Here is a 1,153,433-nt window from a genome sequence, read left to right on the forward strand (position 1 = left end):
AACAGCTACTCGTGTAATGACAGTGCGGAGCAATAGCGGGACAGTGTGGCTCCCCGGGGTCATGGTTACTAATGGACGAGCTAATGAGGATTAATGAGACGGGATCCAATGGCGGGAAAGTGTGAGAAGGGCAGTGAGCGGCAGGGCCAGGTGCGGTGAGGAAGAGGATTGAGGAATAGGGCGTGGCCGGACCAGGCGAGGATAAATAGCAGCGTGAGCAGAGGCTTGAGGCTGCTTGGTGTGGGGGAACTGCCGTCGTCGTCGCCTCGGATCGAGTCGTCTCTCCATCGTCTGCAAGTTGTCTTGAGACTGGAAGCTGTGCTGTCTCAGAATAGAGTTGCGTCACTACCCAAATGTACAGTCACTCGCGGCTACGTGCTGAGTTGTCATTGAACTTTATTCTTAATAAATATACAGAAGACAAGACGGTGTCTCTGAGAGCTACATTACACTAATATTGAACCAATGTAGCCATTTATACTGGTTTACAATCTACTGCTGGATGAAGACCTCCCGATGCCATATCGGTCATAGGCGTTTGTTCAGATATCACTCACCACTGATGTAAGCCATGACCTCTACAAAAACAAAAACTAAAATGAAAGAAATTGGCTGACTGAAAGAGCATGGTGGTACCTCTGGGGTCCCATTGTCAAATCTGACCTATAGAGAAGATGTTGGATCTCATTTGTCTCAAATGGATCCTGTACAAAACCAATTTCATCCCTTCATAATGCTCTATGGCAGTGCCCAAACCCGTGTCAACACTCGTGCCTAAGCACGTTGCACAAACAGTCTAATTGACCAAGGAAAGTTTCAACATTCATATATATATTTTTTATAATTATGAAGCTGTCCAACCAAAGTGTCACGTGGTACTGGTCACCCACCCCTTCGTATGCTGTCGGCTTTCACATGTGTCCGCTTACAGAACTTGCCCCAACAGTCTGTTAAGGCTATACGGGGATTTTTGTACGTGTTAATGCAGTTATGAGCATGGGTGCTTTGTGTATGAATGTGGGGACGTATGTATTTCTGTTTAACTTCTTTCCCACCATACATAGTCAACCGTGATAATCAGAGGTGCGGGGGAAGGACAATAAAATAAACTCAAAAAAGCAGTTCTAAATAAATTAGTTTTAAATCTAGATTTAAAAGTGCACAGCTCCAGTGGTTTCTGGAATATTGGAAGGAAGAGCGTTCCAGGCGGCCGCAGAAGTGCATCCGATAGCACACGATGCAGTGACCGTCTTTGTTTGATGGCTAGCCAAAAATCCGCTGCGAGGATGATCGTAGTCCACGTGATGATTTTGCTCCTTGACGAGATCAGTAAGGTATTGTGGTTTATTTGTGGCAAGCGCTTTGTGTTCCATTCACCGCCATCGATTCTAGCAATGCATCTGGATTCGAGAGGCTCTCGGAATGTACCACCGCCGTGCAACAATGGTTCACTGCACACAACCTAGCCCTTAATCCGAAAAAGTCAGTGGCCATCATGTTAGGTACCAAGCAACGTCTCAATTCAGCAGCACTCCCCACACACATACACATCTTCGGTCACAGCATAAAGTTCACCGACCACTTCAGCTACCTCGGTGTCATCCTAGATTCAACTTTATCCTTCGACCGTCAAACCAACCATATCATCAGCTCATGTAACTTTCACCTGAAGGCTCTTAGACACATACGTCCTCTCATCTCTACTGAAATTGCCAACACTTTGGCATGTTGCATAGTTGGGTCTCGCCTTGACTATTGTAACTCCGTCCTCGTCCGGACCTCCGCTGGCAACCTAAAGAAACTTCAAAGACTACAAAATAACCTAGCACGCGTCGTCATTGCCCACACTCATCCCCGCCTCGACTCACTCGCTTGTCTCCGTGCTCTCAACTGGCTCCCCATCGTCAGTAGGGTCACATACAAGACCGCCTGCCTCTGCTACAATGCCTTCATATCCGCCAGCCCGCCGTATCTTTCTTCATTATTGACAACTTGCAGCTCAGCACACAGCAGATGCCTTCGCAGCGCGACTCACGACCTCCTCTCGATACCAAGATCCAGGATGGTCATGTCTACGCGCCGCTTCTCGGTGGCAGCCCCAACAGTCTGGAACGATATCCCTCTGCACATTCGCAGCATCACCTCAATCGCCTCCTTCAAGAGACACTTAAAAACTCACCTCTACAATCATGCTTTTGAGCGACTCTGAGCTTGGCTCCGCGCCTCTGAGTTGCGGCCACTACGTCTGCAAATTTGCGCGCGTTACAAATTGTACTATTATTATTATTAATGAGTGCGACCTGATAATGGATCAGTTCGGCAACCGGAAGCCAATCCAGCGTGGTGAGAAATGGTTCATGTACTGCGCAAAAAAAGTCCTGTGACTATTGCACACATCAGTGGTTTCAGAACATTTTCTGAGCCCTCCTGTCCCGACTCGGCCTTTTAATGCATGCCTGGTGCAGTGTTCACACAATATCAGAAAAATCGTATCACTTTTTGGAGGCATCGGTTGGTGCAGGGGCGGTTTCTTCATTAGGGCGATTGGGCGACGCACCACCAATGTCATTCAACCACAGAGTCACGCTAGCCGTCACTGTGCCTCTGGATATAGTCCAATCAGCGTCATGCTACGTTCTGTGGAGTACTGCCTCTTTTTGGGCAATTTCCCTCCAGCTGAAAATCGCCCCGAGTGGCCCCATAGACTTACATTCAAAGATGTTTTTTTTCGAACGGGGGCGCTGCAATGCATTCTCTATGGCTTCCGGGAGGGCTCGCCCTAACGTGCTTACGTCATCATACGTGCTTACGTCATCATACGTAAGCACGTTTCATACAACAATATAATTTGTCGCCACCTAGTGGAATCTTTAATAAAATAAACTTGAGTGGTTTGTTTTAATAGTGAGTATAGAAACAAACAAGATGTATTGTAAGAGTCACTTTATTTTTCATTAATATTAAAGAAGTGAAGTTGCCTTTACATGCTTAAGCTGTTAATTTATCCATTGCATGGGTGGACCTTATCCTTATCAATCATCCAGACATTTGCCCCCCCTGAGAGATTTTGCAGGAGCCGCCACTGGGTTGGTGGATCACCTGGAGCTTGATGAAACTCCCAACCATCTGGGCTGCAGGATGGTCAGCATAATTACAGTATAGCAAAGGATATGTTTGTACATTTGAGTGTTATCCCATCTGAACATATGTTTTATCTGGCTACTCCAATGTTCTCCCACATACCAAATGCTCTTAAATGTGAAACTTGGGACTCAGTCGGGCTTTCCTAGGAATACGACATCTGCTGAACCATCTTTATATGTGTCATCATTAATATCATCTGCAGCAGCAACAGCAGCATCCATTTGTCAACACTTTAAGAATTCGTTCATCACAAAAATCTTTATTATTGTGTACTTGTTTTTTTGTCTACGTTTCCACTTTCATCTTATTATGTGCATGAGCCTCTGGCATATGGCAGACATTTCAGAGTAACAAAACTGCTGGAAAGTTAATGTAAAACTGCAGAGAAATTGTTGCAGTTCGGAGGCACTTAAGATGAATTTGGATTTAGAGTCCATCTTAGAATCTCTGCCCACTTTCAGTACAATTGAGGCATTCCCCAAAGTGGACACAATTGTGGAAACTCTTTCCACTTTGGGACATTCCAAAACTGTGCCGAGAGGAGTGGCAGAATGGTTCCGTTTTTTGTGGAATCAGTCGTGCATTCATTGTTTTTTTTTTCTGAATTCACGTGGAATTGGTAATTGTTCTAGTGCAAAAGTGGTGGAACGACAGCCAGCATAACTTGAAAATAATGCAGCGTAAAAAAGCTACATTAATGTTGAATATACTGAAGTGTTCTTTTTAATATGTTTAACACAGAGTTTAACACCATCGTTTCCATAATTGGTATTACCAATGTTACGAATTAAACATGCAAATGATGTTTCATGAAGACAATGTTTTCACATGTCACAAACAGAAGATATAACTTTACAATTATCATCTGCAATGTTCGACCTTTCTATGAAATCACGTGAATAATGTCATCAGCTTGTTACCATTTTTTTCATTTAAAAGTTTATAAAAATCTAAGATCCACCTGAAAAAATATATATATGGGGTGGCACGTCTACACTTGCGACCCTAAATTAGTGGTTGAAAATCAGCATTGTGATAGCTCGGGCTAATTCCTTCATAGGAAAACTGCTGTTGACTTCCTGTAAAGTGGTAGATATTTTGTTACCTATAGGGACGACATGCTGAGTCAACCAATAACGAGGATTTGAACTTGCAAATTTCAAATTCTTCATCTAAAGTGGTAATCACAGGATCATGTGGCTATCGAGTGTTTCGACCATACATGCCTAAATTACATTATAGTCTTTGGCTACTCTCATTGCAAACAAAAGATGAGAATAGTTCAAATTAACATAAAACAAATTACGTACTTATTTATTTTATTACTCTCTTCAGCTAAACTCAATTAAAAAGTTAAATTTCAATACCAGGTGCTACACTTTTTTTCATCTCTGGCATAGGTGTGAGAGCAACACATAGCTATGAAAGTGCCAAGACAAATCTTTGAATTACCCAGGATGTAGAAGGCACCTAACATGACCCAAACCCTGAGGCTGCATGGCCTTATTTTACTTGACATACAACGCCGAGAAGCTTCGGCGATGGCTGCTCTTACAAGGCCTAATAGCTTATCGACCAGAGGGCACAGTGGCCATTTTTCATGTGCTTTCCCAGGATTTTCCACATCCTAAATCAGGATCTGCCATAGGTCCGTGAGCGCAGTTGCTATAAGCGTTTAACAATATGCACCACGCTTCACGATTGGCAAAGCTGCTGAATTAATAAGAAAACTGCTGAATTGAGATGTTGTAACCGTAATTGAAATCCGTTCATTCGGTAATTATATTTTTACACTCTCTGCTGTAGATTATTTTTTCATTATCACTTGATAGCAATTGTAATGAGGCAGATGCAACATTATACGTAGTTTAGTCACTCCTGATGAATTGAAGGCACACCACAATTGTGTTGACTGTAAAAGCCATGAAATTTAATTATTGTTTTTTTTAATTGTGGGAACAAAATCACATTAAACCCATCGACCAATTGGCTCACTGGATTAATGTATGCCAGTAATGTTTGTTTAAACAAGGCAAATACCAGATTGGTTTCAAACGACACTGAGTTCAGTCAGTTAAAGCAATGCTAAAGGATAATTCATTTGGATTAATTAAATGTCATTTAATTTTGTAATTCACTCAAATTATTAAAAATGACTTACTGCTGTATTATTGACAATTCACTATCAATGGACAGGCAGGAATCTCACCTCAGAATTGGAAGGTCACGAGTGACCATTTCAGTTGCGGATCGACTGAGAAAATCATTTCTACACCTTCAATATTATTGAGAGGCCACTTTGTGGAACATAACAAAAGGGCTCTCCGATAAAAAAAATCGTGATTCTGTCACATGAATGTGAACATTCCAAGGGCTCAGCGCTAGCATAAGGTATGGATGGTACCATAAGCTTATCTTATCAAGGGAAGGATATTTGACTTGTACAACTTCGATGGAGTTAGTGTGCTTAGCACAAACTGTGTGTCAACTTTGCATTTTCTTTGGTGTATTTTGGTAAAATATACATTTGATACTAAGTTTTTCCCATTTTTTTCTTATAACAAAACGTATCATATTTTGGTACTGACAAAGGAGGTCCCATGATCTAGATGCTAACCCGAACTCTCATTACTCTGATGGTGCATTGTCTTTGGGGATGTACACCTTTTGGCGTCCTATAGTCTAACACCGTTTGAGACGAGGCTCAAAAGAAAGCTGTCTCTGGTGTGGACCAATCAGTTTCAAGGGCAATGCATCAGAGTATGTTTTTTGTTTGCATTCTGACCACAAGCATTGTGATTAATGCAGACATGATTCCTTGTAAAAGGTTTCAGTTTGGTGTTTTAACATCTTAACACCTGTTTTGTTTCCAGAAAAAAAGGGGAAAAACCTATTATCATATTTCGGAACTGGCAAAGGAGGTCCCAAATATATATTTATTTAACTAACAAATGTACAGCAGAATTAGTGCACTTATTCGTTTACATATTTACACAGAAATGAAATAATTTGATGACAGAATGATGCTTGCATCATTGTTATTCTTCTTAGAAAAAGAGTGGTACACTGACTTGAAGAACTACGGACCCATTAACCTCGTGCTGCACGTATATAATTTGTTCACAAAGATCGTTCGAAACAGAATAGCTAAAAAAAACAATCACCTAAGTTTTTCCTGCTATCGGACAACATACAAAGTATTAATCGGGTTCTGAAAAAGACGAATGAATGCATATGACCATGAAAATGGGATTGGGAAAAAAACAAAGGCATGAATATTAACTTGATAATAAAAAGTAACAAACCAATATGGCTCAAGAATAAAGCTTTAAACCTGTTATGACATATGGCCCAGAAACATGGTAATTAAAACATTTTTTAAAAATATAACAACAACCAAACATTGCACAAGGCAGGATGCCGAGATGCATGCTTGAAATTACATTGAGATACAGAATGTGGAACACATGGATAAGCGAACACACGCAGGTTAAAGACACCAATCAAACTGCTGTGGCCATCGAACAGAGATGATTACTGCATCACGCACGTTCAGATGCGCTTCTGCGTCCTTCCGGAATGCTCTTCCATTCGATATTAGGAAGCCACTGGAGTTATGCACTTTTAAATCTAGATTGAAAAATAATTTCTTTAGGACTGCTTCTTGTGTTCAACCGATAAGCACGATGGCTACATACAGTGCGAAAGAAGTCCACAATACATACATACGAGAAATATAAGTGGACTTGGGAAGGACGCGTAACGCGAAGGGATGATTGACTGATAGTCAAGATTAGTGACAGTGTGGCAGCCAATTAATGGATTGCATTGAGAGAATATCCACTGAGGAGATGCAGCGATAAAATAATCTCACTTGCAGTGTCTGCATCGCAAAATTGTGAGGAATAGCAGTAAACTTGGGCAAGCCTTCATCCAGCAGTGGATGTATCATGGCTAATGATCATTGACATGTGTAGGTCGACAAAAGTGTGATTAGCTACATCCCAAATGCCAAACTATAAACTGGCCTGCACCTACGCTTGCATTTTTTTTTACCTTTTTATAAATTGTATTGCAATTGTTACTTTGATGACACGTAATTTTACAAATAATCCATGTGAAAATCTCAGACACAAGTGCATACCCCCATGAGTTGTATGGTAACTTGCACAGAACGATTTTCACGTTGCTTCTGAAAATCCATCAAGGTGACCTTTTAATGAAACTTATTAGATAATTGTACCATGACAGCGAAATTGATATTTATTTTTATTCTCAGACCTGCAATTTAGCTGAATTAAGTGAAGACTAATTTCAAAAATTATGCTTTTGTAAACTAATTGATAACCAAATCTTGATTTAAAGCTTTCGTGACTGCAGGAATTCATATTATTTGGGTCTTTTGGTAAAGTCACATAGATAGACTGCTTCTACAGGGAGGGTTTCCACACAACTATTAGATCTTTCCTCCTGATGACGATCGATTGTGTTGTGATCGAAACGTCGTAGTTTTTTGCTGTAAATTTTTCTTATTTTCTTTGAACCTATCTCCGTGACTTTACCGAAAGACCCAAATAATATAATTGATAACCAGATTGAGTCCATTAACCTTCCACACTTGATGAACTAGTTTAATCTTGGTGGCCTGATTTTTTTTTACATTTTAATCCACTATAAGCAAAATGGCCACCTTGTGATGACATCTAAAATGTAAAAAAAAATATCAACACTAGAATTACCCTCGTTGTACGATGTGTAATGGACATCCCTCCATCTTAACACTGCTTTACTATTGGGAAAAAAATAAGCATAATGCTTTATTAATCTCCACTGCTTATTGAGAAACTTTGACTATGCTGAAAATTCCATCATTTGTAATTGAAAAGTTTAAGACGTTCGAAGATTAACGGTCCCTCCCATTTGGCCTGTTAGATGTGTAAAATACATTTTTTTCCCAAAGTGTCTCTAATTGAATACACTCAAAGATCTCCATTAGCTTCCCAAAGTCCCTGTGTCAGGTGTGCTCAAATTACACTAATGTGAATTTCATCGGTACACTCCCATTATATCAATTGCTTCTGTTGGTAGCAGATGCTGTGCGGAGAGGTAAAACGCCAAGGTACACCAACACTGTTGAGGCAGCCAAAGTGCTTATTAATTCCATTCACATGTCTTTCCGCTTACACATTAAATTACTACGCTGTTAAACGCATTGGATGTGTATGCGATGTTTCTGGCGACGTGGCACTGTTGCTAATATATACGAAACAAATATTCTTTGGTTCTTTTGGTAAATTCACGTAGTCACTACGTGTTCCTGCAGTCACAAAAGTTTTAAGTAAAACATATACCAAACTCACAATTGATAGTTCACGAGTTCAAATATCAGTCAAAGACTGACTTGACCTATCCAGTCCTTTGGGGGTGAATAACTTGAATAACATAGAATACCAGTTTGTGAGAAGTCAACAGTCGTCATCGTATAGAGAAGACGTCCCACTGCCTTTGGATCACGGGCATCTCTACAGCAGGCTCAAAGCCACTCTTCCACTCTGGTCAGAGGTCTTGGAAGATGTGGGCGTACCCACACTTTAATCCACCACACACGACCTATGGATTTATACTGCCGGGTGGACAGAGTGGGGGGTATAGAAAACGTTCCCATTGCTTCACCTAGCGCAGGGAGAGATCAAATCAGTATCCCTGGATTGCTAGTCAAGTGTGTGAACGTTTACTTCAAATGCGGCAAAAAAGCATCCACTTCCATTCCATATTTTCAGAGGAAAAAGTGCTTAAATGTTAATTCATTGGCATGTTAATGACAGTGGTCTACAATTTTTTAGATGTTAATTTTAGAACTTTCGTGACTGCAGTAAATGATTATTTGGTTCTTTCGGTTAGAAAGAACCAAATAATCAATTTTTAGATGTTGTTTGCTTCAGAGATGAAATGTGCTGTTTATTATGGATTTTGATGTGCTGAATTCAAACATGACAATTCAAACAACTGATTGGCTACTGTTCCCAAAATATTAACGTTTTTACATTTTACGTTTATATATACTGTGTAGATAGTAGAGTTTTACTCAGAAATTGTATTTTCATGTGTTTATGGTTGCTTTACATTATAACATGTCACCTGTCCTGTTCATGCAACACTTAAAAAATCAGCCAAAGGGTTATATATGTAAAAAAATTTTTTACATTTTATGTAAAAAATACATTTCACTGTCCAGCAATGGTCTGCAAGCATTGCTGGGCTCCATTTGCCCTGATAGTGTTTCTCCATTGTTGAAATGTCCTGGTGAAATCACTCGCCAAGCTCATCTATCACTGCTCCGCAGTTCGGTGAGAAAAAATCTTGATGAGAGTGCAAAAAATGTATCTTTAGTGACATGTTGCAACCAAAGTTTGTTTTATGTCTTGAGGTTTTCCACCAACTCCCTGTAGTTGTCTGCCTTGTTGTTTCCGAGAAAATGTATTGCTACTAGCTGCAAGGCTTTCCATGCGATCTTTTCTTTGCCACGCAGTGCAATGTCAAATGCATCATCTCGAAGAAGTTCACAAATCTGAGAACCAACAAAGACACCTTCCTTTATCTTAGCTTCACTTAACCTTGGAAATTTTACACTTAGGAATTTGAAGGCTGCTTGTATTTTGTCCATGGCTTTGACAAGATTCTTCATCAAACCCAGCTTGATGTGTAAGGGTGGTAACAAAATCTTCCTTCATTCAACAAGTGGTGGATGCTGAACACTTGATGTTGTGGGAATCTCTCACACGACTATCCCATTCGCAGAGAAAATAGCTGTACTTTGTGTATCCAGTCTGCAAACCAAGCAAGAGAACAACAACCTTCAAATCGCCACAAAGCTGCCACTGATGTTGGTCATAGTTTATGCACCTCAAAAGTTGTTTCATGTTGTCATAGGTTTCCTTCATATGGACTGCATGACCAACTGGAATTGATGGCAATTTCCATTATACAGAAAAATTGCTTTAAGACTCATCTTCGATTAATCAATGAACAGTCTCCACTCATATGGATCATGAATGATGTTGAGGGCTGCAATCACACCATCGATGTTGTTGCAGGCTACAAGATCACCTTCCATGAAGAAGAATGGGACAAGATCCTTTTGATGGTCACGGAACATGGAAACCCTAACATCACCTGCCAGGAGATTCCACTGCTGCAGTCTGGAGCCCAACAGCTCTGCCTTACTCTTGGGTAGTTCCAAATCCCTGACAAGGTCTTTCAATTCACCTTATGTTATGAGGTGTGGTTCAGAGGAGGAGGATTGGAGAAAATTTGGGTCATGTAACCTTGATGTTCAGGACCAGAAGTATCATCCTCTTCCTCGTCTGACTCAAGTAAGAATGATTCTGGTGCATCAGGAACTGGCAGTCATTCTCCGGGAGGTACTGGGTGTATAGCTGATAGAATGTTTTGGTAATGCATAGTCCACTTTTATTTTTGACACACCTTTCCAAACTGGAGGCGACATGCAGAAGTAGCAATTGCTGATATGATCTGTTGGCTCTCTCCAAATCATTAGCACTGCAAAAGGCATATATTTCCTTTTCCTGTTCAACCACTGGTGAAAATTTGTTGCACAAGTGTTGCAGCATGTGTGTGGGGCCCACATCTTGTCCTGTTCTCCAATTTTGCAGCCAAACTGAAGGTGATAGGCTTTCTTAACCATAGTGGTTATACTGTGCTTTTGTGATGAAAAAATCACTTCACCACAAACATAGCAGAAGTTACCTGCTTTGTTCACACACAAGTACGAGGCATCTCTGCAAACTTTGGCTCAACAGAAATGTATCGCTTTGCAAAATTAAACATTGACAATTAAGAGAGCACGACACTGCATGATTTCTAGAGTGGATATAGGGCAATTTCTTTAACAGAGGGATGTAAGCCTAGTTATGATTGCATCATCCATGACTTCTAGGAATAACATGATGCAATTCATATCATGTATGACACAATACCAGGTTGAGATTGCATCATTCATTGGTGTTCTTAAAAAACAAGTACTGTCCAAACCCAGTCATACATGTATTCATAGATGCAGTCAAAGATGTATTTTAGTAATTTCTGGTTTAAAATGAGATCCTCTTCCCTTTATGACTCACTTATCCTCCGCCATTCCCAAGTCAAGGGTCGTATATACTGACCCAGTAGCATATCTTGAAAACTAGAGCCAATCAACAATTTTAAGCACCATTTTCATTTCCAGTGACCCAAAATTATTAAAGTTGGACTATATTTATTTTGGAAGCATTTTGGCTGTAGACCATTGTAATAATTCACTTAAATAGCATAATTCATGGCAATTGCATCCGACAATGGTGCACAATTATTCCTGTATATATGAGGGCTAAATCGTATTTATGACAATTATTCATAGAATTAAACGCATGAGGAAATACAAATCAATAAACAAATAAATAATTTGTATTAACTACAACAGAAAGTTATGACAACAGTGCAATCAGTTCACGAAGTGACATCCCAGACTTATGTTAACCAGTAGCATGTGTTCAAGCAAGTAACTGTGGTCTATTTTTGCAATTTTCGAGCTTACTATCTTTTGATTGGATTTGCACATCTAAGGCTCATCATCATTATCATAATGAGCCCCGGACCAGAATAAAGCAAACCAGAGTCGGCGTGTTTAAACAAATGCTATTGGGAAAAATCCCTCATATATTTATAACACAAACGTGCAGACAGAGTAAACCATGTTAGGTTTTTTTTATTTATGGAGATATGGAAAGGGTATTGGCTTACTTTTTGTTATGACACAGAATACTCCACTACAACGCTCAGTGTGGTTTTGTACCACAAAGGGTTACATGTGTAGTGAGTGACTCCCGACACACGTCTTAGTAGAAGGCTTCTTGTTTATTAAGAGCACACAATGTGATACACCTAGTAACGCTGCTACACCCAGGCTGCTCTAACACGCGGCCCCTCTGTCCTGCACTACGCTGGCTGGTTGACGAGCATCGCGGCGAAGACGGAGCGGGTCCCGTAGAAGAACAGCCACGTGGTCGAAGACGAAGATGACGGCGAGCAGCGACGTACTCAGGACCCAGACCCCACGCTAACAGCCCCGAACCAAGGATTCAGTGCTCCTTATATCTCGCTCGGCGTGGCCAAGCTCCACTTCTGGCCACGCCCCGTTTTTAGAACCTGCTAGACCATTCGGGATGGTTCCCGGAGCTTCTCGACTGACACCGCCCTTGACCCTTACACCAGATACGTCCGTTTATGACAAGGAATTAAGTAATGGCACTATAACTGTAATTACCCTTACAGGCCGGCAGGTGTCACCCTGTCATTACACACACTGGCGGAGCCAGTGGGGGGGGGGGGGGGGGGGGGGGGTGACACGCCCCCCCCCCCCAATGATCTGATCAAAATCGGATCATTGGGATTCATTAGTAATAAATTGGCGTTTTGCGACCCCCACTGCCACTGTGTAGCATATTATTACGTGCCAGGGACTCTATGAGATGATAGGGCAATAGTCTGAGTTCATAATTGGCAATAAGTAACGGCAAAGCAGTTATAAGTGACTCACAGAATTGTGCACAGATGCGTATACAGCACACGACTTCCCTGAAGGCATTCACCTTCGGCGAGCGCGATGCCGATCACACACGGTTCGAATTCGACCCTCAATCAAAGGCTGTGCCATCACCGCACACGCATCGAATCAAAAGCAAGGGACAAGTCCTTACTTACTAACAACTCCTATCCTTTTCATTGCTGGAGGGGTTGCCCCCCCTGCCTGAAGATCCTGGCTCCGCCATTGATTACACATTTACGTATACACGACGACTTCTGCCGAGGACTTCACATCTGCATCATTATGCTCGGCTATTTGCCAACACACTATAATAGTGTTGATATTGTTTCCTTATTTGTTATGTAGTTTTATGAGGTCTCTTGCAATGCATCACATTTATAACTTTAAAGAAGCTTAGGCATGTTAAAATATTAGCAACCATAGTATTACTCTTTCATGAAAGTTGATTACACGTGTTACAAATTGCAGGCTTATATTTTAAAGAATGCTGTAGGACAATACGTAAATAAATACGGCTGGTCTTCAGCATTGTACACAAAATGTCATGGAAATGTGATGCATGCTAGATGGAGGTCAAATTGTGCATGAGTGGACTACTGCCCACGTGTAATGTAATCTATATGTAAATTGTAAAACTTACTTTAATACTTTTATTCCGCCATTCACTAACGTAAATTTTGTAATCGTGCCAACCACTATTTTAGTAAATGTGGCTACATGGTACTCTTAAAAAAACTAAACTAAAACATTTTTATTTTAATAGGTAAGGCCCACTGAGCCTGTACAGCTCTTTTTTGGAAGCTACTTGGCCACGAATGATAGCTTATCACGTATACATTTATTGCAGCCAAATACTCAGAAAACGTATCCTAGCTGAAGCCTTTAATCCCAGCAAAGACTATTAAAGGAACAGCAACATACAAAGAAAGATTATGCTTTAGCCATCTGCAGACTGCTTGTGAAACTCTTGTTTGCGAGTACAGTGTTTATCAGCACTTGGCAGGCTCACGGGTAGCCATGCATCAGGCAGCAAGACCTGGCTTGCTTTTTGTCTCCTCATTTCTGCTGTTGATCGCATTGCATCAAGCATGTATTTTAGGCTGAGTTGATCTAGGAATGACTGAAGCCATATCCAGATTCCAATTACCACTGCTATTGTGCATGCCCAGGATTTGGGCCTGGATGAGTCGAATCATATCATCTTGCACTGACCACTACAAATATATAAAAATCACCCTGCAGTCTGCTTATAAACTGTTTGGGCAAATACTGTTAATGAATACCTTATACGGCCAGCACAGGGCACCAGTAGGTGGACTTAGCTAACCATTAGGCCCCTCTACCTGTGACTCCCCAGTGCTCACATTTACACACTGCACCAGATAATAATTTTTGGCTGAGTTGACCTAGAGGAGATCCAGGATAAGTTTAGATATAATTTGCCGCTGATATTGGTTGATATTAGCACTGCACGAACCGCTGCACCATCTCATCAACACAAATATGCTCGCATGCAACAACTGCCATCACAACGTGGTGGTGCTATTACTGTCGTGCTTGTGCCAGGCTAGGTGCACATTGAGACCATATGGAGTGACAGAAGCTCGTCGCTGGCAGAACCGGGTGTTATGGTATACCAGATTTTTATGTTTGCCAGCTCGTACAAAAGATCCCCAGATTAAAAATGTAGCTTTATATGCTGTAGGAATAAGTACAACTAGTGAGCGCCTATTAAGACATGCAGTGATGATGAGGCCAACACCACATTTGGCTGGTTCAGTCTCCCCGGTCCTGTGGTTCACGCACTACACCAGATATGGGCAAAGCACGGCCCGTTGGGCTTTTAATCCGGCCCGCCGAACTTGTCCAAATATCATTAAATTAAATTTTACCTTCCTCCTGTAATGCCCCCATTTCACAATTAGATGGCGCACTTTGTGTAATTCAACAAAACAAACAAAACTTAACTCCGAGTTCTCTCCGAATTTCACGAGTCCGTTCTAGACCCCACAGTTTTTTTTTAAAATAGTTTTAAGCACAGAAAACATAATTAAAGTTTGAAAAATCATTAATTATACAAATTTTCAATAACTTCCTTCTTCACTTCGATTTAAATTTTCTTTAAAAACTTCTTCTCACCAACATTACCACTCATTACCACTTTATCCGAAGGCAAGTTTGTAAAATAATACATGGTACAGACAGCGGACATCTTGTGTCCGGAGATCAAAAGCAAATGTGAAAAAGTCAGTTTATCACGCAGGACTGTGATTCGCCGTGTGGAACTGATTGATACAAATATAGCCAGTCAATTAAACAAAAAGTCTGATTCCTTTGAATTATATTCACTAGCACTGGATGAAAGTACGGACGTAAAATACACTGCTCAGCTCCTCATTTTTATCCGAGGCATTGACGACATTTTTGCGATAACAGAGGAGTTTTTGACCATGGAGTCCCTGAAAGGAACAACGCGGGGAGAGGACTTGTATAACCAGGTATCTGCTGTCATCGAAAGAATGACGCTACCTCTGAGTAAATTTGTCAATGTCACAATGGATAGATCGCCAAATTTAACTGGAAAAAATGTTGGGCTGCTGAAAAGAATCCAGGATAACGTGAAAGAGGAAAACCCTGTCCAGGATCTTATTTTCCTTCACTGCATCATCCATCAGGCATCCCTGTGTAAGTCTGTATTGCAGCTTAATCATGTCGTGAATCCAGTCGTAAAACTTGTGAACTTTATACGAGCAAGGGGACTTCAGCACCGTCAGTTTATTACGTTCCTGGAGGAAACTGATGCGGATCATCACGACTTGCTGTACCACTCTCGTGTCCGCTGGTTAAGTTTGGGGAAAGTGTTACAACGAGTGTGGGAGCTGAAAGAGGACATCATCGCATTTTTGGAGTTGATGGGGAAATCTGACGAATTCCCTGAGCTAAGCGACAAGAACTGGCTTAGTGACTTTGCGTTTGCTGTGGACATATTTTCACACATGAATGAGCTGAATGTGAAACTGCAGGGGAAAGATCAGTTTGTTCACGACATGTACAAACATGTGAAAGCCTTCAAATCCAAGCTCACTTTGTTCTCTGGACAAATTGCGAACAAATCTTTCGCTCATTTCCCCACACTTGCCATGCAGGAAGAGGCACCGCGAAACGCAAAAAAGTACAGGCAAATCGCTTGAGGACCTGCACGGAGAATTCTGCCGTGGGTTCTCTGATTTCGAAAACATTGAACAGTCACTTAAGCTACTGTCCTGTCCCCTGTCACAAGACCCTGAAACAGCACCACAGGAGCTGCAGTTGGAACTAATAGATCTTCAGTCTGACTCCGTCCTAAAGGAGAATTTAAACTCTGTTAAACTGAATGACTTTTATGCTTCACTTAACAGAGCCACGTTTCCAAGGCTCCGGAGGACTGCACAGAAGATACTGACTTTGTTTGGCTCGACTTATGTGTGTGAGCAGACATTCAGCGTCATGAACGCCAACAAAGCCCGCCACAGATCAAAGTTAACGGATCATCAATTGCCACAACCAAAATAACTCCAGACTTGGATGCACTGGCAAAAATGGGAGATCAACACCATTGTTCCCACTGAAACTAAAAGTGATGATCTGTTGCTGCAGCGAGGTTGGAGCCAAATCTCCGACACACAGCCTGCGTGGCTGCTCTAACCTGTTAATGTAGATAATAAAAAAGTTCAAGTGAGGTAATTGGTTTGGGCGCAGGCCTCAGATGTTTTCATGATGTTTCATTAGTCATGTTACGACATGTTTTTGTATTGTTCATGTTCGTGCAATTTGTTAAATTTCCTTGCAAATAAATGGTTTGCTACCTGTTAATGGCCAAATCCTTTCATGTAATGAGTTTTACATGTCATTTATATTCGTTCACACAAACACTTCATCCATCTGTTCCTGGCCCGGCCCCTCTGTCAAATTTTAGAACCCATTGTGGCCCGCGAGTGAAAAAGATTGCCCACCCCTGCACTACACTCAAGTCAAACCAGTAAAAAAAAAAGAACAGGTTGGGACACCACATGCCACTGAGGCTGTGCACAAATATAAATATCCCCCGTATAGCCTTAACAGACTGTTGGGGTAAGTGTTGTTAGCGAGCACATATGGAAGCCGGCACGGCACACGAGGGGTGGGTTGAGTCGACCTAGGGGAGGCCCAGGACCAGTTCAGATAATCGTCACCCGTGTTGGCCGTTAAGCGGGAATCGAACTCAGGTCGCCAGGTTCGTAGTGCAGCATGCTAACCGCTACACTATCGCTCCCCTCTATGGCTGTGTGTGCACACAAGCCGATAGATCGTACTCAACCAAGTACATCACGTTGCAGAGGGACCATGTTGACTTCCAGGTCAACGCAATCTACCAACACATTTCTGAGCATGTCGTCCAGTGAATAAACCATCATTCTTAACATTCCCCTCGTCACACCCATTCCCATTTGTTGAAGTTGAGCACACTGAAATGCACGTCAGTGCTACACTTTGCCAAATATCTTGTACTCTGCGGGGGGTTGTCTTCAAGGACGACCTGGCCGAGACCATCAAACTTGCTTCGTGTAGGATCCAAAAGAGCAATAAATTCTGCAATCAATCATCCGCAGTTAATAATTAAACAAAGGAGGTGATAGATGGGTAGAGTACTTTAATATATGGACACTGAGTCTCGAGGCCTCTGCTTTTCTTTGCGTGTAATGGCAATGAGTTATAATTGCACGCTTATATGGTTATTCGAGTCTTTCCATGAGACAATTGTTATTGAGGGTCTCGCAAAAGTGGTGCTCATTTTATTGACTTCAGAGGGATGATGAGCTGAGACAACCCCCACTGACGACTTTCTGATTGCGAGCCTCTACCACAGTGCTCAGATTTGTTTTAATATAATTACTCAATTCATATTCAAGTACATTTTTAGGTATGTATGTTGATCTTTTTTTGCACCCTACGTAGCCAATCATGTTAATCGGAGGTGCGGGGGAAGGACAACCAACTAAACACAATAAGCAGTTGTAAATAAATATTCTGAGACGCTAATAATAGTATAAGGCAACACACGTTTATTCTACACTCTGTTCACACACGGGATAACTATAAAGGGATCAGAGCAGCCGGCATGTTGTCTGACCCACGACGCCGGAGACGAAGACGTAGCACGTTGGGTTTCATTCCACCGACAGACAGCCCTTATCCAGCCTCGGGACTTCTATTTCATACCCCCTGGCGTGACCTGGCTCCGCCCTCGGCCATGCCCCCCTATGGAACCTACCAGAAGGTTCTGGGCCACCATCCACGTGTCCCCTGCCTGACTCTGCCCTTGGCTATGCCCCCTTCTGGAACCCACCAGAAGGTTCTGGGCTATACCTCACGTGTTTCCTCGGTCAACCTTTGCCCCATATCCTTTACCCCTGCCTATCACGTGCTCTTCCAGTCGGCCGGGGTGCCACGTCCTCATATGCCCCCTTCTGCCAGCAGCCAGCGCCACGCACCCTAGTGACCCACTCCGTGGCATTGCATACTCTGCTGGCAGAATGGCTGCCACACCCTGCTCTTTCGGCAGGTCGGCCGTTACGCCCACAATCCCTCTCTCTGTCAGTAACCAGCCCTGCGCGCCGTAGTGACCCATTTTATATCACTACCATTCTATATTACATAACCAACCGTGCTACACTTTTGATTCTTGCTGAATCCAGCAGCTGATTCAAATAAACATGAGAAGGTTTTGGTTGGTTATGCTGGATAGCTCTCTGGTGTGATTTCAGGTTGTACCACGTGTTTGCCGGCATGATGTCTGTGCAGCGGAACATCAGACAATCGTGCCAAACAACCTGAAAATACAACGGAGAGCTATTTCCCCAAAATGAACTGTGGTATATCAATATAAAGAACAAATGAGTAACCTTAAAGCATGGCAAACATGTATGTTTTATGGACCTCAGCGTGGCTGGGCTCCGCTCCTAGCCACGCCCCCTTCGAGATCCTTCTCGAAGACTCTGGCCCCTACATCACATGTCCCTCTCACTCCCGTTTGGGCCCCCCTTGCCAGGTGGCTGGACGAGGTCATCCAGTCACGTGCCCTCTCGGGTTCACTCAGAGTACCATGTCCTCGCCGACCTCTCTCCCACAGTCACCAGGGCTATGCCGCCTAGAGAGCTTTTCTATGCCATCCTCACTCTGGCGTTAGAGACTTAATACATGCAATTCCTCTCTTCTCTCGGTACTGGCGCTACACTACTGTAACTCCATATACAATACATCTGCCGTTGCTGATCATTGTGATAACGCAGTGGGCTCATACGAAATTGACTTTTCCAAGACGAAGGTCCTCTGCAAACCCACCGGCTATTATCAGAGATTTGTTCATGAAGCCATCCAGATATATAAACACAGACACAACTTCAACCGAGAAGATGGGTACAAACTGAGCAATCATTGGAAGGACGTTATTAACTAGGTAAGTCTTACCTGACTGTGATGTTTCCATCCTATCTGCCTATGTCAGCTGTTATTTCGACTCTCTGTGTGTCTTTCTCTCTATCTTCGTGCATCTCTCTCCGATCTCTACTCCAGTGACCCAGGGGCTCCCGCGGGGTCCACTTTCTGCCCCGCCTCCTTCCCCCTCCCCCTTCTCTCTCCCCTACTGCCGAGGCCTATATAACCTCGTGCCACGGCAGATCTCTCGCCTACTTCAAAAGTTTTTTCTTGCTGTGGTTGTCCCATCTGATGATGATTGCTCGTGTTGCGATCGAAACGTTGTGATCTATTATTATTCTACCTACGTGACTTTACCAAAGAACCAAAGAGTATGGATCCCGACATATATTATCGGCTATAGCCAATGCTAAATATACACGCAGCTGCCATATGTATATGTTCGGCTATAGCCAAGGCTACATTTACACGTAGCTGTTCCGTGTCTTTGTTTTGTTAGCCTATGCAATTAGTTGCCTAGGCTTAGTTTCTCTCTGCATCCAACCACACAGGTGAGGAGTGTGTCTGGGGCTGAATTCCAGGCCAGGAATCTTAAGAATTTCCCAAGACTAGTCTGATGGGGCCACCTGTGTGCCAACATCCTTTGGCTATAGCTTGCTGAGACAGGCAGCTGAATGATGGTGTGGCTCCATATGCAAGTAAACAGTAAAGGGCCCATGCTTTCACCAAAGGAGGAGTCCATTCCATCATGCTAATGCGGTGCTATCACATTATCTGTGGGCAATTTATTCATGAAGGTTTACAATATATATAGAGACAATCTCACTATCGTGCGAGACTCGTCACAACTTGGCCTTATGGCTGACAAGGCTTCAGCCTTGCTGTCTTTCACACGGTATCAATAAACATAAGTGCTTCCGTGCAAGCAGGGGGTTTATTATTGATATGATTGCAACATAAATGCACAGTGTGGAGTTTTAGATATCCGGCTGTACAGCGCTCGCGGTTAGACAAATGCTCCATTCAATAAGAAGGTTTCAAGTTCAAGCCCTACTCAAAAACTGACTCGGCTCACTTTGTGAGGGGTCAACAGCAGTCATCATACAGGCGACTGCGAGTGGGTCAGGGGTAACCGAGCCAGTACCGTTGAGAACCTGGGTTTGACTCCAGGTTTCTGTCACCCGTGACTAAACCGCATACTCAAATGTAATGAGTTGATCATTTCAGCCAGGCCGCAAATACTTTATAATCGACTGTAAAAAAAATCCACTTAATTTATTTACATTTTTGCTCTATTTCCCACAAGCTACAGAGATAAAATAACCGTGTACCACTTTCTTGTTTCATGTTGTTAATTTGACTTACACAGTGTTGCGTTCTATTAGATCAATTCAAAAAGTAAAGGTGTTCTCCCGCGTATGAATGTACACTTTGGTGGCACGCATACCTCGTGGGTTGACCCCAAGCGAGAGGGGAATATTTCACATTGCCACAGTGGGGCCAGTTTCTGTAAAGAAAGCACGCACGCAACTGTTGATTTCCCACAAAGCGTTTCTTATTTTATGAAGCACAGAGTGCTGATGGGCTGAGTTAACTCCTGACCAAGATTTGAACACAAAACCTTCTGCATACAAGTTGAACGCTCGATCCACAACACTACATGGCTGGCTATTGTCTCATGATAGCAATCATTTCAAAAGTCCATCTCCCTTCATTGCCATACGATACGATAAATCTTGCCGTGTTTTACAATTACATTTAATACATTTTTTATATTACAGACATGGGTTCCTGCTTCACATTATATGTATATAACAAAAAGACAAAGATCATCCATATTGCCTTAACAGACTGTTGGGGCAAGTGCTGTTCATGAGCACCTATGAAGGCTGGCACGGTACACAATGGGGTGAGTGACCAGCACCATGCTTGGCTACCTTTGTCTCCATAGATGTCCGTCACTAGTTGCCGGTTTCATAGCGCAACACACTAAACACTTCACTACCACTCACCACTATATTATATAGTGTAATATACGATATATACAATCGTACACCATACTTTATTGGAAGGGATATAAATGTAACACACTGAATGGATTAATAACAACGTTCACACCTCAAACTGAAAATCTGCCGAATGAAAGTGGCTATGGCTGTGAAAATCCAATAAAGTGGACATTTGATTAATTATTTATGTTAATTACATTACTACGCTCTAGGCTTAATGTTACTATGCAACATCGTGACTGGAAATGTTAATGCAATACAATAAAGCACATTGTGCATTAATTAATTTGCAGATATATATATGTAAAATGTAGCCCCAGAGCATCTTAAATTAATCCAGAGGGTTGCCATGAGCCTAAGCCATTTGAGTTTCTGCCAATCCTGCTTTTCGATATTGTCCTGTAAAACTGCATTGTATACCCCTGAAGCCATCTGCTTCTACCTTACAAAGCAAATGCAGCTGTCAGGCTGTAACCTATGGCATAATTTCAATGGTTACCATTATCATTGTTGGCCAGGTTGTGCTGTGGTTAGAAGGTCGTGTGTCGAATCCAGACTCTGTCCGTTCGTCTTTGCAGCATCAATGAAATTAGTGTCACTTGGTGAAAGTCGACCGTGTTGTAGATTTCACGTAACAATGTTGCATATCCACCACTGGCTCAGGGCCTCTAACAGAGATTTGTATTGCCAATGTGCATCATGAGCAAGGAGAAGTTTTGATGATATTAGGAAGTGCCCAGAGGCGTAGCTAGGGGGGGGGGGGCAGGGGGTACATATGTCCCCGGGCGCCAAGGTAAAGGGGCGCCAAAAGGAGTCTTACAACGTTACATTATAACTTATTGCGGCGGGCGCGGCAGCCTGAAACTACTGCACAAATCTACACCTAAACCTAACAGTTTATATATCCCGCCACATACAGCCTACATGTCATGTAATTACATTTTGGTATGTGATTAGACGGGGGGGGGGGGGGGGGCGCTAATTGTATAGTTCGTCCCCGGGCGCAAAATATCCTAGCTACGCCACTGGCAGTGCACCATCACACACTCGAAAGCTATTGCCCTGATTGCGGAATCCAATTGTTAAATGGATTTGGTTGAGTGGGTCGTATAATGCAAAGCACTAAGGGACCGTCCATAAATGACGTCACGCGATTTTGGACGATTTTTACCCCCCCCCCCCGTCGTCACATGGCGTCACAAAAAGTCAGATTCCCACCCTCAAATATGACGTCACAAAGCTCTGCCCCCCCCCCCCCCCAAAAAAATGAAACATGCTTCAAATCGCTTTAAACTATTGTCATTGTAGTGCTTATTTATCGTGGCGCTGCATTCTGATGTTGTAGGAGAAAACATTTATTAAAAAAATGATATTTCATTAAGTAGAACGTGTTCTCTATATTTATTTAAAATTGCTCATTTTGATGTAACGTCACATTTCTCAAACCCGCCCCCCCCCTCATCACATATCGTCACACATGTCTGACTGACCCCCCCCCCCCTAGGTGCGTGACGTAATTTATAGACGGCCCCCAAATACATAAAACTAAATATTTATTTTTGCGATGTGGTAATCCATAATGAGTCTCAATATTCATTTGCAGGATGGTTTGCTTGAGGTGTTTAGTCAATTTCTTTGCGATTACCGGAGGACAAGGTATCCCTAGTGAAAACCGAAGTTCCAGGAGGAAATCCAGGTATACGAGTGGATAACGCTCGAATTTTTCACAGGTAGGTACGATACCTACTCACCATACTGCCTTACACAGACACCAGAGAACTGTCATAGCACGGAAGGGTCTCGCACACTTGGCCTACAGTGCTGAATTCACAGGCGTGTGCCACTGTGGCTTGGGTGTTGGCTGTGCCGCTGTATTCCAATTAAAATAGCTGTAATAAGGTCGGCGTGATAGCCTCATGGTTAGCGCATCTTCCAGGAAGTCAGTGTGAACAGAGTCAGTGGTTCAATTCCCTTAGTCACGCGGCAATTTCCACAAGGAATTCAATCTGCGCCATTTATTTTAAAGTGAACATTAAAGACCCATGATGTAACTTCACAAGATTAGGCCACAGTATGCTGATGTCGTACTGGAGCTCAAACACCAAACTTTTAAACTACCTGCCACTCAATCGTAAACACCATTACATTCCCGTATAGCTGCTTTTACTGGAGGTTTACAAAAGGAACGGTGAATCGCAATCGGCAATCTTTCTTTTTTTCAGAACATAAAGTTCCTCCTTCTCGATGCAGGCGCACCTCTTATAGTGCTGCCTCTTATAACGCTGTTTCCTTGTAACGCTCTTTGTCCTGGAGGAATATTTCCTGCGCGGTTCGAAATTCCTGCGCCAGAATATGCAGCGCGCAACGCTCCCACTTCTCTCCGAGCCGCCCACTCAACCAGCGAACGTTGCAAATTGGTGCCCTCGCCCCCTGCCCCCCAGTCTTGAAATGCTTCCCATGGAGCGCATGTTTATCTCTGGAGAAGCCGCGAGTGCTGACCATCAGGCAGCGTGTGAATACCCCGACACCTTAAAAGCGATCATCGACCAAAGCGACTACAGTATGAAAAAATAAGAATAGGTAAAAAATAAGAATAGGTAAAAAATAAGAATAAGTTAAAAAATAAGAAAAGGTAAAACCTATTCTTATTTTTTTTCATACTTTGATACTGGTAAAATGTTCCATTTTGTGACTGCAGTACATAACGCATTGTATTTTTTCATCTCAATATTACTAAAAAAGGTTATTGTTTTTATTTATAAACATTATTTAATACATTTATTGCGTGTACATTATCATTATTAACTCTATTAGTGATACCCCAATGAAGCTCTCATATATCGCTCATATATATAGTGCTATCGGTGATGCATCTCCATTGGAACCATCTTATAATGACCTCCCATAGCGCTGTTTTGTATAGCGCTCCGTTTACCAAGGATACATCATGAGTGATAGAAGAGGTATGCATGTCGTGCTTCACAGCAGACTGTGCATCGTTAAAGACCCCGTGCCATCGTTCGCAAGAGTATGCCATCGTGTGCTGGCGTCATGGTCACATTTATTCCTACATTTGAGAAATTACCTGCGAATTACTCAGTTGGATCATGGGACCTTGCTTGCCAGTATCAAAATATAAGAATAGGTTTTACCCTTTCTGGCAATAAAACAGGTATTAAGATGTTAAAACAGCAAACAGAAACCTTCTGCAAGGAATCATGTCTGTATTAACGAAATGTACTTGTGGTGAACATATATTACAAGGGCATGTTTTTGTTAGCATGTTCACAACAAGTATATGCGGTTAATGCAGACATAATTCCTTGCAAAAGGTTTCTGTTTGGTGTTTTAACATCTTAACATCTTAACATCGTGACTGCAGGAGTTCATATTCTTTGGGTCTTTCGGTAAAGTCACGTAGAACAACATTTTCAAAAAACTACGACGTTTCGATCGCAACACAAGCAATTGTCGTCTCCTGAGGACGATTGCTTGTGTTGCGATCGAAACGTCGTATTTTTTGTCAATTTTGTTCTACGTGACTTTACCGAAAGACCCAAAGAATATCTTAATACCTGTTTTAGGTTTAAATGGTTAAACCTATTATTATACTCAAATGGAGTTACACAGAACAACATTGCCCCTGGGTGCAAAACTTTGGCAGGACCATCTTGAAGAGCTACGGAATTCAGGGAGGCTTCTCCCGGGTAAAACGGCGTAATAATATTCCTACAAAATTCCTGCAGTTGTTGCCCATAGATTTTATCATGAGCATGTCCTCAAAAAATCTGAGATGGTTTATGTTTTTACCATTAGTACGCATGCCTTTGTTTCTCAAGTCTGGTTTTAAGATTGACTAAATTTACTTCCGATCTGGCCTCTCTATGCTGTGAATAAAGCGCCATTAAATGAACACCACCTGTTATATAGTGGCCAAATGTGTTACATTTTCAGAAGAAAAAAAATGCCGATGTCGCTGTGAATAACTTTGGGTCACAAAAAGAAAACAAAGCTAAGCAAACACATTTTTATAAATCACTGTGAGCAGAACGCAATGTGTTGGTGCACATTGCGAGTAAATTCTAGTTGCACATAAACAATTTAATTAAATTATGCAGCAGCAATGTAACGTTTAATGTTAAGTAATAAAATGGCAGTCTAAGATCACACATAGAGGATGCAGTGTTTTTTTTCAAATGATCAATTTTGTTAAATGTGAAGGCACATATTCATGAAGGTAAAACTCCAATATTACTCTGTGTTTTACAATAATCTTATTAGCACATTGCACAGCCTAAAATACGTTTTATATGTGACATTTGTATCTTGTTCATTACTTTCACTTTACTCCACACGTAATTTCACCTACTTTATTCATTCATTGCAGAATGAATATTGCACACACACAGTCAGTGCACATTTGAATTGTATTATGAAAATGAAGGCAGGTTTCATTACAGCAGCACGATCTTTTTTTGTGATAAAATATTTCCCATTAACAAACCTTAACATTGGTTGCAAAAATGTGGGTTTTCTTTCGAAGGAAATTAAATGCTTTCCTATTTATAAACAAAACATTTAGTCAAGCCATTTCCTTTACAAACCGAAGGCAACGTAATTGTGCCACAATGATCAGCAATTTTCCTCCACAAATCACACTTCTCTGCAGTAATGCTTCCTAAATCCCCAGGGATTACATGAGATTTCAGATATCTTTGCACGAGACTGTTGCTTTACAATGTTGGTCAAGCAATGAGCCCATAGGCTCTGGGGCTCAATGTAAAATATCACTTTGTTAATCTTGCTGGATCTATTATTTGCCAGTGACCCCAACAGAACCGATTTTTTTAACCTTTGCCAATGCTGACGTAAATCCGAATTAAAACGGAATGTCAGAATCTCAATCCACATTGTGCAATTAAGGAGTGTAATTAATGTGAATTGCATTAACACCTTTTAATGATGCTTTTAAACACAGCTTGGAACATTCTATATAATTTAAGTTCATGGCTGCAGAAAACCTTTAGAATTCTGGTGCCCATTTAACCACATTTAATGACACTGCATCCAGCCAAGTAGCCCTAGAGTTGGAAGGTTGACAGTTAAACTCATGCTTGGGAGTCAATTCAGGGAATCATTACTCTAGTGTCCACGAATTGAACAATGCTTCTGAGAAGCCAACAGTAGTTCTCTGAAGGAGAGACTGTTCCCGCCAAGCGAATTTGGAATTTCACAATTTAGCTCAGAGCAACCACTGGAGATGTGCACCTTCAGTATTCACGCGAGCATAGAGGTACTCAGCTTTACAAAGTGAAAATATCTTCTTGGTTCTTTCGGTAAAGTCACGTAGAATGGAAATAACAAAATGATAAAAATAAAACATAATAAAATAATTCTCACAACGTTTCGGCCACAACGCAAGCAGCCGTCCTCAGGTGGAGAGCAGGTCTGTCGACAAGACAGAGTCTGAATGACACACTCCAGGCTTGGAGCGACTATTTAAGCTGGGATGGAGGGGGGAAGGGCGCCTTGACAAAATAATTGCATATCAAGAGGAATTTAGCATAGTTATGGGAAATGCAGATGTGATCTCCACCTGAGGACGGCTGCTTGCATTGTGGCCGAAACGTCGTGAGAATTATTTTATTATGTTTTATATTTATTATTTTGTTATTTCCATTCTACGTGACTTTACCGAAAGAACCAAGAAGATGAATCCCTGCAGTCACGAAAGCTTTAAATCGAAAAGTGAAAATATATTTAGCGCATTGATCACAATGATGTCGGATGACTCTATCCCACTAACTGCAGTGTGTCCATGAAACATGAAACTAGTTATGGGTTTGGGTATTTATGAAGTGTATTCATTCGGGGATGGGAGGTGGGGCAAATAATCCAAATACAGTACGTATATATCAAAGCCATTTCAGCATATGCTTGGCATCCAAATTGTTAAAAACAATCCTAAATAAAAACAAATTGGAAATTATTTACAATAAAGATTGAAAGTATGTTGAAATACATCAATATATTTTTATTCATTCTAAAGTTAAGTCGAATATACAATTCCAATCATACACCGGATAAATGCAGAATTAACATTTGCTTAATGATGAACTTTAGTGTTATTTTCATTCACCTGTTACGCATGTGAAATATATGACAATGCAAGTAAGATGCAAAATCGATAATTGTACGTATATGTAATAGTCCTCATTCTGGGGTTAGGAATCCAAATATTACTATGTAGAATACAGGGGTCCGATCTTTCACAGTAATATGTGCAAGCGTATTCCTGAATTGTACAATTTAAGACATTTTAACAGCAAGAGCTCTAAACACTGGACCAGCATCATATTAGAACAAAGCCCAACAGATAAACATTCCCAGCTAACTTGATGGTTTGTACAACAACAGATGATACATCACAACCTGTACGTTTAAGTAGGAGAATCAGCTGTGTTGTATTCAGATGAGTTGTGCCAACTGCATTCAATTGCGCCATAAATAAATAAATGGCTTTGTATTCCCCGAAGGCGCTGTCATATGCTACCCCAATTTGAGTTATCTGTGGAGGCCGGTGAAGTATTTTCCCGTTGTCTCCAGAAGGTTATGGCTCCTCCGGTGTTATATACAAATGGTCGGGTGATCAATATGATATAAAATGGACAATATTGTGGTCAGCTTACGAATTGACTTAATGCTGCGAAGGCCAAGGGACATTGGGCTACACTCTGCTTCCGATGTCTCGTGAAGATATGTAAAATGTCAAAAGTAAAGGTGCAGGTCTGCAATGTATTATTCGTGCCACTGTCGGTAGAAGGGGCCTCAACTACAGAGAGACCATACCTTGGCTTTACTCTTCCATCCTGGAGTGACGTCTTCGAAAAGGTAGTAGCACCCACACTTTACTCTACCCTAGATGACCTGCAGATCGACAAACTGTGGCACACCCTATTTATACCGACGATTTAAGAGACCCTCTCATCATTGTTTCAACTGCTGCGCCAGGAGTTTTTTGAATGACAGCTTCCACCATGATTTAAATGGAACAAGGCCATTATATGCATGGAGTCAAATGATGGCATCATGAGCATGAGAATAATTTCAGAAAAATGTGGCCTGGCTCGTGACGAAAATGATTACCGGTGAATATATGTGAAAATAAAACGACTTTTTTTTGGTGATGCTGCATTGGCGGTGGTGCACAAGCACAAACAACAAAAAGCTCAACACACACACATCCATAACACCGCCTTAGCATGAAAAGCATGAGATAGGTGACATTTCGGGTGATGGCACTTCTTCCTAGCACAATGTGCTATGATGTGCTCTGAAGAAAGGCGATTGCCCATAAACATTACCTATTTTACACTTTACCTTTGAAGGCCACAGTGCTATTGACAAGCGTGGTGGTCTTTGAATATGGGCGATGATTAAGTTCAACAATGGTTATGATTATGATTCACGATAATTAGAATAAATGTTGAGATGAGACAAATTATCAATGAATAATGGATGATTATGCTGATGCTAATGATAAATTTCATACTGCAAACATTCATAGTGGAGTGGAGTTAATTGGCTGAAAGAACAGGACTCACCATCACGAACAATGATCCAATGATAGTTTATACGGGTCGCAGCAATATCATTTTTCATAAGATGGAATACGAATACAATTTTCACAATATGATTATCGTAAAATCAGTTTCTCACAACTGTAATTGTATGCCACATTTGTATTGTTTTGCTTTTGTGCATGGCTGTAATTTTTGAATAAATAAAGATTAATTAAAAGTTCCTCACTTGCGTCCCCCTCATTATACGCCTTATAATTGCAAATCTAGAATTTAAAATGTTTAAAAAAAGCTTAATCTGTCAGTAATGCTATAAATCAAATAAATACTTGGTTTTACTACAACGATGATGTCAGATAATCACCATGCCCGTCAATTCCCTCATTAAACATTTTGCAAAACCAATTTTTTTATATCAATAGTTATTTAATCATAGCCTCGCTGTGTTGGGTTTCATTTATGCACATTTCGTCAGGAAAAAAACAAAAAAAAACGAGTAATAATAATAACCTATGATATATCACAAAAATATAACACAACTATTGTGGATCTTATATCGTAAGATGTATCATAATATCACTATATCATCCTGAAATTAGCTTAACAAGATAATATTGGATAAGGATGATGCAATTTGGGAATATGGAGTGGATGATGATGATAATGATTCGTGGTGATGGGAATGGATTTTAAGAATACACGATTAACAATTAATTACTGGTGATGAATTCTCGACTCCAAGAATTCACAGCCGAGTTGTTTTTTAGGTGGAAAAAATTAACCCGTAAAAACAAAGTTTTTCACTATAAATCCTTTATATGCGTGGTGGCTAGAGTCCTCTCGTCCTCTGGCTTGAGATGGCTGCCACCTATGGGTCAGATGATTGCCTGCCACCATTAAGCAATTGGCAATTACATATTATTATTTTTTCCTAAAAAGTATAAAATTTTGGAATAAAATTTTCACGTAAATAAATTGTCACGCACAACGAGTCTGTGTGGAAAATGTCAGCTCGATTGGATCACGGGAAGTGGGTTAAAAAACGACTGAAAGATTTGCACGGTTGTAAGCGCGCAAGCAAGCAAGTGAACTTAATATAAAGGATTTCATAAAAATGAGTGCACCCACAATGTACCACATCATGAGCGACATTCAAGAAGTGGTAACATATATCTAAGATAACTATGGTGATCTATTATTTACCTAAGTGCCTCAACAAGTCAAGCTGAATTTGTACGAGATTGCAATTGACTTAACGGTTACAACTCTAGCCAAATTATTAATTTAGGTAAACCTAACATATTGCTCCTTTGTGATGTTTATCGTAAGTCCTTGAAAATAAGATTATCTTTTAAATTTTGCATCCTGGTGTTTCAATGTTCACCCCGAAACGGAACCAGTAGTGCTAATTTGTTCACAGTAACATCGTCGCTACAGGGGGGAATTGCCCAGCCATCAGCAGCAAAGGAAAGAGGCCCCGTGAAGAGCTCGAACAATAAAGCCACTAAAATGTAAAAACCGTAATGGCAATTTCTTACCTCGCGGCCATCTCAATTTCTTTCATAATACCAAGCCAAATTTACGACTATTATCAACTGAGTAGAGAGGCGCTCAATAAAATGTCGCTATACTCGACTCTTTGATCTTTGGCGCAAATGACCTCCACTTTTAAACATGCATATATACTGAATAATGCGTGGCCATTTCCCTCGCTGGATATTAAAAGTTAAGAGCTATAAACAAAACACTATGGGCAATGAAAATGGCACCATATCTGAAGTGTGCCGCACTTGTGACTGCACGCCTGTGCTGTCATCCTTCACCGAAATAACCCGTTCCAGGATTTGGAGGGAGAGAATAAAAATAAATAAACATCGACTCGGCCATTTCTTCTCCACGTTGTCAAATCTAAATAATTAACCCGTAAAAACAAAGTTTTTCACTATAAATACTTTATATGCGTGGCGGCTAGAGTCCACTCGTCCTCTGGCTTGAGATGGCTGCCACCTATGGGTCAGATGATTGCCTGCCACCATTAAGCAATTGGTAATTAAATATAATTTATTTTTTCCTAAAAAGTGTAACATTTTGGAGAAAAAAATTTCACGAAAATAAATTGTCACGCACAACGAGTCTGTGTGCAAAATGTCAGCTCGATTGGATCACGGGAAGTGGGTTAAAATACGACCGAAAGATTTGCACGGTCGTAAGCGCGCAAGCAAGTGAACTTAATATAAAGGATTTAAAAATGTGGGCCAATAACTTTAGTTCCATCATCTTTCGAGAGGATAATATATACCTGCGGTCATTGTAGTATGTATTTGACATGTTGAAGTAGAATGTTCAGCAGACTAGTGGACGGTAGATGCGCACAACTTTATTCAATGGTGGTTTTACTTGGCATTCAGTACTCTGGTAAAGTTAATAGTATATGCACAAGGGTATGGTAAAACTATTTTAACATTATTCTAGGGTTAGTGAATCGGCCTTGATGGGAATAGAAAGGAAAGGGTAGAGGTCAGAGAAATCCATTTGGTTCTGAAATGATTGATACTATGAACACCGTTAATATTTTATCTTATACAACTAACTTCTTTAGAACTGCTTTTTATGCTTAGTTTGCTGTCCTTCCCCCGCACCTCTGATTAGCAAGGTTGGCTACGTACAGTTCAAAAGAAGTTCAAAATACATACATCTATTTTATGCATTTATGTTTAGTGATTTGCTTTCCTTCCCTATACTTTGCACCGCTATCGTTTTTTTTAATATTGTTTGTTGTGGAAGCTAACCGCCCCCTACAGGACATCCGTGAAAAGAGCTTCATAGCTCATCGAATTTCTCCAGGATAGTTAAAGATTCTGATTCAGATTTCTTCTCTACGTAGGTATTTTGGCAAGAGCACAGTTGATGTTGAGTTTGAATAGTGCATTATGTAAATTAAATGTGGGTACGCACCTTAGACGACGTTTTATTGCTCATTTTGGCAACTTTATACATCTTGCCCGTGCCATAACCTTTTTGCGGACTCTCATTCTATACCGGGAGTGAAATATCGTTGCCTGTCAGAGGGACGACATCACGTTTCAAGTGAATGCGTTACAGCGCATGTGGTGAGGAGACGGTGGTGGACTTTGACAGCCGTAGATGTGGGAGACATGTGTGTGTGTTGTCGTTCGAATACTTGCGGCCATTAAATATGTATTTTTTTACGGTTGGCGGTGGGGGGGCGATGACCCTGTTGTTCTGCTCTCTCCAAACTCGCGGTTTGGTCCCAAAAGCTTCTTTTCACCTGGATGTTCTGGCCTCGTCGGATGAATGGGACGGAGAATCCAGGAAGCTATGCTGTCCATCAACACGTCCTGCGAGTGCAATCAAGGTCAGAGAGTTTGCGGAAAGGTGAGTGGGCCACACGAGCAGGTTGCGCCTTCACAAGAGCCTTGAGGCCTGTGAATGCTCTGATTGTACACAGCCACAGCCCCCCCAAATATCCTCCAGTGAAACTGATGATGATGATAGGATGAAGATAAGTAATTCATGGACAAATTAACTGGTCTGGCCTTGCTCAATGTTGCCCAGTGCAATGCAGCTGAATGACTCTTGTACACAACCGGTTGGGGGAAACATAATGTAGATGAGGGCCATTTGTACTGTCGACTTTATGTACTGCGCAGTAACATGAGTGTTGGTTGGTGGACAGTAAATATTAAGATATATATTAAAGGTAGAATTATTGTCCGTGTTATTGTACTGGTCAGAGAGCAGGACTTTAATACAGCAAGGGCAAAAAATACACTCTTGTAGGTACACGCAGAGGATGCGAGGAATGTATCATGGCAGGATAAGTTGAGTAACTTGGAAGTTGAGATGAGAGTAATACCCTGATTTACATCTCCCCATTTTACATCGTTTCGCGAATATTTCGTCACGCTATTAACACCACCACGTGATTTGTGTCACCTCAAGCCCACACTGACGTCGCCTTGTTTATCACCACCACCTACTACCCTGTAAATCGCTTTGCTTTGCGTCGTTTTGATATTCGTCTTCGCACCTTGAAGGAACGCATCCCCGACGTAAAGTTACGTATTACTGTTCTGGGCATTATATTCATTGTATATGTAAACGGAGAGAAGATGACGTACGTGATGGTTAGGGCATGTATGCAGACTTCTACTCTGGTGGGTAACTACTCTGGCATTAGAATTTTAACCCAGAAGTAAGTGACTGAAACAAATACTGAACTGTGGAATACTGGGATAACAGATCTTGGGTGTCAATTGTAAATTGTGAAAATGTTGTAGGGTCTGGCAGGAGGGAAGAGTTGATGGTGAGCTGCTAGAACATCCATGGCACTGGTCGTGATGACCACTTGAATCAGATTTGTAGTTCTAGCAATAAAGCCCCGCTTCCTTACTGGTGAAGAGAGTAGATATGGACGAAAAGTTTAAAACGACATCTTCTTCTTCCACGCGTGTGTCCCACTCATGTGGGGTCCACTGTCCTTGCCAACCTGCACATTGCCCTGTCCTGCGTCATTTCTCTTATCGCTCCTCGGGCCACCATGTCCGATCGCACCACATCGCCCACCTCTTCTCCTGCCTTCCTCTTGATCTATTTCCTTCCACTTGCATCACTTGCACCTTCTGACCCACATCATTTTCCTGCTGTCTCTCCACATGACCAAAACACCCCAGCCTTTTCTCTCTCATCTTCTCTGTAATTTCTACCACCTTGAGACTTTCTCTCACTTCGTAATTTCTCACCCTGTCCTTCCCCGTTAAACCCACCATCCACCGCAACATCCTCCCTCTTTCTTGTGCCCCAGCATTCGGCTCCATACGACATCACCGGCCTCACCACCGTCTTGTCCACCTTCAACCAAACTGGCATCCTCTTATCACACACCACACCAATCATCTCTTGGCATTTCAGCCAACCAGCCCTTGTTCTTGTTCTCATCTCTCCTTATAGTGTTGCTATGTAATTAACGGTTATCTGAACCTGTAATGTGCATATAAGCGTAAAATTGTCAGCAGTGAAAGAAAAAACAATCTGGTTTTACAACTATCGATAAAGGCGTGGAGAAGTTTATATAGCACACCATTGAATATTGATTCCCGCAAGGTCAAACGGACAGTTTCAATTCATATAAACACAATACAACAGTTTAACAAGTAGGCTTTCGTAACCAATATCATCCATAATAAAGGTTTTTGGGTTAGATCGCGTAAATAGAAAAATGTGTCATTAAAACTCACCACCAACCGAAACAGCCAACTAGTACGGGTTGTCACGTAAACAAAACATGCCAATTCGTCACTAGTACAGTACACCAGTGAGTTGGAGAGCCAAGCCACAACATTTACAACCTGAGTATAACGTTTCGCTAGTAATTACAACTAGCTTCATCAAGCAACAGCCAGATTTGTTGAGAAGTCTTACTGTTTCGTTCCTTATATACAGGCGTAGATGTGGTGACCAGGCAGCTGCACTCTTGCACAATGTGGGGGGGGGGGGGGGGATTACTGAGGCAACGTAAATTATGCATGGGCATTATGCGAGCCCTATATAAGGAACAAAACAGTAAGACTTCTCCACAAATCTGGCTGTCGTCTGATGAAGCTAGTTGTAATTACTGGCGAAACATCGTACTCAAATTGTAAATTTTGTGGCTTGACTCTCCAACACACCAGTGTGCTGTACTAATATAGCGCTGTAAATGGGCCCACCAGGGGCAGTAACTTGGACCGCATAAGTGTCGCTACATTCCACAGCCCCAAAGCAGGGGGGGCTGCGGGGTGTTTTATTATTCCCCGAGACCCCCCCCTGGAACTCTTTGGAAGGGAGGTGTGGCCAGGGGCTGACACACCTGGGGAGGTGTATAAAAGCCGGACCTCTGGACGGGCCCGGGGCCAGTTCAAGACTGAAGATCAGCTAGCTAGGACCCTGAGACTCACCTGACCCGCCGTCCTTGTAAGATCCGAGTCTGAGTGGGCCAGTGGTGCGACCCTAGAACCCTCGGGGCCCGACGTCCTTGTAAGGTTACCGGGACCGAGGGGGCCAGTGGTCGGGACCTGTACCTTGGCTGGGTCGGGTCAAAACAGCCTCCCCTAGGTCACGCCTAGCCGGAAGACCCAGAGACCGTGGCCCGAGTAGTAGGGCACGTCAGTCCAGAGGCGGTATCTCCTTAGGCAGCGGGTGAAGGAGCCGTAACCCCTTCAAGTGTTAAGGGTTCACTACGCACTGTATCATAGCCTTGTGTTAATAAATGTGTTGCCTCCAAACGTTCGTCTCCACCCTCGTGAAAGCCACACTACACTAATGACGAATTGGCATGTTCTGTTTACGTGACAACCCTTACTAGTTGCCTGTGTCGTGTGGTGGTGGGTTTTAACGACACATTTATATATTTACGTGATCTAACCCAAAAACCTATATTATGGACAATACAACAGGAATAAATGAAAGTTACCCAAACCAAACAAAGGTGCAAGCAATTTGCTTGAACTCGAGTTTTGTTTTAATGCACATCTTTACCTGCAATATTAGTAAGGTACAGTATTACATTAAATTATGTATAGTACATCAATATAAATACAATACTGCTGGCTGGATGCCAATACACAAGACAGTCCATGATATACGTTTTTTGGGGGAAATTGCATGAATATAAACGAGTCGTTAAAACCCGCCACCACCTTTATTGATAACACATTTATATTTACGCAATATGTACAAAAAAAACTCTATTATGGATATTGGTTGGGAAAGCCGACGTGTTAAAATGCATGAGAGTATTATGTATCATTCTACGAATGTGAATTTCATGAGTTTTTTTTGTAATTGATGTTAAAGTATCAATATGCTGATTGTCTTCCCCTTTGTTCATTCTTTTAAAAAGAGTGGCCTCTCTGAGAGCATATTGGAGTTGCATTGCGATAGTCCAATAATTGGGACCTCTTTACACGGAGGGCGACTGCTGTTGGTTAGTGGGTGGCAATTACATACGTACTGTACATACATAACGCCTTCTTTTCCATGCGATGCTCTAGTCCCAATAATGTTTGCAGCATCTTGGTTCGTGGTTACATATATACGCTCACAGTATAATAATTATAATGCCCTTTGTTAATCCAGAAAAGTCTAACCAAGCAATACAGCTTTTTAGAAGGGACCTCGGATATTGGGATGCTGGGCCAATGTCTCCTGTGAATGGTAAGTGGACAACAACAGATGTATCCAGAGGAGAGGGGGGGGGATGCCACAAAACAAGAGGATAACACTGAGCTCCGCACAGATGGAGACAATAAACTAGTTGCATTGCCATTTCCTTGCCACCTTACCGCCCAGAAGGCTTGGAAGTTTTACAAATTTGCTTGATTCACCAATGCTCACTGCCAAAAGCACTGGATCACAGGTTTGCGCCTCCACACTCGACTTAAAACCAAATGGTATTTTATCGTTGAATTCCAGAAAAATACTGTTAATTTCATTGGCCCATTTATGATTATGGAATGTGTCGACCCCCCAAAGAGATGTGTTAGTCAGGTGCTCTGTCACAGTACCACCCAGTTATAATAACATCCTTATGGTAGACGATTTTATTACTCACACTACAAGATAGTAAAAGAAAACGTCACGCTTTTATTTGAAAAATGTCCACTAGTCATTTATTAAATTTTTTACCATTTAAATCAGTAAGTCTTCAATCTCCAAAAAGCCAACGATTTCACTTTATGGTTTATTCAAAGGAAATTTTATTCAACCTTCACCTCAAAAGTTGTTGGGTGCTTGAGAGTGTGGAGGCAGATCGGAAAGGACATCACATAAATCATGAAAATATTCTACAGAGGATTTTTCCAAAACCCACAGATTGTTCTTCAAATATACAGCGTAGCATAGAGAACCAAACGCTGCGCCATATGCCCACATGTTTTTATGGATGCTTCAGAACACAAGGTAGAAAACTGCAGTTTCGCAGCAATAAGCAGGTTTCCCGAGTGCACACTACGTTTTATCTTTACAGTGTACAGAAAGATGCACGCGAGCTATTTAAACATTTATAATTTCTTAAAACCCAGGATTCATTTGCAGCTTACAATTATAATACTAATCCTAAAGAAATAGTCCTAGCCCCACATAACCCTAGCACTCAACCTGACAAACCCAAACCTAAAGCACGGTCCGAACACAACCTACGCCTAAAGCTAAACTCTAGCCTCAACCCAGCATAAACTCAACAATAATTATTACGTAAACTGAACATAAACTTAACGCTGACCCCAAACTCTGATCCTTATACAATCATAATATTACCTACAGTGAGGGGAAAAAGTATTTGATTCCCTGCTGATTTTGTACGTTTGCCCACTGACAAATACATTATCAGTCTATAATTTTAATGGTAGGTTTATTTGAACAGTGAGAGACAGAATAACAACAACAAAATCCAGAAATATGCATGTCAACATTTTTATAAATTGATTTGCATTTTAATGAGGGAAATAAGTATTTGACCCCTCTGCAAAACATGACTTAGTACTTGGTGGCAAAACCATTGTTGGCAATCACAGCGGTCAGACGTTTCTTGTAGTTGGCCACCAGGTTTGCACACATCTCAGGAAGGATTTTGTCCCACTCCTCTTTGCAGATCTTCTCCAAGTCATTAAGGTTTCGAGGCTGACGTTTGGCAACTCGAACCTTCAGCTCCCTCCACAGATTTTCTATGGGATAAAGGTCTGGAGACTGGCTAGGCCACTCCAGGACCTTAATGTGCTTCTTCTTGAGCCACTCCTTTGTTGCCTTGGCCATGTGTTTTGCGTCATTGTCATGCTGGAATACCCATCCACGACCCATTTTCAATGCCCTGGCTGAAGGACGGAGGTTCTCACCGAAGATTTGACGGTACATGGCCCCGTCCATCGTCCCTTTGATGAGGTGAAGTTGTCCTGTCCCCTTAGCAGAAAAACACCCCCAAAGCATAATGTTTCCACCTCCATGTTTGACGGTGGGGATGGTGTTCTTGGGGTCATAGGCAGCATTCCTCATCCTCCAAACACGGCGAGTTGAGTTGATGCCAAATAGCTCCATTTTGGTCTCATCTGACCACAACACTTTCACCCAGTTGTCCTCTGAATCATTCAGATGTTCATTGGCAAACTTCAGACGGGCATGTATATGTGCTTTCTTGAGCAGGGGGACCTTGCGGGCACTGCAGGATTTCAGTCCTTCACGGCGTACCAACTGTTTTCTTGGTGAGTATGGTCCCAGCTGCCTTGAGATCATTGACAAGATCCTCCCGTGTAGTTCTGGGCTGATTCCTCACCGTTCTCATGATCATTGCAACTCAACGAGGTGAGATCTTGCATGGAGCCCCAGGCCGAGGGAGATTGACAGTTCTTTTGTGTTTCTTCCATTTGCGAATAATCGTACCAACTGTTGTCACCTTCTCACCAAGCTGCTTGGCGATGGTCTTGTAGCCCATTCCAGTCTTGTGTAGGTCTACAATCTTGTCCCTGACATCCTTGGAGATCTCTTTGGTCTTGGCCATGGTGGAGAGTTTGGAATCTGATTGATTGATTGCTTCTGTTAACAGGTGTCTTTTATACAGGTAACAAGCTGAGATTACGAGCACACCCTTTAAGAGTGTGCTCGTAATCTCAGCTCGTTACCTGTATAAAAGACACCTGGGAGCCAGAAATATTTCTGATTGAGATGGGGTCAAATACTCATTTCCTTCATTAAAATGCAAATAAATTTATAACATTTTTGACATGCGTTTTTCTGGATTTTTGTGTTGTTATTCTGTCTCTCACTGTTCAAATAAACCTACCATTAAAATTATAGACTGATCATTTCTTTGTCAGTGGGCAAACGTACAAAATCAGCAGGGGATCAATTTTTTTTTCCCTCACTGTATGTCATATATAACTGCATGAAAAATCATCATTATCGATCATTATCTATTTGTTTGTGACTTTTGGATAGTCATTATTGCGTACTAAACATTTTTTTTTCAGCGTAAAAAAAATTCCCTATGCAAAATCCTTACATATTACCGTTGCTGAAATAAGACACATGGATTCAGCCTTTAATAAAACGGAAACCGATGTAGGGTTAGAGAGATGAGAATGGCATTCGCTCAGGCCAAGAATAAACATAACGTTTGGCAAAGACTGCAGTATTTATTCCATTTGAGATTACTTTAACCATTGGACTCTGTCAAACGGAAGTGGTTCTACTTATATTGAGTGGTCGTAACTTGTCGCTGGGTGAATCCTGTTCAACAGAATCAGAATATGTATTTATACTGGAGGAATCCGATGAGCTATGAAGCTCTTTTTTTTACAGATGTCCAGTATGGTAGTCTATTTCTAGACGAGACATTTGGCTAGCGTTATGGGCTCATGTCCATTTCAGAAAATACAAATGCAACTGCTTTGCGTTGAACCAGTTGCACACTCAATAAGGTGAAGTGCAATGTACATTAAGGAAGATATGGTCCACAGTTTGTCAAACTCTATTTAAGAGGTGAGGAATTTACCAAAAAATGTAATCATACAGTTAAGAAATTTATTTACAGCCCTTTAGTGAATGCACTGTTGGATGAAGGCCTCAGCCGCATCAAATTGGAGATAAGGATTGTTTAGCCATACATCACCTCACTTGTCAGTGCAGGTTGGTGAAGAAAGGGCCAAGAACTGGCTGAGACATCACTTGCTGATGTTAACTGTGGCCAGGAATCGAACTGAGGTCAGCCGATGCATTGTGCAGTGCACTACTCACTGCACCATAATCAGAGCAGTCATTTCAATATAATTAACAACAATAATCTTGTGTACATTTTACTACTTTATGGAAAAAGTCAAAATACTCTCAAACCCTAACAAGTTTCGGTGATACTCATCACCATTCGCTGTCTAAACGGGTGAAACAAATAGAATATTCCCATGGCAGAGACAAGCATATCCATAGATAAACCACTGTTGGCTAACTACAACGCAATACTAATTTGTTGACTACAGAGGGATGGGGGTATCTATTTATTGGAAGGGTATGTCCACGCATGAAATAAAACAAATAAGGTATTCTGAACAATACAAAAGCCTATTGACTTGCAAGTAACGTTCACGAAGAATAGTTAAAACCTCATGAAATGACAAACATGATTACTTTTAATAAATACACTGGCTGCAGATTCAAGAGATCATCAAGGCCATTTCACTTGATACCATCTCACCTTAACATTGCTTCCTTTATTTTACTAGATCCATCACCCTGCACGATCGACACACAACTTACAAAGTTTGCTTTAAAAATATTGGCGCCGTGCTGGCGAGGAGATCTCCTCTCCCTCGCCTGGTACTCGGGAGGTCTTGGGTTTGATCCGTACCCTGACGACGCCTGTATATTTGGGGTTTGTGTGTTCTCTCTCCCCGTGGTCATTTGCGTTTTTATCTGGGTCCTCCGGTTTTCCCCTCCACATTTAAAAACATGCATTTCAATTATTTGGCAACTGTACATTCCCAACTATAATGATATAAGGCACTTTGATGAGCTATAATGTGTTGCCTGGTCACTTGTGTAGTGGTGATTCGCGCTGGGGTAGGGATCGTGTGCCAGCGCGTAGTGATTGGCTGTGTATGTGGTGACGCGCGCTGACGGTGGAGGATCAGGGGTCAGCGCGGGGTCGTGGGTTACGTGGTGCTGATTGGCTGTGTGCCGGTGACGCGCTGAGAGGGAGTGATCGGGTGGCAGCGCGGTGTGATTGGTTGAGTAGTGTTAACACGCGCTGGGGAAAACGGATCGTAGAGATAGCGCGTCGTCATTGGTTAACTAAGGAGGGATGCTCACGTCGACGTCCGCATCAGCTCGGTCTCCCGTGAGCAGGGGCTATAAAAGGGGATGCACACAGGCGTAAGGGTAGTATGTAACCAGCGAAAAATGAAGACGGGGTTGAAGAGATAGGGCCCTGCGGTACCTAGTCCCGCTGTCCTAACGGGAACGGGACTCTGTGTAACCCAGAGGCAAGTGCATTGTGTGTAGCCATAGGCATAGGGTCTACACGAGTCGAATGCATGGTGTGTAGCCAGAGGCATAGGGTCTACACGAGTCGAATGCATGGTGTGTAGCCAGAGGCATAGGGTCTACACGAGTCAAGTGCATTATGTGTAGCCAGAGGCATAGGGTCTACACGAGTCAAGTGCATTGTGTGTAGCCAGAGGCATAGAGTCTACACGAGTTAAGTGGAGTGTATAGTCAGAAGAATAAAGACCACACGTTGTATTGTGACACGTCAAGATTTAATAAAAGTGTGTTACCCGTCAAGAAGTTCCTGCCGTCATTTCCCATACTTCAACTGGCGTCAGAAGTGAAACGGTCTTCCAAGCATGGATACAAGGAAGACCCGTCGGACCCACGGGATTGACCGCGGGGACAACCTTGACGACTCGGGCCAGCTGGCATCGGGGGGTGAGGACGAAGAATTGCCCACGCTGCAGGATCCGCCGACGGCGCCGGACGAGCGACAGGGGACCGATGCCGTGCTGCGCGAGGCGCACTCCCGTCTGGCGAAGCTGCTGCTCGCCGCCGCGTCCATCCTGGCGGAGATCAGCTCGTCGGGAGGAGCGGGGACGGCGGCGGACAGTCTACAGGGTCGCCCCGCAGATTCCCGCCAAAATGACTTGGCGATTCCAGCCATTTCATCTGCGCCGACTTTTGGCGGGAACGGACACCACCACGTGGCAGCGGTTCTCCAAGCGCGCCCGCTTACGTCACCAACGCGCGCTGCGGACCGCCATCAGACACCCGCCACTGGGGCCGCCATCTTACACACCGACGGGGCGGCGGAGAGGAACCACGAGGCGGAGGACGACTTCATCTTTCAACAGCGCCTTCCCACATTGTCAGCCTTCAAGGCGGAAGGCGGGGACTGGGGCCAATTTCAGCGCAGGTTTTTGGCGCATCAGGAGATGTCCGCCTGGTCCGACACTACGGCGCTGCGGGCACTGCCTGCCATGCTGGACGACAACGCGCTCGCGGCCTTCACGTCCGCACGCAGGTCGGACCGCTCCACGCTCAAGGATGCGCTGGCTCTCATGGCCAAGGTCTACGGTCCTCCCTCGGCGTGTCGCCATCATTTTTATGCAAGGCGGAAGGCGGACACGGAGACCGTGCTCGCCTATCGCACGGCGTTGCTGGCTCTCGCCGACGCCGCGTTCCCTCGTATGGACGAGGAGGGCAAAGATGCGATGGTTTTGGAGCAACTGCTCAAGTTGGCGCAGGACCTGGGGGTCCCCATCAACACGGCCGACGAGATCGATATTTCTTCCTTGCGGGTCGCTACAAGTATACAAGCGCACGAGGTCCTTCAACGTAAACAGGGGGTCGTCTGCAACGCTGCCGTGGCCTCAGCTCCGGGCCCGGTAGTCACCGAACCCCAAGTCGTCAGCCCACGAGAGGAGGCGTTCACCGCGGGACGATCGGGGGACTGGAGGTCGGGGGGTCATTCGCCTCTGCGATCGGCCCGCAAGCTGGAGCAACCGAGATCTCCGACGACCCTCATCACGTGTTATAACTGCGGCCTCCGGGGCCACGTGGCGTCCGGTTGCCGCGCCCCACGTCAGCGCGCCATGGGACCTCGGCTGGACGACGAACAAGGCCCCAAGTCATCCCTACAAACCCCGGCAAGTCGCGGCACCTCACATGCTCGGCCCGCATACTCGACACGCATGGGCCGTCGCGTTGCGGCGGAGGAGAGCCGGTTAGGGTTCGGGGATTCGGTTCGGCGAGGGGGGTTCGGCCGGGACCGGGGAGACATTAAATGGTCGGAGTTGGGGCACAGAATAGTGGCTGCCTCAGCGGGTTCATCCGTCGTTACGGGATCTATTGATGGGGTCGAGGTCAGGGTGTTAGTGGACACGGGGGCATCGGCGACTATTATATCGGACCTCATTTACAACATTCTCCCTGTACAATGTCGTCCGCTGCTTCCAGTGGATGTGCCATGTTACGCCGCTAATGGGGGATCGTTGGGCATTATCGGTCAGATTAGGGCGTCCATTTGCATTGGAGATATCAAATTGTCGGGACCCGTTTTCGTTTCGTCCTCCCTGGCGGTTCCTTGTCTATTGGGCACTGATTTTTTGGCAAAAATGCCCATCAAAATTCTCATTGATCAGCGTTGCATTGAACTACCATCGGGTTGCCGTATTTCATTTTTGACGAACCCTACTGAAATTCGGACGGCGTGCGCTACGATACAAGCGTTAGCAACACAGACCGTGCACGTGCCCCCGGGTTCACAAATGTTAATTCCCCTCCGGTTGCGGAAACCATGGGTGAGGGAGACCTCGGATCAAGGCATGCTTTTGGGTCCTTCTAATAGGGCTGTTGGAGGTCTCGATTTGTCGGTGGCTCACACTTTGGTTGGGGCTGAGAGGGATCCGTTTGTGATGGTTTTAAACGCTGGGTCGCGGCCGGCCGTCATTCAGCAGGGCACCGTGCTAGCTCACGCGGCACGGGTCCCTGCGGAAGAGCGGCTGGTTGCGCAGGCTGATCCGAGCCCCACGCAAAACGTTAAACCGAAGGAGGACCTCGAATGGGTCGATTCGCTGTGCGCGGACTCTGACGATTTGTCAGCGGTACAGTTGGGTGCGCTGCGCGGGTTGCTGATAGAATTTTCGGATGTGTTCAGTAAACATAAGTATGACATTGGGTGCACGGACCTGTTACGCCACCACATTGAAACGGGCGATGCGGCACCGGTCATGCTAAATCCCTTCCGACTGAGTCCTGCTGAGAAGGAACATGTTCAGTCGGCCGTTAACGATATGCTAGAAGCCGACATTATTTCGCCTTCTTCCAGTCCTTGGGGAGCACCTATTGTGCTCGTTAAAAAGCAGGACGGGTCCTTGCGATTTTGCGTAGATTTCCGCCGCCTGAATAAGATCTCTGTGGCCGACGCGTATCCGCTCCCCAGGATGGACGAGTCCCTCGATGCATTGTCCGGTGCGCGATACTTTTCGACTCTTGATTTATTATCCGGATTCTGGCAGTTGCCACTCGACGAAGAGTCTAAACCTAAGACAGCATTTCGGACTCCAGGGGGCCTGTTTCAGTTTAACCGGTTACCCATGGGACTTCACTCCTCTCCTGCGACGTTTCAGCGCCTTATGGAGTTGGTCTTGTCGGGCTTGCAATGGGATACGTGCTTGATTTACCTTGACGATGTCATTGTTTTCAGTAAAAGTTTGAGGAACACCTCCAGCGATTGAGAGGGGTGTTCTTGCGAATGCGATCGGCTAAATTAAAGTTTAAACCGGCCAAATGCCACCTTCTTCGTAAATCCGTTAGATACTTGGGTCACATTGTCGACTCTTCGGGGATTTCTACCGATCCCGCGAAGACGGACTGTGTCAGTTCATGGCCGACGCCCACGTCAGTTTCGGACGTGCGCAGTTTCATCGGTTTTGCTTCTTATTATCGCCGATTCGTTGAGCACTTCGCCACCATTGCAAAACCCTTGCACGCTCTAACGGCGAAAGGAGTGAAGTTCCGATGGGGACCGGAGGAGGAGGCTGCATTCTGCTCCCTCCGGAACGCCTTGGTGGGTGCCCCACCCTTGCGCTATCCTGACTTTGCGAGTCCCTTCTTGCTAGACACGGATGCTAGCAACACGGGCATTGGGGGGGTGCTGTCCCAAGTCGTTGGGGGGGTCGAACGGGTGGTCGCCTATGGTAGCAGGGTGTTGTCGCCGGCAGAGCAGCGCTACTGCATCACCCGTCGCGAGCTGCTTGCCATTGTTTTTTTCGTACAACAATTCAGACCATATCTCTATGGTCGTCACTTTACGGTCCGGACGGACCACGCGGCGCTCCAGTATTCATTGCGGCTCGCCCAGCCCTCGGGCCAATTGTCACGGTGGTTGGAAGTCCTCCAGGATTATCAGTTCACGACTACATACCGTAAGGGGTTGCGACACACAAATGCCGATGCTCTGTCGCGATTGTTGCCTTGTCACAAATGTGCGTGCTTATCGGGATCGGCGCGCTGTAAACCGCCAGTCACGGAAGGTGTGGGGGCATTGGTTGCGACCGCGGGCACACCAATTGGGGATGTTCCCGCTACCCCAGGGGGTCAGGACTCGCTGCTCTCACTGTCGCTGATTGAGTGGGGCCGTCTCCAAATGGCGGACAGCTCCCTGCTAGCATTGCGCCGCAGGACGGGGGGTTCCGAAGGGGACCAGGAACGGACTGGCTCCTACGTACTTAAGCAAGGCCTGTTAATGAGATGGGACAGTTTGTCCCGGCGGCACGCGATTGTGGTGCCTTCTGCTGTGAGAGGGAAAGTTGTCTTGGCCGCACACGAACGCCTCTTGCATTTGGGAGTAAACAAAACGCTTGCCCTGCTTCAGCGTGACTATTATTGGCCGGGGATGGGGAGTGACGTGGTGAATATTTTGAAGGGATGTGTTGAGTGCGCCAGACGGAAACCACCGCCCGTGGCAGCTAATCCACCGCTGCAATCTATTCAGGTCTCGCGCACTAACGAGCTCATTGCGCTCGATATTCTGGGGCCTTTTCCAGTCACGCCTAGGGGTAATAAGTACCTGTTGGTGGGGGTCGAATATTTTACCCGGTGGCCTATGGCGTGGCCACTCGCCAACCAGTCGGCGGCGGCTGTGACGGACGCCTTTGTCCAGGGCTACGTCCTGGACAAGGGGGCTCCCGAACGCTTGCTGACCGACCAAGGGAAAATTTTTTCAAGTAAATTGCTGCAAGAGGTGTGTGACCTGTTGGGTACTAAGAAGGTTCGTACCTCCCCGTACCACCCGCAGACGGACGGGATGGTGGAGAGACTCCACAGGACATTGACTTCTATGCTGTGCCAGCAGGTGTGTGAGGCACATGTTGATTGGGACCTGCAGGTCCCTGGGGTCCTCGCCGCGTATAGAATGGCCCCCCATGCAGCTACGGGATTTTCCCCGTTCTATCTGATGTACGGTCGGGAAGCCGACCCGCCCATGGAAACGCAGCTGGGCCTGCCCGCACCACGAACTAATTCGAAATTGGCAGAGCATATTAAATTTAATATTCATAAGCTGACGGAGGCAAGGGAGGCCGCACAGCTTAATTCGCGGGCTCGCCAAATTGCAAACGAGCGGTTGCGTGCACGGAAGGTGTCCGTGCACAACTGGGAACCAGGTGACAGGGCCTGGCTGCATTGCCCTCAGGCACCTTTGGCTACGTCGCCTAAATTGTTGAAGCCATGGCGGGGACCCGTGGAGGTCGTGCGGGTTGCACGCCCCCAGTGCGTTCAGATAAAATGGGGAAAGCGCCGTTGGTACGTCCACCCCTCCCGACTGAAACCGTTCTCGCCTCCATATGGCCTCCCCTTGTGTCGTGAGGGCCGAGCATGTGACGTGACCGACGACCCTAAGGGGGAAATGTCTTTGCCTGATCCTCACATGTCTCCGCCTGATCCGCTCCCAGGTGTCTCGGAACTGACAGCTGCCGACCACCGGCGGCCGGATCTGCGCGGCGCGGCCGGTCCTTCCAGGCCCGATCCGCGCCGTCTAGAGCTGCCGGAGCCACCGGACGGTCGTCAGCGTCCCGTCCCATACGACGGACCGGCCAGACGGACTCGCGCTAGGTCGCGCTACTTTTTATGACCTACCACGTGAGGAGTCGAGGCAGCCGGAGCGCCTCGTCACTGCGTTTAGTCACAGGGACACTTGGCGCGTTCGTTTTCTGGAGTTCGCTTTTATTGTGTTGTTCGTCGGGCTGTACATTGCTTCTTATTTAAGTGTTGCTGTTGTGTTGTTGTTGTTACGTTACGGGGCACACTGGGGGGTGGGGTTTTTTTTTATTGCGTTGACGTTGGGTTGTGTTGTTGGTTAGCAGCCGGGCCGGCTGCGAGCTATGTGGGAGGGGGTGATGTAGTGGTGATTCGCGCTGGGGTAGGGATCGTGTGCCAGCGCGTAGTGATTGGCTGTGTATGTGGTGACGCGCGCTGATGGTGGAGGATCAGGGGTCAGCGCGGGGTCGTGGGTTACGTGGTGCTGATTGGCTGTGTGCCGGTGACACGCTGAGAGGGAGTGATCGGGTGGCAGCGCGGTGTGATTGGTTGAGTAGTGTTAACACGCGCTGGGGAAAACGGATCGTAGAGATAGCGCGTCGTCATTGGTTAACTAAGGAGCGATGCTCACGTCGACGTCCGCATCAGCTCCGTCTCCCGTGAGCAGGGGCTATAAAAGGGGATGCACACAGGCGTAAGGGTAGTATGTAACCAGCGAAGAATGAAGACGGGGTTGAAGAGATAGGGCCCTGCGGTACCTAGTCCCGCTGTCCTAACGGGACCGGGACTCTGTGTAACCCAGAGGCAAGTGCATTGTGTGTAGCCATAGGCATAGGGTCTACACGAGTCGAATGCATGGTGTGTAGCCAGAGGCATAGGGTCTACACGAGTCGAATGCATGGTGTGTAGCCAGAGGCATAGGGTCTACACGAGTCAAGTGCATTATGTGTAGCCAGAGGCATAGGGTCTACACGAGTCAAGTGCATTGTGTGTAGCCAGAGGCATAGAGTCTACACGAGTTAAGTGGAGTGTATAGTCAGAAGAATAGAGACCACACGTTGTATTGTGACACGTCAAGATTTAATAAAAGTGTGTTACCCGTCAAGAAGTTCCTGCCGTCATTTCCCATACTTCACTTGTATAAAAGAGCTTATAGCTCAGTGGGCTTAACCTGACAAATAATAGTGGGGTTATTTATTTATTTATGATTGCATCGCTTTTAGTCTTCCCCTTTGTCACTGACCTCTGGGTGCCACTCCAATGCCTGCCTCTGTAGCCTGTATTCCTCCATCCTGCATTCTCCTGATTACATATACGGTACATACGTGATGCTATACGACACTCGCCACAATATATTCCAAACCTTCGAGCTACCCTATTTACATGACATTCCTAAGCATCCTTCTGGATGAACCCCTATTAAGTGAACAAATTTGTTATCTATTTAATTAATTATTTTAGATTTTCAAGGAAAAAAATAAATCTATATGCAAATTCCCTCACCTGCTCAGGCAAACAACATGATATTTATATGGCTTTTTTACGTAGACTGGCGCAAAAATTAGAATAACCCAGAGCAAGATGCAACAACTTAAAATATACATATAAGTGTTGCAAGTTAAGGTCAAACCGCCAAACCAAATCTGTCAAAAACGGCACGCGAGGACCATCGCCACCCTGTGCTCAACTACAGGCAAAAGGCAACCGCCCAGACGACACGTCAGGATCGGTTAACGGTTTACATTTATTGTATTAAACATCGCCATGTCCACATAACAGTTATACGACTAAATAATGCACTATTTAGGAGGACACACGTTAAGCGCATAGAATGTGACCTATGGCAGAAAAACTGATATCGTTCAGGGTCCACGTAACCCACGGGTAACAAAGCATAAACCTTGAACTATGCATAGTGTTAATCTGCAATGGTGAAGTAACGTCCTTGGTGTCCTGATTAATTTATTGATTGGCGGGAGGCCGAGTGCCTGAACATGAACATGCAATTATTTGCACGAACGTCTATTTCATACGCCAGCGTTCATCCACAGCTCAAGCTGCCTCTAACCAATTCCTCACAACCCCTTCCAACAATCGGTGGTACATCCCTTCAGGATATTCAAATGTCATTGCACTGCCTTTTGGAATATCGTCAAGACATGCAATATTTATCATTTTAAATATAGAGCTTTGAAATATATTAAAGATGATAGGTAAAGGTGCAACCCTGCCATTGATTTCTCGCGCCACCGTTGACAGGTCCTCCATTATAGGGAGCTCATGAAAGTTCCTGTGATAGTGTATTGGGTCTACTCTTCCACGTTGGCCAGCCATCTTTGAAGAGGTGGGGGTACCAACATCTCACCCTCCCAATCGACTCACCGTGGATGTACCCGTTTATGCTGCCGGGTCAGGATGATTTAATAATCTTGCCCCATTGTCTAGAGCTGCCACGCCATGAAATCCAATAGAAGCAGCAACATCTGGATTGCAGGTCCAATGCGCTGACCAATAGACCAGAGTAGCATCTACATCAAAATAGAATGTGAGATAATTACAATCGTCTGTAAATGTGTATCTTGTTTTAAAAAAATAATCGTAATAATGAACAGCCCTTTTCAAACCTACTTCAAGATGAAGGCCTCTTTATTCCGTGTATCAGACGTGGTGGTTATTTGAAGATTGTTCACCGTGTTTGTTATGTTTCGTTGTTTGGGTGTAATTGTCCACGGTTTCTAACATTATGTCAAGCTTCGCTGATGGATATAAAGGACCGTGGTCCCTGGAGTTGGGGGCAACTTCCTGGAGTCGTTCAGAGAATCAGAATCAGAAACGGTTTTAATCGCCATGTAAGTTTGCACAAACAAGGAATTCACTATGGCGGGACGGTGCATACATTGAACAAGTAGGAATCTTAACTTATATAAAAGGTATACACTCTAACTATACTAACGTTACAAAGTATAAGTAATACCAAAGGGCTAAAATCTTTAAAATTATGAATAAGTAGACCTTATAAAATGCGAATGTAAAATGTTAATTAGCCGTATTAAACAATCTTAAAATACAAATAAGATTACACGTTATAAGTATGGAAAGGTGTAATTATGTAGATAAAATGTTATAGTAAGTGTAAAGCACTCGTGCATGCTGAAGCTTCTCTGCCTCTGGTCTGATTAAGGAGTGAGTCCAGGGTTGCTCTGGAGGGTCAAGACACAACAATCAAAGTGGCGACTAAGGGGGGGTGGACTTGTGCGGCATTATAAACTAAACATAACAGTGTTGCTCAGAGTATGAACCAGGAAAGATGTATCTTTTTCCAATGAAGTCCGTGAACGAGTCTGCGGTGGCTAGGTTAATAATTTATTATGCCAACTACTGCCCCACCATCGTTTATAATACATTGGTGATACTGCATAAGTAGTGGAGCACAAGCGAAACAACTAAATATGTTTCTCAATAAAATGTGTATAATAGGCAACATCTTGTGCAATCGCTATGAAGCAGGGCAATTGGCCGGAACATCGACAATTAGATATAAAAAAAAAAATTGAGTGAGTATTATTAATGTGTCGAGTTTTGTTCCATGTTATCCTGTATTATTTACTTCTAAAAGTATCCAGCCAGCTGGCGTGGTTGCAGTGTCCAATTCGAACTGAAAACCCGGATGGTGAGCACTGACCATTGTGACCAAAACAAAGCTATATTATTTTACCAGGTAGGGCCCACTGAGCTATATAGCTCTTTTTCAGAAGCGACCTGGCCACAAATGATAGCTCAATGCAGTAACGTATCAAGTGGACATTTATAGCAGCTAAATACTCGAAACGTACGTTGTTTGTAAATATGGAGGGAAGAACGGGGGAGAACATGCAAACTCCAAATATACAGCAGGTGTCAGGGTCGGGATCGAACCCACGACCTCCTGCATATCAGGCTAGGTAGGTAACATCTCGCCACCGGAGCTGCCCATATGATGCAGGGATATGTAATGGAAAATAAAAAAACCCAAAAAACAATTATCATACCGTGACCTATGAATCTACGAGGTGAAATCATTATCTGGCCTGCAGCATTAATGCTCAAAATGGGTGTCAGATAAGTTCGCCTGAGCAGCACCAAAGCAGGGTTAAGTGTGGCCAATTGGGAAAGAAAGCTCACTTTTTTAAGTGGGGTTGTCTTAGCGATAGCGTGGTAAGCTGCAAAATGGGATTTCGGGGATTACATATTCATCGGACCACAGTGACTGAAAAGGGAATGTCACAAAGAGCGCATGGGAGAGGGGATGTAAGGTGCAGATAAGGGTGGGTGAGTAATAGAAGGAAGCACGAATTGGGTGGGGGGAAAGGGGTGAGGGTGTTGGAGTGTGATGGGAGGTTTAGGGGGTTTAACGAAAGTGTTTTGATTGAACACCAAATGGGTTGTGACAAAAAAATGTACGGCGAAGGTATGCCCTGCAAAGCGTTATTGCCATTGCAGGAGACAACCTTGCAGTCGTGCAGTCAAAGCATGTGTATGTCATGAAGTCTGGGTGTGTGTCTGTGTGTAAATGGGGGTGGGGGTGTATAGAGGTTAGCGCGCTGCACTATGAAACTAGCGACCTGAGTTCGATTCCCGCTCATGGCTAACATCTGTGAGAATTATCTGAACTGGTCCTGGGCCTCCCCTAGGTTGACTCAGCCTCAAATGAGTACCTGGTGCAGCATGCAAAAACTGCCACTAGGGAGAGGAAGGCGGCCGGGCGTGATGCTGTCCACCCACCCCATTGTGTGTCGTGTGTAGGCCTTCATAGGTGCTCGCTAACAGCACTTGTTTTAACAGTTGTTTTAAGCCTCGATGGGAGATCATTGTCTTAGTCTTTGTGTGTAAATGGGGAGTGGTCGTTTAGTGGCTAGCATGCTGCGCTACAAACCCGGCAGTTCGAGTTAGATTCCTGCTCATGGCCAACACCAGCGACGATTATCTGAATCAGTCCTGGCGTTTCCCTAGTAGGTCGACTCAGTCTTAAACGAGTGCCTGGTGCAATGTGTAAACGTGATGATGCCCACCCACCCCCTTGTGTGCCGCACGAGCTTTCATGGGTGCTCGCGAACAGCACTTGCCCCAACAGTCTGTTAAGGCTAAACAGGAGATATTTCTGTGTGTATATAAGCCTCTACGCCTTCAGCCGTAGGCAAGCCACTGCATCTCCCTGCTCGAATAAGCATTGGGGCGGCACTCATCTCTATCAAAAAAACAACCTCTGCGGGTTTCTCCCAAACTGGTATTATATTTTATCGTCCCCAGAGAGATAGTGGGCTCAATTGAACGCTAAGGATATGTTGAATTTGGCAACCTTTCGATGGGATTTATGCTTTGCTTTCCCGCATGACACCATACATGAAACTGGTTGAACAATGAAATCAATAAAATTAATTGTGATATTCATTGGAAATGGTTTTGTTTTGTCTTGGACCTAAAACACTGGAATGCTATCATTGTACAATACTGGGTATTTAGATGTCGGTGCAGTGAAGTTTGTAAAATGTCTGAGAATTATTCTGATTTTTGTTGTTGTTGAAAAACGCTGGATATAGATAAAAGGTGAATGAAGATGATGAGTAGAAACAAATAACCAAGGCAAATCTAAATAAGCCATCATTCATGTATCTTGCCAAAATGCTTGTTATTTCATTTTTGCGTTGCATTCATTATGACGAAATGAACCAGAGATACTGTTTAATGAAATTAAACCAGATGGTATGTCGGTATAATTCCTTGCCTCATTAAATATGTCTCAAATCATATTGTCACAGTTCGCATGTATTTCAGTGTATACACTCTCGGATCATTAGGGAAATGCCATTGCTCTTGCAGGCATCTCAAGAGGTCATCACCGACATGCACTTCCTGCAATTTTCATATCACGGCTCTATGACACATTTCCCCACGATTGAATCGTAACGTAGCCAACACGGTGGAGTGTAACGTAGTATCGAAAAGGCTCGGTTATTACAACTCACTACTCTACCGGACGTCTGCCAAAAACATTACCAAGCTGCAGCGTGTGCAACCTTATTTGGCACGTGTCGTGATGGGTACCGCAAGATGTCCGTCCAGTGCAATGCGCTGCATTGGCTACCGGTTGCCAAACGAATACATTATAAGGTCGCACTGAGTACACACAAAGTGCTTGCCATAAAGGAAGCACAATATCTTGCTATTCTCGTCAAGGAACATAAACCATCACGTAAACTTTGGTCATCCTCATAGCGGCTTTTGGCTCACCATTGAACAAAGATGGTCACTGCATCGTGCGCGTTCCGATGCTTTTCTCTGACTATCTGGAACGCTCTTCCTTCCGATATTAGGAATCCACTGAAGCTGTGCACTTTTAAATCAAAATTGAAAACGAACTTCCTGATAACTTTTCGTGTTTAGTTTGTTTTCTTTTCCCAGCATATCTGAGCGCGGTTATCTTAAGTAGGGTGCAAAAGAAGTTCAACATACATGGATACACTTGATTTTTATGCAGCTCCCCGTGCTAATTGTATCCGATTTTTTTTTACAATTGTACGTAATTTCGCAATCTCACTGACATCCGATCACCCAGTATTATATGGTGATAGTATTTATTCTTAAAATCTATTCTTATTTTTCATCAGGTTATAAGAAGTTGCGGAAAAAAGACGATGGGAGGGAATTCCAAATTGGATAAGCTCGAAGAAAGGATGAATAGAAAAAGAGCAGTGTTGTGACCCGCAGTGTGGTGATTGACGGCCGTGTGAATGAGACGAAACAGTCAATTAAGCACTTTAAAACACACTCAATATTTCTTAAACCCTGCTACACATATGTATTATTTGTAAAAAAAAATATGCATGGAAGAACCCTATAATTAGATTTGTTGCACAATAATTGTTTCACACCATGAGTGTTCTCACTGCCAGCTGCACCCGCAATTAGTAATGGAAAAATCAAGTAAAATAAGTGGCGATTTAAAGCTTTCGTGACTGCAGGGATTCATCTTCTTGGTTCTTTCGGTAAAGTCACGTAGAAGGGAAGTAATAAAATAATAAAAATAAAACATAATAAAATAAAATAATTCTCACGACGTTTCGGCTACAACGCAAGCAGCCGTCTTCAGGTGAAGAATGAGACACTACCAAACTAGGAGCTTATATATAAGCTGCGTTGAAGGTGGAAGATCGCCTTAACAAAAAGAATGTGCATATGAAGAGGAATTTAGCATATTCATGGCAAATGCGTAGGCGTTGGGCGGGGGGGTTTCAAAGTCATATTATGCCCATGCATTATGCAGGATCAGCAGCACTAAGGGTGGGTGCAGGGATTAGCAGTAACAAAGGAAAGGAATGTTAATGATATGTAGCTGCAGTTACTCAACAACCACGTAGAAAACTAAAGTATAAACTACATAAAAAACTAAAGTATAAACTGCATAGCACCATCAGTATACTTACTATACTCTACAATAAGCTGAGTTACTAACAGCAAGTAATACATTACAATTCTACGTCGTAAAAATTCTATAATATGCTTCCATCTAAACTTTATTCTCTTACATCACACGAGCATATACCGTACTATATACTGCCATAGATAAACCCAACATTAAATTATAACTGTATTGCTGTAAACCAACCTATACCTTATACATTTTAATATAATACTATGTATTATTCTACACATCCTAATGTGTATCAAAATGGTTTATTACGTCCTTCCAATGATTGCTAAGCCAGAATCCATCTTCTCGATTAAAATTGTCTCTGTGTTTGTATATGTGGATCGCCTCATGAACGAATCTCTCATGATAGCCAGATGGCTTGCAGAGAACCTCTGTCTTGGAGAAGTCAATATCATGTGAGCCCACTGAGTTGTAACAGTGATCTGCCACGGCTGAGGTGTTTGTCCTACCGTGTTTCAGGTCAGCTTTATGTTCACGGATGCGGTCCGAGACATGTCGTTTGGTTTCCCCAATGTAACTGCTACCACAGAGGCAACTTAGTTTGTAGACGCCAGGGTACTGTATGTCTGGAACCACATCTTTTACAGACCGTACCAGATCACGGATTTTATGTACTGTGTTGAATCGGACCTGGATCTTGTGTTTAATCAGGATTTTGGAGATCTTTTTTGTGACCCCAGCAATGTAGGGTAAGGTGATGGTCTTGAAAGGCTCCTCAACAGGATCCTTCTTGATGGATGGAGTGATGGCTTTGCGGATTGTGTAGTCGGAGTAACCATTAGCCTTAAGAGCTTGGCGTACGTGTTTGAGTTCACTGGCAATGTGTTCATGGTCGGAGATGCATTGGGCTCTATGATATAGAGTCTTGATGAGGGAATTCTTCTGGGATGGATGGTGGTGGGAATCCGGTTTTAGATAAGCATCCGTATGGGTGGCTTTCCTGTAGACAGAGTGGCTCATTGAACCATCAGGTCTCCTTTTGATTAGGACATCCAAAAAGGGTAGCTTGCCATCTGTTTCGACTTCCATGGTGAATCTGATGGCTGGGTGTATGGAGTTGATGTGGTCGAGAAATTGGTCTAGAGCAGCACGGCCATGTGGCCAGATGACAAAAGTGTCGTCTACGTACCTCTTCCATAAGGTCGGGCGTAGAGTGGCAGTCTGGATGGCGTCCGTCTCAAATTTCTCCATGAAGATGTTGGCTACAACCGGAGATAGGGGGGAGCCCATTGGGGTGCCCTCAGTTTGCTTGTAGAAAGTTTCATTCCAGGTGAAGTATGTATTGGTTAAGCAGTGTCTCACCAGGGGGGTACCCCAGCATTCAGTCCATGATGAACCAAGTCTTCAATGATTGCGATGGTGTCAGGTACAGGGACCTTGGTGAATAAGGAAACCACATCAAAACTGACAAGCAGGTCGTCTGGGGACAGGGCAATCCCCTTGATTGTCGATACCAGGTCAGTAGAGTTTAGTACCGCAGAGGTGGTTTTTCCAGTGAAAGGCCGTAGGATTTCAGACAAAAAACGAGACAATTTATAGGTGGGGGAGTTGATAGTAGAGACAATGGGACGAAGAGGTGTATCTTCTATATGTATCTTTGGCAAGCCGTATAATCTTGGTGGCCTGGCTGCAGAAGGTTTCAACGAGAACTGTTTGGTCTGATCAAATAATGCGGTTGAATCAGAAATGATTTTGTTGGTTTTAGTGACGAGGCTGTTGGTGGGGTCTCTTTTTATTTTTGTATAGCTGCCATCGTTGAGTAGTTCTTGAATTTTGTTGTTGTATTCTATTTTGTCCATGATGACAGTGGCATTGCCTTTGTCGGCTGAGAGGATGACAATGTCATTCCTCTTTTTTAATTGAGCTAATTGAAAACGCTCATCTTTGCTGATGTTGCTAGCTGGCATCTTAGCGTTTTTGAGGGTTGCAGAGATTTCAGATCTTGCTACGTCTGCAGCGATGTGACTCAAGCCCTTGAGAGCTACATCTACTCGAGCAATTATATCATTAACTGGTATGTGTCTAGGTGTGACTGCAAAGTTTAGTCCTTTAGCTAAAACGGATTTCAGACCTTCAGAAATAGAACTGCTACTGCGATTAATTACGACTTTGTTAACATCTAGCTTTTCAATGTGTGGGTCCGGTTTCTTGTTTGAGAGGCGGTTGAATTTGGAAATCAAGTTGTCCTTACATTTAGTCGACATAGCGGCAGCTGAAGAGGCAGTCATTTTTTCTACATGTTCCCAATCAGATGTGGACATTGTTGCACTCAAAGATAAGTGTGATTTGTAGAGTGTCTTGTCTAACTGATCTAGTTCGGTGCGCGTAAGTCTGATTTTCTCTGAGATGAGAGCTAAGCTAGTTCTAGACAGAATTCGTTTCGCATTAGAAGAAGTTACAGCAGCAGATGTTAGTGTAAATGCGTTTGGTATTACCTTAGAGTCGCGGCATCTCTTCAGAAAGGTGAGAGACTCAATTAGCTGAGCCTTCTTATCACGGAGCTTGTTGAAGGATCTCAAAGTTATGTGGAAACCCTCCCCGTAGAGGCGGTTAAATTTCGAGTTAAAGCTTTCGTGACTGCAGGGATTCATCTTCTTGGTTCTTTCGGTAAAGTCACGTAGAAGGGAAGTAATAAAATAATAAAAATAAAACATAATAAAATAAAATAATTCTCACGACGTTTCGGCTACAACGCAAGCAGCCGTCTTCAGGTGAAGAATGAGACACTACCAAACTAGGAGCTTATATATAAGCTGCGTTGAAGGTGGAAGATCGCCTTAACAAAAAGAATGTGCATATGAAGAGGAATTTAGCATATTCATGGAAAATGCGTAGGCGTTGGGCGGGGGGGGGGTTTCAAAGTCATATTATGCCAATGCATTATGCAGGATCAGCAGCACTAAGGGTGGGTGCAGGGATTAGCAGTAACAAAGGAAAGGAATGTTAATGATATGTAGCTGCAGTTACTCAACAACCACGTAGAAAATTAAAGTATAAACTACATAAAAAACTAAAGTATAAACTGCATAGCACCATCAGTATACTTACTATACTCTACAATAAGCTGAGTTACTAACAGCAAGTAATACATTACAATTCTTCGGTAAAGTCACGTAGAAGGGAAGTAACAAAATAATAAAAATAAAACATAATAAAATACAATTCTCACGACGTATCGGCCACAACGCAAGCAGCCGTCCTCAGGTGAAGAACAGGTCCTCAACAAAACGCTAGTACGTAGCCTACAGTTTAATAAAGTGTGATTTTAACGGGTTGCAAAGTGCTCTTCTTGGAGGGCTTAACTACCTAATTTAACTAATTAGTGTTAATTGGACCATTTGAATTACTCTTATCGGTTCAGAAGGTGTTAGTCATTTTGGGAGACCTAGAAAACATGCTAGACTGTGGCTGCCAGGACCAGGGTTGAGAACCACTGCTGTGGAGGTGCAGCAGTGTATACTATGATGCTGGTTTATTTAGACTTCTTTTCTAAGCCATTCAAGATTAGCCATTGCACACACAATGTTCAGGTGCTCAATATGTGACTTTAGAAATTCCTCAGTCGCTGCTTATTTAAGAAATTGGAGGCAGCATAGAAATGTGCATAATGCACAGTTTCTTGTGGATTTCCAATTTGTGGCAGTAGGTTTTCAACTTTTCATTTCTTTAATAGTCATGTTACAAGAGTTCACCATAACTTTAGAGCAAAAGCATGTTCAAAAACACGACACAATATATCTGTAGCTTTAAAATGTTACTGGGATTGTTGCGGTAAAGAACGTGGAACCTTTAAAGAGCTTGTCGGTCACATGAATTATCATCTGCAGGAGGGCCTAGAGGTTATTTGTCCATTCGAGGGATGTGGCAGGAAGTTTACATTGAAGTCATCATTTACTTCCCATATATCTAGATATCACATGGGCTGGGGTGAAACAAATATTTATTCAGCTTACCTGAGTGATGCTGTAGAACAGCCTCATCTACATGAACAACAACCATATCTACATATAGAACATCCCACAGAAACTGATAACCTAGCTCAGGTAGGAGAGGAAGAGACATACACTGACAATTTAGCTCAGTTTTACTTAAGTTCACAGGCAAAACATCTTGTTCCAGTCTCAACGATCACAAACATGGTTAGTGCAAGATACTTCATATGCAAATGGTTTGCTTGTTGTACTTGATTATGATGTGGGATATTTAAGGCTGGGGCAGATAGCATGCATCATAGTAAAAAAATTAAAGCGAGGTGCTTTTTGTTCTCCAAGAAAATATGGCTAACATTGTACCTGATCTTGGTGTGTATGAAGTAGAATACCTTAGCCAGAGTAAAGTAATTTGTAAAAGCTCTTCTATGATTCATGACTACATGCATCTTACATTTTATCACAGAGGGAGGAAACTGCTTTTACCATTGAAGCACAAACCTGTAAACGATGGAAAGAGTGAAAGAGCTGTTGAAGGTGGCACTGCCATCCCTCTGTGAAGACACAACTGAAAGCCTACTACAAAGGCTGCATGAGATTGGGGTAGAGTGGAAAGATGATTTAACCCTGGTAAAAATAGAAGACCTGGAGGGAATTCTGAGACCAATTCAAGGTCGAAAGCTCCTTCAAGCATTCATAGCAGGTATGTTTTTTTTTAAGTATTGCAATGATGAAAAGTAACCTTTACAATTTTTTCAAATTTACTTAAATCATTTGCTCTGTTTTCGAATTAAATGGTTATGATTTCTCATATTGACACTATTAACTTCTTGGGTATGAACATTTGTTGAATGTGATGTGTGTTGTGTAGGTATGCAGTGATTCCCGCAGAAATTTGCATAGGCAAGGCGGTCTGAAACGGAAAAGCCTTCTGGAATATATATTTGGTGTATGTGGGTGTTTTATAAATATGAGGCAGAACCCCTTATGATTTCTAAAATGAATGTTTATTTAAACTTTATTTTTGTTTGTTTTAACTTCAGGACCATCAGCTGCTGTTGAATCTCCCTGCAGAGCTGGATTATGCAGATCACATGAGATGGAAACATCAGGAACCTGTGTTGGGGACGAATTTCAAATACCGTGGCACAAAATGCCACCTGCTCTGATCCAAGCTTTAACTGATCAAAAAAGGCCAACTCCAATGCTAGAAAATAAATGGTGAGAATAGTTGTGAATGGACTGCTAGCTGTGCAGAACAGACCTGGCAGAAAATATCTGAGGGAAGTAGCAAAGTAAATTGTACTTAAGTATCCAGCTTCAATTTCGATTTAAAGCTTTCGTGACTGCAGGGATTCATCTTCTTGGTTCTTTCGGTAAAGTCACGTAGAATGGAAATAATAAAATAATAACAATAAAACATAATAAAATAATTCTCACGATGTTTCGGCCACAACGCAAGCAGCCGTCCTCAGGTGAAGAACACCTGCGTTGTGGCCGAAATGTGAGAATTATTTGATAATGTTTTATTATTATTTTATTATTTCCATTCTACGTAACTTTATCCAGCTTCATTTCGCGATATGAGTGGAGACAATACAGTTGGATTTAGCTATGACTCTTTAATGCTGTAATTGGAAAACAGAGTTGAAAATTGCAAAAGACCATTAACAGAAAGGAGTCCAACTCAAAGTGTCAGTGGATGGAAAAAATAAGAAGTTATGTGACAGTTATGGCTGTGTCCAATGGCAGCCTGGAGTTTTACCTGCTAATGAAACAGAGCAGAGTCAGCTAGAGAAGCAAGCAGAGTTGCAGACTGCATTTTGTGAAAAGCCTCTCTCCGATACCAGCGTGAAGCAGCTAATAAGTGAGACTTACTACAGTCAACGTCTATCAATTAATACACAAGCGAAATGTGTTTCTGCTTTAAAAGAAACATGGCCTTATTTATTTTAGGTATCCCACCTCTTTGAGCATTTTGAAACTCTGATTGGGATTCCGATTCAAACTAAATTGGCAGAGGAGCTTTCCCAAAAAGGACCAACGATCGCAAAATTCATCCAACAAGCAAAAGCAGCCCCTCCAGATCACCTGAACACTGAAAATGATGACAACAGCAACACTGAATCACAACAATCACTGGGCCTGCTGATTCTTTTGGCAACCTACTTAGGTGACAACCCTACAGAACTGGTCGTTCTTAAAGAGGTGAATTATATATTTTGCATTTACTAACTGATTGAATAATGTGTCAAGTTATAAAATAGAATTGCCTGTTCTCAGTTATAGAAGTTATTTGTTTAAATTATGTAAATGGATTTAGTGCCCAGTTTTGGACTCTACTATATTGAAAACAGAGTCAAGGCAAATTGACTAACAACTAAAGGGAAATACCACTGATTTAATTTAGCTTTATGGCCTGATCAGCCAGAATATGATAGACCTCTACAATATGCATTTGAATCAGCTACAATCATGTACATTTTTTTGTATTTTTTTTTCTTAAAGGAAACTGAAACCACCAGTTCCATAGTGAAGGTAGACCTTCCATCCACTCCATGCATTGTTGCCCTTGGTAAGTCAATTTATAGAACATTTACCTCTTCTTTCATAAAACCTGATTAGCACTAATCTTAGACTACCAATGATTTAGGTAAGTAAATAGAACTAATGTTAATGTCTGTGACTGCTCTCCTAAGTGTTTTGCTCCAATGCAAATTGTATTTAACTATGTATTTAACTACAAATGAACATTTACATTTTCACAATTTCAAAAAATCAAGTGGAACATCTTTTCTACTTCAGGAAATCTGTTTAGTTAAATTACTGTAATTTTATGACTTTTGCTTTGTAATTGTATTTTTCAGGCGAAACGGTGCTGACTGCAGGCCACTTCATGGTTGCTGTAGATCAGATCATCGTGAATGACCACCTTCATTCTCCACTGACTGCCTTGAGCTTTTTCTTTGTTACTTATTACGTATTAAATATTCAGTATCCACATACTGCAACCCTTGCACTGGAATTCATTCAAAGGTAAGATTTAGACTACTCCACATATTTTGAAATAATGTATGGATTTTGTGGGGCTTGTGGTATGCTAGTGTAACCTAATTCATTATTTATGGTGGGTGATTTCTGCATTGGCTGTCAATAACAGGACTGGGTTCTGCGATTCTGATCATTAGTATGTGCTGTGAGGATGATGCACCTATTTTGCCATTTTCTATGAATATTTTAAGTTATAAGACGAAGAAAATATACCATCATGCTGAACACTTCCTTTTTTAAACGTTTTATCCAAATTATAATTAGTATTTTAATTACTATATGTCTATTTAGGTTCAGAAATAAAGTAATAGCGAGTACCTGCAAACTTATTCCACGTGTAATTAGATCTAGATTTGAAGCTTTCATGACTGCAGGAATCCATACTTTTTGGTTCTTTCGGTAAAGTCACGTAGATAGAAAAATTTAATAAAATTAAACAAAAAATATGATTTTTTTGCTTTATTTTTCTACCTCCGTAACTTGACAGAAAGAATCAAACAGTTTGTAATTAGATGTTTTAGAGGGCTAATTAATACTTGACGTTTTGTATTTTTGATGAAGCTCTTTGCAGAATAGACCCATGCAATTATTGACAGATTGTTGCTCTTTTTTAAATTGTTATACACTGTCATATGGTATACTGATAACTATGAAGTATTGAATGACTAGACAGATACTCAATTACATATGCAGTAGGTTCCAACATTATTAATTAAGTTGTTGATTGGTTCATAGTTTATTTGGTTCAATACTGACCAGAAATTCAGCTTGTTTCTGATTTTGCTTTTTTGCTTTTCCCTCCTAACATTTATCCTTTTATATTCTAGATGCCTTGTTGGAATTAATCCAGAACGAGGATCAAAAAAAGGAGCAGAAACGTGGAAAGAAAAGCCACAACATACACCCCCGAATCCTGAGACTCCTTTCGGATCTGAGAGACTTTGAAACCCCATGGAAGCTCTGAAGTCTCTGAAAACACTTTTGAAGACATCATATTTTTCATTCTTTTTTTTTCAGTTTACATTGTGTCTTTCATACTGTTAAAATATAACTAAACTGAAGATATGACATGGTATGGCAGCCATATTGTACACAAACATACACATACTGTATTACAGACACAATGTAAACTGATAAAAGACAAATATATAAAAGTACTCTAAAAGTTTATTCTACCCAGTGTATCACAATCTCCATACACTGATGAACTTTTAACCACTAATGCAAAGGAGAACTGCCTCATTGCTTTTGAGTTGGGACTCCTATCTTTTAATTTTAAAAGTGTTAAAAGAAAGTTGCTGAATGCAAAAACAGATACACGTAAACTCTTCAAACGTTTTAATTGATTATATCAAGAATAAATATCAAGAACTAAACCAGTTTCTTCCAGTACTTGCTGCAGTGTTTGATACTGGTGCTGGTACTGCAGCTTGGAAGCTGTAAAAACTCTTGGAAGTTACTTGCTGTTTTCTTCTTCTCATGTTTGTTCCAGATGATTGTACATTTCCTTAATATACAAAGTGTATCTGTTAAAGGCTAATGCAGAAACGTTTTTTATTGTTTTATTTTTAAGATCGTTTTATAAAATAGGGTATAATACTTTCACAATTCCATATTTTACAACATGTTCAAATGCATGTACTGACTATTTTTACAAGCCAATGTATGTAGATTTACAAATTAAAAAGAAAAGTCAATAAAGTCTTTCACACCACAAAAGCAGTTTTTTATTTGTTTAGTTTCTTGCCAGGAAGAGGTAATGGTGGAGAGCAGCAGACAAACTGCCCGTGTATAGGGTGAAACATTTCCATTTAAACTAAATCTAATTTGGGTTTGATTTGTTGTTTATAATGGACATATTTAAATATGGAGTGTCTTTAAAAATATAGAAATTTACAGTAAGATAACACAATAAAAAACATTTCGGTAAAATTACAGAAAGTTTTACTGGCAACTTTCTGCCAGAAAAGTTACTGTTAATTTACAGATCCCATTTTTTTACAGTCATGGGATATATTGTTTTTTTACTGAATAAAACTGTGTTTTTACGGAAAAATTACTGTAAAAAAAACACGGATGGTATTATGTAAAAATACAGTAATTACTGTAAATTTATGTACATATTTCCGTAAAAATGGGATTTAATCTTCCTTATAATTACGGTAAAATTCACTGGCAACTTTTCTGCCAGAAAAGTTACTGTAAATTTACGGAATTATTTTTTTACAGTGTGGAATAACTGTGTGATCGTTTTCTTGTTTCTTTCGGTAAAGTCACGTAGAAGGGAAGTAATAAAATAATAAAAATAAAACATAATAAAACAATTCTCACGACGTTTCGGCCACAACGCAAGCAGCCGTCTTCAGGTGAAGAATGAGACACTACCAAACTAGGAGCTTATATATAAGCTGCATTGGGGGTTGAAGAGCGCCTTAACAAAAAGAATGTGCATGTGAAGAGGGATTTAGCATATTCATGGAAAATGCGTAGGCGTTGGGCGGGGGGGTGTCAAAGTCATATTATGCCCATGCATTATGCAGGATCAGCAGCAACCAAGGGGGGTGCAGGGATTAGCAGTAACAAAGGAAAGGAATGTTAATGATATGTAGCTGCAGTTACTCAACAACCACGTAGAAAACTAAAGTATAAACTACATAAAAAACTAAAGTATAAACTGCATCGCACCATCAGTATACTTACTATACTCTATAATAAGCTGAGTTACTAACAGCAAGTAATACATTACAATTTTACCTCGTAAAAATTCTATAATATGCTTCCATCTAAACCTTATTCTCTTACATCACACGAGCATATACCGTACTATATACTGCCATAGATAAACCCAACATTAAATTATATACTGTATTGCTGTAAACCAACCTATATCTTATACATTTAATATCACACTATGTATTATTCTACACACCCTAATGTGTATCGAAATGGTTTATTACGTCCTTCCAATGATTGCTGAGCCAGAATCCATCTTCTCGGTTAAAGTTGTCTCTGTGTTTGTATATGTGGATCGCCTCATGAACGAATCTCTCATGATAGCCAGATGGCTTGCAGAGAACCTCTGTCTTGGAGAAGTCAATATCATGTGAGCCCACTGAGTTGTAACAGTGATCTGCCACGGCTGAGGTGTTAGTCCTACCGTGTTTCAGGTCAGCTTTATGTTCACGGATGCGGTCCGAGACATGTCGTTTGGTTTCCCCAATGTAACTGCTACCACAGAGGCAACTTAGTTTGTAGACGCCAGGGTACTGTATGTCTGGAACCACATCTTTTACAGACGGTACCAGATCACGGATTTTATGTACTGTGTTGAATCGGACCTGGATCTTGTGTTTAATCAGGATTTTGGAGATCTTTTTTGTGACCCCAGCAATGTAGGGTAAGGTGATGGTCTTGAAAGGCTCCTCAACAGGATCCTTCTTGATGGTTGGAGTGATGGCTTTGCGGATTGTATAGTCGGAGTAACCATTTGCCTTAAGAGCTTGGCGTACGTGTTTGAGTTCACTGGAAATGTCTTCATGGTCGGAGATGCATTGGGCTCTATGATATAGAGTCTTGATGAGGGAATTCTTCTGAGATGGATGGTGGTGGGAATCCGGTTTTAGATAAGCATCCGTGTGGGTGGCTTTCCTGTAGACAGAGTGGCTCATTGAACCATCAAGTCTCCTTTTGATTAGGACATCCAAAGGAGACTTGATGGTTCAATGAGCCACTCTGTCTACAGGAAAGCCACCCACACGGATGCTTATCTAAAACCGGATTCCCACCACCATCCATCTCAGAAGAATTCCCTCATCAAGACTCTATATCATAGAGCCCAATGCATCTCCGACCATGAACACATTTCCAGTGAACTCAAACACGTACGCCAAGCTCTTAAGGCAAATGGTTACTCCGACTATACAATCCGCAAAGCCATCACTCCAACCATCAAGAAGGATCCTGTTGAGGAGCCTTTCAAGACCATCACCTTACCCTACATTGCTGGGGTCACAAAAAAGATCTCCAAAATCCTGATTAAACACAAGATCCAGGTCCGATTCAACACAGTACATAAAATCCGTGATCTGGTACCGTCTGTAAAAGATGTGGTTCCAGACATACAGTACCCTGGCGTCTACAAACTAAGTTGCCTCTGTGGTAGCAGTTACATTGGGGAAACCAAACGACATGTCTCGGACCGCATCCGTGAACATAAAGCTGACCTGAAACACGGTAGGACTAACACCTCAGCCGTGGCAGATCACTGTTACAACTCAGTGGGCTCACATGATATTGACTTCTCCAAGACAGAGGTTCTCTGCAAGCCATCTGGCTATCATGAGAGATTCGTTCATGAGGCGATCCACATATACAAACACAGAGACAACTTTAACCGAGAAGATGGATTCTGGCTCAGCAATCATTGGAAGGACGTAATAAACCATTTCGATACACATTAGGGTGTGTAGAATAATACATAGTGTGATATTAAATGTATAAGATATAGGTTGGTTTACAGCAATACAGTATATAATTTAATGTTGGGTTTATCTATGGCAGTATATAGTACGGTATATGCTCGTGTGATGTAAGAGAATAAGGTTTAGATGGAAGCATATTATAGAATTTTTACGAGGTAAAATTGTAATGTATTACTTGCTGTTAGTAACTCAGCTTATTATAGAGTATAGTAAGTATACTGATGGTGCGATGCAGTTTATACTTTAGTTTTTTATGTAGTTTATACTTTAGTTTTCTACGTGGTTGTTGAGTAACTGCAGCTACATATCATTAACATTCCTTTCCTTTGTTACTGCTAATCCCTGCACCCCCCTTGGTTGCTGCTGATCCTGCATAATGCATGGGCATAATATGACTTTGACACCCCCCCGCCCAACGCCTACGCATTTTCCATGAATATGCTAAATCCCTCTTCACATGCACATTCTTTTTGTTAAGGCGCTCTTCAACCCCCAATGCAGCTTATATATAAGCTCCTAGTTTGGTAGTGTCTCATTCTTCACCTGAAGACGGCTGCTTGCGTTGTGGCCGAAACGTCGTGAGAATTGTTTTAATATGTTTTATTTTTATTATTTTATTACTTCCCTTCTACGTGACTTTACCGAAAGAAACAAGAAGATGAATCCCTGCAGTCACGAAAGCTTTAAATCGAAATGTGTGATCGTTTTTAGGCACACAGCTACTTATCAAGGCATCCAAATTTTTGGTGGTCACACTGGTATCTGGACATCTGTGGAAAATAGCTTTGTAGCTCATCGGATTCCTCCAGTATAAATCAAGATTTTGTTTCTGGTAGTTTTGCTGAGTGCAGAGAATTACCCTCATTACACTGCATCTCCGGTGTGGTGTTCAGGCAAGAAGGGAGGGCCCGTGGTGCCTGACCGGCCTAGTGGCTTCACCATTGACACACCCGATGCCAATGTACTACATTTCAGTGACGATGTTGGTCAAGACTGAATTGTGGCAATAATTTTGGCATAACACTACTATGTGGCTTAATGCTAAAAAAGTTGATCATTATGTTGGTAGCAATAACCTATATTTTATTGATAATCCCATCACATTACAAGTAATTATCTGTATTCTGACCACATTTGTAATATTCTAATATATTTTACTAGGGGTTGTTCGGGGGCGCCTGTGGCGCTCCTCACAACCATTTACGGCCTTCGGCCAGGAAAGTCACGAAAAAAATTGCACACGAACGACGCATTCACGCAAGCGCCCAATGCTCCGTTTTGAAGTTTTGAAATGAAACATCTTTGAATTGTATTATGTTTTGAATCAGATAATTGAATTTCTTCATTAAAAGCGTATATCATATTACATCTGGAAGGCTTAATTGAATAGGACATTTCATGTGAATTTTCTCTCGTCATTAAGTAGATGGCCTTGCTGGGGGTTTGGTTCGATGCGGACTTTCACCTGTTTGGGATTGCGGGATTGAGATAAGGCGATATAGAGCTGGCCGTGCGAGAAGACCGCCGTCTGCAGATCGATTCCAACGTAATCAAACGTCTGTCCCTGCGCCTCCATCGTTCATGCAGGGGGCGCGTAGGTTTGCAGCTCCCCCTGCATGAAAATGACGGAAAGTGCAGCGGTCATCACAGATAGATAAAGTTGTGCGCTTAGAAAAGAGTATCTTACAACCTAAATTGATTTGGCTCTCTATATCTTTTGCAAAACTGATAGAAGAAGATATTGAAAGTCAAAGTGCCTCAATCCTCAAATGTGCACTGGGCATTTCTCATTTCTCTTGGTCGCCCTTGGCCAGTGTTGGAATTGTGCATTCCTATTATGGGGGTCCCAGTTCAGTCTCTCCCAGAGAAAGATCCTGCAACTTCGAACTTTTTAATCCTTTCCCAATTCCTTTCCTATTCTGATAACTGACATGTGCATCATCGGAATTGGATGAAAAACTCAAACAAAATAATTTTATCGGTACCGAGACTCCCGCAATGCCATATGGGAGGGAGTGTGGCACAGTTTGGCGCCAGTTATCAGAGTGCGGTCATGTCGCTACGATTCTCTGCAGTGAGTACAATGTCTTTAAAAACAGCGGCACTATGCCTCTCTAAATCAAACTAACAATGAACTGCTTGCACATTCCTATATTCAGAGGTAAACGGGACCCACCCCACAACTTGCAGATGTCTCGGGATGGGAAAGGATTACATAGGGCCCAACTTTAATGATAAATACTGTATCAATAATATATATATACCAGCCCCAGCCACCCCACACGCCCTTTGATCTTGAAAAGTGTATCCTATGAACTTCCCATAATCCCACAAAGTGATATATACTGTATTGACCCTACAGGGATGATGGGCGAGTTCACTCTAACATGCATATTTTCACTCACGGTCCGTTAATTACAACTACAGCAGTGTCAAATCACAAGAGCATTTCAAAACACTGGATAAATAGTGAAGCTTGTGCAACCCTAGACATTACTTGTCGTATTATAATAAGAATAATTATGATCATTGTTTATCCATGAGGCTCAGTTTCAAGACACTTGTTCGTGAAGGTTCTGTATAGGGATTTCTAATTTATATGATATGGTTCTTTCGGTAAAGGCACGTAGATAGAAAAAATATTAACAATAAAGTAATAAAAATTAAATTTAATTGAATAATGAGTGCGACCTTATCGCAACACAAGCGGTCGTCATCAGGAATGGGGAGGTTAGCCTTTGAGGGTAAGCTGTTTATAAAGGGGCAACTAATGTTAATGTAGGAGAGGGCTCCAACACCAGCAGTAGGTCTACACAAATCAAAGCATTGCACCTCGCTCCACACACCCACACTGCTGACGGTGGAGGTGGACAAGAAAACACAAATCAAGTCATGATCCAAAGTGGTTGATGACATCTTTCTAATGATTGCTGAGTTTAAAACCGTCGTCTTGGTTGAAATTGTGTCCGTGTCTGTATATATGGATGGCTTCGTGAACGAATCTTTGTTTATTAGCCAGTCGGCTTGCAAAGTACCATCTTCTTAGAGAAATACATTTCATGTGAGCCAGCCGCAGTAAAGTAATGATCAGCCACGGCAGAAGTATTTGTCCTGCCGTGTTGCAGATCTACCTTATGTTCACAAACATGGTCCGAGACATGTCGTTTGGTTTCCCCAATGTAACTGCTGTTGCAGATGCAGCTTAGATTGTAGACGCCAGGATATTGCCTGTCAGGAATCTTGTCCTTCACAGATGGCATCAGGTCACTAATTTTATGCACTGTGTTCAATCGAAACTGGATCTTGTGTTTGTTCAAGATTTTGGAAATCTTTGTGGTTATCCCTGCTATGTAAGGTAAGGTGATGGTTTTGATTGGATCTTCAGATGGCTCCTTCCTTCTAGAGTTGAAGTTTTCGTGACTGCAAGGATCCATACTGTTTGGTTCTTTCGGTAAAGTCATGTAGATGAAAAATATAAAATACATCGAAACTAACGAGCAAATCACCTGGGGACAGGGAGATGTCTTTAATTGAAAATAACAGGTGAGCTGAGTTAAAAACAAAAGAGGTGGTCTAACCAGTGAATGGCTGCAAGGTGTCAGACAGATATCGGGCCAGTTTGTAGGTGGGTGAGCTGAGTTAAGAACAAAAGAGGTGGTCTTACCAGTGAATGGTTGCAAGGTCTCAGACATATATCGGGCCAGTTTGTAAGTGGGTGAGACGATGGGACGAAGGGGTGTACCTTCTTTATGGATTTTTGGTAAACCATATAGTCTGGGTGGTCTAGCAGAAGAAGGTTTTAAGGAAAACCGTTTGGTCTGTTCAATTAATGAAGCAGAATCAATGATGATCCTGTTCGTTTTTGCAATGAGGCAGTTGGTGTGATCTCTTTAAATTTTTGTGTAGCGACCATCATTAAGTAGGTTCTGAATTTTGTTATTGTACACGTTATTGTCCAAGACGACCATGGCATTGCCCTTGTCGGCTGAGAGGATGGCGATATCTTCCCTCTTTTTTTATTTAAATTAATCAAAGCGCTCCTCCTTAATGAAGTTACTGACTGGTATCTTAGTGCGTTTGAGGGTTGCAGCGATTTCAGATCTTGTCACGTCTGCAGCGATGTGTCCCAAATCCTTAAGAGCTACATCGACCTGGGAAATGATGTAATCCACTATTATGTGTTTGTTGGTGACTGCAAAGGTTAACCCTTTAGCTAAAACCGACTTTAGAACATATGAAATAGGGCTATTACTCAGATTGATAACAACCTTGTCAACGTCTAACTTTTAAATGTGGATCTGGTTTCTTCATTACACTGACCTCTGCTGCCGCCACATCTTCCAATGCCAAACGAATCTTGTGCAGGGCTAGCTTGGCCCTGATCTCAGAGAGAATTAGACTGCTCCGTACTGAACTTGATCATGTAGACAAGACACTCTTGAAATCATACTTAACATTGACTGAAAAAATGTCTACATCTGATTGAGAACATGTAGATAACATGACTGCTCCATCAGCCACTACAATGTCAGCAAAATGTAAAGATAACCTGATTTCAAAGTTCAACCTCCTTTCCAAGAATAAACCAGATCCACACAGGACCTACTTATTGATGGTAGCTACACAAACATTTTAAGAAATCACACCAACTGCCTCATTACAAAAGTGAACAGGATCATCACTGATTCAGCTTCATTAGTTGAACAGACCAAACGGTTTTCCAAAAATCCATAAAAAGTACACCCCTTTGCCCCATCGTCTCACCCACTCACAAACTGGCCTCACCAATACATACTTCACTTGGAATGGAACATTCTACAAACAAACTGAAGGCAACCCCATGGGTTTTCCCTTATCTCTGGTTGTGGCCAAAATTTTCATGGAATAATTTGAGATGGACACCATACAGGCATCCACTCTACACCCGTCCTTGTGGAAGAGGTAGGTGGATGACACGTTTGTCATCTGGCCACATGACCGACCGGCTCTAGAACAATTCCACAACCACATCAATTCCATACACCCAGCAATCAAATTCACCATGGAGGTGGAAAAGGATGGCATGCAACTCTTTTTGGCAGTCTTAATCAAAAAAGACCAGATGGCTCAATGAGCCACTGTGTCTACAGGAAAGTAACCCATACAGACGCCTACCTAAAACCTGATTCCCACCACCATCCATCCCAGAAAAATTCCCTCATCAAAACTCTACACCATAGAGCTCAATGTATCTCCGACCATGAACAGTGAACTCAAACCCGTACCAGGTTCTCAAGGTGAATGGATATTCTGACTACACAATCCGCAAAGCCATCACCCCAACCATGAGGAAGGAGCCATCTAAAGATCCAATCAAAACCATCACCTGACCTTACATAGCAGGGATAACCACAAAGATTTCCCAAATCTTTAACAAACACAAGATCCAGGTTTGATTGAACACAGTGCATAAATTAGTGACCTGAGCCCATCTGTGAAGGTCAAAATTCCTGACATGCAATATCCCGACGTCTATAAACTAAGCTGTATCTGCAGCAGCAGTTACATTGGGGAAACCAAACGACATGTCTAAGACCGTCTTTGTGAACATAAGGCAAATCTGAAACAAGGCAGGACCAATACTTCTGCCGTGACTGATCATTACTTTAATGTGGCTGGCTCACATGAAATTGATTTCTCTAAGATGATGGTAATTTGCAAGTCGACTGGCTATCAACAAAGATTCGTTCATGAAGCCATCCATATATACAGACACAGACACAATTTCAACCGAGACGACAGTTTTAAACTCAAGATGTCATCAATCACTTTGGGTCATGACTTGATTTGTGTTTTCTTGTCCACCTCTACCGTCAGCAGTGTGGGTGTGTGGAGTGAGGTGCAATGCTTTGATTGGTGGAGACCTACTGCTGGTGTCGGAGCCTTCTCCTACATTAACATTAGCTGCCCCACCCATCTCTACATCTTTATAAACAGCTTGCCCTCAGAAGCTTACCTCCCTCTTCCTGATGATGACCGCTTGTGTTGAGATCGAAACGTCGTAATATTTTTATTTTTTTAATTATATTTATTCAATTATTTATTATTATTTTAGTTTTATTATTTTTCTATCTACGTGACTTTACCCAAAGAACCATCGAATATTAATTCTTGCAGTCACGAAAGTTTTAAGTCAAGACTTCTAATTTGATTTAAATTCGTGTTTTTTTTGTTGGAAGAAAACTTAAAATAACCCATCCAACATGAAGTAACAATACACACAATAATTCAACTAACATATTAGACACCAACTTTCTGTACTACCACCTCCTGGCCACATCGAGAGTGCAGCATGTACAGAATATCATAGCACGTATAAAAGTTACAAATATGGGCATGCACCATCACACGATGACACACATGCCAGCATATAATTTATCCCCATTTCTGATGTTAACACATGAACCAAAGAGTATAGAGTATGAGCCACATACTCATTTACGGCTGAGTCAGCCCAAGGCCAGGTTCAGATACCCATAGACTCTAATGTACATGGCTGTGAATCAAACCCCTGTATAACCTCTAACAGACTCTTGGGGAAAGTACTGTTAGCGAGCACCTATGAGGGTCGGCATGGCACACACAGGAGTGGGTGGCCAACATCGTGCCCGGCCGCCTTTGTACCCCCAATCCTAATGTTTGCGCAATGCACCAGGCACTCATTTGAGGCTGAATCGACCTTTGAGAGGCTCAGAAGTTCTGACTCGAGTCCACACCTGGTGTGGACTCGAGTCATGTGACTTGGACTCGAGTCAGACTCGAGTCATGAATTTGATGACTTGAGACTCGACTTGGACTTGCATAACAATGACTTTGTCCCATCTCTGCTCAGAACCGATTCAGATATTGTCACTCACGTTGGTAGTGAGCCGGAATTGAAGTTAAGTTGCCGGGTTTGTAGCACAATGCACTGTCAGCCACACAACCATTCGCCACACACACGCACACCAGCGTGGCATTCGGAGTGATATTATTCCTCAAGGTTTTTCACATTTCTGCTAGATATGGGACTTCTCACGTGCTCCCACCTTCCCCATGCATCTATAATTTTCTGGAATGGGGCACTTACGCCATGGAGCAAAGATTTATGGATTTTCAAAAACTGTCCCCTAGTTAGGCGCTGACCTTTGAATGAGAACAACCAAGGTAGGGGGTCGGATAAGGTTACTTATAAAGGTCCTTAATGAATGGCATAGCATGGATACTGGTGAACAATATCATCATGGGGATTTAGAAGCATTGTCAATGGATATCAAAAGGTTACAGAGTGGTCAATTTATGTCCCAGGTCCCAGTTATGTCCATTTTAAAAAAAGCCTCATCACTCACAGCAGCACTAGGCTATGCTCATACCTATTGGTGATGTGAGCCAATCGCTCAAAAGTCAAATTCCTGCTCAACCGAGCATTGAGGCACTGCTGCTCATTTCCCGTTTACAGCCCTGGGTCAGTGGTGGAACTTCTGCATTCCTACGACAGGGGCGAGTCTTCCCAACCACTGTTGACTTCTCCACGAAGTTGTAACTTATTTTCTTCACCCCGGAGAAATAATAGGCTGAGTCAACCCCCCATGAATAATACTTTCAATTTATATCGCGTCATTCATTCCACAAGCATCTCACAACGCTGTACATTTATTATATATAAGGACCATATCCCGTATGCGGGGTTGGCTACGCACTGCGTGAAATAAGTCCAACAAAGACAAAGATCCCCCATATAGCCTTAACAGACTGTTAGGGAAAGTACTGCTAGCAAGCACCTATGAAGGCCAGCACTGTACACGAGGGGCTGGTTGCCAGCACCACGCCCGACCGCCTTTGTCTCCCCAGTGGCGATGTTTTTACACACCGCACCAGGTACTCATTTGAGGCTGAGTCGACCTAGCGGAGGCTCATGACCAGTTAAAATAATCGCCACTGGTGTTGGCCATGAGCTGGAATTTAATTTGGGTCACTGGGTTTGTAGTGCAGTGTTCTAACAGCTACACTAAGCCACACACTTGCATACACACTAAGCAAATGAAAACCCTACTACTACCAAACAAAATCTAAAATAGAAAAAAAGTTAAGAATTGGTACGAAAGCTAAAAGCACAAGCAAAAATATACATGAAAACGATGAGAATTTGAATTTGACACATTCGAATTGTGATTCGTTTGCTCTACCACTGAAGCACCTGACTACTTTTGCCAGTCTCCGATGATGGGCTAAGGTGACCCATACACGGAATTATAAACTCATTACCAGCTTTGCCCTAGAGTGTATCGAGACTCTCAGACGTGGTGGGCATTGTTTTGGTAACCGTAAGTCATTCGCAGGGGTCAGTATTTCTTTAGGATAACCACTGTTGCTTGTTCCCTTCAGCATCAAGAATGAAAGTGTCTTACCACTGTCCAGATAAGAGTCAGTGGGAAATATTCCACGTTTAGATGGCTGGACAATCCCTTCAAAAGCTTCACAAATCACAGGGCACCTGCAACAATTATATTTTCTATATTGCATGACATGAGTCGTTCTATTTCTTCCAAGCAATCTATGTTATTTATTTTATTATAACGTTTGTTTTGTAAATCTGCCGGGAGCCAATATGCGACTGATGTAGTGACACCATTAAGTGAATGTTTTCAAAAGAAAAATGTTGTTACATTTGCATAAAGTGGGTGGATTGAGGGAAGGGAAAGTAATTTTACGGTGGGAGATTTGGTAGGGAAATTAAGTAGGAATAAACAAGTAAACCCGTAAAAACAAAGTTTTTCACTATAAATCCTTTATATGCGTGGCGGCTAGAGTCTTCTCGTCCTCTGGCTTGAGATGGTTGCCACCTATGGGTCAGATGATTGTCTGCCAGTATTAAGCAATTGGTAATAAAATATTTAATTTGTTTTCCCTAAACAGTGTAAAATTTTGGGAATTTTTTTTCACGAACATTAATTGTCTCGCACAACGAGTCTGTGTGGAAAATGTCAACTGGATTGGATCACGGGAAGTGGGTTAAAAAACGACCGAAAGATTTGCACAGTCATAAGCAAGCAAGCAAGCACGCAAGCAAGCACGCAAGCAAGCGAACTTAATATAAAGGATTTAAAAAGGAGTCATGGTGGTGAGATGTTTACTCCCTCGCCTGGTATGCAAGAGGACGTGGGTTCGATCCCAACCCTGGCACCTGTATGTTTTGGTTTGCATCTTCTCCCCGTGGTCGTATGGATTTTTCTCCGGGTCCTCCGATTGTTCCCTTCACATTTATAAATGTTCCTTTGGAGTATTTAACTGCAATCAATTCCGCATGTGATAAGCCACTTCGTTGAGCTAGCATGTGTAGCCGGGTTGCTTCTGAAAAGAGCTGTACAACACCGTGGGCCCTACCTGTTAAAATAAAAATTAGTAGTTTATTTTAGCTTGATTGCCCCGAGCGGCGTTGTGGAAAAAAACACATTCTTAGTATCACCTACAAACCCGCAGGTTTTGTGTCTCAATGCAAGAGTGAATACAACTCATCATGAATGCACTCTTCACGAGCCTCATCAGTATAGACGTCGTTACCTCATGTCAATCTATTTATAATCTTCATCCTTCATTGCCGTCGTCGTCTTCACCATCACATCATTTAATCATCTTCACTCTTCATTATCATCATCATCATCATCCCCATCATAACCCCACTCACGCCATGGAGAATAATATTAAATTAGCGCCCGTCTGTGACTCCTCAAAATAATTGTGGGTAATAGCATAGCGCCACGCATAATGAGAAGAATTGCGTATCAGCTCAATGACACAGATATTAAGGGCTGCGGCGGAGTAAACATGGAATACGAAGAGTTTCACAGTAATCACCATGGGCAGTCATTACCTATCCACTGCTGGATGGAGGTCTCCTCATGCCATTGCCAACCGTTGTGGTTCTGCAATGCAACAATCCAATAATCTCCTGTGGATTAGCTGTACCCATGACTCCATTTCCATAGCAGTCATCGTCTAGGGAAAATTCCTTCATTTGACTGCCACTCCATCGCTACTATTCGAGTTAAATTGTAGTTGAATAAAACAGAAAAAGCGAATATAAGTCAACGTCTCTACCTTCAACTCTGAAGAGGGACCATTCCTAAAACCTTAGCACATTACCATAAATTGTTGTTTATTTTGCTGTCCTACTGCAGTGTTAATGACAAATGGGAATTACTATTTTTTGCTATTTGCATTCCTGTAGGAATTATCTGGCCAAACAAAAAATGTGGCTTACAATTGCAAGGTTGAGACATCCTGGCCTATCATCTTACTTAAGCTGGGCTGACTTCCACTCACAGAATATTGCCTGCCGTATATTTTTTTTTCTTGTGCATCTGGTGCTCTGAATGTGTGTGAAAGTCACGTGTTAAAAGCATTCGCCGAATTCATCTTACTTGAGTAAATAAAAAAGAGACCACTTTGTGGGAAGGTAACAAGTAAGTGGTAGTTCCTCGGGCTGGGATGTGCCATTGTTCGTGTGATATTCGTGCCGCGAGCTCGGTGTTGCCAAATGGAATACGCACGCTGCCTCGATCATCTGGACACTGAGACACTCTCATTTGTTTTACTTGACTGATGATAAGAGTGAAAACTTGGACACTTTATTTATGAAGCGAGTGCTTCTACACAGACCAACGGATACGGATGGAAAATAAAAATTGACATGCATGCATATGATTGTCAATGTTATATGTGAGTGGACGTCATCTCACGGAATCACAGAGCCACGTGACAGCTTCCTCCTCCAGCACGTGCACGGCAACCAGTCCACCCGGCACGGCGTGACACACTGCACAGCAGGAGACGATGGTACGCCACAGTCTCCTGCACCCCGCATTCACACAGCGGGGCAGTCGCATAGTAGTGCTCCCCATTGATCTTCAGAAGCGGCACACAACCCACTGATTAAAGAACATGCGCACGCTTGTGAATTCAACGCAACTGCCAATGCTCCAAACTGCCCATGAAACTCGACTGTCTGCGGTAGGTGATGCCGCTGCGTGTAAAGGTAAAAACAGTTGTGGAATTGAAATTGTCTCCCTGCTCAATGGAACAATCGGGCAACGTTGATATCTGTTGGCGGTGGTGGTAATTACACATTCCCATGGTAGGGAGCAGTTTGTTCATGGGTCAAGCACCGCTGATTCCACACATGATAGTGTGCTTCAGATAGCCACATGTTCAAAGATAGCCTAGTGAATCTAATAATGTGTTATTTATGTCGAAGACCCTGGACAAGTGTTTATGACTAGCCATGAAAACATGACAATGTATATGCATGCTTTGTGCTGATTTAACGGCTGTCTAGCACGTACACAATGTTCTTAATAGAGTTGCTCTGATAACATCAGCTGTGGCGCATTGAACTTCAGCGTTAAAACGGATGGAATTACATTGAATCGTATTTGAATACCCGAGTGACACTTTAAACTCTCATTAAATACGAATGTTCCACAGTTGCTGAAGACGTTCACAGAATGTAACGGTACATTATTCTTCTAAATGTTAGGACAGTGTTTTTATACACTTTTTCACTTTAAATATTTTCAATTCAGATTCGGAACACATTCATCTAACATTGGTGTATGTGTATACTTGTGTTAGCCGAAACAAGATGGTATGACTTTTATTTTTTTTATTCACTGCAAAATCTGAAACTATTTGTTTTCTCTCGGAAGGATGATATTGAGTGTTCTGCAGAAACCAGTGACCCCTTCTTCCTTGGGGAAATGCTCATCCAGGGTTTTTTTTCTGCATCTACATTAATTCCCTCACTTCGTCATTTTTTTACATTTAAAGATCACTTTATTGAACCCGAATCCGTGATTACAACAGAGGGCACATGAACGTACATGCATGGCTTGTGTAGCCAGCAGTCACACTGTCTGAGTAGTTATTTCCCCCCAAACATGGGGTTATTTATGGTATATCTGCTTCCTTTTCTAACCGAGTTGGCGGTGGGGACTGGGAAGGGATGGGGTGACTGGGGTATGACGAAGATAACGGGCGAAATAAAATTATAAGAAAAGTTGACGCCCGCATCCGTCCATTCTCCAGCTAGGAAGAGCTGTCATTCAAGGTATAATGGAGAGTCAAGTGAGTCCTGTGGCCCGTCCCCACCACCACACCTCACCATTCCATTCCCGCTGTGTTTTCATATTTGGTGTTCGTATCATATTGCCCTCAGGTAATCCGGGTTATATGAAGTTATTAAGAAAAGGGACCACATTTTCTCGGATTCCCCATCCTTTCCCCTTCTGCTTGTAACTGAGGTGTTCCATTGCAGCCAAGGTGTATAGTGATCGGCTCCAAGGTCTCCAGGAAGGGAGATCGTGGTCCTTCATATTGCCTAAGATAGCTTTCCTCGCCATGCCATTAAAGGCTTGGAGTTGCGTGTTCTGAAGTTTGGATATCCCAGCTGGTTTCAGGCTCCAAAGGGAGGAATCCACCGAGGGCCTAACGTTTGTGCCACACATAGTATGAACGTATTTGGCAATATCCTGGGAACATTTAGCAATATCCAGGCACAGCTAAAAGGCATGCAGCTATGTCTGGGTGGTTCCCCGTCAACACCTAGGGCAGTCTGGGGAGGAATTGGAGCATGTTGCCCTCCTCTCGTTAGTGAGGTAACTTCCGTGCGTAAACTTTACGTGAATTACTTTTGAAGGGAGCGATCTGGGGTCAGCTGCCAAGGGTCGCTAGATCTGTGTCCATTTATGCAGCGGCAGGGTTGGGTGCAGCGGCAGTGTGGTCCGTTCCTCCCCCGAATTGAGGAGATGGTATGTCCCCGTGATGTTGTACTTCTTCTTTCCTACCAATAAGCAGTTAACTATGGGGTGAAAGCTACTAGATAGATATTTGTTTGGGGCTCCGGTATCACGGTATGGCATCCCTGATTTGTAGGAATCTGTACAAGTGTGACTGCGGGAGGCCGTGCCGTGCCTGCAGGTGCTGGGGTGATTCAATGTTTTCATCTCAAGTCAGTAAATCTCATACCTTGTTAATGTTAGCTATTTTCAATGTTGGCCATTTAACCCCTTTTGCCCTATATTTTGAGGGATGGGTAACTCTATAGAGGGGACAATCTGTGGATGAAGGAGGGGTTCGGAATGTGCTTATCTCTGCAATTCCCAAGGTGGCAGTAGCAATCCATAGTGGTGTGAAGCCTCGTGGTCTGTCTTTGGTAGCAGCTAGAGTAATTACTAAACTAAAGATTTTTTAATGCATTTTAGCTATTTTTCAGAAGTGACCTGCCTATCACAAATTATAGTGCAACGCAGTGGCTTATCATGTGGAAATGTATAACAGCCAAATACTCTAAACGGATGTTTCTAAATGGGGAGGGAAAAACTGGAGGACCCGGACAAAAATCCACACGACCACAGGGAAAACATGCAAACTCCAAATATACAGGCATCACCGGGATCGAACCCTAGTCCTCCTGTATACCGGACAAGGTAGTCAACATCTCCTAGCCACCCATGAAAGTCTAGGAGATGATGGAGCTTTCTTCCAATTCCTCCCATATCCCCCTCCTCTCCGGGTTGATTCAGTATTTCATATTGAGGAGAGCAATTGATCAGTAATATTTTAGGAAGTCGGGGGAGGGCCAAGCAACCCCCCCCCTTTCCCATTCTTCCTGGCTCACGTTACATTTCTTAGCTACTTTAATTGCATAATGCAAAAGTCGATCGGCAGGATTGCATGCAGCGACCTAACGTGCAGACACTTCTACCTTTTTTGCGAAGACAACTGGCCAGCATGGAAGAGTAGGCCAAATACCCTGGAGATGCGCCCTCTTGAGCAGTGCGTCGTTGCGTCAGGTGTGCCGTGGCATGTCAATGTGCCACAGAAAAGTTCCAGGTGTGCGGCGGTATTTTCGGAATTATTCGGAAGGAAAGTAGGCCACCGTTCGTAAGTTCGGACAGACAATCGTTCCTGCCCTCTCCTCTATATTGATTGCGTATGTAGGTATGTATGTTTAACTTGTTTCGCACCATACGCAGTCAACGGTGGAAATCGGAAGTGCAAGGGAAGGACAATTAAATAAACACAAAATGCAGTTCTAACGAAATGAGTTTTAAACTTAGATTTTAAAGTACATAGCTCCAGTGGCTTCCTAATATCGGAAGGAAAATCGTTATAGGTGGCCAAAGAAGCACATCTGAAATTGCACGATGCAGTGACCAGCTTTGTTAGATGGCTAGCCAATAGCCACTGCAAGGATGACCGGAGTTCACGTGATGATGGTTTATGCTCCTTTACGAGTCAACCTAGATATTGTGGTTCACTCGTGGCAAGCACTTTGTGTGTGTAATGAGTGCGACCTTATATTGGATGCGTCCGGCAACCGGGAGCCAATACATGTGCAGTACAGGCAGATAGCTGTCAGCACCCACCCTCAGCCCATCTAAACTCACTCAGATGCGTATGCACAGTTGGGATTTTTTTGGTTCGGTGTGCGGCGAAGATCGAGCTAGCTCGAAGTCGAGTGCCGTGGAATCACAAAAGTTGAGAAGCGCTTCCACCAGCAGTGGCATTAGCAAGGAGAGCAGTGGATGAGTAGCAACTCGGGCAGGGGTGGGAAACCTGCAGCTCCGGAGCCGCATGCGGTGACTGCTTCGTGACGTTATTATTAAGGACCCATCATCACTTATTCACATACATTGCGGCTCTTTAAAGATTGAAGTTTGTTTCATACCTAATTCGAAAAAAAATATCTTGCCGACCCCTGAACTATTATCATGTACTCAGAATATAATGCACTCAGAACATTGTTCGGAGTACATTATTTTACATATCCTAAATGCAACTTACAGTATATATGTTACATTTTTGGGTACAAATTGCATTTTAAGAAGTGGTCGAGAAAAGTAAATTTGGCCTGCCAAGTTGCTTTGTATGAAGGGCTTATTTATCTTCTCACTTCAGATTTTTCTTTCATCCTTTAAAATGTATGCATGAACGAGCTTGTTTCTGTTCCCGGGCAGCTGGCCTGAGAGTTTTCTGATACAAGGATCAGAATTATAAATAATGACCGACGACTACATACGAGGGTTTATTAATAAGTTAAAGAAACTTTTAATCGTCATGTTCTATGGATGAATGTTTAACTTTGTTTGCACCATACGTACCCAACCTTACTTATCAGAGGTGTGGAAAATCAATGCAATTTCAGAATAAGCATTGCACAGTGAGCGCGGCATGAACATGGCACTCACGTGAAATCGTTTTTTCTTCCATCAAATTTTGCTGTGCTAAATGGGCGCATATATCACATGATTGTCAATGATGGTGCCCTTGCACAGCTGTACAATAGAAGAGCACAGAGCTCTTTTATATTTTTTTCTCCTTCCTATGTGGGTGTAATTCAAGTGACATTTATTGGAGGATGTAGCTGAACGATTGCAACAATTGTGTCAACCAATACATTCCCATACAAATGGGTGGCACAGCTACAATTGGGATGCAAGCTCCTTTGAGATGGTAATGACATCTGCCTACAGGTACGGAGTGTGCTTCCTACTTATCAAGAAAACAACAGTTTTCATCGTTTTTTAGACGTAAACAAAAATACATACAATATGTTTTTCGTACGTGTAGTGACTGACTTGGAGACATAATTTCTTGGAGGCAGATATTTTATTTACACCGAGCACACTTTCTAGAATACACACCTTACACTGTTAACAATCCACTGTCCCTTGCTTATATGCAACTCTACACTGGTTACTAGTTTACACACAACACTAGCCGTCTGTCACTGACAGCGCTGAATGAAGACAGCCAACTACCGTCTAGCAGCGGAATATCAAGTGACGACAGCGATGAAGGCACGAGACGACAGCGATGATGGTGATGATCTTCAGCAGCAACGATGGGGATTCCCACTCCAAACGACAGCCCCGAGGTCCCCTCGCGGGACCCCTCTTATACTGTCAGCTTGGCCTGGCTCCGCCCCCTTCTGGAACCTTCTTGAGGGTTCCCGATGTGCCACTTCCGTAACCTTTCCCCTGGAACCCTCTCGGGTTTATCACGTGACCTGCTGTCAGTCCGGGCTGCTATAAGCTGCAGATCCCCTTCCCTGCCAACAGCCAGCGCTATGCTACTAAGTTACCGATTCTATGTCACTGCATATGTACAGTGAGGGAAAAAAGTATTTGATCCCCTGCTGATTTTGTACGTTTGCCCACTGACAAAGAAATGATCAGTCTATAATTTTAATGGTAGGTTTGTTTGAATAGTGAGAGACAGAATAACAACAAAATCCAGAAAAACGCATGTCAAAAATGTTATAAATTGATTTGCATTTTAATGAGGGAATTAAGTATTTGACCCCTCTGCAAAACATGACTTAGTACTTGGTGGCAAAACGCTTGTTGGCAATCACAGAGGTCAGACGTTTCTTGTAGTTGGCCACCAGGTTTGCACACATCTCAGGAGGGATTTTGTCCCACTCTTCTTTGCAGACCTTCTCCAAATCATTAAGGTTTCAAGACTGACGTTTGGCAACTCGAACCTTCAGCTCCCTCCACAGATTTTCTATGGGATTAAGGTCTGGAGACTGGCTAGGCCACTCCAGGACCTTAATGTGCTTCTTCTTGAGCCACTCCTTTGTTGCCTTGGCCGTGTGTTTTGGGTCATTGTCATGCTGGAATACCCATCCACGACCCATTTTCAATGCCCTGGTTGAGGGAAGGAGGTTCTCACCCAATATTTGATGGTACATGGCCCCGTCCATCGTCCCTTTGATGCAGTGAAGTTGTCATGTCCCCTTAGCAGAAAAAACACCCCCAAAGCATAATATTTCCACCTCCATGTTTGACGGTGGGGATGGTGTTCTTGGGGTCATAGGCAGCTTCCTCCTCCTCCAAACACGGCGAGTTGAGTTGATGCCAAAGAGCTCCATTTTGGTCTCATCTGACAACAACACTTTCACCCAGTTGTCCTCTGAATCATTCAGATGTTCATTGGCAAACTTCAGACGGGCATGTATATGTGCTTTCTTGAACAGGGGGACCTTGCGGGCACTGCAGGATTTCAGTCCTTCACGGCGTATTGTGTTACCAACTGTTTTCTTGGTGACTATGGTCCCAGCTGCCTTGAGATCATTGACAAGATCCTCCCGTGTAGTTCTGGGCTGATTCCTCACCATTCTCATGATCATTGCAACTCCACGAGGTGAGATCTTGCATGGAGCCCCAGGCCGAGGGAGATTGACAGTTCTTTTGTGTTTCTTCCATTTGCGATTATCTTGTAGCCCATTCCAGCCTTGTGTAGGTCTAAAATCTTGTCCCTGACATCCTTGGAGAGCTCTTTGTCTTGGCCATGGTGGAGAGTTTGGAATCTGATTGATTGATTGCTTCTGTGAACAGGTGTCTTTTATACAGGTAACAAGCTGAGATTAGGAGCACTCCCTTTAAGAGTGTGCTCCTAATCTCAGCTCGTTACCTGTATAAAAGACACCTGGGAGTCATAAATCTTTCTGATTGAGAGGGGGTCAAATACTTATTTCCCTCATTAAAATGCAAATCAATTTATAACATTTTTGACATGCGTTTTTCTGGTTTTTTGTTGTTGTTATTCTGTCTCTCACTGTTCAAAAAAACATACAATTAAAATTATAGACTGATCATTTGTTTGTCAGTGGGCAAACGCACAAAATCAGCAGGGGATCAAATACTTTTTTCCCTTACTGTATAAAAGTATGTATAGAAACTGCATTTCATTTTTTCTGAAGATTCTCAGCTTGCATCTGGCATGGAGCTTTACTTAAATCAGGCAATTCCCCTCGATGCTTTAATTTCAGCTATTACCTTTGTTGAGACGCTGATTTTGAATGACAGGTGAATGAATTGAAGCACATCTCAACAATCACTACGAAAACTTTGTTGAACATGCGTGATAATTTGCTGCCAAATTGAAGCCTAGCATTTGGCAGAAATGCAGTGAACTGCTGAGAAAGGAAATGGTGTTTCAGTACGATAATGCCCGCCAATACTCTGCACGTGTAATGATGGAATATGTTGGGAAATCTTAGATGGGACTTTGTGGAACATGTCCCATATGGTCCAGACATAGAACCTTATTACTGTGGTAAGTCGGTTCAACGGTGAGTGTGACAGCATTGGTGTAACCGTGGCTGCTGGCATTAGAAAACTACTGGGCCAGTGAGACAGGTGCATATAAGTTGAGAGTTTACTATGCAAATAAATAGCCCATCATGTTGATGCAGACATACAAAAATAATTTGTTTCTGTTTATTGAATATCCTCGTATTGAGCACAGTATATGCAAGATTTTCACCACTAAGTGGTGGTGATATCACCACATCACTTGCGTAAGGATAGGTGTGTTTAGATGTCATACGAAGTTTCATATCACGGGACAGACCAATCTGCTATAGGTCGACTGTCTGAGGTAACTGCCAGATGCAAAATCGTCAATCGACACTGCTAACTTGCAGTTTTAACTGCTGAAACTCTGCTCATTGTTGTGAGCATCGTTCCACTGCCTCACATTGTTACCATCTGACAACACATTTAATTCCAAATATGGATTTACTGTTTCCAGTTTGATTGGGGATAGCATGTGAAAAAGCCAAAATATCACAGAATATTGGTGAAAGCAGACATCCTTTATGAAGGCCAAAATCAAAATACGTATTGAATTGTTCTATAGAAATGCTGTTATTTTAGTATACTGAAGTGATTTAAGATTACTGCAATTTAAATGGAGCTTCATAAATTTACCAGGATTTTTGGGGAATCATTTTGTGAGATTAAAATGCACTATACCGTTTTAATATTGTAGGCACATTTTAATTAACAAACGTTGCATGCTGTAATTAAGGTCTGTTGTGCAGGGGTGTTTCAATAGATCACGTTCAAATCATCACGGGATTCCTTAAGTTGTTTTAAGGGAGTATTTTCTGGGTAATGTTTGTGACGTAAACGGTGTCAAGGTTACCAGCAGTTTTACTCTGTTAGGGTTAAGAGCCATACGTTAGGGATTAATGGCTGGTTTCCATGGCTCAACAAATCATTCTAACCATGATTCATCCTGCAGTTTTACATTTTTACAACCTCCTTTCAAAGGGCATACTTCAAAATAAATCATCATCATCATCAGCAATTCTTTAATCACTGAAGGATGAATCTTTCCCAAAGCCATTGCCATCCCTCATGATCCGGCCACGTGATAATCCACTTAGACCCCACGCACAAACTGATTTCATCTATGCATCTTCCCAGTGTGCATCTGCTTAGACGTGCACCATCCCTTGGCTGCCATTCCATCATTATTCTTGGCCATCAGCCGTCATCCCTCCAAGCCGTGATGTGCTCTGCCTAAACCAGCTTATTTTTATTAACGGATAGAATTAGGTCATTAACCTGCATATGTGCTCTAATTGCATGCGTGTTTCTCCTTCTGTCTCTCAATGTAATTCCAAGCGTGCATCACTCTACGCTCTGTTGTGCGCGTATCGGTTTCTGTTACATTTGTTGTCTATGATAATGACCATGTTCTTGAACAATTTAATAGCAGGTGGTACGCACTGATCAAACAACTTTCTTGGGTACATTTTAAGTAAAATTTCATGCTCAAGCTCAGCTTTCCAAAAGCACTCCAACCAGCTAGAGTTCACCTCTTTTATTTTACAATGTTTATCCCAGGCCCTTCAATCGCTGCTCTAAAACTAAAAAAATAGACTACGCCATACGATAACAAAGATAACGATACTTCTAAAGAAACTTCGACTTTGATTGTATGGGCCACTGGGGGAAAGAAGGGAAAACAACTTAAAAATAAATAAAAATGCATACATTGTGGTGTTTAAACGGATGCCAGGAATACAGGGTCGAGGAATAGTGACAAGTGTTAGATAAAGGGGTTTGCTGGGGCTGACGATAAGACAGACAGCTTGTTGATGAAAAAAGACAAGGAGGTTAGAACAATTGTCAAGTTAAGGCACTGCTGCCAAAAGACAGCAAGCGTAAAACTGGAGGCACCTGACACAAAATCAATTGCCACTCTCAAGCAATGGAAGTAAGAGGCATCAGTTACATGGCTCTCCCAAGCAAACAGTCTCGCTGTGCCCTCTTGCCAGTGTCACAAATGCATGGGCATTTAATGTTGACAATTGAATGATTATGCAATTATCTCACCGACTGAAAGCCGTAATTTACCAATTTACCAACGCTTTTGCTGGTACGTGGAACAAAATGCAAAGTGATATAAGAGACAGTCAGATTTTATGTGAATGGACTGTGTTGTTGTTTCTATTAACTTCGGTTCGGATATAAATCGCCACTGATGATGGCTGTGACTGGGAATCGCACTCCAATCACTGGGTTCATAGCACAGTACATTTAATTACTGTGCTCCCAATGCAACAAAATCTCACTAATTGTATATGAACATGGCATTAAAACTAGACAATTCTGTAATGCGATGAGTCTGATATGCAGGCGGTCCAGTTTATATTTAAAGAGCAAAAGAGAAATTGACATTTGGTACAATTCATTTAAAAAGTGCCATCAATTAATGCAACGTTATGATTGCTGATGGTGTTGTTTTGCATGAACAATGATGTATGTATATAATGGTTCGTGTAAAAGGTGACGGGGGCACACAATCAAACAGATTTACCATGTGTCTGCTAAACTGGTCACCCATTCATGCCAAGCGTACGTCTCAATACTCCCGAGGTCAAATCAATGTCATTGTCAAGAACTTTGACGGGAAGCATAATACAAATGAGCAAAACAATGTATCCGAAAAAGTATTGGAACTAAAATATTTTTGCATAGGTTTACAGTTTCTGGCCCGAGTGAAACAGTGCTGAAAGTGCTCGATTCACAATTGGAAGGTTGCGAGTTTGAATCCCAGTCTGGCATCTGTTCATGTCTCCTGGGTTGATTAAATAAAACCCATTCGATCTGTAGGAAGCCAACGCGATTCTCCTCATGAGAATAATGGCACATGTATATATGTATGTTGATATCCTTTCTGCACCGTACTTAGCCAACCGTGCTAATCGGAGGTGCGGAGATACAAAGAATGTGCACTTGTCACAGTTGTTCGCTTGAGCACAGAAGCACTTTGAATATGAACGGAAGGTTATGGAATTCTAACAAAGTGAAGTACAGCCGGGTTGTCCAGTTATTTAACAATGGATTACCCTTCCAATTATCGATTGGATTACCCAACTAACTGTATAGCACAAAAATAGTGAGTAAAATAATAATCTCACCTCTTTCGATTTAAAGCTTTCGTGACTGCAGGGATTCATCTTCTTGGTTCTTTCGGTAAAGTCACGTAGAAGGGAAGTAATAAAATAATAAAAATAAAACATAATAAAATAATTCTCACGACGTTTCGGCCACAACGCAAGCAGCCGTCCTCAGGTGAACAACATGTTCTTCCTCGCTTACTTCCCTACTACGTGACTTTACCGAAAGAACCAAGAAGATGAATCTCACCTCTGTTCCCAAGTATGCCACTGGACAGGAGGTTATGGGGGGGGGGGTTCCTGCCTTCAGGAGGGAAGATGTTGGGATTGTCACCAATGTTCCACCAATTCTATGGTGATACTGCATTGGCAGTTATGCACAAGCACAAATAACACAACATTCCACATCTACGTAAATGTGCTATAAAGAAGGGCCATTACCGGAAACATGTGCCTCTAATGTTACCGTTTTAAGACAATGCTATTGACAAATGTGTTGAGTTTTTCACCATATTTAAAAGGGATCCAGTCAATTGAGAATGAAGTCGATTCCAATTATTAGTCAATTACTCTACTTCATTGACTAATCAGCAGTCAAAGATGTGCATGTGTGCATGCCGTTGTGTGTGTTCCGTAAGCGAGGATGTGTGTGTGTCACTGACTTTGTGAATGGGCAGTGGTCGCATGGTGGTTATGCTCCCAGCAACATGCACTGTATTCCTGGGCGTGCACAATAGTTGTATTGAATATCTAAAACTGTCCTGGACCTTTCTTTAATGATCTAAGACGCATATACGTATCTGGTAATGTGTGTGACCATCGTCACTGGTGAGATAAAGGTGACAGGGGCGTGGTTCTGGTCACACCAACCCATTTTGTGATGCATTCTTTTTTTACGCGGCTATCGACTTGCTCAGTCTCAAGTCTCCATTTTCATCGATTTGTTAACTTTTTGCGACCAATTTCATGACTGAGTGTTGTGTATGTGGTAAGAAACCGGAGTTTTCCCACAAAAAAACACATGCACATGATGGCATAATAAAGGTCTGCACAGATGAGTTCATGAACCCACTTTCTGTACAATCTCTTGCCTCTCTTGCAACACAGCAAGATAGGCAAGAGATCCACAAAACCTTGTCTCCAAAACCAATGGATTACCGGCATGTGCCACTATGCCAAATAAACCATGCCAACCTTAACGCTCATAAACAGAACCTGCTGCTAGGGTCTCTAACAAACGAACTCAAGAGGTAAATCAATATCAAAGACAATGCATATATTATGCTCTGATAATTATTATCAAAGAATGTTTGTTTGCATGTTTTGCCACAAGTATATGTGGTTAATGGAGACTTGATGCCTTGAAATAGTTACCTATTTGGTGTTTGAACATCTTAACACATGTTTTATTATGGGTTTTCATAATTTTGATACTGGAAAAAAAGTCCCATATATATCAACCGGCATGGTATACAATAGGTTATGTTTTGGGCCACAGCCCTTCTTCATAGCAAATAAATATAGAAGCCAGAAAAATAGAGTGGATGATAGTTTAAAACTGCACCTTACACAATAGGGCATGATGAGAATACAATAAATAAGCATTTCCTGACAAACAGTGTTTTAATTTACATGTATATTGTGCCCTATTAGTAGTTAGAGTAACAGACAAACTCTTGGTCTCTAAGGGTCGTTGTATTTGCCTGTTTTTGAATGCGTGTGTGCATAGAAGTGTATACAATTTAACTTAGTGATAATTAAAAATTTGACAGCATTTTTCTGCACAGGTTGTCAGGTTTTAAATTGATATCATCGTCTTGCCTGACGTGAATGCAGATATACAAGCACTTAAAGTGATTGCCCAAAGCAAGGATACTTTCATGAATTATTATTATATGTATGCATCCAATGGATTTCTGAGACGTCGTTATGCTTCGTCTCCTAGAGGCATACCATCCATACGTGTGTAGCAGGGGTGTACTATCTATCAGTGGCACTTTAATACAATCAAGTGGCCCAAATTGCAATGAAGATCCAATTCTGAAAAAAATCCGCTCAGTTGTTAAACTAATAGCCATAGACTAATAATCAATTCAACAATAACAGACTAAAAGATGAAATGATTCGAGTAGCCATATAAAATGAAAATAACTATTTCTATATTTAAAAAAATGTGTTTTACTAGATAAGGCCCACTGAGTTATATTGCTCTTTTTCAAAAGCGACCTGGCCACTGATGATAGCTTAACGAAGTGGATTATCACGTGGAAATGTATAACAGCCAAATACTCTAAACGTATGATTCTAAATGTGGGAGAGAAAAACCAGAGGACCCGGTAGAAAAATCAACGCAAGTACAGGGAGAACATACAAACTCCAAATACTGTATATAGGCGTCAGGGTCTAGATCGAACCCACGACCTCCTGTATACCAGTCGAGGTAGTTAACATCTCGCCACCGTGGCACCCGATAAAACAATAACAGTGGACTCATGGAGCCGCTAGTCTATCGGCAGATTGAATGTGGTGGGGTAAAGTGCGCGTGCTCCCACCTTATTCAAGATGTCTGGCTAGTGTGGACGAGTTGGCCAGAGTTACATCGAGAGCTGCTCTGTAGAGCACCCTCTATGAGAGCACTTTCTAGTGGAGGCCCATCTGCAAAAGTGGCACCAGCAGAGAATTGCAGGGCAGCACCTCTAACTTTTGATAGCAGTATTTCTGCGGGATGATCCGATGAACAATATAATTTAACATGAGCCAACCATTGAAAATAAAAAGTGTAGATACTGCATGATGGAGACTATTAAGCAACAGTACCTGAACTGTATTTATACACAGCCCCATCACGCTGACTTGGCGTCTATCCACCCAGCAATGCAAATGGGTACCCCACGGTTAGTCTATCGGCAGGTTGTGGGTGGTGGGGTAAAGTGTGGGTACACCCACCTCTACCAACACGTCTGGTAAACGTCGAATAGTAGACCAACACTCTCTCGGGTGTGCTCCAGTGGAGAGCCCTCTTTTTGCCAGCCGTGGCGTGAGCAAGCAATTGAATCGTGAAGGCAGCTAGGCGGTGAGCCGGTGCTACCAACAATTGGACCAAGTTCTGCGGTCCCAAATCTATTAAGGTGTTATTGGTCAATGAATGAGTGTTTATTACATGAGAGGAAACCGGAGAACTTGGAAAAAATCCACACACCTGAGGTGGGAACACTAGACGGAACAGCATGAGTTAAAATTTGCTGTACCGCCTTCCGCCCGGCGTAGTCAGACCCTGCCATGTTCAAAAAGTATTCTGCGACACAGGACAAACTTATCACGATTGTCCTGTTTTTTAAAAGGAAATAAAATACATGGCTTTTCTCACCATCACGACTGACAACATCTCAATGGTTTCAGCTCTCCTAGCCATTAAAAGAAAAAAAATCCACTTGTAAAGCCATTACCAATTTAATTCGTGTTCTTGTGTCTGCTTGGAAGGACACACGCAAAATATATCAGATACGGACGTACCTTCTTTGTCATTTCTCTATAAATGGCTGACAGGATTGCAATATACGAGCTCAAATACAACGGTAAACTTTCGTAAAAAACGAAAATTAAGAGTGTTAGCATTTGGGAATATTACACACTTTCGGACGCTGTCTTTCCGACAGCCCTGTTCTTCACCTGAGGACGGCTGCTAGCATTGTGCCCGAAAGGTCGTGAGAATTTTATTTTATTGTTTTATTTTTATTATTTTATTATTTCCCTTCTACGTAACTTTACCGAAAGAACCAAGAAGATGAATATTATACACATTATAAAAACACACAAAAAATTCTGAACATGCATCACCACCATAGCGGAATATGCCTGCTATTGGCGTATCATGGAACGATAAAGCTATATGTGGGTCATCCACCATTAAGGCAGTGAAGTGCTTGAAGCAGGCAGAACATCGAGTAGGTTGCTGAATAATCAGTGCAGAGGTTTGAGTGCTCACTCCCCGTGCATTTTGGGGGCTTTTTTCGAGGCACTTGATGTTCCTTCCGCATACACAGGCCAAATATCATCTGGCAGGTACCCATTTGAATGCATCTCACGACTAAGTTTAGCTTTGCTAAATAAGAGAGTGTAGAGAATTCAAAAGTCCAAAAAGTATCTTCTCCATCTTCAGATAAGTGCTCATTCAGTGCTGCGGATAGCTACAGACTTCGTGCTGCTTGGAAGCTAATTTCTCCACAAATCTGGCTGTCGCCTGATGAAGTTAGTTGTAATTACAGTGGAACCTCGGTACACATCGTTAATTCGTTCCAGAAGGTCGGACTTATACCGAAAATGACGTATTCCAAACGAATTTTTCCCATAAGAAATAAAGGGAAAGTAAATAATCAGTTCCAGAGGAAAATAAATTATATTTTATATGGCATATTATACATTAATGGGGTTGTATAAAAGATTTTAGACACCAATTACTAAAATGCATACAGAAGCCACGTGACGGCGCTGCTGCCAGCTGCGTTGGTCACGTGGCGTGCCTCAATCCTGCACGTCGCGCGCGCCTCGACCCGGGGCTCGACCCTCCATGGGGGCAGCCCCCGACGCCCCCCGCCCCTCTCCCCCACGCCCCCCGCCCCTCTCCCCCACGCCATCCGCCTCTCCCGCCCTGGCCACGCCCCCTCTCTGGAACCTACTAGCAGGTTATCGAGGCTTCCCGATGGGCCCCCCCTCTGTGACCTTTCCCCTTTAGATGTCCCCCTCTCGTGTCTATCGTGGCCTGCTGAAGTGGCTACTGCCATACACCGCAGTTACTCTTTTCCGCCAGCAGCCAGCGCTATGCCACTACATTAGTAATTAATTTACGTGTTCTGTTTACGTGACAAGCCTTACTAATTGGCTGTCAGGTGGTGGCGGGTTTAACGACACATTTATATATTTACTCGATATAACCCAAAAAAACCTGTATTATGCTATTGACCTCGGAGAGAAGATAGACTAAGTTGACCATTGAATGGATGTTAACTCACAGTCATGTATTTATAACCACAACGTGAACCAGTTCAACTATTATAACAACAAAAACGTTAATATCGTATTCATGTGTTAAATGTCAAACTTTCCACTACGGCCACAAAGGTGTTTTTTCTATGTCTCAGTACGACGTTGTTGTGAGAATTTTTCTGTCAGGCACGAGCGTGCTTCTGAATGTTACACTCTGTGGTCTGTGGGGAGCAGTTTCTTACCTCTCCCTTCTATTCCCATGGCACAGTGAAGTCGTAATCTATATATATAAAATCGTTCATGTCTGTCTGTCTGTGTGTGTGTGTGTGGACTTTGGCCCATACGCACTTTCATTGGACGGCGGTTGCCCCTGGCAACGGCTAGCCACGCCTTCGCCGCTTTCATTGGACCTGGCAACGGCTAGCCACGCCTTCGCCAAGGGCTGCAGTTTCATTGGACGGCGGTTGCCCCTGCCAACGGCTAGCCACGCCTTTGCCACTTTCATAAGCTCCGTATTTAATTAAATAATAGCCATTACACAGTATTGTTGGAGCGCTAGGGGGGGGGGAAGGAACGCCACCCGTACCCTGCCTCTTCCAAGCCGACAATTTTAGGCGAGGCCGCAGGCTTTGCACGCTACTAGGCCTCGACACCCACCACGCCACTCTGAGGTAAATTCATCAAAGTTTTTCCTACTCTTCACTACACCCCCACCACAATGTGTGCTATTAATATTACTTTTAAACCCAACGCGCCAACAATCGATTACTTTAATGTTCACTGTACAAATACTTATTAAGCTGGGTGAGCGTACTGCCAGTCTATCATGTACACTCTAGCCTGCTTATGAAGCTGAGTGCGTGTACTGGCAGTCTATAATGTGGACTCTTGCCTGGTTATTATAATCGATTCTTTATATGTTCTTTGTACAAACAGTCATTAAGCTGCTTGAGCGACCCCAGTTCGATTCCAACTCACGCCCACCACCGCTGACGATTATTTGAAACGAACCTGGCCCTCCCCTAGGTCCACTCAGCCTCAAAAGCGTAACTGCTGTCGTGTGTGAACATCGTCACTGGGGAGACAAAGGCGGCGGGGCATCGTGGATCCAAGTCCCGGGCGAAGCCGGGTCATGTGTATGTGTGTATGTGTTTATGTGCATGTCTGTGTGTCTCTATGTATGTGTGTATGTATGTGTATGTATGTGTTTGTGTGTATGTGTGTCTGTATGTATGTGGGTTTTTTTTATGTCTTTATGTGTATGTCTGCGTGTCTCTATGTATGTGTGTATGTACGTCTGTGGATGTGTTTGTGTGTATGTATGTGTGTGTCTATGTATGTGTGTGTATGTGTTTCTGTGTTTGTATGTGTGTGTATGTATGTGTGTTATGTGTCTGTCTGTGTGTCTGCATGTATGTGTGTGTGTATTGTGTATGTGTTTGTGTGTGTTTGTGTGTTTACGCTCGCATTACACAAATGTATAATGCGGGTCTAAGGCTTTCCTTACACAGCATTGCCGCTTTATTATTTCAGTCGTTTACTGCCGTATGCACCCTGAAAGTCGTGTGTGTCTGCAGCAATGGACGCGCGCGCGTGTGTTGTGTAGGGGGAACGGTAGTGTAGTGCTTAGCGTGCTGCCTGTGTCTGTGTGTGTGTGTCTGTGTGTGTGTCTGTGTGTGTGTCTGTGTGTGTGTCTGTGTGTGTGCGTGTGTGGTGTGTGGGGAGCGGTAGTGTAGTGGTTAGCGTGCTGTCTGTGTGTGTGTTTCTGTCTGTGTGTGTCTGCGTGTGTCTGTGTGTGTGTCTGTGTGTGTGTCTGTGCGTGTGTGGTGTGTGAGGAGCGGTGGGTGTAGTGCTTAACGCTACGCTGCGCTACCAACCCGGCAAACCCAGTTCGATTCCCGCTCACGGCCACCACCGGTGACGATTATTTGAACCTCCCCTAGGTCGACTCTGCCTCAAACGAGTAACTTAACTACTGTAGCGTATTAACATCGCCACTGGGGAGACAAAGGCGGCCGGCCGTGGTAGATACAAGTCCCGGGCGAAGCCGGGTAGTACAGCTAGTTGGTTATAAAATGCTAAAATAAATGTTTAAAAAGCGCCAGAGGCGATGCAAGTGGTATTCTGAGCCTTTGAGGACCGCTTGCCAGCTAAAACCACAAATCGCACAGATTATTACTTACAAAGTTAAATCAAGCAGACAATACACCTTCACATATCTGTCTCAAAAATTGTTATATCTGTATTATGACAGATAAGTCATCCGATCGACCACACAGCCTTCTGGGAGTCCTTAATTTCAGCAGTGTGCATAATTAATTTCCACGTGCATTATTGTGGTATGTGTTATATAGATTTATATTTGTGTCCTAGACAGAGATATTATGTTCAATTGGTACAAATTAACCGACGACAGGGTCAAGAAGTCGGCACGGCCAATGCCGTTGACACTACGAACTTTTGTCCTTTGCTTCCATCGAGTTGCTATACTGCTGAGAAAAACCCCTGTGTCCATCTAATCATCATGGAGGCACAGTTCCTGGGTTGCGAAACCCCTAATATGCTGCAGATTTTCACATGCGCTGGCACAGGTGTAGCTATACCGCTGATTGCTCTACCAGGCACCAATCACTGGACTGTGACAAATAAAGCCAATGTCCCAATAAAGCATTGATATAATTGTACACTTATCTACACAATTTAATCGTGGCTTAAGGAAGGCAGGACACTGGTCAAAAGTGTTGTGAAGCTATTCTCCCTCTGTAGTGATTGCCTGTCACGATGCCTGGATTTGCCATCCGTATTTCAGTCACATTTTTTGAAATTCACAATTGGTAAGTGATTGGAAATTTCCACGCAAAAAAAAATCTGAAATGGTATTAAAGCTGCCAATCAGCAAATGTTCACCATTGCAAAAATGTTTCCCTTCCACAAACGAACATTGGACTTTTGCATTTTTAGCCATAGGCAAGTGGTGGAAATTCCACATCCCTCTAACAGGAGCCAATATTTCTGTACGCCAACCCCTTTTCACTTCCTGGAAAATGTTACGTATCTTATTGAACCAATAATGATGATCGGCTGAGTTAACTCTGGAGCAAAATTTGAACTCACCACGAATAAGTATTCTTCCAGACCAGGTTGAAGCTTGGGACCACATCAGGGACCTTTATAAAATACAAGAAAAACTGTTTAATCAAGGTCAGTCGTTACTTTCTACATTAGATCATGGCCTTTTCATTCAACAATCATACAAAGAAAAAAAATACGCATCAACTAGAAATGCTGCCGCTGGTATAACAGTCGGCACGCTGGATTTTCAATGCAGAGGTCAGCAGTTAAATCGCTCGGCCTGGCGGATGAAACATTAGACAAGATTCTTAAATCATCCCAGACATCTGACTAATTCACAAGAGCAGGCCAAATACCCCCCCCCCCCCCCCAGAGGGGGCTCTCCGCCGCTCCCCCTAGTGGAGGGCCTTCTGTTGTTGTGTAACAATCCAACATGAGCTGAAAAGAGTGCCTGTTCAGGAGATGGCCAGATGGTGCAGAGGTCACACTGCTGAGGTGGCACTGTTAAGATCCTGGGTTTGAATCCAGGCAGCCGCCTGTTTATACACCAGGTTCTCAAGTTTACCGGAGTTGATGGCCTTGGCCCAGTCATTAATTAATGCAATAACAAAAAAAACCCATAACAATACATTTGGTCCTGAATTAGAATTTTCACAAAATAACGGTTCGATCGTGTGAGCTAAATATTACTCTTTGTGAAAAAAAGAGTAATATTGCACGGCAGGTGGGAAAGTGCTGCCCTCTATGCTGTCGACCAGAGGTTGCTTGAATTGATCTTAGAAATAGCCCCGTGACATCCGCTTTGCTGGTTTAATTAGCAAACACAAAGGATTGCACTGCTGTGTGCTGAGAGATCCGAACGGATTTTTTATTATCACACGATGCTGATAGCACGATTTTGTGGGGGAAATTACAAAGAATGGCAGGAATTTATATATTTTTCGGACCACATAAAGCCACTGATAATGGGAGCAGATATCTAGCGGAGCCATCCTCAAACAACAGCAGTGGCCAACCGGCATCTCCCGGGTTGCGCGCCGCTCTTTAATCCACCACACGTGGCTCTTTCGAAGGGGGCATAACGTAGAACGCGCAATCACAGTAATACCAAAGAAATAATGTACGTTGCTGAAAATTGTCAACATATATACACACTCATATATTTTTATACACTTGGCTCTTTGTAGACCTAATGGGTATTTATTTGGCTCTTGGTCTGCGCCAGGTTGGCCACCCCCTGCTCCACAGTGATGTGCTCGGCTTGTGCTCCGCGGTGTTGATGAAACCCTCCCACAGCATTTGGCATGGCTCCTGTTGAATTAAACAAAACGTAAGAAAAAAAGTATTATCTTCCGAGGGCTAAATGGTAGAAAAGTTTTTTTTTTATATGCGTGAGACAGAAAGATGGATTTAATCATTAACTATGAGCGATTTCTCACATCAATTATATGTGTTATCGTATTTTTTAAATGATATTTTATTCATATATGTGTAAAGGAGAGCCGCGACGAGGTTGCAGGGGGTTCGTCCTTTATTTCTTCCGCCAGTTCACACTCATCCCCAGCCTTCTCCCTCCGTCTCCCGCCAGTTTCTCTCTTCGCGCCCCCTAGCCCCCCTCTTATGTCTCCTCTCCTGCTCCTCCCCTTTCCACTGTTCCCACTCCACTGTCCCCGTTCTTTTGGTGGGAATCCTTCCCTTGATATCCCTTACATTTGCATCAATTCATAACGCATGGGTTGAGACAGTGATTATGACTTGGTGAGAAGTCAACAGTGATCTTGCGATGCCACAATCTTTTCCCTCTTGGCTGCCATTCTATGACCAGTCTTCACTCGCAGGCCATCCTCCCTTCTCGTGTAATGAATTTCCCAAACTTACTTATGATTAATATGATGTTTCTAATTTGTGTTTTTTCTCCAATTCATGTAATCCTCTTTCTGTGTCTCATTGTAATCCCCCACAAGCATCTGTCTATGCTTGGTAGTATATATTTTTTCCCATTTTCTTCGTCGGTGTTCATGTTTCCAATCCATGTCAATGCAGGCAATATACACTGATTAAAAACTCCCTTCTGTGGGGAAACGTGTATCCTGTCATTCATTATTACTTTTATGATGCATACAATTTTAACTTAAAGAAGACATTCAGCAGCGAAGGAGAATATATTAAAGATAGTCTTGAGATTCCAACAGAAGGACGACACCAATGCGATGTGTGGCGGAGCGGTGAGAGAAGGAGAATTCCTGACGACCGGAGCTGCGACAAAGAAGCAACTGTTCGGATTCATCTCGTTCAAAAGACGATGGGCTCGACGAAGAGTCCACCATCCACGTTTGTTTTACAATTAAATTAATCCAACTTGCTCTTGGACACCTCTTTAAGGGGTGCCAAGGTGGCGAAATGTCAACTACCTCATCTGGTATACAGGTTGTAGGTTCGATCCCAAACCTGACACCTGTATATTTGGAGTTTGCATGTTCTCTTTCCCCGTGGGCACGTGGATTTTCTTCGGGTTCTCCTTAGAGGATTTGGCTGCTATAAATGTCCACATGATAAGCCACTTCATAGCGCTATCATTCATGGCCAGGTCGCTTCTAAAAAAGTGTCCATTACATGGTAGAATTAAAACAAAAGTTTCGTTTTGAGTTTAGATTAGTTAGATAATCATGTTGTATTGGTATATAAACATGTATGCCGGGAAGTTAACTGAACGTGAGCTGTGATGTATTTTACACACATATTAAAAGAGTCCCCATGCTAAAACAATCGTTCAAGTGATATCCGTTGCAGCCAAGAGCCAGTAAGCATGCATTCCACATTCACATAGCAGAGGCCAGCCTGTGCATAAGATGACCACCAGTAATTTCCCAGAGAGCTGTCTTCACTTTATCTACTTCAATATAATGATGGGCTTTGTCAAATACTCACCACTATTTGAACTGGCGAAAACTTCATATTGTAGATATAAAAAAATGGCACAGTCTCAGGATCATACATATTACATAATTGCATTGCATAATAATAACCATTTACAGCCTATTGTCAATATACTTACGTATGAATACCCCCCCCCCCCACACGCCATGTTAGCCTTCGCGGATATTTGACCAAACGTCACTTTACTGGTCAGTGTTGATTATTGAAGGGGCCCCAGAGTTCAGAATTTCCTCTCCACTGACGTTGAGTCGTGGTCAGAAATTTCACTCAAGTGGCTGCCTTCACGGCAGCGAAGCGGGCTGAACCTTTTCACGATAACTTCGCACCTCATTTCACGGTGACACAATGTTATCCTCTAACTATTTTTTACTCCGTGTACTCAAACTTTGAAATGTGAAATCAAACATTAAGTACAAACTCACACGGCGCCGCAGGTTTATTATCACCGTTTAAACACACTTTTATCTCGAACGTGTCAGGCTTGTTCCTATCTCTGTTCCACCTAAACCCAAAGCTATAGTAATCTAAACACGAGCAGATAACCTTAAGGATATAGTCCGTACACTCAATCAGCTGTTTATACTTAGAATCGTAGAAGAAAATGTTTAAGCACAGTCTGTTATTTCTGTGGTCACGCAATACATTTCAATGAAATAACCCTTGCATATTTGTACGAAAGCCAATGAACGGGAAGGCATAAGCTTGGAGTGAGGGCCTGTGTTTCTCACAGCGAACCATAGTGGACACACACACTCATTCTGCATTGTGGAGCATCATGGTACAAAGCACATACGAGCATATTTGTGGTCTGCTTCTCCGCGCATGCATTAAATTATGGTTTTGTTCATGAGCCTATTGGCATTTCAGACCAATCCAGTCATGCGTGCTTGCTTAATGCTGCTGAATAATTTCAGTTTTTAAATCCAAAAGGCCGACGGACTAAACTATTTGCATATATGGAGACAGAATAGAGTTTTGCTTGCATAATGATTTTACCATAATGCTACTTAGCAACAAGTAATGAGATTGTGAATCGTATTGCTTTTGGCTTTGAAATGGGTCCCATAGTTGAAATGGAGTCCTCTTGCCAATACCATCCGGGCATTAATTTGTTTGTCGAGGCTGACTGCTGATGAAAAGGTTTGCTTGAACAAATTCTGCTGGTGAATATTTGCGTGTAAAAATCTATACACTGATGGATCAAATAATTTTCATGTGTATGTCGAGACAGAACGGAGCTCATCATATGCGTGTTGTTTGAGCGATGACGGGCTGAGTTAATACTGGTAGGAACCTCCTGGTTACACCAGCCCACAGGGGATCATTGTGTCCGTCCATCGTGCATCCAAAAATGGGAGGGGTGGGGCTGGGTGGAGAGGGGAGGGTGGGGAGGGGCTGGGTGGGGAGGGTGGGGAGGGGCTGGGTGGGGAGGGGAGGGTGGGGAGGGGCTGGGTGGGGAGCGGCTGGGTGAGGAGGGGCTGGGTAGGGAGGGTGGGGAGGGTGGGGCTGGGTGGGGTGGGGCTGGGTGGAGAGGGGCTGGTCACCCCGTGGTGCCCTTATAAAACTCAACGTTTAACCTACTCACGCCGGCTTGTGCCCGCCCTCACAGTCGGCCATATTTGCGGAATACACCACGCCACCGTTGACCCTGGCCATTGACCGAGCAACCCAACGTTCCTACCAGCTCCCTCCGCAGGAATGTGTTCCCAATCACATTGCCGCCGCAGCACCACCTGGCTAGTTAAACAATTATTTACATTTGCAGGTAAACGATAAATGAGGACTCTACACATAAATAAAATACCATTGCTACTTCTGTAAGTATCTAGAAATAACTGGGTTATACCCTTGTAAGAAATAATTAATGTTAACTGATATCATGCCGTTTGTTGATACATGAAAGGCACACTCATTCTCAAGACTTATTCCGGAGGGGCCTGAATTGGCATTGTTGGTCAATTCCATCTTTGAGCATGGAGCACGTGTGAGGAAACCGGAGTATGTGGAGAAAATCCACAGACACACCGATGAATTCATAAACCTATTTCTTGTGCTGCAACCATAGCCCAGTGAAGTTTTGAGTTTCACAAATCCCACTTGATCCACCAACCTTGCCTCCACGAGAACAGTGGATTACAGACACGTGCGCACACAAGCGGCAACGTCAACCGTTGCATGGCTTTGCTTGACTGCACAGTGTGACGAACACATCAGGTGTTGCTTGCAAATTTGAACCTTCGTGGCAACATTATTCATAATGCCCCCCCCCCATTCCTTATCACTTCCAATAAATGCGCTCAATTGCACCGAAGCAGACAATGCAATTGTACCCTTCACATTATTAATTAGGCATAATTGACGGAGATACATTCCCGCTGTGCCCAAAATTTGTAGAGCGACACGAAACATTTTATGTCATTTTACGTAACACTGTCATTTCATTGACAGCCTAATCGCCCTTTCCCCAAATCAAGTATATGACAGAGGAGTGCAGTCGACGACGACACAAAAAAGAATAAAGATTCAAGCCGATGCCACGCGCACAAACATACACGTGCGCCCATGCTCGCTTGCACGTGGACACGCACGCAGATGACAAAGGTGTCCATTTAGCCTCGCAGACTCCTCTCGTCGGAGAGCACATGTGAGGCTGGAGCCACACACAAGTGGGTGTTGGTATGGCCAGTACCTGATGGTGGATGTGCACTCATTGCACTCAGGGGTTTATGTAAGACTGAGTCGGCCTATAACAGACAGAGGGAAAAGTTGACGCACAGTGATGGAATATTGATTTCGGGTGCTGCAGTCTGTTCATGTAATCTCCACATTGTTCTGGCTGGAACTACTCTCGCCATAGGACAACCGCATTTGACTTCAGAGTGGTACCGTGTATAACTACCTCGGAGAGATAATGGGCTGAGTCGTACTTCGAACAGGATTTCAACTCATAGCCTTACAAATGCGAGTCAGGCACTGTCATCAGAAATGGATGTGGCTAAATTAAGTGCAGATTCAGGAACATTGGTGATGGTTTGAGGCCATTACACTCATAAATCATCGTAACATTTTCATCCCTAGTGGCAAACTGGGGACAAAACCACCTTGTGTTTTGGAGCATCTTCCCAAAGGTTTCACCTATCAAAGGCTCCAGTCTGAGAATCGCTGCTTTTTTCACGAAATGCCATCTCGACATCTAATCGGAATCTCGCTAACAAGACATTCCTGTTCAATTATAAGAAATTGTGTATTTTTATACAACTCAGGTACACCTTGTTACAGACTAATCTATGTCCAATCTCCCCATCCGTGGCATTAATTAAATTGCACTTTCCAATTGACAAATCGGAGCCTGTTGTCTGTGCTGGAACCCAAAATGTCTTTAACTCAATCACGTGCCATCTAATCAAATTGTCTAATGCATAGGGAAACATTTTATTTTATTTAACGTGGAATTATTGTATTATAATCATCATCAGCAGCAGCCAATGTCTATCTGCTGCTGGATGAAGACCTCCACACCCCATCACCATCCATCTCAGTCCTGGAATTAATGAATGTCATTTGTCTGGATGAATGGTGCCACCGTTGGAGCAATTGAGTCACCATTGGAAATGTGGAAGTGAACGTCGTAGCCGGGGGCCAACTCAGTCTATCATCCCTTTATGGGCAGAACAAAAAAAAATTGTACTAATTTGTTAAAGGTCTGCAGTGAGTTTTTTTTAATCCCTCTGAAGAGACTCCATCCCTGTCCCCACTATGGGAAATGTCGAATATTCTCCACCTGCTTACTAATCGGCACGGACCAGCATGGTGAAGTATGGTCAAACCCCTATGACAAACACACCTAAATCACAACACGCACTCTACAGCAACTCTATCTGCACCAACCGATGATGTCTGCTGGGCAGGTGAAGCGGCAGTAAGAAGGCCAATGCTCGTTGGATTATTTCAGCGCAGGATCACGAGAGGCAGCAGCGGCGGATTGGGGAGGCGTTCATCCAGCACTGCCAAAGGAGCACAGAGCCGCTACACGTATGGGCGGGGGGCATGCTTTGACCTTTTGATCACTGTCATTAGAGAACAAAGCGTCAGAATTTGTTTTCAGTGCACAATAGAAAGCCGTCAGAGCATTACGCGGGATATGTGTATAAGCGATAACAAATGAAGTTTAATAGCACCGAAGACTTTCATCGGGTACATTTGGATGGTACAACTGCGCCTTTGTAATGCGAAACTGGTGTCGTTCTGTACAATGGAAATGATTTGCGCAGTAGTCACCTTTTATTCACGAGCGCAATGCACAATGAGGAAAAAAAAATTAGCATGCTAATGCTAAAACACAATAACAATCGGAGGACAGCTAATGCCAGATGTGGGATTCTCCTTTGCAGCATGAAATAACGTAGAGTAATTTTGTATTTTTATTGTTTTTAAAATACATTTGAAAAACTGCTCGAATATGTATTTGTTTCTTACACATTGGAAACGTTTATGATGCATCATTTCGGTCGTTATAACGTCCAATGGGAATGAACTGCAGGAAATGCTGAAAGGACGCAATACAGAAGGCTGCAAAGTTGGGCTCAGGATAAATGTGAGCCGCACGAAGGTCATCAACTGCAAAACAGGCAAAGCGAGGACTAAAGATCCCATAGTTTCAATCTAGCCTACCCGAGCATATAGTAGCTGCCCTGAAGCACTGTTTCATTCACTGCTCCCCCTTTAAATGGGGTGTTTTTGGCTGAAGAATGATCGTGATTGGTTAGCCACAATAAAGGTAGCCCCACAATGCACTGAGCCAAATAATGAAAAGAAAAGTGTTGTAAAATGAGCAGCTCCGGGCCATCATTGGCACCGCTGTGCGTGCCACTGTGGATGTTGGAAAAAAGCACCGAATGCTGGTGTTTGTAAGGCGTGTGAACATCTCACCTCACCAGGAAAAGCGTTTTTATTTTGCAGTTAACATCTAAGCAGGATTAAAGAAAATTCCGTAGTTTCAAACAAAGGCCACGGTCTCATACGTTTCCTAAAAAATTGGAAGTGTCTGCAAAAGCACAGCAGAATACTGACAAGAAATTATAAAGATGGAATATGGGGGAGGATGAGAGTTTTTGTAAAGCTGAACTTGATTATATACCAGTGTTCCTAAATTATGTTTATTTTTATTTTAATCAGTGCACCTCCGGCTGTGACATGTGGATTAGAAACACGGTCGTTAATGAAACATCTAGGACAAACATCTGAAAATGTACAAAGGGGCATGGAGACGCACGATTGGAATTACGACTGACGGAAAGGAAAAAGAACAAATGAATCTAATGGAGGTGAATGACGCAAGTCAAACTGTTAGGAAAAGTAATTGGACTATGGCAGGACACGTCGCTAGAAAAGACGGTGGACGATTGGCAAGAATAACAACAGGTTGGCAGTCAGAGAGTATAACGCATCGGACATCACGTCCACCGAGGAGATGGAGCGATAATAGCAGTGTATCTGCTGCTGCTATATGGATTAATGATTGCATCGCGGGATCACGTAAGGTGGCGGCAGCTTGGAGAGGCCTGTATTGGATTTATCATGGCTGGTGACGACAATGATGATGATGATGATTTCAGCATACTTTTTTCAAACTTGTAGCACTGTCAACATATTACATGAACATTACAACTATAATATTCCATATTCTTTGGGTCTTTCGGTAAAGTCACGTAGATAGGTTCAAATTAATGAAAATAAAATAAACAAAAACTACGACGTTTTGATCGCAACACAAGCGGTCGTCATCAGGCAGGGAGGTAGCAGGTAATATGCACAGTATTTAAACGTTCTGTTTGGTCACATTAGTATGTTGCTTTTCATTATCAAGCAGTTTGTACATACGGAAATGCAACATATGCAATGATATTGTGGTAGACTGGACATACCTTACGGTTTATTCAGGTTCCCCTTGGAATTTTCTGAAAAGGGGATTATCTAGAGGTTTTTTTCACAGATTTACTAAATAATCCGACATTTCGCTCCACGAGTTGGGAGTTTCTTCACGAATTTAATTGAGCGGCATACTTTCTGCCTGCATTACAACCCGAACGCACATTGGGGAGATAACATAATGTGATGCTGTGCAATTACGTAATAATGTACAAACCATTGTCAATCCACTGTTGGATAAAGACCTCCCCACAGCATGGGGGTGTGTTTGATCATACTTCACCATGCTAGTCAGTGGAGGTGGCTGAAGAGGGTGACCAGGACAAGTTCAGCTATTACTCTCCACTACTGTTAGCCATGGTCAAGAATCGAACTCAAGTGGCCGGGTTCATAGTGCATTTTGCTAACCACTACGCCACAGCTCCACAACCCTTGTATTGCTTATACACTATTGCTATTACACAGAACGTTTAATAAATAACGTTAAAATTAAATTGTAATGCAGGAATTTGCTAAATCACAAGTGCGAAACTGAAGCAACAATGTAGTAATATTTATATTTGTTATACGATTGCAGATTTAACGGATTCAATTCTTTTAAATAAAATTAAGGCTAAACTAGAATGCAGGAATGTATTTTTAAGGCAGCACTTTAATATCATGGTCGTCATCATGGCCACCTTCCGGCTGCTCCTGTCCCTCAATCCTGGCCTCCCCATGGGCTGAGGTGGCTGTGTACTGATAATGCTGCAGCTGCCAAACCCACACTTTCCCTGCCTCCCAGCCGCGGTTATTGTTCCAGAGGGAGATGGTGGTCATGGCATTCAATCCAAACAAGAATCGCACTGCTCTACAATGAAAAAATCGTCCGCAGACCGGGCTACAGGGATCAGCCACAAGTAGGCCCTGTGGGTGATCAAGAAAAACTGTTTTCTCCAAACAAGTGGTGAACATTGAAGCCGACTTCATGAGGTTCAAGTACGACGCCAACGCAATTGGTCCTTCAGCAGGAGTGGCGCAATGAGCCGTGGCTACCACCAATCGGTCTTTTAAAATCTCACCACGGAGGCGAAATGTTAACTCCCTCGCCTGGTATACAGGAAAGCGTGGGTTCGATCCAGACCCTGACGCCTCCTGTATGTTTGGAGTTTGCATATTCTCCCTGAGGTTGTGCAGATTTTTCTCTGGGTCTCCCCCCCCCCCCACTCCCCACACACACATTTAGAAGCATGCACTTAGAGTATTTGGATACTATAAATGTCCACGTGATAAGCCACATCGTTGAGTTGTCATTAGTGGCCCGGACGCTTCTGAAAAAGAGTTAGATAGCTCAGTGGGCCTTACCTGGTAAAATTAAATAAAACAAAGTTTTAAAATAACATCATAGAATCATTAACATGCACTGTGGAGCTGATGCCGTGCATTTTATGGCAAATTCTTCTGCAGTGTTAACCAGTGCAGCCGCTGGCATCAAATCGTGAACCTCTGCAATGAGTGGCAAATGCACTGCGGCTGGCCCAAGTCACTGCCCACATCCGGCTCTGGACGAGACAATGAGATGAGTGCTGCCCCACTCTCATTCGAGCAGACAGACGCTGAAACTGTAAAAAAATCGCGCAGTTTGCAATGTGTCAATCTTTCGCTTAACAGATGGGTGCATTTGGCAGGTGCACATTGCTGGGACGGAGGTTGGTCTTCCATCAATTTGTCAGTCACACGGACACCCGCCCTGTGAGATACACATCAGTAAAGATGCGTATGGCTTCGTTATCACGAGCCAAGTGGGTAAATACAGGCTTTCCTTCGGCACGATCGTAAAGCGGAAATGACGCTCTATATTCCTGTTTTTCTTACTTACTTGCAATTGTGCGTATAATGATTGTGCCATCGGTGTCACATCACAAGATGAAGTATCCATTCGGACGTCTCGCAATCCTTTTGTGTTCAAGAACAGCCCACAGAACCAGATGTCTCAGAGTTACCTCTAAAATCCCCTAGATTGACTTCCATTCCACATACAGTAGAGGGCAGCCACTTGCCCGACATGAGCGAGTTTTATTGCATGACAGTGAAATCAACATTTTAGTTCTCATAGCTGGCATTTGTCTTCATTAGGTGTAGTGCGGGGGTCGCTAGCCCCCGAAATCCCTCCCTCGATAATGCTAACGGCCGGGCTAGCATCATCAATCGCCCCCCCGCTGCTAAGCGAACCGCTGCTGAGTTCCTCACCCATGGTGTGGGAGCCGTCGCCCGAGGATTCCCCTCCACCGCGGGTCCGCGTAGCAGGCATGGTTAATTACGTACGCGCACACCCACACACACAGCTCCGCACGGCACTCACTCTTGCGCCGCTCTGTGCCGCGCTGGTCGCTCACGTTACGATCGCGCACCTGGGGTACGCCGATTTCGCACGACGAGAACTTACGCATACACCGTACCACACGCGTTCACACTTATAACACGTAACGAGCACACGCAAGCGGGGCACACGCCGACACAACGACTCAAGTTGCCGCCGCCGTGCGCGCGAGATAAACCGTACAACAATGCGCAGCCGATTACGCGCTCGAGCACACGCAAGCTCGCACAAAGCCAACAGCTTCACTGCGCACCGCGGTTTCGCACACGCGAGCGGGGTGCACGCCGACACGACGACCCGTCCCCTCCCGCACTCGCGCGTGCACGTCAACACAAGTATCGTGCAAGGACGACTCTCCTCTCACACGGCTGCGCAGGCACGCCAACACACAAAAGTGCTCTCCCCGGGCGTTAACACACACACCTCCGTACCCGCACCATCGTACAGAGACCACGGCCTTTACGCATACAACGACCCCACACCCGCGAATGCAGTGCACGCCAATACCACGTTTAAAAACACCCAACAACACGGTTTTGTTACTACGCTCGAGACTTTATTAACCCTTGTTAACCCACCGAGCCACCCGTGTGTGTGTACGAGCCAGCAAGGCGCTTCCAACCCACTCTCTAGTGGCGTGCAGCCCTATTCTATGCTGCGCTCTCTGCTACACCGCTTTCCTATTCGTCCTTACCCCGAACTAACCTTCTCCTACGGATCCCACTCTCCGCTCTGAGGTGTTGTAAGGCGCGCAATACGATACCGTCTGTAGTCCTAGGTGACCTTGCGGCGCTCAGGTCGTCCTGCAGACGATCCTGCGGCTCGCCCGATGATTCCCTCGTCGTTGACCCCGTGTCACTACTCCAGAAGAAGAGAGTCCCCTACTGCCCCTGCGTTTTCTTTTAAACTATCCACATCAAAGCTAGGCGCCCCCGTCCCGACCGCCTTGGTCTCTCGACCAATCCTGAGCCTAGGATTTCCCGCCCTTTTGCGATCCCGCCGGCCTTTTGACCTTTTTGCTAAGCAGCAGCCCCGGGTCCTGATCCTAGCTATCTGCCTTGCTGACCCGTGTTTGTGTTTGTATGCGTTTCTAACTGCGGGGCTCTCTGAGCTCGCCGTGGTCGTGCGATCTCAAATCCGCCCACGGCGCCGCAGTGTTACTTAGCCTGGGAAGGGTCCTGTCCAATTCCCTGGCCCTGAGAAACCGTGGGGTAACCCCCCGAGGGGGCCCTCGGGTGAAAACTCAGGGTAGGTGACCCGACCACAAGGCCCTACGTGGGTGCGGGTGCGTGCTTATGTGGGGGGGGGGGTGATGGGGGGCAGTGCAGTGGTGGAAGCCGGGCGGCTCCCTGGCTCGGCAGAGCGGCCCCGTCGTTGTGGCACCACAGTAGCACCAAATGAAATGTGGATGATTTTTTTGCAGTCATTGGTGAACATCACTTGATGACCTGGTTTAATCGCAGGAGGCTGCCTAGATTCAAACCTACGACCTTAGCGGCAACAGCTCGGACCTCTGACCTCTTGAGCTACTCAGTCTCCATCAAAACCAATGGTTCTTTATGGTGATCGGGCAACCTCGGGGCATACTGGCCCAGACCGAGGTGGAGTTGATAGCAACTGCGGTGGTGGCATTGGACTTCTCGGAGCTGGTAAAGTGGTTTCACGGGCACGTGCCTTCCTGCCGCACGTGCCGCATAATAAATGGTGGTGGGCATCGTTGCGTCTGGTTGGTCAGTCGGTTCAACATGTAGATCGTCTTAAACATAGGTGGCCACTGCTCAGAAGCCAGACTTGAAGATCCTGAACTGACTCCTCGAAGACCGTCGCTGTGATTAAGCCGGATTCTCCATTGTAGTGAGTTCATGTTGTCACTGGTCATCAATGACCGGAAACACAAAAAAAACATCACGTGCAATTTGGTTCTGCTCTTAATATGTTGTATATTTAACAATAATCTCTGAGGCAGGGCAGGTGGGAAAGTGCTGCCCCCTACTGTATTGATAGGATCTCAGAGGTTGCTTTATGGTATCCGCTTGACGTGGGTCAATCGCGAACATGAAGGGATGCACTGAGAGAGTCACGAATGGCTACCATGCCTGAAGACATCTTAGAACACAATCTGTAGTTTTCCAAGGCGCTGGAATGGGTTGTTCGTATGCATGTTTGTTGAACTTCTTTCGCACCCTGCGTAGCCAACCGTGCTAAGTGGGTTGGGAGCTGGACCTCGTCTGTAACTCCTGGGACTCGGCGGTGACGGCATCCCCGTGGCCATCTCCGATTACTCGTTGGTGGTGTCACCGGACCCCGGGTCGCGCGCAAACCTGTCAAGTGCATCCTCGTCCTCACCATAATCCCCACGGGAGATTATTTTTGCCAATGTTTTTTTTCAATTCCCCATTATTTCCCTTTGTTATTGTTGTTTTCGTCCCGTGTATTCGCGGTGTCACGAGATGCGATTATATTCAGTGAATTAATAGTTTATAATGATTATCATATCTAGACAATGCATTTGCATGATACCGGACAGGCACGATCGGACAGTTAACTTAATGAGTGGTGTATATAGACTATAGAGTGATAGATCGGTGTGAGGCTCACAGGAGTCGTGCCCTCTGCAGCTTTCTAAAAGCGGGACCTTTAAGAATAGGCTGCCTTCAATTTACACGTCCACTCTGATGGTTGACACGGTCACAGACACTGAGCCTCAGAGGATAAGGGACCTTAAGGAGGTGCGATCAGTATGTGGAATTACCCCAGAGAATCAAACACTGAGGCCACTGCTTTGGAATGAAATGTTCTCACAGTTGGTAATTTAAGAGATGATAGCTGCCACGAGTGTGATTTACACGTAATGATATCATTGGGTAAACACTCATGGACCACGAAAAGGCAACGTTTCAACATTCCTTTTGGTCTGTGGGGCAGTCATAAAAAACGTTGAATTCGTACATAATGGGGACTGATTTTCTCTCCCTTGATCAACCACCCGACTTGGAATTGAACGTGCATCCATCTGATTGCGAGCCACGTGCTCACTAGAACCCGGAGCAGTGATCCGATTTATTTTGACAACCAATTGTAAAAACGTTGCTCCGCAATCGAAAATCAGATGCAGCTGACTCTTTGGTTCCTTCGGTAAAGTCATGTCGGTATATAATACGTATAGATGTATTGGATCCCTGCAGTCACGAAAACTTCAAATCTAGATTAAGACACAGTCATTCTCATATTCTTCTCACGATCCTGTGCTCAGGGAACTCAAAACTAATCTGCTTTTATTTTTTACAACATTCAATGGTATATTTTTTACATTCTCTAAGATTAAAATAATATTTTGGTGAAATAATTACATTATTATGAGCATAAATTGAAAAGTTTGAGCGTTTTCTTTTACGCATCATTCTTCTGTATTTGTTACTTCCAACTCTTCTATGGCTTGATGTTTGTTGCCATGTTTGATTCTTGATATATGGCTGATTCTCAATTGCATATTTAATCTACCGTATCCTCAATTATCAACAAATTGCACAACTTTTTTACACACTCTCAATTATCGACAGCATATTCAATCGTTTTATAGAATGATATTATGTTTGTTACATATTTCAAATAATGTTTAAATCATGTTTAATCATTGGCAATATAAAAAAAATTGTCATATGCTTGACAATCGAAGACAAAATCAACAGGTATGTTCAGTTGTCAAACGTATACATTTGCTGCGTTTAAATATGTTGTGGGTTTTCCACTGCATGTGTCTGCTAAATCGACAAGGTATAAAATACACAGCTATTTAATTTATACTAATAGGGTTTTTCCCCTTTTTTCTGGCAACAAAACTGACACCTTTTGCAAGGAATCATGCTTAGATTAACCACAATACTTGCAGTCAAATGCAAAAAAACAATACTCTGATAATTTATGCACTGTCTTTGAAACTGATTGGTCCACACCAGAAACAGCTTTCTTTAGAGCCTAGTCTCATATGGTGTTCGACCAGATGACGCCAAAGGCGCACAGTTCAAAGACAACGCACTACCAGAGTAATGAGAGCTCTGGGTGAGCAGCTACATCATGGGACCTCCTTTGCAAGTACCAAAATATACTAATAGGGTTTTTCCCCTTTTTTCTGGCAAACAAAACTGACACCTTTTGCTTACATTAACCACAATACTTGCAGTCAAATGCAAAAAACAATACTTTGATAATTTATGCATTGTCTTTGACTGCAAGGATTCATACGCTTAGGTTTTTTCGGTAAAGTCACGTAAGTAAAAAAAAATAATAAATGAATATAAATAAATTAAATCACGACGTTTAGGAGGCAACACAAGTCTCCGTCTTCAGGTGGGACCGTCACAGCCAAATTTACTATATCAAGTGATACAGTAAATGTATTATTATTTTATTTTATTATTATTTTTTACCTACGTGACTTTACCGAAAAAAACCTAAGAGTAAGAACAGTGCACCTTTGATAATTATATCTGATATGTTCACTATTTACCATTTAGATAGGCAGAATACTTGACAACGGCGTATAACACTAAACTTCTGTCGTGCTAATTATATATGCAGTATTTTATATTTATACACAAACGATAATTGGGTGTTAATCATCGCCCTTAATGCTCCTAAATGAGTGATGGATATGTCACGTTCCTATGGTAGGGTCTAGAACATGATCAACAAAATGGTATCCTTTTATCCACAGTGGGAGGATGATGGGTTTAAGATCATGCAAAGGGTGATGTAATATACACTTTTTAATAACTTTAACAGTCGAAATTCAATCAGATGACTTTACATCGACTGCCTTCTGTAAACTGGAATAATGTTTATAATTCTTTACTGCAGCTGTCTAATTAATGCAATACATTTGTGACAGCCTTTAAAGCAGAACAGATGTGAACCCTATAAAATGGGGCAATCTCCAGTCAATCCATTAGCTACACCTTACGTGAGCAAATTAGAAAATCCAAAGATTTTTCATTTCACATATGCTCTCGCCCCAACCCCCATCACCTACCTCTACACTTGAGTGAAATATTTGAGAACACAATAGTGGTTAGACATCTATGGACAAGGTTGTTAAAATCTCCATTAGCAAAATCAATGTGGTTTAATTATTGAGGAAGCTATTTGACTTCACTGAGCGATAACTAGTCTCTATTGAAACGACGTGCATTCCACGGGCTTCTATGCCCTTCCCAATTGAAAAAAAAGCGCATACAAAGTGAACTGATACCATGCTCCTTGATTCTTCACAGCTGACCGCTTGTATGGTCTGGTGTTCCAGTGCACACACAATTTGTGTGCTGCTTGAAACTTAAGTGATATTGTCATAGGAGGATCGCAAATGTTACAGATCATCGTTTGCGGTGAATTTATGGATTGATGGACGTTAGCTCGCAATACAGGTATCGAATCAGATGTGTTTGAACGGAATGCCATTTTGTATTTGTTTCAATTTAATTGGTTTACATTACCCTATAGCCTCTAGAAACGCTACATTGTAAACAAAAATAGTATTGAATTGATTCGTTTCAATTATTTCACCCTTAATTGCCAAAGCCTATGAACGCTTTGCAAAATCACTATCGATCGTGTGTCAGTGACAGCCAAAATCCTACATATGCTCACCAATAGATTAATTATAATCTACTTAAATAAGACTTTGAACCCGTCGCAACACCACAGGAATGGGAGTAGAGTCAGTGATATGTTGTATGGAAAACTAAAAAGAAACGGGAAGGGAAAACGAGAAGAGGAAGGGATGTTAGGATGCAGCTCAAGACGAGCAACAGGAAGAAGGAGCTCCAGGCAGGAAGGGGAGGAGAGGGTGATGATGAGAGGGGAGAGAAGACAGGGAAGGAGAAGGAAGAAGCGGGCAGAAGTGAGCTGCACGGAGCCGCGTCTGTTTTCACAGGGGGCAGGGGTAGAGGGGAGGGATTTAGAGTTGGGGTGGACACATCATTGAAGTGCTTCATGAGATGATTGAGCTGAATTAGATATAGAGATGTAATGTTTATCCAGATGGTGAGGGCCTCCAACCACAAGTGGATGGTTGCAAATTCAAATGTCGTTTGGAGTTAACTTACTCTACCATCTCTCCAGGGTCAATGAAATAAGTACAACTTGGTTGGAAGTCAAGAAATTGTTATTTTTTATAAAGGTACTGGCTAATATCATAGGAATGTGGAATTTCCATGACTGTTTGTAAACCACCAATTAGGTTAGGACCACTTTTCACTTTCTCGAGTAGGGAAACGCTGTAACTTGAATAAACCTACCCAGGTGTGCCATATTAAACGTACAATTAATCTCAATGTTAAATAGCAATGGTATTGATTATAATGACACTACTCTATCCTGGCAACCTGCATATAATCCCTGGTCAGGAACCACACCAGGGGCAATTCACATCTAAAATGTTGACCTCCCATATGTCAGCTTAGCCTATAATGAGTACCTGGTCTGATGTGACAGCACCAAGCGCTGGGGAAATGAAAGGTGGCAAGTCATGGTGTTAGCCACACTTATTGCCGTAATAGGCGCTTACTTGCCTACCACACCTGCTCAATCAGGTTATGAGTAAACAAAGTACACAGAAATGTGCGCAGGTCCTTGCTGTCGGGAACTGATGAGCACTGTATACAAATAATGCGTATATGCCAGCTTTCAATTGTTTTAATGTAATTCAGGGTTGGTATATGGCCTCCGTGTCTGGAAAAACAACAGCTTGCAGCATTACCACACGACCATCTGTAAACTGCCTCTTAAGATTGATGGGCAGGCCGAGTGCTTTTGACTCGGCAAACGAGCCTTAGCAGACAAGAGCGAAGTTCCCTTCATCCATCAGGGAGTCACTGGCTCCCACGCTACCCTGCCTCTTCCTAATCCCAAAACAGATTAAATCCAAAGGTCAACTTTGCTTAACCCTCCAACTGGGCGGATCTGTTCTCCACTCCGAGAGATCAGTGGGCATCTACAAGACACCCTGCTAATGGACAAATATATGTATCGCATTGCAATTAAGAATTATTTCTAAATGAACAAATAAATAGACAAAATATATGCGTTAATATTTAAGTAATGTCGAAGTGCTCCACCTGCTCAAATGAACATCATCTGCATTGATAATTGATAAATAATCTTGATAAATTGGACGCAGACATAGCAAAATGCTTGTTGCCTATTGATGCCGTTTCAGAAAAATGCAGATATGTATCCACTTAGACAGCTGGAACTAAACTTAACTAGTGGGCTTAAGGCCCCTGTATTTATACTACTATTTATATTACTAGAAAGCAGAGGTGTGGACTCGAGTCATGTGACTTGGACTCGAGTCAGACTCGAGTCATGAATTTGATGACTTCAGACTCGACTTGGACTTGCATAACAATGACTTTGTCCCACCTCTGAGGTGTGGACTCGAGTCATGTGACTTGAACTCGAGTCAGACTCGAGTCATGAATTTGATGACTTCAGACTCGACTTGGACTTGCATAACAATGACTTTGTCCCACCTCTGCTAGAAAGTTCTAGAATGTTCTAGAAGTTACTCCAAGTTTACTCAGCACTCAATTTGTCTGGAATGTTCTGGAAAATAGGTAAATTTCAAAATATCACTGTCCTGGTCACAAAATCAAAGTTGTACTTTTGAGGCATAAGCAATTAGGAAACAACACTTACTACCCAGGACGAAAACAATTATATAGGTTTGTTACACAGTGTAATCATAAGCCATGCTTTGAAATTCCATATGCTCATAGCATAGTGGTCTTCAATTATTTGGCCCTGGAAGGATGGTGTGCTGCATTGACCCTCAACTGGCACATTTGTAATAATATAGTGACAATTATAAATTCATTCTGGCTGGTTAAGAAGAGAATTGCATTTGTGATGAGAGTCTCTTTGGACATCAGTTGACTCTGAAAATACAGGGTGACTGCGTCAATGACATCATTCCCAACCACACCTAGAGCCCTAGAAAAGCAGATTCGTTGTTGTGCGATTTTTCTCAGCTGTAACGGTTGAGAAATTATTTCAAGTGGCCAAAACGTAATTGAGGGTGGAAATAACATTCCTTTTCCCGCTGAGATATTTCCCGGCTTATATATCACTATAACCCATCCATCATTGATCATTATATAGAACCTACTGAGAGGACTTTGGTATGAATATCCTACTTGTGTGATTAAATTGTGAATAGAGCTACATTTCACGGTACAACATTTCAGTACATAAGATCTAAATTATCCAATGCAAACATAGAGCACATCGGTATTCAAAACCATTAGCATCACAGTGAAAATAAGAAATGTCTAAAGTGTATACTGTGCATAACAGAATAACGATAAATGTAATTGGCCAAATGTAAAACTGAAAAAAATGTGACAGTATTACTGAAAGAACAATTACCCACAATGAACCGATAAATTTGGTATACCATTGGGATGTTAATTACCCGAACATTCATGAAACTTTAGTTGAAAGAAAGTGTAGGGATTTGGAATTAACCAAACAGTCGTGTTCTTGCTCTTATCCTTCTAAAAATAATTACGTACAAGACTTCTATCAGCATTTTCAATCGGTTCTCATCACATAAAAAATTCACAATCAAAGCAAGGCTTCTTGAAGTACACACCCAATATGCATCTCTTGCTTTTGCAAACATTTTCTGATTTAAGTTTGTGCTATAAAGTAGGAAATTTTAAGCTAAAAGTCTGGCTTCATTGATTCTTTATCCTTACAAATGTCCTGAGAGGTAATTAAACATTTCCAAATCAATAAAAATTGTAATGCAAATAACATCGAAATCATCAAATTCATCAAAGGTGTGTGAAAAAGAAAAATATAAAAAAAAGTTGTTAAACTCCTCGTGCTCTCTTGCCATATGTACAATGAAGCATCATACATCGATTGCACCAGCCAGCCAGTGGTGGGTCTTTACACTTGAATGTGTAAATATGGCAATGAAAAACATATTGAGTATAATATAATTTGTATCCGTCAAAACATTTTTTGAACTATTTTGAACAAACACTGACTGGCTCCCTCTGCAAGTGCCAAGTTGTTTTATTTACAATCTAACATGAATGTGTGTTAATTAAACTGGATATTTATTTCGCGATGACACTAACAATAGCACAACTCTAAACCGAAACAACCACAAAACAGCTTGTCCATGCAACTCCCACAATTTAATAATAATGTTTAGCTTTTTAGTGCTGTGCAATCTGCAATATGCACCATTTAAGGCTTCTGAACTGTCTTGAGTAAACATTTCTTTAAGCGATAACCTTTTCTATAATTTCTGTTGTTTTTGAGGGGTTTTCTTTAAATATACCTCTTATTAGACTGAACTCCACTTAAACCTTCTTCCAATGTCGATTACTATAGGCCTATTCAATCAGAGATTGTTAGTTCAGTCATAATCAGGGGCCGACTCAGCCTATCATCTCCGTGGGTGTTTTTTCTTCAAAATAAGAACCACTATGTGAGGAAGGGAACAGTTGCACTTCGAAGGAGAGACTGACTCACAATGCAAACGTGGAATTTCTGACATAAGCTCCGGCTTAGTGGAAGTGGGTGCTGTCCCATTGTTTGGTTGACGTCATAGGATATTGTACACCTTGCAAGACACATGCACTCATGTGGATGGCTACCTCAAAAAGATAACGATTTTGAAGGGAAAAACAGTATGTAAGGTATGTTGAACTTCTTTCGCACTACCGTACGTAGCCGACCGTGCTAATTGGAGGTACGGGGTGGGGGGGAAGGACACTAAGCTAAACACCAAATTCAGATCTAAATATATTAGCTTTCAATAGTGGTTTTAAACGTGCATAGCTCCAGTGGCTGCAGCTTGCGGATGCCTTGGACCTCATCGGCACTTGAGCCCCCTGTGAGGGTTGCTAAATTTTTATATGGGAGAGTGAGGAGTTGGAATCCATTTTCTCTCCCATGCAATTCCCTCAATATTTGTATAGGACACCAATGCAGATGTGTTTAAACGTTGATTTAACGGCGACAGGAAAGACAATAACTCTACCCAGAATACAATTAATCTGAGCAATATTTGGAATGCATTAACTATGCCTTGATTCGGTATGCACTATGGACACACTATGTACAAGGACGTGAACCAACTGTGGCGTATACTAATTTCTTGACAACCAAATGCAACCAATTCATCAACACTCTCGGGCGACAGTAAAGTTAACATAGCGACCACGCGTGTCGACAATCACAGAACACCGTGACACCTTAACAGGTATGAAACCCCACGGTGACAAAACAGGGACAGCACACAACCGCGACCGTAGAGCGATGACAGAACCCAGCATGGATAGGGTAATTACAGAACATGGCGATGACTGTTCGCGCCAACCCTCATGTCGCACACTCAACTTCTGGGTGACGAGGCAACGCGGTGGAAGTCCAGGGTACGTAAATACACTCTCGAGGTCGCGTGCAACCTCAGGGATTCCCCCCCCCCCCCCCCCCCCGGACTCAATGGTAGTGCCGTGCCAACAGAATTTACACAGCGGCAGTCTGGGGCCTTGGTTTGCACTCTCAACCGGCCTGCCCTGGCTGGCCAACTCGTGACCCATCGCTGGTCAAGGCAGGACTCGGTGGCACCTTGGCTTCTGGGGTTTGGGGGTTTCCCCCCCATAACCACCTCACGTAACCCCGGCCACCCAACATCACCCCAAGGGCGACAGTATTTGTCTATATAGGGACTCCTCTACTTACGAACGAGTTCGGTTCCAGAAGTATGTGCGGAAGTTGATTTGTTCCTAAGTCCAGCTTTACTCCTGTCGATTCCAAACGTGTTGAACGGCATGTACATTAAACACGGGGAATGGCTTTAAAAGTTGTATAATCTACTTTAGATGTAGTTGCCACTGGTTCTTCTTACTACCACCTTCAACACATGATGGGGCTTGACGATGTTCGTGAAAAGCAGAGAGAACGTCATAGTGAACCGCACAGCAACAACACAACAACAGACAATGGCGGCAGCCCAGGCAGAAATTCTGGGTAATGACACCGAACAACCACCGGTATCTATTGCTCGGCGGTTGAACTTACGACTTTCGGTCCGAACAGGCAACTGGACATGCGGACAGCTTTGTTTAGATCTCTGATAGTAAGTCGAATATTCGTAAGTAGAGGAGTCCCTGTACTGTTACACGCCCCCATGCCTCATCATCGCCGGACTTCATCAGTGTTGGGTCACTGAACTGTGTTATCCTTGGCGCCCTGCTGGCACTGGGCGCTCAGGCTTTGGTACCACTGTGCCTCATCAGCGCTGCATTTTGGTTGCTCCAGGCACTCGCTCCCGTGTCTCATGCTCATCCCTGCTTGCTGCTGCCCCCATTTTTCTCATCCTACCATATACCTTCCTATCCTGGCTACTTGAACATGGCCCCTTGTCCTGGCCTCATTTCACCTCGGTCCTCTTTTCTTATTGAATTTTTACCATTTTTTTCCCCAATTATTGAGATTTAGGTAGAATTAGCTGCTTAATAAAAATCTGATTATGACAATGAACAGTGGTCAGCATGTCTTCAGTCATTTGCCATTGCTGCATAGGGGCTGCCAATAGAGATGAGCCATGCCCTACACTTCTTTAAGCATCGGGAGACTTTAGCTTTATTTTTTTACGATCCAATGAGCATTATTCTTAAAGATGCAGAAATTATTTAATGAATTTAACCTCAGTTGCTCTTCAGGGGTAGAACGTTTTTTTTTCTTCATCGTGAATGCATTGTGAAAGTGTGACATTTATCAGCCACAAGTCCACAGAGATTATTTTTCGGTGGGATGAAAAAAAACCCACTGTTGTAATAGGGAAGGCTGAGTGGCCTGGAAGACTAATGCACATGTCAGAGCACTGAGCCACAACCGCTGTGCTCCTCGGGTTGAGCCTGGGGTGTCCGAACTGAGATAAATCTAATTCTCAGTTTGCTGCTCTCTGCTCAATCAACGGCGACTCACACAATTCGATATACATTTAACTTTATCTCAAATTTGGTTATTTCAACTCAAGAGTGCTCGGCATATTAAGGCATATTAACGGTGGGTGCCACCCACCCAACTCACACATGTCACAGGATCCTATTGGCGGGAGCAGAAATAGTTCTCTACTCGGTCTCCCAGGGTCACTCACAAGTAAGACTTGAGGCTTTGCAGTCTGCAGGGGTTCTGTAACAAATGACCAATCTATTTTGTGTCCTGATGCTGACAGCACGACGAGGATATCAAAAAGCCAAACGACCTCCATACTCACATGGTACTGATTCCAATTGGCATCCCTCATCCAGTTCTAAGAATTCCACATTTTCTATGGTGAATTCAACTCTTTATATAGCAACAACTGTTGACTCCATACAAAGTGGCACTGATTTATCAACCCAGGAGATTTTAGGTGCCTAGTCAATTATAACCAGCAGAGGTTACGTCCGGCATTTGCCGAACCCTCCATCATCACTCCAGCGATTTGGTTAATCATCCCGATTTCCTTTACGAATGTGTTCTTCTCGTTTGCACTGCTTTGGTTGTATTTGTTTTTCCACTCTTTCATTTTAACATTTGTTGCAAGTGTGGTGGCCAACAGTGGCCAATAAACCACCAATTGTAATACTCAGCCTGCATGCATTATGAACTTAAGAACAAATACCAATAAAACTGGGTTCTCAAGTGCAGTGAGTTCATAGTCTCAGTCTGGTATGTATGTATATTGAACTTCTATCATACCTTACATAGTCAATCGTGCTAATCAGGTGTGGAGGAAAGACAACAAATTAAGCACAAAAAAGTATTTCTAAAGAAATGAGTTTTCAATTTAGATTGAAAAGTACAAAGCTCCAGTGGCTTCCTAATATTGGAAGGAAGAGTGATCTTGATGGCCGCAGAATCACTATGTTGGCACACAACTATCCTCATACAATATGCAGTGATCATCTTCGTTCGATGGTTACCCAAACGCCCTGCGAGGATGAGTTTGCATGATGGTGGATAATCCTCGATGAGATCCTTGCCAAGGTCAGATCCAAAGATTGCACAAAAAGCCATTATATTATTTAAAAAAATAGTGTGCGTAATTTTGCATTATGGTTATATGTATATCCCTGTAATGCTGTCAGCATCAGAACACAACATAGATTAGTTATATATATTGCTTCTTCTACCATACGTAAAGCATTCATCTCCGTATCAAGGTGCGTGGAAACGTTTTGACTACTGAAGTGTCAAGAGGTCACGTACATAAATATGTCATCTTTCTCTCCAGAGAGAGCTTTATCATACAGGGTGATGCACTGACGCCCTGTGAGAGTTCCAAATGGATGCGCTGTCTCATTGTGATTCGGATACTACAAATGAAAAACAATTTGGGGACGAAGACAAAAAAGCACGATTTTAAACGAGGCATTATGCCTCGATGAAGCAAGTTTTTGACCACTATGTCACAGCATCACCTGGCTGGATATACAATATTAAGTAACAGTATATTCAATACATGTGTAAGACTCGTAAAAGGGTTGTCTTTCTCTCTCTTTATTTTCCTCTTAGAGTCCACCTTCGCCGCGCCACCGCTCCGCGTCTTGGCGCGGCCTCGCTCCGCTCCGCGTCTCTCTACTGCGCCACCGCTCCGCGTCTCTCCGTGCCCTCACTCCGCTCCGCGTCGCTCCGCGCCTCTCTACCTCACTATTGCTACGCTTGTCGTCTCTACGGTTTCTCCTACTCTGCATCCTTCCGATGCATGGCTACCCTGTCTGCTCACTGCGTTCTCGCTACCACTGTCTCTCCGTGCTTTACTCTACTGACACTGTCTCTCCACGCTTTACTCTACTATCGCTTGCTCTGCGACTCCCTGGGCACCGTTGCTGCAGCTCCATCCACGACGCCAACTCGTACAGGACTCTCCTCTCTGTTGCGCTCTGGCTTATATCCCCACACCAATTAATCTCCCTAATTATCTCTATCCCCCGCTTATCACTCGCCCCCTGCCCCCCCCCTGTCACGTGGCATTGTTGTTGCCGCCAGAGCGACGCCCGCTAATGCCCAATTACCTTTTCAGCCAATCACTAGCCTGTGTCCTCCCGGCTACCCTGACACCTGTTTCAACTCTTAACGACCCACTTCGCCTAAAGCCACAACAACATGCATTACCTCACATCACCCCACTGTACTGTGCTTGCTCGCACAGCAACAGAGGCGGGGGATGCGTGGCGCGCTATACTCAAGTCCTACACATGTACATAATACAAACTTTTCAAAATTATCGAGTCGGTTTGTTGTCTTAACTATGTTGGCACGCAACATCCTCATACAATAAGCACTGCAGCATTCATAGAATTAGCTTTCCACGATGGCGAGATGTTAACTGCCTCGCCTGGTATGCAGGATGTTCGTAGGTTCGATCCCAACCGTGACGCCTATATATTTGGAGTTCGCATGTTCTCCCCGTGGTCGTGTGGAATTTCTTCCAAGTCCTCAGTTTTTTCCCTCCATATTTAGAAACAGGCCTTTAGAGTATTGTATTTGACTTGCTGTATATTTAAATGTGAGAAGCTACTTCTGTGAACTATCATTTGTGGTCAGGTCACTTCTGAAAACTAGCTGTTTACATCAGTATGCCTTACCTGGTAATATTAAAAAAAATCGTTTTTAGTATAGTCTACCTGTTCTATTTTGAAATTATCCTATGATCAGTCTAAAACTGGTCTGCCCAAGCCAGCTTCCACAATAGGCAAGTTATCATTGGACAATAATTTGTGTTTGTGCAATTTTTTTTATTTCTCACATGACAGTTTCTTTTCTCATGATTTCTATTTGCTTCATTAGTGCACTAATATTTATTTAGCTTTTATACATTTTGTTGACCCAGGTCACTATTGCAAATGAGACTATCCACGTCTTTTGTAATCTCGCCTGGTTAGAAAACTTGAAACTTGAAAACTATGCCTTAAAAAAAATGTAAGCAGTCATAAAATAACGTAGAGGTTTTTAGTTTGGCGCAGGTAGTTTGATGACACCACAAATGACCCAGATAATATGGGGTTCTCTTGCAGGACATCCCTGGCTTAGCTCTGGGCAAGCTAAATTAGAAAGGATGGGGGAACTTTAGAAAGGACAGAGGAACTTAATCAGTGTTCGTGGCAAGGATGAAGTGCCACCCAGGTCTTGTAAATGCTTCATTATATGAAACCCAGAGTCGTCGAGGAGTGAAGGTCAAAGTAATTTTAATACTTCACAAAGGCAACTCTTGGCTAAGCAGTTTTATATGCTCCATATTTGTGTATGTGTGTATGGGGGATACTTGGTAATGCAAAGGCAAAGACCTCCCGTATAGCCTTAACAGGCTCTTGCTACAAGTGCTGTTAGCAAGCACCTATGAAGGCCAGCATGAGGGTCGGTGGGCAGAACCATGCCCGGCCGCCTTTGTCCACCCAGAAGCGATGTTACACACCATACCAGGTACTAATGTGAGGCTGATTTTGTAATTCATATATTTATATACGTATATACACACACAACAATTGAAACGTAAATTGCTGTCAGTGTTATGGCCAGAAACATATGCGTTTTTGATGTGAATAGATGCAGCTTTTGACTGCCTTTGTCTCCCTAATATATGTCTTGACAATGCTGCACCAAGTGCTCATCTTAAGCGAAGTTGACCGAGGAAAGGCCCAGACTAGGTCCAGCTACTTATTGCTGCTCATGAATGGTGGCTAAGAATTGCATCCACTACAGCGCACATATAGGTGATATTGACAACACCACAAGCAACTACCTTTGTTTCTGTATTCATAATACCAATGTTTACAGACGGCACCAGATATTTGTTTTTGAACCCGGTACAATACGCTGATCGACATTGGAGGGAAATGAACAGAAACTCTGCGAAAACCCGAATTTGGCGCAACGAGACCATACCTAGTGGGGGACCAAATACGTCTTCTTCTGTGTGGCATTTTGGGGGATTGCAACAGATTACAAATTGCTGTCGAGATTTGATATCCATTTGACTGCTTTAGGAGCAGTCGCGTGGATTTGTTTCAGAATGCTTATTTGAGGGCACACCTGGAGGGTAGGACCAGGATAGGTTCATATATCTCTGTCTTAGACATGCATGTGTAGTGCAGTGACTTCGGAGATGATGTTTGTAGAGGCACCTTCTTTTATTAACACACACGATCTTGCCTGCACACACTCTGTACTCGCTAGCCTATGACACAACACTAGCCGTCTAGCATCGGCGGCACTGACTGAGTCAGTTACCAGCCTATCTAGCAGCGCAATGTCAAGCGAAGATGGCAGCGACGATGGCGACAAGACGATCCAATCCTAAATCGGCAGCCTCGAGCTACCGCTCTCGGCCCCTTCTATCTTAGCAGCGTGGCCTGGCTCCACCCTGGCCACGCCTCCCTTCTCGAACCCACTAGCAGGTTCCAGGGGCTTTCAAATGTGGCCCTCCATGACCCTTGCCCCAGTTCTTCAACCCTGCCGACACACCCGTGTATATGTTTGTACACTTCAGTTGCCGCTGCTGGTCACCAGTCAGCGCTATTACACTAAACATGGATGGGAATAAAACCCAGGTGACCAGAATCGTAGTGTAGTTTACTGACCACTGTACTACCATTCGACACACACCAAACACATATTAGTAAATCTAATTATACTTAAACTCTGAACGTGCCATAATATATACTCTTTGGTTCATTCGATAAAGTCACGTAGGTATAAAATAAAATAAATCACGACGTTTCGGGCGCAACACAAGCGTCCGTCATCAGGTGGGAAAGCATGGTCTGCTGCTGAGACAGACTGTTTTCAAAGGTTTGAAATGGGTGTAGTCCAAGGGTCATAAAGAAGTGGCCAGGGCTAGTGATGTTAACGTGATAAATTATCATGTAACTGTAAGATAGGAGAGCGTCCTCCTCGACGAGGACACGGAAGTGGCTATGTTAATGTGAGAGATTAGCATGATGTTCTTGTGAGAAATTAGCATGTAACTGTAAGATAGGAGAGCGGCCTCCTCGATGAGGGCACAGAAGTGGCAATGTTAATGTGAGAGATTAGCACGTTAATGTGAAATCGAAGAGTGGTGCAATCCAAAGCGGCCTCCTAGACGGTTTGTACCCATCCTCTCGGTTGAAGTTGTGTCTGTGTTTATGGTATATATCTGGATGACTTAATGCACAAATCTCTGAAGGTAGCCGGTAGGTTGGTAGAGTACCTCCGTCTTGGAAAAATCAATTTCGTGTGAGCCCACAGCGTTAAAACAATGATCGGCAACGGCAGAGGTATTGGTCCTACCGTGTTTCATATCTGCCTCGTGTTCATGAAAGCGGTCCGAGACGTCGTTTCGTTTCCCCAATGTAACTGCTGCCGCAACCACAACTCAGTTTGTAGACACCAGCGTATTGTATAACAGGAATCACATGCTTCACAGATGGGATTAAATCACGGATTTTGTGTACTGTGTTGAAACGAGCCTGGATCTTGTGTTTGATTAAGATTTTTAAAATATTTTTGGTAACCCCTGCTATGTACGGTAAAGTGAGTTTTTGTTGGATGTGTTGCGCCCGAAACATCGTGATTCATTTTATACTTATACGTGACTTTAACGAAAGAATCAAAGAATATGGATTCCTGCAGTCACAAAAGCTTCAGATCAAGATTGTGCCATAATATATTCATTACACGTTAGTCCGTGTATGTTGACTGTTGTGAAAGGGTCTTCATACTCAAATGAGTCGATGATAATTTCCACTGGCAGCCCTGAGACCAGAAAGTTCACATTACCGTAACGTGGATGAACCTCTCCATAGGACAACTAATTATGAATTATAGTGTTACTACAAAGCATCGATATAATATAATCGAGCAGTGGATGACAAATAGCTGTAAGCAATTATAATATGTACAGTGTGGGAAAAAAGTATTTGATCCCCTGCTGATTTTGTACGTTTGCCCACTGACAAAGAAATTATAAATCTATAATTTTAATGGTAGGTTTATTTGAACAGTGAGAGACAGAATAACAACAAAATCCAGATAAACGCATGTCAAAAATGTTATAAATTGATTTGCATTTTAATGAGGGAAATAAGTATTTTACCCCTGTGCAAAACATGACTTAGTACTTGGTGGCAAAACCCTTGTTGGCAATCACAGAGGTCAGACGTGCGTTAGCCCTCGTGCCTACTTCCGGAATGGATGTCCACAATTGTAATTTCAAATATGCTGCACACTTACTGCGGATGGGAAATTCGTGCTCAAGGTAGTGTGCAACATTCTTTGAGATGCCCACTTGAAAATGGCTTGTTGAATTTCATAAATGTCCTCTGGAATTCTAAAGAAAATGTTTAATTTCCCTTGGGAGCCCTAATGCGGCAGGAGGAAACGTGTGTAGCTCTCGTGCAGAGGTCGCACCGTTACAGAACCCCGGGAAACATAAATCTTCGCAGAAAAGCAGAGAAATCATTGAAGCTCTTGATAACCCATCGGCACACAACACCTTGATTGTCAAGTTGGAGAAATCTCTCCTCTCCCTTCTTGCTAGCACGTATGACACACGCGCCCGTGCGTTAACCTTATATCCCCCCCCCCCCCCTGAGCAATTAGATCAAGGAGAGCCAGACACTTGAGCCGTGGCCTTGCAACTCCCAATGCAATCGTTCATGGCACGCGCCCTCCCAGCCGAGCTCCTTCCTGCGTGGAATCCATTGAACAACACTCCCAACTCACAGGGCGCAAGCCCATAACGATAGCGGGATCCACTTTGCAAGTTTATTTAACGCCGCCCCCTCCCGTCATTACGACAGAAGGGTAAAATAGCACATGGGGGGTTTGTGTGGCGAGCCACGGTGGGAATGGCAGTCGAAGACGAATCAAAGAGTCGAGTGTCACCCTCAGCCTCAGGGGTGCAGCCGAATGCAGAGGTCGTGGGGTTTTCTGGATGCCCCCGGTTAGCGCATATTTGCATCAGGGTCAACTCACACGTACAAAGACAAACAAACCATTTCCCCCGTGTAGTCTGAACAGTCAGACTGTCGTATCAATTGCTATTAACCAGCACATATAAAGGCCGGCACTGCATACGAGGGGATGGGTGCCCAGCACCGCTCCCGGCCTCCTTTGTCTGCACATCAAACCAGATATGAATGTGAGGCTGAGTCAGAGCAAAGACAAAGATCCACCATATAGCCTCAACAAACTTATTGAAGCAAGTGCTGTTAGCGAGCACCTATGAAGGTTGGAACGGTACACGAGGGGGTGGGTAGCGAGCACCACGCCCGACCGCCTTTGTCTCCCTCGTTGGCAATTTTTGGCGATGTTTACAACACACCGCACTAGCTACTCATTTGAGGCTGAGTTGACCTAGGGGTGGCTCAGGATAGGTCAAAAAATAGTCACTGGTGTTGGCCGTGAGCGAGAATCGAACCCGGGTCGCTGGGTTCATATTGCAGCGCGCTAACCGCTACACTTCCGGCTCCCGACATGCGCTAATCCAGTCAGCACAGACACATTGACAACGGCACACACACAGCACATATGTAATGCTCGAAAAATGACCCCAAGCCAATGTTGCAGCCTAACGGCTATTCGAAGATAGACCAAGGTCCTTGATTGGCGGAAAGAGGCCTCCACAGGGATTGGATTCGGGAGGGAGGCTTTTGAAGTGATTGGAGAAAAGGGTTTAAAGGAGAATAGGCGGAAAACAGTGGCACCCAGAGGCAATGGTTGTGTAGTGACATCGCGGGATGTCACTGTGAAATGCCGGCCCTAGAGAGGCACGGCATGCGGAGTATTGACATCGTGGACACCACTAGGATGTGGGTGCAGTAACAGCTCTAGAGGGGCTCGGTGAGCGCTGCTCGATAGCGCTGGATGGCACCATGCTTGGTGTGCAGTGCCGGCCCCTACAAGATAGGGTGTGGGAGTGCCGGCCATGGAAATGGGGTAACTAAGTGCCGTGGCACTCTGGTTGACCCCAGACGGACACTTGACCGGTTAAGTCTACACAGGGGCCTCAAGTGGGGGCTAGGGATCGTCACGTGTCGGGGTCGAGATCCTGCTCGAGGATTCTGGAAGGTGGTCATGGCCGAGAGCGGAGCCAGCCCCGCGACAGAGGATATAAGCCGGGTCCCCCAGAGGGACCGGCGCTTTTTTTCATCCTGAAGAAACCTACGTTTTATGTTGTACGTCCTGCAGAGTCTCCAACACGTGGACCTGGTCCTGTCCAGTGTAGCTAGTTACGGTGTAATTAGTGGAGTTAGCCTTGTGGTCACTACCATAGGTTGTTAATTTGTTAAGGGGCAGTTACCCCATGTCTTGGTGTTAATAAATGTGTTGCCTCCAAAGAGTATGTCTGCGACTCAGTTGAACTCCCTACAGTTGTGATCTGTTTGAAGGGGAACAACAGATATTGGCGAAGGGAAATGCAGCAAGGGAATATTTGAGAAAGGGAACGGGAACAATATAAAATGGCAGAGCACAAGGGGAGTGGACTTTTCGAGGGAATGTACCGCTTCAAGATCAAGCACAACGCCCAGACCTAAATTGTTCGGTGTTAATAAAAGTGGCTCCTAGTAGTTCGTCGTCCGAGTCATTACACATACGCACACTTGCATTACAAAGTGTGGTTGTGACCCTGGCTCAGCTCATCATTATTCTTGCATGTTCAATGCCATAGCAACCATTTAGTGGGATGTCAACAGCAGTTGGCCCTGGCAATAGGAATGTAACAATTTTACTAGATAACAGAGAAAAGCTATGACTTCGACTTGGCTTTGGCTAGATATAAAGAATGCCACTTTATACTGTGGGAAATAGAAAACTACAGCAAAATTGGAGATTGCTGATAGAAAACAGGGTTGATGCAGAGGAAGCCCAGGAATTTTAAGATGTCACATGATACTCGTATAAAACCTGAAAACAGTTGTTGATATATAGACATTGGGTATCAAGGATACCATTAAAAAAAAGTAAATACATCAACTTAAATTACCTCATGGAGTTAAGTGAATTTATGTATAAAATAATTAACATGTCGCGTGTTTCTGCATTGGAACATGTATATTGTTTAAGCAATTTGAAAGCTCAGAATATAATATGGAAGATAAAAACGCATTACAGGAACAAGAAGTTGCGATGGTTGTATACATGAGCAAGGTTCAGGAGAGAGAAAGTCACCGAGACGGACATGAGAGTGGTACCAAGGGACCAGCTAACCGAGGGGAAGACTGAACATCACGAATGGGGTGTCTGGCTTCATTTGTGTAGACCTCTCTGTGTGCTGTAAAGGGGGGCGTTGGTCGATAAGTCACCTCTTGTAATTGTTGTGCTCTGCACCACTGCCATTGCAGCAGCATCACCGAATCATTAGATTTGTGTCGAGTGCACTTCCTGTGCTTTCGTGGAATTACGAATTTGTATGGAAATATCAGAAAAAAGTAAAATGGGGGGGTGGGATGTGGGTGCTGATCTCGTCAGCGAGCTCGCCCCGCCGACGGACTGAGACGACCAATCAGGCTCTGTCCATCTCACACACGAACAAAGCCAACGGTCCGCCTCAGTAGCGGACTGGTAAAGATGTTAGCGAGCACCTGTTAGAGAACATGCTAACAGGTGCTCGCTACACATATGTAACGACAGGGTGCCACCTGTCGTCCTGAAGGGGTAATCGTTGTTATGGGCATGTTACGTAATGTCTAATTATGAGGGGGGCATATCTGGGGTAAAGGTGAAAGGCGGAGTCAGTTAGGTAGCTCCGGTAACCTGCTCGAAGGATCTGGAAGGAGGCGGGGCTTGGCTGCGCCGGGGTGTATATAAGGGGGACTGAACCAGAGGTTCGGTGCTGTTGCGGTTCCTGGGTCCTGGCTGCGTCGCTGCTCGCCATCATCTCTCTACGTCGTCCGGCCACATGGCCGATCTTCTGACAGGCTCTCATTGTCACCGTCGCTGTGCTAGTCAGACAGCTGTGTAGTTGGACGCCGACAATTGGGTTGTGTAGAACGGTCGGCTATGTGTAGCTACGTAGAACGTTACATATATCGCCCAGTGTTGTGCTTGAAGTGTGAGAATAAATAAGAAGCCTTCTATACGACGTGTCTCGGAAGTCGCTCACTACACATACACACGCTAGCATTACACACACATACGTGTGTGTGTAGTGCCGATGTGTGCTGTCCTTTATCCTCCCGCTCTCCACTTTTGTCAGAGCGATGGCCAAACGCTGAATAAATCCGACCCCCAAATTTCGACTTTGTAACATTTATGAGACCTGACAGAAGGAAGTAAGTGAAGGCATGGCACAGTGGCCTCAACACCAGTCAGTGTATGTTATATCTCGATATTACGTAAATTCCCTTATAATGGCCTGGACAATGGCCTCCCTAACCTGAGATCTATGCTACAGAGTGGCTTCCTGTTAAGTCATCCTTAAGACCCTCTATATCAACCCGCACATAGCTCTTCTGGGAAAACGTTTTCCTCGCAATAGCTCAGGCTTTCTCGACTGCCCATTGATGAGATCAATGTGCGAATGTAATTATATCATAAAAGTGATTTGTCACTTTGTCAATGTGAGTAGGGATTTTTTGTTGCTGTTACAGGAACGGATCCTCAGTGTTACTGAGGCAGGCGTTAGAGAAAAGGGAAGTCAATTGTGGAAATGCAATTAGGCCATTTACTTTGAATTAGAAGATTTATTTTTTATAAAGATGCATGCCTCGATTTCCTCAAATTAGTTTAATCTTGGCAGGAAACGAAACTTGATAAGTGGACTATTTTCCTCCATCACAAAATTTGGTGATGTTTTAACTGTTGACATCTGCGATTACAAAATAAATTAGCAGACAATGTCTTCTTCAAATATATGTATGTCCTAAAATATATGTTGTCTGCTTAATTTGTTATTTGTATTCTCCGCAACAAAGCGAGTAATTATTGAGCTATGTTTTCCATACTTTTCCGTCCAAATTGGATCCCATATCGGAGAGGGAGTCTTTGGCAGTAAGATTGGCAGCTCACCAGTGTTAATTTAAGTGAGCCTGACTGCTGATGAGACACTCAATGTCCAAACCGGTTCAGAGTTTGCTTGTGTTGAACTAATGCTGCTGAAATTACATACTCCCAGGCCGTGTGGCTTATGGGTTGCCGTTTTTTTTAAGGATAAAAGAAATATACATGAAGGAGACATTGTCTGCATATTTATTTAAATGTTACAGTATTTTGAATGCACATAGGTATATATTTGTAAACTTAAACTTTTTAAATATTATAAATCAAAGTGTTTCCATGCTCAAGCCAGAACTAAAGAGGGAGTATAATTACTTAACTAAAACAAACATATTTATAATTTCACCAGGTAAGGTCCACTGAGATATACAGCTTTTTTACGACGTGGCTTATCACGATGAAATTTAAAGCAGACAAATACTCTTAAAGATATGTTTCTAAATGTGGAGGGACCCAGAGAAAAATCCACACGACCACGGGGAGAACATGCAAACTACAAATATACAGGCGTTTTGGTCGGGATAAAACCCACGACCTCCTATATACCAGGCGAAGTAGTTAACATCTCGCCACCGTGGCGCCCCATCGACAGGTTGATGTTACAGTGTAATTTTATCCAGAAGCACGGGAGGGGAAAGACAGCGTTTTTTTTCTGCCACTCACGGAGAAATTGTATCACAACTTGATTTTATAAACCATCATCTGAAGGACAGCTATTGCCGAAAAGATAAATGAAGAGGCAGAAAGTTTAAATCAGGAGTCGCTAAGCAGATAAAAGCCTTCGACCAAGTCAACATCCATGATATGTGAAGGCACCAATAGATAAATGTTTGAGTTAGTGAATCAATCATATCACATACTCTTTGGTTCTTTCGGTAAAGTTATGTAGATATAAAATTAATAGATCACAACGTTTCGATCGCAACATAAGCAACCAACTGCTGTGTCAGCAGTCCTCCTGCTGTGTTTGTCTCACCTGATGACGGTTGCTTGTGTTGCGATCGAAACGTCGTGATCTATACATTTTCTATCTACGTGGCTTCACCGAAAGAACCAAAGAGTATGGATTCCTGCAGTCACGAAAGCTTCAAATCAAATCATATCACGGTAGAACAAATGTCCAAAGGTATACATTCAAGATGCTTCTCGTGCATTTTTATTCAATTTTGAACAGCTGCGACTCTCCATTTAGAAGAACTCCAAGTTTTCCTTCGCACAAACAACACCAGCTGCAGATTTCTGTGAAATGAGCACACTAATTGCTGCCATTGCATGCAGTACACAGATTTGTCTGTAGAAAAAAAAACAAAGTCTTAAGTATCTCCATGCTTAAATGGGCAACTGGACAGGACACATCTCTGTAGGTAACCGTAAAACAATTGCCAATGACAGATTTATGTAACAGGGACAAATTTCTCAAAAATATGATTTAGATAATTTGGCTGCTATAACGTCAACATGACAAGCCACTTCGTTGGGCTATCATTTGTGGCCAGGTCGCTTCTGACGAAGAAGCTAATCGCTCAGTGGGCTTTACCTGGCCAAATATAATAGTTGAATTTTTTGTTTATTTTTTATTTAATGTTGTTTTAACTTTCTGACCCTCCCCTACTGGTCGTCTGAGTAAAGGAGCTTTATAGCTCATCTCATTCTTCGAATATAAAAGACAGATTCTGATTATGAAAAAGGATGACCACATTATTTGGATCCCCAAATTATTACTTATTGAACAATGTGGGATGATGTGCTGGTTTAACCCCAACCAGGACTTGAACTCATGAGCACACATACGGCGAGTTGAGCATAATGAAAATGTATGCTTTATATTATTTTGGTCTATTGGTAAAGCCACGTAGATAGAAAAATAATAAAAATATCACGACGTTTCGATCGCAACACCAGCAATCGTCATCAGGTGAAAAAAAAATTAGCGGGAGAGCTACTTAGTTAGCAGGGTTCATAGCGTGAATCACTTCACATCTGCTTCCTACAAACATAACATACATACACACAGGAAGGCATATGCACACACAACCAAACATGCATAAGAGCAAGCAGATTACAATTGTAGTCCTATAAAAGGGAAAATATGGCACAAATGTGGATAACTTAATTCAGATGATGTTGGAAGTTCCATCGTTTATACAACCGGAGGGTCATTATGGCTTTCATAATCAATTTAACATCAACATATGGTGGCTACTGCCAACTGCTCACATAATGGATTGATAATATATAACCAGTGGCAGGGTTTCAAAGATGTGGACAAAGTAATTTGTTTCGCGTGTTGTTCAGTGACATCACAAGTCTAAGTACTGTGCGAGCCGCTCGCAGAGCCTGGCCTAGAGGAATACAATATTGCCACATCAATTGACTGAGACACATATTTTTCCCCATGCAAATAGCCAAGGCGTAAACCCCACCCCCCCCACCATCACCCCCACATCGCCTCCACCACCAACCCCATTGCTTAACTGCATGTTGCCGCAATCATCTTATCAACATCAACCAAGGGTTTACCGCTGGGGCTTAAGGTGAAAGGCCTTGGAGCGTAAACTGCTACCAGCGTTGAGGAGGGTGCCGACTGCAGGTCAGCCGAAGACAAAGAGAGTGACCCGCCCTGAAATCCAGTGCATCTTCTCTGCCACTACCGCTCTGGATTGCTCACGTCAGTGTTGTGTGCCGCAGTGAGTTGCAAGATGTGAGTAGATATTCTCACGACAGCCATGAAACTCGCAGTGTGGTATAGCGCGCGTGTGTGTTTTAACATGTTTGTTCGGATCTACATTAATTCGCCTACCTCGCGACTTTATTGTGACGATTTGGATTAAAAAAATGTATCTGAAAATCGATAGTTTTTTTCAATACTGGATATGAATCGAGCACCCCGTGTGACTGTAAGGGTCATGCGAACACACTACACCACATTGGAATGGACATGGATAGATTTTTACAGAATTGAACGAACGTAACAAAAACAAAATATCCCATCTCATTTGAGTAATAAGTGAAATCGGACCGCTATATGGAAATTGATGATTACATTGCGGTCAAATTTGTGGTAAGTACCGCTCATTTGTAAAGGTATAAAAAGGAAGATAGTAATAACACCGAAGTCAAAATGTTTCCATGTTATTAAAATGAGTGATAGCTGGTGAGTTGTGTTTTAAGAACATCAATGCAGTTGTCTTTTCCCCCATTATCTTGTCAGAATAATTTATATTGGCATCGACTTTGGAGTGAATTTCGCTCACTTTCAGATAAAAAAAAATTCAGAGTCATTTGCTTGGAATTACACGGAGAGGCTGGAAGATGCCCACACTCCCCCTGGACCAAACACAAAGCGGTGACATCTTCATAGTGATTGTGAACGAAGTAAGTGGGCCTGAGCAAGACATCATCGGTTGAAGGGACGATGGCCAAGGAACAAGCATGCTGATGGAATGGTAACCACAGCAAAAACTATGCCTGGCAGGGTGACCGCCATGGAGATGAAGTTATCACAACAGTTCATATGCAGGAATAAGATGAATTGTGACTGCAGGAGTTTAATTCTGGAAATTGCCTAATCATACTCCACATCTCTACCAGCGAAACGTTGTACCCTCATTGTTAAATGTTGCAGATTGCTCTCTATTCGTGTGCTAAAGAAAAAACAAATTGGCATGTTTTTAACGTGACAACCTTATTTATTTGGCTGTGTCGTGTGGAGGGTGTATGACACGCATTGGCATTGTGCTTGCTTAGACAGATACTGCTTCATAATATTGGCTGATGAACTAAACAGGTACAGTATGTATATTACTCTTTGGATCATTCGGCAAAGTCACGTAGAAAGAAAGTAAAATAAATAACAGAATATGTTTCGATTGCAACACAAGCAACCGTCATCAGGTGTGAATGAATGCAAGCTTGGAGAGAGACACATGCAGAGAGAGAGACAAACACAGACACGGAGAGAGACACACATGGTGGAGAAACACACACGCAGAGAGAGACACACACAGAGAAACAACGCCTCTGTGACAAGGCATTATAGAGAGAGGGGGGGGGGCAGAGAAATTAGCATGTCAATGAGAGTGGCAGGGGGAGAGAAATTGGAAGTTTGAGAAAACAAACCTAGTAAATTTAGAAATGTAATGCAATGCAACACAGAGAGTTGGCGAACACAACAGTTAACACTTTACCTGGTTGATTACGTTCTTCCAAACATTGCTAAATTTGAAGTTAAGTATGAGTTGTGTGGAAATCCTCCCCGTAGAGGTGGTTCAAACTTGACTTGTCTCTCTCCTTGGAAGCCTCACGTGCCTCTGAGACCCATTGAAGGGTAAATCACATGGATTTCGGAATAGTGCCCTCGGCTTCCTCGGCCCCGTGTTCAGCTGGATGTCAATGTAAGTAGCCGGTGGAAGCGTGAGGCTGCAAGCACCCCTGGAACATGCAAGTCCCAGTCGCTCTGCGATTCACCGACCTGCTGACTCAGCATGGAGGTCAGAATTCTGTGGAGTCGCTCCACCATACCGTCCATCTGGGGATGGTAGGGCGTCGTGGGAACCTTTTTCGTGCACAAACGGTTGCACACCTCCTGCAATAGTTTGGATGAAAAAAAATTCCCTTGGTCAGTAAGGAGGCGTTCTGGGGCCCCCTTATTTAGCACATATCCGCGAAGGAATGTATTGGCGGTGGCCGCGGCTGATTGGTTGGGGAGCGGCCAAGCCATCGGCCAGCGGGAGAAATACTCCACGCCCACTAGCAAATATTTATTCCCTCGGGCTGTGACGGGAAAGGGCCCGAGGACGTCGATTGCAATAAGTTAGTTAATTCGTGATACTTAGATTGCAAGGGCAGACATCACTTAGTAGATGGTGGTTTCCGGCGAGCACACTGCGTGCAGCCTTTAAGTAAATTTTTGACATCCCCTGCCATTCCAGGCCAGAAGTAGCTAAGGTATTAAGTACCTCAAGGTACATCAGTCGCTTGTGTACCACCAGGATAACTCTGAGGCCCATAGGCACCACAACACTGTAGCGACGCAAGCTGCCATCCCAACACATCAAAAGGCCGTCTTTAAGAATGACAGCGGCCACCCCGCGTCGGGCCAACACGTTTCCCACATCACTGACATGGCGCCATAGCTTCAAAAGGGAGGCGTCCTCTGCCTGGACGCATCCCCATTTATCGTGGCTCAACCCAAGGGTGGAATCACGCGCGACGAGATCGTCAGGGCTATCCGGGGTGGAAGCCCCCGCCGATGCTACAACTGAAGGGGCTGCGGTAGCCAATTTGCAGCAGCCCGAGCCAGAGAGGCACGTGCACTCGTCGCATGGAAGTAGCCGCGAAAGCGCGTCTGCACTTGTGTGCCACGCACCCTTACGGTAAGAAACCCGGAAGGAGTAATCTTGTAGAATTTCCAGCCAGCGGGAGAGCTGGCCAGATGGTTGCTCAATGCGTAAAGCATACTGGAGAGTGGCGTGGTCGGAACGCACCTCAAATTGCCTGCCATAGAGATATGGCCGATATTGTTGTATGAAAAAAACTATGGCAAGTAACTCCTGACGCATATCGCAGGAACGTTGTTCAGCCGGGGACAACACTCTACTGCCATATGCAACGACCCTCTTTACCCCATCCACAACCTGGGATAACACAGCGCCAATCCCGGTGTTGCTGGTGTCTGTGTCCAGGACGAAGGGTAACAAAAAATCTGGGTATCAGAGTGCAACAAATGCAGCCTCCTCCACGCATCGAAATTGGCAATAGTGGCGAACCCGGGCACAAAGTGGCGGTAGTTAGATGCAAATCCGATAAAACTGCGTACTTCACCCACCGACTTGGAGGTTGGCCACGTGTGCACGCACGCAGTTTTATCAGAATCTGTGGCAATTCCCTACTCGCTGACGATATGCCCAAGGTATCGAATGGATGTCTGCAGTAGGTGCCATTTTTTGAGGTTTCAATTAGCTGCCGCATCTTAAAGAAAAACTGCTCGGAGCCGTACCAAGCGCTCTTGGAATGTTTGGCTAAACACAATAATGTTGTCCAGGTATATCAGGCAGGAGTCCATTGGAGTCCCACCAGGACCAGCTCCATGAGCCTCTGGAACATCACTGGGGCCGAGTGGAGGCCGGTTAAACTCAAATAAACCCTGCGGTGTATGAAAAGCAGTCTGAGGCTTTGAGCAATCATCCAGGGGCAATTGCCAGAATCCCGAAAGTAGGTCGAGCGTCAAGAAAAAACGCGCCCCCGCCAGAGCGTCCAATGACTCATCCATGCAGGGCAGGGGGTACGCATCCGCTTCCGATGCTTTGTTAAGTTTGCGGAAGTTTACGCAAAAGCGCAAACTCTCGTCATGTTTCTTCACGAGAACAATCGGAGCACCCCATGGGCTGGTAGATGGAAAAATGACGTCGGCGGCCAAAATCTCGTTGACCGCCTGCCGCACATGTTCCTTTTCAGTAGGACTCAAACGGTAAGGATTTTGCCGAATGGGGGCAGCGTCACCTGTGTCAATATGTTGGCTTAAGAAGGTCGTGCGGCCAATGTCGAATTTACCTTTGACAAAAAACATCCGCAAACTCAAGCAAAAGTACGTGCAACGCAGACCTCTGGGCATCGGTCAAGTCCAAATTTTCGGAGCAGAGGGCATCCGCCCAACTGTCTTTGCCGATCTGCCCTTGGTCCGTGGCTGACATGACCCCCACAATGTTACCGTCCTCCTTCGCAGCCGACGCGTGGGCGAGCACCATGCCCGCCCGTATGACCGACGCGTCCGACCCGGCATTGAGGATCTAAATGAACGGCTGTTGGTCCCTAGAGACCAACGTCTGAGCCCCCACGATGCATCATCCCCCCCCGACTGCCCTGTGAGAGGGTCCCAACACGACCCCTCCCGCAGTTGCCACAGGGGAACAAGCATTTTCTCTCCGGGGGGAATCTTAATTGTGATGCTAGCAAGCGCCTGGACAATCGCGTTAGCTGTGCGCAATCGAGTGGGGGAAGACAAGAACGTGATGCGACGGCCCAAAGGCAATTCCAAACATCCTTGATCTATCAAGATCTTCAAGGGCATTTTACTCAAGAAATCGGTCCCTAACAGGCAGGGCACGGCCAGGGAGGTGGAAACAAGGACGGGCCCCATCAATTTAATGTCGCCGATGGATGCCTCCGCCGACATCTGGCCAATAATGCCTAATGAACCCCCGTTAGCGGCAAAGTACAGAACCATGACAAGGCTAAGGAACGACATCCTCGGGCTAAAATAAAAAAAATCAATTAGGAAATAATCGTGGCGGATGCCACCGTGTCGATGAGCACCCACACCTCTACCCACTGTATCTTTCCGATGACCGCCAACGATCCCGCCGTCGTGGCAACAACACAGTGGGCCAACTGCGACCAGAGCGGCCAGCCATCACCCGACACGACCGACCCATCACGCGCCGCGATCCGGCGAGGGTGAACAACAACCACACACGAACCAACACGAGAATGAGATGTGTGTGGTGGGAACAAGGGCCGAGTGTGTGGTGTGCCGTGACTCGCCGTAGGGCCACTTGAAGTTGAAGGCATCCGGGAAGGTGACGACAGCAGTCCGGAGAGTCCTTGACATGCAGCGTGGCACCCTGATGAGACGTGTCGTGGCAAGCCACAGTTGTAGCAGATGGGGCTGCTGCGAGGACGAGGCAAGGTCCCCCGATGACGATCGCATCTCCCTCACCACTCTGCATCGCGCGTCCGCCAACCTCCATCATCGACCGCAGCGCAGGCATAGGCGGGCTCATCCTCTTCCAATGCACCGAGCACCTCCGCGGGTGCTGTGCATGCCACCAACCCCATACGACGCTTGAGAGTCAGGTGAGCTTGAATACACCGAGCAATCTTGAGGAACGATGGGTCGTCCTCCTCCATAGCTGGCAAGGCGATGTTCAACTCCTTCGCCAGTGTCAGCAACCGCTCCACGACCAAAGAGTCAACTCCCGCCTGCTCCATCTTTGGGTATGCTGCTGCGCCCGGGGGCATCTCGGCCTCCCCCCGCCTCTGGGCTGCCAACTTGTGTCGAACGCACGACGGCGGGTCATAGACCAAAGCCATCTTGTGCAAAGGCCTGCGATAGCGCGGTCCTCTCTCCCGGTGGGATGGCATAAAATTCCGCCAAAGAATCGTCGTCGAGGGTGGTGGGAAGCACCTTTAACGCCTCCGCCTCAGTCCAGCCCGCCAGCGAGCAGTTCGTGGAGAAGCGGTGTTTGAACGCCTCCCAATCCCTGCCAGCCGCCGCAAACTCCATGACGATTGAGAGTCGACGTTGCAGCGCCGAATCTCCCGCGGCGAATTTGATGGGAAGAAGGAAATGGCGGCCTCCGCTTCCTGCACCCCTGCCAAAATGACCGCCACGCGGATGGGCGGACGGCAGCGAGGTCGGCGCCACCAGGCTCCGGGGCTGCATCCTCCGTCGCCGGCTTCCCCACGTTGAGCTCGGCGACCAGCATGGCCGCGGCACTCAGCAGCTCGGCGAGGCGGGCGCGGACAGGGCGGCAATCTCTCCACGATGGTGGCAACACGGCTGCTTGATTCACGCGGAAAAGCCTCGCCTGCACCTTCCGGCAAAGATATCTCCGGGCTGTCAGAGGGATGGTCTCTTCATCATCTTCGTCGCCCTAGGACGTTTTGGTGGGTTGTGTGCAATGCGTAAACATACTGCCTCACTAATACCAAGCCTACAACTTAGTAAAGTTTTTACCACTTCTAACACCAGTTGTAATGGGTTCGATTGAGGCACACACTCAAACTGGAGGCAACACTATTCATAAACAACGTAACAAACAAATTGAACACTATACATAAGGTGGTGACCACCGTTCCTAATTTAACTAACACTCAGGAGGAATACTACGTGACATGACCAGGGCAGGTTAACAGGCTGCCTGGTCATGGATGAAGATCGGAGACTCGAGGACCGCTGATGGCGTCTTCATCCTGGGGTTGAACAGCCACGCTCTCTCTTCACACCCTGCTTATAACTGCTGTAGCGTGGCCAGCCCCGCCCTCGGCACGCCCCCCCTTCCCAATCCTTCAGGAAGGTCCAGGCCCCTTACCACGTGACCACCAAGCTCCCCTCTGGGGCCCCTTACCCCCCTTTCGTCCGGTCACGTGTCCTGTCGGGTTCACGCAGAGTGTCACGGCCTGACACGACCTCAGTGACACCCCGGCTACAGTACCCGTACAGAACCAACACAGTAGTGACGTTATATGTCACTACACAGATATATGGAGTGCACGTGGAATATAAAACAAATGCAATGAGGTACTATTGAAAAAACTAAAAACAAGAATAATGTATAAAGACGTCTCAATCCACTGTAGTATGAAGGCTTCCCCATGCTGCGTTGGTCATGGGGAGGGTTGTATTTGACTTCATGTTGGTCAGTGCAGGTTGGTGAAGCGAGGCCCGGGACAGGTAAATCTAATAATGGTTGCTAGGTTCATAGTGCAGTGTGTTAAGCACTGCACCACCCCAAAAATCGAATCTAACTTGACTCCACAGGGGAAGCCTTGCCAGGCCTGTTAAACGAAGAGGATTGACATATTGAGAGCTCTTGTTCGATTCCACAGGTGGGGAGTGCATGGCCGTCTGGAGCTGATGGAGCGATATGTCTGGTCCATTGTGGAATACGTTATGGGATCAATAATAAAACCGCGTTTTCTCTCCTAACCCCACCGCTTGCAGTTGAATTAAACAGGGAAATGTAATTAAAACGTGCAGTTAGCGTACCTGTCTTTTACCCAGCTTTAATTTACAAAATCCAGCGCTGTATAGGATGGCAACTCAATGGCTGAACTTGGCCGGAAACAAAACAGTCCTTGTCACTCGAAAAATGTGGCTCAAGATGAAAATGTTTAGTTAGTTTAATTTTATATATATCATCATAATTCATGCAAACTGCATCTTACAATCACTGAGGAATCACAAACACGCTGAAAAGGTTGCCGGGCGTTGAGCAGACATGAACAAATGCACAGGCTGTGCGGTCCTCTATAGTTTAAGATGTTTTCAGCCAACTAATGAGTATGTGTGAATACATGTGGGAGGAAACCGTAGCAACTGGAGAAAACTCCCGTGTGCGAGGGGCCAACACTATATCCCCATACAGTAGGGACAGATGACATTTGTCCACGTTTTGTTGTACCGCTGTCTCCTGGCAGGCCAGAGTATGGCACCTCGTCGCCCATCGGAATGGAGCTTTGCAGCATCTGTGCAATCCACTAATCTTCACCTCCACAGTTCTGGAGATATATATATATATGGCATGTGCATAGAATGACCATTGCCCAAAACGCCACTTATCATATATTTTTCCCCTTTTAAGGAAGTGTTATTGATTTTTTTATTATTAATTGTGCTTGTGCACCAGTGCCAACGCAGAATTATCAAATAATTCGACTCTACACTTAGCTGCTCCGTGCATCCTGGCCATTTTCAGACGAGGTGAGGAACGTGCTCTCCAGGTAGTTTGGCCAGATGCATTGGCCCTTGCTGTCTACACGCCATGCTGAAATCGAGGTGGAATTTGGACAATTCTGCATTCTCGGCAGCGTATTTAATTGGTATTTACGACCACATTAACCATTCTAGCCAGCGAATGCACAAATTATCCATGGCAAAATCCCTGGAATCCCATTCAACCGAACGGAGACTTTAACGTGGGTAATTTTCCCAGGGAAGAATAATTGTGAATGCGGCAGGAATTGTCTGTGGTGGAAATAAAAGAATCCAATGTGATTGCTGCAGGAGGAAATATGCAGCTCTACTTGTGGGCGGCCAGAGTCGTTGTGTGAAGAGACTGGGCCCTGCCACAGTGATTTACAACTGACACAAGTGGCCCAGAGAGATACTATCCAGTAAAGGCAATAAAAAATGATTGTAACGTGTAAGGTGCACAGTCTTCGCTCACTCATGCCATGTGCTATCGCTTGTGTCTGAAACGTATTGTATTATGTATTGCTATTCTTAAATAAATAAATAATGATGCACATGCATTGCTCTTTCAACTTCATTGATGAGCAATTACTAAAACAAAATTACGTCTTTATGTACCTTAAGAGTGTCTCGATGAGACTCAATACCGTTTTCCAAGAGGTTCTTACTTGAGATATCTGCCCAATTTTTATTTGGCTATTCGTGTGTGTGGGAATCAAAGTGTGCGAGCAAAGATCACACAGAGGGAGACAAGAGACAAACCTATCATCAACCTACCTTCTGTCTTACGTCCCTAAAGCAACTTAGGTGCACTACAGAGGATGACATTCAATATGGTCCATCATTACGTGATGCACCGACTCTCTCATTATCAAGGTTGTGGTCTCACAATTGTATGCCACCATATTTGGAATTTCTAAAATAATAAACACAGTGTGTGTGTGTATGAGGCAGGAACCCTTTTATGATCTTTTTTATGGGGGGGGGGGGGGGGCAATTAATCTAAGAAAGGTTGTTGTCACAGTCTTGAGTTAATTAGCGATAGGGTGCAGTGGCAGTTTGTGGAAAGTTGTACAAGTTGCAAGAGCGATATCCATTTTTTAAGTAATGCCCCTTAATACACAGCACACAACATTAACCGCACCACCGAAAATAAGTGTCGAATATTTTAAAGTATGAATAACACAGGTACAGGTACAAGCTGTAGGTATGATCATTATATATATTTTTTATTATGCCGTATATATGTGTAATGTAGTTATCAGTTGTGAACTTAAAATTGTCTAAGTGCAAACCTAAAAGTTCTGTAATGGAGAGTTTGTTCTTGGTTCTATCACGGAAATAAAACACGTCGTTTTTTTAATTGCTTTAAGAAATTGTATTTCTTACATTTTTACAACAAAATGCAATTAACTACTTACTATTAAATTACAGTTAAATATATTGACTAAATACTGTACAATTGTGTTATAGAATATCACAGACATACATTTTGAATGTAAAAAGCGTGTAATATGTAGAAATACATAAAACATGTTTTTTTGTGAAATGCTTTTCATTTTTGTAGATACAAGGAGTAGTAAATAATACAACATGCAAGTACAGGTCCTACTTTCTACTACCTGCTATTATTATAATGCAATACAATTTGAAATTGACAATATTATAATTACTACTGCTCCTGAATGGACAACATCGAATACAGGCAAAATCATAACTCACGTGTCCATAAAAGTGTTAAAGTGAGAGAGAGTGTTAGCACCCTGAGACTGGCTAACCTATGGGCAGAAGGTGGCAAATTGCCTTATGAGGCTCATGCGACCAAGTGAGTGATGATGATGGGCTTTTCCATAATCACCTCTGTTGTTTACAGTAAAAAAAGATTAGGATATTTTATTCGGAACGGCAAAGAAAAATGACCGTGTATCTAGTGGCGTTGTGACACGGAAAGCATCGCGAGTGATGCATCCGCACACGAGGACACAGAGACGAAACACACCTGCATACAAAAAACACAGACTGAAAAAAACACATCCACCAACAGACATCACAGACACAACAATAACCGCCGTTTGCCACTAAGTGGAGGTGACGTCACCACGGTGCTTGTGCCAGGCGAGGTGCAGTTTGAGCCCACATGAAGGGTCGCTGGCAGGAGGTCAGGGAACAGACCTAGGTGCCATAGGTTGACTGACTGAGATGACTGGCAGATGCACCAACTCTGCTCCCCACTGAGCCAACTTGCACACATGCACAAAGAATGCTCCTGCCATCTACATCAGTTTCAAGTGGTATGTGAATCAGTCTTGGAGCACCAAGACTGATTCATTACCTTGCCTGGTATACAGGAGGTCGCGGGTTCGATCTCGACTATGGTGCCCGTATATTTGGACTATTAATGTTCTTCCCGTGGTCACGTGGATTTTTTTCTCGGTTCTCCGGGTTTTCCCCCCACATTTAAAAACATATATTATAGAGGTTTTTGGGTTATAACCCAAAAATATTTACGTAAATATTTACGCGATCTAACCCGAAAACCTCTATTATGGATGATATTGGTCGCGAAAGCCTACGTGTTAAAAACATGTGTTTAGAGTATTTGGCCGCTATGCATTTCCACGTGATAAGCCACTTTAATGAGCTATCATTTGTGGCCAGGTCGCTTATATAAATAAAGCGCTATATACCTCAGTGGGCTTTACCTGGCAAACTTAAAAAATAATTTCGTATCAGTTTTGTTTCAGCTACAAATCATGAATTAGCTTGTAAAAATTAACACTCGGAAAACAAAGTTATCACCGATCCTCGAGTATCCTGTTTTGCTCGCCTCGCGAACAGCATTTGCACCTGTAGTCCGCAGGGCAACATTGTGTAGAACAAACTACTCGAACCGACAATATGTATGCAAGCCAGCAGACACAAATTATTTGGAAATGTGTTTTGGTTTTCACGATGAAGTAATTTTTAAAGTGATGTTTTGTTCGACAGAAAATTGTCTTTACAGGATAAAACCAACATGCTTGCAATTATCTTTGAATTACCGCTGTATGATATGTTTAGCGTCAACTAAATTAGCGCACGACAGAATTAGAAAGACAATGATTTAAGATGCCAGTCGTATTTATTTCATAATGTGTTTGGTTCATGGCTTGAAATCGTGTGATAAAATATGTAGGACATCGCTCGTCATAGGAACTCAAAGTTAAGTATATTTTGTTATTTTTTTGATAATTATTATTATTACTATATTCAGCCATTTCCAATCCACTAATGGATGAAGAACTCCCTGGAATCGTGTTGTTCACCTCACTGGTCAGTGCGTGTTGGTGAATGGAGACCCAAGGTCAAGGTTCAGATCTCACAAGCTAATGATGTTATTCATAGCCAGGGATCAAACTCAAGTCGCCGGGTTGTAAACCCGCTGTGCTAAACCACTGTGCTACTGCTTCCATATAATTGTTTTAAATATGAATATCTGTATATTCTAACTAGCTGTACTACCCGGCTTCGCCCGGGACTTGTATCCACCACGCCCGGCCGCCTTTGTCTCCCCAGTGGCGATGTTAATACGCCACACCAGTTACTCGTTTTGAGGCTGAGTCCCTCCCTCACCGCTCTCCCTCCCTCACTGCTCTCCCTCCCTCACCGCTCTCCCTCCCTCACCGCTCTCCCCCCCTCACCGCTCTCCCTCCCTCACCGCTCTCCCTCCCTCACCGCTCTCCTCCCTCCCTCACCGCTCTCCCTCCCTCACCGCTCCTCCCCTCCCTCACCGCTCTCCATCCCTCACCGCTCTCCCCTCCCTCCCCGCTCTCCCTCCCTCACCGCTCTCCCTCCCTCACCGCTCTCCCTCCCTCACCGCTCTCCCTCCCTCACCGCTCTCCCTCCCTCACCGCTCTCCCTCCCTCACCGCTCTCCCTCCCTCACCGCTCTCCCTCCCTCACCGCTCTCCCTCCCTCACCGCTCTCCCTCCCTCACCGCTCTCCCTCCCTCACCGCTCTCCCTCCCTCACCGCTCTCCCTCCCTCACCGCTCTCCTCCTCACCGCTCTCCCTCCCTCACCGCTCTCCCTCCCTCACCGCTCTCCCTCCCTCACCGCTCTCCCTCCCTCACCGCTCTCCCTCCCTCACCGCTCTCCCTCCCTCACCGCTCTCCCTCCCTCACCGCTCTCCCTCCCTCACCGCTCTCCCTCCCTCACCGCTCTCCCTCCCTCACCGCTCTCCCTCCCTCACCGCTCTCCCTCCCTCACCGCTCTCCCTCCCTCACCGCTCTCCCTCCCTCACCGCTCTCCCTCCCTCACCGCTCTCACCTCCCTCACCGCCTCCCTCCCTCACCGCTCTCCCTCCCTCACCGCTCTCCCTCCCTCACCGCTCTCCCTCCCTCACCGCTCTCCCTCCCTCACCGCTCTCCCTCCCTCACCGCTCTCCCTCCCTCAACCGCTCTCCTCCCTCACCGCTCTCCCTCCCTCACCGCTCTCCCTCCCTCACCGCTCTCCCTCCCTCACCGCTCTCCCTCCCTCACCGCTCTCCCTCCCTCACCGCTCTCCCTCCCTCACCGCTCTCCCTCCCTCACCGCTCTCCCTCCCTCACCGCTCTCCCTCCCTCACCGCTCTCCCTCCCTCACCGCTCTCCCTCCCTCACCGCTCCCTCCCTCACCGCTCTCCCTCCCTCACCGCTCTCCCTCCCTCACCGCTCTCCCTCCCTCACCGCTCTCCCTCCCTCACCGCTCTCCATCCCTCACCGCTCTCCCTCCCTCACCGCCTCCCTCCCTCACCGCTCTCCCTCCCTCACCGCTCTCCCTCCCTCACCGCTCTCCCTCCCTCACCGCTCTCCTCCCTCACCGCTCTCCTCCCTCACCGCTCTCCCCTCCCTCACCGCTCTCCCTCCCCTCACCGCTCTTCCCTCCCTCACCGCTCTCCCCTCCCTCACCGCTCTCCCTCCCTCACCGCTCTCCCTCCCTCACCGCTCTCCCTCCCTCACCGCTCTCCCTCCCTCACCGCTCTCCCTCCCTCACCGCTCTCCCCTCCCTCACCGCTCTCCCTCCCTCACCGCTCTCCCCTCCCTCAACCGCTCTCCCTCCCTCACCGCTCTCCCTCCCTCACCGCTCTCCCTCCCTCACCGCTCTCCCTCCCTCACCGCTCTCCCTCCCTCACCGCTCTCCCTCCCTCACCGCTCTCCCTCCCTCACCGCTCTCCCTCCCTCACCGCTCTCCCCTCCCTCACCGCTCTCCCTCCCTCACCGCTCTCCCTCCCTCACCGCTCTCCCTCCCTCACCGCTCTCCCTCCCTCACCACTCTCCCTCCCTCACCGCTCTCCCCCTCCCTCACCGCCTCCTCCCTCACCCTCCGCTCTCCCTCCCTCACCGCTCTCCCTCCCTCCCTCTCCCTCCCTCCCGCTCTCCATCCCTCACCGCTCTCCCTCCCTCACCGCTCTCCCTCCCTCACCGCTCTCCCTCCCTCACCGCTCTCCCTCCCTCACCGCTCTCCCCCCCTCACCGCTCTCCCTCCCTCACCGCTCTCCCCCCCCCTCCCTCCCCCGCTCTCCCTCCCTCACCGCTCTCCCTCCCTCACCGCTCTCCTCCCTCACCGCTCTCCTCCCTCACCGCTCTCCCTCCCTCACCGCTCTCCCTCCCTCACCCCTCTCCCTCCCTCACCTCTCCCCCCCCCTCCCTCCTCTCCCTCCCTCACCGCTCTCCCTCCCTCCCCCCACTCCCTCCCTCACCGCTCTCCCTCCCTCACCGCTCTCCCTCCCTCACCGCTCTCCCTCCCTCACCGCTCTCCCTCCCTCACCGCTCTCTCCTCCCCCTCCCTCACCGCTCTCCCTCCCTCACCGCTCTCCCTCCCCTCACCGCTCTCCCTCCCTCACCACTCTCCCTCCCTCACCGCTCTCCCTCCCTCACCGCTCTCCCTCCCTCACCGCTCTCCCTCCCTCACCGCTCTCCCTCCCTCACCGCTCTCCCTCCCTCACCGCTCTCCCTCCGTCACCGCTCTCCCTCCCTCACCGCTCTCCCTCCCTCACCGCTCTCCCTCCCTCACGACTCTGTAGAGGACGTGAAACTTTGATGAATTTACCTCAGAGTCGCGTGGTGGGTGTCGAGGCCTAGCACCAGTGCAGAGCCTCCGGCCTCGCCTGATTTTGCCACCCGGCTGACGCTGGGTACGGGTGCCGTTCCCCCCCCCCCCCCCCGCGCTACAATAATACTGTCTAATCGCTATAATTTTATAATCTACCGACCCTATAATAGTAATTGCACACATTGTGGTGGGGGGAGAGTGAAGAGGACATGAAACTTTGATGAATTTACGTCAGAGTCGCGTTTTAATGCGTGCGCCTATTTTTAAGGGGAATAAAAAATGGCGTCCACCCCGCGGCGAAGGCGTCGCTACCCGTTGCCAGGGGCAACCGCCGTCCAATGAAAGTGGCGAAGGCGTGGCTACCCGTTGCCAGGGGCAACCGCCGTCCAATGAAACTGCAGCCCGCGGCGAAGGCATCGCTACCCGTTGCCAGGGGCAACCGCCGTCCAATGAAAGCGGCGAAGGCGTCGCTACCCGTTGCCAGGGGCAACCGCCGTCCAATGAAAGTGCGTATGGTCCGGCGACACACACACACACAGACAGACAGACAGATTCGTGATTTTATATATATAGATAACGTTGACTTACCCTTATGTCAATCAGTACAGTAATTATACGTTTATTTTTTGTCCAGTGCAATTAAAATTCTCTCTGTTAGAATACCATGCAACTATTTGGAATGTCCTTCCTTCCGATATTAGGACGCCACTGGAGCTATGCACTGTCAATTGAGATTGAAAACTAATATCTTTAGAACTGATTTTTGTGTTTAGTTTGTTGTCCTTCACCCACACCAAAGATAATCACAATTGGCTACGTACGGTGCAAAGAAGTTCAAGATACATATATTTACGTGTTTATGAAACAAAATGTTTATACTCTTTAGTTATTTCGTTGAAGTCACGTAGGTAGAAATGAAATAAAATAAATCACAAAGCAAGCGTGATTTGTTTGATTTTATTTCTACCTACGTGACTTTACCGAAAGAACCAAAGAGTATGGATTCCTGCAGTCACAAAAGCTTCAAATCAAGATTCAAATATGTTTAAACGACTGACATGGCATGGTGAGGCATTCATTCAGTAGCAGAATGACAAAGAGCATCAAATTATTTAGCAATTAATTCACTCTAATGCATATCCATTACATATGCGTAGCCTATGACCATATGTTAATGTATGTTTTTCACAAGTGGCCTTTCAGAGACGTTTTAGTAGTGGCACTGGCAGGAAAAGCCAAGTCAAAAATAATATGTCCTTCTCGAACAACACTGAACGTAGCCAGGTGTTAAACAAGTAAATGTTACTAATCACTCCGTAAACATTGTTGACAATGCAAAATTAAATTCTGCCTCGGTTGATTAAAGTAATAAATCACAATCTTTGAGCCATGTCACAATTTTATGCCAGCATTCAATTCATGAGCGTAATCGTAATTATGATCAATTACTTCCATTTGCTTTACTGAAACAACTGCATTAGCCTGGGGTGAATGCGGAGAGGCCTCTTAAGCGTGGTGAAAAATGAACAGTTTGGGCTGCACATGTTCATTGCATCATGGTGATATTTACATGGCGCAATCACAAGGAAATTTAGAGATTCAATATGCATTTTGGAATCTGAATGACATTTCTCGCCAAAATGTGTTATTTGTTTCCCCAAAAACAAATGAGCCTATGCAAAGGAAACATGTTGGGCATATTATATTTTAATTCGCTTCAAGTCACGTGAACGTGTTCTGAGGTTCAATCAATTTTGAGGTGGTCCTCGTCTAAACTGGAAGCCCTGAACCAGTGGTGGAAATTCCACGTTTTTATGTTGGAGGCGATTCACCCCACTGTGAACCCCACATGGAGTGATAGTTTAATCGAATGTGAGGATGATTGTAACACTGTTTGCTCTGTATCGAGTAAGTAAACTACGTATAAGATGATGACGTTTTAATTATACTTTTGACAATTTACGTAACATCTCCAAAGTGTTTTTGTAGTCTTAACGTTTGAAAATGTTGAATGCCTACAACATACCATTTTGAAGGTGATATTAATGGTATTTGAGCATTCATTATACATCTGCAGATCTGCAGAGCTAAGAGATTGCCTGCAGATTGCAGTACAAGGATAACCTCTAGATTTGAAGCTTTCGTGACTGCAAGGATTCATACTCTTAGGTTGTTTCGGTAAAGTAACGAAGGTAAAAATAAACATAAATAATAAAAATAATAGAAATAGTAATATAACTATTTTTTTTACCTACGTGACTTTACCCAAAAAACCTAAGAGTAAGGATAACCTCGCTGAACGCTGGGGTTATGTTCCGAGAAAATTCCGTTTTGGGCAAAACCGCGTGGGCCTATTATGGGAAACAGGGTTGCATTCCAGGGTCCGAAATTATTACCCTACCTGTTTGTACAACTAATTCTACATTATAATGAAGGATGTGTTGTTGCCGCTCTCCATTTCTTAGGGTGTACACTCTTTATGTTTCCACATAAACCCCCGTCTCAATTCCTCCTCGCGGTACACACTCCGATGCTCGCCCCTGACACCGAATCTTCCATACTCACTCCCCATTCGTCCATATCGAGATGAGCCGATCAAACGGCCCGAGTTTGGCATCTGTCCGGATACCTCAGTCACTCGAACGTCAATCCTTCGACCATCTCGGCGTCCGTATGACTGACGTCCTCAATGAGTGGACGGCTAGATGCATGCAGCAATGTGTGAGCATTTACGTTGTGCTTGAACACACACACAACACCCTTAGTGGTAAATAAACTGTTCTCAGAGTCAATTTAGTCACGCCTTGCCCAGCACGCAGCACACTTCAAATCGTGGTATAGCCAATGGCGGCTCCTGCAAAATCTTTCAGGGGGGGGCAAATGTCTGGATGATTGATAAGGATAAGGTCCACCCATGCAATGGATGAATTAACAGCTTAAGCATGTAAAGGCAACTTCACTTCTTTAATATTAATGAAAAATAAAGTGACTCTTACAATACATCTTGTTCGTTTCTATACTCACTATTAATACAATCCACTCAAGTTTCTTTTATTAAAGATTCCACTAGGTGGCGACAAATTATATTTTTGGATGAAACGTGCTTACGTATGATGACATAAGCACATTAGGGCGAGCCCTCCCGGAAGCCATAGAGAATGCATTGGAGCGCCCCCCGTTCGAAAAAAAACATCTTTGAATGTAAGTCTATGGGGCCACTCGGGGCGATTCTCAGCCGGAGTGAAATCGCCCAAAAAGAGGCGGTACTCCACAGAACGTGACATGACGCTGATTGGACTATATCCAGAGGCACAGTGACGGCTAGCGTGACTCTGTGGTTGAATGACATTGGTGGTGCGTCGCCCAATTCTTTTATTTCCACCACAGACAATTCCTGCCGCATTCACATGGCTTCCGGGAGGGCTCGCCCTAACGTGCTTACGTCATCATACGTAAGCACGTTTCATCCAACAATATAATTTGTCGCCACCTAGTGGAATCTTTAATAAAAGAAACTTGAGTGGATTGTATTAATAGTGAGTATAGAAACAAACAAGATGTATTGTAAGAGTCACTTTATTTTTCATTAATATTAAAGAAGTGAAATTGCCTTTACATGCTTAAGCTGTTAATTTATCCATTGCATGGGTGGACCTTATCCTTATCAATCATCCATACATTTGCCCCCCCTGAGAGATTTTGCAGGAGCCGCCACTGGGTTAGACCAAGAGATGGAGAGGGAGGTAGAGGAGATGAGCAAAGGAAGTTTGGGTCAGGCAGTGGGAATATCATCGGTGCACAGCTACAGTATGTAAACCCAATTGGAGGTCAGGGGTGGGATATAGGTAAAACTGGAAAGTGGCCATCTTACTGCCTCTTTATTTATATGATGATTCTTTTTTTGTTCAAAACAGGCTGAACTGTCAACTTCCTTTCTCAGTACACTGGTGCCTGTACAAAGAAATAGAAGAATATTTAAAGGTCAAAATTATTGAGAATTTCGTGGAAATGTTGCTGTTACGCCTGATGTTCGGAATCTCAGGACATTGGGTAAATGTGGGCACTATGTAGCCTGATATGTCTTCTATTACTTCAGACTGTTGTCAGCAATACAATTGCAGTATCATAGGATAAGTTGAATGTGTTATTTAATACTATTAAAATGACAGCTCAGGCATTTATCATATCAAACATCACACTGGCATTAGCATCTACAAAAGCTCAAGGCTGATATGTTTTATGATAACCTTTATATGACTTTGCCAGACAAAATTTCACAAAATTCAAAAGACCATTCTGAAATGCCCCAAAACACTTTTACATTGTCGAATCTGTTAATGTACAAAATAACTTTCTTTCATCTCCTCGTGTTTAGCATTCCAAGTTGTATGTGCGTACAAACACGAATATTGTTGATGAACATATTTCAAATACACGTCATTAAAAATACATAGCTGAATTATATGATGGGGGAAACCAATGTAATATTCGATAATCATCTTAACATTAAAGCATATATTTTTGTGCTCTAAAGTTTAATTGTAATGGAATATGCTCCCAGTGTTGATCTATTTGTGTGAGAGCATTTTCAATCATCGTTTCTTTGCGGCGCAATTTTAGTGTCAGTCTAATAATTAATTATTATAAAGCATTCACTCGCTGCAATTTCACGGAAGAACATGGGAATTCGGAACATAATGACGGGAAAGCATGAGATAGATGTAATCATGAAAATTAGATTGAGATGAGTGGAACGTGTGTGTAAGATGGAGTAGGGCAGAGATTACCATGACAATCATTGGTGGGATTGTGAGGTCGGAAGACCTGGAGTGAGTCGGTGTGATGCTACAAGAACAGACCTTGGAGGTTACGTTGTTTACTTTGCGACAGTTGCAGAATCTGGCTTGAAGGGTGTGGTGGAATCAATGGCATTGGCTCTGGTTACTTTTTTTTATCATGATTCTAATCACACGCCCATCGTTACCAACAGTGCCTATTAATAGAAGACAATTATACAGCCGTGGGCGAACTGTTTAGGGAAAATGGCTGTTCTTCAGAGAAAGCATTTCAATATAAGCATAATAATTAACCACCAGTATGAAATCCAGTTTTTGTTTTGTTTCATCATCATCATCATCAGTAACAACAGCGATAGCGTTGATAATGAGTTTAACCCGAAGCATCTACACACAACTCAGTGAGAAGTTCTTTGTCAATGTAAAAAAATATCAACCTTCACCGGTTCACAATTATGAAGAGAGTTTTTTACACCAATGGCTTGATTTTTTCTTTGAAGTTTTTGAAAGTCAAACTTACTTTTTTCCTTCGTCACAAGCATGGACAATAGATTTTCTCATTCGAGCAAGCAGAGACTACTCAATACAAATTATAGTAATTTTGGTAATGCTTTCATCTTTCGCCATTATTTCTTCATCTAATACTGCATTTTTATAAGTTAAATCCAGATTACACCAGTGACCTAATTCTACATTGGAAAGTAAATGTCTACTTGCTCAAACGAGTGATTGGGCAGCAGTGGTGGCCCTCAGCACAGTGGGAATTCCACATTCTCGTGGCGAAGGGCAGCTTCTCCACAATTTTCAGAGGATTATAAAATGAACCACTATTTTATGGGATTTCAACAGAGTAGTCGCCCCCTCTGGTGAAACTGCCAGAGGAATGTGCAATTTCTACAAACTGACTAAAAACCACCCACTGAATGCGAACAACTCTCGTTCAATTGTGCAGTCTTGAACGAGTTTAATTTTCACTGTCAAGGCGGTTGCTCCTAAATGTTTCTTGACAATGTTAACACATTCCGCAATTTTGTCAGAACAAAACTTAGTCAAAATCCAAGTAAGTCTATATATGTATTTTCGTGAAAGCACAACAAGGCGATGTAAATAATTGTATTGGGCATTCTATTTAACCCTTACCATGCTAATCCAAATCAGCTGGGTAGTTTCGGTAAAGTCACGTAGAAGGGAAGTAATGAAATAATAAAAATAAAACATTAAAATAATTCTCACGACGTTTCGGCCACAACGCAAGCAGCCGTCCTCAGGTGAAGAACATGTCTGTCGATAAGACAGAGTCTAAATGACACGTCTTATGCTTGGAGTGTCTATTTAAGCTGTGAGGGAGGAGGAAGAGAGCCTTTAAATGCAAATTCTTTTGTCAAGGCGCTCTTCCTCCTCCCTCCCAGCTTAAATAGACACTCGAAGCCTAAGACGTGTCATTTAGACTCTGTCTTATCGACAGACATGTTCTTCACCTGAGGACGGCTGCTTGCGTTGTGGCCGAAACGTCGTGAGAATTATTTTAATGTTTTATTTTTATTATTTTATTACTTCCCTTCTACGTGACTTTACCGAAAGAACCAAGAAGATGAATCCCTGCAGTCACGAAAGCTTTAAATCGAAATCAGCTGGGTAGTACTTCTTCTTTCGTATGGATCCCTGGGTTTGATCGTCCACGAAGCTCATGGTCTACCTAAACCGCATCCGCACAAACCATGGCAGAAGCGGATACCTGATGCATGAATGGAATATTAAAAACGCTTCAGTAGTGTGCGACTGTGGTCATCCAGAACAGACCGCACAACACATATGGACGCAATGCCCAATTCAGAAATACGAAGGAGACATCGTCTCAGCGACAACACTCCGCTGCTCCTGACACGGTTATCTGATTTGACCACCTAAATGTGAAATTGTAGTTGTTGCTCTGCATCTGCATCAACCGTACGATAAAAGCTGGGTTGCACTCTGATCTGAGCACTTGACTAACGGTAAAATTCGGCTTAGCCCTGCATTCAAAGTTGATATGAGAAAAAAGAAATACAATTTTTTAGTAAGTATGTAAAGACTGAGAGAATGAGTGGTCCAATGGTTGGCGCACATTCCATGATCGCGGCCACCTGAGTTCGATGCCCACTCAAGCCTCTTGATGTGAGTGGTGAGTGATATCTGAATCAGTTATTTCGTCCTCCCTTTTGCAACCGGCGCTCACCAGTGTGGTGAAGCGTGGTCAAATAACCAACAGGACCGACATGGCTATTGGAAAGCCTTCATTCAGCAGTGGATTGAATAACAGCTGTAAACAATATTCTATATCTAGTATATAATGATTGTTGGCTACTACGGTGAGAAAGATGTTCAACATACATACGTCAAGAGAGAAGGCTGGCCCCTATCATCGGCATGTGGAATGTCCAACCCTGTTCACGGACACCTTTCGAGATGAGTACTTCCCAAGTACTAATTTATAATTGGAGACACTCTAATTATACTGAAGTGCAATGGCGCAAATTTTCCCAATAAAAAAGGCAAGGAAAAAAAATCACCATAATGCAGTATATTAACATATTTAGCTTGATAGGGTAGGACGTCTGATTCACTATTTACCAAACTCCTGCTATGCCGGCATTGATGTGTGAATGATGCAATAATTATTTAGTCGAAAAAAAATCACAGCGATACATGTTTTCAAGTTTACAATGTTTTCGCCGTTTGTTTAAAATTTTTACTGCGTTGTCTTGTGGGCTAGGTCTCTCATTAAAATGAGACCCATGTTCTATGGATCTTTCGGTAAAGCCACGTAGATAGAAAAATAATACAAATATCACGACGTTTCGATCGCAAGACAAGCAATCGTCTTCAGGTAACAAGCGATCGTCATCAGGAGGAAAACAAGGGGGAAAGCTGCTGAGTCAGACTGTTTTAAAGGTTTAAAATGGGTGTAGCCCAAGGTACATAAATGAAGTGGGCGGGCTAGTGATGTTAATGTGAGAAATTAGCATGTTAATGTAAGATCGGAGAGCGGCCCCACAACGAAGGGTAAGGAGGTGGCTATGTTAATGTAAGAGATTAGCATGTTATTGGCAGATCGCATACTTTTTTAGGCCCAATTCTGAGTTAATTTCTTACAATCTCCAGATTTCCCATTGCAGTCCAGACATCCACGCTATTCAAAGACACCCTGTTCATTCTTATATACTGCAGAAAAAAGTGCTGTAAGGGAGCACCTATGATGGTCAACACAGTACACGAAGGTCAACACAGTACACGGGGGGGAGGGTATGGCCATTCGCCACTAAGTGATGGTGACGTCACCAGGGTGTCTGTGCCAGGCCAGGTGCACTTTGAGGCCAGGTGAAGTGTCGAACGCTCGCTGGCAGGAGGTCACGGGACAAACCCAGGTGCCATGGATTGAATGACTGAGATGGTTGGCCGATGCGCCACCTGTGCCCCCTACTGTGTCAACTTGCTGTATTTTAGCAACCCAGCACTCCACTCGTTGTTGTGAGCATCGCTCATCTGCCCTCTGTTGTTGCTGGAGGGTGACTGCCTCCAACCACCCAGCAGCATCCATCACGAGCCTCCTCTACAGAGGCCAATCGTGACACTGCTCGTACCAATCTTCAGCAAATCCACTCAACTCCACATACTCCCGTACCGCATCAGTCCATCCTTCTACAGCCCATGCCGTGCCCGTTTCGCCCCCTCTATTTGGTCAAACAGAAGCTGCTTGGGCATGCGGTGGCTGGGCATGCAGGCTCCATGATCCAGCCATCGCAGTATTGCCTGCTAAAGGAGCTCACTGAAGGAAAATGTGTCCACCGTGCTCTCACACAAAATACTTAATGGGCTGTTGGGGCAAGTGCTGTGAGCGAGCATCTATTAAGGATGGTATGACACACAAGGGAGTGGGTGGCCAGCACCACTCCTGGCCGGCTTGGTCTCCCAAGTCTTGATATTTGCACACCACACCAGGTACTCATATGAGGCTGAATCGACATAAAGGAGGCTCAGGACCGGTTCAGATAACCGTCACTGGTATTGGCTGTGAGTGGGAATCAAAACGCGGGTTGCCGGGATTGCAGTGCCGTGCACTAACCGCTGAGCCACCTCTCCCCATCCACACGCACGCACACGCATGCACACACTTACATCTGTAAATAAACCAACGCATATGCCCAAGTGCAGAAAAAAAGCTAAATTGGATCCAGTGATGTTGCTGACCATAGTGATTAGATGCAAGGTCAAGCCTTTAACCTGCAATAACCTGAGTGGGCTCAACAGAAATTAGGGTGTTCGAGCCTCATCAGTCACCTGGCCAAATCTTTGAAAGGATGAGGCAAGGTCACATGCATCACTATGTCGCCAAAGAAAGGCCACGTCAACACGTGCCCTGACAGGCCAATGAAGACGAATGGAAGGCCAAAGTCACTTCACAACCCTGTTACCTGAACTTTCATTGGCTACAAGACAATGCTTTGTGGATGTAAGTTTTGTGTGTGTGTGAAAGCTTGTATAGTCACAATGGAGGATACAGACTGCCTGCGATCAGTCATGTGAAGGCCAATTTAAAAGTCTGCCGTCTGCCATAGAAAGCAATGACTGACATCATGAAGAAACGTTTTTTTCTGCATAAAACCCTTCAAGTGCAATGCACTGCAAAATTGGACTCGTAGATGTCCCAGAGATTTCACCTTCAAGCAGAATAACTATTTGTCTTGATCCTCAATGTACGTATGTATATTGAACTTCTTTCGCACCAAACGTAGCCAACCATGCTAATCTTAGCTGCGGGGTAAGGACATCAAACCAAGCACAACCAGCAATTCTAAAGAAATTTGTTTTCAATCTAGATTTAAAAGTGCACAGCTCCAGTAGCTTCCTAATATCAGGAGGAAGAGGGTTCCAGATGGCTGCAGAAGCACATCTGATGCAGTAACCGTCTTTGTTCAATGACAAGCCAAAACCCGCTGCGAAGATGGTGCATAACATCATCCTCCAACTGTGTATGTTATAGATACTGTATATATAGAAACACTGTAAATGGCAAGTACAGACATGTATGAATTCGGTTACGGCAAACATAACTTTATTGTCAATGTAAATTGTGTTCCCCCCCTCTCCAAAGTGATTATTTCTGGATGAAGGCCTCACCAAATTGTCACCATCATTCAGGATGCTGCGATGTAACAAACCACCAAGCACCTGCACACGAGGTGATCTCATAGCTCATCTCCTCAGAGGACTCTTAGGACATGTTCACTCTATCGGCTGCGTCTTCCATATTTAGTTTCGGCCACTGGCCATCATCCCCTTCGGTTTTGCCCAAGCCCATTCATCTCAACCTTATCCCATTCCGATGACGTACACGTCCATGCACGTCATCGGAATGTCATCGGAAGTAAAAGACCATGCGGGAGGGCGTGTGGCAGAGTTTGACACCAGCTATCATGGAGTGCGGTCGTGTCGCAACAGTTCTCTGCGGTGAGTACAATGTCTGTAAAAACAGCAGCACTACGCCTCTCTATATAAAATGAACACTAACCGCTTACACGTTCCGAGATTGGGCGGTGAGCGGGACTGGAAAGGGTTAACAGTTACGATGATGATGTGAATCTGGTTTTTATTGGTATGCTTTTCTTTCTGAAACTGCTAACATGCTAATTCTTCCAGCTTCTTAATGCACTTTCAAGTTAATGTTCCATCTCCTTCATCAGTGTCCATGCCACTGATATGTATGTCATAGCAGGTTGTAGGTATTGATTAAGAACTTATTTAAGAACTTAGTTATTTCGGCAGAGCCTGCTATTGTCAGCTCTTTGGCGAGATGTTATCTACTTCGTCTGGTATACAGAAGGTCGTGGGTTAAATCCCAACCCTGATGCCTGTCAATTTGGAGTTTGCATGTTCTCCTCATGGTTGCATGGATTTTCTCGAGGTCCTCTGTTTTTTCCCCTCCACATTTAGAAACATACGTGAAGATTAAATTAATTTCCACATGATAAGCCACGTCGTTCAGCTATCATTTGTGATAGACAAGTCGGTGGGCCTATCCTGGTAAAATAAATAAAGTAGTTTAGTTTATAGTTATATAGTTTATCTCTGCCTGCAAGGAACACCCGAGGTGCCAGGCAGCATCCAACCTCTTTATAACAATCCAGTGTACCAACGTTTCAAGACTGAATAATCATCGTCATCAGACTGCTCTGCAATTCTGGAAAGATTCAGTGAAATTGAAAGTTTTTTCACTGTTTCATATCAGAGGAGATTAATATTCTTCCACCTGCAATGTGCATTGCACCAGCAGCATCAAACGCGAAACAGGTTGCCACACAAACACAGATTATTGTTTTGTTTTGCTTTCATCTCAATTTTCATTGCCACATATGCCTCTGATAATAAAATTCCCAAAACACAAGGCCACTGCAAATTGTTTAAACAATGCCTCAGAGGTGAACATAAATATTTACAAAGGTGTTGACGTCACGGTTTAGAAGTATTTTCGTTGTACGAACTAAAAGGTTCAACTTCATGTTCATGTCTGATTTTGTTTCATTGCTATGAATAAAACATAATTTCAACTTATAAAGTGCACAGTATTCACTGGCTCCCGATGACAGAGAGAGAACGACTCAGAAGCCTGAGGACCCACGGACGAACGGGAAGGCAACCAAGCAATGAGCCCGCGCCAACAATTGCCCAAGCTCTGCGGTTCTCTATGCGTTGAGGTGATATCGGACAATGAAGGTGTGTTTACATGCGGGAGGAAACACGGAACACCCAGACAAACCCCACACGTGCTAGAGGGCAACACTATCCCAGATAGGTGGATCAGGTGGAGTCCGCAGTTGCTATACCGCCTTCTCTTGATGAGCCATGCAGGAGAACACGCTCTCATGCCCAATGATGAATATATATCGGAGCAACCTGAGGTACAATGTACTTTAGAATATCGATGGGCTCTTCGAAGTTTTAAGTAATCGGTTGCTGTACTAATTATCGGTTCGATCGCGAAAACAGTTGAAAATATTTTTCTCACCCCTGTTCCCAGTGTGCCGCTGGATGGGAGGTGATGGGCGGAGCTTGGTGACGGACAGTGCCGACATCATCGGTCACGCTGCGCCGCGAGCAGACAGGTCCTGCTCTGTGCTTGTCTGACCGTGGTGATGCTGACTCTGGTTTTTCGAAAACTTGCGCAACGCACACGTAGTGATTTCATTGAAACACCACTGCCATCCACTACGCCCATGATAGCATCTGCATGCCCCCCCCCCACCCCGGGACATTTTTTTTTAAAAGTTAACCTGGTGGTTCGCGTTTTAAATTGCATGCTAAGGCGGGCACCGATACGTGCGATAATAAAACATGAAAACTTTGACTGCTCGTATATCAAATGTAGCAGATGGAGATGTCCCAAATGTCATAAGTGTTACAGAGAGCAGATGGAGAGCAGGAAGGAATCTCGACAGTGGAAGGGAAGATTTTGTCACGATATATATTTTTTACCATAGAACGTACTGCATATCAGAAAGCGAATGTCACAGGAGGCAGGCAATTTTTTTGTTTAACTGAAATTGAAGCATTGATTGGTGGAAATTCCACATTCCCATGGTGCCGGCCAGTCTGTCCAGAGCACAGATGAGAACAGCCACTTCTGGCTTCACACGTGGTATTCATTTATCATCAGCAGATAGAAGATGAAGTCTAACTCAAGCCAGGCATTGAACTGGTGACCTTCAAGAATATAATAAAATTGACCTTTGTCCATCGACTGCTGGATACAGGACTCCCCAAGTGTTGTTTTCACGAAAATTGCTTGTCCATACTTCACCATGCTGGTCATACTTGAACATATGAAGGTGAATTATCGTAATTTACTAAAGTGTGCCCTATTATAAGCCATCGTAAAAAGGCCAAAGTAAGTGCCACATCACAATAACGCAATGACAAAATGAATACGAAATTTTAGCAAGTCAATCAAATCTGAGTGTTTATCAAGTGTATTATTTTTACAATATTTATTGCGTGTAATAGATTCCCCCCCACCTCCCCTCTCACAGCTCTACTGAAACTGTGGTAATTTCAGTCGTGAAAAAAAAACCTATTTTTCTTTCTGATTCTCCTTTAATCTCCCAAAAAAAGATGTATGTTGAACTTCTTTAGCACCATACGTAGCCAACTCTGCTACGTACAGTGCGAAAAAAGTGCGGGGGAAGGACAACAAATTAAAAAGCAGTTCTAAAGAAATTGGTTTTCAATCGAAATTTAAAAGTGCACAGCTCCAGGGGCTTCTGAATTATCAGAAGAGAGAGCGTTCCAGACGGCCGAGGAAGCGATAAGATGAGTTGATCATCCCGATCAGGATTTAAAATTCACAATCGTTGCTAATAGTGAGGTGACCACTCTTAGCACATCACAATATATACGTATAGACAGCCACGATAACCTACCTGTGCAATTCTACATCAGAGTGAGGGCTTGACAGTAATCGTGGCGAATGAGTGTATATGACACATCGTGACCTATTCCTTTTTTTATATTAGACGATTCACTGTGGAAACTGACCAAGCCAATCACTTTTCAACTGTGAAAATCGTACCACAGACTCAATTTAAACAGTCTGAAATGTTTTTAATTATTATGATTATTGGGGGAAATATATATTACCGTTTCGTATAAAAAAGTGCTCAGTCAGACAAACCGTGTTATTGCAATGCTTGATATATGCATTGTGATGATGTACTATCCAATTTCAATACATTATGCAACTGAATTTCAAAAGCAGCATTATCTAAAGTGATGGATTACTTTGAAAGAGAAACAGTTTTGGCATATCGGATTCTGAACATAAAGTGCATAAACCGTTCTGGATAAAATTATCTGCCCTATTGTTATATCCAAACCATTAACCTTTCACTTGGTGATTTAAAATTATGGAATTATCTTTGCATACATTAACCGGTCATCCTCTGTGTTAGACTGGGCGCCAAATATAGCAATGTGGAATTTCCACGTTTGGCTCAGGGTCAGCAATGCATATAAACATCACCCCATTTAATAACCAGTGAAACGCCTATATTGCCTTGATAATATAATAGGGACCTTCACAAATTAATATATACAACAAAAATTAACTTGACATTACGTTTAATCGTTTGAGTTGTTAACTACCTCGCCTGGTATATAGGAGGTCGTGGCTTTGATCCCGACCTTGACGCCTGCTGTATATTTTGAGTTGACATGTTTTCCTCGTGGTCGCATATAGTTTTCACTGGGTCCTCGAGTTTTTTTCTCCATATTTATAAACATGCGTTTAGAGAATGTGGTTGCTATAATATTTCCATGTGATAAGCCACTTTGTTGAGCTATAATTTGTGGCCAGGTGGCTTCTGAGAAAGAAGCTCATCGCTCAGTGGGCTTTACCTGGTACAGTCAATAAATATGTTGATTTCATAGTTTAATCGCATAATACGAATACCATTTGCCACCCAATTGTAATAAAAAACTCCGTCAGGCACTGCTGGTCTCCGTCTGTCTTTTATTCAGGTTGTTCTCCGCACCCCCACTGGCCTCCTCTCGGACCAGTGTCGTCTCGCGTGCGCCCCGTGCACGCTCCCTCTCGCGTGCCACGCACGCTCCTCCGTTAGCTCCTCTATTCCCGCACTCCGCACACCGCTGGCCGACGGCGTGCAGAGGTCCTTCGACCACGTGGCCGATGGCGCGGATCTTTCCTCACCACCCAACGTGGCTCAGCCTCTTAACTTCCCCGACTCCTCGATCTCTTCCGGGCTCCCACTTATATACATTCCCCCCACGTGACCCTGACTCCTCCCCTTCCGGATCCTCAGATCCGGCCTTCCCATACTACCCCGCTGGCTCCGCCCCCATTCACCTCGCCTCCCATTGGAGCCGAGGTGAACGATGGCCCCTCCCACACGCCCCGCAGACCAGGCTCCGCCCCCCAATACCCCGGGCCATGTGATTGGACCCGAGCCCAGCAACAACCCCATTTACGCTCGCATTACACAATTATACGCCTACTTTAACAATGCAGATTAATTGCCATCCTAAGTAATTCAATCACATTATTTGGTTCTTTCAGTAAAATCACGTAGATCGAAAATACAAATTAAATTAAAAATAAAATTAAACATAAAAGCAAAAATCCCACGACGTTTCGATCGAAACACAAGCGGTCTTCATCAGGCGGAGAGAAAAGAGGGGGCAAGCCTCCAAATGCAACTGCTTATAAGCAGTGGCGGCTCCTACAAAATCTCTCAGGGGGGGCAAATGTCTGGATGATTGATAAGGATAAGGTCCACCCATGCAATGGATAAATTAACAGCTTAAGCATGTAAAGGCAACTTCACTTCTTTAATATTAATGAAAAATAAAGTGACTCTTACAATACATATTGTTTGTTTCTATACTCACTATTAAAAAAACCACTCAAGTTTATTTTATTAAAGATTCCACTAGGTGGCGATAAATTATATTGTTGGATGAAACGTGCTTACGTATTATGACGTTAGCACGTATGATGACGTAAGCACGTTAGGGCTTGCCCTCCCGGAAGCCATAGAGAATGCATTGGAGCGCCCGCCGTTCGAAAAAAAAACATCTTTCAATGTAAGTCTATGGGGCCACTCGGGGCGATTCTCAGCCGGAGTGAAATCGCCCAAAAAGAGGCGGTACTCCACAGAATGTGACATGACGCTGATTGGACTATATCCAGAGGCTGACAGTGACGGCTAGCGTGACTCTGTGGTTGAATGACATTGGTGGTGCGTCGCCCAATCGCCCTAATGAAGAAACCGCCCCTGCTTATAAGGGCTTCCAAAGTTGTGAGTGGGCGGAGGACTATAGTTGCGAGGCAGCAGCAAGGAAAGCTGTGCAGCGTAAACAGCATGGGCGGGGCAGCCAATGCTAATGTCGGAGTAAAGCGCGAGGTAGAGGTGGAGCTGAAGGCGAGGGGCGCAGTCCAATTGTGTTAGACAATGGGGGGAGGGAGGGGGTAGAGATACGGGGAGAGAGAGGGCGGTAGAGATAGGGGTAGAGAAGGGGAGTAAAGTGTGAGATAGAGGTGGAGGGGAAGGGGAGGGGCGAAGTCCAAGTGTGTTAGACAATCGGGGAAGAGGGTAGAAGTTGACAAGAAAACATAAATCAAGTTATGACCCAAAGTGGTTGATGACATCTTTACAATGATTTTTTATTTTAATTGAATTTTATTTTTAATCTACGTGACTTTACCGAAGAACCAAAGAATATGAATTCCTGCAGTCACGAAAGTTTTAAGTCGAAATTTTATTTAATCATGTTTATCAACAGCAAACATTGGTATCCATGCCATATATTGGGTTAAACCACACATCCGCATGCATTGTATAGACTGAATTGAAATGTGGGCGGTTAAGCCATCTGTCACTGTAATGCAATCTCCAAAAGTTCCGATGGTCTATTCACTTTACAAAGATCCTGCACAGCAATGAAAGTTGAGATTTTGATTAAGCAAGGCGACTTGAGACGCCTTATGCTTCCACTGAAGAGATTCAAGGCATAAAAAATGCCCTTTTTTCATCAAATGGCGTTCGTTATTAAACATTCAATATAACTGACAGGCATTCAAAATTCATGCAGATAACAGGAAACAAAAACTTACTCCAAAGATTAAACTAAAATAATAAAAAATCGATGCCTATCGTCATGACTATAGTGGTAAAGGAGGATATTTCAGCACTTGCAGGATGGTCATCTCACAGACGTTAATTAAGGAAACCAATTAGTTTATTAAGAATACATTTTCGGAAGCTCAAAGGGCTTTGTTGTAATCTTTGTAGCTGGTTTACTCTAAGTGCCCGACTCGCAATCAACGAGTTGTGAGTTCAATACCCAGTTAAGGATCTTTCCAATAAGCATTGAACATTCGGCCTACGCTTCCCACAAGAATGCCAACGTTGACACAACTTTGCATAATAAACCATGTATCAAAATCAACCATGGCCATTATATTAAAATAATCTCTGGCCCCCATCAAAGCAATGGAGAAATGCCCACCAGTGGCCCACGATTTACTCTTTAATGAAAACAATCCTCCATATGACCAAATAATCTTGTCAGTTTTCAGAAGCTCAGCGTATCTCGGCCTCGCTGTGCGCTGCGTTGCACCGCTAGTCGAGTAGATAACCTTGCGTTCAATAAACCCTCGGAGCCAGGATGAACGTCCAACTCCAATCGTCATTTATTGATTGTAACAAGGTAAAACTGGTGAGAAAACACAGATACAGCATCTGTTATAATCCGGAAACACCAACACAATGAACACCACAGCATCAGAACATTGTCTTAGATAACAATAGATCCTGGACGGACCAGGCCCCTACATTACCACTGAACAACTAGACAAAAGCACAAGCCGGTGCGTTGCATAAAGGCACATTGTGTATTCATCCCACTGCACCCCAAATGTACAGCATTACACGTAACACTAAACTGTGGATGAGATACTTCGTCATCTTTACTCTCAGGATCGCAACATAGGCACAAGTCTGACTCGACCTACTAAATCACAAGTAACATCCACAATAAGAAAAGACGCAGGCTTCGTTACTAACTAGGCCTCGTATTTATTACAACAACTTAACGGCGCCATAAAGGCATTTACATCACTATAACGGTCATTCCAACATTACAACAGCATTGCCAATATTATAGGAATATAAACAAACTTACAGATAATGCTTCTTAAGCTCCCACAATGGACAAGTGCGGCTGTGGTCTCACTGAGATGTGATGCGTGCCGCCATCTTGAATTATGAGTAAGATGGCCCATGCCTGCGTGGTTCACTGAAATCTAACATCGTGACTTCCTGGTCACGTGACCAAAATTAGCATTAAAAAACAGGAACTTCCTGTGAACGTACGCTCCACATCTGCCGTGAGGCAAGACAAAGCGGGTGTGAGGCTGGATAATGCATGGATGAGGGACGACCATGCAAACGAACATTGTGGAGAGCATAGGGGAGTATGGTAAACATCCGTTGTTGTACTGCATTATGTTGCCAGGTCTATGCTCCCAGCTTTTACCACTTCGCAATGACCAGCGTGGTGGAGTAGAGGCAAATAACTCTCAACGGTGGATTGGCAAAGGGCTGTCCATCTTCTTTATTTCCTCTTTCTTATATATAAACGTCTCCGTGCGCTCGCGCTTGCGGGGGATTTGGCTCCCGGATGGTGGGGTTTAAGACCGAAATAATTTGCCAGGCGGCACGCCCTGGTGGGAATAGGCTATTCCGTTTTCCTGTCAGTAAACTTTCAGGTAGTTTAATTAACACATTTGTGCCGTTTCTATTATTCATTATTTACTTATTGCACGACATCGACCATACCAAGTGACGCCAATTGCATGGGGGGGTGGACCCTGCAAAGTTATGCGCGTTTGCTCCAGCTCACGGGAGACACTTCCTTTTACGCGTTTTATAGTCAACACATACACACATCACGCTGCGGATATTTATTCGCAGTGTAATGTCCTCTTCGCCCCCCCCCCCCAACACGATGCGTCCAGTTTATACTACAGACTCCGTAGATAATATTTTACTGCTTACATAGCATTATTCTTGCACAGCAGGGGATGCTGGGGAGGGGGGGTAGCGGCCCAGCCCCTAGCCTGCCAACGTGCCAACTCCGCCGCCTCGCCAATGTAGGCCAGGACGGGGGCTACGCATGGCACAAGGCCTCAACACGCCTATGATAAGCAGAAAGTTCCTTGCTTCTTACGCTAACAACTCAAGTCCATTGTTTGCTATTCTTAAACACATTAGTTCACAAACATAATAATAATAATGTTTGCGTGCAGATCATTTATCACGTTCATTGCTTATTATTAAACAAATGCCTTGCCAGATGTTGTGTGCAGATAACAACGCAGGTTCATTGTTTACCATTATGAAACAAGTTGACAGATGTTACAATAATTATGTTTGTGCGCACAAAAGTCTTTCTTTATTTTTACGTTGCTCAATTTTCCCTTTTTTTTGCTGCGCTTTTATGACGCTGCCACGGTCTACTGCCAGCCTGTGATTTCTGGTTATTTCTTCAATACATTTATATTCTTTCCATCGCTCACGTCACGCTATTTCATCATACGTAGTACTGCCATACTGATAGCTGTGCCATCATCGGTGATTGCTGTGCCCATCGATGTGTGTCTTTGAGTCCATATGTGTGTGCGTGTAGAGCCATGCATGTCTTTAATTCCATGTGTGTTTCTGTTTTTTTCGAATGTGTGTGGACGTCAAAGTGTTTATGTGTCTGTGTCAGTCCAAGTGTGCGTGTCAGTCCATTTGTGTGCGTATCAGTCGCTGTGTGTGTGTTTAAGTCCATGTGTGTGTGGTGTCTCTGCTGTGTGTGAGTCCACGTATTGCTGTGTGTGAGTCGGTGTGTGTGTGTGAGTCGCTGTATGTGTGTACATCCATATATGTGTGTGTAACTCCATCTGTGTATATCTCAATTCGATGTCTATGTGTGACAGTCCACATGTGTATGTGTGTGTATGCCAATGTGTGTGTCACTCTATGTATGTATGTGTGTAAGTCCCTGTATGTGTGTACGTCGATATGTGTGTGGAACTCCATGTGTGTGTATCTCAAGTGCATGTGTGTGAGTCCATATGTGTGTGTGTCTTTAAGTCGATGTGTTTGTGTGTGTCAGTCCATATGTGTGTGTGTCTCAGTCCATGTGCGTGTGTGTTAGTCGCTGTGTGTGCATGCCTCCATGTTAGTCAGTGTAACTCCATTTCTTTGCGTGTCTGTAGGTCCATGTGTGCATCTTAGTCCATGCATGTGCTTTATTCACCTGCTCAAGGCCTATAATACCATCAGTAGGCCTGGCCTCTGGGTTTCTCTTCGTGCTTTCCGAGTCCCGGACCCACTCATCACCATCCTTAAGGACCTTCATGATGGTGAGCGGCCCCACATCTTAACTACGTGGCCGTGAGTCAGATCCATTCCCTGTACAACTTGGGGTGTGACAGGGATATAATCTGGCTCCCACATTGGACCACGCAGTTCGTCGAGCCTTCAATGCTTGTACTGGAAGAATTCCCATCTGCTACAGATACAATGGGAGGCTGATCGATGCCCGGGTGCGGTCAAGGGATGGCTCCCTGTTGCTCAACCACGTTATGTATGCCGATGATCTGCTAATGGCTGCTCACTCGGAGAAGTTCGAGGTGCTGCTGCTGAACCTGGAGCTTGCCACCAACAGGTGGGGCCTTACCATCAGCCCAACCAAAGCTAAGCACCTGCCTGGCTATTTTGTACCATCGGACACTCCACCCCCACAACTCCCAATTGGTGATAGGGCAATTGTGGAGACAGTGGAGAGTTTCCCTGGGCAGTGTGCTAATGACCGGCTCCGGTTTCATAGCAGAGGTCTCACTCCGAATCAGTCGAGCTGCAGTATCTTTTCATTGGCTGCGTAACGCTGTGTGGAAGCTACCTGCTCTATCACTCCGTATGAAGCTTCAGGTCTTCTCGGCCTTGGTCATTCCCTTCCTTCTCTACGCTTGCGAAACTTGGACCCCCCTAATGGAACATCTTCGCCGGTTAGAAACATTTAGGCTGGCCTGCCTACGATCCATCCTGGGTTTAACCAGGCTGCATTGTGTGAGGAGCTCACAAATCCTTGAAAGATGTGGACAAAGTCCCATCGGTGACCTCCGGCAGCCAAGGCTGCGGTGCCTGAGTCATGTAGCCCGCATGGCCAGCCACCGCATTCCTAAACAGCTTTTGTTCCGCCGGATCGAGGGGGCTCAACGGGCGCGGCACGGGCTGGAAAAGACATGGAGTGATGTGCTACAGGAAGACTTGGAGCTGAGTCCACTTGCGGATGACTGGTACCAGCCGTGTCAAGATCGGCCACTGTGGAGGAGGCTCCTGAAGGACGCTACTGGCCAGTTGGAGGCAGTCACCCTCCAACAACAACGGAGGGCGGAGGAGCGACGCTCAGAACAACAAGCGGGGTGCCGGGTGGCTAAAGCACAGAAAGTTGCCACAGTAGGGGCCACAGGTGGTGCATCAGCCAGTCGACCTGTGCCATCTGGGTTTGCCCCGTGACCTCTTTCCAGCAGGCGTTTGACACTTCACGTGGCCTCAAGGTGCACATAGCCTGGCACAATTGTTGTTGTCACATCACCGCCACTTAGTGGCGAATGGCGGTTGTTGTTGTTCAGTCTATGTATATATGTGTGAGTCCATTTGTGCGTGTAACTCTATGTGTGTGTATCAATGGATTTGCATGTGTAACTACATGTGTTTGCCTTTTTCGCCCGGGCAACGCCAGGCACTAACCGCTAGTGTGTAATAAAAGACTCCGTCAGGCGATGCTGGTCTCCGTTTGTCTTTTATTCAGGTTCTTCTCCGTACCCCCACGGGCCTCCTCTCGGACCAGTGTCGTTCCGCGCGTGCCCCGCGCACGCTCCCTCTCGCTTGCCATGCACGCGATCTCTCTCGCGTGCTGCGCACGCTCTCTCTCACGTACCCCGCACGCTCTTCCGTTAGCTCCTCTATTCCCGCACTCCGCACACCGCTGGCCGACAGGCGTGCAGAGGTCCTTCGGCCACGTGGCCGATGGCGCGGGTCTTTCCTCACCACCCAACGTGGCTCAGCCTCTTAACTTCCCCGATCTCTTCTGGGCTCCCACTTATATACATTCCCCCCACGTGACCCTGACTCCTCTCCTTCCGGATCATCAGATCCGGCCTTCCCATACTACCCCGCTGGCTCCGCCCCCATTCACCTCGCCTCCACTGGAGCCGAGGTGAACGGTGGCCCCTCCCACACGCCCTGCAGACCAGGCTCCGCCCCCCAATACCTCGGGCCGTGTGATTGGACCGAAGCCCAGCAACAACCCCATTTATGCTCGCATTACACATGTACAAATGGCATGTGATCTACGAACCGAGTGGAGTTGTGGGAAAACAAAACACAAATAAACTTGAAAACCAAACAAATCTACTTGTCCATAAATTATGATTTTGTTTATAATAGAGAAAAAGAGCAACAGCCAAAGCTCAAGGCTCACCTGTTCAGCCTCACTCATCCAGCCTCGCACCCATCCAGACTCCCACCCGTGCATGCGCTCACCCGTTCAGGCTCTCGCACACCCAGACTCTCACCTGTTTCAGGCTCTCATCTGGTAAGGCTCTTATCTGATCAGGCTCTCTTTAGTTCAGTATCTCATCTGGTCAGACTCTCACCTGTCCATGCTCTCTTCTATCCAGGCTCTCTCACGTGGTCAAGGTCTTACATGGTCAGGCTTTCACCTGTTGATGCTCTCATCTTTTCAGGCTCTCAACTGTTCAGACAGGCATATGAGGGACTTTGAGATCTAATTCTACGCCTCTGAGTAATCGATCAAACAATGAGTCCAATCCATAAAATATGTGCATTGTAGAAATTGTGCTTATGAATATGATTGTTAAGTGTATGAAAACTGTGTGTGGGGAGGTGATAATATGAGGGTTATTAACTTTACCGCGGATATCCCTTCGTTTAACGGCGTAGAGCTGCACACAGCAACGTGCCACCAATACACACAGCAAAGGCCATTTTCAGGTCAGGTTTGTACAACAAAACCAGACAGAATCTCACAAGGTGGAACTGTATAACCCAATTGACTGGTGATGATGACGACGACGATGATGACGGTGATGATGACATTCACAATGAGCTCCATGGGGACAACAGCTGTCATTTAGCCACAAGGACAATCAGGTCCAAAAGGATACGATGACGCTGCTGCTTGCTGCTGCTTGATGCTGCTTGCTGCTGCTGTGACTGATATTTTCAGGTCTGTGTTCAGATCCCTTAGCAGCCCGGTGATCAGTGCCATTGTCGACGCGGATCTCGTGGGGAAAGGAAGCTACTGCGTGTGGCGGCGGCGACAACAGCGGCGCCCCACGGAAGGGTCACTGTGACATTTTTACAGAATTCATGTGGTTTTCTCGAAAGCTTGAAAGACACTACGATAACAACAATAATAATCATTTAGAGGCCCTTGTCATTTAAATGCTGGATGATGATGATAATAATCATAATTATTTGTTTTGGATACAGCCGCCCTCCTTTACACCGGGGCTTCTCAGAACGCTTGTCCATGCTGAAATGGCGCCCACCCCACCACCCTCCCCCACAAGTATCAGCTGCCCCTGTGGGAAAAAGGTCGGCACCACTGTGGTAAGATGCTGACTACTACGCCTGGTATACAGGAGGTCGTGGGTTCGATCCCGACCCTGATGCCTGTATATTTGGAGTTTGCATGTCTCTCTCGCCTTGTGGTACGTGGATTTTTCTCCAGATCCCGCAGGATTTTCCCTCCACTTGGAAACATTGCGTTTAAAGCAGTGGTTCTTGACCGTTAACTGCAGCCTTGCAGCCCTTTGGTTCTCAATAGTAATACAAAAAACGAATAATGCTAATAAATGCATAGGTTTGATGAATCAAAGCAGTTGTACTTACGTGCCCGTTGGCCTGCTGGGTTCTAATCGAGAACGCCTCCAAAAAGTGGCAAATGCGCTGCCGCTGGGTGATGGATGAAGACCTTCTGACGTCTTTGTTGTCACCATATTGGTAAGCGCGTTTTGGCGAAGGGGTGACTCGGAACCGGTTCAGATGTCACTCATCACTGGTGGTTTGGCTCACAAGTGAGACCATCACATTCACCCCCCCTCTATTTAAGACCGAAACAGGAGGAGGATTTTCTCCACGAATCTGACTGTCGCCTGATGAGGCCGGTTGTAATTACCAGTGAAACGTCGTACTCTAATTGTAAATGTCGCGGGTTAACTCTCCAAGACACTGTTGTGTTGAACTAGTAATGAATTGACATGTGTTTGTTTACGTGACAAACCTATATTAATTGCCTGTGTCAGGTAGAAGCGGGTTTAACGACACATTGATATCAACGCGATCTAACCCCAAAAAACCTCTAAACTGCTGTTAGCCATTGCCAAAAATTGATACACACTAATCATACATACTTATTTCAAATAAGAATATTGTGTGTATCTATATGTAGAGGAGTAGTGTGAGCAACCTTGAGGGAGCGAACAGAGGGAGGTGCGAGGGAGTTGACAGTAAAGAATCACGACATGTCACAGGGGTGTACGAGGTACCTTCAGGAACAAGGGCAGGTCCGAGCTAGGGGGAGGAGCCACCAAAAGGGTACTTAAGGGGGACCCCGTGACGAGGGCGTGGTCATTGTGGGGAGCCAGCGCAAGGATCGGCTGCAAGGTCTCTCTCCCTCCTCGTCACTGGGCAGTGTTGGATGAACCCCCGCTCCGGGTAGACAAGTGGGAGAGCTAAGGGAATAGCCGAGAGTGGGGTCCGGAGTATTCAGTAGGGATCGGCTGAGAGAGGGTTTCTCTCTCCTCGTCGCCGGACGGTGTTGGATTAACTCATGATCCAGGCAGACGAGTGATAGAGCCCTAAAAGGATAGCCGAAAGCAGGACCAGATACTGTTCAGAGTTCGAGGTAAAGGACCCAGATAGAGAGCACCTACATCTGGTGTGAGTTAAGAGTGTTGAGTTCAACAGTGTTTAATAAACGGCAACAGCCCTTACAGCATTCCTCGTCTCCACGTGGTTCTACAGCACAACATATGCAAAGAAAGTTCCTGGTTTGGAACAACTCGATAATTTATTTTTGTATGTGAGAGGAATTGGATATTCCCAGTAAAATCCCCCGCGAGGGAAGAAAAACGCTAAATTACCAGGATACAATATCAGAACCAAAAATGCCTTAAACTAGGTGTCCAAATTACCTTTAATTCGCATTCGAATTTCTACATTTGTCGGGCTGGCGCTAGTCCAAGCATGAGTTGTTATGTTACCTACTGTATCCTACTTCCATATCTAATTTAGTGCATAATAAAACGAGTGAACACGAGTAATAATAGAACCAAATGTTTAAGCAAAATGACAAAAAAAAATAGTGAAAATTAATTAACCAAACCTCAATGAGCCTCAAGACTTTGTCACGAGGGCTGTGCCTTAAGATGTTTTGTCCACTATCCTTGACGGATGTTGGGTTTGCAGGAGGAAGCCAACATCAAAGCCACTGTTCTGAGATCCGGCAAGATCTGGCACATTTTAGGATTAACTCGTTATCGGAAATACTTTAAGCAGCACTTTAAAAAGAAACATAATTGTACAGAGTAATGTTTCCTTAATGCGTTCAAATGTGATGGGTATTTAATGATCAAAATATCAATGAAAAATGTACAAAGGCACGTACTAATATTCTGCAATATATTACCTTATAGTTACGGCAATTTGTATTTCAATTTTCATGTCCTTCAGCAACCTTGTGTCCTTACAGAGTGTACCAAGTTGTAAGTCTGCCAATGTCAAAACATGGATTTTTCTGACGAAGTTTAAACGCAGTTTGAAGTGCAAGGCCACACGGTCTGGGAAAGTGTGTTTGTGTTTTAATCAAGTAGTATCAATGTGTCTGAAAAAATGCATCTCTTATTAATACGTTTAAAATTAAGGTGATGATCCATTTAGTTACGAGCATAGAAAAAAACAAAAAAATAAGATCACAGCAAAGTCGTGTACAAGTATAAATCAAATTATTTTGTGAGCACGCTGCACAGTTTCATTATTTATTTGGTAATATTCCATTAGCCTCAGGAAACATAATTAGATATTTCTATGCACAATGTTCAACAACAAAAAACATAATGATGTTAAATTTAACAAATTATATTGGCCTCTGTCTTGCTGGAAACTTTTAACGGTGCGCACATTTGTTTAATGTATAAATACATCTGCAGGAAATTCCAATGTGCAATATAACGTGCTCGACCAATGTCGGTGTCTCCAGGCTCGACTGAACATGGGGTGGTGCTCATGTTTTCTTCTATCATTACACATTGTGCCATTGGTGTTATCTCATGAGACTAAATGTCCATACAGACATTTTTTTGCAGAGCAGTGCATGTGCTCGTGTTAGAGAATGGCCCTTTGGTAGCGTATTGAATACAACTGCTATTTTTAACCACGCACTTGCAACATTTGTTTTTAAATTTATGGTCGACCCAAACTGTTTCATTCTCGGAGCTGTAATGAGGGAAAACGTATGTGCAAACCCAAATAGAGTATACTGTTTAGATCATTTGGCTACTTTGACTTGCCAAACAATGATGCTCCGCTTCGATGAGCTATGTGTGGCTAGGTCAAGTCTGAAAAATGACTAATATCTCGGTGAGCTGGTAAATATAACGGTTTCGCAGTAGTATTCGATTGTGGTGGTAATTGTTGAAGATGCAAGTCTGCCAATGTCAATATCTGCATTTTTACGACAAAGTTGAGTGTACTAATTCAGAGACACTAGTAGGAGGAACTCTCTCTTGTTTACTTCTACCTTCACAGCCATAGGAGATAACTACATACTGGGTGAGGACAGCCAACATGCTTTCAGACCCACAGCTAGAAGAGGCGAAGACGAGTTCCACTCCAGATAGGCATTAACCCAGACTGTGAGTCGGAGCTCGCCGTTTATCCTCCCCAGCGTGGCCAGGCTCCGCCCACAGTCACGCCCCCTTCTGGATCCCCCAGAATGCTCCGGCCTCGTCCACCTATCCCACTGGTTAGACGGGGCTACTCCCCATAATTCTGTTCTACCAGTCCCCAGCACAACGCGCTTCAGTGACTCATTTTATGCCACTACACCAGGATAAAGTGTAAGACTATACAGTATTAATAACATTTTGAAAATAAAGGCACATAGATATATCTAAAAATATGCGTTCCCTGTGAATACATTATACATTAAAGCAATAATTACTTGAGGACCCAGTTAAAGGCACGGGTGGCTGCTCTCAGCGACACACGTGATCTCTGTTGTGCAGTGGAAGTGCTCTGACCTCTCTGTATTACCCGACCTTATCTCTTGGTGGCCATGAATCCAGCAGTGGGCAGTCTACATTTATAAGGAAAACCTGGCCCTCCAATTAGAGGAGGGCCAAGTTTGGTGCAGCCTCATCTCTGGACTGCCCGGGTGTAATACACGATGACGAAAATGCTTTCTGGTCATGTCCGACTATTGCTGAGTTATATGAACATATAATGGGTGTATTCAATAAGATTAAGAATACATCTGTAAAAATAATTGTGAAAACTACCCTGTGGGACCGAAGAGAAGTGGGAGTAACTGGAGAACAGAACATTTTGTTAAGGTATTTAAATATAGCAACCGTAAAAACACATATTGAGTATGTTGAAGAATAACGAACCCTCCTCCCATACTCGATGGTTGCATTTATTAGGCCCAATCTCAGCACTGGAGCATCTGAGCTATGAGCTCAGAGACAAGGAAGAAGAATGCAACACTTGCATGGGGTTCATTTCCTAAACTTTACAACATCCTTAAATACCTGAGCCCAGAATGGCAATGACCTGGCTACCCCCTCCCCCAAATAAAATCTCCCCTCCCCCCACAGCTTGCTGTGATGAGTCCGGTGTGCCTGAAATCGTTGATGCAACTGGTAATACCGTCCAGAATGCCAGGATGTTGCAATGTATTATGTGAGGTAGGATGTGGAATAGACATATTTTATCTAAAAAAAGAAGTATAATTTCTTTATAAATAAAGCGTGGATACAATCTGTGCTCCGTTGAGTCTTTATCCTGATTGAACTTGGAACCGTCATATAATGAGTGGATGGTTCTATCTGTGTACTAGCACGGCAGACCCATACACCCCATATATCTTTCCATGTCAAAGGTTAGTTGCAAAATGTTTTCGTTGTTTGAATTTAGATAAATAAAAATTAAATAAGACTAACAGCAAGAAGGAATACAATAAAAAATGATTCATAAGATAACCGGGTATTTTTTGTTCTAATCCTGTGATTAAAACTAAAATGTAAATGCAGCATTGTTTCAGTGAAATTTCAGTATAACATAGTCTGATATCTACAACTTAAATTTTTAAAATATTTTAACAGCAAATAACATTTCGCAGCAAAGCTGCGAATTAAATACCCCCAGCATATTAAATCGCTGTATTCATAGCAGCTTGCATCAGCATAAAGGTCAGCTGCAGATAATAGCATTTTCAGTTTAAATTAAAGAGAAACAAACTTTCAAAGAGCAGCACAAATAAACGCAGCCTCAGTATTGTGACAAACGTAGTCATCCGCCCTCAACACCACCAAAGACAAAAATATCCCATATAGGCTACATATGAATTAGAGTCAAGTGCTGTTCTCAGACTAATTTACTATTTCACGAAGGGTCCGGCTTTGCTTATATAGCTCTCTTTTTTCAGAAAAGACCTGGCTACAAATGATTGCTCAACGAAGTGGCTTATCACGTGAAAATTTAGAGCAACCAAAAACTTGAAAATCATGTGTTTTTTTTTTATGTGGACAGAATAAGCGGAGGACCCGGAGAAAAATATACACGACCACGGGAAGAGAAATGCAAACTCCAAATATACAAGCGTCAGGGTCGGGATGAACCCCAGTCAAGGTCGTTAACATCTCGCCACCTGTGGCACACAGAGGGGTGATGTGGTCAGCACTAAACTCGACGTCATTTATATTTCTAGTGCTGATGTTTACACAACTGCACCAGGTACTCATTCAATGCTGAGTAGACTGAGAGAGAGAGGCCCAGGACTGATTCAAATATTTGCCGTTGATGTTAATCGTGGTTGGATAATGAACCCAGGTCTCAGCACAGTGCACAAACTAGCTATTAAGCCGCCACCTTAACCAGCACCACAACCACCTCCCACATTTTCTGAAATTCAGATACAATCGACACTTTTTGAATCCATCTTAGTAGCGCTGCTCGGTCATCCCATAATGGGATAACGGCACAATCCTGTTACTGTAGTTCCATTAAATTTTTCAGAACTGTCTCGTAAATTGGTCTTGCTTGCTACCACGGTGTCAAAACTTTGCGTACTTTTTTTAACACACACACACTTGGAAACGAGGTTCTGAACAAAAGTAAAAACACACGAAAAAATCGAACAATTGTGGACAAACTATCCTTTTTACTCTCACCAACTAAAACAAAAGCATGCTACAATTAATTGTCTTGCGCCATATTAGAGGTAAAGGTGCAGTCCAGCAATTGCTTGCTCATGCCACAACTAATGGCGCAAGGGCCTCCACTAGACCGAGCTTGAGAGAGCCCCTCTAGAGACAAGGAAACTGAATTCAAGCAAGCCTGACCCTGCTGATGAGACACTGTCGAAAACCGGTCCAGAATTTGCTCGTCTTGAATCGATGCTGCCGAAATGATGCACTTCCAGAAGGCCGTGCAACCCATGGGTTGTGTCGGATATCCTTTATCTTTTGTGTCGAGAGGGAGACATGAATGATACATCGTCTGTTTATTTTGTTACGTGCTGTAAAGAAGGACCGATGCTCAGAACATCACCTATTATATATTTGTATATTTCAGATCGGTATTATTGATGAAAGCGTTGCGTTTTTTTTACTATTTGTGCTTGTGCACCACTGCCCACGCAATATTACCAAGTAATTTGCCGGATGAAAGCCTCCAAAAAACTTCCTAACTCACGATCCTATGATATGATAATGCAGCTCTCGCACGATCTGCTCTGACCTATTTCCCTCCCACCATTGCAGCCCACACCCCATCCAGGGTACTTCGTTCATGCAGGATGTAGCTGCTCATTCAGGGACCGAAGTTAATCGCGAGACAGTGGGTGCGCGTGGCTTCGCATCTGCAGCTCCCACGGTGTGGAATTCACTCCCACTCCATAATCGTCAAAATTAAATCCCTTTCCTCTATTTAAGTCCCATTTTTCTTGTAATAATAATTAAAGGTCGTGCTCACTACGGCCTTTAATTGAGTTGACATTGGTTTGAGTGTGCTATATTGTTTTATTTCTGCGAAGGGCAATATGGAAAAAAAAAAGTTTATTGTTGTCTTGCGTTGTGAGATGCAGTTTTGCATGGACGACGTATTTATCTCCTCGGTGAAAGTAATCTCGAATACATTCCAGTTCTTGGCTGAGAAAAAGTTCCGTCTATGACCAAATCACCCGGAATGCACCCGTCTTGTAAGATCACAGAAGCTGAGTAGTGTTTGAATCGGTTGACTGCCAAACACAACAGGATGTGTTATAGCCTGCTGTGATGCTACGTGGTGGGCAATAGATGGCAGTGCAGCTAAATCATTTGTTGTGCCGTACTTCTATACTCCCATGTGCATGCTATCCATCTTTACCAACCCAGACTGGTGAGCATGCTTCAGTATGGTGAGATAGTACACCCCACTACCAACATGGTATGCCCTAGATTTACAAAAACAGCCGTATATGCGCATGCACAAATACAAAATCTCAGTAGATAATCGATACGCATTGCTTTACAAAGACTTATCTTAATGCTCTACTGCAGTAAAGTTTAAGATATGGGCTCAACTATACGTCGAAGTATATCTGTGTTTGTAAAAGTGTGGAACTGCAATCGTCGCCACTGGCATTCCGGAGCCATTGGTGGAAATTCCACATCCATATGGCACGAAAGCCAGTGTATCCACAAGACAATTTTGACCAATTAAAAATATTATGTTGTCATAACAAGCACACGTTAGGCACCTTTCCTGTGGCTGTGTTATACAACAAAACCATCTTGCCGTGGAAGTTCACACACTAGGAATGGAAGTGGCATCAGTTAAAAGTGCAAAATACCTATACACTTCTGGAATACGGAGGATTATACGGGTTAAAAAATCTATTTCACGGCAGGAAGAACCCTTTTGTTACTGCGAGGAGAATGTCTATAGCCCTAAATTCACTTGATCACTGCTAATGTGCCATTACAGAGGAAATTGTCAAATTGCAAGAAAGCGGAACGGACTAATGTCAAAATCATCCAAGGCAATGATTTAATAGATGCTTCTCTGCTCATATACAAGTGAGATTCAAAAGAAGGCTAGAAAAAGCGTTTATTTATAGGCATTATGCAACACCCTAAAGTGGTAGGTATGTTGGACTTATTTCGCACCGTACATAGGCAACCGTGCTAATCGGGGTGCATTACAATGTTCACATATATAGATTAATATAGATAATGATTAATTAAATTATCTATTCTGTCAAAATCGAGTTACAATGCTTCTCAACTAAAGTGGCATGGAGAGCACTCATATTTTGTTTAGAGCCCTCAGCCAGTGGTGGAAGTGTTGCATTTCCATGGTAGCCGCCATATGATAACCACTTATTTTGAACAACAACAAAAACACACAATCAGTGCTTTGTGAGACAATAGAAGAAAAAAGTAATAATACCACAGCTCAAAATCAGTAGCGGATCAGTCCATATATATATGAATAGATTGTAAGTTCTTAGTCGATAGTGGAAATTATAGATTTTTGTGGCATTTACAAAGTGGCACTCTTTTAATTTTCCATGCAAGCATGATAATCTGTGTTGACCGCTGACCCTGGATTTAAACTTTCAGCCTTCTGACTTTCAAATGGGAGTTCATGCCTAAAACTGGCAGGCAATGCATCACATCTAAAACGGGTACTGGCTGTGTATTTCGTAGACATTCAGTGATGGACAGGGCCCACTTACCGGGGCACTATTTGAATTAGAGCCAAGAGCGCTGCCTAGACAAAGTTTGGGATCCAATCTTCAGGACCCCGCGATAAAACTACCAAGTTTAAATGCCTCCCCAGGGTGAACCGTCAAGATGGACACACGAGTGTACTCGTTGCTGCTCTTCAAGGTTTTACCAATTTGATGACTCAATGGAGCAAAACAAAGAAGGACACACCACGCATGGTTAAGTATGATGGTGTCAAACACGTAGGGCATTATGGGGGGGGGGGGGCAACTGCCCAAAATTTGACCACACTCTGGCCACTTGCCCTCAACTCTATTTCTTTTTACAGTGGACCAATTTAAATTACTCTTACCATGTGCTGCCGATTGCACGGGCATGTGGGGGAAATGTCTAATCTTATCTAATTTGAAATTTATAGAGCGCCTTCACTCAAGGCACTTGTCAAAGTTTAAAAACGGTGACAGAATGAAATAATTTAGATGGCAGGGGCGTACAAGGGTTGAGGAATGAGTGACAGCGATGACAGGGTACTCGGAGATCGTGAATGGGTAGGGGAAGGATAGGAAGGAGTGGATGGGTTAGGGGAGGGAAGAGGAACAGAATGGGAAATAGAGAAGAGGTGAGGATTAGAAAGAGAAATGGAAGGAGGTTAAGGAGGGGGATTGCTTGATGTACAGGGGCAGTATTGAGTCTAGGGTGCAGTGTTGAGTCTATGAGAAGTGCTGAGTCTATGCGCAGTGGTTCCTAATGGACAAGGGAAGTTGATTCCAGGGGAGGGGTGCAAGGAGGAAGGACTGAAAACAGGCTTGGGCACAGGGAGAATGAGGTTCAGGGCTCTAGAGACAATGCAACATAGAAGGAGAGAAAGGCAAGATGATGTGGGGCAAGGCGATGGAGAGATTTAAAGACGATGTGTAAGATATGTGAAAGGACAGCGGTATAGTAAGTGTGAAGCCAGTGGAGTTGAAGGAGGAGAGGTGAAGTACTTTGAATCTGTTGGAGGGGAGACCAAGAATAAGATAATTGCAAGAGTCCAGATGGGTAAACATCAGAGCATGAACCAGGAGCTTGGTGGCAGAAAGTGAAACAAGTGGTCTGGATTTTCCTGATGTTGAATAGATGAAAGTGGCAGATGCGAGTCGTAGCAAAAATGTGGGGAAAAAAAAAGTGAGGCCAGTGTTTCACGGATGCGTCCAACATGACTGTTATATGTGGTAATGGTCAGGTCGTTGGCTTATCAAAACTACCGTGATTTTGTGTCTGGCATGTCACTTATGCAGATGGTAAAGAGCGATGCTGCCAGTGCAGCACCCCTGGGGTAGGCCGTTGTTCAGAAACCAGGGACGGCTTACATAATTTCCAAAGTGGACGTGGTATTTTCCGTTGGTTAGGGTGCTTTCCCCATGAGGTGCAAGATAGAGCAGCCTGGAATGACCTTGGCAAGTGTGATACTAACGCCACTGGAATGCTGATAACAGTTGGGAGTGCATTATATGTCAATCGCAATATAAACGACACCAAAGCAAGTTAACATCAAAGTGCTTTCATGTTCAAAAAAAGTGTGGTGTTGCACATCTCTGTTAAGAGGCCCAGAGGCCAGTCTTGGAAATTCTGCATTCCCATGGTGGGTGCCACTCTCGTCATTGTAGAAACACAATTGACTTCCCACTATATCGTACCCATCTTATTGACCCCGGTGAGATGATGGACTGTGTAGAACCCACAGATAAAAATTTGAACTTCTGATTATTATTCGAACCACAGTGACACCCATCCAGATCTAGTTATAGTATCACGGTTGAAATGTCATATGTTATAGCCTGGAATATGTGTTTCTTTGTAGGGTAGAATCAGATAAAGGCCATACAATTTCAGCCACACTCTGTGAATCCGGGCTTAGTTGCAGGAGGCTTAGGCTCATAGAAAATCACTCAGATAATGTTAGTAGAAATATCAATCAATCAATTAATATTGGCCCACTTTTATGAACTGAATTGGGTCGTGGGGGCAGCGACTTCACCAAGGCCTTCCATCTTGCCCTATCCTCTGCCAGCTGCATCAATGGTGGCTCCCTGATCGCCAGTCTCTCCTCAGACAAGCACACCACCTGGTCTTTTCAGCACGATTGCAGGTCGCCTCTATGTCTTTTGCCTGGATGACGTCCTTTGAACGTCTCTCTAGGGAGTCTTTCTTTAGGCATCCTTCGCAAATGACCCATCCACTGTAGCTGGCTTCACTCCACGCTCAATAGTGCCGACTGGACATTGAGCCTCTGGCGGATAGCCGTGCTTCTTACCCGATCAGAGAGAGCCCTGCCATCCTGCGCAGGAAGCCTATTTCTGTTGCTTGCACCCTTGAGTGTGTCCTTTCCATCAGGATCCAGATATCAGAGCCGTAGGTCAGGAACGAATATTGACCAATAGATCAAGAGCTTTGCCTGAAAACTCAGCTCCTGTCTTGGAACCACAGATCTGTTCATCGTCTGCATCGCTGTGGTCGCCGCTCTGATCCGGGCTTCGATCTCCTTATCCCTCCTTCCATCCCTTCAGAAATGCACCCCGAGGTACTGGAAGTCTTCAACCTCCTCCACTACTTCCCCATTGTTGAAGACGGGTTAGGCCACTCTGGTCTGCTCCATAGCTATGGTCTTAGTTTTGGAGGTGCTGATGCGCATATCGACACCCTCGAATTCCGCCGCGAAGCTGTTCAGCGCATTCTGGAGGTAGGAAGTGCATTGGGGCTAGGAGGACAATGTCGTCTGCATGAAGCAGGGCTGATACCTACCTTCTGCCAACACTGATGCCCGTCGCCACCATGCACCATCTCATCAATTGATCCACAAACGGGATAAAGCATGATGGCGATAGCACGCAGACTTGACAAAATCCGACCCGGACTGGGAAGGGTCTGTGAGATATCCGAAATGTTGGCCCCGGCTCTCGGTTTTCGTGTACAGCGACCTGATTGCGTGTAGCAACGAGTCCGAAATGCTACATTTTAGCATCACCTGCCAAATCAATGCGCGACGTACTCAGTCATAAGCCTTCTCCAGGTTCACGAAGCATATGTGGACAGGTTGGGCATACTCCAATGACTTCTTGAGGAGTTGGTGCAGGGTGAAGAGCTGATCCAAAGTCCCCCACCCCGGACAGAAACATCCTTGCTCTTCCATAACTCTTTCCTCGACCACTTTCTGGAGCCTCTTGTTCAGCACCGCAGCATAGACCTTCCCAGGTAGGGAGAGGATGTTGATGCCCTGGTAGTTGCAGCACTGCCGCCTGTCACCTTGCTTGAAGGGTATGATGCCAGTATGCAATAGAAAATATGTGATTCATAATTATGAATGCTGCATGTATCAGTGTTCATTTTATCTAATTATACGTGTCATACTGTGTATAGAGATGCCTCCTTGAACACTGGACTTGCAATGAAGAGGTCACCGGTTCAATCTCCTTATTCAGCAGTCCATAAATCCCCCCCTCCCTCCACTGCTGTCCACCTACAAGTATATATGGGTGCACCACAGTTAGTCGATCAGTAGGTCTCGTGTAGTGAGGTAAAGCATGGGTACTCACCTCTTCCAAGATGTCTAAGCAGCATGGAAGAGTAGGCTAAATTACCTCTAGATGGGCTCCCTCTAATGGAGGCCCTTCCGCCGGCAAGGGCATAAGCAATAAATTGCAGGGCTTCACCTTTACCTTACCCTGTGTATGGCTTCACTATTATTATTGACTGTCCTCATATGTGCAGAATCCAACCGAGAAGATGGATTCTGGCTTAGCAATCATTGGAAGGACGTAATAAACCATTTCGGATCTTAACTGATTGTGTTCACGTTTACGGTGACTTTCAGACTGCGTTCCACTCACTGGCATTGTATTCTTTGCAGGGAATGGATTCTTTGCTCTGCTGCAAGTTTCCCTCACTACTCTCCCATTGACATATTTCGTTGCTTCCTCTTAGTATCTTTCACACGACGGTCAATGGTACAGTGTATAATAACAAATAGTATAACATTTATATGCTTAATACAATGTACAAAGTAATATATAGTATCATAATTGTATAGTGAATATACAGCAGTGTGATATACATTAGGGTGGGTAGAATAATACATAGTGTAATATTACAATGTATAAGCTTTAGGGTGGTTTATAGCAATACAGTATATAATTGAATGTAGGGTTTGTCTATGGCAGTATATAGTACGGTGTAGACTCGTGTGATGTAAGAGAATAAAGTTTAGATGGAAGCATATTATATTTTTAACGACATAGAATTGTAATGTATTACTGTTAGTAACTCAGCTTATTGTAGAGTATATTTAGTATACTGATGATACTATGTAGTTTATACTTTAGTTGTTTACATGGTGGTTTTAGTTACTGCAGCTACATACTATTAACACTCCTTCCCTTTATTAATGCTACCACTATCCCCTCCCTTTGATGCTGCTAATCCTGCATAATGCACGCGCATAAGTAGTACTAATCACATACCTGCATTTCCCATATCCCCTTCCTTTGATGCTGCTAATCCTGCATAATGCACAGGCATAAGTAGTACTAATCACATACCTGCATTTCCCATAAATATGCTAAATTCCTCTTAATATGCAAATTTCTTTGTCAAGACGCTCTTCCCCCTCCAACCCAGCTTAAATATATGCTGCCAAGCCTGGTGGTGTTCATTCAAACGCTGTCATTCTGACAGACCTGTTCTTCACCTGAGGACGGCTGCTTGCATTGTGGCCGAAAAGTCGTGAAAATTATTTTATTATGTTTAATTTTTATTATTTTATTATTTCCATTCTACGTGACTTTACCGAAAGAACCAAGAAGATGAATCCCTGCAGTCACGAAAGCTTTAAATCGGAATGTAGCATTCCCATAACTGGCTCAGGGCCACCAATGGAGGTGATCCCTACTCGGTGCGTGTTTGAGCAGGAAGACACAATGGCTTTTTAATAGGCACTTCTTCATATAGGTCTATGAACTATCACGAGGCCTTTAAACACAGAGGTTCAGTATATAATGGCAATAATCTTGAGCTATTAAAACTAAATTTATATTTTAATAAGTAGATTAGATCATAATTTGGCTTACTTGAATATAACATGTATTTGTATAAGTTGAATAAATTACCGTTTTTTTAAGTGGAATAATTTCCCTTTAACCACCAGTCATGAGTTGTGATTTATAGGTGGCTTTTGCTTTTTTTACATTGTCTTGCAAATTATAACTGTATGTAGGTGAAAAAATTATGTCACGTGAAGAGCTTTCAAATAGAAAATGTATTCCTAAAAGCATATATTAGATTAAATATAGAGGAATATATAGAGAGAATATTAAATATACACGAAATATTAAAACATCAATGTTCATCCTCTTTATGAGTCGGATACTTTTTGGAGGGACTTTTTTTTAATAACAAGTACTAAAAATGTAAATTGGAAACCCAGGAAAAAAACAATTCAAATGTTCGCATCATCTCAATTTGTCGATTTTATGGTCAACACACTTTGCATGTAGAACTTTCAAACGTTGCTTTAATTTGAAACAATATTGATTGGGCACGAGTATCTCTAAACTGTCTCAAAACACTGTACACTGTGCTGTGAGTGCGTGTGATTGGTAGATCGTAGCCTTCTTACTCATCTGAGTCGACGGACTGAAAAGTACACGGCCAATGCCAATTATTCTACAGTGTTAGTAATGTATGAGGAATCATATTAATATAGAATATTATGGAGCCACATCATTTTGCAATTTATCGAAATAGACTGCTTAGTCCTTTGCTCTATTATCTAATTATTGGCATGAGTAACGTGTTTAATTACCTGAGCATAGTATGCAAACTTAATTTGTTTCTAGATATTAGCCAGTGCATTACAGTATAGTATAGGGAATGTTTTTTTTTTATGGTGGATGCATTGAGATACTGTAATAATTCTTCCACAGTATTACTCCAAAACAGTAGCTTAAATATTAAGATTTGTCAAGCAATTCGGCATCATGCTAAATGGTTAATTGTCTGGATTCCTTAAATACGGTATATTGCTTGGTATCTTAGAGACGTTTCTTTCCCACTCATGTATTCCTTTGGCACACAGACACAGAAACAAATATCCCTAATTGAGCCCTATTATATAATGAGGGTGAGTGTCGTTAGCCAGTTTATCCATTTTTATTGGCCCCAAATGTGATGATAGAATAACTCATTTAACCCAAAAGGATTTGAACTCACAACCTTTCAATTATAAGACAAACGCTTTAGCTACAGTATTGCCCATCGTAACTTACGGGTAGAGTGTACTATTGTCTAGAGGTCAATAGAAGCTTAACTGTGTCACAGCAATATTTCAGGTAGGTACTGCCTATGGTGTTCGGCACACACTCCAGCGTGACTATATACCTGGGCGAAACCCAGGAGGTCTTGGAGAAAACTCACCCCATATGACGTATTAATACTCAAACTTCATGCATATATGTCAGAAATGTACTCGATGTACTGCCTTATAAAATTCAAACTCACTGGCCTACATATTAGTGGCTTGCGACAATTATGGTTCCATCTATGCATGATCCACCAATGGTACATTGAATTTGCTGGGATGCAACTGCATATATAAATACAGCGATGCTAATCCTTCAATAGTTAACATGTCTTTAACAACTTTATGCAATGCATTATCTGTGTAGGTTATGTGAATGTGGGGTTAGGTATGCTGGTCAGGCCTTCTGCACAAAAAGTAATGTCATTATACATTCTAAAGCGTATCCATCAACCAAACAGGTTCGTCAATATTGGTTTATCAAACACACTTTTCCAATTTACAAAGTCTGGGCTTTTTGTTTACGAGTAGCATTCAGCAATACTTTGGGAGCACTGACCAATGTACGCAACCTTCCGATGCAAGAACGAGGCAGTGGAAGAGGAACCAAGTGGCAGCAAAACCTGGTGCTGTGTGTGATGTGAAAGCAAAGCACATTACAAATCTAGCGGATTCAACTGAGTCGCAGACTTTCTCTTTCACCAACACATAACACAGAAGGGTTACTGCCCTTTCACCAGATAACCTATGGTGGTGGACCACCAGGCTAACTACGTTAACACACGGGCAGTTTAGCTATCACGAACGAGACCCGGGCTTGGATCCTCGCCACGTGTTGGTGAGTTCTTCTTGGACGACGTAGAACATAGATCGTATATATTCAGATGACAGTACCAACGCTGAACCCCAGTCCCCCCTGGGATCCCGCTTATATGCTCGCGGGCCGTGGCCCGCCCCGCCCTTGGACACGCCCACCTTCAAGAGAGCTCGAGCTCTCTCTCAACCTTTCCCGTCGGATCTTACCCAGTCACGTGAGCACCCCCTAGCCCCGACTTGGGGCCTCTGTGTAGATTTTATTTGTCACGTGACTTCCAGGGTCAACCAGAGTGCCATGGCCCAGGGTAACATCTACTCATGGCTGACACTCTCTCACTCCTTCCGATAGGAGTCAGCACAGCACTCCACGCGCGGTGCCCATGCACTATCCCAGCACTCACCGAGCCGCCTCTAGGGTTGGTACTACACTTACCTACGGGGTGTCTGCGATGTAAGTACATCGCATGCCGTGCCCCTCTAGGGCTGGCATCATGCAGTGATAACCACTATCGACTTCCCAACAAAGTGATATCTGTTTTATCAACACAAAGATTGGTGAAGGGCTAAGCCAGCTCCTTGAGATTTCAAAGTTTAACCTTCCAATCCAAAAGTCGACAGTTCGACCCACAGAGCAAGTGAATAACTAAGTGAATAGATACTCTAAAAGATGTAGAGTTAATGTATTGCTTCAACAGCACGTTGCCATTGTGTGAATTAGATGCGTAAGGAATACAAGCGTTTGTGATGAATACATAGGCTTTAATCTCGTGACTTTACCGAAAGAACCAAGAAGATGAATCTCTGCAGTCACGAAAGCTTTAAATCGAAATTTAAAGGGCACACAGTTTAGTTAACATTTTCAATCAAGAATGTCCTTTGGTGATGACATTCAATCTTGCCATGACATCTACACCAGCCATCACATCCACTGTAGGTGGTCCTCAGAGATCCGTCATGGGTTGTTTACTTTTTTCAGTCCACGTCTCCCCAATTGGCCACCTCCATCAATAGTCACGGGATAAATGATTGCATCCTATGTCAATTGTACTCTACTCTAACCTCCACTCGGGGACCCACTCAATCTCGAAAATTGTTCCAAAACCTTACACATTACAAATTTACTTTTAAATCCTGAGCTGTTGCACCGGGAAGCATCTCACTATGGCGTCACTCCCTCAAAATCTACTCATTTCTCACTCCCCCAATCAGTACCTCAGTTCACTTGAAAATCCTTGCAATCACCTTGGCCTCTAAATTCTCACTTCAAGGCCTTTTTGTCACAATCCGCCCAATGTTGCCTTCAGCACCAGCAAACACTCTAACTTGTAGCATTGTTGGCACTCGTATTGGTTATTGCAATGCCATCCTTACTCGGATATCAGAAAAAAAAATCTCAACAAATGACAGTTGTTCCAAAACAACCTGTAATGCACTGGTGCTTTTTCTGGAAGACTTTGCTGTTTTTCCCCCATATTTTTCTGTTTGCGCGTAGTCACTTTAAGATGTTTCTTGTTCATGTTTTTGTTTGTTGTGGTTGCACTCGATTCAAGAGCCGAATGGCTCACATGGCTATACCAAATAAATGAAACTGAAAAATGAAACTGAAAACTGTCTTTGGTATTAGGCACCGTCACATGGCTTTCACAATTTCACTACAAACCCTGCATTGGCTCCCCCATCATGTCAAGGATATCCATAATATAGTTATTTTTTTTATTAAATCACATAAATATAAATGTGTCGTTAAACCCGCCACCACCGGACACAGCCAATTAGTAAGGTTTGTCACTACACTAGTAATTCGTTACTAGTGTAGTGACTGACTTGGAGACGTAACTCGTGGAGGCAATTCTTTAATTAAACACCAAGCAAACTGTTACACACTCTTTGCTGTTACACAACGCTCTGTCTCTCTCGCTTAAACGCAACTTTATACTGGTTGTTAGCCTACAACACAACACTAGCCGTCTGACACTGACGGAGCTGAACTAAGGCAGCCAACTACTGCTAGCAGCGCAATTATAAAGTGGATTATGACAGCAACGAAGGCACAAGATGACAGCGGCGAAGGCGACAGCAGCGATGACGACGAGGGGATTCCACTCCAAATGACGGCTCCAATCCCCTGCTCAGGGTCCCCTTTTATCCTGTTAACATGACCTTGCTCCATCTCGGCCATGCCCCCCTTCTGGAACCTACAAACGGGCTCTCGACCCGTCCCCTCCGAAATCCTTTACCCTAGATCCCTCTCGGGTCTGTCACGTGGCCTGCTATCAATCAGGGCTGCTTCACTCTGCAGATCCCGTTCCCTGCCAGCAGCAAGTGCTCTGCTATGTAGTGGCCAATTCTATGTCACTACACTAGTACAGCACACCAGTGTGTTGGAGAGCAAATCCACAACATTTACAATCCTTACTTATTGGCTGTGTTGGATGGTGGCGGTTTTAACGACGCATTTATATTTACGTGATCTAACCCAAAAAAACTATATTATAGATGATATTGGTCACGAAAGACTACATGTTAAATTGACGAACCTCTATAGGGAGGGAACTTTCTTCATATGAAAGATACATTACCATTTTGCTATCCGGTGCCACTAAGCTCTCTGTCAAGGTCTCCCGTTCTCACTCCACTGACCAGAGAAAACTGCCAGGGCCTACGGGGTACATCCAACAATCTTCTCAATGTACTCAATGCGTAGCTGCACCAGCCACATCAGTAACATCCAAACACCATCCACATTCAATTTGCAGCTCAAGGCCTGTCAAACGAACCATGCACCCGACATCGTGAAATGTGTGTGCATTATAAATCGTGTGTATCATAGTATTATAGTGTCATATTGTAACACATAATTGATTGCATAAACCGTGAATTATTTATCATATATGAGTTATGGGTCAATACAGCCCATACTTCCTCTTGGACAGATAACATGTATAACATATTGTGGAAAATCAACAGTGATTGTGCATTCTTATTTATGAATGCAGAATCATAGCTCCCTGAAAAATGGTCAACCAACATTGTGTTGGTTATTGGGATTGAAAAGTGTTTGGCACAGAGTTTCGAGTTGTCCATAATTAAGGTTTTTGGGTTAGATCGCGTAAGTATAAATGTGTCGTAACCCTCCACCACCCGACACAGCCAGTAAGGTTTGTCACGTAAACAACGCCCAATTGTTTACGTGACAAATGCACCAATTGTTTACGTGACAAACGTTACTGGCTGTGTCGGGTGATGGAGGGTTATGAAACATTTATAGTTACGCGATCTAACCCAAAAACCTTAATTATGAATATTGGTCGCGAAAGCCTATGTGTTAAACGTTCGAGTTTTCATGAATTGTTCTCCATACTAATGATCCATTTCACTATATATTATCAAGAGCAACAGTTATATGATAACGAATCAGTATAACACTGCCTTTGTTAATAAAAAAAACAAATCAGTGAAGGTTTGTTGATCGCTTTACAGGGTGTGCTGAGGCCTGAAATTCTATAGTTAAATGCCTAATAAATAAACACACCACAGCCTTGGCTAATGTTCATTTTTATGTCTTTGTCTCCACACATTACTTATCACTGATGGAAATTTTGTTTGGCTGGAGAGTTTCGTAACTCTTAGCAGGAAGGCTAATACTCTATATAAATTGTATAATAAAAATAATTCTGTAATTTCACTGATAGGATAGGTTTTGCTAGCACGTTATGGTAATGCCGTTGCTGCTGATGATGATGTTTTATGAATCGCAAGGAAACAAAAAAACATACACATTGGCAATCCATTGCCAAGAAAACATGGTCAGAAAATGATAACGTTTTACTGTGAGTAGCCAATGAGGGATTAGTGTAAGGAAATGCGAGTTGGTGGAGAGTTATGCGAGGCCAAGGATGACGTGACGTCACGGGTTACGTAGGGGGACTTTTGGAAAGCACTTTCGGGAAAGTGGGCGGGGCCGAGCTGCTGGGGGGAGGAGCTGCTGAGAGGGTTCTTAAGGGGGACCACGTGACGGACACGTGGTCGTCGTCGGGGAGCCAGGGTAAGGGTTCGCTGGAAGAGGTCTCTCTCTCCTCGTCGCGGGGCGGTGTTGGCTGATCCCCCGCCCCGGGCAGACGGGTGAGAGAGCCTAGGGGTAGCCGAAGTAGGCCCGATGTATATAGTTATCCCAGGTCCAAGTGAAGGATGGAGAATAGAGTGCACCTACACTGGTGTGAGTGTAGAATGCAGTGTGAGAATGTGAATTAATAAACGGCAACCAGCCCTTGTAGTATTTCTCGTCTCCGCGTGGTTGGACTGCACTACACAGGGAATGTTGTTCCACATTTTGTAAACGTGAATAGGCATCAGCAGTGAGTAGGCGCATCAGCAGTGAGTAGGAACATAAGTTACGAGCTGAAAGTTGTACTTGTTTTTGGTCTCATTGGCAACTGCGCAACCTTGTAAATGTGGTCACACATCGGCAGAAGTTGCAGAGATGTTGCAGAGGACAAGTTTAACATTCAGCATGAGACACTTACAGACTCTTAAATCAAAGGTATCCCAGCTCAAACGAGCAGCAGGCCAGTGTCCATCCCCACTGGTGGCTCAGCACCAGTAGCGGTGGATTTTGTACATTTTATCCTGTTTCCACATACAGTGCCAGGAAAACGTTTGTAAACCCCAATGATAATTATGGAAATTCCATAGTTTTTCCATGTAGCCTTCTTGAATTAAAGCCGGTATTTTCTTAAATATCCAATAGGCTTTGTCAACTAATCCCATGTCTTTTGAAACAAAATGATGTATGAATTTAACAAAAAATGAGTATTATGGTTCAGGGTATGTGAAAAAGTAAGTGAACCCCTTGTTTCATTAGCTCAATTCAGGGGATAATTAAAATCAGGTGTTTAAATCATTTAGTGGATCTTAAGGGGCGAGTTTCGGAGGCTCCACCCTATATAAAGATAATAAACTTTGTTTGGTCTTCACCATATGGGTGTGTAGAAACAAGTCATGCCACGATCAAAATAAATCTCCGACGACCTCAGAAAAATAGTTATTGATGCTCATCAGTCCTTGAAGGTTACAAAACAATTTGTAAGGATTCGGAGCTCAACCAATCCACTGTCAGACAGATAGTATACAAATGGAGAAAGTTCAAGAGCACAGCCACTCTGCTCAGTACCGGTCGTCCTCCCAAAATATCTCCAAGAAGAAACCATAAAAGCATCAAGGAAGTTACAAAGAACCCCAGAGAAACATCCAAGGATCTGCAGGCTACTCTCACCTTGGCTAATGCTAATGTGAGTGTTCATGACTCAACTATCAGAAAAAGATTGAACAAGAATGATGTTCATGGATGAATAGCAAGGAGAAAACCACTGCTCTCCAAAAAGAACACTGCTGCCCGTCTGAAGTTCGCCAGAGATCAGTGATGATCCATAAGACTTCTGGAACAATGTTCTCTGGACAGACAAATCAAATGTAGAGCTGTTTGGCCTCAATGAGAAACGTTATGTTTGGCGAAAAAACAAATACAGCTTTTGAACAGAAGAACCTAATCCCAACCGTCTAGCATGATGGTGGTAATGTCATGGTTTGGGACTGTTTTGCTGCCTCAGGACCTGGACGGCTTGCCATCATTGACACAACCACGAATGCTGCATTGTATCAGATGATTCTAGAGGATAATGTCAGGCCATTCGTCCATGAGCTGAAAGCTGAAACAAAAGTATGTCTTGCACCAAGAAAATGATCCTAAAAATATAAGCAGATCTTCACAATAATGGCTACAGGAGAATACATTCCGTGTTTTGCAATGGCATAGTCAAATTTCGGATCTAAACCCCTTTGAAATGTTGTGGCAGAACCTAAAGCAAACTGTCCCATGCAAGGCAATCAAATGTCACCGAGTTGAAGGAGTTCTGTAAGGACGAATGAGCCAAAATTCCTCAAATCCGATGTGATAGACTGACCAACGGTTACATGAAACGCTTAGTTGCAGGCATTGCTGCTCAAGGCGGTTATAACCAGTAAAACACGTTCCTTCGGTGTGGGCAGGTAGAAACTTGGTTGGACAGCGCATTTGTGCGATCCGTGTCATGCGGCGCAAGCTGCGTGGGGCGGCGCAAGCTGCGTAGGGCGGCGCGTCACGTGGTGTTGAGCCCGCCCAAAGCGCTCTATGAAATACAAATCGAGGGCGTGGCTATGCACGACAGACAAATAATCCCTGGTGGGCAGTGTGGAACTGTTATTCCTACCTGTATTAATCGAAAGGTTCACATACTTTTCCACACGTGGTTATTGAATGTATAATCATTTGAGGATAAATACATGTTCAAAGAGTACAATGTTTTTGTGTCATTTGTTTAATCAGGTTATCTTTATCAAAAATGTGCACTTAGATCAACATGCAATAAAATGTTATGTTTGAAGTATGTAAAATATGTGAAAATCATAAGGGGTTCACAAACTTTTTTCTCGGCACTAGAAATTAACTATATGCATCAGTTCATGAGACTATTAGCTCTTTCAGACAAATATCAACCAAGAAATATTTGTTTGAGAAAGAAAACGCTTTAGATATAAACATATAGAGAGCAGTGATTGTTAAGAGATGGAAGGCCAGCGATGTGGTCCCCTGACAGTGACTTTAACTTAAACCTGGTGATTCTGTGTCGAGCCCTCGAATTATATGAGTGCATGTCCACTTCAAAGTTTTGGAGGATTAATACAAATTCTATTTGATGTCGACAACAATGTTATCCCAACATTAGCCGGTGTCGTATTTTCTTCTAGATCACCAATGTGGTTAGAGTGCTTGATGGGCAATATTAAGGCACGAGTTTATAGTCCAGTCAGGGTAAAACCAGTCCATCATCCACTTCTTGCCCCTTGGAATCAAATTGTGAAGTTTTGCACTTATGACTAAAGACCACAGATGGAGATAGGTGTCACCCCTTTCGTCATTTGAATCAAAATCAGAATATGAATTTGTACTGGAGGAATCCGATGAGCTATACAGCTTTTTTTCCCACAGATGTCCATGAAGACTAATACTTTGGCTTCATCTGAAAATTAATCCAATGGACTTATATGAAAAAGTTTGTGTTTAAGGTGTGGGATTTTTGCTCAACAAATATATGAACAAATGTCAATATATGCTGCATAGCTTTCAATCTGATAATTATCATCCCATTAAAAAAACGTATTCATATGGTTGTACTTTAATGTCCTAAACAACATTGTATTTCAAATGGTGAGAATGTGTTATTCTTTAAAACAATACGTTTTTGTGGTCTCTATGCACTTGAGTCCATTTTAATAAGGAGCATTTGAAATTTAGTATACCTTATTAGAGCTAGCCCAGACTGCTCTCAGTGTGAGTGGGAAAACTAGGTTGCATATTTTCAATTAAATGACTGACTTTACGATATTAGCCTCTTCATCAAAGTATAATTTTCACGATAAGTCCATTTTAGAAAGTGTAATGTAGTTTGTGTGCTCTCCCGTGTCGGTAGAATTAAGATAATGGTTAACTTTGCTACACACACTCTGCAGTTTAAACATTTGCCAGCACATCACCGTGCACTTGAATCCTAAAAACAAGGCAAAAAATATTTAACGTTTGCAATTACTGAACTTAGGAATTACTTTGATCAATAACATCTTAAACGGAGGCTTGTTATGTAAATAGCAAATCTTTCGTGCATCGTCCTCTGCTTTTAATAGTTCAAGAAACATTCTATAATCACATGTTCACAACATCTAAAGTGTGTCAAAAATTATTCACAATGAACGAACATCCCACTTTGCACCTTAAAACTGGTTCAGGATCGCGCGAGAGATTTACCTAATGTGCAATTATTTTAGATGAGAAGCAAATGAGAGCAGGTTTAGATTGCTTTTTGAAATCTCAACTATGATAATTAAAAGTAGCGTAGCCACGTGACTGAAGCAGGTTTTTAAACGGTGAGGATGACTGCCTGTTATTAAACATGGTACAAAAACATGGTCATTAATATGGGGGAGGTGGGGAACAAACGCTTTAAAGTCCACAAAGCAGGAAGGCCATGTGCATGCTTTTAGCTTTGTGAAGGGATACCTTAAGCAATTCATTAATAAACAACACCTGGCGGACACAGCCACGGGGGGCGTGGGATTGGTTGATGACTTGGAGAGAGAGAGTTTTAGCAGAAAAGAAAAGGAATGGGAGAGAGGGGACAGTTAGTGGAAGAGAAAAGAGATACATGGACAGGGTTGCTGGAAATGAGGAGGAGGAGAGTGAGGGAATGTGCTGGAAGGTTCTCGAAGAGATAGGAGAGGGGGATACGTTAACGGGTGTGCGACCTGAGTACGGGGCTTGGCTGAGAGAGAGAAAGTTTCCTACGAGACTGTGTGTGTGTTGAGTTGGGGAGCGGTGGCTTTTAGTTTATAACAGCTGGGTGGTGGTGGCGATACACGTGGCCTGTAACGCAGCACTGTGGAGGCAGTAAAGGTTGGTGGATCACCACACAAAGGTCGTGAAACTACCTTGTCGTGAGTATCGAGGAGGTGTCGTACCCTCGCTCGCCAGGAGAAAGGGGTCCAACAAGTTGACTAATCGCCATCTGTTTTCATCTGTACGGGGATAGTGTTGCCCCCTCATGCGCAGTGGGATTTCTCCCGGTGGTGACAATTATACTGTTACAGCCGACGTTGTTTGTCAGCTGTTGTATATCTGTATGTTGAGAACTTCTTTTGCACCGCACGTAGCCAACCATGCTAATGGCAGGTGGTGGGGGGGGGGAAGGACAACAAACTAATCACAAAAAGCAGCTGTAAAGAAATTAGTTTTCAATCTAGATGATTTAAAAGTGTATAGCCCCAGTTGCTTCCTCCTAATATCGGAAGGAAGTTGTTGACTGCAATATACAATTGTGGGCTCTGGCAGAAGTGAGCACTGGCAATGAAGGGGCATTTAGAACATGGGCCGCGATGACCTCTCGACCTTGATATTATGTACGTGTGTTGAACTTATTTCGCACGTAGCAGAGGTGCGGGGTAAGGCCAACAAACTACACACAAAAAACTGTTCTGCACAAGACGCTTGTCGCATCACGCGTGGCGGATACGACCGTGACGCACCGCACATCCATTGCCGTCAACGTTTCCACCACGAAATAAACATTGATTAACTTTAGTCTTCTTATTTCATACGGCTGCTGATGTAGATGCAGAGCAACCACTACTATTTCACATTCAGGTGGGTCAAGCCCAGATAACCGAGTCAGGAGCAGCCGAGTGTATCGCTGTGATGTCTCCTTCGTATTTGTGGATCGGGCATTGCGTCGTTATACTTTGTACGGTTCCTTCTGGATGACCACGGTTGCACACTGTAGAGTGTTTAATATTGCATTTGTGCATCAGATATCTGCATCTGCCATGGTTTGTGCGTATGTGTTTTAGGGTGATTCCCATACAGAATTGTTTCTCATTAGTGGCTACTGCTGGTGCCAAGTGACTGTGATTTACAGATCGTTTTTTGTATGTTTTTTATTTAAGCTCTCGGTAATTGGGTGTAAGCCATTGTAAGTACCTTCTTTTTTATTTAAATTCATCCTGCACAACCAGTATGTTTCCCTTGTTCGTGAGTAGGATACATTTTCTTTCTCAGAAGAATGTACACATGTCTATTCATCCAGTAAAATTTCCAAGCGTATTTTATAAACATAAGTGGCATTTATAGAAATAAGAAAGTGAAATATAAAAACTCGATATTCGAAGCTTTCCGGCTACAGCAGCTGAGCACCGCCGTTGCCAAGCACCGTTGCCAACCACCGTTGCCAAGCAACATCAGTGACCTCTCTCCAGCAGCAGGAGCAGCAGAGAGAGCCTGGTATTGACACGAGTGTTCAAATAAAAGTCTTTTACAGTTGCAAAAAAGAAGCGAATTATGCAGGTGCTGAACAACCTTACCGCCAGGGATAGACAGGTCCATGAAATTATTGAGGTTGGGCAGCAGGGTGGCGCCGTGGCAAAGCTCGTACCCTCACAGCCAGAAGGACCTGGGTTCGATTCGTGAGTCGGGCGCCTTTATGTGTGGAGTGTGTATGTTCTCCCTCTCTTCTGTTTCTGTTCTCCCTCTGTTCTGCATAGATTTCCTCCAGGTTCTCCGGTGTCCTTTCAAAACTAAAATAATATACAATGTAAACCGCTATAGGCTAACATCGCAAGTCAAACATCACATTTATTCTATTGAGGTTACATTTAGCAAGCATCTCCTCCTACTGCAAAACAAACTTGGCAGGACCCTCCTCAAAGATAACATTGAGACTCAGTGTTGATCTCCTGGGTAAACAAGCGCAATAATAAATAATGATGTGGAGATGACGGTTTAGGTACAGACTGTCCAAAGCCTTGGCATCCGCCGGTTTGGCTTTGTGAGCAACGAGGAGATGGCGGAGCGCATCGGTCTGGGCGACATGCCTGGCCCGATCGCTGGGAGGTGCCAGGCTTTGTTTGGACATTTTGGCACGCCACTTTTATGCTGCTGTCAACCTCTGCATCCCTACCCGGTGGCGAGATGTTAACTACCTCGCCTGGTATGGAGGAGGTCGTTGGTTCGATCCCGACCTCGTTGTCTGTGTATTTGGCGTTTGCACGTTCTCCCCGTGGTCACGTGGATTTTTCTCTGGGTCCTCCAATTTTTATCTCCACTTTTAAAAACATGGGTTTAGAGTATTTGGCTGCAAGAAATTTCCACGCGAAAAGCCACTTCGTTGGGCTATCATTTGTGGCCAGGTCGCTTCTGAAAAGAGCTATGGAGCTCAGTGGGCCTTACCTGGTAAATAAAAAAAAACACGTAGTTTTGTTTTTAGTTTGAGATTCCATTACCCTCGCTTTTGCGGGTAAGTCGACATGGAAGGGATGCTACGACACTGTGCCGGTCAAGCGTTGTCGGCGAGCAAGACGAGGCTGCTGGCTAAGAAGAAGAGGAAAGAACAGGCGTCGGATTGTAATGAAATAAGTTATTTCGTGAATGCAGCATCGGCACCGAATGGCTGGTCCATCACAAATATTCCCAAGACAACGCCGGCACCGGCATCACGATAAACATTGGTGCGGGCATCGGCGCTACGGGCTTCCTGCAAGTGAGCGACAATGCCATAATTTCATCATAGTTTCCAGTTTCAGTTTTCAGTTCCATTTATTAGGTATAACCCTGTGAGCCATGCGGCTCTTGACTCGGGTGCAACCGCAATAAAACAAAAACATGAACAAGAAACATCTTAAAGTGACTACACGCAACAGAAAAATACAGGAAAAACAGCAAAGTCTTCCACAAAAAAACACCATATCTCAACGCTGTTTGCAAAAATCCGAGTCGGATGCAAGTCAAACAATAACAACCATAAGACAATGTATATTAAAGTTACCAGGCGAACTCTGTACTACAACAAACAAATATGGCTAAACCAAAACGTTTTCAAAAACACCAAAATAAAGCTATAAAAACAATGTAACAGTGATCATAGGAACTGTGATTTCAAACAATAAACGATAATAACGATATAAATAACATGTACGACCAAACTTTTCAGCCATAGCTGGCTGCATGAGTCACTCCAAAACAGTATGAGTATCAGTAGCAGAATCAACATTTTTCAATACACCTTTAAAGATCAGATGCCATTATTGGTAACATCACATACCTGTCAACCCCTTATCAGTGCCTACCTTATTACAGACCAATTCAGACCTTTATGGTCACACCGTGCCCTTATGCATCTCAACATTCATTCTCCAAAGTCCCATAACAAGGGAGAAACACAAACAAATACACATGTTTTTTTGCCCGTATTGAAACGGCTGTACGTCGTATGGAGCTGAAAACTCAAGTTCCCTTTACAAGAATACGGGTAAACCGTGTGGGTGCACAGGAATGACATCACCATCAGCCAATAAAGAGATGCCATGTTTCATAACATATATAATTAGCGCTGTCGTGAGTACACTGGAAGCCAGTGTACAAGTAGTCAGACGTTGCAAGCTCCCTGCCACCCGAGTTATTTTGTTTGTATTTGAGTTAGTATATCTGCTGCAAAATGGTTGTAAAAAAAAACAGTGAGACTCTTCAATGGATTATGCCACTGTGCATATGAGTGATCGTTCAAATCCCACATTTTGAACACGGGTTACTGGGTGCATCGCGAAGTCTTCTAACTGTGTCGTTACTGTCGCCCGAGTGTTGATGTGTTGGTCGCACGTGGTTGTCAAGAAATTATTATCCGCTACAGTTCGTTCATATCCCTGCGCATAGTGTCAATAGTGCATAACGAATCAAGGCATAGTTGATACATTCCAAATCTTGTCTTCTGGATCGAGTTATTGTCCTTCGTTCTGTCGCCGTTAAAGCAAACGTTTAAAAAAACGCATTGGTGTCCTATACAAATTTTGAGGAAATTGCTTGGGAGAGAAAATGGATCCTAACTCCTTACTCTCCCATCTTCAAAATGAGCAACCCTCACACGAACCATCAAGCCACTGATCCATCACTGGCATGTTTTCGTAATTGGCCCGATACTGTAAAACAAATAACACGTGTGGTAGTGTTGTGCAAAGACAAAGTGAAAATTGCAATTCATTAACCAGAACGGCATAATAGGGATGACAAGCAAAATATAGAAATATCTTACGATACTAACTTATAATTTAACGGACTTTTGTTCATACAAGAGTACGCAAATTTGTGAGGGTGGGGCTAGTGGGGGAGGGGGGGCGTTACATCTGTGGGATGCGGTTGAGGTCATCGCGCAGATGTGCATGGTAACATCACCAAAATCGCGTATTTGCCCGCCCATGCGACAGCCAACCCAGCAAAACTTGTGTTGTATTTTCTAATAATATAATACGATTCTAATATGATAACTGTATTATACCATGAAGGTCATTAAACTTTGTTCTTATAGATAAAAAAATTTGCTTTTGGATAAGTTATATGTGTATCCGAATCGTTTATTCTTTGTATTTCATGGCCTGAAGACGTGTTTACAGCTTGTCGCTGAACAGATATTAATACATACTAATTTACAATTCCATAATTTAGACATTGAGGTTTAGACATTACCATCAGCCATAGCCAATCCACTGCTGGACCATGATCAATCCATCATTATCTCCATCATCATCAACGCCACCTTCATCATCATAATTACCATCATTAATCCATAGGAGGCCACAGATCATCATCATAATTATAATCAGCCATGGTATATCCACTGGTGGATGAAGGCTTACCCAAGCTATTACCATTGCTCACAGTTATCCGATGCAACACATCTAAGATATTAGATCACATTCATATGTAATATCCAATGTTAATCATCCACACACAAAAATAACCATGAAATGCGTAGAATAATTCAATAAATAATCGTGCTCTCGACAAAGATATACTGGCCACGGGTTAAAATTATTCACAGATAATAGCGTTGAGGTTAAGAGCACAATGTATGGGTGCTGCAGTGTAATTGAATATAACACATTTGTTTGAAACTATCTACTTTGTATCCAGATTTCAAGTACCACAAACTAAAATTCGATGGCGCCATTAAGAGCAATCAATAACATGTTTGAATATGGCCAGTGTGATGAGGTTATTCCAGGTTATAACAATACAATCGAGAAATCTAGATTCTTAGGGCTACACACCCTTTGATATAGGAATTTATTTCAGCCCGTGCACAAGAAATAAAAAAGTAGCTGCAACGCATATGCAGTACGTAAAATAGAAAAGTAGGTTTCTGCCTGGCTATATTCATTTCAAAATAGAATTGGATGGCAAGAAGCCACAATCCCAGATTTACATCTTCATGAAAGGTCAATAGTGAGGACATCACAAACGTTGGAAGCACACACAGAGAGCTGAATAGCCTAGCGATCAGAACATTTGGCACCGAGTCGTTTTACAATAAATATTGTTGCGATGTTACTTTGTTGTCTGTTTCTCCTGTCTCGCCTGGTATGCACAAGGTCGTGGGTTCAATCCTGACCCTGACGCCTGCTGCTGTATATTTGGAGTTTGCATGACTCTATTCCTGTGCTCGTGTGGATTTTTCTCCGGGTCCTCCAGTTATTCCATCCACATTTAGAAGCATGCATTGAGAGTATTTGGCTGCTATACATTTCTACATAATCCGCGTCGTTGAGCTATCATTGGTGGCCAGGTCGCTTCTAAAAAAGAGCTATAATAGATCAGTGGGCCTTACCTGGTAAAATCAGAAGAAAGAAAATTAGTTTTAGTTTAATGGATGCCCTTCCTCTACATAATCCATGAACTTCATCTCCAAGAAAATTATTTTCAGATGAGTTACACACCACCTGCAAACAATTAATTGTCATGACGATGAAAATGTTGTGACTGAGGAAATGATATAAAGACCAGCTTCTTGCCCTGGAAATGTGGAATTCCCAATGCTGGCTTGGTATGGCCACCACGTAAACAGTTTGCCCCCCTTGCTAGTTTCAGAATGCGCCACAGTCTCAATGAAATGAGTAACATTTTATCGGAATTGAACCATTGACTGTCCTTCACAATGAGAACGTGCACCACTGGTTTATGATCAGCAATAGATATGAGCACTGCCCCACAATCATATTAAAAATAAAATACTAGAATTTTGTTTTCTTCCAATTTAAATGTGGTTCTCATGTCTCCAATACGAAAGTAATACTTCCAAGTGAAAACAAAGATTGCTGGCACAACGGATGAAATTTTAAATCGTGTTAATTCCATAATATCCCAAATGTTCGAGTGCATCGACCGAACTATGAATCAGATTACTTTAGATGCTCCATACACTGCTTTGCTTCATTAACTCAACCAACACTTCAACCAAATAATTATATCCTTTCATTACAACTTCACGGCTATCTTGCACTGATAACTAAGTTGGCGAATTCCAACTGCGCTTGAAGCAAACATTTTCACACAATACTTCCTGTAGGAAAGAACAATGTGTCCAGGACGTTGGCAGAAACATGTGATAGTTACTAAGTGACGGATCCCAGAGCAGTATACATGGTTGCTTTTAAAGTACAATATGGTCTTGTGATATGCAGAATGTTCACGCGTAAAACTACACTTAAGTGTTAACATTGTGTCTTAACACGGTGAACAGATACACCCCTGGATGGATTTTTAATGCCAGGAGGGTTTCCGCTTTGGGATTAGGATAATGTTCCGAGGAGTATTGCAGTGGCACTCACAGTATTTGTCTATGAGCAGATCTTGCTCAAACTATGGACACGTCAATGAGTCAAAGAGTCTTAGCCCTTCAAAATGAGTAATGAGGTAGTGTTCACCTTTGTTAGGCGCTCTCAATTGTTGGTAGAAATTCCACATTCCAATGGTGGAAACAGGTACATCCACAGATCAACCATTGCTGATGTTACCACAATATGATATGCATTCTATCAACGCAGAGAAATAACAGGTTAAGTCAGTCTCCAACAAGGATTTTAACTAAAGGTTCTGTCAGATACCTACTTGTTCCACTGCCTTGTTAAGCCACCTCAATTTACTTATTAAATTAACTCAAGACATGCGTCAAGAACACGTTTTCATTTTAAGCCAGCGTTATTGGTGAATGTTTAGTTGTTTTGTTAATGTTTTATTGTGCATTAATGCCAACCAGTGGCATCACTGCGGACCGTACCGGGTGACACGATCAGAGGGGGTGACACCAAAATGACTGTCGATACAATTTTCGTGCAGTGTTTCAGCAGAAATGTATTATATATTTTTTATAAAAAATATCCCTGTAGTTAGTTATAACAACAAAAACATGTTTCGTAAGCCCAGCTTACATGTACAATATACCTACAAGGCTAAAACTCTATGCTAATTTTCTTTTTGAACTTTCTAATGCGCTCCGGTCAGAGCTGTCATTATTACCCAATTATAATGACGCGTCGAGTCACGTGGTTTCGTCTGCACGCGCTGCAAGCACGTGCTGTTGTGTTCGCCGCTGCTGGTGTTTTTACAGTCGCTGGTTTTGTCAAATTTTCTGGTGTTTTAGCTACAATATTGTGGTAATTAGTATTTGTGAACATATATCAATAACATTTTTGAGACTCAAGTAGTAATTAAAGGAAATATTGTCATTTACAGATATAATTTTAATTTTGCTAGTTGTTCATGTTACTACTATTGCCATTATATTCAGTGATATACGGGAATTACGATTTACGAGTAACATTAGTACAAAACCATTACTAAGGATTCTGTATGGTCTAGTACGGGTGGAGGTCCATGAGGGGTGACACCATGAGTTACCGCACTGGGTGACACCAACCCTAGTAACGCCACTGCTGCCAACGCAGCATAAAAAAAATAATCATGATTTGCGTGTGATTGTTTTCATCTTTGCATGATCTTATCTTACGGTAATTTATATAGTGGCATTGACTATGGCGCTTTACAGATAATTAACAATGGTACATGTGGATGTAATGGTGAAGATGAGGTGAATTAAATAGACGAGAGGCAGTAATGAACGAACCTGCTATTCGTAAATTAGGTTAAGGCAAAATTGATGAGAGCAAACGGTGATTAATCGATTGGATGGATGCGGAATGAGTGCCAGCCATGGAGATAGATTGTGAAGAAGGAGCAGGAACCGGGGTAGTGGCTATAGGGGAGAAATTAAGGGGTCGTTTGGTGAGCTTGGAAACAGAAAGTGAGTTTTGAGGGAGGAATGGAAACTCGTGAGCGAAGATGACTATTTAGCGTGGAGGGGAAGTTTGTTCCAGCAAAGGGGGGCGGGAATAGAGAAAGAGTGGTAGAGTTGGTTGAGCACGAAGAGGAGGAGGAGGAACAAAAAGAGACAGCGAAGGTTGAGTGAGGAATTTGAACAGGAAAAAGTAGTATACAAGGAGGCAATGCAGTTGAGTGAGGAGAGACGAGGTATGAGAAGTGTAGGGATGGTTGAATTAGCACAGTGCGAAATAAGTTCAGCACACAACCCTGCCTCAACATTGCTCACCTTTCATCACGTATCACTTCTGTACCAAAGATAAAATCATAACCAAAATTGTTTTAAGTTACCTCTGGGTTGCACCATGTCAGATGGATGTCTATAAAATACATCTCATTTGAAAATGCAGTCATGTATGTATCCAAGTGGGTCACATGCATAAAATAAAACACGTGTTAAAATGAGTCCGAAAACGTATTTCCAGGAGAGTCCATCATTGGTAACTTTGGCCAGTAACTTGTACGGGTATGCTTTCAGAAGGAAGCCAAAGTGGCTGGAGAAAAGGCACACATATGAGGAGATAGCATGTAAACAATCTATATAGTACTATATCATGGGACTTTTTTGCGGTGAGTTTCAAAGGCCCCTGTTTGCACGTGCAAGTGATTTGGCACCGGTTCCGCTTTCGATTGCTCTGGGTCGTGCCTCCCGTAATGGGCCAACAAAAGGGAAGAGAGGTCAAAAGAAGCTAACCTGTTGCAGATTGTCAAGTCAAGACCTCCAGCAGCCTAATCGGTTGTAAAAAGTGCACCTAAATGGGCCTGTGTGCAATGAGCACAGACAACACTTTGAAAGTGGGGGGCTCAGTGGTCACGTGCACGCCAGCGCGCTCGTCCCCGTTATTACCCCTTCAATGCTTCAATGCCGCGTTATAAATCGATAAGCCCCCCCCGCCCGATAGATTTTTTTTCTTGCAGACCAGCCAATGTGAAGTCAAATGTGAAATTGTGCAATATTTACCAATGGATATTTGAATAACAATGGCTCGTGGAGCTCAGCATGCTTGTGCTCTCACCGCAGGGTCCGTCAGTATTGACCTGGGTCAGTTCCCATTGCTGCCTGATAGACTTTGGACTGGAAAATATACGGACACCTTTAAAAAAAAATGTGACCAAGTGTGGCCTCAAAAGGGGTTATGGGTCGCATCGTACTCCAACCACAAATTTAACCCGAAGTTTTCCGTACCGCGCTGGATAGAATCTGTGAAGTAGATGTTTAAAACATATTGGTGTCCTTCGCAAGAGTAGTCTATTGAGTGCAGTTTCTATAAAAAAAAAAGAACTCCCAATCATCAACATAATCATCGTACAGTATTCCTTTATTTACCATACATACCCTAACCAAAATCTAAATGTTTATTTATCCTGGAGGAATCCGATGAGCTATGAAGCAATTTTTCACAGATGTCAAGTAGGGAAGAGTCAGCAAGTTACAACAACAAACAATACAAAAAACAATAGGCGTGGTAATCGTCCTTAAACAAGAATGCATTATTATAATGATGTACAGCCCACTGCCAATCCAGCAACGGATGAAGGGCTCCCCATGCCGAGATGGTCACGGAAGTTGTTTGCTTATACTTCACCAGACCGGTCAGTAATGAAGATGAAGGCTGTGGACCGGTCCAGATGTCACAAGGCACTCACTATATCCGTGGTTCGGAATCTAACTCGGGTGGGCAGGTTCACAGCAGTGTGCTAATCAATGCGCCATCACTCCCCCAATTTTTTGAAACTAACTTCCTGTTAAAAATAGATTTTTAGTTTAAATGAATGATCATGAAGACAATTTATGCAATACATGAGAAATAATTATTTCCAATGAACCTCCCATAACGGACTGCCTCGTTATCCGAGTCAACATAATTTGTTGCTAAAGTACACGGTATATGAGCAAAAGTGTTGCAAAAATTGCACTTATGATTTGGATGACGCACTTCCAAAGATTGGAAAGTGTCTCGGAGAACGACCGCTGAAAAGACGGAGCATTGAAATCAATTCATGTAGAGGTGCTAGGTGGGTAATGACATCGCAGGATGAGGGTTAGCAGCAACTTGTAGGTCTTCATCCGGCAGTGGAGTGGCCATGGCTGACGACGATAATGCTGGTACCGAAAAATATATGAAGCCCATAAGCTGTTTCATTGAAACGTACTTTATTTTGTGAAAGGTAATGATTTATTCAAAATCTCCAGCCCTATCTCCGGCCCTGATTCAGCATGCCCTATTGGACATCAGCCATCAATCAATCACTCAGCCACTCTTCCCCGGGGATACGCATCGCATAGATCAACGTCTAAGCATTACATGTGCGCCTGTGTGCGTGCGTGCATTGTGTATGAATGTGCACGAGTACAAAGTGTATGCGTAAACCAAGATCGCGAACAATAGACCCTCACCGTCAATGCCATCGGCGTCGCTGCACCTCGCCATTGCTTCCGTCTGTGTGAACGTGCAAATGTCGCAAAGTGTGGTCCTGACTTCCAACGTCTGTTCTTATTCCACTCTATGCTCCTTGGTCATCCCTTTAATCTGTCTTGACGAACTGCTCTATTCGGTCTTGCACATGTGCTCCAACCCATTGCAACCTCCATTTCCCGATTACATTGTTGGTAGTGGCTAGCTGTGGAGCACACCCTTAATGGAGCTCTATGTAGGGGGGAGGTTTGCGGATCGCACAAAAAGTTCTTCAACTTCCTTCCCCGTGGGCGTCGAGGCGCCACACCCTGGCTCACCAGGATAAGGGGATACAGCGAGTGGGTTGATCGCCATTTGTTTCAATCTGTATGGGGGTAGAGTGTTGCGCCCTCGCATGCGTGTGTTTTCTCTGGATGCTCCGGTTTCCTCCCACTAGTAAAAGTACTTGATTGGCATTTGTTGTTGTTATCAAAGCCTAATGCGGGACCCTCGTGAAAAAGAGTCATACGACTCAGTGCAGAAATCCTGTATAAATAACTCGATTATTACTACGTTTAGAATGCCTTTTCTGCCACGTTCCAGTTAGTCCACGAGCCAACGCAGAAATTGGCACCACCTAAGATATCAAAATTGTATTACTTCATTGTATGCACGGTGTTATATCCATTTATTTACGTGACTAATCCGAGTGGATTACTTGACAACCCACTAATTTCAAGTGGATATCACACAATTAACTGTTACTGACCACATTAAGAAATTGGAATCGCGAAATTAATGCCACCCTCAGGTGGTACTGACAAGTAATGTATATGGTCTTGGCTGATGGACTAATGCTGTGCGCATGCATGAGTATGGTATATATTTTTTATATTCACACTAGCTGTACTACCCGGCTTCGCCCGGGACTTGTATCTACCACGGCCGGCCGCCTTTGTCTCCCCAGTGGCGATGTTAATACGCTACAGTAGTTAAGTTACTCGTTTGAGGCAGAGTCGACCTAGGGGAGGTTCAAATAATCGTCACCGGTGGTGGCCGTGAGCGGGAATCGAACTGGGTTTGCCGGGTTGGTAGCGCAGCGTAGCGTTAAGCACTACACCCACCGCTCCTCACACACCACACACGCACAGACACACACACAGACACACGCAGACACACACAGACAGAAACACACACACAGACAGCACGCTAACCACTACACTACCGCTCCCCACACACCACACACGCACACACACAGACACACACACAGACACACACACAGACACACACACACAGACACACACACACAGACACAGGCAGCACGCTAAGCACTACACTACCGTTCCCCCTACACAACACACGCGCGCGCGTCCATTGCTGCAGACACACACGACTTTCAGGGTGCATACGGCAGTAAACGACTGAAATAATAAAGCGGCAATGCTGTGTAAGGAACGCCTTAGACCCGCATTATACATTTGTGTAATGCGAGCGTAAACACACAAACACACACAAACACATACACAATACACACACACATACATGCAGACACACAGACAGACACATAACACACATACATACACACACATACAAACACAGAAACACATACACACACATACATAGACACACACATACATACACACAAACACATCCACAGACGTACATACACACATACATACAGGCACGCAGACATACACATAAACACATACAAAAAAACCCACATACATACACACACACATACATACACACAAACACATGCACACACATACATACACACATGCATACAGACACACAGACATACACATAAACACATACACACATACACATGACCCGGCTTCGCCCGGGACTTGGATCCACCACGGCGGCAAAACCGACATACATACACACACAGACATACACACAAACACATACACACACATACATACACACATGCATACAGACACACAGACATACACATAAACACATACACATGACCCGGCTTCGCCCGGGACTTGGATCCACCACGGCGGCAAAACCGACATACATACACACACAGACATACACACAAACACATACACACACATACATACACACATGCATACAGACACACAGACATACACATAAACACATACACATGACCCGGCTTCGCCCGGGACTTGGATCTACCACGCCCAGCCGCCTTTGTCTCCCAAGTGCCGATGTTAATACGCCACACCAGTTACTCGTTTGAGGCTGAGTGGACCTAGGGGAGGTTCAAATAATCGTCACCGGTGGTGGCCGTGAGCGGGAATGGAACTGGGTTCGCCGGGTTGGTAGCGCAGCGTAGCGTTAAGCACTACACCCACCGCTCCTCACACACCACACACGCACAGACACACACACAGACACACGCAGACACACACAGACAGACACAGACAGACACACACACACACAGACACACAGACAGCACGCTAAGCACTACACTACCGCTCCCCACACACCACACACGCACACACACAGATACACACACAGACACACGCAGACACACACAGACAGACACAGACAGACACACACACACACAGACACAGACAGCACGCTAAGCACTACACTACCGTTCCCCCTACACAACACACGCGCGCGGGTCCATAGGTACACATACACGCGCTTGCTGCAGACACACACGACTTTCAGGGTGCGTAAGGCAGTAAACGACTGAAATAATAAAGCGGCAATGCTGTGCGAGGAACGCCTTAGACCAGCAACACATTTGTGTAATGCGAGCGTAAACACACAAACACATACAAACACATACACACACATACATACACACACATACACACAAACACATACACACAGACATACACATACACACAAACACACACATACATGCACACAAACACATACAGAATACACACACACATACATGCAGACACAGACAGACACATAACACACATACATACACACACATACACACACATACATAGACACACACATACATAGACACACACATACATACACACAAACACATGCACACACGTACATACACACATACATAGAGACACGCAGACATACACATAAAGACATAAAAAAAAACCCACATACATACAGACACACATACACACAAACACATATGAAGTATGGGAATTGACGGCAGGAACTTCTTGACGGGTAACACACTTTTATTAAATCCTTTAGGTATCACAATACAACGTGTGGTCTCTCTTCTTCCTCCGACACACTCCACTAATCTCGTGTAAGCTCTAGGCCTCTGGCTACACCCGATACACTTGACTCGTGTAGACCCTATGCCTCTGGCTACACACAATATACTCGACTCGTGTAAGCCCTATGCCTCTGGCTACACAATACACTCGACTCGTGTAAGCCCTATGCCCTGGCTACACATAGTACATTCGGCTCGTGTAGACCTATGGCTACACCCACTACACTCGCCTCTGGGTTACACAGAGTCCCGGTCCCCTTAGGACAGCGGGGCTAGGTACCGCAGGGCTCTAGGTCTTCATCCCCGTCTACCTTCTTCGCTGGTTACACACTGCCCTTACGCCTGTGTGCATCCCCTTTTATAGCCCCTGCTCACGAGGGACGGAGCTGATGCGGCTTCGACGTGAGCGTCGTTCCTTAATGACCCAATCACGACGCACTCTCTCTACGATCCGCTTTCCCCAGCGCGTGTTAACATTACTCCACCAATCACACTGCGCTGCCACCTGATCACTCCCTCTCAGCGCGTCACCGCCCACAGCCAATCGGTACCCCGTAACCCACGACCCCGCGCTGACCCCTGATCCTCCACCGTCAGCGCGCGTCACCACCTACACAGCCAATCATCACGCACTGTGCATACGATCCTTAATCCCAGCGCGTATCACCTCTACACATACATACACATACATACACACATACATAGAGACACACAGACATACACATAAACACAAACACACATACACATGACCCGGCTTCGCCCGGGACTTGGATCCACGATGCCCCGCCACCTTTGTCTCCCCAGTGACGATGTTCACACACGACAGCAGTTACGCTTTTGAGGCTGAGTGGACCTAGGGGAGGGCCAGGTCCGTTTCAAATAATCGTCAGCGGTGGTGGGCGTGAGTTGGAATCGAACTGGGGTCGCTCAAGCAGCTTAATGACTGTTTGTACAAAGAACATATAAAGAATCGATTATAATAACCAGGCAAGAGTCCACATTATAGACTGCCAGTACACGCACTCAGCTTCATAAGCAGGCTAGAGTGTACATGATAGAGTGGCAGTACGCTCACCGAGCTTAATAAGCAGGCTACAGTGTACATGATAGACTGGCAGTACGCTCACCCAGCTTAATGAGTATTTGTACAGTGAACATTAAAGTAATCGATTGTTGGCGCGTTGGGTTTAAAAGTAATATTAATAGCACACATTGTGGTGGGGGTGTAGTGAAGAGTAGGAAAAACTTTGATGAATTTACCTCAGAGTGGCGTGGTGGGTGTCGAGGCATAGTAGCGTGCAAAGCCTGCGGCCTCGCCTAAAATTGTCGGCTTGGAAGAGGCAGGGTACGGGTGGCGTTCCTTCCCCCCCCCTAGCGCTCCAACAATACTGTGTAATGGCTATTATTTAATTAAATACGGAGCTTATGAAAGTGGCGAAGGCGTGGCTAGCCGTTGGCAGGGGCAACCGCCGTCCAATGAAACTGCAGCCCTTGGCGAAGGCGTGGCTAGCCGTTGCCAGGTCCAATGAAAGCGGCGAAGGCGTGGCTAGCCGTTGCCAGGGGCAACCGCCGTCCAATGAAAGTGCGTATGGGCCAAAGTCCACACACACACACACAGACAGACAGACATGAACGATTTTATATATATAGACTAGCTGTACTACCCGGCTTCGCCCGGGACTTGTATCTACCACGGCCGGCCGCCTTTGTCTCCCCAGTGGCGATGTTAATACGCTACAGTAGTTAAGTTACTCGTTTGAGGCAGAGTCGACCTAGGGGAGGTTCAAATAATCGTCACCGGTGGTGGCCGTGAGCGGGAATCGAACTGGGTTTGCCGGGTTGGTAGCGCAGCGTAGCGTTAAGCACTACACCCACCGCTCCTCACACACCACACACGCACAGACACACACACAGACACACGCAGACACACACAGACAGACACAGACAGACACACACACACACAGACACACAGACAGCACGCTAAGCACTACACTACCGCTCCCCACACACCACACACGCACACACACAGACACACACACAGACACACGCAGACACACACAGACAGACACAGACAGACACACACACACACAGACACAGACAGCACGCTAAGCACTACACTACCGTTCCCCCTACACAACACACGCGCGCGCGTCCATAGGTACACATACACGCACTTGCTGCAGACACACACGACTTTCAGGGTGCGTAAGGCAGTAAACGACTGAAATAATAAAGCGGCAATGCTGTGCGAGGAACGCCTTAGACCAGCAACACATTTGTGTAATGCGAGCGTAAACACACAAACACATACAAACACATACACACACATACATACACACATACACACAAACACATACACACAGACATACACATACACACAAACACACACATACATGCACACAAACACATACACAATACACACACACATACATGCAGACACAGACAGACACATAACACACATACATACACACACATACACACACATACATAGACACACACATACATAGACACACACACACATACACACAAACACATACATACACATACATACACACGTACATAGAGACACACAGACATACACATAAACACAAACACACATACACATGACCCGGCTTCGCCCGGGACTTGGATCCACGATGCCCCGCCACCTTTGTCTCCCCAGTGACGATGTTCACACACGACAGCAGTTACGCTTTTGAGGCTGAGTGGACCTAGGGGAGGGCCAGGTCCGTTTCAAATAATCGTCAGCGGTGGTGGGCGTGAGTTGGAATCGAACTGGGGTCGCTCAAGCAGCTTAATGACTGTTTGTACAAAGAACATATAAAGAATCGATTATAATAACCAGGCAAGAGTCCACATTATAGACTGCCAGTACACGCACTCAGCTTCATAAGCAGGCTAGAGTGTTCATGATAGAGTGGCAGTACGCTCACCGAGCTTAATAAGCAGGCAACAGTGTACATGATAGACTGGCAGTACGCTCACCCAGCTTAATGAGTATTTGTACAGTGAACATTAAAGTAATCGATTGTTGGCGCGTTGGGTTTAAAAGTAATATTAATAGCACACATTGTGGTGGGGGTGTAGTGAAGAGTAGGAAAAACTTTGATGAATTTACCTCAGAGTGGCGTGGTGGGTGTCGAGGCCTAGTAGCGTGCAAAGCCTGCGGCCTCGCCTAAAATTGTCGGCTTGGAAGAGGCAGGGTACGGGTGGCGTTCCTTCCCCCCCCCCTAGCGCTCCAACAATACTGTGTAATGGCTATTATTTAATTAAATACGGAGCTTATGAAAGTGGCGAAGGCGTGGCTAGCCGTTGGCAGGGGCAACCGCCGTCCAATGAAACTGCAGCCCTTGGCGAAGGCGTGGCTAGCCGTTGCCAGGTCCAATGAAAGCGGCGAAGGCGTGGCTAGCCGTTGCCAGGGGCAACCGCCGTCCAATGAAAGTGCGTATGGGCCAAAGTCCACACACACACACACAGACAGACAGACATGAACGATTTTATATATATAGATGAACGGCATGCTTAAGCATGTGTGTGTGTGAGAGAGAGAAATATGCAAACATCACCCGTATAGCCATGTAGACTGATGGGGCAACTGTTGTTAGTGAGCACCTATTAATTAAGGCCCACAGAGAGGGGATAATGCATGCACTGCGCCACAAACTCGGCGATCAGAGTTCAATTAAATTCCGCTGTGTTGACTCAGCATTAAAATCAGTACATGGTGCAGTATGTCATATTCTGCATCGAATACAAGCTATTAAACTATTTTTTACCAGCTTAGGGCCACTGAGCTATATAGCTCTTTCTCAGAAGCGACCTGGCCACACATGATAGCTCAACGGAGTGGCTTATCGTGTGGAAATGTATCGCAGCCAAATACTCAAAATGCCACGGGGAGACCATGCAAACTCCAAAATATATAGGTTTTGTCAGGGTCGGGATCAAACCCACGACGTCCTCCATTCCAGGCGAGGTAGCTAACATCTCGTCACTGTGGCACCCGAAGACAAAGCTTGTCCAGCATTATTCACACCACACCAGAGCTGCTTTCTCACAGAAAATTGACGAAAAGGTCTGTAAAGTTAAAACTGTATGTGTGTTTCCTGTGTAAGAGAGAGCTATGCTGTGGTATTCGTTGCAGGATTTTAATAATCCCTGTCCAATGCATAATAACACTCTTGGTATTTGGTGTATAGAGATAGCCTGTGTCTGTACCGAATTTTCACTTAATATCTAATTATACAATTATGCAATTACAATAATATTCCATTAACAGGGTGGGTGGCAATTACGACAAGAGTTTTCAACTCATAATCGGAAAGTCTTAGGTTCAAAATCAAGTCTGAGGTAGATTTGACCCAAGATCCCTCTGTGGTCAATTCAATGCATACCACATTGTTTTAAGTCATTGGTGGGCAATGCAATTAATTTACCGGCCCCTTTTTGTAATTACCACGAGCAATCATTGGCCCCGGGCTGTCAGACTAATCCCCAATTGTAGGCCAGTTCCTCGTCACCTTGTGCTGCACAGAAACAGCTGCCACTGGGAGTGCCCTTCGAATATTTGATACGAGACGAGAGGTAACTTTGAGTTGCCGAGGCATGTGAGTGTCATATGAATGCAGATATTTGTATCGATATAATTGTGTAATGTTTACCACTGTCCCCCAATGGGGATACGCGTCACTTATTGCCAATTTCATTGTGTGGAGGCACAATGAAATTGGCAATGCTCATTCATTATCCCTTCACTGTTGAGTTTTAATGAGCAGCAAAATAAATAGTACACAACTTCACACGTCGCACATTTACTCAGTGTACAGGTCATTTCTTGGGAGACCTAATTGCAGAAATTACTAAGTAATTAGGTTAATTAAATGATGAATGTGTTTATTGTGCCGACCTTACAAGACTCGGGTGCCATCAGAACACACACAATGAAGTAGTTTGTTCAACCATGCTTCGCAATCATGAAAACATCAGTTGCGAGACAATATTGAAAACAAAAGGCGATTTCAATTAACAAAAGGTCATAGCTTCAATTACTGTGTCCTATCATGCCTGCCACGTGCTGAGGTACTGTAATTGATGACTAAATAAGTAAACACATTCATTCCAAGCTACTTTCCTGCAAGTGAAGTATCCAGCAAAGTATTTGTTATTTTCAATATGAAATAATGTTAATTTATTATTTAAAATAACGGCAAACAGCATTTTTTACATTGTATATTAAATGCTATAAATAAGTTAACAGGCTAGAGACGAATATAAGCAAAAAATAAAGAAGTTATGCACAGCTAGTTCGCTGAATAGAAAATTATGTTTTGAGCGACACAATTGGAAGACAGACCAGAGTATGATAAAGTGTGCATCTGGGCACGACAGAAAATGCTGGCCTTAGACTCTCAGGCTCGTTTATCCCAACTAGTGTCAGTAGCGGGCTGCGACACCCTGCTCCCTTCCTCATGGGGAATGAGACCAAGCCCTTCCACTGCCTCCGATTGGTTATCTGCAGGCAGTGCCTTAGCCTTCGCACTACCTGCGAATCATAATTGGCCAGACGGACTGAGTGGCAATTACTTGATGGAATGCGACAAAGCAGTGAGGTTGATTGATTATCCAACACTTATACACTCCAGTTGCTCGTTCCCTGGCGGTCCATCACCTCCTTATCGCTCTTCTTTCGCTAATGCCATGGCTACTGTTCCCGTGAACTTTACTCATTTATTTCACAGCCCACGCGGAGTACTCGGTGTACTAGACTGTTTCATCTAATACATGCGGGTTTCAACCACCACGCCACTTCTACCTTCGCACCGATCGACTTTAGAATTCCCTCCAATCTTCTCCTCTAAAAAGCCAACTACCTATTTCAACGGGGGTGGGTATGCAAGATACGACTATGCCCTCCCACCCCCTTTCTCCCGACTCACTTTTACTGAAATAGCTACGGTTGTTTTTAACACGTCTACAAAAATATGTAGGCTACAACTATATGATTATTTATTTCTTTGGTCTCATTGTTTAAATTAGATTGCATTATATTGTTTTATTTATCTGTCGTTTCGGGGGCCCCTTGTGGCCGACTGGGCCCTATGCGTCTCATACATTGCTGCATACCCCAACGTTGCGTCCTTGACTCTTATCAATTACAACGTTATTGACGCTGCTTTTTTACTGCATGGCCAGTTGACAGTTTGGGCCTTCGGGGCGTACGCTTAGAAAGTTGTTTTTAAAAAAGAAATGCCACATCTAATGCAAAATTAAGGGGTAGGTAGGAAGCTTGTCACCAGACTTGGAACACCATTCACGGCTTCTCTGCACCAGTGGGCATTGATTTTGAAGATCGTTCATTCGGGCATTTAGGTCCCCCCCCCCAACTCCCCCTCTTCCCCCCAGAAGAATACACCAGATATGTAGAGTTTATTGCATATGCATGGCAAAGGCAGGTTCAAAATATATAACGTTGGTAACAATCAGTGTACTTCACATTGTGTCTATACAGTACCGGTGCCTATTCCCATACAAGCCCCTCTGTGTGTACGTGAATCGTTTGTTCAATAAAAAATAATTTTAGAAAAAATGAATAAAAGTACTACACTCATCCTGCTGGTGCCGCACCCGTTCTTGATTCGCCTTTGGTGCCAAGCGTGTGATTTTTTGTGCCAGTGGCGGTCCTGGCTGGCAGAATAAAAACCCCACGGCGATTGTGAATCACAGCCAGTGTGTGTACAGAGGGCAGCAATTATGGGTAGACTGGGATCACAGTGATGAAATAAATGAGGCGTGCGAGTGCAGGGTTGAAATGCTTTTGAAGCACAAACTGAACTTGATAATGAAAAGAGCCAAGCCAATGCGGCGAAAGAGTACATATTTCAATCACTGAGTTGCACCTGCTCGCACGTGCAATTGAAATATGGACATCGGCAAAGAAAACGGAACAAAAACTAAGTGCACACAGAGGCGTGGAGAGATGCCCGCTGACAAATACAAGCAACAAAAAGAGGAAAAAACATGGATCAGCAAAAAAATATATAAAAATTTGATGTCATTATAACTGCCATTAGGGTTGAATAGGACACATCGCGAAAGCATTGATGGTTGATTGACAAGACTTGTTATGCAATGGGAGCCAAAATAGGGAACGCGCCCCAGACTACCAATGAGATGGGTTGATTCGATTATTTCTTGTGCATAAGTGAAATGGATTGTGGCATTGTATGACGGCAGTAAGATGGTGAAGGCGTGGAGAGGCCTCCATCCAGCAGTGTATCAATCATAGCTGAGGATGAGTCATGCTGTAAATGAGCAAGAGCATTGGTTTGTTTAGGTTAAGTAAAAGTGTATGCAATTAATCAAAATGTATCAATCACGTGGTCATATGCTCTACAATTGTTTGTTTTTAATACCTGCACGGTCTTTCTCCAGGCGACATTTACCCATTGATTTTTCACAGGGTCACTGTGAACTTGGCAGACTCGCAGAGCAACACAATGCCATTACACTTTGTATTTATGTTTACCATTCATGACCACATATTACACAATCGCTTGGAAAATTGTTTTCTTTTCTTTCTCCAAACGATGCAGGAAATAAAATGTAAGCGGCATCCAATGAGCTGGAAAGCACTGCCTTTCAAAATAACTTGAATTCATTTTTCAAGAGGTAGGTTTACAAATTGCTTCTGTGCACGAAATTTTGGGAATAAAAATTGTATCTGGGGGCAACGTTTGAGATGTTTGTAACATCTGTACTAAGTGTACAAGACCACTCAAGCGAAATAACCTTTTGTAGACTAGTCTACCGTATGTACGAAAAGCCTGACACAGAGTCTCATATTTTTACTTCATTGAGATCTACGGATAGAACGCACATTGTAAATGTAAATTATGTTAATTATAATTATAGCTATTCTTAAGTTTTTTCGGTAAAGTCACGTAGGTAAAACATCAAAAATTAATGACTTTACCGAAAAAACCTAAGAATATGAATCCTTGCAGTCACGAAAGCTTCAAATCTAGAATTATAATTATAGCATTGCACCTCTCCTCTCCTTTTATTCCTTCTCCCCTGTCATTAAACTCTCCTGGATGGAAGGCACTTCCGGTCGAGTCAGTAAAGCTAGAAAACCCCTTTGCTTCCTCCAGTAGATTTCTCATAATAAATAAAGAAAACCTTCTTTATTAAGGGGCGCCATTGTTGCGAGATGTTAACTACCTCACCTGGTCTACAGGAGGTCGTGGATTCGATCTCAACCCTTACGCCTATATATCAGGAATTTGCATGTTCTTCCCGTGGTCGCATGGATTTTTCTCCGGGGCCTTCGGTTTTTTTCTCCACATTTAGAAACGTGCATTTGGAGTATTTGGCTGCTATACATTTCCACGTGATAAGCCACTTCGTTGAGCTATCATTTGTGGCAAAGGCGCTTCTGAAAAAAGAGCGCATTAGCTCAGTGGGCTTTTTCTGGCAAAGTAAAAACATATAATTAATTTATTAAATAAGCAATTCTGCAGATGTGGAATAATTTTTCAGTGGCAGAAGACATCTTCTGGAAAAAAAAGCGAAGGAATGAGGCTTTAAGGTGCTACCTCTTCAACTCTGCCCGGTCCTGTGTTAGTGACCTGTGAGCCTTGAAACTTCCTCCACCTTGTCAGTCAAAGGCCAAGGGCTCCCGCGTGCCTCTGTAATGCTGCCTGGATATTGTGATCCGTTGATTTTCTGCGACGTCTTGTTTTTTATTCCAAATTCAAGGTTTGGCAAAACTGGAATCTTCAGTCCTGTGTTCTATGAAGTTGTTAATCAAATGAAACCAGATTTATTTGGGTAAAAAAAAGCCTCACATCCGTTGTATGAAACATGTGTTGAACTTTCTTTGCAATGTACGTAGCCAACTGTATGTAGCCAACTGTTACAACTGTACTAATCAGATTTGCGAGGTAAGAACAACTAAACACTAAAACGCAATTCTAAAGAAATTAGTTCGTCAACCTAGATGATTTTCAAGTGCATAGCTCCAGTGGCTTCCTAACATCGGAAGGAAGTGCGTTCCAGACGGCCGTAGAAGCAGCGCATCTGACTTGTGCCGCTGGACAGGAGGAGGTGAGCGGGGCTTGGTGACAATTGTTAAACGGGCTGCCTCCCGCTGCCTCGCACCTCCTTTAATAGGTACTCACAAACTCACTAGCACATGCTCATTAATAACACCTGCCCAAACCACGGCGTATACTACATGGGGACTCGAACGCCTGTCTTCACAGCAGCACCTATGCTTCCTCTAAACGTAGATTATTATTCATCCTTGTCATTGCTCATTTTCCTTACCATTTCTGTCCAATGCAGCATTGTATTATTCTAGCAGCTCAAATGAGCAAATTACCTTATGCCAGGCTGAATATTGAACTTATTTGTCCAACGTATTCATAGTGAGTAGCGGAGCATTACATTTCCATGACTCAAGCTCTGATTAATTTGCCCTCAGTGATGAGTAAAACTGGAGAGGAGATATGGGAAGGGCATGCTAATAGGGAACTCATTTTGCTCAATGAATATAGCCTTCAAAGTGCGATGCCCTGTGCACTTGGGTGGCAAGGTTTCATCTCGGTGTTGACTCGCAAGTAAGCACTTGGAGCCGGTGACCGCAGATGGTTACAAAATAAATGCACTTTGTCGGTGCGTCTAACAGTACTGCTATGAGGTGTGACTCAAAGTCAATCATGAAACATAGCACCTCGGTATATTCAAGCAAAAAAATGGTCGTAATGTTTTTAACCCCCAGTGGCAGCCTTTTGTCATTTTCATAAGGGCACAGAGCTAGAGCATAATACATAATAAAAAGGTATAACCCTTTCTGTCAATAATACAGGTGTAAGTATACCACCACAACTGATAATTCAACGAAGTGGTTTATCAAGTGGACATCTAACAAAGCCAAATACTCGAAATGCACGTTTTGTAAATGTGGAGAGAAAAACCAGAGGACCCGGAGAAAAATCCACGCAGTGATAAGGAGAAACACACGCAAACTCCAAACATACAAGCGTCAGGGTCGGGTTAAAACCCACAACCCCCTGTATACCAGGTGAGGTAATTCACATCTCATCACCGTGGCGCCCCTTATATCAACAACATATTATCAATTGGGCCCTAAATGACATCACATTGATCTTATACAATTTATTGACAGCCATTTTAACAGTGAAAATTTCAACCGGTTCTCACATCAAATGCAAGGTTATCATAACCTCCGTCTCCACTGGGAAATATTGCAACAGCTATATCTGCTGATATATGCCATATTACAGGCAAGCAAACATTATTGATGTTAAATTGTGACACTAGGTAAGTAAATAGCAACTTGGCAGCACTCAAAGTAGTCTAATTTTCATTTGTGGGCTCTCTGGTTAAGAACTTGTGTGTGAGCAACAATGTGGAAGATATCTATATATATAAAATCGTTCATGTCTGTCTGTCTGTGTGTGTGTGTGTGGACTTTGGCCCATACGCACTTTCATTGGACGGCGGTTGCCCCTGGCAACGGCTAGCCACGCCTTCGCCGCTTTCATTGGACCTGGCAACGGCTAGCCACGCCTTCGCCAAGGGCTGCAGTTTCATTGGACGGCGGTTGCCCCTGCCAACGGCTAGCCACGCCTTCGCCACTTTCATAAGCTCCGTATTTAATTAAATAATAGCCATTACACAGTATTGTTGGAGCGCTAGGGGGGGGGGGAAGGAACGCCACCCGTACCCTGCCTCTTCCAAGCCGACAATTTTAGGCGAGGCCGCAGGCTTTGCACGCTACTAGGCCTCGACACCCACCACGCCACTCTGAGGTAAATTCATCAAAGTTTTTCCTACTCTTCACTACACCCCCACCACAATGTGTGCTATTAATATTACTTTTAAACCCAACGCGCCAACAATCGATTACTTTAATGTTCACTGTACAAATACTCATTAAGCTGGGTGAGCGTACTGCCAGTCTATTATGTACACTGTAGCCTGCTTATTAAGCTCGGTGAGCGTACTGCCACTCTATCATGTACACTCTAGCCTGCTTATGAAGCTGAGTGCGTGTACTGGCAGTCTATAATGTGGACTCTTGCCTGGTTATTATAATCGATTCTTTATATGTTCTTTGTACAAACAGTCATTAAGCTGCTTGAGCGACCCCAGTTCGATTCCAACTCACGCCCACCACCGCTGACGATTATTTGAAACGGACCTGGCCCTCCCCTAGGTCCACTCAGCCTCAAAAGCGTAACTGCTGTCGTGTGTGAACATCGTCACTGGGGAGACAAAGGCGGCGGGGCATCGTGGATCCAAGTCCCGGGCGAAGCCGGGTCATGTGTATGTGTGTTTGTGTTTATGTGTATGTCTGTGTGTCTCTATGTATGTGTGTATGTATGTGTATGTATGTGTTTGTGTGTATGTGTGTCTGTATGTATGTGGGTTTTTTTTTATGTCTTTATGTGTATGTCTGCGTGTCTCTATGTATGTGTGTATGTACGTGTGTGCATGTGTTTGTGTGTATGTATGTGTGTGTCTATGTATGTGTGTGTCTATGTATGTGTGTGTATGTGTGTGTATGTATGTGTGTTATGTGTCTGTCTGTGTCTGCATGTATGTGTGTGTGTATTGTGTATGTGTTTGTGTGCATGTATGTGTGTGTTTGTGTGTATGTGTATGTCTGTGTGTATGTGTTTGTGTGTATGTGTGTGTATGTATGTGTGTGTATGTGTTTGTATGTGTTTGTGTGTTTACGCTCGCATTACACAAATGTGTTGCTGGTCTAAGGCGTTCCTCGCACAGCATTGCCGCTTTATTATTTCAGTCGTTTACTGCCTTACGCACCCTGAAAGTCGTGTGTGTCTGCAGCAAGCGCGTGTATGTGTACCTATGGACGCGCGCGCGTGTGTTGTGTAGGGGGAACGGTAGTGTAGTGCTTAGCGTGCTGTCTGTGTCTGTGTGTGTGTGTGTCTGTCTGTGTCTGTGTGTGTCTGCGTGTGTCTGTGTGTGTGTCTGTGTGTGTGCGTGTGTGGTGTGTGGGGAGCGGTAGTGTAGTGCTTAGCGTGCTGTCTGTGTGTCTGTGTGTGTGTGTGTCTGTCTGTGTCTGTCTGTGTGTGTCTGCGTGTGTCTGTGTGTGTGTCTGTGCGTGTGTGGTGTGTGAGGAGCGGTGGGTGTAGTGCTTAACGCTACGCTGCGCTACCAACCCGGCGAACCCAGTTCCATTCCCGCTCACGGCCACCACCGGTGACGATTATTTGAACCTCCCCTAGGTCCACTCAGCCTCAAACGAGTAACTGGTGTGGCGTATTACCATCGGCACTTGGGAGACAAAGGCGGCTGGGCGTGGTAGATCCAAGTCCCGGGCGAAGCCGGGTCATGTGTATGTGTTTATGTGTATGTCTGTGTGTCTGTATGCATGTGTGTATGTATGTGTGTGTATGTGTTTGTGTGTATGTCTGTGTGTGTATGTATGTCGGTTTTGCCGCCGTGGTGGATCCAAGTCCCGGGCGAAGCCGGGTCATGTGTATGTGTTTATGTGTATGTCTGTGTGTCTGTATGCATGTGTGTATGTATGTGTGTGTATGTGTTTGTGTGTATGTCTGTGTGTGTATGTATGTCGGTTTTGCCGCCGTGATGGATCCAAGTCCCGGGCGAAGCCGGGTCATGTGTATGTGTGTATGTGTTTATGTGTATGTCTGTGTGTCTGTATGCATGTGTGTATGTATGTGTGTGCATGCATTTGTGTATATGTATGTGTGTGTGTATGTATGTGGGTTTTTTTGTATGTGTTTATGTGTATGTCTGCGTGCCTGTATGTATGTGTGTATGTACGTCTGTGGATGTGTTTGTGTGTATGTATGTGTGTGTCTATGTATGTGTGTGTATGTGTTTCTGTGTTTGTATGTGTGTGTATGTATGTGTGTTATGTGTCTGTCTGTGTGTCTGCATGTATGTGTGTGTGTATTGTGTATGTGTTTGTGTGTGTTTGTGTGTTTACGCTCGCATTACACAAATGTATAATGCGGGTCTAAGGCGTTCCTTACACGGCATTGCCGCTTTATTATTTCAGTCGTTTACTGCCGTATGCACCCTGAAAGTCGTGTGTGTCTGCAGCAATGGACGCGCGCGCGTGTGTTGTGTAGGGGGAACGGTAGTGTAGTGCTTAGCGTGCTGCCTGTGTCTGTGTGTGTGTGTCTGTGTGTGTGTGTCTGTGTGTGTGTCTGTGTGTGTGTCTGTGTGTGTGCGTGTGTGGTGTGTGGGGAGCGGTAGTGTAGTGGTTAGCGTGCTGTCTGTGTGTGTGTTTCTGTCTGTGTGTGTCTGCGTGTGTCTGTGTGTGTGTCTGTGTGTGTGTCTGTGCGTGTGTGGTGTGTGAGGAGCGGTGGGTGTAGTGCTTAACGCTACGCTGCGCTACCAACCCGGCAAACCCAGTTCGATTCCCGCTCACGGCCACCACCGGTGACGATTATTTGAACCTCCCCTAGGTCGACTCTGCCTCAAACGAGTAACTTAACTACTGTAGCGTATTAACATCGCCACTGGGGAGACAAAGGCGGCCGGCCGTGGTAGATACAAGTCCCGGGCGAAGCCGGGTAGTACAGCTAGTATATATATATAACAGCTCCAACCAGCAGCTGGCTAATGCACAACAATCCCACAACCACTAAACGTTTCCATAGCCGGACCGGGCATCTGGAACTCTCTCCCTCCCACCGCACCAACGCAGAATCCAAAGCATCGTCTACCTTTAAGCAACAGATCAAGGCTTGTATGTTCCGGCTCAGCTGTTCAGGCTCAGCTGTTCAGGCTCAGCTCTTGTGATGAATAGTGAGCTCTGGCTCCACGCCTCTGAGTTATTGGTTGAACAATGCATCCGATTCGTGAAATATGCACATGTTAGAAATTGTTTTTTTCTATGTATATTTATAAAACTGTATTGGCAGTTACATAGAACCACGTTCAAACAAACCTCGCAATTATTTGCATTAAACACAGCCATTTGACTCTGGTAGTGATCTTGTGTTCTTGGTTATGGCTCTTCTTCAGAGTGGCAAGAGAAGTAGCTGGTGGCAGAGTCCTTGACAGTCAGAACGTTTGTGAGTTCAAGTGCTGGTCACAGTAAACTCAGTGCATCCATCATCCCTTTGAGGTCAATAAAATTATTACTGCACCATGGGATCTTCATGTTAATAATTATAGTTAATAATTATAATTAGGGGCCACACCCTATATACGCACAATGATTATAATCATGATTATGATGATTATGATAATCATGATATAATCATTGTGCGTATATAGGGTGTGGCCCCTAATGTACTAATATTTACTTCAATCAATGGCTCAGGGACTGTCAATGCATATGAGCACCACCTTAAATGCTCATTTGTATCGGTGCAACAATTTCGATTAAAAATAGCAAATACACAGTACACTGCATAGATTAATGGGGAGGGGACGGTGGTGCAGCGGTTAGCACACTGCACCATTAATCCGGCACAACCCACGTTTGATTCCCGGCCATGGCTAACATCATTGGCGAGTCATATCTGAACAAATCATGTCCCCCCATATCACCAACCTGCACTGACCGGCGTGGTAAAGTTGGTTAAAAATGTCCCATGACGGACTGTGTTACAAAGAGCTGTAGTATATTGCATGCGTTAATGTGCTCTAACAAATCATCAAATAATCGACGTGTAATATTACATTTATATGAGAGCGCCTATAAGCTTTACTGTTCAAAAGCACCTTGACATTTCACATTTAGATGCTTTGTATTACTTTGCACAGTAATATCTGTGCCCAAGTCCTAAAGGTTGGGAATAAAGAAACGCTTCCATTTATTCTGTGGCAGTCAGACTATAATCATAGAAATGATATTTTTTAACAAGTGTGAAAGAGTGCAGATGTACCCTGTTGTATATTTGTAATTACATGATGACACCTGTTGGCTGGAAAAGGTAAACAAGGGTACAGGCACCGTGAAGACAACATCCTATCTGAAAGGAAGAGGTATCTGGGGCAAAGGTAATAGGCGGGTTTGGCCGAGATGCTCCGGGAACCTGCTCAAAGGTTCCACGATAGGGCGTCGCCAGAGGCGGAACCTAGCGGGGGTGGACCAGGGCTCCGGGTTCGTGTGTGGAGTCTTGGGTTTGGACTGTGTCTCTGCTCACCGTCATCTCTCTCCGTCATCCGGCCACGTGGAAGATCTCCTGCGGGCTTTCATCACCATCCTCGTCACGCCGCCAGCCAATGGCATAACCGAGTGTTGACGGTGGAACCACGCCGAGTGATCGGCCATGTGTGTGTAGCCAGTAGAGACGCTAATATCGAAGTGTTGTACTCAGAGTGAGGAAGATAAGGTTGGCCTGTGTTGTTTTGTAAAAATAAAAGTACCCTCTACACGACATCTCGCAGAAGTTGCTCATTACATTGGAGTCAGAAGTGGTTGAAAAGAAAAATAAGATTGAACATGAGAACTTGTGTTAAACAGCGAAGATTTCAGTATGTCCAAATATCAGAAGAAACGGAACCCACCTGTGGCGTCTTCCGATGATGACGAAAATGTGACCCAAGACCTCCTGCCGACCCCGAGAACCGTGGTCCCGGTTATTGAAACCATGGCGGGAGAGGTTGCTGCGCCTGAGGCGGTCAATCCAGATGCAACATCTCCACAACAGCAGCCCGAAAACGCCTGGAGGAAGGTATCAGAGCAGCTGGACTTGTTGCGGGCGGTGGTCATACAGCTGGTGTCGCTCATCATGGAGAATATGGTGGCGGGGCCCTCTGCGCTGACATCGCCGGGGAAAAATGATCAGGAGTCCGCGGTCGACATCCTGGCGGGAGCGTCCGCAACTGCGACGGCCGCCATTACACGGGGTGAGAAGGACGCACAACCGGATGCCGCCATTTTGGGCGGCACGGGAGAGGCGCGGACGGAGTCCGCCATTTTACGAAGTAAGCGTGATACGCAAGACATGGCACCCGCTGCTAAGAACGTGGTGAGTGGAGCCGATCACACTCGCAGATTACCTCCAATTACGGAATTCATAGCGGCAAGAGGCGATTGGAGCACATTTACTTGGTGATTTACAGCGGTTCTCTGATCAGTACATTGGATGGAAGAGGAGGCGCCGATCGCTCTGCCGACTGTTTTGGACGACGACGCTCTTGCTGTCTTCAGAGCTATTCCTGCTGCTAAAAGTCTATACTTTAAGGTGCTTATGCTGAGATGGCGGATGTGTATGAGCCGCCTTCCTACACGCGCAGCAAATTTCTTCAGCGTAGGCGAGAGAAAGCCAAGACGCCTCCCGCCTACCACAGTGCGCTGTTGGCATTGGCGGGAGCAGCTTACCCTGGGGTGAATCCGGAGGCCCTTGACTCACTCGTCATAGAACGAATGTTGGGACTGGCTAGATAAATTGGTGTGGTCTTACCTGTGTGTGACGAATAATATGCAGCGATGGGCTCAAATGGCGGCGTGGACTGGGGACCCCAACCGAGACAAGGAACCGAAGGGATGGTCGCCACGGAAGGTTGTAGTGATTCCGCCTGACGATACGACTTTGGAGGAGGACGTCGCTGCTGCGCTCCCATCGTGGAACCAGAGAAGAGGGGACGCTGCGTACCGTCAGTGGAACTGGGGACCGCGTCAGCAGGAGGATTGGGTGGCACAGAGGCCATCTCTTGCCTGTTTTCGCTGCAGTCAGCCAGGGCACTTCGTCCGAGGATGCCGGAATCGTCCTTGAACACCGACCACGGCTCCGGTGCCTGCTGCTCCTCCGACGGCTCAACCTCAACCCCAACAGGTGAGTCGAGACACAGACACCCGGCCCAATTTGAAATCTCAAACATCTAATGACGCAGGGTTTATCCACACTCAGCATAACACACACATTGACACCGGGCAACGTAATCTGGTTGCTCATGGTTGGACTAGTTCGGGGACGCAGTGGAGGAAATTGGCGCATCGCATAATTACGGTGGCTACGGTTTCCTCGGCGGTATCCGGCTCTATTCGGGGTATTGAGTTACGTGTCTTGGTAGACACGGGAGCCTTGGTTACCATTATTTCTGATGTTATTTTTCGATTGTTGTCGATCTCTGCTCGACAAGTGCGACCTGTTGTTAATGTTTGTGTCGCGGCGAATGATGGAAGCATTGGCATCATTGGTCAGGTGGATGCCCGCATCGAAATTGGCGACGTCGCTGTGGTCGGACCAATACTGATTTCAAAGACGCTGGCTGTACCCTGCTTTTTGGGTACCGATTTTCTAAACAGGATGCCTATTAAAATCCTGGTTGATCAAGGTTGTGTGGAAATGCCGTCGGGTCGCAAGTTGTTTTTTTCCCATCTTCGCACGATCGTACGGTCCAAGCTCTTGTTAAGAACTCAGTTGAGATCCCGCCAGGGTCACAGAGGCTTGTGCCATTACGCTATCGCAAAGAATTGAGAAATGTTGACCTGACGGCTGGAGTCCTCCTGACTCCGTCGAATACCGTGACTCGCGGATTGGCGCTGGTTGGCGTACAAACAGTCCTTCGCTCCGACCAAGCTCCGTTCTTGCAAGTGCTTAACGTGGGTCCGGGTACGGTTGTGGTTCAGGCAGGTACGGTGTTGACTCACGCCATGGCTGCATTTTATGAAAATGATGCCGTTGCATCAAAAGGTGTGGTTGGTGCAGTAGAGCAAACTGGATTTGTGAACGGGATGTGGGCAGAAGCGCTGTGTTGGGGGAATTTGCAGTTGTCTTTGGAGCAGCGAAGTGATTTGTGTTCACTCCTGTACGAGTTCTCCGACGTGTTTAGCAAAAGTGAATTTGATATTGGTCATACCTCCCTGTTGCAACATCGTATCGACGCAGGAACGTGTGCAACAGGCGGTCAAAGACATGTTGGTCGTCGATATTATTTATCCATCTACTAGCCCTTGCGGAGCACCCGTCGTGCTTGTAAAAAAAAAAGGACGCCAGTCTTAGGTTTTGTGGAGACTTCCGTAAATTGAACAAGGTTTCTGTGGCCGACGCGTTCCCGCTTCCGCGCATGGACGACTCTCTGAATGCCTTGCCGGTGCGCGTTTTTTCTCTACTCTCGACTTGTCATCGGAGTTTTGGCAGCTTCACTTGACAAGTCATCGAAGCAAAAACTCCAGGGACTCGCCGGAAGCGGGGAGGTGCCTGCTGCCGCTGAGCCTACTGCACCTGTGCCGCCTGTGTTGCTACCCGCTTCTCTGGGGGTTCCGGTGGTGTGCACTCCGCCCGAGCAGGTGAGGAAGATCGTCCCTGTTGATGGACCGGCATCATGAACTCGGTATAAAAGCTTGTGATTCTATTGATCTCATTGTTCTGCGCATTGTTCGGAAATGGCAGAGGAGTTGTAGTTGGTTGTTGCATTGTATTCTCTTTCCTCCGTCTTGTTTCTTTGCACAGTTCGTTCTCTCCTTGTTCCATCCTAATTAGGTGCTTTAATTGTTCTGCGGATTGTCCTGCCTTTTCATGAAAAATAACCGGAGTCCTGCCTTCATAACTATTTTCATACTTAACCTGTGCATGGGTGCACTTACTTGTTATCTTAGTATTAGCTGGGACGGTTATTTTTTTTATTACGCTAAGACAACATCCAATCTGAAAGGGAGAGGTATCTGGGGCAAAGATAATAGGCGGGTTTGGCCGAGATGCTCCGGGAACCTGCTCAAAGGTTCCACGATAGGGCGTGGTCAGAGGCGGAGCGTACCAGGGCTCGGGATTCATATGTGGAGTAATGGGTCCGGACTGCATCGCTGCTCGCCGTCATCTCTCTCCGTCGTCCGGCCACGTGGAAGATCTCTTGCGGGCTTCCATCACCATCCTCGTCACGCCGCCAGCCAGCGGCGTAGCCGAGTGTTGATGGTGGAACCGCGACGAGTGATCGGCCATGTGTGTGTAGCCAGTAGAGATGCTGATATCTAAGTGTTGTACTCACAGTGAGGAAGATAAGGTTGGCCTGTGTTGTGCCCGTGTAAGAATATAAGAAGAAGTACCCTCTACACAACGTGTCACGGAAGTCGCTCATTACATATGGGCATGTGGGTAATGGTGGAAGCTTCATGGCAGGATAGATTATTATGATTATTGGGCTGCTATACATTTCCACACGATTAGCCACTTCACTGAGCGATCATTTGTGTTTCCAACGTGGACCCGAGCCAAAGTCGTTGGTCCCGGTCCATGTAGCAGTTACGTAGTAACTAGTGTAGTTGTCCGGGTGGTCACAACCTTAGGTTGTTATTCTGTTTAGGGGAAGTTACCCCTTGTTGGAACTGAATAAATGTGTTGCCTCCAAGTCTACGTCTGCGACTCAGTTGAACCCATTACACATGTGTAGTGTTGTAAGGACGGACTTCTAAACGTCTTTTATGGCACACACCGTTTATTATCTTAATAACACAGTTCCTATCACACTAAGGGGTATATGGTCCCCTCACCCGTTTCCCTCGGAAGGTACAAGCCTCCTGACCTTGCAGGCTATCTAATCTCCCTGCTCTCCCAGCATCCTCTGGCTGGACCTAGGGGATCTCTCCCCGACCACTGGTTACTCTGAGCCCGAGCCCTGATAAGGGCTGGAGGGCTTGGTCCAGGGTCCTAGACGTCTTCGGCCGACTTGGGTCTTCGTGTAGCAGAACTCCTCCAGAGCTCTCAGCGCTCTGGCTTTTATCCTATTCGTGGCCGGGTTGTCCAATCCCCAGCCACCTTGTGGGACCCTCTGATTGGTCCTTCCCAATCTGGGTTTGGATCCTACCTCACCCCATTTGACCCTGACCGTTTGATTGAGCGGGAAAACCTTGTTTACGATCTGCTCTCACAGTTTGTGAACAGCGAGTAGTTAACACCACTACACATGTAAAGCAAAAAAACACATTGCACAGTGGAGTACTACCCTAAAAGAACATCAGCCTTTGATACATTAATACATGAGCACATACATGCAATTACACAATATACCCAATATACAGTCAGCAATTATCCATTGCAAGAAATGTCCATGGAGGTGTTAATGTAATTTAATATAGTATAATCAACAGTGAATGAACGTGTTAAAACCGTGTTTTTTTTCCACAAAGCATTTAAACTGCTCATTACGTTGATGATTTGCTTTTTGTTGAGCATGGGCAACTCTCATTAACTGTCGCCGTCAATGGTCATATCATAATGTCCTCTGTATTGTCACACCAATAAGCAAAGTCAACCATTTGCAAATCACTCACATGTGCTATTGCCAACTCATTACGCACCATAAGTCCATTCAGAGTATGTTTAAAAATACCAGAATATAGCCATGCCAGCCCATTTACTTTAAATCGTTTTACTTTCTCATTTACAGACGGGGGAAGTCAGATACTAAACACACGCAATGTCACACTCGAGACAAATATGCTTTTCGACTTGCACACTGTTGTTTAGAAAGCAATGACTACAGTAGAGTCAAGGCATCACAGCATACCTGACGACCTTTTTTTTATTTTCACCGACGTTTTTCTCATTTAAGATAAAGTTAATGCAGGCGAGGCCCAGGACACGTTCAGATTGCACTCGCCACTGATTTTAGCCATTGCTGGGAATCAAAGCCAGGTATAGCGGTCACGTTATGATTCTGTAAGCTAACAACTGCACAAAGACAAACACACGCGCAAAAACACCCGTAAAAGCATTGCAATTAATGAAGCAATAAAGAAATGTGCCTTTTTGTTAATTGATCTAGACTGAAAGCGGTACAGTCAAACGTTCTACAGGATGGTCCAGATGTATTGTGACGCCCAATTTATTGACCCCTAACATGTTTTCCTTGTGCATATTCATTTCTGTTTAAAATATATCTTACTTTAAAAAAAGTATTACGTTTAGAGAATGAAATGGGGGTCACAAGCCATCTGGACCACCTTGTAGAATTTTTCAGTCCCCTTTATGAAGCAGAATTTGTAAATTCTCTCTGCCCTATTCTATCTTAGTATACATATTATTATGAATAATTAAATTTGGGACTCACAATGGCAAACTTTTTTACCGCAAACTACCTGGAAAGGCTGCATATTCATAGAATTAAAATAACACACACTGGTCGACCATGATGAATAACCTGACATTCATTCAATAAAAGTCAAAGTGCCTCGCTGCTCAAATGAGCGATGTTGTTGGCACTCATCTCCATGGGCGACTGAGTTCATCATCATCAAACATGGTCAATCGACTGCTGGATGTAGGCCTCCCCCCCAAGCTTCTGAAATCACTCACACCAGTGCAACAGTTCACCCAGTACCTGCACACGAGCCGATTTAATCTCTCCATCTCCTCTATACATACCATAATCACGTTTATTCACACTGGAGAAGTACGATGAGCTATATAGCTCTTTTTCACAGATGAATTCCATTCCTTGGCCGCCAGTCCATCATTAGCACTGACCATCGGCCATCATGCCTTCTAGCCATGACATGGGCGGCAGAAGCCCACTTACTTTTCTTAACAGTTTAGGAATGACGTCTTTAACCTGCGAATGCTCTTTCTGTCCCTCAATCCAATTCCAGGCATGCATCTCTCCACGCTTCTTTGGACACTTTTCCGGTTTCCTGTATTATTCATTCATGACCACGTTTCTCAACCGTATACCACAGCAGATGTGTCCCACCAATTAAATGTATTTTCTTTCAGGAACTGTAACCATCAAGAAATTATCGAGTAAGTGTCAAGATCTGACTTATTGGTGGGAATTCAACATTCACACGCAGGGGCTAGTTTCTCTACAGGATGACATCTATTGATATCCCACAAAATTATATACTAATTTTATTGCCTCCAGAGGAATGATGGCCCTGTTTGAACTTATGACTTTCCAAATATGAGTCAAGCACTGTTACCAGTATCATCCAATTGTAATTAATGCAGTATTATTGAAATCAACTAAATAATTATAAACAACATGCATCCACAACCAAAGAAGACAACTTACCAATAATATTGCCGTATATTTCTCCGACCTCAATGCTGGAGTTGTAGACTGGTCCATATTTTTCAACACTACTCATTTTTCATCTCAATAAAATGTACACGTAGTCTACAATAGCTGCTCTTGCGAGTCTTTCACTGAGCATAATCTGCCTCACACCTATTGTGGATTAGCGCGAGTTGTTGTAAATCGATCCAATAGGGCCCCAATGCACTCGCAACGGATCTGAAAGCCAATTTGATTTGGGGCGTATATGCTTTTCCCTACTCCATAGCTTGGATACCCAGGTGCTCAGAAGCTGTAGTTCTCGTGATTCCTTTTCTGCAATGTCCACACTGTTCTCCCTGAGTTGTTAGTCCATGAGCCCAGACCACATACAATATTTAACTTATCGGTACCACCTGAGGTGGGGTGGCTTGAGTCGATCCAATTTCTTTTACTCGGCCAAGAGTGAATGATGGGATAATCTTTTGAAATGAGTAGGTTACTAAATCATGCACTCTTATTAGCCGTACAATAAAAAAAGTACGAATACAGTTTAGCGATTTTAAGCTGGTCCCAATTTCTGCTCTGAACCATTGACTATTACATTTGTCGTGCCCCAAAACAATGTGCTCCACTTGGCGATAATTAAAAAATTTACATCCTCGGCTGTGAAGGGACCGGCAGTGTGCTTTGAGTGTTTAATTCACAGGTTGTAACTCCAATCCCAGGCAGGGGTTGTCTTGTCTCCAGAATGGACTTCATACGATTGCTCATTTCTGCCACACTGAGATGAGCACTGCCCACTGTTCGATAGAGTATGCACATTTAAACGGCGTTAAATTCATCCAGAGAGGTCTCACTGATTTGCAAGCCATCTTTTCAGGTGAATACTAAAATTGTATTCTCAGAAAAAAAATATTCGCTTTGGTATTTTGTCCCCATGTTCAAGTAAAGCTTAAGGGAAATGCCCATCTTTACTGGTCACCCTGTCTTTTCCATCAGTATGCTTAAATGCATTTTCCATCAATATGCTTAATTTTCCATCAATATGCTTAATTCCGCTGTTGATATGTAAACTCCTTTGTCAAGGCGCTCTCCTCTCCCCGACCCAGCTTAAATATACACTGCCAAGCTTGGCGGTGTTCATTGGGATGCTGTCTTTCCGACAGCTCTGTTTCTTCACCTGAGGACGGCTGCTTGTGTTGTGGCCGAAATGTCGTGATCCTTTATTTTATTATGTTGTATTTTTATTATTTTATTATTTCCCTTCTACGTGACTTTACCGAAAGAACCAAGAAGATGAATCCCTGCAGTCACGAAAGCTTTAAATCGAAAAATGGTCACCCTGTGTTAGTGATGGATCTTTTTTTTACTTTCCGATTATGAAGGGAGGTGACTCGAAATAGTTACATTAACAAGTTTGAAATACATTCCATTGGTACATTGTAATGGTTCACATCGAGCGTGTGTGACTGACAGTATGTGAGATAGTATTCAAGTGAAACATTCTGAGGGATTGTTTTCCCAGAATCCCCATGCCCCTATCAAACATTTTGCAGTGTCACTCGATTTAAAAGACAAAAATAGATTTGTAAATCGACACGAAGATCATTTTATACCGACGTTTTTTCATGATCTGGACACTCAGGATGCTCTCAAACTATTATTTCTTCTAATGTATGTTGACACTGTTTTCACTGTCCACATAATTACATGATAATCTGTCCTATCTTTTTTGTTTTATTATCACATGGACATCCAGACAAATGTAATGAAATCAAAATAGGGGAGGAAAATGAAGGATGAATAGAGGAGGGCTATTGAAAAGCAGGCATTCATGATGTTAGCCTGATGGATAGATTGGAGTTCAGAGGGCTCAGATGATTGGTTGGATAAGAAATTAATCAGCTGACGGTGCAGACATTGACTGAGATCAGGGTTAGAAGTCAATGTACAGGGAATTATTATGGGGGTCAAAACTTAAAGATGAACACATTCGTAACCACACATCTACGAGGTTGTCACCTCATCATGGTGGGGTAACATATCATGGTGAGGCTACTGCTTATTTCGAGGCTAAGACCAAGGGGTCATCGTGACCAATGTTATGGATGCCACAAAACCATGCGATTGCTTGTGTGCTTCTGCTTATTCCTGAAGCTCTCCTGGTTTTGTGCGACTTGCTTACGCAGTCAACCATGCACTTCCCGACATCATTCCACATGCGCCAACATTCAGAAGGCAGAAGATTATTTTTTGTCATCTATTACAAACAAAACTATTAGACTTGCACATAGATGTGTTTTTATTGATGACATGACACTATACGTAGATAATTAAAAGGTGATTGAATGTGTAAATGAAACAGATGGCCCAGCGGCGTGTCAACACAAATTAATTTTGATTAAAATTAAACGAATTGAAAAAAAAAAATAGAAATATACAAAAGTTTTAAGATGTGCAAAAGGGGACATAAAATGCCCAGCTGAACTATAGGAATGCTCTATGATCTGTGCCTTCTTGTGATCCACACTGGCCCTGCTGCTTGAAATTTTCTGAATTCACATGAACTGTAACACAGGTAGTAACGCAGTACATAAAGGAATAGTATTTACTGGCAAGTTTTTTTTTTTACTTGCTGGAACTGATAATGGTGTTCATGTGTTTAAGGCATCACTAAATTGGGTATACATGGATGCAGTGAAGTTCTTAAACAGGCAGGTGGCAGTAGTTCAATCGCTCGGCTCACACTCATAAACCTAGGAGTTCAGATCCTGTGTGAAGTGAACTTAGCCCATCACTATCCCTCCAAGGTTCATTAAAAACATAATAAATACCTCTTTTGTAGGACGTACTATGGAGAGATGGGCACTCGCCATGGGAATGTGACATTTCCACTCCTTACTCACCAATGGATACGAGCAGTGGCCCGCTGCTCATATTGTCACTGGAAAACTGTGCCATTGGACCATTTCCCTTAATTCACATTAGTTTTTCTTTCGAAAACGAATTTATTGTTGCATAAATACATTTCAATGAAAGCTTATGTAATTATAGATTTTAATGAAGAACAATCTTCTCAGAAAAATAAACGATGTAGATGGCACTATAAAATCCAAACTATTAATAATACACTTAAACACTGATTTATTCCTTTGACTCAACGACATTTTGATAGCCAAACATTTGTTATTATTTAATGTATTTTAAAATCATGAATTTAGTCGCATAATAAACGCAAATTGGATCGTTACATGTATTTCTATTCAATTGCATACAATGCAACAGGTCATTATGCACACATTATAATCAGCACACAATAGTACTCAAATGAAGAACATTGATTGCCATATTACTGTATTTTCAGCATAATAGTGCGTGCTTTATAATGTTTAAAAACAAAGGGTGCCTGTTTCGTGTATTCACACTGTCACAGAATCCCAGCATTAGCTGGATAAATGGATGTAGTAAGATGTAACTCCCTCGCCTTGTATACAGGGGTCGTGGGTTAGATCCCGACCCTGATACCTGCTGTATATTTGGAGTTTGCATCTCTCTCTCTCCCTGTGGGCATGCGCATTTTTCTCCGGGTCCTCCGGTATTTCCTTGCAGTTTTATAGACATGCGTTGAGAGTATTTGTCTGCTATAAATTTCCACGTGATAAGCCACTTCGTTGACCTATTAATTGTGGCCAAATTGCTTCTGAAGAGCTATGTAGCTCAGTGGGCCTAAACCTGGTGAAATAAAAAAGCACGCATTTTCACGTACTGTGCGGAATGGGTGGACCCCAATGCCTCGCACAAAACTCTGCAACCAACAAGTCATTGGGCATATGGGCCGAGGGGAATCGGGGCTATGCGTGAGTAATCAAAAAGCTAGCCTCGCCAATCGATCCCACTCACTTTGGGTAATTCTACATTTGCAGCATGAGTAGTGGCAGTATATGTGCCTTTTTTGCTTACTGCACGCTAATGCAAAAATGGAGAATGAGGCTGATTTCATGTAAAAATGGTCATCAGTCTGTCAAAAAGTGGCAGACTGACGGACAAAAGAGCAACTTAAAAAAAATCACGGTTGCTGAGCACAGGCCCAAAGGCCCATAACGCCAAGTGGTCAGCAACAATCGAAGGTGTAACAGATACGATTCCTTGAACATCTTAACACATTTTTATAGCCAGAAAGGGTAAAACCTAATACAATTTTTCACATGTAATAGAAAAGAGTTAATACGTTATTTTAATTGAGCAGGGTCATAATGACTTGGGGAAAAACAGATTGATGGCAGCGAAACACAGGACCTACAGTGTTTAAGAGTGAGCAGAACATCCAGTGCAAAAAAAATCAGAAGGCGCTCAAAGTCATAAGATGGTGAGAGGGAAACCCCCACTGCTCAAATGGAATTCTCAGCATCTAATTAGCTGCACCTGTGAGGTTTCACAAAGACTGCTGTGGTGCCAACAGGAGGGGACAATGATTAAGTGCACAAAGCAAAAAGCATTCATCACTCTGCCGCCCCCTGTACTTTGGTTAGGCCCATGATATTAAGTGAGTGACTTGTGAATGCCACTCAGTATTTTAAAATGGGCCAGGCATCAAATTATACCTTTACCCATGTGCATATGCGTATGTGTTTGTGAAGATAATTGTTTGATTCACCATTTACATGCAAAACTTATGACCAAACGAATTATATTCTTATAATGATGTCCTTGACTTATCCAAAAAGGTTGGCTGGGTGGTGCCGGCGTTAGAAAAGTGGACTCACAATTGGATCATCCAATATCAAGGTCAATAGGTCATAACGGCCAATGTTAATCTAACTATACCATCTGTTCTTGCGACGTTGCTTCATCGAGCTTTAAGTCTTCCCCTCTGTGCTGATTTCTGTGTGTCAATCCGATGATTGTCTCAGCAACCTGCCCTCCGCTTTCCTTCCTTGCTCGTCAGAGCTTCTTCTTCTTCCTCGATATCGATACCAATGCCACTGCAATGTCATTTATTCAGGAAGCTGACCAGGTGGCACTGTGGTAGCTAAGTTCCTCATTGGAAAATCGTTATTAAAATTCCGATCAACAACAATGATGATTTGACGCATAAAAAATCCCGTCGATTTTTTTTGTATTATAATGTAATATGTATGGTTTAGATTGCGTTATTTATAAATGTGTCGTAACCCTCCACCACCCGACATGGCCAATCAGTAAAAAAGTGTCACGTGACACTTTTTGTCACGTGACACTTTTTGTCAAGCGACACTTTTTTACTGATTGGCCATGTCGGGTGGTGGAGGGTTACGACACATTTATAAATAACGCGATCTAAACCCAAAAACGTTGATTATGAATAATATTGGTCGCGAAAGCCTACGTGTTAAACTGAATATGTATGATAATGAAATAAGCTGAAACATGATTGACCCCAACTATGTATTCATTAATTAGGCAGAATTTTAAGTGATCGTGGATAATTACATCCTGCGAAGTTTTGGAATCGAATTATATTGGCTGAGGCACATGAAGGGAACTGGCTTTGCCAGTCGCTATATTTACTTGCCCTTACTCTCTTGCTTTCCTGTCCCAGGGGAAAATGGCTGATTAAGGGAGAAAATGAATTAAATACACTGACCACAGTTAGCTGACACATCCCACCGATAACCATTAGAGCCCACAGCCATTTGAATGCCATACTGACTTGAATGTTTTTTTTCAATATCTTCTGATCGTTTGAGAAAATCTTTGTTTCATATCATTTACTTACCCATCTTTTTTGTATAATTCATCTTCATTTTATTGTTCATATTTTATGCCTGCATTTGCCCATGGAATAATCAAATTGATTTTACAAACCAGAAGATGGTTAAAATATTAATTTGCACAGGACACATCACAGCTCTGAAACAGACCAAACTCAATAATAAATAAAAATATGAAGCATACAGAAAAAAGTGCAAATATACATACAATTGCTCTTAAGTAATAAATACTTTATAACACTGCCGTTGTTCGTCAGCAAAATACCCAAACACAGAAGTAGCATTCTATTTTGAAATATCCAGGCTGGGCAGGTATCTTAATGGTCATACCATTACGTAACTTTGAATTGAGTAATGGTCAGCACTCCTTAGATCACCAGCTAATTCTCCCGGCGCTACAGTTGAAACAATGGGAAAAGTTACTTAAATTCACTCGTGTCTCTCCACCCAGCAATATCAATGGATACAGCATGGTTAGTCAATGGGCAGGTCGGGTGTAGTGTGGTAACATGCGTGTACTCCCATCTCTTCAAAGACATCTGACCTAGTGTGTAGAAGATTAGGCCAATATCCTCTCGCGGAGCTCTTTTAAAGTTCCCACCAGTGGAGGCCTTTCTGTCAGCAGTGGTGTGAGGAAACAATTGCAAAGCCTGCACACGAGTGGCGACGTTTACACACCGCTGAGACGTCCTAGGGTAGCCCCAGGACCGGTTCAGATAATCGTCACTGGTGTTGGCCGTGAGCGGGAATCGAACTCGGTTAGCCCGGTTTGTAGCGCTGTGCGTTGACCGCTGCGCCACCGCTCCCCACACTCCACTCCTGCCACTCACCCATATGGTACAGGACCACCAGGAGGCCTCCACCCGCCACCCACCGAAAAGCACGCGGTTCACGCAGCACAGCACAGCTACGAAGCAAATAGTTGCGGAATGTGGTACGCCCCCTGCCGCCACGGGACGCATTTGATTGATCGGTCTCCGCTATGCGAACATTTGCTTGTTTTGCGAACAAATTGGGCTAAATTCGAATTGCTCTATATGGCAAATTCTCGTAATAAAAATGCCCGTTAAGCATGACATGCCTATAGAGTACACCGTATCTACAGATCCATTAGCCTCGAGTCATGAGTAATGTCTGCCTTGCTGTGCAGGTCAGAGAGTTGGACTTTTACAAAGCAACTGGAAAATAATCTTCCGACCTTTCCAATGCATATGCCTGCAAGATGCTACACATGTAATAACAGGAAACGCTGTGAAGCGTTTAAGTTTGGTCTAGGTAATGAAAGGTCTAGGCAATGAAAAGAGTGATGGAGATGTATATTGTAATCAGGAAAAGAAGGTTGTGATGGGTGGGGGGTGGGCACGTGTGCAGGATGTAGGAGGACAGGAGACCAATGCAGGCATTGGAATAACACCGAGGGAGTAGTGACAAAAGAGGAAGACCTAAAACCATGGAGGACACTTTGAGAACACAATTTTGGAGGTTTCGTGCCTACTGTGCAGTTATTGTGAAATCTGGCAGAAGGAGGTGATGGCAAAGGTCAGTGGCATCAACATGATTGGCTATAGAGGGCGACCCCCTTCACCTTGAAGAGCTTTAATATAAATATCTGCAAGTGCAGAACAATGAAGATATTTTTCCCCAATGCATGTGTTTACTTCCAATCTCCAAGAATAAATGACGAGTAGTGTTGACTTTCGAATAAAAAAAGTATTTACGTTTTTTAAAGACAATTTCGTATTTTTTTCGTACTTTCGCCTCATTTCTATTATGTACTGATGTAAAATGTCTTCGTGCTATTAATAGTGATGCCATGTGACCACCTTTTGGTGGAAGAACAGGGAAGTATTGTGACGTTCTTACCACCCAGACATCTGTGAAAAGGAGCTTTATAGCTCATTTGATTCCTCCAGCATGAATAAATATTCTGATATCAGTGACGCCACTTCCCATTTTCAGATTAATTTGGAAGAATTGTTTTTTCGGATCATCTGAAATTTCGTATCTAGTCCTGATTTATGGATTTTTATGGTAAATCTGAAAGTCAGGAGCACATGCATATAAGAAATTCCGTTGCTATTTTGACAAAAAAACACTTTGATCTCTAAAAACATACAACCTAAATGAAAAACTTAAATATATAAAAAAAGTGAAATTGTTCATGGTAACCATTTGTTGACGGCCCAGAATGAATGATTTAAATTCCACATTTATGTGGCGGAGCGCCAGTCTATCTAGATAGTCTAATTTGATATCTAGAAAAGTGATTCACATTTTATCGACCGATGAGGGAGGCTACTCACCTGTTTTAACCAGTGCCATCTGGCCAGATGAAGTCAAGATATTGAATTGAATATTCTATTTAATAACACTTTCATTTAATTATTCTCTGACAATTTCTGAAGAGAGAAAAATATTCTAATAATTACAGCAGATGGCAGCATTCCTCTTATAATGACTTTCAGTTAGCTTGCAAACAAAATGCCGAAATATAATAAAATACACCTTGGGTTGAAACAAATCCCTCGGTGTATTACCATCGTCGAGTTAGAGCCGAAAATAATAATAATAATAAAAAACATTCCTCGTAACCACCTAGCTTGTTCATTATAGGACAGCTCATTTTGTATGACGAAAGTACCATCATTTTTAGCATGTGCATAGTGTAGTGTGCTAATTCACAGACACTAGAAGGAGGTACTCTCTCTTTTATTCCGGCCTCCACAGCCTTAGGGGATAACTACATGCCCGGTCGGGACAGCCAACATGCTGCCAGACCCACAGCTTGAAGAGGGCGACGATCACGACGACGACGATCACAACGAGTTCCACTCCAGATCGCTCGCAGCAGCCCTGACTGTGAGTCGGAGCTCGCCTTTTATCGTGCCCAGCGTGGCCAGGCTCGGCCCTCGGCCCCGCACCCCTCTGGATCCCCCAGAAGACTCCGTGCCTTGACCACAGGTCCAACTGGTCTAACCAATCTCCCAACGGCACACATAACAGTGACTCATTCAATGTCCCTGCAATAGCAACAAAGAAATACCAGAGTGCATTTACAACGCTCGATAGATGTTTGTGCACGCAAAGTAATATCAATGCAAAAACCCAGAAATGTTTTGTACATCACTGCAAACGAGACGTAGTATTTCATTATAATTTCACAACTTACGGGTTCTACTCAACTCAACAACATCCCCTCTGGGGGTCAATACAAAAAATGAGTATAACTTTGTAGAAAGTCAGCCACGGTCATATATACAATTGAGACAGCATGAGCATGCTATTTTCCATCACTAGCTCAACACAGCATTGTTGTTCATTTCACAAAGGAGACTCTTTGGCTTTTGACCCAGTGCTTCATATCAGAAATTGTGCTTTGTGCAATAACAAGCAAAATACTATTTTCTGTTGCCTTCTTATGCATGACTCATATTGTCCGTGGGAGTATACTGGATTGCTATGGCAATAATATAGATGTGAAAAGTTAGTTAAAACGTCAAACGGACACATATTACAAGGCATCAAGTCTACATTTACCACACGTAGATGAGTACATATATTCCTTGACAGTGTATGCAATATCCTTGAAACTGATTGGCCTATACCAGAGACAGCCTCCTTAATGGCTTTGTGTCACTGGTGCTAGAGACTAAAGTATACAAAAAGGAAAACGGCACGAGGATGATGCGAACATCAAAACATTAATAGCTTGGGTTAGGTAGTTTGATACTGTTAGGAACCTGGTTACACCAGCCCATAGGGGATTATTATGTCCGTCGTGCAGGGAGGGGCTGGGTGGGGAGAGAGGGGCTGGGTGGGGAGGGGAGGGTGCGGAGGGGCTAGGTGGGGAGGGTGGGGCTGGGTGGGGAGGGGAGGGTGGGGAGGCGCTGGGTGGGGAGTGTGGGGAGGGGCTGGGTGGGGAGGGTGGGGCTGCTACCAATCAAAGGGCAAGTTTATTCACGGCACCACAGTCGCGAGATGTTAACTACCTCGCCCGGTATACAGAAGGTCATGGATCCTCTGGGTTTTTTTCCTTACACATTTAGAAACATGCGTTTAGAGTTATTGGCTGCGATAAATGTCTACATGATAAGCTACTTCGTTGAGATGCTCTCTATAGGAGCTCCCTAGAGCTCCCTCCAGTGGTGGCCTTCTTGTAAGCAGTGGTGTGAGCAGGCAATTGCAGGGCTACACCGCTACCATGTTATAAAACTATGGGAATATACTTTGAATTGTCATACACCTATTGCTATTATAGAGCTAGTTACTGTATTTTATTATCCACAGCACGTCTATTTAATTTAGACCCAGCACGAGGTTTCCTCACCAAAGTATGACCGTTAAACATTGGAATTTTTATTTCAAACATCTGCCAGGACCCACAAGAGTTGCTGCAGATTTCACAGGTGCAGACCTTAGCATAATAATGGCAGTTATTTTTATAATGTATCCTGTCTTATACACAGCCTGTGACCCGCCCTCCCGTGACTATTCACCAGTGCACACACTCTAATGAGACAACTTTGTGAACATCTACTCGCCATCACTTATTGTAATCGTCTTGCCACACGAGCTTGACAAATTGTCTAGCACTCTCACAGAGACGCTTCTGGATAACGTGTCCCCGCGTATTTCAAATTTCGCAATGATATAAGCAGCTACTGTGGTGTATGCAGATGGGGCTCACGAACAAATTAAAGTATCCATCTGTAATATACTTGTGGAACTTCTGACTTATTCTGCTGAACTCCGGCAGCATTCAAAAGAAGAGCTGTGTATCGTCTGCCCTTGCTCGCAATATTGATGCATCATATTTAAAGCTCCAGCACATGTATATGTGAATGTCAGTGATAAGTGTTTTTTAAACTGGATACTGCAAGTGCACACACGCATGCAGAGTACTACTGAAATATAATTACTGATGTTTCAATGTTGACAATAATGTTGTGTAAACGACACGATATAAAACTAACCATAAGATATTTTTTATTATTATTATAGTAAACACTTCTCTCACACACTCACCAGCCGACACCTGCAGTGCACGCTACAGCATCAGGAACCCCTAAATGAGCATTGTTTTACATATTGGGCTCAGTCAATCTCCCGACCAGGACTTGAACTATCAACCTTCTAATTTGAGGCACTCACATTATTGCTGAGCCACCTGGCCAATTTATCTAAGTTTAGCATCGTTTTAGAGTATTGTCTGCAGCCTTCTGAAATGCACCAGCTATAATTTTTTGAGTTTTGCATACGGTGACTTTGCCAGTCTCAAGTCTCCACTGGTCTCAAAGTTATCCACGAAACTTTAGTTTGGTGTGGCCAATTCTGGGTAACATGCCAGCTCAAGCCAACTGAGCTATATAGCTCTTTTTCAGAAGCGACCTGGCCACAAATAATAGCTCAACGAAGTGGCTTGTCATTTGGAAATGTATAGCAGCCAAATACTCGAAACGCACATGTCTAAATGTGGAGGGGAAAACCGGAAGAACCCGGAGAAAAATTCACACGACCACGGGAAGAGAGGCATGCAAACTTCAAATATACAGCAGGCGTCAGGGTCGGGATCGAAGCCACGCGAGGTAGTTAATAAAATAGTTATCTTACAAGGACAACCACTGCCCGAGACCTTCATCAGTGACAACAGATATAGAGCAGTGCAGGGTGAGATTCTGCAAACTTACTCAAAAACTAAATTTCCACGAAAACTGGATTGTACTGTAACATACACACTGTTCCTGTAAGAGACGATCTCCCCATTATCAGATGGAAGCTGCATGAGGAGAATTATAGACTCACTGACTACCAGTTCTTAAGGCTCATTAACAGCTGTGCATTGATCAATACGTTCAAAGGCTTTTGAGAAGTCTTTTTGCTGTGGCGATTGCATCGTGGTAAGTGTGTTTACTCCTTTCAGGATCCTTCCGAGTCAGTTGCAGAGCTAGTTAACTGATGATGAACCATTTCTCTTGATGGAGAATAACCTTACGTACAGTTATATATCCACTGGAATTCAGTGGATCTAGTCTGATAGATAGTACTATGCTTTACAGCTATGCTAAAGAGATGGAATGCATATACAGAGCATCGAATTATCCGGTGGCTTATTTAAATTTTGTTTGCACTCTCTTGTAAAGTATTGTATTTTAGGTGTTGCTGAACGTCTTTTTGTGTTTTAAATGTCATGGGACCTCCTTTGTTAGTACCAAAATATGATAATAGGGTTGATTTGAAGCTTTCGTGACTGCAGGAATTATTCTTTGGTTCTTTCGGTAAAGTCACGTATAAAGATAAAATAATACATTAAATTAAATACTAGCATACGACGTTTCGATTGCAACACAAGCAATCATCATCAGGTATAAATTAAATAGAAACACAAATCTAGTATACTTAGAAATGTAATGTAATACAACAGAAAGTCGGATAACATAACAGTCAACACCCTATCTGGTTGATTACGTTCTTCCTGAGAATGCTAAATTTGAGAGAGAGATTAAACACAGAACCAGAAACATAGACAGACATATAAGCAGACAGATATCACAGATTATAGACTGATCATTTATTTGTCAGTGGGCAAACGTACAACATCTTCAGGGGATCAAATACTTTTTTCCCTCACTGTACATAAAGTAACGTACAATTGGATGGATACGATTGGAAAGGCCATCAATTATCGAAGGTGAAATGAGTGCAAAATTATTATATACAGGCAGTCCTCTACTTACGATGGAGATGCGTTACGACGACCCCATCGTAAGTCAAATATCGTAAGTCGAAGATGGCCTAGCCTACCCAGGAGTCTTAAAGAATGGTGATAATTTAGCAAAACAGAGCAATTTACAGTACCGTACTGTATAAATTATATACTGTATGTATTTATTAATTACAATACTGTATTGCACAGTAAAATGTAAAGAAAAAATACACGCGCTAACACCGAGACAACTTAGCTCCGTCGACCGCTGGTGAGAGTGAGAGGCATCACCACACACAGCGGGAGACATCCCGGCAGCGTCCCAACGTAGAGTATCGTACCTCGTACGCTTCTGCGTTTGCCTGGCGCACGAAATTTAAAACATGTTACAATTTTGTCGTATCGCTATCGCCATCGTAAGATCGAAATATCGTAAGTCGGACCATCGTAACTCGGGGACTATCTGCATATACAAAAAGACAAGCGAACGAAGGTTGGGGTGCTACGTAAAAATGTACGTGATAATAAAAAGCAACGTAACAATGTGCATCGTAAAGTACGTTTGCAATCACTGTACATGTACCTGCAATTGGAATTGATCAGAAACGTGTATATTAACACAGGATGTTAAAAACAAAAGGGTAACATTGTGCAGAATAAAAGGAGGTACATACTCGGAATCACAAAGAGATAGCACGCATAAGATAGCAAATGCTCGACAGAGACGTTACATTGACGCAAGTAATGGGATAAGGCAAGACAATAAGAGAAGGGATGATGGTGCATGGGCGAGGCTAATGCCAGAGAAGGACGTCTGCCGTAGGGATCGAGTGATCAGATAGGCTCGTGTGCAGGTACTGGATAGATTGTTGCTTCGCGAGACAGCGAGAGCAATGCCGATGGCTTTGAGAGGTCTTCACCCAGTAGAGGATAGCGCACAGCTGATGATAATTACGACATCCGCCCGCTTCTGCACGAGCATTTAGCACTCAGGCCGCCGTTGGAGTGAATGCGCTGATCAATGGAAGCGTCGCCTCGAGCAACATCTGAATGTGCACGCTCGTAATTCACGAGTTGACTTTCGCTGTGGCCTTAAATTCTTAATTTACAGTTATTTTTTTTCCCAAGTCCGTGCGCATTAAAATGGCAGTGTTTGGGATGAGATGTGACAAATAAACCCACCGTTACAGTGAGATTATATCTGTGAATGTCAACTCTGGCAGCAGTTATTCAACCCGAACGAGTATTTATATTTTTAAATCCTTTATATTAAGTTCGCTTGCTTGCTTGCGTGCTTGCGTGCTTGCTTGCTTACGGCCGTGCAAATCTTTCGGTCGTTTTTTAACCCACTTCCCGTGATCCAATCGAGCTGACATTTTGCACACAGACTCGTTGTGCGAGACAATTGATGTTCGTGAAATTTTTTTTCCAAAATTTTACACTGTTTAGGGAAAACAAATTAAATATTTAATTACCAATTGCTTAATACTGGCAGACAATCATCTGACCCATAGGTGGCAGCCATCTCAAGCCAGAGGATGAGAGGACTCTAGCCGCCACGCATATAAAGGATTTATAGTGAAAAACTTTGTTTTTACGGGTTATACTTATTTACATTTTATTTGGCTTCCTTCGAAGACTACTACTGAAGGTGCACAGACGCACAGTAATTGTATTCACAGTTGATGTGCCCGTGAATAGACACATGTATGCATTCGCTGGTGACAACAATTCACTTAATTCCAGAGAGAGCCTTTGCATATGTATCTTGCAGAATATGAAAATTGGCCACCTGATTTAAAGAGGGCATTAAAGACTGCAGCAGCACACTGTGGTGACCCAAGTCACTGGGAAAGCTCATAATGCCCATGAAAGTGAACTGATCAAACACTGCTGAGGTCATGGCTTTAAAATTGGACTAGTACTAGACATCCGAGATATAAAACCAACACTTAAAGTGTAGGAAATGAGCCTGGTCATCCGTGGACTGCCCCCATAAAAAGAGTTTTCATGCTCAACTGATGACATTCATCTCTGTTGGTCCAAGTTTAGCGTTGTTATTGAAGGTTAACTGAAAACGAAAAATTAATTCCGAAATGTAAAAAAAACATAACATCCAATCCTAAGCAGCATAGATCCAAAAGCGGTAAGGAACTAACAGCAGATTTAAAGACTGCAAATGGTAATCACGTGAGAAAGCAGGAGATTAATGAATGTCTGACATCACCAAAGCACAGTTTAAAGGAGGAGGCACTTTGAATGGCGGGTTGACAAGGAAATACACTTCGCGCAGCATGATGATGAGAGGCAAGTAAACAGGTAGGTTACCAGACACTTGGAATCATAATAATAAAGAAGTGAGATACTTTGGAAGAACTCTCACAATATAAGCAGTGATAAAAGAGAGGTGCAATGAAGTGATGATCTGATAAAGAGGCATGAGAAGCAAACAGGGCTGATGGGGCCTGGCTCTTCCCAAGGACAGGTACTGCTGACTGCGCACCAAGAAGTGCTCATCTCATCGACCCAGGTTGATGATGCGCGTTATAACACCATGAGTTGAGTTGCCCTATCTCCGAGATGAAGTTCCACAGGAAAATGTTCATTTTCCCAAAGGTTGAGGGTTGGGTGTATTGTAAAGACGCTCGCGTTGGAAATATAAGTTTGCTCAAATGTCAATGCCATTTCATTCAAAGAAAGGCACAGAGTAAAGCCTTGTTAACATTTTGCCACTAAAACACTTTGGGAAGAAGAAGGAAATTAATTGCTGTATAACCCCAATTGTGCTATCAACATATACGAATGCAGTACTTTTCAATTCACGAACCCATTGCAACACGAAATAATTAAATGTATAAATAACTAAGTTCATAGAATATATTTGTCCGATTTTCCCTCTACCTATGAACCTCACTGCATCTGTCCATGATTGACCGGTTTGCCCTGTGCCTGTCTGTTGAATCATCCTTCTCTGAATTGGGTTCAGAACTTCTTCTTGGTTCTTTCGGTAAAGTCACGTAGAAGGGAAGTAATAACATAATAAAAATAAAAAATAATAAAATAATAAAAATAAAACATAATAATTTTATTATTTTATTACTTCCCTTCTACGTGACTTTACCGAAAGAACCAAGAAGATGAATCCCTGCAGTCACGAAAGCTTTAAATTGAAATGGGTTCAGAACTATATTCATACGTAGCTCTTAGTAACAGCATTGAGGCCATTACGTTCACTACACATGAGAACCTGGCTTAATCGTGTGTGTTAGCCTTGGATTTGAACCCAGGATCTCAGTGGTGCCACCTCATCTCATTGAATTGGTATTATAGTATCCTAAGCCACCTAGCCCAGGAGCATTATCTGTCCCGTGCACACAATTACATCATGAATAGTGAATACAATTACATAATACATTTAGTTTGACGGTAGCCCCAGTCGATATAGACATCACATCTATAAATACAAACTCGAATTAATGCCTCTGATTATACAGATTTACATGTGCAGCTTTCTGCAAATGCATCCGGTTAATTCAAATTAACCGATATTAATAGCCAATCCCATTGATAAACATTTATTTGTCGTCTTACACAATTATGTCTCCTTAAACAAGCAATGTATAAATTACGTTTCATTAATATTTAAACATGCTATATAAGGCTGTAATGTGTTTTGTAAAGTTGCAAGGTTAATCATCGATGGTGTTGATACCATTGCATGGGAGGGCCAATTTCTTTTAAGATCATCTTGCCTAAGCTTGGAGGCAAAGTTACCCACACTGAGTCCCACCACAAAAAAAATCGGCATTTCATTCATGTCTATAATTAGTGGCATTATATTTGAGGAATATCATGATTTGATTGCCAGGATTAGGGGTCGTGATAATATTGATTAAAAATGTCCGATTGTTGCCCATTACCTAAAATGCATATAATCTGCATGCATTTTGCATATAAACCACATGTACTCAATGCAATTGCAATGCCGGTATCATGATACATTTTCATTGAAAGAGACATCATTACGTATATTCCATTCCTTAAATTTGAACATTCAGTTGGAATTAATAGCTACCTAATAATGATGTTTTAGTTGATAATATAAATTAATGTTTGGTAATGATTACAATTGTATGTTTAACTCTTGCCTGGATGTGTCATGATTACTAAACACTGACTCATCATATACACTAATATTTTAAGTGGTGGGATTTTGTCATTTCAGAAAAATAATTGGAAGAGAAAATTAAGCGACATGACTGGTGTAAACATTACACAATGTTGTGAAATTGTTGTCTTGATAAGATCGTGACATTGAATATTACAATCGGGATGAGAATATTTTCTCTGAGCAGAAAATGTGTGTCTTCAAAAGTATTTCCTCCCTACAAGCTAAAAAGTGTCATCTTGATAAAAACGTGTCCCTGTTGGTGGCGCTGAACCAGTGGCGAAATGTTCCACATTCCGATGGCAGGTGCCAGTTTCTCCAAAGTTCAACATCCGATGATTTGCCACAAAGTAGCACTCATTTTGTAAACCTCAGAGGGATTCATATAACACGTAGGTTTTCGCGACCAATGTTATTCATTTGCCAGAATTGTGGCAAATCATTTGATGAAACTGGTTGTAATCACCAGCGAAACGTCGTACTCAAATTGTAAATACAGTATTGTGAGTTTACTCTCTATCACACCGATGTGCTGAAGTAGTAGCTAATTTGCACGGTTTGTTCACGTGACAAACCTTGCTAATTGGCTGTGTCAGGGGGAGGATGGTTAATGACACATTTGTATCATGCGATATATCCCCAAAAAAACCAGAGGGATCATCATCTGAGGTGATGCCCAAACGAGATTGGAACGTGGAACAATCCATCTTTGAGTCAAGCATGGAAACAACAGTAAATGTAATTTCACTTTTGCAAGGCAGAACTGAAAGTAATTACAACTTATGAACACAACTATAGAGAGAGGTTTCAATGGATTAGGAAGGATGATTTTATATTACAAAACTGTAGCATATTTGGGAGTAAAATGGATTGAAGAGGCAGTCGCATCAATAAGGAAAGGTCCTTCATCCATCAGTCGATTCCTAATGGCTGATGCTGATACATAGAACATTCACAACACTGCAATTAACCTCGCAGGGTGTACAAGCATTGTAAACGCGATCAAGAAACGCATGGGCGAATACATAAGTTAATAAACATCTTTGAATGCCTTTGGTATGAAAATTGCAATTTGAATTTGTAACCAATTTGCATCAGCGTTCCTTTTATGTTGTCTTTCAACACCGGTTGCAATGCATTTCTCATTTCCATATTTATTTCCATGACGCGTTAAGACGACCAACATGTAATCAATTTCCATGCATGCAAGGCTCACTGGATTCAATTTTGAGACGTAAAAAGACACCGGCTGCAGATAATAGAGTTCACATGGCCCGAGACACCTTTAACACAAGCAATACCTTGGTAGGATTATATATATTTACATTAAAAAACACAACAATTATTACAGCATTCATAGTGTGGGGCAGTAAAAAGCCAAAAGCGCCGAATTAAGGAAATTTGTAATTGCCTTTTAAAGTAACCTTTAAAGTGGAATATGAACCCACACACTGCTCCCATCACAATTAAGCTATAAATATTACCAGTTATATCAGATGCAAGTAAATACCAGAAGGCATTGCGAATTAAAATATATCATTGATGAATGTAATCGTGGGCATTTCTTACCTCTGTTGGAGGCTACAGGCCAGTGTTAGATATTACATATTGCTATCGTGGGAGTCAGTTAATCAGATTTCATTTTATCAACCATGAAGGGATGACAGACTGAGTCGATCCCCAACCAATATTGTAACTCACAGCCTTGCAAATGTGAGTTTTAGTACTTTGGTACACCACTCGGACACACTATTTTCACACACACGTACATAGGGCCACAGCGGTGATCTTTGTCAGAAATAATCGGTCTCAACCATAGGAATATGGAACTCCCACTGCTGGCTAATACACCACCTAATATGACCACAGTTGCTATTACTCTTTGGTTCTTTCGGTAAAGTCAGGTAGAAAGAAATGTAATTAAATAATAATAGAATACGTTTCGATTGCAACACAAGCAACCATTATCAGGTACAAATGAATGAGAAAACAAACATAATAAACTTGGAAATATAATGCAATACAACACAGAGAGTCGGCCAACTAAACAGTCAACACCCTACCTGGTTGATTACGTTCTTCCAAAGATTGCTAAATTTGAGAGAGAGACAAAACATAGACACGGAGAATATCTTCCACACATCTCACCCTCTGCCTACCCCCCCCCCCATCTCTATTCAAGGCCTCAACACAGAGAAGTTGTCTTTCTGTGTGCCTATGTGTGTCTCTCTGTTTGTCTATGTGTGAGTCTCTCTCTGCTTGTGTGTCTGTCTGTGTGTCTTCGTGTCTATGGGTTGTCTCTCTCAAATTTAGAAATCTTTGGATGAACGTAATCGACCAGGTGGGGTGTTGAGTGTTTTGTTGGCTGACTCTCTGTGTTGTATTGCATTATACTTCCAAGTTTATTATGTTTGTTTTCTCATTCATTTGTACCTGATGGTGGTTGCTTGTGTTGCAATCGAAACGTCGTATTATATTATTATTTAATTTAACTTCTTTCTATGTGACTTTACCGAAATAACCAAAGAGTAATTCCTGCAGTCACGAAAGCTTCGAATCACAGTTGCGATGTTTATTAAAACAGAGTAGCATTTTTTTTACTCAACTTGATAGATTGCAAAGATAAAATATTGCAATATCTACATTAGGATGCAAAGAGTTTAAGGGTTGTATCACAGTGGAGCAGCATTTATAACACATTGGGTTCTACAATTATCACATGCAGACTTTCATTTAACTTTTATCAAAAGCTGTGCATGATGGCATTCTCTGGGATCCATTGACCTTGAAGCGTCTCGCCATTCCTGCAATCGCTCCGCAAAATAAAAATAATTCTATTCAATGTTTTGTACAGCGATTGTGCATCCGGAGAATGGTGTATACAACAGCATGTTCGCCATTGGATTGCATTTTCTTTTTTTTTAGCAAATGTTAAATGTACGTGGATTCGTTTATATATTGCATGTGAACCACTGAAGCTACATTATACCAGTGGTTATGTAATAGTTGTGGAATTTGAGTTTTGTGAGTCTAACAAGCAGCCTAACGATTAAAAAAACGCCTCTAATTTCCACATTAACAGCAATATTTTTTTAAACCCTTTTGTGTATATTTAGATCTGGATATCGAGTAAAAAATGCTACAAAAAATATTTCAACATAAACCCATAATGCAGATTTCCACCATTTGGGATTTCGAAAAACTCATAACCTCAAAATCCGCGAATCATCACTGATTAATGGAGTCATTAGTTACAGTACGTGCCTACGCATACCCTGCAATATGAAATTTGGGGTGCCATGATGGTGAGATATTAACTGCCTTGCCTGGTATACAGGGTTCGATCCCGACCTTGACGCCTGTATATTTTGATTTTGCGTGTTCTACTTCTGATCATGTGAATTTTCTCCAGGTCCTCCAGTTTCTCTCTTCATCTTTAGAAACGTGCGTTTTAGAGTAGTTGGCTGTTATATATTTTCACGTGATAAACCACTACCTTTGAGCTTCTGAAAATGAGCTATATAGCTCAGTGGGCCTTACATGGTAAAATACAAATAATTTAGTTTCGTTCTCGGATTCATGGAGTAAGATTCATCCTGTAATCCAGCGCATACCACGTCAGGGGCGAATTGCTTTGTGATTTGGTCACAAATAATCCCCATGGATTTTTGGAGTCCTGCTGTCGTAACATGTACGTATGCAATTTGTATTTCAATACATTCTTTACTTTAATTTCATTTAATGACTTGCTTCGCCTTCCTATACTTTGCACTCATATAGATTGTTGTATTGTTTGTGATCCGCCCCGACAGGACACCTGTGATAACTCATCAGATTCTTCAAGTTCGAATTTAAATTTTTATTCTCTCATGTACTGTTGAAAAATAGTCTATTTGTAACTGTTAGAGAAAGTGCTGTAAATGCACCCCTATTAATTGGTGTGATCAGACTCATGCTAAGCTCCCCTTTGTGTCCCCATAAGCAGTGTTCACACACCATACTGTGCTTACATTAGGATGCATTGACTTGGACAAATTAGGGACAGGTTTTGATATATAACTCGCCACTGATGTTAGCCGTGATTGGGAATGGAATTTGCGTCACCGTAGCAGAGTCGTGCTTACTACAGCGCCACTGCTCACCATTCATCAACACACATCTAGAATCACAGTTGAAGACAAAGATCCCCCATCAATCCTTAAAGATCTTATGGAATACATATTACGGTTTGGGAATCATTTGAGGGGGTGTTGTGTTCTTTACTCTTAGTGTTCATGTTGACAACTATTCCAGTTTATTATTTAAGGCTGAGTTGAACTAGGGGGAGGCCCAGAACAGGTACAGAAACCACTTATCATTGATGCCGTGGCTGGTTAGGAATAGAACCCAGGTCACCAGGATTGTAGAGCAATGTGTGACACCACACAGATGTGCAAATACAAATATGTTCCTTATTGCTTTAAAAGATTGTTGGGGCAAGTGCTGTTAGTGTAGTGTCTTCAAAAATTACTCACACCGACACAAGTCACCTGCTTACACTTTATTCACCTGTTCTTGCATCAGTTATAGGCACTCCTATAACTATGTGTACGGTCACATATACTTGACTTCTCTCCACTCCTATCAATTCTGCACTCAGCAGCTCTGCACTCAGCGACTCCGCACACAGCGTCTTCACACTCAGCGACTCCACACTCAGCGTCTTCACATTCAGCGACTCCGCACAGAGCGTCTTCGCATGCAACGACTACGCACACAGCGTCTTCACACTCAGCGTCTTCACATCCAACGACTCCGCACAGAGCGTCTTCGCATGCAACGACTACGCACACAGCGTTTTCGCACTCAGCGACTCTGCATCTCCACCGCTGCCCTCACCTACGCTCCCTCATACCCGCTCACCAGTCTGGCCTGGGTGGGGGTTTCAGCCAACACCCGCCCGGCGACGGCGTGAGGGTTGAGGTCCCATTGACGGCTGAAGCGGCAACGGCGAGATGTCTTCACTCTTGGTTCCCCGGCAATAACTCCCCTCGCTCACACACACTCCCGCTTATATCCCCCTGCTCATTCCGAGTCCCCGCGTGCTTTTACTTAAGCTGCCGCCAGGCCGTCGCCAGTTGTCCCATTAATCCCTTATCATAACCCCCCATCCAACCTCTGGTCACAGCGTAGCATCTGTTCGATCTCAGTTGCACCCATTTCTCCCCTTAATTACTGTCGGTTTTTCTGTGCAAACCTCATGTTGCAACGCGCACACCTGTTTGCCCTCAGTTACACCCGCTTAACTGTGCGCACTGCATATTTCTCTCCTTTACATTAGTGAGCACCTATGCATGTATGTATGTTAAACTTCTTTCACACCGCATGTAGCCCACTATACCTATCTACCTATGAAGGCTGGCACATAAAATGAGGGGAATTGAATTGGTGGCCAACACCACGCCCAGCCACCTTTGTCTGCTAATGTTTACACTGCACGAGGTAATAATTTAAGGCTGAGTCAACCTAGGGGGAGCCTCAGTACCGCTTCAGAAAATCATTACTGGTGTTGGCTGTGAGCGAGATTCGAACTCGGGTCGCTGGGTTCGTCGCGCAATGCGGAAACCCGGAAACCGCTTACTCTGCTGCTCTCCACGTGTGCACATACACACACACAGTGTGCTCTTCAGATTCAAAGAACTAGATTTATGAACTGGGTGTGCTCATGCTACTCCTTCCCCTATAGATAACCGGACACTAATTCTCAACCTTGACCCCAGCTCGCACTATCAACGAGGCCACAAGCCGATTGACTGATGCCTGTGCCCCAAGACACCCATGTGACCCAGGCCAAAGATTTAATTTAGCAATCACCAATCAGTTGGCTTTTTATGCTGCCTAACAGCTGTTGGATTTTCCCCTAATGTTTCAAATAACCTCGGCTTAACGTGGCACTCTGCCCAGGGTATCCATCACTCGCTCAATTCGTGGGATGAGTAGGTTAGAATTTAATCAAATACCGGGGCTGGACAGCGTTTCACGCGCAGTAAGGTTACGCATCACATTCTAGCGTTTCTCTTTTCCCCTTATTTAGATCTATGGAGTCGTTTTCTCAAAGAAAAATTGGTAATTGAGGTATTAATTTTGCTTACATTTTTCATTGTCAATACATGTTCGGTTAAATCCAGATTTTTTTTTTGTTTCAGAACATATTTTTTATCTTCCTAGCTTTGGTATTTCTTGCACAAATTTCATTATTAGACTCCACGTTTTAAATGACTCGATCCCATTGCACCAGAGTATCCAGTATAATTGCTTTTTAACCGGTCACAAACGTGCTGGTGGAATTGTTGATAAATAAAAAGGTACTATAAAATATTACCCTTGAAAACCTGCAGGCTGATTAATTAAATGTTATTTCTTTTAGTAATTAAAAAAACTGTTAAATTACAAACCAATAAAAAATGCATCCCTGATCAAATGAGCAATAGGGCCATAGGTCATCCCGATGGCGACCTTGAAAAAAAGGTGGAAATGCCACATTCGTGCTGGCTTATCCATAGGGTAGACACTGCTGTAGGACTGCGTAAAGCAGATATAACGAGAACATGTGTGCGTGTGTAGTATCTGATTGGAACTGGGACAGGTTGCAAGGCACATAAATATACTCGGTTAAAGAAGGAATATTAAAAAAAAGTTTCGAGTTGAGAAGAGGGCTATTGAGCCCATCTCACTCATTCGTTTATGAGTAGCCAATTGATTGTGGAATCTCATTGAGTTGTTTCTTGAATATTTCCGGTTAATTAGCTTCCACAATGTGTAAACTCACACTTGCATAGCAATTTGCGTGTAAAGCGCTCTGTATGTATGTATGTAGAACTTTTTAGCACCGTACGTAGCCATCCGTGCTAATCGGAGGTGCTCTGAGACGCACGGGCCAATCAGTTTCAAAGACAATGCATATTATAGCGGAGCATGTTATTTGTTTACATCTTAACACCTGTTTAATTGCCAGAAAGGGTAAAACCTATTGTTATATGAAATAATATTTTACGGGGGATCTCAAACGCAGCTGTTCTCCAACAGGTGCAGTGACGCGCTGCCCAATGAGAGTTTCGAACGGCTTCCCCGTCTCGCGACACGATGTTAACAGCGCCACAATGATGCAGTTTGGAAAAGAAAAATTATAACCGCGCGTCATGGAGAAAAATAAAGATCTCATAATATTACACGCGAAATTTTTTGTTTAAACATTCAACGCCAAAATAAACCAAGAACCTTAAGAATAGCACGACGTAGTTATGTTTACCCATTAAAAAGGGTAGATTTAATGTTCCCTTGGGACCGAACACCTTAAACGGCAATGTTGTTCTCCCCCTGTGTACGCCTCTACTGCTACCCATGAGACAGATCTGTCTGATGAGCTCAGAGCACTCTCAACAAATCACCGTTATAAGTGGACATCAATGGAAATGGCTCCTGCCCTCCTTATTTGAATGCCATTGGCACACAAGCATTCAGGTTATAAGTTGTTGTGTTAACCTTATAAGTGTGAGTGTATGCACACGTGTACGAACCTACTTCGCAGTTGCAGGCAGTCACCCTCCAGCAACAACGGTGGGCAAATAAGCGACGCTCACAACAATGAGCAGAGTGCACGGTGGATAAAACATTGCAAGTTGGCACTGTGGGGAGCACAAAGCCACGAGTCATGGATCAGTAAAATCGTGGCACCTGGGTCTGTCCTGTGACCTTCTTAGCAGCGAGCCTTGAACGCTTCACGTGGCCTCAAAGTGCACACAGCCTGGCACAAAGTACGGTGGTGACGTCTCCGCCACTTAGTGATGAACCGCGGTTGTTGTTGTTCCATGTATATCAGGGGTGGGGAACCTTTTTTCTGCCAAGGGCCATTTGGATATTTATAACATCATTCGCGGGCCATACAACATTTTCAACTTAAAAATTAGCCAGTTATATTTGGTCAAACATTTAATTAACTCACCCCTAATGCGATGGCTGGAACTGCTTCTCTTTGGTGAGACGTGTGATGTTAGCTGGTATTGATGATGTTGCTACTCGCAACTGCTTTTCCAGGTTTGCTCTAAGATTGATTGAATTTCGAGTCCCACCTGCGGTTGCCTTGGCAAGACCAGACCAAATGATTTCGCGGGCCTTATACAGACCGCGGGGCCGGACGTTCTCCACCTCTGATGTATATGATCGTCACGGGCAACATCAGCGGCGAATGTCTGATCCGTGTTGGTGATGTTTACAAATCACCAATACCCCCTCATGTACCAAACCGGCCTTCATAGGTGCTTGCTCAACAGCACTTGCCACAGCAAGGCTATAATGGAGTACGTTTGTCTTTACATATTGGGATGTGTGTGTGTGCGTTTGCGTGCTGTAATAGCATCGTGGTTAACACACTCTCCTAAGATTTTGGTGGTGTGGCCATGCTCAACGTTAGAAGCATCTCCTGTTGACTCGACCTTACATGAGTACCTGGAGCAGTGTGTGGCCATCAGCGCCATGGAACACAAACGTGGTGATGTGTGTATGCTGTTGACTACCTCACTCATTTTCATTGCCATGTCAGCCCGCGGTGGCGAGATATTGACTACCTCGTCTGATATGCAGGCGGTCGTTGGTTCGATCCCAACCCTGACGCCTGATGTATATTTGGAGTTTCCCCGTGGCTGCCTGTATGTGTGGAGTTTGTATGCCTCTCTCCCCATGGTCGTATGGATCACTGCACAGCTCTTAATGAGCTTCAAGAACTTGTAGTCAGGGAGTCTATATTTCTCCTTATGCAGCATCCCTCTGAGAGTGGGGAGACCGTCTATTACAGTGCAATAGTTTTCGTAGAAATGTAGTTTTGGAGTTAAGTTTGCAGAATCTCACCCTGCACTGCTCTGTATCTGCTGTCACTGCCAACGGTATTGTACTGCGGTTGTACTCGTAAGATAACTATTTTGTTAACTACCTCGCCTGGTGTACAGGGGATTCTGGCTTCGATCCCGAAACTGACGCCTGCTCTATATTTGGAGTTTGCGGTGTCTCTCTCTCCCCCTGTGGTCGCATGGATATTTCTTCGGGTCCTCTGGTTTTTTCCCCTCCACGTTTAGAAACATGCGTTTAGAGTATTTGGCTGCTATACACTTCCACGTAATAAGCCCCTTCATTGAGCTATCATTTGTGGTGGCCAGGTCGCTTCTGAAAATTAGCTATATAGCTCAGTGAGCCTTACCTGGTAAAAAAATAAAAATACCAAAAATCGGTGCTCACAAACAGCCGCTGCCCCAACAGTCTAAAAAGGAAAATATGGGGATCCTTGTCTTCATAAAAACGTGTATAAAATAACAATGATAAAACACCTCATGATGTTTGATGTAATCTCGAGTGAAACACTATATAAATTGTCAAAATGCCGCTCGCTTTTTTCACATTCCTCCTCCGGTTTTGCTGATAAACCAAATAAATTTGCACATTTCCCCCATTACGTATGACAACTTGATTTGATTGGCTCTGTCAGGCGGTGGAGGTTTTGTCGTTACAAATTGGTATCACACCTCCACGACCTAACCCCAAAGAAGTGAATTACGAGTAATAAAAACAAACCCACGTGCAGCAATAATGGCATAAATAGAATGTACACTTGTTTACAGGCTTCAATTTGTGTCATCGTAAAGGATTAGCTATTGATAGGCATGCATAAAGGAGACAAATTAGTAAGCACTTTATTAGCTGCATAGCAGATGATAGCAAAGTCTAGTACGGTAGTAGTGTAGGAATTATAATGATCAAAGACTTATCGTTTAAAATCTGGACTGTTTGTATATTAAGATGCGATGCATTTTTACTGTCGGAAATTGCAGCAAACAGCGGCGCTATACCCCAAAAATTCTAAAGTTCCCCAATATCACCTGCAAGACTGTTGGCACTAATGCTGTTAGTAAACACGTATTAAGACTGGCACAGCACACGAGGAAGTGATGGGTCCTTGCCCACGCCGAGCCACCTTTGTTTCCCCAGTGTTGATGTTTACACACCGCACCAGGGTATTTGTTATGAATCGAACTACGGGGAGGCCCAAGAGAGATCTGGCCACCAATTTCCGATGTCACCGGTTTTATAGGACCAGTACACTGATCACTGCGTCACGGCTCCTCTCAACACCGACGCGCATTTATGCTTTTAGACTCTTCGTGAGCGAACACTAATATGGCACGAAAGAAGTGGGTCGCGTGGTTTTCACCGTGACTGGCAGCCCATGGTCCCCCGGTGCTGATATTCACGCGCCACGCCACGTACTCGTATGAGCTTCATCATGAGGTCCCAGGATGCGTTCAGACAGCGCTTGCCACTGATGGTATGCACGGCCGTGAATCAAACCCAGCTTGCCGGGATCACAGTGCAATGTGCAAACCACTGCATCCCTGCTCCCAACACACACACATGGTATATATCAGAGGTGTGGACTCGAGTCATGTGACTTGGACTCGAGTCAGACTCGAGTCATGAATTTGATGACTTCAGACTCGACTTGGACTTGCATAACAATGACTTTGTCCCACCTCTGAGGTGTGGACTCGAGTCATGTGACTTGGACTCGAGTCAGACTCAAGTCATGAATTTGATGACTTCAGACTCGACTTGGACTTGCATAACAATGACTTTGTCCCACCTCTGAGGTGTGGACTCGAGTCATGTGACTTGGACTCGAGTCAGACTCGAGTCATGAATTTGATGACTTCAGACTCGACTTGGACTTGCATAACAATGACTTTGTCCCACCTCTGGTATATATGTACACAGAGGACACAGATCCCCCCAATAGCCTAACAGATTGTTGGGACAAGTGCTGTGAGCGAGCAGCTATGAAGGCCAACATCCCACGTGACGGGGTGGGAGGCTTGACCTATGCTGGGCCGCCTTTGTCTCCCCAGTGCTGATGTTTACACACCACCGATTGTATTATATGCACACATTTACACACACACTCATTGTAATTATATACATGCAGTATATTTTAAGAGGAAACATAGGACAGTTTTTTTATGTAACAAAAACAGACGTACAGAAAATTTACTTATATTGTCCATCCCCTCGGTGAAGATTCATGCTAAGGTTTTAAAACATAATAAAAACGAATGTGTCTGCGTTCATAGCAATCATTTATAATGTGACTATGTGACAAATAACACAATGCCTAATTCATGAGGAGGTTTTCAGTGGTATTCTGCTTCACACAACACAGCAGATGGTATGTTAAAACTGCAATGTTCCTGCATCATATTATATTCAGAGCATAATTTCAAATTTGTAAACTGTGGATGTAAAGCGTAGTAAATGGACAACACGAATAACTAGCTACTTTAATGAACAGCTGCGGCGTATTTCCATTCTTATTAGAGTTACTGTTCAACAGATAAGGCTGACACCGTCTCAAGATGTAAGCGAGGATTGCTGACATATGAAAACAGTCCGGGTATTTTAAGTCAGTATTCAAAATGTCTCCATGCTCATCTGCATTTGGGGATACTAAGACAGTGGCGGAAATTCCACAATGCTATATGATGGGGGCCAGCCTCTCTTTGGGACAACGGCGCTGAATTCCCACAGAGTGGAATCCATTTTCGTAGATCAAAGGGGGAGTCTGACAATGGGCTGAGTCAACCCTGACTGCGATTGGAATTCATAGCTTTCGGACAGTGAGTTGAGTGTTCTGCCATGAAGATTATATTTGTATGTAAAATGACCTATACGTTACAACGCTTGATGCAAAAGCGAATTGCGCATACATACATATATATAGCCAGTGAAGGCCTTGATGAATGGCATTGACATTATTTCCACGGGATGTTTTTTTTTTACGATTTAAATAACCATGGCGAGTGCTGCACGCGGCGCATTGGCAGATGTCATCGTTTGACACCCATCTGTAGCAGTGCGAACCTGAATGAACTACTTGAGCTCATCCGTGGGCTGTTACAGCTGGTGCCATGCCCACGCGCTCACACATCAAGCCAGCCATTCATCATCGGCTCGGAAATAGCAAGTCAAGGAGGACCCACCCCACGGCCATTCATTTTACACGACATGCTCAGAGCAATTCACGGCAATGCTAGCACATGCTGGTTGACTTCGTATAAAACTGGGGAAGAGGCGGTTGGATGTCAGAGCCACTTTGCCACTACGATTCGTTGCCGGCATATACCTCGTTGCTCCTGACACAGCACGACTCACAACCTTTTCCTCTCTGCACCAAAGACCAGGACCACCACTGCCCGGCGTCGTTTCTCCGTGGCAGCCCCCGCCATCTGGAACTTGGTCACCATCATCGTCGTCGTTCCCACTGCATATTCGAAGCAGCAGCAGCAGCATTCATTCTACACCGACTTTTAAGAGACACATAATGGCCCAACCTCTTTCACCTGGCCTTCGAGCGACATTGTGCTTGTCTCCGTGCTTTAGAGTCAGGGTCATTTATGTCCTTGACTTATTGTGAATGTTACAAATTGCATTTTTTGGTATTAAGCGAACCGGCATTGATGATATCCTGAATGTGAATCCAAGTTTGCATGCTCAGTAAATTTGTTGTCGCAGTCTGGCCATCAGGAACTGAACAAACACATACACAAGGATTTATGAGCTATTTATATTGTATTTTAAAAGGTAAGGCCCACTTAGCGATATAGCTGTTTTTCAGAAGTGACCTGGCCACAAATGATAACTCAACGAAGTGGCTTATCATGTGGAAATGTATAACAGCCAAATACTCTAAACGTATGTTTCTAAATCTGGAGGGGAAAAAAAGCAGAGGGCCCAGAGAAAAATTCATGCAACCACGGGGAAAGTCCAAATGTACAGCAGGCGTCAGGGTTGGGATCAAACCCACGACCTGGTATACCAGGCTAAATAGTTAACATCTTACTACCATGGGGTCCCAAAAGGTTAACCTATGCTTTTACAGAAAATTGTAAAATAATGTGGAGTGGTTGTGAAAACATCTGGCCACCTGGCCTGATTGCTTCTCGTCCAGCTCACCATGGCTGACGCACACTTGAGCCTCCTGGGCCACGCATCCATTATCTCTCCGTGTATTATTTTTATAACGTGCGCTCACGTCCTTGAGAGATCCCTGCACCTCAATTGTGCAACGGTAAATAACCCACAGGGATAACCTAAACCCATAGCGATTTAAAAGGAAGTCTCAGATTCATTTGGGTGGCACAGCAGTAGACATGGATACTAGTGAAGCCCATTTGCCAATCCTCCAAATGCCGAGCAGGCAGAGTACTTTGTAGACTCCAGTGAACCTCCAGTAGGGTACTTTGTTGACTTCAGTGAACCACCAGTAGGGTACTTTGTTGACTTCAGTGAACCTCCAGTAGCGTACTCTGTAGATTCCAGTGAACCTCCAGTAGAGTACTTTGTTAACTCCAGTGAACCTCCAGTAGAGTACTTTGTTGACTCCAGTGAACCTCCAGTAAAGTACTTTGTTGACTTCAGTGAACCTCCAGTAGAGTACTTTGTAGACTCCAGTGAACCTCCAGTAGAGTACTTTGTAGACTCCAGTGAACCTCTAGTAAAGTACTTTGTTGACTTCAGTGAACCTCCAGTACAGTATTTTGTTTACTCCAGTGAACCTCCAGTAGCGTACTTTGTAGACTCCAGTGAACCTCCAGTAGAGTACTTTGTTGACTCCAGTGAACCTCCAGTAGAGTACTTTGTTGACTCCAGTGAACCTCCAGTAGGGTGCTTTGTTGACTCCAGTGAACCTCCAGTAGGGTACTTTGTTGACTCCAGTGAACCTCCAGTAGGGTACTTTGTAGACTCCAGTGAACCTCCAGTAGAGTACTTTGTAGACTCCAGTGAACCTCCAGTAGAGTACTTTGTAGACTCCAGTGAACCTCCAGTAGAGTACTTTGTAGACTCCAGTGAACCTCCAGTAGGGTACTTTGTTGACTCCAGTGAACCTCCAGTAGAGTACTTTGTTGATTCCAGTGAACCTCCAGTAAAGCACTTTGTAGACTCCAGTGAACCTCCAGTAGAGTACTTTGTTTACTCCAGTGAACCTCCAGTAGAGTACTTTGTAGACTCCAGTGAACCTCCAGTAAAGTACTTTGTTGATTCCAGTGAACCTCCAGTAAAGTACTTTGTAGACTCCAGTGAACCTCCAGTAGGGTACTTTGTTGACTCCAGTGAACCTCCAGTAGAGTACTTTGTAGACTCCAGTGAACCTCCAGTAGAGTACTTTGTAGACTCCAGTGAACCTTCAGTAAAGTACTTTGTTGATTCCAGTGAACCTCCAGTAGAGTACTTTGTTGAATCCAGTGAACCTCCAGTAGAGTACTTTGTAGACTCCAGTGAACCTCCAGTAGAATACTTTGTTGACTCATGTGAACCTCCAGTAGGGTACTTTGTTTACTCACGTGAACTTCCAGTAGGGTACTTTGTCGACTCCACTCCATTCAGAATGAAGGTGCTAGGGTCCTCACCCAAACTCCTTGTTCAGAACAGATCACCTCTGTTCCTGAATCACTTTGCCCGTTTCCAATAAATTCCACAGTAGAATTCAAGTTCCTCCTCGCATTCAAGGGCCTGGATGACCTCGCACCTTCATATATTGGGAAGTTGTTGCGCCCTTTACGTTCAAAAGAGAACTCTGAGGGTAGCAGACTTGTTAAGTTGTTGAGCCACCGGCCAGGATTGGGAAAACCCTAAGCCCACTTTTTAACCCAGGCAACTGCAGAGCACAGACTTGTGTTCATAACTCAACAATAAAACTAACAATAGCACTCAACGATCACAGTTAATAGACTAACAACATATATACATACTAGCGGAAGTACCCGGCTTTGCCCGGGTGAAAAATATCTTTCTTAAAAACCTTACATATATATACACAGATACTAAGGTATTGTCAAAGCCCGGTGGGCTGTTTGTACATTTTTCCACCAACAAATATATAAGAGGCTTTCACAAGTCCAAAAGTTGTAGAAAGTGTGGGGTAAATAGTTGATGTCAAAATGTTTCCGAAAATTGTGGTCTTCCCCCCCCCCCCTCAAAAAATATCTTTACCCCTCGTAGGTATATATACTAACAACACCTTACATACAACAGAGGAAGTGGTATCTATTGACTGTAGTAGTATCTACTGACTGTACCGTAGTATCTACTGAGCCAGTAGTAGCTACTGACTGTGTAGTAGTATTTAGTGACTGTAATAACTACTGACCATAGTAGTATTTACTGGGCCTACAGTAGTATCTACCGACTATATACTCGTAACGACTAACTGTATAGTATCTGCTGACTCTATAGTTGTATCCACTGACTATAGTAGTAACTACAAAATCTATAGCAGTTTCTACTCACTCTATAATAGTATCTACTGACTCTAGTAGCTACTCACCGTAGCAATATGTACTGACTGTATAGTAGTATATACTGACTGTAGCAGTATTGACTGACTGTAGTGGTATATTCTGACTGTTTTAGTATTTACTATAGCGGTATCTACCAACTCGATAGCAGTATCTACTATCGCTACAGCAGTGTATACCGACTGAGGTCGTACCTGCTATCACTACAGCAGTGCATACTGCTGTGTTGGTACCTGTTATGATGACAGCAGTGCATATTGTGGTGGAACCTGCTATGATTACAGCAGTGCATACTGCTGTGGTGGTATCTGCTATGATGAGAGGAGTACATATTGTGGTGGTGGTACCTGGTATGATAACAGCAGTGCATATTGACTGTACTCATCATTCACCCTCACCATTCACCACTCACAACTCACCCTTACCACTCATCCTCACCACTCACCACTCCCACTCACTATTCACCATTCACCCTCACAACTCACCACTCACCAACCTCCCTCACCAATCTCCCTCACCACTCACCCTCACCACTCACCCTCACCACTCACCCTCACCACTCACCAATCACCACTCACCCTCACCACTCACTCTCACCACTCACCACTCACCCTCACCACTCACCCTCACCACTCACTCTCACCACTAACCCTCACCACTAACCCTCACCACTCTCACTCACCACTCTCCCTCACCACTCACCACTCACTCTCACCATTCACCCTCACCATTCAGCCTCACCACTCAGCCTCACCACTCACCCTCACCACTCACCCTCACCACTCACCGTCACAACCACCACTCACCCTCACCACTCAACTTCACCCTCACTACTCACCATTCATCCTCACCAATCACCACTGACCAATCACCACTCACCACTCTCCACTAACCCTCACCACTCAACCTCAAAACTAACCACTCTCTCACCACTCACCCTCACCACTCAGCACTCACCCTCACCACTCACCCTCACCACTCACCCCTCACCGCTCACCACTCACCCATCACCACTCACAACCGCCACTCACCCTCACCACTCATCCTCACCACTCACCCTCATAACAACCACTCACCCTCACCACTCACCCTGACCACTCATCCTCACCAATCACACCCTCACCAATCACCACTCACCCGCACTGCTCACCCTCACCACTCACGCTCACCCTCACCACTCACCCCTCACTAATCACCACTCATAACCGCCACTCACCCTCACCAATCACCCTCAACACTCATCCTCACCACTCACCGTCACCACTCACCCTCACTACTCACCACTCATCCTCACCAATCACACCCTCAACAATCACCACTCACCCTCACAACTCACCCTCACCACTCACTCTCACCACTCACCACTCACCCCTCACAACAACCACTCACCCTCACCGCTCAGCACTCACCCTCACCAATCACCACTCACCCTGACTACTCACCTCTCATCCTCACCAATCACATCCTCACCAATCACCACTCACCCTCACTGCTCACCCTCACCGCTCACCCTCACCACTCACCCTCACCACTCACGCTCACCCTCACCACTCACCCCTCACTAATCACCACTCACAACCGCCACTCACCCTCACCACTAACCCTCACCACTCACCCTCACCACTCACTAATCACCTCTCACAACCGTCACTCACCCTCACCACTCACTCTTACCACTCACCCTCACCACGCACCCTCACAACAACCACTCACCCTCACAACAACCACTCACCCTCACTACTCACCCTCACCACTCATCCTCACCAATCACACCATCACCAATCACCACTCACCCTCACTGCTCACCACTCAACCTCACCACTCACGCTCACCCTCACCATTCATCCCTCACTAATCACCACTAACAACCGCCACTCACCCTCCCCACTCACCCTCACCACTCACCCTCACCAATCACCACTCACCCTCACCACTCACTACTCACCCTCACCACTCTCCCTCACCACTCTCCCTCACCACTCTCCCTCACCAGTCACGCTCACCACTCACCACTCACGCTCACCACTCACCCTCACTACTCACCCTAACCACTCACCCTCAACACTCACCCTCACCGCTCACCACTCACCCTCACCACTCACCCTGACCACTCACCACTCATCCTCACCAATCACACCCTCACCAATCACGACTCACCCTCACTGCTCACCCTCACTGCTCACCCTCACCACTCACCCTAACCACTCACGCTCACCCTCACCACTCACCCCTCACTAATCACCACTCACAACCGCCACTCACCCTCACCACTCACCACTCACCATCACCACTCACCCTCCCTACTCACCACTCATCCTCACCAATCACACCCTCAACAATCACCACTCACCCTCACCACTTACGCTCAACACTCACCCTCACCACTCATGCTCACCACTAACCCTCACCACTCACCCCTCACTAATCACCACTAACAACCGCCACTCACCCTCCCCACTCACCCTCACCACTCACCCACACCACCACCACTCTCCCCCTCACCACCACTCTCCCCCTCACCACCACTCTCCCCCTCACCACCACTCTCCCCCTCACCACCACTCTCCCACTCACCACCACTCTCCCCCTCACCACCACTCTCCCCCTCACCACCACTCTCCCCCTCACCACCATTCCTCCCCCCCCTCACCACCACTCTCCCCCTCACCACCACTCTCCCCCTCACCACCACTCTCCCCCTCACCACCACTCTCCCCTCACCACCACTCTCCCCCTCACCACCACTCTCCCCCTCACCACCACTCTCCCCCTCACCACCTCTCCCCCTCACCCACTCTCCCCCTCACCACCACTCTCCCCCTCACCACCACTCTCCCCCTCACCACCACTCTCCCCCTCACCACCACTCTCCCCCTCACCACCACTCTCCCCCTCACCACTCTCCCCCCTCACCACTCTCCCCCTCACCACTATCCCCCTCACCACTCTCCCCCTCACCACACTCCCCCTCACCACTCTCCCCCTCACCACTCTCCCCATCACCACTCTCCCCCCTCACCACTCTCCCCCTCAGCACTCTCCCCCCTCACCACTCCTCCCCCTCACCACTCTCCCCCTCACCACTCTCTCCCTCACCACTCTCTCCCTCACCACTCTCCCCCTCACCACTCTCTCCCCTCACCACTCTCCCCCCCTCACCACTCTCCTCCCTCACCACTCTCTCCCTCACCACTCTCCCCCTCACCACTCCTCTCCTCACCACTCGTCCCCCTCACCACTCTCCCCCTCACCACCTCTCCCTCACCACTCTCACTCCCTCACCACTCCGCCTCTACCACTCCTCACCACTCACAGCTCCTCTCTCTCCCTCACACCACTCTCTCCCCTCACCACCTCCCTCACGCACTCACCAGCTCGCCCCATCACCACTACTCCCCTCACCAACTCTCTCTCCCTCAGCCACTCTCCCCCTCACCACTCTCTCCCTCACCACTCCACCCTTCACCACTCTCCTCCTCACACACTCTCCCCTCAACCACTCGCTCCCGTCACCATCTCGCCTTCCCTCACGCACTCTCCCTCACCACTCTCCCCCCTCAAGCCATCTCTCCCTCACCACTCTCTCCCTCACCACTCTCCTCCATCACCACTCTCGCCCCTCCATCCCTCACCACTCTCCCTACACACTCTCGCCCCTCACCACTCTCAATCCCTCACCACTCTCCCCGCTCACCACGCTCATCACACTCTCACCACTCTCTACATCCACATTACTCACCCCTCACCACTCTCCCCCTCACCACTCCTCGCCCCTCAACACTCTCCTCCTCACCACTCTCCCTCACCACTCTCCCCCTCACCACTCTCCCCCTCACCACTCTCTCCCTCACCACTCTCCCCTCACCACTCCTCCCTCACCACTCTCCCCTTCACCACTCTCCCTCACCACTCTCCCCTCACCACTCTCCCCCTCACCACTCTCCTCCTCACCACTCTCTCCCTCACCACTCTCCCCCTCACCACTCTCCCCCTCACCACTCTCTCCCTCACCACTCTCCCCCTCACCACTCTCCCTCACCACTCTCCCCTTCACCACTCTCCCTCACCACTCTCCCCCTCACCACTCTCCCTCACCACTCTCCCCCTCACCACTCTCCTCCTCACCACTCTCTCCCTCACCACTCTCCCCCTCACCACTCTCCCCCTCACCACTCTCTCCCTCACCACTCTCCCCCTCACCACTCTCCCTCACCACTCTCCCCCTCACCACTCTCTCCCTCACCACCTTGTTAAGCGCGATCCTAAAGGAATCTACAACCTTCGATGATTCCTTTGCGCGATTCAAAGAATCGATTCCTGGCGCATAGGAGGTTTCCATTTTTAATTACAGAGTTTTATTTTCATTGTTATGTTATGTTTTAAAGTTTTCAGGAGTTTTTAATTCTATTTCAGCCCCAGTCAACGCCGGATATTTCCCATTCGTAGCAGTTTATATCAACTCTATAACCAACTTTATTAAACGGAAATAAGGCGATTCTAAATGAATCTACAACCTTCGATTCCTTTTCGCGATTCAGAGAATCGATTCTTGGCGCGGTCGGGTTTATAATTTTAATTACACAGTTGTATTTTCATTGGTATGTTACAATAATACTGTCTAATCGCTATAATTTTATTATCTACCGACCCTATAATAGTAATTGCACACATTGGGGTGGAAGGGGAGTGAAGAGGACGTGAAACTTTGATGAATTTACCTCAGAGTCGCGTGTTAATGCGTGCGCATATTTGTAACGGGAATTAAAAATGGCGTCCACCCCGTAGCGAAGTTGTTGCTACCCGTTGCCAGGGGCAACCGCCGTGGTCCGCGCCGGCCGGCAATATTAAATAAATAAATAACTAAATAAAGAGCAATCGCACTAAATCGATAATCGGTCCGATTTAAAGTTTAGAGACGAAAAATCGGAAATGCCTAAGTTTACTGCGGGCCGGGGGCGTGCCCACCTGCAAAATTTAATCTCGGCGAACCCCACGGTCCGAGAGCTAAATCCCCCGGAAGGGAGCGTACGCAGATGGACAAACAGACAGACAGACAGATAGACAGACAGACAGACAAAAAATGAATTATATAGGTTAGATACTATTATAAACTAATATTGATTTGAAGCTTTCGTGACTGCAGGAATCCATACTCTTTGGTTCTTTTGGTAAAGTCACGTAGTCTCTCATTTGTACCTGATGATGATTGCTTGTGTTGCAATCGAAACGTCGTATGCTATTATTTAATTTATTATTTTCTCATTCTACCCGTGTGTTTGTCTTTGCGTCTCTGTGTCAATTTCACTAAGTTTGTTTGATTTAGTGTGGTTTCTCTCTCTCTCTGTCTCCAATCGTATTTTTCGGCCTTATTCCCTGCAGTTACGCAAATTTGAACTACCTCTAAGGGGAGGTTTTAACTTTTTTTTTTCTCTCTCTCTGTGTGTCTCTGTGTTGTCTCTCTCTCTCTCTGCCCGTGTGTCTGTCTTTGTGTCTCCGTGTCTGTGTCGGTCTTTGTGTCTCCATGTCTGTGTCTTGTCTCTCTCTCAAATTTCACACTTAACTTCTAATTTAGCAATCATTGGAAGAACGTAATCCACCAGGCCATGCGTTAATTGTATGTTGACCGACTTTCTGTGTTGCATTGCATTACATTTCCAAATTTTACTAAGTTTGTTTAATTTAGTGTGGTTTATCTCTCTCTTTGTCTCTGCTCGTTTTGCTGCTTTATTTCCTGCTGTTGCGCCAGGTCTCTCATTGACATGCTAATTTCTCTACCCCCACCCCTCTCTGCCCCCCTCTCTATTTAAGGCCTCGACACAGAGGCGTTGTTTCTCTGTGTCCCTATGTGTTTGTCTCTCTCTCTCTCTGTGTTATCTCTCTCTGCTTACGTGTCTGTCTATGTGTATCCAGTTCTGTGTTTAATCTCTCTCTTAAATTTAACAATCTTTGGAAGAACGTAATCAACCAGGTAGGGTGGTGACTGTTATGTTAGCCGACTCTCTGTGTTGTATTGCAATATATTTCTAAGTTTACTAGGTTTTGTTTTCTCTCTCATTTGTACCTGATGATGATTGCTTGTGTTGTAATCGAAACGTCGTATGCTATTATTTAATTGATTATTTTCTTTTTCTACGTGACTGTACCAAAATAGCCACAGAGTAATTCCTGCAGTCACGAAAGCGCCAAATCAAAGTCACGTCGGTCTAATTTTATTTTATTTTTTCAATTTAAAATCCGTTCTTTGGATGACATCAATCTGGACAAAAGAATGTAAATGTTCCCTCCAAATGATAAGAAAACAACTGATGCAATACAATATTGCGTATATATAAAAAAAGAGTGTAAACAGAGACTTGAATTTACTTACCTTCAAAAAGGCCCAAATGACTAACTCAGAATTTTAAAGTAAGCTCCATAATGGTGTGATCGGACTCTCCTGATGTCAAATGGAAGGCCGCGCTCACAAACGCAATCCCCTATGACTTGGAGAATATACTACCCCGACCTTGAGGGGTCACAGACAATCCTGGGGATTGGCCGGAGCGCTCGCCACAAACCACAATGACGTGGCCTTGGGTGCACACGCGGACGTTTTGTATGTATGTATGTTTAACTTCTTTCGCACCCTACATAGCCAGCCGTGCTAATCGGAGCTGTGGGGGAGAGACACACAACTAAACACAAGAAGCAGTTTTAAAGAAATGTTTTTTCAATCTACTGTAGATTTAAAAGTGCATAGCTCCAGTGGCTTCCTAATATCAGAAGGAAGCACATGTGAAAGCGCGCAATGCTGTGACCATCTTTATTCGATACCAGCCAAAAGCGATGCTGTGAGGATGATGGTCGCAGTTGCAATCATTCACGCGCCACGTTTCCAGTATCGCCCAGTTGGATACTTTTGACGTTTCGTCATTCTCAGTCACGTCCGTTTTGACAAAGGAAGGCAGAAAAAAAATGAACAGTTGCTAAAGCCCCGTAGAACAAATGGGGGCTTCACAAAAAGGCCAAAAAAATGCTCTAGCAATCTGCAACAACAACATCAACGGTTAAAGTGCCGTTATGCTCATCTCCATTGGTGAAGCCAAACAGATGGTGGACATGCCACATGAACATGGTGGTGGTCAGTCCCTCTATAGGATGTTCACTGTTGACCTGACACAGAGTGGCACCCATTTATTTATCTTATTCAGTGCTTACAGAGATGAGTCGATCTCTGTAAGCACTGAATAATTTACCAAAGTGAAACCAGCTTTTTTATATTTGAACGGACGATTATATATGATTAAGAATCATTCATTGTTGCAGTGGGATTGGATTTTTTATTAAGGCCATAATATAATTTTTTTAATTAAAATATGATACATTTATCCCGTGAAATAAGATCATGATGATGATGATGAGTTATTATAGACCAAGATATGTATTCTTCTGTTAATATAAAACGTTAACGATCACTTTGTTCATTACTTACAAGCTGCACTGGCCGTTTTCATTGCATTTGCAATTGCCATTAATGTTAATATTAGTTCAGTTTGTTACGGCCGTTACAATCCAACCGAGTGAGACTGTGGCTCGAGCACTCAACTCACGGTCACTGGGTTACGAGTCAAAATGCCGGCCGCGGGTCAATTACCCAACCACCCCTCAGAGAGGCCGCAGATTGAGAATCCAACACTGGTCAACATATTAATAGATTGATCAATGCCATTGGAATGTGCAATCCACCACGAGCCCAGATCCACCAATGTACATGAATACCACCCTATTACTTATGAGCGGGCAGATAGTTTTGACCGGACTTTGCTATCGCACACACGTTGCATGAGAACGCAATCGCTAGGCGAGGACTGCAGAGTTGTTATCCGCCAAAACGCCCACCTAAGTGCCCCATCGCCCCCTCGCTCCTCCCCAGAGATCTGGCGCTGCCCCCTTCTATGAAATCTCTCATCTCGCTGCGAGTAAATAACACGACTGTGCATTATTTATCAGTGACCTCACAGCCGGCGAAGGGCTACGAGGTGAAATCCCAAGCTACTCTTTTGCACTTGGAACCCCCAAAAAAAAGAAAAAGAAAAATAACCTCATGGCAACTGCAAAACAACAGTGCGACTTGTCCACAAATACGAATGCACAATGACACTGTTTCCATATCTCTCCATTTTGACAAGGTTTATATTGCCTTCGGCGAGCGAGCGAGTTTGTGTTTGTTCTTCCTATTTTCATCCACGACTGCTCTGGGTCACCTTGTGTCATTGTTTCGTTATGTCAACACCTGTCACTTTCCGACTGCCATTTACTAATGACACATGTCACAAGGTGGCTTGAACCGTGAGAACAGAACTAAGTGACACGGAACATATTGGTCACGACAAGGTACAAAGGTTCAACTTATTATCATCTCGCCATTCACTTTTTGTGAGCTCATTCCACTTTAAAAATTACATTTATAAAAGAACAGATGTAACCCAACAAACTGTCATTCATTGGGACAACTTTTGTTTTGAATGATGCATATATGTAAAGAAAAAAACCTATTCCAGGTTTATCCAGGCTTTAGTCTCAACCAAATTGAAAATGCTAATGCAATTTCTGCTAAATTGAATATTTGAATAATGTATAAATGTTTCATTTATGTTTGGCCTTGTGCCAGTATGTTGCTCTATGAAGCCTCCCCGTGCCATTTCGTTTTTGGGGCTTCTTTGACCATACTTCACCAATGCGGGTTAGTTCAGATATCACTCAGCACCGATTTTTAAAAATATGATTAAATGTAATTAAGCCTTACAATTCTACTTCATTGACATTTAAATTTGAATATTTTTTAAATATCACATTCCTCTCTATATTGCATTTCTTTTCTTATTCTGCTGTTATCTCGATATTTTTTCTTCAAGTAATTTGATAAGAATTTCACGTGTTTTGTTTCAATTTGGAATCAATATTTTGTTTTCATTTAGCGATCTTGATTCTGTGGGTTTAAATTTTTAACACATTTTCACAGCTAATCAGAATCAAAATCTTTATTTTACCAGGAGGAATCTGATGAGCTATGAAGCTATTTTTTCACAAATGTCCAGTAGGGGCACGGGGTCAGCAAGTTACAGCAACAAACAATACAAAAACACACGCTAGGACTGAAAAATAAGGAACAGGTAAAGCAAGTCACAAAAAGTACGCAAATATAAATGAAGTATATAGGTACAAAGTACTTAACGACACACATACCTGCTGATCTTTCAATACTAAATGTGAGCTAGGGCAAGGCAGCAAAAAGAAAACAGCCCTAAACCACACCAAGACAGCACAGAATCCCTCAACAAAATTGCACATTCAATTTGAACTATCGATACACGGGTAAGGATCAAAGTTAACAAATCACACACGCGTCCTGTGCAAAGTCACTGTCCTCTGTTACACAGCACACACACGTACTGCGCAAAGTCACCGTCCTCTGTTACACAGCAAACATACAAACACGCACTGCGTTGACCGGCATATTTAGCCTCGACCGTCTCACCGCATGCCCCCTCTCGCGACCCCCGATCGGCCCCGCGTCTCTCGCGCCAGGCGAGGGGAACGTTGCTTCTCCGACGCAGCTCCCCCCGCTTGGAATTCAGTCCCTCCTCTCTCACCGCACCGCACGTCGGCGTCGTCCTGCTGTCAAGACACTGAAGACGTGTCACTGTTTTTAATTCAGAATCAAAATCAGAATATGTATTTATACTGGAGGAATCTGATGAGCTACAAAGCTCTTTTTCACAGATGTCCAGTTGGGGCACGGGGTCAGAACGTTACAACAACAAACAATATATAAAAAAAAACATTCTTCCGCGCCTCTGAAAGTACATTTTGTGTTAATGTTGTGCACGTTACAAATTGATTAATGATTCAATGAAATTGTATAATCCATAATAGAAGTTTTTTTGGGTTAGATCGCGTAAATATATAAATTTGTCGATAAAATCCGCCACCACCCGACACAGCCAACTAGTTGTCACGTAAACAGAACGTGCCAATTCGTCACTAGTACAGCACACCGGTGTGTTGGAGAGCCAAGCCACAACATTTACAATCTGACTACGACGTTTCGCCAGTAATTACAACTAGCTTCATCAGGCGACAGCTAGATTTGTGGAGAAGTCTAACTGTTTAGTTCCTTATGTAGAGGCATAGATGTGGTGACCACGCTTCTGCGCTCTTGCGCCAAGTGGAGGGGGTAATTAATGAAGTCAACGTACATTATGCATGTGCATTATGCGAGCCCTTTGATATTGTCCTTCCTGTCTATTGTGTGTATAAAATAGCCATACCAACGGTAATCCCTATTGAAGTATGCTGCCCTTTAGAGACATTTATTTAAATAATGTATTATTTGATTATTCGCTTCCGCACAGCACTAAGGCGGTAGCTATCCGAACAGTTAAATTATCTTTATTTATTTCAATAGATTATCTAATTAGTTTTGGCCAGTAGTATATAGTTTTGCACAGAACGTCAACTTTATCAAATTAAATTGAGTGTCCTTTTTGGCACGCGTGTTCTGCTACTGCTGACAGTGGCATTTGGGAGAATGTAATAACACGAGCCTTGGAATTAGTGCATAGTAATCTATTCTTGGCACGCAGTGGTCCATTCTCTAGCGCTGGAAACGCATGGTGCAGTACGCCCGCACGATTTATGCCTGGCCATCTTTGTCTCACCAATGCTGATATCAACCACAAGACGTCACATCTTTATGGGAATATGGCTGTTTGTGAGCACCTTTTTACGGCCGTCACACGTTGCACAGGGGGGTGGTATTTCGCGTGGACCCTGCACGGCAAACCTTTGTCTTCACAATACTGATGTTTACTTCACACACCAGGGGACTCAATTAAGGCTGAGCCGACTTAGGGGAATCCCAGAACAGATTCATACGTATCTTACCACTGATGTTGAGCGTAGATAAATATTGAATCTGGAGCACGTGGATAATGGAGCAGCTCGCCACCACTAACCGCATATTTAATTTACATGCTAATGCGCGTGCACACAGACACATGAACACGGAGATACACGGGTAACGTTGCCCCGAGGTTTAACACAACAGAAAAATGCACCGCGATTGATGTTTAACTTTCAGCGCAAATTCAAAATTCATGACAGGTTTCACTTAAGTGTGCAACTCGATTTTGTAAATTAACTCACGTAGAGCTATTCTCAGCGGAGACTGGGTTGAAGCCATCAAATGTACTTTCTTAGACAGAGCTGGCAAAAGCTCTTTTTCACACTTGTTCTCTATGGAGCTTAAGAGCCGGCGTTTCAGAGGTGCTGGCTCAGTCTCCTGACATAGACATTAAACATCCCTATGAAAGTGAGCCCTCTTTCTGCCAGCTTATGCTCACTCTCCATAAATAATGCATTCCAAAACCTGTGCTAAATAATCCTATAGGATTTATACAACTTCTCGTGGAATCCCAAAGCTGTGTGTATTGTACATCAGCCATTGATATTTACCAACCATGCTGTAAGATGAACCAAAATACCGTGCACAAAATCTCTCCGAGCATACAAAAAGATGTGTTGGGGCTGTATATTCCTATATGTAGCTGAAAATAGTTTTTGTCCATATAGGTTAAGGGGTTTTAATTCACAGGAGTTATCATATGAAGACAATGACCCCTGCTTGTAGAGGTCATTGTATTGAATTTTGAATTTCCACCACTTTTTTGGGTTACCCTACCAGGCTGAGCTGAAAGCAAATGGTCTCAGGAAAGAGTGATCGGCAAACGTTCTGCTTCCAGTAAGTTTCAAGTTTATTTCGTTGATGCCAGGTGAGAACTCACGAGACCAGAATGAGTCTCATTTCTTTTCAAAACAACTAAAACAAAGTGCAGCGACTAAGCAAACAGAAATCAAACAAAAAACAACAACTGTGAAACGAGTGATACATTTTTTTTATTCATTTAGCAAATGATTCTACACGTGTCTTTCGCACAGAGAACAAGATACACAAAATAATTAATTCATTAATCATGGCATACGTACCCACAGAGAAGCTCCCTTTAAAAAAAATACCTTCATTTTTTAAATAAAATCTCCGACAAATCTATCATAACCTAACTACTCTAAAACAAAATAAATAAATAACGCACTCTCCGTGGTATAATGGCTATCAACCTGGACTTGCATTTCCTCGTTTGTGGTTCGATTAAATTTCCTAGCGCGGCAGTTTAAATAACTGGGCAAGGTTTCTTAATTCTAGATTTGAAGCTTTCGTGACTGCAAGGATTCATATTCTTAGGTTTTTTAGGTAAAGTCACGTAGGTAAAAAATTAAAATTAAAATTAATAAAAGTAAAATAAAAATAAAAATCACGACGTTTCGGAGGCAACACAAGCTTCCGTCTTCAGGTGGAACCGTCACAGCCCGACAGCTGTATCAAGTAAATGACCTGCTTTTGTGCTTTTACCATCTACATGGCAGAGGCTCGGTCTCATTTGCAGCATTTTGTTATGTAGGCTAGGCGTAGTCACAAACCGAACCTCTCCATAATAAAGGCTGAGTCATTTGTTATGTAGTCTATTACCATCTACATGGCAGAGGCTCTGTCTCATATGCAGCATTTTGTTATGTAGGCTAGACGTAGTCACAAACCGCACCTCTCCATAATAAAGGCTCAGTCATTTGTTATGTAGTCTATTCGTAGTCTCAAGCCGCACCTTACCATAATAATGAAAAGTGAGCCGTTCCTGGCCCTTCCCCCCCCCCCTCAACCATTATATATACGGAGTGGTATCTCTTGTAATCTCTCATTTACTTGATGCAGCTGTCGGGCTGTGACGGTTCCACCTGAAGACGGGAGCTTGTGTTGCCTCTGAAACGTCGTGATTTTTATTTTACTTTTATTAATTTTAATTTAAATTTTTTACCTCCGTGACTTTACCGAAAAAATCTAAGAATAAGGTTTCTTAAATTGCCCCCCCCCCACGCCTCTGTCCACCCAGCATTGTGTTAAACGGGTTCACCGCACTTCGTCGATTGGCAGGTTCTTCTGTGCAAGAGAGTCAAATAGAGGCGTTTGTCTCGCGTCGGGCAGTTTGCGTCCAAATATTATGTGAGGTGGCTCTCTACAGCTTCCTCTAGCCGAGGCCCTTGTATGTATTTTGAACTTTTTTCGCACCATACGTAACCAACCGTGCTAATCAGAGGTGCGCGGGAAGGACATGACCGGAGTTTGCGTGATGGATTAAAACGAGCAATTGCAGGGCTGCGCCTTCACGTTTCACCTTTACCCGATAGGGTATTGATGGGGAAAGATGTGGGCGGGCAGGGGGTGTAAGCATGGGTGGGGATGGGGGGCTGTAGAGGGGAAAACCCACGGGGCCTCACGAACCACCGGGATGGGGAACCCACCTCACTAGGATCTTTTCCTGGGCCAGGGACGGAACTAATTACTCGAGGCTGGGTGAGCCCTGATTTTGGCGAGTTGTGGAAGTGCAGCAAAAGGGGCCCTGAAACGTAGAGCTTTGGGGAAAGCATAGTGCATGCGTGCATGAGCCTTAGCAAACCTATCGTATTGCATCAGGTTGAATAAGGTTAGACAGATGAAAGAAGGGAATTTATACAACTGAGACGCAGAGCAACAACTACAATTTCACATTCGGGTGGTCAAGCCAGATAACCGAGTCAGGAGCAGCGTAGTGTAGTATTGCTGTGATGTCTCCCTCGTATTTGTGAACCGAGCATTGCGTCGTTACGTGTTGCACGGTCTGTTCTGGACGATCACAGTCGCACATCGGAAAGCTTACATTTTATATTTGTGCATCAGGTATCTGCATCTTCCATGGTTTGTACGGATGCGGTTTAGGGTGGACCATGAGCTTCGTAGAAGGTGACAAAGAGAAAATGTTCCAACCTGCATTGAGGCAACTGCACACAGTGCAGTTGGCCAGTTGTTTTAACCGCGTCTTGAGAGATTGGACGTAGAATCAACACACAGCACCGGAGAGAAAATGATAATGGGTAATCATTGACGAGGAGAAAATATGATGAAAATGAGTGGCCAATGTAAGTAGAGTGAGGAGAGAAACAAGAACGTGACAGACTGATGATAAGTGTGGCTGTGACTAATGTGATAGTATGAGTAACAGAGAGATAAGAAGGCAACGGACCCACAATGAGAGAGTGGATGAAGTGAATCAGTAATTGTAGAATCATCGGTCAGGTAGAAAGCCTTATGCTGACTACTTTCTACGAGATACAGATAAATATGAAAAAAACGATTAATAATCTGAGTGAAATTGAGATCGAAGGTTATGATGATACGTTTATTTGGTCATCAAAATAAACACCATCGTGATTTCCCACTCAAATAAGCAATGGGGCAGTGCTCATCTCCCATTCACAGCCCGGACCAAGTGGTGGATATTTGCATTATTATCGACCCCCCGAGGGATTAACGGCTGAGTCGACCTCCCCTGAACTTGCAACCCATACCAATTGGGAGCTGCCCACTCTAAACATTGTGCCGGCATGACCGTGGCCTGCCTCCATTGCACACAATGAAGAGGATAAATTATTGCCAGATTCAAAGTATAATTAATTAAATCAGTCGTACCGCGTGTACAATGCAGCGCATTACCAGCGGCCCCCGAGAGTGAAGAGTTGTGATAAAACAACAGGGTAGTGGCATAACGTGGCAGCATGCTTGATCCTCATTCTGAAAATTGTATTATGTTTTGTTGAACTTTTTTGCACCGTACGTAGCCAACCGTGATAATCGGAGGCCCGAGGGAAAGTCCTAAAGAAATTAGTTTTCAATCTCGATTTAAAAGTGCATAGCTCCAGTGACTTCATACTATCGGAAGGTAGAACGTTCCAGACGGCCACAGAAGCGCATCTGAATGCGTGCGATGGCAAAGGTGGGCACCTGTTAAGGCACTACAGATGTCACAGGAAAGAACAAAATCTACATTACATATACCGTGTTAGAGTTAGCCTGCTTAACTTTACGTGCAATGTATGTCCTTTACGTTTGGTTCTGCAATTATTTTGGTAAAGCTCAGAGCTGAGAGAGAGTGATCGACATGTATGTAGGCAGCGAGCAAAATACGCGACTTAAATGCTCAGCTGCTGTGTAACAGAACGTCTCAAAAAATTGGCTAAAGATCTCCATCAGAGATGACCTCCCCAAAATGCTCGTGTCTACTTCTCTACACCACGTAAGTGCAATTCGGATGCAGCAGTATGAGCACACTGTGCTATAAACTTGGCCAATAGAGTTCAATTACTAGTCATGGGCCCACGTCAATGGCGAGTGATTTATGAACTGATCCACGTACCCCCTTCCCCCCTCCACCAACTTGCACTGAGCAGAGTGGTGACGTAAGCAAGCAACCCTCGTGGCTTATAAGACGGTTATGTGGATACCTTCATCAAACAATGGATTGTAAAAGGCTCTGCAAAGTCGTATTAATATCATTAAGTTACTGTACATTCAAATTAAACGTTTTAGACACGTGCATTCAATTTTTCTCTGTCACTTTCACGAAAAAAAGATACATTACATTATTTTACCCATGCGTTTATAATTATCTGCGTGCAAATAGCCTGTTTGGTATACCAAGAGTCTCGACTCATTGCCTTCCCGAGCAGGAGCAGTGCATTTCAGCGGCTGCCTCAAGTCCACTTTTGTGGAATTTAACGGCTTATAAATAAACTCGGCGCATCATGAAAATGAGAGGCAGATAAATTGTTGGCTGTCGGTCCCATTCTTGCAATGGCACACTCATTGTAGCTGACTGGCACTTGCATGCAAATCATCGTCCCCCCAGCTAAGCCTTTAGTACCAATAAATACTCAAATGTTGTCAGGTTGTGTCTGTTTATTTCGGTGCTGTGAGATACACGGCATTCGCGACGTGTTGCTTTTGTATGCGAGGACAATGAAATCCTTTGCGGGATAAATTCGCAGCTGTTCGCGAAATAAATTGGTGTCATATTTTGAACGTTAAAGTGCCGTAATTAAAATGCCATGTTCGTCACCATCATTCTACAGATTAACTTGTGGTCTCAGTGGTGGCTGGTGTACGCGTGCTTTGAAAAATTCCACATATTTGATAATGGATAAAAATACAACTTCAAATTCAGGTTTTTTCACTTTTTCCCACCCAAAAAAACCACCTCAGGGACCACATTTCAAACATCACAATTCTGCGACAAAAATAATCCACAAAGAAGTATTTATAACTTTACTCGGGCAAATCTATGTTAGCAACAAAAAGTATTTCGCTGATTAACTGAACATGTAAAAATAATGGTTTTTAGCTGTTTTTTCTTGTTTTGTTTAAAAGTCTTGTTCGGAGTGAATAATAATAGACAGGGCAGCACGATGAACGTTGCACCGGTTGATTAATTGAGTTTTGGAAACACATGTATCTGGTACAAAATCGAATTAATCCGTATGTGAAAATGTAAAAAAAAACTGATTATATTCCTACTCAAATTACCAAAGAGTGATGCTCGTCACTATCGCGAGCCTAGAGCCAGTCGTGGAAATGTCAAAATTTCCTATGGTGGGGTTCATTTTCCTTCCGTATGCTAATTACTCCAGTGTTGTTCTTTTTTTATTAACTCTGCAGGAATGATACGTTGAGTTGATCCTGACGAAGAGTGGATTTCACAACCTTTTGACTGTGAGTCGAGCTGTGTGACACATTACCACCTTTGTTCATGAAGAAGTTGGTGAGAGTTTTGTGTTGTCGTTCCCCCCTCTCCACACCAGTTGTATCTTAGTTGGACTTTCGGTGTTATGTCATGAGACAAAGTATATTTCTTGTAAATCTCTCTCAGAGCAGTGCAACCTTTAATGTTAGAGAATAGCCCGCAGAAGTAGAGATCACAGAGCTACCTCTAAGATCCCTTCAAGTGACGTCTGGTCCACGCAGTCGGGAGCTGCATGTTACTACCAGATGTGCGCAAACGATTGATATTTGTTGCTTGACAGTCAAACAGATTTATAGATTTTTATTCTCAGAGCTGGATTTTAGTCAAAGTATGCTCAGAACAAATGATTTGGTTGAGACCATCAGTCAACTCACTAAATTTGACAGTCCGATTTAAACACAGGCGGTTGCTTGGATTTTAATCCAGGAGCTCAGAGATGCCAGCTAGCTCAGTGCCCTGACCACCAGGCAAGATTGGCGTTTTGTTTTTCCAGTTATATTTCAACCGTGCTCATGGCATCACGTCAAAAGGGGAAAGACAATGCCAATTCGAAACTCTGCAGCCAGCAGTGAATCACCCTATGTCAGAGTGCAGTCCTGGAATCAGACATCAGAACGACATCTGAAGTCGTTCCCATTGGTCTATTCACAGTAGGAATTAAAGATTGTGTTACCCTTACAAAAAATGTTCACTGCAAATAAATACAAAATACTCAAACATAGAATAATACACGAATTGAGTGAAAAAAACTAATTTGTTTTCATGCAATCACACCACTTGAGAACCCAGTTTCATAACGGCTCCTGCAATGTGGATTGGAGCCCATGATCTCAGCGATGGCAGCTCAAGTGGTCTGACCTCCGAGCCTCTCAGACACCTTTTGCCCACCTTTTTTTTTAAGTGGGCTCTTTGAGCCCTAAATGTTATGTTTCGTGGCATTATCCGGCATTAAATTTTTCAATTTTCTTTTAACAGATCACTATAATCACTATAATCTTCTTGGTTCTTTCGGTAAAGTCACGTAGAAGGGAAATAATAAAGTAATAAAATTAAACATAATAAAATAATTATTACGACGTTTCAGCCACAACGCAAGCAGGACGGCTGCTTGCGTTGTGGCCGAAACGTCGTGAGATTTATTTTATTATGTTTTATTTTATTATTTTATTATTTCCCTTCTACGTGACTTTACCGAAAGAACCAAGAAGATGAATCCCTGCAGTCACGAAAGCTTTAAATCGAAAGATCACTATAAATTTGTGATCCTTAATATAAGCATAAAATAATATAAAAATAACGTAGCAACATAAAAATATATGAATTACAATGCACTGTTCATTTATATACATAATGTGACTAATAGGGTCATAACATTCAACTCGTAATGGGAAGGTGTCCAGTTCAAATCTGGGCAAGTGGTCAACTCAACCTACCAATCTTCTATAGTCTATAACATTCGTACCACGTTGTATTATGTCACAAAGTGGTATTCGTTTAAGCCAAGAGACACTTTTATTTGACTTTGACAGAACTGCAGGTTCCGTGAATTAAAAACACAGTTCCACGGGGGAATTACTTGGCTCAATATTTGTATGGCTCTGATAAGCCTGAGCCTGTATATCAATCTTGTCAATTTTAGGAGTGTTTTCTATCAATATGATTCTAATGTGTTTATCTTCCATTTTTTTTACATCCATGGCCCAGTAATATTGAGGGCTGTTCTTTTCTGATAATTGGCCCACAGACAAGACATTAGAATTGCGGCGACTTTGCACGATCAGATTTGAAGTCCAGTAAATCATCGTCCACAATACCAAAGTCACCTTCAAACAACGGCTTTTTGCTTTTATAGGCTACGGTTACAGGAGACTCAATGTCCTCAGGGCTTCTTAGATGTTGTAGTTCTGTGCCTCCCTCCAGAGACGTACCTCCAAGCACAGAAAATCCCTGCTATGGTCACAGTTACTGAATTGAAAAAGCAGGGGAAAGAAATGTAAATATGGCATATGCCAGATACGTCTGTCTTTTTGTCGCTTTGGTAGATCACACAGAGGTAATCGTTTGCTGTGGGACTTTCAAGCCTGCTGAGCTGCACAGGACAGCAATATAAGCTGCTGATCTGTCTGGATTGTCGTTGTTTCGAGAGCTGCCCCTTAATATGATCGGATCTTTTCCAGGCACTCTGGTTTTAATGTGTTATTTGTAAAGAGTTATTGTACTCTAATTACCAATCATGTGACAAAAAATCATTTCTGTTAATCACTGACGGTAGTCCTAGACTACAACTAAAATAATCCAGGATATCCTTACATAACAAAACCAAGACAAAGATCCGCCATGTAGGCTTAACCAGACTGTTGGGGCAAGCACCTCTGTAGGCCGGTACGGCACACGAGATCATGGCCAGTACCACTCCCGGCCGCCTTTGTCTCTCCAGTGGCGATGTTTACACACTGCACCAGGTACTAATTTGAGGCTGAGTCGACCTAGGGGAGGCCCAAGACCGGTTCAGATAATTGTCACTGGTGTTGGCCGCGAGCGCGATTTGAACCCAGATCGCCACATTCGTAGTGCGGAGCGCTAACCGCTAATAACAAAAGACATGGGCACATATAGACAGCATTTCCATTTAGCTGTACAAAACCATTTGCAAGCACCAATTACGGCCATCAAGGCACAGGGGCTTGGTGAGTCTTGCCCAATGCTGGAAAGATGTTGTCTTGTCATTGCTTATGTGCATGCGCCACACGAGGCACTTCGATGGCATCAGATTTAGTTTAATCCATCTGTTGGTTGAACGACAACTTGCCAGTGTGTGACCACATTCGCCAAGCCATTATTTTCTGTGCTGTGACCTGCTCGGGTTGAATGCAAATCAAAGTGTTTAAAATTGGGAAATTCCACATCCTTACGGTGGAGGTCAGCCTCTCTGCTGTTGTTGAGATCCCGCGGCGTTGGTGCTCGTTGGTTCCAGAGGAAGGATTGCCTGAGCAAACACCTGCCCAGGATATGCGAGTCGAGTAATGGTTACCCAGTAGACAGACTCACTTCCACCATAGAAATGTGGAACTTCCCATTTTCGAGACACTGTATTTTAGCTGACAATGGTTCCACATATGGTACCAGAATTACAAGATGCTGTAATAAAAAAGGCAAATATTTGTCAAACATTTAAAACTTGTATTTGCTGATGGCAGTTTAACATTTATATTTAAGCAACACTATTTTTCGTGCTGGATATAGACATCATAACAACACTTTCCATTCCGTGCCCTATTCCCTTCACTGTGCACACGAGACCCTTGACCTTCACAACATTGAGACAGTGGAGAGCTCTGTTGATGGTCATAGGTTATACACTGGGCTACATTTTCTATTCTAGCCTGTGGTATATCCACGGGTTATGAATTAACAGTGCGGAATTCTTACCTTCTGAGTACGTGTCAAGGGTAAAGAAAAAAGAGAGCACTCTTCTTCCTCCAATAAGGTTGGGCTGTAGTCTCGTAACATTATTGCATAGGCATCAAACTAAGTTTTACCGTAAGAGAGTGAATGGAGATGTGATGTGGAATGCATGATTATTATTATTTCACAAGTCAAAGTCGAAGCATCTTACATTATCCCGTTATGCTGCAGTGGCTAGCTCTGTGGTCTTAAGTTGGTGGTGGAAATTCCACATTCCTTTTGGTGGAGGCTGCTTCCCCCCCCCCCCCCCACAGGATGCCCACTGTTGACTTGACATGAAGTGGCAAAAGAAGATAACAGTTTTACCGTAAGAGAGTGAATGGAGATGTGATGTGGAATGCATGATTATTATTATTATTTCACAAGTCAAAGTCGAAGCATCTCCCATTATCCCGTTATGCTGCAGTGGCTAGCTCTGTGGTCTTAAGTTGGTGGTGGAAATTCCATATTCCTTTTGGTGGAGGCTGCGTTTTTCCCCCCCACAGGATGCCCACTGTTGACTTGACATGAAGTGGCAAAAGAAGATAACAGTCTTGCGATCCTCGCTCTTGCCACTGCCATCAGCAGAGCGTCCACTGTTCAAGTGGTTACACAGCAGTCCGTCGATAGGGGAATGTTAGACAGAGGGCTTGGAAGAGGTGGGAACAGCCACACTTTACCCCACCACATGCGATCTACTGCTGATTGACTGATAGGTGACAGGTGAACCCTCTGTCCCCACCCTCTACACACCAACCAACAACAATACAAATCCCCAGTGTTGGGGAAGGCATGGGGGGGGGGGGGTAAGAAATGTTGCACTATTGTTCAACTGCCACGTCGGAAATGTAAAATCGAACCTAGATACATATAAACTCATCTCTTGAGAACTGCGTTTTGTGTTAAGTTTGTTGCCCCCCCCCCCCCCCGCACCTCCGATTAGCAAGGTTGGATACGTATGGTGCGAAAGAAGTTCAACGTCGGTACGTACGAAACGCGACCTTTGGATGGCAAGTCGAGCGTGCTTAAACATTACAGCACATCAGCAGCAGCATCCATCAAGTGGTACATGCTCATTTTAATAACTCTGAAGGGATGATGGCGCCACGATTACATTTGAACTCGAAACCTTCCGATTGTGCACTAAGCTCTCGAGGCACAGCTCTGCAAACAAAAACAAATTGTATGCAAAGAAGACGAATTTGTGTGTTTTTTCATATCTCGCATATACCAAATGTACTGAAATAGCATTTAGTGGCAGCTGTTCAAACGTTCACGCATGCATTAGGTCCGCTGGTACACAGTTTAAATTCCGTGTTAAAAATTTCCCTTTAATAGTTCATTTCCAAGCTTTACTACCTCAGATGGATCCGCAAGCCCAATTCAACATAACGCCATATTGATTTTAATTCCACTGAGGATTTTCAGCTCGGGGTAATCTACGTGAACGCAATTACTCCGTGCCAGCTCCCTCCACCGTGCAAAATTGCTCCTCAAAGTTAGAGGCGTACATTTGCGTCCATGACGGCATTTTCTGGAGACTATTTTTCTGTTTGAAAACGTATAAGACGATTATATTCGAATTTGAGAATTATGCCCTGATAAGTGACGCCTGTGATAAAAGTGCTCGGCTCACAATTAGACGATTGTTCAGATCCCCTCCAGGAGGACACTCTCTGGATCAATAATAATTGAATGTGTAAATTCAACAGACGTAAGCCATTCAGAGAAACTAGCCTCCAACGTGGGAATGTGGAATTTGCACCACTGGATTTGAGCCACCAAGAAGAGTTGAGCGCTGCCCTGTTAGTCTATGGGCTTAGCCAAAATAACTTATTAATCCCACCTGAGATCCGTACCAACATCTTTCAATCAGCAATAAAAGTGCTTTATGCAATGAGGTCCTTATTCAAAAAAAGATTTTCAGTCGGGGGCGATGTTGCTCCGTCTTATCTCAATTGAGTTATTTGCAGGTAAAATACATTTCAACATTTTGCTCAATACTAGTCACATTGTGTGTGGTTTATTTTAACCTCATGAAATATTCGAAGTACCCGGAGGAAACCCATGCAGAACAGTAAAACTCCACACACAAAGGCATCCGAGTCAAGAATCGAACCCAGACCCTTCTTCCTGTGCCACCCGACCTCAATAAGTATGTTATCATATCATCAACTTGTTTCAGCCAAACACAGAAGCTGGCATTGACATTAAGTGTTGCCACATCTAATAGTATCGAATTCTGCTCTGTATGTGTGCATGCATGTTGAACTTCTTTCACACCGTACGCAGCCAACTGTGCAAATCGGTGTAGCGGGGAAAGGATAACAAACTAAAAAGCTAACCGTGCTAATCTCTGGCCCACTTACTATCACACAGGCAAGTGGTGAGGCATTTGACTTTACTTGAGAATGTAGAAAATAACAAAGTTACGTATGAATTCAAACGAAAGGCTACACACCAGTGCGGAACAAGCACAGACTCACCACTATTGCATAAAAAAGAGAGAAATTCTAAGTAGCACATCTTTGTGGAATTGTCTCTTTTTCACAGTATAGAAGATTGAGGCAGAATTTTACACTATCAAAGAATCTAACACGGATGTGACCACTCTTACAAGTCCCCATGTATGGGTGCATAAAAACGTGTCACGTGATATCATGCAAGATACTTTAATGCACAATTGGAAGGTTATGAAGTGGTGGTAGTGGTGGCTATGCACACCTGTAATCCAGCACTTTAGAGGCGAGGGTTGTTGGATTATACTAAATGCGAAACTCTCTTCCCGTACGAGTCGAGGTGCCATTCGTTGCATCTCTACGGGGATACAGAGTGTTTCCTCGTTGCACACACAATTTTTATCCAGGTGCTCCGGTTTCCTCCCACATGTAACCACTCATTAATCGGCCGAAAACACCTTCACATATATAGAGGATGTCAGAGCTTGTGGGGTTTGTTTATGAGTGCTGACAGCTCATTGCCTGACCTCTGGATTTTTCTGTTTGCACGCAGTCACTTTAAGATGGTTTCTTGTTCATGTTTTTGTTTGTTGCGGTTGCACCCGATTCAAGAGCCGAATGGCTCACAGGGCTGTACCAAACAAATGGAAACTGAAAACTTACTCACACTCTTCTTTCCCTCTCGTCCTGTGCGGTCGCTACTCGCGCTTCTCGCTTCGAGAGCGAGTGAATACCGTGCGTCTCATTTTAAGCCTCAATTATTATTTTGTATACTTCTTCGAGGGTGGGGGGGGGGGGTGACTGACTTTGTTTCACTCGCTATATTACGTTGTAACCGTAACATATGGCACTCTCAACATATTTAAATACAGCCAATTGCAATCAATGGAGTTGACTTCATCATCATCGGCCAGCACCATCTGCTAACGAGTTGCATTCACTGTGGGGAATAACTCAAGTGTGTGGCCTTCTGTAAAGTGATAACACACCTGCAAAGTAATTCCCAAGAGAAAGCGAGTACCTTTGGATGATTTCACGGTCTATGCTTGAATAATGCCTTCAACAATCAACTTGGAAAGAGAAAACAAAACTTTTCTATTTTGAAGCCCGAACAAAATTCTCTAGTTATTGTATCCATTGAAAGAGCACAGCATGGCTTCATTGCACAGTGTTGCTAACAAGACATTCTATGAAAATAGAATAAATGCATACATACATCATAATACTCATGAATAATGTATGTTTTGCCGAATATCGTGGGTTTACGGTCTGCGATATGAAAAGCAAGCACTTAGTATCACCCAGCTCATTTGTGTGGCACGTCAACTCCTTGAAGCGAATTGGTGGTGGAGATTCCCAACTTCCCATGAAGGGGGCCAGTCTCTCCATAAAACAACCACGGATGAATTCGCAAAAAGCTGTGCTTGTTTTTTTTATTGACTTCAGAGAAAAGAATGGCCGAGTCTGCCTCCAACCGTGAACTCTACAGCCATCCTGATTGAGAGATGAATGCTCTGGCCACAGCCATCTACAGTATTACATCCTCTTATCAATGTACTGCGAGTGTACGGCTACGAATCCCAAACCGTTGGTCACATCGTAAACACTCCGCTGCTGCTGCATTCACTCATTTAAATGAGAAATGGACGAGATCCACTCTGCTTCTGAACAAACGACTGCGTGGATAACAAATGTAAAATTATATATTTAATCTGCTGTTAGTAATCATACCAAAGAAGAAGACTGCTGGATGAAGGCCTACCCACTCCGCATTATTGGTCATTGGAGTTTAACCATCATTCACCAGGCTGGTCAGTGAGAGTTGAAGAAAGAAGAGGTTTAGGGGGTGGAGTAGGTGGTTCAGATATTACCACCAGGACAGTTCAGGTGTTTAATTTCTTGTCCTCGCCCCGCACCTCCGATTAGCACCGTTGGCTACGTATGGTGCGAAAGAAGTTCAACATACGTACACCAGTGATGTTTAGCTGTCGTCGGAAATTAAACTCAGATATAAGGGTTGCTATGATTCACTGCAATTCTCATGAGAAACCTAAACCAATATGCATTACTGTGTGCTTGCATCCTGTCCAATACCTGCTGAAATGTTTACAATTAAAATCGAATGTATATTTCAACTGCTGTATCACACATACATACATAGAGTAAGTTTAAGGCCAAGAATTTGTAAATAATTTCCATGATTATACATTTATTGTGGTCTGACCAAAGTAAAGATGACTATAAGTACAACATCCACAATATACCACCTTTAATATTATCGCATTTATCTACAACCATGCACATCTGTAAACCTGCATATATACCTGAGGGAAATCACTATGAAAGAGTTTTGCAACTGAATGGAAATGAGGTATAAAAAAACTAACAACAACACTGTACCTCTATAAACCATACCAGTCGTTTTTCCGTCATTTATTAAAATGATGATTTTGTTGTTTTAATACTTGCCTAGAGTGTGACTCCAGTCATGTGGAACGTTATTCTATTGAACCCAGTGTGCCTCAAAGGTTGATGAGCATTCATCTTGCCTGGGCCCTCTTCTCGAGTACATATTTGTGGATCGTTACCTCTGGGCAGCGTTTTTTTTTAAAACACTCCGTAAAGAAGACGTAAAAAGGTTCAATTTCGTGACACGTTTCAATGATACCGCCAGCGCACGTGGCAACTTTAAAACGTGACTATCTTTGGCATGTGTTGCAAAAAAAAAGACAAAAACAAAGGGTATGGGTGAGATTAATACAAATTCTTTGGTTCTTAATCTAAGTTTAGATAGGTGTGCACGTGCACACAAAGTCAACGCTAATGTGCACGCACCCGCACTTACAGCGGCAGTTGCACATAAGTGCACGAAAAAAACTCGCACAGGTTAACGAGTACGCACTGTACTCTACACATTCACCGTAGGGCCAGAGCAGAAATGCTCCCTAAGGTGGACATTTATTTACATGGGTAATGAAAGTGAATTTCCTGTTGACCATAGAGTAAAATTGGACAATTGAAGTGATCCTAACCTAAGGCGGTACCGACAAGTGGGATTTCTGCTCTGGGATCATGGACCAAATCGTGTTTCTCCTGTAATTGTCTTGGAGGCAGAGACACACAAACAGAGACAAACAAAAAACAAAGATCCCCCGTATAGCCTTAACAAACGGTTAAGGCTATACTATGCGCTAACCTCTCATAGCACCACTGCCGCACACTCAATATACATGAGCACACAGATGCACAACTTGTGGCTATGCATTTTTGTGCTTATAGCATAGATGCACAGATGCATACAACGCCGCATCGGCGTGCCTTTATATACGTAGTCGAGTCGCACTGTTCCTCTGCTTTTATAACTTAATAAAGTGCAATAATTGCATCCAATGGATAGCACGAGTTGCATCCATTTGCCGACGTTGGAAATACGACACGCACGCTTAATTGAACTTGATTTCGGCAAACATTGAAAATCGTAAGGTTAACGAAAAATAAATCAGAAATTGTGTCAAATGCAGCACCGTTGTATTGTTGGAAAAAAGAAAATGGTAACCCCCCCACGTGTATTCTACTGTGTGCCCTGGAGTCAGGCGGGTCAGCTCCACATTATACATCCCAGCCCATATTTTTTAAAGCAAGCCGAATGGGGAAGTCATTCCGGTGGGATCCAGCTTAAAGGATAATCTTCCCACAATGCGGCACTGTGCATTTCCATAATAAAACCCTGGCTTCACCGCCCGTGTAGAATGCCTGTGTGTGTCCTTGTACGTGTGCGGGGAGCGGTAGTGTCGCGGTTAGCGCGCTGCGCTATTAACCCGGCCACCCGAGTTCGATTCCTGCTCACGGCCAACACCAGTGAAGATTATGGGTCTCCCTTGGTTCGACTCAGCCTCAAATGTATACCTGGTGCGGTGTGTAAACATCACCGCTGGGGCAACAAAGGCGGCCGAGTGTGGTGATGGCCACCCACGCCCTTGTGTGCCGTGCCGGCCTTCATAGGTGCTCGCTAACGGCACTTGTCCCAACAATCTGTTCAGGCTATATGGTGGATCGTTGTCTTTGTTGTACGTGTGCACAAGTGCGTGCGTGAGTGGCATCGCAGTGTGCAAGTGCACTGCACTACGAACCATAGTTCACATAAGTGGGAAGCTGTATCTGAGCCCTATGGATTTCCAGTCCTCAAATGAGGACCTGGTATATTATATGTAAACATCAACAATATAAGGATAATTGCAGCCAGATATAGTGGTATGCTTTGTTGTTGGCCGGAGGATTATAAGATATTGTTCGTGTTGCACCAGCCCGAATAAGTTGCTCACGAGCAGCACTTGCTCTGTCGATAAATGCGTCGTCTGGGTGTATGAAAAGTCTCAGCAAAAAAAAAAATATTCAGTATCGTCTTGCCTAGCATTCTGAGAAGCCCACAGAACACCCATGTGGATTATGTCAGGGGCAGCCCTGTACAAAAGGCATATTCTCTGTTTGCTACAGAAGAGGTATAGGCAATTTCAACAGTACCTACAAAGTCTTCTTCATTGATTTTTCTTTGAGAATTTGGGGTCCCAGTCCCCATACTAATCTTCCCTTGTCCCCATGTTCGTGATCATTAGTAACTTTAACAACGGTTGGTGGGCACAAGTAACGCTCTGTGGCCAAAAGTCAAAGCCAATCCCTATGGACCAGGGAGTCTCCTGGAGGTGCGACAGAGATATCCTCTGACTCATCACCTGTTTAATGCATTTTTTGTAGAAATTGAAAAGCCTTCCATGGTTTTAATGATAGTATTTTAAGCGAAAAGAAATATAATTCGAGACAGATTAATGCCCAGGTATGTTCATGAGATTGCTACCTTCTGATTTATGATGACCTTATTTTTCAAAATATTGTGAATACAGAACTCATATTATCCACGGTGATATGAAGGGGGGGGGCAATATTGTGGATCGTATTATCCGTGGAATTATACATGATTTGAATCCTCTTATCCAGGGGTAAATATTTGCAGATAACCCGTGCAGATTATAGGCTGCGTATAACTGGAGTTTTTATGGACCCTACATTTGCCCGTGGATAATCGGAGGTAATAGTGCCCGGATAATTGGAGCTCTCCTGTATTATTATCATCATTGCTTTCTATACGTTTCTCTACATATTTTACATCCCAAATAAATGTGTACAAAATAACAAACTCAGAAATGACAATTGTCAACAAAATGAGCTATTATCTATTCGATGAATTGTTATGCAAAATGTTTTCCGGAGTAATTGTTTTGGCATTGGGCATGGGTGGGGGTAAAACGGCAAGAATCGAATGCTCTAAGAGGAGGTCCTCAGAGCTACAACAGTCCTGGGCTCCTTTCACGTTGATCTGGCCCCTGAGTTGTAGGGGCGCTGCAGCTGAGTGGACCTTGCAACGAGGTGTTTGTGTGTATCTCGACCCCCCCAGGTAGCGTAGCGGATAGCAAACCCGGCCATCCGAGTTCGTTTCCCACTCACGACCAACACCAGTGACGATTATCTGAACCAGTCCTGGGCTTTCCCTAGGTCGACTCAGCCTCAAATGAGTACCTAAGTGCGGTGTGTAGACATCGCCACTGGGGAGACAAAGGTGACCGGGCGTGGTGCTGGCCCCCTAACTCCCTCGTGTGCCGTTCCAGCCTCCATAGAAAAAACAACTCGCGAACAGCACTTGCTCCAGCAGGCTATTACAGGCAATACGGGGGATCTTTGTCTTTGTTCTAGACCCCTGTGCAGGGTGAAGGAGTGGGGGGCTTGTGAACGTTGCACATAGGGGGGTACAGACAGTTGCCCTCCAGTAAAAACAGTAGGTGGACAACAGTGAGGTGGCATCATCAGGGTTTAAATCAACTGAGCCTTTAATTAGTGATTGATATACTGTAGTCTATCAAACATCAGCATTGGGTGGATACAAATATGGCCGGGCATGATGCTGGCCTCACCGAGAGCTCAGGCGTCACGACATCCTTAATATGTGCTTGCTGACATTCTGTATGGCTATGCATATGGTCTTTTATCTTTGGCTTCATTTGTGTATGTAACTATGTGTAATAAAAGGACTCGGACACTTCATTCTGTCTTCGTGTCTTTTATTGGGTTCTCGTCCTCACCCACACGGCACTCTGTTATAACTCTGTATTTGTAGCCCCCGGCTATTCACTGCTATTATAGCTCCTTCTTCCCTCTGACTCTCTGCTTCATCTACCGTAACCTCCTCCCTGCAGACTCGCTGCTACCTCTATGCAGACTCCCGCTGCTACCCCTATGTGCAGACCCTCTGGCTGCTACCGTATGCAGACCCGCTGCTGACTCTGTATGCAGCCCCGCTGCTGACTGCAGCCTCCTCGCTGCTTCGGGTCGGTCACCGCTGGCCAACGGTGCCGATCCTCGCTCCCCCGTGTTCGTGGCGATCTCGCCACCCTCCGCTTCGCCCTTCGTGGCCTCTCTCTGTTCCTGGTTCCCCGTCACTCCCCATCCTCTTCCGGTTCCCCTCCTTCTATACTCAACCCCTCACCCCCCCACGTGACCTAACTCCTCCCCTCATGACGGCACCTCCGGAGGGCCGTTTACACCCGCATTACATCACCCTCCCCCATAAAGAAAATCCAGCCGACCTCGGCTGAATTGCAACCTGAAAAGCAATGCGGGTGTAAAGGGCCAACACGTAAAAAGACACGAAGCATGCAAGAACAATATAACAATGAACACAACACAACACAATCTAACGAAACGTGAGGGATTTCGAGCGAGTACGGGTAGCCGGGCCGTCCCGGACGGTCGGCAGCCCACCCGCCGAGCGGGAACGTGGAAGGGTTTTAGGGGCGACGGGCGCAAGTTCTTCCATCGCCATTGGAGGCCCGCCACTGTCCCGCTCGCGTCCAGAGACATCCCGTACTCGCGTCCGCGGAGGGATAGGAAGAGCTGCAGGTCCCGTGGGTTCCGCGGCACCGGTCGGCATCCCACGAGCGGAACGTCCTCCTCCCTGCGCTGTCATGGCCGGCTTGTCTGTGAAGGGTACGACAGGCGCTTTCGCAAGGTCAGCAGACACAGGCAAGGGCGAGTCGGCAGCAACAGACCCCGGCAAGGCAACTTCGGGAGATGACGCATCCGGCCGCGGGGCAATGTATGGCTTCAACCGGGATGTATGCACGAACCAGCGCCGCGAACCAACCTGAACACGCGCCGACTGTGGGTTGGGAACCTCAATGAGGCGGACCGGACCTTGCCACGGTTTGTGTAATTTAGGAGAGGTACCTGGCCGCACCTGTGGGCAATGAAGCCAGGCCAGGTCCCCCTTCTTCCAGGGGCACTCCCCCTTCGAACGTCGGGCACACCGCTCATTCCTGGCCTGAGCTTTGGCTGTAGCCATGCGGGCTCTTTCCCTCGCCTCAGTGACACGGCGAACGTTGTCCTGAATATACTCAGGAAGAGGCTTAACAGGCCCCCTCGCACCGGTTCCCAACTGCTCATTAATCGGCGGCACATTCTCACGGCCGTACATAAGGAAGGACGGCGAGTATCCAGTAGCCGCGTGCGGCGTCATGCGATACGCCGAAAGCACCCCAGGGATATGCAAATCCCAATCAGATTGATTTTCCCCGACTGTATGGCACAGCATGGCGGACAGAGTCCGATTCAACCGTTCCACCATCCCATCCGTTTGTGGGTGGTAGGGGGACGTCCGTATCTTTTTAGTTCCCAAAGCCGCACACACCTCCCCCAACAATTTGGACGAAAAGTTACGCCCCTGATCTGTAAGGAGCCTCTCCGGCGCCCCCTTGTCCATTACATACCCAAATAGAAAGGCGTCAGTGATAGACGCCGCTGACTGGTCAGGCAAAGGCCAGGCCATCGGCCAGCGAGAGAGGTACTCAACCCCCACCAGTAAATACTTATTTCCCTTAGCGGATGGCGGAAAGGGTCCCAAAATATCTAACGCCACCAGCTCATTAACCCGAGATACTTTAATCGATTGTATCGGCGGAACATATGGATGTTTAGGTGGTTTACGGCGGGCGCAATCGGGACACGCGCGAACATGACCGACGACATCCGTCGTCATGCCGTGCCAATAATAGTCTCGTTGCAGCGTCAATAGGGTTTTCTGCACCCCCAGGTGTAAAAGTGTGTCACAGTGCAAAGATCTAATCAACTCATACCGCAATGACGCAGGCACAACGAGACGCCAGTGTTCCTGTATCCCTTCCCTCCACATCAGTAACCCATCTCGGAGAGCAGTTTCCGAAATACCACCCGCACCGACTTCCTTACCCGCCTTCTCCGTTCGTTTTCGCAACGACACCAAAGATTCGTCCAACATTTGCTCCCGAATCCACACAGACCTTGGAAGACGCAAAACCCCGTCAGCCGGTCCCCCATCAACCGGTCCCGGTGTAAGCGGAGTTTCGGGAACATCCACTGCCAGCGCGACAGGCTGAGGGGGGGGCTGAGTCGGTCCACACCTATGCGTCCCCGACGCACACGCACAAGGGGATCGTTGCGGCAACCTGGACAGTGCGTCCGCGTTAGCGTGACGCACACCCTTCCGATGGTGAATTTGGAAGGAGAATTCTTGCAACGTGTCCAGCCATCTCGCCAATTGTCCGGATGGCTGGTCCATCTTAAGAGCGTACTGCAAGGCCGCATGGTCCGTGCGGACAATAAACGACCGACCGTACAGATACGGTCGAAATTGTCGGAGAAAAAACACAATAGCCAAAAGTTCCCTGCGAGTGACGCAGTAACGGGTTTCCGCGGGAGATAAAACCCGACTCCCATACGCCACCACACGCTCAACACCACCTTTTGACTGGGACAACACCGCCCCAATACCAGTGTCACTCGCATCAGTATCCAGAATGAAGGGATGTTCAAAATCCGGATAATCCAACGTCGGCGCAGTAGCCAGTAAATCGCGCAGGCTCCGAAACGCCGCCTCCTCCGGCGGTCCCCACACAAATTTATGCCCCTTCCCAGTAAGGAGATGCAAAGGCCTGGCGATAGTAGCGAAATTCGGAACAAACCTCCGATAATATGAGGCGAACCCCAAAAACCGACGCACATCACCCACCGTGGCCGGGGTTGCCCAATCCCGGACACAAGCAGTTTTCTCTGGATCCGTGGCCACCCCGTCCGCACTAACAATATGTCCCAAGTATCGAACGGAGCGTTGCAGTAAATTACATTTCTTAGGCTTGAATTTCAATTTAGCAGAACGCATTCTGGCGAATACAGCCTCCAACCGCAGTAAATGCTCATCAAATGTGCGGCTGAAGACTATAATATCATCTAAATAAATGAGACATGTCTCCCACTGCAACCCCGTCAACACCAACTCCATCAACCTCTGAAAAGTGGCAGGGGCAGCATTCAACCCCATCGGAAGACAGTTAAATTGGAATAACCCCTGCGGCGTACGGAAAGCTGTCTTTTCTCGCGAGGGCTCGTCAAGGGAGAGCTGCCAGAAGCCCGAAGAGAGATCTAGCGTTGAAAAAAACTTAGCCCCTGACAAGGCGTCGAGAGAATCGTCCATACGCGGCAGGGGATACGCATCTGCCACCGACACTTTATTCAGCTTCCGAAAATCCACACAAAATCGCAATTTACCATCCTTCTTTTTAACCAACACAACAGGCGCGCCCCATGGGCTATTAGACGGAGATATAATATCCGTTTCAACATGTCTTCCACTGCCCCTCGAACATGCTCACGCTCAGCCGGACTCATCCGACGCGAGTTCAACCGGATAGGGGCAGCGTCCCCCGTGTCGATATGATGAGAGAGAAGCGAGGTGCGTCCCAAGTCCAAATCGTCCGAGCTAAACACATCGGAATAGCTCGATAATAATTTATGAATCGCACAACGCTGCTCGGTGGAAAGGGCCGAATTTTCCCCACATAATTCGGCGATCCAACGATCATCCACCCCTCCATCGTGTGAAACACCACCCACAAGCCCCCCGTCCGGCAGGTCACTCTGGGCCGTAAACGCCGTAGTGGCATGTGCCACAACGGTACCAGCTGGCACACACACGCTTTCAGCACTCGCATTTAACACCTGCAAAAACGGGCGCTGATCTGGACGGACAATAGTTTGCGCCCCTACCAGCGCTAAGCCGCCCGTAACCGCGGCGGACGGCGACAGCAAAATCCCAAAAGCACCCTGCCGACCCGGAACCGGCTTCCGGTATCGTAAGGGAATGAGCATCTGAGAGCCAGGTGGAATATCAACCGAAACTTCCGATAGCGCCTGCACCTGGGCGACAGGAGCCGGTCGCCCCCAGGCGGACTGTAAAAATTCCAATTTCCGGCCCCCCGGTAGTTCTATGCAATTTTCATTGATTCTAATTAGAATGGGCATCTTAGCCAAAAAATCCGTACCCAACAGGCAAGGAACCGCCAGGGACCTCGAAATCAACACAACGCCCGAGGCCGAGACACCCCCGATAGAAATGTTAGCGTCCACCTGTCCCACGATGCCCATACTACCCCCGTTCGCAGCGATGCAGGAAGCGTAAGCCGGCCTCACGGCCCCCGGTGGGATGTTCAAAAGATGGAATATCACATCCGAAATAATGGTCGCGGACGCACCGGAATCCACCAAAATACGTACGTCCACCCCTTGGATGGACCCAGGTACAGTGGACGAACCGGTAGCGGCCGCGACAACCCGCCGAGCCAGCTTACGCCACTGCGTTATCGAGCGACAAGGCTCAGCTACTGGCCTCCCGTATTTTACAACATCCGCGTCGCATAACAACGGCGATGAGTGAGGTGTCAGGCCTTGCCGGGTGTCTGGTGCGCACCGACTTGCCTGTGCCGGAGGGTCTTTCTTTGGGGCGTCCGCTGTCGAGGCCTCCTGCTGGGGCGGCCCCGGAACCCGGGCCCAGCAGTCCCTGGCATAGTGGCCCCGACGGCCGCAGCGGAAGCAGTCGACGTCGGGGCGGCGCGCAGCGGGCACCCCGTCCCGACGCGGCCGCGCCGGCGGCGGAGCCCGCGGCCCTGGCCCGCTTCGAGCCGGCCACGGAGTGGAGGCGGCCGACAACTCCTTTGGGCCGGTCGCATCCGGCACGTACACGGCCTTCGTAGGGTCCCACCCTACGGCCCCCCCATCGACGACAGGACCGCCCGTCCACGCCGTCACCTGTTTCCAGCGGCGGAGATTGAACTGGGCGTCCAAACACTTGGCCGCGGTCCGGGACGTGAGTTTTTCGTGACCGCACGCCTGCATGGGAATGCCGAGATCTCGGGACAACTCCAACATCTTCCCCAAGATGAGTGGTTCCAGCAGGTCAGGCTCCGTCTCCGGGTAAGCGGCCATAGCGAGTTCCAACACGGCGCCCCTGTACGCTACAGGTGACTCCTCAGGTGCGCGTTGCCGCTGCACGAATCGGCGATGGGCGTCATCCGGTGGCTCGTACGCGTCCGCCATTTCCTCGAACACCCCTCGCAGAGTTTTCTTCTTCGCAGCTTTTATAGAGCGAAAAAAACGAACGGACTCATCATCAAGAAGAGTCGGGAGCACCTCCAGTGCCTCAGCGTCCGTCCACCTTACCGTACGTACCGCCGCCAAAAATCTGCGGGCGAACGCACTCCAATCGCCCCCGATGGAGAACTCTTTGACGGTTGTAAGGTGACGACTGCGACTCCTTGGCTTGCTTCCGTCCGTCGCTGACTCTTCCGGCGGTAAGTTCAGCAAGGCGTCGCAACGCTGTGTCGCCAAAATGGCGGACGATCCTCGCGGCGGCCCCAAAATGGCGGCTTCCCGCCTTCCGTGGTGCGCCACGCCCAAGATGGCGTCTTCACGCCGCGTGGCCGATGGCGGCGCCATCGAAGACGACCCGGGCTCCTGCCGACCACCACCATCACCTTCCAACGCCGCCCTTGGCGTGACAAGGTCACACAACTCTGTGATGACGGTTTTTAGGGTTGCCAGTTGCTCCGCCATCCGGATCCATCTTAAATCTTCGTCCTTCAACGCAGATGGGTCGGACGAAGGGGCCACCTCCTCGACGCCCGGGCCCTCACGGATCTCTCCCTCCGCCGAAGTGAAGCCGACCTCAGGAGGAAGATCGTCGTCGTCCGAAGATGAAGCCGACGCCGGGGATGGAATATTCTTTTTCCTCAGTTGTTTCGCCATGCCGTTTCACTTCTGACTCCAGTGTAATAAAAGGACTCGGACACTTCCTTCTGTCTTCGTGTCTTTTATTGGGTTCTCGTCCTCACCCACACGGCACTCTGTTATAACTCTGTATTTGTAGCCCCCGGCTATTCACTGCTATTATAGCTCCTTCTTCCCTCTGACTCTCTGCTTCATCTACCGTAACCTCCTCCCTGCAGACTCGCTGCTACCTCTATGCAGACTCCCGCTGCTACCCCTATGTGCAGACCCTCTGGCTGCTACCGTATGCAGACCCGCTGCTGACTCTGTATGCAGCCCCGCTGCTGACTGCAGCCTCCTCGCTGCTTCGGGTCGGTCACCGCTGGCCAACGGTGCCGATCCTCGCTCCCCCGTGTTCGTGGCGATCTCGCCACCCTCCGCTTCGCCCTTCGTGGCCTCTCTCTGTTCCTGGTTCCCCGTCACTCCCCATCCTCTTCCGGTTCCCCTCCTTCTATAGTCAACCCCTCACCCCCCCACGTGACCTAACTCCTCCCCTCATGACGGCACCTCCAGAGGGCCGTTTACACCCGCATTACATATGTATGTGGGGAGCAATGGTGTAGCGGTTAAATTCTCGCTCACGGTTAAGACCAATGATTATTATTTGAACCGGACCTGGGTCTCCCCTAGGTCAACTCAGCCTCAAGTTGGTACCTGGTGCGATGTGTAAACATCGCCACTCGGGAGACAAAGGTGGTCGGGCGTGGTGCTGGCCACCCACCCCCTTTGTGTGCCGTTCCGGCCTTCATAGGTTCTCGCAAACAGCGCTTGCTCCTCTAGTCTGTTAAGGCTACACGGGAGATCTCTGTGTTTGTATATGCATATAGCTATGGAAGTATGTACAATATTTTTGCTTGATAAGATACAAGTCTCATATATTTTTTGTATTTAATTCAATTCGATTCACATGAATAATACAGAGAGCGCCGCAGGAATACTGATGGCAGTGTCATTCCAAAGTTCTATTCTTTTCTCCCCAGGGTACTGAATACTCACTATGAAGAGCTGACTGCAATCACCTTCCCCACAATATTGCACACAGTGCGTACCAGTAAGTGAAGGCGTATATAAATAATATATATGCAATGTGGCCATGAAGTAAAACAGAAAAGGTCTTCAAGATGGGCATTTTGTTGTTTTAATCCAAATTCAGGATGTAACCTTGTCTCCCCATTCAAATCAATGGAAGCGGTGCTCACATCCATTGGTGGCCTTGAGCAAGCGATGGAAATTCCACGTTGCTATGGCAAGGCCAGTTTTTTTCTCATAAAACTGAACCTTATGGCGGGACCCAGGGGTCCCATAAGCCCCCGGCTCTGGCATAAACTGCGTTGCAACGTAATTTTATGTCTGTTCAAGGCGAACGATACGGCAATCTATTCCTCTCGACGAGCTCTACGCGATGCGCTAATCAATGTTTTGTTTCCTCTGCACATTCGTCCTCGCTGCTGCGCTTGGACGACACGACAACAGAATGATCCGCGCCAGGCGGGTCGCGGCGTACATGTGGGACGGAGTCGCCAAAAATAAATTAACTAATTACGATTTTTATTTTCGTTTATTCGCCATAAGGTTCAACTGTTGACTTCCCACAAATCTGTGCAGGTTTTTTGTAATCAACCTTGGAGGTATGATGGGCTTGAGTCACCTCATGCCTGACTAGCATTCGAAATCTTGACTCTGCATCTTTATTGGCAGTACTGCCCCCAGCGAGGGGACTTAGCCCTATGATAGAGGACCCATTAATTTATTGGACAATGGCATTAAATACACATGCGTAACGACCGAAGTTCTGGAGCACTCACCCGAAGCAATTGTGCAGCCAAACAGACTTCCATGACGAAGATGTCCCCGTGATGATTGGCCGGAAGGCAAAGTTTGAAGGGATTGGAGGGAGAGGTTCGAACGGGATAAAGGAATGAAGCAGAAGCTGAACCTGGAGGCGACAGTTGAGAACCGTTAAGGGAGAGAGGACGGGGATTGGCTGGAGGAAAGACAATGACAGAAGGTTCTAGAGAGAAAAGGGGGCTCGAGAGAGATACAAGGGGAGAGAGCACAAGGAGGGGGGTGGGGGGGGGGCGTTCGTGAGAGAGTGCGAGCTTCAAGCAACAACCAAGAAGCCGGGCCAAGAGTTGGTGCTGTGTTTAATCAAGAGGATCCCGAGTACAACGTGTGTCGGTGTCTTTACACGTGTATTATGCGAGGATTTCAAATCCCAGTTGGGGGTCAACTCGTACAAACATACCTCCTGGGCAAACAAAATAAGCACCGCTTCATGGGAAGTGAAAAGTGTTTGTCCTGCGAATAAACTGGAATTTTAATCGCCAGCTCTGGGCCACCGATGGGGATGAGCGCCACCACAATGCTCTTTTTTGGCATTTGGGCATTGGCGATACCGTGAATGAAATTATTATTATTACCTGTACGACTATCATTACCATAATCAACGGTGGTTTTAAAATGTATGCATTAAAACTAAACTATTTTATTTTTATTTTACCAGGGAATGCCCATTGAGCGACAAAGCTCTTTTTCAGAAATGACCTAGTCACAAAGAATAGCTCAACGAAGTGGCTTATCAACGTGGATATTTACAGTGGCCAAATACTTTAAATGCATGTTTCTAAACGTGGAGGAGGACCCGGAGAAAAATCCACGCATCTACAGGGAGAACATGCAAACTCCAAATATAAAACAGGTGTCAGGGTTGAGATGGAACCCACTTACCCCCTGCACACCAGGCGAGGTAGTTAACATCTCGCCGTGGTACTCCATTTAATATAAACTAATTGTACTGGCTCAAGCAGTGCACAGGGTGTATTGTGGAGCATGTTTAATCTCAAAAATCATTAGACTGCCAGTGTCCCTTGATCAACCAGACTCCAGGTTATTTCTCTCTGTGTTGACTGCATTAAGCATGTCCCACGGATGGATACCACATTGAAACAAATCAAAGTATTGTTCGCGTTGCCTCCAAAATAAGCCTGCCGCTGGAAAATGTAGCTCAGAATCACACGGCACATTATAAATATGCGTGCTTGCATGAAATTTCATTTTTCATTTTGCAGTGTTTAACTTTGTCCATGAAAATGCCGGCAGGTGAATTTAGAGAGTGGCTACTATTGTGTTTTCTAATGCCGAGAAAAAAAGAGATGTGTGGCATTTATGTCACGTGAAAATGACTCTCTCTAAAGTCGGTGTTGCTCGCTGATAGCAGCTGACTTCAAAAGGGCTCAGTGGACAATTTAATCATTGAGTTATTCTCCAATGGAAGCTTAGTAATTGGGTTTGCAGAGCATGCAGAACACTATAACATACACTATCGCATGCACGTGATATATCGGTTACAACATTGCACTGCAATCCTGGAAACCCTGGGTTAAATTCCCAACATGACCTGAGCCTCACCCAGTGGTGGATTCGGGAGGGGTAATGAAGAGCAATGAGGCCAATTGCCACCCACACCCCCACCTCTCACACCCCCGGGTCCCCCTTGAGACCCCGAACACTGGTGTGTTATCGATATTTACCTGCGAAAATGCATTGTTGCTTTGTTACATAACGTAGGGGCTATTTAAATAGCGTGGAGTTTGGGACTGTCCGCCGCCGCCCTCACCGGACGAGATATTTCTAAATTCAACCCTGTGACCTGGTCTGAACTACAGTCCATTCACACACGTAATGTAAAAAATGTAAGAGAATCAAGCTTTGGAGGAGTCCCTAAGTTGACATGGTCTGAAATTAATATAACTGCACTGACATCAGAGCATAAGAACAAACGGGAAAACCTCAGGAAGCGGTACTGGTTCGACCACTGTCTTGTGCATCATGCCAACCTTCATAGGTGCTCACAAACACCGCTTTAATTAGCTGTCTAATCTAGCTTTAAAAAAAAACACATTCATGTTTGATGTGTCCGCAATGCAATTATGTCAGAGGTGGTCAACATTACAATCACTGCACCACCATTATCATCAAATATGCCTTTACAATGTATTCTGACTTCATTTAAACCCCTTTGAAAACCTAATATACAATATGAATGCAAAGGAATAACTGCAAGAACATAATTTAAATATAAACACTTTCTTTACAACCATTTCACAAATTATTCAATAGGATCAAACAATACAAATGTGAAATTCTGAATTTTATCAGGCTCAGACAGCCAACTGACACGTGTGTAGTGTAATAGCGCCGTCTGTTGACCAGCAACGGAAACTGCGGTGGACGAGTAGTACACACGCCGGTGAGCACTTACGCGGGTGTGTCGGCAGGCGCAGGAACTGGGGCAAGGGTCACAGAGACCCTGTCTGGAAGCCCCTGGCCGCGCCGAGTAGGATAAAAGCAGTGGAGAGCAAAAGCTCGTGGCTGCCGGTTCTAGGAAGTGGACTCGTCTCGTCGTCGCTGTCGTCTTCGCCGCCTTCGTCGCTGCTGTCTTCGCTAGACAATTGCGTGGCCGGATAGTTGTTGGCTGTCTCGGTCGGCGCCGTCAGTGTAAATAAAGAAGGTGCCTCCTCAAGAAACCTGTCTCCCGCTCCATTGACACTACACTTGCATAGAATGATGGTTGTAAAATATCCCCAATTAGGTTAAGTCACTTTGCAAATGGTAGAGAATGTGGTGTGAGCATGTGACGAAAATCAGTGCACCCTGCTCAAGTGAATGTTGACCCGTTGACAATCACAAGGCAGTGGTGAAAAATCCGCATTTGTGTAATGGATAAAGCGCCCCACTATTTACTTCAAAGAACAACACACTGCTGACTTTCTGCAAAGTTTTTCTTATTCAATTCCAAAGGGATGAGGGGCTGAGTCGACTCCCCAACCAGGATTTTAATCAAAAGCATTGAATGGGACAAAAATATAGACAGAATCTTGACGATCACTTGTGTTGTGCTTGCGTTGTGGTCGAAACGTCGTAGTTTTTTGTTATTTTGTTGTTATGTTATTTGAACCTATCGACGTGACTTTACCGAAAGACCCAAAGCATATAATACAGACAAAACTCTGGCAAATCGTTATATAACACTGCATTTACATAACTTTATATAACAGGTTAGGGCTTGGTATGTGTAAGAAAAAGGCTTCAAAATAAAAATTCGCTCATGTTGGGAAGATCCTCTAAACTTTCTAAGGTTTCTGCAACTGCAGTTTGATTTAATGGACTCATAGATAAAAATCCAATTACCCAAAACTTCACAGTTACCTGAACAGTGATTTGATCATTGAAATGTCAACACAGGGCCCAAAGAAACCCAAAGCCACTTCAACTTCTACTCAGTCTCTTTATGAATATATTAAATGGCAAAAAGGTTACAAAGTTCAGTTAAATATTCATGTAGGCTTTTTTTAACAAGAAGAAGAATAGATCACTTACTGAGGGCCTTGTCTTACATAAGCTGCACTGTTGCTTTGCACCATTTATATCAGGTTCAGCCACTGTTTTACCTACAAATAAATATCAATGCTTACACGCTGCTCATTGCAAAGTTGCAGGCTGTCATGCTGCCTTTCAACCGATCAATAGACAAATTATAATTGCGAAAGCAATTATCTTGAGCGTGCTGCGGTGGTTCACACTTTGGAGGTGGGGGTTGGTAGATTGCTCAGAGATCACCATATATGCGAGGAGTATGTGGCGGCAGTACAGCGAGTAGGCTGCTGACCTGGTAGTGCAGACCGTTTGAGTGTTTTCATCTGGCGTGTGAAGGCGTTCGCTGCCATTCCAGTTTTGCCTAACAACATGCAAAAAATAATTAACGACAAAATTGTCTCAACATCATAAATTGAACCTCGTAAAAAGTCTTGGCATGCTCCCTCTGAGCTGTCTATATAATAGACTACAGTAGAGCCAAACTCGATTTACTTATCCGCCTTTTACATCATCTCGGAAATACATCATCGCGTTATTAACACCGCTACCCGATTGGCGTCACCTCGACCCAACACTCACTTTCCTGTCTCGTTATCCGTCGCCTCCTCAGCCTTCGCCTCCTCCACCTACCTTGTAATTCGCTTTTGATTCACGTCATTATGATATTCGTCGCCGCGCCTTTCAGGAACGCACCCGCGATGCAAACCGGTTTATTATTGCATTATGTTATCTGAATTGTCATGTGCTCCAGAACAGCCTTCAATACATGGTGGCTGGTTATAATATTTTGGAGTAAATCAGAGACGTGGGTGGCATTGGGGGGGGGGGGGGGGGCAGTGGTGTAGTTGTTGAAGGAGCGGTGGTGACCCGCGTTCAATTCCCGCTCACCGCCAACACCAGTAACGATCATCCTGGGCCTCCCCGAGGTTGACTCAGCCTCAAATGACACAGGTGCTGGCCACCCACCGCCTCGGGTGCCGTGCCGGCCTTCATAGGTGCTCGCTAACAGCCCTTGCCCTAACATTTGGGTTAAGGCTATACCGGGCGGATCTTTGTCTTTGTAATAAAGTTTGGTCCCGAGCGTCCTTTTACTAACCCGCGCTGACCAGCGTGCTCTACGGTCAAACAGCCCCCATGACTGACACGGTGTGTAGGAAGGCCTTCATGCAGCAGTGGATTAACAAAGGGCTGTGAATTATAACGACAAATTAGTTACAAACACGTTCGTTTAAGACACACATATGCAGTAGTTAAAAAAAAACAACGGCAAAAAAAACCATTTAAGATCGACACAATGCAACGATAGCTATCGCAACAATTAATTAACAGCGATATGCAAGTGAACACATTTAATTAAATAAAAGCCATATTTTGCAATAATTACAAATATCTCCACAAACATCACTTTTATCTATGCAGTGATCGTTAGCCACTGTTTAACGGAGCTAAAGAAGGAACACATGCATCCATGTGAGGCCTTATATTTTCGGAATTAATTGTGCTGCACTCTCAGCCATTAAAATGTATTTTACTCAAATTATTATCCTCTCGTACAATGGTCTCGCTAACTTGAATCTACCCAGCAGCATCTGCAGATACTTTGAAATCACACCAGCTTAAAGGTCGACTAATTCGCTGACAACTTGCAGTGTATACCACAATATTTAAATACAATGATGCAGATGTTTTTTACAAATCTTTGTTCGTATCGTAATTTCTATTTAAATTAATTGTTAATGCTTGTACAAGACCTTTAAGGCTTGTGCACACATTGCAAAAGCATTGTGCTTTTATAGCCCTGTACTTTCCGGAATGCTTGCACCTGAAAGAGACAAGAATATAAGATTAAACTCCTATCCTACACCAGTGCCATGCTTGACCTATCTGCTCTCAAATTAGATATCTTTTCGGTCCTGCACCATTTTCTCGGCCCAAACTCAATACGTTTTGCTGCCGGCTGTGGTTTGTGACCTATATGATTTATAGACATTTGTTCCAGAATATTTTTTGTTTCTTTGGTTGTTTTTTTTTGTCCCCTCGTCTCTGACGTTCGCAGTTTTGAAAGATGGCCATAAATTGTTTCCTTCTGATTTTGGACACCGTTTATATATATATCTATATCGATAGAATAACACATCACACCGAATTTTTTACTTTTCATTTCCCAGTTCACATTGTCTTTTTGTATACAGAGTCACATACATGCAACGACAGAACTCTCCGTAACCCTGAAATAACCTCGGGACGAGTGCTGTTCTTGAACACCTATTAAGGCAGGCACTGTACATGAGATCTAGTTGTGCCTCAGGCTTGTTCCATCTGGGCCGGCTTTCTCACTGCTACCGTAGGTGCACACCAGGCTCAACATCCCTGGTGAGTCGGTCCAGTCAGCAGCTGCCAACACCGAACCCCGGGTGGCGGTTAACTAACCCGGAAAACCTCAGCTTGTCTGAGTCTGGGCATGTGAAACCCCCGTGTGGTTGGAAATTACACCAAAAGGGGCTTTGGACCTTCCACTGCAACCAGGACCATCTCCAGTCGTCTTGACTATGTCTTTCCACTGGTTACAGATGGGGCTGGTCGAGAGAGTGAGGTCGAAGCTGTGCAAATCACCCTCACTTAAATCCAAGTCATGGCACTTTACCATCGTCATTATCCAAGTCCTGTGGCGATGGGTGAGCGACGAGGCAGCAGGTACGGATATGCTGGAAGCTGTAGCCACAAATCATGCAGGTGGCTCAGGATATCGGTCGTTCCCTCACTGGACCGAAGCAGCAGTGAAGTCCGGCAGCACCCTGAGTGACTGAGCAGCCCTATTCAGGATCACACTGCTCACCTTCATAGTGAGGAAAGGGTTAGAAAAGGTTCCCTAAACATTGTCTGCTTCAAAACATCCTGGCCAGCCTACCGCAGCTGGCGGGATCTCAAACCTGCGGTCGAAAAACAAATAAAATGAAAAAGACCTGGAATGTGCGCACTTTGATGGACACATCCGGATCAAAAGACCTGAGAGACGCACTGCCCTCGTGGGGAGAGAGCTAGCCAGATACAATGTGGATGTTGCTGCCCTTAGTGAGACCCGACTGGCCAATACTGTACAGGTGACTGAAGTGGGTGCAGGTTACACATTCTTCTGGAGCGGACGAGGCTAGGAGGACAGACGCGATGCTGATGTTGGTTTTACAGTAAAAAAAAAGACCTGGTCAACCAACTGGCAAGCCTACTCAAGGGTATAAACGACCTATTGGGTAAAAAGGAGGCCACCATCATCAGTACCTATGCCCCTACCATGACCAACTCTGACGAGATCAAAACCTAGTTTTATAATGACCTGGGAGTCATTATTGCTGCCACAGCTAGCTCTAACAAACTCCTGATACTTGGTGACATCAATGCCAGAGTTGGAAGTGACCATCAATCATGGAATGGAGTCGCAGGTGCAAATGGCATTGGAAAATGTAACAGCAACGGCCTTCTGCTGTTGAAAACATGCTCTAAGTTTGACCTGCTCATCACCAACACGATATTCCAACTACCAAAACGCAAGAAAACTTCATGGATGCATCCACGTTCACACCACTGGCACTTGATTGACTACGACATCGTGAGGAGGAGCGACCGGCACAATGTCAGGGTGACCAAGGCAATGTGTGGTGCTGAATGTTGGACTGACCATCGTCTCATCATTTCCAAACTTAACATCCAGATTAAGCCTCCCAGACGCCCATTAGAAAAAAAAAACGTGTCAAGCATCTTAACATCACTCGCCTCCAACAGGAACACACCAGACTGGCCTTTGTTGAGGCTCTAGACCAGGGGTGGGGAGCCTTTTTTCTGCCAAGGGCCATTTTGATAATTATAACAACATTCGCGGGCCATACAAAATTATCAACTTAAAAATGTGTCCGTTATATTTTGACAAACATTTAATTAACTCACCCCTAATGTGATGGCTGGAACTGCTTCTCTTTGGTGAGGCGTGTGATGTTACCTAATATTGATGATGTTGCTACTCGCAACTGCTTCTGCAGGTTTGCTCCTAGATTTATTGAATTTCGAGTCCCACCTGTGGTTGCCTTGGCAGGGCCAGACCAAATGATTTTGCGGGCATTATATGGCCCGCGAGCCGGATGTTTTCCACCCCTGCTCTGGACCATCAACTGGAGTCTCTAAACTTCGAGCATACAGATGCTGAGGCAGACTAGACTTCCCTCAAGACCGTGCTGCATTCTACAGCCCTTGAATCACTTGGTGTTCCCATACATACACATCATGATTGGTTTGATGAGAACGATGCAGAAATCCAAGCACTCCTTGACGAAAAAGATCGCCTGCATAAAGCATACTTGAATGAGAGCAGCTCAAGCTTAAAGAAAACTGTCTTCCTCAACATCCGCAGGGTTGTCCAGCAGAGACTCAGAGTCATGCAAAACACCTGGCTGTGGGCAAAAGCTGAGGAGATTCAGTCCTGCGCTGACAGTAACAACACCAAGTGCCTCTATGATGCACTCAAGCAGGTCTATGGTCCGCATCACTCAGGAACTTCACCTCTCCTGAATGCAGATAAAACAACACTCCTCACAGAGAAGGAAAACATACTTGCTAAGGTGGGCTGAACACTTCAGCGCAGTCCTCAACCAGCCATCATGCATAACGAGACTGAAGTCCTGTACCAAACTGCTCCTGAGAATCCCTACACTGAGCCTATTGTGGCGAAACGTCGTGAAAATTTCATTTTATTATGTTTCATTTGTATTATTTTATTATTTCCCTTCTACGTGACTTTACCGAAAGAACCAAGAATATGAATCCCTGCATTCACGAAAGCTTTAAATCGAAATTTAATGAGCCCACCATCTTTGTGAATGGGCAAAAGCTTTCAGCCGTTGACAAGTTTACTTACCTTGGTAGTACTCTGTCTCGTGCTGTGCACATAGATGATGAAGTTAACATCAGAATTGTCAAGGCCAGTGCAGCCTTTGGACGTCTACGTAACTCGGTATAGGAAAGGACTGGCATCAAGCAGGAGACAAAACTGAAAGTCAACCAGGCTGTTGTCTTACCAACTCTTCTGTATGGGAGCGAAGCCTGGACAGTCTACCAGCGCCATGCCAAGAAATTGAACCATTTCCACCAAAGCTGTCTGAGAAAACTGCTGAGGATCAAGTGGCAGGACAGAATCCCTGACACTGAAGTCCTCAGCAAGGCCAATATCCCCAGCATCCACACCTTGCTTGCGAAGGAACAGCTTAGATGGACTGGCCACGTGACCAGAATGCCCTGCGCGAGACTGCCAAAACAAGTCTTCTTTGGCGAGCTGAAGAATGGCAAGCGAGCGGAAGATGGCCCCAAAAAGCCCTACAAGGACACCCTGAAAGCTTCCTTGAAGAGTTTTGGATTCGACCTGAAAAGCTGGGAACAAGACCGACCTGCCTGGAGAAGAAAAGTACAGGATGGTGCAGTCCTCTGTGAGAGCAGGAGAAGCTCCTGTGCTATCTTAAAGAGGCAGCAACGCAAATCTACCAAGGAAGGACTTGTGGCTGCACCTCAGAGCTCTACATCCTCCCTGACCTGTCCAGTGTGCCACAGAGAATTCCGGGATCGGATTGGCCTGTTCAGCCATCTACACACTCATCAAAACCCAACAAAATGACAAACGTGCCATGGTCATCGTTAACTATGATGGACGAACAAGAGAGAGAGAGAGAGAGACATGAGAGGACAGTCCGACCAAAGCCACATTTGTCTCTCCAACACGAATGTATATACTCCGGGTATGCATTTAAGCCTGAGTTCACCTAATTCAGGTTTTAAAATGCAAATAAGTTGCAGGAGTTGAACTTTGTCAGACGTAGAACTTGGTCTGCTCGGGATCTGATGTAGTGGCGACCACGACACCACCGCTCACCACACCTCACCCACACTTTATCACACGTAAATTGTAAGCACCCATACTAATTTACAGCCCTTGAGCCAGTGGTGGATATTTCACGTTTCTATGTGCGGTGTCAAACTCATAATAAAGTTGTTTGTTTTAGATCACGGAAGTAAAAATGTATCGTTAACCCGCCACCACCCGACACAGCCAACCAGTAAAGATTGTCTCGTATACAAAACGTGCCAAACCTTACTGGTCGGCTGTGTCGGGTGGTGGCGGGTAAATGACATTTATGCTTACGCAATCTAACCCAAAAACCTTTATTGTGAATATCGAAGGCAAAAGCCTACGTGTTAAACCGGTGTCAAACTGTTCCGTAATGCGCTGCCGACTTCCTGCACAATGGTGCTCATCTTAGCAATTGCAGATGATCGGCTTATTTCACCACCTGCTTACGCACTGAGGAATAAACAAAAATGCAGCGGTGTTGGAGTCTAAGCCAGAAAACTGAGCCAGCACCTCTGAGAAGGTGTATGTCCAAATGAGCCAACATATGATCGAAGTGTCCACAAATACAGTGAGGGAAAAAAGTATTTGATCCCCTGCTGATTTTGTACGTTTGCCCACTGACAAAGAAATGATCAGTCTATAATTTTAATGGTAGGTTTATTTGAACAGTGAGAGACAGAATAACAACAACAAAATCCAGAAAAACGCCTGTCAAAAATGTTATAAATTGATTGTCATTTTAATGAGGGAAATAAGTATTTGACCCCTCTGCAAAACGTGACTTAGTACTTGGTGGCAAAAACCCTTGTTGGCAATCACATAGGTCAGACGTTTCTTGTAGTTGGCCACCAGGTTTGCACACATCTCAGGGGGGATTTTGTCCCGCTCCTCTTTGCAGATCTTCTCCAAGTCATTAAGGTTTCGAGGCTGACGTTTGGCAACTCGAACCTTCAGCTCCCTCCACAGATTTTCTATGGGATTAAGGTCTGGATACTGGCTAGGCGACCCCAGGACCTTAATGTGCTTCTTCTTCAGCCACTCCTTTGTTGCCTTGGCTGTGTGTTTTGGGTCATTGTCATGCTGGAATACCCATCCACGACCCATTTTCAATGCCCTGGCTGAGGGAAGGAGGTTCTCACCCAAAATTTGACGGTACATGGCCCCGTCCATCGTCCCTTTCATGCGGTGAAGTTGTCCTGTCCCTTTAGCAGTAAAAACACCCCCAAAGCATAATGTTTCCACCTCCATGTTTAACGGTGTGGATGGTGTTCTTGTGGTCATAAGCAGCATTCTTCCTCCTCCAAACACGGCAAGTTGAGTTGATGCCAAAGAGCTCCATTTTGGTCTCATCTGACCACAACACTTTCACTCAGTTGTCCTCTGAATCATACAGATGTTCATTGGCAAACTTCAGACGGGCATGTATATGTGCTTTCTTGAGCAGGGGGACCTTGCAGGCGCTGCAGGATTTCAGTCCTTCACGGCGTAGTGTGTTACCAACTGTTTTCTTGGTGACAATGGTCCCAGCTGCCTTGAGATCATTGACAAGATCCTCCCGAGGAGTCCTGGGCTGATTCCTCACCGTTCTCATGATCATTGCAACTCCACGAGGTGAGATCTTGGATGGAGCCCCAGGCCGAGGGAGATTGACAGTTATTTTGTGTTTCTTCCATTTGCGAATAATCGCACCAACTGTTGTCACCTTCTCACAAAGCTGCTTGGCGATGGTCTTGTAGCCAATTCCAGCCTTGTGTAGGTCTACAATCTTGTCTCTGACATCCTTGGAGAGCTCTTTGCTCTTGGCCATGGTGGAGAGTTTGGAATCTGATTGATTGATTGCTTCTGTGAACAGGTGTCTTTTATACAGGTAACCAGCTGAGATTAGGAGCACTCCCTTTAAGAGTGTGCTCCTAATCTCAGCTCGTTACCTGTATAAAAGACACCTGGGAGCCAGAAATCTTTCTGATTGAGAGGGGGTCAAATACTTATTTCCCTCATTAAAATGCAAATCAATTTATAACATTTTGACATGCGTTTTTCTGGATTTTTGTTGTTGTTGGTCTGTCTCTCACTGTTCAAATAAACCTACCATTAAAGTTATAGACTGATCATTTCTTTGTCAGTGGGCAAACGTACAAAATCAGCAGGGGATCAAATGCTTTTTTCCCTCACTGCACATTTCCCAGCTTAGCAGAGCTGGTGGTTTCAGCCTGGTTATTATTGACTGAATTTGGCGATTGAACTTAATTTGATTAAGATAAACTCTGAATAGCAAATTGAATGCTATTAGCCAAGCAAAAGATATCAGAGCAAGACACACCCTTAAAATGACCAGGGGCAACCTTTGATAACTTCTGCAAAGTAGTTGTGTTTCACTGTGACAATAAGCTGTTGTGAAATAAAATATGCTTTCTGTAACAGTGTAACAATTCTGAAAAACACGTTTGGGATGTACTGACAAACGGAACAAAACGTGAGTAATATGGAATGAGCTTTGAACAGACCCGCGGCATCCATTGTCTTCGGCCCCAGTGTGATTCAGCTTAATGACCTCGATGAAGACTTTCGCTTTTGCATTGCCCCAGCAGCGCGTTGATTTATGCGATCACTTAGCAGCACCAACTGTAGGGACGGAGGAAACAGCAGGAGGTGCCGGTGCGTCCGGAGGTGAGGTGTGATGGACAGAGCGTTGTGGTCAGAACACCAGACGGAGGAACAGGCGTGGTGAGAGATAGTTGGCGAGCATTAGGGAATTCGTCAAACGACTCACACAGGGACCTTCTAAAAAATAGTCTTCAGGCTCATATGAGCACATTCTCGACAAGTTCCGTTAAAAATATAGTATGTATGCGTCTATGTATGTTGAACTTCTTTCACACCGTATGTAACCAAACGTGCTAATTGGAGGTGTGATCATTGCACATCTCCATTGACAGCTCCGAACCAATGGTGAACATTTCAGTAATTTCATTGTGGGGCCAGTATTGACTTTCAACAGTGGGACTCACTAATTAACCTCAGAAGTGTGACTGACCAAGTCAACCCAAGTCAACCCTCGACCAGATTTTGAACTCATAATATCTCGTTTGAGTCGAGTGCTTTCATAACAGAGCTACCGAGCTATAACTCACATGTTTTAAATACAGTACTTTACTATTCGTGTAATCCATCGTTAAATATATCAACTAACTAGTGTATCAACTCATTATATAAAAAAAATATTAATCAACGTCTCTTTCACGTGTCCGTCTCTCAATTTAAACAATAACATTATTACTTGGACAACCCATCAGCCACATGGTGCATAATTTAAGAAGCATTGATTCAAACAAGACAAGCAAACTGTGGACTGGTTTCTACACACAGTGTCGCTTCTGCAGAGCCAGGCTTGCTTGAATCAATGTTGAACTGTCGATCTTACAGGCAATAACTCTCTCCGTACGATATGGGGCCTAGTTTGGCGCTAAATTATATCATGCACAAAACGTATTATCGGTTGTTGCTGAAGAGCTCTTGCCATTAACGTCTAGAAACTGTGCAAACATTTGTTTCAAATTCCTAAACAGTAACAACCCCCATGAGTGGGATGACGTGGAGAGGTTTTCAACCAGCAATGGATGGAAAACGTTAAATATTGTTTTTTTTATGGGGCAGCGAGTCCGTTCCCCATCTTTCTATCCCTTACTTTTCATAACCGGGTTGGCTTGTGTTGACGGTGTGTGTACGTGCGTCACAACGTGATGTAACGGGCCTGCACATTGCCTCAATTAAAAACACGTATAGTACTCTTTTTACCATTGTGGGGAATGTAGCACCGTCTAGTGCCTGCAATGGTTACATTAACCATTTGAATACAACATATACAAATCTAAAAACACCAAAGACCTTTGATATATCGTAAAAATGCCAAGGACTGCAAATCAATTTAAATGTAGGAGTCATTTTTCGTGTGTAAATTGCTTCAGAAAATACCCTGTTGAATTTTTTGTCATTTGTACTTCATTTTATTACTTTTACAAAACATCAAGATAAGTACCATGGAAATGCCTCTTGCTTTTCACACTGCCCACAGGAGAACTCCTCTTATCCGCAGCATCATTATCTATGAATCCTATTATCCGTTGTAGTTCTGGGATCCGCAAAAAAAACATCTATTATCTAAGGGCCCTATTTTTCATATGATCCGCGAAATTTCCCATAAGTCCAAGGTTGTCTGTGATTTGTACCCGTGAATGAGTCAAGAGTGAAATGGTGGATAACCTGACAGTGACAGGCATGATGATGCTCTGCGATAGTGGTTCCCTGCATTACCACGGGTAAGAGGAGTTATTTTATATTGTAGTGTGCCACATTGGGCGTTCCAGCCAGAAAATCGAGGGATGAGAAGGATTTTTTTTATTACAATGAGCTATGGTTGTGCTGTGCTTTTGGTTTATGAAATGCCACGTGATTATTTTGGATGTGCGATGCGGTGTATTGGTTCATATTGATGAGTTGCATGGATTTGTTTGTGTATAGCCCGTGTAAGAGGTTACACATAGTCTAGTGCAGTGGTTCTTAACCTTGTTGGAGGTACTGAACCCCACCAGTTTCATATGCGCATTCACCGAACCCTTCTTAATTGTAAAAATAAAATCTTATTTTTTCAAATTCAAAACATAGGTATATGTTTTACTGGTGCACAAAATGAACCGTGCATCAACATCACTGTGTTCAAAGAACAAAACCAGCAAAACATGATTTTCACACAAAAACAAAAACGTAATAATGAATACTTACTGCAAATCAGTGTGACTTCTGGTGTTGCCTTTCAGAGACCAGTTCAGAAATGCGCGGCTTCACCTTGGCAAGTGCCACTCTCATGTAATTTTCGCAACAAAGTCTGTTCCTTTTTTTCGTTTTTATGTCCAGCATCCTCGAAAAGGATTAATCGCAAAGATATGTTGTAACAAACGGTATGAAAATATCCAGGGCTTTCTTAATAACAGGGTACGTTACCATTTGTTGACACCAAAACGTTGAGAGCGTTGTTGTTCTGAAGAGTTGCTGTTGAACCTGGCTCTGCTGAATTTCAATGATTTCGTCGAGGTATTCATCATTGACATCTGCTGTCTCAACACTAAACTTGAACGGCTGTCTCACCTATGCTGGATATGACTCTCTTGTAGGGAAGTATCCGTCGAGAGACTTTGCAAGCTCATCTAAGTGCGTGGCAATTGCTTGCTTCAGTTCCGCGGGTACAGATATGTCTCCGATTCCAGATACATCTTCGACCTTACTTACATTGTCGTCCAGCAGGGGAAAGTTTGCGAAGTTATCGTTCTCTGTTCGTCGTTTCCATAACGGTAGCTTTTTTTGAAAAGCCTTCAGGTTTTCTTCCGCTTCAATGATGTTGACTCCACCGCCCTGCATCTGCTGATTGAGATGATTGAGAGCTGCGAAGATATCAGCCATGTACGCTAAAATGAGAATGAACTCAGAATTTTTGAAGCAATCTGCATGACAATGTTGGTGCTCTTGCAAAAACAGGGCTAATTCCACACGCATGGCAAAAACACGATTCAGCACCTGTCCCCGGGATAACCACCGAACGTTAGAATGGTACAGAAGTACCTCGAATTCAGAGCCCATTTCTTTACACAGCTCACTGAAGATGCGGTGCCTCAGAGCACTATTTCGAACATAGTTCACGCATTCCACTACAATTTTTAATACTTCTGTCAGTTTTGGAGGCAATGTTTTTGTTGCCAACGCATACCTGTGCAGAATACAATGCGCAACAATGTGTGGTGCATCGGCTTTCACTAGCGCACCAAAACCAGACTTTCTTCCCAGCATGACTGGAGCTCCGTCCGAACAAACTGCAGAAACCATATCCCACGAAAGAGTGTTGTCTTTGAAGAAGTCATCCACAAGTTTCTTCACATCGGCTGCCTTAGTTGTTGTTGTAAGAGGCTTACAAAATAAAACATCTTCTTTTATCACGTCGTCTTTCACATAGCGCACGAATACAGCAAAGCTGGCTTAGATTGGAAACGTCCGTGGTCTCGTCGAGTTGCAGGCTGAATTTTGCCGGGCTTGAAATCAGATCTGCAACTACTTGAGCCAAGATGTCTTTGCTCATGTCCTCTATTCTGTCGCTGATGGTGTCATTTGAAAGAGGAATTTGGGATAACTTAATTTCAGCCGCTTTTCCCAGCATGATATTCGCCATCTTCAACACAGCTGGTTTTATGAGTGTTTCACCAATGGTGTGTGGTTTGCCCTGCTTTGCGATCAGATAAGCAACTTCGTACGATGCTGTGAGGATCGGTTTGTTGATGGGTACAAAGCCGAGAACAGGCAGAGTAGCCTTTTCATCGAATCTGGCTCTCTTCACCTTGAATTCAGCGAGCGTTGTGTTCTTGTATTCCCCATCTCCATGCAGCTTAAGGAAGTGTTCCCTTAGTTTTGCCGGTGCTAGACTAGAATTGCTCAACTTGGCATTGCAAATCATGCAGTTAGGACGCTGACTCCCATCACGATCCGTTATACATGTGAATCCATATTGTACATATTCGTCCGACCACTTTCTTTTTTTGCTCGACATAGTATGAAGGGATTCAAATATTAAGAAAGAAATCACACGACGTACCATCACGACAGTCACAAGTCGACTACCGAGCGCACCAAATTCCCTGCAGCACAGATAGGCCAAGCGATGTAGCGTGATCACTTGCAGCCAATGATGGCCAAGCCGGACGTGTCATCACGAATCATATGAGTCGGGTGTGTGTCTTGACCTCCGCCGAACCCCTGAGACTGACTCACCGAACACCTGGGGTTCGATCGAACCCAGGTTAAGAACCACTGGTCTAGTGTTATGTAAATAATTGAATAGTAGTGTGGCAGTCGGGATTTTTTTTTACAACCAACAAATGTTTACTGAAGTGTGTCCAACAGACACATCTATTTCCTCATTCTGGCCAACAGACTTGGAATTGGACAGGTTATTTTTTTATTGGTTGAGAAAAAGGATATAGAGGGGCACCTGGAGATGAGAGTGGTTTTGGTATTGGCAAACAGCTGTTAATATAGCGTTGAACTGCTGTCAAGTGGGCGTACCAGGGGGATGGCATTGTACATACAGGTATCCCTCGATTTACGAAAGGGACACGTTCTTCAAAAAGAAAGAAAACAAGCGGACAACTAAATGTCGTAAATTGGAACGGATTTTTTCCCATAAAGTAAATGCAAAAAGGTAGAGACGTGCTTCGGACATTCATTCCAACTATACGCCTAACCTAAAAATATACACCTAAATCAATTTTCACGATACACAAAAAATAATGGAGAACATAAATATTCTAACGATTGAAGTAATTATTAATAAAAAAAATTGTAAACAAAATTTCAGGGGACTCGCTAAAAGATCTGCATGTTGAAATGACTGGAAGGGCGATGAGGATGCGTTACTGCCGTCACTGCAGGGATGCCGTGACGCTGTTGCGGAGGGATGACGCAGCCTTCCAGGTGTTTTGTTTTAATTTTGCGGTGTGTGCCGTGTGAATTTCGGTAAAAAGTGGTCCACAATATTGGCAATTGCGTGAACATGAAATGCTGTAATCCGAACTTTCGTAAACTGTGGGATCTGTATTGTAAAGTCAACCTCGACAGCTTTTCTACGTGTTGTGAAGAAGGGTCATTGCTCAAAACGTCGCCTATACTTGCTCTTTTACGGGCAGTGTTGTTGACAAATCTCTTGATTTTTTTATCTGCCCTTGTGCACAGCATCACCAAATAAGGTTCTATTTTCATGAGTTGGTACGAATCGAGATTTTATTTTTAAAAAAATTCTCCCAAATGAATTTCTCCACGTGGCTCGCTATAGTAAGCAGGTTGGAAAAAGCCCATATGATTAAGACAACGTATAAGACCAAATAATAATTGAGTCTACGTAAATTCTGTGTTTAAATGTTACAATACCTTGCACGTTAAAATTAGTTTACTCTTCAAACTAACTTTAAATATAAGACAGAATATTAGATGAGAGAAGCAGTTATTCCCCCCCCCCCCATTTTTCCATTGAAAAAAGTGAACAATACATGAGAGAATTTAAAAACCTTTTATTACAAGTGCTCAGTACAAAACCATTTCTGTACAGCAAATGTCAAATTCTTAATCAGCTCAAAACAGCATGTCAAATATATCTTACTTTGTTGCAGCAAGTTACTCTTCTATATTAAAGAAATAATCAAACCCACACATTATCTTTTAAGTTGTATAAATATATGACAATTGAGCTATAACCATTCAAGACAATATAGGGTTTGTTTCAGAAAATCTAAAACAATTAAACAAAGTTCCAAAGTGTGACTTTTTGTTTCACCTTTGATCAAACCAACACAAATGCATTTTATGTTTCCGTGCGTGTCGAAGAATGATCATCATAAATGAAGCTGTTATTAGTGAGAATTTTGGCACATTATAGACACAGTACAAACCAGTGTTCATTATACAGGCAAAGCCGCAATTGTTTTCTTATCATCTTAAATCATTTAACATATATATTCATTTCTTATGAAGCAACTGACAAGAGCGATTATACAATATTTCATAAAAATATAATCTTTTCTTCGTAACTTTGTCAACCTCATTAAAAAAAGCAACATTCTGTACAAGTAACATTGTGGTGTGGAAATAAGTTAGGGTTTCTCATTGTCTCAAATTGTTCACAAAAACGAAGTGGCAAGTTGCTAATAGGTGTGGCTCACATAAAGCGAGCGCGAAATCGAAAGATTTTTTTTTCTTCCACTGACAGTGTGACTGCTAAAAAGTATGCCCTTTGGGGAAATGCATGCACAAGGTGTGTCAAACATTTTTTTCTTAAAATTTCCGATTGGTTGCAGGAAAACAAATCATTAAAACTACAACAAAACAAAAGGCCAAGAATATTAACATCGGTGGCGGGTGGAAATATATATTGTTGGGGGGTGGGTGCCTGAATTCAACCCTTGGGGTGCTGAATATATATATTTCTTGAAAGTATACTTTCAAAAGAAATGTTTGTTTCAAATCCAATTCGTGCACAAAAAAATCTGAGACAGCATTGTTTGCCGCTAGCAGAGCACACGATAGATCAAGGGCACGCAGCTTCACCGATCGCATCAATACCCCTCGCGGTCCACTCATGGACAGTTCGTGGGCGACAGCAGAAATTGGCACAGCTTAAAGTAGCAACGCTTGTGTAGTACCGATGTGTCTATATGGCCGATGAGACTGAGTTATATTTTTTTGTAACGAATTTCTTTAGAACTGCTTTTTGTGTTTAATTTGTTGTCCTTCCGCTCACACCTACAATTAGCGTACATACATAAGCCCGCTAATTTCGAATGGTTATCACGTAAATCACTGTTGTTGGTCACATGAATACACTGGAAACCACGAGAGTTATGCCCACCTCAGGTGGCACCGACAATTCAGATACCTGTTCTGGACTCATGCACGACGAGGTGACCTTGTGGTCCCTCGCCAAGTCTGGCATCAATATGTCCTCGCGTGCAGGCTGCGTTTGAATGCTAAAGCTGCTAAATAGTGTTTAGACCTAGCGACCCACCGTTTATGATAACAAATGTACACGTTGATTTAGTTTTATGTTAACTATGGTACATATTAAAAAAAACTAAAATATAAAACAAATTTCACTACAGTGACTTATTCAATAATTGATGTAATAAATTATTTTAAATCGTGGCGAATTTTTAACACTGACAATGTAAAAACCAAACATTTATTTTCAACCATTATTTTTTTCGTAAAATACATATCGCTACAAATCTGTAGACGTTACAGTGTAACATGGCAGTGCTTGTGTGTTTCAACGTATCGCATTTTATTTACTGATGCGTTAATTCTGCCCTTAAGTTATAAATTACCTTTCATTTTTTAAGCATTTCCATATCCTTCAAATGAAGTCATTTCCATCCGAACAAGTGAAAAAAATACGATGATTAAAAAAATAAGCTATCAATATATGAAGCAATCATCGCAAATAATGTTCAACATTAACATATATTAATATCTCAACCGAAAAAAATGACATTATAACGTTACATCGACCACTCCTGCGTCTGTCGCAATTAACTCATGAAGATTGTCCGGTATATATATTTTTTAATATTAAATAAACAGTTCCTAAACTGTGAAAACCACGACAAAATAACGAGAACAGCATAAAACAAAGCACATTAAAAAAGCAATGTGTACAAAACAATAAAAAATAGACATTATTTACAAAATAAAATTATAGTGTTGGCAAAAATCTTTAGATATACATGTGCAGATACGTACACATATATGTGATATACACAAATGTACATATCCTCCACGTGGTGGCATAAATTAGCTACATATGTGTATACATACATACACATACATATTATGCATATACACACATGTGTATATAAGTATACTCCATATATACCCGCTTACATATATATATACACACACAAATAAGAAAGATAAACATAAAATATAAAAATGATTCATTGCATACAATATAATTATACTTCCTTCACAAAATATATCTATGGCTCCACTCAGTTCCCCCTATACCATTGTGCACACGGTGTTGAGGCTCGGGTCAAAGCGTACAACCTTGGCTTCCCCCGGCCTCAGGTTCGTGTCGTACATTGGATTCTCAAACGCCGCCTGCCCATTCGTGTTCTCGTGTGCTGAGCAGCCGCTGTATCTGGCTTTCGGTCGTGTTCTGCGGGGAAACAAAGGACGTTCAATAATATTTGCGGCCACAAGCATCAGCGCCATCATCATCGTTATCATCTTCACCATCATGTAATGGTTGGCACACTACATTTTCATTCCACTGTCGCCAGTTGAAATAACAAGAGCAAATTTCTTAAATCCCCCGCCACTACCTCTGTCGACCCAGCAATACCCATTGATCATGCAACGTCGAGGCAACGTTCAGCTAATGGTTCCCATCACATGTCAACGTTGGCCCAACTTTTGCATGATTTCTGGGTGTAAATGGGTACACCGCAGTTAGTTGACAGGCAGGTCGCGTCTGTGGGGTAGAGTGAGCGCATCTGACAAGACCTCTTTGAGGACATCTGTCTCGGGCTATGTTTAGATGAGGCCCATTCTACAGCTGTGGCGTGAGCCGGAAATTGCACGGCTGGACCTTTGCTTTCGACATTTGAAACATCCGCAGCGTCATCACGATCAGTAATGTGCATTAGTACCCAAGCGATTATTGTTTTTTTTCAATTCCTTATTATAATATCATGCACCAATACGTAGGTGCTATGGCAGTCAGGGAAAAAATGCATAAACACATTTGTCCCTTGATTCGAATCATATTTTAGGACCCGTATTTCTAGCGGTATACAAGCACGGACCAAAAGGTCCTCAAACTCACTCTCATCATTCAATGGTTGAATAACAAAACGTCTCCCTGCTCAGACCAACAGGGGTTATCTGTTGTGGTGGCCACAACCCAGTGGTAAAAGTCCCAACTTGCCTTGGCAAAAATCAGTTCAATAGTACTTCATTAGAAATATGTTCATCAACATTATTTAAAGATATTAGTTTCCATGTATTATGGTTGATATGTTGGTAAGGAAAATTCAATCAATTCTGGCTACTTAAGAATCGTAATGCTTTGATGATGATTATTATTGCTATGACACTTGTTAGCCCAGAGACGCCACCCTGAGTCACAAGACTACTTTTCAGGAGGGTTCTGCTACAATTTCGCAGTACGAGTCATCATTTTGCTATGCATTACCAATCAAGTAATCCGCTTGCAATTCTTCAAATTTGACAAAAATTGGGCCATGACGCCAGCCCACAGTGGCCAACTCTTCTTGGAATAATGTCACGGGATCTTTAATCTCCACTGTGATGCAGAGGCTGCGTGTGTTTTCGTGATTAACACGCACCCACCGCGATTAACCAGGGCGGTCTACCAAACTCGAACCATGAACCTCTGTGAGGTTCGGATGCCCTAGCGCCGAACGTCCATAAGTCGGTCTTAATGGATCTAAAGTTAGCTCTGTAATCGAGTGAACTGTTTTGTTCAGGGTGACTAGTCACAGTGACTCACATGCTTGCAAACCATACCCACCAACCCCCCCCCCCCCCCTTTTAAAGCAAGCTTGCTGCGGCTGCAGTTTATTTTTTCGCTGAGGCTACAAAGTTGCTGAAGCCTCGTGATAAAATCACGTTACAAGGACGAATACAGTCTGAGGCTGGCCAATCCGTTTCCGTTGCACCCAGAAACATGTCTTAACGTGTGGACGAAGAGACTCCAACGTATTTGTTTTTAAAATCTATATCGTTGGACAAATGTTTCAGGATTCATCGCTTCAGTATAAAAGCGCTCAGGTTTGGAAGCACCGTTTTGGCAGGGGATAGCTACATTCCTCTGGGATCAATTTAAAGTTGAGTTATTCTCCACAGTGATGTATACAATTTGGTAAAAAGCATTTCAATACCTCCCTCGTGTTTTTTGCGGTGGTTACTGCTACGTTCTTTTGGGACAAACTGTTGATCTGTAATGTGTCACAGGACTAAGTTTGGAAAAAAATGATATAATTGGCGTTAAATTACATACTGCAGGGTTTTCCCCAGGATTTACGATCTTGACATTTTTCTTAGAATATAATGATTACTTATTATACATATCTACGTGTTTTATACATTTGTCATTATTACTGACAATTCACATTTAATAAATACAAAATGTCTACCAATGCTAGCGTGACATTGCATTGTATTGTGCATTTTAAAATAAAATAAGAATCAATGATAAAAAAGCACACATGAGAATACTTCTTATCTACTGGAAAAATTATCCTTAAAAAAATAAATGGGGTCAGTACTCATCTGTAGGGCATCCACGAAATTAGTGGTGGAAATCCACATTCAACTGTTGGGGGCCAATGTCTCGATATGATAGCCACGGCTATTTGTTGCACTGTAAAACCTCTAGAAGACAAACTCGCAAAACCCAGAATTTAGAATAAGCCACAAAGATAGGAACATTTTATGTATATATATAAAAAAAAGAAACATTAAAAAAGAGAGATTTAGCCAAAATTCTGTTTGTGTGCTAATCAACGCCGCCGCGTATTATGAGATGGTGTGTGAACGTGCTATCCTAGATGTTCCCTCATTATTTTACGTAAATATTTGTTTATTTTACATAGAACAATCGTAGGAATAAGCACAATTTCTAACGCGTGCATATTCTGCAAAATCGGACGCATTGTTCGATCGAGAAGAGGCGTAGAGTCAGAGCTCATTCCCTCGTGTGCACCAGCCGGAACCAATAAACAAAATAAGTTCTCCAAGCAATTAAAAAATTATCTCGGGCACTGCATGGTGATGGTTAAGCATACGCGCATTGCAAACTGTATGCTTGTGTTCGGCAATTGTAAATGTTTAATAGTAAATGTTTAGTTAATTGTCACGTTCTTAAACTTCACTTGCAAATGTAATTTAAATGTAGTGATTATGCATTATGCCAATACTTGCAGTCTGCCAAAACGAGAAATTAAGGGGTGATGGAGTGGGGCGCTAAAATGCTCGTGACGACGATCCAATACGAACGAGCCTGTGGTGTAATGCCATGTCGCTATCAGAGACTTGGGCTCTGAAAAGCCGGACACACCGATCAACGGTTTCATCATAACTTGGGAGACACAAACCGGAGCAAACAAAAAAGGACCCTGATTTGCAATGCACAAAATAATTTGGTCCCGACAACTACCCGAGGTGGGAGACGGCAGCCCCTTCTCAGGGTGGCCCCACCTGTCACATGATCTCGTGTCACCCGACACACAACTGATATCGTCGTCTGGGCGAAATGGACTTCGTTCATTTGAATCCAGAACAGCTACTCGTCCGTCGGCTTGCGTACCATCAATTAGATGATTCACAAGACGCTCACATGTTGGCAAACCGTTGTGTAATCCATAATTTGTACTATTTTTGGAGTGTGGAAGAAAAAAAAAAACAGAGTACCCAGATAAAACCTACCCTCATAAAAGTATACCACACAACACCTTTGCATGTGTATGTGATAAACCTACTTGATGTACTATCCTCTAATGGTGCCTTATTACCATACAAATGGATATGGCTCCATATTTACATTATCCATCGACCCCAACTTTAAAAGCTTGTGCTTTCAAACCCTTCATTTATACAGTATATGAGTATACATTTGAAACAATTCTACCTCTACACAATGTGCGTATGATAATGCACACAGAAGTAGGCTTGGAATGCATTGATGCACATATCGTCATTAATTTTCAAAGCCTCACTTGGACTGAGAGATCTCTATACTGACACCATGGTCTATGGCCCTGTAGAGCTGCAATACATCCCAGCCCGATAAAGTGCCCAAGTTGTATCATCCCCAGTCATCTACTGTCATTTCTCTGTTCACATTCCGTCCCATTCAATCACTGGATTTGTCCAAAAACTGCCCATCCTTTTTGTGACATGTCAAACCCATGACCATTTATTTTTTATAATAATGATAGTGACATCCCAGATTCTTGTTTCATATTCTGTACATTTCTTATCTGCCCTCTCCCAGATATTCCACGTATACATCAATCTTTGTTCTTTGATGTAGTTGTTTTTTTATCATAGTATTTATTGTTTCGTTGGTCGTGTTGTTGTGAATGGATAGGTTCATTATCCAGGAATGCTAGCCGTATGAACTGATTGAAGAATGTCATCATAAAGTTCAATCATGACATGTTTATCTTCACGACTTCATATGATGCCTAAACATTGTCTATTACTTTGTATCGTTGTTACTCAAGTCAAAGTGACTCCCGGCATAAGCAATTGTGGAGTAGCAATCACCTCCAGTGGTGGCCCTGAGACAACGGTGGAAACTCCACATTACCAGTGCGAGGACCAAGTCACTCCGAAGTAAAGCTACAATGCGCGTATTCAACGTGCTGATTGGAAGAGTCCAGTCTCTCTGCAGCACAACCACTGTTGACTTTGCATTACGCCGCAGATTCAAGTTAACAAGAGGAAGAGTGATTTGCTGCTCAAGTGAGCGTGGGGCAGTGACAGTGGTGGCACGCGAGGCCTGAGCAGACGAGGCAAAAGCTTAGTGCCCCAAGTAGCTAAAGGGGCCACGGCTTTATGAAGACATAGGGGATGCACCAAATATCATATTCGAAATCATATCTAATAATAAAAACCATTAAACGACAATTCATATCTTCTTGGTTCTTTCGGTAAAGTCACGTAGAATGGAAATAATAAAATAATAAAAATAAAACATGATAAAATAATTCTCACGACGTTTCGGCCACAATGCAAGCAGCCGTCCTCAGGTGGAGAACAGGTCTGTCGAGAAGACAGAGTCTGAATGTCGTGAGAATTATTTTATTATGTTTTATTTTTATTATTTTATTATTTCCATTCTACGTGACTTTACCGAAAGAACCAAGAAGATGAATCCCTGCAGTCACGAAAGCTTCAAATCGAGACAATTCATATCTCGAATCTGTCTTCTCTCATCTCAATGATTATCTTTCTCTTGTCCTCTGCTAATGTCGTAACCTGCATCTCTCTCTCCTTTCATCTCGTTACCCTTCCATCTATTTGTTAAAAAAAAAAACTACCCATATTGCTACACCTCTATCTCGTGTCCATATCCCTTCTGTTATCTCGGCAGGCGTTCATAAATTTGAGTTGAGGGGGGGGGCAAAATAATTTATTCCGGACTGGCACTATCACTGGGTGGTGCTCATCTCCTGTTTACAGCACGGAGCCAGTGGTCAACATTCCACATTCCAACAGTGGGGGTGAGTTTATATGTGAGAATCGCTGTTGACTGCCCCAAAAAGTGATTCTCATTTTATTAATCCCAGAGGCCAAGTCTACCCCCTGCCGGCATCTGAACTCGTGACCTCCTGTACTGCTGGTGCCTGTACCCAACATGTTTATGGGTAGAGGTAATTCCGTAATTTGATTATGATTTTAACATTGCATGAAATTACTGTTGCTTCTTATGAATGATAACTTTATGCATTCAGTAAAAAGAAAATTGGAATTTGAAAATTATATGTTAAAATGTAGAAATTATTTAGCAGGCAGCTTAGGTTGTGAAAAGGACAGCAGCTCAATGCTTTTATTTCGGAAGTCAAACATACAAAACACATGCTGATACTAAGAAAGTAATAATAATAGTGATGTGTATCAAATTGCATTGCTTCGAAAAAAATCTAAATATGCGATTACATTATCTGTAATTTCGAATCATCAGTAATCGACCACCGATTACTTTTCGAACGTAACCCTTCCAACACTGTGCATGGTCACGGACGATAGATGCACTCAGTTTAATAACAGATGAACGGCACAAACATCTTGGCAGGCTGACACTGAACTAATACCCGGGGCCCTCCCTGGCAAGCATGCTAAGCCCATACATCGCACCAAACAGGTCATTAGTCCATCTAATATACTCTCAGATTATCATTAATCACGTTTTAAGGCCTTACAAGGGAAGCCACAGAGTGAAACATTTTGCGTACAACTGCTAAACGACTTTGTTAAATTATGAGGTGGATACAGCCACTGACGGACTCTACCAATGTCAGGCAATGTGCCGGAGGGGGTGTGTGTGGGGGGAGGAGTACCGTTGCTTGTAAAGATAGAAGGCGAATCCAGCGAAGATGAGCGCAAAGAAAGGCACGAGGATGGCGATGGCCACCGAGCTACTGCTGGTGCCCACGTGGGAACCCGGAGGTCGCCGAGTTCCACCGGCCCCACTCATTCCTGTCCGGGAGAGACGCGCGGAGAATGTGTGCCACGACGCACGTCACTAATGCCACATCAAAGTCAACATCAAACGCTTATTTTTTCCCACTGGCACATCCGAGTTGTGCCGCATGAACCTCGTGGCATGGGTGGAGTTGTTTTGATACTATTGTTATTTTTTTCAAGAGCTACAGTCATGAATATCAGATAGAACGTGCGATTGGCACAGTGAGTCTCTACACCCTAGTGATTAGGGAAGGGATGAGCAAAAGCACCTGGGCTCGCCGGCAACGGTTGGGAACACAAAGTATTTCCAGGGTGAGGGAAGGAAATGGTGGAAAAAGGACGGGGGGGGGGGGGGACAATGTAACAGAATAAGACGCAAAATAAAATAACATAAACGCAATGTTTAGGTTTGTCAATTTTTTTGTATCTTCCAGGAGCAACGATCACTATGTGAAGGGGATGGTGGAGTAGCGGTCCGGGTGGTTTTTACGCTGGATATTTTTTGCCAAAAAAACGAACCCGCGAAACTCTGGCCTACTTCACCACGCTGGTTCAGTGTGGGTCGGTAAAGGCGGGGGAGCGTCGATATTCCAAAATGGTACATTACAACAATGGATTTTACTCAACTGCCCTCTCATTCAACATTCCCGTGGTGGGGGTTGGTTTATCAAAGAGATAACCACTATGAACAGACCAAACGGTTTTCCTTAAAGCCTTCTCCGGCTAGACCACCCAGATTATATGGCTTAGCAAAAATCCATAAAGGTACACCCTTTCGTCCCATCGTCTCCACCATTGGCTCACCCACCTATACACTGGTCCGATATCTGTCTGAGACCTTGCAGCTATTCACTGGTATGACCACCTCTTTTGTACTTAACTAAGCTCACCTGGTATCGTCAATTAAAGACATCTCACTGTCCCAAGGTGATTTGCTCGTTAGTTTCGATGTAGTTTCTTTGCTCACCAAAGTTCCTGTGCCCAATACCATTGCAATCATTGAAAATTTGGTCCAACAAGGAATGAATGCTGATGTATCGACCCTGGTGAGACACTGCCTCACCAATACATACTTCACCTGGAATGAAACATTATATAAACAAACTGAAGGCACCCCAATGGGTTCTCCCTTATCTCCGGTTGTAACTAATATTTTCATGGAAAAATTTGAGACAGACGCCATCCAGGCATCCACTCTACGCCCGTTCTTGTGGAAGAGGTACGTGGATGACACGTTTGTCATCTGGCCACATGACCGACTGGCTCTGAACCAATTGCTCAACCACATAAATTCCATACACCCAGCCATCAAATTCACCATGGAGGTAGAAAAGAATGGCATGTTACCTTTCTTGGATGTCTAAATCAAAAAGAGGCAAGATGGCTCAATGAGCCATTCTGTCTACAGGAAAGTAATCCACACTGAGCCTACCTAAAACCTGATTCCTAACACCATCCATCCCAGAAGAATTCCCTCATCAAAATGCTACACCAAAGAGCTCAATGTATCTCTGACCATGAACACCTAACCAGTGAACACAAACACATACACCAAACTCTCAAGGCGAATGGATAGTCTGACTACACAATCCGCAAAGCCATCACCCCAACCGTGAGGAAGGAGCCATCTGAGGATCCAATAAAAAAACATCACTTTGCCATACATAGCAGGGGTAACCAAAAAGATTTCCAAAATCATGAACAAACACAAGATTCAGGTCCGATTTAACACAGTACATAAAATTTGTGATCTGATCCCATCTGTGAACGATAAGATTCCTGACATGCAATATTCTGGCGTCTACAAACTAAGCTGTATCTGCGGCAGCAGTTACATTGGGGAAACTAAGCGATATGTCTCGGACCGTGTTCGTGAGCATAAGGCAGATTTGAAACACGGTAGGACCAATACTTCTACCGTGGCCGATTATTATTTTAATGCGGCTGGCTCACACGAAATTGATGTCTATAAGACGATTGTGCTTTGCAAGCCTACTTGGCCATCAACAAAGATTTGTTCATGAAGCCATCCATATATACAGACACAGATACAATTTCAACCGAGAGGATGGTTATGAACTCAGCAATCATTGGAAAGATGTCATAAACCACTTTGGGTCATGACTTCATTTGTGTTTTCTTGTCAACCTCCACCGTCAGCAGTCTGGGTGTGTGGATCAAGGTACAATGTTTGCTTGGCGGCCCTTTGATTGGTGTAGACCCACTGCCGGTGTCGTTGCTTTCTCCTACATTAACATTAGCTGCCCCGCCCATGCTGCTGACACACTTGGGCTACGCCCATCTCTAAACCTTGAAAACAGTTTGCCTTTAGAGGGTAACCCTCGTTTTCTTGATGACGACCACTTTTGTTGCGATCGAAACGTCGTGTTTTTTTGGTTTAAATTTTTTATTCAGTAAATTTTTTATTATTATTTTCCATCTACGTGACTTTACCGAAAGAACCAAAGAATATGCAGTGGCACGCTTCAATATTTAGACGTGTGTTAATGAAGTCGTAATTTAAGGTCACGATTCAGTCTTATAGACACACTTGTGTTTACTGTCTGTGTTGTTTGTTCTGTCTTTTTCATTTGCGTTGTCTGTCTCATTCACGTCAGCATCATCGATATTGTCACGTTTCTACTGCGTCTCATATGTTGTCTTTGCATGTATGTCTTGTCTATAATGTATCATTTTTAGTGTCTTTAACTGCCTTCTCTGTACTGTTTGTCTCATGAATAATGTTTACCTTATCTCTACTGTCCCCATTCATATGTCTAGTTTATTCTGACCAACAGCCTAAATAAATTATGTTTCATGAATTGAAAAAAATCAATTCCCATGAGTGCGCTTACTGGAAATATATATAAATAATTCGGAAGCCACTGGAGCTATGCACTTTTAAATATAGATGAAAAACGAATTTAGAACTGCTTTTTGTGTTTGATTTGTCGTGCTTCCCCTGCACCTCCGATTAGCACAGTTGGCTACGTACGGTGTGAAATAAGTTAAACATAATACATACATACAAACGTTCAGAGCAGAATACGGTACCAATAGAGGTGGCAAATACTTAATGTAAACATCAGCTGCTGTATATGGCTAAGACAAGTTGATGATTTGATAACATACTTTAAAAAATCATAAACACTCGGGTCTCTTCAACAACTGGACAATCGCATTCCATTTCGAGTGCCCAACCTACACTCAGAACCTTGTACGTTTGAGTCTGTCGGTGGTCAACTCAGTTCGTCGTTCTTCAGGGGTTTCATAAAATCGGTATCAATTTGTATCGCAAGCCAACAGTAGATATCCCACGGACAGATGAGCCTTGGCCAGGGGCATTTGGATCTTCAACTATTGGCTCAGGGATGTCAATGGAGATGACCACTGCCCTAGCATTTAGGATTTGTTTCTATTTAACTTAAAACTTCTCACACACCAATATATGTAATGGTCACGTCAAATACAGGAATCCCCCGCTATAGGTTGCCGAATTATGCGTTGGAACACATCTCCTTATACGCGTAATGCGAAACATTACACTATAAGGAAAGCGGACTATTTGGCGATGTAATATAGCACTGTACACACATCGTGCATACCGCCGAATATCCCTCCGCCTCCCACCTGCCAGCACTCCATTTCGTGTGGTCATTGTGCACGCAGTCTAGCATTAGGTGATACGTTTTAAACAAGTACGAATGATGATGGTGCCTCTGGAAAAAAGGCAAAGGAAAAGTATTAATCTAGAGGTTAAATGAGAAGTTTTACAGCATTTTGAAGCGGGTGATATTGCAAGAATGCTTGGCCTACCGACGACCTCCGTGATAACTATTTACGTTAAAGCAGGAAAATAATCTCGAATGTGCTCAAAATGTTGCACCTTTAACTGCCACTAAAATGACTCGTATAGCAGTTGTGGAATTCTAGAAAATGTGGAAAGACGCTTAAGTGTCTGGATTGAAAATCTAAATCAGCGTAGCTATTCAACCATCTCTGATGAGTTTAATCACATTATTTGCATATTTAAACTTATAATCACATGCATCTTTGTACACTTCATAACATTTAGTCAAACTTTTTTCTCTCTATAGAAATGTCAGCTAGGAACGCAACCCCCGACTTTAACATTATGTCTTTGGGATATTAGAGTTCGCTTTAAGTAATTGCGAAATAAGTCGCATTTCCCAGCAACGCATCCCTGACGCGGGGTGATTCCTTGTACCCAATCGCATTTTTAGCGAGGTTAAACTTTGCTGTGGGCAGCAGAGGGCAGTGAAGCACAACCCATTATTGTATTGTAATTCTATACTTCCACATCAGGTGGAAGTACGTGAGAAGGATCTTATCCATCATCAGGATGGCAAAAATAGGCCAAATATATGTTGTGGTCACCATGGTGCACATTTGCATGATGTGGCCTAGTCCATGCATGTCGAGCTGGTTTCTTTTTTAATTTCGTATTCTTTTTACTATTTTGTGTATCTACAATTGTAATGATGTAATGGTATATCTACATGTGAAGCGCTCTGTGATGATTTTATTGCGAAGGGCACTATATTAAATAAAAGTTTGATTGATTGTCTCCTATTGCTGTCACATTGCATCAGGTCGTCATTTTAGTCTCAATTGACCTAGGTGAAGCCCAGGTCACATTAACATACCGAGCCCCGGCAGTATGAGTTGGCAGAAACAACTAAGTCATCAACTTCCACACACATAAATATCCCCTACATACGGTGCATATACATTTATGCTACTGCAAAACACTTTTTATCTGAATCTGAGACCGCTACTTATTTTCAATGAGACGTCAGTCTAACAAAACACATGGTTGCTTTTTCACAACAATGCTATTGTGCTATGCTTATTCTCTATCCATCGAGCGGAGATGTCTTGTTTTGTCCTAATTATGTTCCAAAGTGAATAAGAACAAATCACCTCTAGACACGCAGACATGCACGCTTATTTAAGGGCGAGAATGTTAGCATATAAGTTCACACGGCGATTGTCACATTCAAAACGTTAAGTCAAATTGTATCCCTGGTGAAATTAATATTCTGGTGTTGCTCGTCTTCACCGGAGGTCCTGAGCTGGCAACAGAAATTCCACATTATTTTGGCAGGGGCCAGTCAAGCCTTAGGACTGCTGTTGACTTCACACAGGTGGTAGTTTTATCATGCTTTGAGGGGTTCATATTTGATTTCACTGGAGAGAAATGAGACTTGCGCCCAAAACCAGGCATGTAATTTCTGTGAAAAATGAAGCCATGTGGATATACATTTAAATGTGGTGGTTTAAAATATATCTATATTTTGTCTGAAATCCAATGAAGTTAAATCGATCCACTGAGGTGCATAAATATCATTTTACAGGACATCCAGTCCTCTCAGGGGATTAATTCTACTTTACTAATTATTCACATCGGAGTAATTTGGCCAAACAGGAGATGTTATTGAAGTCTCATGGGATTCTTGCCAGGACAATTGATACATTAGTAAGACACATAAATGTCCCATTTGACTTAAATAAAAAAAATAACCCTTGAAATTAAGTCGGTCACTAATTTTTACAATTATTTTTTTATGAGATTACAGTCACACACTCTGACCTTCAATGCTCCATGTTATTTTCGTCGCTGAATTCATGAACCACTGAAGGAAAACCATGTTGCAAGTATTTCCAGAGTGGCAATCACAACTATGTGTAATATTAAAACGCATCTATAGTACAGTAAATATGGCCAGATGGCAATGTGGCAGAGCACCTGTTATTTCAATCAAGGATCATTCCAGCCCATCATAATTTACAGGTCAATCAAATGAAAGTCAGCAGTGCTTGCACGATAGAGATACTGGATCTATAATTAAAATAATTGGCTCGGTATCACTAACAATGAGGAGCACTTGTCCGGGTTGCATCAGGACGACAACAATGATAAAACGGAGAGGAGGTCCCGGCACATGCGGATAGAGATATTCAGGCAGACGTGTGAGGTTAACTGCTTCGCCTGGTATACAGGAGGTCGTGAATTCGATCTCAACCCTTACGCCTATATATTAGGAGTTTGCATGTTCTTCCCGTGGTCGCATGGATTTTTCTCCGGGGCCTCCAGTTTTTCCCTCCACATTTAGAATCAACGTGCGTTTAGAGTATTTGGCTGCTATAAATATCCACGTGATAAGCCACTTCGTTGAGCTATCATTTGTGGCCAGGTCGCTTCTGAAAAGGAGCTATATATCTCAGTGGGCCTTACCTGGTAAAAATAATAATAGTGTACTTTATTGTTTTAATGTGACCACGCTTAGACAGCAGAGTGAGGAGCCCTCCACCCCATTAATGGCCATGCATCTCTTTTGTGCCCCAATGCCGTTCGCTCTCCGGCAGCTTCTCCCAGCCGTTGCACTTTCAAATTCCCCTGGCATTCACCCTCAAAACCCTTCAGCCAATCTGCCAATCCCTTCATCAGCCTGCGAGCACGTTCGTGGCTGCTCTTACGGCCAAACAGGGGCCCGTTCCAGATCGGCGGGCCAACCAATGAGTGAGCTGGAGTGCCCCGATTCAAACTGCCGAGGCGTTACGCAGGTGACGGCTCCATTAATTGATTTATAAGGATCGCCTCTCGACTTGACTACACTATTTTATCGAGAAAGCATCGTTGAGTTAAGACTTATTTTTTCAAGAGGGCTCCCTGCATTAAAATATTTGGCCAATTCCTTTTTCAGCCAGTGTTTTTCTTGTGGGAGGAAACCCACTGTTCCGTGCCGCTCTCTAATGGCCATCTTGCAGCACATGATGGTGTTTCGATATCGTACTTTGGCTGCGGATGATGTTTCGGTTTTGGAATAGGCCACCGGAGCACATTGAAACCACTCATGTGAACGATGTCACAGGCATCTCAAGTGTTCCCTTGATAGTACATGTCAAGCATCAGGAATTCCCTACAGAAATTACGAGGCCGAAGCTGACAAAAAATAATTGACTAGGTGCAAACTGTCCCAGTTTTAAGCGCTGACCCCTTGGGTATCCAGCTGCTTATGACTTAATTATTAATTAAAATTAATACACAATGCAGTATTTTTTGCTTGCATGAACAGTTACACAGCACATACACTCTCATGTGAATGATTGCATTACTTGAGGTCTGATCATACTGGTAGGAACCTCCTGGTTACACCAGCCCACAGGGGATTATTGTGTCCGTCCGTCCGTCGTGCAGGGAGGGGCTGGGTGGGGAGGGTGGGGCTGGGTGGGGAGGGGAGGGTGAGGAGTGGCTGGGTGGGGAGGGGCTGGGTGGGGAGGGGCTGGGTGGGGGTGGGAGGGGTGGGGCTGGGTGGGGGAGGGGCTGGTCACCCCGTGGTGCCTTTATAAAACTCAACGTTTAAACTACTCACGCCGGCTTGTGTCCGCACTCACAGTCGGGTATTTTTGCGGAATACACCACGCCGCCGTTGACTCTGGCCATTGACCGAGCAACCCAACGTTCCTACTGGCTCCCTCCGCAGGAATGTTTTTTTTTTTATAATATTGTGTGTAAGGTAATAATCTGTAATCATAATTGTACTTTACCAAGTCTCTGTACTCCAAACTGTCCAAATCCGTTGGCTTGAATGGACCCTTGATAGACAAAGCTTTCATGTTCAGCAGATACCTACAAAATACATACATTTCACATACAATGCAACATTAATAGTAATTCACGAACACACCCCAGATTGCCAGATATGTCTCTATCTTGACCAAATTCAACAGCAAGTAATCGCAGACTGTTGTCATGCAAGTTACACTTCCACGTGGCTAAGGAGGGGACAAGGATACATATATGAAAAAGCAATACAGTTGACAATTCAATTATAGAGTGCTTAATAGCCACGGTGCGAGGGGGAGTGTGGAGGGAGTGTCTGTCTGCACATGACGCAGAATAGGCAACTTGTAATTGGCTGCGGGACCCCCTTTTGTGAACGCCCAGGCCACACATTCCAATAGCCACACGGGTAATGTGATGCGTTGGTTCAATTACAAGCAAACGCTTGGCCAAGACATTCGGTCTCTCATCAGCAGGCAGGTTTGCTTGAACCACTTGCTGGTGAACTGCCAGATGTGCGTAGGCAAAGAGCCTCTCCGTTAAATATGAGTCCGAATTCGGCGAAAACCTAAATAATGCACAGCACAGTCGGGTAAAGTGGTAGCACATGACGAATTAACCCCAAGTGTGCCTTGACAGCACCCCCATACAGAGATAGTGTACATTTTATCCGTACATAGTGACGTGCACACTGAAACCCTTGCATGTGAGTCACATATCCTGGCAAGCAGTGTGATGAATGCACAGTGCTCTTTTTTGTTGGCAGGCGATTATGCCGTTGATGGCACCATTTTTATAAGAATTTACATAACACATCCCCATAGTCTCGCATTGGGAAAATGTCAAAACTGGGTGGTTTTTAACTTTTGCCGACAAAACTGGATCCCAAATGTCAAAACTGGGTGGTCTTGGAAAACGACAGGCAAAACAGGGTGGTGCTTTTTGATATGACAAAACTGGGTGATGTTCAATGTGGACAAATGTCAAAACTGGGTGAAGGTGTACGATTTAATGTATCATTTTGTACACGTTTAGGTCCTTGCGTTATTCATCCATATGTCGCCACAGATTTAGAGCGTTCCAAATGATGTTTCTCGTGGCTCATGTTCCACACCTTGCACCACAAACTTTCCGTTTGCATACTGGCACAGTGTGCCAGCTCGCTTACTTGCCGTTTGCATACTGGCACAGTGTGCCAGCTCGCTTACTTGCCGTTTGTATACTGGCACAGTGTGCCAGCTCGCTTACTTGCCGTTTGCATACTGGCACAGTGTGCCAGCTCGCTTACTTGCCGTTTGTATACTGGCACAGTGTGCCAGCTCGCTTACTTGCCGTTTGTATACTGGCACAGTGTGCCAGCTCGCTTACTTGCCGTTTGTATACTGGCACAGTGTGCCAGCTCGCTTACTTGCCGTTTGTATACTGGCACAGTGTGCCAGCTCGCTTACTTGCCGTTTGTATACTGGCACAGTGTGCCAGCTCGCTACTACAGTAACACTTACTTGCCATTTGTATACTGGCACAGTGTGCCAGCTTGCAACTACAGTAACACTTTCAGCTCGCGAACATACACGAACTTGCCATTTGTATACTGGTGCAGTGTGCCAGCTTGCATGTACATTAGCGCGTAGCATCAACCAACAATCCAAAAGTTTGGTATTGACGCGAGTCACTAGTCTAGGTCATCACGCAAGGTGGCAGTGCGCCCGCCTGGTCGCAAGCCCGCCCCGAGCTCACTTCCGAGTGCGAGCCGTAGCTTGAAATGTTGGTCGTTGGGGTGCTGGCACACTGTGTCAGCGTACAAATATCAAGTGTGTGTAGTTATATGGTGCTGGCACACTGTGCCAGCATACTAATACCAAGTGTTTAGATGAATGGGGTGCTGGCACAGTGTGCCAGTATACAAATACCAAGTGTTTGGATGAATGGGGTGCTGGCACACTGTGCTAGTATACAATTATCAAGTGTATGTGACAAATGTCAAAACTGGGTGCACCCTGAGTGTCCAAAACTCAAGTTTTTGGCCACCCAGGGTGCACCCAGTTTTGACATTTGGGATCCAGTTTTGTCGGCAAAAGTTAAAAACCACCCAGTTTTGACATTTTCCCGTCTCGCATTTAATCTGGAACATATTCAAGGGATTTACATAATGCCGCAGAAGAAATCCCAAGTCATATTCTTTCGCTTTCCATTGCCGTGAAAAAAAAAAAACATTTCATGCAATGGAATGAACCCATGCATCCAACAATACAACCGCATGCTTAATCGTTTCATGTCTACGGTGCTTCATCATCCTCAACATCGTCAGCCATGGTCAATCCAATCCTGGATAACGGCCTTCTGAAACTGCAACAATCCATCCGGCACCTCCATGGTGGGGGGGGGGGAGCACCTTGCAGGTGTCTTCTCTCATATGCTGCCACTCCATTATTAGTTTTGACCACCGGCCATTATCCATTCTAGCAACATCTCCTGCCCAATTACATATAAATGTTAAATCCAGGAAGGCCAGACTGAGTCGTAAAGACTCTTTTTCAGGAAGGTCCTGCATTGGGTTTTTATTTCAAGATGCTTTCAGCCAACTAACAGGTGGGAGGAAACCCACGCGTGGAAGGGGGCAACACTCTATCCCTGTGCTAATGAAAACGGATGACGATTAGTCTCGCTTGCTGTACTGCTTTCTTTTCCCGGCGAGCCAGGGTATGGCACCTCGACTCCCACAGGCAGGGAGTGTCACAACATTTGTGTGATTCACCAACCATCACCTCCATAGCATTGGATTACAGGCCATGTGCATAGCTAACACCAGCCATTATCCAATGTTGCCAAAGGCCCTGCCCAAGCTCACTTACTCAACTTATTAAACTAAAATAAATGACAATGTGATTATAATGCATTGCGTTATGTCGCCTACTTCCTCATAGATACCAGGGTGTTTTCGTTTTTATTCTGTCACTTCATCAAAGTTGTGATATCGGGGTGTTTATATCATTATATAAATATAACTGTTTTCATCATCAATTTACTCAGTAGAGTTGCAGTGCTGCAGTCGGGTTACTCACATATCCATCCATGATCCAGTTGCTGCCCTTGAATTTTGCAGCTGGTGCCTGGCTTGTGATTTTCCAGATCTGAAGGGACAGTCTGGCCTCTTGCCTCTTGTAATTGCCTGGAGGTGACGTGCACCCATCGCATGCGTTAGCGGTATTTAAGAAATCCACTCATTTTCACAAACCATCTCTGTTGTTAACGATTACGTGTGTACGTGAAACAAACGGAAATGTATTGATCGTTATTATAGAAGCTCATTTCATGCTAATCTCTCTCCCTAATCTCTCTCTCCATAATCTCCCCCATTAACACAACTGACGTGCTTGCGTCCGGGGATGGAATTCCTTTCCAGCTCGGACCCCGCCTGCTTGCCCTTCGCCACATATATAACCTCTTGTTGTAACAGCTCTCTCGCTGGTTCAGCAGTTCCGCTGCTGGAATTTTTTTCCACCTGAGGACGACCGCTTGTGTTGCGATCGAAACGTCGTGGTATATTATTTTTAATTTTATTTTTCTACCTATGTGACTTTACTGAAAGAACCAAAAAGTATGGATTCCTGCAGTCATGAAAGCTTCAAATCAAGATCGTTATTGCTCCTGTGGCTATGTGTGTTGGGTGGCCCTCTCGTTAGTGCCCACCCTATATTCTGAAGGTTATGAGTGCAATACCTCATTGGACTCGACTATTCCCATCATTATGACAACGTTGATACAATTAGTACAAATTTGTTTTAATAAATGGAGGGAATAGGACTGCGGAATGGAAATGACTGTTGTAATGTGCCCATCCTTAAATTATTTTGTTAATATATAAGCAATGCAGGAATACCATCGATATTTTAATGAGCAATGCAACTACATTCATAATTTTATATTAATTAGTAATTCCAGCACCACATATCGCAGTTAACAAGTAACCATTATTGTCAGAGTAAAGTCAGAATGGCTGCATGCTATGGTAAACAGAGTGAGTAATGATCTGAGCTGTAATGACTAGTCGGGACGCGTTCCTGGTTTTTGGATTAATCCAAAATGTGGGTCTATAAATGACATTTTGATAATTGGATTTATGTTTGGTGTCAGATTTATTAAAAAATATAATGGTACAGTGAAATAATTTTCACGGCAACACTTCCGTGCGTCTTCTTGCAGAAACGCCATCACGTGATGCAATTTCGATAATACTTGCCATCACTTTTGCTAAAATTATTAACATGTAAAAAATTTTGCATTCAAATGTAAGTTTCACGAATGGATCGCTTCGGTTATCACTGACCACTGCTGCTAGTCGTGGCTGGGATTTTAACTCAGGTCACCTGGTTCATAGCGTAGTGTGCTACACACTTTGCCAATGGCTGCCCGACATGATAAAAATAATAATAAACGAGTGTTCCAACACACAAACCGTTTTCTTGGTTCTTTCGGTAAAGTCACGTAGAAGGGAAGTAATAAAATAATAAAAATAAAACATTTTTATTATTTTATTACTTCCCTTCTACGTGACTTAGTCACGTAGAAGGGAAGTAATAAAATAATAAAAATAAAACATTTTTATTATTTTATTACTTCCCTTCCACGTGACTTTACCGAAAGAACCAAGAAGATGAATCCCTGCAGTCACGAAAGCTTTAAATCGAAACACAAACCGTTCTCAACCATGGCAGTCAATCGGCATGGGCATGTGCTTCGCACGTCCTTCCAGGTGTCATTATTTACAATCCAATGAATGTACACATATATATTTCATGGCCCCTATCTGATCGCATGGAAAAAAAGTTTAGGGACAAAGTACCTGCAAGTTTGAGCGTCACACTGTTGTCTGAGAAGGTTATGTTGACCCTTCCAGTGGCCATATTAAAGCCGTTCACCACAAGCGTCATGGGATTTTTCTGTCCGAGGTGATCGTAAAACCCCTTCCACGTGTAATTCTCTGCAAAGACGGTGTCGGGCACTGTGGAGGAAAGTTATGCGGGTTATGAATTAGTAAACAGAGTGGTGCGATCACCACTCAAGAGTAGCGACAATTTTCTGTGAAGAGGTGACATCCTGCTTGAGGCTTAAGAGATGTACTTTTGGAAATGCCTTTGGATGAGTTTGCATAGGGGGACCTATCAGTGAGGTCCAAATAGGACTCTCAGTTATCTCTGGCCGGCCCCACATTAGCACACAGACACACCATAGTGCTCACGTGCGAGTCGACCGGGTATAAAAGGGCCCGAAATTCGAGAGCGTGATAACTAGAAACGGTGTTCCCAGGTCAAATAATTATCATTCTCCTCTAGTAGCTGATTGGCACAGCTAAGGCACACACATCGATGGATAAATATCCTCTGTGGGTCGTTTCGAAGTGGTCAGACTCGTGAGATTGGGGGCCGTATGAACTGAGGAATCTGACACACAGGCCGTAAGTTCCTCACCCCCTGCTTTAGGATGTCGAAAACTTTATTTGAAAATCATAATTTGTGTAAATGCTAATTCTACCAACGATAATTCTGTAGATAATAACCTATTATTGTTGAGAGAATGTAGGCTAAGGCCAGGAGCATATTACAAATGCCACTGATTTTGTGCACGGTCAATAATTTAGTCTATGCATTTACTTTAAATGTACAATAGCCATACGCACACACATTAATTAATTTCAATTCTGAAAGATATACAACAGCATTGCTTATTGAATGTGAATCATGTAGTGATAGTATATCTGTTATAAGATGTCGTGGGATCTGCTTCCTGATCAAACGATATATCGAAAACAAAGGTCTGAGCTCACATGATCATTGCAAATATTTGCAATTATTTTCTACATTATGTTGTCAAGATCATATTTTTTTTCACGTTCTATTTTTCTCATATGCAGAAGGTGATGTGCGTTTCAGAGGGCTCTTATCTGTCTTTTTATGCGCTCTCTATCTTTCCACAATTATGATAGGTGAATGTTTACCAGGATGAGGATTTTTTCCTGCCACCCAGAGAACAAACCGAGGCACACAATGACACTTGTAAAAAAAAAAAACGTATATATTTCAATCATAAAACTTTCTGAAACTGCAGTCCACAACACAAACCCTTTGCCATCACAGACACAGGGCCTTACCAAGGGATTAAAATATACCCTAGAAAATATCAAAATGCAGCTTGCTGCTAAGAAACAAATGTCCATCTGCAAATAGACATGGCTCGTGTTCCCAGGCAGGTGAGTGGGACGTCTGTGGCCTGACAAAGGAAGTAGTGCAGCGACGGAGGGTGAATTTCCAGGTAAAAAAGATGACGATTTTAAAGCAAGATCACTAATTTTCATAGATATGGAAGAACTCTGTAATTTTACAGGTATAACAAAAAAATCGAGTCAAACGATCAACAGGAAAACAATCCAATGAAACAATGAACATAAAACAGACGAATGATACCTGCCTCCCAGTGACTTACACAAGTTTCTACAGATAAAAGATTCCACATGCAAAGAAAAAAATTCCTAGTAACAAGTGACATGTGCAATGAATGCATGGTCGTAAGCGCCAAATAAGTAGGTCTTATGGGTGGCGATGAACACCTTGGTACGCCCATCTTGCAAGTACAGTACTCTTCAAGAGCACCATGTGAAAATGTTACCATTTATATAAGTTCAGGCATTGGATTCTACAGCAGGCCACACGCTTTTTGTTTACCGCTCGTATATCTGTGAGACCTACAGGACTTGCTGCCAAAGACCAAACAATTCCCCATTAGACAAACGGCAAGAAACAAATTTAGTACCACGAGGTTACACCGGTAATATATTTATGGGCCCTAAACACAATCAACTGCACCTCGGCTGTAAGTTAGACGTTCTGCGTGAAGAATGCATGCAATTGTGTTTCAATTATTGATTTTTCTATAATTATTTGTCACAGCAGTGTGCAGGCAAAAAGGTTCGTTGGAGCATGCAGTGTCAACTAAGGTTCTGTGAAAATGTTGGACTTAGTTACACGGCTGATATTAAAAGACCTATACATATTGCTGTTTTCATCATGGAATAATGTATGTTGACATACCTGGAGGTTTTGGATTAAAGTGTCCAAGGTCTGAAGGAGTCACTTTGTCTCTGTACTTCTTTCCAGCTGAAATGTAAACAAAAATGAGCAAAAAATGTGATCCGGGAGGCTCTTCATAAAAAATATATACAAAAATTTCACCAGAATGTTGCTATCATTGTTACATCAAGTGACAAATAATCCACTCGGATTTGTCACAGAGCAGAGCAACACGTGGTGCTAGAGAATGCCCTCTTCGAATGACCTCTGGTCCACAGTATGGGGCAACACTCCCCCCATCCCGCTTTGCCACTGAGAGTAACGTTGGTCCCATGACAGTCAAATCAATAGATTGTTTTAATTGCCTGAGCTGCAATTTAGTAAATTGAAGTGCAGAACCAAATCTTATAGTGTCTTTGTGCAGTCATTGTTGACCAAGCTGAGACCACCGACTCACTCATCACAGGAGACTTTTCTGGATTGTAATCAGGATTTCAGCGGTGCCAGCCAAGCGCTGAGACCTCTAGGGCCACTCGGGCACCTCTCGTATCTATCAATCGGTATTTTTTTTATATTTATCTCATACGTGTTTCTCTATTGATAGATTTGGCTCCACCATGCAAACATGCAATTTCCATCACTGGCTTATGGCCACTTTTGCAAATGAGTGTTTTCTCATCGAGCAAGGAGACACTGACTTTTCTGTGAAATGTGCCTGCCAGGTGATTGCTTTAAACAGATCATGCGATATTTTGTACTATTATAGTGGGTCCAACTGAGTCGCAGACGTTGTTCCTTTTAGAGGCAACACTTTTATTTGCTACGAAGGGTCGATCCCTCACTCGGGTCTCCGACCACGTGGTTGCCTCATACGACGGAGAGGTTCAGCTTGAGACGTAGAGATTCCCGCTTGTAGATGTTGTGCTTCTCACTCGTAGAATGCAGCGACCCCGGTCCCTCTCCGGGACCCGTCTTATATCCCCCTACGTTCGGGCCGCTCCGACCTCGGCCCCGCCCGCCTTCCCGAACATTCTCGTTCTCTCTCGATCCTTCTCAAGAGCTCTTTCCGGACACGTGATCACCCCCGAGTCCCCCCACCTGGGGCCCCCTGTATAGACATTCCGGATCACGTGGCTACGGGGTCAACCAAAGTGCCATGGCCCAGGGCAACCCTGCCCCTGGGCTGATACTCACCCGTCCCCCTCGGGGGAGCCCCCATCACACGCCGTGCGTGGTGCCCGCACTATCCCAGTGCTCACCAAGCCCCGCTAGGGCTGGTATTACACACAGTCACCCACACGGTGCTGTCCACGATGTAGGAACATCGAACGGCACGACCCATCCAGGCCGGCACCATACAGTAACATCCCTGATGTCACTACACTATCACCTGCTCTTTTAAGCACGCGTGCAAACTGTTATATTCACACATTGAACAGGTGACAAACACATTATTTAGTAAGATAAACTTATTTTTCAAGTGTTCAGGCAAACTTCATTATTTTATTCTGTTACACACTGATCTCCCATCTCCTCCCTGCTCTATATTCTGAAAGAAACCATGTGCGATGGGAACAGATGCCGGGTGTATGCCACAACACTGTTCACATTTCTATAAATCCCATTTGGCCATTACACAGTTACGAGAGCATTAGGCAATCATGAGATAGCAGCCAGCAACGTCCTTTGGACGTATCTGTCCATCCATCCCTCGATCCCTCCCTCCAGCCGGCCAGAAAGCCAGCAAAACTTTTGTCTTGTATCGTAAAAATATGAGAGTACGATAGGCTATCCCGTGCATTTGTGTGGGATCCACAGCCGGAGTAGGGAGGAGGTGTGATGAGAGTGCGACACACGCACAACTTGCACACCAACCAGCCAGGCAGACAGGAGACCAGGCAGGAGGGCCAGCTAGCAAAACTTATTATCCTAATGCAGCGTAACTAAGGATGAAAATATGCCCAGATCAATAGTTCTAATGTTATAAATTAATCGCTTGTCCACTCTGTGCGAACCACACTGTCCAAAGAATCAGTGAAAAGGCAATTATTTTTGCATCTGTAATATACTGCTTTGTTGCAATGGTTAGCGAGCTCGACTCGTAATCCAGAGATCACCGGTTCAATCTCCCGGCGTAACAGTTGAAATAATAATGCAAGTTTTCTAAATCCTCCCTGATCTCTATCCACCAAGCAGTATAAATGTATAAACTGGCAGGTAGCGTGTGATAAAGTTAAGCACACAGTTACTCTCACCTGATCAAAGATGCCTGATCAGCATAGAAGAGTAGACCAAAACACCTCCTATAGGTGCTCTATAAGGCTCTCAACAGCTCCTTCTGTTGGAGGCCTTTGTACTGGCAATGGCAAGATCAGGCAAGTGCAGGGCTGCACCTTTGCCTATACATGTACGTATGCATGTTGAATATAGTTCACACCGTATATAGCCAAGCGTGCTAATCGGAGGTGCAGGGGAAGGACAACAAACTATACACAAAAATCAGTTCTAAAGAAATGCATTTTCAATCTAGATTATTTAAAGTGCATAGCTCCAGTGACTTCCTAATATTGGAAGGGCGTTCCAGACGGCTGCAGAAGCGCATCTGACAGCGTGCGATGCAGTGACCCATATTTGCTCGATGGCTAGTCAAAAGTCGCGAGGGTGACGGGCGTCCTAATACGATCACGTGAACATATCCAAGCACCTCACCATTGCAGACTGGGGGCTTTCCGGTCCAGGTGCCGTTGGGCCCACAGGTGCGGTGCTCCGACCCCCCGGCGAGGAAGAAGTCCTTCTGGCAGGTGTACACGAGCGTGTAGCCCAACGTCGAGATGTCCAGGCCAAGGACGTCCACGTGGGCCGGCGTCTCGGGCTGCCCGCACCTGTGGTCTGTCGCACGGAAACGCTGGATGTAAAATCTTTAGCAAAACGTCGAGCCAAAAATTGTGGAAAAAATTCTGCTCGCCTTACAACGGTCTGGTTTTGCCGAGAAATCTAATCAATTGGCATATCGGCCCCATGTGACATCTTGGTTTGATTGGCCATCTCGGGTGGTCGAGTGTTATAGTTGAAAACATTGACGTTGTAACAACACGATTGAACCCACGATAAATGAATTACACTGGTCAACAAAAAAAAAAAATTCTGGCCTGGACTTTTGCAGCTGTTTTAGACTAATTTCAGGGTGCTGATTCCAAATCTGATCTCAGATTTGCTCTATCACATCTCATTTTATGCTATCGGCATACTCCATTTTCATTGATTTTACCTGAAATTAACTCTGTCACTTATGAGTGCAAGTTGTTGCGAGTCAGTGACTGCTTTAGTATTAAAATATGGTGCTGTATTTTTAGGATAGTGTGTTTATAATATAATTTTATGTAGATATCCACATTTATTTAATATTTTTCTTCTGCAGTTTTTATTGAAAATGCAATATTTGATAGACAAAAACTGATGCCAGATTTGGAATCAGCATCCCAAAATTACCTTAAAACCGTTAGAATACCTTATGCCATAAAAAGTGTGTTGACCAGTGTTATTCATCATATTGGTCGACGAAAGATTACGATTCATAATCTTTCAAATCAAATAAGCACATTTGGTACTCCATTTCGTAATGTGCAAGGCTGTCACAAAGGTGCAATATTTCACAGACGATTTATAGTCTGCAGTAATTTCAGAGTAGTAAGGCGATGTTTCTATGGCTTCATTTGCAGCAAATTTTCACCATTTGGCAAAATTTGGACCGTGATGCCTGCACACATGGATTACCCACTTTATAATGACGCCATGGCATGCATTTTTTTGGTCACTACGCCAGCAGTATTATCCAGGGTGACTGCTTGGCTCGAACCGGGAACCACCATGACAAGTGGCAAACGTGCCATCCCTCGGCCGTGTCACGGTCCATATTCATTGCCATGAAAAAAAAAAACCTGCCACTTAAACAATAGTGAGTGACCTGGGAGAGACAATTTTTGAGTAAAGATTACAGATTGTGAAAAGAGCTTTGACTGCACACACAGGTGTAACAAGACACGCAAACCTGTAAATAGTACACAGTGTCTGTGCATATGCAAAATAACCATTTGCCTATTTTTAAGCAGTGCATTGTGGTCCATGTCAACATGAATTTGAGACGATGCGACCGACTGACAGCAACAGCAGTGATCTAGGACTCATCAGCACGGTGTGGTCACCAATGCACACTGCAGCAGTGTATGCCTCTGAGATCTATATATAAAGAGTGCTGACACCCACACTATGGGGGCCATTAGCTTGGCTATTGCCAACAAAAATCAATAAGATAGCAGACTGTAAAACTATAAGTTTCAAAAAAGACTATTGTTACGATTATTTTTTTACTATAGAGACTATTATTCTATTATGATGGGATGTTATCATAATTTACAGATTTGGCAGACACACAAGTATAATTTAGTTTTCTATTTCACTGATGTAGTTTATGCACACTCAAATATCTCACATAGTAATTTTACATTGATGAGACTTCATATTAGATACCTTACATGTATTGTTTGTGCTTGTATTTCGAATGCACTGTTTTTTATGCATGTATGTTGAACTTCTTTCGCGCCGTACGTAGCCAACGATGCTATTATGGTTCACCAGTCCTGTGCAAATGGCTTTGCTCCAGTAAACTGAAATATGTTACCGATTTTTTTGCACTTAAATCATAAAACTGGACGATGATTATGATATGAAGCACACAATGCGGAAGAGGGGCATATGGTATATGACATAGACACAGAGAAATTCAAGATTCATTGCAACCAGTAATCCACTAATGACAGTCGATCACCCATAAGCATGTGTACCATGTACATTTGACAAGATTAACACGTTGTTATTTGAAACAGTGCATGCATGTATGGTCAGTAAAGCTATATGGTAGGATCTTTTTTGTGTGTGTGTGAGCAGCATTTTAGTGGTTTACACATTGCACCGACAATCACAACACCCTGGGTTCGATTCCCGGCCATACATAACATCAGTGACCAGTGGTATCAGCACTGCTTCTGAGCCTCTTCTCGGTCAACTCAGCCATACACCTGTACCTGGTATGATGTGTAAACGTCAGCACTCAGGCGACAAAAGTAGCCAGGTGTGTTTCCGGTCACACCAGCATCTCAGGTTTTGTGATATGCCTTAATATTAAAGCACTCTGTGGAGGCAGGGAGGGTTGGTGGATCACCGCACACATGTTGTGAAACTCCCTTCCCGCTGGTGTCGATGTGCCATACCCTGGCACGTCAAGTGAAGGCAGTACAGCAAGTAGACTAATGACCACATGTTTCCATTTGTACGGGGATAGAGCGTTGCCCTCTCGCACTCATGGGCTTTCTCTGGGTGAAACGGTTTCCTCCCACATGTATGATATACGCTCATCATACTTGTAGGAACCACCTGGTTCCACCAGCCCACAGGGGATTATTGTGTCCATCCATCGTGCATCCAAAAATGGGTGGGGTGGGGCTGGGTGGAGAGGGGAGGGTGGGGAGGGGCTGGGTGGGTGGGGGTGGGAGGGGTGGATCTGGGTGGGGAGGGGCTGGTCACCTCGTGGTGCCCTTATAAAACTCAACGTTTAACCTACTCACGCCGGCTTGTGCCCGCACTCACAGTCGGCCATATTTGCGAAATACACCACGCCGCCGTTGACCCTGGCCATTGACCGAGCAACCCAACGTTCCTACCAGCTCCCTCCGCAGGAATGTGTTTAAATGGCTGAAAGCATCTTAAAATAAAGTACCCAAAACAGGACCTTCCTTAAAAGAGTCATGCGATGTCGTGTGGCTCCGCTCGATACGTAATTAAATTGTAATTAAATTGTTATTAAATTACGAGCTGCTCATTGGCAGAACTTGCTCCTTTGGTCTAGAAAAACAGGACAGGGTTCTGTCTTGTATATTTAAAAAATATATATAAAACACAACACTGTAAGATTGAAAAAAGAAAAATATAATAACAATTTTAATTCATGTAACAATTATAAACTTTGCAAAAGTGTCTGATTGTTCAATTTAACGTACATGAAAGTAGATTTCGTTTCTGTTAATGATCTTAAAACTCAAGACACAAACAGGTAAACAAAATACTTGATCAAATCCAGGCAGTAGGATTTTTCAATGCACTCATTCCCCCCATAAACAATTCTATTCTTCAAAGGTCAATCAACCAACTATCCCCGTTCCAATTGTTATTCCAGTAACAATGGAAGCGCAATTATTAACATTCGCCCATTGTTGTAGAAGCAGATGCCTCCACACAGGCACACGTTTTTAAAAAATGTGTAATTAATCATAGCACAGTAAGCTTGTTCAGTCGTAAACATGGATATGTGGATATGGGATCAACGTATAATGACTGCATTATTATCCATATTAGATATGCTGTTGTTGCTTCTAAGTGTTACCACTTCAGCACCCCTGCCATCCGAAATATATGCATGCATTTAGAATACATCGTGTCATATATATTAAAATATGTAAACATAAAAACATTATCCATGTGTAATGACAGCAGAGTCAACCTACGGTGTGAGTGGACTGGTGGTCACGGGAGGTAATGACAGGGGAGTCAGCCTGCGGTGTGAGTGGACTGGTGGCCACGGGAGGTAATGACAGGGGAGTCAGCCTGTGGTGTGAGTGGACTGGTGGCCACAGGAGATAATGACAGGGGAGTCAGCCTGCGGTGTGAGTGGACTGGTGGCCAAGGGAGGTAATGACAGGGGTATCAGTTGTGAGTGCAAAGGGACTGGTGGTTACGGGAATAATCGAGAAGGGAGGATGGTCAGGTGACGGAAGAGGACGGTGGAGTCTGCCGGTGGAGTGAGCGTCCAGAGTCAGCGAGAAGGTTCAGGAAGGGGGGCGTGGCCTCAGTTGGTATAAAAGGGAGATGCGCGAGATACTTGGGGCTGTTGCAGTGGAGTCTCCATCTGTGTCAAGTGAACGCGTCTTCAATAAAGTGCCATCTCAAGAGAAGTGTGTCAAGTCGTCATTGCACATGGATTACAGCACACACGCAGGTCATATTGACTGTTAAGAAGAGTGGGCTTTGGGACATGTCACCAGAAGGGACAATGAACCAATGGTCAAGAATCGTCAAGGTGTGGCAACCAAGGAATGGAATACATCTGAGGGTCAGCCGCCTTGGAGATGGAGCGATGAAATCAGTTCACGTTCGGGTGTTAGAAAGATTATTACATCACAGGAGGATCATGAGAGGTGGTGGCTTAGGGTGAACTTCATCCAGCAGTGGATTGAACGTGTCGCTAGAAGAAATGCTGATGATACGTATTGACAAATTATCCGTCATAACGAAATGCACGAACGTATTTACATGTATGGGGGAATGTGTGTTGGTGCAGGTATGTGCATGTGTGTGTTGTGTGGGGAGCTGTACTGTAGTAGTTAGCATGCTGCGCTACAAAACCGGCGGCCTGAGTTTGATTCCTGCTGACGGCCAACACCAGTGACGATTATCTGAACTGGTCCTGGACCTTCCCAAGGTTGACTCAGCCTCAAATGAGTACCTGGTGCGATGCATAAACATCACTACTCAGGAGACAATGGCGGCTGGGCATGGTGTTGGCCACCCACCCCCTCAGGTGCTGGCCTTCATAGGTGCTCGCCAACAGCACGTGTCCCAACTGTCTGTTAAGGCTATAAGGGGGATCTCTCTGTGGATGTGTAAATATACGTGTGACGGAGCGATGAGATCAGTTCATGTGCAGGAGTGAGATGGATTGTGGCATCGTGGAACCGTGAACGATGGGAACAGTGTGGGGAGGTTTTACTCGGCAGCGGTGTGAATCAAAGTGCACCGCTGAGTCGGGCAGTTTAAATCGGGTGAGGCCCATCGAGCTTAAGAAGTAATTTTTTTCCCAATGGCAAACCGGCCAAATCAGCTGATACGGTATGCTGTAGATGCGCAAGACTCCGTGACATAATTGACAAGAGTAAGCAATCGTCTGCCAGGTTGCGTACTTGTCAACCCCTTATCAGTGCCTAAGATGGGGGCCAATCTGAACAGTCTGTTCAGGCTATACGGGAGATGTTTGTATTTTTGTGTGTGGAGCAATAGGGAAGCAGTGCCGCAGTAGTCCGTGCACTGTTTTTACAAACCCAACGATGCAGTTTGATTCCCAGCCACAGATAACAACGGTGGGGAATTACACGGAGACCTCTTCCCTAGGCGAACTCAGCCTCAAATTAATATCTGGTGCAGTGCGAGAGCATCGACACTGGAGGGCAAAGTTGGTCAGATGTGATGCTCAGCACACATCCTTTGTACATGTGTTCAGTTCCAGCCTTAAGAGGCACTTGCTAACAGCACTTGCCCCAACAGTCTATAAGGCTAAACAAGATGCCTTTGTGTACGTGCGCGTGCGTGGGTGCAATCGGTGTCCCACCTGTTCGTGTGCGTTTTCTGCCTCTGCTGAGCTGTATAAATCACAGTACTATCCCAGGGATGTAAAATCTCATTTACAAGGTAATCCTGGTAGTGACATCGAGTCAAATTCCATTTGCAATAAGATGTATATTACATATTCACTGTGTAATGCATTATCGTGAGAAATAATAAAAAAAATAAAAGGATGGATACCCATGACATTGTAAATAACCTGTAGGGGGGAAATTGCTTATATTTAATTCCATTCTACTGAAAGAGGCAGCTTTCAATGTTGAGACCAATTGATCGAAAATTCAAGGTAGCTTAATTCATCGCAGGCTCTATCCACTGTTTGATAGTATCATCCAATTTTTAAGCACATTTGATTGTATTCCATTTGGAACAAAATACCTTTTGCACTTTGCACTGATTTTCATCTACGTTTTGAGCAACTTTCCTTTTATAACTAACCATGTCTTCCAAAATCAAACCCTTTGTCCCTGTCATAGTAATTGGCTGACATAATGAGCAAGAGTCATCTGACAGCAGTGGGTTAAGGGCTCGTGGCGCTCCTGCTGCAGTGTAGCGACCGAAGGCAGATGAGGAAAATAGCATGAGGAAATTCTAGATTTGAAGCTTTCGTGACTGCAATGATTCATATTCTTAGGTTTTTTCGGTAAAGTCACGTAGGTAAAAACATAAAAAAGTAAAATAAAATAAAAATAAAATAAAAATCACGACGTTTCGGAGGCAACACAAGCTTCCGTCTTCAGGTGTCACCGTCACAGCCACGACGGCTGTATGAAGACGGAAGCTTGTGTTGCCTCCGAAACGTCGTGATTTTTATTTTATTTTTTATTTTATTTTACTTTTTAATGTTTCTACCTACGTGACTTTACCGAAAAAACCTAAGAGCATGAGGAAAATAGCACTCACATCTCGGGCAGTGTGTCTAGGTACGGAAAGATTCATCATCCCAGGGATTCGATGAATAGTCACAATTCCGGGTTGTGAATTGTTTCAAGAATAACTTAGTTTATGTATAATTTCCATCATCGCATTTGTATTGTTTCTAATTCTTATCTGTCACGTTTATACAGCTGTATGTGCTTCATTAGCTTCAATGTCACATTAGAATATCGTTGCAAGATAATATTCAGAATTCAACGTGTGCATCATGAGTGCAAGTGCATTGCTACGTGCCTATTGAAATGAGCAACTAAGTGGAACGCATCTCAATCGGTGGCTTTCAGCCAGTGGTGGGAATTCCATATTCCTAAGCCAGTCTCTTCCTTAAGACTTCCTACATGGTGAGAAAAAAATTATTCCTATTTTTCGACTATTTTTTCAAGGTAAAGCCCACTGAGCTATATAGCTCTTTTTTTAGAAGCAACCTCGCCACAAATGATAGCTCAACAAAGTGGCTTATCATGTGGAAATGTATAGCAGCCAATACTCTAAATGTATATTTCGAAATGTAAAGGGAAAAACTGGAGGACCTGGAGAAAGAGCCACTACACCACGGGGAGAGAGACATGCAGACTCCAAATATACAGGTAGCAGGGTCAAGATATAACCCATGACCTCCTGTATACCAGGCGAGGTAGTTGACGTTTCACCACCGCGGTGCCCTCTAATTGCATCCTCCCAGCCAGACGATGAGCTGAGTTGATCCACCGGGCGAGATTTGGACTCATCACCTGACAATTTAAAACATTCTCAAACTCCGAGTCGATATCATGGTAATTACCAACAACTTTAGAGGTCGATTATATTGTGGTAAAGGTAACGGTGCATCCATCCCTGCAATTTCTTGCTGGTGACAGAAGGGCCCCCCCCCCCCCCCCCCACTGGAGTGGGCTTTGAAAACCCCCCTGAGGGTTCATTTTGTCTCTCCACAGTGGAAGAGGTTGGAGTGTTCACATTTTACTACGTGCGACCTGCCAGACGACTCACTGTGGTGAACCCATTTACAAGGAGCATAAACCATCACGCGAACTCCGGTCATCCTCGCTGCGGCTTCTCGCTGGCCATCGAATAAAGACGGTCGCTGCATAACACAATTTCAGATGCACTTCTGTGACTGTCTGGGATGCTCTTCCTTCCAATTTCAGGAAGCTACTGGAGCTATGCGCTTTAAAATTTAGATTGAAAACTAATTTCGTTAGAATTGCTTTTTGTATTCAGTAATGTTGTGCTTCCCCCACACCTCCGATTAGCATGGTTGGCTACATACGGTGCGAAATAAGTTGAACATACAAACAACATACACATGTATCGCGCATTGCTTGGCACCGTATCTTACGTTTGCTGCACATGCGGAGAGCTTCAGGGACTGAAATTGGCAGACGTCATATTAAGCAATGTGAGGAAGGGTTACATTTAGAGGAGTTTGCAAGAGTTTTAAATTAAAAATAATAATTTACAGCCATTTGTCAATCCACTGCTGAATAAACACCTGCCCACGTTTTGTTGGTGATGAAGATTTTTGACCATACTTCACCACACTGGTCAATGTGGGGGATTTGAGACACTTGCCAAATGTGGTTAACCGCTGTACCAGGAGATCGAAGCGGCATGCCAAACCATTACACAGCAGGCAAGCATTAAATAGTGAACCTTTTCTCAAATACGTCACAATCTACAAAATGTACAAATCTGAATTATGGTGGGGCAGGAATGTTTAAAAACAAAGTGTAGCTCAATTCGTGAATCTGAATTATGAGCAGGTGACCAGAAAACATCATCCTGCTCCTGTGGGAAAGGCATTGATAAGATAAAAGTGGAGAGAGTTAATTAGGTTATTTGTACAGGGAACCTTGGGTATTTGTGTTGAGTGGCATGAATCGTCAAGGTCTGATGAAGGAGAAATTACTTATTAATGGAAAAATATATATATTTTTTTATTGTGGAGCTCTCAAAACACACCCTACCTCATTTTGACAATTTCCAAATTACCAATCACAGTAAACGTGATTTCCTGCTCAAACATGCATTGAGGTGGTACTCAACTTCTGTGTACATCCTGAGCCAGTGAGCAAATTTCAAGTTCATATGGCGGGGGCAAATCTGTCCATAGGGCGACCAACGTTGACTTCTTGACAAAGTGATACCTATTTTGTCGACTCCAGAGAGATGATGGGCTGAGTCAACCCCCAAACAGAATTTGAACTTAGTGATTGCGAGCCGCTCACTCTACCACTGAGAAACCTGGCCGTATAAATTACTAATAACATGTAACTAATTATAGTGATGTAATCTGGCTGCAAATTGCTGAAGCATCGCGCGTGACTTACAATTGGAAGGTGATGAGTACAAATCCCAGTTGGGCATTGACTTTATCCATCATCCCACTGGCTAAGAGAAGATCACTAACAATTTGCAGGTCAACAATGGTCATCCTTTGGAGATATTTATCCCTGATGCTCTAGGAATGTGTCGTTTCCACCACCCAGGCCTACCAACACAGTAGACCTGGAGAAGCATCTTTGGATACGATGGGAAACAATGACATGGGATAGTTTAATGTCTAGATGAATGTACTTATATATTTGTACAGCAGGGTGACACACTCTTAACACTTGTGCCTCACAGCAAGAAGATACTACGTTTAATTCCCAATTCAGGCACCTTTCTGTATCGATGGTGCATGTTCTTCCCATGTTCTGCATCGGTTTCCTCCAGATCCTCTGGTTTCCTTCCATCGCTTAAAAGAAACATTCACTCTAAACTGATGTAGGGGTGTCAGGGGAAGGATTCCCACCAATAGATGGGTTAGTGGGAGGGGTGATCGAGGAGATATAAGGAGAGAACGGGCGGGAAGAAGGGGCCTTTGGCGGGAACGATATTGGGACGGCTGGGGGACAGGTGTGGATGGAAGGAAAGGAATAAAGGACGAGACCCCTGCAATCTGGTGTCGGCTCCTACTTTACACTGGTATGGGCCAAAAAAACACATCCCGATGCTGAAAGATTACCTGCAAATTACTCAATTTGGATGGCACACAGCAGCTGTAACATCAGCCCCTGTGCTGCAAAACCTTGGCAGGACCCTCCTGCAAACAGGCCTTGAAACTCAGCGGCGCTTTCCCGAACAAACAAGCGAAACCAAGAACAACAATAAATAATGAGGCAACTTGCTATACTTCCTCTCACCGGCACCTCCTTGCCATGTAGTTGAGTGTGCCATGCAAACGTTGCCCATTTCCATTTGTGGACAATCCAGCAACCCTGCCCCTTAAACCCCAGATTTCCGTCTTTTCGTCGCGATGGCCACTCCAATGGGCGCATCGACATACCCCCCTGAACCCTGCGTCATTTTAAACCACGTACGCAGCTTAATGAAGCCATTCTACAACAAAACTTCGCCCCCCCCCTCTGTAATAAATATAAAATGTACATATCATCATTTGCTCGTGCTTATTAGCATTTTAATTGCTTTCACGCCTTTTTTCTGCAACCTCACAGTGGACCGGCGGTAACGGCAGCGGCGGCAGCTGATGCAAGTTATTTTCCCTCCGTCACCCCATTAAGGCAAATGCGATCCGGGCGTCATGCAGTCACGGGAAGAAGGAGGAGAAAGGCGTTTGCCTGCACATTATTTAATACGAGTACTAATTAGATACGTTATTATAGTATTTTCAATGGATTTCTCTTGGTGGGTGGGTGTGTGTGATATGGAAATTTCCCCCCTTCCATGTAATTGTGTTGGCGGTACTTGTGGACGATGAGGGTGAAAAAGGTGAGTGATCATTCTCCGTAATACATCTTTGCCATAATTAAACCCGTAAAAATCGTGTTTTTTATTAATCATAAATTATTTTACGTATTCATGTATTCCTTAGGAATGTCATCATTAATACCTATGAATTCAGAATGTTCAAAGTAAAACTTCTTATAGAGAGAAGAGGGATTTTTGTTTGTCTTGTACAAATACATCATTGCTTCACTCGCATGAAAACTACGCTCAACAAAGAATGTCCACTCATGAGTGGCCTTGAGCGGCGACAACTCAATTTATATGGTTGTGGCCAACAACGGCCTGTCAGACTTTCAAAAGAGTGCAAACTCACCGAGTACGAGTTGACCCCTGACTGAGATTTTTTGAAATCACAACCTTCGCTTCCCGGCGTCAATTGCTCTATGCCAACAAAGCTGGGGCTTTTTCACTGCAAATAAAGGCCCATTTTGATGCTTGCATGATTTTATTTGCCCCCCCCCCCCTCCTCCAACCATTAATTCTCACAACAGCCAAAGCCAACGATAAAATAGTAGTACAACGTGACTGCATTTCAGGCTGCACAGTAAAAAAAAAACCCTGCCAGATGGACTCCAGATTGACAGATTTTCCACTACGCTGGAGCCAGGTCAGCTTGTTCAGAATGCAGCTGTTAAAGATTGCTTGCGCAGTTCTACGAGCACATCTCACACTTGTTCTCTAGTCGCTGCCCTCGCTACCAATCAAGTTTCAAGTGGGCTATAAGATCCTGCTGCTGAACTGCAAGGCTATTAATGGTCTGCTCTTGGGGTGATCGGGCTTTTGCCAACATAGCTCCCAAACTATGGAATGCTTTTCCTTTGTTAATCAGGCAGAGTCACTAGAGTTATTAACATCTGTCTTGACAACTCACCTCTTTACATAGGCCTTCACCCCCGAGTTATGGCCGTTTGGTTCTGTTCTATTTCCTGATTTCCATTGATGGTGAATTGCGATCTTTGGATTAAATGTGACTTATTAATGAAAAAAAGTATATTTAATGCCAAACAATAGTAAATTATATAGCATATTTTTCACACTCTATCCTTTGTAATGTTTTGGATCATGCACGTAATAAAATGTGCCACATGTTACATTGTGCATAATTTGTTGGCTGCGTATGGTAAGAAAGAAGTTCTACATACATACAAAGCGCATTAAATGCGTGGTGAGGAATGGTGTCGAGGAGGATAGGGGAGGGTAATGGGGGAGGTGTGGTAGGGGCGTGGGGGGGGGGCACGTCCCCTTAGACTGACAGACGTCACTACAGTACAGCACGGCATACCACAAGTAACCTGGCACACACATACATACATGTGTGCATAAAATACACATGCATGTGGGCGTTTTACTCTACTCACAAATGCACACGGGCTGCACGCCACTCCACGTCAGGTCCTCTTGACAGCTGCGTGTGGTGGAGCCCTGGATATGGAATCCCTTTCTGCAGCTGAACTGCAGCAGGCTGCCGACCTGTTTTGGACGCACGCACGCACATCAGTGCACAGGCAGCATAGCGCAGAGTGATTACCCTCCATTGGGGTAACCTCATCATCAAGGGACCATTTCCCCTATACGGTTGTCCCGTTAAAAATGTACAGGGTATTCGTTTTTTTGTAATGGAAGCCAGTCACACAACTCGCTGTTTGCACTGGAAAGTGAAGTCAAGATAATTATGCGCTGTTATAAAATGTTCACCTCTTTAATGTCAAGCTGCTGCTGAATGCAAGCCCCCCCCCCCCCCCCCCCATGCCGTGTCAGTTGTTTGACCTAACTTCATCACCACGCTGGCTAGTTTAACTTGTTGAAGGGGCAGAGGGCCACAACCGGTTTACTGCACCTATCGCTCGCCAATGATGATGACTGTGGCTGGGATTCAAACTCGAATCACCTGGTTCACAGTACAAAGCACTGACCACTGCACCAGTGTGACCACATGCATCGGCGTAAATGAGGTCAACAACTCCTCTGATGGTGACCCCCAAGTGGCACCCCCAATGCTGTGTCGGTGACTGCCCCACCTCCCTCCATCCTGCACACGTGCCTTATCCACCTCCTCAGCCTCATCGATCTGGTCGTGCCTACAATGTTTCCCAGCCAAACCTCTAAGTTGCTTCTGCTATCCAACAAATCGTTTCTCAGTTTCCATTGTATACACATACACACTATTCAAAATATCCATCAATGTACGTACATTTGCACTGCACGGCTTTTGGTACAGATGATTATATAAACCACCGCTGCACTTACCTGGTATCCCATTGTGTAATTTTGTTCTCCATTCACTGGTGTTCCTGGGTCTGTACAAGTAGTATGAGTTGGATCTGCAGAAGCAAAACATGACAAAAATGCAACAACACAAATAAAAACATGTTTTTAGCTTATTACAAATGAGCGAACACCATTCGTTAGATAGGCAAAGAGGAATCGTTTTGATAATTGTTTTTTTACCCTTTCATCTGGCAACAAAACTGACACCTTTTTTACAAGGAGTCATGTTTGCATTGACCACAATACATGCAAACAAAAAAACACTGTCCTTAAAATTGATTGGTCCATACCCGAGACAGCTTTCCTTAGAGCCTAGTCTCACATGGTGTTGGACCAGATGACGCCAAAAGGCACACAACTCAAAGACAATGCACCATCAGAGTATGAGAGCTCGGGGTAAGCATTTACACCATTGGAACCTCCTTTGCCAGTAGCAAAATATGATAAATCGTTTTCTCTTGACTTTCCAGCAGAGATAACGTGAATGCATAATGTTTGCCTTATCTCTGCCGAGCAACATTATAAGTGAGAATCTGACAATCCTTGGAATTCATCACACTAGCCTAGAAGTTAACTATCGTGGTCAACTTCGACAAAATGTTACTTATTTTATTGACCTCGAAGGGATGATGGAATGGGGACATGCAATTGCTATTACCTATTACTAGGACAGTCTTCTTGAACCCATCATTCTTTTGGTGTCTGTAAAATGAATACGACTTTGTTGGATGTTACTAATGGTTGTCCCATGGAGAAAAAAAAACTCACCTTCATCACAGGGGTGTGAAACGTCCACCTCTGACTGGCTCAAGGACATCAACAGAGATGAACACCGCCCTACGCGCTCACTGTAGCCATGCATTCTCTACTTAAGTGTTGTGCTCTTTCTAAGGTTTTGCTGATTGCACACAAAGTGCTCGCCAGAGTTTTACCACAATACCTTGCTGTTCTCGTCAAGGAGCAAAAATCATCACGTGAACTCGGGTCATCATCACAGCAGCTGCTTTTGGCTCACCATTGAACATAGAGGGTCACTGAATCGCGCGCTTTCAGATGTGCTTTTTCGGCCGTCTTTCCAATATTAGCAATCTACTGGAGGTATGCACTTTTAAATGGAAATTGACAACTCATTTCTTCCAAACTTCTTTTTGTGTTTAGTTTGTTGTCCTTCCCCCCCGCACCTCCGATTAGCATGGTTGGCTACATGCTGTGCGAAGGAAGTTATTATTCACTTCGAAAAATATGTTGACATGATATGTATGTTGAACTCAGAGGTGTGGACTCGAGTCATGTGACTTGGACTCGAGTCAGACTCGAGTCATGAATTTGATGACTTCAGACTCGACTTGGACTTGCATAACAATGACTTTGTCCCACCTCTGAGGTGTGGACTCGAGTCATGTGACTTGGACTCGAGTCAGACTCGAGTCATGAATTTGATGACTTCAGACTCGACTTGGACTTGCATAACAATGACTTTGTCCCACCTCTGGTTGAACTACTTTCACACCGTACGTAGTCAACGATGCTGATCGGAGGTGCGGGGGAAGGACAAGATATGATAATAAGGCAAAAGGAGAATTAATATTTACCGATGCACCGTGGCTGGGAGTCGCTCCATCTCCCACTGGCGTTGCAGACCTGTGTCACGGTGCCCACGAGGACGTAGGGAGGGTTGCAGCTGAACGTCACTTCTGACTGGAAGGTGAAGCTTTTGCCCACCCTCTGCCCGTTCGCAGGAATGCCCGGGTCACCACAGAACATGGCTGCAAGGGAACACACGACCGCGGGGTTTGGGAGCTCATGGGCAGCTCGATTGCGCCCAATAGGCGAAGCTTTGAACTGTCGAAACTAAAACGATTAAAAACTATTTTTTTTATTTAACCAGGTAAGGCCCACTTGAGCTATGTAGCTCTTTTTTCAGAAGCGACCCTGGCCACAAATTATATCTGAACGAAGTGGCCTATGATGTGGAAATGTATAGTAGCCAAATACTGTGAACGCATGTTTCTAAATGTGGAGGGAAGAACAGGAGGACCCAAAGAAAAATCCACGCAACCACAGGGAGAACACGCAAACACAAAATATACAGGCGTCAGGGTCAGGGTCAGGATCGAACCCGCGACCTCCTGCATACGAGGAGAGGAAGTTAACATCTCACCACTGTGCCACCCCTGCTGTCAAAACACAACCCAATGGGAATCTATGGTATTTTATGCATGTGATGGCTTGTTTAAATTCATGTATTGTATTCTTGCAAATGGCAATATATTGAGGAGCTAGAGATGATGGCAATATGTTCCAGAGCTAGACATGGTAATATGTTCAGAATGACTGCAAGCCACAAGAGAGCTTCAGGAGAAAGTTTGAAAGAGTGCAGACCACAGTGGTTTGCTTTCTAGCCCATACACTGAGTTGCATGGCCATCGTTGCAAAAGTGGTCTGTGTCTTTAATTTTCATACTTTGATGGAAATGTGCACATCGGCCTGTTGATGTTCTGATGCGATTCAGTGTTATCACCAGTGGCAGACACTGGTGATAGTGGCAGACACTGGTGATAACCACCAGCTCAAAACAGCCAGGATTGTGGCATTGTTTAATACAGTCAAATAATATGTACCCACATATATTTTACTCCATTTATTATGTTTGCTTACCAAGGAAAGCCTCACACCGAGTCAGCTGACCCTTTTCAGAAGGGTACGATGATTGCTCTGTAGATTTCAATGTGTATGTGTGTGTACATATATAATTTGTTTCGGGGCTAAACACATTTTTTTAGTTGCTGAATCGCCACCTCGGCTGAAGAGAGTTTCTGACTTTGGCCAATGATTTATCCATCCATTAAATTAAAAATAATTGACTGCAGCTCTTGAATGTGGCATAAAGTATTCATCGAGAAGTGAATGATAAATGGTACGCATACAAAGAATGTTCTCTGCTGAAGGGCTTTTATCTGATTAAAAGGCAAATTGATTAATTGATTTATTTATTGATGGGAACTTATGAAATGAAATTAAATTCTGCTATGTATATACCAGTTCTTTTTTTCCCTAAGTTTGACTGATTTGTTCAAACAAAGTATGGTGTGCAAACTAAAAATAAATGTATATAAATGTAAAAACATGAAGTTACCCACTGAGCTGAACAGAAAATGCACGGCAATTGCGATTACTTTGGTGAGAGTTGTAACGCCGATGAATATGCACCTACGATTAGCACGGTTGGCTACATACAGTGCTGAAGAAGATCAACATACACAGAAACTGTATGTTAATAATGAACAATAAGTCAAAGCATTTACAGGTTAAATTGTATTCATTTAAAATAGATCATAGCTTCGTAAATACATCGCTGGATGAAGGCCTCATCATGTCATGCCAGGCATGGGAGTTTAACCATACTTTTCCATGTGGGTCAGTGTCTATTGGCAGAGGGCCACCCGGGACTGGTTAAGATCTCGCAGGCTGCTGATGTTAGGTGTAGGCCGAGAATCAAACTCTTGTAGTCCACTCATTGCCATATTTTACAAAACTCAAAATAATAAATGGGCTGTTTCCATTGCAATATGAGGCAAAATGTAATTAATGAGCATATTAATGATTTGGTTAATTCCAAATGCTTCAAAATTCCTTAATAAAAGCGAGATTCAATTAATTTTATACGTAGGCTTTCATAACCAAAATTATAATTGGTAATTCGTTTTTTGTGGGTTAGATCATGGTGTGGGTATAATCTAATATTTGTAAATTGATTTAACACAAAAGAGACTAATATGCAATTACATTATTTTAAACATATCTAGAAGTACTTTTTTCCATGAAATTTTCTCCTAAAAGTGGTTCATTGGTTAACTTACTCCAATATTAAAGCAATGTATTTAATTTTCCCCCAGTCATTCTTTTGGTATCACTATGAATGACCACGATCTCAAACCGTTTAAACCTCTCAATGTATGTAAAATAATACCAATTAATAAATGTACAGCCTTATCTCAAATCTACTGCTGGATGAAGGCCTCCATATGCCATGTTCGCCCTGGAATTGTTCTTATTTGTTTTACCACACTTCACCACACAGGCCAGTGTGGCTCGATGAAGGAGAGCTTGGACCAGCCTAGGATGTCGCTCACCACTGATGTTTGCCATTGCTGGGGCTCAAACGTAGCTCATTGGATCATCGTTATCATCATCATCATCATCGCTTGTCACTGAAAATCTGCAGCCAAGAGATGGTGCTGTAACTTACTTCAAATACCGTCTCGGATGTGCAGGATGCTGACAACAGCCACTGCATCGGGCAGTGTGACCGCTCTACATTCGCATTTGTGTTCATTTCTCATCTTCCAATAAATCAATGTAGTTACCGGTCTTTGCCGTCTCAGTCATTGCTCGGTTTAGGGTACACCGGGGGTTTTATTGTGCTACCGGTGAAGTCTCCCATTTAAAGTCAGTAGTTGAGTCGTTGTGTGTTCAATGGTCCGTTCTGCGGCCATCCAAAACAGACCATGGAACAAATAACAATCCAATGCAACATTCACAAATAAACTCCACTACTCCTGCGCTATGACCCATTGGCTCGAGTGAGATTTACGACCAACATCAGTGACGATTATCTGAACAGGTCCTGGGCCTCTCCAAGGTCAACACAGCCTCAATGAGTACCTGGTTCGTTGTTAAAACGTCGACAAAGGTGGGTGGGTGTGTGCCGTGCCGGCCTTAGTCAGCGCTACTCACTAAAAGCACTTGCCCCAGCAGTCCACTATAGGCTATAGGGGGGGGGTTCTTCGTCTTTCCATATCTTTGTGCGTGTGGGTAAGCCTGGCGAGCGAGGAGGGCAAAAAGCAAACCGTGTTGTGCGCACACGTCCGGCAGGCAGGGACTCACGCAGGCACTGCGGGAGGTCGCCGACCCACGTCCCCCTTCCGTCGCAGGAGAGCAGCGCGTTGTGCGAGAGCTGGTAGCCGGGGGCACAGCCGTAGGCCACGGACGCCCCCCAGTCGAACACCGTGCCCTCGACCCGCCCGTTGAGCACCGCCGGAGGCTGCCCGCAGGTGATGACTGGAGGCAGGGAGCCGCAGAGTCGCGGTGTCATTGCGCACACGGCGGGCAGCATGCATAAAACATATCCACTTGGCAACGTTACTTTAAGAGCTTTGAATTTTGGACACGGATTGAACATGGGGTTTTGCTTAGGCGCCTGAGTTTTTGTAACGCCGCTCAGACGTGTTTGCAGTGGCGGCAGTGGAGGAAGTGGCAGCAGCAACATCGCCATTATTAACGCCACTCTCGTCATCATTGGCAGCAATAGTAGAATCATCATCGCCATCGTCATTGTTATCATCCTCATCATCATCGGAAGCAGCAGCATCAAGAGTTGCATCATCATTGTCGTCGCCATCATCAACATTAGCAGTCACAATTTTAAATATTAAATCGTTATTAATGATTTCACCATAAGCAATGTAATGTATACATCTCAATGAATGCTCATGCATGTATTTACAAATTAACATGGCACTAAATCCGACAATGTTTGCACTTGACCGACCCATAACACGTAACACTGCACAACAAAGTGGCATAACCTGTACAGACACATGCAGCAGATCAGACTGGTTTAAGTAAACTGGTCCAGGGTTTTTCTTGAGGAAGAAAGCAGGACCACTCTACAAACTATTTATCTGCACAACCTATGGCTCGATAGATGATATGGTATTTCATTTTATTGATAAAACTAAACCCTTGCATTCTTCATCCGTATTTATTATTTGATATAGACTAAATGGAGAGTGCTCTCCTCATAAGCAACTGGTGGAAACCTGTTCAACAGTGTTTAATAAAATTGCCCTTGCATAGCTCAAATTAACATAAATAATAAAGACAATGCTTCTCAGACTCTGGTCAACCCAACGGATGATCTTTTTACCATACCACTACCATGCTGCTCGATGTGGTAATGGGGGAGGACCCAGGACCGGTTCAGATACCACTCACCGCTGATGTCAGTCATCACCGGGAATGAAACTCTGGTCTCTGGATTCAGAGCACAGTGCACGTAACCAGTGCGCAACTGCCCTCTCCTCTGCTTCCAACTACAAGAGAAGAATTTCAATTCCAGGCCAGGGGCCAGCGATAACAGCACCACTGTTTAATCTTCAATCATAAACTAGCCCTTGCCATAGGAATGTGCAATTTATTACGCTGCCTGCTATTTTAATTTGCATTTAAGCAGCGCGACGAGTAATACGTGTTTTCCCAATTCAGTAAATTTGTGTGTGACCTTTTTTTTATTATATCTGGCAAATTTGGACCGTGATGCTGGCACACAATGGTCGACTTTACTTAGAATGACATCACGGGATCTTTAACATCTGCTGTCAAGCAGGCTACGTGCATTTGATTGTGAATACACCTGTGGTGTTGATACACCTGCAGTGTTGATATACCTGCGATATGAACCAGGTCTCGCTACGTTACGGGTCGTGCTCAAAGTACTTGATACAAAATTAATTAACAGCAATACCTTGTATTCTTGGTTCTTTCGGTAAAGTCACGTAGAAGGGAAATAATAAAATAATAAAAATAAAGCAATAAAATTCTCACGACGTTTCGATTGCAACACAAGCAATCATCATCAGGTGTGAAAACCACAGCAAGAAAATGTGAAAAAAAGTTATTGTTTTATTTTCATTATTTCATTATTTCCCTTTTACGTGACTTTACTGAAAGATCCAAGAATATGAATCCCTGCAGTCACGAAAGCTTTAAAGCAATACCTTGCTTGTCTCGCCAAGGAGCATAAACCATCCCGTGACCTCTGGACATTCTCGCAGCGGCTGCTGTTGGCGAGCCATCGGACAAAGGCGGCCACTGCTTAGTGTGCTTTCAGATGCGCTTCTGCGGTCTGGAACTCTCCTCCTACCGATGTTAGGAAGCCACTGGAGTTGTGCACTTTTAAATCGAGATTGAAAACTCATTTCTTTAAAACTGATATGTGTGTTTAGTTTGTTGTCCTTCTCCTGCACCTCCGATTAGCACGGTTGCCTAAGTACGGTGCGAAAGAAGTTCAACATACATACATATAGGGCAGCCTGCGGATCTCTGTAACAAGCGGCGAACATATTACAGCTCGACTATGTCACTGCCCCAGTTTTGACTTGAGTTTTGACTTCCCATATGGACCCAATGTCAGATAAACAAACCCTTACCATGGCAAAAATGAAGAGAAATAAGAATAAATACAATAAAACGTATATTGTATATCAGGGTTTTCCAAACTCCAGTTCTCCCAACCCACCACCACGCTACGTTTACTCCCGATACGAAAACAAAATAACTATCGGTGTTAATAGAGCAGATTCACATTCAGATTGACATCTCAGTGTGCGTGTGCATGCACGCGTCCCACATGTGTGTGTTAAACGTGACGCAAACAGCGTTTAAATGTTTGGCGCATCACGTGGGATGTGTTTAACAATCATCAGGCATGTGCAGCGTGGACCGAGTGTAATTTGTGTTCTAACGGGAAGAAGTAAATTCGTAAACGCGGAAAGGTGGTGATGCATCGCAAGGGATGGATTTTGGGAAACCCTGATGTATGGCTTTGGTTTTAATAATTATTATTTCTATTATCACTGTCATGCACAGTAGAGAGGATTCAGCATACGGAATTATATGCTACAAATTCTTATTAATATGTGAATGCTAATTAGGCACCCAAAGGTCACTGGAACTCCATCGCAGGTCACCCTGTGGCTAATGCGGCTGAATATGACTACAGTCACTACACGTGCTTTTCCTTTATTGAACACAGAATATGATATGCTCGTAATTTGAACCTTGACCTGGTAGCTGTATATTTTAAATTATTGTAATAATATTATGCAAAGACAAAATGCCTCGCGAAGCCTCAATACTTTTTTTCCAGTAAAGTTCTATTGTTGAGATTTTTATACAATTACATCAATGCATGCTTAGGCGTATCGGAGGAAACCACGGCACACCACCAAAACCCCCCACACGCATACGAGGGGCACCACTCTACATTGCTATACTCTGGGCACCTCTCAGCCCCATGCTTGCAAGTAGTGGATATACTAACTGGTTTACTATAGCTGGAGCCAACTTCTTCGTAGGATGAACGTTAATGGGCTGGAAAAAAATCTCAAAATATATTCGACAACTACAGAGCTTTGGAAATTGTTGGTGCCGGCTCATGCCTGGTTGCCTATCCGCTTGGCTGTGGTTCGTATGTATGTATGTATGTTGTACTTCTTTCCCATGCTAATTGGAGGTGCGGGGGAAGGACAACAACACGAAACACAAAAAGCAGTTCTAAAGAAATTAGATTACAATCTATTTCAGAAAGCCTCAGAAGCGCATCTGGTTGCGAGATGCCCTTTGCATGAAGAACGTGATATAAAACTAAACATTATTACAGACTTTGGCATTGATTGATGTTGGTCTTCATTCCTTTTTAAAGGCAATCTGAATTCACTACAGCCATTCATATCCGATTTGATGCCACTACTACCACCAGTGATTGCTACAGGGACGAACTGAATCCCTGCTACTGCTACCTTCGTGATCGTTTCTGTCTAGAAACGTCTTCTAAATTCCGCCTCGGATTTCTAGAATGCAGTCTACATGGTTGATTGGAGAGATGGGCCTCCACATATAGTCCCTGCCATGGTAATGTAGAGTTAACTACTGCCTCGGGATTTTCAAAGGTTAATGATCAGCACCAAATAGAGTATGCACTTGAGCATTGAGACACTTTGATTTCTGTTTGATGTTGAATAGTTTTGCCAAATCAGAGTTAAAATGTCTCTCTCTCTCTACAAATGAACACGAGGCAAGGATCATTCTAGTTTATCACCCTGAACCAATGGCAGAAATTGTACATTCCTATAGCAGGGGCCAGCACACCCACATGGTTTCTACGCTATCGTAAAAAATCTAATTTTCAGAAGTACCAAACAATAAACCATTCATGTAAAGAAATTCCAGTGCCTCCAGTATCCCCCCCCCCCACTTTTCTTGCACTTAATTTCTGAAAAAGCATGCAGATGTTTTTTTTCAAATAAAACTTATCAAGATGTTCGAACGGACAGATTGCAAACACTGAATACGCATTCATTTTCAGCTACAGTTACAGTGTCAGTACACATAACGACTATTGACACATCGCACCGTGTGGACTTCGAGTAACATGGAATCATTTTTAAACAGTATTATTCCAGTATTTACTTATAAGTTAAATTTATTTCATTAAATGAATTTAATTTATTTTATTTTGTACCTACGTGACTTTACCGAAAGAATCAAAGAGTATGTATTCCTGCAGTCACAAAAACTTCAAATTAGTATTTACTTACTCTACACCTACAGATGTGAACAGTGCAAGAAACAATGCTCCTCCTAAGATAAGTATTGGGTTTACAGAGAATGTACCATCATCTACAGCAAGTGTAACAAGACCTCGAATTATGGAATAGGGTCAAACATTTCCAGCGGGTGAGCCACCAAAGGAATTGCCTTTTCACTGCTTGGGTTCGGGTTTTATCACCAGCCAAGTGGGGCACATGCTGCAAACGACTGCCAGTTTAAATTGTAATTCTTGTCATTTTATAACAGTGCCACACACACACACACAGACAAAGATCCCCCGTATAGCCTTAACAAACTGTTGGAGCAAGTGCTGTTAGCGAGCACCTATGAAGGCCGGCACAGAACACGAGGGAGTGGGTGGCCAGCACCACGCTCGACTGCCTTTGTCTCCCGAGTGGCGATGTTTACACACCGCACAAGATACTCATTTGAGGCTGAGTCGATCTAGGGGAGGCCCAGGACCGGTTCAGATAATCATCAATGGTGTTGGCCGTGAGTGGGAATCGAACTCGGGTCGCCGGGTTCATAGTGCAGCGCACTAACCGCAACACTACAGCCACACACACGCGTGCATACACACGCACACGCACATAAATGCACACACACAATGCAAATGCCGCAACGATGCGGTGAGATTCTGCTTGGGCAGAAAAGTGAAGGCCAGACCAAAGGAAAAATAGGGCACATGGCAAACACTGATAAGAGCACTCTCCCTTGTGTGAATTTGAGCCTGGCAGTTTGTGTAATTTGCTTTCAATATTTATAATCCAAGCTTTGTGAGTCTGATTGTCCATTTGTCCATTGGGCTCTATGTTACCATTGAGCATGAGGTGTATATCAGCAATTCGTGCACCACCTTCAAAAAACGGGAACCCCACTCTATATGTCAGGGAGGAGTTCCTGGGACATGTTACTTAACTCGAAACTACTTAAAAAGAACTCTAATTTCTCACAGATATTATATTAAAATCAGGGGTTGTGTTCCTAGTCAATATTTATGGATAGGTTTAATTATCAAATGTCATGAAGTGTACAAAAATGCTTACGATTATTGATTAACATAAATTTCAACTAATAATAAATACATATAATTAAATAACACTTACCAGAGATGGTTGAAGAGCTATGCAGATTCTGATCTTCAATCCAGACACTTAAAAGTATTTCCATATTTTTTAGAATTCCACATTTTCTGTAAGAGTTATTTTAGTGCCAGTTAAAGGTGCCACGTTTTGAGCACATTCTAGAAAAAAATTATTCCGCATAAACTTAAATAGTTCTCGCCGAAGCTGTCAATAGGCCAAGATTTATTGCAATATCACCAGCTTGAAAACACTGTAAAACTTCTTATTTACCCTCTAAATGAATACTTTTCCTTTGCGTGTTTTTTTTTTACTTTTACCAGGGGCACTATCATAATTTATAAACCGTAGCACCTTACGCTATATCCACCTAACGCGTGCGCAGTGCCCACACGAAATGGAAGTGGAGCTGCATGGCATAGACATTTTCGACGGTATGCACTACGCTTGTATTACATTGCAAAATAGAGCTGGGCCCAGCCAGCTTACAAGGCGTTTAAGTACCTCGGGGTCTCTTTTGCGAGTAATGGTAAGTTGGAGCGGAAGATCGGCTGGCGGATTGGTGCGGTGTCCACAGTGTTGCGGGCGCTGTACCCTTCCGTGGTAGTGAAGGGCGAGCTGAGTTCTCCAACAAAGCTCTTCGTTTACAGGTCGATCTACGTTCCCACCCTCACCTATGATCATGAGCTTTGGGTAATGACCGAAAGGATGAAATTGTGGGTTCAAGGGGTCGAAATTCGGTTTACTCCACAGGGTTGCCGGGCTCACTCTCCGTGATCGGTTGAAGAGCTCGGTAATCTGGGAGAGCCTCAGAGTTGAGCTGCTGCTCCTCCAGATCGAGATGAGGCAGTTGAGGTGTTTCGGGCACCTGGTAAGGATGCCCCCCAGTAGACTCCCCCTGGAACTCTACCGGGCAGCAGCAGCACGGCCCACTGGGCGAAGACCCCGGGGCCAGCCCAGGACACGCTGGCAATACTATGTCGCTCGGCTGGCCAGAGAACGCCTGGGGATTCCCCAAGATGAGCTAGATAGAGTTTGTCGCCAGGGAAAGGGAAGTCTCGACCGCCGTGCACAACATGTTGCCGCCGCGACCCTTACCAGGGCAAGCGGATTGAGAAACGAACGAACGAACGTTCCAAGTAAAAAAAATAGCGAAAAAAATGCGCGATAACAAAAAAGCATTTGCAAAACATTACACTTAGAAGGAAATATGTTCCCGAATTAATCAGCAACGTATACGTAATTCCTGTACATTCAAAAGAAAATGTTTATGTAGGCTAAGCAAGTGCATATTTTAACTATTCCTTTCCAATGTGGAAATTCCACAAATCTATGTTAGGTGTGAGTATATCCATGGGGGAACAATAACCTACATCCCATAATGCAATGGTACCTATTTTATTGACCCTGCAAGACATGTAATAGAGTGATGAGATGAGCATGTGACCCACGGTCAGGATGTGAATTTGAACCCTTCCAATTTTGAGCCACACACTCACCAGAACGATACCATTGAGAGAGAAATCCAGAGTAACCTTTCTCTGGGGGGTCACTGTAATGTACACAAGGCATACCTATGCATGTACACACAACAACACAAATAATGCAACAAATAATAACCATCATTTGGCACTCGGTGAAGCAATATCACCACAAATATGTGTCATGCTGTGTGCAATTTGAGGCCATGCAGGGTGGCCAATGGCTTGCGTACAGAAAATGTGGTCTTGGGACAGGCGTTTGGCGCAACAGTCCACAGCCCAGTAAACATGGGACGTTGAGCCAATGTTAGTCCAACCAAATGCCAATACTGGCCCAACGTTGCATGTTTTACTGAGAGTGACTGGCAGATGGACCACCTATGCGCCTCACTGTGCGAACTTGCTGCGTTTTATCTACTCGACACACTGCTGTTGTTGTCAGGTTATTTTTGCTACACATCCCAGTGTTGCTGGAGGGCCGTTGGCCGCTGTCCAGTAGCATATTTCGTGAGCTCAATCTATAAAGTCTGATTTTAACGCCGCTGGTAACTCGTCCACTAAGGTCTCAGGACGTTCTGTTTTGCATCTGCCAATGTCTTCTCTCGCCTGTGCTGTATTTGTTTTATCATCATAATAATAATTACGTCACGTACATCCATTGCAAATCGAAGATCAGAATGATGAAGAAGGTTTAGTCTGATTAGTGATTCATTGGTAGCTGATCTGTAAGCAGCATCACAGTCGTACAAAAATGGGTAGAATGATAGCTTCAAAAATTTTCAGGTGCAATCGAATGGGAAAACAATGTTTGTTTCCGTATGAAAAAAAACACCTTGTATTTCATGAGATTTTATTTGAGATGTGATCAATATGAGGTTGGAATGTAATTTTTGAATCAATTTGAAGCACTCCATTTGTTCAATGATGTTGTTTCTGATATTCGTAGTTGGTGAAGGGAATGAAACTGGAATATTGTTCGAAGAAAAGAGAAAGATTTCGTTTTTTGGGGGATTTAGAAGCAATTTCAGTGATGGCAATTCATACTGAATTAAGTCGAAAAATCATGTTGGAGATTCTGTTTGACTTCATATGGAAATTTACCCGATACTAGCATGACAATGTCATCAGCAAATAAATTTAATTCTGAGTGATTTAAGTTTAATCCAAAGTTGTTGAGATATCAGGAGAACAGAATTTGACCCAGCATAGAACCCTGTGGACGAGATGTAATCACTATGTACCTTTTGAGAACAGTCTGAAAGGTAACTGCTAAATCATTTTATTTTACTGTCTAAAAACTGAAAATGTTACTTGACCCAAGTCTAGTGAGTAGAATTACATGGTCAACAGGATCAAAGGCTTTTGACAAGTAGAGGAATAATGCACAGGAGTAGTGAACTTTATCCAGGTTACTGAACAGGAAAAGTAATACATCCATCATTGCTGCTGTGGTGCAGTAATCCCCTCAAACAGTTATCGTCTCAAATAGCCGACTGTTTACTGTGCAGGAGATTGTGGCTTTTTCGGTAGCAGTTTATTCGTGATTGAAGTATTTTTGGAATATTTTAGCAACCGGTGAAAGAATAGAGATCCGCCTATAATTACAAAGTTTTCTGTGCAGACATTTTTATATATGGCTCAGGGAAAATTGAGAAATCTTGAGAAATCACATGGCATTGATCTTGACTTTAAATACTGTGTCACCACAGTATGAACAGGACAAACCAACCACAAGCGCACACACACACGAAGACACCGACATAGTCTTCTTGGTTCTTTCGGTAAAGTCATGTAGAAGGGAAGTAATAAAATAATAAAAATAAAACATAATAAAATAATTCTCACGACGTTTCGGCCACAACGCAAGCAGCCGTCCTCCTGAGGATGGCTGCTTACTCCCTTCTACGTGACTTTACCGAAAGAACCAAGAAGATGAATCCCTGTAGTCACGAAAGCTTTCAATCGAAATTTACACCGACATAGCTCAAGATGCATACCTTTGCAGACGGCCAGGCTGCCACTCCATCTCCCCTCTTTAGTGCACAAGCGGTGGTTTGGAGTAGACGGGTCCAGTGTGTAGCCAGGATGACACTGATAGCTCACGTTGTGGCCAAACGTGAAGTCAACACCGATCCTTATCGCGCTGGCAGGTGTGCCGGGGTCACCGCAGCTCACCACTAAAAGCACAGATAGCAAATTCGGAGATAAATTAATCAGGGCCCATGTCAAGAGCTCATTAGAGTGGCCCACCATCTGGCTGTAGCTCATCACCTTGGATACCAACCTCTGGGTGCCACTCCAAAGTCCGTCTCTCTCCTCCTTCCACTCATCACAGCCGATTTTACGATCACATCTACGACGCCCTCATGACATGCATCATTCGGAATTTGCCAGTTGTTTCACCCACCCTACCACGATCTCTGCAGCATTCTCCACATGCAACTGGATTCGAGAGACAGATTACATTGGTCATGGTCAACCCATGGTCAACCCACTGCTGGATGAAGGCCTCCCCTGGCCGCCGCCACTTCTCAATGTACTCATCCACCTGGCATTGCGCAGCAAAGAACTAAATACATAAAAACAACAAACACTTTTCTAACTGAAAGTGGGGCACTAGTAATACACTATTACTCCAAGTGATGTATTATATTAAGGTAGAATAATTGAAAAAACTATAATCAAGCATGGAAGTCAGTTAAGTTATAAATGACCCGCATTAAGAATGGTCCCCACCTAATGATAAATTACTTTAATATAATGGGCATTTAAATGCAATTCTAACACTGTTCATGCTGACTCTTGACCAACCATGATGTATTTATACACTATCGATATGTATAGAAATATTGTGTGTATATCTTCTTGGTTCTTTCGGTAAAGACACGTAGAAGGGAAATAATAAAATAATCAAAATAAAACATGATAAAATAATTCTCACGACGTTTTGGCCACAACGCAAGCAGCCGTCCTCAGGTGAAGACTATACACCAATACAGTATATAATTTAATGTTGGGTTTGTCTATGGCAGCATATAGTACGGGGTAGACCCGTGTGATGTAAGAGGAAAAAGTTTAGCTGGAAGCATATTATATTTTTTGCGACATAGAATTGTAATGTATTACTTACTGTTAGTAGCTCAGCTTATTGGAGAGTATATTTAGTATACTGATGATACTATGTAGTTTATACTTTTTTACGTGGTTGTTTAGTTACTGCAGCTACATACTACTAACATTCCTTCCCTTTATTAATGCTACCCCTATCCCCTCCTTTGATGCTGCTAATCCTGCATAATTCACGGGCATAATATGACTTTGAAAACCCCCCGCCCACCTTCTACGCATTTCACAAGTAGTACTAATCACATACCTGCATTTCCCATAAATATGCTAAATTCCTCTTGATATGCAAATTATTTTGTCAAGGCGCCCTTCCCCCCTTCCAACCCAGCTTAAATATATGCTCCAAGCGTGGTGATGTTTCATTCAGACGCTGTCTACCCGACAGACCTGGTCTTCACGTGAGGACGGCTGCTTGCGTTGTGGCCGAAACGTCGTGAGAATTATTTTATTATGTTTTATTTTTATTATTTTATTACTTCCCTTCTACGTGACTTTACCGAAAGAACAAAGAAAATTAATCTCTGCAGTCACGAAAGCTTTAAATCGAAATTGTGTGTATACTTTTTTTTTCATTTTAAGTATATTTTTAATGCTTAGGGGCTGGTTTTCTATTCAATATAAACATTATTATCATTGGCATACATGATCTACCAAATGATGGATGAAGGCCTCCCACCTTAAGCGGTCACCATCTCTCACAGAGTCTCGCATTGCAACAATTCATGCAGCTCTGGCACACGAGCTAATTCAATAACTCCATCTTTGCTGTGGAGCAGGTATACTCCTTTGGCTACCACTCCATCGACTCACAATTCTCAGCAGTCAATGCGATGTGTCTAACTTGTATATGTCCTCTACTGGGGGAGATGTTAACTACCTTGCCTCGTATACAGGAGGTCGTGGGTTTGATCCCGACCCCGACGCCTGCATATTTGGAATTTGCACGTTCTCCCCGTAGTCGCGTGGGTTTTTCTAGGGTTCCTTTTTTGTTTCCTTCACGTTTAGAAACATGCGTTTACAGTATTTGGCTCCTATAAATTTCAACACGATAAGCCACTTTGTTGAGCTATCATTTGTGACCAGGTCACTTCTGAATAAGTATAACCCGTAAAAACAAAGTTTTTCACTATAAATCCTTTATATGCATGGCAGCGAACTTAATATAAAGGATTTTAAAAATATATTCGCCTCTGGAGGACGCAGGGATCGATCCCGCGACCTTTGGCATGGGAAGCGAGGGCGCTACCAACTGCGCTACTCCGCCACGGCCTGTGGAGGGGTTACGCTCTTGGCTCTTACACTCTGACGTTCAGCCAAAGCCATGAATTAGTTCTATTTGAATATATGTAAAATAAATTTTTTTGCCTAAAAAGTGTAACATTTTGGGAATTTTTTTTTCACGAACAATAATTGTCTGGCACAACGAGTCTGTGTGGAAAATGTCAGCTCGATTGGATCACGGGAAGTGGGTTAAAAAAACGACCGAAAGATTTGCACGGGCCTAAGCAAGCAAGCAAGCACGCGAACTTAATATAAAGGATTTAAAAAGAGCAATATCGCTCATTGGGCTTAACGTGGTACATTTAAAAATAGTTTAGTTTTAAGTATTACTCCATGCATTTAGCTTCCTCAGTGCAATTCCATCCACGCTTCTGGCGCAAGTTTCAGCTTTTCTTCTATATTCTCCGTCGATGTCCATGTTCCAGATCCATATGACATGGCAGGTAATTTGCACTTGTTAAATATCAGCTAATAGAACAGTGTACAAAAGGTAATCTATATTAAAATTTGCATGTGTTTTCAAGGCTCCACAATCGAAAGGGCAGTCTGTAACGACAAGTCAATCCAGGTGTATTTTTATCTGCCCTTGCCATTCACTGAAACGTTCGCCGAAGATATATACTTCTGTTATGAGGCAGGCAGTGTGTTTAATGATGCAGGTGGTGAGTATTTTGTTGTTGATGTCTCAAGTTTGTTGTTGATGTATCTTTCCCCCCATTGTGCCATCAGTGTCATCGTCATGAGACAAAGCATCCAATAGTATCTCTCACACAGCCGTGCAACCCGATGGAAAATAAGAATAGATGTTACCCTCTCTGGCAATAATACAGGTGTTAAGATGTTCAAACACCCAACAGATACTTTCGCAGCAGAGACAGCCTTCTTCATGGACTAGTCTCACCGGTGTCAGACCAGAGAATGCCAAAGGGTGAACACTACAAAGACAATTCCACACGTATCAGAGCATTTATAGCTCGGGGTGAGCAACCATATCATCAGTGTAACCGTTCATGGTACAGAATGGCTCACCGAAGTTATATATCACAGAACTAACCCTGTGATCCCTTCAAGTTACTGCTGTTCGACACACCCCTTTCCCACTCCACTCTTCATATGAGAGCAACATTCATCGCATACAATTAAACCCGACATTCCAACTCTCAGAGCCTAGAATGCGTTCAACTAGTTAAGTGCGAGACATTTTTATGTTACGGTGCTTTGTGGAGTCATTGGTGACTGGGTTGAGACTCAAGAACGGCGGTTTAATCGCAGGCAGCAGCCTGGGTTCAAACCGATGATCTCAGCGGTGCCAGCCCATCCCTCTGAAACTCGGGAGCCAATGAACCATTGCAGTACACCGTTGACCTGTGGTTTTTCTCACCGATGCAGCTGGGCAGGACGCCGGTCCAGGTCCCGTTGAAGGTACAGGTGCGAGTGCGTGTTCCCAGCAGCTGGTGACCCTCCCGGCAGGCGTACGACACGGAGGCGCCGAACTGGGTGCTCCCAACTGCCTGCACGATGGCTCCGTTTTGGGGCACGCCGGGGTTCCTACAGGACACGGCTGGGAGCCCGCGGAAAAGGGTGACACACACAACAAAGACAATGATTGATCCCCCCGTATAGCCCTATACAGACTGTTGGGGCAAGTGCTGCTAGCGAGTTGGCATCTATGAAAGCTGCCACTGGTACACGTGGGGGTGTGTGGCCAGCACCATGCCCTTTGTCTCCCCAGTGCCAGTGTTTTATACACACTGCACCATGTACTCATGTAAGGCTGAGTCGACCTAAGGGAGGCCCAGGATCCGATGCCAATATTCGTCACTGCTATTTGGTTGTGAACGGGAGTTGAAACCGGATTGGTAAGGCGGCGCGCTAACCACTGCACTACGGCTCCCCACATACACAACACACTCACATGCCACTTGATACCGGGTGAGACACATTGAACTGAGAAGCTCTTTTTCAATGGCGACATGGCCAAAGTGGCTGATACTGCAGCAGGCAAGTCAACTGGGAAGGGAGGGTTTACAGAGGCTGTATTGAACTAAGTAGGGAATGTTTTTAAACATGATTAATATTTAATAGTAATAAAAATTATAAACAATCAGAACTGCGTACCGTGGAAATCTAGTAAGCAATGTCACAATAATGGTATTCATGACACTCGTGACAGGAACTCGCATATGGCATTGATAACACCGTCCCCAGTTTAGCCTCACGTGGTAGATAAGGCGCAGCCCTACAAGTGCTTGCTCACACCACTTTTGGCAGAAGGGCCTCCACTGGGGCAAGTTCTAGAGAGCCCCTTATATGGTATTTGGCCTACTGTTCCATGCTGACCAAACATTCGAAGAGGCGGGATTACCCACTTAACTCGTGCTTTAATCATTCATGCCCAGCCGTGATGGAACCTATCAGCAGATATCCCCATTTGGCAGTCGGATCCCAGCCACATAACGTTGATATATGTTTTGGGGTTAGGCCATGTGGTAGTTTTTAAGCTAAAATTACTGTAATGAACCCTCCACCACCTCACAAGATTTTCACTTTCACAAATATATTATTTATACATGGCCAATGTTTTAATTAAAATCTGACGGATAAAGTTCCTCATTGCCGGCGGCCTAAGGCTTTTCATGGCCAAAGTTGACGTCAACATATGGCGAAGTTTCACTCAAACCGCTGAGCTTCGACAGGTGGCGAGCTTGGAAACTCACGCACAACTTCCAAAATACGAATCGTTGCATTGGCTGTGAAAAATCTACGTTTCAGGTCAACATTAAGGTATTTTTTTTTTTTACCAGGTAAGGCCCCTGAGCTATATAGCTCTTTTTCAGAAGCGACCTGGCCACAAATTATAGCTAAATATGGAGGGAAAAACCGAAGGACCCGGAGAAATATTGACGCGACGACGGGAAAAACATGCAAACTCCAAATATACAGGCGTCAGGGTTGGGATCGAATCCGCGACCTCCTGCATTCCAGGCGAGGTATTTAACATCTCGCCATTGTGACGATCTTTACCTTTGCACTCAGGCTGGAATCCAGTCCAGCTTCCATTGGCCAGGCAGATGCGCTGCTCTGGTCCCTTGAGCAGGTAACCCTCCTCGCAGGTGAAGCGCAGGACGCTCTTGGCCTTGAACTCGGCCCCGTACCTCGAGCCGTGGACAGGAATGCCCGGGTCTCCGCAGAATCCAGGGCTCGTGCCTTCCGCACTGCAACGCACCAGCAGGCGGTCACTCTCTGAAACCATCGCCAACCTCGCACAAAGGTCAACGTTCAAAAGCAAAGTTGTCTGCACGCTCAAGGCAGTTCAAGGCGGTGCGCGTCTCGCCTGGTGAAGAGAGAGGTTGCGCAGTAGGTTAAGCGAGCTGCGCTACAAACCCAGCAACACGAGTTCGATTGCCGCTCATGACCAACAACAGTTATGATTATCTGAAACGGTCCTGGGGCTCTCTCAGGTCGACTCGGCCTCAAATGAGTACCTGGTGTGGTGTGCAAAATTATCACTGGGGGAGACAAAGGCGGCCGGGCGTGGTGCTGGCCACCCAACCCCTCGTGTGCTGTGCCGGCTTTCATAGCTGCTACTCGCGAACAGCACTTGCCCAAATAGTATGTTCAGGCTATACGGGGATCTTTGTCTTATGTCCCACGTAGTGGCCCTGAGTCTGTGGGGGAAAATTGCAAATTCTCAAGACGGGGCTAAGTCTATCCATAGTCAACATTTTTTTACTTGCCACAAAATGGTACTCTGTGATTTATCAACCCAGAGTGATGATGGGCTGAGTTAAGTGTCAAACAGAAATATTTAATATACATTGCCATACAAGCCACGTAAAAGTCGACAGTAAAGTGAAAAGTAAAATGTTCTCAATGGAGCAAGAGAGCAATTTTCCATTTCCGTTGGGTGGCCCTTATGAAGTGGTGAAATGTCTACACTCGTATAACCATAAGCCAAGCAATGCTAACCTTTCTCAAAGTTAAATATTCATTTCATAAACTCTGCAGGGATGGCGAGTGACTGACAGAGACGCCCAGCTGAGATATCACTCTGGACTCTGATGTTCGAATTAAATGCGTGAACTTGGAATTGCACTCAGGGACGGAGAGAGGTTGCACGTGGATCGGAAAACAAGTTCGTAAATATATTTATCTGCCTGAGGATGCCTCCAACGTGGGAGGCGATACGCCACAAAGGAGAAAGGAGCAGTGCTCGTCACGGCTATCCTGAAAGAGCAGCTTTTAAGAGAATTTCCCAATATATTGACCGTAAATAAAATTAACCCTTTTCCATTCCAAGAAATCTGCAAGTTGCAGGGTAGGTCCCGTTCACCACTAAATTGCATTGAGAGGCGTAACGCCGTTGTTGTTAAAGACATTGTACTCACCGCAGAGAACCGTAGCGACACGACCGCACTCTATAATAGTTGGTGCCAAACTGTGCCACATTCCCTCCCGCACGGCCTTGTGGGAGCCTCAGTACCGAGAAAGTTATTTTATTTTTTATGATGAAGTACACGTACGTCGTTCTAATGAACGTACCTCATCAGCATGTAAAAAGGTTAAGTGGTCTTGGGCAGGACAACATCGCTTAGAGAGACGATGTATTGTGGTCGAGACTAATAATGGCGTGGCAGCCAAAGTAGAGTTACACATCCCAGAGGCCATAAGGACATGGAGCGATGAAATCAGCTTATGCATAAGACCTAGATAAACTGTTGTATCGCAACATGATTTAAACTCATTAACAATCATTTGTGGATCATGAGTAGTTCCCTAGCTAGCATTTGGCAAGTACCGAGCCCTTGTTTTGGCTTTGAAAGAGGGGGCCCAACTGTTTCAGCGGCGATCGCTTTCCATTTGACATCGCCGTCAACCTCCACTCGCGCGGTTATAAAATGCTCCGGAGATTCACGCTCGGCAAGTTCCTTGAAAAAGGTTTCTATTTGGTGTTTGAACATTTTAACACCTGTTTCTATTGCCAGAACGGGTACAACCCATTGTTATGTTTTCATAAGTTCCGCAGTGTTTAACGTAAACGCACGTTTGCTACTCACCGTTATAATGCTGTGCATCGTAACGTCAAGGCACGTGGCCGTGTAAAAAAAAATGCCACTGCATTCTGTTTATTTTTTTGTGCCGGGGCTTGGCCGTTACATTTATGCTCCTTCAAACATGACTGCAGCTCAAGGCTGGGATTTAAGAATTTAAACGTGTTTTAGGCAAAAGGAATGCCAATTGGCAGACAATTGCAACTGTGACAGGGACTTTAATGAGCTCTGCATGTTAGGCAGTTACAACTTTGAGCGACAAGCAAAAGCTTGCATGCAGATTTAAAATGAAAGGCTGTTTCGACGTCTTAAAATAAAAGCACAATTGCAGGATTCTCAACACACGTGTTCAAGGGCAACGCTCTTAAGATGTCCACTAATTGTTAAAGCTTTCGTGACTGCAGGAACACATATTCTTTGGGTCTTTCGATAAAGTCAAGTAGATAGGTTCAAAGAAAGTAATAAAATAACAAAAAAACTGCGATGTTTCGATCGCAACACAAGCGTTTGCAAATGTTGGAAACGAAACAACCGCTTATGTTGCGATCGAAACGTCGTGCTTTTTTGTTATTTTATTACTTTCTTTGAACCTATCTACGTGAATTTACCGAAAGGCCCAAAAAATATTGAGGAAAACTTCACCGAGTTTCAAGACGTTTTCACGAGGGTCGAAATGTTGGAATGTTTCGTAAATGAGCTATTGAATGATGTGCATGAGAGGTAACCGTGTTAATCATAACCAAAGCGTGGGGTGATACATTGGCTGCATACACAAAAAGACAACTGGATTTATATTTCTGCCATTTAGCATTAAACATAACACAATTACCGCGACCACAAAAGTTTGTTTTCTTCTTCAATAGCTTTCGCCTTTAGAATGCGAGAAATCTCACAATATTCACTGACCCACAACGCTGAGGTCACACTATGCCCTTATCTCAGAACACGATGTTCACGTTACGGCAATATTTGAAAAACAGATGAAGTGGTTATCGTGGTGCTTATATTGTATGATATATCTTAGTATCGCCATACTATGGCAACCCTACTAAGTAGAAAGTAGATAAATGAATAGTGTATTGCCATTACTATTTAATCACATTTCATATTTGATTTTTAATCATTATGTCAATCTCCTGTATGCCAAAGCTTTATTTAATATTATTGCACGACTTAATTACATGTCATAAATGTAAATTGGACTCCTGACTACTTCATTTGTACACCAACTGATGAATTGGATTTTCTATTGACCCAGCGTCATCTTCACCAGTGAACCCTTTACAAACAGCGTGCACTTGCACATACGGCCAAACAACATGTGAATAAAAGCGCCTACTGTGTGGGAAGCTGCTTGCCGGGCCATAGGTTCACGGGCAATTGGAAGCCATTATTTATACGAGACCATTCGTTCTGAATAACAAGAGTGCACTTACACAAATGTTAGTGTGTGAGTTGTGCGTGTGTCATTGTGGGGAGCGGTTGTGTAACGATTGGCGCGCTGCGCTACGAGCCCCGCGACCTGAGTTAGATTCCTGCTCATGAGCAACACCAGCCACGATTATCTAAATCGGTCCAGGGCCTCCCCTAGGTCGACTCATCCTCAAATGAGTACTTGGTGCGTGGTGTGTAAACATCGCCACTGCAGAGACAAAGTCGGCCGGCAGTGGTGCTGGCCACCCACCCCCTAGTGTGATGTGCCAGTCTTTCAGAAGTGCTCGCTAACAGCACTTGCCCCAACAGTCTGTTCAGGCTATAGGGGGATGTTTGTATTTGTTATTGTGGAGAGGGGTGACAGTGGTTAATGCATAGTGGAGTAAGGAACACAACTTACATTTGATTCCTGGTCACTGATAACATCATTCATATAAGAACTTGGCCTGGGGCCTCCCTTAGGCGACTCAACGTTAAATGAGTACCAGATGTAGTAAACTGTGTACATTTTATACATTTATTTATTATATTTATTTATTATATTTATTTATTATATTTCTGTACTGTGAGAGATTGCCGAGGATTGCAGAGGCCTCAATTCAGCAATGCATTAACCATGGCTGATGAAGACAATGACAATGATGGTGATGAATTTTTAAATAACCACAGAATGCCACATCCTCCCAGGCAAAGCTTAATTACCATGTACACAGTTTTCAAACCAGAGTTGTATTTTTATATTTGCGGAAGCTTTTACAGAAAATAGCGAATTATATTTTAGCTTTGTCCGGCTTTGAGTGGTATTACTGTGTCCACAGCTGTCCTGTGCCTTCCTTCAGTTTACTCACCCGTAAATGTGCACAAGCACACTTAAGAATAACAACTCAACACTGCCGTGTTGGCGGTAACACTGCCTTGAAATGAAAAATATACATGAGAGAACGTGTTGGCCAATGGTCCTTAATTACGGCACATAAATAATGTGTTTTATGTGCAATTAAGGATGTCTATTGCCCAATACGTCATCTGTTATATACATATATGTTTCATTTTAAGCCCACAGTCTTATTGATGAATGTGTTTGGTTTTTTTAAATTGTGCCTGGTTTGTGATGTGAACATCACCGCTGGGCATACGGAAACAAACGGGGGATTGGTTAGTTTAACATGTAGGCTTTCGCACACCATCACACACATTAGGATTGCCACTGTGTCAATTCTTTCCCAGGACATTAAAATTTTAGTTTCTTTTTGTCAGTTGCTTTTGAGTAATACACCAGTTTAACACGTAGGATTTCGCGACCAATATCATCCATAATAGTTTTTTGGGGGGGTTAGATCACGTAAATATAAATGTGTTGTTAAACCTGCCACCACCCGACACAACTAAAGAGTAAGGTTTGGCATGTAAACAGAACGTGCCAATTCGTTACTAGTACAGCACACCGGTGTGTTGGAGAGCAATGGGTGCTCGCGAACAGCACTTGCCAGAACAGTCCGTTGAGACTAATGCAGGGAATCTTCTTTGTATTTTGCATGAGTGCACGTGTTACTGAACTTCATGAGCTATTCATGTGGAGTGGAGTGGGGGGGCGGAGGGGGGAGTCATTAACGTGTGAATGAAAGCACCAAAACACGCACGCAGCTTTGGGTCCATCCATGCGTACGGATGCACTCCCCGTACATTATCCCCAATGTTATGAGCTGACAATTTTGACTTTGAAAGCGTGCTCTGTATTATCGCTGGCCTTGTAATTTAATGAGCCCTAAGAACACAGCAATTCGCCGTTTCAAGGCTGGTCGCAAGCATTCATGCACGCCACCGACCAAGTTGACAAGCTGCTTTGAGAGACGCAACAATGAGAGGGTGGTTTCAGATTTGCGGTGCCACCGCTGAACGTGATGTGGCAGAACTAAAGTTTGCATTGTGATTGAGCTCCGTTGTCAAAGGGAAGGTCATGAGTGTTTGTTTCATTTGTCCTTGCAGTGCGGGTTTATACATGCGGTTTTGGGGTATGGACTTTAAAAAAAAAATCCCAACAAAGTATGCGCATTTCAAGTGCTCGGTTGCGCCTGTGGGAATAAGATCAATGGGCGAGTGAAACGCTCAGGTTGGACCCTGGGCCTGCGCTCAGGGGAAGGGGGCTTTGTGTGCTGCAAGGTCGATGGTCTCGGTACAGTCACCGATGGCTATGATGCATTTAAGTTGTAGTGAATAACAACAATAACAAAAGACAACTGGCAAGTGCGTATAACCTGGCTGGATACATAATCACTCGGTCAACGTCAGCGGTTCTTTGTTCTCGGCACACTGTGAAGCTTTCGGCCATGGTGTAAATTCCACGTTTTCTTTTGAAGTGCCATTTTTAGATGTTAGATATCACCGTTGGCTTGTGCATTTCATTGACTTTTGAGGGATGATGAGATGTCAACTCTCAATTGAGATATAAGGCAATAGTGGACATTCCACATTACTATGACAGGGAACATCTCTATATGAGTTTACATTTAAAATATGTCCAACATAGGACGTCATAAATAATATAACCGTGCATTGCTGTGGCCAGAAAACTTGATTTACAATTACAAGTTGCAAGTTGAATACACAGTAAATATGTATGTTTAATTTAATTCGCACTATACGTAGCCAACCGTGCTAATCGGAGGTGCGGAGAAAGGACACCAAACGAAACACAAAAAGCAGTTCCAAAGAAATGAGTTTTCAATCTAGATTTAAAAGTGCATAGCTCCAGTGGCTTTCTAATATCGGAAGAGTGTTCTAGACAGCCGTGGAGCGAATATGAAAGCGCACGATGCAGCAGACAGTCTTTGTATGATGGCTAGCCAACTCAGCTCATGTCTCCAGGGCAAATAAAATCGGAAACATTTTTTCGGGGTGAATTTAAAATTGTCCTAGGGAGACATTCTGATTGTGCTATTTCCATCACTGCCTTACAGATGCCAATGAGAATGAGTGTTGCCCCATGCTGATTTGAGCGTGATGGCACGACGGCTTTTGAGAAGTGAACAAGTGAAGTGCTCCTGCAAATAAACTTCAAAAGCAACAATACTTTAACACTTAGACTTTCGCAACCAATATAATGATTCCTAATTGTTTTTTTGGGTCAGGCTGGAGGACATTTTCCCAAGTCCGGCAACTGCTCGATGATACTGCATGTAACTACCAGATAAATGTCCACACCCGATTGTAAAATGTATGTGGATTGATCTCCAACACATTTATGTGCTGAAGCAGTAATAAATTGCCACGCTTATTTATCTTATACCTTTTTAACCCTTTCCTGTTCCGAGACGTCTGCATATTGTATGTGTGGGTGGCCTGTTCTCATCTGAATCTCGGAACGTGCAAGCGGCTCAGCCTTAACTTTATTTAGAGAGACGTAGCGTCGCTGTTTGTAAAAGAAATTGTACTCACCGCAGAGAACTGTAACGACATGACCGCACTCTATGATAGCTTGCGCCAAAATATGCCACATGCCCCTCCCGCATGGTCTTGTGGGAACCTCGATACTGATAAAGTTATTTTATTTACATATTTCTTCCGGGTTTGTTTTGATGACATACACGTACCTCATCAGAATGAAATTGGAATGGGAAAGGTTTAATTGGCTGGTCAATTGGAGGAGGATTTCCAACTTACGTTTTACTACAAGACCTGATCCAAAAATAAATTATTAAGCAACAACACTGTCTTAAAGAATCACAACAAAATCAGTTTCCAGCGGTGCTTTTTTCATACTGAAATTCAAACGGTGGAAAAGGTTTCTAACTTAAAACACGCTTAAAACAACACAACAGACTGACGTTGTAAAAGGTCAACAAACAGTGAGCTTGGAGGCGCCGCTGAATGAGAAACACGCGTTTGGAGTATATGACTGCTATAAATTTCCATGTGATAAACCACTTTGTTGAACCATCATTTGTGGTCAGGTCGCTTCTGGAAAAAAGAGCTATGTAGCTCAGTGGGGCTTACTGGTAAAATAAACAAAAGTTTACAAAAAAATTAGTAACACATCGAACCGCAACACCCGTATCCTCCCACCCTCTCCCCCCCCCTCGGGTAGGCCGGAGAGCGTTACCGGAGCAGTGGGGCGGCGATCCGGACCAATCGCCGTCCGCCTGGCAGAGGCGCGTGGGCGAGCCGACGAGACGGTGGGCTCCCGTGCACGCGTAGCTCGCCGTCGCGCCGTACGTGAAGCGTGTCGCGCTCAGCACGGAGAAGGGAGGCGCGCCCGGGTGGCTGCAGTTCATGACTGGCGGGGGTGGGGCAGAAGTGCGGCGACGGTCAACGCGCAATGGAGTTCACGTCCACACGCGTGTGCGTGCGTGCGTGTCAAAAACGTCAAAACGCTCGGACGAGTGCAGAGCAGTGTCCATCACCATTAATTTGTGAATATTTCACATTCTGATGATGGGAAAAAACTCACACTCGTCAACAACGCTGTGTTAAAATATATATTTTTTATAACCGGTGACGTTTTTGTCAATAATAATAATAGTACAATTTGTAACGCGCGCAAATTTGCAGACGTAGTGGCCGCAACTCAGAGGCGCGGAGCCAAGCTCAGAGTCGCTCAAAAGCATGATTGTAGAGGTGAGTTTTTAAGTGTCTCTTGAAGGAGGCGATTGAGGTGATGCTGCGAATGTGCAGAGGGATATCGTTCCAGACTGTTGGGGCTGCCACCGAGAAGCGGCGCGTAGACATGACCATCAATGGCCATTCTTCATAGCACATACAGCAATGATGTGTCATTCATTTGATTGATCCAAGAAGGAGGAAAAAAAATGTTGGCTCACGACTGAAAATCAAACTCACGACCTTCTGTTGTGAATTCGATGCTCCGAGCACAATGCCACAATCGTCTAATTCATGTTGGGCAACATTTTGTCATATGGAACATTTCAAGGCTGGTAATGTTAGAATTGTTCAGGTAATAGCAACACGTTGCCATTATTGTAAACCATAGTGTATGGCCAGTATGTGTTAATGCAGTAGATTGTGGACAATAAATGTGATTGAATAGAAATGTTTCCCCTATCATCTGCAAAAAAAAATGTTTAAGATCCAACAATGGGCCATCTAGATTAATAATATAAGAGGAAAACTCTGGATCAGCTTTGACTTATCTCAGTTTCATCAGCAGGGTGTAGCCTGCAAAAACAAATATTCCTGGGGTTGCCTGTAGTAATGGGCAGCAGCCCTTCATGAACACCTTGGAGCTGTAAGCAACATTCCAACAAAATGATAGTTGAAGGATTTAAATGTATATTTTATATTGCGGTTGAAATATACACTTTCCTCATCAACATATTTAATGACTTATTTTCAACAATTCACCAAGTCAGGAATCAATGAAATTGTATAACGTTGTGAATTGAATGTGTATCTTGGAGCGTTACAGTATTTGACATTTGAACCTTATGGAGGTACCCCGGGGCTCCATAGTTCCCCGGCTCTCGCATCATGTCCGTGATGCAGTAATTTTTAGTCTGTTGATGGTCGGCGATGCGGCCATCGACTCATCTCGACAATCTGTACACGATGCACCACTATGATGCATACGAGCGTTCAGGGTTTCAGCGTTCCTACACCGCGGAGTAGCACTGATTTCGGATTTATTGGTACCCCAGTCGTAGGGTTAAGTACACCCCTGGAAAAAATAGTGCCCCAGAAATAAAATACTTAATTGCCTCGGCCATTTTGTATTATTTGGTAACCCGGGGTACCGCCATAAGGATCATTTGGTCTTGCCATTAACAGGTAACCCCCAGCAGCATTTGTTTAACAAGTCACACCCAGCCGTTGAGAAACAAAGAAGCGAACACTGGTCTAACAGTTCTTCAAATGGAAGGTCCTACTAATTACCGCGAACACTACCAAAAAATCAGCAAACACATACCGTGCCGGTGTCAAAGTAAATTTAAATACAACGCGTGCACTGCATTATCTACAGCCGGAGGGATCAGCGGCGCTTTTAGATGCCACGTCGCGTCGCACTTCCAAGTCACTCACTGATGCACTGTGGCAGTGGCCGGTCCCAGCGACCATTGGGCTGGCAGACGAGGGCCGAGGAGCCCAGGAGCTGGTAGCCCGGCTTGCAGTGGTACAGCACGGACGTGGCGAACATGAAGTTCTCATTCTTGCTTTTCACTTGCCGGAGCGAGTTTTCCACCTGCCCCGGTTCCGTGCAGTTGATGACTGCGTGGCCACGATAGATGGGGAAGGAGAGAGGGGGATGGATGCAGGGAAGGATATGGTAACCCGAGTCAGGGCTCCAACTGGCATTTTAAAACGTGCAAGGTGTTTACTTGTCACGACAGTGCACTGAGTTGCTCCTGAAGTGTGACAGCGTTAAACATTTAAAATGATCCAATTCGTCATATGGCAAATATCGAAACGTCGTACTCTATTATTTAATTTAAAAAAATTATACGTGACTTTACCGAAAGAACCAAAGAGTATGAAATATGTATTCATTTTTCGTGGAAATTAGGGGCAACGGAGAGCGTTCCATTCACGGAACGAAGGACGCAAGTTAAAATTGCAGTTGCAGGTTAATTTACCTCAACATTAATTTTGCTAGTGTTATTATTTTTCTTATTTACCTAGCATAGCACGGACATGGGTAGGCCTCGGCAAGGTAAGGTAAAAGTTAAAAGGTAAAAACAACGAGCCTACCTTTACCCTACCTTTTACCTTACCACAATACAATCACTCTACCCTTACCTTTTACCCTTTAGCAGGTAAGGTAAAAGGTAAGAAGCAACGAGCTTACCTTTACCCTACCTTTTACCCTTACCCTACATAAATTACCCGATTACAGGGTAATTACTAGGGAACTACTACACATGGACAAGGTTTATAACGGTAAATGCTAGGTAGAGCGCTTCATGCATATAGAATACTCTCGATTATTCCAATTTTACACGCTTGTTGTTGTCGTTGTTGTCGTTGTTGTTGTTGTTGTCGTCATTGTCGTTGTTGTTGTTGTTGTTGTTGTCGTTGTTGTCGTTGTTGTTGTTGTCGTTGTTGTCGTTGTTGTTGTTGTCGTCGTCATTGTCGTTGTTGTCGTTGTTGTTGTTGTCGTTGTTGTCGTTGTTGTCGTCATTGTCGTTGTTGTTGTTGTCGTCGTCGTTGTTGTATCCTCAAATCTTGTAACTAAATATTTACCCACTTCCTAATGTGGCATCGACTGCAAACTTAGTATACTTATGTCATACTGATGACAACACTATATTCTATCATAAAATCCTTTTTAATATGTTATGTTTCGGCTTGGGTCTAATTGTCCACGGTCAACTGACGTTGGCTGTCAATCACCACGGCCCCTTACGTTATGGCAAGCCTTGGGACCACTTCCTGGAGTTGTGGAGTTCTGCCATTACTAGTATCATTTCATTAAAGCGTGTGTTTTTTAAAAGTTTTTTTTTATATTACTTATTAAATGGAGGCCACGGACTGCGCCACGGAGCTTCTAGCGGTAAACAAGGTACCGTATTTACCGGGTAATACTTCGCGCTATCTTTACCCTACCGGGTAATTCTTCCGAGCTACCTTTACCCTACCTTTTACCTTACCCCTTGGCATGTCGACACCTTTACCTTTACCCTTTTACCCGGTAAAAAGGGTGATTTACCTTACCTTGCCGAGGCCTAGACATGGGCCCAGACTAAATTACATGCTTTTTGCACCACCTGTTTTGGTAACACTTGAGTCATACTCATAAATCTACATGTCCAATAAAATTGGGCGATGCTACAGAAGCAAACTTGAGAATCTGGAGGATACCCATGCAGAACAGGTTGAGAATATACCAACTGCGCAGAGAATGGCACCCGAGTCGGACATCGAACCTAGGCCACGCTTGCTGCGTGGCACGAGTGGCACCACTCTGCCACCCAAATGGTAAATCAATGTGGCAACAATAGTGAGGATCACCATCCAGCACTTCTGTGTGCAGTAACTTTATCTCGTGACTGAAAATAATTAGTTTACCACGTAGGCTTTCGCGACCAATATCATCCATAAAAGAGGTTTTCGGGTTACTTCGCGTAAATATATAAATGTGTCGTTAAAATCCGCCATGATGAAGTGAATCATCATATAATAAGTTTTTTAAATGCATGCCTACAAAGGGCAGCGTACTTCAATAGGGATAACCGTTGGTAGGGTTATTTTAATAAACACAATAGGCAGGAAGGACAAGTTCAAAGGGCTCGCATAATGCACATGCATAATGTACGTTGCCTCAGTAATCTCCCCCCCACATTGTGCAAGAGCGCAGAAGGGTGGTCAACACATCTACGCCTCTATATAAGGAACGAAACAGGTGGACATCTCCACAAATCTGGCTGTCACCTGATGAAGCTAGTTGTAATTACTGGCGAAACGTCGTACTCAGATTGTGGCTTGGCTCTCCAACACACCGGTATGCTGGACTAGTGACGAATTGGCATGTTCTGTTTACGTGACAACCCTTAATAGTTGGCTGTGTCGAGTGGTGGCGGATTTATATATTTACGCGATCTAACCCAAAAACCTCTATTATGGATGAAAATAATTAGTCACGAATACATTTTCATTGGTGCTCGTTGCTATTGGCATCCTTGAGCCAGCCATGCAGATTCCACATTCCCGTGGCAAGGACCAGTATAAACAACCTCTATTCATTTCGTAAAAAAGTGGTATAAACACCAGCGACACGGATGATTTGGTGAATTTACCTTCACAAGCATTTAAAAACTACGAGGGCGCTGCGTGTGGGGTAGAAGGTGGTGCAGTGGTAATATTTCTGTCTCACAGCAAGAACAGCATGGGTTGAATCCTGACCCAGGTGTCCCTTTGCAGGGGGTTGCATCTGGCTTCTCTGGTTTTGTCCCGTATTTCAAAATTTCCCATCGCCAAAAAAAAGTACAATGTAACTGACAGTGGCTAATCATGAAAACGCAGAACCCTCCTGCAAAACGAGTCTTCATTTTCAATGTGTCTCTCGTGGACATGTGATCTGTAACTTTGATCATTGCCTGTGTATCGATAGTTCAACGTTAATGTGGGATTTTATTGGTGTGGTCTGGTAATGTTTTGTTTTTGCTGTCTTGCCCAATATTCTTTATTTTGCATTTCTATCGTGTGTTTTTTGTATTGTTTGCTGTTGTAACTTGCCGATCCACCCATACTGGTCATCTGTGAAAAAGAGCTTCATAGTTCATTGGATTCCTCCAGTATAAATAAAAGATTCCGATTCTGCCAATAATAATATTCCATACAGGTTTTTTGGGTTAGATCGCGTAAATATATAAATGTGTCGTTAAACCTGCCACCACCTGCCACAGCAAATAATTAATAATAATATTAACAATAAAACATTGTGATAATAATGTAACATAATAATACATTATTTGTTTTTTATTATCATGATCGAGGTACGAGTGGCAGCGATGATATGATGTCGGCAGGGCCCCCCGGCTCACTCGTGCACGTGGGGAGGGGGGCACTCCACTGGCCGCTGGGCAGGCACTGGATGCGCGCGGGGCCTTGGCGCGCGTGGCCCACGTCGCACGAGAAGTCCACCACATCGTTGAGGTTGTAGCCGTGGCCGTGGAGTGTGCCGTGGGCAGGGCTGCCCGGGTGGCCGCAGCTGATGGCTGAGACGGGAGGGGAGGCAGGGGGGGTGAAGGGGGAGAGCCCGACGCACAGAGAGGGAGGAGGAGCACACACCCACACAGAGGAATAGAGAGGTGTCACGTTTAGTCGTTGCTTAACGCGCGTGGCGTGTTCACACTACGAAGCGTTTTCGCTGTAGCGCGGTCCTGCCATTAGGGACCACTTTTCGCAGAATGCGGAACGCTCCCCCTCTACTCACCCCCCCCCTCCCCATTACGCGGAACGTGCGCCGCTATATGCGCTCGACGACGAACTACTTTCTTGAGTTGGGTGGCTGAGCGGTGTGATACAGGAGGTGGAATGATACAGTGACGCAGCAGCCTACCCTCAGTTATTTGTAATGCCATCTCACAGTAAGTATACATACATCGTTATCTCGTCATACTTTATCGTTACATTATTTTTTGGGGAAATTGTTTACGTCTGACGCGCTTTTTGCTGAACGCGGCACTTTTCAAGAACGCATCTACTGCGTTAAATGAGGAACTATGGTACATATGGAGGAGGCATTTAACCATCGCTAGCCAACGGAGGCGAGCGTGATATAGTAGCGTTCAGATAATCTCGTCAAATTGTCTCCATACTCGAAGGGGCATCGCGCGGTACTGGTGGCCCAGAGCCAGAAGTGCAAATTCCACATTTGCATGGCAGGAGCAATCTTTGACCACTTAGCAGCCACTCTTGCCTTTGTGCAAGTGATATTTTATTTTATCCACCCCAGAGCAATGTTGGCCCAATTTTTTTCCCAAAGTATTTTAAATTATGAGTGCCCTAATCACATCATCACCCGTGCGCATTTTCATCTCCAATTATTTGACAATTTACCTTTATGTCCTGTAAAATACTTCAACATCATACGTTGTATATTTTTAGAAACGTTATATTACATGTATGTAAGCATCTGCTGTTCCCTTATACATTGCATTACCTGCATTCATACCGCTGAGAACAAATGCATTCTAGATTTTAGTTAATATTCCTTCTGCCACGATGTCTCGACATTTTGCAAGGTATAGATAATTTGAGCATTAAATGTTCACTGCATGTTGCCGGTTATCTCTCCAGAGGCATTGAGTCAGTGGATTTTTATGGTAATTTCACTGAACACTTGTTTTATTCCACAGGACATTCAGCGTGCACGGACGTTTTTGCATTTGGACACGACTCAAAAAAGAATAAATTGTAAATTATAATCAACTTCAGACATGAGTGGCATTCTCACATGATTGCCATTCACTTTATTAAATGCAAGGCTGCTGCTTGATTTTTGTCGAAATGAAATTTCTCGTCTTTAATCTCGAAATGTCTCATCCATGAATGTGTCATTGCACCCATGTTGCTAATTTAGGTCAAAGTGTCTCCATGCTCACACACATGGGATTTGGACGGTTTTAATCTCCAACGGATGCATTAAGACGGCAATGTAAATTGCACATTACTATGGCAGTTGCAAGTCTATAGTTAGATGACTGCTGATGACGACGTAGTACGGATTAAATTAATCCTGGAGGAAAGTGGCCTCCTAAAGCATCAACCTGTCGACGATATATTGGGGCCTATTGTGATTTGAACATCTAACTGTAATGATTAAATAACAGTTACAATTTAAATAACTTTAAAAGTATACTTCTAGATGAAAGCCATACCATAGAGAAAAAGTAACACATTCGTCAATAACAATGTGGCCTTAAAAAAATGAACATTTTAAATAGGTGACGTTTTTGGAAATGGCCCTTCTTCATTGAACATAAATAGATATGCCACAGAGACAGTGGATGATACGAGTTTGAGACTGCACTCTCTACAGTGGCGCCTGATGAGAATTACACACTATTTTACTATTTTTTATTTTACTAGATGAGGCGCACTGAGCTATATAGCTATTTTTTTAAAGCGACCTGGCTATCACAAATGATAGCTGAACCAAGTTGCTCATCAAGTGGAAATTTAATGCAGCCAAATACTCTCAACGCATGTTTCCAAATGTGGAGGGAAAAAGCGGAGGACCCGGAGAAACATCCATGCGGTCACGGTGAGAACTCCAAATATACAGGCGTCAGGATCGGTATTGAACTCAGGACCTCCTGCATAACAGGCGAGTTAGTTAACATCTTGCCACGGTGGCACCCTTACTTCACCACGGTGCTAAGTGGTAGAATAGGAGCCCTCAGGAACAGTTTGGATGTCACTCGCCACTCACATTAATTGTGGCCGGGAAATAAATTCCGGTCTCTTCTTACTAATTAGCATACGTAATTATCTGATATTTAGTTAGGTCAGGATTAATTCTGTGACCAATGTTACACATAGCATCTTGTCACCATTAACTACACAGTGATAGGGCAATTAGACATTGCTACCAGGAACAGTGTGAAATAATTGCCCAGGCATTACCATGGTTCAACCTTGGAAGAATAGAAATATTTTAATGAATAAAAAAAAAGTTGACATTACATTTAAATATTTTCTCAATTAATCACTGTGTTATACTTCCAGCTTCGTAAAATTGCAAAAATTAGTGTCAGTACACAGTCATAGTGCACTATTGAGTGATAGACGCAACAGTCGTGAGGCTGCACCCTCCTCTACCATGATAAATTATGGTTAAATTACCTCCATGAGTAAAAGAGCATGAGGAGCCTTCATCTAGCAGTAGAATTACTAATATTATCAAGTCGACAGCACAATGGCTCATGCAATTCCTCAGTGAGGACTACCCGAGAATCAAAAATCTGCCCCATAAAGCATACGTGCAGGGGCACGCTATGGCTGTATACTTTCTTGTCTACATTATGAACCAACAGCAGGAGCGAGAGGTCACCGTGGCCAATGCCTGTCGATGCCACCACAAACCTGCCATCGCTTCCTTCCTTCTGCCAGATCCCTCAGCTATTCATGAAGCTGACACCTGAACCACCAACGCCTGTCCCTTACAGTCGCATCACCACAGTCGGGTATTCTAGTCTCCTCTCGGCCACCTGCCCTCCTCTAACCTGCACGTTTGTCTCGCCCATCGCAACCTTCGCAACCAGATTCGTCACAGGCACATTTGTAAAACATAATTTAAATCATAATTTTAATCATAATTTAAAATTGTACGTATGCATGTATGTCGACACTTCTTTCGCACTGTAGTAGACAACTGTGAAATGACATCACGAGCGCGTGCGAGTTACACATTCTCACGGAATAAATAACGCAGCGCGAGGGTTACAGAGCTCCACTCGTGATCAATCGTAATGTTGTGAGTTCACATACCATAGGGATTGTGCAATTTCTTACCATGGCTTTGGGCTGCCAACATTGGTGAACACCACTACTGCCCATTGCTGCATTGCGTGAGGATACACTGACCTTGGTTTTGGTGGCGGTGGGTTCCACATTAATACGAGGAGCATTAGCATGGTGGAGGGGGGGGGGTGCAGACTGGCACTGCCACTTACGCACGCAAGCTGGGAAGTGCCCGGACCACTTGTGGTCCTGCTGGCAAATGCGCACGGATGAGCCCACGAGCCGGAAGCCCGGGTTGCACTGGTAGAGCACTGTGTCGCGATAGCCGTAGCTCTCGCCGATCACCTGGCCATTCACGATTGGCTCCGGCGCGCCGCAGTGGCCCGCTGCGACGGCAACAAAAGGGACGTCATCGCAATCTACGGAAGTCGTGAAGCGTGTTTGTGTGTGTCTAAGTTTAACTGCTTTCGCACCGTACGTAGCCAACCATGCTAATCAGAGGTGCGGGGGAAGGGCAACAAACTAAACACAATCCCGCAAGAGACTTGCAAAATAACTCGTCTTTAGTGGTCACTCACCTACGCTGGGTGCAGCAGTGGTGCTGGCCTATTGGGGGTCCTAAGCAGAGCTCATTTTTGAGGGGCCCCCTTTTCAATTCATTAACTCCCAGTGAGGTGGCAGAGAGCGCTGAGACAACAGAGATATATATAAATGATATAACAAAGGGCATGCAGACCACAGAGGTGCATTGAGACGAGACAAGAGAAGCAGATGAGAGACATGAAGAGATGAAAGGTGAGAGACATGCAAACAGAATCAGACCAAACTCTGTTCTTTAGACTGGATGAATCCGATGAGCTATGAAGCTCTTTTTCACAGATGTCCACAACAAATGACAGATATATAGATGAGACAAGACCGTGGACAGCGTACAGATGGAGTGAAATAAGATATGTAAGATGGAGACGTAGTGATAAGAAATGGTGCGATAACATGAATATTTGATGCATGTCACCGATGCAGTATCTGTAGCATACCTACTTTTTGCGTTAAAATTCAAGGCCCTTGAGTTGCTTGGGACCCTAAACGTTAGATGTTCTCATACCTAAGGCCACCACTAGCTGAGCATCATGGACTACCCAGCATTAATTTTAATATTCATTATGGTGAGAGAAAAAAAACCTCAAAATCAAAGTTGGGCGCTCCATTAAGGTGCTCTAGTAAAGTAATTGCGTCCGCGTTGCACAGCGGTGTGACGAGACACACGCTGCTTTTAGACAGCTTTTGAGGTTAATGTTCTCATTTTGACTTTTGAAACCTGAGCAAGAGAGCAGCAGACGCACAGTCGAGGTATGGTTCCACAAGAGTTAGTATTCTTATATGAGTTGTCATCTTTCAATCCACTTGTCAAGTGCTTATGTCAGAACATGCCGGGCTGAAAGGACAAAGGAGGTGGTACCTGCTCACAGAGACTACAGAGCGCCGACTGACACAACAAGAGGAGGGTGGCAGCTATTTCCTCCGGCAAGCCACAATTCAGCGGTGGGAATTCCACATTCCAGGACTGCCATGGCAAGGTCTACCCTCGCCATTCGATGACCCCCACTGTTGATGTCTCACAAAATGGTTCTCGCCCATCCGACCAGGGCTGCACTGTGGCTCGAGCATGGAAGGCCGGCGCTTCGCTCGAATGCACGACACCAAATGGATGGTCTGCGAGATCAAATCCCTTGGTCGGATCCAACTCATCGCTTCCCTTCCGCGTCAATGGAGTTCGTTCGCGGCAGTTTGTGAGAAGTGGCGGTGGTCGCCTACTTGTATGGCGAGATTGACCCCACGGTGGGACAGTTGCGATTTCCAACACTGTGCAAGTTGTACTTTTGAGTAAATTTGACATGACACAACCAAATATTTATCTTGCAGAGATTGGATTGCTACCTCCGAGGTACAGAAAATTGGAATATATAACGGGAACAAGAATATCTCACAATGCCGGAAGAGGGGAGAATCACACGTCTAGGTGTCATTCTTCAAAGTAATCATTCTGAAATGTAAACATTTCCCAGGGCGACCACACCTCAAAGATGATACATTATTTAGCGATGCTGCTGCTGCTCCTGCGCTGGCAGTGGTGCACAAGCACAATTAACAAATGAACTCAACGCATCAGTCAATAACACTGTGTCCTGAACATGAAACAATGTATAAATTTCATATAAAATATATAATAAGCGATATTTCGGACAATAATGGGCCATTGTCCCAAAATATCACCGACTAAATATTTGCTTTCTCCTAAGGCCATGGTGTTATCATATGTGTGTTGAACTTCTTTCGCAGCGTACGCAGCACCTCCGATTAGCACAGCTCACTACGCACGGTGCGAAAGAAGTTAAATATACATATACACACAATCGCGATAATTGGAGATGTGTTGAGCGTTCCTCAAAACGAGCCACGATCTTGGGAAAACAGAGACAGGTGGTAACCCAAAGCGCAGCGCTGTCTCCGTGTCACCAACCGGACGGGCAGCTGCGTGCAGTCGCAAGGTCGAGGGGCAGCGACTGGCCGGCACACGAGAAAGGGCGAGGCACCCCCCACCCCACCACCACCCTCTCCCGCCGTCAGGCGCTCATTACCGATGCACGAGGCGTCCACGCCACTCCAGAGGCCGCTGGCGAGGCACTCACGCCCGGGCGAGCCCACCAGCGTGAAGGCCGAGTTGCACGTGAAAATGGCCGTGGAGCCAAACCAGGTCTGGGTGCCGATTTTGTTTCCGTTGGGAGGCGTCGGCAGCTCGCCGCACGATATTACTGCGTTCAGGGGAAGGCGGCAGTGGGAGAAGAAAGAAGACAAGAGCTGGAGCGTACGGGAGGGGGGGGGGGACGTGTAACGTTGCGTCGCTTCGTGTCGAGTGCGTTAGTAACGTACGCTCGACCGTTTTTGGAGTACGCGTTAAAGGGCCCCCCGGTTCTTTGCGCGCCGGCTGAGTGACCTAAGGAGGCTCACAGTAGCCGTGTGAGAGCTGTGAGCCCGGCATTGCCGAGGGGCTCCTGCATTGATTTGTGCACTGTGCTCTGATCCCAGTTACCCGAGTTCGATTTCCAGTAATGAAAAACAGCAGCGGCACGTGGTTATCAGATCCTGTTGCAGACCTACAACTAAGTCCGCCTCGCCTTAAATTAGTAGCGGTGTGGTGTGTGAATAGCAGCATTGAGAGACAAAGGTGGCCCGGCATATTACTGGCCACACAATCCAGTTGCCCCTACGCAAGGATCTTTGTCTTCATGTGTATGCACACGAAAAGACAATTATGGGGAGTAAATGCATTACTGCAATCATATTGATGAATACAGGAAATGGTCATCTGTTACTTAGCGTGGGGCTGGGTGATTATTTACGATTGATTAAGTCATTGGTTTTAATTTGAAGTGATTCAACAACCAAAAAACGTTAACATTTTGTAAACGATGGTTGCGAGCGGTTTGGGTGACAATGAGGACGGCGGTGGCAAACGCATCGGGCAGGAGCGCCTAAAATAATACCACGGGTGTTGTTATCTTTGAGAATAAGTCAACCGAATGAATGTGTATTTAAAGAATATAATCCGAGAAGTAATCAAGCGATCAAATTTCATTACTTAGAAGAAAAACCCCAAATATCGCATGATATTGAATTAATTAATCAGAAAACAATTATATAAAAAATCGTGCTTCGAAAACTGCACCTGCATGTATTCAGTGTATAATTGCATTTATATATGTGATGTGCATATTCAAACGTATGTATGTACAACCATTCATTTACTTACACATTTGCATATGCCATACACAATGCATAACGGTTTCTCCTGAAACTAAAGCAAAAGCGTGCCGTTTATCCTTACAACAATAATACACAGAAGTGAGTGACGCGGGGGGGGGGGGGGGGGTTAGTGTCCTTCATTGGGAAGCCCATGAATGGCTTTAATGGATAAAGACATCAGAATACCAATCACAGCCATCAATCTCGAACGAATCCGCATGGCTGTGATAACACTCCGCAACAAAAAAAAAAACCACTGCACTGCCTGCAATTGCAGCCCTGAATCTTAATTTCTTCACAGTGGCCCTTTCGCCGTTGAATGCAAGTCGGATTTTACGCAGCGTCTAAAAAGGAACCGCATTTGAAGGCGCTGCACGGGAACAGTGGTCATGATTCATTCCACAGAGAGGCAGAGAGAGGGGGTGAGGGGGTGGCTGCCAGTCATGAACTTGAACATGGGCAGGGGGGTCCCCCCCCCCATAGCACAGGTGGCTGCGGGAAGGGATTTCCAGACTAAGGGTGGGGGGAGAAGCAGAGGGAAACGACCACCAAGTTGAACGCGTTTAATTTTGCAGCCTTTTACGCAGATTAAGGTGGTGAGCCAGTTGCATGTATCACAGTGTGGCTAGGGATGACAGTCGGCTTGATAGTCTTAACAATGTAAGCTCAAACTTAAAGTGTCTTTAACGTTCACGTCAGCATGCAATAATTCTCATCTGAACTAAACAATTGTTTATATGACCTGATAAGGTCCACCGAGCTATGTAGCTCTTTTTCAGAAGTAACCTGGCAATAAATGATAGCTCAACGAAGTGGCTAATCATTTCTAGCAGCCAAATACTTTAAACACGTGATTCTACATGTGCAGGGAAAAACCGGAGGACCCAGAGAAAAATCAACGCGACCACGGGGAGGACACACAAACTCCCAATGTCAGTCGGAATCGAACCCACAATCTCCTGCATACCAGGCAAGGGAGTTAACATCTCACCACCGCAGTACCCAGACATCTGCATTGGCGACCCCAAGTGAATGGGCTCAGTGTTGGCTGAAGACAACCACCGTTGACCTACCACAAATGTGTACATGTAATAGAAATCCTGACGGAGTGATGGGCTGAGTCAACCCATGATTGTCAGTCATTTGTGTCCAGGTAGCTTCTCAAAAAAGAGCTATATAGCTCAGTGGGTCTTACCTGGCAGAAAAAAATGTTTGTCTTAGTTTCACATGTTTTGAAGGATATTACAGGTCGTCCTCTACTTACGATGGAGATGCGTTACGACTACCCCATCGTAAGTCGAAAATATCGTAAGTCGAAGATGGCCTAGCCTACCCAGGAGTCTTAAAGAATGGTGATAATTTAGCAAAACAGAGCAATTTACAATACCGTACTGTATAAACTATATATACTGTATGTATTTATTAATTACAATACTGTATTGCGCAGTAAAATGTAAAGTAAAAAAAACAAGGTCAATTCTTAGCCTACCTATATGAACTGCAATTTAATAGAAAGTTTTTTCAGAAAACATTTCTATCTGCTATAAAAGCTTTTAACATGCATTGAACGTATCGTATAGTGGTAACCTTAAAATGAAATCGCTAAAGCTACATATCATACAAGCATTGAACGTATCGTAACGTATCCTATTGTACTGTACTCACCAAGATTCTGTCCGTCGTCTGCATACTTGAACGTTGTTAGGTTGTTGATGGCAATTTTGTCGTATCGCTATCGCCATCGTAAGATCGAAATATTGTAAGTCGGACCATCATAACTCGGGGACTACCTGTGTACGTACGATTGCAACAGCCCATGTTGTCAGGTACGTCTACACTGTCCCATGCGGTGATTTCTCCTGTGTCATTAAAATGAGATGTCAACAGTGATTGTCACGTAGGGATGCTGGCTTCCATCATGCAAATGTGAACTGCCACCACTGGCTCAAGGCCACCAAGGGAGATGAGCACTGCCGCATTCATCAATCGAGCAGAGGTGCTGAGATTTACTTGACTCTTTTAATCTTCACGCGGCAACTTTAGGCTCCAGTCGATTAAGTGAGATGGGCACGCACATTTTGCAAACATAAATCATTAGCGATGCGTTCGTGGCATGGGGTACACACTCACGGTAATTAGAACCCCACTGTGGCTGCAATATGCTGCCCTCCTTTACATTTTAATAAGCACAGGCGAGTGACACTCCACGACGCTGACAGGCAAGCGGCGTGATCAAGGAAGGGGCAGCACTTACTTTCGCAATACGGCCTGTCGTTGTCCCAGTTCCAGGACCCGTTCATTCCGCAGGTGATGACTCTGGGTCCCTTCAGGTGGTATCCGGCTTTGCAGGTGAACAGGATTTGTGTCCCGTAGGAATTCCTGCTCTCGCCCAAATATCTCCACTCTCCATTCTTGAGAGAAAAGCTGTCGAGCCTTTGGCACATTGTCACTGTAACGGGAGAAGGGGGGGTGGGGTAGATGATTAGCACACACTCGTGTTAGTCGTGCACCTCGGAGATAAACCATGCCATTTGAGGCAGACGGGGTCAATGAATGTGACTCGGAACAAGGTGGTTACGTAACAGGCCAAACTGTGCTGATGAGGATTACCTAAGTTGAACCCGGTCTAGGGTTTCTCTCGTTGACATAAAGCTACCGGAACACAGCCCCAGCTGTATCATGGGTACACCGCAGTAAGATGACCCGCCCATACTGGACATCAATGAAAAAAAGAGCATCATAGCTCATCAAATTCCTGCAGTCTAAATAACGATTATGATTGTGATAGTTGATCGGCAGGTCGCGTGTAGTGGAGTAAAGTACGGACCGCTCCCATCTCTTCTTCCAAGAGGTCTGGCAGGGAAGAGCAGGCCAAATATCTCCCCTAGAGAGGCTTTCTCAGGGTGTCCTTTAGAGGGAGGCATTGATTTAGAAAGAAACACCACTGGCCGTTGCATAACTGGCAATTAATAATTTTATGTTGGCCACGAGTTACAAAAATTCAGCTCAGGGATGCCGCCGTCGAAGAGAGCTCGACTCACATTCAGAAGGTTGTGAGTTCAAATCCTGGTTGTGGGTTGACTGCCCATCATCACTCAGGTTTGGATCAAGTGAGCAACACTCACGATTCATAACGTTTCTTTTTAGTAAAAATCGTGCAGGTAAAACGTCTATAATCCTGCGCAATCCAACGCGGGCAAAGAGTGCCACTTGATTTGGTTTTTCAGCAATGTTGAAAAGGTTAGAAAAATGTTGACAACTTTGCATGACGTTTTCGATCGAGATTACAACCAGCGTCATCGGGTGTGAGCAAAAGTTCAGCTATCACGTGAGATCCAACCCATTGGAGACTGATTATGAATAATATCAGTGATGAGAGCCTGCGAATAAAATTAAGTCACAAATATTTTGGAAATAAAACTATTCAACCATAGAGGCAACGGTTTTTAGTGAGCACCTATTAAGGCCCCATTAGCTTTGTAACCGTAATAGATATTGTACGCATTTTAAGGCTGGGTCACACTAGCAGAGGCCCGAAATCAGGGGTCCCCAATCCCCAGGCCGCGGACCGGTACCGGTCTGTGGCCTGTTTGGAACCGGGCCGCACAGCAGGAGGTGAGCGGTGAGTCCGCGCGTGGAACCCGGCCCCATTATTTTATTTACCACTTCCATCCACGCTTCTTTCCCGCACTGCGCACTTGTCTCAGTCACGATTTTGGTAAGCCCACAAGCTGACCCCTAGTCAAAATTAGTAAAAAACAAACGTCGCTGGAGAGCTTATTTCAAAAGGGGGAAAGACCCAATGATGACCCCCCCCCCCCCGGTCCGTGAAAAAATTGTCTTCCACGAAACCGGTCCCTGGTGTCAAAAAGGTTGGGGACCGCTGCCCTAGATAGATGCAGATACCACTGTCCACCGATCACGTGCATGACTGGAGATTAACCCCAAGTGGCTGGGCTCGTAGTGCAGTGCCTGAGCTAATTCGTCACTGCCACTCAAGATACTGAAGCGCACAATCACAACACATTAGGATTGGCACCTGTCAATTCTTTCCCAGCACATTAAAATTTCTGTTCTTTTTTTAAGTTGCTTATCATTAATACACCAGTTTAACACGTAGGCTTTCGCGACCAATATCATCCAAAATAGAGGTTTTTTGGGTAAGATCGCGTAAATATATAAATATGTCGTTAAATCCGCCACCACCCGACACAGCAAATTAGTTTGTCACGTAAACAGAACATGCCAATTCATCACTAGTACAATACACCAGTGTGTTGAGGAGCAAAGCCACAACATTTACAATCTGAGTATGACGTGTCGCTAGTAATTGCAAATATCTTCATAGGGTGGTGGCAGGTTTAACGACACGTTAATATATTTACGCGATCTAACCCAAAAATCCTGTATTATGGAGTAAAGCACCACTAAGGACAATGCATTTCGTCTTCTATTACTGTGAGATAATCTTATTCCAACAAAATGTTCCGGTTGTTTTTGTACCTTAGAGGTGGGCAAGCTTCAATGCACACACTCAACCGCATGCACAACTGTACACACGAGTTGACGAGGGGGGTGGTCTCGTGGCTGGCTTGAGATTAGATTATTATTATTAGTGCTATAAACGTCCAAAGGATGGGGCAATTTGTTGGGCTATCATTAATGGCGAGGTCGCTTCTGAAAAATAAGTTAATACCTCAGTGGGCTTTGCCTGGTAGGATGGGGATGGTTTAGTTTCATTTGTATGTTTATGGGTGATTTGTTTACCTTTCTTGTACTTTGCGCTGTCATGTTTTTGTACTGTTTGTAGCTGTAACGTTCTTTCTCGCCCCGACTGGACATCAGTTAAAATAGCGTAATAGCTCATGGGATTCTTCCAGTATGAATACATATTCTGATTATGATTCTGATTAGTGCATCACACCTCTGCAGCTCGGAGGCTGGTTCAAGTTGCTCCACTTGCCCGAGCTCTGGCACACAGCGAACGCCGTTTCATCTGGAGCCAGGCTGTAGCCCGGTCGGCATCGGTACTCCACACGAGCGCCAACCACCAGCTCACGGCCCACCACTGTGCCATCTGCTGGGGGCCGTGGCACCCTGCATGAAATGGCTGCAACCCGGGAAATGAACGACAAACGACGGCAAATTCAAAAAGTTCCACTCCTTCATCGTATACACCACGACTTTTAGTAATAATAACCACACTCTTTATCTCAACCACTACCACAACACCTTGCTGATCTCGACAAGGAGCATAAACCATCCCGCGAGCTCCGGTCATCCTCGCAGCGGATTTTGGCTGGCCATTGAACAAAGACGGCCAATGCGTCGCGCGCTTTCAGATGCGCTTCCGTGGCCGTCTGGAACGCCCTTTCTAACGATGTTATGAAGCCACTGGCAGCTTTATACTTTTAAATTTAGATTGAAAACGAATTTCTTGATAACTGCATTTTGTGTTGTCGTTTGTTGTCCTTCCCCCCGCGTCTCCATTTAGCGCGGTTGGCGAAAGAAGTTCAACATACATACATGAATATTATAGGATGAGATCGTTCTGCAGGAGTGCTGTGCGGGTGTGGAGACATTGCACGTGGGGCAGTAAATATAAGGCAAATGTGCAGCCCTGCAGTTGCTCGCTCATGCCACCGCTTATGGAAGGGCCTCCACTAGAGGGAGCTCTCGAGAGTCAAACTCTTGACAGCTCCCTCAAGCTCAGTGGTCTTCATTGCAAGGCCCCGTGGGCCATTGGCGGCCCCCTGTTGCCTTTTAGTGCGGGCCCCTGACGTGCGCCACCGCCCCCTACAATGCACAAATGTGCAACACATCCCCCCATCATCATTATCGTGTTGCTGTAAAAACCCACAATGGTTTCAAATGTGTGGCGGCCCTCGCACTGATGATGTCTTATTGGCTAAAGTGCCCCCCCACCCCCGCCTCTGAAAATTTGTAAAGAACACTAAAGCCCAATAAAAGTTATGAATTAATAAAAGCGTGATTTGGATTACGCATGATGTGCTAATAATCATTGTACCAATACATACCACGTTATTTTCCCACGTACCATTGGTTATATTGGCTATCAAGTGCAACAAATTTGCACACGATAAAAAAAAAACTACTCAAAGCCAAGTTATATAATAACTTGAGGACAATATACATGCAAATTAACACAGCACATAAATCATCCCAATATCGAAGTAACTATCATGAATTGCTCACCTCTTCTCTACAAGTACAAATGCGTAAAACAAGAATGTTGTGGAATGGAAGAGCCGCATGCGCACGTGGATTTTTGCAGACTGAGCAGGCCTCTCAGTGATCCGTCCCCCGGGCCATGCCCCCAAAATCACAATCCCGCACAGTCGCAGGAACTCTCTGTCATCACTGGATCCACTCACGCACCACAGCCCACATTTGGACATCCAACAATCGTGGCAAGGGAAGTGGTGGAATGGGCGAGTTTTTGTCGGGAATCGGCTGCATACAATTTACAAAAAATATATATATTTTTTTTTAATATTCCAATTTTGAATGAAAATCGTGTTGATAAAAAAGTGGCCGAGTGAAGACAAAATAATTGCACGAGAGTAGAGGAATGCCTTTCTCAGGAAAGACCGCTTGGAGAAGCGTTACGCTACTTTTGGTCAAACACATCATAGCATATTTAAAATATATCAACACAACTGCTTACATACTTTCGATTTTACTTTCAACAAAATAACTTTAAATTCGCAAGTAAACTTAAACCTTGATGAGAACAAACTCTAAACCATTATTATAAGAGAGTATTTAATAATTCCAAGGTCAGGGTTAATGGGAAAATTTCTCTGTACGCCGAAACGTAAAACAGATCGCATACCGAATTGTTCTCACCATGATGCAAATCTAATTAATATTAAAAGCTAATTAAGCACATAATCAGCTTTGTAAATATTATATTACTCAGCGTATTAGGAACGCGACAATGATGCATTGCTTCATGGCATTTCACGTTGCTTGAGAAATAATTACTTCTCAAATATGAAACTCTGATAGAGAATGCAGGGAGATGAATGCTCTAAATAAATCTAACAGACAGCTCATGAACTGGAGGGATTTAAACAAGACATGGTACAACACAGATTAACAATTAGCTGTAGAGCTACGGCTGTAAATGAAAGTGAAAATGTCAAATCTCTCTCTGCTCACATGTGCACAGGTACAGCACTCATATCTATTGGTATCTCATAACCAGAAGTGGAAATGCCACATTCCTATGAGAGGGTGGTAGAGTTTTCCAGATGGAAACTGTTGACAGTCCACTAAATAGCACCCATTTTATTGACCCAGGAGGGAGGATTGGCCCAGTCGGCTGCAAACCGGTATTCAAATTGCAATCATTCGATTGTGAGTAACAATGCATTCCTGTATTAAACCACTTGAAGTTAGTTCGGGCTGGCAAAGTGATGCAGAAGTCAGAGCACTGACGCTTGTGATAAACCGGGTCATCAAATTGTAGAATCTTGATGGTTAGAGCTCGGCCACAAAATGGCTGCACAAATATAAAAATATTAGATTTTCACCGAATTTGTATTTCCGACTGTGGATTTTTTGGGAACGGTTCGCGTGGAAACTCTTCTGCGTCATTCTATGAAACACAGGGCGCACTGCTCTGCGACATGTCTCAATGGAGGATCCCTTTGTCTCGTGACGTTGATACCGACAATTGGAATACGTTAGAACAAGTTGAAACAAAAGATATTCTCATAAAAAGGTCCCAATTAATTGAACAGTTTTCATACTTGCGGGTCAACACCATGGGTAAATCGAACAAACCAATGCGGCAGGTCGGTTAGGGTGCGTGAACTCCGGCACTTTCTATCCATTCATAAAAAAAAATTATAATAACCTATATCTAAACAAATGAAAACAAAAATGTTGGAAAAAAACTCACAGTTCAATGTCCCCCTGCACGTCCATATTTTGCATGCGCATTACACTTACACGGAACGGCCCAACCGCGATCCAAACGAGTCGCGCGTTGACTTCTGGAGCGCACCTCGCCCATCACTTACCCTGACACGCAGGCACCGGCGCGTCCCACAGGTGCCAGCCGGCTGGCGATCGGCGACAGGTGGCGGCACTTTGGCCAATCATGCGGTACCCGGGGTGGCAGGCCCAGCGCACGACGGCGCCCGCATGTCCCCCCGTCTGGCTCTGCACACTCCCTTGCCGCGGTGCAGCTGGTGTGCTGCAGTACGCAGCTAGTGCACACACATAAAGACAAAAATTCCCTGTATAGCCTTAACGGACTGTTGGGGCAAGTGCTATTAGCAAGTAGCACCTATGAAGGCCGGCACGGCACACGAGGGGGTGGGTGGCCAGCACCACGCCCGGCCGCCTTTGTCTCCCGAGTGGCGATGTTTACTACACACCGCACCAGGTACTCATTTGAGGCTGAGTCGACCTAGTGCACACACATACACACAAAGATCCCCCGTGTAGTCGTACAGAGCGCTCCAGCAAGGATTGTTATAGTAAGCGTCTATTGCAGCGGCACGGCGCACGAAGCAGTAGTGTGACCGGAAAACATCATCGGGACAGCTTTGTCCCCCCCCCCCAAGTCTACCACAGCAGGCACACATTTAAGGCTGAGCTGAGCTAGAGGAAGCCCAGAACCGTTTTAGACACCGCTCGTGAAATGATGGTCGCCGTGACAATGGGTCACTGAGATTGTAGCACAATTTGTGAACTGCTTTGCCCAACGTTCCACGCAATGCTAACCCATCCAGCGCAGTGATCAAAACAGACATGGATATGAAGAAATTATTTTAAACATTGCTTTGCGTGTCCCCTCGATATCCGCTGTCTATTGCTTGCTGGAGTATATAAGCCTGCTGACGGCAGTGTCGGGTGGCGTGAGGGAATACACGCGTGACAGAAATGAGAATGAAGCTTCACAAAATCCCTACACACCCGACTGTTTAACGGCTCACAGCTCACCAGGGAAACTTAATGTTTTAGCTCTGCTATGTCATTTTTAAAGCATGTCTCCCACGTGGCGGGTAAAATTAAAATCATGCCCCACTTCCGAGTGAGTTTTATGCACTAATGTGAAACGCCTACAGATTTCGGTGTGAGAAACGTATTAGAATAACTAGGTTAACTAAAATGATTAGGTCAAAAGGCAGTGTTCGCTCATACAAAACAATCTTTTCTGTACATTAGCCTGAGCCAGAACAGAAATGTCACGTACTTTTAGGCTGCGACCAGTCTTTCCTCATGACAACCAGTGCTATTTTGCTAAATCATAAATATGCAATTTTACTCGAAGTACCTCAAGGTATTGCATGGCGGTAACAAGATACTTCAGGTAACTTATTATTGTTATTTAAACATTGCATGCTCGAGGTAAAACATCCGTACCTCTAAATGCCTTAGAAGAAATAAAATAAATAACTGGAAAGCCCACGAGCATAGATTTACACACTTGATTCACTATCAGCGTCGCATAAGATACATTTAAGAACATACAAAAAGGTGTGCATTGCATTTGTAGTGACATCGCTTGATGTCAACATGCTGGGTGCAGTACCGGCCCTAGAGGGGCCCGGTGAGCGCTGAATGATAGCGCTGGATGGCACTACGCTTTGCGTGCAGTGCCAACCCTACAGGACAGGTTGTGTGAGTGCCGGCCGAAGGATGAGGTTACTCGAGGCCATGGCACTCTGGTTGACCTGAGAAGACACGTGACCAGGTAAGTCTACAAAGGGGCCCCAAGAGGGGGCTAGGGGTGGTCACGTGGTTGGGACCCAGATCCTTCCCGAGGATTCTGGAAGGTGGTCGTGGCCAAGGGCGGAGCCAACCACGCCACAGAGAATATAATCCGGGTCTCGAGAGGGACCAGGGTCGTTGTTAATCCTGGAAGAAACCTTCGTCTACGTTCTCCGTTGAACGAGTCTCCAACACGTGGACCTGGGACAAAGCTGTTGGTCCCGGTCCGTAGTAGCAGTTATGTTGTAACTAGTGTAGTTAGCCTGGTGGTCACCACCATAGGTTGCTATTCTGTTAAGGGGAAAGTTACCCCGTGTGTTGGAACTGAATACATGTTTTGCCTCAAAGTCTACATCTGCGACTCAGTTGAATCCATTACACATTTACAAAAGGCTCTCAGCCTTATCCAGACCAACAGCTAAAAATAACTGAACATGTGGACAGTAAAAACAAAGACAACTGTATACCGGGTTTTCCCTCATTCATGACCCATCAACACAGTGCAGTCATGAACGTTCGCTGCTGTCGGTTGGGATGGCTCCGTTTGAGAAGTTCCCGACTCGTCGCGTTGGTGGGCTAAAGAAGCTGGTGGTCTGGATAAGACTGCCTAGCCTACCGTACGTGCAGTGATGCACACCTTTGTGTGTGTGTGTGTTGTTAAAGGTTTCCAGCCTGCATTTTTCAGAATGCCTAAGGCTGACGTCCAGTGTACTAACCATTAGACCATGGTAGTATCTTGATATATATATTTTTTATCAGTGGGTATATGTCGTCCCTTGCTGCATATATTATGATGATGCAGCATTTATGTGTTTCTCTGCTGCAACTGCTGTATTTCTGCTTTCAAGTCACACTGCGTACCCTGCAGAATATCGTAAGTCCCAGCCAGTCACGGGCAGCCGTAGAATACGACCGGAGCATTACACAGAACGAAACCGAACGCATATTTGCCTCCTTTAATTAACATATGTCACGTCTGTACCTCCGTATTGTAATTTAAATCCCCGTCTGCTTGTGGCTTGGTCTGTGGACCAGCGCACATGAACCTGGTGGCCCCTGCTCCTCACGCTAATTGGGGATGAGATGTTGCCACTCAGGGTTAGGAGACGGGGACTTTGATTGGTGGGTCCTGCACACAGGCACACGCAGACACACACACGCACAAGACAAAGATCTCCCTTATAGTCTTCACAGAATCTTGCATGTATTTCGAACTTCTTTTACTCCGTACGTAGGCAACCGCACTAATCGGAGGTGCGGGGAAAGGACAACAATCTAAACACAAAAAGCAGTTCTGAAGAAATGAGATTTAAATCTAAATTTAAAAGTGCATAGCTCCAGTGGCTTCCGAATATCAGAAGGAAAAACCTTACAGAAGGCCACAGAAGCGCATCTGAAAGCGCGCGATGCAGTGATCGTCATTGTTTGATGGTTAGCCAGAAGCCGCTGTGAGAATGACCAGAGTTCTCGTATACTTTATAAATGCAACTTGGAATACATTGCATTTTAATGGGGATTCAGCCGATATGATTTTGCGCACTCTATATGCACATATTACGCGTTATATAAAATAGATATATGGCCTTCGTTTGCAGCCAGGTAAGAGACCATGAATAAGATCTGGTTTAAAATACGTGCAGCAAAATAACGACGACCAAATTGCATTATCCATTATCCAAAGAATTTGAGAAAAGATTGCCACGCAATTAAAGATACATATCACATATAACAAGTTATAAACATTTCAATTGTGAAACAAAAAGAATACACTCTAATAAACATTATTATAACCGACATAGTTATCATCTCACGTGGTCTTGCTATGCCCGTGACCCATCTCAATCCTGAATAAGAACTAATATTATGAGTTCTTAATATGAAAATATATATATTATTATATGATAGGATCAATCTAGATCTGAAGTTTTCGTGACTGCAATGATCCATACGTGACTTTACCGAATGAACCAAAGATAGGATCACTTGTCTTTTGGGCACATAATTTCCATTATTTTTTGGTTCCCGATAGAATAATATTTTGGTTATTCGTTATTGTGAAACTAATTCATGAAGCCTGTCTTCGTCAAGTAAACGTTTTCAATGAATATAATAATAATTTGCCTGAAATGATTATTTAACAATTTGTATCTATGATCAGACACTAACTACTTAAAACATTTGTATTTTTCTGCCAAAAAATAAAATTGTTGACGACTTGTTTCAACTTGTTATATTTAAAGACGTACCCATCGAAAACCGCTCAAATTAAAGATTCCGATCTTTTTTATGAGAAAGAACTAAATTTTTAATTTAAATTAATTAACTTAATACTCTTCAAGGGAAACTCCTATCTTTGACCGTTTTTTATTATTCAGATTCGAACATCATAAAATGCCAATTTTTTCATTTAAAACTGCTTTGATCCGAAATATCTCAAAAACAATAAAAGATAAAACAATTGCTTTCGCTTGAATTTTAATTGCTGTTTAACAAAAAACCTTAAATCATATATATTTTAAGGATTCTGAATGACAGGCACAAACATGTTTATGGGGCACTTAAAATCTTGGAGACCTTACAATGAAAAATCTTGGATTTTCAGATTGTTCCTGTTGTTGGCTTCCTAAAAGCTACATGTGTACCAAATTTCAGCTTTCTACCTTATTGGAAAGTACCACAGAGGTTTTTGAGATATACATAGATATATACATAGAGATTAAGGTATCTATCTATACAGAAGATTGTGATTTTTATTTTACATATTATGATAATACTAATTTAAAAAAACTAGTTAAAACTTTCAATGCTTCATTTTTTAGCAAGCACTCACCGTCAAACATCTCCAGCTCATCGTACTGCTTCTCACTCTCGAAGAAGTCAATCAGCAGAGACAAGTTGTACCCCTTCTCCACGACGATCGTCCAAGTGCAGGTCTGGTAGTTCGGGTAGCTGGCTGGGAAGTCCGGGCTCAAGATCACACCCGTGGAATCCTTTCGAAATTCACCCTGCGGACATTGCGCTACAGCGAAGACACGCGTTACTTTGCGTTACATATTCTTGGTTCTTTCGGTAAAGTCACGTAGAAGGGAAATAATAAAAATAAACATCATAAAATAAAAGTCTCACGACGTTTCGGCCACAAAGCAAGCAGCCGTACGACAGCTCTGTTCTTCACCTGAGGACGACTGCTTGTGTTGTGGCCGAAACGTCGTGAGCATTTAATTTTATGTTTAATTTTTATTATTTTATTATTTCCCTTCTACGTGACGTTACCGAAAGAACCAAGAATATGACTTTACCGAAAGAAACAAGAAGAAAAAAAAAAAAAAAAAGGTTTTTGAGTTAGATCGTGTAAGTATAAATGTGTCGTAACCCTCCACCACCCGACACAGCCAGTAAGGTTTGTCACGTAAACAACGCGCCAATAAGTTACTACTTCAGCCCACCGGTGTGTTGGAGAGTAAATCCACAACATTTATAATCTCTCCCCTCAGACTTTCACCATCTGACACTGTTTTAGCCCGATGTATGTGTCTTGATGAGAGATGATTTCTGTGCGGGGTGATGATGTGAATCTGCATTCAGATAGGCATCAAGTGTGCGTTTCTTTTCAGTAAACGCTGTGTTATTTTTTTTCAGAGGAAGACTCAAGGTGGTAGAAATCACAGAGAAGATGAGAGAGAAAAAGGCTGGTGTGGTTCGGTCATTTGGAGAGACAACAGGAACAGTATGTAGGTTAGAAGGTGCAAGTGATGCAAGTGGAAGGAAAAAGATCAAGAGGAAGGCAGAAAAAGAGGTGGGGGCAATGTGGTGCCATCGGACACGGTGGCCCGAGGAGCGGTAAGAGAGATGGCGCAGGACAGGGCAGTGTGGAGAAGGTTGGCAAGGACAGCGTGGAAGAAGAAGACATTTTACAATGACAATTCCTTATAGAGGAAACACATCCACGACTGCCTGCGTACCAGACGAGATGTTGCCTCCGCAACATCTGACATTCAGTTGAAAAAGGAGACACTTTGGCTTCAATTTTTTTTGTTTCTGCAATTATGGGCGACTCAAACCAAAATGGGAAATGAACGCACATTTGTGAACATGGATATGAAGACAGGTTCCCTGTGATGCTGCCTCTCAGCTCTGACAAGACAATTGTTACCCCACTAAAGCGCAGAGCCACGTATTAACCGCATGAAAGCATGTTAAGGACTTAATCAACCTCATGCAAACTGCTCCATTGTGGAGCACACCCATTCCTTCGCTGTCCTAAAGGTTTATTTTGTTACTTTATCAACACAATATAGATCCACAGCGATGTGGCAGTTGATTTGCGCCTCTGTAAATACGAAATTAAACGATTAAACCTCTAAAATTACGACCGCTGGCTATAAGAGGGTGTGTGCTGCCATTATGACCTTAAAAATTATCTGCGGTGTAACAGGTCAGCACACTAAACACGCCATCCGGAGGCAGCTGGCTCATTGACCAGGCACAGCAGTCAACACAATTTGTGAGTTTCTTAAACGCACCGTCTCTGTCCGCCCAGCACGATGAATGAGAACACCACAGTCTATCGCCAGCCCACCTGCGGTGGGGCGGAGTGTGGGCACTCCCATCTCTTCGAAGATGCCTAATCAGTGTGAACGGGTCAGTCAAATGCCCTTCACTAGAGGCAATGCTCTAGAGCTCCCTCGAGTTGAGGCCGTTCTGCCAACAGTAATGAAGGCAAAGTATTGCAGGGCTCCAACTTTGCCATGGCCTTTAACATTTTTCTTTCAAGCTAACCTGAACATTTTTTTTTATTTTACCAGGTAAGGCCCACTGAGCTATATAGTTGTTTTTCAGTTTTTTTTTTATTTTACCAGGTAAGGCCCACTGAGCTATATAGTTATTTTTCAGAAGCGCGACCTGACCACAAATGATAGCTCAACCAAGTGGCTTATCATCACGTGGACATTTAGAACTCTAAAAGGCACGTTGATTCTAAATGTGAAGGGAAAACCCGGAGGACCCGCAGAAAAATCCACACGATCACGGAGAGAGAGGACATGCAAACTCCAATATACAGGAGTCAGGATCGAACCCACGACCTCCTGCATATCAGGCACCCTACGGTCAAGCAGCAGCTCCCAGAATGCACCGTGATGTATCCAGGGTCAAGGGTCGGCCACCTTGTGCCAGGAGATGAGTTACTTCGCCTGTGATGTCACCAGGGCAGCACCTCTGCGTTGCGCCACGAAGCCGTGTGACCGTGACCTTTAATTATTTTGAATCCGTAATCACGCTTCAATCACACGTTGCTCATTACGCGGAGCCGAGATGAGGTTCTTCACTTCGTGGATTGAGATTTGCCTTAGAAGAACAACGTGGAATATTTACACGGTTTTATATTACAGACCGCAGACGTGGCCATTACTAAGAAACGATACGAGAGCTACGGGCTTTGTCTTAAATCTACACGTAAAAGTATTGTTCGGGTTAAGTCAAAGAGGTAGGTTCGGGCATGAAGAATGAAAAAACTCATCGATGCTGCTGTTAATTTAAAAAAAGTAAATCTCGCGTAAATGGTCACGGCACAACGTGAGAACAACTGCAGAGGGATGAGAGACAAATCTAGCAGCGGACTGGAGACCAAGGCAGAAGGGAAGAGAAGCAGAGGAAGAGAGCGGAGGAGATCCTATCATATCCAGATTTATACATAGCGCCTGACTGCAAGACGCTTTACAACAATTGTAACATTTTACATGAGATGATGGGGGTAGAAATAACGAGTGGGGGTTATTTAAAGTGGCGGGTGCAGCCGTGGTAAGAGCAGCGAGACGACCTCACGGGGTTCTGAGGCCTGCACCTAGGCAGGAGCAACTGGGCAGAGGACGGATCAGAAGAGAAAATGGGGGGGGGAGGGGGGGCGTTTGCCCTCCAGTGGGACGTTACAGACTGGCAACAACAACCTGTTACAGGTTGATAACAACAACCATAACAACAACGATAACCACAACGACACAAGATGGGTGTCTCCACAACACTCGCTGTTGTGTGTGCCCCAAGAGGAGGCGTCGTGAAGACACTCGCTCACCTTGACAGGCAGGAGGAGCGCTGTTCGCTTGCAGGCGGGTATCCAGTCGGCACGTCAACGTTTCATTTCCGATGAGCGTGAAACCAGCATGGCACGTGTACTTGACAATATTACCTGCATCATCGGGAGAGACATAGAGACGTGTGTGTGTGTGTGTGCGTACAGCACTTGTATATAAAATACAACCAGAAAATAGGTTTAAGAGGCTTTCGGGGCAAGTTCCGTTAGCGAGCGCCTGTGAAGGCCGGCACGATGCAGGTGATGGGGTGGGCAGCAACCACGACGGGCAGCCTTCGTCACACGAATGGCGATGGTTACACACGACGCCAGGTACTCATTTTTAGGCTGAGTCGATTTCAGCGAGGCTCAGGACCGGTTCAGATAATAAGTCCGTGAGCGGAAATTGAACTCGGACAGCCGCGTTCGGAGCACAGCGCACTTTTCGCTGCACGAACGCTCCCCACTGTGTGCATCAAAGATCCAAGAACAGAAGTGCACACGAATACCTAAAATGCATAAAGAGGCATCCCTAACATTAAGCCAATTTTCTCCGGTGTAGGCTCGCAAAGCACGAGGCATTCATTTGGGTTGAGGTGACCCTAGGCCAGGGGTCGGCAACCAAAATAACAAGAAGAGCCATTTCTTTCCAATTCGGTACAAAATTCAGTATTTCAAGAGCCGCAATGCATCTATGTACGTACATATCGTCAAGAAGCAGCCCGTAAAGAGGCGCATGCGGCTCCGGAGCCGTAGGTTGCCGACCCCTGCCCTAGGCAATATCTGCGATAGGCTCAGACACCACTTGACACACATTCTGTTCATAGCCCCGGTATCAAACTAAGGCAGGAAGGATCGGAGTGCAGTATACAGGCCACTGTGTGACCTCTCCCAGGGTATTGTGAATCAGCACGTTCAAGCGTCCCAAGACGTGTACAAAACAACGGTGATAAACAATCCATTTACCAATCATGAAGTTTTCACTCTCCATTAGCGTCTCTGCATTCGGCACCTCCGTGGGTGTCTGACAGGCCCTGAGTGGATAAGCTAAGCAAGGAGAGAACGCCACAGTCACTTGGATAATCATGACACGTTATACGCAGATTGCCAGGCAGCAGCTGCAACTTTAAATTAGTCCGCCAAGGTCACGCAATAATACGTGACCACATTTATAAGCAGACTTAGGCACACACACACACAACAACATAAACACACACATTAAAAGTCTCCCATTTAGCCATATATATCGGAGGGGCATGGGCAATTAACAAAACAACCAACCAATGCATCAGAAAGGGGGAAAAGTGAGGCTAGCAGTACACCCAGCTCTCTGTGTCTCCCCCAAGTCGAGGTTCATACAACACACAAGGAAATTGTGGAGTTAACTTGGGCAAGAACATATTCCGATACCCCTCGCGACTGATGTTGTACTTGGCCATGAGTCTCAAACAGGGGTTAAAGGGATCGTAGAAGCAGTGCGCAAACCATTAAAACACCGCAACGCAAACACTAAAGATAAAGATCCCCCATATAGCTTGTAGCAGACTATTTGGAAAATTTTGTTAGCGAGTACGCATGAAGGATGACACGGCACACAAGGGGTTGGGTGGTCAATGCCATGCCCGGCCGTCTTTGTCTTCCCGGTGTTGATGTTTACACACAGTACTAGGTTCTCATTTGAGGCTGAGTCGACCAAGGGAATGCCCAGGGAAATTTCAGATATTCATCACTGATTTTGGTCATGAGTGAATTGAACACGGGTAGCCGGCTTTGTAGCACTGCGTGATTCCCACTGCGCCACCACTCCCCAAACACAAAGACAAAGATAAAGATCCATATAGCCTTAACAGACTGTAGGGGCAAGTGCTGTTAGCGAGCACCTATGAAGGCCGGAACGGTACACGAACGAGGGGGTGTATGGCCAGCACCACGCCCGACCGCCTTTGTCTCCCTAGTGGCAATGTTTACACACCACACCAGGTACTCATTTGAGGCTGAGTCGACCTAGGGGAGGCCCGGGACCGGTTCAGATAATCGTCACTGGTGTTGGCCGTGAGTGGGAATCGAACTCGTGTCGCCGGGTTCATAGTGCAGCGCGCTAACCGCTGCACTATCGCTCCCCAAACACAACACATATACACACACACATAAAATATTTACACACACGTAAAAACACATTCACACACGTGCACACACGCAAACACAACACACACGGGCACACACACAACACACACACACACCATGAGCACACAAAGACCAAGGACAAAGATCGCCCATTTAGCCTTTTAGACTCTTGGGGCAAGTGCTGTCAACAAACACCTAAGGCCGGCAACGACACAGGAGTGGTGGCGGCAGGACAAGGCCACACACCCTTTCTTCGTCTTCCAAGTGCTGATGTGTACACAGCACACCAAGGTAATTATTTAAGGCTGAATATTAGTCATGAGGGGGAATTTAACCCGAGTTAACGGGTTCGTAATGCATTGTGCTAACCAGTGCACCACTGCACGTGAACACACGTGCATGTGAACACACACACACGGATATATACTATCATTTATGTCAAGGCTCGGTAAAGCAATAGTTGAGAACTTGGTATGACTTTAGATAGTAGTCTTGACGATGTGTTCTAGTTTGCACGATCATTAATCAATTGCCTACTTACTCATGTTATGTATCCAAGTGCACGATGCAGTCAAAGTCAAGTAAAAGTGTCTCCCAAACTCAAATGACCATCTCCACATTGAAAACGAGCATGGGGCATTGCTCACCTCCAAATGACAACCACAAAGCACGGTGCTGATGGATGGGGACAGGACAAATTTACTGTTGACCAAAATTTCTACTGGTGACCTTCCAATTCTCTCAATATTCCAATGTCACCTAGGTAAGAATAATTTTATTCATTTAGACACAAATACGTGTCCTACAGTCGCTGTGGCACACACTAGGGATTCCCAAACGTAACCAATTGCAACAGTGAAACACGTTATGCAGAGCACTATCAAGTGCACATTTAAATGCGTCATTACCTAATGTGCTATTTCACACATTCCTGGCATTCGGCAGGGGAATTGGGGCTCAGTGATCCACACCCACTCACATCCATATCCATTAGTATGGACAAGCCTGAGACGGAATACTCGAAAATTGGCAATTCTTCACCTTGTAAACATTTCACGTTCTCACTTGCCCTGCCGGGAATTACCATTAAGTTGTGATTGCAACAAATACATTTTTGTGTGACGGTCCTGATAAATGTATTAGGCCTGGCTTTACATTCTGTATGCCTATCTTGCCATTCACTATGTGTGGACAACTCTAGATGTTTCACAATAACTTTAAAAAAAATGTCCTCTGTTGACTGCAATAAAATGCACATCAGCTCACATTACAGATGGGAAAAACCTCCAGGAATCACGTTTGATTTCCATGATTCCACCTGGAATGATTCCTGCACAAATCATAATTCTTACTTGGCCAATTCCTTTGTAAAAGCATACATTTGAATGGGTGTTGTGAGATATTCTTACCGTATTCTCATTCATATGTCTCAGTATTTTGTACCTCAGAGTTAGCAACCCAAGTTTAGGTGGTGTTTCCACGAGGCCAGGAGTCGACAACCAAAATAACAAGAAGAGACATTTTTGTTTCACAAGCCACAATGCACTGTGGTGAAAATAAGACAGTGGTCCTTAATAAACGTCACGAAGCAGTTCTTAAAGATCCGCATGCGGCTCCGGATCCGCAGGTTGCTGATCCCTGCACTAGGCCAAACAGGCTTGCCAGGCCCTTCCTTACCTAACACCATTCTGCGTGCAGCCCAGTCCTCCTATGATAAACATATATTTTGCGGGTTTCACCACCCAGCTGGGAATCAAGTTGTATTCGACGAGGTGACTCATGATTCCATATCAGCAATCAGGAGAATACCCCCCGCTGTGGCATACATATGAATGGTCAATGCCAATTACGTGTCTAAAGAAATTAAATGTATTAACTGTATTTACCATGACTAGGTAGCATATTCTCTTGATTTATACTGATTGACTACGCATTATTGTGGGGATGCTCCTGCAGTGTAAGCATTATCAAGCTGCACTTGAAATACAGAGGTCACGGTATGATCTCCAGGCACAGCAGTTGAAACAATTGGCAACTTTGTCAAATCCGTCCCCCCTAACTACTGCCTCCGTATACGCAGCAGCATAAACGGGTTCACCACAGTTTGTAGATAGGTAGGTCACGTGTGTGGTGGAATTATGTGCAACTACTGCCATATCTAAAAACAAGTAAACAAAAAAAATACGCAGGCATAGAAGAGTAGGCCAAATACCCTCTCCAGGGGAGCTCTCGAGAGCTTCCTCTTGTGCAGGTCTTTCGGCCCGCAGCGGGATGGGTCAGCAACTGCAGGGCTGCACCTTCACCATTCCACGATTATATTGTGACTAAGCCACCCCTCCCGCCCCCCAACCGTACGTTCTGATGCCCTGAGTGATTGTGTGATCGTATCGTCCCATTTGTCAATGGATGACAGAAAAATAATTGTAACAATGTATTTTTTGTGTTTCATTTGCTCTCGGCTTGCTGCGTGTGACCTAATTGATGACTGAGCTAAGATAGCAAAACTTTCCACACTTTATAACTTCCCAAAGAGGAGCACGGGGTTACATTCTCTGACACTGGAATGCCCATTATTTATCTCAATTTACCTACTCACATACTCTTTGGTTCTTTCGGTAAAGTTACGTAGGTATAAGATAAAATAATATAAATCACGACGTTTCGGGCACAACACAAGCGTCCGTCATCAGGTGGGAAAGCATGTGACTTTATCGAAAGAACCAAAGAGTATGGATTCCTGCAGTCACGAAAGCTTCAAATCAAGATTTACCTACTCACCTACTGCAATCTAAAATGATAACCCAAATAAAAATTAAAGGACTACATGGCCAGCATTGTACAGGCACAAACTAACTCACTGTTATTTATCATCGATTCTGGGCAATGCCCGTTCTCCATATCGTGTTCTCTATTTTGTACTCCTATCGTTTTTGCATTGTTTGCTGTTGTAACTTGCTGACCCGCCCATACCAGACATCTGCGAAAACGAGCTTCATAGCTCATCGGATTCCACCAGTCTAAATAAAGATTCTGATTCAGAAATAACGAGGAGACAGACTGACCGGTTGATTAAAAAACAAACAAAAAATATATATTTTTTCAGAAGCGTGACCTGGCCACAAATGATAGCTCAACAAAGTTTCTTATCACATGGAAATGTATAGCAGCCAAATACTATAAACGCATGTTTTTAAATGTGGAGGGAAAAACTGGAGGACCCGGAGAAAAATCCACACGACCACAGGGAGATCATGCAAACTCCAACCATACAGGCATCAGGGTGGGGATCGAACCCACAACCTCCTGCATAAAAAGCGAGGGAGTTAACAACTATCCACCATCTCGCCCCCACAATGATTTTTCGCTCAAGGTCACTTGCATCCACTTGTTCGTTCTACGGGACGAAACAATGTTGGTAGTAATTTCGTCTCGTCGCAGTCCACCACATTGGTCCCAGCTTCTTGCCACACTGACCGTTGTAGTTGAGAACAAAGAATCCGCTGGTGGAGAAGTCGCTGTGGAACTTGATGAGCACCTGGTCGGACGTGCTGTACACAGACTCCAGCGCCGTATTGCCACTGAAGTGGCCCAACTTAGGCGAATCCTGATCGGGGCCGTCCCTGAAACACACGAGCACCGCCACCGGGGATAAATCAGTTAACGGTGTAATGATTCGGTGATTCATCGATCGGAATCGGTGGTTACGCTAGTGGTGCACGATTTGAATTGCGTGTGAAATATTCGTTTTGTTCCACTTGTATGTAAATGATATGCTAATTTTACAGATTAGGCTAGCGGAGTAAAAATAAATTGCACAAATGAAGAACGATGGAAGTGATGTTTGAAAAAGAAGACAAAAATGATTGATTCTTAAATTAAATCACGACACTTAATCACATCAATTGTATAGATTTTTTGGCAGGATGAATCGTTACCTGCTTAATAATTAGCCAGCAAATAGGTTCAATATCTCAAGATCAGTGCCTTAACATGCATGTTCTGTGAGGTCAATTGATTGAATTTCCAGGTACTTATTCTGAAAAAAGATATTTCAGCTTATTTCACCCCACAACAATTACAATGCATCCCAGCTGGGTTCTTCCCACAAAGTGTTATTAATTATCATAGACCCGAAGATTATACGAGTCTCAACTAACGATATGAGTCTCATATTCTTGGTTATTTCGGTAAAGTCACGTAGAAGGGAAATAATACAATAATAAAAATAAACATTATAAAATACAATTCTCACGACGTTTCGGCCACAATGCAAGCAGCCGTACTCAGGTGAAGAAACAGATAATTTAATTTTATTATGTTTTTTTTTATTTCCCTTCTACGTGACTTTACCGAAAGAACCAAGAATATGAATCACTGTAGTCACGAAAGCTGTAAATCGATATATGAGTCTCAGTTAACCAACAACCAGGGTTTCAACTCAAGGCTCTTCTGGTTGCAAATTGGGCAATGTATCCCAGTGCCACCAAACCACATAATAGAAAAAAAGTCAAAAGTGTCCATCGACAAATGAGTACAGGACACTGCTCATCACGTCTATGGTGAGCCCAGACCAAGTACAGTAGTGGGAGAACGACACAACTCCCTACTGCTAGCACATTGGGCGAGAATGCAGAGAATTGTCTAAAGCATCTCTCATGATGCCCACAGGCTATGATCGAACATCACGCGAAACAAGTGGCCGTCACACATTCCATAGACGTCCATGAACCTCGGCTCAAGGCGTTGCCTCAATGAAACAAAAGTGTGAACCTGCAAAGTGGCACCATATCGTCAATGGCTACTCCATAGCGAACATCAGCTAATGATATGCTGCTGATAAGATATATATGTATCCTCATTAAATTTTGAATAACAAAATCTTTACCTTCGAGCGACATATTTGTGTTTGTACAATCAGTCTGTTGGGGAGAGGGGGGGATGCCACGAAAATAATTGAAAGGAAGACCGATTGATTGAAATTGTATAATTTCAGGAAAAATATATAAATTGGTATTTTATTGAAAATCCCGATTATAATGACTTTGATAAATGCATCAAGGTCAGATGGCATGGACGCTGCTTTGCATTCTATAATGAAAATAATGTTGCACAAGTAAATTTGAGCACAGGCTGTTAGCATTTAGATTAAATACAATTATGAAGTTGCACGGCTTCAGTGGCCTTTTATACCAGATCCAAAGTCCACACGTAAACACAAACCCTCAGTTCCACCTCATATAACTGTGAGGGCAAGTGCTGTTAGTGAGCACCTATTAAGGGTTGGTCTGCGTGGGAGGGGATGGTGTGTTGCCAGCATCATGCTCTCCCCTGCTCAGCACACGATTTAAAGCTTTCGTGACTGCAGGGATTCATCTTCTTGGTTCTTTCGGTAAAGTCACGTAGAATGGAAATAATAAAATAAAATAAAACATAATAAAATAATTCTCACGACGTTTATTTCCATTCCACGTGACTTTACCGAAAGAACCAAGAAGATAAAGCACATGATTGCAATTTATGGCTGAGTCGAGCTAGGGGTATGCAAGCCATGATTAGATACTGCCAGCCCCTGAAGCCAGAAGTCAAATCTAGCTCGCCAGGATTGCAGTGCAGTGTATGATACACACATTCACAGAGACAAAGTTCCCCCATGTTGTCGCACTATTAAGGGCCACACAGAACACAAGGCTCCATGCCCGTTTGACTTCGCATCCCAAATTGCACACGAGGGGGGAGGGGTGGTCAGAACCACCCCCAGCTGCCTTTGTCTACCCAGTGGCGATGTTTACACATCGTACCAGGTACCCGTTTGAGGCTGAGTCAACCTAGGGGAGGTCCAAAACATATTCAGATAATCGTTACTGGTGTTGGCCGTGAGCGGGAATTGAACTCGGGTGGCCAGGTTCGTAGCACAGCGCGCTAACCATTGCACTACCGCTCACTGTCGCACTACCCACAAACACATATGTACATACAGAGAGACATACGCGCAAGAATCCACCAAATTACACTCTCACAAGCAATTTTTTCCTTGAACATTATCAGTGTTTAAAAAGTGACTTTCGAATCAAGCACGATGAAAAAAAAAGTTGAGTTTTAAATACATTCACATCAATCCAAGAGAATAGGGGCTTGGCACTGAAAGCCTTCGAATGGGTTAATTCTCTCTACTTACCAGACGGTGATGAAGTCATACACGGGTTCGGTTTTCAGCTGTGTGAAGTTTATATAAATTCCATTCCCCGGTGGAACGTGGATGTGCCAGAAGCAATCTTGGAAGTCGGGGTAGTCATCGGGATACGCTGGCGAATAAATTGTCCCATTCAGCGCCGTGATGTTCTGCCCGCAAGGAGCTGCAATGCATAACAGCGTACATATTAAATGTAGGCCAGGGATTGAAACTGGTTCGTAGGAATTCTAATGAAGTGCGCTAACCGCTACGACACCATGTCATACACAGCACAGGCAAACATACAGCTGTCATTGTGCACAACAAGAGCTGAAATTCACGCGTGTCACTGCAATCGTGTGTGCCAGGCTAGGTGCACTTTGAGGTCAAGTGATCCGTTGAAAGTTTCCTGGCAGAAGGTCAAGGGACAGGCCCATGTGTTAGGAGTTCATCATCGGCATTGTCCCCTCAGCCATTCGTTTGAAAGTATCTTCTCTAGCTTACACCATGCCCTTTGAAGTCACCTCTACAGTATCTATACAATGAAAACCTGCTTGGGCATGTGAAGACTGGGTATGCGGTCTACATGACCAAAAATGCCCAATCCTTATTTACATGCACACGTACATACTGTGTGGACGCACATACATATTTTACTTAAAAGTTTCTGCTGTTTGGCACATTCCTTTCAAATATTCTTGGAAGTCCGGGTACAAAAAAAAAACTTTAACGGCAAATATGGTAAGAAGTGCAATCTTATACATCCACCGTCGATTGATCTGTGGGACATCCAGCTGCTGTGAGTACACAACACACACCTGTGCAGTCATTCCCCTGCATCCTGGGTAGCCTGCTCCCCTCCCACATTCAACATTCTTCATGCGAGATCTTCTAACCAAGAAGTATGGAGGCTCATTGAGGTTTTCCCCTCAGTAGTGTAAACAAATATTTGACATTGCCAGAGGATGCATACAGCAATATCTCACGCTGAAAATAGTATTGCTAACTTATAATCGGAGGGAGAATTTATCACGTTGGTGACTTAGGCCGTCGTGCCATTTGCACGTCGACGCCTGCCAATCAGCGCATTTGTTATTAAAATTCGACTGGAATCGATAACCAGTCCGCTGCTTCCATAACCGGTAACCGATTATAACAGTGGTTACCGGTTCACAGGTTGTCGTTTAGCAACCCTATCCTACACACGACTGTATTGTGCAACACCATGCAAGGAAACGGTCCTCCTCTCTGATATAGACCATAAATTAAGTTATACAGATGTACTTCAATCACCCCCAAATCAGCACGCGAAAAAAACCCTTGCTCTGTGACAACCTCCATTTTATTCATCATAGAACTTCACTCCTCAGAATTTAAATGTGTGAAATCGCCGTGCAAATTGGCTGGCTGGCCGAGAGTTCACAACGGCTACGGAACAGCAAGAGAACAATGATCCAGCACTGCTGCTGAGACGCTGAGTTACATTTCAAATTCCCACCGTATGCCAATAAACCGTGCACTCTCGTGCAGTGAGTTCATAACCTAGTTCGATATAAAAAAAAAACTTGAAAGTTGATTCATATTCTGAAACCAAAACTTAAAGCCAATGCACATGTTGTGTTCATCCCTGGCTGTTGTTTTTGCAAGACTTTCGCAGTCTGAGCCTGTTCCAGTGGCATTCAACATACACAGAACCTGATTGAAATGGATTGCCAGATTCAAGATTTAACATGTCTTCGTGATCTGAATGTTAATAATGGAATTGGAGTGATGGTGTAGCTGTGGTGCATTGTCCATAATAAATTAATCTATACTCTTTGGTTCTTTCGGTAAAGTGACGTAGGTATAAAATAAAATAAATCACGACGTTTCGGGCACTACACAAGCGTCCATCATCAGGTGGGAAAGCATTGACATTTTGCAATAACTGCAAAAACTTTAGTTTTTTTTACCAATTACGAGGTTTTTACTTCAGGGATAAAAGTATTGTTTTCATATATTGCAATGTACACCATACTTTGAGTTCACGCACGAAGGCGTTGCAACACTCCTCGTACGGAATCTAAATTGGCCAGTTGGCAGTCTGTATGGCTGAGGCAGTCATGTCACTATGATGGAGAGCGAATGGCCAACACTTTGCCTATTCATATATTATTTTTATTTTAAGGCAGTGTTCTTGACGAATGTTGTTATTCTCGCGCTTGTGCACCGCTGCCAACGCCAAATCAGCAATAGCGGCAGCATCAACAAACACTATGTATGGGTTTATTATTGCTGAATCCTACCACTGACCAGTCGTGCCATTACCCAGCAGAGAAATATGAATCACCTCCACACTCCTATGTTACATCCTATGTGTAAATACGTTTATAAATACTGATATCGACCCATATGCTCCTCATGCACAGCACAATATGGTTAAAATGATTCCCTTCCAGCCAGTTTCAAATGGACAATTGCCCTCATCAATTTGAATGCAAGCGCTTTGAACAATATCTCATTTAAAAGTGTATCTTCCTGACATTTAAATATCAATAATAATAATGATATTTGTTTAACCAGGAGAGCTTCGGTTATTTTTAAGACTCCTTTGCAGGAAGGAGTATTGGAATGTTTGGCTTGTGCTGTTCACAAGCGTTTGGCTTGCGTGAGGAAATCGAGTCGCGCGATTTAACCTGCGCACGCGAGTAGATTCGACAGTTTACGTTATAAATAGTTTACGAATAAATCAATCGAAGATCAATTTTAAAACAGTATAGGCAACTTAATTGTTTTCTGATGGTTGAATATTGATTGTAGGTCTCTGTGTTTTGATTATGATTATCACACTTTTCACTGTTGTTTTTTGTTTACTTTCCCTTTACGCATATACTCTAAATTGATTTCGTGAGCCAGGTGTCACCCTTGGGCAATTAAGCATTTTTAATCTGAGGGTTCGCTCCAGATGTTTGCATGCACTACTACTGCTGCTTACTACAACTGCACATAAAAGCACAACCTGTGGCGCTAAATAGGGGTGGCCACAAATCACCGTGAACTAGATTGACAAGTGTAGGCCGTGTTCCAGGATGTTTGTTCAAAGTCAAATTTGAAAGCTGAGGAGGCCAAGGTGGCCCTGGAGGCGGAGGGGGGGGGGGGGCCAAAACAGCATGTGAGAACTGAATCACATCCACGAGATGGAGTGTGGATAACAGTCACCGTGGGTTCAAACTGGGTTCTCAAGTGTAGCTAACGGTTTCCATCTCGCCACCAATGACTGGACACAAATCTAATAATATTACTTTTTGGCTGGTTTTTGACTCCTTCGAGCTCCGAGACTTTCGCATGTTGATCGATTTGCACACGATTACCACTATTTGTAGGACATCTAATTGAATGGTGTGCACAAAGGGGGCGAATGAAGTAATTTATGATGACGCTGTTCTGAGACAACATCCTCCTGGGTAAGTCGTCGACATTTTGGTGCAACTGCTAGCTACGAGTTAAGAATGGAAATACATTTGTCTCGTGGCCTCAAGCCAATAGTAAAAATAGAATATAATTGGGCGATTTTTTTCTAATCTTTATCTAGTCACAACCGAAAAATATAACTCGAGTTTTCTTGCAAAACGCATTTCATTAGGTCGCATATATTTTAAATCATAAAATTATTCACGTTGAGATGTCATCGTAATGTGGTATATTGTGAGCGGATTAAAAAAAAACTTCTAGCTTTCAGAGCTCAATAAGGATCGTTTTTATGCAAAGAAAGCAACAGTAGCATGGATGGAATATAATGACTTTTGCTTTGCATGGCAATTGCATTCATCGTGCTTTAATAATTTCACGTGTTCTAAAAATACAAATCATATTCTAGATTTGAAGCTTTCGTGACTGCAATGATTCATATTCTAAGTTTTTTCCGGCAAAGTCACGTAGGTAAAAAATAAAATAAAAATAACTAAATTAAATCACGACGTTTTGGAGGCAACACAAAGTCTCCGTCTTCAGGTGGGACCGTCACAGCCAAATTCACTGTGGCTGTGACGGTCCCACCTGAAGACGGAGACTTGTGTTGCCTCCGAAACGTCGTGATTTAATTTAGTTTTTTTTTTACCTACGTGACTTTACCGAAAAAACCTAAGAGTATACAAATCATACTTGATTTACACATTATCCAACCTCGTGGCACTGCGGCATAGCGACAGCTCACAAATCATAAGGTCACAAGTTCACATCTTGGTTGGAGATCGACTTAATCCATCGACCCTTTGAAGGTTAACAACACCGTGAGAAGTTAACATTGGTCAAGTACTCAAGTTTACTAACCAGGTTTAAAACTCAAGAGACCAGGATCGTCTCACTTGCAAAAGTAACCCGGCTCGCAAATATTCCAAAGGAATAATAAAAAAGTAAGTACAACGATGAATCGGATCAAAAACAACAACATGGAAATTAACAACAGATTCGTCAATAATAAAATTGTGGCTTTTAAAGAAAAAACAAATAATAGGTGATGTTTTGGGCAATGGTTCTGATTCAGAGCACATAGAAATAGAGCAGTGGAAATTTCGAATGGGACTATGGCATATCAGAAGCCACTGATGGCGATGAGCAATGCCCGCACGCACACTCGTCTGAACAGGGGAACTGCGCCTTTGGCACTGTGAGAACGCCACAAGCTCTCCTTCCTGCAACGACTGGAACATAATGTCCTTTTGGACCTGCCTTTTCATCACTACGTGACGTAGATATAATGACAAAGCGTGCACACGGGGGATATAATTTAAACGTGTTTATTCTCTTGGATCGAGGCATGCATAAGATATATCTAAATGAGGAAAATTTATTTTATTCAAATGTAACGATTGACTATTTAGTCTCTGACCTTCTATCCCATGATACTTACAACAAAGCAACGGCAAGACCATCGCTACAAAATGTAAATTGTCTGAACATGTGAGAGCACCCCTCCCGATCAGATGTTTTTAAAGTGATCTTGAAATGCAAATCACTGACGGCGCAGCTCGAAATAAATTCCGAAGTCCCGTTGATATATTCACTCGCTCGTTCGTTCGTTTACGCACACAGCCAAGTTAGATGTTCGCGAGCCAGCAAGTGTCGCGCAGTGGAGGCCTGTGCCTACAGAAACAACGCCAGCGAACATTTGCTGCGAAGTGGAGGTGCTGCCACCACAGTGCTTGTGTCAGGCTATGTACACCTTAAGGCAGGGGTCCTCAAACTTTTTAAACAGGGGGCCAGTTCACTGTCCCTCAGACCGTTGGAGGGCCGGACTATAGTTAAAAAAACTATGAACAAATTCCTATGCACACTGCATATATCTTATTTTGAAGTGAAGAAACAAAACGGGAACAAATACAATATTTAAAATGAAGAACAAGTAAAGTTAAATCAACAAACTTTCCAGTATTTCAATGGGAACTATGGGCCTGCTTTTGGCTAATGAGATGGTCAATGTCCGGTTCCATATTTGTCACTGCTAGTCGTAACAAGTGATGCAAGTGTGTATCCGTTAGTCTAGATCTGGTTGGAGATTTCAAATGTTTCATTCTGGTACAAGTATGTTCACAGACATAAGTGCTGCCAAAGATGGTTGCCATTTTGAGTGCATGGTTCCTGAGATGAGGATATGTCTCAGAGGGAAGAGATGCATAGAAATTATGAAGGCTGCTTGACTTGAATGCGTCTTTCAGAGAGTCACAATTCTGCAGTTCAGCCAGTTCCATTTGGTAAATTGTATCCACATTTTCAATGTCAATAGAAAATGGGTTACGGAAAAGCTGTATGTCCTGTTCATGGAGATGAAGCTCTTTAAATCTAAATTGGAACTCCTTTTGCAATTTTTCCAATGAATCCACACATGTTTTGTTTGGGAATGCAACCAATGGTTTTTCTGCTAACAGATTTTGAGTTGTGGGGAGATGGCAGAAGTTTTCCTCCTTCACTTGTTTGATGAGGAGGCCTAATTTTACTTCAAATGCTTTGACATGTGATTGCATATCACAGATGAGCTTCCCCTTTTCTTGAAGTTGCACATTGAAACTGTTGAGTAGCTCTGTTACATCTGTCATAAAGGCAAGGTGCCATTTCCATTCTGCATCATTGAGCTCTGGTACTTCTTTGTTTTTTGAAAGCAGAAAGGCTGTAATCTGTGGAAGTAAGTCATAGAAACGTTTCAAAACTCTCCCTCGACTCAGCCAACGGACTTCTGTGTGGTACAGAACATCTTCATAGTCAACATTTAGCTCAGACAGAAATTCCTGAAATTGTCTGTGGTTTAGTGCATGAGCTCTAATGAAGTTAACACAAGATACCACAATTTTCATAACAGAGTCCCACTTAAGTGATTTACTACACAGCGCTTGTTGGTGGATGAGGCAGTGTATGGCTATTGGATGAGAATGGTTATGTTTGTCCATCTCTTGGTTAATGCGAGCAATTACTCCTTTCTTAGACCCCACCATGCTAGGAGCACCATCAGTTGTCACACTGGCTAGTTTAGCCCAGTTCAGCTCCAAACCATTCACAGTTTGGCAAACCTTTTCATAGATATCCTCTCCTGTAGTTGTTCCTTTGATGCTTTGCAGTGCAGCAAGCTCTTCTGTGACTTCGAAATAGTCATTCGTCCCACGAATAAAAATTAAAAGTTGTGCAGAATCACGAACATCATTGCTTTCGTCGAGTGCCAACGAAAAATAGGAAAGTTTTTTTGTGGAGTTTTGCAAATGCTGATGCAAATTGTCTCCCATTTCTTCAATCCTCCGTGTAATTGTAGGTCCTGAAAGACTCACTGTACTAAATAAATCGGCCTTCTCTGGACACATCTCTTTGGCAACAGAAAGAAGGCATTCTTTAACAAATTCTCCCTCCACGAATGGTCTGCCAGTGCACGCTATTAGCTTAGCAACTTGAAAACTTGCTCGCAGTGATGAAATATTTAGCTGCTTCTGCTTCACAAAAGTATTTTGCTGAGTTGTTAATGTATTTTATCCTTTCTCACTTCTCCGACCAAACAATCATATTTATCTTTATGTTGAGTTTCATAGTGTCGACGTAAATTGTATTCTTTGAACACAGACACTATATTCTGGCATATCAGACACACAGCTCTTTCCTTGTACTGCATGAAAAAGTAATCATAAGTCCACTGTTCTTTGAATATCCTACACTCCGAGTGCATTTTTCTCTTTCTTGACATCATTGTTTCCTAGGGAGTCAAAATTGATATTAGTAAAATACCAATATATATACAGCGCTACAAAAACAATATACCAGCAATAACTTTGCCCGCACAGAGACATACTGTACAGACTGTACTGCCCATCAATGCAGTCTGATTGGGGGAACTCCGCCCCCTCTCACTCTTCCACCAATGACCGTCCTTCTCATGCAGAAAAAAAGTAACAGACAGGCAGCGGCGGCAAAAACACCCGGCGGGCCGGATAAATGTCCTCGGCGGGCCGCATGTGGCCCGCGGGCCGTAGTTTGAGGACCCCTGCCTTAAGGCAAGTTGCCACAGAAAGATTTACATGTTAACCAGTGTTCAGTTTTTTGTCCTTCCCCCGCACCTCTGATTAGCACGGCTGGCTATGTACGGTGCAAAATAAGTTCAATATACATACAAAGAGGAAAGCGCTACTCAAAAGTCAGTCACTCTCTGCTCAATTAAGCATTATACAGCTAGAGGTAACTTCTTTATTACAATCCAACACTCCAACAGTCCAACAGTCCTGATACTCTGTAACAGCTCCCAGGTACACAGCCTAGGTACACAGCCTAGATACACTACTCTGGCTACGCTCTGGAACTCGGTCTCACCAGGTCGTAGAGTCGGGAGTTCCAGAGTCCCACCATTGGCTCTCACAGCGTCCCAGGGTCCTCAGATGGCTGGCCTTGTGTCTTGGGTCTTGAGCTACGACTGGCCCTGATCGTCCAGGGAGCTCCCCTTTTATGCCCAGTCCCCAACGAGGGGTGGGGCCGTGTGCGCCCCCAGATATCCCATAGAGCACACACAACCCCCCCCCCTTTGGCGGCGCCAAGCGGCTTAAGCGCCTGGGCCACCCGGGAACCCAACGCCTGGCGCCAAGAGGCTTAAGCGTCTACCCCGCCTGGGAACCCAGCGCCTGGCGCCAAGAGACTTAAGCGCCTGGCCTGCCCAGAGCTCCCAGCAGCCCCTCCCTTCTTATGTCACTACACATGGATTAAAACATACACGAGTGTATACCTGCCATGTAAATAGACACTAACGTGTTATCTCTCTCAAAATGACCAATGGGAGGTATCCCAACTCCATTGAGAGCTCTGCAGCAATGCCACATTCCTATAACTTCAGCGACCCATGCAAAAGTACGACTGCGCATTCTGCTCAAGAGACTGACACACCGCAGTGAGAATTACTCTGAGCTGAAGAACAAGCGCGTTTTAGAGAAGAGTAAAGCGGTGCAGAACAGATTTTTCAACTGGCACGTAGCACGCAAACAAATAATATAAAGACCACCGCAGAGAATTCCACCTTCATGACGATGACTTCTGGAGAGCCTTAATAGTGTTTGATGACAAGGTCTATTGGCAATGATAGGAGAGTAAAACTAAAACGTATACCCAAGCACAGTATGAACACCGGAATCACTCAACAGCAATGTACGGTGCAGGGGAACTTGTGGGAAGCAGACTTAGTAATGGGTCTGGTCAGTTGGGAGTGCAGCGAAGCTGCCCAACTTCACCTGTGTGTTTTCAACTTTTACTTCAAACAAATTACTTCGGATGCCCCGAGGTTATTGAAAGGTACAGTGTCTATTGGAGGCAGGGCCCTTAGGCACTTCTGTTTCGTAGGCCTTCAGTGAAACTCTCTGCAGTTGGTGCTGCTGCTGCATGATGTTATTATCGCCGCTCTCACTCCGCTTGCTTCACACGTAGGAAGCAGCGCCTTGTCTTCCCTTGAACTACTCTCCATTGAGAAGGGGATTGTGCGAAAAACACCATTTGAAGATGTTGCTAATTTTGCAATGAAAAAATCTCGAAAAGTTTATCTCCTGTGTCATTGTCTCTCACCTTATGAACAAAAAAAAACCGCTTGACATTAGACTGCCCCTTTGTATATACACTGTGCCTATCCTTACTATATAAATATATTTATGAAATAAAATATCTTGGTTAAATGTTTTATTATACGAACAAAAAAACGTGGTCAAACATGTTTTCGGTAGGCCCTTTGGTTTTCGTAGGCCCTGTGGGGAATGGTATTACTTGCGATATTAGGTTCACGCGTGGCACAGATATGATTGCAGTAACAGCAGATCTAATGTTACGATTGAACAGATTATTTGGTGATGCTGCTGCTACTGCTGCTGGCAGTGGTACACGAGCACGATAAATAAAACAGCTCAAAGCATTCGTTATGATCGCAAAGAACTTGGCCATTGCTATGGCATTGGAAAACAAAACGTTAATGATAACAGCAAAAAATGGATACAGCCCCATAACTGGAATCTACATAGGTGGGGAGCAGTCGATTAGAGTAACTCTTTCAAATGCTTCGGGGAAACCATCACTGACGATGGAAGATCAGACAACAGAGTAAAGAAACGACTAGTTGTTGCAACTGGAAGATTAGCAAACCTTAAAGGGTACGGCCAGACAAGAGTTTATCATCCGCACACACAATCCGACTGCTACAAGCGAGAGTTATTCTGCAGCATTGTATGCATGGATGTCAAGCAAGAACACTTACAACAGAGGCAGAAAAACCAATACGCGCATTTCAGATGAGATGCCGTAAAATATGAATGCCACGCAAGTACAAAGATCCCCTCTATAGCCTTAAAAGCCTCTTGATGCAAGTGCTGTTCAGGAGCACCTTTGAAGACCGGCACCATGTTTGGCCACCTTTGTTTCCCTACTGGCAATTTTTACACACCGCACCACATACTCATTTGATATCGAGTCGACATACGGGAGGCCCAGGATTGGTTCAGATAATTGTAACCGCTGTGAGCGAAAATCGAATGTGGGTTGCCAGGTTCGTAGCGCAGCGCGCTAACCACTACACTTATTTCCATTCGAGATGAGATTGCCGTAGAATAGTGATTATGAATGCCACACGCAGTTCACTGCAGAAACACGCGTGTTCACTCTGAAACCGCCAGTAGTGGGAGAACGTGACCCACCGTTTGTCAAACAGTGGAAGGAAACTACAGTTGGATTGGACACGCGACAAGAAAAGGGGGACAATCAAACACCGTCCTGCAGGGAGTGGTATAAGACAAACTAGGGAGCGAACTAACCAAGATCGATTGGATGACAAATGTGATGACATAGACTGATAAGCCCGGGCAGCACCTGACAAAGACTGAGAATCACAGGAAACAGTGCAGAGAGTGGACAGCCGAGGCAGCATCAGCGTTCAGAATCAGGATCTTTCTTAAGACTGCAAGAGGAATCCGACGCGCTATTCGGTTCTTTTTCACAGATGACCAGGATGGGCGGGTCAGCGAGTTGCATCGTGGTTAGGGAATGTGTAACGGGTTCCGGAGACACTTGTAGAGGTAACTTCTTTATTACAATCCAACAGCACTCCAACAGTCCTGATACTCTGTTACAGCCTAGGTACACAGCCTAGGTACACAGCCTAGATACACTACTCTAGCTACGCTCTGGAACTCGCCCTCACAAGGACGTAGAGCCAGGAGTTCCAGAGTCCCACCACTGGCCCTCACAGCGTCCCAGGGTCCTCACATGGCTGGTCTTGGGTCTTGGGTCTTGGGCGACAACTGGCCCTGATCGTCCAGGGAGCTCCTCTTTTATTCCTCGTCCCCAACGAGGGGTGGGGCCGTGTGCGCCCCCAGATATCCCACAGAGCACACACAGCCCCCCCCCCCGTTGGTGGCGCCAAGGGGCTTAAGCGCCTGGGCCGCCCGGGAACCCAGCGCCCGGCGCAAGGGGCCCAAGCGCCTGGGCCGCCCAGGGTCCCAGAGCCCCCCAGCAGCCCTTCCCCTCCCATGTCACTACAAATGGAAGCCACGCGGAGCCTCATAGGCTCTCGTGTGTGACAGGCGCTGTTAGCGAGCACCTATTAAGGCTGGCGCAGCACTCGAGGGGGTGGGTGGCCAGCACCACGCCCGGCCGCCTTTGGACCCTCTCTTCACACCCCCCCCCCATCCCCATATATATTTAAGCCAAAAAAGTGATGTTTGTTATTTATTTATTAATATAACATAGGTAGCATTTACTTATTAATCTAGTAAAATTTTATTTTAATGATATTAATTCACGTGTTAAACGTTGCGTGTTACAGCGAACGTGTGATTATGTTTGCACGTTGCTTATCGTTCGGGCACGGTTTCTGGAGCGGCATTTTATCGGTAAATATGTAATATGTATTACAATGTCTGCTCTTTATTTCCCAATGGATATTTGCAAACAATAGTATCCCCACTTAAATACCGGCCATTCATTATATTTAATTTTCCACATATTGACTGATTATGTATGGTATCTGTCCTTAGAAGTTGCTTGAAAATGTTTTAATTTCATATATTATTCTTATTTTAACACGCAAAGTGCCTGCAAAGCTGTGGACACTTCACCAGATAAAGCCTTGCATTGTTTTGTTTATTATTATTAAGGCACGATGCAGCAGATCAGGGGAGTGCCTGATGTTAAACATAATTGCCTCCTGGGCTTTTGAGGAACATTGCAGGCAGCGTATTTAATTTGCTTGTGAATGTGCTACATGTCATTCACAAACATTCATGGACGATTCTAGAATATCTCCAGGAAATTCTAAACATCTCCAATTATACCATTATGGTCATGGGCAAATGGCTAGATATGTAGCTGATTCGGTTGTGATTTCAAATCCCTCCGGACATCAACGCAACCATCGGTTTTCATCGACGTTCAAGCATTGTTCGAGTGTCCGGCGCAACAGCCCACAGCAATCAACGCCAGTGTAGCCAGTGCCACACTTAATCTACACCACTACCACGGAAACATTGAACATCCGACGTCTGTACTCCCTGCGATATTACAATGAGATCACGGCCGATGTGGACTCACTGATGCATTGATAACATCAAGGCATCAAACTACTGCCACCATCCCAGCTGCGTAAAGTCGAGGGAGATCTTGCTGGACCCATCCGTCAAGTCCTGTGTCAACCAGGAAAGGCATCAATAGCCTCTGAAGAGACAAGTGGTTAACCTGCGATGCCCCTAAACTAAACTGGCATCTCCTTATATTGAAGACACTGGACTGCACCTTGATCATGTTAAGAGGTGAACGTGGGAGGTGTGGACACCTCCTTAGTAAGTGGTGAATTAAGGAGTCACCTAATTGTGACTATGGCGAAGTGTGATCCTGTCACTCACAGCACCGATCATTGCCGAGTACACCCTTTCGCCAGAGGTACAAATGGATATCCATCTGGTGACCCCCAGATGTCATCGAATGGCTTTACAAGTTCAACATACAGTTATAAACTCGTCAAGTACCTTCCAAAGGCCATACAAAAGAAAATGACATGGGAATGGCCCCATCATAGGAATGTAGATTTTCCACTACTTCACTCAGGGTCACCAGTGGAGATTAACACTGCCCCAAGAGTATGATGCGATTGTAATTATTTCCCTAACATATTGCTGATTGAATACCAGTTATTAAATACAAATGTTAAATTACCCTATGGATAATAGGTTAATGCAGATGCATTGCAGAAGACGGTTAAAAGCGTCTTCACGCTCAAATGAGCATGGGCCAATGCTCATCTTTGCAGTGAGTCTATAGCCAGTAGTGGAAAGTCCACATTTCTAGAGTGCTGGATAAGTCTCTCACTGTTAATTTTTCACAAAAGCAGTACTTATTTTATCAATGTCAATTGGGATGATGGGCCGAGAGATTTTCTGACCGCAAGTTCAGCACACTGCCAGAGACCCACCGAGACGAATGACAATGACGCAAGTGTAAATTCTGCAACAACAACAACCACCACCACCACCACAAGAAATAACTCTGCAGCAGATCATTCAAATTTCAACTTGCCTCAAGCGTGGCTTTAACCTGTGGACCCATGTCGCACAGAGATAGCAACTGCTGTCAACGCCCCAAATGAATCACCGCTCGCGCATGTGACCCCCCCCCCTTCCCAACTCCCTCTCACAGCCATTTAATAAATGTCCCCATTCACTGCTGCCTTTGAGTTCAACAGACGCAGCCTCTGGTGATGAAAAGGTGCTATTTTGCTGACAGGTGGTGACATGGATGTCTCTTGATTCTATAGTACACTGGCCGTGTAATAAATTTATGTCGTCAAAAAATGTCAAAATTCCACTATGGGCAGTGCTTCAGAAAGCTGTTGGGGTCTTCCAGCCATTCACCCACCGACGTGAACACTACTTGAGGAAAATGTACATCCAGACAGTAAATTACACCGTTGCCTTGAGGCCATGAGTAATTTCAATAAAATAGTGTACAATTGTTCAATGGAAAATTATGGGATATGCATTAACTAGAGCCTCACATTTAAAATCCGACGTTCATTTCCATTATTGTCCCGAAGCGTAGTTTCACAACTGCTATTCTCCATGAGAATGAATATCTCGGTGAGAATCTTTCAAAAACATTTGATTCCAAACGAGATTTAAAAGCAGAGATTCGTGGTCCACATTACTGAACTCCTCCTCATCAAGGGCCTGGTGGTCATGCGACCATTCCTCTATCGCGCATGAGTCGGCTTTTTATCAAATTGGGCAACAATGCTGCTCCGTGCATTATTATATTGTTACCTTTAAAAGTGATATTATTTGTTTTAGAAAGATTTGCTTGTTACTTAATAGCCACTATTACGTAAGTATTCATATGCCAATTAAAAAAGTTTAGCCATTCAAACAACATTTCAAAATAATATTTGTCATCATCAGAATCTGTATTTATCCTGGAGAAATCCGATGAGCTACGGGGCATCACGCCTCGCGTTGTCACGCGCAGTCTCCAACTCTTCTCGTCCACTCTATCTTCTTCTCCACTCTATCTTCTTCTCCACTCTATCTCTCTGGCTTCTCGACGTGCTATGAAGACGGGCCATTGCTCAAAACGTCACCGATTATAGATTTTATTCTTTTATTTCCAGGCACGGCGTTTTTGACAAATGTATTGGGATTCTTGTTATTTGCGCTTGTGCACCACTGCCAACACAGCGCCATGAAACAATGCGTTACATTTAAACGTCGAATGTCATTTGTGTTTTTTTAATTAATAAAATACCCAGTAAGCAGCTTATCTCCAGCTCGGACCACAGGAAAGAGGAGTTTTTTTTTTACAACTGGAATAGAGCCATCCATGAAAATTGATACTGCACGTGTCTGAGGAAGGATAGCGACACTGAGTTTATTTGATTTGTTACACGGATGATCCCCGTTCATTCAGTTGCCCGGCTATGGTGTGTGAGCACAGCTGCTGAAGCAACAACAACAAAGACAAACATATCAACATTGCAAAGAAAAAGTACAGTGGTCTTTGACTTTGTTCTCTCATTACCAAGTGAAATCTCGAACTTTTGTTCTGAAGTACACCTGCTCATGTTAAAAATGTAGCATCTGTTTATTTACACGGCGGTAGAAACCAGAGCGTGTGGAATAAAACCAATGCATTAGAAGAGAGAAAAAAATTGTTTGAAATCTGCATACACACACGCGCACACCAGCATACGTCACACCCTGCAATCTCAAAGCCACCTCTTGACCTTGAACATTATACTGGTAGGAACGAAGTGGACCAGACCACCAATAGATTAATGTGTCCGTCCGTCCGTCCGTCCGTCCGTCCGTGGGAGGGGTGGTGTTGAGGGTGGTGTTGGAAATGAAAGACTACGAGTCTTTAAATCTCACAGCGTTTCTTGTCAAAACAAACACTTTTAATTAACGTTACACTAGAATACAGTATTTTTTTCTTTAACTCCTCTATACCTGGTCGATATCTCTGTACCGGTACTAAGTATTATTCCTACCAGCCCACCCCGCAGGGTCCTGTTTTGGTGGTTCAGCGTCCGCAGTGGTGCACAAAAAACAACGTATCTCAACACATCCGTCAATAACACTCGATTAAAAACAAATATTTTAGGCAACGTTTGGTGTAATAGCCCTTCAAGAGGTAGCGCCCTGGCCTCTCTATGTGCTGTGAAGGGTCATTGCCCTGAAACAGCACCTAATGTTTACTGCACTTGTTTAGAATGCAGTGCTCTTGATGGAAGTGTTCCAGATGTTTTCGTCACGTCGGAGGTGGGATACACGCAGAAAATAATAATAATCTGTGTGCGTGTGTTGATCCGCCAGATATTCCACTAAAGTGCTTTGACATTTTTTAGCCGTGGCTTAAAGAGTAACTATTTTAGTGAGAGAAATGCACCTCGGCGATTTCCTTTGAGACGAATATCCTTTTCACCACCAGAATTTGCAGTGTTAAGCCCAATGCTTGAACTGATGTATGAGAGCAGAATGTTATAAGCATATGGATTTCAAAACTAGATTGTATCGTCTGTGTTCTTTAGAAAGAGCTCATTTTTTATGTAAATGAGATTATATTTCTCGCCAAATTTATTCCTGGATGTTAATGTAGTCTTGGATGTATGCAGATTACATGATATGTTCTATACTGCCCGTGCGGTGATTACAAAGGCAATTTTCTGAGTAATGGAAGCAAGTCGCAAGATTAAGTCGGGGTATACAGGGACATGGATGCCTTAGGATAGACCAACAATCACTCCGCAAATGTGTGAAGCAATGTTTGCCCATTTCAGTCCATCAATATCAGCTGAAAAGGGGGTGCTACGCATTGCATTTTATCAAACTGGTTTACATGGTTGCTTTGTCATAGTTTGTCATATTTGCCAAAACAAACGTGCACAATTAAATCTAACACATCGACGCATTGTTTCTCATATTTAATTTGCAAAAATTGAGTACTATCGTTCGGTCAAGTTAAGTATAATCAAGTGTATCCCTGCTCAGCAAACGGGTGGTTGCTGTTTTCAGTTGGTGGCACTGAGATTGTGATGGAAATTCCACATTCCCATGGGAGGGACCAGCATTAAGTGTACAAAAATATTGAATTTCCTTCAAGTGGCACCCATTTATTTCTTACGAAAAGGGTAATTAGCCTCTCACTGTCTACGGTTTGACTAGTGATTTAGGAAATGCTGTCATCCAGGTTCACAGTCTTATAATTTGTTAGCAATGGCTTTACCATCCTTTCATGTTTCATGATGCAAGTTATTCATTCAGAACCTTGTAAATCCACTTACGTAAAACCGGAAAAATTTAAGTTTCACGTCTGGCCATGGTGCACATCAGTGGGCTCTTATTCTGGGATTCTCCCATAGGACGACTCCATGGGTGCCATGATGCAGGGTGCTCTGTCAAGGTTAAGGGCTGGTGGGTAACCACCAGACAGGGATTGGTGTTATTTGGGTGGATTATGGGTTGGTGGCTCAACCCATAACCATCATCATTACTTTCATTTACCACAACAATTGATATAAACATCAACTTAATTTATCATTACCACCATCATCATCATCATCTTCCTTTCTCTTCATAAGAGCCACTGTCATCTTATCATCATCACCGTCGTCATCATTATTATTATCAAGTACCAACAAAGCCGTCTTTGGCAAAGCGCTATGAATCTGCACCTCGGCGCAGGATGAAGCAAGACTCGCGTACATATCAGCACGCGTGTTTGTGTGTGCACGCGTGCAAAACTGACGAGACCTGATTGGTCAGCAGAGCCCACGGAGGGCCGAGCGTGCTGATGCCAGCACGTACGGCCCAGATTCCGATCAGCGCTCACGGAGCTACTGATTGTTTGCTAGATTTTTTTTTTAGGAAGGGTGCCCCAAGGTTTGAGACTCAGACTTGATTATTTCAGCTGCTACGAAGGCCCGTGAAGCCAAGGAGCTCTTTCAAGAGAATCGACAATGGCCCTGGCAATGGCGGCAGTTACAAGACATTGCATGACAGGAATGTGCAAATTTTAGCAAGAGCAAAAAACATTTTGTTTTGCACAAAACCCACACCAAAAGCGACTGCCAAAACAGGATAAACAATAAGCGGTGATTAAATACAAATTAAAAACAATGGCATGGAAACCAAGACAATCACTGCTGCAAGAACAAGGCCGAACTGCATTTGCAGTAGCTCCAGTTAACAGCAGAATTCTGTCAAGGGCTTAAAATCAAACTGGTCGTGACTCGGGCTTTTCATGACATTTCTTCAACGTGCAACAATGGTATGCACTTGCCGTTTGTCTCGTGTATATTTTACACAAATCAAAATCAAGCCTCTTGGCATCGCGGCTCCAGCCCTTCACTCAGATGTGGAGTTTGGATCATTTGAAGCGCTCAATTAACACCAATTAACCTTCCTGGCGGAATAAACTGAGTTGCCACGTAGCTCTTCGACGTGTTATTGAGTCACGCTGCTCGTCACGATGTCCGACGTTCCCCTCCACGTACTGGGAGCTTGTTAAAATGCCCTTCCTAAAGGTGCGCCCAGCACGTGGAGGGTAATCTCAAGACACCGCGCTGAACGGCACGTGGTACAAGCCGGACACGCATCTTCGAGTTGTACAGCGCAACGGCGAAGACTCACGCAAGCTGTGAGCCAAGTACCACTTTGTTGGAAGTCAGGTCGTCTCAAGAAGGGACTGGTAGCTGCCAATGGGAATGTGTAATTTTCACCGCAGGCTAGGGACCGTCTAGGTCAGTGGTCCGCAACCAAAGTAACAAGAAGAGGCACATTTTTTTCCGAATTCGTTAAAGACAACTCAATATATCAATTGCCACAATGCATGTGAATACCGAGATGACGGTCCTTATTAAATGACGTCACGAAGCGTTCCAATGGAGAGCCGCACGCGGCTCCGGAGCCGCAGTTTGCCTGACCCCTTGCCTCAGAAGATGAGGACCAAGCCATCGCTAGGGTGAGCCGAGAGACGCTGACTTACAACTCGACTTGTGTGTGTGTGTGAAATAGATAGTGTATTTCAGTCGGGTTTTACATGGTTATAGATAAAGGACAGATTTACTGGCTGATTGATTAACATGGGTGCAGAGATGAGTATTTGTATCAAGTCTCAGATCAGTGAACCTGTGACCTTTGGCACAAATGCACTGAGTCACTGAAACATGTGGCCACATCATTTGATGGATGGAAGCGATTTTGGTCTATGCTCCCTATAGCAGAAACAGTACATAGCGGCCGTGGTGTGTGTGTGCTTGCATTTCATGTGTGTCTGTGTGTTTGCGCGTGTTTGTGCCCATGTGCGTGTATGAGGAGAACGGTGGTGCAGCGGTTAGCACGCCGCGCGACAAACCCGGTGACCCGAGTTCGATTCCCGCTCATGGCCATCACCAGTGACTATTATCTAAACCGGTTCCTGGGCCTCCCCTAGGACGACTCGGCCTCTAATGAGTACCTGGTGCGGTGTGTAAACATCAATACTGGGTAGACAGAGGCGGCCGGGCGTGGTGCTGGCCACCCACCCCCTCGTGTGCAGTGTCGGCCTTCACAGGTGCTCACTAACAGCACTTGCTCCAGACGATCCGGTATGTCTATATGGGATATATTTACGTTATGAAGAGCAATAGCAGAGTGGTCAGCACAAGTAACTACAAACCCAGTAGACCAGGTTCGATTCATGGTTATCGCTGGGTTATCACAGAACGTTCCTCAAATTCCGCATTGGGCATTTTGCTAAAAGAATTATAATGTAAAGCTTATTGTCAATACACTGCTCCATTAGAGCCTCCCAGTGCTGTGTCGGTCATGGCGGTTGCTTGACCATACTTAACCACGCTGGTCAGTGCTTTTGCCAAGACCAATTAAGACATCGATTTTGCTGATATGAGGCATGGTTGGGAGTTGAAACCAGGTCACCAGCCTCACAGTGCAGTGGAATAGGAGCTGGTAAAATGTAATAACCAACGGAAGATGACGAACAATGAGATCCAGTAATATTTTCATTTTAAAGCTAGAGTGTACGTATCTCATCTCCAGTGATGGAAATGATAGATTGCGGTGGCATGGGCCAGGCTCTCCATAGGACGAACACTGTTGATGTCCCACAACATGGTACTCGTTTCAATAACCTCAGTGAGATGATGAGTCAACCCTCATAATCTGGATTTCAGCTTTCAATTGTCCCATTGAGAGTCAAGCAGTCTAACCACAGCACTGCATCATCTGACACACACATACACAAACTTGGAGTATTTACACAGCATATTACTGGTACATTCATAATCTCAAGAAAACAAATGTAAACATTCAACTTTGTTCAAGCACAATTTTCAACAGGTCATCCCAAGGGGCTTTAAAATATATAAAAAAAACAGTAAGGCTACAATCATTCATACAATACATAATTAAGTAAACAAAGATCTTATTGTAAAAAACATATTTATAATTAAAACAAATGTAGGTGGGACCTCCTGTACACAAAGCGAGGTGGTTAACATCTCACCACCGTGGCACCCCTTCAGGAAGATGGCTGCGTCTCACCTTCACACTCGGGGATGGCGTGGTCCCAGTTCCTGCTGTAGCCATGCAGGCAGGTGAGGACAGTGTGCCCGATGAGCGTGTAGCCCGGGAAGCACTCGAAGGACACCGATTTGCCAACACCAAAGTCATTGCCGATCACCAAGCCGTTGCGGAATGGGTTAGGGTTGGGGCAGGAGCTCAGCTGGTACGCTGCAACAAGCCAAGACGGTCGTTAAAACAATGCCTTGTGTACGGAATGCACATGGTGTATTTACAATATAAATACGGAGACAGAAATCCTTGACAGACTGGAGGGGCAAGTGCTGATAGCGAGCGCCTATGAAGGCCGCCACGGCACACGAGGGGGTGGGTGGCCAGCACAACAGCAGGCAGCCTTTGTCTCACTAGTGACGATGTTTACACGCCGCACCAGGTACTCATTTTTGAGGCTGAGACGACCTAGGGGAAGTCTACGACTGGTTCAGCTAATCGTCATTGGTGTTTTCCATGAACGGGAATCGAACTCGAGTGGGTCGGGTTTGTAGCGCAGCGCGGGTAACCATTACGCTACCGCTCCACCACAACGTAAATAGGTGCATACATACACACACAGATTTGTGTACTTGAAAGTACAATCTCCCCAGCGAAGTTCATCTCTCTGCTCTCTCTACTTTGAAGAGGGCCATTTCCTGAATTGTAATTTAGCATGAGTGTCATGATGAATTATCATTTGATATGTGAACAACATCGAGAGGCCTGTTTGTGAGCTGTGAAGGTGCCATTGCCAAAGCTGTATCGCAAACTAACGTGTTATAATCAGAGATTGGTGAAGGGTGCGATGTTTTGTTCCTTGCGCGTGTCTAACATTGTTAACACAGTCCCATTCATTAGTATTTTTTCTATTATTTAGATGAAAACACAAATACACGCGCAGACACATGAGCACACATACATACGAGAACACGTGCACCACTCACCCATATAATCTATATACACCAGTAGGGTAAGTAGTGTTTGCGAGCACCTATTAACCATGTCATGGTGCATGGTCAGAACCATGTCTGGCTGCCTTCACATATTTTCATTGCTTATGTTTACATCCTGCAAAGTTTTACTCATTAAGAAGCAGAGTCGACCCAGGGAAGACCCCAGGGTTAAGTTCAGCTATCACGTGCCACCGATGCTGTCAATGGCTGGGAATTTAACTCGTGTCGCTGTGTTGGTGGTGCATTTGTGCTAAACATAATGCAACTACTCCCCATACGTAAAATGCACTCATAAACACAAATATTGATCATGCATGGACACGTATACAAGTGTAGTGACATAGAATCGGTCACTTAGCAGCATAGCGCTGGCTGCTGGCAGGGAAGGGGATCTGCAGCTTGTAGCGGCCCTGACTGACAGCAGACCACGTGATAGACCAGAGAGGGATCTGGGGCAAAGGTTATGGAAGGGACACGTCGAGAGCCCGCTAGTAGGTTCAAGAAGGGGGGCATGGCCGGGGGTGGAGCCAGGCCACGCTGACAGTATAAGAGGGGGCCTGGGAGGGGACCTCGGGGCTGTCGTTTGGAGTGGGATCCCATCGTGCTGCTGAAGATCGTCACCATCATCGCTGTCATCTCGCCGCCTTCGTCGCTGTCGTCGTCACTTGATATTGTGCTGCTAGACGTCTTAGTTCAGTGCCGTCAGTGTCAGATGGCTATTGTTATGTGTAGCCGAGCAACCAGTGTAGAGTTGCGTATAAGCGAGAGAAAGCAGAGTGTGTAACAGTGTAGGGTGTGTATTGTAAAAAGTGTGCTCGGTGTTAATTAAAGAACTGCCTCCAAGAACTTACGTCTACAAGTTAGTCACTACGCAAGCATGCACGGCTTACACAAATGAGACCCAGAGGCAAAGATTCAACATTTTGTTTCAAGAAGCTGTATCAGCCAGCTAGCCGGCACATATATTCAATCCGGGATTGCACATGAAGGGGTGGTATGGTGTTATACAAACCATATAATAAAGACTTTACAAAATATATATATGTATGGGAACTTGGCAGTGGTTTTCACAAATTATCCAAAAAGCATCTGGGATCACTTCCATGTTTCCATAACTTACCGAACCTTGAGGCAATAAAAAATCTATAACGTTTATTATGAATTATTATGAATGTATGCTTGACCAACCAGGTGCAGACATATGACCTTCTCAGGAGCTCTGCGAGGCCATGCTTACAGAATGCGTTAAATTTCAAGATACATTTTTGTTCATTTGCCATTGTGATAAGGAGAAAGGTAATGAAACGACGTTGAAATGTAGCACAAAGCAAATGGCACAAGCATTACGCTTAAAGGACAAGACGAGGAGGCTTTGTCGGTCACCGCGCAGATGTCAAGAATATTGATTTGGAGAGAAAAAAATGCATTGAATTTAGCCATCAAACAATATCTCACACCACATTTAAGGAACACGCTGGGCAATGTCAAGAGAATTGCTCGGACACTGATGAGAAAATTAAGATAAAGGGGCAAGATAAATAAATAAGTAGCCAATAATATTACATTGAGTTATTTTGCATCCGTATAGGCTGTATACGCAATTATTACTGGCTGTATGAATGCTTAGGCTTATGTTTAACATTAAGAACTTAAAGTTACGACCGACATTAGTCTTTCTGAATGACAGGGACAAATTTATTGGAATAAAATAATTAATTAATCAGGGGGCCTCTTGCTGCATACGATGACCACTGTTGGCGTTTCACAAACTGGTACTTTATTTTATAGATGTCACAGGGAGCGATAGTGGGCCGAAAAGTCCCATGGTCGGTGATTTCACATGGCGACCCATGAGTTGCGAGGTGAGCATTCTATGAACAGTTGGCATCCAGCTAGAATTTACTGCCACCAAAAAAAATCCATTGTAGTTTTCCACTCAAACAAGTGGACTTGCTCAAATGCTTAGGTGGCCTTGAACGGGCGGTATAAATTCCACATTCGCATGGTAGGATACAGCCTCAAAATGACTCACAATGTGGTACCAAATTTATCAACCCTATAAAGATAATAGGCTGGGTTGTGGACCAATTAACGAGGATTTGATCTTAGTATGCATTGTGAGCAAACTGACAATGGCATCTCAACCTGATTTTTGCAAGTATGTAAAATACAAATTAAGCAGGTTGATTATTGTGTTGAATTCCAAAGCCTTAGGAAATGGGTAACAACCATTGCCTGGTCGTTTAGAGAATGATTTATTTTACAAAATAATGGGTTGTTTGAGTGTATCCATTTGTAAGGGTCGCTGAAGCCCCTTAAATAAATGCTGCTATAGGACAGCTGTCAGGGGAGAAGCATGGGATTGGTTAAGCGAAAAGGGCAGCAAAAGGGAACAAGGAAATTAAGGACGGTTAGAGTTGGTTAAGAGAGAAGGGAAAGGTATGGTAAGAAGGAGGAAGAGGAGACACTTGTAGAACCTTCCAGGAGGGTTGAGAAGAGACTGGGAGACAGAGGATGAAAATGGGGGTGTAACTTGAGCGTGGCGCTCCTGGAGAGACGGTTTGCTACGTGTGTGTGTACATGTGTGCGTCCGGGCGTGGTGTTGGCCACCCACCCCGTCGTGTGTCGGCCTTCATCAGTGCTCGCTAACAGCATTTTCCATAAAAGTCTGTTAAGGCTATATGGGAGATCTTTGTCTTTGTGTCTATTAAGGACCCAGTCAAGGCCTATGATACCACAAATAGGCCAGGGCACTGGGTTATTCTTTATACTTTCAGAGTCCCTGACCCTCTGCTCACAACCATTAAGGACCATCATGATGGTGGCCAGGCCCGGGTAAAGCCGCTTGGGTGAGAGCTAGAGCAATTTTCTGTTCACCTTGGGGTGTGACAGGGATGTCCTCTGGCCCAAGTAGTTGAAACAGCTTTCCGTGGATGTATTTTCATCGGACACAGATACAATGGGAGGCTGATCGATGCCCAGGTGCAATAAAGGGATGGCTTCCTATTAGTCAGCCATGTTATGCATGCAGACAATTTGGTAATTGCGGCCCACTCTGAGAAGGAGTCAGAGGCGCTGCTACTTGATCTGTGGAGCGTGCTACTGAGAGATGGGGCCTTACCATCAGCAGCACAAAAACAAGCACCTGCCTGGGTATTTTACGTAATCAAATGCACCCTCCACTCGACTTAAATGATGGGGTAGTTGTGGAAAGAGTGGAGAAGTTTCAGTACATGGGCAGTCTGCTTATAAACAGATCTGGTTTGGCAGCAGAGGTCTCAACTCTAAATCAGTTGAGCAGTATTATATTTTCATTAGCTGTGTAATGCTGTGTGGAAGCTACCTTGTCTATCGCTCCACACGAAGCTCCAGGTCGTCTCGGCCACAGTTATGCCCCCCCCTTCTCTATGCTTGCAGAACGTGGAGTATTTTAAATTAACATCTGCGTTGCTTTGAAATATTTAGGCTGTCTGCCTATAATCCATCCAGATTGGATTGTTAGAGCTCACAGATCCTAGAGAGATATTGATATAGTCTCATCAGTGAGCTCCTCTGGCAGGCAAGGCTGCCCACATTCCCAGCTACCACGTACCCACACAGCTTCTGTTTGACTGAATAAATAGGGATAAACGGGTGTGGCATAGGCTAGAGAAGAGATGGACTGATGTGGTACAGAAGGATGTGGAGCTAATTGGACTTGCCAATGACCAGTACCAGCGGTGTCAAGATCATCCTCTTTTGGAGGATGCTCATGGAGAACGCTACTGAGCAGTTGGAGGCAGTCGCCCTCGAGCAACAGTGGAGGGTGGAAGAGTGATGCCCACAACAATGAGCGGAGTGCCAGGTGGCTAAAGCGCAGCAAGTTGGCACAGTTGGGGGCACAGGTGGTGCATCTACCAGTCATATCAGTCAATCAACCCATGGCACCTGGGTCTGTTTCATGACCTCCTGACTGCGAGCCTTCAATACTTCACGTAGCCTCAAAGTGTACCTAGCCTGGCACAAGCACCATGTTGACGTTACCGTCACTTATTGGCAAACGGCAGTTGTTGTACGCGAGGGAAAGGAATAAAGCCGTTACCCGAAGTTCACCCTTATGTGAACTCAGTTAATCTATGCGCATGTATTTTCCATGAAATCCTCTTAGATCACTCAAACAATTGCAATGAATCTGTCACGTTTATCATACATTGATTATGTGAACATGGTTTAAAATACACGCAAAAAAGACAATTGACCCAATAATTTGGGTTATTGGCCCTGGGAACTGCTGATCTGCTCTACACTTGACAATTACCTGGTCCTATCAAGGCTGTATTTCAAAAGAAAATTCAGCCATGGTGTAGGATGTGTGTGATGACGGGTGAAGCCACTAATTATCGACGGCCACCATCTTTTATAAACTAGTGCGTGGTGAGTGTCATGTAAGTTGATGTCTGACGAGGGCCACATGAGTGCCATGTGTCTCATCACACTGCCCATAGGATGGGCCACCATCTTGCATAATATACACAACATACTGTTGGATCAGTAATTTGTAGTGCAGTGTGCTACTATGACGGCGACTCGAGTTCAATTCCCAGTGGTGACTATCTAAACCAGTCTTGGTCCTTCCCGCATGTCAACATGGCCATAAACGAGTGGCCGATGCGGCGATGTGTTAACATCAACACTGGGGATACACGAGCTGGTTCAGGAGTGGTGTTGGTCACATTACCCCCATTCTGGCCATCCCAGGTGACATGGAGTGAAGGATCTGCATGATTTTTTTCGTGCCCTCCAGGAGGCGGTGAGTGCACGTACCCTGGTACGCGAGCCGGAAGCCCTGCTTGTTCTGCGAGTAGTCGCTCTGGAAGTGCACGACGGTCTCGTGCGTCGTGCTGAGTGTGGAGGCCGGTGCTTTGGTGCCGCTGAATCGGCCGATGACCCCGCTGACCTCCGAGGGACCACTTAGGATCTCCACAAAGTCGTGCAGAGGCTCCATGGAGAAGTTGGCAAACTGGAAGTATGCTCCTGCGAGACAACGCAGTGGCAACCCGGGTGCTTCCACAGTGCCTCCACGCACACTTGACGCCCAGAAAGGCGGAAATGTTTCCGTGTGGCCGGCCGCACCTTAAGATGCATTACGATTAATGGGGCACCTGATTTGTATGTTGCAGAGTGGAAACCCATTCAATGTACGTATGTTGGATGTTCTTTCGCCACCAAACGTAGCCAACTGTGCTAATCAAAGGTGCGGGGGAAGGGCAACAAGCTGAACACAAAAAGGAATTTTTAAAAATACGTTTTTTATCTCGATTTAAAAGTGCATAGTTCCCTGTGGCTTCCTACTAAATCCAAAGGCAAGACGAAGCATTTGCCTACTCCAACATCAGCCCTGGGGGGATGATGGACAGAGTCAAGCCTCTGCTACTATTTTTTTATTACGACAATCCTGGCAATAAAAAAAAAATATTCACAAACTTTCCTATACTAAACTGAGCAATGTCCTTTGAGGGTCCTGAGACATTTGTGAAAGTTCCATTTCACTTGGGACTAGTATATCATGGGTAAAATGAAGATTAGAATTTATAAATGTTACTCAACCATCATTAATGTCAAAAGAAGCTTCTATTGCAGGCGAACCTCAGCTACATATACATTAATATTTATGTTTTGCAACTGTATTAAGCAGTGGAAAATAAATCAATGCGAAGCAACATCAGATTGCATAATAATAGGACAACTGTGCTTGGAAATTCAATTAATGAAAGAAAAAAAGCCATGCTGTATAATTAGGTTTATTGTTCCCTGAATATACAACATACCCTGAATGCAGGGTTTCTCAACTGTTGTCCCCTGAGCCACACGATACAATTAGCAAACGGCTGGCAGGCCGTGTGGCGTCACACTTACGCACGTTATGACGTCAGATGGCAACGTGACGTCAACGTGACCACGTAACTCTCGTCTCCTGGTCTCTCGTCTCTCTTTTTTATGTCGCTTTAATCTCACACATCTGTATGTGTTATCAGCAGCCCTCTCATCTATATCTGTTGTTTACCTCTATCTCTCTATCTCTCTCTGACCTCACTAATCTGTATCTATTTATGTCTCGTGAACAACAATCCTCAACGTGCCGCTCCAGTAGTATTTACAAAGGGCCACCATTGGCCTCGCGTGCCGTCAGTTGAACAACATTGCCTGACACTATGGGGACCTCATTTGCCAGTAAAAATATGATAATTGGTTCTTTACCCTTCTACCTGGCAACAAAACTGACACCTTTTTACAAGGAGTCATGTTTGCATAGACCGCAATACCTGCAGTCATAAATACAAACAAAAGACATAACTCTGAAGGACAGTGCACATTATCAGAGTTATGTCTTTTGTTTGTATTTATGACTGCAGGTATTGCGGTCTATGCAAACATGACTCCTTGTAAAAAGGTGTCAGTTTTGTTGCCAGGTAGAAGGGTAAAGAACCAATTAACATTGCCTGAATTAATTAACAAGTTCAAGCGTCATCATATGTCAGCAAGCATCCGGAGGTGTTCTAATTTCATTGGTGGCCCTGAGCCAGGAGCCAATGGTGGAAATTCCACGATTAAATCACATCGACCATTCGCTCTTTCTATTGTATAACCACAGTTGGCATTCTACAATGTATGGAACTAGCTTAACATAACCCAGAGAGATGACAAGCAGAGTTAACCTCCCTCTTTTTGAACTGACAACCTTCGGATTGCACATTGAGACTAACTGTAGCACCATGACGGGCAGAATGTTACCATACACAACGGTGACATATATCTCGTTAATTGTGAATTTTGCACACGTGCTCAGAAACGTACACTGCCCATAACTCACCGAAACCGACGGGAAGCTTTATTCGCCACACACAGTCCTGGTTGCTGGGGTAGTTCCCGGGAAAGCCAGGGCTCAAAATCACGCCACCCATGCCAGTCAGGGTCCCTCCACACTGGGCTAAGACACAGGGGAACATACACGCAATGTACACCACAGAATAGGGGTCGATATGCAATCGGAATATATCAGTTCAGGGGAACCTGCCTCTCTGAACCAGTCTTGGGCTTTCCTGCATGTTGCGGTGATAATATGTTAACTTCCCCGCTTGATATGCAAGAGTTCGTGGGTTCGATCCCGACTCTGACGCCTGTATATTTGGAGTTTGCATGTACTCCCCGTGGTCACGTGGATTTTTCTCTGGGTTCTCCGGTTTTCCCCTCCACACTTATAATCGCCATGCGCTTAGAGTATTTGGCTACTATAAATCTCCATGTGATAAGCAACTTCGTTGAGCTATCATTTGTGGCCAGGTTGCTTCTGAAAAAGAGCTATATAGCTCAGTGGGCCTTACCTGGTAAAATACAAATAGTTTTTTTTTGTTTAGTAAAACGTTCCTACTTCTGTGACTCAGACTTGAGTTCAACTCAAGTCTTGAGTTCAACTCAAGTCTCCCTATTCAGCTGAGTGTCAGGTGCCCCTCATGTCGATTGTTGGTCCTGAGCCAGAAGTGGAAAATCCAACATTCATCTAACAGGGTCATCTAATTCATTACCCTTTGTACATAAATGACCTGCGTACACTTGTTTGGACAGTGCGAGCAGAACACGTAAATTGGCATCATGGGTGATTTTCGCAAGAGAGTCAATCAGGCAGGGTTATTGCGAGACAAAGAGATCAGCACGTGCTGTGGAACTCTATCCGTGCTGGGCTGTGAGGAGCCCAGCTGATGGAAGTGCAAAATTAGGTTCTTGACTTGTCTGTGCACACTTCCGAGTGTAATTCTCTGAGACGCGTGCAATTTTCTTTAAGCATTACTGTTTCTTCCCATGACCAAACTGTCCATGAAATTATGAGCCAAGCATCCTAGTGGAGGATCCTTCCTGAAAAAAGCATTTTTCCACTCAGCGAGGTTTTACTGGAGGAATAAAAAGTCAAATTGAAATCATCTCCATGCCCAAATGAGCATGGGGCAGATGGCCCATTCCCTAGTAGTGGTGGTCAGTCTCAACATTGGACATCTGTGAAATTACTGGACATGTGTGAAAAAAAATGTGATAGCTCCTCGGATCCCGCCAGTATAAATAAATATCCTGATTTTGATTCTCACATATTCTGATTCTGACAAGCGCTGTTGGCTAACTACAAGCATTTTCAATGCATCAGAAATCATTGTCTGAGTAAAATCCAAACTCAAGTTTTGCCGTGCACGGAATATTTGTGGGAACTGTAACGTCATCGTGGCATGCAGTGCATTCTCGTCCATAATACACGTTTTTTTGGGTTAGATCTAGTAAATATGTAAATGTGTCGTTAAACACGCCACCACCCAACACAGCCAATTAGTAAGGTTTGTCACGTAAACAGAACGTGCCAGTTCGTTACTAGTACAGCACACCGGTGTTGGAGAGAAAAGTCACAACATTTACAATCTGAGTACGAGGTTTCGCCAGTAAATGCAACTAGCTTTATCAGGCGACAGCCAATATCATCCATAATAAAAAACCCCTGCATTATGGATATTGGTTGTGATAGCCTACGTGTTAAACAGAGCATTCTCAGATGTTCTGTTTTGATGTTGAAGGCAACTAATTGCGTGCCCATCACGAATGAAAATCCGACTGGGATTTGAAGTCTAAACCATGCAACCTTAAGTTGAACGGCACAACCACGGATCCCACCAGCCGAATAATGTTATAGCATGCACAGGTTATGTTGTCACATTAAATTCTAAGATTTTATTAAAAGCTCAACAGCACATCGCTCGATCGAAAGCTTAATAAAAAAAGCAAGCGAGCCATTAAATTAAAAAAGACAAAGTACTCCCGTATAGCCTTAACAGACTGTAGGGGCAAGTGCTGTTAGCGTGTACCTATAATGGCCGGCACGGCACACGAGGGGGTGGGTGGCCAACACCACGTCCGGCCGCATTTGTCTCCTGGTTTTGGCCGTGAGCGGGAATCGAACCCGGGTCCACCAGGTTCATAGCGCAGCGTGCTAACCATTACACTACCCTCCCGATCACACACTCATACACGCACATAGGTGCAGACACAATTGAACACAGCCCACCTTTCTGCTATGGCCTCCAGCGTGTTGGGCACAGCCTCACAGCCAGCAAATGTATCTCTCTATTGATCAACTTTGAGTTGCCTTTGCCTCCGTAGATACGCTGAAGATCCACTGGCTTCAGGAGTTGTGGCTGGACACTCGCAAGTGCGACAGATTTATTTATATATTCGCTTTCCCCTCCGTCCTGCCACTTTTATTAACGCAACTTTGGTCGGGGGTTTCTGGCGTCCTTCCCTCCGGCCCTGACAACGTAGCTCACAGTGCAATTTGTCAACGGTGTCACCAGCCGGCAATACTGCCGGCAAGAAGCAGCAATCATTGTCCTTCCTACTCCCTCTTTTAGTGTGAAGGCGCGAAGGAAGCGCACAGCCGTGGCTGTCATACCGCAATTGATTGTTGAGCACAGCGGAATGTGAAGTATGAAACAACACCTCATTTGAACCCCGGGCTTTGAAATCTCGTATCTGGCCGGGCGCTTCTGCAGTTAAATAGCGATTTGGTCACAGTCGTAAGCGCGCGAGTTAAGGCCCCCCAGTCAGAGGTCCACTCAGCCTGTTATCACAATAATAATAATGTTCGACTTGTATCTCGCCGCCGCTCAGTGTTCGCTCACTCTCAAATAAGGGGAAAAGACTCGGAGATGCGAGGAGCCACAGTCAAGTGGAAGGGCAGCAGCCAGCCAGCACCAACAATTGCCCAACACTCTGTTGAGATGTTTCCAGCGAATTCTCTTTCCATTACTGAGTGCTCGTACATTAAACGAGCTTCTCAATTATAGAGAGATGATGGCATGGGACTCTTCCAGTGAACGCACGTGATTTGAAATGAAGCGTCAGCATTGGTGTTACTGCGGTGAGAGCACTCGAATCACAAATTCGCCCAGTACTGCATCACAGATTCGCCCATTACTTCCTCTCATCTAGTTTATTCACATTCATATGCACCATTCTTAATGATCTGTTAAGCGTCTTTGTCAAGGCGTTATATGACTTAAGTTAAGATAAGAAGAAAGGATAAGTTGGGAGGTTCAAATCCTGGTTGCTGACCGAATTGGCTCAATGGTCCCTGCCATGGTAATGGCTTAGGGCTGCCAGTGAAGATCAGTGTTGCTGCAATACTAGTTTGAGCATGACTGTGCGTTGATAGCTGAATTAATTTTAACTGGATAAGGGCACAACGTATACCACGAGAGGCAAAGTATATAATACGAAGGTGTTACAGGCCAATTAACGAGCCGGAGGAATCTGCATCACCCAGAGAAAACTCACGCGTGAGAGGGGGAAACACTCTATCCCATACAGGTGGTACAGGTGGTACAGGTGGAGTCAACATTTTGCTGCACCGCCTTCTCCTGAGGAGCCAGGGGTATGGAACCTCCTTGACGCCCATAATCCCCTCACTACTTCCTCCACGGAGCGGGTTCACAGGCCAGGTGCATAGCCACCACCGCCTGGTCGGTTTCATAATAGTTGTTCTATAGATAAACATGCCCCCCCACCTTCCATGATAATTTGGAATATCTCTCTCTGGTTCAGCTGGGCGGGGAGGGAAGTGCACAACCAAAGAAAAGCACTCCAAAAATACCACTTTAAGTATGGCACAATTAATGAATTACATTGGTCTTAAAATTAATTGACTGCCGTTTTTGAGTATTCACAGTTTCAAACTGTAAAATATACCAGCTAGCAAATGCACCCCTATTCTCCCTTGACAAAAAAATGAGCTGTGGTTCAATGATTCCTCACAGGCGTATATGTGAAAATTTACAAAATTAGAGAAAAGCACTCCAAAAATATCACTTCAAGTATGGCACAATTTAATGAATTACAATGGCAAGCCTGCGAAACACTTCGTTAAAAAAGCGACTCATTAAATTTTTCTTTCCTCGTCATTTTATTAGTTAATTGCAAAAACTTTTGAGCCACCCATTCCCACACACGCTTAAGTCTTTACACACATTTTATGCGAATACAAAACAAGCCACCAGAACGTACAATAAAATTCACACAAAACAGAAAGTAATCAGGAGCCCCCTGCACATATAAAATTAATCTTACATGAGTGCGAACAAATCCAAAAATTCTCCACAAGTTTAAGATTCCCCAAATTACTTTCCTGCCTTTTAACAAAATCCATTTCATATTTTTTATATGTGATGTTAATAACCGCTGGAAAGTTTGGATTTGAAACAGGAGAATACTAAATAGCAAAAATAAAATAGAATGCAAATATAATACCCCTCCCCACCCCCCACTCCCATGTATTCCGAATGTGCTATCGGCAAGTTTGTCATGGGATGACGAATCTATATTCAGAACACTCACAGAGAGCAGCCGCACCAAGTGTCGGAGAAGAACGACCCACGTAACGAAAGTTTCACGGGAGTTCAAACAAATCCTTTAAGTGGTCTTTTAATTGTTTCCACAACAACGGTACCCTTTGCCACAAGCTCTGTCATGAGATTATCAGTTGCATAACAGTCAAACTGATATTTATTGTTCAAAAAAATATTCTTCGAGCTCCAATTTTGTCCTACATTACGAATCAAAAACCAAATTAAACGTTATGGGTCTTTTGTGCAGTCATCAATTCGCCACACTTGAGAACCCGGTTTAATCACGGGTGGCTAAAAACACAGATTCAATCCCGAAATATCAACGGTGCCGGTTCAGCGCTCTTGACCTGAGCTACACAGCCACCTGCGCAAGAATACGGTATTTTCGTACCACAAGACTGCCTATAAAAAATAACCGGCTGATCCACATTTAATTGCCAACACTTACATGGCTTTATAAGACCTGGTTGTCAGATGAACAATTGTAAGCACTGATTGTGGACTGAACCATTTCATTTTTTGCATTGGGAGGGGAGCAGGAGGAGATTTATAATTTGGTCCCCACCACAGAAATATGAATTTTCACCACCAGCTCAGAACCACCAGCAGGGGATAACCATTGAAACACTTGAATTTTCTGTTGATATTTGTTGTTGTTATTTACACTTTCAATATATAGTTTATAAAATTAAAAGGCAAAAAAAGCCCAAGTGTCTCCATGCTCGATTGAGCATGGAGTTGTTGCACTCATCTCCAAGAGCATCCCTGAACAAGTGGTGGGAATTCTGCATTCATAAATTCGAAGCCAGTTCCTCCAAAAGGTAGCAAAACTGTTGAACAAACTGTATGGGGATAGAGTGTTTCACTGTCGCACGTGTGGGATTTCACAGGGTGCTATGGATTTCCACCCACGTGTATTAACATTCCTTAATGTATTAAAAACATCTTAATATGAAGAGGACCACAGGAGCCTGGAGAATTGTTGGGTGGCAGCTCACCACCTGGCTTCTTTCCCACTGATCTGTTGTTCCTCACCGATTGGGGAGATGCACTTTGCATTAACGGCATCATATGAAAATAAACATTTATAATTATTTAAAGTTGTACTCATTTCATCAATTGCCAATGATGAAATCATGCCGACTGCCGAGATTTTGTCTCACATAATGTCCTCTGCGAGCACCCTATTTAATGTGGCACCCACATTCAGAAAAACTTGTTTCATATACCGATTTAAAATATTAAATATTCCAAAGGTTCCAGATTATGTAAACAAGTTGTAACATTAATTAGTGCACATGCAAAGCTTGCTCGTGCAATTATGAATAAAATACTTACTTTGTAAAGTATGTAATTGCAGTACTTTTCCAATTATGAAATTTTGCAACAGTTCTGAGCAGGTTATACAAGTAAAAAATTGGTCCGGTGAACCGAAACAATTTTATATTCCAGCACAAAAATAAATGAACCACAAAAAAATGGTTTACTTTGGGGAGGTTTTTTGCTGTCCCTATGCGCTCATGTCAACATGCAGCATCCAATGATGTACCATAATGGGAAGACACACCATACGATGTGCCAGTGTCCCCAGGGACTCGAGTCTGAATTTGTCCGATACACAACTAATCCTTACTCCCAGCTGTCACTTTGTCTATAATCCAGCTACTCACAAATTGGGCTAAGCGAGGGTTCCTAAGCACACACTTCGACAGATCCATAATACTGGTAGGAACCTCCTAGTTACACCAGCCCACAGGGGATTATTGTGTCCATCCGTCCGTCGTGCATCCAAACATGGGAGGGGTGGGGCTTTTTGTGGAGAGGAAAGGGTGGGGAGGGGCTGGGTGGGGAGGGTGGGCTGGGTGGGGGGTGGGAGGGAGGGTTGGGGCTGGGTGGGGAGGGGCTGGTCACCCCGTGGTGCCCTTATAAAACTCAACGTTTAACCTACTCATGCCGGCTTGTGCCCGCCCTCACAGTCGGCCATATTTGCGGAATACACCACGCTGCCCTTGACCCTGGCCATTGACCGAGCAACCCAACGTTCCTACCAGCTCCCTCCGCAGGAATGTGTTTTGATCCATTCACACTCGCAGACAGCTGGGGCGAGTGACGTTAGCGAGCTCCCATTACGAATGGCATGGATAAAACAAGGGGGTGATATGGTGAGCGCCACTCACGCTCAGACACCTTTCTTCCTACTTTCCTAGTGTGATACCAGGTACTCATTTTAGGCTAGGACTGAGGTCCAGGCCAAAGCCAGATTCGAAACTGACACTGGAGTTAAGCTCAAGCTGGAAACAAACCCAGGTCACTTGGAACATTGCACAGTACTCGATTGCACCTCCATAGCAATTCGACTCACGGACCTTCTGCTTGCGAGACAAAAACTACAATACTGCAAGACTTGCGTGGATGCAGACAAATGAATACAATAATAGCACAAACACAGAGGTGTAAACGTACCTATGCAGAGTGGAGGAGGATAGTTCCATCTCCTTACTGGGCCAGGCATACACGCGATATGTGAATGACCCTGCAAAAAAACAAAGCGCTGCAGCAACGCTTGCTCATTCGCACTGCATTCGTTTTCAAAATTGGCACTTCATAACTCCGGGTATAAAAGCTACAATTAAGGTGAGAGAGTATCTGATTGCAAGCTTACTTTAAACGTTGGGGATACATTGCAGTGTTGAATGTTTCTATAAAAAAAATTTACTTTTGGAATGCAGATGATTTGCATTATGAATCAGAGTCCAATTCTTTCCAGGTTGATTGGGGTGTATATTGTTTTCTAATCTACATATGCATCTCCAAGCCAATGATGTAAATACAGATTAATATGATGCAGACCAGTCTCTCCATGAGTCAATCACTTTCGGCTTCCCACATAGTGCTGATTGTTTTTTTTATTCACCAGAGAGAAGATGGCCTGAGTCAACCCATGACCACGATTTTAACTCATGCCATCTGATAGTGAGTTGAAGACCCGAACCCCTGTGTTACCTAACCAGATGTATCTGACCTGGATGATGGATAATTTGAAAAAAAATTACTGTAATAAAATATTATATCATTCAACCTCCCAAGAGTAAATTGATTAATTAAAGACACAGTGGCAAGAAAAAAAAACAGCTTTTTGGTTTATTTTGTTTGCTCTTCCCCCGCACGTCCAATTAGCAAGTTTAGCTATGTACAACAAAAACACCTGATCATTTAATACGAACGAAATACGATTTTTACAGGGCAATGCACTTAATTCGTTTCTTTTTTGTGATAAAATGTATGGATTTATTACCTGTAACGTGTATCCCAGTTCACACTGAAATGTCACGACATCGTTCACGAGATATCTCTCACCCAAACGGATTCCGTTTGAAGGAATTTCTGGCTCGGGGCACGAAGCCAGACCGACGGCTGAGGGAAACACCAAACACAACAACTGTGTTAGCACTAAAATGTTACGTACATTTTGAATCGGTGCTCATATACAAGTGACTTCTTTGCAGAAACTAAGCTGGAGAAAGGTTGTTGCTGCAGGTTAAAAGACAAATTGGAACCATTGAACATTTGTGGCGGAAAACAAATCTAAGTTTAACCTCAATTAGAATGCAATATCCCAAGCCCAGTTAAAATGCATCAGCCAGTAATAACTGCCAAACATCCCAGTGCAAGTAGTTTTCTGAACAAATAACTTTGAGGATTGAGTGAGTAAATGAATCACACAAATCAGTGCCTGTCAAACCTCAAAGGTGATCATTCCTTACAAGACCACATCCGTACAAAAGATACTTGGCGTTCAATTGCACAACCGCTGTTGGTTTCCTACAAAGGAGTACGAATTGTATTAGCCCCACACAGCGATGGGCTGAGCAGACCTCCGACTGGGATTTGAACTGAAAAGCTTCCGATTGTTGGTGGAGTGCTCTGCAGCAGCAGCAGCATTTCCAAGCCAGATTAATTTCGAATACATATCGACTGTAATTTCTGGTTAAAATAACATCGCAACACAATGAAGGTGTACATTTTTTTTGCATGGGTGCATACTAGATTTTTTGCACGAAATTATTTCATGATAATTATATATATATTTTTAAACACAAATACATGGGGAAAACACACGTGGAAAAGCACAACTCCAGCGTTTTTTTACGTGAATAAATATGAAACATTCTTTCCATAATGTAATTTGTGTTTCAACGAGCATTTAAGTACATGTGCAGAGATCCCCACACAAAAAATTTGATACTTTTGTTCCAGCAGACAGCATAATTTCGTTCATACGTATGCACATTGCAATTGCATTCATCCCATAGTCATTTCGTGCTGTCTCGGAGGACGGTGAGCGAATTAGTATCTCAATCATATATCTAAATTTACGAAACACGCTGTCAGATTTAGTTGCAAATTGCAACAATTTCTCCGTAAAAAAATATTCAGCATTACAGAAAGGTTTCATGCCCCTAAATAACCAATGAATCTACCCACCATAATACATTATTGCCCATTTTCCACCCATGCCTATTTTGCCTTTCGCTATCGCCCCACAATGAATCCACTGTGTTCCATTGGCACGTGCGCTATCTTAAACGAGCCACCTTGAAGAAGGAATATTTCATTAAGAGCACATGGAGCGACTTGATTAGGGCTGCCAGTGTCAGCTTCAAAAAAAGAGTAGCCCGCATCGAATAGGTGGCTGGTAATCCGTTATAATTCTATGGGAACTTAAGTGAACTCAACCCAGTTTGGTGATGGGATAAATATGATAATGGTCTACTCCCTTGCTGGGCTGACAGTGAATGTAAACGCGTTACCCATCCGTACGCGAAGTGGCAATGCCTACATTCGCAATGACCGAACCCACATTCTGGCATGAGGTGTCGGTGAAATGTCTAAGAGTTATTAGTTCGAGGTCTGACTGACTTGTCTGACTGACTCAAAATCTAAGCAGGACTTTTTGAGCCTGGTTAATGCTTCGATGAGTGACTATCAGGGCTGTTGAGGTAAGCATGGGGGCTGGCTGCAAGGTGGATAGGAGGTGTCAGTGCTGCGTGTCAGCTGCTCACATGCACAATGCCTTAATTCTTCCATGTCAAACACCTCTAAATTGGATTGGCCAAACATCCCAAAGCAAACCCTCCTGACTCTACAAGGTTTTCCTCGGTAAACAATTGGAATTATGTATTACATATCAATGTGCGGTTCCGAGCAAGCATGGAGTTGCACATGTCTATGTTCTGGGCCAGTTAACTCCTTTTAGACAACCACTGTTAACGTTTAAAAAAGTGGTACACATTTTATTCACCATGAAAGATGATGGGCCCAGGCGATATCTGACCTGGATTCAGAGCCACGACTTGCTGATTGCAATGTAAGCATCAAACAATATTATTATATAGAATGGTACTCACTTTATCTATCACAGAAATATAATGGGCTTAGTTCACCCCCAGTTCCGGATTTTAACTCATGCAATCTGTACTCTTTGGTTTTTTCGGTAAAGTCACGTAGGTATAAAATAAAAGAAATTGTGATTTAATTAAAATAAAATAAATTGTGATTTAATTTATTTTATAATATACCTATGTGACTTTACTGAAAGAACCAAAGAATATGGATCCCTGCAGTCACGAAAACTTCTAATCTAGATTAATGCAATCTGATTGAGAGTTGAGTGCTGTATCCACTGTACCACCTGGGTTAGATTCAGTAACGTTAATAATAATAATGCATTATTACTGCGGCTGCAGAGTGCAGTGCTGAATACATACAGGCACATATTAGGAGCTACATTTGCTGGGCTGGCAAATGTGTTTGTGGAAATGCATGTAGGACTGTGTCAGGGATATTTAACGCATTGGCTCTATCACATACAACACAGACAGCAACGAAATCGCTTTACGTAATTGAAGAATAGATATATTTTTACAAATGGAATATCTCACAACAAGGCCATTGTATATGGATTAACCTCTAAAGTAAGCAACACATATCAAAATTGACTCTTTTTTTTATAAGACAGCAGATAATGTACCCAAGGTTAAGAATTATTAATTAACTCAAGTGGACTCAAGAGGGATGCTGTGAATGCAAATTTAATCTCCTCAGGAATTCACAGTCAAATTAGCATGTAAATGAATGCCAACATCTATGAAAAATATCCGAAGTGAAATCAAATAAAAGTATCACCTTGCGCAAACAAGTGTGGGGCCTTGCTCGTTTCCACGAAGAGCTCGGAGCGTGCAGTGGGAATGATGCATTCCCATGGCAGAGGCCACGTGGACAACAGCTATACACTTCCCAGGATACGGTAGACGAGACCATTAACCGGTGATAAATAAATGGGCAGAGTTGATCCCAACCTTTATTTGAAATGACAATATTCTGATGGTGGATCAAGCGTTCTGGTCAAAATGTCACCTGGCTAAACTTGGAAATAGTTGGTGAAAAACAATTAAAAAAACATCAAAAAATCTAAAACAAACCCCAGGTATTCTGCGTATTCAAAAAAATCGAATTCTCAACGTAAATATAAAAAGAACACAAATATTGACTGGCCTTCGAATGATAATGTACACTTGTAAGGCGCATTTTATCCATGGATCCCAATCCACCGGCAACGTTACGCTTCAGTAAGTCACCAAGCCACAAGGCAATGACCCCAGGCATGCAGACGGTGCGCTGTTTTTCGCGGAGAGAGATAGCCAATGTCCCGTACAAATGCACTCAAGCCACACCAATATTGAAGCGGTCCATGAAGCGGACACTTGAAGGCACAACACGGTGCACCTTGCAAGTGCTCTCGGGAAAAAGGCAGTGTTTAAAATGTTGACCCCCTCCCCCTGCAGAATACAAACAAGGCGCTGACCCACGCCAGATAGGAGATGGCCTGGATGATATTCTGTTAGCCTCGCGCAACCACTGCACGTCCGTCCGTCTCTTTCGGGATGTCTTCACGTCCTTCCCCGTGGGAACAGGAGGGTTTGGAAGCGCGTGCACCGTTCCCAGAGTTGGAACTCAAAAGTGAAAGTGTGTCTCCCCCTCCACTATTGAGCACTGGCCAATGATCCCCTCTGTTGGTGACTGGGACAGAGGTGGAAATGTCCACATTCCTATCGTGGGAGCCGGTCTCTCTGGAGGACAACTGCTGTCTGCCTTCTCATGAAGTAGTGCTCACTTTTCCAATTTGCATTGTGAGAATCGTCAGCAGGACACAGGCGTCATATTATCTACTCATGACGCAAATGTTCACGAATTGTATGATCTCCCATTTCACGAGCGCATGTCAGCATGTGCACGGTACTGTGACTGAGATGACAGAATTATGACCGTCTTGATAAAGAAAAAAAATACCAACGTCGCACAACTTATGGCAAGACAAATGCAGCTATTCCCACAAAAAAACACTGAAAGTGTGACACAATAGAGCTTAGAAGAGTTCACCAAACACACCTACCGATTATCGTATGGAGATTAAGCTAAAGTTTGCATTAATACATTACCCTACAGTTTAATTCTTAAAATAGGTGACTGCCTTTTCACCTGCAAAATAGCTATTTTGAAAGTCAATTAATACAATTCACTGAACATACATACATTATTTCAATATTGGCAGGTGTTCCTTGCAGCTAGAACAAAGTAAACGTAATGCATTACAGCTTCTAACGCAGGACTCATGCAACTGAAATGCTAGGAAGCCAATTAATGAACCACTTGATAACGAACACACAAATTAGCAGAGCATTGCACTGCTTCAAAGATACAATGCACCGCACCACCTAATTCACTATCGTAATAACTAGCTTGAAACCGTACCGTGAGGGTGATTTACACAAAGCTGCGGGATACTGTCCTACATCTATTGCAGCCCAAATGCTTGGGACATCATCATAAAATCTGGCGAAAGCAGACAAAACCTCAATCACAAATGTGGATCTCCCAGGTTGACAGGGATTAAGGTGCAATCCGTCACAGGACATGCCCCTATAATCTGTCTAGATTTCAGTCCGGGAAAAGAGAAAAACATTCTTAATGCTGCTTCACGGTTGTACAATGGGAGGCCATGAACATCACTGGGATTTCACAAGATAAGGAAAGAGAGCCGCTTATTTTTTCTCCCTCTGCATGTGCACAAAATACATATATAGCGCTCTGTAAAATGTTGTTGCTCAAAGTCTATTCAAAGTCAAGTCACCTTGTCCCCTTTGCTCAAGCAAAGTGATGGGATGCTACTCATTTCCATTTGGGAGGTAAGAGTTAGTGGTATAAATTCCACATTCTAATGGCAGGAGACAGTAAACTCTTCACATGAGAGCGACTACTTGACATCTGTGAAGAAAGTACTGGACATCTGCGAGGAAAATAGCTTTGTAGCTCATCGGATTCCTCCAGTACAAATAAAAATTCTGATTCTGAACTGTTCACTTGAGTCCAGGGGAGTGCGGGCCCGAGTCCAAGGCTCGTGAGGCAGCCGCTCTGATCACAGCGCCATCCGTGCGGACGAGGGACTCCTCCATGCAGGTCATGGGGGTTGTTCGACCGCACTTCGCCTCGTTGCATCAGTGCGGGTGGGTTGGTGAAGGCGGCGGGGAACATAGACGTGGGAGCGTAGAATCGCAGTGCGGTACAACGGTGGATTTTGCTGCACTGCCCTTCTGCTGACCGCGAATTGTCGCTCGTAAATGGTTGCTCGGTAAACGTACTGGGCAGGCTTCCCTCGCGTAATGTGTGTCCGCCCCCTCCCTCCCCTAGCACGAATTCGCAGTTACGTGATTAATCTTTTAGGGACGTACTTCACACTTACGCTGTGCGCTTCACAGCTACGCGCAAAAGAAAATGAATCATACTAAAATTAATTGTAAAACTAAATGTTTCCAAATTTAAAATCTATTTTCAACGATAGAAATACAAAGTTAAAAAAAGTATTTCTTGTGGTGTCACTGCCGCATCATGGCAGTGCCCAGCGTCACGGGCTGGGCATGTTCATTATATTATTATTACTAAGTATTACATGTATACGTATTTCGTAAATCCATGGCTAAAATTACTTTTCTTCGGGAACGCATCCCGCTGCATAACATGTATGTCTATAGGAAATTAGACATCATACAGCGCAATTCGACTTACGCTCCGTTTTTCAGGAACGTGTGCCGCGTGTTACCCGAGGGACCCATGTACATTGAAAAGTGGCTCGTGAAATCCCGTGACAAAAATATCCATACAAATCACATGCACAACAGTCGTGTTTGTAAACAGCTGTGAAAACCTCTGTCGCGAATGGTTATTTTTCAAGAGTGTCAATGCTTGCGTTATGTTAAGAGGCACGCGTGACAAATGTGATATTTTTTAAACCTGTGTACTCCAAGTGGAAGCCGGCTGCCGAGACACTGATGTCGGAATGGAAATGTAAGAACAGCTGGTTCGACGTGCTGTTAATTAGGGCTGGGATGGATGTACCTGTGGGTGTAAAAAAAAAATCACGTGTTATTAAATTACAGTGAGAAGGCATTTCATTTTTCAACATGGACGAAATACGAGTGGAATGCTGCCCCGTGGTATAATGGTTCGTACATTGGACTTGCAATCCGGCAGACCCCCACATTCACATCTTGTTTCCATCCATTTGTATCAAAGGGGTACACCGCAGTTAGCGAAACGGCAGGTTGCGTGTAGAGGGGTAGCGTTTTGGTAACTCCCACCTCTTCGAAGACGTCTGCCCAGCGTGGAGTGGGTTGGCCAAGTTCCCTATCCAGGAGATCTGTATAGCTCCCTCTAGCGCAGTGGTTCTTAACCTTCACTGCAGAACTGCACCCATTTGGTTCTCAATCGTAATTTGTTGTTTAAATGTTAATACATAGAGGGTTTAATTAAACAAAGTAGTTGTACTTACGTGCCCGTGCTTCATTTGCGTTTCGATGATTTACCTTCGAAAAAAATCTGGCCATGTCTCGCACCCCCAGAAAGGGCATCTCGCACTCCCAGAGGATGCATGCACGCCAGGTTAAGAACTACCGCAGTCTAGCGGAAACCCTTCCACAAGTATAAAGTGTTCCGTCTAGATGGGATAGTGTTGCCCCCTCGCACATGTCTATTTTTGCTAGGTGCTCCGCTTTCCTCCCACACGTAAACGCTAATTTCATTGTCTGATAACACCTTCACATGTAAAGGACCACAGAGCTTGGGGAAGGGGAGCGGGGAAGGATTTAGAGCCTGCTTACCACCTTGCTTGCTGCCTTCCCCACTTCCCTGTGGCTCCTCACGCCTTTGAGTCGTTCGCTCTTGTTACGAGTGGACGAAAACTATGTGGCGCGTTACAAGTTGTTAACATTTCTATTATTACGATTATTATTCAGAGGAGAGAGTGTAAATGTCACGATAGTACATTTCCACAGATGGATAACTACAGCTGGCCCAGGGGAGATGCTGCCAAAGCAAAATTAACTCTCAGCTCTCAGAGACTTGATAGTCGTATAAATGGTGTGCCTGACACGAGATCTGGCCACCTCTATCTCCCTGGAACTTGAGTAGACACCGTTGGGACTGATTTTCGGCTAAGTGCACCTCCGAAAATGTAGTCCAGGTATAGAAAATAATTCCTATTGGTGTTGCGCATTATGGTCAGGACATGAAAATCACATCAATGGGATCATATCATTGTGTGCCATCTGATATGAAACTAATATATTAAATAAATATATATATTTTTTTTATCGGGTAAGGCCCACGGAACTATATAGCTCTTTTTCAGAAGCAACCTGGCCACAAATGATAGCTCAACGAAGTGGCTAATCACGTGAACATTTATTGCAGTCAAATAATACTCATGTTTATAAACGTGGAGGGTTAAACCGGAAGACCCAGAGTAAAATCCACGCGGCCACGGGGAAAGAAACATACAATCTCCAAATGTACAGGCGTCAGATTCGGGATCGCACCCACGACCTCCTCCATATCAGGCGAGGGAGTTAACATCTCGCCACCGCAGCGCTCCCCACACAAACATGCACTAAAACAATGGTCCAAAATAAAGCCTGTGTAGACTATTGGGGCAACTTGGGACAGCATAGCACCCGAGGCAGTGAAGTGGCCAGCACCATTCATGCCCAACTATATCTTCCAAGTGCGAATATTTACACACCGCACCAGCTACTCAATTTAGGCTGAGTTTAACTCGCGGAAGCCTAAGGACTAGCTCAGATATATGCAGCATAGATGTTCCCCATGGCTGGGGATGGAACTCAGGTAATAGGGTCTGTAGCACAGGGTGACAACAACTGCACCACTGTCCAAACGTGAGCATATTCTTGGTTCTTTTGGCAAATTCACGTAGAAGGGAAACAATAAAAAAAAACTCACGACCTTTCGATTGCAACACAAGCAATCATCACCAGGTGATGATTTTTATTATTTTTATTGTTTCCCTTCTACGTGACTTTACCGAAAGAACCAAGAATATGAATCCATGCAGTCACCAAAGCTTTAAATCTAAATTTTTACGTGAGCATATTAAAGAGGATCTATTACGCACACTAAAACGTATTTCCGCACACATCTTAAAATAGCAATTGTTTTGCGTCTTCAGTGTCCGCAAGAACTGGCATCATGGTTCAGTCCAACTCGGCCCAGCATCCATTCTAATCTTTAGGGCACATTACAGAATAGATATCAGCAAGTGCATTCAGATGCTAACCATTACGCTCTGCATCGTTGCAAACAGCTCTAATCGGAGTGGTATGCTTAAACGATTAACAGAGCCTATGCACTTAGGATACATACCCTGGGCAAGAAGCAGTTATGGTAATGATTATCGGAGGTTTGAATCTGCAGTGTCTGAAATTGGCTTGTGAAAAGAGACCAATCTAAACGCTAGATACAAAGAAAAGCCACGTTCGGCTATATACAACAACAAAAAATCACATTTCGATTTAAAGCTTTCGTGACTGCAGGGATTCATCTTCTTTGTTCTTTCGGTAAAGTCACGTAGAAGGGAAGTAATAAAATAATAAAAATAAAACAAAATAAAACAATTCTCACGACGTTTCGGCCACAACGCAAGCAGCCGTCCTCAGGTGAAAACCAGGTCCGTCGAGGCGACAGAGTCTGAATGAAACAGCACACGAGCTTGGAGCATATATATAAGCTGGGCGCATTGACAAAGGAATTTGCATATCAAAAGGAATTTAGCATATTTATGGGAAATGCAGGAATGTGATTAGTACTGCATATGCATGTGCATTATGCAGGATTAACAGCATCAAAGGGAGCTGCAGTTACTGCTGCTGCAGCAGTTGCTGCTGCTGCAGTTTCTGCTGCTGCTGCAGTTGCTGCTGCTGCAGTTGCTGCTGCTGCACTTGCTGCTGCTGCACTTGCTGCTGCTGCTGCAGTTGCTGCCTTATCCATTTTAATATAACACTATGTATTATTCTACCCACCCTAATGTGTATCATACTGCTATATGTTTACTGTACAATTACGACACCATACATTACTCTGCACACTGCACCATGCCAGTGAGTGGAACGCGGTCTGAAAGTCACCGTAAACGTGAACACAATCAGTTAAGATCCGAAATGGTTTATTACGTCCTTCCAATGATTGCTAAGCCAGAATCCATCTTCTCGGTTGAAATTGTCTCTGTGTTTGTATATGTGGATCGCCTCATGAACGAATCTCTCATGATAGCCAGATGGCTTGCAGAGAACCTCTGTCTTGGAGAAGTCAATGTCATGTGAGCCCACTGAATTGTAACAGTGATCTGCCACGGCTGAGGTGTTTGTCCTACCGTGTTTCAGGTCTGCCTTATGTTCACGGATGCGGTCCGAGACATGTCGTTTGGTTTCTCCAATGTAACTGCTACCACAGAGGCAACTTAGTTGCCTCTGTGGTAGCAGAAGCACAATGGCTGACCTGGAACGTGGAATGGAGGGCTTCACCCTACGCCGATTTGAGAGTTCACATCACAAAGGAATGAGCGTCATATGATGTAACCAAAAATACCAAATTACGTGACAATTTATGGAATTATCAAACAAATAACGGGACGTACAGCAATGTAGGCAGGTGAAACCTGATTCTGCAATTCGAAAATTCAAGTGTCAAATCGCAGATCCTGGCTACAGCAGCGTGTTACAATCACGGATTTCACTCCACAGACCCACGTGCACGCACTCCCACAATGCACTGCATATCGTGCCGTGGCTGCGATTTGGGGTGTCTAACACGAAGGCTCTTTTGCGACCAATATTATATTGCATTGCGATATTTGTGGTAAACTGACTCTGGTGTGGGTGTGACGTCACGAGTAGGCAGTATTGGCAGTGATCACGGAAGTCAAAGCAGCTATCCTAAATCTCATCAGCCTGCGATGCACAGCTTTGGTATGGACAACTGATGAAACTAATGAGTCGTAAACTTTTGTTTGTATATATTGTATTGCGAGTCCCTTTGGGTTAAGAAAAAAACCTGGAGCGTAGCAAAAATGCGTTGCTCTTACCGGAGAAGCTCCCGAGACGTGGAGAATTGGCATCTGGGCCATCATATATCTCTAGAGCATCCCAGTTTTGTTCAGTAGCAAAACTGTGCACGTGTACCTGTGGGAAACAAAGTGGCAGAAGGCAAAATAGAAGTCAATGCCTGGAAATGTCTGTGCAGTGCAGGAAGGATTAAAGAATGTGTGAGTCACCAGTGAGTCTGGAGATGAAGCGCACAGGGATGGCATTGAACACCGAGCTCTCCACAGTACAAATATATCGTTGGTGGGGGTAATAAGATTATCAATAAGGACATTTGTTCTGCCACTAGATCAATCGCAGTTTACTGCTCCTTGTTAAACCAGGTGAGAGCCCGCAGGAGGAGTGCTGTTTCTTAAACTGAAATGCAAGTGTATGTTCTTAATGATTGTCTCTGCATGTTATTTCTTGGGTCTGCAAGTTATAAAATGTGTCATCTTGGCTATGAGACTAGCCCACTATGACCTGTGCCTGTGAACAATATAGCAGAGTTTAACTGCCCACTTTGGCAATAACAGCAGAGGGAAATGACAAGTCGAATTGACGTTACAATGTATCCATGCTGCACTCGACTATGAAGGAGTGTTAATGTCTGACAGTGGCCCTGAGACAGTGAGGCAAATTAAACATTCACATGGCAGGGTCCAGTTTAACTACAACTGTTGACTAATTGCCAAAGTAATATGAATGTTATTGATCCTGGAGGCATGAAGGGCTGATTCAAGTCATGACTGGAATTTTAAATCAAAGCCCTCCTAATGTGAGTTGAACAATATAACCATGGAAACAGAGTAAGTGTCCTAACTACATTTAAAACACATCTTTAAGAAAAAAAACTTTCCATACAATCTGTTGTTGCAATCAAATCGAATTTTGTTTATATCAATGGATTGTTAAGAATTTTTCTGCCCCCCCATCCTTGGAGTTAATCCAGCTGGCATGGTTACCTCTCACGAGAGCAATGCACAGTGAGGAAATTGCCAAACATCTCAGCGCAGGAACCTCCCGAAAACGAGTCTTGGGACTCAACTAAGGCCTACGTACGTTTTGGTTATTATTTATCTGCTCATAGTTTCGTTGACGCGTATCCAGGTCTACTTTTCAAACGTGATATGTCATTTATACATCTCTACAAATTAAATCGCCCACGTATGTGCTCCGTGCTTGTCCCTCATATGAAGGTGTCGCCATGCTCCACTCAGCACGAGGCAATGCTCAGCTTGACTTGCAGCACTGAGCCAGACGGGCTCTGGACTGCAGACCAAGTGACGTCACACAGTTATCCTTCGATCAGATTGGAACGTGGCAGCCTTCGAATTGACAAAACCCCCTCCCCCTGTTCCAGCTGTATTGACTGTCAAGGCAAGTGTTTCTAGCTCTGCACACTTAAGGCACGCAACATTACAAAGATGCCAATATCTCATTCGGCTTCACGACAGATCGGGAGAAGTGCTGTTGGTGAACATGCTAGGCCAGCATCGCATATGAGGGTGTGCAGTGGCAAGCTCCATTCGCAGCCACCCATGTCTTCCCAGTCATAATGTTAACATATCATGCCGGGCACTCCGCCTCAGAGCAGAAGTAACACGCCACGAAGGAGCATGTCCAGGAATTAAACTATTGTGTGTTAACAAGTGTGCCACGGCTCCACACAAACAGATCTGCCACGATAGCCATTCATGGACTGCTGGGGCAAGTGCTGTTAGCGAGCACATATACCGAGACTGGCATGGCACACCAGGGGGGTGCTGGTACCCGTGCACATATTTGGCATCTATGTTAGCCATGGCCGGGAACAATGCTCAGGTGGCTTGGTTTATATTGCAATGTGATAACCATTAAACCACTGGTCCACGCACTCACAAGCTCATACGTGCACACACGGTTACTTTAAGTAATGTATAAAATGGTCAATTATAGAAATCGGCCATCATTATGTCAATGTCAGAGCATATTAAGCCGAGCTCTCAAACATAAGTTAAACTACACTTTTTTCGCTAATAATTTTTTTTATCACCTCTGGGCACTGCCGTTTTTAGGATAATTATGCCTACGACCATCTGCGAGATCGGAGATTGTGTTACACGGGATTGGCGGGTTCACGGTTAATGTGGCAATTCCAATTCCGTTATACAAATTAGATGGGAGACTTCTTCGGAGAGATCTTACCTGCACCCCTGAGCCCTCGGGCACAGTAATTTTCCAAACACAATTCAAATTGTTATCGTACGGTTCTGGGAAACCAGCGGAAAGAATGGCGCCTCTTTGATCTGTGAGGTTTCCTCCGCAAGGCACTGCAACACATAGTTGGTCCATTAGACAAGCGTGCCAAGCAGCTGGTGTGGACAGAAAACACAGCACAAGTGAGACGAGGCACCGGGGAAGCAAAAACACAAACATTTACTTTCTTGATTTTGATTTACTTTCTCTGCAGCATTTCAACCGCAACACTGCCACCATGCTTTGCTAGTATTAGTATTGTTAATTCACCTGTTCAACCGCCCCCCAACAAACAAAATACATGAGCGAGTGCACAGAAAAAAACAACTAACCGTTGTTGTCATTCAAAAGTCCAAAGTTAGCAAGTGCTCCATCTTGCTCGAATAATCTTATGTCTGTTAATTAGCCCACGCTCGTAGAGGAAATTCACATTGTCATGGTTTTTTTTTAAGATTGTATTTGAAATGTAATATTACCCTCCCCGCCACGCCGACTCAAAGGGGGTATGAACACGTTGGTGGGGGCACAGTGGGTCTAGCGGACGACCAGGATCAGTGTGGGGCTGCCTACTGTACGTGAGACAAAAAAAACGTGGAGACTGACGCTGCAGTTAAGAGGCGCTGAGCTCTCAAAAAGGAATGTTCAGAATTAAATTGCAGGGGGCCAGGATCATCATCGCCTCTTTGGGGTCGATAAAATTGGCACTACTTTCTCATAATTCTCTACAGGACATAGTATGTATGGAGAGACGGATCCCTACCAAAGGAATGTGGTATTTTTCCACTACAGGTTCAGGGATACCAAGAGAAAATTGTTCTCTTCCACACTAGTATATTGCTTAAAAATGTAAATACAATATTTAGACATTTTTTACTTAAAAAATTAGAAGAGAAAATTATACAATCGGCTAATGCAGAGCAGAGTAAACCATCCTTCACAATGCCACATTAGCCTCCTGTATACATTTATATCAGCATTAATGACAACAGAGGTGAGTTTTTTTGAATCTGTGCTTGCATACAATTCCAATTATACGATAATACATCTGCTATTTACACATTTGTTTATGTTTGTAAATCAGAGGTGCTCATGGAAAATATTGATAACCCACATTTATATAGTTTATATAACCCATGCAAGTTCATTGGAATAATACAACTTTTCCACACATTTCCCCACAGACGACCAAATAATGAACTAATAATTCACTTTTTCTCAGGCACTTCATCTGTTTACTCTGAACAAAAGGCTCCTTTCAATACAAAGAGACTTGTGTATTATTAATATTTGCCAAGGCACTCGTCAAAATGCTAAACGTTCACACGTATTGTAATACTCATACACAAAGTTACGTTTAAAAATATATCACAATAATGGAAGCAGCTTAAAAAATGCTTTTCAGATCTTGACATTTACATCCCTGCTGAATCATTGGCATGGAGAAAGAATGCGAACCATCGTTTGGCATGACTGTGGATTGCTGCATTGTACCAAAGCCGCACGTCTTAATGGGATACAACCTGGACATAGAATTGTTAGTCCTCAAGGTTCTATCTTACACAACCACCTGATTACGTAAGAAGTTGGACAGAAAGCGCAGGACAAATTACGTCAAAGTCCAAAGTGAAATGTTTCCCACCATGCTCAAATGTGCAATGGGATGAGTTCAACAGTGGAAATTCTATATTCCAACAAAACCCATCCTGGCAGGTGTGGTGAAGTTTGGCCAAACAACCCCTGTGGTGAACACAGCACGGCGAGGCCTTCAGCCAGCAGTGGGTTGACAATAAGTGTATTTTTATTTTATAGACGATTAAGTCGTTCACTCAGTGTCTGTCAGCCAAAACATGAAGCCCCACCTTCAGAGTTATAGGATTCAACACACTACATCATCAACAGCCGTGATCTCTCTACAGCTGCATGGTCCTCCCACTTTGTCACCACCCCTCGTGGTGTTGCGATGCCATAATCCATCTCCACTGCTGCACATCAGCTAATCTCATTACTCAATGTCAGTGGTGGTCATCCTCTTGGAGATGTTCCCTCTATTAGCCGCCGTTCTATCTCTAGTCTCATCCATCACCCGTTACCCCTTATAACGATGTCTTTTTCTTTCCCTCAATTCCCACTTACTGTTTTTAACAGTCAAAATCACTTATCTGACCCGTGTGTTCTTTATTCTGTCTGTTACTGTAATTCCCAAAACACACTTCGGTTTTTTATTTAATGTTTTGTTGTTGTTGTCAGTGTCCTTGTTTGTCGATCCACATACCATGGCGGGAAATAGACACAAATTGAAAGCACTCTTCTTGAGGCACATTGGTATAATGAGAATAGGTTTTCCCCTTTTTTCTGGCAACAAAACAGGTGTTAAGATGGTAAAACACCAAACTGAAACCTTTTACAAGGAATCATGTCTGCATTAACCACAATACTCCTGGTCAGAACACAAACCAAAAACGTACTCTGATAATATATGCATTGTCTTTGAAACTGATTGGTCCACACCAGAGACAGCTTTCTTTTCGAGCCGAGTCTCAAAACGGTGTTAGACCAGAGGACGCCAAAAGGCGTACATCACAAATACAATGCATATATTATCATAGTAATGAGGGCTCGGGTGAGCATCTACATCATGGGACCTCCTTTGCCCGTACCAAAATATGAGAATAGGTTTTCCCCTTTTATCTGGCAACAAAACAGGTGTTAAGATGTAATGTTTTTCACTATCAATATTTTTTATTATTATTATTGTTTCAAAGCACTGCAACATGCCCTGGATCTCACCTACTTTGTTCACCAAAGCGATCCCAGTCCACCTTCAATGATTGATTGTTTTTCCAACTATGTCCACCCCCGTGGAATTGTTTTCTCTCTTTCAGATAACTGGATCTCTTCGTGGCATTTGTTTTGCTCGAATTAATCTTTAAGCCAAACTTTGCAGCCTTTCTTGTTAGGTTCTTGAAGATTTTTTCGTAGCCCTATTCCATTTGTTGTCATCATGACTATGTCATCAGCACACCGGAGACGATTTATACTATTTCTCTACTTCGATCTTTTTATCTCTCCAATACAAGCTATGGAAAACATCATTAATGTTACTTCAACTAGTGTTGAAGACAGCGTGCATCCTATCTTGACATTTGTTCTGATTTGTATCATTTTGGAGTTTGCTTATTTCAAAATTCCTATGAATATTTCAGTTAGGCCTTGATTTAATATATCTGGAATGAAAAGTTGTTTTTAACTGAATCAAATGCCTTCTCATAGACCCCGCATGCCTGTAATCCAGCACTGTGAAGTCAAGGGTTGGTGGATTACACACATTTCGTGAAAGTCTCTTTCTGTGGGCGTCGATGTGTCATATCTGGTGGCTTGCCATCAGGTGTGGACTAATCTCCATCTGTTCTATTTAGATGGGATAGGGAGTTGCCCCTCACACGGGTCAGTTTTATCTGGATGATCCGGTTTCCTCCCATATATAAAAACTCATGCATTGGCCGGTAACACCTTAATATATCGAGGACTGCAGAGTTTTGGGGGATGATTCTGCATGGTGCCGGCTCACAACCTGGCTGCCTTTCCCGCTCGTCTGTGTTTCCCCTTTGCATCTCAGAGTCGTTTTTTCTCTTCGAGAGTGAGTTGAATGCTGTATGCGCGTTACAAGTTGAAATTATTATTTTAAGGCCAAGCAGAATGTTATTGACGTCCATTTTTCATTTGTAGAACGTGAATGGGAGTATGTGTCAATAGTAGAAAAAAAAACATTTTCCAAATACAACTACTTTTCATGGTTTTGTTGGCCTATAATATACGTTTAATAAACGGATAATACGTCTGTTCTTTCTTCAAATCAGTTTGGTCTCAAAATATACAAAAGCGAATTTATAACGGTGTGTTAATTAATCTCACCATAATCAGGGACCATGCTTAGACCCTCAATCACTCTAGTTCACCAGGAAATCCTGGTTTATTCGTGGTTCTAACAAGCCAGATGAGAACCCATGCTTTATTAAGTGCTGGCCCAAAGCTTATAGATGCCCATCATGAGTGCCATGAGCCTAACCTTCACATGATGTATTTGTAATAGAGTTGAGTGAACTGGATTTTACATCAATTAAATACTAATTCCATCGGACAGCATGAGACTATTTTATTCTCACAAACATGTATTAAGCTGCTTCCATTAATTAATGAATTTATTATCTTCTTTCTTGAATTCAGTGACCATAATACTTGCACATTGCATTATGTTGAATGCTAATTAAATACTGGAAGGGCAATTAGTAGCTAGCCCCCAGCCAGTGGTCAGAAATCCAAATTCCTAGGACGGGGTCAATCCATCCATGACAATTAACTACTGCTTAAAATGTTTTCTCACTTTCAGTTGTGACCATAGAATGCTTAAGCACTAATTATCACCGGAAGAAATATATTGAAGTGGTATTTCCAAAGTGGTGAAGACACATTTTTAATGTAAGAATTCCCAAATGTTGCCGTTAAAGAACTAATGTTCTTTCATTCGTACAAAGTTGATGAATATGTTTATAATTTAGACATTTAAAGGCATTCTGAGGTTAAAAACAGTCACGTGATTATGTTTACTCTCTGTTCAGACGAACAATGGGGGGAGAAATCACCTTCAATATCAGCCTTGAGCCCAGAGTGAAAATTCTACCTTATCAGAGCAGGGCCTGGTCACTTCAGGGGATGATCACCGCTGACGTCCCACAGCATGATACTGATATTATTGACCCATCTTGAGTCACTGGCTGAATCATCCCCCCAACCAGGATTTCAATATGCAACCTTCTGATTGCAAGTCAAGTGCTTTAGCCACTGAACCAACGAAACAAGCCTGGACAATCACAAAGGGCGATCGGAAATGCTATGGCCTGGAGGGAAATGCAATGACTGATATTTATAACATTGGCTCCAACAAAAACACAAATCTGACAGTGATGCTTTAACTGTGTATTGATGTGTCACTATCCTGGGCAGTGTTAGATGGGCAGCGGCGGGGGTTCTGCATTTCCCAGGATTATCTCTCTTTTTTTAATCTCTCCAAATTTCTATGGACTTTTGATCTTTCCAAAAGTTTCAGTGAACACACAAACAAGATGCATTTTGCACCTGTGTAAGACATTGCAGGGTAGATCTACTGCTGTGGAATGTGTTAATGCTTTTAAGAAGCAAAGCAGTTGTGACTAGTACATTGGAATTAGAATATTTATCCTGGAGTAATCGAATGAGCTAAGAAGCTCTTTCATCACGATAATTTAACGTCAGGCCACTGAATTTCCGACTACCCATCGTAAATGAAGATTAACACAGAGAGAACGTGAGAGAAGTAGAAATGGAATTAAATCAAACGAGAGCTTACCAACACAGGCGGGCAGGGTGTCATTCCACTGAGCAAGGGCGTTTGGCACCCTTTGGCACACGATAGCCTTCGCACCTTGAAGAATATATCCAGAGTTGCATTCGAATCTGAGCAAAGCTCCAGCACTAAAATTGCTGCCCATCCGTCGGCCAAACTTAGGCTCAGGAACGGAGTTGCATTGGGTGGCGCTGGTCCGGGGCACAGCTGTTCAGATTAAAAAAAACGGGCACGCGGGTTGTGAAAGCGACAGGGAAGTCATTTGCGAAATGTATTACAACACAGCCAACCTAGGTTTGACTCCTGGCAGTGGACAACATCGGTTGCTCATGTTATATGAACCCACGCGTGTAATTGTTGATCATGTGTGTTCAGGATTACCAAGAACAACATGCATCCTTAGTTATCCACGTCAGGTCCATGAACTTTATGTCCATGATAGTCATCAATTTGATAATGCTCAACTCGCCATGAAATACAATGTCTATACCTAGCTCATTAATAACAATACATTCCTTGCCATGCGGCTTTTACAAACACACGTGTTTGAGATGGTCAGGTGGCTTGGGGAGCTCGCACGATGGATGCCAGGGCAATGAGCTGGCACCGCTAAGATTCTGGAAATCAAACCAGTTGAAGGTGAACTCCATCCATGCGTGTCTGATCAAGGAGAAAATCTGACTTATTACTATCTGGTCCACACAACCATGGGCAGAATTTTCCCACAGCCTATGAACACAGAGCAACGTTCATTGCATGATGGTCAAACCGATATTTTTTTTTTATTCTCAGAGCTGAAATTCATCCAAATTCAATGCTGAGCTTCAATGTGATGGGATTGTTGGACACAGTCATTGATAGTCAGGCTGAGGAAATTAAATCACTGGATTTGAGAGACCGATTTAATTACAGGTGGCTGCTTGGATTCAAACCCAAGAATTCAGCCCTGCCATATCAGCACTTGGTGATTCGACATTATTATTATAATGAAACCAAGTTGGTCACGCCAATTTCATTTCACCCGATTTCGAATATGAAATAACATTGCAGTTGAACAGTTGTTTTTAATGGAATTTTGATGACATAAAAAAACACTTTTCAGGTTCCCAAAAAAAAGTTAAGTTAGAAGTGCAAGCACACATATATATTATTTAAATGCCATGGTTACTTTTGTTGGTACGGAAAGGAATTAGACACAGTGAGATAGCTGTAGTTTTGTAGAGAGACATGTTTTTTTTTCCTTTCAATTTTTTTCCCACAAAGCAAATCACAGTCGATGAAGAACACAGCGTGTTCAGCGTTTTCTGAATTGTTTTTTTCCCCGTGGCGCCTGGAGGGGTAATATCACACTTCCCGACATGTGGAGAGCATGTGCAGTCACATTGCTCTCCTCCCAAGCTGGCACTTACAAATTGCCGTGTTGTGATTAATCAGAACTTTGTGGGACGATGAGGCGGGCTGGGTGGCTCATGGCCATGTCGGCACATTGAGGCCAGTTCAGAGTTCAGACAGAGTTCACTGTAAACCACATCCACTTTACACACCGTTTAATATTGCGGGTACCTGGTGCACGAATATAAATAAAAACTCTCCAGTAATGTGCGACTGTCCTTGTCCAGGACAGACCGTACAACATATAACGACGCAATGTCCGATCCACAAATATGAAGGAGACATCGTGGTGATAAACTCCACTGCTCTTTTTTATGGCCACATATCTACTTGACAATGGACCAACCTTCCTACCGCACAATTCACCCACTACCTACTTACCTGTAGTAGCCACTCTCCTCACCAACACACGGAGACAGGTAAGGGTTCGAGTCGCTTTATTCTACATTTACCACACATAGCGCCCTCTTTCACCCACAGCTCTCTCTCCTTCACTCACAGCTCCCTCCTTCCACCGTCACTCCTGCCGACGTCCCCTCTTATTCCCATGGCTCCCTCTCCCATTCCCTACCCCTCCCCTCATCCATGCCTCCTCATCTCCAGCTACCAATCCCCTTTCTTCATACCTCGAGGTTACTGCAAATGAACTCAGTGCAAGGATTGACGTCAGTGATGTTGTGGGGACCGTTATGGAGGACTGTTACATTCCTACCCTGAAGGCTGCCTACCTACTCACCCACCTACCAATCTGTTCATCTGGCTACCTACCAACATCCCTACCTAAAAAACGTAGCCACCTACCTAAACACCCACCTATCTATCTATCCACCTATCAACCTACTCACCCATTAGTCTACCCACCCATCACCCACTTGTTGCATGCTGTTGGTGCAGGTTTATTCATGATAAGTTCATACAATGCTCATGTATCCATAATAAAGGTTTTTTGGTGAGATCGCGTAAATATAAATGTGCCCTTGAACAAATTCCACCACCCGACACAGCCAATTAGTAAGGTTTGTCACGTGAACAAAACGTGTCAAATAGTTATTAGTTCAGCACACCAGTGTGTTGGAGAGTAAACCCACAGCATTTACAACCAAAATGAGACCAGTTGAAGCTGGTTGCAATTACCGTGTGTCAAGTGGTGGCGGATTTAACGACACATATATATTCACACGATCTAACCCAAAAACCTTCATGGATAATATTGGTCGCTACAGCCTACGTGTCAGATACTCATATATTCCACTGACAACACAACTCAATTGTATAATGGGGGCTTACTTTGATATTCGTTTTGGCTTTGTTGACTTATCCGCATTCCCCCAGAGCAAATGCCACACACACTATTCTATAATGGGCCACCGATGTCACCTTCATCAAAGCTCCGACAATCAGAAACACGTTGGCTATGTACGCCTTCAAAAGCGATTACTCGCCCGCTGCTATTATCGGCCATGGCAGGGTTGACTTTGCAGGGGCAATTTATCTGTTCTTCTTTTTTCTCACAGACTTGTCAGGTCTGTGTGCCCTGACGCCTGCAATTGATGCTCCCAAACCATGGTTACCCGGCTTTTCCTACGCGCCGCTACAAAAAGTGATGGTGTCGCTTTGGCTCTCCGAAATTATTAATTTGATAAAGGAACATGCACGCACCAAACTAAAAGGTGTTATGTTGTAGTTATACCCCTCGGCTGTGTCTCCCCGGGATGTCTGCCATCAGCTTCAAGCTTTGTTTATCAGAAAGACAGAAAAAATAAATCAACATTTCTAGTGTGAAAACATAACTTGTAGGTGCACCTCTAATGAAGACGGTTGGCTACGTACGGTGCAAAATAAGGTCAACATACATAAGGCACACGGAAATCTTGGTGGTATTTGTCATTAATAGGGGGTGTGATTGGGTTGCACCCTCATCTATCATCACCAATCATCCGAGGTGAACCCCTATGCAACTGATTGCAATGCGATCCGAGTGCAATACTGCCACAGAAAATGGTCATTGGAGCTATGCAGTTTTAAATAATCTAGATTTGAAACTAATTTCTTTAGAACAATTTTTAATGTTTAATTTATTGTCCTTCCCCCACACCTCCAATTAGCATGGTAGACTGATGAGCATGGTTCAGAAGAAGTTTAACATACACACACTGTACATATATATACATAAACGCATAGCCAAACATATATACACATGTATATATACATATGCAATGACAATAGAGCCTACATGCGGTGCGAGTGAACTAGTGGCCACGGGAGGTAATGACAACTTACAGTGCGAAATGCACTAGTGGCCACAGTAGGTAATGACAAGGGAGTCAGCCTGCAGTGCGAGTGAACTAGTGGCCACGGGAGGTAATGACAGGGGTATCCGTTGCGAGTGCAAAGGGACTGGTGGCTACGGGAATGATCGAGAAGGGAGCGTGGTCAGGTGACGGAAGAGGACGGTGGAGTCTGCCGGTGGAGTGAACCTCCCAGAGTCAGCGAGAAGGTTCAGGAAGGGGGGCGTGGCCTCAGTTGGTATAAAAGGGAGATGCGCGGGAGACTCGGGGCTATTGCAGTGGGGTCTCCGCTGATGTTAAGTGAACGCGTCTTCAATAAAGTGTCATCTCAAGCGAAGTGTGTCAAGTCGTCATTACACATAGATACACGTGGACACATAGCCACGCACACACATTCACATGCACGAAAAACGATGACCAAGATCCCCCGTATAGCCTCAACAGACTGGTGGGGCAAGTGCTGTTCGCGAGCACCTATGAAAGCCGGCATGACACACGAGGGGGTGGGTGGACAGCACAACCGGCCACCTTTGTCTCCCAAGTGGTGATGTTTACACATCACACGAGGTAATTATTTGAGGCTGAGATGGACCTCACACATACACACAATCATACATGTGAACAAAAAGCAAAGACTTTCCAAATCGCCATACAGACTGTTGAGCCAAATGCTGTTAGCAAGCACCCTTGAAGGTTGGCATGGCGCGTGGGGAACTGGTGTGTTCATCATCAAACCCGGCTGCTTTTGTCTCCCCAGTGCTGATGTTAACCACATGATGCACTTAAGGACGATTTATCCATAGCTGGTTCGTAGTGCAGTGCACTCACCATTATGCCACTGCTTCCCATAACACATAGACGGTGCTAAAATCACACGTATGCATGCGCGCGCACACACACACACGTACGCACCATCTTTGCCGTCAAATGTTTCACCAATTGAATAAGTGATTTCCTGTGGCCGTGCTTGATTGCAAAAAAATTGGGAAGGCAGCTCGATAGGGGCGCGACAGGGCACGAGCGTATCGGGACATATGGCGCGGCGCAATAGCAGCGGGGTAGTGCGTCGATAGGGATGTGATTCCAGCTCTCAGCAGAATCACACCTCATCAACTACACCGAAATTGCATCGTGCACCTAGGGGCCGTCCATAAATGACGTCACGCACCTAGGGGGGGGGGGTCAGACATTTGTGACGATGTGTGACGTTGGGGGATCGGGGTTTGAGAAACGTGACGTCACATCAAAATTGCGCAAAGTTAAATAAATATAGGCAACACGTTCTACTTAATTAAATAGACGTTTTAATACGTTTTTCTCCTACAACATCAGAGTGCAGCGCCACATTAAATAAGCACTACAATGACAATAGTTTCAAGTGATTTTAAGCATGTTTTTTTTGGGGGGGGGGCAGAGCTTTGTGAGGTCATATTTGAGGGGGGGGGGTCTGACTTTTTGTGACGCCGTGTGACGAAGGGGGGGGGAGGGTAAAAAATCGTCCAAAATCGCGTGACGTCATTTATGGATGGCCCCCTAGGCCTTTAGTCACGACCGCCTTATCTTTATGAGTGGTAGCATGAGGGTAGCTAAAATTGATACGGTGAATATGGATGCGGTATGGGGAGGGAGAGAGGTTAGTGGGTGCGGGAATTATGAGGGTACCTAGGGATGGATGGAGTGATCTGCCAGGGAGAAGGGGTGGGTGTTGAAGGAGGAGCAGAAACTCGGTGGGCTCTCATGAAATTGTATTTTCCGAGACCAAGGTTCTCTGCAAACCTCCTGGCTATCATCAAAGGTTTGTACACGAAACCATACAAATATACAAACACAGACATAATTTCAACCGTGATGATGGTTACAAACTGAGTAATCATTGGAAAGATGTGATTTACCATGCAAAAAAGATTTAACTACACTTATTTGCCAATCTTATTTGACAGACAACCATTACAGTTTTACCATGTTTAGTGGTGGTCTCCCTGTCACAGGTTGAGTCACAAACCGCACCTCGCCTTTGTTATGCAGTCTATTCTTAGTCTCAAGCCTCACCTTACCATATTAATAATAAGTATGCGGCCCTTGCCCCACCACCTTCTCCAACCATTATATAAACGGAGTGGTGGCTTCTGCAATCTCTCATTTACTTGATACAGCTGTCGTGGCTGTGACGGTACCACCTGAAGACGGAAGCTTGTGTTGCCTCCGAAACGTCGTGATTTTTATTTTTTATTTTATTTTACTTTTTAATGTTTTTACCTACGTGACTTTACCGAAAAAACCTAAGAATAGACAGGGAGGGTGCTTCTTGCTTAATGTGCAGGGGAAGTTTGTTCCAGTGCAAAGTGGGCGAGTCGGGAAAAGGAGCGTAAACGGGGATTGTGCACAAGGAGAGGGGGGGACGGAACGGTGAGGAGTAGTGGGAGAGATTGAGAGCGGAGCGGGCAAGAGGGGACATAAAACCAGACAAGAGAAGCGGGGTACGGTGGAGCAAGGCCATGAAGAGATTTAAATACCAGCGTGAGGAGCTTGAACAGACACCGGTAGTAGATGGAGAGCCAGTGCAATTCTATAGGGTGGGTGGAGGTGCTGGAGCAGTTGTTATAGGTCGTAAAATGAAGGGTGCAGGTGCATTTTGGATATGTTGTAGTGGAATTAATGGATCGGCTGGCATACCGAGTAGGAAAGAGTTACATACGTACATAGGCTCCCAGGTCTATGAACGTACTATGTTGAACTTCTTTCGCAACCGTGCGTTGCCAACCGTGCTATTTTTTTTACGTGACTTTACCGAAAGAACCAAAGAGTATGGATCCTTGCAGTCACGAAAACTTCAAATCTAGAACGTGCTAATCTGCCCAACTCTTCATCAACCAGCATTGGCTAGTGCAGTGTATGGCAAAAATAAAAAAATCCCCATCACTGCCACTGCATGGATGCCTTCATCCAGTACCAGTTTAGAACTGTGACTTGTTTTTACTAAATTTTGATTTAAAGCTTTCGTGACTGCAGGGATTCATATTCTTGGTTATTTCGGTAAAGTCACGTAGAAGGGAAACAATAAAATAATAAATATATAAAACAATACAATTCTCACGACGTTTCGACTGCAACACAAGCAATCATTTTAATTTTGGAGCGTTCGTGACTGCAGGAATTATTCTTTGGTTCTTTCGGTAAAGTCACGTATAAAGATAAAATAATAAATTAAATAATAGCATACGACGTTTCGATTGCAACACAAGCAATCATCATCAGGTATAATGAAATAGCGACACAAAATCTAACCAGAAAACCACAGACAGACATATAAGCAGACAGATATCACCAAGATACACATAGAGAGCAACACAGGTACAGAGAGGGGTGATCGTCTCTGTGGGGTGGCCTTAAATAGACAGAGGGGGGCGGAGGCAGAGAGAGGGAGGGGGTTAGAGATAAAATTTACATGTCAATGAGTACGAAGAGACGCGTAGTAAAGTACGCAGGCTTCGTGAGAATTTTATTGTTTTATATTTTTATTATTTTATTGTTTCCCTTCGACGTGACTTTGTTTTTACTATGTAACACTTACTTGCAACGGGGATTCCGTGCTCACACTCCCCGAGCCCGACTTGTTTTGTACACTATCAAACAAAGACAAAGATCCCCCGTGTAGCCTTAACAGTCTGTTGGGGCAAGTGCTGTTAGCGGACACCTTCGAAGGCCGGCACGGCACACGAGGAGGTGGGTGGCCAGCACCATGCCCGGCCGCCTTTGTCTCCCTAGTGGCCATGTTTACATTCCGCAATGGGTAGTCATTTGAGGCTGAGTCGATCTAGGGGAGGCCCAGGATCGGTTCAGATAATCGTCACTGGTGTTGTCCATGAGAGGGAATCGAACTCGGGTCGCTGGGTTCGTAGCGCAGCGCGCTAACCGCAACACTATCACCACAGTGTACAGCTGCACAGTGCAGCGTCCACACAGCCCCAACACGCATTCGCATTCCCCTCAACTTCACTTTGAGCCCTGATACTCTACTCGATAAGCCACGAGTTCATGGCAGCACCTGCGTGTTTGTTGATTTATTGTTACACGAATGGTCCCGTTTTGCCAGTTGCCCGGCTATTTTTTACAACGGCGACCCGTGGTGCATGAGCACAGCAGCTTTATTTTGGTGATTTCGAAAACGTTTTGGTTTAGACATATTTGTTTGTTGTAGTACAGTTAGACTGATAACTTTAATCTAAATTGTCTTATGGTTGTTATTGTTTGACTTGCATCCCAATGGGATTTTTGCACACAGCGTTAATATACGGTGCCTTTTCTGGAAGACTTTGCTATTTTTTCCTGTTTTTTTCTGTTTGCGCATCGTCACTTCAAGATGTTTCTTGTTAATGTTTTTGTTTGTTGCGGTTGCACCCGATTCAAGAGCCAAATGGCTCACAGGACTATACCTAATAAATGAACTGAATGGAACTGAAAACATGTGATAATAGGGTTTTCCCCTTTTTATGGCAACAAAACAGGTGTTAAGATATCAAAACACCAAACATCTTAACACCTGTTTTGTTGCCAGAAAAAAAGGGGGAAAAACCTATTATCATATTTTTGTACTGGCAAAGGAGGTCCCATGATGTTAAATGTGGGAGAGAACGAGTGCAGGGTCCTCAAGGAATAATGGTACAAATATAGTCAGTCTGTAGTGGCAGTGGTTCCCAACCTGTGGTCTGTGGTGATTCTTAGAGAGCAACACAAAGCAGCAATGAGCGCTTGTCGCACACATCGCTCTCTGTTCAAACCAGAGACTGGCCGTGTCATGCAAATCACCCCACTGAGCCTAGAGGTGATGATGACAGCACTTCTTGTGATGTCACTTCCTGGTAATGTGAACGAACAGCCAAAAGGGTGGTGGAATATCACATCATACTTTGTCTCTAATTGGTTATTCGACAAGGACATGCCTTTACTGTCAAAAGTTAAGTAGAAAATCCATATTCCCATGGCAGGCACCAGTCTATTCTTTGGACAATTGATGCTGACTCATATTACCATTTTAATGATGCCTGACCTCCAAAGAACGATGAGCCGAATCAACCCTCAACCAAATGGGAAATTTACATACAAGTTCAAACGGGAAATTACATACAAATTAAAAATTAATCACCCACCCAATATCTTACTCGACGTCCTGGTGTCACATAGGCCAAAAGAGCAATCGGGCAGTGTTCAAAGTCATTAGCAGCTCTGAGTCAATGCTGTACATTCCATATGACAGGAACTGGCGTCTCCATAGGATGACCCATAGATCTGGTTTTAACTTCAGTTAGTCTAATCAGCAAGAATGTTATGGATTAAGTAAAACCAAATGTTGCACTATGGTCCTGATCCATAGCATCATGGTACACGGTAACATTAGCTTAAAACCTCTAAGTAACCAGTTCAAGGTTCCACATAGTAACCAGTTCAAGGTTTGCTTTTTCATATATTTAGAAACATTTCTCCAAATTAAGCTCGATTGTGCTGCTGGTACTATTTCATGAGACGAAGTGTCCATTCGTATCTCTTACACAACAGTGGAATTATTCGGGCCATGGAAGCGGATATCACAGAACTACTGCTGAGATCCCTTCAAGTGACCTCTGGTCCACACAATCATGGACAGCATTTTCCCACCGACTATGGACACAAGAGCAACGTTCATTGTGCAATGGTCAAACCAATATTTGTTTATTCTCAGAGCTGAAATTCAACCAAATTTCAATGTGATGGGATTGTTGGACACAGTCATTGATGATCAGGCTGAGGCAATCAAATCACTGGACTTGAGAGCCCGATTTAATCACAGGTGGCTGCCTGGATTCAAACCCAATAATTAATCCCTGCCATTTTAACACTGTGACCTCTGAGCCATCTGGCCACCTTCATCTAGCCAAAGCAACAAGGAATAGAAATTGGCTCACAACACTTTGGTACGCAATTTTTTTTTACTATCACTGACAATATGAATATCTACCCTAAGTCAAGCAGGTAACTGGCATAATCACTATGGGCAAATCCTACATGCTCGATCGCAAGCATCCTCTTATGCATATTCGATGGGAAGTCTAAGTGAATATTTTGATAATTATTACATGTCCAGCATGTTGCCAACTGGTGCCATGATGAGTTAATGGTGTCAGCCCAGTCACCACTGACTGTACCAGTGTGACCATTATGTTACATTGGCAGGAGCACTCGTGACATCCCGCAATTTGGTGATTGTTCTATTAGCCCTAAAGAGAAGAGCTACTGAGATGGTTTCGTGATAGATGTTCCCAGTTTCAAAGACAATGCATATATATTATCAGAGTACGTTTTTTGTTTGCATTCTGGCCACAAGTATTGTGGTTAATGCAGACATGATTCCTTGTAAAAGGTTTCAGTTTGGTGTTTTAACATCTTAACAACTGTTTTGTTGCCAGAAAAAATGGGAAAACATTTTCTCATATTTTGGTACTGGCAAAGGAGGTCCCACGATGATGATGGTGGTTGACCATTGTTCAGCCTGTTGTGTTGGTGGCGATATCTTAACTACCTTGCCTGGTATACAGGAGGTCGTGGGTTTGGTCACACCCATTAACAGCTGTATATTTGGAGTTTGCGTGTTCTCACCATTATCGTGTGGATCTTTCTCCGGGTCCCCCGGTTTTTCCCTCCACATTTAGAAATATGTGTTTAGAGTATTGAGCTGTAATACATTTCCATGTGATAAGCCACTTCGTTGAGCTATCGTTTGTGGCCAGTCGCTTCTGAAAAGAGCGACATAGCTCAGTGGGCCTTGCCTGGTAAAATATAAATTCATAGTTTAGTTTGTTATTGTTTCTTAACTGCACTCCCCTGTGCTTTGCACTTCCGAGTTCTATGCAGAATTGTCTCCCACTGTTATGCCTTGCAAGAGGAATTTTAATCTCAACAGCCTGTTATAAATGTAAGTATCTTCATACGTGGCGCTATCTCAAATTTGGAAGGTCATGAGTTCAAATGCACATCAACATCCTTCCAGATGCAGATCCATCCCATGGCTCAATAAACAACTACTTTAAGGAAAAGTCAACAGTGAGCATGCTGTGGAAAGACTGGCCTCTGCCAAAAAACAACAAGGAAATTTAACATCACCACCACCACCAGCTATGTCTACCAATGGAGATGACTTCCACCCTAATGCTCAAGCAAGGGTGGAGGCCTGTGACATTCTTAATTTCAAGTGCAAATCTGTTCTAACAATTACGTCCCTTGGCTATACACAGATGTGTTTTTAATAGGAAGGGGCCAAAGTAATTTCATGCTCACACAAGCATATAGGGTGGTCCTCAAATCCAGTTTACAGCCTTGAGTCAATCATGACACGTACACATCCCTATGGCAGAATTGAGTTGATTCATAGGTCAACTACTGTTGCCTTTCCACACGCTGGGACAAACATTTATTGACCATGACCTGGGTAAACCCCCAGCGAGAATGTAAATTTGAGACCTGCCCATTGCAAGATATGTGCTCTAACCTCTACACCACCTTACCAGGTTTATATTCTATTGGTATTAAAAGTGTGTCCATGTCATATGATATTACTTTCTGGCTGGATTCCTGCCCGGCTTCCTGGCTACCATGTTACACAACAACAGCGGTGACGTCGGCACCGCACACGTCTGTGAAGATGACGTCACCATCATCCACACATCGTTGATCGCTGTTCGTGCATTGCGCCGACGTCATCACGTCTCCTCCCCCACCCACCCTGCACCCCGGCCGTGAATTCCACGCGATAGAGATAGAGACGGAGTGTAGAGAGTGACAGGGAGTGAAATGGAGAGGAAAAGGGAGAGCAAAACGGAAGTAGGGGAGCGAGGGACAGCAACAAGCAGTGCGAGGGAGCAATTAGGGAGAGGCAAGAGAGACTGAGCTGTGAAAGGGAGAGTTGAAAATAAGGAGAGCGAGGGTGAGAGAGGGATCCGGGGGAGGGAAGTGGGTGAGATGCAGAAAGACGAGAGGAATATCGGGGGAGGAGAGGAAGAGAGACACAGAGACGGACAAAGTGAGAGATCGAGATGACTTGGGATTTACGGCACAGAGAGAAAGGTAGAGAGAGACAGAGTTCTATATCAACGTAAACGTTCTGCTGGCTGGCTAGCAGGGACGGACAGACGGATGTCAAAAGGTTGCTAATTATTGTACAAAGTACTTTTTTCTTATAATACAATTTTTTTTTACCGCCAAATCTCCAGCCCAAGTGTTCCCTGTAATTGTGCAGTTAAAAAAAGAAAGTGCTCTAATTGAAGCCCCTTTTCAAAGTAGTGACACACACACACACGTCTAATATGCACCATCACAAACCTGCTTTCAGACTAACAGCAAAGACCGATGGAATTTGGAGTGAAGTGATCTTTTCATTGCAGAAGTTTTCACAGGAAATAGTGCATTTATACACTTTCATCTTTTAACAATGCTCTCACTCTCTTTTGTAAGATTTTAAAATTTGGCGATATTTTCTCTCTCACAACTTTGCCACGTAAATGGAAATAGATTTACAACAACAAAAAGAACAGCCAAACAATGTGCTGGGTACGTTGGGCAATGCATCGTTACGTGTACAAAAGACTTTGTGCACGTTCTATAAATGTGTAATAAACGACTCTGTCAGGCTCTCTTGGTCTCCGTTGTCGTTTATTTAGGTTATTCGTATCGCACCCCGCTGGTCCTCGGCCGGACCCGCGCCGCCTCTACTGCGCGCCCCGCGCACGCTCCGTGTGGCCCGCACTCGCTGGTGGCCGCTCCGCTCTCTCCATGTGCCCCGCACACACCGCCAGCCACACCGCTCGCTCCGTGTGCCCCGCACACTCCGCTAGTCACCCACTAGCCACGTGTGCCCCGCACACTCTGCTAGCCCCTCACACACCGCTAGCCCCGTCTACCCCACGCACACCGCTGGCCGACGGTGTGCGTCGGTCTTCGACCACGTGGCAGATGGCGCCGCTCCTCCCGCACTGCCCAGCGTGGCTTCCCCTGTTCTCGCTCCGTTCCAACTCCTCGATCTCTTCCGGCTCTCTCCCTATATCCTTCCCATCACGTGACCCTAACTCCTCCTTCCCGTACTGCCCCCGTCTCCGCCCCCGTTCACCTCGTCTCCCATTGGAGCCGAGGTGAGCAGTGGCTCCTCCCACACGCTCCGCCGACCAGGCTCCGCCGACCAATGCTCCGGGCGGTGTGATTGGCGCGGAAGCCAGCAACCACCCCATTTATGCTCGCATTACAAATGCAGCGGCTTCATTTATCATAACCAAATATGCACATTGTAATGCAAGAAGGCGTGTGTGCACATTTACACAGTCGTTCGTTGATATTTATATATCTAGCATGCATATTCATGTAAAAAAAAACATGGCGTTTGAGAGCAGTCAGACTTTTAAACACATCTACAATGTTATGCAAATAGGCTGTGTTTACCTTGATAGACAAAGTGGAATCCTTTGCCAGTTGAGTCTTTAGTGGATTTGAATTTTAATGAAATTTGATTTGTGGAACTCAAGGGCAGGGTTTCACCTGCGGTGAGAGACAAGGAAAACGCAAAAAACATTACATTAAAAATAGATTAAATTCACACGGGGTGTATGTAAAGTATTTAAACGTGCTTGCACTGGTCTCGATTCACATTCAAGATCGAGAGGTCATCTCGGCAAATGCGATTGACGCACCACTCCTTGTAATCACTTCCCTTGTTCTGTTGCATATCTACAATGTCCACGAATCCCGACCTACGAGGCCAGTATTTGGGGTTTGTGTAACATAGCCGTGGTGGGATCTTATGGCAGTATAGCGTGAGAAGCAACACGAAAGTTCAGAAAATAATGTCGCAGGTCAATCACCGCGGACATTCAGCAAAGGGAAGGATGCATACAATGAGTGGGGCACCATGTGCAGAATGGTGGACGGGTTGCTGAGGTCGGCATACCAATGGGAACCTATGGATTAGTAATGAAGGGAAAGACCTAGAGTGAGAGAAGACCTTTGAGGTCCGGTATCTACTTTGCAATAGTTACAGGTTGTCAAGACACCACACAGCCAGTTCTGTGAGAACGCATCTTTTCACAATGCGAATTGGACATAATGTGATGAATGTATTGGGGGATACACGTTTTATAACGTGGATGCAAATTGGATATAACACGAGTGAGTGAACGGAACGGCGTCGCGCGTAATATAAATAAGCGGTTGTGCGGCTGCCTCGGCGTAGCGTCACACGAGGCAGGATGCTGCTGGATGCTTCTAGATGCTACCCACGCACTTTGTCCAGCCTGTGTACGCATCTCATGCTTTGTCGCGGACCGTGCTTTATCCCGTATTATATATTATTTATATTATCACGCGATTTTTAGAGAAAGCAGGCGTTGTTCAAGAACGCAACTACCGCGTTATAGAACAGACTGCGCTACGCACAGATACAATTATACCTGCAGACATACAGACAGTCAGATGCCTGATCAATTATATGTATCCATCTTTGTGGATGTGTTGGTATCCGTTTATCTCTCTAAAGAAATGGCAACATTATCCAAACTAGATCAATAGTGTACAACGCAGGCTCATGTAGACGAAGAGACATAAGCCTTTAGACTAAAAAGCTGTAAAATTGATAGGCAGGCATCACGGGAAGACACACGCAATCACAGGTACGCAATCGACATTAATCTGCAGAGACAGATGAACAGACAGTGACAAAATGCAGAAACGCGTACGCAAAACAGTCGAATGTTCAGATCAACACGACTTAACCTGTAACCTTCGTTACGTAAAGTTGATGAAATTATATTGGGCAAAGTTGAAATTAAATCTATCTGATGCACGGCACTGCTCCTGTCAAGGCGACAAAATATGTCTGCGGCTGTCACTCACGGTCATTAATGGTCACTAATGGTCACTAACGGTCACTCACCATCATTAACGGTCACTCACCATCACTAATGGTCATTAATGGTCACTCACCATCACTAACGGTCACTAATGGTCACTAACGGTCACTCACCATCATTAACGGTCACTCACCATCACTAATGGTCATTAATGGTCACTCACCATCACTAACGGTCACTAATGGTCACTAAAGGTCACTAACGGTCACTCAGGGTCCCTAACGGTCACTCGCCATCACTCACGGTCACTAATGGTCACTAACGGTCACTCACCATCACTAACGGTCACTCACCATCACTCACGGTCATTAATGGTCACTCACCATCACTAACGGTCACTAACGGTCACTCAGGGTCACTAACGGTCACTCAGGGTCACTAACGATCACGTGCGCGCGGTGTGCGGCGTCTAGGATACCGGAGTGGGCGCCGGAGAACGAGCTGAGGAGCACGGCCTGCTGGCTCGACCCGTCGAACACCTCCACCACGTCGTTCAGGGCCGTTTGGAAAAACTTGAACTGACCGAAGACAACTGCAACAAAGGGGTGAATCAAAAAACGACGGAATCGTTAGCCGGAGTCGGACTGCGGGCTGTGACACTTTATACGGACTCATGAACGCGTGGCCATGAACTTGTAAATTGTTTGTATTCAGGCGTATGTACGCTGAACTTCTTTCTGCACCGTGCGTAGCAAGCCTCGTTTCATGTTGCGTGCGATTTATTTATTGGCATTTCCGGTTCACATTCCAATGTTAAACACGCGGCATCCCAGCAGCGTTAAGGTCGCCGTTCTTATTCGCGGGGCTCATTTGTTGGGAATGTTTTTTTTTTTACAGTGGGTTGGTGATTCTCGTCTTTAAAAAAGCAACACACGGTGGGGGGAGTTCAAATGAGTTATTCACGAATGGGCCCCCAAGTTATTTTTAAGTCTGCCTCCTTTCCTTGGCAATTATATTAAAAAAAAAAACGTTTTTTATTATTTTACCAGGCAAGGCTCACTGAGCTGTGTATCTATTTTTCATAAGTGACCTGGCCACAAATGATAGCTCAACGAAGCGGCTTATCACGTGGACATGTATAGCAGCCAGATAACTCTAAACGCACGTTGATTCTAAATGTGGAGGGAAAAACCGGAGGACCCGCAGAAAAATCCACGCGACCACGGGGAGAGAGAGACATGTAAACTCCAAACATACAGGCGCCAGGGTCGGGATCGAACCCACACTCTCATGCAGAACCGGCCCTAGACCTTTGGGGGCCCTAAGCAAAATTTGGTCGGAGGCCCCTTTGATGTATGATTTTTTTCACCCACAAGCTAGCAGTGACTCTAGGGGGGCCCTCTGCTGGCCACGGGGCCCTTTGCAATTGCAAGGGTCGCTTAGTGGCTGGGCCGGCTCTGCTCTCATGTATACCAGGTGAGATAGTTAACACGTCGTCCCCGCGGTGCCCTTAAGCATGTATCCCAGATGGTCCATAGAGGCCGCAGCTGACGTAGGGAAATTGTCCCATGTCACGAAGGATAGGGTGCCCTTTTCGTTAAGGAGACAAGCGAAAGTGTCTCTTACACTCAGACGTATGTTGGTGCCCTTCAAACAATTGTGGAAATGCAATATTCACATGGCGGGGGGGGGGGGGGCAGTCCTTCCATAGGTTGACCACCGTTGAGATGTCCCACAAAATGGTGCATATCCTAATGAATGGACGAGTCTACCCACAGCCTGGAATTGAACCCCGTAATCTGAGCACGCACAGCAGTAAAGTATTTGCCTGGCATAGGGGGTTTAATTCCAGTGCAATCTTCTAGAGATTTCTGGGCTTTAATGCAACTTTTAGCCACTGGTGAATACTGTGCGCTGTATTTTCATGGAAGCATTAAGCAATAGTAATGAGTTTTTGTGAGCGTGTATATGTATTTAAAATTATTTTCTGTCATATGCCGAGCATGGAAACAGGTGCCTGCAATTCCAGCGCACTGCTGGAAGGATTGAACAATCACGCAGAGATCAACAGATTTTCAACCTGCAGGGGTAATGAGTCGGTTAATACATGGAAGTACAGCAACTAGGCGACGGACCAGCCTGCACTCACATTTTGGCATTGTCTCCCATGTGTGCATGGCTAATCTTTGTGTATTACAGTTGCCGTGGATATTTAAGGAGCCGGCCAATACATTCCAATGTAGGACCCTTCCTGTAAACGATTCTTGAGATTTGGCAACGCTTTTCCGGAGAGATTAAGTTGTTTCTCACCTCGAAATTGCAGCGATGACCCCATAGATGAGGACATGCCACATTACTGTGGCAGGGGTCAGTCTCTCCATAGGGGAAATTATGGTTGTACTATTTTTATCAACCCTAGAGACACGATGAATATGATCACGGGCTGATAAGGATGATTAACTTGCAACAATGGCATCAGTGCCATCCAGAACAAGTTAATCCGTAAGCGAAAAACTACCCGTCAGTATTATCACAAAACATGCGGACGGCATTCATGGGCCATTTAAAACACACACAGTCACGGCAGTATGAGACGGTAGGCACGCCAAACAAGGCGCGCGGTGGACGCATTAATTGGGATGCGAGTGTCACCGTACCGTATTCCTTGGGAACGACGACGGTGTAGGCGCACGTCTGGCTGCTGGAGTAATTGGACGGGTATCCTGGGGAGAGCACCGCTCCCTCCTGGCCCACAGAACGGCCTCCGCACGGAGCTGCGTGGTGGCAACAGTGACGGCGTTAGCGGCGCAAGACAATCACTGCCGCCCCGGAGCTAAGCCGCAGTGGGCCTGGCAGTGCAGCAGCATATTCACGGGGTTCTATTTACAGAGTGGCTCTGGTAGCTTGGCTCCAGCTCTAGGCTGGCTCCCTGCTACAAGCGAAGGCCTGGCTCCACCAGGACCTCGCTCCAGCAGCCCCCTGGTTCCAACTCAAGAGCAACTTCACGTGACTGTTCCTGTTCCCAATACATTTACCTATTCCTGGCTCCAGAGTCACAAACACCGATCGTGAGTCATGTATTTTCCTGATGCTAACCAGATGAAGGTGTCATCACGGCCAAAGCCGTTGATGCCAACCACCACCTCCACGCTACCAACGCTATCTACCCTCGTCAAGATCCCACAGTTGCTGGACTGTAGACACAGCGATCTCCAAGTCCTGTCCCCACCATCTTCCCCTCGGTTGCCGGATTCGTGGAGACCACTCACTTGGCCCAACACCAGCAGTGCCATCAAGCTCCGTGTATGCGTGCATGTTTTTTTTTGTTACGCAGTGCAATCAGGTTAAAATGTGTGTTCTAATTTGCGGATGAGAGAACAACATCAGGTTTTGAAATTAAGAACAACAATTTGCTCGGGCCCATCGGTGGGTATGTCACCCGTGCTGAGCTTTGCCACACTAACAGACACAGATGTAGTGCAACACACTTAGGTGACAAAAGGACGTATTGATTTGTTGCTTGATGTCAATCCTTAAAGTTAAGATACGTGGATCAAACGCGGTGTGTTAAGAATGAGCAGTCTAATGATGCACAGTGTCCACAGGAAATGCGTTGAATCGCATTTTTAAGAAATATTTTCATTCAGTGTGCAACTGACATACTCCGTCGCTATTACACTAACGAGCAACCAACTATAAAAACAAACTAAATATAAAAAATACGTATAAAAGTGTACAAATATATGACATTAATAATTGTGCAACATAACTCTAGTTGGCTTCATGTTATTGGTAATCATCAGGAAGCCTTAGTTGGTTACACAATTGATCCTTATGGCAGTACCCCGAGTTACCAATTAATACAAAATGGCCGAGGCAATTAAATACTTTATTTCTGGGACACTTTTTCCCAGGGGTGTTACTTAACTCCGCCATTCGGGTACCAATCAATCCGAAATCAGTGCTACTCCGCGATGTCGAAACGCCAAACATTAGCATAAATAATCCGTTATCGAAAAATTCAACTTTGAATAGTGCATCGTGTACAGCTCGTCGAGATGAGTTGACTGCCGCATCGCCGAACATCAACGGACTAAAAATGACTGCATCACGGACATTATGCGAGAGCCGGGGTACCATGGTACCATAAGGTTCAATTGCCAAAGCATGTAATGGTTACATCTTAACAGGCAGATATCAATAATGAGATTCCTGGGGCCAATTTGAAAAAAAAAATTACTTAATTAATGAGGCAGATTTGTATGCTCATTATACGCACCCAATTTCCACAATACATTATTTATTACTGGCTCAAAAATGGTTAAGGAAAAATGCAGATTTCCTTTTAATTACCACTGACAATGGGAGTGTCATTCAAACAATTTGGGGATTAGACAAATTTTATATATATTTTGACCTCGACAGGTTTATACCGAATGGTTACCCTTACAGAAAACATGCCAAATGGTCTTTGTATATCAGAAGAGTTATAACATTGTGAGAACAATACTCTAGGAGGAGTATAGGTAATTAAGCTCCCAGCCATGTGGAGTGAAAGTCAGACATCATGCCGAACAAAGCACGGCACAATCCCGACACACATCGCAGATCAATAGAGCCGAACCGTAAAAAAACACCTATGCAATCGCCTCCCCTGCTCAATTAAGCATCAACGGTGGCACATTAACACCACCGCCGGCGAGGTGCCAGTCTCCGTAGGACTGCCACAACGTGGAGCCGCAGTCATCGTGACTGCAGAAAGAAGAGGGAAGAGAACCACCGCCGCCACCAGCAGCGAGATTTGAACTGGCGACATCGAGCGCTCCGTTAACAACGGCGTCCCACCAAGGCGTCATGTGAAATCCGTACGGCGCATCGCGCAACGTGCCAGCACGCAGCACCGCAAGGCCCGGAGGTGTTTTCTTTTTTTGTTTTACATCGGCAGTGTTCACGAAAAAAAAAGTACACTGTCGACTCCACTTAATCGCACACATTCCCTACTTAACATTGGTAAATGCTTAGTATTCTCGTGATCGTTGATGTATATTCTCCAGGAGAAGCTAATGTGCGTAGATTTGTTGGGTTGTCAAGGCTGGCTGTTATTATATGGGCAAGAATATATTGCTATGCGATGGGTTGAAGAGTGATCTGTTTTATGAATTGGCACAATTCAGAGCAATAATGTGATTCGTTTGTTCTTGTTCGCACTGCTAACTTGTTTGTCCTGGGTAGTCCGTAAATTGAATTTGCTCTTAATGAAAATGTCATGTTAACTTACAATTTGCATATATCATAAATAATAATGCATCATCCCTTCGTGCACTATTTGTGAACGTTAAAATTGTACTTTAATTAGCGCATTTAAACTTGACTACGATTCAGCTTTCACCGGAACTGGCCTTTGTTCAGAAGTTGTTAGTCCACAGCTGCTGATGGAAATGAACATGCACCGCCCACACTGCATTAGCACGCACAGACGATTGCGCTTATCACTGGGAACTCTGAGCCAGTAGTGAACATTCCACATTCCTATGGCAGGGGTCAGTCTTGAATAGCACTGATGCTATTGTAATATTGTATCAAGCACAGGCATTATTAATAAGTTAATGAGTTACGGTCTACTCCTCTGTAGTATGTACTCTCTTCCTGGTCTGTGACACGATGCGGATACATTGAGACTATCTTTTTAATAATACTGCAGGCAAAGCAAACAGAACATGAGAGGACATTCCATTGTTCAGCTTTGTTATTCATATAATAATAATACAATGGGTAATGTCTCAACACTGCAGTTTCTTACTCGCGGGCCTCCACTCTAGAAAGTGGAGGCCCTTCGAAGAGGTGGGAGGACCCACACCTTACCCGACCACACCTGGCCTGCCGATTGACTAGCTGTGGTTGAACCATATTCACACTACTGGGTGGACCGATTAATAACGATCGTCATTGTTTCAACCGCCGCGCCGGGAGATAGAACTGGTGACATATGGATTGTTCATCCAGTCTGTGAGCCATTCACCATGGCAGTATCCAATACACGTAATGATAATGATTAACTGTTATAAAGTACGTGCAGCATATTCTCAATCCACTGCTGGTTAAAGGCCTTCCCATGTCATTGGGTTTGTCTGACCATACTTCATCACGCTGGGCAGTGCAGGTTAGTGAAGGGGATGGTTCTGATATGACTCAGCACTGTTCTAAGCCTCGGCCAGGAATCAAACCTCAAGTCGCCAACATCTCTACATAAAGATATTGAAAATGTGTTGATGGTGTTCACTTAGTTTGCTGTAGTAGATTTTGGATTATTCGTTGAAAGTTTGCATCTGTTAGGTAATAGTACAAAGTCAATGTTATGTCTGACGTTAAATCAGCTTGATGTGTTGAAATTCATATACAGTAATAAGAAAAACAGTCCATCAATCAGATTTAATGGTTACCTCTAAAAGCCAGAGTAATCTTGCAAAGCAAAATAGAACACAATTTTGATTTATATACCATCTAATGCTATCTCAACATACCACACAGAACAGTGTAACATGGAAATCACGTGGGGAAGGGTGCTTATATCTGTATTCATTGTCATCGGAAGAGGCAAACAGGAAGGACTTGAGCCTGGACTAGAATATATATGTAAGTATGTTGAAGTTCTTTCACACCGTACGTAGCCAGCCGTGCTAATCGTAGGAGCGGGGGAAGGACAACAAACTGAACACAAAAAACAGTTCGAAAGAACAAAAAAGAGTTTTAAAGAACATCAGGGGAGCCTCGTCTCAAACGGTGTTAGACCAGAGGATGCCAAAAGGCGCCTTTTGGCGTCCTCTGGTCTAACACTGTTTGAGACGAGGCTCAAAAGAAATATGTCTCTGGTGTGGACCAATCAGTTTCAAGGGCAATGCATATATTACCAGAGTATGTTTTTTGTTTGCATTCTGACCACAAGCATTGTGGTTAATGCAGACATGATTCCTTGTAAAAGGTTTCAATTTGGTGTTTTAACATCTTAACACCTGTTTTTGTTGCCAGAAAAAAGGGGAAAAACCTATTATCAGTTCTGAAGATATTAAAATGGGCCAACAGGTCAAGAGCGTGGACGGCTGGGGGGGGGGGGAACAGTTGCAAGCAATGGGGGCAGCGAAGGAGAATGAGCGACGCCGTCTATAACCAACCAACAGCAGGTGTACGTACCTCTGCAGAGGGGCACAGGCTTGTTCCACGTGGGCCTTCCATCGTCACCCATAATACAAGTCAACGTTGAATGTCCATGCACCATGTATCCAGTGTCACAGCCATAGGTGACGGTGGAGCCCAACTTGAAGTCGCCGCCCAGGCGACTGCCATTCTTAACGTTGCCAGGGTCGAAGCAGGATTCCCGTGGCTTTTCTGTCACGGAAGGTGGCGACAAAAGTTAGGTTTATTGTCACAGCTCGTGAATTTGTGAACAGAGCAAGAAAAAGGAGAGAGGGAATTGACAGGACGCGTTTATTCCTCTCGAGTCAATATAAAACTATCTCCCTGCTCCAAGAAGCGCCAGGGGGTGATGCTTATTTTCTCCGGCAGTCCTCAGTCAATCATGGAAATTCCACATTCTTATGGTGGTTGCTAGTATGCCTATTGCATTACCATACCGACTTTCGACAAAGTGGAACTCGTTGAATTAGTCTTGCAGTGATGATCTCCCTACCTTCAAATCGTGATGCAAGTACTCCACTACCAGCATTGCACTGCCGGCAGTTGGACGTTCAATTATTACTTAGATCATTATTCGATTTTTGGTGGCTTAATAGTGGTTGGACGTTATAGAAAAATATATATTTAAAGGGCCAGTCATTTATCCTGCAAAGCTCCTGAGCTTTAGTTGTCATTATCATAGATCACTAAAGGGATATTGCACTACATTATTAAACATTGTGCATGCCAAGCTTAAAATTTGGGTGCCGCGGTGGCAAGATATTCATTACCTGGCCTGGTATACAGGAGGTTGTGGGTTCGATCCCGACCCTGACGCCTGTTTATTTGGAGTTTGCATGTTCTCCCCATAGTGCTGTGGATTTTTTCTGGGTCCTCTGGTTTTTTCCCTCCACATTTAGAGTATGTGGCTACTATACATTTCCACATGACAAGCCACTTCATTGGGCTATCATTTGTGATAGCCAGACCGCTTCTGAAAAACAGCTATATAGCTCAGTGGACCCTACCTGGTTAAATAAATAATAGTTTATAATTTGAAGGTCAAGTTCTAACGACACGAAAGTAAAAGTTTCCCTAATGCAGGTTTTTTTGGGTTAGATCACATAAATATATAAATGTGTCGTTAAAGCCACAAACCACCCGACACAGCTAATTAGTAAGGTTTGTCACGTAAACAGAACATGTCAATTCGTTACGAGTGTAGTGGCATAGCGCTGGCTGCTGGCAGAAAGGGAGATCTGTGCCGTACGGCAGTCCTGAGTTCAGCAGGCCAGGATATACACGAGAGGGGGATCGAGGGGAAAGGTCACAGAAGGAGCACACCAGGAACCCGCTGGTAGGTTCTAGAAAGGGGGTGTTGCTAGGGGCGAAGCCAGGCCACGTGACAATTTAAGAGGGACCCCTGTAGGGGACCTCGGGGCAGTTGTTGGAGTGGGATTCCTGTCGTGCTGCTGAAGTCCATCGTCGCCATTCTTCTCGTCGTCTTCACCATTCTTCTCGTCGTAGTCTCCATCTCTACCATCTCGGGGTGCCACCAGTCAGGCAACCTACCAACTGTCCTAAGTAGCGTCACCGACAATAGACCGACTACTTATTAAGAGTGTTAACCCCGATGGTGCTTGTTAATAAAGAAGTGCCTCCAAGTCTTATCATATCCGAGTTAGTCACTACACTAGTAGAGCACACCAGTGTGTTGGAGAGCAAAGCCACAACATTTACAATCTGAGTACGACGTTTTGCCAGTAATTAGATATAGCTTCATCAGGCGACAGCCAGATTTGTGGAGGACTCCTCCTATTTCGTTCCTTAAATAGAGGGGTAGTTTACCTGTTCAAATGTGCATCGGGGCAGTGCTCATCGCCACTGGTGTCCATATTGCCAAGGTGAGGATGACCACTCTGGACTTCTCCCACGGTTGTTTTCTGTTTGTATCTATTCCCCCAAGGTTATATCGACGGTGCTGTCGGGGTCATATTATGAAACAAAATAGCCATTCAGATCTCTCATAGAGCCGTGCAACCCTTTGTGTACGAGCGAAAGGGCCCCGTGGAAACAGATATCACAGAGCTACTTCCGAGATCCATTTAGGTGACCCACCTCTGGTTCAGACAGTAGGGCGGCAGCACTTTCCCAGCCACTCTGCTACAGAGATTCGTTTTCTTCGCATGGCAGTCAAAGCAAGATTATTTTTAAATTGTCACAACTGGAAATTAGCTAAATTACGTGCAGAACTAAAGTATAAGGCTATGCATTTTTTAGCGTGTTCGTGATTGTGCAGTTGTCATTATGGGTCACCTCGGAATTCGATGTGGAAGCCTCCCAGGCTGACGGTGCTGTCACTGGCGAAGGACAGGAACAAGCTGTTGCCACTGCTCTCCACGCGGCTGGGCAGCTGCGGGCCATGGTAAGAGCCAATCAGAGCGGCACTGCCATCCAGCCCGTCGTGCACGCTCAGGAAATCATAGTTGGCCTCAAGGCTAAAGCTGTGAAGAACGATAGAACGCGTTAAAGCTTACGCAGTACGCACACGCGCAGACAGTAGAACATATAAATGTGCAGCACTGAATTTGTTCCTGCTCTCTCCGCTACTGGCTGAAGGAGCTCCACGAGAGGGAGGGTACACAGCAGAGAATACCTCTAGAGAGTATTTTGGCCAACTTTTGGAGGGAGTGTGAGTTCCCACAGCCTGGTCCACCGTTCGCGACCACGCGATCGACTCACGCACACTGCTGGGTGGACAGAGACCGTGGGAGGTGGGGGGGAGAGAGTAAAAACAAAAACTTGCCCCAATATTTCAACTGCCCCGCCGGGAGAACAAATCGGTAATGTCTGGATTCCAAGTCGCATTTGCTCACCACTACCACCATGGCAGGATCCCACAGTGCGCGCACACACACACGTGAATGCTATTCTTTCCCGATTAGCCAAGTAGCCACTGAGACAAAACGATGTTTCTAGGGAAGCCTGGGGCACTGTGTGATACACAACAATGCACACTATGGTATATATATATGGTACGATGAGGGAAATCCCGACAGATCTTCGCGTAATATTTATATTTGTGCAATAAGAGGCCATGGGGTCGGTAATGCTTCAAATTAGTTCTGTCTCCCTCTTTGAATAAAATAATGATTCAGGGCAAAATTCAACAAGTTAAATATTTCACTTCTGAGGAAATATTTAGGCGGCAGATGTTAAAACAGAAATGCAACTTGCTTCACAAATAAACACCAAACAGTATCGAGATTTTCTCACAGTGCCATCATGCTGGCGTTGATTAACTCTAACGAGGTGTTTTCATTATTTCGATTAAAAGTCAAGAGCCAAACCTAGCATGAGGGTGAAGCCTTTGTATCATTCGATATCTTGATACTGGCGAACTGCTCAACCCGAGCTGATAACGCTTCGGTGTTTGCATTGTCCTTGTACTGCTCATCATTTGGCAGCCTTAGGTCTCGCACTGGTCAGAAGCAATGCTATAAAAGAGGCTGTCTCTGGTGCAGGCGAATCAGTCTCAAGGACAGTGCATAACTTGTCAAATATTTTTTTTGCGCGAACAAGTACGTGTGATTAAGCAGACATTGATGCCTTGTAATTGATGTCTGTATGGTGTCTGAACATCTTAACACCTTTATTTACATTCGACGGGTACCGCAAGATGCGACCATGTCCGTCCAGTGGTCGCTGAGCTGTATTGGCTTCCCGTTGCCGAACGAATACATTCTGAGGTCGCACTTATTACACACACAGAGTGCTTGTTACAAATGATTTACGACACCTTGCTGATTTCGTCAAGGAGCATAAACCATCACGTGAACTCCGGTCATCCTCGCAGCGGCTTTTGGCTGGCCATCGAACAAAGACGGTCACCGCATCGTGCGCTTTCAGATGCACTTCTGCGGCCGTCTGGAATGCCCTTCCTTCCGGTAGTAGGAAAATAACTGGAGCTGTGCACTTTTACGTCTAGATTTTTGTTGCGTTTATTTTGTAGTCCTTCCCCTGCACCTCCGATTTAGCACGGTACGTTGCGAAGAAAGTTCACCATACATACAACTAGCAAATTCATCCAGATTCATTAATAAACACGCATATCATGTGAAAAAAATCCACCATGATCTTCTTTACCACACATTACCATGGAAACCGTTAACTCCATGCAGCCTCATTTAGCCAATAACCACTTTTTCTCCTGCAATATGGAAAAAAAGCTATATATAATACAAATGTATATTTTTGAGGAAGAAAAGGGAAAATCGACTTCATTTCCCCGGTGTAAAAAGCCCCTTGTCAAATGCGGGAACAGAGATCGAAGAAAAAAATTAAGCGACAAAAGCGTAACTCCGGGCCTCATCCTAACGACCTATGATGTGCTGATTTTTATATATATAAAAAATGAACTCGACGCCTGCTTCACACAACTGGCCTCAATTATTTTGCTGAAATATGCTGCATAATTTGCATGCGGGTTGGACGGGCTACTCATGAATGTAAAATATTGGCAAGCATTGAAATATGTCGCACGGTTCATATGGAATGTAATTGCCTCGCATAACAAGAATGATATATTGACTCCCGAGTGATTGCCCGAGTGTGCATGCTTGTATTTGTAAACCGTACAAACATCACGACTGCATAAAGAAATATAAAATAAAGACCATGTTTATTCCTAAGCAGTCAAAACTAAAATTGTGCACTTTTTTGTAATGACCTTAATTGATATTCAATGTAAATGTTCTACTTCCATAATTGGCTTCTTTGAATTACAATATAGATTGTGTGCAGAAAATCCTCCTTCAGGGTTATTTTAATGGGGTTGCATTGCTACACTTACAGAAATTAAACAATTATATGATATGCTAAATGAGGCAATTGAAATGTGGTACTGTATTAAGCATGTGGCTTCCGAATAAATTAGCACATATGAATAAACAGTATCTGGTGGGCAGATGATATCTTTCTATAAACACATGATGATAGATCCTTCATTAACCTCATATCCTCTTTAAGTAAGCACTTTTCGTGCCATCTGTTATGTGAAGTGATGACATCTACAAGGCACGAGTGTAGTCTACATTACCACCAGCCACCTTTGTCTCCCCAGTGCTGAAGTATCCCACCACATCAGCTTCTCAATACGGAGCGAGTCAAGTTGGAGGAAGAATTCATATAGGTTCTGATATCACTCTGGGCCATTATTCAATTAGTGGCATTAGCTGTGGTGAAACAAGTGTGGTTTGTACAAAATCACTGGCACAGAAAGAGCAGATTTTGGAATGGGGCCATTTTCTTGCATGAAAATCGCCCCATTCAGCCAAAAAGGTGGGGAAATTATGGGCAAAGTGGCCAAATGTTTGCGACTATTTTCGTATCCGTTGACAGCCCTGAACTAGTGTTGACATCAGTTGATAGCCAGTCTCTTCATCAGAACAGCCACTGTTGACTTCCCACAAAGTGATGACGGCCTGAGTTGAGACCCGAGCCAGATTTAAACTCGCAACCTTTTAAACTGCAAGTTGAGTGATCCAACTGCAGTGCAACCTGACTGCGGATCACATGCGCGGAGGGAATTATTGAAAAGACATAAGACAAGTGAAATTGAAGATGTAGGGATTATGGTGACGATGAAGATGAATGATAGTTTTAATGACAACACCACAGTTACCAGGTTCCACCCAGCCACCAGGTTAAACTGAACTCAGCCACATCATCATCATCATAACCACCGCTGTTTGATATTGAAATCATCTCAAAAGGGTTTTACGTGTTGAAATGGGATGTCAGCTCAGTAATTACGTGAAAAGCGCACGTACCAACCGTCAACGTTGTAACACCAATGCTTTTATATACGAAAGACGGGACACTCGCTTCCTCTACGGCGCCACGGTGGTGAGATGTGAACTACCTCGCCTGGTATGGAGGAGGTTGTGGGTTCGATTCTGACCCTGACGCCTATATATTTGAAGTTTGCATGTTCTCCTTGTGGTTGCATGGATTTTTCTTTGGGTCCTCCGGTTTTTCCCTGCATGTTTAGAAACATGCGTTTAAAGTATTTGGCTGCTGTACATTTCCACATGATAAGTTACTTTGTTGATCTATCATTTGTGGCCAGGTCGCTTCTGAAAAGAGCTACATAACTGAGTGGGCCTTAGCTGGTAAAATAAAATAAAACGTTTCTAGTTTACTATGAATCTAAATCCCTAATGTGACATCTAACAACATCTAATCACAAAGCTTGCCGGTGAATGAGCATCGACGGGAGGACCTCTACAGTTGACGTACACCAGCCACGACAACACACCTCTTGTGGATACGCGTCAAATGGCAAAGTGCCCACAAGGAACACACAGCGGAAAATTTTCGCAGAGAACACATTCGCGTCAAGTTATTTTACCGCAATAGGAACAAAAAAAACTACTTCAAGCTAACCGATATCCTGCAGACGTGATGAGAAATTTGACACCGGCTGAAAACGGTGGTCTGAGTCTGTGCATCTCTTTGATAAAATAAGCACTGCTCCAGCAACTAATCTCTGCTAATAGCACCCTGAACCTAAGATGGAAATGCAAACATACTCTTGGTGGGGCTCAGTCTGTCCATACACAGAACGACCAATGCTTAAAGCGATATTTCAACAGACTGCAAAATGTACATTTCATTATAAGTATTCATCCATGCAACTATTTACGATGTTTCTGAAGCTTGTTTAACATAGGTCTTCAAATCGTGGCTTACTATAGATCATGGCCCACTCTTAAATCTCCTTTGACCATGGCAGACAGACTTCTATTTGCTACCATTCCCACCTTTGTTTTCCCCAATTGTTGAAAAGCAATCTGTGATAAATAATCTCTGGATCATCATCATCAATATCTCCCTTTCCAGATGTAACTGATGATCCAAGTTCCTGATTGCAGGGAGATCTTTTCATCCAAACATACAGGCAGTAAACTAATTGTCCAACCAAACAAGAACACGGTGGTATACATTTACAGCGAGGGAAAAAAGTATTGGATCCCCTACTGATTTTGTACGTTTGCCCACTGACAAAGAAATGATCAGTCTATAATATTAATGGTAGGTTTATTTGAACAGTGAGAGACAGAATAACAACAACAAAATCCAGAAAAACGCATGTCAAAAATGTTATAAATTGATTTGCATTTTAATGAGGGAAATAAAAATTTGACCCCTCTGCAAAACATGACTTAGTACTTGGTGGCAAAACCCTTGTTGGCAATCACAGAGGTCAGACGTTTCTTGTAGTTGGCCACCAGGTTTGCACACATCTCAGGAGGGATTTGTTGAACTCTTCTTTGCAGATCTTCTGCAAGTCATAAAGGTTTCGAGGCTGACGTTTGGCAACTCGAACCTTCAGCTCCCTCCACAGATTTTCTATGAGATTAAGGTCTGGAGACTGGCTAGGCCACTCCAGGACCTTAATGTGCTTCTTTGCGAGCCACTCCTTTGTTGCCTTAGTCGTGTGTTTTGGGTCATTGCCATGCTGGAATACCCATCCACGACCCCTTTTAAATGCCCGGGCTGAGGGAAGGAGGTTCTCACCCAAGATTTGACGGTACATGGCCCCGTCCATCGTCCCTTTGATGCGGTGAAGTTGTCCTGTCCCCTTAGCAGAAAAACACCCCCAAAGCATAATGTTTCCACCTCAATGTTTGACAGTGGGGATGGTGTTCTTGGGGTCATAGGCAGCATTCCTCCTCCTTCAAACATGGCGAGTTGAGTTGATGCCAAAGAGCTCCATTTTGATCTCATCTGACCACAACACTTTCACCCAGTTGTCCTCTGAATCATTCAGATGTTCATTGGCAAACTTCAGACGGGCATGTATATGTGCTTTCTTGAGCAGGGGGACCTTGCGGGCGCTGCAGGATTTCAGTCCTTCACGGCGTAGTGTGTTACCAACTGTTTTCTTGGTGACTATGGTCCCAGCTGCCTTGAGATCATTGACAAGATCCTCCTCTAGTTCTGGGCTGATTCCTCACCGTTCTCATGATCATTGCAACTCCACGAGGTGAGATCTTGCATGGAGCCCCAGGCCGAGGGAGATTGACAGTTCTTTTGTGTTTCTTCCATTTGCGAATAATCGCACCAACTGTTGTCACCTTCTCACCACGCTGCTTGGCGATGGTCTTGTAGCCCATTCCAGCCTTGTGTAGGTCTACAATCTTGTCCCTGACATCCTTGGAGAGCTCTTTGGTCTTGGCCATGGTGGAGAGTTTGGAATCTGATTGATTTCTTCTGTGAACAGGTGTCTTTTATACAGGTAACAAGCTGAGATTAGGAGCACTCCCTTTAAAAGTGTGGTCCTAATCTCAGCTCGTTACCTGTATAAAAGATACCTGGGAGCCAGAAATCTTTCTGATTGAGAGGGGGTCAAATACTTATTTCCCTCATTAAAATGCAAATAAATTTATATCATTTTTGACATGCGTTTTTCTGGATTTTGTTGTTGTTATTCTGTCTCTCACTGTTCAAATAAACCTACCATTAAAATTATAGACTGATCATTTCTTTGTCAGTGGGCAAACGTACAAAATCAGCAGGGGATCAAATACTTTTTTTCCCTCACTGTATGCTGGATTCCCTCAATTAGCAATCTTTATAATCCTGTATCTCTAGAAAGCAACCAGTTATTTGGTGGTGCTGCTTCTAAATTGGCAGTGGTGCACAAACACAAGTAACAACAACTCAATGCAGTCGTCAATAACACTGTGGCCTTGAAAAGAAAAAAAAAACACAACATATATCAACATATATATTTTTTAAAATACAATCGGTGACGTTTTGGGCAATGTTCCCATTATGTTTTTCCACAACGTCGACCCCCACCTAGGATTTCAGCACACGGACCTCTTACAAGTCAAGCACTCTGACATAGTACTGCTCGGTCATAGAAAACGCACACACAGAGCTAGGAGCAGGATAAAAAATGTGATGTCTTTAGAACTGCTTTTGTGTTTAGTTTGGTGTCCTTCCCCCGCAAACTCCAATTAGCGTGGTTGGCTACGTGCGGTGCGGAAGAAGTTCAACATACTTGCACTGCACTATGTTACATTAACGTCCCTCCGTATTGCCCCCAACTAGTGCAAATTATCAGGTGTTTCCTTGTTTTATAATTATTTTTGTATTAATTCAACATACATACAGACCCGATGTTGCCATTCGGCAATGGTGAGCACACTGGACTTGCAACCCAGATATCGCCGGTTTTTTATGGAGATATCCTGGGCATGGCAGTTAAAACATTGAGCAAGTTTCCTACATCCCCCCACCTCTGTCCACCCATAAAAAAAACAAATGGTTGAACCATAGTCGGTTTATGGGCAGATCGCATGCGGTGGGTTAAAGTGTGGGTAACGCCCGCCTCATCCAAGATGTCGGCGTGGAAGCGTAGGCCAAACGTCCTCTCGATTGGCTTTCCGGAGCTCTCTCTCTAACAGAGGCTCTTCTGCTGCCCGCAGTCGCTTGAGCAAGCAATTGCAGGACTGGATATTTCATTTTACCTTTTGTAAAATGAAATTGTAAGTGCGAGGCAATTTTGGTTCCTACTCAAAGCGGCAGTGAGGCAGGCTTGAACCAGTGGCAAAAAAAAGCAACTCTACAATCCATTTCCAAAGCAGAGGTGTCAATTTAAATGTCTCATTTAGGGGGCCCACTTGACATTTACGAACCTCAGATGGTGAATTTAATTAAAAAGTGTCACAAAAGAATTGCACGATCAGACACTTACCTTAGAAAATTCAACGCCACCACGTAATCGGAATTCACCACCACTAGCCAGTCACAATCCTTGCCTGGCGGGTACGGTTGTGGGTAATTGGGTGAGAGTATAAATCCAGCTGGCCCTGTTAAATTTCCTCCACATGGGGCTGTGAAAAAATCATTTAAAATAACATAACATGGTTAATTAATCAATGGAGCTAAGCTTGCGCTTCAAGACGGCCTATCAGGTTTTATTCATGATTAGCCAGCAGTGCTCACCTATAGCAACACTAAACAGAGAAGACGCACGTATGACTTCCTGGGCTGTATCAGACACATATGGCATTCACTACAACCTTGCCCGCAACGTTTAATTATCGATAGTCGGGGGAACTCGCTTGGAAGGAAGTTGGAGGGAAGTAAAACGATAAAGAAGAATTTTATTTGGAATATACAAATTTTAATTCGCATTCACAATAGTGCAATGAATCTCGTACAAAAGGCAAATGAATTGGCATGTCTTGACAACTGCCTGGCATCTCATAATTGCGCGTGCTTAGTGCAGTGGAGGGTGTGGGGAGCGGTAGCAAAGAGATTAGCGTACTGCGCTACGAAGCTGGCGACTAGAGTTGGATTACCGCATTGTCAGCTTGTGTGAAAATATGCGTGCGTACGTGTATGTGTTTACGCATTTTCGTGCACGTGTATGAATATGTAGAATACAACGTGGATTCATAAAACATTGAAATGGAGCCACATCTAAAGATGCCGGTAGAGACTAGGACGCCATGTGCACTGAGATAACTTTGGAAAGAGGAACAATATTTTTATTTTTTATAGTTTAGCAAATGTTCCATCTTAATATTTAGTATCGTTTGCACAGATTATCGTAAATACAGCATTTCCATATCATTTGCATCACGTATAACTAATCCAGTCTCAGACGTACAATTTGGTGCACGTGTTTGCGAGTGTTTCTATGCACGTTCATTGGCAATGTGTGCATGTGCACGTTAGTTACGGCTGCCGCCCAAACAGAATGAGTGTGGATGCTTCCTATTGAATAAATATGTCTCCTCACCACTGTGTTCACTCTTTAAATCGCTTGCGCAATTTGACGCTGTTGCCCCAAAGAAATATTTATTTTTCTCCAAAATATTCGACTTGAAAGTGGCGGGGCTACGTCATCGGCGAAGGGAGAGGAGCTCAACGACTTCGATCGTTGTGCTGTACTCCTATGCTCCCCGCCCTTTACCAAGACGCGATAAATGGCGTGATAGACGAAGACTTAGTCAGATGAAAGAAGACATGAAGACGAAAGATATAGAAGCAGTGAGATCAGTGAAATGGAGACAAACATAGAGATGTTAGTGAGGTGAGAGAATAGAGATACTGACACAATGGAGATGAGGTTAATTGCCATTTTATGTTCGTAGCATTTATTAGGATTTGAATTTGTGCTGCTTGTGGCGCTATGCGGTATGTGACAGCAGGTTAGGGGTGAAGTGTCCCTCTTTTCAAACAACGTGAGCGTACTCATTGTCCGTGATGGTCCTGGACCAGTGATAAAAACTTAACATTCATATGGCAGGGCCAGTCTTACCAAAGAATGACCACTATTTACATTGACTTCCCACGTTGTGTTTATTGGGGATTGAATTAGAGCTGATGTTTGATGCACCAATATATTTCACGAATCAACTTCATCAGTGAACTTGAGCCCCTTGAGACACCCAAGATTTCGCTAGGTTTTGTTTACGCCTAACGCCGCTACTATTCACGCGCCTAGCGCTACCACTATTCACATGCCTAGTGTCACCGCTTTGTTTACATCCGGAGGCGTTGGCGACCGTGCAACAGCGGCGGCGCTCACCGAGGCATGACGGGGGACTCGGCGTCCAGAAGAAGCGGCTGCCATCCTGCACGCACGCGATGCGCGCCGCGCCCTGCAGCTCGTAGCCCGGCTGGCACTGGTAGCTCACCGTGTCGCCGGGCCGCCGGCCCAGTGCCCCGCTACGCGTGCCGTTCATGGGCACGCCGGGGTCGCGGCACTCGGACGCCATCGTGGCTGCGAGCGGGCACGCACGGTGAAGGCGGAGAAGGGAGGGAGGGAAGTGGTTAGCCTTCAAGGATTGCTATTTCGCGTCAAGAGGCATAAACCATTACGTGAACTCTGGTCCTTCTCGCAAGCGGCTACTGGCTCGTTATCGAACAAAGACGGTCACTGCATTGCGCGCTTTAGAATGCGCTTCTGCGGCCGTCTGGAATGCTCTCCCTTATGATATTAGGAAGCCACTGGAGCCATCTATATATATAAAATCGTTCATGTCTGTCTGTCTGTGTGTGTGTGTGTGGACTTTGGCCCATACGCACTTTCATTGGACGGCGGTTGCCCCTGGCAACGGCTAGCCACGCCTTCGCCGCTTTCATTGGACCTGGCAACGGCTAGCCACGCCTTCGCCAAGGGCTGCAGTTTCATTGGACGGCGGTTGCCCCTGCCAACGGCTAGCCACGCCTTCGCCACTTTCATAAGCTCCGTATTTAATTAAATAATAGCCATTACACAGTATTGTTGGAGCGCTAGGGGGGGGGAAGGAACGCCACCCGTACCCTGCCTCTTCCAAGCCGACAATTTTAGGCGAGGCCGCAGGCTTTGCACGCTACTATGCCTCGACACCCACCACGCCACTCTGAGGTAAATTCATCAAAGTTTTTCCTACTCTTCACTACACCCCCACCACAATGTGTGCTATTAATATTACTTTTAAACCCAACGCGCCAACAATCGATTACTTTAATGTTCACTGTACAAATACTCATTAAGCTGGGTGAGCGTACTGCCAGTCTATCATGTACACTCTAGCCTGCTTATGAAGCTGAGTGCGTGTACTGGCAGTCTATAATGTGGACTCTTGCCTGGTTATTATAATCGATTCTTTATATGTTCTTTGTACAAACAGTCATTAAGCTGCTTGAGCGACCCCAGTTCGATTCCAACTCACGCCCACCACCGCTGACGATTATTTGAAACGGACCTGGCCCTCCCCTAGGTCCACTCAGCCTCAAAAGCGTAACTGCTGTCGTGTGTGAACATCGTCACTGGGGAGACATAGGTGGCGGGGCATCGTGGATCCAAGTCCCGGGCGAAGCCGGGTCATGTGTATGTGTGTTTGTGTTTATGTGTATGTCTGTGTGTCTCTATGTATGTGTGTATGTATGTGTATGTATGTGTTTGTGTGTATGTGTGTCTGTATGTATGTGGGTTTTTTTTTATGTCTTTATGTGTATGTCTGCGTGTCTCTATGTATGTGTGTATGTACGTGTGTGCATGTGTTTGTGTGTATGTATGTGTGTGTCTATGTATGTGTGTGTCTATGTATGTGTGTGTATGTGTGTGTATGTATGTGTGTTATGTGTCTGTCTGTGTCTGCATGTATGTGTGTGTGTATTCTGTATGTGTTTGTGTGCATGTATGTGTGTGTTTGTGTGTATGTGTATGTCTGTGTGTATGTGTTTGTGTGTATGTGTGTGTATGTATGTGTGTGTATGTGTTTGTATGTGTTTGTGTGTTTACGCTCGCATTACACAAATGTGTTGCTGGTCTAAGGCGTTCCTCGCACAGCATTGCCGCTTTATTATTTCAGTCGTTTACTGCCTTACGCACCCTGAAAGTCGTGTGTGTCTGCAGCAAGCGCGTGTATGTGTACCTATGGACCCGCGCGCGTGTGTTGTGTAGGGGGAACGGTAGTGTAGTGCTTAGCGTGCTGTCTGTGTCTGTGTGTGTGTGTGTCTGTCTGTGTCTGTCTGTGTGTGTCTGCGTGTGTCTGTGTGTGTGTCTGTGTGTGTGCGTGTGTGGTGTGTGGGGAGCGGTAGTGTAGTGCTTAGCGTGCTGTCTGTGTGTCTGTGTGTGTGTGTGTCTGTCTGTGTCTGTCTGTGTGTGTCTGCGTGTGTCTGTGTGTGTGTCTGTGCGTGTGTGGTGTGTGAGGAGCGGTGGGTGTAGTGCTTAACGCTACGTTGCGCTACCAACCCGGCGAACCCAGTTCCATTCCCGCTCACGGCCACCACCGGTGACGATTATTTGAACCTCCCCTAGGTCCACTCAGCCTCAAACGAGTAACTGGTGTGGCGTATTAACATCGGCACTTGGGAGACAAAGGCGGCTGGGCGTGGTAGATCCAAGTCCCGGGCGAAGCCGGGTCATGTGTATGTGTTTATGTGTATGTCTGTGTGTCTGTATGCATGTGTGTATGTATGTGTGTGTATGTGTTTGTGTGTATGTCTGTGTGTGTATGTATGTCGGTTTTGCCGCCGTGGTGGATCCAAGTCCCGGGCGAAGCCGGGTCATGTGTATGTGTTTATGTGTATGTCTGTGTGTCTGTATGCATGTGTGTATGTATGTGTGTGTATGTGTTTGTGTGTATGTCTGTGTGTGTATGTATGTCGGTTTTGCCACCGTGGTGGATCCAAGTCCCGGGCGAAGCCGGGTCATGTGTATGTGTGTATGTGTTTATGTGTATGTCTGTGTGTCTGTATGCATGTGTGTATGTATGTGTGTGCATGTGTTTGTGTGTATGTATGTGTGTGTGTATGTATGTGGGTTTTTTTGTATGTGTTTATGTGTATGTCTGCGTGCCTGTATGTATGTGTGTATGTACGTCTGTGGATGTGTTTGTGTGTATGTATGTGTGTGTCTATGTATGTGTGTGTATGTGTTTCTGTGTTTGTATGTGTGTGTATGTATGTGTGTTATGTGTCTGTCTGTGTGTCTGCATGTATGTGTGTGTGTATTGTGTATGTGTTTGTGTGTGTTTGTGTGTTTACGCTCGCATTACACAAATGTATAATGCGGGTCTAAGGCGTTCCTTACACAGCATTGCCGCTTTATTATTTCAGTCGTTTACTGCCGTATGCACCCTGAAAGTCGTGTGTGTCTGCAGCAATGGACGCGCGCGCGTGTGTTGTGTAGGGGGAACGGTAGTGTAGTGCTTAGCGTGCTGCCTGTGTCTGTGTGTGTGTGTCTGTGTGTGTGTGTCTGTGTGTGTGTCTGTGTGTGTGTCTGTGTGTGTGCGTGTGTGGTGTGTGGGGAGCGGTAGTGTAGTGGTTAGCGTGCTGTCTGTGTGTGTGTTTCTGTCTGTGTGTGTCTGCGTGTGTCTGTGTGTGTGTCTGTGCGTGTGTGGTGTGTGAGGAGCGGTGGGTGTAGTGCTTAACGCTACGCTGCGCTACCAACCCGGCAAACCCAGTTCGATTCCAGCTCACGGCCACCACCGGTGACGATTATTTGAACCTCCCCTAGGTCGACTCTGCCTCAAACGAGTAACTTAACTACTGTAGCGTATTAACATCGCCACTGGGGAGACAAAGGCGGCCGGCCGTGGTAGATACAAGTCCCGGGCGAAGCCGGGTAGTACAGCTAGTGCACTTTTATGGAAACAACGCTCGATTTGAAGTCAAGAGAAAACAACTAAAACTGATCAAGATCTGAATGCCATTTAACCATTGCATAAAGGCAATAGTTAAAATGAGCACGTGTTTGCAGTCTTGTACAGGATGTGAAATGCTGGTATTCAGGTTAAAGACGCCCTCATGGGGAAACAGAATCAATCACAGTTAGAGTTATGACCTCAGCAGCCGCAGGACAGAATGCGCTTTTCAATGTCTCAACAGACTGCATTCAAGGTTGCAATTCTTTATTAAACCTGTTTCTTCACCTGTTCTGCACCGGTAAATAGGACACACATTCAACTGCTCTGTGCAAGTAATGGGATGTTGCGGGATTACACATAATAAGACACGTGGGGCTATTTTATACATAGGCTTTCAGGACCAATGTTACGATTCGTAATTTTTTGTTATTTTTTTCAACTATAACCCTCCACCACCCACAGAGTCAATCAAATAAAGTCGTCACGTGATGGGCAAATACACGGATTGATTTTAGAGTTCTCAGAAAAAGCGGAGGAATGTTGAAACCATAAGCACATTTTTTAGTAAAAAAATCTAACCCAAAAGAAATAGTTATGAATCTTAAAAATGTGTGCTTGACTTGCGACGTGGCACTGTTGGTTGAGCAGCACCGAACGGAAGGGTTGTAAGTTGTCTCGTTGGCGGATTTCAACTTTGGGAAGGTAAAGTGAAGGTCGTTTAGAAAGATTTGCCCTTCTGCCATAGGAACGTGGAATTTCCACCACTGAGGTAGGGGTGGTGGCAATTGGAGATTAGTACCATGCCACAATTACTTGAGCATAGACAACATCTTCCTGCATAAGCTGTGCAATATTGCCTATAATGAACACAGAAATGGCCACAATAGCTCTCTTTAAAAAATGCTGACGAGTACATTTCTGTGGAGTTCTAAAGGGAGAATGCTGGAAAATCACCTCGGGTTGACAAAATGACAAATGATGAATTTTTACAAAGAGCAAAGTAAACTCAGCAGCTTACGAAGGTTGCGGCGAAAATAAAGAACGTGGTATTTTGGGGGGAAATGTGATGAGACGACAGGGCTTGGGGGCACCTGTGCATTGCTGCGAATAATGAGGAAAAAGAAATGGAAAAGAGAGACAAAGTAGATTTGAAGTTTTCGTGACTGCAGGGATCCATACTCTTTGGTTCAATCGGTAAAGTCACGTAGGTACTCTTAGGTTTTTTCGGTAAAGTCACGTCGTGATTTATTATTTTATTTCTATTATTATTTCTAGTTTTATTTATTTTTTTATTATTATATTTTTTACCTACGTGACTTTACCGAAAAAACCTAAGAGTATGGATCCTTGCAGTCACGAAAGCTTCAAATCTAGAGTCACGCAGGTATAAAATAAAATAAATTAAATCTTGTGTTGTGCCCGAAACGTCGTGATTTAATTTATTTTATACATATGTGACTTTACCGAAAGAACCAAAGAGTAGAGACAAAGTAGTAAGTACCTGGACAACCTACCGAGGTGGTTTCCTTCACAAGGACAGATGTAAGTGCGGCACTGTACTCCTACAAGGATCCACCAATTGGCGATAACGTGCCAACGAGTGCAACGTCGTAAGTTGGCACATACGATATGCATAAAATGTAATTGCTTGCATGAAAATTAATGATGTTACGATGAATGCACACTTGTACGCTTATGCAGTTACATTTAAATAAACGGAGGGAAGAAAACTGTACAAATGAGACGTAATAAAATTAAGCGGAGATTTCTCCTTCAAAACCTGGCTATCTCCCACGTGCAAAGCACTCTTTCAAAACGAGCATGGTCAAACATTAGCGCGCTGGACTCTCCTGAGAACGAATCTTGAGATTTCTGTGAGAGGATTAATGGACACGGAATGAAAAATTATCTCCACTAAAACTTTTTTTGCAGCTAGGAAACACGATAAAGGAGGAATTACACTCGATTATGACGAAGTAATTTCCCACGGATCAATAAAGGATTGGTAGAAACTCATAAACATCTGTCAAAAATTAACTGTATTGCTGTGTTGTCATCGAATTACTTAGTTTAAATGCACCATATATTTTTATATCTGGAAAGCTAAGCAGAATTATTGAGCCTGGTTAATAATTGGGTGGATCACCAACATGGATTGAAGGTGTTGTAATATTTATTTTAACAGGAAAGGCCCACTTGATCTGAACAGATCTTTTTCAGAAGTGACCTGGTTACAAATGATAGCTCAACGAAGTGGCTAATCATGTGGAAACATACAGCAGCCAAACATTCTAAGGGCATGTTTCTAAACATGGCGAGAAAAACCGGAGGATCCGGAGAAAAATCCACGCAACCACAGGGAGAATATGCAAACTCCAAATATACAGCAGGCGTCATGGTCGGGATTGGACCCATGACCTCATGTATACCAGGCGAGGTAGTTAACATCTCACCACCGCGGCGCCATTGTAGGCTTGGGCCTGCGAGGTAGCCAGGAGGTGACAGTGCCGAGTGTTATGCCCTGGTATGCGTATGTTGCATCTGGTGACTAAAATGTCCTCCAATAACTCACGCACACTTCATCAACGGCCAGTGGCTACTTATTGCAATGGAAGACCCAGTGATTAATTCCTGGGTAAGTGATTAACGTTACGAAAAACTCAACACATTAATCAACAACAATATGAAAAATGTATAAGACGCAACGTCTCAGGCAATGGCACGTTTCATTCATATCACATTCATAGCACATGCACAGCAAAGGAAGGGCCGTTGCCCTGAACGTCGCCTTTGATATATTTTTCATTTTAAGCTCGTGTTATTCACGAATGTGTTGAGTTCATTTGTTAATTTTGCTTGTGCGCCACTGCCAACACAGCATCACCAAATAATTGTCATTATTATTATTACCGCTTTCAGGAAAGCAAGGTGAGTGTGAATAATTCTAGCCCACCTTATATCTCGTTCGCCTAAAGCACTGTTGCACGCACATAGACACAGTGCCTGAGTATATGAATAAAGCAAACCCATAATGCGGCTGTGCTCCTTTAATTTGGAAAGAGCCCGAAATAAGTTCACAGGATACCCATGATGAATGGACACTCTAAATAAGGCATTCTAGATGATCAAATGAATATATGAATAAAGATAAATAATTCACCATTAGCAGTTTTCAGTATGGAAGTGTGTTATTGTATATGTGTGTGTACGTGTATGTGCAGGTGTAATTGTGCGGCTGTGTTGAATGTGTGTGTGCATGCGTGGAAAACGGTGGTGCAGGGGTTAGTGCTACGAACCTGGGTTTGATTCTAGGTGACAGCTAACATCAGTGGCAATGATATCTGATCGGTCATGAGCCTCCACTAAATAGATCAATTCAACCTTAAATAAGAATGTGGTGTGATTTATAATAAATCAGGACTGGGGAAACAAAGGTGGCCAGGCGTGTACTGCATGTGCCTTAATAGATGCTCACAAACAGAACGTACTCGAAACGTCCATTCATGGACAGGTAAATCGTTGTCTATTTGTGCACACGCTTGTCTCGTTATCATCAACAGCACTTGCCAGTGGCTGTTGTGAGGAACGTTGCCTTCATATTTTGTGCGCGTGGAATTTGTGTGTGCGACATTCATCTATAATAGAGGAACAATACAAATATTGGTGCAATCAACTTGCAAAATAATACAGTGTATATTAAAAGATGAATTATTTATGGATCATAAGCTCAAAGATTACATAATAAATATAAGTTGTATTATGTTACAAAGCAATTCATTGTCTTCATAATGGCTGTGGGTGACATGCAAGTATATATGTTGAACTCATTTCGCACTGTGCGAAGCTAACAGTACTAAACGGGGGCACGTGTCAGTCGCGTGTGTGTAGGTGTGTGCGTACACGCCGCTACTGCTCATTAAGAAGCTGCATATTACGCGTTAATAGACACGATGCACAAGCAATGAAGGATTGGGTTGACAACGTACAATATATCGCCCCTCTATCATGACTCGGTCAATACTCTGCATTGACAAGAGGTATTGTAAAATGGTAAAATAGATGTATAGTCCCACCCTATCTGTGTAACGATGTGGATGGTTTTCTTACTGGCAGTATGCATCACAAATGACAGTATTTTTAAACTAGATGAAATAACGCATTATTAAGCAGTCCCATAAAAAAAAAGCACGTGAAGTCAAAACTCAAAGTGCCTTCTTAGATCCTGACCCTGACAGGCATCAGAATCGGGATCGAACCCACTATCTCTTGTATATCAGGCGAGGTAGTTAACATCTCGTCACCGAATCCATAGTGATGCATCATTCATCCTTGACCATATTCTTCACACTAAAGTAACGTGACAATTTTTTAAGGTTAAATCACTTATCAATGTATATCACTTGTGTAACCAGTGAGTATACCAAAACGCTTTTGCATGAATCGAGGTGATGAAAATACTCTCACTGCCATTAGAATGTTGAATTCCCACCGATGGCTCAGGAACACCAATGCCTCCCCAGTGCTCGTATGAGCGGAGAGAATGTTTGGCATTTTAGAAAGCTTTTATTAAATTAGTACTCTCTCTAGGCATGCAGGCATGTGCACTGTAATTTTGTATAATGTATAAAATATATAGTGCCTGAAACATATACTTGCCATGCATTATCTAACAGTCAATTACATTACATATGAAGGATGTGCTTATGCAACCTTGCAAAGCTTGGATCAGGTGCAATGTAATATTTAATCGCAAAATGCAATCACAAATGCCACAGGTTGCCTTGCAACACCTACGTGGTTTGATGTTGGTTTACTTACAATGCAAGACAATCCTCCCGTAAGGAATTGGACTAACATCCTAAGCAAAATTAAAGATTACACAGTCAATCCAACCATGTGGCACTGTTGTTGGATCACTTGACCCACAATAAAATCATGTAAGTTCAAATGTCAGTCAGAGGTCAACTTAGACCATCAATATTGAAAGAGCGATAAAGTGTGTACGATTTTGAGGTAAGTCAACATCGCTTATCAATTCTGATTTAAATGGCCTCTGCCATGTAAATAATGGAATCCCCACCACTGAATCAACGGCAGAGTTGAGCTTGCTTGAATACACCGACAGACAACTTTACCTTTCATCAATCTTGTGAGTATCAGTATAACATCAAGTGTATTGGTGCCATAATATAAAAAAAAAATCCCATGACTAGACATTCTGTGTTTTGAAAGAAAAAAATATGATGGTTGTTGGCACGTGCATGAATAAATATGTTCAGATACTACACAATTGCAGTGTTTTAAATTGCTCTTCAGGAGCCTACATTACAATGACATTCCATATTTTGTGCATAATAGCCTACGTTGGAATAAAATCCATGTCGTCATGAGTTTACCCTTGTGAAATAAATGTCACGTGATATGACAACTGCTTTTACATGATCCAGAGCTGCTGGGAGCTATGGGTCGCGGTCTGCGTGCATCGGCCATGGAGGATATTTCACCATACTTCACCGCGCTGGTCAGTGTGGCAAGCGAAGGGAGCACATTTTCACCTTTCCTCTCACTGAGTACGTGACCGGTATGGGTGCCCCTATCTCCTATAGCTCCTCAGGGGTTGGGAGCTCCTGAACATTACCACAAAGTGCCATAAAATACAACAAATGCACCACAAATTGACACAAACCACGGCAAATTTACCACAAAGTACGGCAAATGCCTCCCCATCTCACCCTAACCAACCCTGCCAGCCGCTGCTTCTCACTCCCCCCCACCCAGTGCCGGAGTAAGCTAGTGCGGGGCCTGTAGCATATGTTATAAAGGAGCTCTAAATAAAATAAAAAACACGCAAATATTAAAACACAAAATTTTTACTTGCATAGTAAAGTAATTCTATTTTTTCATTTGCTATACAGCAACATAATACGACAACTCTAACCTTAAATACCCAATCGTTCATAAAAGTTGAAGGCAGTATAATACTATAGTAATAGAGCAAGTGCAGAATCACTGAACCGGAATTTATAGCTTGAAAGCATTTAGCGCGGGGCCCGGAGCATATGCTACTTTTGCTACGAGGATAATCCGGCACTGCCCCCACCCCAATCCGGGATGCCCCCAGCCCCAATTCCCTTGCGCCCCCATACATGGGCTGGGTTCCTATGAGCCCCCCGCACGCCCACCAGCCCGCGTTCTGATTCGCCGAAGAGCACGCGTGGGGGTTCACCTTAAAGAGTATCAAAAACTGTCGTGCCATCGGTTTATCTCGTGCGTTATCGACAGGTTACATTTTTACCGTCGCCCATCACTCGGTGCAACCCTCTAAAGTCGAGCCCTTAACAGCGGTCTCAATAAAATCAGGGCTCGAGTTTTCCCATTAATATTGACAGCACCGTCACAGCGAGAAACACTCGACTCGAAATCGTCCTTCCAGGCGTGAGAGATAGAAGTAAAAAAAACCTCATGAGAAGAAAAAAACTCTGCACGACATAACGGAAATGGGTGACAATTACTGGTATCAGGTCTAAGCCAGGCCACCGGTGCTTGTTCAGCTGATTGCTCAGAAATGTGTGCTGGCAGAGAGCATTGATTGAAGCCTGGTCAAGCTCATGATGGGGTTACCGACCTACAACTCTTCGAGCTGCCTATGATCTGTTTTGGTTTCCCACGATGCAGTGGGTGAGATGGGTCAGTATGGAGGAATGGAGGGCTTCTTCCACGCCTGCAGCAGTGGTTGCAAGGGTAAATACGAAGAAAATACGAGTGGAAAGACATTTTATGAACGCCAGTGACCACGATTTATCCGCAGCCTTTACCTCCGATGAGGTTTGCTGCAATATAACTTTTGCAATTTTATATGATATCAAATTTCACGATAATACGATATATCTCATTGCCAGTTTCCTGGAACTTTATGAATGTATTTCACATTTGTATTGTATTGCTCTTGCACCTTGGCTGCACTTCTCATGTTAATAAATAATACATTGAAGTTGTTCTGTATTAGGGAGGGTTACTCTCAGTTGAACTGAACTACAGTTTTTTTAGGTTAGATCGCGCAAATATAAATGTGTCGTTAAACCTGCCACCACCCGACACAGGCGATTAGTAAGGTTTGTTCCGTAAAACTAGTACAGCACACCGGTGTGTTGGAGAAAAAATACACAACATTTACAAATACTTTGCAATGATGTTGTGGGTTTACCCTCCAACACACCGGGGTTTGCTGTACGAGTAACGAATTGGCATGTTTTGTTTACGTAACAAACCTTACTCATTGGCTGTGTTGGGTGGTGGCAAGTTTAACGACAAATGTATATTTACGCGATCTAACCTAAAAAAACGTGTATTATGGATATTGTTCACGAAAGCCTACGTTTTAAAGTAACCCTGCGTTCATAATTTCGCCGGTTTATGGTGTCATAGGACTTGCACTTTCCGTCAATTACTCGCGATAAAACGCGCGAGTCGAGCAGCGGACAACCCAAATAGATTTTCCACGTTCTTCTTTTGAGCATGGAAGACGCTCTGACTTCCATTACGCTAACAATCGAACGACAGCGTGACTTATTTTATGCTACACTTTATCAAAAGGTGTCGGTTCTGACCTGACCCTCTAATGGGGTGAAGGTATTACTTTGATCAATTAAAGAAACATATACTGTATCACCACTGTGCCGCATAGGATTAAAAATTAACGTGAGGTTGTGTCAGTTGAAAAGGCAATGAATAAAATTAAAGCGTCAATTGGTTGATTTATCTTTTTTTACCAAAAGCTAAAGACAAAAGTATTTTTTATTAAAATTATGGATAAACAAAGCAAAATCTTGAATGGTATTCAAGGTTATAAAATCAAGATGAGAATATCTCACAATTACAATATTTCCTTTTGACCGATGCTGAAGCGTTTGCACCCTCAGGGCACAAGCCTACAGGTCTACAAGGTTTCCTACCAGCTTGGAATCTTCCAACCCTTGATCACCAACCTTCACTCCTCAATAATAGCCATCTCTGTAACTAGCCCTCCGGCACATCCGTCATACATTCTCTACCCGTCACAACCTCCTTATTCCCATTATTAGCAATGCTATCCGGCCAGTTCACATATTTCATTCCCTGAATTTAGAAAACGAGCCTCCACACACGAAGCAGTGAAGTGGCTGCTGTTCGGCGAACTACCGGTGACTATCTGCCACGTTGACATGTGCTCTGATAACATTTCCTACATCAGCTCAGGTGTCACCAAAATTCACGCAGTGTAAATTCAGTCCAGTCAGGTACCAAGGTGGTTATATATATGCAAAACGTGTGTTTGCAGACGGTGATTAAGGAAACATAAAATTATGAAACACCATTTCTAACAAAAATCTTGGATTGCCAACAAAGGCCAGAACAAGCGCATGGCAGTGGGAAGGGCAAAACTTGCCACTCGGCAGGTGAAGAAGGGCAAGCACGCTGGCCGGTGTGCGTACACACCGACTGACGTTCCTTATCATCTAGCAAGCGGCACGCCGTGAAACAACCCAATACATATCCATTCACCAATGTCAAAGAAAATGATCTAGGAGCGGTGTTTCCCAAACATGTTTGGCCGCCGGACCACTCAGCCTATTCAAATATTTATGTGGACCACCCACCCAGTCCCCTACTCCTGGTGACAGAACGTATTTACTTATCTCTCTTAAATACCACTCACACAAAAAAATTCCATATTACCGGAACATAAAAACAGTTTTTAAATGCAGCCTTTTTTTGGGGGGGGGGGGGGCATTTAGATCTTTGGCTGAGGGTAGTTTAATCAGGCAAGTTTACCTATCTTTTTTTAAATTAAATATAAGTCAAATCTTGATTTGAAGTTTTCGTGACTGCAGGAATCCGTACTCTTTGGTTCTTTCAGTAAAGTCACGTAGGTATAAAATAAATAATAAATCACGACGTTTCGATCGCAACACAAGCAATCTTCATCAGGTGGAACAGATACAGCAGCAGAACTGCTGTCCGACATAAAAGGTGTAATGAACATTGTCGTTATTATCCGGATATGAAACTGCACATTGGCATCACAGTGACTCCAGGACCCACCTGGAGGTCGTCGTGGACTCCCTGGCTGGTACCAGGGACAACACTCTGAGAGCCACTGCCCTAGACCGATCATAAAGACTGCCTTATAAGAGCGAAGTATGTCATCCACAGGGACGTTTTTGGGCAATGCCCATTATTGCGAGCACGGTGAGAAGGCGGGGAAATTCACTGGTTTGAGAGCTTTGACATTGCACTCGAAACGTGCCTACGTGACTTTACCAAAATAACCAAAGAGTATGGATTCCTGCAGTCACGAAATCTTCAAATCAAGATATAAATTGTGGAACTTAAATGAATTAAGTGTGTCAATTTAACACGTAGGCTTTCGAGACCAATATCATCCATAATCCAGCCAATTAGTAACGTCTGTCACGTAAACAGAACGTGCCAATGCATTACTAGTACAGCACACTGGTGTGTTGGAGAGCAAAGCCACAACATTTACAAAGTTAATATTGGATAGACGTATAAACAGCTTATCTTAAGTGGACATTGAATAGCAGAAAAATCCCTTAATTGGTCAAACATATATATGTAGTATAAACTGGTTTAAATGAAAAGGATTGATGAGTTGAGTGCACCCATTGTAATGACGCACTCTTTGATCAAATGTCCCCTGGTTTTATAACGATTACCGCAGGGAATAAATTACAACCAAAACATCAATGCATTTAAAACCTCTTTAAGGAAAGCATCTTGATGCATTGTTCCTCGAATCAATTGGGAACTGTGTGGTCAGTGCAATAATCGCCTCCTGCACACGAACAGCTAAGGCCACATTAACATATTGATGAAACAGCTGAATTGCATCACCTTGGGGATTTGCCTGATTGTTGGTAATTGAGACATCAGCAAGTTTTCATCAAAAAGTGAACAAATGAACAGAGTCCACACGTGAATAGGACCCTCGATGTGCATACATTATTACTTGCTGAAATGTGAATCCTCAACTATTCCAAACGTGCATTTCAAAATGTTGCACGTATATAATGTGGTAGTTCATAAAAAAAAATTATATTATGATGATGGAAAATAATCTACGCCACTTTGTCAATGCACTGCTGGTTGAAGGCCGCCCCACGTTGTGCTGGTACCGTGGAGGTTGTTTGACCATACTTCACCCTGCTGGTCAGTGCGGGTCGGTGGAGCGGGTGGGGGCAGGTCAGTGGCATTGCCCGTAGCCATCAATTGATGCATCAGCACTCTCCCACATTTCAAAATATAAAAAATGTATCTCATTAAATAAGGTGTATGTCGTATTGCTCATCAACATATTACCAAAATGATGGGCATTGTTCTACAAGACCACGTTTATTAAATCCCTCCACTGCCTCTGTCCATCCAGCAGTATAAATAGATTCAGCGCAGTGATTCGATCAGCAAGAATCAAGTGTGCGTACTCCCACCTCGTCTGAGACGTCTGGCCTGCGTGGCCTGGGTTGGCCAAATCGCCTCGAGAGGGGCTCTCTAGGACTAACTGGTGTGTTGCCCATCCACTGACAGTGGTTTTGAGCGAGCAATTGCAAAAGCTGCTGGTGAAACAAAGGCGATGCGTGAACGACGAGACTCCGCGCGCGCGCCTTGCGGCAGGGCTCACTGGAGAAGTGGATGACGAAGCCGGACTTGCTGATGAAGAAGTCGGTGTCGAACTGCACGGCGATGGCGTTGAGCGTGCTGTGCACGGGGCTCGGCAGCACGGAGCCGCTGAGCTCCTTGAGCAGCAGCTGCCCCTCGGTGACGCCATCCCACACACGCACCACATCGTGCGACGCCTCCGTGTCGAACGCGCTGAACTGCAGGCTGCTCCCACGCGCACGTGCACGCACGCACCCAACGCGCACACACGCACCCCATGCACACGCGCGCACACACCGCCCATGCACACGCGCGCACAGAACCCACGCTCCGCATCCACGCGCAGCAAGCATGCACCCGCGCACCGCACCCGTACAGACCCACACATCAGGTCCAAGCACAGCATCCACGCACCCATACACCCACACCGCACCAACGCAGCGAAACCACGCAAACATGCATCATACATGACACACGTAAAAGTCAAGTTAGGAAAAATTGTACAGATACTGCAGAACTCCTGTTATCCAAGGCGACTCCTATTATCCACGGCAGCTGTAGAAATCTCGATAAACTCCTATTATCCGTGGCCCAGTTTATTTTATCTTGCGCAAGATTGTGCCCATAATGCACAGAAAAGCTGCTTCCCAATACCAGCAGGTTATGCACATAAAGAAACAATGCTCCGTATCAAAACATGTGCACTGGCAGCACTTGCTTTGATCACGAGACAACACAGACGCGAATACACTTACAGATAGATGGAGACAGAGGGACATGGAGAAAGACAAGGAGACACACACAAATACGGAGACATGTAGACATGTAAACAAACAAACAAACACGGAGACAAACACAAAGACAGAGAGACACACACACACACATGGACACTGAGACGAAACTTGTTCATCACCGCGGGCATCGTGCAGAAAATGAATCATTATATCTGCGGTTATCTGCAAGTTTTTTACCCCACGAATAAGAGGAGTTAAAATCGTGGATAACCCCGGGGATAATTGAACCTGGGATATTGGTCCCCTGCATCATCGTGGATATGTGCATTCACATTCGCATTCACGTGACCACATAATACATGCAGCATCCCAGATCAAAGATCACGTCACGATTAGTGCTATAGAAGCCACGACACCACGCCTTCGCTCCCTTCCTTCCGCAAGATCTGCTAAGAATTGCACAGTCAATGCCTGACCTACAAGGTCTGCTCTCACAGAGCGAGTGGTGTATGAGTATCCGGCTGTACATCCTGGTAACAGGCATCTACGTACCCTCTCACGTGTCCGTCTCGGTAACGCGACACCCCTCCATCATGCGAATGCGTTTATTGGGCTATGGCTATGTTCTATTCCAGATTTCTGAATTCAGGAGAGCTCTTCAAAAAGTCTGACCTCAAATTGTCCCACTAACGTGGACATCTAATATATGCGCTGACAACCGTGACTGACTGATATAAACCCTAAACGTGCTGGAAAAAATGAAAGATGGCACAGATATATTCACGTACATGCTTATAAATATGAACTGCTGAAAACTAGGATCTTCAAATTTGGGTCCCCAAAATGATGGCCCTAAGGCTGATTGGTTGTAGGGAAAGGTTGTGGCAAAGGTCTAAAGTGCTTTAAATTTCACTGTAATCACTTAAAAAATATGAGATACACAGATGCACGAAAATGAACATGTATTTTCTCCATTTACTTGAGCAGTGGTGACAATTCTATAGCAGGGCTACACTCGGAATGGTAATACTTGTATGGACCTTCAGGCATGGATGTTATGGTGTGTTGAACATTTACTGAGATATGAACTCACGACCTTCCAATCGTGAGCAAAGCGCTCTAACCACTGTGCTACCCATTCTGAGATGATACTATGGCTCGTTCATTTATTTAAATAAGGAATGTAATTATGATTACTAATGACGTTCAATTTTAACACATTGATTATGAGGGTGTTTTCACTGTTCTCAAAGCACCGTAGATTTTCCACATCGCATTAAAGTGGACTGCAATGCCCTTTGAGAATTAGCCACGAACTTATTTAGCGGTTTTCAATATTAATTTTGAGACTAATCTCCTCGACACTAATTGCAGGGCATTTAAATGTGATGGGTCTGCTGTGGTTTACAGTTTAAATTCAATTAAGCTCCCTTGACACAGGCGATGGTATGTTACACGAGGCTGCTAAAACAATGTTAAGATGTAGTGGTTCCTTTGTGGGGTTTTTTTCTGTAACACCCTACTTGTAAAGCAGGATTGAATGCCGCTGTCTCCTTGATTTCAGAAATCACAAATCAAATCTATTAGCATTCGTGTGTTCTTTGGAGAAAGGTGGATTGCATGGGGGTTTAGATAAACTGGGTCTAAAGGATGCTAACACAGGGTATAAATAACGTGGAGACATCAACATTATCTGGCCGAGTGGTGCGGTGATTAGACTGCCAGAGTGTGGTTTTGTGGGTTGAAATACTTTGCCGCAGGTTTACTTTGCCCTTTCATTCAGCAGCAGTTGAATAGAGAGACCGAAACCTGTCAAGGGTACGTGGTATTTCCAACTCTGGCTCAAGGTCACCAAATGGAAAACAATACAAAATTCTAATTTTAACAATCAAGACAAGTCGATCTTCATTTGAAGCCTTCGTGACTGCAGGAATCCATACTCTTTGGTTCTTTCGGTAAAGTCACATAGGTATAAAATAAAATAAATCACGACGTTTCGGGCACAACACAAGCTTGTGTGACTTTACTGTAAGACAAGTCGACTTGACTCTTGTTGAGTGGCAGTTTTGACTTGGTGCTCACAACGAGGAGAAAATTCAAAACACCGTGACCAAATTCTAGCACTTTCTCGAGCTTAAGAGGCAATTTCTCAATTCAGTGGCCAGTGAATTGCTTCTTCAGTGAAAGTGCCTCAATTTGATTTTGTTGCCCTCAGGCTGTGACAAATCTATCCCTAGGGTCAAGGCAAAGGGCCACTCTCCTCAACAGAAGTCTCTCGAGGCAAAAAATGGTGAAGTATTAATGTACGGTAAAGTACGATGATGTCTGTACGGTCAAGTACTAATTTTACGTTGGGAATGCGTCTCCGGCAAAGGCGACGTTAGGCGCGATGGCGTCAATTGCAATCTATTTTACCACTTGACTTAATTGTTTAAATTTAGGATACCTTCCCGGGGGGACATTTTTTGGTGACAATTTTTTTAAAACAAGTGTAATGACCGAAAATAACCGCAAGCCAAAGTGCAGCTTAACGGCTATTCAAAGATAGACCAAGGTCTCCGATTGGTGGAAAGAGGCCTCCACAGGGATTGGTCGGGAGGCAGGCTTTTGAAGTGATTGGAGGAAAATATTTGAATGAGAAGGTTGAATCGGTTAGAGGGGAAGGACAGGGATTGGCTAAGGGAAATAGAGTGAGGGAACATTCCAGAAAGGGAACTGGAACGATATAAACGGGCAGAGCACACGGGCAGGAGGAGTTCGAGGGAATGTACAGCTTCCAGATCAAGCACAAAGCCCGGATCTGGATTGTTCTGTGTTAATCAAAGTGGCTCCTAGTAGTTCGACGTCCGAGTCTTTGCGCAAGTACCAAAAAACGAAAACAAAATATATCAAAAAAATCCATGAACGTATATCAGAATCTTTATTTATACTGGAAGAATCCGATGAGCTATAACGCTCTTTTTCACAGATGTCCAGTAGGGGTGGGTCAGAATGTTACAAGAAACAATATGAAAACACGATATGAGTGCAATGTATATGGGAAAAGTAAGAAAATCACGCAACATCAAATTTTTTTTATATTTTACCAGGTAAAGCCCACTAAGCGATTAGCTTCTTTTCCAGAAGCGACCTGGCCACAAATGATAGCTCAACGAAGTGGCTTGTCACGTGCAAATTTATACCAGCCAAGTAAACTAAAGTCACGTAGATAGTAAAATAAACAATTGTTTAGTTTCCTATCTATCGTGACTTTACCGAAAGAACCAAAGAGTATGAATTCCTGCAGTCACGAAAGCTTCTAATCAAGAAAGTAATCTAAACGCAAGATAATACAGAGTACTCTCCAGAAATGGCGGTAGAGATTGTATTGAGAGAGGGTAGTACAGTGTGGCCATGTTGTAAACACTGCGACTTGAGTGCCCGCTAGGGGGCACTGTGGCGTTGCGTGTTGCGGTACAAACGACAGTTTTCCCTCACTTTACACGGGGGCGGTAGTAATAGATGCGGGACAAAAATGGCGGCACAACGCGAAACCGCACGAGGAAACAGCTGCCTGTCGAGTAGCGTGCCAAGTACACACACAATATGAATTCAAACCGCATACTGTGGAGCGAATTTCGAGTCCAAATGAATACTACGCGAAATCGCACCAAACCGAACCCGCCTACAGCAGGGGAAATATATACTGCGTTATTTTCTTTAAAATCTTTCAAAACCACGTTGATGTGAATAAGTGCATTTACAAACGAATTACGATCACTAATTTATTGGCGACGTTATAGCCTACAACAAATAGGAGCAACGTAAATAGAGGACTTACTGAACTGCATTCACGAGTCCTCATGAGAAGAAAATTTACGAAAAAGCTTGCTTGGTGTTTGTCTCTACCTACATTTAGGATTCAACAAATCTCAACTCCTTTAGGCTGCTGGTTATAATAATGACGTGGGGATAAAGAAATCCCGATAATGGCGATGTCATATTGCAGTGGGTGAGTGAGTACATGTAGATTGTCTGCTAGTCACTACAGCCTATTCACTTCTAATGACCTCTTGGTGGCAATGCTTTGCCATAGTATGCAGCTTCAGAGCACACAGCCTGACACATGGGCTGTGGTTACACCACTATCGAATAGTGGTGCATGACAGCTGCAGTAATTACAAATTATCTGTATGCCTTAATCTGTCATTACACTCCTACTATGCTGCATAGTAGGGGGTTAATGGTTCACACCCTTTGCAATTCAACAAATTGTCACAATTCAAGGCCACAATTCAATAAAATAATGCATTTCTTTACAAAGCTTGCCAACGGCAGTTGGCAGCATTAATATAATAGCTATGTCTATCCATCTGTCCTGTCTCTAGTGGGTAGTCTTGATAACTCTCGTGAAGATGATACAACAAATACAAATTTACTATGAAGTTGTGCTGATACTATATAGAACAGCCCAAAATTGACCAAAGAGTTTATCAAAACTTGGTAAAGAAAAAAAAATAAGTGACAAAAGGAAAAGCCTTTTCGACCAGAGGGGTCAAAAAAACGCATTGCGTACAACAGTGCAATACACAGTTTTTAAGGTGACCAGCCAAATTGAATATTAGATTAAGTAAAAATATTACATCAGGGAAGAAGATTTTAATTGCGTCAATATGGATTTTTTTTTTTGGGGGGGGGGGGGGCAATTCGGTGATATGGGAGAAGGCACAAAGTGGGAATGTTTATCATGAGGTGCACACCTTTTGGGAATAAAATCAAGAATTCTTGCAAGTTTATCCCTTATCTTACATGTATCGTGAGCTTAACCCATTCCGATGATGTACACGTATGTCACGTATGTCATCGGATGACGTACGTGTACGTCATCAGAATGTCATCGGAACAAAATCAGAAGTAAAACGCCATGCGGGAGGGCGTGTGGCACAGTTTGGTGCCAGCTATCATGAAGTGCGGTCGTGTCACTACAGTTATCTGCGGTGAGTACAATGTCTTTAAAAACAGCGGCGCTACGCTTCCCGAAATAAAATTTACGTTGACCACTTGCGCGTGAACAGGACACCTACCCTGAAACGTCTCGGAATAGGAAAGGGTTAAGAGTCAATGATGCTCAGTTGCATGCCTGCAGCATGGCAAAGGGCAATTATATTGTATTGTCGTTACATTTGTAAAAATAAATTCTATGAAACATAATTTATGTTATTGAATAACTGATGGGGAAATCACAAATAAGATGATGACAATCTAATACTCTAGGGCACGATTGCGGTATCTGTAAGTTTGGAATTTATTTAATGGGGTAACTACAATTTGCATTTTTTCACGATGCTATTGACATATAATTGGCAATAAAATACAAAAATGCACGTTAATAATTAACAAGTAAAACTTTACCACCACAGCCGTTGTCAGGCGAGATTATTAAATTTAAAAGTGGGTTAAGTGTTATTTGAAAGTTATGTGATAGAAATAGTTCTCACACGCACACAAATTATAATTCTAGTGAACTTTATTAAATATGCAGCGCAATAGTATGCCCATATCTATCATGAAAACCAAAAGCAATACTTAAAAAGGCGCTAATAAGAGAACTTTAAGCAACCTTCAGCATCCCAGTAGCAACTACACAGGCCATTCACACATTCACGTTTTCACCCTTGGCCAAAAAAAAATTTGATCGTGGAAATAAAATAAAAAATATATACTGTACATCATTTCAAACAGTTTTAAGGGCAGCATAAGCGTGAACCACATTTATTTGGAAAGCAATTTTTTAATATATATTTCATGTGAACAAATATATTACTCCTCCCTCCCCCAACTTGTGCCATTTACAGGAAATTATCAAAGTGTCACAGATGTACTATTATTACACATGTCGCATGCACAGACAGGTCGTTTAATGGTCAGAAATAAAAGGTACGTCAATTGAAACGTAGAGGGAGCATATGAGTCATGTTGTGTTGACTTAGGCTATTCAAAATTAACTTAGCTAAGTTACAAAGTTATAATTCTAGCTATTTACTACCATAATAAACAGCGTTACTCTGCCATATGCTTAAAACTACACTGGATGCAGGAATACGTGAATTTGACCATTTTATTTCTAGTGCACAATTCGTATAAGTTGGGCAGTGGTGGCTATGCATACCTGTACTCCGGCACTATAGATGCGAGGTTTGGTGGATCATGCAAATGTTGTGAAACTCCTTTCCCGTGGGGGTGTCAAAGAGGATCCGTACAGTGGCTTGTTAGGAGACGGTAGCAGCAAAAATGTGCAATCCACTTGTTCCCTCTGTATGGGATAGAGTGCTTCCCCATCGCACGTGTGGGTTTTCTAGTGGTGCTCCGGTTTCTTCCCACAGGTAAACACTCATTAATTGGCGGATAGCACCTTTATATATAGAGGACCGCAGAGCTTTGGCAATTATTGCCGCCGGCTCATCACGTGGCTACCTTCCCACTTGTCTGTGGTTCCTCCTTGAGCCTCTGAGTCGTTCTCCCTCTCTCTACAAGAGCGAGAGAATGATGTGTGGCGGTGCGTTTTAAGTTGACATTATTTTGTAATAGGAAGAAGAAATGTCTGTTCGGAACTCTCACGGTGAGAACAGCTTTGGAAGATGACGTCACAAATCCATCTCTGAAGTCCCTTCCATCAACCTCTTATGCACACTTGGCATAGCTTTTGACAAACCCTGTAAAAAGTATGTGTCGTTTGGCAATCAAACCAAATTAAGTGTGATTAAATATATTCACCTTCATGGGCGTGTATGCAGTAATTGGTCACTGAGCTCACATACTACACTTGGAAAAGCAGGGTTTAATCATGGACGGCTGCCAATATTCAAACCCACGGTCTCAGCAGAGCCAGTTCAGTGCTCTGGCACGACAGTAGCCCCCTTGAGCCATCTCCACACGCTTAGTTTGATAACAAAAAAATGCCGATAATTTGCTGAATCTTTCAGCATTCGCGTACTGACCAAGGGCAAGAGGTAATGATCACTTTTTAGTGTTCGCACGACAGATGGCATTTCTTTGCTACACACTAAGAAGAAGGAAAGACCACGGACGTGCATGAATCATGGAACGCTTCCTCCCATAATGCATTGACACTCGGGAAGTGTATAACTAGCAACAATAATTGCAGCACTCGCATCAAACGCACAGGAAGCAGTTTGTCTGAAGGCCACGATGAAAAATTTCGCTTTTTTTTTCCACAGGGTAAACCCCAACTAGCATTATGCCCCCCCCGTATTACTGACAGATCGACAGAGGTAATGCACACGTGCTTCCAACCATAGTTGGAAAGCATTAAAAATACACGCAAACACAAACGAGCTGTCAAACGAGACCACAGTTGACCTATAGCAGAGAGCTTAACTTACAATCGGAAGGTCATGAGGTAAAATATAATTCAGGTGGTTAAAGGAGTCCATTGTCATACCAACTTTGATAAAGTGAGTACCACAAGTCAATTGTGGGTGCCCTCTTGGGTAAATGGCTCCTGTCACATGAATGTGGAATTTGCAGCACAGACTCAGCGCCACCAATACAAATGAGCACTGCCTCATACCAGTTTGAGCAGGGATACCGTTTGACTTTTAATTTTAACTTGCGAATTGTCATTAATTATATCACAAGCGAGCTTAGTTAATTGAATTTGATTAATTGATTTCAGTCATAGGCGGAGTTTGACTTCTATATTTTGGGGGGGGGGGGAGCAGGGGATCGCTTTGTCCCTCACATTCGGAATCGCGAGTGCATATCATTACAATTTTTTTTCACCTTCATTGTAAACTTCTGAAAATAAATGAATAAAGGTGTCCAGTGCCCCCCCTCCCCCAAACGCCGCCCATGATCTTATCTTATATTTATATCGCACCTTTATCCAAGGCGCTTTTGCAAGGGTTATGAGTGGTACAATGAGGGCAGCTAAAGGTGATACGGTGAATAGGTATGGGGAGGGAGGTTAGTTGGTATGGGAATTATGGTGGGTACCTAGGGATGGAGGGAAGGATTTCAGTTGCTCATTAAAAATAACTCAACAAAGTCATGAATAACAATGCCTTGAGGGGGCAAAACATATACAATAGGCAACATTTGGGGCAAATGAGCCTCCTTCATAGCACTTTTTTGTTCCATGAAGAAGGGCCATTACCGAAACGTCACCTATAATTTAGTTTTTCCTTATCAAGGCCGCGGTGTTATTGACGGATGCGTTGACATTCATCAATACTTGCGCTCGTGCACCGCTGCCGATGCAGCGTCGCCGAATAATCAGCTGCTGCTGGATCAAGATCGTATGGATTCAGCAGCTGTAACTGATGCACGCACAACACACGTACTACACACTTCAACATGACCCACAGAGTCCAGTGGGACCTGCAGGTGCCTACAATGGACGGTGCAGCACCCACCTAACAGTGTAGCCAGGGTCGACCTCCACGGTCCATATGCAGCGAAGGTTGTGGTCGTACGGGGATGGGAACCCCGGAGAAAGGATGGTTCCCGTCGACTCCCCGCGGATTTGTCCTCCGCACTCGGCTGGGCAAAACAAAAACAAAGAAAAGAGGGATCCGTTTAAATTCGACGCAACCAAAGAGAAACGAGCTGTTTTGCGCGTCTGTGTGTTTGGGGAGGGGAGAGCGGTCGTGTTGCAGTTAGTGCGCTCACAGCCAACACGAGTGACGATTATCTGAACCGTTCCGGGGCCTCCCCTAGGTCGACTCAGCCTCAAATGAGTACCTGGTGCTGTGTGTAAAAGATCTCCACTACGGAGACAAAGGCGGCCTGGCGTGGTGTTGGCCACCCACCCCCTCGTGTGCCGTGCCGGTCTTTGTCGACGCTCGCTAACAGCACTTGCCCCAACAGTCTGTTCAGGCTATATGGAGGATTCTGACTTAAAGCTTCCGTGACTGCAGGAATTCATATTTTTGGGGTCTTTCGGTAAAGCCACGTATATAGATAAAATTATAAAAAATAATAAAAATAATAACAATATCATTATTTTATTTTTATTATTTTTTATTATTTCATCTATGTGGTTTTACCGAAAGACCCAAGGAATATATGGGTGATATTTGTCTTTGTGGGGCCTTGTTCTTCGGGATTCCTGGGTTTTTCCGCACATGAAGCAAAAAACCTTCATGGGATTTAACCCAAATTTCCCAAACGCAGGAACCTCCTGAGAAAAAAAGGAGGAGCGGTGAGACAAAGCATCCCTGAGGATTTTCTGGGTTCATATATTACTTTAACGTGTAGTTCTATTCCCACAAAAACAAGGAGGTTAACACATTTTTTTTGCTGTTTTAAGTCTACGAGCATTTTCTTGGTTCTTTCGGTAAAGTCACGTAGAAGGGACTTTACCGAAAGAACCAAGAAGATGAATCCCTGCAGTCACGAAAGCTTTAAATCGAAATCTACGAGCATTGCGTACACATTATTACGTGAATCACTGAAGTCGATCACAATCGGATCCAGAGCAAATGGGGATTGCGTTGGATTGGCTGGGGATCCGATCTGAACCAAACAACCACTTGTGACGGTATAGCGTCCGTGCGCTCCGAATGCGTGCCACACTGCGATACATCTGTTTTGTTTGTTCTGTTTTGTTTTTTTCGTCGATTTTCCATATCTGCCACGGTTTTGTGAGAAAATAGTAATCATTGCATCTGCACGTTAGATGGAGGATTCACCCAGAAAGACCACCGCAGTCCTTCACCTCACATGACACAACTTAATCCTCTATTTTACTCCATCCTGGACACCATCGCTTGTCGTGAATGTGTTTAATCCTTTCAGAATACGTCCGCTGAAATGTGCATGGGTTATTTTAATGAAAAAAATAATAAAAAAATTCAGTTTTTAATTCAGTTGTTGTTGTTGTCGTTTTGCTGCCTTGCCCAAGCTTGCATTTAGTGTTGAAATTCGGCAGGAATTTGCACGTTGGACTTACAGCCGTTATTTATTTATTTGTGTGACTCACTTATCTTTCCCACATTCCTGTCCGTTATTTGTGTTGTTTGTTGTTGCAACTTTATGACCCCGTGACCCTACTGGACATCTGTGAAACCGAGCTTCACAGCTCATCGGATTCCTCCTACAGTCTAAATAGAGTTGCTGACTGATTATGATTCAGTCATTAGAGGCAGACGAAAACACATGTTTGCCACCCACAAGGGAACTGTAGTTATTACTTTGTGGGAATACATCTGGTGTAAAACCCTGGGATATCAGTCATGGTGTTTCAGAGTTCTGACAAATCAATAGCTCTGTCCAATGAGCCACCTATATATTATAAGACATTTCTGAAGAGACCAGCACCTCCTTCCCTTAATGCATATTTAATATGCTTGAACACTGACGTACATTAGCCTTCACTAACCTCCGCCTTCACCGCCATTCCCATTGCATCAAGGGACAGGCTAAGTTGCTGGTCTCTTCAGAAATATCTTATAATATATACACATGTACGTAGCACCAGCATATTGTGCATTTTCCACGTTGAGAATCATCGATGACATTAGCAAGGTTTTCTTTAATTGGGTTACAGATCCAGCGGTGCTCCTTAATAATAGCGCCACAATATTACGTCTGACATGACGCGAGCAGTTCCTCCAGGCCAATGGTTAGGTTCGTTTTGCTCTCAAGCCTTAGCGCACGCGTTCAACGATTCCGTGCACCGGTTCCGCTCTCACGGCTTGGCTCGCCCGCGAATGTTCGGCGTCAGGCAAATCCGGCCTACGGTGTTGAACGAGGTTTTTTCTTTTTAAAGCCAGAAGCTCAGGGTTACACGGCGCATCCTCGCTGCGTTGCAACCATTGCTGCACCCTCCGAACGCTGGGGCAAAAGCCCCCGGCTGTTCAGCGTTGCAATCCCCCCCCCCCCCCCCCCCCACCGTAAGCTCGCTTTGAGTCTCCAATGGAGCTTCGCGTTGTTGACTTTTGCAACATTGGGTTTTGGCCGTCGTGGAAAGACTCGAGTTCAACGGGACAATAATTTATTATATACACAGGACAGATACGAGTCTTAAGACTCTTGTTTAAGTGAGGTCCCGAGGTCCCCCCCTCCCCTGCATTGGGACGTTTGGCCAAAACCTTTGACATTCTGCGTTAGTATCAATGGGACCTTTTTTGCCAGTATAAAAATGATGAAAAATAAGAAAAATGATGGTGTAGACCAATCGGTTTCAAGGACAATGCATATATTATCAGAGCATGTTTGTTTTCATGTTTTGCCACACATACGTGCGGTTAAATGCAGACTTGATGCCATCCAAAAGGTACCTATTTGGTTTTTGAACACCTCTGTTTTATTGGCAGAAAGAGTAAAACCTATTCTCATTTTTGTATCAGTGTGTGTTTGGTTTGTTTGTTTTTAGATATGGGAGTAAACTGGAAAACTCAGAGAAAACCAATGCAGAACAGTGGGGGGGGGGGGGGGGGCATACAAATTCCGCATATTAAGGTGCCCGGGTCAGGGATTGAAACACACTTTTTATGTCGCTGTGAGGCACAAGAGTGACTACTGTGCCTGAGAACTGATGCTCCATCCCTGCCATCTCACATCGATGGTCCAGTCTAGATACCTCACTCAAATCAGTCAAGGCAATTAATAACGCAAACATTTGGCCTGCTCCCAACTATGACTATAAAGTAGAGAGGAAAAGGTAAAACAAATAAAAATTACTAATTGGTTTCATACGAAGTAGATTAAATAGAATGCTTCTCGCCGTTATTATTAAATGTGAGTATAACATCTTACCTAACTTTTGGTTCACGTGCACGTTCTAATCAGAGGTGTCGCCGAACGGTGATGGTGTGAAATCCATGTGGTCTTATTCTAGCCAAATTAGAGCGATATTTGCAAATACAATGTAGTTATTCTTTGCCGTAGTTTCCCGTAGAAAAGTCAAAAGTAATTACATGTAAGCACTGCAGCAGTCCACACGAAGACACCGTGCAAACAAGGATTATCCCTGGACAGATCATTATGTTTGAAGTGACAAAACAAATGTACTTGTTTTTTAGTGCCATTAGTATGTTTTGTGCCATTAGTATAAGTTTCAATTGTGAGCACATAGAGCCCATCAGACTCACTACACTTGGAAAGCTGATTTAAACACAGATAGCTTGACATGAGATTTTGCTCCATTATCTCAGAAATATTGGATTAGTGCTCTTACACGTGTAGAGGTGATACGCGCTGGGATTAGAGATCGTATGCCAGCGCGTAATGATTGGCTGTGTAGGTGGTGACGCGCGCTGACGGTGGAGGATCAGGGGTCAGCGCGGGGTCGTGGGTTACGGGGTACTGATTGGCTGTGGGCCGGTGACGTGCTGAGAGGGAGTGATCGGGTGGCAGCGCGGTGTGATTGGTGGAGGAGTGTTAACACGCGCTGGGGAAAACGGATCGTAGAGAGAGTGCGTCGTGATTGGTTCATTAAGGAGCGATGCTCACGTTGACGTACGCATCAGCTTCGTCTCTCGTGAGCAGGGGCTATAAAAGGGGATGCACACAGGCGTGAGGGGAGTGTGTAACCAGCGAAGAATGAAGACGGGGATGAAGACCTAGGGCCCTGCGGTACCTAGTCCCGCTGTCCTAACGGGACCGGGACTCTGTGTAACCCAGAGGCGAGTGTAGTGTGTGTAGCCAGAGGCATAAGGTCTACACGAGCCGAATGCAGTGTGTGTAGCCAGGGACATAGGGTCTACACGAGTCGAGTGTATTGTGTAGCCAGAGGCATAGGGTCTACACGAGTGAAGGGTATCGTGTGTAGCCAGAGGCCTAGAGTTTACACGAGAGTAGTGGAGTGTGAAGTCGGAAGAAAGGCGATTACACGTTGTATTTTGACACGTAAAAATTTAATAAAAAGTGTGTTCCCGTCAAGAAGTTCCTGCCGTCAATTCCCATACTTCAACTGGCGTCAGAAGTGAAACGGTCTTCCAAGCATGGATACAAGGAGAAACCGTCGGACCCACGGGATTGACCACGGGGACAACCTCGACGACGCGGGCCAGCTGGCATCGGGGGGTGAGGAAGAGGAGTTGCCCACGGGGCAGGATCCGCCGACGGCGCCGGACGAGCGACGGGGGACTGACGTCGTGCTTCGCGAAGCGCACTCCCGTCTGGCGGAGCTGCTGCTCGCCGCCGCGTCCATCCTGGCGGAGATCAGCTCGTCGGGAGGAGCGGGAACGGGGGCCGACGTTCTGCAGGGTCGCCCTGCAGATTCCCGCCAAAACGATTTGGCGATGCCCGCCATTTCATCTGCACCGACTTTTGGCGGGAACGGCCATCACCACGTGGCAGCGGTTCTCCATGCGCGCCCGCTGACGTCACCAACGCGCGCGGCGGACCACCATCACACACCCGCCGATGGGGCCGCCATCTTACACACCGACGGGGCGGCAGAGAGGAAGCACGAGGAGGAGGACGACTTCATCTTTCAGCAGCGCCTTCCCACGTTGTCAGCCTTCAAGGCGGAAGGCGGGGATTGGAGCCAATTTCAGCGCAGATTTTTGGCGCATCAGGAGATATCCGCCTGGTCCGACGCTACGGCACTGCGGGCACTGCCTGCCATGCTGGATGACAACGCGCTCGCGGCCTTCACGTCCGCACGCAGGTCGGACCGCTCCACGCTCAAGGATGCGCTGGCTCTCATGGCCAAGGTCTATGGTCCTCCCTCGGCGTGCCGCCATCATTTTTATGCAAGACGGAAGGCGGACACGGAGACCGTGCTCGCCTACCGCACGGCGTTGCTTGCTCTCGCCGACGCCGCGTTCCCTCGTATGGACGAGGAGGGCCAAGATGCCATGGTTTTGGAGCAGCTGCTCAAGTTGGCGCAGGACCTGGGGGTCCCCATCAACACGGCCGATGAGACCGATATTTCATCCTTACGGGTCGCCACAAGCATACAAGCGCACGAGGTCCTTCAACGTAAACAGGGAGTCGTCTGCAACGCTGCCGTGGCCTCAACTCGGGGCCCAGTTGTCACCGTGCCCCAAGTCGTCTGCCCACGAGAGGAGGCGTTCATCGCGGGACGACCGGGGGACTGGAGATCGGGGGGTCGTTCGCCTCTGCGAGCGGCCCGCAAGCTGGAGCAACCGAGATCTCCGACGACTGTCATCACCTGCTATAACTGCGGCCTCCGGGGCCACGTGGCCTCCGGTTGCCGCGCCCCACGTCAGCGCGCCATGGGACCTCGGCTGGACGACGACCAAGGCCCCAAGTCGTCCCTGCAAACCCCGGCAAGTCGCGGCACCTCACATGCTCGGCCCGCATACTCGGCACATATGGGTCGTCGCGTTGCGGCGGGGGAGAGCCGAGTAGAGTTCGGGGATTCGGTTCAGAGAGGGTGATTCGGCCGGGACCGGGGAGACATTAAATGGTCGGAGTTGGGGCACAGAATAGTGGCTGCCTCAGCGGGTTCATCCGTCGTTACCGGATCTATTGATGGGGTCGAGGTCAGGGTGTTAGTGGACACGGGGGCATCGGCGACTATTATATCGGATCTCATTTATAATATTCTCCCTGTACAATGTCGTCCGCTTCTTCCGGTGGATGTGCCATTTTACGCCGCTAACGGGGGATCGTTGGGCATTATCGGTCAGATTAGGGCGTCCATTTGCATTGGTGATATCAAATTGTCGGGACCCGTTTTTGTTTCGTCCTCCCTGTCAGTCCCTTGTCTATTGGGCACTGATTTTTTGGCAAAAATGCCCATCAATATTCTCATTGATCAGCGTTGCATTGAACTACCATCGGGTCGCCGTATTTCATTTTTGACGAGCCCTAATGAAATTCGGACGGCGTGCGCTACCATACAGGCGTTAGCGACACAGACCGTGCACGTGCCCCCGGGTTCACAAATGTTAATTCCCCTCCGGTTGCGGAAGCCATGGGTGAAGGAGGCCTCGGAACAGGGCATGCTTTTGGGTCCTTCTAATAGGGCTGTTGGAGGTCTCGATTTGTCGGTGGCTCACACTTTGGTGGGGGCTGACAGGGATCCGTTTGAGATGGTTTTAAACGCTGGGGCGCGGCCGGCCGTCATTCAGCAGGGCACCGTGCTAGCTCATGCGGCGCGGGTCCCTGCGGAGGAGAGGCTGGTTGCGCAGGCGGATCCGAGTCCCACGAAAAAAGTTACATTGAAGGAGGACCTCGATTGGGTTGATTCGCTGTGCGCGGACTCTGACGATTTGTCAGCGGTACAGTTGGGTGCGCTGCGCGGGTTGCTCATTGAATTTTCGGATGTCTTCAGTAAACATAAGTATGACATTGGGTGCACGGACCTGCTACGCCACCACATTGAAACGGGCGATGCGGCACCGGTCAGGCAAAATCCCTTCCGACTGAGTCCTGCTGAGAAGGAACATGTTCAGTCGGCAGTTAACGATATGCTAGAAGCCGACATTATTTCGCCTTCCTCCAGTCCTTGGGGAGCACCTATTGTGCTCGTTAAAAAGCAGGACGGGTCCCTGCGATTTTGCGTCGATTTCCGTCGCCTGAATAAGATCTCTGTGGCCGACGCGTATTCGCTCCCCAGGATGGACGAGTCTCTCGACGCATTGTCTGGTGCGCGATACTTTTCGACTCTTGATTTATTATCCGGATTCTGGCAGTTGCCACTCGACGAAGAGTCTAAGCCTAAGACTGCATTTCGGACTCCAGGGGGCCTGTTTCAGTTTAACCGGTTACCCATGGGACTTCACTCCTCTCCGGCGACGTTTCAGCGTCTTATGGAATTGGTTTTGTCGGGCTTGCAGTGGGATACGTGCCTCATTTACCTTGACGATGTCATTGTTTTCGGTAAAACGTTTGAAGAACACCTCCAGCGATTGAGGGGGGTGTTCTTGCGAATGCGATCGGCTAAATTAAAGTTTAAACCGGCCAAATGCCACCTTTTTCGTAAATCCGTGAGGTACTTGGGTCACATTGTCGACTCTTCGGGGATTTCTACCGATCCTGCGAAGACGGACTGTGTCAGTTCGTGGCCGACGCCCACGTCAGTGTCAGACGTACGCAGTTTCATCGGTTTTGCTTCGTATTATCGCCGATTCGTTGAGCACTTCGCCACCATTGCAAAACCCTTGCACGCTCTAACGGCGAAAGGAGTGAAGTTCCGATGGGGACCGGAGGAGGAGGCTGCATTCTGCTCCCTCCGGGACGCCTTGGTTAGGGCCCCACCCTTGCGCTATCCGGACTTCGCGAGTCCCTTCTTGCTAGACACGGACGCTAGCAACACGGGCAGTGGGGGAGTGCTGTCCCAAGTCGTTGGAGGGGTCGAACGAGTGGTCGCCTATGGTAGCAGGGTGTTGTCGCCGGCAGAGCAGCGCTACTGCGTCACCCGTCGCGAACTGCTTGCCATTGTTTTTTTTGTACAACAATTCAGGCCATATCTCTATGGTCGTCATTTAACGGTCCGGACGGACCACGCGGCGCTCCAGTATTCATTGCGGGTCGCCCAGCCCTCGGGCCAATTGTCGCGGTGGTTGGAAGTCCTCCAGGACTATCAGTTCACGACTACGTACCGTAAAGGGTTGCGACACACAAATGCCGATGCCCTGTCGCGGTTGTTGCCTTGTCACAAATGTGCGTGCTTATCGGGATCGGCGCGCTGTAAACCGCCGGTTACGGAAGGTCGGGAGGCGTTGGTTGCGGCCGCGAGCACACCGATTGGGGATGGTCCCGCTACCCCTGGGGGTCAGGACTCGCTGCTCTCACTGTCATTGATTGAGTGGGGCCGTCTCCAAATGGCGGACAGCTCCCTGCTGGCATTGCGCCGCAAGACGGGGGGTTCCGAAGGTAACCACGACCGAACTGGCTCCTACGAGCTTAAGCAAGGCCTATTGATGAGATGGGACAGTTTGTCCCGGCGGCATGCGATTGTGGTGCCTGCTGCTGTGAGGGGGAAGGTTGTCTTGGCCGCACACGAACGCCTCTTGCATTTGGGAGTTAACAAAACGCTTGCCCTGCTTCAGCGTGACTATTATTGGCCGGGAATGGGGGGTGACGTGGTGAATATTCTGAAGGGTTGTGTTGAGTGCGCCAGACGGAAACCACCGCCTGTGGCAGCTAATCCACCGCTGCAATCCATCCAGGTCTCGCGCACTAACGAGCTCGTTGCACTCGATATTCTGGGGCCTTTTCCGGTCACGCCTAGGGGTAATAAGTACCTGTTGGTGGGGGTCGAATATTTTACCCGGTGGCCTATGGCGTGGCCACTCGCCAACCAGTCGGCGGCGGCTGTGACGGACGCCTTTGTCCAGGGCTACGTCCTGGACAAGGGGGCTCCCGAACGCTTGCTGACTGACCAAGGGAAACATTTTTCGAGTAAATTACTGCAAGAGGTGTGCGACCTGTTGGGTACCAAGAAGGTGCGTACCTCCCCGTACCACCCGCAGACGGACGGGATGGTGGAGAGGCTTAACAGGACATTGACTTCTATGTTGTGCCAGCAGGTGTGTGAGGCACATGTTGATTGGGACCTGCAGGTCCCTGGGGTCCTCGCCGCGTATAGAATGGCCCCCCATGCAGCTACGGGATTTTCCCCGTTTTATCTGATGTACGGTCGGGAAGCCGACCCGCCCATGGAAACGCAGCTGGGTCTGCCCGCACCACGAGCTAATTAGAAATTGGCAGAGCATATTAAATTTAATATTCATAAGCTGACAGAGGCAAGGGAGGCCGCACGGCTTAATTCGCGGGCTCGCCAAATTGCAAACGAGCGGTTGCGGGCACGGAAGGTGTCCGTGCACAATTGGGAACCAGGTGACAGGGCCTGGCTGCATTGCCCTCAGGCACCTTTGGCTACGTCGCCTAAATTGTTGAAGCCGTGGCGGGGACCCGTGGAGGTCGTGCGGGTTGCACGCCCCCAGTGCGTTCAGATAAAATGGGGAAAACGCCGTTGGTACGTCCACCCCTCCCGACTGAAACCGTTCTCGCCTCCGTATGGCCTCCCCTTGTGTCATGAGGGCCGAGCATGTGACGTGACCAGCGACCCTGAGGGGGAATTGTCTTTGCCTGCTCCTCACATGTCTCCGCCTGATCCGCTCCCAGGTGTCTCGGAACTGACAGCTGCCGACCACCGGCGGCCGGATCTTGAGCGGCCGGAGACACCGGACGGTCGCCAACGTCCCGTCCCATACGACGGACCGGCCAGACGGACTCGCGCTAGGTCGCGCTACTTTGTGTGACCTGCCACGTGAGGAGTCGAGGCAGCCGGAGCGCCTCGGCACTGCGTTAGTCACAGAGACACTTGGCGCGTTCGTTTTCCGGTGTTCGCTTTTATTGTGTTGTTCGTCGGGCTGTATATTGCTTCATATTTAAGTGTTGTGTTGTGTTGTTGTTGTTGCGTTACGGGGCACACTGGGAGGTGGAGTTTCTTTATTACTGCGTTGACGTTAGGTTGTGTTGTTGGTTAACAGCCGGGCCGGCTGCAAGCTATGTGGGAGGGGGTGATGTAGAGGTGATACGCGCTGAGATTAGAGATCGTATGCCAGCGCGTAATGATTGGCTGTGTAGGTGGTGACGCGCGCTGACGGTGGAGGATCAGGGGTCAGCGCGGGGTCGTGGGTTACGGGGTTCTGATTGGCTGTGGGCCGGTGACGTGCTGAGAGGGAGTGATCGGGTGGCAGCGCGGTGTGATTGGTGGAGGAGTGTTAACACGCGCTGGGAAAAACGGATCGTAGAGAGAGTGCGTCGTGATTGGTTCATTAAGGAGCGATGCTCACGTTGACGTACGCATCAGCTCCGTCTCTCGTGAGCAGGGGCTATAAAAGGGGATGCACACAGGCGTGAGGGGAGTGTGTAACCAGCGAAGAATGAAGACGGGGATGAAGACCTAGGGCCCTGCGGTACCTAGTCCCGCTGTCCTAACGGGACCGGGACTCTGTGTAACCCAGAGGCGAGTGTAGTGTGTGTAGCCAGAGGCATAAGGTCTACACGAGCCGAATGCAGTGTGTGTGGCCAGGGACATAGGGTCTACACGAGTCGAGTGTATTGTGTAGCCAGAGGCATAGGGTCTACACGAGTGAAGGGTATCGTGTGTAGCCAGAGGCCTAGAGTTTACACGAGAGTAGTGGAGTGTGAAGTCGGAAGAAAGGCGATTACACGTTGTATTTTGACACGTAAAGATTTAATAAAAAGTGTGTTCCCGTCAAGAAGTTCCTGCCGTCAATTCCCATACTTCACACGTAACATTAACATGCCGAAACACCAGGCCACTTTTTGTTAAACTATCTCCTTCACCCTATCCCGTTCCAAGACGACTGCAAGTTGCAGGGTGTGGTTCCCGTTCACCGCTGCAAGCGATTCAGCGTTCATTTTATTTAGAGAGGCGTAGTGCCTTGTTTTTTTATAGACACTGTCCTCACCGCAGAGAACTATAGCGGCACGACCGCACTCTATGGTAACTGGCGCCAAACACTGCCACGCTCCCTCCCGGAGGGCCTTGTGGGAACCCCGGTACTGATAAAAGTTAAGTTATCTTAGCTTTTCCATTTTTAGAACGTACATACGTCATTGTAACGAAATCGGAAGAAAAGCTGGGAAACGGTTACGCAGCAAGAGATTTGATAACCACGAAGAAAGCTCCATACCGACGCAAGACGGCAGAGGGTAATTCCAGGCTCGACGCTCGCCAGTCATGCAGGAAAGGACGCTGTTCCCGTGCAGCATGTAGCCCGGGTTGCACCCGTACGTGACGCTGCTCCCAGCAAAGTTGCCCTGCTCCGTGAGCTTGTAGCCGAACTGTGGCGTGCCAGGATCCTCGCATTTTATGAGGTCAAAACCTGCAACGTAAACAATGCGATACGGACGACACAATGCGGATGGTCTCACCCTCCACAGCTTACGACACTTCACTCACCAACCATCAAGAGCCCTCCATTGCCTCACCTCTGACTCTGGATCTAACGCAACATTGGCTTCACCGTCTTCAAGTTCCGCCGATAACTTTTCCTCCCGTGAATCTCCCTTCTCGTCTCACTCTCGTCACTCCCTCTTTGTCCTCCGCTCGGGCCACCAATGTCATTTCTTGATTCAACAATTCACCCTACCACACAATGGGAGATTGCTATTTTGCTTCTGCTGCCCCCACTGTCTGGAAGTCTCTTCCTTTCATCGTCCACAACTGCAGACTTTTCCCTGACCATTTCCAGGCTTCAGTGATTTTACTTATCCTCTGCTCTGATTTTTTTTCTCAGGTTGTTATTCTTTAATTCTTTTTATCTGCAGCCTCTTTTCTGCAGCCTCTTTACTCCCCAATTCTCACCCTTTAGCCTCAAATGTCCTATTCTGCTGAAAGCCCAGCTAACTTAGCGAGTGAATAGGCAAGCACACAAATGTACTTAGGAAGGCATAGAAATCCAATTTCACTATGTAAACTGTTTGGGCCAGTGATTTTATTAAGTTGCCTATTAAGGATGGAATGACATATAAGAGGGTGGTATATGCAGCATAATGCATGACCACCATTGTCTCTCCACTACTGAGGTTAGCCACACCACACAAGGTACCCATTTTACACCAACTCAACCCAAGGAGATGCACATACTAAGTTCAGATAACAATTGCCACTGGCGTGGAAGTCAGATAGTTTGGATTGCAGGGTGGTATATATATTTTTTTATTTTACCAGCTAAGGCCCACTGAGCTATATAGCTCTTTTTCAGAAGCAACCTAGCCACAACTTGGTAGCTCAACAAAGTGGCTTATCATGTGGAAATTTGTAGTAGCCAAATACTCACAACGCATGTTTCTAAATGTGGAGGGAAAAACCGGAGGACCCGGAGAAGAATCCGTGCGACCATGGGGAGACCATACAATCTCCAAATATTCAGGTGCCAGGTCTGGGATCGAACCCACAACCTCCTGTATACCAGGAGAGACAGTTAACATTTCACCACCGTGGCAAATTAACCACGGCACCATCGCTGCACACTCATTGAAAAAGCGCACGTGCACAGCTTAGGGCATGAAATGGACGTGTGGTCAAATGCTGTTAACGAGAATCTATTAAGGCCAGCATGGTACAGGGCAGTGTGGTGGGGTCAGCAGCCTGTGCCCCAGCATGGAATTGGCACGTGTTTATATGCATGGATACATCTGCCACCCCACAAGGACACACATAAAAACCCCCGTTATTAAATTATATCCATGTACGTCTTATGTACCGGAAAAAAACAGCCATACTTACTGCATCTGTCGTAGGAGCTATCTACAGCAGGATGCATATATCGTAGAAATTATTACTCACAATAAAATCTAAGAAATTGCTTAATGTACAGCATTTCCACACAGCTACTCATTCATCTCACTAGGTGTTTATTGAGACATGTAATTACACTGAGATTTATTAATATTTATTGCAACCCTAAAACCCCAGTCAATGTGTCACACACACACACATGTATCATGCTGCATTAACAAAACATTACGTAGTGCCAGGCATTAAAGTCGATGACAAATTACACAAACGTATTTTTGAAAGCCAGATTTGATAACGCTTATATTTACGCGAAAAGAAAATTCTACCATTGTATGATTCGAAGAATGTAAGTTTCATCATCATCGTCATCAGCCATGTCCCATCTACTGCTGGATGAAGGCCTCCCCCAGGCCGGTGCCATGCCTCCTGCGGTCCTGCAGTGCTTCAATCCACCTCGCTCCCGTACGTGAACTGAACTATCTTAAGAGATCGACCTCAATGGGATCGTTCCCTCCTTTGGCTACCTTTCTGGCAGCAGTCTCGTTCGGTAGCCAGAGACGATGCGCCCTTCCTGAGCCCACTCACTTTCCCTCAACAGTCGATTTGACCTACCGGTCGAGAACAGCAGACAAAAAAGTTGGTATTGTCGTTGACAAATATAAGCTTAAAAAATCAAACACTATTAAGAATAATTTTTGATTTAAAGCTCTCGTAACTGCAGGGATTCGTATTATTGGTTCTTTCGGTAAAGTCACGTAGAAGGGAAATAATAAAATAAAAATAATAATAAAAATATAAAACAATAATATTTTATATTTAAATTATTTTATTGTTTCTCTTCTGCGTGACTTTACCGAAAGAACCAAGAATACTATTAAGAATAGTTAGGTTTGTAAAACCCACGCACACGAGGAGACGACGCTTAACAACCCATGCAGATGCTATACGGCAGGAGCCTTCTTGCTGTGCTCCCTCACGCGTGCGGCCACCTCGTCAACCTTTGGGCGGATGCCTCGTGCACAATTGTCCCCGCGTGATCAACCCCTGCTGCCAACCCCATCGTGCAAACCGTTAGCGAGCATACGCCACCGACAATCGTATGCGCACGTTTTTTACTAGATGTCCTGACAATCTTATTCATAGATTACCCACGCTTAACTAAACATTCAAACAACACAAAAAAAACAAATCAATGTCTCGTAAAAAAAAAGTGCCCACTTGAGAAATTGCCAAAATCATTAAACAAAGAAACAGCGTGTTCCAAATTCCATAATTAATTGTCCAGCAGATATTTCTGTATTTCAATAAATGTCAGGCCACTCGTGATGGAGAAAGGGGAGTTTTGCTTTCTGCCCGCTTAATTACACTTGCTGGGGAGATTTATGGCGTGTGTCGTGAGCCTGCTGCAATGAATGGCATTCACAGACATAAGCGTGCATTCATAGGGTGGTCATGCTCTGTAACAGTGCACGAGAGAGCGCCACTAGCTCCTGGTTAAACACTTGCGAGTAGATGCCTGAGAAGAGAAACTTGATTATAAAAACAATTCTTTTGAAAACTGTCATTTTTTTAATGTGGTACCGAAGCAGATCACCACCACAACACCACCTGATTATTTGATAATTGTAATAATGAATAAGATAATACATCAGGATCTGACTCGAAGCCCATCCCTTAGGTGCAATGCCAGCTGTGCTTATATCAGAAGTCGTGTGCTTGTATCAGGTTGGCCTTTGCCTTCCTCCTCACCAGAAGTTACATTCCTAGCTTCCTCCACATGCATCTCGAACCAAAGACCAGAAGATGTTCTTATAGTGGCTGTGTTAAACTCAAACTTTCTGACCGCTGCATTCACGTGGACTTTAACCTTCATAGTTTTATGGAAGTGATAAATACGCATGGGTGGTGGAGCGGTGGCGCAGTGGTGAGCACACTGCGCTCTGAACAAGGTGGCTGGAGTTAGATCCCCTGCCACGGCTAACAATCGGTGGCAAGTTCCTGGGAACATCCCCCCTTCACCAATCCGGCACTGAACAGTATGGTGAAGTATGGTCAAACAACGACCTTGGATCAACAAGGCATGGGGAGGCTTTCGTGCAGTAGTGGATTGACGATCGTTTGGAGTTCATCTCATATCTTGGCATGTGTGACCAGATTTCTATAACGTTATTTATTCCTTCCAGCACATCTTAAAATCTGGAAATTACGGCATTCATCTTTTAAATGTGCATATGTAGTACAATATCACTCAATGGCACAGAGCATTGCACATTCCCTGCACGCTGGACGTGACTCAATACCTCCCCAGTAAGCCCACTTGCTTCTGCGACAGTATGGATGGCGTCTTCAGACAATGAATGCTCGAAAGGTCGTGGGGCGAATTGGATTATCGCTGGCATATGGAAGGCAGCCAGATTAAGTGAACCGGCCGCTGACACTAGCCACGGCACTCACCGCTCAATCACTCTGAGGTAATGATACTCGCTGTGCAGATATGGCAATCGCTGCCCAGCATGCGCGCACACACACACCCAATGCCCCATAGTCTTTGGGCTGTAATAATATCAACGTTATGTGCTCAAGAAAATACGACAGTGTTCAAAATGGTGAGAGCTAGTCTTATAAAACAAATTGGTCTCTGAATTTTCAAAGAGAGGGTCCTTTTCTGTAAGATCAGCAGATCACCATAATTAATTCAAGCAAGCTGAACTCGGCTGATGAGACACTTCCAAAACCAGTCCAGAGTTTTCTCGTCTTTGAATCAATGCTGCTGAAATGATGCACTCCCAGAAGGCCGTGCGGCTGATGGGTTGTATAAGAAATACGTTTATGTTTTACGTGGAGACACGGATCTGTGAAAACTGATTGCTGGACGTTTTAGAACCAACCTAATTTAATCCTGTGTTAAGTATTTTCAAACAAATGCCATCAAATGCAATCATTGTCACTATAATTCAAAATCAAAATGTATCCTTTCTCTGAGCATGGTAAAGCCACCATTTATGTTGGTGGCCCTGAGCTCAGTGGTGAAAATAAAATACACATTCTGATGATAAGGGCCAGTTTATCCAGAGGATGAGTACTGTTGAATTCCCACAACGCGGTACTAATTCGCTAATTCCAGACGGATGGTGGGCTCAGTTGACCTCCAACCGCGATCTGATTCTCGTATCCGCTTGAGAGTCGGGAGTTTAACAACAACAACAACCGCCATTCGCCACTTTGTGGCGGCGACGTCACCACAACGCTTGTGCCAGGCTATGTACACTGTAAAGCCTTAAAGTGTACAAAGCTAAGGGTTTAAACAAACAGCCACCTGGAAGGATTGCTAATTACCAGGGTTTTCGATGAAGTGTAACATCATATTTCATTTGATATTTTCAGCATGATGTAATCGTATTACTGGTTTCCCTTCGTGGTGATTTTCTTCAAATTCACAAGTTACTTTAATCTCAGAAGAACAGTAATGCTGTGATGATAGACTTTGACTGCTACAGCCATGGTTTTCCAAAAGCAACTCAATTCTGTTTTTCATCACCTCATTCTGAGCTGCCTTCAATAACTACCCTTTTTTATATCCACCAAATTAATTCATCTTGATCAGCAAGCTCACCGTGCTTGACCTTTGCTTTGCTCATATCTCTGCAGTCCAACGTGGCAGCCTTCAAAAGCCCTCGGGATCATTTTATGCATTTCCATTTCATTGGTTGTCACACTGTGACAAATAAAATGCATCAAAGACGAACATCTGCCAAAAGGAGCGGGGGAGAGGTGCGCTCTTAAAAGTGCTACTGAGACAAACAAGAGGAACACAAGAACCTGGAAACAAACGCAAATGAAAAAAACAATCACATTGCCCATTGTGGAAAAAAAATGGAATTCTACAAGACGCCAGAGGGAATGACGGCCGATGGATAAGACGGATGACAATGCCACATGATGATAATGATTACTTTATTGTACAAGGAAAATATGTTTTACTCGATGCCATATACTGCACAACAACAACCATTACTCCTCTCTCAAACACTCAACCGCTGACAGCTAATATACGTTGAGTTCTTCTAAAATGGTCGGATGAGTCCGTAAAAATGTGCCTTGCCAATGGGACGCAGTTTGTATCTGCGCCCTCCTCCTCACATTGCTGCCTGTACACAGAGTGTCTAAGACGGTAGCAATTGGAATTATGTTCACGCCATCAGCAGTGTCAGCCACGAACTTGCTTTTTTATTTAAATGAGCGCTGTGATATGGTGACGTAATACATATGTGCATTGTGCATATGTCCCGATATGCTACAGATACCTGCAGGGTGCAGTCCTTACACACGTAAGCACGGCAAGGTTTGTTTGAATTCAAATCTGTTTGGTGATGCCGAAACTTAATTTTGAAATTGTGCTATGAACGGGCGAGGGACAATCTGCCCAAGACAATTGTCTCTGCCAGGAGTTGATTATTCGGTAATGATTTGTATTTGTGCAGTGGATTTTCTTCGACTTCTCATGCGAAGCGGGCATTTTTTTGTGTTGTGCTCCGATTTCCGTTCGCTTCTTTGCCGTACTTTATTTTAGTTTGTTTTCCGCTTGTGTCATTTCGGTGTGCCGTGTTTGCTCTTGCAAGTGAGACTCCAATCCTGGTCTCTAACCTAGCTACGCAAAATATCGACTTGAATCTTGCACTTGGGTGTCTTGCAGAAGTGGCAAGAATTTATGGTAAACGTAGAGCGTATTTTTTTTTATATATAGAGGAGGGTGAGGGCCACAAGGTAAGAGGTGCTCCAGGAAGAGGGTTTTAGTGCCACACTGGACTTCCCCACTGCTCTGTAGTAGCTGTGTGTGAGTGGGGAGTGGTGGCGCAGCGGTTAGCACACTACGCCACAAACCCGGCAATTCCCACTCGCGGCCAACATCAGTGCTAGTCCTGGGTCTGCCCGAGGTCGTGCCTGGTGTGATGTGTAAACATTGCCATAGGGAGACAAAGTCAGCCGGGCGTGTTGCTGGCCAACCACCACCATGCCGGCCTTCATAGGTGCTCACTAAAAACGCTTGCCCTCACAGTCTGTTAAGGTTCAATTGGGGAACGTTATACTTGTGTTTGTCTGTGGGTGCAGTGGTCCTTTGGAGAGTGGTGTTGTAGTGGTTGACATATTGTGTGTGCAATTGACCCGGTGGCCTGAGCTTGAATTCTGGCCATGGCTTACAGAATCAAATGGGACCTCTCCTAAGTTGACTCAGCCTTGAATGAGTGGTGTGCATGATAATCGCTATGTGCTGTGCGGACTTTAATAGGTTCTCACCAACAACACTCATCTCAACAGTCTGTGACAATAATATAAACTATTGATATTGTACAAATGTGTATGACATTATGTATCCACGTATGTATGAGTTGTCAGTATTTAACATTTTTACGTAAGATTACAGTTGATTTACTACTTCAAAAAGTCTAAAGTGTCTCAAACAACCATGCTTATAACCATATGTTGCCCAAACCTATATATATTTGGCAAGAATCCACCTATCCAAAGGACAACTCATTTCCTATGACCCCCAGAAGAACAACAGGCTCGGTTAATCTTTGCTCACAAACCATTGCACTCACGAGGCAAGCCCTCTGAGCACAGCGCCACCCAGACGGATTGCCACAACATAAGCGTGGGGGTTTAGGACAATGTTACATTTTTTAATACTCCAAACATTTGCAAGTTGTTGACACCACATGTCGAAACACGCCCACAAGTCCACCGAAATCCCGATTGATTGGAACAAGCTGATCCGTACCCATGACGTGGGGAGGATTGATTACCTTTGGACTGTAGCCAATCAGTCACCAATGAAACAGCCCTTGACCCATCAATCCACCACCAATAGCCTTCCCTCGATAGCATCAGCTCATATACTATTAAATGCATGGTGGTGCATTCTTACTATCCGGGCATTGGTGGGCCACGCAGAGAGCATGATATGAGTGTGACACCCACCTTTAAAGCTACGAGGTTGTCCTATGCAATGCAGTACAGCAACATGCAACTTAGATATTTGTGCGAAGTTTGTTGTTTTACTTTTCCCTCGTTTGGGTGGATGTGTTCTCCTGGCATTCAAAAGGCAGTGGCCCAACAGGTCAAACAAACCTTTTTAGACAACGAGTCTAACGTTCGGTGTAGGAAAATGAAGGGCAGTGATTATTGTAACTTTGCCACGTGGACAGCATATTATGACTCTGTTCTCATCCGATAACGCTAAAGTCAAGCTTAACATGCGTTGATATTATTTAGATGATTTCACTTCTGTACATTTCCATATGATAAGACACTTCGTTGAGCTATCATTTGTGAGCAGGTCGCTTCTGGAAAATAACCTAATTGATCAGTGGACTTTACCTGGTAAGACAAAACACTGTTAGGTTTTATGTGTGTATATACATATTTTGAGTGATTTGCTTACCTTTCCTAAACGTTTCCCTCGTATCGTGTTTTTCTATTGTTTGCAACGTTCTGACCCCGTGTCCAGACTGGACATCTATGAAAAAGAGCTTCACTGCCCATCAGATTCCTCCAACATAAAAACATATTCTCATTTTGAAATAAGCACGGGGTAATGCTCATCTGGGTTGGTGATCCTGAGCCAATAGGGGAAAAATAATCCGTTCTTCTATATTGGGAGCAGGTTGTACAAATGCATACCATTGCTGACTTCCCACATCGTGGCTAACTGCAGTTTATAATATCCTTGCGTAAGGCAATACGTTTAGGAGCTAAATGTCAATGTTGAGGTCCGCTAGTCATGACAGGGCTTCAGACGAGAGTTTGAGTAGTTTGCTATTACCTCCTTGAAGGAGCGCAGGCTGTGGCGGTTTTATATATGGTCAACAGTTTGGGTTTAATGGCCACAGTCACACTGTGGCTTGTGTCTTTACATTTTCCAATTTATCAAGGAGATGTGTGCATTGGCCTGTTGATATTTCGATGCGGTTGACGGTTCCACCAGTGTCTCCGAGGAATGTCAAAGCCAGGCAGCGAGATGGTTGTGTCTCAATAGAGACATTTATTCTGAATGTTCGCATTGCTCCACTGTCCACTCGCATTCTTCGGGATCTGAGTGAGATTCTATGTTGGTGGCAGCGCGATCCCAGAAGGGGTGATGGGGACTTGAGCCGTTGGCGAGGTACATTGTTGAGGTCTTGAATGATGAGTAAATTGCCGTTGGTAAGAAAGCGTGTGAATCTCCTTGCAGTGTGCACGTCTCGACCGATATTTGGTTCGCCGCAATAGGGAGCCAGGGGTTTCACGTCGGTGAAAATTAAATAAAAATCACCAGGGGATTCTTGTCGGTATTAGTGTTCCGGGGTGGCACTCATCTCTATCAGTTACCCTAAGTCAGTGGTTGAGATTCCACATTCCTATGAGCTTTTTGTAAGAATAATTAGTGATGTATTGATATATATATATGTTTTAAATAATGCACATTTAAGAGACATGTATGGTACTTGCCCTTTGAGCTACAACAGGAGCACACTGTTCAACTGCTCCTGTGACTTGTGTCTTTGAAAATGTGTCGAGGGGAAACAAGGGACATCTCAAAATCCAAGCACCGGCTGCAAAATATTCCTCAAAAAGTAACTGGGGAAACATCCCAGTGCCGGGCCCTTCGGAAAGGGACTCTTGAGACTCAGTGCATGTGTCCGGGATGAAGGGCGGCACGTGGATCTATGTATCTAATTATGCGACGTATCTGTACAACTGGACATTGAAGGACACGACAGAGGAGAAGCTACTTTGTCCAATTAAGAATTAAGCGCTTTCTAACGTAATCTTCTTAATTCCGGGGGGGGTGGGTGTCTTTTTGTCGCCCCCAATGTTAACAAGGTTTAATACTGGCGCGCTAATCCATCAACGTGCGGTTAGTGGCGCTTATCGGCATATTCTACGAGCCCGACTTGTGTGCTGCCGTGTTACACCCCCCCCCCCCCCCCCGTCTGTGATAATACGTATTGACTCGTGCCACTCAGTCACGGAGGGGGGAGGTGGGGTGTTGGTGCATACGTGTCTCACTCAGCAGAGCGCAACATACACACACGAGCTCAACGTCGCCGAGGTCGCGTGTCCACAACAATGGGGGTGGTCCGATTATAATTGGAATAAGTAAAATGCGAGGTTTTAACAGAGGACGCCTTTTACGATATAGATTTTCTTTCTCCATAGATTTCCAAAGAGCTCAACAACCAATGCTGGCTCAGTGGTCTGACACTGGCATTAGTACATGAGTTCACCATACGATACCATCGACCGTATATTTAGACAAATTAAACACGAGTTTTGTCAGTGGTAGGTCTTGTACACAATTTACGTGTGTATATGAAATGTATACGAATTAATATTTCTTATTTATCCATAATAGATGTTCTTTGGGTTAGATCGCTTAAATATAATTGTGTCGTTAAACCCGCCACCACCCGACACAGCCAATTAGTAAGGTTTGTCACTTAAACAAAACATGCCAAATCGTGACTAGTTCAGCACACCGGTGTGTTAGAGAGTAAACCCACAACATCTACAAATAATTTGCAAGGATGCGCAGAATATCCCTTGACTAATACTTGGCACGTATACAAAGAAATCGCATTGCAGCGTTGCCTTGATTTTTAACGCACCACCTCGTAAAGATTTCGTTGAGAAGTTGTACGTTGCAAAGTCAAAGCATCTGCCTGCTCAACATCTCCGGAGGACAACCACCGGTGACTTCCCACAGTTGTACGCAGCGTTGTGTCGATTCTGGAAGTATACCAATTCCTCGGATCATGAAACGCACCGAAGAGTAAGACGCAGCACCCCAAACTTGTGTCCGACGTCAATAAAGTCATACAAATCTTGTCACACATACATGCACCAATATACACGATCACAGGAACGTTTGCTTAACAATATAGAAGTAAAAATGTGCGTGTTTTAGAAGATGAATAATATTCTTTGGGTCTTTCGGTTAAGTCGCGTAGATAGGTTATTTTCTTTGAACCTATCTACGTGACTTTACCGAAAGAGCCAAAGACTATGAATTCCTGCAGTCACGAAAGCTTTAAGTCAATATATTGAATAATACTGGAATACACCGAGTCTGTTTCCAAATAAGATTTGAATTCACAACCTTTTAATTGTGAGCGCTACACAGCTAGACATCTTACTGAACCGATTCATATCAGAGTCCTTTATTTATCCAAGAAATCCTCACTGAAGCTCGACAATCTCTTCCCTGAGGTTGTAGGTTTGGGTTGGTTAACAAATTACTTAACTGAATATTATGAATGTGGACTGAAACCACAACACCCAGAGAAAACTCACACACATACGAGTTTAGTAGAGAGAAAAAACATTCAGCAACCTACTTACAGTACTGCCTTCTATAAACCACCGCAATAACCCAGAAACGATTTAAAGTTATATAGAAGAAGAAAAAATCTGTATTATATTGCATTCCAGGGCAGTGGACGGTGCTATGCAGAACGACCTGGGAAAACAGGTCACCTTTGCAATGCTCTCTGCTTTCAATTTACAGCTTAGGATTTAATGAAAATTCATTTGATTTGGAGTGACAGACTAATTAAGTTTCCCTAAGCAGACACGTTGACTCGAGATGGTACGACGACGCTGAGAGGTGCTGCCACTGCTGTGACGTGCACACATTTGCATTTCACCGGAACGATCCATACTACACGCACGACAGAGAGGTCCCCATCCGTTGGTTCTTTTTTCAAAAACGATGTAATTTAATCGTCACTGCATGTGTATGAGAATAGGTTTCCCCTTTTTTTCTGGCAGCAAAAAATCTGTTAAGATGTTAAAACACCAAACTGAAATGTCTGCATTAACCACAATACTAGGTATAAAATATTATTTTATTTTATTCCTACGTGACTTTACCGAAAGAACCAAAGAGTATGGATTCCTGCAGTCACGAAAGCTTCAAATCAATCTTAACACCTGTTTTGTTGCCAGAAAAAATGGGAAAACCTATTCTCATATTTTGGGACTGGCAAAGGAGGACACATGATACTGCATGTGTATTAGAGCACCGTTACCATTTTTCACAGGCTAATGCTTGTTTTGTTTATCCGACGCAAAAAAAAATCCAACTGAGTATGTAAATGTCGCAGAGGAATTTTGTTTATTTAAACATGAACGCGCACGATGCATTGTGTTGTGAGAAGGTGGTACTGAAAATGTTGTGTTTAAGCAGGGTGGGTGTTTGGTGTACTATCGCTATCTAAATCGCTGATGCCTCCCGTAACTCACGTGATTTCTGTGTGGCCACCCAAACTCTTACCCCCCCCTCTCCCCACCACCCCCTGTGCAGTGTCGAGTCTCTGATGCAGCCTCTTTTTCATTTTCCTCTCATTTCCCATTCTCTTATCTTCTCTCTTCCCTCTCCCATTCCTTTATCTTTTTTCCATGCGTTACTAAAACCCGCATCTCCGATTAGCGTGGTTGCCTACGATGCTGCGAAAGAAGAATATACACAGATACTTGACTCAACTCCCCTTCCCTGTGCTGTGTCATGGGGAAAAGCTTGTGAGCACAATATAATTTGGAAGCGGTAATTTTTAAATCCGAGTTAATGACGACTACTGTACGGGCCAGATAGGTGGACTTCCTGCTCGTTAACTAGTGCTAGAAGCATAATATTCTCAGAATTTGATTGCAGGTTTGGGCGAGCAACTTGCAGGCTCCAAACAATCCAGGAAATCATTGTGGATGTAACCACCAACAAAAGGTTCCAAAGGAGTGATACCATCTCTACTGACATTGGCATTGGATTTGCACCCTGAGGTCAGAACTCAGGGCCAGAGACTATAAGGAAAAATCTTGAGGTTAGCTTTCAACTGCACATGGTTGTGGGATTTAGTACAAAAATAAGAAATGATGACAGGATCTGGTAGCAACAATAGCATTGGCACTGATGATGTCTTGAATTATATTACTGTAAAGATTAATTAATTGACCATAGCTGTCTGAGAAGAATGTTAGTGATTTTTTGGCAAGACAGCATACGAAATATAGATGGCTGGAAGAGAAAGTGACAGGCGAGTGTTGAAGATACAATTAGATAACAAATGTTGCGCTGGGTGGGACAAGTGGGCACGATGGGGGGAGGGCCGAATGGTGGCCCTGAACCAGCAGTGGAAATCCGAAATTCCTTTGGTGGGGCGAGCAGCCTTTGCATAGGAATACTCGATTCATTCCGTGATGTCAACTGGAGTGTAGGGAAGAAAGCGTTGATCTTCAGCTGTCTTTCCTACAGACCTGTTCTTCACCTGAAGACGGCTGCTTGCGTTGTGGCCGAAACGTCGTGAGAATTATTTTATTATGTTTTTTTTCTTCCCTTCTACGTGACTTTACCAAAAGAACCAAGAAGATGAATCCCTGCAGTCACGAAAGCTTTAAATCGAAAAAAAGAAAGGGTTGGTGAAGTGTTGGCCACAACACCCTCTCATGGGCTCTGTTGTCTATACTAGGCGTTCGGAATGGGTGCTCACCATAATAATGTACGGGACTAAATTCGTCGTCTTTTTGTTCTATATTAATGAATGTGTGATGTCAAATGGCAAGAGGCGGTAATCGCATATTGCTATTTTACATCACACCTCTGATTAGTGCCCCACACCTCTGATAAGAGCGGTTGGCTACGTACGTTGCGAAAGAAGTTCCACATACTTACATACATAACGGTAAAAAAAAAAATTGTATTATTAATTTATTTGAACACATTTTTTCACAATGATGTCTGTGCTTGACTTGACATGCCATTTTTTTGTTATATAAATCTGTTATGTCAACACCCCTGAATTGATTTACGTGTTATGGGCACTTTACCACAATTCTCTCAAACTTTGCTTTAAATATAATTACATGAAAATATTTTGAAAAAAATGTCTTTCATTAAACTCTCTGATGGAACATTAGGAAGGTATGCATGACAATCTTGCTGCCAATGGCATGAAGATACGTTATATCGTTGTCACGTTTCTGCCAAAGCAGTTGTGAAACTAAATGAAGACTGCTGTTTCACAGAATCCACATTTTATAATCACTGTGCTAACTTTGAACATGCAAATACCATGAGGTAAAATGGCATTCCCATTTAATCTATTCATTGTAATACATTTCTGAGTCATTTTCAGGCCAAATGCTTTTGGGAGTTGAGTCAGCCCATCATCCCTCCAGGATTATTAAAGTAAGTATCTACTTCCTCCAGGAGTGGGTGGCCTATGAGAGATTATGTCCACCACTAGCACAGCATTAATGGACTTCATTACAACCCCACGTTCATTTGAGGATGAATAACTCTTAGATTTTGAATTCACAATAACAAGTTTGAGATGATTGGCCAATTTTGTTGTGCTATTTTTGACCGTGAATACATTAGAGAAAACGTAATCAAAGGCACAGAAAGCCCTATGATATGAACGAATATGCGCACTAGAAACACAGTGCCGAGATGTCAACTACCTCGCCTGGTATACAGGAGTTCGTCGGTTCGATTCCCGACCCTGATGCTTATATATTTGGAATTTGCGTGTCTCTCTCCCCGTGGTCGCACGGATTTTTCTGCGGGTCCTCTGCTTTTTTCCTCCACATTTAGAAGCATGCGTTTACAGTATGTGGCTGCTGCAACCTCGATTGTAACTCACCACCTGCGTATTGCGAGCAGATTGCAATTAGGGTATGCAAAAATACGTCAGTGCACTGTCCTGGGCACGCTTACGAGAGTCAGCGTGGTTCGATGCGCCATAGCGTCGGTGAGCGTCGGTAAAGCGTGGCCGTGGCAAAGCGCTCGCGCCAAGCAAGCAAGCGTGAGTGCAGGTGAGCGCACGCCACGCAGCGTGGTGAGTGCACGCAGGCGTTAACGCCCGCGGCGTGCGAGCACGCAAATGCGATGGAGCAACATGTCGAGCGACAAGTGTCAGAATGTGCGAGTTGCGAGCGAGCGTATGTGAGGAGCACGCAAAGCACGAACTCCTACATTCACGCACACGTGCGGCGGTGCTCAGCAAGAGATTGGTGAGGCAGCATTTCTGGAACGCCTGGTAGTGGCGTGAGTTTCAGAGAGGAGAAATGGGCAGCATTCATTTTTGACGGTGGTAAAAGATTCCACATTCCCATGAAAGATCCAGTACTTTCATGGGGTATAAATAACTACAAAGTGCAAATACATCTCCTGCATGTATCTGTCCCTCCACAGAAAAATAAATATAGAAGAAATATTCTTTATGCTTCCCATAAACCACAAGGCCTTCTGAGAGTGCATAATTTCAGCAGATTGTGTTCACTACATGCAACCTCTAAACCGGCTTTGACATACACTGTCTCATCCGCAGAGCCAAGCATGCTTGAACCGCTAAAGCTGCTCGACATTTCAGGCAGGGACCCACTTCATTTTAGATATGGCTCCTGAGTTCAACACAAAATTATATCAAGCGCAACACGGCGTAATAATTTGTGTCATCGTTTGCATCCTCCACAGTGACCAGAACCATTAATTTATGTCATGCATTCAAAGAGTGGTCACTGTTGACATTCCACAAAGTGGCACAACTTGTTTAACCATGCCCGAGGGATCATGGCCGGAGTCATGTCCTGACCGGAAATCGAATTCACAACCCCTCGCTATGGAGCTTGACCATGTGCAGTTTTTGTTGTATGTTTTGGATTGTTTTGTTAATGTTTCTTTGGTTGCTTTAGTAACCACGTTTATTTAACCAGGACCCCCCCCCCCCCGCCCTCGAAGAAAAAGAGCATTTCTCACCCAATGGGTTTTACTCGTGCCACAATAAAACCTAAAACCATGGTGCCACGTAAAAAAAAGTGTAAATCACTATTACACTCAAGAAATCATCATCCCCGTATTAAGCGGCTGTGTTGAGTGCACGGACTGCACGTCTACCCAGGCACTCAATTGAATAGCAGTGAGCCCGGGGGCAAAGCTTATAAGGATGCTACGGCCGTCGTCAGAACACCGCTGAGCGTCTCTTAGTCTCATGCTGACAAGGGCACGAGACTCAGCCTTCTCAGCCTGACCCCCTGAGGATTCTAAAAGGCAGGAAAATAATGCCGTTGTCTCTACGCCAGTGGTGGCCTTCGCTAAACCGCCCCCGCTGGCATGAAGATAGCGGAATGCATCCGGCATCCACTTTTCACAATGGTGCTTGTGAATTCCCTCCACACAGCGAAAGCCAGAAAGAAGAAGACAAAAAAAAATGGTGAGGCTATTCCACTCTCGCTTTTGCGGGCCACACGGCGAGTTGGCGGCCCGCTGCAATGCGAGGGAGGGTTACGACTCACATTTAAATGTGCGGGTGGCCGCAGGAGCCAGGCTGTCACAAAATCGGACCCTGCGCAGGGGTATAACTCATCGCCCCTTTGAGGAGGAACACTTTAAATACAAAACTGTCCCTTTATTTTCAAATGTATTTCATGTACTATATTTATTTACTACTTAACTTCCTCATGCTATTCGTTGTGCGTGGTTGCAATTTTCTTTGCTCGGTCAGTGTTCGCCGCTGAGGGCATGATGGGTTTCTTAGTTTATTCCTGTTGCTCTGTGCCCCCCACCCACCGGTACCGTCCCCATTCCATTGTAAGTTGGACCAATGGCCACTTTATTGAGGGCGATATTTGCACGTAAAGTAAAGGCTGACTGACTGATTGATCAAACGAGTGTCACGTTGTCAGAATTGCCTGACCGCAACCATAGCAATTTGGTATTTCCTCAAAGTGATCAAGTGTGTGTGTGTGTGTTTTTTTAGATAATGTGAATTTAAAAATGCAATGATTTTAGCATCAGAGCAGTGACGTCTTGTTAATGTTAAAAATAAAATGTTATGGTAGGGGGCACTGGCAGAGCCAGTGGGGGGGGGGGGGGGTGGGGTGGCACGTGCCCCCCAATGCTCCGATCGAAATCCCTAATTTCGATCGGATCATTTGGATTTATTAGTAATAAATCGGCATTTTGCGACTCCAACTGCCACTGCGTAGCATATTATTACGTGCCAGGGACTCTATGAGATGATAGGACAATAGTCTGAGTCCATAATTGGCAATAAACAACGGCAAAGCAGTTATAAGTGACTCACAGAATTGTGCGCAGAAGCGTATAGAGTCCACGACTTCCCTGAAGGCATTCACCTTCAGCGAGCGCGATGCCGGTCACACCACGCGGTTCTAATTCAACCCTCGATCGATGGCTGCGCAATCGCCGCACACGGGTCGAATAAAAAGCAAGGGACAAGTCCTTACTTACTAACAACTCCTCTATCATTTTTCATTGCTGGAGGGGTTGCCCCCGCTACCTGAAAATCCTGGCTCTGCCATTGGTAGGAGGTTATTTGTGTATATATGGGTGATGAAGCTGAAACCATGAATTCACTACACTCTGGAAACCTTGTTTAAACAAAGGTGGCTCAAACCTGGATTGCAACAACCCCAAGTTATACGCAGTGCTGACTCATTCCTAAGTAACAAACACCCACTTCAACAGAGTTGACATCATTGACAGGGGACTGTAACATATTGAGCGATGTTACCATTATTTCGCCAAGGTTTCTCCCCAGTTTGACAGTAAACCCAGTGTCACCTGATTTTCTGGGCTAGAAATAAAAGTTGCGTGCACACACAACTGGAATATAAAATGCTTTCGGGAACACTGAACTTGTTCATCATACATAAGAGGTTTTTCGGGTTAGATCGTGTGAATATATAAATGTGTCGTTAAACCCGCCACCACTAACTAGTAAGGGTCGTCACGTAAACAGACCAGTGCCAATTCGTCACTAGTACAGCACACCTGGTGTAAATGTTGTGGCTTTGGCTCTCCAACACACAACACCAGTGTGCTGTACTAGTGACGAATTGACACGTTCTGTTCACTTGAAAACCCTTACTAGTTGGCTGTGTCGGGTGGTGGCGGGTTTAACGACACATTTATATATTTACGCGATCTAACCCAAAAAAACACTATTATGGATGATATTGGTCGCGAAAGCCTACGTGTTCACCTGTTTATCATACATCACCAATTGCGTGTCATGCTGCAATAGCGAGGTTAAGCTTGTGATGGTTCTGTACAATGAATTGCAATCCCGGCAAAATCCGAGTTCATTTCCTGAACTGGGTCTGGGCTTCGCCTAGGTTCACTCAACATGAATTAAGTACCAAGGTGCGGTGTTTCGAAATACTAGTCGCCAGAAAACCAAGCCAGACAGGGCACACACGGTGTGCTTGGAACCACACCGAGAGACAGCGTGGAACAGAGAAAATGCATGCAAATCACAGACATCCTATTCAGATTTGAAACATGCAAATCGCAAATTCAATGTGAACTAAAAAGTTAGCAGCTCTGATAGTATGCGCGCTGTGACTCTAAGGGATGAATGATGATGGATACAACTGGGAATGTAATGGCAGACACACAACGTAAGTGGATTCAGCTAGGTGGATGACCACCTCAGAGATGGAGCAGATGAGATCAGTTCATGTACGGTAGTGAGATGGATTGTGGCAAACAGGATCATGAGAGATGGGGGCGGGGGCGGCAGATCTTTATCCAGCAATGCATAGACAACAGGTTGATGACAATAACACGTATGAAGTCACAGAGTCTCTTTGGAAAAAAATAAGTGTGGAAGCGATGGCCATCTCCGTTGGCGACCTTGAGCTATTGTGTGGGCCAAAGACGTGTGTACTCATATGGGATGTATAAACATGCATTAATTGGATGAAAACATCTTCATATATAGAGGACTGCAGAGCTTTGGCAATGTTGGGGCCGGCTCACTGCCTGGCTGCCTTCCAGTTTGTATGCGGTTCCTCAGCGAATGTGAGATGAAATTTGCATGAATTAAATGAAAAAAATCTAAACATTATTATACGGGGTGCAATAAGTGCCTTTTAAAATCAACAGAGTTGGCCTATGGTGAAGAACATTTGGGGGTGCCGCGGTGGCAAGATATTAATGACTTCGCCTGGTATACAAGAGGTCATGTGTTTCATCCCGACCCTTATGCATGTATATTTGGAGTTTGCATGTTCTCCCCTTTGTCGTGTGAATTTTTTTCCAGGTCCTCCGGTTTTTCCTCCACATTTAGAAACATGTGTTTAGAGTATTTGGCTGCTATAAATCTTCATATGATAAGCGACTCCATTGGGCTATCATTTGTGGCCAGGTCCCTTCTGAACAAGAACTATATAGCTCAGTGGGCCTCGCCTGGTAAAATAAAATTATAGTTTTAGTTAAGTTTAATTTGCATCACAAACAGAAGTTTGCTGGAAGGTTCCTGCAGATGATAGGCTGACTAACCCCAACCTTCTTGCAAGGCTACATTTGTGGAAAGCCAACAATGATCAACACCAGTGACAATTATCTGAACTGGTCCTGGGCCTCCCCAAGGTGGACTCAGCCTCAAATGAGTACCTGATGTGGTGTGTAAACATCGCCACTGGGGAGACAAAGGCGGTCGGGCATGGTGTTGGCCACCCACCCCCTCGTATACCATTCCGGCCTTCGTAGGTGCTCGCTAACAGCACTTGCTCCAGCAGTCTGTTAAGGCTGTACGGGGGCTCCTTGTATTTGTCTGTGTTATTGTTCAGAGTGACGGGTTCAGAGTTGCACCAGTTCGCGTGCGACTCGTGTCTCACTGGTATAGATGAGTTGAAAGCCCTGGTCGGTGCCATCTCCGTCGCTGTTAAACTCCAGCCACAGGTGGTTGGAGGTGCTGTTGAGCACCAGGTCCTGCATGCTCATGTCCGCAAAGGCACCCAGCAGCCTGGAGAAGCTGTCATCACCGTCGTACACCTGCACGCACCGTCGGTCACGGCAGCCATGGGGAAAGGGAACAGCAGAAGCACCCTGAGAGTGATTAATCTGAATGGCTGAGCTGAATCACATTCAATATTGTCTCTATGGACACGTTGTTATACTTAGTTTCCCGCACCTCCGATTAACACGGTTGGCTACGTACGGTGTGAAAGAAGTTCAAGTGAAGAAGTTTTCACATTGCACCAGGTGCTCATTTCAGGCTGAGTCGACGTAGGGGAGGCCCAGGACCAGTTCAGATAATTGTCACTGGTGTTGGCCGTGAGTGGGATTGGAACTCATGCTGGTGAGTTTATAGGGCAAAGACGGTCACTGCATTGTGCTTTTTCAGGTGTGCTTCTGCGGCCGTCTGGAACGCTCTTCCTTGCATTATTAGGTAGCCACTGGAACTGTGCACTTTTAAACCACATATATTGAAAAGTAATTTCTTAAAAACAGATTTTTGTGTTTAGTTTGTTGTCATTCCCCCGCACCTCCGATTCGTACGGTTGGCTACGTATGGTGCGAAAAAAGTTCAACATACCATTTGTTTCATCGTATATATGTGAAAGGAGCGTGACCAATGGTATAATGTGTAATCCAGCACTTTGGGGGTCAGGTTAGTGGATAGCTCAAAATAACAACGACGTGTGCACGAGTTAGGAGCATGACAACCCTTCCGTGATCGAATGCACTGTTGTAAATTGAGGTCATTATATAATTGGCCAATCATGATATTTTGAATGACGAAATTAATTAACCCATTCCTTTGTAAACTTTACACGCATAATAACTGAAAATTACCCATCATCAACAATGCAAATGGATGTATTAGAAGCATATTGCGATCATTGATTTAGTTGATTAATTTAATAACAATCATGGCTTAAATTTCGATTTAAAGCTTTCGTGACTGCAGGGATTTATATTATTGGATCTAGCGGTAAAGTCACGTAGAAGGGAAATAATAAAATAAGAAAAATAAAACATCATAAAATTCTCACGACGTTTTGGCCACAACACAAGCCAGTCTGTGACGAGTAGAGAACATAGGTTGTCACCTATCCATATGAATTATTTAGTGCTATCCCGTCTTGTTTCTTAAACACAGCACGTAACGTACAGGAGTAGCATACTTTAAAGCGTGGTCGCTCTTATATCAAGCTTCAGCCACGCACGACTACGGGCATCTTCAGGAGCTTGGATGAGAGGCTTCCCTGAAGACGGGGGAAATGCCCTACGCGTGGCCCGACACCGCACTCGGATTACAAGTGGCTGCGAAACGAGAGCGCGACGAGCGAACGATTTCACCAACGTTGCGAGAGACACACGGCCGCCGACGTCCCGTCACGGCGCGCGCCCGGCGAGGTCGAGGAATCGAACCTTGAGCAGGTCGCCGTGGCTCAGCTTGAAGGTCCTCGCCGTCAGCTGCACCCCGCGCCCAGCGCTCACCTCCACGCTGTACATGCACTCGTGGTGCCGCCCGTAGTGCCGCGGGTAGTTGGGTGACAGCAACACGCCCTCGTTGCCCCGCAGGGCCACCCCACACTCCGCTGTCGTTCGCACACAAAGACAACGTTCCCCCGCTTTAGCCTCTCACGGACAGCTGGGCGCGAGTGCTGTTAGCTAGCTGCGCCTATGAAGGCTGGCACGGTGCACGAGGGGGTGGGTGGCCAACACCACGCCCGGCCGCCTTTGTCTCTCTGGTGGCGAAGTTTAACACGTCGCACCGGGTACTAATTTGAGGCTGAGTCGACCTAGGGGAGGCCCAGAACCGGTTCAGATAATCGTCCATGGTGTTGGTCGTGAGCGGGAATCGAACTCGGGTAGCCGGGTTTGTAGCAGAGCACGCTAACCGCTACACCACCGCTCCCCACACAAACGCATGTACACATGCACTCACAAATCTACCCACCTCTCGCCGCATACATAAACACAGACACACAAAGCATGCACACACAGACCAGTGTATAGGGTAATCGTCTATTCTCTCTAGACAATGGTTAGTTTTTTGCTGTCATGCTTATTAAGCCATTAGCTATTCTTCTACGTAGCTTGTGTTCTATCCAGTGATGCGTGCGTTTACCTTGACGTTGCCTTTGAAGACCGACGCCACAGAACTGCTTCTGGAATCAATTGAATTAGCTTCCCCAACACAAAACCAAGATGGCACCTCTTCACGCAATGTGCCAGGTGTCATCCGCCACCAGATCAACAAGGGCCAACATTGTGTCATCTTCACTTTAGGCCGGCACAATAAAGCCCCGAGATGGTGCGTAAGATCGGTGATGTCATCCTTGCATGCAAACGCATGCTGGGTGGGATTCCTGCTGAGGTTGGTTGTTTTAAGACACCTTCTTACGTACCATGAAGGGTGTCCAGATACGTGTGATCCATTTTTTTTATTATTATTATTATGAGACAGCAGCTTGAACTATAAATAAAGGAATATCTCGCCAACATTTTAACCATGCAGCTCAAACTGCAGTCTAACTGCAATTCTTGAATAAGAGATGATGTTATTTCGGATGCCCTGTAATATAATTTGTTTATGGCATACACACATTTACATAACTGGTAACCCCTTATCAGTGCCTACCTTATTACAGACCAATTCAGACCTTATTGGTCACACCCTGCACCTTTATAAATCTCAGCATTCATCCTACAAAGTCCCATCACAAGGGAGAAACACAGACAAATAGACATTCATTTTGTTTGCCAGTATTGAAACGGTTGTAAACCATATGGACCCGAACACTCAATTTCCCTGTACAAGAATACAGGTAAACCGTACGGGGAGACACGTATGCATTTGTATCTGGCTGTTAGCACGCCTCCTTAGTTCGGATAGAGTGCTCCAATGTTGTGTCTAAGGTATAATTATCCCTTCAATGTTGTGCATAAGGGAAAATTATCACTTCCGACACAACATTGAAGCTAATTATAATTAGACCTCAATGCTGGGCTCAAGAGGATCGGCACGACTGTTTATGTTTTGTTGTGTGTTTAGTCACCGACGGCTACACTTGAGACCCCGGTTTAACCACGGGTTAATTAAAACCAGATACGTGCTCACATTTCAGTGGTTGGACATGGCCACCTGATGAACCAGGCCTCGTCAGAGGTCCAACCCTTCCAGAGCTTCTGATATGTCTGTGCCCGTATCACCATTGTCATGCATATCACTTTTAAGAGACAGTATCATAGACACAGTCACAGTAGCCTTATTTAATAAAATAGCTTGTGAACAGATACTTTAAACCAGTGGAAAATAATACAAGAGCAATCTGGTTCTTGAATCTTTTTGGAAAAAAGAAATGTGAAATGTACTTGTGAATGGCATTAATACGAACTATGAGGTTTGTGCTTATGAAAACAATTCAGAGGCAAACTGTATCTGTGTGAAGAGTGAAACGATCATATGTATCTATTATTGCTATTAAATGTGCTCTGCTCGATAGGAAATTCATAATACGTTTTACAATGTGGTTAAGAAAGGGTAAAATTGTTCAGTTACAAATATATAACTATATTCATGATGTTTAAATGAATTTTAATGTTTAGTGTGAGCGTGCGTGACACCTGCTGTTTCTGTAAAGAGGAAGCATCGTTGTTTTACGTGGTGGTATTATAGTGATCACATTGAATGTGTTATAGTTGGTGTGTGCGTGGTGTTGCAGCTTGTATACCAAAATATGATAAACACATTTCTTTAAAAAAATAAGCTTTGATTGATCCACTGCTGGATGAAAGCTTTCCCACACCACGTCAATCGGTGGGGTTGTTAAACCATAAATCTTGACATAAAGCTTTCGTGACAGCAGGAATTCAAATGTTTTGGGTCTTTCGGTAAAGAAACGTAGATAGGTTCAAATTAATACAAATGAAATAAACAAAAAACACGACGTTTCGATCACAACACAAGCGATCGTCATCAGGAGAAAAGAAAAAAAATCGCTTGTGTTGTGATCGAAACGTGGTGGTTTTTGTTTGTTTTATTTTTATTAATGTGAACCTATCTACGTGACTTTACTGAAAGACCCAAAAAGATTGTTAAACCATACTTCACCACGCTGAACTGGTGGAGATAGAGGAGTGCAAACGGTTCAGATACCAATGCCACCGATATAAGGTCACAGAAGTTGAACTCACGCAGCCATATCTCATCGGCCAGCAAGCTACACCCTGAGAAATAAAGTAGTGCAATTTGGTTAAATAATGTGCAGCTGCAGAGGCATGGGTTCACATGCCGCCAAATATTACTTCTCATGGGAATTCTTCATGGAAATGGACCAAATCTCACTCTCAATAGCCGCTGGGTACGTCACCGAACAGAAAGTGTTCCAGCCAGTAAGATTTGCTCGTGCTGTGTTATGGCCACACCTGCTCTGTTCACGACCATCGTAATATAAGCGTCGTATCCATCGTATCGTACCAATGGCATAATGGCCACTTTCATTCTGACTCCAGTGTTGTCCGGTTGTAGTGTTAAAGCGCACTTGACAATCCTACAATTTTAAGCGGAAGGCTGATGATTAAAAAAAAAAATATTGCCGCTCAAATATATTTTTCAAAAATTTTATACGCTTTGAAAATCGGTCTATGGCAAAAGGGTTTAAAGGGGATTTGGTAAGTATGGTAGAGAACTGCCTCGGAGGACTCTAGTTAGGTTGCTTAACTCGATACTTCTTCACCGCCCTGAGTGGATATCTGTGAAAAATATCTTCATAGCTTTCAGGATTCCTCGAGTAAAAATACATTTTCTTCTTCAAACTCGCAATCATATTGTATAAATTCAAATCTGGATCGGGGGGTTAAGAGCCCATGATCCCTCTTTGGTTAATAGAATGTGTACCTCTTCGTGTGTAGTTCAACACATTACACACAAAGAGATACGCATTACACGGGTAATTCCATGGGGTCAACTCAACCCATTATTTCTCTGGGGTCAATAGAATGTGTACCTCTTCGTGTGTAAGTCTACACAATACACATGGAGAGGTGTGCATTACACGGGTAATGCCATGGGTAGACTTGGCTCCCCCAAACCACCCCCTTGCCCATACACATGTGGAATTTTCACCACAATCTCTGGGCGACCAACACACATGAGTGCAACCCCCCCCCCCCCCCCATCGACCATTTGAGCAGCGGAGCCGTAAAGCCTCTAAACCTGTTCTGGCCATACTATCACCGCATTCTCCAGTGGGTTGAGATGCTCAGGAAAAAGAGGCGCACACCCCCACCCCCCAGCTTTTGTTTTGATTTATAATACGTGTCAAAAAGCGAGTCTTATAATCCGGAGAAATACGGAATACGCGTCGGTATCATGGCTAGCGTCGCGGCACTGGGAGCGGTGTAGCCCCGGAGCGAACTATCGTATGGCAATGTTTTCGCGCGTCAGGAGAGCCTTGCACACGCGCTCTCCCCCCGAACAGCTGTGAGTCGTGCGGGCAAAGGAATGAAGCTGGTGACCACCTACCCACACACCTTGGGAGTGGAGCGCTCCAGACCCTGCGGCTGCCCCCGAGGCACACGAGGCGTGGCGAGCCCTCGAGCCGGTAGCCCGGCGAGCACTCGAAGGCCAGCGCGTCGCCCACCAGGAAGCTGTCGCCCGAGTGGCGGCCGTACGGAGGCATGCCGGGATCGTCGCACGGCTCCAGGTCGTACTCTGATTTTGGTCGTCGGTCACGGTATAAGGAACAAAAAGTCAGGGGGGAGAGGAGGGACGGTCATCGCGATCATTGCCAACAATGCCATTAAAAAACGTGCCTTTCGCGACCGTTGGTTCCTCCTGCCAGAGCATGCAAATGTTGACCTCATCATCACCATCATCTGTCTTTTAGGGTTTCTAATTTGTCATGCTGAGGGTAATCTTCAAGGACCAGCATATCTGACAGCTGCTCTTGAAGGACAAGCATATCTTTGGATCTCACCCTTGTTGCGTCGTTCGCCTGACCTTCTAAGTCTGTTTTGCAATCTCATCACCACCATCCGGCTCGAGGTCTCTTTTGTCATTGGCTTCCAGCTGCGACTCCAAACGCAAAGCCTTCGCGTCCTGTACATGTGAACCCCCATCACTCAACCATATCTGCCTTAATATGCCGACAATGTTTCCCCACTTTGTTCTATTATGTATTTCTAAGTTGTGTAACCTATCACGCCATGAGCTTCCTAGAATTCTCCGCATGCACAACTTAAAATGCTTCCACCAACCCAAGCGCCCTGTGCAGACTACAAAGAATAAGTGGAAATGTTTTATGCAAACTCATACAATTCGCAAGTACAGCAGCAGCACCAAATCTGCAACATTTGGTTTGAACACATTTTTATTACAATTTGTCACTGTTGTAATAGATTTTCTGAAAAACTTTGCTACTAAAAGTTTAAAACTTAATGTTTGTTTTGCAGATTATATTTAATACACATTTTATATTTAGTACTGCGTGCATTTTTTTTTACTTTTCCGCCAATTTGGTTTTAGTTTACACCTAAGTGTTTCACGAATGTTATGGTTTTCTATTTTATCCAGTCACGTAAACCCATTCGCGTGCAATGCTATCCTCGTCGTGGGCACTGTTTGTGCCACGTAAAGAGCGCAGAGCCACGAGCGAGTAAACATGTGCGTATGTAAAAAATGTAAACGTGTTAAGACGACAACGGCGATGATGGAGTTCACAGGTGCGGATGTTCTGTGCGAGGGCACGTGGATTCGATCTGTTTTTCTCCCGCCACCATAAACATTGCTTCGCAATTCACTAGCTTCTTCTTTTCTATCCGATGGGAATACTTTTAATTAACACCCCCACCCCCCAACTCAGAGATTAGTATTTTTTGCTAAACTCTAGTTCTGGAGCAGCCATAATCTACAATGCTTCGGATTTTGAAACACTGCGACTGTGGAATGCTTAAACTTTATATTTGCATACGATAATTATGTTCTGTCTTTGTAGAACCCCTGCCAAGCGAATGTGGAATCCCTACCACAGGCTCAGAAGCCTGGCAATGCGCATTGGTGCATTGCTCCTTAGAGCAGGGAAACACTTTCACCGTATGTATTTTAACCGAGATGTGTACCGGACAGCATTTAATCTTGGACGTGATCAATGTATATATGTATGTATGTTGAACTTCTATCACACCGTACGCAGCCAACTGTGCTCATTGGGTTGACTGCATTCAGTGCTGAGAAAAAAAAACTGATCAATGGGCACCAGCTTATGAATATTATCATCATAGCATTCAATAGGAAGATTATGAGCTTAAATCAATCATCATCGTCCAATGTCCAGCCTCACTTCCCGAAACTCAAACGTCGAGTTGACGCCTGCGGATTCACCGCAGAGGCCTCGAGTGGCAGCAGAGCCACGGCGCTCACCCCGGAAGGTGACGTTGAAGCCCTCGTAGGCCATCGAGAAGTCGGAGACAAAGCGCAGCTGCACACGGGGGTTGCTGGTGTGCAGGCCGGCGCGGAGGGGGGCTGGCAGGCCCGAGCCGGCCAGCCGTGCCACGGGCTGGGAAAAGCTGTCGTTCTCGGTGATGAGCAGGTAGTCGTGCTGGCTCTCCAGGTGGAACGTATGGAAGGTGAACTCCACACCTGCGAGGTACGGGGGAGGGGAAAGGGGGCAGGTGTCGGGGGCCTGCCGTGAGAGACCGCCACCGAACGCCCTATCGTCTGTTCAAACGGGTGTCACTACACGGGAGGCCTCCGTCCAGTGAAGGCCATGCCTCCCCCACCCCCCGCAGCAGAGACATATGCTCATTTGACACAATGAGACACTTTTGATGAAGATGGTGTAATCCTGCCGGGTTGCACTGTGGTTGGAATGCTATGAACAAGGGCCTCTTAATGTTGATCTTTCGCACCATTTATTGGCAGCTGTGCTAATCGGAGGTGCTGGGGAAGGATAAAAAAAAGACAAAAAACAGTTTTAAAGAACTGAGTCTTCAATCTAAATTTAAAAGTGCATTGCTCCAATGGCTTCCTAATATCGGAAGAGCATTCCAGACAGCCGCAGAAGTGCATCAGAAACCCCGCGATGCAGTGACCGTCTTAGTTCGATGGCTAATCAAAAGCCGCTGCGAGGATGACCGGTGTTCGCCTAACGCTTTATGCTCCTTGACGAGATCAGCAAGGTAAAAGGCAGAGTTATTGATTAATGCTTTGAGTTTCTTCACAATTGTAATGTTCCAAGGTAATATCCCGGTCAGGGGTCAACTGTGATCCTCAAATGAATCGCCCTTTGCAGTAAGTCGACGCTGATAATAGCATGGGGGATCCTGCCTTGGGAATGTAGAATAGTCTTGGAGGGACTGACTCAGCCTATCAAATATCCTTGTCCAAAATAATGAAAACCAACATTTTAAAAGTAAATATATGGGTGTCATATGGAAAAGCGGACCTTGCCATGGGAATGTGGAGATTTCACCAATGGTTTAGGATTCATAAGGGAGATATACGCTACCCAATGACTCATCGATTAGGTGTTAAAACTATTTGATGGGATGATATTAACCCATCATTTATGACTCCAAGAGGGCATAATTTCACTCCAGCTCAGCTCTTGATCCTAACCGAGGTGGTAGCGATGTACGCTTACTCAAAAAAACCCTCATCTACAGACACATTTGTCTCCCTCTACGAATGCGTTGATGTTGTGAAACGTACCGCATTGTATGCTGAAAAAGCCTCGACATTATCCTACGCTGAGTTCAAATAACGACTGCCAAATGGGTTTCGCAAGGCAAAAATAATCAATAGAGAAAACCTGCATCGCTGGGATTAGAATGCAGAACAAAATAACCGCTATGCCACTGCTCCCATAAACACACACACTGAGAATGGAGGACTGAATATTGTTAAGCTGTGCAATGCAAGTTTTTTCTTTGCAGTGTGAAGAATAAAAAGGAATTTTGCACATGACACTCACATATTTGGCGATAAAAAGCCCAGCGTGAACAAACAACAGGTGTTGCCAAATGCCAAATCCTTGTCTCTGTTGTCAAGCCAACGTGCTACGCTTTCTATGCTTGCCTTGTGAAAAAGCACTCACTATCCACTAAATTTTCCATCAATATACTGCAGAAAACAATGCAAAACTCAAACCATGTCCTATTTGCTCAACTACTAAACGTTATATAGAGCAAAAAGAGGTGAATATGAAAATCGCAAATGTTAGGGGTAAGTGGACATTATTAGAAGGAAAGATGGTTATGGCCACTCCTGGTCACTCCATGCATACATGGGCCATCTCCTACTTTTGATCCAAATTCAGGTAAATTCCACATTATTACCATGTTGGGAGCCAGGCCATCCATATTCTGACCACTATGAACTTCTTAGAAAGATGTAACCACTTTGTTGAACCTCCAGAAAGATGATTGACAGAGACACCCCTCGGCTGAAATGTGAACTCTCAACCTTTTGTGATCATCTTTGGGAGTCGAGTACTTGCTCAGGTCCAATTACAGCTCCATTTGTTGGACAGGTCAAAATTAATAGGCAAACACTAACGTAAGTTAAGCTTCCTGTACAAATCTCAGTTTTTATATTTGCCAGCTCAGCATTAATAGACGGGCACCAACTTAGTTTACCTTTCCGTACAAATCTAAATTTTTGAGGTTTGTCAGACACATGTGTGAAGCAAGTGAAGGGTTAACTAGATAAGCAAGTGCTGTTAGCGAGCACCTATGAAGGCTGGAACGGTACACGAGGGGGTGGGTAGCCAGCACCACAGTGCCGATGTTTCCACATCACACCAGGTACTCATTTAAGGCCGAGTCGACCTAGGGGAGGCCCTGGATCAGTTCAGATAATCGCCACTGCTGCTGATCGTCAGCGGGAATCAAACTCGGGCCGGCGGGGTTCGTAGAGCAAAGACAGTCTCTGCGTTTAGTTTGTTCACCTTCCCCCGCACCTCCGATGAGCACGGTTGGCAAGATACGTTGCGAAAGAAGTTAAACACACATCATCATCATGGCTTGGCTTCGCGAACGAAGATCTAGGAAGGACATCCACGTCTTCTGCAGGCACGCTGGTGGCTGAAGAGGCCTATGCGGGACAGGCAGGTCCTGCCACAACAGCTGCAAGTGAAGGTCTCATCTGGGATGGGTGCTGAGGGATCACGGTTCTTCCTCCTTCTCCTTTTGTCCTCCATACGGGCCCTGCGGGTATCTTCGAAGAAGGAGGTGGCCTGGTGGACTGTGTGCCGCCAGGAGTTGCGATCAGCTGCTTGTGTTGCCCACTGACGGTGATCGATGCAGCAAGCAGTGAGGGACTTCTTCAGGGAGTCTTTTTAAACACACATACATACAAGTGATCTACCCACAGTACTGCCCAGTGGGGTGAAGTGCGTTACCTTTCCCATGAGACACCTCCACCGTCCATGTGCAGTTGAGAGAATTTTGGTAGAAGTCAGGAAACCTTGGGGACAAAATGGTTCCCTTTGATGCCTGGGTGTAGCCACCACACAGCGCTGAAATTAAACAAACAAAATCATCAGGGTATCACAAACAGCAATATGACATTTAAGCATGGTAGTATATCAGAACTTAAGATCAAGGAATAAATGACACTGATACTGCTATACCATATATATTATGGTGCTTTTTTTCTGGAATATTTTTTTTTGCAGTTTTTTCCTGGATTTTTCTGTTTGCGCATAGTCACTTTAGGATTTCGATTTAAAGCCTTCGTGACTGCAGGGATTCATCTTCTTGGTTCTTTCGGTAAAGTCACGTAGAAGGGAAATAATAAAATATAAAAAATAAAAGATAATAAAATAAAAATTATCACGACGTTTCGGCCACAACACAAGCAGCCGTCCTCAGGTGAAGAAACAGAGCTATCGGAAAGACAGCGTTCCACTTTAAGATGTTTTCTTGTTCATGTTTTTGTTTTTTGTTTGTTGCGGTTGCACCCGATTCAAGAGCCGAATGGCTCACAGGGCTGTACCAAATAAATGAAACTGAAAAAAAAACTGAAACCACCCCATCACGACTTTAAATATTATCACATGTTTCTTTTCACATATGTTGTTTATATTCTGTTGTTGTAACTTGCTGACCTGCCCCGACTGGAGATCTGTGAAACAGAGCTTCGAAGCTCATCAGATTTCTCCAGGATAAATAAAGATTGTGATTCTGTTACGTCTCACAGGTTCTTTTCAACACAGATCTCCCTCGCAATTGGCTCTCACCTCTAAATAACTCGATGTGACGTCTGTTAAATTCCAGCATACACGTTGTTCCATATAAAGCATCAATAAACCGAAACTTTTATTTTATTTACAAAAGCAAGGTTGCTGTCCACCTATTTTAAAGACACGCGGGATTTACAGAGTGCATGGGCCAAGCTGCCATTCAGTGGAAGCTTTGCAAAAAAAATTGTTGCATTAATTTATCAAGCTATTTGTGCTGTGCCGATAGTACACAGCTCACGATGAGAACGCTGCCCGGGATGTTTGACACTTTGTTGTGCTCAGAATAGACTGGCTACTGAGTCACGAATGTGGAAGAAATAACCGTGAGTTTAGGTTCCCTAACAGAGATGAGCACAGTCTCAATGTTCGCCGGTGCATTGAGCAGTGGCGGCTCCTGCAAAATCTCTCAGGGGGGGCAAATGTCTGGATGATTGATAAGGATAAGGTCCACCCATGCAATGGATAAATTAACAGCTTAAGCATGTAAAGGTAACTTCACTTCTTTAATATTAATGAAAAATAAAGTGACTCTTACAATACATCCTGTTTGTTTATATACTCACTATTATTACAATCCACTCAGTTTCTTTAATTAAAGATTCCACTAGGTGGCGACAAATAATATTGTTGACTGAAACGTGTTTACGTATGATGACGTAAGCACGTTAGTACGAGCCCTCCCGGAAGCCATAGAGAATGCATTGGAGCGCCCGTCGTTCGAATAAAATCATCTTTGAATGTAAGTCTATGGGAACACTCTGGGCGATTCTCAGCCAGAGTGAAAAATCCCAAAAAGAGGCGGTACTCCACAGAACGTGACATGACGCTGATTGAACTATATCCAGAGGCACAGTAACGGCTAGCGTGACTCTGTGGTTGAATGACATTGGTGGTGCGTCGCCCAATCGCCCTAATGAAGAAACCGGCCCTGGCATTGAGGCAATCTAAACTAAAACTAAACAATGTCTTATTTCACCAGGTAAGGCCCACTTAGCTATGCAGCTATTTTTCAGAAGCGACCTGGCCACAAATAATATATCAACGAAGTGGCCTATCACGTGTATTGCAGCCAAATACTTTAAACGAATGTTTCTGAATGTGGAGGGGAAAACCGGAGGACCTGGAGAAAAATCCATACGACCACGGTGACTTCATGCAATTTCCAAATATACAGCAGGTGTCTGGGTCGAGATCGAACCCACAACCTCGTGTATACAATGCGAGGTAGTTAACATCTCGCCACCGGGATTGGTGAGATGCCTCACAATCAGGGCAAATTTACTGAGCTGAAATATTAATGACTAACCAGCAGCAAAGCCAGCCTTTATTTTTTGGGAAACGCAACTGAGTATGTCATGGTTCTTAATGAGTTTGTTTGATCTTTAACAACATACACATTACATTCATTTCCAAATGTTCCCACAGAACGCCATTTTTTGTGCAGATTAATTCACTGTGTGTACAATTAAACTATCTGCAAACATTGCAAGGCATTCCTCTGTGTCCAATTATGCTCGAGTGAAATAAAAAAAAAGATGCTACAAGGAATTATTTAAAGTGTTTGTGAATGGTCTGGTGATACGTTCTCTGTGATTTATGATGCCTTGCTATATGGCCCATTCAGGGGAATGACCCAGAAAAAAATATATTTGTTTAATTCCTCACTGACTTTTCCCGACCAAACAACCTGTTGCAACAAATTAACAACTATGTGTGTATATTCATATAATATTAATACATTGGTGGTGCAATACATTATGGGTAACAACAAGTAGAGATTGTTTTCATTGAATGTTTACATTTATAATCAACGATTTTTGGGTTTAGATCGCGTTTATTTATAAATGTGTCGTAACGGCAAAGTTAAGGCCTTTAGAAAGGACAGAAATCATGTCAGTGGTTAAATCAGTGTTAGTCAAGTTCATTACGGTTTTGTTTTCAAATTGTTCGTTTTTAATAGGGATTTGTTTATTGTAAAGTCTAGAAAATTTGTTAATTTGGTTAGCATTTGTTAGATTAAACACATTATCAGCCGATTGTTGTGTTATAGTATCGATTATATTCCAATCATGCATGGACACACTATTGCTTATATTTAAATGTAAATGCTTTAGCGATTCAGAAATGTTGGATAATTCACTCCTGTTGTGTTGTATTCTCTCTATTAATAATAATTCGCTAGCTTTGTGTAGTATTTTGTTAGCCTTAGAAGACTTTATGTGATGTGTTATTTTAACTGCGTTTGGTATTACCTTCGAAACAAAGATATTCAAATCCTAGCAGCTGACAAGGGCCGCACTACAGTAGTGATGTCACGAGCCGATTATGATAATAAAATTAAAGATTTATTAGAGGAAAGTACCTACATTAAAATTAAACGAGATCCAACTAATACTTTGGAACGTAAGACTACTGCATTCATTGCAAATTCATTAATCCCAAAAAATGAGCAATTCCTAATGAAGCCAAGGGCTTCAAAACCACCTAGACTGTATGGGCTACCAAAGATCCATAAAGTCGGCATCCCTTTACGACCTATAGTCAGTACAATTGGCTCTGCCACCTATAAATTAGCAAAATATGTAACTAAACAAATTCAGCCTTACATCGGTAGGACATCATCATTCATAAGAAATTCAGAACATCTTGTGAATATGATCAAAGATATTAAACTTAACCCTAATGATATTTTGGTGAGTTTTGATGTGATTTCGCTATTCACTAAGGTTCCAGTGAGCGAGTCGCTTAAATTACTTGATACACTGGTAAAGAATACAGGTTTACCAAAAGATATTCCGAAACTCGCAGACCATTGTTTAAATAACACTTACTTCTTATGGAGAGGCGAATTCTTTAAACAAAGGGAGGGAGCAGCAATGGGCTCTCCTTTATCTCCTGCTATAGCAAATTTGTACATGGAAAACTTTGAAACCAGAGCACTTGCCTCGAGCACATTAAAACCATCCTTTTGGTTTAGATATGTGGATGACACTTTGGTTGTCTGGCCACATGGTAAAGATACACTTAACGATTTTCTAAATCATCTCAATGCACAAAACCCGGCCATTCAGTTCACCATGGAAATGGAGGTGAATAACACACTCCCGTTCCTGGATATTTTACTTGGGCATGGCCCAAACGGTAAAATAACACACAGCGTTTACAGAAAGCCAACGCACACTGATGCCTATCTGAATGCAGATTCGCATCATCACCCAGCTCAGAAATCCTCTCTTATCAAGACGCTAATACATCGGGCTAAAACAGTGTCAGATGGTGAAAGTCTAGTGAGAGAGATTAAACATGTTAAAGAAGCACTAAGACAGAATGGCTACAATAATGCTCAAATTAACAGAGCACTAAAAGCCAAATCACGATCGCAAAGCAACACTGCTGAAAGCGATCAGATTATTAAAACAATAAAAATACCATTTATCTCAGGAGTGACTGATAAATTAGCCCGTGTTTTGCAAAAGCAAAACATTACAGTAAGATTTGGTACAGTACACAAAATTCAACAACTAGTAACGTGCACTAAAGACGAATTACCTAAATTATCAACAGAAGGTGTATATCGGATTAATTGTGTATGTGGCAGATGCTATATTGGACAGACAGGGCGTAACGTTAGTGTAAGACTAAAAGAACACCAGAGAAATATTAAACTATCACAAACACAACTATCGGCAGTAGCAGAACATGCATGCCAACAGGGACACTCAATTGATTTTGACAACGTGGAAGTGTTGTGTAAAACTAGTTACTACTGGCAAAGACTAATTAGAGAATCGATTGAAATTGAGAGAAACAGAAATAACTTTAATCGCTCAGACAGCTATAGGCTTAGTGCGGCCTGGAAGCGTATTATTAAATAAGATACATTACAATTACTTATAAGGGAAACAACCACTAACTGATTACTAATGTAGCATAATCACAATAAAACACATTCCAAATGATTACTAATCTACAACTCGCATCGTAACAATAGCCTGATTACTAATCTAGTATATAATTACAATCACTCCCCCCTTGAATCTTTGCACCTGATGAGTTAATGATGACGTCACCCTGCTGCTGCTCTATATAAGAACGGGAGACACAGGAGAGCCTCACCATTCTGGCGAATTGCCCGATGATGCTGATTGCAATTACCAGCGAAACGTCGTACTCAAATTGTAAATGTTGTTGCTTCAACACACCGGTGGGCTAAAGCAGTGAACTATTTGTCTTTGTCAACGTGACACATTTTTACTGATTGGCCGTGTCGGGTGGTGGAGGGTTACGACACATTTATAAATAAACGCGATCTAAACCCAAAAATCGTTGATTATGAATAACATTGGTCGCGAAAGCCTACGTGTTAAAATGTTTACATTTATTTAAAAAAAACTGTGGAAACATTACTAGTAATAACGATGAATATGTTGACTATTTTGACAAACGAGGAGTAAAATCCGGTCCAGTGGTACTGTGGCAGAACACACAACTTAGGGTCAGTCACCAAGTATAGCTGTACAGGGGAGGAAATGTCTCTAATCATCATCATCATCATTGGAATAAAGACCTCATTAGAGAACCCAACATCACACATCCGTGGCTCTGACATTCCGCCCTCGAAGACACCGGTGGTGTAACCATCAACCGCATAGAAACATCAACAGGCCGATGCACCAAATCTCCTTCGTGAATGGAGAATTAAAGACACGAGCCAGAGCAGTGCGACTGTGGCATGCAACCCGAAACTACGGGCCGTAGCGTAAACCCACCGTAGTTAGCATCCCTTCAACTGACGAGTATGGTCGAATGCCCCCAAGATCCGCGCGTTGTGGTTAGGTCCTCAAGGCAGCCGTGGATTGACAGAGGATTGTAGTGAATCTTAAAGAAGTGTTTTTTTTGTTGTTTGTGTGAAGTCAACTCATGGGGCGTTCTACGTTCGACAAAGCCTAAGACCAAGCGGGTAAGAAAATCAGTCTTAGAAATTTTGATACCCCAAAGTGTTTTCTGTCCTTGGGAATCGTTTAAATAAATCAGCTGTGGTTGATTTAGTTTGTATTTAACGTACAAGGAAAGGATGGATTTTATTTCTCCAAAAAAATTGAGCCCTTACGAAAATCATTCATGAAGGCGATCATTATTCAAAACCTAGACTCTATTAGTTTAAGTTATGGCTCTGATGTGCTTCACACATGAGTATGTTTTATCATAATTTACATCTGTCATAAATACAATCTACTCAGATTGTGCCTAGAGATTTTTCTGGATAATATCTCTCTCTATACTTGTGCATGCGTTCATGTATGTACACATTTCTCTTATGCATGCATGTATGTGTGCATTAATTTATGTGAGCATACATGGGTTCTTGTGCGTGTGCATGTATGTGCAGAGGCGGTAGTGTCGTTCACTGCGCTTCGAACTCGGTGACCCGAGATCAATTCCCGCCCACGGCCAATACCAGTGACGATTATCTGAACTGGTCCCTGGCCTCCTCTTGGTCGATTTAGCCTCAAATGAGTACCTGGTGCGGTGTGTAAACATCACCACTGGGGAAACAAAGGCGACTGGGCATGGTGCTGGCCACACCACTCCCCCCCCCCCCCCTTCGTGTGCTGTGCCGGCATTCATAGGCCCTCGCTATGAAGGCTATACGGATAATCTTTATCTTTTGGCGATTATGTATGAAAACACTGTAGATTTCATTGCCAATTATTACTGCCGTGCAAAAAAGACTAAACCAGCCATTAATGTCACATACATCTCACTAATGGATGGGCGAGCAGATTCCGGAGTCATCGTTGTCTGGCTAAAGTGGTAAAATTGCTCAATGCTCAAAGCTGATGAAAGTGGACACGCATTTGTCACTTAAAATGTGTCATTTGTTTTTTTTTACTTACGAGAGGAATTCATCTATGAGCAAAAGAAGCACACGTTAAATATAATGACCACGATCATACGAGTGATTGAAAATAATAATACACTTTGAAGCGCATTCATATTACAATCATTCTAAACAATTCACAGCCGTTTCATTTATACACCGATGTAACCATATTGTACCGCAGGTGTTATCTTACAAGAACTCCCTCGCTTTATTAACAATGCGATAACTTTTTGAAGCACCAGCATTGATTTATTTGAGGGTTTCATGCCCACAAGGGCCTGTGGAATTACAAACCCACTTACGGATACCCTGAGGAAGCATATGGAAGTCGCTTTCCCGGCACGCTCACACAAGCAATGGGAAATGCTCATTGACATTGGTGGCTCGAAACCATTGGCGGAAATTCCACATTGCCCATGCAGGGGCCAATGTCTCCATGACAAAGCCACTCCTGGCGTCTCACGCACATGAACGTGTAAATTTTTTGGTGCCATTCTTTGACACAGAGTGGCAATGGAAATAGTATGGCCACCACGATGATATTATTTGAAATGGGCGCCACGGTGGCGGGATGTTAACTACTTCGGCTCGTATACAGGAGGTCGTGGATTCGACCCCTACCCTGACACCTGTGAATTTGAAATTTTGACGTCTCTCCCCGTGGTCCCTTGGATTTTTCACCGGCCCTTCCGATTTTTCCGTCCACATTTAGAAACATGCGTTTAGAGTGGAAATAGAGCTATATAGCTCAGAGGGCCTTACTTGGTTAAATAAAAATAGTAGTTTAGTTCATTCCATTATTAACATAATCATAGGACGGTAAGCATGATGTTCGACAGACAATGGTCAATCCACTTCTGGATGAAAGCCTCCCCCAAGCGTAGCCCACGCCGCCACCATCTCTCACACTCCCACGATGCTGAAATCCACCCTTGCACCGGCACGCAAACTGATTCCATCGCTCCATCTCCTCTGTGGACGTGCTTTGGATGCGTCCCAGCCCTTGGTGGTCACTCCATTAGTATTCTTTACCACCGTCCATCGTTCCTTTGAGCGACGTGTCCGACCCAAGCCCGAGGCACTACCCTGAAGAGGTCGGATGATGCCAATGACCTACGCATGCTTAAACATCCGCGCGTTCCTCTTCTTAGCTATCAACGTGATTCCAAGCACACATCTTTCCATGCCTCATTGCGAACGTTTAAGTTGTTGTCCGATATTTTTTTTTCGTTCAGAATAATATTATTTCGGTATATGAAAGCAAATAAATTCATGACAGAGATACATCTTTGAACATCCGCATCATGCAAACGCAACAAGCGTTACATTGATTCATAATTCGTTCCTTTTGGGTTTTATCGTGTCAGTATAATGTGAAAAAATAAAGTAAGAACCCAAAGCAGGAAGTTCGTTCACGTTAGAGCCGAGCTTTAGTTAACACCTGATGATGCTGGCTATAATCTCCAGCGAAACGTTGTACATAAACGTATTAAGACCTTGGGTGCCTTTCAACATCCTGGTTTGCTGCTGATACACCAAATCAATTTGCATATTTCTCCACGTGACAACTTGATTCGATTGGCTGCCGGGTGGCGAAGCGTTATCGTTAAGAAATTGACATTCGTACTTACACGACGATCAAACCCAACACACGGAACTAATGACGAATCGCAACATTGGTGGCGAAAGCCAACCTATGTGTCAGGTTTGGATTGTTGGTCAGCCTTAACTCCAAGACTTCCATTGCTTTACACCAACATAATCTGTTTAATGTGGTATTTGTTTTCCGAGACATTCAATTGGACCACTTTATTTTTGTGAGTGCATGTTTATGCTTTTTTTGGTTTTGACGTGGTGTTTCGGGTGATAACTAATTTCGGATTCGCTTCTGTGGCCGTCTGGAACGCTCTTCCGATATTAGGAAGCCACTGGAGCTATGAACTTTTAAATCAAGAGTGACATTTAATTTCTCTAAAACTGCTTTTTGTGTTTAGTTTGTTGACTCCCGCCCCCGCCCGTGCCTCCGATTAGCATGGTTATCGACGTACGGTGGGAAAGAAGTGTCAACATACACACAAAGACATACATCCCTTCGCATGGCTTTCCCCCCCCCGCTGGCTCTGCTCACCTTCGCAGAGCGGCAACGGGTGGGTCCACTGGTTGTTCTCCTCGCAGGTGAGGGGCTCCCCCTGGCTCAGCGTGTAGCCCGGCTCACACTCGATCTCCACCGAGGCCCCCACCGAGAAGTTGTCGCCGTGACGCGAGCCGCTCACGGGAACTCCGGGGTCCGGGCACGAGTGAGAGTCCCAGGTCACACCTGCGACAGAGGACAAAGATTCCGCCCCCCACACATGTAGCCTTAACAGACTGTTGGGGCGATTTGCTGTTAAGCAAGTGGCGCCTATGAAGGCCGGTACAGCACGAGGTGGGTCGACCGGCACAACAACAACAACAGCCGTCGCTGCCACTCACCACTAAGTGGCGGTCACATCACCACAGCACTCGTGCCGCCAGGCTTCAGTGCACGTTGCGGCCACGGGAAGTGTGGAAGGCTTACTGGCAGGTCATGGGAAATACCCAGGTGTTATTAGTTGAGTGGCCAGCACAGTCACTCACTCACACATGCACCTGGGTGCACATAGACACGCCCCACTACGGTTTACTTCTCCAAATGCAACTGCAAAAACCACAGGCTTAACAGACTGTTGGGGCGACTGTTGTTAGTGAGCACCTATGAAGTGTGGCACGGCACACGAGGGGGTGGATGGCCAGCACTATGCCCGACTGCCTTATTCTCCCCAGTGGCGATGTTTATACACCACACCAGGTCCTCATTTGAGGCTGAGTCGACCTAGGGGAGGCCCAGGACCGGTTCAGATATTCCCCATTGGTGTTGTTGGCCGTGAGCAGGAATCGAACCCGCATCACTGGGTTCTTAGCGCTGTGTGCTGACCGCTAAGCTACCACTGCCACAGCCACTCACCCACGCATGCGACTGCTGTTGCTGCTCCTTTAATGGTCATGCATAGGCTGAGTAAACATAATAATGGATATGTCCTCATCGACAGCAAAATTATATACAGCCCAAAAGTGGCGCATGGTCAGTTATGGACAATCCACATTCTTATAGCAGGGACTGGTCTAGGATAAGGACAACAATTGTTAACTTCCCGCCAAGATTTGATATGATTCCAGAAGAATGATGATTATAATTATGCTCATAATACTTCTGTTTCTGCGACTTATGATAGATGATTACTGCTGAAGCCGATTGCTGTTGTTGTTGTTGATCATAATAACGATACGCTTGATGTGGATGCTGCTGTTGTTGTTGATCATGATAGGTTTGATGTGGATGCTGTTGTTGTTGCTATTGCTGCTCCTGCTGATTATTGATGATGCCGATTATAAGGATCCTGCTCATGAACAATTGGCAAAACACGATATCACGCAGTAAGATTCTTATCTAGTCGGGACAGGATGTCAATGTGTTATTTATGCAATGGACAAAGGACGATAACATTATACATCAGCTCGTGTAGTTGTACACTTGGGACAGCCACCTCGAATACCGTTCATCCGGTCAGTGGTGGCTATCCATGTGGCCTGCACTCCAGCACTGTCGAAGCGATTCGCGTACATTTGTTGTGCTTTTTTCAAACTCAAACAATACATATTTGAATAGGGTCAGATTGGAATACGGAACCTCGGCTGAAATTTGTATTGCATTGGAATTGGCTCGAAGCCCATCGAATGTAGCACGCGAGTTGCAGACATCACATTCGGCCCTGAGACAAGAGCCGTTGTATCCTCCCTCTTTTTTTTTTACGAAAATGCTTCTGAAAAGATGAATAATGGCGAGAGCGCACTTACATTAGATAGCTATCGGATTCCCCTGCCAAAGGGAGCCTTGCAATGTACGCACAACGGCACGGCCTCTGTGCCCCGTGGCAATGCACTTTGGCGGGCAGCATTAAAAACCCGAGCGTTTTTTTATTTATTGGCACCAAGTCACCTGCCACCAGATGCCCGAAAATGAGATAATTTGCACGCGATGCAAATGAACACGTGCGAGTGTTTTTAATGAGTATGCTTTGCACGTATAGATTTAAAATATATATATATATTAAGAGGCATTCACTGCGTCCCTCTCAATAAAGAATCGTCAAACCATTAAAAGCAACGACCAAAAAGAGGCATTCACTCACGCGATCGGTGCAGCATGCACGGTATACAATAGAGATAAGCGGTAGTGCAGCACAACGTTGGGGTGGTGAGCGTGCCACACTACGAAGCTGGCTCCCTGTCTTCAATTTTGCGGCCATGGCTAAAATCGATGGTGAGCAATATCTCATCCGGTTCTGTGGTCCTTCTCCTTCGTCTAATCGGCACTGGCCAATTGTAGTGAAGTGTGGTCAAACAATGCCCATTGGGTGGGCCTTCATCCAGCAGTGAATTAAAGGGATGTGAATTTTTACAGTGGTACCCCGGAGATCGAACTTAATTCGTTCCAGAAGGCCATTCGAACACCTATACGTTCGAACACCGAATTAATTTTCCTCATAAGAATGAATGTAAATGACATTAATTAGTTCCAGATACAAGCAATTATCTCATTATAAAGCATTTTTACACAAAGTTTACAGTAATTACATGCATAAAATCATACAAAAAACAAGAAACGCAATAAATAAATGGAATAAATGAATTAATATATGGAATAAATGAAATAAAAGAACATTGAACTTCACTTTAGCTGTAGTAAGGAGAGTTGATGGCTTGAGTGGAAGGTGGTGAGGAGGAGGAGGTGGTAAAACCTTTGTCTGGGCAAGCGTCATGCACGCTGGCCATACGCGTCTCAGCCGTACAGGTTCTTTCAAGTTGTGATTGACCGTTCGACCTCCGCATTTCGTTCGGTTTCCAGGGCAAAAAATGTTCGGAAATATCGTTCGAACACCGGTGCATTCGATCTCCGAGGTTCTACTTTATTTGTATTTATATGTACACCACTGTTTACTATACTTGGAATTTTATATTTTTTATTTAAAACAGGTGAGCAGGCACAGACAACAGTCAAATCACAATTGAGGGTCACCTTGGCACATCATCCGTGTCGGGTCAATAAAATTGGTACCACGTTATTGTCTCCTGTGAACAAAATGGCTTGTCATACCATCTAAAGCTCATTTGAACAACTATGCACTTTGAATTGACTCATTTTCGTTGTTATTTTTGAAGTCAGACTTTTTAAACGAAAAAATGATTTTTTTTTACGGGTAAAAAAACATAATGAAGAATTTAAGTGGCATTCCAAATAAAAAAATATTTCAGATTTTGTCTCTCGAATGCTTAAGCCATCCAATTTTTTTGGTCTGGATGCTCCATTATCCGGAGGTGTTATTAACTCGAGCAATGTGTTTTTTGGGATGGAAAAATGTGAGTTAAAATAAAAATATATGCGATTCTGCTAATTGAGTAAAACAACACGAGGGACTGAAATATATTTCCTTTTAACTCTTCAAGCTAAGAAAACCCATTCATTTTCAAACGCACATTTGAATTCAGTTGAAGGTCTAAAATCACCATTGGAACCTCATTTGCCAGTAAAAAATATGATAATTGTTTTTTTACCCTTCTATCTGGCAACAAAACTGACACCTTTTTCTTTTACAAGGAGTCATGTTTGCATAGACCACAATACCTGCAGTCATAATGCAAACAAAAAACATAACTCTGATAATGTATGCACTGTCATTGAAGTTGCATTATGACTGCAGGTATTGTGGTCTATGCAAACATGACTCCTTGTAAAAAAAGGTGTCAGTTTCGTTGCCAGATAGAAGGGTAAAAAAAACAAATATCGGTCTAAAATCAATCAACTATTAAGATGAGGATGTGTTTATAAGTTGCTCAGACATCAGAGGAACTGAAACATGGGTTCGAATCCAGATAACCAAGTGTGATTCAATCTGATTCACAAGTGTCGCTCAGTACAAGTCATGGTTTCAGTCCTGACTGTAAGCATAACAACAACAACAGCAAGCGCCATTCACCACTAAGTGGTGATGCCGTTGCGATGGCGCTTGTGTCACACTAGGTGCATTTTGAGGCCATGTAAAGTGTCGAAGGCCCACTGGCAAAAGGTATTGTGTTGAACGTCTTTTGCACCGTATGTAGCTAACCGCGCTAATCGGATGTCACGGAACAGACCCAGGTGCTATGGGTTGGCTGACTAACATGACTGGCAGATGCACCAACTCTGCTCCTCACTGTGACAACTGTTTTCATTTTAGCCGCCCGGCACTCCGCTCGCTGTTGTGAGCATCGCTCCTATGCCCTCCGTTGTTGTTGTAGGGTGACTGTCTCCAACTCCCGCAGCAGCTTCCTCCACAGAGGCCAATCTTGACACTGCTGCTACCAGTCATTGGCAAGTCCAATCTTTCAAAAAATCTATGAGTTCCACCCACAATTCAGCCTGGTTTAAACCCAGAATGGATCTTAGACAGGCGAGCCTGAATGTTGCAAACCGGCGCAACTGTTCCTTAATATAGTGCTCCACGTCTCACGAGCATAGAGATCGGGGGGTATAACTGTGGCCGAGAAGATCCAGAGCTTTGTATGGTCGTCTGGGTCATATCGTAGCGGGCTGACCGCTACACTACCACTCCTCTGCCTTTATTAGAAACAAAACAAAGACGCAGATCCCCCCATATAGCCTGAACAGACTGTTGGGGCAATTGTTGTTAGCAATCACCTATGAAGGCAGGCATGGCACACGTGGGAGTGGGTGGCCAGCACCACGCTAGACCGTCTTTGTCTGCCAAGTGGCGATGTTTACACACCGCGCCAAGTACTCATTTGAGGCTGAGTCGACCTAGGGGAAGCCCATGACTGGTTCAGATAATCGTCACTGGTGTTGGCCGCGAGCAGGAATTGAACTCAGGTCGCCGGTTTCGTAGTGCAGCGCTAACCGCTACACTATCGCTCCCAACATATATATACACGCACGCGCACAAACATTCCATTTGCTTTCGAGGTTAATTTGGCTGAATACCAGCTGTGAGCATTTTCAAAAGGGCCACTTAAAGCATTTTTCATAAGTTCTGTGAGGGAAAAAAATATATAAAAACTGAATAAATTCTCTGACACGCAATGTGCAACGCTGTGCACGATTTCCCATAATGAACGCTTCATCTCATAACAGTATGCCTGCAGCGCATAATTGGAATGCATTCAGATGAAAAAAGACCAATATATATAATCTTAAATCACTTAGTCCTGTAACCTCTTGACGGCGTTTTTTTTCGTTGCTTCGACTGAGAACATATTTGTCAATATTTCATTATTATCAATGCAAGCAGAAGCTCCTGCGGCCATGACGAAAATTAGTGGATTTGATCAGGGATGTGCGGTCAGGGGAGGCAGCGGAGGCAGAGCCTCACCTGTCATACACCAATGAAAATTATAAAATATTTAGATTTTTCCACTGATATGTGTTCTAAATGACATTTCTATATGCTTCCAATACTTTTTATAGTCAAAATATGTCACCATTGTAATTATTACATTGGTGACATACAGAGAGATAGTAACAGGCACACGCATATTGCCCGCGCTACATCCAGTTTCTGAGGGGTTACGCAATCAGAGGGGAGGCTGAGCTCGCAGCTGCCTCCTCGCCTCTCGTCTCTCCCTGCAATTGCAGCGCAAATTTGGCGATTTTGACGAATCATACATTAATGACATTTATATCACGGATCAGTGGGAAAATATTAATATTTTTCTTATTTTAGAATTTTTTATTTTTCGTAACAGATATTTTTATTGGAGTATGACAGTTGAGGCTCTGCCTCCCCTGCCTCCCCTAACCGCACGTACATGGATTTGATGTACTCTGGATAATTATCAGAGTAATCCTTTAGGATTGTATTATGAAATACATCCGAGTGGTATTGATTTAACTACAACGATATCAGTAAAATACTGTGATGAGGAGACGTTAAAATGCATATAAAAGATATGTAAAACTGCGTCCATATATTTGTTCATAAGTAGCAGCTTAGCTCTGAATATTTTATGAGCAGCATGTGACTTAAATGTAACAGTGTTGCAAGACATAACGTGTGTTAAAAACCGCTCAAACAAGGAATAATTAACATGTTAATGGAAATAAGTTGCGCGGAAAAGAATTTCCATTTACATTAATTCTCATTTGCATTATTTCAGGCTTTTTGCTTCTTCATAGATATCATGCTGAGTCTCGCCGCTGCAATCCACCAATGTAACAATTGACATCTCCCACTTCAGATCCTTCAATAGGTCATTCCATTATACTGGTAGGAACCTCCTGGTTCCACCAACCCACAGGGGATTATTGTGTCTGTCCGTCTGTCGTACAGGGAGGGGCTGGGTGGGGAGGGAGGGGCTGGGTGGGGAGGGGCTGGGTGGGGAGGGTGGGGCTGGGTGGGGGGTGGGGAGGGGCTGGTCACCCCGTGGTGCCCTTATAAAACTCAACGTTTAACCTACTCACGCCGGCTTGTGCCCGCCCTCACAGTCGTGCATATTTGCGAAATACACCACGCCGCCGTTGACCCTGGCCATTGACCGAGCAACCCAGAGTTCCTACCAGCTCCCTCCGCAGGAATGTGTTTATTGTGAGCAATTTATGCCTATATTGTACACCACGTCGTAAGCTAGCTTAACTGTGAGGCCTTGCAACTATTGCCATGGCACCAAGCAGCTGCACCTCGCCAAACAAAAAAAAAATTCACTGCCACGAATAGCATTTTACAAAAAAAAACTGACGTTTAAAATTCCACACAGCAATGAGTGCCTGGCTGGGTGGGTTCAGAGGTCATTGTGCTGGGCTGGCACTGCTGAGATCCTAAGATCGTATCCATGCAGCCACCCGCGATTAAACTGCCTTCTCTTAAGTTCAACACGTATTATGGCTTCTCAAATCTAATTTATATTTATAGAGCACCTTCGCTCAAGGCGCTGGGCATAGCTTACAAAATGGTGACCGAATGGAATGATGCAGATGGCACAGAACATACACACAGGGATTGAGAAATTAGTGACAGCGACAGAGGGGTTCCTTCGGGATCACGGAAGGGGCAGGCGAGGGATTGGAAGGAGTGGAGGGGTGAGGGAAGAGGAAGAGAATAGCTGAAGGAGAAGACGTGAGGCTTTAAGACAGGAAAGGAAAGGAGGTGAAAGAGTGGGACTGCTTAATGTACAAGGGTAGTGTAGCGAATTGATTATGTCCATCGTACAACTACTATTTTTATTTTACCAGGTAAGGCCCACTGAGCCATTAGCTTATTTTTCAGAAGCAACCTGGTCACAAATGATAGTTCAACGAAGTAGTTTATCATGTGGAAATTTACAGGAGCCAAATATTCTCAACACATGTTCATAAATGTGGAGGGGAAAACCGGAAAACTCGGAGAAAAATCCACCCGACCACCGGGAGAACATGCAAACTCCAAATACACAGTATGCGTCAGGGTCGGAATCGAACCCAATGAAGTGGCTTGCCGCGTGGGAAATCTACAGCGCATCACCAACGGGCTATTTTTTTTTATTGCGAGCGACGTTTTGTGGGAGAGCGAGGTCGGTGCGAGCAACCCAGAGGGACTCACGCTCGTAGCGGAGCTGGAAGCCCACATTGGAGTGGCTGCCGTCGGTGGTGAACAGCAGGTAGAGGTAGTTGGCACTGCTGACCAAGAAGGGCGGCACCTGGGTGCCGTGGAACACGCCGAGCAGAGGCGCCACCGCCGACACGCCGTCGTGCACCGCCAGCATGTCGTAGTTGAGCTCCGTCTGGAACCTGATCCGCCATCGCCACCCCCACCACCACAGGCAACGGGGAAGACGATCGCGTTAACGGAATGAGCCAATTGTAACAAACAAACAAAACACTATCGCGAGCAGTTAAGGTCTCAAGAGGTTGCCGCCGCCATTGTTTGTTGATGCCATCAAACGTCACCATCACCTCCTCCCTTTGGCCAAACCCTGTAACTGTTGCACAGCTGATGCCGACCTAATCTTCATATGTTGTTACAGTCGCGTTACCATTTACTGGACCTTGCTTCCAAGCCATCTCCTTGTTGTGGGGTCAGCTCCCAGATAGATCTAGGAGCATCCAAACTCCTAGATCTGTTCTCAGTCTCACAATCACAATGCGGCTTTTAGGTATTCCCCGCGTACACAGGTGACAACCACACCCCCATGTTCAGCTCTCATGGTGCATTGCTGCCACCATCTGGTTCCATGTCTTTCCCTTTCATTGCGAGCCTCCCCGTACCATAATATCTGCCTCAGCAGGCCGTGCTCTTCTCCACCCTGCACACATGTCCTGCTCACGACGATATTGCCTTCGTGTTTATAAATACAATGCTTCCCATCGTGGTCTAGTACGATTTTCCAAATTGTTAACCCCATTCTGCCATTACATTTTTTGCACCCCCCAATACAGGTGCACTCAAAGGTAAGACAAGGACCAGTAAGCGCTGGGTACGCACTTCAATACTGGTCTTGGTAACCTGCCCTTTTCCACCCTGTCATGTGCCATTCCAAACGTCTAACTTTAATGATGAAGGGGCCATTTCCAGCCTTGCGAAATGTCGTTTTCATCAAACACAACTACCGGGCACCGCATGGAGGAAAATCCGACCCACCACCTTGTCTTGAGCCTGCCGTACGTGGCCCACAGACCCACAACAAAACGGACTAGAACTCCCCGCAATAACCTTCTCTTCTGGGCAGCAAAGTGTCGAGAGAGTGCTATTCTCAATACTCCCCATGCTGGAGGCCTTTCAACAAGATTTACGGAGGAAAACGAATGCGTGCATCAATACCGGGGACGCTGCCTTGCTCGAGTTAGAGATGGATAAGGCCCACTGGAGGGACCTGGGGATCCGTCCGTGCCCGTAACTTCACGCGCCGACACCAGCCACCCCATGCACGGACTGCTTGACTGACCGTTAGCGGTGATAAATCTTCAGTCTGACTGCTCGCGTTTGGCTTTCTCCGGCACGGCTGTATAATGTCTGTGCTACCCACAATGCGTATCCTATCATCACCGGCCGAGCCACGAAGAGCACAGAGAAAACAACCTGTCACGCACTGTCCTTGGCGTCAAGCGAGGCCACATGGCTTCGCCTGATGCCAAGGACCTAACTCACTGCCAGAGGTTCTGAAGTTAAACACTGGCCTGGGCTCAACTCAGTTGAACTCATTTCTCATTGATAACAACAACAAAAATACTACTTTGTGGGAAATCAAAAACGTTCGTGCAATGGAGATACTGACCCCTGCCATATAATCATGAAATTAATTTAAATTTACAAGGTAAGGCCCACTGAGTGATACAGATGTGTTTCAGAAGTAATCCGGCCACAAATGATAGCTAAACGAAGTGGCTTATCACGTGTAAGTTTATAGCAGCAGCCAAACGCTCTAAACGCATGTTTTTAAATGTGGAGGAAAACATCGGAGGACCCAGAGAAAAATCTACGCAACCACAAGGAGAACATGCAAACTCCAAAGATACAGGCTTTAGGATCAGGATACCATGCGAGGTAGTTAACATCGCGTCACCACTATATGACTACAGCATTTCCACAGCACTGTTCGTCCTGACAATGGAGATGACAACACAATATTAATTTTAGCACGATGACAATAGTAACTTTTTATCATCATCTTCAGCCATTGTCTATCTACTCCTAGACGAAGGCCTCCCCACACCGTAGCCAATCCGGTACATGAACCGGGGAGCCCAGGGACCGGTTCGGGACGTCAGTCACGACTGATGTTAGCCATGGCCAGGAACCGAACTTATTTTGTCGGCTTCAGAGTGCTCCCTCCTCCGGTGCTGTTCGTGAGCACCTATTAAGGTCAGCATCCCACACAAGTGGCAGATTGGACTATGCCACGAACGCCCAGCTGACGTTATTTCCCCACTGTTGGCGTTGACCGTACGCTCCAGCAGGGAAACACTTTGAGGCCGAGTCAAGCTGAGGGATGATTCAGAGGACACCGTCACCATTTGGCGTTACCGATAATTTAGCATGGGTTGTTTTGGGGCCAGGGTAAAGTGTGCTCATCACCGCGAAAATACATGTTTAAAAAAGAGTACATCCAAATGTGTCTTCATGTACATGGCACATAGCCACATGTACATGCTAGGTATATACCCGCGTGTATGTGTGTGTGTATATGACATGCTGCTCACATTGGGGCAGCGGTAGTGTTGTGGTGAGTGCACTGCGCAACAAACGTGGCAACTCAAGTTCGATTCCTGCCGACGACCAATAACAGTGGGGAATTTCTGAACCTGACCTGAGCCTACCCGAAGTCAACTCATCCAAAGGTAGCTGGGCGAAGTGTTGGCCATCCATCTTCATTGGTGCTCGCTAACAGCACTTACGCCAACAGTCTGTTCAATTCCACATGGGGGAAACTTGTCTTTGTGTGCTGTACACATGAACATTAAATTGAATCACAACGGGTGACACTGATGAAAACGTAGTGGATGCCGTTCCATACCGTCTCCCCTGTGCATTACAGAGAGTGGCGATAGGCAGCCGAGTGATATTTAACTTCTACTGCAAATAGCAGGTGGATCACATTCACTGGCCTGATATAAAGTGGTTCGAGTGAAATAACTTGAAGATATCGATCAGCAAGTGGCTTCAACCATCAGGTGATGCTGACATTTTCTTGCAATACTACCTAACAACGCAAATAGCCACACACTGTGCGTCCATGCAGTGAGCCACTCAGCAGTGTATATATATGTGTGTATGTATGTAGGGGGAGTGGTAGTGTCGCAGTTAGCGTGCTGCACTTTGAACCCGGTAACCTCAGTTCGATTCCCGCTCAGGGGCAACACGAGTGACGACGATCTGAACCGGTCCTGGGCCTCCCCTAGGTACCTGGTGCAGTGGGTGAAAGATCGCCACGACCGAGACAAAGGCAGTCGGGTGGCTTGGTGGCCACCCACCCCCAGTCTTAATCGGCGCTCCCTAACGGCACTTGCCCCGGCAGTCTGTTAAGGCTATACAGGGAATCTCTGTCTTTGTCTCTGTGTATATGTACCGCCATTTTGTCAATCTACTGTCGGATGATTGGCTTCCCCACACCAAGCAGATCGCGGAAGTTATTTAACCTGCATGTTGTAGCAGATGGGAAGCATAGACGTGGGGTGGCATAGTTCAGTACAATTTATCTGCTGCCCATGATGTAGCCACACAGCGTCTGATGACATCTCTCTTTTGCGTGGTGGTCACCCAACCAAGCACTATACAGGCTCAAATCTGCCGAGATTGATGGAGTCACAAGATATTAGAGCAATATATGATTATTGCAATGGCATGAGACATAGATACCGAGGCTGACATGGGAATATTACATTTCCACATTGAGCTTGTGGTGGAAACTCCGTTTTCGTACGCAGGTGACCCATCTCTTCCTGCAGGGTGGCACTCGAACAATCCCAGCCATAATGATTTCGACCCCGAAATATGGACGGGCTGGCTGGGTAGTTCCTCGGCTGTGATTTGAACTTATAGCCTTTGCGATGCTAGGTTGAGTGTTGTAGCCACATCATCAAAGCGGACTTACATTATAACATCAACATGCCCAATTACACAGTGAAGCTCCGCTTATCTGTGTTGACGCAGTACCCTTTCATGTGTGTAAATAACTCCAGATATCCGAGGAGTTATCTGTTGATAAACAATGGATAAACAGGGTGCATTTGCCATCACTTCCTGGTGTAGAGTTGGGACCTGTCCAGGGTTTTGACCGGTATTTCTGCATTGAACTTTGTAAGGGTAATCTGCACACTTTTGATACTTAACCTTGGCTGACTGAAAAATATGTCTGGTTTTGTTTCACTGTGCAAGAGGTGGCAACCCTATCCTGGTGGGCCTTCTTTTCTGTAAAAAGCTACGGATAATTGCATAAATGTAATGCATTGGGTGACTGTTATCTGAGCAATTGTGCAGATATTCGGAAAAATATCACGAGTTTGAATAACACTGGTCAACAAACTTTTTCTGGCATAAGATATTACAACGGTTTTAATGTAATTTTGGGGAGCTGATTCCAAATCTGGCATCAGTTTTTGTCTATCACATCATGTTTTTGAGACATCAAATATTGCATTTTCAATAAAAACTGCAGAAGAAAAATATTAAATAAATGTGGATATCTACATAAAATTATATTATAAACATACTATCCTAAAAATATAGCACCATATTTTAACACTAAAGCAGTCACTGACTCGCAACAACTTGCAATCATAAGTGACAGAGTTAATTTCGGGTAAAATCAATGAAAATGGGATATGCCGATAGCATAAAAATGACGTGATAGAGCAAATCTGAGATCAGATTTGGAATCAGCACCCTGAAATTAGTCTAAAACAGCTGCAAAAGTCCAGGCCAGAATTTTTTTTTGTTGACCAGTGTAATAAGAGAAGTGGGTAAGTGGGCCACATATAACAGGCGACTTCACATTACATTTTCAGTCCGTATAATACCACATGTGAATTTAAAACTATGGCTATATAAAAATGGTATGATGGTTTTTTTTTTTCCGAAACAGTGCCCCTAGTATTTCTCATCTTCGACTTGTGGCAAGTCCTGTACCGTTCATAGACACATAAACAGTTATGTGCACTTGTGGAAGCTTAATCCATCCAAATGCCCGCTTTTAATAAAATGTACACAGCGTCAATTTACTCGGCGCTCATAAACATGCAATTAATAATTCAGCTATTTCATTACTGGGAGGTGGAGATTCTGTACAGACACAAATAAATGTGGTAGCGTGAAATTGCCAACATTTTATGACTGCGTTACCAGCACTTTTCACTGAGCAGTCTCAACCATAGCATCCTTTGCAATTTTTTGTCATGCCAATTGTATTCCAATTGAGCTACGGTGTCACGTCATGAACACGAGCGACAAGCAGCAGACCAACTACGAGCCCAGGAACGGCCCCCTCTAGGTGACATCACTCAACTACCTAAAGCAAGTCACGCCAATAGTCCTCTCTCACGCATTAAACTAAAAAAGGGGGTGGCACAAGTTTGAAAATGCCCCGCAAAAAAAAAAAAACATGTTGATCACGTGGGCTACACAACTGAAACGTGTTTCATCCCTCGCACACTGAAATACGACAACGTGAGCGACAAAATCGGTGCTTTGTTTTGACCGGCTGAGGCCATCAACTCGTGACGCTTGACAACGCCGACCTTGAACACTTTAGTGGAGATCTCAAATGGGGGGGAGAGTTAACTCAGGGGGATGTATCGGTGCCAGCTCGGCAATGCCATGGATTGTAGCTGACTGAACGAACCGGGCCATTTCATCACGACCCGCTCTTCATGGAGCGTTCTGCTTGGGATCGATTCCGGGGTTTTGGCGGGAATAATCGCAGTCTCTCCTGAAAAAGAGTCTTTAAAACTCAACTGTGACTTTCCCGAGTAAATAAAGATGTATTATTATGAATGCGACATCATAATACAATATCATAAATATTTACCATTCTTCAATGGTAAATATTTATGAACGTGCATTACAAACATTGCCTTTCAATTATGTATTACCATTTTGCAATCCAGTGTTCATCTAAGCTCATATCAATAGACACTTGGCTCGATAATCGCAATAATTAATCATCCATAAATACACACCTGTCAACATCATGCATAGTTAATTCATCATTGTCAAGTTATACGGTGGTGACACGGCCTAACTGTAGCGCATTCGCCCATCTGTCGCAGACGTTTGTGGTTCGAAACCCAGCGCCCCTCCCTGTTTAATACTGCATCTATTGTATATATTTGTATAGTGCCTTATTTTGAAGGGGCTTTACAACAACTATAAAAGTGTACATAAGATGATAGTGTTTGAGATAAAACGTGGGGTTGTTGAAATGTGTGGTGTAGGTATGGTGATAGGATAGCAGGTGGGAGTGGTTAATGAGAGATAGGGGTTGGGGTAGTGATAGGGGTCGGTAGGGATAGTGATAGGGGTCGGTCGGGGTAGTGATAGGGGTAGTGGTAGTGATAGGGGTAGTGATAGGGGCTGGGGAAGTGATTGGGGTAGTGGTCGGAGTAGTGATAGGGGTTGGGGTAGTGGTAGGTGTTGAGGTAGGCCTGGTTGTAGATGGGGTGCTGGGGCATGGAGTAGGAGTAGGATGGGCAAGAGAGAAGAGATGGGGGTAGTAAGATATGAGAGAAGGACGATAAGGGGTGGGGCAAGACCGTGGAGTGATTTATAGACTCTGGTGAGCAATGCGACAGTGGACAGGGAGCCAGTGTAGTTGGGAAAGTAGGGCAGCAATAAGGGAATTGTGGGGGGGGGGGGGGTTAACTGATGCGTCATCTGCTTCACCGTGGACGTTAAAGATCCTATGAGGTCATTTAAAAGAGTAGGCCATTGCTTATCGGGGTCCGCAAATGACGCGATTGGAATACATGCAGTCTCTAGTTTACAGACGGTCCGATTTACGGTGATTCACATTCACGATGTTTCTATAATTCCTAGCCTGGATCAGTTTACATCGTAGAAACTTTATTTACAACCCCTCTTCTGACACGACTCCTCCGAAGTGACTTGGCGTGGAGTTTTTTGCTACTCTCAAGTCTTTTTTTGTGGATTTCCACCTATCAAACCCTGTTAAATATGGCCGATAAAAGGAACAACATATCGGCAAGTGATGTTTCTACTGTCTCTACTGTCTATGGGAAAAAAAGACTCATTTACAACAATCCGACTTACGACGGGGTTTCTAGGAAAGCATTGGGTCGATATGAAAAAAATCGTTTGCTTTTCGACATTCTGCTTTGCAGAAAAAACAAATCAATTGGCATATTTGTCCCACATGACAACTTGATTTGATTGAATCTGCCAGATGGCTGAGGGTTATAGTTAACAATTGATACCTGCACGATCTAAGCACAAATAAACTAATTACGAATCATAATATTGCTCGTGAAATTCTACTTGCACAAGCAAATATGGCACATGTTTGTTTTCAGATTATTGCAGTTATTGGCTACAACAACAATCTCAAATATGCATTTGCCAAATAAAAATGTTTACACCTCTTAAAAAGCATCAGATCTTTACAGGGATGGGGTTTCCATGTTGTGTTGTGGAAGTGGGCAGTGCCCCTTTACGTTCTTGAAAATCTGACGCGTAACTCAAAATCGCGTAAAAGGAAACGTATTTTCCCGCAAGAAATAAAGGAAATGGTTGGGGTTAGGGAGAGCACGCTATCGAACCTCACTCTTACGTCTACATATTTCACCGGTTACAGTAGCATATACCTACGATACTACCGTGCATCTATTAAAGATAGTGGCAGCCTATTTGAAGAAGGAAAAATAAAGAAAAACTAAAACATGTTTTAACACGTGGAGAGTTTGCGCGCGAGGAGGAGATGCTGACTTATGCTGCCCGTGCCTGTGGTGGTTGTTGTCAGCACTGCTGCTGCACCTCGGGCCGCACCGCCACTGAACTTTGCTACCCGACTAACGATGAGCTCGTTCCGTACACCTGGAGGAGCCCGTTATTTCAATAATAGTGCGCCCATAACAAAAAAATAAGTGTATATTCATCGAACGCGCTATTTCGAATCGTGTGATGTGAACGCAAGGCATCAATGGTATGGCCGAGTTCCGCGAACACCTGGCAGGACCCCTCGCTGAGTCACATGAGACTCAGAGAGGCTTTCCCGGGTAAACAAAGGATTTTAATAATCATCCCCGAATAAACGTAACAAAAATCAACATTGAAATTATTTTCGCCTTCAAACAACAGCACTCCACAATTCAAATTATCCAATTAAAATCACATTGACTCGTCGATCTAAAACTAAAGGATATAATTTGTATGCGATAAATAATATACCGCACTCAATATTTTAATTGTTGTTATTTATTTTATTAACCTAATAAAAAAATAGCTATTACATTATGTTAATCTAAAGTGTCCCTGCGAAAACAAACAATGGCCCCTCATCTCAACAAGGCAGCACTGAGCAATTGTAACAATTCCATATTCCCTGTCTGTCCAATAGATGTCAACTTTTGACCTCCCTTGAAGTGGCAGCGATTGAATGACTTTGAAGGGAAGTGCGGCTGAATTTAAGTAAAACGAGTTTTTAAACCTGCAAATTTCGGGATTGTAAGTCAAGTTAACCGCAGCACCATCCATATGCAGTACTATCATTTGTTATCGTAGTAATAATAAATTCAACGTGTAACACGCTGCCATCGCCACACAGTATGCAATCGTTTCTCAAGAAAGATAGCAACTCAGGGGCCCGAAGAACCACAAACAGGAAAGGCAGCCAGGTGGTGACCGATGCCAAATTTCCCCCGAAAGCTCTGCAGTCCTCTATATACGAAGATGTTATTGGCCTTTGAAACGAGTGTTCGCTGTAGTTTTAACGCGACTAAACTTTAGGAAAATGCCGAGCTGTACAACACCAGTTGGCAATTGTCAATCTTTGCCAAAGAAACACCCCTGCCAAATTACTATTCCCTAACCAATAGCTATCAAAAGTCAGCAGAAAATGCCTTTCCAAGAACACATACGTTCCGTGCTCAGCCTTGCGTACGAACGATTTTATTTCGTGTCGCGTCTTTTGTAGTTTCTTGCTTGCTCACTGTCTTTTATTGACTCTCGATTCCTTTTTCTCCGCTGAAGATGAGTACTGCAAATTCCACATCAAAGCGTTTGATTTATCACAGGTTCTCCCCTGCACAATATGTATTATTTCACCTCAATGGGCTCTTACTAAACGTCCTTCGTCACCATCGTCACCAGCGCACGTCAAACTCCCGTTGCATATTTTAATGGCAAGAGCGCGTAATTGTAATCTGAGCCCAACAGCACAGCTGAACAAAATATGTTGCCGTTATTAATATTTATTAAGGAATAAAAAAACACGTTTAAACATTCATAAATGCCACGCATTATTTACGGACACATCCTACTAAAATAACTCCAAACATCGCATTACCGCATATTAAATCTAACAAATGCAATGATATTCATGCTCGCGCACACATGCACGCGCCTGGAAAAACATAGGTCTACCCACACCAACCGACACAAAATAAATTATGTATATACATGCGGATATCCATTGGGATAAGCACACGTATATCCGAACACACACATGCATAAAAGACGAGGATTATCCAAGTCTTTTGGATAACAGCCAGTGCTGCTATCGAGCACAGTGTCTCGTGAGGGAGTGGTGTGGCCACCGCAATGACCAGCTACCGCTGTCTCCCCAGCGCTGATCTTAACACTAATACACACCAAGTGCCCTGTACCAATATATGCGAACTTCACCCACGGAAGGCTCAGGACAGGTTCAGACACGACTTGCCACTGCTATTATCCATGAGAGGGATTTGAACTCAGGTGGGCCTAGTTTGTGCAATACAAAAACCACTATTTCAACCCTTCCTCACCGCCCCTGCCAGACAAAAAAATCCCCGTATAGAGTGAACAAACTGTTGCAGAAATTGCTGTCAGCACCTATGAAGGCCAGCACAGCACACGAGGGGATGGATAGCCAGCAATATGCCCCACCGCTTTTGTCTCCCCAGTGGCAATGTTTACATACCACACCAGGTACTCATTTGAAACTGAGTCGAGCTAGGGGAGGTCCAGGACCGGTTCAGATAATCGTCACTGGTGTTGGCCCGGGATTCGTAGCGAAGCACGCTAACCATGACACTACCACTACTGCGCCCCCCCCCCCCCCCCCTTTGCGCGCACACACACACTCAGTGATGCAGTGCTGTCCACCTACAACCCAGTCTATTACCAGCAGAGTCGGTAGATTATGAATATCTTTTAATGGCAGACTCCAAACCCGCAAGGCTAATTTTCGGTGGCTTTTAAAGGTGACAGTAAATCACGTGGGAAGTTTGCATTATCGTCTCATGTGCATATATATGTTGTTTTTTTTCTCTCTGGACACTCGTTTATTTCACAGGCTAAATATACACATATACATTAAATATACACAAATATTAAAGCATGAACCGAGCAAAACGCTTGTGAAAAATTATTTTGAGACTCAGTGTGATTTTATTGGGTAAATAGAGGAAACATTTCCATTATTTATCCAGTAACGTACTGCAGGTTACTTAAGGTTTGTTAAACGTGAACAGGTAAACCAGCAGCTGCTTTCAGAATAGAATACTATAGTGGTGGTGTCGAAATTGGGGAAGCGGAAACATCGTTTCCAGTGCAATGTTTAGGAACGACTCCTCTGATTGGCCCAATGCACAGATACAAACCGCACGGTGGCCTAAGTCGCCACGTGGAAGACCTGCCATAATTTCTCAGTTAAAAGTCGAAGGTGCAGCCCTGCTATTGATTGCTTGCTCATGCCACCGATGGTGGAAGAGCTTCCACTGGGAGCTATAGTGGGTATTTGGCTTACTCTTCCCCCCTGACCGGAAATCGTGGAAGAGCAATGCTTACGCATGTATGTACATTGCACTTCTTTCGCACCATACGAAGCCGATCGTGCTAATCGGAGGTGCGGGGGAAGGACAACAAACTAAACACAAAAAGCAGCTCTAAAGAAATGAGATTTCAATCTCGATTTCAAAGTGTATAGCTCCAGTGGCTTCCTAATATCGGAAGGGAGAACGTTCCAGACGGCCGCAGAAGCGCATCTGAAAGTGCGCGATGCAGTGACCCACACTCTATACAACCGCACGTGACCTGCCGATCGGCTAACACTGCTCAGTGGACTGAGATAGCATGGGGGATTTAAGATACTCACCCCCATGCTTTCAACTTCCACCCAGGGGAGAGGGAATTGAAGCGGGCGACCTCTGGATTGCAAGTCCAAGTGTGCTGAGCATTGCACCACTGTGACGGTTCCCTTAATTTATCAGTTGAAAAGGTAAACACGTTACGTTTTGTGAGCAGACTTTTCTATATGTTCCACAAACCGGTAACCATATATCAATTGTTCTTACGGTTTTTCATTGTTACCGGCAATGCAAATAAAAAATGTACATTATAACGTATATGAGAACACACGACAAGGCAAATCTTACAGCCATAACAGTAGCACTCAAAAGGAAATGAGTGCTCACGTAATTACCTGTCAAACGTGACTTTGATTGAATTTCCACCGTTTGCTTCAATGATCCACTCGCAGCTCAGAGAATCCTTGTAGAGGCCCGGCCATCCAGGCGAGAATATGGTCCCAGTTTGAGCGGTGAGGTGACTTCCGCACGGGGCTGCCAAGGCATTCACATCAATTCAGTCAGCCAATCAAAAGCACTTTGTTTCTATGCGAGAGCGCGCCGAGAAAAGCAGACTGTTTGGTGTCTGAACCTCAGGTAGAGAGAGCCCTGCAGTTCCGGCACTAGGAAATGCATTAATTCAGTCCAGAAAAGCCACCGAAACAAAACTGCAAGGGCAAGTTCAGCTCGAAAGTGACCTGCAATACAAAAGAATACGTAAAAAAAAACCAACATGAGATAATCGTATTTAACATATATATTTCATTGATAGAATTTATGTAAATTTTGACTTAAAACTTTCGTGACTGCATTAATTAATATTTTTGGTTCTTTTGGTCAATTCACGTAGGTATAAAATAAAATAATAACGACGTTTCGATTGCAACACAAGCGGTCGTCCTCAGGCGGAAAAAATATAATCCAGCAGTGGAACTGCTGAACTCTAAATGCATGTTTATAAATGTGTAGGGAAAAACCAGATGACCTAGAGAAAAATGCACGTGACCACGGAAAGAACAAGCCAACTCCAAATATGGAGGTGTCAGGGTCGGGATTGAACCGAAGACCTCTTGTATACCAGGCGAAGTAGTTAACATCTCGCCACCGATTATTAATTAAATGCTGAACGTGTCGTGTCGATGACAACCATTCCACAACTCAACATTTAAAATATCGTATGCCAAAACGAGGCTATACGTGTCCATGGGAACCGACAATCAGAGCTGAAAAATACAGAGCACGTGAAAACGTTCTCTGCCCCCTCCCTCTCTCCGCCCCCGCCCCCCCTCTCTCTATATTTAAGGGACCGTCACAGAAACGACCCCTCTATTTGTGCCGATATGTGTCATCTCTCTGTGTGACTTTGTGATGTCTGTCTGCTTGTATGTCTGTCTATAGTTTTCTAGTTAGATTTTTGTTGCTATTTCTTTTATGCCTGATGATGATTGCTTGTGTTGCAATCGAAACGTCGTAATATGCTATTATTTTAATTTATTATTTTGTCTTTAGACGTGACTTAACCGAAAGAACCAAAGAATAATTCCTGCAGTCACGAAAGCTCCAAAATTAAGATTTCACGTGAATACGCTTTGCCTGCAGAGTAAACACGCATCTTTGTGGTTAAGAATACTATACATGTATGTATATTGTTTATAATGAAGTTAGTGCTTGTGTTTGCTTTGCAGTTAAAGTAAATTTAGAACATTGCAAAAGATCTAACAGTGTGCATTCATCGCTGTTAATTAGCAGGGACACTGGAGCATCGCCCGATTCGTTCCGCATTCAGATGGAGTCGCCTGCAAAAAAAAGGTGTCGCTGTGCTATACATCCAAAATTTCGGTTTCATGCTGGAACTATGTGACGCACAAAGGACGTGTTTATAAATTGTCACGCGATTAAATTCTGCGACACAATGCTGGCATCGACAAAATGCTCCCGAGAAACCCTTTCCGTGCCCGTGCCTCATAAACCAACGATGGTAGGAATACGCCTCTCAGAAATTGCCTCTCGGATTCACCGTGCACGGTGTCCGTACGCAGCATTGTATGACAAACGCTTATTGCCAGTTAGTGCGAAAGAATAATCATGAAAGTGAAGTAAACTAATGTCGTGGGCGATTGCCTTTCATCTGAAGCCCTTCACTTCCAATGAAAATAAATTGCTGCGAAAAAAAACATTCCTTTGAGCTTCCACTGCGCGCAGCGTGGCAGTTCAGCGAAGGCATTGCATTCGTCACCCGGCTATTGTATTCAATGGGATGCTACTCTACGTTAAGCATTGATAATGGACGGTTGGAGAGCTGAATTGAAAACAGGTGAAGCCCCACTGGGATAGGGTGTCTGTCTCTTTTGCGCAGAACATCTGGGGGTCTGATGGGAGCAATGCATTAACGTACACAACTAAAACTAAAAAGTGTGCGACAAATCGGTAAACAACGCGTTCCTTTTGTCGTGTGAAAATTCTATTTTACGCAAGTTTTCTTTTTTTATGACGAGAAACAAAAAAAACAACTCAAAGAGGGAGAAACTGGTAAAAAACATGCATAATGTAGAAACTGTTATGGTATAAATTAATAGGTAATTGTTTTGAACAGGCATTAAACACTCTGTATAATTAATTGATTTAATTAATCGCTCAGGGCATTTTGAACTCTATTAAAAAGTAAACATTTACGATGCCTCATAGACTGCATTCGATGTGCTTACAACTAATACCTGAGTGTTGCGTGGCACAAAGTGGTCAAGTGAAAAGCCAAACGGTGCCCCAATGCTTAAATACGCATTCAGTCGTACTCGCCTCCCATTGGGGCTTCTATTTTGGTGGTGGAAATTCCACGTTCCTATGCCGGGAATCCGTCACCTCTCATACAACTTGTGATAATCTTCGAAGCAGTGAGTCTAACCCAAATTGGGCAATGCGGTTATTGCAATCGGGTGTTCAGAGGTCACCAGTTGAACCATCGATGCCAGGGTTGACTCAGCCCATCATCGTCATCATAACAGCATGGCCCGTAACGTAACCTAAGCACCACGTAGAAACATGGGATTGCTCGTGCATATATATCTACTATAATCACCCAGGAGGTCCTTAACGCTCGTGACGTCACTCCACATCGACCAGCCCCCCTCTTTAATATTCATGAGCAGGTGACGTCCTCCAAATGGACACCTCCCCCCCCCTCCCCATTATTATTACCTACTATAATGAGCCAAGAATGTCTGTGCAACGCTCGTGACGTTACTCCACGTCGACCAGTCCCCCTCACCAATAATCATTAACAGGTGGCGTCCTCCAAATGGACACACCCACCCCATTCATAATAATTAGCGGCTGACGTCACTCCACATGGGGGGGGGGGCGAGGCGCCTCCTCCCCCCTCCTCGGCGTCAACTTATAACCCTCACTACAAAGGCAGAACCCTCACGACACGCGATCTCCGTAACGCTGTTGAGACATCAAAGTAAAAAGGACGTCATGATGAACAAGGGATTCTAACCTTTAAATGAAATAGGTCTGTGTCACTGCGCCCTTACAAACTGCACACGAATGGATGCAATGAATATCACGTCACGGTCTGCTTTTCGCTTGCAAGTTTCAGATTTACTGCAATACACCCGTCCTTGGACGGGCAAAAGGCGAGTTGAGGATAGTTGTACAACGTTTTTTTATTTTAGACATTTTAATGGAATCTATATGTCAGTGACTGATTTATGATTATGAGATTATAATTAACTCAGCTTGTGGAAGTGAAAAACGGAAAGTAATTTCGAGAGATTCGTTATATAACTAAACTATTGCATGCATTTAGAACTGTGTAAGAAACCACTGAAAATAATGTTGACTTTGCAAGTGAGGTCTGGGCTACAGGGTTGAGGGTGCTTGAGTAAAGAGAATGCTAATGCTAATAATAATAATTACGTAACCGATGTCCGAAATTTTTACAAAATTGCGTTGCGATTGAAACATAATTTAAGCTTCGTCTGTTGTCTTCCCCCCGCACCTCCGATGGTTGGCTACGGACGGTGCAAAGAAGTTCAACATACATATGTATGTGTAATCAAAGATGGCGGTGCCCTTACTAAGAAAACATTAGAACGAGGGGATTTGTTTCGTGTTGTTGTCCTCCGAGGGAGGGCGCAGACAAGTGAACATTGTCAAGAAAAGATATGGTGGCAACTGTGTAGTGCTCAGAATTTCTAGTGAACGGGAGGTGAGCGTACATGTCAGATAACTACAGAAGTGGGCAAGCCAGCTGGTGCTTCAACTGCTATGTTACTTGTGAATTGTATACGATCTGAACTTAGCAAATATCAGTGCTCAACAGGGATAAGAATTAAAGCAATAATCCACAAAAAATATATAATCGCCAACGGCGCGTGAACGTTGGGTGTCAAAAATACAAATAGGAGACCATAGAGAAAATATAATTGTATCTTGTGATTCCTTGTTGGCCAGAAACCAGCGCGAAGGCAAGACATCTTTGGCTCAATGCCGCCATTCCATTTGTCTGCAAATGTTGGCACGGTTCATATACGTAGTCGTGACCATATTGCAGCTTTACTCCGCAATAAATTACACTTGCATTTAAATCAAGAGAGAAAAAGGAAAAGAAAAATAATAATTGCACTTCTTATTTGAGGTTGTCCATGGGCACTGTCATCATGATCACATGGTACACCTGCCGTCCAGCGGCAAAAATATGACAAATTACGGCTGCACGGGAGTAACAAGTGTCATGCCGCTTTCATAATATATATCACTGAAATCACGCTAACAGAGATAACAGAAACATCAAGTTAGTTTACTCATTCAAACACTCTTGTATCCACTAGTTCTAGTACCAAGTGAATTTCAAAGCACGTGAATTCGCATCGACGGGGCGCTTAAAAATGCCCCCGAAATTTAAAGTGCTTCGAATCACATCTCAACCATTCCAACAATGCCCTTCCGCAGTCTAGCCAAGGAAACCCCCAGTGGCAGTTGCCTCGATGTGACAAAAGATGTGTAGGGGTGTCAAGGGAAGGATTCGCACCAATGGGATGGGGAGTGGGACGGTGACAGGAGAAGGGGGAGGAGCAGGTGAGGACATATAAGGGAGAGAACGGGCGGGAAGAGGGGTTTGTTGGCTGGAACGGCTGGATACAGGTGTGGATGGGAGAAAAGGAATAAAAGACGAACCCCTGCAACCTTGTGTCGGCTCTCCTTTACAGATGTATGCAACCCTTGTCTGCAACTGGGTATTCGTTTGCTGGTAGGGAAGGGGAGCCGATGTTCTCCCCAATTAATTAATTTGCCATAATTTACCAAAATGTTGACTGCGATGGTGGCACACATGGCCTATTCTTTTTCTAATATCGTCGTGGGATCTTTAAAAGTCCACTGTGAAGCAGACGGCAATTCAGTCCGCATGAAGCAGCTCCAGCCATGAATGGAATCAGAACCTCCTGGAGGAATCCGATGAACTATGAAGCGTTTTATTTTTTAACAGACGTCCAGAGATGTCCAAACGTGAGCGGCCAAGGGGGTTTGCCTTTGCGTTACCTTCGCAGCGCGGAAGCGGGGCGCTCCACCTGATGATGTCGCCCTGCCGCACACACGTGACGCTCTCCGTGCCCTGGGAGCGGACGAAGCCGTTCTCGCACACGAAGAACACCGAGCGCCCCAGCTGGAACTCCTCTCCGAAGCGGCGGCCATTCACTGGTGTGCCGGGGTCGTGGCATTCGTTGTAGCCAAAAGCTGCGGACACGCGAGATAGTAAATTTTGTTTTGATGATTGGCATGAGCTGGGGGCAATGCGATGTTAAACGCAACACAGCACAACGTGTGTATGGTGAACTTCTTTTGCACCGTACGTAGCCGACCGTGCTAATTGGAGGTGCGGGGAATGACAACAAACTAAACACAAAAAGCAAATGTCGCACATCCGACCGTCACGCATCTGCCCTGACCATTGTGCAAGGTGCAACTGCCATTTACTCGAGATGTTCACAACCTCGACCATTTCGCGCGTGGGTACGCATTCCTAATCTCGCGTACAATCACTCACTTCTCAAGCACGAGGGAGCATCTCTCACGTTTTGAGAAGTGTGCGCTATATTTCCCGTCCAGTAACCTGTTTGTCCACGGTGGTGCAACTGTCATTGAATATGTATGTCAAAAAAAAGATGAAAACAAATTATGTTCAAATATTCAACTTTTCAAATCTCGGCTTACAACTCAGTCCCCAGCGGGTCGGATGTGCGACATTGTACCTAATATCCAGCGGCATAGAAATTAATGAGATACATTGGGAAGAGGTCATGTAGCAGTCGCCTGAGGCATTGGACAGGGCTGGTGGTGGTGGTGGTGGTGTTGCACTGCAGACTACACGTAACCCGCAGGCTATAGGTTGGATGCTTGACGAAGCAAATACCTGTGTAAAGATTTACTTAGTACTGAGGACATTTCAGTGGAAACGTTACAGGGGGCTGGGTTTTGTGTGTTATGTGGTGCACAGATCTGCCTCTATAAATTAAAGTGGTCTTGTAGCCGGGCTCAAATATTAGCTCTGGCACCAATGCACGCACTTAAAGGCCATGGGATCGGGAGGCAATTTTATCAACGTCCCATAAGGCATTGCGTGTGGATGAAAACTAACTTTTTACAAGCGTGTTCTTGCCCTTTGTTTTACCAATGTATTCCAAGTATCCTCTTGGCATCACATCTAGCGATGGAATGTCAGTCCAGAAATCACTCAGAGTTGCGCAACACCCTATGATCGAGACCAGTCCATTGAAGCTGATATCACAGAACTACAACTGTGGTCGCATTTAATGACCTCTTATCCACACTGCAGGTGCTGTACATTCCCACATGCTTCTTGAAAAAGTACAGACCTGAGTCAGTCGTGAAATTCCACATTCTAAGGGTGGGGGGGGGGGGTGTCGGTCTATCCATTGGACAACCACTGTTAACGTTCCAATTAAGTGGTACTCATTTGTTACAGACCGTTTTATCGACCCCGAGAAGAATGATGGGCTTAGTTAACCTCCTACAAGGAGTTGAACTTGAAACCTGCCCATTGCGAGCCACTCACTATACCACTGAGCCGCCTGGCCAGACACTGCTCTATACCTCAGAAGAACAGCAGCTGCTGCTACATCAGTGGAAAACACCACACAACAATATCATCATGATACATATTGCTGGGATCCCTACTCCTTCATCGAAAAGACACTTAGCTGAATGTGGCGGTTGTGTTTTTGTCATTTATTACTTTGGTTGTGCACTTTAATCCTCCAAATTGATTTAAGTTGGGCCAAGTGCCGGACCAACTCTCGTTGTCGACCAGAAGCACAGTGGTGCTTGCATTCGCAGGATAGCTACTTTGATGATAGCGGAATATTTAACGGTCAATAATAGTGATCATTTTTTAGATATTTTATTCATTCATAATATACCGCCATGACAGTGGTGTATTGGATGCAGCAGGGTATCTGTAACAGTATAGCTCTATTAATGGCATACCTTCTCCGCAATAAGCAGATCATCTCCTGGTCTATCACCATGACACTGGTTTAACAACAGGACACCGACTGGTATATCAGTGTGACATGTGGTATCTGCTTCATGGGCACACTTGGCATATCAGTGTGACCAGAGTGTATGTGGTGTATTAGTGTGACACGTGGTATCTTCCTCACTGGTACACCCACTGGCATGTGAGCGTGTGAGTGTATCTGCTGTATCTGATGCACCACATACACTCGTTTATCTGGTGTATAAACTAAACTAAAATGAAAATGTTGTTTATTTTATCAGGTAAGGCCCACCGAGACAAATAGTTATTTTTCAGAAGCGACTTGGCCACAAATGATAGCACAATAAAGTGGCTTATTACGTGGAAATTTATAGTAGCAGCCAAATGCTCTAAATGCATATTTCTAAATGTGGAGGGAACAACCGGAAGACCTGGAGAAAAATCCATGCTACCACGGGGAGAGAAAGAACACGCAAACTCAAAATGTACAGCAGGTGTCGGGGTCAGGGATTGAACCCACGACCTCCTGGACACCAGGTGGGCGAGTTAACGTCTCGCCACCGCGACCACCGTGCCTAACGTGTACACCGGTGAGACACCTACTGGTGTAGGAGATGTTGAACCCCCGTCCCGACATGGAGTGGTCGCTCTGGAACTCGAGGCGCACGACGTGGCTGCTGCTCGACAGCTGCGTGGGCACGGCGCCGCCCGTGAAGGTGCCCAGGATCGCCGATTCCGAGTCCTCGCCGTCGCGCACCGTCAGGAAGTCGAACTGCGTCTCAACGTCGAAGTCGTTGAAGATGACGTGGATGCGGCTGCCGGCCGCAGTGATGATGAGCCACACGCAGTTGAGGTTCCCGCCGTAGCCCTCGGGGTAGTTTGGCGACAGCACCACGCTCGCCGCGGCCGTGTAGTTGAAGAAGCAAGAGACTGTGACGGCACGGAGTTGCGTTGGCAATGGCAGCAGAGCGATAAGTTATCATCGCCATTGCTGTGAACATTAGCTCGCCAGGTGGCACAATTATTAAAATAATTTGGCTGTTGTGATATGCCACTTTCTTGAGCTATCATTTGTGGCTAGGTAGCTTTTGAAAAATCATAAATAGCTAAGTGAGCTTGACCTGGTAAAATAACAAAAGATTATTTTTATTTTGTGAGTGATTTGTTTACCTTTCCTACACTTTGTACTCGTATTTAGTTTTTTGTATTTTTTGTTGAACTGTGACTTTCTGACCCGCCCCTACTGGACGTCTTAAAAAAAGAGCTTGAAAGCTCGTCGGATTCCTCCAGCATGAATAAACACTGATTCTGATTCACAATGGGAAGCCCGGCGAGGTTAAATCCCAGTCAGGGATCAATGTGAGTGACTGTCTGGCTGCATATAAAATTTGTACCACTTATTGGGAGGTCAACAGTAGCTGTTCCACTTGTAGGAACTGGGCCCCCGCACTGAAAATGTGGAATTCCATCTCTGGCTCAGGGCCAGACTATTTCATCTTGCTAACATCACTAATCATAAATCAGCAGCATCAACAATCATTGGCACCTTTCATATAAATCACCATGGCTCAGAGATAAGAAAAGCAAAATAATACTTTTTTGCTACAGAAGTTAATTTTCTGAGTCCTTTATAAAGGAGGATGCGTCTCAGTAAATATCATTAGACTCTTCTCACAAATTAGATACATACATTACTTTATTTAGGCAGGGAGCTTAAAACCAAGTTTGCATAGGATGGTACTCTTCTCCCCAGTAAACACAATTTCACATTCCAATGGAGTGGGCTTCTGTATCAATTGGACCGTCTTTGGTTCTTTCAGTAAAGTCACGTAGGTATAAAATAAAATAAATCACGACGTTTCGGGCGCAACACAAGCGTCCATCATCAGGTGGGAAAGCATGGTCTGCTGCTGAGGCAGACTGTTTAAAAACGTCGTGATTTATTTTATTTTATACCAACTCCAACCGGAATGACAATGGCCGGAATCCACCTCTGACTTTGAATTTTTTAACAGGTGACTTTACAAGCCGATTGCGTTATTTGCAAGGCCAGGAGCAATTTCACGAGAATTTTACGTCCAGAAACACACGCATTTACAAGGGCAGATTTATGCACGAGCGAACTTCAGACCCGCCGTATCCCTACATTTCAACTGAGGCACATCGGCAATAAGTAATGCATGTGATGACATGCGGTTAGAAATTAATGTTTTGACACACATTGTCTCGAGCGCTCGTCACAGATGGCAAGGAGTTGAATCCAATAAATGTGTCAAGTTTCACTATTGTTACCTTGGCAAGCCTTCCTTTTTTTCCCCAATGGCAAATTCATTATTCCACTTCAACCTTCTTATCGTAAATGTCACTTAAAGATCAAACGAAAAGGTCCATACAAACCAAAAACCCTTTCTACAGTTATATTGTACGGTCAAATCATTTGAATAACATACATACAACATACATACACACCTAATTTGAAGCACACTACACACGTACTGAATATCACATGCAGATACACAAGCTTACAACACTTAGTAAGCACATGCATTAACTATAAAAGGACAGTCGTAGTAAAATTATTCAAACTTGTGATGCACCGCCCAGTATGCGCAGATTCTCTAAGAGATAGAACGACTCAGAGGAGCGAGAAAGAACAGACAGGCTGCAATGGAAGCCACGCAGGGAATCGGCATCAAATTACACCCCAAGCTCTGCATTCCTCTATGTTAAGGTGTTATTGGACAATTAACCCTTTCCCGTTCTTTGACATCTCCACGTTGCAGAGCGGTTGTCTCATTCACCTCTGAATCTCGGAACGTGCAAGCGGTTAGCGTCAATTCTATTTAGAGAGGCATAGCGCCGTTGTTTTTAAAGTCGCTCACCGCAGAGAACTGTAGCGACACGATCGCTGTAATCTACGATAGCTGGCGCCAAACTGTGCCACACGCCCTCCCGCATGGCCTTGTGGAAGCCTCAGTGCCGACGAAGTTATTTTAATTTTAGTTTTTCTTCCGGTTCCGTTACAATCACGTACACGTACGTACACGTACGTCATCGGAATGGGAAAGGGTTAATGAGTGTTATTACATGCGGGGGACAACTAAAGCACCCGGAGAAAACCCACGCGGGTGAGGGGGCAACTCCATCCCATAGAGATGGAACAGGTGGAGTCCCCCGTAACTGTACTGCCTTCTCCTGCCAAGCCAGAGCATGGCAGCTCAATGCACGTGGGAAGGGAGAGTTTAGCAACATTTGTGTGATCCACAAACCCTTGCTTCCACAGTGCTGGATTACAGGCATGCATGGCCATCACCATGCAGCTTATATGTCATCTAGCTTCATAGACCGCCGTGGGCAGCATGACAATTAATCAAATCCAGTCTTCCAGTATTGTAGTACATTGCGATAACTGCTGCATATCCAATTCTTGCCCACATTTATGCTTCAAAACATAAATGCATAATATCGAGAATAAACTTTACTACAGTCACAATAAACAGTTGCTATATGGTAATAAATATGGCACTAAATTATAAAGTGAAAAGTCAAAAAGTTATTTCCTGCTCAAATCAGCCTTCAGGTGTTGCTCATATCCCATTTATAGCCCTTCGCCAGGAGGGGAATTCCACATTCCTATGGCTGGGGGTGAGTCTATCCATAGGACGAGGACTGGTGACTTCTCAACCAAATGGTACAAATGTTTTTGATCCCAAGAGGGATGATGGCCTGAGTCAACACCCAGCCACGGTTTTAACACGCAACCTTCTGATTGCGAGCCGATCACTCTTCTGCTGAGGTTGCTGATCAGTGCATCATACCTGGCCGGCAATATTATCATCATTATCATATTACGCTTTGCACTGCCGTGGTTATTCTATGAAGTGACTGACAGTCAAGGCGTGTCCGATCAAACAAGCAATGAGGTCACACTCATCCCTAGACTGGCGACCCCAAGCGAGCAAGTGAAAACATTCCACACTGTCATGGCCATGGCCAGCCTCTGCATAAGATGACGACTACCACATTTCAACAAACCGGCGTTGATTTTATCAAAGTAATAAAGATGATGGGCTTGGATTTGAAATCACAAACCTTTCAATCCTACGTTTGTGTCTTATAACTGCAGAGCCATCCACAGGAGGATGGCTGCCATAAATTATACATTACAAACTCAGTAACATTTTAAGACGTAAGCTTTCACGACCAATACAATCCATAATCGAGGTGTTTTGGTTAGATCGCGTGAATATAAATATATCATTAAACCCGCCACCATCCGACAGCCAATTAGTAAGGTTGTCACGGAAACAGAACATGCCTATTCGTTAATAGTTCAGCACACCGGTGTGTTGGAGAGTTAACCCACAACATTTGCATGCATTAACAACTGCGAATGCTTAGGACACAGTTCAACATTGCCAAGCATATTTACCCAAAATTAAATTTTGGAACATTTGCCTACATTTTTTTTTAAGATGGCTCTATGTACATTGTTGTTTTTGAACCTCTTTCGCACTGCACATAGCCAACCGTGTCAATCATAGGTGCTCTCATGCAATGAATATAAAACTTCAATGGAATACGTTTTAGGCAAAGGGAATTGATGAAGGCTTGTTAAGGCTACTCACATGAGCACAGCAGGAATTCCATTTTCACCTATCAAAGGACCTGGGTGTGCTTATACGCACCACGTACGAGCAATGATTTAAGCTCTTCTCAAGAGACTTGAAAGAATTCTGCAGGCAATCCGAGTTTTTGCCAGTGCATCTAATTCACGCCTACCACTATTAACCCGTTCTTTGCCAGAGTTCTTCGCTGTAATCCAGCACTTGGGAGATGGGGTATGTGCATCCCTTGACACATCATCATCGTCATGTGCAAAAGGATGCTCTGTGGTGGCTGAAATTCTGTACGGCCAAACGCTGTTAGAAAGCGACGACTAATATCAGCATGGCCCACGAGGGGTGGTGAGGGCAGCCCTGTTCTGAGTCACCTTTGTTTATCGATGTTCTCGTTTAAGGCTAAATGGATCTAGCAGAGACCAAATGCCAAGTTGAGATCACTACTTTTGACAGATGTGCATGGTCAGAAATGGAACCCAATGTCACTGACGTAACGGAGCGATGTGCTCATGATTGCTGCATCGAGACATACAGAGACTCCAACAAGCGCACATACACACACACACAAGCATACATGGAAACAAAAACAAAGATCCCCCATATAGCCTTTAACAGACTGTTGGGGCAAATGCTGTTAGCGAGCATCTATTAAGGCCGACACGGCACACAAGGGAGTGGTGTAGGCAGCACTATGCCTGGACGCCTTTATCTCCCCATGTTTAACACAGCATCCCAAGTACTAATATATGGCTGAGTCGACCTATTTATTGCTCGTGAGCGGGAATTGAACTTGAGTTGCTGGGTTCATAGCGCAGTTCGCTAACTACTGCTTTCCATAGATTAAAAAGACAGGAACGTGCGTGTGTGCGTATATAAAAAGCTTATTTCAGGGAGTTGGATGGGTGCCTAAAAAGGTTAATGCTGCGCCGATATCACAGAACTGATCTAAGCCGTTGAAGTCCTGGGTTTCAATCCCACAATCCCATTATGGGATTAAATCCCAATTCCCAAGCCATGCTGAAGTGCAGCAAGTCTGATAACTTGTGTTGCCAATAGACTGCACAAATGGGACACAATTATATATACGTGAACACCTAAACATATTTATAAATGGATACTTAGCCAATAACGCATACATATGGAAGTCTATTTTTGTTAGTTTGTTATGGGTAAACACACATTTTTCCACGAATTAATGAAAAATATAAGAATTTACATCCGGGCTTCACACAATGGTCAGCGCTTCACATTATGTCAGTAACTGACTCAAGATGATGATACAGAATTAATTCTGAAGTAATTTCTGATTAGTCGTTTTTGTATTATAGTGACATATTGAAATCGTCGGGTTTAGACATAACCAATGTGAGCATTTTTGTTTTACATATTTCACGTGATTGTTTTTTTTGTTGCAAATATTATTATCCAGGCAGTGACCGTCAACTCCCCACACACGACAGCCGGCGAGATGTTAACTCCCTCATCTGTTTTCAGGAGGTCGTGGCTTCGATCCCAACCCTGACAATGCCTGTATATTTGGAGGTTGTATATCTCTCTCCCCGTGGTCGCATGGATTTTTATCCGGGTCCTCCAGTTTTTCCCCCCACATTTGAAATCAACAAGCGTTTAGAGTATTTGGCTGCTATAAACTTCCACATGATGGCAAGCCACTTTGTTGAGCTATCATTTATAGCCAGGGCACTTCTGAAAAAGAGCACTATAGCTCAGCAGGTTTTACCTGGTAAAAATAAAAACTAAATTTAGTAGTTTTAACCATAGGTGACTGAATCTCAGAAGAATCGGCTTCATTACTTTGCCAAGATTATTTTCGGCTTTCCAAGCCACCCACCGTCCTGTTATGTTTTCAATCCTATTCAGATCACTGCCATACACTTGTTGGAAGTACGATACGGTGGCGTGCAGACAAATGCCGGCACAGTCTGCCTCCAACAAAGAAAAACAAAGCCACGGATGTGACCCCCGGCCCAACCCCAACCACGCACGTTTCTTGGGCATGCTGTCGAGGTGGCAGCACTCACATATGCATCTGGGAATGCTGGCTGTCCACTGGTTGTTGCTCTGGCAGGTGATGGCCTTCTCGCCAATTAGCTCGAAGGCCGACTGGCACTCAAATGTCAGCCGGTCGCCGTGGGCAAATCCGCCGGCGTCCCTCCTGCCGTAAGGAGGCACACCTGGGTCTCCGCACGTCCCGGCTTCAATCTCTGACGAGGGGGAGGGGGTGAAACAAATGCAATTGGGCGACGGGATAAAAGTCAAGCGGTGATGCCCAAGGGGATGACAGCACGGCTTCTACTTCGGCTGTCCCATCTATAATACGTCTGTCTGTCTTATCATCATCATGGGGGGGGGGGGGGGAGGGGAAGATGCCAGCCTTCACGCGCCCCACTCTGTCTAGTGAAAAATCACGAATTTCATCGTTAACCCGGTGGCCGAACATCGATCAACGATCTCTCGGTCTCCAGAGTGACAACTCACCCATCGTCAGGGGTGCCGCTGTGGTGTGAAGGTCAGGACACTGAATGTACAATCCAAAGGTCACTGGTTCGATCTCCCGGCATGGCAGTCAAGACAACGGGTCAATTTTCTTAAATTTCCCCTGCCTCTGTCCACCCAGCGGCATAAATGAGTTCACCACAGATAGACTGAGAATTCACGAGTGGTGCGGTGAAGTGTGGCTAATTCCACCTCTTTCAATATAGACAGGCTGGCATGGGAGAGTAAGCTAGGTACCATCTAGAGGGCCTCTCTAGAGCTCGCTCTCGTGGACGTCCTCCTGCCAAGAGTGGCGTGAGAGAGTAATTGTAGGGCCGCGCTTTTACCTTTTCATTGTCGTCATCATGAACGTCACAACCAGGAGTGCCAGCCCATGAAGGCAAAGGTCTCGTTTTAAGGTTCCACTAAGCACTTGAAGGGAAACCCTTCAGGGTCGGCTTTCAAAACAGGGAGAGCCAATTTTTTTAGAACTTGGTATGAAAAAAAAATCTATATTTCAAGAGCTGCTTGTTGTGTATCCCCCACACCTCCAATTAGCGCGGTTGGCTACGTACGGTGCGAAATAAGCTCAGCGTACACACATTCATGCATGCATGTGAGAATATGAGATGGTGGTCCTTCATAAATAACGTCACGAAGCAGCTGTCCTTAAAAAGCCTGCCGCACGCGGCACCGGAGCGCCAGGTTGCCGAACCCCTGATCGTGGGGAATGTTCAAAGCAGATGTTTTACGGTAGCTGCGCCACTCGGGGTGTGAGGTGCGAAAGAATGTCATCCAGTGCGGAGAAACGACGAACAAAACACAGGCATAGCAATTAAAGAGGAGACAAAAAGATACAACACGCGCTCTGACTAATGATTCATGAGAGAATTGGTGCGTAAATTAACACACGGCTCTAAGATGTGTTGCATTTATTGTCTTGTATATTAGTGGTTTGCTCAATGTCTGCTTAAGTCCCCCCCCCCAAAAAAAAAAAAATCTAAGAGCTAATGTTTGAATTAACACTGAAGTGTAACTGGTTTCGGGCAATGTACATTCTGGTGATTCAGTACGATATGAGGTTAACAAACTCACGGGCCCATCGGCTGTCAGAGGCGAGTGATGCGGCATTGTGTGCTCCCGTACACGGCGAGGTGCTGCTCACCGCGATTCGGCCAGTCGTGAAATTCCCACATTTATACTAGATTTGAAGTTTTCGTGACTGCAAGGATCCATACTCTTTGGTTCTTTCGGTAAAGTCACGTAGGTAAAAAAAAACAAATATACTTTTTTTTATCACATTTTTTTATGCAAGTAAATTTATTTTATTATTATTATTATTATTCTTTTTTCTATTTTTATTTTTTACCTACGTGACTTTACCGAAAGAACCAAAGAGTACACATTTATATTGCCCGACACAACTCAATCCGATACATGCGATGGTTGATGGTTATATCCAATGGAGGTACTTTATTCAGCTTATTGAAGAATGGTGAGCTCACGTCAGTTAAGTGCTGCGTTTTGCAGCCCTCCCCGCCCGGACTTTGCCAATATAGTTTTATAATTAAATGCGTTTTGCCAGCTTTATTTTATTTCTCAATATTTCACGTAACGTGCCAACATTGCCTCCTCTATGGCCAGGTCGCCCGTCTTCCAGGAGAGATTTTTGTAACTCAATGGGCCTCTTCTTACCCGTCTCAGTAAAAGTCCGGGCTCTGGCTCCTTGACCCCCACCCCACCTCGCCAGGATTTTTAACCGGTGACTTTATTAGTTTAACAACGTGGGCTTCGCCTCTGATCTCTGCACCTGATGGGTTCAGTGATGACGTCGTCCTGCTCTATTTAGGACCGGAAGCACGTGGATTGCTTCATTTTTCTGGCAAATCGCCCGATGATGCTGGATGTAATTACCAGCGAAACGTCGCACTACTCAAATTGTAAACGTTGTGGATTTACTCTCCAACGCACCGGTGGGCTGAAGTAGTAACTAATTGGCGCGTTGTTTACTGTGATAAACCTTACTGGCTGTGTCGGGAGGTGGAGGGTTATGACACATTATTACTTACGCGATCTAACCCACAAACCTTTATTATGGACTTTCTTCGCGTGACTTGGAGCGCTCCAACCGCGAGAATCATGCAATGTGAATGAGGGAATAACTTATTCATGAACTATTGAGAATGGATTCTGCATGATTAAAACTTTAGAATTATGTATTTAAGGGATGCCTGTCGTTAGAGTGCACGATTCATAATTGTGATTTCAAATGAAAAATTTGGGGAGGTTAGCCGCAGTGTATCATTTCACTACGGCAGATACAATATTTCCAGGACGAGAACGTGAACTGTTTTCCTGCCATTGGCTCGGAGCCACTGACGCAGATGAGCGGCCACCCCAATACCTGTTTTTTGAGAACCATTTTCCACGGCTCACATGTCATTCCAACTCAAAGAATACCTTCCAGGCATTCGCAATGTGTCGTGGAACAGTTTCGACCCCTCTGACTTGACCTCTGCTGTTCGTGTAATGTTGTGAAATAAAAAAAATCTAACAAACTGACGGCAAAATGGCGAGGTCGTCATCCACGAGAGACTCACAAAACCTGCCAGCTGCACCAGCTGCCTTTGTCCCTGAAATTACTATCCACTCCAAGAGCACGCTCTGCTATTTGTTTAGAAATGTCAATCTGTATTTTCTCAATGAGACACTCATAGGTGAAAACCAATATATACATATATAGCCGCTCGTTTGGTTCTTTCGGTAAAGTCACGTAGAAAATAAATTCGAATATAATAGAATACGATGTTTCGATTACAACACAAGCAACCATCATCAGGTAAGAATGAATTTAAAAAAAAAACATAGTAAACTTAGAAATATAACGCAATACAACACAGAGAGTCGGCCAACACAACAGTAACCACCTCACCTGGTTGATTACGTTCTTCCAAAGATTGCTAAAAACACACACTGTTTGTCTTGGTGTGTGTCTCGCTCTGTGTGTCTCTCTCTGCAAGTGTGTCTGTCTACATTGTCTCCGTGTCTGTGTTTTGTCTCTCTCTCAAATTTAGCAATCTTTGGAAGAACGTAATCAACCAGGTAGGGTGTTGACTGTTGTTTTATCCGACTCTCTGTGTCGTATTACATTATATTTCTAAGTTTACTATGGTTTTTTCCATTCATTCTTACCTGATGATGGTTGCTTGTGTTGCAATCGAAACATCGTATTCTATTATTATTTGATTTTCTCTTTCTACATGAATTTACCGAAAGAACCAAAGAGCAATTCCTGCAGTCACGAAAGCTTCATATATATATCTGGTTGTGGTCAGATTATCTGACTCACAATTTGAAAGTTGCGAGTTCACAACCCGGTTCAAGGCTAGACTCAGCCCCTCCGGAGTCAATGCTACCATGTGTAAATCGATTGTCTGGAGTGACCCCCCTTTTAGCCCCAAGAAGGTGGAACGTTTTCACCACAACAAAGCAGGGATTGGTGGGACAGTGGTTCGAGCAATGCACTGGAGACCCAGCCACCCAAGTTGAATTTATGGCCATGCCAAATATTGAACCAGTCCTGCCTCCGCCCCATCGTCGTCAACACACACACTGACCAGAGTGGTGAAGTATGGTGAAACAAAACCTGCACAACTGACACCACACGGGGAGGACTTTATCCAGCAGCGGATTGACAAAGGACTGAAAAGTATTATGAGTGCATTTGCTCTTCTATATATATGCCTGCACTAGGAGTGGTGATGCAATGGTCTTCTTGATGAATCTGTCGACCTGAGTTCAATCCCAGTCATGGCTAATATCGGTGGCAAGCGATATAAGAATGATGAACATGTCGTAAGCTACCGTGCATTAAGGCTAGCAACTGGGTACTGTGAACGTGCAGTAGCACAATCTGAGCATCCTTCTCCTTCCAAACGATGGAGGTGATACAAGCTACCGGGTGCTCATTTTTGGCTGAGTGGACCCGTGAGAGACACAGCCAGGATGCTCTTTGTGCTGTGCGCGACCAGGTACTTACACCACTGGCTCAGCACCACCAATGGAGAGGAGCAACTTGCCTCATACACATTTAATTTTGAAGAGACGTTGAACGTTCAGAGTACGTTCAGTGTGTACGGTGTATGACCAAACTCGACTGCGTTCAATCCCTAGGCTGTAGGCAAGTTACAACGGTTCTGTCTGCTTAATCATTCGCACAACGCCATTTGGCGATTCCCTCCATCCCACTGCCTCTTTTCCAAAGTTCTTAAAACCTGCCCCGATTCAAGAAATGTGTTAACTCTCATCTGCAGCATTACAACTATAAAAGTGCCGTTTGTTGTTGGCCGCTTGGCAGTTTGGGCCTCATTTGGCGGGCTGTGCTAAGCAATCGTGAGTAAGCAGCAATATATAAACACACACACACGTTTTCCTATTACAATTTGTCTTCAATGTCGTAAAGTTACTATAAGCTGCCTTTCGTTCAATTTCAATATTATTCAATAACTTTCTAAACCTGCCACATTTTTCGAGTATTACTTTTTGTTATTAAATTTGCATTTCGAATTCTACACGAGTACAGCAATACGGCATCCAAGGTAACCTAATTCAGTGTGCTCAACTACGCGCAACTGTTACATTTCAAGCAACAAATATGTTCTAAAAATTGGCAGCTGTTGTAAGGATTGCAATATAAGACCGACAGCCTCAAACACCACAGATGATTACTTTGTGTTGGGTTCTTCAGGTGGCATTGCATATAGGGGGGAATTTTGAGGTCAGGAAGGTCATCCCATTAGAATTTAGTTTATCACAGCAAAGGTATGTGAGAGACGCATCTATATTTAAACTGGAATAGAAGCTAATGCACACGACATATTTCCCAACTGGGCCTCAATAAAGTCTGAGTGTGTGCACGCATGAGTCTTGGTGGATCGGTGTGTATATGGGGAGCGGTGGCGGAGTGGTTAGCGCACTGCGCTACGAACCCAGTCACCCAAGTTTGATTTCCGCTCAGCCTTAAATGGTGCAGTGTGTAAACATCAGCACCAGGGAGACAAAGGCGGCCGGGCGTGCTGCTGGCCACCCACCCCCTCATGTTTTGTGCCTGCCTTCATAGGTGCTTGCCGAAAGCACTTGCCCCAACAGTCTTTGTTAAGGTTATACCGGGGCATCTTTGTCTATGTATATGTTGTATGCTTACAGTACGTGGAAGAGTGTGGCAGGATGCTTTAAAATACATGTCGTGTGTGTTAACATTCGTATTGTCTACCATCAAATCACTCTAAATGTTATTGGTCTCGTAAGCGAAACCAGATTGCTACTGGTGAGTACTGTAATACGTGAATACGTCTACAATGACAGTGCTTCTAGATTTGAAGCTTTCGTGACTGCAAGGATTCATATTCTTAGGTTTTTTCGGTAAAGTCACGTAGGTAAAACATCAAAATTAATAAAAAATAAAATAAAATAAAGATCACGACGTTTCGGAGGCAACACAAGTCTCCGTCATCAAGTGGGACCGTCTAATCTGGCTGTGACGGTCCCACCTGATGACGGAGACTTGTGTTGCCTCCGAAACGTCGTGATCTTTATTTTATTTTTTATTAATTTTGATGTTTTACCTACGTGACTTTACCGAAAAAACCTAAGAAAAATGACAGTCCTACATATTTTCAATGATTGCAAGAGATTTTTCTTTTTCTTTCATGACTACAATCACTCCACGTTGCCGCTGATCACGATTATTTTCTGACACAGTACCTGCTTTGTAAAATGTGGCCTGTAAGTGATTTAAACAAAGCAACTTACGAGCAGAATGCGACGATTCGATCCACACAATGAAGCCTGCGTGTTAGGCTGACAATGGACGTCTACATCTGTTGGAGGATGGAGTTTTACATTGCCGTCTGCAGCACAGCATTGCAGACAAGGCAATATATACTGGGCAGTGGCTTTAGGAGTGAGGATTGGCACACTGGACTTGCAATTCCGAAGTCGCCGATTCAATCAGCAAACAGCAGTGCAATTTTTCTTAAACCCCCCTCTCCTCTGTCTACCAAGCAGTATCAATGGTATGCACCGCAGTTAGTTGATCGGCAGGTGGTCACATGCGGTGGGGTAACGTGTGGGTACTCTCACCTCTTCCCACAACACGTCTGGTCCCACGTGGAAGAGTAGGCCAAAAGCCCGTAGTCTAGCAGCTCCCCCGAGTGAATGCCCTTCCACCAACAGCAATGTTTACAATACACGGTGGCGAGATGTTAACTACCTCGCCTAGTACACAGAAGGCCGTGGGTTCAATCCCGACCCTGATGCCTGTATATTTTAAGTTTGCGTGTTCTCCCTGTGGTGGCGTGGACTTTTCTCCGGGTCCTCCGGTTTTTCCCTCCACATTTAGAATCAAACGCGCGTTTAGAGTTATCTGGCTGCTATATATTTCCACGTGACAAGCCACTTCGTTGAGCTATCATTTGTGGCCAGGTCACTTCTGAAAAAGAGCTACATAGCACAGTGGGCCTTGTCTGGTAAAGTAAAAAAGAATTGTTACGTTTTTAGGAACTGCAGGGCCGCACGTCTTTGCTCGTAACTTTAAAGTGCCGTGTGTTGGCACCGTGTGTTGGTAATGCGTGCCGGCACCGCGTGTCACAACTGTGGGCCTGTTACCTTCATAGATGACCTTGAAGCCCAGCGAACCAACCGTCTCGTCTGTCTGAAGGTAAATCCACATCTGATTGCTGATGCTCACAATCAAGTCAGGCACGTCTGCACCAGTGAGGCTGTACACACGCGTGCACAAAGACGACATTATAGCAGCAATTCATCATCAGTCAGTGAATAAATCTATTGGAAAAAAATATGATGTGTTTTTTGTCATTCATTATTGCACAAAGACTAATTACACAAAATATGAGCATGTTTCACGTTAGGTTGTCGGCATTTTTCTCAAGCGAACAATATTTACGAGAACTGCTCCAACTGGGACAACGTAACACCGGGTGAAAAAAACGAGACAGATGTTGCACGATTTACACTATCACGAAAGACAATTAAAAGCACGCAGACACACGCGCAACGTGTGTACAGAAGCTTAATTAAAAATATGCTTGGTTTAGCCACCTGTGAAGAATAACTTTGCCATTAGCCCCCAAAGACTCAACACTCAAGATCACACATGACGCTTTCATTTATCCCCTCTGAAGCTCAAACTAAATACAAGCAATAGTCTGAAACAACAATTACCGTACAATATTTTTGTAAATTATAATCATCACAGAATGCTTGTATTCTTAAACATGGTAGTCTTTTGACTCGCAAACAGAAGGATACCCCACGTTGAAGTGGACTCAGCCCATTATGCTTATTCGGTAGATAAAACAGATACCACTTTGTTGGTGGTGGTGGACAAAATGAATGTACTGTATGTTGAACTTCCTTCTCAACATATGTGGCCAACCGTGTTAATCGGAGGTGCAGAGGAAGGACAACAAACTAAAAAATTGCACCCAAATCCGATGTGGAAATTGTACTCTCAGCTCAGGGCATTTAACGGGCATGGGCAACATCCAATGGAAGTTTGTGCGCACGGACCCTTCACGTATTTTCCGAAAGGATTTTGGACAACATTTGATTTCAAACATTCAAATGGCAATTAGCGAAGTTTTATTTTCGCATGGAAGAAAAAAAGTGTTATTTTATGTCGTTAATATCAGAAGCATGAGTAAAATGGATTATACTTACAAATGAGTGGCAAAGAATCACAAGTGAAATTGACCATCTGCCTTCGTGATTTCCCAGGTATTGTCTCAATGAGCTGGCTTCTTGCCCCTTTGGCAACCCGTTGTGATCCCAGGTGACCGATCTGTGTTTTTTTAATTCATCCAGTACAATTGTGACCACCGCTCGATTAAAGACTGATTCATCTTTGAAAAGAAGGGCTTTCCACAACAAGCTGGCTACATTTTTATTATCGTTTTAAAATTACAATGCCCCCTTAAGTAGTGCCTGTGAGTGTGAGAGTGGTATTCACAGTGTGGAGAGTAGTGGCGCAGTGGTTGGCACACTGTGCTAAGATTCTAGCGACCTGAGTGCGATTCCCCGCTCACGGCCAACATCAGTGACGATCATCAAAACTGGTTCTAGGCCTCCCCTAGATCGACCTTAAATGAGTACTTGGTGCGAAGTGTAAATATTTTCCCTGGGGAGAAGAAGAATGCCAGGCATGGTGTTGGCCACTCACCCCCTCGTTTGCTGGACCGGCCTGAATGTTCGCTAACTGCACTTGCCGCAACAGTCTATTAAAGGCCAGACGGGGGATCTTTGTCTTTGGTCTCCATACTGAGCACACTATGCTTTAGTTGATGAAGAAGCATGTGCCTGGGTACCGGTTCAAATACCGCTCATCACTGATGTTCGCCGCAGCTGGGATTTGAACTTGACATGCCACTACCGGATTCGGAGCGAGCGACAATCTCACTAACGCGAAGCGAGTCGATCGCAACGGGTTAGAAAGTAAAACAAGCGCGAGATAATACGACATTCCACCTAAAACACTCCTTCTTAAACGATCACACAGTCAGCAGCGAAGACGACGTTTTTCAAGAGGCGGTGTCGCGTCAGCATGAAAAAAACTTGGGCGCAAAACACATGTTCAGCAGTTCTTCCTGCACGTCTACATTTCGTTGAAAGGTACTTAAAGCGAGCTTCGACTCAAACGTGGCGCAGGTGGTGAATAAGGTAACCGTGAGTGATCGCGACGGCCGGGGAAACCGACCTGAAATGTCACGCGCCACTGCCTTGTTAGACCTTAGGCCAATTGAAGGCAGCAAGCACCTTGAGTGGGTGAATGTTTGCCGCTGCTAATTCTGAATCAAACATTTTTTCCCCCTCACAAGGTCACCTTAGAAAAAGATATCCCATGGTCTTTGCTTGCATCGGCGTCCTCTCTCGTACATATCCACATTTACAAAATCTTTGAATGTACAATTTTGTATAATGGGCTATATATATATGTATAGTTTTAGACCGTGTACAAAATGCAACGTGGGCTCAGCTGACAAAATAAAACGTAACCTTGGAACGTCCTTTAATGTGGCACCATCGACTTGCGAATTCCCAAAAAGAGTATTTTCCTGAATGGTGACACTAAGCTGTATCCATTCCAAGGAATCGGAGCCAATCATTTCAAACAGCGCTGTCACGAAACCTTAACTACACTGTAATTTCAGCGCCGTTAACATCAATTTAAACCATTCTCTTGCCTCCCTAAATATTGAATGCTCCACCCACTCAACATAAAAACACAACAACACTCAATCAATCAATTAAATATATTGTATTACATTAATCAAAGCCACTCTATTGTTATGAACAATTGTTTTTTTCTGGCTGGCTGTGGGACCCGGCTGAAGGTATTCACTTTAGGTGGAATAAGCAGTTGGCTCGAGCACACGTGCTCTTACTGCGGTGAATCAAATAGCAATAAAGCACACAGCTATATGTGCCAGCTGTTGTACGCTGCCCCTGAAATATGCATATAATTAGTTGCAAAACATATAATAAAATGGTGCTCATTTCCATCACAATCGGCGCTTTGAAATGTAGTATTAAGGTGCAGTGAGAGCACCGCAGTGGTGGGAAGATGTTATCTCCCTCGCCCAGTATGCCAGGAGGTCGTGGGTTCGATTCCGAACCTGACGATGCCTGTATATTCGGAGTTCATGTTATCTCCCCATGGTAATCACGTGTTTTTTTATCCAGATCCGCCGGATTTTCCCCTCCGCATTTAGAAACAAGCGTTTAGATTGTTTGGCTGTGACTATAAATTCCCACGTATGATGATATCAGCCACTTTGATTAGCTATCATGTGTGACCAGGTCACCTCTGAAAAAGACGGAATAGATCAGTGGGCTTGACCAGCGAAATAAAATATCTTAGTTTTAATGCCATTTTTATCGCTCACTGCTGAGGTTGAAAGCGTAAATGCATTAGCTATGTCTGTCTATGACGTGGGTTCACGATAACTCTCGCAAGGGCAATCCAAATTATTTTTTTTATTATAGAGAGGTGCGTTGCTCATTTTGGACTTACTCAAAAGAAACCTGGCCAAATTGATCAAAAGCTCGGCCAAAACTTGGTTATGAATGACTAAAAAACAGTGCTACAGTGAGGGAAAAAAATATTTGATCCCCTGCTGATTTTGTACGTTTGCTCACTGACAAAAAAATGATCAGTCTATAATTTTAATGGTAGGTTTATTTGAACAGTGAGAGACAGAATAACAACAAAACAATCCGAAAAAACGCATGTCAAAAATGTTATAAATTGATTGTCATTTTAATGAGGGAAATAAGTATTTGACCCCTCTGCAAAAGATGACTTAGTACTTGGTGGCAAAACCCTTTTTGGCAATCACAGAGGTCAGAAGTTTCTTATAGTTGGCCACCAGGTTTGCACACATCTCAGGAGGGATTTTGTCCCACTCCTCTTTGCAGATCTTCTCCAAGTCATTAAGGTTTCGAGGCTGACGTTTGGCAACTCGAACCTTCAGCTCCCTCCACAGATTTTCTATGGGATTAAGGTCTGGAGACTGGCTAGTCTACTCCAGGACCTTAATGTGCTTCTTCTTGAGCCACTCCTTTGTTGCCTTGGCCGTGTGTTTTGGGTTATTGTCATGCTGGAATACCCATCCACGACCCATTTTCAATGCCCTGGCTGAGGGAAGGAGGTTCTCACCCAAAGATGTGACGGTACATGGCCCCGTCCATCGTCCCTTTGATCCAGTGAAGTTGTCCTGTCCCCTTAGCAGAAAAACACCACCAAATCATAATGTTTCCACCTCCATGTTTGACGGTGGGGATGGTGTTCTTGGAGTCATAGGCAGCATTCCTCCTCCTCCAAACACGGCGAGTTGAGTTAATGCCAAAAAGCTCCATTTTGGTCTCATGCGTTTTTCTGGATTTTGTTGTTGTTATTCTGTCTCTCACTGTTCAAATAAACCTACCATTAAAATTATAGACTGATCATTTCTTTGTCAGTGGGCAAACGTACAAAATCAGCAGGGGATCAAATACTTTTTTTCCCTCACTGTAAAAGGATTCACTCTTGCCGTCCAAGGTAATGGGCATGCGCATCACGCACGCACGTGCCTCGCATCCCCCTCACGACTATGCGTGAAGTCACATTGAGACGGCGTGTGGTTTGAAACATGATAGTGTAGTGGAATAGCGCCGGCTGGTGGACAGCAGCGGAAACTGTGGTGGACAGACAGCACACAGGCCGGTGAGGGTGTGCACGGTGTGCGAGCAGAGGGGAGGAACTAGGGCAAGGGTCACGGAGGACCCCGTCTGGAGGCCCCTGAACCTGCTAGCGGGTTCCAGAAGGGAGGCGCGGTCAAGGCGGAGAGCCAGGCCGTGCTGGGAGCATAAAATGAGCCGAGAGCGGGGGGCTCGAGGCTGCCGGTTCTGGGAATGGACTCGTCTCGTTGTTGCTGTCTTTTCGTCGCCGTCGTCGCTAAACGTCTCCACGAGATATCGCGCGACTAAGGATAGTAGTTGGCTATCTCAGTCAGCGCTGTCAGTTTTAGACGGCCAGTGCAGTGTACAGGCTCGGCTGAGCACCTGTGGAGAGTGTGCGGACGAGACTGTGAAAGTTGTTAATGGAGAATGTGCCTCCTAGAAACTGTCTGAATCGTTAGCACTACAACAGCATTCTGAATTAAACGCCTCCGCAGGATAAACGCACATTAGCATGTGTGATGGGATCTATGCATATGCATGATTTTTTTCATTTTTTGATGCCGATTAGGCGTGCAGTTACCAAATCATTTACTGAATAAAATGCATACTTAAGTTCATTATGGATATGTTTAATAATGCCTGCAAGCACAACTTTTTTTTTATTTATGAAAATTATACGTAAATGTTACTTTTATGCTCATGAAACAAACGAGACAGACAACATAAATGAAAATGAAAAACTATTTGATTTTTTAAATCACACCACCAATGACATGACCGATCCTCGCAGCCCCCCAGCCAGCCAGCAAAACTTTTCATCATATTGAGAGCCCTGTCACTCTCCACCTTTATTTTCCCTTCTCTGTGCTGTATATAATAATTCATCTCTCACTTTGCCCGTTTCTGTGTCTCCCTTTCTTTGTCCCCTCTTAAACCACTCCCACCCTCCAAATTCCTCACCCACTTCGCCCCCCATCTCACTTTCCCTTGTTCTCCTCTTTAAGTTTTGCTCTCTTTCCTCTCCATTCCAGGCCTTTTTCACTCTCTCCCTGCCTCTCTCCTCTAGCTCCCTCCTCTATATACACGCCCAGTGTGAAGGGTGATTGGGGGTGAGACGTGATGACGTGGTGAGTACGACACACGAACCCAGATCAACGCTGTGGGATGCAGATGGTATCATCGCGTAGATCTGCGTGGTGATGTTACCAGCACATACGCACACTTGCCAGCGTGCCAGGAAACCAACCAGGCAGGCAGGAATCCAGTCAGCAAAAGTGTTTTTGTTAAAATATAGTATGACCAGCTTTACTACCCGGCTTTGCCCAGGACTTGGATTCACCACGCCCGGCCGCCTTTGTCTCCCCAGTGGCGATGTTCACACACCACACCAGTTACTTGTTTGGTCCTGGGCCTCCTCTAGGTAGAGGAGGCCCAGGACCAGTTGAAATAATCGTCACCGGTGGTGGTGCGTGAGCGGGAATCGAATTTGGTCGCCGGGTTCGTAGTGCAGCGCGCTAACCACTACACTACAGTACAATGCGTTACGCTTCCACACGCGCGGGTCACGTGACAGATTTGACGTCACAGCTCACTTGCCGTGCAAAAAATAAATGCATTATTGAGCTCCCCCCCAAAAAAAAAACAAGTGTATTTTAATAATTTTTGCATGGTGTACCCACATGGCAAATTGAAAGTTTGTTGCATGTCGGGAAGTACGCTAAACATTTTGAACAGACACACACTCACAACTTTGCCTTTTATATATATGGAGATGTATATATGGAGATGATGATGGTCCTACACAGGGTTCGGCAACCAAAATGACAAGAGCCATTTTTTTTTCGAATTCGGTAAAAAGCTCAATATTTCAAGAGCCGCAATGCACTGTGAATATAAGCCTTTAATAAATACCGTCACGATGCATTCCTTAAAGAGCCGCATGTGGCTCCAGAGCGGCAGGTTGCTAACCCCTGGTCCTGGAGGATGCTGAATTGGTCCATGTTAAATGATGAGTGATTCATAATTCGCTTTATTTTGGGGTTAAATCATAGGCTTTCGCGACCAATATCATCCATAATTACAGGTTTTTAGGGTTAGATCGCGTAAATATATAAATGTGTAGTAAGTATATATGGAGGCTTGACGACAGGATCGGAGGCACACTTATTTATTACACCAACACAGTTATTACAGGTCACTTGGCTACAGGGATTTCTCGACAGCTAACACCTCTAGCCTATACCAACTCCTCCACTACGGGACTAGGGGAGGCTATCTGTCCCAGCTTGGTTAAGCTGGGATCCCGGCTCCCTGAGTCACCAGACCAGCTTCGTCTGGGCTCTCGGGGCCACGCCACCGGCTTGCCCTGGTCGGCCCTTAGAAGGACAGCGAGCCAGGGGAGCTCCGGGGCCTATACTAGCAGGTCTTCGTTCTTCTCTGGTTAAAGCTGAGTCCCGACTCCCGAGCCTTTCGGCTCATCACCTTTTATAGGACTTGCCCCCAAGGGGGGGCCCGTGGGGGATACACATGCGGACGTCGGTGCGAGCGCCACCCTTGTGTACGGCCGTAACCCCGCCCCTTGTGTTTGTTGGCCATCCGTGGCCATGCATAATCACGCCTCAACATTCGTAGCCATGTGCAATTACACCTCTACAAATGTGTTGGTAAACCCACCACCACCCGACACAGCCAGTAAGTAAAGTTTGTCACGTAAACAGAACATGCCAATTCGTTACTAGTACAGCACACCGGTGTGATATCAATGTTTAAACTATAAACCTCCACCACCCGGATAAGCCAATCGAATCAAGTCAAGTGGGCAAAATATTACAATTGGTCTTGCTTTTTCAGCAAACTGGTTGAATATTGAAGAGCAGGCAACATTGAGGATGCTCCGACGTTTCGGACGCTTTGCCTGAGATCACAAGCCACATCATCGGGTGACATCAAAAGCTCAACTCTCACGGGAGGTGAGCTTTTGTCAAAATTGTACAAAGGTTGCTTGCTTTGTCAACATCCTCGTGTTTTGTGGCATATTTGCCCCCCACGTGACAACTTGATATGATTGGCCCTGTTGGGTGGCGGAGGGTTATAGTTAGATGAGCACGGTTAGTTACGTATGGTGCGAAAGAAGTTCAGCATACATGCATTCATAAACAACCAAAAATAAACCAATCATACTTGCACGATCTAGCCCATAATACACCAATTACGAATCGTAATATTGGTCGTAAAAAAGGCTATGTATAACATAAATGATAACCATAATTTACTGCTCAAATACACGCCTGCTGACCTGATTGCCCCTAGTTATGTTTGAGCCCAAGAATAGCACCGGAGTTAACAGCACACGCACTCGTGCTGGCTGTGCAATTAAGCGATCTATGCAACAAGAACAATGACAACAACCACACAACATGTCCGCCAACAACCCCTGTGGCATCAAAAGGAAAAAATGTAAAAAGCAATGTTTTTGACAATGGCCCCTCTTCGTGGCACTTACGTAGAGAGGCCAGAGAGGTAAGACTATATATTTGTGCTTTGAAGAAGGGCCCTTGCTGTAAAACGTTGCCTATTGTGCCATTTTCGTTTTAAGGCCACAGTGGTATTAACGAATGTGAGGGCTTTGTTATTTCAGCAATGTTAGGTTTATAATGGTAGGGATATGAAATGAACAAATCTAATGCACCTTGGAAAATTGTACATCAGAAAGGCAGTCAATTGTGTACAAGCAACCCTGCTCTCGTCACATTAATTCCAATAAAAAAAAACTTTTGCAAATACTGTAGCAGCAAAGCATTCATTTCCATAAAAATACGTAGAATGGGTTTTATTGCACTTTGTCACTTGTTGTGACACATGCAAAGCTCATTACAAATTAAAAATAACAATGATATGACGATGATGCTGAAGACATTTGGATGCACATATGCATAAGGACACGACAAGGCTATAACTGATCAAATCTTAAGACATTATTAATATACATAGATTATATTTTGGTTAACCAAAATTAACATTGCATACATTTAAAACACAAAATGACAAAATAAAAATTTATATTATAATTAAATTTTATATCTAACTTTGTCTTTGTTGAATCTTTGGTAAATATCAAATTGCACTTTCAATGTAACGCATCTATGTATATCTCATTTTCATTGCCTATTGTGTTGGTCTTGTAACAATTTATTTAAAAACACGATAATTTTTTTCTACATCCATACTTCATTAAACATTCTGTTTTTATTTACCGATGTCATTTATAATTACTGGACATCTGTGAGAAAAAAGGAGCTTCATAGCTCACCGGATTCCTCCGGTATAAATAAATATTCGGATTCTGAATTGCTATTTTTACAATTACGTCCACCCTTAGGATTAGCCTCTCCAGCCCATGCCCCGCCTCTACACTCGCCCTGCCCTCGTTCCCCCCCACCCTCCTCAGCTATATAAACCCTTGTCAAAGCCATCTCTTCGGCATACCTGTTTTCGCTGTGGTGATCCCCACCTGATGAAGGACGTTTGTGTTGCGCCCGAAACGTCGTGATTTAATTTAGTTGTTTTGACTTTTTATTATTATTTTCACCTCCGTGACTTTACCGAAAGAATCAAAGAGTATGGATCCTTGCAGTCACGAAAACTTCAAATATAGAATTATTCTTAGAATTGTTAAAAAGACACACACACAGACCTTTGCTCACAGTTGGCCCTCACCTGGTTATAAACAAAGTGCATTATGCAGCACGAGTTCTTTCCCGCACGGCACTCACCAAAATAAAAGGCCAATGAGTTAGGAGTTGCCATATGTGATATGTGCAAATATGTCAGGGGTACTCGGCAAGTGGTTGCGTAATAAATGAGAGACAGGGGACTGAGCGGCGTAGACATTATCGCGGCGTCTTCACGAGGACCAAGGGGGGGTTAAGTGTCCCGATGAGTAGTTGGCATTGAGACCGGCGACGCGCCAAGGCAGACGCAATGCTGCCCACCCTCCCATAAGCCTTGGCTGCTGTTATGCCACGTCAATTTGGGGAAAAATCGAAAAGCATGAAAATGTTCCACTACTTTACAGCCTAAACCCATTTCGCAAGGTTAAAGTTGCACATACGTTTGTTCTTCTTTTGCACCGTATGTAGCCAACTGTGCTTATAGGAGGTGCGGGGGGAAAGAAAGCAAAATAAACACAACAAGCTAAATTATTTGGGTCTTTCGGTAAAGTCATGTAGATAGGTTCAAGGAAAATAACAAAAAACTGCGACTTTTGATCACAACGCAAGTGGTCGTCATTGCAACGTCGTAGTTTTTTGTTATTTTCCTTGAACATATCTACGTGACTTTACCGAAGGACCCAAATAATATTAATTCCTGCAGTCACGAAAGCTTTAAGTCAACAATATGCAAACTAAACACAATGGGTTAAATAGGTAGCCTTGGGATAATATTATTCTCCATAATAGAGGTTTTTTGGGGGTTAAATCGCATAAATATAAATGCGTCGCTAAACCCACCACCACTCGACACAACCAATTAGTAAAGTTTGTCACGTAAACAAAACGTGACAATACGTCACTAGTACAGCACACCGGGTGTGTTGGAGGGCAAAGCCACAACATTTACCATTTGAGTACCCTGACGTTTCGTTATTCTATCAACTCGCTCCATTTCTGTCACCCCATCTACTATCAGCAGACAATTCCCACTGTGAACGTGCTCTCCGTCCCACCGGCAACACCACCCACTCGCCCACTGTACGCGCCATCTCCGCTCTTACCTCACGTTCACACCACCGACGATACAATTTGTATATTTTTTGTAACGTTCATTTGTGCCTTTCTCCGGTTGTGCGTTTAAATATCCGTCAAATGTGGCTTTGCGGAAAAGAACATGTTTTTTTGACCGCTGTCTGTGAATATTTTGGCTAACTTTACTCTCTGCCGTGCTGTGGACCGTGACATTCATATTTGATCCACCATCCATCGTTTCAGATGGCATTCGTCTGATAATTCATGATCATAATTCACTCGACCTCTCCCGCCTCTCTGTGTGTGATGAAGAAGGACCATTGGCTGAAAGGTCACCTATTATATAGTTTTTTTTTCCTTTTCAAGGCAGCATTATTGATGTCTGTGTTGAGTATTTATTTTATTATTTATGCTTGTTGCACCACTGCCAACGCAATATCACCAAATAATCAGTAAAATCACAATAATCGTCATTTGAATCATCATCTTACAATTTAGGTCGGTAAAATAAAAACCAGCTGGGTAAGACGACACCACTTGGATATACTCGTTGTTTCCATACAGATGTAATTCGGGCGTAAATGGGCGGGGCGGATATGACGATCCAAGAGGGAGGAGTCAGGGTGACGTGGGGGAGAAGTTATAGCGGGGAGACAGGAAGCTATCTGGGTCAGTCGGGGGAGTGAAGGGTGGTGAACACGTTGGGTGGTCGCCGTGCCTCAGCCTGGTGGCTGAGGGGCTCATGACGGCGCCAGCCAGCGGGGTGGAAGAGAGAGTGGAGGATTGAGGTTGGAGATGGCGAGATAGCCACAGAGGCCACGAAGGGCTGAGGTAGGAAGTGGCGAGATAGCCACAGAGGCCACGAAGGGCTGAGGTAGGAAGTGGCGAGATAGCCACAGAGGCCACGAAGGGCTGAGGTAGGAAATGGCGAGATAGCCATAGAGGCCACGGAGGGCTGACGTTGGGAGGTGGCGAGATCGCCACGCACGGAGGAACAGGGAGCAGCGATGGAGCTGCTGTGGGAGCAGCCAGAGGGCTGCACCAAGAGCCTGCAGCGGAGCTGCAGGAGCGTGGAAGGCTACGGGAGCGAAGGCAGATGTGGGGCTGCCAGGGAGAGAGTCTCAGGAGGAGTGCCGTGTGGGAAGGAGAACGCGAACCCCAAATAAAGGACACGGAGTCAGCAAGAAGTGTCTGAGTCCTTTTATTACACTGGAGTCAGAAGTGAAACGGCATCTAAAAACAACTGAGAGAAAGAAGAAAAAAAAAAAGAATATTCCTGCTACATCATCCGACGACGACGACCTTCCTCAGACGGTGGACCTGCCTGCGATGGAAGAGGAGATCCGTTCTGGAACGAGTACGGGTCCGGGTGAGCAAGGTCGCCGCGTCGGTGGACCTGTCTGTGCCGGAGGACGCCAACTTACGATGGAGACAGATGGCGATGCAGATGGGGACCTTGAAAATCGTGCTGGCGCAACTGTGTGAGTTCACCACGCCGAGGACGACGTCGGGGAGGCCCGGTGGTGATCCGCAGGCCTCTGCCTTTCCTGCGCTGCCAGCGCCATTGCCACGTGGCACGAAGACGCCATCTTGGGCGTGGCAGGGGAGAAACGGCGGGAAGCCGCCATCTTGTCTTCACCGCGGCGGGAGGACGCCGCCATCTTCAACATCGCGGCGGAGAGGCAGCCTTGCGCTGCCATCTGGAGGTGCCGCGGGATGAGCAGCCTGCTGTGAGCTGCTGTTTTTCGAGGGGGTGCTGCGAGGAGAAGACGCCGATGCTGCAGCTGCTGGGGCGGGAGCTTCCCGTCCTGGCTCGGGTGCGTGACAACGGAGCCGTCAAGTCGCCGAACGAGTTCTGCGAGGCGTCTCAAGTTGCCACCCTGCCGTCCTCTTCTTGCTGCAGCCCCGGGCGAGTCATAACGATACGCACCCGGCCTTAACACACACCTCACTCATCTTTCGAGGGCCGGGGGGCTATTTTGGTTTTCTCTTATGACTCGATTGTGCGGAGCGCGGTTCGGACTGTGTGTATGTGTGTGTAATAACGATGAACGCGCTATCTGCTTGTTGCTTGGTGTCAATGTAAGTGTGTGCGTGTGTTGAGAATGGACAGAGAGTCTGCTGTATTTGCTGAGTGTCAAATTGTGTGTGTGCGCTGCTGCGTGGAGTTCTTATCTTGATGGTGAAGTTAATTATTAACTTGGGAGCGTCGGGTATCTTGCGCTGTATTATTTGTGGGTTACCTTGTGCGATGGGCTTAATTGGAAAAAAAATAATATCTTTTTTTTGGTGTATTGTGCTGCGAGGTACTGTGTGCGATGCGATTGTTGCAAGAGAGAATAATTGTGTTGTTGCTGCAAAGTTACGACAGGATTAATGGTGTGTTGGTTGCCTGCAGATCTGCTTGCTATTGTGCTTAAATGTACGCGTGTGATCGCGATATGCTGATTGCATGTGCTGTTATACCGTTCTGTATGGTTATGGGGTGCGATGCAGTGGTTGACTATTGGAATTGAGATTGTTATTATATTGTGCGTACCTGTTTGAAATTGGTAACAAATTCGAGGGGGACCCAAATATTTGGTTGTATGGGTGTTGTGCACACGAGATTGCGTGTATATTATAGGGGTAATTGAGCTTTTTGAAAATGAGGGTGCGCGATGACGCCGTTGTGGGTGGCTTAGATGTTAATGCTAATGGGATCGTAAATGGGCGCCAAGTGGCGTCGTGTATTGGTTGATTGCATGCAGCCACGAGTTGCTTTGCGAGTTGGGTTGTGTAACTAATGTGGTTGGTAAAATATTGGTTAAAATTCCCCGATATGACTGCTGCGCGCAGCAAGCTGGGGCTGTGCGTCTATCGTTGTTGGGGTTGTTACAATAAGACGGGGGATGCATTTTGTGACCCCCAGCATAGGGAAGCTGGGGTGCACGAATGGAGAAAACTGGCCACGTGTTCGCACGTTGGGCCGCCATTTTGCGCGCACGCGGGGTATGGCGACGATGCGCTTTGCGGAAAGAGCCGCCATTTTGAGTGCGCGCGAGTTATTGCGAGAACGCGCTTGGCGAAGGGGGCCGCCATTTTGAGCGCGCGGGAAAAACCTCGGTGGGGCAAATATTCCATCTGTTATGCCTGCCATTGTTGATGGGGTGATGCACGAGTTGTGGTCACATCGGCCTATGGCTGATGGCTGACCTGACAGCCTGGAGGCGAAACCTCCGTGGTATGTCTTAAACTAATGGGCCATGTGCTCATATGGCTCGGGGAGTCATGGTTCAGTTGTGCGGTGGCAGACTGAACCTGGTGTGCCGGGGGCTCACGGGATCTGGGTTAGGGTGTTATTGTCTCTATAAGAGAACACTGCCCCGTGGGGGGAGTCCATGGGGTCTGGCATTGCCGGGGGATGAACCTTCCCTGGGCTATAAAGCATCGGACTATACGAGGCTGGTGTGTGTCCATCTCTGATGGGATAGTAAGGGAGGAGCATGGCCGAGTTGCTGCTCATCCCCGAAATTGCACTAGCTGAGAGTATGGTCAGTGGATGTTGCTGTGGGTTGACGACCACGGTGGGGGTTAGGGCGAGTTAAACGTTACCGCTGGGGAGCGTGGCTCTCTCCACGCGAGGGTGTGTGATTAGGTGTTTTGTTGGGTTGCTGAGAGTGACCGTGGGTACATGCTGTGTACGTGCGATGTCTGTGCTGGTCCTCAAGGGAGGACTGCTGGTGGGTAAGAGCAGAAAATTTTGTTGTTGTTGTTGTCACGTGTAAATAATATTGTTGTTAAAATGTAAATACTGGGGCATCCATTGCGTTATTTTGGGTATTTATGGGGAGTTTTTTTTTAAGCGGGCTGGATTTACATCATCTCCACTACCCTGAGGCCGGGTGGCTGTCGTGTACGACATGCGGATGTGCGTTGTTGTGCTGTGCCTCAGGGGATTGGATTCTCCTTCTCGTCACAGATTCTTCAGCTCCCGTCGCACTGGGTGTTACCTGGTGTGCTAGCTGGATGAGGACTTGAAGGAGCAATTGAGCGCCGTTCGTCGTTCTGCTCTACCACTTTCTCTTTGACGTTGGACTTGAGCCGAGCGGATGGAACTGCAACATGGACACGCACTAAAACATCACATTTCTGGGTTGTGCGCGTTGGCCGTTCTTGCGTGTCAGTTGCCGTTGTTGTTCATTGTGCCATTCTTATTCTTGTTGTTGTTGCGCGGAGGACAGGCCGGTGTTCTGTTCCAGTTCCTGATACCTCCCCTTTCGTTGCTTGTGTTGTTTTTATAATCTCCGTTGTCTGGGGGACTCCTGATTGTGATGCCTTCGCCCGCATTATTTTGTTCTGTTTCAGCCGAGGACGGCTGGAATTTTCTCTACGGGGGAGGGTAGTGTAATGCGGGCGTAAATGGGCGGGGCGGATATGACGATCCAAGAGGGAGGAGTCAGGGTGACGTGGGGGAGAAGTTATAGCGGGGAGACAGGAAGCTATCTGGGTCAGTCGGGGGAGTGAAGGGTGGTGAACACGTTGGGTGGTCGCCGTGCCTCAGCCTGGTGGCTGAGGGGCTCATGACGGCGCCAGCCAGCGGGGTGGAAGAGAGAGTGGAGGATTGAGGTTGGAGATGGCGAGATAGCCACAGAGGCCACGAAGGGCTGAGGTAGGAAGTGGCGAGATAGCCACAGAGGCCACGAAGGGCTGAGGTAGGAAGTGGCGAGATAGCCACAGAGGCCACGAAGGGCTGAGGTAGGAAATGGCGAGATAGCCATAGAGGCCACGGAGGGCTGACGTTGGGAGGTGGCGAGATCGCCACGCACGGAGGAACAGGGAGCAGCGATGGAGCTGCTGTGGGAGCAGCCAGAGGGCTGCACCAAGAGCCTGCAGCGGAGCTGCAGGAGCGTGGAAGGCTACGGGAGCGAAGGCAGATGTGGGGCTGCCAGGGAGAGAGTCTCAGGAGGAGTGCCGTGTGGGAAGGAGAACGCGAACCCCAAATAAAGGACACGGAGTCAGCAAGAAGTGTCTGAGTCCTTTTATTACACAGATGTAGCTTTAGACCAACAATTAAACATGCACAAACGATTTATACATTATGAAATCATATTTTGTTAAATTTCGATTTAAAGCTTTCGTGACTGCAGGGATTCATCTTCTTGGTTCTTTCGGTAAAGTCACATAGAAGGGAAATAATAAAATAATAATAAAATTATGTTTTATTTTTTATATTTTATTATTTCCCTTCTACATGACTTTACCGAAAGAACCAAGAAGATATATTTTGTTAATTATTATTTGTTTGTTTTTAACTAAGACAATCATTATATGGCATTGAAATTATGAGAGTGGCAGCCAAGGGAGGAAACTCACTTGAGAGTCCATCGACAGTGGAAATGGAGTGATGAAATCATCGCATGCGCAGAAGCCAAAGGGAGCTTTGCACTGAGATGTGCCGGACAGCTTGGTGAAGCATTCATCCAGCAGTGGATAGATCTTAGCAGGTGAGATTATGGCGGTCATCTCATCTTTGCGTTGAGAGTGACAACAAAGTTGCCATGGGTCTTTACTGCTCAAACGTACAACCGTGGGATGGCACTCGCCTCTACTGGAGACCCCTCGGTCAGCGTTGGAAATTCCACATTCCCATGGAGGGAATGTGCCAGAGGACAACCACAGTAGACATCGATCATGGTGATACTAAGCCCAGACTGGCAGTGGGCAGAGCAGACCCCTTGAGTGGCATTTCAATTTGTCACCCCCCTTTGATTGCGAGTTGAGCGCTACCATCCAGCCTGACATCTGGTATAATATAAGCAGTGTTTACGGCTGTTATACAAGAGATATATGCTACACACACAGTATTAAACACTCCATATTCCTCGTATACACACAAAGCAGAACACCATCACACATGAGTGCCAATTCTGCTCACAGCCACAACATGCACATGGACATTAAGAGACCAACAGTTTAATCTCAAAAGGTCTTCAGACCCATACACCATTCCAAATATTCCCCAATCTTCCCTGCTCCACCGATCCCCATTGCCTGCGCTCCACCTCCGTGAAACTCGTATATTGATGGGGGGAGGTGGGCTATGTTTGTAAACTTGGAACTCACCAACTGCAACAGTGACTCTATATGATATGTTGTACCAATGTGCCTGCAGAATATGTGAATATTGCCTGATATTACAAAAAATATATAAACAAACTCAACAAACATGCCTTTTGAGGAAAAAAAATGTATAACTTGCGGCATTTTGGGAAATTACCCTTCTTCATAGTGCATACACTGAGAGGGTTGGAGTTAACAAGGGTTGGAAAATGCATCTAACAACACCATGGGGTCTGAAGAAAATCATATATATTTTTTATTTTTATGATCACAAGCTTTTAAATAGGCATATGAATGGTTGCCTAATAGTAGCTACTGAATGCCAGACAAACCCTTCAATAATTATCAAAGATACTACTAAGTAAACTCTTATATATTAAAAGCTAAAATATCAAATGTTGCTGGCACAGCGGGTAATGTTTTTATTTCTGGTGAGGACAAACAAGGCACAACCCCTTGGCAATGCATTGCTGAGGCCAATTTCAACAAAAGGAATATAACTGTCATGCTTTAATGAGGCAAAAATGTCGCAGATCCGATTAGCGCGGTTGGCTAAGTACGGTGAAAAACTACGGTGAGATAGAATCTTGACGTAAAGCTTTCGTGACTGCAGGAATTCATATTATTGGGTCTTTCGGTAAAGTCACGTAGATAGGTTCAAAGAAAATAACAAAAATAACAAAAAAACTACGACGTTTCGACTGCACCACAAGCAATCGTCATCAGGAGAAAAAAGAGCGGGTAAGCTGCTGAGGCAGGCTGTTTTAAAGGTTTGGAATGGGTGTAGCCCAAGGGTCATAAATACATTTCTAGAGCCAATATCTTATCTCTGTCAGTCTTTTTCAATGCCCACGTCTCACAGGCATAGAAAGCTGTACTGAACACGCATGCTCTTAATATGTTCAGTTTGGTCCTACAGCCGATTTGCTTGCTTCTTAAGATGTTATTGAATCCTGTCATTACTCCTGTTGCCTTTGCAATCCTTGCTCTGATAATGTCAGACTATACCAAAATACTGTCTTTGTGTAACATTTGGCTAAGTGAAAATCTATTAGATTTTACTTTCCATAAAGAAGACACTATCACCCAAAGGGCATCGTAGTTAATACCGCTGATAACAACACACCACAACAATGCTTCCTTCTGACACATCCGGTAGCCGTTGTAGTCAATATATGACCTACGAGGTCTGTCCTTGCCATATCTCACCATCTGGCTTTAAGTCTTCTACTCAGTCACCAACCTCTCGGTGCCACCCTAATGGCCACGTTAGAAACCTGCGCCCTCCTCCATCCTGCACGTGTGTCCCACCCATCACACCTCCTTACTTTTCTTACGTAATCAAGCCGTGAAATTCCAGGCATGTTCAACGTTAATTTATATAGTCAGTAAAAGTTTTTTCCGAACTTTTTCTATTATAAAGAAATACATTTCTGCCGGCTAAAACACTTGTTTCTTAAAAATGTAATTTAAGTTTTAGTTTGTTGTTTGTTTGTTTTCCAAAGTGAATTATTCAGCCATGAAAATCAGCCCTGCTCGAGCGATAACACGTTTTTACCTGCCTCTACGAACCCCAATTCACTGTTACCATCGGTCAAACTGTAACGGTTGATCAAATAAGTCTTCCTATTTATCCGCGAATATCTCACAAGTTGTCCAGAATGAGTGCATGGATTCTCTTTTGCACGTGGGAGAAGAATAAACTGTCAAGGGAGACCCCACATAGTGTAAAACTGAAAAACACTCAACAAGTTGGATGGATTGGTCAACAAACCCACTTTTTCTACCGCCTGATTACCCATTTAGGTGAGCATCTAAAACATGTGAAAATCTCTGCGTAAGCCACCAACCCCATTTCCATAGCACTGTATCCTGGACATGTGCTGTTGCGTGCAAAAAGTAATATTTTTTTTACTTTTAATTCCCCCCCCATCCTCAGTGTTTTATCTGTATTGAATGATAGGAGTCACATCAAGAGACACATTCTATTTGAATCTCTCGCAGAGCAGCAGAGCAACCCTGCTTGCTAGAGAACTGCCCGCAGAAGTGGATATCGCAGAGCTACGACCTCTGAGATCCCTGCAAGTGACCTACAGTCAAATTTTTAAAATGCTGTTTATTCTCTCTTCAACACACCGGCGGACTAAAGAAGTGAATTATTTCGTCCTTTGAAAAACGTGACAAATTTTTTACTGTTTGGCCGTGTCGGGAGGTGGAGGGTTACGACACATTTATAAATAACGCGATCTGATCCAAAACCCAAAACCTATATTATGACATACAGTCCCACACAGTAAGGGATAGCAATCTCCCGTTCGTTCTACCTCACAAGATAAATATCCGTCGCTTGCCAGTCAAACCATTATTTTTCACTCTTACAGCTGGAATTTAGCCAAATTGAGTGCAGGACATAATTTAATGCAATGTATTGTTTTTAATTTGTGCATTGATTAATGACCAGGCTTGCAACCATCAACTACACAAGAGAAGCCGGTTTAATAACCAGCAGCTGCCTTGTTTTGAATCTATAATCTGAGCGGTTGCCAGCTCAGTGCTCGGACCTCTGAACCACCCGGACACCTCCTTACGTGACGTTTGGTTTGTGCGGGCATCTGCTATTTGCACGATGTGTGAACAAGAATCAGGTCTTTGCTTACACATGCAGGACGGAGCGGGGATCTCCTGGCTCGTCTCCATCCCCGACCATGACCGTGTCGTAGCCCCGCTCAAGGTCAAACTCCTCAAACTTGACCTGCATCACCTGCCGGGCACACGGAGACACAAACAAAATGAGAGTCTCCCCACCAACACGAGCGATGGGGCAGCACCCGTATCAATTGCCCCCCCCCCCCCCCCCCCCCCCCCATTAAGAAGCCACTGGAGCTATGCACTTTTAAATATAGATTGAAAACGAATTTCCTTAGAACTGCTTTTTGTGTTTAGTTTGTTGTCCTTCCCCGGCACGTCCGATTAGCACAGTTGGCTTCGTACGGTGCGGAAGAAGTTCAACTTACATACCCCTGAGCCAGAGGTGAAAATGCCACAATCCTAGGAACAGTCTGTCTCATTGTGTGAGACAGACTGTTGTGGCTGTGCTCACACACCATGGACCTCTCGTGTAAAATAGCCAGGCAACCGACATAACAGGATCGTCCTTGTAACAAATCAGAATAAACTCAAACTGGAATTGGCCAAACAGCCCAACGGGGAATGAAACATCACCTGTAAATTACTCAAATAGATTTACAAGCAGCAACATCGCCCCCTACTTTTGAAAACTTGTCAGGACGCTCCATGAACGTCTTTAGACTCGGTGAGACAATTCCTTGATAAAACAAGCAAAAAGGTAAAATCAAGTTTGCAACAATTGAAAACCTAGTTAAATCACCTGGATTTGAATCAAGAATCGCAGGCTTGTCAGATAAATGCTGTAAAAGGTTCTGTGAGATCCTTGACTACCCAGCCACCTCGACCTCTTACAAATAAAGTCTATATAGTATGACATTAAATGCTTTACCTTTGATGATTGTACGTAACAAGTGAATCACAAATCACCGCATTCAAATGACACGCAAGTCCATTGACCATGAGGCCTTCTGGACCAATCTGGTTTTGACATCTTTGAGCCTCATCAGAAGGGTGTGGGCCGTTCCAAAAATGCGTAAGATATTATGGGCAAGAGCCATCCACTAACGCAAGTGATATTTATAGAGTACAGGAAAACTGTCTAAAACCATTTTCTGCCGTCTCGCAGGTCAGGGGAAATTGAGAAATATGTTTTCTTAAATAAATAAATAAACAAGTAAGAAATCCATCTATCATTGTATGATTCTTGTCTATCTATCTCGTCTAATGACAGTAAACAAAACCACCCAATATCGTATGGCATCTCACCTTATTGGGATTGACTGCCGTGATGATCCAGACGCAGTGGGAATTTCCTTCATAGAAACCCGGGAAGTTTGGAGACATGATGGTTCCACTGGGACCAAACACATTGGCGCCACATGTCTGGGCTGCAAAAACAACAACAACAACAACAACAAAAATGATACTTGTTATAGCCCCATGAATTTAGTGATTGACACAGACGCATGTGTATAATCCATGCATTCAAAATTAACAGTCTTGGCCAGGTGGCAAGAGTTTTAACTATCTCTCCAGAGTTCCCATCAACAGGCCAATCCACACATCTTCATGAGTTGAAAGTTAAAGACAAGCCACAGTTGTGCGATTGTGGACGTGCAACCCCAAACCACGGAGCATATAGCGCATCGCTGTAGCCTGCACTCCTGCAACGGAGGCAGAATAGCAGCAAAACTACACTGACTCTCTCATGGAGCCATTTTGCCATTTTATCATGGCTAGTAGACCTCGACATTGGTATTCAGCTCCTGAAAATCTATAGATATAAAAGGGAAATTTATGGATGTGTGTCTGTTCGAAATGTCTAGCATACTTCCCAACATGCAACAAACTTGAAATTTGGCATGTGGGTAGCTTACAGACTGTACACAATGTAAACAGTATAAACATTTACTTTTGTATTTTGGGGGGGGGGGGGGGGGCGCAATAATGAATATATTTTGCACGGCAAGTGAGCGGTGACGTCACATCAGTGATGTCACCCGCATGCGGCAGCGTTACGCAGTGTGCCTGCTGACGTCACGCATCCCCCCCCCCCCCACCATCTGCGTAGGCCGTGTATTAATCCAAGACAAGAATCCAAGTCTCGGGCGAAGCCGGGTAGTAAAGCTAGTTTACCATATGCAAGAATGAGCAATCATCTCTCCAGAGTTGTAACCTATGGTTCTAACGTTTGATCCATTATCAATACTTGATCCATGATCCAAAGGTTGTGAGTTAAAATCCCACCAGTGTATAATCTCTCCAGTGTCGTCTTGTGAGTGTTTTCATCCTTTTCCCTCCCCATCAGCGTCTGATCATGAGACAAAGAGTCCTTACGGACCTCTCGCAACACAGCAGTGCCAACATCTGCATTAGAGAACGGCCCACAGAAGCAGATATCACAAAGTGACCTCCGGTTCACATCGTAATATTCTTGACATTAAAGTCAAATATATATAGAGAGTAGTTTTTTCAGTGGTGGAAATAGGCCGGAATACCCCAGAAAGCCGTGGTGGGAGTGACAATTTTAACCCGACTGCATTCCGGAAGGCATTAAGGATTCATAAAAATATATATATTTAACTCACAGATGGACCCCATGAGTAACAGAGAGACCCACGGACATGCACAGAGACACACACATAGAGCGAAGCTCAACCTCCCCCTCCTCAGACCTAGTGGGGGTGGGGGGGAACTATTGATGAGTTCCCCTGGCAAATGTCTTGCCATTTCCAGTCGTGGGTTTATTACAGAACTGGAAATGAGCAACATTCAGGTGGAGAAACAAACTCAACGCAACGTAGATTCTGTTTGTGCAGTCATTGGTGATGGGGCTGAGACAATCCTCCAACGTAAGAACCGAGTAAAAATAAACTCAGTTAAGAACCCAGTTTAAGCACAGCCAGCTGCCTGGATGTGAACCCAGGAGAGCTCACCGATGTCCAGCCCATCACTCTTGAGCCACCCGGCCACCTTGCATCTCTGTAGACGCCACACAATCTGTTCCTCTGAGTGGCGAGTCAATAGTGGTAAATCCAATTAATCGTCTGGCCCCTTAAGGACATTTGGAATTTCCGCCACGGTATGTTGTGAATAATAAGAATAGGTTTTACTGTCTCTGGCAATAAAACGGTTGTTAAGATGTTCAAACACCAAATAGAGACCTTTTTTGCAAGGAATCAAGTCCGCATTAATCACACGTACTTGTGGTGAACATGCAAACAATACATGCTCTGAAAATATGTGCATTGTCTTTGAAACTAATTGGCCTTTTGGCGTTCTCTTGTCTGACACTGGTGAGACTAGGCCATAAAGAAGGGTGTCTTTGGTGTAGGTCAATCAGTTTCAAGGACAATAGATATATCATCAGAGTTTGTTTGCATGTTCACTACAGGAACGTGTGGTTAATACAGACTTTATTCCTTGCAAAAGGTTTCTATTTTGTGTTTGAACATCTTAACACCCGTTTTATTGCTAGAAAGGGTCAAACATGTTCTAATTGTTCCTGGCAAAAAACGTCCCATGATGAAAATATACGTTTCCGCAATGATCATGCAAGTACATAAACACAGGTTAAGTCTCAACTACTGTGGAAAACTGAAACAGGTGGTCATGTTTTGAAATAAAAGCTAGTGATTGTTGAGAGAGCAAAGTCAACACAAAAGCGTATTTACCTTTGAAATACCATGCTCCCAACTTTATATGAGGAAAGGGCATATGTACAGCTGTGAAGGGCACACACTGCTAAGCTGTAAAAAGAAAAACGTTGGCGTCTACGAATAACATCTGCTAATACCCTTGTCTGAGATCAGTGCTGACTTTATTTAATACGACACCAGTGTTAGTGGCCTGTCCTTTCCTTGTGTGTGTGCGTCTTTGCATGGATGCAGAAAAACGGACTAGGGTTCCGGTGTACAGCCTCATGGACTGCTGTTGAGGAAAACGTTATGTTAGCCACCATTGTCTGCCTTACACAAAAGCGGGAAGTGGAACTCGTACCATGCACGTAGAGCCATATTCTTTCCCTAAGTTGTCATATTTACATACCACACCGGCAACTAATTTATAGCTGAGTGAAACTAAGCTGCTGGAGGCCCAGTACTTCTGGCTCAGATATTACTGAACATTGACATCACTTGTTCATTTATTAGCAGCAACACAAACCACACACCAACGCGCGTCTTCAAAAATCACTGCTGCCGTTGCTCCCATGGAACCTATATGCAACACACTGACACATGCCCCAGCTGAGAAGAAAAATCACTGAATTGTAAGACTTCTAAAATTAATCAAATATTGGCTGTTATATTAATTATAAATATATAATCAGCGGCATCTTTACGTGACATTCTACACCACAAAAAACAGCAGTGCATTTAGCTCTACCGATCAGATCTGGATTCAAATTAACGGCGTCCATTTCTCCTAGATGGCGGTATTACGTTGAAATTATTGTGCACCGTATGAAGCCAACTGTGCTAATCAGAGGTGTGTGGTTTCAGGCCAGGGCAGATCTGAACAGATGCCATATTTTCTGTCTATCTGCTATAGCAGAGGTGTAGGGAATTCCAACAGGACCTACATCTCTACTTTATTGACCTGGTCATGGCCTATGATACCATCAATAGGCCTGGGCTGTGGGTTGTTCTTTGTGCATTCGGAGTCTCTGACTCTGCTCACAAAAATTAAGGACCTTCACGATGGCGAACAGGTCCGGATAAAGTTGGAGCCATTCCCTGTTCACCTTGGCGTGCCACAGAGATGTCCTCTGGCTTCCACTTTAAGAGGAAAGACCCCAGCTGGGCCCCAAAGTGAGAGGGCCAGGAGGTATGCAGTCAACAATGCTTGACTCAGGGAGGAGGACGCCCCTGCCATGCATAGTCCCATGGGATGTTGGCTACCAACAACAAGGCAACTCCTATGACTATATGGGAATGGGACGCAAGCGTAGGATTGATCACCCTGTCGCTGGCCGCCTTTGGGGAGGGTGTATAGTATGAAAGGCCGAAACACCCTAGGAACCAAAGGGTCACTACTGACGATGCGCTCCCCAAATTTCACCAGGCTCACTGTTCATGAACTCTTGGAAGTGCTTGCACAAAGGATAGTAACATCTCATCCTGTGTTCTTTGGAATCTAACATATTTTTCGACCACAAAGCTTGTGAAGGCTTATATGGCTGTACCGAATGAATCTCCATTTGGTACAGATACAATGGGAGGCTGATTGATACCCTTTCGGGTGCAGTCGAGGGATGGCTCCCTATTTGTCAACCATGTTATCTATGCTGATGATCTGGTGATTGCTGCTCACTCCGAGGAGGAGTTGGAGGCGCTGCTGCTGAACCTGGAACGTGCCACCAAGTGGGGCCTTATCATTAGCCCCACCAATTTGTGCAATCAAACACTCCATCCATTGGTGGTGGGGCAGTTGGAGAAAGAGTGGAGAGTTTTCTATACCTAGACACTGTGCTCATAACCAGCTCCGGTTTGACAGCAGAAATCTCACTCCAAATCAGTCGAGTGGCATTATATTTTCATCGGCTGTGTAACACTGTGTGGAAGCTACCTGTTCTGTTGCTCCACACACGAAGCATTGGGTCTTCTCGGCCATGATCATGCCCTTCCTTCTCTATGCTTGTGAAACGTGGCCCCCCTAATGGAACATCTTCGCTGGTTAGAAACATATAGACTGGCCTGCCTACTACACATCCTGGGTTTAACTAGGGTGGATTGTGTGAGGAGTTCACAAATCCTTGAAAGATCTGGACAAAATCCCATCAATCTCCTCAGGCAGGCAAGGTTGCATTGGCTAGGTCATGTAGCCCGCATGCCCAGCCACCACATGCCTAAATAGCTTTTGTTCGGCCAGATAGAAGGAGCTAAATGGGTGTGGCATGAACTAGAGAATAGATGGAATCATGTGGTACAAGAGGATGTGGAGCTGAGTGCACTTGCCAAGGACTGGTACCAGTGGTGTCAAGATCGGCCTCTGTGGAGGAGGCTCATGAAGGATGCTACTGGGCAGTTGGAGGCAGTCGCCTACCAGCAACAATGGAGGGCAGAAGAGTGATGCTCATAAAAACGAGCAGAGCCCTGGGTAGCTAAAACATAACAAGTTGGCACAGTAGGGGGCACAGGTGGTGCATCAGCCAATAATATCAGTCAGTCAATCCACGACTCCTGGGTCTGTCCCGTGACCTTCTGCCAGCGGGCCTTAGACACTTTACGTGGCCTCAGAGTGCACCTGGCCTGGCACAAGCGCCATGGTGATGTCACTGCCACTTAGTGGTGAATGGTGGTGTTGTTGTTGTGTTACAAAATAGCATTTAGATTATATTTATGAAAGAGACCTATGATTAAGAATGCCTGTTGAAGTCAAAGGTGACACGAAAACCGTAGCAAGTTGAGCCACCGGAAGAAGGGGCCACTGTCTTCTACCCAAACGAGACCCAAACATTGCACCACCTCCAAGCTTTGACATTCCTTCTCCAGAACACTTGGTGGAACCATCAACCGCATCGGAACATCAACAGGCCGACGCGCTCATCTCCCGACAACAATGTAACGTTCAAGACATAAGCCACAGTGGTGCAATTGTGGTCGTGCAATCCAAACTGTAGACCATACAGTAAAGCGCTGTGGTCTGCACTCCTTCAATGGAAGAATAACAAAACTACACAAAGTCTCTCTGGAAGCCCTCCCGCGGCAAGCAGACCTTGACATTGGAATTTAGCTCATGAATGTATTTTTGTCGTACGTAAGGATTGAATAGCGGCGAATTAAGCGATGCAAACGGTTTGACTGTCCACACACGGCTAAAACTTGCCATACAAATGCACCCGTTGAGGAGCAATAGTCACGGAGTTTTCCGTCTGAAGCCCTGTCCTATAAATCTGAAGAAATCAATGAATGGAATTGTGTTAAGGTCATGGCATGGCTTTTTTGCAGATTAATCAGTGTTTAAGCATGCACTAAATCGATATATATAAATCGTATACAGGTGATGAGGTCACGCGTACACACACACACTTCCTCCACTTGCCCTCAAAGCAAGTGGAATTAAAAAAAGACCAAGAGGTCACCGTGGCCAATACCATCGATATCATCACAACGAGCCATAGATGAGTTCCTTCTGCCACTTCTAAACAAATGTTGTGCATCTTCTTGGTTCTTTCGGTAAAGTCACGTAGAAGGGAAATAATAAAATAATAAAAGTAAAACATAATAAAATAAAATTATCACGACGTTTCGGCCACAACATAAGCAGCCGTCCTCAGGTGAAGAAACAGTGCTGTCGGAAAGACAGCACTCTATGGCTCTGTTTCTTCACCTGAGGACGGCTGCTTGTGTTGTGGCTGAAACGTCGTGAGAATTTTATTTTATTATGTTTTATTTTATTATTTTACTATTTCCCTTCTACGTGACTTCACCAAAAGAACCAAGAAGATGAATCCCTGCAGTCACGAAAGCTTACATCGAAATGTTTTGCAGTTGACACATCTCCGCGATTCTGCTCTTACAATATGTCCCAACCATTTTTTTATATTTTTGATTAAACCGAGTTTGTTTTGAAGTTGTCTAACTGCCTTAAACCAATTTTTTTTCATTGCATTACATTTTGTACCAATTTTCTTCAATTGCCTCGATTTGCCTAATTTATTAAATTACATTTCCAGACATTTTGTAGTTCTAACATATTTAACAATTACAGTGCAATTCACCTATTCTTTGCTTTGTTTTAATCAAAATATTGTTTTCCTTGTCAAATTTAGTGTGGATTTGTTATGCCGATTGCCCGTTATATAGGGCAATCGGCGGTGGCGCTGGAAGCTACGTCCAGTTGTGAGCCGCTGTCTCGGCGAATTCGTGTGTCGCCCACCGCCTCCCACCCCTCCCCCCCCTCCACGTGTCTTTCGGCCCTGCTGAGAGGACGACATCAGGAGGAACGTGACGGACGGAGACGGCGTCTGGCACGCCGGTGTCCCCCTCCTCCTGTACTGCATCGTGCGGCACTTTCAGATGCGCTTCTGCGACTGTCTGGAATGCTCCTCCTTCCGATATTCAGAAGTCACTGGAGCTATGCACTTTCAAATCCTCTAGATTGAAAACTAATTTCTTCGGAATTGCTTTTTGTGTTGAGTTTGTTATCCTGAGCCCACACCTCCAATGAGCACGGTTGGCTACGTACGGTGCGAAAGAAGTTCAACAAACATATATATGGCAGAGCCGGCCCTGATGGGTAGCTCGTAGTCATGCGACCAATTTGTCAAAGTCAACACCAATATTTTTCAAAGCCATGTTTCTCGTTTTCACATTTTTTTATGTATCGATGAAATTTCTGTTGAATCACAGAGGAGGCGACCTGGATTTCAACCCTGGATCTCAATTTTACATCTCTCAGTGCCAGATGCATTCCAGCTGTGTGAGAAGTCGGTAACCCAAGCATTGATTAATCATGAATAAAATGTATAAATACATTTATTACTTTAAAAGTTAGTGCCCATTATATAACACAAAAGCTATAACGGAGGGGTTATATTTCACAAACAGGTATAGTCTGACCAGTAGAATCCGGTGCATCTGTGTAGTGTTATCCAATTAAGTTAATTACAGTTACATTTTTCACATTTGGAAAATCTGGACCATGACCAGCACGCACGGCCTATTTTTTTTCGAATATCAGTCACGGGACCTTTAACGTCCACTGTGAAGCAGATGGCAAGTGTCTGCGATCAACATACTGGCAGTATCATTAACCAGGGAGCCACGAGGCTGGAACCGCGAACCCCTGCAAAACAAATGTATTTAAAACGGCTTTTTGTGTTTAATTTGTTGTCCTTTCCCCGCACCTCCAATTAGCACGGTTGACTACATATGGTGCAAAATAAGTTCAACATGCACACATAGAAGTGGCAATCGTGCTACCATTTGGCCGTATGACAATCCAGTCGAAAAGAATCAGTGTCTTCCAGCTGAAAGGAGCAGAGGGAATTTGGTCATCTCCACTGGGGGCCCTTGAACCAGTGGATGGGATTTACAAACTATGGAAATTACAAATAATTGAGGCCAATTCTCCGAATAACAACTACAGCCATCTTCCCAGAAAGTGGTGATCATGAGACCGGGCGGGTTTTGAACGCATGACCTGATTGTAAGTCAAGTGCTCTAACATCTAAATGCAGGGATTCATCTTCTTGGTTCTTTCGGTAAAGTCACGTAGAAGGGAAGTAATAAAATAATAAAAATAAAACATAATAAAACAATTCTCACGACGTTTCGGCCACAACGCAAGCAGCCGTCCTCAGGTGAAAACCAGGTCCGTCGAGGCGACAGAGTCTGAATGAAACAGCACACGAGCTTGGAGCATATATATAAGCTGGGCTCCAAGCTCGTGTGCTGTTTCATTCAGACTCTGTCGCCTCGACGGACCTGGTTTTCACCTGAGGACGGCTGCTTGCGTTGTGGCCGAAACGTCGTGAGAATTGTTTTATTATGTTTTATTTTTATTATTTTATTACTTCCCTTCTACGTGACTTTACCGAAAGAACCAAGAAGATCTAAATGCAGTGCCACTTTGCGAGATATATTTTTTCAATAAACTGTGGCCCAAGGCTCCTGTAAACGTGTGGGTGGTTGCCGAGCAAGAGTTGTCCCGTACGTCTAAAAACAAACGCAGAATTAAATAAAAACCCACGGGTGGCATTTGCAGGTGCATTAACATAAAAGCAAATCTCACGGTTCATTAAAAACTATTGTCTTGGAGACTTAAGAGCCAGCTTCGTCTCTTTACGACTTAAGGAAACAAGCAGTCGATTTAAGGCTTAGACAAATCACACCTGAAAAGGTTACGACGAATTTGCGAAAGTGGATAACTTTTTTTTACGGCAAACGTGTTGTAAATATGGTAATTTTAACATTCATATCGGCTTTGAATATATATATTTATAAAAATGTGCTTTAGGTACGTAAACCACACACACACAAAGCACATCTCATCCCGTGTAGCTCTGTAGACGCCAGTTGCTGCCACTTAATGACGCTGGACTGGGGAGGGAGGGGATGTGACCAATTTTGCTGCCTGACCTTAACATCCATCCTCTTGAGTGTTGTACAGACTGTACCCACTATGCACTTGTTTAAAGTCGAGTCAACTTACGAGGGAAGCTCAGGATAGTTTTAGATGTAATGCGCCAATTATTGCATTTCCCATGTTTTGGGTATTGAACCTAGGTATCTGGGATAAGAGTGCAATACCCTGACAACGACGTCGCCGTTTCGCACGTACACCGCACAGTCACATATACGCAACGGGCGTGTTGTGATTCATCACTCGAAATTACATTGTCACGATGCAGCGTGCCAATTCGATTAATACAATTACAAACTAAACTTTTTTTATTTTAACCAGGCAAGGCCCACTGAGCTATATAGCGCTTTTTTCAGAAGCAACCTGGCCACAAATGGCAGCTCAGCCCAGTGGCTTATCGTGGGGGAAATGTAGTCGCAGCCAAATACAGTAAAACCTTGGATTGCGAGAATAATTCGTTCCGGAAACGTGTTTGTAATCCAAAGCACTCGTATATCAGTTGTGATCACGTGACGCTCGGCAGACAAAGCGTATACACGTACTACTCGTATTGCAAGACCTCGCTCGTTTATCAAATTAATATTTATTTAAAAAATTGCTCGTCTTGCAAAACACTCGCAGACCAAGTTACTCGCAATCCAAGGTTTTACTGTACTCTAAACGCAAGTTTCTAAATGTGGAGGGAAAAGGGGGAGGACCAAGAGAAAAATGTACGCGTCCACAGAGAGAACACTCGCAAACTCCAAATATACAGGCGTCAGGGTCGAGATCGAATCCAACACACCGTGCATTCCAAGCGATACCAGGCGAGGTAATTAACATCTCACCACCGTGGCGCCATAATAATCTATTATTGAGAGGCCTCCACTGGCTAGAGGGAGTTACGTGAACCCATTATGTAGAATATATACAGTACGACATTGAAAAACATCCAGTCATGCACACACAAAGACGTATTAGCCTCTAACAAACACCCACACACACACTTCAATAAATGTGTCCTACAAGTGGCGTTTTCTTTTTTTTTTGTGTAACTCATCACGCCTAGGCAATCTGAATACCAGGTTGAAATTGAAATAATACCAAAACAACTCTATTAAATTTTCATATTAATGGTATGCTGCATGCAGTAAAAGCTCATCTACCCACGAAAGGTTAGTTGTGCGAAATAGTACTTTCAGAATGTCAATAAACATTTATGACTTTTAAAATGAAAGCCTCTACCTCTTTCTCATCCCTTTAGTAAATCCTCACGAAGAAAAAGTGGGCAATTGCGTTAACGATTGTCGAACAGATGCCTGACCCCCATCGTAAAATATTTAATTACCGTTACATCACGGCACGGTGCACATGCTACTATGATTACATTATTAGATCATCCTAATTGGCACGCAATCAGTTTGCAATTTTACTCACAGGAAGTCGAAATACAATCAATGGAGTCCATCACTTTTCTGTTAATGAAGAGCTAACAATGATACTCATAGTTATTGTGACTCGTGAAACAATGGGATAATTGTGCCGGCGGTAGTGAGACGTGTTAGCCTCGTGGCTGTATTCCCAACTTTTCCACCGTGTGCAATGTTTAGTGGTTAAATTGTGGATCGTGACAACCTCATACCTGTCAACCCATACGGTTTACCCGTGTTCTTCAACAGACCAATTGAGTTTTCAGGTCCATACGGTGTACGGCCGTTTCAATACTGGCAAAAAAAAATTACTTGTTTGTCTTGCTCCGTTGTGATGGGACTTTGGAGGATGAACGTAGAGATCTATAAGGGCACGGGGTGATCAATAAGGTCTAAATTGGTCTGTGATAAAGTAGGCACTGATAAGGGGTTGACAGGTACGCAACCTGGCGAACGATTGCTTACTCTTGTAAATGATGTCACGGAGTCTTACGCATCTACAGCATACCGTATCGGATGATTTGGCCGTTTTATCATTTGGGAAAAAAAATAACTTCTTAAGCTCGATGGGCCTCACACGATTTAAACTGCCCGACTCAGCGGTGCACTTTGATTCACACCGCTGCCGAGTAAAACCTCCCCACACTGTTCCCATCGTTCACGGTTCCACGAAGCTACAATCCATCTCACTCCTGCACATGAACTGATCTCATCGCTCCGTCACACGTATATTTACACACACACACACCACAAACAAGATATCTTCGTTAGAGCCTTAAAAAGACTGCTGGGGCAAGTGCTGTTAGCGTGCACGTATAAAGGCCGGCACGGCACACGAAGGGGGGCATGGGTGGTCGGTACCACGTTCAAGGCCGCCTTTGTCTCACTAGTGGCGATGTTTACCCATTGCACCAGATGCAATACTTATTTGTGACGGAGTCGACCTAGGGGAGGCCCAGGACCAGTTCAGAGAGATCACTCTCTGAAGTGGTGGGGTAGCTCATTGAATCCGACGTAACACGACAGCCATGGGGAAAACCTGTCCTCGCACATCGTGTATTTAATTTACTCAGTTCATTTTCATCAAGTTCAAAGTCAGTGTTCCCGTACTAAAATGAACTCGGGGTTTGCGGCTAATCTCCTCGGCCCTGCAATCAAAATTCCACATTCCCGTGGGAGAGAGCAGCTTCGCCCAAACGATGGCTGAGGTCGACTTTCAGGAAGGTCCTTCGGAGACGTTGGACCCAACGTTGCACGTTTACTCGTTTCGCTGAACCCAGACGCATTGACCCTTGACTGGCACTGAACTTGCAAGCTTTACAAATTTTGAGCCGAAAAAAGAAAATGCATTGTTGCGTGCAGCGCAAAGACCAGGGGCGGTTTCTTCATTAGGGCGATTGGGCGACGCACCACCAATGTCATTCAACCACAGAGTCACGCTAGCCGTCACTGTGCCTCTGGATATAGTCTAATCAGCGTCATGTCACGTTCTGTGGAGTACCGTCTCTTTTTGGGCGATTTCACTGCGGCTGAGAATCGCCCCGAGTGGCCCCATAGACTTACATTCAAATATGTTTTTTTTCGACCGGGGGGCGCTGCAATGCATTCTCTATGGCTTCCGGGAGGGCTCGCCCTAACGTGCTTACATCATCATACGTAAGCACGTTTCATCCAACAATATAATTTGTCGCCACCTAGTGGAATTTTTAATAAAATAAACTTGAGTGGATTGTATTAATAGTGAGTATAGAAACAAACAAGATGTATTGTAAGAGTCACTTTATTTTTCATTAATATTAAAGAAGTGAAGTTGCCTTTACATGCTTAAGCTGTTAATTTATCCATTGCATGGGTGGACCTTATCCTTATCAATCATCCAGACATTTGCCCCCCCTGAGAGATTTTGCAGGAGCCGCCACTGGCAAAGACTATACATGCTGTTCAACAAGCGAGTATTTTACACTGATTATAATGTAAACCCGATGGACAGCATTAAGGAACTCATCCACAAGCCATTTAATTAATATTAATTACCCAATAAATGAACGAGTGAATGAATGAGCATAAAACGCCATTGTATTTGCATCCATTAATACAGACGTACGTGCACGAGGGAGAAATCTTCTCCATATAAAGGTAATGGCACACCGTTTGTATGAACGTACCACTGAGGATTCATCTCGTTACCGTTTTGCACACCGAGGTCCTGATATTTTGAGGGCGCAAACGAGTGTGAAATAATACGTTCACAAAGCCCTAATTTACAACAAGTCGAGCATGAATGCAGTTGGCTTAGTAGTGACATCCTCGTTTATGAAGACAAAAAACAAGGCAGAGTTTACGTGCTTAGCCACCTCCCACGCCACCCTTCCTCGCCTCTCATTCTCCCATCATTGCTCCGTTCCCTCCCTTTGCCCTCCTCCCCACCTTCTAACCATACTTCAATGGTCGATGCCCTCGCCAAGTCTCGCATTAGTCCATCTGTCAGGCATCTCTTCCTCCTCCGCTATGGCGACTGACTAGGCCTGTCTCCCCTAACCCTCTCCGGCTTCTAGCTTCTCTTCACATCGCGCGCCAAAGCAAAAGCTGCGTTTCCTTGCCAAGCCTGCCACGCAAAGACACTTGCCTCCTCCTCCCACAAAGCACGCGCCTCATTATAATCTGCGGCAGTCAAAGACTATTCATTTAATCCTTTCGCCAGTCTCATGTCCACGTTGCCGACAGTGGCGATATTCACGAAAGCCTTTTGCCATTTTCACCTTCTGCCCCCCCCACCGCACTACAGAAACTCCGCAGTTCGCCACTCCTTCACAGGTTGCTCGCTAACAGCACTTGCTCCCAAACAGCCCCTTGAAGGCTAGACGGTGGGCTACGTGTCTTGGGCGTTGTCTTTACCGATGGACCAGGACCGTCGCTTGCCAGGTTTCATTTCTCCTTGGCAGCCACCCTCCTCCCCCAGCCATCTGGAATGCCATCCCCGGCTGGACATCAGCAGCACCGCAGTTCGGTGTTCTCACAACTTTTAAGAGAAACGTCAAGGCCTTGCATCTTTTGTCTGGCGTTCTCCACTCATCAAGGGTCACGATCACTCGTGTTTGTGAAATACTCTGCGCGCGTTACGAGTTGCACCGCCCTTTTCATCATCATCAATAGAAGCAACAACTTTGAGAATAGCAATAATACTCATACTCTTAGTTCTTTCGGTAAAGTCACGTAGGTAAAGTTTATAAAAAATATTGTTTTATTTTTATTAATTTTACCTACGTGACTTTACCGAAAGAACTAAGAGTATGAAGCCTTGCAGTCACGAAAGCTTCAAATCTAGAAGCAATAATACAGTTTTTTGTCGGGGGGTTAGATCACGTAAATATATAAATGTGTCGTTAAACCCGTCACCACCCGACGCAGCCAATTAGTAGGTTCGTCACGTAAACAGAACGTGCCAATTCGTTACGAGTACAGCACACTGGTGTGTTGGAGAGCAAAGCCACAACATTTACAATCTGAGAACGTAGCGTGCCATGCGCGAGACGCTTCAGCGCGAGGTTGATTCGCCCTCCGCCGGATTCCTTTCTCCGTCGTTGCTGGCACCTCGCCATCCACTCTTGCCCTGTCCTCTCTCCCTCGATCGCCTCGTTTCTACTCTTGTGCCCCCCACCCATGTACCCCCCATGCTTAGAGATGTATATCTCTCTCGATGTGTCTTGACCAGGGCTGGAGATGAAGGTAGAGTTTGCCTTACATGTGCTTTAAGGTGCCGCGGTGGTGAGATGTTAACTCCCTCGCCTGGTATACAGGAGGTTGTGGGTTCAATCCTGAACCTGACGCCTGCCCAATGTTTGGAGTTTGCATGTTCTCAACGTGATCGCGTGGATTCTTCTCCGGGTCTGCCAGTTTATCCCTCCACATTTAGAATTAACATGCATTTTCATTATTCGGCTGCTGTACATTTCCCCATGTTAAGCCACTTTGTTGAGCTATCGTTTGTGGCCAGGCCTCTTCTGAAAAGAGCTACATAGCTCAGTGGGCCAGACCTGGTAAAATAAAAAAGTATAGTTCAGTAAGGCTGTCGCGTTTTTATGCATTTTCCCTATATCTGTTGTGTTGCTTAAATTTGCTTAGATTTAAATAGCAAACACTTGCGTTATAAAGTAGTGAACCTGATAGGTAGCACCTGCCTGTAATGCATTTAAACAGGACTCAAGCATCACGCCGAGATAGAAGCAGTGGTGACATTTGAATGGGGCCTGTACCCCGCTTCACTAAATGAGAGGTAATCATCCAGCAGTGGATTGACAAACGGATGTAAATTATTATATCCCTCATATTCATCCAAGAGTCATGCATCTTTAGCCTAAGGGCAATACACTTACAACATATCCCACTTGTTTAGAATCACACGAGTTTTATATTTATTTTTGCAAAAGCAACAATTAAGGAAATGTAAACATTGCCACAGGCAAAACATTTTTTAACGAGACCTTTGGAACAGTGAGTGACCTTGATTGCAATTCAGAAGGCACCCTTTAAATTTTGAATTTTTGATTACGTGAAACCTGGCCACATTTCATGATTCACAGATGGCCACATTAAGGGGTGGTTAACCCATAAGCGGTCAAAACAACACCCCGGTCTATCTCTTGCATACCACTTCACCACGTTTCTGGAATGTTAAGCCACTTTGTTGAGCTTTCCCTTCATTTCAAGATTTAATTACCTCGCCTGGAATACAGGAGTCCATCGGGTTCGATCCCAACGCCCGATGTATATTTGGAGTTTTCATGTTCTCCCCATGGTTCAGTGGATTTTTCTCCAGGTCCTCTGGTTTTTCCCTCTACATTTAGATTCAACATACATTTGGAGCATTCGGCTGCGATACATTTCCATATGGTAAGCCACTTTGTTTGAGCTATCATTTGTGGCCAGGTCGTTTCTGAAAAATAGCTACATAGCTCAGTGGGGCCTTACCTGGGAATAAAAAAACTAGTTTTATAATTTCCGTTTATTTTTGTCCCTCAATTTAGTTTCTTTTTTTTTTCAAACCAACACACAGAGCCCTACTGCCACCTTTACCTAACCTTTTCTGGCAACCTCTCGCTCTCATATTATATTTGAACCATTGTTTTTATTCGCGTGCATTTCCTTCGCAACCGTCAAATACATCGTTTGTTGGCTGTGCAATGTCCCTTAAGGACTCCACCACTCATTCTCTGCAATGTTGGTGTGACGTATTTGTTTTGTTGCTGCTGCTGTGCTCACGCAGCCATGGATATCCCTCGTAAAATAGCCGGGCAAGCTTGCTAAACAGAAGCGACATCCGCATGACAAATCAAATAAACTCAACAGTCAAACGAGGCAACGTTAAAGGGCCTCCCTACTTTAACACTATTTTATATAGTCCCGAGTCTGTGGTGAATATTCCACGTTGAGGGCACGTTGAGGGCAAGCTTCACGACAGTACAACCACGATTGTGATGTCTCAAAAGTGGTACGTGTTTTTTATCGACCTGCCAGAAGGGTGATGAGACCAATCGCATCCCTGACTGGGATTGGAACTCGCTGTACAAGTGGTATACACAGGTGGTTTTAATAAACATGCAACAACAAAATACGAAATCAACTGGGTGGCGTAACCTGCCATCGTATATATCCTACAAATCATTTTAAGCTGCGTAGTGATCTGAGAGTATGTGTCACCTAAGCCTCGAATCTTCGGACCGCAGCTGTTATCATGCGAAAGCGTGGGCGAACGAACAGCATAGAGTTAAGGCAGTGTTCAGTTAAAATTAACGGGCCTTGAAAACACGGCAACCTTTTGAGAGCTGGCGAGAGAGATAGAGGCATGGGAAGAGACTGAGAGAGCATATGGCCATATTGACGAAGGAAGGCCCCCTGTGTGCTGTTTTTAGAAGAGGTTGTTTAAGAAATTAATGTAAGTGGATGAGAGTGGATACCAGGAATTTTCATGAGAGCACAGGGTAAGCGACTTGGAGCAGAATACGATTAATGTTGGAAGAATCCAGAGATTAGGGTTAGTGTTCGGAGACGGGGACCCGAGGAAGGGGCAATGCCCATTGCTCCCATTGGTCAGAGTGCTGGGCTTTAGCAAGAAATCAGGAAAGAGGATTCTGGCATTTGAAGTGAGGACATTCGGACATCAATCGCAGGAATAGCTAAGCAACTTCAACATTGTGAACAGAGCAAAGGCAGGCAGAATGCATTGTAGACATAATAAGAGGTTGCCGTAGGTTGGGCACGTGTGTAGCATGGAGGTTGGTGGGTGACTGAGATAAGCATTTAAGTGACACCGAGATGGGGTTGTTGATGAGCCATTAGGGTCTAATTTCTGACCAAAGTGTTGAGACAATTGTCAGCCTGGAAAGGATAGACCAATCTTTTTAATCTTTTTAATGCCATTCTATTAGCAAAAAAAGAGGACATTGTACGGACATCGCAGACAAATGTAGCGGTTTAATGGCCCATACATCTCCTTCTGTAGAGAGTGCACCAACAGGCTTGGTATATTCTAAATCAATCAATCAGTCGATGAAATTCCATTAATTTAACCACAGCAGAGCTCATTGAGATGAAATGTGCTGAGCGTGGTGATGCACGCCTGCAATTGTGTTTCGCAGAGCAGGTTGGTGGATTACACAGAGATTACTGAGACTCTCAACTGCTCAGGGCTATGAGGTAGCCCGAGGGATGTGAGTGACATCTCCTCCCACATGGGGGGTTGCCTCTGGCCACTCTGGCTTCCTCGCACATACAAATCAAGCCGGAGACTTGAAACTCAATTAACCTTTGCCGGATGACTAATGTTAATGAGTGCGTGGTTAATGATGCCGTGGTGGCGAGATGTTAACTACCTCGCTGGTATGCAGGAAGTCGTGGGTTCGATCCCGACCCTGAAGCCTGTCTATTTGTAATTTTGTATGTCTCTCCTCATGGTCACGTGGACTTTTCCCCGGGTCCTCCGGTGTTTCCCTCCACATTTAGAATCAACACGCGTTTGGTGTATTTGGCTGCAGTACATTTCCACATGATGATAAGCCACTTTCGTTGAGCTATAATTTGTGGCCAGGTCGTGTATGAACAAAGAGCTACATAGCTCAGTGGGCTTTACCTCGTAGAAAAAAAAATACATTGGGATCGCCCAGGACCAGTTCAGATATCATTTGCCACTGATGTTAAGCCATGGCCGGGAATTGAACACAATGGAACACGATCATAAGGCAGTGAACTGACATTATTATTTCCAGAATGTCGCAGCTTACATGGAGACAGAATATCTAACAGAGATGTTTATCATGTCCGGACAAATCCTTCCATGATGCAAGCATTTTCCCCTTGATGCTTTTATGAACACACACAATAAACAATAACCATCCACAGAGCTATCAGAGCTGTACAGGGTAAGTCATTTATACTCCACCCTGCATGATTTAATACTGAGCATGATTAGCTATAGTCTAACACTAAAGGAATTCATGCAAAGATAACCAAAATAGGCAAAGCTCGATATTCAAGCGAGCATTGCGTTGAACCAAGTAGTGACTTTGCCAAATTCCTATGGCAAGAGCAATTCATACACAGGACAACCACTGTTGATGTTTCCCAAAGTGGTAACTCATTTTATTCACCCCAGTGAGATGATGGATTAGTCAACCACATCGTCATGATTTCAATTAGCAACCTTCTGATTGTGAGGAGCCCATTTTAAATTAACACACGTCCAGAAATCATATTATGATACTGAGCAATTTCCACATGTGGGATTATTTTTCACGACGAATGAAAACCAACGCATGTATTACACTATCAAACGTCACCCTCCCATCAGCGAATGTGTGTAACGGCTACCGCACACTTGCAGCCACTTGACATGGTTACCGCCATCCAGAAACGAACAAACATTCACCAAGTTCATAAGGGGGAGCGTTGCCCAAAGCTGTCCCGTTGACTGGAATATTGACTCCTTAAACGGACGAACCTTTACACTGTGGCTTTTGGTCGCTCCAGGCTGCAAACACATCCGCCACCCGCTGACAGACGATGCTCTTCGATCCAAGCAGAACGAATCCCTCGTCGCAGGTGAACTGGATGGTGGCTCCAAGTCTGTATGGGGATCGCCACCAAATTCGGTTGTGCGTTCAGACAAAGACAAGGGTCCACCGTATAGCCTCAACAGACTTTTGGGGCAAGGGCTGTTAGCGAGCACCTCGTCCAGCACACAAGAGGCTGGGTGGAAAGCACCAGACTCGGCCGCCTTTGTATCCCTGGTGGTGATGATTACACACCATACCAGGTACTCATTTAAGGCTGAGTCGACCTAGGGGAGGCCCAGGACTGGTTCAGATAATGTCCACTGGTTTTCGCCATGAGCAGGAATCGAACTCGGCAGCCAGGTTTGTAGTGCAGCACGCGAACCAGCGCATTCAAACACAGACAAACACATGCATGGCTGCACACAGACAAAGGCATATATATATACTGGGGCAAATGCTGTTCGTGAGCAACTATCAAAGCCGGCACGTCGTACGAAGGAGGACGTAGGTGGCCAAATCAGCATTAAAGTTGAATTTATCAAAGTTGGAATGATCCAAAATTGATTTTCGATTTAAAGCTTTCGTGACTGCAGGGATTCATCTTCTTGTTTCTTTCGGTAAAGTCACGTAGAAGGGAAGTAATAAAATAATAAAAATAAAACATAATAAAATAATAAAACAATTCTCACGACGTTTCGGCTACAACGCAAGCAGCCGTCTTCAGGTGAAGAATGAGACACTACCAAACTAGGAGCTTATATATAAGCTGCATTGGGGGTTGAAGAGCGCCTTAACAAAAAGAATGTGCATGTGAAGAGGGATTTAGCATATTCATGGAAAATGCGTAGGCGTTGGGCGGGGGGGTGTCAAAGTCATATTATGCCCATGCATTATGCAGGATCAGCAGCAACCAAGGGGGGTGCAGGGATTAGCAGTAACAAAGGAAAGGAATGTTAATGATATGTAGCTGCAGTTACTCAACAACCACGTAGAAAACTAAAGTATAAACTACATAAAAAACTAAAGTATAAACTGCATCGCACCATCAGTATACTTACTATACTCTATAATAAGCTGAGTTACTAACAGCAAGTAATACATTACAATTTTACCTCGTAAAAATTCTATAATATGCTTCCATCTAAACCTTATTCTCTTACATCACACGAGCATATACCGTACTATATACTGCCATAGATAAACCCAACATTAAATTATATACTGTATTGCTGTAAACCAACCTATATCTTATACATTTAATATCACACTATGTATTATTCTACACACCCTAATGTGTATCGAAATGGTTTATTACGTCCTTCCAATGATTGCTGAGCCAGAATCCATCTTCTCGGTTAAAGTTGTCTCTGTGTTTGTATATGTGGATCGCCTCATGAACGAATCTCTCATGATAGCCAGATGGCTTGCAGAGAACCTCTGTCTTGGAGAAGTCAATATCATGTGAGCCCACTGAGTTGTAACAGTGATCTGCCACGGCTGAGGTGTTAGTCCTACCGTGTTTCAGGTCAGCTTTATGTTCACGGATGCGGTCCGAGACATGTCGTTTGGTTTCCCCAATGTAACTGCTACCACAGAGGCAACTTAGTTTGTAGACGCCAGGGTACTGTATGTCTGGAACCACATCTTTTACAGACGGTACCAGATCACGGATTTTATGTACTGTGTTGAATCGGACCTGGATCTTGTGTTTAATCAGGATTTTGGAGATCTTTTTTGTGACCCCAGCAATGTAGGGTAAGGTGATGGTCTTGAAAGGCTCCTCAACAGGATCCTTCTTGATGGTTGGAGTGATGGCTTTGCGGATTGTATAGTCGGAGTAACCATTTGCCTTAAGAGCTTGGCGTACGTGTTTGAGTTCACTGGAAATGTGTTCATGGTCGGAGATGCATTGGGCTCTATGATATAGAGTCTTGATGAGGGAATTCTTCTGAGATGGATGGTGGTGGGAATCCGGTTTTAGATCAGCATCCGTGTGGGTGGCTTTCCTGTAGACAGAGTGGCTCATTGAACCATCAAGTCTCCTTTTGATTAGGACATCCAAAAAGGGTAGCTTGCCATCATTTTCGACTTCCATGGTGAATCTGATGGCTGGGTGTATGGAATTGATGTGGTCGAGAAATTGGTCTAGAGCAGGCCGGCCATGTGGCCAGATGACAAAAGTGTCGTCTACGTACCTCTTCCATAAGGTCGGGCGTAGAGTGGCAGTCTGGATGGCGTCCGTCTCAAATTTCTCCATGAAGATGTTGGCTACAACCGGAGATAGGGGGGAGCCCATTGGGGTGCCCTCAATTTGCTTGTAGAAGGTTCCATTCCAGGTGAAGTATGTATTGGTTAAGCAGTGTCTCACCAGGGGGGGTACCCCAGCATTCAGTCCTTGATGAACCAAGTCTTCAATGATTGCGATGGTGTCAGGCACAGGTACCTTGGTGAACAAGGAAACCACATCAAAACTGACAAGCAGGTCGTCTGGGGACAGGGCAATCCCCTTGATTGTCGATACCAGGTCAGTAGAGTTTAGTACTGCAGAGGTGGTTTTTCCAGTGAAAGGCCGTAGGATTTCGGACAAAAAACGAGCCAGTTTGTAAGTGGGGGAGTTGATAGTAGAGACAATGGGACGAAGAGGTGTATCTTCTTTATGTATCTTTGGCAAGCCGTACAATCTTGGTGGTCTGGCTGCAGAAGGTTTCAACGAGAACTGTTTGGTCTGATCAATTAATGCGGTTGAAGCAGAAATGATGTTGTTGGTTTTGGAGACGAGGCTGTTGGTGGGGTCTCTTTTTATTTTTGTATAGCTGCCATCGTTTAGTAGTTCTTGAATTTTGTTGTTGTATTCTATTTTGTCCATGATGACAGTGGCATTGCCTTTGTCGGCTGAGAGGATGACAATGTCATCCCTCTTTTTTAATTGAGCTAATTCAAAACGCTCCTCTTTGCTGATGTTGCTAGCTGGCATCTTAGCGTTTTTGAGGGTTACAGAGATTTCGGATCTTGCTACGTCTGCAGCGATGTGACTCAAGCCCTTGAGAGCTACATCTACTCGAGCAATTATATCATTAACTGGTATGTGTCTAGGTGTGACTGCAAAGTTTAGTCCTTTAGCTAAAACGGATTTCAAACCTTCAGAAATAGGACTGTTACTGCGATTAATTACGACTTTGTTAATATCTAGCTTTTCAATGTGTGGGTCCGGTTTCTTGTTTGAGAGGCGATTGAATTTGGAAATCAAGTTGTCCTTACATTTAGTCGACATAGCGGCAGCTGAAGAGGCAGTCATTTTTTCCACATGTTCCCAATCCGATGTGGACATTGTTACACTCAAAGATAAGTGTGATTTGTAGAGTGTCTTGTCTAACTGATCTAGTTCGGTGCGCGTAAGTCTGATTTTCTCTGAGATAAGAGCTAAGCTAGTTCTAGACAGAATTCGTTTCGCATTAGAAGAAGTTACAGCAGCAGATGTTAGTGTAAATGCGTTTGGTATTACCTTAGAGTCGCGGCATCTCTTCAGAAAGGTGAGAGACTCGATTAGCTGAGCCTTCTTATCCCGGAGCTTGTTGAAGGATCTCAAAGTTATGTGGAAACCCTCCCCGTAGAGGCGGTTAAATTTCGATTTAAAGCTTTCGTGACTGCAGGGATTCATCTTCTTGTTTCTTTCGGTAAAGTCACGTAGAAGGGAAGTAATAAAATAATAAAAATAAAACATAATAAAACAATTCTCACGACGTTTCGGCTACAACGCAAGCAGCCGTCTTCAGGTGAAGAATGAGACACTACCAAACTAGGAGCTTATATATAAGCTGCATTGGGGGTTGAAGAGCGCCTTAACAAAAAGAATGTGCATGTGAAGAGGGATTTAGCATATTCATGGAAAATGCGTAGGCGTTGGGCGGGGGGGTGTCAAAGTCATATTATGCCCATGCATTATGCAGGATCAGCAGCAACCAAGGGGGGTGCAGGGATTAGCAGTAACACTCAAAGATAAGTGTGATTTGTTACTGCTAATCCCTGCACCCCCCTTGGTTGCTGCTGATCCTGCATAATGCATGGGCATAATATGACTTTGACACCCCCCCGCCCAACGCCTACGCATTTTCCATGAATATGCTAAATCCCTCTTCACATGCACATTCTTTTTGTTAAGGCGCTCTTCAACCCCCAATGCAGCTTATATATAAGCTCCTAGTTTGGTAGTGTCTCATTCTTCACCTGAAGACGGCTGCTTGCGTTGTAGCCGAAACGTCGTGAGAATTGTTTTATTATGTTTTATTTTTATTATTTTATTACTTCCCTTCTACGTGACTTTACCGAAAGAAACAAGAAGATGAATCCCTGCAGTCACGAAAGCTTTAAATCGAAATTTAACCGCCTCTACGGGGAGGGTTTCCACATAACTTTGAGATCCTTCAACAAGCTCCGGGATAAGAAGGCTCAGCTAATCGAGTCTCTCACCTTTCTGAAGAGATGCCGCGACTCTAAGGTAATACCAAACGCATTTACACTAACATCTGCTGCTGTAACTTCTTCTAATGCGAAACGAATTCTGTCTAGAACTAGCTTAGCTCTTATCTCAGAGAAAATCAGACTTACGCGCACCGAACTAGATCAGTTAGACAAGACACTCTACAAATCACACTTATCTTTGAGTGTAACAATGTCCACATCGGATTGGGAACATGTGGAAAAAATGACTGCCTCTTCAGCTGCCGCTATGTCGACTAAATGTAAGGACAACTTGATTTCCAAATTCAATCGCCTCTCAAACAAGAAACCGGACCCACACATTGAAAAGCTAGATATTAACAAAGTCGTAATTAATCGCAGTAACAGTCCTATTTCTGAAGGTTTGAAATCCGTTTTAGCTAAAGGACTAAACTTTGCAGTCACACCTAGACACATACCAGTTAATGATATAATTGCTCGAGTAGATGTAGCTCTCAAGGGCTTGAGTCACATCGCTGCAGACGTAGCAAGATCCGAAATCTCTGTAACCCTCAAAAACGCTAAGATGCCAGCTAGCAACATCAGCAAAGCGGAGCGTTTTGAATTAGCTCAATTAAAAAGGAGGGATGACATTGTCATCCTCTCAGCCGACAAAGGCAATGCCACTGTCATCATGGACAAAATAGAATACAACAACAAAATTCAAGAACTACTAAACGATGGCAGCTATACAAAAATAAAAAGAGACCCCACCAACAGCCTCGTCTCCAAAACCAACAACATCATTTCTGCTTCAACCGCATTAATTGATCAGACCAAACAGTTCTCGTTGAAACCTTCTGCAGCCAGACCACCAAGATTGTACGGCTTGCCAAAGATACATAAAGAAGATACACCTCTTCGTCCCATTGTCTCTACTATCAACTCCCCCACTTACAAACTGGCTCGTTTTTTGTCTGAAATCCTACGGCCTTTCACTGGAAAAACCACCTCTGCAGTACTAAACTCTACTGACCTGGTATCGACAATCAAGGGGATTGCCCTGTCCCCAGACGACCTGCTTGTCAGTTTTGATGTGGTTTCCTTGTTCACCAAGGTACCTGTGCCTGACACCATCGCAATCATTGAAGACTTGGTTCATCAAGGACTGAATGCTGGGGTACCCCCCCTGGTGAGACACTGCTTAACCAATACATACTTCACCTGGAATGGAACCTTCTACAAGCAAATTGAGGGCACCCCAATGGGCTCCCCCCTATCTCCGGTTGTAGCCAACATCTTCATGGAGAAATTTGAGACGGACGCCATCCAGACTGCCACTCTACGCCCGACCTTATGGAAGAGGTACGTAGACGACACTTTTGTCATCTGGCCACATGGCCGGCCTGCTCTAGACCAATTTCTCGACCACATCAATTCCATACACCCAGCCATCAGATTCACCATGGAAGTCGAAAATGATGGCAAGCTACCCTTTTTGGATGTCCTAATCAAAAGGAGACCTGATGGTTCAATGAGCCACTCTGTCCACAGGAAAGCCACCCACACGGATGCTTATCTAAAACCGGATTCCCACCACCATCCATCTCAGAAGAATTCCCTCATCAAGACTCTATATCATAGAGCCCAATGCATCTCCGACCATGAACACATTTCCAGTGAACTCAAACACGTACGCCAAGCTCTTAAGGCAAATGGTTACTCCGACTATACAATCCGCAAAGCCATCACTCTAACCATCAAGAAGGATCCTGTTGAGGAGCCTTTCAAGACCATCACCTTACCCTACATTGCTGGGGTCACAAAAAAGATCTCCAAAATCCTGATTAAACACAAGATCCAGGTCCGATTCAACACAGTACATAAAATCCGTGATCTGGTACCGTCTGTAAAAGATGTGGTTCCAGACATACAGTACCCTGGCGTCTACAAACTAAGTTGCCTCTGTGGTAGCAGTTACATTGGGGAAACCAAACGACATGTCTCGGACCGCATCCGTGAACATAAAGCTGACCTGAAACACGGTAGGACTAACACCTCAGCCGTGGCAGATCACTGTTACAACTCAGTGGGCTCACATGATATTGACTTCTCCAAGACAGAGGTTCTCTGCAAGCCATCTGGCTATCATGAGAGATTCGTTCATGAGGCGATCCACATATACAAACACAGAGACAACTTTAACCGAGAAGATGGATTCTGGCTCAGCAATCATTGGAAGGACGTAATAAACCATTTCGATACACATTAGGGTGTGTAGAATAATACATAGTGTGATATTAAATGTATAAGATATAGGTTGGTTTACAGCAATACAGTATATAATTTAATGTTGGGTTTATCTATGGCAGTATATAGTACGGTATATGCTCGTGTGATGTAAGAGAATAAGGTTTAGATGGAAGCATATTATAGAATTTTTACGAGGTAAAATTGTAATGTATTACTTGCTGTTAGTAACTCAGCTTATTATAGAGTATAGTAAGTATACTGATGGTGCGATGCAGTTTATACTTTAGTTTTTTATGTAGTTTATACTTTAGTTTTCTACGTGGTTGTTGAGTAACTGCAGCTACATATCATTAACATTCCTTTCCTTTGTTACTGCTAATCCCTGCACCCCCCTTGGTTGCTGCTGATCCTGCATAATGCATGGGCATAATATGACTTTGACACCCCCCCGCCCAACGCCTACGCATTTTCCATGAATATGCTAAATCCCTCTTCACATGCACATTCTTTTTGTTAAGGCGCTCTTCAACCCCCAATGCAGCTTATATATAAGCTCCTAGTTTGGTAGTGTCTCATTCTTCACCTGAAGACGGCTGCTTGCGTTGTAGCCGAAACGTCGTGAGAATTGTTTTATTATGTTTTATTTTTATTATTTTATTACTTCCCTTCTACGTGACTTTACCGAAAGAAACAAGAAGACCAAAATTGATTGTCAAACAAAATTTACGATGAGTTGTTTTTGATGAGTTGCTTTTTTGCACTCATTATTGACCGGCTTGAAAACTCCCGCTTAATCAAAAGCGGCCTGCTGGGAATCGAAAGCAGGACATCGCCGTTACAATCTCAGCCAATATTGGCAACCTGAAGCCACGCACACGTAGGCAATATGCGGTGAACGGATCCCAGCGTCGCGAGCCGAGCGTAACGTCATCACTCTCTGCCCACCCCCCCCCCCGTCACCGGAAATCGGAGCCGGTTCTCATGCCACGTTCCAGGTCTCCGGGGTCTCCGCATGAGTTTGACGCCTGTGTGAGTCCCCCTTCGCTGGCTGTGAGAGACAGAGAGAGAGGAGATCACAACGGCGTGAAACCCACAGCACATCGCCACTCCCTCCCCTCCACTAGATCCTGCAGCAGTTGCGCAGTCGACGGTGAACCTCCAGGTAAGTGGCAACAACAACAAAATCACGGCGATATGGAACCGTAAATGCTTCACGGAGACTCACACATTGTACAATCCACTGCTCTAGATTTAAAACGAATTTCTTTCGAACTGATTTGTATCGTTGTTAGTTTGTTGTCCTTCCCCCGCACCTCTGTTTAACAAGGTTGGCTACGTAGGGTGCGAAAGAATCTCAACATACGTACACTGCAGAATGAAGGCATCGCCACGCGAGTGGTTCTTTGACTACGCTGACTAGTGCGGCTTGGTGAAAGTGAGGAGCATTGGCGTTGCAGCACGGTAGGGTACAACAATAGATATTTCTGCACTGCAGATCTGATTAAATCTAGGTGATGTGCATTCTAGGTGATGTGTCATAGGACGATTTAATATTTAAACAATAGTCGATTAACATATGGATAAAATTTATATATATAAAATCGCAAATCTGTCTGTCTGTCTGTGTGTGTGTCTGTGTGTCGCCGGACCATACGCAGTTTCATTGGACGGCGGTTGCCCCTGGCAACGGGTAGCGATGCATTCGCCGCGGGGTGGACGCCATTTTTAATTCCCGTTTAAAATATGCGCATGCATTAACACGCGACTCTGAGGTAAATTCATCAAAGTTTCACGCCCTCTTCACTCCCCCCCCCACCACAATGTGTGCAATTACTATTATAGGGTCGGTAGATTATAAAATTATAGCGATTAGACAGTATTATTGTAGCGCGGGGGGGGGGGGGGGAACGGCACCCGTACCCAGCCTCAGCCGGGTGGGCAATTTAGGCGAGGCCGGAGGCTCTGCACGGTACTAGGCCTCGACACCCACCGCGCGACTCTGAGGTAAATTCATCAAAGTTTCACGTCCTCTTCACTCCCCCCCCCACCACAATGTGTGCAATTACTATTATAGGGTCGGTAGATTATAAAATTATAGCGATTAGACAGTATTATTGTAGCGCGGGGGGGGGGGGGGGGAACGGCACCCGTACCCAGCCTCAGCCGGGTGGGCAATTTAGGCGAGGCCGGAGGCTCTGCACGGTACTAGGCCTCGACACCCACCACACGACTCTGAGGTAAATTCATCAAAGTTTCACGTCCTCTTCACTCCCCCGCCACCCCAATGTGTGCAATTACTATTATAGGGTCGGTAGATAATAAAATTATAGCGATTACACAGTATTATTGTAGCGCGGGGGGGGGGGGGTAACGGCCCCGGTACCCAGCCTCAGCTGGGTGGGCAATTTAGGCGAGGCCGGAGGCTCTGCACGGTACTAGGCCTCGACACCCACCACGCGACTCTGAGGTAAATTCATCAAAGTTTCACGTCCTCTTCACTCCCCCGCCACCCCAATGTGTGCAATTACTATTATAGGGTCGGTAGATAATTAAATTATAGCGATTAGACAGTATTATTGTAGCGCGGGGGGGGGGGGGGGGTAACGGCCCCGGTACCCAGCCTCAGCCGGGTGGGCAATTTAGGCGAGGCCGGAGGCTCTGCACGGTACTAGGCCTCGACACCCCACCACACTATAGGCCGTACATATTACTGCACAGCGGCCAAGGAGATCGTGGCTGGGGGGGGGGGGCAGGGGTAGCAGCCCATCTGTGTATATATGTAAGGTTATTAAGAAATATATTTTTCACCCGGGCAACGCCGGGTACTTATGCTAGTACAACTATAATATCATTCCGGACCTCTGGAACACCTTAAAATAAGCATTGATCTCCTCTCGTCATAGAAGCTTCAGATCCCGGTAAAAATGGGGATCAATGTGTGGTAACTCAAAAGGGGTCAATTGATGGAGAGTCTGACCTCTACCAAAGGAATGTGATATTTCCACTATGACCAAGGAGATTCGAATCAGACTCTTCATTTCGACTAGAGGAGGAATCCGATGAGCTATGAAGCTCTTTTTGTCACAGATGTCCCAATATGGGCACGGGGTCAGCAAAGTTACAATAGCAAACAACACAAAAAACACAATATGAGTGCAAAATAGATAAATAAGTCATTTAAAAAAATATTCTATAAGTCCTATTTATCAAGCTTGGACAAGGCAGCAAAAACAAGATAAAAACAGTGCCAGACCACACCAGGATAACACCACACAGCAAGTAACCCCTCATTAAAATGGCACATTAACATGTCACTATCGATACACAGGGGGTGAGGATCAAAGTAAAGTGTTGCCACAGTGCGCATGTGAACAGGGAGACAGCATGACTTGAGAGCTAAAGATGCCGCGCGCAGTAGGCGATGATTTATCAAATTTACCTCATTAAAAAAAAAATTTCTTCAGTTCACGACAACGTGCATCGAGGCGTAAACATCAGGCTTTGCATTTATCGGGCGCTTAACAAGGAAACTTTGTGTTGCCATCGCTGTGAAGTGTTTAGAATACAAACGTACGAATTGAGAACTTTTGTCCACCATCCTTGCCAGGATAAAGCTTCACACCACTGAACTTCAGGTCTTTTGCCTTTTTCACTGAAAGAGAGAAAAAACGGAACAGAGCGATCATTACGTACAAAGGAGAACTTCAATATCGCATACTTTAACGACAAAAATTGTTATCTTTCTCCATCACATCATCTTGATTGTGCTCTCAGCATTATGTCATGAGAAAAAGTGTCCATCATATCTATCGCAGTGTAACCCTTTATGCTGTACGTCCCCCCAACCTCCAATTAGCACAGTTGGTTATGTACGGTACGAACAAAGTTCAACATACATACAAGGAAGCAAATATCAGAGTTACCTTTGACACTTTTCCACCTCGAGCAATGTTCGATACATGAGAATCAATACTTTTGTTTAATTCTCAGAGCCGGAATTTAGCCAAGATAAGTGCAGAAACAAATTGAACGCGATTATTTTTTCATGCTGTCATTGCTAACTGGGGTCAGACCATTATCAAGTCACTACACTTGAAAACCGCGTCAAATCACACATACTCGAACCATGGGTCTCAGCGGAACTAGAAGTTGTAACCTCCCTAAATATTTGCCAATCACGGCACACCACTCATGCCCTGCTCAGCAAAGTATAATAGATCAGGTAGAGTGAAAATGCAAAATAGGTTATTTTTCTTCTCCTAATCATTTTTTTTACACAAATAAATGAATGCTCGAATTCTAACGGAAAAACTGTGCCAAGAGTTTATCGTATTTAGGCAATAACGCAACGGTTATTTGACTGGGGAAGAAAAGCAGATTGCACACTCATTACCAGTTTGCCACGACCAGGCCCACTCTTCTGCACAGCCAGTGAGAGGTTGTATCACAAAGGCCCAGTGCACGCCCACACACCGGTATTAAATGCAATTTCAAGACTCCTGATGAGACATTCTATTGTAATTACATTTCGGGGGAAAAAAAAAACTTTATAGTAAATGCCTCCCAAATGTGGTCGACTGAGACAAAGCAAATGTAAAAAAAAATGACAGCAGGTTTTTTAAATATATAAACTCACTTCCGTTCTCATTACTACTGCTGGCATATGTGTGCTTGCCCGAGGCAGGCCACAGCATAACTCAGTGCTCTCTTTCTCATTATCACGACCGAGTGGCTTAGTGGCATGGCGAGGTTGGATCGCAATCGAGAGGTTTTCGAGGTTCAAAACCCTGGGTCGCCGGTTTGACTCAGCCACATGGTCCCATCAGGGGTTAACAATATGAGTAGCACGCTGTGGGAAATTCAACAGCGGTTGTCCAGTAGAAAGGCTCACCCTGCCATAGGAATGTGGAACTTCCACCACTGGCTCTTGCAGGGCTGTGAACAGGAGATGGGTGCCAATGCCTCCAATGCTCATTTGAGCAGGAGATCACTCTGACTCGATTTATGAAAAGGGTGTTAGGATTACATTTTCCAGGAGGCACAAATTTACAGTGGAAAGTCTTGCAAACTCATGAGTGAATTAATATGCAGATGAATATATTGAAATAATTTGTCGTGTGGTATCTTGCACAATTTAGAAAAGCAAGATTTGCCATCCTTTGACGTTGTTGCATTTCCTGACATATTTTGTCCACCATCTGGTTTTACTGCTTCTAAGCCTCCCTCGGGAAAGTCTCTGCATCTGCAAGCTGCACCTCCGATTTGCATGGTTGGCAAAATACGGTGCGAAATAAGTTCAACGTACATACATACGTACAAGCCGACCCTCAAAAGGTGGTTCAAGTGGCCTGAAAACACCAATTGATTTCATTCACGACACGGATGATCCCGTTTAGCCAGAATCCTGTCTTTTTTTTACACGGGAGATCCGTGGTGTGCGTGAGCAGCAGCAGCAGGAGCAACAAAAACAGAAGACAAAAACCATCAACATTGCAGATTATTAGTAGAAGGTCCTTTAAGAAAATGTTGCACAACAAGCGAGGTATTCAATGGTCGTAAACGAATGACACGTACAATAGGAAAAAAGGCTAAAACATAATATGAGAGCAAGGGGTGTCCGAGAACGTTCGGTACATGTCCAAGTAATCTCCGTGATTTGTTTTTAATAGGGAAAGAAAGAGTGGATGTGAATGGAGGGAACCAAGCTGCGAACGAAGGCGACCAACCAAACTGAAAGAACGAATTAGTGAGTGCACGAAAAATACCCACAAAAATTGAAATACATGTTTTAACTAAATTGTCCAAATTACCCACAGTAAGCGTTTAACCACTGGTGGGGTGGACAGAGGTGAACGGGACATGCGAAACTTGCACACACAACGCAATGTTCGGTCGCTCTCCGTTGGCGCGAGTTTTTCAATTGGGCATTTTTTGTTTTTTTTTGTTTTAACAAGCATAAAAACACAGGGAACACATAATCAGTGTCTTTCCCGAGAACAAGATGTCAACTGGTGCCCCCAACACACGAAGTTTTTGCTCAAATGGCTGAACAGGCCAAGGCAAAACTCTGCTCTGCCAACAAGGCCAATTAGAAATGTGTGCACACAAATATCAGAACAATAACAGCAAATGTAGGTAAGTGTTTAAAACAATCCTCCCTGTTTGCTTATTGAAAACAAAATATTTCACGTAGTCATCAGCAGTCACAACACTTTGGTATGTAAAAATGGAGAATGCATTCCAGTTATTATCTAAGTGTCTCTCAGCCCAAGTGACCCAGGCACAATGCTCACCTCATTTGGTAGCCAGCCCTGTTGTAAGACAACCACTGCTGAGTTTCTACAACATTGTCAGTACTTTATAGACCCCAGAGTCTCGACCAGGGGTCGTTAACCTGCGGCTCTGGAGCGGCATGCGGCTCATTAGGGATCGCTTCGTCACGTTTATTTATTAAGCAACCACCGTCTTCATATTCACACGCGTTGCTGCTCTTGAAATGTTCAGTATTAGATTTTTTTTACCGAATTCGAAATTTAAAAAAATGGCTCTTCTTCTTGTTTTGGTTGCTGACCCCTGGTCAAGAGGGATGATGGGTTGAATGTATTCCCTATAAAGAATTGTTATTTGTAAGCTTCTAATTGTGAGTCAACTGCTCTGGCACAACACTACCCAGCTTGTTATCCTCATCATCATCATCAACTCGAATCCACTGCTGCGTGCAGGCCCGTTGACTTTGTCTCCCACAACGTCCCCCGCAATGCCGCACAATCAGCTGATCTCATCTCCACATCTTTGCTGTTTTCGCCCTGCCAGACGGCAGTCTCGCCTGCATTGCAGTGCGGTGCACCGAGTAACGCTCCCAACGCTGTTCATACGAAAAAAAAACCAGCCCGCATAGTTTCGATTTAAAGCTTTCGTGACTGCAGGGATTCATCTTCTTAAAACAATTTTTTTATTATGTTTTATTTTTATTATTTTATTACTTCCCTTCTACGTGACTTTACCGAAAGAACCAAGAAGATCAGCCCGCATAGCTTAAAGGAACGAGTTATATTGGCGCACACGATGCGCATATTAAAGCTGACGCAGCGTATAGGATGGTAATGATTTATTATTATTCATCAGTACGCTATGTTTATGTCTACCCAGGAATGCCTCACCCCAAGTCTCAAGGACGCTATGTGGTGATATTCCTACGCGTAATCCCAATTGAGTAATTTTCAGGAAAGTTTTAAGCGTCGAATGACATTGCATAATTTTTTTTTGTAGCTATAGGAGGAAATCTGTGAACCCGGAGGAACCCCGTATAGAACAGGTGGAGAACATATAAGGGGCCGTCCATAAATGACGTCACACACCTAGTGGGGGGGTCAGACATTTGTGACGATGTGTGACGAGGGGGGGGGGTGAGAAATGTTACGTCACATCAAAATGCGCAACTTTAAATAAATATAGACAACACGTTCTACTTAATTAAATCTACTTTAAAATACATGTTTTCTCCTACAACATCAGAGTGCAGCGCCACATTAAATACGCACTAGAATGACAATAGTTTAAAGCGATTTGAAGCATTTTTTTTGGGGGGGGGTCAGAGCTTTGTGACGTCATATTTAAGGGGGGGGGGGGTCCGACTTTTTGTGACGCCGTGTGACGAAGGGAGAGGGGGGTCAAGAATCGTCCAAAATCGCCTGACGTCATTTATGGACGGCCCCTAAGTGTCATGTAGAAAGGCGCCCGGGTTGGGAATCTAACCCAGGATATGTTGCTGTGAGGCACAATTGCTACCACAGCGCCACCATCCTGCCGCACAAGCCTTGGGTTCTACACCATGCCTGGCCACTTCTTCTCCCCATTGCTGATGTTCTCACACTGCCTCAGGTTCCTCATTAAGTTCCGATTACCACAACCCTAAACCGCATCCGCTCGAACCATGGCAGATGTTGGACACTTAATACACGGGTGCGGGGGAAAAAATCCAGTGTTAACGATTGTGGTGAGTCAGAACAGAATCGTGAAACGTATCGCGACTCAATGCCCAATTCACAAGTACGAAGGAGGAGGCGTCATCACAGAGACACACTCTGCTACTCCTGACGCAATTATTTGGCCCAACCACCTCAATGCAACATTATAACTGTTGCCCTATATCAAAAAGGTGCATTGAAAATGTTTGATACTCCTACTGATACTCCTGCTGTCATAGAGTGACTCATGCAGCCAGCTATGGCTGCAAAGTTTGGTCGTACATGTTGTTTATGTCGTTTATTGTAAAATTTCAATCACAGTTCCTATGATCACTGTTACATTGCTTTAATAGCTTTATTTTGGTGATTTCGAAAACGTTTTGGTTTAGCCATATTTGTTTGTAGTAGTACAGAGTTGGACTGATAACTTTAATCTAAATTGTCTTATGGTTGTTATTGTTCGACTTGCATCCCACTGGATTTTTTGCACACAGCATTGATATACGGTGCTTTTTCCGGAAGACTTTGCTGTTTTTTCCTGGATTTTTCTATTTGCGCGTTGTCACTTTAAGATGTTTCTTGTTCACGTTTTTGTTTGTTGCGGTTGCACCCGATTCAAGAGCCGAATGGCTCACAGGGCTATACCTAATAAATGAAACTGAAACTGAATATCAGCCGTACGAAGAAGAACACTGCAGCAGTTGTGAGTTGGCCACAAAATCAAGCCTAGGTCGCCGCGATAGTAATGCTTTGTTGAACCGCCACACCGCTAAAAGTCCCACGGCGTCAATACGCATTCACACGACGTCCACATACGGCGAATGGAAATTCACGCGGAAATTGTGGATATCAGCTGTCGGCTCTGCAAATACCGCCTCGATCACATACGCACCGACCATTCTCGCAATAACAGCAAAACGACAACATGCCCTTGCATTTTTGTTCGCTGGCATTTTCCGTATCAGCCGTGCCTCATCGATTTCATCTGGTTTGCTAACATTAAAAAAAACTATGGACAACTCTAACTCGCTCATTCAGACGTATGGAACGCACCGTCTCCCACTCGCAGACGATACAAGATCAGAGGGTAAAAACTGAGGGCGTGAGGAGAAATGCTTAAAATCTCATCTGTAACCGTTTCCAATTACGTACACGTACCGAGGCTCCCACAAGGTGATACGGCACAGGTTTGCGCCAGATATGTTGTCGCTACAGTTGTCTGTGGCGAGTACAATACAATGTCTTTTAAAAACAACGGTGTTTCGGCTCTCTAAATCAAATTAAACTGGGGGAAGGAAAGCTGTGTTCCAACTCTAGAAAGACGAGAAAATTCCCTACTGCCTCAGCGTATACACCAGCGCCATATTTTCGCTGAATGGGAAAGAAATAATCAGATTGTCAGTTTGCAATCAGACAATGATGCCTGGAAATATATCACAAAATGAATAGACAATTGCGTACATCACACCTATACACATATTAAATGTGAATAGGGGCCGTCTATAAATGACGTCACACGCCTTAGGAGGGGGGGGGGGGTCAGACATATGTGACGATGTGTGACGAGGGGGGGAGGGTTTGAGAAATGTTATGTCACATGAAAATGCGACACTTTAAATAAATATAGAATTGTTATAACAACACTAATTGTTATAACAACCCTCCTACAACATCAGAGTGAAGCGATGGGAACGAAAGCTGGCGAGTATGCAAATGCGGATTCTAAGGAGAATCCTGAAAGTCAGCTGGGTCGAAAAAAACAAGTATTACAAAGAGAAAAGCAAAGTCAACCAACGTATTAATGCCAGAGCGATAAGGAAGATAAAATGTTTGGGACGTGTGATAAGACCAGAGGGCCGGAGCGAATTTGTGCATTGTGGTGAAGATTTAGAGAAATAAATGGAAAAGAGAGACAACGTCGTGACAACACACTGAAGCAGTGGCGGTCTAAGACTGTGGACCCAAGATTGGAGATGACTAATGATGATGATGATCTACAACCCTTTTGGAAATGCCACTGCTGGATGAGGGCCTTCCCACACTGTGTGGGTTATAGGATTTTCTAAATATATATATTTTTTATCATACTTCACCACACTCGTCAGTTTGGGTTAGTGAAGATTGGGAACATTGCCTTGAGAGCATAGGACAGAACAATGGATGCTGTAGCATCTCCACACTGCTGCCCACAACATAGCCCCAGAGAAACCTGTAACCGAAGCCTATAACGACAAGCTGATTTTATGGATCTCAGTCGCCCATACAAGCACTATCCAGGCTTAACCCCACCGATCTTCCGAGATCTTCCGAGATCAGGCACATTCCACGTGAATTGACCTCAGGCCACATTAGAAGCACGTGTGCCTCCATTATATCCGCGCAAAAGGAGCATGGGCTGTAATTACACATGAACACCACACTAATTTAAAAACAATGACTCACATTATGCACTGTAATAAACTCACTTTACGTAAATGTATTATATTCACTTCTGCACGCAAATTGTAATTTGCCTTGCTTTTTTCTTTACAATTTCAACACTCCCCGGGGGGTCTCATTAGGCCCTTCAAGAGGAGTCTTTTGAAACGAAAACTGCAGCTTACAATCGTTTACCGTCCTGAAAACCCTACACTTCATTGCCAAGGACTTTCCAAAAGTATCATCCAGGGCGTGCATCTCTTGCTGCGCTGAAGGTACTTTTTTTTATTTTGTCCAAAAGTATTATATTGAACAAACGATTCGGGTTACACACAGAGAGGTAATGGTTGGAGAATAACACACACGGCTATAGACACAATGCGAATTACAATGATTATATTACACTATGTATTATTCTACCCACCCTACTGCACACCACACTGCTGCATATTCACCATACAACTACGAATTTTAACATATTCATGGGAAATGCAGATATGCGACTAGTACTACTTGTGAAATGCAGCTGTGTGGTGTGCAGTAGGGTGGGTAGAATAATACATAGTGTAAAATTACATAAATATGCTAAAATTCCTCTTGATATGCTAATTATTTTGTCAAGGCGCTCTTCCTCCTCCCTCCCAGCTTAAATAGACGCTCCAAGCCCAGGACGTGTCATTCACACTCTGTCTTATCGACAGACCTGTTCTTCACCTGAGGACGGCTGCTTGCGTTGTGGCCGAAACGTCGTGAGAATTATTTTATAATGTTTTTTATTATTATTTATTATTTCCATTCTACGTGACTTTACCGAAAGAACCAAGAAGATGGATCCTTAGACGAGTCTCACATAGCTGCGGCTCCACGATCACAATAAACGTGACCCAAGCAGGCGCGGCTCGTCCACTAGGGGCGCTGGGGCGGAGCACCAACAAGCAGCTGGAGATGAGAAAATTCATTTTCGAATAAGAACATACTTTTCTATATAAAAAAAAAAATTGGCTGTGTTTAATGATTCTTTCAACGTGAATTTCCCTTCGTTCATTGCGACCAGCTTCGCGTTTTAGCCACGCCGTTTGAGACCAATTCAGGGCGGTGAAAAGGGCGCCCATGGGTGTAATGAAAGGACGTCACAACGCGAGGTGGCACTGTGCCAATAAAGCACTGCTTTTGGCAGTGTCAAATGGGTTGCGTAGTATGGACTTGAGGGTCATTGGGACAGCATTTGAGTGCGTTGTTTTGTTTTGTATTGTTTATAAATGCCTACCGTGAGTAGATAAGACAGTTATATCACTTTCAATAGAATACCAATAGCATGCGGAGGTTTTAATCATGAGAACACCATATTTTCAGAGGTCACTCACAACAGCCCCACCTCGTGGAAATGCCACGTGCAGCCACTGGACCCAAGGCGTGCCGAGCTATTCCTGTAATGACCACCATGGCCTATTATGTCCCATCGCTTTGGCTCCATAGGCATAGCACCCCCCTCCACTCTCCTCCCTTCCCCGCAACTAGGATTGTATGTTGTATGTACATTAAACTTATTTCCCACAGTACGTAGCCCACCATGCTAATCGCATCTGTGGGGGAGCAACAACAAAATAAACACCAGTTGTAAAGAATTTCGTTTGCAATCTAGATTGAAAAATGCTTATCTCCAGCGGCTTCCAAATACCAGAAGGAAGAGCGTACCAGACGGCTGGAGAAGTGCATCTGAAAGCGCGCGATGCTGTGACCATCTTTGTTCGATGGCCAGCCAATGAGAGGATGACCTTGACGAGATCAGCAAGATACAGTAGAACCTCTGGTCATGACCATAATTCGTTCCATAACTTTGGTCGCAACCCGATTTGGTCGTGACTCGAACCTAATTTCCCCATTGGATTGTATGTAAATACGATTAATCCGTTCCAGACTCCTACGAACTGTATATAAATATTGCTTTTTAAAGATTTTTAAGCACAAAAATAGTTAACTATGCCATATAATTCACAGTGTAATAGTAAAATAAATGTAAAAACATTGAATAACACTGAGAAAACCTTGAACAACAGAGAAAACTAACATTGCCGCGTCAAGGTTTAGAATCGTTCAACAAGATGATTGTTTCGTCTGCTACATCAGTCGGTCGATTCTAAGAGAGAGATAACATTCGTACGAGCAATTAATGTTTCTATTGAAAGTCAATTAACAGTAATATTTGGGTACAATATTGTTTTTGGAAGCATTCAGGGTAATATCGTATGAACGTTTACTTCACCGCATCATCGTATGAATGATGCGAGAAGAGATTAACGGGTTCTTATGTTAGCGATTTACGTACTCAGCGCTTTCGCTCTCTAAATTACGGCTTGAATGAGGGGGGAGGGGTATGACTACACTCACAAAATTAATATCTTACTAGGAATTTTACATAAGAAAAGTTATATATATTACTGTTACGCTTTGTGTTGTGTTGTTTGTTTACAACAAACAACACAACAAACAACAGGAAATTTGGCGCTTACAAAAAAAATGGCGCAGAAGGGGAAATCGGCTGCGGCCATGTTTGATCGTCACCCGAGTTTGTGTTCGTGACCAGATTCAACATTTTGTGAATTTTTTGGTCGTAACCCGATTTGGTCGTGGGCAGAAGTGTTCGTGACCAGAGGTTCTACTGTATTGTGGTTCACTTGTGGCGAGCATTTTGCGTGTAATGAGCACGACCTCATAATGTATTCGTTTGCAACCCGAAACCAACGCCGCTTGGCGACCATTGGACGGACATGGTCGCATCTTGCAGCACCAGTCACGACACGCACCAGATAATTTTGTAGACGCTGCAGATTTGTAAGCTGTCATGGAAACCGTTGTTGATTTTGTAAACGTTGCAGCTTAAGACACTGCAGCTTGGTAAGCTTGACAAGCTGCAGCTTCTTAACTACGGTTTCAACAACATTCTTTTTTGCGAAACGTTGCATGCACAGATGCTCTGGAGACTGGGAGATCATTGATCGATGTTCGGACCCCGGGTTGGTGTCCTACTAGACATCTGTGAAAAAGAGCTTCATAGCTCATCGAATTAGGGGCCGTCCATAAAAGACGTCACACGATTTTGGACAATTTTTGACCCCCCTCCCTCGTCACACGGCGTCACAAAAAGTCAGACCCGCCCTCAAATATGACATCACAAAGCTCTGCCGCCCCCCCAAACCATATTTCCATTTTGAAAATAAAACATCCTTCAAATCGCTTTAAACTATTGTCATTGTAGTACGTTTAATGTGGCGCTGAACTCTGATGTAGGAGAAAACATGTATTTAAAAGTATATTTAATTAAGTAGAACGTGTTGTCTATATCTATTTAAAGTTGCGCAATTTGATGTGACGTCACATTTATCAACCCCCCCCCCCCTCGTCACACATCGTCACAAATGTCTGACCCCCCCCCCCCCCCCCAGGTGCGTGACGTCATTTATGGACAGCGCCTTACGCCAGTATAACTAATTATTATGATTCTGAATAATTAGTTACGAGTCGTGATCTCTCACGTGACAGGGGCCGTTGAAAGCTGCCCATCTTCCACTGTGATATGATACGATGCAATACAATATACATGTTCACCCTATGATAATTATTGCGAAATCAGTTTTCCATAACTTCATAATCTGAATAGGGTTTACCCTTCCTGATAATAAACCATGTGTTCAGATGTTCAAACACCAAATAGAGACCTTTTGCAAGGAATCAGGTCTGCATTAATCACGCGTACTTGTGGCGAACATGCAAACAAAACATGCTCTGACAATATGGCATTGTCTTTGAAAGTGATTGGCCTACACCAGAGGCAGTCTTCTCTATGGCCTAGCCTCACTAATGTCAGGCCAGAGAATGCCAAAAGGCGAACATGTTCACCAAAAGTACGTGTGGTCAATGCAGACTTGATTGCAAAAGGTATCTATTTGTTGTTTTAACATCTTAACACCTGTTGTATTGCCAGGACGGGTAAAATCTATTCTTATTTTTCATGCTTTGATATTAGAAAAAAGGTCCCATTATATATCGTTGTCATTGTATTTCACAATTTTAATTAATAATTTATCTTGCTTTCTTTTACCTACTGTGCGAATAAAAGTTGTCTTGCCTCACGGCAGATGGGGAGCGTACGTTAACAGAAGTTCCTGTTTTTTTATGCTAATGTTGGTCACGTGACCAGGAAGTGACGATGTCAGATTTCCACTGTACCACGCGGGCTTCAGCCATTACTCAGATAAGTCAAGATGGCGGCACGCATCGCATCTCAGTGAGACCACAGCCGCACTTGTCCATTGTGGGAGCTTAAGAAGCATTATCTGTAAGTTGTTTATATTCTTATAATGTTGGAAATTCTGTTGTAATGTTGGAATGACCGTTATAGCAACGTAAATGCCTTTATGGTGCCGTTAAGTTGTTGTAGTAAATACGAGGCCTAGTTAGTAACGAAGCCTGTGACTTTCCTTATTGTGGATGTTACTTGTGATTTAGTAGGTCGAGTCAGACTTGTGCCTATGTTGCGATCCTGAGAGTGATGACGAAGTATCTCATCCACAGTTTAGTGTTAAGTGTAATGCTGTTCATTTGGGGTGCAGTGGGATGAATACACTGTGCCTGTATGCAACGCACCAGCTTGTGCCTTTGTCTAGTTGTTCAGGGGTAATGTGGGGGCCTGGTCCTTCCAGGATCTATTGTTATCTGAGACAATGTTCTGATGCTGTGGTGTTCATTGTGTGGGTGTTTCCGAATTATAACAGATGCTGTATCTGTGTTTTCTCACCAGTTTTACCTGTTACAATCAATAAATGACGATCGGAGTTGGACGGTCATCCTGGCTCCAAGGGTTTATTGAACACATGGTTATCTACTCGACTAGCGGTGCAACGCAGCGCACAGCGAGGCCGAGATAAAAGTGTTTCAACTTGCAGTTCAATCATTCCAAATTGATATCTATAAGACGTATGATGCACATGTTGTCAGCTACACGATAAATAATTAAGCAAAAATTGCACTCATAGCCATCGTACTTTGTATTACTCCAGAGAACATTTTGCAAAGTACGAATTTAATGGTTAATGGGGATGGGTAATTGACGTGATTTAGAACTTTAATCACTATTATTATGATGTATTTTTATTATTTTATTATTTCCCTTCTGCGTGACTTTACCGAAAGAACCAAGAAGATACTGTACTCTTGTTATGTCAGGAAATACTATATGAAAACAATTCAATGAGCAACAATTACCATGTAAGTGATATTTAGCAAAACGGATGATACAATTAATGTGGACTTTATATCTTACAATACATTGGCAAATTATTTTAAATGTTTGCAGTTTTCTGCTATGTTTATATATATATGTACTTTTAAATCTAAACTGAAAACGCATTTCGTTAGAACTGCTTTTTGCGATTCGATTGTTGTCCATCTCCCGCGCCTCCAATTAGCACGGTTGGCTACGTATGGTGAGAAAGAAGTTGGCCATACATAGACAGTTATCAATCGCCACATACATTGTGTACAACATCTCTCGAGCAATACTTTGTATTTGTAAAAGCAGACGTGGGTTGTAGACAATTCACTATATTCGAAAATACAGTTGATTTTACATACACAGCAAAACTATTGGATTGCTGCTGACTGTTCCAGCGGATAACGTGGGGGACTAAGAGGAGACGGTGGGGTGGGTGATAGATGTGGAACCGGTGGGACTAAGAGGAGACGGTGGGGCTATGTGAGCCTGTACACAGACACGGGCTGGCCCACCACCCTCTAGTATCCATTCACAAAGCACAGCACCTGACGTTGGGCCTACGCGACAGCGTGATATGTTGTGTGTACGCAGTGGCGGCTCCTGCAAAATCTCTCAGGGGGGGCAAATGTCTGGATGATTGATAAGAATAAGGTCCACCCATGCAATGGATAAATTAACAGCTTAAGCATGTAAAGGCAACTTCACTTCTTTAATATTAATGAAAAATAAAGTGACTCTTACAATACATATTGTTTGTTTCTATACTCACTATTAAAACAAACCACTCAAGTTTATTTTATTAAAGATTCCACTAGGTGGCCACAAATTATATTGTTGGATGAAACGTGCTTACGTATGATGACGTAAGCACGTATGATGACGTAAGCACGCTAGGGCGAGCCCTCCCGGAAGCCATAGAGAATGCATTGCAGCGCCCCCATTCGAAAAAAAAACATCTTTGAATGTAAGTCTATGGGGCCACTCGGGGCGATTCTCAGCCGGAGTGAAATCACCCAAAAAGAGGCGGTACTCCACAGAACGTAGCATGACGCTGATTGGACTATATCCAGAGGCTGCAGTGACGGCTAGCGTGACTCTGTGGTTGAATGACATTGGTGGTGCGTCGCCCAATCGCCCTAATGAAGAAACCGCCCCTGCGTGTACGGTGTCCCCATTCCGCACGCGACCTCACAACCTTCCCACTGGCGAGTCGAGTGGCTCTGCCGCAGCTACACACGTGACGCGATCTCGGAGGGTGCCTCCGCTTGAGTGAAGCCTCTTGAGGAAGGCATCAAAAGCCATTGTGACAGCTGGCGGTGAGAATTACATGCTCCCTTCGGTTAAGTAGGGGCAATCTATTCACTGATCATCACAGCCAAAACTTCATGCTGCAACCTTAGAAAAGTTATGATTGTCACAAACATTGTGCAACGGTGAGCGAGCAGTTTCTGCCAATAGGAAAACAACCACACACTTTTTCAAAGTGGATATATTTTCAGCTCAGGGGTACTGAATGGACGAACGGCCAAGCGGGATATTAAATAAATGGCACAAGGTCGCTGTCAGGTGGAATGACAAATGTCAAAACATGAAGGGGATAACATAACTTGTGAGATTAAACATGGCATACACCTGTGGCTAGATGGCTCAGGAAGACACAATGGCCATGTCAGCCTCTCGTTATTAAGTGAGGTTATAAACTGCAATGAGTTGATATACTCAGCCCAATTAGGATTAACTGTAGGAAAGAAAAAGAAAAGATCAGCTTTGAGGATTGATATTTATAAATATGTCACACACGGTATGAAAAGTGATTATCCACTCGTTGCAGGACATGAAATATGCAAGGTGACTTTAGAAGTAGTTATTTGATATCGTCTTCTGAAGTTGTTCAGAATCAACATCAAAATTTGTATTTATACAGGAAGAATCCGATGAGCTGTAAAGCTCTTTTTCACACATGCCCAGAAACGTATTTGCATCTAGTCATGACTACATTTGTAGATAAAGCTACATTATAACAGTAATGATTATGACGATAACAATGATGAAAAAGACAATTATGGTAGTGGTTGTAATACCAATCTTAACTATGATGAAGATCAGGGGGTTGGTGATGATGATATTGATGTAGGGATTATGATTGTGGTGTGCATGACAACGATGATGTTGTTGATGATGTTTGTGATAACAATGGCATTGATGTTTGTATATTGAAACGTCGTATGCTAGTATTTAATTTAATTTATTATTTTATCTTTATACGTGACTTTACCGAAAGAACCAAAGAATAATTCCTGCAGTCACGAAAGCTCCAAATTAAGTTTGAACCACTTCTACGGGGAAGTTTAAAGTGTGTTTTTTCTCTCTCTCTCTCTGGGTTTTTTCGTTGTCTCTCTCTGCTTGTGTATCGATCTTCGTGTCTGTGTTTTTTCAAATTTCACACTTAACTTCTAATTTAGCCATCTTTGGATGAACGTAATCAACCAGACTATGCGTTAATTGTGTTGACCGACCCTCTGTGTTGCATTGCATTACATTTCGAAATTTTTGCTAGGTTAGTTAATTTAGTGTGTCTCTCTCCCTGCCTCCTAATTTTTTCAAGTTTTCGTACCGTACCACTCATCGTGCTACTCATTGGCATGCTAATTTCTCTAACCCCCCTCTCTCTCCGCCCCTGCCCCCCTCTCTCAAGCTTTTTACACCTTGCCACTCACCGTTTCCACTCATGGACATGCTAATTTCTCTAACCCCTCCCTCTCTCCCCGCCCCCGCCCCTCCTTTCTCTATTTAAGGTCTCGACAAAGAGGCGTAGTTTCTCTTTGTGCCTATGTTTGCTCTCTCTATGTATCTTTGTGATATCTGTCTGCTTATATGTCTGTCTATGTTTTTGGTTCTGTGTTTAATCTCTCTCTCAAATTTAGCATTCTCAGGAAGAACGTAATCAACCAGATAGGGTGTTGACTGTTATGTTATCCGACTCTCTGTTGTATTACATTACATTTCTAAGTATACTAGATTTGTGTTTCTATTTAATTTATACCTGATGATGATTGCTTGTGTTGCAATCGAAACGTCGTATGCTAGTATTTAATTTAATTTATTATTTTATCTTTATACGTGACTTTACCGAAAGAACCAAATAATAAAGCTAGACTTCCCATCTACGTGGTCAAAGGAGACTATTCAGTGCTGATGTGCCAGCCTTGGTTGGAAAATGTTCGTCTGGACTGGATGAAGGTGAACATATTGGCATAAGAAGGAACAGGGTTGCCAGCTTTGTTGCATAGGCATGCCGCTATCTTTAAAGATGAACTGGTAAGTATGAATGGGGATTACGGTGAAACTACAGCTCAAGCCAGACTCTCACCCCAATTACAAGAAGGCGAGAAACATTCCCTATGCCCTCAAACCAAAGGTGGATGCCGACTTACAACGGCTAGTCAAGATAGGAGTCCTGGATCCGGTTCCACATTGCGAGTGGGCAACACCTGTAGTTCCGGTGAGAAAGCGTGATGGCTCTGTTCGCCTTTGTGGAGTTTTCAAAGTGATTGACCTAAACCAAGCCTACCTGCAGATGCATGTAGGTGAAGAGTCACAGAAGTACCTCATAATCACTACCATTACTTTGGCACCCGCCCTGTTCCAGAGGGCCATGGATCAGGTTTTGAATGGTCTTCCTGGGGTACAATGTTACCTTGATAACATCCATGTCACAGGAAAAGATGAGGAAAAGATGATGAGGAACATCTGCAGAACTTAGAAAATACTCTAGAAAGACTTGCAGTGTACGGTCTGCGTGTTCCCAAAAAGAAATGTGACTTTTTCAAGCCTGCTGTGGATTACTTAGGCCACGTGATCGATGCTGAAGGTCTCCACACAGCCCCATCGAAGGTGACAGCCATTGCAGAGGCTCCTGTTCCCCAGCATGTCAGCTAGCTGTAGTCTTTCCTGGGTCTCCTGAACTATTATGGCAAATTTATTCCACAGCTGGTGACACAGCTAAAGCCTTTGCATAGTCTTTTTAAAGAGGGCAAACCAATGGTCATGAACCAGTGAGTGTGACCTTGCTTTCAAGAAGGCAAAGGCAGCGTTGATCAATGAGAAAGTGTTAACTCACTTCGACCCGTCCTTGCCAATTCAACTGACGTGCGATGCCTCTCCATATTGAGTTGGGGCTGTTTTGTTGCACATCACACCTTCTGGAAAAGAAGGGCCCATCGCGTTCGCGTCAAGGACGCTGAGCAAAGCGGAGGTTAAATACCCGCAGATGGAAAAAGAAGCATTGGGAATTAACTTCAGAATCTAAAAGTTGTATTCCTACCTGTTCGGACGGAGATTCACCTTGCTGTCGGGCAATCGTCCTCTGGTCCGTACTCTGGAAAACCAACTCTTGCAGCGAGCAGACTGCAGCGTTGGGCACTCCTCCTGAGTGCTCACAAGTATGACATCAAGTTTCGAAGATCTGAAGAACACACCAACGCTGATGGCTTGTCACGACTTCCTCTGCCTGACTGCCCTAAAAGTAGCGAATGGAAGGTGTTCTACATCGATATGGTAGAGAACACACCTGTGTGACCACTCAACAAATAAAAATGGAAACAAAATGAGGTCCAACACTGTCCAGAGTGTTCGACCAAGTGATGAGAAGTGACCTGCCACGTGTCTCTGACAAGCCGCCTGATCTACTCCCTTATCTTACTCGGGGAAAAGAGTTGACGGTGACTGCGGGATGCCTACTGTAGGGTATGTGTGTCATCATACCACCTTAACATTGTGGCATTGTCCGTATGAAAGAGTATATCAACAGAAAAACACCAAGCTTGGACCCACTGCATCCTTGGGATTGACCAGTGAGCCCGTGGCAGCGTGTTCACCTAGGTTTTGCAGGACCAGTAGAAGGAACGATGTTTCTGGTTGCCGTTGACACCCATTCAAAGTTGCCAGAGGTCTCAGTCATGTCCACCATAACATCGGAGAAGACCATCGAGATTCTGAGGGAGATGTTTGGACGTCTAGGACTGCTTGAGCAGATAGTCTTGGACAATGAGCCATTTTTTGCATCTAAATAAATGCAGAATTTTCTACAGAACAATGGAATCAAGCACATCCTCTCATGTCCTTATCATCCATCTACGAATGGACTTGCATAGAGAATGGTTCAGACAATCAAACATGTTTTAAAAGCATCCACAAGGGAGGCACCACTGAAGCAGCGACTCGACACTTTCCTGCTCAAGTATCGCAACACTCTGCATGTGATATCTGGAACATTCCCTGCTTACCTACTCATGAAAAGACAGCTCCGGACTGGCCTTGATCTATTGAGACCAACACCCACCAAAAACGTTGGTCCAAGACAAGCAGCAAGATCAAGTCAATCTACAAGCAAGGCGATCTCAGGACAGACAGTTCTCTGTTCGAGATCCTGTCTATGCATGGAAGTACACCACTAAGCAAAAGTGGGTTCCTGCAACTGTTATGCAAAAGACTGAACCTGTCTCATACAGAGTCAGCACCCAAGACAACCAGACCTAGAGGAGACATGTCGACCAGTTACTTCCTCGTGAACCTGCGACTACAACCTCTGAAGTAAATATGCCAGCATTTACCTTCACAAGTGAGCTGAAACCCTACTGGAACATGTCAGCACCTACGCCAGCCCCTTCTACACCACTTCCAACGGAGACCACTCCTCCAAGTACACCTAAGGCTCAGCCTGAGTCTACATCTACACCTGAGCATGTTCCGGTGTTGCAGCGCAATCCACCCAAAGAAAGAAAACTTCCAGTACGTTATAGTTAGTGCTAACCCTGGAAGCGAGGGGCGGAATAATCCCTTTTGGGTTTAAAATAATGTTGAGGCTGTCTACCCTCTCTTCCAAGTTAGGGAAAGTTATTGTTTGTGTTAATGTGGACATTACCATTTAAGGAGGAAGATATGTTATGTTTTGTTGTTTGGGTATAATTGTCCGCGGTCCCTAACGTTATGTCAAGCTTCACTAGGAGCTATAAAGGACCGCGGTCCCTGGGGTTTGGGGGGCACTTCCTGGAGTCGTTCAGTAAAGCACTCGTTCATGTTCAAGCTTCTCTGCCTCTGATTTGATTAAGGAGTGAGTCCGGATTTGCTCTGGAGGGTCAAGACACAACACGACCTTTTAAGCGCAGCATGAGCATCGTTCAAATGCACTTCTGATGTTCGAAGGGCCGACGCTTCTTCTCGAGTTCCTTTGTTAGAGTTCAGCTATGAATACATACATACCCTGCCAGAAAAGTCCCTCTCTTTACGTCACACAATCATCAAAACCCACAACGTCTCTTGCTTTTGGATCAGGCAGCTAAAGGGTACCCAGCATTCCAAAACGTCCCAGTTGCGAAGGAGCCCTTTTACTGTCGTTGGCAAATGGTCGAAGTTGACGTCGGGCCTGCCAGCTCTAAGCGAGCGTGGTGCAGCATCATCTCCTCGAGCGAAAAAAAAAGAACGGCTCAAACCACTCAATTGTGGAACTCAGCGTGCGCACGCCTTGCGTTTAAACATCTTGAGGGCAAAGCCGCTGTGAATAAGGTTTGATCCAGTCTGGCAATTAACGCTCAAGGTTGTACCCTCATCCATCATATGCCGTCTGGGGCGAAATTCCCCGGAGCCAGAATTACAACGTTGATGCCAATTTAATTCACACCAGATGTCATTGCCACTTTAATCGACCACCCCTGAAACAAACAATATATTTTATTATAAAATGGAAAAGTAACATTTACTTTTGAACTTCTTTGCCTGAAAAGTTGGCTTAATTTGATGCTGTATTTAATGGCTGCTCTTGTTTTGTTAACTTTAGAGCTCCCTCAATTAAATTATTACTGCTCCTGTGAAAATGCAAATTTGAGAGGAGCTCAGCACCAAAGGCCCCATTGTACATGATTATGTAATTTAGATTACAATTAACTAAAATTGTGAGTAAAGACCAATAATCTGTGGCAACGAACTGAAATGTAATGCAACAGGGAATAGACTGGATTATTTTTCAGCAAAATAAAAACAAAATCCTGGGATAACATAAATCGAATTAATTAACCCGAATAAAACAATGCATGAGATACACAGCAGAACAAAAAGATAACTGGATCGAGTAATGAGGTATAGAAAGCTCTTCGTGTTTTCTTTATATTTTTATATTGTACCATCAAGCTCATGAGTGGTTTGGAAAACTATTACTATTTTGGTTGTTTGCGTGTCGTATAATGGCCTTGATTTGCTTCTGCAATGGAAGTGAAAGATGGCAGCCTTCACGCGGGCCATTCTGTGAAGCAGGAATCATGACTGATGCAATTACCAATCTCCCGGTCTCCAGACCAACAACTCAGGCCACCATCAGGGCTCTCTCTCCAAGTCCAAACAACAACACCTCTGGTGAATCCAGGAACAAGGTTCCTCCAACCAACTCCACATTGAGGAACTTCCGCAGATGCAGTGCGAGCATCTTTCCAACAAGTTGAAGACGCGTACCATCGACGTCCTCATGCTAAAAAAAAAAATCTCTGATGGCCAATAGACCCAGCCACTACCATATCGAAGAATACAACCTCGAGAATACAACCTCGAGACAAGCCATTACCACCCGAACTATGGCCTGTTTGTTGTCCTTCCCCGCACCTCTGATTAGGATAGTTGGCTACATACGGTACGAAAAAAGTTCTACATGCACACAAATACGTGATTTTTGCAATCCACGGCTTGCTGTAGCACATCAAGAAGGAAGTAATCTACCTCATGGGCAATGAGCAAGGTACGATTACCATCGTACCTTGCTTGCCACGGACTGGACAAAGCCGAACGTGTCGCCGTACGATTGTCTGGGCCATATTTCCAGCTCGTATTGACCTGGTGGCCAAACAGATTGAGTTGTCTGCCTGGCACACATTGTGCACAAGCCGTTCCCACCACTGTGACACCCGGGCAGATGCGTAAATTGTGCCATGCTGCGAAATGATCAGATTGGTGGTGGCTACGCCGCTGTCTGTAATCCAGCACTGTAGAGGCAGCGAGGGCTGGTGGATAACCCCACGGAACTTCCTTCTTGTGGGCTGTCGAGGTCACCATTATTCACAGTTGAGATGAGCGTTGGCATTAGCCAAGCTAATGGGCCCCAAAGTGTGGGAGTGGGGACTCCACACGTGTGGTTTCCAGGGGCAGGCTTTGCAGCAGTCAACACTTGTGACTATACAGCGATAATGAGTCGAGTTAGGTTGACACTGGTCCACAGTTTTGTTTTTCTCTGCATCACTCCTGCCTGTCAATCACTCAAATTTGCTAAAGTTAATTTCGACGTTGACCTAAGACACGATGACCACAATGCACCTCTTCAGGAATTGCTGATGATTTTTTGAATTTTGCACAAAGGCTGTGTGCTTCTTACACGTTTATGTGTGCTGCCGAAATTCTATTTTACGTGATTTTAGTTAGCTTCAGACATTTCAAAGTTATCCGGCATAACATAGTAAAGATAGTAAAAATACTGTCACTTGACATGAAATGTCTGCGTGAAATTATTTTTTCACTCTTATTAATTTAGTTGCGTGTGTGATAAAAATAGTATTGACCGTTTCTCATCCTTATTTTATACTGTTTGATTGTATTTGTGAAGTGCCTTGCAACAATTTATTGTGAAGCACGCTATATCCAATAAAGATGTATTGATTGGAAAATACTGTAATGATGACAAAAAACCATCACAGCAGAATAAAAGCACAGGCCCAAAAACCATGAGTGTTATTACGTTTATGAACACACACTGATTTACAAAAATCTAATTTCAGGTGTATGAGTAAATATCTTCTAGCAATGCAAGGCAATAATTAAATGTTGTACCCCTCCTCCACGTTTCCTCTATTCCCTTACTTAAGTTATTCCTCCCTTATCTTCCCTTCCCCGGACAAAGAGTTCATGTACCCTGCTTGCCATCTCCACTTGGGTGGGGCAGTGTGCCCAATCCCCTCCCTCATCTAAACCCAGGAGATATAGAGTTTCAGGACGTGTTTCCCGCGGAGGTTCTGTACCCCCGTTCCATGAACCACGGTTCGTGCTCTGTACCACGCACTGCTTTTGTAATACAATAAAAACGACATATAAAATATACTGCACTTTTTTACATGAATGAAAGCACACCTGAAAAAAAATCTTCGTAAGATCACAGCATGCATGTATGTATGCTGAACTTCTTTGCAGCGTGTAGGGGTGTTAAAGAGAGGGCCCGTTATGCATGGCAGCCTATGGAAAACAAACACAGTGGGCGGGGCTACGTAAGTGCACGAGGAGGTGCCCTCTGCGACGTCCGAGCCAGACACCCTGGGGGGGGCTGGTTCGAACGTTATGATCCCCCGGGGCCCCACCCCTCAGGGAGGGGTTGGGTATAAAAGGGGATGTTCAAAGGGCTCGAGAGAGTTATGTTTAAGCTAAGGGAAGAAGACTGAAGACGTCTTAGATAGAGCCCTGGACTCCCCTAGTTCGATGTCCTTTTCAGGGCCGGACAGGACTGAGCCAGCGGCGTGGTCCCGAAAGCCAGAGCCGGTGCTCTTGTAAGAGCTGGTCTGGAACTCCGGGTACCGGGCCCGACTTACCAGTGTCGGGCCAGTTAGCCTCCCCTAGCCCATTAGTGGAGGATTCGGGGCTAGGACAGAGTTAGCTAGGGGTGTATCCCGAGTTATACGGGTGAGGGGGCCGATACCCCCTCGAGTGTGTATATGCCCACTGTCGTATTGTGAAATAAATATACGTGTGCCTCAACCTCGGCGTCAAGCGTCTTCACCGGTACTTCAACTGGTGTCAGAAGTAATTCGAACATGGACACGCGGAAAACAGCGCGGGCCAAAGTACCGCAGGAGGAAGACATCGCCGAGATCGTCGAGCCCGAGACGGCTCCACAAGACAAGGTGCAGCCGGGGCCTGACGCCTCCTTACCGGGGCATCGAAATGAAGAGGGGCCGCAGCCAGACGCGTTACGGCTGGCTCACGGGAGGCTGGCGGAGCTGCTGTATGCCGCTGCCGCCACGCTGGAGACCATCACGCGACTAGGGGCCGGTGATCCAACACGGGGCGAGGCGAGCCAACGACCAGGGCGCCTTCCCGCCATTTCGGAGCAGTCCGAATTTGAAATTCCCGCCATCGACGCTACAGCTGTTCGGGGCCTGGCCAGCCTAGACATCCGCTCCGACATCGCCGTCGCTGAAGCTGCAACGTCATCACAAGCGCGACAGGCGATCCCATCGGCCGTTCGCACCGACGCACAGCCGAGTGGTGGTGACATCAGCCTGCGGGAGTCCACAACGACCGCTGCGCTTCATCAGAGACTGCCCCCGCTGAAGGAGTTCATCGGCGCGGAGGGGGACTGGGCCGGTTTTCGCCGACGTTTCCTCGCCCATCAGGAGATGGCGAAATGGTCCGATGAGGAGGCTCTCTGCGCGCTGCCGGCGCTCCTCGACGGCGACGCGCTCGCCGCCCTCACATCGGCGCCGAGAGAGAAGCGGTCTACGTTACCGATGGCACTACAGCTGCTGGGCGGGGTCTATGGACCATCGGCTGAATGCCGACAACAATTTTACGACCGCAAGCGGGGTGAGAAGGAGTCGCCCCTAGCATATCGGACGAGCCTCCTGGCGATGGCTAAGTCGGCCTTCCCTCGTATGGACGACGACGGCGTGGACGCGATGGTCACGGAGAAGATCCTCCTCCTGGCAGACGACCTTGACATCGCGGTCGTCGCCCGGGAGGACGAGGAGATGACATCGCTCCAGGCGGCGCGGCTCCTCCACGCCAACCTCCTGTCACTGCGGCGGAAAGCCAGCAGGGCATCGGTGGGGCGTGCGGTGGCTGCAGCCACCATTCCGACGGAGGAGCTCTACGCCGTCGACCACCGACCGCAACAGGCGACAGGAGCACGGTCGGGCCGGGACGGGCCGGGCCGTTTCAACCATCCGTCTCCTCCAACGGCGCTCCCGCGGTGTTTCAACTGCGGCGTCCGGGGCCACGTCGCCTCGGGGTGCCGCGCTCCTCGACAGCGCGGGACGACACCTCAACGGGACGACGGGCCTCATCACAAGCTCCACCATCATAACCCGGCGAGTCGCGGCACCCCACATGTTTGGCCCACGCACACACCCGTCACGCACTCAAACACCGCAACGAGAGGGGGGCCGATATCGCGCACCATCGCACCATCACGCACCACCCCGGGTACTCATATCGAACCCGGCCAGTGGTCCGTGCTGGCCGATCGTGTGGTAGCCGCATCGTCGGGGTCGTCGGCCGTTGTGGGGCACATCGACGGGGTTGAAGTGCGCATCCTGGTCGATACGGGAGCATCGGCGACCATTATTTCGGAGTTGATTTACAATATTCTCCCTGTTCGGAGTCGTCCTTTGATGCCTGTTAACGTACCATTCTATGCGGCTAACGGGGGCTCACTTGGCATCATCGGACAAATTCGTGCCCAAATTTGTATTGGGGATATTAAATTGTCTGGGCCGATTTTTGTTTCCTCCTCGCTGGCGGTTCCGTGCCTGCTGGGGACGGACTTCCTGGCCAAAATACCGATTAGGATATTGATCGACCAGGGATGTATTGAGCTCCCGTCGGGCAGACGCATGGCGTTTCTGCCATCGCCTGTTACGACTCGGACGGCGTTCGCGACGGTGCCGGCATTCGTAGAGAGAACGGTGCGCGTACCTCCGGGGGCGCAAATGTTGATTCCCTTGAAACTTCGGCGGCCCTTCGCTAAGGGTGTTGGGGCCCAAGGGGTTCTGCTGGGGCCGTCTAGGGCCGGGGTTAGTGGACCTCATTTACTTCCGGCCCAGACCATAGTAAGAGGGGACGGTGAACCCTTCATCGCGGTCCTCAATGTGGGCTCGCAGACGGTGGTGGTCCCACAGGGGACCGTGCTTGCTCACGCAACGCCGGTGCCATGTGAGGAACCCGTCGCAAATCACGTCAACGTTGTCCCTGCGCCGCGACCGCATTCGGACAGCGATGAAGGGTGGCTCGAGGCGCTTTGTGCGGGATCGACGGACCTGTCAGATTCAGAGCGTCAACAACTTAAAACACTACTGCGGGAATTTTCCGACGTTTTTAGTCGGAATAAATACGATTTGGGTTGTACTCACCTGCTGCGTCACCATATTGACACGGGTGACAGCGCGCCAATTCGCCAAAATCCGTTTCGGTTGAGTCCCGCCGAAAAGGACCATGTCAAATCGGCTCTTGATGACATGTTGGCCGCCGACATCATTTCTCCTTCCACCAGCCCTTGGGGAGCGCCGATCGTCCTGGTTAAAAAGCAGGATGGTTCGTTGCGGTTTTGCGTTGATTTCCGGCGTCTTAACAAAATTTCGGTTGCCGACGCATACCCACTCCCTCGGATGGATGAATCGCTGGACGCCTTGGCGGGAGCGCGATTCTTTTCCACACTGGATTTACTTTCGGGATTCTGGCAGCTTCCTCTGGACGATGATTCAAAGCCTAAAACTGCTTTCCGTACACCGCATGGCCTTTTCCAATTCAACCGGTTGCCGATGGGCTTACACTCAGCGCCGGCAACTTTCCAGCGTTTGATGGAATTGGTTTTGGCTGGATTGCAATGGGAGTCATGCCTCATTTATTTGGATGACGTTATCGTCTTTAGTAAAACTTTTGACGAACATCTCCAGAGGTTGCGGGCGGTTTTCCTAAAGATGCGGGCTGCTAATTTGAAATTCAAGCCCCAAAAATGCCATTTGTTGCGCGATTCGGTGCGTTATTTGGGGCACATCGTGGGACGCTCAGGTATTGCTACCGATCCCGCCAAAACGCAGTGTGTCAGCTCCTGGCCGACTCCCACCTCGGTGGGAGAGGTCAGGAGTTTCATTGGGTTCGCGTCGTATTACCGACGGTTCGTCGCTGATTTTGCGACAATTGCAAAACCCCTGCACGCTTTAACATCTAAAGGGGTTCGGTTCCACTGGGGTCAAGAGGAGGAGGCTGCTTTCTGCTCCCTTCGGGACGCCCTGGTAAAAGCCCCTCCCTTGATTTACCCAGATTTTTCTAAGCCCTTTTTGCTCGACACCGATGCGAGCAACACGGGTATTGGGGGTGTGCTTTCTCAGGTGGTTGATGGCGTGGAACGGGTGGTCGCGTACGGTAGTCGGGTGTTGTCTCCTGCGGAGCAAAGATATTGTGTCACCCGTAGGGAACTGTTGGCAATTGTCTATTTCATCCAACAGTATCGCCCATATCTGTACGGTCGGCATTTCACCGTCCGCACAGATCATGCGGCACTACTGTATGCCCTGCGAGTTCAACAACCATCGGGACAGTTGTCTCGATGGTTGGAGGTTCTCCAGGACTTTGATTTTGAAACCACCTACCGTAAGGGCGTTCGCCATACGAATGCGGACGCTCTGTCGCGCATGCCAACCACCTCCGAATGTGCATGCCTCCTGGGGTCGGGACGTTGCAGGCCTTCAGGGGACGCATCGGTTCCGATCTTGGCAGCCACCGATGACGACGAACCATTGGTTACTAATTCGATCGAACAACAGGGAAGAGATTCCCTGTTGGGGTTGCCCGTCACTAAATGGGGGCGCCTCCAAATGGAGGATACCTCCCTCCTCGGGTGGCGTCGTCGCGTCGGGGGTGCTGGGCGTGTGAAGGGTGATTCGGATGCATGGGAAATGGTGCAAGGTCTGCTGATGCATTGGGACGGCAAATCCCAGCGACATCGGCTGGTGGTCCCTTCTGGGTTGCGAGGCAAGGTGGTGTGGGCCGCGCATGAGCGCCTATTACACCTGGGGACCCAAAAGACTCTTGCACTGCTACAACTTGATTTTTTTTGGCCTGGCATGACGAGGGATGTTGGAGATCTATTGGGATCATGCCCTCGGTGTGCGCAACGGAAACCGCCGGCGCGGGAGTCTAACCCGCCCTTGCAATCGATCAAAGTGTCCAGAATAAATGAGCTTGTCGCGCTGGACATTTTGGGCCCATTTCCCGCCACCCCCAGGGGCAATAGGTATTTGTTGACTGGTGTCGAGTATTTTACACGCTGGCCTATGGCCTGGCCCCTGGCCAACCAGTCGGCAGCAGCCATCGTGGAGGCCTTTGTTCAGGGATACGTCCTGGACAAAGGTGCTCCGGAGCGGCTGCTGACCGACCAGGGCAGAAATTTTTCCGGTAAATTACTCAAACAAGTCTGTGACCTCCTAGGCACGAAGAAAATTCGTACCTCCCCGTATCACCCGCAAACTGACGGGATGGTCGAGCGCCTGCATCGCACCATTACGTCAATGATGTCACAGCAGGTCTCGGACTCACAGACTGACTGGGACCTGCATATTCAAGGGGTCTTGGCGGCATACCGGATGGCACCCCATGCAGCTACGGGATTTTCCCCCTTTTACCTCATGTACGGTCGCGAACCCGACCCGCCTGTTCGCGCCCAGCTGCAGATCCCCGAGCCGCAAGGGAAAACTAAATTGGCTGACCACGTCAAATTTAATCTGGCCAAATTAACAGAGGCGCGGGATGCTGCAATGCTAAACTCGGACCTCCGTCAAAAGGCGAATGAGCGCCTCAGGCTGGGTCGGGCGCACATGATACAGTGGAAGCCGGGGGACAAGGCATGGCTGCACTGTCCCCAAGTGCCACTGGCTACCTCCTCTAAGCTGGTGCGGCCGTGGCGGGGCCCTGTGGAGGTGGTCGAAGTTTTGCGACCACAGTGCGTGCGCATTAAATGGGGGAAGCGGCGATGGTTCGTGCACCCCTCTAGGTTAAAACCCTTCGTTGCGGTACACAAACCCACTTCACACATGCGTGGCCAAACGTGTGGGGGGTCGACCGACTCATTGGGTCCGTCTCCGTCGTTCTCACCTAAAGCCTTGCCGGCCGTGCCACCTCCAGGTGCATCAGGACTGACGGGCTCACGCCCGACCACCCCTCCTGGGGATACCGACGGTCGCGCGGCATCGGATGAGGACTCACTCCGGGACGGACAATTGCCACCTGACGGTCCGCCACCCGGGGTTACCCCGTGTGAGGGGCCCGCTGCAAGGACGCGCGCAAAAATGCGCAGACTGTTATGAGGCCGGAAGATGTGTACATAGGTTGTGTTCATCGTGTGTTGTGTGGGTGGTGTGTTCCCTGCCCATTGAATGTACATATGTTGGGTTCATTGTGTGTTGTGTGGGTGGTGTGTTCCCTGCCCATTGAAATGTACATACGTTGGGTTCACCTGGTGTTGTGTGTATGGTGGGTTCCCTGCAAATTGTATATAGGTTTTTTTTTTTTACGGAATTCGTATTTATTCAATGGGGGGGTGCGTCGGGTTGTTTTCTCTTCTTGCTGTTGCATTTTGTTGTGTTCTTGTTGCTGTTCTTGTTATTGTTGAAAAATAGTGAGGCACACGCGCGGTCGAGGTGTAAATGCACTTTTATTGTCATTTTTGTATGTTGGCAGACGGGACGGCTGCAAGCTATGCGGGGGGGGGGGGGGGGGGGGTGATGTAGGGGTGTTAAAGAGAGGGCCCGTTATGCATGGCAGCCTATGGAAAACAAACACAGTGGGCGGGGCTACGTAAGTGCACGAGGAGGTGCCCTCTGCGACGTCCGAGCCAGACACCCTGGGGGGGGCTGGTTCGAACGTTATGATCCCCCGGGGCCCCACCCCTCAGGGAGGGGTTGGGTATAAAAGGGGATGTTCAAAGGGCTCGAGAGAGTTATGTTTAAGCTAAGGGAAGAAGACTGAAGACGTCTTAGATAGAGCCCTGGACTCCCCTAGTTCGATGTCCTTTTCAGGGCCGGACAGGACTGAGCCAGCGGCGTGGTCCCGAAAGCCAGAGCCGGTGCTCTTGTAAGAGCTGGTCTGGAACTCCGGGTACCGGGCCCGACTTACCAGTGTCGGGCCAGTTAGCCTCCCCTAGCCCATTAGTGGAGGATTCGGGGCTAGGACAGAGTTAGCTAGGGGTGTATCCCGAGTTATACGGGTGAGGGGGCCGATACCCCCTCGAGTGTGTATATGCCCACTGTCGTATTGTGAAATAAATATACGTGTGCCTCAACCTCGGCGTCAAGCGTCTTCACCGGTACTTCAAGCGTACGCAGCCAACTGTGCTAATCACAAGATGGCTCAGGGGGCGAATTCCTGAACAAGGGGCACTGAGGTAGCACTGCCGACATCCTGGGATTCGAATGCCTGGCACCCGCCCATGAATAAACCAGCTTCTCAAGTGCAGCAATTTCCTTCAACAATACATGAAAACATATTTAGTTTTACTTTGGCCTTGGCTGTCTATGATACATATATACACAAGATTTAAATGCACCCGTGCAGAGTGCACGTGTGCTTGTAGTTAGGAGACAAAGGCCATTATCGTGTGGCGGGCGTGAGGGTCCATATTTGCCAAACTCGCAAATTACTCGCAAATTATTCAATTATCATCATACATATTGTAGCCCCGTCTGGCAGACTAATAATGCCCCTGGTCACTCTGGCAAATTAGACCATCTTAACCTCTTGAGCTCTCACCTAGTTAAACACGATAAACTTGAAACTTGAACATCTGTATGCTAGAGCCATTGGCCGTTGGAGAGTTTTAAAAGATCCCGAAGCATGGGTTTAGGTCTCTGCCTTGATCACCGGTCCTGCGGTGCCGCTCCAATGACACGCACAACCCACCCATCGCAACCTCCACATCTTCATTACATCTACAGTGTATTCCGTGCACGTTATATACAACACTCATAAGCTGCTTTACCCAATCTTAAATAATCACATTCTCAGTGTTAGGTGTTGGTGTTTGGCGCAGACACAGGTGTCTGTTCTTTCATGTTATTAAGTATCAAAACAGGAGGAACTGCAACACAGACTGCGCTTCATTGGACCATGCAGTTACATGGTATGAATGCACATTCAGTTCGATAGAATAAATGCTCATGCAGCGACTGTATGTATACACAGCCAACTGTGCTCATCGGTGGTACGGGGGATGCACAACAAACTAAACACAAAAAGCAGTTCTAAAGAAATGAGTTTTCAATCTAGATTTAAAAAATGTTTATCATCCGGCCAAGTGGCTCAGCGGGAGAGCGAGCGGCTTGCAATCAGAACGTTACGAGTTCGTGTCCTGGGTCGGGGGTTGACTCAGACCATTGACCCCTCTGGGTGTCAATATGACGAATAACACTGCATGGTCAAGTCAACGGTGGTTGTCCTATGGAAGGACTCGCCCCTGCCACATCAATGTGGAATTCCCACCACAGTCTCAGCGGTGTAAACAGGAGATGAGCATTTCAAAAGCTCGTTCCCACGTGAAATCACTTCGACTTCTTTCGACTTTGAGTGATGTTGCTCAGTCTTACCTAGGTATTGGAGACTGAATCCCTTGCGCCGGTGATTTCCATCAGACGTGAAGTGCAATCGCAGCCAGTTCTTATTGCTGATGAGTGGAGCAGGTAGATCCATGCCCGTTAACCTGTAAAAAAATACAATTGAATGACACTTGGAGTTAATGTAAGTTACGTGTTAACATTTTAGAAATTCACTTCAAGAAATCAATGCATCAGCTCGACTGATCTTATATGGATACGAATTAATGGCATCCATGTTGCCTTGATGATGGTATGAGTTGTTTTTAAAAGGTGGACACGAAAACAATGGAACAGGTGGGCCACTGCGAAAAGGATACCTCAGCGTGATTGTGGCCATGAAACACCTTAGTCTGCACTCCTTTAACGGAAGAACAGCAAAACTCAGCGCATGGATGAACTCATAATTATTCTTTCACGATCAATACAATGAGTTGGTGTAACTAAACTAAACTCTCCTGAAGCCCTCTTGTGGCGAGCAGACCTCAACATCGGTATTCATTAATCTTCTGAACATATATACACAATTAGTCATGGTGAATCGGTTATAAATCACACGGAGGTGATTTACGCTAAGTTAACAAAATATCACCACATTTTTCATTTCTCAATCTCACCACATTCCTAATTTCTCAGTGTCACCACATTGTTCATTGTGCCTTCAGCAGAATCAGTGCAGGAAAAAAAACTGCCTGGCATAATTACAATCACATCACGCTGGCAGGATGATGTCGCTCGGCTGGTCTGGGAATGCCTGGGAATTCCCCAGGAAAACCCATAGTCTGTGTATAGTGTAGCAGTATATAATGCAGTAGTGTATAGTAATGTATAGCAGTGTCTAGTAGTGTATAGTATAGATTAGTAATCAGTTCATTAACATGTGTTTCCTCTGTAAGGAATTGTAGTTGTAAGATGTTTGACTTAATAATACGCTTCCAGGCCGCACTAATCTATTATATAATTACAATATCCGCACCTCCGCCTCTGATCTCTGCACCTGATGGGTTCAGTGATGACGTCATCTTGCTCTATTTAAGACCGAAAGCTGGCGGATTGCTTCACTATTCTGGCAAATCGCCCAATATTGCTGGTTTTAATAACCAGCTAAACGTCGTATTCAAATTGTAAATGTTGTGGATCTACTCTCCAACACACCGGTGGTCTGAAGTAGTAAATAATTGGTGCTTTGTTTACGTGACAAACCTTACTGGCTGTGTGATCTAACCCAAAACCTTTATTATGAATAATATCGGTCGTGAAAGTCTACGTGTTAAACTTGTGATGCAAAATATAAATGTTCAGCATGAGAATAACGAGTGTCATAATGTTCACGGGATGAAACAGTGTCTACTTGTGTCCATGCTTTATTGAGCAGATGGCAGCATTGGCGGTTGTGATACAACAGTGGAAACTTTCTTTCTTTCCCACACCTCCGATTCGCATGGTTGGCTACGTACGGTGCGAAAGAAGCTCAACATACATATTGCCCATAGACTAACAATACCCATAGACTCAACACTGCACCCACAATTAGCACGGTTGGCTACGTGTGGTGAGAAAGAATATCAACATACACATACATTCATTGGCTGTATCGAATGGAGGAGGGTGTACGACAACACAATTGACGTAAGTAAACCTGACACAAAACTCAATTTTGAATCGGTAAAAAAGACATTTCCCGTACCTCAAACACCATCTCCGAGCCCTATCGTTAATGAACACAGCATCTCTATACTCCGTTATACGCCACGTTTCTAAGGCACACGCAGATTTTGTAGCCTGTTTTGTGTTGTTGTATAATGACTAATTGTAGCAAGTAAGCTTCTTTTTTATTATTCCAAAAAGCTGTAACATGAGACAAGGAGGTCATTCATAACCGCAATCTGAGTGTGTGATATTAATTAAATGTGAAACCTGGAGGATGAGAGTTCACACTGCGATGTCAATACCAATGACTCATTAGTACAAAGTTCAGTAAGCTAAGTATGCCGACCATCCAAATATCTATCACTGGCAGCCCTCATCATTAGGTTATTTTTAGAATATCCCCATAATCCATTGAGCACTGGGCAGTACTCTCCTCTGTTAGTGAACCTCTAAGCCAGTTGTGGGAATTCCACATTACTATGGCGAGGACATCCATGACACTTAGCTACGTAATAAGTCACTCCTCGACACCACTCCCCTAGCGATTCAACCGTGCGTGATTCATGGAAGTAATTTCATTCAATTGTGAATTAGTTTTTTTTCTCCTCTACTTTTTACTGTCTAATTCTTCTTTTGTCTCAGTTGTATTGCACTCGCCCCATTAGCTTAAATGTAATATTGGCAAATAATTTGGACAACAAATAATAAACAAAAATTATTTACAGCCATTTGTCAATGCGCTGGTGGCCTCGAACATTCCGTGCCAGTCATGGGGGTTGTTTAACTATACTTGTGGATGCCACAGTGGCGAGATGTTAGCTACCTCGCCTGGTATACGGGAACGCGTAGGTTCGATCCCGACACTGATGCCTGTATATGTGGAGCTTGCATGTTCTCCCCGTGGTCGTTTGTATTTTTTCCGGGTCCTCCGGTTTTTCCTACCACATTTATAAACACGTGCTTCGAGTATTTGGCTGTTATAAAAAAAAACATGTTCATACTTCAGCATGCTTGTCAGTGCAGGAATGCAAAGTGGACCTGTGACTGATTCAGATATCCGTCACCACCGATATTAACCATTGCTTGGAATCAAATTCAGGTGACATGGCACGGTGCATTAACCACTGCGACACCACCTCTCCCGATAACTTGCATAATGGTATTTAAATAAAAAATATATTTTAGAATACATGATTGCATCTTTATATTGTAAGTGCAATAATCTATTCGAATGAACCGATGAATCAATGCATGGTTAAGCACCATTATTCAATTCCACAAACCGGCATTAATTTTTAACAACACCTAAGGGGTGATAGTCTGAGTCAACTACCGAACAGCTTCAACTTATCCTCTCTTAATCCAAGTATGATTGGCCTGCATATTAACTTATTTCTTCTCCCGAGCTTCCACCACGCACTCCTGCGGTGCATCTGCAGGAGTTGAATGAGGTCACCTCGACAGACCTGGCGTAATTACCTATTTGAAACCTCACACTTGGACTTACAAGTGGCTCCTGCAGTGTACGCATTGCACATCAGGAGATATACATGTGCAGCCCAACTGGCAACAGCGGTAAAACATTGACAAGGAGTGCGATGTCATCAACTGGAAGCCCTGCCCATGAGAGACTTTGAGCAGCAACATGAACAATAACAAAAAATCCATTGGCATGCCAGAATGTCCATCAAAAGTTTATCGGGAATAAAAAATGCATTTGCGCTAAACGTCAATAGAAAACAGAGACAATGGGTTTTGTTTGTGTTTTGCACTGCTTTTTTTCCATGAATGTTTCTTCTTTGCAGATATTCCCAAGGTCTCTGGATCCGAGAACCCATTGTCTCTCCAAGGACTCACGGATGGTCAGTAAAGCCATTGACAGACCAATCAAGGAATACGTTTCATGATTGATTGAGAGGCATTACGGTCAGGCACTTTCACGTCGTTGTATATTCCAACGTTAATAAAGTGGAGCTTCTCTTCTTCAAGACCCTATCGTCCATGACTCCAATTAACCTTGGCAGCTGTAGGGTCCACAAAAGTTCCTATTATCCGGCTCCAAATTTTTGAATGTGAAATTTCAGCCACTTGGCCAGTGGCTGTTGAAGGAAGATTGTTCTGTTTGCACCACCTTTGGTTCTGTCGTTACCCGCTACTCGCTCTGGGCCGCCACATGAGCGGTGGGGCCGGTGTGTCACGTGGCGTTGGCCGGTGTGTCACGTGGCGTTGGCTGGTGTGTCGCGTGGCATTGGCCTCGTGTGAATCACCAAATGCGAGAACGGATCCGATTTTATGTAAAAACGGCTGGAGCACAGCGAACAAGAGGTGGAATGACAACCAAGATAGCCGAGTGAATTGGGCCCACAGACAATAAGAGCATGTGCTAATTTTCTAATTGATTCCAAGGAACCACTTGCACCATTTTCTTAACACCTGTTTAATTACTGGCAAAAAGGTTTCATAGATATAACTGCTCAACCCAAGCTATAAGTGCCCTGATACTTGCATTGTCTCTGTACTGTTCGCCCTTTTGGAGTTCTCTGGTCTAACGCTGGTGAAACAAGTCCATGAAAAAGGCTGTCTGGTATAAGCCAATCAGTTTAAAAGAAAATGCATATATTATCAAGGCACGTTTGTTTGGATTTTTTGCCACATATGTGTGGCAAAAAAGGTACCTATTTGGTGTATGAGCATGTTAACACCTCCTGTTTCATTGCCAATAGGGTTAAACATATTCAATTTTTTTAAGATTTGTTGATACTGGCAAAAAGGTATCATTAATATAACTGCACCGTTATGTATCCACAGCTCTCTTATTTTGCTTGCTCCGCACTACCCCAAGTGAAATTATTATTTCCTGACCCTCAATACGATCTATGCCTGTTCTCGTTTTTCATCAATGCAGCATTCCTAAACACACACGTTTGTTACCCGTCTTCCGGCCCGATGTCGTGCACACTCACTGGACCATGAGTGCAACTTCTGCACAGACAACACCAAAGGCAGTAAAACACACTCCCAATAGAGCCATACATAATACTTGCAACATCACACCTATTTTGACATTTCCACAACTGGTTGCATATACACATTTCTGACTGCCATGTGGCACTGCAGTGTAGAACGTTCGACCCACGATCAGAAAGAGTCACACGATATAAATATCCCGGTGTGGGATCGGCTTATCTCATCACCCAATTCAGGGTCTATAAAATAGACACCGCAAAGTCGGGAATCAACAAGTTGCTTGTTCCGTGGAGAGAATGGCAGAGCTCCGAAAGCGAATGCCTTCGTTCCACCAGTAGAGATCAGCGTCAGAAAGCCATCGGAGATGAAGGCCTGTTTGAGCCAATCAGAGAACAGGAGAACCCTTATGTTTTTTTGGTAAAGTCACGTAGGTAAAAAATAAAATTAATATAACAAAGTAAAATAAAAAAATATTTATTATTTTATTTTGTTTCTATTAATTAACAAATAATTTATTATTTCATTTTGTTTCTATTAATTATATTTTTTACCTACGTGACTTTACCGAAAAAAACCTAAGAGTATGAATCATTGCATTCATGAAAGCTTCAAATCTAGGAGAACCCTTGTCAACGGCGGTAATTGGTTCCACATTTTAAAGGCCTAATTCGTTCAGATAGCATTGGAAGTTACCCGTTTTTAACCCACAAAACGTACTTTATAATATTTAAACAATGGATATCAACACGTAAATATACCAATAACATTACAAACACGTAATATTTTAAAAAGCATGGTTAATCAATGGATGACTTAATATATACTGTACTAACAGCCCGTTGTTAACAGGGGAATGGTTGGTAAGCGAACACATTTGACTCTACTACGGAGGCTCATCGTTAAGCGTTTCGTCGCTAACAGGGGTGGTCATTAACAGGGGTTCTACTCTACACGATTATACACTACACTATACACTACACTACTTTACACGACACTATACATTACACATTGGGCTCTATGGATGCCTGTCGTTAAGCAATTAGTTGTTAACAGGGGTGGTTTGTTAAAGAGGGGTTCCACTGTAGTGGAGTCCATGCTCCACCGCCTTGTGCACATAGGCCTCCTCCAAGATTGGGCCGGTGTCACCGCCGTTCTGGCGAACCCACGGGCCCCTCGGATGGCCAGCTAGAGGAATGCACCGATCACAATCATTGCATATTTTTGCACGTTAATATTTTTTTATTCCACAACAAATGTGTACCTTTTAGCAATTGTTCGCCTTGTATATTTTTTTTATCCCAGGCCTCCCTTCAGAACGAAAAACTGGTTCTGTAAATGGGCTTTAACATAATAATCAATGAGAGCCCATTTACACGTAGAAATCCTACGTGTTGTGAAGTCAAGGAAATGTAAATTGGATGTATTCGCATGAGCCGACACTTTCACTGTTGCAATCATTGCGGAAGAATCATGGATTTGTGTAAAAAATAACAGTCTGTTCTTGACGCTTCACTTTGTATAATTTTTTCATCATATGTTAGCCCATCAAGTCTTCCAAACTAAGCACGGTGAAACCAATGTTGTATACCAGCAAAGGTTAAGCAAGCAAACTCTGGCCCCGTTTGAACTCTATGATGCTCATCAGCGGAGTGTGTGCCCTTTTCATGAATGTATAAAATTATAATGAATCCACGGCAGAATTGGAGGTCTCTCTGCACTTCTGGTTTTGTTAGAATGTATTTCATAACGCTGCCCCGGTGCGGGATGGTGAATAGCAGGCCCAGGATCGATTTAGGTAACACAACGCCACTGATGTTAGCCGTGAACGGTAATCAAACACAGGATGCCAGGTGAACCACTTCGCAGTTGTACCCCCCCCCCCTCCCATGTTAAATCTGGACTAAATAATACATTTATATTTTTTATGCAACGAAAGACCATGTCCGTTTAGTGTCGTAATTACCTCCAATCCAACAAGATGGATAATTATAATTTTTAAAATGTCTGCAGAGCAAACTATAAAGTCACGTTTATTTAAATGTGTGTGCACATGTATGCACATGTTACCCCTGTGTTCAGATGTTTAATTTCCCAATGATGAAGTGCAACAATGTGTTTACAGTGGGTCCGATGAGAAGAAAATCAATGTTTGGGAAATGAACCGATTATAAATATAAAAGGGGTGTTTACACACCCTGCAGGAAAAAAACACAGCAACAATACGATCAATCAGTGTTTGCTTGATTACTTACTGCTCAACCAATGCAGCAAGGAGCAACCTTCAGGATATTTTCAACATCACAAAAACGGAAAGTTCATAGCCTCGTTCCTGGGGCAACGAAAAACTCAGAGAGTTTGCAGAATAATTACAGAATAATTCTCAGCCATGCAGAAACTCACAGTAAACAACTTCAAATATCCATGTAACATCAAATTGCCTCCACGCTCAAACAAGTGTAGTGAGTCCAACTAAGTCGCAGACGTTGTCTTGGGAGCAACACATTTTATTAAACTCTTAGGACAACATACTCCAAGTTATTAACACAACATACTCCAGGCTATTAACACAACAAACTCTCAGGTGGTGACCACCCAACTAACCACGCTACGACGGAACTAGACACGGTTCCGCTATCCCGGTCCAGACCACAAGCTGTGACCCGGACCGCGTGGCTGGACGCTTCTTCAAGCTTGACGTGGATCTCCTGCCTCTCCAACAGTAAGAACCCCGAGCCCCTCTTAGAGCTCCCCTTATATCGGGCCGGGCTGGAGCTGGCTCTGCCTCCCGCCCCGCCCACCTTCTCGATCTCTCTCAGCCTTGCCCGAAGGCTCTCGAGAGTTCTTCTTGGACCATGTGACCACGAATTGCCCCCCTCCACCGGTGGCCCCTCTCCAGTATCATCCGGTCACGTGTCCCCCCAGGTCAGCCAGAGTATCATGCCCCCAACGTGTAACCCCAGCTGGCTGACACTCTCTCGCTCTCTCAACGGGAGCCCGCACTGCACGCTGTGCGTGGTGCCACTGCGCTTAACCAGTGCTCACCCAGGCCCCTACTAGGGCTGGTACTACACCCCGTGTCCGGGGTGTACACACAACAGTAGACATCCCGCCGTGGCCTCGCAAGCCCGGCATCACAGTGACATTTCCAGTCACTACACAAGCAAAGGGACATATTCATAGGCCATTGACAGCTCTGAGTTTGTGGTGGTCTGATTGTGTAAACTCCACATCCCTATGGCTGAAGTCAGCTGGAAAACATCTGCATATTTCAACAACGTGATATAAATTTTAATTATTCCAGAGGAATAAAGGTCTTGAGTCAACCTCTGAGTGGGATTTGATTCTACATGAAGTGGTATATACACAGCTGGGTCCCTGCAGTGCATTGAGCAACACAAACACAAATATACAACATACTCCACGTGGCATTAAGGACTAAATAGCAATTTCCCAAGGTCAGCAGAGCCCACAAGAGGACGGAGTGGCCAGCATCGTGCCTGACCAGACAGTTCGGAGATCCCCATGTTGGTGGTTACGTAATACCACACAAATCAATCTCGGGCAGGGTTCTTCAACTGGCAGGTCACAGAGCGGATGTAGCCCTTGAAGGCTTTTGGGAGTGGCTTTGCGAAACTATGCCCCCCTGAGAGAAAAGCCTCGCCGAGACATACGCAAATAAAGAGATGTATCTATGTACGTGTATGTATGTTCAAATTATTTCGCACCATATGTAGCCAACCGCGCTAATCGGAGGTGCAGGGGAAGGACAACAAACTAAACACAAGCAGTTCTAAATAAATTAAATTTAGATTTAAAAGTACACAGCTCCAGTGGCTTCCGAATATCGGAAGGAAGAACGTTCCAGATGGCCGCAGACGCGCATCTGAAAGCCAGGCAATGCAGTGACCGTCGTTGTTCGATGGCCAGCCAAAAGCCGCTGCAAGGGTCGCCGGAAAGATAGAGTTGATAGAGCTGCAGACAAGAGATTAGTGAGAAGAACGTGGCATAAACTGCACATACGTGAAGCGACGAGGGATAGAGATTTAGTGGCCATGTGCGAAAAAATGCCAACGTCACTCCGCCATACGTTGTCATAGCGTCCGCACAGGCGACACACTACGTCACGCGGTCTGCCAGCGCGCGTGATTTGTAATGTGGGGCCGTCCATGAATTACGTCACGATATTTAGGACGATTTTTGACCCCTCCCCTGCGTCACACGACGTCACAAAAAGTCAGACCCCCCCCCCTCAAATATGACGTCACAAAACTCTGCCCCCCCCCCAAAAAAAAATCAAACACGCTTCAAATCGCTTTAAACTATTGTCATTGTAGTGCGTATTTAATGTGCCGCTGCACTCTGATGTTGTAGGAGAAATCATTTATTAAAACGTCTATTTAATTAAGTAGAACGTGTTGTCTATATTTATTTAAAGTTGCGCATTTTAATGTGACGTCAAATTTCTCACCCCCCCCCCTTCGTCACACATCGTCACAAATGTCTGACCCCCCCCCCCAGGTGAGTGACGTCATTTATGGACGACCCCTGTGCGGCCCGCTGGAAAATATAGTGAGATCATCCTGACCTCGGGGGATACCGAGAAACGATGCGTGGACACGACTCACTGCAGCTGGTGTGCATGGCCAGGAATGTAACCTCTTTCAGGAGGATGGCAGGTGGGGAGCGCACCCCACTAATCCTGCATGTCCATCCGCACACACCTAACGGCACAGTATGTCCTGAGCATGTGACTTCAAAATAATCACGTTCCAGTTATTTTACGTTCAATTCATCACGCAGGATTTGAAAGGCGCAGCTTTCGAAATGCAATTGTCATTCGATATTTGACCAAATGAACGTAGCGGAGGACACCAATGTTGTTGGGCCAAGAGCAGAAACAAAATTGCTCACGTGCATCAGTGAGTCCAGATATTGCCTGAATAGCCATGAACTATTAAGACCCATTCACGTGCACCTCATCGAACTACCAAATGCATGTGTTCTACCGTGATGTGATCACAAGGCAGTAGACTGACATAACGGTCTCTGATGGGATCTCTAGGCAATATACTGGCAGAACAGTCCCTAATGGGGTCTAAAGGCAGTAGACTGACAGACCGATCTCTGATGTAAGACTGACAGAGTGGTCCCTGATGGGATCTCTAGGCAGTAGACTTACAGATCAGTCCCTGATGGGATCTCTAGGCAATATACTGGCAGAACAGTCCCTAATGGGGTCTAAAGGCAGTAGACTGACAGACCGGTCCCTGATGGGGGCTTTCAACAATAGGGTTTCTGCAAGAAATGTTGACAATATCGAGATAAACCAAGAGTAAGTAGCGAGTAGCACCTATAAAGGCCGGAATGATACATGAGGTGGTGGGTGGCCAGCACCACGCCAAACCGCCTTTCCCTCCCCGGTAGTGATGTGTACACGCCACACCAAGTACTCATTTGAGGCTGAGTCGACCTAGAGGAGGGTCGCCGACCGATTCAGATAATCGTCACTGGTGTTGACCGCGAGCGAGAATCGAACTCGGGTCTCCGCCGGGTTCGTGGCGCAGAGCGCAGCGCGCTAACTGCCGCGCCACCGCTCTCCAAGCAAGAGTAAGTGCACGGGCACTTGATTATACAATGCGCACACACCGGAGCGAGACGAGGCACACACTCGGCAATGTACCCCACACAAAAAAAGAGGCGATCACAATGGCCGGCGCTTAAGCGGCAATGCAGATTTATGGTCTTCATTCGTCTTCATTTCCACAATCCTCCTGGACTGTCAGTGCGGCGTCTACATCGCTGGCAGCCTCCAATTTCGTCTATACCTGCGGTAGCAAACTCTAATGGCCAGATAATTCATCACGCACGCATTGTATTCATGAGCCATTGACGAGCAAAGCTTCGGGGCTTTTCTTTGTTTAATTACAGTCGCCTTCTTTCCTGCTCGTGCCCCGCGAGTTACAAACGCTACGGCGATGAGCAAATACTTGCACTCGGCAAATTCCAAACAGCGGTCTCACCAAGATTCGCAAAATCGCGCCCACCCTTACAAACTGTTTGACAACAAACTTCTAATAAAATTGAAGCCTCGTGTGATTTGCCGTTCATAAATGACGTCACGCACCTAGGGGGGGGGGGCGTCAGACATTTGTGACGATGTGTGACGAGGGGGGGGGGTTGAGAAATGTGACGTCACATCAAAATGCGCAACTTTAAACAAATATAGACAACACGTTCTACTTAATTAAATATACTTTTTAGTAAATATTTTCTCCTACAACATCAGAGTGCAAAGGCACATTAAATGCGCACTGCAATGACAATACAGTAGTTTAAAGCGAATTGAAGCATGTTTTATTTTTGGTGGGTGCAGAGCTTTGTGACGTCATATTTGAGGGGGGGTCTGACTTTTTGTGACGCCGTGTGACGAGGGGGGGGTCAAAAATGGTCCAAAATCGCGTGACGTCATTTATGGACGCCCCCAAGGCACGTAGCCACCCTGTCACCGTGCCCTGTGAACAAGCGTGCACTTTCATTGCACAAGTTAATGTGATGTGCAGCTCAGTGATGTTGGCATGGTTGACTTCTTAAGGTATGAAAGAAGTTCAACATACATACATTTGTGTCATATATGAACATGGAATATAGATGCATGCATGCATACATCACAAGCAAAGACAGAGATCCCCAAATGTGTAGCCTTGACAGACCGTAGGGGCAAGTGCCGTTAACGAGCACCTAAGGCCGGAACGGCACACGACGAGGTGGGTGGCCAGCACCATGCCCGGCCGCCTTTGTATCCCCAGTGGCGAGGTTTAGACACCGCACCAGGTACTCATTTGAGGCTGAGTCGACCTAGGGGAGGCCCAGGAACACACAAGTCCCGGCAACCGACACGGCATGCGGAAGCCTCCATCCGTCGGTGGCTTGACGAAGGAGTCTGCCATTATGAGTTCAAATAATTTTCATTATTTGAACCTGTCTTGCAAAAAATAGGATAAGATTAAGGCTGACAGGGCAACAGCAGCAGGAGGGAAGCTGGCTCAGTGTAGCACCGGTGATTGATGAGCTCAGCCCAGAAATCCTCAACCGAACCTCACTCCACCATTAGGCCAGATTAAATGGACACTGTGATGAACGCCACTCGGCTTATTCCACCGCTTCATTCAAATTCCAACGAGGGCGCGCCGTCAGACTCACCAACGTTCGAATGTAATCTATCAGTGTGCAAGTCAGCGAATATACACGTTGATTAAGCTAACCGAGGGGTGGCTACGCTTCCGCGCGTGCTCCTCACGAACGTCCACGTATGCCAAACCCATCTAATGCACGGCGCAAATTAATCTTGCAGAAGGATAAACATTCATCTCGCTTTAATCGTGTTCCCTTTTTTATTTCAAGTAAATTGATAACGGCTTTTGTACACGATTAAAATAAAGTGCCCTCAGTGAAACAACAAAAATGTCAAGTGGGGTAAAAAAAAGAAAGTCTAACAGCAATGAACACTGGGACACTACACTGGATAGATAAGAGAGAAAATTAACTCCATTGAGAAATGCATTTCTTATCGACGAGAGTGTGCTTAGTATATGTGTGTGTCCATGTATTTCGTCAAGGCGACAAGCAGGGAGCGGTGGCACAGTGGTTCGCGCACTGAACTAAGAACGTGGCAACTTGCGACCGATTCCCTACCACGGTTCATTACGAGCGCTGAGTCATATCTGAGCCCATATCTTCATTCTAGGTTGACTCAGCATGACATTGGTACCGAGTGTGTGGTTTATAAACATCAACATTGGAAAGGCCAAAGGTGGCAAGCCATTCGATGGCCACAGAAATCACCCCAACAGTCTATAGGTGTACAATGGGGAAGATCTGTGTGTGTGTGTGCGTAATCAGTCTGCCACTTTGGACTGCGTGAAGATTAAAACGTATTATGGTTACAACATGGAATAACGTCGTCTTATCTCGTTTTTCCGCTTCCTCGTGAATACATTCTCCAGCCGCTTGTCGAGCTCGAAGACTAAAACATGTCGTATTTATCGCGTTCAATAATTCACCATTTGCATTATTTTCAGAATTTTTTTTTTACTTGAGGGCGAGGGCTCGCGGCTCATTTGCCTGACGGATGTGCCACGTGCTTCGACGGAGACGACGAGCCACTTCGCTGAACTATCATTTGGTGGCCAGGTCGCTTCTGCAAACGGAAGCTGACAGCTCAGTAATTTGCTTACCTTTCCTGAACGTTGTTCTCATGTCGTGTTTTTAATATCGTCTGTTTTTTGTCACTGGCGGAGCCAGTGGGGGTGGTACGTGCCCCCCCCCCCCACCCAATGATTCGATCGAAATCTCTCATTTCGATCGGATCATTGGGGTTTATTAATAATACATCGGCATTTTTCAACCTCCACTGCCACTCTGTAGCATATTATTACGTGTCAGGGACTCTATGAGATGATAGGACAATAGTCTGAGTCCATAATTGGCAATAAGTAACGGCATAGCAGTTATAAGTGACTCAGAATTGTGCGCAGAAGCATATACAGTCCACGACTTCCCTGAAGGCATTCACCTTCAGCGAGCGCGATGCCGATCACACAATGCGGTTCAAATTCGACCCTCGATCGATTGCTGCGCCATCGCCGCACACATAAAAAGCAAGGGACAAGTCCTTACTTACTAACAACTCCTCTATCATTTTTCATTGCTGGAGGGGTTGTCCCCTCTACCTGAAAATCCTGGCTCCGCCATTGTTTGTTGTTGTTACTTTCTGACTTGCCCCTGCAGGACATCTGTGAAAAATAGCTTTTAAGACTCATCGGATTCCTCCGGTATTAATATATCTCCTGATTCGGAATACTGGACGGGCGGGTGAATTCCAACAGGTCGCATCGCAACAATCACTCTCATCCGGCACACCCACAGCAATGTTGAATTTAAATTGTCCGTGACCGCAATTAGATTTTAGTTTGCGTAGCAGCAGCAGGGATGCAGACTGGCGACAGCACACCACAGCGGCTACACGGTACGACCGGGCAGCGCTGTGCATTGCCGCGCACTGCTCCGGAGGCGGGGTGGGTTAGATCATCCGCGGATCGTCGTTGTCAGCGAAAACACTCGGAAACACTCGCTTTGCGACCAGGTCGATTGCAGAATTCAGCACAGCGAGAAGGCTGCTGATGAAGTTATTTGTGAGTGGGGTTTTTTTCTTCTTTAAGTTTTATCCCCTTGTATTCATGGGTTTAATCTGAGCATCCAGTCTCCTCCCACATACAAGAAACTCATTAAAAATCAATCAGCCAACGATCCTAATGCGTTCCTTGGATAAGCAAAATTTTAAAAATAGATATTATTACATACATGCATACATTATGTAACGGGTTAAAAAGCTGAATGCCAATTTAAAGTTCACAACCCTGAAGCGATAGTCAAGGGAAGCGTCTCGCCCTCCAACGACCCATCGGCGCAACGTTCATCGATTCCGTGGGCCTGGAGGTCGGCTGCAGACATTCCACGTCGTCGCAATGAAGGGGCCAGCATCGCCGTAGCACAACTGTTGTTTAGCGGAATCGGTTCCTCTGCCTCGTGGCTAACGGCCCCCATTTAAACCTTCGCACGCGCACCACGGGGAATGCTGCGGCAACGCGATACGTTATAAGTAGATGCAATGAAAGCAATGTCCTGGCGAACGCGTGGCGCGCTTGTACACGACTACAGACAGAAACGCCTCGCCGACAACGCAGACGCGTTTTAACACGTAGGCTGATGAAGCTGGTTGTATTCACTGGCGAAACGTCGTACTCAGATTGTAAATGTTGTGGCTTTGCTCTCCAACACACCGGTGTGCTCTACTAGTAACGAATTGGCACGTTCTGTTTAAGCGACAAACCTTACTAATTGGCTGTGTCGGGTGTTGGCGGATTTAATGACATATTTTAATATTTACACGATCTAACTAAAAAAAAAAACCTGTATTACCGCAGATGCGCTTATGCGACTGTCCGGAAATGCTCTGCTTTCCGATGACGAGGAAGCAGCTGGATGGAGCTGTGAAACTTTTAAGTCACCTCGATGGAGAAAGCATTTCTTTAGAACCGCTTTCTGTGCACAGTTTGTTGTCCTTCCGCCGGCATCTACGATTAGCGCGATTGGCTACGTACGGCGTGTAAAGAACTTCAACGTGCGTACATACACTGTTGACTCGACGCATGGACACGTGAAATATCTGTGCATTGTGGTCGGAGTAACATCGGGGCGCGAGAGGGGAGACCAGTGTTCTTGATTGGGGGCCGTCATACCAAAAAAGGACTGGCTTAGAGGATGACTGCTCATGACAGTACAGATGGTGTAGCCATGCATAGCGCAGCTTCAACCAGGAGCAGTATTACAATGTATGGGCTCTGTCGGGTTAGGGTGTTCGACTTTGAAAGCAGGAGATATTGCAAGTTCATTCGCAGGTCTGAGATAAACTCATCACAGTGTTTGTCCGGAGTCGATAAAATACGCACCACTGCACGGTAAGACGTCAGTGGTTTAGCCTATGAGGAGACGTGGCCCCCACCACAGCAATGTGGACATTCCCCGACTGGTGCCTCGGGGTAAGAGAGCGGGGATGAGCTCGGGTTGAATGATTAATCGATTTCAAATCGAAATCGCAAATTGAAACAATACGATTTGCCAATCACAAAGGCTGTGGTTTTTTTGCGATTTGAAAAGTCCTATTACTTTGTTAATGGAATTGTGATTTTTTTTATAATTATAACTTTATTTATTTTACTTAACAATTGTTATATGTTTGATTGTTCTATTTCCATTAAAATGTTTTAATAAATACATGTTGGAAGCAATTAATATTTTTTAAGTTCTCATCCTTGCATTATAATATATCGAGCAGTTCATATTGTGATGGTATCATGTGGTAATGCTCCATCACAGGTTTTAAATCTATTACACAGTGAATATTGAATTGAAGCTTGGCTTAAAAAAAATGTAATCACAATATCTGTCAGAAAAATCGCAATTAGATATTTCCCCCAAATCGTTCAGCCCTAGGATGAACCCTGGCCCATTGCTGCAGACCCGTTTTAGCAGGATCTCACCGATTGGTGAAAAAAGTATTTACGTATGTTCGTGTGAAATCCGTCGAGACCCAACGAGCTATCATTTGTGGCGAGGTCGCTTCTGAAAAATAAGCGAATACCTCAGTGGGATTTGCCCGGTAGGTTGGGGATGGTTTAGTTTCATTTGTATGTCTTTCCAGTACTTTGCACTGCCATCGTGTGTTTGTGCTGTTTGTCACTGTAACATCCTCACCCGCCCCTACTGGACATCTGCGACAAAGAGCTTCATATCTCATCGAATTCCTCCAGTGTAAAGAAATATTGTGAATCTGAATAAATCACTTTGAGGTGGGAGCTGCTATCTCATTACCCTGCCTCCCCACACAACCCCACGCACACACATCTCCCCAATGCCACGTGCCTGTCCATTCTATGATTTTGAACGAGACTCGCATCACGTGCCAGAGATATTTGTAAATAGCAGAGTGCCAGGACCGACGGTAGGAAATACCGTAGCAGGTCAGGGTCAAATGAAGCATGCGTTTCATAATTTATACCGCGGCTGCATAAATATCTTCCAAATGACTCCTCGTTCATTGCAATTGGCTGTGGCTTGTCTCGCATTTCTCCCAGGCATACATACAGATGAGCCACTTAAATAGGAAATGCTCGTGCAAAATGGTAGAAACATCAGCTTGAGAGTCGAAATTGTGCTCTCTTTAAACTGTACAGCCCAACATTAACTAACAATGAGGTGAATAAATAAGCATTACAATTGGATATGATTGCAATTCGCTTGGGGTGATGGCGGTGCCATTTGTCATTGCGGCACTTAAATTCTTGACCTCGTCGCCCTGCGAGGTGACGACTTCCAAGACACCGCGACATCTTCAAAGCTCGACTCGAAAACAAATCTATTTTAAAATGGCTTTCTCTCTCTGTCGTTATTCTCAAACGCCCTTCTAACTTCTTCGCCTTAAACTATTGCCGCCTTTTCAAGCATAGCGCCCTGACAATGACCGTTTAATGGCGCTTTATAAATTAAAATGATCATCATGAAAACGAGTCGTTCGTACACTGACCATATTAAGTGTAACCTTTTTCAGGATATAACGTAATATTTCATAACTCTTGGCCGTGGTCATGATTCTTACGATTGCCCAGTGCTTTAATTTCGTGGTGCTATTTTGCGGACACTGAGTATTATACAGATCGCCTGGAGGAGGAAGAAGAAGATATTAAAACAAACCCACGCGTATATTCGAGGAAAAAACTTACGCGCCGCAACTTTTTTTTTAAAGAGAAACTCAACGGGTTATATTCCCAGTCTTGATTAAAAATTCACAGACATTGCCGGGCTACTGTGGAAACGTGACGAACAAAAAAAATGAGCGCGCTCAGAACTGCCTGTCAGCAGGACAGCTTCAGAACTCCGTGTCATGAAATGCGGCCCCATACGTAGAGTGCCAAGCACGTGCCTGGAATGCAACACGTGCCAGAGAAACTGAGACCTTGGCTGGCAGAGGCAATAGTGCAAACATCCACTCTCTTTCTCAAAGGTCCCTTTTTTAGACATTCAGGCTTTTAGCATGCAGCGAGTAAGTTATGGGGTGGGAGGGGGGCATATTGATTAGTGCACTACACTATGAACTTGGCGACGCGAGTTTGATTTGTGGCCACTGCTAATGCACAGTGACGAGCGATAATGCCCGCGAACTTCCCGAACCCGAAAAGACCAGCGTGGCGGAGTGTGGTCGAGCAATTTCCACAACAGGCACGGTGTGGGGGAAGGCCTTAATAATAGCAAGGTGGTGTGGCCAGCTCCACTCCTGGCCACGTCTATCTTCACAGCTTTGGTGCTGATACACAACACATATTCTTCTAGGCTGAGTCAACCATTGGGGATGTCCAGACCCGGGTCAGATGCCACGTGCCACTGATGGTTTGTGGCCAGAAATTGAATCTGAATCATCAGGTTCTCAGCACAGTGTGCTAATCACCATGTGGCTGGAAAAAACTTTCCTTACAGACTGCATGGGCAAGTGTTATTTATATTCTATTCTGGATATATGTTCAGGAGCTCTATGCCAATGGGTCGGAGAATAATATAATTCTTACGGCCTACCTGTTACGTATAATAGAGTTTGTTGGGTTAGATCGCGTAAATATGAATGTATTGTTAAACCCACGACCACCCGACACAGCCAATTGGTAATGTTTGTCACGTAAACTAAACATGACAATTCGTTACTAGTTCAGCACACCGGTGTGCTAGAGAGTAAACCCACAACATATACAATTATGGCCACACACCATCAAAAACCTCTATTATTGATATTGGTTGTGAAAGCCTACGTGTTAAACCACCTTTTATGTGTTTTCGTGTCACCTAAAACACAACCAATGATGTAATTCAGGCCGGGTCTTCGAGTGTCAAAATATTAATATTGAAGGACTCTCAAGAAACATGAAGGGAAGACCACGTTGACGTCATCGCCTTACAGGAGACAAGCCCTGTGAGTGAGCAGTCTGCGTGGAGCCGGGATACGAATGGTTCACACACTGCAGGAGCATCACAGCAAAGCTGGGTTCGAACCCCAGCCATGGCTAACATGGTATTCACATCTGTTCAGGGTATTCCCTCGTTTGAATCGAGTAGCTGATGATGAGTTAGGACATCAACAATGGAGAAACAAAGATGGTCGGGAATGGTACTGTCCACACCGCCATTAATGGTTTGTTCACTTAAAAGCCTTGACTTTTTTACAGGATATGGCAACATCAATCAAACATACAAAGAACATGTCACTTTACCCACCCTTGCATGAAGTTTGATTGATACCTTTGGCGACCTTGAAAGATTACCCATTTGAATATGAAACATCGCCGGGGCAGTTATATATAATGATAGATACACAAAAAAGTTTTACCAAACAAGCCATCCGACGTAGAAACTTGATATCTTAGTTGCTCTCTCTCTCTCTCTCCAATATGGGTATAAACAAATGTACATCGATGTCAAACAAGTAACATTCAATGGAGTGTGCCACTCCGATTTCAACCACACTTTGAACGTTAACAGTTATATGGTAAAAGAGCCGGATCGGTTCAAATTAACGTGGCCCTCATGGCTTCTTTCAGGTGCAGTGGTGGCGAGATGTTAACTCCCTCGCCTGATATGTGGGCAGGTTGTGGGGTTGAGCGCGAGGCTGACGCCTGCTGTATATTCTTGGTTCTTTCGGCAAAGTCACGTAGATAGTGTTGCTTGTGTTGCGATCGAAACGTCGTGGGTTTTTTGCTTTTAATTTAGATGTTTTGTTTTCTATCTACGAGACTTTACCGAAAGAAGCAAGAATATAATTCCTGCAGTCACGAAAGTTTTAAGCCTGCTGTATATTTGGAGTTTTCATGTTCTCCCCGTGGTCACGTGGCTTTTTTCCCGGGTCCTCCAGTTTTTCCCTTCACATTTAGAAATTTAACTTTAGAGTTATTTGTGCTGCTATACATTTCCACGTGATAAGCCAATTTGCCGAGCTATCGTTTGTGGCCAGGTCGCTTCTGAAAAGGAGCTATATAGCTCGGTGGGCCTTACCTTGTGAAATGAAAATAGTTTAGTTCATGAATCAACCCCTCAATCTTCACATCATCCACTTCCCTGCACACACCACAGACTGTTCTTTAGCTGGTGCCATTGATTCTATTTACCATGGAGATCATCCCTCTCAACGTGACCAAGGTTTTGGAGTCCAACTATCCCCATTGGACGACCACATCAGCACCACCACAAGCCGAGGTCCCAACCACTGCTCCTGCATGTTGACAGAAACTGTCCGCAAAGTATCAGATGAAGCTTCGAGAGTTGAACGGAGTTCAAAAGAACTCACTAACAAACAGCATCTTGTTGTAAAATACTCAATGCAGAAGACCCCTGGGTTTCATCTTCCACGAAGCTCATGGTCGACCCTGAACCGCATCTTCTGAGCAAACAATAGCAGCTGCGGATAGCTGATGCACAAATCGAAAATTAAAAACTCTCCAGTGTGCGACTATGGTCATCCAGAACAGACCTTACATCACATACCGACGCAATGCCCCGATCCACAAATACGAAGGAGACATCGTCACAGCGGTGATACACTCCGCTGCTCCTTGCACGGTTAACTGGCACGACCGCCTGAAAGGGACATTCTAGCTGTTGCTCTGCATCTACATCAGTCATAGGAAAGAAGAAGAAGATTGTGCTTTTTAGGATCATCTGGATGCCCATCGCTTCTGGTGGGTGGATAACATCCGGAAGTTCCAGTCGCTCACTCACAACCACTTCTCTGGCTCCTCCTCTGTTCAAAAATGTCATCGAGTGTGCGGGCTTCACAGCGGGATGCGTCGTGTTACAGGTCTGAGTCACATCTCACGCCAGATCAATATTGATTCGAAGTGGGCATCTTCGCAAACAAAACAGTGATGCTAAGTCGTGGAGGACGGTGTGGATATGATGAGGCCACAGTTATCAGATGTGCTGCTTGCCACCCATATATCCACGATTGTTCCTCATCATTTTGAAAATGTGAATAAATCAGCCAATGGGCCATGAGGTCACGTGGAATTTCACCAACACGTGTTTTACCAGCAAGTGCTGTTCATGGTCGAAAACAAAAAATCGTGGTTTCAATTGGAGCATCACATTCCACGAAGGTTCCTTGTGAGCTGTCAATCTGGCGGCTTGAAGGCTTCAGGGCACTACGAGCGGTGAATCGCTCAGAGCGACAACACTCGCAGTTGGTACCACGTGTCCGCGCGGTGTGCTCCGCTCTTCAACAATGAAATAATTTCAATTTATACGTATATCTATATTTAACTTCTTTCGCACCATACAGAGCCAACTGTGCCAATCGGAGGTGCGGGATTTAATGTACGTTCATTTATAAACTAACTATGATTTATTGCTTTAATGACATTGTATTTACTTTACGTTTATCATCACCAATTTCTATTTGCTTTAATATTATGAAATATTTCATGTATTTAATAGCTAATTTGCGGATTTATTGGAGGTAATTCAGGAAAATTATTATTTACGGATGTATGTAGGCCATGTAGCGTCATCAAAGCTAATTGCATCCAACAACGCCGTTTGTTTGCAGCTCCGTTCCTGGGCCTCCCAGAAGTCGCCGCTGACTCATTCGGGAGATTATTTTAATCATCCAGCTCCTCAAGTGTTAACTATTGCACAGATTTACCTCCCTCCATACATGCGCGGTTGTAGATATCGATGTAAGCAACGTGATCATTGCATTTATATGTTGCAACGGTGGCTTTTGGCATTCAAACGTGGGAGTAAAAAAAAATGCACCATTTCATTGATTAGCATTTGCTCTTCAAGCTAAGCATATGCGTCGTGTTTTGTGTGTACGAATCAATGCTTTTCTATTCAAACGCACTGCGTGTAATGGGTTCGCATGGCCCCACTGGAACCTGCTGCATTCACCTAAACGTAAAACATTTATATCGATAACTTCATGAAATCGCGATCCTGAGTTTGGGCCAATTCATTGACCCGCGAGTGCGGTGAAGCATTACACCGCTATTAAAAAGGAATTAGCTTCGAAAGTTGGAGATTTTACATTCAAACTTCAGCCCTGCCTTACACACGACCTACTTCCACGGGTCAATGACAAGGGCATGCCACTGCACACACAAACAAAGACAGAGATCTCCCGCATAGCCGAAGCAGACTGTTGGGGAAAGCGCTGTTAGCGAGGGACCAATAAAGGCTGGCACGGCAACAAAAAGGTGGTGGGTGGCCAACACCACGCCCGGTCGCCTTTGTTTCTCTTGATGGTGGTGGTTACACACCGCACTGGCTACTGATTTGAGGCTGAGTTTACCTAGGGGAGGCCCAGAGCTGGTTCAGATAATCGTCACGAGTGTCGGCCTTGAGCGAGAATCGAACCCGAATCGTCAGGTTCGTAGCGCAGCGCCGCTACCCGTTACACTATCCGATAATGCACGCTCACCCACGCACACAAAGACAAAGATCTCCCGTATAATCTCAACAGACGGTTGGGGCAAGTGCTGTTAGCGAGGAGCACCTATGTAGGCCGGCACGGCACACGAGGGGGTGGGTGGCCAGCACCACGCCCGGCCGCCTTTGTCTCCCCAGTGGCGATGTTTATACACTCGTTTGAGGCTGAGTCGACCTACACGCACACACACACACGTGCGCTCACCAGAGCGAAGGCGCATCAGAGCCGGTGACCTCGAGGAAGTCGTATCCGCTCTCGAGCTGAAAGGAGGTGAAGACGAGTGACACGGTGTCGCCCGGCTCGCCCAGCACCAGCCACGTGCACTCGCCGTCGTTCTCGTAGTCGCCGGGGAAGCCGGGGCTGCTGATGACTCCGCTCGGCCCGAGCAGGGTCCCACCGCACGCGCCTTCCTCTGCTCGCACCGCAGAGACGTCGACGCAGCAGCGTTAACACAGGGGGGTCAACGCAGCGAGGTCAACGCAGCAGGGTCACAACAGCGAGGTCAACGCAGTGGGGTCAACGCAGCGAGGTCAACGCAGTGGGGTCAATGCAGCGAGGTCAACACAGTGGGGTCAACGCAGTGGGGTCAACGCAGCGAGGTCAACACAGTGGGGTCAACGCAGCAAGGTCAACGCAGTGGGGTCAATGCAGTGGGGTCAACACAGTGGGGTCAACGCAGTGGGGTCAATGCAGTGGGGTCAACGCAGCGAGGTCAACACAGTGGGGTCAATGCAGCAAGATCGACGCAGAGGGGTCAACAGCGAGGTCAACGCAGCAAGGTCAACCCAGCGGGGTCAATGCAACGGGGTCGATGTAATGGGGTCAACACAACGGGGTCAACGCAGCGGGGTCAACGCAGCAACAACATTAATGTGGCAGATTAACGCAGCAGAGTCAACACAGCAGCATTAACACAGCAACGTCGTTCGACGCGAATTTGATGCTCAAGTTAATTAACACAACTTGTTGAGTTACAAAGAGGCATGCCGTCATATCGTCGTCACTCGTGGGTGAAGGCCACCCCAAGCCTCCGTCCAGGCCTAGGGACGCATCCACAATACAAGCTGATTCTTCACAATCTCGCGACGCAGCAATCGCCACTACAAACAAGCCGACGTTGTTGCTCCATCTTCGAGGTAGATTCACTCTCGGTATATTCCCTGCTTTGGTTGCCTCTCTGTCGTTAGTCTCAACCACCTACTGGTGAAGTGTCTTGCCCTGAGTCACCTCGCTTTCCTTAACAGTCGATATGCTGTCCGCCCCACGGACAGACGCGGGGGAAATCACTGCTCTACAGGATTCATATCGATGATAAATTCGTTTGGCGCATGTCATCATCAGCATCATCATCACGATGCATGGGCAGATAGGCCAGAGGTGTCCACTGCGCATTTAGCAATTTGTTTCCACTTTCCTCTGTCTTGTGCCAATATGCTCAAGCAATTCTCTTGGCGCGAGTAGATTATTTAAAATGGTGTGGCTTTGCTCTCCAACGCACCGGTGTGCTGTACTAGTAACGCATTTGCATGTTCTGTTTACGTGACAAACCTTACTAATTGGCTGTGTCGGGTGGTGGCGGGTTTAACGACACATTTATATATTTACGCGATCTAATCCAAACAAAACCTCTATTATGGATGATATTGGTCGCGAGGGCCTACGTGTTAAACTAGATTATTTAAATTTCGATTTAAAGCTTTCGTGACTGCAGGGATTCATCTTCTTGGTTCTTTAGGTAAAGTCACGTAGAATGGAACCAAGAAGGCTAGATTATTTACTTGATAAATCTTGTTTTTTTTCTCCTTTACGTTCTTCCTTCTCTCTTACCTTCCCTTCCTCCTATTTATTTGTTTAAAAAAAATCTGTAATCCTGCTCGCAGTCTCTACGCAAGTGAGGCAGTGAGTCCAATGTTCTCACTCTAGCCCCAACCCGTGAGCTTTGTGTTTCGGGCTTCTGCTCGCAGAATTTCTGTGACCCCCGCTACCCTCCCCCTGCCCCTGTTATTGTCCGCGCTCTGTGCCGGGCTCTTGTCGAATACGAAAGAAAATGAAGAAAAACAACAACAGTCAAGATGAAGTCTCTAACTTATGTACTTTCTCGAATCATCGTGTTCCTCTTCTCTGTCACTCAGTGGTAATTCCAAGCGTAGACATGCTCCATTACTTGTGTTTTATTTGGCAAAACGTCCACGGTTTGGTTCCATTGTTTTTGTCAGTGCCCACGTTTCTGATTCATGTCACAGAAGCTGATATACGCCGGCGGCATAACTCCCACCGCGTGACTCAATACGTCAATGCAGTAAAGTCGCTGAACGCCGCCAAAGCGACGAGCCTGAAACGTCACACTCCATGTCAGACAGCCTGGAGATACACAGCCTAGCTACATATCAACAACATGAAATCCATTTATTTTTCGTTTTATTGCCGATTTCCTGGATGGACTCTGCGGCGTAGTTCATGCTTCTCCCCGCCACACTCAGTCCTCACGTTAACAACTGGGCAGCGACGGGTACGGGCACTCTACTCTTTGGTTCTTTCGGTAAAGTCACGTAGGTATAAAATAAAATAAATCACGACGTTTCGGGCGCAACACGACGTTTCGGGCGCAGCCTCAAAACGTGATTTAATTTATTTTATTTGATACCTACGTGACTTTACCGAAAGAACCAAAGAGTATGGATCCCTGCAGTCACGAAAACTTCAAATCTTCGTACGGCACTCGTACGCGATACCCCACGGCTGCTCGCCAACGAATCCATACTTAATCTACTCACCCGCCGAATGGATAATAATCAGAATCAGAATATGTATTTATCCTGGAGGGATCCCATGAGCTATGAAGGCAAATTTTCCACAGATGTCCAGCAGGGGCAGGTCAGAAAGTTGCAACAAACAACATAATAAACTGATACACAGGCATCGCCAACAGCCCTACTCCCACCCAGAGCAGCATCGGAACTCCCAGCCTTCTTATTCTCCCTTAGCGGCGAGCCTTAAGGAGAGCTATAATCTCGGTGTCAACCCGCTGAGTCCCTCAATGGATGACGGCCCATAAATCAGAGTCGAGGACTTCAGTGCTGCCAGTTCACGTCACCCGACACAGGCTCCGGCGTTCTCCCTGGAAGCTGCCCTGCCACCCCCCCCCCCCCCCGAGCACGATATTATATGGTCTTCACCTTTTGTCAATGCACCCCACGGCTGTGAACGCAGCACACCGCTGCCGATAGTGGGAAAAGGTATTCAAGGGGTATGCACAGTCCTTTGAATGAAAAAAAAGGTCCCGTTCCCGTAGCGTTCCACTTTATATTTCTACAGCAGCATCGTATTTGTTGATTTAAAAAAGAAATGTATCCCTCTCCTTGGACGGGAGCATATATATATAAAAGCTGAGGCAATAGATTCGTTATAAAACTTTTAGCAGCTTTATTTGGCATGCGCGCGTGTGCACGAGTGTGTGTGTGTACAAGTGCGTACGCGTCTCTATATATTTTATTTTATCGGGCAATCTCTTTTTTTACCCCAAGTTTTTATTACAAATCGTGCTCCGTTTAAAACAATCTTAAAGGGTTCAAAGTTTCCTTTTGTGTGACAAACAATGTGCTTGTTCAATTTGCTTTCTCAGACATTTGGGCAGGCAGGCAGGCAAACAGATCTATTGACACACGTTGACATCAATGCCCCCACCTACCAGGGCCAGCGATAATGCAGCCCTGCATTAGCAATGCAACGGATGAACACATTCCATGTCGTGCAGAGTGTGCCGGCGTTCGCGTGTCAGCATCCGGCGTGACGGGAGGATGTCTTTGGCAGCTCATGAAAACAAATGAGCACTTGCTTGGGGCAGAAAGATGCTTTGGTATGGGACTGGGTTGTAGAATGCAGTACAGCAAGTAGAACATACGTGAATAAATACAAATTTGAGCTGAGCGCTCATTCCAAGCAGGGCTTTTCAAACAATAAGCCCTGATATTCATATTTTTTAGATCTTTCGGTAAAGTCACGCAGATAGGCTCAAAGAGAATAACAAAAAATAACATTACTCTTTGAACCTATCTACGTGACTTTACGGAAAGACCCAAAGAATATAAATTCCTGCAGTCACGAAAGCTTTAAGCGCTGATACTCAGTGAGACTTTGTTATGTATTATTGTTATTTACAAGTGACTTAGAATGCAGTGTTCATTTCTATATATTTTTTACGGTGCTAAATCTTACTTTATTAGTTTCGTATACAGTATTTCAAAGATTGTTGAACAGGCACATCCATAATCGAGTTTCTATTGCAATCGATCTACCTCTGTCACGTCAAATATTCACCAAAAAACCATGAAAGTCATCACTGTGGGTCGAATCATTAGTTCCTTGAAGCTCCGGTAGGGCTTTGTGAGATAAATTCGACATTCCTATAGAAGGGACTATGTTTTATTCCATGGGCGGGGAAATCACAGCTAACTTGCCAACAAGTACACAGACAGAGTCTCAACAACAGGTGGTGTGTGGCCGACTCCAAAGGGTTGTGAAGAAGACGATGACCTTAAATGAAAGTGGTAAGAACCAGGCTACAGTCTGCGTAAGTGTTTTTTATTATTTTTTATTTTATTTTAATTATTTCTATTCACTATATTTTTATTATAATTTTTCTATCTAGGTGACTTTACCGAAGGAACCAAAGAATAGTGGTAACATCGTAACATGATGTCGATCTTATCCTTACGGAATTTACATAGCGTCCTAAACGAGGGGCTTTAGAAAGCATTCACAACATTGGAGACGAGGTGAATGAAATAGATGATAGGAAGCAATGGGCTCATCTGTGATGCGTGAATTCTGTGAAATGCGAAATTGTTGATGGTAAATGATGATGAATGGATTGAATGAATGGAGAACGAGTGAAAGTCATGAGAATATGAAGAGGGAAAAGCAACGATGGCGGTGGTTATGAGGGGGAGATTGAGTGGGGTCGTAGCGTGAGCTCAGGAACAAGAAGTGAGTTTTGAGTGAGGAGCGGAATGTAGCGGTGGAATCTTCTTGGTTCTGTCGGTAAAGTCACGTAGAAGGGAAGTAATAAAATAATAAAAAATAAAACATAATAAAATGAAATAATTCTCACGACGTTTCGGCTACAACGCAAGCAGCCGTCTTCAGGTAAATCGAAATCTAGCGGTGGAAGTTTGCTCGAGTGAAGGGGAGAGAGAAGAAATAGAGAGAGAACGAAAGCGTGAATTGAGCACACGGAGAAGGAGGAACAAAGAGAGGGACAGCCACGATTAAGAAAGTAGAAGGCGAGAAGGCGACACGTAGAAAGATACAAAAGTGTCAAGATATGGTGGGGCGAGATGAGGACAATGATAGTGAGTGGAGGCACACGACGTTGCGATAACAAAATCTTCACGAGATTTATACTATGAGACCTCCTTTACCAGTGGCAAAATATAGTAATAGGTTTTTACCCTTTCAATTGGTACAAAAACTGACACCTTTGTACAAGAGATCATGTTGGCAATAACCACAACACAAGCAGTCAAAATGTAAACAAAAATAACTCTGATAATGATAACAGTGCATATCATTATCATTATCAGAATTGTTTATTTTTGTTTGCATTTTGACTGCTTGTCTTGTGGTTATTGCAAACATGATCCCTTGTACAAAGGTATCAGTTTTTGTACCAGTTGAAAGGGTAAAAACCTATTACTATCTTCACGAGAGCTGAGCTTGGCGACGCGCAAAGTTGTCGCATCTTTTGGCGTGGGCTTTTCAACGTTCTTCCGATGAAGTGAAAAACTAAATCAATTGGCACATTTGCCCCCACGTGGCAACTTGAATAGATTGGCTCCGTCGGGTGGTGGAGGGTTGTGCATTAAAGAACGGCCATTGCACCTTCACGATAATCCGACCCGAAATCTCAACTAATTCTGAACCACGATATTGGCCGTGAAAGCCGACACGTCAAAAAGAGTGAATAACAACAAATATTGCGTTTTAGTGTGGTGGTTGATAATGGAACTTGTAAGATAGGAAATTGTGATGATGACGAAAATAATGCAGGAAGTTGCATTTGAGGAAATCTTGATAATAATGGTAATGATAATGATGAAGCCAGTGCTGGATACGATGACAATGTAGCTAATATTTGAGATCACCGTCACAATGTTGTAATGGGAGGTACACTGTATACCAAAAAATATAAATTGCAGACACATAATATTCATACATGGATATAAAATACACTCTATATTCATATAATCAGTAAAACAGTTATTCCACAAGTAATGCAATCCCATGAGAAATCAATAATATGCTTGCCGACATATCTGAACTAAGGCTGCTATTAGCACAAAGGGCATTCGTTATTTCAAAGCAGTCACCAGAGTCTGCGGGCCATAAAAGTTCCACAAACACGTTTGGAGTTACGAATCCACACGAGCCACAGTGCATATTAAATATGCTACATTCGCAATAACTTCAATTTCCAATTTTGTTTCTCGCAACCTACGTGCGCATGTTTGTTTCTCGTCAATTGTGTTCACCTAAAAGTTTAACTTAATTGCCTTTGTTTCCGTTTAAACGTGGGCGACTTCACAACAACGAAGCTCATCTCGAGCGGTGCTGTGTTCGTTCGACAGGCTATGCACTTTGTTTTCCAATTTTCCTTCGTAATCTTTTTCTCCCTGTCGAACGCATGGCGTGCCAATGCAATCGCTTTGGGAGTTGACGTGACGAACACTGCTCAGTCCAACTTTGGGCGGGGTGTAGGATTATGGTGGCATTGTCCGGCTCGGGTGACCGCGGGCACATTGTGAGTACGCAATGTAATTGCTAAACAACCAAATAAAATCAACCTTATTCTCAGAGATAGTGAGTTGTCTGTGAACCCATACAAAGCCCGCTTTCACACATACAAAGTGTTCCCCTTACAGATGTTGTACACAATGTACGTGGCTATTGATAACCGACATATGTATGTATGGTGAACTTCTTTCACGCCGTACGTAGCCTTCCGTGCTAATCGGTGGTACGGGGGAAGGACAACAAACTAAACACAAAAAGCAGTTCTACAGAAATGAGTTGTCTCTGACATGGCTCGTGCTTCGGAAAAATAAAAAAAACTGGGCCCCGACCATGAAAATAATGAATTCCAATCGCTGTTCCAGGACCCTCAATGTAGACGAGCACTTTGTCGACGAGCTACATCGGGCTACCCAGTGCAACAGAGAGGCCTATTTACGAACCACGCCTGCTCGCCTGCAAGGGTCTGCACCGATCCACTCCTCCCGATCTCGCTGAGCAGTGCTCAGCGCCGGCCTCAACGAGACCCCCGATCGACGCCGTCCCTTCTACTACGATCCTCAGCCGACGATCAACCCTGCTGCTGCTGCTGGACCCAGCGCGCAGGCCTTGTGCGATGATACGTCCAGCGCAGCAGTTTCACCGCGGTGTCCACGAACCCGAAAAGTTGGGACCAGTTCCTGGTGTCAGATGTTCAGGATCTATCGCCTAGTCTTCACCAGTCTTTCGACAGCCTTACAACGGTGTCGATGTTCCACAGAGCGTGCCCCGTGTGATCATCGCGCATTCCCGATGGACTGAACTCGTAAGAGTGCGCGAGAATAAGTGTTCAGAATAACTTTACTCGACTTACTAAACCTTTGGAGGCAATTCGATTTGCTGAATGCCCCATCAAGGTCAAGGAGTTACCAGGACCAATGGTGTTGATGCCACTACAACCTCACAATCCCTTACTTACTTGTGTTCCCAAGCGACAGTGTTTATTTGTAGACAGAAACAAAAATGGATTGAACAAAAAATAATTGATGGTAAAAAAAACATTATGTGGTTACAAAACTGGACTCACAATCTGATCTTGAATTGGATGCACATCCTGAAGATTGTGAGTTCAGGTATAGGTCAGGGGATGTTGGCAGAATTCCATCATTCCGATTGCAAGGTCATTAAAATGATTACCAATTTATGGGGAGTCAACATTCCTGTGAAATGTCCACGTGTGGCTTAGGACTACATTACATGAATGTCATGCTTTATTGTAACCCTACATGACACGTGCGTTTACATGTGTAACATTTTACGCAATTCGCGCCCTTTGTAAATAAGTACGTTTTTTTATCAGCCGTGACAGGGATTCAAACGCAGGCGAGGTTCACGGCAAAACGCGCGAAACGCACAGCGTTTCGCGCATTGTCGTGTGTTAGCGAGAAAGAAAAAAAAACATATACATGAACGTGCTATTTTAATAGATAGTGCCTTTTGTTTGATTATTTGCTTCCACATGCTGAAATGTATTCACTGACCACGAATATCAAATTGGACGGCTGTGCGAATCGGCTGGGGAACTGGCAGCCACTGACACTGCGTGTACCATAACACCATCACCCCCATACCATCACCACCCCATACCATCATCACCCCCATACCATCATCACCCCATACCACCATCACCCCCATACCACCATCACCCCCATACCACCACCACCCCCATACCACCACCACACTACCACCACCCCCATACCACCACCACCCCCATACCACCACCACCCCCATACCACCACCACCCCCATACCACCATCATACCACCACCACCCCCATACCACCATCACCCCCATACCACCACCACCCCCATACCACCATCACCCCTATACCACCACCACCCCCATACCACCATCACCCCCATACCACCATCACCCCCATACCACCACCACCCCCATACCACCACCACCCCCATACCACCATCATACCACCACCACCCCCATACCACCATCACCCCCATACCACCACCACCCCCATACCACCATCACCCCTATACCACCACCACCCCCATACCACCACCACCCCCATACCACCATCACCCCCATACCACCACCACCCCCATACCACCACCACCCCCATACCACCATCACCCCTATACCACCATCACCCCTATACCACCATCACCCCCATACCACCAACACGCCCAGATGTCACCGGCTGCTGCTGCTGCTGCCCGAGGCAGCCGACGACACGAATCCAACCACGGGCTGATCACGCCACAACGTCACTGTTTGCGAGCCGTGCGGGGCGGGGTGCACGGCGCAATTTCACTTCGAGTTACAGGAAGACTCATCCCGAGTCCAGCAGCAGTCACGGTGCCCAAGACGCGCCTCGGCTCCACAGCCGTAGCGAGACATGGCCTGTGCCAAGGGCACAATGTGCCGTACCATCCTCATGCCCCCCCTCTTCCTCCCACCCCCACTAGGGTTAGTGGGTGGCCAGCCCCACATACGTCCACCTTTGTCTCTCCAGTACTAATTTCTACACACCATCGCCACCCCCCCCCCCCCCCATCGCACACGAGGTATTATTTGTGTATGTAGAACTTATTTTGCACCGTACGTAGCGCGCGGGGGGGAGGGGGGGAAGGACAACAAACTAAACGCAAGGTACTCATTTGAGGCTAAGTCGACCTAGAGGGAGGTCTATAGACCGGTTCAGACAAACCGCCACTGTCGCTGGTGGCCACGAGCGGGAATCGAACTCGGCTCCAGGCATCGCACCACCCCAAGATTTCAGCCGCCACTTGGTTCGCGATGCCCCCCCCCCCCCCCGCTTGATTTCCAACAACTCAGCTGCACGTAACCGTGATGCCCCCCCCCCTCCCGAGGCTATGCGTCGTGGGCTGCCCGGCACAACGCTAGAAGCAACAACAACAATGCATAGATGCGACTGGCCTGATCCTGGCTTCTGCACAAACACGTTGGGTGGGGGGTCCACGCTGGCGGCTGATCCAGGTCGGTATACGGAGCCCACAGCTACCAAGGAGGGAGATTTTGAGAACTGCGTCGTTGGCCCTCTGCACTCGGGAGTCCAGGCGGAGGAAACTATAAACAGAAGACATAACTTTTTCATTTTGCCAGGCAGGGCCAACTGAGCTACGTAGCTCTTTGTTTCGGAAGCGACCTGGCCACAAATGTCAGCTCAACAAAGTGGCTTATCACGTCAAATGTATATCAGCCAAAGATGTACTCTCAACGCACGCTTGTAAATGTGGGGGGCGGGGGGGGCACCGGAGGACCTGGACAAGATCCAAGCGACATTGGGGAGAACGCGCAAACTCCGAATATACAGGCAATCTAACTCAGGATTGTACTCACGAGGTAGTTAACATGTTGCCACCGCGACACCCCCATGTTAGGGGCAACTTCACAATGTATTATGTGCAGGTGCGGCGTGGGTTAGTGTGGGTGGGTGAAGGCTGGGACGTGCGCATTCAAAGTGCAGCACGGTGATGTGTTTTTTTGTTGCACTGACCTCTGCCGCCCACCATGCCTATAACACCTATTATTAAGCATGGAGATCGCCCATCCGAGCATTGTGTAGGCTCAAACCCCGCTCAGCTTCTGAGGTCTGACAAGATCGGGGTGCAGTCCTGGTTATTTGATTATGGACACGACGCTTTGTCATATACAGCAAAAGCTTAGAAGCGCCACGTTTTGGTTTTGAACGAAGTCGATCTTGATTTGAAGCTTTCGTGACTTGCAGGAATCCATACTCTTTTGTTCTTACGGTAAAGTCACGTAGGTAGAAAAAATAAGAGATCACGACGTTTCGATCAACACAAGCAACCGCCATCAGGTGGGAAACAAACACGGCAGGAGGACTGCTGACGTCGCTTTGCTGTTTTGCTCGTCCCTTTAAAATGGCCGCCCTCTCGTGCAAACTGGCGACCCGATCCATTTCGCGAGGATCTGCGGAATGACGCCGCTGAATGTCTCAAACGCTCCCGCGTCAATGTCCCACTCCAATCAGGAGGGTCGCTCCGTATCCCACGCTGCCCACACTTTGTGCACTGTGCGCCCGCTGACTCCGTTATGCCCCCTGCACTTTAACGGATCTCCTTCTGCTTTTGTAACCACTGCGGGGATTATATTGCATCACTACATTGGAATTCATGCAATAGCCCAATTTTGATCAACATATGCGGAGACTGGGTAAAAATGGCACGGGTAATCATGGGCAAAAAGTTTAAATGAATTCACCCGGCAAAGACTCAATGTTGTTTTCAAAAGCATTCCTGCTTCGGGATTTTTTTTTTGGGTCAGAGCGTTTATTTTGCACGCGGAAGGAAAGTGGAGAAACCTCTAAACAGAGAAGGTTATCACAATTACGATGTTCACATTGACTGGTCACCAACCAACTCGCTAGTTCTTGTGTCTGTGCCTTTACAGGCCAATATCTCGTGCATACGCTGGCTCCACCCCAACGTGATCCACCAACACTGACAACCGAGGCACTCAGCGGATCTCAGCGGATCCATGAAAAAAAAACTATATTTATCCTGATGTGACCTTGGTGGGAGAGGCTGGTGTGCTTGATAAGGGCTTGGTATTGGCGACCCACAGCCAAACAGGCTGTAATGAGCTGATAATGATGATGAATACGATTATGATGGCGATCTCACGCTTACGTGCCAATTCGTCATACATTTTAATATTGATAACGCTGCCTTCTCTTCCTCCACAAAGCTTTTTTTTATCTACCTCGGCAACAACACGCTCATTCAAATTTCGCTTCAAAGGCACGGCAGAGGATGTCCTTTAATTAGAAGCTCCAATAGGATACAGCGGGTATTTCGTGAATTCGTACATGTTCTGTAGCACGTGGATGCTGAAGCTATCTCTCTCCTTAGTTTCCTACATTTCGTCTGGGTCGATGGATGGCCATTGCGGTTAGAGTTGTCAACAGATAAGCAGGGGTCAACTCAGCCCATCATCCTGCGGTCGATACAGTGACTAACACTTTGCAGGGAAGATCACCTCTGTTAAATATGAACTGGCCTTTACAATGGCAACATGGAAGTGAGCACAGCCCCAAAATGGGACACTTTGCTTTGACTGCCTGCCTTTCACGGCGTGATTGCAAAGTGATACAAAATAACCCGTTAGTAGAGGAAAGTTGGTGACAGTGTTACCACGGATGGGTTGCACACGTGCATGTCAATCCACTGCTGGATGAAAGGATCTCCAACGATACAGATCGTTAGGTTTAATTGGCCATACTGCATCATGCGAGTCAGTCTGGGTTGGCGAACGCCGGTTGCACAGAAGTGCGCGCATATAAGTGCAGTGCAGCACAATTGTGGATTATGCTGAACGGCCTTCAGAAGCCTATAAAAACCGTGGTGGTGGGTTGCCCATTCTAGTAACGCATGCCGGCTCGATCCTGTATATCTTCGAAGGATGTGACGAGATCGAGCGCATTCCGGCTGCTTTGTTTCGTAGGCAGTGGTGACGCCAGGGTCCAATGAAGCGGGGTTGCACCCCTCGTTATTGACATCTCACAGCCAGTTGTGGCTATTTCCCGACACAAGTTTGTTGCACTGATTAGATTTGGTTTCTTTTTCATGTTCCGGCATGGCACCGGGGCAAATACGCTCGACTCACATCGAGAAACTCGAGAGTTCCAATCCCAGCCTGTGGGATGACTCAGGCAATCATCGTCGCCGTGGGGATAATGAAATGAAGGGCAAAACGATGCGCCGATTTAAACCGGGCGATCTAGCAAAAGCAAGATAATTGCGTTGTGTGCGCTCATAATGGGACACACGTACATATTTAAGAAAATTTTAACTTCTAAACACGTAAGGCCCACTGAGCTGTATAGTTATTTTTCAGAAGCGACCTGGCTACCACAAATGATAGATCAACAAAGTGGCTCATCATGTAGAAATGTATGGCAGCCAAATTCTCCAAACGCACGTTCATTCTCGATTTGGAGGAGAAAAACCCGAGGACCCCGGGGAAAAATGCACACGACCACGGGGGAGAACATGCAGACTCCTAATATACAGGGATCAGGGTCGAGATCGAATACCACGACCTCCTACATACCACCCGAGGTAGTTAACATCTCGCCACGGCGGCACAATTAACAAACCACGGTGTGATTTTCTTCCTGCGCGTATGGCAGCAATGTGTTCAATCGCTGAATGGCAATGTCGAGGTCTGCTCGCTGCGACCGGCGGATATCAGGGGAGGGAGTCCGCGTGGATTTGGATTGGGGACGGTAGCCTTCTTGCGTTGGCCCCACCTGGTTGCGTGTGTTCGTGCCACCTTAAGCACGACGAGTGTCGCCATCTAGACGGATTGGGCGTCATTGCTTTGATGATAAAAGGTAATAATAAAAATGCAGGAATTCAAGAAAGTGCATGTTGAGAGTAACTCGTCACCATTAGTTGCTGGACAAATACAATGCAAATACAGGGACTCCTCTACTTATGAAGGAAGGAGTTATGTTCCAGAGGTCTGTCCAACTTTACTCCTGACGATTTCAAACATGTTGTACGGCATGTACACTAAACATGGGGAATGGCTTTTAAAGTCGTATAATCTCCTGTAGATGTAGTAGATGCCACTGGTTCTTCAAGTTCTGCAGATGGAGATGCCACCACCGCCATCTATTGCGAGGTGGTTAAACTTACGACTCTCGGTCCGAACAGGCAACTGGACATATGGAAAGGAGTTGTTCATATCATCCTTATGGCGATATCACGGGGTACCTAATAATACAAAATGGCCGAGGCAATTTAATATTTTATTTCTGAGACACTATTTTTTCCAGGGGTGTACTTAACTCCGCGACTGGGGTACCAATCAATCCAAAATCAGTGCTACTCTGCGATGTCCAAAGGCAGCGAAGACGATTGCGCTGAAACCCTGAACGCTCGTATGCACCGTAGTGGTGCATCGTGTACAACTCGAGATGAGTCGATAGCCGCATCGCTGACCATCAACAGACTAAAAGTAACTGCATCCCGGGGTACTGCCATAAGATTCATATCTCTGAAAGTTCGTAAGTCGAATGTTGGTAAGTAGAGGAGTCTCTGTATATGTTTCTTAGCATTTGGTGACACATTGCTCCCGAGATTCTGAAAGCCCAAGTGAAAATATCGTTGAAATGTTGAATAAAGAGTCAGAGCTTAACACAACTAAACACAATGCAAGGCACGTGCACTTGTAATACCAAGATGACGATGGTGGCTGAAGGGAGGTCAGTTATTCATGAGTGAATAAAATCGCTCTTCAAAGGGAAGCAACGTTTATATTTTGCATGTGGCCAGGGTTGAATATGGATCTCAAAGGAGAGATGTTGTAGTGAAGCAGCTGGCATTCATACCTGGAATATCAGCAGCCCAGCGGCTGACGCACGGCAGAGTAACGATATTACGTGTGGCTTTGTCAAAGGGTAAAGGAACATTGACTCACAGCGGAAAGGATTGAGTTTCCAAAAAGGCTGTGTTCTCTCGCTAAAAATAAGCGATGGCTCCTCTCCATTGGTGGGCGAGATCCAGAGGTGGAGATTTGGCATGCCTATGTAGCACATCCACTCTTGACTCCCCGTGAAGTGATACCTGTTTTATTGACCCCAGGGGGCTTATGGGATAAGTCAACCACCAAAATGGGCTTGAGTCAGTGGCTCTTAGTTCACCATTATTATCATCACCATACTGGAATAAAATCTATACCATGTCTCCCATGCAGGTCATCATCTCCAGGCACTGGAACAACGTTATGTGAGACAATTACAAATTAATAGTTTGAGATAATTCATTTTTGGGTTAGGCCAAGTAATAATCAAACCAAATATGTATCTTCAAAACTCTCCACCACCCAACAACATCAAGTAAATGAATGTTTACATCTACAGGCATTGAATTTACTAATTATAATTAGTGTCAGTTTACCGATAAGCTGAAGACCAATCTACACATCCGAATATTAACAATTACGTTCTGCATATCTAATTGCTAGTGTATAAATGCTACATTTTGGACAATAATTAGCAACGTAAAAAAACTTGTGCGCGTCACAATTTCGTTTGGCTGTGGCAGGTGGGGGAGGGCTCAAAGCGACAAAGATTTGGTCGGCTCGTAACGTGGCCTAATCCAAAAATCTAATACCAATGATATTGGCTGCAAACACCTACTCGATGTCACGGTCAGAGGTAAGTGATTATGGACTAAATATAACGTGTAAAAAGAACAATGCAGCATCGACAATAACACAAAACATGTTTTTATTTTTATTTTACTCGGGAAGGCATACTTAAGCCATGTACCTATTTTTTCAGAAGTGACCTTGCCACAAATGATATCTCAACGAAGTGGCCTATCACGTGGACATTTATAGCAGCCAAATACTCTAAATGCATGTGGAGGGAAACACCGGATGAGCCAGAGAAAGATCCATGCGACCAGGGGGAGAACATGCAAACTCCAAATATATAGGCATCAGGGTTGGGAGCGAACCCACGACCTCCTGTGTACCCAGCGAGGTAGTTAACATCTCGCCACCACGGCGCCCAAACACAGATAAACAAGAATGACCAACATTGGAAATCTATGCTGTGCCTCACAGTCGGTTCTAATCCTGATGGGATGCGACACACACGCATATACACGCAGCATATACGAGAACGATATCCGACGCAAGATAGGTGGATTGTTTTGACCAGGTGGAAACAACAAGCTCTCGCCAATTTAATTCGCAACAAAGGTGAAACTTTTATGAGACCACCCACTCCCCTTGTGATTTAGGCCAATGATACCGTTAGACGAGGTTGACTTGATTTTGACCCGCATCTTCTTAGACTCACTTTTTCACTCCTGACAAACAATCACGGTTCGTCACACTTGCCTGGCGATTCTGTCTTAACACAAACCCGTGTCTCAATCCATTTGCTGTGTATCGTAATCGTCAAGAGTGAGAGCACAATTGCGCCCGCGCATTTGATGCCATTACGGGTCGTAATTAAATCCATAATGATTTCTTTCGAGCCTGATTTTTGCCATCTAATTGGATAGGTTCTAAAAAAAATTCTCTCGGTTTGCAGTTTTGTGAGCCCCACCGGTGTAAATGGAGTGAGCATGCAATGAAGGTGTCGTGGGATTGAAAATTAATCAAACAGACGCATCCATTGCATGGCTATGTACTTCGGTCAACAGTGGTGATCCAGTATGAAAAAAATAATAATATATTTTACGCTTCCTAGCAATTAAACAGGTGTTAAGATGTTCAAACACCAAATAGACACCGCTCGCAAGGATTCGTGTCTGCGTTAACCACACGTACTTGTGGTGAACATGCAAAACAAACATGCTCCTGATAATATATATGCATTGTCTTTGAAAATGATTGGCCTACACCAGAGACAACTTTATTTAGGGCCTAGTATCATCCATTGTCAGACCAGAGAACGCCAAAAGTGGTGTTTGGACATCTTAACACCTGTTTTATCGCCAGAAAGGGTAAAACCTATTCTTATTTTCTTCACACTTTGATACTGGCTAAAGGTCCCAGTGGTGATCCAGTGGGAATTTTTACCTCTGTCACGGTCACGTGGAATTTCCACCACTGGTTGAGGAACACACTTCAAAAATAAAACATTCCTTAATTTATCTGGAATCCTCAAAGGACTATTTTTTGCAAGAGAGCCTTGCTTGGGGCAATGTTGATCTGGCGGCGTGTCGGTGCGGGATTGAATGTGAATGTCAACAGGAAAGACATATACGAGGAGGATTGCTGCCTCTCCTGATCGAGTATCATGAACCGACGTGTACACTGGTGTTCCACACGTCATAGCCTCCTGCATACATACAACTTGCCTGCCAAGACCAATTGCGTTACATGCTTTGTGTGCGGTAAAAACAATTATGATAATAATAAAAATATTTACAGACCTGTGCCAATCTGCCTCAATCCAATCATGTGACTTGCCTCTCTCTAAAGGCTCAATAACAAGAGGTCAGCGCAGGTTGGTAAAGGTTGGGGGAGGAGCGGAGGCGGGGAGAGATGAGAAAGAGGTGCCCAGGGTCAGTTCAGAGGTCAACCTTGGCCAGGAGTTGAACTCGGGTGTCTGGGACTTGCAGTACAGATGCCCCCCACTACACAGGCACTTCTCCCTCTACTTACCCTCCAGTGGCATCACATTTACAAGAGCCACCACAAGCACCTATAATCATCTGCAAATGTGATGTACAAGAGTGTAGGCTATTTGTTGTTGTTGTTGTAAGAAAGGCCTTAAAAGGGAATTAAGGAAAGGAACGATGCCAATGTTACCCTTTAAGATGTGTGGCCGCACGAATAAAACGTTAAAACATTTTTGTTGTGCCTCTAACTCCAAAACACAACTGAGCTTGCATTGTTAAAATGTAAACAGCAACTGATAAATACGATTTTATGTCCCGGAACAAATTTAAACATAATTAAAACGGAATGGTAGTTCCGCTTTATATTCCAAGCTCGAACAAATTCAAGCGCAAGTCAAAACATCTTTCCGTGACAGAAACACATTAATAAAAGTATTACGTGCCATCTTTGTAAATTGTGGAAAATCATAATATTATAAACCACAAACACATGCTTAAGCAATTCGCTGATGTCTGGTGAGATGTCAAACGTAAATAAAGAATGCACACAGTTTATTTTACCACCATATAAGGAGCACTGCCTTCTCAGCCAGACTTGTTTAATGGAGCAAAATCTGAACCGGTTTCAAATGCGCGGGTCTCATCAGCAGGGTACAGGCGCATCAATGATATGTTAAGACGTTAGACCAGAGGACGCCAAAAGACTAGGCTCAAAAGAAAGCTGTCTCTGATGTGGACCAATCAGTTTCAAAGACAATGCATATATGATCAGAGTATGTTTTTTTGTTTGCATTTTGACCACAAGTATTGTGGTTAATGTAGACATGATTCTTCGTAAAAGGTTTCAGTTTGGTGTTTTAACATATTAACACGTGTTTTGTTGCCAGAAAAAAGGGGAAAACCTATTCTAATATTTTGGTACTGGCAAAGGAGGTCCCATGATGTAAAAACTATTATATTGCTTACAATGTTTATCTACTGTGGTCTCACAGGGTATGTGGGACGGCATTTGCCTATGCAGGCTGAACCCGTGCTGTGATGAAACTCAGAAAGCCAAAACCGGTCCAGGGTTTTCTGTCGAACAAATTCTGCTGAAAACTATATTTGGTGAAGACGATCCCTACTCTTTTATTTTTACAATACTAGCAACCCGCACATCCTTGAGACATGATCGTCTGCGCCTCCCAGCCAGCCAGGAGAACTTTAATCATTCATAGAGCGCTGTCTCTCTCCAGCTTTCTCTCGATTTCTCTGCGCTGCTACCTCGATCTCTCACTCCGCCTCTGTGTATGTGTCTCTTTTCCTCTGTCCCCTCTTCTACTTCTTCCTCCCTCTACATTCCACTCCTTCTCTCCGCTTCAGCTCACCCACTTCCCTGCCCTCCATCTCTCTCCCTGGTTCTCTTTTTTTACGATCAGTGGAAACAAGAAGATGCTCGGTGTATTCGGCACTTTGTTTCGTTCATCATTTCGTAATTTTTTTAAAAGGGCTTCTCTCTCAACCTCTTTTCCTCTCATATTTCTACATCTCCCTTTCCCATCTCAATCTCTCTTGCCCGTCCATAATCCTCCTTTCCTCTCCGTCTCTTGGATTGAAAACGAGCCGTAAATTATTGTTATTTATTAATATTAATCCACCAATGCGATGCTATCATGATTTTATATAATAAAGCACTGCAATAAGCGGGAGAAGAATAATGACGGCTTAAATGCTGAGGCATTTAACAGGAATGAGAAACATGGTTCATGACTGCATTTGGAGATAACCCTGCTGAGAATGCTGCTGCTTTCATCGTGTCTAATTTCCTTTGCACGGGAATTTACCATCCGAGAAAGATACCGTAGAAAGTTCAATAGCCAAAACGTGTATATCTTCAGCAACTATTCTCATGAATGTTTAATACTTCCTTAACGGAATATAGGGCTGCGTTGGAAAACTAATTTTGAATTCTGAAACTTGAGAAGCATTCACTTGCATGTTGTGACCGAAGTGACGGGGTGAATGGTGTGCTACTTTCATAACAGATGATGAGATTTGTGTTCCAGCATGAGTCATCAAAACCACACACAGCATGACAAGATTATTCCTTGCAATGAAAACTCAGGAACTACATTTTTTTTAAATGTGTTTACATAGTTGTTCGACTTTACTCAGGCAAAATTTAATAAACGTATTTGGTGATCAGCGACAGAGCAAGGCCAATTTGATTGCATCCTCAATTAGGCCTGTAATTGGAATATGTTTTTATGATCTCGTCTGTGTATAGAGAGGTAACAGAGATGACAGTGTTAATTCCATTGACATACATATACAACATATACATGACATGACAACCTGGAAGAATATTTTCTTGTAAAATGAACTAAAAAAACAACAAAATGTAAAAACGCACCATGCAGTTTAACACGTAGGCTTTCGCGACCAGTATTATTCATAATAAAGGCTTTTGGGTTAGATCGCCTTATTATAAATGTGTCACAACCCTCCACCACCCGACACGGCCAATCAGTAAAAAATGTGTTACGTTAACAAACGCCAATTAGTTAATTCTTCAGGCCACTGGTGTGTTTAAAGAGTGAATCCACAATATTTAGAGTTTGAGTAGTACGACGTTTCGCTGGCAATTACATCCAGCATCTTCGGGCGATTTGCCAGAACAGTGAAGCCATCCACCTGCTTCCGGTCTTAAATAGGGCAGGACGACATCATTATTGAACCCCATCGGGTGGTGGAGGGTTACGACACATTTATACTTAGGCGATCTAACCCACGCACCATGCAGTCGGTGTCTTGTGGAAAAAAACAGCAATCTCCAGAGTGTCAAACAGAAGCTGCCATGGCATTCATCATGGCAAGCATTGCCCCTGACCCTAAACAGCTAATCATGTCGCGTCAGAAACAGGTGGGGGTGGGGGGGGGGCTGAATAGGGCGGGTGGGGGGGGGGGGCAGTCTCGTTCAACCAATGGAACGTCGTTAGCTCTTTCGTGATTGATGAGCCGAGCCAATATGTGGGTGACAATCTCAAGGTAGTGCGAGGCAGGAGACACGGGCCACTCCAAACTCCGGGGTGCGCTCGTGTCGAGTCGAGTCACGCCTGAGTGTCTCCCTTGCCTGAGCGAGTGATGGGGCGGTGCTTAAACTCCATTGGGCAACGCTGGGCCATTGGTGGAAATTCCATGTTTCCATTTGTGGGGGGCCCCCGGGGCTCCATGAAAGATTGACCGCTGCAGACTTCCCACGAAGCAGTATTTATTTTGAGTCAGCCGGATAGATAGTAGTTTGACATGAATTTGAATGGATAACGTTTTTCCCCATTGTGCACTTCCGATTAGCACGGTTGGATACTTACGGTGCAAAATAAGTTCAACATACATGTTAAATTATTCGGAAAATCCCATAAATGAAGCAAAAAATTGTTGTTTGAAAATGTGATGAATTTCATCAACATTACTTCACAGCCAAAATCCATTGCTGGATTCAAGCCTTCCCACATCGTGTCAGTCATAGGGGTTTGTTTTTACTATACTTCACCCTTCTGGTCATTGCGGGTTGGTTAAGGGGGACTCAAGATCAGTTTAAATATCATCATCATCATCGTGATCCATGGGCAGATAGTCCGTAGGTGTCACACTGCATAGTTCATCATTTGTTTCTAATTTCCTCTGCCTTGTGCCACTATATGCTCAAGTAGTGGCCACATCATTCTGGCACCAATCTCTTATGATGTCGTCGTCAAGCCATTCTCTGTTAGGTCTTCCTCTCTTTCCGGTTCCTTCCATTTTACAAAACAACAACAACAACACACTTTGACTTTTCCTGTTGTTGTCCATCCTACACGTGTGTCCAAATAGTGGTGCCAGTTTCCTTCTCATCACTCCCTGCATCATCGCCGTCATCAGGTTGTCTTCTTCTACGTGAAACCTTTGTCTTACGTCTACGTTGGTCACTCTTTGGGGTCCAGCTTAGACGCAGCATCCTCCTATAGCAATACATTTTGAATGCCAATATCTTGTCTCCGTCAGTCTTTTTCAATGCCCACGTCTCGCAGGCATAGAAAGCTGTGCTGAACACGCATGGTCTTAATATGTTCAGTTTGGTCCTTCAGCTCATTCGCTTGCTTCTTAAGATGTTATTGAATCCTGCCATTACTCCTCTGTCTTCCGTGCGGCCGTTGTCCCATGTCAGTAGACTTACAAAGTACACAAACTCCTTTACATTCGCAATCTTGCTGATTGATAGTATTACTTTTATTTCTCAAAGTCCTCCCTTCTGAATAACATCGTCTTTGTCTTTTCAACGTTAATCCTCAATCCTGCATCCTTTCCTGACTTATACAACCTATGAACGCTTTACCGCTGTACTACGCAGCTTTTTTGATCAGATCTATGTCGTCCGCAAAATCTCATGTTACATATTATTTCTCCTTGCACAGATATTCCAGTGCCATTGTAGTTTAGATATCACTTGCCACTTATGTTTGGCCGTGGCTGGATATTGAACTTGGATTGCCAGGTTCACAGCCCAGCAGAGGTGTGGACTCGAGTCATGTGACTTGGACTCGAGTCAGACTCGAGTCATGAATTTGACGACTTCAGACTCGACTTGGACTTGCATAACAATGACTTTGTCCCACCTCTGCAGCCCAGTGCACCACAGCTCCATGCATCTGTGTTACTTGAATTGATCACCCACGAAAGCACCTTCACACCTCTTTGAAATGTAAAATTCGCATTGTATAGTTGTGCTGTATTGTAAATGAAACGTTATCAATGACAATAGTTCATATACGTATATAGATCTCACTGCATCTCAAGGGTCATTGCAAGAAGTTTCTACCAAAGATATTATGCCTGAGTTCCCAGAGGGAAAAGAAACCAGTCATGCACAACAGAGTGTAACGATAGAAACTCCACACAAAAACGTCAGCAATACACAAGCGGCAGCGGAAAAGTTTGCGGAAAAACAAATAAATCGATGGCCTCCTCATCGCCGATCGCTTCCCACATTCGGGACATTGCAGCTCTGATGACTTCCCAGTAACACGGCGTATTTGGGCAAAACACTTGGGGAGGATCTCAAAGGGAAATTACCTCTGTTGTTCATAATAATAAAGCTTTTTTGGATTAGATCGCGGAAGTATAAATGTTTCGTAACCCTCCACCACCCGACGCAGCCAGTAAGGTTTGCCACGTAAACAACGCGTCAATTAGTGACTATTTCAGCCCACCGGTGCGTTGGAGAGTAATTCCACAACGTTTTAGACTGGCTACCTCCGTTGTATTCTCACACGAACCTCGTTTGTTTTATTTCAGGAAAGTAATGCTCGACCTTGATGAAAACGTCTTATTTTCTTCTTCTACGGAGTCTTTCTTGAAGTGATAAACACTTGAGCAATCCGTGAGTTCCAAGGCTTCAGTCCCTGTCTGGAAGAACTATTTGTCTCACCTCTCCAGCCACTCAATCACAGAGCACATTTACGTCACTACTGTTAATTCAAACATTAAAACGCTTAAACCAAAAAGTTATTCTTCATCTGCAGAAAACATCTGTAAGGCACTGGGCTCCTTACAGACGTTTTCTCCAGTTAGTATAAATTGTCTCCGTAACTTGGAATTTGTTCACATTTTTGGAGCAATGGAAACAACATGTGTACCACATTTGCAAATTGCTCATTTGTTTGAAATGTGGCAAAGTTACTCAAGACTATGAGACATTTAACTTGCGCTTAGAATATTCCACCGTCCTCTCTTCCCCCCAAACCAAGTCGACGTGTCACATGAGTCACAATGCCACGCGAGAGTGCACGCTTTGGTTCTTTCGAAAAAGTAACGTAGAAGGGAAATAATAAAATAATACAAATAAAACATAATAATAAAAATATCACTATTTTTATTATTTTATTATTTCCCTTCTACGTGACTTTACCGAAAGAACCAAGAATATGAATCCCTGCAGTCACGAAACCCTTAAATCGAAAAAAAGTGCACGCTTTTTCAACTCTGCGAATATAGTGGCCTCTAGTGGCCACACAGGTCATTTGAACCTATGACATGCACCTTATCAACGTATCATTACGCCCCGAGGTGGCAAGATGTTAACTACCTCGTCTGGTATGCAGGAGGTCATGGGTTCAATCCCAACCCTGGCGCCTGCTGTCTATTTGGATTTTGCATGTTCTCCCTGTGGCCGCGTAGATTTGTCTCTGGGCCCTTCGGGTTTTCCCTCCACATTTAGAATCAACGTGCGTTTATAGTATGCGGCTGCTATGAATTTGCACGTGATAAGCCACTTCCATGAGCTATCACTTTTGTCCAGGTCACTCCTAAAAAAGAACTGCATAGCTCAGTGGGCCTTACCTGGTAAAAAATAAAATGGGTTAGTTGAACTTTTTTGTTTTGTTTTATTTACCCTTCGCTGTGTTTCATGAGACCAGGGAATGTTTTGATCATCCTTCCTATCCGATGCACTGCGTCTGGATGTATGTATCTATGTATGTACATTTAACTTTTTTAGCACCGTACGTAGCCAACCTCGCTAATCGGAGGTGCGGGGAGAAGGACACCAAACTAAACAACCAAAGCAGCTCTAAAGAAACGAGTTTTTCAATCGAGATGATTTAAAGGTGCAGCGCTCCCACTGGCTCCCTGATATCAGGCCTGTGTCCCATTGCCCCCGTGGAATAATGCACCCCAGGGGGTGGGGGGGGGGGGGCACAGCGTTCAAAATGTACTCACCAGGACTAAAGCAGGACTTGATTTTTCCCCAATTACATTCAAAAGATAATGATCAAATAGCGCAAGTCAAGATCTATAAGTATATTGGGGTCATCCTTGATTCAAAACTGAATTTTCAAGAACACATTGATTATATTGCTAAAAAGGCAAAAATATAAATTGATTTTCTGTATCGACACATACACTGTTTTCCACCGATGTTCCGTTTGTAACTGATAAAAGCAACCATAATGCCTCTACTTGATTACTGTGACATCGTTAATCGATCAGCACCCAGTACTGTTCCGAAGAAGCTTGACTCAATATATCATTCAGCCTTAATATTTGCATTCAACTGCCCATATAGGACCCACCACTGCGTTCTCTACATTTAGTCAAACTTAACATCTGTTAATGATCGACGTCTTATGCATCAGATATTATTTATTTACAATATACTTACAAAAAAATCTGCATATTATCTCATGGATCTCCTTATTGTTTCGGAAAACAAATATGAGCCAAGATCTTCGCTCATTTACCAGCTTCGCATTCCTAATTGCCGTACCAATACTGCTATAGAAGCCCCCAGGGTCTGGAATGCTATCACAAATAAACTCCAGCTTGGATCGTTACCAACAAGACCATCACTCAAAAATGCTCTAAAGGGGTCATACAACCATAGCTGCCACTGCTATCCTGTGACCCGAAATAAAATATATAGCTATAGATGACCGATGTATGAAATAAATATGTATTTTGATTATAGTGCGCTGCTACTGCTATTGTTAATTCGGCAGTTAAGGATTTACTTATGCAGCTAGCGAAGGATGCTAGGTTTAGTGATGCGTGTTGTGTGTGTCGCTATTGTAAACCTTTAATCACATTTGTTGGGAAAACTGTTGCGTTGTTTACATAGCATTGTTTAGTACGTTTTAGAGGGGCTTGGTTTGGCCCAATTTTTTGATTTAGTATAGATTTATACATACAATTTTGATCTGTATTGGGATCAAAAATCGAAATTGAATTTTTTGCACTCTTTGTACGCAGCATGGACGGGTGGCGCTTTTTCTGTAGAATGTAATGTTTATGTTTGTGATGTTTAGATTTGTGTACAATGAATTTTAGGTCTTACTTGGAATTGTATTGTTTGTTGCGGTTGCACCCAAATCAAGAGCCGAATGGCTCACAGGGTAAGTCCTAATAAATCAAACTGAACTGAAACTGACCTTTACAGTGAGGCACCGGGAAGTCCCACGTGGCCTTCTCCTCCTGGTTGGTGATGCAGGTCAGGGCCGACTGGCCCTCCAGCACGTAGCCCGCCACGCAGCCGTACTGCACCTGGTCGCCCAGCTTGAAGCGCGAGCCCCGGATGAACGCGTGGGGAGGCACGCCTGGGTTTCCGCACGCCCCGCTCTGCAACACTGACAGGACGGACACGACCCGCTTTGGGTTAACAGGACCGTCATCGCATTGAATGGGTGTACCCATTACAAACACGCCTCGGTGCGACTATGGCCATGCAATCACAATTATGGACCAATGCAGTAAACCACTGGTAGTCTGTGTTCCTTCAACGGAGCAAAAACGACATTAACTCTTTCCTGAAGCCATCTTGTAGCTCACAGGCCTCCACATTGCTATCTTGCTCCTGCACCATAGCGCTGCCATCGAGCGCAAGAAGATACATCAGAATATGCTGGAGGAATCCTATGAGCTACAAGAGGTCTTTCATTACAAATGTCCGGTCGTTTTCACAGATGTCCAAATCCCGTCGACGCACGTGTGTGCATCAGTGGTGCTCGTCTCTGTTGTGGCCCCTGTGCCAGCAGTGTCAATTCCACATGCCCAATGACAAGCCCTGCTGCATTTCCACAATGTTGTGCAACGTTATTGACCGGAGGGAGATGATCGGTTGCGACACCAACATGTTATTTCAACCCCAACTTTTCGATGGCGAGAATTGAGAGCCGTGCAGCAGCAGCAGCAGCAGCAGCAGCGGCAGCAGCAGCGGTGGCAACACCCTGCAGTGATCAACAGCGAGGAGCTGTGATTGACGGGAGACGAGCAACTCACGATACTGGAATCGCAAACAAATTCAAGTATTGACTCTGTCTCTCGTCTCGTTCTTGGCAATCTCGTTTGAAATCGTGTCTCCACTTTCCCCGTCCCGACTGTACAGTTGTGTTCACCCTGTGAGTCTAACATGTAACATTCGCTTGCCATATTCTTGTGATTTGTGTACCATGAAGTGAAGTAAACACCTCTCAAAGCTGGATTCGAGAAAGCTGGGAGGTTATTTAAATAAAATAATAAATAATGCTTAGCAAAAAAAAAAAATCACAAAAACAACACTGTCTGGCCACAGATTAAATTGGGCATGGTGTGGGATGGCACGTCCATGAGTGCTTGCCATTCTAAAGCGACGTTCACATGCTGTGCTTATCCGCTTTGTGGCATTTTGGTAAACCGTTCCTTTGGACACCACGTGCTCTGTTAGTCCTCTCTGTATCTCTCTCTCAAGTCTTTTTTCATGTATATTTCACAAACAAACAAAATACATTCTTCAAACCCTGCAGAAAATATATTCAGCAATTCACATCCCACAAAAACATCAGCGTCCCCCCCCCCCCCATTCTCTGAAGGTGACTCAAACTATACCGTGCAGTGGGGACCTTGTGTTCGTGCATTGCAAATTGAACATTGTTCACATATTTGACTTTGTTGTCATTCGGTGTTAATCGAACGCCTTCGATGTTTTTTGCGCGAAAGTAAAACACTGCATTTCCCCCCCTCTACATGATTGTATTATTTTTCCGTATCTTGCGGGAGATCTTTCATAACCGGAAGGGCTCTCTTTTCTCTACCGGTGCGGCTTTGCAAGGCTTTTTTAGAAACTGTGCATTGATGTTCACACGCACGCGATTCGTGCACCTATCATGAGCCTGAAAAAAAAATCAATACTGATGAATCAATGCATAATTACACCCCTAATTAGTAACGATTGCCAGCCTCCATAACTCCTTAATTAGGAATCTATAAAGGAAGTACTACTCTGCGGCACGTCAATAGCAATCATCTCATGGAGACTGTCCACGGCGTTTTTCAGAATGTGGCAATTTGACCACTTGGTTGTGAGCCACGGATGGGAGGATGAGTTGGGTGCCCCCTCGCTCATCTCAGCAGGGAGACACGTTGTGATTATTATTTTTAAATACAAACCACCAGAAATGTCAAGGATCACTGCAACCCCCCCCTCCCACCGCCCCCAGCCCCCTCCATAGACCAAAATAAAACGACGCTTTCGCTGTGTGCCGGTGGCAGCACGCGGCTCCTAGCTATAGTGGCGACCGACTCCACCACCTCTCGGCTGGTTCCAGTCCCGGGTCGAAAACGGGTGAACACGGGCAGCGTACGACGACGCGATGGCCGTGGCCTGATTCAGCGAAAACGTTGTTTATGCCCAAAAGCACGGCGGACGCTGGACCCTGCCGAGGAAGCGAAACGGCGACACGGCGAGAACTCGTACCCACGAATGAACGACGCCGTTAATTATAACGGCATCGGAGGTGTTCTCAAAGCGGCCGGTCCGTGCGGTCCTCGCGAGCGTGACCAGCGGGAACCGGCGGTCAGCTGGGAAAGTGGCACCGTGACCAGCACTGCACGCTGCCCTGGGAAAACGCGAGGCGGACGTTTTGTAGCCTCCTCAAATTGAAGCCACCACTCTGTCGACGTTAACTGAGTCAGCCCTGAGTCACGCGTGGAAGTTTCACATTCTCGTGGCGGGAGGCAGTCTCCCCTTAACCACTGTCGAGTCAGAACAAAGTGGGATCTTGTTTTTTGAGTCTCGCGAAAAAACCGTCCCCCTTCCATTCCGCCGCCCTCCCTTCCCACACCCCACATATTTTACAAAACTAACAAATATATATATACGTGGCGGAAACATTGCAACAATGGAGCACAATTGTGCTGAATAAGGAATCCCATACGAGAGCGAACTCTGTCCACGCCGATGATCGCGTGCACATTCGCATGAGAAGAAACAACGCCACCGTGGGCAACGGGCCCCCTGCCTCCCCGTGCTCATCATCGAAAACGAACCCACAGCCACAACTCACAGCAGCGCAGTCGCTCGGAGCCGCAGATTCATTGCCTTTGAGTGCACCCACGAGAGGTGAAGTTCTCTCTCTCCGGTCGAGCTCTCCTCTCTATCTCTCTCATGGTCGCCATTTAGAGGCAATAAGCAGTCCCTAATTAACGATGTAAAACCATTTTGCAGATTGAATGCTTTTGTTTACAGAAGCTCAAAAAAACCACAGTCACGCTCACGTCGCTGCACCAAACGGCGTGATTTTTTTTTTGCGGATGACGAAACAAAGAACTGCACGCTCGCCGATCGGAGCGTCGGTTTTGGCCGGCCGCGCATCGGGCACGGCCGAGGAAGTCGAGAGGGCCGGGCGTGGAGGCTGACGGCCCACTTGCTGCTATACGAGAGGTGGGTGGAGGTGGTGAGGGTTGGATCGAGGGGAGGGTGAGAGGTGGAGGGGGTTGGTGGTGAGGTCTAGATCGGCCACTGAACGGCACGGAGGAGAGTTCGTCTGTCTGTCCCAGCTTGCGAACATCGGTTGAGAAGCGCTCTGTTTGAAGGATCCTCGGTGGTATTTTACTCAGCTGAGCTACTGCGCTCTGGTTGCAGACCCCGTAACTGAATGGTTGTAAGTTAGAGCCCGGTCACAGGTCAACTCGGCACACCATCAATTCGGGGTTGCTGACACGATTGCCACTTTGCGTGGTGTTTAAATCGACCAGTTCTCACCGTGTGTGTCATTCCCAAGGCCATCTATGGAGATGAGCACCGCCACACGCGCATAAACATGTGGAGTCACTTTAATTTTGGATTCTTTACGTAATGTATACATTCCAGAGTGTTCATAAAATTGTCATCCATAAAAATGTTTTAATTATCATGCACAGCAGTGAGCAGTTCTCCTGCTGTGTTTGTTTCACCTGATGACGGTTGCTTGTGTCGCGATCGAAACGTCGTGATCTATTAATTTTCTATCTACGTGACTTTACCGAAAGAACCAAAGAGTATGAATTATCATTCTTACGTAACAATTATTCTCACAGAATGAAAATTAGACAGCAGTTTGTGTAAAATCCACGGATGAAATGTTGGCAACATATTACGTATGAATCTGTATTATATTTATTTTAATTCAAATCTTCAGTGACCCTCAAGAGAACGTAACAGAAGCATTCGATGCAATCACAGCCGAGACGGTGGCTCTCTCGAATCTCGACACGGTGCGTACCGCCAACGGCACGGCGGACACATGGAGGGCCAGAGGGATCTGGAATTCACGCCACCAATCGCTTGTGTGGGTGGGTTGGATGAGGTGGAGGCGGCTGCCCTCCACTAACAACAAAGAGCGAAGTGACACCACAGCGAGAAGAGTGCTGGGTGATTGAAGCACTGGGGAGCATGTTTGGTGCATCTGGCAGTCATCTAAGTCTAGATTTGAAGCTTTCGTGACTGCAAGAATGCATACTCTTAGGTTATTTCGGTAAAGTCACGTAGGTAAAAAAAAGTTACTACAAGTAATAATAGAAATAAAATAAAATATTTCGATTATTACTTTTAGTAATTTTTTATTACATTTTTTTACCTACGTGACTTTACCGAAAAACCTAAGAGTAGTCATCTAAGTCGTATAAACTAAAATAAACTATTTTTTTAATTTATCAGGTAAGGCCCCTCTGAGCTATATAACTTTTTTTTTGTCAGAAACGACCAGGCCACAAATGGTAGCTCAATGAAGTGGCTTATCACGTGGAAATGTATAGCAGACAAATACTCTAAATGCACGTTTATATATGTGGAGAGAAGATCCCAGAGGACCCGGAGAAACATCCACGTGACCACGGAGAGAACATGAAATGTCCAAATATACAGGCGTCAGGTGAGGGATCGAACCCAGGAACCCACGACCTCCTGTATACCAGGTTAGGGAGTTAACATCACACCACCGCGGCGCCCCATATATTGACCCATAACACTTGAGTCTATCCCTGTATATTCGCAGTTTCCATGTTCTCCTTGTGGTCGTGTGGATTTTTTTTCCGGGTCCTCCGGTTTTATCCTCCACAGTTAGAAACACGCGTTCAGAGTATTTGGCTGCTATTAATTTCCACACGATAAGCCACTTCGCTGAGCTGTCATTTGTGATAACCAGGTCGCTTCTGAAAAAAAGAGCTATACAGCTCAGTGAGCCTTACCTGGTAAATTGGCAATAGTTGTAGTTTAGTTTAGAATAAGCGGGGTGTGTGTGTGTGACCACACATAGACGTGTGCTGCTCGTTGTTCAATTCATTGAGAAGGCGCGATAACGCGCACAGGTATGGGTGGATTCGATGTGGCACTGCCCCCAAGTGAGGCGTCTTGAAGACGGGAGGAGTTCTGGAGCAAGAGCGGGGGAGAGGCAGCAGACACACAACGTGGCCGATGCTGCTTGTTACCGGTGCCCTTCATGCTGCTGCTGATGATGATGCTGCTGATGATGATGATTGTTGGTGATCACCGCTCATTTGGTCTTCACGAGCTGTCTGGAGGCAAGGGGACTTGGATGCCGCGATCCTCCTCTGTGTGAGACCCAAGTCGATAAATAAAAAAACATCGGAAAATCCAGGAACAAACAAAAAGTTGCATCCTCTTCTGAAGTCGCCTGCAGTCACTATCTTGGCTCGGCCTTGAAAGAAGACTGGAGCGATGTTGTTTGTTGTGATGCATGGTTTATGATGTCCTGTAAACTTCGTGTTTGTGCGTCTTTGCCCTCTGCCTTGAAGTTGTCTCATGCCTCTATGGGTATGGAATGCGGTTTGCCAGCGCGTGAAGCTGGCGTGTCCCAGTGTTGGGATCTATTCCTGGATAAGACGCGAGGCTCTGCTCGACTCGAAGGTAGTTCCCTTGGAACATTCATTCCCCTTCAAGAAATGACCCGGAAACAAGAAATGGTGATTCCAATCGAAACAAATACATGTTTGAGTGTGAGGTTCGCGCCTCTGAGCCAGCGATGGAAATTCTACAATCCTATGGCAGAGGCCAGTCACGTCCACTGATTAGCATGGTTGCCATCGTCCAATGGGGAGACAAAGGTGGTCGGGCGTGGTGCTCGTGTGCTGTGCCGGCCTCCATAGGTACACGCTAAGAGCACGTGCCCCAACCGTCTGCTCAGGCTATACGAGGGAATCTTTGTTAGAGTCTGGTAGTGGGGAGCGGTGGTGCAACGGTGAGCGCGCTGCGTACAAGTCCCGTGAATCGAGTTCGATTCCCGCCCGACAACGATAACGAATATCTCTGCACCGGGGCTGGGACTCTCCTCTAGGTCGACTCAGCCTTAACTGAGTATCCCACCCGGTGCGGTGCATAGACAGCCGGCATTGGGGAGACAAAAACGGCCGAGCGTATCGCCGGCCTCAAACACTCCGTGTCTTGCAAAAGAGATTCAATTTACACACGAGACAAAGTAGTGCCTATTTTATTCAACCCAGAGAGATGATGGGTCTGGATTGGAACTCGTGAACTTCCGATGTTATAGCGGAGTACTGTCCTGAATCGCACTTCTTGATTAATAGAGTCGCGCGTAATTTTATATAAATCCCTCTAACTACGTCCAAGCTAATATGTATTAGGATTCTAATCCTCAAGTGCCGTTCTTAACAGCCAATTAGGGATCTGTGTTTCCCCCCCCCCACCTCTCCTTTATCCGGACCGCAAGTGATCACGGCACATGCAATTACCAAAGCAATCGCATTACGTACCCGATCACACCAATGACCACGGGAAACTGCATCGAAATTTTTGTTTTGCCGCGACGCGATTTCTCATCGCGCAACCGCGCCAGGTGCGATCATTGCGACGGGTTGCACGCATTGCGCAACGAGGGCGACCTGGCGGGCAGGGCTGTGGTTAACAGCGCCCGACTCGCGCGACACCAAAAGGTCGCGAGGTCGCAATCGGTTGCCGCCGTCGCCGCAATACCTGCCCGGAGCCCATGGCAGAAGTCCACGTGGGCTGGAGGGGCGGTGGGTGGAGGGGGGGAGCCCAGGGCAAGTTGCCGTCTTCACGTTCAATAGTTGAACTTCTTTCACACCGTACGTAGCCAACAATGCGGGGAAGTGGGAGCAGCTCCCGGTACGGCCCTCACCGTCTGGGTGATACCGCCTCCGCTGGTCACGTTATGAAGAGGCTGCCCCCACTCCCCCTCATTTCCCTCCCACTATCGACATTTGGAATGTCCACTCAGGGTCTAATATGCAAAAGCATACATAAAAAAAACTACTGCATTTCTCAACATGAAAATACTTGTTCAGCCTAAAAAAAAGACCCCCGTGAAAATAGCTGTTTGGCGGGGACATTCGATGCATTGATGCGGAGCAATTGAAATGTGTCGCCGCAACGAACTAACTCGAACGTCCGACAATGTCGGGCGCTCAGTGCCACGAATTGACGAGCAACGGCTCGCTACGGTACACACGCAACGACGGCTCTCCATTCGGCATCGGGTAATCGCTCGTTATTAAAATGAAACGCTACCGCAGCTATTTCTATGAGAAAGACTGAAATTACATGTCGGTACTCTTACCTTGTGGTGGTGGGTGCATCTCAGGACAAATGTTTTTTTTTTATCTTGTTCGAAAGCCTCACGTTCAGAGGAAATGCATTTCTTCAGCGTATATTATGACACTACCTTATTTAATCAGCACAGCTTCGTTGAGTCTCAAGAGACTTGATTGAAGCATGTCACGCCTGGAAATGTTGAGCTAATTCCTCCTGGGATGAAAGCTGAGCGCCTGGAGAAACGCCACCGTTATGTGGGGACAATGCGGAAAACCGCCATATGTGCAGAATTCATGTTTAGCAAGCGCACATAGGTATGCAGCCCTGCACGTTTCAAGGCTCGCAGCGTTATCCAGACCACCAGCTCACGAGAACTGAATGCGTGGGATTTTTTTTTCTCTTGAGTTGAGTGCACGCAGAAAACCTAAAAGGTAGCAGTGAGACGAAGACGCAGCTGTGAACCAGTTTCGTTCTCATTGGTATTCTTCGGTGGAGTCATGAATGTTTTCATTTTCAGCTGTCATGTAGCTCTGGGAGCCTAGTATGCACTCGTGTGAGTCTATTGTCTGTAGACACAATGGGAGACTTTCTCGTCAGTCTATTGTCTAGAGACACCATGGGGGATTGTCTTGACAGTCTATTGTCTAGAGATACAATGGGGGACTGTCTTGTCAGTCTATTGTCTAGAGACCCCATGGGGGACTGTCTTGTCAGTCTATTGTCTGTAAACACCATGGGGGACTGTCTTGTCAGTCTATTGTCTGTAGACACAATTGGGGAATGTGTTGTCAGTCTATTGTCTGTAGACACCATGGGGGACTGTCTTGTCAGTCTATTGTCTAGAGACACCATGGGGGACTTGTCTTGTCAGTCTATTGTCTAGGGACACCATGGGGGATTGTCTTGTCAGTCTATTATCTAGAGACACAATGGGGGATTGTCTTGTCAGTCTATTATCTAGAGACACAATGGGGGATTGTCTTGTCAGTCTATTGTCTAGAGACCCCATGGGGGACTGTCTTGTCAGTCTATTGTCTAGAGACACAATGGGGGACTGTCTTGTCAGTCTATTGTCTGTAAACACCATGGGGGACTGTCTTATCAGTCTATTGTCTGTAGACACAATTGGGGAATGTGTTGTCAGTCTATTATCTAGAGACACAATGGGGGATTGTCTTGTCAGTCTATTGTCTGTAGACACAATGGGGGACTGTCTTGTCAGTCTATTGTCTAGAGACACAATGGGGGACTGTCTTGTCAGTCTATTGTCTGTAAACACCATGGGGGACTGTCTTGTCAGTCTATTGTCTGTAGACACAATTGGGGAATGTGTTGTCAGTCTATTGTCTGTAGACACCATGGGGGACTGTCTTGTCAGTCTATTGTCTAGGGACACCATGGGGGACTTGTCTTGTCAGTCTATTGTCTAGGGACACCATGGGGGATTGTCTTGTCAGTCTATTGTCTAGAGACACCATGGGGGATTGTCTTGTCAGTCTATTGTCTAGAGACACCATGGGGGATTGTCTCGTCAGTCTATTGTCTGTAAACACCATGGGGGACTGTCTTATCAGTCTATTGTCTGTAGACACAATTGGGGAATGTGTTGTCAGTCTATTGTCTGTAGACACCATGGGGGACTGTCTTGTCAGTCTATTATCTAGAGACACAATGGGGGATTGTCTTGTCAGTCTATTGTCTGTAGACACAATGGGGGACTGTCTTGTCAGTCTATTGTCTAGAGACACAATGGGGGACTGTCTTGTCAGTCTATTGTCTGTAAACACCATGGGGGACTGTCTTGTCAGTCTATTGTCTGTAGACACAATTGGGGAATGTGTTGTCAGTCTATTGTCTGTAGACACCATGGGGGACTGTCTTGTCAGTCTATTGTCTAGGGACACCATGGGGGACTTGTCTTGTCAGTCTATTGTCTAGGGACACCATGGGGGATTGTCTTGTCAGTCTATTGTCTAGAGACACCATGGGGGATTGTCTTGTCAGTCTATTGTCTAGAGACACCATGGGGGATTGTCTCGTCAGTCTATTGTCTAGAGACCCCCATTCGGGATCAGTATCTGAGTCTAATATTTGGGAGAGAAAAAAAAGATCACAGACCAGTCTGTTAGTTTTTTTAATTTCCAATGTTCCATTGTAGAAGGCTGGGTCTGTCAGTCTATTGTCTAACGACTGCATCAGAGCACGCCCGTCAGTCGGTTGTGTAGAAGCCAAGCGAGATTAACTATTTGCACCACCACCTCTATCGAAATTAAACACAATTGTCACAATCGGAGGTCGTTATTTCATTGAAGATTAATTGTCTTTTTGTCTTCACATTGTGCTGAATGTTGCGCCTCTCGAAGCTGTGAAACCCGTGGCATACGCATCAAAGATAATTTATTCTCGCACAGACACATTTGAATGCATGCATCATGAGGGCAAGGATCTATTTTTATTCGATGAATCAACCCCATGGCTTACATGTCTCGTAGAATCCCATCGGAGACGACTCTGATAGTCTAATGACTCCATCAAAGTGTCCCATTGGTCCGTTGCCTTATATTGTCTCACTGTCTAATGAATTGTCTCCATCAGAAACCAAACTGTACACCTCACATTGTTTCAGGATGTATTGTCTACCACTCCTTTAGCAATAAAACAGCAATTCTGACAGCAATAGAAGTGATGAGCAATAACGTCTAACCTTTAATTCCTTGGTGTTAAAATCGATTGCAGACTCTGTAAGTGTCATGATAAAAGTGTTCCCGGAGCAAGTTTTTGTATTTTTCAAATACTGTCACAGGGAAACGATAATTGGAATTAATGACGGTGTTGCACATTTAGTTTCAAAAGAAAAAAAACGTTAATTGGTGCAATATTGGCTCATAATTACAATTACGCTACTATTAATCATAGTATGGCTTAGCTGTCGCTGCCTATTCTGTGGAAATAATAACTTATTTGTTCAACAAAGGAAAATTATAATTGTTTTACATATTTTACACGAATACACATCTTACCAAGATTGCAGGTATAAAATAAACCAGGATTATATCACATTGTTTTCTTGAACTCCACATGAGTCACATAAACTTTGTTCAGAGATGGGCATATTTTTTTTATTGACATGGCTAACAGTTTTTGCTTTGCATAATGCTTTTAAATGCATGATTACACTCAATTATGGTTCCATATATTCTCACAACCTACCAAACATATTAGAGTAACCTTCTTGGGAACTGTTTGGATCATTGCCGGCTGGGAGATTAGAGATTAGGTATTACTTGTTGCGGTTTGCAATAACACCACAGAGCGGTGGTCTGCATGCTCACCAAAGAGCCAGTGTACCATACAGCAGACTTCAATTCTGGTGGGAAATTGCCAATGTATTTCACTTGATGGAACGTGAAGATTTAAAATGCCTTCACTGCAGAGGTGGAATGGTGACAGTAGGCTAATAACGGTATTGTCCATCACACCAAACCACCATCACTGAGAACCTGGGTTTGAATCTTTGTTTCGCCCATCCATGATTAAACTACATGAAATAATAATGAAGCATCGTTGTGGAGATTGTTAATAACAAATCATATATATATTTAATCTTAAGCATGTTTGTCCCTTCACATAATTTGTTTAACCAGTGTGTACACAGCACTTCTGGGAGTGCATCTCATCAACATAATTGATTCAGTAAAAGCAAAACACTGGACCAGTTTTGCAAAAAAGTACTTTTTTGTAACATGGAAAGATAAATATGCTATATAAATGAAAATTGTAATGCACTGATGGTTTTAACCCGTTTAGATATGATTTCCCTACTCACATACATGGCTGAGATATTAATTTGGGCCACTGCAATTGTAACAAAGTGCTAACCACCAGTGGTGGCTGGTCATTCGGGACTGATGGGGGGCTTAGCCTCGCGAGATAAGTAGGGAGATAGAAAAAGGTAAACAATCTTTGCACATTTTATGGCTTGTAAACGGCATACTATGTTATATTATTTGGTTCTTTCGGTAAAGTCACGTAGATAGAAAAATATATAATAAAATAAAGTGAATTAAAATATCACGACGTTTCGATCGCAACACAAGCGGTCGTCATCCTGATTTTCATAATTTTAATTTTCATTCTTTTTTCCACCTACGTGACTTCACCGAAAGAACCAAGGAATATGAATTCCATGCAGTCACGAAAGTTTTAAGTCAAAATATACTATGTTATGTCGAAGACTATGGAAAGTATTGTTTCATAAAGGCATCTGATTTTAACTATAAGTAAATATGCCAATCTATTATCTATATATATAAAATCGTTCATGTCTGTCTGTCTGTGTGTGTGTGTGTGGACTTTGGCCCATACGCACTTTCATTGGACGGCGGTTGCCCCTGGCAACGGCTAGCCACGCCTTCGCCGCTTTCATTGGACCTGGCAACGGCTAGCCACGCCTTCGCCAAGGGCTGCAGTTTCATTGGACGGCGGTTGCCCCTGCCAACGGCTAGCCACGCCTTCGCCACTTTCATAAGCTCCGTATTTAATTAAATAATAGCCATTACACAGTATTGTTGGAGCGCTAGGGGGGGGGGGAAGGAACGCCACCCGTACCCTGCCTCTTCCAAGCCGACAATTTTAGGCGAGGCCGCAGGCTTTGCACGCTACTAGGCCTCGACACCCACCACGCCACTCTGAGGTAAATTCATCAAAGTTTTTCCTACTCTTCACTACACCCCCACCACAATGTGTGCTATTAATATTACTTTTAAACCCAACGCGCCAACAATCGATTACTTTAATGTTCACTGTACAAATACTCATTAAGCTGGGTCAGCGTACTGCCAGTCTATCATGTACACTGTAGCCTGCTTATTAAGCTCGGTGAGCATACTGCCACTCTATCATGTACACTCTAGCCTGCTTATGAAGCTGAGTGCGTGTACTGGCAGTCTATAATGTGGACTCTTGCCTGGTTATTATAATCGATTCTTTATATGTTCTTTGTACAAACAGTCATTAAGCTGCTTGAGCGACCCCAGTTCGATTCCAACTCACGCCCACCACCGCTGACGATTATTTGAAACGGACCTGGCCCTCCCCTAGGTCCACTCAGCCTCAAAAGCGTAACTGCTGTCGTGTGTGAACATCGTCACTGGGGAGACAAAGGCGGCGGGGCATCGTGGATCCAAGTCCCGGGCGAAGCCGGGTCATGTGTATGTGTGTTTGTGTTTATGTGTATGTCTGTGTGTCTCTATGTATGTGTGTATGTATGTGTATGTATGTGTTTGTGTGTATGTGTGTCTGTATGTATGTGGGTTTTTTTTTATGTCTTTATGTGTATGTCTGCGTGTCTCTATGTATGTGTGTATGTACGTGTGTGCATGTGTTTGTGTGTATGTATGTGTGTGTCTATGTATGTGTGTGTCTATGTATGTGTGTGTATGTGTGTGTATGTATGTGTGTTATGTGTCTGTCTGTGTCTGCATGTATGTGTGTGTGTATTGTGTATGTGTTTGTGTGCATGTATGTGTGTGTTTGTGTGTATGTGTATGTCTGTGTGTATGTGTTTGTGTGTATGTGTGTGTATGTATGTGTGTGTATGTGTTTGTATGTGTTTGTGTGTTTACGCTCGCATTACACAAATGTGTTGCTGGTCTAAGGCGTTCCTCGCACAGCATTGCCGCTTTATTATTTCAGTCGTTTACTGCCTTACGCACCCTGAAAGTCGTGTGTGTCTGCAGCAAGCGCGTGTATGTGTACCTATGGACGCGCGCGCGTGTGTTGTGTAGGGGGAACGGTAGTGTAGTGCTTAGCGTGCTGTCTGTGTCTGTGTGTGTGTGTGTCTGTCTGTGTCTGTGTGTGTCTGCGTGTGTCTGTGTGTGTGTCTGTGTGCGTGCGTGTGTGGTGTGTGGGGAGCGGTAGTGTAGTGCTTAGCGTGCTGTCTGTGTGTGTGTGTGTCTGTCTGTGTCTGTCTGTGTGTGTCTGCGTGTGTCTGCGTGTGTCTGTGCGTGTGTGGTGTGTGAGGAGCGGTGGGTGTAGTGCCTAACGCTACGCTGCGCTACCAACCTGGCGAACCCAGTTCCATTCCCGCTCACGGCCACCACCGGTGACGATTATTTGAACCTCCCCTAGGTCCACTCAGCCTCAAACGAGTAACTGGTGTGGCGTATTACCATCGGCACTTGGGAGACAAAGGCGGCTGGGCGTGGTAGATCCAAGTCCCGGGCGAAGCCGGGTCATGTGTATGTGTTTATGTGTATGTCTGTGTGTCTGTATGCATGTGTGTATGTATGTGTGTGTATGTGTTTGTGTGTATGTCTGTGTGTGTATGTATGTCGGTTTTGCCGCCGTGGTGGATCCAAGTCCCGGGCGAAGCCGGGTCATGTGTATGTGTTTATGTGTATGTCTGTGTGTCTGTATGCATGTGTGTATGTATGTGTGTGTATGTGTTTGTGTGTATGTCTGTTTGTGTATGTATGTCGGTTTTGCCGCCGTGGTGGATCCAAGTCCCGGGCGAAGCCGGGTCATGTGTATGTGTGTATGTGTTTATGTGTATGTCTGTGTGTCTGTATGCATGTGTGTATGTATGTGTGTGCATGCGTTTGTGTATATGTATGTGTGTGTGTATGTATGTGGGTTTTTTTGTATGTGTTTATGTGTATGTCTGCGTGCCTGTATGTATGTGTGTATGTACGTCTGTGGATGTGTTTGTGTGTATGTATGTGTGTGTCTATGTATGTGTGTGTATGTGTTTCTGTGTTTGTATGTGTGTGTATGTATGTGTGTTATGTGTCTGTCTGTGTGTCTGCATGTATGTGTGTGTGTATTGTGTATGTGTTTGTGTGTGTTTGTGTGTTTACGCTCGCATTACACAAATGTATAATGCGGGTCTAAGGCTTTCCTTACACAGCATTGCCGCTTTATTATTTCAGTCGTTTACTGCCGTATGCACCCTGAAAGTCGTGTGTGTCTGCAGCAATGGACGCGCGCGCGTGTGTTGTGTAGGGGGAACGGTAGTGTAGTGCTTAGCGTGCTGCCTGTGTCTGTGTGTGTGTGTCTGTGTGTGTGTGTCTGTGTGTGTGTCTGTGTGTGTGTCTGTGTGTGTGGTGTGTGGTGTGTGGGGAGCGGTAGTGTAGTGGTTAGCGTGCTGTCTGTGTGTGTGTTTCTGTCTGTGTGTGTCTGCGTGTGTCTGTGTGTGTGTCTGTGTGTGTGTCTGTGCGTGTGTGGTGTGTGAGGAGCGGTGGGTGTAGTGCTTAACGCTACGCTGCGCTACCAACCCGGCAAACCCAGTTCGATTCCCGCTCACGGCCACCACCGGTGACGATAATTTGAACCTCCCCTAGGTCGACTCTGCCTCAAACGAGTAACTTAACTACTGTAGCGTATTAACATCGCCACTGGGGAGACAAAGGCGGCCGGCCGTGGTAGATACAAGTCCCGGGCGAAGCCGGGTAGTACAGCTAGTAATCTGATAAAGATGTGGAGGTGGTCCTACTAAATTGATGCTATGGCGCCAGACACTAACCCTGCTGTCAAGCAATTCCACTGTAATAAAAACCATACTATATTCTGGAGATAGACTGGACGCCACCATAGAAATATGGAATTTCTGCCACAGGCTCAGGGTCATTGAGACAAATCCCACCTCATCTCTACACAACAACAAAATGAGTGTGTGGAGAGACAGAGAAACGAAGACATCAGAGAGAGTGTAGAAGATATATAAAGACACAAACGGAGAACGGGCCTGCACATGCGCATTATTTTTATTTTTTTAATGGCCGACATAGGGGCATAGGTGCCTGGACTCGAACCGTGGCTGTGCATGCACAAGTCAGTTGCTATGCTGAAATATTTCAATAAAATACATGACCCCCACCCCTTCCTGAACAAACCGATCCAATAGTCGAGACCTGGTCTCAGAATCTTGCGTCAAGACCGGGTCTCAGAGTCTTAAGTTGAGACTGGGTCTCAGAGTCTTAAGTTGAGAACGGGTATCAAAGTCTTAAGCTGAGACCGAATCTCATATTCTTGAGTCAAGACCGGGTCTCAGAATCTCAAGTTGAGACCGAGTCTCAGAGTCTTGAATTGAGACCAGGTCTCAGAGTATAGAAGCTCTCTACGTGCCCCTAATTTAATTCCCAAGGCTCAATGGCGATTATTTGGGCTTGAGCTTCCACAAAACTCATGGTCCACCCGAAATCGTATCTGCACAAACTATGGTAGATGCAGATACCCGATGGACAAATGAAAAATCCAAAACTCTCCAGTGTGCGATTGTGGTCATCCAGAACAACCGTACAACATGATAATTGGTTCTTTACCCTTCTATCTGGCAACAAAACTGACACCTTTTTGCAAGGAGTCATGTTTGCATAGACCGCAATACCTGCAGTCATAATACAAACAAAAGAACATAACTCTGATAATGCGCACTGTCCTTGAAGTTGATTGGTCCACACCCGAGACAGCTTTCTTTAAGGAAACAGCTTTCCTTAAGGAAACAGCTTTCCTTAAGGAAAGCTGTTTCGGGTGTGGACCAATCAACTTCAAGGACAGTGCACATTATCAGAGTTATGTTTTTTGTTTGTATTATGACTGCAGGTATTGCGGTCTATGCAAACATGACTCCTTGCAAAAAGGTGTCAGTTTTGTTGCCAGATAGAAGGGTAAAAAACCAATTATCATATTTTTACTGGCAAATGAGGTCCCCATAGAGAACCGTACAACAAATAACGACGCAATGCCCGATCCACACATAGGAAGGAGGAACCACAGCAATACACGCCACTACTCTTGACGTGGTTATCTGGCTTTGACCACGTGAGTGTAAAGTTGTAGTTGATACTCTGCATCGACATCAGCCGTACGGAAGTGAAAAGTTGGTAGAGCATCGTGCGACAACGGCAACGTTCCAAACGAGGGCTCGATCGCCGACCTTCACACACGAACTTCCCGCCTTCCGTTCGCCCCACGCACAACGGCCTGCGCCGAGTCGCATCGTAACACTGCACGGCAGCTGCGGCTGTCTCCTCACAACGACGATTAATAATAAAGAGTAGCCAACGGTGCGACAGCGATCGTGCAGTCTCAGACCTTGTGGCACGCAGCAAAGCCACTCCCAGCGTTTCAGGTCGTCACCATGAGGCCACTCCTGAAGCTCTCCAGCTGGCTCGCCGTGGACATGTCAACGTTGCTGATCAACGCCCCACCATGTCAAAGGAGATCTGTGTTCGGTGGCTTTAATTGTGATGTAAAGTCCACATTTCCATGGCAAATGCCAGAAATATAACAAAACTAAACATGATTTTTTCTTTTTTTTCTTTTACAAGGTAAGGCCCACTGAGCTATATAGCTCTTTTTCAGAAGAGACCGGGCCACGAATGATAGCTCAACGAAGTGGCTTGTCGTGTGAAATGTATAGCAGCCAAACATTCGTAACGCACGTTTCTAAATGTGGAGGGAATAATCGGAGGACTGGAGAAAAATCCAAGCGACCACAAGGAGAGAGAGATACATGCAAACTCCAAATATACAGCAGGCGTCAGGGTCGGGATCGAACTCATGACCCTGTATAGAAGGCCAGGTCGTTAACATCCTGCCAAAAAGTGAAATTCATTGAACTCAAAAGGATAAAGTAAAGGTCTGAGTAACCCCACCCCGAATGCTGACGCGGATTTAGGTTCAGAACCTGCTTTGAGACAAGAATTCTAAGAGTAATACCCGGCACAGTTACCGCTTACCCCGTAAATATATACACACACAAGCAGACATCTACAAGCACATGAAATGTTAATGACTTTATTTCTGAAATATGTCCGTAAAAGTGAAATCTGAGTTAAAAGCTGTTAAAATATTATAGAGCAGTAATTCTTCCAAGTGGATTTTTTTTTGCTGCAGTGGCAAAAAGTAATGTTGAAAAAAATGTCTGCGATGACTTTTTCAAATGAAAATGTCCCCAGCTGTGTGTTTGTTCGCAGAGATATGGGCGAAATGTAAATTCGGCAAGAAAAAACTTTTTTTTCTGCTGATATGTCTAAAGCGTAGACATTACATCATTGGACGCTCTGCTAAAATTATCTTCTCTCAAAGCGGAGGTGATGTGACACGTAAAAATATATATGTATTTTTAACAGGCTCACAAATCATAATCAACGTTCCAATCACTGTCATCATCATCGTCATCCTCACCTTAGCCCTTTAACAACACATTCCTGCGGAGGGAGCTGGTAGGAACGTTGGGTTGCTCGGTCAATGGCCAGGGTCAACGGCGCCATGGTGTATTCTGCAAATATGCCCGACTGAGGGCGGGCACAAGCCGGCGTGAGTAGGTTAAACGTTGAGTTTTATAAGGGCACCACGGGGTGACCAGCCCCTCCCCTCCCCACCCAGCCCCACCCCTCCCACCCCCCACCCAGCCCCACCCTCCCCACCCAGCCCCACCCCTCCCACCCCCCACCCAGCCCCACCCTCCCCACCCAGCCCCACCCCTCCCACCCTCCACCCAGCCCCACTCTCCCTACCCAGCCCCTCCCCACCCTCCCCACCCAGACCCTCCCCACCCAGACCCTCCCCACCCAGACCCTCCCCACCCAGACCCTCCCCACCCAGCCCCACCCTCCCCACCCAGCCCCTCCCCACCCAGACCCTCCCCACTTTCTCCACCCAGCCCCACCCTCCCCACCCAGCCTCTCCCCACCCTCCCCACCCAGCTGCTCCCTCCCCACCCAGCCCCTCCCTGCACGACGGACGAACGGACGGACACAATAATCCCCTGTGGGCTGGTGTAACAAAGAGGTTCTATCAGTATTAATTGTATCAGTACTGCAATGTTGAAAGTCAGGAGTGGTGAGTCCTATAAGGGACTGCCGCTCCTGTCATCGGGATATGGAAATGTCACCACGAGCTCACGGCTACGAAAGGGGCATGGGCACCACCCCATACTCGTTAGAAAATACACTTCACTTTGGCCTTTGCGAGAATATATACTATTAAACTTAACTTTGCTTAATTGTATTTTACTAGGTAAGGGTCACTGAGCTGTACAGATCTTTTTCAGAAGCGACCTGGTCACAACTGATAACTCAACAAAGCGGCTTATCACGTGGAAATGTATAGCAGCCAAATACTCTGGGCGCATGTTTCTAAATGTGGAGGGAAATACCGGAGGACCCTGAGAAAGATCCACATTGCCACGGTGAGAGACATGCAAACTCCAAATACTCCATACACACGTCAGTGTTGAGATCGAATCCACGACCTCCTCCATACGAGGCGAGGAATTTAACATCTCACCACCGCAGTGCTTAATCATCACCATGCTCATCATCATCCTTTTTATCATCGTGACTTAATGACTGGTTTAAAAACCCATTGAATCAACATCATCAGAAGCGTTGAATTATACCGTGATGTAGTTAATTTAAGATTGCCCCTATACTGATGTTTTTACATTGCAGTATTCATTTTATTTTCATAACAGCAGGACACCCAGTGCACCTTGGCGACGGATGACATGCGCACAAAGTGGTTACTCAATGTCAGCAACCAGCTTGACCAATCTGCCGTGTTTTATACATTACCAAAATACTAGTCGTGATGATGGTGATGAAAAGGGCAGTGCATCAAGTAGGTTGTTGGAGGTATCTATGTGAAATGTAGAATTATATCTCCATGTGCTGTATATACGGACGGATTAAGGTGATTGTATGCACTCGGCGCTTGTGTTCGTTGATAGGCCTTCAGTGATAACGCTATACCAGTTGCTGCCCGATGTTACTACCGCCGCTGTCACTCCGCTTGTTTCACTCGTAGGACAGCATCGCCTCGTCTTCCCCTGCACTACTCTCTATTGAGAATGAGATTGTGCGAAAAAACACCATTTGAAGAGGTTATTGATAATTTTGCTATAAGATTAAATGGAAAAGTTCACGTCTGGTGTAAATTTCTCTCACCTTGTGAAAAAAACAACGCTTTACATGACTCTGCCTCTTTGTACATATATACTGTGCCTATCCTCGCTATATATATATATCGAAGTATATTTATTCAAGAAGATAACTTGGTTTTAAAAAAATGTATCATACAAGAAAAACATGGTCAAATATGTTTTTTGTAGGCCTTTTAGTTTTCGTAGGCCCGAAGCACAGTGCCTGATGTGCCTATTGGATAACACGGCCCTAGCTGGGTGTATATATGTGTGTGTGTGTGGGGTTTCTCCGGTCATTATGGGTTCCTCCCACATATCACAAAATTAAACTCCATTTTCAGTGGCCCAAACATCCTAAAGCAGGCACGTTTTAAAAATAATCTTGGGTCAATAAAATATTATCACAACTGTCACAACTATCGCTTACTAAATGCTACATTTAAATCATATATGATATTCATTTTCATTAAATTATAACTTCCACATCATTTGTCACTGGTTATACAATGCTTTTTTCTAATTTAATCCATTTCATGGCATCTCCATGGAAACCCATTATAATTTCAAGAAGAATTTAGTTTTCTTTTTTATTCCCTTTCCATCAGAATCCCATAAACCCTAACAAAGGACATTTTATTAAAGTATCAGCAGTTTGTATTACATAACAGTGCATATTAGGTGGTAGGGGATCCGATATATTTTACTGACCACTTAAGTAATCATTGGGAAGTCGATGCCGAGACATGGTGTTGGCTTAAAGGTGGACTATGGATGCAGTGAAACCATTCACAAATGTTGAAATGCCAGCGTGAGTTATGTTATCAAATAAAAGTGTTTCTCTGTTCAAACAAAATGGGGAGGCACTCATTTCTGCTTTTGGCAAAATACATTGGCAACACATCCACATTCCTCTGACAGGAGCCAGGACGTCCACTTGACATCTGACGGAGTGAAACTCATTATATTGATCCTGGAGGAATGGATGGGCTGAGTCGACAACCAGAGGGGGAGTTTTAATTCGCAGACTTTTCCGATTGCTAGTCGAGCGGTGTAACCGCGGTTACACTCAGCTGGGTCCTAACCGAATCAACATAAATCGATTTTAGACTGGATTTCTAATTGCTTGAAAAAGAGACGTTTCAGATTCAGTAGTTACTTAAGGGAGATATCTGCACAATGAGGCATCGCATGGGTTTGTCAAACCACGTAATAAGTGTGATCTGCTTGGTTTAAATTAACTCGCACTCCTTTCAGTATGTGGCAGAGTGAAAGTCAAGGAGAAGGGGCAATTATAAATTAGCATGCACCTTCCTTTGTAAGGCGAGGTAATTGTGGTTCTGAGGGGAGCAGTGCCACTGTACGAATGGATAAGGTGGCATTTCAAGGATGACAGTAAGATTTATGAGAGTCTGGGAAAAAAAGATCAGCCCATCTACTATTTGGTCACACACGATGTCACTTGTATTGGCCTAACAGTAACAGATGAGCATTTTTACTGCCAGTGGGTCCAATGCATGTACAGGGCGAATGCGATGTGCAGCAAGATCAAGATTATTGCTGCACTGTACAGTTGCTTAACAACATCAGCACCATGTGTGACCAGGGTTCAATTCCCAGTCATGTGTTACAACAGTGACAAGCGGGGTATCAGTCTGTACTGGACCCCTAATAGTTCAACTCAGCCTAAAATTAATACCTGATAAGGATATACCATCAATTCTAGATTTGAAGCTTTCGTGACTGCAATGATTAATATTCTTAGGCTTTTTTCGGTAAAGTCACGTAGGTAAAAACATTAAAAAGTAAAATAAAATAAAAATCACGACGTTTCGGAGGCAACACAAGCTTCCGTCTTCAGGTGGTACATCACAGCCACGACAGCTGTATCAAGTAAATGAGAGATTGCAGGGGCTACCACTCCGTTTATATAATGGTTGGAGAAGATGGTGGGGCAAGGGCCGCATACTTATTATTAATATGGTAAGGTGAGGTGATAGATATACCATCAGTTTGGTTCTGTATCAGATTCAATTCCAGTTGTTGAATAAAATCTGGAATCTAATTGATCGAGAGTGAATTTGGTGGCCCCACAAAAATTGGGCCACGACCCGAACGTTTTGGATTGATTAAAAAAAATTATGGTGGATTTAAATGGCTTGATTCGATTATTCAACAATTATGATTTTCATTATTATTATTGACAATTGTGAACCGTGTAGGCTGTAGTGGTCATAATTTGATTAATCAATTAATTATTTGAGATCATCATGAAATGTGTGGATATGGGGGCTATAATGGTCATGAATCAATTATTGAATCAATTGGTTCTTTTTTTTACAACTGTGGATAATAGAATATGGCTCCATGGATTACTCATTATAGTGAAGCCACCAAAAATATTGTAGACTCAACTGAGATGTGAGGTGAGCTATAAGTCCCTCCTTGCATCAGCCCTACCCACTTTTATATCGCCACACCCACTAAATCACTAACCCCACCCACAAAGCAACTGGATTGGCTCTTTCAAATGCTGCCCCATCCCCAAACCGCACACTTCTTATAAGCTTCACCCACGACTCAAGCAGCCTTCACCTCCTAAGGTAGCCCCTCCCGTTGCTCAGATATCCCCATCCACTAAGCTAGCCCCACCCACTTCTCAGGTAGCCCTACCCACCACTCAGGTAGCCCCACCCACTCAGGTAGCCCCTTCTATTACTCAGATAGCCCCTCCCATTTCTTCCTGCCTCAGCAGTCCTCCTGCTGTATTTTTTCACCTGAAGATGACTGTTTGTGTTGCGATCGAAACGTCGTGATTTTTTTTATTCTTTTTCTATCTACGTGACTTTACCGAAAGACCCAAAGAGTATAGCCCCTCCCATTGCTCATGTAGCCCCACCCACTAAGGTAGCCCCACCCACTTCCCAGGTAGCTCCACCGACGACTCAGGTAGCCCCTAACATTGCATCTGTATCATGAGTCGAGGATTAAAGCCAGACATTTTTCACCCGGAATGGAATAGCAAACCACAGCAACAACAAAAACCTTCACAACACCAGGAAAACCTTCGTAAAACGGAGGATTGTCCTGGTCAAACCGGGACACGTAGTAGTCTTCTTTAGACTGCACCGATCGTACCTCGGCGCTGTATATGAACATATGCACTGGGTTGTTTTAAGTTGTTAGTATTAATAGCTGAGATCAGTACTCGCACAATCAGTCTCTGAGGCTAAATAGGAGACCGGTGTTCTTGCTTGTTGGTAGTACGTAACCATTTATACATGAAATAGTACATATCGTAGAGTGTAATGGCCCTTCTGATGGCAACATGGACGTTCTACCACTGGTCTAAGGTCATACAAATCTGAGTGCAACCCAATAGGCTCGTTTGAGCCAAGGAACACTCGAATTTCACTTCACCATAGAGAACACGTGTATAATTGCTGCTATTTAAGTCCTTCAAGTTTCCACAAACAGGAAGTACAGAACACAATGGTCGGATAGAAGAAAGTGACAGAATACACGTCTCGAGACTGATGAGGCCCAAAGGGGAAGAAAAAAAGTCCAACTTCATAAGACGGGGATGAAAAAACAGTCAAATCCACAAGCTCTCGCCAAAGACAACGACCACTTAAACCACCAGCCACACACACCACAGTCCCAGGATCCTTGCTTAAAACATTCCCAGTGGAACTTGCCATAAGGCAGCACTGACAAGCTCCTGGAGTAGCTGCTCACCAACATGACATGGCCTGCCACGAGGGTCGCTACAATATGGTGATGCAGTGAGTAAATCGTACAATATAAGGTCCACGATCGTTGTACCATCGGTTTAGCAAAATATTGTCATCCATAATAGAGTTAGATCGCGTAAATATACAAATGTGTCGTTTAAACTCGCCACCACCCGACACAGCCAACTAGTAAGGGTTGTCACGTAAACAGAACGTGGAGAGCCAAGCCACAACATTTACAACCTGAGTACAACGTTTCTCCAGTAATTACAACTAGTTTCATCAGGCGACAGCCAGATTTGGGGAGAAGTCCACCTGTTTCATTCCTTATATAAAGGCGTAGATGTGGTGACCACATTTCTGCACTCTTCCACAAAGTGTGATTCTAAATGATCAACACGAGACTAAAAGAACATCAGAGAAATATTAAATACTCCCAAATACAGCTGTCAGCAGTAGCAGAATACGCGTGCCAACAAGCACACCCAAATGCTTTTGATAATGTTGAAGTTCTGCGCGAAACTATCTACTACTGGCCAAAACTAATAAAATAATTTTAACCGTTCGGATAGCTACCGCCTTAGTGCTGCGTGGAATCGAATTATCAAATAATACATTATTTCAATGCATGCATATAAAGGGCAGCATACTTCAATAGGGATTACCGTTGGTACGGCTATTTTAATACACACAATAGGAGGACAAGTTTAAAGGGCTCGCATAATGGGCATGCATGATGTACGTTGACTCATTCATCCCCCCTCCACTTGGCGCAAGAGCGCAGAAGTGTGGCCACCACATCTATGCCTCTATGAAAGGAACTAAAAAGTTAGACTTCTCCACAAATCTAGCTGTCGCCTGATGAAGCTAGTTGTAATTACTGGCGAAATATCGCAGTCAGATTGTGAATGTTGTGGCTTGGCTCTCCAACACACCGGTGCGCTGTACTAGTGACGAATTGGCATGTTCTGTCTACGTGACAACCCTTACTAGTTGGACGTGTCGGGTGGTGGCGGGTTTAATGACACATTTATATATTTACGCGATTTAACCCCCAAAACCTCTATTATGGATGATATTAGTCGCGAAAGCCTACGTGTTAAACCAAAATTGTCAAATCCCAATAATCTTTTCTAATTCTCCGTTTACAAAATGTTTAATTTCCTGACAAAAATATTCATGAGATTACAAACACAATAATTCAAGTGCTGTATTATAAATAAATACCCCGACACATTAAATTAGTGCTTAGTAACACCTCTTGCGGAGTAATTCATTGCACAGCTGTCTTGTGACATCATCATTTTCGTCACGAATTTCATTTTTCGCGTGATAAGCGTGACCGTGTCTGGGAATAAGACGGTGTGACTGCTGGAAACGTAATTCATTATATTATACCATTTGAATTAAGAGCTCACGTTTTATGCTTTATATACACCTGCATGCAACCATCACATTCCCGTGAGGAAAGTCACTGTATCTTTATTGCAGATAATGTGCTTTGGTAATTCCTGGAAGAAAGAAATGACCGGGGCGTCTCCGCATTTTGAAATCAATTACTGCGTAAATTAATCTAACGCTGCAAACCGGCTCAGTCAGTGGCGAGCCCACCTCTGATTAACCTCGCCCCACTCAACCAAGACGGTGATACAGCCCTAGCGGTAGTGGCGCGTTCGCCGCTTGTTCTTGCCCAGAGGTTCGTGGTTCGAACACCCAGCGGCCACCCTGGTTAATACTGCAGCTGTAATAATATTATTACTGCGGGCCATCTGCTTCTACTCGCAGTGTGCGTTAAAGATCCTGCAGGCCAACTGTGTGCCAATTCAAGGTCCACGTTTGCCATCGTTTGAAAATTCCCTGCCAATTGCTTAATTGGGATTATACTTGGCAGCGATCATCGTCCCCACCCCCATACTGGCAGACCAATGCCGCAGGTCAATCTCGAAAATGAGACCGTCCTGGTTCTCTCGAGTGCCCCACCTGGTTTAATAAAAAAAAATTAAGTGGGGGAAAAAAACCATGTCACTCATTGAAACGTTCTCGTGAGACCAAAAAGCATTGTGCTTCAAACTACCAGATCGTCCAGGTGGCTCTGGTGGAACAATGGGCTCGCAATCAGAATGTTGTGACAATTCACATTCTGGTTGGGGGTTGACTCAGCTCATCATCCCTCTGAGGTCAATAAAATAGGTACCACTTTTTAGGGAACTAAATGGTTGATGTCCTATGGATAGACTTATTCCTGGCCATCGGAATTTGAAATGACCTCCAATCGCTCATAAACTGGAGATGGGAACCACCCTAAATACTTTGACTTGTTTTACAAGACTGGTCGTGGAGCGTGCAGAGTAGCTTGGCTCATATGGTCCACTCGTTCCACTTGATGTCAGCGGCCGACTGTTTCCCATCATCACTCTGAGGTTGACGAAAACGAGAACCATTGTGGGAAGCCAGCGTCCATTCCCCTACGGAGGAGACTGCTCCCTGCTACAGGTACGTGGAGTGTCCAGCGACGGCTCACAGCTGATAACAGCGACGAGCACTTCTCCAATGCTTGCTTGAGCACAGAAACACTGAATGTTGTGGGCCTGGTGTGCTAAGGCCCCAAGTGTTGCTGTAGGTTTCAGAGCAGTGTGCTTCGCATAAGTCGCCGAACAACAACAAAAAAACTCAAGGTATTAATTCATGCGGTGATGTGGATGAGTGGTGAGAAGTGATGTGATTTATTTGAGTGGGGGGTGCAGCAACGTAATAAGCTGTCGGCAGGAAAGAGGTAATGTTGAATGATAGCAACATAGAAAAGCAGACGATACGTCTTCTTCAAATATCCGTCTCTCCAGGTTTGTTTTTATTTATTTTATTTCAGATGTCGACCGTACAGCCTTCGGGGAGTGCATTAATTCAGCAGCATTGATTCAACACAGGCAAACTCCGGACCTGTTTTGACATACAGCGTCTCATCGGCAGAGACATGCTTGCTCAATTCAATGCTGGTGAACTGCAATGCACTGCTACAGCCACTGATCCTCTCTTTGAGGAACGACACAACAGAATTCATTAATATATAGGGTCATATTATGAGGGAGAAGAGCTGTACTTTATCAAACAGTTACATGGGTCCCTGTACACCTTTACCCCTGCAAGTAAACACAATAGGGCACGTGGAATTGTCGCTTACCCTACAAAAATATGCGGCTGGCCTTTGAGTCTTGATACTCAGAATTTATTGAGAGGATGGGGTATACAACATGGAAGCTCAGACTGGAATGTGGCATGAACTTCGTTTGTCGCAAGCAACAGGGACGAGGAGGTTGTAGCGAGTGAGGCACGTGTGCAGGACGTTACCAAGAGGACACGTTACCAAGAGGACACGTTACCAAGAGGACACGTTACCAAGAGGACACGTTACCAAGACGACACGTTACCAAGACGACACGTTACCAAGACGACACGTTACCAAGACGAAACGTTACCAAGAGGACACGTTACCAAGAGGACACGTTACCAAGACGACACGTTACCAAGACGACACGTTACCAAGACGACACGTTACCAAGACGACACGTTACCAAGAGGACACGTTACCAAGACGACACGTTACCAAGAGGACACGTTACCAAGACGACACGTTACCAAGAGGACACGTTACCAAGACGACACGTTACCAAGAGGATACGTTACCAAGACGACACGTTACCAAGAGGATACGTTACCAAGACCGGCTTTTCTCCTATCTCTGTCGTCTCTATATTTTCTGCACGCATATCACCTATAATCTACATTTTCTGAAAACATAGAATGCATCTTAGTTTTTTTTGTCTTTTTTGGTTACTTTTATCGACTTCATTCAATCTCAAATTAATGCATCTCCCTCCTATCTTTAGTTTTTTTCTTCAAATAAAATTTAAAAGTGTGGTTAGGGAGCAAACACGAACTGCTGATGAGGCATCCCAAAGGGCTAGCACTGCCATACTTGGTAAAGAATGATATTCACGTGCCATGGTAAGGGGGCATAATGACCCCACCAGGGACTGGTCTGTCACTATATTGCCTCGGGACCCATGAGCGATCGGCCAAACCACCTATTGTATTTAGACTCCGAACTGCCTGGCAGTCTATTGTCTAGAGACCCAATCAGAGATATACTGCATTTGTCAATCTACTGTCTAGACTGCCCTGTGAGTCAATTTTCTAGAGCCTGGTCTGTCAATCTAATGTTTAGAGACTGTCCTGTCAGTCTATTGTCTAAAGACTGGCCTGTCAGCGTCATGTCCAGAAGCCAGTGGTGTCAGTATTGCAATGATATTGTGCAAATCAAAGTCAGCAACCTCTGAATGGAAGGTGAGCAAATGTTTCTGCATCTTCGAAGTCAACTTTCCCTGCAAAGCACCAAAATGCATTGGCGTTCACTTCAAAGGGTCACGCCAGTTCTCAGTTGTGCAAATGCGAATACATTTCTGAAAGGAGCGTATATGTAATCGTTACTAAAACTAGAATTTTCCGAATTAAATGTTGCATTTACATATAGATGCACGCTGTGCATTAAATAGCGCAGAGTGAGAGAAATGCAGAGCCATTGTCAGCTAGGATCTCGGATAGTGTCAGCAATTTGGACAATGTAACAAAGACGATGCTTTACATATGAATATACATCGGTCGCTATGAATTACCATCACAAAAGAAACTCTTAAAAAATGAAAACTTAAGACATTACAAAAGCGAGTATTTCCAAACATGGGTTTGGGAAAGACCCTCAACCCTTTTAGAACAATCGCACTCACAGAGACAATACACATTTACCACTGCACAGAAACATCATATTTCCATAATCATCTCATTGAAATATAATTACATAATGACGTGTCACAGTATGCATCCACGCTGCAAACACCTATGCGCTTGAAATGTACTAATTAAACACACAGTGGTGTGATTCCCTGTCGTCCTGAGCTCCTGGAAGTCTGCCACACACAATCTGCCTTCTTTTGGGAGGGAATCCTCTTAGGCAGAAAGCAGGTGTCCAACAGCGAACCCACAGAGCTGACTGATGTTAAATTGTTGCAATGGGTGAGCAATCGGCATGCTACCTGCATTGTGGGGGCCCTAATTACGTTGCAAGGGGCAGAGCCCAGGAGATTGTGGAATTAATCACGAAGTGAAAAACTCTAGGCTTGCTTACATGGAGTTTACAATTCGACGCCAGTACCAATGCTGGCTTGTGCCGTATCTCCCTGTCATCGTAGACTGCACTAAACTGACCTGGGGAATGAGTTCCGTTTCAATGAAAGGATTTGACACGACTTATGGTGTCCATTTATCCGGGAAAACCTCGTGGATAGTCCTCGATTGGAATGTTTGGCCAACTCCTCTTCAAGAAAAAATACGGGAGTGTGAATAAACACAAAGGGGGTTTCTATTCAAAGGTCCGCGCAGATGGGTTCATAATCCCACTTGTTGTACTGCCATCTCATGTCCACCTCGCAGCTGTGTGGCTTTCAGAGCTTCACATACTTGCATGCTCCACTAACCCTTGCCTCCAAAGCGCTGGTGTAAATGTTTTCCGAGCTTTGGGGTTTAACAATGCACTTTAAGAATCCAAAAGGTATTTGATCCCACATCTCTGAGCATTAAAATCACGCGAAAAACTAATTTAAGTATGGAAATTATTTGCCTTTGGAGCTTACAATCACCTTTGGCAGGCTGGTGGCACTCTGGCATGGCATCTTTCTCACAATTGGAATGTTGATTGACCAAAATCCCAGTCGCATGTCAACTCAGTCAATCATCCGTCCAAGATTTTATAAAATAAATTTGTTGAAAGTCAACTGTGGACTTCATATGTGTAGAGTGTAGACGTATGCAATGTCGAATTACCACGCCTTGGCACGGACCCACCAACAAAGTCTGAGCGTCGCCAATGCATGAATTGAGCGGGGAGCTACACTGACTCAACAGATTTCTGTGCACAAGCAGTAAAGGTTTTCAATAACAGCACGGCAAAAAAAGACAAAACTGAAACACGCTATTAATAACAAAAAAAGAATACCACAGTTAAAACTGGAACAAACAAAGGCCTCTAGTTTCGATGGTTGTTCTCTCCGCGGCCAGCTTGATTGATGTGTCATCGCGAGCATGGAGAGCACCGTTTTTCACGTTTATTCTCTCCACCGAAAAAAAGGTCAGCGTTGTTTTGTTTTCGCGCGGGGCTGACAAACGGTTTCTGTGGCAGAGCTTTACGGCACAAACTAATTTCAAGCTTCCGTTCTCAACCGATGCCGCCTTTAAAAATAAGAAATATAACACCCAAACACCGGGCATGCCCCCCCCCTCACCTCCCCCCCCACAAAAACGAAAATAAATACCGCATATAAAAACCACACCACTACGATGGCCAACAACTTTGTAAAGTTTGCATGAAGTGTGTGGGCAGAGCAAGGTTTATTCCCCTGAAATTTCAACAACGAATGAGTTGAAAGTAGGATTGGCGCATCGGGCATAGAATGGGTGATGCAGGGGCATTAGGATGTCGGGGGAATACCGGCGACGATGGAGACCAGACCATGGTCTGTAGCAAAAAATAGGACTGACTTTACTTCAACTGTTATTTTGCTCTTTGGTTCTTTCGGTAAAGTCACGTATAAAGAAAAAATAATAAATTAAATAATAGCATACGACGTTTCGATTGCAACACAAGCAATCATCATCAGGTATAATGAAATAGCGACATAAAAAATTATAGACAGACATATAAGCAGACAGAAATCACCAAGATACACACAGCGGGCAACACAGGTACAGAGAGGGGTGATCGTCTCTGTGGGGTGGCCTTAAATAGACAGAGGGGGGCGGAGGCAGCGAGAGGGAGGGGTTAGAGACAAAATTTACATGTCAATGAGTACAAGGCCACCCCACAGAGACGATCACCCCTCTCTGTACCTGTGTTGCTCGCTGTGTGTATCTTGGTGATATCTGTCTGCTTATACGTCTGTCTATAATTTTTTCTGGTTAGATTTTACTGTCGCTATTTCATTATACCTGATGATGATTGCTTGTGTTGCAATCGAAACGTCGTATGCTATAATGTAATTTATTTAATTTATTATTTTTTCTTTATACGTGACCTTACCGAAAGAACCAAAGAATAATTCCTGCAGTCACGAAAGCTCCAAAGTTAAGATTGTTATTTTGCTACTTCTAAAGGCCCCGTTGAAGTGCCAGGCATTGCTTATAGGTCCCTCGACGTTCCAGCGATTGAATCCGTGCCTGGACCAACTCTGCCCTTGATTATAATCAAACGATATGGTCAAGCACCGGTCAAATGGCACTGGAAAAAAATATTTCCTCACAAGGGATTTTCTTGAAAAGTGCCAACGTCTGGAGTGTCGGGTAAAAGCGATGAAATTCTCAAACTGTCTGCTTCACTGGTTTGGCTGACGTCTCGTAACTCAAAGTCAAATGAAAGTTGTACATTTGAATTCTGCGAATGTCAATACTGATTTTTCCGTGTTTTTATCACGTGAGTGAAACGTTCTCCAATTAGATTTTAAATTATATGTTCCTGTTTATTAACCTAATTCAGGTCATATTAATGTATCGATATTGGCAGCAATGATGATAATGATGGTAATATTAATTCATTATTTTAACGTAACAAAAGTCAGTTGTTGCGTTTCCGCGCTCAATAGAGCCAAGGGCAAACACTAATTTCTTATCGGCCCTAAACCAGTGTATACAAGCTCACGTTTTTACGTGGTCCTCGCATCTATTGGCAAGGGTCAGTTCCTGATTACGACAATGACTTGTCACAGTGGCAACTCAATAAACTTAATAAACGTTGACATGAAAGTCTACATTAGAAGACAGACTTGGGGATATATAAAAAAAATCTACAGTCCCAAAAAAAATCAGCCAAGAAGGACAAATGACGTTGCCAGCTGCAACACTGTCCTGTGATTGATGACGGTGTTGAAGATGATGTTGATGATGATGTTGATGATGATGATGCGACATATACCGATGACGACAATGATAATGGCGATGACGATGGATGACATGACGAACACTGCAGCATTACCTTGCAATTCATGAGGCCATTTATAATAATTGTGTCGTGATTAATGATGTGGATGATGATGATGATGTGCTGGTGGAGGGGGGGGGTAGGTGTAGACCATCAGGCCCCAATGGGATGTGACCGCTCCATGTGATTAACGTCCCTTCGATACTAATAACCTGGCTGTACAATGCTGTGAGCAACAGTGAATGTGCTTTATAAGTATGTATGTTGAACTTCTTAGCACCGTTTGTCGCCAACCGTGCTCATCGGAGGTGAAGGGCGGGGGGGAAGGACAACAAACTAAACACAGAAAGCAGTTCGAAAGAAATGCGTTTTAAATCGAGATTTAAAAGTGCAGAGCTCCAGTGGCCTCCTAATATCGGACGGAAGAGCGTTCCAGACGGTCGCATGAGTGCATCTGAAAGCATGCGATGCGGTGACCGTCTTCGTTCGATGGGCATCCAAAATCCACTGCGAGGATGAGCGGAGTTCACGCGATGCTTGATACTCCTCGACGAGACCAGCAAAATTTGACTGTGCGTGGCTGTGAGCCTCAGTGAACGTGCACTGGATGGGGGTATTGTGTAATTATAATACTGGTAGGAACCTCCTGGTTACACCAGCCCACAGGGGATTATTGTGTCTATCCGTCGTGCAGGGAGGCGCTGGGTGGGGAGGGGAGGGAGGGGATGGGCTGGGCTGGGTGGGGAGGGGAAGGTGAGGAGGGTGGGGAGGGGCTGGTCACCCCGTGGTGCCCTTATAAACCTCAACCTTTAACCTACTCACGCCGGCTTGTGCCCGCCCTCACAGTCGGGCATATTTGCGGAATACACCACGCCGCCGTTGACCCTTACCATTGATCGAGCAACCCAACGTTCCTACCAGCTCCCTCCGCAGGAATGTGTTGTAACCCGTTTGCTGTCAAAACAAACCGCTGGGGAGGTGAACGCCTGGGTGGACAACAGGCACGGATGCCTGTGTAGATGGATGGATTGATGGGTGGCTTGGCCATTGAACGGGCAGACAGATGAATGAGCGCATGGACGAGCGGTCACATCGAGATGAGTTGATAAATATGTGGATGGCTGGATGAAATATATAGTTCACGGCGTATGTCTGTGTGCGTGTTTAGAGTTTATAATTTATAGTCCCAAGCGGCACCTAGCCTGGCACACGCGCCGTGGTAACGTCACGACCACTTAGTAGCGAATGAATGTCGGCTCTTACTGCTGTTGTTTATAGCCGCTGTCTCTACTCAACAGCAGGTGCCAAATGGACACTCTTACCCCCCCCCCCCCCCCCTATGAAAATGCTGAATTTCCACCAAAGGTTCAGGGACTGTTCAATTGAGCAGGAGACGTTAGAGTCCACTACGGGGGGCCGTACCAATTTGGCGGCAGAGGTCAATGCAGCAACCTCCTTTGTTGTACTGTAGAGTGCTCCCCACGTCTACGCTCCCCGGAGTTCGCCAAAACACCGCGCTGACCGGTGTGGCGAAGTATGGTCAAATGACCACACAGTGGGGAGGCGCTCATCCGGCAGTGGATGAGTGACATAAGGGCTGAACTTGCACACAAAAACAAAGACAAAGACCCCCGTATAACCTTAACAGACTGTAGGGGCAAGTGGGTGTTAGCGAGCACCTATGAATTCCAGCACGGCACACGAGGGGGTGGGTGGCCAGCACCACGCCCGACCGCCTTTGTCTCCCCAGTGGCAATGTTCACTACACACCGCACCAGGTACTGTACTCATTTGAGGCTGAGTCGACCTAGCGGAGGCCCAGTACCGGTTCTGATAATCACCACCGGTGTTGGCTGAAGCGCAGCGCGCGAACCACTACATGACCGCTCCCACACACACGAGTTGGCTGTCTACAAAGCATCTTATTGACTCCCCTGGGGGCTCGGATTTTAACAAGCAAGTTTGTGATTGTGAGACACATAAACTAAAACAGAAAATTGTTTGCATTTGGCCCACTGAGCTATAGAGCTATTTTTTCAGAAGCGACCTGGCCATCACAAATGATACCTCAACAAAGTGGCTTGGAGAAGAATCCACGCGACCACGGGGACAGAGACGCACAAACTTCAAATATACAGCAGGCGTCAGGGTCGGGATCAAAGCATGACCACCTGTATACCAGGCGAGGTAGTTAACATCTCGCTACCGTGGCACCCCCGACATTACTGCACACGCGTTCTCTCACCACCACTGTCATTCCCTGCCGACTCCCGCGATCACGATGCACGAGACACATTTTTACGCGACCGCGCTCATTGATTAAAACAGGGTCTCTCCCATCACGGCCACCAATCAAGAGAAGCAGCAGCGTCCTCTTTTCCACACCACTTAGTTGTTATGCACACGCCACTATTTATTGGCCACTAAATTTGGCCGCTGGTTTATTTTTTTTGCGTGCGGCAATTTGCGGCGCGTTTGAAGAGTTTCTCGGTAAGGATTTACGGTCAACGAGCCCTGCGTAAATTTAAGTGTAATTTTATTACCTGCTGCTGCTTACATGAAGGAATCGGGCAGGTATACGAGGGTGTTACAAGCAGGCGGATAAATCCAACTTGTCACGTCCCATGCAAATCGCTAAAGTGCAGTTTGCTTAGCGCACTTTGGCCACTCTCAAATGTTCTCACGCCAAAGCTGAATTCTTCCCTCCCTACCGTTATCATCGCAGCCCAGCATACCTATGGGAACGTTAAACGAGTTCCACTTTTCGATTTTAAGCTTTCGTGACTGCAGGGATTCATATTCTTGTTTTTTTCGGTAAAGTCACATAGAAGGGAAATAATAAAATAATACATTTCTCACGACGTTTCGATTGCAACACAAGCAATCATCATCAGGTGTGAAACCACAGCAAGAAAATAAAAAAAAAAAGTTAAATCGTATTTTTCTTGCTGTGGTTTTCACACCTGAGAATTTAATAGTTTAACAAATATTATTTTATTATTTCCCTTCTACGTGACTTTACCGAAAGAACAAAGAATATGAGTTCCACTTTGTTGGAAGGTGATGGTCTTTGCTCGCCGGTTCCCTGCCAGGTGACGGTGTCACACAACTCATCGGGTGAGACGCGAGCGACAAGTTTGTGTTGATGATTGTCTAACTAGGGGAGAACTCCAGGGATCAGAAATGAGTCTCATTTGCAAGAGTGGCCTGGGTCACACAAATTGACGAAAGCTTCAAGGGCAAACAAAGCAAAGTACAGCGGTGAAGTGAAGTCAAATAAAAAGGTATATTGTACCACACGCAGAATCAAAATTGATGCAAACGTAAATCGTCGTTCAAATTACCTACAGGTTGACCACAGCGCGAAATGTTAGAACGTCATCGAATTGCCCTAAAAACCTAATTCATTATCGCTGGGATCCCTTTTTTCCCAACGCTTTGATAGAGATACTTTCCCCCAGTTCTCTTAACAACAAAACAACGACGATTAAAAATGTCTTCCTATCTGGTCATCTTTCCCAGAGTTCTCAGGTCTCCCCTTTACAGACAGAGGGGCAGAGCTCATGCATTCACGCTTTCACCCTCGGTCAGAAAGGTTGAAAAATACAACACACACGTTATTAGTATAACATTTATACCAATCGCAGCCTTGACTCGTAAAAGGCATGTGTTGTACAAGGTCACAAAATGATAGCTCAACGAAGTGGCTTATCATGCAGAAATTCGTAGCAGCCAAATACTCTAAACGCACGTTTTAAAATGTGGAGGGAGAAACTGGAAGAGCTGGAAAAAATTCCACGCGATCACGGGGAGAGAGACACGCAAACTTCAAGCATACAGGAGGCGTCAGTGTCGGGATCGAACCCACGACCGCCTGGAGTTTACATCTTGCCACCCCGGCACCGCTATCACTCGGAATGTGCCCGATCTCGTCAAATCAACGAAGCCAGTTGGGCTTTGAGCCTGGATCTCGCTTTTTTTATAGGTGGCCACGTGACCAACGGGTTTTTTATAGGCTGCGGGGGCCTCGTGGTTGCCAGAAGATGGCAAAAAAACGCCATTGCTGTACTGTACTTCTATGCTCCTGGGTCTGCGCTTCCCACCTTCAGCAACCCACACTGACCAGTGTGGTGAATGAGTTAGATAACGGGTCCCACGACCCACCAGGGCTTGCCGAGGCTGCCATCCAGCATCGGACTGACATAATGTGCTGCACGTGTACATTGGCACATGTCATCGCCGTTAATGTCGACTCCTGTGTGTGTATAGCAGACAGAATTTGACTGACATTAATGCCCCCACTTCAAGCTGCTGATGAATGTAACCACATTTGAGCGATAATTAGGGCCTTAAAGTCTGTCAGTGGTCAGCGTCACAGCACTGGCATGCGGGTGCACATTATCCACTGTGTTCTCAATACATCAAGTTTATAACCACACTGTTCGTTGATAAAACACTCCAAGGTGCTTCACACATCACCCTATAGCACACTCAATATACATGCACAACAACTGACCATGCGAATAACATTCCCGTAAACCTCATAAACCATGCTGATATTGGAAATTGCTTATGAATAAAGTCATGTTCTGAAGGAAGACTTGATAGAAACCAGGCATTGAAGTCTTTGGGTAATATGGGTATGGGATTTATTATATTCAGTGGGCTCAATATATTTCACTGGGTCCTTTTTTTCGGCCTGACCTAAAACCCAATGGAGAAAGTGTATGCTATTGCGCGCACATTATATTATTGTATCTACATGTCCGATCTTATTCTCGGGCCCTTTGTAAAGTCCATGGGTCCCATAAAAGTCAGCTTACTCCTCCGATTAGCACGGTTGGCTACGAACAGTGCAAAATATGCTCAACACACATACAAACATACCAGTCTTAATAGTCCAATGTTTTAAGGCCAGACTTAAAACCAAACTAAGCAGTGCATATGACAAATTTGGTTCCATGTGGGAAGATAAACAGTCACCAGTCCCCAGCCGGATGGATTGTTGGAAATTCATCTTACGAGATGGACTGTGCACGGATGCACCTGCCCATGGCTGTTTGTGCGGCTGTACACATGGAAGAGAGAGAGAGGGCCCCCCACTTTAGTTATTTCCCAATGGCAGGAACCACTTGGAAAACATAAGAGGCTTGAGATTTTTTTTAAACTTTCCCGGGTGATAAAAAAAATGATGAAAAATAAGAATAGTTGATTTTTTTTACCCTTTCCTGCACCAAAACAAGACGTGTTAAGATGTTCAAACACCAAACAGAAACCTTTGGAAGGAATCAAGTTTGCATTAACCACATATACTAGTGGCAAAAGATGCAAACAATCATGGTCGGATATAATATGAATTGTCTTTGAAACCGATTGGCCAACACCAGAGACGGCCTTCTTCATTGACCTTGTCTCACCAGTGTTAGACCAGAGAACGCCAACAGACGAACAGTACAGAGACAAGACATGTATCAGAGCATTTATAGCTCGGCTTGAGCAGTTTTAACATCCTAACACCTCCTGTTTTATTGTCAAAGAGGGTACAAACTATTGTTATTTTTCCATCATTCTTGATACTGCCAAAAAAGGTCCCATAGAAATTAAAACAACATGACTTTGTTACACTATAACAGTGTCAAGGTGGATATTTGCTGTCATCGTTTGTTCATCTCATTGGATGAAGGCTGGCTAAAATATTCGTTGGCCAATGTGTGTCAGGGTGTTTCCATTGACAGCTGAGTAGCCCAATCCTCGAACACCAGCCGGAGCGCTCCCACAACCCCCGGACACTCATCCTCGTCTCCCCCAAGGGGGAAGATGCTGGCCGGTGTTGCCAAAAGGCAAATTTTTTTTTATTAAATACAGGGTGCTTCAAAAACATTTACACCTATATAGGACTATCGTTTTGATTTAAAGCTTTCGTGACTGCAGGAATTCATATTCTTGGTTCTTTCGGTAAAGTCACGTAGAAGGGAAATAATAAAATAATAAACATATTAAAGAATAAAATTCTCGCGACGTTTCGACTGCAACACAAGCAATCATCATCAGGTGTGGATTTCACACCTGATGTGTGGATTTCACACCTGATGATGATTGCTTGTGTTGCAGTCGAAACGTCGTGAGAATTGTATTGTTTAATATATATATATTTTATTTCCTTTCTACGTGACTTTACCGGAAGAACCAAGAATAGGACTATCGTTTTTAATGGGAAAAAAACATGATAACAAATGTTTGTTAATAGCTTAAAAAAGTTAAAGAGTCTCCACTTGTTTGCCATCATTGTCAATGCGTGCCTGGGATCTTCTCCAAGTGATCTCCAGAGCCCGGAGGCACATTGTTCGTGGTATTGTTGCAAATTCTCGGAAGTGTTAATATTTTTTTGAAGCACGCTGTATGTTTTTGATAACATTTTCAATCGTAACGGATAACACACAGGAATGCTTTCAACTTAAATGGACTTGCTCCTCCCTACATTCATGACCTCGTCTCAGCCATACACTGCATCAAGATCATCAAGATCCTCAGATTGTGCGTTTCTCACCTGCCCCATGGTCTCTAGGCTTCACACTTGCGGGTGGCGGGCGGCGCCTTTGCAATTGCGGCACCACAACTACACAACTCATTTCCCCTTCGAGGTCAGGACTTTCAAGACACTGCAAATCTTCAAGTCGCGACTAAGAACTTATCCGTTTAAAATGGCTTTCTCCCTACATTCTAGATTTGAAGCTTTCGTGATTGCAAGGATTCATAATCTTAGGTTTTTTTCGGTAAAGTCACGTAGGTAAAACAATTAAATTTAAATTAATAAAAGTAAAATAAAAATCACGACGTTTCGGAGGCAACACAAGCTTCCGTCCTCAGGTGGAACCGTCACAGCACGCTTGCTGTATCAAATATTTTTTATTTTACTTTAATGAATTTATATTTTTTACCTACGTGACTTTACCTAAAACTCTAAGCATATTTTTCCCTACAGTTATTTTCAAACGTCTTTCTCGCTTCTCTGCTCCTTGGTTGATGTTTAACTATTTCCGCCTTTCCATGCATAGCGCCCTAAGAACGATTGTTTATGGGCGCTTGCAAAATTGTAATATTTGTTATTAACTGAATCTCAAGACTACTTTACTTTTTAAGTGGCTCCTGGCTGTACACATGCATTTACAGAAATTCAACACAGAAAGGTGATCACAACCTACTTGGCATACTGCAATTCGCTAGCCACCTCACAGCCACTTCCCATGCACGTTTCCCATGCGCATGATGACCTCTGTGACCCACCAACCCGGTTAGCGAGGTCGGCTTACGTTGCGGTGCTAAAGAAGTTGAAGATACGAACAGTGTCGAAAAAAAGTTTGTGAACCACGATGATATCTCGCCTTTTGGCGTCCTCTGGTCTAACACCGTTTGAGATGAGGCTCGAAAGAAAGCTGTCTCTGGTGTGGACCAATCAGTTTCAAGGACAATGCATATATTATCAGAGTATGTTTTTTGTTTGCATTCTGACCACAAGTATTGTGGTTAATTGCAGACATAATTCCTTATAAAAGGTTTCAGTTGGGTGTTATAACATCTTAACACCTGTTTTGTTGCCAGAAAAAAGGGGAAAACCTATTCTCAAACCCCAATGATAATTACGGAGTCCATAGTTTTACCATGATAGCCTTGATAATTGGTTCTTTACCCTTCTATCTGGCAACAAAACTGACACCTTTTTGCGAGGAGTCATGTTTGCATAGACCGCAATACCTGCAGTCATAAATACAAACAAAAGACATAACTCTGATAATGTGCACTGTCCCTGAAGTTGATTGGTCCACACCCGAGACAGCTTTCCTTTGAGCCTAGTCTCATATGGGTTGGACCAGATGACGCCAAAAGGCGCACAACTCAAGGACAATGCACCATCAGAGTATGAGAGCTCGGGGCAAGCATCTACACTATGGGGACCTCATTTGCCAGTAAAAATATGATAATTGGTTCTTTACCCTTCTATCTGGCAACAAAACTGACACCTTTTTGCGAGGAGTCATGTTTGCATAGACCGCAATACCTGCAGTCATAAATACAAACAAAAGACATAACTCTGATAATGTGCACTGTCCCTGAAGTTGATTGGTCCACACCCGAGACAGCTTTCCTTCGAGCCTAGTCTCATATGGGTTGGACCAGATGACGCCAAAAGGCGCACAACTCAAGGACAATGCACCATCAGAGTATGAGAGCTCGGGGCAAGCATCTACACTATGGGGACCTCATTTGCCAGTAAAAATATGATAATTGGTTCTTTACCCTTCTATCTGGCAACAAAACTGACACCTTTTTGCGAGGAGTCATGTTTGCATAGACCGCAATACCTGCAGTCATAAATACAAACAAAAGACATAACTCTGATAATGTGCACTGTCCCTGAAGTTGATTGGTCCACACCCGAGACAGCTTTCCTTCGAGCCTAGTCTCATATGGGTTGGACCAGATGACGCCAAAAGGCGCACAACTCAAGGACAATGCACCATCAGAGTATGAGAGCTCGGGGCAAGCATCTACACTATGGGGACCTCATTTGCCAGTAAAAATATGATAATTGGTTCTTTACCCTTCTATCTGGCAACAAAACTGACACCTTTTTGCGAGGAGTCATGTTTGCATAGACCGCAATACCTGCAGTCATAAATACAAACAAAAGACATAACTCTGATAATGTGCACTGTCCCTGAAGTTGATTGGTCCACACCCGAGACAGCTTTCCCTCGAGCCTAGTCTCATATGGGTTGGACCAGATGACGCCAAAAGGCGCACAACTCAAGGACAATGCACCATCAGAGTATGAGAGCTCGGGGCAAGCATCTACACTATGGGGACCTCATTTGCCAGTAAAAATATGATAATTGGTTCTTTACCCTTCTATCTGGCAACAAAACTGACACCTTTTTGCGAGGAGTCATGTTTGCATAGACCGCAATACCTGCAGTCATAAATACAAACAAAACACATAACTCTGATAATGTGCACTGTCCCTGAAGTTGATTGGTCCACACCCGAGACAGCTTTCCTTCGAGCCTAGTCTCATATGGGTTGGACCAGATGACGCCAAAAGGCGCACAACTCAAGGACAATGCACCATCAGAGTATGAGAGCTCGGGGCAAGCATCTACACACTATGCGGACCTCATTTGCCAGTAAAAATATGATAATTGGTTCTTTACCCTTCTATCTGGCAACAAAACTGACACCTTTTTGCGAGGAGTCATGTTTGCATAGACCGCAATACCTGCAGTCATAAATACAAACAAAAGACATAACTCTGATAATGTGCACTGTCCCTGAAGTTGATTGGTCCACACCCGAGACAGCTTTCCTTCGAGCCTAGTCTCATATGGGTTGGACCAGATGACGCCAAAAGGCGCACATGAGGTCCCCATATTGTAGATGCTTGCCCCGAGCTCTCATACTCTGATGGTGCATTGTCCTTGAGTTGTGCGCCTTTTGGCGTCATCTGGTCCAACCCATATGAGACTAGGCTCGAAGGAAAGCTGTCTCGGGTGTGGACCAATCAACTTCAGGGACAGTGCACATTATCAGAGTTATGTCTTTTGTTTGTATTTATGACTGCAGGTATTGCGGTCTATGCAAACATGACTCCTCGCAAAAAGGTGTCAGTTTTGTTGCCAGATAGAAGGGTAAAGAACCAATTATCATATTTTTACTGGCAAATGAGGTCCCCATAGTGCATGATAGCCTTCTTGAAGCAAATCCGGTCTTTTCTTAAACATCCAATAGGGCTTATATTAACCAATTCTGTGTCTTTTAAAACAAAATGATGTATGAATTAAACAAACAATGAGTAATTAAGGTTCAGGGTACTGAAAAAGTAAGCGAACCCCTTATTTCATTAGCCCAAATAAGAAGACAATTAGAATCAGGTGTTTAAATAATTAGGTAGATCTTCAGGGACTAGGTTGGAATGCCCCACCTTACATCATAAACTGTGTGAGTTTGGTCTTCACCATACAGGTGTGTGGAATCAAGTCATACCACGATCAAAATAAATCTCCTAGGACCTCCGAAAATAATTATTGATGCTCATCAGTCTGGAAAGGGTTACAAACCTATTTCTAAAGATTTTGGATTCCACCAATACACTGTCAGACAGATCGTCTAGAAATGGAGAAAGTTGAAGAGCACAGTCACTCTACTCAGGAGCGGTCGTTCTACCAAAACATTCAAACAACCCTGCCTCCAGTGCGGGAAGATGGGCGTGTGTAGGCATACGAGAGAGTGAGGTGTCTGGTAACATTACCTAGATTCTATAAAGCGAGCCAACTCGCGTGCATGTGGATTCGTCTGCACAGTGCCATCGTTACATTGGAAATCTTACGTGTACAAATAAATAATAGTTTATAGTTTTAAGTCTGTTACAAAATAACACGCGTTTATACCTAGAGTCCTCACATTTCACACCGGATCATCGATGATTTGTTACATTTTCTTAGAGCGATAGACACATGCTCAGTTTCAAATAAATACTCCTAACACAAACGTTTTTGCATAGGATATTGAATGGTTTGCGATGCTGCCAATCGTCACGATACCGATGCAGTTCCCGTTTTTTTTTTGCTTGCGAAGTTTCTGCCCTTCGCCGACCGATAATTGCAAGTGCGCGCGATCGTTCGTCGTTCGAGTCTCGTCGGCCATTACCGTTGCTCGTAGAGAAGGTCAAGGTGACGGGATGATGTCCGGTTTCAATGTTTCCCTATTCCAATGAGCACGAGGCAGTGATACTCTCTATTGGTGGGTATCGCTGCTGTTAGACCGACCAAAAAGCCTATCATCTGCCCAAGGCCAATACAATGAACGCCGCCTTACTGGATGTCAAACGCAGCTTGCACGTAGAGTCTAGCCTTATGGCGATTGTTTTTGTTTTATATTTACAGCCCTATTGTAATTCACTGCTGGATAAAGGTCTCACCGTGCCATCCATGCTTGTTATTTAAACTATTAAGCTTTTTAAATCCTTTATATTAAGTTCGCTTGCTTGCTTGCTTGCTTATGCGCTTACGACCGTGCAAATCTTTTGGTCGTTTTTTAACACACTTCCCGTGATCCAATCGAGCTGGCAATTTACACACAGACTCGTTGTGCATGACAATTAATTTTCGTGAAAAAAAATTTGCAAAATGTTACACTTTTTAGGAAAAAAATAATAATATTTAATTACCAATTGCTTAATGCTGCCAGGCAATCATCTGACCCATAGGTGACAGCCATCTCAAGCCAGAGGACGAGAGGACTCTAGCCACCACGCATATAAAGGATTTATAGTGAAAAACTTTGTTTTTACGGGTTAATTTTTTAAATCCTTTATATTACGTTCACTTGCTTGCTTGCTTGCGCGCTTATGACCGTGCAAATCTTTCGGTCGTTTTTTAACCCACTTCCCGTGATCCAATCGAGCTGACATTTTGCACACAGACTCGTTGTGCGTGACAATTTATTTTCGTGAAAAAAAAATTCCAAAATTTTCCACTTTTTAGGAATTGTTTTTTTTCATATTTAATTAAAAATACCAATGTGATGAAAATGAAACTCTTACTCAAGAAAAACAAATGAATAATAAAATAAAACCGATGCCACGCATATAAAGGATTTATAGTGAAAAACTTTGTTTTTACGGGTTAATTTTTTTTTGCTTAACACGTATGGTTTGCGACCAATATCCATAATATAGGTATTTGGTGTTAGATCGTGTATGTTGGACGACAATGCACTGCTAAACTAAGGTGTGTTGGAGAGAAAATCTGTATGTCCGCCTGATGATGCTAGTTGAAATTACTGGCGAAACGTCGTCGTTAAAGTGTAAATGTTGTGGATTTTCTCTCCAACACACCGGTGTGCTGTACTAATAACGAATTGGCATGTTCTGTTTACATGACAAACCTTACTAATTGGCTGTGTCGGGTGATGGCGGGTTGAACGACACATTTATATTTACGCGATCTAACCCAAAACATCTATGTTATTTTTTTTGCAGGTATGGCCCACTGAGCTATACAGCTCTTTTTTCAGAAGCGACCAGGCCACTAATGATAGCTCAACGAAGTGGCTTATCAGGTTGAAATTTATAGCAGCCAAATACTCTAAACAATTGTTTGTAAATGTGGAGTTGAAAACCGGAGGACTCGGAGAAAAATCCACGCGACCACAGGGAGAACATGCAAACTTGAAATATACATGCATCAGGGTCGGGATCGAACCCATGACCTCCTGCATGCCTGGCGAGGTAGTAAATATCTCACCACTGCAGCACCCCTATTTGACCATTAATACGACTGGCTAAGTACGGTACAAAAGAAGTTCAACATACATACGTACTTCACCATACTGGTAAATTCAGGTTGGTGAATATTTCACTCGCCACTCATAATAGCCATGACCAGGAATCAAAACTCATGGGACCAGCTTCATCGGCGAACCATTGCGCAATCACTCGACCCTAAAGACACAGAAATGTGGAATTTACATTCGTGGTTCAGGTCCAGGAGCGGGTTTTGGCACAAAACAGTGCTCATTTGAGCATGGAGGCACTTTGAGCTTAGACACTCGTGAATTAAAGAAAAGTGTGAAGTGGTCGCACAGTGGTTAGCATCCTGTGATGTAAACCCGACGGCGTGAATGTGATTCCAACATTAGCGGCGAATAATATCGGAGTTGGCCATGGATTTCCCCATATTCACCAACCTGTACTAACCATGGTGGTTCAGTAGTGTTAAAGTAATGCCACGTCCGACATAATGTAGGAAGGCTTTAGTCGAGCAGTTCATTGACAGAGAGCTGCAAATGATTATCAATTATGTCCAATTAAAGAAAGCATCTTTATCCAAGGAAGAAAACAAAATAATACTTGGCTCAAAAGCTGCAAAGCGCAGGGCGTTTGTGCGGCTCGTGGGGGTGCAACTCGGCGCGTAGGTGAATCCCGCCGAGCAGAACACTGCCCCGGTGCGATCACCCACGCGGGCACCCGAGGGCGCACAAAGAAGAGCGCCACCGGTGCCTCCCTCCGCATTGCTCCGAATTACGACACAATTTGTCATTTCCAGCGGAAAAAATTGCAACTTTCGGGTGAAAGCAGCTGGCATCTGGAGGAAGGCGGTGGGGTTGGGTGGCGGTGGGGGGGGTTGGTGAAACGAGCAGCCCTTGTCCGCTAATTTACGATGCGTTTGCAGCGCGCGTCACGTTCCTGCGAGGGTGCTTGAAGAGAAGCGCACCCCCCCCCCCCGTGAACAGATGCAATCGTCGGTGCCTCGAAAGGCAGACCGCACGGGCGGGCGCGCCACGCGTAAAATACGCGAGCACAAAACGACGGCGTGCGAGCGCGCGAGCACCGCTCGACGGCGCGTGTCGGTACTCCACCGACTCGGGAGGCATTCACTTGAAATATGGTTTTGAATGCGCGTGCACGCGCACGCACGCGCACGCACGCACACACACACCGGTGCAATGACGGCAATACGAGCGCGCCTTAATTGTGCGAGTCGCGAATTAAGAGGGGACATGTCTGGATGCGACGACGCAGGGTGGATGATGGAGGGGGAAGTGGGGGTTGTGTGGGTGCACGCAACATTTCACCGTTCATATTTATATTTCGCGCGGCTTTTGTTGATTTTTTGGGGTTTGAAAGAAGAATTGGTGTCATCGGCAGCCCTGCGCCAGCACGGCTAGGGACCGTTCCGTGTCTATTAAAACACAAATAATTTGCATCTCCCCAACAACGCAGTACCCATTTTACATGCCAGAGAGGAATGATGAAGCAATCGGAGGGAAATATTCCTGCAGCTTACTAAACCGGTTTTTTTTCGTCTTAAATAATTATTTTGTTTTTTCTTTCAGGACGCCCCCAGTACGGAACGCAATCACCAAGGATTGTGTGCGCCTTGCGTAACGGCCTCTCTGAGATGCAGCGGGAAGCCCTCCTTTCCATAATTGGATTCGTTAGGGTAGCAACGTGTGAAACACCTGTTTCATTCCGTTATAATGGGGCTGTTTCCTATTGTACTTGCGTCTTTCTTCTATCGCAAGTACATGCGTGCATAAGTGCGTACGCTTTGTTCAATCAACAGTTTTTCACAAATACACGTTTTATTAGCTTTCCCTGAAACAATATTAAACTTTGTTGCACCGTTCAGAGGCTTGCCACCCTTGTCACAGTAGAAGACAGCTGTGCAACACCGGTAGGTCACGAGTTCAACAATTCATCGTTCTTCGAGCACCGATAAAAAGCAAGCAGCACCTTATATTGGTAGGAACCTCCTGGTTACACCAGCCCACAGGGGATTATTGTGTCCATCGTGCAGGGAGGGGCTGGGTGGTGGGGGGGGAGGTACTGGTGGGGAGGGTGGGGCTGGGTGGGGAGGGGAGGGTGGGGAGGGGCTGGGTAGAGAGGGTGGGGAAGGGCTCGGTGGGGAGGATGGGGCTGGGTGGGGCTGGGTGGAGAGGGGCTGGTCACCTTGTGGTGCCCTTATAAAACTCAACGTTTAACCTACTCACGCCCGCTTGTGCCCGCCCTCACAGTCGGGCATATTTGTGGAATACACCACGCCGCCGTTGACCCTGGCCATTGACTGAGCAACCCAACGTTCCTACCAGCTCCCTCCGCAGGACAATGTGTTTTGGGACTCCAACAGTGCTTCTTCTCTGGAGAGCCCGTTCCCTCCCTGCCCTCGTAACGAGAAGCATTTACTAATTGGCTAATGTATGTAACTAGTCAGGGGGGTAATGAGGCATCGATCCGTTTATTAATATCAATGCTACAGCTCCAATACACACGCGGGGAATTGTTCGTGTGAAGAATCTACTGTCGTATTTAATATTCGTACGGAGCATTTTTACGCGTTCGCTAAGCTAACGGAAATAATTGTTTTGGAGACGTAACCGAAAAACGCAACGCCAGAAAATCTGTACCGAGGGCAATTATTGAAGGTCCCCTTTGATCAAAAGTATTGACTACTGTCGATAGTGAGAGTAGGTCACAGTGATTTCTTTATGGAATTTTTTTATGGAAAATTGAACCGAACAATGATTAGCAATGCACCAGTGTGTTACGACACGTGGGCCATCAACAAGGAAAATGAAACAACCACCGAGATACGAAATGTGCAAAGCAGCTTGGAGAGGTCCATGCCGGGAGTCGCAGACAGACGCAGAACGAGGGTCACGTGGACAGCTACGCGGGTTACTGACTTCACATCAAGGCCGTAGCCATGGAGTCAACATTGGGGGGGACCAAATCTTCCAGGGGGTATGGGGGTCCCCCCCACCCAGAAAAAAAAAATCTAAATTTGAAAACGAATTTCTGTGCCATTTCCTGCCTAAAACGTTTTTTTTAAATCACTAACACATAGAATGGACTTTTAATATATATTTTTACAATCATATCTAATATGTATTGTATTTATTACATTGCTCTGTTTTTCTCTTTTTTACCTTTTCTTGTTTAATTTTATGTCATGGCAGAGATTAGGGATTAATAAAGTACAACCATAACCACAATCATATGAACAGAAATCTATTTTCTAGCAATATATTGGGGGGGGGGGGGACATTTTGAGCATATTTCAATATTAGGGGTGATGTGTCGTCCCCCCCCCAATATATATATATATTATAATTACGGCCTTGCTTCACATTGACCTGCTAAGAGCGGGTAGTTGAGTAATGCCTAGACAAAGGTATCATACACGATCTACGAAAACGGTGACGAAACGTCAGCCAAAGCGTAAAACACGCCCAAGAGAGCGACCATCACAGAGACGGGGCAATGCATTCTGCTCGAATGCAGGAGTAGAAATGCCTTCCTTGCGTGGTAGCATCATCACAGCATTGTGAGGGATAGCAACAACATGCAGTGGATAGAAAATGGATGATTATTAATTCAGAGGCACAGACCAGGATTAGATGCCAACTTCCTCTCTTATTGTGTAATGTGCAAATGGAATCCTATGTTGCCAGGGTGTCATGTCAACCACTATGTGTGCATACATCCCGATTAGCACGGTGCGAAAGAAGTTCAACATACATACGTAGATTTCTACTCATTCAAAACGGACAAACATATAAACAGGCAGGTATACACACATGTGTATAGTAGATGCATAACTGTACACACCCAAAGTGCAGAATACTGGACAGATGATGGATCGTGGCTTCGCAGGGCGGTGAGTGATGGATACATTTGGATGCCTTTTATGCAACCGTGGAAAGATCATGATTACAATGGTAAGTATGTTAGAGGTGCACGTGGCCATTCCATCTCATCAGTTTAACACGTAGCCTTTCGTGACCAATATTATCCATAATGGAGGTTTTTTTGGGGAGGGTTTAAAAAAAATATATATCTTATGGATTACAGATTAAAGATGCCGTTACTTTCACCGAAACGTAAACACAAATGAAAAAAAAAGATATCGATTCTTGAAGTGAATCCCAACCGTGAATCGGGCCGATTTAGCACATCGCGTAAACCGATACATGATATTTTCTGTTTACCAGGCTCGATTAAACAGCCGCTCTGACTTTTGACAAACTTACGTCTGCTTTGCATCAATAGCAGGCATCTTCAACGCATACCCTTCAATCGTGAGTTGTCAATGAGCCTCAATTAGAGGGGATTTATACCGCCGTGTTGTTTTTTTAAGACTGCAATCCTTTAGCGCCTTTGCATTGCTTCTGAAGCCGGTCATATCCTTCAATTACCACGGGCCGTCGGTAAAAGTCTGCGTCGTGACAAACGGTCAAGACAGACGCAGTGGGAGCGAAGGGAATGCCACTCTGTAGAATCTGTGTGTGGGTGTGGGTGTTGTGCATTGTCAATTCGAGTTCAATTGCTCTCAGGCAACGCAGCATTGCGAGATTGTCGGTGTACCAAACCGGACACAAGGTGATGATGGCTTCAGCCGTAGCGTTACAATGTATTCAATAGTTTTGTTTATTATATTTTGACTAAAAACTTTTGTGACTGCAGTAATTCATATTCTTTGGTTCTTTCGGTAAAGCCACGTAGATAGAAAAAATAATACAAATATCACGACGTTTCGATCGCAACGAAAAATATCAATGATTTCACCTGATGATGATTGCTTGTGTTGTGATCGAAACGTCGTGATATTTGTATTATTTTTTCTATCTACGTGGCTTTACCGAAAGAACCAAAGAATATTTGTTTATTATATCAACATTTGCTACAGTCACAAAGGCAGATTCGAGTGAAGTACCGGTAGGGGTCGACTCAACCCATCATCCCTCCGGGGTCAAAAAAACAAGTACCATTTAGTAGGTCAACAGAAAGTGGCCCTTGCTATAGCATCGTGTATGAACTCGTTCTTGCCTACCTCTCCACTCTCAAATTGTCCAAGGTAATCAAGCAATTCTGTCCATTGTTAATTTAGTCACCGTTTTTATTTTTGTCAGCACTGACTTGACTGGATTACATTTAGTCATTCTCTTAGTTTATATTTTTTGGGTCTTTCGGTAAAGTCACGTAGAACAACATTGTGCAAAAAAACTATGACGTTTCGATCGCAACACAAGAAATCGTCATCCTGATGTAAACAAGTGTTTTCTACGTGACTTCACCGAAAGAACAAAAGAATATGAATTCCTGCAGTCACGAAAGCTTTAAGTCAAGATCTCTTAGTTTAGTTGACTAAAGCAGTAAAACATTTCAAATGAGTTTCGGTGCGAGATGCACGCAGTGTTCATCTTCTTGGTTATTTCGGTAAAGTTACGTAGAATGGAAATAATAAAATAATACAAATAAAACAATAAAATAATTCTCACGACGTTTCGGCCACAACGCAAGCAGCCGTCCTCAGGTGGAGAACAGGTCTGTCGAGAAGACAGCGTCTGAATGACACACCCCCACCTGAGGACGGCTGCTTGCGTTGTGGCCGAAACGTCGTGAGAATTATTTTATTATGTTTTATTTTGATTATTTTATTATTTCCATTCTACGTGACTTTACCGAAAGAACCAAGAAGATGAATCCCTGCAGTCACGAAAGCTTTAAATCGAAATTTACACGCAGTGTTGTTTATCTCCAAAATATGTCGAGGTTAGGTAATCAATGAGCCTGGCAAATCTCTTGAAATCCGGTACGCAGTGGCACTGCCCGTGCACGTGCGTGGGAAACACAGCCGGTGTGGAGTGTGCGTGGGTGGGGTGGGGTGGGCGAGAGGCGTGACGTCAGCGCGCAGGAACCCGTTGACGTCATCGCACAGATGTCAGCGGCATGACGTCATCGCGCAGACGCGCGCGGTGAAGTTACAACCGTGCACCTGGACCGTCCGTTCTCCAGACAGCAAAACTTTCTAAAATATATATCTGCTGTATCGTATTTTGAGAGCAAATTATATAATTGTTGGTATGCGGATATATATGTGTATATGTTGGTCTCTCATTTGCAAAAGAACATTTTGAGATTAGCACCACCCAAATGACTTTTAAGCTGGGAGTCTCACCCGGATTTGATTCTTTGAATTATAAATGTCTATTTTTAGCAACACATTCTCAACATGCTATGGTTTTCTCCTTTCTAATGGAACAGATTCCAATCTGCATTGCAGCATGACCCACCCTAGACATTACGGCTCATATATTATTGACCACAAGGAACGCATTTAATGGAATGTATTAATGTTTAAAAAAAAATGTGCGAACGAAAAAAAACATCACAACAAAATAACTCAATAAAACGTCTTCTCTGATGCAGAGTACGTGGTAAAATATTGTTTGAAAGCATTAATGACCATATTCAAGGCAAAGCCACGTTTATAAAACTTGCTGTTGTACAGGGCAATGACAGCCTTATTGCTTTTTCCCATCTGATGAGTAAACCGGGGCGGCAGAATCGGGGGCGCTATTTAATTTGACTCCTTTATTGTTGCAGTAGTGTAGCGGTTAGGGGCCGTCAGACATTTGTGACGATGTGTGACGAGGGGGGGGGGGGTTGAGAAATGTGACGTCACATCAAAATGTGCAACTTTAAATAAATATAGACAACACGTTCTACTTAATTAAATAGACTTTTTTATAAATGTTTTCTCCTACAACATCAGAGTGCAGCGCCAAATAAATACGCACGACAATGACAATAGTTTAAAGCGATTTGAAGCATGTTATATTTTGGGGGGGGGGGGCAGAGCTTTGTGACGTCATATTTGAGGGGGGGGGTCTGACTTTTTGTGACGTCCTGTGACGAAGGGGAGGGGGGTAAAAACCGTCCAAAATCGCGTGACGTCATTTATGAACAGCCCCTTAGCGCACTCCACTACGAACCCGGTCATGAATCGAGTTCGATTCCCGCTTACGGCCAACACAAGTGACGATCATCTGAACCGGTCCTGGGTCTCCCCTAGGTCGACTCAGCCTCAAACGAGTACCTGGTGCGGTGTGTAAAAATCTCGCCACTGGGGAGACGAAGGCGGCCGGGCGTGGTGCTGGCCACCCAAGCTCCTCGTGTGCCGTGTCGGCCTTCATAGGTGCTCGCTAACGGCACTTGCCCCAGCAGTCTGTTAAAGGCTGTACTGGGGAAATGTGTCTTTTTTTGTAAAATCACACGAACAACGCATGGAGATTGCTGGTAGCAGGGGGGGGGTGGGTGGGTAGGGGCCAGGGATCCTACCCCTTCATACAGCACAGGGGCGAAGGGAGGTAGGGGGGTGCTCTGCTAGAATTGTCTGCAAGGGCTTTACATTTGAAATAAACGCACGGGGAGGAGGGAGGGGGTTGGATTGCAGCCGTACCGTGATTTTACAAATTGATTGGGTGCAATGAGATCCCCCAGAGGGCAGTTCATTGGCGCTGCTTCCACCAGCAACGAACAAATCATGCTCGGGCCATCTTCGTATTTAGAGCAACCCTTACATTCAAGTGGTTGTCCTTATTCATTGGGGCCGTCCATAAATGACGTCACGCGATTTTGGAGGATTTTTGACCCCTTCCCCCTCGTCACAAAAAGTCAGACCCCCCCCCCTCAAATATGACGTCACAAAGCTCTGCCCCCCCTCCCCCCAAACCATATTTCCATTTTTAAAATAAACATGCTTCAAATCGCTTTAAACTATTGTCATTGTAGTGCGTATTTAATGTGGCGCTGCACTGTGATGTAGGAATGTTGTTATAACAATTCCTGTTGGTATAACAATTCTATATTTATTTAAAGTTGCGCATTTTGATGTGACGTCACATTTCTCAACCCCCCCCCTCCCTCGTCACACATCGTCACAAATGTCTGACCCCCCCCCCCCTCTAGGTGCGTGACGTCATTTATGGACGGCCCCATAGACTCGCATCCACCCCACTATAGAATGTGGAATTCCAACATGGCCCCAGGCTTGTACACACAGGGGATGACGGAGAGGCCAAGTTTAATTTATTAAAGCATGTATACAAGAGGTCAGCAACTGAAATGCTCATAATATGAGCATTTTATGTACATTGGTACATATGATGTACATTGGTTATATAACTCCTGCATTATCACAAACTTTTCGTTATGTAACAGTATAGGTCGCACTGTGGTTATGCGGCTTGATTCACAATGGGTATACACTAATTGAGCCCATCATGACTCCAGGGTTGCTTAAATGAGTGCCACGTTTACACTATGGGGACCTCATTTGCCAGTAAAAATATGATAATTGGTTCAACCCATATGAGACTAGGCTCGAAGGAAAGCTGTCTCGGGTGTGGACCAATCAACTTCAAGGACAGTGCACATTATCAGAGTTATGTCTTTTGTTTGTATTTATGACTGCAGGTATTGCGGTCTATGCAAACATGACTCCTTGCAAAAAGGTGTCAGTTTTGTTGCCAGATAGAAGGGTAAAGAACCAATTATCGAGTGCCACGTTGTGGGCTGTAAAGTTGGTTGTCCAAGTGATCGACTCGTATTCACCTTGTGCAGGGCGTAATGTCGACCACGAGTTAAGGACCCCCCCCCCCCCCCCCACACAGACTCCTAGGAGCGTGAAGTCACTCCAACGTTGGACGTTTAACATTCTCTGCAGAGCATCCATAAACCTATCATTCATTATTATAGAACTGAAATACTGGCAAATATTATTGATAAAATAAGCTTGCCATCTGCAAGCAGCAACAAAACAAACCGCACGTGAGCCATTTCAGTCCGCACCAGAATGCGTAACAGTGGCACGTTTGGGCAAGGGGAAAATAAAAATAATAAGTAATATTAAAAACAAACTTTTTTTAAAAACACGTTTTTATGAAATGTACTAGTAATGGCAGAACTCCACGACTCCAGGAAGTGGCCCCGAAGCTTGGACCGTGGCCAATTACAGACAACGTCAGTTGACCGTGGGCAATTAGACCCAAGCCGAAACATAACATATAAACAAAAATATTAAAAATAAATAAATCATGACAGAATATAGTATTGTCATCAGCATGACATAAGTATACCAAGTTTCCAGTCGATACCACATTGGGAAGTGGGTTAAAATTGATTTACAAGATTTGAGGATACGACAACGCCAACAACAACAACAGACAGAGTGAGTTAAAAGAAAGCGTGTAATAATAACAAAGTTGGGGTTTGCATAACATTATCATCCGACCATCGCAATGAATGAACACTTACCGTAGACACAGCCGCACCAGCGGGGCTGCGCCTTAAGCACAAACAAAACAACGTGCGGATTAAACATAAGCAACTCAATTTATACCCGTGCCACGACCCCATCAAGTTCAGCATAAACATTTACCAAGCGGAGAAAGCTTAGCTCAGTGGCTTTTAGTTTTATAACTATCGTAGTTCTAGATTAAGCGCACAAAGACATCTCCGAAACGGAAGTATAACTCGCTCACACACTCATTGTATGGCGGTGAATCGGTGAGAACGCACATCAGTAATTGAATGGGGCATCCTCGCGCGCGCCAAATTAATTGGGATAGACACGCAGCAATCCAATCCAGTTGAATAGCCACCTGCCACCATTGCCACGCGGGCTGAGCGAGGGCCATTGTGAGTTGCATTGATTAAACGGCGCGTGCCAGAGTTTCCGGTTAATTTAGGCGCATGCGAATGCGAACGATCGGGCATCTCGTGCCAAAGGGATGGGTGTGGGTTGAGTTGGGGGGGGGGGGTTCATTGGCGATGTGGGCTCAAGTCCTCTCCAATGGTGAATTGCAACGTGCCAACACACCGAATTGCCACAAGTGAACAAGTCAGGGCGTGCCACCTTAACAGCCCCACCGCACCCCCTCCGCGCAACGAGGTGGTGCGGTGAGCCACGTGTCCCGGTAGGTAACCTGAGGGAGTTTCATTGTCAACGACAAAAGGTGAATCCCGGCACGCGTGGGCTTTGAGGTGGCGCTTGCTCATCTCCCGTTGAGACATCTGAGACAATGGTGCAGACTCCACATTGCGATGGCAGTGGCGAGGCTATCGTTTAAATACGATCACTCTTGACGTCCCCAGAACGCGGTACGTACTTTATCGACCCCAGGGAGATGATGCCAGTTTCATTATCAGTTTCATTTATTAGGTATATAACCCTGTGAGCCATGCGGCTCTTGACTCGGGTGTAACCGCAACAAACAAAAACATGAACAAGAAACATCTTAAAGTGACTACCACTGCCACCACTCAACGCGCTGTCAAGACCACAAGCAGGACTTTGATCTCGCAAGCATCCCCACTGCGAGCCGCTCTCCCTCCCACCGAGCCACCTGCCAATCAATGCACGCGAGTGGAGAGGAGCGCGAACAAGCTACTTTGGGCCTCCTCTGGGTCAACTGGGTGCACAATGGGAACTTTCCACAGGATGGATGTCTTGTGACCCCCCTCACTTTTACTTGAAAACAAATATGACTCCTTGTACAAAGGTGTCAGCTTTGTTGCCAGATAGAAGGGTATATTTTTACTGGCAAATGAGGTTCCCATAGTGTAGATGCTTGCCCCGAGCTCTCATACTCTGATGGTGCATTGTCTTTGAGTTGTGCACCTTTTGGCGTCATCTGGTCCAACCCATGTGAGACTAGGCTCTAAGGAAAGCTGTCTCGGGTGTGGACCAATCAACTTCAAGGACAGTGTATACATTATCATAGTTATGTTTTTTGTTTGTATTATGACTGCAGGTATTGCAGTCTATGCAAACATGACTCCTTGTAAAAAGGTGTCAGTTTTGTTGCCAGATAGAAGGGTAAAAAAACAATTATCATATTTTTACTGGCAAATGAGGTTCCCATAGTGAAAATATTAAGTTTTTAGAGAATGAAATAGGAGTCACGAGACGTATGGGACCACCTCGTATCGTGCTGGCCCACTTCGGCGATTTCCATACGGCCCTACCAGGGCAAGCCATTCGACGGCTGAGCGAGCCAGCAGCAGGAAGATGAAACGTCAGTCACGAGTCAATTCCAACGAGGAATGGACGCAGGACCTGCGGTGTCGCTCGCGGGCTAGCGACGAGCATTTTGAAAGGCTGTGGCGGACTCAGTGGCACAGGCCGCCCCAGGATGGGTGGTGAGAAAGGTGCGAATGCCCAAGCATCGTTGCCGTCTAAGAGACACGCGGGTCACCACCACCACCACCACTCAACCTCCCGAGAGCGTATGAGGTTAAAGAGGAGATCAACTGCTCAACGGGTATTGTGGTGAGGTTTTTTTTGTTTACGCAAGCGTGTGCGTGCGCGTGTTTTACCAATGCACTTTTGTGCGATTGCAGCTACGGGTTTTTTTAGTTTATGAGATGCCAGCAACGCAACAGCGTGCCGAGCGCTGGCCCAGACCTTGCGGCGCTGTGTTACCACCAGCGTTGGGGAGACAAAGGCTGTGCTGTGCACAGTGCCAGCCAGAACCACAGATTGCTAACACCGCTTGCCTGTTGTGAACAAGTGCTGAAAATTACAATAGAGTACGCGGTTGTAATGCAAATGTGTAAAATGTGATGCGTTTACAACTTGGCCGTGTTAACGTACAATGGATCTCGCAGGGTTGTTTCATGTATGCGTGTATGTTCAACTTCTTTCGCACCGTACGTAGCCAACCGTGCTAATCGGAGGTGCGAGGAAAGGACAACCAACTAAACACAAAACCAGTTCTAAAGAAATTAGTTTCAAACTAGATTTGAAGGTGCATCGCTCCAGTCGCTTCCTAATGTCGGGAAAAAAATGCGTTTCGGACACCCGCAGAAGCGCATCTGAAAGCGCGCGATGCAGTGACCGTCTTTGTTCTACGGTTAGCCAAAATCCGCTGCAAGGATGACCGGAGTTCATGTGATGGTTTACGCTAATCCTGGCTCCTTACAAACAGAAACATCATCAAGGTTTTACAGTCGGGCTCCCTATGCCTGAGCTGGCTCTGTCATGATTTGAACTGGGTTTTTCCGAGGTGGCGGCTGGTCAGTTGCGACTAACACGCTTGCCTCTCTCAACTCAATACGGAGGCTACAAACCGGCTGCAAGCTAGTGGCTGCCAAAATGTCATGAAGATACACCTTCAGGATCTCCTTGAGTGATTGATACTTTCCTGGGTCATGACTCAAAGTGTCCGGCTGCATTGAGGCAGTAAATATCTCCATTGAAGGCTCGAAACTGGCAGAGGGGAATTGCATGTGCTCATGGTGAGAGCCAGTCTATTAATTAGATAACCACTGTTCACGAAACACAAAGTGATACTCGTTTTATTGACGCGGTAATGAGTAACTGAATTGAATTTCGCGGCACGGTAATGACGATGCCAGTATAAGCCCCTGACGGTGGCCTTACTACATTCATACTGGAGAACAAGGAACCACTGTTGTGATTCATTGCATTGGGCCGTGAACCACAGAAATCACGGAGGGCCTGGCTCAGCTACAAAAAAAAACAAAGTCACCTTTACTATTATGCAGTAGTAGTAAGTAAAACAAAACACATTTCTGTTGGCGATTGTGAATAATGTGTATTATACACGCCACTCGAAAATAATCTATGTAACAACATTGCCGGGAATTGTTTTAATTCCGTGCCTGCCCACCCGCCCCTCATGCGTCAGACACTGCCATCTCGGTAATGGCGCTCGCAGGAGCAATAGCACGTGGCCTTTTGGCTTTTGAACCCGCGAAAGCAATCTCGTGCGCAGCTATTGTACTCGAGGAGCCAGTCACAGACATTTTTCACGAAATTGCTCGAAGGTGCAGGTCAAGTGATATCAAGGGTACGGATGATAGTTAGAGGGACATTATTGCCAGATTGAACACTCTCCCGGCTGCTTTCCCGCAACGATGCAGTTAACCGAACTAAACAAATAAAACACTCGGATCTTTTACCATCGCTGTTCGCGTCGCTTGGGGGGTAGAATGCTACGCCAGCGTCACAGCGCTGAGCCAGAACAGCTTAAAAACCCCGGTTTATCCTCAAGGCAGTCGCCAATCGGTTGCATCGGTTTCTAAATTGTGGCGTCTCCATTATCTGGATCGAGCATATGCCTGCCACTATGCGCGCATCCATTTGACCTCTTTCAGTGCAGTGCAGTCCTTAGAGCTCGATGTTTTAGAGGGATTATATCTCAAAGTATATTTCAACCTTACATCATCTCTCTGACCAAAATAAGGAATGGGCATCGCTGATGTCGGGTCGTGGTCCCAAGCCTAGATTTGAAATTCCACATTATCACGGTGAGGCTCAGACCTGCTATATAATAACTAGAATTAACCTCCCACAATGTGGTACCTATTTTATTGACGCCAGAGTGGTGATTGGTTGAGTTTCCCCCCCCCCAAACTGAGATGCCATCCCCTTGTGGGTCAATCGCCTTTACCAAAGCGCTCTCCATGCAGATCATACCAATACCAATACTAAGGGACGGTGACGTCACCACGGCGCCAGTGCCAGGCCAGGTGCACTATGCAACCACGGGAGGTATTCAAGGATCGCAGACAGGAGGTCACGCGACAAACCCAGGTGCCATGTGTTGACTGACTGAGATGACTGGCAGATGCACCAGCTTTACCCTCTACTGTGCCAACCTGCCGAATTTTTGCCACATGGCACTCCGCTCGTTGTTGTGAGCATCACTCCTCTGCCCTGCATTGTTATTGGAGGACGACTGCTTACAATTGACCGGTAGTGTCCTTCACGAGCCTCTTCCTCCGTAGAGGCCGATCTTGACACCGCTGGTAACCAGTCGCCGGCAAGTCCACTCAGCTCCACATCCTCCCGTATCGCATCAGTCCATCTCATCTCCAGCCCATGTCGTGCCCGTTAGGCAGACCATGTGCACACACGCACAAGCATTGCACTGGTACTGCATGCAATGAAAACATAACAATCGTGTCTTTTTACGTTTCTTTTTTCTTCTTTCGGCCCACATTAGGAAGGTGGCCAAATTCGTTGCTATTTGCGCGCGGATGCTGCCCGACCTACCCACACACTCGGCTCTGTTTAAGGATCAATCGCGTTGCCGCGTCCTGACTCGCATTTGCCGTGGCTGTTGACTCGCGCTGGGAGGGGTAACGAGGGATCGTGGAGTGGGTCAAGCGAACAAACACGTCTGCAGGTGGGCGGTGTCCTCGATGGCGTCAAGAACATCGGCAAATCGTTCCTTCCATTCGTCGCGTTTGCTATGTGGCACAAATATTGGATGTGAGAAAATAAACGATCCGCGAGTGTATTTTAGGAAGCCACTGGAGCTATGCACGTTTTGATCTCGATCGAAAAATATGATTGCTTAAGAACCGCTTTTTGTGCTACGTTTGTTGTCCTTTCCCCGCACCTCCAATCAGCACGGCTGGTTATGTATGGTGCGAAAGAAGTTTAACATACGGACGTATTACGAATTTCGAACAAACAAAAATAAATTACGAAAGTGAAGAAAGCGTTGCGGAGTGCACTGCACCGTTCATCGTTATCCGTATTCACGATGCTCCGGTAGCAGCTGCGGTCAGAGTGGTTGGGTTGCCTGAGAGTTGAAGTAATGGCTGGGAACCCCCCCGCTCATCATCCAGGGTTTGATGAAATGTATACTGAGAGGTAAACAGTTGCTCTTCTATCACTTAGACTGCTTGTGTGGGCACAGAGGCACTCTGCCGAAATACATTCTGCAGTCGGCAGCTCTGAGAGCCGTGCCAGTTTGAAATAAGTGAAATGTATTTGTATCAAACCAACTGTAATTACGAATCATTTGGTAAGCAATTGGGAAATGGACGCGGTTCAATGGCACCCACCTTATCTCGCTTAATGTATTGGTCGCCGCAGTGTTATCTCGGCCCAGGAGACCAATGACCCAATGCAGCGGCAAATGTAGGAGAGAAGAAGAAAGCGATGCGAGTGGAGATCTGGTGCCATCCCTTTGAAGATGACAATTTCCAATGTCATTTAAATTCTCTCACGTTATACATTTTTTTGGTTATAATTAAAATGTCATTTTTCAAAGCATATTATTTCCTTTGCATATTAGGGGCTTATGCCTGCAATGGTACAACAATATATATAGAGGCCTCGTACTCAAATGAGCATTGGAGCAGCGCTCATTTCTTCAGGATGGATTTGAACCAGCAGTGGAAATTGACGAACCCTCATCAACTGAATAAATGAAAAATCCAATGCCGGTTGTCAACTAAATGATCTTGAGACTCAGCTTTCCAGGATAAGGGCATCGTTATGAATTTAGCATGATTACAAATTATTATGAATTAGAAGTGTCGATGGTGACGAACAGTCACTAGTCCAGGTGGAAGAATGGTTCACTCAAAAAAATGTGTGAGCAGGACGAATCGATAATGTACACTTCGTGCAAACGATATGCAACTGTTACTTTCAGGGGGAAATTAAGCAAATAAGACCGCACGGATAAAGTTAGAGCACATTTGAAACAATACAAATGTGGCGGCAAGCAGGCGAATGTAGAAACTATTCTCAAAGTGAATCACGACACTGAACTTAATTGTATTGGTTGCATACATCTATAAGCAGCAGTACCGGACACCCTCAGCAATGTATTCAATATATGGTGAGGACTCAAATGCGGTCGAGCATTCAAACGAATTTGCTCGGTTGAGGCGGAGCGGTGGCATTGGTTGGCACCCTGCGCTCTGAACGCAGCGACCTGAGGTGTGTTTCCCCACCACGGCTAACATCAGTGGTGATATCCTAACAGGTCCTAATCCCACCCTCCTTCACCAACCTACGATGGCCAGCGCGGTGAAGTATGGTCAAACAATCCCTGCGACCGGGGCTCAGAAAGCAAAATAATTCCATGAAACAAAATCCATAAAAAAACCAATATTTTTCATGAGCCGCAATGTGCGTGAATGCGCGATTGTGGTCCGTAATAAATAATTGTCACGAAGCGGTCCCCTGAGAAGAGCCGCTTCATGAGCCGCAGGTTGCTGACCTCCTGTCTATCCGAACAATGCCATGGGGACACTTTCATTCAGCAGCGGATTGACAAATGGTTGTGATTTATTATTATGCTGCTTATTTTTTCCCCCCAATATAAAATGGATGCAACTGCTAGGATTACATCTTTACTTTGGATATGTTCAAGGAAAGCACATAGGCCAAAAAAAAATATCGTTGAAAATTTCCATTAAAACGGAGATATTCTTTAGATAAACGCAAGTGAATAACACAGCAGCCATTGTATACCGACAGCAGTAATTGAAGGCGGATCGACATCAGACGAGTGTGGGTTGGAGTGTTTTTGGGGAATATGAACGCGCCAATGTATCGAAAGAAAAACTTTTAATAGACGCATATAGTACCTGCTCTGAAATATGGATAATACGTGATGATGATGATAATGTTTCCGTAGAGGCAATGAAAAAAAACTACGAGAGTTCGCCATGAGAGAATTGAGCCTCTAATGGATCAGAAACTGGGACACATCTGACAAAGATGGAACACAGGTGCGCAGAGATGCTTGCCATCACACTGGGCGACCAAAAGAATTGGGAGCACTTGGATTCAAGAACATGATTCTGTTGAGACACCAATTGGACTTGGTCAGCACACATTGCTAGATTAGACATTGGCCATTGGGGAGAGTAGCGATCGGATGGAGGCCACAGGGAGAATATTCGTGGAGCCACATTCAGTCCACGCGATTGGCTGCCCAGCTTGTTATCACGATCAACGTCAGCTCTTTCATATATAAAGAGACCCGTATAGCCTGAGCAGACTAATGGGACAAGTGCTGTTAGCGAGCAGCACCTATGAAGGTCGGCACGACACACAAAAGGAAGGGTGGCCATAACTACGCCCGCCACCTTTGTCTCCCGAGTGCCGATGTTTCTACATCGCACCGGGTACTCAATTGAGGCTGAGTCGGTCTAGTGGAGGCCCAGGACAGGGTTCAGATAATCGTCACTGGTGTTGACAGTGAACGGGAATTGAACCCAGGTCGCCAGGTTTGTAGCGCAGCACCGCTCCACGTGACATTTCTATGCACACATGAAAATAAAGTGTTCCAACACCACAGGCTGAATTAATGTTGATGTTTGTAAAGAGGGTCGTAAATCCAACATCAATATAACGGAGCGAACCGAACAGGACTGACTAAGCGAATGTCATTTTCAAAGTTAGGATCGCACTAGAATGCAGGCTGGAGCAGACCAAACTAAGCTTTTATTCGAACAGCTTAAAATTATTTAAAAGAAAGCCATTAGTTTAACAATGTAAAATGATATTCAATGGAACAGCCTAAAATTAAAGTTACATTCTCATGGTAGTATAATGTGCATTCAATCACGTAGATTTGTTTTATATATTCACAAAGATTATTTCCTTTTATTAAAAAAAAATGTAGGATTTGCTTCCAGTGTTCCTCAAAGATAATTTAATGCACAACTGAGCTTTAAAGTGAATGGATATATTCTGAAAGATTACTGTCGTTTGATCGGAATATTATTTAAAGATCATTTGTGACGGGAAGAATGTCACGCGTTCAAGTCTGTCCAAGCATAAGCGATGCAGTTGGAACTTTTAAGGGCCTTGAACACATTACCAAACTTGAAGAGCGTAATGCATATATTTTTCAACAAAGTGGGTATCTGAAATTATACGTATACATTTAAGTGTCCTCGTTAGTGGAGGCAGTCAAAGTAGGCCAATTTAACAATGCTAAAAGGGGAGATATCTAATAAGTCGACCAAATAATACATCATTGACCCAGGATAACCTTCGCTGAGTCTCAAGGCTCTCGGACTCAAGAGGACCGGACATTGAGGTGTTTGGCCAATGCAATTCCTTCAGAAGAAAACAAAAACTGCGCACAGACAACCCGCTTGCAGTACTGCTCTCCCCACCGTGCAGTCCAGCGAGTTTGGGAATTGTCTCAGATCTCTGTGTGGTGATCCACCACTCTTGCCTCCAAAGTTCTGTGATAACTAAGAGACGTGCACCGCCAGGCTAGACATTTTCCTTCCGACCATACATGTTTTATATACATATTTAAAAAACATCACTCTCTGCCACGCCACGTTTATTAAACACATTCCCGCAGAGGGAGATGGTAGGAACGTTGGGCTGCACGGTCAATGGCCAGGGTCAACGGCGGCGTGGTGTATTCCGCAAATATGCCCGACTGTGAGGGCGGGCACAAGCCGGCGTGAGTAGGTTATACGTTGAGTTTTATAAGGGAACCACGGGGTGACCAGCGCCTCCCCACCCAGCCCCAGCCCTCCCACCCCCACCCAGCCCCACCCTTCCCACCCAGCCCCTCCCCACCCAGCCCCTTCCTGCACGACGGACACAATAATCCCCTGTGGACTGGTGTAACCAGGAGGTTCCTACCTGTAACAGGCGACTTGAGAGAATGTGGTAGCCGTGGGAGTCCATTATCCTCATGAATACATTTGTCCAGGCATACGTTGGAAAATAGGAATTTATATGAGGGTCCAACTGGCTCGTAACTTTGTAGCCACTCCACCACCCCTCCTGTGAAGATTCTCCTAAATCCGACAAAATGTTGGGATTGTGGCGTGGGATATTGAGACTGGACGGATTTATTTTAATGTATTTTCTCTGTGATGAGCATTTTCTTGTTGTGTGTATTTTTTTCTCGTTATTTAAGTATTCATGTTTTAGTTTTGGATTTGATAAGTAGTGGGCTTTTGTTGTTGTATTAACTGCATAAGGGATTGGATAATTGATGTGCAGCGTTGTGGAATGCAATTGCATAAATGACGAGATATAAAATGTAATTATTATGATTATCACGAGTGAGATCCTGGGTTCATATCAGGGGTTTCGGGCACCCATGATTAAACCGTCTCTTCCCAGGAACCAATGTCTAACTAAATGATAAGCCACTTCATTGAGCTGTCATTTGTGGCCAGGTCGCTTCTGAAAAAGAGCTATATTGCTCAGTGGGCCTTACCTGCCAAAAACATTTTTTCGTTTAAAATTAACACAGTTGCTGTAACGTAGTTAGATCATGATGGGCTGAATTAATCACTGACTGGGATTTGAACTTGTGTGTTGCTGCTTACGAGGCAACCCTCACTGTAGCGCCACGCTAGCCACTTAATTTCTTCTCTCTTGTAACATTGAATAATGTTCAGCTCTTTGTTAATCCACTGCTGGATGAAGGCCTCCCCACGCACTGTTGGTCACGGGGGTTGTTTGACCAGACCATGTAGATTATTGCAGATTAGTGAGGGGCCAACCCATGACTGGTGACGAAATCACTCACTTTCTGACGCAAGTCATGGCCGGGAATCGAACTCAAGTCATTCGGTTGAGTGCACAGAGCGCCGATTTCCGCACCAGCATTTCCCTTTCAGTGAACTCAAAATTCCAGGCTCTTCGCTACGACACAAGCAGCCACATTGGCATCATTCGTTTGTTCATGTACATCACGTGACCACGCAGAAATTACAAAAAAAATACTTTACGTACTTTTATTTCGCATTCTCTTGAAGCGTGTGCCGAGCCATGCAATGTCACTTACTTGCTCACGGACAGATTGTCGGATGGACGAACGTGTGATTTCATATCGATTGTGTTTATCATCGTGGGCCATAGAAGGCCATAAATCTGGTGCCCAAACTCTGAGCATTGGAGCCAGAAAGTGATTTCTTCAAGGTACAGCTTCCATGATTTAAACTGCAGTCTCTCAAGGAACCCAACATTTTTTGCCCACCATTTACACTGCCTGTCAAAACTAGTGAATAATTAAAATCTAAATACGGTACGGGTACAAAAAACTGAAGTCGGGCCGACAAGGAGGACGTTTTGTTTGTAAATAAAGAGGGACATGGCGAATGAGCAATGATTGCGAGATTCTTCACAGCAAATCGTCTGTAAGACCACACCGATGGACTCCTCAATGAAGGATCATAAAAAAGGCTCACCAAATGAAACTTCAATCCCAGTAATTCCATTGGAGCTTCTCGACCAAACTTCTCCATGAAGCTTCTTCGTGAAGTTCCTCTGAAGAATGTTCCCACAAAGACTTCCCCAACAGCCACATCAATTAGGCACCCTATTGTGGCTATAATTCAAACGTGAACAGGTGAACTAGTTGCAGACCGTACTGCACACATTGTGTTTCCGCTTTATTCGTGTTCCACAACAAACAAAGGCACAAATCCACAGTATAGCCTGAACAGTCTGTTGTCCTGTTAGTGAGCACCTACGAAGGCCGGCACAGAACACGAGGGGGTGGGTGGCCAGCAAATCACCCGCCCGCCTTTATCTCCCAAGTGGCAATGTTTACACATCGCACTAGATACTCATTTGAGGCTGAGTCGACCTAGAAGTGGACCAGGAACGTTTCAGACAGTCTTCACTGATGTTGGCCCTGAGCGGGATACAAAATCGGATTCGTATTGCAGCGGGCTAATCGCTGCACCCGTAACACTACATGCACGCACGTGCGCACACACACACGCACGTGCACACACACGCACACACGCACGTGCACACACACACACGCACGTGCACACACACACACGCACACACGTGCACACACACGCGCGCACGCACGTGCACACACACACACACACGCACGTGCACACACACGCACACACGCACGTACACACACACGCACGTGCACACACACACGCACGTGCACACACACGCACACGCACACACACACACACGCACACACACACACGCACACACACACACGCACGTGCACACACACACACGCACACACGCACACACGCACACACACACGCACACACACACACGCACACACACACACGCACGTGCACACACACACACGCACACACGCACACACACACGCACACACACACACACGCACGTGCACACACACACACACGCACGTGCACACACACACACGCACACACGCACACGTGTACTTACTAATGCATTCCTACCCGGGAGATGTCAGGATTAGGAACAACAAACCTGGCCGGTTCCCTGACTAAGGCGAAGGCGTTGCCAAGACTCAACTGACCTTCATAGAGCAACTTGAAGCCTTGCCCGCTGATCGCAAAGTCACTCGTGAGGCGGAGGCCCAGGACGTTTCCAGAGCTGATGATCGCGGCCGGCAGTTGGAACCCCGTGAGCCTGCGGGCAGCGGAAAAAAAGAGCGGTGGGGCGAACAGAGCGAGGCTTTAATCGCGGTCCATATACTCGCAGTGCTATTGAACGCGCAGCTTGGGCAGCAGAACCCCGGTCGTTCCTTGAGCCGTTGGCCAAAAAATAGCTTATGGGTACCATCTCAAGTGGCAGATGCTAATAATGAGTTTCTTCAAACATCGTGTCTCTTGGAGGGCAAATATGTGTGCTAGCAAAGTCGTCATGGGAGCTTGTTAGAAAAATAATAATGAAAGGGTATTGTAGTTCGGGGAAGAAGAAACAACTCATGGACGTGAACAATCTACGGAATATGAGAATAAATAGCGTGCTGATTTATATAAATATAAAAAAACTACAGACGGTATAATAAGCTTTCTGTCCATGGTAGATACTGTCCGCAGTGAGTACTAGGAGCATTTGCCACCTTTGGTTGGTACCCGACAAGCCCCTTGGCGAATGGGGTATACGGCTGATGCATTGATATGAGGGCGTTAGTAGACACTTAGCTGTGGAAGTTTGCACAACAGCACTTAGGACATCATGTGTTTACATCATGGAGGAGTGGAATAGTCTGCAACCCAATACCACACTACCTCAAGGCACAACTCAAAACAAAAATGCAATAAAAGCAATCAGTATGTTAGCAAACACATGCAAACATCCTACAGCATAGTAGCATAACCCAAACACACAGCACAATACAATACCAACACACACCCAACACACTACGCTCGCATACTATTCTCACATTTCATCAACAGACAGGTTATGAATTATTATCCGATGGAACTGGATGCATCGATAATAATATATATGTAAAGTAATGTTTCGTTTTATATATAAGACGACATTGTTCCTGCCAATCGCATCTCCGAGTCGCTAGGGAACCACCGACAAGCAGAAGGCAGCAGCCAAGGTGCTGAGCCAGTGCCAACAATCGCTGACAGAATCAGAATGTTTATTTACACTGGAGGAATCCGATGAGCTATAAAGCTCTTTTGTCAAAGATGTCAAGTCGGGTGGATCAGCACGTTACAACAACGCATGGTACCAAAACACGTTAGGTGTGCAAAGTATAGGAAAGGTAAGCAAATTATTAAAACAAATAAAAAATTATCTTGATTTGAAGCTTTCGTGACTGCAGGAATCCATACTATTTGGTTCATTCGGTAAAGTCACGTAGGTAGAAAAATAAATAATTTATTTTATTTGATAAAATAAAAATAAACTAATTTTGTTTCCAGGTAAAGTCCACTGAGCTATTACCTTCTTTTTCAGAAGCGACCTGGCCACAAATGATAGCTCAACGCAGTGGCTTAACATGTGGTAATTTATAGTAGCAAAATAATCGAAATAATCTATCAATTAAAATGTTTTCAGACAATTAACGAGCGTTCATATCGGGGTGATTACACATGAGACGATCATTCATGGTGATTTGATCATAGACAACTTGAAACTTTAATCGCAACACAAAGCGACATACATCACACAACTCAACCACACAACCATAACAAATATAATTTGCTTACATCTTCCGTACAGCCCTAACAGTCTGTCGGGGCAAGTGCTGTTAGCGAGCACTTACAAAGGCCGGCACGGCACACGAGGGGGTGGGTTTGCGAGCACCACGCCCAGCCACCTTTGTCTCCCTCGTGGCGAAGTTCTTTACACACCGCACCAGGTACTCATTTCTGACTGAGTCGAGCTAGGGGAGCCCCAGGACCAGTTCAGATAATCGTCACTGGTGTTGGCCATGAGCGGGAATCGAACTCTGGTCGCCGGGTTCGTAGCGCAGTGTAGCGCTAACCTCTACACCACCTTCTCCCCACCGCACACAGCATAACACAATCTGAACGCAACACGCGCGTAATCCCGACGCGAAACTCACCACAAATCAACATTTCCCCCACCACGCAGCACATGGACACACTGGCCCCTGCCATGGAAACGTTAATTTCCCACCAACTGAGAAGACCATTGCCCCCTTGCTCTGTAACCAATGGAGACACTTTGACGCTTTCACCAAATTTCTTGGCTGTTTTTATTGTGGGTGCAGTGGGGGGTATCTTCAGTTATACATTCTGCGATCATTTTAATTCCATCACATTTCCAACAATTACGCTGCACCCCCAAGCTACGTCTTCGTGTGAGGGCACCGTTCGGTCGGTGAGTGGCTACCACACGTTATTTCCCGGCCTCCCCACACGGTCGAGATTGACTGGTCACATCACCCCCTCTGGGAAGGTGTTCCTTGAACAGATGGCCATCTGCTATGGGAACGTGGAATTTCCAGCATAAGCTTCGGACTAAGAATTCTCCCACTGATTGGTTAAGCAGGACAATACTCCGACAATCACTTGAATAAACACTTCTTAGCAATGTTGGGTCAGAATGCTGACCCATGTGGCCATTAAACACACTTTCCATACGCTCTGTGTTGTGTTTTTTTTGTATTCCACCACATTGCCAACAATTACGCTGCAACCCCGGCGATGCGTCTCCTCCGTGTGAGGGCACCGTTAGGTCGGTGAGTTGCGTCCCCACGTGATTTCCCAGGTTGCCAACCTCCCAGCCTCTCCAAACAATCGAGCGCAGTAGCCACCTGGGCGTCCCACTGGGTTTAGCCCCGCGTCACGGCCTCACTCCACTCTCACCCCTGCCTGCAAGGGTCACGGGCTCGGGACACTACACTATTTGTATGTTCGTTTATTTATTTTTTACTTCTTCCTCTATGCGTCTGACCTATGACTTGCCCTGCAAAACGGAATTAATGACCTTTCGCAAAAAAATACAAACCTAATATTTTGGGTTGCATTTTTTTTAAGCGCTGGAAATTGCAGTCGAACGCAGCTAGCACAGACGACGTGGACATCCCAGGATTACCTCTGTGAGGCATCTAGAGGCGCGTTTTTTGTTCACATTATAATCATCTGCACGATATATATATGAGCACACAAACCTATGACTGAGAATCACAAATGTTGTGCAACAGCAGAACCCCCAAAGCGTGCGAGCGTTTCATGAGTATCAATTTTTTTTTCTATCTACGTAACTTTACCCGAAAGAACCAAGACTCTGACTATCTAACCACCTAGCGCCCTGGCAACAGAGCTCCACTCACAATTGAAACGTTACAAGTTACAATCTGAGTCGGAGATCGATTGACTGGTTCCATCACCCCATGTCGGAGGGGGGTCGATAAAATAAGTATCACTTTGTGAGAGGACACAGTTAGTGGTGGTGGTTCCTCGAAAAGATCGGCATCTGTCATGGGAATGTGGAATTTCCAGCGCGAGCTTCGGAATAAGAATTGTTCTGCTGCATTATTGAGCAGGACAATACTATGAAAACAATGACTTCAAAAAGCACTCTTCTTATCATCATTGGGTTCGAATGCTGGCCGAAGTGGCCATTATAAACACTGACTCGCACAACACGGGCCCCGAGGGGTTAGGGAGTGGGAAATTGGCTCACTGGTCCAGTGAACTTAACAGGGCAGTGGGAGAAGAGCTGTCCTACATTACACAGCCGATAAATTATATTGTATGGGGATTTTCAAGCACCCATGATCCATACAACATGATTAATGATTTGATATATATACACACACACAAACTCACTTCCATACATATATCCAATGTTAACATGATTAGAAAAAGTGTACTTCCACAAGAACATTATTCTTTAAGATAAGCGTGACTATATTGTCAGTAAGAATGTACCTAAAACGCGGAATAAAAGAGTAGTTTGTAACTATTGTTATTATTATCACGTGTTCAATCACAACCAAAGGAATCGCCGGATGAAGGCCTCCCCCATGCAGTGTGGGGAAGGAAAATATTTGATCAAACTTCACCAAGTTCGTGAAGGTGATTTTGGGGGAGTGCCCAGGGCTGATTCATATAATCACTCGTCTCTGATAATAATTTCAGTATCCAATCACGACGAGAGAGAGCGACTCGCAGGCACGAGACACCACGGACAAGCGGATAGGCAGCCACATCGTGAGATGGCACCAACCAATGCCCGAGCTCTGCAGTTCTCCGCACATTAAGGCATTCGCAGACAAATAATGAGTGTTCACACGTGGGAGGAAACCGGAGCGCCCTGAGTAATCACACGCATTGTGAGGGGGAAACGCTGTATCCCCGTACAGACGCTACAGGTGGCGACCACATTGTTCTGCCTTGCCGCCTTCTCCTGGCGAGCCACGGTACGGGCTTCTCCTCGACGCTCACGGGGAAGGAAGTTTCACAGCAAAACATCTGCGCGATGCACGAACCCTCACCGTGCTCAGATACAGGCGTGCACCACCAACTGACGTTAGCAGAGGCCAAGCATCAAACTCAAGTCACCGGGCCTGTGACGTAGTGTGATCACCACGAAGCTACCACGCACTTTTATATGATTTTTAAATAATAGTTTTAAGATGTTTCAAGTCATGTGAAAGATGCGGCTGTGTGGCCTAGATGTCAAAGTTATGTTCTAGTCTCAGCCTCGTCAACAAATGTTTTATCGATAAATATATAAAGTCACGTGCAATTTGTGTTTTCAGTTGATTTGGCAGGAAGATTTAAACATTGATTTTGCGACAATGCGTACTGCATGGTGAAGTTTCCCCCCTCCCGTGTGAAGCATAAAAAAAGGCATTTGAAGGATTATTTCTGAAGTCCCATGACGCTAATAAATTGTCTGGCTAAGGCCTAAAAAAAATGGGCAAAATTCAATCCGCAAATTATAAAAAAAATATCTAAAAAGTATATGTATAGCATTTACAAATATGAAATCCCAATATCTAATTACGTTCAATTCTTCGGGGAAATTAGGTTCAAGTCTTATGGGAAATTATTAACAATTCTTTACTCATCCACAACATCCTGGGCAAAGTCTCTTGTTTCATGGGGGAATGTTTACTCAAATTTTCATTGTGTATTTTGTCTTGTGGGAGGAAACCAGAGTAGCCGGAGAAAACGCACATACATGCGGCGATAGCACTCAAACTTTTACAAAGTAATTTCAGGAGCCCATTTGCTGCCACTCAATTCCCCAGGGCATCTTCGCAGTCCACTGGGATATGATTCTAGCGGCATAATCTATGCACACAACTCACTTGCCCTGCCTCCAGAACTGCTGCATTACTCGCAACGTTTCATCAGACCTGGAAAATTCGTCTCAATCTCGTGAATTACGTGACGGCATCCTTGATGTGTCCACACTAAGGTGTTTTTTTTTTGGGTTAGATCGCATGAATATTAATGTGTCGTTAACCCACCACCATCACCCGACGCAGCCAACTATTATTATTTCTATTATTTGTATTATTATTATTTTGTAAAACTTTATTTATGTATTTATTACCTACGTGACTTTACCGAAAAAAACCTAAGAGTATAACTAGTCAGGGGTTTGTCACATAAACAAAACGTGCCAGTTAGTTACTACTTCAACTCGCGAACCTAAAAAAGAGAGATGATATAGTCATCCTCTCGGCAGACAAGGGCAATGCCACGGTCACCATAGATAAAGAATTATACAACAACAAAATCCTGGACCTACTTAATGATGGGAGTTATTCCAAAATTAAAAACGATCCTCCTAACAGCCTAACGACAAAAACTAACAAGATCATCACGAGTTCGACTTCCCTAATCGAACCAACAAAACGTCCCTCTCTAAAACCATCGGCGGCAAGACCTCCCAGACTCTATGGTCTTCCCAAGATCCATAAAGAAGGCACCCCGCTACGACCCATCGTGTCGACGATCAACTCTCCTGCGTATAAACTAGCCCGGTTTCTATCAGATACTCTGCTCCCCTTCACAGGCAAGACCTCTTCGGCAGTACTCAACTCAACCCAATTAGTCTCTATGGTCAAGGACATGGTACTATCTCCTGATGATATCCTCGTCAGTTTTGATGTAGTATATCTGTTTACCAAAGTCCCAGTGCCTGACACCCTAACAATAATTGAGGACTTGGTCCAACATGGATTGAATTCGGATGTACCTGCGCTGGTTAGGCATTGCCTCACCAACACTTATTTTACCTGGAATGGCACCTTCTACAAACAGAATGAGGGTACCCCTATGGGCTCCCCGTTGTCACCAGTGATAGCCAACATGTTCATGGAAAAGTTTGAATCAGACGCCATCTAGACATCCACCCTGCGTCCTTCCCTGTGGAAGAGGTATGTGGATGACACTTTCGTCATTTGGCCACATGGCCTCCCAGCATTGAACCACTTCTTGGACCACATCAATTCCAGACACCCATCCATCAGATTCATCATGTTTGAGAGGAGACCTGACAGATCCTTGGGACATTCTGTCTACAGGAAAGCCACCCACACAGATTCCTACTTGAAACCCACCACCACCCATCTCAAAAGAATTCTCTCATCAAAACGCTATACCACAGAGCTCATGGCATTTCTGACCAACACCACCGGGCCAGTGCATTAAGACATGTACATCGGGCCCTCAGGATAAACGGACACTCTGACCGCACCATCCGCCAAGCTGTTTCTCCCACCATACAGAAACAGCCACTTGAAACTCCGATCAAAACTATCACGTTGCCATACATAGCAGGCGTGACCAAAAAGATCTCCAAAATTCTAAACAAACATAAAATCCAAGTCCGATTCAGTACAGTACATAAAATCCGTGATCTAATTCCATCTGTGAAAGATGTCATTCCTGACTTACAATACCCTGGAGTCTACAAACTGAGTTGCAGCTGTGGTGATTGTTACATTGGAGAAACGAAGCGTCATATCTCTGATCGTGTCCGCGAGCACAAGTCAGATCTGAAACACGGCAAAATTGAGTCTTCCGCCATTGCCGATCATTGCTACAACGCTGTGGGCTCTCATGAGATTGTCTTTTCCGAGACCAAGGTACTCTGAAAACCTCCTGACTACCATCAAAGGTTTGTACACGAAGTCATCCAGATATACAAACACAGACATAATTTCAACCGTGATGATGGGTACAAACTGAGTAATCATTGAAAAGATGGTATTAACCATGCAAAAAAGATTTAACTACACATATTTGGACCATCTTATTTGACAGGCACTATTCTTTAGTTACCGTACAGTTTACTGATAGACAGCCAGTTTGTTTTATCATGTTTAGCTTCTTTTTTCACACACTGGTTTCCCACCCAGCAACATAGCAAGGGGCTGTTTCTTCCTGACCTGCTTTTCTGCTTCTGCCATCTACATAACAAAGGCTCAGTCCCATTAGCAGCAGCCGCACCTTAACAACTCTGGCACCTCCCAGCTCAACCAGTCTACACAACAAAGGCTCAGTCCTAGCAGCAGCCTCAGCCGCACCAACCTTACCATAATAAATAAGTATAACCCGTAAAAACAAAGTTTTTCACTATAAATCCTTTATATGCGTGGCGGCTAGAGTTCTCTCGTCCTCTGGCTTGAGATGGCTGCCACCTATGGGTCAGATTATTGCATTGCACCATTAAGCAATTGGTAATTAAATATAATATTTTTGTCCTAAAAAGTGTAAAATTTTGGAGAAAAAACATTTCACGAACATTAATTGTCACGCACAACGAGTCTGTGTGGAAAATGTCAGCTCGATTGGATCACGGGAAGTGGGTTAAAACACGACTGAAAGATTTGCACGGTCCTAAGCAAGCAAGCGAACTTAATATAAAGGATTTAAAAACTCCTATCCAGGGGCCTACCCTGGCTCCTCCTTCCTCAACCAGTATATATACAAGGTCGGGTCTCTTGGAATTTCTCTTTACTTGATACAGCAATCGTGCTGTGACGGTTCCACCTGAAGACGGAAGCTTGTGTTCCCTCCGAAACGTCGTGATTTTTTATTTTTATTTAACTTTTTTAATTTTTATTTTATTTTTTACCTACGTGACTTTACCGAAAAAAACTAAGAGTATGAACCCTTGATCAGGGTTTGAGCTCCCTACCGTTCGATTTGGAGATGAGCACTCTAACCACAATGCCACCCTAATTCACAAAACACGGAGCATGACAGCACACGTAAGGCAGCTGTGGAGACTGAATAGTAACGCTGATGAAACTGAGTGGAAAAGCACACTGGCCGCTAGCTATCCCAGCAACCATGGACAGCTTCATTTATTGTGCCAATGCATTTCAGTTTTACAAAACTGGCATTCAGCTTTTCTTTGGATCTTTCGGTGAAGTGACGTAGATAATAAACGAAAATAAAAACCACGGCGTTACGATCACAACACAAGTGATTGGCATCTTTTTTCCTCCGGATGACAGTCGCTTGTGTTGTGATCGAAACGCCATAGTTTTTTGTTCATTTTATTTTCATTCATTTGAATCTATGACTTTACCGAAAGACCCAAAGAATATGAATTCCTGCAGTCACGAAAGCTCTAAGTCATGCCATTCAACTTTTGCACTCACACACACACACCAGTGACAATGCTCAAACAAGGATACAACATTATTTCAGCTTTATCTGAATCCGTAATACAACATAGGCATGGGGAAGCCGTCAAGAGATGCCGCAGTCTGACCATATGAGTGCAGCCAGCTTACACTGTTACGTGCCAAGGAATGCATCGTAATCTATCACGGAAAGTCCTTTACCGGGATGAATTTACAGCCAGTTGGGAGGCTGCCCTTTGGGGCAATTGCCTGAATCTCGGCTGTCGGAACAGCCCAACTCAGCACCATGGGGATAGAGACTTTCATTCCAGCCTGAGATGGAATGATCAGCGAGCATCCCACCATGGCCACTCTTGAGGATGTGCGGCACTTTAAGGCATCAGCTCAGCAACTCACGGGCAATGCTCCCCAGAGCTGAGTAAATGTCTGTGGGCAGTGGCGTTCGGCATCCGCGAGCACACGCAGTTCAGCAACTTTTAAAGGTGTACGGACGTTGGGAAACTACACAAACGGGTGTCTACAAAATATATATTTCTGGCACCAGTTCTGGGCCAACAGCCGAGATGAGCACACACTCACGTGAGCAGAGGAACACTTTGGCTGGATACAATCACATTTTTCAGATGCGCTACTGCGGCTGTCTGGAACGCTCTTCTTTCCGATATTAGGAAGCCACTGGAGCTATGGCACTTTCAAATCACAGATTCGAAACTCATTCCTTTAGATCTGCTTTTTGTGGTTAGTTTGTTAACCTTCTCCCGCAGCTCCTATTAGCACGGTTGGCTACCTACCTTGCGAAATAAGTTCAACATACATACATATGTTTGCAAATGTTATTTGTGAAATTGATCCTTACTCGTGTATCGATAGTTGCATATTAATGTGCAATTTTATTGAGGGACACTGTGTTGTCTTGCTGTGGTCTTTGACTGTTGTTGTTTTGCTACCTTGCCTGAACTTGCAGTTGGTGCTTAAAACTCGGCAGGAATATATATACATACTTATGCAATTTGTACTTACATCCTTTGTTAATACTTTGAATGTATTTATTATTTCGCTTAACTTTTCTATACTTTACCCTCCTAAAGGTGTGTGTATTGTTTGTTGTTATATATTTGTTAACCCGCCCCGACTGAACATCTCTCAAACAAAGCTTTATAGCTCATCGGATTCCCCCAGGAGACAATTGAAAAAAAAAATAACGCTAAAAGTGTGGAGCTGAAGGAAAACGGTGAGCGAAACAAAAGTTAGGTAACAACAAGCTCGAAGAGAACAAGGGAATAGCTGCTGGAGAAAACACGGCTGTAGACACAACGGAGTGCGTATGTCGAGGGTAACTGTCGATGGTGAACCGAGATCAAACTAGTAACTATCAAGAAGACAGCAAGAGCGTGTGGAGTTGTTTTGGAGACTCGCGTTTGATAATACGAAGCAACACACCGATGTATTTGCAGAAATAATGTTCGCAATCAGCGCACAGACAAACATGGGCCTTGGGCAGGGCACATCGCTCAAATTGATGATGGCCGGGTGGACGAGATTCGTGACATACGGGCAGCCAAGAGAGATGGAGAGCTGAATAGGTCAACCGCCGCAGACGTGGTGCCATGAGATGACCTCGTGCACGTGCGGGAGCGACATGCATTATTAAGTGTGGGTGCCCATGGGTTGATGACTGAGATCACTCGCAAATGCACCACCTGCGCTCCCTACTCTGCCAACACGCTGTGTTGTAGCCGCACGATGTGCCGCTCGTTCTGAGCGTTGCTCCTCCGCCCTTCGTTGTTTGCAGGAGGACGACTGCCTCCAACTACCCAGTAGCGTCCTTCATGAGCCTCCTCCACAGAGGCCGATCTTGACACCGCTGGTACCAGTCATCGGCAAGTACACTCAGCTTCACATCCTCCAGTACCACATCACTCCATCTCTTCTCTAGCCCGTGACGCACCCATTTAGCCCCCTCTATCTGGCCAAACAAAACCTGTTTGGGTATGCGGTGGCTGGGCATGCTGACGATATGACCCAGCCAGTGCAGCCTTGTCTACCAGAGGAGCTCACCGATGAAACTTTATCCAGATCGTTCAAGGATTTGTGAGCTCCTCACACAATCCAGCCTGGTTAAACCCAGGATGGATCGGAGGTAGACCAGCCTGCCTAAAATACTAACATGCAATCACATACACCACTATCACGTTTAGTTGTGTATAATGTGCATGTACTCAGTTAAAAACACATAGAGACAAGTGGGCTCATTAAACCCATCTGCGCGGACCACGCCTGTAATCCAGCACCATGAATGAGCACGAGTGCTGCCCAACGACCACTTGAACTGTGCCTGCTTTCTATTGGCTCGAATGATCCACACTGAGTCGTAGGTATCGTTTTCGGGTGCGTCATGACTTTGGGTTTTATATTAAGTACGTGTGTTTGAACTTATTTAGCACCGTACATAGCCAACCGTGCTAATCTGCGGTGTACGTGGGAAGGACAACAACATAAACACAACAAGCAGTTCTAATCAAATTCGTTTTCCATACAGATGTAAAAGTGCATAGCTGCAGGGGCTTCTTAAGATGAGAAAGAAGGGCATTCGAGATGGCTCGTCAAAAGCCACTGTTGCGAGGATGGCCAGAGTTCACGTGATAATGGTGTATGCTCCTTGACGAGATCATAAGAGTATTGTAGTTAAATTGTGGCAAGCATTTTGCGTGTAATGAGCGTCACTTTATAATCTACTTTAATCTATTATTCGGCAGCTGGCAGACGATGCAGATAATTTCTGATTCGCCATATAAGTGGGAGGAAACCGGAGCACCCGGAGAACATCTACGAGTGTGAGAGGGAAACACTCTATCCCCGTGCAGATAGAAACAGATGGCGATCATCTTCTTGGTTCTTTCGGTAAAGTCACGTAGAATGCAAATAATAAAATAATAAAAATAAAACATAATAAAATAATTCTCACGACGTTTCGGCAACAACGCAAGCAGCCGTCCTCAGGTGAAGAACAGGTCTGTCAGTCAGACTCTGTCTTCTCGACAGACCTGTTCTTCACCTGAGGACGGCTGCTTGCGTTGTGGCCGAAACGTCGTGAGAATTATTTTATTATGTTCTGTTATAGTTTTATTATTTCCCTTCTACGTGACTTTACCGAAAGAACCAAGAAGATGAATCCTTGCAGTCACGAAAGCTTTAAATCGAAAAAAAAGATGGCGATTAGTCAACTTGCTGTACTGCCTTCTGTTGAGCCAGGGTATAACACCTCGACATCCACGGAAAGGGAGTGTCACAACATGCGTGCTGTCCGCCCAACCCTTGCCTCCAGAGTACTGGATCACAGGCCACGTGCAGAGCCACCACCCAGCCACACTACAAAAGCATCAATCGGATTCTGGCAGCTTTGCAGAGTGGCCTATGGTCGGTAAGTATAATATTTATATACCGCTTCGCTGTGCTGATTTACGTTTGATCAATAGGGGCATTTCACCTCTGCGCCTATTCCAAGCAGCGCGACGCAATGCAGATCACGAACGCCGAGTCCACGTGCTGATGAAGACCTGGCTATTGAACGACGTTATCTCGCAGGTGATGAAGCACGGCGAGAATCAATCAGGCGGGCAGCATGGATGAGAAGGCCTGGCTGCGCGTTCCAACATCTGTCTCCGCTGCCACCCGATACCACTCAGCTGCCAATTAGTCACGCAGAAGGAGTAGCCAATGGCTCCCCCCCTTCCTCTCCTCCTCCTCTTCTCTCTAAAAAAAAGGAAAATCCACAACTATCATCCCCACAAGGCCACCGTTTGACAGCGATGGCACTCGAGCAGCAAAAACCGACTGTGCTGAGCAGCAACAGCGACACACTTTAGGAACTGGCGCACGCTATGCTGAGATGTTGACTACCTCGCTCGGTATGCAGGAGGTCGCGGTTTCGATCCCGAACCGAACGCCATGTATTTTTTGGGAATTTGTGTGTGTCTCTCTCCGCGTGGTCGCTTAGATTTTTCTCCGGCTCCTCTGGTCTTTCCCTCCGCTTTTTTGAAATGCGCGTTTAGAGTATTTGGCTGCTATAAATTACCGCGTGAGCCACTTCTTGAGCAATCATTCGTGGCCAGGTCACTTCTAAAAAAGAGCTATGTGGGGCCTTACCTGGTAAAATGAAAAAAATGTTTTAGATGAGATTTCATGTTTAGTGGGAGTCTGGGAAACAAAACCAAGATCTCGGTGATAATGGCTCAGTTTCTTTGACAGCAGAACAGCATTTGTCTCAGGCTCTGCACTTATCGCCACACTTAAGCATTGTGTGTAAATATATTAAAGTTGTCTACAAATATCAAAAGACATTTATATTTTTGGAACATGCGGAGGAAACCGATTAATTTAAACCTATGGTTATTCCACGTGAGATGTTCTTCTCCGAGGATATGCTGCACACATTTTGCCGACGTACAATTTTAATAAAACGGAGATTTTTTTTGTTTTTAATGAGGCTGGGTTGCTCGTAGGGTTACGCAGCCCCCCTGATATTTCGGTCCTGATCAAAGTTCACCGCTCTCTGCTTAGCAGATGAGCTGCCCTACTACCATCAGCTGTCAGAACGGGGCTGAGATTTCAATGAAAGGAAGATGTGAACCCTACGGCTGCTACGATTGCGCGGGAAGCGGCTGGGCTCTGCGGGGAACTTTCTTCTCCGTGTCTTTTTACCCATCTCAGGATGCTCCTCAATTCACCCGGCCACTAACACGGCGAGATTACGTAAGGAAAAGGGGGGGGGGGGAAGAGATGGTAATTATAAGTTCAGACTGAGTAGGCTGCGATCGTTCGGTTAACATCGAGTCCATGCCTTCAATTTAACTTTTATGAAAATGTATGCATGTATGTTGAACTTCTTACGCACTCCACGCAGTCAACCGTGATAATTAGAGGTGCGGGGGAAGGACCATGAACTAAACATAAAAAAAATTGTCCAGAAATATGTCTTCAACATTGAATTAAAAGTGCATAGCTCCAGTGGCTTCATAATATCGGAAAGAAGAGCGTTCCAGACGGCCACAAAAGCGCATCCGAAAGCGCGTGGTGACCATCTTTTTAGCAAAGTGCATCAGTTCAGATATCAGGAGACAGATGTATTTCCAGCTGCAACGCTTAGATGGAGATGTCTTATCATCTGGCATATTTCAATGTCCCCCCGGAAGATAATGTCATGCACTTTTAAATAACGAAATCACAATTGTCTCCATCCTCAAACAAGCATTGGGCTGTACTCATCTTCACTGGCGGTTTGGAGTCAGTGGCAGATATTCCACATTTCTATGCTGGGCACAACTTTATTCACGTGGTAAGCATTTGTTTGTGATTCTCACAACGCGGTGTTTAGTTTATCATCCCAGGAGGAATGATGGGCTGAGTAGACCCTGGTCCCGTATTTGAACTTACAACCTTCAACCACACTGCGAACGGGCCGGCTCACTGCAAGTTGAAGAGGCCATCAGGAACACCACACCTCGACATTACTTTATTCCATCCACCAGTTCTCAGAACTCTCGGCGCACTCGAGACCCAACTTGGAAGTCCCACTCTGTCAGTCTCCCACCATCTGGCTTCGGGTCTTCCCCTCAAATCGCTGACCTCCTGGATTCCACTGCAATGGCCATTTCCCCAATCCGGCACATTCCGCCCTGCACATGCATCCTGCCACATTCAATTGTGATTTTCTGATTTGCTATTTAAAATTATGGGGGTGGGGGGTATATAAATAATAGTTCTATCATACCTGTTTCCTCATCGTAAAAACGATGTATTTGCTAACAATAATACATACTTCGTGAAGCAGTGGAGGGAGAATGGAGTCGCGTTGATTTAAAGTACCTCCAGCCTGAAGACTGAGGTCAACACTTTGAGCAGAATCCCTCAAGTCCCTCTTCCTGATGGAGAATTTGTCAACATCACTCAAAGTGCAAGACTTATTCCATCAGATCTATCCGGACAAGATCACTCAGTAAACACAGGGGCCTGCTCTCTTCATTTCTCCACTGGCGGTGTCCCGGCTAATATGGCCCCAGGGATTGCATTCGGGAAGCAATCTGGGTATGTGGCCAGCTCTTGTAAGCAAGTCCGCCTGCCATCCTGCATTACTCCACTGAGTAATGCCTGCTCTTATCTATTACACAGTTCATTTGCTTGATGCTTTCTTCCGTCATGTGAGATTATGGATCGTTGCGCAATTTTGGGTGATTTGACGAATTACAGCAGCAATTAAGGGGCATGCCGACCCAATTGTTTTTTGTTGCTTTTGAACAAAAAAAAATAACTTTGGTGGATCCTTGGGTGGCTCGAGTGATTAATAACACGCGATGGCACTCAACTGGCAACGGCGGAGATTTTAGATTCAATTCCAGGTTGCCAGCCACCTGTGGTGGCACTGGGTTGCGAATTGTCGCAAGCCGTTGGTCGCCTACCCGGCCACCAACAGCGTTGCCCATCTGTCCAGAATCAGCACGGGAAGCTGCCGTGGCATAGTGGCTAGCAGCAGAGGCGACCTCTGGACAACCCAGAGGTCGCCGGTTGGATCCCTTCTCCCGCTGTGGCAGTCCAAGCAATGGGGACGTGTCTCACACCACCCCACCCCCTTTTGTGCTTTAACCACCTCCCCCCCCACCCAGCAGTAGAGACGGGTTCAACCACAGTTGATTTGGCAGGTCACGTTTCGTGGGGTAAAGTGTGGGGACGTCGCACCTCTTCCAACACTTCCGATCAATGTGGAAGAGCGAACCAAAAATCCGCCCCTCTCGACGTTTTCGCTCGAGCGGGGACACATCGGCCAGCAGTGGCGTGAGCAAAGACTGAGTTTAGTCACAACGATAATTAATTCAAAGGACTCTCCACCGCCCAGTGTCGACTCTTCTTCAATTGACGCCGTTGGCAATAAGACCTTGCGCCAGGATGTACGACTCTGAAGTGAAACGCATTTGTTCCTGATGTGCGTTATACAAAAAACCAAAAACTCAACATGTCCGTCCGTAATGCTGTGGCCTCAAAAGGAGAGGTGTGGAATTGGCGGTGTTCTTGGAGCGAATGAAGCCAGAGAAATACCTCTCTGTTTTATATATATGTGTACTTTTCCTCTCAAGGCCACAGTGTTATTGACGAATGTGATGAGTTGTTGTCGTTTTGTTGTTGTGCGTCCTTGCGCACCACCGCCAACGCAGCATCACCAAACATTCTACTTGTTGTTCAGAGGGGGCAACCCGAGTCAAACAATGGCTGCAAAGATTCGTCGTATTCGATTAGGCTTGTCGCTTAATTCGCAACATTCCAGCTTCGTCGTATTCGATTAGGCTTGTCGCTTAATTCGCAACATTCCAGCTTCAATTATTTCAAATGCATACCTGCCAACTCATACGGTTTACCCGTATTATTGTCCGTCGAAATTGAGTAAAAAAAATTATATTTTAAATTGTTTTGCGTTTCTCCCTTGTGATGCAACTTTGTAGGATGGACGTTGACATTTCTAATGGGCATGGGGTGACCAATATGGTCCGAATTGGTCTGTAATAAGGTAGGGCGCTGATAAGAGTTTGACAGGTATGCAAATGTGTTGGTGTTCTTGTCACGGATGAACTATATTTGCAAGGCATATACACAGGTTGCCCAGTGTGGATAGATGGCCACTTCACGAGATTTCAGCAGTAGTTCTGTGATATCTTCTAGGGGGGGGGGGGGGCATTGAAAAATAGATGATGTGACATCTCCCACTGAGCGTTGCGGCTGGAAACACCTTTCTCTCCTGATATCCGAACTGAAGCACTTTGCAAACGCGGTGCTGCACGGCGGATTTGAGACTGGGGTAATGAAACACTCTGAGGCTCCCACACTTAAATTTTGACTTAAAGCTTTCGTGACTGCAGGGATTCATCTTCTTGGTTCTTTCGGTAAAGTCACGTAGAAGGGAAGTAATAAAATAATAAAAATAAAACATAATAAAATTAATCTCACGACGTTTCGGCCACAACGCAAGCAGCCGTCCTCAGGTGAAAACCAGGTCCGTCGAGGCGACAGTCCCAATCAGACTCGGTCACCTCGACGGACCTGGTTTTCACCTGAGGACGGCTGCTTGCGTTGTGGCCGAAACGTCGTGAGAATAATTTTATTATGTTTTATTTTTATTATTTTATTACTTCCCTTCTACGTGACTTTACCGAAAGAACCAAGAAGATGCTCCCACACTTCTGAGTTGCGAGGCAGCGCCCTGGTCGTGGCAGAAAAGCAAAGGTGACTTGTTGACACGTGTGAGGGCCTCCTGAGCGTCATTTACAGCGAAGTGCACGCCTGTGCCCGAGGGCATCCGCCAGATATGGAAGAGGAATCCGCAACAAAAAATAGTTGGACAAAACCATGTGGAGCAGGACGTTCCTAAAAAGTAAAAATACAGCGTGCTTCAAAAATATGTTAACTCTTTTATGGGACTGTCTTTTTTAATGGAAAAAAAACGGATAAAAGACTGTAACATGATAACAAATGTACGTTAGTAGCTTCAAAAAGTCAAAGAGTATCCTTACTTGTTCGCCATCATTGTCAACACAAGCCTGGAATCTTACTCTTAGGTTTTTTAGGTAAAGTCACGTAGGTAAAAAATATAAAAAAATCATGACGTTTCGGAGGCAACACAAGCTTGTGTTGTCTCCGAAACGTCGTGATTTTTATTTTACTTTTATTAATTTTAATTTTATTTTTTACCTACGTGACTTTACCGAAAAAACCAAAGAGTATGAATCCTTGCAGTCACGAAAGCTTCAAACCTGGAATCTCTCTCGGTGGTCTTAAGGGCCCAGAGGCACATTTCTTGTGGTATTGTTGCAAATTATCAGAAGTGTTCACATTTTTTTGAAGCACACTGTATATTCCTGTACAAGCAATGGACACCTTTCTGTATAAATATTAATACTAAAATTATTCACAATTAATTTAATAATAGCAAGTATTTATTTGGTTATATCGTGCAAGTATAATGTTTGTTTTGTTGACTGTAACCCTCCACCACCCAACAGAACTAATACAATCAAGTTGTCATGTAGGAAAGTACGCCAATTGATTCGATTTTTGTCACCAAACCAAATTGTTGGGAAGCAAGCATTTTTTTTGTTCCAATTTCGACGCAACATTACGCTGCAGATTACACCAAGCGTCATCAGCTGTTAACAAAAGGTCAGTTATTACGTCAAAGAGCTTCCTGATCTGAGTCCTTAAGTGACTAATTACAAATTATAATATCAGCTGTGAAAGCCAACGTGTAAATTTTTACGTTGTGTGCACGTGAACCCCCTTTCAATCAATAGGCACGCATAAGTGCCAAACAGCTCCTCTGACTGAAAGCAACAGGTCGATTCAAAGGCTTGGAATTAACTGCTTGCCAGGGTGACTTAATTCGCATTTCCACACCGAGCCCCCTCTCTAATCAAACGCTACATACAATAACGCTGCTCGCAGAGACAATTTGCCCCAAAAACGAGGCGTGCCAAGCCAGTTTCTGTTACCTTCTTTCGCGAAAAGGGGGAAAGGGAGAGAAAAAAAAATCGTGAAACATTATTAAAGAAGACACTTCATTGTATCCAGCAGAGGCCTGAAAGTGATGCCAAGTTCCACAACGATTGATGGGGGGGGGGGGGGGGTATAAGGGCAATGGTAACATGTCTAAACTGTCATTTATCTATTAGAACATCCCTCCCCCGCTGTCCTCATATTACAAATGGAAAATTCCACAATTACAGTATTAGTGATAACGCACTTGTGATGAATACGGTATTCAATTAAATGTTACATCTGTCACAGAGGTATATCCGGAAGGGTGCATTTTCAATCATACCTTGATTAGGACATTGAAAGGGACCACATGTGGCTGAGCCTTGATGCCACATGCGAACATCTCAAGCACTATACAACCATGGTATCAAATTACAGCCCTTTGTCGATCCATGCTGGGTGAAGGTTTGCCCATGCTTTGTTGGCCTACGGTGTTGTTCGATAATACGATACGAATCAGTGCGGGTTGTGAAGGGACTGGGGATTTAACTCGCCGCACATATAACGTAGTGCGCTTGCCAGTGCTCCACAGTACTGTAAACTGCAATGTAGAAATACAACAGCTTCCTAGCGCCTGATTGAGACCAGGAGGGCTGTCAGGAAATCTTCCCCAAGAGTCTGACTGCAAGTTTAAATGTCGACCAGGGGTCATCATCTAACTGGGCTAAATTCAATCATTACACTCTATGGGAAGTCAACGGTGATTATACAAAACAAGTAATGGCCTCTGCCATGTGAATGTGGAATTTCCACCAACGCTGACTCAGAGCTGTCGAAGGTGACGAGCGCTGCCCGCTATTCGAGCGTGGAAACAGTGACGACGAGTCTCAATGTACTCGACCTAGTTCAGAATCACAATATTTATTCAAAGTGGAGTAATATGATGAGCTATAAAGCTCTTCATCACACATGTCCAGCAGGGGCGGGTCAGATAGTTACAACAACAAGTCATTCAAAAACCGATAGGAGTGCAATGTATAGGAAAGGTAAGCATATCGCTAAAACAAATAATAGTAACAATACTCGTTGGTTCTTTCGGTAAAGTCACGTAGGTAGAAAAATAAAATAAAATAAAAAATAATGCATCACGATGTTTCGATCGCAACACAAGCGGTCGTCCTCAGGTGGAAAAAATAATCCAGCGGGCTCCGAGCCTGCTTGACCTTGGCCAACAGATATAACGTCTTGCTGTAACAGCTCTCTCGCTGTGTTCTTACTGGTTCAGCAGTTCCACTGCTGGATAATTTTTTCCGCCTGTGGACGACCGCTTGTGTTGCAATCGAAACGTCGTGATATATAATGTTTTCTTTGATTTTCTACCTACGTGACTACCGAAAGAACCAAAGGGTATGGATTCCTGCAGTCACGAAAGATTCAATTCAAAAGTAACAATGACGCAGAATCTATATATATAAAATCGTGAATCTGTCTGTCTGTCTGTGTGTCTGTGTGTCGCCGGACCATACGCAGTTTCATTGGACGAAATGTCAGGGATTAGCGACACACGATTGGTCCGGCGGATGCCCCTGCATTGCGACACACGATTGGTCCGGCGGTTGCCCCTGGCAACGGCTAGCGACGCATTCGCCATTTTTAATTCCCGTTAAAAATAGGCGCACGCATTAACACGCGACTCTGACGTTAATTCATCACTGTTTCACGTCCTCTTCAGTCCCCTCCCACCCCAATGTGTTCTATTACTGTTATAGGCTCCGTACATAATGAAATAACAGCGATTAGACACTATTATTGTAGCGCGGGGGGGGGGGGGGAACGCCACCCGTACCCTGCCTCTGCCGGGTGGGAAATTTAGGCGAGGCCGGAGGCTCTGCACGCTACTAGGCCTCGACACCCACCACGCGAGTCTGAGGTAAATTCATCAAAGTTTCACCTACTCTTCACTCCCCCCCCAAAACAATGTGTGCAATTTATATTACTCTCAAACCCTACGCGCCAATAATCTATTCTTTAAATGGTGACTGTACAAATAGTCATTAAGCTGGGTGAGCGTACTGACAGTCTATAATGTATACTGTAGCCTGCTTATTAAATTGCCTGAGTCTACTGGCACTCTATTATGTAGACTGTAGCCTGCTTATTAAGCTCAGTGAGCGTACTGCCACTCTATCATGTAGACTCTAGCCTGCTTATGAAGCTGAGTGGGTGTACTGGCAGTCTATAATGTAGACTGTAGCCTGGTTATTATAATCGATTCTTTAAATGTTCTTTGTACAAATAGTCATTAAGCTGGTTTAGCGTACTGCCCGTCTATTATGTAGACTGCAGCCTGCTTATTCAGCTGGCTGGGTGTACTGCCAGTCTATCATGTACACTGTAGCCTGGTTATGAAGTAAAGTTAGTCAATTTGTAACACGTACGCCGATTCCCACTCACGGCCACCACCGGTGACGATTATTTCAACCCGACCTGGGCCTCCCCTAGGTCGACTCAGCCTCACACGAGTAACTGGTGTGGCGTATTAACATCGCCACTGGGGAGACAAAGGCGGCCGGGCGTGGTGGTTCCAAGTCCCGGGCGAAGCCGGGTCATGCGTATGTGTGTATGTGTTTATGTGTATGTCTGTGTGTCTGCATGTATGTGTGTATGTATGTGTGTGTATGTGTTTGTGTGTATGTATGCGTGTGTGTATGTATGTGGGTTTTTTATGTGTTTATGTGTATGTCTGTGTGTCTGTATGTATGTGTGTATGTACGTGTGTGTATGTGTTTGTGTGTATGTATGTGTGTATGTATGTATGTGTGTATGTGTTTCTGTGTATGTATGTGTGTGTATGTATGTGTGTTATGTGTGTGTCTGCATGTATGTGTGTGTGTATTGTGTATGTGTTTGTGTGTATGTATGTGCGTGTTTGTGTGTATGTGTATGTCTGTGTGTATGCATGTGTGTGTATGTGTTTGTGTGTATGTGTGTATGTATGTGTGTATGTGTTTGTATGTGTTTGTGTGTTTACGCTCGCATTACACAAATGTGTTGCAGGTCTAACGCGTTCCTCGCGCAGCATTGCCGCTTTATTATTTCAGTCGTTTACTGCCGTACGCACCCTGAAAGTCGTGTGTGTCTGCAGCAAGCGCGTGTATGTGTACCTATGGACGCGCGCAAGTGTGTTGTGTAGGGGGAACGGTAGTGTAGTGGTTAGCGTGCTGTCTGTGTGTGTGTGTCTGTGTGTGTGTGTCTGTGTGTGTGTCTGTGTGTGTGCGTGTGTGGTGTGTGGGGAGCGGTAGTGTAGTGGTTAGCGTGCTGTCTGTGTGTCTGTGTGTGTGTGTCTGTCTGTGTGTGTTTGCGTGTGTCTGTGTGTGTGTCTGTGTGTGTGTCTGTGCGTGTGTGGTGTGTGAGGAGCGGTGGGTGTAGTGGTTAACGCTACGCTGCGCTACGAACCCGGCGAACCGAGTTCGATTCCCGCTCACGGCCACCACCGGTGACGATTATTTGAACCTCCCCTAGGTCGACTCAGCCTCAAACGAGTAACTGGTGTGGCGTATTAACATCGCCACTGGGGAGACAAAGGCGGCCGGGAGTGGTGGATCCAAGTCCCGGGCGAAGCCGGGTCATGTGTATGTGTGTATGTGTTTATGTGTATGTCTGTGTGTCTGTATGTATGTGTGTATGTATGTGTGTGTATGTGTTTGTGTGTATGTATGTGTGTGTATGTATGGGGGTTTTTTTTGTATGTGTTTATGTGTATGTCTGTGTGTCTGTATGTATGTGTGTATGTACGTGTGTGTATGTGTTTGTGTGTATGTATGTGTGTGTGTATGTATGTGTGTGTATGTGTTTCTGTGTATGTATGTGTGTGTATGTATGTGTGTTATGTGTGTGTCTGTGTGTCTGCATGTATGTGTGTGTATTGTGTATGTGTTTGTGTGTATGTATGTGTGTGTTTGTGTGTATGTGTATGTCTGTGTGTATGTATGTGTGTGTATGTGTGTGTATGTGTTTGTGTGTATGTGTGTGTATGTATGTGTGTATGTGTTTGTATGTGTTTGTGTGTTTACGCTCGCATTACACAAATGTGTTGCAGGTCTAAGGCGTTCCTCGCGCAGCATTGCCGCTTTATTATTTCAGTCGTTTACTGCCGTACGCACCCTGAAAGTCGTGTGTGTCTGCAGCAAGCGCGTGTATGTGTACCTATGGACGCGCGCGCGTGTGTTGTGTCGGGGGAACGGTAGTGTAGTGGTTAGCGTGCTGTCTGTGTCTGTGTGTGTGTGTCTGTGTGTGTGTGTCTGTGTGTGTGTCTGTGTGTGTGCGTGTGTGGTGTGTGGGGAGCGGTAGTGTAGTGGTTAACGTGCTGTCTGTGTGTGTGTGTGTCTTTCTGTGTGTGTCTGCGTGTGTCTGTGTGTGTGTCTGTGTGTGTGTCTGTGCGTGTGTGGTGTGTGAGGAGCGGTGGGTGTAGTGGGTAACGCTACGATGCGCTACGAACCCGGCGAACCGAGTTCGATTCCCGCTCACGGCCACCACCGGTGACGATTATTTGAACCTCCCCTAGGTCGACTCAGCCTCAAACGAGTAACTGGTGTGGCGTATTAACATCGCCACTGGGGAGACAAAGGCGGCCGGGCGTGGTGGATACAAGTCCCGGGCGAAGCCGGGTAGTACAGCTAGTTGTCTTTATATTACCAGGTAAAGCCCGCTGAGCTATTAGCTTCTTTTTCACAAGCGACCTGGCCACAAATTATAGCTCAACGGTGTGGCTTATCGCGTGCAAATTTACGGCAGACACAATCTAAACAATCTAATTAAGCATGCTGAGCTAAATTCACTGAAATTCGAACCCATGTTCATTCTAAAAAAAAATACCACGAACACGCCAACACATACGCCACTTTCCCATTCATTAATGTATAATTTGCACTTAGTCATTTGGATAAGTGACCTCATTAAATCCACCAGTGTAGACCATTGTGTGCTCTCCTCTCATATGCGTGAGTTGTTTTCTGGGTATTCGGATTTCCTTCCACATTTCAAGGTTCTCATGCGAAATTAATTTGGGAAAATGTGCCACGACACAGGATCCTTCGGAAAATAGTCACGAGACTCACACCAGGATTTTCTGGATGAACATGATGATTATTATTCATGTGTTTCAATCAATCACTCAATCTATCGAAACTTATAATGCGCTAGTACAAATCGCATTTCGAGAGAAGATGTAATATTACTGATTATAACCGAGGCATTATGCTTAAAAGAAGCAGTTTTTTGGGGGGAATCATAAAAATACTGTATGGGAATATTATTATGATTATGTCCTTGGATTGTTTTAGTTCTTAATATAAAACCAATTATTACGTAGATATTTGGTAAGCCACACAGAAATCCACCACGTGTCTCAGTAAAGGTTCGTACAGCAGAGCGGGAGGGATTTTTTCTACCTATCTTTTAATAAAAATCATAATCCAATTGTGCTCTTCACATAATTATAAAGGGGCCGTCCAAAAATGAGGTCACGCGATTTTGGACGATTTTTGACCCCCCCCTCCCCTTTGTCACACGGCGTCACAAAAAGTCAGACCCCCCTCTAAAATATGACGTCACAAAGCTCTGCCCCCCCCCCCCCAAAAAAAAAAACATGCTTCAAATCGCCTTAAACTATTGTCATTGTAGTGCCTATTTAATGTGGGGCTGCACTCTGATGTTGTAGGATAAAACATTTATTAAAACGTCTATTTAATCAAGTAGAACGTGTTGTCTATATTTATTTAAAGTTGTGCATTATGATGTGACGTCACATTTCTCAACTCCCCACCCCCGCGTCACACATCGTGACGTCATTTATGGACGGCCCCAAAGGAATAATATTGTTTTTGAAATCCTGTGCGGCAATGCCTTTCGTAGAGGCCCAGTTCGAGAGCACTTCAGGGGATTGTTGACTTAATATTTTACGAGCAATATGCAGGATAAACCTAATACTAATTTAACAGGATTATGGACAACAAACCCATAAAAGAAACAATTCATCAAGTATGTCAAAATGCCATCAATAACATTGCTGTACTCCCCAGGCTATCGGAAGTTCCAGAATTTTCCAACTCACCCGAAACTTTTGCCGCTATTGTCACTAAAGTTATACGAATCTGGTCACAAAGACAAAGATCCCCCGTGTTGCCTTAACAGATTGTAGGAGCAAGTGCTGTTAGCGATCACCTATGAAGGCCGGCACGGCACACGAAAGGGGATAGGTGGCCACCACCATGCCCGTCCGCCTTTGTCACCCCAGTGGCGATGTTCACACATTGCGCCATGCACTTATTCGAGGCCGAGTCGACCTAGGGGAGGCCCAGGCACGGTTCAGATAATCGTCACTGGTGTTGGTCGTGAGCTGGAATCGAACTTGGATTACCGGGATCGTAGCACAGCGCATTGCTAACTGCTGCACTACCGCTCCCCAAATCTGTTCACATGCACACACACACACACGCGCACACACTCATACACCTACCAGATTATAAGATGTACTCCCCAAACTTTTTTCTTAAAAATTCAAGTGGGGGGGGGGGGGGGGGGGGAGTGCGTCTCATATTCTACAAAATGGTAATAATTTGGGAGAATGCTTATGAAAAGTTGGTTTAAATCAATTACAAATGAGACAGACGCTCACATTACCAGTTCCAAATAACATAACTACACAATTCGATATGTAGCCGTTAACATGCATGCGCTCTTCTCGTGCGCTTCGTCTTGCGTGAGTTTCAAAGCCACTTCTACCATTCCAAAGCGCTGACATCTTTTTCCAATTCAATATTTTATTTTTTATCTACAGTTAACAGCGTCTGCGAAGCAACATTAATCGATTATTCAGTTGACTTTGTGAATTCGATGTGAAGCTACGGAACCCCTTGCCATCTTAGCTCGGACCCCGCTTGTAAATGCGCCGTGAATCTCAAGTGTATATCCTCATTAAATAAAGTATATTATCAACACCCTTGTAGAATTTTTCCTACGTTCTGTCCTTTAAAAAATAAAGATTGCATACGTTAATTATCCATGTGCCTTTCCCTTGTCCCCCCTTTAATCACATTGTCCCACCATTGTCTACAGCGTCGTTACGAGCAGTCACATTTACACGCTATACAAATCCGTAATTGTGTTGTATTAGTACCAATTCAATGAATAATTATGATGGCCAAAAAAAAGGCTCACTAAAAAAAGCTCTGAAACCTAATGGGGTTTTTTTTTTGCAATGAGACAGCAACAATTTATAATTTAACTTTAATGTGACAATTATTTATTCAGATAGTCATGTGCTCTAACCAGTGCCAGATTAAGCTAGTGCGGGGCCTGCAGCATATGTTATGAAGGGGCCCTAATAAAATAAAAACACATAAATATTAAAACACAAATTTTGTACTTGCATAGCAAAGAAATTTTATTTTTTTATTTGCTATGCAGCCAGATAATACGACAAACCGCTCACATTAAACACCCAGTCGTTCATAAAAGTTGAAGGCAGTATAGTTATATAGTAAAAGAGCAAGTGCAGAATCGCTGAACCGGAATTGATAGCTTGAAATGATTTAGCGCGGGGCCCTTGAAATCATATCTAGCTATTTTTTGCTACTTGGATAATCCGACACTGGCTCTAAACGTGTCAATATGCACGTCTTCGTAGCATGTGACGTTGGTATTTCAATAACTGCTGTTATCGATAATCCTGGTGCCACGCGTACATTTGTGGCGAAGATGCTCACGGCTATAAATGGGAATGGCACTTAAATGAAAATCGAACCAAGTATCTACGCGTCACAAGTTCAGAGGACTACCCACTAGACCACAGCCGGTTGGCCCTGTACAAGGGGGTAGCCAAAGTCCACGCGCAGACACTCTCGTTGAGCGTTACGTTCGCCTTATAATTGGATCTCGAGGGAATTAGGCAATCCGTCACCTGCGGTAGCCTGGAAAAGGGCAGTAAAGAAAGTGCTTAACATAGCACGTCTAATTACCGCAAGCAAAAAAAAGACAACGGTTCGCACCACCCACGTTTCACGGAATTCATTCAGTGCGTTGTCTCCGCTGCTATGCCAGCGAAACGGCTTTCATCGCATTGCCACCAAACGAGCTATGACGGTTCACCTCCCTGCGTCATTTTCTCTTCGTTTGTGTTGAAAACTGAGCACGCGTTATTATGTTTAACAGCCCAGGGATTAAATAAACAAAAACAACGCGGCGGTTTTAAACATCACAGCATTAAGACGCTTGCTAACAGCTACGCGCTAGATATAACAGAACACGCTGTGGTGATAGGGCTCAGGGAGGGGATGGCCGTGTTGAGCCACGGTGGTTGCTAATTTCGGCGTCTGTGCTCTAATGGGCTACAGACATTGTTTATCTCTGTGGCGTAAGTACGGGCACTTAAAGCCACAACATTAGCTGCCCGAGGTTATTCCAATACACGGGATACAACTGAGTTCATCGCGACGCCATAATCGGCCATGCGCTTTCAGGCTTCAGCACAGCGTCGCCATTCCTCGCGGATTCGCGACACCACGGCCCATGACGCTCACCCCAATGCTCTCCCATCCTTGCAGCGGTCGTCATATCGGGCACGGCTCCCTCCTTTGGCCGCCACTCGCCAAGTCTCGTCCGCTGGCCATCATCCACTCGAGTGATGCGCCCTGAGCCCAAACCCACTTCAGAATCACAATATGCATTTATACTGATTTGAAGCTTTCGTGACTGCAGGAATCCATATTCTTTGGTTCTTTCGGTAAAGTCACGTAGGTATAAAATGAAATAAATCACGACGTTTCGGGCGCAACACAAGCGTCCATCATCAGGTGGGAAAGCATTGTCTGTTGCTGAGGCAAACTGTTTTAAAAGGTTTGAAATGGGTGTAGCTCAAGGGTTATAAAGAAGTGGCCGGGGCTAGTGGTGTTAATGTGAGAAATAAGCATGTAACTGTAAATTAGGAGAGCGGCCTCCTAGACGAGGGCACGGAAGTGGCTATGTTAATGTGAGGCATTAGCATGATGTTAATGTGGAAAATTAGCATGTAACTATAGAAAGTTACATGCTAATTTCTCACATTAACATCACTAGCCCCGGCCACTTCTTTATGACCCTTGGGCTACACCCATTTCAAACCTTTTATAACAGTCTGCCTCAGCAGCAGACCATGCTTTCCCACCTGATGATGGACGCTTGTGTTGCGCCCGAAACGTCGTGATTTATTTTATTTTATACCTACGTGACTTTACTGAAAGAACCAAAGAGTATGGATTCATGCTGCAGGGGGAATCCGATGAGCTATAGGGCCATTTTCACAGATGCCCAGTTGTTATATTATGCCTCTTACTTGTGTTTAGCCATGTGATCCTCTCTCGGTGTAATTCCAAGAATGCATCGTTCCATGCCTCCTTTGTGCACCCTGCAGCATTTGTTCCATTTCCTCTGCCCAGCATCCACGTTTCTGGTCCATGGCGTCGCAGGCAATGGGCAATGCGTGAAAGCTTTTTTCCTCCAGGCACATTGGAGATGTTGCTGAGGCTCCTCAAAATTCTGTCTTCCAAAAAGCACTCCATCCTGCTCGTATTCTCCCTCGTATTTACACATTTTGATCCCAGTTCTCCATTAACAAATGCTGAACCAATTTGTTTTTTTTATAATTATTGGAGGGATACAACTGGAAAACATACACTGTAATGTGTAGCTAATTGCAAGAGATTGATTCGTGCAAAAATTTTTGTTTTGTTTTGACCAATCAGCAAGAAGGCTCACAAGACACACATGGCGAGGCGTCTGGCGCTACACACGCAGGAGTTATCGATGCTATTCGGCCACGTATGACCCCGTGAGAAAAATCTGGTCATTGTGCAAAGAGACCTGGTTAAAAAAAAAACATTACAGAGCAAACGGGGAGAAATGCAAAAACAATGTGAATGCTAGTCAAGCTGGGATCTGTGTCTCACAGCGCGCATTTTTGTCTCGCCGTGCCGAGATGCGGCAGAAATTCATCGTGCCCAACGCCTCTGATGTCAGCCGCTCCTCCGTCGCTTCCTTCATTCTGCCAGATTCCACAGTCGTTGCTCGATTGACACCCAGCCTCCAGTCAAGGCCCCTTTCTTGCAGCATTCGCATCAACCGACTTCAAGTCTTCCCCTTCGCCACCGACCTCCGGGTGCCACCTCATCTGTGCCCATCTCGGCGATTTTTCCAAACCCCCCCCCCCATCCTGCACGCGTCTCACCCATCACGACCTCCTCTTTCCCCGGTTGCACCCCCGGCGCGTCCTCCTTACTGTGTTTCCGCTCCAAATGTTTGCCCTGCCTTTTCGCATCCTAAGAATGCGATGCATTGTTAGGATCCTCTACGTGCAGGTGTATGACGGTGTATTCGATCCGCGTGCACTCCATCAATCACCCATTCAGTCAGTCATTTTGACCGTTCGTTCAATAATTCACCGAGCATCTTTTGAATGAGCACATGACGCAATTATGCGTGCTCTTTACTGTCGGCCCTGTTTGTGAATACCACGTGCAGCTGCGGGATGCACCGACTGCCACGTCCAGAACGCTGCTGAGGAATGCAACTGGAAGCCTTCTCAACTCTATCCCACTCAAGACAATAAAAAACCAAGATCACAGCACTCCTCGTTAGCACGCGCCCAACGTCACTATACTCAAACTTGATTTGAAGCTTTCGTGACTGCAGGAATTACTCTTTGGTTCTTTCGGTAAAGTCACGTAGAAAGATAGAATAAATTAAGTAGTAGAATACAACGTTTCGATTGCAACACAAGCAATCGTCATTAGGTAGAAAACAAACCTAGTGAACTTAGAAATACAATGCAATACAACACAGAGAGTCGGCTAACACAACAGTCAACACCCTATCTGGTTGATTACGTTCTTCCAAAAATTGCTAAATTTGAGAGAGAGACCATCGGCCAGGCTATGAGTTAACTGTGTGCCAACCGACTATCTGTGTTGCATTCCATTGTATTTCTAATTTCGCTATGTTTGTTTTCAACCTGATGACGATCGCTTGTGTTGCAATCGAAACGTTGAATTCTATTATTTAATTTATTTTCTTTCTACATCACTGCACTCCTCTACAACATTCGATCACCTTCGTCCTTCAGACTTGACTGAAGAGCCCCAGCGGGGTTGAACGCGGGCAAGAACCGCGGCCCATTTGCTGCCGATTCGCAGCTTGGACGGAGGCGGGAGTGAGTGTCAACGCAACGTCGTTGGACTGCGGCTTATTATAATTTCGCAAATTATTGAGATTTCTGCTGTCATTTGAGTAGGTCGCGCCGGGTCATTGTGTGCCTGGTCTATGAGAAAAACCGGCCTCGAGCCCATGAAGCACTGTGGTTTGATGTCCTAACTCCACACCTCCAATTAGCACGGGTGGCTACGTACGGTGCGAAAGAAGTTCAATATGCATACATTTGTGCTTAGGTTGTTATCCTTGCTCCGCACCTCCAATTAGGATGGTTGGCGTCGTACGGCGCGAAAGAAGTTCAACACGCATACATGCATGAAGCAATGGGCTCGCGATTGGAAAAGTGTGAGTTTACATCCAGGTCAGGGTTGACTCGGCCAGGGGTTGATCAAATGTCAAACCACTGTGTGGGAAAGTGAACAGCGATAATGCGATGGGGAGACCGGCGCCTATGGAATGTCAATGTGGAATTTCTAGCACTTACTCGCGTGGCTACCATTAGCACCACCTTGACTGTGCTCGTTTGGGCGTGGTGACACCTCGACTTGAGCCTGGCACAGTGACTGTGTAATATAGTAATTACGGCGGGAGACCACTTGACGGGTAGCACACTTTTATTAACACGTGTAGCCGAACTACAGCCTACGCTACGCGTTCCAACCCGGCTACACACACACACGGGCTCTCCGGCCCCGTAGCTTCCAGGGGAACCTCGCAGACCCACCCCGGCTGGGGTATGGGTCCCGACCACTGGGTCCCACAGCCCGGCCCTCACAAGGACGTCCGGCCGCGGGTCCCACGGTCTCGCCTCTGAGCCACACAGGGTCCCGGCCCTTACAAGGACAGCGGGGCTAGGGGTCTCAGGGCCCTATCTCTTCCTCCTCCGTCTTCTGTCTTCACTGGTTGCCAACTCCCCGAGTGCTGCTGCACATCGCCCTATATAGCCCTCCGCTCCAGGGGGCGGGGCCTATGCGGACCGCGATGTGGACACCTGCCTGCGGACCGCGATGTAGCCACACCCGACGCGCTCTCACACGACCCCCCCCCTGCCAGCACGTACCGCCACTACAACTGCACCAAGTCAAACTTTGCTTGGCCTTTGGCGCAGAAATGTAATTCTCTATTGCCTCAAAACCACAACACGTTGCCGCTAATTGACCATGAAGAAGGGTGTTTGGCGAAAAAGAAATCGTACAATAAAGCAGTCCGTAATAATGTTTACTCCTGGCTGAGTAATAACCCTCAACGCAATAAAAAAAAGAGATAAAGTGGCTGAGAAAATATCTTTAACTGTTAACGACTTTTGTGGCAATTAAAAGTTAAGAAGCAAATGAGGAGCGACTGCCTAGGACAAATATGGGGAAAAAAGATGTGACGATTACAATTTTAAGAGTTTTGTACCCGATGCCTTCCATTTCACTCCATTGTTCCCAAATCCACATTCTCGTTTGCCTTTCCCATCAATAGCCAATCAACAAAGGCTTCTGACAAGTGGACATCTTTGTTGGAGTCCTTATTGTTACCATTATGTTTGATGCACACCATTGCCTTTACATGATAATTGATGGGCGGTAATCGATACATTTTTTTCAATAACCAGCAAAGCACTTTCTATTTTACAGACCGGTGTGTGTGTGTGTGATTTTGAGGGGTGGGGCAGCGGTTAGCACACTTCTACTAACCGTGTATACTGATGATATCTACTGTATATGTGCTTTCTTGAGCAGGGGGACCTTGCGGGCGCTGCAGGATTTCAGTCCTTCAAGGCGTAGTGTGTTACCAACTGCTTTCTTGGTGACTATGGTCCCAGCTGCCTTGAGATCATTGACAAGATCCTCCCGTGTAGTTCTGGGCTGATTCCTCACCGTTCTCATGATCATTGCAACTCCACGAGGTGAGATCTTGCATGGAGCCCCAGGCCAAGGGAGATTGACAGTTATTTTGTGTTTCTTCCATTTGCGAATAATCGCACCAACTGTTGTCACCTTCTCACCAAGCTGCTTGGTGATGGTCTTGTAGCTCATTCCGGCTTTGTGTAGGTCTACAATGGTGTCCCTGACATCCTTGGAGAGCTCTTTGGATTTGGCGATGGTGGAGAGTTTGGAATCTGATTGATTGATTGCTTCTGTGAACAGGTGTCTTTATACAGGTAACAAGCTGAGATTAGGAGCACTCCCTTTAAGAGTGTGCTCCTAATCTCAGCTCGTTACCTGTATAAAAGACACCTGGGAGCCAGAAATCTTTCTGATTGAGAGGGGGTCAAATACTTATTTCCCTCATTAAAATGCAAGTCAATTTATAACATTTTTGACATGCGTTTTTATGGATTTTGTGTTGTTATTCTGTCTCTCACTGTTCAAATAAACCTACCATTAAAATTATAGACTGATCATTTCTTCGTCAGTGGGCAAACGTACATAATCAGCAGGGGATCAAATACTTTTTTCCCTCAATGTAAGTCTGGTTTGGGCCTCACCCTTGGCTGACTCAGTCCATAAAAGTAAACATCGGTAGAGCTGGTGCCGACTGATCTCACCACCGCCTTACCTAGCCCTGCCAAATAGGTGCTCACTAGGAACACTTGCGTGACACAATGTTGCATCAAACGGGGAGCGGGAGTGCAGCCGTTGGCTCGCTGCGAAACGAATCCGTCGCCTCGAGTTCGACTTCGACACCGGTGAAGATTATCTGAACCGATCCATGAAGACAAAGGCGGCTGGGCGTGGTGCTGGCCACCCAGCTCCTCGCGTGCCGTGCCGGCCTTCGTCATCAGTGCTCGCTCACAGCACTTGTCCCAACAGTTCGTTACAGGCTATACGGGGGACATTTGACTTTGTCTTTCTTAAAACGAGCTAAGAACAAGTCCCCCCCCCCCCTCCTTTGAAATCCTTAAAGGAATAATTAATATTCTTTGGGTCTTTCGCTAAAGTCACGTAGATAGGTTCAAAGAAAATAACAACAAAAAGAACAAATAATAACTTTTTGTTATTTTCTTCGAACATATCTTCGTGACTTTACTGAAAGACCCAAAGAATGTGAATTCCTGCAGTCACGAAAGCCTTAAGTCAAGGAATAATTAATGTATGAATAACCGGCAGCGGCCATAACTTATCGCTGCTTAACACTGCATTACTGCACGGTTCAGGTGCTGGCAGTCGTTGGTAGCAGGAGGCATCCCTCTTACGGGCAAACGTCGCTACATGCAAGCCCATTCGCAGCATGCACTCCTGAGAAGCTGAACATCGAAGCGTTATTGTATTTTATTGTTGCTGGCAACATTTCTGTAATTAAATGCGTGGCATCTGGAAATGGTTCCCACCTCACCGTTCTCGGCATGCAGCATTTCGGTCGAATTATTGTTATTATTTAGCAATTTGTTTAGAATGTATGTTCGTAGATAGGCACAGCGTTAATATGCATTCTTAATAAACATGCGAGGATTGTTATACAAAAAAAAACATTCCATGAGAAAACCCGTTTCGTAAAAATGATTTGCTCGCCCATGGGACCCAGTGCATGAATACCCGTGGGAAATTAGCAGATACCTAAAGAGCCTAATGCGTATTGCAAGATTTTGTTAGTGCGCATCTTAATAATTAACACACCAATGTATGCATAGCCAAAGACCACCTGTTTATCTGTTTAGCCTCACATACCATTCAGATCAATCTTGTTAGCAAGCGCCTATTAAGGATAATATGTCACGCAGTGGTGTTCTCTATAGCCAACACTACACATGCCGAGCCACCTATGTTAGTGCTACCCCTGTGCTCATGTGAACCGCACCGCCCAAGGAGCGGTTCTAATTGTAGGCCAAATCAACTCAGTTGCTGAATTAGGACAGTTTCAGACGCCATTTGGCACAGGTGTGTTTCATGGGCGAGAGTTGGACGCAGGTCACACGATCGAAATAGCATCTTTCACCAACCTCTGTATTTACCACTCCCGGCAGCAGCTTGGATCATAATAGCAGTGTGCTAAACATTATACAAGCATTTCTTATATTTTGACAACTGTATACACATGTAATAATAACAATAATAATCAAGTTATGCCATCTGGAACTGCTCTTCCTTCCGATATTAAGAAGCCACTGGAGCAATTCACTTTTAAATCTAGATTGAAAACCCGCTTCTTTAGAACCGCTTTTTGTGTTTCGCTTGTTGTCCTTTCCGTCGAACCTCCGATTATCACGGTTGGCGATGTACGGTGCGAAAGAAATTCAACACACATACATACTGAGTTTCAAGAATATGTTTTTTCCGGGATGTTTGGCTGGATCTCCACCTCCTGGCAATCTTGCAAGCCGAGTTGAGACTGCAAGGTATTTCAACGGCAGTCTCAACTTGCAAATCCAGAACTGACCAGCCTCTGCCCCTGCCAAGCTTCTGCGATTTGATGACATCCGGCATATATTCAGACTAATTGAGTCACACAAACTAGGCCTGTGGGCCCATCTGCGGCATGACGGGTGTGCTGCCTACCGCAGTTATTTGATTCCTTACTTTAATTACATTTAATCAACAGGGAAGTTCAACCTCCTGTTTAGGTCCTGCGCCACAGTGGCGATGTGTTAACTACCTCGCCTGGTATACAGGATGTCGTGGGTTTGATCCCGACCCTGATGCCTGTCGTATATTTAGGAGTTTGCGTGTTCTCCTCGTGGTTGTGTGAATTTTCTCTGGGTCCTGCGGGTTTTCCCTCCACATTTAAGATCAACATGCGTTTAGAGTATTTTGGCTGCTCTAAATTACCACATGATTAGCCACTTTATTGAGCTATCCTTTGTGGCCATATAGATTCTGAAAAGAGCTGTATAGCTCAGTGGGCTTTACCTGGTAAAAATAAATGTTCTTCCCATTTATGCCCCACCAAACCCTTCCCTGATTGGCCCCAGTCTATTGCTCTTTCAGCTTCGACACCTCTCCTGTTTAGGCACCGCCCTTTCCTGTTGAGGCAGCACCGCTTCCTGTTGAAACTCCACCCCTTCCCTGCCCACCAGACCTCGATACAGGGTTGGACTGGTGTGGGTCGTGGTACCTGCCTACCACCACCACCGCTGTGCAATAAAATAATAGATTTACTCACATGTTATATCATACGCAGCTAAAAACAACGATTAGCATTATCGTGGATACGAAAAAATATGTAAGAAACTAAGCAGACAATATGCTTTCACATATCCATCTCGATGGAGAAAATATCTATTATTACACAAACCATCAGCCGCACGCTCTTCTGGCAGTGCATAGCATCAGAATTGTTTCAAGATAAGCAAACTAATGACCAATTTCAACATAACAGTGTCTCATTAGCAGGGTTGAGCTTGCTTAATTGAATGCTGGTGTACTCCCTATCTTACAGGCTTGTTCAAAATTAATACTCCTATGCAAAACAAGACAACCTCTCCCAGTTAGCCTTATGCAATGTCATAATAATTATATTCATCAAGTGCCTTTCGTCAGAGATCTGAAAGCGCTGTACAAAACACAGCAGCAGACACTCAGCATGACAATAACTCGTGAAACAAAAACTAAAATAAGAAATAAAAAAATAATGAAACAAATGCTAAAACCTTGTCTGGCCAATTAGTTAAAGGTTCTATACACGGAAGTGTACAAATGCGTTTTGAGGTGAGTTTAAAAACTATCCAAACTCAGAGATCGTGATATATTTCGAGGGGTGAGTGCGGGGGGCTGCTGCATGGGGCAACAGCTTGTTCGCCGGTAGACGGAAGCCTCGAGCTGGGAACGCAGAGAAGATCTGCATCCCCAGATCTTAGAGGCCTTGAGGGGAACATGTGGGTGCAGCAGCGTGCCTCTGATGTAGGCTAGAGCAAGGTGGTGCAGAGCTGTGTAAGTTGGCAAGAGGTTATTGAACTGAATCGGATGCCAACATTGCACGGAGGTCAACACAGACGAGTCCTCTTGTTAACACTCTAGCGAATAGTGAATGCGAGATTACATGAAGGCGTCGACCAGCTTCCCTGCATCTGAGGGCACAGAAAGGGATCGGATATGGGATATATCCCTGAGATGTCAAAGGCTGCACGGGAAGCGGCGAACAAAAGATCATTCACCATGTTCACCGGAGCTCTCTCGTTGCTGCTGTGACCAGTCCTGAACACGGACTGCAACGAATCCAGATGGTGGTTCAACTACAACGCATCCAGGCATTCGAGGACCTTGAATAGGAAGGGTGGATTGGAGATCGGTCAGTCTTTTTCAGGAGGGGAGTAACAGCTGCCAGTTTGAGGGTGGAATGGACAATACCAGAACCGAGACATTTAGTCAAGACTTGAGTGACAAAAGGGCCAAGTAATTGTGCATATTCCTGAACTCAAATTTGATAGGGAAAGGATCAAAGCAATACAAGGTAGGTCGCGGACAGAGCGATCAAGTAAGCAACCATTGTTGGGGTGACCTCGGAAAATCCTCACAATGGATTGTCCAGGGGATAGGGGAATGTGACAAGATGAGCTTGAGAAGGATGTTGTTAATTTTGTCAAATAATAATTCGAGAAATTGATCTGATGGGAATGGCAGGAGGCAATTGGCGCAGAAAAAAAAACACAACCAAATGTTCAGAAAGGTTGAGGCCTACAGGCTGCAGATTCAAGATGTCAATCCCATAGGAAACAATGAGGCCGATAGTACGGCCGCGACCGTAGGAGGCATTCACACGTGGGGAGCGGTGTTGCAACGGTTAGCACGCTACGCTATGAACCCGGCGCCCCGAGTTCGATTCCCGCTCACGGCCAACATTAGTGACGATAATCTGAACCGACCCTAGGCCTCCTCTAGGTAGACTCAGCCTAAAATGAGTACCTGGTGTGGTGTGTAAACATCAGTGTGAGGGAGACAAAGGCAGCTGGGTGTGGTGCTGGTCACCCACCCCACCGTGTGCCGTGCCAACCTTCATAGGTTCTCGTTAACAGCACTTGCTCCTAGAGTCTGTTAAGGCTATAAGGGAGAACGTTGTCTTTCTCACACGTTGAGTGAGACCAAAGCAGTCTCGTAAAGGTAAGACGGCCCCAGATAAGGAGCAATTCTGGAAATTGACGTGGTTAAGAAAGTATCTCAGAATAATCATCCTGACATCGGATGGGCACAGCACTGTGAGCCACTCAGCAAAGCAGATGTGTTAGTGAGTGCTTATTAAGGACAACATATAGCACACGAGAAGATGACCAGTGCTGCCCGTGCTCATTTAATGCTGAGTCGACCTCGCAGAGGACCAAGCCAGAGATATGGATATCAATTATGATTGGTGTTCATGCACCGTTGGCAGTCTCAGCAGGCAGTGCACATTTGTCTGACCCCCCCCACCCCCCCATGCACATTGATGATGATGATGATAGGCTGACACTGGTTGGGATTTCTCATCGCAAATGTCCACAGCGAGATTCATGCTTTTCTCTAAAGAAACGTCGAAGTGTCTCCCAAACTCCAACTGGTCATGCAACGCAGCAGCAGAAAACATCTCCAGCAGCGGCGTTGAGCCAGCGATGTAAATTGCTTGAGGCCTGTGTGCAGGGAACTGATCTAGGGAATGGGACAACCACCCACGATTTCCCTCCCAGCGGCCCTCACCTTGCAGAGCGTGGAGGGACCGAGTCAAAACAAGAGGAAGCCGAGCATGAATTCTCGTTTCCCATAAGCGGCTTATTTTCCTCTAATTTACAGTTATTGCGCCAGGCTTAATCCGAGACCTCGCATATGGCCAAAAACTAGTGCCAGTTTAATTAAGATTATGGCCATCAGCAGGTGGCTGTAAGCCCCCGTGCCTTCGCTGGCTGGCTCAACCGTGCCAGCAGCGTCCTACTGTGGCACAAGTCACAGGGGGGCGGGGGAGGGGGCATCGTTGAAATCCAGCTCAATCAAGATGATCCGACAATGCCCATTTTGCCTGGGTTTCTGTTGGCTATGGAGGCGCCGAGGTGATTCAAAGAGTATTGGCGGGCAGTGCGTTACAAGTAGCAAGTACAAAACTGGCAACAACGTACAAGCAATGCCATTGTAATAAGATTACACGTATGTTGAACTTTTTTTTATCACCGTACGTAGCCAACCGTGTTAGTCGGACGTGTGGGATACTGGTAATCCTGTATTATCCCAAAGGTTTCAGTGTACAATAAACGTATTGTTACTTAGCGTGTACCAGATTATTTCACGTGTATGTTCGTGACGTGTTGACTTTTAAGCTTTCGAAATTATTCTAAAAGCAATACAAACAAGGAAATGATGGTGTCAGCATCTTTGGTTTATGCAAGGAGACCAGCAATCAATGCCTACAGCTCATGGCACAAAGTCTACAATCGCTTATATTGTGTTATTATTTATGATGTTAAAAATAAAACTTGTTGCATGTTGATTTGAAAAACAATCATAAAAGTGATCAAGCAAAGATATTTAATTACTTGAAAAATAACCCGACCAATATGGCTTGAAAACAAATGCCATGGTTTCAGAAGCTCTTTCACGACTTCTGAGATTCACCGAAGCTTTCTGTTTTTAATCTTTTCTTGGAAATATTCACTATATTGCCTCCAGGTAGGCTCCATTGATGCTGCGGTCAGCATCGTGATCTGGCACGAACAAATGTCCATCGATGACTCTCACAGCGACCAGTCCAACAACTGCAAAAGCCCATACCAGGGGATATGGCCCAGAAAGATGATATGACTGAATAAATTCAGAAAACACTTCGATAGGCTTCGTACACCTATTAAGATGGAACATCTTCATTTATGTATGGATGTTGAACTTCTTTCGTAGCCAACCGTGCTAATCGGAGGTGCTAATCAGAGGTGCAAATATGGTTCAGCGCATGGACATCAAATCTTTGAAAACAAACTTCACGATGTTTTGTCGTAGTGGCTGGTGGCCAAAAATTACGTGCAATTAGCTGATTACAGCCTGCAGGGAAGACAATTGGCCGTGCTCAACCCTGCCCGAACAACACACCGTGTTAAGTCGTCACCCTCGTGTGAATGTGGTGAAGTGTAATCTGTTCATCGCCTAACCAACCAACACTAATTATATGGTTACACTGGAGGCATGAAAGCTATATGTCAAGAAACCCCTGATGCCTGCCATAGGATGTATTAGAGACGCGACATACAGATGTAATGCATGTTGCTCTTCAAATGCCACGCGAAAGAGTGAGGGAGACACAAGACTTCAGAACAGGGTCGAGTGAAACTCAAATTTCAAACCCAGGGCTATTCGTGGTGTCAGCTTGGTACGCTGGGATGGCCATTGTGCGGCCACTGTGCCACTTCAGATTAAGCACTTGTAGTACAATTACATTGTGGAACGCGACAATACCTGGGCCCACCCTAGGAATGTCGAAATACCACACCTAGATCAGGCCCAAAAAACAGAACATTTATTTGACCAGATAAGCACTTTTAACATTTTCTAAACGACGACCGTACTGAAATAATTTTTAGTTGTGATGCAATTTATTTTGGCAGCAAGGTGCCTGCAGGAGGCAACACACAACCGAGGTGTTCGCTAGAAATCTGTGCAGTGTTTTTTAATTTCAACTATCCCCTCTCGTGTGTGCGATTTATCTGGGCATGTTGGGATGTGTGTGTGGTAGGCATATTTGTTATAAACTCAGCAATCTGGGTTCAATACCTGAGCATGCACAACACCAGTGGAAGCTTGTATCTAAATGAATGCGCAGCTCATTGGAATCAACACAACGTCTTGTGCTGTGCCAATCTTCATTGATGCTCGCTAATGCCACTTGCCTCTATGGGAAATAAGGCTAATTGAAGAGAGTGGTGGGACAATGGCAGTGCACACATAACCCAGCGACCCGAGTGCTATCTCGTCAGATTCTGGTTCCCCCCCCCCCTGCTCATCTCAGCCAAATTGAGTACCTGCTGTGGAGTGTAATCAATAGCACCTGGGGAGACATGGTGCTGGAAAAACTACCCCTTCATCCACCGTGCCAACCTTAATGGGTGTTCGCTAACAGCACCTGCCCAAACAATATGTTAAGGCTACACGGGGGATCTTTGTCTTTGTATTTATGTGTGCACATAAACGCTAAGTAAATAACCAAAATTCAAATCTCGCAACACTCACGAAGGCGTAGGCATCATGGGACATATTTGCCGGTATTAAAGTACGAAAAATAAGAAGAGGTTTAACCCTTTGTAGCAATAAAACAGCAGGTGTTAAAATGATCAAACACCAAATAGAGACCCTTTTTCAAGGAATCATGTCTGCATCAACCACACGTACTTGTGGTGGACATGCAAACAAACAAGCTCTGATAGCATATGCATTGTCTATGTACAGTAGCTGCTCACCTCGAGCTATACATGCTGTGATACGTGCATTGTCTTTGTACTGTTCGCCTTTTAACATTCCCTGGACTGACACACTGGCGAAACTAGGGCAAAAGAAGTCTACCTCTAGTGTAGGCCAATCAGTTTCAAAGACAATGCGTTTGTTTGTTTGTATGTATGATAACCACATGTACGTGTGGTTAACGTAGACCTGCTTCCTTGCAAAGGTTTCAATTGGTGTTTGAACATCTGAACGAGAGACATGATTCCTAGCATCAAGTCTCTCGTTAAAAGAAGCTTGATTCATTTCAAATAGTCACCTTGCAAATAGTCACCTTGCAATATATATGCAAAATATATCTATTTGGTGTTAGAACATCTGATGAGAGTTAAGATGTCACCGCTCTGAAAATGATGTACAAGAACATTTTGTGATGCGCAAAAAAAGACAGACTCTATATATACAATTTGTATTGACACTGGGAAAACGTTGTTGCTATTGAGTTCTGGATAAAGAAAAATGAGTCCTGCGAGCATTGGGTAAAGGAGGCGGTGTTGTTTATGCAGACACCCTAGTCTCTCCACAATGTCCACAAAAGGCAGACAAATTACCAACATAATGCATGCAGTCATCATACATCACCGCCGTTGTCGGAGTGTGCCGCGTGCGCATGAAAGCAACCACTTAGCATATTTGTGTCCCAATTCCAGGCATTCTTGGTTTCACGTGGGCTGCACGCTTGTGAATGCAAACATTGCTTTTCATTCTGCCATTCGACTCGTGCAGCATGTTTTCAAAGGAGGATTTTAAAGAAGAATGCGCTTTCACTCATTGATCTGTTATTATACCAGTCTGCCTGTCTATTAATTTATACAGATACACAGAAGAAGAAACAAGATCCAAAGATAATTCGTGACCATTCTCCAGTGAGTTTAGCCCAATTTTAGAAATCGCACATTTCTACGATGTCCATGAAAAGCAGAGAACTTCGTAGTGAACCGCACAGAGACAACACAACAACAGGCAATGGCGGCGGCCCAGGTAGAAATTCTGGGAATGCTGGGTAATGACACCGAACAACCGCCGCATCTATTGCGCGGGGCGGTTGAACTTACGACTCTCGGTCCGAACACGCAACTGGACATATGGGCAGGTTTGTTCGTATCTCTGAAAATTCGTAAGTCGAATGTTCGTAAGTAGAGGAATCCCTGTATAGTAAGCAAAATTAAGTTTTCACTTCACCCAGTCAATACGCATCATGAGTGGGTTCATAGTGTAAGGGATCCTGAGAGGCAACCCCGAGTAGGAAATGAAGAGGTATATACACCCGCCGGGTCTAACAGCTCCTCGCGAGTTTGAATAGCGGCGCTCCGACTCTCACTGTCGAGGACCTATCACAGGGGGAGGAGCCGACGTAGGGGCATGCCCAATCGATAAGAAGGTGGAGAGCCATTAAAATCGGATTGGTCATTACACGAAAAAAAACTATATGGAAATTGAGGAGTCGGTTGGAAGACTGGTATAAGGAAAATGTACATGGGATTGGTGGAGAGTCGTGGAAAGTTCAGAAAGCATGGATTAAGAGAATAAAAGGAGGGATGGGAAGGAGGTTTCGGGGCACCTGAACGGAGTGGTTGCCTGAAGTTTGATGTGCTGTGCAGAAGACGTAACGAAGACCAAGTTCAAGACGTACAGTGAGGGAAAAAGTATTTGATCCCCTGCTGATTTTGTACGTTTGCCCACTGACAAATAAATTATCAGTCTATAATTTTAATGGTTGGTTTATTTGAACAATGAGAGACAGAATAACAACAACAAAATCCAGAAAAACGCATGTCAAAAATGTTACAAATTGATTTGCATTTTAATGAGGGAAATAAGTATTTAACCCCCGTAATTTTGGAGCTTTCGTGACTGCAGGAATTATTCTTTGGTTCTTTCGGTAAAGTCACGTATAAAGATAAAATAATAAATTAAATAATAGCATACGACGTTTCGATTGCAACACAAGCAATCATCATCAGGTATAAATGAAAAAGCAACAAAAAATCTAACCAGAAAACTATAGACAGACATATAAGCAGACAGATATCACCAAGATACATAGAGAGAGTAACACAGGTACAGAAAGGGGTGATCGTCTCTGTGGGGTGGCCTTAAATAGACAGAGGGGGGCGGAGGCAGAGAGAGGGAGGGGTTAGAGAAAAAATGTACATGTCAATGAGTACGAAGAACGCGTAGTAAAGTACGCAGGCTTGAACATTAGGAGAGAGGGAGAAAGAACACACTAAATTAAATAACCTAGCAAATATCGAAATGTTATGTAATACAACACAGAGAGTCGGTCAACACACAATTAACGCATAGCCTGGTCGATTACGTATTTCAAAGATTGCTAAGTTAGAATTTAAGTGTGAAAATTCCAAAGAAAGACAAAACATTTATACATGATGATGATTGCTTGTGTTGCAATCGAAACGTCGTATGCTATTATTTAATTTATTATTTTATCTTTATACGTGACTTTACCGAAAGAACCAAAAAATATTTAACCCCCTCTCAATCAGAAAGATTTTTGGCTCCCATGTGTCTTTTATACAGGTAACGAGCTGAGATTAGGAGCACACTCTTAAAGGGAGTACTCCTTAATCTCAGCTTGTTACCTGTATAAAAGACACCTGTTCACATAAGCAATCAATCAATCAGATTCCAAACTCTCCACCATAGCCAAGACCAAAGAGCTCTCCAAGGATGTCAGGGACAAGATTGTAGACCTGCACACGGCTGGAATGGGCTACAAGACCATCGCCAAGCAGCTTGGTGAGAAGGTGACAACAGTTGGTGAGATTATTCGCAGATGGAAGAAACACAAAAGAACTGTCAATCTCCCTCGGCCTGGGCTCCATGCAAGATCTCACCTCGTGGAGTTGCAATGATCATGAGAACAGTGAGGAATCAGCCCAGAACTACACTGGAGGATCTTGTCAATGATCTCAAGGCAGCTGGGACCATAGTCACCAAGAAAACAGTTGGTAACACACTACGCCGTGAAGGACTGAAATCCTGCAGCGCCCGCAAGGTCCCCCTGCTCAAGAAAGCACATATACATGCCCGTCTGAAGCTGCCAATGAACAACTGAATGATTCAGAGGACAACTGGGTGAAAGTGTTGTGGTCAGATGAGACCAAAATGGAGCTCTTTGGCATCAACTCAACTTGCCGTGTTTGGAGGAGGAGGAATGCTGCCTATGACCCCAAGAACACCATCCCCACCGTCAAACATGGAGGTGGAAACATTATGCTTTGGGGGTGTTTTTCTGCTAAGGGGACAGGACAACTTCACCGCATCAAAGGGACGATGGACGGGGCCATGTACCGTCAAATCTTGGGTGAGAACCTCCTTCTCTCAGCCAGGGCATTGAAAATGGGTCGTGGATGGGTATTCCACCATGATAATGACCCAAAACACACGGCCAAGGCAACAAAGGAGTGGCTCAAGAAGAAGCACATTAAGGTCCTGGAGTGGCCTAGCCAGTCTCCAGACCTTAATCCCATAGAACATCTGTGGAGGGAGCTGAAGGTTCGAGTTGCCAAACGTCAGTCTTGAAACCTTAATGATTTGGAGAAGGTCTGCAAAGAAGAGTGGGACAAAATCCCTCCTGAGATGTGTGCAAACCTGGTGGCCAACTACAAGAAACGTCTGACCTCTGTGATTGCCAACAAGGGTTTTGCCACCAAGTACTAAGTCATGTTTTGCAGAGGGGTCAAATACTTATTTCTCTCATTAAAATGCAAATCAATTTATAACATTTTTTACATGCGTTTGTCTAGATTTTTATGTTGCTATTCTGTCTCTCACTGTTCAAATAAACCTACCATTAAAATTATAGACTGATAATTTTTTTGTCAGTGGACAAACGTACAAAATCAGCAGGGGATCAAATACTTTTTTCCCTCACTGTATCTGGCCTGGAACTCCTTTCGAATAGCACAACAAATGCAGACTTCATTTGCCCTCATTATGGCTCATCAGCAAGCCGTGCACAACTACTGACTGCTCAGAGTTGTATGTCGCAGTAAGATGATGGTGTTTACATTGATGACATATGAAATCATACTTGACAAAATAATCTACTATAAAACATTACTCGTGAAAAAAGTAAAATTTAGGTTTTTTTGGGACAAATAAATAGCATTGCTATTATTATTGTGTACGCGTGTTCACCAACAAGTGGAGGAACCTGAAACATCCAGAGCAAACTAGAGATCATCAGAGACATTCAGGAAAACTATATTCACCGGATCTGGTTCCCATTAAATGCAATGTTTGCAGAGAAAAATTATAATATAATTTGAGAATCAAGACGAATAATTCATCTGGGTGGGCATTAGAACCAGCTGGATTTGCTCAGCCGAGTATAATTACATTACGATAACTGTATAAATCAGTGGTGAGCTACCTGCGGGCCGCATGCATCCCGTGCAGCCCCTCGTGGTGGCCTAGTCTCAGTGTGTCCCGAGGGTGATGCGTTGGGTCATGATTAGTGCATAATCACGATTTAAAGCTTGCAGTCCACGACATTATACACTACACTGTACACCACACTATACCGCAAACTAAAACTGTACATCACACTGCACACTCCACTATACACACTATACACTACAGTTTCCTATAGACTACACTTTACACACTACACGATATACACTACACTATACACACTACACTATACGTTACATCATACGACACATTATACTATATACTACACTATATACACTACACTATAAACTACACGCTACACTACACTATACACTGCACCAGTGGTGGGCAACTTGCGTCACGTGGAGCCCCACGTGGTGGGCTGGTCTCAGTGTGTCCAGGCTGATGCGTGGGGCCGTGGTTTGTGCACAAGGGCCACGTCTCAAGCCTGCGGCCCAATCAGGTGAAGGATGGCCACTCACGTGGCCCACTCACTCGTCTGGGTTGCCCATCGCTGGTCGAAATGAAGTTGTTGACAAAAACATTCCACTTACAATAGAAAGAGAGCCATTATGACATATCCTAAATATAGGTTTTTGGGTTAGATCGCGTAAATATAAATGTGTCGTTAAACCCACCATCACCCGACACGGCCAATAAGTATGGCTTGCACGAAAACAGAAAATTCTAATTCCTTACTAGTACAGCACACCGGTGTGATGGAAAGCAAATCCACAAGATTTAAAATCTGGATTTGCTCTCCAACACACTCGTTTGCTGTACCAGTAACAAATTGCCATGTTCTGTTTACGTGAAAAGCCTTACTAATTGGCTGTGGCGGGTGGTGGCAGGTTTAACGACACATTTATATTATGGATTATATTGGTCCCAAAAGTGTACGTATTAAACATTCAGATATTTTTTTTTGTCAAATGCTATTGCAAATTCAGCCAAACCGCGTGGCACACACACGCACGCAACCACTCTTTAATATGGTGCCGTGAGTACAATGCAAAAAAAAAGGTTGTCATCGCGATGAACATCAAATCTGCTTTTGTGCCGCACGTTTACGACGCGTTTCGTATTCCAAGCATGAGGCAAGCGCTTGGTAAATTACAATTCATTTTATATCAACGTCGACCGCTCGCTGATCTCACAACAAATGCCGCCCTAAAATTGCCCCACTGGAGAAAATGCGAAAAAAATTAAGCGGATAAGAGTTAGCAATAACGGCGGAAAGGACATTCACTCTATTTTTTGTTTGTTGGATTTATTTGTGAAGGCTGTCTCGATAAAGGTGACGTAGCCTGCCATACAATTATACAATGCTTCTCTCCGCCGAACGAATTGTGGGTTTAAACCCAGTGGGTGGCATTGGCTAGCACGTTCTAGCCAAAACACACATGCTGGTTCGTGTTGTGAGTACTCACAGCAATAAGCATTTTATTTTGCGGCAAGGGTATTTATGTAGTACTTGCATTCATTAATTGCGTACATTTTGCACAAAGAGCTCAAGTAAAAATTGAACAGGATTTGAGACGCTATTTTTTTCCATAACAGCAAGGAATGCTGGGATGAAGGCTTACATTAATGCAGATATGAAAAATGAGCATGCGTTTATATGTCATGGTACAACTGTAGTGGTGTTAACTACTCGCTGTTCGCAAACTGTGAGAGAGCGGATCGTAAACAAGGTTTTCCCGCTCAATCAAACGGTCAGGGTCAAATGGGGTGAGGTAGGATCCAAACGCCAGATTGGGAAGGACCAATCGGAGGGTTCCATAAGGTGGCCTGGGATTGGACAACCCGGCCACGAACTGGTATAAAAGCCAGAGCGCTGAGAGCTCTTGGCCAGTTCTGCTACACGAAGACCCAAGTCGGCCGAAGACATCTAGGACCCTGGACCAAGCCCTCCAGCCCTTATCAGGGCTAGGGCTCAGTGTAACCAGTGGTTGGGGAGAGATCCCCTAGGTCCAGCCAGAGGACGCTGGGATAGCAGGGAGATTAGATAGCCTGAAAGGTCCGGAGGCTGTGTCTCCTCAGGGTAACGGGTGAGGGGACCATATACCCCTTTGTGTGATAGGGACTGTGTATTAAGATAATAAACAGTGTGTGCTATAAAGAAGTTTAGAAGTCCGTCCTTTACAACACTACACAACGATGCATCTGTCCATTAATTAGGACTCTGAGTGCTCACAATAGGTGCGTCGAATTGCGCGTGTGAGAATCTGTTTTAAAGTGCATGTGTGTTGCAGCCACTGCTAGAGAAAGCTACATTCACTGATATTAAAAACATCGATTCCTGAATCCAGTCGCCAGCAGAGAGGGATTCAATTATTTCTATTCTGCCAGGTAAGGTCCACTGAGCTATGTAACTCTTTGTCAGAGGCGACCTGGCCACACATGATAGCTCAACGGAGTGGTCCATCAAGTGGACATTTATAGCAGCCAAAAACTCTAAACGCACGTTTCAAAGTGTGGAGGGAAAAAAACGTAGGACCTGGAGGAAAACCCACACGGGCACGCGGAGAACATGCAAACTCCAAATATACAGCAGCCGTCAGGGTCGGGACATAACCCACGACCTTCATGTATACCAGGCAAGGTAGTTAGCATCTCGGCTACCTTGGCGCCCCAAATCTTTATGCTCGATTTATTAATCGTTATATCGATTACATCGTTATCCTCCTAATATGCGCGTTGAGGGAGATCTTATCCTCATTCCCCATCTTAAGGGCTTCCGGGTTGCGCTCTCGATGGTACGAGCAGAACCGGCACTAGACCTTTGGGGGCCCTAAGCAAAATTTGGTCGGAGGCCCCTTTGATGTATGATTTTTTTTTCACCCACTAGCTAGCAGTGACTCTAGGGGCCCTCTGCTGGCCACGGGGCCCTTTGCAATTGCAAGGAGTCGCTTAGTGGCTGGGCCGGCTCTGGGTACGATGGTCCTGGCTGAATGTCTCGTGGTCTCCTAATAATGGCTGTGTCAGAGCACTCAGGCAGGACCACCGGGATACATTGTGCACAGCCAGATTGAGGCACGTATGATTAAACCAAGCTCTCAAGAAAAGGGTGTCAAAAGGCTCAGCCCAATCAGTCAGATGCTACATATGCATATATAATAAATTCAGAATATTGTCGTTGGAAGTATGCACATTTCAGATTATTAAAGTTAAAGTATATTCAAAGTGTATCCCGGCTCAGTGATGTGTTGAGCACTGCTCATCTCCATTGGCAACCTCGAGCCTGTGGTGTATATTCCACGTGATGATGAGGCCCGGCGAGTCCATCCATATGGTAACCATTGTCAACTTCCCAGAAATGAGTACTCTATTTATCGACATAGGAATGATGATGGGCTGGATCAGCCTCCAAACAGAATCTGAAAATTGCCGGCTTCTGATTTGTAATGCAATAACTCTAACAACAGCACCGCCCATTCCACAGACCATGCTTTACGGCTCATCAATGAGCAGGGCCATGTGGTGGCTAAGAGAGAGACTGATTGTAAGAGATTCCAAAGGGGCTTGTGTGGCCTCATCTTCCGGGACAATTTTTTTTCCAAGCTGAGTTGAGGCACTTCTAATGGGAGTTTATTTTTTTTAAACCACATCACTCTAAGTTTATTTCCGCATTTCATCATCATCATCACGATCCATGGGCAGATAGTCCGTAGGTGTCACACTGCATAGTCCATCATTTGTTTCTAATTTCCTCTGCCTTGGCCACATCATTCTGGCACCAATCTCTTATGATGTCGTCAAGCCATTCTCTGTTAGGTCTTCCTCTCTTTCCGGTTCCATCCATTTTTCAAAACAACAACAACAACACACTTTTTCTTTTCCTGTTGTTGTCCATCCTACATGGGTGTCCAATTCGTGGTGCCAGTTCCCTTCTCTTTTTCTGTGTGCAACCTTTTTCTTCTACGTTGGCCACTCTCTGAGTTCAGCTTAGATGCAAGTACCTTTCTGGAGCAATACATTCCGAGGAGCAACACATCTTATCTCTGCATCTAAATTAGGACGAATTCCAAGCTCTGAGAATTAAAATATTGAGTTTTCCTGCCATGTGCCCAACACCGCTCTCACATACAGAGCAGGTATAAATGCTGCCCCTTCACCATGTGGACCACAGGTTTCATTAACTGGTATCAGAGGTCACCCTTTGAAATCCACCTCTATTGGCCAACATTTGACATGAACATTTTCACTCTCTGCGTGAGATCCGAATGTAGACATCGTTTCATAACACGATGCCGATAGGTAAATCAGAATAAAAAATGCGGATAAGTCACACAAAAAAGGGAAATTAATGAGAGATGAATGAGCAGTACTTTACAAAAAGGCTTCTATTTCGATTTAAAGCTTTCGTGGCTGCAGGGATTCATCTTCTTGGTTCTTTCGGTAAAGTCACGTAGAAGGGAAATAATAAAATAATAAAAATAAAACACAATTAAATAATTCTCACAATTATTTTTTTATGTTTTATTTTTAATAATTCTCACAATTATATTTTTATGTTTTATTTTTAATTATTTTATTACTTTCCTTCTACGTGACTTTACCGAAAGAACCAAGAATATTGTAAAATTTCGATTTAAAGCTTTCGTGACTGCAGGGATTCATCTTCTTGGTTCTTTCGGTAAAATCACGTCGAATGGAAATAATAAAATAATAAAAACAAAACATTATATTTTATTATGTTTTATTTTCATTACTTAATTATTTCCATTATTATTTCCATTCTACGTGACTTTACCGATAGAACCAAGAAAAAGGCTTCTCTCCATCTTGTGAATTCAGTCACACTATTTGTGCATATCTGGGGGAGGGGGGGTGGTAATAAAATTAAATAAATAACGTATTCACAAAATACCAAGAAGCATGAAGCGGAGAGTTTTTCGGAGACGACGTTGCCATTCGGCTAGCAGCCGACGAGGTTTTTATGACCTTGAATCCCACTGTGTGGTGATTCGGTCGGATGTGTTATTAAAGTGCATTTCCAGCAGCAAAGCTAATGGTTGTGCTCTGCCAATCCCATGACCGAAAAAGTTGAAAACGAGAGTTAGATGACAAGGACATTGCAATGCAGGCGGCCCTCGCTTTTACGACGTCTCAATGCGTTCGTAAAAAAAAATGGAATCGTCGTAAATCGGACCCTAATTTCCCAAAGACATCGGTATAAACAGTAGAAAAATCACTCGCTGGTGTTTTTTAACATTTTATCAGTCATATTTAACAGGGTTTAAACTGGTGAAAATTCACAAAAGACAAAGGCTCTGGGCAAAGTCACATAGACACCACGCTGACGACTCTGTCCAAGTGCATTCGGAGTCGTGTCGGAAAAAGTCTCCGTAAAATCACGTTTCTGGGTCGTTAAATCGATCCACAGTGACATCAAATAAACCTCGCGAACATTTAGCGCCGTAACTCGGACCGTTGTAAACCGGACACAGCTCGTTGCTGTTATTATTTCTTGCAAGTAGGTGCATCGTAACAAGACTGGAGAATCGTTTTGTTTCTTTCATTGAGCAATTTCGTGATTGAGAGAACGTACTATCATTTGGCAAAAACATCGTGGACAATTTTTTCTTGCCGTGGGTTTACCACCTGATGATGATGATTGCTTGTGTCGCAATCAACCCGTCGTGATTTGTTTTATTTTATTTCTAACCACGTGACTTTAGCGAAAGAACCAAATAGTATAAAAATGTTAAATACAGATCGATTTAAATGTTAAATGTCACAGTCTCTCTGGTAAGCTCTGTTGGTATCCCTAAGCTGGTGGTGTTAGCCCCATATTCCCTTGCCAGGTACGAGTCCATCCATGCGATTACCATCGTGGATGTTCAACAACCTGTTCCTACGCTCGCTCTATGGAACCGTTTGAGAAACGATGTCTCAGTAAACCCCCCTCCCCCCCCCATAGGGATTTGAAATCACAGCCATTTCTGAGTCGAGGGCTCCAACTGCATCACCACTGAGCCGAGATAACACAGTTATGTAAGTACGGATTTTTTTGCTCATGAGTGATACGTTTCTTTTTTAATCCACAGCAACGTAGGATATGAAACTGCGTACGCTATGGTTAGCAAGCGTATATTTAGTAGCACGTTTTAAGTTGAGGTCAAAAATTGTTGGGCAATAAATGCCTTGGTGTCATTATAGCAAGACCTTCTCTGAATGTTCTCTTGCTCATTAAAATTGAGTAATGAGGAGGTGGTTTCAGACGAATATTAAACTTAGTCCAGTACATTAGAGCATGTGTTACTAATGAAAGGGCTCTGGAGGAGTGTGCTCGCAGGCTTTTCGGGATACTGTGCATGAATGACACAATGCCTGTTAATTTAACTGTTGTTATTACACGCAAGATGTGGCTTATTTAAATCAACATATGTGTGCAGTTTTTTTAAGCTTCATTGATGCTTATTTTTCAAAGAACATCATTTTGCTATTGTGTAGGTGTCTCGTGCAAATATTGATCGTTCATATTTACCTACATTGGAAATGTATCAACATCACATGAGATTGCAAATGTATGTCAATGATCGAGTGTCTTAAAAGTGAACACAATTGATAACTGTTTACAAAATACGAAAATTGAAAACATATTCTGGATTTAAAAAAAAACTGATTTGCTATCAGTTATTTACAAGGTTACATTTTTATTACGCCTCATAACGTTTTCAGATGTAATTTCTGAAGGTTACATCACATCCAGAATGTAATTTACAGAAGTTGCTATCTCACAATACCAAGAATGTGCCTTTGTTTGATATTTTTCTCCAATTTCCATTCTGATTGTGCTATCGGCATCATGCCGTGAGACAAAGTGTCCGTACGGACCTCTCGCATTGTTGTGCAACCCTTCAGGACACAATGGCCCACAGAAGCAGGTATCACAGGGAAGATTATTTTAAGTGACCTCAAATCAACCAAAAGTAGAGGACAACACTTTGCCACTTAATCTTCCCTTTTGAGAGCAACGTGCATTGAATGGCATTCAACTTGGATTTTAATTCTCAGAGGTGGAATTCATCCCAAATGCTGGTCCAGAAATACAATGTAAATTATGTACTCCCATGGCAGAAACCCATCTATACATAGAGTAACCCTACCAACAAGCAGTAATCAATGTAACCACCCTGAAAAGCTAAGAAAAAAAGTCAACCCCTCCTACTGGGATTTGAACACGTAACTTTGAAAGCCATAATTTGAGCACTCTAACCACGGCAGGTGGTGAGGCTTTGGTTAGAATGTATCACCGCATATAACGTGTGTGGTGTGAACTGACAAAAAATAAGGGCCAGTGGAAATGTAAACGGCAGAGTGTGTAAGCCGAATGTACACCTCTAATGCAGCCAAATACATTCACCAGCCACCTGGAAACTACCGGGTCAATCTGCATTTTTTATATGATTCATGGCAGCTAAGTGGGCCCTGCCCATCTAAAACCCCTGTAACGTCAGAAGATAAAGTTAGGTGTGTGAGGAGCCGGAGGGTAGACGGTTAGCGTGCTGCACTACGAGCCCGGCGATCCGAGTTAGATTCCCGCTCACGGCCAACAGTCGGTGACGATTATCTTCACTGGTCCTGGGCCTTCCCTAGGTCGACTCAGCCTCAAATGAGTACCTGGTACAGTGTGTAAACATCGCCACTGGGGAGACAAAGGCGGCCGTGCGTGGTAGTGGCCACCCACCCCCTCGTGTGCTGTGCCAGCCTTCATAGGTGCTCGCTAACAGCATTTGCCCCAAAAGTCTGTTAGGGCTACACGGGGGATCTTTGTCTTTGTTATGTATGAACGTTGAACTTCTTTCGCACCGTACGCAGCCAACCGTGCTAATCGGAGGTGCCTTTACATCACAAACATACAAGTGATCGTATGTTTGTGATGTATGCAGAAGCAGCATTACATTTGACAATTTGCATATTATTGAGATTCGTGTGAAATGTGAAATACAGCTTAATGGATAATATTCGCTTTAATTAAAAACACCAGACAGGGGAGAATAAAAAGTCTTTTCAGCAATGGAAATCAATTTCCAACATTATAACTTTAGATCGATCAACGCTCTCTCCAAAATGAAGCCACGAAATGTATGATCTCATTTTGAAATGTGTCGTTTCTTCTCAGAGGGTTTGAATCGCAGAATTTTAATGGCAAGGGGTGGGGGGGAGGGGCACATTCTGTGTCGACGATGGCCACTGTTGATTGTTGCACCAGGTGGTATTTTATTTTGACCTGCAGGATTGGAAGTCAACCCCCAACCGGGATGTAATCCCAAAGCCTTCTGACTGTGTGAAGCACACCAGCCACAGCACAGTCGCACCAGATTAACATTTTACACCACGTTTATCGGTAACGGTCTGTACGGTAAAGGTCTATGATAAACAAAAAAATCACGTGGCATTGTAAACATTAGCGATGTTATTTCCATTCAGATGTCTCCGGGTCATATAAACAAAGACAAATGTGGACTCACATTCCAAACCGTAATCGGTTCACCTTGTGGGCTGCTGCACCGTTTTTTTCTATTCGAATCGGAATCAACGGAATGTCTATTGTTCATACTCTATGGTTCTATTTCTGATTTATATAAACCCCTTAACTCCGGCATCTCTCCCACTTCAGTAAAAAAATATTGCTGTGGTTGTCACGCCTGATGATGATTGCTTGTGTTGCAATCGAAACGTCGTGATTTAATTAATTTATTTTTATTTAATTTTTCACCCACGTGACTTTACCGAAAGATCATTCCAGTCACGGAAACTTTAAATCTAGAATGTCTATTATTCGTTGATTTCATTCTAAGTTGATACATTGATCTGTTTTCTCTGTAAGTGGCCGTACTGAGTAGTCAAAGTGACGTGGGGGGGATTCCACATTCCCATGACAGGGGCCAGTCAATATACGACAACGGCCCCTGTCATATACAGTCAGTAACAGTGACTGTTTCAACATAGACGTCGTATAGCACCCACCCCACCGTTTGAATGAGCAAAAGCGAGGCATTTTGACTTGCCTGTAAATAAACAGATTATATTTTTCCTGCGTAAACTTGTTTTCAATGTTCCTTCAATGACCGTAGGATTGTGTTTTGTTACATACAAAAAGATAAAAATCATAAAATAATTCACGCGTGTGATCACATCGTTACACACGTCAGTGTGCAATTCTCGCACGCATTGGTTTATGTTCGTCCTCGTGCATACATCGTGTAGCCTAAGTGCCTCACATTGGGAACAAATTAGCACTGCAATATATAATATATATATAATTAATCTTCCAACGCATCAATTTAACGTCATTCTTTAAGCATCGCCTTCGTGATCGATGCATTTCATTTCGTCGTGACGTCAATGACACGTGTCTTCGGAACGACGATAAGTTGCAAGACTTCGTGGGACCAATGGGAATTTAAAAAGTAGCTTTAACAAAAAAACAATTCCAAACATCTTTCGCGACGTGTGCCGTCAGAGGAATGCTTCATTGTTGGAATGATCAAATTGGCTTCCCAAACCCCAGCCGCTGTGCTGAACTATCCCACAAGTACAGTATCACCTCTTTTTTGTCTTAACAGTCTGCACCACTTATTGCACGTGAATGTACTGAACCATGGTTGCCTTACTTTCGAAGCCAACAATCTCAGTGGCGTAAGCTCAGCGCCCCCTGACCTCTGCAGCCAGCCGACCACCGCCCTCCCGGGAACGTCGGCGGAGAAGACCATCGCCTCCGAAGTGAGTCGAGGAAGTCGGTGCAAATATGAACGCGTTTCTTACCGCTGCGCTTACCATGCTGTGTACTTCCCCATCAGAGCCAACAAAGCCTCCCGTAGGCAGGCTTTGTAGTAATATTATTACTACGACTGCTATTGTTTGTGTTTTATGCAGTTCAATACAATGATAGTGGTCCAGGCGACATGCCTCCACTGGTGACAGTGCTGGCTGATGGAAGGATATTTAATATTTTTTTGTATTCTACATCACCGGGGTTACTCTCACAGATTTATGACACTGCTGGTCGTGCAGCTCATTGGGACTGTAAGGCCAAGGCGAGAAAGTGCCTTTGATCATCGCTCGTACGCTGGTGATAAAACACAAGACGGTGTTGTAACAGCGTAAAATATGAACGGCGGAGTGCACTGCGCAAATGCCAATCTGGAGGATTTTTTTTATTTCAACGAGATCCATCACCTTGAAAAAAAAAGTCACATTCTGGGCAGCAACAGCCAAAATGTGAATCTAAATGTGAATTCAGAGAGAGACTGCCACATTGAAATTCCGGCTGTACCACGGCTCTACTATGAAATGGTAATTGAATGCTATACGCATATCATGATGATGATGACGATTATAATGATTTGTCATCGTCATATATTAATATGGTGCAATCTTAATATCATCATCATCATCATCTATTTTGATGTTGCCAGTTCCATTTAAGAGCATCCATGTTCTTATATTACAATCGTATAATCATCATCACATAACCATGATCTATTCTGAGATTAGAAGTGCCATGCAAAATGATTATCATGGTCATCATCATCGCTTCTTGTGTTCAAAATCTCTATTCAATATACGCATCAAGATTATCGTCTCATATCTTATAACATTCATTCAATATCATCATCATCATCATCGCCGTAACATTTTCTGATGTTTGTATCAAACTTCCATTCTGGCATTTCCTAAATCACATGAAAACAATTAGACCGATATATTTTAAACTGCTGTTGGTTGTTTTACGTATGCAATGCAAAGTTATCGGTTGTTATATAACATACTATATATACTCTTTTTTTTCGGTAAAGTCACGTAGGTCAAAAATAAAATAAATGAAAACAACTAAATTAAATCACGATTTATTATTTAATGTAGTTGTTTTCTTTTATTTTATTTAGTTAGACACGCGGAGAGGTTTGTTTTTACATTAGGAATAAAATGCAATGGGTAAAGTCTCGCTCATAATCTCTCCGCACCACTCGTACATTTACTTGCTGATGCTCATTGCAAAGCAATCCATTGAATTCCTGACTGAGCATGTGATCCATGCCTTTAAGAAAACAAGTATCAAATATACTGTTGTATACATTTTATTGTATATAGTATTTCTAGATTTGAAGCTTTCGTGACTGCAAGGATTCATACTCTTTGGTTTTTTCGGTAAAGTCACGTAGGTAAAAAATAAAATAAAATAAATGAAAACAACTAAATAAAATCACTCCACTGCTGGATGAATGCCTCCCCACACCTTTCGATCGTGGTGGGGTTGTCTGACTATATTTGACCACCCTGCGATGTCTGCGGATTGACAAGGTATCCGCTTAACCCTCGTGCGAGCCAATCAAAGCTTCAGCAGTCAAATTGAGCGACACTTCGACCGCCGGGTTTCGTAGCAGCGAGTGCGCTCATCAATGCGTCCCATTATTTAATCTTCACCACGAATTGATGATGCGTGGAGTCGATTCCCCAGCCAAGGATTCAACTTGCAACCTTCCACTTAACGAGTCGATCGCGATAATCACCGCGATGCACGGCCAGTTGTTTTAGAATAGGCAGCCTAAATCCCTGGAATGCAATCCCCGTGCAAGATTCTGGAGCATTTGATGTGTGTGTTTAGGCATTAAACACCCCAAACACCAGTAAATTGCAAACGCAAAAAAAGAATGTGCTTCCTCCCAATTCTCCCCGAGGCAGCCCTTGCTGCCAGGGAGACTGAGTGTGCAATGACTCAAGACGACTATCCAAGACTGTGGTTTGTTCGTTCGTAACCAATCTAAAATGAGGCTTTTGGAGCATTAAGAAATTCACACTGGCTCTGTCGAATCTATGGAAATGCCATCACGCCTGGCGTGGGTTATGAAACGGCGGCTCACCGGTTTGTGTCCGCTCACCTTATGTGTGTCCGAGTGTGTCTCTGCTCGCTGTGAGCTCTCACTCCTTTTGGTCAATAAGGATAAATGAGACACTCTCACCTTTGTGTGTTTGTGCGTGTCTGAGTGTGTGCATGTATGGGGAGCGGGAGTGCAACGGTTGGTGCGCTGCGACCCGAGTTCGATTCCTGCTCACGGCCAACACGAGTGACAATTGTTCGAATCTGTCCTGGGTCTCTCCTCGATCGACTCAGCCTCAAATGAGTACCTAGCGTCGTGTGTAAACTTCGCCACTCGCGAGACAAAGGCGATCGGGCGTGGTTCTGGCCACCCATCCCGGCTGTGTGGAACAGTATTCGAAACCAGCACGTGCCAAAACAATCTACTAAGGCTACACGGGGGATATTTGTTTCGTGTGCCAAACTGACTTTTTGTGCACTTTGTTGATGCCTCTGAGTGTGAATTCCAGTGTGATTGTCTATCGCTTCATAGGTGCTCGCTAACAGCACTTGCCCTATCGTTGTGAAAGAAGTGCAACATACATACAGGTAAATTTAGCCTTAACTAGCTACAGAGTGTCTAGAAGAAAACAATTCCCCTGTGAAATTAATGGACAACGTTCAGCATCGAGTCCACTACTCATCGAAATAAATTGCACGTGAGAGAAAACCTGAATGCCTGAAAGGAACCCACACACGTCAAAATATTAGTATTCGTGGGTCAGGAACCTGCTTGCTGTACTGCCATCTCCTGGACACCCCACGACCCAGCGGGTGTTAATCTCAACCTCATGATGTTCTTTGTTCGATTCACCAACCACACGTCCAGAGCATTGGATCCCACCTAACGCATCGTTTTCATGGTTCAAAATATCAGCTTCAGGGTGCAAGCTAAACGAAGTGGCTTATTATCATGTGAACATTTAAAGCGGTCAAATACTCTAAACGTTCATAAATGTGGAGGAGAAAAACCGGAGGACCCTGAGGAAAAAAACACTCGACCAAATGGAGAGAGACACGCAAACTCCAAATATACAGGCGTCAGGGTCGAGATCAAACCCACGACCTCATGTTGACCAGGAGAGGGAGTTAACATATAGCCACCATCTAACTCAGTTGAGAAGTCCTGAGACCAGGACGAGTCTAATTTGAATGAGTGGCCTGAGTGACCAAAACGACAAAACCAAAACATGTGAACATCATTACAAAAACAACGTGTATCACATGAGGAAGTGAAAGTATATTGCAAAACATAACTCATCGAAGTGCAAATCACCTCATCTTAGGTCAATGAAAATACTGTTAATATTTAGTTTTCCCAACCTCTTTGCTGCTCATCGCAGCTCAATAAATATTACAATGATTCAGAAAGGAAAGTTTTTTTGCAGGAGGTTTTAACGCTCGGCCATGTGGTGCTGTTGTGAGAGCACGAAACATCGCAACAGGAATGCCGCAAGTGAAAATTCTCCTTTGGGGACTGCCTCCGCCTATTACCAACACAATGAGAAACACTTTGCGCAAGTCGACAGCAGTCGTGATATTGAAGAAAAAAAACTGTCCCCTTGCCATTGGAAAGTGAAATGTCCACTTCTGTGCTGTACTAGCTTCGGGCCTCGAGTAGACATAATTGCCAACTCTTGCTCATATTTAGGAGGGAGACCACTTTAGCTTCTGCCTTTCCCATTACAAATTTAAGTGGGGAGCTATGCCAGACTAGCACAGCTTACATCTGCCTGCCTTGTCAACAATGCTCTCATCTCCCTCCCTCCACGCCTCTGAGATTCGCAAGCTCTTTTGCAAGCGTGAACATTTGATTTACTCTCACCGACGGCAATTACCGTGCAAGCTAATTGAGTAGAATCACGCTGACCTCGAGGCAGGCGACGTCGCTGGGAGTTCAAAAATCAATTATGACTTCCCTGTGCACGGTGGGTGGGGAGGGGGTATGCAGGATGCCACAGTGGCCATGGCCTCCCAGGATTTTGCAAACACCGGAGCCCGCAGCAACCATCACGACGGCCTTGACGCGCGCGAGGTACCCGCCCCCTTCGCTTCACTTCACACCCGTGGCAAGCGTAGGGGCAAGACAGCGGGGACGTGAAATTGCGATGCCTTTGACGAAAATAATAGACGGGATTTTTTTCTTTCTTCTAGCATCAATCGCATTACCAAACCGATGCATTGAAGGCCGATGAATGTGAAACAGCCAGCAAACAATGGGGAGGATACAATGCGCATTAGCTGGTTAGAGCTGAGAAACGTCGTGGGTTGCAGGTGGGTTATTATTTTTGTTATTATTATTGTTATTATTATTTTGCCAGCGTGCACAGGCACAGTGAAGAAGCCCCAGTAGCTTTCTTCCACGGGCAATCTGCGTGAGGAAAGACAAGGGGGGAGAAGGGTTGCATCTCACATGGAGGCCAGCTGCAGATGAGGGGAGTTGGCCGAGCGATACAAACCACGAGGGCAGAATTTGGGAAATAATTGAGGGTTCATATTCTTTGGGTTTTTCGGTAAAGTCACGTAGATAGGTTCAAAGAAAATAACAAAAAATAACAGCCCAGGTTCCACTTGGCACGCATTGGTTACTAACTATTCAGTGTTGAAATGTATAGTGAAGGTCGCAATGCTCTTCACACGTGATGAACACGTGAGTACACCTGCAGCAGTTCTTGCAATGCCATGCGTGTGATGCCAAAGACCTGCCAACGATACCACGTTTTCTCGAACCAGTGGGGCAGGTCTCACATCTGTCTGGGTGGCACTGTGTTTAGAGTTCAGATATTTGTCAACACTGTTGGCCGTGAGCGGAAATCCCACTCGGGTTGCTCGGTTCATAGCCCAGCGCGCTAACCACTGTGCCACCGCTCCGCAACACGCACACGTGCACATGCACGCTCGCATACGCACGTGTCGTGTTTGTAAAGAAACGCATTTTGTGCAAAAATACACGAAGACAAAGATGCCCCCCGTATGACCTGAACAGACTTTTAGGGCAAATTCTGTTGGCAAGCACCTATGAAGGCCGGCACGGTTACACAAGGAGGTGGGTGGCCAGCACCACGCTCAGCTGTGTCAACCTAGTGGAGGCCCCAGAACCGGTTCAATTAATCGTCACCGGTTTTGGCCATGAGTGGGAATCGGAGTGGGAATCGAACTGGGATGTCCAGGTTTCCTAGAGCAGCTCGATAACCACTGCGCCACCGCTCCGCACAAATACACAACAACAACAACCGTCATTCGCCACTAAGTGGTGGTGACATCACCACGACGCTTGTGCCAGGCCATGTGCACCTTGAGGCCACGTGAAGTGTCGAACGCCCGCTGGCAGGAGGTCACGGGGCAGACCCAGGTGCCACGGGTCGACTGACTGAGATGACTGAGATGACTGGCTGATGCAGGGTGACTCGGAGTGAGACCTCCGCTGCCACGTGCACTGCACTCAGTGCTTACTCTATTAGTGTGGCAGTTGGAAACGCCAACGGGTGCCGAGGGACCGTGGCCTGGACGACGCTGGGATCTCATCCACCAGAGCGCTCCCCAACTCTGGGCATCTTCTGGAAACCCTGCTGGTGGTACGGCAGCAAGAAGCAACACAGTTAGCCCGCTAAGAACTTCAATCATGATCTTCTGAAGCACCCAGCCTTTCGAGAGCAAAATCAGCAAATGATGGCAGCAGTAAGCGAGGGCAAATTATAGCTTTCAGTTCTGTGGTACATTGCTGAGACTTCCGTGTTATGTAAGAGATGGCCGCTAAGACGTTGAGGCAGTGGAGAAATCTGCACCAAGTCTGGAGGCTTCAACCGATGGAGGCAGAGGCATCTGTTGTCCTACAACTTGAGGAAGCTGAGATAGAGCTCATGGGTCTGCTAATGAGACAAGCCAAAAGGCCTCTATGCAGTCAGTGGTCATGTTCCCTAAAGAAATTGACTCGAGGTTCGGATACTTCATCAATAAATAAACCACACGTGTTCTTCTCCAAAATGCATTCAAATCGTGCTATTCGCATCACCTCAGGGGGGCATTGCGATTCCCATCGGGATTCTCACGGTGGACGGTGCACCACTGTGTCAGAGAATGGCCCAGCAATATGACAACATAGCACCGCTCAACTCGTCTCGCCAATTGCCCTCGCAATCCACGCTTACGGGTCACCTTTCATGAACCCCGCAAAGAGACTGTTCATCGCACGGTGATCACAATTACGAGTGTTTTTTTTGTTTAACCTTAGAGCTGGAATAAGCCAAATTAGGTAAAAACGCACGTAACTGACACGTAATTGCTTTTGTGCACTCTTCGTGTGGCTGTGCCGAGACGTTGAAGGGCACCGCGCTCGGCGACCCGATTTAATCGTGGGTCGCTGCGCAGATGTGAACCTATGATCTCCTCAGCAGCCACCGGATCAGTGCTCTGACGCGACACTCCTCCTCCCCGAGAAACCACCAAGCTACCTCCAACTTTCGATTTGTATTTGCCCTTGGGAGGAAGAGGGGGAGGAGGAGGGCGGGAGGGAGGGAGAGTAAAGCCAAAGCACACAGAAGTGTCCGTAAAACCGAATTGCCTGTAAACACGAGAAGCGAGGCTCTCTGCAGAGGCACGGCCACGCTTCGGCAAGTAGGCGTGAGCTCTTCCATTTAGGAAGTGTTTTTTTTTGTTTGTTTCGCGAGTAAGGGACGACTCTTCTCACTCAGGAAGAACTGTGCAGAGGCTCGGTCGGTATCCACCTCGTGAGCAAGGACGCTCGCTCACCACAACAACAATGGGGGTGGGGGGGGGGGGGAAGCAGTTGAGTAGTTGGCATATTTCGTGTAAAAAATTTGTTGTTTTTTTGCAATTGTCATTTTGCAGAGTCACCCACTGCAATGTTCTGTAACGGCCACCACTGACGAGGATCTTGAGCTGTGGCAGCCCGTGTAGCAGAGCTGCTTAACATTAGCAGCTGAGCTCAAGGCTGAGTATGAAGCCACAAAGGCGCTGGGAAGCCACAATCACCAGGGCCTGGTCAGTCAGACGTCAGAATTTCACGCTCTTTTCTGAAACGAATTGACAACTTTACAGCGGTACTGAAGGAAATATTAGGAGAACGGTGAAATTCGCAGGACATGAAGGTTGAAAGGGGATTTTACCTCGGTCTCCCTCTAAGAACGAGACTTGGTCTCAATGAACTCTCACTTGGGTTCCAAGTAATGCAAGTGATTTTTTTTCTTTCAAAAGTATTTTATCGAACAAACTATTCAGGAATTGACACCAGTATAGAAACGATGCGAAGCATAATGCTTACGACCAACGTTCTATATTTTGAAACCATCTCTGACATGTGTTTCAATAAACTCTGCATCCCTGGTGTCGACAGTCTGGTCTCCTAATTCCACGGTAGTTGCGTTCCTGAAGAGCACAGCATCAGGTAAAAATCGCGTTATAATAAATCATAAATCACAATGGAGTAAAGCGAGATGCGCGCGCAGGCCGAACACAGACAGAGGCGCGTGGGTAGCATCTAGAAGCATCCAGCAGCATCCCGCCTTGGGTGATGCTAAGCCGAGGCAGCCTTACAACCGATTATTCCTACTCATGCTGCGACGTAGTTCCGTTCACTCCATCGCGTTATATTCAATCCGCGTTGTGAGAACACGTGAGAAGGAACTGCTTCCTTAACTCGGAAAACCTTCTATGGTAAGGGCAAGGGTGGGAGTGGGGGGGGGGAAGGAAAAAGAGGAGGGGTGAAGTGGAGGAGAGGGGCGGGAGTGCCTAAATGCCCGAATGAACGATTTTAAAATGCATTTAGGAGTCACGTATTTAACAAACAAACAAAAAACTGTCAGGGAGGATCAGAACTCAATGCCAGTACATCAAGCACTGGTGAGAGCACTGACTCAAACCCAGCGATTTTACGAAGAAATCACACAACACAACAAGTCCCCAGAGGATACCAAAATCACGACAACCTTCAGAAGAGATCTTCTTACCTAATCAAAACCTATGTAAGTCCCCCCCCGGTCTTTCTGAAGAGCGTCGACCAGAGCGACGTCATCGACGCGGCAATTGGTCTCGTCCACCACGACACGGGGGTGTATGTGGTGGACGAGCAACAACGGCACGCATAGCGCGTCCGTGCCGAATGCCAGAGGGATTTAGCAGGGATGCCTCCCCCCCATAGTATGCCGACTCCACCCTGAAACCACCGAAGCCTTCCAGCGTCTCGTGAGAAAAAAGCTCGAAGGGATAGACTCTGAAAAAAAAAACGACCACGTTAAGATCGCCCTGTCCACCTCCGCAGAAGAAGTCCTGTTTATTGTCCAGTGCCTTGGTAGACATCGGCGGAAATAACGCCTGAGTCATCCCTTGAAGATCTATTCAACAAACTAAACTCAACAATGTTTAAATCAGGTAAGGCCCACAGAGCTATGTAGCTCTTTTTCAGAAGCAACCTGGACACAAGTGATAGCTCAACCACGTGGTGTATCACGTGGAAATGTATAGCAGCCAAAAAATCTAAACGCATGTTTCTAAATTATGGAGGGAAACACCGGAGGACCCGGAGATAAATCTATGCGACCACGGGGGGAGACGTGCAAACCCCAAATATACAGCAGCCGTCAGGGTCTGGATGTAACCCACGGCCTCCTGGATACCAGGCGAGGTAGTTAACATCTCCTTGCCACAGCGGTGCCAAACAACGCGGAGTGAAAGACGTGGAGCACCCGGATGCAACAAAGAACGCGGCGTCACATCACAGGATGAGGTGGTTGTGACCAGCGGCATGCACGGATGATGACACCTTTGCCCCCCCCCACTGCCCCTCCCCCACCCCTCCCCCAATTGTGACGTTGGCTTGAGGTCCACCAATGGGAGACCCGGGACGGGTTCCAGATACCCATCTGCCACCAATGCTCAGCACTGCCAACGATCTGGCAGAGAGAGAGCGAGCAAAAAAATCCGCAGATTACCTGCTGGATCTCATCTCTTCTTTGGTTTTTTCAGTAAAGTCACGTAGAAAAATAAAATAATAAATTAAATAATAGCATACGACGTTTCGATTGCAACACAAGCAATCATCATGTTGCAATCGAAACGTCGTATGCTATTAATTAATTTATTATTTTATTTTTATACGTGACTTTACCGAAAAAACCAAAGAATAATTCCTGCAGTCACGAAAGCTCCAAAATTAAGATTGATCTCATCTCTGTTTCAAAGAACAAATTTGACCTAAGGTCTACACTCATTTACCAGCTTAACATTTCCTATTGCCGTACATATACTGGAGGAAGGACCTTTGCTATTGATGCCCCCAGGGTCTGGAATGCTGTTGCCAAAAAATTGAAACTTGAGTCACTACCTATGAGATCTTCACTCAAAACTGCTCTAGAGGAGTTGTACACCCCTAGCTGCCAGTGCTATTCAGTGGCCTAAAATAAAATGTTTCGCTCCGAATGATCGCTACAAAGTATGACCTGTGTTTTGATTTAGTGTGCTGATCTTAAAGGTGCATTGAAAAATTATAATACTCCTATTGATGCAGCCAGCTATGGCTGCAAAGTTTTTGTAGTACATGTTTATGCCATTTATTGTGAAAATTCCGTCACAGTTCCTATGATTGCTTTTTCATTGCTTTCATGGCTTTATTTTGGTGATTTCGAAAAGTGTATTGGTTTAGCCATGTTTGTTTGTTGTAGTACAGAGTTAGACTGATGGCCTTAATCTAAGTTGTCTTATGGTTGTTGTTGTTGTTGTTTGACTTGCATCCCACTGGGATTTTTGCACACAGCGTTGGTGTACGGTGTTTTTTTCTGCAATATTTTGCTGTCTTTTCTTGGATTTTCTGTTTGCACTTAGTCACATATTCACTTTAAGATGTTTTTTGTTCATGTTTTTGTTTTTTGTTTGTTGCGGTTGCACCCGATTCAAGAGCCGAATGGCTCACAGGGCTATACCTAATACATGAACTTGAAACAAACTCGTCAACAAACTCAAGCACACACGAACAAAGACGCCCCCAGAGAGCCTTGAGCGGACTATCGGGGGCGAGCGCTGTAAGTGAGCACATTTGAAGGCCGGCATGATGCAGTGGGAGGTGGGGTGCGGCCAGCACCACGCCCGGCCACCTTTGTCTCCCCGATGCCGGTGTTTACTTACCGCACCAGGTGATAATATCAGACTGAATTGACATAGAGGAGGCCCCAGGTTAGGTTCAGGTTATCTTTCACCGTAGTCGTGAATAGAACCCAAGTTGCTAGGTTCTTCGCGCAGTGCTCAAGCCACTTACGCCACCACACACACACAAGCCATGCACCCGTCCTCCCAGTGCATTCTGTTTGCAGCTGACATAGGCAAGGTGCCTTGTGCTGAACTATTATTGTACCGGCACCCTGCCTCTTTGCTAAGTGGTCATGTTACGACGCGACACACTCCCGACGACGAGACACCATCACAGATATGAAACGAGACCAGGTTTCAGCTGCCGAGCTTTGGGTGCCGACAGCACGTTGTTGAATACACGCGCTGCACTCGGTGGGCTCTACGTATGCACACACACAGGTGTGTGCACTGGCAACAACAACAACAACCGCCATTCGCCACTAAGTGGCAGTGACGTCACCACGACGCTTGTGCCAGGCCATGTGCACCTTAAGGCCACGTGAAGTGTCGAACGCCCGCTGACAGGAGGTCACGGGGCAGACCCAGCAGGTGCCACGGGTCGACTGACTGAGATGACCGAGATGACTGGCTGATGCACCACCTGTGCCCCCTACTGTACCAACTTGCTGTGCTTTAGCACTGGCAACGCACGTACACACACACATACACAGCTTCGCGCTGGCAACATAGGCCAGCTTTCAGCGGAGCGCGTTAGGTGGCCTTCGGCTATCGTTTTATTGTGATTGTGACCACTGACCTCTCGTAATTAACAAAACAATCACTCCGAGTTCACCCTGAACATCTTCACTGCCAATGGCAAATATGTAACCGGGCTACTGGAAAAAGCCACGTTGTGAGGCCTGGCTTAAAACCAGACGTGTAATTTACGTGACCCAACTTTATTGATTTTTTTGCAATGGAAGTTTGTTTGCAATGTCGGAGTGAAATTGACGAGAGCTGTCATCAGGGTTGTGGCCAAGGGGCGGGCTGGTGTGACTGCCGGGGAGATAAGAGTCCACTCGTCACAATGATCGAGGTGGGATGGAGAGGTCTGGGGGGAGGGATATTCAGCAGCCAGTGCAAGCCTGCCTTCGCCCTTACCGTAAAGATGTCAACGTTGATGCACTGACGTCTCTTTTGACGTGAATGAAAATGTTCAAGAACTGGAGTGACTTAGAAACATTCTATATATGTATATTTTAACTCTGCAAACTAATCAAGTCAAGTGGAGTTTGAGGCAGCTGCAATTGGTGCAAAGGCAAGTTCGTCTTCTTTGCGTGTCCTGCCACCACGATAATATATTCACGCAGTATCGAGCACGAGATATTGCCCAGGTTTGTAGCCCGGGTGAGGTAGAGTATCCATAATAAAAGGTTTTTTTGGGGTGGTTAGATCGCGTAAATATAAATGTGTTGTTAACCCACCACCACCCGACACAGCTGATTGGTAAGGTTTGTCAAGCAAATCAAAATGGGGCAATTAGTTGCTACTTCAGCACACCGGTGTGTCAGAGCAGGGGTCGGGAACCTTTTTGACTGGGAGAGCCATAAAAGCCAAATATTTCTAAATATATTTCATTGAGAGCCATATAGTATTTTTAACGTATAATAAATTAAATATGTCTTACTTTTAATGCGACTTCTGGTCACGGGACCCGTGACCCGAGACATTTTATCTTGAAAACTAATTTCTGTTTACTTTAAAATGACACAGTATTATTAAGCAATATCACAAGTATTTTAAAATCAGTTCCAAACTGATTTTATTTTTATTTTATTTTTTTTTTTCAACTCAAAATTGTCTGGGAGCCATATGCCGTCACCGGAAGAGCCATATATGGCTCGCGAGCCATAGGTTCCCGACCGCTGTGTTAGAGAGTTCAACGTACAACGTGCACAGTTGGAGTACCGTGACAGTCTCGCTGGCGATTACAGCAACCAGCGTCATCGGGTGCTTTGCCAGAATCGTGAAGAAGTCTTCCAGGTGTGCTACGTGGCTCCTCACCGAGGCGACAGACCAACGAATAGCTCCACGGGTCTGTGCTTCACCATCAGAACCCAGTCAAGTTGTGAAGATTTGCAACAACGGCGAAGTAACGGTCTAGGCAAAATGTAACGCAGCCATTGCTCTGGTCATGAAGCAAGCCACATGGTGTTGTTGCTTAGAGCGATCGACTCACGGTCGGAAGGAAACCAGCCCGCTCGACTCTACAGCCAACGTCCTCTGCTGCAGAAACACGGGGCTCTGGAATCACCTGGCCAACTTCCGCTCTATGGGAGGTCTCTCCTACTCCTCTGCTGTCCCTGAGACTTGAAATACCTACTCCAGTGGCTGTCCGTACTGTCAACTGCCTCATCTTACTCAAGCCCGGCGTTGAGACGTCTTCTGTCGATGAACAATAGCGGCTATGAAGTCCGCTCTGTTTCCACTCCCATTGTTTCTTTGAAAATATCGCCCCACATTACATATTTTCTCGACGTGCAAGCATCGATTCCTTGCACGGCACGTTCACATGAATGTCGGCGTTTTGCATAAGGGTTAATTGGAAAGTTTGTGGTGGCTTGACGTAGCAAAGAATGGATTTGATTAAACTGTCACGTTCTTCCCCTGATGTGCAGTGCACGTGGGCCATAATCGGTGCTCTAGGGTGGCTTTAATCTCCACCGAGAATAACGTCTGTCTGGCCCCTAAACCAACTCATTCACGGCAGCCTTAACGTAATTGGTGCCCTCGGCAAACTCGGATTCGTGTGCCCCTTGTAAGGGACCGTCTGGTAATAACCCTGCCGCGTGCTGTTATTTGTGACCCTTCACGTGTCCCGTGTAGGTCTGTGTTACCCATTGTATCCACTGTAACACAGTGCAACACAGACATGCACGAGACACGCGATTAGCATGGTTGGCTACGTGTAGTGCGAAAGAAGTTTAACATACATTGTATGCATGCTTAATGCACACAATGTGGGGAGCGGGAGTGTAGCGGTTAGCGCGTTGCGCTCCGAACCCATCGACACGAGTTTGATTCCCACTCACGGCCAACACCCAGTGACGATTATCTGAATCGGTCCTGGGCCTCCCCTAGGTCGACTCAGCCTCAAATGAGTACCTGGTGTGGTGTGTAAACTTAGCCCACCCCTCGCCCCTCCACTTCTTCCCGTCTCTCCCCGACCCTTTCGTGATCCATAAGTAGCTCAATACTCAATTCTTGCACCCTCCTGTGGTCTAAATCATTCCATTCTGCCGCTGTTGGTTTAAGCTATTATCAAGCGACATGCATGAAGGGGCTATGTAAATATGAAATGAGGCAAGACACACTGCATGAACATCTGACGTCACTTCTTTATGGGCGGCACATCGCTTTCCTTGCAAGGGATTCTTCCGTATAGTGTCCAAACATGTGGAATTCCCTGAGAGTCAGGTCCGCCGAGATGGAGTTCTATACATTTCACCAGTTAACCGATTATTTTCTTCACATTTCTCCACAATGTTCAGTTAACGTCCACAATCATTTCAAACACCTGAGCTAAGCCTTTGCCGTGAAATTTAATTTATAATTTTTTCCTCCCAAAATATCCAGGACTTTAAATTTGCTCAAGCAGCACATTCCTGTGACATGGGTCAGAGACACATAGACCTCCCCCCCCCCCCCAACAAAGGACATGGAACAAAGAGAATGCGTGCTGGGAATCACACGAAGAACAACCACAAAGCTTCAGTGTGTCTCGAGAGCAGTTGGCAGTGGGCTAGGGCTGGACGCCTCGCTTGAAGGGACGAGGTAGGAATGATGAAACTGGTCATGGAATGGCAGCCAAAGGGAGGGGACACGCCCGAGGGAAGGGACTCGTTCATCGCGGCGAGCCTGTGAGCGATTGGGCTAGAACAATGGAGAGGCCCTTGATCCAGCAGTGGATAGGACATGGCAGACATTGATGATGTCTGCGATGACGATGAAGATGACGATATGATGGCAATGATGATGACACTATGACCGATGACGACGACGATAATAATGATGATGATAATGATGACAACGATGATGATGATGATGACACTGACTATGACGACAACGTTGATGACGATGAACACGACGACGATGAAGACAACGATGACGCGCCGAACTTAGTTCCTTGCCGGCGGGACGTGACGGGGGCGGGGGGGTAGGAGCACTCACTTGACGCGCAGGTTTCCCTGGTTGGGGTGGCCTTCGAAGACGGAGAGGAAGTCGTAGTCCTGCTCCAGTGCGAACGACACGAACGCGATCTGGATGCGGTCTTGCTCCGCCGCCTGCAGCGCCCACGTGCAGTTGGCCCCGTTGGGGTAGCCGAAGGGAAATCCGGGACTCTCCACGCTGCCATTGAGCCCCTTCAGCAGCCCGCCGCAGCCGTGACCTGCATGCACGCGTACACCAGAAGCAAAACGACGCTTCATTTTAACCGGTTAAGGCCCCCACTGAGATGCGTAGCTCTCTGTGCAGAAGCGACCTGGCGGTCACGAGATGATCTCTCGACGAATGTGACTCATCGCGTGGAAATGCGCAGCGGCCGAATGCTCTGAACGCGTGTTCTTGCCCCCCCACCCCAACCCACGCGCCTCCAATTAGCACGGTTGGCTACGTACGGAGCGAAAGAAGTCCAACGTACATGGACACATGTCGATTCTAAATGTGGAGGGGGCGAAAAACCCGAGGAACTGGAGAAAACTAAAAAAAGAAATCGATTGCGACCGCGGGGAGGAGACGCAAACTCCAAACATACTGTGCAGGCGTCAGGGTCGGGATCGAGCCAACGACCTCCTGTATACCAGGCGAGGTAGTTAACATCTCGCCGCACACCCACCCCACCCCACTCAAATTCCGCCCGCCAAGCCATTCAGACGATTGGGGGGGGGGGGGGGGTTCAGACAATGAGCATCCATCAGCCGGGCAGTGGTAGCTATACGCGTGGCCTGCGACCCTGCACTGTGGAGGGAGCAGCCAGGGCTGGTGGATCACCGCACGAATGACATGAAACTCTCCTAGGGGCCGTCCATAAATGACGTCACGCACCTAGGGGAGGGGGAGGTTCAGACATTTGTGACGATGTGTGACGAGGTGGGGGTTTGAGAAATGTGACGTCACATCAAAATGCGCAACTTTAAATAAATATAGACAACGCGTTCTACTTAATTAAACATACTTTTTAAGTATTAAATACGCACTACAATGACAATAGTTTAAAGCGATTTGAAGCATGTTTTATTTTCAAAATAAAAATATGGTTTGGGGGGGCAGAGCTTTGTGACGTCATATTTGAGGGGGGGGGGGGTCTCACTTTTTGTGACGTCGTGTGACGAGGGGGGGGGGTTCAAAAATCGGCCAAAATCGTGTGACGTCATTTATGGACGGCCCCCTACCGCAGCCGTCGAGGCGTCATAACCCCGTCTCGTCACGAGAATGCGGTACAACAAAAAAGCGGACCCCACCTCTGCCGTCTGCATTGGGATAGAGTGTTTTGCCTCTCGTACACGTGGGTTTTGTCCGTGTCTGTGGGTCTATGTGTGTGTCTATGGGTCTGTGTGCTTGTCTGTTGGTCTCTGCGCATCTGTGGCTATCTGTGTGCGTCTGTTGGTCTATGTGTGTGTATGTGGGCCTCTGTGTGTGTCTGTGGGTCTCTAACTCTCTATGCATAGCTGTAAGTCTCTGTGCGTGTCTATGGGTTTCTGTGCGTGTCTGTGGGTCTCTCTGTTAGTCTGCGGGGGGGGGGGGGTATCTATCCGTGAGTCAATAAAAATAATGATGAATCCTTGATTCTTTTCGGAACGCAGTCACAGGGTTCACATTTTCACTCCCACCACGACGTTCCCGAGGCGTTCCGGCCCATTCCCACCACTGGCCGTGACCAGATCACAGAAACGGTGGGTGAACCGCTTACTCGCACACGCACGAGCGAACACGATGCTCGCTCTCGATCATTCGTTAGGCGCGCTCTTTCCGAAAGGGAAACTCCAGCCTGCACCATCTCCACGGCCACACACACTCACACGCGAGAGTGTTCCGTCGGGCAATTGCTCTTGCTTTGTTGACTGGGTGCACGTGTGAGCAATAACCATATCAGACGTGAGTTCATCTGATCGGCGTAATCATTGGTTCACCAGCTGCTGGTGACCCTCAACCAGTGTTCATGTCGCCACACGTCATGGTGCACGTGCTTCTGACTCCGAGAGGAGTATCGCCTCCGATCAGGACAGTTGGCTACGTACGGTGCGAAAGAAATTCAACGTACATGCATGCATGCGTACGCAATGGTATAATTAAAACAGAACATCGTAGGGTTTTGTCCTGTAAATGGGAAAAACACCTCTCTGTGTCACAAACGGCTCGGGTTTTGTCGCAAGAGCCTTTGACTGGGGAATGTTTGTGGCCTCATTGCGCCCTTAATTAGTCTCCAGAAGTCATTTAGCTCGCGATATTATTATCCCCCAGCAGTATGTTTGGCGAACTGTTATGAAGCTGCAATGTGCCTCCACGTCTCAATAAGTTGAGCAAAGTTGCGCCAGTGGTTGGAAATCCCTACATTCCAGTAGCAGGAGGGAGGGATTTCAAGATGATAATAAGTAATATTTAAAAATACTTTTAAAAAAACACGCTTTAATTAAATGTACCGTTCTAGTAATGACAGAACTCCACGACTCCAAGAAGTGGGCCCGAAGCTTGCCATAACGTAAGGGGACGTGGTGATTTACAGCCAACGTCAGTTGAGCGTGGACAATTAGACACAAGCCGAAACATAACATTCAAAAAATAATGTTTAAAAAATTATACTTATTTTTAATGATAGAACATAGTATTGTCATCAGTATGATGTACGTATACCAAGTTTGTAGTCGATACCACATTGTAAAGTGGGTTAAAATTGAGTTACAAGAGTTGAGGATACGACAACAGCAACTGACAGAGTGAGTTAATAGAAAGCGTGTAAAATAAAAATAAGAACTATTTCAAGTTGTAACGTGCCACACAGGGTTCGCTCGCTCGAGCACACAGAGAGAACGACGACTCGGAGGCGATATGAAGGGCTGCACATTGCAATGTTTCAGTGTGAAAAGCCACTCTCGACCTCACGTCTCTCTGAGAGGAGACAGAGAAACATCGCGAGCGAAGGCAATGATGATGCGCGTAACAGCATCGCCGTCCACAGTGATGTCAACACAATACGCTCGGCCAATGATTGTTTTTAGTTAGGTATTATTTTATTCAAGAACCCCCCCCCAAAAAAAACACACACAACGCAGAAATCCGGGATGGAAACCTGACCGCGGACTATAATGGGTGTCTCCCTCTCATTAGCGAAGCTTCGAACTGGTGTGCGACAGCCCCTGGATTAACAGCCCAAGATGACAAAACCACGCTCACGAGATAACGCTACATAAATAATTCGCGCCGTTCTCTAGAAAATATGTTACACAGATTAAAAAAATAAGCAGACAAAACGTCTCCTTCCACGTACAATTCGTTGTGTTTTTTTTTTCAAACATCCCATTAGCCGCACGGCCTTCTGACTGCTGATGAGACGGTGCATGTTAAAACGACCCTGAGTTTTGCTTTTGAGTTGCCCATTGATGCTGAGATTACGCCTTGCGGCTGACCGAAAGATGCAGAGAACGACGTGCTTCTTTTCGTTCCACGCATTAAAGGCAGAAATGCAAAAGAGGCGCAATTTGCCTGCTTATTTATTTTCTACATCTCCGCGATAAGAGCCGCATTATTTGTTTGCCGTGCATGCTTCGTCGCTAAATAGGCGTGCATTCCTTAAATAGTCGAACGCTATCTCGGATTATGCGACGGACAATAACATTTACACGGCGGTTGTCACACGTGTAAACACTCGCACACCTACGCGCATCGGCGTGACAAATGCAGCCCTATTAGCAGCCTTTAACACAACTTACATGGTCAATAGCATACCAATGGACCCAATACGTCAATGACACGGCCACACTGCGCTGCACAAACCATTCATTCTTTTTTTTCCTACGGCCATTTGATTGAACTCATGGGACTGATGCCTCTTCACGCAGAATATGAAATGTACGCACTTTGCTTGTGGCGCATCTTGGATGGTGGTGTTGGTGGTTCTTGTGGAGGCTCTGAGAGTGTTGTGTTGTCTTCGTGCCTGTGTCTCGGTGAGTGTGTGTGAGTGTTCACGCGTGTCTCTGCATGTATCTCGATATTTATCTCCGTGTTTCTGTGTCTCTGTGCGTGTCTCCATATCTCTGTGTTTACCGGAGAGTGCACATCTAAATGCCTCCGCATCACGACAGTGACATCGCTGTTATATTCTAAAAACGAAACTAACCTATTTTTATTTTAACAGGTAAGGCACACTGGGCAATTTAGCTGAAACAACCTGGTCATAAGTGATAGCTCAACAACGTGGCTAATCATGTCGACATTTATAGCAGTAGCCAAACGCTCTAAACGCATGCTTCTCAATGTAGAGGGAAAAAACGGAGGACCCGGAAAAAAAAATCCACGCGATCACAGGGAGAGCATGCAAACTCCAAATATACAGGCGTCAGGATCAGGGTCCGAACTCACGACCTCCTGTAAAACCGGCGAGGTCGTTAACATCTCCTCACCGTGGCACCCCAATCAGTCTCCGGCTAATGATTCATATTCAAATGAGCACAGGGAAGTGCTCATCTCTCGTGCCATTACATAGCCAGTGGTGGCAAATCCTGACTTGTATATTGGGGCCAGTCTCATTATTACAACCACTCTCTTGACTTCTGCCAAAGTGGGTCTCATTTAACTCACCCATAACAGGAACGAGGGGATGATCTAACTCATGACTGGGATTTGAACTTGTAACCTTAGCGTGAGACGAATGCTCTGCCACTAGTCTGACATTTTTGTCCATCAACCAAATAAAAAAGTTAAAACGCTATTTTAAAAAAAATGTCAAATTGCCACTGGGTTTCCGACCATTCCCATCAATGATTCTAATCCATTGCCACAAATGTTTCATTCCCAAGAAATTGGCCTACCTCTCAAACACCCCCCCGCCCCCACTAACCAAGCCCCTTTATCTCGGCAGCAGCAGTGGCTGCATCGGCCCACAGGCTCTGCCTTTTCTAAAACTTGTCACGGTTTTATATTTAAGTCCCCCCCCAAAAAAAACGTCAAACACACGGCCGAGAGTGCGAATGAAATTTGTTTGCATTTGGCATGAAATGTGTCAAGTTGCAGCGGGAAACATGAGCGATGCTGCCCAGCCTTCGGCCACGAACCCGACGCTCAGCTTTGTGTCTCCGCACAACACAAGCTGTCCAGGACAGCTTTTCCAGTCAATGTCCGCTGGCTGTAACGGGAGAGTGTCCATCAAATCGGCGCAAGGATAAACAAGTAAAATGGGCGTTTCATCGCGCGGCGTGCGCTTGTGAACACGAGGCAGTATTCATCTCCGCTGGTGGATCTGAACCAGCGGTGACAATTCCATATGCGCGGTCGGCCACCGTACGGTGTGAAAGAAATTCAACGTACGCATATACATATGTAATAAAAGGACTCGAACACTTCTTTCTGTCTTCGTGTCTTTATTCAGGTTCACGTCTTTACCCACACGGCACTCTGTTATAACTCCTGTATTTGTAGCCCCCGGCTATTCACTGCTATTATAGCTTCCTCACCCCTCTGACTCTCTGCTTCATCTACTGTAACCTCCTCCCTGCAGACTTGCTGCTACCCCTATGTGCAGACCCTCTGGCTGTCACTGTATGCAGACCCGCTGCCCACTCTCTCTGTGCAGCCCCGCTGCTGACTGCAGCCTCCTCGCTGCTTCGGGTCGGTCACCGCTGGCCAACGGTGCCGATCCTCGCTCCCCCCGTGTTCGTGGCGATCTCGCTACACCCCGCTTCGCCCTTCGTGGCCTTCCTCTGTTCCTGGTTCCCCGTCACTCCCCCTGCTCTTCCGGTTCCCCTCCTTCTATACTCAACCCCTCTCCCCCCACGTGACCTAACTCCTCCCCCCCTGACGGCACCTCAGAAGGGCCGTTTACAACCGCATTACATCACCCTCCCCCCTAAAGAAAATCCAGCCGACCTCGGCTGAATTGCAACCTGAAAAGCAATGCGGGTGTAAAGGGCCAACACGCAAAAAGACACGAAGCATTGAAGAACATTATAACAATAACACAACACAACACAATCTAACGAAACGTGAGGGATTTCGAGCGAGTACGGGTAGCCGGGCCGTCCCGGACGGTCGGCGGCCCACCCGCCGAGCGGGAACGTGGAAGGGTTTTAGGGGCGACGGGCGCAAGTTCTTCCGTCGCCATTGGAGGCCCGCCACTGTCCCGCTCGCGTCCAGAAACATCCCGTACTCGCGTCCGCGGAGGGATAGGAAGAGCTGCAGGTCCCGTGGGTTCTGCGGCTCCGGTCGGCGTCCCACAAGCGGAAGGTCCTCCTCCCTGCGCTGTCACGGCCGGCTTGTCTGTGAAGGGTACGACAGGCGCTCTCGCAAGGTCAGCAGACACAGGCAAGGGCGAGTCGGCAGCAACAGACCCCGGCAAGGCAACTTGGGGAGATGACGCATCCGGCCGTGGGGCAATGTATGGCTTCAACCGGGACGTGTGCACGAACCAACGCCGTGCACCAACCTGAACACGCGCCGACTGTGGGTTGGGAACCTCAATGAGGCGGACCGGACCCTGCCAAGGTCGATGTAATTTAGGAGATGTACCTGGCCGCACCTGTGGGCAATGAAGCCAGGCCAGGTCCCCCTTTTTCCAGGGACACTCCCCCTTTGAACGTCGGGCACACCGCTCATTCCTGGCCTGAGCCTTGGCAGTAGCCATGCGGGCATTTTCCCTCGCCTCAGCGACACGCCGAACGTTGTCCTTAATATACTCAGGAAGAGGCTTAACAGGCCCCCTCGCACCGGTTCCCAACTGGTCATGAATCGGCGGCACGTTCTCACGGCCGTACATAAGGAAAAACGGCGAGTATCCAGTAGCCGCGTGCGGCGTCATGCGATACGCCGAAAGCACCCTAGGGATATGCAAATCCCAATCAGATTGGTTTTCCCCGACTGTATGGCACAGCATGGCGGACAGAGTCCGATTCAACCGTTCCACCATACCATCCGTTTGCGGGTGGTAGGGGGACGTCCGTATCTTTTTAGTTCCAAGAGCCGCACACACCTCCCCCAACAATTTAGACGAAAAGTTACGTCCCTGATCCGTAAGGAGCCTCTCCGGAGCCCCTTTGTCCATTACATACCCAAATAGAAAGGCGTCCGTGATAGACGCCGCTGACTGGTCAGGCAAGGGCCAGGCCATCGGCCAGCGAGAGAGGTACTCCACCCCCACCAGTAAATACTTATTCCCTTTAGCTGATGGCGGAAAGGGTCCCAAAATATCTAACGCCACCAACTCATTAACCCGAGATACTTTAATCGATTGTATCGGCGGAACATATGGATGTTTAGGCGGCTTACGGCGGGCACAATCGGGACACGCGCGAACGTGACCGACGACATCCGTCGTCATGCCGTGCCAATAATAGTCTCGTTGCAGCGTCAATAGGGTTTTCTGCACCCCCAGGTGTAAAAGTGTGTCACAGTGCAAAGATCGAATCAACTCATAGCGCAATGACGCAGGCACAACGAGACGCCAGTGTTCCTGTATCCCTTCCCTCCACATCAGTAACCCATCTCGGAGAGCAGTTTCCGAATTACCACCCGCACCGACTTCCTTACCCGCCTTCTCCGTTCGTTTCCGTAACGACACCAAAGAATCGTCCAACATTTGCTCCCGAATCCACACAGACCTTGGAAGACGCAAAATCCCGTCAGCCGGTCCCCCTTCAACCGGTCCCGGTGTAAGCGGAGGTTCGAGAACATCCACTGCCCGCGCGACAGGTTGAGGGGGGGGCTGAGCCGGTCCACACCTATGCGTCCCCGACGCACACGCACAAGGGGATTGTTGCGGCAACCTGGACAGTGCGTCCGCGTTAGCGTGACGCACACCCTTCCGATGGTGAATTTGGAAGGAGAATTCTTGCAACGTGTCCAGCCATCTCGCCAATTGTCCGGATGGCTGGTCCATCTTAAGAGCGTACTGCAAGGCCGCATGGTCCGTTCGGACAATAAACGACCGACCGTACAGATACGGTCGAAATTGGCGGAGAAAATACACAATAGCCAAAAGTTCCCTGCGAGTGACGCAGTAACGAGTTTCCGCGGGAGACAAAACCCGACTCCCGTACGCCACCACACGCTCAACACCACCTTTTGACTGGGACAACACCGCCCCAATCCCGGTGTCACTCGCATCAGTATCCAGAATGAAGGGATGTTCAAAATCCGGATAATCCAACGTCGGCGCAGTAGCCAGTAGGTCGCGCAGGCTCCGAAACGCCGCCTCCTCCGGCGGTCCCCACACAAATTTGTGCACCTTCCCAGTAAGGAGATGCAAAGGCCTGGCGATAGTAGCGAAATTCGGAACAAACCTCCGGTAATATGAGGCGAACCCCAAAAACCGACGCACATCACCCACCGTGGCGGGGGTTGCCCAATCCCGGACACACGCAGTTTTCTCTGGATCCGTGGCCACCCCGTCCGCACTAACAATATGTCCCAAGTATCGAACGGAACGTTGCAGTAGATGACATTTCTTAGGCTTGAATTTCAAATTAGCAGAACGCATTCTGGCAAAAACGGCCTCCAACCGCAATAAATGCTCATCAAATGTGCGGCTGAAGACAATAATATCATCTAAATAAATGAGACATGTCTCCCACTGCAACCCCGTCAATACCAACTCCATCAATCTCTGAAAGGTGGCAGGGGCTGCATTCAACCCCATCGGCAGACAGTTAAATTGGAACAACCCCTGCGGCGTACGGAACGCTGTCTTTTCCCGCGAGGGCTCGTCAAGGGGAAGCTGCCAGAAGCCCGAAGAGAGATCTAGCGTTGAAAAAAACTTAGCCCCTGACAAGGCGTCGAGAGAATCGTCCATACGCGGCAGGGGATACGCATCTGCCACCGACACTTTATTTAACTTCCGAAAATCCACACAAAATCGTAATTTACCATCTTTCTTTTTAACCAACACGACAGGCGCACCCCACGGGCTATTAGACGGAGATATAATATCCGCTTTCAACATGTCTTCCACTGCCCCTCGAACGTGCTCACGCTCAGCCGGACTCATCCGACGCGAGTTCAAGCGGATAGGGGCCGCGTCCCCCGTTTCGATGTGATGAGAGAGCAGCGAGGTGCGTCCCAAGTCCAAATCGTCCGAGCTAAACACATCGGAATAGCTCGCTAATAATTTATGAATCGCACAACGCTGCTCAGCGGAAAGGGCCGAATTTTCCGCACATAATTCGGTGATCCAACGATCGTCCACCCCTCCGTCGTGTGAAACACCACCCACCAGCCCCCCGTCCGGAATGTCACTCTGAGCCGTAAACGCCGTAGTGGCGTGTGCCACAACGGTACCAGCCGGCACACACACGCTTTCAGAAGTCGCATTTAACACCTGCAAAAACGGGCGCTGATCCGGACGGACAATGGTTTGCGCCCCCACCAGTGCCAATCCGCCCGTAACAGCGGCGGACGGCGACAGCAAAATTCCACAAGCACTCTGCCGACCCGGAACCGGCTTCCGGTATCGTAGGGGAATGAGCATCTGCGAGCCAGGTGGAATATCAACTGAAACTTCCGATAACGCCTGCACCTGGGCAACCGGAGCCGGTCGCCCCCAGGTGGACTGTAAAAACGCCAATTTGCGGCCCCCTGGCAGTTCAATGCAATTTTCATTGATTCTAATTAAAATGGGCATCTTAGCCAAAAAATCCGTGCCCAACAAGCAAGGAACCGCCAGGGACCTCGAAATTAACACAACGCCCGAGGCCGAGACCCCCCCGATAGAAATATTAGCGTCCACCTGTCCCACGATGCCCATACTACCCCCGTTCGCAGCGATGCAGGAAGCGTAAGCCGGCCTCACGGCCCCCGGTGGGATGTTCAAAAGATGGAATATGACATCCGAAATAATGGTCGCGAACGCCCCGGAATCCACCAAAATACGCACGTCCACCCCTTGGATCGACCCCGGTACAGTGGACGAACCTGTAGCGGCCGCGACAACCCGCCGAGCCAACTTACGCCACTGCGTTATCGAGCGACAAGGCGCAGATACTGGCCTCCCATATTTTAGAACATCCGCGTCGCACAACAACGGCGATGAGTGAGGTGTCAGGCCTTGCCGGGTGTCTGGTGCGCACCGACTTGCCTGTGCCGGAGGGTCTTTCTTTGGGACGTCCGCGATCGAGGCCTCCTGCTGGGGCGGCCCCGGAACCCGGGCCCAGCAGTCCCTGGCATAGTGGCCCCGACGGCCGCAGCGGAAACAGTCGACGTCGGGTCGGCGCGCAGCAGGCACCCCGTCCCGACGTGGCCGCGCCGGCGGCGGAGCCCGCGGCCCCGGCTCGCTTCGAGCCGGCCACGGAGTGGAGGCGGCCGACAGCTCCTTTGGGCCGGTCGCATCCGGCACGTACACGGCCTTTGTAGGGTCCCACCCTACGGCCCCCCCATCGACGACAGGACCGCCCGTCCACGCCGTGACTTGTTTCCAGCGGCGGAGATTGAACTGGGCGTCCAAACACTTAGCCGCGGTCCGGGACGTGAGTTTCTCGTGACCGCAAGCCGGCATAGGAATGCCCAGATCCCGGGATAACTCCAACATCTTCCCCAAGATGAGAGGTTCCAGCAGGTCAGGCTCCGTCTCCGGGTAAGCGGCCATCGCGAGTTCCAGCACGGCGCCCCTGTACGCTACAGGCGACTCCTCCGGTGCGCGTTGCCGCTGCACGAAGCGGCGATGGGCGTCATCCGGTGGCTCGTACGCGTCCGCCATTTCGTCGAACACTCCACGCAATGTTTTCTTCTTCGCAGCTTTTATAGAGCGAAAAAAACGAACAGACTCATCGTCAAGGAGAGTCGGAAGCACCTCCAGCGCCTCGGCGTCCGTCCACCTTGCCGTTCGTACCGCCGCCAAAAATCGACAAGCGAACGCACTCCAATCGCCCCCGATGGAGAACTCCTTAACAGTTGTAAGGTGACGACTGCGGCTCCTTGGCCTGCTTCCGTCCGTCACCGACTCTTCCGGCGGCAAGTTCAGCAAGGCGTCGCAACGCGGTGTCGCCAAGATGGCGGACGATCTTCGTGGCGGCCCCAAGATGGCGGCTTCCCGCCTTCCGTGGTGCGCCACGCCCAAGATGGCGTCTTCACGCCGCGTGGTCGATGGCGGCGCCATCGAAGACGACCCGGGCTCCTGCCGATCACCACCATCACCTTCCAACGCCGCCCTTGGCGTGACAAGGTCACACAACTCCGTGATGATGGTTTTTAGGGTCGCCAGTTGCTCCGCCATCCGGGTCCATCTTAAATCTTCGTCCTTCAACGCAGATGGGTCGGGCGCAGCGGCAACCTCCTCCACACCCGGGCCCTCACGGATCTCTCCCTCCGCCGAAGTGAAGCCGACCTCAGGAGGAAGATCGTCGTCGTCCGATGATGAAGCCGACGCCGGAGATGGGATATTCTTCTTCCTCAGTTGTTTCGCCATGCCGTTTCACTTCTGACTCCAGTGTAATAAAAGGACTCGAACACTTCTTTCTGTCTTCGTGTCTTTATTCAGGTTCACGTCTTTACCCACACGGCACTCTGTTATAACTCCTGTATTTGTAGCCCCCGGCTATTCACTGCTATTATAGCTTCCTCACCCCTCTGACTCTCTGCTTCATCTACTGTAACCTCCTCCCTGCAGACTTGCTGCTACCCCTATGTGCAGACCCTCTGGCTGTCACTGTATGCAGACCCGCTGCCCACTCTCTCTGTGCAGCCCCGCTGCTGACTGCAGCCTCCTCGCTGCTTCGGGTCGGTCACCGCTGGCCAACGGTGCCGATCCTCGCTCTCCCCGTGTTCGTGGCGATCTCGCCACACCCCGCTTCGCCCTTCGTGGCCTTCCTCTGTTCCTGGTTCCCCGTCACTCCCCCTGCTCTTCCGGTTCCCCTCCTTCTATACTCAACCCCTCTCCCCCCACGTGACCTAACTCCTCCCCCCCTGACGGCACCTCAGAAGGGCCGTTTACAACCGCATTACACATACAAGGCAGGGTTGAGGCTCTTTGTTAAACAACCACTGTTACATTTTGACTTGAAACTTTCGTGACTGCAGAATTTTCTTTTTTCTCTTTTTCTCCGCCTGATGAAGACCGCTTGTGTTGTGATCGAAACGTCGTGGGTGTTTTGCTTTCATTTTTTTATTATTATTTTTATTTATTTTTACTATTTGTATCCAATTTATTATTTTATTATTTTCAATTTTTTTGTTTTTTTTCCATCTATTCTACTTTACCGAAAAAACTAAGAACATGAACCACTGTTCACTTAACATCACCTCATGCGGCATCACTCGATCTGCCTGTGACGCTGACGCTCGCCTGGTGATGTCATTTTATCGACCCATCTTCCCCTCTGGGAGATGATTGTCCCGGTGTAACAGGCCATAGTATACCCACAGGCCATAGTATACCCGGGGTTAAAACGGCCTAGGCTAGATTATACCCGGGTATATTATGGCCTAGGCCAATTTATACTCTGGGGTATATTATGGCCTGGGCCAAATTATGCCCCTCTCGGCCAAATCATACCCTCATGATAGTAATAGTGTTGAGCGATATACACATTAATTACTCAATTTTTCCAACATTTTATTTAAAACTGTAAACACATAGACTTTGATTGCTTCAACCAGAAAAACTTGAATAATAACCCTAACCCTAAAAATGCTTTAATTGATCAAATTGAGATTCTTACTTCCATTTATACGCTTTTTAGATATCGATTGAAGTTTGTTGTCGGCTGTTCTCTGTATGGATAATTGCCTTTGAACTTTCACACGGGGCATCTTCTGGCCTGGAGGAGGGGTATGGTCTGGCCCAGTCTAGTTTAAACCCCCGGGTACAGTTTAGCCTCCGACACTTCATCCCCCCAGGTATACTCTGGCCTGGGCCAAACTATACCCGGGTTTAATCGGGGCAGGTGGTTATTTTAGCCTGTCACACCGGGTCGACCACGAACCGAGATTTCAACTCGGAAGCTTCTCAAGTTTCGAATTTGCGACCCCACGTCTCTGTCATGGAACCACCATGAAGCATGTCACGTGACACTCAAATGCTCAATCAATTCAGATTAACACTCAAACATCAACTGATGAACGCCAGGCAGGCGTGCAGCCTATCACGTGACACAGCACGTTTATCTATACTCGCACAAATTATATTCCATTTCGTTATTGGCTTCTATATTTCGAGAGAGAAAAAATTCCCAAACGAAAAGAATCCTGACAGCAGACCCACGTGCGATTTTTCCAGACGCTATTTTATACACCAGTAGACACGACTTAGTTCAGCGGGCTGCCCAATTACACGGATTTGCTCCTTGTCTCTTTGTCACGTGGCGCTCTTTCCTACACGGCACCTAATCTAATAAAAAAAACAAATCCCATTTATAGACATTTCACATTCGTATCTATGTAAGTTTAACTTATTTTGCACTGTGCGGGGGGGGGGGGGGCAACACAAGGAGCAGTTCTAAATGAATGAGTTTTCAATCTCGAGCATGTCGTGGCAGAGCGGTTACCGCACTGCATTGTCAACCTCAAGCAAGATGAGTTCAATTCCCAGCCGCAGCTAACATCAGTGGCGAGTGACTCAAACAGTCTTAAACACTCCCCCCCATTCCTTTTCCAACTCAGAGTGATGAAGTATGGTCAAAACAATGCTCGTGACAGACACGGTGTGGGGAATCCTTCATCCAGCAGTGGATCGACAGAGGCATGTAAAATATGTTTTATTTAGTGATACTGAATACGTGAACAATATGGGCCGTTCTGCCATGGCAGTTTGATTTATGGCCACGGCTAACCCCAGTGAGGAGTGATATCCGTAACGGTCCTGGCCCCACCGTCACCTGCGACCGTCTGGAATGCTCTTCCTTCCGATGCTAAGAAGCCACTGGGAGCTATGCACTTTTAAATAATCTCGATTGAAAGGTCATTTATTTAAAACAGCTTCTTGTGTTTAGTTTGCATGTCCTCCCCGCGGTCGGCTATATACATTGCGAAATAAGTTCAACATACATACATACGTGCACACCAGGCACGTGCGGTCAGCGGAGGCAGTGGAGGCACAGCCTCACCTGTCATACTCCAATGAAAATAGCTGTTACGAAAATAATAATTAAATTAAATAAATTATTAAGATTTTTCCACGGATCTGTGTTATAAATGTCATTTCTGTACGATTCCAATCATTTTTATAGTCAAACTCGCCAAATTTGCGGAGCTCTGCTGCAAATACAGGAAGAGACGAGAGGTGAGGCAGCGACGAGCTCAGCCTCCCCTCTGATTGCGCAACCCCTCAGTAGCTGGATGGAGCGCGGCAATAAGCGCGTGCCTGTCACTATCTCAGTATGTCACCAATGTAATGTTTGTAGACCCCTTCATTTCATGTCCTCGCCTTCCATACTCCAGGTAACTTATTTCAAGTATGTGTATAAAAATATATTTAGGCTCGCTGGTTTCGTCATGAAACTGCAATGAAAAAGCACCAGGGGAAGCAGCTATCACATCTGCCTCACGCCCCCTCCGTGAGGACCACGCCCCCCTCAGTGTGTGAATCGGGCTCTGACACGAGCCAGTGTCTCACCAGCCATTGACCTCACCGCACGTCACTGGTGCACAGACCTACCCGCATTGACCTGTATGCTGAAGGATGGCCAAACGAAGCCTCGTGAACAACAACGTGTGACGCAGCCATCATCTTGGATTATAGCACTTGGCAAAGTTTGACTCTGACCACTGCCAGGTTTGAATGACTCAGCCCATCACGTGCCTGGGCCAATAAACAAAAAATAAATGACAATTTATGAGAAAACAACAATGTGCATGCTAAAAATGTCGCCCCATCACCATCGTCAGAATTAGGAAAATACTACTACACTACATCAATACTGACACTTCCGCTCATGACAATTGCTGTCAAGAACCAGTCACTGTATCTTTAACTCATATTCGTCTGTATGTAATCGATTTGCTTAAAACGGTGCAGCCATTATAGATTCTACAGGCATCCTGTGAGGGTGGGGAATTTTTTTTCTTCCAATTTCTTGAAATAAAACTGTGACTCACAAATTCTGAAAAAACACATCGTGACTGGAATTTATTATTGTTCTTGCAAATATGAATCTGAAAGTTGCACTGTGCTGATATTTATGTTAGGACCTGGTTTATTCCATCAAGCAAACGTCTCATCTGGCTGTCGCCTGATGAGGCTGGTTCTGGTTACAGGTGAAACGTAGTACTCGAATTGTAAATGTTGTGGGTTTACTATCCAACACGCCAATGTGGTGATCTCGTAACTAATTGGCATGTTTCGATTTAAAGCTTTCGTGACTGCAGGGATTCATCTTCTTGGTTCTTTCGGTAAAGCCACGTAGAAGGGAAATTCTAATACAATAATAAAAAAAAACATAATAAAATAATATAATAAAATAATATAATATTGTTTTATTACTTTTCATTATTTTATTATTTCTCTTCTACGTGACGAAAAAACAAGAAGATAATTGGCATGTTTTGTTTACGTGACAAACCTTAGTAATTGGCTGTGTCGGGTTGCGGCGGATCTAACAACACAATCATATTTATGCAATCTAACTAAAAAAACAACTCTATTCTGGATAACATTGGTCGCGAAAGCCTAAGTGTTAAACTGGTCTCATCTGCTGCAACCCACCTCAATTAATTTTCTATTCCAAACTTCCAACTTGCTTAAGTTGTGCTGCGATTAATTTTCACACGTGCCTATACTCGACGGGCAGAAGGTTAATTTCCAAACATTGGCAGAGTGTTTTCATCCCGTACTTCTATAAATACTTGCAATAAATTGCCGGATGTGTCTGCTTCTAAACTGCCACAGCACGACGAACTGCTAGACCAATGACAGAATAATGATATGACAATACAATGATGCGGGGGGGGGGGGGTAAGCTCGTATGCAAATGTAATTATTAAGGCCACAATCTACCTGTCGAAATACCTTGGTTTCGGAGGCATTTCTGTTATTGCTGTTCATATTGGCATCAATCACAAACGTAATTACTTTGGACAACATTGCCCGATGGATGAGTGATGATCTCGCTGACTGTTTGAGAGGCACGGATATAATTCCCCGTGTAAGATTTAGATTCTACTTCCACGGGATATTCCCCGACAAAAACAAAGACAGCACGGAAATAGAGGCATCAACAGGTGTCAGTAAAGGTTGCCACGTTTGCAGATTAATACAAAATCTGCGTATTCAAATTTACACCCTGTGCCCTATTTTATATAAAAGTCAAACATTTTTCTGATGCCTCGCGATAACCGGACTTCATTTTATCAAAGCATGGGGCTTGTAAAACATTTGACAGTCCCATCAATCACGCTGACATATTTATTATGAGTCTAATCAAGAGCAGAGGGTAGTGATGGGGTGCTGGTGATGTTGGGCAGGAAAAAAAATGCTTGCCTGTGCTTTATGATTTCGTAGGAAACATATTATTACCAAGGTACAGTATATCCATACACGTTTATATGATAGGCATTATAATAATGATTAACACGAATATGTGAATTTTTTAAAGATTAACCTTAGAGTGCTCAGACCAAGAGAGTCAAGAGAATCATTTTCCTCTTGGGAGCTGTTGTATACTCGACGTAACCATTGCATGCTCTACAAAAGTCGGGTGGTTTATTTTGGTGCGCGCGGGAATCTGTTTCCCGATAAATCCCCAGCACAAGAACTAAACTGTTCTTTCCTTACGCAACACATAAGAGATGAAAACAACGGACGGAGGTCTTCTGGCGTCATTCAGGAGTCTCGCACAGCGGAAAAACGCGTGGCGTTTACATCGCTTCCACTGGGGGCTCGTCGGAGCTCGTCATTCATCCGCACGCAATTGCCGCGCGAACATTTGCAAGGTAAGCGCAGTCAATGGTGGCTGGGCTGAGACCTTCAACTCCGCTTTAAATAAGAACCTGGCCTCAATCTCTGCCAATGTAAACTTGGATGCGAGCTCCACTGAGCCACTTGGTCAATCTTAACCCTCTCAAGGCTCCATCATTGAGCCACACCCAGCTACAGATCCACAACGTAGAGACCGCAGAATTATACAGGACAGGGAGACCAGAGCTAAGCAACAGTGTGCTGACGTTAACGACAGTGGACAGGGAAAATAGTGTGATAATAATGCGGTAATTATGTTTTTGATCAGCCATTGAATAGATAATTATTATTATCCTGAAAACTTAATATGAGCCTTTACATTCTAATGCTGACCTCAAATAGTAATCTAAATGGCTTTGTAGCGCAGCTCAAAGAGTAATTCATCACCGTTTATTGTCAGAGTGATTTCCTCGCTACATTTAATTGAAAAATTACGTAATTATAGGCGTGAATGAAAACATGGAATTGCCGCATTTTTGTGAGTGGTGCTGCATAGGTGGTGTTTGTGTGACTATTACTGTGTTCAACATCAATAATAGCAAGCATTGCAACTAAAAATATTCCTGCAAAATGTTCACCCAAAAACGTGCCCGTTGTATAGGCCAGTTCGTGCACATTTATCCCAATTCGAAGACAGAATTTACAATTATGATGATTAATTGTTTAAAGTAACACTGCATTCTCGCTGACACGCCACGCCTGTCGCTCGAGAGCTCAGCACAAATTCGTTTCCTGATTTGGGTCTCTAACTCAGCCCAATCGGCCCACGGTGATTTGAATTCGAAAAGCGCCACCGGGGCCGAGATTGGAAGAAGAAGAAGAAAAATATATACACCATGCAATCAGGCCCACCCACTCCTGCGTGTGTGATGGAGAACCAGCAGATGCACCGTGGCAATGGCGTAAGGAATGGCTCAATAAACAATTCAACGAGAAATGTGACTCCGCAGGCATTTCCGTTGCTCCGACATTGACCCGTTGGTGTTATCCCTTTTTGTTTAAATGGTATCAAAGTGGTTTCCCAAAGCACCCACTTAACGCGATGATGATGATGCGTTTCACTTAAAAAAGGAAGACGCCGAAGCGACTGTTTGGCAACCGGGTCCACCGCTCTCTGATATCAATCGCGTCCGGGGTTTGCCACGGGCCGTGGACTTCTTCATCTCACTTTGTCCACCCACATCGCTGTGAGTTAAAACATTTCTTATTTTATTTTACCAGGTAAGGCCCACTCAGCTACATAGCTCTTTTTCAGATGCAACCTGGCCATCACAAATGATAGCTCAACGAAGTGGCTTATCACGTGGAAATGTGTAGCAGCCAAACACTCGAAACGCCACGCTGATTCTAAATGTGGAGGGAAAAACCGGAGGACCCGGAGAAAAATCCACGCAACCACGGGGACAACATGCAAACTCCACATATACAGGCTTAAAGGTCAGAATCGAACCCACGACCTCCTGCATACCAGGCGAGGTATTCAACATCTCGTGCCACTGTGGCGCATCTCGCCACAGTGGCTCAAGATGCGACTACTCACGTCTGTCACTTTCATCCGTTCAATATCACTGAAATCCGCAATCGCATTTCACTTTCGGCCACCAAACTCCTGGTTAATGCCCCGATATTCTTGGGTCTTTCGGTAAAGTCACGGAGATAGGTTCAAAGAAAATAACAAAAAACTACGACGTTTCGATCGCAACACAAGCGGTCGTCTTCAGGAAACTGGGGGGTTAGATTCCAATGCAAACTGTTTACAAGGGTTTGAAATGGCCGGAGCCCAAATTTCAGCAGCCAATGATAATGCAAGCGGTGGGCAGCCAATCCGACGGTGGTTGGTTTTCCACCAATCAAAGGGCTGCCAGCTGAAAATTAGCATGTTAATGAGAGATTAGAATTCTTACTTTCACGAAAGCTTTAAGTCAACAATGCTCCGACCTTTACCCGGTCTGGACTACATCAATTATCTTCCTCTTGGTCTGCCTGCCTATGCTCTCACTCCCCTCCCAACAAATTTGCAATGCTTCCGTGCGCGTAATTTTCAATCCCCCATTTAATTGTCACACATCGCCTCTCCTCCTTCAACTCCACCGTATTCCCGTTAGTCCACGCTGCTGTCTTTTTAAATACCCGACGGTCGTCTTCAAATCACTCCGTGGCTTCACCCCACTTCATCTCGCCTCTCTCATCTCCGTCCAGGTCCCCTCCTCTCGTCCTCTTCGTTCCTAATCTCCTCCCTGTCTCTGTCTCTCCTTCTCCCTATGCCCAATCCCCTGTACGGTCCTTCTCTTGTACATTGAGCAGCACTGCGCATAGACTCGGCACTGCCCATAGACTCAGCACTGCCCATAGACTCAGCACTGCCCATAGACTCAACACTGCGCATAGACTCAGCACTGCACCATAGAATCAGCACTGCCCATAGACTCAGCACTGCGCATAGACTCAGTACTGCCCATAGACTCAGCACTGCCCATAGACTCAGCACTGCCCATAGACTCAGCACTGCCCATAGACTCAACACTGCACCATAGAATCAGCACTGCCCATAGACTCGACACTGCCCATAGACTCAACACTGCACCATAGACTCAACACTGCACCATAGACTCAGCACTGCGCATAGACTCAGCACTGCCCATAGGCTCAACACTGCCCATAGACTCAACACTGCACATAGACTCAGCACTGCCCATAGACTCAGCACTGCGCATAGACTCAGCACTGCCCATAGACTCAACACTGCACCATAGACTCAGCACTGCCCATAGACTCAACACTGTCCATAGGCTAAACACTCCACGTAGACTTAACACTTCCCTTGTACGTTAAAGCAGTTCCCGCTCCGAAACCTCCGTCCGTTCCTCTTTTCAAGCCTCGCCTCTTCTCTATCGCCAATTCCCTTTCTCTTCCCTCCCTTCACCCCTCCACTCCGTCCCGGCGCTCCCGTGACCTTACGTGACCCCACGATGCCCTCCGTTCGGGTCACTCATCCCGCTGCCCTTGCACGCCCCCTGCCATGTAAATTGCGCTGTTTTTTGTTACCGCTTTTAAATTATGTAAAGCGCCTTGACCTAAGGCGCTTTATCTATCTATATATAAAAGGGATATGTGTGTGAATATGTGTGTCTGTTCAAAATGTGTAGCATACTTCCCGACATGCAACAAACCTGACATGTGGGTAGCTTCCAGACTGTACACAATGCAAAAAAAGTATTAAAAAAATACTTTTGTATTTTGGGGGGCGGGGGGGGGGCGCAATAATAGATATATTTTGCACGGCAAGTGAGCGGTGACGTCACATCTGTGATGTCACCCGCATGCGGCAGCGTCACGCAGTGTGCCTGCTGACGTTACGCATCCCCCCCCCACCCAATCCAAGACAAGAATCCAAGACTCGGACGAAGCCGGGTAGTAAAGCTAGTCTATAGATATAGAATAAGATAAAATATGCCCTCGCAAGGACATCAAACGTCTCACTCGTAACGCCTCTGCAGGACGTGGCTCACGCAACGGCTGCGTCAAAAAGGCAGCGAGGCAACGCACACTCAATTATATTCTTGGTTAAATTTCGATTTAAAGCTTTCGTGACTGCGATGGATGGACCGAATAAAGGAAGACATGAAGACGGTCAACGCATCCCCTGAAGATGCCCTGGACCGAGCCAAATGGAGAAGACAATGCCGAAAAGCGGACCCTGCGCCACAGCGGGAACAACGCTAGAAAGAAGAAGGGATTCATCATCTTCTTGGTTCTTTCGGTAAAGTCACGTAGATAGAAAAGAAAAAGAAAACGAAAAAATAATCAAATGAAAGGTAAAAATAATCAATTAAAAATAATCAAATGAAAAAAACCCACCACGTTTCGAACGTAACACAAGTGGCCCTCATCTCAGGCTGATGAAGACGGCGCACTGCAAACAACAACACTTTTATTCATTCAGCTCGTTCACTTTGGAATGCATTTTATCCAGTTGTCTGGGTCCCCGAAGAATGTCTATGTGATAGGAGGCTAATGGGTATAATTGTTCAAATTGGGTTTTGACTCCATATTTAAATATAATAATTATTGTGCCATCAGATCCACAATTAACATACAGTGTTTAATGTCTGTATAAATATTAATTGAAATAATGTGATTACTTTACACGGCCTTTGTCAATCCACCACCGGATGAGAAACCTACACTGCCTCAGTCACGTTAGCTGTTTGACCATGCTTCACCGCGCTGGTCAGCGTGAGTCAGTGAAGAGGGGTGACCCAGGACATCGTTACACGCTTCTGGTCCTGATTTATTTTCGTGACAACGTCCACAAGTTATCCCATCGCCACCGTGGGAGGATGGGTTAGGTGGGCTCACGAACAGCAAGTGGCGGTCGTTGCTTTCGCAAGCGCCACACCTAGAGCATCTGCCTCTGCAGAAATTAATCGTTTCACAGGGTGTACGATTTGAGATCTGCATAACATCCCTCTCCTAGTTTTATGGTGATTTCTCTGCTGCACATCGAAGTCCCATCTCGCTCTCCGAGCGAGCATTTGCGATGTATTTATCATCAACAACCGTTTCGCTGCTCCCATGCTCCCGTCACTTCTTACGGCCTCTACAATCACGCTGTGTGTTGCGTTCTCTGAGTTTTATATCGTCCCCATTTAAAAAAAAATGTTTACAAATCATGCGTCTCGTGGTTTAGATTGCAGCGAGTGGTAGTTTGCCAAAAATTAAGCGAATAACTAAATGATGCACGTGTTTTTTTTTTGTGTCTGTGCTGTCGTTGCGAACTCGTCTCCGACCATCGATGCACTGGACTTGAGAACCTGGCGTGGGGCAATGGGGTTGCTCGGCTGCCAACGAAATAAGTTGAAGCTGCACCCAGGGGGCCACGTCAGGCAGCGTTTGACGGATCATCAGGCGGATTCTGCTGACAGCCCATAAGAAGCCATGCGCGGCACTGCCCAGGTACGGGATTCCCTCCTCCGCCCTCGAAGAGCAGCACATCATCCGAGTAGAGGATGGCGAGAAAAGGGATATATATATGAAAAACACATAGCGGCGGTACAGCAAAGAGGTTGCTCGTCTGTTTCCGTGGGTTGTTGAGAATTTTCCCTTTGCGTATGAGCAGCGGTTCACCATGGTGGAGCGCTTCAACAAGGAATACGGAAAGCATCCCAAGCAAGGGAGCTAACAACCGTGGTGATAACTCACCAAGGTGATAACTCACCAAGGTGATAACTCACCAAGGCTGTCCCTCTGTAATGTGTGTATGATATAGGAGTGGTGAAGCAATGATGCAGTGGTTCGTGCACTCGCTACGCATCTTGCAGACTGAGTTTGATACTTCGACGTGGCTAACCTCAGTTGAAAATGGATATCTCAACCAGTCTTTAGTTACACCCCCCCCCCTCCCCACACTGCATACAGACCAGAGTGGTGAAGTATGCTCAAAATAACCCGCATAAATACAGCGTGGAAGGCCTCCATCTAGCAGTGGACTGACAAAGAGACTTAAGTATTCATCGTCATTTACAATTGTAAGGCGCATTTCGTCCGCAGATCCCAATGCGCTACCGTGTATGGAAAGCAGGAAATATACAGAACGAGAGAAAACGGCCAGACCGAGAGGGTGAAGTCCAGATTAAAAGAGGTGAATTTTCAAGACAGACTTCAATCAATATGTGTACATATGAGAAGTTAAAGTGGCTATCTCACGGAGTGACTGGCTCCTGACATGAGAATGTGGAAATCCCACCATTGAAGATGAGCCACTCACCCCTGCCATTACTCCTTGAGCAGCGAGATGCCTCGACTTGACGAACCCAGGACGACGTGTACACAGCAATTACCCAGATTGAACCAGCGCCGAGATTGTATTCCCAGTGTGAATGCTGATTTACGCTGTGGTTAATTGTGCCCTGCCAACATTTCTGCTGAGTACACCAAGTGGGAGAGCAGACCGCGGTGACCTAACCTGAATTAATATCAAGCGGGGCCGCGAACGCCATCTGCCTTGATGAGCAACCCTTCTCAAGCTTCAACGCTCTAAACAAACGAACGCTCTTCACGTTGAATGAGGCATTGGTGGCCCTAAAGCCAACAATACAAATTCAAAATCCCATGGGACTACCGCTGTTGACTTCCCACGGTGGTACTTATTTAATTGTAAACTTGCTGACCCGCCCCTATTGGACATCTGTGGAAGAAAAGAGCTTCATAGCTCGTCGGATTCCTCCCGTAGAAATAGACATTCTGATTATTGATTATCGACCATAGTGAGATAAGGTGTTCAGTTGACTGTCCTCATTGGAGCACTTTTTACCATATGAAGAAGTCAAGTGCTGTGACAACCGCAGCATCGCCTACCTCCCGTGAACCACGCCGCGATAATTCCACGAGGTGTTGGAACGCGACCTGATCTTTTTTTTAAACGGAGCAAAATCACAGCAACGAATTGAGCAATAATTTTAAAACAGTTCTTATTCGGCACGCATCTGAAATGAAAATGCATTGTAAAAATAGAATGGCTCATTGCCATTCACACAGATGAGTTTACAGTCGAAAGAAAAATCCATCACATCATTCTCCGAATAATTCGCTGCTCACATATGCATCTCGCTTCTTAGAGGGACCGAGCGAACACCTTGGATTTCAATCGGAAGGCTGCGAGATTAAATGCCCTCTTTGATATTTAACTGAAGCCCATCATGCCTGCATAGCTGCTAAAACGAGAACCCGCTTTTGCAGTTCAACAGCGACTGTCTTTATAGGGCCACTGACCAATACCATGGGACTGGCCCAACTACAATTCCCACTCGCTGTCCCAAGGGTTGCTATTATATATGTTGTATGCATGTATGTTGTATATATGCAAGTTGTATGTGCTCGCTAACAGCACTTTTCCCAACAGTCTGTGAAGGCTATACAGGGGATATTTGTATTTGTATGTATTTTGAAGTTATTTCACACCGTACATCGCCGACTGTGCTCATCACAGAGCACAAAAAGCAGTCAAAAAAGAAAATGAGTTTTTAATCTGGCCTCCGTTCCCAAAAACAGACAAAATAGAACGGAGGTCCCATTCCATCATTTCCAGCTGGCGTGCGACCTGCTTTGAAAGCTCCAATTGTCTCAATGAGCACTGCCACCCCCACCCCCCCCAAATGCTGGTTTGAGCAGGGGAGCTGCGCACTTTGAAATCTAGATTGAAAACTCATTTCTCTAAAACTGCTTTTTGGACTTTGGATTTTGATGTGCTGAATTCAAATATGGAAATGAAAACAACTGATTGGCAACTGTTCCCAAGATATTTACGTTTGTATATGTGTGGCAACCCTCAGTGTACATGACTAGTTTTACTCGCTGGGTTTAACATTGGCAACCAAGAGATGGTCAGATACATCAAGACACTCACAATGGTCGCCTCGGAGCACTGAGCGAGCACCCCTGAGAACCCTGGGTATGAGTTCAGGTTGTGTGACGTGGTTTCATGGTCTCAACCCGACCACCAAGGACTGAAATTAAAACCCACATTTGTAAATGAGCTCGCACGCACGAATACAACTGCATAGGACCGTCAGACAGAAATGTCGCAAAAGCGCTCAACTCATTGGGCGGAGCGGTGACGCCGTGGTCTATGCGCCGCGCTATGAACTCAGAGACCTGGGTTCGATCCCCGGCCACGGTTACTGTCAATGAAGAGTGATGCCTGAACTAGTTAGGAGACTCGCCTCTTCAGAAACCCGTAACGACCAGCGTGGTGAAGTATGGTCAGACAACCCCTTTAACCCACACGGCGTGGGGAAGGAAAGCATTCATGGAGCAGTGGATTGATGAAGGCTATATATGAAATATATAGGTAAGATGAGCACAGCCTCAGGAAATTATTTGACTTGACTTTAGTAAACGAAAAATACGATGTATATATATCATTTTTCTTTCTCAAGTCATAATTGACAGGTTGCAATTTCCAATCACAGTCAGGAGTAAACTCTCAATATTAGGTAAATATGTGCTTTTATTAAAATACAATTCCCAGATATCAAATTGGCGTGATTAGGATACATAATTTGCAAGGCGACCTTGGATTTGCCTTTACTATGAAATAATTAAATTCATATTGTTCTCATATTTCTGATTGAAAGATCTCAATCAATAAACAGATATCTAATCTGCTATTAATAGCAGATCAACAACATAAACATTACGACAATATTTAGTTTTTGTTATTGCGTATACTAAATGCAATGATTGTGTATACTGAATGTAATGATTGTGTATACTGAATGTAATTATTCTCTATACATCTTTTGAGTCGGAATTATGAAGTCTCTCCCTGCTCAAAGCAGCGACGAGGCATTACTCATCGCTGTTGGCGGCAACCGAGCCAGTGGTGGAAATTCCACATTCCCACGTTGAGGGTCAGTCTGTCCATAAAGGTGGCCGCTGTGGACCTCCCCACTCGGTGGTACTGTACTCACTCTATTGACCCCCAAAGGAATGATTGGAGCTGTTTTTTTCCTCCCCCACCCACCCTCCGCTTCGCTACCACTACTCTGCCAAATTGGCCGCGACACGCATCGCTAAATGACGCAGCAGGCATCGCCACTCGGGAGGCTCGTTGACGTAACAGTTGACAGCAGACCTCCATATGCTAATGAGGGTGCATTGATTAAAAACATATATATATCTCCCACTTGTTTTCCATGGAATTCTTGGCAGCTGATAAATGTGATTTTTGCTTTTGAATGCCAGACACCCACGCGTCTGCCACCCAGTCTGGCGTTGTTTGCAGTCCACTGTGAGTTGCTCATTAAAAAAGAGCTCTTCGTCCCAGGGTGAAACGGAAAGAAGCAACGCGTAATGTTTATGTTACAGCAATGCAATCGTGGAATTATTTTTTAAATAAAACGAGTATTTTTAGCTTGTTTGTGCAGGTTATTTGTATTCACAATTTTTGCCTTGGGCAGAAATGCCCTGCTTGGAAATCTGCTCGTGAGCAGTCGTTCGTTGCGTCAAGGAATGACCCTGGACTATGACGTCACAATACCGGCTGCACCCAGCCAGACTAGACGTGTTGAGGAGTGGAGTGCTGACGTCAGGTCACACTCGCCTCGGGGGAATGCCGTCAGGGTAAAGTGACGTCATGCCCCCCCGGGGTATTTGAGGGGAGACCCGTGACGTGGACGGGGTCTTCGCCGGGAATCGAGAGAGTGAGTGTTAGGGGAGCAGGGGGCTCCGGCATAGAGGATAGAGAGCCAGGCTACAGGGGCTACTTTACCCGGCTGGCCGAGTTGGCTGAACCCTCGGTCAGTGCTGTGGGAAGAGCCCGATAGCCTGGTGGGGTGTAGGGAACTCCCAGTACCCTTCCCCTGGGGAGCTTAGTTAATAACCGTTGTGGTAACCCCTTCCCCCGAGTTATGCGTAAGCCCTAAATTAACAGTTTGGCGTCAGCCCCTACACGACCGGCTTCAGCGTCATTTTCTACTACGCAACAGACGTAATAACAAGCAACTAGCTACCGTTCATATTTTTTCCTCGGCACATGAATACTTACGCAGTCTTAAGGATATTGCACTCGGGATGGCCTCGTAATTAAAAATCAGTTTTTTTTATCGAACAACTTTGGGAGTAACAAACACAGCCTTACAGCAGCAGCAACAACAGCAACAACAATATGTCTCTCAACTGTGAATAGTGCATGCCGTTTAACTCGACCCCCTGTCGACGTCACGCGCGCACGCAAGTTTTCTACACTCGGCACAATCTGACAATTAAATCGGCCTCCAATTTAGAATCGCTCAAGAACTGTCCTTCACAAATAAAGCCAGCATTCATGCCATATATCGGCAGCTAAACCCCTCTAGAGCTATAATGTTCACGCTCCGATTAAGCGGACACAGCCCTAAAAATGTTCCCTGGGAAACGACGACGCCGACGCTTGAGCCGTACATCCAATGGTGCAGCCAGAGCCGGCCCAGCCACTAAGCGACCCTTGCAATTGCAAAGAGCCCCGTGGCCAGCAGAGGGCCCCCTAGAGTCACTGCTAGCTAGTGGGTGAAAAAAATCCTACATCAAAGGGGCCTCCAACCAAATTTTGCTTAGGGCCCCCAAAGGTCTAGGGCCGGCTCTGGGTGCAGGGGCTGGATTCTCTGCTGCAATGTCCGCGCATATCCACCGCCTCATCAGCACTCCCGTTGCTGATGTGCTGTTGTTGGGATGGCGATTCAGGTGACACCGCCTCAACCGGAGCTGTAATTTTCTTAGGTTTTTCGGTAAAGTCACGTAGGTAAAAAAATTAAAAATTAATAAAAGTAAAATAAAATAAAAATCACGACGTTTCGGAGGCAACACAAGACTTTACCGAAAAAACCTAAGAATATGAATCCTTGCAGTCACGAAAGCTTCAAATCTAGAATGGAGCTGTCATTCTCATATCCCCGTCGACGATGATGCTGCACTACGGTGAAGGCACGTAGCATGTCGAGATGACGTATCTTTGGTTGGCTATGTTACCCAATGTCTCAACACGACGCTTGTCTGCAGACCGTACCTCAGCAACTACCAATGGTCCCTTGTATTAGTGCCACCTGCGTCTTGATTGCCCTCTACGCGTCGGTCGGCTCCATTGGCGTGATAATGACTTTGCCCGCAACAAACGTCGTGTTACCATGGTGATGTTTATCATACGCTGACGTGACGTGCAACCGCTTGAAGCTCAGCTCGTGGTTGCCAAGGTTCGACACCATCCGTGGCCGTCAGCACGCAGAGGAACTCCATCTCTCGAAATGTGGTGCATCGCCTTGGAGCGATTGGAAGGGGGACCGTTCCCTGATTCCGTTCGGTGATCCGAACGTCGTTATCCCAATCACGATCGTCTTCCCGCTGGGTCGGGATCACGATGAAAAGTGTGGCCGATCTGCTAGCATGCTGCGCTTGTCCATCACCGTGTGGCTGGTTGGTCGAGTTGAGAGTATGCGGTGAACTCCTGTGAGGCGTGACAGGAACCTCGGTTGCTGATGAGCAGGTAGTCAATGCTCATTGTTTAAAAATGTCCTGCTCCCCATATTTCTACCTGCCGCTTTTATTAACCGGTTAAGCTAATGATGATTATTTGTACGCACGATACAACCTCATGTAATGGGCCCACATATTGCCTCAACTAAAAACTGTGACTTAGTGTCGCGGGCAGAATATAGTCAAGTAAAACCTCGGCAAGTGAATTATCCATGATGCAGAGGTGCTCAATTTTGAACTGAATACTCATCACGTTCAGGCCCAGGTGATCCGTGTGCACCACCTCAAGTGGCCATTGGCCCTGGTGCAGTGCCCCCAGGTGGCCATTGGCCCTGGTGCAGTGCCCCAAGTGGCCATTGGCCCTGGTGCAGTGCCCCCAGGTGGCCATTGGCCCTGGTGCAGTGCCCCCAAGTGGCCATTGGCCCTGGTGCAGTGCCCCAAGTGGCCGTTGGCCCCGGTGCAGTGCCCCCCGGTGGCTGTCCACCCAGTACCTTGCGAGGCACCCGAGGCAGTAGGCCATCGGTCCACGCGTGCGATGGCGCATTCCCATGAACCAATAGAGACCCTGAATTGTAACAAACTCTGCGATCCGTGGAGAGATGGCCACGGAGGTCATGGCAGCAGCATACAGCGATGCTCCTACCCAATGGTTGTGGGAGTTTGCGGTGTGGCATCGGAGTACTGTTGTCGTGTTCGGCAGTGAGAGAGGAGACGTCCATCTCTAAGCACAAAGCCTCGTGCATGATTGTTGCCCTTGCGACGTTCACTCTTCCTCTGGTGTTTTCATAACGTTGAGCATCTGGCGCATTTCAGAATCACCCCGCTGGTACACCAGAACTTGATCCTAGATCCTCACAGTTGGCAGCGCGTGTTGGTCTGGCTTTGTTGCTGCTCACTGTGTCCACTCGCAACGCCGGCGAGGGCACAGTTTGTCTCTTGCATTGGACAGCTCGCTCGAGTCAACGTTTTCAAATCGTCTTGATGAATTCCCTCCTGCATGTTCATCAGCATGACGGAGCACAGAATCGGCCTACCAGTGGCAATAAGACATGGAGACGCCGATTGCGTCTTAACGTTAAAGTGCGAAGACGGCACACTCATAATATCTTCGAATAATGGAGACGTTGAACTACCGTGATGACAGAGCATGCGGACAAAGTGCTGATAGCGATAAAGCGCAGTGGCGGTGAACTTAAACTTTTCGCAATGGATAGAGTGCGAAGACGTCGAGATAATGGCGGTTAAACCTGGAGACTTCTGGGTGTTGCTCATAGCAGCTAGAGTAGAACTTGCCGGAGCGCCAAAAACAGTGAACTGATCGCTATGCCGCGAAGTCGGTGTGCTTTCCACGATGGCAGCGCACGAAGATAGCACCTCTGTGTTCAAGCTGCCTCCACAATCCGTAGTCACGATGGAGCGTGGAAATGGCACGCTAATGGCGGCATAGCGCCGACAAGTCTAACTGCCACGATGAAGATGGAACGCTAATTGGGTCTACAAAGTGGATGTCTGTAGTAAGTTCTTGTTCTTTAACTTCTGTGTTCAGCATCGATCCCACTTCTGACATGTTATCCATGTTTCTTCCCTGGCACTTTACTAATTACCGACTCTAAGGTGAATGCACTTACAATGGTCTCAAACTCATTTTCTGGCACGTGACGCGACGGGTACTGCGAGATTTGACCGTGTCAACCAGTGCTCACTGAGCTGCATTGGCTTCTGCTTGCCAAACAAATACATTACGAGGTTCCACTTATTGCACACAAATTAACCACGATACCTTGCTGATCTCGTCAAGGTGCATAAACCATCATGCAAACTCTAGTTATTCTCACAGAGGCTTTTGGCTGGCCATCAGACAAAGACGGTCACCGCATTATCGCTTTCAGATGCGCTTCTGTGCCCGTCTGGAAGGCTCTTCCTTCCAATATTAGGAAGCCACTGGAGCTATGCACTTTTAAATGATCCCAGGTTGAAAACTAATTTCCTTCAACCTGCTTTTTGTGTTTAGTTTGTTGTCCTTTCCCCGCATCTCCGATTAGCGTGGTTGATGACGAATGATGACAACGAAGTTCAACGTAAAATATGTAACAATAAATACTGTACGTCTTTACCAAACATATTTGAGAGCATCAAAACAAGCACAGCCTTTCAGCAACAACAACTGTCTGCGTCTCTCAACTGTGAAAAGCTCGTGCTGTTTAACTCAACCACCCACTGTGGACATCACGCACGCGTGTTCTACGCTTCCCAACGAGTGCTGCAGCAGCATCAGCTGCAGCAGCAGCAGCACCGTGGAGTTCTAAATTTAAACATTATGCAGGCAACAGTGGGGGGATGAGCAAATGTTGGATTTGAATTCGTAGCCTCACAATTGGACCACTCGATGCTCAATTTATTTGACGGGCAGCAAAGTGGCCGAGCGCTCGACTCACAATGTTGAGAAACGTGAGTTCAATTCCCGATCCATAAGGCTGAATAAACCCCACTGGCGGCCCCTGGTGACCTTTAGGGCGACCCCTGCTGTGCGGCTCCCCCGACAATACACAACATTTGAAAACACCCCCATCATCATCATCGTCGTCGTGCTGTCAAACCCACAATGGTTTCAAATGTGTCGCGGCCCTCCCACTGATGATGCTTGATCCATGAAAGTGGCCCCAACTCTGAAAATTAGTGAAGAACACTAGACTAAGCCAATCCGCACCTCTGATTAGCACGGTTGCCTATGTACGGTGTGAAAAAAGTCAACATACATACAATCATCCTGTATGTTAAATAAATTGACTACTACTTTGTGGAAAGTCTTCTTAATAATGGTAACCAACAGTGGTCATCAAATGAATACACTGGTCCCTTGCATAGTAATGTGGAATAATCAATTCTGGCTAAGGGCTGCCAGTGGAGATGAGCGTTGCTACAATGTCCGTTGAAGCACGGAGGCGGACGATATATGGTCTGCTGCTCTATTAAATGAGTTATGATCAGCCATGGTCAATCCACTGCTGAATGAAGGCCTCCCCAAGCTGCCACAACCACTCATGTTTCTGCAATTCACCCAGCACCCGCACAAGAATAGAATCCATCACTCCATCTCCTCGGTGCACTTCATAGATGGTGCATTCCATTCCTGGGTAAGGTGACGAATTCTTGACATGTCAACGTAGCTGATGGTTATTCTCATGCAGATAAGTAGCTTCAAAGTCAGCCAACTTCATGAAACCAAAATTCAAGATTCATATGCATTCATTACCCCCACCCCACCCCTGACCTTCGCACCTGATTGACTCACAAATTAGATCACATCTATCCCTCTATTTAAGACCGAAAAAGGAGGATTACCCAACAACTATGGCTATAGCCTGATGATGCTCATTGTAATTACTGGCGAAACGTCATTCTCGAATTATAAATGTTGTGGGTTTACTCTCCAACACATTTGCATGTTTTGTTCATGTGATAAACCTCACTAATTGGCTGTCGGCTGATGGTGGCGGGTTTAACGACACATTTATATTCATGCGATGTAACCCAAAAACCGCTATTATGGAAAAAAATTCAGGATATTTTTAATTCCGAGAAAAAAAACAGCCTCTTTGAAATGTTCCCTCAGACCGATATGCTACCGAGTCATTGACTTCACCCTGCCAGCGTCACTATTTTGTGTTCTTTTTCTCGTCGAATGCATTGTGATTTTTTTTTGTCTGCTAGTGATTCGGCAATTATAATTTACCGCCACACAGCTGAAGGCAATTACCAATTTTTCACGCCTGCTTATGAATAAAGAAAAAATATGGATGTATTTATGTTTCCCGCACAAATTGTTTAAACATTACCATAATTACAAGGCGCGTGCCAATTTTTGTTGCTGAAATAATGAACAAGCATGAGTGTGTGTGAATTAGGGCCCCGCGGTGGCGAGATGCTAACTAACTCGCCTGGTATGCAAGAAGTTGTGCGTTCGATCCTGATCCTGATCCTGTATATTTTGAGTTTGCAAGCTCTCCCCGTGGTTGCGTGGAATTGTATCTGGGTCCTCTGGTTTATCCCTCCACATTTAGAATCAACATGCGTTTAGAATTTAGAGTATTTGGTTGCATTAAATTTCCACATGATAAGCCACTTCATTGGGCTATCTTCTGTGGCCAGGTCGCTTCTGAAAAAGAGCTATATAGCTCAGTGGGCCTTAGCTGGTAAAATAAAAAATAGTTGAGTCGTTTGAGTTTAATTCACTGCTTTTGTTGGGGGGCTGGGGGGGGGGACTGTGATTCAACAAGAAATATCCAAAAGCATCCGAAATAAATCGTAAAATTACTGAATTGTGTTGTTTATAGGAAGTAAACAGTGGTTGTCATATGGATGGATTCGTCCCTCTGTCATAGAAATGTGGAAATGCCACCACTAGCTCAGGAACACGAATGGATATTGATCGAACCAAGCTGGGAATAACACTGGGCTACTCTGAAAACTCGCGTTATCAATAAGGAGACAACTGCCAGCTATTCAGAAGCCTACCTCCCTAACACTGAGCACAGCACGCGTTAGGAATCGCTGGGATTAAACGGACTCAGTTAAACAGATTATGGCTTGGAACAACACAACTTTAGAGCAAGGTAATTTACCAAGATAACGGGATTATTTTCTCTTGAATGTTTTGTTCAGTGCCTTACAGGATTAACACTGTAACTTACTGCCAAGGCTGTCCAAGTGTAAAAGCATCAGTGTGAATTTAAACGTCTCCTTAATCAAACATTCCGTAATGCCATCCAATGTCCTCCCCCCACCCCAGCTCCCCCATCAGCTGTAGAATGTGAATGCAGTCCAAGACAAATTAACTATACCGAGTGAGATTCATTAGGCTACAGAGATTGTCAGCGCCTTTAAATAAGCCTGTGGGCTGCGCCAGAACCACCTTCAGATGCGTTATAACGCGCCCCAGAGTGCACGAGAATCGCTATCCTGTATAACGATCGCAGACGGGTTTTTTTTGGTATCTCACAGTGGGGGAAACAACAAACGGGCAGCAGTAAAATAAAGTGACTCCGCTGACGTGTGCCTCCTGGCTCCACCAGGTCTTTGGCACACTCACCTATATTGATTGCTGAGTGAGTCGTAGAAATTCCACATTCTTCTGGTCGGGACCACCTATAGCGGTGTTCTTCACTCATTTTCAGAAGTCGGGGGAGGGGAGGGGGCTACTTTCGCAGATACGACATCGTCAGTGCGAGGGCCGCCACATGTTTGAATCCATTGGGGGTTTAACAGCAGCACTATGATAATGGTGGGTGTTGTCACGTGTTGTGTATTGTCGGGTGCAGCGCGTCAGGGGGCCGCACTAAAGGCCGCCAGGGGCCACCCGGTGGCCCATTGGCCTTGCAATGAAGAGCACTGGCCTCTAGTCAAATTACAAATAATGCCCCCGAACTTGTCAGATCTGGGAAGCTAGTCAGGCTCGAGCCCGGACATTGCTTGGATGCGTGACCACCACGCATGCACAAGCTGGTCGCAACGGGCGGCCGTGATGCTACGCGGTGGTCATCGGAGAGAGCAGTCCAACAAAAGCTATTTTTGTACTCTAATCCTATGCTCCCGTGTCGATGCTAGCCATTTGGAGCAACCCGTACCGACCAGTGTGACGTTTGGTCAGATCACCCCCACGACCTTCGGCGGAGTGGGGAGGCTCTCATCGAGCATGCATTGACACAAGAGCTTTACACGTGTATGTGTTAGGAACCAGTCCATTCATATGACAAAAAAGCTCATCACACACGTCAACACCACTGCCTTGAAATAAAAAAAAAGATGTACAGTTTGAAAAATATATAATCCATCACGTTTTGGACAATGGCTCTAATTTCATAGAAGATGACAATGGCACCATATTCACAGTAGGGCCATTGCCTGAAACGTCGTCCGCCAGCCCTTGGGATGTCGCGACTGCAGTTGCGATGTAAACTGATTCTTTCGTGGTGGTGGTGGTGGTGATCCTGCTGCTGCGTTTGGCAGCGGTGCACAGACACCGACACTGCCCACCTTCACCAACCAGCGATGGACGACCGTGGTGAAGTATGGCAACATAACCCCCATGACCCAAACAGCAGTAGATTCACAAAACAGTGGCTGCGTTTATATGGAGAGGCTACGAGTCTTGCTTTCAGCGCCTCTACTTCACGGACGCGAACTATGATAGTGGCATGAAACATGGCAAGCCATCTCGGCAGTGCGTGATAACGCTTAGCACATCAGCGGATAAGAGCCGGCCCCGATGGAAGGTGTTGATGGCCGATGATTGCACGTGGCCGAATCTTCCCGTCGGCTCGTTGCTGAGGTTGCGTACACATGTGGTTGCTTCGTGCTCTAGCGTGATTCAAAATAGATGAATGCCCTGGATTACCACGTCCTTTCCACACGTGCACACGTGCCACTGCTCAGAGGGCGTCGGGGTGGCGAGATGTTAACGACCTCGCCTGGTATTCAGGAGGTCATGGGATTGATCCCGACCCTGACGTCTGCTGCATATTTTGAGTTTGCATGTTCTCCCTGTGCTCCGGGTCCTCCATATTTAGAAAGGTGCGTTTAGAGTATTTGGCCGCGATACATTTCCACGTGATGATAAGCCACTTCGTTGAGCCATCATTTGTGGCCAGGTAGCTTCTGAAAAACAGCTATATTGCTCAGTGGGCCTACCTAGTCTAATAAAAAATTGCTTACTTTAGTTTTTAGAGTATAACAGCGATATCACTGCCGTGATGCGGACACATGCAGAGACACACATGGATACTCACACACAGACACGGAGACACGGAGACACCGAGACACGCAATGCTCTCCGGAGTCTCAAGAAAAACAACTATCTCTGCAAGATCTACCAACCCCGCGACCCAAGTACTGCAATAAGGATGCGTGCCACCGGATATGGCCGTGCAGGAAGATCAGAGTCAAGGAAGAGTCTTCATCAGTCATGGCGACAAGTGGAGACAGCATCAACCAACAGGTGCTCATTGAGTCTGGCCACACTGAGCTCCGTGACAAATCCCTCGAGTGGTGACAATGACGCCGCCTCAACCCACCCAGGGCACCTCCTCGACGTTGCGATCGAGGCGGTCGAACGACGGTGAACGATAGTCGACGGCGTCGCTGGCCGCCCGAAAGTTCATCGAAAGCGTTCGAGTCACGTACCCCGAGCGCCCGCGTGCACAGTAGGGTACGAGGCACGCCCCCAATTTAGATTTTGACGGACTCGGTGCTGAGAAATTGAGCTGAGGTGTCGCTATTGGAGCAGACACGCAATTTGCCCTACTGAAGAAGACTTTGAAATAAAGTTTTTGCCGTTTCACAAACCACTTGGTGCCCCACTTCTCTGGAGGACAGAACACAATGCAGAGTCACTACTCATCATCTCCGAACTTTATTCTTTTTAATGTAGTTGTTGTGGTCTATTGAGCCGACCTTTCCCCCTCGCTCGGATTAACGACACGGGAAGAGAGGGACAGCGTGGATCGGCTACATATCGAACAAGTTTGATAAACCAGATATCTCTCGGAGGGACAGAATTATAAAAAAAACTTTCAGAGTGTGTCTCATTGGGCAGTTATTTAAGGTAAGGATGGTATCATAATGATAACATCAACGGGGAGTAGTGAGAAAGCAGGTCGGAGTGCATTTGGAAAAGTGAACTTAATGGAAAGAAGCAGACCAATGTGCCTGAATAATTAGGTTCTGAATCAATATGCATTAGCCGCTATGAGATAGGGATCAGAAGCACTGGCACAGAGAATGGAACAAAAGCTGAAAAGTATGCAAAGAAGTTTAGCAAGGGCACATGCACTTGGAATAACACTGAGCGACAGGAAGCGGAGCCTCGTGGATTAGAGAACATATGCGAGTCAGAGACATCGCGTTGATTAAGTGTTAATAATGGCAAGTGGGCTCCAGATGGACACGCCATGCCTAAAAAGGATGGTGGCCAATGGTTGAAGCCAACGATGGATCAACGGTCACCTTGAGACCGTCATAGATAGTGATGATGATGACAAAGTGGACACCTTGACATGACAGGTATACGGCAAAACTCGCCTTGGCTGTGGTGATATGTTAAACTTATTCTTGGCTTTTTTTCTTCTTCTTCTTGGTTCTTTCGGTAAAGTCACGTAGAAGGGAAGTATTTATTATATTATATTTTATTATATTATTTTATTATATTATTATATTATTTTATTTTGTTTTATTTTTATTATTGTATTACTTCCCTTCTACGTGACTTTACCGAAAGAACCAAGAAGATGAATTCCTGCAGTCACGAAAGCTTTAAATCGAAATTTATTCTTGGTTCTTTCGGTAAAGCCACGTAGAAGGGAAATAATAAAATAATAAAAATATAAAACAATAAAAATTATCACGACGTTTCGACTCCAACACAAGCAATCATCATCAGGTGTGAAATCCACAGCAAGAACATTTTCAAATTTACTTGCTGGAACCAAGAATATGAATCCCTGCAGTCACGAAAGCTTTAAATGAAAATTTATGTTAAACTTCTTTCACACTGTACGTAGCCAACCGTGCTAATCCAAGGTGCAGGGGTAGGACAACAAACTGAACAACATAAAGCAGTTCTTATTGGAAGGTGGTATTATCTGAGTTTATCTGCAAGACATTTCTCCTCTTATCAAAGCATCTCTTGGCCAATAAGGGTGGTGGTCAAATGATTAAATATATTCCACTCGTTGTAGAGGCACGCGGTTCAAATACGGCAGGCAGCCCTGGTTATCACTGCTGGTGTATCAACATTAAAACACGTGCCATCTGCTTCACGGTGGACGTTTGCGATCACCCCTGACGTCATTCGAAACGAGTTGGGGCCATCGTGTGCTGCCGCCAGGAGGCAAAGTAAAAACAAAAAATACTCGCAAATTGCTCCATTGGGATTATGCAATAGCGACCATCGACCCCTCACTGGCAGACTGATGCCAGTTTGCGGGCCAGGTGGCAAGTCACCTCAGGGACAGCTTCCACTGGAGATGCCCTTTCCAAAAATGTGTTGAGACGAGATGTAAGTTGCTTATCACATGGAGGGCATGCTGTGGCGCCCCGGTGTATAGGAGAGGGAATAGAAAAAAAAGCAAATCGTTCTTTTCATTATTCAGTTTGTTCTCCTATAAAGTGGTAGTTGCGTTCCTGAAGAATACCGCATGAGGGGAAAATGGCGTTATAATGAATAATATGTAATATAGGGTAAAAAACATAGTCCGTGATATCACGTGAGATGCGTACACAGGCTGAACAAAGACTGAGGCATGTGGGTAGCATCTAGAAGCATCCAGCAGCATCCCGCATTGTGCGATGCTACGCAGAGGCAGCCTTACAACCGATTATTTCTGCTCACTCGATTGCATTAAATCCAATTCATAATAGTAGTTGTTGGATTAAATCGCGTGAATATTGATGTGTCGTTAAACCCGTCACCACCCGACACGGCCAATTATTAAGGTTTCTCGCGTAAACAAAACATGCCAATTCGTTACGAATACAGCACACTGGTGTGTTGCATATTAAACTCACAACATTTACAATTCGAGGACATCCAATTCTTATCAACGTTATAAAAAAAATGTGTTCCCTAATAGATGCATCGCGTTATATCCAATTCGCGTTATGAAAACAACACGCGTTACAGGAGAACAGACTGTCCATGGAAGGCCAAGGAAAATAGGGTAAATTTGACACTTCTGCTAACTCGTTATCCAAGGATCAGATAATCGGAATGATTTGCGGCCACCCCTGGGTTGACTCCTGTGTTCTGTGGATAGGCGTGGATGCACGTGCGGATACACGGGGTGAATGTAATCGCTTCCGGGAGACATAGCCCACGTGACTCATCTGCAGATAAGCTCAGCTAACACGAAACCTTTGTCAACACAGCCGGCTTATTTTTTTATTTGTGCGGGAAAAAGTGCGCAGGTACAGTGGTAGGATTTCTTTCAAAGGATTTTGTGCGAATCAGTTCACGAGCGCCGATAACAGAGAGAGAGAGAGTGGGTCACGGGGGCACGGATTAGGGACGTTTGATTGTTTATGGAAAAGTCCATGGCCTCGCAGAGAAGGCAACGAGTGACCTTGATGGAGCTGTTAATCTCTCAACGGCCCCCTGGATGTGTAATGTACGTCATCCATCGCTGTCCAACTCCATCCTCTTACTCCTCGGTCCACCCACTCACGTCCAATGCATTGTCCCGAGGAATCGCCATTCCCTTACAAGTAATTCCATAAAGAAGCCACTGGAAGCCACTGGAAGCACAGCTGTAGTGATTTTTGTGGATTGTACGCAGATGTTTCACTTTGTTTTTATCAAGTATTTATAGTGTTTTGATGAATATGTAGATGTTTCACATGTCTCTGTGTTCAAGTTAACGCATCAGCAAGATCATTTAATAGACATGTTTATCACATGCTATGACATTTGGGATTTTTTCAGAGCAATGTAACTTCTCACAGACATTTCGAACAACCCCCCCCCCCTCTGCTCCACCCGTATTTGGGTGTGGATTCGAGAACTCAATAAAGAATCAGGGTCAACTCATAATCATAATAACAATGCCCTTTATTTACCAGATCCTAAGGCAACCTCCTTCGCCAACCCTCACTGATCAGTGTGGTGAAGTACGGTCAAAAAACCCACATGACTGACACGATGTCGGGAAGCCTTCATCATCCCTCAGCCAATTAACAAGGGGCCCTTTGATTTGATTTAATATTTTATTTTCTTCCCCCGGACAGGTTGGCAGATTGTCTTCAGCCGAGCGTGAGACCTGACCTATGCATGACCCCTTGCGAAGCTCCGCACTTGTGCACGAGACGTGAAACACAGAGACGACGCCCAACAGCGGTAGCCATCACTGATTTAGTAAAGTCGGTCTCTGCGCCATTTTCATAGCCCAAGGGTATCACGAAAACGCACTGTTCAAATATGGCTATTGTCCATAGAGGGGTATTGTTCAGAGAGGGTATTGTTCATAGAGGGGTATTGTTCATAGAGTGTATTGTCCATAGAGGGGTATTGTTCAGAGAGGGTATTGTTCATAGAGGGGTATTGTTCAGAGAGGGGTATTGTTCATAGAGGGGTAATGTTCATAGAGGGTATTGTTCATAGAGGGGTATTGTTCAGAGAGGGTATTGTTCATAGAGGGGTATTGTTCATAGAGGGTATTGTTCATAGAGGGGTATTGTTCAGAGAGGGTATTGTTCATAGAGGGGTATTGTTCATAGAGGGGTATTGGTCAGAGGGGGTATTGTTCACAGAGGGGTATTGTTCATAGAGGGGTATTGTTCATAGAGGGGTATTGTTCAGAGAGGGTATTGTTCATAGAGGGGTATTGTTCATAGAGGGATGTTGTTCATAGAGGATATTGTTCATAGAGGATATTGTTCATAGATGGTATTGTTCATAGAGGGTATTGTTCATAGATGGTATTGTTCACAGAGGGGTATTGTTCATAGATGGTATTGTTCATAGATGGTATTGTTCATAGAGGGTATTGTTCATAGAGGGTATTGTTCACAGATGGGTATTGTTCATAGATGGTATTGTTCATAGATGGTATTGTTCATAGAGGGTATTGTTCACAGAGGGGTGTTGTTCATAGAGGGTATTGTTCATATAGGGTATTGTTCATAGAGGGAATTGTTCACAGAGGGGTATTGTTCATAGAGGGTATTGTTCATAGAGGGGTATTGTTCATAGAGGGGTATTGTTCATAGAGGGTATTGTTCACAGAAGGGTATTGTTCATAGAGGGTATTGTTCATAGAGGGGTATTGTTCATAGAGGGTATTGTTCATAGAGGGTATTGTTCACAGAGGGGTATTGTTCATAGACGGTATTGTTCATAGAGGGTATTGTTCACAGAGGAGTATTGTTCATAGAGGGTATTGTTCACAGAGGGGTATTGTTCATATAGGGTATTGTTCATAGATGGTATTGTTCATAGAGGGTATTGTTCATAGAGGGTATTGTTCACAGATGGGTATTGTTCATAGATGGTATTGTTCATAGATGGTATTGTTCATAGAGGGTATTGTTCACAGAGGGGTGTTGTTCATAGAGGGTATTGTTCATAGAGGGTATTGTTCATAGAGGGTATTGTTCATAGAGGGGTATTGTTCATAGAGGGGTATTGGTCAGAGGGGGTATTGTTCACAGAGGGGTATTGTTCATAGAGGGGTATTGTTCATAGAGGGGTATTGTTCAGAGAGGGTATTGTTCATAGAGGGGTATTGTTCATAGAGGGATGTTGTTCATAGAGGATATTGTTCATAGAGGATATTGTTCATAGATGGTATTGTTCATAGAGGGTATTGTTCATAGATGGTATTGTTCACAGAGGGGTATTGTTCATAGATGGTATTGTTCATAGATGGTATTGTTCATAGAGGGTATTGTTCATAGAGGGTATTGTTCACAGATGGGTATTGTTCATAGATGGTATTGTTCATAGATGGTATTGTTCATAGAGGGTATTGTTCACAGAGGGGTGTTGTTCATAGAGGGTATTGTTCATATAGGGTATTGTTCATAGAGGGTATTGTTCACAGAGGGGTATTGTTCATAGAGGGTATTGTTCATAGAGGGGTATTGTTCATAGAGGGGTATTGTTCATAGAGGGTATTGTTCACAGAAGGGTATTGTTCATAGAGGGTATTGTTCATAGAGGGGTATTGTTCATATAGGGTATTGTTCATAGAGGGTATTGTTCACAGAGGGGTATTGTTCATAGACGGTATTGTTCATAGAGGGTATTGTTCACAGAGGAGTATTGTTCATAGAGGGTATTGTTCACAGAGGGGTATTGTTCATATAGGGTATTGTTCATAGATGGTATTGTTCATAGAGGGTATTTTTCATAGAGGGTATTGTTCACAGATGGGTATTGTTCATAGATGGTATTGTTCATAGATGGTATTGTTCATAGAGGGTATTGTTCACAGAGGGGTGTTGTTCATAGAGGGTATTGTTCATAGAGGGTATTGTTCATAGAGGGTATTGTTCACAGAGGGGTATTGTTCATAGAGGGTATTGTTCATAGAGGGGTATTGTTCATAGAGGGGTATTGTTCATAGAGGGTATTGTTCACAGAAGGGTAGTGTTCATAGAGGGTATTGTTCATAGAGGGGTATTGTTCATAGAGGGTATTGTTCATAGAGGGTATTGTTCACAGAGGGGTATTGTTCATATAGGGTATTGTTCATATAGGGTATTGTTCATAGAGGGTATTGTTCATAGAGGGTATTGTTCATAGAGGGTATTGTTCATAGAGGGTATTGTTCATAGATGGGTATTGTTCATAGAGGGGTATTGTATGCCAGTAGGGAAGGGTTACATCGCTTAACAAAATTTAAAAAGCTGGGACTGTGACACCGGCACACGTGGTCTAATCTTTATCGAATGACCTCAGGGATCTTTAACGTGCCGCTGTGAAGCGGTATTTTCACGGCTTATACGCACGACAGTATTAATCAGGGTGGCCCCCAGGGATAGAGGTCGTGAATGCTCCCGCTCAGCCAGGTCCACGGGAAGCAGTTTAGTGGCTTCCCATTTATGTAAAAAAAAACGGTCAAAGTCAAAAGGTCGAAGGAAAAAAATTAATTACAGGCCCAAACTACCGATGCCTCCGCAAATAGCAATTTCAATCCTCCCTCCCAACAGATTGCACGACAGTCGATGCAGATCCACAGGGTCTGCTCTTGGTCTCACTGCCAAAATCTGGCTTCAGGTTTTACCCCCTCGGATGCCAAACCCTGGGGTGCCCCACTCCAACGCTTCTCTTGGTTACTTCCCCCTCCGCTGCACAGTCGTGTACCACCCAGTTTAACACGCAGTCGTAGAGCTTTCGCGACCAATGTTATCCATAACAGAGGTTTTTTGTTGGGTTATATCGCGTAAATATACATGCGTTGTTAAACCCGCCGCCGTTACCCGACGCAGTCAATTAGTACGATTTTTCACGGAAACAGAACGTGTTACTAGTTCAGCACACCCGTGTGTTGGAGAGTAAATACGCAACATTTACAATTCAAGCACCGTCACAGCCAAAGTTGTGGAGAAATCCTCTTGTTTCGGTATATCTCTCTATCTAGAGGTTAAATCTACAACGCTTGTCTGCACCATTTTGTTCTAACCTTTGCTTATGCTATCATATGATCAATGGCTTATTCTAGCCAGTGATGACGTTCCTCGAGACCTTTCATTCACCTTCATGCACACGCAAACTTCTTCTCGGGTTACTTCTGCTGAAGGCGCAACCTCTTCCAAGGCAGGGCCACCCTTTACCAGGACTAACTACGTGTTCGGCGATAAGGTGCTTAGAAAAAAAACACATGTTGTTAAACCCTTCTAAACCAACAAATATTAAGGCAGTCCTTATCGCTGCTCACACTTTCGCGTGCCGTGTGTCAGATAATATAGTGTATAGCGCATGCGCGAATTGATGTAATCAGTGGCGCATTCATGAACTGAGCGAAAAAATGTTGCCGGGTTGACACAGCTGCAAAATCCACTCGTACTTGGCACCAAATTCATTAGGGAAACTTAGAAAAATCAAGTAATTTTCATGCCGGCCACCATCCGGTGCTTCGGGAGGGGTGGGGTGCCGGGAGGAGGGGGTGATTGCATCGGATTGCAGATCGATGTTTGGAAGCCACTGGGAGCTCTGCACTTTTACAACTATATTGAAAACGGATTTGTATAGAACGGATTTTTGTCTTCAGATTATTGTCCCCCCCCCACCCACCTACGATTAGCACGGTGAAGCTCGTTTTCACAGATGTCCGCGGAGTAAGGGGCAGGTCAGAACATCACAACACAAACATTACTAAACACGACAAGAGTGCATGGTATAGGGAAACGGGAAGTGAATTACTGACAGAAATATACAAATAAAACTAAACTACTTCATCTTACCCAGGTAAAGCCCACTGAGCGCTTGGCTTCTTTCTCAGAAGCGACCTGGCCACAAAGGATATCTCAACGAAATGGCTTATCAGCACGTGGAAATGTTTCGCAGAAAAACAATCTAAGTAGCCTAAACGCATGGTTCTACGAAATGAGAAGTAAAAAAAAAACATAGGCAAATGAAAGCATCGAGGTATATATATAAAGCACTGGCTTATTTACTTGAGGAGAACGGTGGTGTAGTGGTTAGCTCACCGTGCTATGAACTCAGTGTCCCTGGCTACCCCTGGATTCGATTTAAAGACCACGTGCTCACGTCAGTCAGTGAGGTTTGATTTCTGAACCGGTCCTCCGCACTCCCCCCTACTAATCTACACTCATCAGCGTGGTGAAAAATATACGGCCAAACAAACCACCAAGATTGATATTGCATGGCTGTAAATTATTACGTCTCATTACTATTAATATATATATATACTAGGGTAATGTTGCGGGTCAGAGCACTCCAGTAATGAAAGGATGTGTTTTTTATTCCGGTCGGGGGGTTGACCCAGTTCGGGTTATTTCTTGGGTAAACTTTGAACCGCAAGCTCTGTACCCACCACTGAGACGTGTGGTGTTTCCCATTGCCCGGGAGGGACATAAGGACCCTGGTGTTTTACTACACGGTGAATCGAGGGCAAGGCACAATCGTCCGTATGTAGCCCAGCAGGAGAAGCATTCGACTTGGGTTTTAATCCATTGTCCCCGTACTCTGTGTAATTAAACTGCCGGATCGATATAGATGAGCAAATACTCAATGGGAATGTCCCCAGTTTAATCACACACACACACAGACACACAAAGCTACAGGAACACAGGACCGTTCTGTGCCCAGAAATCTAATTCCAGGAGACCGGGTTTAAGGCCGCGGTGTGGACGGACAATGGGAAATTTGTGGCTCTGTCGCATCCAATCAGAAGAAGACCCAAGAGATCCCAAGATGTCCCAGCAGGTGAACACCACAACACAATACAATCTGGATTTAAAAAGCGCCTTCAATAAAATGTAACGAAAACCGGGTGCCGCGGGAAACAGCTCTCACGCTGACGTGTTCAACTAAAATAACTTACCTTCGATTATTTATTCTGGAACAAAAAAAAGTAGCACTCTGAGCACTATCGATAGCTGTCGTACTATATGTATAGATTGGAAACTGCCACGGTAATGTGGAATTTGCATCAGCAGCTAGCTAGTGCTGTCAGTGAATAATGAGCACTGCACCACTCGTTTAAATCGAGGTTTCATTATTGTAGTTTCACTCATCGCCTGTGCACATTCTAGCGGTACAATGATGATCAGATTGAGGGGCTGGAGGTGCTGGGGGGGGGGGGGGGGTGGCGGAGTGGTGGCGTAGCAGTTAGCAAGCTCGGCAGTGGAGTAATTCCCGGTTATGGGTTCCTTCGTTCGCGAGTGATATCAGTGCATTTACTTAGAGACATTGAATTTTTATTTTTATTGATTCACATTTCCGACTCCCAACAATAAACGTCACGGCCCGGCGTCACGGGACAGGTCGGGCTCCTTCTCATTTGCAGGGCCCATTGTTGTGATTTTACAAGGAGTGGCTGAACGTTTCTTAAAAGTAACACGTGGGGGTGGGGATAGAGAAGGGGGAGGGGGGGTTAACATATGGCAGGGCTCAGAGCTTGCGCATGTTGGGTGGGGGAATTTACGAAGATCTATCGTGTTTTGGATCTTCACCTATTCTGATTACACCCTTTAAGTCCGATACGTGGTGTGGAATGTCACATCGGGGCAATCGTAATATTGCATTGGGTCATCACGTATGTTCATTCGCAAGAAGCGGAGTGGTTTCGCAATATTTATCGCCCATTGCATAACTCACGATGGTCGCTTTCAATTTGGCTGTGATCCCCAAAACCGTGAACCGTATCACTTCGCAATGCCCCAAATAGATACGTGTGGGAAGGCGGGGTGGGTGGACGTCTTTGCAATTCGCCAACTCTCAGACAAAACAATTGATCGGCTCAATCACTTACGACCGAGTTTCTAAAGGCTGCTCTTCATAGGTCACAGGAGCAAAAAAAAAAGAACTGCAGATGCCTTCTAACATCGGATACTATATCTATGGGACCTTTTTGCCGGTATCCAAGATGATGAAAAATAAGAATATGTTTTATACGTAGATATGGATACTCGACCCGAGCTATAGGTGTTCTGAAACGTACATTGTCTTTGTACTGTTCGCCTTTTTGATGTTCTCTGGTCAAGGCCATAATGTAGGGTGGTGTCTCTGCTGTAGGCCAATCAGTTTCAAAGACAATGCAGATATTATTATCAGAGCATGCTTGTTTGCATATGTGGGCCACAAGTACGTGTGGCTAATGCAGACTTGATGCCTTGCAAAAGGCATTGATTTGGCGTTTGAATATCTTAACACCCGTTTTATTGACAGAGAGTGTAACGCCCACTCGTGTTTTTCATCAACATCGGATGCTTAATGCCACTCCGGAGTGCAAGTGTGGTGAGCAACATAACACCGTGGAACGATCTTGATTTGAAGCTTTCGTGACTGCAGGAATCCATACTCTTTGGTTCTTTCGGTAAAGTCACGTAGGTAGAGAAATATGTTATACCTTCGTGACTTTACCGAAAGAACCACGGAACGTCTCCATGTGACCACCACCTCGACGTTCATTGTTCTTGTGCTGTAGGATGACGCGCTCGACGGCCATGTCGAGTTCATCTGACGTCAACTCCTCGTCGGCACCACACAGCGTGGGCTGCTTTTTGTAAGAATTGTCCAATTAGAAACTCTTCTAATCCGTCCCTTTATCTTCTTCACTGTTCTAATCCGTAGTCATTATAGTTTGGCAATTTGCACTCCATCGCCTTCTCTTGCTGTGCACGCAAAATGCACTTTAATCGAGTATGGAATGTTGGTGGGGGGGGGGGGATAATTGTTCCTTGCATAAGGTTCTGGAAGATTCATCTGTTGTGAGCTTCGCAGGTATACGCTGCCGTGCCAATACATTGTTCAATGTGATTTCCAACGTCCTAATCTGATGTTTCGGCAGAACAAAAACATCACAATGTATGTGATTTTTAAGTCTTCTTCCAATTACTGGTCCACATTTGTGTTTGGGTTCGGTCACATTGTAGTGGTGGTGGTAATGGTAGTTTTTATGCCCAAAATTATCATAATAAAACTTACTGACAAGATTGTCAAGTTGACAAATATATTATTCACACGTGGCCAATCTATCGATTACATTCTGACCGATGAAGCTCCTCCTCTTCACTGACGGCTTCAGACTTTTCACGACCGAATTTAACAACAATATACCATGTTCACCATTGGAACCTCATTTGCCAGTAAAACATATGATTATTGTTTTTTTACTCTTATATCTGGTAACAAAACTGACACATTTTTACAAGGAGTCATGTTTGCATAGACCACAATACCTGCAGCCATAATGCACATAACATAACTCTGATAATATATGCATATATTATCAGACTTATGTTATGTACTGTGGTCTATGCAAACATGACTCCTTGTAAAAAAGGTGTCAGTTTTGTTGCCAGATAGAAAGGTAAAAAAACAATTATAATATACCGTGTTGTTTCACTCCAACTGCCTTGAAATTCACCGGGTAATCAACTTAATTGTTCTCATCAATCAAACCTATTGTTCATGCTCTGTTGCACTTTTCAAAATGTCACTTCCCTTTTTGTCATGGCACGGAATTCGGACCTGGTGTTTGCGCCTTGTTTTCACACATCCTCTTGTTTAACATCTGGTGCTTAAAATGTATTTGGGTGATATACCAATCAACTATACCTGGTAGCCATTCAAAGTACTCAAAGTGCTCAAATGAGGCAGTGCACATCCTCCTGTTAACATCCCTGTGCACGTCATGTAAATTCCACATTCATATGATAGGGGTGGATATATTAATAGGACAACCACCACTGACTTCCCCACAAATTAGTGCCCTCGTCAAGGAGCATAGACCGTCAGTCGAACTCCGGCCATCCCCGCAGCAGCTGCGGCTTTTCGCTCGCCATTGGTCACTGCATCGCGCGCTTTCAGATGTGCCTCTGCGGCCTGTCTGGAAAGCTCTTCCTTCTGATCTTATGAAGCTATTGCAGCGATGCACTTTAAATCTAGATCTAAAACTCTTTCTTTTAGAACTGCTTTTTGTGTTTAGTTTATTGACCACACCTCCAATTAGCACTGTTGGCTCTGTACGGTGGGAAAGACGCTCAACAGACGCACATATTTTATTGACCCCAGAGAGATGATGGGTTGAGTCAACCCCCAACCAGGCTTTGAACGCGCAACCCTCCCATTGCGAGCCAGTCGCTCTACCCCATGGCCACCAGGTCAGTTTAATAAGTAATACATCGTTATTATGCTTTGCCACCAGGAGCCAGTCACTTCACGCCTGCGATCGTGAAAAAAGTCACCTTGTAATTCCTAGCGCTAGATATGCTCGCAACGTTTGACCAACCCTTGACCCCATTAAAAGCCTTAAAAATTGCTTTTTTTTACTTGAAAAATGTAGTGTGGATAATGCATGTGGCTTCTCATGGGCATTATTCACGCTCATACCATACACGGGGCTGGATTACACCCATTGCTTAGATAGATGCACTGTGTGCCGGGCAGAAATACTCCATCATGGCGTACAACGAGATTCATACACGGGGGGGGGGGGGGGGGGGTGAAGCAAACGTAGCACAGTGGCCAGAGTGCTTATCTCAGTAGGAAAGGTTGCGAGTTCATATCCCTATCGGATGCCAACTCAGCACATTATTCATCACTAGTCGGGTCACCCCATGCGCTTACTGGGCCCCGAGAGGAATGCAACAATTGTCTGTACAGACTTTCAATGAACCGTCACGATTTCCACTTAAGGGTCATGTTTTGCACCAGCTCATTTGTATTGTTTTTCATTTATTCCATCCCATTTGCACAGTCGCATTTGCTCCGGGAGACTGAATGTAACGTCACCGTATCATTTACGCATTACTTGCACGCAAAACATCTTACGCAATCAATCCTGACTTACGCAATCGATCCTGACCTACTATGTGCATCAGAATTCATTCCCACCGATGCAGCGATGCAACGACTGTTCCAGAGGTCAATCGGGGGGCCCGTGGAGCGAGATGGAGCGCCAACCCCCGTTGCTCGTTGGAGCAGAGGCGGTTTCATTTGCATTGACAACCTGACCACGTGATGTCCTCGTCGAGAAAGCAACGCGCCACCGCGGCTCGATGCAAACGAGCGCACGTCTCTGTGAAGTCGAAGCGGCAAACTGCTCATCGCCAAGTGCGCCAACTTACGAATCTGGAAACAGCTGCCCTTCGCTAATAACATCGTCGTGTGTTTATGTGACCGCTCCACAAACAAAGTGTGAATGTGCAATCCTCATCCTGCTCAAATAAACGAGTGCGGTTCCCCAATTGATGGCCCTGAATAATTATTTTTTTTGGGGGGGGGGGGAATTCCACATTCCTATGATAGGAGGGGGCGTGGGTCTTTGGCACTGCATGCTAATTGATTTTCCCGAAAGGGTTTCTCATTTTATCCAATACAGGAGGGATACGGTGTGAGTGCACGTGAGCAGCGTCGGCTACCCAACCCAGAGGATGAATCCAAACCCTCCTCGTTTTCATTCAGGGCCTCTAACAACCAGGGCATGAACCGATGCATCGAACCCTCGACTCATATCGATTCAATATGCTCGCAATTCCGCCATCAAATTCGAAGCGTCTAAGGAATCAATTATTGACAATGTTTGCGTAAATGCCAGCGATTGGCTTACTTTCACAAAAATGGGCTGACGAGGAGTGAACACGACCGTGCGAGACAGGAACAGATGAGAATCGAATCGAACAAAGGAGATAACAATTAGACTAGAAAAACTAAAAACAAAAAAATATTCTCGAATCGAATCATCGACATCGCTTCGTTCGAATATCATCACGTGCGTTCTCAACACAGCACCGCACGGCCGAATGGGACGAGGAAACTACTTCATTCATATTAATTCTGCGTGTGTTGATCCTCCGTCGTCTCCGTGTTGCTTGTAATACGGATGACAGATTATATTACACGTCCTGCATCTGGGCTGTGAATCCCAAGAGAGGATGTCTCTCTCTCTCTCTGCCCCCTACACCCCTCCTGCCTCCACCCTCCCACCCTCGCCATTCTTCATTCCTGAGCGAGCCAGGTGAAAGTCTCACCATAATCAAATCACTAGCAGCTCATTATGCGAGTATTGAATTGTAAAATTCCACATTGTGATGGAGGGGTCCAGTATTTTCATATAAAAGCAACGGTTGGCTCCCCGCTATGATATTTTTCTCTATCCCGGTGGGATGATGGGATACGTTGACCCCTAACTGACATTTTAACTGGTGTCCTCCGCTTGCACTGCTCCTAAATAGCAAAATTAAAATCCTCTTTTACATATAAATGTCCCTGCTCAACTAGGAATTCCTGCACCTCCGATCAGCACGGTTGGTTACGTTCGGTGCGGAAGAATTCCGTCGTACATACATACGCACACACTCACCAGTGTGTGTGTGTCATATCTGGGATGGAGCACCCAGTTCCTACCTCACTGCCCTTCATACAATTCAACGTAAAGCAGTCGATGTATCAGAATATACAGCACCCACCGATGTGCTGCAGTGACTCGCCTCCGTATCACTCTTCTATCGCTCCTGCCATGGTTACTGTTCCCGTGAATTGATGACTCCACTCACGTTCAGTCTTCCAAACTGACCGCTTCGTCTCATCCATACTGTTCAACAACCATATTGCAGGTCACAGCCACGCACTCACTCACCAACTCAGCCACTAGCTCACGCGGTCATCCACTCACTTACTCATTAACTCGCTCACCCACTAATTCACCACACTCAAGGTGAAAACACGCAAGACTCTGCTTGGAATTCCCTCCCATCATCCTCAGTTTACAAGTTGTATTAACCTGGCTAAATGCAAGCAAGGCATTAACTCTTACCGATTTCAACACGTATTGTGCCTGTTTGTTGCTGGCCACTTGACGTTTTGTATCTTTGGGTCCTGTGCTTAGGAACCGTGATGACAATAAAAAAACAACGTGAATCCCTGGCATGGAAATGTGGAATCTCCACCACCAGTTATGGGCTGTCAGTGGTGATCGGCACCATCCCAAGATGATTCAAGCCCGTGGAAACACGCTGCTTGAGCGTAACTGTCAAATAATAACAAAGTAATCGAATTGACGTCTCATGTTACTATGGGAGAAACACCCATGAAAACATCAATGGCAAAAACCTAAGAAATCAAATGTAAGGGACCGTCTTGGCAGTGGTGCAAAAAAACACACAAGTAAAATCTATAAAACGCTCACGACTCTGCCAATGGCACTCCGTCAGAGCAGTGGAGAAGACGTGAAGCCAGAAACATTGGTGTATTGTATGTTTCCAAATGTCAGGCAGTGTTAATGACCAGTGTGGTGAGTTTTGTTTAGGTGATTCGATTTATAGAGAGAAATGTAGAAATAGAATATTGCTAGGTGGTGAAGGACACATTCAAATCTTTCCTGGGTCCACTTCTATCGATGATTTCTCTAGAATCAGTCCAATGAGTCCCACCTCGCTCCGATACTGTCACGTGGAGAGATTGGCTATGGATAAATGAACGTGGAATTTCCACCCATAAACTGAACTTTATTTTCATTTACCAGGTAAGGCCCACTGAGCTGTATAGCTCTTTTTCAGAAGCGACTTGGCCACAAATGATAGCTCAACGCAAGTCGCTTATCACATGGACATTCATAGCAGCCAAATACACTAAATACACGTTGATTCTAAATGTGGAGTGAAAAACCGGAGGCCCGGAGAAAAATCCACGCGACCACGGCGGGAGAGACCACGCAAACTCCAAACATACAGCAGGCGTCAGGGTTTGGATCGAACCCACGACCTCCTGCAAACCAGGCGCGGTAGTTAACATCTCGCTACCGTTCATATGAAGGGTGCGGCATCGGCACTCTGAGTCTGACGCCCGTGTGTGACCACGCATACTCGTGACCCACCTTTGATATCGCACTCCAGTGCCCCGCAGACCTCAAAACCCTCAAGATGAAAAAGAGCAGCCTTTAAACCCGACAGCAGGTGCCATTAAGGACAAAGACAGCAGGAGTAATTCGAATAAAGACACAGTGTTGTCAACAGGCAAAGTCTCAATAAAAAAACGCTTTTGGAGAGAAATATACGGGACGCAATCGATCACATCAACGGCTTATTAAAGTGTGGCGTGAGAGCGCTGGGATGTAATGCCTCTTGTGATGGTGGGAAGATGAAAGCGTTGCCACCACAATATTTGAGAACGGAACTACCGCGGCTATTCGCGTCTCTCCTTCTGTTGACTTCTACAAAGCGGTGGGAATTCATATTCTTGGTTCTTTCGGTAAAGTCACGTAGAAGGGAAATAATAAAACAATATAAATATAAAACAATACAAAATTCTCACGTTTCGACTGCAACACAAGCAATCATCATCAGGTGTGAAATCCACAGCAATTATCATCAGGTGTATATTTCACACCTGATGATGATTGCTTGTGTTGCAGTCGAAACGTCGTGAGAATTTTGTATTGTTTTATATTTATATTGTTTTATTATTTCCCTTCTACGTGAATTTACCGATTAAACCAAGAATATGAATCCCTGCAGTCACGAAAGCTTTTAAATCAACATTTTTCGGTGTCGCTCTTGGCGTCGCCTCACAAAACGGGTTTCTCGTTGCAGTGGCCACACGTGCATTTGTTAATCACCCTCTTAACTGACTCATCTGGCTCGACGGAACCGCAGTTAATAGATTTAACTCGCCATTTCGGCATTTTGGGGAGGGGGGATGAAGTGGTGGGTGGTCTCCATCCAGGGCCAGGAGTAAAAAATTAACCCGTAAAAACAAAGTTTTTCACTATAAATCTTTTATATGCGTGGCGACTAGAGTCCTCTCGTCCTCTGGCTTGAGATGGCTGCCACCTATGGGTCAGATGATTGCCTGCCACCATTAAGCAATTGGTAATTAAATATAATTTTTTTTCTTAAAAAGTGTAAAATTTGGAGAAAAAAAATTCACGAAAATAAATTGTCACGCACAACGAGTCTGTGTTCAAAATGTCAGCTCGATTGGATCACGGGAAGTGGGTTTAAAAAACGACTGAAAGATTTGCACGGTCGTAAGCGCGCAAGCAAGTGAACTTAATATAAAGGATTTAAAAATGATCAATCCTCATTTGTTGTCCTTCCGATTAGCACGGTTGGCTACGTACGGTGCGAAAGAAGTTCAACAAACATAATATTTTTTTTGCAGCCAATAAAGTAAGTATGTCTCTGTGGGTTGTCAGCAGCGGTTGTTCTGTGAATAAACTGGCCACCCGTCATGGGCTCAGGGTTACCAACAGAGACGAACTAGAACACTGGTTGGGGCATGTGGATACTTCGAACGGACTTTGGTTGAGCCTCTTCCACTCGTTAATGACGCAAACCAAGGGGAAACTCACGTGGAACAAACCAACGAGCGTACATTTGAAACTCTTAAGAGAAAGAAATTGGTGACCGCACTTGGGACCAGCGTTTATAATCCACACGCATACGCGCGCAGACGCAGACGCACGCACGCACGCGCCCATTGTGAAATTATTTTATCGCGGCTGCATCGTGCATCCAATCCATCATTCCATGAGCTGACTGACGCACCCAGCCTTGAGGTCCAGTGTCATTTCCATTCAGTCGTTCATTATTTTATTCGCAAAGGGGGCTTTGCTTAGGCGCAGCCAACACAAAGCACCACCACAGTGCACAAGCAGAAACAAATAGATCCCCCGTCTAGCCTGAACAAACTGTTGGGGCAAGTGCTGTTAGCGAGCACCTTTTACGGCCGGCACCGGACACCCCACCGGGTCCCGTGGGTGACCAGCACCACGCCCGGCTGCCTTTGTCTCCCCAGTAGCGATGTTTGCTACACATCACACCAGGTATTCATTTGAGGCTGAGTCGACCTAGGGGAAGCCCAAGACCTATTCAGATAATCGTCAACTGGTGTTTTCAATCCCGACTCGGACGCCTGTATATTTGGAGTTTGCATGTTCTCCCTGTGGTCGCGTGGATTTTTCTCTGGCTCCTCCGGCTTTTCCTTCCACGTTAAGAAACTTGCGTTTCGAGTATTTGGCTGCTATAAATTTCCACGTGAAAAGCCACTTCGTTGAGCTATGAGTTGTGACCAGGTCGCTTCTGAAAAAGAGCTATTATATAGGTCGGTGGGCCTTACCTAATAAATAAATAAAAAATGTTTTGTTCATGTTTTTTTGTAACATAAATTTTAATTTTTTATGAAGTTCATAGAGCCGGCGCTACCAAAATTTGCCGAAACTCTGCAGTGCTATCAGCCAAAAAAACACATTCCTGTGGAGGGAGCTGGTAGGAACGTTGGGTTGCTCGGTCAATGGCCAGGGTCAACGGCGGCGTGGTGTATTCCGCAAATATGGCCGATTGTGAGGGCGGACACAAGCCGGCGTGAGTAGGTTAAACGTTGAGTGTTATAAGGGCACCACGGGGTGACCAGCCCCTCCCCACCCAGCCCAACCCCTCCCACCGCCCATCCAGCCCCACTCCTCCCAGCCCCCACCCAGCCCCACCCTCCCCACCCAGCCCCTCCCCACCCTCCCCTCCCAGCCCCTCCCCACCCAGCCCCTCCCAACCCTCCCCTCTCCACCCAGCCCCACCCCTCATTTTTGGATGCACGACGGACGGACGAACACAATAATCTCCTGTGGGCTGGTGTAACCAGGAGGTTCCTACCAGTATAAGTATTTCTACTTGTGGGAGGAAACTGGAGTCCCCATGTGAGGAGGCAACTCTCTGTCTCATGCAGGTGATATGACACCGCACTGCACTGCATCGCTGTCCACTGCTGAGCCAGTGGATGCATCTCCTCGATGCACCACAGGGAGTGTCCAATATGTGTGCGATCCAACCAATCCACCAGCCCTCGGCTCCACAGTGCTGGACTACAGGCGGGCACCACCACCACCACTCACCGGAATTAGTTGCAGATGGCGCTATAGCTAAGGTCGTGCCTGGGCTCATAGTGCCGTGCGCTCACCCCTGCACCAATAAGTTACGACCAATTCATCCAAAAATGTTCCTGATCTAGTGGGGAGATGACACATCGGAGCGTCATCCCCTTGTACACGTGGGGTTTTTTTCTTCCGTTTTCCTCCCACAAACCAAACACTTATTCACGTAATTGGCGAAACATCCAAATGCATGACGCTCCTAAAAATGGATGTATGACTCAACAGGGCACTGAATGCCAAAACAAATAAAATAGCACGAGCATTGAAACTAAACAAGCAATCAAAACAATTAAAATACCGATACACTGCCGGAGTAACTGATTAACTAGCCGGATTTTTGGAAAACTAAATATCTGAGTCTGATTTGGCACAGTGCATAAATACAGAAACTAATATCTGGATGTATTGCCGAAGTTAGCAACAAAAGGTGTGTACCGGTGAATTGCTCTTGTGGCAAATTATATGTTGGTCAGACAGGACGATGATCAGCATAAGACATAAAGAACACCAAAAGAATATTAAACACTCCCAAATACAGCTGTCGGCAGTGGCAGAACATACGTGCCAAAAATGACACTCAAATGATTTTGATGTTGAAGATCTGTGCAAAACTAGTTACTATTGCCCAAGACTAATTAGAGAATCTGTCGATATTCACCGTTCTGATAGCTACAATGTTAGTGCTACTTGGAAGCGAATTATCAAGTAACACACTGTTTCACTGCATGCCTAGATAACTCACCATACGTCAGTGGTGATTAACTGTAAGCAGGTACTGGGATTTTCGCGCACGCAACAAACGGCAGCATGTACAGGCACAATGTGCATGTATAATGCATGTTGATTGCCATATGAATAACCCAAACGGTAATAGTATCCATTGTCATTTATATGCATACATTAACCCCCCCCCCCCACTCCTCTTGGCATTCGCATCTGATTGGCTCACAAAGGATGGCATCACATTCTCTATTTAAGACCGAAGCAGGAGGATTTCTCCACAAATCTGGCCGTCGCCTGATGATGCAAGTTGTAATCACTGGCGAAACGTCGTACTCGAATTTTGTATGTTGTGGGTTTACTTTCCAACACACCTGTGTGCTGAACTAGTAACGAATTGGCGTGTTTTGTTTCCGTGACAAACCTTACTAATTAGCTGTGTTGGGCGGTGGCGGGTTTAGCGACACATTTATATGTATGCGAACTAACCAAAAAAACCCTCTTATGGACTCAGTAATGCTTTCGTGGGTGAACAATTGTCATTATTGACACATGTCTGCTCAATCGAGTTTTGAGACAAAACTCGTCTGCTTTGGTGATCCAGAGCCAGTGGTGAAGTTCCACATTCCTATGGTAGGGCCCAGTTTATCCATAGGGTGACCACCTTTAGGCTTCCCAATAAGTGGTTGAGTACTTGCAGAGACGTAAGAGGGAAGATATTCTGCGTCGACCTGTGACCAGGATTTGAACTCTTGACCTTATAATTGTGATTCATCTGTCTAAACCGCAGTCGGTGCTTAAATATATTTAAAAAAACGCATATCTCGGCAGTAATTAACGTCAACGCAAGTATAAAAATTGTATCCGAATGCTAATGGGTTGCAAAAGCCTAATATTTTAGGTTCGTTAAGTGCCATGATCCTCAAACAGTATGGCCATGTTATTATTCATCAGATTTCTAATGATAAACTACCGTTGTAATTATCATCGCGTGTCAAAGGCAAGTCTGACCATGATGAGACGACATTCGTCCATATTTTATTATTTCTATTGGAAGCAGTAGCTTCCGCAAAGATACGTATCATTAACTTTTACTTTTGATTTTCAAACGGCCCTCTGCAAACTTATTTTGACACCAGGCGAACACTTTTGTCAGCCCAGACAATCACAATTCAATCACATGGGCTTTCCTCTTTGTGTGCACTGGCACAGAAGAATAAAGCACTGCTGCGAGTGTGATGGCATTCTCACATCATAAATGCACAATCATCTCGACTAAGAGAGCTTCCCCTGTAGACAATTCTAGGAAAATTATCGAATGTGCGGGTGCTGGCGGCATTTCTCCCTCTGCCTCTGAGGGTATCTCTCTCTCTCTCTCTGCTGCACACAAACAATAAAAGCTGCCATTCACCGAAACAGCGGTGGTGACATCTCCACAGCACTTGTGCCGGACTTCCTACACTCTGAGGACAAGGAGAGAGATCACAGACAGGTCGCAGGAGGCACCAGGCACCATTGTGGCTTTTGCACAATAGACGCGGCTGTCTGATGCATCTGCTCGCTGTCGTGAGAGGTCCTCCTCCGCTCTGCCTCTTGCGAGCGGCCAATTAGCGTCCTCCACGAACAGGAAGAGGCGATCGCGACACACCGCTGGATCCAGCGGTGACAAGTCCACCAAGCGCCAGGTCTTCCCGTGGAACATCGCTCCACCTATTCTGAAATCAATCAACGAGCCAGAGCGCGTCTCTAAACCTCAGCATGTGTGGAATAGTGCTCGTCTCCATCAGTAGTCCTGACACACCAGCGAACATTCCAAATTGTTGTGGTGTAGACCAGCGCCGACCTATTACGACCTCTGCTGACTTCCCACAAAGCGGTACTCACTTGATTAGTCCAGGAGGGACGATGTGCCGAGTGGTTCTATTTACACGCACGTATTTGAACGCACGCCGTTTGCAGAGCAGGTTGAGTGCTCTGCGATGACACACACACCACACCCATCACTTCCTTCCTTGTGCCAGGTCCTGCGGTTGTTTGCAGTCAACATCTGACCACCAAACTCTGCTCTTACAGAATCCCACCAACGTCGCTTCACAAACTTCCCCTGGGTCACAGGCCTCTGAGTGCCACTGTAATTCGGACTTGCTCACCTGCTCTGCTCCATCCTGCAGGAGTGCCCCACAACCCCTACTACTAGCTTTAAGTCTACAACGCTTCTCTGTCGCTCTATAACCCTGATTCCTAAGTTGTTAAGCCTTTGGCATCGTGAATATTACCATAATGAGAAATGTATACTGGAGGAATCCGACGAGCTATGAAGCGATGTTACAGAGATGCCCAACAAACATTAATCTCGCAATCAGAAGGCCAAGAATTCATGTTAAAAAAACTTTTATTACACATCCCAACAAACACCCGGCCTTCTGTGAATGCATAATGTCAGGGGTGAGATCATAAATAGGGGAAAACGCTTTTGTTCTTTCTCCCTATAACACAAATAGGTATTAATGAGTAGCTAATGCCCGCTAACGACACATGGGCTGGCAGCCATTAGTGTGCCAGATCTAACAGTGGCATGGGAATGGCACCCCATCTCCGCACAACTCTCTAACCCCGCCCTCATCCCTCCCTCACGCGGATAAATGGAACGCGCCAATACCCTAAGCTCCCTGAGACTGGCGCAGAGCCCCACGACAATTATTGAATAAAACATTCCACGCCACCAAAAGCGCACGCAGGCCAACCTCGTAATACCAAAGCGCAATTCCAGCGAAGGGCATTAGGAAGCCGGGTCGTTTGTACATGTATACTGTATACAAGTCAGCAAAGATGGCACATTAGCTGGCAATAATCCAGCAAACATATCATTCGACGGTCATGATTTGCTCTTAATTGCCGAGTACATGGAGGGAGGCGTAATGAGCTGTGTGGGTGTGTACGCGTGTGCGTGCGAGTGCGTGTGCATGTGCGCATTGCGTTTCAAGCATTTATGCGCGATGGTGCGTATGGATGTGTACATGCATGTGTATGTGCGAAAGGAGTTCAACATGCATCCTTTAAATGGAATTATGTTCCTTTTATTTCATCACGTAAGGCCCACTAGGCTATATAACTATTTTTCAGAAGCGACCTGGCCACAAATGATAGCTCAACGAAGTGTGCAGCGGATTACCACGAAGAAATGTATAGCAGCCAAATACTCGAAACGCATGTTTCAAAATGTAGAGGGAAAAACTCGGAGGACCCGTAGAAAAATCCACGCAACCAAGAAGGGCCCATGCAAACACAACATATACAAGCTGCAGGGTCAGGATCGAACCCACGACCTCCTGTATACTTGGCGAGGTAGTTAACATCTCACCACCGTGGCACCGCGTGCATACAACGGGAGCGTATGAGACCAGTGGTTAGTGAACTGCAGTCGGGTGGTGGGGGCCATGCTGCTGATGAACGCGGCCTGTAATCCAGCACCGTGGAGGCAGCAGCGAGGGATGCTGGATCACCGCATGAATGCCGCACAGCTCCCTCGCAGTGGGCGTCATCACGGTGCCATACCCTGGCTTGCCAGGAGAGGGCGCTAAGGCAAACTGGCTTCATCTCCATCTGTCCCTTCTGTATGGGATAGAGTGTTTCCCACTCGCATGCGAGGTTTTTCTCCGGGCGCTCCGGGTTTTCTCTCACATTGATTGGCCGATATTATCTGAATACAAAGTGCACCTCTTGTGTTTATGAATTGTGCGGCGTTTGCATGAATGATGCTACTCTCTTAAAAAACCCATAAAAACACTGGTTGTCATGATATATTATTATTGTTACGACTGAGTTGTGATCCCAGTGGTCTCAATTAACTGAGTGATATGTCCACCTGATTTTGGCCTCCTCTAGATTAACTGAGCCTAAAACGAGCGAAGGATACAAGGTGTAAGTAAAAAAAAAACAACGGGGTAGAAAAAGAGAGTTGGGATTGACCCTGGCCATACTGCCCCCTTGCGTGCCACGCTTGCCTTGTATGTTGAACTTCGTTTGCAATGTACGGAGCCAACCGTGCTAATCGGAGGTGCGGGGGAAAGATAACGAACTCAACACAAGAAGGAGCCTTAATAGATCCTCCCTGACGTCAGAGTCTACGTTGTACGGTGAAACATTAAGTGAAACAAGTACTCTCTGGTTCTTTCGGTAAAGTCACGTAGATAAAAAAAAAAGAAACACGACGTTTCGGTCACAACACAAGCGTCCGTCATCATCCGTCATCAGGACGCTTGTGTTGCGAAACGTCGTGCTTCTTTTATTACGTTTTCTATCCACGTGACTTTACCGAACGAAGCAGAGAGTATGGATCCCTGCAGTCACGAAAGCTTCAAATCAAGACTGAAGTGGAACAAGGACGACACATTGCATGATGCGTGCTACAATCTCAAGTGACCTTGGTTCAATTCCTGGCCATGTACACCGTTGCCAATGAGTGTCTGAACCTGGCCTGGATTGTTCCCTGGGTTGGCCAAGCCTCAAGACGAACACTTCCCTCAAGCGTCCGGTGAAGCGTCCGGCATTGCTCACGCGCGCATCGCAATGTAGCGGGCGCGTGCGCGCGATCCGCGTGCCGATCGACTGCTGGATGAGGGCCTCCCGCTTCGTGTCAGGTCGCCGGGGGTTATGACCACACTTTGTTTGGTGATGGTGCGGAGCGGAGCTGACCACTGCGTATCAGCAAAGGCTCGCAGACGCCTTATAACACCTTGACATGCATGGCGGTCACCCAGTCAAGCATTGCCCAGGCTCAAAGAATCCAGCTTAGCTTCAGACATATCATGAAATCGTGCACGTTCCAGGTGATTTGGTCATGCGCGAATACGCGCACGGCAAAATAGCAAATGTAAAGGCTGTCATTGCAGAGTGATGTTATGTGTCCGTGCCGGCAGCTATATCCGTTGCCCATGAGCACGAGCAATGTGCATTGCTCGAGAGAGATTTTTTTTGCGCTGCTCGTTGTCCGGCAACTACAGCCCAGCAATTTCATCAAATCTCTCAAACATTTTCCGAACACAGCGATTACCGTAACAAACACCGGCGCCGTCGTCGTGAGCGGGACGCATCGCGACGCCTCGTCAAGGGGCTGCATACGGCAGGCTCGCGAGGCACGCCGCGTTTCACGCAGCCTTGCTCGTCTGCGCGCGAAGCCTCCGATATTCAATCCCAAGGTGTGCCATCTTCATAACATCAATGACCGTCGGGGGCAATAACCGTTTCGAGTGCAAACAACAGCGCGTGTCCGTTCGCGTGTCGCTCATCTCAACGTTTGCTATTGGTGCCTCGTGACCCTTGTCGCTGAGAGCACTTCACTCACAATCAGGAGCTACCCAGTTGAAATCCCGGTCAGCGCTCGACTCAAGTGAATCATCATTATCATCTCTGCAGGGTTGATAATATGTGTGACCAGTTTGTGGGCAGGCAATATGTTACAGTGATATGGTTCAACCGTCCCCTAACAACAGATGTGTGGAATTTCCACAACTGGCATTTGCTTTCCAACAAAGACAATAAAGATCCCATGTATAGCCTCAACATACTGTTGGTGCAAGTGCTGTTAGCGAGCACCTATGAGAGCAGGCACATCACACGAGGGGGTGGGTGGCCAGCGCATTTGTATCCCGCGTGACGATGTTCACAAACCGCACCAGCTACTCGGTTGAGGCTGAGTCGACCTAGGGGAGGACCAAAACCGGTTCAGATAATCGTAACCGGTGTTGGGCGTGAGCGGGTATCGAACTCGGGTCACCGGGAGCCACATCCAACCAGTTAACACTGAAGCTGTATTCATTGTTCCCGGTCGTACTTAGCAATAATTATTGACAACAATTGTGCAATTTGACATTTACTATTCATTTGTACTGCAGTCTATGCTATTACTCATAACCTTCAATATCCTGATCCCAATTATGTCGACTGGATATCTGTGAAAACGAGCTTCATAGCCCATCGAATTTCTCCAGGATAAATACAGATTCTGATTCCAATATTGTTTTTTAAATGTCAAACTCGGTGGCAGGCAAATTATTCGGTTCACTGACGATGAGGATTGCGTGCCTCTGAGCGTCTTGTTCAGGACTCAGACCACTGCTGAGGTTTAGGCTGACCCTGGTCCACTGCGTCAAAGAAATTAACCTCAAAGCTTTAAAATATATATTTGTTTCAATCTGAAAACGTGGGGGATTTGTTTTCCCGTTTATTTGTCTACCTTATAAAGCGATGCCTTGCCTACGTTTGTACAGGAGAACATCGTTAAATAATTGACATCAGTCCGTCACGGTTGTTCACGTGCGTTAGATAACGTGGCCATGCTGCCAGGTGGCGCTGTGGCAGAATGTCCCGTGGCACAAGCGCAGGGGGCCACACAAATTCAAATAACGGTTGAGGATTTGTATAAACACCTCATCATCATCACATCTCCTCTTCTAACACTACAAATGCATACTTCATAGGACCTCTTTTGCCAGTAACAAAATATACTAATAGGGTGTTTCCCCTTTTTTCTGGCAACAAAACTGACACCTTTTGCAAGGAATCATGCTTACATTAACCACAATACTTGCAGTCAAATGCAAACAAAAAACAATACTCTGATAATTTATGCATTGTCTTTGAAACTGATTGGTCCACACCAGAGACAGCTTTCTTTAGAGCCTAGTCTCATATGGTGTTCGACCAGATGACGCCAAAAGGCGCACAGTTCAAAGACAACGCACTACCAGAGTAATGAGAGCTCGGGGTGAGCAGCTACATCATGGGACCTCCTTTGCCAGTAACAAAATATACTAATAGGGTTTTTCCCCTTTTTTCTGTCAACAAAACTGACACCTTTTGCAAGGAATCATGCTTACATTAACCACAATACTTGCAGTCAAATGCAAACAAAAAACAGTACTCTGATAATTTATGCATCAAAGACAATGCATAAATTATCAGAGTATTGTTTTTTGTTTATGCATCAAAGACAATGCATAAATTATCAGAGTATTGTTTTTTGTTTGCATTTGACTGCAAGTATTGTGGTTAATGTAAGCATGATTCCTTGCAAAAGGTGTCAGTTTTGTTGCCAGAAAAAAGGGGAAAAACCCTATGCATACTTGTTTTTGGAGCGGTTCACCTTGATCACCCTATGGACAGACTGGCTTTGGCCATTGTAACCTGACAATTTACACCACTGGGCTTAAAGCACTGCAAATAAAAAAAACTCTGACTTTCACAGCTCACGATTATTTTGTTGTTGTTGTTTACGGTGGTCAAGCCCTCGTTTGTATGCGACATCGACCGTAAGGTGCAAGCTTCGGTGAAAGAATAAGGGGCCGTCCATAAATGACGTCACGCACCTAGGGGGGGAGGTCAGACATTTGTGACGATGTTTGACGAGGGGGGGAGGTTTGAGAAATGCGACATCACGTAAAAATGCGCAACTTTAAATAAATATAGAATTGTTATAATAGCACTCCTACAACATCAGAGTGCAGCGCCACATTAAATACGCACTACAATGACAATAATTTAAAGCGATTTGAAGCATATTTTATTTTCAAAATGTAAATATGTTTTTTTTTGGGGGGGGGGGGACAAAGCTTTATGACGTCATATTTGAGGGGGGCTCTCACTTTTTGTGACGCCGTGTGACGAGGGGTCTAAAATCGTCCAAAATCGCGTGACGTCATTTATGGACGGTCCCCTAACCAAATCTGAACGCTGCACGCGTTGCCTTGCTCCCTGCAATGGCCACCGAGCGGACGTGAACACCCAACGACACGCGGTGCGACCGGGTCGCGGGGAAACCACCCCCGACTCGATGTTGCTGGCACGCAGTGGCTCGCAACCCCCTTCTGGATTACGCCACGAAGGCGAGGTAAGAATACTGAGCTGAATTTTGATTTAAAGCTTTCGTGACTGCAGGGATTCATCTTCTTGGTTCTTTCGGTAAAGTCACGTAGAATGGAAATAATAAAATAATAAAATAATACAAATTAAACATAATAAAATTATATAATATCATTTGATTATGTTTTATTTGTATTACTTCATTATTTCCATTCTACGTGACTTTACCGAAAGAACCAAGAAGATGAATACTGAGCTGGTTCTGATGGACCGAACCAGCAAGCCTGCCATCCGCTAAGCTGAATCGATGCACTTTTAAATAAGCGCGCGCGTATATATGGTAACATCTTTACTAAAATCCACACTGAAGCAGAACTGATTTTTACAATGCAACGCGCAGCATCGGGCACCGCCTGTTATCCACGTTGGTAGATGAGTAAAGTCACGGGTGACGGGACTTTTCATCATCTGCAACAAGAAAAATATACTATTGTTCAAGGCACAAAGTATCGTTGATAAAAGTGAATGACAGGATGCGTTTTCTGTACGGCTGCTCTTCTCACGCGCGAAATTAAGCAGATTGATAGGGGTGAAGTCTGTGTGTCTGCTGAAACCACATCGAGTCCAATTCTCTTATCCACGGATATGAGGACGACTTTGCCACTGACTCCTATCTGCAACAATGCGGAGAGCAGAGATGCATTTAGCCACCCGTAGTTACCGCTTCTGGGCTGGACAATGGGGATTGCCTTAGCACCTGCGGAAACCACTTGTGCGGTTTTGTGCCCCGTATCCGTGATGAAAGGAGACGATACTGGAAGCAAAATACAGCGAGACATAACCAGCAGTTCCCATTCATCGGTTTGGGCCGACAGATGATTGGAGTTTCTATGCACATTGTTAATTTACGGAGTGTGGAAAACAGGTTCATTTTGCAATTCTACACAGCACTGAAATGCAGGTTGTGGAAGAGAGGAATGTTCATGATAGCGGACATTATTATGATATGCCGGGTTACTGAGGACATTATTAATAACATAGAGGACAATTGTCATGGCAGGCTGTGAAATTGTAAGCGGAAGAGAAAGGGCAATTGTTCTTGAGCAAGGAATTTCTGTCCATTCCAGAGGCCTCCCAATCCACGTTGTGAAAGTCCTCCACTCCCACCCCATTGGTCAATCTCTTCTCCCCCTCACCATCCTCTTCTTTTTGTTTCTCTGCCACCCGTTGCCCCCCCCCCCTCCTCCCCCCCCCCCCTTTTATCCTCTCTCTCACGCTCTCTCTCTCTCTCGCTCTGAGTATAGTCACGTCCACACGCGCGCATGCACACACACACAACACAGAAATAGCTTGCGGGTAGCAAAACAAAAAACCGACTCGGTAAAGTAAAAAGCCCGGCAATAGGATTGCGACTTCAGTTTTTGTTCAGATCCGCCGTCGAGGCTTCATCGATATTTCGGAAGCCGTCACGGCCAGTGCCGTCGTTGACCACCACACCTCGCCACCTTTCTGGCGCTTCTGTCAAAAGCACACCGCCACTTTGACACGGACACCGTCGACAGACCCGCGCCTCCAGGCTCTGCCCTCAAAGTCTGCCACCACGTGGCTGCAGGTCTTCCCCTTGGTCGCTTGCACTTGGGGGGGGGTTGGCGACGGGGAGGGGTGCCCTCCAATGCCCGTCTTGGTAGCCTGACGCTACATCACCCCTGCACACGTGCCCCATCAGTCGCAAATCCCCTCTTGCTCGTGACAGCTGCAATGCAGTACCCGTCGTACCATAAACAATTCAGAATTTCCAAATGTCTCCCCCTATTCTGCCGTGAAATATATAGCATCCGCTGAGTAGCCCTACTCATTTGCCAAGCCCCACTGATTTAATGTAGAACGCTACTCATTTTTTTCCCCACATGCGAATTTTCAAAAGCAAAAATTGCACCGATTTTTTTGCCCCGAATGTTTTTTATTTTTTTTTATTTTTTGCAAAGCGGTACGATTAGCCTTTGAAATCATTAGGCGACGTTTGGGTTCAAACATCGGCAGACGACCGCTAAAATCGCTAGAGTTGGAATTAATTACCTAATAACAGCATCATTTGTGTCACTAGGTCACCTCTTGCCAATGAGACTGTCCTGATCTCTCGAGTAAGCACCTGGATTCAACAACATCAACTTAAACTTTTGCACCTTCATCATCATCATCACGATGGTCCATCGGCAGGTAGCCTGTAGGTGTCTACTGCACATTTCGTCACTTGTTTCCACTTTCCTCCCTGCCTTGTGCCGATATGCTCGATGCAACTTGCACTGCTACGAATCCAGTACCTCACACGAACACTCGTCACATCACCAACCCAATATGCATTCCGTTGACCATGGTCAAACCATATCCCTACTCCTAACTCAATTAAACTAAACTTAAAACTATATTTTTTATTTCATTTTACCAGGTAAGGCCCACTGAGCTATGCAGCTCTGTTTTCAGAAGAGACGAGGCCACAAATGATAGCTCAACAAAGCGGCTTATCACGTGGAAATGTATCGCAGCCAAATAACTCTTAACGCGTGTTTCTGAATGTGGAGGGGAAAACCGGAGGACCGGAATAAAAACCCACTCGACCACGGGGAGAGAGACACCGCAAACGCCAAATATACAGCAGCAGACGTCAGCATCGGGATAGAACCCACGACTTCATGTATACCAGGCGAAGTAGTTAACATTTCGCCATGGTGGCACGCCCGATTGTACATCCCCACGCCAGGATGATCTTCAGCAAGCCACGATTTGTGTTTGTTTTGTGTCCAGCTCAGTGGTTTGTGCACACACACGCCACTGTCTCCCCCCCCCTCACCCACACAATTCAGCCCGCACTCGCTCACTCACACCGTCAGTCTGACACACTCTGTCACACACAACAGCGTAGCGATGGTCGCACACGCGCATGCACGCACGCATATCAAGGTCTCCCCACTTCGCTGTACGGAATTACTGGGACACGTGCTATTTTTTGCGAGCATCCCTTAAGGCCGGTATCGCAGGCTCAGCTCACCTTTGTCTGCCCAAATGGCAATTTTGACAAAGCACGACCAATGCTAGGGCTCAAATTGACCGAGAGGGCACGTAAAAAGGCTGAGACGTCACACGCCACTGACATTATCCGCAGCTGGGAATAGAACTCGAGATGCAAACACGTCCGCTTACGCGTGGTGTCCCGTGTTGCGCCCACGCTTTCACAACACACTCGCACCGCCGCACCACTTGCGAACACGGTCACATCCACACAAATACCGTAATTTCATAAAAGATGATCACCCGTATAGCCAAAGCCAGGCTGTCGGGGAAAGTGTTGTTGGCGAGCACCTTTGAAGGCTGGAACGGAACACGAAGGGTTGGGGGCCAGCACCACGCCTGGCCGCCTTTGTCTCCCCCATTGCTGATGTTTACAAACCGCAGCAGGCACTCATTTAAGGCTGCCTCGACCTCGGGGACACTCAAAATCTCAGATATTCGTCACTGCTATTTGGTCGTGAGCCGAAATTGAACTTGGGTCGCCGGGTTCTCAGCGTCGTGCGCTTTCCACTGCAAATACAAGTCACCCCCGTGACGCATTCACAGACATCCAATCACACGCAGATACAGGGTCTGTCATAACCTCTATTTAGGTGAGAGCACACTGATAATTCAATACACGTGTTTAAAGGGAGCTCTGGGATACTAAAGCAAATACAGTAACATGATTTTTTTTTAACGTACACAAGAAAATTAAGATATAATTTACAAAGAATCCTAAATTAGCGCAAAATCGCATACCGTACACTAATATCTGCACACAAACAGTACGATAGACAATCACACTCAGAGGCATCAAGGGAGTGCACGTGGAATCAGTTTGACACAAAATAGGTCCCCCGTACAGGCTGAGTAAACGTGTGGGGCAAGTGCTGTTCGCGAGCACCTATGAATGGTACACAATGAGGTGGGTGGCCAGCACCACGCTGGACCGCCTTTGTATCCCCAGTGGCCATGTTTACACACCACACCAGGTACTTATTTGAGGCTGAGTCGTCCTAGGGGAGGTCCAGGATGGGTTCAGATAATCGGCTGTTAGCAGGAATCGAACTCGGGTCGCCGGGTTTTGTAGCGCAGCGCGGAAACCGCTGCACTACCGCTCCCCACAACACATTGACACACAAACACAAAGATCCCCGTCTAGCCTTAACAGACTGTCGGGGCAAGTGCTGTAATCGAGCACCTATGATGGCCGGAACGGCACACGAGGGGGTGGGTGGCCAGCACCACACCCGCCCGCCTTTGCCTTCCTACTGGCGATGTTTAGAACACACCGCACCAGATAGTCATTGTGAGGCTGAGTCGACCTCGGGAAAGCCCAGGCACGGTTCAAATAATCGTCACCGGTGTTGGCCGTGAGCGGGAATCGAACTCGGGTGGCCGCGTTCATAGCGCTAACCGCTACGCCACCGCTCCCCCACGTTGACCCACCACACGCACAGACACACACACACGCACGCGCGTGCATTGACGCGCGCGCACAGTCGCAGCGGCACACAAGCGATCGCGTCGCATGCGAGTGGCCCGCCTGCATAATGGACCATTTGTCTCGTATTTCACTCGGAGCGGACGTGCCGAGGAAGTTTATTCCGAGGCGCGGACACAGCGGAGAGCGCCTCCCGTGCGCTCTCCGCCCGGCACCGCCCAAAGCCTCCACGGCACAGAGCAAAGACAAAGATCCCCCGTCTAGCCTTCAACAGAGTCGGGGGCAGGCGCCGTTAGCGAGCACCCCTCGTGCGTATAAGCGGCCACGGCTCGCGAGTGAGTGGGGCGGTGGTTAACAGCACACGGCCGGCCGCCTTTGTCTCCCCGTTGCTGATGCTGACGCGCAGCGCCGTGTACTCATTTTAAGGCTGAGTCGACCTAGGGGAGATCCTGGACCGACTCAGATATTCGACACTGTTCTTGCTCGTGAGCGGGCAGTGAACTCGTGTGGCCGGGTCCGCTAACCCACTGCGCCACCGCTCCCCCCCCCTGTGGTACAGAGCGCAAGCACGCAACAGCACCCTGGGCGGACCTGTGACTTACATGCTATACACCACTGCCAATTGGCTGGCTGCCTCGGTGGACTGACCTGTTCCTGTAATAGGAAGGTGGAATTTCCACTACTGGTCTCGTACCATGGTGCTTGATGGTCACTGGCGGCGCCTGATCCTCATTTGAAATCCGAGTTTCAACCAATCTGAGATATTGCTACAGTGCAGACTGTCTCGGACTCGACTATTAGAGCCCGCATACTGTTACACATTGGTCGCCCTGAGGTTAGACTCACCCCGCTGTTGTCGTGTGGAATTCCCACGTGGAATTCCTCTCCCTGACCTCGTAACAACTATTATCATTCCGGCTATGTTAATACGGGAATGAGGTGCTGCCAAATTTCAGTTTCATGGGATTGGAGGTGTCTCAGACAATCATCTTCCCAGGGCCGCTAAAATGCGTACTGTCGCACGATTTTTTTTGTGGAAGGGAGAGACGCTTCGTTCAGTTCTGTCTCTGTAGCAATGTATGGCTGGGATTTATAGCGGCTTCTTTCATTTGTTTTAGCAGGTAAGGCCCACTGAGCTATATAGCTCTTTCTCGGAAACGATCTGGAAATCACAAATGATAGCTCAACAAAGTGGCTTATCACGTGGAAACGTAGAGCCCCAAATAACTCGAAACGCCACGTTGATTCGAAATGAGGAGGGAAAACCGGAGGACCCGGAGACAAATCCACGCGACCACGGGGAGAACACGCAAACTCCAAATATACAGGCGCCGGGGTCGGGATCGAACCTGGCTAGGTAGCTAACATTTGGCCATCGCGGCTGCCCCGTGTCGCAGCAGCAGCTTGACTTCAAACCTCGAGACCACGAGTTCCAATGGAGTTTAGGGACCGACTCAGTGGCATGCAAATCATCATCAGCATCATCCCACCGGGGTGAGTAAAATAAGTATCGCCTGATGAGGCTGCACCGCTTGGTGCGTGGAAGTCAACAGGTGATCCATTCATGGTTTGAATGTTTCCCACCGCGAGAGCGTGGATTTTCTACCACGGATCAGATCCGTCAACGAAGATGAGCTCTACCCAGTGCTCGCTTGACTCCCAGTAAAGCGGCGGATTGTCTTTGTATACTCGACGCATAAGTGTGTAGTGCCCCCCTTTAAACGAGCAGCCGAGGCATTCCTCATTACCTCGATATACGAGACTAAATACCCATCTGCACACGCGCTCACGTGCGCGCGTACAGCCACGCTCACAAAGACACGTCCAATATAATCACGCTTCAAGTTTGTTTTCTCTGACGAGGTGAGACCTCAAGAGACAAGGACAGTCCCCATGGGGCACGGATGACCTGGGTAATGATGGTATCGGAACATCAGCACGGTGACTCCTCTCGAGAGGGGGACCCATTCGCCTTATCTCGCGCGTCAGGGCAGGAAACCAAAGGCACGCATTGGGAGGAGGCCAGCGACCAGTGCCAGCCATTGCCCAAGCGCTGTCGTCTGCAAACAGATTGCTATATAGTCTCGAATAGGGCCCCCCCAGTGGCAGCTGTCCCTACCAGCATAGGAAAATATTACATTGATACCGTATATAGTTCCAATTTAGGCATTTGCTGCAACATTTAGACCATAAAGCCGAGCGCACAATGGCCTGCTCCTGCAAATACGTCGCGTTACAATTTGAATTCCCAATTAAGCAGATGGCGCGGGGTTTTTTTTGTTCGTTTACGAAAAGCCCCGGCTGTATTAATCAGGGCGGGCCGTTGCATTCCGCGTGCTAACCGCCGAGCTTGCGTCGCCGCCCGAGTCGCGTGTATTGTTTGGGGAGCCCCCACGTGATCTCAGCGAGAACCCGTTCGGGCCGGCACTTTGCTCGATAGTTTGGCGGTGGTTCCTCGTGCGAGGCCGATCTAGGGGGAGACCCAGAAGCGATTCGCATGGCACTCGCCGCCGACGCGAGATCCGTGGCCCGATATGAGAACTCAGATCGCCGAGCTCGTGTCGCGGTCTGCGAACTCCACTGCGCCTACACCCAGTATAGCGCGCGCATTTCACACGCGCGCCTGGATAACAAGGCAGACCCCCTCCCCGCCTATATAGCCTTTTAACAGATAATGTTTGGACGAGTGGGGTTAGCAAACAACTGTTGAGGCCGGCAGGGCACGCAAAGGAGTGGGATGCAAGGATCACGCGCGGCCGCCTTTGTCTCCCGAGTGCTGATGTCTACATTTCCCATCAGCGTTCACGTTTAAGGCTGAGTCGATCTAGGCGAGGCTCAAGACCGGTCCCGCTATTCATCACTGTTATTGGTCGTGAGCTCGAATCGAACTCGGTTCGCTGGGCACGTAGCGCAGTGCGCCAACCGTGACACTACCGCCCCCCCCCTCCCCGACACGCACATATGTTACTCACAGCCAAACATTCACATCGCTTTAAAACCACGTCAAGTTCAAAGTCCCAAGCTGTAATGTTGGCGCACGGTACTCATGGACGAAGCCGGCTGTGGTTGCGGCACCGTCTCGTTCCGTGTTGTCGGTGCATGATCATGATGATGGTGGTGATGTTGGTGGTGATGATGGTGGTGGTGGTGATGATGATGATGGTGGTGATGGTGATGGTGGTGATGATGATGGTGGTGATGATGATGGTGGTGATGATGGTGGTGGTGATGTTGATGATGGTGGTGATGACGATGGTGATGATGGTGGTGATGATGATGGTGGTGATGATGGTGGTGGTGGTGATGATGATGGTGGTGATGATGGTGGTGGTGGTGATGATGATGATGGTGGTGGTGGTGATGATGATGGTGGTGATGATGATGGTGGTGATGATGATGATGATGGTGGTGATGATGGTGGTGATGATGGTGGTGATGATGATGGTGGTGGTGATGATGATGATGATGGTGGTGATGATGATGGTGATGGTGGTGATGATGATGTGTGCTCGAGTCTATGAACTAACAACATTGCGGTGCGGGGCTGCTACTCTATACACGGCGGAGGGGGGGGTGCTAAACACGGAGACATCTCCCGTGTCTGCTCCATTCATCACGGAGCCAATGGCTCTTAGGGGCTTTTGATCAATGGGGAATCGCTCGCTGCTGCGAGCAACCCCAACTGCGCGCTCGGACAGGAGGGACGGCGTCTATAATTTAGCGCAAAAACAAACCAAAAAACAGGCATCGGTGCATTCCTTTCGTTGTATTGCCCCGTGCAGACAGCACGTGGCCATGATTCTCATTCTCTTCGTTGAGCTCCGAGATGATTTTTTTTTTAGCGAGAATCGTCGAACACGGAGTTCGCGAGTGAAGAGGCTATCTGACCGATGCACCTCGCAGTCCTATCGTGTCTGTGTTACTGTTCGCCGTTGAAACGTTCTGATCCCCCCCCTAAGTGGACATCTGTGAGATTGTAAAAAAAACCTTCAAAAGCTCACCCGATTCCTCGGATATAAATACAGATTCTGATTCTGATCAGAACGGTGCGTGGTGTACACCAGCCTCGCCTGTATAGAGAAACAAGACAAAGACACCCCCCCTACTCACCCCATGTTTAAGCCGCGCAGATTTTTGCTGCAAGAGTGCGCGCCGTTGGCGAGTATCAATGAAGACCACGGGATTGGGTGCTTAGTGTGAACAGCGGTGATGGAGCGGTCATCGCTACGCTGCGCTACGAACCCGGCGACCCGAGTTCGATTCCCGCTCACGGCCAAGACCATCAGTGACGATGATCTGAACGAAGTCCTGGGTCTCCCCTAGGTCGACTCAGCCTCAAATGAGTACCTGGTGCGGTGTGTGGTAAACATCGCCACTGAGAAGACAAAGGCGGCCGGGCGTGGTGTTGCCCAACGACACTTCTGTTTCCCGTGCCGGCCTTGATAGGTGCATCGCTAACAGCACTGGCCCCAACAGTCTGCTAAGGCTATAAGGGGGATATTGTTTGGACAGCACCACGCCCGGCCGTCTTTGTATCCCCAGCCTATATGCGAGGCACCGAGAGCGGTGTTCCGATGACTTTCCACCAACGCTAAAACCCGTGCCTGGCAATTCAACTCGCGATCCGCCGAGGGTTCATATTCGCGATGCGCTCGCAAGCACTGTCGCCACCGCTCCTCTCAATCTCTCTCTATTCGTACCGCGTATGTGTCCGCATCACACGACGAGAGTTCGGTCGGTGAGATCGCACCTGGCTTATGGGCTCAATCGCAATGCCCCATGCCGCAAATGTATCCAAATATCCGGTGTCTTGTGCGTCGCTACAAGAGCGTGGCACATGTCAGACGGTCACTTTCAAACATGCCGATGATGAGACAATCACTTTATAACGACACACACACTACACACGCGCACGTGTAGTAGTCGTAGCGCAATACGCGAACTGCGCTGCGCACCTGTGCCTACGCCATCGGGTACGGTAACAGGTAGGCAAGAGCAGGCGAATACGGAAAGCACACATCCTAGTGTACGTATCACATTACAATGTGAACTTGCGTACAAAATATAACAGGCGTGTGTGTCTACACACATGCACATGTTTTTAATGATGTGATTACAATGAAACGTCATTTAATTAGCACCCATCTGGGTGTCGATTGACATTTAAGTGTCTATTTTGTCTACAGAGACCTCGTTAAAAGAGATGCGGATATAACAATGGCCAATTAGATCAATTATTAAAAGCAGTAAGCATTCTCAAACGGTATCTCCGCAGTGTGTATGCCGTCTTAATGACACGAACACGTCAATGCATTCACGCACAACGCGCGCATCGGCTAGTGCCTGTGCAATGCGCAACACGCGCCATGCGATATTCACAGCGGCTGTGTGTTTTTCTTTATTTTTTAACCGGGGCCCCGCCGTAGTAATGTGGAATGGCCACCACTGCCTCACAGGGCTGTCGAGGAAGGCGCGCACCCGTGTCACTACCGTCGTGTGCACACGTGAAGTGTGCGGAGCGCATGCATCGTCTGCGCGTGTGTCCGTGTGGCTCGACTCAGCTCGCTCACAGACGTTGCCCCCAACGTGCTGTTAACAGTCTACGTGGGGGGCAGGGGGGGACCGCTGTCTTTGCGTGTACTTGTGCAAGGCTATGCGCGTGTGCGCACACGCGCGCACATGCGTGTTCAACTTTCATAAACACGCACGCACCTCGCATCGCCCGGAGCTCCAAGACATCGCCTGCCGATCGCAGCCCGTGGGAACAGAGCGCGCGGGCTATTGCGCATTCCACAGCGTGCACCAGCACGGGCACACAGAGACAAAGATCCCCCGCGTAGCCTTTAACAGACTGTTGGGGCAAGTGCTGTTAGCGAGCACCTATGAAAGCCGGCACGTCACACGAGGGGGTGGGTGGCCAGCACCACGCCCGGATGCGTTTTATTCCTGAGCGGCGATGTTTACGCATCACACCAGGCACTCAATAATCGAGGCTGAGTCGACCTAGGGGAGGCCCAGGATCGGTTCAGATAATCGTCAATGATGTTGGTCGTGAGTAGGAATCAATCTTTGATCGCTGGGTTCGTAGCGCAGCGCGTTAACCACTGCGCCACCACTCCCTCGTACTAACTCGCACAAACAAACAAAAAGATAAAGATCCCCCATATAGCCTTTAACAGACGACATATTTGGGGGAAGTGCTGTTAGCGAACACCTATGAAGGCCAGGAGGGCACACATACATACATACAGACACACATACATACATACAGACACACATACATACATACAGACACACATACATACATACAGACACACATACATACATACAGACACACATACATACATACAGACACACATACGTCCGCACCTCCGTTGAACACGGTTGGTTACGTACGGTGAGAAAGAAGGTCAACATACATACAGACACAAGCTCCAACACAAAACAATTCAAAGCCTCTTCGTCTCCCATATAAATCTCTGTTTCCTAGCAGCTGGCTACTAAAGCCGGCACCACGCCCGGACGCCTTTGTCTCTCCGTGCTATAAAGCTCGCACACTGGGACCTGGTACTAATTTAAGGCTGGATCGCCTTTGGAGTCATCATCATCATCACCATCCTCATGTTGTCTCTATCACAGAAGAAGAATATGTATTCGTACCGGAGGAATCCGATGAGCTGTAAAGCTCTTTTTCACACGTGCCCACACCAACGTATAGTCAGACCATCGTGCACGACTTTTTGAGTGTGAACAGCTTCAGCTACCGCGTGCCACTGTCAACAGCCGTGACCGGGTATCGAAGCAAGCCATGAACGCACCGCGCGGATCAACGCACACAAGACGTACGCGGACGTGAAAGTGCCTCGCAACTAATACAGACGCGTCCCCGTGTCACTTGCGCGTGGTGATTCTCGCGCGACCCAACAACAAGGCACCAGCCCTGCGAATGCGCATCTCAATCACTCGCTTACCCAGCGCAGGTGCCGATATGAAGAGGAGGCACACGAAGGCTCCTATGAGACCGTGTCCGTCCCGCATCAATACAGAGTTGATATGCTGCTGCTGCCGCCGACGCCGCTGCTGTTGCTGTTGTTGCTTCCTCGTGTGATGGGACACCAATGATGTGCCACTCTTCGTGGTGCTACTCGTCATCACCGCCACCACCATCATCATCATCCTCATCATCACCACCATCATCATGCTCATCATCCACGGCGCATCGGTAAGAGCCTCCGGGATGACGACGGCGGTGAGGTGTGAGGATCTGTGCAGGGCGGTCGAGGCGTGCATTCGCCGGCGCTTGACGAACCTCAGGTCCCCACCTACACCGCCAATATCATTACTCCTGCTGCCGCTATTACTACTCTTACTACGAATAAGATTACTGCTGCTGCTGCTGCCGCTGCTGTGACTACTGCCGCTGGCGATCTCCGCTAGAAGTGGAAGCCGGGCTCCCGTCGTTGCCTGCCCGGGGTGCGTTTGCGTTGGGCAGAAATTGTGCAGGTGACGATGTCTCATCCTCCTCTTCAGCGACCTCGTCCGTGCAGCCCGCTCCACGCAACGCTTTAAGACGATAATCATCGTCACCACCACCATCATCATCATCATCACAGTGATCATCGTCGTCGTCGCAGTCGTCGCATTCGTGTTGGCGCTGAAAGAGCGTCCATAGGCAGCGAGCCCTTGCTCCAGGCTCGTGTGGCTCATGTGCTGGTGATGAGGAGAGGAGGAGGAGGGAAGGGAAGAGGAGGAGGTCCCTCGGCCGTTCGCTCAGGACGCACGCCAAGCGGAGAGTGTCTCCCCTCCTGAAGAACCCGCCTGTGTGCAGCAAGGGGATGATGGGACGAACCATTGCGATGAGGAGGAGAGGGGGGAGGAGAGAGTTGTGGATGGGTGGTGGGGGGCGCTGGCAGGGCTTGTGGCGAGCAGGCTGTGAGTGTGTGGTGTGTCCGGCTGCGTGGGGGGGAGCGCTGGTGTAGTGCCCAGCGCGCCGCGCTACAAACCCCAGACGACACGAGTTCGATTCCCGCTCACGACGTTGCTGGGCCTCCCCTAGGTCGACTCAGCCTCAAAATCAGTGTTCAAATATCGCCAGCAGGGAGACAAAGGCGGTCGGCCGTGGTGCTGGCCACCCACCTCCCCCCCTCCCCTCGTGTGCCGTTTCGGCCTTCATAGGTGCTCGCTAACAGCGCTTGTCCCAAACGCCTGTCAAGGCGAGACGCGGGGATCTTTGCTGTGTGGGGGGGTTTGAGTGATGCGCAATGACCGCACGCGAGTTGGCATCGAAAACGAGGAACGGCGGTGAGCCCACAGCGCTATGAATTCATCCGCACGCGATGAGTTCGATACCCGTTCACGGCTTGCATCCTGTGGCGAGTGGATATCTGGACACGACCCCGGGACTCCCCGAGATGAACTCAGCGGTGTTAAAACAAGAACCTGGTTCATGTAAACATGCAGTGGTATGGTGAGACAAAGGCTGCCCGGCATGGTGCTGGCCACCCATCACCTCGTGTGCCTCGCCGTTCCTGAGGTGCTCGCTAATAGCTCTCGCCCCATACGTCTGTAACGGCTACACGGGGATATTGTCTTGTGTACTATTTGTGTATGTGAGGAGTGGTGGCGCAGTAATTAGCGCGCTTTGCTATGAACACGGCGACCCGAGTTCGATTCCCGCTCACGGTCAACACCAGTGATGATTATCTGCACCGGTTATGGGCCTCCCCTAGATCGACTCAGCCTCAAACGAGTACCTGGTACGATGTGGGGAGACAAAGGCGGTCGGGCGTCGTGCTAGCCAACCCACTCCCTCGTGTGACTATCCGGCCTTCTTAGATGCTGCTCGCTCACAAAACTGCCTGTTAAGGCTTAACGGGGGATCTGCATATTTTGTAGGTGTTGTGTAAATGTGTATGCACGTTGAACTTCTTTCGCACGACACGTAGCCAACCGTGCGAATCAGAGGTTTGGGGGAAGGACAACAGACAACACAAAGGCAGTTCTCGGCGTCTCTGAATGATCTAGTCTGTGAGTGTGCGTATCCCGGTGTGATGAATGCGAATTTCGGGAATGTGCGGAATTATCACGGCCGTGACCGCGTAAAGATTGGTGTGTGTGTGAGTACGAACATGTGAGAATGTCAGTTTAACACGTAGGCTTTCGCGACCAATATCATCCATAATACAGGGGGTTGGGGGGGTGGTTTTTTTTGGGGGGGGGAGGTTAGATGGCGTAAATCTAAATGTGTCGTTAAGCCCGCGACCACCCGACACAACCAATTGGTAAGGTTTGACACGTTAGTAGAACATGCCAATTCGTTACTAGTTCAGCACACAGGTGTGTTGTATATATGTCTGGCTATCCGCCTGATGATGCTAGTTGTAATTACTGGCGAAACGTTGTACTCAGATTGTAACTGTTGTGGATTTTGTTTTTGTGTGCGTGTGCCTATGACATGGAAATCATTTCAAGCTGACCCGACCCTCACGTTGGTCGACTCAGCCCAAAATAGTACCTGGAATTGTCAATATCAAGACCAGGAAGACAAAGGCGTTCGGGCGTCCTTGATTCTGACCGCCCCCCCCCCCCAACTCCATTATTTACAGCACCTTATAGTTGCTCGCTGACTGTCTTAAACGTGGGTGCTGAGTTCATATACTCTTGGCTTAAGAGCTGCTACGTACTCTAAGTCCATCAGAGTTCATCAGAGCGGGGGGCACTTTCGTCTAGAAGACATCATTGGTGTGTGAGGGCCGCCACACATTGTAAACCATTGGGGCTTGACAGCAGCACGCTGATGTTTCACATCTGTTGCCGCACTCAAGGCCACCAAAGGGCCATCAGTGGCCGCCGAGCCTTGCAATTAATATCACTGCTCCAAGACCTAAAATTGCTTGTCGATGCCACGTATAATCACGTGCGTCAGTGTGCAGCAAACAAAGCAGCGACGAAGAGTTAGACGTAAGAATCACCACCGCCCGTTGTCAAACGATCGCTGGACGAACTCCCAGTCGTGCGCGGTAGTCGTCGTTGCTTTGTTTGACCATACTTCACCACACTTCACCACACTTCACCACACTTCACCACACTTCACCACACTTCACCACACTCCACCACACTTCACCACACTTCACCACACTTCACCACACTTCACCACACTTCACCACACTTCACCACACTCCACCATACTTCACCACACCTCACCACACATGAACATACTTCACCACACTGCACCACACTTCACCACACTTCACCATACTTCACCATACTTCACCATACTTCACCATACCTCACCACACTTCACCACACTTCACCATACCTCACCACACTTCACCATACTTCACCACGCTTCACCACACTTCACCACACTTCACCACACTCCATCACACTTCACCACACTTCACCACACTTCACCATACCTCACCATACTTCACCATACCTCACCACACTTCACTACACTTCACCATACTTCACCATACTTCACCACACTTCACCATACTTCACCACGCCGAGCCAGTCGGCACGAGTTGGGGTTGAAGGTGGTGGCCCAGGTTTACCAACAGCCACCGATGTTTGGCCGTGGCCGAGAATCAAATTCATGGGACGCCGGCTCGTTTAATCGCATTTTGCGTTCACCACTTCGCCCACCGCTCGACCCCCATTCGCCTTATGCGCTTATAATGGGACTGCCGTTCCTGATGATGATGATGATGGCGATTTCGTAGGGCCAATGGAGAGCAACTCTCTACGTTTCCACGAGTATAATCAAAAGAGCTCGAAATGCGTTATCAACCCCGTACCGCACTGCATGCTGAATCGGCCGGCAAGGTGCATTGTTATCGCACGCGTTCGCAAACAATCTTGACTCATTAGCTCTGAACCAGGTAGACATTGCAGCGACAACCAATTACATTATCGTCAGCCATAATTGAACCACATTAATGTGATACGGGTGTAGGTGACTGCATCTGAACACGGACCAATAATAATGATAAATAGATCGTGTCATGTAACCAGGCGAGAGTTCAATCAGGTCAACAACTATTTTTGCAACTGACAACTCATCACGAGCTGATATCCAAACTGCGTATTATCCAAATTGCTCATTTGTTCCATCAAACACTTTAACTGCATTGATCTTCAATGCCCACTTCATAGCTTGCCGATTGCCCTGGTCATTAGCCCCTGTATATATTTCCGTGCACAGTTAATTTCCAATGTGTATCGTTTTAATTTTTTTTACATTTCCGTACTTTTATCAATGGGCAATGTCTCACTGAGCTTTCAAGTGCTCCGTTATCTTTGAGGAGGGCCCCTGCTTCTGGTAAAATACTCAATTCCTCGTCGAGTATTTATCGATGCGTTTGCTTGCCACGCCAGGATATATCTCGGTTCGTTTCAGCAACCCGCCAATGCCGTGCCATCATCGCCTTCTCGGCCTGCTCCATCGCGGGCCCAGTGTGGGGTTTTGACGTTCACAGACATCGCGATCGCAGGATTATTAAAGTGCGCCGCCACCGCGCCCTGATGGCCTGGACTCGTTCATCCCTGGCGTCACGAGCCGCGCCTGCTATGTACGGGCACGCAATCGCATGGTTCCATTGATTTAAACATCCAGAAAGGGGGTGGGTGGGGCGGGGGGCGCTATGCCTTCGAGCCCAATCGTTCACTCCCACGGTCTCTGCGGCACGAGTTGAGCGTTCGTCACTAAACGGTCTTGTAGCGCCACCCCGTGCATGTTACGTCGAATTATCCACAATGAAATATAACACACAATTCCCATCGTTTGCCACGGAAAAGGGTTGTCATTTAAACAACTGGAATTTAATTATGATACCAAGAACACGTGTTTTAATGAACCTACACATTGCAGTGCCCTCTAATTAGTTCATGAGTACAGGACTTGACTCAAGTCGCGTTCAAGTTGAGGTGACACCAGCTGCTGTTCTGCTTTGTGCAGCCCTGCGCCAGTGATGGAAATTCCACATTACTCTGTTAGGGACCAGTGTTTTCATAGGACAGGCAGGGCCGGATTAAGATCGTGTAGGCCCCTGGGCGACAGATACTGTGTAAGGCCCCCCCAGTAGTATATTAAAAAGGAAAACAAAGTTTTTCAAAAATACAATTTATTTTTACAAGGCTAACAACAAATACAATTCGGCATTCACGAGTGAAATAACTTTTCACTTAATCTCTAGAGGCACCTGGGGTGCAGCCCATGCCTTAATCCGGCCCTGAGGACAGGTACTGCTTCCACAAGGTGGAACACATTTTAGCAACAGGGAGATGAACTCGACATCATCATCATCGTCCGAGATTGGAACAAGGAGCTATATTAATTTACATAAAATAACCTAAATAATGCATGTTGTATTACATCATTGTGCTGTAGATAGACTTGTCTCTGCCATAGTAACGTGGTATTTACACCACTAAATTGACACTGTAAATTAAGACTAATTCATGATTGTTAAAGTACTTACTTTCCAAAATCTAAACATATATAATACGTAAAAGTGTTATGTAAATCAGAACACTTTTTACCCATGGCACAGGACAGGAAAGGGGACAGGAACAATGCTTCCGCTTGCCAAACGAATGCATTACGAGGTCGCACTCATTACACACAAAGTACTTGCCACAAATGAACCTTCCCGATCTCGCCAAGAGGCATAAACCATCACGCCAACTCCGGCCGCTGCCGCAGCGGATTTTGGCTACTGGCGATCGAACAGAAATGGGCACTGCATTGCGCGCTTTCAGATAAACTTCTGCGGCCGTCTGGAACGCTCTTCCTTCCGATGTTCGGAAGGCACTGGAGCGATGCAATTTAAAATCGCCTAGATTTAAAATTGATTTCTCGAGAACTGCTTTTTGTGTTTATTGTTTTGTCCTTCCCCCCACACCTCCGATTATCACGGTTCACTACGTACGGTGCGAGAGAAGTTCAGCATGCATACGTACACGCGAGGGTGTAATGAATGGAAAAATTAAACAGAAGGGCAAAGAGAAGAGAAAAAAATGGGAAATCAGAGGGAAAGGCTTGAAAGGGAGCGGAGAAACTTTGAGCCAGAGGGCCAGGAGAGAGAGGAGGAGATAAAGAGGATGCATCAGAGTCTCGGCGACGCTGCTGGAGGGAGGAACGGCGTCTGTTTTCAGAGGGGGCGTCGGTTAGCGGGGAGGGATAGGGAGTCAGGGTGGCCACACAGAAGCCTCGTCGTGGCTTATGGTGGGGGGGGGGGGGCTTGAGATGATTAGGATATATGGATTTATTTGTGAGGAAAAGTACAAAAAAATCCTTTCTACCATGACAAATCAGTGTTCCGCCGGTAAAACACAAATATGCGAAAGTCAAGCATTCAATTGCAGTGTGGTGTGGATCAGTTTTTTTTTCATAAATAGGAATTATTAAATGAGAACAATTTTGGGGAAATTAATAAAACAACATCGGGCATCTGCACGTGACCCGCGGAGTGACAGTGGTCATTGTGTACTGAAACTCGCGAGAGAGGTTTTAATTATTTCGTGGAGTACTATACGTTATAAGTTAATTGACTCTTTCGACGAATCAATTTGTCTCTTTTTTTTTACAGGCAAAGGCCACGTTTTGCCAGGGCAGAAACGCCAATGACGCACGACGGCTTTTTGCACGCAACATCGCATATCAAGTCCTCAACGAACTACCAGGGTGTTTGGATGTTTCTGTGGACAGTTTCAATCGGTCTAACACTGGAGGCTTTCGCGACCAATATTATTCATAATAAATGTTTTTTTGGGGGTTAGATCGCGTAAGTATAAATGTTGTCTAAACCGTCCGCCACCCGACACGGCCAATTAGTAAGGGATTTGTCACGTAAACACAACGCCCAATAGTTACTACTTCAGTACGAGTTTAAATCGAATATGTGCCTTGTAATCAGGTGTGGAGCGGCTGACGCAAGTGGTGAGCGCCTCCAGCTATAGACTTCAGCGACCCGAATCTCCCTTCTCGGAGACTCGGGTCGAGGGCGATGTCTCCCCTAACCGGCCCCGGTCGCCGCCTTCACCAACCAGCATCGAACAGCGTGGTAATAACAACAACAACAACACCAACAACAACACCAACAAAAAGATACAAACAATCCCAGCTGTTTCTGACAACACGTGGTGGTTGATGCCCTTTGTCAGCCAGTGGATTGACGAAAAGCCGTTGCACTTTTGTTTCAGCGAAACCTGTGTACGTGTTGCTGATTTGAAGATCCTGCCTCCTCCCTCCACCGTTGCGCTGGCTTTCCCTGAGACATTCTTGGCTGTTGAATGGGTGTAATTTTCAATGGTTCTCGCTTTGCTTAATTAATATCAGCTTATTTTGAGTCAAGGTCACCGTGATCCCAAACATTGGCTGCTGTGTGTATCCGAGTTGGTTGTCACTGAGGTTTTTTTTTTCTCGACATCTTTCCACGTAGAAAAAATTATAATCCGCTAGATGCCGTTGGTCACAACGCACACGGATACGTCTGTGTGCTCATTAATGATGATTAGTTTAATCGTGATTGCTTTCATGTCCACTTGGAGCTATCTTATCAGTGGCTGGTTGTTGATGTTCTATCCATTAAGTTTCTTGCGTAGCAATGTTGCATTTGTGTTTTGGTATATACGTGTTGGCTATTACTACTCTCTGTCTCACCAGATTCCCGAGGTGAAGAGCGACGTTCATTAGCATTAATCTACAGCTCTGCGAGTGTCAGGTGCGACTGGACAATCTTCGTAGCTCATCGGATTCCTCCAGTACAAATAAAGATTCCGATTCTGATGATACTGGTAGGAACCTCCTGGTTACACCAGCCCACAGGGGATTTTTGTGTCCGTCCGTCCGTCGTGTAGGGAGGGGCTGGGTGGGGAGGGAGGGGCTAGGTGGGGAGGGGAGGGTGGGGAGGGGCTGGGTGCGTATTTAATGTGGCTCTGCACTCTGATGTTGTAGGAGAAAACATTTATTTAAAAGTATATTTAATTAAGTAGAACGTGTTGCTTATATTTATTTAAAGTTGCGCATTTTGATGTGACGTCGCATTTCTCACCCCCCCCCTCGTCACACATCGTCACGAATGTCTGACCCCCCCCCCCCTAGGTGCGTGACGTCATTTATGGACGGCCCCTTGGCAGCACAGGGGATCACTTCTCATTCCTTGGCCCGAGCCCTCAGGGTTTGCCGATGTTTGGGCGAGAGCTCGGGGTCCTCCCAGGCTTGTTGAATATTTACTACTTTCACTGTTGCCTCCCTTTCAGGACAAAGGCTTTAGTGTGAGGAGTAAGAGTGATACTCTTTGTTTCTTTCGGTTAAAATGTCACATAGGTGAAAATAAAAAATAATAGAAATAAAAATGAAAAAACTAAATTTATTTTTATTATTATTTTCACCTACGTGACTTTACCGAAAGAACCAAAGAGTATATGGATCCTTGCAGTCACGAAAACTTCAAATCTAGAGTGAGAGTGATTTCATAATAAAATAATTCTCACGACGTTTCGGCCACAACGCAAGCAGCAGTCAGACTCTGTCTACTTGACAGACCTGTTCTCCACCTGAAGACGGCTGCTTGCGTTGTGGCCGAAACGTCGTGAGAATTATTTTATTATGTTTTATTTTTATTATTTTATTATTTTCCTTTTACGTGACTTTACCGAAAGAACCAAGAAGATGAGAGTGATTTGTTTACGAGTCTTCTCCGGACTCAACTTGGGCAGCGCCTCTTTTTTTTCCCTTCAGAATTTCTTGCGAACTCGACTGTTGCTGTGCAATACGTTTGCTGTCCTTCCGACACCTCCGATTAGCGTGGTTGGCTACGTACGGTGCGAAAGAAGTTCAATACGCACATGCAACAGATGTCTTGGCAGGCAAAGCATTGTTTTTTCCCACTTGCAATCGAAGTTGTTATTTTTTTTGTCGGTTTGTGGTCTTTATTGTTGTATCACCAAATGCACAAACGATTGTGCCATGTAATTCAATTCTTGTTTTGCTCCTGCCACCTGCATGACCACACACGCCAGTTCATACGATTGGTGTTATTCACACGTGACGAGCTATGACACGTATGTTTGTCGGTGATATTAATCTTGACAGTCGCAGTTTATATCTTTGTAATGCATCAGGCATCCGGGTGAACGATTCTCATCTCCTTCACGAATGATAAATGCACGTTTGGTTTGCCAACACGCGTTAATTCGGACTGTGTGTCTTCCTATAGGCGCTGTTTGTATTCTTGATATCAATTTGTGGACGCTGGCAGCGCAGTGGAGTTGTGATCCAGAGTTCGCCGGTTCCAGTCAATTTCCCGGAGCGGCAGTTAAAACAATTGGACAGATTTCAAGAACCCAGCCCCCCGCACCTCGCCCCCACCTCTGTCCTCTCAGCAGTTTCAGTTTCATTTATTTGGAAAAGCCCTGTGAGCCATTCGGCTCTTGAATAGATGGGTAGAGCACAGTTAGTCCATCGGCAGATTGCACACGGTGGGCTAAAGCGTGTGTAGTACTCCCTCCTATTTCAAGACGTCAAAGCCAGCATGGAAGAGTAGGCCAAATGCCCTGTAGAGAGGATCTGTTGATTTCCCTCCAGTGGAGGCCCTTCTGCCAGCAGTGGTGTGAGCAAGCAATTGGACGGTTGGTTTCACCTTTGGGGCGTCACGGTTGCGAGATGTTAACTACCTCGCCTGGTATGCAGGTGGTCGTGGGTACGATTTTTCTGCAGGTTCTACGGTCTTTCCCTCCACATTTAGAAACATGCGTTTAACATACTTGGCAGCTCTGCATTTCCACTTCGTTGAGCTATCAATTTGTGGCCAGGTCGCTTCTGAAAAAGAGCTATATAGCTCAGTGGGCAGTAGATGGTAAAATAAAAAAACAATTAGTTCGTCATCTTAATTTGACATTCCTCATACGGCATTCCGTGGAATAGTATCACTCTCCCGTAACCTCTCGTGGTGTTCTGACGCGAGACGCATCTACTCACGACGCATGTCAATTCTGTACAGATCTGGCTGGCACGTGCGTTCTGCTGCACCGTCGACCATTGGAATCTGTTGGTTCTCTGTCGAGATGTGTTGCACCACGTGTGTCTCGTTTCCCGGTTTGTTGCCATTTGTTTAACATTGTCTTCGGAACTTTTGGTTTATTACTGAAATATATATTTCTTACGTATCTATATTTATTATTTTCATTACCTCTGGCTTTGTTTTAAATGCGTTTTAGAAGATAATATGCACTGAATTAAAAACGTATTACTCCAGGCGCATTGGGATGTTGCTTTTTATTGTTATTATTACGTTGAATTCTCCAAAAGCACTCGCCAGCCTCCTTATTTCATAGTCGTGATTCCGCGTTCAATAACTGCACTCGGTACGCATACTGCCACTTTGATGTGTCTTCCAGGGACACCGTTGAAAGTGTTCCTTCAGCAGATACCTTCAATTGGATCAGCAAACTTGAACGCTTGGATCAGAGGACAAAAACAGACCAGGGCAGCATTGTGGATCGTTAAGAAAGGCGCGTAGACTCGGGCAGGATGCGTTGCTGAAAAGCAACGATGCTTGGATGGCTGGCGGCCGAGACTACCGGTGGAGTGGCAGTCAAGGGTAGAGAAACCAACTCGGAGCGATGATGAAATCTGCTCGCGTGCAGAACCTTGGTAGATTTTCCGCATTGCGAAACCGTGATGGTGGGGCAACTGCCTGCGGAGGCCTTCAACCAGCGGTGCATCGACCATCGCGCGGTGCTTTCGGACGCGCCTCTGCGGCCGTCTGGAACGCTCTTCATTCCGATGTTAGGAAGCCACTGGAGCTATGCACTTTTAAGTCATCCAGATTGAAAATCTCATTTCTTTAGATTTGCGTTTTTGGGTTTAGTTCGTTGACCTTCCCCCGGCACCGCCGATTTGCACGTTTGGCTGCGTACGGTGCAAAAGAAGTTCAACGCACACACACACACATGGCTGATGCCGGCCACACTATTGAGAGACTGGTCACATGCGTAGGAATGTCTGAACTCCACCTCTGATCTCCCGCAGAACTGAGAGCCGCTCCATTAGTTGTTTTACCAGGGGACCTCATTGGTTTCATAAAACAAAAATGAGAGTTTAACCATCATTGCTTTGCATGTCAAGATAACCATTCTGGCACGCATTCTGAAACAGTCTTGCAATAGCGACCAGCAAAAAATTGATAGGATTTAAATTTATGATAAAATAAAATAGAAAAAGAATATATTGCCACTAAGAATAAAGGAATATGTTCATGCCTCGTGCATATATCATGATTACCATGATGTATTACTTTTACTTTGACGGAACTCGTTATTTACTGCGCAAGTTAATTTTCAAAGGAACTTTGAGTTAATGCCTTGGTCAGAGAGCTGCATCGGAACCAAACGACTCGTAAAAAAGCTTCTGGCCTTTCAATAAAGGCGTGGGCAGCGGGCGCTGAAGTGCAATATCAGTACAGGTCGCATCGCGTTCCACGCGTGCGTACACTGATTTTTTGGTATAGGCGCGCGTTGGCCAGGACGTACGGAACTCGCTGCGAGCAGCTCATCGTTAACGTGAAGTCGGGCAGCAAAGTTCAGTGGCGATGCCAGCCTGAGGTGCGGCAGCAGGCACGAGAGCGGACAGCAGCATCAGTCAGCATCTCTCCTCTACGCCGAGCGATTCTTGAAGATACTTTTTAATCTAGTCCGCGCGAACTCTGCCATGTGCACACATTTTTCCTTCACACAATGTCCATTAAGCATCTCACGGCGTGTTGGCAATCTTGTTGTTTTAATTAATTTATTTAAAATGGCTTTCTTTAATCAAGCATGCTACTGTCCTTCATACGTGTATGACGGTTTTATAAATTGAATATGTCACTGTTACGAATAACCACTGCTCTCCCTTGCTCCAACCGTGTCCTTTATTTCTTACGGGAAAATGACGTTTCATTGACGCGTTTGTGAGTCGCGTGCCGCTTTTCAAGAACACAACCCCCGCGTAAAACGAGAGGCAGCCGTACGAGGCAAGCGACTTGGATGCTCAGATGAAACTGCAGTAGGAGAGAGCCGTGATGCAGTCAACTGGAGATTGGCGATGGAGTGGGGGAAGGTGGGGGGGGAATGGGCGTGTGTGGGCAGCAGGAGGGCATGCTGCCCAGGCAGACGTAGCAGGCCAGACGTGGGTGATGCTCAGCAAAAGGCGAAGAAGACGTCAACGCCGGTCGGCTGGATGCTGGAAAAGTAAAACGAGCAAAGTGCAAGGCTTTGCAACAACAACAGCGGTGGCTGCTGGCAGGAGGCAGCGACGGTAGCGTCGATGATATCGACTGTGTTGAAATGACACATGCAGACTCCTCCGCTTCACTCGCGATTGCCAAAGCAACGCGAAACGTTGCATCTCAATTTGCAAGTCGACTGCTCAAACGAAGGCGCTTGAATGGACAGAAAATGATGCCGATTGCATTGGGCGAAGGACATTTTTTTTTCGTCGTAATTATTTTCTCCCAGAGCTGTGCACAAACTTCATGCCACTTGAATTTTTTTTAATGATGATGATGCATTCCCTTGCCAAGCATTTTGCTCACCAATTAATCACGTGTCCACACGCCTTTGAGAACGCAGATCACCTTTGCCCGCATCACGGCGCTGCTCTCGCTCAGCATTATTGTTTTTTGTTCGTTAAATATTTTCAGATAGCAAAGAAAACAACAACAACGACAACAAGAACAAAGTACAACATAACCCTGCAATGATGTTCAATGCTGCGGGAACAAGAGGGAACGAGACTCGGCGGACACGTGAGCACCTCTTCGTGGCAAGTCAACAGCATCTTCTTGGTTCTTTCGGTAAAGTCACGTAGAAGGGAAGTAATAAAATAATAAAAAAATAAAACATAATAAAATAAAATAATTCTCACGACGTTTCGGCTACAACGCAAGCAGCCGTCTTCAAGTGAAGAATGAGACACTGCCAAGCTAGGAGCTTATATATAAGCTGGGTTGGAGGTGGAAGAAGAGCGCCTTAACAAAAAGAATATGCTAAATTCCTCTTGATAAGCTCCTAGCTTGGCAGTGTCTCATTCTTCACCTGAAGACGGCTGCTTGCGTTGTAGCCGAAACGTCGTGAGAATTATTTTATTTTATTATGTTTTATTTTTATTATTTTATCACTTCCCTTCTACGTGACTTTACCGAAAGAAACAAGAAGATGAATCCCTGCAGTCACGAAAGCTTTAAATCGAAATTTAAGTCAACAGCAGTTTGTCCGGTGGATTCGACTGGAACCCGCCATGGAAATGTGGAGTTCTCACAGCCAAAAGGTGCCCGTTTCTGTGCCACGCCTGCAAATCCGGCACTCGTGGGGGGCGAGTAGTTGGGTGGATCGCAACAAAATGCCGTGGGACTCCCCTTCCTGTGGGGCGTTGAGGTTGCAGTACCATTGGCTCGCCAGGAGAACGCAGTACTGCGAGTGGATTTGCATTTCGTCCTGAATTCTTTAGGGCAGGGGTCCCCAACCCCCGGGCCGTGGCCGGTACCGGCCCGTGGCCTGTTAGGAACCGGGCCGCACAGCAGCAGGAGGAGAGAGCGGTGAGTCCGCACGTGGCCCGCCCCCATTTATTGTATGTCTGTCTATAGTTTTCTAGTTAGATTTGTGTTGCTATTTGTTGTATGCCTGATGATGATTGCTTGTGTTGCAATCGAAACGTCGTAATATGCTATTATTTAATTTATTATTTTATCTTTAGACGTGACTTAACCGAAAGAACCAAAGAATAAGAACATTATTTTATTATTGACCACTTCAGTCCACGCCTCTATCCCGCACTGCGCACTTGTTTCAGTCACGGTGTTAGTAAGCCCCCACGAGCTAACCCTTAGCCAAGATGAGTAACAAACAAACGTAGCCGGAGAGCTTCTTTGAAAAGGGGAAAGACCCAATGATGAACCCCCCCCCCCCCACCCGGTCTTCCACGAAACCGGTCCCTGGTGCGACAAAGGTTGGGGACCGCTGATTTAGGGGAATGGAGCGTTGGCCAATCCCCCTCCTACGCGTGGGTTTTCTCCGGGAACTCCGGGGGTTTCTCCCACTTGCGGTCAACTCTCAATTATGATATTTATATAAAAACCCAATGCAGGACCCTCTCGAAAGAGGGGTCCTTGAACTGAGCGCGGCTTACCTGGACAAGTTATTATTATTAAGTAATTATAATACAGTACTGTGCTAATAGAGTTGGGTCTTCTCGATTGAAATCGAATTTATAGATTGAAAACTGGTTTCTTTATCACAGCTTCTTGCGTTAAGTTTGTTGTACATCCCCCACACTTCCGGTGAGCACGGTTGGCTACACACCTCAAGATAGCCCTACCAGACAACCCCTAAACCGGCAGTGTTTGCGGACGCTGTAATGCATTACTGCAATGGGATAATTATCAGAGGCAGGTAGCAGTAATCCTGAATGATTACACTTTATTCAGATATTAGTGAATACTCGTATTACCATAATTATAATCCGCTAGTGATAATTTTCTTTACTTTTTTTATAGATTAAGTTTCACAAAAAACGAGACATTGTTTGAATTATCACGTTAGTAGCTCGGGGTAGAGCAGCCAATGCATACAGATCGTGCAAAAAGCCCTGATCACAGCACAATGTCGCTATTCCAACACTGCTATTACGGAATTGTATTTTTTTTACAGATCAAATTACCTTGCATTGCTGTGATATTAAAAAAAATGGGATTATGCTGTTAGTTATTGGCCATGAGACACTGATTGCCCATATTGTATTTTTCTGAATGTTGGTTGAACTTTTTTCACACGATATGTAGCCAACCGTGCCACAATTATTGTCGTTAACCCTCCACCACCCGACAAGATTGTGACATTCACGACGATAGTGTTTATACATTTGTAAAGGAGAGCCGACAAAAGGTTGCAGGGGGTTCGTCTTTTATTCCTTCCTTCAGTCCACACGCGTCCCTCAGCCTTCTCAATCTCGTTCCCGCCCAAATCTCCCTTCTTCCCGCCCGTTCTCTCTCTTATAACTCCTCGCTTGCTCCTCCCCCTTCCCCTGCCACCGTCCCCCTCCCCCTCCTTTTGGTGGGAATCCTTCCCCTGACATCTCTTACACATGTGTAGTTGCGTAACGCGCGGGGTTTGCAAACAGCGGGTGCAATTGAGGACGAGCAGGTGCAAACTCCCCCCAGCAATTAGGGGGAGAAGCAGTAATTAAGCGGGTGCATTTGGAGACAGGCAGGTGCGAGCGTGGGAACACGGGCAATACGCCGGAGAGGCGGGAGATGGAGGCGATAAGAGCGAGAACACGTGCAGGAGGCGCCGCTGAGGCGCCAGCTTAATAGGGGGTAGCGGAGGACCCTTACTGAGGAGGGGAATATAAGGGTGTGTGCGGAACAACACGGGGGGTTGTTGGCTGGAGCTGAAGGAACGAAGAGGGCAAGAGTCGGGGAGCAGAAGCCTGGGACCTCGCCCTCCACACCGCGTCCTGCCCAGCGGTGTTGGCTGATCCCCCGCTGGGGGCAAGGACGAGGGTGGAGGTGTGAGCGGCGTACAGAGTGACAGGCTAGTGGAGTGTAGAGTGACAGGCTAGCGGAGTATAGAGAAAGGGAGTTTGGAGCAAGGGTGCGTTGTGTTAGTGTGAGGAGCATCTTACACAGAATGCGAAGTAATAAAGTAACAGGAGAAAGGCTAAAAGTGTCCGTGTGAATGCTCCACCACACATTCAAGCTGCTGATCACCTTTTGATTAATAAAGCTCCTTAAGAATTGGCATGACCGAATTTAACGTCAACATTCGACGTTTATTCCGAGCTGCTTTGATCTTCATCGCCCAAAATTAGTCAAGCACGTTGTATTTGCATGTTTGTTGCACTTTTCAGAGTACAACAATATTTGTGAGAGGGGCGAGTCACGTGAAGGGCACTGCTCACGAGACCGCAGGGAAACATCTCGTGTCTTCGCGATGAGTTCCTCTCCCCTAGACACCAGACGGCCGCGCTGCTTTCAAGGAAGGCTTTGGCATACACACCCAGCGCTTCATTTCTCGCTCAGATCTTTCCAGAACGTTGCCCGGCTGGCTCGGTGTTACGACACGGCCACTGTGAGAGAGCTCTGAGGCAACGCTGCCCATCCACACGAAAACCCTTTACGCACAATATTCTACATTCAGATAATTACATTTTGGTGCAGTGTCTATTATATACGACCGTCTTATTAAAGCATTTTGTTTGGCGTCAATTCAACAGGTATGAACAAAAAAATTAGGCGGCAGCGGCAGTGCAGTCGTTCGCACACTGCACCGGTGAACCCAGTAGACCTGAGTGCCATTGCCGGTCACAGCTAAACGCGAGGAGGCAATTGATGATTGGCCGTGGCACGTGCACAGCCTGGAGGTGGACAGGTCAATCTGATGGGCTTTGAAATGGCATCCAGAGGTCGGTGACCAACCGGGTAGAGCTGAATTAAGGTGGCAGTAATGATACTACAAGACCAGACTGTGGAGGTCAGGTATCGGCTGTGCAACAGTGGTGGGTTCTGGCAGATGGAAGGAAGCAATGGTGAAGTTTCGGGCCATGGATAGCGTTGGCCACGTTTGACCTTTTGACCTTGACCAAGCATTAAACATATGGGAGCGTTGACAGGGTGGTTCACGCAATGGCCACGGCTAACATCAAGTGGCGAGTGATAGCCGCACCTCCGAGTAGCACGGTTGGCTATATACGATGCGAAATAAGTTAAACATACTTATCTGAACCGGTTCTGGGGGCTCCATGATTCACCAAACTACGCTTACCAGCACGGTGAAGCACGGTCAAACCCCCATGACCAGCAGGCCGAGGGGAGGCCCTCATCCGGCAGTGGCATTGCTGCGGCTACAAACTGCCTCGTGGTGAACTGCTATTGCGTAATGCCACAGGGATGCTTCTAAGCCCCCACTATCGGATATTATTTGTAAGGCGATGTTGAGCCCTGACACGGTGATGGAGTGCTCACGTAGAGTGCAGTGTCCGTATATATCTCTCTGTCAGATTCCAGCCTGCCCAGTCCTGTTACAAAGATTAAACTGCATCGCAGTGTAAGCAGCCTAACATTTAGTCTCTCCTTTGTCTCTCTATTCACAGCCGTCAACAGTCCTGAAGACACAGAGCAATGAACCACAATACCTCGCTGATCTCGCCAAGGAGCATAAACGATCACACAAACTCTGGTCACCCTCGCAGCAGCTTTTGGCTGCTGGCCATCGAACAGAGACGGTCACCGCATCGTACGCTTTCAGAGTCGCTTCTGCGGCCGTCTGGAATGCTCTCCCTTCTGACATTAGGAAGCCACTGGAGCTATTCACTTTTACATCTAGATTGAAAACTCATTTCTTTAGAACTGCTTTTGTCTTTATTTTGTTGTCCTTTGCCCTGCACCTCCGATGAGCATGGTTGCATACGTACGGTGCGAAAAAAGTTCAACATACAAACAAGGGGACTGAGGTCTGAATGGAGAAAATATCACAAATTTATATTATCACATCTATGCTCTTAAATTAAATATTGACACTTGCTGTTAAACCTGAACATCGCAGGTCCACCGTAACTATAGTTACTATTCATAAATCCATCCCTACATAAGAAGAGTCAACAACTAAAATATAAAACCCAACGTCGTTTACTAATCATATCAGTCCACCTATCGCTTTAAAAGTGTGACACTTGGAGGTGCAAAGAATTTGGCGCAATATTATAAGTTGGTTTAACTCCATGCATCCCCATGCAAACAGTTTTAATCCTCTGATGTCAAAGGTCAACAAATCAATTGCATTGCCTATAACCATTCGATGGTCAGTCTGGTTCTTGGTCAAGTCTGTAGAAGTGGGGAGGTTGTTCACATGTAAAAAACAGATGTTACAAACTCATATCAATATTCTCCTCCATGACCCTTAATAACCATTAGCGTCGTGGAGAATTTAAAGGACAAAATCAATAATCAGACAGCACATGCACTTCATATGTCCGCCTCTCCAAATAAAATAACATATAAAAGCATTGCTGACGCAACCCATCAGCCACATGGCCTTCTGGGAGTGCACAATATCGGCGGCATTGATTCAATAATTTATGGAGTTGAATAGCAAAACGTCTCTGAGTTGGCCCCATGTCGTTAGTGGAAGACTCTTCTCGATAAATGACGTGGCATTTTTTTTTTAAAGCCTGAATTTACCGATGAGACCCAAAATATGTCAACCAGTCTCACTGTATTCTTGATTTTTTCGGTAAAGTCACGTAGAAGGGAAATAATTAAGTAAAAAAACATAATAAAAATTCTCACAACGTTTCGATTGCCACACAAGCAATCATCATCAGGTGTGAAAACTACAGCAAGAACATTTTTGCTGAAGTGAGAGAGATGCTGTGTAAGGGGTTATATAAGTTAGAGAGGGGGGAGGAGCAAGCTAAAACAATTGCTGTAGTTTTTACACCTGATGATGATTGCTTGTGTTGCAATCGAAACGTCGTGAGAATTTTTATGATGTTATATTTTTATTATTTTATTATTTCCCTTTTACGTGACTTACCGAAAGAACCAAGAATATGAATCCCTGCAGTCACGAAAGCTTTAAATCGATACAGTCCCACTGTTTTACAGCTTAAACAAATGGTAACTGGCGATCTTGAATACCTATATACTACTAATGGTTTGAAAAATATGTGAATAGATGGACTTTGTATATGCTATGCATTTATACAGCGTACACTACAGTAGTAATAGCAATGTACAGCCTCTATGCCAATCCATTGCTGGATCAAGGCCTCCCCATCACCTGTCAGGATTATTGTTACATAGCACTGGACAATGATGTTAAACAAATCTGACTATGGCTGGTCACACTTTGCTGGAAAAGGTTAAATGGCATTAGATGGTTCCAGAAAGTAAATTATAAAAGCTTCACTGTAATTGTTGACAGTGCCGCTGTGCGCGCCTTAGAGGCTGACCGTGGGGATGAATTTGTGACTCTGGCGGGTTGCTGGTGGCAGCTCATGACAGCAGTATTCCCCAGAACGAAAGGCAGGATATCTAGCTGTTATCAAAATGAGATTGGAACTCTTGCCTAACTAGAGGCGCTGCATGAATTATTTAACACATCAAATGCACAGCAATGCAGAGTGTAACCTTTTCTTCGGCAGTTTCTTGCACAGCGAAAAAGCCAAATGAGTTTTTTGTTATTTCATTTATTCGGGGTGGTTTACACTGATGCCTTGCAGGGATATCTTTCGTTCATTCATTGGATTCCTGGATCTGCGTGCTACGTATTTTCACGTGATGAAAATAAATCTTCGATTAAACGAATACCCTTGTGACCATTGTTCTATAGGAAGTTATCATTGTTATTTTGTATACGAGATGCTAAAGTAAAGGTAATTGCCCAAAGGGCTTAAACTAGAGTGGGAAATCGGCAACCAAAATAACACGTTGAGACATTTTGTTTTCTAATTCGATAAAAAACTGAAATCTTTCAAGTGCCGCAATTCCACGTGAATTCGAGACGGCGGCCATTAATAAATAACGCCACGGAGCAGCGGTCCTTAAGAGAGCCGCACGCGGCCCCTGTGCTGGAGGTAGCTCTAGACAGCACCTTTTAAAGGATATGTGGCCTATTCTTCCAAACTGGCAAGACGTGTTGGAAGCGGTAGGACTGACGATGCATTTTACTCAGCCCCAACGCGCGATTTGCCGACGGACAAGCCGTTTAACCATTGATTCTGCCGGGTGTGATGGCAGCGGAGAGGATTTGAGAAATGTGAATCATCGTTTCAAGTGAACGCACTGGAAGATCGAATTGAACCGGCCGACCTCTGGATCACAAGTGCAGTGTGCAAGCCGTTGCTACCGCGGCAGCATCCCTCGTAAAATAATACAGTCAAGTGGCGATAACAGACCAAGATTATAGTTCTTTGTTTATGCTCGGTTGAGTGAGGGTGGTATGGATCTATTTTTGTTGCCCTGGGCCAATGGTGGATATTTCATATTCCGACAGATGAGGCCATTACTTACCTAGGACAAGGTGTTGACTTCCCACAATTTGCTAATCACCGTATCACCCTTGAAAGGATGACGAGCTGGGGTGGTTGCCTGATTGGGATCGCCACGGGCCAGTCTCCCCATGAGACAGGGGTGGAGAACGTCCGGCCCGCGGGCCGTATAAGGCCCGCAAAATCATTTGGTTTGGCCCTGCCAAGGCAACCGCAGGCGGGACTCGAAATTAAATAAATCTAGGAGCAAACCTGGAAAATCAGTTGCGGGTAGCAACAACATCATCAATACCAGCTAACATCACACGCATCACCAAATAGAAGCAGTTCCAGCCATCGCATTAGGGGTGAGTTAATTAAATGTTTGACCAAATATAACAGGCAAATTTTTAAGTTGATAATTTTGTATGGCCCGCGAATGATGTTGTAAATATCCAAATGGCCCTTGGCAGAAAAAAGGTTCCCCACCCCTGCCATAAGACAACGGCTGTTGATGTCCCACAAAAGCAGTACTTATATTTATTTAACCTGGAGAGATGATGCACTCGGTCAACTTAATCCCATTCAGCACTTTTCCACCACGTCCCCCGGCCACATTTAATAAGAGCAGAGTTCAAACTCTTCCTCTGAAAAGGAGTCCACACGCGGTGATCTTCCCTTCAGGACTTCTTTGAAGTTCCTCACACTACAAGACATCATACACGTCTACCCCAGTGTAAAATACATTGTTGCGTGTTACAACAAGTGTTTCAAAATAAAAGTTTTGCCTATCGATATCTTCATTTCGAACGTGAAACCTGCCTCAGCAGCTTTCACGTTATTTTGTCTCCTGATGACGATTGCTTATGTTGCGATTGAAACGTCGTAGTTTTTTGTTATTTTTTTGTTATTTTCTTTGAACCTATCTACGTGACTTTACCGAAAGACCCAAGAATATGACATATTAAGTTTAACAGGTAGGCTTTTTCGACCAATATCATCCATAATAGAGCTGTTTTGGGTTAGATCGCCTAAATATGTAAATGTGTTGTTAAAACCCGCCACCACCCGACACGGCCAACTAGGAAGGGTTGTCACGTAAACAGAACGTGCCAATTCGTCACTCGTACAGCACACCGGTGTGTTGGAGAGCCAAGCCACAACATTTGCAATCTGAGTACGACGTTTCGCCAGTAATTACAACTAGCTTCATCAGGCGACAGCCAGATTCGTGGAGAAGTCCACCTGTTTCGTTCCTTATATAGAGGCGTAGATGTGGTGACCACGCTTCTGCGCTCACGAGTCAACGCACATTATGCATGCGCATTATGAGAGCCCATTGATCTTGTCCTTCCTGTCCATTGTGTGCACTAAAATAGCCGTAACCAACGGTAAGGTAAGAATTGACGTGACCCGATTCAAACAATGAATGTGTTCGGTTCAATGCATTGCAGCCATCCACCGGTCTAACATCGAGCCGAGCACGGCGACCAACGGGACACATCAGCATTAAACTTTAAGTTCTAAGTTGAAGTGTGAATCAAGCAGCGTCCTCACGTTGGATTCGCCCATCATTAAACTACTTAAAACGACCCGATGCCCATTCCCTTCGGGTGTTGGAAGAGGCCCAAAGGCTGAGCTCCAAGGGAGAACCTGTACCTACACCCAGTGGTGTAGAACCTGTAGCTACACCCAGTGGTGTAGAAACTGTACCTACACCCAGTGATAATGAACCTGTACCTACACCCAGTGGTGTAGAACCTGTACCCACACCCAGTGGTGTAGAACCTGTAGCTACACCCAGTGGTGTAGAACCTGTACCTACACCCAGTGGTGTAGAACCTGTACCTACACCCAGTGGTATAGAACCTGTACCTACACCCAGTGGTGTAGAACCTGTACCCACACCCAGTGGTGTAGAACCTGTACCCACACCCAGTGGTATAGAACCTGTACCTACACCCAGTGGTATAGAACCTGTACCTACACCCAGTGGTGTAGAACATGTACCCACACCCAGTGGTGTAGAACCTGTACCCACACCCAGTGGTATAGAACCTGTACCTACACCCAGTGGTATAGAACCTGTACCTACACCCAGTGGTGTAGAACATGTACCCACACCCAGTGGTGTAGAACCTGTACCCACACCCAGTGGTATAGAACCTGTACCTACACCCAGTGGTATAGAACCTGTACCTACACCCAGTGGTGTAGAACCTGTACCTACACCCAGTGGTATAGAACCTGTACCTACACCCAGCGGTGTAGCACCTGTACCTACACCCAGTGGTATAGAACCTGTACCTACACCCAGTGGTATAGAACCTGTACCTACACCCAGTGGTGTAGAACCTGTAGCTACACCCAGTGGTATAGAACCTGTACCTACACCCAGTGATATAGAACCTGTACCTACACCCAGTGGTGTAGAACCTGTACCCACACCCAGTGGTATAGAACCTGTACCTACACCCAGTGGTATAGAACCTGTACCTACACCCAGTGGTGTAGAACCTGTACCTACACCCAGTGGTATAGAACCTGTACCTACACCCAGCGGTGTAGCACCTGTACCTACACCCAGTGGTATAGAACCTGTACCTACACCCAGTGGTATAGAACCTGTACCTACACCCAGTGGTATAGAACCTGTACCTACACCCAGTGGTGTAGAACCTGTACCTACACCCAGTGGTGCAGAACCTGTACCTACACCCAGTGGTATAGAACCTGTACCTACACCCAGTGGTATAGAACCTGTAGCTACACCCAGTGGTGCAGAACCTGTACCTACACCCAGTGGTATAGAACCTGTACCTACACCCAGTGGTGCAGAACCTGTACCTACACCCAGTGGTATAGAACCTGTACCTACACCCAGTGATATAGAACCTGTACCTACACCCAGTGGTGTAGAACCTGTACCTACACCCAGTGGTGTAGAATCTGTACTTATGCCCAGCGGCTGTGAGTGTTTCGACGTGCAGACACGTTTCAAACACGACTTGTGTTTGTTTATTATTCAGGATGGCTCACATGACCATATTTTTCCGATTTTTGTTTTCTTCACATAGGGTAGAATATGATAACTGATCTTAAAAACAAGGATTGAAAACGCATGCATGATGTGCACGTCTTTGCTACATCTTTCATTCTTTCTACATAGTTTTCCTTGAAAGATTAAACTTACATGAATGTGTATGAAGGCATTCTACCTGCTATGACATGGATAATTAACAAAGGACCTTAACACAGGCAATTGAAAGAGAAAGTGTCCGGATAAGCATTCATATAATTACTACATTAAGAGACTTCCCACAACTTGCTAATCATTGTTTCCACGAAGTTGAGTGTTGAACACTCAACCCCAATGGTTTCCACTAAGTTGAGTGTGGAACAGTCAACCCCGATGGTTTCCACTAAGTTGAGTGTTTAATACTCAACCCCGATGGTTTCCACTAAATTGCGTGTTGAACACTCAACCCTGATCGTTTCGATCTCGAACAGTCGGCCCCGATGTCGTCCACCTCTGGTTGTCGATCAGTCCCCGAGCAAGCGCCCCGACTGCGGGCCTCGCTCCCCTCATATACTCGCCTTCCGGCCACCTGTTTTCAACAATCTCAACTCCGCCATTCCAGAACATTCTCTTGTGCAATCCCCTACATATGTACGCAGGGTCGGGTGAAGGTTCTTCTAGGCCCTAGGCACTTGTGACAGTTGGTACTGCTCGCTGCCCCAGGTTACTGCCGACCCTGTCACTCCGCTTGTCGCACGCGTTGGTACTTCGTAGGCCGCTGGACAGATGTCGCCACTGCTGACACGTTCATTATTTAGGCTGTGGCATCGTTCGATGGGAACGCGCGCTGTGTGCCGCAGATAAGCGAGATTTAAGTTGAAAATATTGAGAGGAAAAAAAACAAGGCGAGCCTACAAGTGTTTAAAGCAAAACTATCGTCTCGCCTGAAGATGATTACTTGTGTTGCGATCGAAACGTCGTGATCTATTGTTTCTATTTACGTGACTTGATCGAAAGACCCAACGAGTATGAATTCCTGCAGTCACGAAAGCTTTAAATCAAAATGTATTCAACTATTTTTTTGTTATTATTACACTATGCAACAAGCATATTTTTTTGTCCCTGGGTAGTAAGTGTTATATTTTAATTGCTTATACCGAAACATTATATAAATGGCTATAATTCTCCGCAAACGTTGCTTTTGTGACAAAAACTTTATGTGAAGGAATGACACAATTGCACAATTCTTCTCATTTAAAATATGTAACTTTCTAAATATCACTGCCCTGGTCACAAAAGAAAAGTTTGTGAGGAATAATAGCCATTTTCCGTACTTTTGAGCCATCAGCAATTAAGAAATAACACTTACTATCCAGGGCCACAAATTGATTTGTTACGCAATGTTATCATATCGGATGACGCAGCAGCTTTAAAAGGATGCCGTTCATTTTCATCGATAACATTCAATGTTCTGACAGAACGACCGCATGGTGAGCCCCAGAATGCTTTTCTTTCATTTAAGATTAAAGATTTAGTTTGACCGTTATTTTAGGTGGTATAAACCTCACAATGAGTCAATTTCAACGAGCAGCCATTTCAATATATTTATCGAAAAATATTCTTTGATTACATTCTTTTTATCATGCACACAAACAAAAAATGGTCACATTTTTTTTTCGTAGGCCCTTTTAGTTTTCGTAGGCCCTAGACACAGTACCTGCTGTGCTTATTGAATAATACGGCCCTGTATGTATGTATGTTGAACTTCTTTCACACCATACGTAGCCAACAGTGCTAAGCAAAACTTGCGGGTGGATACAAACACAAAGTCCCGAGCCACGCGCCCTGCCACGCCGCAGGTGGACAATCCAGCAATGGAGGACAGAGTTCCGCTTCTGTTCAAGGAACGTCGCGTTTCCTTTTCCTTCATTCTCATTGCCTCCTTTTTCATACTTTTCCTGAGCCACTTGTGCCACACGAGACAATAATAATAATGCTTTAATTTTATACAGCGTCATTCATGCCAAAATCATCCCACGAGATCTCGTCGTGTGACCTTTCAAAAACCAAATGCTTCCCCAGCTTACATTACTCACGTCCAAGAGTTCTGGTTAAACAAAAAAATTACTTGAACTTAAAGGATATTTTAAGGTTCACTTGCAAACGCATCCGTTGAATCTGAGGCGAGGTACAAGCGGTGGACTCAAGGCATTTTCGAGTTCACAAGAAGATAGATATCTGGGAATTCGTACCATCGCCCATCCCAAGCAGGTGATGAAGACAGCAGAGATGTCAACGTTTAAGTAAATTGAGTCCTGACTGGGTGACTGTGCCTCCACAAGTGCCTCGTAGATGTGTGGAAGACCCCTGCACCTCAGGGGGAGCACAACACGAGTCAGCGCTCAACAAACGGCAAAAGTGGATTCGAAGCTTTCGTGACTGCGGGAATTATTCTGGTTCTATGCGTCAACTGTGTGCTAACCGACTCTCTGTGTTGCATTGCATTACACTTCCTAATTTTACTCAATTTGATTTCTACCGTGCTTGTTCCGTGCTTATTTATGGGTCCATTCTCTCCTCCGGCCGATATGGGCAGGAATTCCACACAACTCCCCCATCTGCCCCCCCTCCTCTCTCTCTATTTAAGGCCTCGACACAGAGACGTTGTCTTTCTGTGTCCCAACGTGTGTGTCTCTCTCTGTTTGTCTCTGTGTGAGTCTCTCTCTGCTTGTGTGTCTGTCTGTGTGTCTATGTTTTCTCTCTCTCTCTCAAATTTAGCAATCTTTGGAGGAACGAAAGAACCAAAGAATAAAACGTCAAAAGCGAGACATAAATCAGTAACGACGCAATTTGCATCTTGACTATCACGCATCCCTGCTCTATCTCTCGCCCGCTGCGATGTACGGTCGTACGATGATGCCAAATGAAGGCGCCACACGCTGAGGCCACGTCGTGCCCTGGAATGAGGGCAAGGCGAACAGCTGTGCACACGCTCTCTTGCCAGCTTTCCACCAGGGTGGTAATTGTTCAGGATGGGTGGGCCACGTCTCTCTCAGAATTGCAATGGTGGCTTCAAGCAACACATTCTGGCAGAATTTTCGTTAAAAAAAAGAGACGTGTGCATATACATTGCATGCTTTAAAATGTCGATTTTTTTTTGTCCAACATCGAGTGTGTATAACAGATCATGTGGACCGTGGCTTTTTCACATTTTTGTTTCGAATAGCTAATCGTGTGATGACCAGTCAGCCAGATTGCCTGCCTGCCTGATCATCTGTGCTTCTATCTATCTGCCTGTTATGAATGTCATCCTTGAAGAGCTGAGCTAGGTTGAAATTCGTTACATTTAATACAAATCGGGCTAATGACGTATGAGAGTTATAAGAGTTGCGCGTTCTCAAACGCAGTTCTTACTCCGGTGCAGTCGTTAGTAACAGCCATACGTTTGAGAACACAGTGTGCTCATGGGCGGCTGAAACCTGGGATATGACGTTGAACACATACTTATAGACTGTGCAATTTATGTAATCTACAGCTACTGTGACTTACCGTACTCACAAATGGACGACTCTGCTGCAAAACTTTTGTTGGGTGTCAAAGAAAACTGTCGTAATTTTGGAGAAAATTAAATGAGTCCCACTTAGTGGTCTTGTTCATGATGTTTTTCAACCCCATCATATAAATGTAGAATTTCCACCAGTGACTCAGGAATGAGAGACACTTTTACTTTGTGCATATATATACAAAACTAGACGTTCGTATTGAAAACATTACCAAACACGAGATATTGATATGTCGGTGGTGGATAGAAGTGGTCAGCCTTTTGTCAAATGAAGTAATTTATTTCTGCTCTAAGCAAAATGGCACTGGATAATAGGAGGGGCATCAATTCATGGCATCTGTCATTTTATTTAAACGCCCTCGGCTATTTAAAGTTTTGCTTGAGCAACGTTTGCAATCGTCATGGCTAAAAACATCCCTCGCGGTTACTTCACTGTGAGCAATAACGCTCCATGGTTCTACGCAGTCAGTCTCATTGCCATTATATTTTTAAAACTCTTAGCTCTTTAAAGCTCTTAGCTACTGTAGAAAAAAACAAAGCTCCCCATGTAGCCTTCACATACTGTTTGGGCAAGTGCTGTTAGCGAGCACCTATGAAGGCCGGCACAGCACACGAGGGGGTGGGTGGCCAGCACCACGCCTGGCTGCCTTTGTCTCCCTATTGGCAATATTTACACACCACACCAGGTACTAATTTAAGGCTGAGTCGACCTAGGGGATGCCTAGAACCGGTTCACATAATCGTCACATAATCCAACTCGGGTGATCTGGTTTATAGCGCAGTGCGCTAACCGCTACACTACTGTACAACAACAATAACAATTGCCATTCGCCACTAAGTGACGGTGACTTCACCACGGCGCTTGTGCCAGGCTAGGTGCACGTTAAGGCAAGCATTGATGAAATTATCGCTTGAAACTTTCATCAGCTAGCGAAGATCAGGCCACTATGGGTTTGAATGTGGGCCTGCGTGTACACCCACCTCCTGAGTGGAAAAATGGCAAATGCATCTTACAGATGACAAGCCGATGGTCAGTGGGCAGATCAGCTCCACGGTAGGTGTCAAAGACATGGACCCGCATTCGCTGTTCCAACACTATATAGTCCAGCAGATGTTCTTGGTTGGACTGGGCGTGCATCCATGATGTTGTGTGGATGTGCCGATGCCGTAACAGCAGCCTCCTACCGTTGTTATTGAGCTGATCTGGCCCATGCCTTCCAATCACTCTAGACCAAGTGCCAGCATCATTACCAACTCAGGCATTAAAGTCACCCAACAGGATGACGCTTATCTCGAGGGGCCACTTTAGCTAGCACATGTGACAGTAGGTCATATAAGGCATCTGACTCATCGGCCTTTCCTGCATCCCTCCACTGATGTTCATCTTCGGTGGGGGCATAAGTAACCACAGCTTACAGCTTCCCACACCTCACCGCTACGCTCCCACGCCCCTTCATTCTTTTGTTCAGAAGAAGAGCCACTCCCTGTTGTTTGGTAGTCTCCTGCCCCGAGTAGAGGACTGTCCACCCCTCATGGTGGCAGGAGCCAGAGCCGGTCCACCGGACCTGCTGAATACCGCAGACATCCAGGCGGTACCGTCCAGCTCCCGACAGAGGGGTGGCAGCCTCTCCTCCGCAGTGAGCGTTCTAACATTCCACGTGGCCACCCGCAGTGGATTTTTGTTGTTTCTGGATGAATCCCGAAGGTAAGGATTCAGTCTCCTGGTTCTGCCAAATGGGGTTTGGCCAGGAGACGTCATAGACGCCTGTCACCCCCAGAGGCTCCAGGACAAGCTGAGCTGGATATTTTTTCGTCGTTTAGTGGTTATTAATTGAAGGTGGAGGGGGTACCAGCCCCTCACACTCTTCCAGAGCCCTCATTGGCCGCTGTGGTGGCTACAAACGCTATGAGGGGAATGACCAATAGAAATTCGCCATCCCCCCATGGTACTGCTCACCCACAGCGTTATCGTCCGGCACCAACGAGGAGGTAGAAGCTTGATTTTCCAGACTACTGCACAAACACACACACGTGTGAGGGTCGCTGGCCCCCGAGATCCCTCCCTCTGTACCGCTAACGGCCGGGTTCACCTCATTACTCGCCCCCTCGCTGCTAGGCGAACCGCTGCTGGGTTCTTCACCCATGGGGTGAGAGCCGTCGCTCGAGGATTCCCCTCCCCCGCGGGTCCGCGTAGTAGGCATGGTTAATTACGTACGCGCACACTCACACACAGCTCTGCGCGGCACTCACTCAACACGGACCACTCACGTTAGGATCGCGCACCTGTATTATACACGTCGTGAACGTGCGCGCACACACGCATACAGCTCCACACGCGATACCCACTCTTGCGCCGCTCTGCACCGCGCTCGCCGCCCGCTGGCCGCTCACGTTATGATCGCGCACCTGGGGTACGCCGATTACGCACGCCGCGAGCTTACGCATACACAGTACCACACGCGTTCACACTTATAACACGAGATCACACGAGGCCACGATCAGTTATTAATGATTTATTGTTTGCTACCTGGGACTGGTTGTTGAGTCAGTATGAATCGACGAGGCTGCCTACTCTACTATCCCGGGACCTATTCCCTATTTATCGTTCACGAAATACTTTTACCTCCTTACTCACGGTTTGAGGCACTCGACGTTCCGTGGGTTTTCCTCGCTGCTTGCCTCGACACGTCGCACGGACGTCCGGAGGGCAGAGCTGGGGGCCGTCTTGGACGCTGGCTTCTCGGAGTAAGAGAGAGCTCTACCTCGCTACGCTCCCTTTTTATCCTAATTCCCGGACTCAGGCCCCTACCCCCTTCCCACGTACCGTGCGCCTTCGATATGCTAATTAATCCTCTGTCCGCGCGGCGTAAACTCTAAACAATGGCTCGCTGCCCCCCTTGCACGAGCACGGCGGCTCCGCGGCGCCTCCACGGCGCTTTTGTTATGCTAATCAATGAGCGACCTGCGCGGCGCAAATTCCAATCAATCCCTTTCTCACGCAGGCCCCCCCATTATTGCAGTTCATGCGGCGGCGTCCGTCACAAAGGTGCGCCGTGGGAATTTGTGCACGGCTCCCCGCGTGACCCCGCTCTCCCGATTACTCATACTAACAGCCTTATCCTTTAACTCCCCTAACAATGGTGCCTGCGTGCCCGAGCGTAATTATGCCGTCCCTCCGCTGCCTGTGCGGGGGTGCCTGATTATGCAATTCAGATGTGCTGCGTGTTTTCTAATGATGCTCCTCCATCACAATGCTTATTCCCTCTGCCTGCCCCGTCGATACTTGCGTGTGTGGGGTGTGTGGGATGCGTTTCACCCGCGGTGGCCGAGTGGCCCCTCGCTGCGACCTTGCAATCTTAAGGCCGGTCGCAGCGCCGCGGTGCAAAGTAGCGTCGGGGGAGGTCGTCCAATTCCCTGGTCGCCGGAAACCGTGAAAGTTTAATCCCGATAAGGGCTTCTCAGATAAAAACCGGTCGGCCAGGTGACCTCCCCTCGGAGCTCTATGGGGGGGGGAAATGCGTGCGGGTGTGTTCATGTGAGGTGAGGTGAGGGGGACGCGGGGTCGGCTCCGTCGCTTGGTGGTGGCGAGGTCGTAGATGGGGCGCCTGCTGAACGGCTTCGTGGCGGCGGCATCACACACGCATGTGTAACCAGCTCGCCCTATCCCTCTCCTCCCGTGATCGTAAAGAGGGGACAGGCCGGTTGATAAAGACAACAATAATGAACGAGTACGGAGGCGATGAGTGGATACTCTGCGTTGTGTTCTGCCCTCCTCTTGAGAATCGAGTGACTCCACTACCAAGGGACGGTTGTGGAATGGCAACTCTTTATTTCAAAGTGTTCTGAGGAGCATTCGTGCGTCTGTAATTATGACCAGATGCACAACAATCGACCCCACGTTGCACAGCACCTCACTGCTCAATCCTGTACAGCGTCCATCCAAATCTGAATAGATGACCTGTACTCTGAATTGATTACTCCACTGGTGGGCGTGGCCTACTGTGCAGTCACGTGAGTCTATAGGTCCAATCCATGGTCGCCATTAACTCCATTAATTATACACTGGTCAACAAAAAACAAAATTCTGGCCTGGACTTTTGCAACTGTTTTAGACTAATTTCAGGGTGCTGATTACAAATCTGATCTCAGATTTGCTCTATCACATCTCATTTTTATGCTATCGGCATACCCCATTTTCATTGATTTTACCCGAAATTAACTCTGTCACTTATGATTGCAAGTTGTTGTGAGTCAGTGACTGCTTTAGTGTTAAAATATGGTGCTGTATTTTTAGGATAGTGTGTTTATAATATCATTTTATGTAGATATCCACATTTATTTAATATTTTTCTGCTGCAGTTTTTATTGAAAATGCAATATTTGATATCTCAAAAACCTGATGTGATAGACAAAAACTGATACCAGATTTGGAATCAGCACCCCAAAATTACATTCAAACCGTTGGAATACCTTATTCCAGAAAAAGTGTGTTGACCAGTGAATTATTTATACTTACGTGAAATTCATTACAATAAGCCCATACCGGCTGCACACGCTTGTGCCATTTTACACCATGGTAAAGACTACGGCTGAGCGTTAGCAGCTATTGGCAGCACGAAAGCGAACGTATCTCATAATGCCGTGAAGTAAAATCACAATTATAGAAATAAGTCGCAGCTCTACCGAGTTACCATTGCGATGTGCAACATTTTGCAATTACGTACGTGAAACATTTCTCCCGTGAGACGGCCACTGGAGCATATTGCGACAATGTAATCGATAGACACTGTGGTTGCACTGATACGTTTTTTATCATTGAAATTCTCGTGCGCTGTCGTGTCAGAAACTAAACAACACAAAATACATAAACCAAATACAAATGCGTTTCTCTTTTTTGTGCAGCCATTGGTGGCCGAACCGAGGCTGTAAACTCACTGCACTTGACGTGCCAGTTTAAGCTTTACAGTTTAAGCCGTAGTCAATTGCTGCCCCCATGATCAATCTCGTCCCTTTGTTTGTTGCTACTCGATTATATATATACAGTATTTCCAATTGTGCCATTGTGTCACACGGTTGACTGTGCGGATATTTCCCCTTGGACCTCTCGCGGTGAGCAGTGGTGGAGAACGGCCCCTTCGGGGGTAATCTCGCCATAGAGCGGGACTGTGTTTGAAAGGGGCCATACGAACAAAAACAGTTTATTACATAATATAGGTTTTTAGCAGGGTTTGTCACGCAAAAAAGCGGGCCATTTAGTTACTAGTTCAGCAGAAGAGTGTATTGGAGAGTAATCCCACGACATTTCGCTGATAATTGCAACCAGCCTCATCAGGCGACAGACATAATTGTGGAGAAATCCTTTGTTATGGATAATATTGGTCGCGAAAGCCTAATGTGTTAAACAGTTTATGTTTTGATATTTTATCAGATAATACCCACGGAGTTACGTAGCTCTTTTTCAGAAGCGACTCTGGCTATCACACATGATAGCTCAATGGCGTGGCTTATCACGTGGACATTTACAACAGCCAAATACTTTGAACAAAATGTGATTCTAAATGTGGAGGGAAAACCCGAAGGGCCTGAAGAAAAATCCACACGATCACGGGAAGAACATGCAAACTCCAATATAAAGGCATCGTTAGGGTCGGGATCGAACCCACGATCTCCTGTATACCAGGCGAGGTCGTTAATATCTCGCCACCGGTGGCGACCAGATGGCGGGGGGTGGGGTGGGGGGCGTGGTGTGGTACGGCTCAATGTTAGGACTTTAAACAAATGTTGAATGTGAAACGTACATTCCGCTCTTCCCCCCCCCCCTTCGTGCATCACGATGTTCCATGAATAGGCAGCTCGTCCAAGTTTGTCGGTCGTATGAGAGACCCCGAGCCTGGCTTCTGCGCCTTCGAGGTGCGACTGGAAATCGCCTTGGTGAAAATGAACCTCATGGTGAGAACCCGGGGTCCCATAAGCCCCCGGCTCTCACGTAAACATTCTATTGTAATGTAAACAAAAACTTTGCTCTTTTTCACCAATGGGTTTGAAGGATGTTGGAAAGTGTTGTCTTGTTAAAATATGCCTTTAAAGCGGAAAACTACTTACCTGCAGTACCTCAATTTAAATACACTATAGAATAAATAATTTACACCCCTCTGTCAATCATCGTTTTTCTCAGTGTGTATTTGTGAACGCACTTTGTAAACAGTACATATATATTGCAACAAGCGTTTATACCAATGTTACTCTACAGAGTAGTGGGTCGCCCACTCACTCCTCTTATCCGCATTGCTACGAGCGGTATGTGGGGACGATGGCTTAACCGCATAAAAAACCTATCTGCACAGATGCATACGGACAAGAGAAGTATTATCAAACAGGAGGAATTAACGGTGCAACGCATCTCACCTGTTAAATATCTACAGCTAATAGGATTGTCATTGATTGATCCTGGCTGCAGACATTGGTAAGTCATAAATAATAATGAAGATAAGAGAGCAGTTTCACTGTATTATGCAAACCGTTTTGACAAATAAAGGACTTAAGTCGTCGTGTAGGCAGCTTGGGCATCTTTGGATAAGACTTATGACTCTGCCCATACCCGAGCATGGAGAGCAGCATTCTCTTGTTCAGCTCTTCTGCGCATTCGTCCTCGCTGCTGCGCTTGGACACGACACGACAACAGAACGATCCGCGCCAGGCGGGTCGCGGCGTTTATGTGCACGGTGGGACGGAGTCGCAAAAAAAATTGTTAATGAATTACGATTTTCACTTGCGTTAATTCGGGACACCGGGGTCCCGCCATAAGGTCCAAATGTGCACGTTTTTATTGTTTAATTATTATTACTTATTTACGCCATAATGTTTGACTTAACAATAGTAATTTATCGGGGGGGGGGGTAGTTAGAGCCTTCACCAGGGAATTCAACTCCCTCCATTCCCCCACCCCCCACCACCACCATCACCCACCCAGTGCTACGGGCCTGCAGACAACTTCTTCTGAAGTCACTTCAACTGGCCTCACTTATCCAGACTCGGTGGAAACCCTCATATATGGCCCTGTCGAGAGCATGCCTTCCACGTGTGCAATCCTTCACACGTCAAATGAAGTGGAAATAACGTACGCGCAATATATTCGTTTTTTGTTGCAGCCGACGGTGGCTGAGACCATCACACTCGACACATTTCGGTAAGCGGGTTTAGTCAGGGGTGGCTGAACCCTGGATACAAACCCAGGCTCCTCAGTGATGTGTTATTAGTGACAGCCCCTCTTCCGCCCTGAGCCGCCCAGCTTGATCTCAATAACAAACAAACCAAGCGGGCGAGTGCTGACATTAAAGCAGCGTAGAGTCCCATCACACCGCTTCCCTTGTGTGGGGAACTGTGCCTCTCACGAGTCGCATCTGTGATTATATTTATCCTCAATTTCACTCCACCACATTGTTTGCCATTACGTGCAGGGTAATAAGCCCAGAGCAAGAAGGATGCGTGTAAAGATGAGAGGGATCAGCGTCGTCAAAGAGGGTATGTCGATTAGCGGTGATATGCAACATGGCATGTAAGTGTTTATAATAAATTCGCATTGTCTTTGATACCGGTTTGCCTGCACCAGAGATAGCCTTCTTTATTACTCGTTGGTTCATTCGGTAAAGTCAATGCATAAAGAAATAAATTGAATAATATAATACGACGTTTGGATTGCAACACGAGCAAGAGGCATTGGGTCTCTGTGTGTCTCTGTGTCGTCTCTCTCTGCTTGTGTGTCTGTCTGTGTGTCTCCGTGTCTGTGTTTTGTCTCTCTCTCAAATGTAGTTCTACCTGATGACGGTTGCTTGTGTCGCAATCGAAAGGTCGTATTCTATTATTTAATTATCTTTCTACATTCCCTAGCCCCAACATGCGTCAATCCCTGCACCGAGTTGCCCGGGAGTAATCCCGCGGTATGAAGAAAGGGGATTTATCTTGTTTCACATGCTATGGGGTGGGGGGGGTGCAACAGTTTGTGTCAAAGTTTAATGTTAAGGTCCAAGGCTGCAGTAGACGCGGTATTGAGTGCAGCGATGCCGCCAGGGTGCGCGCTTGAGTGGCGCACTCGGCGGTGATGCGTTTGACGGTTTTGGCCTCATGGAAAGGGGATTGGTGGCCGGAGATGAGGAGACACGGTCCGAGGTTAGACGATGTGCGATTGGTGGCTGGGAAGTGAGGAGACAGGGTTGAAGGGAGGGGGAGGGAATGGGGGTAGGGACCGTTGGGATGCGAGGGGATGGAGTGACAAGAAGAGAGAGCTGTGGATGAAGGAGGGAGCCGTGTGTGACGGCGGTGGTTTAAACGGACTGGAACGTCACCAGTCTCCGTATATTGTTCGGGAGAGTGCCCGCTGTGCAACAGAATCAGAATCAAAATATGTATTTATAGTGGAGGAATCCGATGAGCTATGAAGCTCTTTTTCACAGACAAGCACTCCAACCACATTGCTACCCGGATGAATATTCTGTAAGAGTGGTGGTCAACTTAGAGTGTGGCCAACTTTATATAGCAGTGGTGGCTTCATCCCCTTTGAGACCACCGGTTTCCACTGCACACCGGTTCGCTCGATGCTGAAAGTCAACATGCAGCGTGTTCATCTCCATCGAAAGCTCTGAGAGCCCATGGTGAAAAGTCCACATTATTCTGTAAATGTTGTTCGAAGCTTGCACAACTGCATTTAAACAAACGCCGCATTGTTTTCCGTAAATAGTTCACGAAGGATTTCCTCTCCAGTGTTTGTTGTTGTCCTGATGACAGCAAGTCATGAAATAAAAATGAAAATTCACAGCATTACATCACACTAATGGGCAACTCCCAAGCTATTGAGCCCCGCAGAAAGTAAAACAATTTCCGCATGGGGTGTGCAGCCAAACCTTCCAGATGATGCCAGACTCATGCCAGACATCGTCATTCTCGGCGGTCACTTGTCACGCAGCGAGCGAGAGACACTTCAGACCCGGGACGATTTGTTAGAAGAGGTAGGCCATCACGCAATGTTCAGTAAAAGCAGACCCGTTTCACTCAGTCTATCGCGACAGGCAGTGTTCCACTAGCCCCCCGGCCCCCGCTGATTCTTCCAGAACAAAAAGGTTGAAAACAAGGCAAGTGGGATAACAGCGCACAGTGCAAGACCATGTGCGTTGTATATTATAATCGATTATGATTTATTATTATTATTAATGATCGATTATCCCGAGGGCTTTTTTTGCACATTCTTGTATGACATATTTTTTGGTGTTTTTAAATGTTCCTTCATAGTGTCTTACATTTATTTACTATGTGAAATTGGCATAAATAAAGAATGAGAATAGGTTTTCCCCTTTTTTCTGGCAACAAAACAGTTGTTAAGATGTTAAAACACCAAACTGAAACCTTTTACAAGGAATAATGTCTGCATTAACCACAATACTTGTGGTCAGAATGCCAAAAAAGTACTCTGATAATATATGCATTGTCTTTGAAACTGATTGGTCCACACCAGAGACAGCTTTCCTTTGGGCCTAGTCTCAAAACGGTGTTAGACCAGAGGATGCCAAAAGGTTCAGATGTAGATGTCACTGGTTCTTCACGTTCTGCAGATGGAGATGCCGCCAACGACATCTATTGCACGGTGGTTTAAATTACGACTCTCAGTCCGAACAGGTAAGGGTTTCCAGGAGGCACCTTCATTTTTACACTTCACAGGTTCGCCCTCGCGCTCTCCATAGTCGTCTAGCCTAGCCTAAACACAACCCTGACCGTGTAACACTGACGGCGCTGACCGAGACAACCAACGACTATCCGGCCGCGCAATATCTTGCAAAGACGGCAGCGACAAAGGCGGCGAAGACGACATCGACGACGAGACGAGTTCACTCCCAGAATCGGCAGCCCTGAGCTCCCGCTCTCAACTGCTTTTATGCTGCCCAGCACAGCCTGGCTCTGCCCTGGCCGCACCTCCGTTCTCGAACCCACTAGCGGTTTCCAGGGGCTTCCAAACAGGGTCTTCCATGACCCTTGCCCCAGTTGCTCCGCCCTGCCGACACACCCGTGTATATGCTCATCGGCGTGTGTACTGTTTGACCACCGAAGTTGTCGCTGTCGGACGGCAGTCGGGGCTATTACACTACACTTACATACAAGTAATGGGGCATATGCACGAGCTCTATGTACTCTGAAGACAGCAACTGATGTAAACGCATACCTACTAGCCGTTACCTATCAAGACAGCTGTGAAGCGTGAGGAGAGAATCTTTCAGGAGGAGCAAGGGCCAATGGTGTGAATAAGTGTGTAACATATACAGAAGAAGAGTATTTTTAGACTTCTTATGATAAATTAGCATTCATTGTTGATAGCCGGGACAAAGGGATCAGTAATAGGTATGTTATAATTAATACCCACCTATGGAAACTCCATAAATTGTCACAAAAAGTGGGGATTCTAATATTTTACAAATGTGTATCATGAATTAATCTCGTTTATGAAGTTTAATTTCTCTGATTAAACCTCATGCAATAATAGCATAACATTTGCATAAACCATAAATCATTGTTTTTTACGAGAAATTCGATGCGTGACTTATCACGTATATCTTCTTGGTTCTTTCGGTAAAGTCACGTAGAAGGGAAGTAATAAAATAATAAAAATAAAACATAATAAAATAATTCTCACGACGTTTCGGCCACAACGCAAGCAGCCGTCACCTGAGGACGGCCAGCTGTTGTAGGTGTGTGTGGGTGTAGACGTGCAGGAGGCACGTGAAGGACGCTACTGGTCAGTTGGAGGCAGTCGCTCTCCAACAACAACGGAGGGCGGAGGAGCGACGCTCACAACAACGAGCGGAGCGCCGGGTGGCTAAAGCACAGCAAGTTGGCACAGTAGGGGGCACAGGTGGTGCGTCAGCCAGTCATCTCAGTCATCTCGGTCATCTCAGTCAATCGACCCGTGGCACCTGGGTCTGCCCCGTGACCTCCTGTCAGCGGGCGTTCGACACTTCACGTAGCCTCAAGGTGCACATGGCCTGGCACAAGCGTCGTGGTGACGTCACCGCCACTTAGTGGTGAATGGCGGTTGTTGTTGTTGTGTAGACGCAAGTGCTGAAGCGTTTGTCCCCTCGTGCACGTGATGCTTCTCCGGGTATTCGCTTCTCCGGAGTTTCTCCAGCCATTCTCCGGCTTCCACGATCACGAAGCCTCAGAACACTCCGTAATTGTTCTCGGGCAAACATCACCTTTGTGACACAGTCTTTACACTCTTCTGGGTAAATGTCACTGTTATCATGATACTAATTATTAGCAACAAACCCTGAAGCACACGTGTGGACTGTGACCCGAGAGTGATTTAATGTTCGGGATGTGATTATCAATAGTGACTCAATATAAACTAACGACTCCTCACCAATCTACTTAAAATGCAGGTTTTACTGTTACGGTAGATGTGGGAAATGCTTTGCTGTACTTGAGGAGTAATTGAATGTACAGGAGATGAATGGAATGTGATTGCGTGAGAAAGGGGGCGGATTTGTGATGGTCAGATGCGCGACATTATACCGTATAACAACACAGAATTGGTCGCGTTACGCACAAGAACTGTGACTATGCGTTGAGTATTGGAACTAAAATGACATCAGACGATGAAGTGTCTTTACAAAAAATGGAATCTGGTGCAGAATGCATTCTCACTCTCAACACCTAACTTGTGTGAAGCTGCAAGAAATCCACAGATGCAATGCATTGTGCTCAATGCGCCACTGAATAATAAATGTACCTGCGTCTAGAATGTAAATTAGCAACATTAATAGAAGCTAATTACACCAGAATCAATAACATATTATGGGGGGCAATAGTTTAATTAGCCAAGCTAGTAATGACCTTTTGGATATTTTAACATAATTTGTAACAGGAAAGAAAACCTTACGCGTGGCGAAAGGTTTTGGCTGTCTTGAATTTTTAAAATGTTCATTTATTAACGGCGAGAGAATTCTGTGAAAGCTACTCAATGACCTGCGGGTGCACGTGGTGTGTTTACTCCTAATTTGTTGACAAATCAATGGCTGCTTGGCAAAAAAAAGCAATGCCCGAGGAAAAGTTACACAAATATTACATTTCAGATACATTCGAGATACTGAAAGCATGATTTTTGTTCTCTAGAGTGCGTAATTTGTTTTAATACTGTTGCTTATTTTGTTGAGATTGTATCACCGCTCGAGTCTTGATCTCTTGTCAAAATTTAAATAAATAAAGTAATTGCCACGATTGGGGACCTCATTTGCCAGTAAAAATATGATAATTGGTTCTTTACCCTTCTATCTGGCAACAAAACTGACACCTTTTTACAAGGAGTCATGTTTGCATAGACCGCAATACCTGCAGTCATAAATACAAACAAAAGACATAACTCTGATAATGTGCACTGTCAGAGTTATGTCTTTTGTTTGTATTTATGACTGCAGGTATTGCGGTCTATGCAAACATGACTCCTTGTAAAAAAGTGTCAGTTTTGTTGCCAGATAGAAGGGGAAAGAACCAATTATCATAATTGCCACGATGTTATGAAACATCATTTCTGGAACTCTCGCACAATTTCGGGCAAATGTGGCACCACAGGACAGTGTGATGGAGTCTCTCCAGCAGACGTCTCTTACAAGACTTCTCGCTCCCAAATCAGTGCTCATCGCCACAGTGGCGAGATGTTAACTACCTCGCCTAGTATGCAGGAGGTCGTGGGGTTCGATCCCTAAGCTGGCTCCTGTATATTTGGAGTTTGCATGTTCTCCCCGTAGTCACGTGGATTTGTCTCCGGGTCCTCCGGTTTTTCCCTCCACATGTACAATCAACGTACGTTTAGACTCTTTGGCTGCGATACATTTCTACATGATACGCCACTTTCATTGAGCTATCATTTTGTGACCGGGTCGCTTCTGAACAAGAGCTTTAGAGCTCGGTGGGCCTTACCTGGTCAAATGAAAATATAGCTTTTTAAGTTAACTTCCATCGGCGGCCTTGAGCCAGCATTAAGACACGCGCATGCGTACGGCAGGGACTATTCTCTCCATGGGAGGACCACTGCTCACTTCCCACAAAGCGTGACCCGTTTTATTTTACCCCCGCAGGAGGTATGGGCTGAGATGGCCTCTGGCTGGCATCGAGTCGAGCACTTTGCAACACCAATACCTTAGCTTGCTCTGAATGGCGCACGAGGAAATGTGCCCATCGCGACGCGTAACGCCTGTTGGGACGGCAGGTCTGTTCGGTACGGCGCGTGAGAAGCGTCACGATTTCGAGTTTCAGGTTGTATTTCATTACACCAGGTGGGCAGTCAAGAGACCAGGATGAATCTCATTTGTAACGGTGACTTGGGTCACCATAATGACAAACGCCAAGCAAATAAAAGTAGAGCGATGAAGCAAATTTCGCAATCGAATCCAGTACAAAAATCAACCGTGTCCATTGAGAAATCAAAAGCATTGCGCGAAAATCGGAAACCCTGTGTTAAATAATTGATTCCCTGTCGCGCAAGTTGCCCTTAATGACGTGAATAATTCATCGGCAAGTGCGCTGGAACGTCGCGGGGCGTCCGCCGGCTCAACTGAGTTGAGATCAAAAGCTGCGGAGGAGCCGCTGTGCCGTAGATTGCGGAGAGAAGGACCAAAGCCCCCTGGCGAGGACATTCGCGCTCGTTGACCTGTGCAACAGATGTTGACCTCTGCAACAGACGCTGACCTGTGCAACAGACGTTGACCTGTGCAACAGACGTCGACCTCTGCAACAGACGCTGACCTGTGCAACAGACGTTGACCTGTGCAACAGACGCTGACTTGTGCAACAGACGTCGACCTCTGCAACAGACGCTGACCTGTGCAACAGACGTTGACCTGTGCAACAGACGTTGACCTGTGCAACAAACGTTGACCTGTGCAACAGACGTTGACCTCTGCAACAGACGCTGACCTGTGCAACAGACGTTGACCTGTGCAACAGACGCTGACTTGTGCAACAGACGTCGACCTGTGCAACAGACGTCGACCTCTGCAACAGACGTTGACCTGTGCAACAGACGTTGACCTGTGCAACAAACGTTGACCTGTGCAACAGACGTTGACCTCTGCAACAGACGCTGACCTGTGCAACAGATGTTGACCTCCGCAACAGACGTTGACCTGTGCAACAGACGTCGACCTGTACACAGCCTCCGTGATGAGAGTCCGAGGGGCCCAGACCGAATGTTTGACTTTTCGGTACACCGCCTAGGAGTGGCAATGCTCGAGTCATACAGAGAGGTCGAAATTACCCCCCTCCCCACTGCCCCCCCCCCCCCCCCAAAGTGAATTTTGCAATCACCTTAAGAAATGTGTGATCACGTTTCATGCAATTGCTCTTAGTCACGTACAGCATCTGAGATGACAATATATGTGCCAATTCGCCAGGTACCGAATATAGCTCTGGACCATGGATTATCCCTCCCAGAGATCACACGGCGCTTAGAGAAAGTGAGCTACCGTCCGCGAGGAGACTGACTTGGTGATGCACGCTTGACCACCAAAGCAACCCAACGTCTATCCGAAGCACCGACCACGTGTTGCGTGACACCACATAGATGTCGCTTGATCACCACGGTGGCGTGTGATGTAGTATCGTCTAGAAAAGGCTCGATTATTGCAACTCACTACTCTACGGGACGTCTGGCAAAAAAACATTACCAACATTATCTGGCACGTCTCGTGACGGGTACTGCAAGATGCGACCATGTCCGTCCAGTGCTCGCCGAACTGCATTGGTTTCCAGTTGCCAAATTAATACGTTGTTATAAGATCACACTCATTACGCACAAAGTGATTGCATACAGCCATCACGTGAACTCCGGTCATCCTCAGCAGCAGCGGCTTTTGTGGCTGGCCACCACATCGCACGCTTTCAGAGGCGCTTCTGCGGCCGTCTGGAACGCTCTTCCTTCCGATATTAGGAAGGCACTGAAGCGATGGCACTTTTAAATCTAAATTGAAAACTCACTTTCTATAGATTGGTAAAGCGTCACAGAAGCCATTCGTATGCACGAGTTGCCTTCCTTTGTTTTTCACCTTATTGTAATCTTTACTATCCGGCACGCACGTTGACCCGACTTTATAGCGAAATATAAATGCGCCCGATTTTCTTTTTTTCGACATTCCTTAACGCGAGCATCATCTTTTGCACGCATCGATCGACAAATCTCGCGGCCTTCAAACTGAAGGGGAAAAGCCCCCTACAACCGGAGGACGCAGTCGTTCGGCGGCGGAGGGTTACGGGCTGCTCGAATGAAAATGTGCCCATTGCACGCCGTCGAATCGAATGCACAGAGGAGCGAATTGGAATTGCTTCAGCCCGACCACATCACCGACTCCTGCAGCTGAAAGCATTTTTCTTTTTTCACCGCACTCATTCGGCACCAGCATTGCATCTATCAGCAATGGGCATTCGCCGCTGCCAGCATCAAATTGATGTTTCTGACACGAGATCAATACAATTGCATTGCATTCGATGACGTCATGAGCAAGCATTTCAGGTAAGTTCACGTGGCAAAATACCGCTTCGCTTTCAATCTTCCGTGCATTCGCTGCGTTCCATTTACTAACTCGCAACGTCATGTCGCGAATAAGTAAAACGACTTACAAAAGCGCGCGCGACAGCTGCTTATGGATTCGTCAGCCATTCTTTGTCCACTGCTGGATGAGGGTCCCATTATTTCGGTGGCTTTACCTGGACGACAAGATTTCACAGCTTTGATGTCATTGTTTTCGACATCAAAGTGCACTTCCAATGCTCATTCGAATGTTATAGCTGTGTATACGTGGACAAGCGTGCCTTCACGCGTGAATGTTTGCAGGTGGACACTGCTCAGCTCGCTGCCCTGTAACCTCAGTGACCTGGGTTTGATTCCCCGCCATGTAGCCACATCAGTGGCCAGTGGTATCTGAATCTATCCTGAGCCTCCCCTAGATGAATTCAACCTGAATGAGTACTGGTGCAGTGTGTAAGCATCAGCAACGAGAGAGAGACAAAGGTGGTGTACTGGTACTAAATTTATTACACAAGGCTCAGTTGATTTTTTGAGTCACACGGTGCAGTATTTATGTGACGGATCTGTCAATCGCTGAAGTCTGTGAACCAATAACACCTACAACATGAAACCCAGTTGCATGATTCTGATGAAATTAACATGATTCATTTTCGAGATGCCCATGGAATGGAGCGAGACGGAGGGTGAGATGGGGAGGACGCGGTGGAGCGAGGTGCGAGAGCGGGCGGATGTGACGAGCACGTTTGGCGAAATTCAACACACATACATGTGACTCGGGAAGGGAACGGAGGCACATGAAGAGAGCCAACCCGAGCTGCCGACCCCACATAACAGCGGGACATTTCGTTTGCAGGAAGATAACATTATCCTGTATTGATCGTCATCTGACACTGCGCTTAGAGTATTCAAAGGGAAGGCGATGAGTTCAAATCCCAGTTGGGGGCCAATTCAGCCGATCATTTTTGCAATGGCAATAGGAAGAGTGCTAATCTGTTGGCACTTCAGGAGTGGCCCTCCGATGACATACCGACAACTATCTCCAGGCTGCGGGAATGGCCACCACTGGGCAATGGAGATTCTTGTTGTTGTTGTTGTTGCTGATGTAGATGCGGAGCAAGGACGACGAATTACCATTGCGGTGGTGAAGGCAGACAACCGCGTCGGGAGAAACGGAGCGTATGGCTACGATGCCTCCTTCGCACTCCCCCGCGCTCGACTTGAGCGATCGGGAAAACTTGACTTTTTTTATTAATCCTAGCTACACAAATACTGCGAAGATACGAATCCAGACCAGAAAAATGCGTGCGCATTTCGTCGAAGGTAATTTATTGAATTATAGACAACGATGATTGTTTTTGTTGTATAAATGAATAGTTCATGACCTTGACTTAAAGCTTTCGTGACTGCAGGGATTCATATTCTTTGGTCTGTTCTTCAGGAAGACGACCGCTTATGTTGCGATCGAAACGTCGTAGTTTTTTGTTATTTTCTTTACCGAAAGACCCAAGAATATGAACAGTTTATGGTCAAGGGGCAAACAATTGAGTGGCTTCCTCGTGTAGGTGTCATTGCTGCCTGGGCCGGCTTGTCTGCGCGACAACGGATACGACGCGGGTGGACGTTTCAGTCGAGACGCGGCTTGCCTTGTTCAAGAGGCCAAGCGACTCAAAGTTCCTTCACAGGCGGAGCTCTAGTCCACGATCGGCGGAGAATCGTGAGCCCGAGTCTGTGGGCCGCACCCAACGTTCCTGTTTGCTGAGTTGTGTTTGGGTTGTTAAACTACATTGCTATCCTACCTGTTTTTTCGTCCGTAAAATAACGTAGTTATGCCTTGTATATATTTCTTTGAGGTTATTGACCGATTCCTTATTCCTGTAACATGTGAAGTGCGTGGCGATACACGCCGTTTGCATTGCGACCGATATAACCATGATTGTAACCAATATCTGTATCGTCTAGCATCTGTACCGTCGAAGCACGCCAATGAAATAGAGCTCACTGGGCCTTCCCTGCTGAAATAATAACGTCTGAAAGTTAAAACTCCATTGCGTACTCCGTACTGCGTCTAAAATCTGCCCTGTAAGTTTATTGCAAATACGCACAAAACGTAATTATGTATCTTCCTCTTAGGGAACGAAAGTCCCGTGGTTTTCAAGTGTGTCGGATTTTTGCAGAATGAACGACAACTATTTGTGTATCCCACGTCTGTGGTGGTGAGGAATGCGTTTTTCTTTCTCTTCCTCCCAATTTTGACCTGGTTAAGTCACAAAGCCATGAGCAGCTTTGAGAGGAGGTCAACATGGCAGTATGTGGGGAAGGATTTGAATTCAATGCCTGTCTGCCTGTGATGTGTCCAGAGTGTCAACCGACGATCTTGAATCTACCAATAGAAGTTTTTTTTCCCACTGGATTGACAGTTTCACAGCAATTCAATTAAACCTGCCGTAGAGTCAAAAGACGTAGTTCAATAGCTGCGTCGAAAACATTCACGTACAGAGGTGCAAAAATGTTATGATGGCTTTAGGCAAATGTTACCAGACACACTTTTAACCATTTGAAAAAATAATTTATGTGGGCTTTGGCAATGACGCGTCGCTGGCACGTATGATGGGCCCCCTGTGGCCAAAGAATGACAACGATGGCCATCAAGCAGAGAAACATCCCTAGAGGACGTCAAAACCGGGGAGATGGAGTGATGGATTCGGCTCGTGTGTGCGCTGCAGGAGCTAGACGAATTGTTCCACCTTAAAAAAAAGAAACACGTTATCCACTGTCACGGGCTGGGGAGGCCGGCCTTCATCCACCGGTGGATATATCCGTGGCTAATGATGAATGTCAGTTTCGTCGGACGGGACCATCCAAGTGCATTGGATTGTATGTACGTATGTTGATCTTCTTTCGCACCGTACGTAGGAATCCGTGCTAATCGGGGTTGCGGGGCGAAGGACAACCAACTAGACATAAAACGCATTACTAACGAAATGGGTTTTCGATCTAGATGTAAAAGTGCATGGCTCCAGTGGCTTCCTAATATTGGAAGGAAGAGCGTTCCAGACGGCCGCAAAAGCGCATCTGAAAGCGCACAATGCGGTGACCATCTTTGTTCGATGGCTAGCCCAAAGTTGCTGCAAGGATGACCGGAATTTGCGTGATGGTTTATGCTCCTTAACGAGATCAGCAAGGTATTGTGGTTCATTTGTGGCAAATATTTTGTGTGTAACGAGCGCGATCTTTTACTTTAATCTTTCGGAAACTGAAAGCCAATAGACGGACATGGTCAGATCTTGCAGCAATTTCACAGTTGCAAGGTCTGAAGTTCAAGCGCCAATCGACTCATCCCATCAAGGTTGCTAAAATAAAATAAGGTTGCTAAAATAAGTATCCCTTTGTGGGAAATCAAACGTCGTTATCCCACGACTATTGTGACTCCAACCACGGTAATTTTAGATTGCGCACCGCTGCTTCTGGGCCACTAATGAATATGAAATTGCTCGTGGAGTGAGGGGACAATTTTGCCGCTGAGTTTGTCCGCTGAGTTTGTTGCGCGTTTGCCCATGAGCGGGCTGAAGCGATGCCCTAAGCCGCACTTGAGAAGCCAGCATCATCATCAGAATTAGAATATTTACTTAGACTGGAGAAATCCGCTTAACTATGAAGCTCTTCGTGGGTGACAGCCCAGATTTAGGCAGCTGTCCCAGCTGGTGCCGACTCAGCTCTCAACCACCAGCACCAAAAGCCCCCTGAGCCACGTAGCTATCATCATTATCATCATCATCATCACAGTAAAAAGTCAAAGGCAACAAACACCGTCCCCATACTCAAACGAGCACCGGGGGCGCTGTGAAAATCCAACAGTGCCATGGGAGGTGCCGGGCTTTCCGAAGATGGACGAATGTTGACTTCCTACGAGGAAGCGGTACTCGTTAGCCCAATGGTGGGCTTCCCCAGCGGTTGGCAACCTGCCGCTCCGGAGCCGCGTGTGGCTCTTTAAGGACTCTGCATTGCGTCTCTTGAAATATTGAGGGGGGGCGGGAGTTTACGAATTGGAAAAAAATGGGTCTTCTTGATATTTCGGTAACGACCCCTGGCCATGGAAGTCCAGTTTACGATAGAAATACAGTTTACTATTGGAATCCAGTTCACCATGGGAGTCCAGTTTACCATGGGAGTCCAGCTTACCATAAAAGTCCATTTTACCATGGGAGTCCAGTTTACCATGGGAGTCCAGCTTACCATAAAAGTCCATTTTACCATGGGAGTCCAGTTTACCATGGGAGTCCAGCTTACCATAGAAGTCCATTTTACCATGGGAGTCCATTTACCATAGAAGTCCAGGTTACAATGGAGTCTAGTTTATAATGGCAGTCCAGTTTACCTTTGGAATCCAATTTACGTTGGGAGTCCAGTTTACCATAGAAGTCCAGTTTACCATGGGAGTCCAGTTTACCATAGAAGTCCAGTTTACCATAGAAGTCCAGTTTACCATGGGAGTCCAGTTCACCATGGGAGTCCAGTTCACCGTGGGAGTGCAGTTTACCATGGAAGTCTACTTTTTCGTGCAAGCAGTTGCAATGCTCTGTTTTCTTGCTTTAAAAGTTAGCCGACACATGCAACGCAGGTCGTTCGTTCTTTATTCGGAGAAGAAAAAAAACGTTCCTAAACTTTCTCCTACACAAATTCGATTTGTTGTCGGGATTTGGACATTTATCCAAATACTCCCGTAAATACTGACAGGCCGTCACGAAGGCTTGGCTGCGACTTTCAAAGCCTCTGCACCTCCTGTCCCTCAAGTGGTGTAAATGGGTCCACCACAGTTAGTCGATCTGAAGGTCAGAATCTTTCTCATAGTCAGAATATTAATCCTTTTTTTTACAGATGTTCAGTAGAAACGAAACGAAACTAGTTTTGTTTTATTTCATCACGTAAGGCCCACTGAGCCAGATCGCTATTTTTCAGAAGCGACCTGGCCACAAATGAAAGCCCAACGACGTGGCTTATCACGTGGAATGTATAGCAGCCAAATAATCTAAACGCATGTTTCTAAATGCGGAGGGCAAACAATCGGAGGACATGGAGAAACATCCACACAACCACGGATAGAGAGAATATGCACACTCCAAATATACAGTAGCAGGCGTCAGGGTCGGGATCAAACCCACGACCTCCTGTATACAAGGCGAGGTAGTTGACATCTCGCCACCGCAGCGTCTAGTAGGTCACGTGTGGTCGGATGAAGTGTGGGCGAGCACACCTCTTCCAACACGTCCGGTCAGCTAGTGGAGGTCCTTCCACCAGCAATGGCTTGAGCCAGCACTTGCAGGGCTGGCCCTGTGAACCCTCATGAATGAAGCCAAGTCTGGCACCAGACGGCAGGTAAAGGATTCAAATCATGGCGAAGGTTTGTAAATATTTTTTAAAAACTACAACTTTGTTGGTCGTTGGCAGTGGTTTTCATACGGATAGACTAGCCCTCATCATAGGAATGTGGAATTTCGACTCATAGCCTAAAACTGTATTCTTGTTTCTTTCGGTAAAGTCACATAGAGAGAAACAAAAATAAAAAATAAAATATAAAAATTAAATATGATTTTCAATTTCTTTTTAATTAAAAATGTATTTTACTATTTTTTTTGCTTTTACAGTATTATTTTCAATTCATTATTTATCTTTTTTCTTTTTTTTCTATCTACCTGACTTTACCGAAAGAACCAAGAACATGAATTCCTGCAGTCACGAAAGTTTTAAGTCAAATTTTAACAGCTATAAAACTGATTTTTGCGTTAATTTTTTGTCCTTCCCCCGCACCTCAGATTAGCACGGTTGTCTACTTACGGTGTGAAAGTTAAATATATATATATATGAAATGAGGGCCACCCAACACAAATTTGAACAGTGAGACACGCTGACAAGGGTATTATTTGTTTGCTTGTTTACCCACGAAAGCCTCGCAGAGTCTCCAGACTTCTTTTCAGGGGAGTTCTGCCCAGTTAATTGTTTTACAGAAGGGAGCGATGTTGCTATGTATAATCCCAGTTGAGTGATTTGCAGGCAATTAGTCATTGTTAAAATCATTATTTTTTTATTACCGGTAGCCAAATGAAAATAGAAATGGTTAAACACCAGTTACTCGTTTGCTATATGGAGAAAAATGCGTGTTGACTATTTGGCTGCACGAAATTTCCACGTGATAAGCCACTTTGTGGAGCTATCATTCGTGGTCACTTCTTGAAAAAAGCTATAGAGGGTGTTTGAAAAAGATTGGACCCAATTTCAAAGCAGTATGTTTCACGATGGCAACGTTACAATTACACAAAGTTACAAACGGTTTAATGAGTTATCAAGTTTTACTAACCATTTTATAAATGCTCTATGTGCCCTCCACCTGCTGTACGGACAACATCGAGACGATAGTTGAATTCGTCCCAAACGCCTCTCAAAGTGTCTTCTGCCACTGAAGTCACCGCTGCCGTGATTCTGTTTTTGAGGTCATCCAGATTAGTCGCTAATGGTGGCACAAAAACACGGTCTTTGACGTATCCGCACATGAAAAAGTCGCAGGGTGTGATGTCTGGGGATCTTGGGGACCAAGAGTGTAGCGCCAAGTCTTGGGGTCCCGTGCGACCTATCCAACGTTGAGGCAGTGGGTCTTGCGAATGACTGAGGCTAGGGGCTGTTTGTGCGCTGGGAGAGGCACCTCGCGGTCATCATTTGAAACTCTATGCCCTGCCCTCGCTGTGCCCCGCCCTTTCAAGTGGTAAGAGTTTCATTCATGGACGCTTCGTGTTTGCAGAGATATAGCAATTTCAAATAGGGTTGATATTAATTCTAGATTTGAAGTTTTCGTGACTGCAAGGATCCATACTCTTTGGTTTTTTCGGTAAAGTCAGGTAGGTAAAAAATAAAATAAATAAAAATGAAAACAACTAAATTAATTCACGACGTTTCGGGCGCAACACAAGCGTCCCTCTTCAGGTGAGGACAACGTAGCGAAAGCACAATTGCTTAAGTGAATTATATATATAATTCCTTGTCACAGCCATATCTTAAATTAAATCACGACGAAACGTCCTGATTTAATATAGTTGTTTTCATTTTTAATTTATTTTATTTATACCTACGTGACTTTACCGAAAAAAACAAAGAGTAGGGTTGATATTGTTTGAAACACCCTGTACATCACAGAGTGCCTTACCTGATAAGCTTTTAAAAAAAGAAAAGTTTCGTTTAAAAAGTTTTAGTGACTGTTATTCCATCATTTTTTCTTTGAAAGGTTGAGAAATCAAAAGCAAATTTTAAACAGAACCTGGAGTAAAGTCAGAGAAACCTGAAGAAAATTTATACTCATCAAAAGATTCAACACATTCTTCACTAGCACTGCTTTAAAAGTATCCGTATACTCGGTGACATTACAGGCAATGGCCATTCTTCTTCTTTCACGACGAAGGGGCGCACATCATCACCTGTTGCATACTTTCCCTTTGAAGGCAGCGTTATTGGCGAATGTGTCGGATGTTGTTGTTGTAAATTCGTGCTTTGTGCACCACTGCCAATGCCGGCATCACCGAGAAAATTCATCCTCACCAAGGATCGCCCCCAGTGCCTTTCCACGTGTCTCCATATTTACGGCATCAAGTACGGAGGGTGATCATTTGTTTCCCAATTAGCTCGTTCTGCGAACACCTGATTATTTTTTTTCATAAATAAAAGACAACAGGTTTTCTCCTGGAACGGGATGAAGGGGGGTTTCAAGTCCTGGAACACAGAGGGACTGACTGACTCTGCTGACGTTGTGGGATAACAGCTCTCGCTCTGTCCTCGTGAGCTGCGTTCATTCTGATTCACTCATTAGCAATAGCGATGCCTGTGCGATGTTTCTCTGCATCATTAAATTACAGAAACATTCTTACGGATTGGCCTACGGCTATGCTTAAATGAACATTAATAAATAAATAAAACCCTGTGTGCGAACACGGACAATAACCGGTGGGATTCGGAAAAGCCCAATTTCGGTGGCGTCTATGAATACGGAAGGCATTCGGCAACAATTGGCTGGGCCAGTCGCACGGGGTAACGATGGTAACGATGGTAATCATCGTTTTTTGCGGTGCGAGGAACTGACGGGTCGCCCCCTGGTCATTTGCAATGAATGTTTCTTTTCATGTCGGCCCGAACGGGAGGCGGCAAAAAGCTTCAAAGCGGAGCAATGTTTCGCGGCTGCTTTGCGTGCATGTGGCGGGTTCGGCAGCGCCGCCGTGGTTGAACACGTCCGACAGCGTTTGCGTTTGGGCGAAAAGAAAAAAGTCCAGATTTTAAAGAGTATATGTCACAGTGTCTGTGTGTGTATATATGGTGCGGAGCGGTAGTGTAGCGGTTAGCGCGCTGCTCTATGAACCTGGCCACCCGGGTTCCATCCCCGCTCACGGCCAACACCGGTGACGATTATTAAAACCGGGGTCGACTCAGCCTCAAATGAGTACCTGGTGCGGTGTGTAAACATCGAAACTGGGGAGACACGGGCAGCCGGGCGTAGTGCTGGCCACCCACCCCATCGTGTTCCGTGCCGGCCTTCATAGGTGCTCGCTAACAGCACTTGCCCTAACCTTCTGTTCAGGTTATACGGGTGATATTTGTCTTTGTGTATATAGTGTGGGGAGCTGTAGTGTAGCGGTGAGCGCTTTGCGCTCCCAACCCGGTGACCTGAGATCGAGTTCCGCTCAGGGCCAACACCAGTGACAACTATCTGAACTGGTCATGGGCCTCCGCTAGGTCGACTCAGCCTCAAATGAGTACCTGGTGCGATGTGTAAACACTAAGGGAGACAAAGGCGGCCGAGTGTGCTGCTGGTGACCTCCCTCGTGTGCCGTGCCGGCTTGTTTAGGTGCTCACGAACAGCACTTGCCCCAAAAGTCTGTTAAGGCTACAGATGTGTTTGTTACTGGTAGGAACCCCCTTATAAAACTCAACGTTTAACCTACTCACGCCGGCTTGTGCCCGCCCTCATAGTCGGGTATACTTGCGGAATTCACCACGCCGCCGTTGACCCTGGCCATTGACTGAGCAACCCAACGTTCCTACCAGCTCCCTCCGCAGGAATGTGTTTACATATGATATCTATGGAGTCTACAGGGAGCAGTGGCGCAGTAGTTGGCCTACTAAGCTACGAATTTGACGAGTTCATTTACCGCTCACGATCGAATTCGTTTCATTATTATTTGACGCAATCTTAAATGAGTACCTGGTGCAGGGTGTTAACAAAAGCATTGGGGAGACAACGGTGGTCGGGCCTGGTATACCGTGCCTGCCGGAACAGGTGATCGCTAACATCACTTTCCCCATCAGTCTGTTAAGGCTATATGGGGGACCTTTGTCTATTGGTGAAGTCCAGTGGTGTATTGCTTAGTTTAATGTGCTACAATCCTACACATGGGTTGTCTGGCCACACGGCAAAGATACACTTGACTTAACGAATTTCTAAATCATCTCAACTCACAAAACCCATCCATCTAGCTGACAGAAATCTACCATTTCTGGATATTCTGCTTGGACGGGGTAGAAATGGTAAAATAACACAGAGTGTTTATCGAAAGAAAACGCTTACTGACGCCTATCTGAATGCAGAGTCAAACCATCACCCCGCACAGAAATCTGCTCTTAACAAGACGCTCATTCATCGAGCTAAGAAAGTGTCAGATGGTGACAGTCTGAGAAGTGAAATTCAACATGTTATAGAAGCGGTGCAAATGAACGGTTACAACGATGTGCAAATAAATAGGGCATTGAATGCCAAACCCAAATCAAATAACACGAGCATTGAAACTGCCCAAGTAATTAAAACGATCAACATATAGTAAATTTCGGGAGTAACTGATAAACTAGCCAGATGTTTGTAAAAACAAAACATCCGAGTCAGATTTGGCACGGTAAATAATAAACAGGAAATGATATCTGATACATAATAAAGAATGTATTAACGCAGCTATCAACAGAAGGAGTGTACAGGATTCACTGCACTTGTAGCAAATGTTATGTTGGGCATACAGGACAAATGATCAGCACGAGACTAAAAGAACATCAGGGAAATATTACATTCTCCCAAATGCAATTGTCAGCAATAGCAGAACACGCGTGCCAACAAGGACACTCAATTGATTTTGATCATGTTGAAGTTCTGTGCAAAACTAGCTACTACTGGCCAAGACTAATTAGAGAATCTATCGAAATTGAAAGAAATAAAAATAATTGTAACCATTCGGATAGCTACCTACTTAGTGCTGCGTAGAAGCGAATCATCAAATAATACATTATTTAAATGCATGCCTATAAAGGGCAGCATACTTCAATAGTTATTACCGTTGGTACGGCTATTTTAATACACACAATATAAGGACAAGATCAAAGTGCTCGCATAAAGTGCTCGCATAATGTACGTTGACTCATTAATCCCCCCTCCACTTGGCGCAAGAGCGCAGAAGTGTGGTCACCACATCTATGCCTCTATGTAAGGAACGAAACAGTTAGACTTCTCCACAAATCTAGCTGTCGCCTGATGAAGCTAGTTGTAATTACTGGCAAAACATCGTACTCAGATTGTGAATGTTGTGGCTTGGCTCTCCAACACACCGGTGTGCTGTACTAGTGACGAATTGACACGTTCTGTTGACATGGCAACCCTTACTAGTTGGCTGTGTCGGGTGGTGGCGGGTTTAACGACACATGTATATATTTACGCGATCTACCCCAAACAAAACCTCTATTATGAATCCTACATACTGTACTTATATGTATGTTGAGAGAAGTTCAAAGAGGTTCAACATACATACATGAACAAGGAAATTGGTAAAATATTTCCAGACTAGAGGGAGAATGAGTGAAATCTCAACTGTTTTAAAACTAAACTATTTAAAACGAAACTATTATTTAATTAAACTAGTTTTACCAGGCAAGAGCTCTATAGCTATTTTTCAGAAATTTTCTGCGGGTCTTCTGCTTTTTTCCCTCCACATTTAGAATCAACGTGCGTTTAGAGTATTTGGCTGCTATAAATGTCACCATGATGATAGGCCACTTTGTTGAGCTATCATTTGTGGCCAGGTCGCTTCCGAAAAAAGAGCTACATTGCTCAGTGTGCCTTACCTGGTAAAAAATATAAAAGTTTCGTTTCCAGTTTATGATGACCTCTTGGTCCATGGCACAAGTATTGCCGCATGACCATTATAAAAGATGTAATGGATATCCACGGGGCTCTCACCTGGTGAGATAAAGGACACCGCTATAATGATGCACATGCATCATAGGTGTGTGCGTGTGCATGTTTCTGTTACAATGACTTAGCAACGGGCAGAGCAATTCCAAATGCAGTTAAGTTAATTGCGTGTTTTCCCAAAATCGATATAACCACAATTCACTGCACAGCACATGTCATTTTTTTAATTACCTTCAGGTTTTTTTTTCGTGCTTGATTTGCAAGTTCGCAGTGTTGGTTAATTGGGCTGAAAAGTCGAAAAAAGATAGAGGGTCGTGGCGAATATTCCATTATTTCTTGCGCTAACGATACGGCAATTAGACAAGCTTGGTGTTGAACAATGCAAACACCACGTGTGACTGTAACTGTGTATCCTTTTGTGCGCAAGTGCGATCCGAACGTGTTATACAACTTCTCTTAGGTCGATTCGGCCTTAAATAAGGGGCCGTCCATAAATGACGTCACGCGATTTTGGACGATTTTTGACCCCCCCCCCCCCCCATCGTCACACGGCGCCACAAAAAGTCAGACCCCACCCCTCAAATATGACGTCACAAAGCTCTGCCCCCCCCCCCCCCACAAAAAAAACATGCTTCAAATCGCTTTAAACTATTGTCATTGTAGTGCGCATTTAATGTGGCGCTGCACTCTGATGTTGTAGGAGAAAACATTTATTAAAACGTCTATTTAATTAAGTTGAACGTACTCTTTGGTTTTTCGGTGAAGCCACGTAGGTGAAAACTAAATAAAATACAAAATAAAACAACTAAATTACATTAAGTTTAAAAAATATTTTTATTTTATTTTATTTAGTTTTCACTTACGTGACTTTACCGAAAAAAACCAACGAGTCTGGATCCTTGCAGTCACGAAAACTTTAAATGTAGAATTAAGTAGAACGTGTTGTTTATATTTATTGAAAGTTGCGCATTTTTAAGTGACGTCACACTTCTCAAACCCCCCTCCCTCGTCACACATCGTCACAAATGTCTGACCCCCTCCCCCTAGGTGCGTGACGTCATTTATGGACGGCCCCTAAGTACCTGCTACGGAGCTCCAACATCAGCAGGAGGGATGTGAAGTAGGCCCTCACCGGCGTCATTTGCCCCTGTGCACTATAACGCTCTCTGTCTGCGTGCGTGTGCACGTACGATCAAACACAGCTTGAATGGCTCTGGCATCCGAATGTGAATACGTCGCAAGATGCCGCGGGGAATCGGTGGCCATATTCACATTGAAGAGCAAATCGGTCATTGGCAGAGAAGAAGAGGGAGGCCTTGAGCCTAGAGTTGACCAGGGCGAGGGGTCAACAGCACGCACGGTTTGGAGAAGGGAGATCCAGACACTCGGGACACCAAAGGAGAATAAACGACCTCCTACTGAGGGCAATAGATTGAGATGATAAGGGATAGGAGAGTATGCGTGGAGGGGAGTAGAGTTAGATGAGAGGGGAGAGGTAGGAGAGTGTGTGGAGGGGAGTGGAGTGAGATGAGAGGGGAGGGGTAGGAGAGTGTGTGGAGGAGAGTAGAGTGAGATGAGAGGGGAGAGGTAGCAGAGTGTGTGGTGGGGAGTAGAGTGAGATGAGAGGGGAGAGGTAGGAGAGTGCGTGGAGGGGAGTGGAGTGAGATGAGCGGGGAGAGGTAGGAGAGAGCGTGGAGGGGAGTGGAGTGAGATGAGAGGGGAGAGGTAGGATAGTGCGTTGAGGGGAGTAGAGTGAGAAGAGAGGGGAGAGGTAGGAGAGTATGCGTGGAGGGGAGTAGAGTGAGATGAGAGGGGAGAGGTAGGAGAGTGCGTGGAGGGGAGTAGAGTGAGATGAGAGGGGAGAGGTAGGAGAGTGCGTGGAGGGGAGTAGAGTGAGATGAGAGGGGAGAGGTAGGAGAGTGCGTGGAGGGGAGTAGAGTGAGATGAGAGGGGAGAGGTAGGAGAGTGTGTGGTGGGGAGTAGAGTGAGATGAGAGGGGAGAGGCTGGAGAGTACGTGGATGATCTGTACGGCAAGCGGCTGCACAGTTACACGTTGACACAATCCCTGCAACTGTTGCCGTATGGATCATTTTGGATGCATATTCTCAATGAGTAATTTAAATTAATCTGGGACTCGCGTTGGTCAGCTCGGCTTGAAGAAAATGACCACGTGGTGCCAAGTATTAACGTCGATATTTAGCAGGGCATGGGCTGCCAGGCACTGCCCATCTCTATTGCCATCCCTCAACCATTAGTGGACGTTCCACGTTGTTTGTTGTTGTATATAACAGGGACCCAGTCTATTTAGAGGAAATCACTTAAGACTTCCCACAAAGGGGCACTCATTATATCGATCCTGGATCGATGATGGGCTCAAATGACGTCTCGCCAATTACGGCAACTGCTTCAAGCTTAGCACCACCAGGCTGCAAAATGAGACATTTAAAAGAGATAATGCATTCGTACAAATTCTAAAACTCCCTCTCATTTTCATGGCTTTCCATTGCGCTGTATATTAATGTGTCCAAAGCACAACGCAAATATTATATTGGTGGGACAGATATACATGACGTTCGTAAATGTCTCAACCATGATGACAATTGGGGCAGCTGTTCGAGTGGGTTCCATCAAACTACACACACACACGTGACACTAAACACACACGTGACACTACACACACACGTGACACTACACACACACGTGACACTACACACACACACACACGTGACACTACACACACACACACGTGACACTACACACACACAAGTGACACTACACACACACACGTGACACTACACACACACACGTGACACTACACACACACACGTGACACTACACACACACACGTGACACTACACACACACACGCGCGAAACTACACACACACACACGTGACACTACACACACACGTGACACTACACACACACGTGAAACTACACACACACACGTGAAACTACACACACACACGTGAAACTACACACACACACGTGACACTACACACACACACGTGAAACTACACACACACGTGACACTACACACACGTGACACTACACACACACACGTGAAACTACACACACACACGTGAAACTACACACACACGTGACACTACACACACGTGACACTACACACACACACGTGAAACTACACACACACCCGTGAAACTACACACACACGTGACACTACACACACGTGACACTACACACACACACGTGAAACTACACACACACACGTGAAACTACACACACACGTGAAGCTACACACACATTTAAACTACACACACACACGTGAAACTACACACACACACGTGAAACTACACACACACGTGAAACTACACACACACATTTAAACTACACACACACACGTGAAACTACACACACACGTGAAACTACACACACACGTGAAGCTACACACACATTTAAACTACACACACACACGTGAAACTACACACACACACGTGAAACTACACACACACGTGAAACTACACACACACGTGAAACTACACACACGTGAAACTACACACACGTGAAACTACACACACACGTGACACTACACACACAAGTGACACTACACACACAAGTGACACTACACACACAAGTGACACTACACACACACGTGAAACTACACACACACACACGCGTGAAACTACACACACACGTGACACTACACACACACACGTGAAACTACACACACGTGACACTACACACACACACGTGAAACTACACACACGTGACACTACACACACACACGTGAAACTACACACACACACGTGAAACTACACACACACACGTGACACTACACACACACACGTGACACTACACACACACACGTGAAACCACACACACGTGAAACTACACACACACATGTGACACTACACACACACACGTGAAACTACACACACACACGTGACACTACACACACACACGTGAAACTACACACACACGTGAAACTACACACACACACGTGACACTACACACACACACGTGACACTACACACACACGTGAAACTACACACACACACGTGAACTACACACACACACGTGAAACTACACACACACACGTGACACTACACACACCACGTGAAACTACACACACACGTGAAACTACACACACACACGTGACACTACACACACACGTGAAACTACACAACACACGTGACACTACACACACACACGTGAAACTACACACACACACGTGAAACTACACACACACGTGAAACTACACACACACACGTGACACTACACACACACACGTGAAACTACACACACACACGTGAAACTACCACACACACGTGAAACTACACACACACACGTGAAACTACACACACACACGTGACACTACACACACACACGTGAAACTACACACACACGTGAACTACACACACACGTGAAACTACACACACACACGTGAAACTACACACAACACGTGAAACTACACACACACACGTGACACTACCACACACACACGTGAAAACTACACACACACGTGAAACTACACACACAACGTGAAACTACACCACACACGTGACACTACACACACACACGTGACACTACACACACACACGTGAAACTACACACACACACGTGAAACTACACACACACACGTGAAACTACACACACACACGTGACACTACACACACAACGTGAAACTACACACACACACGTGAAACTACACACACACGTGAAACTACACACACACGTGAAACTACACACACACGTGAAACTACACACACACACGTGAAACTACACACACACGTGAAACTACACACACACGTGAAACTACACACACACAGTGAAACTACACACACACGTGACACTACACACACAAGTGACACTACACACACACACGTGAAACTACACACACACATTTAAACTACACACACACACGTGAAACTACACACACACGTGAAACTACACACACACGTGAAACTACACACACACACGTGACACTACACACACACGTGACACTACACACACGCGTGAAACTACACACACACGTGACACTACACCCACACACGTGAAACTACACACACACACGTTAAACTACACACACACGTGACACTACACACACACGTGACACTACACACACACGCGCGAAACTACACACACACACGTTAAACTACACACACACACGTGACACTACACACACACGTGACACTACACACACACGTTAAACTACACACACACACGTGAAACTACACACACACGTGACACTACACACACACGCGCGAAACTACACACACGTGACACTACACACACACGTGAAACTACACACACACACGTTAAACTACACACACACACGTGACACTACACACACACACGTGACACTACACACACGTGACACTACACACACACACGTGAAACTACACACACGTGACACTACACACACACACGTGAAACTACACACACACACGTGAAACTACACACACACACGTGACACTACACACACACACGTGACACTACACACACACACGTGAAACCACACACACGTGAAACTACACACACACACGTGACACTACACACACACACGTGAAACTACACACACACATGTGACACTACACACACACACGTGAAACTACACACACACACGTGACACTACACACACACACGTGAAACTACACACACACGTGAAACTACACACACACACGTGACACTACACACACACACGTGACACTACACACACACGTGAACTACACACACACACGTGAAACCACACACACACGTGAAACTACACACACACACGTGACACTACACACACACACGTGAAACTACACACACACGTGAAACTACACACACACGTGAAACTACACACACACACGTGAAACTACACACACACGTGAAACTACACACACACACACGTGACACTACACACACACACGTGAAACTACACACACACACGTGAAACTACACACACACGTGAAACTACACACACACACGTGACACTACACACACACACGTGGCACTACACACACACACGTGAAACTACACACACACGTGAAACTACACACACCACGTGAAACTACACACACACACGTGACACTACACACACACACGTGACACTACACACACACACGTGAAACTACACACACACACGTGAAACTACACACACCACGTGAAACTACACACACACGTGAAAATACACACACACACGTGACACTACACACACACACGTGACACTACACACACACACGTGACACTACACACACACGTGAAACTACACACACACGTGAAACTACACACACACGTGACACTACACACACACGTGAAACTACACACACACACGTGACACTACACACACACGTGAAACTACACACACACGTGACACTACACACACACGTGACACTACACACACACACGTGACACTACACACACACACGTGACACTACACCACACGTGAAACTACACACACACACGTGACACTACCACACACACACGTGACACTACACACACGTGAAACACACACACACCCACGTGACACTACACACACACGTGACACTACAACACACGTGAACTAACACACACACGGAACTACACACACACACGTGAAAACTACACACACACGTGACACTACACACACACACTGGAAACTACCACACACACACGTGAAACTACACACACACACGTGACACTACACACACACACGTGAACACTACACACACACACGTGACACTACACACACACACGTGACACTACACACACCACACGTGACACTACACACAACACGTGAAACTACACACACACGTGAAACTACACACACACACGTGAAACTACACACACACACGTGAAACTACACACACACACGTGAAACTACCACACACGCGAAACTACACACACACATTTAAACTACACACACACACGTGAAACTACACACACACACGTGAAACTACACACACACGTGAAACTACACCACACACGTGAAACTACACACACAACGTGAAACTACACCACACACTGTGAACCTACACACCACGTTGAAACTACCACACACGTGAAACTACACACACACGTGAAAACTACACACACACCGTGAAACTACACACACACGTGAACTACACACACACACGTGAAACTACACACACACAGTGAAACTACACACACACACGTGAAACTACACACCCACGTTGAAACTACACACACACGTGAACTACTACACACACGGTGAAACTACACACACACGTGAAACTACGTGAACACTACACACCACACGTGAAACTACACCACACACGTAAACTCACACACACACGTGAAACTAACACACACACGTGACACTACACACACACCACGTGACACTACACACACACACGAGAACTACCACACACACGTGAAACTACACACAACACGTGACACTACACACACACGTGAAACTACACACACACGTGAAACTACCACACACACGTGAAACTACACACACACCGTGAAACTACACACACACGGGTGAAACTACACACACACGTGAAACTACACACACACTGTGAAACTACACACACACACGTGAAACTACACACACACAGTGAAACTACACACACACGTGAAACTACACACACACGTGAAACTACACACACACGTGAAACTACACACACACACGTGAAACTACACACACACGTGAACTACACACACACGTGAAACTACACATACACGTGAAACTACACACACACACGTGAAACTACACACACACGTGAAACTACACACACGTGAAACTACACACACACGTGACACTACACACACGTGAAACTACACACACACACGTGAAACTACACACACACACGTGAAACTACACACACACGTGAAACTACACACACACACGTGAAACTACACACACACACGTGAAACTACACACACACACGTGAAACTACATACACACACGTGAAACTACACACACACGTGAAACTACACACACACGTGAAACTACACACACACACGTGAAACTACACACACACGTGAAACTACACACACACGTGAAACTACACACACACGTGAAACTACACACACACACGAAACTACACACACACACGAAACTACACACACACGTGAAACTACACACACACGTGAAACTACACACACACACGTGAACTACATACACACACGGGAAACTACACACACACACACGTGACACTACACACACCCACGTGACACTACACACACACACGTGACCACTACACACACACACGTGACACTACACACACACGTCGAAACTACACACACACGTGAAACTACACACACACACTGTGAAAACTATACACACACACGTGAAACTACACACACACGTGAAACTACACACACACGCGAAACTACACACACACACATTTAAACTACACACACACACGTGAAACTACACACACACACGTGAAACTACACAACACGTGAAAACTACACACACACACGTGAAACTACACACACACGTGAAACTAACACACACACACGTGAAACTACACACCACACGTGAAACTACACACACACGTGAACCTACACATACACGTGAAACTACACACACACACGTGAAACTACACACACACGTGAAACTACACACACGTGAAACTACACACACACGTGACACTACACACACGTGAAACTACACACACACACGTGAAACTACACACACACACGTGAAACTACACACACACACGTGACACTACACACACACACGTGACACTACACACACACACGTGACACTACACACACACACGTGACACTACACACACACACGTGACACTACACACACACGTGAAACTACACACACACGTGAAACTACACACACACACGTGAAACTACACACACACACGTGAAACTACACACACACGTGAAACTACACACACACGCGAAACTACACACACACAGATTTAAACTACACACACACACGTGAAACTACACACACACACGTGAAACTACACACACACGTGAAACTACACACACACACGTGAAACTACACACACACGTGAAACTACACACACACGTGAAACTACACACACACGTGAAACTACACACACACGTGAAACTACACATACACGTGAAACTACACACACACACGTGAAACTACACACACACGTGAAACTACACACACGTGAAACTACACACACACGTGACACTACACACACGTGAAACTACACACACACACGTGAAACTACACACACACACGTGAAACTACACACACACACGTGAAACTACACACACACACGTGAAACTACACACACACACGTGAAACTACACACACACACGTGAAACTACAACACACACGTGAAACTACACACACACGTGAAACTACACACACACGTGAAACTACACACACACGTGAAACTACACACACACGTGAAACTACACACACACGTGAAACTACACACACACACGTGAAACTACACACACACACGAAACTACACACACACACGAAACTACACACACACGTGAAACTACACACACACGTGAAACTACACACACACGTGAAACTACATACACACACGTGAAACTACACACACACGTGAAACTACACACACACGTGAAACTACACACACACACGTGAAACTACACACACACGTGAAACTACACACACACACGTGAAACTACACACACACGTGAAACTACACACACACGTGAAACTACACACACACGCGAAACTACACACACACGTGAAACTACACACACACACGTGACACTACACACACACGTGACACTACACACACACACGTTAAACTACACACACACGTGACACTACACACACACACGTGACACTACACACACGTGACACTACACACGTGACACTACACACACACACGTGACACTACACACACACGCGCGAAACTACACACACACACACGTGACACTACACACACACGTGACACTACACACACACACGTGACACTACACACACACACGTGACACTACACACGTGAAACTACACACACACACGTGACACTACACACACACGCGCGAAACCACACACACACACACGTGACACTACACACACACGTGACACTACACACACACACGTGACACTACACACACACACGTGACACTACACACACGTGACACTACACACGTGAAACTACACACACACACGTGACACTACACACACACGCGCGAAACTACACACACACACACGTGACACTACACACACACACACGTGACACTACACACACACGTGACACTACACACACACACGTGACACTACACACACACACGTGACACTACACACACACACGTGACACTACACACACGTGACACTACACACGTGACACTACACACACACACGTGACACTACACACACGTGACACTACACACACACACGTGACACTACACACACACGTGACACTACACACACACACGTGACACTACACACACACGTGAAACTACACACACGCACAACGACATCTCGGCCGTGTTGGCTTGAACCGCTCTCGCTCCGTGCTTCTGTGGAAGATCCCCCAAGGTTGTGTTTGTTTGTTTAAGCCCACAAACTCATATCTTTCGCATAACCCCAACATGCAAGCGAGCTGTCCAAGCCACTGTCTCTCAATTGGAATGCTTCGGTAGACGACGAGACTTTTACGAACACCCTGCATTTGTTCAGATGTTATTGCGCATATGAAAATGACAAAATGCACGGCATTTGAAACGCTTCAAACCTGTGAGCGAGAAAACCCATCTTCACAGCGAGGGTTGACGGTGCGAAACTCTCTTCCCGTGCGAGTCGATGAGCTGTACGGTGGCTCGCCAGCAGAAGGCAGTGCAGCGACAAAAGTGCTTGGTCCGTATGGGATCGAGCGTTTCCCCATCGCATGCGTGGGATAACTCCGGGAGCTCCGCTTTCCCGGTAACGTGTAAACGCTCATTCATTGTCCCGGTAACACCTAAACGTATGGAGGAATGCAGAGCTTGGGCAATTGTTGGTGCCGGATGGACGCGTGGCTGCCTTCCCACATGTCCATGGTTCCTCCTCGAGCCTCCGAGTCTTTCTCTCTCTACGAGAGCGAGCGGAAAGAATGCGGTGCTACGTTTCACATTTAATTTAATATTATTATTGCTACTGCCTGTAGGTTTGTCCACATTTTCTCAATTCATTGATCAGGATGGGGGCGGGGGGTCTTAGACAAAATTACCGCAATGCAGTACTTATGAACTGGTCGTTTTGCATAATGCATGAGGCTCAATAAAGCTTTCGTTGTTGAATATATAAATACTGCAGCATTAAAACTTTAGAGTGTACCAACTGTGAGTCCAGTATTTAATCATTAAGAGGAGGGGGGGGGGGGGTTAAACAATAAAATGTAGTTACAAGGCAACTGAGTGACTCGCAATAAAAACATTATTTTGTAGCAATGAGCCAATACTGCTGAGATCGAGCACATAACGATTAAACGGGGTTCTCCAGAGTAGCGAGTTCATGCTCTCAGCCTGTGGTCACCGATGACACGAAAAATCTCACCAAATTTAACTTGGTTTCATCACTCTACTTGCCTTGGGATTATAAAAATCATATCAACGTGAGAGTCCACGTTTCACCACGCTCGCAAAGCTGTCGGGCAGTTTTCATCAACCTCAGACGCTGTCTTTCCGACAGACCTGTTCTTCACCTGAGGACGGCTGCTTGCGTTGTGGCCTAAACGTCGTGAGAATTGTATTTTATTATGTTTTATTTTTATTATTTTATTATTTCCCTTCTACGTGACTTTACCGAAAGAACCAAGAAGATCAACCTCCTACTGTGTGCGAGTACATTCCGCATTTCTGCGACGGAGACAAGTATGTTCCCAATGTTGACATCCCACCAAAGCGGAGTCGCCTCAACAGGCGCTGGTCACTGGGCTGGTGGCGGTCGATGATTCATGGCTTGACTGGTGACTGCCAATGATGACAACGACAATTCCGGTGATGATGGAAAGTTCATCGATCGCTACACCGTGCAGTGAATTTCCACGAGGGCGTGATGAGTCGAGGTGTCATCGAAATAAAAGACGGAAGTTCAGCGTTTTAAATTAGCTTCATCCACTGCAAAGCCTTTTGCTAATTAAGCGAGCATTGTGAATGATATGCACAGCCCAGAACCCTCAGCATAGTAATTGAACCATAAATTAAACCACTTTGAAACTTAAAAAAAACTATTTTAAAATTAAGGAACAATAAAAAGTCAGCGTGCGATCGCACGCGCAGAATCCCACGTTAATGAATTCTTATTAAAAAATATACACTTGAAGAAATTAAACACCTTTATGGGCGTTCCATGAGAGAGCATTCGGACTAATTACCTCGTGAGAGCGTTAACCTCGGAATCGGGGGGGGGGGGTCTGAATGTGGGGTCATAGGCGTGTTGGTATAATGCCATGAAATGTGTGTGAAATCAAATCGAAACTTTACTTACACAGCGCAATTCGTGCAGCGAATGCGATACAAAGCGCTTTACTGGACTAAAAGGAGCGTCTGACACAATGTAAACAACAATAAGAATGATACATTATTTTTGTTTTAAATGACATCGCATTATAACGAACTTAACGTATCACAAAATGCACGATAACACACGATAAAGAGCATCTTAGCTAAAAGCCGATCAAAAAAAAGGTACGGTTTTAAGATTTCGTTTCACCGATTCTGATGCCCTCAGATCCTCAGGCAGGCCGTTCCAAAGTCGAGGACCGCCGAAGCTGAAGGCTGCCTGCCCATAAGTCTTAGTCGTGGCCTTTGTCACAAACGAGATACCAGTACTAGAGGACCTGAGGGATTCACTTGTTAGACATGCATTCAGGTGCCAGTATCGATCATTGTCTGCCTGCCGGAGGCTGCATTAGCTCGAAGGTCTTTACTCGGGTAATGGGGAAGTAAACTACTGACTCTGAAAAGTGACATTTCAAGAGACGCTAAATTTGAACTGCTGGACGTTTCAGTACAGACTGAAACCTCTATGCAACTAACTAGAAGGCGACGCAGTGGTGAGATGTTAACTACCTCACCTGGTATGCAGGAGGTCGTGGGTTCGATCCCAACCCTGGCGCCTGCTGCTGTATCTTTGGAGTTTGCGTGTCTCTCTCCCCGTGGTCGTGTGGATTTTTCTCCGGGTTCTCCAAATTTATAAACGTGATTTTAGCGTATTTAGCTGATGTACATTTCCACGAGATATGCCGCTTCGTTGAGCTGTCATTTTTTGTGGCCAGATCGCTTCTGAAAAATGACGATAGATTTACATAGATCCCCAATAAACAAATGCATCACAACCATTGTCCTTTCCGATTGAAATGTTACGAGTTGAAATCCTGCTTTCGGAGTCAACTCAAACGCACGAACCTTCCAGGGGTAGACGCCACGGGCAGCCGCTCTGTGCGAGGTCGTCCCGTGGAGACGATGGCCTCGACGAAGAGGAGCGGGGGGAGATCCGGAGCCACCGATAGAGACGAGCAGCGCCCCCCCATACGTGTACGAGTCGGGAGGTGCTGTCCTTCCTCCCCCCACACCTCCGACTAAACACGGTTAGCGACGTACGGCGCGAAAGAAGTAACAAACAAAGATCTCCCGTGTGTAGCCTTGACAGACTGCAGGGGCAGGTGCTGTTAGCGAGCACCTATAAAGGCCGGCACGGCACACGAGGGGGTGAGTGGCCAACACCACGCACGGACGCCTTTGTCTCTCCAGTGGCGATGTTTACACATTGCACTAGGTACTCAGTTGAGGCTGAGTCGACCGAGGGGAGGCCCAGGACTGGTTCAGATAATCGTCTCCGGTGTTTGCCATGAGCGGGAATCTCAACCGGGTCGCCAGATTCGTAGTGCTAACCGCTACACCACCGCTCCATGCTTACACACACATGCACTGCGCTACGAACCCGGCGAAACCGCGTTCGATATCTCGTCCACGCCCAAACGTCGGTGATACATATCCGAACCGGTCCTGGGCAGTGTGTCAAATATCTTCCCTTGGTGCCGGCCTTCATAGGCGCTAGCTGACAGCCCTTGCCGGAACAGTCTGCTCAGGGTATCCGGAGGGGACTCCGCCTTCGTCTTTTCTCCTTGAATGAACTTTGAATTCCCAGTCACGATTGTCACGCATATTGCCCGCCTGTATGACAAACGCGAAGTATTTCAGACGAGTCAAAAGAGTGATCGCTGTGCTGTTTATCTCAGTTGTGCATAGACTTAAGAGGTAGGTAGGGCAATCTGGACGACTGTTATTCGGCAAAGCTTGACGCCGCATGAGAAATCGTCTGTAGGTGACATAGTGGCGTCTGGTGGATAGACATGCTCGTATGTGTGTTCAGCAAAACTGCTTCTTCAGAGCAGAGATGAAGGAGGCAGAACATCGCGAATGTTACAGACACACGGAATATTACAGCGTCGAGCATCGACCAGCGTTCAAATATGTTTAGGCTGGGCCCTTTCCATAACCACGTGGAATTCCCAACCCCTATCTCAGATCGACCAATGAATATGAGTGCAGCTCGAAGCTCATCTGGAGCAGGCAGACACTTTGACCTTAACGTGACTCTCAGTCTCATACGTCAATCACCGGACCACATTGCGAACAGAATCCATTGACTGGCTAGAAACAGGATTCACAGAACTCGCAATGTCACCAACAGACCACCCAGCCTCGTGTGTTTTCATGGGCTACATCATTTGACTGGCGCAGCCACAGTTTGTCAAAGACACACGCAGGTGTCATTTAATACTGCCAGCTACGGAAAACATTCCGGCAATGACTTACATTACAGAAGGTTCACAATTAGACACTCGATGATTTGTCTACTGCTCTTGTTATTCCGTTTCATGCGAGTGCCACACCGAGACAGGACGTACCGAGATTAGCACCTTAGCAAGCCGTGCATTTGAATTATTACATGCGGTGTCATAATATAAAAAATCGAGTGTGTTAAAATGATCATTTCACAGGTCATAAAACATTGTTAATGCATTTAGAGTAGAAAGGCAGTGAAGGAGAGGGCGAGGGGGTGAGGTTTACGCTATAAAGTACGTGTATAGATATATCTCGTGTATTAGCACTGAGAAAATCCTAGCACGAGGAAAGACTGCCATCATTTCAACGAAGTCGTTAAAGAGAGGAAGTTATCATTTTCTCATTGCGTAGATGATTGAACATTTATTGAGTGCGTGGGGTTGTTTGAGGTGCAGTGATTTGCACATTCGGTTTAAAGCACAGCGATGGGAATTCGATGGCGAGTGATGACGTCAGTGGTGAGTGATGACGTCGGTGGTGAGTGATGACGTCAGTGGTGAGTGATGTCGTCAGTGGTTGGTGATGACGTCGGTGGTGAGTGATTCATCGGTGGTGAGTGATGTCATCAGTGGTGAGTGATGACCTCGGTAGTGAGTGATGTCATCGGTGGTGAGTGATGACGTCGGTGGTGAGTGATGTCATCGGTGGTGAGTGATGACGTCGGTGGTGAGTGATGACGTCGGTAGTGAGTGATGACGTCGGTGGTGAGTGATGTCATCGGTGGTGAGTAATGACGTCGGTGGTGAGTGATGTCATCGGTGGTGAGTGATGACGTCGGTGGTGAGTGATGTCATCGGTGGTGAGTGATGACGTCAGTGGTGAGTGATGACGTCAGTGGTGAGTGATGACGTCAGTGGTGAGTGATGTCATCGGTGGTGAGTGATGACGTCGGTGGTGAGTGATGTCATCGGTGGTGAGTGATGACGTCGGTGGTGAGTAATGTCATCGGTGGTGAGTGATGACGTCAGTGGTGAGTGATGACGTCAGTGGTGAGTGATGACGTCAGTGGTGAGTGATGTCATCGGTGGTGAGTGATGACGTCGGTGGTGAGTGATGACGTCGGTGGTGAGTGATGACGTCAGTGGTGAGTGATGTCATCGGTGGTGAGTGATGTCATCGGTGGTGAGTGATGACGTCGGTGGTGAGTGATGTCATCGGTGGTGAGTGATGACGTCGGTGGTGAGTGATGACGTCAGTGGTGAGTGATGTCATCGGTAGTGAGTGATGACGTCGGTGGTGAGTGATGTCATCGGTGGTGAGTGATGACGTCGGTGGTGAGTGATGTCATCGGTGGTGAGTGATGACGTCAGTGGTGAGTGATGACGTCAGTGGTGAGTGATGTCATCGGTGGTGAGTGATGACGTCGGTAGTGAGTGAAGACGTCGGTGGTGAGTGATGTCATCGGTGGTGAGTGATGACGTCGGTGGTGAGTGATGTCATCGGTGGTGAGTGATGACGTCAGTGGTGAGTGATGACGTCAGTGGTGAGTGATGACGTCAGTGGTGAGTGATGTCATCGGTGGTGAGTGATGACGTCAGTGGTGAGTGATGACGTCAGTGGTGAGTGATGTCGTCGGTGGTGAGTGATGACGTCGGTGGTGAGTGATGACGTCGGTGGTGAGTGATGTCGTCGGTGGTGAGTGATGACGTCGGTGGTGAGTGATGTCATCAGTGGTGAGTGATGACGTCGGTGGTGAGTGATGACATCGGTGGTGAGTGATGACGTCGGTGACGAGTGATGACGTCGGTGGTGAGTGATGTCATCAGTGGTGAGTGATGACGTCGGTGGTGAGTGATGACGTCGGTGACGAGTGATGACGTCGGTGGTGAGTGATGTGATCGGTGGTGAGTGATGTCATCGGTTGTGAGTGATGTCATCAGTGGTGAGTGATGACGTCGGTGGTGAGTGATGACGTCGGTGGCGAGTGATGACGTCGGTGGTGAGTGATGACCTCGGTAGTGAGTGATGTCATCGGTGGTGAGTGATGACGTCGGTGGTGAGTGATGTCATCGGTGGGGAGTGATGACGTCGGTGGTGAGTGATGACGTCGGTAGTGAGTGATGACGTCGGTGGTGAGAATTGTCATCGGTGGTGAGTGATGACGTCGGTGGTGAGTGATGTCATCAGTGGTGAGTGATAACGTCAGTGGTGAGTGATGACGTCGGTGGTGAGTGATGTCATCGGTTGTGAGTGATGACGTCGGTGGTGAGTGATGTCATCGGTGGTGAGTGATAACGTCAGTGGTGAGTGATGACGTCGGTGGTGAGTGATGTCATCGGTTGTGAGTGATGTCATCAGTGGTGAGTGATGACGTCGGTGGTGAGTGATGACGTCGGTGGCGAGTGATGACGTCGGTGGTGAGTGATGTCATCGGTTGTGAGTGATGTCATCAGTGGTGAGTGATGACGTCGGTGGTGAGTGATGACGTCGGTGGCGAGTGATGACGTCGGTGGTGAGTGATGACCTCGGTAGTGAGTGATGTCATCGGTGGTGAGTGATGACGTCGGTGGTGAGTGATGTCATCGGTGGGGAGTGATGACGTCGGTGGTGAGTGATGACGTCGGTAGTGAGTGATGACGTCGGTGGTGAGTGATGTCATCGGTGGTGAGTGATGACGTCGGTGGTGAGTGATGTCATCAGTGGTGAGTGATAACGTCAGTGGTGAGTGATGACGTCGGTGGTGAGTGATGTCATCGGTTGTGAGTGATGACGTCGGTGGTGAGTGATGTCATCCGTGGTGAGTGATAACGTCAGTGGTGAGTGATGACGTCGGTGGTGAGTGATGTCATCGGTGGTGAGTGATGACGTCGGTGGTGAGTGATGACATCGGTGGTGAGTGATGACGTCGGTGGTGAGTGATGACGTCAGTGGTGAGTGATGTCATCGGTGGTGAGTGATGACGTCAGTGGTGAGTGATGACGTCGGTGGTGAGTGATGACGTCAGTGGTGAGTGATGTCATCGGTGGTGAGTGATGTCATCGGTGGTGAGTGATGTCATCAGTGGTGAGTGATGTCATCGGTGGTGAGTGATGACGTCGGTGGTGAGTGATGACGTCGGTGACGAGTGATGACGTCGGTGGTGAGTGATGTCATCGGTTGTGAGTGATGTCATCAGTGGTGAGTGATGACGTCGGTGGTGAGTGATGACGTCGGTGGTGAGTGATGTCATCGGTAGTGAGTGATGACGTCGGTGGTGAGTGATGACGTCGGTGGTGAGTGATGTCATCAGTGGTGAGTGATGTTATCAGTGGTGAGTGATGACGTCGGTGGCGAGTGATGACGTCGGTGGTGAGTGATGTCATCGGTGGTGAGTGATGTCATCGGTGGCGAGTGATGACGTCGGTGGCGAGTGATGACGTCGGTGGTGAGTGATGACGTCGGTGGTGAGTGATGACGTCGGTGGTGAGTGATGTCATCGGTGGTGAGTGATGATGTCGGTGGTGAGTGATGTCATCGGTGGTGAGTGATGACGTCGGTGGTGAGTGATGTCATCGGTGGTGAGTGATGACGTCGGTGGTGAGTGATGACTTCGGTGGTGAGTGATGACGTCGGTGGTGAGTGATGTCATCGGTGGTGAGTGATGATGTCAGTGGTGAGTGATGTCATCGGTGGTGAGTGATGTCATCGGTGGTGAGTGATGTCATCGGTGGTAAGTGATGTCATCGGTGGTGAGTGATGTCGTCGGTGGTGAGTGATGTCATCGGTGGTGAGTGATGTCATCGGTGGTGAGTGATGTCGTCGGTGGTGAGTGATGTCATCGGTGGTGAGTGATGTCATCGGTGGTGAGTGATGTCATCGGTGGTGAGTGATGTCATCGGTGGTGAGTGATGTCGTCGGTGGTGAGTGATGTCATCGGTGGTGAGTGATGACGTCGGTGGTGAGTGATGTCATCGGTGGTGAGTGATGTCATCGGTGACAAGTGATGACATCGGTGGTGAGTGATGATGTCGGTGGCGATTGATGACGTCGGTGGTGAGTGATGTCATCGGTGGTGAGTGATGTCATCGGTGACGAGTGATGATGTCGGTGGCGAGTGATGACGTCGGTGGCGAGTGATGACGTCGGTGGTGAGTGATGTCATCAGTGGTGAGTGATGTCATCGGTGACGAGTGATGATGTCGGTGGCGAGTGATGATGTCGGTGACGAGTGATGACGTCGGTGGTGAGTGATGTCATCGGTTGTGAGTGATGTCATCAGTGGTGAGTGATGACGTCGGTGGTGAGTGATGACGTCGGTGGTGAGTGATGTCATCGGTAGTGAGTGATGACGTCGGTGGTGAGTGATGACGTCGGTGGTGAGTGATGTCATCAGTGGTGAGTGATGTTATCAGTGGTGAGTGATGACGTCGGTGGCGAGTGATGACGTCGGTGGTGAGTGATGTCATCGGTGGTGAGTGATGTCATCGGTGGCGAGTGATGACGTCGGTGGCGAGTGATGACGTCGGTGGTGAGTGATGACGTCGGTGGTGAGTGATGACGTCGGTGGTGAGTGATGTCATCGGTGGTGAGTGATGATGTCGGTGGTGAGTGATGTCATCGGTGGTGAGTGATGACGTCGGTGGTGAGTGATGTCATCGGTGGTGAGTGATGACGTCGGTGGTGAGTGATGACTTCGGTGGTGAGTGATGACGTCGGTGGTGAGTGATGTCATCGGTGGTGAGTGATGATGTCAGTGGTGAGTGATGTCATCGGTGGTGAGTGATGTCATCGGTGGTGAGTGATGTCATCGGTGGTAAGTGATGTCATCGGTGGTGAGTGATGTCGTCGGTGGTGAGTGATGTCATCGGTGGTGAGTGATGTCATCGGTGGTGAGTGATGTCGTCGGTGGTGAGTGATGTCATCGGTGGTGAGTGATGTCATCGGTGGTGAGTGATGTCATCGGTGGTGAGTGATGTCATCGGTGGTGAGTGATGTCGTCGGTGGTGAGTGATGTCATCGGTGGTGAGTGATGACGTCGGTGGTGAGTGATGTCATCGGTGGTGAGTGATGTCATCGGTGACAAGTGATGACATCGGTGGTGAGTGATGATGTCGGTGGCGATTGATGACGTCGGTGGTGAGTGATGTCATCGGTGGTGAGTGATGTCATCGGTGACGAGTGATGATGTCGGTGGCGAGTGATGACGTCGGTGGCGAGTGATGACGTCGGTGGTGAGTGATGTCATCAGTGGTGAGTGATGTCATCGGTGACGAGTGATGATGTCGGTGGCGAGTGATGATGTCGGTGGCGAGTGATGACGTCGGTGGTGAGTGATGTCATCGGTGGTGAGTGATGTCATCGGTGATGAGTGATGACGTCGGTGGCAAGTGATGACGTCGGTGGCGAGTGATGACATCAGTGGTGAGTGACGTCAGTGGTGAGTGATGACGTCGGTGGCGAGTGATGACGTCGGTGGCGAGTGATGACGTCTGTGGTGAGTGACGTCAGTGGTGAGTGACGTCGGTGGCGAGTGATGACGTCGGTGGCGAGTGATGACGTCAGTGACGAGTGATGACGTCAGTGGTGAGTGACGTCAGTGGTGAGTGACGTCGGTGGTGAGTGATGACATCAGTGACGAGTGATGGCTGAACTTACTGGGGTTCCCCTTTCAACCACCTGGCAAGCGTGGTAGAGTTTGGTCAAACCACTCCTGATGGTGTGGGAATGCCTTCATCCTGCAGTGGATTAATAAATAGCTGCAAATATGTGTTTTATGATGATGATGAATAGTATGAATGTCAATAAGTAATTAGCTACGCGTCACTCCATCGCATAGCGCTGCAACGGAAAGAGGTGTGAAGTCGCAATCTTCGATGTCGGTCAACAGCCACACATTTCCTACACGTGGCGGTTGAATTCTCCTTCACAAGTCACGGCTGCTCGTTCGGTAACTTCCCGATGGTCACCAAGTCGGATTAGTCAACGTGTGCTCTTGACAAAGGGGAGCAGAACAACTTCGCGTGCAGACACATATCCCAGCCGGTGCTCTTGGGCCATGGGCATCCCACGCGTTCACTTTCGCAGTATGGATCGCTCATTGGTATTCACGGTTACGCGTGTAATTGTTGCAGCGGGCGATAATGCTGGCCACTGAAATGGCTATTGTAAGTAGTACTCTTTCATTGGAATTGAATTAGTACACACTGGCACATTCTTCAACTTTAATAAGCTAAATGTATTTTAAAATAATGCCTTAATCTACTTTTGAATATCTGTCCAGGCGGTCCTGTGGTTCAACCACCCAACGCACGTTCAGAAGGGCACGAAGTCGAACCCTCAATGGGAGTCAACTCAGCCCACGACATCTCCGGGGTTGATGATTCGTGCATGACTTTGAGGGCAGTCAAAAGTAGTTGTCCTCCTTGGGGGAAGTCGTCCCCATTACAGGAATGGGGAATTTCCGACACCGGCTCTGGATTGCTCACAAGAGATGAGCACCACACCAAGGAAAATACGTGCGGATTCACTTTCTTTTGGGTTTTGTTTTGCGAGGAAATCCCAGCACACAAGCGGTGTCTCTCAGCATCTACTGGCCACTTCACTGCCCCACAGCTACCCCACGTTACATACAAAGCGCGCCACGATGGATAGGAGATGTGAACTCCCTCACCTGGTATGCAGGAGCTCATGGGTTCGATCCCGACCTTGACATCTGTATATTTGGAGTTTTCACGTCTCTCTCTCCCCGTGGTCGCGTGGATTTTTCTCCGGGTCCTCCGGGTTTTCCCTCCACAGTTTGAATCAACATTATTTCGAATCAACATGCGTTCAGAGTATTTGGCTGCGATACATTTCTACATTATAAGCCACTTTAGAGCTATCATTTGTGGCCAGGTCGCTTCTGAAAAGAGCTATGTAGCCCAGCAGGCCTTACCTCGTAAAATCAAATGAGTTTAGTCATACCATTAGAACCTCCTTTGCCAGTAGCAAAATATGATTATTGTCTTTTTTACCCTTTTATCATAGCTTAGTAATATTCTGAAGCACTTCACGGATTTATTTCCACACCTCCTCGTTCGCGATCGGACAATAATTTTTACGATTCATGGAATCTGCGGGTTACAAATATTTTTTTCGATTTAAAGCTTTCGTGACTGCAGGGATTCATCTTCTTGGTTCTTTCGGTAAAGTCACGTAGAAGGGAAGTAATAAAATAATAAAAATAAAACATAATACCTGAAGACGGCTGCTTGCGTTGTAGCCGAAACGTCGTGAGAATTATTTTATTTTGTTTTATTTTTATTATTTTATTACTTCCCTTCTACGTGACTTTACCAAAAGAACCAAGAAGAAAATTATTTTTTATATATATAATTGTTCTTGTTGTTGTTAAATCCACTCGCTGCACTGTCTCTTCCAGATCACTGTGCAAATCCAGCAAGTTTCAGAATTTCCCAAATTTCCATGATCAACCAATCCTCGCCTCTTAAAGCGCGCGATCAACAGGCATACACGCCGTTGTGCCTGGCGCATAGTAAAATGCGCTGTCCCAATGAGCTCCAATTCTAGGCCGTTAAGATCTGGATTATTGTACATACAATGGAGAACTATAGGAAGATTTGTAAATCACTTTTAGTTTCTTCTTAAATATTTCGGCCTTCCAACATATCGTGCAGCCTGTTTCGCAGCCTGAGCAGCGGGAAAGTTGCATGCTGCCGCCAAGCTACCACGACTGTACGCTCGCGGAATGAACCACACTAAAAGTCCCTCCACTGACGGCTTGGGGAAAACTGCCGAACAAGGTTCTAAATAATGCACGATTTGGTCACACTCTGTGAGTGCGCAGGGAACGATGGGCTAACAGCACGCTGCGCTACAAACCCAGCGACCCGAGCTTGATTCCCGGTCACGGCTAACACCAGTGATGATTATCTGAACCTGGGCGTCCCCTATGTCGACTCAGCCTACATTTTTTTAAGGTTATACGGGGGATCTTTGTCTTCAGGGGCAAATTGGCACAAATGCATTCACGCCATGCTGCTGGACGGCTGGGCAGCGGTCAGAGTGCCCGCCGCTGAGCACGTTTGCATGGAGTTGGCAATTTGATTTGCACAAAGACAAAAGTCCCCCGTATAGCCTAAACAGACGTTTGGGGCAAGTGCTGTTAGCAAGTAGCGCCTATGAAGGCCGGCACGGCACACGAGGGGGTGGGTGGCCAGCACCACGCCCGGTCACCTTTGTCTCCCCAGTGGCGATGTTCACACACCGCACCAGGTACTCATTTGAGGCTGAGTCGACCTAGGGGAGGCACAGAACCAGTTCAAATAATCGTCACTGGGCGTTGTTGGCTGCGAGCGGCAATCGAACTCGGGTGGCTGGACTCACATCGATGCGCGCTAACCGCTGCGCCACCACTCCCCACGATTTTATTTGCAACACCACCACCATCTGCTCAATAGTTTACTCCGAGAAGAACCAATGCTCGTTCATCCGCTCTAAAGCCAAGCGAAAGTTTCTCCCCCTCGCCAAGCTGGTGGATCTCGGCCCGGCAGTGGTAAATGGCGTGCCTCTACGGCGGAAGACAAACTTTCTCTTCACGGGGCCACCACAGCGGTTGACTTCCCCAAAAGTGGGACTTTTCTTTTTAATTGGGCCCCCCGAACCCGCAAGGTACAACGGGCTGAGCTGAATGTCCACTGGCATTCTGCTGACACCGGAACGGTTTATACGCCGTAAAACAGCGGTTGTTAAAGACAATCCCCCCCCACACACACACACACACCGAGACGCTGGTTAGAAGGGTACCCCCGTAAATTGCGTACCCATGTCATAGCCAGGACCCGTAGCAAAACATTAAATATGTATTTGCTACTAACGTTGAGGAGAACATTGACTGGTTACATAACTGCAACTTCACACGGGCCCTTATGTAACTGAATTTCCCCCGGATTTATTTGCCTGCCAAATAATTCCTATTAGGCAACGACTTCTCAAATTCACCCATTTTTCTACTTAATGACCCAAGGAAATAACAGAACATATCACATCATTAACCCCTGTGTCATTATCGAAATGGTGGTTGCTTAAAGACGATTTTTTGCCCAAAAATCCCGCAACGAAAACAAATTATTAGCCATCAATTATTGCTTTAATAATGTCCTTTGCCATTAACCCTTTGAGGTTTTGCCGCGAGACGCCGCGAAGCTACTCGATTAGCCGTCGGCGTCACGTGATGCGAACGAGATCCTTATTCGGGAACTGAAGGAGGAGACACTCGGAGCAACACGGAGCGAAATGCCGGACACCGTGCCGAACAATTCGTGGTGCGACCCCGAAGTCCGTGGGTTTGATCCCGACCCCGACGGCTGCTGTACATTTGGAGTTTGCGTGTCTCTCTCTCTCTCCGCGGTCGCGTGGATTTTCTCCGGCTCGTCCGGTTTTTTCCTCCACATTTAGAATCCACGTGCGTTTAGAGTATTTGGCTGCTATAAATGTCCACGTGACAAGCAACTTCGTTGGGCTATCATTTGCGACCAGGTGACTTCTGAAAAAGAGCTACATGGCTCAGTGGGCCTAACCTAGCCAAATAAAATTAGCTCGTTAGTTTCTTAGCTCATCTGGTTTTCTGACAGTCGGCAAGTTTATTTCCATGCATCCAATCGTGACGACCCTAAAATAAGCTCAAGGGGCCGTCCATAAATGACGTCACGCGATTTTGGACGATTTTTTATCCCCCCCCCCCCCCCCCTTCGTCACACGGCGTCACAAAAAGTCAGACCCCCCCTCAATTATGATATCACAAAGCTCTGCCCCCCCCCCCAAAAAAAACATGTTTCAAATCGCTTTAAACTATGGTAATTGTAGTGCGTATTTAATGTGGCGCTGCACTCTGATGTTGTAGGAGAAAACATTTATTAAAAAGTCTATTCAATTAAATAGAACGTGTTGTCTATATTTATTTAAAGTTAAGCATTTTGATGTGACGTCACATTTCTCAACCCCCCCCCCCTCGTCACACATCGTCACAAATGTCTGACCCCCCCCCCCCCAGGTGCGTGACGTCATTTATGGACGGCCCCCAAGAACGAACGCCCTGACTCAACACGGGAAATGTTCACGTGGCAAACCTCTGCACCAAAACTAGGCAGAACTCGGGAAAGAATCCAAGCTCACGTCCAAATTGAGAATCAGTAAAGTGCGTGACTTTATTGATCAAATCGAACATGAGGCTGCACTTGTTGAAGCGATAGTGTCCCTAACTACCTATTGTTTAAATGCAATGAACGATCATGTAAATCCCTTTTGCTGAGCCCACAACATCGGCCACCATGCACCGCTAAAGTGACAGTTGACATCACCGTGACACTTTCACCAGACGAGGTGCACTCGGAGGCCGTATGAAGCGTTGAAAGCTTCACTGGCAGGAGGTGCTTTGGGTTGACTGACTGAGCTGACTCGCAGATACACACCGTCGCCTGCGCTCACCCCAAAGTGCCAACTCTGTGGTTTTAGCCACCCAGCGCTGCGCCCGTTCTTGTGAGAATCGCTCCTCCATCGCCCGTTGCTGGAAGGTGGATGCCTCCAACTTACGAGGAGCGTCTCTCACGATCCCCTCCAAAGGGGCTTTTTCTGGTAACTCCTGATACCGGTTTTCGGTGAGTTTGCTCCGCACCAACTCCTCCCATGCCACATTAACCCAACTTCTCCTGAACTCAATCTCCGTTTATACCCTTGCGTCTGGCCAAATATGAGCTGCTCTCACTCGCGTGGTGGCTCGGAATGTGGGGATATGTGAATTGGCGTGGGGCCTAAACAACACCCACCTTTATCTCTCCCTTGCTCATGCTTTTTTCACGTGGAATCCACTACTAATTCAGGACTAAGTTGACAAATGATGATAAAAAGGATAGAATTCAGATACGACTGGCCACTGATGTGCATGCACACACATTGAAGGCAGGTCACAGGCTTTGTTCGCACAGCGCATGAACCATTGTTACACCACTCCCGCGCATTCACACATACAGACACAGAGATGCCTTGTATAGACGAAACAGACTTTTGGGGAAAGTGCCATTAGTGAGCATCCATCACGGCTGGCACGGCACACGAGGAGGTGGATGGCCAGCACTACGCCCGGCCGCCTTTGTCTCCCTCGTGGCGATGTTTACACACCCCACGGGGACGCCTAGGACCCTTACTCTTTGGTTATTTCGGTAAAGTCACGTAGGTATAAAATAAAATGAATCACGACGTATCGGGCGCAACACAAGCGTCCATCATTAGGTCAAATACACGTCACTGGTGTTGGCTGAGAACGGAATCGAACTCGGGTTGCCGGGTTTGTAGCGTAACACCCTTTCCGTAACACTAACGCTCCAAAGATAGAAAACAAAGAAAGATAAAGATCCCCCATGTAGCCTTTACCAGACTTTTGAGGCAAGTGCGGTTAGCAAGCACATATGAAGGCCAGCACGGCACACAAGCGGGTGGGTGGCCAGCACTATGCCCGGCTGCTTTTGTCTCCCCAGTGGCGATGTTTACACATCGCACCAGGTGCTCATTGGAGGCTGAGTCGACCCAGGGAAGGCCCAGGACAGATTCAGATAATCGTCGCTGTTATTGGCCGTGAGCGGGAATCGAACCTCGCATTATCGAGTTCGTAGCGGAGTGCGCTACTGCTCCTCACGTGCACACACACACACCCACAATGCACCTTTTAGCCACAAGTCTCGGAAAGTACCGATAAAATAAGTGCATCCCTTCGCACTTTTAAAATAATTGCACTTCCACAATGACTTTCCTCCAGCCCAAAGTTAAAAATGACTGCTATGGAAAGAGCCGCAGAGGCGAGAACAAAAACGAAGTTGAACTGTGTGAGTTGGTGACTGCCCGGAATCTGTGAAATAACACACTTTTGACATGGGATGCATAATACATGACTGGAATTGCAAGGTCAATGTTAAAATATATAGTTTTTTTATTGCACCTAAACTGGATTTTTGTCAAGAACACACTGAGTGATGAAATGTCTCTTTCAAAACCCAATTGCCGGCAGGATAGCATCCAGGTCACATTGGGGGGCAAGGGCAAAATGACCTCCAAACCGCTGCATGTGGTGGGTAGGTTTGGAGGATCATGCAAAGATAAAATAAGATAAAATTAAACTCTCGTTTTTCTAACCAGGTAAGGCCCACTGAGCTATAAAGCTCTTTTCAGAAGCCACCTGGCCACAAATGATAAACTCAACGATTTGGCTTATCACGTGGATATGTATTGCAGCCAAATACTCAAAAAAGCACGTTTCTAAATGCGGAGGGAAAACCCGGAGGACCCGGAGAAGAATCCACACAACCACGGGGTGAACATGCAAACTCCAACTATCTATATATATATGCATCGGTTGGGATTGAACCCACGACATTCTGCATACCAGGCGAGGAAGTCACATCTCGCCATCATCAGCACAGGACACTCACCTGCAGGTAGAAGCACAGCGGCTTTCGGCTGTCCATCGAAACAAAGACTGCCACCGCATCGCGCGCTTTCAGATACGCTTCTGCGGCCGTCTGGAACACTCTTCCTTCCGATATTAGGAATCCACTGGAGCTATGCACTTTAAAATCATCTCGGTTGACGAACTCATTTGTTCAAGAACTGCTTTTTGTGATTAGTTGTCCTTTCCCCGCACCTCCGATCAGCACGGTTCGCGATGTACGGTGCGAAAGAAATCCAAACAACATACATAGAGTAATGGGGGCTGTGTCTAACAATAATTTAACACTCGGCTCATTGCAAGTTGACGGTGGGAAGAGGGGGGCGGGGGCGTGGGCATGTCTGGTTCAGGTTTGACTCGCCACTGATGTTAGCCATGGCCAGGAATTTAATTGGTTGCCGAGAGCAGTGTGCTAACCATTGTGCCACCACTCTCACCCATATTTAATACGAATTGGAAAAAAACCCTCAATATTGAAAGAAGCAGCGAAATGCACTGATGCTTCAGCCCAATACCCCCAAAGTGATCAACATTCACAAATCCCTCCAAAGTGATCAACATTCACCAATACCCCAGTCACAAGGCGGCCGTGGGAAGCTGCAAATACATTTTTGGAATATATTTGTTTTACTCAAGGCAATGCTTGCTCATTAAAATCCGAAACAATATTACGTTGTGCTCTTCGTTATGCCTCTGCTACTGAAGCCAATAAAACGCTCTGCGTCGTGAGCTATGATTTGTGAGCAATGTTTTTAACGATGCCGCGTTTGCCGCGAAGCGTGCGCTGTAGCGGAGAATGGCATCGCGTGTGTGTGCGCGCGTGTGTGTGCGTGTGTGTGTGGGCGTGTGCGCGCGTGTGTGTGCGCGTGTGTGTGTGCGCGCGCGTGTCTGCGCGCGCGTGTGTCTGCGCGCGTGTGTGTGTGTGCGCGTGTGTGCGCGCGTGTGTGTGTGCGCGTGTGTGCGCGTGTGTGTGTGTGTGCGGTTACCGCACACACACACACATGCGCAGTTCAGTGGCAAATCGCAAAACAAAATGCATCGCAAGTGACCTAAAAAAACCCTACCCTTAGGAAATATTTAGTTATATTTGACAACGAAAAATGCCAAGGCATTGGCTCGCAAGGTAAACTATTTAAACGAGGACCGTTCAAAAAACCGTGGCACGTAATGAGCTGCGGAGTTCTACCAATGCAGGTATGTTTGATAAAAACGTTTTTTTTTGGGGGGGGGGGGGGGGGTTCCATCGTGTAAAAACAAAACAAACCTGTATCATGCACGATATTGGTCGCGAAAGCCAACGTGTTTAAAGTGACGAACGGCTTTGTTTTAGTGTTGTTTTTTTACAGAGCGTGAACTGGGTGGGATTCACCGTCAGTGTTCGAGACCAGCCTTCCTGTGAGCACGTGTCCCAGCTATTGCTGTTCACTTCGCTCCTTCGCGGGTACGGGCGGAGTGCCCAGATGACATTGGTGGAACTTTGATCTTAACTCGTGCGTTTTACAGCTGTCTCGGGCGGCCATCTTTCACTTTGATTCTCGATTGAAAACGAATTTCTTTAGAACTGATTTTTGTGTTGAGTTTTGTTGCCCTTCCCACGCACGGGTTGGCTAGGTACGGTGCGTAAGAAGTTCACCGAAATACTGCCCACCGTTACATTAACGTGGAATCTCCACGACTGCCTTCAGTGCTGCCAATAGAGATGAGGGACGATCAGTCATTGTGCATTTTAAATAAATCAACGGAATCACATTTGTGCTCAACAATCCATGGGGGAAAATACTTATTTAAAAATGACCATACAAAGCATGAGGATTTACAGCCCTATGCTAATCTATTACTATTATTATTCATATTTGAAGGCCTCGCCCAATGAGTGTCGTATGGCTTTGTGGTCTAAATTATGGGGGTTAAGATTGTGGGCATTGGAGTGATTGGGAGATGGGATAAATCATTGATCCCAAGAGCGACTGGTTGGCACTGATCTGCAACTAAATGGATCGTAAACATGGCTGTTAAAATCATCAGGAAGGATGAGCGGAGATGAAGAGAGAGCGAGTAAGGGGCCGTCCATAAATTACGTCACGCGATTTTGGACAATTTTTGAACCCCCCCCCCCCTTTCGTCACACGGCGTCACAAAAAGTCAGACCCCCCCCTCAAATTTGAAAATAAAACATGCTTCAAATCGCTTTAAACTATTATCGTTGGAGTGCGTATTTAATGTGGCGCTGCACTCTGATGTTGTAGGAGTGTTGTTATAACAATTATATATTTATTTAAAGTTGCGCATTTTGATGTGACGTCACATTTCTCAACCCCCCCCCCCCCCGTCAAACATCGTCACAATTGTCTGACCCCCCCCCCCCAGGTGCGTGACGTCATTTATGGACGGCCCCTAATGAGATAGTGAATACGAGAGCCAAGTCTGGATTTGTCTTACAGAGACAACAGAGGGTTCAGAGCAGCGTCCTTCACTGCCTTTTCAGAATGTTTTGAGAACATTTATTCATACTGGACGAATCCGATGAGCTTCAAAGCTCTTTGTCACCGATGTCCAGTAGGGCCACGGGGTAAGAACTTTGCAACAACTCACAACACAAACACACGAGAGTAGCGCAAAGCACATTAAAGGTAAACAAATCACGCAAAAAACATACAAACAAAATCTTGATTTGAAGCTTTCGTGACTGCAGGAATCCATACTCTTTGGTTCTTTCGGTAATCCCATATCTGCATTTTCCATAAATATGCTCAATTCATCTGTTGATATGCAAATTCCTTTGTCAAGGCGCTCTTCCTCCCCTAACCCAGCTTAAATATACGCTGCCAAGCGTGGTGGTGTTCATTCAGACGCTGTCTTTCCGACAGACCTGTTCTTCACCTGAGGACGGCTGCTTGCGTTGTGGCCGAAACGTCGTGAGAATTGTATTATTTTATTATGTTTTATTTTAATTATTTAATTGTCTCCCTTCTACGTGACTTTACCTAAAGAACCAAGAAGATGAATCCCTGCAGTCACGAAAGCTTTAAATCGAAAAATCTTTCGGTAAAGTCACGTAGGGAGAAAGAACCAAAGAGTATACAAATAAAACTCAACCATCCCCGCCATACGAGGCAAAACCGACTGAGTGGCTTCCACACATTTGAAATGATTTGGGTTTGACAGCAGCACGTTGATGGGGGAGGGGGGGGTCACATTTGTGCATTGTCAGGGGCCGCGCTAAGGCCACCGGCGGCTGCTAATGGCCAGCGGGCCATGCAATGAAGAGCACTTAGCTGGAGGGAGAGAGATGCTCAAAAGAGATGAAAGTTTGGAAATGTGTGGCAGAGAATCTAAAGCCCACTTCAAGAGTTGCGCTTTGCTCACCGAGGTGGCGGTGGCCGCTGGAGACTGCTCCAGAGACTTGAGTCGGGCTCAGAGGGCGCGTGCCCAATCCTCCGTGAGGTGGAGGATGCCAAAGCACACACTTCATTGTCGCGAGACAACTGCAGTCGCCGCAAGCAAGTCTGTACGTTGTGGGGTCATGCGGAATGAACTAGGAGCCAGTTCTAGGGAACATTGGTTTATTCACATTTATCAAAATAGGTTTTTTTAGATTTGAAGTTTTCGTGACTGCAGCGATCCATATACTTTGGTTCTTTCGGTAAAGTCATGTAGGTATAAAATAAATTAAATCACGACGTTTCGAGCGCAACACAAGCGTGACTTTACCGAAAGAACCAAGAGTATAGGTTTGTTTTTCATATTAATCTGGGGCTTTCTAAATTTGCACATTTTTCACTGAACACACAAGTTATCAGACACCTGCTAAAAATGTAAATTGTGAACAATTGTGATCTTTTTTTAATGAATGTTCCATCTGTTTACATCACGACTCCACGTCAGGCCGGATACTTTTTTGACTTGTGATGTAATGTGGCCAACGAAAAGAGTTGCGACATCGTTGACTTAGCAGCCTTGATCTCGAGACTGCCACATGTACTTGTGTCAAAATTTTAAAAAGTGCCGTAACGATATCCACAGACGGTAAATTGAAGGTTACAGTGTATTGCTAGTAGCTGCCACTATCACGGGATGCCAAAAAATACACACACTTTAAAATCTTTCAGACGATCGGGCCATTTTCTTGGTTCTTTCGGAAAAGTCACGTAGAAGGGAAATAATAAAATAATAAAAATAACACATAATAAAATAATTCTCACGACGTTTCGGCCACAACGCAAGCAGCCGAAACGTCGTGAGAATTATTTTATTATGTTTTATTTTATCATTTTATTATTTCCCTTCTACGTGACTTTACCAAAAGAACCAAGAAGATGAATCCCTGCAGTCACGAAAGCTTTAAATCGAGATCGGGCCATTGTGAATCAATATCACAACCCCGTATTGCACATATTTATATTAGCCAAGGCAAACTTAACGGAGAAGAATATTCAGAGGTCAAAGGCAAATTGTCTCACCGCTCAAACAAGTTAATAGTGCAGGGCTCATCTTCATCTGTAGCCCTAAGCAATACTAGTAAACATTGCTACTGTGGTGCCAGGCCTCCGTGCTCATCCGCAACCACTGTTAACTCTCCAAATAGCGGTCATCAGTACTGTGCAGGATTGTAACTTGTAGCCTTGAGAATTGTTGTCTATCGCTATGCCACAGCCACACTCGCTTGGAAACAAATGGAAACGGACGCCTTTTTTAGCACTACAAAATGACTGGTCACACATCGAAATGAAACAGCTCTCACTTGGTCAAATCAAATACACCGTGATCGAATAAAGTCACGATTCTTTCAACTTAGGCACGGCCACACGCATTGTGCCAATGCTAGGATATTGGCACACTGCACACACATTTGTACCGCATGGGACTTATTTGTGTATTTTATTTAGTTGTTTTCATTTTAAATGTATCTTATTTGTGTAATTTGTGTTGTAGTTGAGTTGAGACTGCAATGTTGTGATGATGGAGAGATGTGTTGCTGAAAATGAGAAAGATCTGTCCAACCACGTGATGTGTGTGTGTGTTTGGTTGTTGGTGATTGGAGGAGAAGGGTGATTGGGTTGAGGAGCGAAGTCATCTGTTGAGTTGCTTGGTCTATACGAGGTTTCTGATGTTTCAGTTTCATGTATTAGGTATAGCCCTGTGAGCCATGCAGCTCTTGACTCAGGTGCAACCGCAACAAACAAAAACATGAACAAGGAACATCTTAAAGTGAGTACACGCAACAGAAAATGTAAGAAAAAACCAGCAAAGACTTCCAGAAAAAGCACTGTATATCAATGCTGTTTTTCAAAAATCCCAGTGGGATGCAAGTGAAACAATAACAACCACAAAACAATTTATATTACAGTTATCAGTCTAACTCTGTAGGGTGGAGCTTGTTTGTGTATTGCTTTGTACGTTAATGAGATGATTTTGAAGTGTAGTCTGTATTTGATTGGTAACCAGTGTACGTTTTTTTAGAGTTTCAGTGACCTGGGATGATTTCTGGAGGTTGAAAGTTAGTCGAGCGGGATTAATCTGGATGATTCGAAGGCGTTGTGGGTGTATTTGAGGTACAAGCCATGTGACTCAAGCCTACAGATCTGGCCAGATCAGCTGCCATTTGGTGTAATTTGGTAACTGCACTGACTGCTTTAGCTTCAAGGTATTTTTTCAGGGCTATACCACGTGTTGTTCGACACGATGTCTGCGTGTCAGAAGCTTAACCACGCTCCTGAAGAAGCCCCCAGCACCTAGAGTAAAATGTCAGACATAATGCCATACAACTCTATACGTACAGCACAACTCTGCACACCTGTATAAAAGTTTAACACGTAGGCTTTCGCGACCAATGTTATTCATAATCAACGTTTTTGGGTTTAGATCGCGTTATTTATAAATGTGTCGTAACCCTCCACCACCCGACACGGCCAATCAGTAAAAAAGTGTCACGTTGACAAAAGACAAATAAGTCACTGCTTTAGCCCACCGGTGTGTTGAAGCCACAACAGGCCTGCCTCGTCCAAGAGATTGTGGAACTTCCAACGTTGGCTGAGGGCCACCAATGGGAATTAATAGCCGACCCACCCTTGTTTGAGAATGAGGAACACATTCGCTTTGGATGTGATGTCAGCCTAGCTTCGCATTGCCTTTTACATCCACCCCAATATCACACTATCCTGCAGGGGGTGTAGGGGGGGGTGTCTTCACTTTTCGGGGGCCAAACAGCATATAGCTGAAATCAATCAAGCAATTTGGCAGGCATGGGAGCTGTAATCTCGTGAAACAACCCCTGCAGTGGTGTTTGTGGGGCGTGACATTATTGATGGCAGGCCAAAATAACATACCCAAGTAGTTTGCTTAAAAACTTTTATTTCTCACTTTTAAACGGAACCCCTACCTTGAACTGCTTTGCTCTCGCACAAAAGTTGAACTGTTGACGGATGCATCTGAAATAACTCGGTGGCTCAAGGGACTCGTGACGATGACAGCCGAAGCCCTCGAACGACCACCGCTGTCCATAGAGCCCAATGTGCAGTGTATAGTGTAGTGTATAGTTGGGTAGTGTATAGTGTAGTGTATAGTGGGGTAGTGTATAGTGTAGTGTATAGTTGGGTAGTGTATAGTGTAGTGTATAGTGTAGTGTATAGTTGGGTAGTGTATAGTGTAGTGTATGGTGTAGTGTATAGTAGTGTAGTGTGTAGTGTAGTGTATAGTTGTGTAGTGTATAGTGTAGTGTATAGTTGTGTAGTGTATAGTGTAGTGTATAGTGTAGTATATAGTAGTGTATAGTGTAGTGTATAGTTGTGTAGTGTATAGTGTAGTGTATAGTAGTGTGGTGTATAGTGTAGTGTATAGTTGTGTAGTGTATAGTGTATAGTAGTATCGTGTATAGTAGTGTATAGTGTAGTGTATAGTAGTGTAGTGTATAGTAGTGTAGTGTATAGTAGTGTAGTGTATAGTGTAGTGTATAGTTGGGTAGTGTATAGTGTAGTGTATAGTGTAGTGTATAGTTGGGTAGTGTATAGTGTAGTGTATGGTGTAGTGTATAGTAGTGTAGTGTGTAGTGTAGTGTATAGTTGTGTAGTGTATAGTGTAGTGTATAGTTGTGTAGTGTATAGTGTAGTGTATAGTGTAGTATATAGTAGTGTATAGTGTAGTGTATAGTTGTGTAGTGTATAGTGTAGTGTATAGTAGTGTGGTGTATAGTGTAGTGTATAGTTGTGTAGTGTATAGTGTATAGTAGTATCGTGTATAGTAGTGTATAGTGTAGTGTATAGTAGTGTAGTGTATAGTAGTGTAGTGTATAGTAGTGTAGTGTATAGTAGTGTAGTGTATAGTAGTGTAGTGTATAGTAGTGTATAGTGTAGTGTATAGTAGTGTAGTGTATATATTTGTAGTGTATATATGTGTAGTGCCTCCATAGAGCTTACCGACCATTTCCCTGTTAACGATGGGCTGTTGGAGGTACAGTGAATATTAATGAATTGCGTTCATTAACCTCGTATATTTTAACATTATGTGTCATACTGTTTTCAGTATCTTTATATTAATATCCATTTTTAAATATTAGAAAGTAATTTTTTTGGGTGAAAAAGGTTAACTTTCGATACAATCGGAACGAATTAAGCCTTTAATGTGTTTTCCTATACTCGCTTAACGACCAAATCACTTAACGAACGGTTTCGTGGAACCAAATATGTTCGTGAAGAGGAGGGCCTCTAATGGATATCAGAGTAATACTCCAGCAACAATGAGATGCTTGGTTACATTTTTTGGACTCCCGCAAGAAGCAAACAGCGGGTCGTCAAATGTTCGAGCATAAAATAAGCGCTGCTGTTATGGTTGTTTGCACTCAGGATTTGGACAAGCAAGCTCTCTGAAGGCCACAAAGTTAAAAGTGAGGGATTTATCTGTCTAGCGTCCATCTCTCTCGGTGGTAAAGATCAAGTGGTGGAAATACCTCACCGTAGGCAATGCAATAATTCACGTTTATGCTGGGGGGAGGGGGGGGGGTAATCCTGTAATTCGCGACGCTCCGAAGAGGTTAGGCATGTCATGAAGAAGCAACGTTTCGCACCGATGGGGTGTGTGGCGGATAACAAGAGAATTCGCTGTGCGATCCCGTTAACGAGGGATGAATATGCCGATCACAGGGCAAGCATGGCACGTGCCTGGTGGCGATATGAATCTGCGATACATGAACGCATTGTCAGGTTTACGAGGCAAGCGGTGCAATCTGTCACATGAACCGACACCAAAGGTATTGTTTGAGAGTTTTGCAGACTTGATATCCGAGTAAAAAAAAAACAATCCAAAAGTTTGTCTACGAAACAAATCACACGAACAAATACAATTTTAAAAAAATGTCACCTTTCCCTGCAGCTTCCACGCTCGCATCGCACCACGTCAACGGATCTCGTGTTTTGGGGCTCCGTGAAGCGATTTTCAAACCCACCACGGATTACCGGATCCGACGCGAGCCGACAAAGCGCCCGTGAATAACAGCGGACCGCGGGTTTAGTGTTTGGCTAATGATTGGATTCCTGTTGTATTCATCTGGTTTTAAGATGAATCTGACTTCGTGGAAATTGCTGCTGATTGTATCATTTTCAGAGGAATGACTGATCGAATCAACATCTGGTTGAGCTCATGAATTTCCCCGTCGGCGAGCCTGCGACACTGCCACCCAGTCGAGCCGTATGCACATATTGTGTCGTTGTTTGGGTGATAGATTCGGTCATTCAAGGGATGGAGATGCGAGGGTGCAGATGGTGGTGGGATTGGCAGAGTCCGTGTGAAAAGTGCGTCTCGGGGAAAGTCAACTGAAATTTCGACTGCCAGCCAATGAGAATAGAACCAGAAGGGATAACATCTATTCTTATGTTTCGTCATGTTGGCTACTGTAAAAAGAAAAATGTTCCCTAAATCAGCGGTCCCCAACCTTTTTGGCACCAGGGACCGGTTTCGTGGAAGACAATTTTTTCACGGACCAGAGGGGGGTGGGGGGGGGTTCATCATTGCGTCTTTTCCCCTTTTCAAAAAAGCTCTCCAGCTACGTTTGTTTTTGACTCACTATGGCTAGGGGTTAGCAGCTTGTGGGCTTAGCAACACTGTGAGTGAGACAAGTGCGCAGTGCGGTAAAGAGGCGCGGACGGAAGTGGTGAATAATAAAACAATGGGGGCGGGTTCCACGCGCGGACTCACCCGTCACCTACTGCTGTGCGGCCCGGTTCCTAACAGGCTACGAGCCGGTACCGGTCCGCGGCCCGGGGGTTGGGGACCCCCTCCAAAGAGAATAAAGAATTTCACGAACATCCATGCACACACCGGTTGGGTAGAATCTCGGCTCAATGTGCAGTGTTGAGTGAAATCCAATGCGAGGGCGTGAATTTTGGGTGCGTTTTAAGAATGTAAGAATTGGGGTGAAAACCGATGATGGAGGAGGAGACGAGACGCGTGTGCGCACTCAAGTGGCTCCAAACGGATGCGATTGCACCGTGAGCAGCGCAGACGTTACTCCACATGCTCGAGACGACGGCTGAACGGTGCGGTGGGTTTTACGACAGCGTGTTAATTCAAATGCGGTATGTGTGGCAGACTTTCCTTCATAACTGCAAAAGCTCCCCCCCCTCCCCCACCTATTTAATTAGTCGAATGTAATGAGATGTTTTATATTCCATGTTCCCAGTTGTGTTGTTGTAATGAAGACAGAAGTGCGGAGAATCATCCTGCCTGCAGTGCATACAGTGCACGGGGCGTCACATCGTGTCAAGGAATTACTGCAGGCGACAATAACCCTTGCCGCACAGGGCACACACCTGGAGAACATTGCCAAACACTGTTTAACAGCTGATTTAACGTGATTGGAGGCATATTTGCGTCGCTAGAGACTCCGAACAAATCCTTGCAAAGCCACGCCAAGCACTTTCCGCCTGAACAAGCATGCAGCAAATGAACCTCATGGCGGGACCCCCGAGGTTACGAATAAACGGAAATCTAAATCGTAATTAATAAATGCATTTTTGGCGACTCTGTCTCACCGCCTGGCGCGGATCATTGTGTTGTCGCGTCGTCCAAGCGCAGCGGCGAGGACGAATGCGCAGAAGAAACTAAACTTTGATGAGCTTATTGTGTAGAGCTCGTCGAGAGGAACGGATTACCGTGTCGTTCGCCTGCAACAGACATAGAATGACGTCGCAACGCAGTTCATGCGAGAGCCGGGGGCTTATGGGACCCCGGGGTCCCGCCATAAGGCTCAAATGTCACCCTTGATGTGTTCTTCCATGGTAGCCCACTGCGTTATGAGCCCCACTCCAAGATATCTGATGGTGTACAGCATGGTGAATGGACTTACCCCGGCCTACCTGTCTCCCGTCATTGCAGCCCTACACGCCATCCAGGGAACTTCGTTCATCCAGCATGGGGCTGCTTCCTCAGACCCGCAACTTAAACGCGAGACAGTGAGTGTGCGTGCCTTCACATCTGCAGCTCCCATTGAGTGGAATTCACTCCCGCTCAATATTTGCCAACTATAAGTCCCTTCCATGATTTAAGTTCCATTTTTAAACCGTGTTGTTTACTTTGGCCTTTAACTGAGTTCACCTTGGGTTGAGTTTGCGATGTTTCTTGCGAGGTGAAATATTCCCTTGCTTATTATTTGGTTCTTTCAGTTAAGTCACGTATAAAGATAAAATAATAAATAAAATAATAGCTATTATCTTTATACGTGACTTAACCGAAAGAACCAAAGAATAAATCCTGCAGTCACGATAGCTCCAAAATTGAGATTCGCTTGTTTGTTAATTGTGTAATGCGGGCGTAAACGGCCCTCCGGAGGTGACGTCAGGAGGGGAGGAGTTAGGTCACGTGGGGGGGGTGAGGGGTTAAGCTATAGAAGGAGGGGAACCGGAAGAGGATGGGGAGTGACGGGGAACCAGGAACAGAGAGAGGCCACGAAGGGCGAAGCGGAGGGTGGCGAGATCGCCACGAACACGGGGGAGCGAGGATCGGCACCGTTGGCCAGCGGTGACCGACCCGAAGCAGCGAGGAGGCTGCAGCCAGCAGCGGGGCTGCACAGAGAGTCAGCAGCGGGGCTGCATACAGGGTCAGCAGCGGGTCTGCATACAGTAGCAGCCAGAGGGTCTGCACATAGGGGTGGCAGCGAGAGTCTGCATAGGGGTAGCAGCGAGTCTGCAGGGAGGAGGTTACGGTAGATGAAGCAGAGAGTCTGCGGGAAGAGAAAGGAAGCTATAATAGAGTCAATAGCCGGGGGCTATAAATACAGAGTTATAACAGAGTGCCGTGTGGGAGAAGACAAGAACCCAATAAAGGACACGAAGACAGAAAGAAGTGTCTGAGTCCTTTTATTACACTGGTGTCGTTACGGAAACGAACGGAGAAGGCGGGTAAGGAACTCGGTGCGGGTGGTATTTCGGAAACTGCTCTCCGAGACGGGTTACTGATGTGGAGGGAAGGGATACAGGAACACTGGCGTCTCGTTGTACCTGCGTCATTGCGGTACGAGTTGATCAGATCTTTGCACTGTGACACACTTTTACATCTGGGGGTGCAGAAAACCCTATTGACGCTGCAACGAGACTATTATTGGCACGGCATGACGACAGATGTCGTCGGTCACGTTCGCGCGTGTCCCGATTGTGCCCGCCGTAAGCCGCCTAAACATCCATATGTTCCGCCGATACAATCGATTCAAGTATCTCGGGTTAATGAGCTGGTGGCGTTAGATATTTTGGGACCCTTTCCGCCATCCGCTAAGGGAAATAAGTATTTACTGGTGGGGGTGGAGTACCTCTCCCGCTGGCCGATGGCCTGGCCTTTGCCTGACCAGTCAGCGGCGTCTATCACTGACGCCTTTCTATTTGGGTATGTAATGGACAAGGGGGCGCCGGAGAGGCTCCTTACAGATCAGGGGCGTAACTTTTCGTCCAAATTGTTGGGGGAGGTGTGTGCGGCTCTTGGAACTAAAAAGATACGGACATCCCCCTACCACCCACAAACGGATGGTATGGTGGAACGGTTGAATCGGACTCTGTCCGCCATGCTGTGCCATACAGTCGGGGAAAATCAATCTGATTGGGATTTGCATATCCCTGGGGTGCTTTCGGCGTATCGCATGACGCCGCACGCGGCTACTGGATACTCGCCGTTCTTTCTTATGTACGGCCGTGAAAATGTGCCGCCGATTAATGAGCAGTTGGGAACCGGTGCGAGGGGACCTGTTAAGCCTCTTCCTGAGTATATTCAGGACAACGTTCGCCGTGTCACTGAGGCAAGGGAAAGAGCCCGCATGGCTACAGCCAAAGCTCAGGCCAGGAATGAGCGGTGTGCCCGACGTTCGAAGGGAGAGTGCCCCTGGAAAAAGGGGGACCTGGCCTGGCTTCATTGCCCACAGGTGCGGCCAGGTACCTCTCCTAAATTACATAAACCGTGGCAAGGTCCGGTCTGCCTCATTGAGGTTCCCAACCCACAGTCGGCGCGTGTTCAGGTTGGTTCGCGGCGCTGGTTCGTGCATACATCCCGGTTGAAGCCATTCATTGCCCCGCGGCCGGATGCGTCATCTCCCGAAGTTGCCTTGCCGGGGTCTGTTGCTGCCGACTCGCCCTTGCCTGTGTCTGCTGACCTTGCGAGAGCGCCTGTCGTACCCTTCACAGACAAGCCGGCCGTGACGCAGCAGGAAGGAGGACGTTCCGCTCGTGGGATGCCGACCGGAGCCGCGGAACCAACGGGACCTGCAGCTCTTCCTATCCCTCCGCGAACGCGATTACGGGATGTTTCTGGGCGCGACCGGGACAGTGGCGGGCCTCCAATGGCGACGGATGAACTCACTCCTGTCGCCCTTAAAACCCTTCCACGTTCCCGCTCGGCAGGTGGGCTGCCGACCGTCCGGGACGGCCCGGCCACCCGTACTCGCTCGAAATCCCTCACGTTTCGTTAAAATTGTATTGTGTTGTGTTCTTGTTATATTGTTGTTGCATGCTTCGTGTCTTTTTACGTGTTGGCCCTTTACACCCGCATTTCTTGTCAGGTTGCAATTCAGCCGAGGTCGGCTGGATTTTCTTTATGGGGGAGGGTGATGTAATGCGGGCGTAAACGGCCCTCCGGAGGTGACGTCAGGAGGGGAGGAGTTAGGTCACGTGGGGGGGGTGAGGGGTTAAGCTATAGAAGGAGGGGAACCGGAAGAGGATGGGGAGTGACGGGGAACCAGGAACAGAGAGAGGCCACGAAGGGCGAAGCGGAGGGTGGCGAGATCGCCACGAACACGGGGGAGCGAGGATCGGCACCGTTGGCCAGCGGTGACCGACCCGAAGCAGCGAGGAGGCTGCAGCCAGCAGCGGGGCTGCACAGAGAGTCAGCAGCGGGGCTGCATACAGGGTCAGCAGCGGGTCTGCATACAGTAGCAGCCAGAGGGTCTGCACATAGGGGTGGCAGCGAGAGTCTGCATAGGGGTAGCAGCGAGTCTGCAGGGAGGAGGTTACGGTAGATGAAGCAGAGAGTCTGCGGGAAGAGAAAGGAAGCTATAATAGAGTCAATAGCCGGGGGCTATAAATACAGAGTTATAACAGAGTGCCGTGTGGGAGAAGACAAGAACCCAATAAAGGACACGAAGACAGAAAGAAGTGTCTGAGTCCTTTTATTACAATTGTATTGGTTTTCTGTCTTGTACAGCGTTAAAAAGAATGCCGCTGTGGCAAGATGTTAACTACCTCGCCTGGTCTACAGGAGGTCTTGGGTTCGATCCCGACCCTGACGCATGCTGCTGTATATTTGGAGTTTGCGGTGTCTCTCTCTCCCGTGTTCGTTTGGATTTTTCTCCGGATCGTCCGGTTTTTCCCTTCATATTTATAAACACGCGTTTGGAGTATTTGGCTGCTATAAATGTCCACGTGAGAAGCCGCTTCGTTGAGCTATCATTAGTGATTGCCAGGTCGCTTCTGAAAAAGAGCTATACAGCTCAGTAGGTTTTACCTGGTAAAGTAAAAAAAATGTTCAATAAGGTGCAGTTTCCATGAACGACGCTTTATAAAAAAAAATACATTATTATTCATATCTAGGTGTTATGGATAGAAGCCTGGCCTTCAAACTCCACATGAAACAGATCTGTGAAAAGACCAAATCAAGAATTGTCCCGCTACAGAAACTTGCGGGAACAAGTTGGAGCACCTCAGCTGATGTGCCGAGCCACTGCACTCCACCCTTGTCTGGGAGCTCGAACACAAAACGCCGTCAGGTGTCACTCTTAAACAACGCAATGCGCAGCTCAACCAGAACACCGAAATCAACACCCGCCGTCCCCCTGGCCCCGTGTTGTGGCGAACATTTTGCCACCAAATATCCGGAGAGACAAGAGAAGTTTTCATGTTTGTTGCGTTAACAATGACAACCGACCCATCAGCCAACACCTCAAAAGTGTTCCTCACCAACGACTCCAAATCCCGGTCCCCCTTCTGGGATCGCGTTGTCATCATCCTAGAATCTCGCCCAGATCCGGCAGAACGTTGGCGTACACAGTGGAACAACGCGGACATCCAGGAAAAAAAACAGCTGCTGCTCTATTCGTGACCCAAACATCGTGCGGCCTCGCTTTGACATTCCTTGAAGATACCGGTGGTAAGAACCATCAACCACATCAGAACATAAACACGCCGATGCACACATCTCCTTTCACGGATTAGAAATTCAAGACGCAAGCCAGAGTGTGACTGCAGCCATGCAACCCAAACTATAGACGATATCATAAACCATAGTAGTCTGCGCTCCTTACAGAAACAACCTACACACGCACTCCCCCCTGGCCAGCAGACCAAGACATTGCCATTTAACTCGCGAACATATTGCTGCCATAGGGAGGAATTGAATAGGACATTACTCTGGAAGATGACACCAACCTACGACTCCTGGAGTTTCATCAATAGGCCTTGAACACCCAACTGAGAGCACTGCCTCATGCTCTGCAAGGAGTGATTTGCCACGTGTCAGTCATTCGCTAAGCAAAGCATCACAGGGGCCAGTGGAAGGAGTGACATTGACAGGTGGAGACACACAGCAGAATGAGTTGGCAATAATAGAATAAATCTTGACTTAAAGCTTTCGTGGCTACAGGAATTGATATTCTTTGGGTCTTTCAGTAAAGTCACGTAGATTGGTTCAAAGAAAATAACAAAAAAACGACGTTTAAATCGCAACACAACCGGCCGTCATGATGACGACTGCTTGTGTTGCGATAGAATAATAATAATATAATAATGTAAATTTTCAATATATCCAATTCTCTTGCTGATAAAAGGCGTTCACTTTGGAAGTGCCATTGTGTCTGAGCCACCGAGTCATCTTAATGCATTCAACACTCCAAACATAAACCTTGCGGAGCAACTGCGCCTTCATGGGGAGGGGGCATGGTGGCAGGCCAGCCACATACAGCTCATTGATATGAAAAAATACAGCTCGATTATGTAAAAACCAAGGTGGTTTGCAGGGGGAGAGCATGCTTCGTGCAGCACAGCGCAGACCGTGTGCATCCCGGCATTCCAAGGCCACCTCACATTATTTAAACAACACACGTTGACTTGCTTATCTTTTCACCTTAAGTAGATTTACAAAGCGCTTGAATCCAAGCCGCCTTACAACAAATAAAAAATTGCACGTAAAATGATGGTGGTTAAAATAAAGAGTGGGGTTGATTAATAGTGGTGGTGTAGTTGTGGTGACAGTAAGGACAGGTGGGAGTGGTTAACGAGAGGTTCGTATAGGGGTTGGGGTAGTGATAGGGGTAGTGATAGGGGTTGGGGTAGTAATAGGGGTAGTGATAGGGGTAGTGATAGGGGTAGTGATAGGGGTTGGGGTAGTGATAGGGGTAGTGGTAGGGGTAGGGGTTGGGGTAGTGATAGGGGTAGTGATAGGGGTAGGGGTAGTGGTAGGGTTGGGGTAGTGATAGGGGTAGTGGTAGGGGTAGTGGTAGGGGTTGGGGTAGTGGTAGGGGTAGTGGTAGTGGTAGGGGTTGGGGTAGTGATAGGAGTAGTGATAGGGGTAGTGGTAGGGGTTGGGATAGTGATAGGAGTAGTAATAGAGGTAGTGGTAGGGGTTGGGGTAGTGATAGGGGTAGTGATAGGGGTTGGGGTAGTGTTATGGGTTGGGGTAGTGATAGGGGTAGTGATAGGGGTTGGGGTAGTGATAGGGGTAGTGGTAGGGTTTGGGGTAGTGATAGGGGTAGTGGTAGGGGTTGGGGTAGTGATAGGGGTAGTGATAGGGGTAGTGGTAGTGATAGGGGTAGTGGTAGTGATAGGGGTAGTGGTAGTGATAGGGGTAGTGGTAGTGATAGGGGTAGTGGTAGTGGTAGGGTTGGCCTGGTCGTAGCCGAGGAGCGGAGTCAGGGAGTTGCAGGACGATGGGCTGTGACTGGATGGACTTTAAAGGAGGAACGACCGCAGGTTAGTGAAGATAATTGGAGCTCGTACATCAACACGTCTCTTACAACCAAGTACTCCGGCGTAGTCCATCAAGTCATAGCAGCTGTTGGGCATGAGCGTGTGCGTAGGAGCACTCATCGGATGGCCCTGACCTTTTCCTTATCCCTCCCGAGGCCGCAGGCGGGAGGATCACTGCAGGGGCAAGAGGTGCGCGACAACCCTGGGCATGGAGGTTCACGGCTGTCGGTGGAGGCATGCGTCAATCGCGGTGCTAATATTTGAGTTTAAGGCTACTCCCCGCGCTTGCCCCCGCATATGTGATACCGTGCGATCGCTGGCAGGTATATTCCACCGAACCGTGCGCTGAGCCCGTACCGTTGCCAAGCCAGCCAGCCCGGCGTGGGTCAGGGTGGCGAAAATCTTTTTTTTTTCACCGCTGCAAGAAGCTGAGCCAAGCTGTGCCGCTGATGTCTCTCTCTCACACACAGACACATGGGCTCTGACGCACAGGACATAATACGTTTTGTTCTTATTTTAGGTGCAATGGTATTCATAATCAACGTTTTTGGGTTTAGATCGCGTTTATTTATAAATGTGTCGTAACCTTCCACCACCCGACACGGCCAATCAGTAAAAATGTGTCACGTTGACAAAGACAAATAGTTCACTGCTTTAGCCCACCGGTGTGTTGAAGCCACAACATTTACAATGGCTTCAACACACCGGTGGGCTAAAGCAGTGAACTATTTGTCTTTGTCAACGTGACACATTTTTACTGATTGGCCGTGTCGGGTGGTGGAGGGTTACGACACATTTATAAATAAACGCGATCTAAACCCAAAAACGTTGATTATGAATAACATTGGTCGCGAAAGCCTACATGTTAAAAAGGTGCAATGGTGTCAGACGCGTTGAAATCCCCAGCCCCTCACCGTGCTTGGCTGCAAGGCAGATTCAGTTGCCTTGTGAAGTGGTCAGCGTAGCACATTTCGGTTCTAGCACGTTATGACAAAATATCTGGTGAAAAAAACCACGGGTAAACGTGTATGCCAGTGGAAAAGGGGTATTACCTGAACTCGCCACACCGTTTAAACTCACTTAGCGCTCGGCAAATCAGCTGCAGACACGGTGGCAAGATGTTGACTACCTCGCCCGGTATGCAGGAGGGCGTGGGTTCGATCCCAACCCTGACGTCTGCTGCTGTATATTTGGAGTTTGTGGTGTGGAGTTTTCTCCCGGTTCTCCGGTTTTTCCCTCCAAATTTAGAGTCAACGTGCGAGTATTTGGCTTTTTATTTCCACATGATGATAAGCCACTTCGTTGAGCTGTCATTTGTGATGGTCAGGTCGCTTCTGAAAAATAGCTACATAGCTCAGTGGTCCTTTCCTGGTAAAATAGAAAAATAGTTTTATAGTTTAGTTTTAGCTAACTTCCCCCCTCCGCTACACTTCACGTGTCTATTAAACAATCTGGCCAACTCTGTGAAATTTCAATAATGGACAATATAATAAGGGATGAATAATTACATTGAAAACGTACAACAAAAATCAGTTAACTTTTACCTTCCAGCCGTCCAACCAGTCCGCGTGTCAAGATATGGCCACAGCTGTACTAAAATTATCTCCGACTGCACTCCACCGCCCCATTTGTCAGCCATGGCCAGGATTTGAACTTCAGATCGCTGGATTCACGGCACAGCAAACTAACCACTGCACCACCTCTCTCTACGTTAGCACACGTGAAAAAATTCTCAACTCATTTGTCAATAACACTGTTGCCTTAAACGGAGAAGCATGTATCGGGTGACGTTTGAGCCAATGCCTCTTCTTTATAGGACATGCAGAGAAGGGTCATTGCCTGAAAAGCAACCGATTTAATGTTTGTTTTTCTTCTTAAAGTCACAGCCTTGTGCACCCTGTGCAAAACGTAAGTTTGCAAAAGACATCATAGCGCGCCCATTTAATGTTTCTCAGAAGCAGAAAAAATAAGGTAGAAATAACAATGATAATACTGTTGTTGCTGATTCTCGATATCAGGGGCGTCGCGTTGGGTTGAGTGTTGGTTTTGGTTATCAGGGGGCACCGGGGGGTAGCGAGGTCTGTTGTTGATTCGTGGGGGATGCCATAGTTGTAACGAGATTGTGGGGAAGTTTTTTTTCTCTTTTCCTTTTGTTGATGTTAAGGTTGTTCCTTGAGGTTAGAGGGTTGCCCTGCCTGCTTACGGTTTGGGCTGCTATATTAGCGTCCGAAAAAGCTGTTTTCTAACGGAGGGGAGGAGGGTGATGTAGTAACACAGCATTGACTGCTGTACAGCAGCTGCAAATGCAGGTGGACATTAAGTGCTCACGCCATTGAGCATATACACGGTGTGTGTGTGCTGGCAGGGCAGAGGAACTGGGGCAAGGGTCACGGTAGACCTCGTAGGGAGACCCCTGGAACCCTCTGGTGGGTTCGAGAAGGGAGGCGCGGCTAGGGCGGAGCCAAGCCCCGCCGAGGGGAATAAAAGCAGCAGAGAGCGAGAGCTCCGGGCTGCCAGTTCTGGGAGTGGACTCGTCGTCACTGTCGTCGTCACCGCCTTCATCGCTGCCGCCTTCGCCCGATCAATGCGCGGCCGGAGAATGGTTGGCTGTCTCGGTCGACACCGTCGGTGCAATGCAGACAGGGTGGTATCTGGGCCGGGTCGAACGGCAGCATGGTCATGAGAGAGAGATGGGGGGTGGGGGCGGAGATGGTGGCGTGAAACGTAACAAAGGACGGACGGTGCCCCCTGCGACTACCCCGTCTCCGACTGAGCGCCACATGCCACCCGCACACACAAAGCCTCGACAAGGGAAAGGAGACCTACGACACGACACTAGTAACAATTCTCATTCAACTTCATACAAAATGAAAAGAAAGATGTACGAACCTTAATGGTTGAATATGGTGTGGGGGGGATACACACGAGAAGCATGTCCCCTCAACAGCTCGATGCTCACGCCTGCAGCCCAGAGAGAGGAGCTCAGCAGCCACCGATCACAGAGAACCACCGATGGATGTTTCGGGAAAATCGTGGTGTAAGAGTGCTGTGCTGGATTATCCTAGTAGCTACGGGCCACGCACTTTCAAGGGCCCCGCGCTAAATGCTTTCAAGCTATGAATTCCGATTCATTTATTCTGCACTTGCTCTATTACTATAGTACTATACTGCTTTCAACTTTTATGAACGACTGGGTGTTTAAGGTTAGCGATTTGTCGTATTATCTGGCTATATAGCAAATGAAAAAATACAATTATGTTACTGTGCAAGTTAAGCATTTATATTTTAATATTTATGTTTTATTTATTTATTTAGAGCCCATTTATAACATATGTTACAGGCCTGCACTAGCTCCATCCGGCACTGGATATATAACCCGGGGTTTCGCCATGCGAGAGCTTGAAATCAACATGATCAGAGACAGGGAGCCAATGCAGATTCTCGAGCAAAGATTGAACGTGCCCTGAACAGCGACCTTGTTCGCTGCATGCGGGAAAAGTGGACGTTTCTGCACATGGCCATGCGTTGGCCTCAATAGAGATGAGTATGTACGGTTGTAATCTGTGTTCCTAACAGACTCAAGCCCAGGATTTTATTTCATGATGTTAAAGTAAGAAGAGTTTACAGAGACTGGAAAGAAACCCGTGTTTTTAGTGGTGGGGGGGGGGTTCCCCATTTTATTCCAATTGCGGTATCGGTATTCAGATGAGAAAAGATAATCAACGTGTCATGAGATGCAGGCACGTCAGAGCTCTTGTCGAGCAATGCATCACCCCGATTAAAGAAAATAGACAACGAAAAGAGGAATCTATATTCTACTTCTGAGATCTCTTCAAGTGACCCCTTCATCTCTCCAACGTGCTCGTCGCCTGGCAGTCAAAAATGATATTGTTTTTCATTCTTACAGCTAGAATTTTCATTCTCACTGCCAGAATTTTCATTCTCACTGCTAGAATGTTCATTCTCACACCTAGAATGTTCATTCTCACAGCTAGAATTTTTATTCTCACTGCTAGAATGTTCATTCTCACACCTAGAATGTTCATTCTTACAGATAGAATTCTCATTCTCACTGCTAGAATTTTCATTCTTACAGCTAGAATTTTTGCCCATATTGTTTTAAAACCCACAATTTTTGCCCGACAGCTATTTTGTATAGTTCATTTCGTTCTGCAGTCATTGGTGAATGCGTTGAGACCAATCGACTGACCTAAACTTCGTCCAGAATTGCGGCCAGGGCATCTCAACATTGCCGGCCTTAGAATGTTGGCTTCTGAAGCCACGGCACCACGTCAAATAACGTCAACTTACGTCTCATCCGGATAGAGAGAGAAAAAAAGAGAGAACGGCTCAGATGCGCGAGGAGGAACCACAGGCGATCGGCAAGGCAGCTGCCACGCGGGGTGAGCCGCTGCCAAATCGCCGCCCTCGCTCAGCGGTCCTCTGTGTTCAGGTGTTGTCGGCCCATGAGTGCGCGTCTTTAGGTAAACGAGAATAAAAGTCAGACGCGAAAGTCGGCTCTGGTAACTTGATTTGATCTGATGTGGGACTAAGTAATACGTTGTACTTTTAAATTGCTGATATGTCTGTTTTTTTTTTCGACCAAGGTATAAGTACTAAATGTATTATTATTATTACGTGCCTGCACAAATGAGAGGAAGCAACACGTGGGACTTAGTGAAGTACTTACACGTTTTTTTTATAATTATTTTTGCGAGTGTTGGTTTATCGTTTGCATTAACATCGACACACAGCGGACAGCATTGTAAGTACGGAGCTCTTTGCAGAGAAGTCGAGTTCTCATAATTTCAACACTCAAGTAAACCCATTGACCCAATTAAACCAATTAAGATCGTTCGCCATCATTTTTTGTAAATAATTTCCGATAAGGGGCTCTTCACCGCCTCCAGATGCCTCGGTAATGGAGGATGTGGTGGGTGGTGGATGTTGACGGAGTGAGGATTTCAATCGGTTTGGCTTTAACCCCTTTCTCGCCAAACTAAATGGTGTAACAACAATGCATCTATCATGGGAGATTCGTTTTGCCAGTATCAAAGTATGAAAAATAAGAATAGGTTTTACCCTTTCTCATGATATAGCCGCTCACCCCGAGTTATAAATACTCTGATACGTGTGGCATTGTCTTTGTAGAGTTCACCTTTTGGCGTTCTCTGGTCTGACACTAGGCCATGAAGAAGGCTGTCTCTGGTGTAGGCCAATCAGTTTCAAAGACAACTACGATCTCAATATTGTCCCTCACCACCACCGCTTGAGGTCACGTAAGGCCTTTTACACACATGCGCTTAACCTTCAACGATGCGACTTCAACCCCGGTGATGATGAGGCTTGGAAAACCGAATGAAGTTGACAAGCAGTCACAAACAACCACCTTGTGAAAGACCTAAAGCAGAAGATGTATGTATGTTGATCTTCTTTGGAACCATATGTAGCCAACAGTGTTAATCAGAGTTGCAGGGGAAGAACAGCAAACTAAACACAACAAGCAGTTCTAAAGAAATGCATTTTCAATATAGATGTGAAAGTGCATAGCTCCACTGTCTTCTTAATATCTGAAGGAAGAGCATTCCAGACGACCGCAGAAACGCAATTTGAAACCGTGCGATGCGGTGACCGTCTTTTTTTATGGGAAGACAAAAGCCGCTTCGATGATGGCCGGGGATCTCAGACTTCCATCTTCCACAAAGCTCTTGGGCCACAATATCTAAACCACATTCGCACACCAACCATGGCAGCAGCAGATGCGAATATTTGATGCACAAAGGGAAGTTGTAAAATTCTCCAGTTTGCGACCTTGGTCACCCAAGGCAGACCGTAGAACACGTAACGACTCAATGCCCGATTCATAAATACGAATGAGGCATCGTCACGGCGATACGCTCCGCTGCTCCTGACGCAATCATCTGACTCAACCACTTCGGTCTAAAATTTTAGCTGTTGCTCTACCATGAACATCAGGCATACGAAGAAGGATGGCAAACATGTCCAATATCTGAACCAGTCCCAGGCCCAACCTCGCCTGACCAGCGTGTTGAAGTATGGCCAAACGGACTGATATGGCATGAGGCTCTGTTCATCGCCGTTGTTATAAGTTCAGTGAATGAACAAAGTACACCGTGGTTTGAAGCTTTTGCGACTGCAGGAATCCATACTCTTTGGTTTGATTTTCTTTATTTAGATTTGATTTGTTTTATTTTATTTATACCTACGTGACTTTACCGAAAGAACCAAAGAGTAAAGTACACCGTCTACGATATTCTGCACGGGGGGGGGGGGGGGGGGGTTCACACGTGACGAGCGTAGCTTGTGATCCAAGACGGACGATGGCCCACGCCGCTGAAGACTGTCGCTCTGCGAGCCTTGCGGCACAGCGAGGACGACGTCGCAAACTCTGCAAATCATAGAGCTGCTCGCCCGGCGCAGCGTAAAGTGCGCACGCGAAATAAATACATAACCTCGACCTTCCACATCCTTACATTTGTTTTCACTCCCTCCTCGGTATCCTCTGTTCTTCTCATTGATTCACCTTCCTTGGCCACTGTATCGTTCTCCATAGCTTGTCAGACACCCATGTCTTTTAATTCTTACCCCACACGTCAACGTTTTTAACAGGGTTCAGTGAAGTCATCAATTGCCCGCATTGCCCCGTAATGTGCCAATTGCATTCAAAGAGCGTTTGACCTTCGCCTGCTCCGTACAAACTCAACGGCTCTTACCTGGCATCATCAAAATTCACACGAGGATGAAAGCGGAAATGAAAACGTAATCTTTGTCACTTTAATATTCTCGAGATTTTAACAAGGCCACCTTCTTCGGCCGCTCGTGTCCCCGGTATCTGAAGCCGCGAGGGTTGTGTCGCGTCCATTCCTCGTTCATTTCTCGTCTGCCAAAGGCAACAAGAAGTGAAAATGCGCGAATTGCACACAGAGCACAGCACAACTGTTGGCCTCTCGCTGTTTAACATCACGCGGGGTGGATTAACGGCAACGGCAGTTCAAGCGAGAAGCAATGCAAACATACAATGGTGGGGCATAGACCTGCAAGGCAGCGATCTGGATCTAAGACATGACAGATGCATGTAGATCAGGATCTAACACATGACGGATGCATGTAGATCATGATCTAACACATGACGGATGCATGTAGATCAGGATCTAACACATGACGGATGCATGTAGATCTGGATCTAAGACAGATGCGAGTGGTCGGCACGCTGCTCTACGAACCCAGCGACTCCAGTTCGATTCCCGCTCACTTCCAACACCGGTGACGATTTTCTGAACCGGTTCTGGGCCTCCCCTAGGTCGACTCAGCCTCATCTGAGCTCCTGGTGCGGTATGTAGCAAACATCGCCACTGGGGAGACAAAGGCGGTCGAGCGTGGTGCTGGCCACCCACCCCCTTTGCGTGCCGTGCCGACCTTCATAGTTGCTCTCTAACAGCACTTGCCCCTACAGTCCGTTAAGGCTACACGGGGGATCTTTGTCTTTGTTCCCGGTGTCCAGTCCCGTAACCGAACAATCCCCGATGCAGGTCCCTCCTGAACGATAGCATCTCGAGCCTCGGGCGAGGCTTTTTCTCCACGAATTATATCGCTGCCATTATGTTTTTTTATTCCCTTCGTCTGACATTGTGTGACAATAAAATGGATGTGTTCTGCCGGGGCTATTGGGTTGTATTGGCAATGGGGGCGGGGGGGTGGTGCCGTCACTTCTTTATAGGACGGCGTGGCCAGGATAATGAACTCCATCAAAGCAGGCTGGGCTGTAGCATTCCCTACGCAACTCGTGATAATAAAAAAAAACAACTTTGTTGAAATGAACTTGCGTTTATAGATTTCGCATTCTAACTTAAAGTCATTGAACGATGCATATTTTACTGGGTTTTCTAGTTAAGTCAAATATATCGTTGTTCATTCACTGGAAATAACTTCTGTGGCCCATTCCCCGATGTGCGCGCTCGCCACGAGGGAAACGTGAACGCAGCTACTGCGCCACTGCCCGGGACAACGAATCAGGCGTCCGTGAATTCAATGGAAATTTCACGACCACGCAACGCACTCGCAATAAATGGGGAATCCGGTTACATTGACAGTAATGAGGCGCTTTATTGAACGCTTACAACAATTGCAGTTGCAGCCTCCAAGTCCCCCTAGCACCCCTCCCCCCAGCCCCTCGCCCTGGGAGACTTAGATCAAGGAACGCAATTAAAGTTATTTTATAATATAGCATATAAAAGAGGAGCGAGCACAACACGTTAATAATTTCCATTGCTTCGTACCGGGATCGAGGGCCTACTTAACGGAGCTTCTCGCATACCCACGCGCACGCAAGCGCACATAAAACACACACACATTTCTGATTAGTCTTGCGAACTGTTGGGGAAAAGTATCGTTGATGAGCGCCTCTTAATGCCCCCTCGTGTGTCACATTATTGAAGTGGGTGGTGGATTGGAATGCACCCCAATCGCTGCCCGTGTCTCCTCCAAAGCATGTGGTCATACGCCGTGCAGCTGCTGTTTTGGTTTTAGGCTGAACTAACCTAGTGGATGCCCAGGCGCGGTTCACATAGCGGGTGGGACTCCGATCTGAGTAACTTCGAAAGGCAAAGACGAGCACAGCAGCTGTGGATGTGCACACACTTCCACTTTCGTTTGTTGGACGAACCGTTAGTTTGGAATGTCCGCCACCACTTTTGCAGCTTGGCACACTCAGATGCGCGGGTGTGACCCTGTTAAAATATTGAGAACATAAATGCTTGCAAGGTTGCAATATTCATTGTTGTTTTTACTCCGTTCTGCATTTTTGCTTATATATGTGTATATATTTTTACAGGTAAAAAACAGTGTGCCTGTGAACTGAAGACGAAAGTTCAGAAGCTATTTAAACTAAACTCCCCAAAAATAAATAAAAATTCCTGCTCCGTCCAAATGCGTGGCTTCTTCCGTCCGCGAACAATTGCACGCATGAATGGTTCTCGGCAGGAGGGTGAGCAAGAGGTGTGGGCAGGAGCTGGAGGTTTGTTTTGTTTCTGAGGACATACCTCGGTGGTACTGGGCAGTATATATAAAAAAAAAACTCTATATATATTTGTTTTACCAAGTTAGGCCCACTGAGCTATGTGACACGTTTTCAGAAGCGACCTGGCGGCAAATGATAGCCCAACGAAGTGGCTTATCATGTGGAAATGTATCGCAGTGAAATACTCGAAGCGAATGTTCGTTCTAAATGTGGAAGAAAACACCCGGAGGACACGGAGAAAAATCCACGGCGGAGACAGACACGGAGACTCCAAATATACAGCAGCGAAAGACACGGAGACTCCAAATATACAGCAGAGACAGACACGGAGACTCCAAATATACAGCAGAGAAAGACACGGAGACTCCAAATATACAGCAGAGAATGACACGGAGACTCCAAATATACAGCAGAGAAAGACACGGAGACTCCAAATATACAGCAGAGAAAGACACGGAGACTCCAAATATACAGCAGAGAAAGACACGGAGACTCCAAATATACAGCAGAGACAGACACGGAGACTCCAAATATACAGCAGAGAAAGACACGGAGACTCCAAATATACAGCAGAGAAAGACACGGAGACTCCAAATATACAGCAGAGACAGACACGGAGACTCCAAATATACAGCAGAGAAAGACACGGAGACTCCAAATATACAGCAGAGACAGACACGGAGACTCCAAATATACAGCAGAGAAAGACACGGAGACTCCAAATATACAGCAGCAGCAGGCTTCAGTGTCGAGAATGAACCCACGACCTCCTGTATACCAGGCGAGGTAGTAAACATCTCGCCACCGCGGCGGTCACCATGGCTGAGATGGTGTTGGGGTGGCGACGAGTTTGGTTTTCGTTTCCCAGAGGCCATAGTGAGGTTCTGTGTGTCCGGTGGCTCGTGGCTGGCCCTACATGACGGTGCTGCAGCGAGATTCTGGACTGATCATTTGAAGTCAGAAAACCTTTGGGCCATATTAGAAAACCTTTTTCCTGTGCTAATTATCAGTCCAGAATCTCTCTGCAGCACTACCAAAAGGTGTTCTAATATGGCCAAAAGGTTTTCTGACTTCAAATGACCATTGGAGTGGCACCGATATCCCGCAGTGGCTCTGGTTAAATGGTGTAATGTGCCACGATCCCATCGCAGGAGTCAGTCACTTCATTAGGAATATAATTGTGTTGCTGTTGCATGAAAAAGCCAAAGTGATGCCCCGCTCAAGTGAGTGTTTGAGCACCACTCATTTCAACACCTTGCTGATCTCGTCAAGGAGCATGAACCATCACTTGAACTCCGGTCAACCTCGCAGCAGCAGCAGCAGCGGCGGCTTGTGGCAAACCATTGAACAAAGACGGTCACTGAATCGCGCGCTTTCAGGTGCGCTTCTGTGGCCGTCTGGAACGCTCTTCCTTGCTATATTAGGAAGCCACTGGAGCTATGCCCTTTCAAATATTCTAGATTGAAAACTCATTTCTTTAGAACTGCTTTGTTGTATTTAGTTTGTTATCCTTCCCCCGCACCCCCCATTAGCACGAGTGGCTACGTACGGTGCGAAAGAAGTTCAACACACATACACACACACACTCGTCTCCACTTACGTCCCTAAGCGAAACGTGGAAACTCCACGTTCCGATTGTGCGACTTGCCCTTTTGCGCAAATCAAACGCTACTCGACGACAGCTCCCGCAAGCAATAGCAGCATCAGCAGAAGCATCAGCAGCAGAAGCAGCATCAGCAGAAGCATCAGCAGCAGAAGCAGCAGCAGCAGCATCAGCAACAACCAGACCTTTGGCCTTATCGTCACGCTCTTAATTTCTACATCCCAGCATGTGGCGGGGATGTGGCCGCCACTATCCCTGCGGAGATCACGGCCCAGACCACGGGGGAAATGGGACTGTCGGCCTTCCCCCACACCCCACACACGACGAGTGCTCGACAAAGCGCCGGGCTTGCTTTTTTCAACGTGTTCCCCTCCCCCACCCATCCTCCCACCCACCCACTTCCTCCTCCAGCCACAGCCTGCAATGGCCACGAAAGGGCGAAGAGCCCCCGACGTGCACGCGAGGCCACACGACACCGTCGGAGATGCGGAGGGTTCGTGCTGTGGAGTTGAGACGCACGCCGATTGCGCAGCCACCGTCGTCTATGCGTCGGCGCTCTACCCACCCCCCACCACCCCCTCACCACCCCACCGATCACCTGCTGACCGTACAAACACGAGGGACCCTGATCCTAAAAAATCGTATTTTTAAATCTGTTGTTGCTTGGCCCCGCTCGCCGCGTGGAGAATTGTTTTATGTTGTTTTTTTGTTGCCAATCAAGGGGTGACACTTCAGCCTCGGGGAAGGCGACGCTACTTTTCTCAAACTTTCGTTTTCGTTGCCGTCGTTGTTGTTGTTGTCGATGTTGTTGCGGAGGGATTTCGGGCGAAGTTTTTCGCTCAAAATTGAGTTTTCATCGCCAGCGACGTCTCGCAAGAAGAAGAAGAGCAATTGCAGCCCGCTCACCTTTCTCGTGAGCTCTCTGACTCTGGCTCCAACTCATTGGACGTTTCGATGGACGGAATCGACAAGAGCCTCCTGGTGCAAACCCCCTCATCGTCTCCTGGACGTCCTTGCCTTCTTCAGCTGTGACGAACGTGCTTACGTATCTACAAACACGAGCAAAAAAAACCAGTCTCTCTCTCCATCTCTCTCAAATTGGCATGGGGCCGTTCATAAATGACGTCACGCACCTAGGGGGGGGGGCGTTAAAACATTTGTGACGATGTGGGACAAGGGGGGGAGAAATATGACGTCACATCAAAATGCGCAACTTTAAATAAATATAGACAACACGTTCTACTTAATTAAATAGGCGTTTTAATAAATGTTTTCTCCTACAACATCAGAGTGCAGCGCCACATTAAATACGCACTACAATGACAATAGTTTAAAGCGATTTGAAGCATGTTTTATTTTGTGGGGGGGCAGAGCTTTGTGACGTCATATTTGAGGGGGGGGGTCTGACTTTTTGTGACGCCGTGTGACGAGGGGAGGGGGGGGGATAAAAAATCGTCTAAAATCGCGTGACGTCATTTATGGACGGCCCCCATGGAGACACTGCCCCGTCCAGCTGGGCTGCCTCCGTACGGGACCGAGCTTGTCCCTAATGAGGACACGGTAGGGGGGGGGGGTAGCAAGAGTTGGAGAGCGCGCAGCCCTTACTCTGATCTGTAGAAGAAGATTTTTTTTTAAAAACTGCCACTGTGCAATCGGCGGTGTGGTTGGGACCCATTCGTCTACAGAGCGATCAATGTAGCAGCCGGAATCCTTGCGATGCTGTTCTGTGTGTGAGTACGTGTGTGAGCGCTTGCATTAGTAGCATGCGGGGAGCGGTAGCGTAGTAGCGGTTAAGCGCCGCTGCGCTACGAACCCGGCCACCCGAGTTCGATTCCCGCTCACGGCCAACACCGGTGACGATTATCTGACCCGGTCATGGGTCTCCTCTAGGTCGGCTCAGCCTTATTTTGAGTGCCTGGTGAGGTGAGTAAACATCACCACTGGGGAGACAAAGGTGGCCAGGCGTGGTGCTGGCCACCCACCACCTCATGCACCGTGTACGTATCAATTCAGCACTTGCCCCAACAGTCTGTTAAAGGCTATACGGGAGATATTTGTCGTTGTGTGCATCGCGCATCTGTGAATGTTCCCGTGAGTATGAGCCTGTGTGCTTGTGGCGATTGCCTCGCAGTGTCTGTGTGTGTCTGTGTGTGTTTCTGTGTGTGTGTCTGTGTGTGTGGGGAGCGGTAGTGTAGCGGTTAGCGCGCTGCGCTATGAACCTGGCGACACGGGTTCGATTCCCGCTCACGGCCAACACCAGTGACGGTTATCTGAACCGGTCCCGGGCCTCCCCTAGGTCGACTCAGCCTGAAATGAGTACCTGGTGCGGTGTGTAAACATCGCCACTAGGGAGACAAAGGCGGTCGGGCGTGGTGCTGGCCACCCACCCCCTCGCCTGCCATGTCGGCTTTCATAGGTGCTCGCTAACAGCACTCGGCCCAACATTCTGTGAAGACTATATGGGGATCTTTGTTTTATAAATCGCTGTAAAGTGATTCATGCACTGTGCTACAGTGCCAGAGCCAGGTTTCGATTTTAGGCCAAAGACATCAGTGCAAAGTAAGATTGGAACCTGTTCTCGGCACTGTTTCTTCCGAGAGCGAGTACATTAAGACATCATCAGCTGTAGGGAGACAAAGGCTCTGCCACGTATGTACAGAACTGCCCTCAATGCCACTTGATGCTGTGTGTTGCTGGCCTCGGGTAGCCGATTGCTAACAGCGCTTGCTCCGACGTGGGTGGCATTTTCTCTTTTTATTGAATTAAATTGTTGATAGTGCATTGTCTTTGAGCTGTACGCCTTTTGGTGTCCTCTGGTCTAGCACCAATTGAGACGAGGCTCAAAAGAAAGCTGTCTCTGGTGTGGACCAATCAGTTTCAAGGACGATGCATATATTATCGGTGTGTTTTTTGCTTTCATTTTGGCCACAAGTATTGTGGTGAATGCACACACGATTCCTTGTATAAAAGGTTTCAGTTTTGTTGCCAGAAAAAGGGGAAAACCCCTATTATTATTGAAAGAAATGTAGTTAATGTTTGATGTGAGCTCGGCTGGCGCGTCCAATCTTCCGTACGGCTGATGTAGACGCAGAGTGACTGTCACTCTACATTTCAGGTGGTCAATCCCAGATATTCGCGTCACGAGCAGCGGAGTGGATCACCGTCGCTGTGATGTCTCCTTTGTGTGTTTTTAATAGATCGGGCCATTGCGTCGTTATACCTCGTACGGTCTGTTTCTGGATGACCACAGTCAGTGGACCGTGAACTTCGTGGAAGATCAAACCCCCAGGGATCTTCTGTCTTGGGTCTTTCACCAGGCGGCGTTTGTTTGTGAATTATTTTGAACGTGACCAATATTATCCATGATAGAGGGGGGGTTTTTTGGGAGGGTTAGATTGCGGAAATATAAACGCGCCGTTAAACCCTAAACCCACAACATTCACCATTGTAAAGTGTTGTGGCTTTACTGTCCAACACACAACCGGTGTGCTGAGCTGGTAACGAATTGCCACGTTTTGTTTACGTGCCAAACCCTCACTGGCCCACGGTGTCGGGTGGTGGCGGGTTCAACGACAAATGTATTACTTACACGATCTAACCCCACAGCACTCTGTTATACATACACACAAGACGGACAACTGCTGGGAGTCGCGTTGTACTTCTTGAAATTGTCGACTCCACCCATGGCCATACAAGCCCGTGTTGTGTCTGCTCCTCTGTCCGCGCTCCAAGCCGACACGTGTCAGTGATCTGCTCTGAGTGCGAGAGTGAATAACGGGCACCGGTAGTCAACCCCCCAGCCAGCATTTGAATCACCCGGTCCGATAACAGCTCACAAAAATGTTTTCCCGCTGGTAGGTGAACTCCCCTCGGCAATGAGCCATTCTTTTACACGTTTTTAAAGTTTAATACTTATCACGGTGACTGGTGAACCAAAGTTTAATAAAAGTATCCCTTCCCGGTCGATGTTTACGTCGAAGTTTCATTTGTTTGTCGTGAGGTTATTATGAAACGTGAACGAAAAGCTTTCGTGACTGCAGGAATTCATATTCTTTGGTTCTTTCGGTAAAGTCGCGTAGATAGAAAATAATAAAAAGGTTAGAAAAACCACGACGTTTCGATCGCAACGCAAGCGGTCGTCCTCAGGTGAACAAATATACAGCTGGCGGATCGTTGAGAGAAATATAGTGAGAGGGCTGCTTGAGCCAAATGCAGAGCCACCGCAAGCAAAGTTTATACATGCTTGGAGTAGGCGCGGCTAGAGATGGAATTTGCAAGTAAATGCAAGATCGCAGAGCTAGGAATACCTCGGCTAATGATGTCTGTATTAACCACAACACTTGTGGCCGTGACACCAAGGTAATACACCGATCGCCTTGTTTTTGTTTGCATTCTGACCACAAATATGCACACGAATCATTTCCTTTTTTGTAACCAAACCCTGCTGCTGGAATGCACCCGACTGGAAAATAACGTCGTAGTTTTTTGTTTACAATGTTTATCAATTTATTGTTATTTTTTAATGTATTGCTTAATATCGTGCTGCTGTTTACAACTGTCCGTGGCCTCGAGTTTCCTGGCTGGCTGCTGCCTGGGCTCCTCTCCACAAAATAAAACTGAAGAAGAGTTCGGGAACCGAACTTGCCCCCCGAACATTCGGACCGTGATGTCGCAGGCCAGGTGTCAGAGTCCGGCAAGTAGACACGGAGCCCGGAGTCTGTAATAAACACGTTCGTTTATTCACTACTTCAGTTGCGCAAATGAAACCCCGAGTAGCGCGGTGGTTGCGTTCCTGAAGAACACCACGTGATGGGAAAAATGGCGCTATGATAAATAATATAACAGGGATCAAGCACAGTCCGCGATAACGCGTGTGATGCGTACACAGTCTGAACAAAGACTTGAGGCGTGTGGAGTGGCATGTAGAAATATCCAGCAGCATCCCGCTTGCGTGATGCTACGCCGAGGCGGCCGTACAACCGCTTATTCCCACTCGCGCGACGTCGTTCCATTCACGCAATCACGTTCTATCCAATTCTCATCCGCGTTATATAAAGAAAAACTGTGTTCCCGGGTATATTCATCGCGTTATATCCGATTCGCATTGTGAGAACAACACGCGTTAGAGGAGAACAGACTGTACACACAAAGCCAACACACTAACACGAATCGATATGGTTGCTTTTGTACGTACGTACGTTGAACTTCTTTCGCACCGTACGTACCCGGCCGTGGCAGGCGGAGTTGCGTGGCAAGGACAACAGACTAAAGGCAACAGGCAGTTCTCTGTTGGTCAGCTTTTCATTGTATCGCCGTTGAAGGGTTCTCAGAGTTCAATCTTTGCTCCTTGACCCAGACCAAGGCACCGCTTTGTATGCACTGATGTTTACTCTCCAACACACACGGGTGTGCTGAACTAGTCACGAATTGCCATGTTTTGTTTACGTAACAAAGCTTACTATTTCATACCGTGTCAACCCATATGGTTGACAAATATTCTTGTGCAGGGAAATTGGGTTTTCAGGTCCACACGGCGTACTGCCGTTTCAGTGCGGGCAAAACAAAATGTGAATCCATTTGTTTGTGTTTCTCCCTTGTGATGGGACTTTGTAGGATGAACGTTGCGATTTCTAAGGGGCACGTGGTGACCAAAAAGGTCTGAATTGGTCTGTAACAAGGTAGGGCACTGGTAAGCGATGCTAATTGTCTGCTTCGGGTAGTGGCGGGTTTAACGACGCATTCATATTTAGGCGCTCTAACCCGAAAAGATCTCTCTTAAGGAGCGATGTGCTGACGCAGAAGGCACATTTCCCGACACAAATCGCATGTTACATTTTTTGTTCCATCGTAAAGCAACACGGTGGTATTGACGAATTCGTTCAGCTTCTTTTTGTTATTGTTGTTGCTACTTGTGCTCGGGCACGAACGCCAACGCAGCAGCAGCAACAAACAGCACCACGCGATGTGTTTGCTACATGGGGTGACTCGTTCATGCATTATGGATACACGGCGGCGCTTATAATGGCATATGCTGAAAGCTCCGGGCTCCGTAAGTTACGGAGGATGGGAGTGTCACAGGAATTATCTTTGTCAATTGAGACTGGTGGAAGACAACGGGCAGAAGCTTTCAATTTTGTTTTCTCATTCATTTCTATCTAGACTATGGCCAACGAATGCATCAGCCCGTATTATTGTCGTAAGGCTTGTCGAGGAATATTGCGAGGTCTTGGATTTCGATTTAAAGCTTTCGTAACTGCAGGGATTCATCTTCTTGGTTCTTTCGGTAAAGTCACGTAGAAAGGAAATAATAAAATAATAAAAATAAAACAATAAAATAAATTCTCACGACGTTTCGGCCACAACGCAAGCAGCCGTCCTCAGGTGAAGAACAGGGCTGTCGGAAAGACAGCGTCTGAGGACGGCTGCTTGCGTTGTGGCCGAAACGTCGTGAGAATTGTATTTTATTATGTTTTATTTTATTATTTCCCTTCTATGTGACTTTACCGAAAGAACCAAGAAGAGGTCTTGGATTGTCTGAAATAACCCCATCAGTAACTCCGTTGCTTGTGGCCGCGGCCGTCGCCAGCGAAACTCGTTGGGTGACTGGCTAAACGGGATTTTCAGTGAAACAAATACACGTCGACGAAGTTCCGATGACTTTTAATAATATTACTAATTAAAGATAGTGACACCCAAGAGGTGGGAGTAATGGATAAAGAAAACTGACCACGGTTCGTTTAAAATTGCTCTAACTTCCTAATGTGTGCTCCTACTAATGTCATTATTTTGCAAGAATATTATTTTAGTCCTTGAGAATGAGACAATACTTTCAGTGCTCCGTGTACAGGATTGTGACAAGAGTATGAACATAACAGCTCTCTCTCTCTCATCTTCCTACATTCATGTTGATCTCAGGTTACTGTTGTTAGCCGTTGTGACCATTTGCTTACGTGTTGTTCGGTGGCCTCTCCGCTGTTATAAATAACACACGAGGCACCCGCGTTTGAACGCTGGCCACCCGCGTTTGAACCCATCAACTCAACAATGTTTTTATATTATCACCAAGTAAGGCCCACTGAGCTATATAACTCTTTTTCAGAAGCGACCTGGCCACAAATGATGGCTCAAGGGAAGCGGCTTTTCGTGTGGACATTTTTAGCAGCCAAATACGCTAAATGCATTAATCTAAATGTGGAAGGAAAGGCTTTAGGACCCGTAGAAAAATTCACGTGACCACGGGTAAAACACGCAAACTCCAAATATACAGCAGGCACCAGGGTCGGGATCGAACCCACGACCTCCTGCATACCAGGCGAGGTCGTTAACATCTCGCCAACAATAATTTTATCATGAACTGAGTAACTCCCATCGGTAATTCTGCCAATCTAATCTGGATCGTTTTTGACTTAAAGCTTTCGTGACTGCAGGCATTCATATTTTTTGGGTCTTTCGGTAAAGGGGCCGTCCATAAATGACGTCACGCACCTAGGGGGGAGGTCAGACATTTGTGACGATGTGTGACGATGGGGGGGGGGCGTTTGAGAAATGTGACGTCACATCAAAATGCGCAACTTTAAATAAATACTGACAACACGTTCTACTTAATTAAATAGACTTTTTAATAAATGTTTTCTCCTACAACATCAGAGTGCAGCGCCACATTAAATACGCACTACAATGACAATAGTTTAAAGCGATTTGAAGCATGTTTTCTTTTTGGGGGGGTGGGGCAGAGCTTTATGACGTCATATTTGAGGGGGGGTCTGACTTTTTGTGACGCCGTGTGACGAATGGGGGGGGGGGGGTCAAAAATCGTCCAAAATCGCGTGACGTCATTTATGGACGGCCCCAAAGTCACGTAGATAGACTTTAAATCTACGTGATTTTCCCGAAAGACCCAAAGAATATAAGATAAGAGTTCTATGATTGCATATTAACGTAACTAGATGTATTTTGCAATGGTCTACCCTCTGCTAGCTGATGGTTAAGTCGGTTGTCAATCAACAGCTCATATCCTGACGGCTCTGAATACAATACCAGCGTGTCAGCAAACGAATTAACACAACAACAATAACCAAACAACGGAATCACGCTGCTTGTGGAAGAAGCCATGTCCTTAAGTGAGTTAATATTGGTTGAGATGTGGTCCTTCTGACAATTACCGGCATGATCCGATCTCAATTCCGATCACAAACAACGCTGTCTGTGTCCATTTGATCATCCAAACTGTTCCACGTGTTGAGCAAAGATAAACCCTACGGCGCTCGCCTACAGCATCCAAACGAGGGTGGCACAAGTAGTTTTGATCACAGACGTCAGGATCAAGGCAACTCACGTAACAACATATTGTCAATCTGCAGAAATGCACATTTCTCACTGCGCAACACTCACAGAGCCAGCAAATAGAACCGTCGCACTCCGAGCCACCACACAAACAAGCAGGTCTCCCACCGGTGCACAAGCGCCCACAGTGTCCCTCCATTTGGGCCTCTGAAGGAGGAGGGCTTTGGGCTGGGCAACGATTCCAATCGGAGGATGAAGTGAAGTCGTCTGTCCTGCAACGGTTCGAGCAGAGGCAGTTGCGTTCTACGCCGCATAGGGCATTGAAGTGCGGGGACGACTTGAACCATCCTCGTACATAGCTCGGTGCCAATAGCCGGGAGCTGTTTACACGGCAACCGGGCCCAGCTAAATCGAAGTGAGATCCAGAGCCCCGCGCTCATCAACCCGTGCCCCACACTCATCAACCCGTGCCCCACACTCATCAACCCGTGCCCCACACTCATCAACCCGTGCCCCACACTCATCAACCCGTGCCCCACGCTCATCAACCCGTGCCCCACACTCATCAACCCGTGCCCCACACTCATCAACCCGTGCCCCACACTCATCAACCCGTGCCCCACGCTCATCAACCCGTGCCCCACACTCATCAACCCGTGCCCGACACTCATCAACCCGTGCCCCACACTCATCAACCCGTGCCCCACACTCATCAACCCGTGCCCCACACTCATCAACCCGTGCCCCACGCTCATCAACCCGTGCCCCACACTCATCAACCCGTGCCCCACACTCATCAACCCGTGCCCCACGCTCATCAACCCGTGCCCCACGCTCATCAACCCGTGCCCCACACTCATCAACCCGTGCCCCACACTCATCAACCCGTGCCCCACACTCATCAACCCGTGCCCCACGCTCATCAACCCGTGCCCCACACTCATCAACCCGTGCCCCGCGCTCATCAACCCGTGCCCCGCGCTCATCAACCCGTGCCCCACACTCATCAACCCGTGCCCCGCGCTCATCAACCCGTGCCCCATGCTCATCAACCCGTGCCCCACACTCATCAACCCGTGCCCCACACTCATCAACCTGTGCCCCATGCTCATCAACCCGTGCCCCACACTCATCAACCCGTGCCCCACACTCATCACACACACATGTGAGATGATTCTTAAACCACGTGATGTTGTACATGAAACAGAACATTATTTTGAGGTGACCAAGTGACTCAGATGTCAGAACGTTGAGCCGGCACGTCGGAGAACCGAGGTTTGGATCCAGGCAGCTACCTGCGATTAAAGCAGGTTCTCAAGTAGCGTGAGTGAGCCTATGGTCGTCAGTCCGGTCGCCAATGACTGCAACAACAACAAAAACACCCCATCACATCTCAGCTGGTTTCAAGCTGTAAAATGCCTAACAAGCGGATCATTTTGGATGATCAGATGGGCACAGACGGCCTCACGTGTGATTACAAGTGAGTTAATTGACATCAGATAATGCTGATGTTGCCAGATGCACCACATCTGAACTGATGTTATATAACGTCAGCAAATGAGCGGGGCATCAATCCAGAATATTGGTTTTAGTGAGGCATTAAATTTTTTCCAGAAGCCGCGTGATTCTATCTGTCGTTATTAATTTTGTGGCAATTCGTTTGCTGACACGCTGGTAATTTTGTCAGAAACTGCAGGACCACGAGCTCTTGATTGACATCAAACTGAAACCTTTAATCGCTGCAAACATGTCACACATTGATTAATCGCTGATTGGTGATTAAATTGTGTGATTGTTTCATGTAATTATCTAATTCTGAGCAATCAAGTTTCCTCCCAGAGTATAGTTTATAAATTTGTATTGAACTTCTGAATTCTACATCTTTGAAATGAATCTAGATGTATTAATCAGTTATCACTTTCTGCTTGTGTGTCTGTCTGTGTGTCTCCGTGTCTGTGTTTTGTCTCTCTCTCATATTTAGCAATCTTTGGAAGAATGTAATCAACCAGGTAGGGTGGTGACTGTTATGTTAGCCGACTCTCTGTGTTGTATCGCATTATATTTATAAGTTTACTAAGTTTGTTTTCTCTTTCATTTGTACCTGATGATGATTGCTTGTGTTGCAATCGAAACGTCGTATGCTATTATTTAATTTATTTTTTATTTATACGTGACTTTACCGAAAGAACCAAATAGTAATTGCTGCAGTCACATAAGCTCCGAATCAAGTATTTACAGTATACATAGTACCGTATATGATCCTGAAACAAATTTAACACTTAATTGAAAACAATATGAAGTAACTGCAATGTTACACTATATTGTAGTTAACCTTGCAATATATTTGTGTTCACTTGTCTCCTGAACCAATTGTATTACCTTTAAATTCATTAATATATTCATCCGTGCATTTTCCCATTTCCCCCTTCAAAAGAAACGTGGCCTATCAATGGGCTCTCATCAGGATTGCATTCCACCTGCCGAGCTGCTTAGTGACGCCTCAACCGATTCACACTCCTGGTTGATGTCGAGCTTATTAGCACGGTTGGATACGTACGGTGCGAAAGAAGTTCAACAAACACATACATCGAACTACCTCTCTCCCACCGAAGCCTCCAACCATCCCTCATTACTTCCCTACCTATCAACCAAACCACCTATCCTCATCGCTGTCCGCTTGCCCTGCGAATTAGAACAATGCAGTCATGATCGTTGTTCACGTGTGCTCATCTCGTACTTGAAATGTAGCAAAACATACAAAAATCAATATATATCCATAATTAGGTTTGGATTGAGAGGAATTCTGGGTTAGAAGCCAGGACACAAAACTTGGGTCCCCCCAACTATTTGCTTGTGTGGGTCTCTGCACCAAGTTATTGGCAGCTGCCCCTGTGGGGTGCTGGTTTATCCCAATCCTGGCAGATGAGGCTCCTAGGAGCCGCAACGCAGCTCTGGGCCAATAATGGCGTGCGGCGAGAGAGGTGTGATGCCGCCGCCACGAAGCCGTTCGGTAGGCGCCCAAATCCCACTTCTGACACCACTTTGTCGGGGTCGCTAGCCCCCGAGATCCCTCCCTCGATAATGCTAACGGCCGGGCTAACATCATCGATCGTCCCCCCGCTGCTAAGCGAACCGCTGCTAGGTTCCTCACCCATGGTGTGGGAGCCGTCGCCCGAGGATTCGCCTACTACGCGGACCCGCGGTGGAGGGGAATCCTCGGGCGACGGCTCCCACACCATGGGTGAGGAACTTAGCAGCGGTTCGCTTAGCAGCGGGGGGACGATCGATGATGTTAGCCCGGCCGTTAGCATTATCGAGGGAGGGATCTCGGGGGCTAGCGACCCCGACAGAGGCACTTTAGTGCCGCCAATGTGAGAACTGGCTCACGTTACGCTCATCATTTTATAACAGATTGCCTTGAATGTTGACCTTATACTCCGCCGTGCTTAATTGAGAAGTTGGTCATTTTGTAATGATGGCTTTCCTGAAAACCATTTTCAACACAAACGCCCCGTGACGATGTGTGGTCTCGTGGGAGAAAGTCAGAACAAAGTGCCAAAGTGTTTAATATCAATAATTATCTTTCATATAGCGCCATTCATGCTAATAGCATCCCACAACGCTGTGCATTAATTATATATATATAAGGACCAAATCCCATATACAGCCACTACCAAGCAGTGGTGAAGTGCCAAAAGGTTACGACTCATGAATAGCAATCGGTCAAATGTACAAACAGTGATTGCCTATTTTACACGCTATCTATTAACTCACTCTGTCTGTTGTTGTCGTTGTTGTATCCTCAAATCTTGTAACTCAATTTTAACCCACTTCCCAATGTGGTATCGACTGCAAACTTAGTATACTTATGTCATACTGATGACAATACTATATTCTATCATAAAAAAAATATATGTTTTTAAACATGTTTTATATGTTATGTTTCGGCTTGGCTCTAATTGTCCACGCTCAACTGACGTTGGCTGTAATTGGCCACGGTCCCTTACGTTATGGCAAGCTTCGGGGCCACTTCCTGGAGTCGTGGAGTTCTGCCATTACTAGTAGATTTCATAAGACCGTGTTTAACAAAAAGCTGTTTTAAATATTACTTATTTAAGCATCGGGCAGTGTTCATCTCCGTCGGCAGCCAGAAGAACAAATCATGGATTTTTCCACACACCAGAGGAAAACAGTAACACTAATTTAATGTTACAACCGTACACACCTATTATTTGCTAATTTGCGGAGATAGGGGAACAGGTCCATGGATAACAGGATTAAATCATAGATTGGTCTGCCACCTTGGATAACAGGAGGAGTGAATCAGAGGAGTTTTTTTTCTTCCTGTAATTATTGTGTAGAAGTATAGTATGTTAATGCAATTATTTATTCTGCTTGTTTGCCCAGGAAAGCATCGCTGAGTATCAAGATCCTTTCTAGGGAGGGTCCTGCACAGTGTGGGGTGATGCTGCTGCTGCTTCGTGTGGTCCCAATTGAGTCATTTTGCAGGGAAATCCTCAGCATTTGAATATTTAGCCAATTCCAGTCTTGTTGTATGGCAGGGGATGGGGGGTGGGGGTGAGCTATGCTACTTTAAGGATTGCTTACAAACAAACACGTGTATTTGGTATGTTTTCAAAAGCCAAGGAGGTAACAAAGCACCTGAACACGCAACCAGCCCTGCTGTGATCCGAGTTTCACCCATCCTTGATTCAAACTGAGTTCTCAAATGAAGCGAGCTTGATGGTCGATGTTAGCCTGGTCACACAATAAGGAGGAAAGCCACCGGCTGCGCAATGTATGACCGAGGAGGCCCAATGAGTCGAGCCGTAGCCGGAGACTCCTGCTTGCGACGTGTCCACAATCCCAGCTGTTCACCGCCTGCTGTAACAGACGAACAGATCGCTGCGAACACTCGCAAAGAGAGGGCCACTGCTCTGTGCCAATGGCAATGCAACGACAAAAAAACATTTAACAATTTTAAAGTAGACGGATAGATTATATTTATGTCGGCAAGAAGGGGCCCCAATCGGCCGTTAGGCTCTATTTCATGGGCGTCCTTTGGGCGGTACAGACGCATTGAATAAAAGTTCACGGTGTGGCCCTGTAGTTGCTTGTTCAGCCCACTCAAGCGTCTCCACGAGAGAGAACTCGAGGGAGCCCCTGTACAGGATATGTTGTCCGACTCCTCCACACTGGCCAGATGTCGTGGAGGTGATGTACGTACCCACACTTTACCCCATCACAAGCGACCCGCCTGCTGATCAATGTAACAGTGAACCCATGGGGGCGCGGCGGTGGCGAGATGTTTCTCCCTCGCCTGGTATGCAGGAGGTCGTGGGTTTGATCCCAACCCTGACGCCTGCTGTATAATTGGAGTCTGCGTGTCTCTCTCTCCCCGTGGCCGCGTGGATTTTTCTCCGGGTCATCTAGTTTTTCCCTCTACAACTATCAACTATTTTTTTATTTTAGCAGGTAAGGCCCACTGAGCTGTAGAGCTATTTTTCAGAAGCTCAATGAAGTGGCTTATCATGTGGAGATAATAATTTGTGGCCAAGTCGCTTCTGAAAAAGAGCTAAGTAGCTCAGTGGGCCCTTAATTGGTAAAATACAAAAATATTGGTTTTTGGCTTTGTACACTGCCTAGTGGATAGAGGCAGTTGGGGGGGAATTGAAGAAACTCGTCACACTGAATCAACTGCCACCCCGAAACCTTCCCACCGTCACTTCCACAGCAACACACAAATCAAGACCACGTCACTTACATCTGGGTTCTCCCTCCTGATGGTGTCGTGAGGACGCTCCTCTCCCCGTGATTATTATGCCCCCGCGTTCTGTGCCCCAGGAGGTGGCGGCCCCCGTTCGCCTGCGCGTGACATTGGTGTGCACTCGAGCTGAGCGCGTCCGGAGGCGCCCTACATACCCACAACTGCATCCGCTCCTGCACCGCCTTAATAACGAATGCGTGTTTTAGTCGGCGCAATATTCAATCAATCAAGAGAATATTCAGCGGTGTGAATGAAACCGGAAATGTAAAAGGCAAACCGTATATGAGAAAGTAACAACATTACTGTGGATTTGTGTTTTTTTACAATTACCAATATACCAGTGGCCTCTCATTTGTAACTGTGGCACATTCAATAGAACCCACGCACGCACTGCCCACAGCTGTGTCCTTGGTTATTACACAAACACACACCCTCAGGTCGAGCACATACATCAAGCGAGCTCCACGCTGGAACATAGGTTGCATCCTAGCGGCAGGGTGGTTACGATGATGATAGAAACGCGCGTAGCCCCCCGTTTGCCACCGTATCACTAGCCCGGAGCCCGCTGGCAGATAATGCGTGTCCACTGAACAGCAGTCAGTTTGACAGTCAAGTCTGTGTGTACTACTCAAACTAGTCTGGGCTGGCGCTCATCTGCACTGGCCGTACCGAACCAGTGGCTGGTATTCCATATCCCCATGCTGGTGATCATGGCGGCCGGTTTATCAATGGCAGAATCGCTGAAAACTTGCGACATTTTACTGATGCTGGAAGTGGTGATGATGGGCTGAGTCTACCCCTCCCCTGAAATGTTTACCCGAGCATTCTGATTGTGTGTTGAGCGCTGCAACGACAGCACCAAAGCAGTGAGTTGACGTATTTTATAATTAGTGTCGTGAGCGACTTCCGAGACGCTACGTGTAGAGGGCTCCTTGTTTATTTCTCACACTTTACAGGCACAATCACTGAGCAACACATATATACTGGGCTACGCATAGCTGACCCACTCATACAGCCCCATCGCCTGCGTCTAACTATATAGCTGGCTGACTAATACAGCGACGACGACGATGGGAGCCGTACAGCGGATCGGCCATGCGGCCGGACGATGGAGAAGAGATGACGGCGAAGAAAGCGACGACAGCCAGGACCCGGACCCCCACGACAGCCTCGAGCCTCCGGTTTGCGTCCTCCTTATAAACTCCTCGGCGTGGCCAAGCCCCGCCTCCGGCCACGCCCTTTTCTAGAACCTTCCAGCAGGTTCCCAGAGCTTCCCGACTGAACCCCGCCTCTGACCTTTATATATATAACGCACCCATACCCATAATTATCCCTCCCGGTCAGCAGATGGCACCCTGTCACTACATTAGCATAACGCAGTGCATTTAATTCTCATGCTGTTCTGCTGTCAAAGCACTGAGCCATTACCACCGAGATCCTGGGCTCGTGTCGCAGGCTCCCATCAAACATGAAAGCTCAACCAATTATTTTATTCAGAAGCAAACTGGCCACAAATGAAGGCACAGCAACGTGGCATATCACGTGGACATTTAGAGGAGTCAAATGCCCTCAACACCACGTTGATTCTAAATGTGGAGGGAAAAGCCGGAGGACCCAGAGAAAAATCCACGCAACCACGGGGAGAACATGCAAACTCTAAAAATACACAGGTGTCAGGATCGGGATCGAACCCACAATCTCCTGTATACCAGGCGAGGTAGTGAATATCTCACCGCCGTGGCGCTCAAGTATACGTTGATATTGTTTAAAGCGGGAGAGAACTCAAGAGGCACAGAGAAATAGTCTCGTTTGCACGGGATGACCTCGGTCTCTACAACATAAAAAAAACACGTGCAACAAATAAGCGCATATAAATCGAAGCAAAAGTAACCAAATAGAAATCGGAGTGAAACAATTTCATTAGAAAATTAAGTGAAAACAGTGCACCAACATCAACGTCCTCAATTCGAATTAATTTTGACTCGGACAAACGACTTTGATTCGGTGTGATTCATTTGCACTCAAAATAGATGACTTTGAGGTGGCGTTGCCGGATCGTGCGGAGCTGCGGCATACTCTGATGCACCTCCTTGCGCAGATGCTTGTGGGTAGGTGTACGTCACGCGGGTTTGTAAGAGCCACTTGCTGACAGCCTTTGGGAGTTCAAGCGTTCTATTCTCATTTGCGTGGCTCTTCACTCGGCACTCCAGCATCTCTTCTGAGCCGTTCTCACGTCTACTCAAGAAGTTAATACCTCAGTGGGCTTAACCTGTTAGGAGAAACAAAACAAGCAGTTGCGTTTGTATATGTTTAAGTTATTTGTCTACATTTCCTATAGTTTGCACTCACTTCGCGTTTTTGTGTTGTTTGTTGTAACGTTCTGACATGCCCCCAATTGTACGCTTATGAAAAAGAGCTTTATAGCTCATCGGATTCCTCCAGGATAAATAAACATTCTGATTCTGATTGCATTGGAGGGAAGGCTCGGTGGATCACATAGATTCATGACACTCCTTCAACCTGCTGGGCTGTAGTTGAATCTCGAATTTAGCTGTGGCCGTTAAGGTTGAGTACGTGATAAATCTTGAGTGATTTGCAATTCCTCTCACGGGAAAAAATATATATATATATCTTCAACATGAGTGTGGCTTGAAGGAACACGACATCTTCTGCATCATCATCATCATCGTCGCCGGAAAAAGCGACAGCAGCAACTACAACATCAACATCGGTGTCGTCTAACAACATCGTTATCGTCGACACCACCACCATCATCATCATCATCGATCGTGCAGGAAAATCCATTGTCGGACTGAGCGTCTAAGCTGCTGCGCCTCGCGACGCCAACCTTCACGAACCCAACACCGCGGGAGGCCGTCGACCAGCGGTGGATTGGCGGACGGACGGGGGGGCTGTAGACGTACGGTGTGCACTCCATGGACCCCGTACGCATGTGTGTGTGTTGAACTTCCTTCGCACCGTACAGAGCCAACCATCCTAATCGGAGGTGCGGGGTGGAAGGACAACAACACTAAACGCAAGAAGAAGCAGTTCTAAGGTAAGTGGCTCAGCAACTGGGTACGATCTAAAACCGTTTGATGCGAAAGGGCATACCTTGGAGGTTGGCTTATGGCTGCGCAACAGGTCACGTTGTGGAGATTCAGTCATCGTCGTTTTGGCGAGGACGCTCCGACCATGGGAATGTGGAGTTCACTCCTGTCGCCAATGGAAGTGAGCACAACACCGTGCGCCATTGAGTAAGGGGTCATTCATTTCATCTTTTGCGTTCAGTTTGTTCCCCCCCCCGCACCTCCCATGAGCACGGTTGGCTACGTACGGTGCGAAAGAAGTTCAATGAACATGCATGCGTGGGATCAGAGCATCGAGACGCTGCTCCCAAGTTAAATTGGCATTTAGCAGAGGTGCCACGATACAGGGCAGCACGACATAACGTGGACAGTGTCACGGTACGGTTTATCGGCAACGTACCGATCTTGTTAAACAGCGAGCCATCCGAAACCTTGCATTCTCTCGAACTGCAGATTGCATTTTTAAGACTTTACATCGAGCGGTAATTGCTGCCTATTACATCAATGGGCAATCATGGCTAGTATTATCTCGCAATCTTTGGATGTGTCACATGTGTTCGCGTCCTTTTTAAATTGCACTTCCGAGTGTGCAGCTGAATAGCCCCCACACTTAGTGCTAAGCACGTGAAGCAGCATCGTCTAATGTGCGCGCGTGGCCTGTAATCCAGCACAGTGGAGGCAGTGCAGTGGTGGTGGTTCGCTGCACGAATGTTGGGAAACTCCCTTCCCGTGAGAAGTCGAGGTGCCGTACCCTGGCTCGCCTGGAGAGGGCAGCACAGCGAGTGGACTAATCGCCAACCTGTTTCCATCTGTACGGGGATCGAGTGTGCTGCCGTCTTGCACAAGGCGTGGGTTTTCTCCCACTCTTGTATGATAAACACACAACTTGTCGTTAGTTGGCTAGAAACCTATTCAAATAAAAACGAAATGCAGGACCCCACTAAAAAACACATTCATACGACTCAGCGTGTCTTTCCCGGATGAATAAGTAAAATATTATTATAAAGTTTGTGTATAAGGATATTTAAACCTCGTACCATTTGCTGTGCACTAATTTGTGTATGTAATAGCCGCAGGCTGACAAGCTGTTAACGAACACCGCCTCATCGCCAACACATATTTGTAAGCCAACGTGCTTGGGCGAAATGTGGTTTTCTCCTAAGAGAAAAGAAGGTGGAGGCCAGACGAGTAATTTAGCCGAGGTCACGAGGATTTCAAGCAGACTCAAGGTGGAATATGATTCTGACATCGTGCGGGGTTACGATGTCAATTCGAGCTGTGCACCCTCCACCGCCGAGCGTTCGAGCAAATCAAAGTTGTCACCTAAACAAACCGGTGATTTTTTTCAGTTTGTTTTGTTTTTCAGCATAGCAGTTTACGACTAAAATCTACTTTTTTTGTTTCCAAACTTGGTACTCACACTCCGCTGGAGTTTACAAGCCAGCATTATCATCGGGCATTGGCGAGAGCTCAGCTCGCGAGTGAAGGCACTTCGCGATCCGGGTCCATACATTGGTGCCGTCCATGGTTGTCATCAGACGTGCAGGTGAACCGATTGAATGATTGGAGTAGATTGCCGATTGAATGATTGGAGTAGATTGCCGCTTGAATGGTTGGAGTAGATTGCCGATTGAATGGTTAGAGTAGATTGCCGATTGAATTGTTATTATTTATAGGGTTTGTTACAGACCGATTTGTGGAAACGGTGGTTTGTCATTTGAACTGCGGAATTTTTACTTCCAGACGATTTGAAAGGCCAGCTCGGATATCACTCGCCGCTGATGTTAGCCACGGCAGATAATAAAATTCACGTTCCGAGATTTAATATCAGAGTGCACAAAACAATTGGGGCACGACCGCTCCTCTCTGATTGAAAATTATGAAACAATTAGAATAGTTTAAATCCTTTCTGGCAATAAAACAGTTGTTAAGATGTTCAAACCTTTTGCTAAATATTTTCGTTTTAAATAACCAAAGTGAAACGTTATATGTAATATGCTTCTTATTTTTACACCAGCAAATTACGTTCCAAACTGACGCGTGCATTAGCTGCGTGCCCTCCCAGGAATCGATCCGCACGGTGATGTGGCAATGCGCTCGACTAGATACATACATACCTGTCAACCCATACGATTTACTCCTATTCTTGTACAAGTTTTCAGGTCCATACGGCGTAGAGCCGTTTCATGAGGGCAAAAAAATGTGTCTATTTGTTTGTGTTTCTCCCTCGTGATGGAACTTTGTAGGATGAACGTTGAGATTTATAAGGGCACGGGGTGATCAATAAGGTCTGAATTGGTCTGTGATAAGTTAGGGCACTGATAAGGGGTTGACTGGTATATTAAGAGTCGTCGTAGATCTGAAGAGTCGTCGAGTAAAATCCCGCTTGGGGGGTGACCTTAACTCATCGGTATGTCGATGAAACGTGTTATCTCTCTGCGGGAAGTGAACATCGGCCATCCTCTCGAGATGCCCCCACCAGAGTGGAGTGGAATTTTCTACTCCACTTTGGGGTCACGTGCCCCCCACCCCCTGGATGCCACAGTGGCACCCACCTCAAGAGCCAGATGCCCCACCATATCTTGTCACTCTTGTATCCCTTCTATGTCACTTCTCGCCCTCTACGTTCTCGAGCTTGGCTGCCTCCCTCTCCTTCTCATTGTGCTCAATCCACGCTTTCGCTCTCTCTCTCTCTTTCTCTTCGTTCTCCCCTTCGCGAACAAACTCCCCCTTCCACGTTAAGCGGTCTCCTTCGCTCACTCGTTTCCACTCCTCGCCCCACGACCCCTGAATCTCCCCCTCATTACCTCCACCACCGTTACTGTCCCCTCTTCATATTATCATGACATGACTATCACTCATTAACCCCATTCAGTCAATCCATGCATCATCATTTACTTGTCATCAATTTCGCTTTCACCGGATTCACGCAGCATCATCACAGATTCTCCCCCATGGCTTCCTCCCATCTATTTCATTCACCTCATCTCCACCGTTCCATTCACACGTTGCACATTTGTTAATGCTTTGTGAATCACCTTGATTAGGACACTATATGAATTCCGTTAAGATAAGATTCATCAATGCAACATGCAGCCTATACAATGCAAACAGCCCATTTCCTTGTGGATACATACCAAGGCTGTACAGTTCCTGATTTGTCCGACGCAAGCTTGAAGCAATCGGTAGGAGTGAGGTCTGCCACGTCTCTCTCGTGGCATCGCCGCGATGTCCCTCCCAGTACCCTGCATTGCGTCAATGTGGTTTCATCAGAGGGATGCTGTCATACAGCACCGGGACCACAATTTGACAGCGCACATTCTCACTGACCAAGCTTCAAACTCACGTTTGCAAAGCTTAGAACACAAGGCCCTGGCTAACTATCTACGAGATAAGAGCAATTGACTTGTTTTATGGGGTTGGGATGTCCTTTCATAACAAACTTTGGAGGTCGGGTGTTGGCTGTCAACAGCTATAGTATATGGAAGAGAGAGAATGCTGGCAGTGAGATATGATATTGTCCTTTTGATTTCAATCTCTGGCACGCAGATACGCATCACCATCCATACGAAAGTATAGGTGGCGTACGGTGGTGGTGGTTGCGGTGGTCGAAAGTAATTGGTAATATATCAGCGTCATTGACTTCGATGACCTTCCGACCGAAATATTTTCCATAAAGATTTGGATCACAATGAGTTTCAAATCATAGGTGGCATGCAGCAGTGGCTGGAAGCGTTTGCATTGTTTTAGATTTGAATTGGAGATACATTACAACGGAGCGTTCACGTTCACTGCAGCCACCGTCACGAGCTTTAATTATTTACCGCTTGCGGATTCAATCTTGGCAGAGGCAATCGACAACGCAAAAATAAAAGGGCCGAGTGAGCCTAGGCCAAAGACAGTGGGGGCAACGACAATAATTATCCCCTGCATTTCAGTCTCCGTAATAGTCACAGTGACGCCGGAGGAAGTAACATGGGCTTGTTTCATCGTCCGCATAGGGGACAGCGAGCTGACAACCAGTCCCTCCAGAAAAACGCGATTATGCGATCGCAAGATTCCACGCAAAATCAGCCAAAGTCCGCATATTTATGCGGGGGGCGCGTTTTTTCAAATACGCCGCACTTTTGCCGCATAAATTGCAGATTTCCGCGCGCAAAATATGCGGGCTTGCATGATTTCATAATCCCCGCATTTTCGTTGCAAAAAGTCACATATATCTTAGCAAAAAGTTGAAAAATGTTGCGTTTACTTCAGACAAGCGCAGCCATTTCCCCTGTTGCCATGGGAACGTTATGAAGTGTTAGAGGCTACGTAGTTAGTTTTATTCAGGAGTTTATGCAACTTTACAGTTGTAAGATTGCACTTTTTTGTTAGTAGTATGTAAATTTACATTACTGTAAGACTGTACTGTTACTGTATTGCTTACGTTACTGTGCACTGAAAACACTTATTTTAACAGAAGATGTCTGTTTTGTATAGCTACCTCTGAAAAACAGGAAGCACACATTTTATTTTTAAATATTTTATTTATTCATTTTTACAAAAGTTGTAGCATATTCATTTTGTAAAGCTACAGAACTTGTTCGACTTAATGTTTTGTAAGTTTGAGCCATCTGTTTGTTAAGGTCTGAAATAAAACAAGATGAGAACTTAAATATTCCCAGCACTTTCTGTGATGTAGTATGCTTGCTTATCATAGGAAGTAATAAGAAATGACTCTTTACATTAAAGTAGTAGCCTAGTGAATAGGGTGTTGGGGGAATCACTTTTTTTTCTCTTTTTCATCAAACCGCAGTTTTTGCAAGTTCCCGCAATTTAATCGCATAAAATTGCATAAATATCCCGCATATTCCATCGCATTTTTTAAGAAAACGTGCCGCATAATCAACGATTTTTGCCCGCAACAATCACCAAAAAACTCCGCGTTTTTCTGGAGGGACTGGACAACATGGCTTTTGTCTGACATTGATTTTCCCACAAAGCCGGTACGGCGGAATTGTATTTGTCCCTTCCCTGCCAACGAGCACTACAGGACTAAAAACGTCAATTTTTAGTCGAGAGATTGTCCTGTTAACTCTTCGCATTCTTCGTGGCCCGACCTTCTTCTTCACAGTTTTACTTGTACGTATGTACGCGGAACTCCTTTCGCACCGCACATAGCCAGCCGTGCTAATTGGAAGTGGAGTGTTGAGTTTATGGGCAGTGTTAAGTCTATGGATAGTGTTAGTCTATGGGCAGTAAGCATGTACGTATGTTGAACTCCTTTCGCACCGTACATAGCCAACCGTGCTAATCGAAGGTGCAGGGGAAGGCCAACAAACTAAACACAAAAAAAAATTATCCCTTACTCAATGGAGCACTGTGCTGTGCTCACTTCCCTTGGCTACGGGAGTGAATTCCACATTTCCATGGTCGGAGCAGCCTCAACAAAACGATGATGACTGAATCTCTACGATGTGATCGTCATTATTTTGGGAAACTGCCCTTTTGGGAACGCGGGGCGAGTACGCTCCTGAACTCGGCCTCTTCCACTCGCAAGTCAAGCTCTACGCCACCGGTGCCACCATACGAGGGCATCGTACTTGGGAATCCACAGATGGGTCAGGAGCCCACTTGCTGTACTGCCATCTCCTGAGCACATCATAGCCAAGCAAGTTCTATAAGTCTCCTAGCTCATGTTGATCTACGCTTGATCCGCCAACCCCGCCTCCGCAGCGCTCGGGAAACAGCCGTGCGCCATCGCGCCGTGCAGCGGGCGCCGCCTTGTCGAGATGTTAACTCCCTCGCCTGATATGCGGGAAGTTGTGGGATCGATCCCGACCGCTGTCCCTTGTATATTTAGAATTTTCATGTCTCTCCCCGTGGTCGCGTGGATTTTTTTTCCGGGTCCTCCGGTTTTTCCCCCCACGTTTAGAAACGTGCATTTAGAGTATGTGGCTACTTGAAATTTCGTTGAGCTATCATTTGTGGCCAGGTCCCTTCTGAAAAAGAGCTACGTAGCTCAGTGGACCTTAAGTGGCAAAATAAAAATAATATATTTCACAAGCGTCCACCTTTTGGCCCCACTGATCAAGCTACCAGTCATGCGCAATTTTTTATGACGTCCCAGTGGCCAACTCAAATTCACCAGGACAGCAAGAGAGAGGCCGAATGCACCGGTAAATAGTCTAGTCAGATTAAAACTGCCCCACGGGTTAACCTACATCCTTCCCTTATACCCAAGCAACAGAACTGCACATCAGCCCACAGGCAGATAACTCCGTCTGAGAAGCACAACCTTAAAATCTACAGCCCATTAACCCCAAAGTTTCCAAAGTTAGCCTGGAGCACCATTCACAAGATTTGCCGGCTCAGATAGGGAACATTACAGCATTTGTTTGCATTGAAGTTCAAATTCAGCAAACTTTTGTGCCGTGTCGTTTCTCATTATTTCTCCTGCAAGAGGGAAGACTACCATACTAAACTCAGTTCAAGGTAGAATTATATTAAAACTGGATTTCTCTGTAAATCGCTTAGTGATTTTGCCAGGTGAAATTATTTAATGTCAGGTCTGGGGAAGGGGCAGGATTTCAAAAGTCCCTCAAAGTGGTATTCTTCACAGTGGCCTTCGTAACTCTCGCAGTGCATGCTGGGACATTTTCTTTGACTCCTGCAATGTCCATGGAGAATGTCAGCATTTATATCGACCCGCGATGGTATTGTCGTTGTGTGCCATGACGCCAATATGCACCACACGCTTAGCATCGCAAACACGGTGAACATGATTTGGGACATTTTAACCGCGTCGACCGAGTGCCGTTTGTACTCGGGGTTGCAATGATACATTCTGGTATCATCACCGATAAATAAACCGCCTCGTAAAACTTGTCCCAGTCTGCCCCTACGAGGTCAAGATTGTCGTGGGCCATTATCGAACGCTTCCTCTTGTTGTCACGTGCCAGGAATCTGGGGACCCGACCATGTCCATTCCCAAGTGCCCTTGCAAGATTGTCGCCACGGATGTAGTCACGCTCGCCTTCGAGTCGTTGGCTCACTGCGTAACGGTAACACGGCAACTTGAAGGTAGGTTTCCGGGGCCAATACTGTACAATGATCCATGTTTGTTTTGCTCTTGAAGCTCTAATACATTGTAGTGAAAACGTCGTCGTACATTGATGCTTATTTCAGTAACGAGAGGTATTAAACCACCAGCGGCTCTATAATCCACCATCTGCGGCTCTATCGAAGGGGCCTCACGTAGAACGTGCTATCACAGTAGAAGCAAAGATTATCTCCTGTGCTGTGCCAGAAACTGTCACTATATAAATATAAACGCTAAGATGCCAGCTAGCAACATCAGCAAAGATGAGCGTTTTGAATTAGCTCAATTAAAAAAGAGGGATGACATTGTCATCCTCTCAGCCGACAAAGGCAATGCCACTGTCATCATGGACAAAATAGAATACAACAACAAAATTCAAGAACTACTCAACGATGGCAGCTATGCAAAAAAAAGAGACCCCACCAACAGCCTCGTCTCTAAAACCAACAAAATCATTTCTGCTTCAACCGCATTAATTGATCAGACCAAACAGTTCTCGTTAAAACATTCTGCAGCCAGGCCACCAAGATTATACGGCTTGCCAAAGATACATAAAGAAGATACACCTCTTCATCCCATTGTCTCTACTATCAACTCCCCCAAGTAAAAACTGGCTCGTTTTTTGTCTGAAATCCTACGGCCTTTCACTGCAAAAACCACCTCTGCGGTACTAAACTCTACTGACCTGGTATCGACAATCAATGGAATTTCCCTGTCCCCAGACGACCTGCTTGTCAGTTTTGATGTGGTTTCCTTATTCACCAAAGTTCCTGTACCTGACACCATCGCAATCATTGAATACTTGGTTCATCAAGGACTGAACGCTGGGGTACCCCCCCTGGTGAGACACTGCTTAACCAATACATACTTCACCTGGAATGGAACGTTCTACAAGCAAACAATGGGCTCCCCCCTATCTCCGGTTGTAGCCAACGTGTTCATGGAGAAATTTGAGACTGACGCCATCCAGACTGCCACTCTATGCCCGACCTTATGGAAGAGGTACGTAGATGACACTTTTGTCATCTGGCCACATGGCCGGCCTGCTCTAGACCAATTTCTCGACCACATCAATTCCATACACCCAGCCATCAGATTCACCATGGAAGTCGAAAAAGATGGCAAGCTACCCTTTTTGGATGTCCTAATTAAAGGGAGACCTGATGGTTCAATGAGCGACTCTGTCTACAGGAAAGTCACCCATACGGATGCTTACCTAAAACCGGATTCCCACCACCATCCATCCCAGAAGAATTCCCTCATCAAGACTCTATACCATAGAGCCCAATGCATATCCGACCAGGAACACATTGCCAGTGAACTCAAACACGTAAGCCAAGCTCTTAAGGCTAATGGTTACTCCGACTACACAATCCGCAAAGCCATCACTCCAACCATCAAGAAGGATCCTGTTGAGGAGCCTTTCAAGACCATCACCTTACCCTACATTGCTGGGGTCACAAAAAAGATCTCCAAAATCCTTATAAAACACAAGATCCAGGTCCGATTCAACACAGTACGTAAAATCCGTGATCTGGTCCCGTCTGTAAAAGATGTGGTTCCAGACATACAGTACCATGGCGTCTACAAACTAAGTTGCCTCTGTGGTAGCAGTTACATTGGAGAAACCAAACGACATGTCTCGGACCGCATCCGTGAACATAAAGCAGACTTGAAACACGGTAGAACAAACACCTCAGCCGTGGCAGATCACTGTTACAATTCAGTGGGCTCACATGATATTGACTTCTCCAAGACAGAGGTTCTCTGCAAGCCATCTGGCTACCATGAGAGATTCGTTCATGAGGCGATCCACATATACAAACACAGAGACAATTTCAACCGAGAAGATGAATTCTGGCTTAGCAATCATTGGAAGGACGTAATAAACCATTTCGGATCTTAACTGATTGTGTTCACGTTTACGGTGACTTTCAGACCGCGTTCCACTCACTGGCATTGTATTCTCCGCAGGGAATGGATTATTTGCTCTGCTGCAAGTTTCCCTCCACTACTCACCCATTGACATATTTTGTTGCTTCCTCTTAGTATCTTTCACACGACGGTCAATGGTACAGTGTATAATAACAAATAGTATAACATTTATATGCTTAATACAATGTACAAAGTAATATATAATATCGTAATTGTATAGTCAATATACAGCAGTGTGATATACATTAGGGTGGGTAGAATAATACATAGTGTAATATTACAATGTATAAGTGGTTTAACTTTATAGCAATACAGTATATAATTTAATGTTGGGTTTGTCTATGGCAGTATATAGTACGGTGTAGACTCGTGTGATGTAAGAGAATACAGTTTAGATGGAAGCATATTATATATTTTTTACGACGTAGAATTGTAATGTATTACTTACTGTTAGTAGCTCAGCTTATTGTAGAGTATATTTAGTATACTGATGATACTATGTAGTTTATACTTTAGTTGTTTACGTGGTGGTTTTAGTTACTGCAGCTACATACTATTAACACACCTTCCCTTTATTAATGCTCCCCTCCCTTTGATGCTGCTAATCCTGCATAATGCACGGGCATAAGTAGTACTATTCACATACCTGCATTTCCCATATCCCCCTCCCTTTGATGTTGCTAATCCTGCATAATGCACGGGCATAAGTAGTATACCTGCATTTCCCATATTCCTTCCCTTTGATGCTGCTAATCCTGCATAATGCACGGGCATAAGTAGTACTAATCACATACCTGCATTTCCCATATCCCCTCCCTTTGATGCTGCTAATCCTGCATAATGCACGGGCATAAGTAGTACTAATCACATACCTGCATTTCCCATAAATATGCTAAATTCCTCTTGATATGCAAAAAAACGTTGATTATGAGCATATTCTTTCGTCAAGGCGCCCTTTTCCCCCTTCCAACCCAGCTTATATATATGCTCCAAGCACGTGTGCTGTTTCATTCAGACGCTGTCGCCTCGACAGACCTGGTTTTCACCTGAGGACGGCTGCTTGCGTTGTGGCCGAAACGTCATGAGAATTGTTTTATTATGTTTTATTTTTATTATTTTATTACTTCCCTTCTACGTGACTTTACCGATAGAACCAAGAAGATATATAAATATACTTAAATATACACTTAGCTCTTTGCAGAACTCATAGCTCTTGGTCTATTACAGGTTGGCCACCCCTGGATTAATATATCGCCACGTACAAATAATGTATTTGTATACCGGGCGATTTTGTCAGGTGGTGGAGGATTAAATGACAAGAATGTTATTCTTGGTTCTTTCAGTAAAGTCACGTAGAAGAGAAATTATAAAATTATAAAAATAAAATAATAAAATTCTCACGACGTTTCGATTGCAACACAAGCAATCATCATCAGGTGTGAAAACCACAGCAATAAAAACAAATTTTATGAAAGAAAAAAACGCCACTTTTTCAAAAAAATTATTGCTGTGGTTGTCACACCTGATGATGATTGCTTGTGTTGCAATCGAAACGTGGCGATAATTTTATTGTTTTATTTTTATTATTTTATTATTTCCCTTTTATGTAACTTTACCGAAAGAACCAAGAATATGAATCCCTGCAGTCACGAAAGCTTTAAATCGGGACAAGAATGTTGGCAATAGCTACCGAGAAGCGCAGCAGTTTTACATACCACGTGCATCAGGCGCATCTTACAAATAACAAGCCAATGGTCAGTGGGCAGATCAGCTCCACGGTAGGTCCTGGTGTCAAGGACATGGGCCCGCATCCGCTGTTCTGTCACTAGATAGTCCAGCGCTTTCTGGCGTCAAAACAAATCTGTGACAGTGAAAATCTGAATTTTCTAATTTTCAGTATTCACCACGGTCTGTGTGCTATAGATGAACCGTAAGTAAGTTGCAAAGCAATCTATAATAGTTATCACTGTCTGTATGAGACTACAAGTATTTGCAACATCATTGGCCATTCGTGTTGCTTCTTAATCGGATCTAATATGGAACGCGATGTACTTCGTGGAAACGGAGAATATTCCGGATGAAAATAATATCACACTAATGTTTACCAAACGTGAGTAGGCACATTAATAGTCTACAAGCATGTGTAATAATTTCTCGCAGTAAGTTGCTTAAATAGACTTTGCATGTTTAATTGTTAATTACCTTCACGCACAACTGTGTCATTATTTAAACTTTGTATTATTTCTTGTGCTCATTAAATAACAATGGTATTCCCAACGCCATTCGCAAACTACGTCTGCATAGTAACAGTGACTGTAATGATAGGGTTGCTCAAGTTCAGACGCATTGATCCACGTGAAATGGAGAACAGCCGTGTGTGGTGCTTGAAATTGCTCCTTTAATTAGCCAGCATCACACAAAAACACTCGTAGATCAATGCACTACGTTGAACTTCTCTCACACCGCACGTAGCCAACCGTGCTAATCAAGGTGCGGGAGGACAACAAACTAAACACAAAAAGCAGTTTTAAAGAAATGAGTCTTCAATCTAGGTGATTTAAAAGTGCATAGCGCCCAGTGGCTTCCTAATATTGGAAGGAAGAGCGTTCCAGACGGACGCAGAAACACTGTAACGCGACAGAATGAATAATAAATTATGTTCATGTTTTCGGCCCATACAGAGAGTAATTGGGAGTCGCTTTGCTCATATAAGGAATACTGGAACACGAATCGATGTCTTTTTAATCATCCAAAGCTCGATTAAACGGAAGCGACCGATTTTTAACAATGCAAAGCTGCGAACACTGCTTGACCCATACTCGAACACAAACGCACCTATTCAAAGCGACGATTTGTGGATTTCCGGATCGAAAGAGACGATTTGCAGATCGAAAAAGCCCAAATGAGTCCGCCCCTTGACGCTGATTGGCTTCGCTGTGCATTAACATCATTCATGATTCAATCTAAGCCAATCAGAATGAACCTGCTCCGCTGCACCAATCCGGTGTGCGCTGGGCACTCAACCAATCGATGTGAGCGTCACCGGATAGGCTCGGCTTGCCAAGAGCCGCTCGGCAGACAGCAGCTGGCCAATGGCAATGAAGCCCAACGGTTTCAAACGGCCAAATCGCTGGGACTCGATGGGAGGGGAATAGTTCATGAATGAGGCACACATTTTTGTATAAAAGCTTGAAACCAATAGCTTCGAGTGGTTTAACATTTCTTTAAGAACTGCTCTTTGTGTTTAGTCTGTTGTCCTTCCCTCCAAACGTCCGATTAGCACGCTTGGCTATGTACGGTGTGAAAGATGTTCATACATATGCAATGACAATAGAGCCTGCATGCGGTCTGAGGGGACTAGTGGCCACGGGAGGTAATGACAGGGGTATCAATTGTGAGTGGGAAGGGACTGGTGGCTACGGGAATGAACGAGAAGGGAGTGTGGTCAGGTGACAGAAGAGGACGGTGGAGTCTGCTGGTAGAGCGAGCGCCCAGAGTCAGTGAGAATCATCGAGAAGGGGGGCGTGGCCTCGTGTTGATATCTAAGGGAGATGCACGGGAGACTCGGGGCTGTTGCGGTGGGATCTCCACGTGATGTCAAGTGAACGTGTCTTCAATGAAGTGCCATCTCAAGAGAAGCGTGTCAAGTCGTCATTACACATAGATACAACACATGTTCATGTTTTCTGGTGGGCTGTTCTTCATTGGGTAGGCATATGTCCGCCTACATACCATCACTTTGATCCCAGGACGCCTGCAATAGCTGCCCTAGATAGTCTTGAAATCAGTGGAGGTTTCCTGCTATCCAATATGGATCAGAAACATGGACATTGACACGTCAGCCACTGCAGTAGCTGTGATTTCACGCAGTCGGTGCGCTGTGAAGAATTATCCAGCTGAAGGGTCCGCGGTTGAGTCCATTGCTCTGTGGCTGGGAATGTGCCAAGTTAAAATCCCCAACTGTTTGACGCCGGGCTGAGTGACAACGATCGCAGGAGTTGGTCAGCTTCCTCTTCGTCGCCTTTGAGCTTGGACTTGGCCCGGAAGTGCCCCTGGTTTCTGAGGACCCAACACCGGAAGTACAAGATTTTTGATGGCCTTGGGATGTGTTATTTGTGGCAGCCCCTTTGATGGAGCACCACGGTGGCGAGATCTTAACTTGTTTCATCCTGGTTTGCTGGAGGTTGTGGGTTCGATCCTGACCCTGACCCTGACGCCTGTATATTTGGATTTTGCATGTTTGCCCCCGCAGTCGTGTGGATTTTTCTCTGGGTCCTCTGGTTTCCCCCTTTACATTTAGAATCAATGTGCGTTTAGAGTATATGACTGCTATACATTTACACGTGATAATCCACTTCATTGAGCTATCATTTGTGGCCAGATCTCTACTGAAAAATAGTTATACGGTTCAGTGGGCCTTACCTGGTAAAATAAATAAATACAATTTTAAATTTGGATTTAAAGCTTTCGTGACTGCAGGGATTCGTATTATTGGTTCTTTTGGTAAAGTCACGTAGAAGGGAAATAATAAAATAATAAAATAATATTATATAAATAAAATTTTTGTTTGTGATTTAACAGAAGCTGTCAAAATACTTTGAGTCAGGTTCAAGGGCTATTGATCTTGTCCTCAATTTCGCAAGTATTTTATTTATTTACCCAAGTATCTCCGGAAATTCCATCGAGGCCTCGGCTTTGACGATAGCACACGAAGTCCGATCCTGATGTGAATTCCGGCCGGCCGATGCTGGCTGTGAAGGTGTTATATATATTGTGTTTTGAAAAAAAAATCAATAAAAAATGTTAAATATGTCATTGTATGAAATTATGCAAATTAGCGAAATTATACAAATGTATGCAGTTATGCAAACTAGGCTCGATTAATAGTTTGTATTATGACCAACAGGTGTGTGTGTGTGTAGTTACATTTATTATTATTGGCTCAGCTTCGTTGTCGAGGGGTGTGTTACCAATCGTGATAATACAATGATTCTCGCTGTAACTTTTACTGATTATGTTTTAGTGTAATTATATCCGGTCTCAGGATTCAGATCTCGCCGCAGGATACAGTTCTCATAATTAGGATTATTACGCATGAACTTAGGAAGGAACCACTCAGACCCTTCTGTGTTAAGCAACTTTAATATCTAAAATCACTCGAATATGCGAACACACTTATGATCGGAATTGCCATCACAGTACTGCTGTAGATGTCCTACTCATCGATCCGTGCAATTAACCCTCAATGGTTACGTTGTTAAAACTGAGCAATAGAACAATAAGCAAACTCCTCAGAGTAGCGCCACCAAACACGACGATAGGAAAAGTCCTTAAAAATTACAATATTCATACAGAACCGTGCTAAAGAAACATGTGCCCAATGGCAAAAGAAGACATCAATGAATTCATTGGTAAGATTATGCAATTCAATAAATGTCCCGAAACAACAGAACAATGCTCTTCATAATCAGCGAATAGTTAAGACACCGCCTTGGGATGGCAACCCTTTTCTAAACAAACAAAACACAGTTCTTGGAACAATCTTATTCGTGCCAATGTGCGTGTTGTGTGTGTGTGTGTGGGAGGGCAGTCACCACGAGGTCTGGTTTGAGTTGTCCACCTCCTATTCCTGCTAACTATGGTTCTGACGAATTAGTGGAGTAAATACACGGTGCACACTGTTAACCGAGGGCAAACAGGTGCGCGTGTGCAACATGGAGTTGCACGAACAAACCGCCACCTAATTAAGGGGCTAAGCGGGTGTAAACCGGGTCGACCGGTTGTGCGCGCTGACACCGGAGGTGTTGCCGGGGAAGCAGGAGATAAGGGTTGATTCATGGGCTGACAGGCGCCAGCCTGGCTCGCCTTAAAGATCCACACGAGAGCTCTCGGATAATTGGCAGGAAGATATAAGGACGTGTGCGTGAGCGGAGCGGGGTTAGTTGCTGCTGGGGACAAGAGTGAAGACATCTCGCCGCTGCTGCTCAAGCCGTCAACGGACCTCAACCCTCACGAGTCGCCGGGCGGGTGATGGCTGATCCCCCCACCTGGGACAGAGGAGTGAGTGGGTCGGAGGGGGTGTAGGTGAGTGCAGAAGTGGAGTTTCAAGTTTTTTTCAAGTTTCATTTATTAGGTATAGCCCTGTGAGCCATTCGACTCTTGAATCGGGTGCAACCGCAACAAACAAAAAAACAAAAACATGAACAAGAAAACTTCTTAAAGTGACTATGTGCAAACAGAAAATCCAAGAAAAGCCAGCAAAATATTGCAGAAAAAGCACCGTACACCAACACTGTGTGATAAGCTGCTGCGTGCTGAGGTGCAGTGTGCGAAACCTCTGTGTGTGAAGACGCTGAGTGTGACTAAGCTGTGTGCGGAGTCGCTGGGAGCAGAGCTGCCAAAGGCAGGATAGGTGAGGTGTAACGTAGAGACGAGTGGCAGAAGTTCGATCTAAGTGACCGTGTAGATTGTTCTAGGAGTGCCTACAACTGGTGCTAGAATAGGTGAATGAAGTGCAAGCAGGTGACGTGTTACAACGTGTCCGTCCGAGTGATGCATCAAGACGCTGCACTTGTTCCGAAAATACATCAGGTCCCCAAACAGAGGTGCTGGGGTCGGCGTGTGTGTGTGTGTCGAACACGCGGCGTCTCGGCTGCGCCGTCAGTCTCTCTCCGCCGCTGGGGTGGTGGTTGCGGAGTCGGCACGCTGCTCACGCTGGTGACGGTGCCCGTGCTGGCAGGGATCAAGCCCGTAATTATAATATATATTGGGGGGGGCACATTCCCCCCCTCCAATATTCAAATATGCTCAAAATGCCCCCCCCCCCAATATATTGCTATAAATATATTTATGTTATATATTATTGTGGTTATTGTTGTACTTTATTGAACCCTAATCTCTGGCATTACATACAATGAAACAAGAACAAATAATAAAAAAAAACAGAGCAATGTAATACAATACACTATTAGACATTTTTACGTGACTTTACCGAAAAAACCAAGAAGACTATTAGACATTATTGTAAAAATAAATGACAAGTCCATCCTATGTGTTAGTGAATTGTTTTATATTTTAGGCACGAAATTAGTTTTCAAATTTAGATATTTTTTCTGGGGGGGGGGGGACCCCCAGAACCCCTGGAAGATTTTCTCCCACCCCAATGTTGACTCCATGGCTACGGCCTTGGCAGGGATGATGAATCCTGCTCCATCTGCGTCGATGTGTGCGATGGTCACGTCCCCAGATAACGCTCGCAGCTCATCCGCTGGCTGCAGCGCGTCACCCACCTTGGCACCAGCCACTGTCGATCCTTGTAGACTGTGGCACGGCTTGGAGAGACAGCGCCCGTCGTCTCTTCCCCTCTCCACGATAGTCCTCCGGCAGCTGTCTGTACGACTCGTACGCTGCTCAGTGGACACGCTGCAGATCAAGTTATATCGTTCCGTGTCAGTCTCTGATCCAACCCTCAACTATCCTTCGCCTGTGGGTTTGCAAATTCCTGGGCACTCTCACGAAGAGTGGTTGCTCCAGGTTTTCCCTCGAAGGGAGTTGACTTTGATCGGAGCACAATCGGAACGACCGTCACACCATGATCGTGCGTCGGCTAGAGACAGCGACCTCGCCACTGGGGACAGCCTGGTCCACAGCACTCTTCGCCACGTTTTGTATCGTGATACTGCGAGTACAAGCCTTGGCTTGCAGTCTCTCCAAATGGCGCGTGTAAAAAGAAGGTAAAAAAAAAACCTCTCCGTGATGCGTCGCTTCCGCCGATGCAGAGCTCCCTATCAATTGCCAGTGACGAGGTTCAATCCCCGCAGGACTCCCTTGAACTCGACCTTTGCTGGAGAGTGCTCGGAGCTTCCGAGTCAACACGCTCGTGGTGAGTTGTGAGCCACTGCTGCGCTGCTGGTCCTGTGAGTAGCAGCCTCTGGCTTTATGCAGCCACCTCCTTTCTCCAGGAGGGCTCCTGCCGTGAGCTGCTCGTCACCGCTCCTCACTCATTCTCCAAAAAACACTCATCAAATATATTCGCACACCTCTTAGCTTCTCACAACTCTTATAGCTTAGTACAATACAACTTCTCGCAGTGCTTGACTATGCCAGCGACTCAAAACATCAGGATGAACGTAGAATACAACTTTCAGCGTCTGTCAGCGCCGAACTCAACACTTAGCAACATACCTCCCCTCTCCTCTGCAAGACTCGACTCCCATGGTTGATTTAGAGGACCATAACGCAGAGCTTGCCGTCGTTGCAAGACTGATTTGGGTGGTTCGGCTTCTTTGTTATATCCGAAATCGTTTTCGCCTCCGTCTCGTCTTCTCGCAAAGGACCGGAATTCCTTTGATTTCGCTCCACGGCCTGTGATTGGTCAGTTTCTTCTCGCGACGGAACAGCTGTCCTTTTGATTGTGACCGTTTGTCCGGTGCACGTGCGTGTGTCTGTCTGTCTGTCTGTTCTAATTTATTGAAGTAATTTCCTAAGTCACATCAAGGCCTGGCCCCCCTCTCCCCTTCGTCCAGTCATCTCATGGCCTGTGGACACAGGATGCTCTCAATTGCCCCCTAAGTGTAGTTATTCCAAGTTTACAACTTTCCGCAGTAATTAACCTCCAGATGTATTTTGTGTGGGCGAGGAGGGGGGGGGGGCTTTTGGCCTTTTGTTGTCTCGAGGGAGAAGTTCGCAGGTATGCGTCACTGCATTTTTTTGGGAACTCGCTGAATCCACATATATAAGGAAATCTATTACATTAAAAATAGGCAATATCACTCTTAATATATGTTTTTGGAAAAGGCATACAGTATATACAACAATTGGGAATTGGGAAGGATTTTTTTTCAGAGTTGCAGGCAGGGGGTGGTCCGTTCCTTGTTTGTGGATGTAAAACAGAGATCAGGATCGAATGCCACGCAGAATAACAGCCTCGTGCTACCGCGTGTGTTGGATGCATGAGTTGGAACACGAATAGTCAACAAAGACACAATCACGCTGGTGGCCATCAACCCCCCCAACCCCCAGATCCCCGCATATCGATCAGTAACCTATTTTGCTATTCTGTCGTCTGCGAACAGCACTCGCGCCTCCGATTAGCACGGTTCGGCTGCGTACGGCGCAAAAGAAGTTCAACATACAAACTGTGCATACGTCTCCTGGACACTTCACAGCCCGGAGGATTAGGCGAATCACATCACGTGGTGATATATTTGTGATCCACCCATCCCGCTTCGAAAGCGACGGATTACCGGTGTGTGCCGCACGACGTCTACGTTCGAGTCACGTTCGTGACTCCTCTCGATGTTTCTGCGCATTTAATTTAAATAGAAGCTGTGAATGCAAGAGTTGAGAGGCGGGGGGTGACATTTTTATTTCAACAAAATATATACGGGCAAGTTTGGTGTCTGTGTTGTGTTTCCTTTTTACACTCAGTGAGATTACAGGACACGGCTGCTGATCAATAGTCAATACGACAAGACAAACTCCGGGTCAAAATGAGCTGTTTGCGCTCGATTCAGTCTTTAAGGCGATCAAGGAACATAAACAACTGCAGGTAAAGTGGCTGGCTGCAGTGCGTGCACTGTGGACACAAAACAGCGGGCACATGAATCGCAGGAGATGGGCACACGCCAATGATTGTGATGGCGCGTAAGAACTTTATACGCGTGAGTGAGTGTGGTTGGGGCCAGTAGTGGGGAGTGGTAGTGCAGTGGTGACCCGAGTTCAATTCCCACTTGCGCCTAACACCAGCGCCGATTCATCTGAACCGTTCCTGGGCATCCCTGAGGTCGACTCAGCCTCCGATTAGCACAGTCGGCTACGTACAGTGCGAAATAATTTCAACATACAGTACATACATGTGAGTATCTGGTGGTGTGTGTAAACATCGCCACCAGGGAGACAAAGGCGGCCGGGCCTGGTGCTGGCCACCCATCCCCTCGTGTGCCATGCCGGCCTTCATAGGTGCAATCTAACAGCACTTGCCCCAACAGTCTGTTAAGGCTACACGGGCGATCTTTGTCTTTGGAGCCCGGGGGGGGGGGGAGCAGATCTGCAGAGGTTGGAAGACTGTTATAACCCTTTCAGCCTGGGTATCATTCCTGGCAATGATGAATCGTAGGTCAACTCAACGTTAAATGAGAACCTGACCTATTGTGAAAATAGCAACGAAGTGACCGAAGGTGGCCAGGCATGGATGGTGTGGATCCCCCTGACTCACTCGTGCTGTGTCACACTGCACGTGTCCACGTACAGCAGTTCGCATTGAGCTCTATCAGACCACATCCCACGGCCACCACCATGGGTCTCCGCGTGAGTCTATGGGTCTCTCTGCGTGTTACCACTGGCTTCTCAGTCCTATCAGACCACATCGCACGGCCACCACCATGGGTCTCCGCGTGAGTCTATGGGTCTCTCTGCGTGTTACCACTGGCTTCTCAGTCCTATCAGACCACATCCCACGGCCACCACCATGGGTCTCTGCGTGAGTCTATGGGTCTCTCTGCGTGTTACCACTGGCTTCTCAGTCCTGTCAGACCACATCCCACGGCCACCACCATGGGTCTCTGCGTGAGTCTATGGGTCTCTCTGCGTGTTACCACTGGCTTCTCAATCCTATCAGACCACATCGCACGGCCACCACCATGGGTCTCTGCGTGGGTCTATGGGTCTCTCTGCGTGTTACCACTGGCTTCTCAGTCCTATCAGACCACATCCCACGGCCACCACCATGGGTCTCTGCGTGAGTCTATGGGTCTCTCTGCGTGTTACCACTGGCTTCTCAGTCCTATCAGACCACATCGCACGGCCACCACCATGGGTCTCTGCGTGGGTCTATGGGTCTCTCTGCGTGTTACCACTGGCTTCTCAGTCCTGTCAGACCACATCCCACGGCCACCACCATGGGTCTCTGCGTGAGTCTATGGGTCTCTCTGCGTGTTACCACTGGCTTCTCAGTCCTATCAGATCACATCCCACGGCCACCACCATAGGTCTCTGCGTGAGTCTATGGGTCTCTCTGCGTGTTACCACTGGCTTCTCAGTCCTATCAGACCACATCGCACGGCCACCACCATGGGTCTCTGCGTGGGTCTATGGGTCTCTCTGCGTGTTACCACTGGCTTCTCAGTCCTGTCAGACCACATCCCACGGCCACCACCACGGGTCTCTGCGTGAGTCTATGGGTCTCTCTGCGTGTTACCACTGGCTTCTCAGTCCTATCAGACCACATCCCACGGCCACCACCATGGGTCTCTGCGTGAGTCTATGGGTCTCTCTGCGTGTTACCACTGGCTTCTCAGTCCTATCAGACCACATCCCACGGCCACCACCATGGGTCTCTGCGTGGGTCTATGGGTTGCTATGGGTGGCTTATCATGGACATTTATAGCAACCAATTACTCGAAACGCATGCTTCCAAATGTGGAGAGAAAAACCAGAGGAACCGGAGAAAAAAACACGCGACCGCGAGAGAACATGTAAACTCCGAATACACAGCAAGTGTCAGGGTCAGGATCGAACCCACTGCCTCCTGTACACTGGCGGAGCCAATGGGGGGGGGGGGTGGCACGTGCCCCCCCAATGATCCGATCGAAATCCCTAATTTCGATCGGATCATTGGGGTTTATTAATAATAAATCGGCATTTTGCGACCCCCACTGCCACTGTGTAGCGTAGCATATTATTACGTGCCAGGGACTCTACGAGATGATAGGACAATAGTCTGAGTCAATAATTGGCAATAAGTAACGACAAAGCAGTTATAAGTGACTCACAGCATTGTGCGCAGTTGCGTCTACAGCGCACGACTTCCCTGAAGGCAAACACCTTCAGCGAGTGCGATGTCGATCACGCGCCATCACCGCACACGCGTCGAATAAAAAGCAAGGGACAAGTCCTTACTTACTAACAACTCCTCTATCATGTTTCATTGCAGGAGGGGTTGCCCCTCTACCTGAAAACCCTGGCTCCGCCATTGCTCCTGTTTACATCTCGCCACCGTGGAAGAATCCGTCCTATCGGACACACGGCCTTCTGGGAGCGCATCTTAGCAGCAGCATTCAATACAAGAAGCTCTCTTCTGGGCCGGTTTTGACATTCTTTGTCTCCATCAGCAGAGTCGGGTTTGCTTAAGCCGATACCGGTGAGCTGCCCCCGATGTTTGAAGGCAAGGGGCCTTCATTATTGAATCGTGTGGATGTTTCTCCCGGTCTTTTCGAGTATTTCCCTCCACGTTCAGAAACATGCGTTTGTAGTATTTGGCAGCTATAAATTTCCACATGATAAGCCACTTCGTCGAGGTATCGTTTGTGGCCAGGTGGCTTATGCCTGGTAAAAAAAAATAGTTTTGATTTTATTTCAATTGATAGCCATTGGTAGCGATACTGTTATCAGGCTGACCAATGTGCGATATCATTCTTCCGAGGATGAGAATGTTGTGTCTTCTGCGCGCGCGTTCAAGCTCATGCAGCCTGCCCTGCAATGCAATACGTGGGTCAGAAGTGAAGAAAAAACAATTTTCCTGCATGACAAAGGACGGGGTAGGCTTCATGAGTGCTAAATAAATTATAGAGTCCTTAGCACGAATAGCAAAACAATGAGATTGGAATTCAGGAGGGGAGGCTCAAGATAGATATGTAATTACTTGGCATGGCGCTGCAGGGTGTAAAGGATGAATGTATGCACACGGGGACGCAGGCGCGTGCACACAAAGCCAAAGAGCCCCCGTATAGCCCTGCAGAGACTTTGGGGCAAGTGCTGTTAGCGGCACGATACACGAGGGAGGGGGTGTTTGGTCATTACCGCTCCTTTGCAAGCCCTCCTAGCGATGTTCACACATCGCACCAGATGCCCATTTGAGGCTGAGTCGACCTAGGGGAGGACCCAGGACCGGTTCAGATAATCGTCACTGACTGGTGTTGGTGGCCGTGAGTGGGAATCGAACTCGTGTAGGCGGGTTCCTAGGGCAGCACACGCTGACCGCTGCACTACCGCTCCCCACAAAGATAAAAGACAAAGATTCCCCGTATAGCCTTAACAGACGGTATGCTGTTAGCGAGCACCTATAAAGGCCGGCACTGCACACGAGGGGGTGGGTGGCCAGCACCACGTCCGGCTGCCTTTGTCTCCCTAGTGGCGATGTTTACACACCGCACCCGGTACTCATTTGAGGCTGAGTCTACCTAGGGGAGGCCCAGGACCGGTTCAGATAATTATCATCACTGGTGTTGGCCGTGAGCCAGAATCTAACCCGGATCGCCGGGTTCGTGGCGCAGCGCGCTATCCGCTGCACTACCGCTCCCCACACACGCGCACACACACACTTGTCCAAGTTGATTGCTGCACGATGCACAAACCCTGCGTCCACAGCGCAGCGCCCGGCAGGTAGGGGTCGCCTGCCACCGTGTCCACTGGAGAACCAACCACGGCGATGGAATTTCTCAGTCCGCACAGAGTCTAGAGCAGGGGGCTGCAGCCTGCCGCTCCAGAGCGGCATGCGGCTCTTTCAAGGACCGCTCCGTGGCTCCCGACACTAGCTTTGCCAAGTAAAAAAGACAAACAACCCTCCTCATTATTTTCGATAAATGGGTGAAACGTCTAAAAGGCCAACAATGATTCGCATACGCGGCATTACAAATCGGTGTGTACGTGCGTCGTTCGTTAAACAGTGAATACAAAAAAGATATGGTTTGACGTTATTCATCAAGAACCGCATTTTATTCCCATGAATTGCGGCTCTCGAAATATTTCGTTTTTTTTTTTACCGAATTCGAAGAAAATGGCTCTTCTTGTTGCCCTCGTTGCTGACCCCTGGTCGATATGAACAGTGTGCAAGTGGACAGTAAGATAGTCCTAGATTTGAAGAACTGATTCTTCGGCCGTTGCCGATCATTGCTACAACTCAGTGGGCTCTCATGAAATTATCTTTTCCGAGACCAAGGTTCTCTGCAAACCTCCTGGCTACCATCAAAGGTTTGTATACGAAGCCATACAAATATACAAACACAGACATAATTTCAACCGTGATGATGGTTACAAACTGAGTAATCATTGGAAAGATGTGATTAACCATGCAAAAAAGATTTAACTACACTTATTTGGACCATCTTATTTGACAGAAAACTATTACAGGTTACTGATAGACAGCCAGTTTTGTTTTACCATGTTTAGCTTTCTACCAGGTTAAGCTTTTTTTTCACACTTTTGTTATGCAGGCCAGGCGTAGTCACAAACCGAACCTCTCCATAATAAAGGCTCAGTCTTTTGTTATGCAGTCTATTCATAGTCTCAAACCGCACCTTACCATAATAATAAAGAGTGGGCCATCCCTGCCCCCCCTCAAACATTATATATACGGAGTGGTATCTCCTGTAATCTCTCATTTATTTCATACAGCTGTCGGGCTGTGACGGTTCCACCTGAAGACGGAAGCTTGTGTTGCTTCCGAAACATCGTGATTTTAATTTTATTTTACTTTTATTAAGTTTAATGTTTTACCTACGTGACTTTACCGAAAAAACCTAAGAATAAAAAATAGTAAGAAAGTCCAATGCAACACCGGTACCAGGTCACGGTACAAACCAATTCCTGTAAACCAAACACAGAAAGGCTTTCCGGGTCAAACCTGGACAGGTTTAGACCTGACCGGCGCGGTGTCTGTGGTGCATCCAGCATTGCAATTCTCTCTGCGCAAGCTGCATTCACTCGCGCTGGACTAATAGTGGCAACGTCGTCCACGCTTTAAGATTATTCATTCTTTCCACATGTACGTACTATGCGTGGTGAACTTTTTTCGCACCGTAGCAGCCGACCGCGCCAATCGGAGGTGCGGATACGGCACCACGGCACGCCAGCACAAACTCGTCCACGTATTCCAGCCAAAGCACGCTGTGGATACGCATCCCGACACACAGACCACGTAGCCTCATCTCGATTAACCTTCACGCAGCCGCTTTGTTCATTCTCTATCAGGGCAGCTGGCCCCTTTGTAGATGTCTTAAATAATCCCGACGTGATTTCTGTTCAGGGCTGTGCAGGTGAAGGTCTTCCACTGTTTAAAATATATATAAACATAACGCAATACACCCTTTCATGAGCAGCGCAGCTCGGGCACAGCGACACTTCGCACTCAATTCGTCGCTACGGTGCCAACGTCACGCATGCACTGGGCAGTGACGGCTCGCCGTCAACAATCAACCGATCCTTGTTGAATGCGGCGAGGTGGCTGATCGCTGCCCTCGCAATGGCAGGAGATGCGGATTCAACTCCTGGTTCGGGGGAGATTGCCTCGGCCCATCATCTCTCCGGGGGTCGATATGATGAGTCAACAGTTGGTTGTCCTCCTGGGTATATTGCCCCTGCCATAGGAATGTGGAATTTCCGCCACCGGCTCAGGGCAGTTAAACGGGAGATGAGTACCGCCCCAATGCTCGTATGGGCAGGACATCACTTTGAAATGTCACTCAGGTATCACAGAACGCTGGATATTAGACTACATAGTAGCCAATCAACAAAGTAAACACACTGGATTTTATGAAGGTTATGTTTTATTTACCTTACCATTGACCACACGCATATCGTGACTCAGCTTGTAAAGAAGACAATTTACTGTCACGTCAAATACCATAACGTCGGGCCATTTGAACGCTGCAAAGCGTTTGATTTTGTAGGAAACTGCTGCAGTCATCCAAGTTCTCCCAAACTAAAGCCTGCATTGAAATATATATAAATACAGTATGTACAAATGAACACACAATTGAAAGAGGTGTGCCAGCTTTACTGATATTTCGTTAAGAAAGAACAAAACGCATCTCAGAAAAGGAGTCAATGAGACATTGTCTAACCCGAACCCTGATACGGACATTTGGTCGTCGATACGAAGGCACAGATTTAAATTGAGAGAATATTAACCATTTATTCTAGATTTGAAGTTTTCGTGACTGCAAGGGTCCATACTCTTTGGTTTTTTCGGTAAAGTCACGTAGGTGAAAAAGAGAAAATAAATTAAATCTCGACGTTTCGGAAGCAACTCAAGCAACTGTCAGCAGGTGTTGACTGCTCCAGCAAAATTACTGAGGCAGTCACAACAGCTGATCACGGTTGCTTGTGTTGCTTCCGAAACGTCGTGATTTAATTTATTCTCTTTTTCACCTACGTGACTTTACCGAAAAAAACAGAATATTAACCATCTCAGGTGTGCGCTGATGACGATCTCAATATTATTACAACCAATGAAACATTTACCGCATGACAAACATTTGGAATAATGTAACCAAGTAAAGTGGAAAGCTGGGCTAAACATAACTGTGAGTAGACGAGAGATTGCCCACAACAAGTTTGCTGTCCAAATAATTGAAAAACACGAGCGAGAATATACCGTATTGTTATCTGAAGCAATTATTGAAAGTGGACCGAGATTGAAATAATGATGTGAACAAGAGCCGGCGGATTGGAGTGCTTTTGGAATATTAAATTTGATAATGAAGAGAAACGGACCAAAGTCCCCGTTGCCTGCTCACGAGACGTGCATGGGAGGCATTGACTCCGACACAGAAAACATGGAGTAGAAGCTGACGAGTGCTAAAATGAGCGCGGGGAAATATGCACGCTGGGAATTGACACTGAGGGACAGAAGGACAAGCACGTGGCTTGGAAAGCCAGGCGCAAATTAGAGGAAATTGGACTCTTAAGATGTGTAAGTAGGCTTGGGCGTGATGCATCGTTGCATGATACGATGGCCAGTGGATTGAGCTCGGTGATGGAACGCATGTACGTTACCGCTAAATGGAACTCGATTTTATCAACCGGGAGAGGATTATGGCCTGAGTTGACACCAATATGGATTTGAACCCGTGACTTTCAATTACGATGTATTGCTCTGGTACAGGATCCGCCTCCCGCATATCCTTTAACAGACCATTGTGACTGACCTCCGATGAAGGGGGGTGGGTGGCCAACGCCACACTCGTAGATTCTTTTTTCTCTGGGTCCTCTGGTTTTTCCCTCCACGTTCAAAAACATGCGTTTAGATTATTTAGATTATTTTGCCGCTTTAAATGTCCTATCGATGATGAGCCACTTCGTTGAGCTATCATTCGTGGCTTCTGAAAAAGAGCTACATAGCTCAGTGGGCCATGCCTGGTAAAATAAAACAAATAGTTGATTTGATTCCTCCGGTATAAGTATCATAATCTGATTCTCATTCTGATCATTTAGTGGACAATTCTTCTTCTGGAAAGACTCCTCGTGAATCGTGCTTCTTTAGGTCCGCTGTGCGGTGCGCACGAGGGCGGCTGCATGGGAACATTCACCCCAAGGGAACTCCACGTGCACTGCTCGCAGAGTCCAAAGCAAACAGTTTACAATTAACAAAAATTGTAAATGCTGTGGATTCACTCTTCAACATACCGGTGGGCTAAAGTATTGAACTATTTGTCTTTTGTCAACGTGACACATTTTTTACTGTTTGGCCGGGTCGGGTGGTGGAGGGTTACGACAATTTATAAATAACGCGATCTAACCCAAAAACCTTTATTATGAGTTTACAATTACCCAGCTCCGATTTGCAAAGTGCGTACTCAAACAATATCGGTTGTACGCGTGCACGTTGAACGTCTTTCTCGCCGTACGTAGCCAACCGTGCTAATCGGAGGTGGAATGGCAGCCGAAGACGGGAATGAGCTTGAGACGACAACCACATTGTTAGACGGAGCGTTGGAGATCAACTCGTGGCTGGGAATCAAACTCAACTCGTCAGGTGCATCGCGCAGATGAGCAAACGTTGAATTTGGACGAAACATGCAAGGAGCCACAACTCTTTTTCACAAGCGCGTGAAGTTTGTTCAAAATCAGCAACGACCCCCTAACCATAGTCAATACGCGCAGCAATTCCAGTCTTGATTTGTCGTTAGGGTCAATGACCCAGCATATTGCATATTGACAAGGGCACCAGATGAATGCCCTGTGTGTCTACACACACGTGTGTGTGTTCTTAACACTGAGACCTTGCGCACTGGCCACTGCTGTGGTCTCCGCATTATGCTTATTTTTTATATGAAGGCAGATTCATTGTTTTCTTTTATCAAGAGACTGAACAGCCTAGTTAGTGGTTTGCGCGCTTACAACCGAGCCAGTCTGTGCCTGGCCCACTGATGTTAAATTGTCCCGCGGTATTGTTCGTAAATACATAAGCCAGTGTGTGCAGGGGTCATAGTCAAGGCAACTAAACATTTGAAAAGTAGCCACCACCTTTGTGTCCAAGTTAGCTCTTCCACTGCACGTCATCATGACATCAGTGCACATCACTCTGGCAGCCCAGCCAATTATATTTAATAATAGCAATAATGATGTCAACTTGTAACCCACCGCCTGGCAGCTATTGGCTCGCTCCCGTAAAGAGAGAGCGAGCGACTCGGAGGCACGAGGAACCACAGACACGCGGGAAGACAGCCACGCGGTGAGCCGGCGCCCACAATTGCCTAAGCTCTGCAGTCCTCTACGCGTTAAGGTGTCATCTAAACAATGAATGAGTGTTTACATGTGGGAGGAAACTGGAGCACCCGGAGAAAACTCGCGCGTGCGATGGGGGAAACACTCTATCCCCGTACGGACGATAAAGGTGGAGTCCACATCTTTTTGTCCGTGCCGCCTTCTCAGGGCCGTGTTACCCAATAGGCCACAGTCGCCACCGCGTCTAGGGCCTACGACAACGAAAGGGCCCACGAAAAATGTTGACCGTGTTTTTTGTTTTGTTTATATGATTTTTAAAAATGTAACCAAGATATCTTCTCGAATAAATATATGTATATAGAGAGCAAGGATTAGGCACAGTGTATATACAAAGGGGCAGGGTCATGTAAATGAAAATATCTTTTTTCACAAGGTTAGAGAAATTAACATCAGAGATGAACTGTTCGATACTTTCTCATAGCAAAATTAGCAACAACATCTTCAAATGGTGTTTGTCGCACAAGCGGAGTGACAGCGGCGGTAGTAACATCGGGCAGCAGCAGCAGCACCACCAACTGCAGAGAGTGTTCACTGAAGGCCTACGAAACGCAAGTGCCTAAGGGCCTACAGGAAGCTTAATCCGGTCCTGCACCTTCTCCTGGCGAGCCAGGGTACGGCACCTCCTCGACTTCTCACGGGAAGGGAGTTTCCCAACATTCGTGCGTCGATCCACCACCCCTGCACTGCCTCCACTGTGCTGGATTACAGGCCACGCGCGCACATTAGACGATGCTGCTTCACGTGCTTAGCACTAAGTGTAGGGGGGCTATTCAGCTGCACACTCGGAAGTGCAATTTAAAAAAGACGCGAACACACGTGACACATCCAAAGATGCGAGATAATACTAGCCATGATTGCCCATTGATGTAATAGGCAGCAATTACGGCTCGATGTAAAGTCTTAAAAATGCAATCTGCAGTTCGAGAGAATGCAAGGATTCGGATGGCTCGCTGTTTAACAAGATCGGTACGTTGCCGATAAACCGTGCCGTGACACTGTCCACGTTCTGTCGTGCTGCCCCGTTTGGTGGCATCTCCGCTAAATGCCAATTTAACTTGGGAGCAGCGTCTGGATGCTCTGATCCCACGCATGCATGTTCGTTGAACTTCTTTCGCACGGTGGTGCTGGGGTGCAGGCCATGTGCAGTGTAGCCACCATCGCCCAGCCAATAACGATGGTCTCAGATTCATAATTTGGTTTATTTTGGGTCATGAGAGCCTACATCTTAAAATGACTGGTCGACATCATGGGACCTCCTTTGCCAGTGCCAAAATATGAGATTAGGTTTTCCCCTTTTTTCTAGCAACAAAACAAGTGTTAAGATGTTTAAACACCAAACTGAAACCTTTTACAAGGAATCATGTCTGCATTAACCACGATACTTGTGGTCAGAATGCGAACAAAAAGCGTAATCTGATAACATATGCAATATATGCATTGTCTTTGAAACTGATTGGTCCATGGCTCGCAAGGCGAGCTACGGCCATCAACGAGCTACGCTTTAGAAACCATTGCCACCACCTTGGGTGGCTGCTCGCATTTGAAACCAAGAGTGAAAGTCAGCCACGACGGAATACGCGCATCTGCTGCTGCTGCTGCAGAACACTACAACTAATTGTGCTTCAGAAGCTGCTAGGTAATTGGGGTCGTATTAGTGACAAGACATGCAATTAAAGGAGACGCAAAGAAACAACATTCGTATGCTATTTAATTAAAGGTCGTATGTGTATGTTTCTGTAAATTGAAACGACAACTAGCATTTCGGGTTTAAAGGTCCTGGTCGGAAGACTTCTTGCATAACGGATTCCAAATAGCCCTCGATGTGCGCGGTCTCAGGAGACCAACGTGCATGCATCTCACGGGTGGCTGATCGCAAAACTGAAAACGTGTTTTTGTTGTTGTGGATCTCAGAACAAATCCGAGAAAACACTCACATCATGAGCAGACAACAATTCTCGTTGCAGCTGACGACAAGCAAAAATGCCCGACTGAACATTCGTACATTTGAAAGCGTAAAAAACGCGACCAATAGATGGGCGCGAGTAGTTGATGTCTACAGCAGGGACGTGCGGTCAGGGGAGGCAGGGGAGGCACAGCCTCACCTGTCATACTCCAATGAAAATAGCTGTTACGAAAAGTAAAAAAATAATCAAATCAAATAAATATTAAGATTTTTCCACTGATCTGTGTTATGAATGTCATTTCTGTACGATTCCAATCGTTTTTATAGTCAAAATCGCCAAATTTGCGGAGCTCCGCTGTATATACAGGAAGAGACGAGAGGTGAGGCAGCGACGAGCTCAGCCTCCCCTCTGATTGCGCAACCCCTCAGTAATTGGATGGAGTGCGGGCAATTAGCGCGTGCCTGTTACTATCTCAGTATGTCACCAATGTAATGTTTGTAGACCCCTTCATTTCATGTCCTAGCCTTACATACTCCAGTTAACTTATTTTACGTATGTGTATAAAAATATATTTAGGCTGGCTGGTCTCGTCATGAAACTGCAATGAAAAAGCACCAGGAGAGGCAGCTATCACATCTGCCTCCCTGAGGGGGACGTGTCTAACACGCCCCCCTCCGTGATGTCACGCCCCCCTCAGTGTGACTCTGGCTCTGACACGAGCCAGTGCCTCCCCAGCCATTGACCTCACTGCACGTCACTGGTCTACAGGATATCACTGTACAGGGTTCAATCCATTGGGGTAATTGTTGGTCGAAGCTTTCTGATGGATCGGGGAACCCAGTGAGATCCACCGCAATGAGATGACAGCGCTCGGAGTTTCGGGTCACCAATCACTCCGTCTCTTGGCCGAGTGGCTCACCGCTTTGAGAATGGAGGTCACACGACTCCACCAGAGGACCCATTGGGCAGCGCAGTGGAAAATCGCTCGGCTGCGACTTGCACATTATTGGACAGTCTGAGATACATACAGCCTGAGCAGGGATACGTTTTCCAAATGTAACACTGTCAGATCTGCATGGAACATTTATGATTCATGTGTATTATAATTTTTAATCATTCGCCATGATGTTCGCGTGTCACCTTGTCTTCTTGCTAAACAGTCGCGATGTCACGCAACGCCACGTGAACGCCGCTCTGAGAGGTAAAAACGCGTAGGTCTACGTCATATTGGCAACGTCACTTTCGGTTTTCGAATGAAATCTGAAACAAACAAAAAATTCGGATCATTTGATATTCCACATCTTCGGCTTGATTTTCTGACTTTTCGAGATGAATGCAAACATCGGAAGCACGTGACCACATAGACCACAGACTTTTGGTTTTGTTTTGGGGTTTTCCTTTTTGATCGCTCGAGGCCACATTTAGCTCCCTCAAAACTGACTCATTCCCAATTTTTGGCAAGGGGAAAGCCCCTTGATTTTTACTGTTTTTGTGTTTGTTTCACTTGCTCGCCCAAAGGGAACCCCCGGCTATTGCATAATTAACTTAAAAACCGCAGATCGCTGCTTTCTGTTCACTTAGAACTCGCGTCGAGCTAAGTAAACATCTTTAAACAAACAAAATAAATCTCCTCCGGTTCCCAGCGGGTCCACTTGTAAGGGAAACCATCTCCCTCACGTAACCCGGGGCGCGGTGGGGTGGATGGAGCTGTCCCTCCGGCTCCCATTAAGAGAATAACGCGACGCGAAATCCTAGCTCGCACTCCCCCTCCACCCCGCTTCTCCCGTCCTCAGCATGTACGGAGGGGCCACTCCCGTAACGCCGCTACAACGCAAACCTTTTGGTGTTGCCCCCCCTACATCTACATCAGCGGTCGGGAACCTATGGCTCGCGAGCCATATATGGCTCTTCCGGTGACGGCATATGGCTCCCAGACAATTTTGAGTTGAAAAGAATAAAATAAAAAAATCAGTTTAGAACTGATTTTAAAATACTTGTGATATTGCTTAATAATACTGTGTCATTTTAAAGTAAACAGAAAATCTTTTGAAGATAAATTTCACGAGTCACGGGGCCTCAACGCCTGCACGAAGCTCAACCTCACCACGTACGAACCAGACTACAAGGCCCTCAGCAAAACCATGCAGCACCAGAAGTCGCATTAAAAGTAAGACATATTTAATTTATTATACGTTAAAAATACTATAAGGCTCTCAATGCAATATATTTAGAAATACTTGGCTTTTATGGCTCTCCCAGTCAAAAAGGTTCCCGACCCCTGATCTACATGGTGGGAGGGGGGGGGGGGACAAAAATAGCTCTGCCTAGGAGCAGGGAAAGCCAGCAACCCCCCCCCACCTCGCTCCGCCCCCCTTGGCGAGATTGAGAACTCATTTCTTGAAGATGTCGATGTTGTAGGTTTGCTCTCCAACACACCGGGTTTGCTGAACTAGTAACGAATTGGCAAGCTTTGTGACACACCTTATTTATTAGCCGTGTCAGGTGGTGGCGGGTTTAACGACACATTTCTTTATTTACGCGATCTAACCCAAAAAAAAACTCTATTTTGGACGACACATTTATACGTATGCAATCTAACCCAAACACTTCTATTATGGATAACTTGTTTAGAACTGAATTATTTTTGTGTTTAGTTTGTTGCCCTTCCCACCCGCACCTCCGAAAACTTCAAATCATAGCGAAGGTTTCTAAATATTTCTAAAAACAAAACTTACACTTTGTTGGACGTTGGCAGTGGTTGTCATATGGATAGACGAGCCCTCATCATAGAAGTATGGAATTTCCACTCGTAGCCTCGAACAGATTTTTGTGTTTAGTTTACTTTCCTTCCCCCGCACCTCTGTTTAGCACGGTTGGCTGTGTACGGTGCGAAAGAAGTTCAATGTACATACAGCCGGCGTCACCCAAAAGCCAAGAGGAGACTCCGACTTAGTGTGCAATGTTTAAGAAGACAGAATAGCAAATGGGACTTGCGGTTTTTAAATGTTTATATATTGTTTTCCTGAAGCAAAGAATCAGGAAAGATTTCTGCGCCGTCGATCGCGACACAAACTGTCAATAAGATTCTGGAAAAGACTCGTGAATGGAAAATAAAAAATTATCTATGCCTAGCCACTTTTGTTATACTGTGAAGAGGCATTTGACGCGGTGTGAACTGATGTGGCTCTGCCAAAGCTCTCACAATCCGAAGCCTAAATATAAACAAATATACGTACACATTTCGAAATACTGTATTATAAAAAGTGGAGCTATATTACTAAATTAAAGAGCGGGTCGACAAGGAGACATATTTGCCCGGAATTCACAGCAACATAAAAAAAACTAATTCCAAAAATGGTATCAGAATTAAAGGCAAGAACATTATTGCATAAAATATTGACCATCTCAACCACCATTGAAAATGAACTACAGAAAATATTCCGTTTAACACGTAGGCTTTCGCGACCAATATCATCCATAAAAGAGGTTTTTTTTGGGTTAGATCGCGTAACTATATAATTGTGTCGTTAAACCCGCCAGCACCCGTTGACTAATTAACACCCCCCCCCCCCCCCCACTTTGCACAAGAGCACAGAAGCGTGGTCACCATATATACGCCTCTATATAAGGAACGAAACAGGTGGACTTCTCTACATATCTGGCTGTCGCCTGATGAAGCTAGTTGTAATTACTGGCGAAACGTCATACTCAGATTGTAAATGTTGTGGCTTGGCTCTCCAATACACCCGTGTGCTGTACGAGTGACGAATTGGCCACGTTCTGTTTACGTGACACGCCTTACTAGTTGGCCGTGTCGGGTGGTGGCGGGTTTCACAGCACACTTTTAAAATTTACGCGATCCAACCCAAAAAAGACCTCTATTATGGAGCTCGGGCTTGTCATCCGTGGAATATTTGTACCCCCCCCCCCACTATCCGGTCACTAGTGCGTTGTACTGACCTCTTGTTCAATAAAAACAATAAAGAATAAAGCGACAGGAAACATTACAAGGTATGGCAGCCGCAAGCGACCTCAATGCAGCGAACGTGTAATGCTTGCGTCTAAACCGCGACTTTAGTTCTGCTCGTTAACACAGCTGCGTGGTCATTCCATACAGATTGGGACACGGGCCAGTATATGCAGCCTCAGTTTCTTCCATAAATGTTGCTTTCTGACAATGTCACGTATATGCAAGTATGTATGCATGAGTCATAATCACTATTCTGGCAAATCGCCCGATGATGCTGGATGAAATCACCAGCGAAACGTCATACTACTCAAATTTTAAATGCTGTGGATTGGCTCCCCAACACACCGGTGGGCTGAAGTAGTAACTAATTGGCGTTTTGTTTACGTGACAAATCCCTTACTAATTGGCTGTGTCGGGTGGTGGAGGGTCACGACACATTTATACTTACACGATCTAACTCAAAACCCCTTTAATATGAATAATAATGGTCGCGAAAGCCTGCTATGTGTCATACTCTGTGTAGGAGTGTTGCTTCTATTGAACCACTGCTGCTGCTAAGGTGCGCTCCCAGAAGGACGTATTCCTTACTTGAATTGATTGTCAATAGTCGTAACAATGGTATCGGGCTGTACGTATGGACCGTATGCTGAACTTTTCCACTCCGCATGCAGCCCCCCGTGCTGATCACTCGGCTTGACGACAGAATGTCCTCAAAGCTGAAAACGCGTTTCTGTCCCTTCGGTGTGTTACCGCTGCGTGCCAAATTGATAACAGGGCAGAGCCATGAATGCAGGGAGCAATGTTAACAATTGCTGCTGCTGTTGCTGTTGCCTATATGGAGGCGTAACGGGGCTGTCTACAGAGTAGGAAGCGCTGCTACTGTCACGAGGAGCCGCACATTCTGCTTGCAAGCTTGTTCTTGCTGGCTCAGCAGTTCCACTGCTGGATTATGTTTTCCGCCCGAGGACGACCGCTTGTGTTGCGATCGAAACGTCCTGATGCATTAACATTTCGATACTTTGCTAGGTTATTTAATTTTAGTGTGTTTCTTTCTCCCTAGAAGCCTGCGTACTTCTCTACGCGTCTCCTCGTACTCATTGACATGTACATTTTTTCTCTAACCCCTCCCTCTCGCTGCCTCCGCCCCCCTCTGTCTATTTAAGGCCACCCCACAGAGACGATCACCCCTCTCTGTACCTGGGTTGCTCTCTCTGTGTATCTTGGTGATATCTGTCTGCTTACATGTCTGTCTATAGTTTTCTGGTTAGATTTTATGTCGCTATTTCATTATACCTGATGATGATTGCTTGTGTTGCAATCGAAACGTCGTATGCTATTATTTAATTTATTATTTTATCTTTATACGTGACTTTACCGAAAGAACCAAAGAATAATTCCTGCAGTCACGAAAGCTCCAAAATTAAGATTGTATTATTTTTCATTTTATTTTTATACCTACAGTACGTGACTTTACTGAAAGAACCAAAGAGTATGTGTTTCTAAATAATTAATGTTTTTTTATTATTACTATTATCCCTACTATTCTTGAACTCAAAGAACAGGATCCACAGAGAAGTGGGGGGGGGGGTACATTCCGCGTGTGCATCACATCCTTGGTCCAGCCACAACCTCTGAGCGGGGGTCGATTTAAGTTCGCCGGGTTCACTGACCCCACAACGGGTGGGGGTTAACGGTCGGGAGTAAGTGGCCTAACCAGGGATGGGGGGGGGGCAGAAAGGGGAAGAAGGGGTTGGGGTAATATAACCGAACAAAACTTTGTAACACAGATAAATTAAACACAAACACGATGTCCGGGTCGGCCTTTCACATGTCCTTTCCTTTTCCCCTCCGGGAGCAACAGCGACAGTCAGATTTTTTTTTTGCTCCGGTGGGTTCGGCATCTGAGATCCGTCCCGGCCCCGCTCCCCCAGGCCCCCATCATCCGGCCCATTCGTACCCGGTGCTTGGCAAAACACGGGGAGGACCATCTCGACTCCGATTCCAGTCCCTTCGCGTTTTAGCTCACGGCTGAGGTTGTTTCTGTCCCTGCCAAGGCGAAAAGAAAGATCCGTGACAGAGAGTATATATTAATTAATGCATAGATTAACCATATTTATTTTAAAATCATGCGTTTATAATATTGTTAGTATCCTCATGTATTAATATCCATTGTTTAAACATTTTAAAGTATGCTTTTTGAGTGAAAAATGGGTAACTGTCGATGCTATCGGAACGAATTAAGCCTTTAACGTGCATTTCCTATACTCGCTTCTTAACGACCGGTTTCGTGGAACCATTTGCCGAGGTCAAGAGGCGCTGGTGCACATCAAGAGGCCGACACAGAGCCCCATCGCAAGCATTCGCCCCCGCCATTTTTGTTTTTTCCGAAGGCAAAGGCGCCTGACTTCGCACGTTGCACATTAGTATTATTATTGAATTATCATCAGAACATTCATAACCATAATCACACAGCAGACTGCCCATCTATCTTGTGTGATGACACCCACGTTACCACCGTCGCCGTCAAACATTCGCAATGGAAGTCTCCCGGATTGATTTCGCAACACGCCGCTGGCACAGGTGCATGCTCACTCGTCAAGAGTCTTTAATCATCTTTAACAAGCCTTGGAGCTGAACAGAGACCTTTTTGATCAACGTTTTTTGTGTGCGTGTGCCATTTTGTTTTGGATGAAGGGGCCCATTGAGTTATTCAGATTTGTTTCATTTGCCAAGCCGATCAATAACCTAGAATGGGTGGAGTGCTGAATGCTTTGGGAGAGGATGAAAGGAGCAATCGGATGGATCTCAAGATTTCTCAAAGGGCCTAATTTTTTTGAGAATGTATCATTACGTGTGTGCAGCAGAGAGATAAATTAGGACACTGCGCTTTAGCCAGGTCTTCTCTATCCCAAGGGTCCAGTGTGTCTACGATGTGCGATCCGGTAGAATGCTTTCCAACGTTAAATACCCCATTAACATCGCCATTAACACTGCCTAATAATACATACAGTATATATATGTTTTTAAACATGTAATGTGTAGGATGGTAATGTTGTTTGGGTGCAAATAAAAAGATGATCGATTCGTATCAGAGTGCACCAGCCACGGCACCACCTCCTCACACGCACAAATATAAAGATCCCCCGTATAGCCTGAACAGACTGTTGGGGCAAGTGCTGTTAGCGACCACCTATGAAGACCAGCACGGCACACAAACAGGTGGTGGCCAGCACCATATCCGGCTGTCATTGTCCCCCAAGTGGCGATGTTTATACACTACACCAGGTACTCATTTGAGGCTGAGTAGACCTAGCCAAGGCCGAGGATTGGTTTCCATAATCGTCACTGGTGTTGTTAGCCGTGAACGGGAATCGAACTCGGGTCGCTGGCTTCACAGCGCAGGGCGTCAACCACTACGCTACCGCTCAATTCAAACTCAGAGACTTTAATGGCAGAAATTGTTCCAGGGAAAGTTCTGTTAGCCATCCCCTGGCTTTGTCTCGAGTGCTCGTGCGAACCGCCCCCAGGTGAAACAATTTAAGCCGAGCTGACCCAGGGCACGCTCAAACCAGGTTCAAACGTTCATTGCTGTGGGGGAAGGGCACGGCTGGTAATTGTTTAATCCCAGGTCACCTGGATCATAGTGCAGTGAGCTGACTGCTGTAGCCACCAATCCCTATCATCTTCTTTTCATAGGGCAAGGTCAAATGAGCAACATACGCCCAAGCAAAATACTCACGCACACACATCATACATACATCCACACACACATCATACATACATACATACATCCATGCACACACATCATACATACATACATACATCCATACACACACATCATACATACATCCACACACACATCATACATACATACATCCATGCACACACATCATACATACATACATCCATACACACACACATCATACATACATCCATGCACACATACACACATCATACATACATCCATGCACACACACATACATCCACATACATACACACACATCATACATACATCCACACACACACATCATACATACATCTATGCGCACACACACATCATACATCATACATACATCCATGCACACACACATCAGAGGTCAGACAAATTTAGCCAATTTACTTTTTGACAACAGCTGTTCCTGGGCATCTACTAAGGCAGGCATGAAACATGACAAGAACATGAAAGGGTGGTGTGCTATGATGCTCCTATCCAACCACATTTGCCTTCCTAGACAAGTCAGCAATGATTGCACAGAGATATCTGTTTTTCAATTAGTTCAACATCGTCCAGGAAATTGGGCTAAATTAATAAAACGTATATTGGCTTCATTAGACCTCCTTTGCCAGTACCAAAATATAATAATAGGGTTTTTCCCCTTTTTTCTGGCAACAAATTGAAAAGTCAAAGTGACTTCCTGCTCAGGTGAATGTTTGGCATTGTTCGTGTCTAAAAACAAAAATCTGTTTTATTTCGTTATCTTGTATATTTCATCTGAAAAATCCATTGAAATGCAACATTTCATTTTAAAGGGTGTTTAGGATTGCCAACACCTAAGCCGGCAGTGTACATTTGCAACCTGTTAATTATAGGAAGGTGAGTGTCTATACTTAGCACTGCTGTGTTTCACAAACTAATACTCGTATTTTTGTTATTGGTATGTGCCTTAGAGACGATGTTCTAAGTCAGCAGCAGGCCAGGATTTAGATTTCACAACCTCGAAATTAATTGTGAGTCACCCCCGGACCGGGGCACAACACCGGCTGCAGTGAATAACAACTGGCGACTACAAAAACTAAACAACAACAACAACAGTGAAAACAACAACAACAACAGCACATTTAACGTACAGCCATGGGTATGAATCATCTCCCCGGCACGAAGTTTTCCTGGTCCAGTTCAAGGTTCGGTGGCGAACAACGCTCGGCGACTGGTTTACCGAGGGGGAGAGAAAAACATTACTCGCTAGCACTATCGATTGGGTCAGCGATCTCGACTACGGTCACAAATAGCTCAATTTGATACAGCGCTCCCTGCAACGCTATGGCCACAACCGCCTTGAAGGGCGAATGAAAAATGCGGTGCGGCCGAGAGCGCAAAAAAAAGAGAATGACAGCAAAAAATAACAAACGAAATAAATTACATTTACCCAGGCCGCGCGCTGTAAAACGACTACAAGTGCACTGCTATTGAACTTCGCGTTTTGGCTCGATTGTTTTTTTGGCGCCTCGATCAATACCGGATGGCGAATAATGTTTGCAAGTAGACAAATAGTTGCGCGCGTTTGGTGTTCATGCAAGTCCCATTAAGGATACACGTGTGGCTTCGGGTGCAATTATGTGGAGCAGGGTTTATGCTTAAAGCCGTTTAAATCAACTTATATTCAAGATCGAAACAGGAGGATTTCTCTACAATCCTGGCTGTCGCCTGATGAGGCTGGTTGCAATTACCGGTGAAACATCGTACTCGAATTGTAAAATGGTGTGGGTTTGCTCTACAATACACCGGTGTGCTGAACTAGGAACTAATTAGCATGTGTTGTTTACGTGACAAACCTTACTAATTGGCTGTGTCGGTGGTAGCGTGTTTAAAGATACCTCTATTATGGACAAGTTCAGCAGCTTTGACCAATCAACTTTATTCTCTTTTAATGTCGAGAAAAAAAATCCCTATTCTTTACATATTGACATTATTTTTCAATTATTTGGTTGTAATGTCAAAAAATTAAGAGGGAGTTGCGGTGGCACAGCAAGCAACGCGACGTCCGAACGCATCTCCCAACGGCGCGCAGGAGGTCGCATCGCGGAGCGGTCTTCTGGCCTTTCATTCCGACCACAGCAGCGCACCATAGTCAACATTTTCTTTTACTCTTCGGAATTTAGAATACGCCGAATTGAATGAACAAACTACATTTCACACCGCTGCGCATTTTGTTTGCGCAGGTAACTGGTGCTCAGAGCGCTAACTAGCGGACGACCGAGTTTTCGATCCGAACTCGGGTTTCGTGCGACGCATCGCCATTCAAGGGCATCCCCCGTAAACCCAACCTCGCCTCGTTTGCCGTAGATATGGAGCAGCTCATGCATCGCGTGGCTGCGAGAGACGGCGACGACTTTGCCAAAGGCCGTTATCCCAGCGGTGGAGAGGGCATTGGCAAAATGATGAACCACCTTTTCCACTCCGAAATTGCACTTTGTCCATCACGCCGCCGCTCTTCATCGCGATGTTTGCAACGCTAGTGATGCACAGTGGCACTGAATTGATGAGCGTTCAGTGTGACTGTTTGAAGGCGGAGTCATTTTACAACAGTGAGGAATTGACGCAAGCTATGTTTGTTTTTGTCCACTGTAAACTCATATGCTCATGATGCTATTGTTTCATAACTATCGAGTCTACGTAAAGTTAAATCGATTTCTACTCTTTGGTTCTGTCGGTAAAGTGACGTAGATAGAAAAATAACTAATAGATGAAATCAAGATTAAATCAATTTAAAGTGCCTTGCTATGACATGCATTGATGCGTTCATCCTTTCTTTGGTATCCCGAGCCACGAGTGGACATTCCAGATTCCTAATGACATGCGCCCGTCTCTCCATTCGACGGACACCCATTGTTGACTTCTCGCAAAGTTGTACGTATTTTATCGACTGCTAATTAGTGTCCGTGGCATAGTAAAAAAACTCATTATTACCACTGTAGGTCTGCACTCATTCAAATGAGGAGACACAGCAAAACGACACGAACTTTCTCTCTTTTTTTTACGATCAGTGGAAACAAGAAGATGCTCGGTGGAGTCGGCACTTTGCTTCGTTCATTATTTCGTATTTTTAAAAAAAATAACTTTGCTTTATGTAAACCCCCACCTCTCGCTCACCCTCTCGCTCTCTCTCGTTCCCTCCCTCTCCCTTCTCTCCCCTCTCTCTCCCCTCTCTCTCTTGATGTCCTCTCACCTTGGCCAGCAACATTGACATTGGCATCTAGCTTCTAAACACACCGCTGCTGCTGCTGCTGCGATCATGCGCAAGAATATCATTTTAAAAATACACACAACTTTAAAATGTTGCCAATTAGCAAACTGTGAGCCACCAAGCGATGCCCAAGGATTTCATGGAATTCTTTGGAAATGTTCCAGAAACTCCAAGAGTTAGAAACTAAAAGCGAGCTCTTGAGAATGTTAATTCGGTATTTGTGGGAGACGCAGCCTATGTCAACCTGTGTGGCTGTCCTGTTAATGTATTCTTTCTCGGTATAACTGAACCAGAGCGGATTGGCTGCATAACTCACCCTAAGTGTGAATTGCCAAACATTTAAAATGTGTTTCCTGTACGAAACTCCATAAGCGGACAGAATGTCCAAATAAATTTTGCCTTTCCAATTATTTTGTCTGAAAATAAGAGATTGGACCTAAAGGACAGAGCGCGCTCAAACGCATTTGAGAAACAAACAAACGCCTGCGCCACATCTATACATTTTTCATCGTCGCATGAAACATTTATTTTTCGCGCGAGAGCCAAAAGCGTCCACGCAGGCCTCTCGTTTTCGCCGGGGCCAATTTCGTCCAAACGGCCCGGCCCCCCGTTGTTTATATCCGCGAAAGCCCTCTCTTTTATTCACCCGTTCGCTTATTTATTTAAAACGCCGCTTTTCGAGCACGGACGCACTCACCTGGCCGTGCCAGACGAGGACAACGGGTGGCAGCGGCAGATCGATGGCCGGCAACGCGTTGTGCGGCCGGGGCGGTCGGATTGATGCGGCCGACAGGAGGGGGTCCTCCGTGCGATTCCTGCACACCGCCAAATCCCCCGCGTGTGACGAATGGGGCGCAAACGCGCATCGTAATCGCGCGCCATCGCTCTCGTCATTTAAGAGCATTTAGGCAGATTGAGTGGTGGAATTTGTAAAACGGACAAGCATTGCAATTAGTTCCAAACAACCTTGATTCAATCGCGTACGCGAGGACCCGTAAGACGTTTTAACGATGTGCAGCTACGGTGTCTTGGCCGAGCCCTTCAGATTACAATTTTTGGAGAACCCAGTTTAACGTAATTCTTATAATTCTTATAATTTATTATAATTAATCCTAATAATTGTGATTATTAAAATGTATTATAATTTAACGTAATACTTATCATTATTATAATTATTAGGTTAAATGTAAATATTGTGGGTTTACTCTCCAACACACCGGATGTGCTGACCTGGTAACGAAGTGGCTGTCAGGTGGTGGCGGGTTTAACGACACATTTATTTATTTTTTTATGCAATTTAACCCCCAAAAACATTTATTATGGATAATATCGGTTGCCAAAGTCCTTTCTCCTGCGTCAGTTCTCCTGCTGTGTTCGTCTCACCTGATGATGGTTGCTTGTGTAGCGATCGAAACGTCGTGATCTATTAATTTTCTATCTGCGTGACTTTACCGAAAGATCCGAAGAGTATGAAAGCCTAAGTGTTTAACTGAATTAATATTATTCTAAGTTATTTATCCAGGAAAGCCACACTTTTCTTTTCTTTCAGGAAAGTCCTGCATCGGGGTCTTTAATGTTCACGTGGATTCGGCCAGGCTCCGAGTGTTTACACATCAGGGGTGGCTGAATACTGGATTTGAACCCAAGATTTGAGTCGTTTTTTGACCCAATGATGTTGACATCGGCATTGATTCCCCGATGAGACATGTTTTTTAACAGCTGTTTCAGTTGGCAGAGCTGTGTTACGCGCGGACGAATTGCCATTGCGATGTTCTCCCTTGTAACATTTAATAATTCCAGTGCTCAATTTCGAGACGGAGCAATCCGGAACGATGTTCGGGCAATTATTCTTTGGCACGACGCACCCACCTCACCTTGCTTGTGTTTCTTGTCATCGTGATACTGCAGCTGAATCTATACGGTGCAACAACAATAATAATATACAACACGTAATTACTATGGTTAACAATACTCTACCGTGTTCGCTACTGGTGCTGCCTGAAACCAAAGAATCGCTTTACAAATCCAGTAATGTTCCAGAAATTTTTTTTGTGAGAAACGAAGCTCTACATAGTCCCCACTTAATGACTGGGTGAGTAGATTAAGCAAAATGCCCCGGCATCTACACGCAAAGCAAATGTTGCCAACTCTGTGAAACTGTAAATCACCATGATTAAGCATTATAACAGAACTTCACAGCCACTAAATGTGTAATTGTTAAGTAATCAATATAAATCAATTCTCAACAAGCCCTGTAAAACCAGCAATCATTCGTCATGCTTCGGCATACAGAAAATCCATTCCTGTGTTGTCTGAAGGGAAGGCCACACACTGCTATGATTGACGGATCTGTCCAAACATTTTTATTCCTTCCAGAAAGTAGTTGTTTTTCATTAATCATACGAGTACTGCATAGGTGCTGCGCGTAGGACGCTATGAATGCCATGCCGTGATCGGGTAAGCAACTTGAAAGTCCGAAATAGAAAATGGCAGGAAAAGACACAAAGATGAAGGAGGGCTGTGATGGTGGGTCGTGAGTACAGCATGCTGGAGGAGGGCAGGTGACCGAGATGAGCACTCGATGTACAGTATGTGTGTTGAACTTCTACAGCACCGTACGTAGCCAACCGTGCTCATGGAATGTGTGAGAAAAGGACAAACTAAACACAAAAAGCAGTACAAAAATATGAGATTTCAGTCTAGATTTGAAAGTGCATAGCTCCCAGTGGCTTCTAATAACGGAAGGAAGAGCGTTCCAGACGGTCGCAAAAGCGCATCTGCAAGCGCGCGGTGCGGTGACCGTCTTTGTTCGATGGCCAGCAGCCAAAAGCTGCTGCTGCTGCTGCGAGGATGACCGGAGTTCGCGTGATGGTTGATGCTCCTTGACGAGATTAGCGAGGTGTCGTGGGCTCACTTGCGGGAAGCACTTTGTGTGTAATGAGTGTGACCTTATGATGATGAGCGCGACCAGCGGCACCCAGAGGCCAGCAACGAAAGGAACAACAGAGGTCCAATGGCGCGATGATGGCTGTTTGAGCAAAACTACTGAGGTCTGGTGTGGCCTTTACAAAATCAGCGGCCGCGGAAGAGAGAAATATCAAGGTTTGGCTGCCATTAGCACCGACAACCGCTTAACCATTCAAACAAAATTATTTCAAATTGTCGATCAAAAATGTTTATATTTACATCCTCAATTATATATACATTTTAAATGTCTGTGGCACATACTTGGAGTGCAATTATATTCTTGCAGGATGGAGTGCAGCAAGTAGGTGGCTGGCAGGCTACCTGTGCTGATTGCTGAATGCCATTGCCCCCCTGTGCGTGTGCTGCCGGTTTCCCCGCTCGCATGCATCGCTGTGAACCCCTTATCAGTGCCCCCTACCTTGTTACAGACCACTTCAAACCTTATTGGTCACCCAGTGCCCCTTATACATCTCAACGTTCATCCTACAAAGTCCCTTCGTAAACAAATAGATTTAAAAAAATCATTTTCCCGCATTGAAACGGCTGTACACCGTATGGACCGGAAAACTCAATTTCCCTGTACAAGAGTACGGGGCGAACCCTATGGGGTTGACAGCTCTGCGCGTGCGAAGAGAGACGGCCCGAGACGTTGCTCACGATTCTAAACAGGAGCCCCGCCAAATACGAGTGGGGCAGACGCGGCGGTGTCTGGCCGGTAATTCAAACGGAGCCCTGACCTGTTGGTCTCTAGGAGGCGGATCACCGTGAATAGGGGAGGGGGGCTGGCTGGGACAAGGTCAGAGATTGGTGGGGGGGGGGCAGTAAATTGCTTCTCTAGTCCAGATACGGATACTCAGACACACAGGGGTAATGGACATTCGCACAAAGAGGGACACAGGCCGAGACAAAGATCCCGTGTAGCCGTAACAGACTGTTGGGGCAAGTGCTGTTAGCGAGCACCTATGAAGGCCGGCACGGCACACGAGGGGGTGGGTGGCCAGCACCACGCCCGGCCGCCTTTGTCTCCCCAGTGGCGATATTTTTATACACCGCGCCAGGTACTCGTTTGAGGCCGAGTCAACCTTGGGGAGACCCTGAACCAGTTCAGATATACGTCACTGGTGTTGACCGTGAGCGTGAATCGAACTCGGTTCGCCGGGTTGGTAACGCAACGTTCTAACCGCTCCACCACCGCTCCTCAGACAGAGAGGGGCACGTACAGAGGCACACACATGCTGAGAAACACAGAGACACGGAGAGCGACAACAGAAACGAAAGCATTGATAAGAAGACATATGGAGGCTCGCACTAGAACACGTAAAATAACACTTTACAATGGACCATTATTCATATTGTTGACTCCATATTCAGCGGAGAGCAGAGTGCCTGGGCTATAAAGGGTTAGTGGGGGCCCCAGTGCACTGCAACACTGGACCCAGGCTTATAGGTATAGATTTCAGCCACCATTGGATTTGTGAACACGGGTCGTTTGCGATAAAAACCGGTGGAGAAATTGACACACACACAAAACACATTGACTCGAAAAATATTGACACACACACACAAAACACATTGACTCGAAAAATATTGACGCGACAAAAAAACCCACAATGGCCATTTGAGCACGAGTATCAACAGGGAAAAGTCATCGGCCCACGGTAAAGATCCTACACCTTGGGGGTACAGGTTGCCAATTCCTCATCCCAGGCTGGAGGGTCGACTGTGCCCCATCACTCCTCCAGCGTTGGGGGCCGTCCATAAATGACGTCACGCACCTCGGGGGGGGGGGGGTCAGACATTTGTGACGATGTGTGACGAGTGGGGGGGGGTTGAGAAATGTGACGTTACATCAAAATGCGCAACTTTAAATAAATATAGACAACACGTTCTACTTAATTAAATTGACTTTTTAATAAATGTTTTCTCCTACAACATCAAGAGCGCAGCGCCACATAAAATACACACTACAATGACAATAGTTTAAAGCGATTTGAAGCATGTTTTATTTTGGGAGGAGGGGGCAGAGCTTTTTGACGTCATATTTGAGGGGGGGTCTGACTTTTTGTGACGCTGTGTGTAGAGGGGGGGGGGGGGTCGAAAATTGTCCAAAATCGCGTGACGTCATTTATGGATGGCCCCTTGTAACAACAACCACAAAAGCCGTACAGCGTGGTTGGGGGAAGCCAACGGGGAGCGGTTGTCCTTAAGAAGAGAGAAGATACCCCGTCATAGGAATGTGGAATTAACACTCACCAATGGCTAAGTCGTCGTTGGCACATCTGCGCTGTATTTTTGCTCGTTCAATAACCCCATTGGCAATCCCAAGAAGCCTAAGACGTCCACCTAATTACCTTTAACAACTTGTACAATTGCTGTAGTAGTGCTTTATCCCTTCTCTCTGTCTTACACTCATGTCGGGTTTTCTCGTACTGTTTGTTGATGTAACTCGCTGGACCCGCCCCGACTTGGCATTCGCGGAAAAAAATAGTTTCACAGCCCATCGGATTCCTCCAGGAATAATAAAGATCCTGATTCTGATAGTCAGGACTGTGACATGGGGATGATACTCTTAGGTTTTTTTCGGTAAAGTCACGTAGGTAAAAAATAAAATTAAAATTAATAAAAGTAAAATAAAAAATCACGACGTTTCGGAGGCAACACAATCTTCCGTCTTCAGGTGGAACCGTCACAGCACGATTGCTGTATCAAGTAAAGAGGTTATCAAGTAAAGACCTCTTTACCTGAAGACGGAAGCTTGTGTTGCCTCCGAAACGTCGTGATTTTTTATTTTACTTTTATTAATTTTAATTTAATTTTTTACCTACGTGACTTTACCGAAAAAACCTAAGAGTATGAATCCTTGCAGTCACGAAAACTTCAAATCTAGAAATGGGGATGAACTCCCTTGGACACCCATGAATCTGGTGGCACTTCACCTTTTGCGCCGCGCAAGGACGTTCCACGAATCGGGCTTTGCAATCCGACTCGCTCAGTCGGCCACAAGAATCGACTATTCTATTTCTCCACCGCCATAACGGCAGCACGGCAGGGAGATGAGGGAGGGGGTCCCACGAATCCGTTCCGCTCGCCGTACACAACTATCAAATAATCGTTACCTGAGCGCGAGATTCACGTCGAGGTGACGAGCCAACGCGCCGTCACGCCGCTGCTGTGGACATCGCTGCATTCGCGTGACGCGTCCCGAGCTTTCCTCTCTGTCCCGTCTTAGTGCGTCCCGTGGCCACTTGCGACGGGGTTGGCCAAGGGCCTCGTGGGGCTTCGTGCCGTTCAGACGTACGCAAGCGGCGTGCAATTCGACCGCGGGCTTCATCATAAACGGCGAACCTCTTGACACGGAGGACTTGGGCAAGAGAGGCGCCCACGGTCGACCACGAGGGGGGGGGGGTACGGCGCACGCGGTCGACTGTGACGCGGTCGACTGTGACGCGGCGCGCGTCACCGCGTGCGCTCTGCCTCGTGCAACCTCGCGCTGTCCCGCTCGTGAGACGTTCACTTTTTGCTTCGTTTTTAAATGTTCAACATTTTATTCTTCTTACGTGTAAACAACAACAACAACAAATCACACACACGCGCGCAAAAAAGAAGACGGCGTTTCATCCGATAATTCACCCGCTACCCTATTTTTATGGGCGACAAAAAAAGCGATAAACATCATCGCGAGATTATCCACAGAGCATTGCGAAGCTCAGCTGCAGATGCTCCCCGCAGTGCGTGAGCGATGGAGGACTCGACAGTGCGCTTAGTCGCGTTTGATCACAGAGCCCCGCCCCCCCCCCAGTGAATATCCCGCTCCCCAATGCGTCACTGGCAACGGGAAAGTGGCATTGATTGAAGGTGCCACGGTCACACACGGCGGCCTACAGTGAAAATGGTGGGTTGTAATTTACGGGCCCAGCCAATATGAACCTGCCCAGGGCCTTGAGGTGGCTGTGAGAAGTGGGTGGCAGAGGGACAGCAGGCTGTACTATTGGCCTCACATGCAACACACACACACACTCTTAGAGGGCGGTAGGAGAACTGCAAGACAACAACAAAAAAACCTTCCAGGAGTGAAAGTTGCACATGCCGATAGACACAAAACCATAGCTCGCCCAGCACACAACCGGTATGCTGTACTAGTGACGAATTGGCATGTTTTGTTTACGTGACCAACATACTCTTTGGTTCTTTCGGTAAAGTCACGTAGATAGAATATGAATAGATCACGACGTTTCGAACTGCTGACGTCGGCAGTTCTCCTGCTGTGTTTGTCTCACCTGATGACGGTTGCTTGTGTTGCGATCGAAACGTCGTGATCTATTAATTTTCTATCTACGTGACTTTACCGAAAGAACCAAAGAGTATGGATTCCTGCAGTCACGAAAGCTTCAAATACGTGACCAACCTTACTAATTGGCTGTGTCGGGTGGTGGCGGGTTTTAACGACACATTTCTTTTTACGCGATCTAACCCCAAAAACCTCGATTATGGATAAGACAAAGGGTGCCGAGCCCAGCCTGAGTCAGGCTGGCCAGGCCCGACCCGAGGGGCCCGGTGGTGGCGAGATGTTTACTACCTCGGGATCGAACCCACGACACGAGGTCGTGGGTTCGATCCCGACGCTGACGCCTGTATATATGGAGTGTGCATGTCCTCTCTCTCCCCGTGCTCACGTGGATTTTTCTCCAGGCCCTCCGTTTTTACCCCATAGAGCTTATAAGCGAAGTGTTTGGGGGCAGGTGCTATTCGTGAGCACCTGTTAAGACCAGTGAGGCAAACAGGGGGGCGATGTGGCCAGAACCACGCCTGGCCCTGAAATGTCACCACCACGCCGGGTGATAATTTAAGGCTGAGTCGACCTAGAAGGTGCACCGGACCGGTTCTGATATCACTCTCCACTGTTAGCCATGGCCGAGAGTGAAACTTGGGTTGCCAAGTTCGCAGCACTGCGGTGATCACGAGGCCGCAGCACCCCACAACGCACTCACAAACACACACATGACGTGCAAAAAGCATTGACATGTGTGTGCCAAAAGCACATGCTTTATATGGAGACTCTCATGACCAATGTTCTGATTCGCAATTCGTTTCTTGTGGTCTGACCTTTCTTAACAGTATCTAAATATATAAGAAGATGTTTTACCCTTTCTGGCAATAAAACAGTTGTGTTTCGATGTTAAAGCACTGAACAGAAACCTTTTGTAAGGAATCAATATCACGCGAGCCCACAGCGTTATTACAATGGTCAGTTGCGGCAGAGGTATTGGTTCTGCCGTGTTACAGATCTGCCTTGTGTTCGCGAACACGGTCCGAGACATGTCGTTTCGTTTCCCCAATGTAACTGCTACCGCAGGTACAACTCAGTTTGTAGACTCCAGGGTATTGCATGTTTCGTCTACAAAGTTGCTGGAGATTCCAAACAGCATCACAAGGAGCAAACATTTCGCTTGCTTTTCAACATTAAAATCACAATAATAATATAACAGATCATTTACCATATTTTGCCGCAAGACAACTTGATTTGATTGGCTCTGTTGGGTGGTAGAGGGTTATAGTTAAAACAAAACTTTCACTATACCTACATGACAATCTAACCCCAAAATACACAAATTATTAATAAAAAAATCATTAATTTTATATGTTAACTCGAAAGACGGAGATGTCATTTTCAGCCCGAGAGTCTAGAGAAACAAATGTTGCCCGTGAGGTCCTATTAAGGCCAGAGCAGCACGTGGCAGGGTTAGCTGTGTCCCATCCTGCCACTGCCGATGTGCGCTCAACACCTCACCAGGCATTCATGCGAAGCAGTCAGCCGAGGAGAGGCCCAGGCCAGGTTTGCCGATACCACTTGCCCATTGTGTCGTTGCCTAACATCGAATCCGCAATGACACGCAGGTCACGGTGAGCCACAAGTCGACTGTGTGTCTCCTCTGTTCACCTGCACGATGGACGGTCCCCATTCGTGATAGGACGCTGAGGAAAATGGCGAGGTCACTTCTTCTCTACTTTGGAAAACATTGCCTTCCCACTCAATGGACCTCAATTTTATTGACCGGAAGAGTATGGGCTGAGTTGACCCCAATACGTATTTGAACCCACGACTATCAATTATGATCCATTGCATCATTAGGCCTCCTTTGCCAGTACCAAAATAAAATAGGGGTTTTCCCCTTTTTTCTGGCAACAAAACTGAAACCTTTTTACGAGGATTCATGTCTGCATTAACCACAATACTTGCAGTCAAAATGCAAACAAAAACATACAATGATGATATATGCATTGTCCTTGACACTGATTGGCCGTCCCTTGGTGTGGACCAATCAGTTTCAAGGACAATGCATATATTATCACAGTGTGTTTTTTGTTTGCATTTTGACTGCAAGTATTGTGGTTAATGCAGATATGAATCCTTGTAAAAAGGTTTCAGTTTTTTTGCCAGAAAAAAGGGGGAAAATCCTATTATTATATGATCCATTGCTCTGGTATAGGAGCCACCCTTCATATAGCCTTTAACAGACCACTGGGGCAAGAGCTGTTACTGACTACCTATGAAGGGGGTGGGTGGCCAACACCACACTGGTGGAGATGTTTCCTCTGGGTCCTCCGGTTTTTACCCTCGACATTTAGAAACATGTGTTTAGATTATTCAGACTGATTGAGTGCCGTACATTTCCACACGATGAGACATTTCGTTGAGCCATCAATCGCGGCCAGGTCACTTCTGAAAAAGAGCTCCAGCCCCAGTATAAATACATATTTCAATTCTGATCATTTAGTGGACACAAATCCTTCTTCTGGAAAGACTCCTCGTGAATGGTGCTAATTTGGCTCCGCTGTGCGGCGCGCACGAGGGAGGCTGCATGGGAACATTCGCCACAAGGGAACTCCACGTGCATTGCTGCCCGGGGTGGGAAGCAAACCGTTTACAATTACCCGGCTCCAATTTTGCAACGGACGTACTCGAACAGAATTGCTTGACTGTATGCAGCTTGCATTTCTTCCACGCCGTACATAGCCAACGGCGCCCACCGAGAGATGCGTGGGAGGGATGACAAAGCAGCCGGACAAAAAAAGCGGTTCTGAAGAGACGAGTTTTGAATCTGGATTTAAAAGTACATCGCTGCGGTGCCTTCCTCGTACCTTTACCCCCATGTTCACCGCGAACGTTCTTGGCGAAACAAAGCGACTGCTTCTGGTTTGATCCGTTCAAACACCTACATGTACACGCACGGCTTTTGTCAAATCTACCGCTGGGCGAGCGGGCGAGTAGCGTCGTGACCGGCCGAGGCTTCACCGGGACAATCCTGGAGTTTCGTGGAGCCCGAGGACAGGCGTCGCTGTTCCACGCTGCGTCTTGAGATGCGGGTTGCATTTAAACGCGATAATGAATCCACACGTCGCTACATTGCACAATATCAATTGTAATTTCTCGCATCTAATTTTTTTTTTATTCAAGGCAGGAGAAGCCGATGCATGAATGGAAGATGGAAAATATTTGCAAGTTGTTTGCAATGGGGCAGGCGACGTCGAACAAAGTAGCACGCTGAGAATGTGCCAAGGCTGTTGGCATAAAAGTGAAATCGTCTTCAATCTGGTGGGTGGTGGGGGGTGATGGTGGGCGCAGATTCCCCTTGTACGAAACAGGGGCTCTGGAACGGAACCTCAGGCTGCTTTTCAGCAGCATCACAAGGGCCAGATGGTTTGCTCAGTCGGGGGGGCCTGTGCTCTGACATTGACTCCTCGCTTTTCCACGCCGCACTTTGATTATAACAGGCAGAGTGAGAGAGACACACACTCACGTACGCAACGGGAGGGTATTATGGCAGAGATGTTTATTCATGGCAATGCTATTTTCCCGCAGCTCACCGTAAATTATATACGTGAGGCTTCGCTGTTGATCTAAACTAAAATTATTTTTTTACCAGGTAAGGCCCACTGAGCTGTAAAACTCTTTTTCAGAAGCGGCCTAGCCACAAATGATAGCTCAATGAAGTGGATTATCACGTGTAAATGTATCGCAGTCACACACCCTAAACGCATTTTTTTTAATGAGGAGGGAAAATGTGGAGGACCCAAATTAAAAAAAATCCACGCGACCATGGGGAAAACGTGCAAACTCCACATATTGCAGGCGTCAGGGTCGGGAGTGAACCCACGACCTCCTGCATACCAAGCAAGGGAGATAACATCTCCTAGCCACCGATGTAGAAATCCCACCAATAGATGAGTGCCACCAACCATGATGAGCACTGAAAAAAAACACGCTTGCTTGTTGGAGCAAAGGGACACTTTTCAGTTCATAGAACAGAGATAGGCAAACGCGCACGGATGATGTGAAACCGCCTCCTCTGCTATTTCGCGATTAAATTGTTGGCCGTACTTTTTTGTTACAGTTCGTGTCACAATGAGAAAGCGGAATATTCGCCCGTTGTTGTTCGTCAGTTACATACCAATTGTAATTGTGGCTCGTGGCTTTAATTTTGTTCGGAAAATTATATTTACATACCCATGTCTTTTTAGAGCCCGTTTAACTGCTGTAAAACAATATTTTTGTCTTATAATCGTCAGCCTTTCTGTCAATTCACTGCTGGATCGAAGGCCTCCTTCCTCAATGCAGTGCCAGGCGTGGGACTTGCTTGACCACACTTTATGGAGGTCAGTGCTGGTTGGTGAAATGGTGCCTGGGACCAGTTCACAAATTCACTCTCCGTTGATTCATAATAAAGGTGTTTGGGTTAGATCGTGGGAATATATTTACGCGATCTAACCCAAAAAAATACCTTGATCATGAATAATATTGGTCACGAAAGCCCACGTGTTAAATTGTCCCTCCACTGCAGTTCACCATGAACGGGAACGAATTCAGGTTGTCGGGTTCATAGCGCAGAGCCCTCACCACTGTTGCCACCACTCGACCCCAGAATACTATGGTCGCTCACATAAAAAAATGACAAACTCCTTAACATCTATTTTCACTTTGGAAATAACCTTCAGTGTCAAATAAATGCCCAAGACTGAATTCATCGGAACTTAACGTTGCCCGGTTGTGTGAAAGGAGAAAAAAAAACCCTCTGCTCTCCCATTAAAGTGCAACACACATCAACCGTATGCCAGTGAACTTCTACGTTGCGTGTGGCAGTGCGAAATGAGGAAATGAGATGAGGGGGTAAGGTTTATTTGTTTTACGATAACCCCGGGATTTGGCGACCACAGTGTGTGGCTGAGAAAAAGGTTATTCAGAAGATCCTCGACCAGTTCGTACCTCGAAGACGGCGATTGTACAGCTTTGACAAACCGGTGTAACGATAATTCAAGGTGTCTCCCGGCTCATACCTATTGGTGGCTGTTAGCCGATTGCATACGACAACCACAAAGTGGCACTTGCTTTATGAACCTCTGTTTTACACGTTGACCCTGTGACATCACGATTGGTTCGAGTGTGCAGGCTCTGCAGCTGCACTCAGAACCCATGGGCCTGAGGGGCCCATGGGCCGGGCTATGAAGAGCGGGGAAATTGGACCGGGAGCCCCATTTAATTAAAACTAAAACTACGGAGTGGGGGGGGGAAACTTGGAGAACCCGGAGAAAAATCCACGAGACCACGAAGGGCGGGGGGGGAGACACACAAACTCGAAATATACAGCAGACGTTAGGGTCGGGATCGAACTCACGTTTCCTGTATACCAGGTGAGGTAGTCAACATCTCACCACTATGGCACCAGGCCCAGCCCACGCTAGGCCACTGCCCAGGCTGCCTCTGTGCCGGGTCAGCCTGGTGGGGCCGCCATGGACACTCTATTGCTATATAACCTTCATATTCACTTTATTTTTTACCAGGTAAGGCCCCACTCAGCTATATGGCTCTTACTCAAAAGCGACCTGGCTATCAGAAATGATCGCTCAAGGAAGTGGCTTATCATGTGGATATGTATACCAACCAAATACTCTAGACGTGTGTTTCTGAATGTGTAGGGGGAAAAACCAGAAGACCTGGAGAAACCACGGGGAGAGAGAGACATGCACACTCCATGTATACAGGGGTCAGCGTCGGGATCGAACCCATGTCAGGAGGTCGTGGGTCGATCCCGAGGTAGTTAACATCTCGCCACCACGGAGCCCCTAGGGTCGGGCCTGCCAGCCTGACTCACAGGCCGGGCTCGGCACCCTTTGTCTTATCCATAATCGAGGTTTTTGGGGTTAGATCGCGTAAATATGAATGTGTCGTGAAACTCGCCACCACCCAACAGCCAGTTAGTCCGGTTAGGTCACGTGAACAAAACATTCCAATTCATTACAAGTTCGGCACACTGGTGTGTTGGAGGGTAAACCCACAACATTTACAATTCGAGTACGACACATTTAGATTTACACTATCGAACCCAAAACCTATATCATGGTTAATATTGGTCGCGAAAGCCTGCGTGTTAAACTGGCCCTGTTATCATACATCTGTTTCATGTTTCTGCAACCGCAATACTCTGACAGATTCCATGGTCATTTGTCCCAGTCAACTTCATTAAAACAGCGTTTATATACACGTACATTTTATTGCAGTTTTTTTCGATTTCTCATGCACTCATGCAGCTGCTTCGTTCTCGTTTCTATTTGGTTGTTTTTGCTCCAATTCCTGTGACCTTTTTATTTGTTGTACTTTGTTGTTGTTGTTTTTTGTCGTTTTAGCGACCCCCCCCCCCCTCCCAGGTCACCCTTGCGAATTGAGACCATCCTGTTCCCTTGATTTATCAACCTGGTTAAACAAATACACTTGAAGAACGCTTCCCAGGGAAAATGCGAGAATGCAACTACCACCACAGAGACAGCGGGGAGTTCAACCGATTTTCACCGCACTCAAAAAAAAAACAGCGTCCACTTAATGAAATTTTCTGTCTAGTCCAAAACTCCAGCTGCGGCTGTGTCAAAGGTCAGCCGGTTGCTTTTTGCCAGCAGGAGTCCAAAATAATGCGAGCAAAGCAGAGAAAAAAACATCCTGCAGTCACATGTTTGGGGCACAAATCCGACCATATGTGCAAAGTAAGAAGTATTATTATATTTTTTTCTGCCCCTATGGGCATTGCTAACATTTCCATAGCAGTGTATTTCCTCTCCGATCCTCATCTTCCATAAAAAAAGCGAGATTGGTTTCTGTTCCGGTCCATCGTGGGTTTAATTCACATTTCGATGCCACAGGCTTAACGGTCGCTGAATGGGTGCGGCGTTTTTTATTATTATTTTTTCTGCCAGTTCGATGTCTTGTTGCTGTCGCCCTGGTGGGAACGCATTCAGATTGTGTGTTCATTTTGCAAAGGACACTCGGGTAATTGGAATAAAATAGAGCAACGCATCTAATAATTTCGTTTCCATTTGGCCTGGGTGGTGCTGCGTATGAGAACAGCGAGCCTCAATGTAAGAACCTCGCAAATTCCGATTGAAATCAGCAGTGAACTCAGCTCATCGTCCAAATTGGTCTGGTAAAATCAGAACCACTTTTGTGGGACGTCAACTGCGGTTAGTCCTGTGGAGAACTGATCCCACCACTAGCTTAGGACCAGCGACACTTGAGTGTGGACACAATGTGACTTTGGACTTTGAATTAAGTTAAATAATAATAAACATTTGTGATTCTAGTCGACAACGATGGTGGACCATGGCCATATCATATTCTTTGCGAATTCTCATGAAGGAAATGGCGATTCATCCAAGGCAGGGCCTTCCGGAAAAAAAGTTACGAGACGCAACGCGCCCAGCCCACATAACGAACGAATCAAATGTCACCATGGGTAAATGATTGCTCGGTGGATCTCATCTTTGGATGTGGCCCAAAACCGATGGTGGAAATTCCAGTCATAGAATGGGGCCAGATTATCCAGAGGAAGACCAACATTAACCTGCTATACAACGTGGTCGCATTTTTTTTTATCAGCCCCAGAGGGATTATGGGTTGCATTGATTCCACCAACTGGATCCATAATTCTGGTCAGATTATTATTGTTTATAATCATTAATGGCGGAGATGGTGCAGCGAGTGGCTAATTCACCACGCTACAGACCCAGGCGATTTGAATTTAATTCCCAGCCGTGATATTCTGAACCTGTCCTCTCGTTACACACTCACCAGCAAGGTAAAGCATGATGCGGTGTGGGGGAGGGGGGGGGGACTTCATTCAGATTGACAAATGGTTGTAGATTAATTATGTCATTCAACATTTACAAGATCTGTGTGACTATACAACACTCCGAACAGCATAAAATAAACATAAACATGGGACCTGATGGGAATAACATTTCTAATTCATGGGACCTCCTTTGCCAGTACCAAAATTTGAGAATAGGTTTCCAAGATTCTTCTTTGAACCATAGGCATGTGGAATTTCCACCATCGGCTATAATAATCCTGTAATGCCCCATGTACACAGGGAAACCTTGCAGAGCCACATGCCTCTTTTTCAGGGGTCTTACTTTGGGACACTAGACCAGTTATGAGAATAGGTTTTCCCCTTTTATCTGGTAACAAAACAGGTGTTAAGATGTTAAAACACCAAACTGAAACCTTTTACAAGGAATCATGTCTGCATCAACCACGATACTTGTGATCAGAATGCAAACAAAATCCATACTCTGATAACATATGCATTGGCGTCCTCTGGTCTAACACCGTTTGACGAGGCTCAAAAGAAAGCTGTCTCTGGTGTGGACCAATCAGTTTCAAGGACAATGCATATATTATCAGAGTACGTTTTTGTTTGCATTCTGACCACAAGCATTGTGGTTAAATCCTTGTAAAGGTTTCAGTTTGGTGTTTTAACATCTTATCACCTCTTCTTGGTTCTTTCGGTAGACTCAGTCGCCTCGACGGACCTGGTTTTCACCTGAGGACGGCTGCTTGCGTTGTGGCCGAAACGTCGTGAGAATTATTGTATTATGTTTTATTTTTATTATTGTATTACTTCCCTTCTACGTGACTTTACCGAAAGAACCAAGAAGATGAATCCCTGCAGTCACGAAAGCTTTAAATCGAAATCTTATCACCTGTTTTGTTGCCAGAAAAAAAACCTATTCTCAGCATTTCTAATGTTTCTGATAACCGGTTTGAGTTGCTTTGTGTTTATTGTGCTCGTACACCGCTGCCGTTGGAGCATTATAAAATAACGGTGTGCTGTATGATCGGCGACGTTTCAGGCAACGGGCCTTCTTCGGAGTACATTTGTGCTATTTAAGAAGGCAGTGTTCATACCACGCACGCCGTGCATATCTCTTTTCAAGGCCACAGTGCTGTTGACGAATGTGCTGAGTGGTTGTGGTTGATCGTGCACCACTACCAATCCAGCAGCAGCAGCACCGCCAAATTCGACAAAACCCCGATGCTTACATCGTTTCGCAAATACGTCGTCACTTTATAAACGCTCAACAATACACATCTCATCATCATTGAATTCTCATTTATAGAGCACAGTCGATCGCTAAAAGGCATTCTTTATGTATTAATGCAAGTGTATGCATTTATTATATCACTTAATTTTCAGCCTCCTGTGCAAAAATAATGGGTCATACATACAAAGCCCAATCTTGATTTGAAGCTTTCGTGACTGCAGGGAACCATACTCTTTGGTTCTTTCCAAAGAACCAAAGAGTATGGTTATTTCCACGTGACTTTACCGAAAGAATCAAATATCATGCACAGCTCGTTATATTCGGCAACTTCGTTTTACGAATATCCACGCATCGATGCACTGCCGTGCAAACCGCTCATCCATTAGAACAAGTGTGGCAGTGCCGTCGTAGTAGTAATAATCATAATAACGATGCAATTTATGACGGCGCGCAATGTCACGGACCGAAGACGCAATTCTGGGGCGCTGCGCCGAGCTCGGCGTGGGACGGCGTCGCGGGGTCCCGGCGAGACTCGGGCGGTTCAGTGTCGAGCCGAGGAGATGCGCCTCGAGACGGGTTTTTTTTTAACGAAGAAAATTGTTGATCGTCGCGGATTTTAATAGGGAGGATGGCGTTCCAGATGACGCGGGGGGGCGGGGGTGCCTGCGACGGAGAAACGACGAGAAGCAACGGCGGTCCTTTGTCCCAGGGAGTTGCAAGGAGGTTCCACGAAGCACTGCGAAGGTTGTCTACGATGAATTTAAATTGAAGTGTTCAGGCGTCAGCATGGATCTTGGGCGTGGCGGGTAGCCGGAGGATTTCAGATGCATAGCCATTTGAAGTACTATCCAAGCTCTCCTTAACTTTCCAGATCAGGATTGCCGTCGGTTTTGGCTGCAGGTGCAATAACAATGCAAGCAAAGTAAATGTGATGTTCCCACTCAAAGCATGGAGGTGATACTCGGCTTCCGTTTACAGCCCTTCGGGGGGGGGGGGGTAGAGAGACTCCACATTCCTATGGCGGGAACGGGTGTCGATGGGGCAACCACTGTCGACGTCACCACGGAGTTGTGTACTCGAGTCGTGGCTCCAACGAGAATGGAATCAACACGTTGTTGGGGGAAAATCGATCTCAAAAAGTATTCCGGTCATGAGACTGTGTGTTTTCGAGAACGTATCCCAATATGGGGTTAATAATAATAATAATTCTAACGCGCGCAAATTTGCAGACGTAGTGGCCGCAACTCAGAGGCGCGGAGCCAAGCTCAGAGTCGCTCAAAAGCATGATTGTAGAGGTGAGTTTTTAAGTCTCTCTTGAAGTAGGCGATTGAGGTGATGCTGCGAATGTGCAGAGGGATATCGTTCCAGACTGTTGGGGCTGCCACCGAGAAGCGGCGCATAGACATGACCATCCTGGATCTTGGTATCAAGAGGAGGTCGTGAGTCGCGCTGCGCAGGCATCTGCCGTGTGCTGAGCTGCAAGTTGTCAGTAATGAAGAAAGGTACGGCGGGCAGGCGGATATGAAGGAATTGTGGCAGAGGCAGGCGATCTTGTATGTGACCCTGCTGGCGATGGGTAGCCAGTTGAGGGCACGGAGACAAGCTAGTGAGTCGAGACGGGGATGAGTGTGGGCAATGACGACGCGTGCTAGGTTATTTTGTAGTCTTTTAAGTTTCTTTAGGTTGCCAGCGGAGGTCCGGACTAGGACGGAGTTGCAATAGTCAAGGCGAGACCCAACTATGCAACATGCCAATGTGTTGGCAATTTCAGTAGAGATGAGAGGACGTATGTGTCTAAGAGCCTTCAGGTGAAAGTTACATGAGCTGATGATATGGTTGGTTTGACGGTCGAAGGATAAAGTTGAATCTAGGATGACACCGAGGTAGCTGAAGTGGTCGGTGAACTTGATGCTGTGACCGAAGATGTGTATGTGTGTGGGGAGTGCTGCTGAATTGAGACGTTGCTTGGTACCTAACATGATGGATTAAGGGCTAGGTTGTGTGCAGTGAACCATTGTTGCACGGCGGTGGTACATTCCGAGAGCCTCTCGAATCCAGATGCATTGCTAGAATCGATGGCAGTGAATAGAATCGTGTCATCCGCGTATGAGTGATGCTTAACACCGAAGCTTGCAATGAGCCGGCCGATCGGGGAAGTGATGGCATCGACTTGCTTCTGCACTGATACATTAATTTTTTTAAACTCGTGTTTGTATTTGATGGCTCCGTTGCTAAGGGGGGCCTCAGAATCCAGAATCTCAGTGGGCTGGCTCAGCGAAATGACATCTTTATTGTCCAACCCTCCAACTACAAAGCCACCGGCCGCTTCTCGTCGCATGTCAATAGCTCCTAGCTGGAACAGCACTTACTGCAATTGTAACGTCCTTATATAATGCATCGTGTTGTATCCCTGGGCAAAACAGGTCAACGTGACTGTTTGCTGACATCCACAGTCAACACAAAAAAAAGCACCCCACAGTAACAACAAACAACGAAAAACAAAAACCCCACGGTTCCAGCCTCAAGACTTCATTAGGCTCTCGCCCAGTTTGTTTCAGGTACGAACTTGCAGCGACTTTCCAGGCTGCCCTCAAGAGCTCTTGGTGGTGAAGAGAGCGAGAGATGGAGAGCGAACGAGTGTGTGTGTGTGTGTGCGCAACACTTCAAGGTCTACACATCTGAATCGTGATGGACTGTGGCGGTTGGCAAAACACGCGAGTTCGCATCATTACAGGTCTGAGGTCCGTCCGTCCCCAAGGGGTACAGCGAATCGGTGCGGCCGCCCCGGGCCCCGCGCTTTGGGGGGGGGGGGGTTCAGTTCGAGGGCGTTCGGAGGAGGGGGGGGGGTCTCCACACGGTGCGGGATTTGTGAGCCGAGTTCGGCGCCCTACCGCACCCCGCTATGGACGGCCCTGATGACAGTCACCCGAATCGAGCAAGTCGACCGCATCACAAAGCCAATTTGAAGGCCGTCAAGCAAACGGGACAGCTTAGTCGAGAAGCCACCGGTGTGGACTGTTCCTGCTGCCGCTGATTATGATGACGACGACGACGCGGACGTGTTGCACGATTCGTCTCAGCCTCGGCAGCTTCAAATGAATATCATCTGAACCATCCTGAATGTGACATCCGCGGGTTTGGATGTATCCGACAGTGCACAGCAGCGGAGTTTCACCCCAATGGCCAAAATACGCGCCACCGCATGGAGTCGTGTAATTTTTTTTGCCGGTTTCATGCCGATATAATTAACGCCGTGTCGTTTGAACGAACTCTGCATCATGATTACAAGTTTTGGCAACGTTTCCGGCAATTGCCCGAACAGGCGTTGCTCGCATTCCGCTGGGAAGGGTCGGAGGAGGAAGATGACCTGGCCTGGCCCCCCGTGAACCTCAGGCTCGCTACCTGTCCACATCACGCAACATCGTCCCCCCGTATGGCCTGTATCAATCTGTTGGGGCAAGTGCTGTTCGCGGGTAGCACCTATGAAGGCCAGCACCACGCTCGGCCGCCTTTGTCTCCCCCCCGTGGTCGATGTTTCCCACACCTCCGATTAGCACGGTTGGCTACATACGGTGCGAAAGAAGTTCAACATACACACGTTTGTACACCGCACCAATGTACGAATTTGAGACTGAGTCGACCTAGGGGAGGCCCCGGGACCGGTGCAGATCATCATCACCGGTGTTGGTGGCCGTGAGCGGGAATCGAACTCGGGTCGCCGGGTTCGTAGCGCAGCGTAGCGCTAACCGCTGCACCACCGCTCCACACCACAGCGAACAACACCATCACACACACACCAGCCTTGCACCATTCTACGTGTTCCTGTTTTCCTTTTTTCTTCTCATTGTTTGTTGTAGGGCTTTATCCCACCCCCCAAACCAAATGTCATCTCGGTTGTACAATCGGCATCATGTCACGAGACGACTGAAATCCCCTCCGAAGTCTCGCAGATAAGTGCACGACCCACCTGTGTCGCAGAACGGTTCGCACCGGAGCAGATATTATTAGAAAATGTTTCACTGGAGCAATACCCAGATGTACGGCTCCTCCTTTTCTTACCTCGTTTCGCAAGCACCTCGTCGTCGTCGTCGTAGCGCTATCAACACCGCACTCAACGTCGCTGACAGCATCGTCCGTTCTTCCTCGTTATCCGTCGCCGACTCAGCCTTCGCTTCCACCTAGGCCTTGGCAAGGTAAGGTAATTGACCATTTTTACCGGGTAAAAGGGTGAAGGTGTCGACATGCCAAGGGGTAAGGTATAGGGTAGGGTAAAGGTAGCGCGAAGTATTACCCGGTAAATACCTTGTTTACCTACTACCTTGATTACCGCTCGCGAAAAGCTCCGTGGCGCAGTCCGTGGCTTCCATTTAAAATTGTAATCATCGAGAGTATTCTCTATGAATAAAGCACTCTGTCTAGCATTTACCTGTTACTAGCCTTGTTCATGTGTAGTAGTACCCCAGTAATCACGCTGTAATCGGGTCATTTGTATGGGGTAAGGGTAAAAGGTAGGGTCAAGGTAGGCTCGTTGCTTTTGACTTTTTACCTTTAACCTTACCTTGCTAATGGGAAAAGGTAAGGGTAGAATATCGATTTAAAGCTTTTGTGACTGCAGGGATTCATCTTCTTGGTTCTTTCGGTAAAGTCACGTAGAAGGGAAGTAATATTATTTTATTACTTCCCTTCTACGTGACTTTACCGAAAGAACCAAGAAGAAGGTAAGGGTAGAATGATTGTATTGTGGTAAGGTAAAAGGTAGGGTAAAGGTAGGCTCGTTGTTTTTACCTTACCATGCCGAGGCCTACTTACACCACCTGCCCTGCGGATTGCTTCGACTCACGGGGCAGTGAGATTTACGTTCCGCCATTGGGTGACCAGCTTGACGGCATCGACTCGTCACACTTAAAAAAAATCACATTTTATTACAGGCGGCTGCCTGGGTATGAACTCGACCAGTGGCCCACTTAGCATACCGATCTCACGTCTCCATCCAGTGAAATCACTGAATGTAAATGGAGGGGGGGGGGGTGTGTTGATTCCCACTGCTGCATTGCCACCTCCTGGGCAACCAGTCAGCTTCCGTGCTCGTGTCGAACCTCCGAGACGCACCAACTCGCGGTGGCTATGAGATGTTAACCACCTCGCCTGGTATACAGGAGGTCGCGGGTTCGATCCCGACCCTGACGCCTGCTGCTGGATATTTTAAGTTTGCGTGTCTCTCTCTCTCACACCGTGGTCCCGTGTATTGTTGTCCATATGCTCTGGTTTTTCCCCTCCACATTTAATGAGCACGTGTTTAGGGAATTTGACCGCTATGGAGTTGCACGTGATAAGCCACTTCGTTGAGCTATCATTTGTGGCTTCTGAAAAAGAGCTAAAAAGCTCAGCGGGCCTGACCTTGTAAAATAACAAATAGTTTACTTCATAGGTTTAACTCTCGGTTCTTATAGTTAAGAGCCCTGACAGTCTGACTGTGGAATGTGGTTGGGGAAGTGGGAGCAGGTTTAGTTAGTGGTAGTAGCCTATCAGTGCCTGTTTAAATAGTGGCATACCTTGCCGCAACATTGTATGACGCGTAAGGGAATGCTGTTTGGGATTAAACACGCAATGACTTTGATGACAATTGCATCCGTGTGATGTCGCGTTCTTGTAACCCATGTTGTGTCCAATGTACTCCAGTAGGTCTCATCTGTTTGTTGGTTTAATGGCCCCCCCGAATCAAAGAGGATGGGGCCTTGTGCCTGCATCCCCCCACCTAAAAATATAATCTTTTGCCATACATGTGTAATAACAGCCATAGAGGGTTCACGTGGGGATTGGCTTGCCGGTCCTGCTTTGTAGCCAATAAGGGATGAGCCAGGGAGCATGGCCTCGGCGTGATCACGGAATGTTAGCAGGGGTGATTGGCCTGGCCAATCGGGGGCCTCAGCTAATGGGGAGCCGGATCAGAGGCGTGGTCCCGGGATTGACAGGGAACCATCGGGAATGGTCAACGCTGTCTATGGAGGATTGGCTGGGGGGTACCACGTGATGAAGGGATTAAGAGAGAGGGAGAGGGCAGTCGAGAGCAGACTTGGGAACGAGAAGAGCAGGGGTCACGCGCGCACGGGGGCTCTGGGTGCCACGTGCGCGGTGGGGACTTGGCGGGGAGTCTGCCCTCTCTCCGTTGTCTGTCAGCAACGGGGAGTGTGTGAGTAAAGTGTAACTGTGGAAGTTGAAAATAAAAAGGACTGATTCCGGAAGCCGTCTCAAGGTTTATTACACATGATTTGCTCAAGTAGATCAGTCAAACTGCAGCAGGCATTCTCTCCAGTATTTTTTCCATCTTCCTTCGGCTGCCACTCCCGGCGTTATTCTGGACCACTGGCGATCGTACCTTGGAACGACGCCTCCTGCCCAAGGCGGTTCATTTGAGGCCTTAGTCCAGCAGTGGATCGAACCACGGCTGATGATTAATTTGAGTATCCAATTACTGTGGCTAAGATGGATTATTTTTTAATGATCCGAGATTGTCTTTAATGATCCACCTTAAGAGTGTTCCAGATGGTCCGCAGAAGCGCGCCCGAAAGCGTGCGATGCAGTGATCGTCTTCGTTCGATGGTTCGCCAAAAGCCGCTGTGACGATGACCGGAGGAGCGGTGATGCAGTGGTTTACCTGAGAGCTCAGTGATGTCCCTATGGTTTCCGAGCCTGGACTCTGAAGATTTCGAGCAGTGAGCATGGGGAAGGCCAGGTGGCATGGAGCCAGCCCATTGTGGCATGGTCAGCCAAGCAGCATTTTCCATTGAAACCTATGGCTTGCGTACAGAATTTTCAATAACACAATTTGTCTCAGTATTCAGCATGTTAATTCAAACTCCCATCACGTCCCCCCACCCCTCTCTCCATGCAGTTCCGCAGGAGCATGACAAAACATTAACACACGTCGGAGACTTTGCCGTGTGTATGCTTGTGTGTGTCAGCTCAGTCAGTCGACCCGTGGCACCTGGGTCTGCCCCGTTACCTCCTGCCAGCGGGCGTTCGACACTTCACGTGGCCTCAAGGTGCACCTGGCACAGGCGTCATAGGTGACGTCACCGCCACTTAGTGGCGAATGGCGAATGTTGTTTTTTGCAGAGATAAAGGAATTCGCGTGCTCCTGGACTGCAAACCGAAGGCCGGTGGACAAGCGTTGCAGATCGAACCAAACCCTGAATGTTCACAACAATGGGGACCTTTGCTGTGAACATAATAAAGAACCAAAGAGTATATACAAGGACTTGTTTGAGCAGTCTGTTTCTCTATCCCACCTGAGGACGCTCGCTTGTGTGGCGATTGAAACGTCATTATCTATTATTTTTCCACGTGACTTTACCGAAAGAACCAAAAAGTATACATAGTTAAAGTTTAACACGTAGGCTTTCGCGACCAATATCATCCACCTCTTGCCTTTCTACAGGCCTCTGCATTACTACCGGTGTCGCACCTTGTCCCTGTGGCTTGCCTAGGTTATGTTGCAGTGCCAATCGTAATGATGCCCAGGGCAGCCATCCGGGGGGACCCCATCTCCACTGCTACCGGGACACATGAAAGCAGTTCACCAGAGTTTAACGGAACGACGTCGCAAGTTTGGCGGTCACTGGGGACGGACAGTGGCGATTTGGTGGAGTGCTTACACGGTGGATAGGGTCAGCCGCTTCATTTTGTCGTGCTGCCGGACTATGGGCGATGGGGAAAAAAGCTTCATAGCTCATCGGATTCCTCCAGTATAAATACTCTGATTGTGGCTGCTGAGCCCCTGGTTGTTCGTACGCCGGTCGTCGTTCATCCATGCGTCGTCGGCGATGTCATTCAAGTGTTTTTTCCCTTCCGAAGAAAAATACTTTCCCCCTTTTTTTGTCCTTGTGATATCGTGGTATTGTTATTGTTGTGTTTTTAGGACAATTGTCGTGAGATGTCGTGGCATTTATCTCCAATTCCTTTAACCCAAAAACACACACACACGCTTCAAGGACAAACGAGAAACTGATCACAACACAGTTTATGAATCGCCTACAAACGGAATGTAGACATTACATAGTGGTTGAGTAGTCAATAAAATTGTTAACGGTTCAGAGCTGATGTCTTCAACCACGTATACTACACTACAGCGGTGTGCAGTATAAACAGTGATAGGTGCATTGATACATCAGTGCTCTACAAGAATATAAAATTGCAATAAAAAAACGTGTGGCCAGTTATCAAGCATTATTCAGATAAAAATGGTAAAGGTGCAGCCCTGAAATTACTTGCTTACGCCACTGCTGGCAGAAGGGCATCGACTGGAGGGAGCCACTTCGAGGTGGTAATTTCACCTCCTCTTCCACGCTGGTCAAACATTTTGGAAGAGGTGGGAAGCACACCAACCTTTGCCCTGCCACACGTTACCTGCCAATCAGCTAACTGTGATCTAGATTTGAAATTTTCGTGACTGCAGGGATTCATACACTCTTTGGTTCTTTCGGTAAAGTCACGTAGGTATAAAATAAAATAAATCACGACAAGCGTCCATCATCAGGTGGGACAACCACAGTAATTGTTTCTTGCTGTGGTTGTCCCACCTCATGACGGACGCTTGTGATGCGCCCGAAACGTCATGATTTAATTTATTTTATTTTATACCTATGTGACTTTACTGAAAGAACCAAAGAGGACAGCTAACTGTGGTATCCCGCTGGGTGGACAGAAGCCGGGGAGGGAAGGGATTTAGGAAACGTGTTTAAGAAAATACTTTCAACTGCTAAGCCGAAAGATCGAATCAAGGTGTCGGATCTCTATATTGCAAGTCCAGTGTGCTAATCATTACAACAGAAACATCTTATTAATTGTTTACGGCCGCACACACTGCCACCCCAGATCTGAAAGCATACACGAAACCTCGCATCTCCCATTAGCACGGTTAGCTAAGTACGGTGCGAAAGAAGTCAACATACACACGCACACAATCTGATATATCGACCAAAAATTCACCGAGTATTTCAGGAGTGCCCCGTTTGAACGTTTGTCCAATTCATTATTTAATTGTGTGTTTTGAAGCAAACCATAGTCACCGAAAAAGTGTACATATAGGAGGAAATGACAATCATCAATTTATTCAGAGGTTCATAACCTTCTGGTTCTACTGCCATCTACAGGCCACCTCATTCAAGGCAGTGGGTGTCCTAAGCACTCCGTGATCTCTGAGACCTACAAACCCTGAGACCAAACCTGAATTAAAAGGTGAACTCCAACCACACTTGGCACAAAAGTCAATTCAACTGTACACACGAAGCTCACTCAACACATTAATTAAACCCAACAAATAATTTACAACTCAACGGTGGCCTCGAAAAAGTGCCGAGTGCGTTAATGGATGCGAACACATGGCACTCTGTCAAGCGCTGCATTTGACAACACCATTTAGCAGACCCATTGCCAGCGGTGGCAAAAGCTTGCACATGGAATGTGCAAATCAGGCCACTAAAGGGTTTTTGCCTTTCTCCGCTGAGTGGCCCACAGAAAAGCTGAGAGCAAAAAGGTCACTGCTGTAAGCAGGCCGAAGAACAGCGCCATCGGGAAGAATCCCTGCGGAAGACACAGAGAAGGAGGCAAATGTTAAAGGGTAAGGCAAGCTATTATAAAGTTACAAAAGCAGACACTTTGGTCAAACAACAACCGTAAAAGTAAACAAAAAACACTTCAGTTTACAGTGTTTTCATCCCATTTATTTTGATGCCGAATTGCTTCCCTCACTTGTTATTTTTTTTACAAAGTTATACTTTTGTTTTTCAAAGAAGAGTATTGTCAAGGGGCAAATATACAATAATAATCCCAATAAGAACAATGTTTAGTGCGAGACAGTCATTCATGCAAATTTCATCTCACAACCGCTGACGGAAAATGCGCCGGGCGGGTTGTTCCTCGAGCCAGAGCACTCACGCCACGTCAGGAAACCCGATCACAGGGCTCCCTCTGCAGCCTAACGTCACGTGACGACTTCTTGGTGCTATCTGAAGGGCGGTTTTCCCACACGTCAGAAATTTGATACTTTTATAAAGTTGATTCTTCAATGTCGGAATAGATGAAAATAGGTAAAAAAAAAACTAAAATTTGTTTTGTACGGTCAATGGTGATTTGGTTGAAACCATCACTCTTTAACTTATGAACATGGTTCGATCATGTATAGCCGTGACAGGAATTCAAACTTAAAACATCAAGGCTCGCTCAGTGGCACACCGCAGGTTATACGCCTCCTCCGAAATATGGCCCCACCTTGTACACAAATCAAATTATGCCTCATTTGATGAAGCAGAATTACCTCTCTAACGCACTTGTATCCATGATGGGTGTCCTTGCAGTCACACTTAAAGAGGCCTGGACCATCTGGGTGACAAACAGCCTCCTTTGGGCAGTGGTTACTCGATTCTGCAAGTGATTGAACACAGAGCCACACAGTGTAATCATGAAGGCTTTAGCTCATCTTGCAGTATTACAATAATTCCAAACTAGTAGCGAAAATAAAGGAAACAACCTTTCAAAAACACCACGGAGAAGCGGACAATACATTTCCTTCATATATCTGTCCCCCATATGAAGCAAAAATACACACAAGCACAATCGGTATGTGTCCCTGAAAAAAGCGAGACATCAGACGATACAATGTAAATCTAAACCCATTGACTTAACATATCTCAATTTAGGATTCGTTCCCAGGGGGTCATTTATTTTGGTCAGACAATAAGTAACAATAACATTGGCGATGCGTTCCAAGAAAAGGGGCGCGCAAAGCGGAATCGCACGAGATAGCGGCCTGCCGAGTAGCGCACACGGTAACACACACAGTGTTGTCTCGTGTACCACCGCGTAGCCGCGTATGGGTGAATTCAAACAGAATATAGCGAATTTTGGATAGAAATAGGTTAGCCGCGCGTACACATTTCACAAACCAAACCCACAGAAAGCGATAATGAAAGATACCTAAAAAGGTGTTATATAACACGTTTAAATAAATGACATGTCCATACACCGTAGCCACCACAGATGGAGGTAGAAATTGCATTTAGAGGCCTGGTATGGGATGAAGGCAAGTTGAGGAGTTACATCATGAGGCTTGAGCACCCAAACTACTGAGTTATTTTGTTAAAATCTTTTAAAACAACGTTGGAGTGAATCAATGCATTTTTTATATAATTACGTTCCCCAATTCATTGGCGGCGTTATAGTGAAACAATGTGAATAGGAGCAGCATAAATAGTGGACTTACTGTAATGTTTTTTTACACATCCTGCCAACCACAAGGCCTTCTTCTGGAAGTTCATAAATTAATTGCTTCAAAAACACATTACTAAGGTGAGGTCAGAATGACATCATGGAGAGTCGTAATGAAAATATGTACCATGCAAGAGGGGTAATGTCTCATCTAACAAAGCTGTCAACAATTTTCCCAGCCCCAATATCGGGGAGTTTAAGAAATGCTCTTTTAGAATGTCTTTGGTCAGGAGAATGCCGCACCACGTCAGTAAATGCACCAGAAAATGACAGCCACAGACCTCAGACTGCAATTACTACAATAGGCCTATCTAAAACTGATCTTTTTATTTAAACTAAAACTAAACTATTTCTCTTTTACCAAGCTGGCTATCACAAATGATAGCTCAATGAAGTGGCTTATCAAGTTGAAATCGATAGCAGTCAAATGTTCTAAACACACGTCGATTAAAGTAGAGGGAAACCCCGGAGAAAATATACACGACCAAGGGGAGAACATGCAAACTCAAAAAAAAATACAGGTGTCAGGGTCGGGACCGAACCCACAACCTCCTGTATATTAGGCGAGGTAGTTAACATCTTGCCACCGTGGTGTCCCTATCTTGCCCTACACAGAACACCGTGTAGTGCACTGTGTGTGTGGTGCTCTGTGTATCTCACTGCATGTCAAATCACCCAACAGGCAGTACTTAAACACATTCCCTCAAAGCCAGGATACACCAAATTAGGTACATTTTTACATTCATGAAATGAACCTTATGGCGGGACCCCAGGGTCCCGAATAAACGGAAGTCAAGATCACAATGAATTTATTTATTTTTGGCAACTCCATCCCACCGCGCACATAAAAGCCACGACCTACCAGAAATCAATCCTCTCGTTCTTCACCAAGCACCCGTCGTTGCCAAAATTGCCGTAGCCATAAACTAAATTTTGAAACTTTGATTAGCACATTGTGTAGAGCTCGTCGAGAGGAATAGATTTCCGCGTCATTTGCCTTCAACAGACATAAAATGACGTCGCAACGCAGTTTATGCGAGAGCCGGGGGCTTTTATGGGACCCCGGGGTCCCGCCATAAGGTTCAAATATTAATTGAAATTATTGTTGACTGGATTATGACAAATTACTTACTAATTTTGACAAGCTGCCAAAATTCACTTTGCTACCCACAAATGTCTGCCAACAGGTAAACCGTTCATCAATCTCAATTATTATCATCCATCTCCATACACATTTTAAAATAGACTCGAGATATTTCTCAGCCAATTTTTGTTTGCCCTCGCATGCTATGAGACGGGCCATTTCCCAAAACATTAACCTAATGTGTGTGCGTTTCTATTGTCCAGGTGGCAGTCACGAGGCTTGTACGACATTCGGTTGAACACCTTCCAACACAGTCCCGTAAGGTGTACATGTATTCTTAAACTTTGGGCTCATGATTTAAGTCATACAAATGTGTCTTGAGACAAGATCGATCACAAGCATCTATGTAATCTGTATGTTTGTATGTATGCATCTTTATCTGGGAAACTCTTCCAAGACGGCTCTACCAATCTCAGTTCAATGAGGTGTCATTTGAAAGATAATGGAAAGCAGCTTATATGAATCACGTTGCAATTGAGAAATATTGACCTTTGACCCAAAAATGCAGCTTATTAATCCTGAAAATGCTTCCACTCTACCAATTACAATGAGCCTGCATGTGACAAAAGCTTTACAAACAAAAATACATACTTGCTAAGAAAACTGCCTTACAAGGAAAAGGAAAAAAAAAATCGGCGTTGCGTTTACATTTCTTTACAATTGAACCTCATGGCGGTATAAATCTTGACTTAAAGCTTTCATGACTGCAGGAATTCATATTCTTTGGGTCTTTCGGTAAAGTCACGTAGGTATATAGGTTCAAAGAAAATAACAAAAAAACTACGACGTTTCGATCGCAACACAAGCGGTCGTCTTCAGGAAAAGAGGGGTTCGCTTCCAAGACAAACTGTTTACAAGGGTTTGAAATGGGCGTAGCCCAAATGTCAGCAGCCAATGGCAATGCAAGTGGTGGGCAACCAACCCGACGGTGGTTGGTTTTCCACCAATCAAAGAGAGATTAGCATGTCCCATTAACATCCTAATTTTCACGTGGTAGCCCTTTACCAAAAAACCCAAAGAATACTTATGGCGGTACCCCGAGGTTCCACAGTACCCCGGGGTACCGCCATAATGTCCGTGATGCAATCATTATTAGTCTGTTGATGGTCAGCGATGCGGCCATCGACTCATCTCGACGAGCTGGACACGATGCACCACTATGGTGCGTACGAGCGTTCAGGGTTTCAGCGCCATCGTCCTCGCTGCGTTTCGACATCGCGAAGTAGCACTGATTTCAGATTGATTGGTGCCCCAGTCGTGGAGTTAAGTACACCCTTGGAAAAAATTGTGTGCCAGAAATAAAATATTTATTGACCTCGGCCATTTAGTATTACTTGTTACTCTGGGGTACCGCCATAAGGATCAATTGCTAAGTGCACACCATCGGGGAAGCTGGTTGAATCTCAATAGGAACCCCACTACATTGTGTTCGCTGACGGTCAGGTGAGTTGATGATGAGGGTCAGGTGTTCATGTGTCACACCGCCCTGCCCAGACGACAGGCTGACCCCTACTCTTGGTATAAATAATTATTTCAACTTGTAACGGGCTGCCGCACAGCATTTGCCGCACAGCAAGAGAGCGGCTCGGAGGAGCGATGAACCACAGACAAGCAGGGAGACAGCCACGTGGTGAGACAACCCCCAAATCACCCCCAAAGCTCTGTGGCTCTCTATAAAGGCATTTTGAGCCACTTAACGACATCCAATTGTTTATGTACGTTGAATCGACAACGAACGTAGAACGTTAACGAGACACACACACACGTACTTGCGTGCATCATTTTTTTTTTAAACCCATGCATGCATTGCAATCGCTTTTTAGAATCAGTGTTGGTGTAACATAGAGGTCTTCACGTGTCACAAGAGATTCTCAAACCCACCGGGGCTACAAGGGAGCAGGAGACTGGTACAGCAAGAGGCTTTGTGAACCCATCCAGTGTGGACGTGTGAGTGTTATATTCTCACGCGAGTGAGGTTTCACCTATTTTGTTTTTAAGGAATTGGTAAAACATTTGAATGCAGGTCCCTCGGCAATAAAATGGTTTGAGAATTTGCTGTATAAAAAAAAACACGATTTGTAATAAACATACTATAAATTGTGAAGAGAGAGCTGATCACACTAAGACCTTTGCCAGGGGTACAATGTGATTAAAACAGACACCACATGCAGCTCTCGACCGACAAGTCCCAACCCCACCCACGTCGCTCATACCGTTGCATGCATTCTGCTGATCTTGGCAAATCCTGCTGTGGTTGACATATATCCTCTTCCAAGCCTTGTTCCCTCCAGGGCATTCGACGAGATGAGGCAGCTCGCTGAACAAAAGCCACCACGTATCAACACCATACCCTTTCAATCTGCTTCATATTCGATATACAGTTTGCATGCAAGTGGGTGTGTGTGTCTATGTGGGTGGTTGGTGTCATGGTTATGTGCAATGCACTATCGAATCTGGCAAGCCAGACTCATTTCAAAATGCCAGACACATAGGGGGACTGAGAGAGACAGGACAGACAGAGGGAGACAGATTGTCAGATGGATACACAGAAAAACAGTGGGAGATTAGAGAAACGTGCCAGTTTGTTGAAATGAATATATTTCCAAGGACTGTCTGCCTTCAAATTCCACATGGCTGAATATATAAGTAAGATATGTGGGTTTGGGATACATTCCTGCAGACGTGGCAAGATCGGATATCGCTGCAATCCTCAAAAACGCTAAGACACCTATTAGCAACATCAGTAAGGATGAGCGCTTTGAGGTTAATCAACTAAAAAAAAGAGATGACATAGTCATCCTCTCAGCGGACAAGGGCAATGCCACCGTCATCATGGACAAAACCCATAGAGTAACAAAATTCAGGACCTACTTAATGATGGTAGCTATACCAAAATCAATAGAGATCCCACCAACCGCCTGGTTACGAAAACTAACATCATCACTGATTCGACATTTTTAATCGAACCAACCAAGCGGCTTTCTTTAAAACCCTCTGCTGCTAGACCACCCAGATTGTATGGCTTACCAAAAATCAATAAAGAAGGTACATCACTTCATCCTATTGTCTCCACCATTGACTCACCCACCTACAAACTGACCCGATTTCTGTCTGAAACCTTACAACCATTCACTGGTAAGACCACCTCAGCTGTACTTAACTCAGCTCACTTGGTATCTCTAATTAAGGGCCTCTCACTATCTCCAGGTGATTTGCTCGTCAGTTTCGATGTAGCTTCTTTGTTTACCAAAGTTACTGTGCCTGACACCTTCGCAATCATTGAAGATCTGGTCCAACAAGGACTGAATGCTGATGTACCAGCCCTGGTTAGACACTGCCTAATCAACACTCACTTCACCTGGAATGGAACATTCTACAAACAAGTTGAAGGTACCCCAATGGGTTCGCCTTTATCTCCAGTTGTAGCCAATGTTTTCATGGAAAATCTTGAGAAAGATGCCATCCAGGCATCCACCCTACGTCCTTCCTTGTGGAAGAGGTACATAGATGACACGTTCGTCATCTGGCCACATGGCCTACCAAGCTCTGGGCCAATTATTCAACCACATCAATTCCATACACCCAGCCATCAAATTCACCATGGAGGTGGAAAAGGATGGCAAGTTACCATTCTTGGATGTGTTAATCGAAAAGAGACCAGATGGCTCAATGGGACACTCTGTCTACAGGAAAGACAGAGTATTCCATTCGGATGCCGACCTAAAACCTGACTACCACCACCATCCATCCTAGAAGAATTCCCTCATCAAAACTGTACACCATAGAGCTCGATGTATGTCCGACCATCACCACCTAGCCAGTGAGTTGGAACACGTACACCAAGCCCTCAAGACGAATGGATATTCAGACTACACAATCCATAAGGCTATCACCCCAAACGTTGGGAAATAACCATTTGAGGACCCAATCAAAACCATCACCTTGCCATACATAGCAGGGGTCACTAAAAAGATTTCCAAAATCATGAGCAAACACAAGATCCAGGTTCGGTTCAACACAGTACAAAAAATTGTGATCTGATCCCATCTGTGAAGGATGTGATCCCTGACACGCAATACCCCGGCGTCTACAAGCTAAGCTGTGTCTGCGGCAGCAGTTACATTGGGGAAACTAAGCGACATGTCTCGGAACGTTTTCGTGAACACAAGGCAGATCTGAAACACGGTAGGACCAATACCTCAGCCGTGGCTGATCAATGTTTTAACGCTGTGGGCACACGCAAAATTTATTTTTCCAAGACTAAGGTACTCTGCAAACCCACTGACTATCAGCAAAGATTCGTTCATGAAGCCATCCAGATATTTAAACAGAGACACAATTTAAACCGAGAAGATGGGTACAAACTGAGCAATCATTGGAAGGATGTTATTAACCAGTTTAAAATCACAACTGGCTGTGATGTTTCTATCCTACCTGCCGATGTTAGTAGTTATTTTCGACTCTCTGGTGTTACATTAACAGGTTAAATGTCTCGCTAACACAGCCACCGTTGCTCGTTTTCCTCGATGTGGCAGTGGCTCTACGATCTTCCACTGACATGCTAATCTCTCACAATACAATGGCCACCTCCGCAGCTTAGTCGTCGTCGAGGTGGCTCTCCGATTTACCCGATCTTACATTGACATGCAAATTTTATCACTAGCCCCGCCCACTCCCCTTATCACATTTGGGCTACACCCATCTCAAACCTTTATAACATCCTGCCTCAGAAGCTCTCCCGCTATTTTTTCACCTGATGACGATTGCTTGTTTTGCGATCGAAACGTCGCGATATTTTTATTATTTTTTCTATCTACGTGGCTTTACCGAAAGACCCAAGGAATAAGATAGGTGCGATTCAGAGAAATGGTAAAAAGTACTGTTAACCTTTGGGGTAATGACTCCCTTTATTGGAAACATTGGAAAATTATATATTACTACTATAATAAGCCAAGAATGTGCGTGTTCCGCACGTGACGTCACTCCACATGAGGCCCACCCCCCCGCGTGATGTCACTACATGAGACCCACCTCCCCCTCATTAATATTCATGAGTGGGTGAACTTTTACACTAACGCAGAGGAAGGATGAGCTGACTTTAATAATTTATTACGGAAAGTCGCTTCAAATTACGTTTCTTTACAGAAAGTGACGGTAAAAAATAAATATACGCAGCACACTGCTACATCCATACGTGACGTCACTGCAAAACAGCCCCCCCCCCCCCCCTCCCGTCATTAATTCATGAGCGGGTGGATTTTTACACTCCCACAGAAGAAGGTCGAGCGGAAATAAATATTTGTACGCAAATTCGCTTTAAATTTGACGTTTCTTTATTGAAAAAGTTAATCAAATAAATCATTATTCGCAGCACCAATGTGTTTTTGGTGTCTTTATTGATTTTTTCAGCACTTGAAGCAAAAGGTAAGTCTAATTTTTGCTTCTAAATTATGATAACATTTCTACATTTCAGATATTGTATCGAATTCAAATTGATTACAACCCCAGCGAGCGAAAGTAGAAGAAAATAAAGTAGCAGAGCACTGGTTTTGAACTAATTGAAGGGGAGTTAAATAGTGCTACAGTGACATCAAGTGAGGTGTTTTATGACATAGTTTTGTGCAACAATCACTGCCATTAATACAGTACAACAGAGAAATGCAGTTAAGTGTTTGATTACATCGTTTTGTGCAAGATTCACTGCCATTAAATTTACACAAGATACAATAATACTCTGATCAAAACGACAAATTCCGATAATTCCTGCATATGCGATGACGATCAACAAGTCCCAGGGTCATACTTTTCAAAATGTAGGTATTTATCTCAATGAACTCATATTTTCCCACGGCCAGTTGTGCGTGGCTCTGTCTAGATCTATAAATCCTCAGCGGATCAAAGTGTTTATCAAGAGTAGTCAACTGCAGGGAAACCTGATAATTACTTTTTGGTTCTTTCGGTAAAGTCACGTATAAAGATAAAATAATAAATTAAATAATAGCATACAATTATTTAAATAATAGCATACCATTATTTAATTTATTATTTTATCTTTATACGTGACTTTACCGAAAGAACCAAAGAGTAATTCCTGCAGTCACGAAAGCTACAAATTAAGATTAAACCTGATAATTGTTTTTTTACCCTTCTATCTGGCAACAAAACTGACACCTTTCTTTTTACAAGGAGTCATGTTTGCATTGACCACAATACCTGCGGTCGGAATGCAAAAAAAAACTCTGATAATGGTTGCACTGTCCTTTAAATTGATTGGTCCACACCCAAGACAGCTTTTCTTAGAGCCTAGTCTCACATGGTGTTGGACCAGGTGACGCCAGATTCACACAAAATATCGTATATTGAGAAACCTTCCAAAGTCCTTAATTTCATTTTTTAAGTTAAGAAAATTTTATTTACGTGCAACAATTCCTAAAAATATGTACAATCACACAAAAAAATATAAATGTACATCTTTAATATTACAGATTCCGTCCTAGGACGGGCATAAGGCTAGTTTTTAAATAACAACGCTGATCTAAAGAAGGGCTGTTGTCAATATATCATCTTTATGTAAAATATGTTAGGGAGAGATGACCTAGCAGAGGTCCAGGAAAAGTTAATGCCCAGAAACCAAACCTCTTTCTCTATGTCCCTCTGTCGCACTCTTGTCCATCTCTCTCGGTCCCCCCCCCCCCGTCTCCCTCTCTTTGTGTCCTGCAGTTCCCCTGTATGTCCCGCTGCTTAGGTCTGTCTTCCTGTCTTTCTCTCGTACGTCTCTCTCGGTCTCGTCTCTCTCCTTCACCGTGTACCCATGACGAGAGTTGTCGTCGCAGCTCCCGTTCCCGATTCTCCACTCTTATTTCAGACTAAACTCATATTCAGATTTGCATATTTACATGCTTCAATCAGCTGAATAGGAATACTAAAACAAATCAGCCAATCTTCTTGGTTCTTTCGGTAAAGTCACGTATAATGGAAATAATAAAAGAATAAAGCTAAAACATGTGAGAAATATTTTATTATGTTTTATTTTCATTATTTTATTATTTCCATTATACGTGACTTTACCAAAAGAACCAAGAAGATGAATCCCTGCAGTCACGAAAGCTTTAAATCGAAATCAGCCAATATTTGTAGACGGCGAAGTTAATATTAAGTGTATTATTAAATGTAGGAAGTGTTGGTGAAGTGTTATTCGTCTGTGCCGCTACTTAAAAGTGTAATTAAAATACTGCGAAAAAAATTCCACAGCCAACTTACATGTACGCCAGGCTTGTAAATCCAAGGAAGGTTGCGCTTGATATGTTGGCGAGTGGATTGTCCGAGAGGTCCCTAGAGTTGAAAACAGAAGAAAACAATGCACAATATTTACAAACATTTCACAATATTATTTTTAAAAAAGCCAAAATAACTACGAGCTTTGTGGCCTAACTGCATGGCACACCGATGAAAAGAAACCCACTGGCTACAGTCCACCAACCCAATATCCACCCTCCCATCACTGGCAACGCACGAGGCAGAACTCAAGGGTATGATCATTACATGAAGGCCTCCACACTGGAGATTGTCTTTCCACACTTCTCTATGATGGTCAGTGCCGGTTTGTTGAAGGAGGCACACAGGACCAGATCTAGGTAATATTCGTCAATGCTCGGTCAGGAATCAAACTCAGGTTGCCTGGTTCATGGCGCAATGCGGCTAACCACTGCTGCCACCCTTAATCAGGCACATAACAATTCACCTACCACCCCCAAACCCCCAATAATTTGATGAATTGTCACCGTTATGTTTTGGTCTTGTGTTTATAATACTTGCTATTTACATCTCGATTGTACAATTTTCTTTGGTAAATACCCTAAATGTAACATTATTATATAATTTACACAGACCTTAATGGATTTTAAATGCACACCCCAAAATATTCATTGATAGAATAAAAATCACTTTAAATCGATGCACTGTTACATGCATAGTGCATGGGTTTTGGATGAAAAAAAAAAACACGATTTATTTATGTAGAAAGTATTAAATATGTATTTCGTCTTCGGACAAAAAAGAAATCACTGGATACCACGTGAAACAATTTTTGGCGGAAAAATAATTTGTTTGGATTGTCTTGAATTTCACTTCTGATTGGTAGGCCTGATTTTCAGACTTTCCAGATGGATATAAAATTTGTCAAGCACATCCTGAGTACATGTGGTATGGCTGGCAATGGAAATTCTCATTAGGGCCTTGCAACACCATAGCCACACACAAGTAATGAAAAATAAAGAAATCCACTGGATGGAGATGCCAACATTCTGAATACACAGGCACTCCCACCCAACACGAGACCACGATGCATCCAATAGCAATGCCACAGCTATTGGCATTGCATCAACTCAAAAGTGGGTATCTCTACAGAAATAATTATAGCATGGTTATTGCCTGCATTGGCAGTGAAATGAATTCTAAGAAAAAAACAAGTATTCCTGAATGGGTATTGCTATCTATTTCAATGAGGCAATAACAATTCTCAGATAGAATGAAGAACATTACAATTGTAATCAGAAAGAGGAGATTGTGATGGTTAGGGCACATGTGCAGGGTGGAAGAAGGAAGGCAGGTTATCAAGACAAGAACTGGAGTGGCATCCAGAAGTCAGTGACCAATGGGAATACCTGAACCTAGATTCTGGGATACTCTAAGATTGGGCCATAGAGGTCGCGTTCTCAGCAGTACAACAGTTGTGGGTTTTGGGAGAAGGAACGGAGCAGTGGCATCGAAGGCCATGGCCACGATGACCTCTCGATCTTCAAGGCCACAGTCTGTCCAATCAGAAGTTTCTCCCTTTGGAAACGAGCGTTGCGTGGTTTTCATCTCGATTTAGTTACACCAAATCCATGTTTATTTTTGATAACGAAAATATTTGTCAACAAAGTGTTTTTCATTTTAATAATTCACGACTGAGTGGATGAAAATGATCAAGTGTGACGATGACTACACCCACCAAATACCAAAGGTGACTGCCCATGACCCGACAGAATTAACGAGTCTGCCTGATGAACACGCAGACCGAGATAATGCACATACTGAGGACGACCAAAACTGATCATTGGATTTATAAGGATATATACCGATTTACCGAGTTCACCGATTGGCTGACCTGTTAATATTGGAAGGGGGGGGGGGTGGCGGATTGCATGCCCCTCACACCAACATTGATTAACTAACAGTGGACAGCTTCGACTGCTTTAGGGGACTTGAATAACGACTCAAGTAAACAAAAATCCGACTAAATTAACACCGCCCTGAGCCATTGGCAAAAAGCTGTCCATTTCCATGACAGGGGCCAATATCTTGAAAGAAACAAGCATTGTTGACCGCACACACATTACACCAGCGCTAGTTTGTCAGCTGCAGGAGGGATGTGGAGCCACGTTGATCCCCAGCTACAATTTGAACTCATTACCTTCCAATTGTGATTTGTGATGTTCTAATAACCCATTGCCACCGGACAAATTACGTACGCACAATTATTTGCAAATACAATCACGCGTGATGCTCTACAGTTATGTGATTGCAGTGGTTCTTAACCTTTACTGCACCCTTGCACCCCTTTGGTTCTCAATCGTACATTTTTATGTAAAAAAAATGCATAGGTTTCATGAAACAAAGTAGTTGTACTTACGTGCCCATGCTTAATTTGTGTTTGATTATTTACATTCAAAAAAAAAATCTGGCCATGTCTCGCATCCCCAGAAAGGGCATCTTGCACCCCCAGGGGGTGGGTGCACCCCAGGTGAAAAGGCACTGGATTAATGTAAGTTACTTCATAGTCTCAAAGGTTTTTTACATCACAACGATTTCAATCAGCAGATTGTGCACAGCCCCACTCCCTGCACCCATGCACTTTCAAACACATTGAAAAGACTTTGTTGAAGAACAAAATTACAGAGCACCAATGGAGACAGCCGACTGAAGGCGCTATTTGCAGCAGACGTGACTGGGGGGCAAGGACAACAGCTGAGAGTGAAAATTACAAATATGCAAATGTGGACGAAGGTGCAGCTGGCACACCCGGATAACGCCGAGGGTTAAAGCCATGGCCACGGAGAGGCTTACTCGGAAAGATTTATTGGAAGTGAACTAACGGATATACGATTTAAAATCAGGCAGCAAAGTAGGGCTTATAGCTGGTAAATATGCGCAAAGCAAAAGTCACATACAACAAGTTGGATTAACAATGGGATGCATCGGTTAGGAGGCAAAGAACTGGTGAAATCTAGAGAATATGTATACCACTGAGTCACTGAGATCAAAATTATGAAATAGATGCAGGTGAGAGCAGGTTGGAGCACTTTGGAATGCCAAACTTGATAACAAGAAGCATGAAGGAAGATGTGTTTTTTTAATCAGTGTATATTACCTGCAATGATACACAGTTCAGAAATATATAAGACACTGACCAAGAACTTGGAGCAAAGCAGAAAATTGCGTGCACAGAATGGAGAGATGTGTGCTCGTAATTACGTGCTGGCTCGGGCAGTACCCTGCCGTGAACAACGTGCACACCGCACAGTGGGTGTACACCCAGCCAACCACCACCAAAGAATCTCAGGCAAGCAACGCTTTCCCGCAAGTAAGCATCGAGATCACGATGACAGGTTATTCACGTCGAACAAAAGTGCGTGTGTTGGTGACAACGCTGCCAAAGAACACTTACACCGCAATTAAGATTGGAAGAGTTCACTGAAGTCATGCACACTTAAATAATAAAAAATCCCCCGTCGTGTCATTTTTCGCATTACCTTTAATTATGCCAAAATTTTCCACGTGCAGTACACTCCTAGCTGTCCTTTTGTAGCAAATTCCAAATGGCAACATGACCTGGCCAGAATGAAGCCTCGTCTTAAAAGATTACGATGAACCTCATTTAAATTGCACCGCTACCTTTAGGCCAAGTCAACTTAGAGAAGGCTCAGTTTAGATACAGATGCCAATTAGCCATGCCCATAATGTGCATGGTCAGGAATCAAACACAGGTTGCTGAAATAATAGTGCGGTGTGCTTCCCAAAATAGCATCACTCCACCATACACATCTGTCATTCACCACTTGGTAGCAGGAGCATCAACACAGTGCATGTGCAATGCTCAGTGCACTTTATGAAAATATGCAATGGTAAACACTGGTCGGCAGGAGTTTATGGGAAACGCTCTAAAAAAGTGTGGTTTGCACCACCTGTGCTCCCCATTCGCTGTGCTTCAGCCGTACGATCCTCTCTGCTCGTTGTGTCATTCCTTTGCCTCCTGCTGGTAATAAAAGAGCAACCGCCCCCAGCAGTGAGGGAGCTTTTTCCATGAGCCTCCTTCCATTAAAAGGAGCCTCGTGAAGGGGATACACATACACGT

General features: G+C 45.2%; 2 protein-coding genes across 3 annotated transcripts in view; both read right to left on the reverse strand.

Moving 5' to 3' along the window:
- Positions 1–314,487: 314,487 nt before the first annotated feature.
- Positions 314,488–949,021, reverse strand: LOC133353404 (CUB and sushi domain-containing protein 3-like). Of its 2 annotated transcripts, none has more exons than XM_061569655.1 (70): positions 948,228–949,021; positions 874,158–874,374; positions 805,899–806,011; positions 741,408–741,602; positions 716,751–716,958; positions 694,841–694,953; positions 665,380–665,457; positions 662,766–662,853; positions 655,061–655,185; positions 636,836–636,957; positions 635,599–635,702; positions 616,524–616,636; positions 609,404–609,586; positions 603,346–603,672; positions 600,765–600,959; positions 595,580–595,718; positions 584,050–584,237; positions 576,534–576,722; positions 567,679–567,795; positions 564,699–564,917; positions 562,803–562,991; positions 558,701–558,870; positions 557,161–557,317; positions 537,869–538,060; positions 526,691–526,817; positions 517,565–517,767; positions 503,337–503,531; positions 501,492–501,630; positions 494,039–494,226; positions 491,741–491,935; positions 487,210–487,326; positions 485,031–485,144; positions 483,150–483,245; positions 470,014–470,217; positions 464,580–464,704; positions 462,395–462,491; positions 458,254–458,358; positions 452,201–452,319; positions 451,369–451,438; positions 444,342–444,458; positions 442,295–442,504; positions 436,527–436,715; positions 416,980–417,157; positions 414,279–414,424; positions 409,647–409,727; positions 408,684–408,797; positions 405,444–405,632; positions 403,596–403,742; positions 400,915–401,103; positions 397,788–397,973; positions 395,118–395,312; positions 391,699–391,872; positions 389,272–389,445; positions 385,636–385,809; positions 382,178–382,363; positions 380,244–380,417; positions 372,684–372,866; positions 371,041–371,220; positions 367,250–367,429; positions 358,184–358,357; positions 354,889–355,062; positions 353,276–353,349; positions 352,387–352,498; positions 340,565–340,744; positions 337,877–337,942; positions 335,635–335,793; positions 333,854–333,960; positions 330,776–330,857; positions 323,077–323,215; positions 314,488–317,144 (listed from the first exon to the last, which is right to left on the reverse strand). In XM_061569655.1, exons 1-70 carry the CDS (start codon positions 948,961–948,963, stop codon positions 316,985–316,987), a joined length of 11,364 nt encoding a protein of 3,787 aa, XP_061425639.1. In that variant the 5' UTR covers positions 948,964–949,021; the 3' UTR covers positions 314,488–316,984. The 2 variants fall into 2 exon arrangements, with proteins under 2 accessions (XP_061425639.1, XP_061425638.1); XM_061569654.1 differs by having other exon boundaries at positions 464,580–464,746.
- Positions 949,022–1,137,634: 188,613 nt separating this feature from the next.
- ATRAID (all-trans retinoic acid induced differentiation factor) overlaps positions 1,137,635–1,153,433 on the reverse strand; it is a 142,997-nt gene continuing 127,198 nt past the window's right edge. The window contains exons 2-5 of the mRNA XM_061569381.1: positions 1,149,299–1,149,370; positions 1,144,252–1,144,355; positions 1,139,945–1,140,051; positions 1,137,635–1,139,211 (exon numbers count right to left, since the gene is read on the reverse strand). Coding sequence (XP_061425365.1) covers positions 1,139,107–1,139,211; positions 1,139,945–1,140,051; positions 1,144,252–1,144,355; positions 1,149,299–1,149,370 — 388 coding nt within the window. The 3' untranslated portion in view covers positions 1,137,635–1,139,106. The remainder of the gene's footprint in view (positions 1,139,212–1,139,944; positions 1,140,052–1,144,251; positions 1,144,356–1,149,298; positions 1,149,371–1,153,433) is intronic.

The sequence above is a fragment of the Lethenteron reissneri genome, chromosome 43 (assembly GCF_015708825.2).
Source record: "Lethenteron reissneri isolate LAM-NWPU_2019-01 chromosome 43, ASM1570882v1, whole genome shotgun sequence".
Taxonomy (NCBI): domain Eukaryota; kingdom Metazoa; phylum Chordata; class Hyperoartia; order Petromyzontiformes; family Petromyzontidae; genus Lethenteron; species Lethenteron reissneri.

Excerpts from the sequence above, each read along its gene's own strand:
- LOC133353404 (XM_061569654.1), bottom strand. The coding sequence starts at position 948,963 with ATGAGCCACACGAGCCTGGAGCAAGGGCTCGCTGCCTATGGACGCTCT. Across the intron at positions 874,375-948,227 it reads CATATCGGCACCTGCGCTGG|GTCACGGCTGCGGCGGGCTG; the intron begins GTAAGCGAGTGA and ends GCGTGCATGCAG. Across the intron at positions 335,794-337,876 it reads CTTTAATCCAAAACCTCCAG|TGCCCGACACCGTCTTTGCA; the intron begins GTATGTCAACAT and ends TTTCCTCCACAG.